Consider the following 1,153,433-nt stretch of genomic DNA (forward strand, 5'->3'; position numbering starts at 1 on the left):
TTAGTACTTTTTACTACTTCACCAAGGATATTCCTAATACAAAACAAGAACAAAGTACCAAACTGGGAGTGTATGGCTTCAGTGCAATGACCAACAGGACAGATTTGTGCCACCCTCTTTTTTTTTGTTTTGGCCTTGCCAGGCACCTTGTGGCATCTTAGTTTTCCCACCAGGAATCAAACCCAGGCCCAGGCAGTAAAAGTGCAGAGGCCTAACCACTGGTTGGCTAGGGAATGTCTCTTGCCTCCCTCTTGATTCTGCCTGAGGAGAGAGATGTCAGCCGAGTTTTGTGAACCCAGAAAAAAATAACAAAGAACGTGTCATTTACAAAGATGATTGTTTTTAACATCGGGACCCCTGAAAAGATCTCAGATTTCCAGAGGTCTGAGGGCCATACTTTGAGAATTGCTGGATTAAAAGAAAGAGACCATGTGAGAAAACAGGTCATATGTGGGATTGATTTTAACACATGATAGCTTTCTTAGAATAAGTACTGCAGACTTCAAGTGCTGTGAGAGGCAGATTAGAAGAGGAGAAAGATCCGTGGGATTTACCAGGTCGGGAGATTTTACGTGGACCTTGAGGGAATGGAACTGACTCCAGTATTCTTGCTTGGAAAGTCCCATGGACAGTAGAGCCTGGCAGGCTACAGTCCATGGGGTCCCAAAGAGTCGGACACGACTGAAGAGACTAAGCCTACACGCATGCATTGAAGGAATGGTACAGAGTTTTAAGAAAGGGTGTTGGATGGGAAAGGCTTAAAACGCACAGAGAAGACTGACTTCTGAGATCTTTGGATACCAAAGGCTGATAAAAGAATAAAGCCAGGCTTTTGTTCCCTGGGGCGCTGTGCGTACTAGGGAGGAGATGGGTACTGTCTGAACTTTTGTCAACATCACCCTGAGCATTTGTAGGCGAAGGACACCCTTGGATTGACAGGTGCAGGGAGGCGGGGAGTTGGGGTCACAGGCTGTGAAGGGACGGGCCTCTACTGAAAATACATTATTTATGTCTCAGAATGTCTACAGATAAAAACCCACCAGAAAAGGATACTCCGAGGAAACTAATTTTGCTAATACCTATCAATCCTTTGAAAAGCCCACAGAAGTAAGTAGGTGGCAAGGAGATGGTGGTGTATCAGAATGTTCACGTAGTTCTAAAAGAACTTTAGGGGAAAATCCTGTGTTGAAACCACTTTTCTAACACATTGTTATCAGCCGCCCCTGGACTTAAGGGGTCCTCAGTCGCCAGCTCAGCGAACCACGAGCGCTCGTGGGCAGCTGGGGCCGCTCGCAGTGGCTTGGAGCAAGATTCCCTCGGCCTTCCGCCACCGCACAAGAGTGGCCCTCGGCCCTCGCCGTACTCGGACTCTACCAACGCCGGCACAGGACGGGGGTGTTTGGTGGTCGCGGAAGAGGAACCCCGAGGGTGTGCCGGGAAAGCAGGACCTCGGAGGACGGTTGTTTCACCGCTCGCGTGGCTCGCCCGCCCTTCTCCCCTGTCCGCTCCCCACTGCGCCGTTCCATCCGGGAGCTGTCCCGTGTTCCCGCGACGGCAGGTGAGCGCCCTGGCCCCCCGGCCCCGGGCCGGCCCCCCCCCCGCTCCTCGGCGGTGGTGGCGGCCGGCGGGGAGGCGCCTGCGCGCAGTAATGGCAGCGCGGTGAGCAGGGACGGAGCTGACAGCCGCCGCCGCCCACCCTCCTCGCCGGGCACCGTCCTGCGCGCCCTCGGACTGTCTCCCTCCCCTGCTCCCTGCCCCGGGTCCCGCCTCTGCAGCAGGTAACCCGCTGAAGGCCCGGAGCCAGCTGCGGGCTCCGGGAAACTTCCTCTCCCGGTTAGTGGGTGGCGGGGCTGGGGCGGGGAGAGGAGTTGGGGGCGCGGAGGGGGAGGGGAGGCATGGGGGGAGGCCGGGGACCGGGTGTCCTGAGGGTGACCCTGGCTCCAGGAGCGCTGGCCCCGGAGCCTGGCCGCCCCCGGACTGTATCCCGGGCCTCCAGCCGGCCTTGGCCGCCCCTCCCTCGGCCCCATTTTGCTCCCAGGGAGGAAAGGTGCGAGTGCGTGTTCTCTTTTATTTACGCGCCCATGCGGTTACACAGCTCTGTGTGTTTGCGGTGTGAGGGGTCGGGGGCGGGGGGCATCAATCTCTTACATCCTTACCACGAGTGTCTTCACTTTTGTTTCCGCAGACAGCGAAGATTGATAGCTCTGGGGAGGAGTGCCCTGCGTGCATGCTAGACCTGTCTCAACCCTTGGGGTCTGGTGAAATAAGATCCTTAGACTCTTAAGAGCACTTAGATACACACCAGGGAGTCTGGACCATTCCCTACCACCCTGCAAAAACGTGCATGTACAGAAAACATTTGTGAGTTGCAGACTGTTTTGTCGTTAAATCCTCTCCTTTCCCCAGGGAGTACTAATACCTAGTTGTAAGGGAGAACCTTGGAAGTTTACATTTTGATTATAAGATTAAAAACTATTAACATTCACTACAGACTTTGGTTTTACAGTGTAAACATCTTTGAACTAGAACAGTCCCAGATCTATACATAGTAAGATAGGGGAAATAATCACTTAGTTCTGACTTATCACCCACTACATAATAGGCATTTAAGAACACTCAAAAGACTGCTCTCTCTTCCTTACTATCTCACGTTTCTTTCCAAGGCAGACAATCAAATAGATTGTTTATATTTTGCCTCTTTTGCCCAAATACGGTGTTGGAAGACCCTTCCAAAAGAGTCAGAGATGAAATAGCAGATGTACACGGTGTTCTCAGTTACTCTTCCCTACCCCAGATACTGTTTATAAGTTGGAAGGACATCTGTACATAGTATGTGAAAAATACCCTTTCTATGTCTGAATGCTCACATGCATCTGAAATACTTTTGCTTCATTCTCCAGCCTCTGGTGATTTTTAAGTGTTTTCTGTGGGAAGGTAGTTTTTTCATGTTTTTTTTTAATCTTCACCAGTGTCACTAAATGGAATGTTGTAGGCCTTCTTCAAAGTCTGTTTTGCCTTGCCTTTGTCAGTTCACTATTTATTAAGCACCTGGTTTGTATGACAAGCATTACCTGAGGCCTTAGGGATACAGCCATAAACAGGACATGTGAAAGTTCTGCTCTCCAGGAGCTTCAGTTCTGGGAGGTAAGGGAAAGCCAGAAAGTAAGAAATAGAAAAAGTTTCAGCCAATCCAAAATGCTATAAAAGAAGTAAAATAGGAAGGCGTGGTAGTGACGAGGAGAGACTGCTTCAGATGCTGTGGTCAGGAAAGACCTGTCTGAGGAGACTTTTGACCTGATATCTGAAAAGTGGGAAGAATATGGCCTCTGCAAGTCTGAGGGAACAGCAAATGGATATGTCCAAAGGTAGTTTCAAGCTTAGGTTCAGCAAACTGAAAGCAACTCACTGAAGTTGGGCTGAGACCCTCGTGAGAAAGAAAAGGTTAGGTGGTAGCCATGGGTCAGGTCATGTGAGGTCTGTTATCCAGAGGAGTGTGTTTGGCTTTTATTCTTGAGGATCATTGAAAAGCTGTTCCCTTTTTGCAAAGCTGGGAGTGATATGGTCTGGTTTACAATCTGACCTGAAGGAGGTTGGATAAGAGGAAAGAAGCAGGCCTACTGGTGAGAAGGCTGCGGCAGGTCTGAGTAGTGACCAAAGGCAAAGAAAAAAGATGCTGAGGTCTATTTTGGAGTTGAAAGCAGTGATCTGGCCTGGTTCGGATGGGAACGCGGTTGGCTGGGATGGGGGTGACTCCTGGGTTTGAGGCTTCACTTGGAACGTGGTGACGCTGTGACGCCGTGAATTGAGACGGGGAAGTGAGGGAAGCAGGTTGTTGTATGGGTGTAGGGTTGGATGGGACATTTGAAGTAGGACCTATTCAGTATTCATGTAGAGGTGAGAAGCAGGCGGTTGGATACCCAAGTCTGGAATTCAGTGGAGAGATTAGGGAGGCATTCATTGATTCAACAAGTATTTTTTAAGCACCAGCTATGGACTAGGCAGTGGGGATACATCATAGTGAAAAAATAGACAAAAATCTCTGCCTTCATAGGATTTAACTTTTAGTCAGAGAAAGATACGGGGAGTCATCTGACTTTATCTGTTGGTTATTATAATTATGTTAATTTTTTAAAGAAGTAAAAACTCCTCTGTTTTGCTTCTTGTTATAATTATCTTTAGATACAAACTATATTCACATGATTCAGAATTTGAAATGTTTGATGGAATATAGAATGAGAGTCTCTATTTCTTGTCCCAACATATTTGAGGCCAAATATTTTGATGGTCTCTCAACACATCTTTCCAAAGATATATTTTGTGCACATGTAGACAAATGTGTGTTAGGTTTCTTCTCCCCACTTGGCAAAAATGGTAGCATACTTGCTTTGATTTGACACCTTGTATTTTTTAGAGTAGTAAATAGTATTTAAAAGGTTATGAAACAGTATGAGACCATCTGAAATAAGAATGTACGAAAGAAGAGGAGACGGTCCTGGGGCACCACAGCATTTTCTGATTTGGTCCCTATCTTCTGTGAGTTTAGGAGCTGCAGATACGGAGTTTAGTTTAAAGAGCTGTTTTGGTGAGGCTCTTTTTTTTTTTTTTTAACAAAAGTTTGCACTGTTTCTTGTGTCTTTCACCTTTCTTATCTGCCTGTTTTCTTTATGTGCTAGAAAAATGTTTGATTATGATCGAAAGCAGCATTTCCGTGAATGTACTGTCAGTTAAATTCAAGTAAGTTGATAAAAAGACCAGCATTGAATCTTAATGTTTTGAGGAAGTTTAGCTAATGTTAAAGGTTGGAAAAACAAGCAGAAATTTGGAATGTTTTCATGAGACAAAAGTTATTGGTACTTGAGATGTGTGACTGAATTCTCTCTCAGTAATCAGTTAATAATCAGACTATCTGTTCAGAGTTGTCTGGCCCTTTGCCTGGGTTTGAATCTTAACAGTCAAGTTTCTGTTGCGTTGCAGATGTTAGCATAATTCTTATGTTACCATCTTTAGGAATACAGACCGTCCCCAATTTACAATGATTTGCCTTAACAATTTTTCAGCTTTATGGTGGTACAAAAGCAATATGAATTCAGTAGAACCCTATTTTGAATTTTGATCTTTTCTTCGTCTAGCAGTATGGAGTATGATAGTCTTGTGATGCTGGGCAGTGGCAGCGAGCCTCAGCTCCCAGAAAGCCAAGCAGTCATGAGAGGGAACAACCAGTACACTGAACAGTCATCCCGCACATGGGCAACTGTTTTGTTTTTCATCAGTGTAGCAGTCACAGAATTACATGAGATAGTCAACATGGTATTACAAAGTAGGCTTTCTGTTAGATGATTTGCCTAACCATGGGCTCATGTAGGCGTCCTGAGCACTTTTAAGGTAGGCTAGGCTAAGGTATGATGTTCGGTATGATGTTCGGTATGAGGTGTATTAAATGTATCTTGACGATATTTGTAACTTTTGATGGATTTGGGGAGATATAACCTGATCTTAAGTTGAAGAAGATCTATATAAGATTCAGACTATGTTACCACTTTGTATTTGGGAAGGCCTATTGAAGATACTGAAACAGTGAAGTTCCTTTAAGTCTTAGAAGTTTTGAGACAATGGCTAGAGTTAAGGTCCTGATATTAGCATCTGCTACAACTTTTGGGGTGCAGTTAATGTTAGCTTCCCCTGTTGATTGACCCAGAGGAGGGGAGATGGAATATTTTCTTTCAGTTGCTTAAGCTTAATTTTTTCTGAAGAATTAAAAAACTCACTCATTGTGTTCCCTACTGAATTTAATACTATTTTTTATATTGGTTGACATTTTGATTTTCACTTAGCTGTCTTTAGTCAGATACTTTATATATAAATTGATCTACCTCTTTGTTTTTTTTTTTTTTTTAACATTGTTCTGGATTTATGAACTGTTTTGTTCAGTTTGATTTTGTTTATGTTATTGTTACCTCCCTTTTTTTTTTTGTCTGAGATAAGTAAGCATTTAGTTTCTAGGTTAGAGAAATATCTTTAAAAAAATTAGTTTTTCTTTTTTTGAAGCATTAGTAGTAATACTATGAAATATGTGTGTTTAGTGTATTAAGCTTACTTAAACTCTGTAAATGTAGATGTTAATGTTATATTTGAAGATCGTAGTTAGCCAGAGCATTTTCACTTAACAGTGTAAATGTTACTGTTGTTATTTAATCATTGAATTATAGCCTGACTGATGAAAAATTCTGACACATATACAGTCAGGTTAGTAGTTTATCATCTTTGTTTCTCTTATCAGCTGTAAGCTTCTTGAAGGCAACATCTTTAATACCTGGTAGAGGTCTGAGTATTGTGAATTCTTAATAAATATCTATTAACTCAATGACTTAAGTCTTGTTCTAATATAGGTTGCTTTTCAAATAATGAAATGTCAGATTTACCATGTGTAAATATTTCTTGAATTTCTCAGTTTTGCTTTACTTCAGTTGATGGAAAGCACAGGATACTTAATTTTTTAATTTTATTTTATTTTTGTTTCTTTTTTGTTGATTTGGCTGCATCATGTAGCAAGTAGGATTTTAGTTCCCCAACCAGGGATCAAATGCGTGGTCCCTGTAGCAAAAGCATTGAGTCTCGACTGCCAGGGAAGTCCCTTAAATTTAAATGTTGAAATAATTCGAGACTCTACAGAGAAGTTGCACAAATGGTACAGAAAGCTCAGGTACATCTTTCTCCAGATTTCCCTAATGCTAACAGCTTACATAACCAGGGCGCAATGATCAAAACAAGGAAAATTAACATTGGTACCATGCTGTTAATTAAACTACAGACCTTTATGTGAATCCCACTAGTTTTTCCTGTAATGTCCTTTACCTTTTCAAGATTCAGTTCAGGATCAGACACAGCATTTAGCATCTGTCTCCCTAGTCTCTTCTAATCTGTGATGATCTTTTCTTATCTTCCATTATCTTCATGCTTGCAATGAATGGTCAGTTTATTTTGTAGAATGACTCAATTTGGGTTTCTCTGATGGTTTCTCATAGTTAGATTGAGGTGGTACATTTTTGGCAGGCATACTAAAGAAGTGATGCTGAGTCTACAGCATATCATATTGCAGGATACAGGATGTCAGTATGTTGTATTAGAGGTGATGTTAGCTCTCATTAAGGTCATGTCTGTTAAATTTCTTTGCTTGTAGAAGTTACTATTTTTTCTCTCTGTAATTGCTGGATATATAGGGGAGATTCTTTGAAACTATGCAGAAATCCTGTTCTCAAATTTTTGTCCTTTCATTTCAGCGTTCTTTGGTAGTTCTTGCTTATAACAATAATTACAGCAGTGTTCACCTGATGGCAATTTTGTATTTTTCTCATTTCCTTCTATACTTATTAATTGGAATTCTTCTGTAAGGGAGAACTGTCCCTTCTCCATCTTTGTATCCATGTTGAGTCAGAGATACTTGTTTTACTCTATGGTTTATAATTTAATTTTATCTTCATTTAATCACTCAGATTGTTCTGCTATGGCTTTCAAGTTTGCTCTTTGTCTTTTTAACATCCTCCAATCTCTTTAAGAAAGCACTTTCTGTTTTCTGACATCTTAACATGTCCAGACTCATTATATTGCCCCTGCTGCAGTCCTGGAACCAGTCACTTCTCCAGTGAGCTCTGGTTCCTTCTCTTGAAGAATGGTTTTTAGAAACCAAGATCTAGATGTTAGGTGTGCTGATTGCCACCGGGTGTCAGTGAACAGAGCTAGAAATATGTGTATGAATACTAATCCATGCATACACAACATCTGTTTATTTCTATATCTTTTCGTCTCTGTGTGTGTTAAAAACCATACTGATAACTCTCATTCCAGTCAAACACTATAGCGTTTACACTTGCTATCCCCTTTTATTTATAATTGCTGTTTTCTGATAAAAATAGAGCATACTTTCCCAATAGTCATAATAATGGTTTGAAGTTACCAAAGTGAGTCCAAGGTTTTTAGATAATGTGACTTAATTTAGCTCTCAGAATAGGATAACAAATATTGCAAGTCATTGGGTTGTTAAAAAGGATAACTGTAGTATAATTTGAGTAATCCTTTTTAATATTTGGATAGATGGTCAGGACTAGAAAGAAAACTCAGTCTTAATGTTTATTTGTGAAAAGGCGGATTGGTCACAGCTTTGTCTAACCTGTGCGCCAAGGTGGGTGGGCTTGCCTACTCATAAGAAACTCAGATTAATTCAAGTTCTCTAACTCATCCTTGAAACATATGTAAGAATTTTTTTAAGGCTAGTTGGAGTCTTAAATTCCTGCCTGGCTTATTAAAATTGGAAAAAAGTGAGCAAGTAAGTGAAAAAAGACATAAAGCTTCATTGAGATAGGAGCCATGGAAAGAAATACTGTCTGTAGACATGTGGGAGAGTCTCATATCATGGAAGAGAAAGGTCTTTAATTCTGGTCAAGTTGACTTTAGTTTGGAAGCAGATTCTTCTATAATTTCTTTGTTGTATTTCAAATATATTCCGTATTTCCTACTGTCCCCCCTTCCTAAGGTTTTCTTCCTGCACTGTACATTTTGCCAGTGGGAGTTACAGACCACTGTGTTTCTGTTAACTTTTTTTCACCAGTGTCTGCCTTTTTGAAAAAAAAAAAAAAAAAAAACTACTAGAAATTCTTTTTATTTTTAATTTAAAATTTTATTTATTTATTTATTTTGCTGCACCAGATCTTGGTTGTGGCATGTGTAATCTCTAGTTGTTGCCTGTGGACTGTTAGTTACAGCATATGGGATCTAGTTCCCTGACCAGGAATCGAGCCTGGACCCCCTGTGTTGGGAGCATGGACTCTTAGCCACTGGACTACCAGGGAGGTCCCCTAGAAATTCTTAAGTAAGCAAGTCACGTGATGGAAATGACATTTGTGGTGTGGAGCAGTGTGTGTCACACTTTATTGCAACAGTAAACATTATACCCTGAGCCTTCAGTTAACAAAGATACCTCTTGGCTATAGCTCGTGGGTCACACATTCAGTGCAGTAACATGACAGTGTTTAGATGCATACTTGGAGCTTATTTTCATATGAAGTCATGATAACTTTGGTCAGTGTATACCAGAGACAGTCTTAGAAATGGAAAATATTGCAGAATTAATAACACTCTTTGCTTAGGTATTAAATGTTTTCCTTATTTTATGTATTTAGGCTATAACCTGCTCGATAAGCCCCCAGTATGTCATTTTTAAAACTTACTAGGGTATATTGACTTAACTGAAATTTATTTAGGCCCCAGTATTGTTTTGATCAATGCAAAGAAATAGAGGAAAACAACAGAATATGAAAGACTAGAGATCTCAAGAAAGTTAGAGATACCAAGGGAACATGTCATACAAAGATGGGCTCGATAAAGGACAGAAATGGTATGGACCTCACAGAAGCAGAAGATATTAAGACAAGGTGGCAAGAATACACAGAAGAACTGTACAAAAAAGATCTTCACGACCCAGATAATCACGATGGTGGGATCACTCACCTAGAGCCAGACATCCTGGAATGTGAAGTCAAGTGGGCCTTAGGAAGCATCACTACGAACAAAGCTAGTGGAGGTGATGGAATTCCAGTTGAGATATTTCAAATCCTGAAGGATGATGCTGTGAAAGTGCTGCACTCAATATGCCAGTAAATTTGGAAAACTCAGCAGTCCTGAGTGAAAACTCAGGACTGGAAAAGGTCAGTTTTCATTCCAATCCCAAAGAAAGGCAATGCCAAAGAATGCTCAAACTACCGCACAATTGCACTCATCTCACATGCTAGTAAAGTAATGCTCAAAATTCTCCAAGCCAGGCTTCAGCAGTACGTGAACCGTGAAGTTCCAGATGGTCAAGCTGGTTTTAGAAAAGGCAGAGGAACCAGAGATCAAATTGCCAACATCCGCTGAATCAACAAAAAAGCAAGAGTTCCAGAAAAACATCTCTTTCTGCTTTCTTGACTATGCCAAAGCCTTTGACTGTGTGGATCACAATAAACTGTGGAAAATTCTGAAAGAGATGGTAATACCAGACCACCTGACCTGCCTCTTGAGAAACCTATATGCAGGTCAGGAAGCAACAGTTAGAACTGGACATAGAACAACAGACTGGTTCCAGATAGGAAAAGGAGTACATCACGGCTGTACATTGTCACCCTGCTTATTTAACTTCTATGCAGAGTACATCATGAGAAATGCTGGGCTGGACGAAGCACAAGCTGGAATCAAGATTGCTGGGAGAAATATCAATAACCTCAGATATGCAGATGATACCACCCTTATGGCAGAAAGTGAAGAAGAACTAAAGAGCCTCTTGATGGAAGTAAAAGAGGAGAGTGAACAAGTTGACTTAAAGCTCAACATTCAGAAAACGAAGATCATGGCATCTGGTCCCATCACTTCATGGGAAATAGATGGGAAAACAGTGGACACAGTGTCAGACTTTATTTTTTTGGGCTCTAAAATCACTGCAGATGGTGATTGCAGCCATGAAATTAAAAGACACTTAGTCCTTGGAAGGAAAGTTATGACCAACCTAGATAGCATATTCAAAAGCAGAGACATTACTTTGCCAACAAAGGTCTGTCTAGTCAAGGCTATGGTTTTTCCAGTGGTCATGTATGGATGTGAAAGTTGTACTGTGAAGAAAGCTGAGCACCGAAGAATTGATGCTTTTGAACTGTGGTGTTGGAGAAGACTCTTGAGAGTCCCTTGGACTGCAAGGAGATCCAACCAGTCCATTCTAAAGGAGATCAATCAGTCCTGGATGTTCATTGGAAGGACTGATGCTAAAGCTGAAACTTCAATACTTCGGCCACCTCATGCAACGAGTTGACTCATTGGAAAAGACTGATGCTGGGAGGGATTGGGGGCAGGAAGAGAAGGGGACAACAGAGGATGAGATGGCTGGATGGCATCACCAACTCGATGAACATGAGTTTGAATAAACTCCCGGAGTTAGTGATGGACATGGAGGCCTGGAGTGCTGCAGTTCATGGGGTTGCAAAGAATGGACACGACTGAGCTACTGAACTGAACTGATTCTTTTGATAATTTTTGGAATGCCAGTGTTTTATTGCTGGGAATGATCAGTACTGAAATAAAAAGTTAAATTTGACGGGTTTTTTGTTTTATTTTTAATTTTTTTTTTACTAAAAAAGACATTAAGTGTTTAGCCATGTACATTGTTGATAATTATACTTTTGGAAGGCAACTGAAATGTTCATCAGTAATTAAGCTGTAGTCATACTGATCAGTATGTTGAACATGGTTATACATTTTACTAAAATAGTTTATGCTTCAAATAAAATATTTAATTATGTACCAGCATCAGTTCTGTTCTTAAAATCAGTGTTTTGAGATGCTGTTACTGCTTTACCTGCTGTAGTGTGATTATCCAAATCACTTCTTTGTGTGAAAAATGTCTGAGTGAAAAACAGTATCACTCCATATTAAAATCCATCTGATGTTGGCAAAATTATATCTTTTGTATTTCTGCTATTGCTGGCAACTTTGTTTTCTTTGAAACATTGTTGGGGTGGGAATTTTGTCAGGCTGTGTTAACACATCATAACACATTGTCAGGCTGTGTTTCAGAACTCTTTGAGCATCTGTACTTCAAAGCTAAGATTCTTGGGAGAAAGGAAAGGTTAGTGCGTTTGTGCATAATCAGTTGCTCAGTCATGTCCAACTCTTCTGTGAGTCCGTGGACCAACGAGGCTTCTCTGTCCATGGGGTTCTTCAGGCAAGATTACTGCAGTGGGTTGCTATCTCCTCCTCCAGGGGATCTCTTTTAGTGTTCCGGGGAGTGAGGTAGGTGTGTGAAGAGAAAAAAGGAAAAGAGATTTTAGAACATTGCTGTCAGAAATCTAGATAACTTATCAATTTGATTTTTGTCTTTAGCTTGGATTACCTAGCTATTCTCTGTAGAGCTAGTAACTGATTAGAAAATGTTTGTTGTCAGAATACTAGTCAAGTATCTGTCCTGAGTCTCTGACAATCAGTGATTTGATGTATGTTTTTATATTTTTTACTTTTGCAGCAACCATACAATATGTAGCTTGATGAGTATGTCTGCTTTCACTTGGCATAATGCTTTTGAGAATCCTCTGCTGTTGTCCGCATATCAGTGATTTGTCCCACTTTAATACTGAATAGTATACTGTTGTGTGAATTCACCGCATTTTGTTTTCCATCCACTAGTTGATGGGACATTTGGGTTTGTGCACTTTAGTAGTTGTTAATAAAGGTGCTCTGAAAATTCGTGTTTAGGTTTTCCTGTAAGTGTATGTCTTCATTTCTCTTGTGTAAATACCCAGAAATGGAGTTGCTGGATCCCATGGAAAGTATATGCTTAACTTTAATAGAAACTGCCTAAGTGGTTATTAGGCAGCTTGTCACTGTTTAGTATATTAGCTGTGGGCTTGCCTTATATGACCTTTATTATCTTGAGGTGCATTCCCTCTATGCCCACTTTGTTGAGAGTTTTTGTCATAAATGAATGTTGAATTTTGACAGATGCTTTTTCTGCATCTGTTGAGATCATCATATGATTTTTCATTGTTCATTTTATTAATGTCATTGATTGATCTGTGGATGTTGAACCTTGTATCCCTGGAATATATCACAGTTGATCATGGTGTATCAATCCTTTTAATGTGTTGTTGAATTTGACTTGCTAAATTTTTTTTTGGCAGATTTTTGCATCTATGTTCATCAGGAATATTGGCCTGTAGCTTTCTTTTCTTTTTGGTGTGTGTATATATTTTTTTTATTTTGATACCCATTTTGTTTATTTATTTATCTTAAAAACTTTGTATTTTGTATTGAGATATAGCTGATAACAAATATAAAAGTTGCAGGTGAACAGCGAAGGGACTCAGCCATACATACATATGTATCTAGATTTTCTTCTCTTGGAGTGTCCTTTGGTAATCATGGTAATACTGGCCTTGTAACATGAGTTTGGAAGTATCCTTCCTTCTTTTTTTTGTCTTGGAAAGAACCCTCCTGGAGCCCTTTGTTCTGTGTCTGTATAGACAGGTTGTTTTTAAAATCTGTCAAGCTTCTGTCCTGAAAAATTCCGGTTCCTCTCTTCTGTGTTAGATCCCTCTGTTTCTGGGATCCCAAGTCTTTCTTGGTTTGTTAATTTCCTCCTGATAGAGAATATCTTCCAATAGATTCCTGAGTAAAATGATTTCATATAGATTATTTGCTACCACTCTGGATAGAGAATTCTAGGTGATTAGTCATTTTTCCCCTGAGCATTTTGAAGCCGTTGCTTTTTATTACCTTCCAGCATCCAGTGTTGCAATTGTAAATATAGATATAATTTATAGTCTGTTGTGACTTTTTTCTTTTCTGGAAAATTATAAACTCCTTTCTTTATCCTCAGTGGTTTAGTATGCCAAAAAGTGGTGCCTTGTTATTTTTAAAATCAAATATTCTGGGTACTCACTATGCCCTTCTAGGTTGGAAAACTAATGTTCATTAGTTCTGTAGTATTTTTTCTTTGATAATTACCTCTCATTCTGATTTTCTAGAATGCATATTAATTGAATGTTAGATCTTTTGGATTAATAATACTTAAAAAAAAAACCTTTCTGATTCTGATTTCTTTTATGTGCTCCCCACTCATCCTCATATTTATGGAACTGTTAATGATGATAATAAAGATTTTTTTAAAACCCTTTTACTTTGATAAATTGCAAACATATACAGAGAATGAATAGTTTAATAATGCCTAATGTACTTGTCACTCATTCTCAACAACTATCAAACAGTTCATAAAGAAGCTGTTTAATTTTGAGGTAGGTCAGATAGCATTTATTACATTCATAAGTATTTTGGGATGTGTCTTTGACAGATAAGAACTCTCATTTTTAAAGCTCTCATAATTGTTATAAAAAATATTTTTAAGGTCATGAAATAGCCCCTCAGTGTTTTCAGATTTCCAGGGTTATCATAAATATGAATTTTAAAAAGGAGCGTAAATCTAGATCCAAATAGGAACAATCATACTATGGTAGATTAAATGTGCCTTTTCAGTCTATTTTAGTTTAATTTCTCCTCCGTAAATGTCTCTCACTCTCATTTTCTCTTCTCTGTCTTATGTATGTGCATAATTTTCTCCGCCCATGGGATTCTCCAGGCAAGAGCACTGGAGTGGGGTGCCATTGCCTTCTCCGTAATTTATTGAAGAAATCTGGTTATCCAGTGGTTTCCTGTAGTCTGGATTTTGCTGACTTGCAGGTTGATGGTTAGTAATGTTTGTATATATATTATGTATCACATAGGAATTCAGAAGGTATTTAATGAACAGTAAGGTTAATGATAAATTGTAATTTTCTTATTAATAAGTATTTGTAGCAATTGTAACTTAAGTTGTGTTAACAGTATCTTTAGAAGAAAACTTTGTTGATGTCAGTGTGAAAAGAACTTACTAATACATTTAAAAAACTTTTAACTCAAAAATACTGATATTAAACTAGGTACTTTAATTTTAGAGGACTCATCACATATCATATCAAACATAATAGAATGAATCCAAGTACAGCCAAGCAGTGAGATGCTATTTGCCTAGTTACTTGGTTGTGTCCGACTCTTTGCGACCCCATAGACTGGCCTGCGAGGCTCCTCAGTCCATGGGATTCTCCAAGCAAAGAATGCTGGAGTGGGTTGCCATTTCCTTCTCCAAGAAATGCTACTAGGATTAAAGAAATCCTTATGTGTTACTATGGAATGCTTTTCCAAATGTACTGTTAAGTGAATATATTAAGTGGTGTGATGCCATTTATATAAAACAGGTAAAGAAAGACCATCTCTATATTCAATTATGTAAAAAGGGGAAATAATGACATATATGCATAAAATACTCCCAGACACATATAATAGATTCCTCTAGTGATGGGACCTGGTGATTCTAGCATAGGAGTGAGAGGGAGACTAAGATTTCAGAGTTTACAATCATGGAAATGTACCTGTTCTCCCCGACATTCCCCTCCATATTAAATTGCTCCAGAATTTTTGGTACGGTTATTTCACCGTAAGTGCTTTAACAGCTTTATTGAGTTATCCTTCGCATACCATTCAGTGTACTCATTTGAACTGTACAGTTCAGTGGTTTTTAGCACATGTGAGGGTTGTGCAAACATGGTGGCAATCAGTTTTAAAACATTTTCATCACCTAATTAGCAGTCGCTTCCCATTTTTCTCCAGGTCCTCTAACCCTGTGCAAACACTAAAATACTTCCTGTGTCTGCTGATGTCTTTTCTAGATATTTCATGTAAATGGAACCCTGTAATAGGCAGTCTTTTATGACCAACTTTATTCACAGAGTATGCTTTGGAGGTTTATCTATGTTGTAGCATCTGTCAGTACTCCATTCCTTTGTACTACAGAGTAATCATTGTATGGACGTAGTACATTTTATTTATCCATTTTTTACTTGATAGACATTTGAGTGACTTCCACTTTTTTGGCTTTTATGAATAAATGCTGCTATGAACATTCGTGTCCACGTTTTTGTGTTACTTTATTTTATTTTGTTTATTTTTGGCTGGGCTGGGTCTCTGTTGCTGTGGGGGCTCTTCTCTAGTTGTGGTGCTTGGGCTTCTCACTGCCATGGCTTCTGTGTGTTGCAGAGCAAGGCTGTAGGGCACTTTAGCTTCGGTAGTTGTGGCAAATGGGGTCAGTAGTTGTGGCTCCTAGGCTTTAGTTGCTCAGCGGCATGTGGGATCTTCCTGGATCAGGGATCGAACTGGAGTCTCTTGCATTGCCAGGTGCATTCTTTACCACTGAGCCACCAGGAAAGCCCCATGTCCAAGTTTTTGTGTGGACATGTTTTCTCTTGCATAGGAGTGAATTACTGAGTCACGTGGTAGCTCTGCGTTTATATAAGTCACTTTTGTAATCATTATTAACAGCCATACGATACTTAGAAATGGTGCTCTCAGTGAGAAAATCTAATCTATGAATCATTTTCAAATGTAATGAAAATTTCATAAATGTTATTGTCATAACATTTCTTTCTTTGCCCTCTGTTTTTTACACCCTTATATAAATTTTCCATGAGTAAATGATCATTTAAACAATTTAAGTAAGATGAAGGAGCATACATTTTATTTAAGGAGCTTAAATAAAGGAGCTTTCTATTGGGTAGGCATAGAAGCTAATCGACTGTTTTAGCATACTTCCTGTTACTGGTTTGTTAGTTTTTAGTGTATTTCCCTAGGCTGATGCTTCTCTCACCTTGGTGTTCACATTTTCCATCCATCTAAGAGTGGATTATCACTGTACATAAACCCATTCTCTCTATTCTCAACAGAGAAATCAATGCCAGTCTGATTCTTGAATAAAGCTAAAAGGTAATAGGTTTTAGCTAAAAGCTAAAACTTGAATAAAGCTAAAAGGTAATCGACGCAACCATTAAAATAATGTATAAGCAGGGTGTGTGGTATGATCCCATTCTTATAGGGGGAGGAATGGAATGTGAAGCAAACAGTGATAGCTTTTTGGTACACAGTTACACAGTAGTCTCCCTACCCTGAGGAAGCACACAGATAATCATGGCTCAGTTCAGTTCAGTTGCTTAGTCGTGTCCGACTCTGTGACTCCATGGACTGCAACATGCCAGGCTTCCTTGTCTATCATCAACTCCTGGAGCTTGCTCAAATTAATGTCCATCGAGTTGGCTGAGGGTAGTTTAATCCTCTGATAGTGGTTAAAGAGAGTTCTTAAGTCATACAGAAGAGGACACCTTACCTAGCTTAAGTGGGCCCAGGAAATTTCTAAAAAGCTAATATTCTGGGCCAAGGCTAAAAGATCAGTAGGAGTTAGGTGAATGGATTGAAAGGAGGAGGCATGGAGAAGAAAAGAATTTTAGGTACAGAAAGCAATCAGAGTAACACTCAGTGTTTGTGAATCAACCTGTTGTGTTCAGTGACCTCTAAGCAAAGAAGTTTCCAGATTATGATGCCAAGGAAAGGAGTCCCATGGGAAGAGCAAGGTGAGGATGGGCTTCAGTCCAAGGTCACATCATGGAAGCTTGATGATCCTGTTGCCAATGAGCTTAAACCAGATGCTTTCCATAGTGGAAAATCTCAAGCTGCTTTAAGTACCAGAGTGACATGGTCAGCTCTGTGGTTTAGGTAGGTTATTTTTGTTGCTGAATGCCAGATCCAAGAGTCTAACTTTCTTGAAAGTCAAGAACTCTGTTGACCACTGTTATCCTCACCTAGTACAATGCCTGGCAGGTATCTAAGTACTCACTAAGAATGTTACTAAGTCTGCTGGAGTAGGACATGGCAACCCACTCCTAGTATTCTTGCCTGGGAAATCCCATGGACAGAGAAACCTGGTGGGCTACAGTTCATGGGGTCGCAAGGAGTCGGCCATCACTGAGCACACAGCACATAGTTGTATATGGCAGTTGAGGGCAGGGGTTCCAGCGCAGGTCTGAATCCTGATGCCATCAATAAATAGCTCTGTGACTTAAAGCAAGTTTGTCAATCAGCATGTAATTAGTTTTCTTATCCAGAAAATGGAGGGAACAGTGGGCCCTACTTCAGATTGTTGGGAGGATTAAGTGACTTTATATAAAGCACTTAGATTTGTGTTTGGCTCGTAGTAAGTATGGGCTTCCCTGATAGCTCAGTTGGTAATCTGCCTGCAGTGCAGGAGACCCTGGTTCGATTCCTGGGTCAGGAAGATCTGCTGGAGAAGGGATAGGCTACCCGCTCCAGTATTCTTGGGCTTCCTTTGTGGCTCAGCTGCTAAAGAATCTGCATGCAGTGTGGGAGACCTGGGTTGGGAAGATCCCCTGGAGAAGGGAAAGGCTACCAACTCCAGTATTCTGGCCTGGAGAATTAATTCCATGGATTATATAATCCATGGGGTCGCAAAGAGTCAGACACAACTGAGCGACTTTCACTTTCATAGTAAGTACTGTATAACAGTTATTAGTACTTCTTTGATAAAAGATGAATGCAAACTGGAACTGTTGGGGGCCTGACCCCAGAGCTTTCATGGGGTTGCACAAGAATGTAAGGATTTAAGAAAATCCCACACAGTTAGATAGGATGTGTGAAAAGCATGAGAAGTTAAGGTTAATTTTGTGATTTAAAACTGGAGCTTTAGGTTCCCCTCTTCCCCCAAATACACACACACACGTACACACACACACAGGGATTACTGCTAGTTAGAGGAAATTTAAGGCCTGGTCTGTTGACAGAAGAGAGTGATTCAGTGTGGCACACCCTCTTTGGGCTTTTGTTTGACCTCTCTGATTCCTTTTCTTCTCTTCCTTGAAGTCTGTTACCTGGACCCCTCCTTAATTCTTTTCTTCGCCACATAAGAAGGGTCCAGAGCCTCCTCCAGTTCGTGGACCATGCAACTGGTCTCTTGTCTCGTTTCCTTTCTCTCTATGCATTCTGCCTTCTCCCTGCTGTCTCTTTACCTCCTTTTTTCCCCACAGTGGGACACAAAGAAGAAAAACGTTTCCTTCTTGTTTGGCCCTGGCTACAGACTAACTTGGTGCTTCACAGTCCCAGTAATAAGGGAAAACTTCGGGGAGGATGTGAAGGCTTGGGCTGGAAAAATGCTCCCTTGTGCAATTAAATGTAGCTTTACAAGGTTTTTCTTTTAATTCTGTTCTGGTGTGTTATGGAGAAGGATTTGGAATCCAGCTAAACTGATGCTTTAAGAAAAGAAACCCTTTAATGGTTTTGTGTTTCCTCATATATGGGCTTGGTCTCCAGTTTAAGGAGTGCAAACCTGGGGCTGAAGCCTTTTTGTCTTGACCGAGTGTCTGTTGTGCATTTCTCATGTTGGAGTTTAACTTTTTGGCTCATTGAGTCCCAGCTTCTTTCTGTCAGCACGTGAAGCTTCTCATCCTTTGGACCACCCTGAATTATAAATAATTTGTGTTAAAAGTTCTCTATTTCTTAGAGTTTGTAGTGAATACAAACATTCTGAAGGATTCCTTGTCAGGACAGGCATGAAAAGATGGCAGCCAACGTTGATTGTTCTCACTGCATGCCAGGCTCTGTTTCACGCCTTCCTGCATCCTGCCGCCTAATGATGTGATTGTTTTAGAGACAAGTGACTGACCCCGTGTAATTCATGCTAATGTTAGGATTGTCTTTAATTAACAGATTTCAACACTAAACTTGCACAATGTCTTTGAAACCAAGAGTAGTGGATTTTGATGAAACCTGGAACAAACTCCTCACGACAATCAAAGCTGTGGTCATGTTGGAGTACGTGGAGAGAGCAACGTGGAACGACCGCTTCTCGTATCCTTTGGTGGCACCTATGCCTGCGCCTGTCAGCAAGCACTCTGGGTTCATAAGCTTGTTGAAAACAGGTTTAAGCTTTCCTAAATGGAAGAACTTTCCAGTATAACTATTTTCAAATGTATTATTGTTAACAGTTCTAAGTTTATTGCCCATATGTGGCAGTCAACAATCTTCCATAACTTTTTGTTCAACAAATACTGTACTGAGATTTAGCATATGTCAGACACTGCTTCAGGCTTTGGGAGTACAGCTGTGAACAAAACAAACCACTTTCCTTTCATTCTGCTGAAGGAGATAGGCGTTCAGTTCAGTTCAGTTCAGTCGCTCAGTTGTGTCCGACTCTTTGCGACCCCATCAATTGCAGCACGCCAGGCCTCCCTGTCCGTCACCAACTCCCGGAGTTCACTCAGATTCACGGAAAGCAAACCTAATGCCAGTGCTTCTGTTAATCATAACAGGTTAAATATCAGGGCAGTGGGTTGGGGAGGAGTGAAGCAGGGCAAGCATCTGAGTATGGCTGGAGTGTGTGTGTGACTCTGCAGATGGTGGTCAGGGAAGGTCTCTTTGAGGATGGTGATAAAACTTGAGCAAAGACTAGGACAGAGGGAGGGAGCAGGTCACCAGAGACCTAGGGGCAGCGTTGCAGGCAGGAGCACATTGCACGTTCAGCGGCTGTGAGGCGGAAACAGTTCTTACCTGGGTTGTCTGCATTTGCGAGTTAGGGGTTGTATATGAAAACATAAATTGGTGGTTTCCCTGTGTTCTAAAACCTGCTGCCTTGCATTCCTACATGAAAGCAATCTTATTTTTTAAATTTATATACATACACATGTATATATACTATACCTAATATAGAGAAGCTCTATACAGTCAGCAGAAACAAGACCGGGAGCTAACTGTGGCTCAGATCATGAACTCCTTATTGCCACATTCAGATTTAAATTGAAAAAAGTAGAGAAAACCACGAGACCATTCCTGTATGACCTAAATCGAATCCCTTACGTTATACAGTGGAAGTGACAAATAGAGTCAAGGGATTGGGTTCAAGGGATTAGTTCTGATAGAGTGCCTGATGAACTATGTATGGAGGTTCGTGACATTGTACAGGAGGCAGTGATCAGACCACCCCCAAGAGAAAAAATGGAAAAAGGCAAAATGGTTGTCTGGGAAGGCCTTACAAATAGCTGTGAAAAGAAGAGAAGCGAAAGACAAAGGAAAAAAGGAAAGATAAACCCATTTGAATGCAGAGTTCCAAAGAATAGCAGAATAGCAAGGAGAGATAAGAAAGCCTTCCTCAGTGATCAGTGCAAAGAAATAGAGGAAAACAACAGAGTGTGAAAGACTAGTGATCTCTTCAAGAAATTTAGAGATACCAAGGGAACATTTTATGCAAAGATGGCCTCAATAAAGGACAGAAATGGTATGGACCTCACAGAAGCAGAAGATATTAAGAAGAGGTGGCAAGAATGCACAGAACTGTACAAAAAAGATCTTCATGACCCAGATAACCACGATGGTGTGATCACTCACCTAGAACCAGACATCCTGGAGTGTGAAGTCAAGTGGACCTTAGGAAGCATCACTATGACCAAAGCCTAGTGGAGGTGATGGAATTCCAGCTGAACTATTTCACATCCTGAAAGATGATGCTGTGAAAGTGCTGCACTCAATATGCCAGCAAATTTGGAAAACTCAGCAGTGGCCACAGGACTGGAAAAGGTCAATTTTCATTCCAATCCCAAAAAAAGGCAATGCCAAAGAATGCTCAAACTACCGCACAATTGCGCTCATCTCACACGCTAGTAAAGTAAAGCTCAAAATTCTCCAAGCCAGGCTTCAGCAATACATGAACCGTGAACTTCCATGTGGTCAAGCTGGTTTTAGAAAAGGCAGAGGAACCAGAGATCAAATTGCCAACATCCGCTGGATCGTGGAAAAAGCAAGAGTTCCAGAAAAACATCTATTTCTGGTTTATTGACTATGCTGAAGTCTTTAACAAACTTTGGAAGTCACAACAAACTTTGGAAAATTCTTAGAAATGGGAATACCAGACCACCTGACCTGCCTCCTGAGAAATCTGTATGCAGGTCAGGAAGCAACAGTTAGAACTGGACATGGAACAACAGACTGGTTCCAAATAGGAAAAGGAGTACGTCAAGGCTGTATATTGTCACCCTGCTTATTTAACTTCTATGCAGAGTACATCATGAGAAACGCTGGGCTGGAAGAAGCACAATCTGGAATCAAGATTGACGGGACAAATATCAGTAACCTCAGATATGCAGATGACACCATGCTTATGGCAGAAAGTGAGAAAGAACTAAAGAGCCTCTTGATGAAAGAGAGTGAAAAAGTTGACTTAAAATTCAACATTCAAAAAACTAAGATCATGACATCTGGTCCTGTCACTTCATGGCAAATAGATGGGGAAACAATGGCAACAGTGACAGACTTTATTTTTGGGGGCTCCAAAGTCACTACCAATGGTAACTGCAGCCATGAAATTAAAATATGCTTGCTCCTTGGAAGAAAAGCTATGACCAACCTAGATAGCATATTAAAAAGCAGAGACATTACTTTGCTAACAAAGGTCCGTCTAGTCAAAGCTGTGGTTTTTCCAGTAGTCATGTATGGATGTGAGAGTTAGACTATGAAGAAAGCTGGGAGCCGAAGAATTGATGCTTTTGAACTGTGGTGTTGGAGAAGACTCTTGAGAGTCCCTTGGACTGCAAGGAGATCAAACCAGTCAATCCTAAGGGAAATCAGTCCTGAATATTCATTGGAAGGACTGATGCTGAAGCTTGAAACTCCAATACTTTGGCCACCTGATGTGAAGAACTGACTCATTTGAAAAGACCCTGATGCTGGGAACAATTGAAGGCGGGAAGAGAAAGGGACAACAGAGGATTAGATGGTTGCATGGCATCACGACGCGACGGACACGAGTTTGAGTAAGTTCCGGGAGTTGGTGATAAACGGGGAGGCCTGGTGTGCTGCAGTCCATGAGGTTGCAAAGAATCAGACACAACTGAGTGACTGAACTGAACTGAATGTAACGTATGTATATGAAAGTGAAAGTCACTCAGTCATGTCCGACTCTTTGCGACCTCTTGGCCTGTACAGTCCATGGAATTCTCCAGGCTAGAATACTGAAGTGGGTAACCTTTCCCTTTTGCAGGGGATCTTCCCAACCCAGGGATTGAACCCAAGTCTCCCCCAGCTGAGCCACAAGGGAAGCCCAAGAATACTGGAGTGGGTAGCCTATCCCTTCTCCAGCAGATCTTTCCAACCCTGGAACTGAACATTGCAGGTGGATTCTTTACCAACTGAGCTATCAGGGAAGCCCTAACAGAGGGATCTGCCCTTTCTGAGGTTCGAACTCAGGACCTTCAGATTGAGACTGACATGCTGCCTTCTGTGCTAAGAGGGCAGACATGTATATTATATGTATATTATAGCGTTAATGATATCATTGTATAGGTAAAAACACAGTGTGACCTCCAGCACCCAGGATATATACTCTGGAGAAAACCCACAGCATTCCAGTACTTTAGCTTCTTAGTATTTGGGAGGTTAAAGCTGTCTCTAGGAACCCTCAGCTGCAGGTAGCTGGGGAGAGGGGTGGGTGGCTGGCTGACCAGCTATGCCCAATGTCTGCCAGGCGCCGTGGCTGGGAGGGCCTGGGGGCAGCCCTGGCAGACTGCTGACCTGCCTTCACCTTCTACCACAGGGACATTCCACATGAAGGAAGGGAGTAGGGTTGAGGCCTGGTCTCTGGGTTGAAGGGCCCTGTAGGAGGCTTTATGGACTGAGTAGACCCTGCAGGAACCAGAGACTCTTTCCGTCTAAAGGGAAGATGAGACGTGAAGGTATTATTACGTGGGTGAAGGTTCCTGTCATCTCCTGCTCGCTGCCCCCTCCAGCAGAGCCCTGCGTCTGAAGGATGGCTGCCTCACCGAACAAGGTGTGTGTTCTCTAGAAAGGCTGGGATTTCATAAGAGTGATTCAACTTGTTGTCAATGCCAAACCCAGTTGTTAATATTAAACCGAATGTTGGTACAGGAACAGTGAAGTTCTTTGAATTCATTACTGAATTGTTGTCAGTAAGAAACATTTGATAGGCTATCTGTATTCTAGTCACTACAGATACAGAAAATGATGGTAACTTTTCTAGAAGGCTTCATAGTTTGCAGAGATCTTTTACATTTTTAGTGTTATTTGGTGCCCCAAACACGCCTGTCAGACTGGTGGGGCCGATATAATAGATGTGGAAACTGGTACTCAGGGGTAAAGGGACCCACACGCTGTGCTGGTAATTGATGATGGAGCACAGACTTTATGCAAGATTTCTAACATCTGATTTCTTGTACTTTCCATTGTATCTAGATGATAATTTATAATGGATTTTGCCTTAAAAGAGCTTATTATTGAACTAGTCTCTCTTAAGTTCTGTGTGTGTGTGTGGAATATCATGAACTGTTTCTGATTGGAATCTTACTAAAAACTTTAAAAAGTGTTAAAAGTTACTTGTGCATGAATGAGGTTGGGCTAGGCAAGTACTTAGGTACTTTTAAGGCTATTTTAACTAAAATAATGAGTAAAAAGAGAAGAAGTTGGTCATAGAAGATGACAAGAGAAAATGAGCATAAGTTAAAGAAAATGGAATAATTAAATGTGTTCTTATTCTACAGAATATATAGTTACTTGTTGATTTGTAAATGGCTTTGAGATAGCTAGTTTCCTTGAAAAGTCCCTTCAGTTATTGATATTTCTAAAATGTTTATTGTTTGATCTGTTTAAGATGATCCAATTACTCTTCACCTGATCTTGAGTTTTCTGCTCCTCCCCTGAAATAAAAAAATGTCTGTGCAAACAGCAAACTTGGAATCTCAGTTTTAAAATTTTATTTTGAAAAATAAAGAACTGTGTTCCTAATTGTTCTACGACCAGTTTTTCTCTTTTTCCTTTTCCTGTTATTTTGCCCAGGAATTGACTTCTGATACTCAGATATTAGGTAGAAATTTTAGTGGTGATAAACCTTTCATATTTTGAAACTGAAAAAAAAAGCCCCCCACCCTCCTCTGAAAATTGTGCAGCACCGTATGTTAGTACTTAATTTTTTACAAAGCATTTTTTGGGGTGTGTGACTTATCTTATGTGGTCCTGCCCTGTCACATGTTGGGTCAGTGTCCTTCATTCTGTATGTATCTATATAATCCTAAACTATAAGAGTGAAATAAAGATTTTTCATTTTTTAACTTGAGTTCTAACTTGAGTTAAATCTCATTTGTTTTAAAGTAATGTTTCCAGTGAATATGAAAACCTTAACAATTTAACTAGAGATATCTATGCTTTATGTGTGGCCTATCCTGAACCCCTTGGAGAAAGACTTTATACAGAAACTAAGATTTTTTTGGAAAATCATGTACGGCATTTGCACAAGGTAAGGACCGCTGTATGTATACATGATGTAAGTGTGTTTATGGCTACATGGTTATTTGACTAGTTCACTGTTTTCCAGTGCAGAACTTGTATCAAGTTAAGGTTATTTGTTTTGTTTCCTAAATAGCATTTTTCTAAAATGTATTTAAGAGCTATGAGTCAAGCAATGTGTGGTTACGTTCTCCAAGGGAAATCAGTTTAGTTGCTCAAGGTCATGCTACTAGTAAGTGAGGAGAGTTTCAAATCAAGATTTGTTCAACTTGAAATCAAGTCCTTACATGTTCTTCGGATGGTGTTTTTAGAACCAGGTGTTTTTGTTTTTACTGTCCCTTCCCCACCTCTTGGTGAATCTCTGTAATCAACCTTTTAGCTGCCTCTTAATATCCTATGTTGGAGAAGGCAATGGCACCCCACTCCAGTACTCCTGCCTGGGAAATCCCATGGACAGAGGAGCCTGGTAGGCTGCAGTCTGTGGGGTTGCGAAGAGTCGGACAAGACTTTCATGCTTTTCACTTTCATGCTTTGGAGAAGGAAATGGCAACCCACTCCAGTGTTCTTGCCTGGAGAATCCCTGGGACGAGGGAGCCTGGTGGGCTACTGTCTGTGGGGTCGCACAGAGTCGGACACGACTGAAGTGACTTAGCAGCAATATCCTATGTAAGGTCTTGAAAATCCTAGGATTAGAAAGGAGGATGATAAATGAGGAAGTACGACAGGAACTCCCCGTGACCAGTTGTTTCGGTCAGTGTGCCATGCACATGAGGGACACATCACAGACTTGATGATCTGCATATACGCAGTGAACAGATTTGCAGTATTTGGCTAATGGCAGCATTTCCGACTTATTTCAGATTAGTGATCTTATCAGGAACTGGATGAGATCATTTATTGTTTGAGCTAGAAACTTTTGATCACCTTTTATTAGCCCTGTGACCCTGGGCAACTCACTTAACCTACCTCACTTAACCTGGATTGAACTTTAAGTTCTTTTATCTATAAAATAGAGATAAAGTAACATAAACTGTGTAGTGTGTCTAACCCTGCACATGAGTAGGATGAGGCCTTTTTCAAAGGGTAGTAACCTATAAGTAGAGCACAATTGATCCTGTGATATTTCCCTTATAACCTTTGACGAAAAGCTAATTTTTCAAAGCCTGGTTTATCTATTTGTTTATTATTATTTCTAAATAGGGCAAGTCCCTAGACTTAGAATTCCTAGGTTTTAAGTCATGAACATTTTTTATTTTTTTGACTTAATGCAGTTGGTCTTCCATATTGGTGGATGTGGAGGCCTGACTGTAGGGGAGTTGAGCCTCTGTGGGTTTTGGTATCCATGGGGCATCCTACAAACAGTCCCTGCTGATACTCAGGAACGACTGTAGTAAGAAATTGTTTCTGGATTTATATTTTACCCCACCAGCCGCAGAAGTTCCTAAGGGGGCCCTATTCCCTAGCATTGTTAATGCTGTGCCATGTCAATCTCTCAGTCCTGTCCGTCTCTGCAATGCCATGGACCATAGCCTGCCAGGCTCCTCTGTCCATGGAATTTCCCAGACAGGAATACTGGAGTTGGTTGCCCTTTCCTACTCTAAGGAGTCTTTCTGACCCCGGGATTGAACCTGTGTCTCCTGCATTGGCAGGTGGATTCTGTTCCACACTGTGCTACCTGCGAAGTGTGGCCTTATTAATAGTGGTTGGTATTTTTAATTTACTTACCACATGGTAGGCAAAAAAAGTACTATTTGTTGGCTGTTCATATCATTGTGAGCTTTAATTGTTTAAATCCCAAGTTTAAAAGCATAGCATTTCATCAGAGTTACTAGAAGAGCATTGAGATCAGGACTTTCCCAAGGTCACATGGACAGTTGATGGAAGGACAGTTGAGGTACAAGAAGCAGTGACTTTGGGAATGTCCGTCATAGTCAGTGAATTTTTGTTGCTATACTGAATTTCAATTAAAATTAACTTTTTAAATACCAGGCCTCGGATTCAGCTTGATTTTCATTTTTCAAAAAATAGTAGGCTTTTATTTTTATTTTATTAAGTAAATATACAATAACTTACTTGGAGAATGTGGAAAATTGTCAATTTTCATAGTCTTATTCAGAGAAGTGAAAAATGTGAGGTGATGACGTACAACTAGCAATCTGATCAAAATTGATGGACATGAGGAAAAAGAGAGATACGTGGCAATAGAATTACATTCGGTTTTAATCTGACCTAGTATTCTAGCCCAAGGAACAGCATCAAACCATTACATTTTATTTTTTTATCTTAGGAAATGAAGCATTTACTCTGTAATGTGGATGTTTCATTTTCATCTCTAAGATTCACATTTTTTTTTCCTAGCTCTTTCATTGTTACTGAAGGTAGTTAAATTATTATTATTATTTTTATTTTAATTTATTTTAATTGGAGGCTAATTACTTTACAATATTGTATTGGTTCTGCCACATATCAACATGAATCCGCCACAGGCGTACACGTGTTCCCCATCCTGAACCCCCCTCCCACCCCCTCCCTGTACCATCCCTCCGGGTCATCGCAGTGCACCAGCCCCAAGGATCCTGTATCGAACCTGGACTGGTGATTCGTTTCTTATTATGATATTATACATGTTTCAATGCCATTCCCCCAAATCATCCCACCCTCTCCCTCTCCCACAGAGTCCAAAGACTGTTCTATACATCTGGGTCTCTCTTGCTGTCTTGCATGCAGGGTTATCGTTACCATCTTTCTAAATTCCATATACATATGCGTTAGTACACTGTATTGGTGTTTTTCTTTCTGGCTTACTTCACTCTGTATAATAGGCTCCAGTTTCGTCCACCTCATTAGAACTGATTCAAATATATTCTATTTAATGGCTGAGTAATACTCCATTGTGTATATGTAACCACAGCTTTCTTATCCATTCATCTGCTGATGGACATCTAGGTTGCTTCCATGTCCTGGCTAGAAGGTAGTTAAATTAGAATGTAATTTCTAAATATATAATGCTCAAATTATGTCTTTTATGTAAGAACATTAGTTTTTGATAAATTTCATCGCTTACAAATGAAAATGATCACTGCTTTGTGTGTAAAAAGCGTTTTTCTTTTTTATCTAGAGAGTTCTGGAGTCTGAAGAGCAAGTGCTTGTTATGTACCATAGGTATTGGGAGGAATATAGCAAGGGTGCAGACTATATGGACTGCTTATACAGGTAAGTGCACTTTCCCTTTCACTCCCCTGATAGACGCCTATATTTGGTAGTTGAAGGAGCTTTTGCTTTTATGACCTACTAAAATACACAGAACTGAAGCGTTTCGTGATGTATGGACTTTTCTCTGCTAAGGGAACAGGTCTGTAGTGCGGGTCATGTGGTTATTTGGGAGCCAGGCCATGTGTGGAAACTTAGTCTGTGAAAACTGAAGCTGGATTTGATGGCCTAGCTCTGTTTCTTCAGTTGTCTGGGACTGGGTAGCACGCATTAAATCTTGACAGATCTAAAGTGAAGCTTCAGCTTGGATGAAACGTCTAGTGGATCCAAGCCAGCACCCTCCAGCGTGTTCCTGATTGACTCCAGGATTCAGTATTTTATGTCTCATGGAGGTACCCAGCTTCATCTCATCCTGCCATTCCTCACACCATTCTGTCCATCTGTCTGGATTGCTTTTCTTCCTTTCCCTGAGTGACTAATCCCCATTCCCTGCCCTGAACTTCTTGCCTCGGTCTCCTGCTTAGATCTCCTGCCTTAACTGCCCCCTCCTGCATGTTCCATGGCCCTCTGGCCGGGTCCTCTCTGACTCATTCACGCCAACGCTGGAAATAGGTACTGGGGTACACAGGCAGAATCCTGTTTATTGAAGGATCATGGATAAATAAAGGAATGATGGCTGGCCCCAGTGGCTTGTGATGGCTGCAGTGAGAACTGTGCCCTCTCTGCTCTGTGGCTTGGGCCACAGGTGAACCGCTGCCTCAGTTTCTTACTGAGGAGAAACTGAGAAGCCGAGCTGACTTGCACATTTACATGATGCTTTGCAGGAAGCCACACCAGGGCCAAGGTATGGTCACCTCTTCGTGTTTGTCCTTCTTTGCTTTATGCGTTTTTTGTTTCCTTTTGTTTTTATATCACCGTTGGACTTTACTAGATGTAGGTTGCTTATGTTAGAAACTGGAGCTTAATTCTAAATAGCCAGTCGCTCTGTTTCTTCTTAGAAGAGCAAAATGTAATAAAACCAAACCAGAAACCAGCAATGGCTAACAAAGGCATGGCTTACTATGGCTTTGGCTTTTATAAAATGGTGTCTGCCATCCATTAAACATCCTGACCATTTGATTTTTTTCCCTACCTCATCCACCAAAGTTACCTAGTCATAAATAGAACTTTGAGAATTCCTTAGCTGAGCTATGAGGGAGACCAGAGGGCGGTTTAAGGACCAGAGTGAGGGTGCATGTGTGCTTTTGCTCCTGCTGAGAAGCTGGGGCCACTGCTGTACAGATGACAAGAGAAAGCGCTTCACCTGTGTGTGGGCCGTGGGACCCCTCATTAGCTGAGATGCTTCAGCAAAGATCCAAGTTACTTTCCTCTTCTTTCTTAGTTTTCTGAGAGAGCATTCTCTTGGTTCTTCTGCATCTCTCTTGACCAAAATCAATTTGGTGCTATTGAAATTAGTACTATTAAAGAACTGTTATTAAGTTTTGTAGTATATATGATGCACACACATATATATATGTGCGTACAGATAAAGCCATATGAGGTGATTTTTTACAGTGGAGGAAAACTATGGGTCAGAGAGGTTAAATGTCTTTGCTCAAGGTCCCTGAGCTGGAAAAATGACAAGGGGAGAATTTAAACCCAGGTCAGCCTGAGTAAGTCCATTCAACCCCTTCATTCTGCCTAGTCTCATTCTAGATAGAGACTGTAGTCATGTAGGTTCTCTTCTCATGCCTTAGCCACACTCCTTATTCTTTCTAGGATGATCTCAGTTACTCCTGGTTTTAACTACAACCTGTATATTGATTACCATCAAAATAAACATTTATTTCAGGTAGCCTCAGTTTCAGAGGAGTAGTCTTACCTGACAGCCTGTACCTCTAAGGTGTTCTGTGGGTACATCATACTGCTGCAGATGTTTACAACTTATTATCTTTTACGCATACACTGCCCCCAGTAATGCTCATCTCAGTTAATGGTAGTGCTGGACACCCAGATGTATGTGCCAGAAGTCGGTTATCCTTCACCTGAGGTCATCTTCTCTGTCTGATGCCTCTTGGTCAAATCCTCCAAATGTCTCTTAAATTTATTATTTCCTTTGCCTTGCTATTATAGTATGGTAGTTCGACTTTTTTTTATCATTTCTCACCTGTATATTAATGATAGTGTAACCAGTTTCCCAGCTTTTGATTTCCAATTTATTCTATTTGGCAAATTCCTTAAGTGCAGATTTGGTCACTTAGTACCTTTCCACTGTCTAGCAAAGGCTTAGAGTCAGTGGCTCACGGGATTCACTTGGAGGGTTTTGTCTGACCTCCATGTGGTTGGCTTCGTGTGATGATCATCATTGCTTAATTTTACCAGTAGACTGAGTCATGCAATCTCATGGAAGTACATTTGGCAGTAATTAGATGAAAAGTGTTTGATACTTGTTGGATAGCAGGTTATCCAGGCTATCTTGTTAGCAATCTCAGTCTATAAGGAAATCTGTGTAAAAAAAGGTAAAGGAAAAAAAAAAAAGTTTTGTTTCAAAAGTATTTTTAAATATTATTTCAAAGTAATTTCTAGCCTCTTCTTTACTCTGGTTGATTTATAAAATGGATGTGCCTTAGCATAGGTGACTTAAGGATTCTGATCTTAAAGGAAAATAATAATGTTTCTGTCCCACTTTTCCTGCTACTCCATACCTGTTTAGGCCCTGCTGGCCCTTGATGGAACTGCTGGGACCCAAGGTTATTTGTTTAGTACTAAGTTGTGTCCGACTCTTTGCTACCTCATGGACTGGAGCAATTAGCTTGAGACCTAACGACTCCTGAAATCTAGGAGGTATTAGCATGAGAACAGTCCTTGTAATGCAATTCTCTTAAGATAGCTGAAATGCCTGATTTCTTAGAGGCTTCAAATTTACCTTTAGGCTCTTAGTTCTTGTTAGTTAATGCTGTTGGGTTACTGCTAGTACTCCAAAAAAGCAAAGGATAATTATTAACCACTTTGAGCCAGGATGAATTATAAAAATGTGTACTACTGTACAAGTTGCACCTGAGCAATGAGATATTACCTGTGCAAAAGAGTAAAGACTAAAGAATTTATTGGAAGCTATTTTACGACCTTATAGTATATATATGTTCATTTAAAAACAAATGTGTGCCTAATAAATTCTATTATAAAGTGTTACAGTGACTTAGAAGTTAAGAATCATGTCTGAATCAAAATGAACAACTACCCTACTTTTTTCAGTTATATATATAAATTATTTTAAAAGTGTCTCTATCAAGCTTAAGCTGTCAAGAGTAGAATATCTGGAATGAGAAGGATCTAGATAATAAAAGTTAGTTTAAAATTTATCCCATGAGGGAAAGAGAATAGTGACTGGTCCTCTGAAATAACACAGCGTATGAAGCTCCCCTGATACAGAGTACTGGCTCTGAAATATACACATAGACCTTGGGAAGTGATCAGTGAATCTAGACTTCCGCAGATCTAGCAGCTTCTCTTCCAAGTCAGCAGTGCTAAGAAGTTTACATTTAATATAGGAATGAGGGGGCTGTTGTAGGCTCCTGGGTAGGAAGTTGGTATCCTGAAAATAGAGTTTTCAGATGAATGAAAGATGCCAGAAATGGGAAACAGAGACCAGTCATGAGAATGTTGCGCTTGATCCAAACGAAGAGTCCACAAATGCATTGGAAGTGAAAAAAGAAAATAATGGGAGGAGGTGATGAATAGTTTAGAACAGGAGAACCAGCTGATGAAAAGGATATAAAATGGAGCATGAGGTAGGTGGTGCTAACGTTCTAGGTGGGATTGCTGGTGGCCATGGCACACTGACCAGAAAAGGAGGGGTTTGGAGCAGAGGCTCTTTCAGAAAGGCACGTGATGGTGCAGGTATGACAGCTAAGTTCCCCTGCTCAGAAATGTTACATTTCTTCCTGTTGTTAGGTCCTGCCGGATGGGTAAGCTCACCGGGCAGAAACTACATTTCTGTTCTCCTTTTTTTCTGTCCTCATTGCTTTGTTGTACCTGGTGTGTAGCACGCAGTTGGTCATTACTTGCTGAATGAGAGAGGGGACCCTCGTGAATTTTCTGAGTCAGCTCTGCAGCTTAGTAGTGGATGGACCTCTGCCGAATTCTTTAAACTCTCTAAGCTGCAGTTTCCTTACACAAAAAATGGGGATCTTAATGGTACCACAAATACCTACCTCCTATTATTCAGCCAGCTGCAATGCTTAGAGCTGTCTGTGACGCATAATAGGCACTCCATAAATATTAGTGACTGTTTTTATTTTCTGGCATTCATGACTTTTATGATCTGGCTCCAGGATGCTTTTCCAGACTTGGGTTCTACTGTTAGCTTTTGCCATCCATGCTTGCTGGAAAGTTACCCGTTTATTCATTTCGTTAATTCCAAGGAGTATTTTTCAAGGACTGCCTGTCTGCCTGCCACTGTTCTGGACACCGTCTGGCAGCCCTCACATTCTAGAGAGTATGTGCAGACAAAGAAAGAACAGGGTTACTTCACATAGTGGCAGGTACTGTGAAGGAAAGGAAACAGTTGTGTACCGGATACTAACTTCACTGGGGGTGGGGAGTGAAGGCTGGTTTGGCTTGGGGGTCAGGTCAGGCCCGAGAGGTGTGTGAGCCACGACCAGAGTGACCTAGGCCAGAGGTGCCTCCCTGCCCCAGAGAGTCTGGTTTCAGGTGAGGCAGGCGTTCTCTCTGGAGCTGAGGCTTCCTCTCTCTCCTGTTCCCTTATCCTCGGCTGGAAGCATGGTTGGAAACCCAGCAGGAAATTACGGGGGTTATAGTGAGAATGGAAGGGAAGGTTCAGTGGTACTTGGAGGGGAATGACTTTGTCAGCAGTGGACAGAAGGGACTAAAATGTTGACTGAAGCTCCACGGTGTAAGCCCTGGAGGCCAGAGCTTGAAGTGAGTGAAGGTGGGAGGGAAGGTGTGTAATCGCTTGTGGCCTTGTGCTGTATTATTTCCCATCGTTTCCTAGAATTGGCAGAGGAGTCCCGCCGTTGAGATTTTTGTTGTCTTTGCTTTCAGTTTCAGTTGTCTGTGAACACTGAGTAGACCTTTGATTTCGATGCAGCAAACATGTGTGTTTAAATACAGAGATTTCGTGGTTGTTGCCTAAATACTTGTATCGTCAGTAGCCGTTTTCACCTTGGCAGAACCTGTCCAACAAATAGTTTTAGGAGGTGAGCATGAAGGGTCTTGTGAAATCTGGGATGGTGGCAAGTGGTACTTGAATAGTGCGCGCCCGTTGCACACATTTCCTTTAGTCTTAGAACTCTGTTCATCTCAGTGATTCTAAGAGTTCATTACAGTTGGTCTTTCTTAATAAAGCTGTTTCCCTCTGGTTGACACAGTGATCTTAAGTCTGTCCATTTTTCCTTCTACCTGTCTATAACAGTCTATTCCATTTTCTTACTTAGTGATTGTGATTTTGTTTTTGGTTCGAAAATGAAGTTAGATATTTAATGGTGATAAAATATAAAGTAGAGAACTTACTTGAATTTGATCTTTTTAAGCATTTTCTGTTTAATTCTTTGCAAAGTGAACTCGGCTTATTTAAGGAGAATCTGAGAATGAGCAAATTAACTTGTAGAGGGTCTGACCTTGGATAGCAGCTGTTGAGCTCTAAGAGTATTAGAAATTTTTGGAGCAAAACCCTTGAGTTTTTTTAAGTGGGACTGTGGTAATAGGATTTTTTTTTTCTACCCTAGAGGTCTTATTTTTTGTCTTTTAGTTCCTTGCAAAGAGAGGTTGGCTGATAATTTTTATCTTTTTTAAAAATTATATTTCTAATTTCTTTGGGGTATATTACTGAACTATTCTGTTGATTATAACTCTGAAGTTTTTATTCTGAAATTCCAAGTTATTTCTTTCCGACTGATTGTGACATAGCATCTTGATACTACATTTGTTTTCCAGGTATCTCAACACACAGTTTATTAAAAAGAATAAACTGACAGAAGCGGACCTTCAGTATGGTTATGGTGGTGTAGATATGAATGAACCACTTATGGAAATAGGAGAGGTAGGAAATCCTTTAAAAGACTGGCAAACATAAGCATGTTTTTATATACTGAAGTAATGTGATTCCCTGTCTTCTTAAGAACACTGAGTTGACTGTCTTAAAATTGTCAAGATTTAAAACATCCTAAATGTTAAATAAATGAAATACTGTTATGATTTACTAAGACTTTCACATAGATGAGAAGAACAGAAAAGATGTGGGAAAAGTATTATTTTAATAGTTAAATTAATGGTGGATGAATGACAGAAGGTTAATGGTTTTGCTTTATGAAGAAGCTCATAAAATGTATTTAGAAAATATTGAGACTCTTATAGTTAAAAAAAAAAATGTGAAGGACATGGACTTAAAAGAGAACCCAGAAGAGATGAAATAGAAATCTGTGGATGCAACAAACTTATTTTAACTAAGGTTTTATAAAAACCATTTATTTCTGTAAGATTTTCAGTTAATGATAAAACCTTAATTCTGTTCCTTATTCAGAATGTCTGACATGTGAGCCAGTGTCATTTTAAATTAAGCCATTTATTTTCCTTATGTATATTCAGTTTTTATTTGAATTTTGAAATAAAGTTATAAATACTTCTTCTGATGGGTATTTACTTTTACAAATGTTTAAAGCAAACACTGAGTAATTCAGCCTTGATGATTTTCAATTTTTCCTGGCAGCTAGCATTGGACATGTGGAGGAAATTGATGGTTGAACCACTTCAGACCATCCTTATCCGAATGTTGCTCCGAGAAATCAAAAAGTGAGTGTTGACATCGATCTTAAGTTGATTCTGATTTGCTGATTGAAATGGTTTGAAATACTGAACACTGGCCTGGCTGTCCACTGCACATAGGCCCCATTTTACTGTAATGACCCTCTTTTTCCTTTTTAATAAAGCTAGTATTTTAAAGTGGTTTTATAATCTTTTGGTTTTGGGGGGGGTGGAACCACAAGATTTTACTATGACATCATATGCTTAGTAAATAAGTAAGTCCCCGAAGGAAATGACTTCTTCTGTAGTCCCGAAACCTCTTGGATCCTGTAGACAGTGCTGCTGAGTTCTTTGAACATGTTCTCAGTTGAAACCCTGATGATGATAACCTGCTCAGGAAAAGCGATTCTTCCAGTTAGTTGGGTTACCTTTACAACCAGTTAACCCATGAGGCAAGTTTATGAGAAAAAGGCTCTAGAATGGTTGATTCTGCTTGTGGCCCAGAGAGGATGGCTTGTCTGAGCTGCTGTGTGAATAGATTGTGGCACAGTGTAAGTTTTCTTGTGGAGTCCAGAGTGGGGCGTCCTTGGCTCAGGTGTGGCCTAGCAGATTCTTACTAGACCCTAGGTGACTGAAATTGCTGTGAAGGGAATTCCCTAGACCAGTGAATTGCCACATGATAATGGCCACTCCCTCTGAAACTGCTTTCAGAAGACCCAAATAGGGAGTTTTTTTATGTGAGGAAAAAAAGGAAAGCATTTTTCTTACTATGGGGCTCCTAATAGGAAATAAGGGATTATGAAAAAAAGTTCACCAAAAAGGATAAGACGCTGTTAATACCAAATAGGAAGTATGTGATAGAAATTAATAACTTGTTTTTAAAAAATGGTCACTCACACTTTAATAATACTGTTGTTTCCAAAGGGAAACTGTTTTCTTCCTTCCTCTTTTCTCTGCTGAACTATGAAAGACTAAAAGGGCACTCGCAACAAGGGTTTTAGGTTTCCTTTGCTAAAAATATCAACTTTATTCTTAAAATTCAGCTATTTTACAGGTACAATGGAAATATTGTTAAAATTTTCTAAATGCACTTTTAATGAGTGTCTCTTTTATAACAATTTAGATCCAACCTAGTAAATTTTTCAGTGTGATTGTTAGCTTATTAAAAGTGAATTTAATAAAAAACTAAGGAAAGCATGACTGTGTAAGAAAAAGAATAACAACCGTAGGATACTAATTCTGGAAAAGACATAGAGACTATGGTCAGAGACATTAGGCCAGCTCATTTTAGTTTTGTTGTTATAGTCAATTTCCTTTACAGTATTATTTGACATGCTTTACTAATATCTCATTTATTTTTTTATGTCTGCTTTATTAAGTAGGTATTACCTTACATTTTCTAGTGAGGGGTACTAAGGCTTAGTAATAATAATAAAATATGGAAACTGTGTACCAGGCAGCAATTGAAGTTTTACATGCTAATCCCATTTAATCCTCGCCACCCTAGGAGACTGGTATGATTTACCATTTATAATGTGTTAATCTTCTTTGACGATTTCAGAAAGTTGAGGGCCATCTCAGCCTTAAGGTCAAGTTATCTGTCAGGCTAATGGAGGATTTTTTCAAAAGCAGACTGTAGATTGCAGAATTTTTTTGTTTGCTTGAGAGAGTCAATGAAACAATTCTTAGTTTAATTTTTGCTTTTTGTGGAAATGTGTACACACGAAATTTAATTGATAATCGAAAAGTAAAGTTGCTCCTTCTATATAAGGAAGAAAGAAACAAGTGATGGAGTCATAGATTGTGCGTCAGCATATTTTCATAGTGTCTGCTTTACTAAGGAAAGATGGAAGTAACTCTGTTCATACAATAACTTGTCTTTTATAGTAAAATAGTAGAATGCCAACTGGGACTTTCAGTGTAGTAACAGCCTAACATTGATCATTTTAATCAATAAAATGCTGTAATTTCATGGATCTAAATGTTACAGTGTAAGAATGTGAAATTGGAGAGAAGAAAGCAGATCAGTTTTTTAATGCAAGTAAAAGGAATTGTTTAGGTACTTAAGGATACTATTGAAAACACAAACTCTTTAATGTTAAATGGATTCAGAATTGCTTTCCTTTTTCCAGTAGCTCTGTAGTTAACTTTCTAGTCAGATAGTCTTTGAGCAAAAATAAAAACTTTAAATAAAATTCTTTGTTCACCTGTGAATTAGGAGCAATTTATAACATAGGCTGCTGTGACTGATTTGTATTTTCTCTGACATGTTCATAGGCTTTTTATTCTATTTCTAAACTGTTAAGATTTCATTGAGGAAAAATACAGATTTCATTGAAGAAAAAATATAATCGTGGATAAAAATAAAATTTAACGTGTGTGTATGAGTCGCTCAGTTGTCCCTGACTCTTTGCAACTCCATGGACTATAGCTGGTCAGACTCCTCTGGCTATGCAATTCTCTAGGCAGGAATTCTGGAGTGGGTTGTCATTCCTTTCTCCAGGGGATCTTCCTGTTGTTTGATTTTCACTTTTTAACTTGAAAAATTTTATAAAAATATACTTACCCTTGTCTATTATTTGGTTATCATATACGAAAGACGAAATAACTGCTTTTTTACCTTTTCTTTACCCATTTGTCAGGATAATGAATTGGTTTGCTGTCATCTTCAGAAAGTGGCCAGTTAGCTTTTTCCACCCAGTATATCGTGATGAAACATAAAGACTTAAATATATTTTATTTGTCTCTATTGTCTCAATTTTATTAAAGTTTGAATAGCATCTCTCTGGTTAGTTGGTGCCCTAGTCTTTTTGCTATGACCATTGTCATCCTTGATAACTTTCTTGCTATCTCGTATGTCAGGATGTTTCAGGCTTATCTTGTACATTTTCTTCCTCAGACCTGGCACTAGCTACTTAGTGAAAAACTTAGTTCCAAATACACAAATGATATGTAAATACATTCTTGAAAAACATTGAATGCTCCAGATCTTTTCCTCTCCATGGAGGTAATCCCTGTTTATCATTTGGTTAACTGTCTTTTCAAACTTTTTCCTATGAATTTTTATATCTATGTACAGAATACGATACAAAATATTTTTGTGTTTTCTTTTTTCAAGTGTATAATTTTTTCACTTTTTTCTAACTTTTAAAAATCATTTATGACATACTGATTTATCTATCTTGATAATTTTTCTGTGTTTGTACATAGAGATCTTACCTTCCTCCTTCTTCCTAAACTCTATATCGAGTACAGTTCTACCTCATTTTATTAAACTCTTCTCCTAGTGATGTATATTAGGTTGTTTCCAGTCTTTCCATTAGTACAACTCTGAGTTCTGTTATGCACATATGCAGCTTTTTAGAGCTACAGAGTATATGCATTTAGAATTTTGCCCTCTATAAAGTAACTGTTCTTCCAAAGGCATAGTATGGGAACCCATTTCTCTACCACTCATCAAGTCTTGATGCTACCAAATCTTTCTAGTCCTTGATTTCCCGGTACCACTGGAGGTGCCCTCGAGTGGATACCACAGAGTCTGGATGCAGGCAGTTTCCTTCCTCCTTGGACTACGCTCACTGCTCCTGCAGGGACGCACTGAGCAGCTAGTCTGCCAGTGAGCTCACTGGTTTTGTGCTAGCCCGCTTTCAGTAATGCCACTCCTTGCCCATCCTCCTTTACATCTTCTACCCCCTTCTTGTAGACGTCCTTTCTCTTCTGCATTTTTGTTTTTCTGTGCTATCTAGTCTTCATTCCATCTTATTTTCAATTTCTACAGGTCCAAGGGCTACTGCCAACAATGGAATATTAAAAAGTATCCTTCCTATCACTTATCAGGTTTGGATTGAGGCAGGAGACTGCATTTAATTTAATCTTCTCATCATAATCACAGGCGGCAAACAAAGGTTTCAACCAAGAGATTAATTTGCCCATTGTCACATAGCAGAATCAGGATTTATGAGAGTTTCAGCCTTTTTTTTTTTTTTGCTGCACTGGGTCTTCGTTGCTGCATGAGGGCTTTCTCCTATTGTGGCGAGCAGGGGCTACTCTCTAGTTGGGGTGTGTGGGCTTCTCATTGCGGTGGCTTCTCTTGTTGCGGAGCACAGGCTCAGTAGTTGTGACTGACGCACAGGCTTAGTTGCCTCCTTGGGCATATGGGATCTTCCCAAAGCAGTAATTATACCCATGTCCCCTGCACTGGCAGTCAGACTCTTAACTGCTGTTACACCAGGGAAGTCCCTCAGCCTCACTTTCAATGACTGTCACAAACCTAGTGTGCCCTCTTAAATGCCTTGGTTTTAAAATCACACTCAGTGCTTTTTTTTTTTTTTTGGTCTCTTAGCTTTCTTCTCTTGCTTCCATTTTGCTCAGTCTGTACTTAAAATGCTGTCTTAGTGATGCTTCACTCATTTACTAGGCACTGTGCTGTATACTTTCTTGGATTATGCTTAATCTTTACCATATCCTCTTGAGAGTGGGTGCATTTCTTATCCCCACTTTACAGAAGGAGAAATCTCTGAGTAGGAAAGGTTAAGCACCTGCACATGGTGGCATATTAATGCAACCAGAGCTTGAACCTAGGCAGTCTGACTCCAAAATCTGGGTCTTAAGAATTACAATAAACAATTCCTATAAGCTGCCAGACGAGTGATTTCATTATGGTTGTTGTAGGCATTTTCCACGTAGTTCTGTCAAGATCAAATAATGAACCACATAATAATTCTTTATATTGTTTTCTCAGGGCTCATCTCTTGGGTTCACTGTTCTTAAATAAATCCAGAGCTTATTCACATAACCAGCTTAGTCATTGCTTTTATATAGTACTACCTTATGAGTATCATTTCAGTTTATTTTCATTATCTGTCAACTTAATAGAAATAAATTATAATGATTTTGTTGTACGTTTTGTGCAGTTATAAAAGTATATGGTGATCTTAAAGACTGAATAATTATGCCTAAGGGTTTCTGAGTTCAGATGTTATTCCTACAGTAGAAGACAACTTAGTCATTAAGCGCTAGGAATATTGATATACTTTCTAGGCAGTACCTTACCAGATTGCTGCTTCTCTGGGCCTTTTGGGGTCAGAAACAAAAAGGGCAGGAGTAGGAGTGGGTGTTTTCTGGGTGCTGAGCAGGGACGGTAGAATTTGGTCATGAAAATAACTTCAGGTAACCTGATTTAGATATTTCTCACTTTGTCCTACACAGAGTTAAAAGGCTAAGAGCTGTGCGCTCCAAATTGATAAATTAAGTCAAATCATTTTTTCACCAGATTTAATTTGGGCTCAAGAGGGAAGGTGAGCAGAAGACATGAGCTCACCTAGTGTCACTTTGTATATATTTATTGTCCTTATTAGTGATAACAAAACGTAGACTTTGTAACCAAGATTTTGTGACTGTCAGAAGAACTGTAGCCATATTAATTCAATCACAAAAAAACTTTTCTCAGAACATCCAGATAATTAAAGGAAGAAGGAAAGAAGCTTAGAGGGAGGTGGAGGCAGGGAAGGACACTGACTTACAAAGGTTATTGCTGCCGTGATTCTCCTAAATGTTAGAAGCGCTTTCTATCCCAGTGTAAAACCCAGATGATTGTACTGGAAATGATGATGGTATACTTTTCTGTTGCTTTTTTTTGTAAAATAATTATTCATTCAAAGAAAGATATTTAAAAGTGAGGTGGAAGATTACCAATAGAAAGGTAAACCTTTGACTGGATAATGGTTTGATTTAGGCATTATTACTGGATTCAGAACCTTCCAGTATAGAGCCAGGCTGTGTGGCTTTAGGCAAACCTTTTTTTTTTTTTTTTTTCTATGTCTATAATTAGAAAAATAAAAAATTCACCTACATTTCTTATTGTGACTAAGACTTACATCCCAGTAGTGCCCTTGACTGACTAGGAGCTTATCAAAAGTCACATAATTGGGTCACATCTCAATAATTGAGATGATTTTAGATCCCTTTGTAGCTGTAAAAGAATATAGAAATATTAAAGCATGTCTCAGTAAATTCTAAGTAGAGAATTACCTTTGTGCTTAGATGAAAGCAACTCAGTGGCTCTAGCAGATGTCTTAGAGAACAATAGCTATTAGTCATTTCAATGAGCAAAATACTGTATAGAGTGTACTTTTGAGGAATGAGTCCCATCAGAATACTGTAGGCATACTTGTGATGGTTTAAAAACTGGATTCTCAGACCAAATCGTCTAGTAACAGAGTTTGTGGTGAGTGAAATTCAAATATTCTTAACCACTGGTATTGCAAATCTTGAATTGATGGGTTTATAGCTACTCTGTTAAAATTGAAGAATTATCTTAGTATCAAAATAGTATCTTTTAATTTTACAATTAAGCTTTTCTGTTGTTTATTGAACTGACATCTGATGGGTACATTAACTGTCATAAATATTAATTCAGCTGCAATATTAAAAATTGCATTTTAAGTATCATGGGTGCATTGACCTTTAAAATACTTCATAAATAAAGTGATTAGACCAACAGAATAAGCAGCTGTATTTTGGCATACTTTGGTATATTTCCATGGATACTTGCATTCTCAAGGATGTTTTTTGTTTTACCTTGTTTTAGTGATCGTGGTGGAGAAGACCCAAACCAGAAAGTAATCCACGGGGTTATTAACTCCTTTGTTCATGTTGAACAGTATAAGAAAAAATTCCCTTTAAAGGTAACAAAGCTTCCTTTGAAACATAAATTATTAGACCTTTAATTTCTAAGGTTGCTTGTTCTGATTTTTAAAATATGATTTAATTGATTTATTTAGTTTTATCAGGAAATCTTTGAGTCTCCCTTTCTGACTGAAACAGGAGAGTATTACAAACAAGAAGCTTCAAATTTATTACAAGAATCAAACTGCTCACAGTATATGGAAAAGGTAGGAAAGCATTATGTTAACTATTGTCATCTATTATATATCAGGTGTGGCTTATTTAATATTAGTTATCTTAGTTAATATTTTTTTTTGGTGGAAAAGGTTCCCTTTTTCTTGATCAGTCATTGTTCTTGCTTGACATTTTCCATGAGAAAAAGTGCTGTTCCAGTTTTCATTGTGGTCAGTGCTTTCTGATAATTCTGATTAATCTAAAATTAATATATTTCATATTCTTGACAAAATAATAAGCTATATTTTATGTTTAGTAGTTAAGAGAATAGGCTAAGTACAATAGCTAGGTATTGGGAGTGTTTTTCTTTCTGTAAAATACCAGGAAAAAAATAGTAAAGTTATAATAATTCTAGATACTTAGTCTTTTGGTCGTTAAGTTTGTGGAGACTGAGAAAAACTTGCATGAGAAATTTTAGTCATTAAACCAGCACATTGATAACCATATTTAAAACGGCTATGTATATTTTCTTAGTCAAAGAATAATCAGATTATAAATTCAGTCATCAGATATGTTAGACATTTTAACTAGTTTTCTTCTGCCACTGTATTGAATCTCAGGCATTTTATTATCAGGTGAGTTTTGTTAGTTTGTTCACCTTTAATAAATGTCTGAAGTGGAAAAGCTGTAGTGAAGCCTCCATAGGACATGGATCAGGAAATACCAGTACTTACTGATATAATACACTGGTGTCTGTTCCACAAATCCAGGTCCAGGAGCTGCTTAATTCTCTTTTGCTTTGTCAGTGATTAGCTCTGGGACCTTGAGTAAGTTATCTAGGACATTTTCCTCCGTTAAGTGCAGGTGACACAAAGTCTGTGGGTCTTAGCTTTTAGCCCTTTTTACATCTTAGACTCTTACTAAAGGTTCTAGATCCAGTCTTGAAAGGTATACACAGAGTATCAGTGATATATAAATTCTCATCATTATATCTGACTCTCAAAAACAGGCTGTTGGCAAACACTGAAAACAACCCAAATGCCTTTCAAGAGTTGAAAAGACAGGCAAAATGTATGTACATAAAATGAACTATTATTCACACTTAAAAAACAATAAAGTTCTGACACATGCTGCAGCATGGATTAACTTTGAAGACATTATGCTGAATTAAAGAAGCCAGACATAAAAGAACAAATATCTTATGGTTTAACTTGTACAAAATGTCTAGGATAGACAAAGAGAGGCAGAAAGTAGATTAAAGGTTTTGGGGAGAAGAGAACAGGGAGTTATAGCTTAATGGTTTCTGAGCTTCTGTTGGGTGTAATGAAAAAGTTTTGGGAATAGACAGTTGGGCAACATTGTAAATGCAATTAATGCTACTAGATTGTATACTTAAAGATGGTTAAAATGACAAATTTTATGTTACACATATTTGATCACAATTTAAAAACGCTAATAATATACCAGAAATCACTGAATTGTATATATAGGACAATTGGAGTCAGTAAATAAGGGAAAAAATGCAGACCAGTTAACTTTTGTTCTTTTTCATAAGGCAGTGCTGAAGTGTAGCTTAAATAAGATTTTGAAATGATTTATGGAATGGAACTTTGAATTGTGAATAGAATTATGTAAATAATTTTATTTGTTAATTTGCCATGTAAGTTACTTACTGATATTTCAGGTGTTTTCTCATAGTAGTTCATGACTGTAAGAATATATTTCTAAAGGTTCTAGGTAGATTAAAAGATGAAGAAATTCGGTGTCGAAAATACTTACATCCAAGTTCATATACTAAAGTGATTCACGAATGTCAACAACGAATGGTAGCAGACCACTTACAGTTCTTACACGCAGAATGTCATAATATCATCCGACAAGAAAAAAAAAATGGTAAGTGATACCAAACATCAATAGGAATAGGAGTGAAATTATATACCCACTTTTTATATCATCTTCCAGCCTCCTTAGGCTTCAAACATATTTAAGCAATATGTTGATACGTTTTTCAATATGCCTTTTTACAGATTATTAATTATCTATTTTAAAGGACTGTTTGGAAAAGTATATTTTCAAACTATTTTCTAAAGTCAAAAGAAAAACTGGGAAAGTGTGTTTGCACATTTTAAAAAATCACAGGGACTAATTTCTTTAATACATTAAGAGTTTCTAGGAGGAGGAAAAACAAAGAACAAGAAAGGGATATGAAAGTAGATTTTAAATATCTGAAGATGCTCAGCCTCAGTCGAAATAGAAATACAAAGTGAAGATACGAGATAACAATAAGCAGTGAAAAAATGGAATTTTTTTAGAAAAAAAAATGAGAATTTTTCAGTAATAGGGAATAAATGTGACAAGATATGTGCCAGACTCACACAAAAAACTGAACATCATTGAAAGGAGCATTGATAGATCCAGGGCAAGCTTTGCAAAACCCAAGATTATTTTTTTTAACTCTGAAAGTTACACTGTTAGCCTAAACGGTCAAGACAGTTTTGAAGAGCACAGTGAGAAACCTTTGCAGGATAGCATGACTTCTAAAAATTACAGTAATTAAGAAAAGGAAGTGGCACAAGGGTAGTCAGAGTGACCAGTGGAATAAAATAAAAAAGCCAGGAAATAACTCATGCATACGAAGATATTTCATTTAAGACCAAGGCGGCCTGCAGAGCAGTGGGTGAAAGGTAGTATTTTGAACACACAGTGCCAGGTCCATTGGATAACCAGTTGGGGAAAAAGTGAAATTTGATCACTACTTCAAACACTGTATACAGAGTCAGTCAATTCACCTTGGGCTTTTGATCTCAGTATAAAGCAGTAACTCTTCCAGAAGATAACATAGAATAACTTCAGGACTTGAGGGTAGAGAAAGATAATTTAAATGAGACACAGAAAGCACTAACCACAGGGAAAGATGATCAAGTTTATTACTTTATCATTAAAAGCTTAAAATCAATACAAAACCATAAGACCATTGGATCATCAAAAGAGCATCACAAGAACAGTCATAGGACAAAGGAGCCAAGAATACACAGCATGGAAAGGATAGTCTCTTTAATAAGTGTTTTTGAAGAAACTGGATAACCGACTTAACCATACACAAAAATTAACTCAAAATGAATTAAACACTTTAACTTAAGACCTGAAGGCATAAAACTAGAAGAAAGCAAAGGTGATAAGCTTCTTGATACTTGTCTTAGTGACGACATTTTGAAACTGACACTAAAGTGAAAGTGAAAGACGCTCAGTTGTGTTCTACTCTTTGTGACCCCATGGACTATGCATGGATTCTCCAGGCCAGAATACTGGAGTGGGTAGCGTTTCCCTTCTCCAGGGGATCTTCCCAGCCCAGGGATCGAACCCAGATCTCCTGCATTGCAGGCAGATTCTTGACCAGCTGAGCCACAAGGGAAGCTAAAGTAAACATGTGGTTCTGCATCAAACTAAAAAGCTTCTGCCCAGCAAAGGTAACCATTCACAAAATGAAAAAGCGACCTACTGAATGGGAAAAAATCACATATCTGATAAAGGGCTCATACAACTCAATAGCAAAAAAAAATTGATTGAAAAATGAGCAGAAGACCTGAATAGGCATTTTTCTAAAGAAGACCTCCAAATGGCCAACAGGTACATGAAAAGGTGCTCACCATCATTAATCATCAAGGAAATACAAGTCCAAACCACAGTGAGGTATAACCTGGCACCTGTTAGCGTGGCCATTATCCAAAAGACTAGAAATAACAGATGTTGACAAGGATATAAGGAGAAGGGAGCTCTCATGTACTGTTGGTGAGAATGAAAATTGGTGGAGCCACTATGAAGAACAGTATGGAGGTTTCTCAGAAATTAAAAAGTGAAACTTTCATGTGATCTAGCAATTCTACCTCTGGATATTTATCCAAAAAGAAAAAAAAGCTAAAAAAGATATAGGCATCCCAGTGTTCACTGCAGCATTATTTACAAGAGCCAAAATAAGAAAACAAGTGTCTGTCAGTGGATGAAAATAAACACACAGACACATAGAGAAATATCATTCAGCCATGTAAACAAAATGAAGTATTGCTATTTTGTAACAACATGGAAGGATCTCCAGGGCATTGTGCTAAGTGAAATGTCAGACAAAGACAAATACTGCGAGATCTCACTTATGTATGGAATCTAAAAAGCAAAACAAGTGAGCTCATTAATACAGGGAACAGATACGGTGGTTGCTGAAGTCAGGGATGTAATAATATGTAGCATGGTGACTAGTTAATAATACTGTGTTACATATTTGAAAGTTGCTAAGAGAATAGATTTTAAAAGTTCTCATCACAGGAAAAAAAGTTATAAATACGTAATGGTGAAAGATGTTAACTCGACTGATTGTAATGATCATTTTGCAGTATATAACAATATTGAAAATCATTTTGTTATAATCTTTAAAAGTAATATATGTCAGTTACACTTGAAAAAAAGCCAGTCATAGGGTTATATATTTGTAATTGTTGAAAAAGGTTTATGTCCAAAATATAAAATAATTAGGACATTTGAACAGGCACTGCGGAATATACATATATATATATATATCCAGATGGCCAGTAAACATATAAAAAGTCTCTCAATCTCGCTAAAACAGAAATACAAATTAAAATCACACTAAGGTATCAGTAATTAATAATATTTTGATATAAAATGAAAAAGACTGAAAATAAGTGTTCGGAAGTGTATAGAGTAATAGGAACTTGTTATACATTGGACATAGAGTATAAATTGATGTAGCCACCTTGAAACTCTTGCCAGTGAGTAGCCACTAACACTGAATAAACATATCTCTTAAGATCCAGCCATTGCTCTCCTAGGTGTTAACGCCCCCACCCAAAATGCATGCATACATGCACAGAAGAGCATGTGCAAGCATGCTCACAACAGCGTGGTTTGTAATAGCCCCAATCTGGAAGCAGTGCAGATGTCCTGAAACCGTAGAATGAATAAAGTGCCACACAGAGATACGATGGAATGTTAAAGAAGAGTGGAGAGGAACACCTGAGAGCTGCGTACAACTCAGACGAACCTTTTATATTGAACCGAAAAAACCAAACATGAAAGAATTGGATGGTCTTGTTCTTCTAGATAGTTTCAAACAGGCAAATTGAATCTGTGGTGTAGTTGAGTAGTGTTGTCATGACCGTGATTACCGTTGTGGAAGAGCAGGAGGAGGAGTGAAGGCAGGGGGGCTTCCGGGAGGAGGTTATGTCCATTTCTCACTGTGGGTGGTGAGAACCTGGCTGGGGAGGGGGGCCACTTGTGGTAATTCATTGAGCTATACACTTAGGGATTGTATACTCTTCCATATGTGTGTTATACTTCAATAAAAAGTTTGAAATAAAAACCACTACCCTGAGATGTCATTTTGCACCTCTCTGTGTGAAGATCAAAGCATTTGTTGACGGAGCTCCCGGCTGCTTGGGGGCTGTGTCTACAAGGTCCTTCTGTGAGACAGCTTTTGCACAGTAGTCCCACTTCTGGGAATTTATACTATGGATACTCTTGCACATATGCAGGATTATTAATCGTAACAGTGTAAATATCAAAAGATTGGAAACAGCCAAATTCCCATGAGTTGTTAAATAATTGTCATATAGCTGTCAGATGGAGTGTTAAGCAGTTGTAAAATATGGGGAAAGGCTTTATGTACTCATAGGAAAAGATCTTCAAGTTAAAATGTTGTGTTCTGCAGTCGCAGATAGTATATGAAGTACGCTACACTGTTTATTGAAACAGGCGGGCAGAGGGAAGAATAGTGCTTGAATGGGTAGGAAACAGCTCTGAGAAGATAAAAACAGCCACAGCGTTGCTTTCCCAGGGGAGGAGTACCAGGGGGATTAGGAGAAAGGTGTCGGGGTGGGGGGGGGGCTTGTCTGCATATGCTTCTGTAATTCTGCATTTTGAATCATGTATTACCTGTTGTATTAAAAATATTTTTTAAACTGTTTGTAAATTTCATAATAAATTTCTTTCTCCCCTCAGACATGGCAAATATGTATGTCTTACTCCGTGCTGTGTCCACTGGTTTACCTCATATGATTCAGGAGCTGCAAAATCATATCCATGATGAGGGCCTTAGAGCAACCAGTAATCTTACTCAGGAAAATGTGAGTGACATAAGAAATGGGAAGATTTTTCTATTAATCAGACTATCATGGAGTTTTTCTTTTGACTTTACTGTTTAAAAGCATGAAAGAAAAGTCCTACCATGCCAGTAAATGAGACATCTTTATTAAAATGTTCAAACCTAGAATTTGTTGGACATGTTGTAGAATTATCAGTGATTAGGAAATCAGTTGAGTAAGACTTCTTACACTACTGTGTTCATTTACCAATTCTTGGTTAATTTCTCCCAGAAAAGTATGTTTGCAACTTCAAAACAGTTGTGTTTCTATGTAACTAGCATCTATGTTAAGTTAATTGTAGTAGTATTGGTATTAATCACTGATCATATGGACAACTTACAATTTGGTTTCCTTTTACATGTCCTGGGTATGATAGCCCAGGAAGCAAATTTGGATTAAAACTATCTTCCCTAAATATATGCTTATTACCCAAAATAGTCAACAGTGACCCCAGTTCCTGTCTTTCTTAAGAGTTCCCTGCCATTTAAATGACAGTTTACAACAAAGCGTCTTTCCTATCAAAGTATGCTCCTGTTGTCAAATTTTGGTGGACCACCTTCCTTGGTTTTACTAGTAATGGATGACAACTAAGGTAGACGTGACATCATATGTCACTTGTCTTCCCTAAGTAGAACTGTTTGCTCCCCTGTGAGGAGTGATCTGTGTATAGACCTTATTTAAAGAAAAGAGATGTCATTCAGTTGTGTCTGACTCTTTGCAACCCCATGGACTATACAGTCCATGGAATTCTCCAGGCCAGCCAGAATACTGAAGGGGGTAGCCTTTCCCTTCTCCAGGAGATCTTCCCAACCCAAGGCTCAAACCCAGGTCTCCAGCATTGGCAGGTGGACTTTTTACCAGCTGAGCCACAAGGGAAGTCCAAGAATACTGGAATGGGTAGCTTATCCCTTCTCCAGCAGATCTTTCTGACCCAGGAATCGAACCTGGGTCTCCTGCACCGCAGAGGGATTCTTTACCAACTGAGCTATCAGGGAAGCCCTATAGACCTTACTGACAGGAGCATTTATGAAGTGCTGTTTTCCTTAGCTGTAGATTGGTCTTTGGCAGATAATTCTTAGATGTCATGTCCTGTCACAGTAATGCATAAACTTTTCTATTTTTGTTAAACTGTTGGTTTATACTGTTTAGATCTAATAGCCTATATTATTTATTAGTTTTCTTAGTTTATGTTAGTTTTACAGATTCAGAGTGTGGAATGACATTGGTCGTAGAGGCATAGAGTTTAGTGTCACGGCCTGGAGATGCAAGTACAAGAGAATGTGTTCATAGGAAACTCAGAAAATTTTAGCTAACTTAGAGGTCTTAGGTCTAACTTCACAGTTATATTCATTAATAGTGAAAACTCACTTTTGCACTACTAGCTATTTCTTCCCTGTGAGATGTGGGGAACTCTACTGCCCAACTCTGGAAGAGTCTCAGTTTTCACAGATAATATCTTTTTAACCTCTCCCCTCAGCCTTTAGTGACTTTGAAGACTGTTTTTGTTTACATAATCCCCTATGAAATTGATAGGCCTGGTAGTTCTGAGATTGTATCTTGTTACCCTTATGATACAGAATTCTAGCACCAGAGAGAACTGTGTTTTCCAACCACAGGCCTCCATTTCTGGTGTTGAGTGACAGCCAATTTCAACGCTGAAGTTTTAGATTTTGACTGTCTTAGCTAAAAACATTTTTTGAGGATGTGTATTGTTTGTAACATTGTTTGCTGGGGGAAAATTTTACTTTTAAGCAGTTTTTACTAAGCCTAATGGTTTTATCCATGAACTTCTTAAAATATGGTTTTGTATTTCTTAATTTTAGATGCCAACACTATTTGTGGAGTCAGTTTTAGAAGTACATGGTAAATTTGTTCAGCTTATCAACACTGTTTTGAATGGTGATCAGCACTTTATGAGTGCGTTGGATAAGGTAAAATTTCAATACATGTATCTTTATCTATATATAATTCTAATTTAATCATTATTCTTTAAATAGTTTCAGAAATAGGGCTACTAATTATGAGATTTCTAATCTGTACATGAAGATTAACCTTCAGTTCAGTACAGTTCAGTCGCTCAGTCGTGTCCGACTCTTTTCGACCCCATGAATCGCAGCACGCCAGGCCTCCTTGTCCATCACCAACTCCCGGAGTTCACTCAAACTCTCATCCATTGAGTCGGTGATGCCATCCAGCCATCTCATCCTCTGTCGTCCCCTTTTCCTCCTGCCCCCAATCCCTCCCAGCATCAGAGTCTTTTCCAGTGAGTCAACTCTTCGCATGAGGTGGCCAAAGTACTGGAGTTTCAGCTTTAGCATCATTCCTTCCAAAGAACACCCAGGGCTGATCTCCTTTAGAATGGACTGGTTGGATCTCCTTGCAGTCCAAGGGACTCTCAAGACTCTTCTCCAACACCACAGTTCAAAAGCATCAATTCTTCGGCACTCAGCTTTCTTCACCTTAACCAACTTCATAGTGAAAGTCAGAAGTATGTAACTTATAATTTTTGAGTAAATAACTGAATTATTAAATTGAATGCTTAGATTATGTGGGAATTGAATTTCCCATGATTTTGCTGTAAAAGGAGACTTGTTAATATACTAGTACATTCTGAAAATTACATGTAAAATTTTAGTATTATTTAGTGCTCTTTTTTCCTTTGAATATAATACTTAGGCTATATTGAATATTACTTGAAAGAAAAATAAATATATTTTACAAACTTGAATTTAAATTTGCTTACATGTTTGTTGTAAGATTTTTTTAAAATATAGTTTTATTTTGTCTGTGATTCAGATATTAGAAATAAGTTATAAAGAGCATCTTTCAGTAGGAACAGGATATATATAATCATTATATAATTGTCACGAGGGATATAAGGATAGGAGTTTACTCTGTATTATATATGAAAAGAATATTAACAAACTACCACCAAAATGCCATGTTTTGTGTCAGGTAGTAATTTTTGGATGTACCGATTATAGCATATATTAAGCCGGCTGTATTTTTACCCAGTTCAGTTCAGTTCAGTCACTCAGTTGTGTCCGACTTTTTGCAACCCCATGAACCACAGCACGCCAGGCCTCCCTTTCCATCACCAACTCCCAGAGTTCACTCAAATTCATGTCCGTTGAGTCAGTGATGCCATCCAACCATCTCATCCTCTGTCGTCACCTTCTCTTCCTGTCCTCAATCTTTCACAGCATCAGGGTCCTTTCCAATGAGTTAGCTCTTTGGATCAGGTGACCAAAGTATTGAACTTTCAGCTTCAACATCAGTCCTTCCAGTGAACACCCAGGACTGATCTCCTTTAGGATGGACTGATAGGATCTCCTTGCAGTCCAAGGGACTCTCAAGAGTCTTCTCCAACACCACAGCTCAGAAGCATCAATTCTTCGGCGCTCAGCTTTCTTCACAGTCCAACTCTCACATCCATACATGACCACTGGAAAAACCATAGCCTTGACTAGACGGACCTTAGTCGGCAAAGTAATGTCTCTGCTTTTGAATATGCTCTCTTGGTTGGTCATAACTTTTCTTCCAAGGAGTAAGTGTCTTTTAATTTCATGGCTGCAGTCACCATCTGCAGTGATTTTGGAGCCCAAAAATATAAAGTCTGACACTGTTTCCAGTGTTTCCCCATCTATTTCCCATGAAGTGATGGGACCGGATGCCATGATCTTCGTTTTCTGAATGTTGAGCTTTAAGCCAACTTGTTCACTCTCCTCTTTCATTTTCATCAAGAGGCTTTTTAGTTCCTCTTCGCTTTCTGCCATAAGGGTGGTGTCATCTGCATATCTGAGGTTATTGATATTTCTCCCAGCAATCTTGATTCCAGCTTGTGTTTCTTCCAGTCCAGCGTTTCTCATGATGTACTCTGCATAGAAGTTAAATAAGCAGGGTGACAATATACAGCCTTGACGTACTCCTGTTCCTATTTGGAACCAGTCTGTTGTCCTATGTCCAGTTCTAACTGTTGCTTCCTGACCTACATATAGGTTTCTCAAGAGGCAGGTCAGATGGTCTGGTATTCCCATCTCTTTCAGAATTTCCACAGTTTATTGTGATCTACACAGTCAAAGGCTTTGGCATAGTCAATAAAGCAGAAACAGATGTTTTTCTGGAGCTCTCTTGCTTTTTTGTTGATCCAGTGGATGTTGGCAATTTGATCTCTGGTTCCTCTGTCTTTTCTAAAACCAGCTTGAACATCTGGAAGTTCATAGTTCACGTATTGCTGAAGTCTGGCTTGGAGAATTTTGAGCATTACTTTACTAGCGAGTGAGATGAGTGCATTTGTGCGGTAGTTTGAGCATTCTTTGGCATTGCCTTTCTTTGGGATTGGAATGAAAACTGACCTTTTCCAGTCCTGTGGCCACTGCTGAGTTTTCCAAATTTGCTGGCATATTGAGTGCAGCACTTTCACAGCATCATCTTTTAGTATTTGAAATAGTTCAACTGGAATTCCCTCACCTCCACTAGCTTTGTTTGTAGTGATGCTTTCTAAGGCCCACTTGACTTCACATTCCAGGATATCTGGCTCTGAGTGATCACACCATCGTGATTATCTTGGTTGTGAAGATCTTTTTTGTACAGTTTTTCTGTGGATTCTTTCTACCTCTTCTTAATATCTTCTGCTTCTGTGAGGTCCATACCATTTCTGACCTTTATTGTGCCCATCTTTGCATGAAATGTTGCCTTGGTATCTCTGATTTTCTTGAATTGATCTCTAGGCTTTCCTATTCTATTGTTTTCCTCTATTTCTTTGCATTGATTGCTGAGGATGTCTTTCTTATCTCCTTGTTATTCTTTCAAACTCTGCATTCAAATGGGTATATCTTTCCTTTTCTCCTTTGCTTTTCACTTCTCTTCTTTTCACAGCTATTTGTAAGGCCTCCTCAGACAGCCATTTTGCTTTTTGGCATTTCTTTTTCTTGGGGATGGTCTTGATCCCTGTCTCCTGCACAGTGTCACGAACCTCCATCCATCGTTTTATCAGGCACTCTATCAGATCTAGTCCTTTAAATCTATTTCTCACTTCTACTGCATAATCATAAGGGATTTGATTTAGGTCATACCTGAATGGTCTATTGGTTTTCCCCAATTTCTTCAATTTTAGCCTGAATTTGGCAATAAGGAGTTCATGATCTGAGCCACAGTCAGCTCCCAGTCTTGTTTTTGCTGACTTTATAGAGCTTCTCCATCTTTGGCTGCAAAGAATATAATCAGTCTGATTTCGGTGTTGACCATCTGGTGATGTCCATGTGTAGAGTCTTCTCTTGTGTTGTTGGAAGAGGGTGTTTGCTATGACCAGTGCATTCTCTTGGCAAAACTGCAGTAGCTTTTGCCCTGCTTCATTCTGTACTCCAAGGCCAAATTTGCCTGTTACTCCAGGTGTTTCTTGACTTCCTACTTTTGCATTCCAGTACCCTATAATGAAAAGGACATCTTTTTGGGTGTTAGTTCTAAAAGGTCTTTTACCCTATTACTGGCGACTAATTCCTGTTCTGTCTTCCATTTAGGCCCTTACATCAGTTGTAAATTACAGAGAACCCAAGTCTGTTTGCAAAGCACCTGAATTGGTAAGTTTGATGGTTGCATAAATGTAATCTTATGAAAAATTGTCATTAGAGAATGCAAGCTGAGATGAATGTCAGATTTGTTTTTGTAGCATTTTTTGGAAAAATTAATGAAACTAATTATTAAAAATAGAAACTGATGAACATTGTATATAATTTGGCATTTGTATAAGGGATGCAGTTGGTCATCTCTGTAGCCTTTTCTTAAAAAGTAATTGAAGGAGAAAATATTCCATCTTACAAAGTTTGGGTTGGAAAGGATGACTGCTTTAAAATAATTTGCATCGCATTTCATAGAGGTTTAATTTTATCTCAACTCTAAAGGAGGAATTTGATGACAAATGAAAACCTTTAAAGGAAACTTGCTTATAAGGTTGTTGTAAGATTTTTAATGAGTATTTTTTAATGTCATAAATGATTTTACTGCTCAAAACTCACCTAGGTGTTGCATCAAAACCTAATTACTTATATCAGTGCTCCATTGGATCATTCAGTGTTGATTAGATTCTACTTGTTTATAGTTTTTTAAAAAAATTTACCCAGTGACATGTATTTTAAGTTTTAGTGCATAATTTCAAAACATAAGCTTGAGGATGGCAAAAACCCATGATCTTACTTTGCGTTGTTACCATGGTGCCTCCTTTGAGAAGGACCCTTTGTAAGAGTTACTGTCAATTTCTATTTGAGCTCGCTAAGTACTGTGACAACTTGCTGAAGAAATCAGCAAAGGGGATGACAGAGAATGAAGTAGAGGACAAGCTCACGAGCTTTATCACTGTCTTCAAATATATCGACGACAAAGATGTTTTTCAAAAGGTAATTTTTGAGTCTGAAAGCTTTATGTGTCAGCTTTGATTAATCTTTGAACTTTAAATCAGAAAGGAAATAATCTTTTAATCTTTCTAAATGTAGTTCTACGCAAGAATGTTGGCGAAGCGTTTAATTCATGGGTTATCTATGTCTATGGATTCTGAAGAAGCCATGATCAATAAATTAAAGGTACTGTAGGACTTCGATGTGATGTCTTAGAAGTTATTCCACTAGCACACAGAGATGGTCATTTTCACAGTATGAGTAATAACAGGAAATAATTCATTAGCAGTTGACTGGTTAAATGTAAAGTGTAGTTTCATGTTAGCACATGCAAAGGCTGTATTAAAAGACAGAATCTCTATATGTTGATATAGAATCATATACAAGATAAGAGTTGTATTACTTAGAAAGGAGCATACCTAAAATATTCCTTTAAGTACAAGTTTTGTGGAGGGCATTTGAATTTCAGTTCACTTTTACGTGATTTTAGCTTACACACTGATGAGATAAGCAGTTGCTGATTCATATGTATCCTGAGTTATTCAATAGTTGATAATTTTCCTGTATAGCAGACATTGAATATACAGTCCTTTTCAAAGATACCAAAAATAACTTTCAATTTTTAAAGATAATGTTAACAAAGCTTTTTATATCCCAAGCTTAGAGATCCAGATTTTTTGACCTGATAATCACAGAGTTTGGAATAATTTCAAAGAAATAGATTTCTTCATTATTCACCTGATAGTATTAAAAATCTGCCTCAGTGTCCTCCTTATAACATTAACTACTGGCTCAAATACTCCCAGTTATCCTTCATGTGTATTCGATAGTATCTGTAAACCTTATAAGGTATCTTACAGTAATGAAGCAGTTTTTAGTGTTGAAATGACATACAGATTTATAGAAAAGTTCTTGTTTTAAATGGAAATTTGTTATTTCATAAATACTTGTTTTCATTCACTTATTTAATCTGTGTTAAAAAAAAAAAGAAAGGAATTTTTGAAATATTTTGAGTAACTGCTTTGCGTGATGAGTAATACAGGCCTTTGGTGTGAGTGTACAGCCCGGATCTTTGACCAGACACATAGCAGTAGCACAACATTCTTAATAATCAGTACGGTTTATTATTTCTGTTTTTAAATCTTTAAAACTTTCTTCTTACAGCAAGCCTGTGGTTACGAATTTACCAGCAAGCTACATCGGATGTATACAGATATGAGTGTCAGTGCAGATCTCAACAATAAGTTCAACAATTTTATCAAAAATCAGGACACAGTAATAGATTTGGGAATTAGTTTTCAAATATATGTTCTACAGGTATGTGTTTTATTGTGGGCATTTACTAATGATTTCTGATACAGAGGACTGATTAATAGATGGATGCCTGATTACCTTTCTTTCAGTCAGAGGGTTATAGCTTCTGAAGTTACATGTTACGTTGATTTGGAATGAACTGTGCCCTGACAGTCATGCTGATGGGTTTTATCAGCATTTGAAGGGAGGAGGAAAAAGTTGTTTTAGTTGCGTGTGGTGGTGGTGTTAGTTGGTAAGTTGTGACCAGCTCTTAAGATCCCATGGACTGTAGTCTGCCGATGTCCAAGGGATTTCCCAGGCAGGAATACTGGAGTGAATTGGCATGTCCTTCTCCCAGGGATATTTCCGACCCAGGGATCAAACCCAAGTCTCCTGCATTGCAGGCAGATTCTTCACTGCTGAATCACCAGGCATTCCCATTGTAGTTGCTTGCATCATTTTATAAACATTCACTTTCAAGTGAGAAGTGTATCTGCTTAACAGTTTTACTCTTCTCCTTTTAGGCTGGTGCATGGCCTCTTACTCAGGCTCCTTCATCTACATTTGCAATTCCCCAGGAATTGGAAAAAAGTGTACAGATGGTAAGTGGACAGAAGATATATTGGAAGACCTAAGGAATTTTAATAATTGTCTTCATGTTATATCACTTTAAATATTTCTTCAAAGTCTTCTGGGCTCATGTGATGTAAAAACCCATTCACAAGTTATGATTATTCTGCCTTGTAGGAAGAATGTAAATGATGATAGTTTCTAAAACACTTAGTGGTGTCAGTTGTTTGTCAGAACGTGTCTCTTACTCTTAGTAAATCGATTATCTGTCGTAAGTAATTCTAAATTACAAAAATTTTGATATTAGAAGAAAGTTTTAGAATCCAGGACTTAAAGCAGTCATCTTCTAATTTTTCTCTTGAATGTGGAGCCATTTTTATAATTCGTTTATTCTTTAAAGTAGTTATTTTTGTTTCTGGGCTATAATTTGGGTAAATATATAGAGAATGGGAAATATTCTAGGAAGAAAAATGGATTGAAGATGGAAAATACAAGTAAACATGGTCTTAAAATGTGACTGAATAGAAACCTTAGAATTCTAACCTAAAGCGTTTGCAGAGACTGTGGAGACTCCATTGTCAGCAGCTGTTGAGCTATAATTCATGTACCATATGGCTTAGTCATATAGTTGTGTAGTCATTCTGTAAGGCTTCTGTAACAAAATACCACAGCCTAGGTGGCTTATAAACAACAGAGATTGATTTCTCATGGTTCTCGAGGCTGGAAGTTTGAGGCCGGGATGACAGCATGGTGGGGCAAAGGCCCTCGAAGGTGACAGACTGTGACCTCACGTGGTGGCAGGAGCTGGGGAGCTCTGTGGGGTTTAATGCCTCAGATGAGGTGATCTAAGCACCTCCCAAAGGCCCCACCTTCTAAAACCATCCCACTGGGCATCAGGATTTCAACATGCAAATTTGGGGAGACACAAACATTCAGGCCACAGCACTACACAGTTCATGTAACATGTACATTTTCAGTGGTTTTCAGTATATTCACAGTACGTTCGTTAGCACCATTAACCTTAGATCAGTTTAATTGTTTGAAGTGAAGTGAAGTGAAGTTGCTCAGTCGTGTCCGACTCTTTGCAACCCCATGGACTGTAGCCCACCAGGCTCCTCTGTCCATGGGATTCTCCAGGCAAGAATACTGGAATGGGTTGCCATTTCCTTCTCCAGGGGATCTTCCCGACCCAGGGATCGAACCCAGGTCTCCCGCATTGCAGGCAGACACTTTAACCTCTGAGCCACCAGGGAGCTTAATTGTTTAATTACCCTGAAAGAAACCCCCTACCCATTAGCAGTCACTCTTCACCTTCACCAGCTCCCTACCCCTCTCCAGCCCTAGGCAGTCTGCTTTTTTTCTCTGTAGATTTACCCATTCTGGACATCTGTTGCAGTGCTCTTTTGTGGTCTTTTGCGTGGTCTTTTGTGACTGCCTTCATTCACTTTGCAGAATGTCACAATTTATCCATGTTTTAGCCTGTGCCAAATAATGTTCCATTGTTTGGAGTCACCACATTTTATTTACTCATCCAACATCAGTTGATGGGCATTTGAGCTGTTTTGATCTTTTGGGTGTATAAGTCATGCTGTCTGTGGGGTTGCACAGAATCGGACACGACTGAAGTGACTTAGCAGCAGTAGCAGCAGTCATGCTGCTCCGAACATTCTTGAATGGATGGACATGTTTCCATTTCTCTTCCAACTGACCCTTTTTGATTCTCTAACTCACCAAACAAGGCTTCTTATTTCTTGATTGGATGGAAGTTTAGGTAGCATTTTTTTTTCCAGCAAAATCTTCATTATCCTTTTCATTAACTTTTTATTTTATGTTGGAGTATAGCCTACTAACTAGAGCTTCCCTGGTAACTCAGCTCTTAAAGAATCCATCTGCAATGCAGGAGACCCTGGTTCAATTCGTAGGTTGGGAAGATCCACTGGAGAAGGGATCGGCTGCTCACTCCAGTATTCTTGGGCTTCCCTTGTGGTTCAGCTGGTAAAGAATCTGCCTGCAATGCAGGAGACCTGCATTCGATTCCAGGAGAAGAGAAAGGCTACCCACTCCAGTATTCTGGCCTGGTGAATCCATGGACTACATAGTCCTTGGGGTCGCAAAGAGTTGGACATGGCCGAGCGACTTTCAGTTTCACTGCCAACTAACAATATTGTGATAATTTCACCTTCATGGCCGATTAACAATCTTTTGATAATTTCAGGTAAACGGTGAAGGTGACTCAGTCATACATATACTTGTATCGAAAAGGCTTTCATTATCTTTTGGTAGTCTTTTATTTGGGCAATAACTTGAGGTTGTGAACCTCAAGGTATGCGTATGTTATTTAAAATGAAAATGGAGAGAGTTGCATGGAAACATATACACTACTGTATGTAAAACAGGTAGCCAGCGGGAATTTGCTCTGTGACTTAGGGAGCTCAGACCAGTGCCCTGGAGGAATGGGACGGGGTGAGAGGTGGGAGGGGGTTCCAGAGGGAGGGGACGTATTTATACTTACAGCTGATTCCTGTTGATGTATGGCAGAAAGCAACACAACGTTGTAAAGCAATTATCCTTCAGTTAAAAATAATAAAAATAAATTGAAAACGATACTTCATTACACTGTTTCCTAGAGAAGTCACAATGTGCCATTTGAATCTTTGAATTACGTATGTTTTTGTTTCTTTCAAAATAAGGATTATAAATCAAATAACATGTAAGCTTTGGAGTCATAAATCCTGGTTTCACATGTTAATTCTGTCGTTTACTGTGCTCTGTGACTCAGGGCAAATAACTTTCTAATTTTCTGTTAACTGATGATGCTAGTACTCAGTGCTGATATGAAGATAGAGTGAGAGGTGTAAAGTAAGTACTCACTAGACGGTGGCTGATAGTAGTAGTAGCAGTAGTTGATGCTAATGCTGATAGTAGTGGTAACAGCAGGCTGCATAATGTAAACAGTCAGGTACATCTTAAGATACCGTGCATAAGGTAGACTTAGAAGGCTGACCCCTCACCTTTAAGTCTTAAAACCTATTTCTTCTTAAGCGCCTACCTTGCCAATGGAAATTAAAGGAGAAGTTGGGGGCAGAAATAGTAATAGTTTCCTTGTAACTTTGTCATTCTTTTCTTTCTCCTTGAAATAATTATTTTCCAGTACTTTTTGGAGTACTGGAATAAACCCCTTAAACTTTATTTATTAACATATGACCACCCCCAGGTTACAAACAAAAAGTGGGTTTCTTTCTGACTGTAAAATCTTGCTTTCAAGAATATTGTTTTCTCCATTTGAACTTTCTCTCAGTACCAGTAGAGGGAGTTTGTCCTTTTTTTTTTTCCCTAGTACAATTTCAGTATCATTTTCTCACTGTAGATTATGTACTAGCTCTTTAAAAAGAACTCTCTACTTTTTGGACTGATGTCCCACATTCAGTCAGAGGGAGGAATTTTTTTAATGTCAAAGCTATGCTACTAGAATGTTTAATTTTCCACAGTAGTATCAACAAAAGGATACAAAGTCAAGACTCTGATGCATTGCTTGTATTAGTGTTTGACTGTATGTGGGAGTTAAATCACGGCTGTCACTTTTGAAGTAACTGTTGACACTGGTCAACTTGTCCCTTCAGCGGGGTATATGTTGTAGGAGACTAGAGATGAAGGTATGGTTTAATGATTTATATTTTCATATTAAAATGTGCACAGTAATGTTTTTTGCTTAGTGCTTTATCAGCTTCCCTGGTAGCTCAGCTGGTAAAGAATTCACCTGCAATGCAGAAGACCCCGGTTCGATTCCTAGGTCAGGAAGATCTGCTGGAGAAGGGATAGGTTACCCACTCCAGTATTCTTGGGCTTCCCTTGGGGCTCAGTTGATAAAGAATCTGCCTTCAATGTGGGAGACCTGGGTTCAATCCCGGGATTGGGAACATCCCCTGGAAAAGGGAGCAGCTACCCACTTCAGTATTCTGGCCTGGAGAAGTCTGTGGATAGAGGGAGGAGCCAGCAGGCTACAGTCCATGGGGTCACAAGGAGTCTGACATGACTGAGCAACTTTCACTTGTATTTATAAAGTTCAAATTGATATCATTCAAAACAGTAATATCTGACTTTATACACAAAGTCAGATTTGCAGGACTGGTTTGGCAGTGAAACTATAGACTGAGCTGTAAGTGAAAAGGGCTGGTCTGATATTTGCATAATCTTTATTAGGAGCTTTAATGTGTTTTTGCATTTTCTCATCTATAAAATGAGTAAATATACTCTGTGGGCTCTAATGTCTTTTTCTAACATGAATTTTCTTTTGCTTTTTTAGTGTAGTGATAGCCAAGTAATTTAGGTTGTCATAGCTGAAAATAATTTGATTCCTTTTTTCTTTTTTACAGTTTGAATTATTTTACAGCCAGCATTTCAGTGGAAGGAAACTTACATGGTTACACTATCTTTGTACAGGTAAAATGCATTTAATTATATCTAGTTTAATGAAATTTACCTGATAATAATTATGTTAAAATTTTGGACAGAGATTTATTAGAGCCTAATTATAGTGTTTTTTTCTTTTTCTTTTCTAATTATAGTTTTTAACCTTTTCTTCTTCATCCACCTTTCTGGTTACCCTTAAAGCAACAATAAACAAGTCCACATGCAGCACTTTTAATAGTGTGCTGCTGATAAAGAATTTCTGAATTTTATAACAGTTTCCTACATTTCTGTAACCACTTTTTGTAGATATTTGGAATTTTATTTAGAGACCCAGACTTAATGAGTCAGATACTCTTAAAAAACCTGTTCTTTCTAGATATGCCAGATATCCTCAGAAAGTTCATTAATTATTACAGCACCACAAGGAGACCTAACCATTTGATTTTGTTTGTGGTACTGTAGTGAACTGCTGTAGAAAATGCTTTTTCCAAAATGTCCCAATTAACTTCCAATACTTCCCAGTTTTAGAAAAGTTTAATCAAATCTAATCATTTCCTTATCTTCTTCCTGGAACAGTGGGGTCGACTTATTGGAAAGTAGGATTAATATTTTGGGTGGTGAGAGCTTGTATGTAATTGCTCTGAGCTGCCTGAAGATGTGAGCCAAAGCAAACACTCAGAATTTTGTCTACTTTTGCTAAAGCTATGCTTTGAAAAGTGCATTGAGTCAACTTTCAGTTTGTATAAGAAGGAAAGGATATCCATGTATGTTAATGTCTCTTAGAAATGATACAGGAAAATCTGATTAGTTGCCATACCTTTGTCAGGAAATTGACTCGAGAAATTTCTGGTGGCTCAGTGATAAAGAATCCACCTGCCAATGCAGGATATGCAGATTGATCCCTGGGTTGGAAAGAGAAACATAAGTACCATTTATTTGAGATATGATGTCTCATTATGTTAGTAATTCATGTTAGTACATAATAATAAGTGTAATGCCGGAGACCCGGGTTCGATCCCTGGGTCGGGAAGATCCCCTTTAGAAGGAAATGGCAACCCACTCTAGTACTCTTGCCTGGAGAATCCCATGGATGGAGGAGCAGCCTGGTGGGCTACAGTCCATGGGGTCACAAAAAGTTGCAGACGACTGAGCAACCTCACTTTAACCTTCACTTTCAATGCATATTTATACAAGTGTATCTTTAATGAACAAGCTGAGCATTTTAATTTTTCAGTTGTTTGTGAAATAAAGAGATGTTTGCTGATATTCTTAGTATGTGGTCACTTAGTAGTTGGCTTTTAGTTTCATACCTGTTGTGAGTTTTAGTAAATTGGTTTTAAAGAACAATACATTGCTGGACCAGTGTTTTAATGTGCTTGAATTACAGTTACTTTTACTTTCCCTAAATATCTATCTTGGGGAGTTTAAACTCTCTTTGTAGTTACCTCAGCAGTAATCAGTCCATCTCTTCAAGTAGTTTTAATGAGGGACTTAACTTTTTGGTGTTTGGAAACCAGGTGTATTAAGATGTTGGTGAGAATATCTCTTTGGGGGTCCTGATCACTCATGGCTGGAGCATCCACTGGTGATCATGGCTTGAATCGGATATCTTACTCCTGTGGCAGATCGATGACACTCTGTCATGCACTCTGCAGTTTAGCGGCTGACATTGTTCTGTAACGAAAACCTTTCTGCTACAGACTAGGTTGCTGATAGGTAAGGAAGGAGAAACGCAGATGAAAGTGTTTTGAGAGTTCTGCCTACTCTCTATTCTGGCACCTGTTAATATCACTTGAATTATGGTTGGCTAATTTTTCAAGTATGTGTGTATCAGAATGTTTTATTCTAGTTTGGAGTCTGCTTAGAGTTTGTCAGCCTATTCTAAAGGTTAAATGACTTCTTTGTCATTCTCCTTTCCTGTTTACCCAGCAGTAATTAAGTGAATCGTCCAGATTTTGGGTTTTCTTCACTGCCCCACATGCTCCTCACCCTTTCCCCAGTCTTTTCAGCTCTGAGAGGAGTAATAAGAGAATGATGCAGGAAAAAGTAAAAAGAGGTCCATGTACCATTGATACTAATAATGTATGGAAAACAGCAAGAAAACTAACAGGTTTTCATTTTTTCTCTAAGTTGCAGAGTGGATTTGATATCAATGAATGACACTTTGAGCCCTTAATTGCATTGTCTCCTGATGCTCTCTGGGTTCTTGTGGCAGAGACTCACTCTGTTTCCAGACCCTTGGCAGTACATTGCAGCATCTTTGACAGCTGGGTGATGGTCCTAGCTTAATCTTCTAGATGCTTGAGGCATTATTTTATACTTTGTTTCTGGGATATGATCGAGCAGTCATTGCACAAATGGTCTAATGCCATTTATGTGGTTTATATTTTTGCCTCTCACCACATTTCCTAAACTTCAATGTTGAGATGAAGCTCTTAAAATGCTCTTTATACTAATTGTTAGTAGGACAATCCTAATGGTAATATTCTTATACTTAAACTCTATGTGAATTGGATATTCCCATTAAGTATTAAAACCTCCTTTTGTGGAAATTCAGAGATTAGAATTTTTTTTTCTCTAGGTGTTCAAATAATTTTGAAAAACATTTCTGAGTGTTAGTTGTTTTTTTTTTTTTAAAGTTGAGGCAAAGTGCAAGTTAGGAAAAGCGTATCTATCTAATGATAGTAAGTTGGAGAATTGACTTATCGCCTTTAAATTCTCTAATTATATAATGAATGAAACATATATATTATTTAATAAAAGAAGCACAAAATCTTGGCCACAGTTGCTAATTGTCACTAACAGAGCCTTTGGGGTAAGTTCATGTAAAATTCAACTTCCTTGAGTTAAAATGTAGAACCCGAAAACCAGATGTCATACTGATTTAGTTTACAAGTCAGTAAAAGAAAATAATGTAGGATGTGTATGTGCGTGTAAGAGAAAGAGAAATGCAATCACTAAACCACAACTTTGTGCTTTAGGAAGAGATTCTTTGACTTGTAGTAACTGTTTCTTATGTTACAAGTACATGTCTGTTTGACAACAGTGTTGGCTACAAGCTCTTCAGTGAGCTCACCTACCACCCCCTGTGGCCCCAGATGGATAGAACTGTGGTTGACCGAACCCTGATGTATTTTTATAGCTCTCAGGGTAGTGTGGGGTCTAGAACATTTTTATTCCATCAACTGTTTCAACAAACTTGTTCAGTTGTGTCTGACTCCTTGTCACCACATGGCCTGTGGTCCATGGAATTCTCCAGGCCAGAATACTGGAGTGGGTAGCCTTTCCCTTCTCCAGGGGATCTTCCCAACCCAGGGATCGAACCCAGGTCTCCCACATTGCAGGCGGATTCTTTACCAGCTGAGCCACAAGGGAAGCCATATGGCAGAAAGCAAAGAAGAACTAAAGAGCCTCTTGTTGAAAGTGAAGAGTGCCGGGAGCCAGCACGAGGAGTCCCGCCTGTGGCAAAGGTCGTGAGGTTAAGGGGACCGACAGGCAAAGGCGAGTCCGGCCTTAAGGGAGCCTCGCTGGATTTTCTCGAGCATCTACCACCGAAACCAGAGTCTGCCTGCCGTACAGCATTATGCTTTCACCAACTCCTGTGACTTTAACAGGCGGCTGTCCCTCCACCACCTTTTTCTGGAAAAAGTTAATTTAGAGCTTTTAGATAATAGGACTCCTGGGCATAATAAGAGTGTTTCAATCTAAAACCCCGTCTGATAGCTTTCTAGCCTGCCTACAGGACTCTTACAGCTGAGCATGTGATTGTTTGACAGTGAGAGGCATAGGAAGCTCAAAACATCTCAGAATGTAGGGGCTTCCGAGGAGTCAAAATCAATAGAGTAGGGCTGATTAAGGGTTTCATTTGTTGAGCCAGTACTTGCTGCCAAATTTTCATATCTTTTATTTGTTGATATAGTTGGTATATAGGAAAAAAAAAAAACAAACAAGTAGCAACATAGATCTTTGAGGTAAGTACCTTCTTTGTTATAACCCACTGCACCATTGTTCTATAGGGATGTAACTTTAGTGCTTTGAGGGTGATGCAGATTAAAGAAAAACACTTCAGGGGAAATGAGATTAACATTCATTTAGAAAGAGAGCCATAAAGTGTTAACAGGCCTCTTGGCTAGAAGATAATGTAAGTCACCTGAGACCTTTTGTACACAAAAAGATAAACAAAGGGTCAGGACTGCTGCCCCCGCATTACTCTGTATGTTCCATTATGTAAAACTTAGGGTATATAAACACCTTTTAAAAATAAAGTTATGGGGTTTTTGCACAAGCTTGGCCTCCCCCACGGAGAAGGCAATGGCACCCTACTCCAGCACACTTGCCTGGAAAATCCCATAGATGGAGGAGCCTGGTGGGCCGCAGTGCATGGGGTCACTAAGAGTCGGACACGACTGAGCGACTTCTTTCACTTTTCACTTTCATGCACTGGAGAAGGAAATGGCAACCCACTCCAGTGTTCTTGCCTGGAGAACCCCAGGGACGGGGGAGCCTTATGGGCTGCCGTCTATGATGTCGCACAGAGTCGGGCATGACTGAAGCAACTTAGCAGCAGCAGCAGGCCTCCCCTGTGTCGACTCTCTGTCTCTCTCTTTCTCCCTCTCCCCTCCTCTCCTTTTCAGGCTGATCCCTTGAAACGTGGAGGCTTTCCGTGTCTACTTATTTACCCAGGCTTATTCAAGAGGCGCCTGTGGCCTAACGTAGATGGTGCAAGTTTCTTGTCTTGATACTTTATTAGCTTTCTGTGTAAACCAAGGAATATCAGCCTCCTTTCTCCACTAATTTTCTTACTACACTCCTTTCTCCACTAATTTTCTTACTACACTATTCTTTCCTAATCTCTCTTTATATTTCTAAATAAATAAGTTTTTCCTCGCCGACTCCGTCCCCGCTTCGAATTCCCCTGGATCCACCAGGACTGGACCCTGACAAAAGAGAAGAGTGAAAAAGTTAGCTTAAAACTCAACATTCAGAAAACTAAGATCATGGCATCTGGTCCCATCACTTCATAGCAAATAGATAGGGAAACACTGGAAACAGTAAGAGACTTTATTTGGGAGGCTCCAAAATCACTGCAGATGGTGACTGCAGCCATGAAATTAAAAGACACTTGCTCCTTGGAAGAAAAGCTATGACCAACCTAGACAGCATATTAAAAAGCAGAGACATTACTTTGCCAACAAAGGTCTGTCTAGTCAAAGCTATGGTTTTTCCAGTAGTCATGGATGGATGTGAGAGTCAGACTATAAAGAAAGCTGAGGGCTGAAGAATTGATGCTTTTGAACTGTGGTGTTGGAGAAGACTCTTGAGAGTCTCTTGGACTGCAAGGAGATCCAGCCAGTCCATCCTAAAGAAAATCTGCCAGTCCTAAATATTCATTGGAAGGACTGATGCTGAAGCTGAAACTCTAGTACTTTGGCCACCTGATGAAAAGAACTGATTCATTGGAAAAGATCCTAATGATGGGAAAGATTGAGGGCAGGAGGAGAAGGGGATGACAGAGGATGAGATGGTTGGATAGCATCACCGACTCAATGGACATGAGTTTGAGTAAGCCCTGGGAGTTGGTGATGGACAGAGTAGGCCTGGCGTGCTGCAGTCCATGGGGTCACAAAGAATCAGACAACAACTGAGCAACTGAACGGAACTGATTTCAACAAAATAATGAATCTGCCTGTTTGCCTCTCCTCACATTTGTGTTTGTTTCTAGAAGATTACTGTGGAGAAAAACTTATGAGACAAAATAACATTGTTATAGTTTAGCAGAAATTATGCTTTAGCCAGAGCTGCTTTAACAGTATCCTCCTGTAGGCACGAACCTTCCCTGGGGTAGACCAGATAGATACACAGGAGGCAGTTGCTGGTAGCCGACTGTCTTCTCTTTTTGTCTGTTTCTCTTCCACCTCCACTTCTTACTGTTTTTTCTTCCCAGGTCTTAGCTTTCCTATTAACTGTTTGATAGCTTAACTGTGATTATATTAGATACCCCAGACTAATAACCCTTCACTCAATTCTCCCTCCTCCCCCATCCCCTCAGCAAACAAATGCTGCATTGCTAGCAGGAATAACTTTTCAATAATTAAGTTCTTGGTTCACTCTTTCAAGAGAAAATATTAGAAATAATTATTTATCAGGTAATTTTGGAATGCTTCTTTGAGTGATCAGCTTATTGTCACAATTTTGTCTTAATTATAGGTGAAGTAAAAATGAACTATTTGGGCAAACCATACGTAGCTATGGTTACAACATACCAAATGGCAGTTCTTCTTGCCTTCAACAACAGTGAAACCGTCAGCTATAAAGAGCTTCAAGACAGCACTCAGATGAATGAAAAAGAACTGACGAAAACAATCAAATCATTACTCGATGTGAAAATGATTAACCATGATTCAGAAAAGGTATGGGGTAATACTTTAAGAAATTTAAGTATTATAAACAGTAAAGCTTCATGGGACCTTTGCAGTTTTAAAAGTAAGGTTATATTCGTTAATGCCCTTTGTACTTTGCAGCGCTCTTTCAGTGTTGCAGAGAAGGCTCCATCAGTTGGTACTCATGTGCCCTTTGTAGATCAGTTTTATTTGAAAATTATTTAAGAGGTAACATCAGAAGGATTCTTTTTTTTTTTTTTTTCAGTCTCAGTTTCTTTATTATGAAACTGTAAACACAAGGAACAAAAGATAGACCAAAGCAAAGTGGACATCAAAACGAGAAACTTTGTACTTCAAAAAATAAGAAAATAAAAGAACCTAGACAATGTGTGAGAACTTTTCATAATCCTGTAGCTAGAAACGGAGTTATATTCAGAATATATAAAATCTTTTATAATTCAGTAAGAAAAATAGTAATAATTCAGTTTAAAATGGACAGAAAATCTGAAAAGACATTTCTTCAAAAAAAGACCACCACTAGTACTCAGGGAAATGCCAATCCAAACCACATGAGATCACTTCACTCTCACTGGGATGGCTACAAAAAGAAAAACAGAAAAGGACTGATAAAAACTTGGTTAAGTTGGAAACTTCATACACTACTCAGGAGTGTAAAACAGTATAGCTGCTTTGGAAAACAGAATGGGAGTACATCAAAATGTTATCATATTGCCTAGAGTTCTCTTCTTGGTTATATACTAAAGAAAATTGAAAACTGCTCAGACAAAACTTGATTATTCATAGGAACATTATTTATAATAGATAAGATGGTAGCAATCCAAATGTCCAATGGCTTGTGAATGGATAAACAAATGGTATATCCATATAACAGAATATTCTTCAGCCAAAAAGTGAAGTTACACTATCCCATGATTGTGTCTTATGTATTATGCATGATATATCTACAACATGGATGAACCTTAAAACGTTATTTTAAGTGAAAAAAGCCAATCATAAAAACCATATATGATATGATTCCATTTATAGAAATGTCCAGAATGGGCAAGTCTATATAGACAGAAAAGTTAATTAGCTGTTGCCTAGATATCTATGGGTATCTTGTTTCTTTTTAGGGTGAGGACAATATTCTAAAATTGACTGTGGTAACAGTTATACAGCTTGTATACACCAAAAAGCCACTGAATTTTATACTGTTAATAGATTGTGTGAACTGTATTTCAAAATATCTTATAATAGTTAATAGCATTTTAAAATATACTCAAAAGTAAATACAGGTTACAGGTATGTATAACATATATACACTTAGAAGGGACAGTAATATGATTATGATTTTTATTAATTCTCATGCAGTAAAGTCAAAGAAACAAAGCCGTTCATTTACATAGAATTCTTATTAACAAAAAGATAAGGCAAAAACTCAAGTATGCAGCAATGTCATCTTAGCTCATTAAAAGCTCAGGATGAGTCTTCAGAACATGTCAGTTCTCCCAGGTTAATCCCTCAAGATAAGAAGTACGTTATATTTCCATGAATACTACCCGCAAGTAATCAGAGCAGAAAATGTGTTGAAATCATAAACTAAGATGTTTATATAACTGATTATATAAGAAGATGCACAAGATGGCAACTACAAAGAGGACAAGGTCAGTAACTTGGTAACGTGAGGGAAAGAAAGTGAAGTTGCTCAATCGTGTCCGACTCTTTGCAACTCCATGGACTGTGTAGCCCACCAGGCTCCTCTGTCCATGGCATTCTCCAGGCAAGAATACTGGAGTGGAGAAGGATTCTTTTTAATTGAGGTTTTAAAACTAGTCTGTCATAAATTTTTCGGGGCTCTTCTGTGTGTTTAGTTAATGTTTAATCACATGGTTCTATGATAGGAAATCACAGCTTATTGATGTCTATTCCCTGCGAATTTACAACGTGTAGCTCCCATCATAGATGCTGTCACTCTCACATTTAATTTAGAGTCCTAAACTCTAGGATTCAGCTCAACCCCATATAGTTTTAGTGTCTGTCACAGGACTAGCAAGCTGATAGTACATTCCTTTTTTCCTTTATAACTTTTCCCCCCTAGTAACATGGTTTTGTTTTCATAGTATCTCATAGATATTTGAATAGTTAAAAAAGCAACAGATGTGGATTCAATCTTCTGTTTCAGATTATTGTGCCTGTAAGAAAAACTTCTTGCAAATGATGCTGTGTTTTTATTTTACTTCATGGCCTACACCAGTTCCTCTTGCTAAAGATGACTTTTGTGGCCTCTGAATGGCATGCATGCTGTAATTCAAATCAAGCTTTTCTTAATTTTGAGAAATGATTAATTTTTCTGACTTTAGAAACTTAGCAGAATATTGAATTCTTAATATTAAAGTTTTAATTAATTATGAGTAAAAGCTTTTAAGCTTAAAGTTTAAGTTTAAATTTTTAAGCTTAATTAAAATGCTTAAAAAGGTAAATATTTTTCTAAATATATATTTTTGCTGCTCAGTAATGTACAAAATAAATATTGATATGTTGTGTGCACATTAAATGTGAAATACAAAGCTGTCATTTCTTTAATAGACTTTCTATGGTTATTACTGAGGAAGTGCCATCTGCCAAGTGCTGCATGGTCCTGCTGGTGGAGAAATTCCAGTGCATGACAAAAGTGGCTTTCTTAAGCTCAATAGAGCTTAAGAGCTAAGGATTGGCTTAACAACTTCCACTTGAGAAAAGACCACTGGCTTCTGGCAGAGTGGATAAAATGTGCATTAAGGGGCAATGTCAGAGTTGCACTAGGTGGTAGGGAAGTGAGCTTGTGTGCCATTGAAACCAGCTGGCTTCTATCGTTAGATTATTTTTAATTGGTATTTTGTTATTGTAATAGCATTCAAAAAAATTTGGTTATTCGGTTTTTCAAAATGTAATGGAAAAATTATGAGCCTTGGTATTTAATAAAAATTCAAATGTTAAAATTCTGCTAAACAGTTGGGCCAGAAAAAGTTTTGCTGAATCTAAGCTGATTAAAATTCTATTAAGTGTAAAATTAGGAAAGAATTGTTTTCTCCTTCATGGTTTGACAAAAGACAGTTATTTTCTCTTAAATAATATTTATAATGTAAGAGATTATGAGAGTTCAGTGTTTTTTGCTTGGTCATTATTTAACTTCATGGCATGTTATTTGTAGCAATTGTTATTTGATGATTTTATTTTTATAAATGTAAATGAATTATTTTTAATTATAGGAAGACATCGATGCAGAATCTTCATTTTCATTAAATATGAACTTTAGCAGTAAAAGAACAAAATTTAAAATTACTACATCAATGCAGAAAGACACACCACAGGTAAGTGCTTTCTGATGTCATTTCTTTTGGAAATATTTAAGCATTGGACTTTACAAGCAGTAACATTGAGACCAGTGCAGAATTTTGCACATCAAAATTATGATACATCTTCTCTGGTTTATTCTTTCCATTGACTGGCCTCACAAACAGTATTTTAGATTTTAAAAAGAGTAATATAATCTTAGGGAAAAGGTGTCATAGTTTAGTCGCATTTGCCCTTTTGTTTTTTCTCCCAGTTTTATTGAGATATAATTGCCATACATCACAGTATAAGTTTAAGCTGTACAGCATAATGACTTGATTTACGTACTGTGAGATGATGATCACAGTTGGTTTAGTGAATATTGATTATCTCATATAGAGACAAAATTAAAGAAGTAGGAAAAAAACTTCCTTGTGATGAGAACTCAGGATTTACTCTTAACCACTTTTGTATATAACACATAGCAGCATTAATTATATTTATCATGTTGTACATTACATCTCTAATACTCATTTTATAATTGGGAGTCTATACCTTCTAACCATATTCTGTCATAGGAACCTGGAATGTCAGGTCCATGAATCAAGGCAAATTGGAAGTGGTCAAACAGGAGATTGCAAGAGTGAATGTCAACATTCTAGGAATCAGCGAACTAAAATGGACTGGAATGGGTGAATTTAACTCAGATGACCATTATATCTACTACTGCAAGCAGGAATTCCTCAGAAGAAACGGAGTAGGCATCATGGTCAACAAAAGAGTCCGAAACGCAGTACTTGGATGCAGTCTCAAAAACAACAGAATGATCTCTGTTCGTTTCCAAGGCAAACCGTTCAGTATCACAGTAATCCAAGTCTATGCCCCAACCAGTAACGCTGAAGAACCTGAAGTTGAATGGTTCTATGAAGACCTACAAGACCTTTTAGAACTAACACCCGAAAAAGATGTCCTTTTCATTATAGGGGATTGGAATGCAAAAGTAGAAGTCAAGAAACACCTGGAGTAACAGGCAAATTTGGCCTTGGAGTACGGAATGAAGCAGGGCGAAGGCTAATAGAGTTTTGCCAAGAAAATGCACTGGTCATAGCAAACACCCTCTTCCAACAACACAAGAGAAGACTCTACACATGGACATCACCAGATGGTCAACACTGAAATCAGATTGATTATATTCTTTGTAGCCAAAGATGGAGAGCTCTATAGAGTCAACAAAAACAAGACCAGGAACTGACTGTGGCTCAGATCATGAACTCCTTATTGCCAAATTCAGACTTAAGTTGAAGAAAGTAGGGAAAATCACTAGACCATTCAGGTATGACCTAAATCAAATCCCTTATGATTATACAGTAGAAGTGAGAAATAGATTTAAGGGACTAGATCTGATAGACAGAGTGCCTGATGAACTATGGATGGAGGTTTGTGACATTGTACAGGAGACAGGGATCAAGACCATCCCCATGGAAAAGAAATGCCAACAAGCAAAATGGCTGTCTGAGGAGGCCTTACAAATAGCTGTGAAAAGAAGAAAAGTGAAAAGCAAAGGAGAAAAGGAAACATACAAGCATCTGAATGCAGAGTTCCAAAGAATAGCAAGAAGAGATAAGAAAGCCTTCTTCGGTAATCAGTGCAAAGAAATAGAGGAAAACAACAGAATGGGAAAGAGTAGAGATCAATTCAAGAAAATTAGAGACACCAAGGGAACATTTCATGAAAAGATGGGCTCGATAAAGGACAGAAATGGTATGGACCTAACAGAAGCAGAAGATATTAAGAGGTGGCAAGAATACACAGAAGAACTATACAAAAAGGATCTTCATGACCAAGATAATCACAATGGTGTGATCACTCACCTACAGCCAGACATCCTGGAATGTGAAGTCAAGTGGGCCTTAGAAAGCATCACTACGAACAAAGCTAGTGGAGGTGATGGAATTCCAGTTGAGCTATTTCAAATCCTGAAAGATGATGCTGTGAAAGTGCTGCACTCAATATGCCAGCAAATTTGGAAAACTCAGCAGTGGCCACAAGACTGGGAAAGGTCAGTTTTCATTCCAATGCCAAAGAATGCTCAAACTACCACACAATTGCACTCATCTCACACACTAGTAAAGTAATGCTCAAAATTCTCCAAGCCAGGCTTCAGCAATATGTGAACCGTGAACTTCCAGATGTTCAAGCTGGTTTTAGAAAAGGCAGAGGAACCAGAGATCAAATTGCCAACATCCGCTGAATCAACAAAAAAGCAAGAGAGTTCCAGAAAAACATCTATTTCTGCTTTATTGACTATGCCAAAGCCTTTGACTGTGTGGATCACAATAAACTGTGGAAAATTCTGAAAGAGATGGGAATACAGACCACCTGACCTGCCTCTTGAGAAACCTATATGCAGGTCAGGAAGCAACAGTTAGAACTGGACATGGAACAACAGACTGGTTCCAAATAGGAAAAGGAGTACATCAAGGCTGTATATTGTCACCCTGCTTATTTAACTTCTATGCGGAGTACATCATGAGAAACGCTGTGCTGGAAGAAGCACAAACTGGAATCAAGATTGCAGGGAGAAATATCAGTAACCTCAGATATGCAGATGACACCACCCTTATGGTAGAAAGCGAAGAGGAACTAAAAAGCCTCTTGATGAAAATGAAAGAGGAGAGTGAACAAGTTGACTTAAAGCTTAACATCCAGAAAACGAAGATCATGGCATCTGGTCCCATCACTTCATGGGAAATAGATGGGGAAACAGTGGAAACAGTGTCAGACTTTATTTTGGGGAGCTCCAAAATCACTGCAGATGGTGATTGCAGCCATGAAATGAAAAGACGCTTGCTCCTTGGAAGAAAAGTTATGACCAACCTAGAGGGCATATTCAAAAACAGAGACATTACTTTGCCAACAAAGGTCCATCTAGTCAAGGCTATGGTTTTCCCAGTGGTCATGTATGGATGTGAGAGTTGGACTGTGAAGAAGGCTGAGTGCCGAAGAATTGATGCTTTTGAACTGTGGTGTTGGAGAAGACTCTTGAGAGTCCCTTGGACTGCAAGGAGATCCAACCAGCCCATTCTGAAGGCAATCAGCCCTGGGATTTCTTTGGAAGGAATGATGCTGAAGCTGAAATTCCAGTACTTTGGCTACCTCATGCGAAGAATTGACCCACTGGAAAAGACTCTGATGCTGGGAGGGATTGGGGGCAGGAGGAGAAGGGGACGACAGAGGATGAGATGGCTGGATGGCATCACTGACTGGATGGATGTGAGTCTGAGTAAACTCTGGGAGTTGGTGATGGACAGGGAGGCCTGGCGTGCTGCGATTCATGGGGTCCCAAAGAGTTGGACATGACTGAATGACTGAACTCAGCTGATATCTTCTAACTGCCTTCATCCAATTTTCCTCCCTCCCCTACCAACCCCTGCCTCTGGTAACACCAAATGTGGTCTCTTTTTCTATGAGTGTGTTTGTTTTTGAAGTATAATTGATGCTATGTTAGTTCATATTACAGGAACATAGTGATTTATTTCTGTACATTTCAAAATGATCATCATGAGAAGCATAGTTACAATATATCACCATATAAAGATACCACACAAATTTCCCCACACTGCACATTTCATACCCAAGACTCATTTATTTTGCTGCTGGAAGTTTATACCTCTTCATCTCCCTCACTGATTTTTCTCTTTCCCCCATCCCCCTTCCAACCACTTGTTGATTCTTTGTATCTATAACTCCGTTTTGCTATGTTTGCTCTTTTTTTTTTTTTTTTTAGATTTTCCATATACATGAAACCATGGAGACATGTCTTTCTCTGACTTATTTCACTCAGCAGAATACTCTCTAGGTCCATCTGTGTTGTCACAAATGGCAAGATTTTATTGATTCTTTTTTTATGAGTAATATACCTTTGTGTGTGTGAGTGTGTGTGTGTGTGTGTGTGTGCACACCACATCTTTTTTATCCATTCTTCTATTGATGGGCACTTAGATTGCTTCCATATCTTTGCTGTTGTAAGTATTGCTGCAATGAACATAGTCATATTTGCTTTCAAGTTTTGTTAAAATGTATGGATTTGTTTTGTATTCTTTTCAAAAATTTCTGCCTTAAAGAATAATGCAGTCTCATGTTTTTCATTCACCAAATAAGGGAAAGTTTTGCAACACATTTCTTTCAAAGAAAAACCGTTGAAAATGCCTTCAGACTTCCCTGTGCAAATGAACTGCATGGAGATCATGTTAAAACTCAAACTGATGAGCTCATAGGTCTGGAGTAGAGTCCGACCTGGGATGAGCCAGTGTGCACCGTGAACATCCGCTGTTGACGTGGTGGTTCTTCTCGGGCAGCCTGTTCATATCACTGAGGATTTCCTTATTGCTTCCCATGTGCCACCCTGACCTTGGGCTTGAGGCAGGTTGTGAATGTATCAGATATGTCAGGCTCCTCTGGGAACTTAACTCCCCCCCAAGGTCAAATGTTAATCAGTTGCTATTCAGTTTGACCCCTAAAATGGTCAAGATCTCATGCCTGTAGGCAATGGTGATAACATGTGCTTCTATCTGTTAGCTGCTGTGAAGTCCCTGTTAATGTGGCACTGCCTGCTTCTGTGCCTTCCTGCCACTGTCTTCCCTTGAGCTCCACGGAGAGAGGCCCAGCCTTCCTGGCTTCTCTGCTTGAGTCAAATGGAGCCCTTCCCAGCTCTTGCCCTTGAAGCCTGATCCAGTATCCACTTGGAGCCAGTTGCTAAAGTCTGCAAGCTTTGTGGTATAAGTCTTTACTCACTCATAGGTCCGTGATCTTGAGACTTATTACTCTGTGTCACTTAAGTTCTACTTTCTTGACTATTTACACTGAGTACAATGTACAGTAGTGTTCATTTTTTAAAAAATAGCCTCCCCACTTTAACTTGAGAAATTATATATAACTCATAGATATTTTGGTAATGGTTATGTTATATTGGGCACATAGTCATATAGTTTGATTCTCAGTATTGATTGGAGATTTATTTAAACTCACAAATAAAAGGAGTTAAAAACAAGTGCAGTGACTGAGGGTCTCCTTTGCTTTTCATGGGCTTCCTAAAACAGGAAATGGAGCAGACGAGAAGTGCTGTAGACGAAGACCGGAAAATGTACCTCCAGGCTGCTATAGTTCGTATCATGAAAGCGAGAAAAGTACTGCGGCATAACGCCCTTATTCAAGAGGTAAAAGGGGAAAGCCCTGAAGACTTCTTGGCAGAGAGTATGAGAATTAGGCATGTTTCTTTGTGAAGATGATACAGAAACCTGTGACTCCTGCATAGCATAAAGAAATGCTTTTTGTTTCTGAAAGAGAACAGCGCTCATAAATCCAGTATTAAATTCACTTTTAGATTTAGAGGTCTGAGCCTTGTGTCCAGTTATTGAAGGAGGTCGCCGGCATCCACCACTCACTCGTGCCTTGAATTCACACGTGTCTCCCGTTTGGTGGAGTACTGTGCTGGTCGCCGTGGGGTGCACACCAGCTCAGGACATGGCTTCTGCCCTTTGGGAGTTCAGTGTCATAAGGAAGAAATGCATTACTGAAGTAATGTGTCAGTAAATATAAAATTACACTAATGTGCAACAGAGAAAAGGGATATGGTTCAATGAGAGTGTACACAGGTCTTGACTCAGGGGGTGTTAGGGAAAGCTTTCTTGAGCAGGTATTCCTTCAGCTAAGAGCCAGAAGTTGTTTAGGGATTAAATGGAAGCTCGAGGGCGTGTATGAATAGTTAATTAGTTTGCGATTTGATTTAGTATGTTATTAGGTTTGGCTGTATCTGTGCCCTTCACCATTTAAATTCCTTCACCTCAACGTTAAGACTATTCCACATAGTTTGCATGAAAAGGTATTTTTGTGCATTGCAGCAGAGTTGAACGAAGTGCTCCTGGCGAGAAGAGCATTTTTACCATCCACCTCTCTCCCACAGGTGATTAGCCAGTCAAGAGCTCGGTTTAACCCTAGTATCAGCATGATTAAGAAGTGTATTGAAGTCCTGATAGACAAACAGTACATCGAACGCAGCCAGGCGTCCGCGGATGAGTACAGCTACGTCGCGTGAGGCGGCGCTCCTCCAGCGTCGGTGTGAGAAGGTCGTTGCCGTCAGCATCCGGTGTGTGCCCGTGGGAGAAGGCAGGCCTGTGCCTCCATAATTTGGTCATTTGGCAGACCCTGTTTCTCTGCTGTTTACAACATCACCAGTGCCACGTCATGAGCGTCAGAGAAGATGCCTAGAGATATTTCAAGCTCATGTCATTATGACATTTCTTAAAACTTTATTAAAAAAAGGATGAGTGAAGTATTGCTGAAATGTGGAAATCTGGCTGGGTACCATGCTTTTTCTCCCCTTCACGTTTGCAGTTGATGTGGTTTTTTTTTTTTTTTTTTTTTTAATGTATCTTAAAGGACATAAGATTAAAAAAAAAACCTAAATATTGTAATATGACAGATAACCTAATAATTGTATCTACATTAAAATGACAAACATGATATTGCTGCTTGTCAAATAAAAAAATAAAGAAATAGAATGCCTTTTTTATGTGGATGGAGTATCACAATACAATGATCAGAAATGTCCGTGAGTCCTTGTGTTCCTGTTTAAATCCTATGTGAAAACGTCTCAGTTATTGTTTCTGAATGCCTTTAGCATAAAGGATGCGTTCAGCATAAGTGATGCTTTCTTTTAATGGATTAGAACTACAGTGGATGTGGGCCTTGTGAGGAGTGAGGCTGTGGTTCTGTCTCGAGTTTCTGGTGGTGTCCTGCTGCAGCACAGAACTGTGAGCGAGGGGATTGCGGTGACCTTGTGTCTGGCTTAGAAAGAGCCGCCATTCCCACCCAGGCTGTGTTACTTCTCTCCACAGTGCATCAGTTCTAATGTCTGACTCCCATCTGTTCCTTCCCTCCCGCCTTCCTCGGGGTCGTAGGTCATCCTGCGGTCCCGGTGTCTGCCTGTGCGTTCCCCTCGTACCCCTGCCTGCCTGTTACTCCCACCTCCTATCAGTTTGACACTAGATTCGCTCCTACGTCACAGATACTCTTAGCAATGCATAACCTAAATACTTTATTTTTCTGTATAGTGCATTACACCAGGTGCCGCTTTTATTGACATGAAAGTTCATTATTTTGTTTATGTGTATCAACAGCAGTATTAGGATACTCTGGTTTATTTCCGTATTTATTATCTACCCTTCCTCCACCACTACACACACTTTTTTTTTTAAAGCATATCCTTCGTGGATCATTTCATTTGCAATACTTCAGTCACAGAAAAGGCCTGTAGAAAAACAAACCGCAGTTACTTTACTACACTTAACAAATAATAATTACTTAATATCATCTCATATATGGCTTGTATTCCAGTTTCGCTTATTGTTGCCAAAGTGGCTTTTTCAGTTGTTTTGTTTGATGGTAGTATTTCTAACTTATGTCTCTTTAAGTGTTTTTAAAAAAAAATCTGAGCTTTTAGTGACTCCTACTGTATTTCTCATTTTCCCTTTTATCCCCTAGAGAGGATATAAGGGCAAATCATACAATATTGTACAATATTGTACATCCACTGGATGTACATCACTGTACATCCACTTTGTTTTCATAACTTGATAAAGTTTTCCAAATTGATTCCTTTTTTCTTAAATACTTATAAGTCTTATCCTGCTATCTAATTGTCAAGAAAATATATTGAAAAATGGAGAAAATACTTGAGCCGAGGTTGACAGAAATGACTGACAGGAGTTTCTGTCCCATCTTTTTTGCGTTTGACCTGAAAGGAGACATATTGAAGGCACAGTTGTCATCCGCGAGGAGGAGCCAGGTGCCCTTAACAAAGGCACCTTCCGGGAGGATGGATTTAGTGCGCCCTCCGTTGAGCAGCAAGGAGCTGGGGAAGAGCTGAGGCTGCGGGGTCGGGTGGGGTCAGGCAGGCGACGTCGTGGCACCAACCAAACCTTGGCACTCGTGCTTGGTGCCCAGAACCATGGGCAGGAAGGGTCCGAACGACAGAAGGGCAAAACGAGGGGCGACAGGAAAGGCTGTCAGTGCTTTGCCTCAGAAAACAAAAAGAATGTGACGAACAGTCTTGAGAAGTTGAAAAATCACGCACGCGGGGGTGGTTAACGTGAGTCAGAGATCTGGCTTACAGCCACGATAGCTCGTGTGCACTTTGTCTTTTCCGTTCGAACCCAGATGTTTTCATTGCTGCCGTAGGTGCAGGTTTATCCTAGAGTTTGGTCCAGTATTGTATGACAGTCGCTCTGATCCGAACAATGGGATAGACATTCTGGAGTTTGTGTTTTACCTTATAAACTTACGGTTTTAATAGGATTTTATAACCTGTAATTGCCACAATGCTATAACATTTCCGTTAATTTTTTTTTTTTTATCTTTATTGAATGCAGACTGTGGCTGCTGCTTCTATATGTTATTTGTTTGCAATCTTCAGGTAATCCTGAAAAATAAGCAGCATTCCTTTCTTTTCATAGATGAGGAAACTATAGAGTGCTTTCCAGGAGTCGTTGCCAGAAACTGCATAACCTGAACTTAAAACCAAGGCAAAACTGTGGACCTAATATAGTGTATCCTGTGAATCAGATAGAAATAACTCCATTTTATATGTGAAGAATGATCATTTCCCCTAACTTTTCATAATAAAAGTTTGTGTCCAGTTAATTTGTGAGTAATAAACACTTCCTTTTTTAGTTTCTTAAGATACTTATTTAAGCTGTAAAATACATGGTTAAGTGAGTTGGCTCAAAACCTCCTCCATCTACAGGTGGACAGAATCCTGAACAAAAGCAGTTTTAACAGTCAGGCAGAGGGACGGGGTTCTCTGAGGCAGGCCATTGTGTATGATTATAACAAAAGCAATGGAAAACAAGTCAAAGAAACTGTTCCAACGTGAAGTCAGATGTCAGATTTGGCTGTACACGGCAGAGAAAGGATATGGGCTTTTAAAACAGTAGTTGTAAGGGCAGCTGTATGTGGGCCGTAGCTAAGTGGGTGGGAATGAATATGGAAAGTCTCACTGGTTGAGGGTTGATGTGTTCCTGGGGCATATCTAAGGCCAAATCAGTAAAATCCTCATGTGAGACAGAAGCCCCATTGGTTGGAGTTCATTAAAGGCGGGCTTCCTTTTGGTTGGCAGGAATGGTTTTCACATTTGGTGACTGTGCTGCCTGGGAAAATGTAAGGTTTACCCCCGTGGCCTCCCTCTAGGGCTCAGGCAAGCTCCGCCCCCCTACTCCTTTGTCGCCAAACAGCCATGCCTTGGGGCCAGGTATTGTGTGGGTACCATGACTCTGACCATCAGCAGCCAAAGTATGATCTGTGCCCAAGTGGGGCATTTAGACTTGTGTTGGTCAGACGTGAACACAGCATTCCAAGTGCTGATGAAGGGGCCTCCTGGGCTCTTGCAGGAGGTCGGGTAGGAGAAGTTAAAGGCAGAAAATGAAGGTGGGAGAGCGCGGGGTAGGCAGCAGCGGCCAGAACACTTGCTGAGCCTGAGGGGCTGGTGTTTACAGTTTACGTGGGCAAGTTGTAGTTGTATCGGAAAGAAATGGGTGATGATGTCTTTTAAAACATAGGTGGTGAGTGCATGAATATTTCCTTTGCTGATGCTGTATAGTGTGCATGTTTATGTTATTTCTTTGGTGTTTATGAACTGTTTCAGAGTATTTGCGATTTCGGTGAAAATGGAGACACTGTGTTTGTGTAGAACGGACTCTGGAGGGAGGGCGGGAGACGTCCACGCAGGACGCAGGAGGCCTAGGTGGTAGTGGGCAGTTAGGAGAGGGCCAGTGGCGCCCTCCAGTGGGGGCAGTGGGTAAAGCGACACCACTTGCCAGTAAGGGCAGAGGTGAGTCAAAGAGGACCCAAGACTCTTGGCTGTCACAGAAAATACTATCCAGCGAGATGGGGCACCTGGACAGAGACAGAGGTGGAGAAGGAGCGGGGTGAGCCTGGCTCCAGATACCTGTGATGTGTGTGTGAGATGACCCAGTGGAGCTGACAGTGGGTCCCAGGGGCCTGATACTCCTGATGTAGATGCTCTGATCCTGAATCTCAGAAGCCAATCATAGAGGCTTCTGAATCCATCCTCATTCCCCTGACTCTTCAGCCCTTGAATGAATGTCCCAGATAACTGTGACTATGAGTAGTGGGTATTTACTACCACATGAGTACAGTACCTAACATCTTACATCAGAAAACTAAGAACCAGCAAGAATGAGAGTATTTGATCATTTGTACATGCCTTGAGAGTCCCTTGGACTGCAAGGAGATCCAACCAGTCCATCCTAAAGGAAATCAACCCTGAATATTTACTGGAAGGACTGATGCTGAAGCTGAGGCTCCAATACTTTGGCCACCTGATGTGAAGAGAGCCGACTCATAGGAAAAGACCCTGATGCTGGGAAAGACTGAAGGCAGGAGGAGAAGGGGACGACAGAGGATGAGATGGTTGGATGGCATCATTGACTCAGTGGACATGAGTTTGAGCAAACTCTGGGAGATAGTGACAAACAGGGAAGCCTGGTGCGCTGCAGTCCATAGGGTTGCAAAGAGTCAGATATGACTGATCGACTGAACACATGTTCTACGGTCTGTCTTCCTAGAACCTCAGAGAGTGGTCCTTGTCACCCTACTTGGAGGCAAGGACATGTTTGTAGAAGTAGAGGAATTGAGCCGTAAGTCACTCCGTTATACGATTATTTCTTCTGTTCACAATCTTTGTTAGCGTTAAGCAGTAACCTTGACGGAGGAACATATCAGTGTTTTTCATTCTCCTGACAACATTAATGGTACCATTTTTCAGCAAAAGAAAGAAACATTTGAGAACTAGCTTGTGGAAAAGAACTCAAGGCAGGCAGGGTTTGTTCAGTTTTTGATTCTTTATTATTTTCTTTTTCTCCAGTGCTTCCTATTTATAGTTCCAGTAATTGAAGAATTGCAGCCTGTGTCAGAGGTTCACAGTCCAGGGGAGGGTGGGTAAAGTGAATGGGTTGCTAATTTTATCCCATGTGGTCAGTTCAGTATTTTCCTTAGAAGAACTTTGGGGTCATAGGAAAACGATGGAAATGTTTTGTGATTTTTGTAACCGCCCTATTGAGGTATCACTTGGTTTGTGGGATTGCCCACCTCAGCACTGCGCTGATAGCCTGACCTCAGAGTGGGTGGGCTTTATTAGTTTATCCTTTGGGGAAGAAAGGACAAGCTTGAAAAGCAAAGATCTACTTTTAGCATAAATAAGCTGGTTTAGCATCAACTGTACCTAATTTTGGCCACCTGATGTGAAGAACTGACTCGTTGGAAGAGATCCTGATGCTGGGAAAGATTGAAGGCAGGAGAAGGGGACGACAGAGGATGAGATGGTTGGATGGCATCACTAACTCAATGGACATGAGTTTGAGCAAGCTCCGGGAGCTGGTGATGGACAGGGAGGCCTGGCATGCTGCGGTTCATGGGATTGCAGAGAGTCAGACACGACTGAGCGACTGAACTGAACTATACCTAATGTGGTCCAAGGAGGTCACGCATGCAGCAGAAGTGCCCTGATAAAGAAAAAGTTGAATACTGAATAGGAAAAAAGAAAGGCTGTTTTAGCTGTTTATATACTGCTGAGGTGACTAAATTCAAATCTATGCTGTGCATGGAGGAAACTCTGGAGACACCTTGTTTAGACTGTACATTTTATAATACCCATCTCTCAATGTTGGCAGCCAAGGAAGATACCAGCCCTCCAGCCCCCTGGTGCAAGGGTAAACCGGACGTGCAGTAGGGTAGGAAGGGCCAGGACAGCGGTGGGGTGGGGGGACGTGCAGTCCCTGATTTCACAGTGCTCCTCCACCTGGCTTGCCCCCCAACCCCCAGCACTGCCCCATGAAGCAGGATGAGAGAAAGGTGTCCACAGGCTAACCCACTGCCTCTGCCCTCTTCCCTGCTGGCATCTGCCCAGGTCCAATCGGAGAGAGCCTGTTTGCATTCCCAAGGGGGTGGCACCTCCACGAGGCCAGCCTTGCTCTGGACAAGTCAGTCAGGCTCACTACTGACCCAGTCACATCCCAGCTGGCTCCGTCCGAAAGCTCTGACACCAATTCCTTGTAGCTGCCAATCCCAGAAGCAGCACTCAAGGACCAGGCCGCTAGCTAATGCATCTCTGTCCCTGTCAGATGGTCACTCCCTCCAGGGGTGACTCTCAAGAGGCAAGAATGGGGCCAACCAGGAAGCTCAGGGAACTCGGCGGAGCACTGAGCTGGGATTTCTGAGCGTACACTGGAGGGATGCAAGGTGTGATGTGAATTCAGAGGACTGGGGTCAGTCCTTCTCTGCCTGAAGGACTTGCTTCATTAACGGCTTTGTTTTGCAGTGGGTGGGTGTGTATGTTCATTTTCATCGGACTCATCTGATGCTGTCTTTGGTTGCATACTGGTTGTTGTTGAATCGCTCAGTCGTGTCCGACTCCTTTGTGACCTGGTGGATTGTAGCCCGCCAGGCTCCTCTGTCCATGGGATTCCCCAGGCAAGAATACTGGAGTGGGTTGCTATTTCCTTCTCCAGGGGATCTTCCCCACTTAGGGACTGAACCTGCATCTCCTGCATTGGCAGGCAGATGCTTTGCCACTGAGCCACCAGCGACACCCACGTATTGTTCCTACTTACTGTGCTGTGTTGGATAGTGTCCCCCCAAACTGCATGTCCACCCAGAACCTCTGAATGCGACCTCGTTTGGAAATAGGGTCTTTGCAGTAGTAATCAAGCTAAGTTGAGGTCATGCCAGGTTAGTGTGAGCCCTGATACAATGATGGGGTCCTTATAGAAAGGTCATGCCAGGTTAGTGTGAGCCCTGATACAATGATGGGGTCCTTATAGAAAGGTCATGCCTGGTTAGTGTGAGCCCTGATACAATGATGTGGGTCGTTACAAGGAAAGGGAAGTTTGGACACAGACACACAGCCATGTGAAGACAGGCAGAGATCGGAGCGATGCAGCCATGAGCATCAGAAACACCAGCAGAGACCTGGGAGGGGCACGACCTTACACATGGGCAGTAAAATTTCCAGAAAGATACAAGAGCCAGGCAGAGGAGAAGCAACAATGATAAATTCCTCTGTGCTAAAGAAGACTTGAGTGCTCAAAGCAAGTACATTTACCAAATCCCAGGCTGGATTAATAAAACAGCCACTTAAGGAATATCCTGATAAAAATTCCTGAATTGTAAGGAAAAAGAAAAATCTCTCATACTCTGGACTGAAAGGGAAAGAATCAGCTTGCACCGGATTTGTCTTCCAAAACATTGGAATAACAGTGGAATAACATTTACAACTGCTTAGAGGAAAGAAGCCAAGATTACTGTGCAACCATTAAGGTAAAAGGCGAATATTCTTTCTGCAAAGATTCAGAGAATGAATCGCACATCTACTTCCATTTGATGAAAACACTTGAGAACTCTAATCAGACTATAAATAAAGCAGAAAAGAAAAAGACCTCAAGGTTGGCGTGATGGGCAAGGAGCTTTGCAGAGTGCGTGCTGTGATGCATGTAAAATGATACCGTGGTCAGGAATGTGTACCGTGCTAACTAAGGATCTCAGAATAGAAACAATTCTACGAGCAAAACCATAATAGTAGCCAGGAAATGAAAGCACTAAATTCCCTGGTGGAGCAGTGGCCCGCGTGTCCCATCTGGGCCTGGGAGCCTGCAGGGTAGCTGTGATGTCCTCAAGGTTTCTTACTGATGAAGGACTGGAGTTTTGTGGTGGAGAGACATCATATTGCTCTGCGTTTCTATTGTGACATATAGTGGTAGAGAAATAGGTGTCCATTGTACCAGGTATAGAGTGGTATCCACTAGTGAAATGGAAAATTATGGTAGAATTTTCATGTCTGGATAAGAAAAATTAGTCTAAGTGATGCCCGAAACTGGAATGGTGATGGACCCACTTCTGGCTGAAGTTGCCAGGTCAGAGCAGCAGAGGACACAGAGACCTGTGGTTTACAGCTCCTCTTCCTTCTCTGTGCCTCCTGGAGAAATCAGGGCCTGAGTCCAACCCATTCCAGGAAAGTATAGGCTCTGGAGGCCCAGCTGCAGGGCTATGTTTTTGTTACCATTTGCAAAAAAGAAAATTAAGAAAATCCATTCTTTCTTTAGGGTTTGCCCTTTTGGTGGTGTGTGTGTGGAGGGGGTGGTGGTGAATATTCTTTTTTAATTTTTTTTTGTAATTTCAAGCATGCAGAAATGTTGGAAGCATAACACAAAGAACTCTGTGATACCCCCTCTCAGATGCGCCAATTGTTTACAATTTGCTCAGTTTGGTTTATTATTTATCTATGGAAACATTCTTCTTCCTGAACTGATTGAGAATAAGGTGCTGATCCCGTACCCGTGTGCCCCTAAATAGCTGAGTTTGTTCTCTTGTATAACCACAGGGTGATCAGAAGCAGGAGACAGCGTTTATACATCCCTAATGGCAACCTCCATTCACGTTTCATATTTTTCTCATCTGGAATGGAAGCCCAGATTAGGCAGTATTGTTTCTCCTCGGTCTGTTTCAATGTGGAAACACTTCTCAGTATTTCTTTGTCCTTTGTGAGCTGATGAAAGGCAGGAGGAAGTTCTACAGAATGTCCCTGAGAAGGAAAAGCACCCTGGCACCTAGGCGCTGGCAGCTGCCACCAGTTGGGCACCAGTGGTGCTCTTGGGAGGCCAGCACCCACAGGAAGGGCTCAGTGTCCTCTTGCTGAGCCCTAGCCATCTCGTAGAACCCCAGGGCCACTCTGACCACGCTGGATCATGGTAAAGACAAAACCACCCTATAATCATGTCTGAAGCCAGACAAAACATGACCATCGCCAAAGCCACAGTGTACCAGATGCCCCTCTGGCTAGTGAGTGATGGCCTCCCTAGTCTGCCCTCCCCTCAGATAGGACGGAAACCTCCAGGTTTCCTCTGTCCATGGGATTCTCCAGGCAAGAATACTGGAGTGGGTTGCCATCCCTCCTCCAGAGGATCTTCCCAGCCCAGGGATCAAACCTGCGTCTCTTACATTTCCTGCATTGGCAGGCAGGTTCTTACCACTAGCGCCACCTGGAAAGCCTGTACTAAATCCCATCCTCCTAGCATGTTAGGTCCTCCTAAGATGCTTGGCTGTGATGAAGAATAAGGCCAGCCCGTCCAAACACAGGGATGCTCCTGGTCATCTTTTTTATGTTTTTTTAAAATTTATTTTTAATTGGAGGATAATTGCTTTATGATGTTGTATTGGTTTCTGCTGTACAACAACGCAAGTCAGTCATGAGTATACATAAATCCCCTCCCTCTTGAACCTCTCTCCCACCCTCCCCGACCCCACCCCTCTACCTTGTCACAGGGCAGCCGGTGCTTCTGGTCATCTGTGATTGATCCTCTCAAATGAGTCCCCCAAATAACTTTGGACAGCGTTTTGAAATAAATAAATTCTCTGTGTGTGGACTTCTAAAAATCTGTTGTGTGATCCCGGGCTGACTTCTTACTGACGTCGCATTCACATCTCATCATGTGCCTCCCGACATGCTGGGACAGGATGACCTGAAAAGGAAGCAATCCGTGGAGCAGGGATTCGCTCTGCATGAGAGAGGGAGGGCGGACAGGCACCCAGAGCGAGCTTGGGCACGTTCCTCAGGTCTCCTTTAAGACTCAGTCCTTGAAGAGCAGGTTGAACTCTTGCTCCCAAAGATAAGATCAGCTTTGCAGAGGAAATGTCAAAAATTGAAGAAATCAGAACAAAGCCGTTGTTAATCATACCTTCACCTCAGGTAGCTGTTTCAAATACCTCCTACGAGCCACGTACCATAGTCAATACTAAGGCTATGAGAAAACAGTGGAGTGGTTCTTGCCCTCAAGCAACTCACAGTCTAACTGTGTTAAGTTGATAATTAAATATGCCCAGGGTATTGTGGAACGTGAAGGTGCATGTTCAAAGATGACTTCCTGGGGAAATGATGCTACAGGGTAGGAACTAAGCCTCCAGATGGCCCATAGGACATAATAAAGACTGTTTTCAGTAAAGAATGAATGATGGGGGACTTCCCTGGTGGTCCAGGGAGTAACACTCCATGCTCCAAGTGCAGGGGGCCCGGGGTTCAATCCCTGGGTGGAGAACTAGATGCCCCATGCCGCAACAAGAGATCTCGCATGCCGAAACTAAGACCTGGCACAGCCAAATAAATAAATAGTATTTAAAAAAGAAAAGAATAGTGACTCCTCTCTACTACTAGGTCTGGGCTGAACTACTTAATACCCCAATTGCTTGACTAAAGCCAGGAAAAAGCCAGCCATTGTGTTTATAAAAAACATAGTCTTCCTAAAAGCCTCAAAGAACCAGACAGGAAAGAGTCACGAGGAACAAGGTCTGGAATGAGATAGGAATCAAGGGAATGAAGTTCCCAGGCAAAAGTAGTCCCGATACTGGACTTCATCCCCAGGCTCCTCCTCTCAGCAGGGCTGCTTACGGTCACCCTCCAGCTAGAGCGCACGCTCCATCAGGGCAGGTACCGGCTGGCTGCACCGCCCACGAGGCTGGGGCTCTGCCGGCCTGGGCCCTCGGAGGCGGGGCTCCATGACCACTGTCTGAGGCTGCACGGTCCCACCTCCGCCTCGACTGGCAACGTCACAGGGTCCTTCCTCCTTTCCGGGGTCCCATCTCTTTGCCTGTGAGTGGCTCTCCTCCAGAGCTCCATGGCCTCTCTGATCTTGGAACTGGGCCCTGGGCCCTGGGCCCTGAGACCCAGAGTTGCTGTGAAGTGGACAGACAGCGGAGCAGCCTCCCTGCCCTTCCTTCCTCCGCCACTCTCTCTGCAGAAGGCAGAAGGTGGGGGGCGGGGGGTGAATTGGCTCAACTATTCTCTGCGCCAGGGTCTGCTTCCCCCATTTCCCTCTGTATTTAAAAAAAAAATTATTGATTGATTTTCGGCCTCGCCAAGCAGCCTGTGGGATCTTGGTTCCCTAATCAGGGATCGAATCCGTGCCCCCGCAGCGGAAGCACCAGGGAAGTCCCCCTCTCCAGTATTTTAACAATAATTTAAATCTAGAGTCAACCCCCTGAGGTGGTTATCATGAGACCGTCATATGGGAGAGTGAGCTGAGGTTTAGAACAGGTGAGCGAGATCTCCGGTCTCCACACACTCACTTGGCTGCCCTCGAGGGAGTACTTGCCAGGACCAGCATCCGCCTCTCTCCCCAGTTTGAAGTTAGCTTCTACTTCCTGAGGCTCAGGTCTTGAGCAGGTGATTGAGCCTCCCTGGAAGTTAGGGAACTGGGTGGGGCCCCACCTCCCTGCCAGCTGCTGTCAACAGGCCCTGGGGAGCCGAAGCTGAGGGCCATGCTGGCTCAGGGCAGGGCTCAGGGCTGCGACTTGGGGTGGGTGGCAGCCTCTGCCCTGTCCCCTCATCAAGTTTGAGAGGACCCGGACCAGTGGGGGCCTCGGAGACAGGCGAGCTGGCTGAGGGCCCTCAGCTACGCTGGGACCTCAGGGAGGATGGGAGTCCAAGGGTTATGAAACCCTCTGTAAGGTTTCATAACCCGCGTCCCCAGTCACAGGATATGCGATGTAGGACCTTCCTAAGGGCGCTGGACACGCCAGAGTCCCCCTCCTCTGACCTGCAGGCCCTTTTCTACGACCTTTTCTGGTTCTACCTCAGGCCATGCCTAGCTCTTGAGTGTTGCCTGATGCCTTGGTTCAGAAGTGGCTGCACTCATCCCAAGGTCTCTCTCTTTCTCCTGCTTCTCCTCTCACGGCCTCTCAGCTGTCATCTCTTTACTGACTGTGCCTGTTGCCTCCTCACTGTCCCTTCCTTTTCATCTCTGAGCTGGTTCAGATCAAAATCCTGCTCGCTCTTCAGAGCCGACTCAGCCTTAATAAGAACTATTCCTGCCGTCAGGGTCTTCTCACAGGTTTGACCCTATTTGACCCTATTTACTGGTGGCTCAGAGGTTAAAGCATCTGCCTGCAATGCGGGAGACCTGGGTTTGATCCCTGGATCAGGAAGATCCCCTGGAGAAGGAAATGGCAACCCACTCCAGTATTCTTGCCTAGAGAATCCCATCGGCGGAGGAGCCTAGTGGGCTACAGTTCACTGGGTCCCAAAGAGTTGGACACTACTGAGCCTCGTCACTTTCACTTTCACTTTCACCCCATGGGAGTTAGACCATAAAGAAAGCTGAGTGCTGAGAAGACTCTTGAGAGTCCCTTGGACTGCAAAGAGATCAAACCAGTCAATCCTAAAAAAATCAATCCTCAGTATACATTGGAAGGACTGATGATGAAGCTGAAGCTCCAATACTTTGGCCACCTGATGCGAAGAGCTGACTCATTGGAAAAGACCCTGATGCTGGGACAGATTGAAGATAGAAGAAGGGGACGACAGAGAATGAGATGATTGGATGGCATCACTGACTCGATAGACATGAGTTTAAGCAAGTTTCGGGAGTTGGTGATGGACAGGGAAGGCTGGCGTGTTGCAGTCCATGGGGTTGCAAAGAGTAGGACACAACTGAACAACTGAACTGACCCCGCTGAGGGCTTCCCGAGTAGTGCTAGTCTGGAGGCGGGCATGGCGACCCACCCCAGTATTCTTGCCTGGAGAATTTCATGGACAGAGGAGCCTGGTGGATTACAGTCCTTAGGGTCACAAAGAGATAGACACAACTGAGGTGCTTTAGCACACACATAACCTACTGAACCCCCATGCCTACCTGATTTTCCTTTGTTTCACAAACCTTCTTGGCTCTGAACTTGGTTTCCCCAGTGAGTGCTCATTTCAACTCAACAAACATTCCTTGACATTCCAGGAGAGTTTTAGCCTCTGCCTTCAAGAAACCTTTAAATTTGTAGTAAAAATTAGACACTTCCACAGGAGATCAAAATATGTGCTGTGGTGAATATTTCAGCTGATGAAGAAGCAAAATGCTACTAGAGCCAAGAGGGAGAGCCTAGTTCCAAATGAGTAGAGGGAAAAGGGTAGGGCAGGTCTGGGAAGCCTTCTTGGAGGACGTGGCACTGAGCTGGGCTTGAATGCTTCAGAAAGTCCAGAAGGGTGGAAGAGGACATTGGACAGAGGGATGGTGTGCTTGGAGAGTCACTAGCTTTCCACTATGGCTCAAGTACAAGTTGAGAGAGAAAGAGGGAGACAGAGAAAGGATATTATCAAAGGAAGGTTGAAGTGATGTCATTGATGGTCTCCAGGTCAAGTTCAGAAGCTTAAACTTTTATAGAAAAAGAGGAACCAGAGAAGAATTTGGAGTCAAGAAATGCCCAAGATTCAATCTGGAAGGCATTCTTTTCCCCAGTCACCACGTCTACATCCTCAACCACTTTAAGAACCGAGCAAGTCTCTCCATCCGTTAGGTCACCGCACCTCCGTTCAGGCGCCACTTTCTCTCGCCTGGATGGACACAGCACTGCCCTAACTAGCTCTCCAGTCTCCGGATGCGCCTCTGGCATGCCCACTCCTAACGTACTCCTCCCCCGGGGGCCACACTGGATCGTTGTCAAAGTGCAGATGTGATCGTGTCCATTTTCTGGCCTTGTGGCTTGCGGAAGCTTCAGGTTATTCTCAGGATAAAGCCAACATTCCTTACATATTACACACCTGTCCTTTCCTGTCTCTTGCCATTCCTGCCACCTTACTAACCAGTTTCTAATTCTGCATTTCCTTTCTCCATGGGGATGCCCCCTCCACTCATCAACTGGCTTGACCCCAGGGGTCTCTGGGTCAAAGTTCGGCTCCGGTGCCATTGCCCTCACAGGGACCTGGCCCTGCCTCCCACCTCCCCAGGCTTCCTGTTGTTTTAACACTTATCACACAGTGTTGAAATGGGCTGTTGATTTATTATTTTCCCCTGCTCTCTGATTTATGATCGGATCTGCATTCCCACAGAGCAGGTGCTTGGGGCTCAAAGAAAAAAAAGTGTTCTCAAATGTGTGAATAAGTGTTCACTTCCTCCCTAGACTGACTGACCTCTCCTGCCCGCACGCTCCATGCCCTCTGGACAAATTATTTGCTCCTGTTTCTTCATCTTTTCTTCTTTTCTTTGCCTCTCTGTCCACAATGATGACTATGGTGCTGTAGGAAGAGAGCACACAAAGTCATTTCCAGATAACATCTCTGTGAAAATTCTGGAGTGAAAAGCCAAATGGTTAACAGAGGTGGCCTCTGGGCAGTGGGGCAGGGGATCATAGTGTATTGGTTCCATTTTTTCTAATTTCTTAAATTGACTATATTTTGTAATGGGAAAATACTCTTTTTTTCTTCTCTTTTTTTTTTGTTGGAAAGACTGAAAAAGCTTAGTTTCAGGCAGAATAGTATGTATCTTAAATGGTTATCTGTCTAGAAAAAGAAAATCAGAAAAAACATATATTTATAAAATCTCTCTTGAAGGACACATATATTGGCAATGTCAATCACTTCCTTGGAGGGGAGCTAGGAGGCCAGGGCCTAAGGAGGCAGGCTTTTCACCAAGTCCCTAAGTACGTTCTGGAGCTTCCCAGATGGCTCAGTGGTAGGGAATCTGCCTGCTAATACAGGAAATGCAGGTTCGATCCCTGGGTTGGAAAGATCCTCTAGAGAAGGAAATGCCTTCAGGGCTTCCCTGATAGCTCAGTTGGTAAAGAATCTGCCTGCAATGCAGGAGACCCCAGTTTGATTACTGGGTCGGAAAGATCCGCTGGGGGAGGGATAGGCTACCCACTCTGGTATTCTTGGGCTTCTCTTGTGGTTCAGCTGGTGAAGAATCTGCCTGCAATGCAAGAGACCTGGGTTCAATCCCTAGGTTGGGAAGATCCCCTGAAGAAGGGAAAGGCTACCCGTTTAGTATCCTGGCCTGGAGAATTCCATGGACTACAGTCCATGGGGTCGCAAAGGGTCAGACATGACTTAGTGACAGAAACAACAATAAGAAAGTATATTTTGGATTTTGAACCATGGGCAAAAGATAAATAAAGTGTGATTGCAAAGAGCCGAGTTTGACTTTTGACCCTCAGATGACCGAGGGAACCTCCCTTTGCCCGTCTGTGAAATGGAGGAAACATATCCAGGGTCACAGGGTGATGGGGCGGCGGGCTCTGGGGCGCCACCCGGAGGCAGGCCGGGGCCTCTGCTCGCCTAGTGCTCTCTCCCTCTCACCCTTGCATGTCCTCCAAATGAAGCTGTCAAGGCCGAACTGTGTCTGCCAACACATCTCCCCTGGAGTTGCCCGCCTTGGCTCCCTGCCTGTTGGAACACAGCTAATAGCGTGGAGCAAAAGCCACCCTTGGAGGCGCTGGGCATCTCGGAGCGGCCAGACAGCTCTTTGTGTTTTCTCAGGCTCTCAGCTTGCCAGCTGGTTCCACACATTAGAAATATTTTGGGTCAGCACTGCAGTTTTCAACCACACAGATTCGTTTTGTTTCATGACTACTTCCTTATAATAGCTCTGGGAAAAACTGCACTGGGCCCCGTCCCAAACCACGTCCCTGGCGTGGCCAGCTACATTCAAGATGGTGTCTTTGGGTAGAATCGTAAAAGAAGCCGAGATTTCCTGCAACTTACTAGGATTTGGTCTGGAAAAAAAGGAGTGTTTGGGTTGAGTTTCTCAAGGGCTGTCATCACCACGACCTTCAAGCTGCTTGAGGCAGGAAGAGGAGCTTAATTTGCCATGTTCCTGCCTGTTTAGATATTCCTGCTTTTCTCTGCAGCCCCGTGGATTTCTTTCTCCTGTATGTGGATATTTATTGAGTGTTGATGAGAAGTACTTTCTTTGTTGACTGGGATAGAGCTGCCAGATTTGGCAGACAAAAACACAGGGCACTGGTTAAATCATCATTTCAGATAAACAACCTATTTTTTTTAGTATGTCCTATGCAATAATTGGGGCACATATACATTAACGATTATTCATCACTTTAGTCTTAGGATGTCCCATGTAATATTTTTATACTTACACTAAAAATTATTCATTGTTGATCTGAAATTCAGATTTAACCGAGTGTCCTGTATTCTCTCTGGCAACCTTGCCTATGAAGGGCGCGGATGAATCCTCCGTAGCCCTCATGAGTGTAAAGGAATTCATCATATTCTTTTCTGAGCATATACATGGGAAAGGTGAGGGGCACGGGCTCGGGGCACTTGAGGTCGGAGGTAAGAGCGGACACCTCCTTCTGGGATGGGATGAAGGGAACTCAGCCCCTGGGCACCTGGTGGGTGCTCCTCGTGAAGAGTGGACCTCAGACCCTCCCCGTGCAGCCCCAGCAGTGATGCTGACACTCAGAGCAATGCCCTCTCTGCACCACACTGAGTCCAGCCTCGCAAGTCCCCCTCCTTCCCTGGCAATTTCCTCGGGTACCAGAAAAGGATCTTCAAGGGATACACTGGAGATTTTTATCATCTGTCCACGTTTTGGCTAAGAAGGTGTTTGCTGTGACTGCTGGTTACACCTCTTTCCGTCTGGTTTCTCGTGGTTTCCAGGATGGTCCTCTCTGCAAGGCCAATCAGAGCTTGATTTTCAGGAATATTTCTTACCTGCTCGATTCTGCTCCCCTGAGAGCCTCTGCTGAAGAGAGTTCCACAGATAGTGTCCCTGTTCATTTTTCTGTTTATAGAGCAGAGCAAGGTCCACATCCTTGTTCTAAGGCAACACCGTAGCTAAAATCCACCCCTTAGTTTACCCCCAGTTTTGATTTTCCTGGTTGAGAACCATCACTTTCTTAATTTTTTTAATGTTGTTCAATTGCTAAGTCATGTCTGAATCTTTGCGACCCTATGGACACCAGGCCTCTCTGTTCATGGGATTCTCCAGGCAAGAATACTGGAGTGGGTTGCCATGCCCTCTTCCAGGGGAACTTCCTGCCCCAGGGATCGAACCTGAATCGCTTATGTCTCCCACATTGCCAGGTGGGGTTCTTTACCACTAGGGCCACCTGGGAAGCCAGTCAACTTTGATCCAGAGCCATTTATTACCTTGATAATTCTTAAGAAGCCATGTAATATTAAAATCAATCAATTAATCCATACAAATAAATATTTGAAGCCTAAGAGAAAATGAAAGAAATGAGGCTCAGCAAAACTGCATTGTGCCACGTCATTGACTTTTTATAATATTTTGCGAATAGCTGTAAATCAATAGATGTGGAGAGTCTGTGGTGTTGCCTTGGCCACCATCATCTTGTTGAAATAGAACTCAGCTCTGGATTTCGTCTCCTGTGTATTACTGCTGACCTTATGGCTTTTTTGGGTGTCTCATAAGTCTGGGTACCTGAGAATGGCAAGCCCCTTCAGAACACAAACCGTGTTCTCATTGCAAATTTTAGCCTTTGTTCTTTGGGGCATCTTGAGCAAAATGCGTAAATATTCTTATCCTGGATCTTGTGAAATATTTGGAAAAAAGAGTAATAGATCTTTTTATTTTGCTTAGAAAAGTTAAACTGGAAAACAGTTAAGACATAAAACTCTCATGAGAAGGGAAACCTACTGCTTAACTCAACAGTATATATTTACATAATTAATATAAAATGGATCTTTAACATATAAATATATCTGGGAATGAAAGAGGGAAAATAGAAGTAGGTAGTTGTGTGAAAACACTGGAGCTGAAGTTAATATGTACCAGAAGCTAAAACGCTTTCTGTGTTCCTGCTCAGAGTGGGGCTTAGGGTGGGGCTGCTGTTTTTCATTATAAACCCATAATCCTTGACTGTCAGGGTTCTTAGTTGAGATAACAATCTACTCTAACTTTTTTCTTAAGAAGACAGGAGTGTAAGGACTAGCTGCAGCTCCGAGAATCTCAGGGAGATGTGAAGAGGCTGGGTTTGTATGGTGGGTCCTGTGCTGGGCTGCAGAGGTGGCCACTGCCTGGATACACACTGCCCTGCTGTCAGCCGCAGCCTCCTCACTACAACCTGGGCCACAAAACGCAGGTCCCCCTTGCCAGGCTTCAGGTCAAAGGTGTGGGAGGTCAAGGGATGGGCAGAACCCACCTCCCACAGTCCAGAGCCATGCTGAGAAGCACCAAGGCTTAAACACTGCTGGGAAGGCAGGTTTTCATGATGTGGAACTGTTCAAATAGATTTTCTCTTTTGAAGCCAAGCGTACATGCTACTTTGATGAAAATAAAAGGAATAAAAAAAGAAGAGGGCTTTGTGAGCTGGAAGTAGAGCCAGCTTCTAGGCTCATCAAGTACTCTTAATAGGATGAGCTGGCATCTTCACGTGGTCCACGGAAAGTTATTTGAAGATGGGTTTTTAGCTCACTTCCTACTGAAGAATGTGTGTAGCCCTCTTGCTGGCTGCATTCAAGAGCAACTGCATTCGAGTCTAGTCCTTGCGTAGGAAAGAAAAGCCTTTGCAAAGCCAATGCCTTCTCTTCGGTCTTATCCCAGGCTCCTGACCCTCCTCCTTCCCCAGGCCCCTCAAGATTGACATTTGAGACCTGATTATCCTAAAGCAGTCATCTTAAACCGCACTGTGTCAGGGCAGATGGCTGATTGAGGCATGACAGGACAGGTGTCTGTGAAGGAGGGAGCAAGTGGATCCACCAAGGTGTATATTTATAGCAGCTGGAGTTAAAAATACAAGCAGCCTGGTCCCAAAGCCTGGGCCTGTTGAGATGGTGTGGGGACCTCACTCTGTGATGAGTGAGGCCTGAGGTGCTGAGGTCTGACTGGGGTGGGGAGGAAGGCCTCTTGCCACAGAAAGCTGGAAGAGATGGGCAACCTGGAGGTCAGTCCACCGGAGGTGACCAGCCACCTACAGCCTGAGGTCTCTGCCCATATCCTTGCCAGTTGGAGTTCAGACTGTGGAACATCAAGGGGAGTGGCAGGACATGTTTATGAAATCTGCAGCACAGGGGAGGGCTTTCCAAAAAGCTTCACGTATCATCATGGTGTTTACCCCTGAGCTTTACTGAGAGATAATGAACATATGATGTCATCTTAGTTTTAGGTGTACAGCATAGAGACTTGATATATAGATACATATATGAGGAATGATCATGGTGATGTTTTGTTAACACCCATCACTACCCACACTCACTGTGTTTTCTTAAGTTTTTTTTTTAATTGTGGGCTTTTTTTTCCTAATTTTATTTTATTTTTTTACTTTACAATACTGTATTGATTTTGCCATACATCAACATGAATCCGCCACGGGTGTACATAAGTTCCCACTCCTGAACCCTCCTTCTACCTCCCTCTCCATACCATCCCTCTGGGTTATCCCACTGTACCAGCCCCAAGCATCCTGTGTCTTGCATCAAACCTAGACTGGCGATTTGTTTCTTATATGATATTATACATGTTTCAATGCCATTCTCCCAAATCATCCTGCCCTCTCCCTCTCCCACAGAGTCAAAAAATCTGTTCTGTACATCTGTGTCTCTTTTGCTGTCTCACATACAGGGTTATCGTTACCATCTTTCTAAATTCCGTATATATGTGTTAGTATACTGTATTGGTGTTTTTCTTTCTGGCTTACTTCACTCTGTATAATCGGCTCCAGTTTCATCCACCTCATTAGAACTGATTCAAATGTACTGTTTTTAATGGCTGAGTAATACTCCATTGTGTATATGTACCACAGCTTTCTTATCCATTCATCTGCTGATGGACATCTAGGTTGCTTCCATGTCCTGGCTATTATAAACAGTGCTGCGATGAACATTGGGGTACACGTGTCTCTTTCAATTCTGGTTTCCTTGGTGTGTATGCCCAGCAGTGGGATTGCTGGGTCATAAGGCAGTTCTATTTCCAGTTTTTTAAGGAATCTCCACACTGTTCTCCATAGTGGCTGTACTAGTTTGCATTCTCACCAACAGTGTAAGAGGGTTCCCTTTTCTCCACACCCTCTCCAGCATTTATTGCTTGTAGACTTTTGGATTGTAGCCATTCTGACTGGTGTGAAATGGTACCTCATTGTGGTCTTGATTTGCATTTCTCTGATAATGAGTGATGTTGAGCATCTTTTCATGTGTTTGTTAGCCATTTATATGTCTTCTTTGGAGAAATGTCTATTTAGTTCTTTGGCTCATTTTTTGATTGGGTCATTTATTTTTCTGGAATTGAGCTGCATGAGTTGCTTGTATATTTTTGAGATTAGTTGTTTGTCAGTTGCTTCATTTGCTATTATTTTCTCCCATTCCGAAGGCTGTCTTTTCACCTTGCTTATAGTTTCCTTTGTTGTGCCGAAGCTTTTAAATTTAATTAGGTCCCATTTGTTTATTTTTGCTTTTATTTCCAATATTCTGGGAGGTGGGTCATAGAGGATCCTGCTGTGATTTATGTCGGAGAGTGTTTTGCCTATGTTCTCCTCTAGGAGTTTTATAGTTTCTGGTCTTACGTTTAAATCTTTAATCCATTTTGAGTTTATTTTTGTGTATGGTGTTAGAAAGTGTTGTAGTTTCATTCTTTTACAAGTGGTTGACCAGTTTTCCCTGCACAATTGTGGACCATTTTTAAAGTCTTTATTGAGTTTTTTACAATACTGCTTCTGTTTTATGTTTTGAGTTTTTGGCTGCAAGGCACATGGGATCTTATCTCCCTGACCAGGGATCGAACCTGCACCCTCTGCATTGGAAGGCAAAATCTTAACTTCTGGTCTGCCATTGAAGTCCCCATTGTTACTCTTTATTCATAATAAGACTTATTGGCAAGTTTGTCACTGATGTACATTGTATCGTATCTATTGAAATGAACTTCCTGAGAGAGAGGGGACATTAGAGAAAACTGCTTTTATGGTGAAGACACTGTTGCAAATCACAAAAACCACTTTCTGAAGGAAGGAAAAAGCTGCCAGGAAGACAGGAGGAGGACCTTTGCCCACCCTAGGGGGACCCGCAGCAGAGCAAGTCCCCATGAGGGATGTGGATGCAGAGCAGACCTTGGGAGCCCCGGTGCAGGCCTGAACTCGCTGACGCATACGATGCCAGCTCCGAGGTACTGCCCACCAGGGTTAGTCATCCAGGGAATGAAGCCAGGGAGCCCCTGATATGCTGCCCTGGGGAGAGGACAGGGCCAAAGAGAGGAAAACACAAGGGAGGAGGAGGCCTGATCAAGGAGCGCCTGGAGGGGACCCGCACGTGAACTCTAAAAAGAGGTGTGTTTTTCAAGAGAGAGAGCTGGGAGACCTGGGAGTGGACAGACGTGAGCCTCGTTCCCTGCATCTCGCACATACCGTGGCTGGGCTGTGGGGTCAGGCTTTGCCCTGGGGAGCTGGGCAACTACAGTTCTGGGCACTTAGAAAAATAATCATTGTACCCGTGGTGCCTCTGAGTGTTCAAAGGAAAGGAGTCAGCAGGGTCCTCCTTGGGAAGCTGCCCAGAGACCCTGATGGAAGCGTATGTATCAAACGCGCTGCATCCTCTCCCTGTTTCTTCCTACTCACCCCTACCCTTCCAGACCCCAAAGCAAAAAACACAGTAGTGACAACAGTGGGCAGCTGACAGAGAGCTGCGGAAAAGAAGCAAACCCGATTTTCAAGTCGGCCTGGGCACCCAACCCTGTTTATACGACTTCCCAAGTGGTTAAAGTCAGTGAGTGAATACCAGCGCCGGGTTTTAGGACACCCCCAGGTGTCTTTATTCCAAGGACGATTGTGAAATTCTAAAACTGAAACGATTTTAAGTCCCTGCACTTTCAAACAAGCTCACACCTTGCAGTCTTCACAAGCGCACACTTTCAGAAGGAAGGAGGTCGTGAAATCCAACAGCAGCCGGATTCTAGCAGGCGGGCCGCGGCAAGCAAAGCACCGCTTGGTGTTTGAGTAACGCTCTGTGGCTTTGAGAGCACTTTCCTGGGTTAGTGACTAAACCTGTGAATTAAGACAAAAGATGACTGTTCTAGCCTCCACGTTGCGCTTGCGGTAGATACGGAGACGGGCCCTTCCTCTGGCATGAAGTGACGTAGCTCATCTGTGGAGTTCCAGTTTCAACAGCTGGTGGAGGTGCTGTTTGACAAGAAGCTGGTGGCCCAGGCCTGGGCAGCAGTGACGTCGTTTGGGCCAGGCAGAAAGGGTGATCGATGCAGGGCTTCAGGTCGTGGCCAGAGAAGGGGAAGAGGAGGCACTTCCAGGCTGGCTGTCCCACTGTGCTGTACTTGGCTGGGAGTTCTGGAGAAGCACCCTGAGCAGCTGGCCAAGTTAGCAATGACCCTGTGAGCAGCAAGGCCCAGACTGAAATCTGGGACCATTTCTTCCGGAGCTCACACCCCTGCCAGCCTGGGGAGCTGCCCCTCAGTTGAATTCCTAGAACTGAGCTGTGTTTGAGAGACAAGGGTCTCCTTATGTGGGCCTGCCTGCATCCTAACAGGCTGATGTTTAATTTAAAGCAGCACCATGGAAATTGAAGAATGGAGAACAAACTTGGTTTTAAAGAAAATCAATATGGGAACTTTCCTGGCAGTCCAGTGGTTGAGATTTCACCTTCCAATCTAGAGGGTTTGGGTTTGATCCCTGGTCAGGGAGTTAAGATCCCACATGCCTCAGGGCTGAGAAACCAAATCATACAACAGAAGAAATGGGTAACAAATTCAATGAAGACTTTAAAAATGGCACACATTCAAAGAAAATATAAGAAGAAAAGAAATATGAGACAAAAACATGTCTCATGGAAACACAGTCCGAAGAGGTTCAGGAGGCCTTCTGCTGAATCAAGAAATCGTGCCCTGCTCAGGGCTGGCCCACCCAGTCACTCCACCCAGAAGGGCTGACATGCTGTCTGCTTGTGGTTTTGATGTATTTGGGGCAGGACGGCTCAGGGTCCCTCATGGGAGAGGGACAACTCATTGAGAAAATGGCAAAAGGCAGAGAAATGGCTCAAAAGTCCAATGAGACCATTCAGAAAGTTAGTGGGGGTGTAATTAGTCAGATTTGGGTATCTGTCTCCAGAAATCTCATCCAACAGGTACACCTGGTGTTTAAAGAATGAACTAATGTTAAGAACATAAAAATGCACGTCATACCAACAGTTGATTTGTGCCGTGAATGACATTCACACACATGATGTACAACTGTACTGAATACAGGTTTTCAATCTATATGTGAGACAGTGTGGCAAATCAATAACTTTGGCAATCGTATTAGCTGCAGATATCCAACGCATAGACCCCCACACTCCTGGAATTTGGCACAGCTTATCTGTATTTTAGGGAGTCATAACTGAAGCTGCAAAAATATGTTCAGGTTCACTTTATCAATCGAGGGACTGATGTATTATTTTATATTTCAGTCTGAAAAAGTAAAATTAAAAAAAAACTTTAGGGTAGAAAAATACATTTCAGAAAAATCTTTACTTCATTTTTAAATGGCCCATATCTGGCTATATGCTATTTAACTTATTTTAGGATTTTTACCATGGATAGTTAGATCTAAGTGAAAAAAGAATTATCCCATTCCCCAGGGTATAATATACATGATAGAAAATGACTGTCCTTGTGTATTCACATCAATACAGACAATTAGGAAAGGGACAGTCTGGGATCTAATTTATTTTCTGCAGTTGCCATAAAAAGCAAATGTCTATTTTCACTTGGGAAATGAGATACATGATAAAAATCAGATTAAAAGATGCAGATAGTTGACACTGTTTATACGTACTTTAAACCCTCAGAGAATGTTCTTAATATTTTATTTCCCATTCATTTACTAGGTTATATGATTAGATTTGGGTGCAAGGAAGTTTCTGGAAATTTACCTCACAGAAAAACCACGTACCACATGTTCTTAGTATACACTTTAAAGAATCAGGCATGGTCTCCAGATTTCAACTTTTCTACTTAAGTCCTGGCAGTTTGCTACACGTCAGTGATATTGGATCATGCTTTACATTCTGTTTTATGATGATTTAGGCAGATTCAGGGTTTAAGTGTCTTTTTAGGAGGATTTCATCCTTTATTACAATATATAGACAATGCTGCATAAATAATTTCTAGCCTAAATGGATGGCAACTGCACATTTTTACTTGCTGAGGCCAAATCTTCAGAATCATTCTTTATTTTTAAAATATTTATTTATTTATGTATTTGGCTGTGCCAAGTCTTCATTTCAGCATGCAGTTATCTAGCTCCCCGACCAGGAATCGAACCCAGGCCCTGCATTTGAAGCGTGGGGTCCTAATCACGGGACAGCCAGGAAACTTCCTGAATTCACCTTCTTTGTGTACTAAGTCCGTTGCTAGATTGATCTACTGTTGGGTTGCCAAATGGATCTTAGTTCTGTTGTCCAGGTTAGCCAAGGCTTGCACAAACAGTACCAAGGAGAGGAGCTGGCTGCCAGAGGCAGAGCCAAGGCTTAGGTTAGAAGCGGAGTTAACATTTATGGCATGTTTATGTAATCTGGACACACGTAACTATAATTTGAAACACACATTGCTACTCTAAAAAAAACTATTTATTTATTATTTTTGGCTGTGCTGGGTCTCCGCTGGTGCTCGAGGTCTTTCTCTAGTTGCGGTGAATGGGGGCTACTCTCTAGCTGTGGTGTGCGAGCTTCTCATTGCAGTGGCTACTCTTGCTGCAGAACACAGGCTCTGTGCATGCAGGCTTCAGTAACTGCGGTGCATGGGCTTGGTTGCCCCAAGGCACGTGAGATCTTAGTTCCTCGACTAGGGATCAAACTTTCTACGTCTACATTGGAAGGAAAATTCTTTTTCTTTTTTTTAAAAAAATATTTGTTTTTAATTGAAGAATAATTGCTTCACAATATTGAGTTGGTTTCAGCCATACATCAACATGAATCAGCCACAGGTATACACTTGTCCCCTCCCTCCTGAACCTCCCTCCCACCTCCCACCCCATCCCACCCCTCTAGGTTGTGACAGAGCCCCGGGTTGAGTTCCCTGAATCATACAGCAAATTCCCACTGGCTATCTATTTTACAGAAGGCAGATTCTTAACCACTGGACCATCTGGGAAGCCCCTGCACTGTTCTTTTGATTTTAAAAGCTAAAAGTAAATATGCCCCAACAGTGGGAAAGACCCATTGCCTCTAGGAAGAGTCAACTGGGGATTAGAGGTCAAGAGGTCAGCGGGCAGGAGAGTTTCTTTGCACAAAATGTCCTTTTATACTGTTAATTTAATATGAGCACACGCTGTCATTAAAAATAAACCAAAAAACCCAAAACAACGGCCGTGCCTGGTAAACAGTGGCCTCTACAGACAGAAGGATATTGCAATGTTCATTGGCTCTGGGAGCCATCCAAGCAGGGTCCAAAGCCAGTGAGAGTTACTTGGTGCACTTACCGTAGATGAGTTTTTTAGTATATAATTTTATTTATTAACTTTGGCTGTGCTGGGTCTTCACTGTGTGTGGAGTTTTCTCTAGTTGTGGCAAGTGGGGCCTGCTCTCTAGTCATGGTGCTCGGGCCTCTCATTTTGGCAGCTTTTCTCGTTGCAGAGCACGGGCTTCAGGGCCCACAGGCATCAGTATCTGTGGCTCCCAGGCTCCAGAGCGCAGGCATCGTGGCACACAGGCTGAGTCCTTCCATGGCAAGTGGAATCTTCCCAGATCAGGGATCGAACCTGTGTCTCCTGCATCAGCAGGCATATTCTTCACCCCTGAGCCACCAGGAAAGCCCTGTAGATGAGACTTAAAGAGCTCACCATTTCCTGGAGACAATGCCTCCTAGCTATTGTCTGGAGAGGGGCAAGGAGGCTCCCCGGATCCCAGTAGGAAGCAGGCAACCTAAAATGTACCTGATGCCAAACAAGCCATGAGTTGTGACATGTTCCAGCTGTAGCTGGCCAAGGGAGAGTGAATCACAGGTGAGAAAATGTGGTCACAAGGAGAAGTCGGGATAAAGGTTGGCCGGGCGACTCCAGGGATGTGTCAGAAGGCGGCCGCCCCAGCAGGCTGACATTGACCTTCAGTTGCAGCAGGACAGCCACGGCCAAAAGGACCTGATAAGGGGATCATTTAAGGATGTCGGGTCTCCTTTGATCTGTCTTTATATCCAGTAAGTAACATTCCTGGCTTCCTTTGCATTTCCATGTGCGTTTTCTTTCTGGGGAGAGACAGGGACGATGACTGGGTAAAACACGTCGGGTCGCAATGCGTCTCTCCGTTGGGAGTGAGTGTGTTAACACTCGGCAGGGCCATGAGCCAGTCCAGAGTGAGTTTGGATTCAGGAGCCAGTGTCACATAGGGAGCCCACACAGACTTGGAATGAGAGGAACCAGCTCCCGTTCTCAGCTTCTCTGCTCATTAATGTGGGATCTTGACCTTGTTAACCTAACCTCTGAGCTTTAGCTTTTCCTGTGCAGGATGGAAATGAGCTAGGGTGAAAACCAAGAAAATACAGGCGAAACCCTTGCGATGATGTCATATGATAGACATTTGAGAGATGGCTCTCTCGCACTGTCCCATATATAAAGGACCATGTTGTTGCTGTTGAGTCATTAGGTTGTGTCTTACTCTTTGCCACCCCATGGACTGGAGCCTGCCAAGTTCCTCTATCCATAGTGTTTTCTAGGCAAGAATACTGGAGTGGGTTGCCATTTCCTTCTCCAGGGGATCTTCCCAACTTAGGGACTGAACCTGCTACTGCTAAGTTGCTTCAGTCGTGTCCGACTCTGTGCGACCCCATAGAGGGCAGCCCACCAGGCTCCCCCGTCCCTGGGATTCTCCAGGCAAGAACACTGGAGTGGGTTGCCATTTCCTTCTCCAATGCATGAAAGTGAAAAGTGAAAGTGAAGTCGCTCAGTCGTGTCCGACTCTTAGCGACCCCATGGACTGCAGCCCACCAGGCTCCTCCGTCCATGGGATTTTCCAGGCGAGAGTGCTGGAGTGGGGTGCCATTGCCGTCTCCAAGGAACTGAACCTACATCTCCTGCATTGGCAGGCAGATTCTTTACCACGGAGCCACCAGGAAGACCACAAATGACCATGCGTATCTGGGTGCCTGCTAAGTCATTTCCATCATGTTCGATTCTCTGCCAGCCTATGGACTGTAGCCTGCCAGGCTCCCCTGTCCATGAAGATTCCCCAGGCACAAATACTGGAATGAGTTGCCATGCCTTCCTCCAGGGGATCTTCCCAACCCAGGGACTGAACCTGTATCTCTTATGTCTCCCGCATTGGCAGGCAGGTTCTTTGCCACAAATGCCATCTGGGAGCCCTACAAATGACCATAGTGAAGATTAAATTAGTGGGGAGCTGTAGATCCCGGCGCTTAAGATTCATGAAGGTCAGCATCATGCAGAAGCAAGCAGTAGAGAAACCAGGTGCAGGATGGGGTGAACCAGATGGAGCCTAAGAGGCAAAATTCAGTTTTGAACAAGCCCAAACATGGCAGTTGAGGGTAGGACTGCGTCTATAGTTCAATCAAGAAGAGAAGGTTTAATCAGCAATCACCTAGTGAGAGGAGAAAAACTGTAGTTTTTCCTCATCATTCCTCCCTCTTCCCAACATGCAAATGTGATGTAGATGACGTTGCCCAGAAAGGGATCCCTCTCTGGCCCACGTGCACCTTCAGTTACTGCGTCCTCTCTCCTCCTGCTCCCTGCTCCCGGAAGGGCCCTCCCTTCCCTCCCACGTCCACAGCAGGGCTCCAGGTGAGGGCAGCCTCTTGCACCATCCTCCTGTGCTTTGACTTGTTGTCTCTCCTGCCTGCTCCGTTAGCCTTTGCTTTGTGAAGGCTGCCAATGACAGAGTCCCCAGTGACCTTCGTGGGGTTCCATCAACCCACACATCTCAGTCTTCCTCTTTCTTGACCGGTTTGTGGCTCTTGCCACATGCCTCATGACATGATTGTTTCCAGCTGGCTTGGGGAACACCACGCTCCCTTGGTTTTCTCCTCTGTCCCTCGCTGCTGCTTTGGAGTCTCAAGTGCACCCCCAAATGCTGCCCATTGGGGTGCCCAGGCATAGTCATTAGTCCTCTTCCTTCCAGGGATCTCATTAGTCTCCCAGCCAGCAGCAGTGTGATGTCTTCCAAGTTCATATCTCGGGCCCAGACCTGCCCCCTTATTTCCAAGTTCATGGGCAAAACCCTAGGTGAACAGGCATCTCAAGCCTCCAACTCTTCTCTTTTTTTGACTTTAGGAACAACAACTTGCTTTTGTCCAGGAAGGATGTTAAAAAAAAGAAAAAAAAAGACCTGACTATTTAAAATCACCTTCATTTCACAAAACAAAGGATGCATTGACATTTTAAAAATAGAAAGGGCAGTGTCTCAGAATCACGCCTCCAGGTTTTTCTCCTTCTCTCAAATCTTGCTGCTTCTCATTTTAGTAAATGACAATTTCATGCTTTCGGTTGCTGTTTTGGACTGAATTGTGTCCCCCAAATCCACATATTGAAGCCCTAAGCCGCCCGTGTGAGTGTACTGGAGAGAAAACCTTATGAGTTAAATGAGGTCATAAAGGTAGCTCTGATCCTGTAGAATCAGTGTCCTTTCAAGAAGAGAAGGAGATACAGAGAGACCTGTCAACAAATTTGTCTTCAGACTACATTCAGACTTTACCCGCCACTGGTCACTGACAGCGCTCAGGCTGCCGGGTGATCGCCATAACCTCAGCGCACCTTTCTATGCTGGATTCGTCACGCCCACACCCCAGTCTGTTCTCTTATCAAAATAGACAAACAGAAACAAAACGAAACAGCCAGAGTAATGCTTCTATTTTATAACTTATGTATTTATGTTTTATTGATGTATAGTTGATTTAGGCTTCCCTGATCTGATGCTGGGAGGGATTGGGGGCAGGAGGAGAAGGGGACGACCGAGGATGAGATGGCTGGATGGCATCACGGACTCGATGGACATGAGTCTGAGTGAACTCCAGGAGATGGTGATGGACAGGGAGGCCTGGTGTGCTGCGATTCATGGGGTCGCAGAGAGTTGGAGACGACTGAGCGACGGAACTGAACTGATGGCTCAGTGGTAAAGAATTTGCCATGGGAAGGGAGGTGGGAGGGGGGGGTCATGTTTGGGAACGCATGTAAGAATTAAAGATTTTTAAATTAAAAAAAAAAAAAAAAGAATTTGCCTGCCAGTTGAGGAGACTGGATTCAATCCCTAGTCTGGGAAGATTCCCTGGAGGAGGAAATTGCAACCCACTACAGTATTCCTTCCTGGAGAACCCCATGGACAGAAGAGCCTGGCGGGCTACAGTTCATGGGGTTGCAAAGAGTTATACATGACTTAGTGACTGGACAACAAATAGTTGATTTACGATGTGTTAGTTTCTGGTGTACAGTGAAGTGAAACTATTTTTCAGATTCTTTCCTATTATAGATGATTAGAAGATATTGAATATAGTTCCCTGTACTGTACGGTTTTGCTCCTTGTTGTTTATGCTTTTTATATAGTGGTGTGTGCCTGCATGCTCAGTCGTGTCCAGCTCTTTACAACCCTGTGGACTGTAGTCTGCCATGCTCCTCTGTTCATGGGATTTTCCAGGGAAAATCCTGGAGTGGGTGGCCATTTCCTCCTACAGGGGATCTTCCTGACCCAGGGATTGAACTGGCATCTCCTGCATTGGCGGGCGGATTCTTTACCACGGAGTCCTAGGAAGCCATGTATAGTGTTGTATATGCATTAATTCCAAACTTTTAATTTATCCCCACCTCCCCTCCCCTTTAGTAACCATGTTTGCTTTCTATGTCTATGAGTCTGTTTCTGTTTTGTAAATAAGTTCATTTGTATCATGTTTTTAGATTCTACATCTGAATGATATTATATGTCTTTGCCTTTCTGATCTACTTCACTTAGAATGGTCATCTCTAGGTCCATCCATATTTCTGCAAATGGTATTATTGCCAGGGCAATGCTTTTATTGCTGAAACAGAGTGTGTCGCTTCTGGGCTTGGGCACCTTGCATAGGCTTCTCTTGTTCAGAGAAAAGCTTTCATCTTTAAGAATGGCCTCCAGGGGGACTTCCCTGGCAGTCAGTGGTTAGAACTTCGTCTTCTAATGTGAGGGGTGTGTGTTCAACCTCTGAGGGGTAGGGAGCTAGGATCCCATGTGCCTCGGAGCCAAAAAAACCATAACATAAACAACAGAAGCAATAGTGTAACAAATCCAAGAAAGACTTTAAAAATGGTTGATATTTTTTTAAAAAAGAATCTATGACTGATTGATGCTGATGTATGGCAGAAACCAACACAATATTGTAAAGCAATTATCATTCAATTAAAAATAAGTTAAAAAGAACACGTTTTGTAAGAAAAAAACAAGCAGAAGAATGGCCTCCAAGCCTTTATATCTATATTCCCCCTCGGCCATGTCCCTTCTGAACTCAGCATCCTTCGATCTAGTCACCCTGCTTTCCAGCTTTCCTCATGCACCTGTGTCCTCCTCTCTTGCAGAAGGCCTTTCCTGACCACCCTGCTGGGGTTGCACCCTTCCTTCCCCCCGCACTCCCCCTCCATTCGCCGGCTCTGATTTCTCCATAGCCCCGTCACCATCTAACACTGCGTACGGTTTGCTTGTTTGTTGCCAGTCCTCTGCCACCAGGTTGTGTCCCGGGAGAGTAGGAGTTGTTTTCTCCGCTGTTCATCACTGTGGCCCCAGACTGAGACAAGGCCTGCTCTAGAGCGGCACCCACTCCAAAAAGATTTGTTGAATAGCTGCACTGATGAATGAATATCTGTTTCTTTACCTTTTTTTTCCAGAAAACTCAATCTTTTGAAATAAAGCAGTCTTTAACATTGGTTTACATAACCACCTTTGAGAAAGATTTTTGCCCTCTAGACAGTAATTAACCACACAGCTCATGAGCTGGGTGAACCCAGGTAGCCAGAGCCACAGGGCCACCTTGCAGTCACATACTCTTCATTGCAGGGAAAGTCCTGTAAAGAAAAAGAAATGCCTTGAAGGCGGTGTTTGTAAACCTGAAAGAAAAATAACATTCTAGCAGTATTCTTTGAAAAGTAAAGGTTGGGAATTTTCAAGGATGCTTTTAGAGGCAAATTACTCGGGGTGCTTGGTTCATTTAGAAGAGACTCATCCTTTCTACCATCCATCTGGCACCAGAAAAGCCATCATTTTTGGGGACATGGGGAGTTTCCATTCTTCCAGGGTTGGGGTGATCCTTGGAGAAACAGTATGTGGACTCCTTGGGACTTACTGGCAGGAAAAAAGGAAAATTATCTGGAACAACAGTGGTTCCAGTGTCCTGCTAGGGTCCACGTGGTCCACTGATAGCCCCTGCGCAAGATGCAAGTCACAGGCAGCCTGACCTGGCCCTTCATCCTCCATCAAGCCCTGTCCGGCCCCAGGAGGGAGCCTGCCACTTGCGATGCAGCCGAGGACTGGTACTGGCAGCCCATGTTCTGATGGCTTTTGCAGAGACTGCTGACATGTTTTTCAGAAAGTCAGAATCTCCTCTTCCAAGGAGAGCCTTCTGCAGAACAGATTTAAAATCATATCAAGTCATAAAAAATATTCTTTCTGACAAAGAGGCAGGAGGAGCCAGGGGCTGCCTGACCTTTGGCAAGGGGTCAGCCTGGCCTGCCTGCAACTACTTAACGGTAATTAATCCTCAAAGACCAGAAAGCCCAGAGCACTCAGTGTGCTAAGCTCACTGCCTCCCACATTCCTGGTAGGGGTTGGTTATGGGGAGGCTGAGGGTCTTGGAGGTAGGCTCCTGCCAGCTTGGATTATGAGGGCTGATTGCCCTCTGAGCGCTTCTCTGGTTGAATGTCTGTGCCGATTCCTTAAAACTTCCTGAAACTGGCAGTGAAGGACCGGTGACATCAATGTGAAATGAGCAGGGTAAGAGAAAAGCCTCATTTTTGTTACTCTTATTCAGTTGCTCAGTCATGTCCAACTCTTTGCGACCCCATGCACTGCAGCACACCAGGCTTCCCTGTCCATCACCAACCCCCGGAGTTTGTTCAAACTCATGTCTATTGAGTCAGTGATGCCATCCAACCATCTCATCCTCTGTTGCCCCTTCTCCTCCTGCCTTCAATCTTATCTCAGCATCTCATTTTCCAATGAGTTAGTTCTTTGCATCAGGTAGCTGAATGTCTGTGCTTATTCCTTAAAACTTCCTGAAACAAGCAGTAAAGAACCGGTGACTTCAACATGAAATGGCAGGGAGTAAGAGAAAAGTATCATGGTTATTTGTATAGCCTCCATCTTCAAGAAACACCAAGTACTTCACATCAGGGATGTCTTGAAATACGGTCCCCAGACTCCGAAGGCCCAGGTTGCCTTTTGTCCCTTGCCGTGGGCTGCTGGCTGGATATAAATGATTTGTTTCTCATCTTTAATAAGCTACTGAACATAGTCACAATGGTACATGCATCTGGTTTAAAAGTTCCAACAGTGCAAAGGCTTCATGAAGGACCAGAAGCTTTGCTCCAGCTGTCTCTCCCCTCCCCCTCTCTCTGCTTTCGTCAGGGGATTTCTTTAAGTCTTTTTTATAATTTCATTCATCTTTGGCTGTCCTGCGTCTGTTGCTGGGTGGACTTTCTCTAGCTGTGGCAAGTGGAGGCTGCTCTCTAGCTGTGGTGCCTCTCACTGTGGCGGCTTCTCTTGTTGTGGAGCACGGGCCTTAGGTCTAGCGGGCTTCAGTAATTGCAGCTCACGGGCTCTACAGCACAGGCTCAGTAGTTGCAGAGCACAGGCTTAGTTGCTCCGTGGAATGTGGAATCTTCCTGGATCAGGGATCGAACCTGTGTCTCTCCTGCATTTGGCAGGCAGATTCTTTACTGCTGAGCCACCAGGGAAGCCCTGAACTAAGTCGTAGAGTAAACTCTTAGTAAATTATGTATTTGGGGAGGGGGAAGCACTTTTCTGATACAGTCATATAATATAGCATCCTTTGCTGGGTTTACCGTCTGGCCATGAAAAGAACTGTTCTTACACCACCAGGGAAGTCCTGTTAGGGGACTTTTAGTTTTACGCAATCTCAGTTCACATCCACATTTGCCATTAGAAACACAGTGAAATCTGGTGTTCCATCTGTAGATTTATTCCAAATGTTCCAAACACTGGTGTTTGCTATGTAAATGTCAAGGATGTTTAAGATCTTTCGGGTCTAACCCTCTGAGGGCTGGGTCCCCTGTGTGTGATCACCAAACAAAACTCTGGCATGGCCCAACCAGTTATCTCCTTATCATCCCCTTGGGGGTGGCAAGAGCCGTGCAGGCAGCAGCAGATCCTGTCATGCAGAGACTTCTCAGCCTGCACGTATCTACACGGCTCCCAACCAGCTTTGCAAGGCACTGCAGACATTGTACAATCACCTGGGAGGTAATTACTGACTAGTCTTGCCGGCTGCCTCACAGTGAAGTCAGAGAGAAGGACTTCACAGCTCAGCCCCCAGGATCTTCTGAGCCTGAGTTTAGAACAGGAGAACTGGTGAAGGTGGAAATACAGTCTTCTGTGCAGCTGTCAGGGCCTTTTGACCTCATCTTGCAAAAGCTGCAAAAATAAAATTAAAGTAAAATGGAAGTGAAAAGATTTCCCAAAGCCTTTGAAAGTCTTTTTTAATCAGATGCAGAAATGCTTCTCAGTAAATGGTGAAGTGCCAATGAAGCAGAATCTGTTCTCAGTGGACCTGGGTGGACCTGGGTTTGGTTCTTGCCTTTGCTCCTTAAGAGCCGTTGGGTTCTGTTAACTTCCTTCCTCTCTGCAAGCCTGTTTCCTAAGGTATAGGGGACCCGCCTTATCCTTCTTGGGGAATGGTGAACCTACACGCCCAGCAAGCAGGCTGTACACTCTAAGGGATTAAGCAGGCAGCAGGGCACCACCCCCGTGCCTGCTTCTAGGAGATGTTCATGTCTTCACTCTGGTCCATCCTGTTTTAGGCAAGATTGGGCCAACACCGGCAGACAGATCTTGTTTTCAGATGTGCTTTTAGAGTTTCTGGTAAGAATTCCAGCTCTCTCTCTACTCTATTAGTAATTTTACCAACTGGAGTTCTTAACTTTCAAGATATTTTTGCCTTTCTCAGGTGGGCTATAAATAACAGCATACTTTAAAATTTCCTGATGGGCAATACTGTAAGCATTTAAAGTTATGTGTCTTCATCTCAGCCAGTGTGAGCCTAAGCAAGTTGGAGAGAGAGAGAGTTGATATATATTCTGATATTTTATGATTGTTTAATAAGATGGAGATCCGCAGAATTTGTGTATGGGTTCCACATGAGGAAGCATAATACCTGCATGGACCTCATTTTAGTGTCGGGATTAATTTCTTGGCCAGGTTTTTAAAAGGTGTTCAAAAATAAGAAAACTTTTCCAAGATCCTTCCAGTTTCTGTTGAGTGTGTATGAACAGAAATGATACCAGAGAAAATACAGGTATCTCAGCTGCTAAAACCTGTGAGTAATGTGAAAGTAATGGTCGTATTTTGGTAGGAGCACAGTGGAAAAAGAGTTCTCAACATAAATATTGAACAAGCATGCGAGGTGTCCTGTGATTCATTAAGGTTACAGTTATCATTATCCTTTTCTCTCTGTGCTGCAAATAAGTTCTCCCATTTAAAAAAAAAACAAACAAACAAGAAAACAATTCATTCTCTGCAGTAATCAATCAAGAACCTTCTGTGTTCTATATTCAATGTATCTTCTGGCCAAGGACTGCCAAAAACTTACTGTATTTCCTTTCTTATCTATGGTGTTGGTGACTAGATTACCTGGCGTGGTCCTGTACTCTCACTCTTCGAAGCCCAACAATTTCTGAGTGAAGCCAGGTCAGATCAAAGAAGCAACAGGAAGATGTTTGGGAAGTATCTCATGACTGCATCCCATGTCCATACTGTGCAGCTGTGCTTGAAGCAGAAGGGATTTAGTATAGGGTATTGACTGGCTGAAAGGAGCAGGGGGAGAACGGAAGAAGCAGAGTTGGGCTGAGTGGCCAGCTCCCACAATCCAGCAGTGGGCACAGAGAGCCGGGGGCCCGGCCACATGTGGAAGCTGCCTGCAGACCTGGGAGACCTCCCCTGCAGCGACTGGCCCCAGATTTATAGGATTTGGCTACTGTGCATGCCAACAGGCTGGGGGCTCTATGCCCTGCCTTTCCCCAATATAATTCCCTTCTAAATTCAAGTCTTGCATGAGTGCCTCCAATTAGCAGCAGCTGAACCTCATGTAGAGCCCTAGCTGCCTAGGAGCTCAAGAAGCACCCTCTCCTATCCTAGGTCCCAGGACAAGAGGCACAGATTAGCCCTGGGATTTCTTTGGAAGGAACAATGCTGAAGCTGAAACTCCAGTACTTTGGCCACCTCATGCAAAGAGTTAACTCATTGGAAAAGACTCTGATGCTGGGAGGGATTGGGGGCAGGAGGAGAAGGGGGCGATGGAGGATGAGATGGCTGGATGGCATCACTGACTCGATGGATGTGAGTCTGAATGAACTCCGGGAGTTGGTGATGAACAAGGAGGCCTGGCGTGCTGTGATTCATGGGGTCACAAAGAGTCGAACACGACTGAGCGACTGAACTGAACTGAACTGAGCACAAACAGTGAGCAGATCCCCAGTCACACCTCACAGGCCTGCCAGTGTTGTTCCTCTGAGGGATAGGGCTGCAGTGGGCCTTAACCCACTGCAGAATAAGAATAAGACTAAGACTTCCCAGGGCCAGTGGCGGGCGACACTGCTACATTCCAGAAGTCCAGCCCGGAAGACTTCCATTGAGAAATGGAAGGTCAGAGCTGGCAAATGGAGTGAGTGATGCTGCTGAGACCTCAGGTCCCGTCCCAAAGAGTGAAGCGCTGGACGGAGGGCTGAGTGTCTGGGGCCCTATGCGGTGAGAATCTAATTCAAGAGAAGGACAGACGATCTGTTTTCGTTCCCACGTTGCCTGTGATTAATTCTTAATGGCTTCTTGGAGCACTAAATTAAAATTTTTCAGGTTCAGTGGAGAAGAAAGCTGCGATGTATTAGGAATATCTGCTGTAGGCACAGTTAGGGGCGACTTGAGTGTAAAGAAGGAAGTGTGGGAAACTCAAGCTTGGGCTTGTGTCCAAGAAGAGAGAGAGTGGGGAGGTTGGAGGGCCTGAGAAGTTAGAGGTGCTTTGCTTGGAAAGAGAGTGAGCAAGAGGGCAACACGAGGTCCCTCCTTGATGGAGGAGGACTGTACATTGAACCTTACATGGAACACCACGAATGCAATACAAAATAACGCTTGACTATTCATCTTGAAGTTAGCAATGAAGGCTTTCTTATTTTGGTTATAGGATAACCAAACAATTTAAGTGCACACAAAAAAGGCCAGTGGTAGTAACTGGCTTATTTAAAAAAATTTTTTTTTAATTGAAGTTGCTTTATAATATTGTGTTAGTTTCTGCTGTGTGGCTAAGTGAATCAGCTATACGTATACATAGATCCTCTCTTTGTCACTGAAGAGCACTGAGTAGAATTTCCTGTGCTATACAGTAGGTTCTCATTAGTTATCTGTTTTATTCATAATAGTGTATATATCAATCCCAATCTTCCAATTCACCCTACCCTCCTTCCCGGTCTTGGTGTCTATATGTTTGTTCTCTATGTCTGTGTCTTTATTTCTGCTTTGAAAATAGGTTCATCTATTTGTGGTAACTGACTTATATAATGGAAACATCCATCCTGAGTTGATTCCTAGTCTCAAGTGACGTCAGCAGATGACAAAGCCATGTGCTCACCATCCTTAAACCCTGAAGGCAGCAGGTGGCTCCACATCGCTCACTCCATACCTTCCTCAACAACCTTAGGCTGTGGTGCAGTGAGGCTGGAATTCTGCACACCCCAGTTGGACTTTTCAGTTCCGTTAAGAAAAGAACAATATGAATGATAGGCTTTTTAGATATCTGTACAAAATGACTGAAACAAAAGTAGCCCAGAAGTGACTGTGCAGAAATTAACTCTAAATCAATGCTGAGGCAATTAGTAACTGAATATTTCCAAACTGTTTTAGAATGCTTGAAAGGTTATTCTCTGAAGTTGCTCAAACAAACTGCCATCAACCTTATTTTTACCTTAGATTTTCTTTTTCTCTCACTTATCTTCGCTTTTTCTGTCGTTCACTCCTACATTATGTGATCACGATTGAAAGGGAAATATACAATATTATTGTCAAAATATCATTTTCATTTCAAAATCGACAATGCCATTTTCAAATGCTTGGGACCAAAAAAATCAAACCATAGAAGTATATAAAGAACATAAAAAGAAAAACATGAAACTTCCTCCCCATACTCGTCCCCAAAGGCGCCTTTTGTTAATAGAGGCATATTTGAAAAAATCTTGTCTACCATGAATAGTTTAATGTTCTTTTCTGTGAATATAGAATTTACATTTTCCTCTCAAAGGAAAATTTCCTTAATCCATTTGTTATAAACCAACAAACCAGTAAGTGAGAGAATATGTTTTTAAAAACCAGATTTACTGTTATCTCCAAAATCACTGCAGATGGTGACTGTGCAGCCATGAAATTAGAAGACACTTGTTCCTTGGAAGAAAATTATGACCAACATAGACAGCATATTTAAAAGCAGAGACGTTACTTTGCCAACAAAGGTCCATCTAGTCAAAGCTACAGTTTTTCCAGTAGTCATGTATGGATGTGAGAGTTGGACTATAAAGAAAGCTGAGCGCCGAAGAATTGATGCTTTTGAACTGTGGTGTTGAAGAAGACTCTTGAGAGTCCCTTGGACTACAAGGAGGTCAAACCAGTCAATCCTAAAGAATATCAGTCCTGAATATTCATTGGAAGGACTGATGCTGAAGCTGAAACCCCAGTACTTTGGCCACCTGATGTGAAGAACCGACTCATTGGAAAAGACCCTGATGCTGGGAAAGATTGAAGGTGGGAGGAGAAGAGGACGACAGAGGATGAGATGGTTGGATGGCATCACCAACTCTATGGACATGAGTTTAAACAAGCTCTGGGAGTTGGTGAAGGACAGGGAAGCCTGGCATGCTGCAGTCCATGGGGTTGCAAAGAGTTGGACATGACTGAGCGACTGAACTGACTGATTATGTATCTACTTATCTATCCATCTATCATCTCTCTATCCACATAGAATACACATATACACTAACATAAATATGTATTAAATATCATACAACCTTTAGAATGATCTTAATTAAACTTTTTGTGGAGTTAGCCTAGTATTACAACTATTATTAGCAGTTATACCCAGAGTTCCTCCATCTCTCCCAGGATCCCCACCACCCATGGCCTGAGTAAGCACACATCAACTCAGGCTTCTGAGGAAGGTTGTCTGCATCTCTTGACATTGTTACTGATATCTGCTCTAATGCCTGCATGCATGCTTGGTCACTCAGTCATGTCTGACTCTTTGCGACCACATGGACTGCAGCCCACCAGTCTCCTCTGTCCATGGGATTTCCCAGGCAAGAATACTGGAGTGGGTTGCCATGCCTTTCTCCAAGGGAATCTTCCCAATCCAGGGAACATCTCTTGCGTCTCCTGAACTGGCAGATGGATTCTTTACCCCTGACCGCCTGGGAAGCCCACATGCTCTAATATCTATCTCTTAACAAAGTGTTTATTACTCAAACGAATATGATTTACATTCAATGGAAAATTACTCTTGACTACATTTTAGGGATGGCTCCAGGGTATGAGTGATGAGAAATGTCAGGCTTCATGTGTCGTCCAGGATGAGCCCTGAAGCTCTGGTGAGGGCGTGAGGAGTGCACTCCGTGTGCGGTCTCTCTCGTGGCCTGGAGTCTTGTCTGCTTGCTATAAAATTCTGAGTGCATTTCCAAAGCCCTGAAAATGAATAACAGCACAAGGCAAAATCTTTTGAAGTGTCCCCGTAGATCACAAATCTAATTAGAGTCCAGGCAGCCTTGTGGAGTATTTCTCTCCCCACTGACAGAGGGCCTCAGCATTAAAGGTGTTTCTCTGGGGTTTCTAAGTGACTTCTGAGCAGGTGCCTTAAAAACACCAATGTGTGGCCAGAGGAAGGTCATAGTAAACACAATCTCTTTGTTAGTGTAAATTCTGGAGACGCAGAGGAGGGAGCAGGAACCAGGAAAGCTTAGGTATGTATGTTCCCACGTGACGAGTGGCCAGAGAAGATAAATAAGGTTGGGGAGAAGATACACAGAAAGACCTCGTGTTGGTGGAGGGTCTTCCCAGAGATCACACTCTAGCTTTGCATTCCCTAAGGTCTCTAAACTCTACACCAAGGGGCTGGCAGACTCCCAAAAGTTGCTGTTCCTGTAATGTGGTTTACTGCTTAAAAGATCCTATTGAGTCTAGTTCTGTTGGAGTAGGACCCAGCCTCACACATCTACTTGTTTAACAGTGTCATCTCTGTCCTAATATTCTTCAGCTTGAAGAAAGTAAATTCTGGGTACTAAACGTAGATAAACTGGAACGGTTCATGTACAATTGTCTTGGCTCAAGTTCAAGGGCACTGGGACTCTTGGCTTAATAAAACCTGTAGGTTATTCTCAGCGTCTATAAGAAGATGTTGGTTTTCCGGTTAGTCTCCTATAAGGAAATTAGAAATGAAACATCTTTATTTTCTCCAGAATTTTTAAGTAAAGTTTAATTACAAGGTGTTCACCATACTTTCAAAGATGGGTCACCATCCCGTCTAGCTGTTGGATTCCTCCAAGTGTAGAAGCAAGTAGTGTCAATGTCATTCACCATTTGTACATTGGCAAGGTATACGCTCTACTGCTGCTGCTAAGTCGCTTCAGTTGTGCCCGACCCTGTGTGACCCCAGAGACGGCAGCCCACCAGGCTCCCCTATCCACGGGATTCTCCAGGCAAGAGTACTGGAGTGGATTGCTATTTCCTGCTCCAAGGTATATGCTCAGTGGGGTTAATAGCAAGGAAATAGACGGAACTGTTCTTTTGGCCAATTTGACGATATTAATCTTGATCTGCTGATCTGAAACCATACATGTGAAAACAAATAGAGTCTTGGCTTTGAAGCATGGTGCCCAAAGGACAGTGACTGATCAGAAAAATTCCAGCACCCTTTCTTCAAATATACTTTTAAAAGGAGTTTTGCAATGAAAATACCCATCTTCCTATGGAGGGTGATGCCCTGGGGCCCACTGAGCTCAGCACTGTCTCCAGTGGCCCTTGTCTGGGCTTTCAAGGGCTGGACAGGCCCCTGAGGGGTGGCTCCTGTGGCTGGTTCTCTCTCATCAGTATGTATGGACACAAGCCTTGTGCCCCAGTGGTGTGTGCTCATGGGCAAGAGCACTGAATTCCTGAGTGGAAGTTTCACTCATTCATGGGACAGTTATCATTCAGTGCCTGCAGTCTGCTGTTGAGGACTGGGCACTCTCTAGGCACCACAGATAGAACAAGAGAGAATGTTCCTGCCTCTTGAAGCTTATATTTTAGTGAGAAGACAAACAATAAATGAGGAAAGTAAGCAGAAAGGTGTGAGTACTAGGAGGGAATGAAGGTTTACTGAAGGGATGGGGAGCATGGGTATCGTCTAGCATGGCAGTAGGGGGTGTTATTTGCTTGAATGTAACCATTTGTCCATCCTGGCTTGTGACGAGCAGGTTAGCCCTTCCAGTCTTGGGTCCGCCACTTGACAGAGTGCTCCCAACTTTGAGTAGGAATCAGTGTCTGCAAGTTGCATGTCATTAACATGAACTGGGGTGCCAGCTGTCACTGGCCATAATTAAAATGGAGTGTTATGGCCTTATAATTTTGTTAATGCAAAACCATCTTGCTGGGAGTGGGAACAAATGAAGGATGAATTTTATTAAATGCAAGTACTTGCTCAGACGATTCCTTAAAACTCCCTCAAATGCTGCACACAGTGTGCCAGGAGATACGGGTGGAAATGCACCTCCTTTGATGTGTGGTACAGAGTGGCAGCTGCGCAGAGCGGGACAAAGCTTCCACGCGTCCATCAGATGTCCAGCACCAGTGCAACATACAAGGGATGCGTGAAGACACAGCTGTGCTCCGAGCGGTGGGCATTTAGCGACATCTAAGGGGACGTCTTTGCCTCTTAAATTCATTAGTCTCTTGATAAGACTGTGCAAGTTCTGACTTCTCAGGAAAAGGCAATGAGAACAAAGTACTTGGGTGTGGGAGGTAGCTCTTTCCTGGGGCAGCTGTGAAGTCCTACCAGGGGGTGAACTACTGATTACACAAAAGGAGAGCAGCTGCAGGGGAGCCTCCGGGGTGGGGGGGTCACTGGCCCAGAAAGCGCCACCAACCTGGCAGGCCGGGAAGGCAGGGATCTAGGGTTGAGCTGCCAGGTGACAGCTGTGGCCACAGCCCCAGTGGACCCCACAGGGCCATCCTCCAGGCCGGAAGCTGGAGAAGTGAGGACAGCGACCCCGATTCAGCTGTTTTGGATAATTCCGAACATTTGGCATCACATCTGGTGTCGGTGATTTGGTTACTGTTTCACATATTTCATTTCACGTCGGGTATTAAGGGATGAAGCCAGCCGTCCACAGAGGCTGGGAGAGTGGAAAAAGAGCCCACTTCTGAGCAAGTCCTCAGGTCATGAGGTTAATCCACTCCTGTGGCTCCTGTAAAAACTGCTAATTGAGGCACGGCTCAAGTCCTGGAGCACAGGCGGCATCCTTGCCCTGGCTATCACCACAGCCTCACGGATGCTCCTTCAGCTCCTGGCCCAGCTGCCTTTCCATGGATGCTGTCTGGTACCCGGACCGACATCTCATTTTTTCAGAAACGGCTGTTGGAACATTAAGTTTTTAGTGTCATTTCCCCATAATTATTGGTTCTGTGAAAAGAGAAGAGAAAATCTATAATGTGACAAACGGGCGGCAGTAATAGACCTGTGATCAGAATGAACAGCTGGGTGAAGAGTCACACATGTGAGGCGCTGTCGTTATTACTGGACCACAGGTTGGAAAGGGCCTGGCCAGGAATGACTGTTCCTCCTGTGAGCAGCGGGTCTCCGTGCAAAGAACACAGAGCATTTGGGGTTGAACCTGGGTTGTGTAGGTTCTGCGTCTTGCAAACCGTGTGGCCGTGGTCCTGTCCTGGGCTCAGTGTCCCCACCTGCAAACAGGGACAGGACAGGTTTCAGATGGTCATTTGGAGTCGAGTGAGGGGAGTGAGTGAAGTGGACGATCTGTCCGCTGTAGTGGGCAGTGCCAACTGTAGGGCAGCCCTTGTGCTGGGGACACTGGGCTTCCGGGAATCCTTGCTCTGGCCCAAGCTCCGCCCCTCCGGCCCTCTCCCGCGGGCCCCCCCACCCCTCTGCGCTCACGCGCACACGGACACACACACACACACACACGCACACACACACACCCCCTGCTCTCCCCAGTCATCTTCCTGCCATCTCCACACCTTCCCGCTGTTATCTTGGTCTCCCGTTTCCTCATCACCTTTCAGATCCAACTCTCCCTGAGGCTTAGCTGTGATTGTCCCCCAGGTAGGGTGTCGCTGATTTCCTCCGAATTTCACACTCAGGAGTGACAATGTGTCTCTAACTGCCTGCCACATCGGTCAGTCTGCCTGAGTAGATTCTTAACCCCAAGGGCAGAAATGTGCCATCTGTTTGGTGGAAGTAGCCAGTGGAGAGATCTAAGGAACCCCTGAGTACCTGCTTTTTTGGTCACAAGATAGAAAATGTGTTGACAGAATATAATAGTTTTGCAGAGGGTCCTGTTAGTCTAACCCAAGTTGGAATTAAAGTGACTGCCTTTGATAAGATGGTGGGACCATCATTCCCTGGACAGAAGTGGAGGGAACCCCAGACTGAAGATGCAGGGACAGGGGACTGAGGGGAGATGGTCCTTCATGGGCTCAACCAGTCCAGCCCACCTGCATCTGGGCATCTCAGAGTTCCCTTGGGGTTGGGGAGGGGAGCTGGCAGAACCCAGAGAGCTCTTGTGTTTCCAGAAACAAAGGACTTATTATGACTTTTCTTCTAATTCTAAAATATCTATTAAGCTTTCAAATGAGCCAAATACTATTTATACTGTATCTAATAGGATGGTTCTTGCTCTCAGAGTCAGTTTTGAAAGCACAGTAATCACAGTTTTTTAGATAGTAAAGAAAAAATTTCTCCCTGATATTGGAATGGCTGAGCCCGCCCATGCTGCTGTTTCTAGCCGGATGGACCCACAGGCGCTGCCCTTGGCCAAGTGGGGAAGTGGACTGTGCTGGTCTTTCCCACCCAGGTCCAGCTCTCAGGAACCTCCCTCCAGGACTGAGTGTCCACTGCTCCCACAAACCCCCGTGGCTATCTGGAACAAGCATTTTCTTCCCTGGGGAGCTCAGCACAGCCATCTTTCTCCCCCTTCGTGGATCACGTTCTAAATAAAGTAGCTTTTCACTACTAGGATGATCCATACAAAATTGAGGGCAGCAGTGGTCAAAAGTCAGCAGTCTCACAGAGTTCACCTAATAGATGTCAGATTGAAAGAAACATAAATTATTTTAACTAATAGCCTAAGGGACCACAGAAGTGATTAGGAATTCAGTTTGAGGAGTCAGAAAGGCCTGAGTTGAAACCCTGATGCTACCCCCTGGCTGTCTAATGTGGGTCACTGTCTCCCTCAAATGGAGGTAATAATACCAAATTCAACCTTAAAATTCATGATCTGGAAGAATGCTCTTACTAACTGATGGGCGTTTACAGATGAGCTTTGATGATAAGTTGGTAACAGAGCAGATCTTAGGTGGGTGTCCTTTGTTTGGAAGGCCTGCTGAATGCCAAGTGCATCCCAAATGCCCAAGGCTGATCAAAGTGATTGATATGTATTAATGTGTGGAACTCTCATAACAACAACCCTCCAAGGTAGATACTGTTATTATTATTCCCATTTTAGAGATGAGGAAATGGAGGCGCAGAGAGGTCAGGAACTTGCTCAAAGACGCACAGCTAGAAAGGGGCGGATATGAGTTTCAAATCCACCCAATCTGCCTCCAGAGTCTGCACTTGTAATCTCTCTGCACCTGGCTTCTCTCTGCGGCCTATAGTCTACTCTGATTTTACTGTTGTTGTTGCTTTAGTCGCTAAACTGCACCTGACTCTTTCACAGCCTCATGGACTTGTAGCCCTGCCAGGCTCCTCTGTGAGATTTCCCAGGCAAGAAGACTGGAGTGGGTTGCCATTTCCTCCTCTAGGTAATCTTCATGACTCAGGGATCGAACCCATGACTCCTGGATTAACAGGCAAATTCTTTACCACTAAGCCACCTGGAAAGCCCAATCTTTTCAGTTAAGAACTGGATTTTCAAAAGACTGTCTTATTAAAAGGTGGGCAAAGGACCTAAACAGACATCTGACAGATACAGACAGATACAGATGGTATCTGTATATCTTCAACACTCAGGAAAAAAAAAAATTCCCTAACGTCAACTCAGAGTTCACCAGACTAACACAGCATTTTGCCAAAGCTGTGCGCGTTGTCTGTAAGGGAGAACCCCATGTTAACACAGCTCCTCTGAACAAGAAGCTGAGAGGTGAGGGAGTTGTTAGACGTTAGAGTTACTGGAATAGTTTCCTGGTAGTTCGGACCCGGGGTTTTCAGGACAAGGCTCTTGAGTGAATGAGATCTTCGACATATTTGTGAGCAAATGGTGCGGGGGCTCATGTTAGGCACCACCTGTGCATGAGTCAGAAGCAGCTTTTTAAAAATTCAAGCTGTTAGTGAAATCACGAAATCCAACACATGCAGAACCATCAACACTATGTCACTCAGAGGCCATTCTCAGACGCATGTCACATGGAACTAATAAATTCAGATGCTGAAATAGTCCTTCTGTCCTTGTTTTCTTTCTTGTGTAACGCTTTCTTTCTTTTTTTTTTTTTATTTTTTTTTATTGTTTTTAATTTTTTCTTGTTGTGTAACGCTTTCGAAACTCAGAACATTGTAGGTCTGTGCTACAGATTGATTTTGACTCACTGTTTCAGGGCCTGAACGGAACTGAGCCAAGCTGAAAGGAACTCGGATTGAAAGAAAAAAGGAGAATACCATTTTTTACGTAGATAGGGGGATTTCCAGGTGGCATCTCTGTTTGCCATCAGTGACAACTTCTACTTGGTCTGCAGAAGGGAAGAAGTAGCTAGAAGGCTTGTAAGCCGAAACCTCTAAGCTCTGTCTGTAAGAATCTGAGAAAAGTAAGTCTGCTGAGTTAAAGCTCTTTCGTGGTCTGTGTAGGAATCCTGGTCTTCGGTGAGAGTAGAGGAAACTCATTTTTTTATCCTGTGGACTTCAATTTTCTTTAAAGGGTACATCTTCTGGATCCTTCTCCCCTTGTGAGGTGGTCACACATTTGTAGAAATAAACTTACCATTGAGGACCCACCCTTGCTTTTTTGCTTAGAGTAGACAAAAGTGTGTCCACTCAGTCATGTCCAACTCTGCAACCCTATGGACAGTAGCCCACCAGTCCATAGGATTTCCAGACAAGCACACTGGAATGGGCTGCTGTTTCCTCCTCCAGGGGATCTTTCCCACCCAGGAATCGAACCCGAGTCTCCTGTGCTACATGCAGAGTCCTTACTGCTGACCCACCAGGGAAGCCTCAGACAAAAGAACACCCCCGCGAAAGTCTGAGGGCTTTTTCTGGTTTTATAATTACTTGGCTGTAAATTTCTTGGGGTTTACCTTTTGCTTCCATTATTATCCACATAATACTGGACAGTTTTCCACTCTGGCGGGTTTAGTGCTTCCGTTAAGGACCAGTGCAATCCTGTTTCCCTGAATAACTAGTTTTAGAATGGAAAAGAATGGGTAGAAATAACTCACCATCTTTTGACTTCTTCAAAAAGTGCATACTGTCAGTGGGATTGGCCTTCTGGCATAGATTTGCACCTCAAAGGGTTCACAGCAGGCAGGGTTTTAGTTCTAGAGAACGAAAGCAAGTTTTCAGTCTGCCATAAAGAAGCAAGTAAACACCATTAAGATGACTTTTCTGAAAATGAGTTGTATATCTCTGTGACTCTACTTCAGAGATGCTCAAAGAAACAGTTACCATTAGAAGTGCTTGATCATCTCCTCAAAAATGGGCTTCCCTGGTGGCTCAAATGGTAAAGAATCCGCCTGCAATGCAGGAGACCTGGGTTCAGTCCCTGGGTTGCAAAGATCTCCTGGAGAAGGAAATGGCCACCCACTCCAGTATTCTTGCCTGGAGAAGCCCATGAAGAGAGGAGCCTGGCAGGCTATAGTCCATGGGGTCACAAAGAGTCGGACAGAACCAAGCGACTAGAACTTTCATTATTTTTCATTACTCAAAATGGTCAACAAATTGATCATTTAAGGGGCCAGGTGATGCTTTCCAGGTGCATTTCTCTATTATGCTAGTGTAATTGAACAGATGGAGGCTACTCTGAAAATACATTAAGACGAAGCTAAGGGATGATCATTTTTAATCAAAATGAGACATGTGTGGCCCTTTCCCTCCTCCTAAGCATCCCACAAGCCTGTCCCTCACGTTTGAGGCCAGGTGCTCAGCCATTGGGGAGGAAAGGTCTAGATTTCAGCCTGTGATTCATCATGACAATGCCTGTCACTGTCCCTCCGAGTCCACTTGGAGGAGTTAACTAATTCTCAACCAAACTGGCTCAGCTGGTGGCTGGAGTGAAACTTGAAAGTTGATCCACCTAGATAGTCATCTCGGTGGTTGCCTTTCCTGAAAGCTCATACTTGTGGTGTCTGTTCACCAGGGTTCATATATGGATATGATGTGGATCCTACTACTTGGGGACATAGACAGAGTCCCTGAGTCCTTTCTGGCTGGGACACCCCTGGCGTGAGGGGCTGGTGGCTGCAGAGCCTGGAGCCCTTGCCCATGCCCTGCTAACTCTGGGGAGCGGCTGCTCCAGACACACCATGCTTCCACACTGTCAATCTCCTCTGAACTTTTGCCTTCCCCAGAACGTCTTCCTCGCATTGCACTGTTTGGTGTTATTTCTGAATTAGGCTGTTGGCAATGAGTCAGCAAATACTGCTTTTGTTTCCTGGTGATGCAGCGGCCCCTCTTTTCCACTCACTCATCTTCACCTCCAGGCATGGTGTGCAGAGTGCAAAGAGCTGGGCAGTTGGCAGATGCTCAGTAAACAGAGAGAGGGATCAATTGATTGAGTGGGTGACTAATTGGTTGATTGATTGGAGCTCCCTGCTTTTTGCTTAGGTCACAGCAGTGCATTCCCCCAGGGACAGAGTGATGGACAATGTGCTTTTGAGGGATGGGCTGCACCCAGCTTAGCCTCAGAGGCCTCTTCCTTCAAGCCACCCAGCTCCAAGACTCACAATTGCATGATTAAATCCAGAGGGGCATCAAAGTGCTCAAAGCCTCAAGCTTTGGTGGAGGTTGGGTAGGGGGCAGGGAAAGAGATTGTATCTGTGGCAGACCCAGGCTTTGCTGTCTTCTCTGGCTCAGGGCTCTCTGCAACCAAATAAAAATAAGTGCTAGAGGTCTGCTGGCTTCTGGCAGAATGAACTAATCAGAAATATAGTCAAAATGCTCCCCTTGGATTTTTCTAACTCCTGCTACAAGGGAGCTAGTGGCTGTGTATATTCAAACAGCAAAGGGAAAGTCTAACTCCCCTAATGTTTATCTTCATCTTTAGGTTTAACCTGGAACACCGAGGATCTGAATTTCGTTATAAGCCAGTGACATTTTTAGCTGGCATCTCTTTGCTTGGAGCTGCCTCCGTATGTGTATGGGTTTTGATTTTTGGAATAACGGTGCCTGGCAAAAATAATTATACAGAGGACTGTTCTTTATTATAAACTCTTCTTAGATAGTAAAAGACAATTTGGTCAGATGAATTGCTAAATTGAGCTTGCCCTAATCAAGCTCAGCTGATTAATTTTAAAGGTTTTTGACAATGGACATTTTAGGAGTGTTTAACCAGGCTAATAAGTGCTCTTAAAATAGCAATCGTATGATAACCACACTGTAAGCTGGATAAGTAAAAATATGCAATGGACACCTCACCCATTAGCCACAAAGGGAAAAATTACAGCTTATACATGTATGCACATAGATCTTCTTTTAGCTGAAATCCTGTAATTTATTGTATATGATTATAGAATAGAAACAAATACGGAAATGGTTTAGGCACTGATGAAATTTTATCAATAAAATATGTTGGAATGGTTTGTGGTAGCAGAGCATAAATAAAGTTTAAAAGAACCCCCCCCCCAGCCCAATATATAAGCAATGCAGACACACACAGTCTATTTTACTCTGTTTTTGAATTAATAAAATTTAGATACACAGGGCACCTTTAATAGCCAAGGCCTTCTTTAACTTTGAAAATATGGTCCTTTTCAGGAGATTTCAAAATTCACTCCACATATACCTGAAAAACACAAATGCTCAATTGGCTGGTTTTCTTTGTGTGATAATAAAATGATCTGTTCTCTAACCTCTCATTTTTATCGTTGGCAGAAATGTGACTGTACTGTAACCCAAAAGACATCTGTTAGCAATTTGCAGTCTCCAAGCGGCCCATGGTTTTATAGGAGCTTCATCTGAAACTCTGATTCATTTGGTAAGAAGTCAGCTAACAGCTAACCTAAGCAGAGTGGGGGCAGCCATCCCTCACTGGGATCTGGGGAGGGGCTGGTTAAGAGTCCAGGCTCTGCCTCACAGCATCTGCCTGATCAGTTCAGTTCAGTGGCTCAGTTGTGTCTGCCTCTTTGCGACCCCATGGACTGCTGCATACCAGGCTTCCCTGTCTTTCCCAACTCTACTTTCTCTCACGTTGCCTCTTCCTGGCAGCTCGGTCCAGTAAAGGAGCCCCTAGTTGTGCACTCCCCGGGGCAAACACTTTAGTTTCTCGTGGCTCTTTCTTCCAATCTGCACCTTCATATTTCTCACTTTCTCTGCTGTTTTTCATTTCATCACATCCGGACATTTTCTGCGGACTTGTAACAGCTGAGCATTCTCTGTCACATAGTCTTCTTCCTCCCTCCTCCATTCAGCTGTTGTATCTTGAGAGAATTGCACGGATGCAAACTAGTACATATAGGATGGATAAGCAACAGGGTCCTGTTGTATTGCACAGGGAGCTATGTTCACTATCCTGTGTCAAACCATAATGGCAAAGAATACAAAAAATAATGTATATACGTGTATAACTGAGTCATTTTGCTGTACAGTCAAAATTAACACAACCTTGTAAGTCAGCTATAGATCAATAAAGTAAATTTTTAAAAAAGAGAAGGCTGTGATAATAGCGTCAGCATTGTTAGGCCCTTTTAATTACTGTGCACTGCTGAGCCACGGAGGGTGCCGTTTCCTTTCTCATACAGCATTTCCCTTTTTCCTGGAATCAGGGTTTTGTTGTTATGGTTTTTTGTTTGTTTGTTTGTTTTGCTTTTTTATAAACTGTTCCCCTCTGTACTGGCCTGGACAAAGCTGTCCTCATAGAAAAGACCTATACTACTTACTGCTGTCTGTATTGAATCCCGCTTCCTGAAGTGCTTTTCTTCTACATTAATGCTCTTGATTTGCAGGGGGAGATGCTTCATTCTCGTGGAAGAATGTATGGTAGGTAAATCTGAGTCTGTGCAAAACTCGTTTTGGAGACTTTTCTCAGGTGCTCTTTGCTCTTTGCCTGTCCATTTGTACTTGAGAGGGATGTCCTTGGGATGTTCTTTGGAAGCTCTCTATGCAGATGGAGCTTGTCAGCTCAGGAACTTGCTCACTGAATGATTGTGTGGCCTCTTTGTTGGCCCCTAAGTCAGCATTTTCAGGGTGTTAGGAGAAGATTCCTACAACTGCTCCCAGCCTTCACTTTCCAAGGGGCCAGAGGGCATCCTGCTGAGATTCTGGAAGCAAATTAGGAATGAAGGGAGTCAACTAGAAGAATTTCACTTAAAAACCGTGTGTTCAGGCCCCAGGCTCATCCTGCTTTCTTTCTATCTACTTCTAGTCTCTTGGAATTTGGGGTGGTAAGGAGGGTGCATGGGTGGGGGTGGGGTGGGGTGAACAGGCTCCTGATTTCTGGGCAGAGTTGGGGGAATGAACTCCACCTCCCACCTCCCTGTCTCCAGTTCTGAGCCTTCCTGAATCCCATGGAAAAAACTGATGTTTTTTTTAGCATCCCCTCTTCAAACTATATGAGCTTCTCAGTAGCTCAGACGGTGAAGAACCTGCTTTCATTATGGGAGACCTGGGTTCTCTCCCTGGCTCAGGAAAATCCCATGGAGAAGGGAATAGCAACCTTCTTCATTATTCTTGCCTGGAAAATCCCATGGACAGAGGCACCTGGAGGGCTACAATCCATGGGGTTGCAAAAAGTCAGCCACGACTGAGCAACTAACACTTCACTGCAAAGTACTGACCCAGTGCTGATCACTATTCCAGTGGTCTGTTCTTTCACTCTGCATGTTAACTGCCTGTAGCTTTCAGAAATGTGTTCAAATCTTTCATCTTCTGATGTCCCCTCTACTAAAATCTTTGTCCTTGTGGCTTTGTATATATTTTATTTTAAAGGGAAAGGAGATGCATGTATGTGGCTAATTGATCGCATTTAACCATGAGCCTTAGACACATCATTTTGCTAAAGTAATTTCACTGGCACCGGTGATGAGGAAGAGAGCAGAGGGTTCCTACACTTCCAGGTGGTGACCTGACCAGTGTCCACACAGCACCCAGTGGAACTGGATGGGTTATTCTCCCAACTGAGGCAGGATAAAATTCTGTTTCTGGGAACTTGCTTTCATTTTTTAGACCTCCCCTAAGTTGGTCAGCCCCATTCATGACTTTGGGCAAAAATGATACATCAGAAAGGCAGAGAAAAATCTTTTGACTCACACTTTCTTAACTTGGGATCCATGAATGGTGGTAGTGGGGGGAGTCTATGGTTAGAATGTGCATGAAGTTGGATGGGAGAAATATCATATTTTTTTTTCATATCTGTATTTGCAATAACTTCTAGTTGAAATTCAATCATGAATGCTGCAAGAAACCACAGAGGTAAGTAATGGAAATATTCGTAATTTCATTACCAACTGAAATCACTGATGTTTTCGTATCACAAAACAGTGGTTGTGGATACGTCTAATTATGATTTGGAAATTATGATCACTGGAAATTATGGTACTCATCAGACCTGTTGGTCTTATTTTTTTAATAGAAGCGTGAGGTAACAACTTAATTTTTTTTTTTTTTTGGTCATGCCACTTGACTTGCAGGATCTCAGTTCCCTGATCAGGGATTGAACCTGGACCACAACAATGAAAATACTGAGCCCTAACCACTAAGTCACTAGGGAACTCCCCTTAAATATTTTAATACATATATTTCCATATATTTGGCTTATTTTGTAGTCCTATGTATCAAGATCATGTTTTTGTGATCACAATATTTTCTTGAACTTTGGGGCTGGTTTATTTAGTCACTGTCAGTGGGGCTCTCCATTCTTTCCTCCCTTGCAGCCTCAGCAAAAACTCTGACTGCTCACCCCGTGTTCACAAGAACATGATGGTAGAGCCAAGCCTCACATCCAGATACGGCCATGTGGGTGGAAGAAAAATGATCATTCCTTCACCTGTGACACTTTTCATAAACAAGAAAGTGTTTCTTAAAATTCCCTCCTCCTTCAGAAGACCTCCCCTTATGACACGTGACCAGAAATGGGCATAGGCACATCCCTAGATAAATCACTGTCCAGGGGACGGAGCCATTAGAACTGGCTTATCCATGAGTCACAGAGAAGCCCAGACACTGTGGCGGCGAAAGTAGGGCTCTCTGGAGAGTTCCCCGGTGATCCAGAGGTTAATACTCTGCGCTTCTACTGCAGGGAGCCTGGGTTTGATCCCTGGTCAGGCAACTGAGATCTTACAAGCCTTGTGATCAAGAAAAGAAAAGAAAAAAAAAGGAGGCAGGGTTCTATCTGCAAAGATGAAATGGGGAGTTGTTCTGGTGGCCAGGAAGCTGTGCGTTACACTGGCTGATATTTCTCCAGTTTGCATAGGGAGCATTTCTGTTCTTGTTAGGATGATGTCAATGGACTTGAATTGCTCCCCTTCCACAGAGAGACTGAACACCTCAGATTTTGTTACTTCCCAAGTCTCCCAAGGCACGTGCTGAGCCTCTGGTTCCATCTCAGGGATGAGAGAGCTGCCTTGGGGCCCCTCTGGCCTGGGCTGTGACGTCAGCCTCCTCCTCTTTGCCACACTTTGTGCGCCCTGACCGGCTTGTGGGCTGGAACCTTCACTCCAATCCAGTGTCCCAAATGGCTCAAATGGTAAAGAATCCGTTTGCAATGCAGGAGATGTGGGTTCGATCCCTAGGTGGGGAAGATCCCTTGGAGGAGGAAATGGAAACCCACTCCAGTATTCTTGCCTGAAAAATCCCATGGACAGTGGAGCCTGGTGGGTTGCAGTCCTTGGGGTCGCAAAGAGTTAGACACCACTGAGCGACTAGCATAGCACATCTGCATCACAGGTTGGGCTCCCCTGCCCACGAGAGGCTGGAGTCCCCCACTCCACCCCACCCCACCAAGATTCCTCATAGATGTGTCTTGTGGTGACCAGGTTTATTCTAAACCACACAGGCCCCCATATTGGTGAAAGACTTGGCATCTTCCAGTGGAATAAAACCATTTTTAGTCTCATTTGTTCTTATGGCTTAAACTCAGGTAAGCATTTATCTCAAGTCTGCTGATATGACGCAGAGGGCAGGGCTTATCCACCTATCTTAAGATGTCTTTGGATTTCTTTGTGAAGGCAGTTGAAGCCATTGAAATACTGGAAATCAAGCAACTCCTGTGGTTTTAAAATGGAATTTCCCTCTTGTCCCACCCTAGGTGTTCTGATGGGATTGTGTCTCCAGCTTATTATGCCCACAGCCCAGATGTTTAAAGCTGATCTTCTACCACAGTCTCTTGTTTTTCTAATTTCTTCTTCTGCCCACAGTGGCAGAGACTGCTGCAGGAAAGCAGGAAAGGCCCTGGGTAGGCTGGTTTTCTCCCTGTGCCCAGCTGATGTGGTCAAGATTCAGCCTCCTGTTCTAAAATCCTTGTAAAGCTGAGGTGCAAGAGGAGGTGATGGTCTGTTTGGAAGACCATAAGGTGGCAAATGTTTATGTCTGTAGACCTGAAATCCATTTTCCCCTGAAAATCTCTTTGTGTCCTTCCCCTCTGTGCTTCTAACACAAGTCACTCTGTGCCTGGGGCTATATACACAGACCACAGCTCCAGGGCAGAGGAAGGGTGGACTGCAGAAACTAAAAAGCAAATCAGCAAATATGCCTTGGTGGTGGGTGCTGGGACAGGCGCAGTTGTCCACAGGCAGGCCTGGCAGAGGGCTGAAACTCTGGGGTGTCTGCGGCCCTTCCCTGAGGCCGGATCCCACCTGGCCAAGCAAGTCCAGCCTGAAACAGAGCAGCTTGAGGGGGCTTCTTCCAAAGGGTGGGGACTGCTGAGTCTGTCTGCCAGTCCCTTTCCAGCCTGCTGGATGCACTCTATCCAGGTGCAGGACAGGGAAGGGGCTCTGAGTCAACCTGCAGACTGGACCATTGATCCAGTTTGTCTTCCTTTACTCTGCAGATTGGCCAGCCTTCCACCTGTAGCTCTCAGAAGTGTGTTCACATCTTTCATCTTCTGGTATCTCCTCTACCAAAATCTTTGCCCTTGTGGCTTTGTATATTTTTTATTTTGAAGGGAAAGGAGATGCATGTATGTGCTAATTGATTGCATTTAACCAGGAGCTGTAGACTTGTCAATGTTTTAAAAGTTAATTTATTTGTTTTAATTAGAGGATAGTTACATAACAATGTTGTGATGGTTTTTTGCCATACCTCAACATGAATCGGCCATAGGTATGCATGTGTCTCCCCGCCACCAGGTACCTACAAGCCTCGGGGTTCTTTTTCTTAACATGCCGCAGTGTTGCTAGAGCTAAAATCACTTACTCAACCAAAGAGTCAAGGAAATCCACCCATGGTTATCATCGAAACCCCGGTACATGTGTGTGCTCAGTTGCTCAGTCGTGTCCGACTCATTGTGACACCCAGGACTATAGCCCGCCAGGCTATTCTGTCCATGTCCATGGGATTCTCCAGGCAAGAATACTGTTGTGGGTTGCCATCTCCTACTCTAGGGGATCTTCCCAACCCAGGGATCGAACGTGTGTCTCCCGTGTCTCCTACACGGGCAGATAGATTCTTTACCACTGAGATGGACCATAAAGATGGGTGAATGCTGAAGAATTGATGCTTTTTGAATTGTGCTGGAGAAGACTCTTGTGAGCCCCTGAACAGCAAGGAAATCAAACCAGGCAATCAGAAAGGAAATCAACCCTGTATATTCACAGGAAGCACTGATGCTGAAGCTCTAATACTTTGGCCACCTGATGCGAAGAGTCGGCTCATTGAAAAAGACCCTGATGCTGGGAAAGACTGAAGCCAAAATCAGAAGGGGGCGACAGAGGATGATATGGTTAGATAGTATCACTGACTCAATAGACATGAATTTGAGCAAACTCTGGGAGATAGTGGAGGACATAGGAGCCTGGCAGGCTGGGGTTGCAAAGAGTAGAACATGACTCAGCAAGTGAACAACATCAACCTGATACTCAATAAAAATGTAATCACTGCCCCTCAATAGAAAGAAGATAAGAATACTCTATGTGTAGAGAAGAGAGTTTGATACATGTATTAATCAGAGCTATCATATTTACTATATGCTAGACAAAAGTTCTATATTATTGATTTCATTTTACCCACTTGACTTATAAACCACAGAGACAAGGGAGGAGGCCAGCATGTTTCTCTTTATTTCTCCTTTCCTCTCATATAATTTCAAGTTTATGGGCACTATTGCTTGGCTATTTGGTGCTTTATAACTGTTTTATCTATTTATATTTATACAGACTAATAGTTATAAATTTATAGCTATTTTATCTTCACTGTGAATCATGCCCTTTAGCTTTATAAGGTGCTTTTATTGGTCTTGCTTAATCACTTTTTTGGCCTGAATTCCAACTTGTCTGAAAAACCAGGACCCCTGCTTCCTTTGGGTGTGTGTGTGTGCTTAGTCTCTAAGCCATGTCTTTGTGACCCCATGGACTGTAACCCACCAGGCTCTTCTGTCCATGGGGATTCTCCAGGTGAGAATACTAGAGGGGGTTGTCTTGCCCTCCCCCAGGGACTGAACCCAGGTTTCCCATGTTGCAGGGGGATTCCTTACCACCTGAGCCACTAGGGAAGACTTTGGGGGCATTTTCCACTAAACTACCTTTACTTACCCTTTTACTTTCAATATTCTGATTTGCTTTAGTTGTGTCCCAGGTATATAGAATTCAGCTCTACTTTATAATCAAATATGAAAATATTCTTTCTCTTTGAGCATTAACCCTGTTTGTATTTGTTTATTGATGAAACTAGGGCATGTTTAGTCTTAGTTCTATTATTTTATATTATGATTTGCTTTTAGAGTTTCTTTATAAGTCAACATAATTCCGTTTTATTTGTTGGTCTGTTTGTTTGCCTTTGTTTTTTAGTGTCATCTTTGTGATATTTAGGAAGTTAATATATTTTCTAGTAGATATCTTTATAATAATAATGTTAACATTCTACTGGGTTGGCCAAAAAGTTCATTTGGGTTTTTCCATCTGATGTGACAGAAAAACTTGAACAAACCAACCCAATATTTGTATAGAAAGTGTCTATTAGTTCCCTAAGCAACTTATCACTGTTACTAATCTCTTCTAGACAGCATATTAAAAAGTGGATACATTACTTTGGCAACAAAGGTCCATCTAGTTAAAGCTATGGTTTTTCCAATAGTCATGTATGGATGTGAGAGTTGGACTATAAAGAAAGCTGAGGGCTGAAGAATTGATGCTTTTGAACTGTGGTGTTGGAGAAGACTCTTGAGAGTTCCTTGGACTGCAAGGAGGTCAAACCAGTCCATCCAAAGGAAATCAGTCCTGAATATTCATTGGAAGGACTGATGCTGAAGCTGAAGCTCCAATACATCGGCCACCTGATGTGAAGAACTGATTCATTGGAAAAGACCCTGATGCTGAGAAAGATTGAAGGCAGGAGGAGAAGGAGACAATAGAGGATGAGATGGTTGGATGGCATCACTGACTCGATGGACATGAGTTTGTGCAAGCTCCAGGAGCTGGTGATGGACAGGGAGTCCTGGCATGCTGCAGTCCATAGTGTCACAAAGAGTTGGACATGACTGAGCGACTGAACTGAACTGGTTATTTCCCTACTACAAGCAATGGCAAAATTAGTATGTTTCCTCTTTCTCATCATTCTACTACCAGCGCATTTTCAAGCAGCTCATAATTTGATATTTGTTACAATCCATCTTTGTTCTTTAAACAAGTTTCTAGTTTTTCACTTGAGTTGTCAGTCAGGGCCTAGGAAAACAGAAACCATGAATAACCAAAGTGACTGGATCAGGAAGAACCCCTGAAGGAGGAAATGGTGGCCCACTTCAGTATTCCTGCCTGGAAAATCCCATGGACAGAGGAGCCTGGTGGGTTACAGTCCACAGGGTCGCAAAGAGTTGGACACAACTGAACGACTGAGTGTGCATGACTATAAACCAAGGAAGTGGGTACACAGGTGGCAGAAATGCTAAGAAGTCCCAGTAAGACTCTGCAGATTAGTAAAAGTGATAAGTTGGTACTTCCCCTCAGGGCTGGGAGGAGGTGGTATTACTGAGTCAGGGACCAGACATACCTTGAGGTGCTGCCCCAGGAGAGATGCAGCTGCTGTTGCCCAAGGCTTCCTGCCCCCACCCTCCAGCCTCCCACAGGCTCCTTCTAGCAATCCAGCCACAGACATCAGGCCCAGGCTGCAGCCACACAACTTGCTGTAGGAGCCAAAGGGCAAGGATTGTACCTGAGAACAAGCAGGCCAAAGAGGGAGGGGCTTTAAATGGTGTCCTTTGTCTACTGGTTGCTGTGGATGAACTGAAACATCCAAATACTCCTCTTTATTCTTGGTTTTTAACAGTTTGACCTGGATGTAACTCATAAGCTTCTTTACGTTTATCCTGCTTGGTGTTTGCCTATCATTTTGCCTCTACAAAGTTCTATACTTCATCCAATTTGGGGAAATTTTGGCCTTTATTTCTTCAAAAATTTTTTTCTGCCTATTCTCTCTTCTTTCCCTTTCGTGTCCCAATGACTCAAGTATTAGACCACTTGATATCATTTAACTGGTCCTTGAATTTCTGTTCAAACTTTTCAGAATTTTCTCTCCTCTGTATTCTTCGTTTTGAATCCTTTTAATTGACCTATCTTGCATTTATTTCACTTATTACTCTGGTATTTCTATTCCAGCATAAGTCTATTCCTGTGAAATTTTTATTTCAGAAATTTTGAAGGGTTTCGGTTCTAGAATTTCCATTTAGGTTTTTTTTTTTTTTAATTGTGTCAGTATCTCTGATGAGATGTCTTGTTTTCCATTTATTTAAAACATATTTCTTTCACTTCACAGACAATAGCTACAATAGTCACTTCAAAGTCTTGCCTGTGGGTTCCATCTTGGATTCATACTGAGATACGGCTTCCTTGCTTCTCTTTCCTCTTGAGAACAAATTCCATTTTCTTGATTTTTCAGAGGACAGGTCAGTTTGGACCGATCCTGGACACTATGAATGTTAAGCTGTAGAGATTCTGGATTCTGCTATTGTTCTTCAATGAGTGTGTTTCATATGTTCACAGGCGAGTTTTATGGGGTAATTCAGTTTTTCGATATGAATACTGGTCTCCGTCTAGATTTTATTTCCTTAGCTGAGCTGACTTAAGCCTGTTTCATATACGCCTGGCTCAGGGTCTGTCAGAGACCAATGGAGGATCCCACCTCTGAGTTTCTCCCTCCTGGGACTCCCCTGTCGCTCTCTTCACCACTCATGATTTCTTGCCTTCATTTCTCTGGCTTCCTGTCTTTATTTATTTATTTTTTGTTTCCCAGGATAGAAAACCTGTGGAGTTTTCCTTGTTTGCCACAGTGCTGCTGCGCGTGCTGCACAGACAAGCCTTAGCCCCTGGCAAAACGCCAGAGTTGGGAACTTACTTGCATGGCCCTCCCCTCGCCTTCCCCAGTAAATGGGTACCCCTCCCCACACCCGCCAGACTCTCAGCTTCTGTTCCATCTCCAGCACTTTTTGTTTCATGTTCAGATTTCCTACAAGGAGGATGGTTGAGGGCTTGTCTGATTGTGTGTTAGTCCATTAAATCTAGAGATAGAGTCTTTTTTTTAACTTTTTTAAGAGAAGAAGAAATTCTAATGAGATTTTGCTACAGAAATAGCGACAGATGGCTGGGAGGACTGGAGAGAGCAGCAGCTGTATTTCCTCCACGCGGGTCGCGGAGGAACTCACGGGAGCCTGGTAATGGCCAGAGGGAGGACCCCTGAAGGCCATGTGGCTTGAGGCGTCTGATATGTGAGAGCGAGAAAGAAGGAATGAGAGAAAGAAAGGAGGGAAAGAAGGCGGGAGGGGAGGAAGGAAGGGAAGCAGAATTCTGATTGCAGGTTTGCTACCAGAATAGACATGATTAGACCTTTAGTACCCAAAAAAGAGACTTCTGGTTATTAACTGAAAGTTAACTGTGAGATCTGTGTGAACTTGTTATCCTAGATAGCGAAAAATAATTCAGCTAGAGTGTATCTGAAAAAAGGGCAGTGGTTTGACAACAATAAAATTTCTCTGTGCTAATTCATTCACTACACTGGCTGTAAGTGGAAGAAAGGATTTAATTTCTACCCTACACACATTATCACTTTCTATTGACACCCTCATCTTATCTGTGGGGTTATATCACAATTTTTATTAAATTTAAATTCATTGTTTATATTTTATGATCATATGTGATATTATTCACGACAGAGTTGCTGGTTCTACTAGGAATACATTTTCTTTCTTGTACTATTTTCCCCTAGTGATAGTAATTGACTTGGATTTTGTTCCTTGGTTCTTCTGAGTTTTTGTTCACTTTATTTCGCATTTACCTATTGCTGATTCACCTCCTAACTTCCACAATAAATCTCTGATATGTTCAGAATCATTAAATAATCTACTTTTTTTATGTTTGTTTTTTCCCCTTGAGGACATGTCTTCTGAAATCCTCCACCTCAGCCTCACTCCCTTTTAGCCGTTCTCCCCACAGTTGTCGTCCTCTGATAGCTCTTCTAGAAATTACTTTCTTTCCCTCCCATCCTAGACTTCTTGTGCCCTGAGTCTCATGTCTTCTCTTTTGGTTTATTCCCTCATTTGATGAAGCATATCCCCTAGGATATTCCTAAGAAAGTACATCAGTTCAGTCGCTCAGTCATGTCTGACTCTTTGCAACTCTATGAACTGGAGCACACCAGGCTTCCCTATCCATCACCAACTTCTGGAGCCTGCTCAAACTTGTGTCCATTGAATCTGTGGTACCATCAAACCATCTCATCCTCTGTCATCCCCTTCTCCTGCCTTCAATCTTTCCCAGCATCAGGGTCTTTTCCAATGAGTCAATTCTTTCCATCTGGTGGCCAAAGTATTGGAGTTTCAGCTTCAGCATCAGTCCTTCCGATGAATATTCAGGACTGATTTCCTTTAGGATTGACTGATTTGATCTCCTTGCAGTCCAAAGGACTCTCAAGAGTCTTCTCCAACACCACAACAGGATCGAAAGCATCAATTCTTCGGTGCTCAGCTTTCTTTATGGCCCAACTCTCACATCCATTCATGACTACTGGAAAAACCATAGCTTTGACTAGACGGACCTTAGTCAGCAAAGTAATGTGCATAGAAGGAAAATTTTTTGGAGACTTCACATATCTAAAGTTGTCATGATTCCCCTTTACAAATGATTGACCATTTGGCTGGGTAACTCCCTATTGAGTCCCTGCTTTTGTTATGGAATGATACAATGAACCAGAACAAATATATTTATAAAGAAAGGGATAGAAAGAAGAAAGTTCTAGCAGACTTCTCTATCCAGTCAAGCAATGGACTTTGCTTTCGTTGAGACTGAGGTTGTGGGTGTGGGTCTGGAGGGACCATGTGGTATTTGTCTGAGAGCACTTCTTAGGAGAATCACCATCCTCTCATTTGTGGGGCTGGTCAATCATGGTGCCCTCCGTCTGACCACAAAGACAGTCATGGGAGCTCAAGCAAGGCCAGTGTGGTTAATATTAATAACACATCTGAGGGGGGAAAACCCCTCTGTGCTGCCTGTCTTCTGTTGCCTGTCCAGAGATGTTCTTGTCCTGTGTTTGTCCGGAGAGGCTTTCTGATCTATCAGCCTCCCACTGGACTAAACCTGTGGGGCACTCCCTGGAAACCAGTGAGAGGGCAAGTAAAGGCCAGATAGCCTGGGTTCACGGTGCTCCCCCAAATGCCGTGGCTTCTGCTAGTAAGCCCTCTCCACACCTCTCCCCACTCCAGCTGCTCCAAACCACTTCTTTCTCCAGCATCCTCAGGCCTGGGAATAATATTATATTAATGATAGGTTCTGTGGTTTATAGCACTAAGGACAGAACTCAGTTCAGTTCAGTTTAGTCGCTCAGTCATGTCCGACTCTTTGTGACCCCATGAATCACAGCACGCCCGGCCTCCCTGTCCATCACCAACTCCTGGAGTTTACCCAAACTCATGTCCATCGAGTCGGTGATGCCATCCAGCCATCTCATCCTCTGTCATCTCCCTCTCCTCCTGCCCCCAATCCCTCCCAGCATCAAGGTCTCTTCCAATGAGTCAACTCTTCACATGAGGTGGCCAAAGTACTGGAGTTTCAGCTTTAGCATCAGTCCTTCCAATAAAGACCCAGATCTGATCTCCTTTAGGATGGACTGGTTGGATCTCCTTGCAGTCCAAGGACTCTCAAGAGTCTTTTCCAACACCACAGTTCAAAGGCATCAATTCTTCAGCGCTCAGCTTTCTCCACAGCCCAACTCTCACATCCATAAATGACCACTGGAAAACCATAGCCTTGACTAGATGGACCTTTGTTGGCAGAGTAATGTCTCTGCTTTTGAATATGCTATCTAGGTTGGTCATAACTTTCCTTCCAAGGAGTGTCTTTTAATTTAATGGCTGCAATCACCATCTGCAGTGATTTGGGAGCCCCCCAAAAATAAAGTCTGGCACTGTTTCCACTGTTTCCCCATCTATTTCCCATGAAGTGACAGGACCAGATGCCATGATCTTAGTTTTCTGAATGTTGAGCTTTAAGCCACATTTTTCACTCTCCTCTTTCATAAACTTGCACACCCACCATGAATAGCCCCTTCATTAGATAACCCTCAAGTCACCTAACTTGGAGTGTGCCGTTTATTTCCTGCTAGGACTTCAGTGGAGCTATTCTTTCCCCTTAAAGGACTTAAGGCTGGATTTGTTAGTCACCACTTGCTGAGTGGGGCTTCCCTTGTAGCTCAGCTGGTAGAGAATCTGCCTGCAATTTAGGAGACCTGGGTTTGATCCCTGGGTTGGGAAGATCCCCTGGAGAAGGGAAAGGCTACCCACTCCAGTATTCTGGCCTGGAGAATTCCATGGACTGTATAGTCCATGAGGTCACAAAGAGTCTCACACGACTGAGCGACTTTCACCTGCCGAGCAAGCAGAAACAGAGCCAAGAGGTAGAGATGAGCCTGATAACATCCTCTGAGCATCTGAACTCAGCTTGGTCTGCAGCTAGCTGTATCCCAGTCTTCCCAGAAGTATCAGCTAACAAACTTTCTTTTTAAAAAAATTAATTTAATTGGTCCAGGATCCATGAAATTTAATGGGAGCCTGCTGGCTGTCCGTGACACACAGGAATGTAGTCCTTAGCTTGACTTGGTGTTGCTTGGCCATGAAAAATCACGTCATCCTTGACTTCATTACCTTTATCTCAGCTAAATGTTTACTTGCCCCTACTGGCCTATTACATAGTCTATTGAAATAAGATCTTCAGAGCCATATCAATTCATATTTTGTGCCCAAGATATTGGCAATGCAGTTCAAGGTTTAAAAAAACATTATTAGAAGAAATATGTATCATATTCCCTCAAGAGACCTAGAACATTACGTAGAAATTGCATATATGCATCCTTATGCTGGTGATTCTGAAGCCTAGGGACAGTGGACTTATTTAAAAAGTAGAAAATGGTTGATATGGCTCATAATACCCTGCCACATTCTTTTCAGCCTTGCAGGAGCAATCTTCTCCTCATTTACTCTTCTGGGGCCTCTTTTGTCAGGCACATCAAATGGTTTCCTGCCTCAGGACCTTTGCACAAGCAGTATTCTTTAACACAAGGCTCTCCCCCCACTACTGGTTCTTCAGGCTGTGTTGAAATACCACATTTTTAGAGAGGCCTCTCTAAGCCCCTTATCCAATGGTATCTCCCTATTATCCTGTCTCTTTTTCACCTATCTTTTACAACCATGGCACTTATCACAATTTGAAATTATTTTCCCTTCCTGTGTGTAACTGGTATGACCTGCTTCACCAGCTCGGGGTGAAAATTAAGTCACAGTGTTTAATCTTCAAGTCAGAACTGGCTCTGGTTCCATTAGCCAGATTTCCAGGAAGCTTACGCCCTTCCTGAGGTTAGGGGAGGTTCTTTTCCCATCAAGTTGTCCAATAACTTCAGGGGTTTACTTGTTTCGAAGGGGCCAGTCCTGGCCCCAAACATCTTGTCAAGAGTATTGTGTATAAAGTAGAGGACTAAGGAGGACCTGCTGTGAAGCACAGGGAACTCTACTCAGTACTTGGTGGTGACCCAAATGGGAAGGAAATCCAAAAAAGAGTGGATCTATATAAGCAGAGCGGATTCAATTTGCTGTACAGCAGAAACTAACACGACATTGTAAAGCAGCTATGCTCTGCTAAAAATTAAAAGAAAAAGAGTCAGTTGTAGCCTCTGAAGAGTTCAGTAGTTGGCTCCCTTGTTTTACTTTTTATAAAGTAGTAGACTTATTTAAAAAATTTTTAAACTATTTATTTATTTAAAAACAAATAACTATTTATTTAGTATAAATTATTTAGTTGTGGCACACAGGTTCCAGCAGTTTCAGCAGTTGTGATATGCAGGCTTAATTGCTTCTCAGACAGCATGTGGAAAGTTAGTTCCCTAATCAGGGATTGAACCCATGTCCCCTGCATTGCAAGGCAGATTCTTAACCCCTGGATCACCAGGGCAGTCCCTGGTTGTAAAAGGGCTGTGCTCCTTGTTGAGAGCTGACCCCATGCACCTTGAGGGGTCAGTGTCCACTGCTGCTGGTCCACCTTCATTGGCTGAGCTCGCACTTTGGGGCACAGCGCATGAGGAGGTGTCTGGTATGACTCCAGGGCTCAACCCCGGCATCCCACCCCTGCCCAGTGGCCATGGGTGTCCTGGTTCTATAACAGGCCCAACAGCCGGCATAGGTGCTTCGAGACATTGGAGAATGGGTTCAGGGAGATCCCTGAGGATTCCAGCCGCCTGCAGTGTAGACAGCTTACACTCCAGTGTCCCTTACGGGATCCAGCTACTTTTCCTCCCTCTTTGCCTCTTTGCGGTCCTGCCTCCCACACACAAGCCACACCCTGGAAACATGTACTGATAATCCTTTCACCTCAGGGTCTGTGGCTGCAGGAGGGGACTTGAGACCCCCTTCTCCAAGATGAGCTCCCATCAGCACCCTTGAGATTTTCTCTGCTAGCTGATGGCTGAAACCATCTCATCCTCCAGCCCTACAATCTTCACCCTCTATCAAGGTCTCCTTCCCCTTCATCCCAGGAAGGCCTGGCCCCTGTCTGAGTTGCCCTCGCCTGCTTGCTTGGAGGAGGAGAAGGAGAGCAGCTGCAGACAGGCACACAGACATGGGCCTTCCATCCCCTCGCTCTAGAGTAAAGGTGTCGCTCACCTCCTGTGACCAAGAAAGACCACTCAAGTGAGCCTTTCCGACACAAAAATGATTTATCCCTGAATAACTGAGAGTTTGTCTAGATAGAGACTGTGAGAAACTTTTAAATGGAAGCTCATTTTAGGTTTCAAAAAAAAGTACTGCATGGCTGTCTCCTGTTTTGCCTCAGAACCTCAGCTTCATCTGAGCCCATTCATGGCACATGGAGGGCAGACAATCAGTTCTTGCTGAATGATTGTATCACCAATTCCTGAAAAAATTCATGCCAATCAGTAAACTAGGGTTTGAGAACCAAAGGATGGGTGCAGAATGATCTAATAACCCTGTTAAATGCTGCTGATCAGGGATTTCCCTGGTGGCCCAGTGGTAATGACTCTGAGCTCCCAATGCAGGGGGCAGGGGTTTGATCCCCCTGCTCAGGGAACTAAGATACCACATATGACACAGCCTAAAGATAAATAAACTAATAAAAATAAAGTAACAACAAAATGCCATCAAAAAATTAATAATAAAGGAGCAGGAAATGCAAGTAGATACATAAGTAAACATTAAAAATATTTTTAAAAAACTGATCGTGGGTAGAAATGTCAGTGTCCATATACATGCAATTTTATTCACCTTTTCTTCCTTTTAATTTCAAGAAGTGCAATTTTCTTTTCATTTGGAAACTTTCAAGAAGGATTTCAGACATTCAAAATATTGTGAAAAAGAATATAACAAACACCAGGGAACCCAACACAGAATTTAAGAAATAAACCCAAACTAAAATATTTGCAGACACTTGGGTACCTCTCCTCACTTCTCCCACCAGAGGTACCATTGTCTTAATTTAAAGAAACTTCCACAGCCCTAGAAGCCACAGACCAACACAGGTGTGATCTTGCCCCTCCTCCTCCGGCCGCAAGTGATTAAACCAGGTGGACGCCCCACACACCTGGGCCAATCAGCTGCTGCGTCTCAAGAGTTCAGACGTGAAGGCCTGAGCTGGTGTGCTGTGATGAGCAACACTGACAGGTCTTGCTAGTTGCAGGACTTGGACTCATTTTGGGTGTGGCCACAAGGAGTCTTGTGAGCGAAGGTAAGTGAATAGCGAACAGTGTGAAGGGATAAAAAGAGCAGGTGTAGAGGGAAAGGAGGGGAAGGCTGAGGGGGAAGGGGAGACACCGGGAGGTAAAGAGAGTAAGTGGGGAGAGGGTGTGTCTAAGCAGAAACGCTGCCAATTATCTTGTCTGCTGCTGCGCTCTGCTGTGTCTGACTCTCCGCAGCCCTGTGGACTGCAGCCTGCCAGGCTCCTCTGCCTATGGAATTTTCCAGGCAAGAATACTGGAGTGGGTTGCCATTTCTTTCTCCAGTGGTCTTCCCTACCCAGGGACTGAACATGAGTTTCCTGCGTCTCCTGCACTGGCAGGCAGATTCTTTAACACTGAGACGCCTGGGAAGCTCTTTCTGCATCTATCTCTGCTTAAAAGACTCAGTTTAATTTCTTTAGGGAATGATATCTGCTGTTAAAACATGCCTAGTTTTTCATTATCCTTATTTTTATTGGTGTCATTTCTTTGTCCAGTTTGCTCTGATTATAAACATATACGTATACATATATATATATCTCGCTTTGGCTCATCTTTACCCCTGTAATCCTCTCCCTATCCCTGCAGCATAATCGTGATATAAGTCTTAGGGATGTTTCCCTCTTACTCACCATTATTTGTTCATTCAATCATTTATTCATGCTACAAATAAAATGTCTGCTATGGTAAGAGTAACACAGTAATACAGACAGATTTAAAAGAGTGAGCTGTGGAAGAAACCAAAGCAGGGAGGAGGATAGAAGATGGAACTGTCTAGGATTTCAGTTTAGCACTGGGGTGGCTGGGCTAGGATTCCTGAGGAGGTGACATTTTGTATAGATTTGAAGGATTCAGGGGACTGTTCTAGTATCATGCAGAGACCCAGTCCAGGAAGCAGAGATGGTAGCTGCAAAGGCCCTGGGGCAGAGAATGAACTGGGGGGCAGCATGAAGGAGAATAAGCAATAACACATGGGGTCACAGTCAGTGCAGGGCCTCAGGGCCATTGTCAAGACTCACTGGCAGACATGGAGGCTTCTGGTGAGAGAAACGGCCCAGTCAGACGTCTGCTATAAAAGGGTTAACCCAGCTGCTCTATTGGCAACTGTCTGAAGCAGAGCTGTTCTTCAGCCAGGAGACACTGGGGCCTGGCGTGTGTTCTTGTGTATTTTCATATCACCTTAGTGTGACGGAGGCAAGCATGCATGCAAGGTAACCGGGCAGGGGGCTATGATGACCGTTCAGGTGAGAAGAGCAGGTGGCTTGGACCAGGGAGGGGACAGCAGAGGAGGTGAGAAAGGGTCAAATTCTGGAAAGAGGTGAAGCATAGCCCTTTGCCAATATTAAAAAATTGTCAGTGATCTACATGGGAAGTGTCATACGACATTGGTAGTTTAAACAATTCCTTTTATGAGAAGGAGGACCCAGGAGGCTGGTGTAGATCCTTGACTCTGATGCTTCATCCCAAATTCCACCCCTCTATTTCAACCAAGTCATTCTCTCCTCCATGCATCCCGTTGGCTCGCCTTCCTAAGTCCACGGACCCATTGCCAGTGAGATGTGTTGTCATTTTTGAGGCCTGCTTCCGAATGGTCCTCCTTCCTGTGTTCCAGCCTCTGGGATTCAGTTTCAGTTTTCAATACAAACTTCGAGAATTTCCAGTATTACTTGGTAATTACTGCATGCTAATTACTGTTGAAATTTTTCTTTCCAGCAAACACCAAATGAACATGCCTTTCTGCTATCGTGATCACATTGCAAATCTAATTTAACAACCTGTGGAATAAACAAACATAGAGATAAATAGTACATTGTCAAGTGATTTTGGCAAGTTAGAAATTGAATCAAGTCCTTGTAGGTGGCAATATTTAGTTTGGATTTGCTCTGTCTTCATGGCACTTTAGTTACTATGATCCTGGGGAACTTTCTAGACAAAAAAAAAATGCTCCCTGTTTTCAAATTCATCGATCCATGTCTTCTTAGTGGCTGTATTTATACATTTATTGTTGTTGTTGTTCAGTCACCCAGTTGTGTCTGACTCTAGGACTCTATGGACTGCAGCACACCAGGCCTCCCTGTCCCTCATCATCTCCTGGAGTTTGCCCAAGTTCATGTTCATTGCACCAGTGATCCCATCCAGCCATCTCATCCTCTGATATCCTCTTCTTCTGCCCTCAATCTTTCCCAGCATCAGGGTCTTTTCCAATGAGTCATCTGTTCGCATCAGATGACCGAAATACTGGAGCTTTAGCTTCAGCGTTCAGCAACATTTACATGTTTAATTGTCTGTAAATAAAGGATATGGTAAGGGAGAGCATTTGGGACAAGACATGCTTCTATAAAAAAGAATCAGCTTGAAGCATTCAACTTAAATGAGGGTTAAGCACACAGATAATTGTGTTAAATGGTAATGAAATGTTTTATTTTGAAATGTCATTTTGTTACTGCAAACTCAAAGTCCTCCTGTGAAGTACCTCATTAAGCAGAAAACAAGACCAGACGTGAATTAATGTTTTCCTCTGAGCACCTACACTTTCTCTATTCTGAGCTCTTCAAAATTCAAGGTGCTTCCTTTTTTCTTTTTTTATTGATGTATAGTGGATTTACAATGTTGTGTTAGTTTAGGCGGACAGCCAAGTGATTCAGTTATTTACATATGCATTCTTTTTCATATGCATATATTCTTTTTCAGATTCTTTTCCTTTATAGGTCATTACCAAATATTAAATATAGTTCCCTGTGCTCTGCCGTAGGTTCCTATTGATTATCTATTATGTTTATATAGTAGTGTATATAAGTTGATTCAAGGTGCTTCTGAAGCATATAACATTTAGATTTTTTTCTTTTTAGATTTTTTTTTTAATGTCCACAAAATCAGCGAATTCTTTGCTTTTTAGAACTTAACCTTTTGAAAGCAAGTGGTTCTGCTAGGTTTTACTTAACTGCATGAGACTTTTCTTGTATCATTTTTGACGCATTTTCGATTGACTTTCATATATGAACCCACTCGTGTTCTCTAGATTTTACCCAGCACCTTTTACTGAAGGTAAACTTTTCATGGTGAAAGACTGCACATAGAATGAGACTCCTGCAAGATACTGTATGTACATGTGGCTTTTGGACTAACAGTTTCTGCTGTTTCATGTATAGTTCCTGACAGGGATTGAACTGACTTCCAGATACAGAGGAGAGAGATGCAAAGATACACATTCATTAACATTTACGGGTACTTTTTTCAGAGGAGTTATTCATTTAGATGATAGTACAAGAGCCACTTTCTCTTTAATGGCTAAACTACACAGTAAAAGCAAGTGTTTAGAGAAAAGACACCCTAATGAACCATTTCCTGTAGTATCTTGTCGCTCACATGCTCACACGTATTAAGCTCTTTCTTCTACCTACAGACTATCCAGGCTATTTTTATGGTTTCTGAACCCATCTGTTCCAACCTGTACTCGCTGCTATTTAGAATACAGATGTTAATTACCTCCTTAACATCTCCCTGCTCCTTGCTAGAAGCCTCGAATGCCCCCAAGCAGCTATGAGGTTCTCAACACCCAAACCTTGCTTCTGGTTTTCCAGAGCAGCCCAACTCAGACTCTTCTCCCCACCAGCCCCGGTTAGAGGGACATGGATATGCCCTCCAGGCAGAAGTACAGACCTGATACTTCATCTCTCTTCACTGAAATCCCGACTAAGGCAGACCTTCTCGCTCTGAGTTGAATAAAATAATCCTAATTCTAAACATCTTAAACATCTTATTAACAGGATGTGTCCAAACACGTCAGAGAGGCTCCTTCTCACCCCAGGTCTGTCCAGCTTGTTTGAAAGCTATGGTTTCTCTCCATGCTGTGTAACCCTGGCTGGGTTTGTTCCCACTGCTGGGCCATCCATAGCTGAAGGCTGGTGCTTCATTATGGTTTGTTTTCATCCTTGGGCCCTACTATCTTTTCCCTCTGATTTTAAATTCCCTAAGGGGCCTAACATTGAGTCTGTGATTCCTATCGGTTTATCAACTGATTTCCCCCCTTTGTTTCTGTGGTAAGCTTCAGAAAGTTGCCACTACAATGAGTGAAATGCAGCTTCCAGTGGGCCTCTGAGAGCACATAGAAACCCCACTTAGAATGAAAACCTCCCTTTCTTTATTTTTTTTTTTTATTTTTGGTTGCATGTTACAGCAGGTGGGACCTTAGTCCCACCAGGGGTTGAACCCATGGCTCCTGTGTGGAAAGGTAGTCTTAACCACTGGACCACTGGGAAGTCCCCCAAACAATACTTTAATATGGGTCATGGAGAATGACTCACTTTTACCCCTTGAAAGTAACGCATTTTAGTAGAAATTAAGTATTTGTCATTTGATGAGTCTTCTAGAACTTTGTGCTAATTATAATGCCTCATTTTATCACCAAAAGCTGTAGAAAGAAGAGCGCCTTACAGCTGCTAAGAACGGATTGTTTTCACGTGAGCTCTTTAAATTTATTACTCTACTCATTCCTTGTAGTTGATAATTGAATGGGAAAGGAAATAAGTCAGAAAACAGAGGAAAAAGAAGAGAGCACAGTGCCAGGCAAGAATAGATTCTCAACAAATATTTGCTGAATGAATGAAAAGGAGCCCTGAAAATTTAAAAACAGTCATGATGTAAGATCTCAGCTCCTGGGATGAAATTCAATTAAAAACATTCAGACCGTTGTGAGCATGAGTATGATTTTTGTCATGAGGAAAGCATGTGTTTCTTTTTTTTTTGAATAAAATTTTAGAGAAAGAAAAGGGGTGAAAAAAAGATGAATGCCAGGAAAATTTGAATGAGGTGAACAGAAAATAAAGGTGAAGAAGAAAAACAGATGAGTTTGGTAAAAGGAAAACAAAAACAAAAATGCGAGCACATTTCTGTTTTTCTTTTCTTTTTTTTTTACAGAGATAAATCTCCCACCTTTATTCTTCAAACTTGAGATCAGACATCTGATCTCAAGATGTGTGATCAAACAGATACTATTTAGTAGTGATAAATATGGACTTCCCTGGTGGCTCAGAGGGTAAAGAATCCACCTGCATTGCAGGAGACCTGGGTTCAGTCCCTGGGTTGGGAAGACCCCCTGGAGGAGGGCATGGCAACCCACTCCAGTATTCTTGCCTGGATATTTTTAATATTACAATGAGCAAATAATTATGGAGGAGTTACTATAGCTGAGTCACTTTATTTTTTTTATGTTTCTTTTTTTTAATTAAACATTTTTTATTGGAGCATATTTGCTTGTGTTGTGTTAGTTTCTGCTGTACCACTGTTTTTCTTTCTTCTTACTCCCTCTCCTTCTTTCTAGTATTTATACTCAGAATTCCAAAGGGAGATTTAAGAATAATTTGGAAATACGTTAAGTAAGACAACACCAGGTGGCAAATAGCAATTTAATTCTCCTTGCCAACAGAGCTAAAGACTTACTGCGCTTTTTATTATTAATAGAAGAGCCAGGTGGGAGGGAGAGGGGAGGGAGGAAGGAAAAAGCCATTTAGTGTGCGGTGATGAAGGCGACGCGGAGTTGATAGGACCCAGATAAGAAATCTCTTAATGCACGCATGAATTCTCCTTTTCATTCTGCTGCCTGCTAGAAAATTGGGTGAACAGGCATTTAAGACTTTTCTTTTCCTGCAGCAAATATTTGCATGGGAGCCGTGCATTGACACTGTGTGCTTTGGATTTCAGGGAGCAGGCTGATGCCTCTTGGGGCATGTAAGTACAGAAGGCAGGGCCACACCCCTGAGAAGGTAGCTGGTTTCAGAGGCAGTTCCAAGAGTCCTATTTGCCCAAACTGAGTCAAGTGTGGTACTTGTCACTTTGAAAAATAGGATGGGGGTCTCCTTTGAAGTCTTCCATGTGATTATGTCCTGTTTGTTTTTTATCTGATAGAACACTGGATTTTCGGGGCCCCTAAACATATACTATTTCAGTTCAGTTCAGTCGCTTAGTTGTGTCTCACTCTTTGCAACCCCAGGAACTGCATCACACCAGGCCTCCCTGTCCATCACCAACTCCTAGAGCCCACCCAGACTCATGTCCATTGAGTTGGTGATGCCATCCAACCATCTCATCCTCCATCATCCCCTTCTCCTCCTGCCCTCAATCTTTCCCAACATCAGGGTCTTTTCAAATGAGTCAGCTCTTCGCATCAGGTGGCCAAAGTATTGGAGTTTCAGCTTCAACATCAGTCCTTCCAATGAACACCCAGGACTGATCTCCTTTAGGATGGACTGGTTGTATCTCCTTGCAGTCCAAGGGACTCTCAAGAGTCTTCTCCAACATCACAGTTCAAAAGCATCAATTCTTCAGCACTAGGCTTTCTTTATAGTCCAACTCACATATCCATACATGACTACTGGAAAAACCATAGCCTTGACTAGACAGACAGACCTTTGTTGGCAAAGTAATGCCTCTGCTTTTTAATATGCTGTCTAGGTTGATCATAACTTTCCTTCCAAGGAGTAAGCGTCTTTTAATTTCATGGCTGAAATCACCATCTGCAGTGATTTTGGAGCCCCCCAAAATAAAGTTGGCCAGTTTCCACTGTTTCCCCATCTATTTGCCATGAAGTGATGGGGCCGGATGCCATGATCTTAGTTTTCTGAATGTACTATACTACTATAAATTATTTAGTAGTGATAAATATGGGCTTCCCTGCTGGCTCAGACGGTAAAGAATCCGCCTGCAATGAGGGAGATTGGGTTCAATCCCTGGGTTGGGAAGATCGCCTGGAGAAGAGCATGGCAACCCACTCCGATATTCTTGCCTGGAAAATCCCCATAGACAGAGGAGCCTGGCGGGGTATAGTCCATGGGGGTCGCAAAGAGTTGGACATGACTAAGCAACTAAGCACAGCACACAGTGATAAATATATACCATTTAACATAAATTAGTAGATCCAGCCACTGTTATTGCTGTTATTTCAGCTTCTGTACCTGGCAGCATCTTTAGCTCCTCTCGCTGCAGAGGTCACCGAAGTTCTGTCTTCATTCTTGCTGGGAGAATTGAAGAAGCCCAAACCCTGTCTACTGACCTGAATCAGAAGGAAGGAAGGTTTTCTTTCTCTTTCTCTCTCTCTTTTTTTTTTTCAATTTTTGAGTCACGTGCTTCTTTTTTGTGAGGTTCAGTAGGTACGAATGGAAGAAGCAGGCAGTGAGCTCTGTTCTCCAAGGGAGCTGAACAGAAAGAAAACCTCTTGCAGATGCATCAAGGTCTATGTCGAGAGCTTTTCGGGTAGCGGGCCCTCGATGCCCTGTCTGACCAGACTCTCATCATGGAACAGGAAGTGGTGCTCCAGGGCAGCTGGACACACCTAGAGAGGCTGGCTGTGCCTTCCCTCTGCCCCATGGACAAACGGGCTGTGTGGATATGGTGGTGGGAGGGCACCCTCGAGTGGGGGACTGCCCGTCTTACCATGGGTTTGTGGGCAGCCGCCTTGTCAGGCTTTAGGATTTGAGTGCAGATCTCATACTAATCGGAGTTTCCTTTTAAAAAAAGCAATGCTGTGAGAGACAACATTAAGATTGTAAATGTAGCTCTCAATAGAGAATTTTTGAGTTCTTTCCCTTTTCTGGGGAGTGGGGGAGGTACAGGATTAAGTTCCAGGGCCCTAACTGGGGATCAGACTGGGGATTTATTCAGTTTACTTGTCTGTAAATGGGGTTGTCATGATGATTGCAAGAGCTGAGTTAATGTATTTTAAAGCATTTAAAATGCTTCTCTCACAGTCAGCCTCAGATGCACTTTAACATTAATCTATTATTATCACTTTTGTTCACTTGCCATGAGGTTTAAACCCTCTTTCACTGCAGGTCTTGCGACATTCTGTGGAGGACAGCCCACAGTCAGAACGCATTTCACATTTCCCTAGAGATTTGTTTTCAAGACCCCATGTTTATTTCCCTAAAACTCTAAAATAGCAGGAACTTTTGCATTTTACTGAGTTAGCCCAGGGGTCTAGATTCACACTGTAGGACAACCTTCTAAGGTTCTGTGTAGCTGGCCCTTCTTGTCAGATGCCCAAGGACCTGCCCGCCACACACAAAGCCAAGCAGAGAATGAAGGTAGCTTTCAGATAGGTCAGGTTAGTGAGATTTATCTGGGAACTTGTTTCAAAGCCCTGGGAACCTGCCTTTTGTAAAGAACTATTTTCTACTTTCCCAGAACACAAAGTCTTGGAACTGCGACTTATCCATAAAGAAAAGAAAAGCAAAAACTCCAGCTTTCAGGTTAGATGGCATCACTGACTCAATGGACATGAATTTGAGCAAACTCCCAGAGACAGTAAAGGACAGGGAAGCCTGCCGTGCTGCAGTCCATGGGGTCGCAAAGAGTCAGACATGCCTTAGAGACTGAACAGCAACACGTATTTGTTGAGAAATTATTATGTTGTTTGCCAGGGGTTGGATATCCAAAGATGAACAAGTTCCTTAACTTTGAGGAGCTTAAAGTTAGTGATGGAAGCATGCTCAGTGGCTCAATCGTGTCCAACTCTTTGAGACCCCTGGGACTGTAGCCCACCAGGCTCCTCTGCCCATGGAATTTTCCAGGTAAGAACACTCAAATGGGTTGCCATTTCCTACTCCAGAGGGTCTTCCTGACTCAGAGATCAAATCTTAGTCTCCTACATTGCAGACAGATTCTTTACCACTCTGCCACCTGGGAAACCCCAGGTATGCATGTAAGAACAAGGTGATATGAGTGGGTGATATTACTTTGAGGAGAAGTAGGAATTTGTCGAGATGAAAATGGGAGAAAAGGCCATTCTAGAGAGATGCTGTATAGCGTGTGCCAAAGGTTAACCGTCACCCAAGACTGCGGATTACTGATCAGACGAGTGAGAAGTCTGGGGTGACCAGGGCACAGTACCCTTCTCTCTCTGCTGAGCAGGTACCCCCATCAGCCACACTACTCAGGGCTCAGCAAAAGATGAGAGCAGCGATCACCCATAACCCTGATGCTCAGATAGGGAGCAGGGTACTAATTCATTTCCAAGAGGGACCACCAAGCTTATGAGGTCCCAGAAACTCGTGAAATGACACACCTGAGTGGAGGTCATGGTATAACCCCTGACAGCTGGAGGGGAGGGTGAGCTTGAGGGGACTGGTTTGCAGAAGCCAGCCCAGGGCAGCACAGGCACTCTGGCAGCTGAGAGGTGCAAGCTCAGGATTCATGAAGGGCCTTTGATGACTTTTCTGAGGTGTTGCATTCTGCCTTTCCCTGCAGGTGAGGGTGAGCTGGTAGACTGTCTGCGCACTTCTGCAGTGTGGAGAACATTCCGGAAGGAAAGGAGCCAAGACAGGAGGTGATGTTTAGTTAGGAGGCTAGAGTGGTGCTTTTGGGGACCCCTAAGGTCTGAAGGAGGATGGTGCTGGTGGTGAGAGGAGGGGTCAGTAGAACCAGGAGCTGTTTCTGGACTAGAAATGGCAGAATGTTGCGATGCTGGATGAAGCAGGGAAGGAGGATCATGCTCAGGTCGGAGTTGTCCTGTGGTCTCAGGGGTCTGGGTGTGGAGCAGTGTGCGCTCGCTCAGCAGAGCTGAGCTGGCCCTTCACTGGGTTTGTGCCATTGGCACTTACAGCAGCCCCTGGAGGGGAGGATCCCCGGGTGAGAGGTGGACCGGGATGTAGAAGGGTGGGGTGGCTGCCCACATTTACACAGAGGCCAAGCCGCATCTGGCACCCACGTCTGCCCATCTCCTCCCTTCGTCACTGTGTATTGTTTGCTGCCTTTCCAGAAGTAGGAGGTGTAACCTCAGTCTGAAAGTCTGAAGTGTTCCAGCATTTTGGAGAACAGAGTGGGCCGATCCCCCATCTGGGGGACAGAAACGGGCCAGGAAAGGAGGGCTGGTACAGGAGCACTGAATCAAGCAGGTAGTAAAAATGAAAGGTCTATTTCCAGGAGGGCTGCTTAGGAGGCCATGCAGCAGGGGTTGGGGGGCAGAACGCACTGGCCACCTTGGAAAGACTGGAGGCCCGAGGCTCGGGGAGGATATATGGGTTCTGCAGCCCTTGTCAGGGTGTTTGGAGATGCAGGATTCATCGGGGATGGCTTCAGGGACCAGGCGGAGGAAAATGAGGTCTCTTTTGTAGCAGCCAAGAGGGTTCAGTTCTCAAACAGACCAATGACACTCCTAGGGCTTCTGTGAACCACTGGGACTTCTGTCCACCGCTGGTTCTTAAATTCTGCCAGTGGACAAGGTCATGGACATATACTTTGTTACCGTGACCCTATTTCCCCCTCGGGCAAGTACAGGCAGCTCAGTCCATGCAATAAATAATAACAATGACAGCAACACCTGTGCAACATTTGCCGGCCCCAGGCGTGGCACTGAGTGTTTACATGCACAGTCTTACTTAACCCCAAAATAATGCACAGAAGTTAGTGTCATTGCTTCCCATCCTACACGTGACGGAATGGGACAAGAGCTATTCCTGTGTCTGTCCCAAGTTAAAAGGTTAGGAACCAAGGATCCTACAAGCTTACTGTGATCATCACCCTCTTCTTACTCAATTAAAAAGCCCAGTCTCAGGACTTCCCTGGCAGTCCAGTGGTTAGGACTCTGAGCTCCCAGTGCAGAGGGTGTGGGTTTGATCCCTGGTCGGGGACCTAAGAGCCCACATGCCTTGGGGCCAAAAAACCCCCTAAAACAATAAAAATAAAACAAAGCAATATTTTAATGAATTCAATACAGACTTTTAAAAATGGTCCACATCAAAAGTCCTAAAATAATAAAAATAAAAACCCCCAAAAGTCCAGTCTGTATGCATCTTACACAAATCCTCAAGCCCAAGTGTTCTCTTTTTCTTCTTCAAGTTTGTTTTCTCAGCTGACTAGATTGTGGGCGAAGTGACATCACCGTCTGATCAGCATCTAAAAACATTTCGGCTAAGTTAAAAAAAATAGAGATCTCGAACGCTCTCCCTTAATTACATTTGACCATTTGAGCAGCTGCGTGGAAACCCCGGGTAGCCGGCCTGTTCTGCACTTTGTTTTGAAAACAAGGTTTTCAGTCTCTCGGCTGCGAGGATTCTGTGTAAAGGGTGTACACTGTGAATCACAGTTTCAAAGGAAGACGACAAACACTGATCTCAGCCAAGTAATTTGTAAAGCTGGATTGCTGACAGAAATTCAGGAAGCAGCAGAAAACAACCCACACAAAGACACAGTCAAGAGGCTGGATGCGACCTGAAGCCATCACGGGAAGAAGCTCCGCGGCGAAGGAAAGACAAGGAGCAGAGACCCCGAGGGGTTGAGAACACATGCTCCGAATGCAGGATGCCGCGCGTTCGGGACCTGCGCTGCCTTCAGCTGTTCCTAACGTGTGTTTAGTTCCCCGAGGGAACAGGGAACGGAATGTTTCTTCAGTTAGATTTGCAGCTTTCATCATCTTCATGAACTCAATCAGTCCAAATCTCTTTAATGATTACTTCATGGGTTTTGTGGTCTTTTTCTCTAATAATAACAATAACAAAATAAAAATAAGTAACCCTTAAACTGAGCTTTCTACCTTCAACAAGTATCAGAGAGACTTTCCTGGTGGTCCAGTGGTTAGGACTCTGAACTTCCAATGCAGGGGACTTGGGTTCAATCCCTGGTCAGGGAACTAAGATCCCACATGCCATGTGACATGGACAAAAAATAAAAAAATGAAAGGTCATTTGGATTCAGCCAAAAAATAAACAAAAACAAGAAAATCACAACAAGTTTCAGAGTCCATTGGGGACTGAATGGATGGATAAACAAACACCTGTTGCACGTCGGCAGGTAGTACTCTCAGGACTTCACTGGTTCATTTAAACTTCATCACTATTCTATTCAGAAGATATTTGTGATTGCTTCTGTTTTACAGATGAGATAACTGAGTTCCAGAGAGGTGACTTAAGATTGTCCAAGGTTACACGGCTACAGGGGCAGAGGCAGAATCGGACTCAGGCAATCCCACCCCAGAGTCCCCTTCTCCAGACTATTGGTCTTCAAGCTTCATTCACTCACTTTTAAACCTCTCCAATTGACTAGACTTCTGAGATAATACAAATGTGAAGTCCGAGTCATATTGAATGTGTAGAAAAGTGCACCACGAAATTGTCAGATCCCAAAGCCCATTGCTCCCCTACAGACTAAACTAGAAGAATCTCTTCCATGAGAAAGCAGTTCATCTCCTACTTTTATTTTTCAAACAAATATCAGGAAACTTGGCTGAATATTTATGTCTCACATTATGAGAGACTTTTCATCAGTTCTCTCTTTTTGTAATTGTAGAAAATTCTTTCTTTGTAAATGTAGACACTTTGGAAAAATACAAACCTTTTTCTTACCAGATAATTTTCATAAGACTAGTTTTGTCAAGTTTCCTTGTTAAAAACATTAGATTTTTATCTTTGATTGATTTTATACTCCTGTGATTGGATCTGAGGATATTTAAGTGGATGTAGACCTCAAAGTTTCTAATCCAGATCTCCATATTTTTAGCTTTTATTGGGAAAACCATGTTCCTTTTCTGCATTTCCCCAATTAATTTAACAGATCATGCCCTCCTCCAAAGACCATTTCCAAATATCTGCTGAGATCTCTTCTCCTTCATATCCTCAGGATCCTCCCAAGGGCCACCTCACCACTTCCCAAAAGCATATATTCACTGACCTAAGATTCATCTCCTGCCCTCACTTTTCAGCTTTTCTTAGGGAGCTTTCTGATCATTGAAAAGAAATACATTCAAAGATGTATTACCTCAATAGAGTTTATATGATAACACCATAATATACAATATTTATATTGAAGTGATACAGTTAAGTTTTAAAAGGAGACCATGGTAATGAGGTGACAAAAATATTGTTCCTTTATTTTCCAAAATTCCTTGGAAAATGAGTCTACATGGTTACACTTGAAGCATGTTGTACTTTGCAATCACTTAATAAAGCCCTGACTACATCGACATCACTCTGAAAAGCTGGTGATGATAAAAGCCAAGGATATGGTTCCATTATATAGGTTAAAGCAAGTTTCATTTACCTGTCTGTGTATATTGCTTGCTTTTAGTTAACTTAAGGTGTTTTTTTCCTTTGTTAGCCTTCAGATAGAGACACCATCTGCCAACATATAGACTCCAAAGAGTCTGGATAGGGAAATAGTCTCATTCTTCCCTTTTTCCTAACCCTTTAATCCAACAAATCTCAGAACTTTCTGATTATAACTACAAAGTATTTTTCGTTTTTGTCCGCCACATGAAGAGTAGAAAGGAAGAAATAAACCTCTTATTATTTATTGATGATATGCTTGTCTACATAGACAATCCAAAAGAATATAAAGAAAAATTATGAAAACCAATAAGCGTTTGGCTAGGCTGTTGAATACAAAATCAACACACTAATGCCAATTGCCTTTTTGTATACCACTGAAAGTAAAAAGTATAATTTTGGAAAAGAAAAAAAAAAACACCCAGCAGCAAAAGTATGAAGGAGCAAGGCAGGAATCTTGCAAAATGAGTACGCTCTTTAGGAAAACATTTTAGAGCTTTGTGGACTGACAGTAAAGAAGGGCAAAGTAAGTGGAAAGATGTATTGTATTCACAGATGGAAAGAGTCAATATCAAGTGTTCTTATAATGGTCATTTTAAATCAAGGTCCCAAAGGTTCTGCCCCATCCCTCCCTAATGGAAACTTGACAAAGTGATTCAAAAGTGAATGAAGAAGAGCAAAGCGTGGAGAATGGTTAAGAGACTCCTGAAAATGTGTCTTGACTAGTTACATAAGACCCATCATATGGCAGCAATGACTGTTGGTATTGGCACAAAGCTAGACAGACAAATGGACTGCTGCTGCTAAGTCGCTTCAGTCGTGTCTGACTCTGTGCGACCCCGTAGACGGCAGCCCACCAGGCTCTGCCATCCCTGGAATTCTCCAGGCAAGAATACTGGAATGGGTTGCCATTTCCTTCTCCAGACAAATGGACAGACTAATGCAAATATGGAAGAAATTTGGAAGCTCTATTTATGACTGGAGAGGCATCAAAGATTTGTGAAAAAAAGAGTGGACAACTCAGCAAATGCTATTGATCCAAACAGTCGGCTATCCATATAGAAAAACATGAAGTTGGATTGCTTCCTCTCACATTAAAAATCCATTCTATGTGAATTTAAAGACAAAATCAAAAGGCAAAACTATGAAAAAATTTAAAAGACAATTAGGAGAATATATAAGCTTGAAGTAGGTACAGATTTTTAAAATAAGATGCAAAAAACAAACTGTGAAAGAAAATAAAGATAAGCTGAACTATGTTAAAAATAAAAATGTTTGCTCATTATAAGACAACTTATGAGAGTTAAAAAGAAAGTAACAACCTGAGGTAGGACATTTGCAATACATACCACTGACAAAGGATCAATATACAAATTAATAAAACAAGTAGGTACAAAAATAAGACAGACCACCCAATAGGGAAACAGAGAGAGGCATGAAAATGTACCTCATAGAAAAGGCAACACGGATGGTCCATAAATACACGAAAAGGCGCACAATCTCATATAGCAATCAAGGTAAGGAAAATTGCTGCTGCTGCTAAGTTGCTTCAGTTGTGTCCGACTCTGTGCGACCCCATGGACTGCAGCCCACCAGGCTCCTCTGTCCCTGGGATTCTCCAGGCAAGAACACTGGAGTGGGTTGCCATTCCCTTCTCTGCAGGAAAATTAAAGGCACCAATTAGATACGATTTCACACTCACCCCCAAGTTAAATAGTCTAACAATCCTACATACTGGAGAAGATGTAGAGACATGGAAATTTCCACTTGGGAAACAAATTTGGCAGTGACTAGTGAAGCCAACATGTGCAGGACTTACAACCAGGAAGCTCAACTCCTGAGAAATATATCCTAGATAGTGCTCACAAAGAATCTGGACCAAACTGGGCAAATTCAGGGTAGCTGTGCCTGTGGAGGGGAAGGCAGGGGAGGGAGAGGGTATCCAGGGTTCTTTTTAGATTGCAGATGCCTTTTCTGCATCCAGGATGTAGTATCTTGTAAGTAGATGGAAAAAGGAGTCTGGGAATCAGAGGAGAGCTGGGGGCTGGATTCCTATGCCCATCCTTCTATCCTCCCATCTGTTTTTCTCTCCATCAGAATCAAGATCATGAATGCTATTTAAGCCCATGGGCTGGATGGGATATCTAGGCAGCCAAGAGAAATGGAGCAGATATTGGGACTGAACCTTGCTGTGCTCCACCATTTAATGATTCTTCAGACTTGAAATATCCAGCCAAGGTCATGGAAAAGGAGTGGCCAGAATGGCAGGAAAAAGATCAAAGTGTGTGATATCCTGGAAGCTCCTGAAAGAAGTGCTTCCAGAGGACAGGACAGTGCCAAGTACAAGGGTCAAGTGAAAAAGACCGTTGGACGCGGAAACAAGGAAGGTGTGTGTGACCTTGAGGGATCTCAGTGGAGTTGTGGAGACGGGAACATGATTCAAGCAGATTCAAGAGAAAATGCGGGGGGTTGGGGGTGCAGGCAGGGCGGCCTCTGCGAGGGTCTTCAGGGGCCCCAAAGGGGCTGCCGGGGTTGGGCATCCCAGCAGATGCGTCTCAGCAGCTGATTTCTTTTGCTCTGTGTTGCAGCCTCGCAAAACTGAGCAAATCAAGGACTTCCTGCTCACAGCCCGCCGCAAGGACACCAAGTCCGTCAAGATCAAGAAAAATAAGGATAATGTGAAGTTTAAAGTTCGATGCAGCAGATGCCTTTACACCTTGGTCATCACAGACAAAGAGGCCGAGAAGCTCAAGCAGTCCCTGCCCCCCGGTTTGGCCGTGAAGGAGCTGAAATGAATCACGTACACTGCTTTGAACTGTATTAAAATTTTTAAAATTCTCCATAAAAAAAAAAAAAAGAAAAAAGAGAAAATAGGAATGAGAGTGTGGGTGGCTGAACCAAGTCAGTCCTTTACAAAGGCGTGCTCTGAAGAGCAGCAGAGAAATGGAAGTCCTTTCTGGGAGATGTGGGGACAAAGGAAGGTGTTGGGGTTTTTGTTTTTTGTTCAAGATATGAGTTTCTGGAACTTGTGTGTATGCTAATAGGAATGATTTAACAACATAGGGAAATTCTGATTAAAAATTTGGGGACCAACGTTCTCAAGGCAAAAGGATTACATAAGGAACATAGAATTCAGATTATTGTCAACATGCGTGTTACTAAAAATGTATTTTGATAAAAATCATTCTCCCTAACTCTATAAAATAGACTATAAAATAAATATTAATAATAACAATAATGACAGTGTGAGGTAAGAACCATGTTTATCAAGTACCTTCTGTAAGTCAGAGACTCTGCTGATTTAGTCACTGTATTACTCTGACAACACACAGATGGAAAAATTTATTAAGATTTTTTTCTTGATGTGGACCATTTCTTAAAAGTCTTTATTGAATTTGTTATGATATTGCTTCTTTTTTTTTTTTTTTTTTTGCTTCTGTTTTATGTTTTGGTTGTGAGGCATGTGGGATCTTAGCTCTCCAATCAGGGGTCAAACCCACACCCCCTACATTGGAAGGTGAAGTCTTAACCACTGGGCCACCAGGAAAGTCCCCGAATTTATTCATTTATTTTTTGAAATGTTTACAAATGAAGAAGTTGAGACTCAGAGCATTTCATGTGCTGGCAGTGAATAAGTGGCAGATAGGTGATGAATAGATGGCCGGTCTAGGATCCAAATCCAGACTCTTAGCTAATGCCCAGGTGCTCTGACTGCCCAGTGATGTTCAGCTCTGGGTCTGGCAAGCCCCACCACCTCCCTCCACCCTGTGCTTCTGCAAACCCCATAGGCCCTGAGCTGTTGCTCCCATAGAGCAAGATGTACCACAATTGGGAACCTGTCTCAGTGTTCTGTTTAGAACATTTTTTCCTATTTGAAATGGTTATGTTATCTCTCCCATGACTGAAATGGTTACCACTGTTAATGCAAGAGCTATTTTCACATACCAGCTATTGCCTGAAAACAAAAAGTCCCATGAGAATAAATATGACCTGTCAGGACAAGTTCTAGCAAGTTGTGTTTAAGGTTATTTGTACTTTCCAAAGGCTCCTTATTTCCAGTTCATAGATAAATGTGCATCTTTGTATGGCAATCTTCTGGAGATCAGGACTTGTGTTTTTCACTGCTTTTATATTTCCTTTATCATTCTCTAAGAGCTTGGTATTCTGATGAGGTGTTCAATAGTGGAGTTGCTGTCTGGTTGATGGCAAGTGTGTGTGGAAATCTCAGACTTACTGAGTTTCCTCCTATCTAGGTCATGAAGAACTCCAGGGAATGAGAACCTTATTGGATTGGATCCTTGATTGAACAAGTTTTTAACATCAACCTGGGGAATGATCAATTGATTGCTAAACTTTGAAAAAAAATTTTTTTGGTGCATGTATGCCATAGAAGAAGCCCTCATCATCTTAGCATAAAAAATTAATACAATGGAATCCACTTCCAATGTGGAACAAAATTTTCATATTAGTTAAAAAAAATTATTGGGGTTAGTAGATTAATAGTGTTGTTATTAGTTTCAGGTGTACAGAAAAAGTAATGTGTTATATCTACTTTTATTTATATTCTTTTCGCACATAAGCCTTATATTAATTAAATTTTTTAGATATTTTTGATTGGGATTTATCTAGAAAAATGAAACTAGACAGCAAAAAAAACTAAATTGTAAAAAAATGTGTATTAAGAAGGTTTAGATTAGGTCACATTATAATATGAACTATGTCCTTTTTAAAAATAATGTTATTTATCTCTCTATTTTTGTCTGTGTTGGGTTTTCATGGCTGCTTGCGCTTTCTCCAGTTTTGGTGAGCCAAGGCTACTCTTCAGTTGCAGTGTCTGGGCTTCTCATTGCAGTGGCTTCTCTTGTTGCTGGGTTTGAGCGTTCAAGAGCTTCAGTAGTTGCGGCTCCCAGGCTCTGCAGCACAGGCTCAATAGTCATGGTGCACGGGCTTAGTTGCTCTGGGGCATGTGGGATCTTCCTGGATCAGGGATAGAACCTGTGTCGCTCCTGCATTGGCAGGCAGATTCTTTACCACTGAGCCACCAGGGAAGCCCTGAACTAAGTCTCAGAATAAACCCTAAGGAAATTATTTAATCTGAGGAGAGAGAGCACTTTTCTGACACAATCGAATAATCCTCTGCTGATTTTACACTGTGACGATGAAAAGAACTGTTTCTACAAAAATGTGCCCTAGATTCATCAGTTTTCCCAAGGGCCTTTCTTAATCCTTTGATATTCAGATCATTCTTTTCTGAAGCTCCATCTTCATTACCCTTGTGGGACCTTCTTCCGTCTTCAACAGTCCAACCCAGGTGGACCTTCCCTGGTCCACAGCGCGGCTTGTGATGAGGATGTTTGTCCATATTGTTTCCATGAAAACCCAGCTATTTTATGAGATTACAGTTTTGCTCTGTGCACATCTAAACCAGATGTTTATAACCTCAGACCATCAGATTCCTAATGTCTTATGACCTTGGTGACCTAGACGGCAATGGAGACGTGGGCATGGAGCAGAAAGGGACATCATCATGGTTGTGCATGAGCTCCATTAGTGGCCCATTTTGGTTGTTGTTTCTCAAAGTTATGTGAGTTTGGAGTTAAGAGAAAAATATTTGCCCGTCCCAACTTGAAGTGGTGGGATGGAGGGAGAGGAGGGAAGAAAGAAAAAGTAAGGCTTCCCAGGTGGCACAAGTGGTAAAGAATTCACTTGCCAATGCAGGAGATATAAGAAATGCAGGTTCAGTCCCTGGGTTGGGAAAATCCCCTGGAGAAGGAAAAAATGCAGCCCACTCCAGTATTCTTGCTTGGGAAATCCCATAGGCAGAGGAGCCTGGCAGGCTACAATCCATGGGGTCACAAAGAGCCACACATGACTGATCACTCACATATACGGAAGAGAATTCGCTTTTAACTGCCTTTCTCACTTCATCCCATTCAGCTCTCTCAGTGTTCCATATTTCTCTGGAATAACATCCTTCCTCCTGTTTCAGCCCCAAGTCTATTAGCCGCAGTTACTAATGTTTCCTACCACCTACTCTTTTCCCCAACCCCAAGCACTGGGGGAGAGAGCCTAGAAGGGCCTAGAAGATAAAAGTGCTTCTCCAAGAGACATTGGGCCCCTTAAACAATGAGGACATGGATTTAGGCCCTGAGAAAAGGTAGGAGGATTGCACCTTTAGTCCCCATCCCATAATTTAAATTCTCAGCACACCCCGGGGACCAAGGCGTAGCTCCCTGCAGCAGCTGCTCTAATTACAGCCCTTCGGGGAATGCCGTGATGCTCCCTCCAACCTCCCTCTCTACCACCCCACCCACTGAATCACTGCTGCCCAGCCCAGGCCCAGAGCCACCACTTCCAATGCTCTCCCAAGGTCTAAACCAATGTTAGATGACCATCCTTTCAAGAAGCACTGTCTTAAACCACTGTCTTATGTCTGTAGGTTATATGCTATCCAGAGTACAATAATCTCTGTTAATGAGATGAATCTACTTGTACTGATGTGAAAAGCTGCCCAAGATATATTAAGTGAACAAAAATGTGCAAAACTGTATCTGTAACAGAACGTTTTGCTAAATGATTGGTATTGACATATATATTAGTTCACGGAACTGGGCATTAAAATGGAAGATTCAATGACATCAACACTGTAGGTAGGATAGATGTCAGATACCATGCAGAGAATGACACAGGTCACCCTGGAGGAATCTTCAAAGTAAATACAGAAAACTAGTTCTGGGACCGTTGAATCCTGGCACCCATTTTGAGAACATAAGCAAGTGGAGATGGAGGGCTTTGGGAGAAAGTGAATTTGAAGAGTTCTGCTACCGAGGCCAGGAACAGGGAAGTGCTGGAGCCCCTTGAGGATGGGCTCCTCCAGACCCTTGCAGAGTTGGGTTTGTGTCCCTCAGAGTTGGGGGACCTCACGGATTGGTGCCTGATTCATGCCCGACAAAGCAGAAGCGGCTTGTGGCAGGGCAAAGAGCAGAGGGCTGTTTCCGCAAAGTGACCATGCTCCCATGGATCTGTGTGTATGGAGATGTAATGCATGGCTGTTTCTTGCAGATCCTGGTAAGAGAGCCAGTCTGCTATCACTTAAAGTCCACTAAAGTCCAAAAGGAGGGGTGGGAAAGGCCAGGGCCTCCCTCAAAGAGTCTGAGCCAGGAGTGGATCCTGAGACCTGAATTGGGCAGGATCCCATCGAAGCAGAGGCATCCTCTAGGCCTGAGGGCCTAGCAGGGGACCCACAAGGTGACCCTGAAACACCCCGGGAAGGAGGTGTTGACTGGAAGCATTTTTTCCGCCCAGTGTAGTAGCCAGCAGCTGAGTGGGGTGGTCCGCATCTCTCATCACTTGTGCTCCCCACCCTCGACTTGGCCAAGCCAGCAAGTGGGAATGAAAGAAAGAAAGTGAAATCGCTCAGTTGTGTCCAACTCTTTGCAACCCCATGGACTGTAACCTACCAGGCTCTTCCGTCTATGGAATTTTCCAGGCAAGAGTTCTGGAGTGGGTTACCATTTCTCCAGGGGATCTTCCTGAACCAGGGATTGACCCCGGGTCTCCCACACTGCAGGCAGACATTTTACCATCTGAGACACCATGAGGAGAAAAAAAAAAAAAAAGAGAGAGAGAGAACCAGATGCACCATTTGCCGGAAAGGAAGTATCTTCTTTGAACGAAAGGCTGAATTGATGAACCAAAGCTTGGACTGGATATCTAGTTTCTGATTTGCTACTGTGTTTTGAGATTGCATGACAGTCTAGTTCCTAAAGACTGAGCAAGAAAATTGAGGAGACTGCCCAGTGATTAGCCAGTGGCAGGGGAAAATTTCCCTGCTGGATCAATTTTAAGGGGCCTTGGAAACAAAAATACAGCAGTGTTATTCTCACACCTCTTCGTTGTGCTTCATGGAAAGACTGGTTTCATAAACAAGGTAAGAGGTCCCAGAAAAGAACCACCAGCTCCGGTTATCTCCAGCGGGGTGGGGACAGGAACTTGCCCCCTTTTCCTCTTATCTGTTTCCACCGTGTTTGAATTATGGAAGCAGAGCATGGGGACTTTTGTAATCAGAAGAGCCGTGATGACAAACATGCCCATCTAAAATACTAGGGCGAAAAGTCATCTCTGTAAGTGAAAAAAAAAAAAAAAATATGGTGAGAAAGAGAGCAAGTTGAAAAACAAAATAGCAATCATTGTAGCTAACATTTGTAGAGGCCATTCCATTTTCCAAAAGATTTTCATCTTAATGATCTCATCTGGTTGTCTCAGCAACCCTGGAGATATGCATTTGAATTATTCACATTGTGCAGGTGTAGAGACAGAAACATTCATAATTGTTGGTCCCTTTGCTTGGCCAACAACACTGCTAGTAATAATAAGGCTCAAATTTAAGTCTCTGCCTGTGAGTCCCATATTCCTCCTATTGCATAACATCAAGGGCTGCCCTGAAAGAACATTTAGTTGTCAGGGAGCATTCGCCCAGCCCACTCCCTGTGGAGGGTACGTGGTCCCCTGGTGCACAGGACACGATAAAGCCATGTTGGCATGGCCTGCATTGACAGTATTTTCCTGAATTATATTCCACTTTCCTCTTTAAAGAGGATCTCTATGTGTTCCCTCCCACCTTCAAACTGATATTCTTGCTGGATGCCTTGCCTGTCAATGACTCCATCATTTTTCTAGCATCACAGTCTCAAACTTCAGTTTTTTTTTATTTCTCCACCTCATTTTATTCCAAAGTTGGTCATTTTAAAATCTTTTAGCTTCTCTTCTAGAAGAACTTAGATCTGTTCATAATCCATTTCCATGGATTGGACATCCCCCCTTGGTTCAGATGTTTAATTTCCTACTTGGCTCACTGCCAATTGTCCATTTTTAAATTTGCCCTTTTCTGGAAGCTTTTGTCTGACTACTGAGGCTTCAGCCTCTGTGTTTCCATTTATACACTCTGTGTTATAACAGTCTGTTTACATCGCTCTCTGGCTGTCTCCATCCCAAGAAGAAGGCTGTCCTTGAGGACATGATTGTGTCTTACCTTTTATCACTATTTAGCACAGTGCTTGGCAAAACACTAATTTCCCAATGAAAGCTGAAAGAGTGAATGAGTAAATTTTTTACAAAGGGACATCTTTGAAGCACATGAACTCTGGGTGTCACAAGCGGGAAGAATAGTGCTGGATGTCAGAGGGAGAGAGACAGCAAGCTGTATCACTGTATGTGGGATATTTCCAGTCCAGGGACTGAACCCATGTCTCCTGCATTGGCAGGCAGCCTCTTAACCGTTGGACTACCAGGGAAGTCCTAAAAGAGAGACCGGTATAAAAGGCCCCTAACACACATTTTCACCCTTTACTTTCAGCCACTCACTTCCAAGAGTTCCACTTCCATAAGGCCTGTCTGCTCATCACTGCTTCGCCCAAAGCCTGGATCATCCTGCTTCTTGCTCAGTGGGACTCCCTTCCTGAAGTTCCTGGGAGCCACCCTCAGGATGCTGGCAGGAATGTCTCCATGCTATCTCTGAGCTGAGCAGAGACCCAGGGCCACAAAGGGCAGCTTGCCTCGGAGAACTTCCCCATCCGGAACAAGCTGGTAGCCTCTGCTGAGATGCTGAGCAGATGACATTCCAAAGCACAGAGAGAGTGAGGTTTTGAAATTGAACTCCTAGCTTAGCAGCATTGTAAGAGGAGGGAGGGTGACTCAGCCGTCTCATGTCAGGGGCAGAGGAGCAGCTGGGCTGGGTGTGTGCTGCTCAGCACACTTGCATTACTGCCTAGAACACCAGCACCCGGGTGCTGGATTGTATCACGGAGCAGCCTTGAGGCCAAGTGGGTCCTTCTGACATGAGCAGTCTGGCTTTGTGGAAGGAAGACTTCCCGTTGTCAGCTGGGTGAGGTTGAGGGGTGGAGGTGGAGAACTTTGGGTGGAGGTGGAGGTGGGGGACTCTGGGTGGGGGTAGAGATGAGGGGCTTTGGGTGTGTCTCAGGTGGGGTAACCCAGGTTGGCCCACTGCCCAGAGGTCCTCGGCGAAGGTCCTGCATGGTTGGTTGTTTTTTTAACGTTGATTAATTTGGCCGCATCGGGTCTTAGTTGTGGCATGTCGGCTTAGTTGCCCCTGGACAGGTGGGATCTTAGTTCCCTAACCAGAGATTGAACCCACATCCCCTGTATTGCAAGGTAGATTCTTAACCACTGGACCACTGGGGAAGTCCTGCCGCATGGTTAATTCCACCACAGTGACTGCAATTAAAGCTTCCCTGTCACCCAGCCTCATTGTTTCAAGATTTGAGAATTTCAGACATTTAATCTTGACAAGGTCAAGAAAAAAATATATTGTTCCAATGATCAACCACAATGCATTTTTTCCCTTCTTTACTGAATGAAGCTGCTCAGCCACATTTGCTAAAAAAAACCAGTCTTTAAAAGCGGATTCATATCCCCTGACCCGAAGTCCTTTAGAGCTGATTATCTAAGCATGGGTGCGAGGCTTCATGTGAACTCATTTCATCCTTTTCCTTTTAATCATCAAAGATTAAGTATCCTCTGGGCGAGGAGAATTTTTCTTCTTAAGAAATGATTACAATCATTTCCTTGATCTGTTCCCCTTCCTACCTCATTTTCTCAAAGTCTTGGAGTAAAAATAAAAAACAACCAATGACTTCAGTACTTCGTGCTTCTAGGAGAGCCACGCCCACTTTGGAGAGACTGCAGAGTGGTCCTCCCAGCTGGGAATCCCAATTCAGACTACGAGCCTCACTTCCTGTGCCTCTGGACTCCTCCAGCTTAGAAGGTCAGCACTCTAGGCTTTGCTGGAGAACTTGACCCAGGACTTTGTTCTCAAAAATTCAGCTGAAAGAACCTCAGGTGGAGACACCTCTCCACACTACTGGCTGCTCCCATCTGCCTTGGGTCAAGTGGCCACTGGCAAGTAGGCAGCTCAGACTGCTTTGCTTGACTCTCCTGCAGATCTGTCTCCAATAGCTCAGTTGGTAAAGAATCTGCCTTCAATGCAGGAGACCCTGGTTTGATTCCTGGGTTGGGAAGATCTGCTGGAGAAGGGATGGGCTGTCCACTCCAGTATTCTTGCGCTTCCCTTGTGGCTCAGCTGGTAAAGAATCTGCCTGCAATGCGGGAGACCTGGTTTCGATCCCTGGGTTGGGAAGATCCCCGGGAGAAGGGAGAGGCTACCCACTCTAGTATTCTGGCCTGGAGAATTCCATAGACTGTGTAGTCCATGGGGTCACAAAGAGTTGGACATGACTGAGTGACTTTCACTTTCTTACAGATCTGTCTTCCAATAGCTGGGTTTTAACATCACCAGTGGTGCTGCCTTAACTCTGCTCCATGTGTTTCTGGGCTGGCCTTTGAGGACTTGATTGACAAGCTCCCTCATTCTTAGGCTTTGGAGCATGGGAAGCAGAGAGGCATTTGATGAAGGAACCATGGCTCTTGAGCGGTGGATCATGATGCTGGATGGATGGATAGAAGGATGCAGGAGATGGCTTTCTGTAAGGAACTTGGGATCTCTTCCTGCACACTGAGGTTGGGTGACATGGGGGCATCTAGAAGTGGTTTTCCAAGCAAGGTAGTGGGGCTGACACAGCTTCCAGGCATTTCTGGGAACTGGCATAGGACAGCAAGAATATGGTAGATAGTCTGGTGACTACCGATGGACTGGTTGAGGGCAACCTGGACTATTTTGAAGGGAGGACTTGGATGCCCCATGGTTGGGTGTGAAAGTCAACACCACCCCATTGGAAATCACAAGCTGGTGAGTCAGGTGCCTTTTGGATTACACCAGCCTCTAGGGTAAAGACATTGTCAGATGCAAGGGAAAAGGAGATGGGCCCACCGCATCCCATGAGATTTTCTTCTGATCGGAACCAGGTCAATCTGTGTACTTTTCATGTCTGATGATGAGGGATCATTAAGGCTCCTCCTGTTTCTTGTTCTTTTCCTTTTCTTTCATTGACTTATTCTCACCTGAACAATTCGTATGAACTCAAGATTCATTAGAAAAACCACTGTTTTTAGACTTCTGTTTAATGTTGCACAATAGGAAGATCTGTGGAATCTAAATGCCATTCTTTTTTTTTTTTTGGCTGAAACTGGGCCTTGGATCTTAGTTTGCTGACCAGAGATTGAACCCATGTTACCTGCAGTGGAAGTGTGGAGTCTTAATCAAAGGACCACCAGGGAAGTCCCTTATGTGCCATTCTAATTTCCCTCAATCTTTGCATTCTATCCTAAACAGCTTTACTATTACAATATTTGTACATATGTTAAGAAACCATCTTTCTCCCATCCCTCTGTATTCATGCACTCATTCATCACACTTAGAAGCTAGTATGCAGATAGCCTTGGGAGAACAATTCTGGGAAAGTGCTGTCAGAGAGGGCACTTGTAAGTTCCTCAACAGTGCATGTGGCTTCCAGCCATTAGCAGTTCCATCCTGTAGAGCTTTGCTGTCCAATATGGTGGCCACCAGCCACATGCAGCCACTGAGCTCTCAGAAGGTTAGACACATGCTGGTTACTCAGTCTTTGACGGAAGAGTGAATGCATGATGAATGAATATGGAGGACTGGTTCAAAGGAAGATGTGCTGTATGTTTAAACTATGCACAGGGTCAGGAAGAATTAGTAGGCAAAAAAAAGTATGAAAAATAGTGGTTAATAGACATTTGGTTCTGTCCAAAACTTTCACAGGACATTTGGTCTACACCAAAAGGTTCTCGATATTTGGTCACTTTTCAGTTCAGTTCAGTTCAGTTGCTCAGTCGTGTCCGACTCTTTGCGACCCCATGAATCGCAGCACGCCAGGCCTCCCTGTCCATCACCAACTCCTGGAGTTCACACTTTTGGCCCTGTCCAAAACACCCATGGGGACATTTGGTCCATGTCAAAAGGTCCTTGATATTTGGTCCTGTCCCAAACCACCTGGCATGGATCAAACATGCCCATGATGTTTTGTGTGCATGCATGCTGTATCGATTCAGTCCCATCTGACTCTTTGCAACCCTATCAACTGTCGCCCACCAGGCTCCTCTGTCCATGGGACTCTCCAAGCAAGGATAATAGGATATACTGGGTTGAATAGAATATATCACTGAAATCCATTTCGTCTGCGGCTACTGGAGGATTTACAGTCAGGAAGACGGTTCGCTTGGTGTTTCTCTTGGACAGTTTTGCTCTAGATGGCTTACTTCCACCCCCTTCACTTCCCTCTCCCCCAGGAAGGGGCACTTCCTCTGGGTACCCTCATCATCTCCATATGTAGCACCTCTCATACCCTGCTGCTAAGCTGCCAAGTCGCTTCAGCCGTGTCTGACTCTGTGCGACCCCATAGAGGGCAGCCCACCAGGCTCCCCCGTCCCTGGGATTCTCCAGGCAAGAACACTGGAACGGGTTGCCATTGCCTTCTCACACCCTAGTGGCTGCCTATTCATGTCTGAAACCATTTCCAGCGTCAGAACCTCTTGAAGGAGGAACTTTCATACCCAGCCCACAGTGCTGTGCTTGTTATAAAATAGACAGACAATAATTAATTGGTGAATACGGATCAATTGCTCCTATTAGATGAAACTTGTGTGAGGCAAGGCATTTACGATTGTTAATGTGGTCTTAAGTATAATACTGCATAGGCATTCAGTATGTGTGGGAAACATTTCAGAGATAATTTCTAAAATACATATGATTTTTAAAATTCCTGGAAATATTTTATTCCTAATTATTAAAACTTTTAAGGGTATGCTGTTAGGTAATTCAATACTGCTCCTACACACATGGGGTGTGTATTTATTTCACAGTGTACATGAATGCTGCTGGATAGAGTTGAATTTATGGTCCATGTGGTCACACCTGCCCATTTACAAAATAGGCACAAAACCCAGCTAGATTCTAATCAATTTTCAGAATTCTCTGATGTTTTCAAAACCAATTGAAATCAATCAATTATAAAATAGAGAGATATTTAAGGTAAGAGTCATAATTTTTTTTAACCAAAATAAGCAGAATTTAAGACAGTAAACACACTAGAAAATATTTGCTTAACGTTTGACCATTAACTGTGATGAGTTTGCTTCTCAGGGGTCTGGGTTTGCTTTTATGCTCATCTCAGGTCGGAAGCAATACAGTCAAACTGAATATTTCGTGGATGTGAGTGCAGTCTGACCCTAATGCATCTTTATGGTTAGACACTAGATAAGTATATTCGTGAAAACAGGTTTATTGTTTGTGAGAAAAGTTTATGAATTTGACTCAAGACACCAAAGCGTCTGGTATCTAAAATTAACACAGCATTAGTTTTTCATCAGTTATTAATATAGAGGGAATCACTGTATCTAGATAAACTAGGTAGATTTAAATAAAGACTTAAGGTTTTATCTGGTTAGTTAAATCACATTGTAATTATTAATCTTATGATCACATTTTTGAAAAGCTGTCTAAACATATTAATGATTTAATGGTGGAAGGCATTGATGTACACAAAATGGTACAGGAGTACTTGGATGCTGTCTCTTTTCTGAATTCAGGCCTCCTTCCCCAGTTCAGCTGTAAACACTTTGCTGGCTTGAATTTGTAATGTCTGAATTATAGTTATTGGAGTAGCTATCTTATTTTAAAATCTATATTTTTCTTACTCAAAAAAAAATTCTGCTTTCCACATGGAAGTTCTCTAACTGTGTGTGGGATCAAATTAAGGGAAGTGAGCAGAGATTTGATTGAAGGTCACGAGTCCTGGTCCACACACTAAACAGCTGTATCGCCGATTCAGCAATTTCTCGGAGCCTTGGACTCCTCTCCCAGGCTCTCCCTCCCCCTCAACACCCTCCTTTGGTATCTGGTCCTGACTTTGTTACCGTTCACCCAACTTCATGATGTGTGCGTGTATGCCCAGTTCCTTAGTCGTGTCCAACTCTTTGTGACTCCATGTACTGTAGCCTGCCAGGCTCTCCTGTCCATGGAATTTTCCAGGTAAGAATACTACAGCCAGTTGCCATTCCCTTCTCCAGGGGATCTTCCAGGCATAGGGATCAAACCTGTCTCCAGCACTGGCAGGTGGATTCTTTACCACTGTGCCACCAGGGAACCCTACATTACAGTAACTGGACTCTACAAAACTATACACTCCCATGTGGCAGCATGCACTAAGTATCTTAACACATTATTTTAATCTTAATAATTTATCTCATAATTTATGGAGACCATCAGCCCCACTTTTCAGCAAATAAAACTGAGGCTGGAGAGAGATTGAGTGGCATTTCTAAGGCACAAGTAAATGGTACAATTACTATTTCTACCTACCTCCCAGCATTGTCTGATGTCCTCTGGCTATTCCTGAACTTGCCTTTCAACCAGAACTATTTTGAGAAAGCCCCACTCTAAACTAGTATACTCCTCTCTTTCCAAAGCATTAAAACAGAGACAACATCTATAATTATCAGTAATTGTTGTTGTGGATCCAAGTATTAATACAGAAGCAAGGAGACCTCTGCAAGATTTGTTGTCGTCGCTGTTACAAACTTAATTATTGGGTAGAAATGTTGAAGGTTGCCTCTAAACAGAAGAGGAGTAAGAGAGCCTTTCCCATGAATGCATGGCAGGAAATGGGTTCTCTTTCTGGGTCATCCTCTAGCTTTCTCTGGCTGGCCTTGGGCTAGTGATTTCAACACTCCTTAGCATCTTGGAATAAGATGGGATGATGACACATGGTGCATACTTATTGCACTGCTTTGCCAGGATAATTGATTGTACTGGTCAAGGGTTGCAGAGGAGTGGAAGTACCTTGTGTATGACAAACCGCACTATACCTGGGGCAGTGGAAAGTGCAGGGATCCAAAAAGCAGATTAACCTGTCTAGTTTCCTTAGTTTAAAAAGGGAAGTGGACGGTCACCAACTGTACCTGCTGAAGTTCTCTTAGAGCCCACGGAGCTGTCGATCACTTTCACAAGCCCTAGAGACGCTGGCAAGAATGAATCCACTATCGTTTGGGGCAGACCCGGGCCAGCGATGACTCTGTAGACACTTGCATTCTCTGAACAGAGAGACGCACAGTTGCCAGGAACACTGAGATTCCTGCCATAACAGAGGAGCCTCAGTTACTTTTCTTGACGTGGTGTCGGTTCCTCTATTAACTGTCGCGGGTCCCCACGCAGGTGACTCCATGCGGCGCTGCTTTCTTCCCCAGGGCTGCGGTGGCCTTCCTAGTGCATTGTTCCTGACTTTGCGTTCAGATTGCTTGGGTTGCCGAATTCTAAGAAATAAAACGATGCGAACTGCTGATGTCGGAGTTGCAAACGACAAAGCGGGTGGGTCACCACGGGGTCAAAGGAACTTCAAGGTAAGTGGTGGCCTGGGGAGAAAGGACTCCCCGCAGAGCAGCCCCCTCGCTCCTGGCCTCTGGGGGCGGGGTGGGGGGAGGTTGGGAGTTGGGGGGGGGGGTCGGGCGGGAGCCACCCCCCGCGCCCCCCGGACCTTTGGGGTAGTGTGGAGTCAGCCGCGATTCCGCCTGGGCCCCTCCAGCGCCAGGAGGGGGATCCACAGCGACAAAGGAAGCGGGGTGCGGGAGGCGGGGGCCGGGGGCTGCGGCGCCCAGGCTTGCGGGGAGGCGGAGGAGGGAGGCCGCCCCGCGCCCCGCGCCAGGTCTCCGCGTGTGCAGTGTGTTGTGCGCCGGCCGCGCCCCTCCCCTCCCCTCCCCTCCCTCCAGTCTGGTCCCTTCCCCTCCCTCCTGGTCCCTCCCCTCCTCTCCCCTCCCCTCGCCTCCTCCCCGTCCCTCCCCTCGCCGCGTCCCCTCCCCCGCGGCCCGGAGCGAGCGCCGCGCCAGCGCCACACGGCCCGGCCGCCGAGCGCGACGACACACACCGAACAGGTGGCCGGAGGCTGCGGCGCCGCGCGGGCACAGGCGGGCGAGCCCGGGGCCAGGCCGGGCTAGGCGCGGCGAGGGCCACAGGCCGGGCATGCGAGCCGATCGGGCCCCCGGCCGCGGCCCCTAGCCTCGCGCCCCGCGCCCCGCGCCGCGCGCCCCGCGTGCAGTCGCCTCGGCCCAGGGCGCTCCGGGCCCTCCGGCCGCGGTCACCGAGGGGCGCGGGCCGGCCCGCGGCGGCGGCGGCGGCGGCGGCATGAAAGTGACCGTGTGCTTCGGGAGGACCCGGGTGGTCGTGCCGTGCGGGGACGGCCACATGAAAGTTTTCAGCCTCATCCAGCAAGCGGTGACCCGCTACCGGAAGGCCATCGCCAAGGTGAGGGGCCGGGGGCGCGGGCGGGCGCGGGCGGGCGGCCGAGGGGGCGGAGGAGGGGCGGAGGCGCGGGAGGAGGGCAGGCGCCGGGATCAATATGGCGCTTCCTGGAAGGGGAGGCGGCGGCGGCGGCGCGGCGAGGGAGCGCGCGGCGGCCGGCCCGGCCTGCGCCCCCCGGCCGGGCTGCGGGCCGCAAACTTCCCCGCGCCCGGCCCCCGCGCCGCGGCCCCCGCTGTGCCTTCGAGGCCTGGCGGCCGGCGCCCCGAGCCTCCGGGGAGCCGAGCCCGAGCCGCGGCGGGGCGTGCGGAGCCTGCTCCCGGCCGCGGGCTGCGGCCCCGGCTCCCCGCCCTGGGCCGCGGGCGGAGGCCGGGCGAGGGAACTTTTCCTGCTGCAGCGGAGTTCGGCCCGCGCGCGGGGAGAGTGGCTCGCTGGTGCCTCTGCGCGCCCCCACCCCCGCTCCTGCGTGCCCTGCCGGGCGGGGGTCCCGGGGCGGGTGGCGGCGCGGCGCCGGGAGCGACCAGCTCCAGCTGGCTCGCGATCGTCGCTGGAGCCCAGCACTTCGGAGACCGAGAGGCCCGGGAGCACAGCTGGCTTCTGGGAGGAGCACGGCCTGGAGATGGGTCACCGGATTCCGAGTGTTCCTGCCGGCACCTCCCCGTGGACCCGTCTGCACCGAGCTCCCTGCGGAGCCCGGGCCGCGCCCCGGCCTCGAGTGGAGTGGATTTCCCTTTTCCCGGTGGAGTGATAACATTGTCTCCACTTCCCTGCATTCCTCTACAATGTGTCAGAAGTGAAAAGGCTTTTTGTTAAATTGTTTTATCGTCTGTGTCTGTTTGACAACAGCCCACGCCTCCCAAGTTTCTCTCGAGCACCTGAGGATATTTCCTTTGCGCCAGAGGAACGTTGGTTGGAAAGCACAGTCACTTTAAGAATTCCCGTTTTGTCCCCGATCTTGGAGTGGTTTGAGCCCTGTGGGTCTGAGGGCCACAGAGGAAAAAAAATTTTTACACTCCTGTTTTGAGGAGAGAGGAAAATTAGCCCATGTTTGGCCTTTTAAAGATAATCTTGGGGAAGTTCAAGAACATGACAGTGATGGAAGATGTTGACTTTACTTGACGGCTCTAAGATGTTCCTTACAGTTTGTTGAACTTTTATTGAAAATCAAATAAAATTAGTGGAAATTGGGCACCTGCTTATCTTGAACCACTGTCAACCTCTGAACATACCTTGAGCATTTTAAAGGGTTGTTTATGGGTGACAGTTTGTGATCTAAATGTTCGGTACCAATAATTAGATTGCACATGTACTCAGGAAAGCAACAAAATAAACCGTGAGAGGAAAGAGAATAATATATACTTTGCAGTGTGCCCAGGTTCCGAGTACAGAGGAGTGATGGATGTTTCTTGGCTTACATGCTTAAAATTGACCTGCTTAACATTAGTCATTTACATGCTTAAACATTAACATGCTTAACATTAGTCATATTTCCTTATGCACACGATGCATGTGGGTGGAACAGCTTGTTTGGGAGATACAAATGTAGTTGTTTGGGTCATTTGTATGCTCCACAGAAATTCTTAAGCATTTACTGTGACTGAGGCATTGTTCTGGGTGCTGGACATCTGTGAGATCCACTGGCTGCTTGTGGAAATTGGACTGTGAGACTCAAGGAGAGAGGCTACACGGTCCTGCAAGTGAGGGTAGCCAGCCTTCGGACTGGCGAGTTACATGCAGTGGGGAGAAGACAGGCCTCTGGGGTTTTGAGTAGATGGAGTTGAGAGGCCTCGGTGAGGGAGCTGGACTTTGTCTTTAGGTATCAGTGGTGGTGGTTTTGCAATGACTGGGGAGCATGAAGAAGGAAGCGTCGGTTTCTGCAGGGCACCTGGGAAGGCACCCAAGAGAAGCAGCATCAGAGCTGAGTTTTGAAGGGTAGGCGTGAGACTGATTATTGTTCCTGGTGGAGATGGAAGGAAGGAAGGATCATGCTCAGAGAGTGACGGTGTTATTGGAGTTGGATATAAATGACTCAGAGATGATTCAGGGGCTCCAAAATTGTTTAAATTCTCTTTAAGTGCAATTCACAGTTCAGCAGGTAAATTTTAAAATGGGCTTTGTGGTCTACAAAGTTCGGTCATCGGATCACAAGACTGTTGACTCTCCAGTGTTGGATGAGCTGGAGTTTCTTCCAGGTCCATTTGTATTTTTTTCCTCTTAAATGATTAGGTAATGGCTAAGATGAAACTTAGTGGTTCTTTCCATTTTGCCCACCTCCTTTAAAATGGTTATGAAGCAAACACTTATTAACACTTGTTTTAACTTTTATCATCTTATCTCTTCCTTACCCCTTACTGTTGAATAGAACAAGATAAATTTTGTATGAAGAACTGGGTAACTGGGTAGCTGTAGAGTGGTGTTTGGTTGCTAGGTGACATGTGCCATCCTGAACTCCCATCTGGTGGGGGAGAATGGGGGAAGATCATGTTTATGGCTTTGTATAAAAACCAGCTAAGCTGGAAAAAGAAAGAAAGAAATTAAAGGAAAAAGGAAAGAGAAAGAATGATCCCAAGCCGCTAAGACTTTCTCTGCGGTGAGCATTTTGTGGTGTGGTGGGGCTAATTTTTGGCATTATATTTAAGCTGTTTTCAGGTTAAACAAATACGTTTTTCTGGGCAGTGGAGTGGTGTGACTGAATACCAGAAATGTCCTCAATAAACAGATATTTGAAGGCTTACAGTTATTCATAGCACTTTTTTTTTTTCTCCAGTTAAAAACTGTTTTTCTGTTTATGATCCCTGATGGGTGAAAATTGGTTGGCTGTTATTCCCCATCCACCCATCCTCATCTGGACCATCTCTGAGGAGGGTGCCCTGGAGACATGGAGGACCCTGTCATATGGACTGTTCTACTCCTACCTGTGGCCTGAGTCATCCATGGTCCCTGATGGACACAGGGTGCAGAGCACCAACTGCCCAGACTGTGTAGTGTGGTCACTTGGCTTCTCAGGGCTTTGCCTGCTCTTTCTTTATTCTCAGTGGATCAGGGCTGGCCTGAGACTTCCCATTTTTTCCTGCTGTGCACCTCAACTCTGGTTAGCAGGAAAAAAAAAAAATCTCCATTTTTTTTTTTTAAAATTGTTTATTTGTTGAAGGGCTACTGTGTGCAAAATGCCATGCTCTATGAAGAAATGTAAGGCTGAATTCATGCTCTCAAGAAGAATGTAATGTGGGCAATAGGGTGAATATATTAAACTATGAATAACAGTAGGCAGTAACATTAATTAGCAACAGGGTGGTGCATACAGAGAGTAGCTGCTTCTGGATTTCAGAGATGGAAGTGGTCATTATAGCCTGGGGGTGGCAATCTCCTGGAATCCCTGGGGTTTGCATATACTAGGCTTAGTCAGTGGGAAGGCTGGCCTGGATTTAGGACAACACTTCCTAACTGGGTAGTGGGGTGACCCCCAAAACCACCTGCCTGGCCTAGGAGTCCTGGTTTGACAGGTGTCCGGTGGGTCCCGGCGTCTGAGTCTGGAGCGTGTTGGCTGCCATGCTGAGGGGTGGAAGGGCGGGCATTGCCGGTGAGCATCAGAGCTAGTTTGGCTCCTGGGCTGCTCTCCCGTCAGATGGCTGCAGGACCAAGCTGAGGAGGGCCAGGAACGCCAGGATGAGACCCCGAGGCTTCGTACAGTCTGATGGTCCAGGGGGACTGAGGTGTTTGGGCAGGACTAGTTCTCTTCTGGGCAGAGGACCAGGATCACCTTCAGTCCACAGAAACGCTGTTTTTTTTCACCATTTAGCCTTGGGTAGGCCAGCCCTACCGAGCCTCATTTCCTCATCTTGAACAGGTTCCTCCCCTGCAGGGTTCCTGTGAGTGCTGAGGGGTGATGAATGGGCAGCTCCTCAGCTCTGCATCTGGATCCCTAATTGGTTTCACTCACCAAATGGTTTCACTCACTTGACTGCCTGCAAGACTTTTCCCGAGTAGTCTGCTAGTCCTGTTTGGGTTTTTCCTCTTTGCTCAGGAAGACAGTGTGTAATTTAATTAAAGAATAGGTAGGAATGTTAATATTTGCCTAAGCAACACCACAGTCAGAAGAGCACATTATGTGTGTGTGTGTATAAAGTAGAGAATGTAAAAATCACGGCTGTTACAGCTTTACTCTGGGTTGACTTCTGGGCCTCCATTTTTTGTGTGTGTGTAGGGGCCACTGCTTCTGTTCCTTGAGCATGGAAACCTTAAGAGTTATTTAATAGCAATTTATCTGTGGCTCAGCTGGTAAAGAATCCACCTCCAATGCGGGAGACCTGGGTTCCATCCCTGGGTTGGAAAGATCCACTGCAGAAGGTAAAGGCTACCCAGTATTCTGGCCTGGAGAAAAGAGTCAGACATGACTGAGAAACTTTCACTTTCAGTTTAATGGTATAAAGAAACCCCACAAACATAAATTTATGGGCGGTAACTTTTGAAAATATACTTTTCTTTTTTTGGGGTGAGGAGGACTGTTGATTACCAAAACCATGTAAGTCATGGTTTGTACGAAGACTCTTGTGTTTGGTGTTTGATTTCTTGCGGACAGATGGATGACCACATGTTGTTACACATTCGCAAGGTTATTGAAACTATTAGGAAAATAGGAAACTTTTAGGAAATTGTTGCAGAGTTTGAATGACCGTATTTTTGAATACTGAAATGAAGTACATTTTATTATTTTGTTAACATTTTCTCATCTTCCTCTTCAAAAGGAAAAAAACAAGAAACATGTCTGAATGGTTGATCTTTCTAAAATGTACCTTTCCATGTACTCTTCTGCTTAAGGACCCCAGTATCAGCTTTCCCCAGAGGCCAGGTCCTGCCGCCTCAGCAGAGCCTGTCCCTTGTAGGATCCCTTCTGCCTCTTCCACCCCAGACCCTCCCACTTCACCCCTACCCATTCGGCCTTGCTTGCACTTTCCTGCCTTTGCTCTGGCATTTTCAGTCCTGCGTAGATCACTTGCTTGCTTCACATCTGCTACTCTCTTGAGCCTCAGCTCAGCTCAGGCTGGCCCCGCACCCAAGGCTTGTGGGGGTCTGCCCCCACCCCGCGCCCACTTCCCACAGCTCCCATACTGACCTGGAGGAATGTGCTTTGTTGTGGGTGCTTCAGGGGGTTTGTTTTGGAACAGAACTATGCCCCTTCTCCTCCTGGTGAGGTGCTTGAAGGTGATGGTCCTGCCTCAGTCTTACTGGTGGTATCTGCCACGTAGTCATCTTACAAGCTGAGTAGGTGCAAAATTGAGGATAAATACATGGCATGTATTCTCACACAAAAAGTGCACTTTTGCTTGGAAGACTGTATGATTTTGAAGACTTTAAAATTTGGTATGTTTGGTGTATTAGGACAAAGAGATTGATTTAGTGTGGTTTCAGGGTACCTGGAAGTTATTCTTTGGTATCATTTGTTTTCAAGGAGTTTGGTCCATTTTTCAGCCAGAGCAGAGGAATCATCCTGGGGTTTGCTTCTGGCCTGTTTCAAGGCTGGTGGCCAGGGCAGTGCAGGAATCTGGCCTCAAGACACACCTGTGCTGGGTCTGGCGCTTCTAATTCTGTCAGTTGGGATCCGTGGGTAAGTGCCAGGAGTAAACAGAAATGTTTAGGATCTGAGATTCATAGGGAGAATCTGGCGATGAGACTTGCTTCTTGGCTTGTGGTGAATGTGGTGAATTGGGCACGGGAGGTAATGTGTGCATACGTGCACAGAATCTTCATCTGTGCTGGAAGGTTTGTTCAAGCCTAGAGTTGGATGCAGGTGGGTGGTGGTTAACACTTGAAAGGTGACCCGAGCCCTCTGCCCTTTTTCAAGGATGGAAAGAAACATCCATCTTGGAAAGTGCTTAGTCTGGGAAAGTGCTTTCCCCAAGTGGAGGTGCTTTTCCATGGGGTAGAGGTGGGCAGCCCACACAGGTGACTTTTCTCCCACTTGGCCACTCACGTAGCAGTCCAAGTGGCCATCAAGGTCAATGGCAGTGGAACAGGGCTCAGAAAATTTATGTATTTTACCAATTTTTGGTATCTTTTCTATTTTACATGGAAAAGAGAAAAATCTTAATAAAAAGAAATGCAAAGTTCTATGATCATAATAGGAAGGTGATTGTTTTTTGCCTTATAGTCATTATTTTATCCAATTGAAAAATTTTTTCCATTTGGAAGGATTATGGAAAAATGCTTTTCCTTCATGGCTCTGTCTTCCTGTATCTGACCTTCCATCTTTATGTGTTCCTGCCATTAAATATTACTTTTGTTTATTCTTTTCTCCTCCATCAACTAATATTGTAACTTAGAAATACAATTTCCAGCTTCTTTCCAAATGACTTGAAATGTGAATTATTTAGTTTTTTCACTCTCAACACTAGCTTATACACACACATGAGAAATTGAAAACACATCATAGAAAAAAATATATACATGAATGTCTATGACATGATTCATAACAGCCAAAAAATAGAATAAGTCAAATGCTCATCAACTGAATAAAATGTGGTATATCTATACATTAGAATATTATTAAGCTGTAAAGATGAACGAAGCTGTGATGCATGGCTTACTAGAGATGCACCTTGCAAACAGTATGCTTCATAAAGGAAGCCAGTCATAAAGGCCCACATACTATGAGTCCATATTTACAAAATGACCAGAATAGACAAATCTGTAGATATAGAAAGTAGACTAGTGGTTGCCAGGGCCTGGGGGTTGAAGAATGGTAGGTGACTGTTCATGGGGATGGGGTTGATCTTTGGGATGATGAAAATGTTCTCAGTTTAGATAGTGATGATGGTGGTATGCCTCTGTAAGTATACTATAAACATCACTGAATTGTACACTTTAAATGGGTGAATTTTGTAATATATTGTTATGTCTCAATAAAGATGCTAAAAAAAAAAAAAAAGTCTGCATAAGCCCCTGTGGGCAGAGCTCCATTTTTAAGGTATTTTATGAGAGTCCCATAAAACATGTTTTCTGTGTGAGAGATGTTCAAATGAAGAAGGGCTATTTTTAGGAGTTTTCCATACAACGTGTGAACCTGCTTTCTCGAGGTTGCCTGCTTTCTCCCGGTGCTGTCTGCTAAGCCCCTGACTGCTGAGAATCCGCGTTCCCTAGTGCCTCCGTAAAGGCTTCGCCAACTATCCATTCACCTATTCTGCCTTGTTCTCCCTCAGCCCAGTCCACCAGCTGCCCTGGCGGTTGATTCAGATGACCTAAGATGTCCATCATGGAAGAACTTTTCCAGTTCTTGGTTTTGAGCTTTGGCAGATCCCACAAGCTTTGTGCGCATCCGTTTTCCCATCTTCATCTCCCCATACTCAGAAGGTCTGGCCTGGGCTTCTGCTTTCTGTCCCCCTGGGCAACAGCCACCCTGAGTCTGCATGGTTGGTGGTTGTACCTGTGGGACCATCAGGCATGAGAGGCTTTTCAGAGGCGCGAACAGAGTAGATCTCAACTCCCCGGACCCTCCCTATGAGAAGGTTTTGCTTCCTTTACTTTGAAATGATGGGCTTGACCCACAGGTCAGACATACGCTGTTTGAAAGTTAGGATGTATTTTGCCTGGACTGTCCCTCAGAATTCCTTACTGTCCCAAGATAAATATCTTTTAAAATGAATTACATGTTCAGAAGTAACTTAATAAGACTGTGTCCTTTGTGAAGTGTAGCTGAAGGCATGATTCTGCATGGTTCTAAATGTATGGCATGCACAAATGTATTCATGAATTTGGTATTTTTATGGTGATATCAGTTTAAGGGGTTTTAGAGATGACTGTTCCCTACTTTTAATGTTCTTTAATATTCAGAAATGATAAGGCAAGTTTTTGGAACTCAGATTTATTTTTTCCTGGTGTGTAGTTTTTCTTATTCTTTACTGCATCCCTGTACAGGGATCTGAAAAGACCTCTTAGAGATATTCTATGATACAAAGCAATATTTCCTTCTCTGTTTATTTTAGAAAACAACTCACTATATATAAAAAAAACCTAAGGTTCCTAAATACTAAAAATATGTGGTATTAACAGATGAAAAACACAGAAAGGCTGTTTCTGTGTAAGTGTTTGAGATGAGAGTGGGCTATTTTGTTCTAGTCCTTTGCAGTATACAATAAAAACTGGGAAATAGTTTTTCATGTTCATGATTTAATTTTTTTCAAATCTAATATTGAATCCAGAATTTACAAATAATCCATTTCCCAGGGAACACAGGAAGGCTTTTAAGATATAACATTTGTAATTCTTTTTTTTTTTTTTTTTTGAGAAAGGCTTCTCTAATTTCTTTATTATATAAAGATGAAAATTTGGGGTAAAACGTTTTAACAGTGTTACTGAGATATAATTCCCATACCAAACAATTAACTCAGTTAAGTATACAAGTCAGTGAATTCTAGCAAATTAGCAGAGTTGTGCATCCATCACTGCAGTCAATTTTAGAACATTATTGTTATCCCAAAAAGATACCCTACACGCAGTTAGCAGTCACTCTCCAGTTCCTCCATCCCCCTCAGCCCTGGGAAACCACTAACCCATTTTCCTGTCTCCATTGATTTGCTATTCTGATCATTATAAGTGGAATCATACAACATTTGTAACTACTTTGTAACTAGTTTCACTTAACACAGTGTTTTCAGGGTTCATCCCTGTCATGTTATATGGTAATACTTTGTTTCTTTTTATTGCTAAATAATAGTATATTATATGGATATGCCACATTTTATTTATCCATTCATTGGCTGATGGACATTTGGGTTGTTTCCATTATTATGAATGATACTCCTAAGAACATTCACATACAAATTTTTGTGTGGATGTATGTCTTCATTTGTCTTGGGTATATACCTATGAGTGGAATTGCTGGGTCATATGGTAGCTCTGTATTTGACATTTTGAGGAATCCAAGGTGTTTTTCATAGTGGCTGTACTACTTTACATTTCCACCAGCAGTGTTGAGAGTTCCAATTTCTTCACATTCTCATCAACACTTATTATTATCTGTCCTTTGATTATATCTTAGTGGATGTAAAGTGAAAGTGAAGTCGCTCAGTTGTGTCCGACTCTTTGCGACCCCGTGGACTGTAGCCCACCAGGCTCCTCCGTCCATGGGATTATCCAGGCAAGAATACTGGAGTGGGTTGCCATTTCCTTCTCCACCATTTGTAATTCTGAAACCTGTTGTGCAAAGTCATATGTGAATAATATTTAGCCAGATTCCTGCCCAACAGGGGTATAGTCTAACCTGAGATTCTCTCATTCCAGCCAGCAGCACCTGTAGAAGAAGGAGGTGAGATGTGCAGGTTATTGGTTCCTGGTGAACCACCATATAGGATATGACTAATCACTAAATCCATGAAAGCTGAATGTAGAATTTGGTATTTTTATTGCTTTTTTAGAGATCTAGGTGGAGAAGGCAATGGCAACCCACTCCAGTACTTTTGCCTGGAAAATCCCATGGACGGAGCTTCACTTTCACTTTTCACTTTCACGCATTGGAGAAGGAAATGGCAACCCACTCCAGTGTTCTTGCCTGGAGAATCCCAGGGACGGGGGAGTCTGGTGGGCTGCCGTCTATGGGGTCGCACAGAGTCGGACATGACCGAAGCGACTTAGCAGCAGCAGCAGCAGAGATCTGGGAAAAAACCGTTCAGGCAAATCAAGGGGCTTGCTACATGAAAGCGCCTCGTTTGGCTTGGTAACTACTTAAACAACTGCATCTGGAAGATGGTGGCATTTCTGCATTTGTACTGCCTGAGGAATATGAAATGAGTCATATTTTAAATTATGAAGGCATATACTATTGGGAATATTTTTTTTCAAGGAAACCTGGAAAGCTAATAAAACCCTGAATTGTTAATAGTGGAGTCAGTTTTATCTTTTGTATTTCATGACCCACTTTTTAAAAACACAGATGTTTGGTAAAACACAATTAGCTGGAGGTGGAAAGTTTGGTGGTGGGTGTTTTTTTTGTTTTTCTCCTTCTAGGAGGCAAGCACGTCAGTATGACACAGTCTGGGCCAGGATTCAGAAGAACAGATTACATCATTTGTATATCAGAAAGCAAGAACGGTAACTTCTGTCAGCCTAGGGTCCATGTCCTTCATGGGACTGTTGTGAACGTTTAAAGAGAGAATGTTATAAAAAGGCATTGCAGGAAGTAAAGCAGAGAGCTTGAGAGCTGTTCTGTTCTTTCGCTCTTGCTAAGAAAGGTCACAAGTGATTAAGGCTCACTTGAATAAATGCTTCTAAATTGTTTCTTCTCATCTTCCTTAGAACTGTTCTAGATGTGGAATATTGAATATTTGGGGGGAAAAAAGAGTTCTCCCTTTAAAAGTCTTGAAAGCATTCTGCTGTTTGAGAAATAAAATCCCAGTGACATTGTTATAGATGTTCCAAAGATGTCCATAGAGGAATATCTTTCCTCATTTTTTGGTTTTGGCCATGGTAGTTTTGGACTTTGATAAGTCTCACCAGCTCTCTGAGCCTCAGTTTTCTCATCTGTAATTTGGAAATGTTTTCTTTAGTCAGCAGTCATGGAGATTAAGGGATTTAATATAGATAATTCCCCTGCCATGTTACAGACTCTTAGTCAATTTTAGATCTTTTCCTTTCCTTCAAGTTTCACACAGAAATTAGACACAGTTTTAATGGCTAATTCATAAAATCAACTTGATTTTTACTTGATTTATAATTCTAGTTGTCATTTTTCAAGATGGTTTGTCAAAGAGTTAGCACTTTCTTCTTAAAAGTACTATAGAAATTCCAGTATTTAGTTTTCCAGTTTTGGTACTTTTACTAACTCAGTTGGAAATAGGGAAAAAGAAATGTTCTAATAATCCAGTAGCTGGTTCTTTTACAGATCAAGAAGTGTGTTTATCCTAACTCTGTAGCTTTTTCTGTTGTTAGCCTCTTCTTCTTTTTGTTAACTTTATTTATTTTTGGCTGTGCTCGGTCTTCGTTGCTGCCTGTGGACTTTCTCTGCTGCCTGTGGACTTTCTCTGCTGCCTGTGGACTTTCTCAAGTTGTGCCGAGCTGGGGCTGCTCCTTGTTGTGGTGCTTGGGCTTCTTATTTTGGTGACTTCTTGTTGCAGAGCTCAGGCTCTAGGGTGAGTGGGTTTTGGTAGCTGCACCCGAGCTTAGTTGCTCTGTGGCGTATGGGATCCACCTGGACCAGGGATTGAACTCCTGTCCCCTGAATTGACATGCAGATTCTTAACCACTGAACCACCAGGGAAGTCCTATTAGCCCTTCTTATTTTTTAAAATAATCGCAGCTGCCATACTGCTAGATGAATGGAGATTATGGAACCTTTCTTTGCTATATTTACAATATTTTAAAAGGCACTGGTTACACATTTTTCCATTAAAGAAATCTTTTGAAAGTTGGAAAAAGTAAAACTAGAAATTGTAAATTCTGATATTTTAAAAATCCTAGAGATCTTTCAGACAGCTGTTTTAAAGACCTTTAGCCTTTATTAACTAGTAGCAGCAGCAGTAGTTCTGAGAGTACCCTGGAGCACAAAGAGATAATCTGAGTTACAAAAAAAATGCAAAGGTTGACAGTTTTGTGACCCCTCTAATCCTTTATTCTATAGGCCTCTATAACTCACATGCCCATAACACTTCTTCACTCTTTTCTGTATCTTTAAGATGGTGATTTGGGGCAGCTAAATCAGCAGTAAATGAACACCGAACATCTTTTGCTTGGGTAGATAGTTGTAAGGGTTGACAGGTTGATACAGCTTTTAATACTTTGAAGTGAAGTGAAGTCACTCAGTCGTGTCCGACTCTTTGCGACTCCGTAGACTGTAGTGTACCAGGCACCTCTGTCCGTGGGATTTTCCAGGCAACAGTACTGGAGTGGATTGCCATTTCCTTCTCCAGGGGTTTAATACTTTAGTTCAGCTAAAGGCACCCAATGCCAATCACCTGAAGACTTCACCCAAGAGTTGACCTATTTATCATTCTGAACCAGGAGTGGTGCCTGGGAGGCTTCCTCAGGGCTCTGGGTGGGGCTGTGCTAAAATGCCAGACTTGCCAACTCATCAAAACTCAACTGAGTTCATGCCCAAGAGGACCACTTCTTACTTACCTTTTCCATTTCACAGTATTGAGAGTTGTCTTCCTCTCTTTGAGGACTTTAAACACCTTGTTAATTCAAGCTTCCTCCCTCTCTGCATGTGTATTTAGGGAAGTTGCTAGGTAGTGCTTAAAACAATAAAGCTTATCTAGCTGTGTAGCATTCATATTTTGACTTTGATTCCTTCCAGTCTTTGTTTATAAACACTGTGTCAGGTGAGTGCATTTGAAATCCAAAGCTTTTGATTCACACAAGGCCTAAAAAGAGATACAGCAACACGGTTGGTTGGAATATATATATATATACTGTTTCCATTGTTTTTGTGCTTTGTAATGAAAGTGATAAATAGTGCTTTCAGAACCTTTCCAGAATACCCCAGCATTTTATAACAAAACTGTAGAGAAATAGCTCTGGGGGAGTTTTTTCTCCCCAGCTTTATTAAGGTGTAATTGACAAATAAAGTTGTAAGATATTTAAAAGTGTGCACTGTTATTTGATACACCTGTACATTGTGCAGACTTCCTCCCATTGAGTTAATTAACACATTCGTGTCATCTTGAGTATTTCTTTATGTTCTCTGAGAACACTTAAATCGTACTCTTTGACTTGGGAGCATTTTAGACAGATCTGTTCTGATGGGTGATTGAGGTGGAGTTTTAGTCTAAAACAGAAGAGTTTTTGGTCCTGGGCTGTTTTTCCACCGATGAGGAGGGAAGCCGCCTCCTTTATAGATTCAGGGGAGTGGTATTTTCAGGTCAGTCTTTTGGTGTCAATAACCTTTTTTAGGTCAGAATGGATGATAGAAAGCTCTTGCACAAGAGGTGCTGTATCAAGGGCGTTATTTATCCGCCTGTCACATTGGGGAGCTGTTGAGAAAGTACCTTTAACAGTGATACCCATCACATCTCAGTCCCAATTTGTTGAGGAGTTTCTGACAGGTAGGAGGGTAACCAGGAAACAGTGGTATGTATCAGGTAAGAGTAGCAGTGTTAACACTTATTATCAACAGGCATGGTTAGCACTCTGGGGGCATTTTGTAACATCAGGCCCTAAGTCTGGGCTCATGCTCATTAAACCCGTGGAGTGGTAGTGAGGCAACTCTGAGTTTATGGGTGAGGAAACTTGGGCTAAAGAAGTTAAGAAGGTGGCAAACAGTTGTACATCTGATGTGGAGAGCCTGTACTGTTCTATAGGAAAGAATGAACAGTGCCCATTGGAGAAGACAAGTTCTTTTCTGATCTAGGTTTCATCTGGTGGCTCATGAGTGAAGGGAAGAAGTGCACATTTGGGATGATGGAGCTGGCTGGGTCAAGGAGGCTAGATGTCAAAGCCCCTTGCTGCTCAGGTGTGGCCTATGGATCAGCAGTGCTGGCTTTGCTTGGAAGATTGTTAGGAATGGAGAATCATGGACCCCATCCCTGAGAGATGCTCTCAAAATCTGCATTTTAGTCAGATCCTCAGATGATTCCAAGCTTCTCTGGTAGCTCAGCTGGTAAAGAATCCAAATGGCTACCCTCTTCAGTATTGTGGCTTGGAAAATTCCATGGACAGGGAGCCTGGCAGGCTACAGTCCATGGGGTCACAAACAGTTGGACACGACTGAGAGACTTTCACTCACTCAGATGATTCCAGGGGCTTCCCTGGTGATTCAGTGATAAAGAACCTGCCTACCAGTGAAGGAGACTTGAGTTTGATCCCTGGGTCAGGAAGATCCCCTGGAGGAGGAAATGGCAACCCACTCTGCTGTTCTTGCCTAGAGAATCCCATGGAAAGAGGAGCCTGGCCGTGTATAATTGATGGGATCACAAAGAGTTGACCACAACTTATTGACTAAAACAACAACAGATGCTTCAGAGCAGTTGCTCTCAACTCTGGCTGCAGGTAGGAACATCTGAAAGGGTTTTAAGAACTGGATGCTCAGGCTCCCCACGAACCAAGGGAATCAGATCTCCGGGTTGGAGTGGATACTGGTATTGCTCTGAAGCTCCTCGGGGTTTCTCTGTGCTTCCAGGGTGGAGAACCACTGGTTTAGAGCAGCCTCCAGGCCCTTAGGGGTTGTTGTGTTATGTGACCTGGGACCTGCCGCCTTGAAGCTGTACATGGAAATTTCCAGAACAAAAGTTGAGAGGATCAGCCAGGGTGCTCACAGGCTGGTCACTTAAGTGACAATGGCTCCACCTGTACATTTTTATTTCTGACTTTTGAAGTCACTCCCCCGCTTAAAAATTTTCTATTTTCTATTGGAGTATAGTTGGTTGACCTGATGTGAAGAACTGACTCATTTGAAGAGACCCTGATGCTGGGAAGGATTGAAAGCTGGGAGGAGACGGGGATGACAGAAGATGAGATGGTTGGATGGCATCACCGATGGCTGGATGGGCATGAGTTTGAGCAAGCTCCAGGAGCTAGTGATGGACAGGGAAGCCTGACGTGCTGCAATACATGGGGTCGCAAAGAATCGGACAAGACTGAGCGACTGAACTGAACTCATAGTTGACTGACAGTTTTGTGTTAGTTTCCAGTGTATAGCAAAAGTGATTCAAGATATAAATGTATAAGAATCTATTCTTTTTCAAAATGAAATCACTCCCTTCTCCTGCCTGTTAATTAATTTTGAGTTTTATTTGTGGATGCAGTTGACAGCATCGGTACTAGGTATTCCTGAGGTTTCAGCCGTTAACTCTTAAGGACATCTAGTCTGAGTTTAATGACAGAAATGGCTTAAAAGGTTCAGAGGAGCAGTAAAATTGATAGCCCATGACATAGAAATAAGGGGGGAAAGGAAAGGTCATATTGAGTCACACATGTGAGATTTGGTGTGAGTCATGGGCTGTCCTCTTGGTGTTTGTGATATGTAGTGACAGGACAGCTAAGACTTATGGTTCTGGGTAAAGCAGGCTTGTGAGCAGTGGACTGAGCACTCCTTTTGCTAGAGCTCCTCTTCAGGCTTGTTTGTGGCTGTGCCTGCCTGTGTAGGAGAAGGCACACCCTCACCAGGCCAAAGGGCATTCCTATCACACACATCCACTCTCAGCTTGCTGGAATGTTCCAGTCAGTCCCCACCCCCACACCAGGGAGCAAGGGCAACAGGTGCCTCTGGCCTGAGGCCTCGGGGACCTGAACGTGGGTCAGAGAATGTGCCTGCCCCCCCTGGGTCCATTTCATTAACTTGGGCATGAAATGAAAAGACGTTTGCTTCTTGGAAGGAAAGCTATGACAAACCTAGACAGTGTATTTAAAAAGCAAAGACATCACTGCCAACAAAGGTGTGTATAGTCAAAGCTATGGTTTTTCCAGTAGTCATGTATGAATGTGAGAGTTGTACCATTAAGAAGGCTGAGCAATGAAGAATTGATGCCTTCAGATTGTGGTGTTGGAAAAGACTCTTGAGAGTCCTTTGGACTGCAGGGAGATCAAACCAGTCGATCCTATAGAAAATCAACCCTGAATATTCATTGGAAGGATGGATGCTGAAGCTGAAACTCCCAACACTTTGGCCACTCGATGCGAAGAGCCATCTCATTAGAAAAGACCCTGATGCTGGGAAAGATTGAAGGCAAAAGGAGAAGAAAGTGACAGAGAATGAGATGGTTAGATATCATCACCAACTCAGTGGACATGAATCTGAGCAAACTCCAGGAGATAGTAAAGGACAGAGGAACATGACATAACTGCAGTCCATGGGGTCGCAAAGAGTTGGACATGACTCAGTGACTGCACAACAGCAAAGACAACAACAAATGGCATTGTAGTCTCTGCTTTTCCTGGCATTGTAGCTCCTTATACTATCCCTACATTTTTATACATTTCCTTTGTTAGTAGGAAAAAGAGGACAGATGACCGGCTGTCATTCTTCACATGGATTTGCCAACCGACCTTCATTTGGAAAGTTTGCACATGGGATGGGGCTTCCTGCCACTCCCCCCCAACCCCCCAACCCCAGTCATAGTGCCAAGAAGACCCAGTACAGGGCTCACCAGCCAGAGATGATAAGGACAGGACATGCTTTCCTCAAGGGAGATTTCAGAGATGCAAAGTGCAATATTTAAAACAGTGTCTTCAAAGGTACTGCAGCCATAAGAACTTACTTACAGACCTGTTAGAAGTTACTTTAGTTAAAGGTGTAACGTGTTTGGGAGCACTGCCCTTGTGAGAATTTTTTTCTTAATTGGCGGTTTCAAATAGCACTTAACCATGAGTTGATTAGTAAAAATGTTTGAAAATTTATGTATGTTTAGGTATTGCTGCTTAACAAACTACCCAGAACTTCATGGCTTAAATCAATAACTAATTATATATCATGATGTAGTGGGTCAGGATTTGGTCAAGGCTCAGCTGGGTGATTCTTCTGCTTCATTTGTAGTTACTTGGGGATATTATATAGTTGGCATGTATAGATGCCATGTAAAGGTCCTAGATGGCTGCATTCATTCACATGTTTGGTGCTGGTGGGGTTGGTAGCAGTTTGAGGTTCACTGGGACTGTTGACCAGGGCACCTAGTTTTTGCATCTCCAGCAGGGAGGGCTCAGGGCTCCTGGAGAGGGTGTCCTATGAGTCAGAAGAGGAAGCTGTCACTCTATAAAGACCTTAATGTGGAAGCCAGCACAAACTCACTAACCTTATATTCTCTGTGCCAAACCAGTCACTAAACAGCAGAGATTCCAGGGCAGGGGATGCTGGCTGCACTTTTCAAAGCCAGGAGAGTCCAGGAACTTGTGACCACCTTTATTCTGCTGTCACTATAGAGGTGTGTGTGTGTGTGTGTGTGTGTGTGTGTGTGTGTGTGTGTGTACTGCGGATAATATCAAAAATTCAGTCTTTTAATTGTTCTGTGTCATGTTGTAAAGTTCTCCTTTTCTTGGTCTGGGCACAGTAATAAAGTGTATATCCTGAACTGTCAAGGCTGACAAATCTAAGAAGTCATTGGAGTTCCTAATTCATGAGGCCAGAAATCTGTCAGCTTTCTCAGGCTGTACAGCAGAAAGAGATAAAAATAATAACACCTTGGGTTTACATGGCATCTCCTCTGAGAGGTTCAAAGTGGCTATGCTGCTCAGGATTCCTTTATTGGAATGTCTCGTGAGGTAAATTAGTCATATATCTTCGAGTTCATGTACCAATGAGGAAATGAAGTAATTCCATCAGTCTGCTAAGCAACAGTGTTCAGAATGCAGCTCTTCTAATGTTCCATGTACTAATTAGAACTGGAATATGAGTTTACCTTTCTTAGAGGGGATTCTGGAAGATGGTGGAGATGGACTTTTGAACATCTGGTAGTGTTTTGAGTTATATGTCTCCTGCCAAAACCAGTGTCAAGTTTAAAGAAGAGTTAGTTATTTTTCTAATGTGGATTTTTTTGGGGGGAGGGGCGGTAAAAGCTTATGGATATTGCATCACTGGGGTGTTTTACTATAATGAGTTAAATTCCCGTGGGTTCAGCAGATAGGCAGACATTAGGCTTGGTGAAGGCAGCCACTCTCTCATGAGTGTGTGCTGTGGATGGAGGGTGGCTTTGGAAGTGGGAGAACCTTGTCCCCTCTGTGGTGTCCATTCCCGAGTCCTCTCATTGTGGGAGCATCCCCTGGTGCTTATGGGTGATTCAATGGAGTTTTCAGGGGGTAGTTTAACCATATGTTAAGCTCACCATGCTATTTAGTGCCTTACTTTTGGGTAATATGCTGCTCCACTGTAATGCTCTAAATGTGGTGCTGGTTACATACATTCTGTTTTACTTAAAATGAAACACTTTACATGTAATTGATAGGTATCAGGCTTTGGGAATAAAGTTCTCCAGTCACTACTTGTTAAGGACATCTCCTGGTTCATGACTCCCTCACCCCACCTCCCCCCACCCCCCCAAGTGTGCAGTAACCCACCCCGCATGTTCCCAGCAGGGAAAGTCCCCAAGGACAGCTTTCATCACAACTCTCTCCAGCTCAGAGAAGTCCATGAGGCTTGGCAGGGCTTCCAGGCAAAAACAACCTGTATCAGCCTGAAAACGGCCCCTGCCTACCTTTCCCCTTGACTTCCACCACCTCTCTTCACCTGCCCATCTTAATAGAATGGACTCTTATATTTCCCCAAAGCTGTGCTGTTTCCTGGTTCCCTAGCCTGGAATCCTCTTGCCCTCATTTCTCTTCTCACTTGGGTTCCCCCATTCTTTCCTCTGTGTTGTTGACAGAGCTGTGCCTTTATGTTCAGATAGATTCAGGGCTTCCCTGTTGCCCCTGGGACAGTATTCCTCCCACCCTCCCAGGGAGGATTCAGGGCTCTGCCCCAGTCTCTGTTTCTCCTTGCCTGGCACCATGTGCCATTGCCTAGACCACTCAGGGTCATCTATGCCACAGACCCAGGTGTGGCCCAAAAGGTACCCTCTGCTCCTCCCCACCCACAAACTAGAGAGATCCAAAAATAGACACATCCGGTTATAGGGATATAAAGCGTCACTAACACAAACATCTTCTTTTTGAAAGGCAGTTACCCCAATAATTTTGACTGTGTTATTACATGTTTTATTACTTGTAAATAATTAGAAGAGGATGAACTTTTAAGGGGCTTCCCAGGTGGCTCAGTGATAAGAATCTGCCTGCCAATGCAGGAGACACAGGAGATGTGGGTTCAATCTCTGGGTCGGGATGATCCCCTGGAAAGGAAATGGCAACCCACTCCAGTATTCTTACCTGGGAACAGAGGAACCTAGTGGGCTACAGTCCATGGGTTGGAAAGAGACATGACTAAGTGACTGAGCATGCATGAACGAATTTTCAAGAGACAGTGTGCTGATACTATCAAGAAGGACCTTTTGAATGTTCCGTTTGCAGCATGGTGCTGGTTCTCCACTGGGAATCCTTGGTGCTGTCCAGATTCCCCTGCTGACAACTGTGGCTTGACATGTTGGATTTACTGTGCTCAGATGTCGCTGTAAAGATTGTGGGTGGATACTCACGTTCCAGGAGGTGGATAACTTTTCCATAAAGTGGCTAAAAGAGGGGGAGGTATGTCCTTAGTGGAAAAACAGTGTCCTTGGAAACTGCACCGCAGCTATGACTAATGCTTGGAATTGATTAAGAAATACTCCGCTGGCAGTGAGGAGCCACTTTTTTTATGTGTCTGTGTCTTTTATCGGGGCTTCCCTGGTAGCTCAGCTGGTAAAGAATCTGCCTGCAGTGCAGGAGACCCCGGTTTGATTCCAGAGAAGATCGTCTGGAGAAGGGCTAGGTTACCCACTCCAGTATTCTTGCCTGGAGAATCTCATGGACAGAGGAGCTTGGCGGGCTACAGTCCATGGGATCGCAAAGAGTGGGACTTGACTGAGCGACTAAGCACAGCACAGCATTAAACTTGAATGAATATTAAGGTTTTTTTTTTTTTTTTTTTTTTTGCGTTTGCTATGCTGAGGAGTGGAGTCTGTGAAGCGTCAAGAGAGGGAGAACAGGTGCTGCTTGATTAATGACTATTTTTGAATTGAGGGAGGAAAGTGAACTGGTAGCCTGAGCCAGGTATTTGAAATGTTCATCTCTTCTTACCTCAGGTAATTGGCAAGACCCTTTGGACTCTGTTCTATTATCACCCATCTCCTTAGCCCCAGGGTTGGGCAGAGCAGGAGGTACATGCAGAGTGAGTGGTGCAAAGGCACCTTCCAGAATGCTGTGGCTGCATCCTGATGGATCGGAGCAGTTAGACAGTGGGTCAGGGACAGGTAGATGATGGATCAGGGCAGTTAGACAATGGATCAGGGGCCGTTAGATGATGGTGTAATAGAGCATGGCTGGGCACAGACCTTAGCACTGGCCATTGCTGTGCTGCCATTAACCTGTACCCCATTACTGCATGAGTGTTAGTGGTCCGGCTCAGCCATTGATTGGCACAGCTGTGGGCCCCTCCCCCAAGCAACCAACTGTCAGTGAGGGACCGTTAGTGGTCTTGCTCAGCCATTGGTTGGTGTTAGGCCCCACCCACAAGCAACCAACTGTCAGTGAGGGCCCATTAGTGAGGCGTTCAGTCAACTTCCTGTAGAGTGGTGGTCATCAGGCCACGAGAGAAGTAAGAGGCAGATCCTGGCCTTCTCCCCCCGGGCCCTCCAGCTCACCTGGCCTCAAACCAACAGGTGAGCTGGGGGCCCAGGGAACAGGCTGGGGGCCATGTCCTGCAGGCTCCAGAGCCCTCACTAAGGCCACCCACTAGCTGTGCCTAGGCCTTGAGGTGGTGATGACCCTCTCCTCCATCCCCACCTCTGCAACCTCATGGGATGGGTCACCATCTGTGGGACCTGCTCTTCCTCCCACCGTTGTGTGGGTGGCCTGAAGAGCCTGAGGACTGGTTGGATCCTGTGCCCTTGCTCCCTCAGTGATGATGGCTGGAGAGGGTCTGGGACCTGGCCCTGAGGGAGCCGCCCGCTGAGATCTGCTCATCTCAGCCAGGACTGGACCTTGGAGGTGACGGTTGTGCCTGGGGACCATGTCCTTACTCGTCAGAACAGAGAATAACATTCAGTTGGTGGAGGTTTACAGGAGCATCGTTCCCTTACTGTGTGTGACCTGATCTCAGGAACACAGGCTCTGCCACCAAGACGTTTGCAACAACTTGCTCGCCCTTCCCTCTCCTTTTCTAGGAAAGGGCTTTGCTGAGAGTTCTTGGGGGAGTTTGGGGTTTTTGAGGGCATGAGCCACTCATCTCCTTGCATGACCCTGAAGTAAACCTTTCTCTGCTCCAAACTGACGATTTGGTGTTGTTTGGCCTTGCTGTGCATTGGGCCCATGGACTGGTGTTTTGGTAACAATGGGTCAGGGACAGTGAAATGATGGGTTGGAGCAGTTAGATGATGGAACGTTGTATAGGAGAGTTCAGTTCAGTCACTTAGTTGTGTCTGACTTTTTGCGACGCCGTGGACTGCAGCACACCAGGCTTCCCTGTCCTTCACCAACTCCGGGAGCTTGCTCAAACTCATGTCTATTGAGTCGGTGATGCCATCCAGCCATCTCATCCTCTGTCGTCCCCTTCTCTTCCTGCCTTCAGTCCTTCTAGGCCTTTAGTTTGGTTTGTTTTTCTACCAGTGGAAAGAAAGTGAAAGTGAAGTCCCTCAGTCGTGTCCGACTCTTTGTGACCCATGGACAGTAGCCTACCAAGCTCCTCTGTCCATGGGATTCTCCAGGCAAGAATACTGGAGTGGGTTGCTATTTCTTCTCCAGTGGATTTTCCCGACCCAGGGATCGAACCCAGGTCTCCCGCATTGCAGGCAGACGCTTTAACCTCTGCACCACCGGGGAAGTGGCGATTGTCTATTTTGTGATGCTGTCAGCCAGTGTGGGTGCATCATGTATGTGTGTCTGTGTGAGAGGCTAGGGTGGAAGGTGGTTACTGCACCGTGTGAGTTCTTTGGTCAGAGACTTGGGATTTATTTCACAGTCAGAGATGGGCTTTTTTTGTCTTCCAGGGAATAAATACCTCTCATGTAATTCCATGGATTAAAGAAATGCAGTCAGTTTTTGTATGGCTCATTAAATCTTTTAAAAATCCATTTATACTTGGGTGCATTGCTGAAATATTTAGAAAAAAATTCACAAAAAGCTTCATCCCCCCCCCCCCCCCCCCCGCCAGTTTGTATTAGCTCAGCTGTAACTTGATTTTCCCTGCGTCATTTGCAAACTTATCATTTACTTACAAGTGCTGTGTTGCATGAATGCCAGTTCCACACAGGGCAGAGCCTCCGAGGCCCCCTCTGCCTCTCTGCTCCTCTGTGCGGGTGCTCGGTGCGCCCGTGAAGTCATTTCAGCATCTTTCTCCCCCTCATTTACGCATCAGCATCATTGTTGTGCCTGCCTCTTTGGGGATCTGACTGATTGGTAAATTAGAGCTGGCAGAGGAAGTGGAAGACAATGCACAACTGTTTTACTTAAACAAACACACTCTACAATTTATTTTATTGGATTTTGTCCTTTGAATGAGAACGCCACAAGTAATCCTATTACAGACTAGAAACTGCTTGCTCACACCAGATTACAAGCCTCAGAGTGTGTTGCTTTGCCTTTGGAAGCACATAAGTCTTTAATAAATGAGGCAATTTCCACATTCATCAATAATTAACCAGGAATATGAGAAGTTTTATCCCAATCCAAAGCTGCAGAGAGTTTGAGACAGTCTGCCTGTGCAGATAAAATCTCTCTGAAGCATCTGTGAACACTCAATTCTTCTTCAGAGATGCTGGTTTGAGAGGTGTGATGAATGCTTTCTCGAAAAATGTTTGCATTAATCATTTACAAGAACATAAATACTTATTATAGGGAGTTTGCAATGTACAAATGTTTTTGTAGAGCAAATTACCTCACCTACAGTCTCACCACCCAGAATAATCTAAAATTTGAGTATTTTCAGTCTGAATTTCTGTATGTTTGTGTGTATATAAATACAGATGCTTTTTAAAAATAAGTTGAAATCATGATGTATGATTGTTCCGACTTTGTTTCCTTGATATGTTTATGTTTTCCCATGTCTTTTTCTTTTTTTGTTTTTGGCCTTGTTGTGTGGCATGCAGGACCTTAGTTCCCTGACTAGGGACTGAACATGGTCCCCTCCCATCCTTCTCATGTCTTTTAAAAATTGTCATAACAAAATTTAAAGGCTATGTAGTGTTTCACTGTGTGAATATATACATATTTGCCTATTGTTGGAAATTTGTTGCTCCCTTTTTCACCATTTAAAAATATTGTAACAATCCTGGTGCATAAAATTTGGTCAGTGGTTTGGATTATTTATTTAAATTAGGTGTGTAATTTTTTTTGCGGTGAGGAAGTCATGAACTTTTCTTAAGGCTCTCAGTTTATGCATTTTGCCAGTTTGCTTTCCAGAAGTTGCACCAGTGTATGCTTGGCTGGCCTGGGAGGTGCTTCCTGACTCCTCTGGGAAGGCCTCGTGGCTTAGGTGGCACACCACACTCACAGCTGTGAGCCCCTGGGCCCAGGAATGAAGTCTGCAGCCTCGTTTTGATCATCTGTTAGCTGGGCTGTAATACATCGCAGCTTCTCTGTGAAGATTAAAGAGAGACACTTGTGTAAAGGGTGTGATCTTGAGCTTGTCCAGTGCAGGCATCTGGTGCTTGGTTGCTGTGGAGATGACTGATCTAATGTGCAGCGTTTAGATTCTTCCCTGATGCTAGAGTAAGGCAGTGACCAGAGATGAATGGTAACTGTATCAACTTGTCTTTCAGGAAGAGGCACAAGTGCTTTTCTGAACTGGGATTCTGTGTAAAACAGTTTGACAACCAAAGTTTAATTTAACAAACCGAAAAAAAATAGCTTTTTTTTCCTGAGAATGCTCTGGGCATGAAATGCAAAGGTGTCCCCATGTCTAGAGCATCTCCCACCTGTCCACATGGACCACCTGCATTTTACGGACCCCGCGGTGCTTCATCAGTGCACCACGGTGCCCCTCTGCCCTGTGCTTTGGGTGTGGAATGACATTTTCCATAGCTTTCCTGCTAGTCTGACTGGGTTATGACTGTACAGTGTCTGTTTTCCACTTTAAGACTTAAAACATTTCCTTTGCCATTATGGTTTTCTAGGATTCCTTCCATCTTGCCTGAGATACAGAAACACTCCATATCTTCACCATTGTTTGTCCAGCTTACATGCTCCCAGACCTCAGTGAATTGTAAAGCACATCTGGTCTCAGCATTTCCATGACAGCTCTAAGCCCACTCACCTCACTGAGGTGTTATGTGATCAACATTCCATCTTTTGTTCAGATTCTGCTGTTGGAATCATACTTGTTTCATTCTTTTAAGTGTGTCCGATTTCCCCATGATACGGAAAGGACATGTCCTTGTTATCTACTGTGTTTGGATCAGTCTGTACTACCTTAGTAGTGTTCATATGAACTCAGTTTTATCTTTGTATTCTTGAGGTGCATAATAGATCTGTGAGGATTTTTGTTAAATTTCCTAGGACTGAGAAAAGTTGGCAAACACCCAGTAGGTTTTCAGTTACTTGACTCTGAACTGGGTGTGGTGCTAGTTTTTAGACTAATTGCTTTGGAGAACTCTTTGCAAGCCTTGCAGCTGTATGTCCCACTTTTGGGTGTTTGATTCTCCTGATATAATGATGCACAGCAGTCACATTTTCACTGAAGCCTGCATGATATCTTTGGACTTCTGAAAGCAAATCTGTATGTACATATTGGAAAAGAAATAGACATAGAATCCTAAAGCCCATTTTTAAGTTTCTAACCAGGCAGTGAGTGTCAGAAATGGGTAGATTTTAGTGAATCTTTTGGGCTTGTTACTTGAATGGGATAAGAATCTGTGTGTGGCTCTCCTGTACCATTAGACACTGGCAGGCGCCTCTGTTCCTTTCTAATCCCCAGATGTAACAGGATGCCTCTGACTCTTGTTACTTCCAACTGCCATTCATAAAACTGCTGGCCAGTCCTCCCAGGTGGTGGTGGTTCTAGTGCCTTTCAGACTGGCAGAGCCCACTTGCCCTTCCCTTGTGAGACTCACATCACTCAGACCGTTGGGGTGTTGTGTGTTGACTTGGGCTTTTCCAGGATACAATGCTCTAGCATCATGTGGCCACTTTCAGTCAGTGATTATGGGTCAAAACGTTGGCCAGAATCAAAAAATGGTTGCCAGAAAGAGTCGGTTGGGTTACCCCAAGCTGCTCCGTGCATGCGTGCTAAGTCGCTTCAGTCGTGTCTGACTCTTTGCAGCCCTAAGGACTGTAGTCCGGTGGGTTCCTCTGTCCATGGGGAGTCTCCAGGCAAGAATACTGGAGTGGGTTGCCATTTCCTCTTCCAGGGGATTTTCCTGACCCAAAGATTGAATCTGCGCCTCCTCCGACTCCTGCATTGCAGGCGAATTCTTTACCACTGAGCCACTGGGGAAGTCTCATCCCAAGCTGCTACTGGAGTATACATTTCAAAGTGCAAAGTTAAGGAAATAAGAAGAAAAATGTTAAAATTACAGATTTAGATATCTGGGTTTCAAAATATGACTGTGTGATACTTGTGCTAGTTTGGGAGATTGAGGTCATTGGAGATTAGAAAAACATTTTCTAACCTTTTTTTTTGGTTGGAGGATAATTGCTTTACAATGTCGTGTTAGTTTCTGTTGTACAAAACCATGAATCAGTTACAAGTGTTCATATATCCGCTAAAACCATTCCTTTTTAAAAGTATGAAGTCATTTTTCTTTTGTGTTTAAGTAAAAATGTCACCTGATGTCCCAGGTAGCTTCACTGTGTGAACTGAATGATTAGTGACATTTTTATGAAGCTCTAGCCATTCTTTTCTAGTATGACGCACTTTAATATTCCCATAAATGAACTTAAATAAACTCCAATATCCACTTAAACCATTTCCAACAGTTTTAGGGCAGTGAAGAAGCTTAGTTGGTGATTGGATTTCTGGCACCAGTTTTTCAAAGAGGACGTTGAGGTGAAGATTGAGAAGAATAAATACTAGGAATTATTACTACTGAAATGCATTTATTAAGAGGGTTTCAACAGTTATGTTCATGTGTGGGAAAGTTCAAGATACATTTCCAGTCCCACAAGGTTAGATAGAGACATAGGAAAAGAAAAGGGAAGACAATCTTAAAAAAAAAAAAAAAAGAAATTGAAAATAACCAGGAGAATGCTCATCTCCACTTACACCTGCTCTTTTGTTATTCAGATCTTCTTAGGACAAAGCAAAACATCCTAAAACACTGGAGTCATTTTCTCCTGTCTACTCGCAGGGAACTAGTGTTTTATTTAATTTTTATTTACTTATTGCCTACTTTAAATATTAGAATGATGGTTATAAAAACGGTAGCTGTTTCAGAAACCACTTATAAGATGCACATTTAATACAGAGTTTGCTTGCAAGTAGTTAAAGGAAGGCGTTAGATGATTTGGAACATATCAGACCAACAGCAATATTTGCTTTAGAGTGATGAAATAGGGTGGTTTTCCCTTTTTCTATTCTAAAATTTTTATAATGTGGTTATATATATTTATGATAAATGAAAACTGTATACTCTCTTGTTTTTATTTTAAATGTGCTAGAGGACTTATTACAGTCTCAAATAGTTTACACCCTGAGGCAATTATTCCTCATTAAAACTGAAATCAAATATCTGAAAATTCAAATAAATGTACCTTACAGAAAATATTTAGAAACCAAAATTTCTAGGTGGGAGTTACATCAGACCCAGATTAATGCTTTTTAACTGTTGTCCCTTGGATGAAAATAAATTCAACTTGACCCAATTAAGGTTTCAGTTTTAGCACACTGATAAAAATGGCATTTAAAAAATGTTTTAAGCTAAAGTTTAAATGTACAAGCTTCTATATTTAAAATAGATAACCAACAAGGACCTACTGTATAGCACAGGGAACTCTGCTCAGTACTCTGTAATAACCTAAAATCTAGTAAAAAAATTTGAAACGTCTGTGTCTAACTGAGGGCTTCCCTGGTGGCTCAGTGGTAAAGAATCCACCTGCAATGCGGGAGTTGGGGGTTCAGTCCCTGTGTTGGGAAGAACCCCTGGAGGAGGGCACAGCTACCTTCTCCAGTATTCTTGCCTGGAGACTCCAGTGGACAGGGGAGCATGGTGGGCTACAGTCCATAGGGTTGCAAAGAGCACAAGTGAAGTGGCTGAGCACGCACACATATGTAAAACAGTCACTTTGCTGGATGCCTGAGACTAACACAACATTGTTGATCATCTATACTCCAGCATAAAAGTTTAAAAACATGCTTACTGTAAGTCCTTCTTGGAATATAGTTGGCAGGTAGGAGGAAACCTTTGTATGCAAGTCATTGGGTAAAAGTGGCAGGACTGATGTGTTGGGGGCATAATTGCTAGTACTGAAGATCTGAGTATCTGGAAGTGGAGTGGCCAGCTCTTAGGTATGTGGATATCATTGTGAGAACTGCAGTTAGTTATAAAGAACAGATATAGAGCTCACCTCAACACTGGAGATTATGGAAGACGGAGCTCCTCAAAGACCTTTCTCTGTGCCCCAGTGTTGGTTGAGTACCTCGGAGGGTACTGGAGATTCCAGACTTCATCGCAGCCTTTCTAAAACTTATCTCCAGCACCCAGTGAAGGAGGCTGGGTGCTGCCTCTCCTCCTCTAGGGCCTCTCAGGATCTTCAGATGGGCAGATTTTCTCAAGCTGCTTGATCCGAGTGGGCTTGGCTTACACCCTGACCTTAAATCAGGCCTCTGCAATTTGTAGGAGACTTCTGCTAGGATGCAGTTGAGTCCTGAAGCAAGTTAGGATGATATTTGAAGGACAATTATGTGGTAAATAGTGGAGTTAAAGTGCATTCCCTTACTCTGCATTTTACAAGTTAAAAATATCTAAAAAGTATGGCAGGCATTTCACAATTTCTCATAGGTGCCAGATTTAGGTATATCACTTTTTAGAGTGCTTAAGCTCTGTGAAGACAGAATTCCATTAATCATAAAGTTCTGTTTTTCTAATAAGTTAAAAAACATCCCTATTGCTGTCTTGCTGGGACCGTGTAGTTCGGTCCTAGGTGTTCAGAGTGGCTCGTGCGCTCCCCTGGGTTTAGGAGCCCTCTTTCCTCCACGGAACCGTGAGCTCCAGGCCAGGGGTGATGTTTTGTGTCTTTTATACACTGAGTATGGACTGTGCTGAGAGAAATCATTAATTTCTGTCCTGCTTTTACTCCCAGAAAGCCTTGTTTATTCAAAGAACTAAAGTTAAATGTCTTATAGGAGAAGGCTTGATGAATTTAGAGAATCAGATCTAACTTTGTTTAAACATTCTGTTGTAGGATCTTGGTTTTAGGGGTCTTCACCTACCAGTTTACTTTTGCATCAAGTACTAGCTGCGAAAGAAAGCCAAAATCTGGTGGGCCTCTTTATTTCCCCTCCCCCCCTTTTTTTCTCTGCCTCACCCCCGCCCAATGTGGAAACCACCAGAAACCAATAAAAAAGAATGGGAAGTGACTGGAGCAGACAGGAAATACCAGTTTCCCCAGCGAAGCACCGCAGCTCATCCTGAGCCCGAGGTCAGGGGGGAGGGAGTAGCACAGCTGCCTCTGCAGGGGGCGTTCTGCCCCGACCCGCAGCGTCTGCAGCTGGGCGGCCTCTCGGTGTCCCCCAGATTCCTAGGTTGATGCTCCTGTGAGCCTCTGCAGATGCAGGCACTCAGGGAGTTGGGGAGGGGGAAGGTGCTCCCGGGCCCGAAGGGGCAGAGCTTCACTTGGATGCTGTGCTGGGACTGGGAAGCCTGGGATGGGAGAGGCATCTGCCCCACCAAGTTCAAGAAAAGTACAGAGTAAACGGAAGTACTTCCCTTCAAATACAGGAAATCCCTAGTCGCTTTTATGTTTCCCCTCACAGCTGTGTGAAATAATATCTTGCAATTTAGCCGTAACATTGAACTTCAGCTCCTTTTACTGTGTGGCATCCTAGGGGTTGATTTTCAGTATTTCCTTATTACAGTGTATTGTATTTCTCACCTGCATGGATGATTGTTCTTTGTTAGTTTAGAAGTACTGTTTTACCCAGAGAAGGAGAACAGAAAAATAACAGCAATTTTGAATTGCCGTTCTCTCCGTTTTTATTTTTAAAAGATACCACTTCTGTAAAATCTGCGGCAGGAGGAAAGAAGGGGTGTTCTATTTCTGGGGATAAACTAGGCAGGGGACCAAAGGCAACTCCGTTTCCACTTAGCAATGGTTTTATTAATGAATCCCAGTAGACTTTTAACAGCAGAGCAGGATTTCCTGCTATTATGATTCTTGATGACCTCCAAGATAACAATTCTTTAGGAAAGTACTCATATGACTTCTTTCTGATTACAGGCTTGTAATAATTAGATGTTTATCTCCAGAAAAAAAAATACCATAAAATTTTATTAGTAGTGCAAGGGAAATGTTTGTGTACCTTATCATGTAAATTGTTATCTTACAGTCTCCATCATTTCAAAAAATGTACTGAGAAGGCTGTTGACCAAGAGTTCTCCCATAGAGCAGTACTTGGACTTATAGACAGTATCCATCATGTCCACCAAGCGCCTAACAAGTTGTACCCACATTCCCATTGTTGAATAGCATCCAACTTTTTGGGAAGAAATGGGAAACCAGGGACTTATTTGGTGATTGGTTTTTGAGGTTAGGTTAGGTCAAGGGCAAAATAAATGTGTCAGCAACTTTAAAATCATTCATATAAACAATGTAGATTCAAAACAAACTCAGTGTTTCCATGGGGATAGCCAATAGGGATCAGGCACCTCCTGTTCAGAGACTGACGGAGAGAAGATGCAGAGTGTGACGGTGAGTGCTGATTACATGTGTCACTTGTGGCATCAGTGTCATCATTCATTCATTTCTGAGCATCTGGATCCTCAGTTACAAGGGGTCAAAGAAGACGGGGATGCAGGAAAACCACGGAGGATTTGCCCCATGTAGGAATTTCTCTGAAATAAGCACACCTTCCTGAAAGTGCCACGTGAGAGAGCCGGGCTGGGTTTTTTCAGGTGTGACTCTCATCCGGATAGTGTTTGCAGTTTTGCATGACGTGATTGAAATGTTACGAGTATCTCCTCTTGCTTTCACTGTCTACATGTCACTTCATAGAAGTGAATTCCATGGGTTTTTATAGCAAATTCAGAAGAGAATGGTTTACACATAGTTGCTTTATGTTATATGGGTGGTGACTGTAACTTTATCCATAGTAATCTTGATTGATTACATATATTGTATATGCTGTAGGACGCTAGGTTATTCTAAGTCAGAGTCTGTCAGTTTTGACAATTAACTATTATTTACAATTAACCATCCCTCGTGAGCAAAAATCCTGGTTTATCTGCCTCATTTTAAGGGAAAGGAGATGGATTTTAAGGGAAAGGAGATGCATTTTTAAACAGAATGCACTAAGAGGGAAAAAACCACACTAGGTTGTTTAAACAACAGGTTCTTCATTGAAAATATGATTTGTCATTTACATCAGTTCAGCATACATGTGACTACCTGTGTAACTGATGGAATAGAGTGTGGGGTGACTGTGGATCCTAAGAGATGGCTTCTAAGTATGGAGGCCTTCTGAGCACTGCAGACATACTTTCTTCACCAAATGTTTGCCCGGGGATCACATCTGTGGTGATACATTCAGCACTGCTCACAGCAGCCAGTTCAGAGGGTTAAAAACTTACTGGAAAAGTTCTGTTGGCCTGATACCTGCTTCATTTGCATCCTTGGCAATTCATGTTGCTTATCATTCAGCAAGAGAGACAAGTCTCTTCACCTCCATCCGTGACACTGAGATCTGGAAGCTAAGAACCCAACGTGAGAATCAGGCAGCACAGAGATATTGCTGTTTGCCAGACAAGGGACTCCACACCCGCTGCCGTCTTACATTTGTCCTTGGCCAAGGGGTATAGAATCGAACAGACTGCGAGTCAGACCTGGAGGTTACCTGGTGCTCCCTCCCTTCCTCTAGCCCTCCCTGCCCACGTATGGGGGACACCAGGAGACCCCGCAAGCTTACATGTACTGTCCAAAGCCAGTTGGCTGTGAGCTCAGTGAATTTTGTTTCAGGTTTGTGTTCAATAGTGAAAACGTACTTTGATCTCCATGTTGGAAGTTGCTAGCTCTTGTTTCTGAGTGTGATTTCGACCAGGTTTGACACTCAAGGACATTTACTATTTGTTCACGGTTTCACTGTTTAATGTAATAATAGTAACTGGGGAAATTTTTAAAGTACCTTGTTGACATTTGACAGCCATAGTAGGAAAAAAACGACACTAGTTTCATGTACCTGGCCTGAGTGGTCCTGGGGTAGGTCACAGCATCCCTGCCCCTGTTGGGTGTTGAGAGTTCATTGGAATCTAAGGGAGATGGGAGAAGCTTTAGAGACATGTGGACATGGGATTTGGAACCATTTCTTAGCTCAGACAAGTTACTCAGCCACTGAGTTGCAGCTTTTTCTTTTTTTGAAGGTCAGGGCACTCCCTCCCTTGGAAGGATGTTGGAGAATAAAGCTCTAACTCAGAGCCTAAGTGGTCTCCATGTCCTTGGTGAGGCAGCACTGCTCATCTTCATTTTCTGATCTTTTTCCTGGTCTCATGACCATTCTTCAGGGATTCAGTCATTAGTTGATCGATTAAGAAGTGAACATCTCTTACTGAGTTCATGGTGTTAGTGATATGAAGATGTCCACTCAGACCCCCAGTCTGGTGGGAAACAGCATCAGCAAGAGTGGGAAATGGGGTAGAGACCCAGGCCCCATGTGTCGTGGGGCCTAGGGAAGGTCACCTTTGTTCTTCCTGGTCTGATGGCAAGTAAGAGCCCATACAGAGAAGATGATGTTGGAGGTGGATTTGGGTGAGTCCTCTAGGGGAAGAGGGACTGACCTTGGAGGGAAGGGGCTTATTGTCCAGCAGAGGAATTTGTACCTGCCTCCAAGCAGGTGAAGGTTCTAAAGTTGGGGAAATAGCACAAAATTACTGAAAATGCTTTGGAAATGTTCTTAGTTTATTATTTTTATTATTTTGGAGTGAGAGAGAGGCTACTGATTTTCTTGTTCCTTTTTTAGCTTGAAATTCTGTTTTAAAAGGCCAGTAAGAAATACAATTGGTTAGTAGTAGCCTACACTCTCCACACTTTAGCCTGCCTCTTTCAAGCTCCAAATATAGCTTAGAATCTTACTTTCCTCCTTTAGTTTCTTAAAAAAAAAAAATGTTCCTGCACTTCAGCTAATTCTGGGGTTTATCTTTCTGACAGAGTTCTTTGTGGTTCATACCACATTTTTGTTTCCTTCTTGGCCATGGGCCTGCCCCTCCAGTTTTTAGATAAACTGTTTTAAAAATGGAACTACTCAGTTAGTCAGATTAATTGCTTTGGATAATGCTGATTCATCTTCCTCAGATTGTCATGCTTTAGTGTCTTGAGTGCTGCAAAAGCAGTGATTCTTTCAGGTGTGTAATTTTTTTTTTCTGGGACTTTTCAAATTTAAGTCTAGAGGTGGTGTCTGCTTAGTCCCTTGTATTGTTATTACTAGTTCCACAACTGCATTCTCACTTTCTTCCAGGGGCCTTGATGGTCTGATTGATGAGTTCCTGTTTGGTCCAAATTATGGGTGAATTTGATTTTCTCCATACTTTCCTAACATTTCTTCAATGAGCTACATTAATTTTGTTAAAGAACAAAGTGTTATTCATTACAAAGAATGAAACTGAGAATGATAGCTTTTCTTACTGCTTCTTCAGAGGCAAGTCGAGAGTTCTTACGACATGCTCTTAGAATTCTAGAGTCATACCTGGAGGTTTCCCTTATGTCTTGATTCTGTGCAAATTTGTGGTTAAAAATAAGAAAGGTTGATATATTACTCAAACTCATGTCCATTGAGTCCGTGATACCATCTAACCATCTCATCCTCTGTCATCCCCTTCTCTTCCTGCCTTCAATCTTTCCCAGCATCAGGGTCTTTTCAAATTAGTCAGTTCTTTGCATCAGGTGGCCAGAGTTTCAGCTTCAGCATCAGTCCTTCCAGTGAATATTCAGGACTGATTTCCTTTAGGATGGACTGGTTGGATCTCCTTGCTGCCCAAGGGACTCTCAAGAGTCTTCTCCAACACCACAGTTCAAAAGCATCAATTCTTTGGCGCTCAGCTTTCTTTATAGTCCAACTCTCATATCCATGACAACTGGAAAAACCATAGCTTTGACTAGATGGACTTTTGTTGGCAAAGTAATGTCTCTGCTTTTAAATATGCTGTCTAGGTTGGTCATAGCTTTTCTTCCAAGGAGCAAGCATCTTTTAGTTTCATGGCTGTAGTCACCATCTGCAGTGATTTTTGGAGCCCCCCAAAATAAAGTCTGTCACTGTTTCCACTGTTTCCCCATCTATTTGCCATGAAGTGATGGGACTAGATGCCATGATCTTAGTTTTCTGAATGTTGAACTTTAAGCCAACTTTTTCATTCTCCTCTTTCACTTTCACCAAGAGGCTCTTTAGTTCTTTTTCACTTTCTGCCATAAGGGTGGTGTCATCTGCATATCTGAGGTTATTGATATTTCTCCCGGCAATCTTGATTTCAGCTTGTGCTTCAGCCACCCCAGCGTTTCTCATGATGTACTCTGCATATAAGTTAAATAAGCAGGGTGACAATATACAGCCTTGATGTACTCCTTTCCCAATTTGGAACCAGTCTGTTGTTCCATGTCCAGTTCTAACTGATGCTTCCTGACCTGCATACAGATTTTTCAGGAGACAGGTAAGGTGGTCTGGTATTTCCATCTCTTGAACAATTTTCCACACAGTCAAAGGCTTTGGAATAGTCAATAAAGCAGAAGTAGATGTTTTTCTGGAACTCTCTTGGTTTTTTAATGATCCAGTGGATGTTGGCAATTTCGTCTCTGGTTCCTCTGCCTTTTCTAAATCCAGCTTGAACATCTGGAAGTTCATGGTTCATATACTATTGAAGCCTGGCTTGGAGAATTTTGAGCATTACTTTGCAAGCGTGTGAGATGAGTGCAATTGTGTGGTAGTTTGAGCATTCTTTGGCATTGCCTTTCTTTGGGATTGGAATGAAAAGTGACCTTTTCCAGTCCTGTGGCCACTGCTGAGTTTTCCAAATTTCCTGGTGTATTTAGTGCAGCACTTTTTGCAGCATCATCTTTCAGGATTTGAAATAACTCAACTGGAATTCCATCACCTCCACTAGCTTTGTTCATAGTGATGATTCCTAGGGCCCATTTGACTTCACATTCAAGGATGTCTGGCTCTAGGTGAGTGATTACACAATCGTGATTATCTGGGTCATGAAGATCTTTTTTGTATATCCACCCATCTATCTATCTATCTATGTTTTCTCTGGACAGTAAGTGGCAAATGCTCTTAGGAGGGCTTTTTGTCTATTTTGTTTCCTTCTTATTTGCACCCAAATTTCTTCATGCTCCCACAAGTACATCCAATATTTCCCCTTATGATACATTTTCTGAGCAAAGGGTTACCTTTAACTGGCAGCCTTGTGTTCCATTGTCTGTCCAGCTTTGATCCTATAAAGCATTTGTTTTTTTTTTTTTTTTTGTTGATCAGTCTTTAACGACACATAAAGGTTAGAGTATTGCCATATTTTGAGCAAGTTCTCTGTCGCATAATGTTGAACAACTGGGTACTATGTTACTTCTTTCTGTGTTGTACCAGTCTCCAGAGGAAAGGGATTTTGGAGTTAAAATTGCTTCTCTTATTCCTCAAAGTATGTTTCCTTTATCTGGTTGGTACTTATCTTCAAAGCATAACTTCTGACAAGCCTGAAATGCTGATGCAGAGTATCTCTTGGATTTTTCCATTTCATATACTTTCATTTTTTTTAAAAAAAACTAAGTAAACATTTGAATTACTGGAATTTGGTGTTTGTAAATGAAAAATTAGTGTGTGATTTGAGTTCAGTATTTTAACGTCTGAATGTCAGTATTATATTTGGCAGGACTGCAAAACAGTGACAGGTATGTACATGCAGTTGATTTTAATTCAGCTAAAACTGTTTTACCATCATAAGATCAGTGTGGTCTTTGAGTTGGTTGTGGTTTTCAATGGCTGCTTTTAAATGACAAATTAGTTCATTTGACATCATCATTATCCATTTACAGTGTCATTGGGTCATGTGTATTTAACTTAGGCTAATTTAACTGTAAATGTTTGCTTAAAATTAATTAATAGTATATATATATTTTCCATGCAGCATTCTCTTGAACAAGTCAGACTTGTATTTACCATGCTTCTTGTATTCAACAAAAGTGCAGTCTCTTCCAACACCACAGGAAAAACTGGCAGCACTGGTACCACAGGCGAACTGGCCTTTGTGAGACAGAACGCAATACTCAAAACACCATGCACGCTGTATTGTGTGGCCTCTTCAAGTAATTTTCGGGGATAATTTTGTCCTAAACCTTAGCCTTGGTCTTAGAAGCTCTGCATCAAAGGTTTGCTGTGAATTCTTTGGCCAGATCTATAGGGGGTAGTGATGTACTTTATTATCAACAGCATTGAAGGATTATACTTTTTTAATATTGAGAACTTAAGCTAGGTATGCTTTACTGTTCAAGCGTGAACCATCCATGACCCTATTTAAATAGCTATATATTTTCACCCTCAATTTGTTCACACAGTGACAGTGCATTTTTGTCATTGAGCTTGTTTTCAGTTGAGAAGTAGTAATGGCTGAGAAATGTGGGCTGTGTTAAGTAAATTGGAGAGCCACTGTTTTAAAGCAAAGAGGTGGGAGTCCCTGGGAGCAGCAATGTGTTGTTTACTTCTGAACATTCATCCAACTGCAGTGGTAGAATTAAGTCCCTATTATTCTTTGTCTAACACGAAAGCTTCTCATTGAAAATGCAAGGTGCTTACGGGGCACTTCGACGCCATCAAACTAAAGAGAAGAATATTAAGAGCCCAGTGGATGGTTGGCCAGAGGACTCAAATGAGCAGTTTAAAAGGAGAGAATCAACTAGTAAAAAACCATGGAAAAACACTGAATAAACCTGCTATTCACAGACTCACAAATTAAGTTATCATCTATCTTATTAAATTGGTAAAACAAAAACTGCATAACACACTCAGTGCTCCAAAGTCACGGTGACCGTGTGTTTGGATCATCGTGTCATTGCTGGTGCTTTTGTGCAACTGTATATTTCCTCTGAAAAGCAATTTGGCAAGATTATGAAGATCTGCAAAAATGTTCCTACTCTTTCATTCAGTTCCTGGAATATTGTCCTCTGAGATACTGTTTATCCCTAGGAAATTAAAATCATGGGTGAGGATATTCAGCCAGCATTATTTAAACTCTGAAATCCTCAGCATGACTTCAAAGGTCTAACATCAGGAAAATCATTATGTAAGCCACAGTTTATTCATTAGAAGAAATAGTATGTAGCCTTTAAGTGAATATAAAGGCTTTATAGTAAAGTGAAAAAAGGTTATACTAGGCTTAGTGAAAAAAGGTACAAAATTAAAGTGTACCCTACAGTTAGAAAAACATTAAACATGCTCAGGTAAAACCCGAATGTTATTTGTTGAAGGGTGGAGAGTTAATAGATTTTTTTGTTTGTTTATAATTAAGAGCTTCATCAAAGTAAAGAGAAAATTAAAGAATTAGATAAGGCTATGGTAGGATGAAAATGAGATGCTGGGATGACTATATTTTGAATCCAAGGGAATGTGTCAGCTTCTTTGGTGTGCCGCCTGGTTCTGCCAGGAGTTCATTTGCTGTCTAAGTGGATTTTGCTTTCTTATCACCTGGGTATGAATGAGAAGTAATTTTGGTAGCTAAATGAACATGTTGAGGCCATATTTTAAAGTTCCAATTCCATCTGCTGAATGTTTTTGCTAAAGGTATTTATTGTGTCTTCCTTTGCTCTAATGAGAATACAAACCAGAGAACCATATAGGAATAGATGTTTTTTTTCTTAAGTGTTTTAGAGTAAATCTTGGACTCATCAAATATTTTGACTCTCTTTTACTCCTCATTTTGGATCATTTCTATTATCCTGTTTACAGAAGTTCTGTCCTACCTTTGAAATGTAATTGATAGATTAATGACATGCTTTTTAGTGAAGTAGTTACTACATTTTTCTTTATACAGATCTTTCAAAGATACTCTATCTTTACCAAGTAATTAAGATCACACGTTTTTGGATGAAGGTTGAAATTTGCACAAATGCTTATTCATATAGTGTAAGTGGGTCTTAGCCAAAGTGGCTCAGTAGTAAAAAAAAATCCACTTGCCAACTGGAGATGTGGATTCAGTCTTTCGGTTGGGAAGATCCCCTGGAGGAGGAAATGGCAACTGATTCCATTATTCTTGCCTGGAAAATCTCATGGACAGAGGAGTCTCGGCGGCTACAGTCCAAGAAGTCGGATATGGCTGAGCATGCATCCACAGTGTATATTGGTGACCTCCCAGTTGTGTTTTTTATTTTAAAGTGGATTTATAGAGAAAATGTTACAGGTCAGGAGGCAAGTCTGAGCAATGAGGAATCCGCAGGGTATTGTGATCTACATATGACAGGGGGCCCAGTGCACAGAATGGGCAGTTGGTGTCCTGGAAGTTGAGGTGGGAGAGACCTACCTGTGTGGCAGGCTGCATGTGTAGCTTGGCCTTTTCTCCATTATTTCTCTGAGAAATGGAATCTTGTGAAGTTTGGGGCAGATGGGATTCCTGATGCTACCTGAGCAAGACTGTGGGCAGGGCCCTGTAAGGTGATCTCAGTTGCAGGGATTAGCCAGAGGACCCGGGGGAAGTATGTTGTTTTAGGCAGCGAGTGATGAACATCTAACTAAGATGTCAGTGGGAATAGAAAGGGCTAATGCAAGAGACATAGATGCTTCTTTGATACAACGTGCGAGGAGGGAGGCAAAGATGCCGCTTGGAATTTGGACTGAGAGACAGGGATAGAGAATTATTCAATCATAACTCAATTCCAGGTCAGCAATCATTTTTGTAACCCTGCATATCAATTTCCTCACTTAGAGACTACAAAATTAACCTGAAGGTTCCCTTAAACTTGGAAGTGCAGTGATTATCCACTTTTATGTAATCACACTTCCTGTTTTCTGAGGACAGTCCTAGGTTGTGATTGAGGATAATTTCTGACCCCTGAGTTTTGGTGTACACATTTTGTTGGTGGGATATTATAGGAAGACTGTTGGGATTTCATCACTGCCACATGTGGGAGTGATCCTGTTTGATGAGTTATACTGTTTTGCTGCTAATATTTTATAACATTTTTTCCCTGTGGGTTTAATTTTTTCTAAAGAAGAAGTTTCAGTTATTACTGGCTGTGCTGGGTCTTTATCGTCTCTATGGGCTTTCTTTAGCTGCACTATGAGGCATTGTCACTGTGGTGGCTTCTCTTGTTTTGGAGTTTACTGTGTTTTCAAAATGCCATACTCCTCTAGAGCAGTGCTTCTTCAGCTCATCTGCACGCTGGCGATCTTGTGAAAGTGCAGATTCTGATTCAGCGGGTCCAAGATGGACCAAGAGTCTCCACTTCAGACAGGATCCCAGGTGGTGCAGGTGATGCTGGACCTTTGATGGTCAGGCACAGCAAGGCTCTGCAGGGTGCTTCTGCTTAAACTGCATGCTTTGAAGATTACTTTTTGATGATGGGAAGGAACTCCACTGCTTCAGGCTTTTAGTGTTATTTGAACATTGCTGTGAAGGTGGATTTCATTTGCAACCTGATTTCCATATTACTGAAATATCAAAAAGAATCCCCCCTATCTCCCTTCTAGAACTTACATTATAGAAACGTTAATATTTAGAAGTTTTACCTATTAAAATAAACTTGAGGTTTGAATAGTGATACTTTCTAACATTGAAGTAACCTAAGATGCTTAATAGTAGCTTCAGTATATGTATAGTAGTTTCCAAATGACTTTCAGCAACCTGCAGTTCAGAGTAGACACAAGAAAAATGAGCAGGGTTTATTTTAATAGTTTCAAGCAAAATGGCTTCCTTTTATTTTGAATCATGACTTCACAGTGGAATAAAATGATGTCCCATGAGATATTTTGAATTAGGTTAGTGAAATTTTCAACATCACTGTATATCTGTCATATTTTGGTAGAAAATGATTTGAAGCAAAAGTGATTTTAGCTGTTTAAGAAGGTAATCATGATACAGAATGAAACTTTTCTTTCTTTGGGAGGTTAGCTCTTGATTTTATTATTTTTTTTAAGAGAACTATCTATAAATAGGCATTTTAAATAAAAGGAAATACAGAGAAATCAATTTTAAAAAACAAGTTGGGGGTTCAGGTGGGAGGTGACATGTATACCTGTGTCTGATTCATGTTGATGTATGGCAGAGGCCAACGCAATACTGTAAAACAATTATCCTCCAGTTAAAAAAAAGAAAAGGAACTGGTTAAGAAAGTATTAAACTTGTCCAATTTCTAGCATCTATTTTTTAATTACCTGGTATTTTGGAAAATTTTAATCTGTTTATCATTTAATTGCTAACATTTAGGTACTTAAGATACTTCATATCTATAGTTTTAAAGAAATTTTATTTTACTTTTTTGGTCATGCTACTTGCGGAATTCCCCAACCAGGAACTGAACGCATTCCCCTTGCAGTGGATGCACAAAGTGCTAGCTGCTGGACCACCAGGGAATTACACACACACCTAAACGTATATATTTCATGTGTTGGTGCTGCTGCTGCTGCTGCTAAGTCCGTGTCTGACTCTGTGCGACCCCATAGACGGCAGCCCACCACGCTCCCCTGTCCCTGGGATTCTCCAGGCAAGAACACTGGAGGAGGTTGCCATTTCCTTCTCCAATGCATGAAAGTGAAAAGTGAAAGGGAAGTCGCTCAGTCGTGTCCGACTCTTCTCGACCCCATGGACTGCAGCCCACCAGGCTTCTCCATCCATGGGATTTTCCAGGCAAGAGTGCTGCAGTGGGGTGCCATGCCTTCTTCATCATGTATTGGTAATCGACCTTAAAAGGGATCACTTTATTAAACTGATACCTACTTTTTATTGTATTAAGAGTTCTTAAGGATGTGTTTATAAAAACTTGAACAACATCCTTGATGTACTGAGTTGTAGATACACTTCTGAATAGGAAATACAATGTTTTGACAGTCTGGTAATAAAGTCACTTGGATGATTTCCCATTCACATTTTTAATATAATTGAATCTCTCAGGGAACAACTTGATTTTTGCCAACTTTAGTGTAATTCCGTTTGTTCAGATTCTAGTATAGTTATATTTGCCCTGGCTATTTTAAAGAGTTACTGGCTCAACTTCTAGGTGTCATCCGCCTATAGTGGCAACTAGAAAACAATATGTATACTCACGTATAATGCAGGGCAGACATTGCTCCTGCCCCAGTTCTGTTAGCTCTGGCTGCTGCCGATGGACCAGCCTGCCTGCCAACTGCTTTAGCTGCTGCTTCCATAGCAAATGTGGGAAATTTTGCTCCAACACAGAGGATTTCAGAGAGATTAGCTGCCTTGAGAGGGTGGGCTTCAAACCTGATAATGTGTACTGTCCAAAATCTGTTTTTTATCTTTGAATCCTGTTTATATCCAACTTTGTTCATTTGGTTTATTCATTCAGTTCACATGGGACTGAGTGTCTATTTTAAGCAGGTATTGTAATCCAGTGGGTATATTTCTGCTGTAGAGTGGACTGGGGCATTACAGAGTTGTTGGAAAAAACAGAACCCTTTGCTAGTTGGGATGAGCATAGGCAGTTCTGCCTTCCAGGTTGAAAAACTTTCTTGGTATTTGGATCCATGACTTCTTCCCACTGTCAAGGGCTGACCTGAGCTTGTTTCTAGGCATGACCTGTCTTTGTTGGCTTATCCTGTGAGCTGTTGGGAAATACTGTCATTTTAATTTGCTCTATTTCTGTGAGGCTCCATTAAACAAGGTCTGAGCTCACCCCATGGAAAAACTCCTTTGTTTCTGCCTAAAAGGACAGGGCGTTCATTTATATCAGATCAGTTCCTTTAAATATACCAGCCTGGGCATGTGTGTGTCTTTGCTTAAACATCTATTGCTTCATAAGATATACCACAGAATTGGAAGAGGCAGAGAAAACTGTTCCTCAGCTGGCATTAAAAGCAGACACCAAAAAAAAAAAAAAAAAAAAAAAGTAACAAGTTGTTGTAAAGCTTACATGGGTGGGACTGGCTGACATTGCTTTTCTTTCGTAGTTCTGTGCTAATTATTTTTGGCTTTAGAAAATTGTTTTGCACTAACAACGTGCGGACTGATGTGCCCTGCTAATTGCACGGCTGTGATCTTGCCAGTGGTGGTAATAGGAGCAGCAAATGTCCGTTGCTTGTGCCCATGTGCCAGGCACGGTGCTTCACACAGGGAGACTCCTTCAGGGTCTCCCATCTGGTGGGTGCGATGATTACTGTTGTTCTCAGAAAATGAACCTGGGGGGGCCGAGGGATGCTGAGTCTAACAGCTGGGATGGGCAGAGCTGCACCCCTGCCTTTGCAGGGTACCCATCCTGGTGAATGGCTTCATTACTGCTGTGCTTTGTCCACATTTGCTTTCAGAGGCCAGAACACTTAAAATCAAAGGAGTATAAACTTAAAAACTGCTATGAATTTTGTGTAGCTTCTTGAAGAAAATCGTGAATGCTTGCATATTTTAAAATGTCAAATTCTATTTTTTAAGCTTTTTTTTTTGATGTGGACCATTAAAAAAATTTTTTTTGAATTTGTTAAAATATTGCTTGTTTTGTCTTTTGTCTTTTTTTTTTTTTTTTTTTTTTTGCCATGAGGCCTCTGGGATCTTAATTCCCCAGCCAGGATCGAACCCATACTCCCTGCAGTGGAAGACTGGAGTCTTAATCACTGGGCCTCCAGGGAAGTTCCTAAAATGACAGATTTTAATACCAGGTCTTCCTCCCTCGCCCCCTCCTCCTCATCAGCCAGAAGAGCATTTGATTGTTGTTTGGTTGTTCATTCCAGAGCAACCTCATAGACTTTTAGGGTTTGAGTTCCCAGAGGAACATCGCAAAACCTCCCCAAATCCGGTGACTTTAGACCTTGAAGGTCATGGAGTCTGAGGATGGCAAATCCATGGCCTCTTGTTGCTGCCCAAGTTTCGAATCTGGTGGTTTTTGAGAACTGGTCGCATGCTCTTTGTCTGGAGTCCCCACGTAACCTCAGTCATCGCAGACGCCACCACCGGGACATTGACACTGGAACTTGACATGCAGTTTATTCGTCCCCTCTAATTTACTCTCAGAGCAGACATTCTGGGTCAGGTTCCTGTGGTCTGCGGGGTGAGTCATCTGTCCACAGTTACATACCTGGTAAGTGGCAGGCGAGTTTGGACTCCTGGCCTCGTGCTTCCCTCTCTAGTAGGCCACCCTGCTGCTCTGCGAGTGAGCTCCAATCCCATGATGCACCTGCTCAAAAATGGCTACCCCACATGAAAAGTTGGGTGAAGGATGCTTTATCAAATCCAGGCAAGCCATTCTGTTTGGGGTTCTTAGCAGAAGTGATGGGATGATCAGAGCTCAAAGCTCTGTCTTCAGGGAGTTTACAGGCAAGCTCAGGGCTAGAGGTATAAGTTGAGTTCAGGAATATTAAGAATACTAGGCAAAAGGAATGCTTTTAAACAGAGGGAGGAAATGCTTTTGCAGCTCACATGCTGGAGAGATGATCATTGGCTGAATAACGAGGAAAGATGTTGGAGGGGAGATAGCACTTAGTAGATCTTAATAGAAGAACAGATAAGTGGGCATGTTGGCTGAGACAGCGCTGGCGAGCCACAGAGGTGGCAGAATGGCTCATATCTGAGGTGCAGGGAATATTTGACTGGATGTAGCTGCACGTGGCAGACAAGATGGAAAAACAGCATCTGTAATAGATGGTCTTGAATGTAGGGCCATCAGCTGAAATCTAATTTAGAAGTTATTGGGAGCCACTGAAGATTTTTGAGCAGGGGAATTAAGTAATTGGGGCTATATTTTAGTAAGACAAAGCTGGCTTTGGTGGAAAGGGCAGATCAGAACAGAGGACCCCTCCCCCTCATTCTGAGTTAATGTCATTTAGAGAAAGAGCCACAAGAGACTCAGCAGCTGAGGGTTTAGGCCTTAGAGGCACTTAGGCCTCGCACCCAATTTCAGACACAAATGGATGTTGTCAGTCTAGAAGGAGGATATGCTGGAGTGAGCTTTTTGAAAGTAAATGGCAGCAATTGTGCTGCTGAAGCGAGTGTTAATTAGAAGGCACGGTGTGGGGAGTTGTCATTCTCGGGAGAGTGGCATGGTTGTGGTGTGTTGTGTGTGATGTGGATGGATGTATAATTGAAGAACACTGGGTATGGTTTTAAACAAAGAAAAAGTGGACAGGTTTTTGTCTAATGTCATTCTTTAAAAGTCTCAGTAATCAGTCTGTTAGGGTTAATGACTGTGCTGATGTATAACCTAGTTTTTTTTTTTTAAGACCTTTGAGTTATTTGTAGTGTTTTGGTTGTTTTTTCATGGTATGTAAAGTGCTAAAAGTATTGTTCTTTTCTTCAAATGAAAGGACCTGAGAAACCTCGAGGCCTTTTCATTTGTATAATCCTTTCCCAGCTGAAGTAGGTTGATGGAGAAGAGGGCGGTTCTATGTTCTGTTGTGATTTTCCTCAGTGAATCTCCATCAGTGTTTGGTTAAGAAGTCCTTTTTGACCAAACCCATCTTCCCTAAATTGCCCCCTCCCACTACCTCCTTAAACACACTGCTCAGCCCTTTTCTCACCCTGCCTCACCCAAGCCTGCTGTTCTCAGGGACCCCTGAGAGTTTCTGGTGTGCTTTCACTGTGTGTAGCCTGTTGTTATACGTGCTCTCCCCCACTTGTGTTCCTGTTAGACCATGGTCTCCATGAGAGCACCGACCCTGTTCATCTTCCACCCCGCTGTGTGCGTGCTTGGTGGATGTCACATAACCTGAGGAACCAATATGCACTTACCGTGAAACTCGAGTGGGCTTTTGGGAGTAAAATGAGAGCTCTTGTAATTGTTGGAATATATGCAGACGCTTCCGGAGAAGGCAATGGCACCCCACTCCAGTACTCTTGCCTGGAAAATCCCACAGATGGAGGAGCCTGGTGGGCTACAGTCTATGGGGTTGCTAAGAGCTGGACATGACTGAAGCGACTTGGAAGCAGCAGCAGCAGCGTGCAAACGCTTCAGTATATGAGGGAGGTAGATCCTGTCGAGCATTCCCTCCCTTACGTTATAGATCAGAAGAGTGAGGCTTATAGGTCACCCAGAGAATATCAGAGGATACCGAAAAGGCACTGGTGGACCTCTTCATTTTCGTGTCTAATGCTTGTGAAAAGCCTTCAGATAGATTATTTTAGGGCACTCGTAGGGTTTGGAGTGCTGTGCAAAGCATTGGAGTGTACACGAAAAAGACTAGTCATGCCTTGATCCTGGAAGGGCTGTCACTGAAACGGTAGTGTAATATACAAATGTAGAACCCATGACATTTATGAGAGCGTGTCTGTGGTCCAGGGATGGTCTAATTGAAGAGTCACTGAAGACACTCTGGACAGTGGGCAAAAGCTGGGCTAGCTCTTGCTCACCAGTTTAAGACTGGCACCTTTTGAATGGGGGTGTAAATGTGACTATGGTAGAAAGGGGGCTCAGAATGACTTCAGGGCTGGCTGCGTTCTTCGGTGATGCTGAATTTTGTGTTCAGAGACTTTCAGTTAAATCCGTTGAAGGCAGCCTTTTAAGTGAGAAAAAACTTGGCTGTAGCGGTGGGTCAGTAGGCAGTGATAGCGTTGGTCAGGGTGGGAGTCCCAGCACTGTGGCTGGGGCTGCAGTGTGCCATGTCCCCGGCAGAGCCAGTCCTGAGGTTCAGCCACGTCCTCACCCCTGTTGGGCAGCTGCAGAGCCTACCTCAGAGCAGAATGTGGGCCATTGTGGCTCTATGGAGAGCCTGGCCTTGTTGACAGTGATGTCAGTTTGAGGTTGAGATGGGATGGGATGATGGACATCATTCGGCTTTGACAGGAGGCTGACATCAAAGGAGTTTATTGAATTTACTGATGGAAGCCTAGGAAGGGGAGGTGACATGCATGCCTCTTCTTTGGTTGATGAGCTGTGAGGGCTGAGCAGAGTTTGACAGTGAACTTGGGTCAGCGCTGAGAACTGGCTATCTACCTGTTTAGACCTAAGGCAGTGACACCTATTAGAGCTCTGTCTCTGCCGGGCTGGAGCCACACCCCACAGGTGGTGGCATGTGTGCAGGGCTGCAGCCAGGGCTGGGAGCCAGCGGCCAAGCTGTTTGAGGATAAAGGTGGACCAGGGCCAAGTCAGGGCTCTTTTCCCTTGCCCCTCTGTGGTGACACTCTGAGCGATACTTTGAGGGCTGTATATGGTAAACTTGGACGTCGGAAGGTCCTTTGAGCACTGAAGCCCAGTGAAGTGATGGAACAGACGACATAAGGAGACAAAACAGCTGTGCATGTCCTTTCAAAAAACAAACTCATGCTTCCTTCAGATAGATTGGAGTCTTATCACCTAACGTTTTGTAGTTTGATTTTTTATTTCTCTCAATACTTAGAAATTTGGAGTTCACACAAACATGATTATTTACTACTTTAAAAACATAATTTATCTTCTATTAATATTATTTTAAACATTCTCAAAGCTTACATGTTTCTTTGTATGGATATACTATTTAGTTTTCTTCCGAGATATTTAAATTGTTTTTATAAATAACCTTGCATTGAGCTTGTTTGTATGTAAATACTTACATAAATGTCCAATATAGTCTTTAGATTCTAAAAGAGGAATTATTCTAAAGAAACAAACTGCATATATTGCCGTGTTCTTTTTAGAAGGGCTGTAATTATATAGCCTCATCAACATACCAACATTTATAAAGGTAATGCTTCATTTCACCTTTCTCTACTAGATTATATCATTTAAATTTTTTTTGCTAAATTTATTCAGAAATCATAATTAAAAAGTCTTGTTGTCCTGGTGGTCCAGTGGTTAAGGCTGGGCTCCCGGTGCAGGGGGCACGGGTTTGTCCCTGGTTGGGAAACTAGATCCCACATGCCGCAACTACAGGATCCACAGGCTCCAGCTAAACATCTGCACGTGGCAACCGAGGCCCAGCCTAGTAAGTATATAAGTAAATATTTTTTCATCTGCTGTCGTCCTAGGTTTCCCGTAACTTTACCGAGGGAAAGTGTCCCCTGCTACACTTGTGTCCAGCGGTGTTGGACTGCAACAGTAGCAGGGGTGGACATGTTGGTCAACAAGAACCCCAGAGAGAGCGGGAGGCCACTTTTCAAGGGGCTTCAGTTTGAGGTGGCAAGAAGTCATTATTGGCGGCCTCGAATTAGTTCAGTTGATTGAGGTTGAATTAAAAAGACATGGAGCCGGTTGACTTTCTTGGGATGCTCAGAGTGCAGGAGCACTTTGCGGGGGCCTGTTCGTCCTTCAGGACCCCTGAGCTGCATTTGTTTCTTGCTTCCCTGCGCCCAGAGGAGCGAGGTGCTGCATTGATCAGCTGCTGGGCTCCTCCTGCCCTTCTGTCTCCTTTCCCCATCTAATTTTTAAGTGCCCGTCTTCCAACTAAAATAATTTACGTCTTTGATTCAGTCTTGTCCCCTTAGGATCCAGGCTCTATTATAACAAGCACTTAGTTTTTTTGGCTTGTGCAGCCTCCCCAGAATCTGGCCTGTAAGCGGTGCTGAAGGAGGCTCCCTGTTGCCCGTGGAGACAAGTGTAGACTGCCACCCCATCTTCAGTTTGCCCCAGTGGCTTTCCCAGAGCATCTTCCTGAATGACACTGCCCTGTGTCCACATGTGCGCGCTGCCTGTGGTGCCCTGATGCCCCGTTCACATGGGGCCTGGCAGAGGACTTGTTGCGTGTTTAGCATTCAGCTCAGTGTTTTGCTGATAATCCCTGACAAAACCTTCCCTCACATCCGAACTGGCTCTAGTCTTCTGTGCATCCAGGAAAGTCATCCTGTGTCTTAAAAGTGACTTCCGTGTGTGGATGTCTTTGTGTCTGTAGAGTGGGGACTTCCTGCTCACCCAAGTTCCTGGCCCTGCAGTGCTTGGGGCTCAGGCAGCTAAAGGTCCACTGGACTTTTCATTCAAAAGTCTTTGTTTCTCAAATTATCTCCCCCACCTCCTCCAATTTCTCAATTTGTTTCTCATTTTACCTCTTTAGTTGTATATTTTTTGGTCCATGAAATAGTTAAAATATTACAGCCGGTGGGGATCTTGGCCAATATCTAGGCTCATTGGAATATGTACCTGTACTGGGGTTTTTCCATTAAGCTTTGCCCCAGGAGTTTCGGATCAGCTTTGGGGCTGGTAGCAAATGTAGATAATTGTTTCCTGATTAGGAGTCAGATTTGACACTTCCTATTGAAATGTTTTGCTGTCTGGGATATGAAGCAGATGGTTGCTTATGACAGAACAGATGTTTGTGTTGAATCAGAGTGTTTTAATCTGCTCTGTACCTTGAGGTGTTTCCCTTGGCAAATGCTCACTTCTGACCTACTTGTTTCAGTTTTGGGTGTTTTTCCCTGCTGAGGGGCTATATAGATCCTTACAAAGAAGTCTGATAAAGTATGAATAGAACATGCTTTAGCATTTAGTATTGGTTATTCCACGTGCTTATCTGAGTGCAAGTCCAATGTCTTGATTGACTGGGTAAGTGGTAATTTGTTGATCAACACACTGTTAACATGAACTATGGATCATAACTCTGAAAACTCATTTCGCTTAAGCATAGTTTGACTCTTCAGATCATCTGCTGAACCCAGGCTGTTGGTGGACTGCCTGGTTTTGAAAGTTAGCTGTGTCGTAAGACCAGTGTAGATTTAGGCATGACCTCGCAACGCTGCGCTTCGGTTTCCTCATCTGTGAAATGGGAGTGAGCAAGGGGGGGTAATAACAGTATTGCTTTTCTGACTGAGTAGGGGTTACATGAGTTTATGAATGGAAAGTGCCAAGAATGCTTACTGGCTCGTAGTCACTGCAGAAATGTTAGCTCTGTCACTAATAGCATCGATGTATCATCATTGCCCTCCTCATCTGAGAAGCTGGAGCTCTCACTGCCCGTGTGCACAGTACAGAGACTGGAACAAGGGCCAGATCTGAATAAGGAGTGTCCAGCTGAGGCCTCTGTGTGGCCTGCCCAGCTTGGCTTTGTTTCCCTTTGTAAGGTGCTGATTGTGCCAGCTGTTCCCTGGGATGTGTAATGTCTGTGGACAGTTTTTGTTTGGAAGTATAAGTTTTCGAGAGTCACAGACATAGAGAACAGACTTGTGGTCAAGATGAACTTGTTTGTGCCGTTACAATTATGAATGTAAACTAGCACATCTAAATAGCACTGTTAAGTGAACTTGAATTCTCTTTTGTGGGTGTTGTTCATATACATGTATGTGTTATCTTGATACATCTCATGGATTCTCAAGCGGTGTGTGTAAAGCTGCCTATGCATGTGGGAGCAGTTTTTCAAGCACCATCCTGGAGCCCTCTTCCTTCCTCGTTCCTTTATCATGACATCCATCATTTCCTCTGTCATAGCACTTTGTTCCTTTGAGATATCCTATTCTTAAATAGAAAGTAATTGACCTTTTTAGGGAGAGAAGAGCATAAAATACTACGAAGATATCACAGAAGGCCGGCATATGTCTTTGCTTAATGTTGATTCTCCAGGGAAATCTACTCATTTAAGTGTCATGGGAGGGATGCTAGTATCACTTATGTGACTTGGTAGAAGAAATGTGCCATCATTTGCCTCTGAAAATCTAGGAATACTATAATTTGGCTATACTTCTAAAATATTTCACTGATCATTTTCTTAGAGTTAAAGAATAAATCCTAATTGCTTAGTTTTAAATTACCTTAGCTAATAAAATATGTGTGTAACCTTTTTTTTAATGTTTGAAAAATAATAAATTCAAATTAGGATTCTTTTTTTTTTTTCACTAAGGCCATTTACTTGAATATATTTGTGCCTTAAATAAAAAGATGGGTTGGAATTTATGCCCAAATAATGTTTTGTCTTCTATGATGGGCTCTATATAAAAAAGTCTATTAATTATCTAATTTATATAATTTATCTATTGTGGAATAAAAATTACTCCAAACTATAATGGCTTAAAACCCCAGGTGCTTACTAACTTGTTTCTGGCGGGCAGGACTTGAAGCGTGGCTGGTCAGGGGGGCTTTGGCTCATCTCTTAGGAGACTGAAGGTGAGAGGGGGACTGGGGAATCTGTTGAGCTCCACTCATGGGGCTGACGGCTGGAGGCCCTGGTTCCTCACTACAATCAATGAGCACCTAACATAGAAGCCACCTGCTTTTTATAACCAATTTGGAAGCGACAGTCTGTTCCTTCTTCTATATTCTGTTCATTAAAAGTAGACCAAGGAGAAGGGACAACACAGGGGCATAAACAAGAGATGAAGATCATGGGGGTGTTTTAGGGTCTGTCTCCCATATTACATTTACTTATATAATGTACAGTTTGCTAGATCTTGGAATTATAGTGAACTTGTTGAAAATTGAATACCTCATGGCAACGTGAAAGATTTTGATGGGTCAAGTTATGTTTCTGAAACTTAATTAAGAATCTCCAAAGAAAATGAAGGACTTTTAAAATTCATAAATGTTCAGAGCTGATCTTGAAAGTAAAGGGGAAACAAAATGGTAGTGGTATATGCAGAGCTTCTCACTATATTAAAACTTTACACCGTAAGACTTGTATTTCATATGTGAACTGACTTGTGGATCACCACTGGCGGTGAGCTTTGATTCAGTCATCTTCTCTAATGTTAGTTTTACCCTGGCATTATTATGTGGGCTGAAATCCGAGCACTTAACATGTTGTTTGCTTCAAAGAGTTTTGCCTTGATTTTGGGTACAGAGTGATGAACTGGCTGCCCTAAATCAGTTCTCTCAATTCTTTTTTAGACTGATACTTTTTCTTTACCCTCTTTTCACTTGCTTTAATTTGGAATATTTGATTGCTAAGTATGTCATCCTTAGATGAAATGTCTGTCGCAGAAAGTTCTAGAAGCTTATTTTCTCTTTCCGCTGGGGTGCTGAATAGACTACAAATCTCCTGGGAGATAATCTGGAGGATTCTAACCAAGGAGGAGATGTTCTCCTTGAGCAGGGCGCCTTGTGAAGCAGGTCTCAAGAGTACGTTGTACCTACTCAGAAGTCCCTTCGGTGCAGGTACAGTATTTATCGGTTACGTTTAGACTTAGTTTCCTCTGAAGATGGTAGTTAGGTCCTAAGTTCAGAGGCTCGACACTGTGGCTGAAATCCTCTGTCAGGTCTCTTTGTGTTCTCTTCTGTGCAGTATGTCTCTGTGGCTTCCTATTTCTGCTCGTAGTACTGAGTGTTGACTAATGGAAGCAGCAGTGTTTCCTCTCTGTTTATTTCAGTCCTCGCTTACCTTCGGTGCGGGTGCTTCCATCGCTTTTCTTCCCTCTCTCCCCTTTCTGCTCTTCTTGCGCACAGTATCTGAAAGCATCCCCGTGAATCCTCTGTTTGCATAACCTATTTTGTCTGACACAGCTTCTGTCATGACTTGGTTTAGCTGTTTCGGTCACACCCTTTATACAATGGGGGATTTCCAGTGCTGTTAAGCTCTCCTTGTCCCTGGGGTCCAAGGTGTGCCTTTCAGAGGGCAGGGCCAGAACTCTCCAGGTCTTATATTTTAGCTGGGAGCTCATCTTAGGGATTGTTTTTTCTGTGAATGAGTAACAGTGAAATTAATCCAAGCTCAGTGCTGAAATGAAAACACATTTGCATATGACACTGTAAGTCGAAGGTCCATAGTACTTAGCTGCCCCAATGAGAAAGTGATTCATCGTCAGGCGTAGTTATGTAGAGAGCACGACGTGATAGAGCAAAAAGGAAACTGCCAGTGAAACAGCGACTCTGAAATTCGCTCGGCTTCTCTAAAGTCCTTCGTTTTGAAACGTCTCTCCTTCACTTGAGTGTCAGATGGGCCTCAGGGTAGTGGGGAGGTTTTGGAATTACCTACCACTTTGCAGCCACAGTGCTTGGAAAAATTACTTAATCTCTCTGGACCTGGGTTTCCTCATCTGTAAAATGGGGAGAATGCCAGTTTCCTTGAGAGCTTGGCTGGAGGTTCTATAAGAATGTGTGAAATAACATCTAGCACAGGGGGTGGTGATTGGTGGGTATTCCACACTCTCTCCGGAGAAGGAAGTGGCAGCCCACTCCAGTATTCTTGCCTGGAGAATCCTGTGGACGGAGGAGGCTGGTGGGCTGCTGTCCATGGGGTTGCACAGAGTCGGTCATGACTGAAGTGACTTAGCATGCATGCATGCATTGGAGAAAGAAATAGCAACCCACTCCAGTATTCTTGCCTGGAGAATCCCAGGGACAGAGGAGCCTGGTGGGCTGCCATCTACGGGGTCGCACAGAGTTGGACATGACTGAAGCAACTTAGCAGCAGCAGCCACACTCTCTCTTTATTCAGTTGATTCCTTCCGTGTCAGTGCTACAGCCTGAGTTGTGTGAGGTTTTGTTAAAGTGGCACCTGTTGATGATGGTGGTAGCATGTCCAGCATGGTCTAGGCAGCTAGTGAATAACAGAGAAACACCGAGCAGGTATAGCGGGTCAGGAGCAGATGTGATTTAGAAGTAAACAGCAAGGTGGGCTCATAACTGAGTTGACAGTAAGGAGTTAGTTTTAGAAGAGTAGGTTTCATGCCCCCAAGCTTCATGTGTAAAAAGGCAGCTTTGCCTTAAAAGAGAGATTTTTAGAACATCTCTGTGAAGCACCAACAGTGAATCCATCCAGGTGTAAGGGCAAAATGAGGCATCACGTGTTGGGTTATTTTATGACAATTGTGAGAAAAAGTGTGTCCCTTACAAGGGCAAGAGGGGGCCAGAAGCTTGGGCATGGTTTTAGCTTGTCCAGGGGAATTTATAGTGGTTTCCGGGATGTGCTCTTTAAGAAAACAGATTGTTTCAGAGTCTCAGTGAGTGGATAAGGAAACAGGAGGTGAGGGACAGGTAGGTCCCTGAGCTCACAACTTCTGTGAATTTCCTTCATCAGATACTGTTGTCTAAGAAGGCAAACTTTATGTATTCATTTATTTTTTAAGTTCATACTAATGTTCAGTTTGAAGTCTCAGAATCCAGGCTGAGAAACTAGCCCTGGAAAGCACATGGGGGCACAGAGGAAGGAGGGCTAAATCATCTTGTTTTTGGTGAATCTTCTACCAAAAGATTCAGCCCAGATCAGTTGTGGATTGTTTAGGTTAGAAACAAAATGCCCACATGCTTTAAATGAAGGCTTTAACTGTACACAGTAGAACTTGCATTTTGTGGGGTGAAGTCACTGGTGTGTATACCTCATTTGGTGGGTTAGGGTTGAAGGGAGGCGGGACGAGAAGAAAGCATTGCTAAATCAATGACAATTAAAACATTTCCTTTTACCCTTTCAGTCTTAGTAAAAACTTTGCTTCCAGTCCTCTGCTAAAATTTGTGCAGGCTCTAACTGGTGTCCTGTTACAACTGTTGTAAGTAGCTAAATACTTACCTGTATCCCAACTGGTATTTTGATAGATAGGCAGCAACAAACTACACAATTGCATTAATTAACCAGACCGGGAGTTCCTTTCTGTGTTACTTTTCATGCCACATGGTAAGGTCTCGGAAATATTTGTGCCTTTGGCATTTTGAATGACTGCATTCAAGACTTTACTTACAGTGGTCTGGCCTCATGTGGTGTGGGGGACGTGGAGGTAAAATCAGCGGTGTGTCAGGCAGAAGTGGCAGCCCCAGGTCATGGTTGGCAGCAGCACACGTGTTCTTCAGGGTTTGCCCGGAGCTTGGCTGCCGGCCTCTCCACGGGTGCCTGGTGCTCTTGGTTTCTCTTTCTGTTTGCCAGTCTCAGTGCCCTTGGGGCGTGGCTAGTGTGTCATCCAGTTCTGCCCCTCAGCATTGTGGGTGGAGAGGAGAGGCTTCCTGGGTGCACACCTGTAGCCGGGTTGGGTTCTGAGGCCCGTCCTGGGTCCAGGACCACAAGGCCGAGGCTGCCGAGCGCATCAGAAGGGCTTCACCTGCTGCCCTCATTCCTTTCTTCCGTTATGACGTCTCTTGATGGGACATTCGGAAAAATTGGCTGTGGTGGAAGACGCGTTTCCACTCTGAGTTGGAGACCATCCCTGTCAGTATTCGTATTAGTAAGTATAGGTTTCCCTGGAATGAAAACATTTGGCTGAGCTATTCTCAGATAGCCCCTGGCCGTGCACTTGGGGAGAACGGCCATCCTGTCCTGCGGGGTGGCCAAATACCAGTCTTTTCAGGTTTAGTGGTGTGACAGGTGACAGCATCCTCCTGCTGGTTAAGGACAGGTGTCATGAGCTGGATCTGCCTCTTGAATTTTCTTTGGGTATTTTGTAAAGAGATTCCACTGAATTGAGAGACAGAAGTAATTTGAGGTCAGTGATTACACTTGACCCCATAAGATACTCTAAAACGGTCTTCACATCCATCAGCTCCAACAACCTCAGTGTAAGTACCTATATATATATATATATTTCCCCCCCACCAATACTTTCTTAGCTTTTGCTCTGGTTTCGGGGCATTTAAATGACTTTGTAAAAACTTATCCCTTAAATAATACAAAAAGCTGCCTTAAGTTGGTGGAGCTGCTAGGTCGGAAATGCTATCTGCACAATAATAGGCTGCTATTAATACATTATTTTCAGGTTGTCTCACTGAGTTTGAATTGGGGACAAGCAGGAGACGGCCTTTCTTGAACATGTCTGTGATTAGCAGATTAGTTGCTGTCTCCTGGCTAAGCTCGTCCCCACTGGTACTTCTAGTTCATGGTCACCTGAGAAATTGGGTTTTTGTTGTTCCACAGAAAAATCTCCCACAAAAATAAATTGTTATTCTCTAAGAAAAGAAAACTAAATTTTAGTTTACTGGGATAAACACTAGATTAACAGATTAGGAGAACTACGTATCTCAGATATGTAACCAATTTGACCTCCCTGTCTTACAAGTGTGCAGTACTTACTACGCAGGGTTGGGTGAACTGTTCCAGATGGGGTCTGGACGGGGGTCCTGTTTGCCATGTGGGGCTTTGCAGGGGCAGGTGGATTGGGGGCAGGTGGAGGGCTCCTGGTGGCTGAGATCGGGTTGGAGCCCTCAGGATGAGGGTGGAGGGGCTGGCTGCCTTTGGCTCCTGCACCCACATTTTCCCTGTGTTTCATGCTGTGAAGACAGGAAAGCAGATGGTCCAAGTGCTGCCCAAACCCCGCACCTACACTCCAGCTTCGGACAGCTGGTGTCGGGGCTCCTGGGTCAGAGAGCAGTGGGCACAAGGCTTGAGCTTCTCTGTGCACCTCAGGGAAGCCCGCAAGGGCACAGGGTGTCAGAGTGGACGTAGAGCAAGGCATTTGCAGGTCTGCCCACAGAGCCAGGATGTAAGAGTGGACGTGAGCCATCCTCTGACTGTTGGGAACATGTCTCAGTATCTTTCTTTCACGAATGACTCTCAGTCACTGTTAGTCATGGGTCCTTTGATAAAATGAACTGTGAGGAGAGAGAGCCCAGTTGGATGAACATATGATGAAAAGACTGCTTTGAGTTTGGGGAAGAGGGAAGGGAAGAGATGAGACCATCTGTCTGGGAAGTTTGAGGGTGTTGGGCCAGGTCTTGAGGATGCTGCCGGAAGCTCAGAAAGAATGTCAGCAAACTTCTGTAGAGTTGAAAGGTGTAATACTCAGTTTTGGATGAGCAGCGGTGAGGGTGGCAGAGAAGTTAGTGCTATATAAAGTCAGCACCCAGTGTTTGCTTTTATGTTGTTTAAGGATGAAACGTTTGACTTGCATGATTTGAAAATAATGTTTTCAATATTTTAACAACAGTATTAACTGTTTTTTTTTTTTTTTAAATTTAATTTTTTGGCCGTGCTGCAAGGCATTTGGGATTCCAGTGTTCTGGGGCTGACAGTGGTGTTGATTGCCAGGATATATCACAGTCTAGGGGTTTTGTGTATGTTATTTGATTAAGTCCTCACACTGATCCTATGATGTGGGTGATATTATCCCCATTTTGACAGGAGATGAAATTGAAGCTTGGTGTGGTTAAGTAATTGTCACCGTCTCTCAGAGCCTGTGGGTGAGACAGGCAGGACTGGAACCTAGGAATGTCTGACTGGAGTTCCTAGCTGGGGTGGAGGAGGTCAGGTCTCGGGCTGTGAGGTAATGTGACCACTTAACTGCAAAGCACACCCTGCAGTGGTGGGGGCTCACCTTGAGTGGGAGAGGGAGCCTGGGATTTCTCCCTGATCTGAGCACTCAAGGTTCTGTTGCCTGTTCCCCTAGATGAGATGCTGTATACTGAAACTGACCTCTATGGGAGCTTCTCGGAGGAATTGTGGACCACATGTGATCACTTAGCACGCGCTATAAACAGCACCTTCAGGAGACTTTTACGCCGCAACTTGGAGATCTTTGTAAAGTGGGAATATCTGCTAACTGCTGAGAGATTTTAAAAAGTAAAACCTAACGATGCATTTCCCAGTATTTCTCATAATGGGAAACAAAAGGGAGAAACTTTGGCACTTGAAGAAAAGTGTATTGGTCACCTGACGGTTATATTGGGACAGAGAAAATACTTGTTTCTGTTGATGATAAATACCTGACAGTTGCAAACTGTTGGACGTTTTGCTGGCGCTATTACAAAACTGTAATCTGCCTTTTTCAAAGCTGCAAAGCATCGGCTCTTTAGTTTTTTAGCCAAAAGTGTCATATGAAATGGCCATGAAACAGGACTACCAGTAGGTTCAAATAGTAGAAATGTTTGAAAGAAGTTAAAAGTTTAAAAGTTGCACGTATGCAATTCCAAAGCTGTTCCTGCTGGAATGAGGCAAATAATTCTATTAGAAGTTCTAGTACATTAGAGAGTATTATTTAGTTAGTTACTGCTCTAGTTTTGATTTTTGAAGAGTTGTAATTGAAGAGGACAAATGAGGAGAGCTTTTTTGCATAGAAAAATTTCAAGGTTAATTACTGTCATGCAGTTAACATACAGTAAGTCCCTACGTGCAAATGAGTTCTGTTTCGAGAGCACGTTTCATAAGCCAACCAAGTTAGCCTAAGTCTCAACTAACACAATAAGGCTATATAGGACTGTATTGTAATAGGTGTATAATACTTTTCTCATAAATAATATATTAAAAAACAAAAATTAAAAAAAATTTTAAACTCACAGTACAGTACCTTGAAAAGTATAGTGGTACCAGCTGAGCCTCTTCTGATCCCTGGTGGGGAGCAATGTGGCCTGTGATTATAATGAACATTTGGAGGGAAGTTTTCTAAACTCTCCTCAAATGGTCCTGTTTTTATTTGAGATTTTGACATTTTATTCATCATGGATGTTGACATTAATTTTGACTTTTCCCCCCAAAATTTTCATTAAAAGTGCTTATCACAACTACTGAGATTCTGCCCCTCACCCCACTTAAGTTTTGTCTCCTAGACAGGTCCCCCTTGTCTCACCCCAGTCCTGGCCCTGCTCCAGTCGCAGGCTTGTAAAGACTATAATTCTTTGTTGTTTGTCATAAAGGGTGGTTATCAAAGCCAGGTAATTTGGAGGTGTAGACAAGAGATTTCACTGATATGCTGGTAAACAGATGCCTGTTTATGCTGACTTAGTGGCCAGGCAATAGCAGTTGCAAAACCCTGAAGTGAAGACAGAGCAGTGAGGTGGGCAGTGGTCAGGGCAGCAGTCTCTCCCATTAGTGGTGAAAGGAAACCTTTCAGTCTTTTAATCCTGGAAGGTAAACAGCCAAATATTGGACTAACTTAAAAATGTTATTACTTTTGAGATGGGAAATATAATGGTCTTGCTACTGAATTCCTCTTCGCAGTGAACATTTTTTTTTTTTAAACTGGAATTTCTTACGGCAAATATTTCAAGATTTACATGGATAATGCAAATCTTCCTCCAGCATGACTGATGTTAAGAGAAGCATAGCCACCTGGTTTGTTGCCTTTAACTGTAAAATCGAGCTGTTGTGCTATTTATGATCATTTCGTAGTGATACCGTGGAGGGTCCATGGAGGAGAAGGAGATGCAGGAGTGGGGCTGTGGTGGCTGTCTGCGCCCTGGGATTGCTGTGCTCCGTCTGTCACCAGGAGGGCCCGGGCCGGCTGTTTGCTGCTGCTTGCATGGGCTCAGTTGTGTCTGGGAACCTCTTCGCCGGGCAGAGGCATGCTTCTCCTTGGAGCAGTCTTGCAGGCGGTCCTGAGTGCCAACGGTATCTATGCCAGGTTCCCAGCACTGCTGTATAAGGCAGGGATGGGCCGCAGTGGGAGGGCCCACCAGGGATGCAGAGCCATGCAGGGGCAGTCATGTAGCTTGCCAGCCCTCAGGTCAGCTCTGTTTTCCTCTTTCCTCCTCTGACCGTGGCACTGACTTTTTTTTTTTTAAACGTGGACCATTTTTAAAGTCTTTACTGAACTGATTACAACACTGCTTTTGTTTTATGCTTTGGTTTTTTTGGCCAGGAGGCATATGGGATCTCAGCTCGCTGACCAGGAACTGAACCCGAACCCCTTACACTGGAAGGCAAAGTTTAACCCTGGACTGCCAGGGAAGTCCCCTGATGGTGGCATTGACTTTGGGCAGCTGATATGCAGGATCAGTCTTCATGTTACCTGCAGCCATCACTTTAGCTTCCAATAGCCACTGCTGGTCAGTGCTGCATGTAAAAATCCATCACAGCTGGTGAGGGTGGTCTGGTGTTCAGAGGACGCAGGTTTTAGGTCGAGGAGAACTTGGCCGCTTGCTTTCGGCTCTGTGTGCCGCATTATTTGGCAGTTTTAAGGGTCTGAAATTTAGAGTTGATTTCAATTCATTTTGAAAGACGAGTGTGAGGGACAGTTCTCAGTATGTCAGGTACTGATCAAGTGGGGTCTTATCAGGATTGATTTATCCTAAATCCAGCTGTTTGTCAGATCTGTCACAGAAGCTGGTCTCAGGCTTCTGTCCTGAGCTGAGGAAGCTCTGCTGGGTCTTTGACTCTGAGCTGTGCAGATGAGAGGACTGAGTTACTGACTAGACCTGTGGCTCTGGCTCCTCAGGAAGCTGCTCTGATGGCTCAATGGGTAAAGAGTCCCCCTGCAGTGCGGGAGGCACAGGAGGGTCTCCTGCGGGAGGCAATGGCGACCCACTCCCGTGTTCTTGCCTGGGAAATCCCATGGACAGAGGAGCCTGGTGGGCTACAGTCCAAAGGGTCACAAAGAGTTGGACCGGACTGACTAAACACACGCACACACACACACATGCACACACACACACGCACACAAGTGCTGAGGCCTGGGTGTGTGGTTTTACACACACACACACACAAACACACACACGCACACACACACGCACACGCAGACAGGGGCAGACAAGCGCCGAGACCTGGGTGTGTGGTTTTACACACACACACACACACACACACACACACGGCCTGGGTGTGTGGTTTTACACACACACACACACACACGAAGACAGGGGCAGACAAGCACCGAGGCCTGGGTGTGCGGTTTTGTTTGGCTTTTTGTGTGCATGTCCTGGAACCCAGACGTTCCGAGAAGTTTCCTGTTTGGGAGGAAGGTGTAGTGGAGAATAATGAGAAGATGATAATACACTCTAACTGAATGCCGTCTAAGTCCAGGGCACTCTCCTAGACCTCGGTAACCCAGATTTGTAGCCCATGGGCTAGGTGCTATCTTCACATCATACTGGAGGGCCTTTGGCAGTGAGTGGAGCCTGAGACGGTCCGAAGTTGAACTCAAGAGTCAGCGGTTTGAGGAACTTCCTTGGCGGTCCAGCGGTTAAGACTCTGTGCTCCCAATCCATGGGAGGCGGGTTGGATCCCTAGTTTGGGAGCTAAGATCTCACGAGTTGGGTGGTATAGCGAAAAAAATAAAAAACCGACAACACCAGCAATTTGAGACCCCTCCAGTGTTGTGTGCCCAGTGGATTATTGATGTATTCTTCATAAATAGACTTGTAGAGTTGTTTCACATTTTAAACATTTAAGATCACTGTTGAAGTAAAAAAAAAGATACATGCCAATTAAAATTTTTTTTTTTTTGGCTCAGAATAAAAATTGGTTTCTGAGCCCTCAGGAGGAGAGGGAAGGAAAGAGATTTTGTTGTTCATAAAATACAGAAGAGGCTGGTAGGGGAGATGATGCGAAGCTTCAGAACAGACTGACATGAATGAGGAGGAGACCCGGGGTGACAGGTGGGGGGAGTGTGAGTGTGAGATGGGGTGGAGCCAAAAGGCATTCTTCTTACAGTCCTGCCAAGAACCCATGGTAAACCTCTGTTTTGTTGTAACTGCAAAGGCGATTGACAGAGAAAGTTGTCTAGAGCCACTGCCACCGATTCAAAAGGCTGGTGACTTTGAGGTCATGAAAGAGGATGAACCCTAATAGCACATGTATTTCTCAGGAGACAGATCCACTGATACACTTTTTCCTCATTTTGCGTTCAGAGCATCTGTGTCTGCTTGAATCAACTACTGTCTCCTCATCTAGGAGAGCTGTTAGGGACATCTCCTGCCACTCAGCTTGGAGCTTTTTCCAGGGAGATATGTCTGCTTCTCAGCTCTTGCTGCACTGGTGGTCATCTGGAGAGGACCCCAGCCCCGCCCCCTCATCGCCCGCTTGCTCTGGTTTCATGTTTCCTTCCCTCCTGCTTTGGGGGTTGGGGGGCTGACTCCCACCAGCTGCTCTCTTTGTGCTTTCTCTCTTGAGCTAAAGTCTCTGACATCCTCCGCGCTCCGCTTTGCCTCCTGTGAGCCCGTGGGAGGTGAACCCTAATGGTTGCTTGTCTGTGCCCCGACTTCTAGCACTGCTTACCGTGGCTTGTGTTGCTCAACTCCAGGTTTTATTTGGTTTTCACTCATTTTTCCATTAATGTCCCCTTTCTGTTCCATTTTAGTTAGTTGTTGACTGTATATTAATAAAACCTCGTGTTTCAGTGCTTAGTTGTTTTATTTAGGGGGATGGTGATACGGAGAGAAACCTTCTCTTGGGTGTCATCTTTCCTCACTGCCTCTGGTCGGTATTTTGTTCAGATACATCATCCATAGCCTTTCACTGAACACCCTCATTTGTGTTTGCTCTGGTTTATGTTTTGTAGTAGTGTGTTCTTTAAACACTTCATATTTACAAGTAAAATTAGCAATATTGTGTATGAAGTGGCAACATACTTCCTTGCATTTTAATGAGGTTTGAATACCCAGTAGTTTTGTGTGCCATGGAGCTGATTAAAAGTGGGATTTTATCAATATTTTGTAACAATTTATAAGGAAGAAGAATCGGAAAGAGAATGTGTGTGTGTGTGTGTGTGTGTGTGTGTGTGTGTGTGTGTGTAATAACTGAATCACAGTGCTATACACCTGAAACTAACACAGCATTGTAAATCAACTATACTTAAAAGGAAAATCTAGGGTTCTGTTTGTATGATGGATGAGTAGTACCAGCTTTTCCAGGACCAGTGGCACTTGTAAAAGTGTGATTGTTATGTCCAGCTAGCTAATAAAGGTATTTTCCTTGAAATTATAGATGCAGGCATCATGTAGGATAGTTCATCTGGGAGAGGGAGGGGAGTTTGTTTCTTAGTAGGTTAAGACTGGCCTTAAAAATAAAAAGAAAATAGTTGAGGATATTGCATGTAGTAAGACCCATAGCCTTTAGGGAAAATGCAGTCTTCACTCGCCCAGTGAGAGCCCACAGCTGGTCTCGCCTCCCTCCTTGCCCTTAGCCCAGGCATGCACTCTGGCCCAGGCTTCTGCCCGTGCACCCGGCACGCTCATGCCCCTGTTCTCTTGAATGTGCAGCAGACTGCCTTGCTGTGGTTTTGTCTCCACAGCAATATAAGTGTGTTGAGGAAGGGGATCTGCCTTTCGTCTCTCCGGCCTCGGGATAAGTGCTGCTCTGGGGTGTTTGTGGCAGACCTCTTTTCCTTTCCTTGTTTGGGCCAAGATTAAGGGCATGACTTCACCTGTCCTTGAAGCTGAATATAGCCAAGTACCTAGAAGGGCTTTCTACTTTTGCCTATTGTGACTGCCGAAATAGGAACTCCTCCTTGCCTGACCGCATAATCACAGAATAAACTTTGGCTTCTGTTAAAAAATGAAAGGCAAATTGTACGAATGAGATACCTTTGACCTCACAACTGTTAGCTCAGCCACCTAAATACACAGGGAGTCCCTGGGACCAGATCCACGCCGCACACTCCCACTTCTCCCTCTGGCTCTGGTCGCTCACATTTCTGAGCCTGGATTTAGATAACTGCGGTTCTCAGTTGAGATTGTGGAGAGTCTCAGCTATAAAGGGGGATGGAGACATGAGACTGGTTGCTTCCCACGTTCTGGAATGTCTAAAGTAACCTGTTTCCAACATTTCGAGATCATTCTTCAGGTGTATTTTCTGTAGTTCTCACTTTTTATTGAACATAGACAATAGTGCAGAATTAATTATCTGTCTGCCAGTGTAGGAGTTTCAGGAGACTTGGGTTCAACCCCTGGGTCAGGAAGATTCCCCTGGAGGAGGAAATGGCAACCCACTCTAGTATTCTTGCCTGGAAAATTCCATGGACAGAGGAGCCTGGTGGGATACAGTCCATGAGATCGCAAAGAGTCAGACACGCTATGCAATTATTTAAGTAATCTGTTTCTGTCTGATTTCTTTTATAACACAGTTTGTTAATGAGAAAAATCAACTCTAAATTCAGTCTAACCAAACATGGACTATCAGTGCATGGGGTACATTGACTGTTTCTTAGTTTTACATTTTCATTAGGTTGCACATCCTGGTGGTGTTTCCTCTAATAGCTCTTTCATTGGCTCTTTTAGATTAGAGAGAGGGGGCTTCCCAGCTGTCTGTTTTTCAAAGAATAGTTAATAGCTGTGATTCAGTTCAGTTCAGTCGCTCAGTTGTGCCCAACTCTTTGCGACCCCATGAACCGCAGCACGCCAGGCCTCCCTGTCCATCACCAACTCCCGGAGTCCACCCAAACCCATGTTCATTGAGTTGGTGATGCCAGCCAACCATCTCATCCTCTGTTGTCCCCTTCTCCTCCTGCCCTCAATCTTTCCCAGCATCAGGTCTTTTCAAATGAGTCAGCTCTTCCCATCAGGTGGTTAGAGTACTGGAGTTTCAGCTTCAACATCAGTCCTTCCAATGAACACCCAGGACTGATCTCCTTTAGGATGGACTGGTTGGATCTCCTTGCAGTCCAAGGGACTCTCAAGGGTCTTCTCCAACACCACAGTTCAAAAGCATCAATTCCACAGCAGCTGTTGCTCCTGTGCCAATAGCTGTGATTAATCTTATAAAAACTATTCTTTTAAACATTTTTCCTTGCAAGATTATCCCTTTTCCTTTTGTTTTTACCCTGTCAATTCTGAGAAACAGAGACCCCTGAACCTGAGGCTTATTTTGTATTATGCCTGTCTCCTTAACTTTAGTTGACTTAATTCTTTGCTCTCCTCTTGTAAATATTTGCAAATTCGTTACATATTTACTTTCCCTGTGGTTTAAGTGTGTTTTTTTTTTTTTTTTAAAGATTTTGGCAAAATGTGTGGCATGCTGAAGAATTATTGAAATAGTATTTGGGAGTTGGAAGTTTTTAGATCTTGCTCTCCAGTTAACATTTAATTTTGAGCCTTGACTTTCTCAGTTGTTATTCTTGATCTACAAATTCTTTGTGTTTGCTTAAATCTTAGTGGTTTTAATTGCAAATCAAATTTGTTTTATATTCTTTTATGGCCTAAAAACTGTTATTTTAGGAAGAACCCTGATTTATAGGACATAAAGGGTTTTTTGCGCTGCTTCTAAAAAATCTTGGTACAATACTTCAGGCAGCAAAGTCAGCAGTTAGTGTAAAGGACTTGTGTAAAAGAACCCCTCGACAAATAAGAGTTGAGTGGAATTTATAGGGGAACTGAAGATCGCATGCTAGAATACATTTTCTTTGCATACAGCCTCAAACTCGGACCTGCTCTATAAGAGAGTTCTTGAAAGAAGATGATCAGTCATCATTTTGCATTCTGACAGTTTTCTGAATCAGAGAAAAATGATAAGCACAGAGAAAATAGTTTAAAGAAATAGCTCAAAGCATATTTTACAGATGTTTATAAATGTATGCATTCACACAGATACAAATACCTTTATGACACAGAAACCTTGCTGATGGCAATTTGTAGCTGTAAAATTCTTAACTTTGGGATACAAAGTTGGGTAACTTACAGTGGTAGAGATATGTAACCAGATCAAATTTCAGACTCCTGTGCCTCCCCCATTGCAATAGATCATTTCCTTTTAATTGGGAGACTGTAAAATAAACACACACATGAAACTCACTGTTGGGTTTATTAAAGAATGGCTTTGAGGACATGAGTTTACTGTGTCTCACACCACATTCATCCTGGGAATCTGCAAGGGAAACTTCTTCCTGGTGACACACACTGTGATGGTTTGCCTCTTACATGTATGCACTCAGTGAGAGAGATTCAGTCCCTCCTAGGCCAGGCTGCTGGATTTCCTCCTAAGCCAGTCTGGAGACTTCATGGAAGTCATTTTGAATACCTTTGTCTTCATTATAGTTTTCCAGATTTGATTTCTCTGCTTTTGATTTTAGATGATTAAAAACATCCTACTGTATTATGCAGCTTTGTAGCTGTATGCTGCTGCTGCTGCTAAGTTGCTTCAGTTGTGTCCGACTCTGTGCAACCCTATAGACAGCAGCCCACCAGGCTCCCTCGTCCCTGGGATTCTCCAGGCAAGAACACTGGAGTGGGTTGCCATTTCCTTCTCCAACGTATGAAAGTGAAATGTGAAAGTGAAGTCACTCAGTCGTGTCTGACTCTTAGCGACCTCACGGACTGCAGCCCATTAGGTTCCTCCACCCATGGGATTTTCCAGGCAAGAGTGCTGGAGTGGGGTGCCATTGCCTTCTCCGTTGTAGCTGAATAGTACAATCTAAAATTCAGGCTCATTGATTTCCACACATAGTTAATTTATCCATTAGAAAACAAAAAAAGATTTGGATTTTGGAGAGGGAGAGAGTCTTAAGAGTTGTGGTTGTGGATGAAATCACTTTATATCTGACTGCTTTTATATGTTGCTGGCTTTACTTTGCTAATATTTTGTTAAGGATTTCTGTGCCTGTGTTCGTGAGGGAGATAACATATATTTTAATGTCTTTGTCTGATTTTGGTATCAGGTTATGCTGACCTTTCAACATGAGTTGAAAAGTTTTCCTTCATATTTACATAGAGAGTTTATGTAAAATTGACATTAATTCTCCCTTAAATATTTATGAGAGAATTCAGCAGTGAAACCATTCGAATTTGGAGTTTTCTTTGCGGGAAAGTTTAAAATTATGAATCGTTTAACAGGGTTATTCAAATTTTCTATATCTTTTGGTATCAGTTTTGGTAATTTGTGTCTTTCAAGGAATTGGTCATTTCTTCCAAGTTGTCAAATTTATCAGCATAAAGCTGCTTTTAATATTCTGTTATTAACTGTTTAATATCTAGGATTTGTAGTGATGTCCCTTTTGCATTTACAGATATAATCCGTGATTTCACTTTTTCTTTGATTAGTATAGCTAGGGGTTTATTACTTTTATTAATTTTCAAAGACCCAACCTTTGGTTTATATTCTGCATTTGTCCACTTTCCATTTTATTGATTTCTCACTTAACTTTAGTATTTCCTTTCTGCTTGCTTTGGTTTAATTTGCTTGTTTGTTTTTCAAGCTTCTTAAGCTAGAAACATAGATAATTGTTTTTAGGCCTTTTTCCTTCCTTTTTAATTGGAGGATAATTGCTTTACAATATTGTGTTGGCCTCTGCCACATATCAACATGAATCAGCCACAGGTGTGTATATATAACCCCTCTCTCCTCAATCCCCCTCCCAGCTCTCACCCTATCCCATCCCTCTGGGTTGTCACAGATCACTGGACTGAGCTCCTGTGTCACACAGCAAATTCCCACTTGCTCTCTATCTTGCCATCTACCTTTTTTTTTTTCTTTTTAAAATAAGCACATAGACCTATAAATTTACCATCAAGCTTTAGCTCTAGTCCACAAATTATGATATGTTGAATTTTTATTATTATTTGGTTCAAAATCTTTTAAATTTCCCTTAGCCTTGGGTTATTTAGAAGTATGTCCCTTAACCTTCAAATATCCAAACATTTGGAGATTTTCCAAATATCTTTATCATTGATTTATAATTTAACTCTGTGACTAGAGAGCATATGCTGTATTGTTTCAGTCCTTTGAGATTTCCTGAGGCTTGTTGGATAATTCAGCCTGCTGTTGAGTCTGGGTGAATGTTCCATGTGCTCTTGAAGCTGTTTTCGCTTCTTATTTTAGCCAGAAAAGGAAAGACAAGTTGGACTGAGAACAAAACAACATCTTTCTCCAGGCTGAGGTGTGGGAGTGATGCAGGCAGCTCTGTTCACAATGACTTTCTTGGTGTATTTTATGTGGGAGGGGATATGGGGTCCCCTCGCTGTATGATTGACCGCAAAACTGTAATAACGAAACAGGAGGCAATTGTAGTCTATAGAAGGAAGATTGCTTAATAGGTTCCTTCCTCAAATTGCAAATTTGCTCATTCTGTGGGCAACTCAAGAAATGATAGGAATAATTCACCTTGCTGAAATTCCATTTTTTAGCAGGAGGGCTTTCATGTAATATTATACATACAACTGTCCCTCAGTATCCATGGGGGCTTAGTTCCTGGAGCTCCTTGGACACCAAGATCTGTGGATGCTCAAGTCCCTTATATAAAATGGTGTGGTATTTGTGTAAAGCACATCCTCCTGTATACTTTAAATCATCTCTAGATTATTTATTAGATTACTAATACAATGCAAATACTATGCAAATATACTGAAAGATGACAAATTCAAGTTTTGCTTGTAGACCTTTCTGGAAAAAATTTTTTCTCAAATATTTAGATAGTTGCGTGAATCCTTGGATGCAAAACCTGGGGGCACAGACAGCTTAATATACCTGTGCTAAGGATGATAATTTCATATAGGTGGATAACTCAGACTGTTTTGTTGTGAAATAACAATTTATCCACTATGCATCTCCTATTAAAATAAATACTAAAATTTGATGCCTTGAGCCTTTTCTGTCTTAACTTAGAATTCTGTAGCTAGAGTGAGGCAGCTAGGATAAGTTCTCTGGGATAGTCAGGACAGAAATGATCATCACCTCCTCTCGTAGAACTTAGATGAACAATGGACTCTGTCAGGTAAATAAAGCTACTTGGCAACATACATTTCGTTTTCTAGGGATACTGACCTAACTGAATTTCACTAATCCCTTAAGAGTGAATGTTTAAAAAAGCATTTTGCTCATACTGAATTTTGATAATTTTAAATTCATGGCAAATCACAACTGCAACCAAAGATTCTACCTCAGTGCTAATGTATTGTTCAGCTCCCGTTAGGGTGAATAAAGGGCAAAGGAGGCACTGGTGTAAAAGTCTGATTTCAACCACTCGTCGATTTATTACCTAGTTGAAAGCTTTGAAATATTAACTATATTTTTTGGAAACCTTGGTGACATTAAATTTTCATTGCCTCTTGGTGTGTTTTCCAGGCCCAGAGTCTCACTCTCAACAGTCTGGCTTTCCCACATCTGTATATGTTTGTCCAGAAGGGCATAATTTCTAAAAGATGAGCCTGAAGATTAGATCTGATACAGGCATGAGAAGTATGTCACATTTCAAAAGCCAAACCTTGGTATTTCTCTGTGCTATGAGATGCTCTGGGACTGATAACACCTATCTTGGGTCAGGATATAGCCCTGAGAAATTGTTTTCTTGAACATTTTAAGAAACACACAAAAATTATTTATGAAATGCTCTTTAGTTCTGACTTAGATGATAAGACCTATCAAAATTCTGTAATACATATTGGAAAGCCCATGGTTTTGCAAAAGTGAGGCAAGGGGGATGTTGGGAGTGTTTTTTCTAAGAAGGATCCTCCCTTCTTTTCCCATCCTTTTAAATTGAATCTCTCCCTGGGGATAGATCACAGATGCGTGCACAAGCGCCAGAGTGAGCACAGTGAGCTGTAGGGCTGCGGTCAGATTCCTTTCTGGCTCCTGTAGAGGGTTGCTCATTGCATAATGAGTGAATTTGTTGTAACTTCCTTAGTGTATTTTTAATTAAGTGAAGTTTTTGTGAACATGTACTGGTCAGATTGGTGGTGATTTAGTTGCTAAGTCTTGTCCAACTCTTGTGACCCAGTGGACAGTAGCCTGCCAGCCTCCTCTGTTGGGTGGAATTCTCCAGGCAAGAATACTGGAGTGGGTTGCCATTTCCTTCTCCAGTGGATCTTCCCAACCCAGGAAAAGAACCCGGGTCTCCTGCATTGCAGGCAGATTCTTTACCAACTGAGCTACTGGTCAGATTGGCTTATAGTAAACTTTCTATATTAAGTCAAGTCACACTATTTGAAGATGTTTAGCGTATATTTCACATGCAGAATATTTCAAATCCTTACAAGAGATTTTTATTCAGAGCATTATCTTTTTAAAAAAGGTAGAGTACTTTCAGCATTTGAAGGGTTTTACATTTGAGGACAATTCGATAATTTTGTCTAATGTGAGGATTCAGAACATTGTGTTACAGATGGTGGCGCTAGTGGTAAAAACCTGCCTGCCGGTGCAGGAGACTGAGATGTAAGAGACACCGGTTTGATCCCTGGGTCGGGAAGATCCCCAGGAGGAGGGCATGGAGATCCACTCTAATATTCTTGCCCGGAGAATCCCATGGACAAAGGAGCCTGGTGGGCTACAGCCCATAGGGTCACATAGAGTTGGACACGACCGAAGTGGTGTAGCACACACACACGACAAACTATTTTAAACATTACTGGGCTTCCTAAAGTGTGGAATCTTTGTTTGCTGCTTCTAGGTAATGAGAAAAAAATAGTTAAGTATCAAAATGGTTGTGTTCTATTGGAAAACAGAAACATTTCACTCCAGCCTGCGATGAAATCAGACTGTTGGGGAGCATTTAGAAACGAGCAGCAATGTGACACAGTCACTGTAAACTGGGTAGTGCCTGTGTGCGTGCTAGGTCGCTCAGTCGTGTCCGACTCTTTGCAGCCCTGTGGACTGTAGCCTGCCAGGCTTCTCTGTCCATGGGATTCTCCAGGCAGGAGTACTGGAGTGGGTTGCCATTTCCTTCTCCAAAACTGGGTAGTAGCTTACTGGAAATGAATCTTTTTAAAGTGGAAAGGCACTTTTACGTGCGTATGTTCCATTCTCTTATATTCATCTTTTAGGAGATGTTTCAGGATTGAAGAGAATTTTGCTGCTTCAGTTTCTGACTGTTGCAGTCAGTCAGTGGAAACATTTAAGATTGGGACTCGCTGGCTACTAACCTAGCTTTTTCTAATCTGTGAAGATGTTCACTGATAACACTCATTATCGGAGTCTAAGTTTTATTTGTTGTGTTCCAATCTACAGGTTTCCCAAAGGCTATTTGTATGTATTTGAAGCACTGTATACCTTTATTAAGCATTTGACAGCCAAAATTCGGGAGCGTTTTCTAAAAACTGTGCTTTATTGATGATGAGAAATTGAGGAAGACAGATTGAGGGCTTTTCCTCTGCGTGATCCTTGCCCATGATCTATCATTCAAAACACACTGCTGCTGCTCCTGCTGCTGTCACATCAGTCGTGTCCGACTCTGGGCAGCCCCATAGCCGGCAGCCCACCAGGCTCCTCTGTCCATGGGATTTTCCAGGCAAGAGTACTGGAGTGGGGTGCCACTGCCCTCTCCAACACAAGACACTACTGAGCCGCAAATTGGTGAAATCTAATCAAATAGATGAAATAAATATGGTCTTTAAACTAGAATGCATGCAGGTGTCTGGTGTTAGAAGGGCCGATGTCAAATGTGCCCAGTACACAGTGGTGATGGAGGGGCATGTGGTGGTGGGGTGGGATTAATACTTCCATCATTTCTAATAGGAAACGCACAGTTGTCAAATACAGTGTTTAACAAGAGGGCCAGAAGAGCTTTATTCTGGCACTGGTAAAGGATCTGGGATGGAGAAAGATGTGATCAGAGGCAGAAAGAAAATAAAAAAGGCTTTGAGCTGCCCATAAGTCACTGATGAAGAGAAGAACTCGGCGATCTCTCTGGTGGCTGTGCTCAGACTTGTTCCAGTGAAATGAATTTTGACCTCTTTCCAAAATACCAGGTGGGAATTCTTTGAGCTTTCAGGCTTCAGCCTGGGAGGACAGGCCTGCTTGGGGTCCCATGGGACTTGCCCTGCCTGCAGGTGGAGCTGGTCTGGACAGCAGGGCATTGATGGCGTCTGCCACGGCCACTTGAGCAGTTGAGAAGACTCCCCCCCACCCCCCCCACATGGCCCTCACAATGCACAGTTTCTCCTGAGACCTGGGGCATCAAAGCAGGAGCAAGCCCACTCCACACGCCTGATTTTCCCCTCCAGGCTGCTGGAACCCCATCCTGCCCCCATCATTTGCTTTCTCGGTTCTTGTAGTCATGTGCGCTTGGGACTCCTGTGCCAGAGTGTTTAAGCTTGACTTCTCCCAACGAGGAACTGGCCCAGCCCACTGTGAGGGGGAATGGGTGGTCCAGTTTTTGTGGCTCACAGGAGGATATATGTTAAGGGTAGTGGGGCCCTTAGATCTTGTGCTGCTCCTCTGTGATTACAGATGGGGAAATGGCCAGAGCTTTTAATTGCCTGAGCACACACAGCTAGTTATTGGCAAAGCAGGGAGTAGAGCCGACTCCAGTCCGAAGAATCTCATGGAAAGCTGCCAGCCATCAGGGCTCAGGGATACCGTGGCCGTAAGAGAGCCCGTTCCAGGGCTGGGGTCACAGAAGATGCTGGACAGATGGAATGTTGGCCAGTCCCCTACATCTAAGAGAAATCAGCTTTTGTTTTAGGAAACCGCCAACTTCTAAGGATAAACGTAGTTATCACTAAGAGCTTTAGGAATGTTATATTACATCTGGCTCAGAGACAGTTGGCTGTTGATGGTTAAATTTAGGCCGAAATCCACGAGGAGCTAATTGATGATCTGTACTGACCCTTAAGCTTGGATCAAATCTCAGTCTAGAGAAATTTATGCTTAGATAGTGCGTCTAGCTGTTGCAGGGCTGAGAATAGGAGAACAGGGGATTTCTTTATAAACCAGAAGTGCACTTACCCAGGACAGCAGAGTCAGTCCACACCAAGGAAATCGTATTCTGGGTTGCACAGAACCTTTTTATTCAGTTATCACCCTTATGGGGTTGGGGGAGAGTTTCCCATGCTCATTTGTAGACCAGATGGTCTGGGTTGGGGTGTTGGGTAGCTAATTAGTAAAGCTCTGTGGGTGTTTCGGATAGTCAGGAATGAGAACTCCTGTGAACAACCTCACTCCTTTTTGAAATAGATTGCCCTAGATATTTGCGCCCCCCCAAAGGGTAGGGTTTGCAATGTACAATACCCATCCACAGTTGAGGAAGGAACCTTGGCTATAATAATAGTAACTAAACTTACTGAGCAGTGACTCAATCCCATGAGCTATTTTAACTGCTTTAAAGGTTTAGACTCCTGTAATTGTTTTAACCACTATGTGTGTTGGGGACTCTCTGTTACTCTCATTTCTCTGCCGAGGAGAGTGCTGTGAGAAGAGGGTCAGGAGTCAGCTCAGTGAGGCCCAGAGCCTGGAGGCTGACTCCTGGCTCTGTTGCTTGTTTGGAAGCAGCTAACCCTCCCTTCATATTGATGATCCACAGAAGCCCCTTAGCTCATGAGGCTGATTTAAAGCGCCGGCATTTCTACTGCTTGTGCACTTGCTCCACAGCATGTCTTAGACCATGGAGGCCAGAACTCTCCGTGATGTGCAAGAGTTCTGGAAACACCTGCTACAGCGTGGGCTTATCCCGGAGTTGTTCTGCTCCATGTGTGTGCGTGTACATTCTTATGGATATATATATATATATTCACCGTAGCATTCCTGTGGCTTTCTGTGCTATGTTTACTGTGATTATAATTTTTATTTTTAAATGTTTCTAAACAAATATTTATTGATTTGGCTGTACCCGGTCTTAGTTGTGGCACACGAGATCTTTTTTTAGTTGCAGCATATGGGATCTAGTTCCCTGGACAGAAATCAAACCTGGGCCCCCTGCATTGGGAAGCTGGAGTCTTAGCCACTGGACCACCAGGGAAGTCCCAGTGATCAAGTTATTTAAATAGTTTATTGAGATTAGGAACAGAGAGGTTTATTACATATAATTTAATTTTTACAAGCAATTTTAGAAAAGTACTAATAAATTTAGAAACATTTTACTAACAAATATAGAAATGTATGAGCTTTTTTAAAAAAAATGTAGGGAACTGAAGGGAAATAAAGAGCTTTTTCTCTACCGTCATGAGACAGTGGATGGTCGTACAAGTCTTTCAATGTGGGCGTGATTTGGAAGGACATTTTAATTCCATGGTGAAAGCCATAGGCCACAGTGCAGCTTCTGGATGCACTGCTCCGGGTTTCCCCCACCCTTAAAAAGTGTTTTATGTAGAAAAATGTTTTAAATAGTATAGGATTTATTTTGTAGCATCTTCAAATTGCCTGTTTATTTTCTCACGAACATGAATTTATTCTAATTTCTTATTAAATTGCTCCCATGCTAAACATGAAGTGTCAGTTAAGAATGCATTTTGCCTTGATTGGCGTGAAGAACTGTTTCCCTCCGCAGAGGAAAGGAACCTCTGCTCACAGAGTGCACTCTGCTGGTGGCTCTGGGTTTTAGTAGTAGTCACAAAGCCAGCATCCTCTAAGTGACAGAAGGAATGTGGGACTTGAGAGTCAAAGGCACTTTAGCACCCACTCCCAGCAGCAGCATCTCTCTGCCCTCGGGCCTAGAGTGTAAGGCAGCCCCTGAGGAGGGACGAAGCAGCCCCTTCCTGGTCCTGCCTCCCCATCCCGGTCCTTCTTTCCTATCTCTGTCCTGCCTCCCCATCCCCGTCCTGCCTCCCCATCCCATTCCTGCCTCCCCATCCCGGTCCTGCCTCCCCATCCCGGTCCTGCCTCCCCATCCCTGTCCTGCCTCCCCATCCCATTCCTGCCTCCCCATCCCGGTCCTGCCTCCCCATCCCCGTCCTGCCTGCCCATCCCATTCCTGCCTCCCCATCCCGGTCCTGCCTCCCCATCCCGGTCCTGCCTCCCCATCCCCGTCCTGCCTGCCCATCCCATTCCTGCCTCCCCATCCCGGTCCTGCCTCCCCATCCCCGTCCTGCCTCCCCATCCCCGTCCTGCCTCCCCATCCCATTCCTGCCTCCCCATCCCCGTCCTGCCTCCCCATCCCATTCCTGCCTCCCCATCCACGTCCTGCCTCCCCATCCCGGTCCTGCATCCCCATCCCGGTCCTGTATCCCCATCCCTGTCCTGCCTCCCCATCCCCGTCCTGCCTCCCCATCCCTGTCCTGCCTCCCATCCCCGTCCTGCCTCCCTGTGGAGTTGCCAAGCCCAGGACAGCGGGCACTTTCAGTGCCTCTGCTGCATCACTGTGGTCAATACTTGAGTGTATTTTAAAACACAACGTACCAGGATAATGCAAAATTTATGAGGTAATTGGGTTTTCCCCCCCACCTCCAAAGCATCAAACTAGCGAAAGTGAGAAGTTTCAAAGTTTTCGTGACATAATAAAGGCAAGATTAATTACTCTGATCTGATTGCTACTTAGTACATTTTGTTTTTCAAGAGATTGCTAGAATTACACAGTGATCTGAGCTGAAAGAAGTTGAAAGACGATCTCTGACAGAGAAGATCTGGGGAGTTAGTAAGGCACTGTGTTTGTTTAAGGGGGAAAAAACTCCAGAAAGTCATAATAGGCATGATGACTTTGCTGCTGCCGCTGTGTGTGCGTTTCAGCTGGCACTGACTACTTTTCCTCTTATGGTTTTATTGAGAACATGTGAATCAAGGGCAGCTTCTGCCCTTCAAGTCAATATATGTATCTGGCAAACAAGACCAGTGAACTAAGAACACCCTGCTCTTGGCTGTGCTTTGTAAAGACGATTCTATTTTGGAAGGGGGTTTTAAACAAGCTCTGCGATATGCCAGATGCAGAAGCAAACAACTTGAAATTAAAAGTTTTTGAGATGGAGGCCTTGAGCACGTGTCCTGACATGCGGAGGAAGTGTGAGTGGCCCTGCCCACACTGGAGATGGAGCAGCCAGGTCTTTCCCTCTGTCCCTGTCAGTCAGGACGCCTCCATGGATGCTTCTTGTGATTGTGGTTGGCAGGGCTCCCTTGCACTGAACCAATTTATTCTTAAAACATGCAGTTGATAAACTATAACTTGTTTTCTCTGTAGGTGACTTTCCGTGGAAGTGCAAGGGTGAAAGGAAGGGTGGTGGTGGGTGAAATCTTACTTATTACTATTTAGAAAATAACAAAGCCAGTGGTTTTCTAGTGTTACAGCTTATATGATTGCAATTTAATATATGCTTCATTAAAGGTATTGGTATAACCCCAGTACACATTTTTTTTTCATCTAACGCAGATTGGAAGTAATATTTAATGCTTTGTTTGTATCTTCCATCAGTTACTGAATCCACCTACTTGTTAGATCTCTCACATTCTTCTTCAGTTTTGTCCCGATGGTGAAAGCGTGGCTTCTCACAGCTCCAGGAGATGATGCTCCGGCAGCCTCTGTGGCTTGAGCAGTGGAACCTCAATGCCTTGCTGTCCTGTTGATCTTGTGGGGATTGAGTTCCCTGATCACTTGCTCATCCCTTGCGCACACTGGACACTCCCAGGGAGGTGGACCCCCCTCCCACCACCTCTCAGCCCCAATCCTGCCCTGCCTCATCCAACTTAGCATGCTCACCCTGTCTTTGGAGAAAAGGGGTCAGTTTTTTTGTGTCCTCCTGCTTGCCATCTTGCTAAACCCAGGTGCCAGTCAAACATCCCTGCAGCATTAGCCTCCATCACTTTCCTTCTTTTCATATGGTTTAATTTACACTGTATTCTTTCCACAGTTGTTTGACTGTTTTCAAAAACAGCATGGATAGAAAGAAACCTAATTTGAAGGTTAGAATTCTGTTATTTTTAGAATGCAGCCTCCTCAGCCCTGGAATTGATTTCATTTGGTTGTCACTGGTCTTTGTGGAGAGTGAACCTGGCTTAGGATTCACATGTAACCTAGTCAAGTTGCTTCAGTGTTGTATTACTTTGCATAAGCTTTGTCAAGGGGGCGTGAATATTTGCTGTAGATTCAGAGTTAATGCATCGCCCTTCTCAAGGTACTTCCATTGTCCTTCTGCTGTGATGGGGCTCAAAACTGCGTCAAGTGCCCTGAAATCAGTCTGAAAAGTTCTTAGTTCATAACATTGTGACTTCTCATTAAATGGCAGTGACAGTCCTTAAAGGCATATTATCTTATTTAAATTATGATGAGTTTTGCTTTCCTAAATCAGTGGGCGCAATTTTAGGACTCTAGTGGCATTTATATGTGTATATATAGGTATTATTTTAGGTGCGTTGAGAAGAATTCTTGACAAGGTACAAAATGGCATCAATTCCAAGGCACTTTTTTTTTTTTTTTCCCAAAAAGTAAGGGGAAAAAAAGAAAAGCGAGTGTCAGTAGTCTACACTTGATTTATATTTACTGTGGGAGCAATGGTTTCCCATATATCTTACACCATAAACTGAAATTTTGGTGCCAGTACCCTGGTGTGCGGTTCTATCCAGAATGGAGACAGGTTTTTGCAGGGATGTCATGTGACTGTGAGATGGGCCCCAGAGACGCTTTGTGTCAAAACAAATACTCACCTGGTCCAAATGGAGTTTGCCCCTTGTTTGTTGATTGGAGATTTTTAGTTAAGAATGGGCTCTGGTGTTCAGATGCTTGGATATGTTGATGTTATGCTGCTTCAGTCTCCTGTGTGCTGGTTCAGGCTCTGCTGTGATGTGAACAGAGCCCTGTCTTGGTGTTGGGAGGTGGTCAGAGGGCTGGGCTGGACACGCCTGAGGCCGCCAGTATGTGGGGCTGGTGACTGAAAGGTGGGGGTGCTTCTCTGGCTCACATAGCACATGTCAGACGGGTTTTCTGTTTTCCTTGTGGAGTTTTGTTGACCTGCTTTTCACTTTAGTCTGTTGATAAACAGGAAGTGCTGTTGCAGGGCTGAGAGGGGGTGTCTGAAGGACTTTTACTGTTAAGCCCATATAGGATTTCATTTTAAAAAGAGGAGAGGTGAGGGGTTGGAGAATGTAACCCAAGATAATCCCACAATCCTTAGTTTTGGGATTTTAACCAGTGTGATTTGCGGTCTTTCAAAATGCTTGTTGGATCTCGAACTGTGGGTCCACACCTGCAGCTTCTGTGGGTGGCAGCTTGCTTAAATAGTTGTTTAGAGCAAACACGAAGCTGGAGATGATGTTTGGGTTGGGGGCTTGAGTGTCCGTGATTCCCGCTCAGGTTTAGAGAGCCTCTTCTGCAGCCTGGCCCCCAGAGTTCCTGTGTGTGCGCCTCAGCTCTCCACATCCCGGTCCTGTGAAGAGAGGAGTCGGGTACAAGACAGGTGCTGAGGGGGTGTGTGTGTGTGCTGTCTGGGCTTTACTCCCCACTGTCCAAACATGCCATGTACATCTTGGCCTCCTCACCTTTGTCTGAAGACGTCCCCCACTTGAGGGGGCGTAATTCCTTTGTGAAGTGTTCTTTGTCTCTATTTGTTTTTGTAATTCCTGTACCACTTGATTGGCATTTAATTTTGATACCTAGGAATTGTTAGTGAACTTTCCACACACCTGTGGTTTCCCTCCCAAAGTTGATTTGAAGTCTTGGCGGGCACGGGCCTCCATAGACCTGGCTGGACCCCTTTATCCTAAAACACAAGCTCAACTTTGAGACTGAGTGTTAAGGTTTTCATTGGCTGGTGGCGTGTCACATGCCAGCCTGTCACCTGCAGCTGTTAAACTGGGTAATGAGAGCGCAGTGTTTTCAGTCATTAGGAGCCGCTGAGTGGATGTTCTTCCCTATCCTCGACTGTTCCTGCTGGCAGGAGTCTTTAGCTTGGATGGGCCTGTGGCCTTGCTCCCTGCTTCCTAATCTGGATGGTGCAGAGCGTGGTCCTGCTGCCATCAGGAGGCTCCCTGTGTTTGGAAAGGTGGATGGATTGACAGCTCAGAACTCTGCTACTGCCAAGACATGTGTCTGTAAACACGTGCTCAGCAGAGGATGGTGTAGGTAGGGGAGGTTAGGTAGTTTTAATTTTGTATGATGAGTTGCTTTCAAGATCAGATTATGGTGGTTGTGAAAATGCTTATCTTCCCTCCACTTTGAAAAGGAGAGCTATTTGGAGTGTGTTCAATTTTTGTGTCTGCTTGAGCAATGTGTGACCCTCAGTGACAACGTACCTCCTTCATTGCTACACACATGGCCTCGAGTGTCTGCAGGTGGGAAATGACTGCATCGTTGGGCCACTGAGTCCATGGGGTCTTTTTTTTCACTGCCTTCTCGTTGTTGCTCTTGGTAGACGGGCTACATGCCTGTGTCATTAAAGCTCTGCCTTTGTGCCCAGTCCACTGTATCTGTGCATCTTCAGTGCTTCACAAACCAGCCTTGCTTCTGTTTTGCTGTCTTCCCACCCTGCCTGATAAGTTTATAGTGACATGTCTTACTGTTGTTTGAGGTAGTCCATTTCATGCTTTAATTACTAGTTGTATAATTAGGTTTTGCCTGAGTTCCCAAACAGCTAATTTGTTTCTTTGCATCCATGCAGGATTTTTATCGGAGACTTTAGGTATGATGCAGAATATGTTGGGTCTGTGCCTGCTATATTTCCTGTTTTAGTGCTTCGATTGCACAGCTTAGCATTTTGTTTTGTTTCTTTGGGAACACTGTGCACTATATTTTCTTAGAAGTAGTACATTGAAGGCACAGTTAACTAAATTTCAAATGCCTCATAACGGAAAACTTTACAAGGACAGCAAACTAACTGTGTATCTAAGGGATTAGGAAACGATATGGCGTTAACCTCTATAATCTGCTCACATATTTCATAAGGTATCTTGAAGCCCTTTCTTTCAAATTCCCCCATTTCAAATCAATTTGAAATTGACCAGATAAAGCCAGATAAGTTTGTGAGTCACACTAGGGATTTTCAAGGAAAAATTTTAAGTGCGAACACACTTGGAAACCTATGAGTTAGCAAAGGAATACAAATTGACCTTTGGTATTGGGTCACCAGTAACACCGATGAGTTTTAGGGTGTGGGGCTGTGTTTAAGTGACTTGGGGCTAGGGACCATTTGCTGCTGTAACCCTGTGTCTGTTCAGTGCCTGCCATCGAGTAGATGCTCCTTGAGTGTGTGAATCAGGTCCTGAGGCTTGATTAGGGTGATACTGTAAACATGCACATCTTCCAGACACTGTTGTGAGTGCCGTGGAGAGACAGGGCAGGAGACAAAATGAGACTGGAGGCTGCTGCTGTGCAGGGTAGATGTTAGCAGGCACTGACATTTGGGTGAGCTTTCCCCGGGGTTTCCAGGAGGGGCCCAGCGAGCTATAGCAAGTCCGAGTGACAAGGAGACCCCGTGCATTCACTGGCCCGGGTCTCGGTGTTCGTGGTGACTGTGTGCTTTGTCTGTCTGTCGCTCTCTTCTCTGCTGAAAATCATCCTAAAAGCTGATGCAGGTTCCTCGCCTGCACATATGTCCAAGGTAATGAGACTTGGAGAGGACTCTGGTCTCTGGCACATCTTTTGAAGATACCATCATAGCTCCCGCCCTGGACCCATGCTGGGAGTGTCCTGGGAGGAGGAGGGTGCTCCACCTCTGGCATCAGCAGTCCCAGGAAACACTGGGACAGGCCTTTCCACCTCCCGAGTGCCTGCAGTTGGAGCCACGTTCTGAGTACCAGCATCTGCTGTCCCCCATCTTGGGGCCACCCCTGTGATGTGGTGGTGCTGTGGCCTTCCTCGCCGGACCCTGCGCAGCGGGGGCTATGCTGAGTTTGAGTGTAGGGGCCACAGAGTGCGGCTGGATGGCTGTGTGCCCAGGCTTCTAAAAAGGAGACCCCAGGTAGGTGCAAATTATCTAACTATCAAAACCCACCGTTTCCTCACAGTCTCCTCTGTTAGTTCACGAGTCATTCTTCTGATTCAGTCCAGTTGGGTACTGCCAGATGTAAGGAATTAATTGTGGATTTTTAAGCAACTTGAGATAACATCTTTAAAGAAAGATGGGAGGTGGTTTTTGGATTAAGTCATAGGATGGGGGTGTCGAGAGCTGCTTTGGGGTCAAATTTGGTTGGTTTGTTTTAGAATTTTGCACTATTAGAGTTTATCATGTTTCAGGGAGGCTTTCTTTCTGTCGGAGAAATTCCTTTTTGTCTGAGTCAGCCTCTCTTGTTGGCTGGTTGGGGAGTAAATAGGAGAGGGGAGGTTTTTCTTTTGTGAAGCTGGGTAAGAACCTTGAGGATCTCTTAGGTTGGTTATTTCTTTATAAACAGTAGAAAAACATTCAGCATCTTAGTTCACTTTAGAAGATCTCAGTTGTTGCCTGATGTGTACAGGTGCTGTGGGCTGCTGGTGCCCCAGGATGGGTCTCTGCCCTGAGGGGTCTGAGGCCTGGTTTTAATGGTTGTATGTGTGTGCTAAGTTGCTTCAGTTGTGTCCGACTCTTTGCAACCTTATGGGCTGTAGCCTGACAGGCTCCTCTGTCCATAGCATTCTCCAGGCAAGAATACTGGAGTGGGTTGCCCTGTCCTCCAGGGGATCTTCCCCACCCAGGGGTCTCTTATGTCTCTTGCATTGGCAGGCAGATTCTTTACCACTAGTGCCACCTGGAAAGCCCTTTAATGGTTATGGGATTTTTGCTTTTTTCCCTGCAGCTTGGAATCCAGCACTTACAGGTGCCGACATGCTTCTTAAATCTATATGTCTTTATAGGTGACACTGGGGGTAAAACATTACTTCCTTAAACTGAAGATAGTCTAGTCTATATACGTGTAGACTTGGGTTACATATTTTTCGTTGTTATTTTTTCCCATTCTAAGTGAAAAAAAAAAAAAAAAGAATGAAAGAAAGAAAAGACAAGACTCTATCCTGATCAGATTTTCCCTTCCTCGTGTGTCCTCCTAACAAATCCATTTGATCCTTGTGCAAGAAGCAGTGCGTCCAAAAGAGCAGAGCAGTCACTGAGAAGTCAGAGTGACATCTGAGCTGAAATGCCCTTTCTCTTCCATGATCTCAGACAGGTTGGGTTTCCTGCTCCCCTGGCCTCACACCTGCACATGGAGCCGGAAGCATTTACCTCGAATGAATGTCCTGAAAACCATTGCTGTGCATGAGTGGCCCCATGCTGGCCCCTCGTGGAGTCGGGAGGGTTAGGGAGGCCCAGGGAGGCCTGGTGCAGGCGCCCACCTTCAGCTCTCTGGTGGTCCCCAGGCCTGGAAGGAGAGGCTTGGAGCTGGGGAGGACACTCCTGTAGGTCCATATTGTTTTTCGGGTCTCAGCCTCATTTACTGTCTCACGCCCTTTCCTGGTGCCTCTGGCCTATCAGGTGACAGTACTGCCCACCGTCTGCCCTGGGCGTCCTGACCCTCCCTGGGACGTAATCGGGGAGAACGTGGCTGGCCTCAGTAAGCTGTTGTCTGGCTCTCCTTTTCCTAAGTTGTAAGCAGGTGTGACCAGCATAAACTCAACTTCTGCCTGGTCCTCCAGGCCAGCGGTGCTGGGGATGCAGCTCTGCGCGTGAGCATGAAGGTGTTTCTGCAGGAAATTGGGTTCCTTTACGTTGGGAGGATAAAGTACCTGGAAGGCTTCTTTCCCCACAGCTCAGGCCATCTGGAGTGTCAGCCAGGATAGTCACACTGAGGTTCTTGAGCAAGCTCTGCCTGAAGTCAGAGGATACAGGATAAAGGGAGCGTTGATCCCAACAGGCGCCCGTGTCCATGGGGTTTCTTTTGGTGGTTAGGGGAGCATAAGCCTCTTCGTGGATTCTAGTTTTCCGAGAAAGTCTTGTTGAAATTTCTTTTTTGTCCAATTGGGTTATTTATTATATGTATTTTATACATTATTTGTGCAACAGCATGGTGTTTTGTTCATTGTTTTGTGCTAAAGAGCAGAAGATGATCCCTGCATTTGGGGAACTTATCTAGAGATAAAAAAGTATCTCCATGCGTGTGCAAGGAAACAGGCTATCATGTGACACCTCTGTGGTCTGGATGAACACCTTGGGGTCGGAGGGCATTTCACGGGGAGGTGGTTGTGATCTCTGTGGGAGAGGGAAGGACAGCCTGGGTCACTGGAATTGTGGGGTGAATGCTCTCAGCTGTGTGGAGGGGAAGGGACCAGTGTCTACTGAGCACCTGCTCTGTCTCGGGCTTGGCTCTGGGTGCCTAGGGTAGGATCCACAGAGAGTCCGGAAAAGCAGGCTTGGAGAGTGTTGAGTGCTTGGCCGAGGACGTTGGGTTTTAGTGGTTAGGATGTAGTGAGTCACTGGAAGTGACTCATCCCAGGGCAGGGACACGATGAAATAGGTGTTTTGTGAAGATGAATGCAGTCTCAGGATGTAGAGAGGATTAAGACAGGAGCCTGGAAGCAGTGAGATGAGTTAGAAGGTGATTCCATTATTGAGAACAAGAAAAGAAGGAAGGGGAAAGGAAGGGATGTATTCACTTGTTACTTAAGGTGATAAAATTATGAAATTATACATATATGTTTCTTATGGAAAATCAGAAGGGTGGCCAATTGAGTTTAGCAGTTCTTTCCCATTGTCTGTGGCTGCAGATTCTACTTCAGACTAAAGATGAGATGCTACCTTTCATGGTGTTCTGTGCACAGCATTTAAATTGCGGTGCAGTATTTCATGGATTATATGTCCTCAATTTCTAATTGTTGGGTGTGTAGCTGCTTTCCTATTTTGTAGTACTGTTTATTAAAACATCTGATTTTCTATATACATCTTGACCATGTAGACAAACATTTTAAATTCCTGGGTCACATACTGATCACTTCCAGGAAATTTTCTGTTAATTAATTCTGTCATGATAAGACAGATTCTTCAATTGTCCCAGCTTTTTGTTTTTTAAATAAAATTTCTCTCCAGACGCAGGGTCCACTTCAGTATCATACATTGCATCTAGATACTAGATACTGTGCATTCAAAAAAAAGAAATCAGTGCAGTTGTGTTATTAAGGTCTCAACTTCTGGACTTGTCTGGTTGTTTCCTTGGGGTGTCATTTGACTTTCCGTCCCCTGTATTTCCTGTGGGGAGGTGAGGTTTATGGCTTGCTTAGGTTAAGTCAGAGGAGGATGGTACTGCCAGTAGGAATGAAGACAAGATGTTGATTTTATGGGCAAGATAAGGGATAAAAGCTTCATAAATTAGAATTAAAATAGGACCTGATGAAAATATTGTTTAGTTATCAGTTATTCCCAAAAGAATATCCTTTTATTCATCGCATTAAAATTTCCTGGCAAGTAATCAAAACAAGCTCCCTGGGGAGCTCAGACAGCTCCCAAAGTCACGTGCAGTGAGAGAGGCTGATGATTGCATGTCGAGAGAGCTTTGAGGTGAAATGGCTCTGAGAAAGAGTTTGTTTCCGACACTGACTGTGAATACATATATAACCATCTATGTGATTGTGAAATATCTATGTATGTATTCATGGTGATGTTTTGTAAGATGTAGTAACAAACATCTGTTTCATTTAAGAAATGTTCCTGGGACTTCCCTGGTGACCCAGTGGTTAGGATGCCGTGCTTCCACTGCAGGGGGTACGGGGACTCAGATCCTGCATGCCACATGGCATGGGAAAGAAAAGAAGTGTTCATGGGGGCATTAGCCCATGAGTTTATGAGCTAAAACATAGTAATAATAGTACCTAGAAGAAATACAAAGCATTTCAGCCTTGAGAAGTTCTGATTCAGTAGAGCTGAGGTTTGGAACTTCCGACTAGTAGTCAAGGGGTGCTGATCTGGGATGGAATCCTACTTAGAGAACCACTGCTTCAACTAGGATGAGGTTCAAACTGTAATACAATACTTAGGTGAGTGGGTTTTCAAACTTGATTTTTTTAAACAATCAAAACTTTTTTTATTAAAATAAATATTTTATGGACCTACTCACTGTGCAAAACATTAAAAAGTGATGCTATTGGGAAGAGATTGGGAGGAGGGGCTGTAGGAAGACAAACAACTGTGATGCTGCTGTTGGAAACCACCCGTATGGGTCTTAGAAAGGGCTAGGAATCATCGGCAGACCTGGGGCCGTCTTGGCTGACAGCATTTATTAGTTGTGACTTCTTGGCAGCAGTTTATGCCCTCTGAGTCTTAAATTTTCTCATCTGAAAATAGGGCTTATAAACCCTCCCATCACGTTAGATAGTGCGCGTGAACGTAATGCAAATCTAACTCAGGGTTACCACATTCTCATTCTTGCCTTGGCTCTGTCCCAGGCCAACCCTGTGATCTCTGTTAGATGATTTCTATGGAGAGAAGCAGGAATTGGGGAGCATCTGTGGCTCAGGTGATATCTTTGCTGTTGTGAAAGTAATGTCACAGGCACAGACGTCGATCATGGGCTGATCTCCCATACTACTGGGCTAATGTGCGACTGTAGAGTGATCATGTGCTGATTCTAATAAAGCAGAATGCCAGACAGTTATTTCCTTGGGGTTGGAATTCACCTTTGGTTTCAGGCTGCCTTCTTCTTTTTTGATCGACATGTTGAATGCAGCCATCCACCCTTCAAGGGAGGCAGCAGGTTTGTGGTTTGCTCTGTTGTGTTGTGGTGGTGAGGTGGTGTCATGAATGTTGGGTGTGGTTTGGGGTGGAAAAGGGGGGCAGCAGAGATTGATCAATTGATCTATAGATTTCAATTGAAAATGTTTTTTAAAATCCCAGAAAATTCCCAAAGCATAACTTGAATTTGCCATCCACACAGATGACTCTTTACACAGTTCTTGCATTGTTTTAGGTAGTATACATCATCTAAAGCACACAGGAGGAGGTGGTAGGTCATATACAAATACTACATCATTTTGTACCAGCGATTGAGCATCTGGATTTTGATGTCCCCATAAGTGTTGGAACCCCATACTGAGGGGGGACTATATCATGTCTATCTTGAACTACCAATGTTCATTTAAAAAAAAAAAAAAAAAGAACTTTACAGCATACTTAAAGTTTCTTGCTTTTGGTTTAAGTAGATTGGAAAGATACTTACCAAGATAATCTAGCATGAGGCATCAATCCTACTGACTTTATATTGCTCTTCTACTGACTTTAAATAGAATATGCTTTCTATTTGTGATGTCATTACCAGTGACTTCATTTGTCTCTGCATTATAACTTTCCTTGGCTCACAGGATGGACAAATGCTAACCTTGAAGCCCTGTGCCACCATGCCCATTATTTTATTTTCCAACAGTTTCTTGTCTTTTGGTTTCTGGACACTATAGTTGTGCAGAGTCAAGTGGTTCTACCAGGATTCTCATGAAAAAGAGCAGCATCTCCTAGAGAGTTTGTCTTTTCCAACTTTGTGCCTGGTCCATGCCACATTCTCCTCCATATTTCTGTGTGAACAGTTATGTTACTTCTTCTTTTTGTCTGTCTTTTGAGTCAGTGTGGAAGATTGAACCCTGTTTCACTGCCCTGTGTGTGCTTTGCCTCCCTCTCTTGCAACCGCTTCTTGGATTTCTGTCTCTTTCTCTCTCTCTCTCACACACACACGCACAAATGTGATGTTTGATGTCACATTATTTTCTTTTAAAACTGCTCAGAGCTGAACCATGTAAGATACCTTTATTGCTTATTCTTGGACAACTTGTATGTTTTCTCTGGAATGAACAATTCACCCCCACCCCCCACGCTCCTTTGGTTGGTCTTCTGTGAACTTGCAGCTAATTCCATCCCTACTTGGCCAGCTGTTAAGTAGTGTCTCATTGTGTTGAGGTGCATGGGGTCCTCTCCCGGCCTCGTCTGACGACAGCTCCCACCATGACCTGCCCTTCCCACCCCTGGTAAGCATCCTGTGGGTCCTCTCACAGGTCTGTCCCGGCTTCACGCGCCACGGTGTCCTCATTCGTGGTTAGGTCTCTGTCGGCACACATCTTCTAGTACCCATCTGAGAAAGAGAGAGGGGAACTTTTTGGCGACACTTCATTTCTGAAAGTGTTGTATTCTACTGGAGCTCATGCTTTACTGATAGTTGGTCGGTGAGGTCCAGAATTCTGTGTTGTAGAACATTTCTCTTAGAAGTTTTGAAGTCAGTGTGCTGTTATCATATAGATTTTGGTGTTGCTCTTAAAAAGGTCCAACCCATTCTGATTTCTGATTCCTTTTCCCTTTGTTGGTGACTTGTATTTTACTTTCTGGAAATTCCTTCCTTTCTTCATTCCGTCCCACCCTCTTCTGGGATCTGATTCTCTTAAAACCTCATCATCAACCTTTCTCAAATGTTCTCACTGAACGTAATCTTCTTCTCTTCAGAACTCACAAAGCATTTTTTTAACTTACTTATTTTTAAGTGGAGGAAAATTGCTTCACAGTATTGTGAAGCCTCTGCCATACATCAACATGAGTCACCCGTAGGTGCACACGTTTCCTTTCCTTCTTTAACCCTCACAAATCATTTTTATGTTTCATTTTCTTATGACCCATGGTCTGTCTGTTGTTAAATATTGGTGTTTTTTTTTTCTTATCTGATACATTTTAATTTTTCACAATAGGTCTTGATTGTTAGTGCTTATACTCAGTTTTTTTTGGATCAATGTGAATTTTCTAGTTACACAAGTCTATTCTCCTTTGAAGATTTGGCAGGGTATAGACCATTACTATACACCGTGATTGAGGCAAGAGTAGGGTACTGTTTCTATTTGCAGATGCTTTTCTTGAAACTCACTTGGGCATAAAATATGTACCACTTGTGTGTCACCACTTGAAAAAGCTCATTATCTTGTTGTATGGTGTGGTGTCTTACGAGTCCCTTGGACTTCAAGGAGATCCAACTAGTCTATCCTAAAGGAAATCAGTCCTGAATATTCATTGGAAGGACTGATGCTGAAGCTGAAACTCCAATACTTTGGCTACCCGATGCAAAGAACTGGCTCATTGGACAAGACCCTGATGCTGGCAGAGATTGAAGGCAGGAAGAAAAGGGGACGGCAGAGGATAAGAAGATTGGGTGGCATCACCAACTTGATGGACATGGGTTTGGGTGGACTCTGGGAGTTGGTGATGGACAGGGAGGCCTGGCGTGCTGCAGTCCATGGGGTTGCAAAGAGTTGGACACGACAGCAACTGAACTGAACTGAACTGAACAGTGTGGTGGTGCTTTGTGGAGTGGTGAGAGATTTCTTGAAGTCTGGGTAGGAATCATTCTTTCATTATGACTTTCCCTCCCCTGTCTCTCTTCCTGTGTCCTGGGATAGAGTGCGCATCAGAATTCTTTGCAGTTTGCATCTTATCAAATCTCTGCTTTCTTTCTACCTGATCACAGAACTATCCCCTCCATCTTTCCCCGGTCGTCTTGGGTGAGAAGCAGTGATTCCGTGTGTGGGTTTGTCTCCTGGTTTCTTCTCTGGGCTCCGATCCATCTTGGGGAGTGTTGCCTGGCGGGGACATTTGCTTCTTGGTAGTCCTCTATCCAGCCACTTGTTGAGAACCTTGTCTCTCATTTCTGGATTTTTGTTCATCATAATGTAACCTTATTGGTACTTTTCAGATCTTTGGTTATTTATATGCACATACTGTAAGTGAAACCTTTTTAAAAAATTGAGTATGTGTCACGTTTGTTTTTTTAATCCAATGACAAGTCTACCGATTGTAGAATTAATGTTTTTGGCATTTTTAAAAGTGGCTTATCACTGCTTTCTGTTCAGTTGTATGTATAAGTTTCTATAGCCAGGACAGCAACAGCAGTGATTTCTGTTATTAATTATTTCAAACTTCTTAGTGAAAACTACCGTGAAGTGGAATCAACGAGTATGTGCCAACTTGTTTAGAAAACAAGTTTTTCTCCTGGTTACTTGACCGTTCCTTGAAAATACTGCCAGTCCTCTGGGTATTTAGAGAGAATTGTGTGGACGAAGGCTGTCAGTTAACACCTCCTGAGAGACAACTCTTCCAAGGAGATGTATTTCTCAGCGGCAAAAAGCATCCTGGTTTTATACTCTTGTGGGAGGACTTTTTTTCAGTGTCCTTTGCTCTGTTGGGATTACTGATGATTCCCACTTTGTGTCTTCTCTCCCAGCTGTTGTTTCCATTCAGCACATGGTTCAGCGTGACATTAATAAGTACCAGCCTGATGAAAGCCTTGACATGGTGTTGTCGTGGCTACTTGGCATAGCTGACCGCTGAATCAGGGCTTCTCTAAAGTCAGGAATCAACAGCTGAATCTCAGAAATGGACACACCCTGGTCAGGCAGTTGAAGGATGATAAGCCAAGTCTGGAGAATATTTCAAGGAGGAGGGAGTGACCAGCAGTGTCAGATTCTGCTGATAGACCAAGGAAGATGGGTCTTGAGAACTCACTAGCAGCATGGAGGCTGTTGGTGACCTTGATGGACAGTTTTGGCACTTGTGGTGGGGAGGAAGCCTGACTGGCAGGGGGCTATAGGAGAAGAAGAATCTGAGATGACAGACCCTTAAAATATTTTGTTGTCAAGGGGATCAAAGTGTGGTAGCTCAAGGACAAAAGTAGGGTCCATAGAAGATTTCATACAATTATTTTAGCATCTGCAAAAATACAGTATTAACAACTTTTGAGGACTCTGAGTTGACAGCTGAGTGCTATTTTCTATGCTGTTATGGTTTTAAAAAATTAATTTTATTGAAGTATAGTTTATTTACACTGTTGTGTTAATTTCTACTCTACGACTGATTCAGTCATATACATATATACATTCTTTTAAAAAAAATACTCTTTTCCATTATGGTTTATCACAGATACATTGTGCTATATAAGGGGACCTTGCTGTTTATCCATCCGATATGTGCTAGTTTGCATCATACTGTTAACGGTTTTTAGGAACTCTAACAGTAAGGCTAGAGATAGACTTTTAACCTTTCTTGGGATGTTCCAGTCAGGAGAAGCTCTTGGGGAAGAGGATGGCTGAGGAGTCTTGAGGGATGGAAATGGTCAGCCTGCGGGTAAGTGGGTCTCCAAACATTGGGCACAGTGGGGAGGGGTGCCTTTATACAGGACACAGTGCAGGCTGGTAGAGAGGAAATGGTGCAAAGGAGGCGGGACTGTGGTAGGTTCCCCTGTATCAGTTTAAGAGATTGGGACATCTTTAGGAGGGAATTTATTTCCAGGGAGTACCTCCAAATGTTATAGAAAGGCAGTAGATTATGATCTCATGTGGAAAGAGTGAGGAGGGTCAAGAGGCTTTAAGAACGTGTTTTATAAGTTACGTTTTAGGGGTCAGTTTGCATCTGTGTTGGAGCAGGAAATGGCAACCCACTCCAGTATTCTTGCCTGGGAAATTCCATGGACAGAGGAGCCTGGCGGGCTCCATGGGGTTGCAAGCAATCGGACGCAACTGAGCATGCACACATTGCTTTTTGTGTGCATAAAAGTGTTTCAGAAATGAAAGCGGATATTTAAGCTGGTTAGGTCATCCTGCTCGGGGGAAGCAGAGGACAGGGTGGATCAGTGATAAATGGCTGGATATGATGGTAAAGGACCACCTTCTCTTTATTCACCCCCTGGGTTATTCATTCTTCCCCATTTCTCTTGCAGAGTGAATGCCACTTGGGAAGGAAGAGTAGAAGTACAGTTTGTTTCAGGACTTTGTTCTTTAACAGCTGAACAAATCTAGAAATGAAAAATTCTGGAGCCTGGCTGGACAAACAGCAGCGGGTTTCCTAAGAACTCTCTAGGTGATGTGATTAATATAACCAGGGAATTAGCCGAGTAAGGCCCATGTATGAAGGGGATGCCAAGAGAGGGGTGTGTGTGTGTGTGTGTGTGTGTGTGTGTGTGTGTGCGCGCGCGCGCACGTGCTCGTGTGTATTCTAGAAGCTTACTGTCTGTGTTCTGGATGAACAGTTGATTTCAGTACTGAATCTCTTTCTCTTTTTAAATGTTTTGGCTGTGTGGCATCTTAGTTCCCCGGCTGAAAGGGCTGAGTCTTAACCTCTGCACCTCCAGGGAATTCCCTGAATTTCCTTTTAAAGAAGTCCAGATAAATGAGGGTACATGCAGAGCAACTGTGGAGTGTTGGCGTAGTGGTTTCTGTGGTCGTATTTAATAACTTTGAGAACTGGAATCTGAACGGTTTTCTGTGCTGGTTAAAAAGTGACAGGGATTGATAATACATGTTCCATTGTAATGACTGCCTAGGGCTTTGGAGTCCCTGGCTTCGCCCTTGGAAGGTCTGAGTCAGTAGATATGGGGTAGGGTCCATAGTCTGTGTTTTATTAATAACTGTCATTAATCCTGTGCTTCCTCCACCCCAGCCTTTCCTCTCAGAAAGAGCTGTACCTGACATCACTGTTTAAGTTGGTAAAATAGAGTGTTAATGTGAATTGAACTTTTTATTAGTAATTCTGTGCTGTGGATGATTCAGGAGCTAATGGCAAAGGTTATAGTTTAGTGTCTTTTCATTTTTGAATATACAAATGAGAATGATTGTGGAAGTTGAAGAACAGCTATGTTTTTTCCTCACGTCATTTTGGAACTTGGCTTGATGTTATATTCTGTGGTATATATGTTGTGTGTGTCTGTGTGTGTGCATGTGTATATGTGTGCATGCGTAAGTGTGCACACAAACCCAGGCAGCAGTGGGTAACACTTACAGTGAAGTCCTTTGTCTTCCTTCTTGCCCAGCCTCACCCCTCAGGGATAAGTACTAAAATGTTGGTGTGTATATCTGGGGACATTTTTCTGTGCACACATATGAGTGACTGTATGTAATTTTGTCTTTATAAAACAGACTCAAGCATGCACGCTGTTCTGAGCTTGCTTTGTTCACTTGTGGTCTTAACATTCTGCATCAGTATATTTTAGACCTGTTTGTAGTGATTACATAGAGCCACCAAGGCAGACAGCCTCCTTTTCTTCAGATAGGCTGCAACAAGAGTTTTTCAGACACACGGTATGTGTTGCTTGCTTATTAGAATGTCTCAGTAGATTGGATTGGGGAGATTATGAAGTATTTCGTATTGGACCATGGGAAACTCAGCATACTTCAGACGAATTACTATTCTGTGTGCCGTGAGTTGTGCTGGTGTCTGCACAATAGTACTATCACAATAGTACATCAGTGTCTGAGCCAAAGGGATGTACATGCGTGAGTGACCCCATCATAAAAAAGCTAAATGGACTCAAACGTAGGGAGCCACCTGAATTTTCAGTCAAGTGCCGTATTGTTGACGAGGTCAGTTCCTTTTCACGGCCGGAGTTTATCCCGGTTTAAATGGCTGTGCTCCCTTTTGGTGGTGCTGACTTGCTGTATGCTCTCATACAGGATCCAAACTACTGGATACAAGTGCATCGACTAGAACACGGGGATGGAGGAATTCTGGATCTCGACGACATCCTCTGTGATGTGGCAGATGACAAAGACAGGGTGAGTTCAAGTCCAGGGAAGCGGCTCTGGTGCATTTTGTGAAGACTGGGGACGGTGTGGGTGGAGGGGAGCACTTTGCTTTCTGTTTCAGACACTATTTTAAAGAGCGTTTGGGCCACTCATACTGGTTTGCTTATTTTATCATAAGTATCATGAATCTTTGCTTTCCTGAACCCCAGGGACTCAATACTAGGTTTTGGGAATTTTAAAATTGCAGTGTTTAAATGGAAACATTTTAAGAAGTTTCCATGCCATTCCCCCCTTATTTTCGCCAAACGTAACATCTTTCTTGACAACTCAGGCCTGTCATTATGATCACCATCTCTGTTTTGATCCCAGTGGCTGGCATTCCCTGGCTGCGTTCCAGGGTCCTCCCAGTGGGCTTGGCTTCCAGGAAGCCACGCTTTCCTCTGCAGCTCCTCTTCGGGTTCTGTCATACTGCAACGCCATCTTCACTGTCAGCGCTGAAGCCATTTCCTGGACCCACCTCCTGTCTGTCCTCACTGATGGAGGGGGCAGAGGAAAGACTCAGGGTGTTAGGAGCATGACAGGATGCTGGCACAGGAATTCAGATTCCGCCCCTCTCAATCTTCCCCCGCCACCTCCCGCTTCATTTTAGGCAGCTGGTTAAACATATGATTTTATTTCAGTATTTACTTAAGTTTTAAATATAATCACATAAAAACCAAACATTTCAAAAAGTGTGAAGTATTAGAAAGTTAATGAGTGCCATTGATCTTTCCATGCAAACAATCTCTTTTTGCTGAGATAAGCAATACCAATTCTGCAGCTGGCAATATGTATAACGTGATACTCTACCAGAGTTTAAAAATAGGCTTGATCAAGAGATTGCACGTGATACAACTGAAGTAGTGCAGATTCTTGATTGGATGAGGTGCTGACTTGAGCAGGCTGTGGTCATGCCCCTCATGTCTGGCAGTGAGATGATGGGGAGGACTGGCCGCCGCATCCTCACCTGTTCATCACGGCTTGTGGTATAGCTCAGGGTGGGCTCTGCAGTGATGTTACCTCATGGGATCAAGGAAGGTAAATCTCCCAGCGATCACTCCTGTTCCTCCCAGGTGATGGATCACGCCAACCACCAGCCCCTTGCCTCCTGGGCTGTGGGCTGCCGCGTCTTCTTTACACCTGCATTCCCGACAGTTAGCATGGTGCCTGGTGCAGAACCAGTTGATGTCTTATGTGTTTTCTTGAAATCTTAAGGAAAAGGAAAATTTCCAGGTACCAGGTATTGTGTAACGTCAAGGATATTTGATTCACTAGCACCTGCCATAGTGGGGTTTGTCCCCTGCAGCTCCCATGGGCTGGGAGCACATTGTGTTGAAAATACAGAACTTTCCTGCCCACATGTGATTTGCTGCTGTTTCTTCAGGTGTCACTTCTAGTCATGAGGCTCCAGGAGCAAGAGGCTCTCAAGTCCTTTTGCTGCAATCCACATGAAGAGGCCCCTCTTGAGACTCAAATTATAGTCACTTTATTGTGCAGCTCAGCTCCAGAGCTTAGACAACTACAGAGATTTGTGAAGGATTTAAACAGGTGTCCTTTCCCAGTCATAATGCTGCAAAGAGATGAGCTAATGTTGTATTGATCTTTTAATATTTTTTCTTCTGCCTTCCTCTTCCTTCTTTTCTGTTTTTGGTTGTTTTTCTTAAGATAATATGGCTTCTTGTGCAGAAAGAGAAAAATACCAGCAAAGACATAGCTACCCGTGACCCCATTGCTGCCTGAAGCTCATTACTGCTGCTCTTTGAGTGGGCTTTGCTTTTCCGGACACTCTTTTCCTTCAGACACACACACACTGTTTCTCTTAAATAGGAGGGAGTGAGCCTGCCTTTTTGGAGTTGCTTATAAATATATTTCCATGTCTACCGATGGTGGCTTTGCTGACAGAACTGCACAGTGTTCTGTTTTAGGGAGTTTTGTGCTGGTTCTTTCTTCCTGGTTTGGATTCTTGGATTTCTGTGGAGGAGGCCCTGTGGTCCAGGGCGTGTCCCTGCCCACAGCGGCAGTGATGAGCATGCCTGTTTCTCTGCCTGTTTCCCTTCAGTTGAAGTATAGTTAATTTACAATTTTGTGTTAGTTTCAGGTATACAGCAGAGTGATTCAGTTATACTTGTGCATATATTCCTTTCCATTATTGCTTATTACAGGATATTGCAAACTGTTTCTTTTCTGCATTGAGCACAGACGTAGGGTTTCCCCCAAGTTGGTGCCTTTTCACTCTGTGTTTTGACTTTATGTCCAAGTAAAGAGAGGGAGTAAGAATTGGCTCTGAGACTGCCTCCGTGCTGTGTCTTGCCCTGGTGTGTTGTCGGGACCATGGTTGCCATAGGAGCAGGATGATATAGCACCTGGCGAGTTCATGAAGCACCCCCATCAGCATTCACACTCCAGACGCAGTTCACATTCTGAGTTGGTATTGAGACGTAGGTGTTCGGCTATTGGGTTATTGAGACTTATTTTACGGCCCAGTGTATGGTCTTTTTGGTGGGTGTTTGGAGAGAGAGGAGAGAGAGGGAGAGATAAGGAGAGAAAGAGAAGGTGGGGGCAGGGGGAGAGAAAGGAAAAAGAGGGAGAGAGAGAATAAGGCAAACTGTGATCTAAAACAGTTGCCTATTAAAATCATAGGGTACTTAATAAACTGTGTTTTAGATTTTATAATCATTGTTTTGTTTCAAAGTATTTAAATGTGTGTGTGTGTGCATGTGTGTTAGTCACTCAGTTGTGTCCGGATCTTTGTGACCCCGTGGACTGTAGCCCACCAGTCTCCTCTATCCATGGGAGTCCCCAGACAAGAACACTGGAGTAGGTAGCTATTGCCTTCTCTGGGGGATCTTCCCAACCCAGGGCTTGAACCCAGGTCTTCTGCATTTCAGGCACATTCTTTACCATCTGAGCCATAAGAGAAGTCCAGATATGTGTATGTGTAAAATTAATTTCAGTTTTTGAAGGAGCATCTTCATGGACCCACTTTAAGTTGTAGCTCAAAACATATAACTAATCCAGAATCTCAGCACCACACGAGTGTTGTTGGGTGATTGTTGTATTATTTTATGTATTATTTTGAGTTCAAAGAAAAGTATATATTTGAAGTGATAAAGTTATACAGAGTGAGGGATTGTGTGTAGTCAGCTGCATGGCTGTTTTCCGTGGTTCTGAAATTTGATTCTGTATAATCACTTTGGCGTGTTTTCAACTTTTCTTTTGGCAGGTTCTCTGACTAAGAATCTTGACACCTATTTTGCTTTTAGGTTAGAAAAGCAATCTTCTAAATAAATAATACATTTCCTCTTAAAAAAAAAAAGTCCTGTTTTTTGGAACTCCTCTGGGCTCCTGCATTTTATACTCTCCACCCCTCAAGTGAGCCAACTCATTGGAAAGACCCTGATGCTGGGAAGGTTTGAGGGCAGGAGGAGAAGAGGGTGACATGATCCCTGAAACAATGTGCATGAGTTTGCACAAACTCCGGGAGATGGTGAAGGAAAGGGAAGCCTGGTGTGCTGTACTCCATGGGATTGCAAAGAGATGGACCCAACTCAGTAACTGAGCAACAACTCCTCCAGTGCCCCAGGTGCTGTTTTTGCTCCCAAACTGTGAAGACAAGACTTCATTGGCTTGTCCACCTGGCAGTCTCTGTAAAAGGGCAAACTCAGAGATACAGATTTTATACCTGGTCATTGAATTTGTAAAATTATGAAAAAATATTTTTAACAGAAGGAAATTAGGATTGAGAGGAAATAATTGAAATGATCACAGGAAAAAATTGAAGCATCTATTAGCTGTAATTTTAGTCACTATCCTTTAGTTATTAATGTTCAATGCATAGCACTGAGAAGCTTTCATTTAGTGCGTATGCGATTCCAATACCAGGGCTTACCCAAATGTATTCAAAATGGTGTGAGTGTGGGTTGTCTTGGGTTCTTGGAGTAGGTTTGATTTCCTAAGACACAGAATATTCTAGAGTTAGGTTGAGCATGAGGATGTGCCCTATGTGTTCATCTCTTCTGGACAGTGATTCTTCCAGGCAGGGTACAGAGTCAGCCTGTACGTGCTGTTACACCGGTCTGTTTACTCTCAGAGTCTGATTCTCAGTCTTCTCATTGACATCCTGCCAAACTGTGAAGAACCACAGTGGCTTTCACGCGTTCTCTAGCACGGTTGACAGCAGCTGTAACTCGAGCCTTCCTGAGTGGTGCGCTGTTCTGTCTGAATTTCTCCCTGATTTGCTGTCCATTATTCATTATTCACTATCTCTGAGCTTCTCTTAGTTCCCTGTCCCTCCTGGCATCCCCTCTGTAAACTCTAGTAAACTGGGTACATAGATGTCCGGGTAAGAATACTGGGCGTTTACTTCTCCCTGCAAGCTGGCACCTTACACTGACTGAAGGGTGGAAATGGACGTTTCAGGCGGAAGTGATCAGCAGTTAGAGCTGGGAAAGGATGCTTTGTTGGGGAGCAGTCAGCAGGAACAGAGTCTTTTTCTCACTCACAGCATTGTCTTCTCTTAAGTCCTTGGTGTTGAAGGTGATTTAAGATGTGGTATCAAGCATTTCCTCTGTCACACTGGGATGTGGTTTTGTTTTGACCAAGGATGATGTCATGTGGTTCTAGCTTTGTGATGACCTTGGGAAATAGCTTTCGTTTATCCATATCTAGCTCTTTGTAGGAAGAGTTGGATGGGATAGCAATTTCAACTCTTTGAAGAGTTTGTATGTTTAGAATGGGGTCCAGGTTGTCGAAGGGTTGGTTGCTGTGGAGCCAGCTGTCTGCTGCTTGTTGGAAAGAAGCCAGGATTCTCTGGGGGACAGTCTGGCTGGCCAGTGTCCTAATGTAGAAGAATATTGAGAAAAAGAAACTCTTAAAATGTATTGGCATTGTGGACAAGCAACCGTCTCCACTTGTTGGTGGAAGCTAGCACAGAGACATTTGTGGCATAGACAAATAAAACTGCGTTGTTGAACCAAAGCCAAGTGCCCCTCCTGCTGTTGAAGAAAGCTTAAGTAGAGACGTTTTCAAACCAGGGTGCTGAATAATAATAGCAATAATATAATAATAATAATGAAAAGACAACACATGTAATAATTTCCTTTGAAGGATAAGACTTTTGATACATATTTTTAAAAATTATTTTTAGGTAATTTGACCTATTTATTGACTGTGCACCTATTGTGTGTCAGGCGTTGTGCGTCGTGCCATGGTATATTGTTGAACACACAAGTAGATATAGTTCCTGCTTTCTTGGGGCTTAGGATCTGTTACAAGAGTCAGACTTACTGAGAGATAATGATTTTGAGGAAAAGGAACAGTCTTGTGAAATGTGGGATTAAAGTCCCCTGACCATGCTCAGCGGGAAACAATACTTAAAAAAAATGTGAGTGAGCTGGAATTTGGACAGCCAGGTGAGAACAAAGAAGTGTTAGATTTATATTTGAGAAATATTCCTAGCTGAATGTGTCAAGAACGAATGGGTGAACTTCCCTGATGGTCCATTGGTTCAAATTCTGTGCTTCCAAAGCAGCAAGTTATAGGTTCCATCCCTGGGCAGGGAGCTAAGATCCTACAAATCGGGTGGTTTGGCAAAAAATTAAAAAAGGAATGAATGGACAGGAGACATAGTGGACCCAGGGGGGCCAGTTGGTGGGCTTTGAGCGGGATGCGAGATGGGTGGAGGTTGGATCTGGTGGTGAAGTGGGAAGTGGGTAGGTAGGCAGATCTAAGGTAGCTTAATAGGTAAGTTTATTGGTGGGATTATTCCCCAAGGTCGGGAGTGTTGGGGGGGACCCAGGTGGGGGATCAGGATTTAGTCCTGACTTTAGCTGGTTGAGGTGCTCTGGAGGATCAGTTTGGCAGGTGAGTATTTGGAACCAAAGCACAGATAAATGTATGGGTCTGATATAAAATTGTTAAAAAATCAGATTAAAACAGCATTGAAAGTATAGTCTAATTTTAATGAAAATAATTATACACCTTTGAAAGCTTTTAAGGGACCAATTGAAATAGTTATCTCTGAGGGTGGAATAGGTGAATAACTGGAGATTTTGTTACTTTATTTTTTTTAATTTCTCCATAGTTCTCCTTCTGCCTAATCCCAATATGAAGAGAGCATTAGTCAGTTCTAAATTTGGGTTATAATAGGAACATCCTTTTTTTTTTTTTTTTTCTTAAAAAAAACTTGTGTGAATTGGCATAGTGATGATTTAAAGAAATAATTAGAAATAATTTGTATAAATAGACTTCATTTAACTAGATGACTTGATTAATTTCCTCCTAAATGGATTTATTTGAGTTAGGTTCTAAATAAGAAAATATTTAAATTAAATGACTGCAGAGCACCAAATGGCTAATTAATTAACTCGAAGGGATTATTTCCCAACATTTAATTATTTTGTGAGTACTGGTTCACCCACTGCTCATTAGTTTGTGGGTGGGTGGGTCGGGGAGCAAAGGGCCAGGTGTATCCGAGGTGGTGGTGGGTGAGGGGAGTTAGCTGAGGGGGACGGAAGCAGTAGGACCTTTGCTGGTGGGGGCTGCCTGTGGAATCATGGCTGGGCAGCTTTTCTGGGGGAGGCTTTGAGGACTTAGCTTGGCTGGGGCCACCCCGTGAGTCAGGGGGAGTGGGGCTCAGTTATCACTGTTACTGGCAGGCTGGGGCTGGGTTCTCTGGGCTGCTGCATGTTGCTTTTCTGTTGCTTCATCAGCAAGGGGTATCTTGGGGGTGGCTGCTCGGGGGTGGCTGAGAGGCTACAGTGCCCCTGTCTGAATCCTGGCCTGACTTCGTATGACCTATGGCAAATCCTGATTCTTTATGACCTGTGGCAAAGTATTTAATCTCTGTAACCTCAGTTTTCCCATCTCTAAATGGTGAATAGTAATTGTATTACCTTGTAAGTTTGTATTAAGTTTAAACCTGAGAATTTGTGTTAAGATTTTAACATTGTGCTCGGCAAAAATAAGACCCCAGGAAACAGTAATCTGATCATCCTTGATCGCTGTTGCTGCCACCATCTTTGAATTAGGGAAACTAGAAGGAAATGGCAACCCACTCCAGTATTCTTGCCTGGAAAATCCCACGGATGGTGGAACCTGGTAGGCTACAGTGCATGGGGTCACAAAGAGTCGGACACGACTGAGCAACTTCACTCTCACTTTCATTCATTCTTAAATACCACCTTCTAATGATTTAAAAACAAACATATAAGCTGGGCTATCTTAGGTATTTGTTTTATAAAAAGAATTTCTATAGATATTCATTTTCATTTACTTATTTTAGTATTTCTATCAATTTGAAGAAAACTTGGCACAAAATAGATGCTCGGGAATAGTTGAGGGGGAAATAGGTTGTTTTCTAACAAACCAAAAGTCTTGACATCAAAAGCAAAGGCAACAAAAAGCAAAAATAAATGAGTAGGAATGAATCAAATTAAAAAGTTTCTGCTCAGCAAAGGAAGCTACCAATATTAGGAAAATGTAGCCTGCAGAATGGGAAAAAATATTTGGAAACCATTTATCTAATAACTCAAATAACTAAAAAAAGAACACCAAAAACAAAACCCAACTGGGTCATGTAATGGACTGAGGAAATGAATAGATATTTTTCCAAAGAAGCATGCAAAATTACCACCGGGTATGCAAATATGTGCCCAACATGACTGATCATCAGGGGAACAACTCAGAACCACAGCATCAGTTCGCACCTGTCAGAGTGGCTGGTATCAGAAAACAGGAGACGGCAGGCTTTGGTGGGGATGTGGGGTAAAGGGGGACCGAGGCCTTGTTCACTGTTGATGGGAATGTAAACTGGTGCAGCTGCAGGGAAAAACTGCATGTACAATTCTCAAAACATCAAAACTAAAATTACCAAAGGATCCAGTAATCCTTCCTCTGGGTGTTTATGTAAATCAAGTGAAAACACTTGTCTTGAAATGATATCTGCCCTCCCATGTTCATTGGACTATATTATTTACCATTGCCAAGGTATAGAAACAACCCAAGTGTCATCCATGGATGAATGGATAAAAGAGTGTTTACACACACACACACACTCACAGGAATATTATTCAGCCATAAGGAAGAAGAAAATCCCATCATTTGTGACAACGTGGGTGGACCTTAGGGAATTTATGCTGAGTGAAATAAGTCAGAGAAAGACAAATATGTATTGCATGATCTCATTTGTATATAGAAACCAAAAAAAGCCAAACCTGAAGAAGCAGAGATTAAAAGAATGGTGGTGACTAGGGGCTGGAAGTTGGGAGAGAAGGGGTGATGTTGGTTAAAGGGCACACAATTAAGATGAATAAGAACAACATAATGATTAGAGTTAGTAATATTGTATTACATGCTTGAAAGTTGCGACGACAGTAGACTTTAAATGTTCTCACCCAAGAAAGATATGGTAATTATGTGCTGTGATGCAAATGTTACTAATACTCCAGTGGTAATTGTTTTGCAGTATAATCAGTGCGTCAAATCAACACTTTGTACACCTTAAACTTATATAATGTCATATGTCATACATCTCAAGCTGGGGAAGGACGGGAAGGAAGGCCTTGTTTATTGTTTTAAAATATTACTTGGCCAACACCGACAGTTCTCCAGAAAAAACAGCATATCTCAAAACAAGGGCTCCTGAATAAATGCTGTGAAAAGGTATTTTATAACAAATTTCATCTTTTAAAGTATTTTGTGTAGGTTTTCCTTTCTCTCATATCTCAAGTGCAATGTATAAAATTCAACTTTTCATGTATATAGTAAACTGTTATCATCACAAAAAGGAAAAAAAAGGAGGAAGGTTGATGACTGTTGGCTTCTTCCTCATTGATATTTTCTGAATAATTTTGGAGAAGTAATTATAAATAATAAACACGATCATCCCATTCATTCATGCAACTATTAATAAAGGATAGAAATCATGTAGAAAGTAGCAGTTTTTTCCCCTTCCTGGATTGTATAGTAAAGAAGGAGGAAAATAGGAAAAGTGTGGATCATTTGACCCTCTTATAATTCCAAAATAAGTCAACTAATGAAACTGAAGCCTCCTGTGCTACATATGATAGCAGGATAGAGATGTAACTTTGCATCAGCCCTGGGAGTCGGGTATGGCAGTGTCCTTGGTTTGAGAAGTGGGAGAACCAAATATACTTTCTAAACCCGCAGATCTCATTCACTGCCTTGGGATCCTGCCTGGCCTCAGATAACAAACATTTTAATTGCTGGTTGGGGATGGAAAAGAGGCTAGTTTAGCTAGTAAAAATATATTGATTTTTAACTACTATATTTAATTTTGTCAGACTACTTGTATGTAATCTTTTTATATGAATATTCAAATGCTAAGAGTTTTGTCGTGTGTAATTGTACACAATGATTAATATCACAATGATTGATTATTATCACAATTATTGATGCCCCATGTTCCTGTGTAAGACTAAAATTACAGCATATGTTTGAACAAAGGTTAAGCAGACCTTACAGATTCACTCATTCTTCACTCGTTTCATCCTTCTGATGTTCATTCAACAAATGCTTTTCAGTCTCTAATATACTGGAGAAACAGATGGAGGTGCTGAGGGCATGTTGTGGCGTGATGTCCTCTTATCTCACAAAGCTCTCCTTGCAGTGAGAAAAAGAGACTCTGAAGGCAGTGAGTCTGGGCTGTAGTGGAGCATAGGATGGAAGGACAGCTCTCAGGACACAGTTGTGCTGATTTCAGTGAATGAGAAGGAGCCGATGTGGGAACAGCCGGAGGCAGAGGGAACAGCAACCTGAAATGGAAAAAAGGATGCAGGATCTGAAGGGGATGAGTGTGGCTGGGATGCAGTGAGCAGCTGGGAGAGGGGAAATTGTGGGGTTGGAGAGGAAGGGTGGGTACTGAGGACTATATTAAGCTACTAAATTCAATAGAAAGCCATTAAACTGTCAAACTGAGAGGTGACACAGAGGTATAATTTTAGCATATGGATTTGGGAAGAATGCATTCTAGGTGTGAGGAATGAGGGCAAAGAAGATATATTGAGAATGATTTTAGAGTCTTAACTGGAGCAAGGTGGGTATACAGAGGTTCCATTTCATATACGTGGAAGCTGTCACAAGTGGAATAAGGATTCAGGGTTGGGGACAGTCAAGTATTCTTCCTGTTGAGACACTGAACTGATTTTGCAATGCCCGTGAGACATCCAAACAGAGATGTCAAGTAGGTCATTGGACATATAATTCTGAAGCTCAAGGGGAAGATCGTAGTTGGAGATATGAATTTGGAAATAACTACTACATAGAATAGATGGTATTTAAAGGTGTGTGACAAATAGTGTTTCCATGTGGCAAAGTTTGCAATCATTCTAACCTGGTCACCTTTATTGGTTCCTCCAAGAGTGTACACCTTCATCTTATTGCTTGCCTTCACTGTGATGGAAAATACTAGTAACATTTTAATTAGAAATTAGTATTAAAATGTGGAAAAGAAACTCCTTAAATTCTTCTGAGTCAAAACATTTGACTTAGAATAACGAGGTTTAGATATTGGGAAAACAGCTGAGTGTAAAAAGCTATAAAGAGACAGCTCAGGGAGATGACGCCGCAGACACAAGACTGGTAGTATTATTTCTAAGGCATGCACAGAAATTTGTGAATGCTGTAACCATTTGGTCTTAGATGGTCCAGACATGATTGCCTCCTAGGAAAGAGCTTATTTAATGCAATAAAAGCACATAGTTAAAATCAGAAACTCACCTGGAATAGCGGGATCCTATAATCTGTATCCTGTATTTCAGAGTTTTGATAGTCCCTCCATTGGAATGCCCAATAGATTGCTTAATTTCTTATAAAATATTAAGCAACACTTCTTTTTAAGGGGATAGTCAAATGCTGACTGTGCTCAGGCATTTTGTTATTAGCAGTAGTGTGTAGTGTCAGCAGAGATTTCTCAGTTCTAGGAACTTGAGACTGAAACCTAGCTGCGCTTACATTTTCTTTTTTTAATAACAGTATCATTTTCTTTAATTTAGCTCAGATGTGTTTTTTGAGCACCCGTTCCATGCCAGGCAGAACTTGAGATATTGAAGGGAAGAGACAGACGCTTACTTTTCACCATCCGTTGTAAAACAGGAAGATGAAAGTGCTTCTAATCCTATGCGCCATTTCTGACTTTCCCTCTTACAGAGCTGCAGTCTTAAGTAAAGATAATTCTACCTTCATCTGACATAGCAGATGATTGCTTTGTTTAGTATTGTCCCCATTAAAGTTCTTGTACTTGTATGATTTATCAGCTATATATTCTGGTATAATCTAATGTTTGGTTATGTGGTTTTTACGGTTATGTAGTTTCTTTAATGATTGGTATATGTGTGCTTTTAAAAACAATAATGTTACACCACTTATTACAAAAATGAACTTTTAGGATTATGAGCTAAATTTAAAAATATTGCCTTGACTGCACTTTCTTTCAGTCCTTGGGTTAGGCTGTGTGTGTCCCAAAGCATTGAGTTTTGTGGCAGAGTCTAGTATTAACCATGCCAGAAGCATTCACTGTGTCATGAATATTTGTAATTGAGTTCTCTGGTTTTTCATCTTTCATTTTTCTGCCCCCTCCTCCCACTAAAGCTTCATTCAGTTGGACTTGAGACAAGCTGAAGGTATGATGCTGCCTTTGGAAAGGACATAAAACACCCTCCTCTCCTTTCTGGGACAGAGGACAGGTATTCCAGAGTCCTGTTCATTTCTCCTGTGACTCTTTTGTCCTATACTTTTCTGGGTAAAAGTGTTTAAGCATCGGATCGCTTCAGTTCTCATTCATTGGAAGAAGAGCATGTTCAAGGAGTTTAGAAAAACAGTGTTTGCTAATAAGAGGGCTCTGGCTTTGAGGTAGGGGTTGGGGCTCCATCCTGTCCTGGAACCAGCTGTCTGTTTTGGCAAGGAATGAGTTAAAGAGACTTCTTTGAGCCTGCTGTGTTTACTCACACCCTGCTGACTCCTAGGTGTGTTGTTACACCCTGTGTCACTCCTGACAACTACTTCTGGCCTGTTTAACTGGTGGAGGGTGTTTTCATATGGTACAGAGGAAGCCCTGTCCTTGGTCTCCCTGCCCTAAGCAAAGCTCTCGTCTTCCTGGGGGCTTATCTATATGGAAAGGGTTCTTTCTTGTGTTTCCCACCTGTTTCTCATCTGTTGCCCTTTCTAGAGGACTGAGCAAAACACAGGTCTTGTATCTGGGTTTGGGGGATCATTTTTTTTTTTTCTGTAGTTAGTTTTGGAACCTGAGTCACTGTGGATTTTGCCTTCTGATGGACTGAGATGGCAGACAGATTGACAAGGAAACCTGCGAAGAGATATTACTCCTTTTCTGGAATCTCTCGGAAAGATTCAGTGAAGGCCCTGAGGTTTTCAAGGTCATTGAACCTTAAAAGAGCCACTTCAGAAATCAGCAAGAGGAAGGTTGGTACAGAAATTTCTGATTCCTTCTAGTTTCATTTGGGGTTGAAAGTAGTTGAAACTTTTGAGAAAAGCTTTGAACATTTGATTTGAAAATTTAATTTGAAAATCCTTTAAAGGTTTCAAAAACATGGCTACTTTCTGCACCATCTGTCAGTTAATGGGTGTTTATTATTTATGTGTATGTTTGTTCATTTATTACATGGGTTTAAATTATTCACTGTTACAACACAAAGTTGTCATGGTATCAGAAGATTCTGATTCCTAATATGAATTCTTCTTCTAAAAGTTTGTTTCAATGAAGACTCTCACAGTACCAAAACATCTCACTGAAAGGATTAGTTGACTTTTGTGCATAAATGAAATATTACACTGAATACAAATTAATGTTTATGTACTTTCATAGGAATATTGTTCCATAGGACTATGTGGAATTAAACTGAAATTTTAAAAAAGTATGTTTTATATTAAAAAAAATAATTGGAGGCTACTGCTTGGGAATATAAAAAAATGAAAGGAAGCGATTCTGGCTGTGTGCTTTCTTGTTTAGTTTTACTATCTATGTGTTGAGCATGTAACTTAACAGCTGTTAAAATAATACATGTGTGCTGTGTGCTGTGCTGTGCTTAGTCGCTCAGTCGTGTCCAACTCTTTGTGACCCCGTGAACTGTAGTCAGCCAAGCTCCTCTGTCCATGGGGATTCTCCAGGCAAGAATACTGGAGTGGGTTGCCAAGCCCTCCTATAGGGGATCTTTCCAATCCAGGGATCGAACCCAGGTCTCTTGCATTGCAGGCGGATTCTTTGCCGTCTGAGCCACTAGGGAAGCCCAAAATAGCACATAGAATTTAAAAATTAAAGATTCCTCTTCTTAATATTAATATTTCTGGAGCTCCCTTTCAGTTACCAAATAGCAGTAATAATTGATAAAAAGTCAACTAACATCTCACATAGAATGTGATTTTCTTTTTACTTCATTTATTTTTGGACAAGGGCCATGGGTTACGTGTGCCCCCCAGTGGTCTTTTGTAGAATGGTCATTTTTGAGCTCCATTAAGAAGCAGTCACAATATCCACACCACTCCTAGGGGAAGAATTGTGCCTTCAACATTACAGACAAGTTCTTCAGAACAGCTTTCTTCATGTAGTTCAGACCCAGCTCAAATATGTGATATTTATTTGGATACTTTCTGAAGGATGTGTGTTTGGGAACATCTCTCAGTGGTTTGTAGGAGTGGACAGTGAAAACTCATGTTAATATATGGAAACTCATGTTAATATGTATCATCATGTCGACCCTTATTTTGGACCTAACTGCTAATATTGAGTAATTTTAATTTCTTCTTTTTCCCCTTCTTTTCCTTTTTACCACGAAGAACTTTGACATGTCAGATACAAATCAAATCCAAGACCTTCCAAATCACTAACCATTTTCTCTGGCAGAAATCACAGCCATAGTAGATGTTTGTTGACTAGGGATTCTCAACAATCCTGATTTTCTTTTTCAGTTATTTATGCACAGCTCAGTGTAATTTGAATTGCGGACACAGATTAAAACCTGTTTTTAAGAAATTAAACCTTCTACGTAGAGTGTACAGAAAAGAAGATGAGAAATTAATGAGGAAATCAAGGGCGCTGATTCAGATGTCAGAATCTTTTCTCTACGTCCTCGAGGAAGTACAGAGTTGAAAACTCTGCTTGGACTTGAGGGTGGGACCTGTGTGTCGGCATTCTGTGCTTGAGAATTTCAATAGGAGCACCCTGTCTTGTCATTAACGATTCCTCGCATTGTTTGCAGAAGTAGGGTGTTCACCTCCAGTTCTCCGCCACAATCCAATTTGTCTAATTAAATTCTGCTGAGCATTTCTAACTTCCTGCCTGAAACACATTCTAATTGCTTGTAGTTCCAGTGGTGATAATAATAGTGATGGTATTCTGCTCTGGTAAACATGTATTGAAGTGATTACATTCCAACCTGTCGGGGAAAATGAGGGATGAAAAAGACTTAGCTTTTTGGAGGATGCACGGGGATGTCGGCTGTATTGGTGATGAGTTCAGATTCCTATGCCGAGTTTCTGGGTCATCTTGTATGTACAGTTGGTGACACTATTGACCAAGAAAGGCACCTACCCTCCCCCCAAGGAAGACACATCGCCTCCTCAGAGCTTTGTTGAAAGCCAGTGTGTGAAATGTCAGCAGCCGTATAATTTCAGATTCCTGCATTGTTTTGCTTTAGGAAAGGTTTCCATAGGTTTCAAAATCAGGGTTTTATATGCTTTTGGTTGCGGGTGGGGGTGCGGTAGTAATGGTTAAGACAAGAGTGTAATACCTTTGAGACTTGTCAAGGGAATTAAGATCTCATATTAAGTGGAAAAAAACTAAGAAAAGCAGAAATGTTCTATATTGGACAGTTTGCTGGGCTCACAAGGCAAAGCAGTTTAAAGTGTGTGTGGTTGAAAAATCTGTCTCAGCAAAAACACAACCAAGGCTTTTGGAGTAAATGGTCAGAGTTTGTACATCCAGGATCTGTGTGTGGCCCGACATGTGGATTTCAGTCATTTGCTATGACACCATCATTGCCGTCATTCATCTGTATGTCTCTGTCTCTATGCTGACTTACTTCTACATCCTGATTACATAGAAAATTAGCATGTAGACTCAGAAGTCAGCAGAATGACACATTCTGCTTAATGATGAATGACGGAAAAACAAGGAAGCCAACTCAGAAAGTTAGATGGTTTTTTAATTCAACAAGAAGGAACTTTAAGAGCCTTAAGTTATATAGACATGTATTTTATCTGCTAAAGAGCCTTCATTTTTAAGTAGAAGGCAAAGACCTTAGAATAAAGTTGCCTTGGTCTTTTAGGGCCTGAAGGTAATTATTTTGGATCCGTTTATTGGTTATCTTCAGGTACAAAGCAAAGGAAATTGTATGGATTTTGTATCCAAACAAAGAAAATTGTATTATCTATAGTGTGTATGTGAAGATAACATGCTAAGTCTTTTTCCATGTTCTGTTAAGAGTGGCTTGTAGAAGGGTCATAGTTGGTGAAAGTGTAGCTCTGGCTGAATGAAGTTGTCTTCTTATACCAACCATTCCTTAACGATAGACAGTGCCACTACTCATCAGTGAGAGATTGCAGTTACGTCCAGAATAATTTGACGTATAGCACTGTTTATTGTAAAACACTAAAACATATGTCCTTGTTCAGTGCTTTTTAGAAAACTACTTTGAAAATATTTAACAAGTTAGGAATATGTAACGGTTCTCTTATTTCATAAAATGTAGCCACTTTTTTTTTTTAAAGAGGGAATGATTTAGAAATAGAATGTATGTGTCTAGATAACTTGGAAGAATTTTTTTTTGTTTGTTACCAGAATAGTTCTCTAGTCATAGCAGAAAAGCTAGTGCTGCGGACGTCACCCAGGTGGGAAGAAGCGTGTTCTTGATGAGTTTTGTAACATAGCTTTGCTGTGTACATAATAAAATGTCATCAAGTTCTATTCTCTTTCACTTTTGTGTTGCCAAAGTTGTATATTCTTGGTTTTCTCACAACCGCAATTAATGAGAAGCTCCTAAACGTAAATGCAATTCATGTTTTCAAGAATAGCTTATGTATTTTTTAATATTAGGTTTAGCTTTACCCTATGTAGTTAGGGGAAATGTGCAGGTGGTACTACACAAAGTATCAGTTTAAAAAATACAAACCTTTAGTATTTAATACCCTCACATTATTCTAGGGCAAATACAGTTTCTTTCCAAAACACACTGTCTCCAGATTGAGAGAGTTCTGATTCGGATTAAAGTAAGTTCTCTTTAGTTATTTTTTAGGGGTTTGTTCCAGCATTAATTGTACTCCTTAGTTATCCTTTGACATTTCTCGCTTAGGTAGTTTGATCTGAAATAGCAGTCACATTAAAGTAGGCTGAGATAATTTTGAATTTAAGAATAGATTAATCCAGAGCTTTTAATACATAAGGGGAAGTGAAATGCATGTAGGTGTTAATGATGAAATGTATCATCCTTGAGGTGAGCAAAGAAAGACTGCTGAACAGTGAACTGCTGAAAGAATCAAATGGGGCCAGGGTCTTTAGCTTCTCCTGTTCTATACCCCTTCCTGTAGTTAGCATCTCACCACATCATGTGTGTTAGCTGCTCAGTCCTGTCTGAGTCTCTGTGACCCCGTGGACTATAGCCCGCCAGGCTCCTCTGTCCGTGGAATTCTCCAGGCAAGAATACTGGAGTGGCTTCCCATTCCCTTCTCCAGAGGATTCTCCTGACTCAGGGATTGAACCCAGATCTTCTGCATCACAGGTAGAGTCTTTACCATCTGAGCCCCCAGGGAAGTCCTCACCACATCATAACACCAGCCCAAGCAGGCCTTGGTGACCAAGAAAAAAGGACCAGCATGAAATGTGGCTCATTTTGGGTAAAAAATTAAGGCCATGTAGTTGGAGGATGTATGTTCTTTCGAAAGGCAGCAGCTCTTACGTAGGGAGTGCCTTCAAACAGGGTGGAAGCAATGCAGCCCATCCATGCGGTGGATGTGATTTATATTTTCTGTACTGTTGGTTATACATGTTCCCAAGGAGAAGTCCTCTCTGTCGGATTAGAATGAACGGTTGTTCCTGCCACATGGGACCTGCGGTTGCCTGGTGAGAGTGACTGGGTGCTCGGCTGGTGGTAAATTCCTTGTTTACCTTTTTGGGCTGTGAACTAAATGTAGTGTAATTTATGTTAATTTGTGCTTTTAAAAGTCTTCAATTTTGTACTTGATCATAAGGGCGGGTAAGAAAGATGAAGAAGTGCGTATGAATAACAGTGTTCCTGGGGAAAGGGAGAGTGGTTAACCTTTTGAATCAGAGTCACAGGTAAATAAACTCAGCTTTTTTTAAAAGTGATATATCGATTGTCAAGCTTTAAAACCACAAAACGAGTTGATTTTGAAATTTGTGACCTGTCCCTTAGGGACTCTGCTCCTGAGTTCTTAAGCCCTTACAGCTTGTGTGGCTCTTTGTAACAGCTGGAATGACTGACATTCCTTTTCAAACAATCAGTTCTCTCTGATTTGGAAACACATATAATCATATTTTGGCAAGCATGTTCCCATTCCAATTTCTTCTAACCCTGATGTTTTAGTGTCTCTTGCAGCCATGTTAACATTGGCTCTTAGTTTTAAAATGTTTTTGAATTTAATTTTCACATGAAGCTTGAAATACATATTACTATGATGCAAAGAGTAAAACAGGTTTTAAATGGTTTTTAGGACTGTGTTCTAACTATGAAGAGCCAAACAAACTTTCAAGGTGTTGTTCGGTTTGTTTTTGTTTTGTTTTTAGTTTTTTTAACTTTATGGAGGAGTACAGTTCAGTTCAGTTGCTCAGTCATATCCGACTCTTTGCAACCCCATGAACTGCAGCATGCCAGGCCTCCATGTCCATCACCAACTCCCGGAGTCCACCCAAACGCATGTCCATTGAGTCGGTGATTCAATCCAACCATGTCATCCTCTGTCATCCCCTTCTCCTCCTGCCCTCAATCTTTCCCAGCATCAGGGTCTTTTCAAATGAGTCAGCTCTTCGCATTAGGTGGGCAAAGTATTGGAGTTTTGGCTTCAACATCAGTCCTTCCAATGAACACCCAGGACTGATCTCCTTTAGGATGGACTGGTTGTATCTCCTTGCAGTCCAAGGGACTCTTAAGAGTCTTCTCCAACACCACAGTTCAAAAGCATCAATTCTTCGGTGCTCAGTTTCTTTATAGTCCAACTCTCACATCCATACATGACTACTGGAAAAACCATAGCCTTGACTAGACAGACCTTTGTTGGCAAAGTAATGTCTTTCCTTTTTAATATGCTGTCTAGGTTGGTCATAGCTTTCCTTCCAAGGAGTAAGCATCTTTTAATTTCATGGCTGTAGTCACCATCTGCAGTGATTTTGGAGCCCAGAAAAATAAAGTCAGCCACTGTTTCCCCATCTATTTGCCATGAACTGATGGGACCAGAGTGCATGATCTTAGTTTTCTGAATGTTGAGCTTTAAGCCGACTTGTTCACTCTCCTCTTTCACTTTCATCAACAGGCTCTTTAGTTCTTCTTTACTTTCTGCCATAAGGGTGGTGTCATCTGCATATCTGAGGCTATTGATATTTCTCCTTGCAATCTTGATTCCAGCTTGTGCTTCCTCCAGCCCAGTGTTTCTCATGATGTACTCTGCATATAAGTTAAATAGTAGGGTGACAATATACAGCCTTGTCGTACTCCTTTCCCAATTTGGAATCAGTCTGTTGTTCCATGTCCAGTTCTAATTGTTGCTTCCTGACCTGCATATAGGTTTCTCAAGAGGCAGGTCTTCCCATCTCTTTCAGAATTTTCCACAGTTGATTGTGATCCACACAGTCAAAGGCTTTGGCATAGTCAAGAAAGCAGAAATAGATGTTTTTCTGGAACTCTCTTGCTTTTTTGATGATCCAGCAGATGTTGGCAATTTGATCTCTGGTTCCTCTGCCTTTTCTAAAACTAGATTGAACATCTGGAAGCTTAAGGTTCATGTATTGCTGAAGCCTGGCTTGGAGAATTTTAAGCATCACTTTACTAGCGTGTGAGATGAGTGCAATTGTGTGGTAGTTTGAGCATTCTTTGGCATTGCCTTTCTTTGGGATTGGAATGAAAACTGACTTTTTCCAGTCCTGTGGCCACTGCTGAGTTTTCCAAATTTGCTGGCATATTGAGTGCAGCACTTTCACAGCATCATCTTTCAGGATTTGAAATAACTCAACTGGAATTCCATCACCTCCATTAGCTTTGTTCATAGTGATGCTTCCTAAGGCCTACTTGACTTCACATTCCAGGATGTCTGGCTCTAGATGAGTGATCACACCATCGTGGTTATTTGGGTCATGAAGATCTTTTTTGTGTAGTTCTTCTATGTATTCTTGCCACCTCTTCTTAATATCTTCTGCTTCCGTTAGGTCCCTATCATTTCTGTCCTTTATTGAGCCCATCTTTGCATAAAATGTTCCATTGGTGTCTCTAATTTTCTTGAAGAGATCTCTAGTCTTTCCCATTCTATTGTTTTCCTATATTTCTTTTCATTGATTGCTGAAGAAGGCTTTCTTATATCTTCTTGCTATTCTTTGGAACTCTGCATTCAAATGGGTGTATCCTTCCTTTTCCCCTTTGTTTTTCACTTCCCTTCTTTTCACAGCTATTTGTAAGGCCTCCTCAGACAGCCATTTTGCTTTTTTGCATTTTTTTTTTTCTTGGGATGGTCTTGATTCCTGTCTTCTGTACAGTGTCACAAACCTCCGTCCATAGTTCATCAGGTACTCTATCAGATCTAGTCCCTTAAATCTATTCCTCACTTCCACTGTATAATCTTGAGGGATTTGATTTAAGTCATACCTGAGTGGTCTAGTGGTTTTCTCCACTTTCTTCAATTTCAGTCTGTATTTGACAATAAGGAATTCATGATCTGAGCCACAGTCAGCTCCCGGTCGTGTTTTTGGTGACTGTATAGAGCTTCTCCATCTTTGGCTGCAAAGAATATAATCAATCTGATTTCGGTGTCAACGGGATTAATGCATTATTTGAGGAAATTGGTTTGAAATTCTAATTCACGCTCTTTTAAAGTTTGATTTGTGGGATATCACTTTATTTTTTCCTTATTGAAATTGGCATTTCTATACAATTTGAATATCTGCTGATACATTTGGATTTTCCTCGATTCAAAACTATTTCTTAAATGCAAAAGCAGTGGTCTGGCTTTATCATTGCAACTTACCCTTTCATTAAAGCCATGACTTTAACAGAAATAAGACTCTTAGCTCCTTTAAATTGAAGACCATCTGAGGAGTCTAGACACCTTAGGTAAAATGTGTGTTTTTGGTTTTTTTTTTCAATAACATGATGCTGATCTTGGGAACACTCAAATCACCAAAATGTGGGAAAACTGGCATTTTTGTCAAAGGATCCTGTTTCTTTTCATTCATTCTAAACTAGCACCTCCTTTTCTTACAATGATAGTTACATTAGTAAATATATTATTTCATAAATAAAACAAATCATTTTTAGTATTTAAAAAAAGCAATTTAATACTTAAGCCAGGCTTGAGGAAAAGCACAAAGTATACCAGGTTACATTTTTTTACTCCCGACACCTCAAGCACCCATTCTGTGCACAAGACTATTCTGGTTGCAGTGAAAGTGATTCTTAACATTATACACCTGATTGCACCTTCTGAAATTGTGTTCTCTCTCTTTGCAGAAAGTAAAAATAAGTAAAATCACTATTGTTTACTACTGTATATGCGTGCTAGGTTGCTTTAGTTGTGTCTGACTCTTTGCGACCCCATGGACTATAGCCTGCCAGGCTCGTCTGTTTATGGGATTCTCCAGGCAAGAATACTGGAGTGGGTTGCCATGCCCTCCTCCAGGGAATCTTCCTGACCTAGGGATTGAACCCGTATTTCCTGCAGCTCCTGCATTGCAGGTGAATTCTTTACCGCTGAGTCATGGGGGATGTCCTTGTTTACTACTTACCTGCCTCAAATCTACTCTGACTCATGATATGTGGTTTCTGTCACATTTAAGGTATTTCAATGAACTCAACTCCAAATAATGATCCCAGTATTATGGGAATTCCCCTCCCCCCTTTTCTGTCTCCCATATTTTCATCTCTGTATCCTCAACCTAGAACAATGCCTGGCACATAGGAAGTGCTCAAATATTTGTTGAATGAATCAGAATAGAGATATTGCCCAAAGTATCTTTGCTTTGAGAAGGCCTGATCATGTGAATACATTTTTTTCTTTTTCTTATCTAATTAAATATTTGCCATTGGCTTCAAATATAACTACAAAGAAGGCTCTGGAGACATTTATATTGTGTGAATTTACAATAAAATCAAGTTTTTATGCCTTGGAAATGGACTTTTTTTTAATTACAACCAAGAAATTGACCCGAGTTGTGGTTTGTCTGGGCCTGTCCTGGTCTTTGTTGTTTTCACTTGTCTTTGTAGGTTAGACTGAGAACAGGTAGTGGTTACTCTTCCACCCACATTCTACCTTAATCACTGCAGGCTACTGGTGAAAACCATGTCCGTCATCAGCTCATCCAGGAAGGTAAAGGACCAAAGAGAGAAATGCCACATGGCTGTGCGGTACCTCCTTCCTCCCTGGGTTTTTGGAAAATCAATCCATCTCACTCCTTTCTGTTATGACCTTAGAACAGTGAAGAAGCAGGCAGTTTTTCCTTCAGGCCTTACAAATAAGGATGGAACTTACGATAGTAAAGCTTATTATAATTACTTTTAACAAAGTCATCATAGTATAATAAACATTTCCTGTGGAATTTAAGAATAAACATTGGCTACGGTGGCTACTATTTACATTTGGCTTAATTTACCAAGAGCAAGTCTGTCTCGGCTGGGCATTCAGCTGTCAGTCACTGGGTGCCTCCATCTGGACTGGGCTCGAAAGGGGAGCACTCTGGCTTTGTCCCACGACACCCACGTGTGAGCACTTTGATGCTTAGAATTCTCTACTGCAAGCATTTCTCACATATGCGAGATACAAAACCATTTAAAATCAGTGTGCATTTTTCAGTGCTAAAGGCTGGCCAATAAAAATATCTCATTGCGCAATGTTCTTTTGACTCCGTGGTGAATAAGGTAACCTCACTGTGGCCCCAGACTGTCGTGCTGCTGCTGTTGGTGCCCCACAGAGAATGCTTGGAGGTGCCGGTGGCCTCAGCACCACTGCTTGCTCTGGGTGTCGATCAGTATGTCTTGAGGAACTGTGGAATGACGCTGGGAATACAATCCACTCTTTCCTTAGACATCAAATTCTAATTTCTGACATTGTGTAAACAGAACGTTTGCTTCTTCCAGCTGATTGGCCCTTGTTGAGTGGTTCATTTTAGTGTTTTGGATTTTATTCTTGAATTTCCAAACCAGTTTCTCAACTTGTTTGTCAATAATTATGTTATAGTTTACCTTAGCGTGTTTCTGAAAGACCTGGAGCAGATATTTTGGTTGTTGGATATGCATATCAAGGTCAGGTATCAAATCAGGTCCAAACAAGGTCTTGTTCAAAACGTCTGTCTTTAGTTTCTAGAACTCCCAGTCCTGTGTGATGTGTACATGTCCTCCTCCCTCGCTTCCTGCCTTTAAGGATGAGGAGGAGGTAATCAAGTCCAGGAACAGAAGAACAAGAAATGAGGAGTCCTCACTGGACAGATGAATGAATAGATGAATACAAACCTCAGTATTGGAAGTTTGGAGTCTTGTTGAGTGATTCCTATAGCACCACCTAGAGTCTGAGAGCAATACCGCATTAGCTCCTGTTGGCCAGCACCAGGCTTTCCCCTGGCTTTGACAGAAAGAGAGGTTGAGATTCTTAGATCCTTTGTATTGTGTTGGGAACCAAAAGCAGCAAGTCAGCAGCATTTTCTTGCTCCTTGATTAGCCACATAATTAGTCAATATATATTGCATGAATACATATGCTATGGTTTCAAAAATAATTTATGCCTCAGTAATATATTTCCTATATTTAAACTGGGGTTTTTGGAGGATTAACTTTTATTTAAAAGTAAATTAGGCAATTCATCAGAATCTCTACTATAGTTTCATTATCCTCTAGCTTATTTGAATTGCTATACCTGTTTCGATAAAGACAATCTAGAAATCTTTATTATTAATAACTTGCACAGATTGTATTAAAACAGAGAACTTTTCCAGGCAAGTTTTCTTTTTACTCAAAAGATACGATTTTCCTGGTAGTTGTGGTTTTACCTATGTTGTATCCCTATTTAATGGGATGCCTTTGTAGAAAGTTGCTTATTCTATCTTTTGGGCTATCTGTGCTTCTATCTAAGACACATATGTAAACACGTACGTACTTTAAAGCATTTCTGAACTGCCTGCAGATTCTGTGTAAGCTGTTACAGAGAGTAGGATAGAGTGTGCTTGAGAACCCAGAAGTCTTTAGAAAGAGGTATTTAGTATTTTGCACAGAAAGACTTGCTTAGGATGAGCCTCTTAATAGCCTTGTCGAGGATGATGGAAGCAGTGGCCACTAATTTGACTAACAATCAGGTTCTGATTGCATTTGCTATTGATACTGACATTGACATCAATATATTAAAAGCACTCACTCTTTTTGGAAAAAAAAGTAGAAAGTGGAGTGTTTTGTGGATGAATAGGATGATACAATGTCTTTAAAACATTTGCCATGCATGGTGCCTCCCAGGCCAGGTGGATCACACATAAGAGCCCACCTCGTGTTAAGTATGCCTGCTTATCACAGCAGTATTTGCCTATAACCAAGTGTCTGGAAGTGGAGAGAGGGGGTGTTTTGAGACTGAGGAAAGCTGATCATACCGTTCTTGGGGTTCTTAAGGCAAGAATGCTGAAGTGATTTACCATTCTGTTCTCCAGTGGACCAAGTTTTGACAAAGGTATGACCAACCTATACAACGTGTTAAAAAGCAGAGACATCACTTTGCTGACAAAGGTCCAAATAGTCCAAGCTATGGTTTTTCCAGTAGTCATGTATGGATGTGAGAGTTGGATCATAAAGAAGGCTGAGCACTAAAGAGCCGACTCACTTGAAAAGACCCTGACGCTGGCAAAGATTGAGGGTGGGAAGAGAAGGGGTCGACAGAGGATGAGACGGTTGGATGGCATCGCTGACTCAATGAACATGAATTTGAGCAAACTCCGGGAGATAGTGAAGGACAGAGAAGCCTGGCGTGCTGCAGTCCATGGGGTCACAAAGAGTCGGACACGACTGAGTGACTGAACAACAAAAGCTGATCTTGGAGAGAGAAAGGGCCACCCTTTCAGCCAGCCTCAGACGTCAGCTTAGCCTGATTTAGAGAAATTGATCACTGGTCCCATGATGTGTGTACCTCCAAGAAAGTGGGGGGCGTGGCTCTCTGCCTGCACATTTTAGGGACTGAGATCAGAGGAGCAACATCCGTCCCTCTTCCTAAGGGTGTGCCCCTTTCTGTGCACCGCTCCCTCGCTGATGGGGAAACTTAATGCATCAGTGACTATGCCAACCCCTCCCTCCCGTGAAGGGCTTACCTGAAGGTCAAGGGCTCTTGTCCTTGTCTCTCTACTGTAGCAAAGTTCACTGACCCTGAGCTCTGTGCAAAGTCATGGTGATAACAGCTCTCTTTCTGTGGTTCTTTCCTCTGTGTCACTGAACTTGGATGAAGGCCTGTGGACCACAACCCAGGCCCAGTTTTGGCTACAGATGAATAAATAGATCCCGTCCTTTGTTTTTTCTTTCCCCATTATTTTATGCAAAAAATGATGCTTAATTGTTGTCACCTACTTTCCTGACTTCCATAGAGAGGGGTTTGTCTCAGTTTCTCTGCCATGACCCTCAAGCCCTCCTTTGACTAGATGTGAGCAGTTTGGGAAAAACCACAGGTCCTTCATCAGGCCACTTCAGGGAAAAAAAAGGTTTGCATATTTGCTGAACAGAGGTCCCAAGTTCCTTTATTCGTTCGTTTTAGGGTGTTTGCAAGTAAGTTTTATTTCCTAAGAAGCTGTTGCTTTATTAGTTACAGAAGAACTAGTTTTATCAGCTTGTTGGGTGAAGGAGATGCATCTTTTCTGTCTCTTGTTTCTCAGGGAGAATAACTGCAGCTTCAATTAAGAAGTACTTTTTGACTTGAGGTGTCCACTGTGACCCGAAGGGCTGTACTATGTGTAAAGATGAAAGCATATTTGTTCGACCAAATCTTCACATTATTTCTGTCAGTCCAGTTAGTTATAATCCTAGCCCTTCTGCCACACGTAAGAAGGGGCTTTTGGTAGATAATTTAATGTGTGGAAGAACGTCTGTTAGTTCCTTGCCCACGGGGTCAGCAGGGTCCGTTCTTATACACCAGCGCAGAATACGAGGGGCAGATTGGGTTATAGCATCTCCCACTGCGACACTGGCTCAGAATATTGAACTAGAGCACCATGCTTCTGTGTCGTGTTTTAAAATAACTTTCCCGTCTGGACAGAACTGAAGCTGGCTGTGTTGCGTGGTTCAGTTCCTAAGTTCTTGCTGCTGGAGGCACTATCCTGGGTGCTGATTGGGGCTCACGGGAGTCTGGTCAGGCTGGTTCAGCCACAGAAAGTCTAATGGGTGCTGCACCCACACGTGGAAACCCGAGGCTGTCTATCCATGTGTTCACTGCTGCGTCCTGGGGTCAGTGAGGGAATGGCAGTCTTCATCCCCACGTGTATCTTCACGGTGCGCTTTTCAGCTGTGACTTTCAGTGGCTCTGCACTCAGGGCCCACCCCACACAGCTCCCCCTCTACAGGGCTGGGGGGAAGCACCCTGTGCACCCCGTGTACGTGGCAGCCTTGTGCACAGTAAATACTGTGCACAGAAAATACTGCGACGTTTAAAATGTCCTTTATGTTCTACAGTTTTAATCTAAGTTTCAAATGATCTGTCTTTTCAGAAAAAGAAACGTGCAGTGCAGGCATTTATGTTGATACTGTATGTGATTCAACCAAACTTCTGTCCTATGAGATGCCTTCATTGAAACAAAAGATTTTATAATTATAAAAATTTCAAACACTAGAAGGAAGTTTAGAAATTAATGTTTATCAGGCTCCCTCCTCTGGGGAAAAAAACCACAGGCCCAGGTGGTGTGTTGCAGGCAGGACTTGCCTCAGGCCAGGATCTCCTGGGTCCTCACTCCTTAAAACCCACCTCCTTTTTAGAGTTTGCTTCCTGCGGGTAGTCCACACCCAGGCTATGTGTGCTTTTGCTTTGCATGAGAGTTTTCTATTAAAGTGGATTTTGTGTGTGAATTCTAACCGATGAAGTCATGCACATTAAATAACAAGTACTTTGAAAATAAAATAATGTCATGTATAGATTCGACACTTCTCCGGTGCCAGGCATAACTATAAGGACTTTTTAACAAACATGACGCACACCATCTGTGAGTGGGTTCTGGTGTCTTCTCCGTCTCTTCTCCGTGGGTGAGGACACCGCGGCACTGATAGACGTTCTTTCACACACTGAGCTGCTTACCAGCCCCGACCAGGGCGCTAAGCGCTGCACTGCACGTCTTGCTTGCCTGCTGCTCCCTGCCGTTGGTGCTGGAGGAAGTCTAGAAGGAAGGGTGGAGAGGAGGCGCCTGGCTTTTCCTGTTTGCTCTTCCTGTCAGCATTGCCCAGCCTGGGCAGTTCAGTGGTAACTGATTCTAGTTTTCGGCTCTTTTTCTGGAAGCCCCAGAAGCATCCCAGGAGGCAGCAGCCAGGTTTCTCTCTCAGATGCCCCAGCACGCGCTCTGCTGTGAGCTTCCTCTGAGCTCCTAGGGGCCAGCCCATCCTGCTGTGTCCTTGTTCCACAAAAGCCCTCCACTAAGTGCCCTACATCCCAGCCCCAGCAGGCAGCACCCTCTGCTCTGGCCTGGGTACCAGCTGCCCAGGACCTCCCTCCAAGGGTCTTGGTTCTGCGAACCCCTGTCTCCCTCCTTCCCTAGTGTTCCCAGCTCCAAGCTTACCTGCTTACCCTTCCTTATACTCTCTGTTGTGACTTCTGTTTTCCTTACTGGACCCTGATTGCTCTTTCGGCATATATTAAATAATATTCAGGATTAAGCATATTAGCTCATAAAATAGTTTTGGTGAACTTATCCTAAGAAATATTATAATTTAAACTAGTATCTAATTATGAATTAGTACTAGTATTTATTTTCAGATATTTGCCAAGGGATATAAAACCCAAACCATCTTTTTTAAAAAATGGAATGATTCCTTTACTGAGCTCCAAAAAAGTTAAAATGAGGCTGGAACAAAGTAGGAAGGAGATAGTTCTCAATTACTAATTAGTGAAAATCTGTGGCTTTGGGGAAAGCTGCTGATCCATTTAGAATAAACAAATATCAGTTGATTTTAATGAACTCCAGTTGGACCTAAAGAAAATTATCTCATCAAATGAATTTCAGATTTCATGATCTTTCATCACAAACCTCTATGTTTGTTCCTTTCTCATCATCCTCAGTTTAAGGAAGCGTGAAGCAGTGCTTGAACGTGTGTGTGCTTGTTCTCGCTTTTCTTATTTGTGCCTTTGCCAAGACTCTAAAAGACCCGGTCACTGTAGCAAAACTTTAGGGTCCAAGTTTGCATCTGAACATAATCCCTTGTGGAGGAGAAAGTAGAGCTGTGACAGCTTGGTTCTTCCCCCTCAGGCATAGTTTGGAATGTTTAATAAAAGGATGTTTCCGCACACCGAGTTTCCATCAAGCTTGCATGCATGCCTTAGCTTGGTGCTTTTGCAATTTTTATGTAGCATCTGTTCCCCAATCCGAGGGCGCTAACAAGACCTTAATACAGATAGCAGTCAAGACAGCAGGGAGCTGCCCCTGTCGGCTTCTGACTTCTCCTGTGTCTTGAGTTATTATTCATAATGTAAACTCTCTCCCGGTTCCCAGCATGTACATAATTAATGGAAGGGACTATCCCAGGAAGTTTAGCAGCCACAAGTAGGTCACCATTACCAGATGTTTAATTATTGTCATTAGAAAGCATTTGGAAATACCTGGTGAGCTTTCTAAAAGCATAACAATAAGCAAATCCCTTTGGATTTTGACGGATTGGTTCTTCTGTGTTGAACAATGATTAAAGTGATTGCAGGCACAATGCTGGAGCCTTCCTCTGAATATCTTCATCAAAAAGAGGTAATAATTATGTTACACTCAATGTGAAATGCACGCCATCTTCCTTTTCATTTGTTTCCTGATTTTCTTCAGCTGTGCCAAGTTTTAATTAATGTGCCTCAATAGTATGAAAACTTGAACATCTATAAGTACATATTTAGCAGCAATATTTAAATCTTTACTGACAATACATTTATCAGATAATATTTTCTAGAATTAAGGTCAGTTGTCTGGACCCTCAAGAAAATATTGGAATGGAATGTGTTCCAGATTGTTTTTTTAATTTTGATGGTTAAAAATAAAATGCAAGATAGGAGAGGTTGAGAGAAATCTGTTAGAATGAATTTACAACCATTCTGTTAATATTATAATTTAAAAAATTTTTGGTGGCGTATGAGGTGGTCCTAGTAATGAAACTTGTCAAAGGAAGGACATTTTGAAGAAAATGCTTGTTTATTTGACTTCCTTCAATCTCAAGTTTGTAGGTCATAAAAAATTTTTATTTTTAACTACTATGTGAAAGGGCTGTTGTCAAGCCATCCGTCTGAAATGTTTGTTTCAGAAACACTCACACTGAAGATTACTCTAAAAAGTCCTTTTCTTTTTTGAATTCATTTCTGAGGAGCATAAGGAATTCCTGTATGTTATTCTTTACTGATTTTTTTCACTGCTCCTCTTGTTACCCTTAGTATTTTTTCACTGCCTCTCGTGGTTTGTCTTAGTGGAATTTAAAGTTTAGTGTTAAGGTAAAGTTTTGGTTTGTAAAGCAAATTTCCTAGTGTCCAGTTACTTTGAAAATGGACCCACTGGCTCCCCCTTGTGGGCAACCTCTGTATTGTCACTCCCAAGGCTCTTGGTAAAAGAGCCATATCCTCCGGAGTTCTCATTTCCTTATTGACCCTTCCCAGCATTCTGCCCTATTTCACACATTTTCTAGTAATATCACGCACATGACACCCGTTACCGCACCCTGTGATCAGGAAAAACGCAGACTAGGGCCATTCCTGTTGTTTTTTACAGAGAAAACACACAGATAAATCTCTGAGAACTAACATGCTGGAAAGATTTATAGACAAACATTGTACAGTGTGCAGATGCTAACCAGGTGAGCCTAGGAGAGACCTTCTCATCCAGTCTTTGTGTTAAGTAGTTCAGGCTCCACTTTTTAGGAGTTTGCAATGGCTTGATCGGAAGCTAAGCTCACTTCTCTTTCGAGTAGTGTCACACAGGAAGCACCGAAGAATCACTTGATTATGTAAGGGGAGTGGTTGTTTTCGTAACAGGGGTTTGAAGGGCAGATATTGTCCCAAGCTGTGCTTCGTGGATCTTGGGCAGAGTTTTGGGCTCCGAAAGCATTTGTCACATGCCCTTCTACTTTCATCATAGGAGAGACTAGCGATTTTTATCACAGATTTTATGGTTCTGTTACTAGACAGTTGGCAGGTGGAAGGGGATGAGCAATCAGGAATGGACTGTGATTTTGGAAAGGAGAGGCCCAGGGTTCACAAGTGTCGTGGGCTCCAGCACTAGGGGAGTACAGCTATGGAAATGCTCTTGTGCGTCTCGGTGGGCTCTGTTTATAGGAAGCAGCTGAAAGGGAAAGTGAAGTCGCTCAGTCGTGTCCGACTCTTCGCGATCCCATGGACTGCAGCCCACCAGGCTCCTCCATCCATGGGATTTGCCAGGCAAGAGTGCTGGAGTGGGGTGCCATTGGAAGCAGCTGAAGAAGAGCCCAAATGGAAGATCTTGAAAGGCAGACGTCAGAGCTGAGTTTAGCAAAAAGTGCCAGGTGCTCATGATGAAAGGGACGGAGAGACAGAAGGAAACAGATTGGATTTGGTGCTCGGCTTGATCGAATTTAGCAGCATAGCCACCATGGCGCTCTGGTTTTGTTTTTCCCCATCACAGATATTTTTCCATAGAAAGGCTGGGAGTGCATCTTGGAGTCTAGAGCACAGTCTGGATTCAGATGGCTCGGGTTCAAGTTCAGCCCAGATATCTGGCTTTGTGACTTTGGACAAGTTACCAAAACTTTCTGCCCATCTGCAAAAAAAGGCAGTGATTATAACAGTTCTATTTGCAAGGGGGTGGTTGTGAGGGTGAAAACAGTATGTGGTCTGTAGCGTTGCCTAACACACGTGGGTGGTGACTTAGTCGCTCAGTCATGTCCGACTCTGTGACCCTGTGGTCTGTAGCCCGCCAGGCTCCTCTGTCCATGGGTTTACCAACAAGAATACCGGAGTGGCTTGCCATTGCTTCCTCCAGGAGTCTTTCTGACTCAGGGGTCCAACCTATATCTCCTGCGTTGCAGTTCGAGTCTTTACTGCTGAGCCACTAGGGAAGCCCCTTTATATATGTTAGCTGTTATTATTTCATTCGTTTTGTATTTGCATAGCCTTCCCCAGAAACCAACAGTGGCATCATCTTTATGATACTTCTGAACTGTTTTTCACAATTTTACTGGCACCAAATGTGTTTATTTTCACCCAGTCCCTATTAGAACCATGTAATTATATTCATATTTTTATAAAGGTTGTCAGTTTACTATTAGAGCAATTAATAAAGACAAGGTGTGAAATATTCTGTGAGCTCATGCCTCTGTGTTAAGCAGATTTAAAGATTCTACCATCCAGTGAGTGTGTGTACAAGGGTATAAACATGTCTCTTCCAGATTTCTTTCTGCCCTGTGATCGCATCTCCAGGTAACAGGTCACAGAGGATGGACTCTTCCTTCACAGCTGGGTGCCCCATGGCCACCCCAGGAGCTGCGCCAGGGTCCTCTGGGCTTGTCCAGGCCATGGGTTTCATCTCTGTGAGCATCTTTGTAGAGGTGTTCCGTGCATCTGAGTCCTTCATCTCACTTCCAGATGCCCCTCCACGGGCACACCGTGCTATTGTTATGTTTGTTGTGGGAGCATTTTCTTTTCAGAGGAGGCAAAGTTTGTCAAAACCGGGGAAAAGATGAGTAGGTATGATTTTTACAGTCCTTAAACACAGCGAGCAGATCTCTGTGGGGACTGACGACGACATGTATTAGGGGGCGTGTGAGGGGCGGGCTGACCACAGGTCACAAGGAAAGACGTCGGCTTCCAGTTTAAGTGTCTGACCCTGAGGTTCTGCTTCTCGGGTGGCTCTGCTCCCAAATATCGTCTCCTTTTTAAAGGTGAGAATAATTTGTTCCCTCCTAAGAAACGTAGTCCTTGTACTGGCCCCAAATATTATTTTTCTGATTATTATTCTTTATGTAAGACCCTCCAGATCTTTCTTTTCCTTAAAAGGGAGGATCTAAGCTACCACATTTTCCCCTCTCAAGCGTGTGATTTGTCTTTTTTAAAATTTATTTATGGGCCCTTACCAGCCTCAGAGCTCTAGGGCTTGTCATTTAAATGAGCACTTTTGGTTTAACATGCTGTAGCTCTTCATTCCCTTTGCCTTAGTGACCAACTTTTTATTTGAAATGCAAATCTCTAAGGAACGAGCCAAAGTCTGACCTACTTATACAGTTTGTTGCTTTCCATATAGGCTCCTTGTTACAGCTGAGGAGTTTGCACATTTGTTGCATATGGTTGCAGCGAGCCTGGATATGAGTGTGCTTCATTCTCTAGAATCTGAGTCTGTATTCCCCCTCCGGACCTTCTGGTGACTCTGCAAGCTCAGAGCTGCCCTGCCAGCTGAGACAGGACCCATCCCACAAACAGCACACACCCCAGTCAGCCCCCAAGATCCTGCCGCACCCCTGCTCCTGTGTATTACTTGGCAGATGTTGGCCGTTTTGGAGTGTCAGCATTTCTGAGCTGTCCTCAGCATCCATGTGGTTGGTTATTTGTAGAACATCTCAAACCAGGTACCTTCCCTGTTGTCTGGGATCTACTGTTCAGATTTGGCAAAAAGTGAAAGGAAATCTCTGTCTCAAATCCCTTAAGGAAACAGGATTAGAAAAAAAAGGGTTATCATCCAAACTGATAATAGACGGAAGTGTGGGCAAGGGGGCTCCAGGCTGCTTGCCTGTTCTCTCAGAGATCATTTCAGGTTGTGAATCATCTTGGTTGAGCTGGTGACTCACTCATAGCCGGATTATCAAAATAGTCTGTAGGTCTTTGCATAAAGATAGGAGGTTTTTTTTTTTTTTAAACTTTCTTTTCTAGAAATTTAGGGAAAATGATGTATTTACTTCTGAACTCTTTAGAAGTAAAATGTAGATTTTTAACAAAAAAAAGGAAAAGAGAAAAAAGCATGAAAGCTTCTGGGGCCATCACCTTGTTCTTGTCTTCAGCCCAGACCATCCGCATACACTGACCTGTCTCTCCATGGCCAACAGTGGACTGTGAATTGGCCCTGTGTCTTGAACTTATGCATAGACTGGGCATGTCTGCACAACCAGAGCCGGCTGGCTGGTGGCTGTGGGAGAACTGGGAGGGAGATGCCGTTGGTGAGGGGCTGTTTGTTCAGCACGAATAAGTGCTGTGTCTTCTCCTTGGGACTTGCTTCTCTCTGGGGGCCAGCTACCAACCACAGGACTGCGTGCTGAGTGTGACATTTGTGAGGAGGGTTGGTAGTGTGTGCTGCGGTCTACAGTGTGAGTAGGAGATAGGGGACCGATTGGCTCATTTTGTTCTGAAAAAAGCCCCGAACTCTTGTTATCTGAAACAAAAGAGACCCTAAAGTAATTCATCTGATGAACACTTCCTAAAGCCTGTCCGTGTCTCTCACAGTAGTAAAATTGCTCAGCCTCCTGGGTGGTGTGCCTTTGTGACTCAGCAGCTGAGTTTCTGGTCTTATTCACTGAAGGCAGCTTGGTTCCAAAGGATGCAGTTAGTGGCTCCATCACTTGGCACCTCTGGCCAGAGGGTGGTCTCAGTGCTGTGCGGTCCCAGAGTCTAGGAGGCCTTCCTGAGGCGGCTGTGCGGACAAGCTCCCGGGGTCCTGGGGCCTGAAGGTGCTGCCACTGGGTCTGGCCACGGAGTGAATGTCAGGCTCGTGGGGACTTCTCTGCAGGGACCCTCTCAGTGAGGGGGAGCCTTCTCTGAATGGGGGTGGGGAGGGGAGAGGGGGCACTGTCGTTCCCTGTGCAGCTGCCTGGGGAGGCTGGTGGGCTCTTCTGTGGGAGGAGTTCCTGAGAGAAGTAGGGTGTCACATGCCCCCATAGGAGCCGTGTGAGGGCGGGAGTCTCCTTTTCAGAGAGGGTGTTCTCTGCTCAGATCAGTGGAAAAGCACATGGGACGCCTTTGGCTATGTTGATTTCTGCCTTTTGGAGTAAAAAAAAAAAAAATCTCCTTTTAGTGTCAGTGATGGCGGGAGCAAGTGAGCTATGCCTGTGGGTCCCTGAGTTTGGCTGGGGTGTGGGCGATGCCCTTCCTCCCTGTCACAGCAGGGCAGGGCACCGCGTGCAGACCCCCAGATTGTGATCGTGGTCCTGGGTCCGGGCTTCTCAGCTCTCGTCCCTGCTCCTGTGTCCTCTGACCCCAGTGCTGGTAGCAGCTGCACTGCTGAATGAGTGGATGGTGAAGATAGTTTCTAGGCTCACCCTGAAGGCGCTCCGTTTTCCTAGGCCTTCTTCGGTATGTAAGCACCTTAAAAGACATGCCCTCCCATCTGCGGGGCTGCTCCACTGCCCAGCCAGCGGCTCCACTGTGCTTGAGCTCAGCATTCGAGACACATTTGGCCTCTGGGCGTGATGGCCACTCACGGGGATGCCACACCGGCGTGGGGCAAAGGAGCTTACCGCGAGTCCCAAAGTGCAGGAATCTTCTGACTCAGCCTCTTTACCTCGGAGGATGCATAGCTCCACCGCCATGCATAAAGCCAAGGACATGGCTTCCCATTCTGGAGGTGTCATTGGACAGTGACTGTAATAAGTTCATCCCAGCCGCTCCCCAAGGGCAGTGCCCTGGAAAGTGTGAGCTGATGCCCCAGCCCCTATAAACGTGTCATGTGCTGGGGGAAGGTGCTTGCAGTTGGCGTGGGGCTCCTTAGATCTCCATGTGTCATGGGGTCTTATCACGGGTTCCTCAGAGCGTGGCCGACATGAAAAGAGGAGCTTTCCCACAGCTCTTGGCATTTGTTTTCAGATGAAATGCATCAATATGAAAAATAAAGCATAAAACAGTCATGAAAGTTTTTGGAGCCCTTTTAAGAATTGCTTTGAAGCTGACTTAACATTGTAGCATTTACTCTGCAGTTCAGCTCTGCTTTATAGGTTTCTAATCTTGGGTTCCATATGTGTTTTAAGATGATATAGCATTATATGCAGTTTCAGTCTGTTTATAAAAACCAAATGCAGTCTTCAAACCCATGTGGGTGCCACATGGCAGTATCGGGCTGAAGAATATGTTTCTATTTATAAACAAATATGCTGGTGAGGATTTTAGGTGTGATTTGCAGATTGCATGTCTACCTAGGAGCAATCTCTACAGAGTATAGTAATAGTAATGATTCCCACCCTCCTCTCTCGCCACACACATACACCTTGAACCCTATTCTTGAAGGTTTTAGTAGAAACAGCGCTTAAATGCTCTCACTTCCAAATGCAGTTTCAAACAATCCAAAACTCAGTTTCCAAATATGTTTATCATTTCTTGATTGAATATTTTCAAAATATTTTCAAAAGCTGACATGTCCTAGAATTTCTCTCACATAGGTCTTAGCTGGTCATATTGATTAGAAGACAAAGAGTGAAGGTATGTTATACTTGCTGGCATTTTAGCTCAAACATCACAAGGAAATTAAGGGTGCCTGTCAGCCTGGTTCCGACACTAAAAGAGGGCTTTTCAGATTTTTTCTGGATTTTTGTGTCTGGTGTAGATCTCCTGGGGGCTTGAAGGGAAGGCTTTAAAGATTCCATTGTCAGCCCCTTCCTACTGGTTATATCTTAGAATACAGAACAGCTATAAGTGGGTGGAATTGTATTGGTAGGGCTGCTGGTTTTGTGAAAGCTTCACCCAGCAGACATTCTGAAGTTGCCTGCTTTATTTAATTTAGCCAGACCATCATTTGTGAGTCTTGTAATGTGTCCTCCAGACGAGGGGCACGGCAGCCGGGGGACAGAGCCCTGCCCTGAGCGCCCGCACGCCAGCTGTGTGCATGGTGACGGAGGGTTGGGGAGGGAGGTGTTGTGGGTGCAGTTCAGGATGAGGTTCCACTCTGTGTAGACAGAACGAAGTTTCACGTGTGAGCAGCTGTCTGGTTACATTTAAAGCAACTTGCCCTCCTCTCTTTCCTCTGAATGTGTGTAGTAGCAGTCAAGGTGGAAGAGTAATTAGTAAAACTCTCTTAAATAAGAGCAGATACTCCCACATTTCCCAAAAAAGCAGTCCTAAGTGGAAGGCATATGGCTGTGATGCTAGAGAGGACCATGAGAGGTGAATGGAAATTTGGAGAGGGAACCAGTAATCTCATAAAAGATCCTGCAGTTACTACATTAGCAGCATGATGGGGATGTGTTCCCATCTAAGTAATGACCAGAATGTGCTTTATGTGAAGAATATTCTGTGAGAGACATAAAGTCCTAGCAGGGCCCCCTCTCAGGTTATTAGTGGATGATGCTCACACTTCGTTTTATTGCCAAATGACTGTTATGCTCTCTGAGGTATGAAGTGATATTAATGACCATTTGCAATGAGAAATAACACTTTATAGCATTGCTATCATTTACACATATTAAAATATGTTGTAATGTGGAAGAACACCCTGGAGGGGAGAGATGAAAACTTAGGAGTTTAATTTGAAATGCAGTTTGGAAATTATTTGGACAGGAGAGAAAGCTTCAGGGCAAAATTTCAATAAAAGTGTGTTATTTTCTAAACTATTCATGAAAGTCTGTTTTTTTCATGTACCTGGACTTAATTATGGCTACTCACTGTCCCCGCCCCCCCCCCAAAAAAAAAAAAGTTTGGTTAATTTTAGTCACTCATATGTACTAATCCAAAAACAAAAAAGAAAAGTTATTAATGTAGTTATTTAGAGAAAACACGATGAATCATTTGACTGTAAGCACTTAGATATTATAATCACGTCCTTAGTATTTTTATCTTGCCTCTTTTGTGAAAACTCACATTTCTGCACTCTTACTGTGTTGGGGGAAATTATGTCCTACTTCCTATCATCTATACTTTTATCAAGCTTCAGTCTTGTCCTAGTGATTCTCCAGAGACCTAATCAGTTAAAGAGATTTTCTTTTCCATTTCAGATTGTAGCCTGAAGTTTTACTCTTCGTAGTCAAATGCTCTATGACTATGTAACAGGGAGAATTAGAACATGTCAAGTACAGTGACACACTTTAATAGTTTGCTCTAAAAATTTGTTAATAGGTAATCTCTGCTTACCTGAATTTCGTCTTTTTCCCCCTCATTTCTTAGGAGGGCTTTTATTTGCGCATTGATCTAATATTTAAAGGAGCCAAGAGGGTCTGGCTGTCCTCACATTGAGGCAGCTGCCCCCTTGCCTCCCCCCTCACTGGGTCCCCTTCCAACCATGAGGCAGGGGCCAAGCTGGACCCGCCCTGGCATCAGGCCTGCTGGGATAATGGGGGGTTGCGCTGGCTCCCTCCCTGAGTGCCTTGCAGAGGCCCAGGAAGCTGCATGGTGCCCCGTCTCTGCTCTCCCCAAGAGGAGGGGAAATGGTAACCCTGAGGGGCTGGGCAGAGTCTCCTTGAACCCCTTGGCTCTATGGACTGAGACCAGGAGCCCCAGGCTGGCTCATTGCCAGACTGCTATTTCTAATTTGAAAAACTTGGTTTCTTTCTTTGTTGAAATTGAAGTATAGTTGGTTAACAATGTTGTGCTAATTTCTGCTGTACAGCAAAGTGACTCGGTTATACACATGCACATCCTGTTTTCATATTCTCTTCCATTACAGTTTATCACAGGAGGCTGAGAGTAGTTCCCTGTGCTGCACGATAGGTAGGACCTTCTATCCATGATAGTTTACATCTGCAGGCCCCTAACTCCAGTCTATCCCTCTCTCCCTGCCATCTCTACCCTTGGCATCTACAAGTCTGTTCTGTATGTTTGTACGTACGAAAAACTTGGTTTCTTAGTGTGCTGGTGGAAACAACATGCCTGCAAAAAATTCTTGACTGCTTTTAGTGACAATGTTGAGTCTGGAACCCCATTATCTTGGTTGGGATTTATCTTTATCATTATATTTATCAGTATCTTTATTGTCACTTTCTTTAAACTGTATGTACTGTCTGCTGCTCTGATCATGACAGACATCCCCTCTTCCCTTGGAAAATTTGGTGAGCATCCCAGCACCATGAAGAAACTTTGTGAAATACACAGGCTTTCTTTTACTTGTATAAAATATGTATTTTTACCCTCAGTTATTCAGTAAATAAATTTCTTAAAATTCATAAATGGCTTAAGACACTGAATGCCACTTTCCTTATCACTGAGAATGCTATGGCACCTGCAGAGACCCTCAGGCCAAATGGATGCCCAGTCCTGTTGGTCAGGGGGGTATTTAGTGTAAAGAGTGCATAGCTGTTGTGTACCCTGTAAACGGCATCCTGGAAATGGGGTGCGTGCTTTATCCTTATTCCGTAGAGGGGTGTCTGGAATGGGCTGCCAGGAAGAATCCCAGGGCCCTAGGTGCACAGCGATGCAGGTAGCATCGCTTGGAACCAGCTGCCCCTGCAGCCACCCTTGGCCGCGCCCGTCGGCACCAGTCACACTTGCATCTCAGTGGTCAGACGGTTGTCAGGGCGCTGAGCTGGGCCCTGGAGACCCAGCTGCTACCTCTGTGAAGCAGTTTTAATATATTAAGCTTGGAAAGCTCCTGCTGAGCTGGATAAAGACTTGGTATCCTTTGGGTCTCGCCTGTTTTATTGGTTTCCGGCTGCAGGGCAGGCATCCCCCACTCTCCCGCCCTCACCCCCCTCCCCCAACCCTGGCCGAGGTTCAGGCCCTGGGATGTGGAACTGGCAGGTTTGACTCTGGAAGCCCTCAAAGGCACAGGGAGATGGTTCTGAATTTGGCATGTTTGTCTCAGAGCTCAATACCCAGCCACTGTGGACAGCTTTGCCAGGTTTTGCAGCCTAAAAATATCATGTAGGCAGTAAAAAAAAAAAAAAAAAAAATCTGACACACGGACACAACATACATATCTCGCCACTATGGGGTCTTTTGTACAGGTTATACTTCTCTTCCATTTCATTTTATTTTTTTTAAAATTCTCTGTTAGATTTACATGAGGAAATATATTATTCTAAAATGTGGAGAAGGAAATTCAGTGTTATTGTACTTGTAAGTATGAAAGCAGAAAGTAACAGAATTAGAAAAGGTCTCTGTGCTCCTTTGACTTGTTTATTTTATACTTCTGTTAGTAAAGGACACTTTAATACATTTAGGCAATGTAGAACTAAAATGTACACAGAATCTCCTGTTCACTCACTGCATAGATGCTCCCTGAGCTATTTATTTTTCTCCACCTTTATTGAGATGCAATTGACATATAACACTGTAAGTTTAAGGTGTGCAAGGTACTTACATGCTGTATAATGATATCACACTAAGACTGGTTAACACACCTATCACTTCACAGAGTTACTGTGTGTGTGTGTGTGTGTGTGTGTGTGTGTGTGTCTGTGAGGTGAGATTGACATTTCCTGTCTGTGTAACCTCCATGTATAGGACAATACACTACATCCCCAGAATTTATTTATTTACCCTAAAGCTGGCAGTTTTGGCCTTTTGGCTAACATCTCCTCTCTTCCTCCTTGCCACCAGTCTCTGGTAACTACCAGTCAGCCCTATGTTTTGATTCGTTCAGTTTTTTAGTTTCCACTTATGAGTGAGATCATACAATATTGGTCTTTCTCTCTCCGACTTATTTTTCACTTAGCACAACGCCCTTCAGTTTCATCCACACTGTCACAAATGGCAGGACTTTCTTCTTTCTCATGGCTGAATAATATTCCATTGCACATACATAGCATATTTTCTTTATCCCTTTATCCATTGACAAGCACGTTGTTTTTCCATCTCAGCTACTGTGAATAAAGATGCAATGAACATAGGGATTCAAATATCTCTTCAAGAGAGTGATTTCATTTCCTCTGGATATATAACCAGTAGTGGGATTGCTGGATCATAACGTAGTTTTCTTTTAATTTTTTTTGTTTAGGAACCTTCATACTATTTTCCATCTAGATAGCTTTAGGGAGTGTAGGCATTTCAATAACATTAATTCTTCCAATGTATGTGTCTCCTTTAATTTTTCACTATTATGTTTCACTTCCTTGGTTAAGTTTATTCCTAAGTATTTTATTGAGATGCAATGGATATTTGTATATTGGTTTGTATGCTGTAATCTTACTGAATTTGTTTACTAGCTCTCACAGTTTTTTGTTTTTGTATTTTTCTTTTGGCAGAATCTTTAGGGTTTTCTGTATAATATAGAAATCTTTATAATATATAAATTTTTAGGGTTTTCTGTATAATATAATATAATAATCTTTCGGGTTTTCATGTATAATATCATGTCATCTGCTGATAGAGACAGTTTTCCTTTTCAACTTGGATGCCTTTAATTTCTTTTTCTTGCTTAATTGCCTTGAACCCTTTCTGCGTATGAGCTGTTAGGGGGCACCAGGCCAACCCCAGGCAAAGGACACCCAGGCCCTGCTGTGTGCAGCGCACAAGGCGCCCCTTGCATAGCAGACGCTCACTGTTGAGGAGCTGAGCTTGTGCCATCAGGGCCCTCACATGTTCCCATGACTCCATCCTGGGGGCTTGTCAGGAAAGTCGCCCCTGAGATGCCTACTTTTAGACCAAATGCTTGGGAAGGAGTCAGCAGGTGACTGAAGGTGGGGGGAGGGAAGCTCGGAGGGGGAGGACGGGTCTTTCCTTCCGGGTGGGAAGCCAGCAGTGTTGGAGGGCTCCCCAGCAGAGTGGGAGGGCTCAGGTGGATGGTTAGGGCAGCAGGGCCACCCTGTCCCTCAGCAGACATCTGAGTGACTGCAGGGGCCAGTGCGATCGGAGGTTCAGGGAAACTCTGATCTTCATGTTTGGGGAGCAGGCACGAGCAGTTGTAGAAATGACATGGAGGGCTTCAGGAGGCTTGAGTCCTGACAACACCCGTAAACAAGGGAGACAGAATGACCAGAGGTGGGTGCTGGTCTGATAGGCTGCCTGAGTCCCTTTTCTCTGATGGGGCCACATGTCAGCAGAAGGCGTATTAGAGTTTCTGGATCAGTAATAAGAGCATAGGAAGCACGGAGCGGGCTCTGGGGAGTGACAAGATGTGTCTTTATAAATGTGGTCTGGCTCCTCTGTGGACCATAAAGCAGTTAGGAGGCTCTTGCAAAATCTAGGAGGTGTGGGGGAGGGCAGCTCTGGCCAAGGAAAGGGGGAAGAGCGGGTGGATCTGAAAGGCTAGTTAGGAGGTGGAGTGAGAGGCCACAGTTTCTGGCCAGTACAGCAGAAACCGGGTCAAAGTCAGGGGTGCTGGCGATCATGAGGGACATTTTGGCATGTGCTGTGTTGTGTTCAAATTGCTCTATTGAGCAGGTGGTCAGGTTTGGGGCCATGAGGAGAAGTCTAGGCTGGGTGGTGAACTTGGGTATGGCTAAGGATCAGGGAGCCGGTCTAGGGAGAGCCTAGGTCAGTGAAAGTGATGAGGTCCCAGGCTGAGCCTTGGGGCCTGCAGCGAGGGTGAGCCCCCCACGTCAGTGGGGACCCTGGGGACAGGGGAGGGTGGGTGGGGAGGGATGCCTGCTGAGTAGGCCTGGGTCCACAGGCTGGGGGAACCATAGTGGGGAGGGGGTTGAGGGAAGCAGCTGGGCTGTGGCTGGGGGTGCAGCGAGGAGCCTGGGAAGGGTTGGTGGCAACAGCACGTTTACAGGCAGCTGGGGGGCGGGTGGGGGAGCAGAGGAGGCGGGGCAGAAGGGCAGGGCTGGTAGGTGGTCCAGGGCGCTGAGGAGGCCGGACGGCTGCGCGCCTGAGACGCAGGAGACCCGGCGCCGCTTGCAGGGACCTGGTGCCCACATGCCACCGAGTCCTCCCAGTCCTGTGGGAATTTGGTGGGGAGATGCCTGCCGCCTGGTAGGGAGACCTCGGTGCACCTTCTGGTCCCTGAAGCGTATCACCAGTGCCTCTTGCGTGGGCACTTTTGCTCTCAGCGCATCGCATCCTACAGTTAATAACACACAACACGGGATTAAGAGTCAGCAGTTAAATGCCGAGTGCTGCCCTATGACACCTCCCTCCCAGCCTCCCCACTTTACAGACCAGGGGACCGACTTAGAGATGAGGAGCTGCATCCCGGCGGGCCCAGCACTTCCGGTGGCCCTCGGAGCCCCTGGACGTGGCCTTGGGGTGAGTTGTGCTCGTGGCCTTCTGCTCAGTTTTCTCCGCGCCCCCCTGTCTCTGGGATGTGTGCTCTGAGGATGGATCACCCTAGGGCCCCGAAACTCTGAGCGAGTTAGATTGTGCGAGTTAGAATCGCACAATCTGCCAGCCAAAGCCACTGTCTGGAAGGAGATTGGATGGGAAGGTAGAGATTTTGGGAAGGGAAGATTTGGGATGGGAAGATTTGGGATGGGAAGGATCGAGATTTTGCGCAGAAGGAGCAGAGATGGGCCCGTCCTCCCCCACAGACGGGCTGCCCCAGGTGCCTGCAGGAAGGCAGCTCCATTTAATTGCTTTGTAGTTTTGGCCTCTGTGGTTTCCTTGCCGGCCTTGGATGTGTTTTAGCCCAAGCAGGAATTCAAGATGGGAGTTGTTTTAATTATATAACACAGTGTGCTCACGGTAAGAAAGTCATCCATCACAGGAGAGCGTGAGGAAGCAGCTCGAAGCCGCATCATTTCCGCCTCCTGCAGCAGAAGCCCTTCTGCTCGCTAGACCATCTCAGGGGAGGACCTCTGCATGGGTGGACCTCTGCCCTGAACAGGGAACCTTGGAAGATGTCGTGGGGAGAGGGGGGGAGCTCTGTCATCTCTCTGTGTGTGTGTGTGTGCGTGCGCGCGCGCCCGCACGAAAGTCTCCTATTAAGTGTGGGTGTGTGCTGGCGAGGTGCATGCATGGATTCTCACAATAGCTCTGCTCTCTGGCTGCCGGTTCCGGGGAGGGGAGGAAGCAGGGCTCTGGCCACTCACCTGTGAGGTGGTCCCTAACGCTGTGCTGTCCCCCATGCAGAAGCATTTTATTTATTTTTACTTTATAGAATTATTTCTATTTTTTGTCCCCACTGCAAGGATTTGTGGGATCTTAATCCCCACCCCCAACCCTCCACCCGTCCCCCCCCATGATCAAACCTGTGTCCCCTGCAGTGTAAGTGTGGTATCTTAAACATTGGACCACTAGGGAAGCCCCTCCTGTGCATTTTAAAAAAGAGTAGTGGTCATAATATATGTTGTGTTTTCCTATGCACACTCTTTCAAGAAGAGGTGTTTGTCATCTTTATGTATCCACCTTCATGTCTCATCAGATCTTGTTTCGTAGATTAGAATGACTTTGAAGCCAGAGAAAATCTTAGATATTATGCCAGTGGCACGAGGACCGTAGGCCTAGTAAGAAATATTCTTTGAAATGAACTCTCACAGGCGTATGTCATATTTTATATATTCTCTTCTAAGAATTGGAAAGGAATTTAATTTTATTTTTCCTGGAGGGAGAACCATAAATCACATAAATACTAACAGAGATGTTTGTGGATGACAGAACTCAATTCATAACTGATTTTCAAATCAAAGCAAACCCACTTAAAAGCTAAGCTTTTCAAGTGCTTTGTAACACCCGGTTGAAGGGACTATTATAAGACTAAATAGTTGTGCTGTTTGGTGACATTTTTATTTCAGAATACCCACAAATGAAAGCCAATACCCTCTTGGTTTTCAGGGTGCGATTTCTGGACCTTCCAGCAGAGGGCACTGCCAGTTTGTCATTGAGTTTTACTGCTGGCAGTTCAGTGAACCTGGCTGTGTATGTGGTGCTTTCCAGAGGAAATGGATCTGAGTGTGATGTGCAAATAGTTGTATTTTATTTTAGGATGTTATCATGAAAATTATTATAGGTGTCATAATAGCGTTTGTAAGGTATCTCAGAAGATGGGACTGTTTCTTATTACCTGAATTTTTGTAGTTAGCTACCCAATGAGGTTTGACATAAAATTGGTTGGATTTCATCACCGACTCAATGGACATGAGTTTGAGCAAACTCCAGGAGATAGTGAAGGACAGGGAAGCCTGGTGTGCTGCAATTCATGGGGTCACAAAGAGTTGGACACTACTTAGCAGCTGAACGACAAAAGGGGTTGTTACTATGGCTTGAATCTCTACTTAGCCCACTCCCTCCCCTGCCCCCTCCCCCAGCTTGATTTGGGTTTTATAAAGGAAATCTTACTAATTTGAATTCAGGGGATGCATACAATTTGGGGGGTATAATTTTTACTATGTAGCAAAAAAAAAATGCATGCAAATTCCTTATTGGTGGCTTTGTGATTTCCTGCTGATTTTTAATTGTTCTTAAATTTCAAGTATTTCTTTACCAGTTCTGGGTCCTGGTGACTGCATCTTCAGTGGAGACTTACATGGCTTTGTTACATCCACTTCCCCGCTCCTTACAGTGTCCACGTTCTCTCTCCTGTACTTTGTCTGCCAGACCCGTACAACCCTTGTATTCTGTGGACTTGACTTGCCAGTGTTTTCTCAGCACGAGAACGGTGGGTGCAGTAGATGTCTGTGTGTATATGTGTGTTTTGTCTATGCACACGCATATGGACGCAGATACCTTTTGGCTTAAGTTCTTTGGTGTGAAAAATTCTAAGTGATGTGTTGGCATGTCCATACATTTCTGAGGTTTGAGTATCTTTCATGCTTGTAAAACTTGATTATTTGATGTCCATCAAATGTCGAATTTTTAGGAGAGACCTCTTTATATTTTCTGGGGTTAGCTTGTGTTTCCGTTTTCTTTTTTTTTTCCCCCTCATTGATCCAGTTCACAGGCTTTCCCTGCCTGTCTGCCCTTCTCCTTTATAGGCGCTGGGCCGGCATGGTCCGCTGGAGGGCAGCACGACTGCGCACTGCCCGGCAAAGTCTAGCGGCTTTCTTTTCAGTTGGCAGGTGCGAGGGGCACTTGTGAGAACAAAGCACATTATTACCGAACACAGAAACCCCCAGCGACAGAGCATTGCCGTGAATTCAAATACACGATCCGGGAAAATTCTCAGGGTCCCCGGGACTGGTCTCTAGGGCGAGCCTGAGACACTGATCACTTGTAATTAAAGCTCACACTTGTGGATGGGGTGAGCGCCGATGTTACCGGGCGGCTCATTGTGGGGCTTTGGAAAGCTGTGGCAAGCCCGCGGAGCCAGCGCCTCTTATCCCTTGAATACTTATGAGGTACAGAAATAAGAGCTAGTTGGGAGGAGGCTTGTTATCTGGATTCGTCCGTTTGTGAAAGGAATGGAAAATACTCGCAAATAAAGGCATATGGATCACTATCCGTCTTGCAGGAAACGACACTCACAGCACCTGACGGAGTCCTTGCTGACAGACTTATTTTACTTGTTGATTCCTGGGAAATGGACCATTTAACTAGTAAATCTCTGCAAAGGGGTATAATTACAGTATCAGACGTGTTTCTGTGTTACTTGTGTAACTCGTGTCTTGGACTATCATCTTGATTTTAATTTCCTTCTTTAGGTCTCGTGTTTTTCTTTTTTCCCCAACGATCTTAGTGCCTAACATAGAGTTTTGAATGTAAGTCATAGCCAACATTTGTTTGATAGGCTTTTATGTGAAAAACTGCACCATCCTCCCGCCGGCTCAGTTTCCCTTTTAAGATACTTTTCCCTCTCTCTGCGCGGATGCGCCTGCATCCCGGACTTCCTGCCTGTCCATCACGGCCGCGTGCCACGCCCACTGGCTCTTTCCTTGCTGGTCCCACAGGCAAATTAACGCGGGGACATGGAGCATCGTGAAGTGGATCCGTTTATCCTACTAACCGGTTGACAACAGGCTGACGGGAACTGTGGGCTATCTTCAGCATCACTGTTGCTTTGACTCTGGGTGAGATGACTTGAGGTTCAGGGTGGCTTTGTTTGTCTTCCACCAGCCCTGCAGAAGCGCTTGTGCAGTCACTGGCTCAGTTGCGGCTCAGCTGTTTGCCCAAGGTTTTCAAAACCTCCCACCCGCCAGTGTGAGATCGTCTGCATGCCAGTGGTGAACTGGTGTCAGGGGCCGGTAGTGCCCCGTAGCCCGACAAGGTGCTTGCCTCGGGCCTGGTGGAGAAGGTGGGCTCCTGAGGCCACATGGATGGCCTGGGTGGCTGAGACGTGGCTGAGAGCGGAGCAGCTAGGCTCGACTTGGGGAGGGCAGCTCTTGAGTTTGGGTGTCCAGGGACCTGCGGCTGACTATTGGTTTCGCTAAAACAAAGCTTGCATATAAATTCGGGCAGAGTAAGAAAGATGAGTACAGAGGTTTGGGGTTTTGCTTTTTTAAAGAACAATGCATAGAGACAGCATCCTCATCCTCATTAGACCAGACCCCATGGTGCTGTGGTGCTGTTCTGGGGGCGTGTGGGCTTGGAGGTTTGGTTTGCTCTTCACCATCACCTCTGTGGCCAGATCCTTCCCCGATTTTGTCCGCTGGTGTGTGTGCTCTGTGCCCACACAGCTTGTGGGACAATGTCACATCGTGTTTGTAAAACCCCAGCACGCTGCCTGGCTCATTCCAGCAGGCGCTCACATGTTCTCTGTCTCCATCATCCTTTGCAACTGAATTAATGGAAAAAATAAGCATCAAAACAACATTACTTCCTATGTGCTAGTTGTCTGATCTCAAGGAATGAATAGTTCTGGAGATTTGACTGATGTGTGACCTGGTACCAGGTTCTGAGCGCTTTCTTATCTCACTGAGTCCTTTTAGCCACCCCCATCAAGTTATCACCCTCCATTCACCCCTGAGGTCATTCGGGACAGTCAGGAAGCCCAGGAAAGCTTTCTTGAAAAGAAGAGGGTGGGAACTCAGATGTCCCCTGTGTGGCCCAGGGCCAGGCCCCCACCCACAGAGGTGGCCTGGAGCTGACCTCGCGAAAGCAGGCTGAACTCAGGCGTCCTGCTCCAGCACTCCAAACCCTGCACCTGTGGGCCTTTCCTGAAATACACTGGCGTGGCCAGTGGCCCACGTGGCCACTGGCGGCTGCCGTGTGGGAGGAACCTGTGTGGAGGCCAGAGGGGGCCCCTGGGTCCTCCTCCCCTTGGAGCCATGAGTTTGGTGAAGATCTAGGGTAGAGAACCTGGTGGGTACCCTTGCTGCCTCTTGCCTGCCTCCACCTCTTTCACATCGGGCTGTCTCCGCTGTGTTTCTTGATCCTTTTGTTCCCAGCACCACAGCTTCAATCTTAACTAGAAATCACCCAACCGACTGAAAAGACTCTGAATTGTGGGAATGGACTTTTCTGGCTTTCACTCCATACGGGAGTATTCGGAAGCACCACCTGTAGGATCTCTGCAAAAAAACAAAGCCATCCCCCTGTTTCACTGGAGGTTGTTACTGTTACTGTTTGTGGTCTGTTACTCCTGGTGCCTGCAAGGGGACTCTGAGCCATGGTGTTCTTTTCTTCTTATTCAACAGAACATCTCTTAAAAACCCTACTCTCAGAATCTCTCTGTTCCTTTAAAGTCTGAGGGTTTTTTTTTCTCTTCCCTCTAAAATTGTAATACTGATGGGGAAAAAAGTGTATAAAATGGAAAATAACAAAAAATGCCCTGAATACCACACCCCTACCCTCCCTTGGAGGGAAAACATAATCATGTTTTTTCTGTTTTGACAGCATTCTTCTAGAAATTTCTGCACATATATGAGCATTTTAAACACACCCCCACACACAAATGGTTTCCTGCTCTACATACTGTTCTGCCAGTATATCTTGGATGTGTTTCCACATCAGCAAATATAGATTGACTTCATCTGTTAGCAGCTCCTTAGTAATTAGGGGATAATTTCTTACAACTCTCCTATCTTTTGGTTCCAAAGCAGGATGCTCTGGATCCATTCCCATGCTCTCTTTGTGCCACTTCCTGTGTTCAGTGCTCGTCCAGCCCTGCTTCCTTTACGGAGAGTTCCATCTACTAATGTCACCCACTCAACTTTTTGTGACTTTCAATTGCTTAGGTGTGTTACCAGTTACGTTTCTAATAAGAAAGGTATGGGTCTCAGAACTTAAGTTGGCCACCAGAGGCGAATGCAGCTGGACAGGGAATTGGGGATCAAGATGGAGCAATGACCTGTTATGCACAATGTTAAAAACTGGAGCCTCCAACTCAGGAGAACTTCTGGAGATGAAAGCTCTGCCCAGTTATTTGACCAGCGACCTGGGTCCCCCTTTAGGTCTCACCCTCTTTGTCCTTTCCTGAGTTGTCTTTGGCCGTGGGGCTCCATTCACCATTTGAATTCAGTGGGAGATAAAAAGGCAGTCAAAGAGTGCATTAGAAAAAAAAATCACAATTAAAAATATAGACTCCTGAGCATCCAAATCCAGGGCTTGCCTTTGCCGCTTCCACCAGCTGTGCCGGGACCATGTCGACCGAGACCGTGAGCGGCCCCACTGAGGACCAGGTGGAGATCCTGGAGTACAACTTCAACAAGGTCAACAAGCACCCCCCCCCCCAAAAAAATATATATATATATATATATATATATATAGACTCCTTTTATTTGAACCAGTGTAAATATTATCAATGTTTCTATGACAGTAGAGCCTACTAGGTTCATTTTCTAGAACTGTATGTGACCGAGAATTTGTATTTGTGTATAATCAGTATAATTAGCTTTCAAGTGCTTAAGATTCTTGCTTTCAAAATATGCACTTTTAGCTAATCCATTTTCTAATTTCCCTTTAAAAGCAACATTTCTGAGTGTTAGCTACCTGGTATAAATGCCGTAGAACTAGTGTGAGTACCTTTATCTACGATCATCTGTGTCAAACTATCCCGACCTTCTTATTGACTTTTGTTTTCTGGATGTTTTGCGTCAGGCTCTTAAAGTCAACATTAACTCCTTTATTCTAAGTCTGTCTGAAGCACTTGGGGGAAAGGCAGCCCTCTTTTGACTATGAAGTGACATGAAGGTTATGGCATCCCGTTGGCATGGATTTTGAGTTGGATTCTGGGTTTGGGCAATGGGGCCAGGAGGAGACCCACAAAGTGGAACAGGTAAAGCCTGCGAAGAGCCAGTCACTGTGGCTGTAGTAGCTGAGGTTTTTCTTTTTTTATAACTGACAGCACTGTGAATTTCTAGGTCTCGCCCAGTGACGTTTGAGGGTAGGTGCCCAGTCATTCGGGGGCTTCCCAGGTGGTAAAGATCCTGCCTGCCAATGCAGGAGATGTAAGAGACACGGATTTGATCCCTGGGTCAGGAAGATCCCCTGCAGGAGGGTGTGGCAACCCACTCCAGTATTCTTGCCTGGAGAATCCCACGGACTGAGGAACCTGGCAGGCTATATGGTTCATAGGGGCGTGAAGAGTCAGACATGACTGAAGTGACTCAGCACATACAAGCACAGCCAGTTATTCCAAGCCCAATCCCAGCCCTGTATGCGTTATGTCAGAGTAGCAGGATTTGTTTGCAGTTCCTGTGATGCTGTGGATGCCAGTTACTGGGGCAGCAGCTGGTGGGAAAGTGGGGTCAGGTCCTCACTGGAACAGAAATAGAAAAGCGAGGCTCTGGGATCCCCTGACATCCCCAACCCTGCTGAGGTGTGCGGGCTGACTGCTTGGCCTGGAGAATATTCTCTCTCCACAGCCACCTGCTTCTCACATTATCCTCACCGGTCCACTTGCCTTCCCATCTTTATCTTCCTGGGCCACATATGACTGTGGTTTCATACCATAATCAGAAGGAAACAGCTGGCCGGTGGATGGAGGGCAGCAGGGGGAGGCCAAGCGGGTGCTTTTGGCAAGTTCACTGCATGGGTGCTTTGCCTGTGTCACTCAGCCAGGATGGGAATGTGGGAAAACAAAGATCTTTGTTCACAGAAGTCACCCTGTGTGATTGCTCCTTCCAGTGGGTCCTGAAAAGAGAGAGGCTGAGTAAGGGGCCGGCCTGGGATCCTGGTAGTGTCTTTGGAGGTTGGAAACCTGGACAGGGGGGGAGGTGGCTTCTCTGTGTGCCCGCCAGATCTGGGTAGGGGCTGTGGCCATGGATTAAATCTCTGTCAAACCAAATGTGGCCTGAGGGACGCAGAGGGAATCTGTTTTCCAGTTTTGGTGACCTGGGGACCAGCTCCAGGCTCCAGGAAGTTGAAATGTTAATCCCAAAGCCCTGGGTTCCTGTGTCTCCTGTCCCACCACTGGCTCCCCGTCCTCTTCTCGACTGATGGTCTGTATGGTCAGGTGACTTCTGCAGGGGCTGCTCATTATGGAGGGGATACAGGCCATGTTCACATAGCACAGTGGGGACAGCTACGTGTATTCCCAGGCATGTTTTATCCCAGGCATTAGATATTTATCTAAATGTCTACATCCTGCATATATTCAGTATCTAAAGATCTATAATGTGGCTTAGTGAATAACTAAACGCTGTGTACTGTTGACCCCAGGAAAATGACAAATTATTTAAAAAATAGTCTTAAAAGACTAATGAGAGCTGAGGGTCTTGAGTATTTTGGTGCTTGTTATTTTAATGAGGTCACTAAACAGAGGTTACGACGACTGGATGAGTGTTTTATCTGAAGCAGTTGAGTGACTGGGTGGTCTCTTTTCCCTGGCTTCCAGATAATGCAATGTGATATTAATTTTGATGGATGAAATATGCTTAGCTGAGGCCCTCTCTGAGAGGCTCTCTGCTAGCAGACTGGAGGTTGCTTTCTTTCTGGGCTGTAGTCAGTAGATGTCCTGAGCAGGAGACCATAGCACTACACGGTCCCCGTGCGCACGTGTGTGTGTGTGTGTGTGTGTGTGTGTGTGTGTGTGTGTGTGTGTGTGTGTGTAAGTTAAGAGAATCCCCCACCCCTGTGCTTTGGGATTACTGCTTTTGTGATGGAGACTGGAAGACTTCCTCTTTTTTTGGCAAGGGCTATAAAGAGAGATCACATTAGTATAACCTTTGCCCCTTAAGGTGTGGATGAGTGCATTGTGGTTAGAATTTAATTTGAACAGGTTTTATCAAACTGCTGAAAGATATTGAAAATGTTTAATATGGAGCTGAGGCAGTAAATTACCCGTGGGCTTGTTAAATCAGCATCCTTGGGGGCGGGCGCTCAGGTCCCTCCCGGGACCCTCGTTGCCCCGACCAGCACGCTGCAGTTACCTTGTAATTCTGCGCTATTGAACAGCTGCTGGAGACCGCGGTGAAGGGGGATTTAACACCTTGTCTGCCCCTCCTGGGGGAGGGTTTATGGACCTATTCTTAGATCATTTGGCTTTTCACCGGGATTTTAAAAATCATATCTGAAGTATGTAGACACATCATATTAGTGTCACCTCTGACACTGAATGGTGTCTTTTGACCCCCTCCCATCTGTAGTGCATTTTGCTTCATCTTTTTTTTTTTTCCCCTCTCCTTTCTATGCTTTTCTTCCCTCTTTTTGTTGACTTCCAATTTTGTTGGAAGATGCTTAGAGCACAGGTATGGCCATGCTTGTTGCGGACACATTGCTAGTCTCCATCATCAAAGTTGGGGTGACAAACTACAGCCCACGTGCCAAACCCGCCCAGTTGTTGGACCCGGCTGCTGTCCCCATGCGCTGCCCGTGGCCGCTTTCACTGTGTGGCGCTGGGCGTTGCTGAGAAGTGGCCTCAGAGCCTCCAACACCTACTATCAGGTCCTTCTCAAGAAAAGGTTGCTGACCCCTGATCTAAATCAGAGTAGATATTTACTGGAGGAGGCAATGGCACCCCATGCCAGTACTCTTGCCTGGAAAGTCCCATGGATGGAGGAGCCTGGTGGGCGGCAGTCCATGGGGTCTCGAAGAGTCAGACACGACTGAGCGACTTCACTGTCACTTTTCACTGTCATGCACTGGAGAAGGAAATGGCAACCTACTCCAGTGTTCTTGCCTGGAGAGTCCCAGGGACGGGGGAGCCTGGTGGGCTGCCGTCCATGGGGTCGCACAGAGTCGGACACGACTGACACGACTTAGTAGAGCAGAGAGAGAGATTTACTAGCCGCTGAGTGAACTGGTGTATGAAGGACTCCCAATCAGGTCCTACTTAGTATACAAACAAACCCGCTGGTCCTAGGTGCTTGGACTCCCGGTGCACCTGTGGTGAAGATCCATCAGAGCATGTGCTTGAGTCCGCACAGGTGTGTATCATCCTGTCACGCCACTGTTGAGTGTGAGCATTATGTAAGCTTCTGTGCGGCACCTCTCAGAGGAAAAGGGAAGACTTGGGGAAGTAAGTTTCTGGGCTGGAAAATGTTCCCAGGTAGCATGGATGGGCATCCCACATGCATTGAGGATTAGTCCCTTAGTGTTGGTGGTGCAGGTCCCTGGAGAGTCAGCCAGGTGAGGTCGGAACCAGGGAGATGCTTGCCATCTATGTGCCTTCAGATGAAAAGACAGGCCATGCCCATAGAGTGAGTTGGTGAACATGAGCTTCAGACATTTCAAAAAACTGTCAGGGCAACTTCTGTGTGTACTTCACGTCCTGCTAAAATCATTGATATTATTTCCCACATGAAACTTGAAAAGCTGTTTTAATCAGAGTGCTTATGGATGCTCTGTTCATTTCGGAGGGATGCTGTAACGGAGGCCCCAGAGCTGGGTGGGTTAAACAGCAGAAATGTGTTGTCTCTCAGTTCCTGAGACGAGATAGCTGGCCGAGGTGTCAGCGTGGCCGCCTTTCCTCTGAAGCCTTGGGAGAAGGAGTGCTGCCTGGCTTGTGGTGCCTCACGTGTTCCTTGGCTTGAGGACACATCATTCCAGTCCTGTGTGTGTTCACGTTGTCTTACCTCGATGTCTGTCCATCTCTGTGTTCAAATTTCCCTGATTTATAAGGATACCAGTTGTGTTTCACTAAGGCCTGCTGTAGTGAATTCATTTCAACTTAATTGCTTCTTTGAAGACCTTATTTCCAAGTAAGGACACCTTCTGAGGTCCTGGGGCTCAGGACTTTCGCAGATCATTTCAAGGGGACACAATTCAATGCATCATAGATGGGTATCTCAGATCAGTATAATTCAAAAGGATGTTTGGCCTCAAAAGTGAAGTCGTACAGAAACACGGCCAAGAAAAGGTAGCCTGTCATTCTCTGAGCTAAGACAGCGTTGGATATGACTGCCTGGGCTTCATAAATGGGCTCATGTGTTGGCTGTGTTGGTCACGACGTCTCTTTCTGGATATGCGCGTTCATATGTTTGGATATGGTTATAAAGAAGGGAACTGTTTTTGAAAGTTTGCCCTGAAATCACAGTGTCCACAAGTGTGTTCGATGTCACGACTGTAACCACGTTCTTCTCATATGTTTTGTCATGTTCTTGGCCAGTTATCAGATATTTGTATCCAAATGTGAGTTTCACCCCTCAAACCAGTCAAAATTTTCTTCTTGATTTTGCATCTAAGCCATAACACATATTCTGTGAGTGCTTCCAGAGACTCTGTACTGCCAGATGCAGAACTGTGAGTTAACCACATAGTCATGTTCAACGACATTGTTCTTTTGGTTGGATTTCCCTCCCCTGTCCTCTCTAGAAAGAAAGAAAGAGATTAGAAAAGACAAGTTTTATTCTTGGAGAGAGAGAGGATGAGAGTCAGAGAGTGAGAAAGACAGAGAGTACCTTTCCCCACGCAGAGAGGAGGAGAGAGCAAGGACGCACACACGGAGGGAGGGTGACTCCAGAAGGATTGCCTGTGGACCTGCCCTCCCAACTCAGCGGGTGGATTGAGAATGAGCATCCAGTGAAGCCTGCTCTTCCCTCCATCCCAGCTCCTTCTGGCCGCCCAGTGCCAGCATCTTGTTGCACTGAATGAATTCCACTGTTTACACAGACACCCCCCGTGCCAACCCTCTCTCCTCACACCGCACGCCTTTAGACACTTTTGTTCAGATGATAAAACACTGTTGTCCTAGAGGTTTTGATTTCAAATGCCTTGTTCATGATTAAAGTTGAAGATTGAAGTTACTTAAAACTGAACATAATTATATAGAAGAAAGTTTGATAGCCTATTAAAAGATGCCTAGAAAATCCCCATTTTGGTTTAGTTGCACTGTTAAATAATGCATATTTAATGTGCATAAATAATCGTGTGTCTGGAGTAGGCAGGTCTGCTATAAATAGATGCCGTCAGACAGGTTGCGATGCTCTTCCTTCACATGTGGGAACAGCCTTGGGGGCTGTTCCGTGGCTCCCTGCCCCACATGCTGCAGACACAGCCCTGTGAAGTGTCAGTTTTCACTTCTGGGCTGCTTAAGCCCAATGTATATTCCCATATGCTTTTGTGTGTCTTTGTAGAGCACTTTGGAGTGGATTTTTGCTATTTCATCACTTTTCTTACTCTGCGTTCAGGAGCCAGAAACACTGACGTTTCACACGTGACCTGCAAACTCTCAAGCTTCTGACACGGTACTTAAGGGCCAGGAGAAAGAAAACAGTCTATTTGTCAGGAAAAAAAGAAATAAGTGACAGAGCTCCCCCCAAAGCTTAATTCCCACTCTTCTCCAGTGATTTTCTCAGGAGGATTCTGAGAAATACTATTAATATGGACTATGCTTGCCCTGGGCACTAAAATCCAAACGCATCCCAGGCAGTATTGTCCTGTCAGGCATTTGATCTTTGCAGAATCTTTCCCCGGAGCTTCTTGTTTTTATAAAAGACACTAAAAGCAGCTGACTGAAGTTTATCCAATTTATTCTCTCAACCCTAATTTATTCAGTGTTTGTATGTAGCCCACTGGGACTAATTGTAATTGTTATCTTGCTTACAGATACAAACTCATCTTTATCTCTTCAGTGGCTCCTCCCTGTCCCCATAGAAAGGAGAAAAAAACCTCTTCTGACAAATATTATCTGTCATCCTTTTGTAAGAATTGAAATGGCTGACATTTTAGGTGAAAATTATAATATAGAATTATTTTCAGAAGCTTCAATAAAGGAAACATAGTTTCCTTTCTCACATATAACTTTCTTATTTGATATCTCTTTTCTATGTTAATTTAATTAATATCTTGAGACTTTGGGTTTTAATTTAAAGCAGCATTGGCCTGCAAATCCAAAGTTGATGTTTCTATGAAATTTATGCAAAATGGGTAAGTCAGAAAAAAATGAAGTTCTTCTGAATAAATGATGATCTTGGATTTCTGTCACTAGAGTATTTTCCAAATTAAGTTCTGTAAATGTATCTTTCTTTCTATATGTTTCTAATAGATTGGTAATGTTGCCCTGCCTAGAGGATTTCTGTTCTTTGTTTTTAGCAAGCAATGTGTTCCGACATGAGTGTGACTTGGGTTAATAAGTAAAAATCTCTAGTTGAAAACAAGTGTGGGAATGGCCACCTGTAGAAGTACCTAGGTCTTCTACTGAATTTTAGGAAAGGTGTGAAAATTGAATAATGATTAAATAAATGATTGGGATTCATGTGTTGCTTGAGAACTCTTTCTCCCTCAGCTGGCACAGAATGTTATATAAACATGAGCACCAGGGTTTTGATACTTATTTCATCCACATATATTTAGGTATGCAAATTATATTTAAATATATAATTTTTTTTTTCAGTTTATGTACTGCAAAGTAGACTTAAAAATACAAAAGTCTGACACTGAAAAAAAAAGAAAGAAATCTGTGCATCATATGACTGTATTTGTCCTTATTGGTATAGTCTGCCATGGAAACTTCTAGAGCGTAGAAACATACTATACATGCTTCTTTAGAGGGCTTATATTTACATGAAAAAATTAATGTGATCATTTTAAGGAGGTGAGAAGGCAGCTGCTGCTGCTGCTGCTAAGTTGCTTCAGTCGTGTCCGACTCTGTGCGACCCCAGAGATGGCAGCCCCCCAGGCTTCCCCGTCCCTGGGATTCTCCAGGCAAGAACATTGGAGTGGGGTTGCCATTTCCTTCTCCAATGCATGAAAAGGAAAAGTGAAAGTGAAGTTGCTCAGTTGTGTCCGACTCTTAGCGACCCCATGGACTTGCAGCCTATCAGGCTCCTCCATCCATGGGATTTTCCAGGCAAGAGTACTGGAGTGGGGTGCCATTGCCTTCTCCGTGAGAAGGCAGAGGTGCTGTTTATTTCAGGTCATGGTGTGAGTCTGGCATCTGGATTCTGTCTTAACAGTTTTCAAGGGTTTTCTTGAGCAGCTAGGAATGTGCAGGTAAGTCCTATTCTGTTGTTTAATGTTGGAACTATGAATTCTTTAATGGGCCCTGCCTGATTCGATATTTTTTTTGTGTGTGTGCAAACCTAGAATAGAGTGGGATTCTCCTTCCATCTCTGTTCAGAGGTTTCTCTTCATTGGATCATGACAAAGGAGGAGGTCATGCCAGCCCACCTGGGGGAAAGGAGACCATCTGTGGGCTTGAGGGCACTTGCAGGCCCGCAGTGAGGTGCCTGGGCATGCACGTGGCCCTGCTATTCTAGTCTAAGATTGAAGTGCTTCTCATCTCCTGTTGCTTTCATAAAGAATGAGAGCTGGTTCATCATGAATGATTTAACTTGGAATACGAAAATTTCCACTTCTCTTTCAAGCTTTGGAATTAGTTTAATTAAAAAGTGCCCTGAAATTGCAGGGTGAGCTTCTGTCTGTTTATTTGTGAGACTTTTAAGCTGCTGTCTTGGAAGCAGAACAGAAATGCCGAAACAGGATTCTGAGGTAGATGAAACACTCAACCCGTTTTGACTTTTCTGCTGTGTTCATCAAACAGCAGCATTGTTTTCTTCCCTTGTCTTTTTAATAAGAAATGATATATATTCCAAATGAAAAGATAAATTTATGTAAGTCTAGATTTTAGCTTGTCTTTGTATGAGGACTCTGTGAAAGGTTTTTATTGTACAGTGATTCAGAAAGAGAGGAGTGCCCTTTGTACCCCCCGACCTCTTGCTCTCCAGTGATAGAGTTTGGAGCAAGTGCGTCTGGAAGCAAGGTGGGAAAAGGTGTGGATGAAATCTGTAGAGCACAGACTTGGTGTGGGTTCAGCTGCTCTGAGCTGTTGATGGCCTGAGTCACCTCTTGGTTGTTAGGGATGCAGGATGCATTGTGTTGCTTTTTTTCTCTTTTTGGTAATAAGTTGGTGGCATTTGAGAAGGAGAAGCCAAAGGGAGGCAAGATGACATCATGCACGAGTGACTGATGACCTGGGGACACCTCTTGTGTGTGGTTGTCTGAACAGTGCCTGTTTTTCCACTTGTTTTCACTTCACAAGAGCAGGGCCCATGGGTCTTGCTGCAGAGCTGGTGGGTGCCTGCATTACATCCCCGGTGCCTGGCATAGGGGTGGGAGCTCATAGTAGGTCCTCAGGAAACATTTGATGAATAAATAAATGAAGTCATAACACCTAGAAGCAGGTTCTGCTATCATGCAGATGCAGACCCAGGCTTGCTCAGCTCAGTGCCAGGGGGAAGTGCACTGTCCTGTGTTAGGAAAATCTTCTGAGTCAGAGCTCCCTGAGATTGCTGTGAGCTGCCTGGGGAGGGCGAGGGGGGGGGACTGCAGGCAGAGTGTGAGTGGTAGAAACAGAACAGAGGGCACTCAAAGAGTTTTAATGGGCAGTTAAGCCAGATGATTCTAAAGTGCTATTTATATTCTGAGACTCCATTAAATATTTGAGCACTCCTGTTTCCATAACAATGTGTGAGTCACCAGGGAGAGATCCCATAGTGTGTGCAACGAGATGCCTACCTAGGCTTGGGTATTCCCAACTGCATCTTGATAGTAAGATAAAAATTTAAAAGTTAAACTTAGTGAATAACAAATTATAAATAGATATGATGAAATTCAAGATAATTTAAACCATTCACTCAATAAAAATTTGAATGCCCATAGGCATTGTAGATACAGTGGTCGTGTTTGCAGTTGGAGAGGACAGCAAATCTTCTGAGAGGGGATGGGGTCTGGCTGACTGTGAAGAAATTACAGAAGAGCATCAGCAGTGGGCAGTGGGAAGTGCAGAAAGCTGGTGCGGGGATGAGGAGGTGCCTCCAACAGTGAGGAAACCTTGCTTAAGAAATGATGCAGGGACACCAGGCGGGAAGCTGGAGTCGCGTCATGGTTGACCTCAGGTGTCACCTAGACACTGAGTTGATCCTGTGATCCACTGTGGAGGGAGAGGTGTGTGTGGTTCAAGTGCATTTAGAAAAGATTTTGCCCCCGCCAGAGAGGAAGGAGGACTAGGTGAAAATGACATGGAGAGCCAGCTGTACAGAGTCCATCAGGGATGTATCATAGCTAAAAAGACCTCTTGTGTTTTGTTGGTGGCTCATCTGTTTGCCAGTTTAGATGTACACTTAGTGCATTTGGGGTCTCTTCTTTTTGGGGTCCGTTTTCCTTTCACATAGGTCCGTTGGCATTCATCACCTTCTCATTTCTGCACTAATTGTGACTGACGGTCACTGTTATGCAAGTGTTCTCACATGCTGGCTTCACTGGTGTAAGATGTCACTTGATGTCACCAGGAGCCGAGAAAAGCTATTTTAAGTGGGGTGGCAAAGGAAATGTATTTCAGGCTTTAAAGGAGCCCCTAAGTTTTCAAACAAAGCTGAGGATTTTTAAGGAGCTTGGGCACTTGTGCGTTCTCGGAACATCTTGTTAAAAGGCTTTGAATTATATTCTGGTCCTTTGTTTCTAGGGCATTTTTGGGGGAACACCATTGGACGTTTATATAAACAAATAGAATCGAGTGTGAAAGCCCTAGTGTTTTAAAGTAAAGGTGAGGAAGCCTGAATTTTAGAGGAAGTGACGGAGGAATTGTGCCTTTCCTCCCTCCTTTTCCTTCCTCCTCCTTCCCCTGCCCATCTAGTGCTATGGCTTAAAAAGGCCATGGTTTGGAGGATCCTGTTATACTATAATTTTGCACCAGATGAATACAGTTGAATATCAGTATTTTTAGAGAAGCCATAGCTGATACTTTCAAACCTTTTCCTTAAAAAATTTTTTTCGAGCTGAAATGCATTTGAGTTTTACTTCTCACAGTTATTTTACCAAAACTGAGAAGTTAAAGAGTTTAAAAATAAAAATGTAAAGCTCTAAGTTTGATCTCTTTAAGCTCTGAGTCCTGGAGACTAGCCCCGTACTCTCTGAGGGTGGCTGTCCCTTTGTGGACCTAAGCGTCCAAGACCAGTCCTGTGAAAAGACTGTTCCCTACCACGTGAACTCTGCTTCAGTTTGTGCGACAGTAAGCTGATTCGGTTCTGTGGGCCAGATTACCCATTGAAGTGCACTTAAAAATAACTTCCTTTTTGAAAAAGTTAGGTAAAAATGTTAATTAGTATTAGCAGTGCTTTAAAAATACATGCTAGGCATTTAGAATATCACTTAAGTGATCTGGGTACCTTTAGATTATTTGTTAATAAATGTTGTCATTATTCATTAGTTTTTTTTATCCTTGAACAGCATACTTTTTTGGTCTCACTCTAATGTTCCTTGAACTTTATATTCCTTTTCTCTCAATCTTCTGTCAGAGAACTTCCTGATGTATTCAAATTTGTCGTCTCCAGAGCTTCAGCTCTTATTAACTCTTCTTCATAGGCAGCTGTGAAATAATTTCCCAGAGGATTCTGTCTCTTCCTGGGAGACCTGTGGTCCTTCTGCCGCCCCACGCAGAGGAGCAGGAGGAGGGGGTCTGTGCACTTGAATGACGGCTGTTGGCTGACTTCAAATGTCACAAACACTTTTCCCCAGAAGAAACAAAACTTTAAAGGAGAAAAAACATTTTTTTTCCCCCCTCTCTTCAAATTTAGCTCTTTGCCTTTGAAAGCTGGATCCAGCCAAGCAAACACATCTATATAAACAAATATGTGTATATGAGTATATTTGTTAACACATTTCAGTGTTTATAAACTTGTCCTATTAGTATGGCCTTGGAGTATATTCTTTTATTTTTTTTCCCTTGGAATATATTCTTAGTGATTGCTTTAATTTTAGTAATTTCTATAAGTTGATTCATGAAAGGGAGGATCTGCTGATCAATAGAGCATTATACATCTGTAGCTTGTGATGTATCATAATGTCAAAAAGCAAATTAAAATAAGAAGTGACTGGTTTTAGAAAAAGATGCAAAATGTGTGTGTGTGTTTTATTTTAGAACTACATGGGACTTATTTAAAGCTTTTTTTTTAATTAAAATTTTTTAAATTAATTTATTTTCGTTTGCAAAATATTTTTGGCACTTTGACCCTAAAGGGTTTCCTCCATAAATTTAGAAACTTGGAAGCTGGTCCCTAGAGAATATTGGGCAGAAAACCATTTTTTAAAGGCTTTTTTTATTCTACAGGAAATGAATGTGTTTGCTCTTTTCCTGTGGTGCCATATTGTCTGAATTTCCATTCTGTACTCATAATGGGCAGAAAGAGTAAGAAGGCCACACATTTGCTAATCCTCTTGATGCTGTGTGGTGCTATGCTGTGGGGTTGAATAATTATGATTAATTGTGAGCTAGACCATGTGCATTTCTGAGAGTGGGTTGTAATTAAATAAAACTTAATGATTTTAACATTGGGCTACCGGTACGTATTTATGATACATAGCTCTATTGTTCATATAAGATATGCTTTGTAATTGCACAGATGTTGCTGAGCTCACATTTCACGCCATAAAAATATTCTGGGACTGCTTTCTAATGAAAATAAGGTTTCATGTATCTCTGTGTTTCACAGGTTAGACCTCAGAATGCTGAAAACTGAGAGGTAGGTGAGTGGAAAAGAAAGCAGGTGTCCAGTAGCACACATGTGATGCACTTTAATTGGGATGTGTGTTGGCTTGATTTGTGTGTTGTTTAGATATTTTTCTAAACGTGCAAAAGTAAGTTTTTGTGAGTGATTTATTTAAGTCATTTTTTTACATATCTTTATATGTTTTTACATAGTTTTATAAGAGTGCAAGAGTAAGTTTTTGTGAATGACTTAAAACACTTGAAACAATTCAGCCATTGTAGAATTGTTCTGAGCTCGCTTTTGAATTCAGAAACAAAGTTATTTTGTGTGATGGACTTTAAGTTTAAATATTTATTAGTACTTGTACTATAAGTAGCTTTGGTAGAATTATGGTCACCTATATGGGTTTAGGTTTTATAGCTGCTTGGAGAATTATGTACATTAACTTGAAAGATAAATTACATTAAATTTTCATTTAAGATTGATTATTATTGTTGGCTTGATTGGCTGGCAGAGTACTTTATCATCTCCCCTTCAGCTCGTTTCCAGCCCAAGGCTGCCCAGTCTTTTTGCAACTAGCTTAGTGTCCTGGGTTGTCATTTTTCCCGTAAAGAGAATAAGGAGACTCACCTTGCTGTGTTCTTGTCGTGAGTAGCAATGGATTCCACTCACTAGGTCCAATACTGTGCATCAGAATTAAGAGGCTTTCTGCATCTGTTCTGTCATTAAACCTTGCTACTGCGCTTTTGGGTAGAAACTGTTGCCCTAGTTTTCCCACGAGGGAAATGAATCATGCAGGCTTCCCACGCTTGCCCAGGGTTGCACACAGCTCCTAAGACGCTGTGCTGGGACAGTGCATGTAGAGCACCCAGCACCATCCTCTCACGTCGTTGTGGTTGTTATAGAGCCACAGTAACCACCTGAGAAAAGTGTGTAGAGAGGTGGAAACTAATTTTTTAAATATGACATTGTCTTGGGCATTTTCTTTTGCCTTTTCAAAAATCATGGTTTTCCTCTCCTAAGGGATAATTTCTCACTGATAGGGCAAAAGTCTGTGTGTTTAAGGATTTGGGGGTATATTTGCAAAAGGATTTTATATGTTTTAAAATTTTATATTTTTAATGCATTTTAAACATAGCCTTAGAACACTTTGGTGTATGCATGCAATTATTTACACATATTTCTTACTTCTGTCTATGTTTATATCTTACCCACTGTGTCTATAGTTGTGGACTATATATATGGAAGACTTCCCGGGTGGTGCAGTGGTAAAGAATCTGCCTGCCAGTGCAGGACATGCAGGAGATGTGGGTTCAGTCCCTGGGCCAGGAAGATCCCCTGGAATAGGAAATGACAACCCACTCCAGTGTTCTTGCCTGGAGCGTTCCACGGACAGAGGAGCCTGGCGGCTACAGTCTATGGGGTTGCAAAAAGTCGGACATAACTGAGTGACTGAACACACATTATATTTGAACTACTTTAGTCTAAATGTCAGACATTAAGTTTATTTCCCACTTTTGTGTACGTGGATTAAGATAAATTTAACAGTTTTCAGCTGCCTCCCCCTGATTTCATTATGCACAACTAGGGCCTCGAGGGTGGAATTCTTGTGTTTCTTCCAAGATCTAAATTTCTCCCTGGACCTCTTATACTTTTACTCTAATTTGTCCTATTAGAAGTTCATAGGAAAGTAATTCTAAAAATGATATTTTTTAATTTGCCAAGTTAATTTTTCTGGCCATATCTGAAATTTGTAAAGGCATTAGGAGGAAATAGCAACCCACTCCAGTATCCGTGCCTAGACAATCTCATGGACAGAGAAGCCTGGTGGGCTGCAGTCCATGGAGTTGCAAAGAGTCGGGCACGACTGAGCAACTAACATATACATACACACACATAGGAGAATCTAAAATAACTCCCTTATGCTTCTTTTCCTTGCCTTCCTCAATATATGAGTACTCCTGTGCCTTTTAATAGTTTGGTTTTTAATCTCTTCTGTCTTCCAGTTTTGTCCAGATAATGCTTGGTTAGATAATGCATCTCTAAGGGTCTTATTGTCTTGAATTTCTAGAAAAAGTTAAAATTTCACATTTTGGTTAGCTTACCTTCTCTCTATTTTTAGGTTGAGGAATACAGTTGTTTTAACAGTAAACTGACTTAGTTGTTAGGCAAGGTTATGTTCCTAAAATGGTACAAAATTGGGATGGAAAAACATTCATATTTGTATGACCTTTTGTTTTACAAGTAACTAGTAAATACAGAATACCTCTGAAAACTATAATTAAATTTCTTAGCCATCACTGATTTTTACTTTTATGTAAGCACTGAACAATGAATGTAAAAATAAAGTGGTCCTTATTCTGCCTAATTGTAGATTCATGGGTTTCTTCCATTTTTAGTGCTGAATTTGGCAGGCATTGTGGCAATAGGCTGATTTATCTCCTAAATTGTTTAGGGACTAGGATGTTTTCTGCAACACTTTACACAGAAAAGAAAACCATCCATTTTTCCCCCCTTTTGTATGAATGTAGTTCCCTTGGTGCTGCTTACTTTTTAAAGTCATGGAAGAGTTGAAAATTTTCAAGTTTGCTGTCAGTGCACACACACAGCCTTGTCAACTGGATCTGCAAATATAAATAATCCTTGTGTTAAATTTTAAATAATCAAAATCTATGGCTATTTTCTAGTTGTTCCATTTGGTACCACATTCTATAAAACCTAGAGTTAATCATATACGACATTCAGCAATTTCATTTTACAGTCAATGATGATCATGACATGCAACAAAACAAAACACCTCCTTCCCATCATTAAAAAAAGCTCCTAACAGCATGCTGTAGGAGCTCCGTAAATGTTCTTTGGAACATGAATCTAGTTTAACCCTGATCCTATTGGTTGCTTCGAATTTTCCTCCTATGACTTCTCTGCACAGACCTGCCTCTTTTCCTGTGATTGACTCCAGTCTACAGGTAACATTTTGGGGTATATTTGCTAATCCTCTGAGCTGTCCTGGTAGGCTGGTTTCTGCTGAGACTGTCTGCATCAAGATGTCTTGCTTTGAAGAGTGTCCTGGTTGCACAGTGCCCACCAGATTTTGATGAGTGTGGCTCTTTTCTGCCATTTTAAACAAGGACACAGCCTAGCATGCTTTACATGTTCACATGTAGGAGACTCTGAGGAGCAGCCAGAGACTAGTGAGCACCAGACCCTCACTTAAGACCGGCTGAGTAACTTGCTGGGATGCCCCTTGCAGAGTTATTCAAAGTGCCCGGTACTTGATTCAAAAAGTTGCCATTCAAGACATCAAGAACAGAGTGTAAACACAGTGTGGGGCTCTGTGCTGAGACCTGGGTGGGTGCACCCCTGAAGCCCGCCCTGCTTTTCCTCTCAAACAAATGAAGAACACATAAATGTTTCTCCCAAAGCTTTCTCAATTCTAATGCTGGAGGCCTGAGCAGAGTTAAGTGTTAGTCGCTCAGTTGTGTCCAACTCTTTGCATCCCCATGGATGCCAGGCTCCTCTGTCCGTGGGATTCTCCAGGCAAGAATACTGGAGCGGGTAGTCATTCCCTCTTCCAGGGCATCTTCCTGACTCAGGGATCGAAACCATACCTCCTGCATTACAGAGAAATTCTTTCCCATCTGAGACATCAGGGAAGCCCTATTCCAGATCTTGGAATTGAGTTTTCCCTGCTGATTCACCCCCAGTCTTCCTCCAGCTACAGAATGAGCTCTGAGAGGTGCCAGGCACACAAGTAGAAATGTCTGAGAGGTGCCAAAAGAGGAATTCACCTTTCCTTCCTTTTCTCAACACACTTGGAACAGAAAAGGGGTCATAAAAACAGACATCACCTCGGATACCTGCCATTCAGAATTTGTATAATTAGTAGAGTTTGTATAAAACACAGAGGATCCCTTTCTTTTAATCTATTCATTTTCCATTCATACTGTTTTCCCTCCCAAGAATCCCAGGAAGTTACTTAATTATTTAACTGTGCTTCTAGCTGTTACACATTAAGAATTCCTATTGTTGGCACAAAACCCATCACTTAAGCCTCGTCTTGGGAATGCACTCATCCTTATTATTTCTGATATGACCATGAAATGTGGTTTTTAGCACATTTGTATGTACCCTGGAGGGTTGTTTGCAAACACAGATCACATATGTTGTGAATTTATCTATAAAATGATGGAATATTTTTATATGGTTTTAATGTACCTGGAGTAATGACTTTGTGGGTGGGACGAGGTGAAGCTCTGATAGTTTTAAAATGTGTAAAATGCAGACAGCTTGGTCTTGCCTTCTGAGGCACTTAGATGGGCCCCCAAAGATGAAGATTTACGCCAAAGCACATTTCTCAAGTTCTCCTCGCGCCACAAAAACAACACATCTATCTGTGGATCTGGGCCACTCCTTCCGTGTTCCAGCTGTGTTAGGGCTGTCTCCTGGATACTGTTAACTGCCCCGCTAGACCCATGAAGAACCAAAGAACCACCAGAAACGAGAATCCTGGAAATGCATGCCGCACAGCGTGTGCATCTGATGGAGGGGATTGGGTCAGGCGTGTTTTCCCACTTCCGGCTCGTCTGTCTCCACCTCTCCTTTCTCTTGGTTGCTCTCTTGGTTGGAGGCACCCAGGCTCCCACATGTGTCCCCCTCTCCCCTGCACCTGTGAGTGTGAACAGATGCCATTTCTCCTATGGAAACCAGCAAGACTAACAAGAAATCACTTGCATTTGCTGGTTGGCTGGGCACAGTTTTATAACTCTCAGAGAGTATGTTTGGGTGTGTGTCCTTTGCTTTGGGGGCCCTTTTGTGAAATAAGGGAATCAACTTCCTTGTTAAAATGTCAGGGTAGCCATTTTTGGTGGGGGTGGAGGGAAATGAGGTTTTTTGAATTTCTTGTTCTGGGACTGAAGTATCTGGGACTGAAGTATCTGGGACCTTATTCCTCCAGAATTTGGATGTAAAGGGGTTGGTGGCATGTCAGATGAATTTCTACGTGTAATTGTCTTTCTCTGAACCTGGAGCGGTGGTTTACACCAGCTTATCATCTTTGCACTTTTTTCTTTTCCCCATGACTGCTATACGTACGTTTTCTAGTATGTTTTTCCTATTTCCATTTCTTCCTTGCTTTCTCTCCCCTGCTCCTTCTACTCCCTGCCTGGTGTGCCAGGTGGATATGATAACCTCCGGTCCTGTTACATGTTTCTGGTTCTGAAGTCTTTGGCAAAGAAATGAGTTGTCTGAGTCTACTCTGCTAATGGACGGCTTAGATAACTGAGATTCCTTCTATGTTTTGAACTCTGATTGACTTAGGAGCCCCATCCTGGACTGCATGTCCACTTTTCAGTATGTTGCCTTTCCCTTGCCTTCCTTTTCTGCATGATTTTGGAGGGAACTAGGCAGAAGGGACAGTCTTCGCAGATTAAACCCAGGCAAGTTAGTGTTGTTGTTGGGCAGAATATTAACCCCTGGGGTTCTTGGAATATGTCAGGTTTTTTCTGCCAAGGGCAGGATGCCATCGAGGACAAAGATGAACTCTTCAGGGAAACAAGGATGCAACTTTATTAGCACTGGAACTGCAAAGCACCAGGCAGGGGGTCCCTTCTAATTTAAAAACTTGTAGCCCACCCAGGCGCCATTGCTTCACTCTAGGACACCTTGACAAGCTGCCAGCAAAGAGTAATTTTCAAAGCACAACAAAATTTTTCGTATACACTCTCTCAGGCCCTACATGCAGTGCTTAATTTTGATAGCCATTTGCTGGTCTAGTATTCAATGGCTCTTTCTTCTTTCCATTCATCTCTTTCTACCGATCACTTGAAACGAAACATTTTGAATTTTAAAACTACAGCATTACTATTTGTCAGCTATTTTAAACTATCACAATTTTAAGTCCTAGTGATGTTGGATACATATTTTACACTGTTCTGAACCTCAGTTTCTCTTTCTGTTCATTGTGGGCATTATATGGACAGTAGAAAAGGCCTTTAAACATTGAAGTATGTATATATCTTAGTTTCCTGACCAGGGATCGAACTCTAGTTCTGGGAGGGAAAGGGCTGAGTCCTAACCACTGAGCCATCAGGGAATTCCCGAAAAGTGTGTTTTCTAAACAAATTGTTGTCCCAGTAAAACAAGCAAGAAATATATATGTATATAACATATTACATTATAGAATATATAATAATATTATATAAGCAAAACCAACAAATCAGTGACAAATTATAAATATCCGTCCAGCTTCTCTTAGCAGCCTCTGCAGCCCCTGTTTCTGCCGGCACCACAGTGAAGTTGAGAACTCCGCAGTCTTCTCAGCTCTCATTCCAGTGTGACCTTGCAAGCCTATCATAAGCTACTAACTCATGCCTTGTTCCACTTTAGCCCTCCAGGACCATTTCCTTGACCATTCTGTTAGGAACCTAGAGACTTTGGGACTTTCTGGTGTTTCTTTGATTAAGCAGATTCTTGAAATGTCTTTGGCACTGGGAGTGCAAAATCTACCCTCTATCCATTTAAACTCTACAGCTGGGAGCGATTTCTTATTTATGTGCCTAAAGCTAGTCAAATCCCTTCTCTCTTTTGCAGTCTCTCTCTAGATTTATTTAAGATAGAGATAATACATTGAAACACTGCTGGGGCACACCTCTGCTGCTCTTTGAGATTGCTCTATTAAGGGACGCCCTCCACCCCTCCCACCACTTTCTCATCTTCTCCACTCTAGAACTGGGTTAGGCACCTTTGGTGTGTGTTCACATTTCCTACAGGGCTTTGAAAAATGTGTGTGTATGTAATAGAAGGAAAGTCTGATGCAGTTATGTTTAAACAAGCACATATTCCAAAAAGAGGTTAAAATTAGAGTTGGATGAATATTGCTTGCAAACTTGAATGTTCCCAAGGTTATCTGCACAGACATGCCAAATCTCACTGGATCCATCTGACTGTATAGGGTTTAACTGGAATTAGGGCTCAGGAACAAAAGCAATGACTGGAACACTCACTTTTTTTTTTTTTTTCTTTTTCATGAAAAAAAAATTTAAAGATAAAATTAAGTTTTTATCCTCATTTATTTGATATTTGAGCAAGAAGAAGAAGAAGAAAACTGCAGTAATTCTAATGAAAAAACCAAGGCAGAATATTTTTTGACCTAAATAATGTGCTCTATTTGAGGTAACAAAGTGAAAAATAAAATTTTACTTTGTGTCTTGAATGTTTCAATGGAAAAACTTATTATACTATACTATAATAAATTTTACTTTTTATTTTAAAAAGTGACTTAGTTATGGTGACACAGTCTCCTTCCTTGAAATATTTTAGATGGGTAATTCTGACTACCACCACCACCATAATTGGTATTTGAAATGCCATTGGGTATGCATGAGGATAAAGGAGAAAATGTCATGAAATCAACTTGAAATTTAACCAACTTGGAGACATCATACCTTGTAGGGTGCTTTATGGAGTATAGCCATGTTTTGTAAAACTTTTTAGTAGATTTCAGAAGTTGTATTTGGAAGTGAAAAAATCTTTTATTTCTAAATTTCTGAAGGGTTTCTTTTAGACTCTGAATAGTCTGTGAATACTTAGGCCAATATTTTGCAGCAGAAATTTCTATTGTATAGTATTTCATATGTTCAGTTGATTAATCTTTGCTATGCTGAGAGAAAAATCTCTTTCCTTCTCCCGCATTTAACAAGAATGACTTTAAAAAATTTAGTCAAGGCTGATTTGACTTTAAAACTAGAATGAGGAGTGGAGAATTTCACCAGTGATGGTCTGAGTCATTTTTAGGGGATATTTTGATTTTGAAGCCTTAAGTAGTTCTCATATATTCCTGGACCACAGGACTACAACCTCAAGTGTAGAGTTTTGGATAAGAACTGAATAATAATGATGGTGATGACAGCGTCCTTTACTATTATCCTTTACTCTGTGTCTGCTATTTGCTTGGCTCTGTCCTAGGTGTTTTAAATGTTGCTGTTTATTCAACAGGCAAATAACTCCATGGTGCTGATCTGAAGAAACTAAACTTTCAAGAGTTGCTGGGCATTCTTGAGTTCCAGAGTTGCTGGGCAAGATGCCCTACATTCAAAAGGCCAGTGTTAAAAGCCCAAATCTGACCTATTTTAGGGCCATGTCCTTTCACTGTCCCCATCTGCCTCCAGAGGGGCTTCATGGCCCTCTCTCTCTAACTGTTGGCATCACTTACTGCTTGTTCTCGGGTTTTTCTGTTTTCTAGCAAAGTTGTGTGAGAGGAGAGTTGAAGAGCTTTTTACCCAGGCTTCAGTGATGTATTTGTGTAAATGAGCCTCAGAATCCACCCAAGTACACTTCCTTATGACAGAACTACCTGTATACTATTCTATTGAAGCTTTCCAGTACAAGTTGGAAATAGGAGTTGAAATGTAATAGCCATTAAGTGTAAATTGTGGGTCATTTCAAAGACATTGTTTTTACAAATTGATGACAACATGCTAGGTCTTTCACGTAGCAGTCTTGGACTGAACAGTCTTTACCAGCCGCACACGTTCCCAGTGCTTGGCATGGTTCTCAGGGCGTGCGACTGACTGTTGAAGTAATAAACCTTCTCTTTGCTGTCTGAGAGCTGAAAGGGAGGCTGTAGTCTGTTTGGGAAAAGGCATATAAGTCATAATTGTAGGTTGTAATAAATGTAAATCCATGAGAAATGGTTCAGCTTCAGACAGCTAAGTAGCAGAAGCTTATAAAACCATGCCCCAGTCCTCCTTTCTGGGGCCCAGATCACAAAAGAATATTTCTTTTTTTTTTAAGCCATGAAATTTTGAAGGCTTCTTATAATCTCCAATCTATTGGCTTCCTGCAAGAAAACAAATATAGAGTCTTAAATGACAGAAATGATTCCTAAATAAGTAAAACTTTTTCAAAATTTTTACTAAATTTGAATAATAATAATGCTCCTTACAGATGATAGCTCAGGCCAGCACTTCCTCAGTGGCTCTGAGCTAACATTCTAAATTCGAGATGGCATTCTCTCTGTTCTTCTGTTGGGATAATCACTGTTGAAACATTAATCATCTCACGGTTCTATTCAAGTCCATTGATGGAAATGCTGAAATGTAATTTAGCTCGAGGAATTGAATTAATGTTTTCTAATAGCCCTGAGGTATTCAGTGATTTATAGGTTTCCATGCTGGAAGGTGTGTGTGTTTGTGTGCAGCAGTTAATCTAAATAGATGGTTAAAAATGATACACATACTATACTATAAAAATATGTATTAACTCTATGGTGAATGTTCGTACGGTTTGTTTGTGCCTGTTAGTGTAACACTGATTATGTTATACACCCAATACAAAGTAGTGCTCCATTAAGAACTGTTTGTTGAGTTTTTATAAGACCTTTAACTATGGATATTCATATGCAGATGTGGACATGAATATCTGTCTATATATATTTGTCAATATCTATGTTTAATGGTTTATTTTCAAGAAAGTTCAGGATTTATTCTTATTTGATTATACTATGAACTGCTGTTATGTAAACACTAGTTTTCCATAATCCATCATTTCCCTCATTTATAGCTTTTATTTTCCTCTCACCCCTCATACTCTCTAATCTATAACATTTTTGCCTAAAACCACGTTAATAACATACTTGTGTCTTTCTCACTACTTGCTTCTTTCAAAGATGCAGTTTCATTTTGTTCACTTTGGCACGTATAGGATCTGAGCAGTTTCTGGCCCAGTGTAGGTATTCACCGTTGAATGAAGGTATTCAGTGTTGGATGAATGCGGAATATGAAGAAACCAGGGCAATGTGCAGGGTCCCAGGGAAGGTTCATTCTATGATTCTGCCCCTTTTGCATCACTTTGGACCAGTTGTTTCCTCTGTTTAGTTCTTTATTTGAAAAATATGCATTATTATACCCATGTCACTGGATTAAGGGTTAATAAGATTATGTAAGTGAAATTCCTTACGTGTTGCCTAGAATGTAGTAGGCTTTCATAGTTGGCTCTGTTTGAATGTTCTGTCCTTGGTGTCCCTATGTGTGAGTGTCCTCATCTTATAAGGAAACAGTCATACTGCATTAGGACCCACCCATATGACCTATTTTAGTTACCTCTTTAAAGACTCTTCAAATACAGTCACATTCTGAGGTACTAGAAGTTAGGATTTTGACATATGATTTTGGGCAGGGTGGGGTAGGGAATATGGGTAGTCTTCTAACAGTGCAACACTTTTAAAATGTGATTTGAAGCTCTTGTTAAATGAATTGGGCTTTTCTTGGGGCAAAGGGAAGGATAGACCAGCTCTGCTTAACCAAACTTCTTATATTGATTTCTACAAAACAGAATACTTGATTAATCACATTAAGCTCAGAGGAACTGACCCATTGTCATGTATCCTCCATAGCACAGGAATTTGAAGGAACTTTTAATTACTTCTGACAGGGCAGTATGCCTCAGACTTTAACGCGCACATTACTATTGCAGGGATCTTTTTCACATGCAGGTGTCAATTCACCAGGTCTTCCTCAGAGGAAGACCTGCTGCTGGGACCACACCTTGAGAGGCAGGCAGGACTGGCTCCATAGGTGACAGGTTGCAATGCAGAATCAGAGTGTGGTCCCTCGTTTTCAAAAATGATTAATAAATTTGAGACTGTACCAGCAGAGAGTTAAACTAAGTGCATGGAACCCTATGCTGTGACACCATTAAAATGCCCATGAGCCAACCCTGAGCTGCTTTCGAAGCGCTAGTGGAAATGATCTCAGGCCACTTACTCACACTGATCTGTGAAATGATTACCCTTATTGACCCACATAAAATCTTTGTACTGCTAACCACTCATGGTTTTACATAATGTTTGCACAAAACTCTGAAGATGTGGGAAAGCATGAGCACGTGGGAAGCATAAATAGAGTTGCCCTGACACTCTGCATATCCCTGTGTATAAAACAGAACTTTGTCCCCGCTAGCACAGTGACTGTGATACACAGCTCATCCTTCATTTGGAAAGGTTCAAAGGCATCTAGGCCATGGCATGTGAATTCCTCGGCAAAAATGATGATTCTTCTTTTTTGTCCTTGAGATAGCACTAAGCCTTCTTTTTATAGCTGAGTTTAACTCTAGGAGCAAAATCCATTGCTGCTTTTTTTTTTTTTTTGAGATGAAGATCATTATAATAATATAAAAATTTAAAAACTTGGGTTACTCATATACATGGATTTGTCAATTTTCTGTGGAGGGAACACAACCACCCATGTACTGAGTTGTACATCTTAGAGTTATCTCCCCATTTTCCTGCTTCCTTCTCCCCTCCTCTCCTCTTCATTGAGAGAACTGTATAGGTAGATAATTCCAGAAGCCGAGGAAATGGTTTTCATTTAGGATTAGCCCAAGGAGAAACCCGAAGTTTGATGAGAATGGTCTGAGGTCTCGTCCTACTCTTTCATCCTACTAGATTTTTGGTACTTTTCCAAGTCCTTGGTACTAGGTTCCTGTAATCAAGTAATTATTGCAAAGACAACGGTCAGGTTTGTATGGAATGATTACTTCTTTTACAGTTGTGTTTTTTAATACTTCTTTCCTATATCTTTATCTCCAGGTATCTTATTTCTGTATGAATCTTTCTAAATTAATTTTTTTGGTCATGCTGTGTAGCATGTGGGATCTTCCTTGTGATCAAGTACTCCCTGCAGTGGAAGCATGGAGTCTTAACCACTGGACCACCAGGGAAGTCCCTGAATTATGCAGTTTAAGGGAAAATAGTTTCTTAAAAAAATTCTGGTAAACATCTTGTGGAGGATTGTGATTGCCTTGGTCTGGAATGGTAACCTGAACTTTTTGAAAAAGTGCTATTTCCATTTGTTGTTATTCAGTCACCAGGTCATGTCTTACTCTTTGTGACCCCATGGGCTGCAGCACCTAGGCTCCCCTGTCCTCCACTATCTCCTGGAGTTTGCTCAAATTCATGTCTATTGAGTCAGCGACTCTAACCATCTCCTCCTCCGCCATCCTCTTCTCCTTTTGCCTTCAATCTTTCCCAGCATCAGGGTCTTTTCCAGTGAGTCGACTGTTTGCATCAGGTAGCCGAAGTATTGGAGTTTCAGCTTTAGCATCAGTCCTTTCAATGAATATTCAGGGTTGATTTCCTTTGGAATTGACTGGTTTGATCTCCTTTCTGTCCAAGGACTCTCAGGAGTCTTCTGTAGCACCATAGTTCGAAAGCATCAATTCTTCAGCGCTCAGCCTCCTTTATGGTCCAACTCTCACATCTGTACATGACTACTGGAAAAACTATAGTTTTGACTATATGACTTTTGTTGGCAAAATGATGTCTCTGCTTTTTAATATGCTGTCTGTGTTTGTCCAACGGCTCAAAATTCAAAAGGTATGATTGCCACTACCATCCTCAAGCCATTCAGTTCCTTCCTTGAAGGTTCCCCACAGTTGTGTGTCCTCTAAAGTTAGTTTAGGCATGCATGAGCAAATGCGCCCATGCTTCCCTCTAGGAAACTATTTTCATGGTTTTGCACATTTAAAAAATTATCTAAACTATAATACAGGATTTTGTGAAAGGTAATAACGTTCAGGACTATAAGCAATGGAGGTGGAAGATTTGAGGGGTGAGAAGTGTGTGTGCTCAGCAGCCAGAGATCCCACCTGCTGCCACAGTTGCCTTTTCTTACTGCTCTTAGGGTTGGTGCTGTTCCTAGGCTTTCAGAGTTTTGCCCAAAAAAGGGGATATTAGAAAAAGTGGTGGGCTTTTGTATTAGAAATAATAAAGAATTGCCAGGGGAAATATAGTAGATTGTTTTTAAAAAGAAAAATTATCATCCAGTTAGTTTAATTTCAGTTCCTAATAGACTGATGAAATAACATTAACAAGAATGTGTAAACATCTATAAAATAATGGAAACAGAACCAAAGACTTTAAAGCAGTAATCATCACACAAAAACCTGATTGCTTTCCTTGATAGCTTTATACAATTACTTGATTAAAAAAAGGCTATATATGTTAAATATCATGATTTTAAGAAAACGGTGTTTTTTGAAATCTTATGTACCAAATTAACTGAATTGGATAAGAAATGGTAAATGTATAATGAATTATCCAAAGAGATAATGATTATTGAAAACATATCAAATTAAAGAGACCCGCAGGGTAACGTGTATATATTTTTTAATGATCTGGAAGGATTAGCTAAGCAGTGTATTAATGGCATCTACAGATAATGGTGAATGGGAGGGTGCCTCTTTTTTTTTTTGTATTAGTGAGAATGAAGCATAGGAGTCAAAATGCACTTTCAGTATAACAGCAAAAGGTGAAACAGACTTAATTTCAAAAAACTATTGCATTTGAGAGAAATCATCAAATCAATGGGTCAAGGGAAGGAAAAACATAGTGACCAGATGACCATTTCAGGAGATGGCAGTATAATAGCAGTTCATTATTATGTGAATTTGATAAGATCTTGATGTACAATTAACCTAAAGATTTTTAGTCCATATGATGAACAAATATCAAGTGCTAATCTAGGTATAATATTATACATATTTGTCAGTTTCATTACCATACCATTGCCATCATTAGATGGCATCTTGACTGCAAAAGCAAGAGGTTGTACTGCAATAAAGGAAAATATTCTAAAAAGAAGTGTCTTTCAACTGAGAAAATAAAGTGGACATACATTGTAGAGACCCGTGAAGACTTGTTGAGGCAGATGACCTTTGTTTTATCGTGAATTGTTGGCCTGAGTTGGGTACCATGTTGCTGTCTTCCTGAAGGAACTGCACACGATCACTTGAGAAAGTCTGGTGGAACCAAGGAGCTAGCCTCTGAATGCCCTTCATCGTAGACGCTGTCCCTTGTTTCATACAGTTGGGCTTTAGCTTAGAGAAGTTGCAGCGTCTTATGAAGTGTGTGATAGACAGTCCCTGGGTGTTTAGGCATATAGTTGTCTCCTGCTTACTAGACTAGAGTCTTTGTGCTGGATTTCCTGAGGTAACATCAGTAGTCCTTCTTCATGTTAGCAAGCAGTAGGGGTTTTATGTCTGCATGGACAAGGAGCAGGATAAGATTTCAGTCTCTAAGGCAGTCATGATGGGTTGCCCTTTTGACTTATAGCGTCTCACAGCAACAAATCCATGTCTGCTTTGGACCAGGAAGAAACAGTAGTTTGAAATCTAATAGCTTGAAGAGTCAGGAGGACATGCCAGTCAGTTTTGTGTCATCAAATTTGTGGATCAAGCATAGATTTTCTAACCTGAGTGATCCTAAGAATTTATCATAGTGCATGACTCGTGTATACCAAAGGCTATAATAATTAAATACCCCAGAATAGTAGCATTACTGATGTACGTTAAACTGGTAGAGATGCTAGAATTAAGATTAGTCCCTAATTTGCATTGATTTTTTTTTTAAAGAAGACATCAATTTTATGGAAACTTTTGAAGAATTAAAGTGATAGAAAACTATAAAGCACACCCTCCTTCTGGTAGAAAATGTTCTCTTTCCCCTTCTCCTGATGAGTTTAGCATAGAATCAATGCTAATACTGTTTGTATTGTACTTCAGTGTTTACCAAGTGGATTCACATATATTCTCATATTTCATCTGTGTAACGACCTCTGGAAGACAGGATTTTCTAATTATGTTTTTTTACTGTCTATTTCTTAACTCTGTCTAAAAGCAGATTGATTGAACTCCATTTCCTCAATTTCGAAGGCTGGTTGGATTAACTGTATGATGGGATATTCAAGGAGGCAGAGGAAAGGAAGAGCTAGAGATTCTAGATGATAGAAACCACCCCTGAAATGATTTCGACAGCAATCTCACTTCTTTTTCCAAAGGCTGAAAACAAAGACAAGGAAAGCAGGGCGCACGTGTGGTTTTGAACTTGGCAGTGGAGCAGGGCCTTCCTGCTGTGCCTTGGGGAGGAATTTGCTTTGGCTGTCTGTTCTGCAAAGTCAACTTTGTTTTTTCTCCTCAGTGTCTTGTTTTACCGGCATATGCTTATACTGGATTTATATTTCATCTCATTAAAACAAAAATTGAGACTTCTGTATCATTCTTTTCATAATTATGACTTTGTTGGTGGCTCAGACGGTAAGGCGTCTGTCTACAATGCAGGAGACCCGGGTTCGATCCCTGGGTCAGGAAGATCCCCTGGAGAAGGAAATGGCAATCAACTCCAGTACTATTGCCTGGAAAATCCCATGGACAGAGGAGCCTGGTAGGCTACAGTCCATGGGGTCGCAAAGAGTCAGACACGACTGAGCGACTTCACTTTTATTTTCTGACTTTTTAAGTTAGGATTAAGCATTGCAGTATACAACCGCTGATTCCCCAAATAACAGCAGGGTCTTAAATATGCTAAAAGTTTATTTCCCTCTTAGATAAAGAAGTCAAGCAGTCTGCATCCCAGAACTGATTTGTGTGATAGTTCCAGAGGCAGAGAACCAGATGCCTGACTCACTTCAGTGTTATCTTCAGACTCTCAACCTCGTGGTCCAGAGAGGTTGCTTGAGTGTCAACCATCAGGTCCACATTCTAGGCATCAGGGGAGAAGAAGGGCACCTGATTTCCCTTTTAGGATGGTTTTTTTGTATACCAGATAGCTTTCCTGTTTTTATTCCTGCTCTAGTTAGAGGGCCGACGAGGAACACCTTGCTGCCAGGTAAGCTCAGCTCAAGACCAGAGTTCCTTACTGAGGGGGAGAGGAGAGTGAGTGCTGGTGCAAGGACCTCTCATCTTGCACATGGGATGTAGGGCACCATCGATGAGCAGGGAGGGTGCCTCTACAGTCTGTCCATTGTCTGGCTGCACCGATTGGCTTATTATGATAGGGTCCTGTGACTTACTGCTCTTCATGTAGAGGTGCACATATATTAGAATAATCACCTGATTCATTTAAACTTGTGCCTGTAAAAGGAGAGAGTATTTGTTCTCAGAAGTCACTGAGTAAGGTTAGATTTCTGTACTGTTTCTAATTTTTACATTATTTCCTAAGGCTTCAGGGGGAAATGCGAGCAGCTTGATGCTAGAATAGTTTTCTATGTGATTTCCTCTCCTTTTTCTTTAAAGGAACAATAAAGTGCATAGAGAACAATGGGCAAAATGCCAGCCACTGTGTCTTTAAGGTCTGAGATTTGGCTGTGGAGCATAGAAGAAAATTCCAGAAACACTCTTAAGAAAGTTATTATTTTCTCTTAAATGTGATTTGTAACAGCAGAGGACAATATGTTTTATAGCACAACTTTTAAGACAACTGAATTGGCAATAAATTCACGTAATGAAACTTCCAGCAAGTCTTTATATTTCTACTGGGGAATTCCTTGGTGCTTGGTGTAAATTTTTTAATAGTTAATATCAGCTTTCTATTCTTTCGTTTCTTTTTTCGTAGAGTTAGTGGGAAAAAAGCTTGCTGTGTTACAAAGAATGCCTTTTAGTGAAACTGTGAATCAACTCACGTGTGTTTCTGTGTCAAACATATTAAGTAGTAGTTTTTAGGCACTTGAAGGATTGCCCATAATGTCATAATTGTGAGATTCTCTTTTTTATCCATAACCAAGTGAAATCCTTACTTCCCACCACTGCTCATCCAGGCTCCCAGCCTTCTGGTTTTTCTTACAATCTATTTTCATCAGGTTCAGCTCTAAACCAGCAGAGCAAGTCCTAGCTTCTCAGAGACCTGGATCTTAGTTCCAGATTTGTTGTTGAAGGACAAGGTATAAGTTAAAGCAAACTGATGTGTATTTTGAGGCCTCAGTATTCCCACATTTAAAACAATAACTTGAGTTACAGTATTATTCTCTTCCACTTATGAAAATCTGAAACTCAGTGCAATGGTTTCTTTAAAAATTAGCAAAAAAATTTTTCTAGAACATGTTTTTCCAATAATCCCAAACATTAATTTATTTTAAACATGCTACATTTAAGTTATTAAATTTTTAGCTTTGTAAAAGGAATTGAAGTAAAAAAAAGTTTGAGTATTTGTGATTATGAGCTCAAATAGCTAAGCTTAATTTTTATGATACCTGTATTTTGTGGGGAAAAAAAGTTGCAACGAAAATGTTACTTTCAAACCCTAATCATATTCTACATTTTCTGTTAGAAATTTAATGATAAATGTGTTGAATTAACTGAAGTCAGATAAGGAGGAACCATCTCAAAAGCCAAGTAGTCTGTCAGCCTCCTTGATGACATTCAATTTTATTTGTATTCAAACAGCAAGTCTCCTTGGATTAGCAGCTGCCATTGTTCTGAAGCTTGGTCCCTGTCCTGAGTCCAGTGTGTCTGTTGTCTTTGTAAATCTTTATGTGCTTTATGTGTGTGATTACGATTTCAAACTTAAAGTATTTAAATATGGGAGAGTTCAGGTTTTAGAATAGATTTTAAGGAGAACAGCCAGGATCAGTGAAAACTATGGGGGTATAGATACAGCCTTTAGAAAAGAAATTTCATTCTGCAGTATTTAGCAAATGGGTTAAAGTGCTTTTTGAGATTCTATCTGGAATGTTTAATTGGGAGATTTAAAATTATTTTTAGTGAAAATGGTAGGTATTATTTACTTAGTATCTACTGTCTGGCAATGAACTAGCCTCTTCGCATTTATTTTTTTCATTTAATATCTCCAGAGGGTTCACACCTATTTCACAGGTGGGGAAACTGAAGTCATCCAGAATGAGGGACAGGAAGGCAGAGTTGAGGGGGGCTCACCCTTACCTGAGAGTACTGAGACACCAGTATTTATTGAGAAGGACGTTGTTGGTGGCTCAGATGGTAAACCATCTGCCTGCAATGCGGGAGACCTGGGTTTGATCCCTGGGTTGGGAAGATCTCCTGGAGAAGGAAACGGCAACCCACTCCAGTACTCTTGCCTGGAAAATCCCACGGACGGAGGAGCCTGGCATCCATGGGGTTGCAAAGAGTCGGATACGACTGAGCGACTTCACTTTCACTTTCTTTTCAAAGTGGTTTATTTAATATTTTGCTTTCCTGATTAAGCAGATCTCTTGAAATTTTATATAACTTGTATATCTTCCTCTTCCCCTACCTTAGAACTTGTAAGTAATAGGAATTCGGCCTGAACGGATTCAGAAAAAAAAAGAAATTAAAAAAAAATTTTTTGCCCACATAAAATCTGATTAATACGTTTCCTTGTGCTGTACTGTGCTAAGTCTCTTTAGTCATGTACGACTCTTTGCGACCCTGTAGCCCATCAAGCTCCCCTGTCCATGGGATTCTCCAGGCAAGAAGACTGGAGTGGGTTGCCTTGCCCTCCTTCAGGGAATCTTCCCTATCCAGGGATTGAACCCTTGTCTCTTATGTCTCCTGCACTGGGAGGCGGGTTCTCTGTTACTAGTGCCACTTGGAAAGCCCAGTAAATGTACTTGTGTGCATCCTAATACTCTTAGAAATGTAAAACATGTACGTTACCTCAGGGACTTAGTGCCTTTGGAGAGTTGCAAATGTCAGTGTGAATTAAAGGCACAGGCTGTGTAGACAGAAACCCTGGATTTGAATCCTAGCTCCACCAAGTATTGACGTATGACCACTTAAGAGCTTCAGTTTCCACGTAAGTTAAACTTACTTCAGGGCTGTCAGGTTAAAGTGAAATGATATGTTTGAATCATAACCATAGTGCTTGGCAATATTGAGTTGCTCTTGCTCTTTTGGGGTATGTTTATTATTTATTGGCATGGGAATGCCTTCTCATTTGAGTCAAGAAAAATAACGTGTTAAGAATTTTAAAAATAAGAAAGGAAGACTTATTAATTAATATTGGGTGTATTTTTTATGTTAGTTATTTTAGAGACTCTATAGAAGTCCTCTAAATAGTTTCCCCCCCCACCCAGTGAGCCTCAAATATGATTCAGTTAAAAATTAGTTTCCTTTAAAATTTTCAAACATTTTCAAAAAATTTTCTATGATATTTTTATTCAGTAGTAGTTGAAGTTTTGAGGAAGTGTTACAGTTTTTCATTTATTCTAGTATCAACTGATACATTAAATGAATGATTCATATCCCTGAACAGTATAAAACTGTTTCATATATATGTGTACACACACACACACACACACACACACATATATAGTTTTAAACACATGTATTTAAATAAAATAAAATGTTTTGGGGGTTCTTTTTATTGGAAAAAGTTATTTCTCCTTCACATTTTACAGGCAGGGAAGATGAGTCATAAAATGGTACTTACGAGAGCAGTGAGAGTGATGGACTTGCAGCGAAGGAAAGGGCGTGAGGAGGCAGGCATCCTTGATTCTCATTCAAATTGGATTCATTTCTGCTGTGCTATGTGGTGTTTCCAGCATGGCCAGCTTTTGGAAATGTTTTAAATTTTGCTTCTGTGTTGTCATATAGTTCAGTTCTTGTGACTGAAACGGTCTCTTGGGCAAAGATACTAATATAAGAATGTTACCAGTCTAAATTTTCCTAAGAGGATTAAACAAATTCCACAGTAAATAAACGGACGTGTTTAGAAGGTTTTTCCCCCCAAATTAATTTCCAGAAAACACACAGGAATCATTTGCTAAGCTAAACATCAGGTACATGAACGATTCCTGCTTATGTGGATGGACAGTCGTAGGGAACCTCATCGTTAGGCTTGGGTTCAATAGTAGGAGCTGCACAGTTCACAACTAGAAGCTGCTCCTATGTGCCTCTCCTCAAAGTCAGTGAGGCAGCTCCCCTCTTTGCCTGATCATTAGTATGCATCAGCCCACAGCTCAGACTCTTTTCCCTTGTTTTTGTCAGGGAAGATGATGGAGCAAGGTTGCCTAGAAACAGTTAGCCACACTCTCCACGGGAATTATCAATCTGTCCTGTGCGTTCACCTCTGCATGCAGGGGAGAAAATTGAGTTTTGCTGCTGACAACGTTAATTGATTGCAAGTTGTTTTAGATGTTGTGTGATGTTGAAAACCGGAGTCCCTTTCCTTTTTATGTGTTGGATATGGAGAAACTATACGGTGACTCGTTGCACTGAAACTAAAACGATCGTAGAGGCGTCTAAATTTGGATTTGTACGTGTTAGTATTCAGATCTTGACACTGGTCAGCTTACAGAATCCTCTTTGGTTTTGGAGACTGTTTCTGTAGTGATTTCTTTGGTTTCCAATAAATTCACACAGCCGTCTCCTTCAACAGAGTTCTGATTAGCGCAGTCAGGGAGTGACACGTGAAATTGGGGTAGGGGAGAGGGCTGAGGTGAAAACCAGCCACCGGCTGATCACCTTTAATTTTTATGGTCCCAAAATTTTTTTTCTTTTCTCCACTCCGTCTGGTAAGATTGTCATCTTCAAAAATGTCTTGCCCTAAAAGGTAAAGGCATGAAAACAATGTGTTTCTGTGGTTGATTTTTTTGGACTTGAATTCCTCTTTAAAGGTTTTTCTGATTTGGCTATTACGAGCTCTTAAAAGCTGAAAGAGGAACAGAGCAGATGAGAGAAAGTTAGATAAACAAGCTGCCACCTCTCTGAGGTTAGAATGGGTTGACCTGGGGTAGGAAGAGGGGCTAGAGGCAAGCCAAGGGGACAAATTTGTTTTGGGTCTGTAGCCCTCTCCTGTGCAGTGCCTTAGCCAGCTTGTGTGCTGAAAGCATAGTGCCTTTGGTCATGAATGTGTTCTACCGAGGACTCCCATTGAAATGAATGCACTGAACTTTGGGGAGGCCCTAATATCTTTAACACACACACACACATGATTATAAAGATGTTTAACACACACTGTGTGGCCTCTGGGATCTCAGTTCTCTGACCAGGGATTGAACCCACGCCAAGGCAGCGAAAGCCTGGAATCCTAACCACTAGGCTACCAGGGACCTTCCAAGCACATTTAAAGATTGATTCTTCTTTCTTCAGGACAACACATAAGAATCACCTGTGGAGCCTGAAAAATCAGTGCTTATTCCTTGTCTTGCTCTTGACAGATTCTGATTTAGTAGAAAAGCAAATTGTCTAAGTTCTTATAGGATTTATTATATTAGTCTATAATGTTAACATATATGATGGATTATATTATATGATAATTAGTGACTTATCGTAATAAGATTGCAAATACAAAGGAAGTTACTTATAATGAAAATATTAAAGTCTTATCTACCCAGAAAACAAATGGCCTCACAGTATCAAAAGACCTCTTGACGAGCTCCCTGTTAAGGTTACACTTCTTGATAGTGTTTCATGAAAAGGGGAGGCATGAAGCAGTTCAATCCAGAAACTGCATTGAAGCTGACACTTTGATTTCCTTCTAAACCACAGCTATAATGGATCCTTGAAATTTCCAGTGTACATTACAGAGACTATTTTATCCAAAAATTGTAATACTAGTGTATACTATTACGAGCCCCACAAAATATGTTACATAAGGCAGAAAACATTAGATACCTCCTTTAGTATAGAAATAAATCATCGTTAAAATTTCCTACTACCAAAATGAAATTTATATCACATTGCATCATTAGATTTGACAGCTTCACTATCATTTACTTTTACTGTGACATCTAGTATTTTATTAAATTTTTTCAGAAAAAAACCATTTTGTCAGATCTTGTATTAGAGATGATGAGCAGAGCAAGAAAGCTGTGAACATGAGGTTGGATATTCTAAGATTAACTCGGTCATAGCTCAGCTTTACGACCTCATGCTGAAGAGGAAGTCTTGTGATTGCATTATTTATTTATTTTTATGCATTTATTGTTATTATTTTTTTTTGCCAAATGGCATGAGGGATCTTAGTTCCCTGCCCACAGAATGGAACCCCATACCCCCTGCAATGGAAGCATGATTCTTAACCACTGGACCACCAGGGAAGTCCCTGTTTATGTTTTATAGTAAGATGTACAGTGCTTGGTGCTACCTCACAGGGTTATAAAGACCAAATGAACTATATGCATAAAAGGCTTGAAGCAATGCTTAGCCCATATTAAGTGTGTATATTAATGTTAGCTGTTGACATTATCACAGCATCATCATAATTGCACTGTTATCATGATTAATCTGTTAATATTAATCCATATTATCCCTTTAACTTCTCCAGAGGAGAAAATTTAGTCTTCTAAGTGTGTCTTTGCCCAGCTTATAATCAATCAAACACTTTTTAAAACTTTCCTATTCATAGGACTATAAGTGCCTGATGTATTTACTTCTGCTCCTGTGCTGCTTCTTGGCAGAGGGTGATTTTTCTTGGGTTGATGAATCCTCAAGACACTTGATTTAGTTCTGTGGGTTCTCAGTGTGATCTGACAACATCGAAATGTTAATTTCTGAAATGGGAATGTCGACAGGTATACCCCGTGAAGGGCTCCCCCAGCGGCTCAGTGGTGAAGAACCTGCCTACAATGCAGGAGATGTGGGTTCAGTACTTGGGTCGGGAAGATCCGCTGGAGAAGGAAGTGGCAACCCTCTGCAGTATTCTTGCCCAGAGAATCCCATGGAGAAAGGAACTTGGCAAGCTACATTCCATGGGCTCTCAAAAGAGTTGGACATGACTTAGTGACTAAATGACATACTCCACAGAAACAAAATCTCTGTGGAGTTTCCACTAACTTCTTAGAGCAGAAATATTCCTGAGGCGTATAACTTTGATCAAAACAGGTGAGGTGTAAGCCAGCGACTCCTCGGTCCCAGGTTATGGACAAGCTTTGTAGCTCCATTTGCTCCCTGAGGCGTGAGGATAAAAAATTAAAAACCCACTTCAGTATAACTTTTCATAGAATCCCAGGATTTAAATTTTTACTATGTGAAGAGGAGTGCTGATTCTAACTCACATTCATCTAGCTTTAAGAATAAATGACTGGAACTTCATAACCTATTGTAGTTTTGAGTGGAGACAAAAACAGTCCATCACTTCTTAATTTTTCCTGAATAGTCCTTTGTAGCCCACCTTTACCACTGAGAAGGAAAACATTGCTCAGCTCTGTTGTAAACTAACATCAGTTCACTTCAGTTCAGTCGCTCAGTCATGTCTGACTCTTTGCGACCCCGTGAATTGCAGCACGCCAGGCCTCCCTGTCCATCACTAACTCCCGGAGTACACCCAAACTCATGTCCATCGACTCAGTGATGCCATCCAGCCATCTCATCCTCTTTTGTCCCCTTCTCCTCCTGCCTGCAATCCCTCCCAGCATCAGGGTCTTTTCCAACGAGTCGACTCTTCGCATGAGGTGGCCAAAGTATTGAAGTTTCAGCTTCAGCATCAGTCTTTCCAATGAACATCCAGGACTGATCTCCTTTAGGATGGACTGGTTGGATCTCCTTGCTTTCCAAGGGACTCTCAAGAGTCTTCTCCAACACCACAGTTCAAAAGCATCACTTCTTCAGCACTCAGCTTTCTTTATAGTCCAACTCTCACATCCATACATTCAGTTCAGCTCAGTTGCTCAGTCGTGTCTGACTCTGCGACCCCATGAATCGTAGCACGCCAGGCCTCCCTGTCCATCACCAACTCTTGGAGTTCACTCAGACTCACGTCCATCAAGTCCGTGATTCCATCCAGCCATCTCATCCTGGGTCGTCCCCTTCTCCTCCTGCCCCGAATCCCTCCCAGCATCAGAGTCTTTTCCAATGAGTCAACTCTTCACATGAAGTGGCCAAAGTACTGGAGCTTCAGCTTTAGCATCATTCCTTCCAAAGAAATCCCAGGGTTGATCTCCTTTAGAATGGACTGGTTGGATCTCCTTGCAGTCCAAGGGACTCTCAAGAGTCTTCTCCAACACCACAGTTCAAATGCATCAATTCTTCGGCACTTAGCCTTCTTCCCAGTCCAACTCTCACATCCATACATGACCAGGAAAAACCATAGCCTTGACTAGACAGACCTTAGTCGACAAAGTAATGTCTCTGCTTTTGAATATACTATCTAGATTGGTCATAACTTTTCTTCCAAGGAGTAAGCGTCTTTTAATTTCATGGCTGCAGTCACCATCTGCAGTGATTTTGGAGCCCCCAAAAATAAAGTCTGACACTCTTTCCACTGTTTCCCCATCTATTTCCCATGAAGTGATGGGACCAGATGCCATGATCTTTGTTTTCTGAATGTTGAGCTTTAAGCCAGCTTTTTCACTCTCCTCTTTCACTTTCATCAAGAGGCTTTTTAGTTCCTCTTCACTTTCTGCCATACGGGTGGTGTCATCTGCATATCTGAGGTTACTGATATTTCTTCCGGCAGTCTTGATTCCAGCTTGTGTTTCTTCCAGCCCAGCGTTTCTCATGATGTACTCTGCATATAAGTTAAATAAGCAGGGTGACAATATACAGCCTTGACGTACTTCTTTTCCTATTTGGAACCAGTCTGTTGTTCAGTCCAGTTCCATGTTGCTTCCTGACCTGCATATAGGTTTCTCAAGAGGCAGGTCAGGTGGTCTGGAATTCCCTTCTCTTGAAGAATTTCCCACAGTTTATTGTGATCCTCACAGTCAAAGGCTTTGGCATAGTCAATAAAGCAGAAAGTAAAAATATGTATTGGTGGCATTAGAATCACTTATTCCTGCATTTATTTTAGCAAAATTTCCATACGAAATATTTAGTAGTGGTATGGAAAATATTTACACGTAGTCTATTTTTAGGCTAGTTGTTTCTAGTTATCTAAATAATAAGGAAAGGCTTGCTTAACCAATTGTCAGCTAATCCTCACTCATTTGCATGGGGAAGAACTTAGTTTCATCATTTTTTCTGATACAATTTTTTTCATGTTCTGGTAACATTTCGTGATGGTGACTTGTATTGACTTTAAAAAAAATTACTGTCACTTATAACACAGGATAACATAGCATTGCATATTTATTTTGAATCATTTTCTACCTCATAATTTAAAAATCAAAACCTTGTCTATCTAAGTTTTCTTGTGGTAGTAAGATCAGCCCACCCCCTGCCCTCATTCTTCTGTAGGATTATTTTTCTACTTCTCTATAGTTTCCAAATGCTGATGTTCAAATGTTAGTGCAGTAAAACTTTTCTCATTTTGTACTTGGCTAATGTTGTGTTACTGTCTTTTCTTGTTCTGAAGGTCTCTGGCTGTTTATCTGGCATTTTAAAAGTTTTCATACATTTTCAGATGGTATGAAAAGTAGTATGATGAGTTTAGCTTTTAATATTAATACCTGTTAATGATTAGACATTCTAAGGAATGATTTTTTGTTTTTGGAAGGCTTTATTAACATTTTTATCTGGAGATAATAATACAGACTGTAATTGTAATTGCTTGTGTCAGTTGAAGTATTTCATACTCAATACTATTAGAAATAAAAGTTAGGAAGGGCATTGGGCAATTGACATTTGAGTGCATCCTTCCTTCAGCTCAGGAAATTGAAGTTCAGAGAAGCTAATTGCCTGAAGTCAAACAGCAAGCAAGTTCTGGAACAGAACTTCAGAGTTTGACTCCAGTGCCTCTGTTCTTTAACTTGCAAATTGCTGCATCTGAGAGGAACAGAGTGGGTCAACCCCGCTCTGCCACCTCTTAGCTGTGTCAGTGTATTATTAATTGTCATGTTGTTATTCTTATCCTTAGACCTCAGAGTTGTATCATTTGTGAAAATAATCTCCAAGGTTTTTTAAAAATAAAATATTCCCCCATTTGTTATTTCTTAAAAATTTTAAAGATATGATTTGTGTTTCCTGGTGTAATTGGCAGAGAGATACATTTTCTTTTTTATTGTGTATTTTATTGTATATTATATTGTACATTTTATTTCAAATTGAGCAAGGTTTTAATTCATAACAAAAGTATTTAAAATCATAATGAATTCAAGCTTCTTCATAGGGTGTCTCTTTTGCCAATAATGGCACGATTCCTACAGCACTGGCTGATTGTCAAAGTGTGATCATTGTAGTGGAGGCCATTCACATCTGTAATTCTAACTTCAGTTAGTATTTCCAGTTAGGTGAATTTTGATTCCACTCTTCTGTCCAATGATAGTCTCAGCCCAGATAAAATGCAGTTTTTTGGGAAGGCAGTTCCTGAAACTCCTCCTCTATTCAGTAGGAAGTGTAGCTAGCAGGGTGGAAGGTTGGTCCTGATGGTGACTGATGGACTCTGGAAGGGAGGGTGAGGTACAATGTCTATTTGATGGCCCCACAGGAAGAGAAATGCATAGTGAATGGAAGATAGTTGGTTTCCTTGTCTTTTAGCCCACCTATCAGTTCTTTGTCAGGCAGAACCTACTATACTTGGGAGTCAACTACTCGTCCTTACTAGCTAGCTCCTCCAACAATGACACACATCTTACGATCTGAGGACAGATGGCTGGAGCATAAATCTGTAAATGTCAAGTTAAGTCTATTGTGCAAGGCTTCTTGCTAAAATATTGATAGCTTAGTGTCCAGCTGCAACTGCTGGTTCTGCTCTTCCTGTATTTATCTTATTGTTTAAATGAATAATGCTCTTACTACTTTAAAAGCCACTGGAAATTTTAAAATTAGATTAAATTGTCAAAGCACATAACTGATGTTTGCTTCTCTCTGTATTTGTGTTAATGAATGATTCGAGGTAGTACTCTAAGGATGAGTTAATCCTCTGAATGATTGAAATTCTATCTAGGCCGGTTGTTTAATGTGAAGTCAAATCAGTGTAAAAAGAAAATGTTATCAAAGGACTCAGACTTCTTAAGGTTTAAAACTGTTTTGGAAATGTCTTGGGGATTTAAATTTTTATAATAGATGCTACACCCAAGCAAACACTCATATGTATGCCCCCACACATATTTAGTTACTATTTTAATTTCAAATGGTCCTAGTTCTTATCACTATTTTTGACATGAGTGCTTGTCTATATTGACATTGTTTTTTAATTTTTTTTTTTAGTAGGTTCAGAGTTTGTTTTCAGAACATATATTAAATCAGTTCATGGTATAAGAGGACTATGCTCCAAAGATTGATATTGACAGTCTGTTGAATATCTTTTTTCTCTGTCACACGTTAAGTAGCAACCCTGTTTTCAGGGAAGGTTGGCGCGACAAGGTCTCATTAACCTCTTGTTTTCTTTGCGTGGGGCACTGTGCTAGCAGCTATGAATTGCATTTCCTGTTATTAGTTTCCTGTGTAGCAATCTTTCTTAACTAGTCTATAGTGCTCTTTATTTCCAAGACTTTATAGAGGAAGTAACTATAAATAGAGAAGTTAAATTTTACCCTAAAATACATTTAAAAAAAAAATCCGGAAAGTATCTGAACAGTTACAGAATTTTATTTTTAAAAAAGTTTACCCCTTAATATAGTACATTCAGAAAACATTTAAAGACATGTTGTTGTCTTAAAGCAATATTGGCTTTATAGCCATCTGATCAGCATCATGTGTGTTGTTTGGCCTGATGCGGGGTGGATATGCCAATTGCAAAAACTTCTGAATTAATTTGTTTAATTAGTATCCAGATAGAATACCATAAATGAGCTACCATGGGACTTGTACATGACATTTTCCATTGTAAAAGCAAAAGCAGTATATGAAGAAGAAAACACACAACTCATGTTCAAAGCCTGCTTTTCTTCTTTGCTTTGACGTTACACAGGTAGATTTTGCACTGTGATCCATTTTGCACCACTTTACCACTTTTGGCCAGACTTTCTCACTGCATTTCCTGAATAATGTACTTAGCATACATTTCACTCCTCCTGCCCCTGACTCTCCACCTTGTTTCCCCCAGGATGTTTTTGCACTTGCCTGTCAAAGGGTCAAGTCATGACCTGACTTGGTTTTTAAGGATTTTTAATCTGTATTTGGAATTAGTCACTATCTGTGCTTTTCTGTAAGTTTACGCCTCTTTGCATATGCTTGTAATGACTGTTAGAGAAATGTGCCTTAAGGGGTGCTTTGTGTTGTTTTCACATCATTTTCAAGAATGCACAGCTCTATCTGTCAATCTCTGAAAAAAAAAAAATAGTTCAAAACTTTCTGCAAAGTAGGAATTTTCATACTGTGCAATAGTGTTGACAGGGCTGGCCATTGTTCCCGCACCCACGCTGCAGGGGGTTGTTGACTGAACTTTGAAATCCCCCCCACACACTATGAAGAGCCCGCTTCCTGCTTTTGCCTTGGGGCGACCCTAGGATCAGTGGAATGTGTTCAGTTGGACTTTAAAGGGTCAGTTCATTGGATTTTGTTTAATCTTTGACTGGTATTTTCCTTTTGATAGAGTGGAACAATAGTTGAATCCTGACTTTTATTTTATTTTATTTTATTTATTTATTTATTTTTTTTGTCATCTAGAAAATGGGCCAAATTAGGAAAAGCCAATAATCACGATAATTTGAATTCTACATTTTTTGAAGGTTGTCTTCCTTGCACCAACTCTGGTGCTCTAATTAGTGCTGTGCACTTACGCACACTCTTAAAGGAGAGCACCACTGTCCTTTCCCATTTGAAAAGTGAAGGTCATCATCCATAACAACCCAAGGCAGAGGTTCCCAGGTATGCTATGCATCAAAATCACTTTCTGAAAAGTCAGGAATTGGGAATAAATAATTTGCAGCACAGAGTTGCTGCAAATAACTCTGTTTTCTTGAGTTTTTTTGAAACAAGAAAAATGGTATTAAATCTTTCAAAGTTATATCTTCTATCTGGCCATATGGTTTTCAATAGTGACCAGATGAAGAACTGTCTTTATATAATTAAACTAGCTCTCCTAATTGAGTATAATTGGACAATAAGTTATCTTGGGTTCCTGCCCAGCAATCAATATCACTGATGGTCTGAATTTGTTTTAATGCTATTCCTTCCACAGACAGTATTGGTTAACAATAAAGAGTGGACTTGAGAGCCAGTTTCCTGAACTTAATCTTGATTCATCAAGTTAATACTTCTATGCATCTGGATAAGTTACTTGGCTTTTTTGGGCCTCAGTTGACCTGTCTCTAAAGTGGGGATAAGAGAGATACTTACCGCATAACTTTGTAGTAAGAAATACATGAATTACAGTGAACATTTGAGAAGTGTTAGTTGTTTTTATTCTATCAGTAAATGAAAAATTATCATATTAATGACATAACTATAGACAGATTATTTCATTAATCATGAAATTCAATAATGTTCAATAAGAGGGACTCAGTTCTTTCTTTTCTGTCATCCTCAGCATCTAGGCTGGTTCTTCCCAAAATCACAAAAGAACTGTAGTGGTTCCATCTTGCACATTCCAGCAATGAGTCGGAAGCCCATCTCCAAAGCCCTAGGAAAGCTTCACCTGCTGACCAGTGGGCTAGAATCGAATCCCTTATTCTTCTCTGAGCAGACCTTGAAAATGAAAGGAAACTATAAGAAGTCATAGAGCCAATCAGAGACTAATAGATACTGAAAAATTGGGGTTCAGTTGGTGACCCAAGAGTTTGGAAAGGATATTGAGTAACATTGTTGTAGCATTTATTTTTATATTTTAATGATATGTAAATGTGTACTTGCATGCTAAGTTGCTTCAGTTGTGTCCGACTCTGCAACCCTGTGGACTGTAGGCTGCCGGACTCCTCTGTCCATGGGACTCTTCAGCCAAGAATACAGAAGTGGATTGCTATGCCCTCCTCTGGGGAATCATTCCCAACCAAGGGATCGGACCTGCGTCTCCTGTGGATCCTGCAGTGGCAGTGGGCTCTTTACCACTAATGCCACCTGGGAAGCCCAGAGAGCATTTGTCCCACTGAACCAGTCAGGAGACGAACCTGGAACCTTTTGATCCACAGTCAGATGTGTTATAAAGACATAGATAAATAGTATTTATTTATATGTGAACAATCCCCATGAGGTAGAAACTATTAACTCCATTTCATGGATAGACAGGGTTAAGCAGTCCAAGATGGTGGGACCAGGATCTGCTGAAAGAAATGTGGTTCTCTGAAGTTGAAGCTCTTTCTATTATAAAATGCAGTTTCTTATTCCTTTTGGACATCAGAATATTAACTGATGCTCTTAATTTTACTTTATGGTAAGCTGATTTACCTTAGTTCTTTTTGAAGACAGGTATGAATTTCATGTATAAACAGATTCTATCTCCAAGACACTAGTGTTCCATATTCTCATATTAGCAAAAATTTTCCTAATGAATAAACTGTTTTAGTAAATGGAAATGGAATAGAACTTGTAAAATGCTTCATAATAATCTTACAGAGAATATGTAAGTACATCTGTTTAGTGCTGTGACTCCAGCAACTCATTCAAAAGCACATATTTTAACTTCTAATTTTCAAGATGTTAAAACAAAATCCCCTCAAAGAGTCAGTTTTGTCTATCCTCAACATATTAGGTTTATAACCTGGGTAACTGAAAGAATGGCAATACAAAATGTGGCTGCATTTAGAAAGTTGAATGATTGCAGGGTCATGGTTCAGTGCAGTTCAGTCGCGCAGTCATGTTCAACTCTTTGCTACCCCATGGACTGCAGCACACCAGGCCTCCCTGTCCATCACTGACTCCAGGAGTGTACTCAAACTCATGTCCACTGAGTCAGTGATGCCATTCAACCGTCTCATCCTCTGTCGTGCCCTTCTCCTCCCGCCTTCAATCTTTCCCAGCATCAGGGTCTTTTCAAGTGAGTCAGCTCTTTGCATCAGGTGGCCAAAGTATTGGAGTTTCAGCTTCAACATCAGTCCTTCCAATGAACACCTAGGACTGATTTCCTTTAGGATGGACTGGTTGGATCTCCTTGCAGTCCAAGGGACTCTCAAGAGTCTTCTCCAACACCACAGTTCAAAAGCATCAATTTTTCAGTGCTCAGCTTTCTTTATAGTCCAACTCTCACATCCATATATGACTACTGGAAAAACCATAACCTTGACTAGATGGACCTTTGTTGACAAAGTAATGTCTCTGCTTTTGAATATGCTGTCTAGGTTGATCATAACTTTCCTTCCAAGGACTAAGCGTCTTTTAATTTCATGGCTGCAGTCATTCTACAGTGATTTTGGAGCCCCCCCAAATAAAGTCAGCCACTGTTTCCACTGTTTCCCCATCTATTTCCCATGAAGTGATGGGATCAAATGCAATGATCTTCATTTTCTGAATGTTGATCTTTAAGCTAACTTTTTCACTCTCCTCTTTCACTTTCATCAAGAGGCTCTTTAGTTCTTCACTTTCTGCCATAAGGGTGGTGTCATCTGCATATCTGAGTTTATTGATATTTCTCCAGGCAATCTTGTATTACTTTATTTAAGTTAAACAAGTCTCATTACTTTTGGTGAGTTAAAAAGACCATATTTTTCTTTATGCCTCTCATTTTCTTTTTTCTTTTTTTTTACTTTATTTTACTTTTACAATACTGTATTGGTTTTGCCATACATTGACATGAATCCACCACGGGTGTACATGAGTTCCCAAACATGAACCCCCCTCCCTCTTCCCACCCCATATCATCTCTCTGGATCATCCCTGTACACCAGCCCCAAGCATCTGTATCCTGCCAGAAGATGATGATTCATTTGGTTGAAACTATGTTCTGATTGGTTTAAAAAATGGTTTTAATAGTTATATAAATGACAGGCTTAAAAAAAACTTTAAATGGTGATCCCTCCTGTGAAATTTCCTATAAAATACTTCGGAGATGGAAAACTGAAATGGACGAATAGAGTAAGCAAGAGATCTGTATGCCTGTCCTTGGAGGAGGGTGTGCTGGCTTCCACTGATGTGTGCCTCCAGTTACTTGGAGGAAGACATTTCAACATGGCTTCTACCCTGTACTTGGTTTTACTGAATATGATTTTGGACAAGGATAAATGGAAATTGGAAGTGACAAATTAGATACTGGTTTGAAATTAGAGGAAAAAGGCAAAGCAGTTGGTCAACTTTTAGCAAGATAAGATTCCCATCATTTCATCTTTGCTATTGCCATGATGAACACTGGAGGTTGGAATAATTTAATTCCTGAATACAAAATGTTTGGTAGTGGTAGAGGGGATTTCTTGTGTCAATCCTCCTCTTACCTCACTGCCGCCAAGATTGGAGACAGGGTGTAATCTGCATCAGTAATTGGAGTAATCAAGAGTATTTCTGTTCCCTGTCCCCTTCTCAGGATCAGAAACTCATCTGTTGCTGTTCTTAATATTGACTAGCTGTGTCACCTGTTTTTACCAATTTAATTTGTTTAAACAATACTATTTGTTTAATTAACTAATTTTAAATCTTTTTGTTTGTTTTTGCTCTAAAACCTTACCCTACACAGTGGTTTGAGAAAGCCCTCATCTGAGTACATTCCCAGAAGGAAAAGATAGAGACAAATTTGACCTTAGATTCTGTCATTTTTGCATAAAAATGCTGAGTTAGTTCCAAATGCCTCAGATCAAAAGGAGAGCTGACACTTTATTCCCTTGCTATCCTTTGGAACTCATGAAAACGTGATCAAAATTTAATACTATTGTTTTAAAAAGGCATAAAAGAGCTTCCTGGACCTGCGTGCCTTCTGCTGTTTCCAGTCACTCCCCCAGTCCCAAACTAGATGACAGGGTACTGGCCCCATTCTTGAACGGCTTTGTCTCCCTGGAGTTTTAAGCATAAAGTTCTTGTATCTGTTGGCATTAACTTTCAAACATAGGAAAATTTTTTAATACTATAACCATGTATCAAAAAAAAATCCTTTATCTATGACCAGATATCTAGTGTATTCTGGAAGTTTTGGGTATACCCTTTAGAGAATTGCTTATTAATTTTTTTGCACCATACAAAGCACGTGGCTGTGTTGAGACTGACAGTGTAATGTGCACACATACAGTGACAAACATTTATATTTGACAGAATAAATTTAAATTTTCATCGACTTTGTTACTTTAAAGCATTTTCTACTTGAAATATATCTTTAGTTAATTCTACTTTGATACTCTGCCTGCTGCTGCTGCTGCTGCTAAGTCGCTTCAGTTGTGTCTGATTCTGTGCGACCCCATAGACGACAGCCCACCAGGCTCCCCCATCCCTGGGACTCTCCAGGCAAGAACACTGGAGTGGGTTGCCATTTCCTTCTCCAATGCATGAAGTGAAAAGTGAAAGTGAAGTCGCTCAGTTGTGTCTGACTCTTCGCGACCCCATGGACTGCAACCTACCAGGCTCCTCCGTCCATGGGACTTTCCAGGCAAGAGTAGTGGAGTGGGGTGCCATCGCCTTCTCCGTGATACACTGCCTAGTAAAGTAAATTTACTGTAGTTAATGATGTTACAGACTAAGTATACCCTGGTATACCTTGGAAACAGTTGCTTTGTACCCATAAATAGTAAAATATTGTCCTCACTGATTCATGGATTAAAAAGATAAATTTAAAAAATGCATTACTTGGAGGAAACCAAAAAATGAATGTATTTCCATTTAGCAGATTGTTTAGTTTTCTGTGACATTGTCTGTACTAGGCTTGTGTCCTTTTTTCATTATCAAGCCCTACACGTGTAACAACCCCTTAGACTCTTTAAGCATTAGAGATTAAGAATTAGAATTAACATATATAAAAGTATTTGCTTTTGATATTTGGTATCATTAACTTTTTCTGCATGGCCTAGTTTTGAAGAATAATTGTTCTGTGTTTAAGAAGTAGTGATATTACATGCCAATGTGCCAGTACAGAACTTACTAGAAAAAAGATTCAGGGTATGGTAAAGTCAGCCTTCAAAAGGTTAGGAAAAGTATCCCCAAAATGCTTCTCTGGACTCTGATTCCTTCTTCAGGAATCATGGTTAGTCACGGTTCCTCATATATAATTTTTATAAATTAAGCACTTTTTTTTTTGGCCTGGAAAGCCAAACATTTACCACTATTTTGAGTTACTCAGTAGAATATACTGGTGTTTCTGATGCACATAATTAGAGCATATGACCTATGTCAGCTTCTAATTCAAGCTTAAAAGTTTTTTAACTTTGCGAACAATATTTTGTTAAAAAACAAAACTCTCTTCACAGACTCATTTTAAATGCCCATTTCTATACAACGTGAACGGAGAAGGCGATGGCACCCCACTCCAGTACTCTTGCCTGGAAAATCCCATGGATGGAGGAGCCTGGTAGGCTGCAGTCCATGGGGTAGCAAAGAATCAGATATGACTGAGCGACTTCACTTTCACGCATTAGAGAAGGAAATGGCAACCCACTGCAGTGTTCTTGCCTGGAGAGTCCCAGGGATGGGAGAGCCTGGTGGGCTGCCGTCTATGGGATTGCACAGAGTCGGACACAACTAAAGCAACTTAGCAGCAGCAGCAGCAGCATACAACGTGAAAGATCTTCATTCAGCTTTCAGGATCATCTTAAAATAAATACATCCATTTCTTCTTAAATGCAACCAATCTTCTTCACTTTGACAAGTGGTAGAAGCCTTTCAAGTATGTTTCTGTTGTTATAATCATTTCTGTTCTCATTAAGTAGGGTCAGATTATATTGCTGTCCTGGGAGTCATCCTTTTTACCAGTTATTGTGTGTCTTTCTTTTCGATGAGTAACTATTAAACAATGAAATAATGATTTACGAAGGAAACTGTGGCATTGACAAGTGGGCATTCACTTAAGGAACCTTGACTTGCTGAGATGTTAAAGAGGCAGTAATATTGGTTTTTTCTTTCATGGGTTTGTATCTATTCTGACTGGTAACTATTGTGACTCAGGTAGAATTTACAACTCAGTGTTTTAGTTTTCTTTTAGAAAGTGTTATAAAAGCTCTAGTTGCTGGCAGTTTACAATAAAATTGGGCTTAAAAACCATTTCTGTCTAATTCTCTAGACTTTATCAGTGAGTGAATGTTAGTCGCTCAGTTGTGTCTGACTCTTTGTGACCCCATGGACTGTTGCCTGCCAGGCTCCTCTATCCATGGAATTCTCCAGGCAAGAATACTGGAGTGGGTTGCCATTTCCTTCTCCATTAGATTTTATGACCCTTGCCTAAAAATGCACAGGTACTTACAAATAGTAGAGAAAGACACCTCAGCCATGGGTTATAGAAAATCATAACAAATTTGCACCACTTAGCCTACAAGCCTTTTTATCTTAGATCCATGAAAAATGCTACTTTGCCAATAAAATCAATTCAGGCAGTTCGATCTCTTGTAAGATGTGCACAATGAGCTGGAGTAGAAGGCAGGGTGTGGGGCCAGGATTAACAGGGTGTGTGGACCAAGGACAGAAGAATGACATGAGGGAGTGTTTTGGGATAGAGGCTCCAGAAAACTTAAGACTTTGGAAAAAAAAAAGTCTTAATTCTAGATGAGTTGTATATCTCAGGGAGAAGAAATAGCAAATGTGTGGGTTTGGAAGTGAGCATCTAATTGATCTCTGCTAAGTCACTTCAGTTGTATCCGACTCTGTGCGACCCCAGAGACGGCAGCCCACCAGGCTCCCCCGTCCCTGGGATTCTCCAGGCAAGAACACTGGAGTGGGTTGCCATTTCCTGCTCCAATGCATGAAAGTGAAAAGTGAAAGTGAAGTTGCTCAGTCGTGTCCGACTTAGCGACCCCATGGACTGCAGCCTATCAGGCTCCTCCGTACATGGGATTTTCCAGGCAAGAGTACTGGAGTGGGGTGCCATTGCCTTCTCCGAATTGATCTCTGGTTCCCTGTAACTGGAATAAAAGCTCAGTGTGCACACTTAGGGCGAGGGGACATCATGGAAGCTGAGGCACAGACACTGTGTTTGCAGTAGACATCTTCACACTCTTGCACATTAGAGAGTCAAGGGGACCATCAGAAAGGAAATAACTTGTTCTCAGATTACTAAGGACTTAACATGTTGAGAAAAGGAATTAGTAGCAATGGTAAGAATTTTATCGGTCCTAAAGATGAAGGCAATGATGATAGTTTACAACGTGCTTCTTTTCTATAATTCCATACTCATAGCTGGTAAAACAAAGCAGTATTTCTGTTAAGAACTACAGCTTTGTAATGGCATTCACTCCAAGTGTTTTTGGAGTACTCCAGTCACAAATGCACCTCTGATGTGGGTGTGCTAGATCATTTGGGCTGTAACAGTGAAGGGAAAAATGACTCATTCAATACTTCTGAGCAAAGACATGTGCAGCCACATGCACGAGTAAGTAGGGGCTGAGAAATATTTGGCATCTTCTACAGAGAAGTATGTTTTGGAAGATCTTTACCCATAGCTATTTATATGGACAAGTGGTCTAGTGGTTAAGACTCTGTGTCCTCACTGTAGGTGATACAAGTTTGATCCATGGTTGGGGAACTATAATCTAGCATGCTGTGTGCCACAGTCAAAAAAATTGGGGCTGCCCAGGTGACTAAGTGGTAAAGCATTTGCCTGCAATGCAGGAGATCTGGGTTCAGTCCCTGGACTGGGAAGATCCCCTGGAGAAGGAAATCGCAACCCACTCCTGTATTCTTGCCTGGGAAATCCCATGGACAGCGGAACCTGGCGGGCTACAGTCCATGGGGTTGCAGAGTCGGACATGACTGAGCTACTAAACACCAGCAACAACAACACCCACACCACAGTTGTCTGTATCTTTGATTGAGAAACAATCCTGGCATCATCATGCTTTCTGTATTTTCTAGTTATTCTGATTGGTAATTATTTTCTGTGTATGTACTATATTCTACAAGATGGTTTGGGTGCCAAGGATACAAAATTGAATAAAGCAATTTTGAATAATTTGAACTTTATTGAATAAAGTTGAATTTATTTTTTTTTGAACAAATATTCAATAAAGTTCCTACTTTTCAAGTAGTTTAGGAATCCTCATCTATTTTCATGCCCAAACCACTCGGAATAAAAACACCTTATAGCGGTAACAATGACCTCCTTTGGTATGGATGTTGTTTGGATACTCCTCTGTCCTGTGTGAACCTCTGGGTCCTTTAAGCATTGCTGTGGCTACAGGCTGTGACAAAAAGTTAAACCGACTGTTATACCTGTTTCTGTCACCCGTCCCTGCTGGTGGGTTGGGGTCAGATATGTGTATGTGTTCAGAAAGATTTTGAATGAAATATGAACTATCAGTGAATCAGAAATGTCCTTGTATAGGTATTTTGGGTGGAACTTAGAAAAGTGAAGGACAGTGGGCTGGGTGGGGAGGGGAACGAGTGTGCTGGGGAGGGATAGTTATCACCCTTGAGATTCATGATCGAAACAGACCTGGACATAAAAAACCCAATCGTAATAATGTTGTCCATCTAAAAGGTCTTAAGCCGCGGGGCTGAAGAGTGGTAGCATGTTGCATATATTAAATCTTTGTTGCACATAGGATGTTAGGGCCTATTCAGTTGAGTTTCTTGATATTCCACATAACAATAGCCAAATCAGACTAGCATAAGAAAAATGGAATTGGGACAGTACCAGAGGGGTTCTTCATGACCTCAATAGTGCCAGAAGTTAATGGGAGCAGAGACTGTGAAGTCCTTAGGAAAACCAAAAGTTCTCTTTTTATGCTGTGATTTCTTGCTTGCTTCTGGAATTCTTTATTTTTCCTCCCCAAGAGCAGCTTTTTTCACTCCTGTTTCCATGTTATTATTTGTCTGTCTCAACATCCACACGTGTGGCTTATATTAGTCTCAGCCCCTTTCAGTCTGTCAGTCCCATATGTAAGTTTCCTTGTAAGTTTTCAGTTGACCTAATTTAGGTCGAAGGCCCACCTCTGATGTCATCCGTGTCGCTGGAAGGGAAGGGTGTGGGTGCAGTGATGTTAGCAGTGTCTGTGGAGATGAAGTAGGCCCACACACCACTTTGGATGTGGTGGGCTGGTGGGTGTGCAGTTGAGTGGAGGTGTTTCTCAGAAAATGAGAGATGGCGCTGAACTTGGGCAAAGCGGTCCTATGATTATAAAAAAAAACACCCTGAAACATCCTGAGGACATTAGAAAATAATAAGGATAGTAAAATAATAATGGAAGGTATGTATTCAGTTGTGAAAGTTTCATGATCCACCTCTTTGGAAAAAAACTTTGTGATAGTTGAAGCAAAACTTGAAGTATTCATTCTTCTTTGATCTTATAACTTTGTTTTGTTCCTTAGTTATTTTGATTTAAATTTTTTCTAGATAATTTTGCCATACATGCAATAGACAAGATTTTGTTTTCTAATGGAATTTTAAAAATGGAAGTATAACTTCCCAACATTCTCTTAAAGTAGAATAGTGGCAGCATTGTTCTGTTTGAATGGATTGGGACCACAGTCCCTGTCTTGAAAGCTGACATTACAGTTACTATTTTTAAAAGACAAAACTATCTATCCATTTTCAATCAATTAATTGATCTTCAAATATTTTATTCACTACCATCAAAATATCTTACTGTTAGTAGTCTAGATTTTTCCCCTTGAATGAAAGATTTTGTGATTCATTTTTATTTTTCTCATTGTGAAAGTGTTAGTGTGGTTTAACAAAACTTTATCCGTTCCTACTATTTTTTTTGTCCCAGTCTTAAAGCTCAACACTTAAAAAATGGGCCCCATTCTGTGGTATCCTGATTCCTAATGGAAGGCTATTGAGTTGTCATTAGCCTTAATTGTAAGTTGGTTAACTTGGCATATTAAGTTTCTTTCGATTTATATTACATTTCTTTTTTTAACTATGGGAATTACTCTTCTTAGAAAATAAACGCTTTAAATGATGAAGAATTTATCTTCTTTTTAGATTGCATAAGAAGGAAGCTTGACAGTAAGCCATGTGTCAGGCACTCTAACTTTCTCTGTTATTTAAAAAAGGCAAGCATTAAAAGTTAGTACAAAGAAAGAACCTAAGCTACCTTTCTTCAAAATTTTTCACCTTCTTAGTTCACTGAAAGCATTTGTCAAGACTTCATCACTAACATGGAGTATAAGTTAATGATGCACTAAGTTTAAAACCTCGTATATTCGATTAGAGGACCTGTTAGCTTTGAAAGCAGTAAATAATAATTGGCATTTACTGAATTTTAAAGAGGATCTTGCATTGTAGTTTTGGTTTAGAGCATATATAGCATTTTGGGTTATGCCATGAAACTTGATGTTCTGAGAATATAGTTACCTTTTAACATTTAACCTAAAGTCTCTTCCTGATTTTAATGTGGAATATTTCCTCTCTTTAATTGCTAGCATGTTTTTCAAATATTTACACATGATTTTAAAGGTGCTAATTGGCACTAGAATAGCTGATGGATAGTAAACATTAACTTAAGCACATCCATAATAAGTTTTTGTATCTTGCCCTGGAATTGCTGGCATTAGTGCATTAAATGCATCCTGGTCTAGCAGGAAAATGCATAAAATGGCAGTGTGCAGTTTCAGCTTTTACCTTTCCAAGGCCTTGGATGCCAGCTACAGGGTCTGCCTCGGCAGAATTTGATGGATTCTTTTGTAGAATTGTAAATGTCATGGTGAAGCTCTGTTTTTTCTTTTTTCTTTTTAACAGAACATTGCCTGTTTATGTGTTACAGCTTATTTGGCCCAATGGACTTTATAAAAACAAAAACAAAAACCCACCTTTCTTCTAAAACCCAAACATGTGATTAATGCCGTCTTTTGTTTCTCACTCTTGCTTTTTGTTTCATGCTTGTTATTCTTCACACATTTTCTCCCAGTGTCATTTGTATGATTCATCAAAACATGCATCCTTCAGATGGGTCATGTTCCACTGAGCCAGGCATCTTGTCCGCCTCATCAGTTCATCCCACTTTACCTCTCTGTAGTTTTCCTGAGAATTTGCAGTTTATCCAGTACATCATTTTTGCAATTATTTTGTTATTGTTCAGAGATGTACAAAGGCCTTTTCTCCTCTGAATGTAGAACCTGACTTGGAACCTCCAGCTCCAGGCTGTTTTCTTGTGTATCTCCTGGGACCTGCCCTGGGGACTCAGGTTCCGGGGACCAGAGAGGAGGCCTGGGGTTCCTCTAACCGTGCCTGCACTGGTTTTGACCTGGGAGCCCTGTCTGGTTACCAGTGTGATCACAGTGAGTCATTTCCCAGCTCTGAACCTGGCTGCTGATCAATTCCTAGAGCCAAGTTCAACAACAGCAACAAAACTCATCCCATCACGTATTGCATGGATGCAAGTGTGCATGCTCAGTCATGTCTGACTCTTTGTGACCCCAGCATGGGCTGTAGCCTGTCATGATCCTCTGTGCATGGAATTTTCCAGGCAAGAATACTGGAGTGAGTTTGTTTGCCCTTTCCTTCTCGAGGGGATCTTCCTGACCCAGGGATAGAACTTGGTCTCTTGAGGCTTCTGCATTGGCAGGCGGGTTCCTCACCACTGAGCCAACAGGAAGCCCATCATGTTTTGGTCTTACTATTGTGGATCAATACAGACAGGAGATTCTCACCTTTGTAAAGTGAAGGTGTGGGGCTATATTGTATTTTCAACTTTAGATAAAAGGTGCATCATAAAATCTAAGGCCTTCAGAGGAGGAAATTATTGAACGTTGCCTTTGTTGTGTATTATTTAAATAAAACTTTGTGGTCAAGTGCTCCAAATCAAAGGGAACCATCCGAGTTCTGTTGAGATAAACCCATAGCGTATCCCAGCAGGGCTTGTAATCCAGAGTTTCTTATGGGAGAATCAGCATTATTTGTGAGCAGTTTCCAAGATACTGGATTTTAAAAGATATCACAGTTAATATATATATGGAGAGACATAGTGGCTTGAAGTTTCCATTGTTGAAAGATACCAGCTAAAAACTTTGAAAAGTGTGACTAGTGTGAGGTGAGAGCTATCTGATTGTTGCAGTTTGGTTTTCCAGCTCCTGCTCATCTTCTTTATAGATGTTAGGGTAGTTTGGTTGGTCTGATTCAGCAGAAAGAAGATCCAGTGGTGGATATTCTTGAATCATTTTGCTCCTGGTCAATTGAAAGCTGACCACTACAGATGACCTAACTTCTGAGAGTGATGAACAGGCAAGAGGATTTGGGATATGACAGAGACTAAACAAGAACTTGTAGGGGGCAATCCTGTTCAAAGTGTTTACAAAGTAAAGTCAAGCAAGGGAGGCTCTACTACTTTTCTTTAGTTCTTCACGTTGGTCTTCAAATAAAAGAGAAAAACAGCACTTCTTGTTCGGAAGGCTGACGTGTTGAGGAAGACTGTTGATAAACCACTATGCTTAAGGTCAGATTTTAATGCTGTTTGGGGAGGGAGCGTCATCCTCTTTTAAACAGTGGAGAAACTTCTGTGGGAAATGATATTTAAAAATGAAAGGAAGAGAGAAAGATATCGTTTTGAATGACAGAAAACTGGGTTTCCAGGGTAAATCAATGTTATTCCTTTGAAATAGAATTTTAAAGAACAGGCTGGCTAACTGATAAAATCCAAAACATCAAATGGGGAGTTGGTGAGCTTGATCACTAGAGACTAAGGCCCCTATTGTATAACTTGTTTGTCACCATCTTATTAGCTTTTAGAGCCCAGAAAAGCACAACCACATACATATATGAAGTCATGGGAGATTGTTTATGTTTAATGTCAGCTAATTTTTCAGTAGTTACTAGAAGTGATGGTCAAAGTTTGCTGGTTAATTAGCCATTCTAAACATAGTCATTGCCTGAAATACGTTTTTCTGTTACACAGCATATTTTTTCTCTCATCATTAAGCAGTATTTTAATTTGAGTTGCTACTTGAGCAGTAGATGTCAGGTTATTTGAGGAGAAGAAGAAAACTCTCAATAGTAATCCATCCGATTGCAAACTTAGCATTGCCTTGCCAATCTTTTTTGAAAAAATTTTATTGGCGTAGAGTTGACTTACATGTTGTAAGTTCCTGCTATACAGCACGGTGACTTAGTTACACATGTACATATATCCTCTCTTTTTTAGATTTTTTTTTTCCCATTTAGGCCATTACAGAGCATTGAGTAGAGTTCCCTGTGCTAGACAGGAAGTCATCTGTTTTATATATGGTAGCGTGTATCTGTCAATCCAAATCTCCCTGCTACTTCCCCCCCTGGTATTCTTCCTCAGTCTTGATGAGCATTTCTGCGTGTTATTCAGAGCTAAACGTGCAATTTCCTAACAGAGCTTAGAAGCTTTATGTCTCAGTATCATAAATCTCTAGGTGAATTCTTGGCAGTGATGCATATGTTCTATGTGTACTGTGATTATCTCCAGCCATAATTATTTAATACACACGGTATATGTAACATTTATCTTCCCAAGGGGAAAAATGATCTGTAATTCTGGCAGATTATTTATATTATTTATCCTTCAAATGTTTGGTAAAAAATTCTATGTATCTGTCTTTGAAACACCCCTACTGTTCTATTTTTAAACAGTTGTATGAAAATAAAGAAACTAAGCAGAGTAATCTTGTTTTTACCTATTTCCTCTTGTCAATTACTATAAATGGCGAACATTCATTGAATTGACTGGCTGGTGGGAACTGGCTGACAGTGGTAGTGTCCCCCTAACTTTTTGATGGATAGTTCAATAATATCATCCCTTGCATAAATTTGCATGAAGATTTGAAAGTTTCATTTGCCACTGGATACTAGGAAAATTTCTGCAATCTTATCAAATATTGAATAAGTAAATTTTATAAAAATAACTCTTGTAGTAAGTTAAGCAATTTAAAAATATTTCTTGCTTTGTGTGTTTGAAAACTAGACAGCAGGCTAATAATTTTTTGCCTTTTCAGATAATTTCATTTGTGTTCTGGCAATAATCAGTTCAGTTCAGTTCAGTCACTCAGTTGTGTCCGACTCTTTGCGACCCCATGAATTGCAGCACACCAGGCCTCCCTGTCCATCACCAACTCCTGGAGTTCACTCAAACTCACATCCATCGAGTCGGTGATGCCATCCAGCCATCTCATCCTCTGTTGTCCCCTTCTCCTCCTGCCCCCAATCCCTCCCAGCGTCAGAGTCTTTTCCAATGTCAACTCTTTGCATGAGGTGGCCAAAGTACTGGAGTTTCAGCTTTAGCATCAGTCCTTCCAATGAACATCCAGGACTGATCTCCTTTAGAATGGACTGGTTGGATTTCCTTGCAGTCCAGAGGACTCTCAAGAGTCTTCTCCAACACCACAGTTCAAAAGCATCAATTCTTTGGTGCTCAGCTTTCTTCACAGTCCAACTCTCACATCCATACATGACTACTGGAAAAACCATAGCCTTGACTAGATGGACCTTAAATTCTAATGCGGCCTTAAATTCTAATGTGCTCATTCATTGTATTGAACCAGGAGAATACATTAAATGTCTAAAACAGTATAAAAGGAGAGAAATGCTACTTAGTTAATACAATGAAAACAAAAGCTATATATTTATTTTCAGTGGAACCCTGAGTCTTGTTAATAAAATGCTGCTGCTGCTGCTGCTGCTGCTAAGTCGCGTCAGTCATGTCTAACTCTGTGAGACTCCATAGACGAGTATTGCTAATTGCTGTAATCTGCAAAGTTCTATTTTTCTTCTTTGTACAAAAATGTATTCATCTAGTATATTCAGTGTTTTAGTGAATAATATAAAGTATTAACTTCAGAATTTTAAACAATTTTTTATTATTATGTTGACATCATTCTATCTGTTGAATATTTACTAGGTTCTAGAACTATAGAACATGTAATTTACATATGGTATTTTTTCTAATTTTATTTTATCGTAAATATACATTGTACATTAAAACATGCTTGTAGTGTAAGATTGGCTTTGCTTGTTGCTCAGATGGTAAAGAATCCACCTGCAATGCAGGAGTATAAGATGCTGAAAAACAAAGGAATAAAAGCTGGAAAATAAATCTCCTGTAATTCTACAATATCAGATGTTGACCACAATATGTTAGTGTTTGCGGGACTTCCCTAGCAGCCTAGTGGTTAAGACTGCACCTCCACTTCCGGGGGCTCGGGTTCCATCCCTCTTTGGGAATGAAGATCCCTCATGCAGCAGGGGGGCAGCCAAAAAATAATAAAAATTATTTTAAAAGCTGTTAATACTTTGGAGTATATCATTTGCTCTCCTTTCAATGTCTGTGGATATATATTTTAATAGCTATATTGGTTTAAAATAGTATGGATGTTCAGCGATTTATTTAAAACATCTCCTACTATGTATAGTTAAGGGTGTGGTTATGAATTTGTGATAGAATTCTTCTCAGTGTCTTCCCTCTCAACATCCATGTGTCCAGATTCTCACGGAAATCTCTTCCGCATATCTGTCTCTGTTGACAAGTGCTTTCCAGCAATGTGATATTTGGTTCCTCACATCTCTCATTTCCTAGATCTTTAGGGGCCTCAGGCTACTTTGAAAGCTCTACTCCCAGAGGGTCTGTTACTTCTGTCTCTCTCAACTCGCCCCTTAAATTGAAGCAGTTGGGATTTTGGTTAGAGGTGAGCGAGTTGTGGAAACCCGGCCTTGATTTAGGAATGGGTGATCACGTTGTAAAGATGGCAAGATGGGCTGCACGTAAGTTACTCTTTAGTCAAGCAATTAAATAAAAATTTGAACGAATGGAAGAGGATTCCAGTGGCTATCTGAAATCCACACCCTGCCTATTTTTGAGGAGGAAGTAGTGTCATGGGTGTGGGACTTTCTACGTGTTATAGAAACTGAAATTACATCCTCAGGAAAGCTATCCATTTGCACAAAGCGGGTGGATGAGCCTGGTTCTGTGAAAGCAGGAAGGGAGGGACACTCCCCATGTGTGGTGGGCAATAGTGGTTAGCAGTAGACTTTGGTTTCATACTGCTTCTTAGAGCCTCAGCTTAGTGTTTAATGTGACTGAGCCAGAGCTGCTCCAGAGTCATGAGAACACAAGTTCCTACATCATGAAACTATCATAAGGGTGAAATGGGCTAAGGTGTGGATGTTGCTTAGCACAGGAAGTCATCTTAGCACTTACTTGCAGGTTAGGATAGCGCTTCTCCGCTTCTCCAACTTGACTTTGGATTAGAGTTGCTGGAGGGTTCAGAAAAACAGACTTCCAGCCCCCAAGTTTCTTACTCAGTAGATCTGGGTTGAGGCCTAAGCGTTTATGTTTCTAATGAGTTCCCACATGGTGCTAATGCTCCTGGCCGGAGATAACATTTAAATCACTTCCAACTTATCTTCTAGTCCCATTTTTTGTAAGTGGTCAGATCTGAATTGTTTTGGATTATTGTAGAAATTTAAAGCTAGAGTTACATAGTTACTTTGAATTTTAGAATTTAAATAAAGTCTAGAAGTTTGAGGATTTTGATAGCCTTTAAGTATATACATAATATATGAGTATGTAATATTCTATCAGTATATAATGTGCTCACTCAGTTGTGTCCGACTCTTTGTGACCCCATGGATTGTAGCCTGCCAGGCTCCTCTGTTCATGGAATTCTCTAGCAAGAATACTGTAATGGTTGGCTGTTCCTTCTTCAGGGGCTCTTCCCAACCTAGGGATCAAACCCAGGTCTCCCGCATTGCAGGTGGATTCTTTACTGTCTGAGCCACCCATATTGGCTTAATTTTTAAAGAAAATGGTTTAATAAGTCATTTTCCTTTGATATGGACTCTGTATATATTTCTGGTGGATCTAGAACATTTGAACATGAGATATTTTCCAGAATTTTAAAATAGGTGCAGAATTTAAAATAATGTTAGACTGTGAGCCTTGATTTTTTTTTTTTTTTTTCCTTTGCTTCCTTGTGAAAGATCTGCAGGGACTAGGCTCCTCTCGTGGCATTTTTTCTTCCAGCTGTTTAAAGCAACTGGAATCATCTAGAGTATTGTCATGAGTTGCCAGTGATTGGCCATCATCGTGAGAACAAAGCTTCACTTGTAATTTTCTTGATGAGTGCAAGACAAGGGCAGGCATGAATGTATCGTGTTGACACACTTAATTTAGTACTCCTTCCACAAAGCTATTACATTGACTATTAATTGGCCTTCTGATAAAATTTCTGCTTAATGCAAATGATGAAAAAAATGCACCCTTGGATACTAGCTGTTGCTTCTGAAAAATTCGCATGCCCTGAGATCTCATTAGTGACAGAAAACGTATCTTCTTTTGAATGTGATTAGGTTTCTTCTAAATATAATGATTAAAATGTATTAGACCGGACTGTGGTTAAAAAAGACTTAACTTGCAACTGTATAGTTTGTGGTTCTGTTGCCTTGTCTCTTTCTTAGCAGTTTGAAAAGCAAAGAGGAGCTTGTCTGTGTTCAGTCCTTCATCAGGCTGTGCTTTTCCAAGGTAGAGCCTGTGTCTGCAGGTGTGAAGTTTAGCAGTTTCAAACCAGAAAACCTCCAGCTCACACTGTGTTTTGAAAAGCGTGACTTGAAGCTGGTTTCTGCTTGTGTTTTCCTGGCTTGTTTTTTTTTTTTTTTCCCCTGCTTTATTTCTCTCTTTCTGGTCCTCTCTTTCTCACTTCCTACCTTTTGTTTTAGGATTTTTTAGTCAACTCTAGTGACTTACTCTGGTGATTTTGATGATGGAAGGACTGTCAGGTCAAAAAATCTGAAACTGTTGGCTTCTTCACAATGTCTAGAGACTTTTTGCTTTCTGAGTAAGGATTTACAGATTATGAAGCTGCCCTGCCTTGCTCTTTTTGTTAGTTTGCCACAAAACCCTTTCTTCTCTTTTAGTTTCACACCTCTCTGAAGTGAGCTTCATAATTTTATTATTAGGAAAAAAATTGGAACTAAGTTTTAACTGTGTCCATTGAGAAGCTGTTGTTGCATTCATTTCTTAAGTATTAACAGACTCTGCTTACAGTGGTGCACATATGTGCCCTATAGGAATGACCCTCAGATGGTGTGAGATACAGCTCAGTTAGTGGCCTTGAAACTTGTGACTGTCTCCAGGGTTGGCAGTGGTGACATTTGCGACTAGATTGTTCTTGGCTGTGTGGCCTGTCCTGTATGTTGCAGGAGGTTTTGTGGTTTTCCCGGACCTGTACCACCTAGATGTCGATAGCACCCTTCTGAAGTTATGACAACCAAAGTCTCTCCAGACGCTGCCAATGTCCCCTCAACAAGTCCCCTACAGTAAAAGGTGCTCTTGGCTTGGCATCCCTGTGAAGGAAAACGTAAACTTGTAAACAACGCATAAGATGTGCATTGATATTTTCTATTCTTTCCTATTCCATTAGTCCCATACCATTTTATTTAAAAATTCTTGTAAGCATATTTTTCCAGTAGGTCCTGATGGCACTTGGTTTGCACTTAAAACTGTATGTGGGATAATGATTTACTAAGGGTTTTCTTAAAGTGAGGCACCAGGCTGAAGAACACGCTTTTCCGGGGCTGCCAGTGGCTGCTCCGGGCAGAGATGGTTCTGAAAAGCTGCACCAGGAGAGGCAGCAGAACTACCCAGGGCCCCTCCAAACTGCGATCCGACGCACACCACCTAAGAGGGATGGTTCTGCTCTAGAACTGTGGCTGCCATTGTTTAGGAGACAAAGTTTATGCTGTCAGCAGGAGAAGGTGTGTTGTTTTGGGCTTCAGGGATTTTGCACACGGTTCACAGTGGAAGATGCCTGTGAGGCCAGAATTCATCTGTTGTTCAGTTGCTCACTCATGTCTGACCCTTTAAGACCCCATGGACTGCAGCACGCCAGGCTTCCCTGTCCTTCACTGCCTCCCCGAGTTTGCTCAAACTCATATCCATTGAGTCAATAATTCCATCCAACCGTCTCATCCTCTGTCACCTCCTTCTCCTCCTGCCCTCCGTCTTTCCCAGCATCAGGGTCTTTTCCAGTGAGTCAGCTCTTCATCTGTAGAGCATCCATAGAACAAGAGAATATTGTTATTCCTTTAGGGACATAGATTAGATCTTGGGGTAGAAGGCTTTTTGAGTCTCACACCACAACATTTAGTTTCATTTCTCTAAAGGAAGCGTTTATGTTACGTCTCTGTGCTTTGGAAGTTCTTCCCTTCTCTTTGCATTTGTTTTTCTTATGCAAATACTGTGTGTGAAATAGCAGTTATGCACAGTAATGTAGGAGATGATGGTCCTCCTAGGCCACAAATGAGAAACCTTCCAACTGCCTTAAAAATACTGTGTTAAGATTGAAAAAGAAGCATTAACTCTATATCCTGAAAAATCAGCTCCTGCATTTTCAACATTCTTTTGACTGTGTCTTTATGGAATGTTTCAATTATCTAATTTTTTGGGGTATTTTTTTTTCCTTTATAGTTTTACCTGTATCTCAGATTAAAACTAATAGAGCTTGTGAAAAGTTGCTATGATGAATATATATTTAGGCTTTTTTCTCTAATTTAGGAATGGATTTTCAGTCTAAAACCTCATTTTAAAATCAGTTATTCGGAACTGTTAACTTTTTTCACAGAAACAATATTGAAAGTAATATTTAGGTTTTAGACTCAAACAGAAAACTTACTTAAACCAGAAAGGAAAGAAAATTTCATATGCTCATTTTTTCCCTCATGAATTCTCCAATAAGAAGTTTAGCAGATGGTTTGTTTGTTTCGTACTTTTACTTACCTTGTTGTTGTTTAGTCAATCAGCCACGTCTGACTCTTTGTAACTCCATGGTCTGTAGCCCGCCAGGCTCCTCTGTCCCTGGGATTTCCCAGGCAAGAATCCTGGAGTGGGTTGCCATTTCCTTCTCCAGGGGATCTTCCCGACCCGGGACCGAACCCACATCTCCTGCTTGGGCAGGAGGAGTCTTTGCCTCTGAGCCACCAGGGAAACCCCATTTCTTACTTTACAGGATTTGAAATATAGGGTGTATTGAACCACACGGGGCTTTGGAGGGTTTATTCATTCCTGTAGTAAATATTTACTGTGTCCCAACTATTTGCAAGGCATTGGTTGAGACCCTAGCATCAAATAAAATGATGCTAGCCGCTTCCCCAGTGCCTGCTGGCAGTTGGGAGCTGACCTCTAATTTCATGCCCTGGGAATGAGGTAGGAGGCCAGGAAGGAGGCTGCCTTGAGGCCTTTTCCTTCAGTGGCTAATGGAACCCTGGAAAAGGGGCGCTGGGGTTCCTGAAGCCTCTGCTCCATCCACCTGGCTCCCAAGTTTCCCTTCTAGCTGTCTGGTATGCATGGGAGCCATTCCTGAGCTCTGCCATCCTGACTCGTCCTCGTTCTTCTTTGTCTTCACAGTGTCAAGAGAGCCTAAAGCGCTGATGTGCTTGTTGATGTCTAACATCTAATGTATTTGTAGTGTTTATTGGTTTCTGCGGTGTGAATGCTTTACTGCAGGCAATTTCAAGAACCAGTGTGATGTCAGTGAGTGTGAGCTTGGAAACACACCGTGCATACCAGTTTGTAGTGTTTCTGCCCTTTGGATGAGGTAGATGTGGTTCCCAGGTGGCTCAGTGGTAAAGCACCCACCTACCAGTGTAGGAGCCAGAGGAGACACGTGTTCGATTCCTGGGTCAGGAAGGTCCCCTGGAGGAGAGCATGGCAACCTGCTCTAGCATTCTTGCCTGGAGACTCCCCTGGACAGAGGAGCCTCATGGGCTACAAAGAGTTAGACTCAACTGAGCACAGATGCATGGATGAGGTAGATATATGTATCCTCAGATGACACATAGCAGTGAAATGCAGTCAGGTAATTAGAAAGGGGTATCTTCCACGAAACTGGCCCCTGGTGCCAAAAAGTCTGGGGACCAGTGATCTGCACAGCCTGCTACTGCTGCTGTTCTCTCAGCGTTTGCAGTATCCAGCTGAGCACTGATGGTGCAGAGGCCACAGCATCTGGGGTCCAGCCCCCGAGCTCATCCTCCAGGAAGTGGATTAGAGTGGACAGCTCCCTCTGAAGATCTGATTCCCAGGGGCAGTTCATTCCAATTGCTTGGAGTTGTGTCTTAACGAAGCTTCTTTCCTTTCAACTCCCAAGACAGCTTCAGTGACATTCTCATCAATCAGGCCCGTTTCCTTGCATACTTGTTTACAAGGAGCGTATGTTCGAGGGACATTATCTGTGGTGGCATCCATGAAGGCGACTGCATTAGGGAAGAGCAGCCAGTCTTCTGGAGTGCCCGTGCATGGTGGCATTCCGATTTCCTGACTCTCTTGTGGTTTTTAAGATTCTGCTGGGAATGTTTGAGAATGGGAACTTTCAACCAGTAATTTCAGAGGTTTTCCATTAGTATTTTTTTATTTATTATTTATTTATTGGTTGCACTGCATGGCAGGCATGTGGGGTCTTAGTTACCCAACCAGGGATTGAACCTGCACCCCTTGCCTTAGAAGCAGAGTCTTACTCATTGGACTGCCAGTGAATTCCCTTCATTAATATTATTTTCTGTGGGCAAACTAATAATTGAGCTGAACTTATGTTTTAATCACTTTATGTGGAAGTTTAATTCAACCTTTATTGGTAAAAATATTATATATTAAGATTTCACAATCTTGGGTCTATTTTATTCATTTGTTACACTTAGCAGTGCCACAATTTGTGAAGTGACTTTTCTCCCTTTTATTTTGCCACTTACCTAAGTGAGTTTCACTGTCTGACAGGATTGAATCAGGCAAGTTTTAAGGTGGCAGCAATTTATAAATAATGTGCTTCTTCCAAAGAAAAAGCAGCAGCCTATTAATGGTTTGTTTACATGAAATTTGTGTTTATTTCTGGCAATTTTGATGCTAATTGTCTCATCAGATTTGTGTTTTACAATAAACACTGATGTGGCCAGTTGAGGAGTTTGTGTTTTCCTATCCTTTAGGCTATTTTGCAAGCATAGGGACTGTGTTTACATATCCGAGCCGCGGCCTTTTCTGCTTTTCTCTCACACCTGTGTAGGCAGACCCTGTGCTCTGTGGAGTCTCTTGTATGTGAGGCGATTTTATTGTCTGAGCAGTCTCCAGCTTCTGGGTCATTAAGACATTTCCAGCATTTTCCGTGGCTTCAGAGATAAAACTGTTGATGAGGTGCGTGGGCGCCACAGCATCCACTGGTTGGTCTGCTGCTGGGTCCCAAACACCAAAGTCTCCTCGGCTTGCAGATGGTCTTCTGTTGTTACTTGGTTTTACGATGTCTCTCTCACCTTTCCTTTCAGTCCTTGGGTCATTCAGACTGCTGTGTTAAATTCCTTACATCCGATGTATTGAGTATGTTCACTTCCGCAGAGGAGGGCAGGGTGATGTGCTGGGACGATGTGCCCTTCCAGATGGGGTGAAGAGTCACCACAAAGGGTCCACCCAGGACTGTCGAATCCAGGGTTCAGGACCCTGCGTGATGGTTGGTTTTCTGGGGTGGGTGCCTTCTTCTAAAAAAAGTGTGAGATCCTTCTGTAAAGGAACCTATGGGAGATAATGGTTCTGAGCTATGTCTCCTTGTAATGCCTTGGTATAGGATTAGTATCTTTAGAAAACCAAATGGTTGAGGCTATAAAGAGCTTAGTTCTGGTTCTGATTGTCTCCTTGACATCTTTATGTCATTGGAGGCATATTGGTTTTGGGAGGGACCGCAGCCCATTTCTCCTTTTGTAGATGGTGGCGGTGATTGTTAATATAGCCTTAGCTTTTCCCTAGATTTTCTTATGTTTGGTAAATTTGTGTCACTTTTTGATTTGAAAGCATAATAGCACTCAGTGATTTAAATATCTTTAATAGACATGCTTATGTTTGAGGGGAGATAAACAACTAGAATACTTAAAATGTTATTACACTATACTGAAACCCTACACGTTGGTTCTGGTTTGTGGAAACACAGGTCGTAACTGGAGGCTGAGGTGACTGGTGTTCTAGATCCCAAAGTGGATCAGCGCTAAGCACTTGGGATGGATTGTGTTTGGAATATTTCCTCATACTTCTGACCACAGGATACTCTACACTTTTATGCTCACATTTAAAGGAAAAACACTAACAATACTAACTTAATTCCTTTACAAAAACTGGTTTGGGTAATTGTCCTATAGATTCAGTACCAATACCAACAAAAATGTAAGCATTTTGAGTTCAGTGTACTCAGATTTGACTTTTTACAGCCTAAGTATATTTTCAAGATCATTGCAAATCAGATGCTAGTTTTTTAAAACTGTTTTGCTTTAACATTGTTCTTCGTGAGTATCTGTTACTGCCCTTAGCAAGGCCCCACTGCTTGTTGGCCATGATGGAGGGTGTGTCCTGAGCAGTATCCTGCAGGGTTTGAAGCCAAACCATTGGTCTTAAATGCGCACGGGCAGTTCTGCTACATATAAGCAGTACTGGATCAAAGCCAGTTAATGCAACCCTATAGGTTTCCCTTTCACTGTTTGTTTGTTTTTTTAATGTGGACCATTTTTAAAGTCTTTATTGAATTTCTTACAATATGGCTTCTGTTTTATGTTTTGGTCTTTTGGCTGCGAGACGTGTAGGATTTTAATTCCCTGACCAGGGATCGAACCTGCACCCCTTATGTTGGAAAGCGAAGTCTTAACCACTGGACTGCCGGGGATATCCCTGCCAGTATTGAGTGGATGCGCTTTGTATTTCAAGGCTAAGAAAGGTCGGTTCAGTTCAGTTCAGTTCAGTCGCTCAGTTGTGTCCGACTCTTTGCGACCCCATGAATTACAGCACGCCAGGCCTCCCTGTCCATCACCAACTGCCGGAGTTCACTCAAACTCACGTCCATCGAGTCGGTGATGCCATCCAGCCATCTCATCCTCTGTCATCCCCTTCTCCTCCTGCCCCCAATCCCTCCCAGCATCAGAGTCTTTTCCAATGAGTCAACTCTTCACATGAGGTGGCCAAAGTACTGGAGTTTCAGCTTTAGCATCATTTCTTCCAAAGAATACCCAGGGTTGATCTCCTTTAGAATGGACTGGTTGAATCTCCTTGCAGTCCAAGGGACTCTCAGGAGTCTTCTCCAACACCACAGTTCAAAAGCATCAATTCTTCGGTGCTATGCTTTCTTTATAGTTGAACTCTCTCATCCATACATGACCACTGGAAAAACCATAGCCTTGACTAGACGAAACTTTGTTGGCAAGGTAATGTCTGTGCTTTTCAGTATGCTATCTAGGTTGATCATAACTTTTCTTCCAAGGAGTAAGCGTCTTTTAATTTCATGGCTGCAATCACCATAAGCTCCTGTCATTTAGTATAACTTGGTTGTTATTGCTATTACTGTAATCACATTTTTTAAATAGTTAGGAATTTTGTTTATGATTCTCTTGCTGCTGCTGCTGCTAAGTCACTTCAGTCGTGTCTGACTCTGTGCGACCCCATAGACGGCAGCCCACCAGGCTCCCCTGTCCCTGGGATTCTCCAGGCAAGAACACTGGAGTGGGTTGCCGATTCTCTTACTTTTATTCTAATCCATGTAAAGTAAAACCTTATTTCTAAGTTTTAACATTGAATATTTATAGAGTAAAATGAGAAGATGAAGCAGAAAAAGTAGCAGGGGTGTGCTTCAAGGAAATAAGAATTTGAGGATATTGAGAAGAGATGTACACTCTGATATGTGGTTATCAGAGTGATGTGATGGAACTTACGAAATATGAATGGGTATTTTATTGAATGTTAGAAAATGAGTTTTAAATTCTATCTTCATTGTCTTAGAGGGGAGATCTAGGAACCTGCTGAAATTACATCCAGAATGCAGTGTGTCTGTGCAGTTTTGTTCTGTGGAGAAGGTTGATTCATTCATGGCTTGACACATAGTAGGTGTGTGGTGTGAGTAAAAGAATAAAGCTAGCTTATGATCTTTTATGATCTAGTGTAGTGTTGTATAATCAGCAATGCATTGTGGTCCTTCTTATAGGAAAGGGAGAAATCACAGCTGGAGGGTTAGGGAACATCCAAGACCCCTTGTTTTGCATCAGTCTACTGTCTCCTGGGATTCTAGACTCAGTCTAGTTGAAACGTACTTCTGGCTTCTGAGAATGAGACCTGGATGTTAGGGTGTTGAGAAGCAGGAGGACGATAACGTGGGCAATTGGTCTAATTCCTTGAACTGAGGTACATGCTGCATTGCTCACTTCTCTCCTCTTGCAGGCTGTTTTTTGGGTGTGTGAGCAGAGGGGTGAGGTCAGGGCATGGGGCCCAGAGGACTTGCAGTGACTCAGCTGCGGGTATTGGCTTGCCTACACTTCTCGAAGGGGTTGCAAAATCATTATGCAACATGATCTTAATTCATCATGTATTTATTGCAGCATCTTTCAGACAGGAGCAGGGTGGGACACAGAGGTTAAAGAAATAGGCCGTTTCACAAACACTCCAAGAGCTGTTTACAGAATCCTCATTTGTTGAGACAAGCACATTATGAAGATGAATTACCTACTTAGTGTTATTTGAACAAATATCTGAATGTCTATATTTTGTATATCAGTGGAGTAACAATTTAGCTTTTTCCTCTTCTTTTATTATTCATCCCCTATCAGTAAAATTATTTTAGCACAAGTGTTACAGTAACTTTAGGTCCCACTTGTTGAAAATATGTATCGATGTCACCTTCCTTGAGAAAGTGCTAATGTGCTTCCTCATGGTATTTCAGTACTACTTATTGTGACTCCATGATACTCTCCTCTTCCTGGTTTCTGTGAAACCATGTTTCCTTGAGTTTACTTCTATTCACTAGTCAATTCTTAAATTTCTTCCAAAGTGAAATTGGAGGAAGAGAAGAGAAGCCTGCCATCTCAGCTTTGTGCTGGTTTGGTTTGGAGTTCCCTACATGTTCCGCATCCAGATTGGGACCTTAGCTAAACTCCTGGTTTCACCCACCCCCCACTGATGACATCGCCAGTTCCATATCTTTAACCTTGAACTCCCCTTCCCATCCTGGAACCCCATCTCCAGGTGTCTCCTGGGAACTGAATCCAGTGGGTACCTCAATTGAAGGCATCATCTTTTGTCTCAAACTTCTTTGTCCTTGTCCTTGCCCCCTGACCAGCCACCCAAGGCACACAAACCTGGAGATCTCAGGTTCGATCCTCTCCTCCGCAGTAGCACCCATCTACCAAGTACTAAAGCCTTTTAACTAAGTCTCAATTCTGATTTTCATAATTATTTAATTGTCTTTTTACTCCACTGCTCTCCCATGAGTCTAACCTCTCCTGGCTTCCTCATTATTGGGCTAACGTGTTCTGTGTGTTTACCCTTCCCGTCCTTTCTCCAAACTCCTCCAAACCTTTGCAGAATAAATGCAGATCACACTGCTGTGCATTCAGGGTTGCCTTGTGGCAGCCCTCATCTTCCTCCCTTGATAGCCTCAATCTCCTGATGCTCTCTCTCTCAAATCATCAGGGTAGCTGACATTTATTGAGTACTTGTAACCTGCAGGAACTTCCGAGCACTTGGTCAGAATTAAATACACACGAGACAGTCCTGTGCAGTGCAGAGACAAGAGAGAGGAGGAGCTGTCCAGGCCCTCTAGCTGGGGGTCATCTCTGTGAGCCTCACCCATCCCAGGAAACCCATCCGAAACAGGCAGTCTCGCCCTACCGAAATGAGGAGAGGACACTGCACATGAATGGGTGACCTTGGCTCGACCCCTAGTCCAGGTCCACTGTGGGGAAGTTTTCTGTGAGACGTAAATGGAAGCAGAGAGTTTGGCTATCTTTAGAATTCGTTCCCTAAAAGTTAAGCTTTCCAAACTCTTTGTGCTTGTCTAAATCCATTAGGTGGCACTGGATTTCAAAAGATTTCTGTGCAGTTTTAGTATTAAAGTGATTTGTGGATTGGGGGGTATGTTTAACTTCTAAGGTATTTCTTTTCATCTGTCAAATACAGGGGAGAAAGGACTGACACACAATTAGTATTTATTCTGTGTTCATTTTTTTTTAAAGAAAAAAAAACAGTAGTAAGCAAGTTATATTAATGAAGAGTTGTTATAAAGAATTTTATTATTTAGTTACTTTTTGAATAAACCTGCCAGCTGATTAAAATGAACCTAATTTAATCAGCATTGTGTTGCATACTGAAGATAATTTGGGATAATGTCAAGGACACGTTCTCTCTTCTTTGTGGAAGGTGGTGAGATAATGAGCGTAGCAGAAAGGAGTCAGAACATGTTTGAAGTTTTTCATTTCTGCCTCTGGCTGGATGTTTAAAAATCACACTTTGTCTTTTTGCATGCAAATTAATCTGAAAGGCATTGTGTAATGTAACATTAGAGTTATATTTTACAAAACAAATTTGTTGAACTCTGATCTTTTGCTAATATTGGCTTGTGGTTGTCAGAATGAAGACTGACTCTGTTACGAATCAGCATAAACCTAACTTTGATTCAGAGTTTGGAAGGAGCAGAAGTGATGGGTTTGATGCGTTTTTGGTGGGAAAGAAATCACCCGGAAGCAGCGACTCCCAGTTCTTCCACTGTCAACTTTTCTGAGTCACCTTTTTTCTCCTGTGCCCCCTGCTGCTCCTCAAAGTCAGTGCTGTAGAATCTTCTGAATTTCTGTCTGTTAAAGTAGTTAAACTCTCTTTTTTTCCTACGATGCCTTTTAGTTGGAAGCTATCAGTGGGAGTCTGGTTCAAATTGTGAAGTCAGCAGTTAAGGGATTACTAACCCTGAGTAAGTCCCCTATACAAATGGCAAGTTGCCTTGGAAACAGGCTGGTTCCTTTAGTTGGAAGTGTGATCTTGTCTGTAAATGCCGGGGATGATGGTTTTCACCTTTATTGCACCACCTCTAGGACTAGCGTACTGAGAGGCTTTCTGCTTGACTCCTTCTCAGTGCTGATGCCTTGATGGAGCAAGAGCCAAGTTTTCATTTCTCATGCTTTTAATTTTAAACATAATCTGCAAAATTTAGAACTAAGGAAGCGATCCTTTAAATTTCTATTTTAGGATAGGAAATTTTCCTTTGCTGATTGCCAAAAAAAATGAAAGCACTATGGCTCCCTGGATTTGACTGGCAAGGAATTTTAGTGATGAGTCATATATTCAACAGTGGGATCAGGGATGGGTGATTAGGGAGAGGATGTGAATGCATTGTTCTGTTAGGTGGTGATTTTGATGAACCGGGTGGGTTTCTCCTGGGAGCCTGGAATCACCTGATCTGCAGTCCGTCGAGCACAGAGTCAGGGCGTAGGTTGGTGGGAGGCTGTGCTTGTGACTTGATGTTTCTCTCATGCTAGGTGTAGGGGTGGGTAGGGCATATGGAGACAAGGCTTTCAGGCCAGTGGAAGAGGCACTGGCTGAATTTAACCTGGCTAAGGAGGTAAAAAGACTAAAGGGCCTTCCTGATGGAGGCCTCAACTTGGCTTCTGCAGGCTCTCCAAGTGGAGGCAGAAGTTCTGAAGTGCAGGATGGTAGGATGAGCTCTTACCTCTCACGACCCAGTGGTCCTGCCTGGGTAATTGTGATGCTGTGTTTCTGGGCTGAGCAATCGCATTGCAGCTGCCATCCCTTAGGGTCTGTGTGTTGGGGTTTGGGGAGAGTTGAGTCTGGCGCCCCAGAAATGACACATCTTTGTGGGACAAAGAAGGGAGGGTCACTCAGGCATACTTACTCCTCAAAGCTCAGGTGGCGTGGTTGGGGCTGTGAGTTTTGGTAGTGAACCTTTAAATCACAGTTCAGAGTAAGGTATTGACGGAAAGCGTCTCTCTGTGTGTCTTTTCTATGTATGCATATGATTTTGGATTACCATTGTGTCTGTCTGTTTCCTGGGTGATGCTGGGCTTTTGGTTAATAACATATATATTTTTAAATTTAGATCCCTAATCCCCAGACCACGGCATTCGTGAAGGAGTCACTATTGGTGGAATGTCTAATTTGTGATTTGTTGATGCAGCTATTCCTGAGTCAATATGTAACACTTATTGATTGTCAAGCTAAATTGTGTACAGAATAAAACAACTTGTGGTTGAATCCTGTTTCCTTACCTTGCTGATTTTTGGAGAGATGTATGTGAGAAGGTTGGAAGAGTGGCAAGGTGGCAGGGGGTACCCATGGATGAGGACCTGCTGCCTCTCAAATCTTAAGCTCTGGAGCTGGAGGTAAAGACAGATTGAGGTCAAGGCTCCTGGTACTGGGCAGGGAAAGGACTCCCACTCTTTGCTGTTCCTAGCTTAGCCAGGAGGAAAAATAGCTAAGCCTTCAGTGTGCTTATGGCATTTAGAGTTCTTTTCTAAGATTTGGGATCTTTTGTTTTGGTCATTCGTTTTTTGTTGTTGGTGTCTTTTTTTTTTTTGCATCGGACAAGATACACTTAATTCTTGAAATGCTGATGAAGCAGAGAATTAATCTTGCATACGTAACATTTAAAGTTTTTCTGTGGCAAACTTGAGATTCTCTGTCTGCCATGAGTTAGCTGTTATCAGCATTACTACTATTATAAAACACCATTGGTGCAAATATATTCTTTTACTAATGTTTTGCTTACTCGACCAGTAAAAACAGTAGCTTTATTTAAATGAGTTTTTAATGAACCATGAGAGCAAGTAAGGCTCAGAGAATGGCTAAGGATTTAGTGTTGCCCCTGTCTTTAAAATGAATTCAGTCATTAGAAAGCCTATGAATTGATTTAATGGGTGGTTTTTTTTTTTTGTCATGTCTACATAATAATTTGTTATTACATCATTACATTTGATTCTGAGGTTCATATGATTCTTTCCCAATTTTACCATCATCTCTTCAAGGGAAACCTGCCTGTGTTGTAAAGTCACAACAAATGCCACCTTCTCCAGTTTGGAGTCAACCTATATATGTTTGATTAGCTAGTTTCAGGATTACTTTGTTCTGTCTTACTGTGCAGTTTTGCTTTTTTTTTTTACACTTCAGCAATAGTGAAATTGAGTTGTAACCTCATGGATGGGTACAAATAGAACAGTGGCTCTTGGGGAGGGGCTTGGGAGGGGGAGAGGTTTGCATTGTCTGACAAGTGGGTCAGCCAGCTCCTGGCTACAGCCTTTGCATATGCTCATTGTGGTTTGCAGTGGACATACTCAAGGCTATTAGTTCAGCATAACTCAGATTGGGAATCTAATTAGTCTGAAGGCTCAGTGGGTGACAGTGTGTCACCCTGAGGGACAGCAGAATCAAATCCCAGTTCTAAACTGGAAGCTGGGGAGTGTCATAGGTGAATATATATTTCACTGTGACTTCCGATGAAGCATAATATATTTATTAGGCATCTGTGACCAAGAAATGGTACCTTCTTAAGGGATGCTGTTAGCTCTTGTGGGACAGTGACTTCGATCATAGGCAAGTGGGAGCTTCTGATCGTGTTGGTCTCCTTACTCCCCTATGTGGTGTATTGTTTGAAATGGCACTGTTAAATATTTTTCTCGTTAGGTTCCACTTTTGTGAGTAGATAACATAATCTGCTAGTGTCTCTTCGCTTTCTTTTTGTTTTTGGCTGTGCTACATGGCTTACAGGGTTTTAGCTGTTGGATCAGGGAGTGAACCTGGGCCCATGCAGTGAGAGCACTGAGTCCTAACCACTGGGTCACCAGGGATTTCCCTAGTTTTTCTTTTCTTTTATTTGTGTGCCACAGGTTATCAAGTGTGCTTTATGGGAAACAACTGTACGTGGAATATTTTTTTTTTAAGGAATGGATAAAGCAAAATCCAGGAACCTAAATACTTGACCTACTTTACCTTGTTTTTAAAAGTGCCGCCTTGAGTCAAAAGACAAAAAAAAAAAAAAAAGTAAAGGTCTTGATTCAATGTAATCTTAACTATAGAAACTCAGATTGACCTAGGAGAAGGAAAAGTCATTTTTGCGATAGTGGTAGTTTAGTATGTTGCAGAACAGCCTCACTTCTGTCTTGAAATGCATGTATGTCCAACTGCTTGGTTTTTCTTGTTATTTTTGGGGAATGCTGCACCGTGCTACAGCTTTGTAATGCATTTTCTCTGTGTGGCGTTTATTCTTTATAGGCACATCTGCCTATGAAACCTCCCTGCCATTGCTCAGAGAGGTGTTATGTTACATGATGTCATCATTACATTGGGGTTCAAAAGCATCATCACCATAGTCTCCTGTTAGGAAGAGTATTGAAAAGTGTGGCAAGCAAAGTTCCCCACCAGAAGCACAGTCACTGTGTTTTGGTGATTGGTGATTTTGTTTTGATACTGTAGACCAAGTGATTCAGTGAAGTCTGGCTTGCTCATATTTCTTAGGTGAAGAAAGGGTCTTGAAGGCATCTTCAAGTTCCTTGTCATTTTTAGTATTTTTCCATATGCGTTGGACCTTCTCCAGGGCCAGAAATATGATGCCTTTCTAGAGAGTTATAGGTCTTTACTTCAAAGTCAAACAATTCAGTACATTAATGTTGAACATGCTAAAGACATTCATGAGACCCATAATAATCAACTCTTTCTGGATATATGCAGACTGTACATGAAGAAATCAACAGAGACAGGTGGGTTACTTAAAGGCTAGGGCAGTAAAACAGCTTTGGAGGATGTATGGAGCCCAGGCCCAGAGTCTTGGTGACTTCACTTAGACAGCTACTTAAGTCCCCTGCCATTTCCTGTATGAAGATAGACTCCACAAGATCTTTTGATTCTTAAAAAAAAAAAAAAAAAAAAATTCTTCTGGGACTTCCCTGGGGCTCCAGTGATTAAGACTCTGTGCTTCCAATGCAGGGGGCATGGGTTTGATCCCTGGGTGGGGGAACTAGGATCCCACATGCCATCCCCAACTCCCAAATAAATAAAAGGTTTTTCTGATTCAAACTGAGTGACAATATCTTTAGCACCGTTACCCTCAAGTATGTTCAGAAACTTTCACATAGTAGTATCAAAATAATGTGAACTTGGTAAGGTGGGATATTATCTGTGGTTTATCCTCAATGAACAGAATTCAATTCCAAGACTTGCAGGTGCTCATAGCCTGGAGATTCCCCACAGGCCCTGCGATGCTCCAGGGCAGCGAGGTGGGAAGTTAGATTTGAACTTCCAATTTCAGATTCATTGTATACTTCCAGCTAAACTCTAGTCATATGAATCTTTCTGAGTCTCAGTTTTCTTTTCCCTGAAACAAAATGTAAAAAGCTGCTCCGTGTTCCTGTGAGGGGTTGAGGCAGGTTGCAGGGCATCTGCAGAAGAACTTCACTCTGTGCTTATTACGATGCTGAATTTTTCCAGCAAGCCTTCTCCTTTTGTTTTCCTGTTGTTTTTCCCTCTTATTATTGATGTCAAAGAACTTTGCCTCAGCCTCCAGTTACTCTTGGAACTGATCCTCAAAATCCCAGAAGTCTGTGTTCATCAACCACCACGATATCGCTTTAATTTTAGGTAACAGTGAGGGTGCGCTTGTGTTCTGGAAGCTGATGTGCCTTCTCCCTTATGTGTCCGAAGTCCAGGAGGAGAGGCCAGGGCTTTGAGTAGTTTCCTATTGCTGCCACAGCCAATCCCCACAGACTAGTGGTTTGAAACACCACACATTTATTAGTATCTGTCATCATTTTTGAATAGCATTTATTTGGCTGCGCTGAGTCTCCGTTGTGGCATGTGGAATCTTCACTGTGGCACTCAGACTCTAGCTGTGGCATGTTTGCTCAGCGGTTGTGGCACACAGGCTCTCCAGCTGCATTGCACATTTTTACACTTATAATTCTGTAGGGTAGGGGTCTGACATAGGTAAAATCCATTCTTTCCTGGAGAGGAGAATTCATCCCCTAGCCTTCCGGAGACCCCCACCTTCCTTAAAACCAGCAGCGTGCTCTGTGTCTAACTATTGTCCCATTTCTTCTCTGACCACAGCCAGGAAAGAGTCTCCATTTATCCAGACTTGTGTGATTAGATAGGGCCCACTGGACAGTCTCCCTGTTTGAAGGTCCTTTATCTGAATCACATCTTCAGGTCCCTTTCACCGTGGAAGAGCGGTACCCACAGGTTCTGAGGACTTGAGTGGGCAGTCATGAGCATTATTCTGCCAACCTCACCGCCATCGTCTTTTGAGATGAGGAGATGTAAGGCTTAGGGATGGCAGAGAGGCCAGTGGATTGGGCCAACACCTATCCAAGAAGTAAGGTTAGAGCTGGTTTTGAGTGTAGTTCTCTTTGATTGTGGGTTCTATGTCCTTAGCCACTTTGCTCCATGCAGTTTTTATTCATAGACGAGGCCACCCTCGATCCTCAAGTGATTTGGTATGCATTTGCATGCGATGTTTATGAAATGGGTTTCCTGCTGTAAGGGTCTGGTGTCTCAGGCCCCTGAAATGACGTGTTCCAAGGGAGGTGGAAATGTATGGCCAGGTTCGGAGTTTTATTTATCGGTGGGTCGTCTTAGGTCGCAAAGGGTCGGACATGACTGAACAACTGCACTTTCACTTTAATCGTGGCTGTTATCCTAAATTCCCTCTTTTCTTGTGGACACTTTTTGGGTGAATGGACCACAAGAGTGATGGAATAATAACTGTCGAAATTAAAAATGAACTTTCAAAAACAGTCTACTTCATGGGCAGCAGTGAAGATTCCATCTGTTAAAATATGGGTTTGAGTCACGTTTCACAAATTGAAGAGCAAGACGTTTCCTTTATTTTTTGAAGGGCACGATAGAGTTTTTTAATATGTGATGTTTCTGTGAAGGTCTTGTTTTCTTTTGCTGTGCTACTGGGTATTCTTGTAGAGTAGATTTTCTAAAATTATATATCCTTCCCAATTTAACACAAAATTACTTTATATCTGCACCTGGCACTTAAATTTCGATTTAAAAGAGAGCTGTAGAATTGTATGTTTTTGGCATATTGCAAATCACCAACTGTGATTCTGCCATTGAAATTCAAACAGCATTTGTTCATGACACAGTCCAGATTTCATAATACTTGTGTTTTCTAAAAATGCTGGAGATAATTATTGAAACTAATATGCGTGTGTAAGTTCTTCCATCATGTGTGGCATTTAAAGACTTGTTCTTTGTAATTTTCAATCTCCATTTTCGTTTGCAGAAAGGACTTTATTCTTAGGAGAACACACCATTGTGAAAAGTTAATAACAAAACTTGAATTTCATTTGCTGCCAATTAAGCGCCAAAATGTCAAAACTTAATATCTTCAAAATGCATATGAAGCCACACACCTTGTAAGAAGTCTGATGAAATTAAAATCAAGTACAGAAATTCAAAATCCTGATGAAGAGCTTGAAATGAATATTCTTAGCTTAGCAGGATTACCAAGGAACCTTGACTTTTAGTTTTATTTCCCACACGGAAATTTTTAAATTGGATGTTACGAGAGGGGTGAGCAATCTAGTGCGGAATCATCAAAGTATGGCCCGTGGGTTGTTTGGTTCATTATCTGCTTTGTAAATAAAGTTTTATTTAAACACAGTAACTGTCATTTATTTATGTATTGTGGATGGTTATTTTCATGATAGAATGCAAAGTAGAATCGTGTGACAGAGACTATATGACTTACACAGCTCCAAAAATATTTAGTCTCTGTACATTTAGAAAAATGTTTGCTCACCCTGATCTGTAGAATGTCTGTTTTTAATCAGAGGAGATGCTTGTGAGATAAACAGGTTGATAATGTATACATATATATACTGTTTGTGAAAACTAGTGTATACATACAAATACCTTTCCATTTTTTACAATTGCTAAGGATTTCTTTTCCCACTAATGTTGCTAATTATAAGGTTGAGTGGCCCAACTCCTCATCCGACTTTAATTTCTTCTTACCACTTAGCCTTCCTTCAGATTGTTTAATCAGCTAATTATATAAGATGCCACAGCAGGATTCTGAGCTTCCTGTTTGTCTACATATCTCTATGACCTTATGGTGGTTTTCTTTTTTGTCTTATGAATTGATGGTTGTAAATAGAATTAATTAAAACTATAATTATAAATACTTTTCATCATCTGTGAATTCTTCTCTCAGTCTGTTAGCTAAAAGGAGTTGAAAAGACTTGGGTTGGAAGCTGAAGGCTTGGTTCTTTTGGGGTGTGGTCCTGTCTCTTCTTTCCTTGGAAGGCTAAGCTGAGTTTTCTAGGCATGAGATTGGAGGGTGAATGGCCAAGGTGTTCTGTGCCATAGAACTTTTGTCCTCTTTGAGATTTTAAATAAGTGCTACCACTGTTTAGTTGTAAGAAGAAATAGAGTGAGTTTAAATAGAGATAATTTATACAGTACTTGGTAATACTATATTATGAAATTTTTCAATTTTCAGAAAAGTTACAAAAATAATACAGAGTGTTTTCATGTACTCTTCACCTATCCCTAATGTTAACATCTGACATAACCATAGTATCTTTATCAAAGTTAGGAAACGAACAGTGCTGTACATACCACTGTTAGTACCTACCACGAACTAATCTATAGCTCTCATCTGGGTTTTGCCTCTTTTCCACTAATGCCTGTTTTCTAGTCCAGGATCCAGGCAAAGATCGCATACTGCATGCAGTTTTAATTTCTCCCCAGTCTCCTCCAAGGTGCACAATTTGGTCAGCCCTTTACTTTCCTGGTCTTGATATTTTTAAAGAGTAGGAGTTATTTTATGGAATGTTCCTTAGTTTGGATTTGTCTGATGTTTCCTCATGATTAGACCAAAGTTATGTGTTTTGGGCAGGAGTACCATGGAAGTAACGTCATATGCTTCTTGGTGTATTTTTCAGAGAGTACATGCTGTCAGTATGTCTTATTACTTAGCGAAATGCTGTCTGCCAAGTTTCTGCCCTGCAAGATATTATTTTCTCTTTTTAATTAAAAAGCATCTTATGGGGAGATACTATGAGATATGCCCACCTCTGATCATATTCTTGCAATTAATGTTAGCATCCACTGGTAGATCTTGCCTGCAACAGTTCTGACTGTGGAAATTGCCTAGTGATGATTTCTCTTAATTTTTTCCATGTTTGCTAATTTGGATGCTCCAGTAAGGAAGCGCTGTCCATTCTCCATCATTTATTTCTTCGATTATTTGATTATATCATTATGGACTCAAGGACGTTTAGTTTTCTCTTGGGTTATAATCTAATGCTGTCATTATCTGTTTACAAGTGTCCCAGATGGCTTTGGTGATTCAGAGCTCCTTCAGGTTGGACCCTGATTCCCTTAGATGTTCTCTTTAGCATCATACGGTGTTTCAGGCTCATCATATATTTTTCTTACCCTGCCCCTGGAGTTAATGGTTTTTCTTCGGACTTCTAGTTCATTTACTGGAAAATCGTATTAGAAACCAAGATCTGGTCATTCGTAGCCATTGAGTCAGTAACTTGTAACTTGACATTGAAGCAATGTCATTGCGTCAAGGATCTCTCAGTGGACAGAACTAGGACATACCTGTGTGGTCTGCACACCACACATGGACTCACATCCACCTGTGCCTGCCTCCCTACCTGCTTATGAAAACCTTGAGTTCATATCGATGCCTCCGATTCGAATCGAATACTACAGTTAATTTCCTTTTTTTGTCACTTCTGTTTCTGAACTGTGTAAGAACTTTGGCTCTCATTATCCAAAATATTTTTTCCATTCATTCTTGAGGTGTGTGTGGAGGAGGAGGAGGAGGAGGAGGAGGAGGAGGAGGAGGAGGAGGAATGGTAATAGCAGTCATAATAGTAGGAGTAGCATGAATCTCTAAACCACGTGCTGTGGGAAACAAGCTTACTAACTGAATACAATATTTCTGTTCCTGCCCTTTTTCCGTTAGATGTACTTTAAACAGTGAAAATAATTTTCCAGAGTTGCTTAGTTCTTTTCTTCCCCACCCTTTTCTGTGTGGCTGTGTTTTTCATTTGTAACAGGTTTGTTTGTGTTCCATTTTAGATTATCCGGCCTCCAGACCCCCACCTTGCCTCTTGGTTGATTTCAATTATTTATTTGTTTTAAATAGTTTAATTATTATGATGGCTCTAAGAGTCAGAGTTACAGAAAAATATGTTCAGGAAAGTGTCACCACCCCATTGTCTTCATTACCTGCTCCCGTTCTCTTTCTTTCAGCCTCGTTCCCTCTAACTCCCTGTAGGCTACCAGCCTCGTTAGTTTCTTCTATCCTTCCTGTGTTTCTTATGCACTGTGAGCAGATGCTTTATGACAGTTCATATCCCCTTCTTCCCACATGAAGGGCCCCTTATCACCCTATGCTGTGTATACTACACGTCGTATATATGTATATGCATTTATATATAGGTATATGCACTTTCTTATCCACTTGATATACTATCTACAAAAAGATTTAAATCCACTCGATCCCCTTTAGCCTTCTGTGATACAAAACCATTGTATTATTTTCCACCTGCATAATTTTGGATATGAAATGTACAACTTAGAAATGTAAAAGTATCGAAACCCAGTGTGAGCCTATTTCTCTGAAGTTCCTCTTCCTAAAATGTAACATTCCTGGGTGCGTAAATCTCACTATCCACACCAAAGACGGTGTAAGTTTGGGGTTGCCCTTTTACACGCCTTTGTGTGTAACTGCAGATTCACCTGTCATTTCTAGCTGGTAGCCGTGTTTGATGAGCAAGACCCACACCACGGAGGCGATGGCACCAGTGCCAGCTCCACGGGCACCCAGAGCCCAGAGATACTCGGCAGTGAGCTCGGCACCAGCGTCTCCGCCTTCCAGCCTTACCAAGCAACAAGTGAGATCGAGGTCACCCCCTCAGTCCTTCGTGCGAGTAAGTGCGTATTTCATCTTCATTACAGGGATGCCAACCTCTGTTATTCAGGCATGCTCCTGTGAATGGAATTCATTATCTGTTTAAAACTGATTAAGTTTAGAATCTGCAAATGTCTTTCGCAAGAGAGATAAGTAAGATTCTTTACATTTTTGGATTGAGCTTAGATTACTTTGGACTGGTAAAATTTAATAGCTCACTAAAGATCAATAAGGATAATATAAGGTTATATTGCTTGAAGTTTTCTTCCTATGTATTTTGTCTGAATGCTAGAACAAATGGAAGTAATCAAAAGCCTTCCATTGAAACAAAGCAGAGCATGTTTGATTGACAGTCAACTTGGTTATAATCGTTTCTTGATCTTTATCTGGAGGGGGGTCAGTGTTATCTTCAGGGATCTGGAAGAGCTGCTACGAGATACCATCTCAAAGAAAGAAAATATGGGACTTAGTGAGTTTATAGTAGAAATCCTAGGATGCAGAGTGCCCAAGTTCCAGGAAGCTAGCTTGAAGAATTCTACACCACTCCGGCCATTCCCTCACTTCTTTTACTCACACATGTGAAGAATGTCTGCTAAATATAATATTTAGTGTTCGTAATTGTATAATCTTATCATTGAGCAGTTGGTAAGAGAAAGAAGGCCTATTTCAAGAAATTTATATTAGAAATCACTTATCTTTTAGGCACATCTAATTTAGAAACATTTAAGTTTTCAAGTAGAAAATTTAATCTTGTGTGATATTACTGATAGTTTTCAGTGGATCTTCACGTAGAGATATAGAATGATATATAAAAGTGATACATAGAATATAGTTAGATAATTTTGAAAATATGCAGTTTTTTCTTGCAAAATATATCTTTGTCCCCACTCTCTGTATAGGTAGCAGTCTACAACATCTTGGTAATTTGCTTCTAGATGTTTATAAACTATTTCTGCTTCCACTGTCCCTTGAAGATATATAGGTATATATATATAAATATATAACTATATAATATCTCCATATTTCTATCTATCTATGGAGAATAAGGAAAGAACATCAATTTAATAGTTAACACATCTGATGATCCAAAATGTGATATGATGTGTACCATGTATGGTATATGAAGTAATATGTAGGGTGTGCACAGGTCATTTTCTTTTATTATATACTGATCATAAATCCATGCTTCAATGATTATCTGCTTGGAGCAGATGTGTGTAAAAAATGGATTGCCTGGTTTCAGTTTAAAGAAAATTTTAATGAAATAATATTGTAACTATTCATCGGTGCCTGATGTTTGGAAAGCAGTGTCTTTATGTGAGTAATTACACCAATATATATATAATGAAGTACAGAGTTTTTTTGTTGTATTATTGTTGTAGTTTTTTTATTCAAGTGTTTTATATAGCAAGATGCACCTTAAGTTTAGATATATGCTGGAAGAAAGTCCAGTCCTATCTTTAAGTTAGGAAGAATTTGAATGGCTTGTTGCCCATCCGTTTGTATCTTTTGAGTTCACTGATTCAACAAAATTTCTATACCACCACCCCCCACATTTGGCTGGCTCTGTGTGTTAAAATTTATATGCTGTTTTCACCCCCAAACATCTCTTTTACCTTGTTTTTATTGAGAAAAGGAAGCTATATTTGAAGTGTATATGTTGTCTTGTAGCCGCCAGTGGGAAAATACACAAATATTAAGAACAAGAAGCTCTGACTTTTATTTACTAAGGTTATTTAGATTTTATGTCCTTGGCAGGCGTTGGGTAAAATGCATGTTAAACATGTACTAAATACAAGGTTTGATGATGTTACTCAATACATATGAGTCATTTTCTATAGTATTAATACTATTCATTCAGAAATAAAACAAGGGTCAGTCAGTGCTGGCCAGGCTTTGTGCTAGCCGATCAGAGTCTAGGGTTGAGTTAGTAAGTCTTTGCTATCAAGGAGTTTATGTTCAGTGATCTTCCTCATTTTCAGGTATGAAAGGAAAGAAACCAACAATATGTAGAGATCTGTTCCATCATGTAATAATCAACTGCAGTTAGAGGCATAGTTAACATAAGATTTCAGATAAATAAGCTTCAATACTTATCTTGAAGAAATAAAGTGATGATTTTTCTATAGTTAATTCACTCATCTCTTTTATTCTATAAGGAACTGATGGAAGCTAAGAAAACTCCACAAGTATCATTGTCTTGTGATGTGAGAAAAAAAATGAAAATGTTTTCTTTTTCTCCCAAAGTTTACTTTTCCTCTTCTGATTAAAAAATATCAAGACATTTGGGCCTCCAGAAGTGCTGTGAACCCTGAGCATTGGATCTCTGCCACAGTGGAGAAATCCAGAGGTTTTCAGGCCAACAGAGCCATTTTAAGGAGTGGCAAATGAGGAAGGTGATGATTTGACAGCAGACACTTCAAGCTGTTGTTCTGGGATCTCTTGGCATCTCTTCTGCATTCTTCAGTCATAGATAGGTATACTTTGATTTAATGATAACCAGATGCCGATAACCTGTTCTTTTTTTTTTTTTTTTAACAGACTTTTGATAAGTTTGAGAGTCTATTGTACTTTACACTTTTAACGTGAGCTTACTCTGCAGACACTCCTTTCTAGAACACGGTTTAGAGTATTCATGGTTCAGAAAAAGTAAGGCAAAACCACATCAACCGCGATCAGTGGCCTTGCTCGGCCTCGGTTCCTTCATCTCAGGGTACCTGGCCTAGGACCGTGAAGAGTAAATGAGATGCTTGAACTCTTGATAGTTTCTGACACATGATGAACACTAGAGTAATGGGAAATTGTAGAGAGGGGATGGTGATAATGATGTCTCTTGAGTGCAGACCCAGTTCTGGATGTTCTAAAGGTTTGAGGAGTTACAGAGCCCAAGTATAGAGGATGTGTCTTCCTGGATAGAACATATTGCCTTTCTTGGTGGGGTGGGGTGGGGTGGAGTACTCGCATGTGGAGTGAAATTGGACCTGTGTTCTCCTAACCTCACAGTTCTGTGATAGATACTTAGCTTCCTCTGTTTTTAATGTTCACAAATCCAGATTTAGAGAGACTTACTGTGCTCAGGGGCACAATTTTTGGAGCAGATCATTGAGACCAAGTCTTATTTTTCTCACTCTATGATGTTTTTTTCTTTAAAAAAAAAAAAAAAATTCTAAAGGCTGTTTATAGGGCCAGACATTCTGAGGGTAGTCTAGCTCTAGAGTGCTGGCAGCATTCCTTTTCATCCCAGAATGCTGATTTAGTATTTCCTTTGGAAGAGCCAGACTAAAGATTCAAGATACCTTGGCAGTGGCATTTGCCCCAGTGATGGAAAAAGTCCTAGAAATAAAATTGCTCTAGAAGTTCTGAGAAACAAAGTATCTGATTAGATTGACTTTTAACATTTTAACTTTTTTGAGCTATTTTAATTTTATAGTGAATTTTTACCATTTCTGGCAAAATGGTGCTCTGTAACTAGTTGGTAAGATTTTATGAGCTCCCTGGCTTTTAGAACTTACAGAGACATCAACAATTGCTATACAAGCTTGTGTTATGAAGTTAGCCCCCCGGCCTCTTTCTTGAGCTCTAAATGTTTTTTCTTATTCCAGAATATACAGATTGGTTTTCTCTTGCTAGGAGATCTAAGATCTTTGGTTTAGAGATCTAGCCTCTTATCTGGTATTAGAATACTATTTTCCAGATTTAATTTAAATATGTATTGAAAATAGAAATAATATTCCTATTGTATTTCCTTTTAACTTGTGAAGTGGAGCATGGCATACAAATGGCATTCTCAGTATTTCAAATAATTACCTTCTTACTGTGCAAGTTCTATTCAGCCTATAAAACTCATCCAGTTTTGTTGTAGATGCAATCTGATTATTACATGTTGACAAGGTCATATATCTATTAATTGGATTGGAGATGGGATACAAAATTGCTGTAATTATTGTAATTTTCTAGCTAATTGCAGGGTTGGTGGTGAATATTTTACTTCTGCAAAATGGAAAACAGTATTCCATCAGAAGTTGTTCTATGGGGTTTCAGACATTTTGTTTCATATCTTTGGTGCTTTTTGCCCACAAAGTACCTCTTTTGTATCTATTTTTTGTGTATCAGTCCGCCTTTGGATGTCAGAGTGCTCATTGGCAGGCATCAGTGGAAGCAGCAAAGGCAGAGAGCCTGGAGCACTCACTGCCTCTTTGTTCTGGTTGCCACGGTACCTCTATTGTTTATTTATAAATTCGAGCACTCTCCTTTCAGACTTAAAATCAAGGTTGAATGGGTCATATCCAATTGGAAGAGGGCTCCTCCGCTCTGCTCTGTTGTCACCTGTGCACTCAGAAATACTCCCCAAAATGAACAGTCCTCACTCCATTCACATTGTTTATGTTCTTTTTTGGCATGAATAATTAAATGAATTGTTGGTCAGCCCATTTCGCACTGTAATATATGGCTTATTTTGCATATCATCTCTTTTTTGTGTGTTTTTTGCTTCATTTAAACTAACCAGCTTTTAAGAGCTGGAAGCTGAATTGACATTTTAAAAATAATGGTGTGTACACAAGGTGAGTGTGTTTGGAGAGTTCCTGGTGGGTGGGGGCCGGGTTACTGAAGGGGGTGTTGGAAGCTCACTACCTAGGATGGTGCAAGCAGGCTGATGTTTATTCCCTGCTGGAGTATAAACTGGAGGCGCAGGTGAAAATTGCCAGGCCTAATGAGCAATTTGGCAGATAAGACGGGCTGTCAGGCGACAGCAGTTCAGCAGCAGGCGTAGTCTGCAGACCAAGATGCTTGTTCCAGAGACAGCATTTCAATACCATAAAGAAAGCTTTTTCGGTTGGTATCTGGTGTGGCAAATATGTTTATTTCATCCGTCGATTTTCCAGTGAAGTAACCAGACATCAACATATGGCGATTTTGGTTGCAAAATTATTGTTAAACTTGCCTTTTCATATGGTTCATCCATTTAAAAAAGAAAAAAAGGCCAATGTATGTTTCCCCCACACCAGCACACAAGAAATGTTAGGTTTTAAAATGGTGATAAAGTGTAAGCCATCCTTGCTTCCTTGGGCTGAAGCATTTTGTCTGTGGTCTTTAAGTTGGAACTTAACAGTCAACCAAGAAACAGTGTAGTCTTTTCAGCAAACTGTGTCATTTATATCTGCTTCTTTAACCCAAGAATCCTTTCCTTCCATGCAGCACATGAAAGTCTAGGCATATGGATGGCTTCTCCCTACAGAGGCTCTCAGTGTATTGTAAAAGGGATGCTGGGACAGGTTTCCGTATCCTTGGAGTGCAGCGGCAGTCCCTTGGGAAACCACCAGGTCCCTCTCCCCTACTTTACCATCAGGCATCTGAGGCTCAGCAGAGTGAACTAACACAGGCTGTACTGACAGTGGAGTTATTGCTGAAAATGCATGGATACTTACTGTACACCAAGGTCCCTTTGTGACATTTCAAGATACGAGACTTGGAGTCAGAGCACTGTTGTGCTTCCTGTCTGACACCAGTATTTCCCAATATCTTTCAGCAGAATAAACACTTGTTTACTACATTGTTTAATTGCATTTCTGTGAAGTACTTAATTAAAAAAAAAAAACCTTCCACGCATCACATGTGTACAATATTTTACCCTTAATGATGACTGTTGACCATGGGGAGGAGGAGTATATTTTAGAACCTCTCTGCCTTGGGTGGTCATCTGGACTTTGGACTGTAGTCAGCAGGTGATCCTTGGTCAGTGAAAAGGTTTCCTGCAGGGGTCACAGCACCACCTGTATGTGGTCTCCAAACTCTAACCTTAGAGAGCTGGACACCGGTGCATGGAGCTCTCTGTGTCTGTCGCACCTGCTGAAATCTAGGGAAGAGCAGTTTTACAGATTTCCCACCTCTCCCTACCCCCGAGCCCAAGATTTCCCCATGGTCCAATCACCTCTGTATTCTTCACTTCTTTTCGTCCTTGGCTAGTATATTTTATTTGACCCTAAAGTCTTGCCTTGTACTCTTGTCTTTGTATGGGAATATACCTTATGTGCCCAATGTTTATCTGTTTATCGTGTACAGAAACAGTTACTGACACTTGAAAATTGGTAAAAGTGATATAGCTATGAATACGTTAAGAAAGTACAATTTAAATAGAAGCAAGAAAGCCCATTTTCACATCGCAATAAGAAGTGCATTACAGAGAGAAAATAATTGTATGAAAATGTTTGAGCAGACACGATTGGATTGTAAACAAGCTTTCTTTTTCATTTTCATCCTCCATTCTAACCAGGTATCTAGATTCTTTTTTCTATTAGCGGATGTCACAGGGAGACCCATATGTGGATTATTTTGTCAGCATGGAAGCCTGGCAGATAACATCTTTTCTTCTCTTCTTGTTGCACTTGATATAGATCTCTTGTAGTAGCTCTTCTTGAAATGGTGTTTGCTTATTTATTCTTTCATTGCTTTTAATGTCAGAAACGGCCTTGTGTTCCTCATCCTGTTTGCTGCTGTCTGCAGCTAGAGACCGACTTCATCTCTCAGAATCCTTGTGTGAGTCCCAAATGGGGAGGGACCCAGAGGCAGGGTGATTTTTAAAGGCACCCCTGAGGTCGTTACCCCCTTCTGCCTTTTTCCTGGAATGGAAAGCTAGTGATCTCTGTGGTGGCCACGTTTTGAAGAAAAACTAACATGTCTAAATCACTGTATGAATTCATTAAATTATTTTGCATTTACAAATTTCATTTATATTGATGTTTGAGTTAATTGAATTATTATTTAACACTTCATGGCCTACATTTCAGCAAATTATCTTTCTCCTTAACAAAGAGCCTGGGCACTGTAGTATGTGGGCATAGTGGCATGAGTGCTTGTGGCCCCAGACACACATGAGAGAGGACAGTGAGATCATATCTATCCAGCACTTTCTGTGGCTTAGAGCTGATGCTTCTGTTACGTAGTTCCCTCCTGTTGGCATTTGACAGGACTTAAATGAGTCCAGAATTTTCATAACAGCAAAAAGGGGACTGTGCATCCATTTACCAAACCCTCCTGTTTCCCTCTCTTGGTCTCAAAAATGATCCAGACCATGGACCTGGCTTCTTTTCAGATACTGTCACCCTGCTTGTTCCTCAGTGGAATGCCTTTCCATTTGTGTTCTCTCTAAAATTTGTAGAAAGCTTTCTATCTCTACATTTTTCTACATCACCCTATGTTTTCTGTCTGTTCTGAAGATTAAGCAATCTCGATATGTTCTTTTTCAGCTCTTTCTTACAGGGTCAAGGGTAAATACAGCAATGACAGCTTGTTGCCTGGGCTGCAGTTCTGTCTCGACAGTATTATATAAGTTTTCTTGTCTTTATAGTGGTACCGTAGTAATAAGTGTATGGTTAGGATTGGCCAAAATGTTCGTTGGGTTTTTCCATACAATCTTTTAGAAAAACTCGAATGAACTTTTTGGGCCCATCCAATACGTACACACACATATATAGCTGATACTTAGTGAGGTTATATGAGGAAGGAGAATAGGAGTCGCATGTACCTTCAGGAAAATAATCATTTTTGTAGAGATAATTCATGTGTTCAAAGATGGAAGATTGCAGCTGGATCCATCTAGGGCTAATCGTAATATGGAAAGAGCAGGAGCCAAAGGGCATTTCAGACTCCTGCTAGATTAGTTAACCCATCATCACATTTAATTAAAATGTCAATTTGTGCCATAGCTGATCTACTGGTTAATTTGTTATTTAGATCAGCTTGAGAAGTATTTATTTCAAATACAGAATTTGTGTTAATGCATTGGAAAAGAATATTCTCTTGCTTGGCAGAGATGTTACAGCCTAAAGATTTATGATTTAGAACAACAAAAACCAGCTGGTGATCAGTTTGCATAAGTAGTATAGGGTTATCTGCTAATGCTGGATAATAACTGTTCGTTTTATAACCAGAGTCAGGAAGTTGGGAGTGGGAGGCAGAAGCAAGGTCAATGATGAGTCACTGGGACGTCCCTGGTGGTCCAGCGGTTAGGAGTCCATGCTTCCACTGCTGAAGGCACAGGTTCAATCCCTGGTTAAGGAACTAAAATCTGCATAGCTTCTAGGATGATTACATAAATTAATGGAACTTGTGAGTACTAGATGTAATTTTCATTCTTGAACCTCCATATCACCTCACGTCCAGTTCACATTCTTGAGCTCTCCTAGGAGTTTCTAATAATTCTGCTTTGAACAGAGGTGTTGAAGTGACTGAAGACCACTTCTAATAACCCTTCATGGGCTCATTCATCTAAAGACCTTTTATTTTATGTTACCGCATCTTCTTCGTTTGCTTGTAAAGAAGCGGATTGTTAGGCATTTACTAAATTTTTTTTAGAAGAGAGAAACACTTTCTAAAACCCAGTGCTCCTTCCTGTTTCTGGGTTTCCTGATATGCTGCTTTATTTTGTAACTGCTTATGTTCCTCTCTGGCAGTTCAGTTGCTGCATAATGAAATGTGATAAAAGATTCTTTATAACTTTGAACATAAAATTTCAACTGATCCAAGTTCAAATGTGTATTTGATCTCTTAATTTTATTTACAAGGGCTAACATTCCTTTAATAGGATTTTTTTTTTACACTGAAGAAATGTTTGATAACATTTGCAACTGAACACAATTTTATATATGTTTCAATATTCCTACATTCTCAAAGACTGTAAACTTATATGAAAACTTTGCAAACAGTCATGTGTGGGGCTTCCCTGGGAGCTCAGTTGGTAAAGAATCTGCCTGCAATGCATGAGACTTGGGTTTGATTCCTGAGTGGGGAAGATCCCCTGGAGAAGGGAATGGCAGCTCACTTCAGTATTCTTGCCTGGAGAATTCCTTGGACAGGGGAGCCTGGCAGGCTACAGCCCAGGGGTTGCAAAGAGTCAGACACGACTGAGTGACTAACACTTTCAGTTTTCTTCATTTATATCCCCAATTGGATATGCTTGACGCAATCCTCTATTAGTGTAGAAAATTGAGACCCTTAATTAGAAAAAATATCTACTGAAAACGCATCTAAAATGACCACTCTCTGTTTGGTGGTTACATCATCCATCTTTGTTCTCTTCCTTTATTATCAAGACGTACTGAATCACTGCATTCCTGTTACATCTTACTATAAGACTCAATTGTTTCAGAGGAGAAGTCTGGTTTAGCTATAGGTGGTTGTGGTCACCTTACCAGTTTTAAAGACAGAGTATATACTTAGGGGCAAAAACATTTTGAGCTACAAATAGAGTAACTGCTAGTGGCACAGTTTTATTCTCTGGAGCTTGGCTATTGTAGACCTTGATTCCCATTTACTTATTTACAGCAAATGATGCTTCACCCTCATGGGTAACACAAATGTTGGTGTGTGGGATCTACCTTCATATGCAAGGGTCAGTGCTGTCAAGACAGTGGTGTACTACGCATGTCTGGAGAAGGTGTGTGTGTATGTGTGTGATTTGCAGTGATTCTTGTCTTTGTTTTTGTATTTTCACAAGTACTGCCCTTTTGGGCTGACAGAAAACTGAATTTTAATATGGGCTTTTAAACTTCAAATGTCCATAGCAATATTAAAGAATATTACATAACGTGAAGATATTTCTCATAAAACTAATGGGACAGTTTTTTTTTTTTATCTTCTGTATGATGAATATGTTACATTTCTAAATAAATGAAATGTCTGTCTAGATTTTTTTCTTCATTTACTCTCATAAACTCTGCCCTTGGAATAAGTACACATCAGACTTTTGAGGAAGTTATTAATCAGATGAAGCTAATAAACAGTGAAGACTATCTACTTGCGACTGGTTTTTATAATTTGCTTTCAATTTCTATGGGTTCTAAGCTTTAATGCTTTTATGCTACTCATATTTGAAAATTTTGATTTTTTTCCCTGTCTGCTCGTCTGCTAACTATATTGGTAACTGTTACATTTTTGAGCATTTTCTCATAATAAACTTTAAGACATCAAAGTAATGTAAGAATATTTTTCACTTCTCTACCATTACTTACTGTCTGGCACTCCATTGCTGCTTGAAAAGGTCTACTAGGTGTGTGATGGGAAAATGCAACTGCTTTATATCTGGACATTGATTTTGGTCAAATGAGCTTCATCTTTCTGAAAAATGGGAGAAATTAGGCTACAGTAGCCCATGTTCCTTACCTTTTCAAAATCAAGGCACAGCTGAGTGAATGGGGTTCCGGGGCCACACCTGGACCCAGTGATCATGTTGTTAAACTTCTTGCTGCTTCTTAGCCCTGTACTTTGTGAGAAGCAGCATTTTAAGAGGCTTGACTTAGCAAATCTTTTCGGGGAAACCGAGCCTCTTCTGAACAAATGCATAATGTCTGCACAGTCTGTTTGGAGGAGATACATTCAGTTGTAGTACACAAAATATTAAAGAAACTGTCATGATGAATATGCAACTTTGCATAGATTTTTAGAAAATTTAATCCTAATTGAGAAAAAAAGACTATTACTCAATATCATTACATTGCTTATTTTCACTTGTCTTTATAATTTTCAGTATTGCAAGGTCACTTGTCTTCTGTTCAGTTTTTCATCACAGAAAATTTCAAGCACATACATGATTAAAGAGAATAGTGTAAGGAAATGCCGTGCCCCACTCTCAGTTCTAACAGTTATCAGTTGGTGGCCAGTCTTGTTTCATCTGTACTCCCCCAAATAGCATTATTTCAAAGTAAGTTCTAGATCTTATATAATTTCTTGTGAAAATATTTCAGCACTGTGTTTATTTCTAAAAAGTAAAACTTTAAATATATAACCTTATATAATACTTTCTTAATGCTATGTAATGTGATATTAGTATTAAAATTACTCTATTTTGTAAATGTAGTTTTTCTCTTTGGCTTGTTTAAATCAGCATCTTGGGAAAATCCACACAATACATCTGATTGATGTTTCTTTTGGTCTGTGAGTTCCTCTTTCTGTGTGTGTGTCTGCATGTATCTATACATGGGTATGAGTGTATGTACACACACACACACGCACGCACACACACTGCAGTTTATTCCTTGGACAGTTTTTCCTGTGGTTTTCCTCTGCCAAATCCATCATTAGAAAAGACCCTGGTGCTGGGAAAGATTGAAGGCGGGAGAAGGGGACGACAGAGGGTGAGATGGTTGGATGCCATCACGGACTCAATGCACGAGTTTAACCAAGCTCTGGAAGATGGTGATGGACAGGGAAGCCTGCTGTGCTGCAGTCTATGGGGTTGCAAAGAGTCAGACCCAGCTGAGTGACTGAACAACAGTGAATGGCAACATCCCTGGGGCATCTGCTGTATCCTCGTGGACCCTGTGCTTCTTGTAACCTGGTAGTTACTAGGTGTCTTGATTTGTTTCTGGTTTGATTCTCTGACAACAGTGTCTCTGGGTGCTATTGTGTGGTTCACTCAGGAGACACATACAGCCTGGTTGTTGGTCCTCATTTTGTGATATTAACAGCATTGGTAATTTTTGCTTAGATCCATTACTATTATTTTTTAATGTTTGCAGCGTGTTGATATTCCAGTTCTTTCACTTATTGGCCACATTATTTCTATAAAATCTTTTTGTCAACTGGTTTGTTACTCTGAGATACCCTCTGTCCAAGAAGAACAGACCAAATACCTAATTCTGTCTCTGTATTAGTTTCCACAATAACATGTTTGTTTCTTTGGTTGGCATTCTCCTGGTTTCATTTTTTCCTGTTTCCCTCTTTAAAAAAGTCACAAGAGCTCATAAACTCTAGTATAGTTCTTGTTTGTGTCTGCTCTGTTATTGTCCAGATCATCCATATTTGTAGTGATGTGACCTCTCTAAACTGGGTCCTGAGAGCCCTTCATGACCCCATCCTCACTTTCTGCCATGAAATGTGTTCCATGCTCATCTTAGATATTTTCTGCCCCACATCTGCAGTCAGTCACTTCCTGAAGCAGCCTTGTCCTTTTAATAGGGAAAGGTATTCAGAGACTGCTGTGTGGGTACATTGGTTTTATTTTGCTAAGCCTAAAAGTGACTTAAAATTAAGAGCATCCTGGTCTAATTTCAGTTTTCAAAGTGGTGCCTCAAAGTATCTGATGAGTTGATTATTTGAGAGTTGTTCATGGCAATTCCAGGTTTCCTTTATTTGGGTGGTGAAGTTTTATGGTAACTGTAAGACTGGGATTGTGAGTTTCCTGGTGGTCCAGTGGTTAGGACTGCATGCTTTCACTGCCAGGACCCAGGTTCAGTCCCTGATTGGGGAACTGAGATCCTGCAAGCTGTGAGGTGCAACTGGGGAAAGGGAAAAAAAAAAGGGCTCTGCCGTGTTTCCCTGGGCACTGTGCCCGCGAGTATGGTGAGGTCGTCCTTGGCAGGCGTCAGAAGCACTGGTGGGCATTCTGCTTGGCTGTTGGTAAATGCCAGAACACAGAGCTGCCGGCACGCTGGCATTTGCAGGGAGTCCCTCAAGAGGGATCCAGGGTGTTTGTATCATGATCAGCGGCCAGTGTTTTCATTTTTGTTGTTGTTATTGTTCAAGTTGTAAAGAAGAAACGGCCTCTCAGTTAGTGAATTTGACACTATCTGTGCCCCTGGGGAAAGTAAGTGGCCAGAGGATGGCTCCAGATCCCTGTGCCATCTCTGGTGGGCACTCTAGGGGAATATGGCCTTGGCCAGGGATGCTGGAGTTTGGAGAGGCCTGTTGTAACTGTCACCGAGGGTGGTGCTGTCCCCAGCTCTCACAGCCTCCACCAGGTTCTATGACTTCACGACCTGCCTTTGAGCTTCCAAGGATGGTGCTGCTGGTGGTCTCTGCAGTGGGGTCATGACTGGGAATGTAGGGAAACAGAATATTAGAACTTATCGTTGGTTTATTTTTTACTTTATTGTATTCAAGAATTTACCATTTCTTGTATGTGGTTAATAGTGCCTCTATTAGTTGAGCATGCATTTTAATAATAAACAAAGACCTGCATGCTCAAGATTTTGCTGTTAGTGCTCTATTGTCAGGAAAGCAGAGCTCCTGGGCCTCTCTATGGCTGTTCTCTCCTTGTCCTCTGTGGGGTAGCCCTGCAGTCCATTCTGCAATAGCAGGAGTGATTGTTGTAACCCCCACGTCTCATGCATTCACTCCATTGCCTCAAAACCTTCCATGGCTTCCCGATATTGTAAAATACAGTTATCATCAGTAACATCTGCTGCTGCTGCTAAGTTGCTTCAGTCGTGTCCAACTCTGTGCGACCCCATAGACGGCAGCCCACCAGGCTCCCCCATCCCTGGGATTCTCCAGGCAAGAACACTGGAATGGGTTGCCATTTCCTTCTCCAATGCATGAAAGTGAAAAGTGAAAGTGAGGTCGCTCAGTCGTGCCCAACTCTTAGCAACCCCATGGACTGCAGCCTACCAGGCTCCTTCATCCATGGGATTTTCCAGGCAAGAGTACTGGAGTGGGTTGCCATTGCCTTCTCCAATGCATGAAAGTGAAAAGTGGAAGTGAAGTCGCTCAGTCGAGTCTGACTCCTAGCTACTCCATGGACTGCAGCCTACCAAGCTCCTCCATCCATGGGATTTTCCAGGCAAGAGTACTGGAGTGGGTTGCCATTGCCTTCTCCCATTAGTAACATCACTTCATGGCAAACAGATGGGGAAACAGTGGAAACAGTGGCTGACTTTGTTTTTCTGGGCTCCAAAATCACTGCAGATGGTGACTGCAGCCATGAAATTAAAAGATGCTTACTCCTTGGAAGGAAAGTTATGACCAACCTAGACAGCATATTAAAAAGCAGAGACATTACTTTGTCAGCAAAAGTCCATCTAGTCATGGCTATGGTTTTTCCAGTGGTCATGCATGGATGTGAGGGTTGGACTATAAAGAAAGCTAAGTGCCGAACAATTGATGCTTTTGAACCGTGGTGTTGGAGAAGACTCTTGAGAGTCCCTTGGATTGCAAGGAGATCCAACCAGTCTGTCCTAAAAGAGATCAGTCCTGGATGTTCATTGGAAAGATTGATGTTGAAGCTGAAACCCCAGTACTTTGGCCACTTGATGCGAAGAGCTGACTCATTGGAAAAGACCCTGATGCTGGGAAAGATTGAAGGTAGGAGGAGAAGGGGACAACAGAGGATGAGATGGTTGGATGGCATCACTGACTCGATGGACATGGGTTTGGGTGGAGTCTGGGAGTTGGTGATGGACAGGGAGGCCTGGTGTGCTGCGGTTCGTGGGGTGGCAGTGAGTCGGACACAACTAAACTGAACTGAACTGAACTGAGCATCAGTAAGTTTTGGTAGAGTTTGCAAGAACTGTCTTGTGTCTATCTTTTTTACCCTGTAACAGGTTCCCTTGCTTGAGTTTCATGGATGGGTCTCAGGCCTTCAGGGCCCCAAGCTCCCTGCTTCCCCACAAGTGTGGTGAAGCTGTTTCTCTGTCCTCACTGCTCACCTGCCTCACCTCGGCTTATCTCTCAGGACTCTGCTCGAAGTCACAGTTTCTCCCATGGCCTTTCCTGATCGCACAGACTCGCAGTGCAGTCCTGTGGTGTCTTGTGCTTTTCTTGATTCTAGGAGAAGAGGATTGTCTGGTTCTGCAGATCTACTGGTGTGCTGGTAACCTTTTCACAGCTGTGTCTCTGAAAACCGAAGAAGACCTGGCTTGTGGCATTTGCCCATTTCCATGGTGTAAACATTCTCACTGGCCAGTTTTATGTTCCCAGGGCCATGTCTGTGAGCACAGCATTGGTGAGAGATGCACTACTATACGGTGTTTCCATCATACAGATGCATCAGTGTACCACATGCGTTCATGATAAAAACTTGTTGTAAAGGACTTGGAAAGTGATGTGTTTTGAAGTGAAAAGTGGAAGTCACTCAGTCGTATCCAACTCTTTGCAACCCCATGGACTATACAGTCCATGGATTTCTCCAGGCCAGAATACTAGAGTGGGTAGCCTTTCCCTTCCCCAGGGATCCAACCCAGGTCTCCCACATTGCAGATGGAATCTTTACCAGCTGAGCCACCAGGAAAGCCCCAAAATATTGGAGTCTTTTAATATAATCAATTTAATTATGCATGCACGTGTGGGTGCTAAGTTGCTTTAGTTGTGTCTGACTCTTTGTGACCCTCTGGATCAACACCAATTACTGCAAAGGTTTAAAAGAAGAAGGATGCTGTCAATTGGAGTATCTTTCTACTGGAAAACAAATACAGGGTACTGCAAATTGTTCTCAGTTGGGAAATACAGATAGGCGATTGGAAGTTTGGTGTCTTCAACTTTATGCAGGATTCTAAAACCTAGTCTCTTATGGGCATTTTTTTTTTTTTTTGGTCTCTAAATATTAGGATTATGAAAGAAAATGCAAGCTTTGGACAAGCCAAAAACAAATTCATAAAAATTTTGACATGATCATGATGCAGAATAGATGCTAACCTCAGGTAAGTCGGAGCATCAGGACTAGGTGAGGGTTCCTCTGTGATCGTATATGCACGCATACTTAGTCACTCAGTTGTGTCCAGCTCTTTGCAATGCTATGGACTGTAGCCCACCAGGCTCCTCTGTCCATGGGATTCTCCAGGCAAGAATACTGGAGTGGGTTGCCGTGTCCTTCTCCAGGGGATCATTCCCAACTGAGGGATCAAACCCATGTCTCTTAGGTCTCCTGCATTGGCAGGTGGGTTCTTTACCAGTAGCCCTACCTGGGAAGCCCCTATTTAATTATAAGTTTATATCATTAGAGTTTGAATAATAGTTCTGTTCAGTGACCAACTCTCAAACATTTCTTAAATGTTTATTTTTTTCTCATAAGATGATTTGAACCAACTCTAGACATCCCCTGTGGAAGCACAGACAAGTCACACATTTTGATTTTGATTAAAAACAGTGGGATAAGGCAAGTATGATAGGTATTTACTGCAGATAGTTCCAATTGTGAGGGGCCTGGAGCAATTTTGGGACAAGTCTGTGGAGGAGGAAGAGAGAGTGTTTCAGGTAGATCGATATATAGATTAGCAACATTTGGACACTGCACTGGTTCCGGGGAAAGAAGGGAAAGAGAATGTTCAGATTTTTGGCCATGTTTGTACTAAAAATGTGCATAATCTCCTTCTCCCATGAATGTTTATTTTTCTGTCATCCTTGGCATTTATTTTCATACCGTATTTTTGAACCCTGTGTGATGATTATCCATTCTTGGATATGCATGACATAGCTGATAATGCACTCCTAGTGGTACATGTCAGCCTGCTCCAGTTAATCCTGGTGAGAAGCAAACGTAGGGTTCTTTTTCCTGCTTGCTCTTTTCCAGCGACTTAGTTATCCTAAAAACATAGTTGATTTTTATTTTTGATATTTTAATTCAGTAGGGTTTTGACATGGAGTCAGCTCTCTAATAGCCAGTTTATTCTGAATGAATCATGATTAATTCTGAAAGATACTGAATACTATTTTTTTTTTTCGATAGGAATTTCTCTTTTTAGAAATGCAAGCATAAAAAGTTTGTGGCTTGTCAAGTCACTGATTAATCCCTTGTAAAGATCTTACACTTAGGTCATGATAATTTTTTCCCCATAATTTGCTTTAGAGCATATGAGAGTTTTTCGAATTTGAGGATTCAAAGATTTGCTGTTACCTTTTTTTTTTTCCCCACAAAGGAAGACCTGTATTCAGTCCCAGGTCTCTTGTGAAATGTGTGATGCTTCATTGGAATATTGTTGCTTGGAATAAATAAATGCCAATTAACTGATTTCTTCAACATATACTTTTTAAGCGTATTAAGTTCTAGATATGTTAGAATAAATTGGTTGTATATATCCTGTTAATTTTGATACTTTAAAGCTTATCTCCCTTTGTATAATTATAATGTTGATACTGTACAGACTCAGTAATGTTAGGTATGTTCTGTGATTATCTAGCACATGTGGATTTATGTTGAATTTCTAAAAATAACACTAAAAACAATAATTAGAAAATAAAAATAGAGAATTGTGAAAAAGGAAAATGTAAGTTGAAAACCAAGACAAAGAAAATTTTATTTGTATATAATCTATATATCTATACCACCTATCACATAGTAGTTAAATCTACAAACCTTTGGGCTTGCTTCCTGGCAGCTCACATGAAAGGGAAAGAAATCTTTTAACATTTCCTTCCTAATCAAGTTCAGGCTTTGTCAGACTCCTCGCAGACATACATATAATTTCAGTCTGTCTACTCATGAGATTCTTTTAGGATTTACTCTTCTCATTTTTCTTTTAATGGCCAAATCGCTTAAATTTTCTTTCAGCTGATCTTATATGTATCATGTATTAAAGAGCTTATTTCTACGGATGCTTAATGATGTTCAGTGTTCTGAAGAGTAGACAGTTGAAGAATCTAGATAGTAAGATAAAAAGCAAAAAGTAAGGCAATTATAAGTGAACTGAAATTAATTTATAAGGGTATACTTACCAACATGCTGTGCTGTGCTGTGTCTAGTCACTTAGTTGTGTCCGACTCTTTGTGACACCATGAGCTGTAGCCCGCTAGGCTCCTCTGTTCATGGGGATTCTCCAGGGAAGAATACTGGAGTGGGTTGCCATGCCCTCCCCCAGGGGACTTTCCCCACCCAGGAATCGAACCGAGTTCTCCTGCATTGCAGGAGGATTCTTTACCGTCTGAGTCACCAGGGAAGCCCAAGAATACTGGAATGGGTAGCCTATCTCTTCTCCCAGGGATCTTCCCAACCCAGGAATTGAACCAGGATCTCCTGCGTTGCAGGGAGGTCCTTTACCCGCTTAGCTACCAGGGAAGCCCCCACTTACCAACGTATGTGCTGATATTTCACAGAATGTGTGTTGTCTTAACTTTTGAATTATTAACTTTTTCTGTTGTAACTTATATTTCTTTCATTGTAATAACTTTTATATGAGAACAAGTGTTTATATGTAAAAAAAGAGGGAGGCATGTCAGTGCACCCAGATACCCACGTTGATTTCAGGGAAGCACCTGATTCTGAAATTAAAGGGATCTAATAAAATTCAAGGGTAGGTGACTGGCTTTGGAGAATGAATTATAATATATTAATCTGACTTTGTTGGGTAGACAAGAGAGAAAAAGAAAAACTGTGAACATATTCTTGTTTGGAAGCATCATTTTGCTATTCATTCCCTTAATTCATCAATCGTTGAAAGGTGAATTATCAGAAAAACATTTCAGTGACATTTGCCTGCAGCTACTAAATTGGTAGTTTTGCCTGAATTAGTTGATCGATTCAATGCAAGTTCCTAAATTGACTAAACATTTGGCTGAAAAGACTCTTGGTAAAAATATAGACTATTTCAGAAGCTTGTAGTGACACATTGTGTGAAAATATAGATTATGAGCATCCAACACATTTTAGTTAATCCAAGTAAATGTTCCTGACCTAAATATAAGAGCAAATGCCATCACAAAAGCTGATGTAAGACGTAGACATTTAAATAGCTGTGTAGTAGAACATTTCCAATATTATTTTCTAAAGGTTAGCTGTCAAAGTTTACATCCTGTGAAGAAAAAGTTTTAAAATGGCTTAGAATCTAGCCTTTGTTTGTTCTCAGTGTTTTTAGAAAAAACAGCCCTTCTATACTGTATTTCTAAAAATCAAAAGCTGTTAGAGCCAGAAAGGGTTTTGCGATGGAATCCAAGCCCTTCTTGTTACAGATGAAGAAACAGAAGCCAGGTGAGAATATGGACAGCCTAGTGCTTTTTAATCTGTTTTGTGAAGTGTGTGGTTTGCTGTTTGAATTAAGACCTAAGCAGGTATGATGAGCATGTCTTTGTAAAGAAGATGCTCAGACGCACCCTGTATCCTGTGCTACCTCGTCTTTCTGGGTGACTCTCTTCTTTAGTCCGTTGAATTAATGTACGGTCCCATTTGTCGAGAAAACTAAGGAGGCATATTAAAAATCTGTACTAATGTAGATAAATTTTGTAAAATCAACCAAGATTGATCACCGGCCCTACTTAATTCAGAGCAAAGGAAGGGAACCTAATTTTTCTATTTTTCCACACCTCGTTTGCTGTAATGAAAATGGCTCTCTGCTTTGAATCGTTTTCAGTGAAATGATTTTCAATATTGTTGTCTTTGTGGCATTTTGACAATTAAAATGTATTTCTCAAGCTCACTGGAAATGCTGCAATGCTTTTCTCCTTTTCATTTTTTTCATTGGTCGTATCTCTGCTTGTTGCCTAGGAAACTACTCTTGGGTTGAATTCTGTTTGCTTGCTTGTCAGGCTGTCAGAGTTATGGGTAAAGTTCGTGACTTTATAGTTGGAAAAATGCTTCCTAAATATTAGAAATGTTTTATCTATATTAAAGTGCTTTATCGCCTCAATTAAAAAGCAGACAAGTAATTGTTTGGTTTTCTTAAAATAGTAAATAGAGGATTCCTCCTCACCTCACATTACTATTGGAATTTTCTATGTTGTATACAGATTTGCAGTAGGATTTGAATTGTCACATATATCAATATATATAAAATATATCAATTTAATTAAAAATTCCAAATATTTAATAAAAAATTCTTCTGTAAATATTTGTTTCTTTGGGGAGTCATGTATTATGAGTCTCCAAATATGCAAATATAAACATGGAAATATTACATAAAAAAGTCCAACGAGATTTTAGAAAATGCAAGTTCACCCTCTATCTAACATGTTGAAAGATTTTCTCTTTATAACATTTTCAAATTAAAAAGATGCAGGAGGACCGTTTCACATCTTATCCTTTCTTAGTGATTAGTACTTAATAAAACAGAGAGTATAAAATTACTGATCACTTAATTACATTTTTGTTTAGCTAAACTCAGTATCTGACAGAATTGTTTAATATATAAAACCTTGTGATGGCATGTTTTCCACACTATGGCTAGTGGCTACCTGCCTGGCAGCACAGATGGGGGTCTTCCTAGTCCAAGACACCATTTGGGGCCTTATTAGAAATGCAGTCGCTCAGCCCTGCCCAGAACCTACTGAATCAGCACCTGTATTTTTAACAAGATCTCCCAGGTTAGATGTGCAGTGCTCTCTAGTAGAGAGCAGTGATTCCCCGTCTTGGCTGCAAACAGAATTTCCTGGAGAGCTTGTAAAAGTAATGACTGGACTTTGTCCTAGACCCTAGACCCAAGTTTCAGGATTTCTTTGTGGGGGCCCGGGAACCCACATTTTACAGGATACTCCCAGATCATTTTTAATGACTAGCGATTATTTGCACCCATGGGTGTAACTCAAAGAGTTACAAACAAGAGCACGGTGGGGATGGGAAGACCTTAGTACTGACCTGCATTTCTGACCTTTTATTAAGGTCAGGTATAGCAAGGCTGCAGATGAGAGAATTAGCCCTTGTTGAGTACTTAGTATATTTCAGGCATTATTGTCCTAAACAGACTACATAGTTGACTGAAAAGAGTCTTTCGGCAAATACATAGCCTACATCACAAGGCTGTGGTGACATACTGTGTGAATATATAGATTAAACCTATTAATCCCGCTCAGTGTTCCCTACATAGATATGAAGCATGAAGCATTTAGTTTTACACACACACACACACACACACTCTCTCTCTCTCCATAATGTCACCCCACTTCAGTGTGTGCCACTGCCCGTTTCTTCCCTCATATCCCCTAAGAATGAAATAAATTGTGATGAAGTTAAAAGTCTCATTTGTCTGCCAGTCTTAGCTGAAGGGAAATGTCTCAGTCTGAAGTTCTTTCATGACCTTTCTTTTTACCCGTGGAAAGGATTGCAAAGGTCCCAGCATGAGGGGAGCCACTAGTTTAGTGACAGTGGTGTTCCTGCATCCCTGAGCAAACCCACAAGCATTTACTGCTCTTCCTCCAGGTTGGCGGGGAAGTCAGAGCCCTGATCTTTCAGCTCTTGGTGTTGCAGGACTCCATGCTTCCTGGAAAGGGATGTGCTCTCCATGGCTTGACTGGCTTGGATTTGTCTCCACCAGTTAGTGGTAGGTTAGCTTCACCAGTTTCCCTACTTAGTAAGTGGGAGTAATAATGTAACCTGTATTTAGCCTTGTTCTGAGGAGATTATCAATTAATGCAGTAAGATTCTTAGCACACACATGACCCCACAGTAAATGTTCAATGAGTGTTAGTGATTACAGACTTAATTGGCTCATTACAAATGATCAGGATGTATTTACTTTTACATGATTCTTTCCTTGAGAAAAAGGAGGAATGGATTAGATTAGCTCTGAAAGATCTGTGCACTTTGAAGGTAACACAAACAGACACGAGGCCATATGTTTCAGAAGCATCCAGTCTTATTGCCGCCTTGCAGCAACCAGGGCCAAATGGCTTTATGAATAGCCAGGATGTATAAGGCTCGTGGCAAGGAATTAATTTGAAACTGGAACACTCAAGACAGGAAAGTGGATAATGAGCTGTTTGAATGCTTTCTTAGTGCTGCCTTCAGACTCCCCCAGATAAACTAGCATTTCTCCACCTTCCCCAGCCCCTGATTCCTTCCTCAGCTTCACTTTGCAGCGCTGATCACCTTGTGACATTATCTGTTCTTATTTGTTTATCCATTGTCCTTCTCATCACTAGTAAGGGAAACGGGCAAGGAATCTCTCTGGTGATTTGTATCACCAGAGTATATAGTCCTTGAGGGATCACTTACTGGCAGCAACTAGAAGTGTGCCTAGCACACAACACAGTAGGTGCTTATCAGATATTTGTATTGAATGAATGACTTTTGATACTTTCTTGTATAGCTTTTAGTACCATGAACATTCAAGTTCAAGATGAAGAATCTATATATGAGCCTAATGATGTGTAGCGACTCTGATGGAAGTTTTACCACCTGGGTGCTAAGAAGCGCTTTGCTTCTTAGCTGGCCCTTCCAGCTAAGAAATTCCCTCGTGGTCCAGTGGTTAAGATTTTGCCTTGCAATGTAGGGGGTATGGGTTTGATCCCTTTTTGGGCAGCTAAGATCCCATGTGCCTTGTGGCCAAGAAACAAAAACATAAAACAGAAGCAAAATTATAACAAATTCAATAAAGATTTTAAAAATAGTCCACATTAAAAAAAAAAAACTTAAAAAAGGAGTTCCTTGCCATTGTGAAGTAGCTGATGACGGTTACTGTGCTCATGAAATAATTATAAAGGCTGCTTATATAGAGGACCTTCCTTATGTAACAGAAAGCTGTACTTTCCTTAAATAATAGAAAGGATTACATTCTTAAAGAATAGAAAGTTGGCTCATGAAATAGGTGAAAAGCTGGTCCCTGGTTAGGAGAAAAATATTATACTTTTGTAGAGTATTATGAAATAAAGGTTAAAATAATAAAGGAATGGGAGAATAATGCTAATCAAAAGTTAACTTGACAGTTACTGAGTTACTTGAATCCTTAATAAAATAATAGAAGACAAATGTCAAAGGAGAAAGGGCAGTGTGCATTTAGAGAGTATCTCTGAAACCATCAATAGGTAACATCAATTTTGAAAGACAAATAACTTGTCAGGTGAAGCTGATAATTTCAAAATTTAATTTACATGGTGGTTGAACTAAATTGGTACAGTGGAAGTCATGTAAGGGATCTGATAGATATACATATAAAATTATATATGAAGAACTTAGATTTACTCGGGCTCAAATATTCTCAGAGGAGAGCAAACACTGAGGGAAGAACAATAGTACAAAGTTAATAATAAATAGTTGGTAGAATGTTGCTGAGATTCTTGATGAGAGAGTTTATCACTAATATATCAGTTCCTAATTATTTGAGCTTCTCCTAGCAGAAACCACCCCCACCCCCACCCCCCTTTTTTTCTGGTTTTCTCTGGCCATCTAAGTTCTGTAATTGTTTTTTTCTTTGCTAAAAAGGTTGCCCTTATAATGCTTGAGACAGCCAGTGTGAAGGCATGGAGATGGGTAGTCACATTCATTCATACCACATTTTAGCAAACATTTGCTGGGCTGGGATCTAAGGGTGGAACCTCTGAGATTAACAAGGGAGAGGGGTTAAGAGAGCACTGGTTCTAGTCAGTGAAATTAACACAAGGCGGATTCACTATGCTTTCAGAACCTAGGGACTCCTTAGAGAAGGAGGTGCCCTCCAGGCTCCTAGAGTGGCCAAGACAATGGGCAAGAACGGATGGAGGGGTCTGTGGCCTCTGGTCACTTCAGAGCACTCCAACTGGATCTCGGCATTGGGTGGAGAGGTGCCAGGGCTTAATCTGATGCCTTGTGACCCCACCGGATCAACCTCTCTGAGTTGTGTCGTCTGACATGTACTTTAGTAAAGGTGTTGTGAGTGATATGCAGAGGATGCATTCATGCATTCAGAGGTCTGGGCTGGAGGCAAGGAACACACGAGCTGATGAGAGCCCATCAAAATGTGTAGCACAGCTAAAGAAAGTTTTAACATGTTGCGTAGTGGTGAAGAATCCGCCTTGCCAATGCAGGTGATACAAGAGATGAGGGTTCAATCTCTAGGTTGGGAAGATCCCCTGGAGAAGAAAATGGCAACCCACTCTGGTATTCTTGCCTGGAAAATCCCATCAACCCAGAAGCCTGGGTATAGCCAATGGGAATGCAAGGAGTTGGACCTGACCGAGCGACGGAGCACACACACAGCCCTGCGGAGTCTTCAAGTGCACTGGCGGGAGCAGCAGCCTGGATGTCATGGTTACACTAGAAATGCAGAATTCCATCTTCCGTGACCCAAGATCTGTGGCATCATCTTAACAAGATCCCGCGGTGTGTTGTATGCACATTAAAGTTGGAGAGTTTCTGACTTAAACGACCCTGGCTGGCTCATCCAGGGCTCCCCCTTGGTGTTCACTTTCTCCATCACTTCTTTAACGCTACAGTTTAGCCGCACAAATTTCTTGCAGGAATCAGGGATTTTCTCTTCTAGGGGCCACTCTGGGTCCTGGGATCAGGCAGTGAGGACAGACAGAGCTGGACTTGACCCTTGAGCTCTCCCCGCCAGCTGGGCGACTGTCCCTGGAAATAGAGGGCGTGTGCAGGGCCCAACACTCATCTGTGAGGGGAAGCATTACCACTCAAGATAACACAAAATCCTCCCGGCCACAGCATACACCTTTTCCTGTCCTGTCCTGCGTTGTGTTCATTTTCTCAGGAGAGTAGCTCAGCAGTCGCTCCTGCCTGCTCCTGGCTCCCCGTGCGTGCTCTCAACTCCTCTCTCTCGGGTACTTTATTCCCCCCACGTCTCCCCTGCTGCTTTCCCTCAATCCTGCTGTATATTTGTCCTTCCTTTAAACCTCCCTTTAATTGCCTCTTTCTGAATCTGCTGCTGGATCAGACGGGTGTGAGGAGTTGGTGCCCTTTGAGGAGCAGCCGTGGGGGGCCCCTGGGCAGTGAGGACCGGGGTGGGTGGACGCCAGAGGCCGCGCAGGAGGGGAGACATGGAGGCATCTGAGCTGGGAGCACATTGTGGGGAGCCATCGGTGTAGACAGTCAGCAAGGCATGTGGCTGTGTGCAGAGGTGAGGAGACTGTTCTAGAAGACGGGGTTAGAAAGATGTCTTCAGTCCTGGTAGCTACAGGCCTAGACCTCAAGACATCTTAACCTGGGGCTTTCTGTTTTTTTGGAAGGGGCTTTTATTTAATATTTAAAATTGAGAGAACTGAGAATCACATGCAGCTGTAAGAAATAATATCTAGAGATCCCTTGTCTATTTCCCTCACTGGTAAGATTTTGAAACACTGAAGTTTTAGATCCTAACAACATTGAGACAACCCATTGATCTTATTCACTTCTCTCCATTTACTTGTACTCATATGAATATTTGGGAGGTTCCTGATGAGGGTGGATGTATTATTTTTTTCCAGAATGGGAATCCTAATGATTCCAATTTCGTATGCCTCAGAGAAATTATTGGGTTTTTCTTTGTAAATATTCACATGATATTAGAACACTGAATATTTATTTCCCTCTTGAGTCTCTCCCCCTTCCTCATATGTATCTAAGATTCAGTGGGACCTTTGAACTCATTCTCTTATCTATAGAAATGGGTTTTAAACTCAGTCTTCCCAAGAAATCTCCTGTTATTTCTAGTGAAGCGTAAGCATACTGTGGTGGCTTTGACACATCTTAATTCTTCTTGGATAGCACTGTGGTCATATCCAAATGACACGGGATGGGGAGTCCATTGACAAGCACTCCAGGGACAGCTAGGCTCAGAGGGGTAGTGTAACCTTTGACCCAGCTCTACACTCTCTTTCTGGACTCAGTGCACTCATCTGTAAATGTGATCTTTCAATTTATTTCTCAGACACCTTCCAACTATAGTATTCTTTATTTATAGCTTGTAAATTGTGTGTGTGTGTGTGTGTGTGTGTGTGATAACAGGGTAATAAAATTCATTTTATGTCTTTCTCTCTGAGTCATCTGCTGTTTTTTCAAGCTTATTTCCTATCTTGCCTTTCCTCAGATTTCTTCCAAGGATTTTATCTCAGTAAGTGAAATACAGATAAATACTTTTATAAAAAGGGACACTCTAATAATGAAAAGTGGCAATTCTGAGGTCATGTTTTTCTCCCCATGGCTGGTGTTAATAACTTCTCTCCTCACTGTGATATGTGTCTTTAAGAAATGTAAAACTGCCAAAGATGGTGGAGATGGTTTTCATTTTGCATGAAGCATAATTTTGCTGCTTGCATCATAAGTTCTAATATGTGTGTCAACTGCGTATTATTTTTAGGTTTGATTAAATACCTTGATGGCTGGTGTCTGTCTTCTTGGAAAAGGTTTCTTTGTTGCCTTGGGTGGTTAAGTGATTTAAAAATCACTGGAAGAATAAAAGAAGAGAAACATTGGGAAAGCTGATTAGGAGTAGGGGTATGATGTATAACTGTTAAAAATGTATATATCTGACCTTTAAGTATTTGCTCTAATTCATTATTAGATGTTCCATTTTTTCACTTATTTAAAAGGCCCCTTATCTAGAGAGGCAAATCAATATTTACAGTGCGTTAGTGCCACAGAGAATTTGAAGGTTTATCCCCTCTTCAAAGGAAGGCACACATCAAACAGCCTCTACCACCACCCGGGACCTGGTGACATCGTCCCCATCTCTGGGTGCTTCATCCAGGAGCTTAATTATTGAAGCCCCTCATCTTTGAATTTTCTTGTTAATATTTCAGAGGCCATACTTTGAAAATCTATATATTAAATAAATCAGAAGATTACTAGGAGAGAAAGTTTTATTATTGTGTTTTGAAAAGTATTGATTTTCCTAAAATGGATGGTAAGGAATCATAATAATAATGACCAAATTACCTTAAATGAGAAGCTCCCATTATTTCTAATTGCTTGCAAGAATGCAAATTGCATTGGATTATTAGTAATGCTGAAAAATTGTGAGCCCTAGAAACATGAAGCAAATTATAGGCAAAAAGGCTGTTTTTGTATTTTATTTCTCTGAGGCCAAGACAAAATTGAGTCCTTTTATCCAATATTTTGCTTTATCAGGACAGTGAGAGGTGGGGAGCTTGTCAAATGAATCAAGCAGTTGTGTTTCATGCTTCATTTTGTTGAAAAGGCCAGACATCTGGAGTCGTCTCTCTCCTTAGAATCGTGTTCAGGTCATCCAAAGACCTCAAGGCAGTTGTGGCTACTTCTGCATTCTAACACACAACTCTTGGGCAGTTTTCATTCTTCTCTGAGGCAACTGGTAATGATGCTACTTTGAGATGCTTGTATACTTTTTTCTAGTGCCTCTTCATAAATGGTTGTAAGTTCTGTTTAGGATGAGGTTTGGTGGATGATCATCAGTATAGGAATATTGATCTTATATGGAATCATACAGTTTTTAGTTTTAATGCTAAATCTCTGGTTTTATAGATGGGGACACTGAGGTCCAGTGAGGTGGACTGACATGTTGGGATTATACATCTAGGCAGGTGGTGGTTCTTGTTTTTGCCTTTTTTTTTTTTGGCAGACTAATCAATTTTATTTGTGCCTTATAGTTGATATAACTTACTTGATAAACTGTTGTTGGTCAGTCGATAAGTAGTGTCTGACTCTTGCAACCTCAGGGACTGCATCAAGCCAGGCTTCCCTGTCCTTCATCTAGTAGTCCCTAGACTACTAGGAGGGAAAAGGTACAAACCAGCACATACAGTATGAGCCTGTTTTTGTAAAATAAAGCAGAAACACCCTAGGAATACAAAAACTAAAGGCGAAGGCTGAAGTGAATGTTAACCAAAATCATAGAAATTATAGCTTTTTATAATTCTTCATCCAAGTACTTGGTCAGTTCAGTTCAGTTCAGCTGCTCATTCGTGTCTGACTCTTTGTGACCCTGTGGACTATAGCATGCCAGGCTCCCCTGTCCATCACCAACTGCTGGAGCTTACTCAAACTTATGTCCATAGAGTCGGTGATGCCATCCAACCATCTCATCCTCTGTCATCCCCTTCTCCTCCTGCCTTCAATCTCCCAGCATTAGGGTCTTTTCCAATGAGTCAGTTCTTTGCATGAGGTAGCCAAAGTATTGGAGTTTCAGCTTCAGCATCAGTCCTTTCAATTAATATTCAGGACTGATCTCCTTTAGGATGGACTGGTTGGATCTCCTTGCAGTCCAAGGGACTCTCAAGAGTCTTCAACACCATAGTTCAAAAGCATCAATTCTTCAGTGCTCAGCTTTCTTTATAGTCTAACTCTCATAACCATACATGACTACTAGAAAAACCATAGCTTTGACTAGATGGACCTTTGTTGGCAAAGTAATATCTCTGCTTTTAAATAAGCTGTCTAGATTGGTCATAACTTTTCTTCCAAGGAGCAAGTGTCTTTTAATTTCATGGCTGCAGTCACCATCCGCAGTGATTTTGGAACCCCCCAAAATAAAGTCTGACACTGTTTCCATTGCTTCCCCATCTATTTGCTATGTAGTGATGGGACCAGATGCCATAATCTTAGTTTTCTGAATGTTGAGTTTTAAGCCAACTTTTTCACTCTCCTCTTTCACTTTCATCAAGAGGCTCTTTAGTTCTTCTTCGCTTTCTGCCATAAGGGTGCTATCATCTGCTTATCTGAGGTTATTGATATTTCTCCCGGCAACCTTGATTCTGGCTTGTGCTTCCTCCAGCCCAGCATTTCTCATGATGTACTCTGTGTATAAGTTAAATAAGCAGGGTGACAATATACAGCCTTTATGTTCTCCTTTCCTGATTTAGAACCAGTCTGTTGTTCCATGTCCAGTTTTAACTCTTACTTGCTGACCTGCATACCTATTTCTTAGGAGGTCTGGTATTCCCTTCTCTTGAAGAATTTTCCACAGTTTGTTTTGATCCACACAGTAAAAGGCTTTGGCGTAGTCAATAAAGCAGGTAGATGTTTTTCTGGAACTCTCTTGCTTTTTCAGTGATCCAACGGATGTTGGCAATTTGATCTCTGGTTCCTGTGCCTTTTCTAAATCCAGTTTGAACATCTGGAAGTTCATGTTCAAGTACATGGTCAATACTATAATATTCCAAGTCATAGCTTCTCCTAATCTGTATTCAATTTTTTATCTAATGGTGTCATTTAATGAACATCTACTTATTTTAATGGAGATTTGGGTCCTTTGCATCACTAAGAACATCTCAGGGAGACTGTTAGGCAAAACTCTATTCACAGTGATCCAGAAACATATTTTTTGTTGTTCACTGAGTTGTTATTGAACCAAAGGTGTCCAGACACTAATGGGTAAGATGAGGCCCCTTGGAACAAAATATGATGGTAGCCCCAAATGTATTCCTCACTTAGCACAGTTGCAGTTTAGAGATAAAAGCCATTTTATCTGCTATTCTTGATGAGGCAGCAAAATGATAACTTTTAAAAAGCCCTGACCGTGGAACATGCAATTTGATTTTTGTGTAACGACATAGGAGGTAGGCATAAAGTGCTTGTACATATTGAAAGTAGTGACAGTGTTACTCTCTCAGTGGTGTCCAACTTTTTGTTACCTCATGGACTGTAGCTCTCCAGAAACAGCTCATCTATCCAAATGATTTCCCAAGCAAGAATACTGGAGTGGGTTGCCCTTTCCTTCTCCAAAGGATCCTCCTGGCCCAGGGATCCAACCCTGGTCTAGTGCATTGCAGGCGAACTCGCTCCCCTGAGCCACCGGGGAAACCACATATTCAGAAAAACTTGTATATGATGATTTGAGTTGTAAGCTAAGATAACCATTTTTAATGGAGCAGTGCTTTTATTTGAAAGAAGAATGGAAAAGCTGTGTTTTTCAGACTTCAGTTCTCTGGCAGGGTTTCTAGAAAATGGATGAACTGAGCCTGTCATTACATGGAAAACAACTTATAGTGTTCATTGCCAAAGATAACATTCGAGCTTTAAATTCTAGTAGAATTAGATTTTGGAAAACTTATATCTCATTGTGAGCACGATAATGTCCCAATACTTAATGATTTTTTTCTGATGGAATTGGTAGTGATATTCACATATGTGATTTTCTGCTGTAAAGAAATATATCAACATTTGGAGAGTTGGTTTAACCTAATTACTAATATATTCCAAGTAATTGTTGCAAAATTTTTCATGGGTAGAAGATCCATTCGAAGAGTAAGATGTAACAAGAGAACAAGAAGTTTGCATTCTATATTGCAGCTAACCTTCAAGTCAAGTTTTGGTGTAGTATCAAAGATATATAGTTATCTGAGGAGATTAATTTTTATTTTATTTATTTGCCTGCACTGAGTCTTAGTTCTCTAGGCCAGAATACTGGAGTGGGTAGCCTTTCCCTTCTCCAGGGGATCTGCCCAACCCCAGTGATTGAACTCAGGTCTCCCACATTGCAGGCAGATTCTTTACCAGCTGAGCCACTTAGTTATGGGACATGGGCCTTTAGTTGCTGTGTGTGTTATCTATCTAGTTCCCTGACCAGGGATCAAACCTGGGCCCCTTGTATTGGGAGTGTGGCATCTTAGCCACTGGACCACCAGGGAAGTCCATCTGAGAAGATTATTAAAATTCTATTTCCGGTTGCAGCTGTTTGTGGAGTTCTTTTTTCCTCTGTATACTCGCTCATATTGCAGCAGGTTAATGAAGAAGCAGAAATGAGAATCCAGATGTCTGCTGCTAAGCAACATGTGAAAGAGTGCTCCTCTCCAGCTTCATATGCTTTGTTTTGTAAAATCATCTTCATAAAATTCTGTTGTTTATGTTAACATGTAATAGGTTTATTATTGTTAACTTAAAAATGAATGAGTAAATATTTAAAAACTTTCTTTTCATTTTCACTTCTAGCGTGGTATATGTGCCTAGCTATAACCCACATAAACAAAAGCTTTTTGGGTTCTTCAGTAACTTTTAGAGTGAGAAAGGGTCCTGAGGTCAAAGTTGAGGTATAAATATCTCTGTGCCCTAGGGCATGCTTCGTCATCTTATGCATCATACTTCCTTTATTGAACTAGTAGAGATTTTTTATTTTTTTCCTTCATTTTTTTTTTAACTCCTTCTAACATTTTTGAAATTGGGATTCCTCTTGTTTCAGTTTATATGTATAGCTAATGTAATAGTTCTTCAACTCTCCCAAATCTAATGATGCTATTAAAAATCTGTGTTTGATTTCTCAGTGTGTGTAATTTTACTTTGAAAACACTGCAGAATTCTTCCCCTTTACAAAATTGAGACTGACATTTATATCTTCAGATAGCTAGAAGTGGAGTTTATTTTTCAGTGAATGGTCGAATGATAGAATCAATTTCATGATTTGGGTGGTGATGGAGTGCTGACCAAGGAGCCTCAAGTCCTGGCCAGATGCATGTCCCCATGCTCTTCTGTCACCTCTCAGGCTCCACTTACTGGTCTGTGAAGTGAGCCACATGTTTCTCCACTGGGCCTGCATGCGTGCTAAGTCACTTGAGTTGTGTCCAACTCTGCAACCCTATGGACTGAAGCCCACCAGGATCCTCTGTCTCTGGGATTCTCCAGGCAGAATGCTGACTGGAGTGGGTTGCCATTCCCTCCTCCAGGGGATCTTCCTGTCCCAGGGATCGAACCTGCAGCTCCTGCATTGCAGGTGAATTCTTTACCACTAAGCCACCAGGGAAGCCCCCTTCTCCACCAGGATTAATGCTTAAAATAAAGATTCAGATTCTTTCAAGTCATTGACTTCTTAATGTTATTTAATATGTGCATGCGTGAATATAAACTGGATGAAAATGACATAATTTTCACACAGCCATAAAACGAAGAAATTATAAACCAATAAAAATGTAAATTGTCACTCTCAGTGTGAGACACTGTCTAAATCGCAGCCGGCATGAGCTGGACATGCGATCTGTTCTGGTGTCTTCCCGTTTGCTGCCCGTGTGCTCTTTGATGACTCTGTTGTTACAGTTCATCAGCTGTGAGACAGCCTGACTTCCAGATCATCATGCTGTCACTTGGTATTCCTTTGCTGAGAACATAGTGTTTACTTTTCAAAAAGAGTTTGATCTCCTGCGGCATCCTTCACCGTGTGGTTTGTGTCTGTGCCCCGGCATCTCGCCAGAAGGGGCAACTGAAAGGCCTGCAGTCCCCCTGTAACCCCACCTCTCCTTGAATCCACTTTCTTCCCCTGCATCTTGAATTTTGAGGGTTACAGATGCAGAGAGGTACAAAGTGCTAATTATTTGTGTCTGTTTCAGACTAACAGATTAACACAGCGATCATGACTTTTCGGAAGACGATGATCCCAATTATTTATCTAATCTGAATCGGGTCTGCAGTGTATTTCTCTTGGGGAGAATTTCAGAAACAAGTTGAGTAGGCTGTTTTATTGTGTCCAATCAAATTCATTGAAATTTATAGTCCCTGAATTTATTTGGGGGTGAAATGTACTTTCATGTACTTTAAAATTTTATCATTGTCTGCTTTTAGTCATTATTTCTGGACCATTTTTTAAGTAGACACAGTTCTTTAACAACCAAGCAATCAGCAACCCTGTAACTGGAGGCGACAGAACCCATATCTAAGGAGCAGTATTGTAATTTCCCAGAAGTATTTTATTCTCCCTCCTCCCCATTCTGTTGCTTTTCTGCTTATTGAATCTGAGAACAATTTTGTTAATTGGGAGAGAACTTTTTTATGGTAAGAGCGTAGTATTATTAACACACCTGGATCCTTAAAGGTATATTTTTGTGAACTTGTTTTTGAGAGTGACTGTATAGTTCTTTGTTTTGTTTTGTTTCTTTCTTTCTTCTTTTTTCTTTTTTGCTATAAATTGTAAGCAATAAGGACTGTCACACGTTTTTTACATACACTTAAAAATTGAAAATTATTCTTTCCTGTAATTTTCCTGTATGTGTTTCTCTTAGCAAATTAAGATAAATACCAATAGTATTAAATGTTCAGCTTATTTTTTTTCTCTGGTTATGTTACTCAGACTCTTTATTGGTTATCAAATCCTCATGATGTGGAAGCAAATGTTAAATGCAACATTTTAGTATGATTCATATGCTTTTCTGATCATTCATATGTTTTCTCTGATCGTTTCTAATTTGCTTTAACGTATTTGAGACTATTGAATTGACAGTGGTTTAAATGTAGCCGTTAACATGTATAAATCATCTTTCCTTAGTTCCACATCCTCAACGATCTCCATAGCCACACATTTACCAGATGCATCAATATTCCAGAATTGTTTCTCATAGAATAAATGATGAGTTTACTCCTTCTCCACTAAAGCTGTTTTATTCGCGGCTTTTAACAAATATTTACCCTGCATCCCAGGTTTTGTAAACAAGTTGCTCTAAGCATGAATTTAATCTAAAGTCTTGTCGTAGGTTGATCACGCTCTCCGCTCGGTTGACGTGTGGGGCTTTCGGTTCTGACTCTCAGTGTCACAGAGGCATGTGCCTCTGCCCTTCTACCTGGTTTCGTAGTGTTTCTCTTCCGTTGTCACAGTGATCACATCTGCTAGCACGTGCCCAGTGCTACCATACGAAGGCTAACCTGAGTTTGTTATTGGTTTTTGTTAGAGTAATTGCAAACAGAATACAGCTGATAAAACACCACCTTTTATGTAATTGTGTACATGAGTATGTGGCAGGTACTACCTGAGTTTACGGCCAGGTGGCGCAGGGGTCAAGAACCCGCCTGCCAATGCAGGAGATGCAAGAGACAAGAGTTCGCTCCTTGGGTTGGAGAGATCCCCTGGAGAAGGCATGGCAACCCACTCCAGTATTCTTGCCTGGAAAATTCCATGGACAGAGGAGCCTGGTGGGCTATAGTCCATGGGATTGCAAAGAGTCGCACATGACTTACTGAGCATTCACGCTTACGTATTGGTGTTCTACTTTTAAGATTTCATTATCTAAAGGATAAGAAATATGTTTGTGCTTTGTACTTTTTGATAATACTTTGTTGAACAAAAGAAATATTTTATTCAACATATTTCTTTACTAGAAAAGCCAAACCAATGTCGGGATGATATAACAGCAACGGTTATTTTTGTCACTCTCTGTTGAGTGCACACCATGTATCAGGAACTGCTTTAAGCAGTCTATCTCATTTAGTCCTTGCAGTACCCTTAGGTGAGGAGTGATGTTTTATTGCTATTTGTGTAGGAAGGGACCAGGGAGAGGACAGTGAAGCCACTTGCCTAGAGCCACACAGGTAACAGGTGTGAAATGCAAATACACCTGACCGTCTTACCTTAGAGCAGGTCATCCTGTAGATAGGTATTCTTTTATCCTGTAGACATCCTGTTTCTTTCGCAGTGAAGTCTTTTAAAGAAACGAATGGAATTTCTACCTAGGATGCTGACCCACTGTCACCTTAAAGTGTTACTCTACGCTTTAATCTTTGGGATTTAACTACCTTTATTCTCACACACAGTTTTCAGGTGTTAGGTTATCTTTTAAAAACACAATGCTTTTTTGTGTTACAGATATGCCTCTTCATGTCCGACGAAGCAGTGACCCAGCGTTAATTGGCCTTTCCACGTCTGTCAGTGATAATAACTTCTCTGAAGAGCCTTCAAGGAAAAACCCCACACGCTGGTCGACAACCGCTGGCTTCCTCAAGCAAAACACTGCTGGCAGTCCTGCAGCCTGTGACAGGAAGGTGAGTGCCTCTCATTCGTGTCTCCTTCACACCAGTGAGGGTTGGCACCCAAGAGCCAGAACTTTGTTTCCACAGCATCCCCACCGTGTCCTCTGTGACCTTCATGCCAAAGTTCCAAGCACTTCCTATTTTGTATTGCCTTTGAATTTTCTGATAAAAATCTGTATTATTTTTCCATTTTTTTGAATTGATAACATGTTCATATGATTAAACACGAAAACGTACAACATGAAATATATGTACTTAAGGTCCCTCTCCAAACTTGTCTCCTGGTTACCCTTGTCTCTGTCCTCTTCAGCAACCCTCTTAGGAGCTTTTTCCGTGTGCTTAAAGGGGTATTTTATCAATGTGTAAGCGTGCATTGGCCCTGGAGGTATACTAAAGAAATCACAGCGTATGGACTGGTAAGGATGGGAGTGGACGCTGTCCGTGGTCATTTGCTGTCACAATTCAATTGATAATTTTATCTTCATACAAAATGAAAGCCCACTGTCTAGTCTTAGTAATATTCTCTTCTTTGACCTGATTTAATTTTGTCCATCACCTAATTTATTTAGTCTAAATAAACATGTTATTTTAGTCTATTTAGCCTACTTTTTTCTACTTTGTATTAATGGTCTTTGTCATGTAATCCTTATCATCCTGTTCTGTTAGACCTCTAACCTTTTACCCGATGAGCTTTAAGCTGTGCTTGTCATTTTCACTGCTGAGTTTATGAAATAGATTCTCAGAGAACATCTGTTGAATAAATTAATGACCATTTTTCAGTGCAGACTGTACCTGAGCACTGTATGTGTTGAGAAGTATGGAAACATATTCAGTTCAGTTCAGTTCAGTTCGATTGCTCAGTCGTGTCTGACTCTTTGCGACCCCATGAATTATAGCACACCCGGCCTCCCTGTCCATTACCAACTCCTGGAGTTCACTCAAACTCACGTCCACCCAGTTGGTGATGCTATCCAGCCATCTCATCCTCTGTCGTCCCCTTCTCCTCCTGCTCCCAATCCCTCCCACCATCAGGGTCTTTTCCAATGAGTCATCTCTTGGCGTGATGTGGCCAGAATACTGGAGTTTCAGCTTTAGCATCATTCCTTCCAAAGAACACCCAGGGCTGATCTCCTTCAGAATGGGCTGGTTGGATCTCCTTGCAGTCCAAGGGACTCTCAAGAGTCTTCTCCAATACCACAGTTCAAAAGCATCAATTCTTTGGTGCTCAGCTTTCTTCACAGTCCAACTCTCGAGTCCATACGTGACCACTGGAAAAACCATAGCCTTGACTAGATGGACCTTTATTGGCAAAGTAATGTCTCTGCTTTTGAATATGCTATCTAGGTTGGTCATAACTTTTCTTCCAAGGAGTAAGCGTCTTTTAATTTCATGGCTGCAGTCACCATCTGCAATGATTTTGGAGCCTAAAAAGATAATGTCTGACACTATTTCCACTGTTTCCCCATCTATTTCCCGTAAAGTGATGGGACTGGATGCCATGATCTTCGTTTTCTGAATGTTGAGCTTTAAGCCAATTTTTTCACTCTCCACTTGCACTTTCACCAAGAGGCTTTTTAGTTCCTCTTCACTTTCTGCCATAAGGGTGGTGTCATCTGCATATCTGAGGTTACTGATATTTCTCCCTGCAATCTTGAATCCAGCTTGTGCTTCTTCCATCCGAGTTTCTCGAGATGTACTCTGCATATAAGTTAAATAAGCAGGGTGACAATGTACAGCCTTGACATACTCCTTTTTCTATTTGGAAGCAGTCTGGTGTTCATTTCCAGTTCTAACTGTTGCTTCCTGACCTGCATACAGGTTTCTCAAGAGGCAGGTCAGGTGGTCTGGTATTCCCATTTCTTTCAGAATTTTCCACAGTTTATTGTGATCCACACAGTCAAAGGCTTTGGCATAGTCAATAAAGCAGAAATAGATGTTTTTCTGGAACTCTCTTGATATTAATCACATATTAATAGTAAAATAAATGTAGCTTAATATTTGCTTCATTTACCCTTTGGGTCTATGTTAAAATACCCTTTTAATATCTTTTAACTCAGTTTCACATTTCAACAAACTCCTTTTTGTACTAGTTTGTGTAAAGAAAGAAGAAGAAATATATAAGTTTAAACTGAGAAGACGCTATTAAGAAAAAGCAATGTACTGTAGTCTTTGCTTATTTTGGATGAGAGGTTTAACTGTTAGGCTCATTCTTCTGACCTATTTTATTAGATATGTGATGAGTATCTTATTGAGATTAGCCTGAAAATTTAGAATTTTTTGTCACACAATAAACTATTCAAAGAATCTGGTTTCTGAATAGGCCTCACGACCTTTCATTTATGTTTGGAATAGACCTGATTTACTTGGATATTCACAAATATATGGCTTCCCTGGTGACTCAGATGGTAAAGCGTCTGCCTGCAATGTGGGACACCTGGGTTCGATCCCTGGGTTGGGCAGATCCTCTGGAGAAGGAAATGGCAACCCACTCCAGTATTCTTGCCTGGAGAATCCCATGGATGGAGGAGCCTGGTAGGCTACAGTCCATGGGGTCACAAAGAATCGGACACAACTGAGCCACTTCACTTAACAAATATATAAGAAGTCAAGTTGGTAGTTTAAAAAAATTTATCCTTAGAAAGGTTTTTGCTTAGTTGTAGGATAGTGGGTCAGAACTCATTGAAGAAATGAAGGTTTTGTTTCTAAGTCATTCAACATCTTGTCTGTATGTGTCAGCTTCACTTGTAGTGAAGATAACCACAGGAGCTATTTTAAACACAAAAGGACTTAATATTGAGAATTTGTGTTTCAGAAAATCACTGGAAGGGCCGGCAGGGCAGGCCATAGTCTGGGCTCCCAGCGCTTTCTGGACAGTGTCTGGCTGGTCTCAGGAGTGGGTACAAGACCTAATGTCCCTGTGCCTGCATCTGCTTGGTAGACCTAGCACCATCTCCTCACGTGCTCACCTTGCCTCCTATCACCTGTGTACCTGACCTGAACCAGGAATACGCCTGAAAACACCACCGTCTCCACTGCTTGCCACTAACAGTAGCCCAAGAAAAATCTCTGTTTCACAATTATCATGAACATCACAGGCCCTTGAATCCAAATGAGCAGAATGAGGTTTGTTCCAGATACTTGTCTCCAGGGGCATTTTTTTTCCTGGGAAATGAACTTTAGTGTTCTAGCCTCCAGAGCCCACAGAGGTTACCCGGAGCAGATGGGGATCCTTCTGGGCAGTTCTTTTTAAAATAACATGTATCTGTCATTGTAAAAATGTGGGCAACTAGTAGCATAGAACAAAACTATAATAGCCAATTTCGAAATTCATTGTAACACAGATGTTAATGATCACACACACAAAGTTAGAGTCATTCTCTGTCTACATAGTTGCATCCTGATGATTTCTACATTTTTTTTCCATTTCCTGGGGATTTCCCCTGGTGTGGACTTTGTTAGAAAATATTTTTGATGAATGCGAGATGTTCCAATGTAGAGTATACTTCATCATTCTCTAATTGTTGGACATTTATTCTATTTTATCACATTATAAATATCAGTGCTATGAGATAAACTTGAATATAATTTTGTTGGTTTTAAAAATGATTACTTTACCCAACAAACTTTTTTCCTATTGGGAGTGGTATTTAATGTAGCCAGATAGCCACACTATTCCTTAGCAAAGTCCTTGATTCACACACATATCTCTAGATGACATCGTATTCACGTATGGCACACGTTAAAGGTAGTGTGCAGGTAATTTGTCTTTTGAATTATCTTTGGCTTTACTTTTCAATACCTATTTACTAAGTTTCCTAGTCTAGATTTTAAGCTGTTTGTAGTTTAGTCTGAGGAGTGTTTTTTTTTTTTTTAGCATGTATATGTCTGATAAATGCTGTCGTGTTTTCTGTAAATGACTTGTGATGTTTACAGTATTAAGGAAGAATGCTTGAAGGAAAGCATACTTGTTTATTGGTATTAAATTTTATTTGTGTTGCATCCATGAGCACTCACTCATGCTGGGCAATTTCAAGATGTTATAAATTCTTATCAGTGTGTAGAGATTTAGGTTTTCTGTATAAAAACATGGAAATAAATTAGTTAAGGGTTCATGGTCCTGTGATTCATTGATCTCTGTACTTGTATAAATCATCTCTGTTCTTGTATAATTCATCTGCATATGTAAGTAGTTTTCTATTTTTCCCAGTTAAATAAACAGAAAGATTTTGGAGTACCCAATCAGCTAAAGCCTCTTCTTTCTGAACAGGACAGCCACAGTGAATTCTCCCTGGTGGTTCAAAACCACAGCGGAGAGGTGGAGTCTAACCAGGTTAAAGAGTGGTGCTGCGCTGCCAAGTTTAGAGAGCACAGTGCACAGACTTGGATGCTGCTAAGCCAGACGAGAACTCGGAAACCAAGAGTGATGCAGACTTCTGAATTCCTTCAATTGTGTCAGTTTTACCTGGCAGTGAGGCATAGAGGGGAGGAGAATCTTGGCGGTTTTTTTTTTCAGAGTTCTCTGGAACATTGGCTCATTCCTGTTTCTCAACATTTTGTGGCTGACTGCCCTTTCCACCTCTTTGAGACCAGTTTGCTCACACTGTATGTGGAAAGTATCTCGCTAGAAGATGTATTGTCCTTTGAGATTTTGTGTGTGCAAATTAATATTTCATCTTGGGAAGAGTCAAGATATTTCAGTCAGTGTGAATATTTGAGTTGTCTTGCCACCCGTTCAGCCATCCTTGTTAGGTCCATATCCCTGTGAATGAAGTGGCCATCTAGGATGTGGACATCGTTTCACTCAATGCAGTGTAATGAGGTGCTTATCACAACCAGCATCCCACGGGATTTCAGGGACAAGGTCTCTGTTCTGTTCATTGCACAGTGGTTATAAGCTGTAGTTTCTTTCTCATGAATAATAAGAGGTATTGCTTTTTTAAGGTAGAAGTAGATGTTTTTCTGGAACTCTCTTGCTTTTTTGATGATCCAGTGGATGTTGGCAATTTGATCTCTGGTTCCTCTGCCTTTTCTAAAACCAGCTTGAACATCTGGAAGTTCTCAGTTCATGTTGTTGAAGCCTGGCTTGGAGAATTTTGAGCATTACTTTGCCATCATGTGAGATGAGTGCAATTGTGTGGTAGTTTGAACATTCTTTGGCATTGCCTTTCTTTGGGATTGGAATGAAAACTGACCTTTTCCATTCCTGTGGCCACTGTTGAATTTTCCACATTTGCTGACATATTGAGTGCAGCACCTTCACAGCATCATCTTTTAGGATTTGAAATAGCTCATCTGGAATTCCATCACCTCCACTAGCTTTGTTCATAGTGACGCTTCCTAAGGCCCACTTGACTTTGCCTTCTAGGATGTCTGGCTCTAGGTGAGTGATCACACCATTGTGGTTATCTGGATCATGAAGATCTTTTTTGTATAGTCCTTCTGTGTATTCTGCCACCTCTTCTTAATATCTTCTGCTTCTGTTAGGTCTATGCCATTCTGTCCTTAATTGTGCTCATCTTTGCATGAAATGTTCCCTTGGTTTATCTATTCAATAAGTATAGTTTAATTTCCTGCCTTTTTTTTTTTGTTAATTTGTATTATATTGAGAGCATTTTTCTGTGTCTTGTAAATATTGATAGCTTGCACAATGTTCTGTTATGTAACGATTTTTCGGACTTGTTTATTAACTTTGGTGTTTCTTGTTGTTGTTATTTAACATACTTATATGTTTTCCTTTTTTTTTGCTTTTATAATCTTTAGAAGTACCCTTCAGAGGATATCCTAATATACCAATCAGATGTTGACATCTCTGATTATTTACTTAGAATAGATTCCTTAAGTACAATTATTTGACCAAGGAAACAAACATTTTTAAGGCTATTGATAGTTATTTCCCATAAATTCATAAATGATAAAGTGAAAAGTACTTATGTTATATAAAGAGGTTTGTGATAAGTCCTAGAGGGGTGGGCTGGGAAGTGAGAGGTAGAATGAAGAGCACCCAGAAGCAGCTGGTACTACTTCTGAATTCCAGTACTTACTCTCCTATCGAATAGCTTAATGGTTCCATTTGACTGTGCATCAGAATTACCTATGGACTTTTAAAAGATAAAACACATTGATATCAATAGATTTATTTATCTGTTTCAGGACATTTGTGTGTGTTTATTTAAAGCTCTTCTGTTGATTCCAGGAGAGTCTTTTTTTAAAGAACTTGGATCCAGTTCAAAAGGGATGTCTTTGCCTTTCAAGAGAAAGCAAATAATAGTATAATTCTGTTTTTGAGATGTTTTCTTTTTAGGCTAGGTTTTCTGTCTTAGAATAGAATCTGGAACATTTAGCATATTTGATTTTGTGACATTTCACTTCATTTCACACTCAGCTCATAATTATCATTTTTAAATGAAATCTATTATTGAGTCTTTTTCAAAAGTATAACAACACCCCATTGAGATATTAGATCCTATCTTATCAATACAAAGCTAGAACAGGAAATATTTTTCTAGCTAGAAGCTTTGATAAAAGCAGTGTTTTTGTTTATTTTTAATTTGTGCATCCATCCTGCCCCCTAATCTTAGTTGAAAGTGCATTTGAACACCTAAGGTCATTTTCTGGGACATCAAATTCCTAGCATTAGAGTCACCAATGCTAATCAGACACAAGAAACCTCCAGAAAACTTCGGCTACCTGTTTTATTGAGAGTGGGAGTAAGAAAACTTTTACAGTTGATATGCAGAGAATAAAATAGCAGTAATCTTTGAATCCTATTTCAGGTGATTATAAAGTAGCTGCTTGCCGGCTCAGTCATTTGTTCATTCATTGTAAAATGATATTCTATATTTAGCTCTTTTTCGCTTCCTCCTCCTCTTTTCAAACCTTTGGCTGCTTAGTCTGCTTCTGCTCATTTTTCTTTCTAATGTAGAAGACCAGTCATATTGGTAAATTTGAAAACACTAGTCCATTTTAGTAGGAGGCTATTAAAAAAAAGTTGTGCATGCCACCTAGTTACAATAACCATCTAAAACCTCAAAGGATGGGCTAAAAAGAGTTTTAAAACCATGTTTTCTCTGTGTATAGCTGTCCTTAATTTTCTGCGAGATTGTTGTTAAGTGGCTAAGTTGGGTCAGGCTCTTTGTGACTCCCTGAACTGCAGCACACCAGGCTTCCCTGTCCTTCACTATCTCCTGGAGTTTGCTCAAACTCATGTCCATTGAGTCAGTGATGCCATCTAACCATCTCATCCTCTGTCGTCTCCTTCTCCTCTCGCCCTCAATCTTTTCCATCTTCAGGGTCTTTTCCAATGAGTCTGCTCTTTGCATCAGGTGGCCACAATATTGGAGCTTCAGCATCAGTCCTTCTAATGAATATTCAGGGTTGATTTCCTTTAGGATTCACTGGCTCTATCTCCTGGGTATCCAAGGGACTCTTAAGAGACTTATTCAGCACCGCAGTTCAAAAGCATCAGTTCTTCATTGCTCAGCCTTCTTTATGATATAGCTCTCACATCCATACATGACTAGTGGAAAAACCATAGCTTTGACTATATGGACCTTTGTTGGCAAAGTGATGTTTCTCCTTTTTAATACACTGTCTCAGTTTGTCATAGCTTTTCTTCCAAGGAGCAAGCGTGTTTTAATTTTGTGGCTACAGTCACTGTCTGCAGTGATTTTGGAGCCCAAGAAAATCAAATATGTCACTGTTTTCACTTTTCCCCTATCTGATTAGCTTTGAGGGAAATCCAGCTGAGACCCAGGTCTATGACTAACCTGGTACAACATTTGTACTTTCTGCAAAATGCCACTAAAACTATAAATATCACCTTTCTATTTTGCATATTAAAAGATCTTAGTTTGAATGCACTGCATTTTTGTGCTGTCAGTACTTATGAATCTACTCATTTCTGCAATAGGCTCACCTCAAGTGCCAAGCTCTACTAGTCTGAGTTTTTAATAACCTAGATTCATCTTCTACTTCTGTGCCACATTTAGGAATGTGATCTTCCTTCACATGCTTTAAATATTATAATTTGTGTTCATAGTTATGAAATCCTAAGGTGCTATGGAGAAAATGGTTAAGTCTCGATGTGATATTTTTAGAGCTCACAAACCATTCCAGGAATATAAATCCAAAGCAATGTCAGGATTCCTGTTTAGCACCCTCAAAGTTACACATCCTACAGATAGATGGAAATGAAGATACTAAACCCATTCTCTTAATTTGAGGGAGGAGACCAGGAACTCATTAACTTACAATGAAGAAAACTTCCGGTATTCTTTAGACGTGTAAAAGTATTTTGGCCTCATTTCGTCTTTCTCAGTGGTTTCTATTTTTAGTATTTAATACTTTAGCTCCTAAACCTACCAGTTCGGGTCATGAAGTCATGGCCTGTCACTAAAGAGAAGAGCCTTGGTGGGCTGCTGGGCCTGGGTTCCCTGGTGTGTGCCCTCCGGCTCTATTTTATTAATAACTCGCACGTGTTCTAGGGGCCATCATGTGGGCTGGTGTTTTTGTGTAGTGTTAAGTCAAGTTGATCTGAGTACTTGCAGGGTGTATTATGTGTTGTATCTCATCTGTTCACTCTCTGAAGTCTAAGTATTGTTGCAATTCATTGATCAAGAGGTAGAGTCTGAAAGAGTTTAAGTAACTCACCTTAGAGTTAAACCAACTGCTAAACAATAAAGTTATTAACCTTGACTATCCAGTTTCGTATTCTGTGCTTTTGATTTTACTACCCGGTTTCCTACATGCTTATAGATTTTGCATATTGCCCAATGTTCATTTAGTTGTATATTTTATTTTTTATTTATTTATTTTTTTTACTAACTAAGACAACCAACAATTTTACTTTTATTTGCATTTATTTTTTGCGGCATTTATTCCCGGGCCATAAGTTTTTGTTTCTTCAGTTTCTTCTGGGATATCTTTTTCTTCTGTGCAACCTCCTCTTCTGGTTTAGGAACAATCTGTTCTTTTTCAGTAAGGATCATCTCAATGTGGCAGGGAGAGCTCATGTAGGGGTTGATCCGACCGTGAGCTCTGTAAGTCCCGCGTCGCATCTTGGGGGCTTTGTTCACTTGGATGTGCTCAATGACCAGAGAATCTACATCTAAGGCCTTAAGTTCAGCATTACTCTCTGCATTTTTGAGCATGTGTAGTAAAAATTCAGCACTCTTTTTGGGCCATCGACCCTGAGTCCAGCCCCATGGCCTGTGCACACCTGCCAACTCCACCGTTGTAGCGGCGGAACGGCACACACTGCTTCTTTAACGTGACGTCCTTCAGACACTTGGTGGCTTTTCGGATATGCATACCCTTTATGGCCTGGGCGGTTTCACGAGTGTTCTTAAAGTGTACACAAAGATTTGAACCTCTTGATTTGCATGATTTTGTGGGGTTTTCTGGGTCAAGTGAATAGCGCACCATTTTTAGGAGTCACCTCAGCCCGCTTACCGGAAAAAAGCTAGTTGTATATTTTAAACTGCAAAATAGTTCGTAACAACCTCATTTCTGTTACCTCTAAAACTTTCTGTTAGGCAATTACAATAGAAATGTAGGAATAATCAGCATTTGTTATTAAAAAACTGGCATAATTTTTAAAATCTTACCAAGTCTATATTATATCTTAGCATCTTAGTCTTGAGTAAAAATACACTAGCTTCATTAGTGTCACTAATCCTTTTGGTGAGTACCACTGAGCTGTGCAGTTAAATATAGTTAAAATAGTGTGTTTTATATTATGTGACTTTTATCACAGTGGTGGTGGCGGTTTAGTTGCTAAGTCATGTCTGACTCTTGCGACCCCATGGACTGTAGCCTGCCAGGCTCCTCTGTCCATGGGATTCTCCAGGTAAGAATACCAGAGTGGGTTGCCATTTCCTTCTCCAGGGATCTTCTTGACCCAGGAATCAAATCCATGTCTCCTGAATTGCAGGCAGATTCTTTACCGACAGCTATGAGGGAAGCCCTTTTAATTAATAAACTTTATTACTTATTGCTGATTAGTTCTTATATTCCTTTTAATTGCTTAACAGAAAGTTTTAGAGGAGATAAAAATGATGTTCTATATTTTTCAAAAATATATCTGTGGAGATGCTTTACCCAAGGAAACAATTTCACAATTAAAGGGAAATCTTTACCAGAACTAAATTGTGTTAATAGATGGTCCCTGAGAACTTTTCACAAAAATGACTCAGTTGTTCTGCTAATCCACTCAGTCCATTGAATTTATGATTATAAACAGAAAAATCTAAGAAGGAGCTGTAAATATTTACATTGTCACATCAGTTGTATATGGTGCCTATTTTAGTAAGTTCTTTGGATAAAGATTGCTTTAAAATTAAGGTAAAATATTTTCAGGTTTTAGCACTCTCTTTTACTATAATATATGTTTTAAAATCAAGGTAAAATATTTAGATAGGTAAACCTAAGAGATTCACATTGCACATTTAGGCGGTATGTAACACAGCGGATATTTTGGATTCAGGTGGCCACTCTAAGTGTCTTTCTCTCCCTCACCTCTTTGCATCTGTTCCCTTCCTCCCTTGCAGTTTGCTCCTGATGCAAAATGCGATTGTTACTTGCAATTTTAGTTTGAGATATGAACATTTGGAGTTATGTGTTTTTGAAAGAAAATGAAATGTAGATGGGTATTTTGTACCTTCAAAATAAGAAACAAGTAGCACTTTCTAAAATGTTTGACGATTGTTTCAGATTCAAATTTGTTTTGCAGAGTCAAACAAGTACCACTTGTCATCTTCATTGTATTAATTTTTTGGAAAATGAGCTAGGCTCTGCAATGTGATCTGACTCACAGCATTTGCATCCTGTTTTTTTCTTATACGCTTGCTCTTGATGGAGGGAAGATGGTCAGAAGTGGTCACCCCGACCTTACTGACAGTGGGTGCATATGGCTGTAGGCCAGCTGGGTGGCCATGCTGATTGTTATGAAACAAAGTGAAAGAAACAAAAGGGGAGCCGCTACAACTGCGGCTTCCCTGTTAGCTCTTTTCCTTTGTTGCTCAGAATCCAGATGGAGACAGCATCTTTGAAACTTGGGAAAATATGACATTTTCCTCTGTCTCTGCCTTCTCCTCACTCCCTGATGCATATTTTCATAGGATAAAGGAGCTAATCCTAGCTGTATCAGACAAGAGATCATTGTATTTATAACAGTTGTAAAGCAAGCATTTTATTGCTCGTGATTATTCCCAAGACTATGTAGTATTTATCAATGAACCAACCATCTCTAAGATAAATATATTTTGTGATTCAGGAACTTGGGTGGTACGTTCCCATGGGAGAGGGTCATTGTGTAAGAATGGCTGGATATCAGAATTATGTCATTACTCAGGTAAACCACAATTCCTGCTTAGATTGAGAGCGAGAGCTTGGAAATGTTGTCTTGTAGAAACTGGGCACTGAAGTGGGGAGGTGGAACCTTGGGAGCTGGTTAAGCATCTTAATCTCCGTACAGTATTTGTCATAACTTCCCTGAATCCCTGTCTCTTCTTTTAGATAGTAAGAGGTTCAGTTGGATGTTCTCTGCCTTTTTCCTTCCAGCTTTTAAAATTGTTTCTGAAGTTTTTCATGGCATTCAAACTGTCGAGGTGGGTTAGGAACAGCTGGGGACATTGGTTCGAAGAAGGAGCCTGACTGAGACTGTTTCACTGATCTTTTGCTTTTCTTGGATTTCCTGGTCTGCTCCACAAGCAGATCTGGCCGCTTCCGAGAACCCTGTGTTCCGATGGTCACCTCTGGAAGCATTATGGCGTTCATAAGTAGATGTGCCTCCGTGAGAGATTTGAACACCCCCTTTAAGGTCAGATCCTTTATGTTCAAGGCCTGATGCACATCTGTGTTCCAGGGGTTATTTTTCTTACCTGATATGAAGACTATTACCAAGCCCAGTTGTAACTTATGAGATAAAACTATAGCATCAAGCTTCTGGTTTTGCAAATATACCACCCTGAAAGATTTGCTGTGTGACAGGAAACTTATTTGCAAAATTACTTTTAATTCTCAGATGTGTTCTTCCATATTGGAGAGTTCCAATGTGATTTTTTTTGGGGGGGGTGCATATTTAACATTCCCCAGTGTCCCACTGATCTAAATATAATTTTACAACCTATAAACTATTGCACATATATCATAAAGGCTAGAAAAGATATGAGTTATAGTTAAGAGTTTAAGGCCAGAATGAGTTTTGAGAACTGTTTATAGTACTTTTAACATTTCAAGGAAAAAAAAGAAAAACTGATGAAATTTGATGTGCCTGCTAGGAGATATTACTTTATACCTTAATTTAAAAATTGGCTTGAATCAAGTAATATCTTCAATTTTTTTTTTTTTTTAACTAACTCCTGTTCAATACTTAAACTCAGTTCATCAGGAAAATTAACATAGTTAACAGTAAAATAGTTGTGAAATTTGAGCTGAAGACATGCTAATACAGTTTTGGCATTCAAAATCTTTGGATTTTGACTCTTTAAGTTTAAAATTTTAAACAAGTTACTGTGTAAAGTGTATTTAGTGTCTCTTGTTGCAAATTCTACCACATTTTAGTAGACTATATCATTTATAAATAGATATATAGTCTACTACTAGACAAAATTTTGTTTTGACATAAATAGCATGAATTTTGAATTTCCTTTTTGTCTTGTCATAGTTCTGCTCAGAAGTAGGAACAGATTTTAAACACATATCCTTTTCTTTGTCTCCTCTACCCCTGTTATTAATAATGATTAAGACTGTGAAAGATGGCAATTATAAAAATGGAAAGGAAGATGTATACATATATGTACCAGTATTTATGCTCATTTAGAGATGGGAATTACTGCTAATATGGAAATGATTGCTTGACCTACCAGAGTTTCAAATAATGCTTTTCTGTTCATTCCACTTGAAAATAGATGTGTGCCTAATATATGTGTGTGCTAAGTCGCTTCAGTCATGTCCAGTTCTTTGCAACTCTATGGACTGTATACCAGGCTCCTCTGTCCATGGGATTCTCCAGGCAAGAATACTGGAATTGTTTGCCATTCCCTTCTCCAGGGGATCTTCCTAAACCAGGGTTTGAACTTGTATCTCCTGTGTCTCCTGCATTGGCAGATTCTTTACCGTTGAGCCACCTGGGAAGCCCTCAAACAGTGCCTTAATAGGCATGCAGTTGGTTTAAACTGATAGGGGCCGCCAAACTTTCTGACTTCATGTGCAAGTCGGCTGTTGAACCTATGTGTGTGTGTGTGTGTGAATCACTTTATTTATCCTCACCTGTCTCTCCTCCTGACCAACCCCCTCCACTCTTATTTATATCTGTGAAGTGGAATGAAGGTCAGAATAGGGCATTGACAGCAGTCCTGTTTACAGACCCTTTTATGGTTATCTTTAAACTTTAGCTTTGGCATTGCTTCCAAGGGCATGCTTTGGTGTAGCCACCAAGAGGCACAAAAGATACACTCTGACCCCGAAGGGGACTGGGTCTGCCACACTGACTAGACAATATGACTATTGAAGATTCTAGCAAGCTTGCTGCAGTTAAAAAAGTGGTCTAAGCTATAACTACTCATTTCACTTCGGACTCATAATCTCAGGTTAGACATCCTGAAAAGAGTTTCCTTTGTTTTCCATCTGTTTTTTTGGGGGGAAACGATAAAGTAGAAGATTGAATTCTCTTGGACCACAATTGCAGAGTTGAAAAATATTGTAAATTTAAAATCTTAAAACCACACAGGAATATTCAAAACCATAGGATTCATAGAGGGTGTAAAAATAAAATCTGTATGCGTTGAGTGTTTAGTGTTTCAAAACGTGGCGCAATTCCTAATGACTTTGTAAAAGACGTTTGGAATTTTTGTTTTGAGATAAAGTGGAAATAGAATTGAGTTTCCTGTGCTAACTTAGAAATATCCATTACTTCTGTAATGCTCATGAAATTTTCCTTTATTTCTGCAGTAGGGATGTAGGTCTGCCAGGAAATCTGACCATCAGCTAAATAGCTGTTTCTGAGAGATAAAGCCTTGAAGCTGCAGCTTATTATGCCAGGAATAAGCCTCTGTCCCAAGGCATTGGGTGGGTTCTGTATGATTTCTTTTTATTGAATTGTAATTGGCTCAGGAAGAGGGGAGAGGGAACAGCTACTTAGCTTACTCCATACCCAGGGTACTGCTACCAGGGAGCAGCAAATTAATATGCATTTCTCAGCCTGGGTGACTTTTTGACACCTGATGATGTGGCAGTACATTTAGATGATAAGGAAAATCCCTGATCACAGCAGGAACATCTGGGTTTTTCTGGCAAGAGGGCAAGTTTCCTACCTTGTGCAGAAGCTTAAGTGGCTGTTTGGTCCAGTTTCTTCTAATTTAAAAGAAGAGTAATTCCTTATGGTGTTTTTCTTATATAATCTTTTAGATATAAAGTTGTGGCTTTAATAATTTTTTGCTGTCTGCAAATTTAGTACTTATTAGGGCTTTCTATTGGTCTGTTGGTCTATTTCTACTAATATATTGGTCCTACTGCTAGATTTTTACAAGTCTCAAGAAAAAGATTTCATGTTTTGCTTTAAGTTTACCAATATACAGAATTGAGACATTAATTTGATCATAGAATAAAATAGATGTAAAGGCCCATTCTCCAATTTATTATAAATTCAGTGTGAAACTATCAATGATTAACATTTTGGTTGGTTTATTTTTTTCTTTAGGTTATGGTATATAAGTTTTGCAAATACATTCAAAAAATATTTTTGTCTTTTATGTAGTTAGCTATAGTTTGGTCCATGGAAAATGTGGTCTTGCAAAGACATAGTTGCTGCTGCTGCTGCTAAGTCGCTTCAGTCGTGTCCGACTCTGTGCGACCCCATAGACGGCAGCCCACCAGGCTCCCCAATCCCTGGGATTCTTCAGGCAAGAACACTGGAGTGGGTTGCCATGTCCTTTCCCAATGCATGAAAGTGAAAAGTGAAAGTGAAGTTGCTCAGTCGTGTCCGACTCTTAGTGACCCCATGGACTGCAGCCTACCAGGCTCCTCCATCCATGGGATTTTCCAGGCAAGAGTACTGGAGTGGGGTGCCATTGCCTTCTCCAAAGACGTAGTTAAGAGCACCATAATTTAAAAATCACCGGAAAAAATATTTTCAAGTTGAAAATAGAACACACTATATACATTTCATTTAAAAATGGTGACTGTCCACACATATATTGTAGAAAATACAAGTAGAAACACATAGTGTGCTATTAGGTTTAAGTATGTGCTTACATCATTGAATACGAATCACAGCTTAATAGAACTATAAAGTGTTTGTACTTGATCCAGACTTCAGGCAGGATTTTGAGGAATAACGTTGCTGAAATGCCAGTAGCATGAGATGGTGCAGTCGACAAAATAACAGGTAATGTAGGGTAACAATTGGTAACATGTTTTAGAAATTCTTCACTTACCTGCTGATGACTACGGTGACTGACTGTAACTGGACTTTTCGTAAACACATTAATATATGAGTTTATTACTGACTTTACCATATTAACATTGAATTAGGAAAATTTTTTTTATGAGAGATATATTTTTCTTACCATTTAAAGGCTCAAAGTTGATTCTACTGATAGACCTTTTGATTTTTTTTAAGCCCTTATCTGCCTTAATATGATTACTTTGTGGTAGCCTGCTGCATGAATTACATGTCATAATTGACATAAATGGAGAAATGCCACACTACTTTTTAGATGCAATTGGAAATAATCATATTTTCTGCAGACGTTGTGTGCTGTAGTACTGTAGGTGTGACATAAAATTGAAATAGGCATCTAACAGTAGTATGCTGCAGTTCATGGGGTCGCAAAGTGTCGAACACGACTTAGCGGCTAATACTACTTATACTAAAAGACAGCAATACGTCTTTTAGTATAAATTTAAAAGTACAGTCTTTGTATTTCAGTGAAAGTGCATTTGCACTAAATTTTGTCATGATACCTTTATTAAAGCATTCCATTATCAATTTGATTTTTATTTAAAAAAATTTTCAGTTTTATTTCTTGAGTTGTTTCTGATGTTTCTCAAGATTATTTTATTAATTTCTTATTATGATTATTTGCCGAGCTGTGGCATGTGGGATCCTAGTTCCCCTACCAGAGATAGAACCTGCACCCCCTGCAGCAGAAGCATGGAGCCCTAACCCTTGGGATTCCAGGGAAGTCCCTCAATTTGATTTTTAAAACAACTGATAGAAATATTCCTTAAAAATTATGGGATTCTGAAACCCTGTGAAAATAGGAAACATAATAAGTATTCCAGAAAAAGCCTTCCACGTAGGTGTAGGCCACTGAGCTAAGTGCTAGAGTTTAAAGGTGACTGGTGATCTTCTGCCCAGGTGTCACTGTGATCATGAAAATAGCCATTTTAAAGATTAACTAAATTATAAGTTAGAATTATAATTAGCAGTAAAATTGGAATATAGTGATAATAAAATGCATGACACTACTTGTTCTGGTGAGAATCAGGGAATGCCTCTTCGAGAAAGCAGCTTGGACACTGGGTGTTGAGGAGTGGTGAGTGTCTTTACAGAAGAAGCGTTACTGGGAGTCTAGACTCGGGAAGATCCTGATGGAGATGGGAGGCCTGTGGCACTGAGGTCCCCAGCTCGGCCTCGTGTTTGTTGCAGGTATGGCGTGACCTAGAGGGCGTTATAGAAGAATCCTCTGTGGCAGGTTGTTGGAGAGGATGAGGATTGAGTGAGCCTCCAATTTGAGGGCTGCTGTAATCATTCAGGTGAGAGGCACATTGATTCTGTACGAGGGTGATGGCCAAAATCTAAGATCTTGGCCATGAACTCTGGATTCACAAGACCTAGCAACTGTGGGGATTAGGCAGGATGGAAAGAGGTGAAACAGGTGATGCTGTTTTTCAGAAGGGTGCTAGAATTGATACAGGAGTTGGGTTTCATTTTGGTCTACTGATTTTGAGGTATCTTGGGACATCCTGTTGGAAATTTAGATCATGAATTCAGAAAAAATATTTAGTGTTGGTGAGCTGTGTGTAGATATTTTCATGGGTTAGGTTTTGAAGGGCTTCCCAGGTGGCGCCAATGGTAAAGAACATGCCTGCCAGTGCAGGAGACTTAAGGACCATTCCTGGGTGGAGAAGATCCCCTGGAGGAGGGCATGGTAACCCACTCCAGTAATCTTGCCTGGAGAATCCCATGGACAGAGGAGCCTGGCGGGCTGAGGTCCATGGGTTTGCAAAGAATCAGATATGACTGAAGTGACTTGGCATGTGTGCAGATTTTGAAACTGTACACTTTTGGGCTTGTTCAGGGAGACGGTGGTGAGTGGTCCATAGTAAGAGCCCACAGGGGCCATTTAAAAGATGAGGAATCTCCATCATTATGGAGATTCAAAAGGAATCAAAAGCACCAGCAGCTTCTTGGATTCTAGACATCAGCAAGAGTGTTTTGTAGCATCTTGTCTCATCATTTTAAGGATAGATTTTCCCTTTTGCAAGTGGTATTTCATCATGTTGCATAAACCCTGTTCATTGTCAACTTTTCACCTAACGGTTTTAGCACCCATTAATTATCTTTGCCTGAATGAATGATTTCATTAGGAGTTGAAAATGGTGATTTTTCTAATTCTATTAATTATTCTATTATTATGTGCATTACTCTTCATGTTTTCTGAAAGGACAAGCTTTCCTCCTCAACTATTGGTTACTTTGAAATACCATTTCTACAGAAAAAGCAGGCCGTATTTTTTTAATGCTCTCTGTTTGATTGTTCATTTTCAAAGTAGAGAGTTGGTATAATAATACTTTCTAGTGGTGGGAAATGAATAGCAAAACCAGGTCCCTAGTCAATGGTAGGAGCACAAGATCCTTGATGTAAAACTTGTGCTTCTGTTTCTCCACCCTTCCATCTTTCCTCTCTTCATGGATCTTTTAGTTTCTGTCATTAATAAATTTGTCTGCCTTTTATGACTTATTTGAATGCCTGGTCAGTAAGTTTAGGGGCTACCATGTGAAGCATAGATTTGCTTTGTTGTGAAGTTATTATGCTCAAGGAAGGGCTCTTAATATTTTGGGATGCAGTGAACTTTAGTTGCTTCATTTGCTTGATTCCTTTCTTTAGACTTCGTCTGTGTCCTCTACTCTACTTTACCCTTTCCGTGTTCTTATAAGCAGAGTCAGTACTTCATCGTGGACGTGGAGCAGCCGCCTAATCTCACCAGCATTTTCCTTGTACTTGTGGTTGTGCCTCATCACAACTTTGACCCACAGTAACCAGCAGGATACAGAGTTTTTCTAGTAAAAAGTAGTTGCTGCTAATTCTACTATTGTGTTTCTAATGTTTACTTTCTGTAGTTTGGTTATAAAAAGTTACAAAGTTTCACGCTACAGTTGATACTGGTAAATATGTATAGATTAAATTTTTTTTCAGAAGTCACAATATTGGCATAGGTCCAGGATGACCAGTTCATTTTTAAGTTTTATCCTCTGATGGAACAGAAAACAGTATCCTGGTCTATTCTAAGGTCTGTGCAGTCAATCCTATTATGTTACATTTTTTGTTTCTGTGTGTGTTTGCTGCTAATGTGGTTTAAATAATGAAGAATAAGAATCAATCATGTGTATGAAGATTTTTACAGCCAGACTACCCTCAACAAAGTTTTTAAGGAAAATATTTGGGTATGTAATATGGGCACTGTTGTTAAGTTAGCTGAAGTGAGGCTAACATTTTAAATTTGTTCTTTTAGAAGATACTTAGATTTAGCTATTGAACTGAAATGCTCAATTTTCCTACCTTATCCTAGCCTTCTCATTTCTTTTCAGAACACTGAGATTAAGCCAAAGCTCTAAAGCCAAAGCAAGTTGTTATAAATTATTATTTGAAAGAAACACCTTGGCTGCTCTGGGGTATATTAAATAACTATTTATCAATCAAAGACATCTCATCTCAAGCATGTTGGGGTGAACAATTATGTGTATATTATGTACCATGTGTCGGGATAGGCTAATTTTTTTCTTTTCCCATTATTTGAATTAATGTTTACAACTAGCTTGTGAAGGAGGTAACTGAAGAGCCCAGAGTCTTCAATCTCTTGCCCAAAGTCGTGAAACTATGAGGATCTAAATAAAGTGCAAATTCATTCATCTTCTCTGTTATAAATGTTTTTGGAAAATTATAGAAAACATGTCACAACATTATTCTAAGATTGGAAAGAAGAAGAAAAGAGCAATGCCATGACTGAGTGATGTAAAAGTCTACCATGGAAGTATTTTCCTGCAGAGGTTGGTCCAGAGGAGGGCAGCGTGTGCAGTTCTGTCCGCTGTGCTCCTACCCATGGGGCCACAGCCATCAGACTCCCTTTCCCAGGCAGGTGACTGCATTTCTGAGGTCTAAACTGGAGGAAATGACCTCAGTCAGCTCTTTGGTATCGAGTAGGGGAAAACATTTCAAATATGTAGAATCATTTTTCCTCTGCTACTTTAGAAAAACCAGGTGCATCATTAATTTGCAAAGTCTGGTTTTTTACAAGACACCTTTTTGTTTCTTTTTGAATAGAAAGATGAAAACTACAGAAGCCTCCCACGGGACACTAGTAACTGGTCTAACCAATTTCAGAGAGACAATGCTCGCTCATCTCTGAGTGCCAGTCACCCAATGGTGGACAAGTGGCTGGAGAAGCAAGAACAGGTAACATAAACGCATCCTTCTGCTCGTGTCGGTGGTATAACTTCCTGGCCTACCCCCTAGGCATTTCCCTCCATCACAGTGATGCTTGGAGATAAGTGGTTCTGCCCAACTGTAGTTAAATACCAGGCTCTGTATCTGAGTGTGTCTAACATAAATGTAGACTGTTTTGGTGGTGGTCCCTGAGCAAAGATTTCTCCTAAGCAGTTGCTGTAGATTCTCAAGAATTACCACCATAGAGCTTTTTGGGTTGTGAGGCACAGATATTTGGTATGAATAATGCAGTTTATAAGTAGACTTTCAAGGCCACCCGTGGGGGACTTCTCTGGCAGTCCAGGGGTTAAGACGTCACCTTCCAATGCAGGGGGTGCAGATAGATCCCACATGCCTCACAGCCAGAAAAACCAAAACATAAAAAACAGAAGCAATATTGTAACAAATTTAATGAAAACTTTAAAAATGGTCTATATAAAACAGAGGGGCTTAAAACAATTACCTATGAGTTCCGCTCTCTATTGAGAGGCAATAAAGTCAAAAGATCTGAAGGTTTGAAATAAAAATTTCTGTTTCCCTTGATTTCACTTTATGGGAGAAGTAGACATTCTAGTATTGTTTCAGCAATTGTCAGGTTTGGGGGCTTCTCCTTTCACAAAAGACCAGGACCTGTTGGAGGCATCTCTGTTTTTGCAGTTGCTTAGTTCACTCTGCAGAGTAGCCGCCTCCAATTCATAAAATCAAAAATTGGTCACCACTCAGCATACATAATGGCTTCCTATCTTAGGAAGGGGACTGTTTGCCATTTGTATGAAAACTAAGAGGTTTTCTGCTAAGTTTTGATGTATAAAAAAATTCTTGCAGTGTCATTTAAAAAAAAGTGTTAATTGCTTATTGTTAGTTACAGCGTTTTCTCTGTAGTTTTAATAGTATTGATATTAAAAATCTGTGTGTTTGGTTCCCGCATCACTTATTTAAAAAGTTCGTATGGATCACAAACTAGGTGAGTACTCAGTGACAGGATGCTTGGTTGTGTATTTGTTTCAGTAATTTCTAAAATTATTGATAATGTGGTTGCCTAGATACTGGAATAAGCTGTTTTTCAATTTAGATTGATGATATCAGTGGAAGGAAACCCTATTCTACTGAATTCATCTCAGTCTATTTTTTCAGTATAATCTAAAATAGTTCTATGTATGTGGGGTATTTGAACAATGAAAAACGACAGTTTGCCTTTGATGCCTGCAATGATATGATTTTTATCTGATAGTAAGGAGCATAAAACTTTGTGTAATGGAAAATTTTTTAAATAATTAAAAAGCCATTGAAGTTCTAGTAGGAAGAACAAGTGATAAAAACAAATGAAAAACCAGTGGAAATGAAATAGTAATACCGATTAGGTTAAAGTCCATGAGATTATCACTTTGAAGTAAAGTTTTTTTATTGATTACTTTTTATTTGAAAAAAGTAGTACAATAAATTATAAAGACAGCACAGAGTTCTGATGCACACTTCACATGGCTTAGTGATAGCAGCTAACATAAATAACCACATTATCAAAAAAGTTGAAACAACACTATTAACTATTATTTGGTTTCTGCCAGTTTTTACTTGTATTCTTTTGATGTATGTGTGTTAGTTGCTGTCATATCCGACTCTTTGTGGTCCCATGGACTATAGCCCACCAGTCTCCTCTGTTGCCATTTCCTTCTCCAGGGGTTTTGATGTATAGATTTATTAAAAAAATTTTTATTGGAGTGTAGTTGCTTCACAGTGTTAGTTTCTGCTGGACGGCAAAGCGAATCAGCTATACGTATACATACATCCTCTCTTTTGTGGATTTCCTTCCCATTTAGGTCACCACACTGTGTTGAGAGAGAGTCAGCTCTCACTGAAGCAACTTTTTAAAATGAAGATGGTTTAGCTGGGCTGGGGATCAGACTGGCAGCTGCCTGCCGTTCACCTTGTACGGGGTTTGGGCTCTTGGTCATCATGTCTACCCCCAGATTATTCATATAATAGATGAGTTTATCATTAAACCTGCCTCATCAGCGATGTAATACCTGCTGAGGGTTTACAGTCATGCCTGGTACCCAGAAAAACTCACTGTGTCAGAGTATTTGCTGGAAAAACATTGGGTATGAATACAGAATATCTGGATTGTGTGATAAGGAAGCACTCCTTGTTCCTGTAACAAGAAGTCTGGGGGAAGGGCAGAGGGGGCTTCGCTTTTGGCCCCGGTGGCCTCCCTCAAGGCCTGGGGTCCCCAGCTGTTCTGGGAGTCTCCCGAGGTCTCCACTAGTCTCTTCCTGCATGATTCAGACCATCACATCCTTGCAGAGGAAGGGGGCCATGCCCTTCTGTTCACTGTGGCTCACTTGAAAGCAGATAAGCTTTCCCTGCCAGCTTGCCTCTTTCCTTACCCACCAGATGCCCTCTGTGTTTTGTTGTTCAGAATTGCATGACTTGCCGGCCCGTTTCTAAATCAGAGGCAGTAAAGTACCTGTATTGGTTTAGTCTAATCAAACTTGACCTCCTGGAACTAGGGGTGGAAATAAGGGTTTACCTTTCCTGAAACACAGTTGCTCGTCACTAAACACAACCACACACACACACACACACACACACACACACAATCAGGGCTCTGTTCCAGCAAAAGTTGCTGATTCTGATTGTTTTTTTTTTTTTCTTTTTTTTGCAAGATTCAGAGAAAAAAAATTGGCAGCCAGGAGTTTCTAAAATATTATACATTTAATTATTTCTAAAAATATAACTTTGTCTTAATGTTGCAGTTGTAGGCCTGTAAAGAAAGTAAAATAGTTTTTCTTTGTAATTTTGGAATTTCTGTTTAAGCAAAAGGAATTCATTGAGAAGCCACACAAACACATCCCTCCACCCCAAATAAGCCTTGCTTTGCTTCTTTTGAAGTTATCTTAAGTATTTGTTCTATGATAAAAAAGTTTTTTTAAAAAAGTACTTTTTCAGTCTATGTAGCCCACTGTAGATGACATTCAGTTCAATTCAGTTCAGTGTCTCAGTCATGTCCGACTCTTTGCGACCCCATGAATTGCAGCACGCCAGGCCTCCCTGTCCATCACCAACTCCCAGAGTTCACTCAGACTCACATCCATCGAGCCCGTGATGCCATCCAGCCATCTCATCCTCTGCCGTCCCCTTCTCCTCCTGCCCCCAATCCCTCCCAGCATCAGGGTCTTTTCTAATGAGTCAACTCTTCGCATGAGGTAGCCAAAGTACTGGAGTTTCAGCTTTAGCATCATTCCTTCCAAGGAAATCCCAGGGCTCATCTCCTTTAGAATGGACTGGTTGGGTCTCCTTGCAGTCCAAGGGACCCTCAAGAGTCTTCTCCAACACCACAGTTTAAAAGCATCAATTCTTCGGTGCTCAGCCTTCTTCACAGTCCAACTCTCACATCCATACATGACCACAGGAAAAACCATAGCCTTGACTAAATGGACCTTTGTTGGCAAAGTAATGTCTCTGGTTTTCAACATACTATCTAGGTTGGTCATAAAACTTTTCTTCCAAGGAGTAAGCGTCTTTTAATTTCATGGCTGCAGTCACCATCTGCAGTGATTTTGGAGCCCCCCAAAATAAAGTCTGACACTGTTTCCACTCTTTCCCCATCTATTTCCCATGGAGTGATGGGACCAGATGCCATGATCTTCATTTTCTGAATATTGAGCTTTAAGCCAACTTTTTCACTCTCCTCTTTCACTTTCATCAAGAGGCTTTTAGTTCCTCTTCACTTTCTGCCATAGGGGTGGTGTCATGTTCATATCTGAGGTTATTGATATTTCTCCCAGCAATCTTGATTCAGCTTGTGCTTCCTCCAGCCCAGCGTTTCTCATGATGTACTCTGCATATAAGTTAAATAAGCAGGGTGACAATATACAGTTTTGACGCACTCCTTTTCCTATTTGGAACCAGTCCGTTGTTCCATGTCCAGTTCTAACTGTTGCTTCCTGACCTGCATATAGGTTTCTCAAGAGGCAGGTCAGGTTGTCTGGTATTCCCACCTCTTTCAGAATTTTCCACAATTTATTGTGATCCACACAGTCAAAGGCTTTGGCATAGTCAATAAAGCAGACATAGATGTTTTTCTGGAACTCTCTTGCTTTTTTGATGATCCAGCGGATGTTGGCAATTTGGTTTCTGGTTCCTCTGCCTTTTCTAAAACCAGCTTGAACATCTGGAAGTTCACGGTTCACATATTGCTGAAGCCTGGCTTGGAGAATTTTGAGCATTACTTTACTAGTGTGTGAGATGAGTGCAATTGTGCAGTAGTTGACATTACCTAATTGCTAATTGATTCCTGAGCCCACAACATCTTTTTCCTTAGCTTAGAAATGATGATTCATTCATTAAATTTAGTGGTTTACCATCAGCTAGATAATTAACCAACCTGAAAACTACTTAACTAGACAGGAAGAGCAAAAACAAAATTCATATTAAAACTTTGGCTTAAAGTAAGCACAGTTGTTTGGATAGAAGAGGACAAATAAGTTATGCTGGATACACTGGAAATCTAGTCCAGCCATTCTCATTTAATTGTAGATTTATTCATTTAGCTGTTCCCATGAGTCATCTGACTTTAATGGCCTGATGCCTTGTCTGTGGTTTTTTTTTTTTTTTTTTTCTGCCTTAATTTTTACCATTAAAAATAAAGTAAAGGAGTGGCATCAGGTAGATAAAAGAATGTTTCATATGGTTTAAAGGAAAGTCAGCCCTTGCCTTTAGGATTTGAGGTCACAAGGGTGGAACTGGTATCTCCTCTTAGTTCTGCCATCTGTCCTAAAGAGGTCGGGAGAGTTCCAGATTCTATATGCCAGCACTTGTTTTGTTTTTGCTCTGTTTCCTACTGGAGTGCTTGCCTCTCATTAGCTCTGTTTTTTTAAGGCAATTATGCCCACATCAGCAGTGCCAATGGGACTAAACAGCAGGGATGAAAAGGACAAAGGAGGGTGTGAGTGCTGAGCTAGCAGGCACATCTGGAAGCTGAGGTGCTTTCCCTTTTGTGGATGGACCCTACATAGGAGGGCCACTGAATCTTCCTTCCCTCAGTGTTGCTAAGTTACACCTCTGTGACCAGAGGTATGTGGTATAATGACCTCTGACCCAGGAAGCACTTGGAATCAAACTTCACATGATTATGGAATCATGACTGACCTCACTGCTCAGAATAACCTGTAGCTGCATCCTACATCAAGATCATCTCAGAAGGTAGTACTGAGCATCCTTCAAAGGCAACCTTTTCTTACCTCAGTCATTTGACTTCCTTCTTCTGAGAGCATTCAGGGGAAGCACAGAGGATTTGAAGACTAAATCAGTATGTTGTGTTGCCTTTAAAAAGTTCTCCTGGGACTTCCCTGGTTGGCCAATAGCTAGGACTCTGAGCTTTCCCTGCAAGGGGGCATTAGTTGGAACCCTGGTGTGGGCACTAAGATCCCACCCACATGCCATGCCAACAAGTTTTATAAAAATAATAAAATTAGGTCTTAAATAAAATAAAATGTAAAAAAAATATTCTCCTGCTTTAAAAATTTTGATTCTAAGATCTAAGTAACAAAAAACGCAACAAAGTCCTTAGTTTTGATGTGTGGCTATGTTTTAAGAAATCTGAATTTCTTTTTATGATTACCACTTCCCTGACTCTTCATGGACTATAATATTGGCAGATAATAGATCATAAGCTGCCTTTGTTCTTATATCCCCATGGTTTATTGCAGCTAATAAATTCCGCAAAAGAGGAGGCAGGATCTTTACAATATGTGATTGGGAGAATTTGGGACTAGACCTGCAGAGGGACCTTAAGGGAAATTTAAGCTAATTGGGAGCCTGCCATTTTCACTACCTTGTCTGGGTGAACAGGCCTGAAGCCAATTAGCAGAAAGAGTGGTGAGGTGGAAGGCACATTCCAGCCACCACTTACGCTGTGTTACAGGGGACGACTGCCCTGACCTTTAGAGGAAAGTCCATGCTTTAAGGTTTTTCCCATCAAGCAAAAACTTCATCTAATTGGCAGGTTATACTGAGGGAGGCAGACTCAGGGAAAGCCTTAAACGTGTGGTGATGGCGAGATTCAGGCTTGACATTGAATGTGCTGCCGCCGCCCCGCTGGAGCCTATGAGGCTGTGAGGTTTAGAAGCGCTGACCTGCCTTTTTCTTTCTTATTTTGTGTACTTCTGTCGCTGTCTCCAGACCTGATGCTCTTGCTGCAGACTTTTTCATGTCGACAGGACATTTCTGACTTATGATCACATCTTCCTTCTAAAATGAAGGTGGTTAATCCAGGGAGGGATAGGTTTGTTTTTATGTCAGCCTGTGTTTGTTGAGTTGTAGAGATTATAATGAGAAAATAATTGACTGTTAAATAGAAAACATATGTAATAAAATAATGCCAGAGAATGAATGTTTATCATTGGTCTTATTCGCAAAAAAAAAAAAAAAAAAAAGTCCCAACATTGTCTGCTTATCCTGATGCTTTTTAAAGGTTTTGAAAATATTTACACATTATGACTACTACTCACGTGCTACACAGTGAGTATATTCACAAATCATAGAAAAGGTAAGTTAGTATGAAAGCGTTTCACTTTTACTTTTCGTTATAATTTGTTTAAGGCCAAATTTTTGAAGATCTGGGGCAGAAGTAAATTTTAAAAATTAGAGCCTGGGGACTTTGCTGGTGGTCCAGTGTCTTAAGACTCCACATTCCCAATGCAGGAGGCCTGGCTTCCATTCCCGATCAGGGAACTAGATCTTCCACACTGCATCTGAGAGTTCTAATGCTACAACTAACACCCAGTGCAGCCAAATAAATAAATGAATAAATAAGTAAAAATAAGCATTAAAACATAAAAGTTACAGTCTGTTTTGGATGTGAATGAGCAGTGTGCGAAGAAACATTTTTAGGATGGATACGTGTGTAGGTATGGCTGGGTCCCTTCACTGTTCACTGTTCAACTGCCATGACGTTGTTAATCGGCTACAAATACAAAATAAAATAAAAAGCTTTATTTAGAAAAAAAAAAGAAACTTTTAAGTGTATCCAGATTTTTATATAGGGATAATTTAAAAAATGAGTAAGTCAGTCAGTAATTCCTCACAGTCCTAGGTCTTGCCTGTTTCGCCCTGGTGTGATGCGTAACAGAGGCCAAGGGTCACGCCATGGGCCCTGTCTGCACACCTCTCTTTGCGGCTGATTTTCCTTTCATCCACCTGCACAGGGTCAGATCCTCATTCTTTCCCAAGTGCTTAAAAGCCTTTTCTAAACGGGGAAGAAGAAAATTCTCCTTTCAATGACACTTAGAACCATCCAGATGACATAAATAAGTTGTTTTCCAGAATGTGAACTGGGCATACTTTCTTAATGACAAAATTAGGAGGTGGCTTCCTCAGAAACCTGATTACAACAGCTGCAAGCCCATCACTGAAATGACTGTAAGGTCATCCAGTTAGAACCAGGAGTTACGATGGAAATTCTGACCGGGGAACTGGTCGGGCTTTGTGGTCTCGGCCGACATTAACGGAACAGGAGGTTAGGGTCTGGTGCTGGCAGATAGGAATTAGAATGTGTTTTGTTTGTTATTTCTTTAGCACACAGACACTGAGGAACCAAAAGACTGGATTGTCTGGTTAAAAATAATCGAAGGTCCTTGCCTCCCAGTTCTCAAATTCTACAGTTTTCTATTAAAAGGTAGGGGATCTATTAATATTATTTCCTAGTTGGCAAAGTTTGGCAGAACTTGTGCAGAAGCAAGTATAGTTGTGTTCCCCTCTAGCAGCAGCAAATGTAGAAACAAGAAACATTGATCGTTTTAAAATTAAATTGAGCTTTCATTATAAAATGCCAGAGAGTTTCCTCATAGCAGAAACCTGTCATGTTCACAGTAACACCAAAAATAAAACCCAAACAAACTCTGAAGTGAGGTGTCATGTCTCTTGGATATGCCAAGAGCAGATTGTCTTGGACTTTGATAATGGGGTGCCTACCATAATATGACATGTCTTTACATTAGTTAAGGTTTAAAACATGATTAAAGTGACTTCTGTGTACATGACATATTATTTCTCATAAACCCTACACGGTTTCTACTTGTATTATCAAAGAACTGTGGACTCATTGCATCAAATACAAAATCAGGACTGGAAGGCAAGGGGCTGGTGGACATTTTTCCAAGAAGGGCACACGAGTTTCCTGGAGAGCCTTGCCAAAACGCATGCAGGGCCACTTTCGTGAGAGTGATAAGCTGAATTTTACCCTTATCTAAACTCATAATTCACTGGCGTGGCCTTGACTGGGTTGTGTAAACTCTGCAAACTTCATTTTCACTACAGACAAAATGGGGAAAATAATGCCCACTGTAGGCGTATGTGCAGGTGAAGTGAGGGGACACACACCCAAACTCAGATCCAGCTTTTGGTGCATTGCAGGCACTTGCTCGGTGCTGCTTTCCTGTCTTAATTTTGGGGGAGAATGGGCTTAATGGTTACAGCTCACTTAACTCTCTCTAGTTTTGAGTCACTGAAATGTTATTTTCTCCTAGCATATTAGGTGTACCACTTGGTGTGCTGGGCTGGTTTGTTTTCATCCCTGGTGTATTCTAATGCCCTCATCATCCTTCCAGAATTGGATTCTTGCTTCCATGGCATCTTATCAGAATTAGAATACAAGTTAATCATTTTAAATCATCTCTGGTTCTTCTCTGAAGAACCTGGTCTGACATAAGAATGACATTAGTGTTAATCGGTGTGTCTGTGTCCATGTTTTATATTCGCTTCTGTTCTTGACAAACACGTGTGGTTTTGATATGATTAGACCTAAGGATACCGTTTGAGATTGCTAAGTGTCTTACGAGGCCTTCTGCTTGGCCACTTCCTGAGCATCTGGGTCCCTTTGTAAGTGGAGGACGCTCCGGAGGCATAGTTCTCCTCGTTGGTTTTTGGAGTGTTGGGTTGGGGTAGTGCGGTTTAATGGGAACTAGTCAATTCTCCTGTTCCTTTATGACTGGCCCTTTTTATTGCTTCTTTGGCCTATGGAGCTAAAAGCCTGGGAGCAGCAGGGAAGTGCGTCTGAAATTCTACTGAGTGAAAAATCTTTGGTAGTGTGTGGATTAACCTTCACGGGGTGTCTGTTAGTAGCTGATGATTTCCTTGCCTGTGAATATAGCTGCTATAACTTGATGTTTAGAGCTTGTGCTGTGGATAAAGGCACATTTTCTTTTTTAGCTACGACCCTCAGGTGCCTTTTCATATATTCATTGCAGGCAGTCTTCAAGATTTTTGTTGTGAGCTGCACGATTAAATATGACTATGAAAAGAATACAAGTTTTCTCCTCTCTCTTCTACATTCACTGAGCAGTGAACTGCTCTCTTTTAAAGAAATTTGGTGAAGAAGTTGCATTAAAATCTTTAGCTTACAGTATGTGGTCTTCCCTGCCCGTGTCCTGCAGCCTGCCCATAGCAAGTGAATCCCACATAAGCCGTTTTAAATTGGGGGGTTTTGTGATCTAGGTAGGTGTAGTTTTTCAAAGTCAGTCTCATACAGGCTTTTTCCAGCTACGTTCAACAGGATTCTGGAATGGTCCTGAAAAAAATGGCTATTTTTAAACACTAAAGCATTTTGCTCAATGGTTATATGTTCTTTTCTCCCACTGAGGCCTGAGTATATGTGCCCTGTAGTATTTTCATTGGGTCTGTGTATCCATGAGCTATTTTTTCCTTCAGTTTTTCCCTCCTTTCTTTCTCTTTCTGCTCTTATGGCTGAAGGAGGTTTTTGATCAGCTTTCTTCATTATCTGAAAAGATTTTAAAGAAGAAAATACTGAAAATAAACATGTAGTTTCCATGATATAAAGGACTTCCCTGTAGCTCAAATGATAAAGAATCTGCCTGCAATGCAGATCCCTGGGTTGGGAAGATCCTCTGGAGAAGGGAGTGGCAAGTCACTCCAGTATTCTTGCCTGGAGAATCCCATGGACAGAGGAGCCTGTCAGGCTAGTCTGTGGGGTTGCAAATTGTCAGACATGACTGAGAGACTAACACACACATTTCCATAATATAACCTCAATAGCGTTGCAAGGCAGAGGGGTTTGGAGTGGGCTTTTGGGTTTCACTTCATGTTTTTATAGAAATACATACTCCTTTGCAATAAGAACATATTACTTGTAGTATTTTTATTTTTAGCAAATCAAGCTTCATAAGATTGAAAGATGGAGTGATGTTTTCTCTCTTTCTCTTTATTAAGCAAATACTGTAATCACCAGATTGTAAGATAAAATGGCAATGTGGATGTTTATCAGGATCAAGTTAAAACTTTTGAGAAGCAGAGTGCTTCTTCCTGCCTGCTGTATTCCTTCACGTCTCTGAAGTCTTTCTTGTGTTCTCTGGTTCCTCCTGTTCCCAGCACCGTGTTTACACACCTACCTTGGCGCGAGCTGCCGCCCTCCTCATACCTGGAGGAAATTCCCCTAAGGTCAGCAGCCCTCGCCGCTGCTTTGTCTGCTGTGCCTTCTCAGTCACAGGACTTTGTGTTTATTTCTTCTCTCTGCAGCCCTGAGTGTGTGCACGCGTGTGTCTCTGCACTCAGTCTAGTCAGCAGCTATAGGCTACCCGCTGCCGCATTCCTGGGCTTCCCTGGTGGCCCAGACAGGAAAGAATCTGCCTGCAATGCAGGAGACCTGGGTTTGATTCCTGGGTTGGGAAGATCCCCTGGAGGAGAGCCTGGCAACCCACTCCAATGCTCTTGCTTGGAGAATCCCACAAACAGAGGAGCCTGGTGGGCTACAGTCCATGGGGTCACAAACAGCCGGCCACGACTGAGCGACTAAACCCAGCACACAGGCTTCATTAACACTGGCCCTGTCCCACAAGCTCTTGTCTCCTGGCTGCCCTGCCAATTCACAGACTCAGTTCCTTCCTTCCCTTTTTTTTTAAATTGTGGTAAAAATCACATACTATAAAACATACTATTTTAACCATATTTGATTGTGCAGTTCAGGGCACTAAGTCCATTCACACTGTTGTGCAGCTCTCCCCATCATCCATCTCCTGAAGTTTTCACTTTCTGAAACTGAAGCTCTGTCCTCTTTAAGCAGTAAGTCCCCCTCCCCACAGCCCCATCCCCACCACCTGGCCCCTGGCATCTCCCGATGTACTTTCTGACCATGATTTGACTATTCTAGGTACCTTGTATAAGTGGAATCAAACAGTATTCATCTGCCCCTTCTGTATGTTGGAATGCATTTTTAAGGTTAGCTTAACATACATCCTAGAGGCTTCCCTCGTGGCTCAGAGATTAGAGCGTCTGCTTGCAATGTGGGAGACCCAGGTTCGATCCCTGGATCGGGAAGATACCCTAGAGAAGGAAATGGCAACCCACTCCAGCATTCTTGCCTGGGGAATCCCATGGACAGAGGTGCCTAGTAGGCTACAGTCCGCGGGGTCGCAAAGAATCGGACACGACTGAGCAACTTCACTTTCGCTAACATACATCCTTTCACTTTCATGCATTGGAAGGAAATGGCAACCCACTCCAGTGTTCTTGCCTGGAGAATCCCAGGGACGGGGAAGCCTGGTGGGCTGCCATCTATGGGGTCGCACAGAGTCGGACACCACTGAAGCGACTTAGCAGCAGCAGCAGCAGCATACATCCTACAAACAGATTGCACGTTCTGCCCCCTGCACGCCCCCCTCCTGCCCCTGCTCCGGCCGTGTTATACAGAAGGCTCTCACCAGCTGCCTGTCTCATACGTAATAGTGTACATGCATCAATCCCAGTCTCCCAGCCCATCCCACACCACCCACTTGGTGTCCACAGGTTAGTTCTTTCTGTCCTTTATCTTTCCTGTATCTGCCCCCCTCCCCCCGCCCCTCCCTAATCCTCATGCTTGAAGGAGGGGCACATTCCTGCAGCCTCAGGCTATTGTCTCTTCTTTCATCAGCCTTTTCTTTATTACACTTACAAATTTGAATTTATCTTTGTTTATATCTGTTTCCATGCACCAAAATGGCACAGACATCATCCTGGTTACTGTTTGTTTGTAGCTCTGACTCATCCCCCGTGTGTTTTTGAGTGAATAAGTGTTTTGAGAAATCTGAAGGAGAAAGTCCATAATGATTTTACTTTTCCTGATACCCTGTATTGCAGGTTGATTCTTTGTTGAGTGGACTAGATTGGCTGTTTTTATGCCATAAGATATGATCCTGTGATTTTTATTAGTTACCAGCTAAAAACTGCAGATTATAGGTAAAGCAAAGAAAACCTGTTAAATATTAAGACATGTACATAAGTCAACCTTATGCATGTGGTCATACTTCTGAGTCATCAGTGTTTGGCTACATCCTTGCTTGTTTTGCAAGGGGTGCAAGTTTTACACCAAAAACCAGGTCTGATGGAGAGCTTGGTCTTCATCATTTTCAGACTTATTTAATAACTTCTTACCTTTCCCTGAGAGTGTCTTGTAACTGAACATGGTGTTAAAAGGTGAGCTCGAGCAGTCTGTTACCAGCAGTGTCTCTGCATCCTTATAATTTTCGCTGTATCACAGGTCACAGTTGCCCTGGGAAAGACACCTGAGGCTTTTCAGGCTTTTAAAGCTTTCTAGAGAACATCATGATCACAGAAGGTGCAAGCTGCTGGGACTTACTTAAGGGAGGCATTAGTGGGACATTAAAAAAAAGCCCCCTAAAATGTTGCTCACGTTCCAACATAGTCACTGATTCTATTAGCTGTAAAGTTTTTAATTACTTGAATATTTAAAATATTTAATTATCAGAAAATGTGAAATTACTCTGTGGTTGTAGCTAAAGCGACAGATTAATTTTCCATTTAATTGGAAAACAATATTTGAACAAGTTGTTTGATTATATTTAATATTTTATAAGCAAGTGAGTTGAATGTAATATATTCTCTCCTGAATATATCATATATTTTGTTTGTTTCAGAGCTGCTTTCTTGCAGTTTAAAAATTGTTTTTCAGAGAGTTCTGAGGTTTGTATTGTCATTAGAATGAATATGAATTATAATTATTACTCTTGGATGCCAGGCTAGCAAAAATTTCATTTTCTTTTAGGGACAAATTTGCTTATTCTGGGAACACTGGAGTTTGATATTTACATGTTCAGTGTATAACATGTGGATATTATAAATTCTGAGCCTACCATTAGCATTTTAGATCTAGTATATAGATTTTTTATATTATTTTCTTCATCCAATTCTGAGTAACATTTCTCTTCTTATACATGGATATTTCATATGAAATTGAATTTTAGAAATTATTTTCAAAAAGAGATGTGATGTCCTTTATTTCTTATGGAAAATACTCTGGGCTCATTGGACATCTAGTGAGATGAGTGAGAAGAATTATGGGGTCTTCTCTGTTATCCTGAAAGTTAGTATACTCATTGGACTATATGGGGATTAATTTGATAATATGTACTTCTTCTTTTTTTAAATAAAAATGTTAGGATATGTTATTTAAGTTTGGCAAAGGTGATATATTCATAGTCTACAAATGAAACATTACACATGGTTATTACAAAATACTGCCTTCCAGTGTCCAGCTCTCCTCTCTTTATGCAATCACTGTTACTGGGTTCTTATGGTTCCTTTAACATAGTACCATTCTTTTCTAAGCTAACATGAAAATATATTCTTTTTTCACATTTTTACATAAATACTATCCATCATCTTCTGAGCTTTGACTTCTCTGCTGAGAATGACTGGGCAGTCTTTATATTGAAACATAAATAGTGTCTGTTTATGAAACAGTTTAATAATTTTCCTTTGTACAGATGGGACATTGTCTGCTGATAAGCACTCTGCTGTTCACTGGGCTTTGCACCCCAATGAATAACCTGTGTCCTTAAGCTACTTGGCATTGACTGTCTCGTGGATAGATACCTAAAATTGAAATTGTACATTTGTGGGTTTGTCCGAGAGTATATATACATATGTAACTTTGATAGATGTTTCCAGACTGACCTCAGTAGATATTGGACCAGCTTATACTCCCATCAGCAATACCCAGGAGATCCCCTGCACTCTGTCATTTTACCTTACAACATGAGGTTCTGTGAAATCTGTTCAGCTGACGAGATGTGCCTTTAAAATTCCTCCCTTTCCATGCTCTCTAGAACAGAAGTGTCGACTCAGCTGGCAGCACGTGAGCTGAGAGTGGGCTTCCTTTCCTCTTCAGGAGAGCATGTCACTCAATCCTTGTCTTCCTGGAAGGAAAAGGAAGCCTTAGGGGTAGGGGTGGAGGTTCTTGTTATTCCTTCACAGACAAAAGACACAGTAGTATTAGTTTTTTCTGTTTTTAATTCTTTCCATGCTATTCTATTTGTTTTTTGGCCATGCCGCGTGGCATGTGGGATCTTAGTTCCCTGAGCAGGGATCGAACCAACACCACCTGCACTGGAAACGTGGGGTCGTAACTACTGGGCTGCCAGGACAGTCAGTGTTTCTGTTGTGGGTGGGTCTTCCTGCTGTTCTTTTACCGACATCCCAGTGCTTTTCCCCTTGCTCCAGCATTGCCAGCTGCCTGGACCTTCTTTGATCTCCAGATTCATGTGGCTCTTCCATCACTGGCTTTTTGAACATGCTGGTTGACTCTCCCTTCCTCTCTTCCTAACTCCTCTCCTCTGGTCAGAACTAGGAGAGCTCCATCTCTGGAGAGGTCCTGACACCTGCCTCCTGTGACCCATTATCCTATCGCCTTGCTTCTGGCCAAACCAAAAGAAGGTGTACCCAGCAACTGCTGATTCCCTTTCTTCCCAACATAGCAATTATGTTTAGCATAGCATAGCATCAGGCTTCATTTTAAATGTGTCTTTTTCTTTTAATGAGAGCATGCCAGTATTTGTTGCTCTGGGTTCTGTTTTTGAGGGAGGCATGCATTAACCTCTGGTGGCATGAAATCTCTTTCACAACCTTTGCCTCTAAACACAACTTTACTTTCATTGAATGCACTTGTAGTTGTAAAGGGCTACCTATTTGTAATTTTTGTATCTAAACAGTTCTTCTCATGAAACATTTTTGTAGCAAACATTCCAATAAAAAAATATACTATTCCTTAGATAGTATATCTTTCCTTACATTGAATGTTTAAGTTTTCAAGAATCTCTTCTAGATTAAGTTGGGGAAAATTTGAAGGGAGGGCAAGGAAAGTTAGATTATATCAGCAGAAATCTAGGCTTTTGGACTTACTCCTATTTTAAGTCCCTGGAGGAACTAATTTTCCCGAGAACTTTGTATTTTAATCATAAACAGACCTGATTCAGTAATACTTTCATAAACCTTTGGCTGAGAGTTTGGCATTAATGTCCTGAACTCATAGAAAGAGAAACATATTTCTGTGGATTGGCCAAGAAAAATAGGTCTCAATTCAAATAAAAATAATGTTTGTTATTTTAAAAAGATTTTTCCACTGAGTTATGTGTTAAACTTTTGCTAATTTGGTTGTCTAATATTGGACATGACTTAGCCAGCAATTTGATATACTTTCTGTGGCTCAGTATAATGACTATTTGAGTTTTTACAATTTTGCTCTTGAGTAGGAGTTAAGTTGAATTAGGGTATACATAATTATTTAATTAACTTTTATTATTTATTTTGTAGATTTTTATAAAAAGAAAAATCCCACATCTTATTTCCTTGAATATGTTGGAAACCGTAAAATATGCAGAGGGTTTTATTGATGGTGACCATGTCTTCTTTCAGGTGTGTGTGCATTTTTCCTTCTGTAAGTGGCTGGACTAGCACTGTGGACCTACTGCATCCCAAGGAAGTCTTTCTCTTGGCTTCTCTGCCATTCTCTCTGTAAACTCACTCACTGTTTTATTTGCAGAAATCCCTTTCTTTTGCTCTGCCTGAGTGTGTGCAGGTCATTTTTCTAAATGGAATTTTATGTGCTCTTCTTTGGCATGACCTTTTAGTTTCTCTTCCCATCCCTCCAGCCTTATGTTACCCACAAATACTAGCGAACTACTTCTTTCTAGATGTCTTTCAGCCATTTTTACACTTTCTTCCAAGCAGAGGGGAAATGGTCCCTAGTCTGAGGGGCAGTGTGAGGTAAAGCCCCTAGTTCTGGACCTGACCTGCCGTCCACATCCAGTTGTGTGATCCATCACAGCCTCTGGATGCTAGGATGACCTCACCCCCTGCAAAATGGTCTGTAGTTAATTTCCGAATGTTTCCTAGAGCTAGAAAATTCTGATTGTTGGTGACTTTCTTCTTTTTTGTCATTTTGCCATGAGTCTCCCAGGTTTCAAACTAATTTTGCTTTCTCTCTTCCTTCTACTGCTTCTTGCTTTATCTATTGCCAGGTGCTACATATTATACCTTTAGTCTGGCATGTATCTGTGCCTTTCTGCTTTCTTTGTACCTGTTCGCACTTCAGCCTCACTCCCTTCGACTGGACTCATGTAACATTTGTCTCCCTCCACTATCTGTCCCTTCCCTAATCAATGCTGCATCTTCCTGTTTGCTTCATCTTTCAAAGCACCATTTGTATTGCATCACCTCCAAGTGTAAAGGCATTAAACATCTCTCCTGGTTAGAACAGGGAAGAGGTCCAGATGGGGTCCTCGTTCATGCTTCTTACCTGGGATCCTAAATAAGATGCTTAATCTCTAGCTTCCCGGAGGGGCGGGCATATCCTGGATGGAAATTGTCGCTTAAGGAAAACCAGTATTCCACAAGCCTCTCTGGAGAACAAGGAGTCTGGTAAATTTTGAGGAACTCCAGATCGTCGATTTCAGTTAACGATCTTTCCACAAGGCACCGGTCAGTGTTTGTCTCATGCATCCAGTGTACTCAGTGTGCCAGCAAATCTGGAAAACTCAGCAGCGGCCACAGGACTGGGAAAGGCCAGCTTTCATTCCAATCCCAAAGAAAGGCAGTGCCAAAGAATGCTCAAACTACCGCATAATTGCGCTCATCTCACACACTAGTAAAGTAATGCTCAAAATTCTCCAAGCCAGGCTTTGCAATACATGAACCATGAACTTCCAGATGTTCAAGCTGGTTTTCGAAAAGGCAGAGGAACCAGAAACCAAATTGCCAACATCCGCTGGATCATCGGAAAAGCAAGAGAGTTCCAGAAGAACATCTATTTCTGCTTTATTGACTATGCCAAAGCCTTTGACTGTGTGGATCACAATAAACTGGAAAATTGTGAAAGAGATGGGAATACCAGAGTACCTGACCTGCCTCTTGAGAAACCTATATGCAGGCCAGGAAGCAACAGTTAGAACTGGACATGAAACAACAGACTGGTTCCAAATAGAGAAAGGAGTACGTCAAGGCTGTATATTGTCACCCTGCTTATTTAACTTCTATGCAGAGTACATCATGAGAAACACTGGACTGGAAGAAGCACAAACTGGAATCGAGATTGCCGGGAGAAATATCAATAACCTCAGATTTGCAGATGACACCACCCTTATGGCAGAAAGTGAAGAGGAACTAAAGAGCCTCTTGAGAAAGTGAAAGAGGAGAGTGAAAAAATTGGCTTAAAGCTCAACATTCAGAAAACGAAGATCATGGCATCTGGTCCCATCGCTTCATGGGAAATAGATGGGGAAAGAGTGGAAACAGTGTCAGACTTTATTTTGGGGGGCTCCAAAATCACTGCAGATGGTGATTGCAGCCATGAAATTAAAAGACACTTACTCCTTGGAAGGAAAGTTATGACCAACCTAGACAGCATATTAAAAAGCAGAGACATTTCTTTGCCAACAAAGTTCTGTCTAGTCAAGGCAATGGTTTTTCCAGTGGTCATGTATGGATGTGAGAATTGGACTGTGAAGAAAGCTGAGTGCCAAAGAATTGATGCTTTTGAACTGTGGTGTTGGAGAAGACTCTTGAGAGTCCCTTGGACTGCAAGGAGATCCAACCAGTCCATTCTAAAGGAGATCAGTTCTGGGTGTTCTTTGGAAGGACTGATGCTAAAGCTGAAACTCCAACACTTTGGCCCCCTGATGGGGAAGAGTTGACTCATTGGAAAAGACTCTGATGCTGGGAGGGATTGGGGGCAGGAGGAGAAGGGGATAACAGAGGATGAGATGGCTGGATGGCATCACCGATGTGATGGACAGGAGTCTGAGTGAACTCCGGGAGTTGGTGATGGACAGGGAGGCCTGGTGTGCTGCAATTCATGGGGTCGCAAAGAGTTGGACACGACTGAGTGGCTGAACTGAACTGAACTGATCAGGTGATTTTCGAGTCAAAGATGTTCTGGTGCAAGGAGGTGAGGTCCTGTGCTTATAGCCACAGGCTCAGACTTGACTTCCGCTTTGAGGGACTTCCTAGTCTGACCACTATGAGCTGCTTTTTCCTTCTCTGGGCAATTAGGGAAATTATTAATACCCCCTCCTTTTTTTTTTTACTAACGCAGTTTTTCAGAAGCTCTAATGACCTCCTCATAGTGATTAACAGCTTATGCTTCTAAACCCTGAAAAACTATGGTCACTTTGACTGGACTCTTTGACTCTTAAAAATTGTCTTATTTGTAAAATAGTGGATGGTATTCACTTTGGGTCTTAAAAGATGACAGTGGTACCCCTGGTAAAGCCAGGTTACAGAAACATGAACATAGAGGAAGTTTTGTTGGCAAACATCTGATATGCTGGGTTTTAGTGACATGTTTAGATAAGAAGGATATTAGAAGTTCAGTTGGGTCCAGATTTGCACAGGTATTCAAAGATGTATTATGCAAAGGCAACACTGGTGGTGGAGAAAGGGGGTCAAATCTGTCACATTGGTTCAAACAACACATATCTTTAACCATTAAAGTCCACTGCAAATGGATTTGAGATGAGAAAGCTCTATTAAGAAGATAAGAAATAAAGTCTTAAATCCATGCTGTTGCAGCAGAGATAAAAAAGAATAAATTTGACAGGTACCAGGAGGAGAATCTGTTGGTCTTGGTATAATGTGATTATTCAAGGTGTGATTTTCTCTGGTTGAGATATTAAAAATTGCTGACAATAATTTCAGTAGAACAAAGGGCCAGGCACCAGATTTCTAGGGGTTAAGGAATAGTGGATCTCCCCAGGTGGTGCCAGTGGTGAAGAGCCCGCCTGCCAGTGCAGGAGACATAAGAGATACAAGTTTGATCCCTGAGTCGGGAAGATCCCATGGAAGAGGGCATGGTAACCCACTCCAGTATTCTTGCTTGGAGAATCCCCATGAACAGAGGAGCCTGGTGGGCGACAGTCTGGAGGGTTGCAAACAGTCAGACACAACTGAAGTGACTTAGCATGCCTGCACGAGGATTAGTAGAGGGTATAAAATGTGAAAAATTAAGAGAAAAAGAGGAAGGCATTTTGTTTTTTTCAATGATGGGGGGAATGGTTGCCTAGTTGCCTGTTGGTATGAAGAAGTCATTGCTCATTGGGATAGAGCTGTTCACTCAAAATTTAAAAAGAACCTTGATCACCTTGCCTTAATAAGCCAGCTTTCATCAGGCTTCATATTTGATTAGTTCCTCCTGGAGTCTTCCAAAGGCCCTCTGGTTTCTCCTAACCAGAATGGTTTTGTGTTACTGGAATTTATCTTGTTGTCTGTTTCTCCCAACAGATTGCTATGGAAATATTAAATAACACTGGGCTTGATTCTTATCTCAAGGGATTCTGACTATTAAAATTTCTGTTCATGCTAAGGAACTTTTTGTTTGGGAGAAAATATGATATGGCTGGTGATTTTGTTTTTTCTTTTTTACCCTCCACATGCTTTGCTCTATGTAATGAGATGATGGAAACTGTTTATCATCAAACTTTAGAGCTTCTTTCTTCTATTGGTTTTCTACTATTAGGTAAGAGGCTAACATGTACAAATTAAAATATTGATTTTTTTTTTTTACTGTAGTTTAGCAAAAAAAATTAGCAAAAATTTTTTAGTAACCAAGTGGTAATAAGGCAGTGGCTCTAGAGGCAAACTTGTGTACTATGCTGCTGCTGCTGCTGCTGCTAAGTCGCGTCAGTCATGTCTGACTCTGCGACCCCATAGACAGCAGCCCACCAGGCTCCTCTGTCCCTGAGATTCTCCAGGCAAGAACACTGGAGTGGGTTGCCATTTCCTTCTCCAATGCATGAAGTGCAAAGTGAAAGTGAAGTCGCTCAGTCGTGTCCGACTCTTAGCGACCCCATGGACTGCAGCCTACCAGGCTCCTCCGTCCATGGGATTGAGTACTGTTTACAGAGAAATGTTTGCTGTTGGATAAGTATGTTAATTGTTACAGTAGTAAAAAGTGCTAGAAAGAACCTACTGTTATCCATTTATATCAATTATTTTATATTTGTATCGAGGGATACTATTAGTGCAGCCATTAAAAGAGTTGAGGTAAAAGTATTGAAAGATTTCCAGGATGTGTCATTAAATGAAAAGAACAAGTTTCACAGGGTGTCTATTATATGTTTCACTTCACATAAAAATTATACCTGAGTATATGGGCATCTCATGCATATGTAAGTATAGAGAGGAAATTGGAGGGATATTTTCCAAATTGCAGGTATGATTCTAAATTGCAATTGTGAATCATTCTAAAGAGGAAACTTGGACTAGGAGCGTAGTGATGACATGGGACTTCCATGTTTTATTCTGTATACTTTAGCACCAGTTAATCCTTTATGAGATGATTTGATGATGGGGAAATGCTCCCTATGACATTAAAAGTAGTTACTAAGGAGACATGCTCCCAACACTGAGGTGGGTTGGTTTCCCCTGCTTCTGATAATGTTTCTTTGTATTACTTCTATTCTGTTCTTCTCTCAACATCCAACATCTTCTTTAACATTTACTTTATGATCTGTTTTAAGTTAATATTTAAAAATTATCCTATTGTTTTTAATATTCAAGTTTATGAATGCATAGTATCTTTCATTAAAAAGTTTAATGCAAGATTGAAGTTGCTTGCAATGGCACCTCACTCCAGCACTCTCGCCTGGAAAATCCTGGTGGGCCACAGTCCATGGGGTCGCTAAGAGTCGGACACGACTGAGAGACTTCACTTTCACTTTTCACTTTCATGCATTGGAGAAGGAAATGGCAACCCACTCCAGTGTTCTTGCCTGGAGAATCCCAGGGATGGGGAAGCCTGGTGGGCTGCCGTCTATGGGGTCACACACAGTCGGACACGACTGAAGCGACTTAGCAGTAGTAGCAGCAGCAGCCCTGTGAAAGGTGGCACATGACCAGATATATGTCCTCGTGTTTTGTGCCCTGATGTGAAGGTGGTCACTCAGTCAGCACTTAGTTCAGTTCAGTGCAGTTCAGTTGCTCAGCCATGTCCGACTCTTTGCAACCCCATATACTGCAGCACGCCAGGTCTCCCTGTCCATCACCAACTCACGGAGTTTACTCACACTTGTGTCCATTGAGTTGGTGATGCCGTCCAAGCATCTCATTCTCTGTCATCCCCTTCTTCTCCCGCCTTCAATCTTTCCCAGCATCAGGGTCTTTTCCAATGAGTCAGTTCTTCACATCAGGTGGCCAAAGTATTGGCGTTTCAGCTTCAGCATCAGTCCTTCCAATGAATGTTCAGGACTGATCTCCTTTAGGATGGACTGGTTGGATCACCTTGCAGTCTAAGGGACTCTGAAGAGTCTCCAACACCACAGTTCAAAAGCATCAATTCTTCAGCATTCAGCTTTCTTTATAGTCTGACTCTCACATCCATACATGACTACTGGAAAAACTATAGCTTTGACTAGATGGACTTTTATTGGCAAAGTAATGTCTCTGTTTTTTAATAAGCTGTCTAGGTTGGTCATAATTTTTATTCCAAGGAACAAATGTCTTAATTTCATGGCTGCAGTCACTATCTGCAGTGATTTTGGAGCCCCCCAAAATAAAGTCTGACACTGTTTCTATTGTTTCCCCATCTATTTGCCATGAAGTGATGGGACCAGATGCCATGATCTTCGTTTTTCTGAATGTTGAGCTTTAAGCCAACTTTTTCACTCTCCTCTGTCACTTTCATCAAGAGACTCTTTTAGGTCTTCTTCACTTTCTGCCATAAGGGTGGTGTCATCTGCATATCTGAGGTTATTGATATTTCTCCCGGCAATCTTGATTCCAGCTTGTGCTTCATCCAGCCCAACTTGTTTGCATAGAAGTTGAATAAGCAGTGTGACAATATACAGCCTTGATGTACTCCTTTTCCTATTTGGAACCAGTCTGTTGTTCCATGTCCTGTTCTAACTGTTGCTTCCTGACCTGCATACAGATTTCTCAAGAGGCGGGTCAGGTGGTCTGGTATTCCCATCTCTTGAAGAATTTTCCACAGTTTATTGTGATCCACACAGTCAAAGGCTTTTGCATAGTCAATAAAGCAAAAGTACATATTTTTCTGGAACTCTCTTGCTTTTTCTTTTTTCGATGATCCAGCGGATGTTGGCAATTTGGTTTCTGGTTCCTCTGCCTTTTCTAAAACCAGCTTGAATATCTGAAAGTTCATGGTTCATGTACTGTTGAAGCCTGGCTTGGAGAATTTTGAGCATTACTTTGTTAGCATGTGAGATGAATGCAGTTGTATGGTAGTTTGAGCATTCTTTGGCATTGCCTTAGGGATTGTAGTGAAAACATCTTTTCCAGTCCTGTGGCCACTGCTGAGTTTCCTAAATTTGCTGGCATACTGAGTGCAGCACTTTCACAGCATCATCTTTCAGGATTTGAAATAGCTCTACTGGAATTCCATCACCTCCACTAGCTTTGTTTGTAGTAATGCTTCCCTAGGCCCACCTGACTTCACATTCCAGGATGTCTGGCTCTAGGTGAGTGATCACACCATTGTGATTATCTGGGTTGTGAAGATCTTTTTTTGTATAGTTCTTTTTTGTACAGTAAACACTAGTAAATTAAATATTTCTAATCAGGTTAATTTTCTGAAGAATTGTAATCATGGATATTTAAATTGACCATGAATTTATTTGCTCTCATTTATGAAACACTAGATTAAGTCTGATGGAATAACAGTCACCTCCTATTTCCATCAGAAATGTGGACAGTGTCCAAAATAAAGAATGGATAATCACCAACCATGATTACTTTAGTGTCTTGAAGAGTTTCATTATAAACTGGTCAAAATTTGCATTTTAAATCTCAAAAATTATCACCCACCATCTAGCATGTAGAATTATGGTTTTTTGGGAATTAGTACATTCAAATCTTTGGAAGTATACAATTATAAAATGAATTTATTTTATAGGCTTAAGAACAACCTTTATAAATATGCTTTTAATAAGCAGAAATTGGATTTATTCTTTAAAATTTTATTTTAGACTCACCTAACTGCTTTCCAACCACATTCTCTGAAACCAAACCTTATCCTTCTAGTTTGGTCATTGGTCATTTCCCTCTAAGAAACGTTTATATAATCACATTATAATCTGTTAAAACAAGGGTAATTTTAGTTGTACTGTATGGGAAAGCACCTGTGAAATCTTTGACTAAATGTCTAATCTTTTGTAATGGAAGCTTGACTTCTCTTTCTTCCTCTTTTTTTTTTTTTTTTTTTTTTTGAGGGAGATAGTTTAAAATATCAGCAAAGGCAAACAGAAGTACATGCATTTGGTAATTGAAAACCATCATGATGTATACTCTTGCCATTTTCTTAGAAAAATTTCTCCAAATTAAAACTAAACCTAGCCAATTGCACTCCATTTTCTATTTTCAAAAACAATTTATTGTCCTCAAGTCACCTTCCAGTTTTGAAAATAAAACATATATGAGATAGACAACAAATGTTTGCAATTAGTGAATTTAGGTGAAGAGTCTGTTGGGTGTATTTATTCAATTTTCTGTAGGTTGGACATCGCCCCCACTCCCGGCCCTCCCAAATCTGGGGGAAAATCAAGTTGCATGTAAACCAAATTTTTTGCATTTTCTTTAAAACAGCAGTTAACTGATTCCTATCTGAGTGTGGTCACTGCGGCTCAGGAAGTAAAGAGTATTCCAGACTCAGCTTGAGACCTTCATCTGCAGCCGCCTCTGTTTATAAGTTCCCCGTCCTCACTGTCCGCAACAACGGATGAGCATGTGGATGTTGGTAGACTGGGTCAGGCCTTGTTTTCATTTTCATGGTGCACTTAGTTTGTTACTTTTTTTTTTTTTTTAGGACTTTATTGGATTTGTTACAATATGCTGTCTTCTTTCTTTCTTTTTTTTTGAGACTGTTTTGTGTTTTTGGCTGCAAGGCATGTGGGATCTTAGCTCCTCAACAAGGGATCAGACCCACACTCCCTGCACTGGAAGGCGAAGTCTTAACCACTGGACCAGGGAAGTTCATAGGTTGTCACTTTAGCAATCCAGGGTGGCCCAGGACTGGCCTCACAAGTAGGATCCTGGAGTCAGGAGCTGAGTTGGATGGTGTGACTTTGTAAAGATGCCCCTGAGGTTCTCTGACCTGGCTCACCAGTAGCTGACTGCTGAATAACAAGTAGGGGTGATTATGGGTGTTCCTTCCTTCCCTGCCTGTAGGGTCCTTTTGCATTTCACTTTGTGGTGCTGGGAACATGTGTCTGGGCCCTGCTCTGTAGGAGCTTGCCCTTGAGTCTGGTAGATTACCATGTGGACTGATGGCTGTATAACAAAGGATGGGTCACTTAGTTACTCTGAGCTGCAATTCTCTGTAGAACAGAAACAGCGTATGTATAGGGTCTGGCACATTTGTGGAGATGTTTAATATTACCACAACTCTTAATAAAGTGTTTTCTCTCTTCCTACCCATCTTTATCCAGTGAAGAAAGTACTCTCTATATAAAGTTCTTTTCAGTGTTTCTCTAAAATATCTGTAAGATAAAATATTTATAAGATAAAATAAATGTTTTGTTCAAAATGTGTGCACTTAAGAGGTATAATTATTAAACACTGAAAGCTGATGCTGGGAGGGACTGGGGGCAGGAGGAGAAGGGGACGACAGAGGACAGGATGGCTGGATGGCATTACCGCCTCGATGCACATGAGTTTGGGTGAACTCCCAGAGTTGGTGATGGACAGGGAGGCCTGGCATGCTGCGATTCACGGGGTCACAAAGAGCTGGACACGACTGAGCGACTAAACTGAACTGAAATCAATGTCATGCTCAAGGCCATGACCTTTTAGTTGCTTTGCTGAAGGAAAGAATTGGGGTGAATTATAACTTGTGTTTTGCACCCCAAGTTGGACCCTCCAAGGTGATACCTTTCTCTGGGCTCACTTAGGTGCCTCAGAGGTACCAGATGTACTTCGGTGTCTAATCTCTTTCTAACTGGATTTTTAGGAAATTAAGTTACCGTTTCAGATAAGAATTGCCCTTTGCTGTCAGCGTGGTGGTGGTAGTTGTTAGAAATTCACTGGCTTATTGTCCACATGGTTCCCGACTTAGGAATGTTGAGTTCGCATTCATCAGAAACTTATTTCGAATTTTGAATCTGGGTCTAGTCATGTACTGCCGCATTCTCTCTCATGATGCTGGGTGGTGGCAGTGATTCACAGCTCCCAGTCAGTGTGTGATCAGGAGGGTGAGCAGTCAGTACACCAACAAACATCTGTTCTTCCCTTTCAATACAGTGTTCAATAAATTACGTGAGATAGCCAACACTTTATTATAAAATAGGCTTTGTGTTGGATAATTCTGCCTAACTGTCAGCTAATGTGTTTGGGCACATGTAAATCAGGCTTGGCCGATGTTGAAGCTGAAACTCCAATACTTTGGCCACCTGATGCGCAGAGCTGACTCATTTGAAAAGACCCTGATGCTGGGAAAGATTGAGGGCAGGAGGAGAAGGGGATGACAGAGGATGAGATGGTTGGATGGCATCGTTGACTCAACAGACATGGGTTTGGGTGGACTCCGGGAGTTGGTGATGGACAGGGAGGCCTGGTGTGCAAAGAGCTGGACATGACTGAGCAACTGAACTGAACTGAACTGAAGCTGTGATAGTTAGTAGGTTAGGAGTATTAGATGGATTTTGGACTTGACAATATTTTTGACTTCCTGTGGGTTTGTCGTAGGAGATCTATAATTCATCCGTTAGTTGGTTCAAGTGATAAACATCTGATAGATGAATAGCCCTGTTAGGATATAAAACTAAGCAGTAATCTGGCCAAGTATGATTAACTGTCAAACATGATGCTGGTATTTTTATATTGTTAATATCTGCTATTAATCTGCTAAGAGCTCTTTTTTTCCACTCATCCCAGCGCCACCTGGGTAATCATAGATGGCTCCTACTCGAAGGTCATGTGTCTTCCACACTGTTCAGTGACGTGATACTGGTGGTTTGCAGTCTGCCATGGGGGGAGTACTTGTATTGGCAAACATTACAGATAAGATCTTTTTCCTGTTTAACAATTTTTTTTTTTTTTTTTTGAGAGCCAGCTCTAGGACACTCCTAGTCATGGCACATCTTCATGGCATTTTCTAATTTTTTGGTTATCCCTCCAGGTCTCTGCTTTGAGAGCTCATCATTGTATTGAATTATTCTCTAACCTGGATGATCAGGCTTCTGTTTAGCCCAGATGAGTTTCTGTGCTTCATTGCCTGCCTGCACCTTCTCTGCTGGAGCCCCGCAAAGAGCTGTGCTTAGGATGGTTCAGGTCCATCTCCTTGTGATTTCTCAGTGACCTTGCTATGCGTCTCCTCAGGACTCTGACCTGAGGAGAGTGAAAGTCACTCAGTCACATCTGACTCTTTGCAACCCCATGGCCTATAGAGTCCATGGAATTCTTCAGGCCAGAGTACTGGAATGGCTAGCCTTTCCCTCCTCCAGGGGATCTTTGCAACCCAGGTCTCCTGTATTGAGGATGGATTCTTCACCAGCTGAGCCACAAGGGAAGCCCAAGAATACTTGAGTGGCTAGCCTATCCCTTCTCTGGCGGATCTTCCCGACCCCGGAATTGAACTGGGGTCTCCTGCTTTGCCAGTGGATTCTTTACCAACTGAGCTGTCAGGGAAGCCCATGTGGATGTGATATGAAACTAACCCTTTCAAACTTGCAGTCCTGTCAGAAAAGCCAGGCAGGGTGCAAGAATTCTTTGGGGTATCATGAATTAAGTGCCTTGAGAAGACACCTGCTCCTTAGACGTGTGCAGGACAGTATATGTGTTGCTATTTTTAACATACATTTGTACCTTGATGGTACCTCTTTAGACTGTTAGCAGTGAGTTCTGTGATTGTAGGTCTCTGACTTCCTCAAGCATGTTTGACTCAACTATATAACTTTCATAGCTCCACTAGTAATAGTGTCATTCTAAAGATTCTTTTAAGAAGTTGGAATTTTATTAATATCTGATTGCTATCCTCAAGAATATGTGCAGGCACAAAAACCACCTGCAGTTGTATTTTGACCAAGAATCCTCACGTGGAGATGATTTTCAAAATGATGAAGACTAGACAAAGGCCATTGTGCCCTGAGGAGGCTGGGATTCACATTTAATGCCCAAGGGAGAGAGGAAAGGCACTTCAGGAAGAAGAAATCTGGCCACTAGGGCTCACAAAGAGGCAAGAATCAGGATGAAAGGGCTCTGAGACTTACTTTAGACACTGCGGAATGACAGATTCAGGGTTTTGAATAGGAAATAGTATTTGGTATTCTGGATTTAAAGCTAATCTGAGCTGACTTTACAGGGAAAGTGTGGAAGGTTTCTGAAGGTTTCCCTTGTATTATCTCCATCTGAAGATACTGCCAGTTGTTCGCAAGGGTGAAATAAGTCCTTGCTCTGGGTTGTGATGCTGAAGATAGCTGCTGAGCTTTTTAAAAATACACGGATTGTCTAATACCTTAAATTTTATTTCAGTTTCTTACCAGTTACGAAGTCTGTTTTCTACTGAATCACAGTTCCGTTCAGTTCAGTCGCTCAGTCGTGTCCGACTGTTTGCGACTCCATGAATCACAGCACGCCAGGCCTCCCTGTCCATCACCAACTCCGGGAGTTCACTGAAACTCATGTGCATCAAGTCGGTGATGCCATCCAGCCATCTCATCCTCTGTCATCCCCTTCTCCTCCTGCCCCCAATCCCTCCCAGCATCAGGGTCTTTTCCAATGAGTCAACTCTTCGCATCAGGTGGCCAAAGTATTGGAGTTTCAGCCTCAGCATCCATCCTTCCAAAGAACACCCAGGACTGATCTCCTTTAGGATGGACTGGTTGGATCTCCTTGCAGTCCAAGTGACTCGCAAGAGTCTTCTCCAGCACCACAGTTCAAAAGCATCAGTTCTTCGGTGCTCAGCTTTCTTCACAGTCCAACTCTCACATCCATACATGACCAAGTAGCAGACAACTTGATCTTTTATGTCAACATCCAGGAGTAAATATTTCAAGAGTCAAACAGTTTCTATTCCCATGAATGACCTAAAATCTTAAATATTTCAAGACTTTTATTTTTGTAACTCAAAGTAACCAGGTATCTGTTACGTTTTCTGTTAATATTTTAATTTGTGCTATCGCTGCTACAATCATTTTATACTGAAAATTGTATAAAATGAGCCTCTTGCTCTGAAGACCTCTCTTTCTGGTAAATATTGATAAGACAGTCTTTAATACAAAATTAGCTCAAGTTTTTTAGGCCATGTGCAAATCACAAATTCTGGTTTTAATTATATCTCAAGGGAACAACCTGAGGAAACCAAAAGAACTGACATAATTGGATCAAATTGTGTAATCAAAAGCAAATGATGTGGTTATTAATCCTAATGAAATGATTTCCCAGCATTTAATTCATTTCTCTGATTCCAGAAATTTTAGTAATAAGTACATTGAAAAGGATATTCTGAGCAGGTACTCTTCCTAAATAGTCCTTTTCTCCAGACTGTTTTTGGTTGAAATATTTCTGAAGGTTAAACCTTAGAACAGAGAGTCTATTCTATATATGAAGTCACATGCTATACATGAAGTTTTAGTCCTATTTTATTTATGTAGAAGGCAGTATTCCAAGCATTTTATGTTAACTTATCCTCATAGATTATCAGTATATAGTATTATATTATTCTTCTCAGTTTATAAAATGAGTCCACTAAGTCAGAGAAGTGAGATCATTTGTCAAAACCATTTTGCATGGAGATTCCATTTTTAACCACAAGGCTAATGTACTCAGCTGGTAGCTCAGCTGGTAAAGAATCCGCCTGCAATACAGGAGACCCCATTTTGATTCCTGGGTTGAGAAGATCCCCTGGAGAAGGGAAGGCTACCCACCCCAGTATTCTGGCCTAGAGAATTCCATGGACTGTAGAGTCCATGGGGTTGCAAAAAGTCGGACACGACTGAGTGACTTTTACTTTCACTAAGGTTCCAAAACAACTGTAACATGTTTATTAGTTTAAATTAACGTTTTTGTTTAACATCTTAATTTTTGTTTGGTATTTGTATCACATTCCAAGCATTAGGGCAATGCAACAGTGCACAGCTAATTAGCTTTATTAATGTTAACCTCTGCATTTATTATAAACTTTTGAATCATGATCTAAAATTGAACATTCAGACTAGTCATCATTGCCATGTACCTTGTTTTAAACATATCATAGGTTTTGTTTTGTTTGAGAATACAATCTCTTGATCCCCAGGAAAGCTACCAACTAGCTTTTGCATCACTGACTTTAACTAGGAAATTGAGGAATTTTTTTGTTTTGGAAAGCTACTTTCTCTAAGCCATTTCATGTAAGTTAATGGCTATGTTTCATATGTGAATTAAAAGACTTCATTGGAAAGTAGTAAAACAGTACAAACTCTAATAGAGGTTTACATGAGTGGATTTTGTTATGGGACCCATGTGTTGTTCTTCACTTGTTTCTTAACAATTTAAAATAATGAGGTGTGGAACTTTGAGGACTACAAAAAGTTTTTCATAAGCCCTTCAGAGTTAATAATGGTGACATATGTATTTATCATCAAGGGGAAAGGGTTGCATGAACATATGTTAGTCCCCGTTGGAAGCAATGTGAGGCTTTTATGGACCGTAAAGCTCAGCGATGAACTTGCCTTGTAGGGACTCTTCTTTACTCTTTACTCTTTTTTTTTAAATTTTTTTAAAATTGAAATTTCTTCTAATTTATTTGAGGTGTCATCTTACCAATCTTCCTTTTTTAAACTTTTCTACCATTCAGATACTACACCAAAATGATTAAGAAAACAACTCTCTGCTGGAACTGATTCAGTATGATATACATTCAGTGTCAACGCGCAGTTCCATCTTATTACTTACATATAATGTTCTAATTTTCTTGCTAGATCCTTAATTCTTTGTAGAGTCACATTTCAAAGGAGTTATAAAGTAGTGATATCAGAGAATAAAAAGCAATTTATGAAAGTTTTATAACATTAAAAAAATAAAAATACCTTTTATTTCTAAAAGATTTTATGCTCATTGTAAAAATACTCAACGTTATAAAGACACAGTAAAAATCCCTGCCATCCAGATGTAATAGCTGGTAAGATTTCCTGATGTTCATTGTTTCTATGAAGGTGTGTGCGGTTGGCTCAGTCGTGCCTGACTGTTTGTGAGCCCATGGACTATCTAAGCCTACCAGGCTCATCTGTCCATGGAATTCTCCAGGCAAGAATACTGGAGTGGGTTCCTTTTCCTTCTCCAGGGGATCTTCCTGACCCAGGGATTGAACCTCGATCTGTATCAGCAGGCAGGTTCTTTAGTGCTGTACCACCTAGGACAGTGTTATTTACACGTTTCTCCTAAAACGATGAGATGGTTGGACAGCAACATTGACTCAATGGACATGAGTCTGAACAAACTCCAGGAGATAGTGAACAGGGAAGCCTGGCATGCTGCAGTTCACGGGGTCAGAGGGAGTCAGACATAACTTAGCTACTGACATAACAGCCTAGAATGAAAATTCATTGACAAAAGTATTTTAACGGTAATTCTCACTCTATATGAAAGTACAGTTATTGTATGTTCAGAGTTGAATATTTGTTACAACATGATTATCATATTTTCTCACAGACCCTGGCCCTGATTTACTAGTTGGCGAGGATCTCATCCAGTGCTGAATTGTGCTTGGTTCCTCTTCTCTGGGTTATAAAGAGTGAAACCAAAGAACCGCAGGCCATAAGACCATTCTCAAAATCACAGGGCTGCTGCTGCAGAGAAATCTGCAATTTTTTGTAGGCCTAATTTCTCCATAATAAGAATTCCTGCCTTGTTGTGAGGATTAAATGAAAGATTGTATAGGCAGTTTGTTGTGTGTTATAGATGTTTCATAAAATTAGTTCTCTCTCTCTTTCCTAAAATCTTTGCTTTAATAGGCGGGGTGCTTTGCATGTAGTGATAGCCATGAATCTATTCCAGCAAGCTCATGACATGGAGAATGTTGTATTTCTTTAATTTGAATTAATGTACTGGGTGGATCCATTACATGTCTAGTTATAATTTCAAGTAGAGCATTCAGTAAACTTTATTAAAGAATACTTTGCATGTCAGCAACACAGCTCTGTTATCCAAGTTATGTTGGATAACAGAGCTCAAAGATTTGTGAACTTATCACATGGTTACATTGCTTAGTTATAATTGAAAAAAGACTAGCAGAAACTTAATTCACAAAAAAGATCCCATCTGTTTTGTTTACTGAAATATATTTAAGAGTTGTATTGTTGATTAAATTGAGGTTGTATTGAGGACTAGAGAAGTGTGTTCTTTAGTAATTGGCATATCAGAAGTCCTCAGTATAGACCAGCAATTATCACTTTTTGTTAATTAAAATTTAAAATTCATAAGTGCCTTGCCTTTCAAAGAAGTGATTTGTCCTTATGTGTAGCAAGAAATATTTGTTTAGACTTTTTCTTTCTTACTGATTTAAGTAAAAGTTTATTTAAACTAAAGAGTCTTTTAATGAATGGAAAGATTGATGATGAATGGGAAAGCCCTGATGCTGGAAAGATTGATGGCAGGAGGAGAAGGGATGGTTGGATGGCATCATCAACTCAATGGACATGAGTTTGAGCAAACTCCAGGAGTTACTGAAGGGCAGGAAAGCCTGGTGTGCTACAGTCCATGGGGTCACAAAGAGTCTAACACGACTGAGCAACCAAATAACAACAAGTTTCTACATTAACAAATTGATGATTAATTTTGAAATCATTTTTAAGCCAAGGAGAAATTGATTTTTTGAGAGAAAATAGTTATAAATTGTTTTATAAATATAAATCTAGATATTTATTTACTCATGTATTACACTTATTTCACCCTGAAGATAAAGCATTTTAAAATGTCACCTCCGTAAGGATTAAATGTTAGTTAGAACAGCATGGAACAACAGACTGGTTGCAAATAGGAAAAGGAGTACGTCAAGGCTGTATACTGTCACCCTGCTTATTCAACTTATATGCAGAGTACATCATGAGAAACGCCAGGCTGGAGGAAGCACAGGCTGGAATCAAGATTGCCAGGAGAAATATCAATAACCTCAGATATGCAGATGACACCACCCTTAGGGCAGAAAGTGAAGAGGAACTAAAGAGCCTCTTGATGAAAGTGAAAGTGGAGAGTGATAAAGTTGGCTTAAAGCTCAACATTTAGAAAACTAAGGTCATGGCATCTGGTCCCATCACTTTATGGGAAATAGATGGGGAAACAGTGTCAGACTTTCTTTTTTGGGGCTCCAAAATCACTGCAGATGGTGATTGCAGCTATGAAATTAAAATATGCTTACTTCTTGGAAGGAAAGTTATGACCAACCTAGATAGCATATTGAAAAGCAGAGAGAGACATTATGTTGCTAACAAAGGTCCATCTAGTCAAGACTATGGTTTTTCCAGTGGTCATGTATGGATGTGAGAGTTGGACTGTGAAGAAAGCTGAGCACCAAAGAATTGATGCCTTTGAACTGTGGTGTTGGAGAAGACTCTTGAGAGTCCTTTGGACTGCAAGGAGATCCAACCAATCCATCCATTCTAGAGGAGGTCAGTCCTGGGTATTCTTTGGAAGGACTGATGCTAAAGCTGAAACTCCAATACTTTGGCTAACTCATGTGAAGAGTTGACTCATTGGAAAAGACCCTGATGCTGGGAGGGATTGGGGGCAGGAGGAGAAGGGGATGACAGAGGATGAGATGGCTGGATGACATCACCAACTCGATGGACAAGAGTTTGGGTGAACTCCGGGAGTTGGTGATGGACAGGGAGGCCTGGTGTGCTGCAATTCATGGAGTCACAAAGAGTCGGACATGACTGAGTGATTGAACTGAACTGAACTGAGAACAGCAAAATTGGTCATATCACAAAATCAGTATGTTTCTACAATCCGTAAATTATTTTTTTCGGAAATGTTCAAAAGAATCCAATGGATATTAGTCTGATAGGGAAGCCACACTTGAACCAGATTGATTACGCTGGTTAAAATCATGTCACCTAATGGGCACACTTAGCCTTTGGTGTGTGGTAGGGAATCTGAGCAGTGAGAGCTACTTCCTGCAAAAGAAATGACTTCCATATTGTTGAAGTGGTGATAGTGGTCAAGTCTTGGGATAAACATGTTAGGAGTCAGGCAAGTGGGATGCTGGAGTTAGTTATTGAACCCAGTGATACTTAGTAAGGCTTCCTTTGTGTGTCTTGGAGCACAGGAATTGTGGAGGAAGATTCCTGCATATGACTGGATATCAGACTAAGTATGCCTGATAGGATTCCTCCACCCCCAGTAACTCTAATAATCTATAAGAAGCAAGCTTAGATTTTGAAACTTAATTTCAGGATTCCACTGTGCATGTAACAGGTGCAAAGATACATACTATTTGTTGTTCTCTGTGGTTAGATAGCTTCATAAATCAGCACCATCTGTTCTTCTTCTAAAAGACTCTTCTCTTGCCTTGGGTTGTGTGGAGTCATGTTGTGTATGTTTCAAGACAGGAAATGTTTCATTTCTGTGGGAAATGGAAATTTCATGGACTATGTTCAGGACTGTGTTTGCCATTCCATTTGATCAGTATTAACTTGAGATGAGAGTGTTAGGCATCCTTTTGAGGGTGGGCAACTCACATATAATATTCAGCATCACAGGTACTGAATTATTCTTCATTTAATCCAAAGTTATTTGACATTGAACTCTGGAGTTCTATGGAGCAAGTTTATATTAAGATGAACTGCACTGCCTTTAGAGGTATAAGAGCTATTATTTTCCCTCTATAATATAAGAAGACAGTTTTATTTTTAAAAGTCTTGCTTAGTATCTAGTACTGTCTTTTCTAATTCTTTTTTTTTAAAGTGCTTTTACTCTAGTAGAGTACAATGATCTTTAAATAAAATTATATTACACATTTCCTGATTTTCTTTCTTTAGAAATTTGCTTATAGGTTTATCATTTCAGCAGTGAAATCTCCGCCCCCCCACCCCGCCCACTCAAATGTTTTCAATTGTTTTCCACATATGATGGAAAATTATTTTTCCCTGGGGATTAGGCTAATTAATCAAATAGTGGCAACCTTAACACAAAAGCCTTCTGGAATCCAATTTGTGATACTCTGGGGACTTGAAAACAGATTCCCCTCAGAATTTATTTTCCACCAAATGTGATCTGCCAAAGTGGTTTAATTCATACTGTCAACATTCAAGTAAATACTTTCTCTGGAAGCTATGGCTCACTAAGAGTTAATGTATCTCTCATTAAGTTTGGAAAATTTTGGAATTCCAAAACTCCAAAAAGGTGAAAAAGATCATTTAGTTGAGCATTTGTGTAGCAGTGTAATTGAACTGGTTACATTATTTTACATGAAAAATAATAACATTTGAGGAAGAATATTATAAATTTGTTTAGCAAGATATCATCAGAACTTTCTTTTCCTTTCTGCTTCCTAAACATAAAAATCAGATTGGTATGCCAGAAATTTAAGTAAGCAAGTATAACTTAAGTTTTTAAAAAACATTTAGACAGTATGTAAATTATTTCTTGAAATTGTAGGCTTTTCTTTAAAGTAATAGCTATTCAAAATATTTGTATCCTCAGAACTCAAGAGTATGAATGCAGAGATGCAGGTGATTGCTTTCTGGGTAAATTTTTATTGTGTTCCATAAAACAGACAATTTTCCTTGTTTTGTAAACAAACCGATTACAAAGCTTATCCTCTTGTATGAATGATGGAAGCAGGATTCAGATTTTAAGTGTTCTAACTACCAATTCTGTCCTATTTTGCAATAGTATCCACTTTTGTTAATGATGTCATTAACAAAAATCTGTGAATATAGAGAAAATATTTAGTGCCCAAGAAGGAAAAAATACAACTAGATAATTTTTAAAATTAAAAAGATAATTACAGATTTAGCCTAATTTCATTTTTTTCTCTCTCCTTTTACTACTTGACTCTTCCATCTTAAAAACATTGCTTAGATCAGTATTATATCACAGATAAAGGGTTAACAAAAATTATTTCCCCCTCTGCCCAAGAGTATAAACTTTGGTGAGGTTTTTGGTTTTGTTTTGTTCTCTTTTCCTGGAAACCTGATAAAGGTTTCCGTGAACAATCTTTGTATGGTAATTAAATTATTCTGATTGGTAAATTGTATCTGGACTGGAAAAACTGTAAATATCTGACAAGCAGCTGTCCCTTTGGTGATGCCATGAGGCATACTGGCTTCTCTGAGGCAGGGGTCCCCTGAGCCAGGGTAGCACTCTGCATCCAGCCTCTATCAGTGTCTTCCTGTGCAACTGAACTGTCGTCCGGGGGACCCACAGGAGAAGGTCGTGGGCATCTTCCAGGAAGGCACCTGCCAGGGACACGACCACGATACTGCCTTCCTGGCCCGTTGGGTTTCCTATCTTTTATTATTTGAAGTAAACCTGGTGCCAGATTTAAATTAAAATTAAATACAGCATACTCAAAGGCATTTAATGAAAAAACTAGCACTCTCTGTGTTCCCCCAGCCCCTCTCCCTAGAGGCAGCAACTCCCAATCTATGCACATGTTGGTTGGTTCTGGTATTTACTTCCATGTTTCTGAATAAAATATTTATGTTGTTTTGTGGTTACAAGCTATTGACATCTTTTGCTTTGTCATTATGGAAGATGGGGTTTTCCCTTTAATGCCACTTTTACCTTCCCGATACCCCTCCTCTAAGTCTTGTTACATGAAAATTCCAAGTGGAATCAATACCCAGTGTCACATTATATAGCGATGTGAGAACTGCTCACGGTTTAGCCGAGTGGCTTCTCTGATTACGTTTCCTTTCCTACACATTTTCCTTCGCTATTCTTGGAGCTAATTGCTTTAGCATTTTGACAATTTGGTTTGTTTTCTCTGTCTATATCTTTAATCTGTGTCCCACCCCGTCATTCTCTATCAGGTCTCTGAAAATATCTCCCAAATATTAAAAAATATCAGAGTAATTATTATTATGATTTTTCTCATGGAGACGGACTTCCCAGACCCCTGTGTCCTGCTGCTCTAATCTTCTCTGGACTGTCCCCATATTCTGGACTTACCTTGGGTTCTGTCCATTGTCTCATTGAGTTCTCTGGGTTTTACTGGAAGGCATCCAAAAATAAATTGATAGGAAAGGGACCAGGGGAAGTAAAGACTTTGCTTGTCTGATTTTTTTTTTAATACTTGCTTTTTTTTTATATTTGATTTTTTATACTTTTCTTTTATACTTGATATTTTTTTTTCATACTTGATTTTTGTTTTTGTTTGGTTGGCCATATTGTTCTATGTTGAAAAATATGTTTTTCCCTTGATACAGATGGTTTAACTATTTCATGTAGTAGAATTTAATGTTTTACTGTTCAAAAGACATTCTTATCATAGAGCGTGTGTTAATCACGTTCCCAGTTTTAGTTTGCTAGCAATCATACAAACGCTGTGTGTGTGTACTCAATCGCTTCAGTTGCGTCCGACTCTTTGCAACCCCATGGACTGTAGCCCGCCAGGCTCCTCTGTCCATAGAATTCTCTAGGCAAGAATACTGGAGTGGGTTGCCATGCCCTTGCCCAGGGGCCTACAGATGCTACCGCTCGGCAACGCTCAGATTAAATTCTGTTATTGGGAGATAATTTTCCATGGTTCTTTTGCATTTCTGTACATCTTGAGAATGAAGGCCTTTGTGCTGCACTCTTCTTTCAACGATGTGTGTAGAGCAAACAGCCTTGGAAGACAGACATGGTGTCTCCCTCCAAAACAGTGAGCAGGCGTGCAAACTGTTTGTGTAAAGGGTTCCAGTTCCCTGGGCTCAGTTTCTCCTGTGTAGACCACTGTCCCCGGGCCCTCTTCATATTGCCTTTGAGAATTTTAGCTTAGGAATCAGTACACAAATGGAAGATACTCTGGCTGATGCCATTGCTGTAATGAACTGTCCTTTGTCTCTGAACCAAGGTGTCCTCTGTGATACCCATGAAGCTATGTGGCAGGCTAACTTAGAGCTTTCAAGCAGGATGGAATCACAGCCCCGTCACAGGTCTTCACATCTGTCTCCTCTCTGAAAATTTCCTCAACTAGCAACCCGTGGTGTTTTCTTTTTCCTGCCATTTATTGGATTGTAGAAGATTCATTGGAAGGACTTGTTGAAGCTGAAGCTCTAATACTTTGGCCACCTGATGTGACGAGCCAAGTCATTAGGAAAGACCCTGATGCTGGGAAAGATTGAAGGCAACAGGAGAATGTGGCAGCAGAGGATGAGATGGTTAGAGAGCATCACTGACTCAGTGGACAAAAATTTGAGCACACTCCAGGAGACAGTAGAGGGCAGAGGACCCTGGCGTGCTAATGGTCCATGAAGTGACAAAGAGTCGAACACGACTTAGTGAATGAACAACCACAGCAACACAGCATTTAGTTGTTTATAATTTTTGATATGTTTTCTCATTCTGAAACCCTTTTATGATGAAAGTACTTTGTATACAGCAAAGTGCAAGAAATTATGGGTTTTATGCAACTTTCTAAAATGTATATGATATATTCTGTATTTAATTGAGTGGGTAATATGTTTAATATTAAATTTTACTGCAAGGCATAAAGTATGAAAGGGTGAATATATACTCTTAAAATATCTTATAGTTGTGTAACATTACCCTAAAACAATTACTGAGGTATGTTTTATATGTCACGTATTCACTGTGTCTCATTTCAATAACAGCTGACATTTATTGTCCATTACCACGTGTCAGGTACTGTGTTATGATTTGTGACGTGGGTTTATCTTACTTATTCCTCTCAGTAATCCTAAGAAGAATTAGATGGTTTTATTGTTCCTAGTTTACAGAAGAAGGGACAGAAATACAGAAAGGGTATATAACTTGTTTAAGGAGGTAAAGTTGGCAGATGGCACACTCACTTTTCACATCCAGGTCTGTTTAATTTTTGAAACTGAGCTCTTGACCACTATTCTCTGCTGTAAAATAGACGGGATAGGACAAAAAGTACATTGACTCACCTGAAAAGTTTTCTTCACACTGCGTAGTTTAAACTAATACTCTAGGCCTTCCATCTTGATTTGGCATAGTTCATAACCGAGCTTCATTTACTATGGTGACAATGGAATTCAGTGTAGAACTCCTGCTAAAAGTGACTGTGCTCAGTTGCAGCTCTTAAAAGTACAGAACAACAAAATAAAGCAGTATAGGAGTTGGTGTGTACACATTCAGAAACTGTAGTTCCCACAGCAACTGCAGCCCAGCCTCAGGGTAGTGAATTTTACGAAATAACTGAACACCATATGCAGCAACATGAAATAATGTTCTCCATGCTCTTGGGGCCCTGGTAATGGTCACTGTGGGAACAGTGAATGTGGCAATTATTAGTTGCTGTTTCATCACTCTAGTTTGGGGCATTTCCTTTATGTGGCTATTTCCCAGTGCCGCATAGGTGTTTCTGCCAGTTGTATATCATGGTGATGTTTCAGCAGTGCTTAAATTATTAATGAATCCTGAATCTAAATGTCCATAACCCATAAACTATTTGTATGTTTTCCATCTGATTTATATACTACTGTGTTTCTCTCCTTTCTATCCCAACTCCCAATGGAAAAGCTTAATTTTGGGAGTTTGTTGTTTACATTGTGAGTGTGACTCTTAGGCAGGTTCAAGATGCTGGTTCACGTTTGAAATGTATTATGTAATGGTGCTAAAGCTGAAACTCCAATACTTTGGCCACCTCATTGGAAGAGTTAACTCATTGGAAAAGACTCTGATGCTGGGAGGGATTGGGGGCAGGAGGAGAAGGGGACGACAGAGGATGAGGTGGCTGGATGGCATCACCGACTCGATGGACATGAGTTTGAGTGAACTCCGGCAGTTCATGATGGACAGGGAGGCCTGGCGTGCTGTGATTCATGGGGTCACAAAGAGTCGGATGCGCCTGAGCGACTGAACTGAACTGAACTGAATGGTGCTTAAAGGAGATGAATGACTAAGAAGGACATAGCAGAGCCCCTCAAAGCACAGGATCATGACTCTTCAAGTAGCTTGGCCTCACGCAGTGCTCCACCATTGAGGATGCATGGAGTCTATCTAAACTCATAGAAGAGCTCGGCACATCCAGCTTCTTATTTTGCTGGACTCAGAGGCAATTGGGCATTAGCAACTACCTTGCCTTCATATTGCCTTAGTGACTTGAAATATCATCTGATGCTCTGTCTTGAACTTAGAGCCATTGCTTATCATTTTGTTGATTGATGTCTCTGTTAATGGCTTATACATTTATACTATGAGTTAGAAATATACAATTTTTCTGTAATGGTAGACCCTCATTAGGTGGTTTAATAAGTTCATATATAAGCTCACTGTTGTCAAGTTTATATAGTAGAAAAAGATAAACCTAACAAATTATGGGTATGTAAATTATACACATAAACCTCCAAGATGTAAATTAAATAAATTTTATTGAGTTGTATTTGGAAGCATATTACCCCAGAGACTCCTGAGGGTGATTTTGTTTTCATTAGCAAATACTTGCATACCACCTGCTGGGTGTAAGACACTGTGGAGCCAAAGTAAAGCCCACGTGAGCCACTGTATTTGGAGATTCTGAGTCTTTTCTAAGTATTCTAATTTAGATAATAAAACCGTTGATGTCATCAGACATGTTTATCCTTATTTAGATGATCCTGCAAAGCCAACGTCACTGTTAGTGAACTGCGTAGTGAAAAGATGGTGGACAAGATGACAAAGAGAGGTATATTCTTGGGTGACATTTCATTTACTTTTATGAACCGTCACATTTATTCCACATGTACTTTTTGAAGCACTGGCATATTTATTCAATTTCTACAACATGTTGGAATATCATTTTTTTTTTTTTTTTTTACTAACACTCTGCCTTTCTGAAAGGGAGAGTGCAATGCTGGGAGTTGGTTAGCTTACTCTTTGTCCCTTTTCGTGCACCTGGTCCTTTGTAACAGAAGTAAACATGGCTAAGATCTTACTGCCTTTACCTCTGAATGATCGGTCAGTAGGCTTAGGATAACCTTATGTGACATCTCGCAGGAGGAAGTGTTTAAGTCCAGGACTGCACTAACTTCATGTTCATTTTGACAGCCTATGTTAATAGGAACTAGGGAACTGACAATTGAACTGAAAACTTTGCTAATCTTTAAGATTTACAATGGTCTCAACTGTTTGGATTATTAAAATGTTAAACATCTGTCCCCAGTATAATGTACATCTATTCGCATATTATAACATTGTAGTAATATGTTCAGAGCAGTAGTATGCATGCAAGAATGAATGCTTAGTTGCTCAGTCATGTCCAACTCTTTGCGACCCTTTGCCAGGCTTCTCTGTCCATGGAATTTTTCAGGCAAGAATACTGGAATGGATTGCCATTTCCTCCTCCAGAGGATCTTCCTGACCTAGAGACTGAATCTGTGTCTCCTGCATTGCAAGCAGATTCCTTACCCGCTGAGCCATCAAGGACACCCAGTATATAATATCAATAACCTCAGATTTGCAGATGGAGAAGGCAGTGGCACCCCACTCCAGTACTCTTGCCTGGAAAATCCCATGGATGGAGGAGCCTAGTAGGCTGCAGTCCATGGGGTCACTAAGAGTTGGACATGACTGAGTGACTTCCTTTTCACTTTTCATTTTCATGCATTGGAGAAGGAAATGGCAACCCACTCCAGTGTTCTTGCCTGGAGAATCCCAGGGATGGGGGAGCCTGGTGGGCTGCCATCTATGGGGTTGCACAGAGTCGGACACAACTGAAGCGACTTGGCAGCAGCAGCAGCAGCAACAGATTTGCAGATGACACAACGTGAATGGCAGAAAGTGAAGAGGAACTAAAGAGCCTCTTGATGAAGGTGAAAGAGGAGAGTAGAAAAGCTGGCTTAAAATTCAACATTCAAAAAACAGAGATCATGGGATCTGGTCCCATCACTTCATGACATATAGATGAGGAAAAAATGGAAACAGTGACAGTTTATTTTCTTGGGCTCCAAAATCACTGGGGACAGTGACTTCAGCCATAAAATTAAAAGACACTTGCTCCTTGGGAAAAAAAGCTACGACAAACATAGACTGTATTAAGCAGAGACATCCCTTTGCTGACAAAGGTCCATATAGTCAAAGGTACGGTTTTTCCAGTAGTCACGTACAGGTGTGAGAGAAGTCGGTTGTGAGATTTAGAACTTTCCCATTAGTATGAGAACTTCTTTGGTATAGCTGTTCTCCAGTTTGTGACTCGCCCGCCTGGCGGCTCTATTGTGTAGCTAATGGTCACCTCCTTCAAGATGACTTAATACCATACGCTGGGACCCCAGGACTGCTGTTGCTAGAGCCTCTGTCTCTGTGGCAGGCCACTGCTGACTCATGCCTCTGCAGGAGACCCTCAAACACTCAAAGGCAGGTCTGCCGCAGTCTCCTGTGGGAGTCACTGCTCCTTCCCTTGGTCTTGGTGCACACAGGTTCTGTTTGTGTCCTCCAACCGTCTCTGGCAGGTATGAGGTTTGAGTTTAAATGTGATTGGGTCCCTCTTACCATCTTGTTGCAGCTTCTCCTTTGCCCTTGATTGTGGGGCATCTCTTTTCAGTGGGTTCCACCATTCTTCTGTATGGTTGTTGGTTGCTAGTTACAATGGTTGTTGGTGGTTGTTCAGTGGCTAGTTACAATTTTGGTATTCTCACATGAGAAGATGAGTGCATGTCTGTCTCCGCTACCTTGGGTCTGATTTTTACGCATTAAATATATCAAAAGGTGGAGTAAAAACAATAAGAAGTTAACATAGGTATAAGTCCTAATGTTTTCTTTCCTTATTGCAGAGGCATCTTGTTTACCCCCTGGGATATACTAACTCGGGAGACTTACTGCTTTCAAATACAACTTTTCACATGTTCAAACCCATGCTATCACTAAAGGCCATCCTCACTAGACGAGCGATGTAGTTAACGTGATCATAATGCCTGTTAGACTCCAGTTTTATCCAGTTGCTTCTCATGCGCTTTCTAAGGAGAAACCTGACCCAGGGTGTGCTTCTCTCTGTTTAGGATGAGGATGTCGCAGAGGAGGACAGCAGTCGCGTGGAACCCGTGGGCCATGCCGACACTGGTGTGGAGAACATCCCCAACTTCTCTCTGGAGTAAGTTACTGACAGTTTCAGCTAAGCTGTAGCTTCACTGACGGCAGCAAGTATTCCGAAAGCGTATGGCATGCGGAATGTCTGTGCTTATTTAAAACACGCTTTGCACTGGTTTGTTTTCCAAAGAGCATCTTTCATCTACTGAGTTAATGGTATAATGTAAGAGCTATAGCATGGAAATTCACAGGTTCCTGCTGGGTTCCATGCCTTGGCAAATACTATTAAATGGTAGTTTGAAGCAGTGTTTGATTGAAAACGTTTGTCATGCTCACGGCACTGTCACTGCTTTCAGTTTGCTTTTGTATGTCAGTGTTTTGTTTGTTTTTCAACTTTGCCAAGTTGACAAAGATATTGTAGACATACTTGAAAAACTAGCTGGATCAGGTAAGCATTAGTCATTTTAGTATATGTTTTACTGGCTTGAAGAAATAGAATCTATCAAGATATTTGATGGGGACCTTATAAGAGGTTAGGGACCTTGAACATGATTTTAAGTATCAAAGGTCAAAGAAAAGCTTCCATATATTGTCACAGCTTTGCAATTATCTTAAATAACGTCAGGTTTGAATGGAAGATGTTTTTAAGACTTTGAGTTACCTTAGAGCAGCCATTTCTAAATTTTTTCTTTGACTTTGGGTAAAAGTTGGGGGTGGTGATATTAATAATTACACTCTGAATTTTGTCTTTTCTTGGTTTTCCAAGAAAGGGTTATAAGAATTTTCTCAGTGAAATTAAACAGACTCCCAAATCAGATTATACTTGGATATTCAGCACCCAGTGCTCTCTAAGTAATTACATTTAAGAAATATTTGTCCCGTTGTAATTCTTTTGAGAAAGACTATGAAATAAATAAATGCATTAAAAATACCATACTATCCTTAGTTGACAAACAGACATTAAATAGATGTTCAAATGCTATTAATGATATCTGAAATAGCATCTTAGGACATTCTATGAAAACATTAAAAAATTAAATATCCATGTAAATAGTATTACTTTAGTAAATATTTTGCAATATGACAAAATTTTAATTTAGCTAATTAGGATATTAACTAATGTCCTAAGTAGTGTATATGATTTAATCTATATACATATTTTCAATTTTGATTTGTTTGATATTCCAATCTTTTTCTTGAGTCTTTGTATTACATAACCAGGGCACTTATAGTACATAGGATTACCTCAGGTTTTTATTTAAGGCATACAGTTGAAGTATTGGCATTTTCCAGTGCATAAGAACTGTCCTGGGATCCTGATCAAGTCCACTGGTAGTTACTTATGTTTGTCCAGGTTTCCTTAAACTAGATACCTAATATCTAGTTGAAATAGTATTTCCAAATATTGATCATTGGATCAGTACTGTTTAGATTTCTGTGCCGTGCTCATACCCACAGAAATACCAACAAAGAAAGTGAAATCTCATTGAAATGGTTTAGAAAATTTACATTCTCCAGGTTACACCAATTTGCAGTAAATTTGGGCTTATGATATTCATATTAAAGTACTGTAGTTATGTAGTAGACGTCTGCAAATGAAGTCATGTAACTTCATATAAATAGTGTGAAGACTTTTAGAGTTCAGTTACAAACACTCTTAAGGCAATTGTTGGATTTTTCATGGGTGCCCACTGGGGTTGTGTCACCGGCGTGAGCAGTGAGCTTACAGCAGGTAGGGTGTTAGGAGTAAGGGTGGTGGCATCCTATCTGGACGGCTACCTGCAGGGGCAGAGCTGTGCCCTTACTGGACTATTGGAAGGATCAATGAGATGACCTGCTCAGAAGCGCTTTGTAAATTATAAAGTGCTGTGCAATGGAAACATCTTTAGCCCGTTAGTCTTCGTAATCCTTGATTAGATATTAGAATGGGAAACTTTCAGTGCAAGTCTAGAGATCTGATTACAAAATGTGGACTTGGAGTATACAGAAGAGCAATGTCCTGGGTGATTTTTAATGTAGTTATTTCTGATGATTGCTCCCTTCCCATGCCATCAGACTAGCGTGCCGGTATGTAGTGTTGAATGTGCTTTCATCACCATGCTTCTCTTCCAGAATGTGAATGTATATGCGTGTGTGCCCCTTGGAATTTTTGTTTTGTCTCTTTTGTTGTTCACCGTGTGTCTGTGCCGTTGCAGTTTTGTGTTTGGTTTGGTTTGGTTTTGGTTTGTGACAGTACATGTTCATGCTCCCTCATTCATCATTGTCTCACAGTGATATGGTAAAGCTCGTACAAGTCCCCAACGATGGAGGGCCTCTGGGAATCCATGTAGTGCCTTTCAGTGCTCGAGGCGGCAGGTAACGTATCTTGCAGGTTTTTAATTGAATCCTAATGTACAGTGTTTTATCTTCATTTATGCTCAGATGTAGAGTAGTGTTGAGTTAGCGTATGCTTAATAGAAGCCTCTTCATTTGCGGGCCACCGTGCCTTCCTTCACACGTATGCATCATAATCACAAAAGCACTTAGGCTGATGAAGAAATCGGGCATTTAAATTATTCTAATAATTTTATTGTTCATCACATCCATGCAAACATTTTACTACGCTGCAAACTGATGATAGCCTTTATTGCCAGAACTCCAGCTGAATGTGCAAAGGTAAGGAAGTTCTTCAAGCATTTTCCTGGAAAACATGTATCCAGTATAAGTTACCTGGATAACATAGAAAATGATTCATTGAAAATTTTATATGTCTGTTTAGTTCTTTAATTTTAAATGATTTTTGTAATTGTGTTCTAAAATTTTTAAGTTAGAGAAGCTATAGATTTATTTCCTCCCATGTGATCTGTGTCTCCTCTTCAATCTGCCCACCCAAATGGCACAGTTTTGCACTGTTAGTATGACTTCATTACTTCATAGAACATGTATCCTTAAAAATGTCAAATGTTAAATGAGTTTCTTTTACCCTGCTGCTTGTTTTCAATGAAAGAATTATTGTTTGTTTTATACATATTCAAATACTAAGAACTGATTTTGCAGCTAATCACATCAACTAATCAAATGTTTGATGAGCCTTTCATCATCCATGAAATACTGCCTCCTCCTGGGGCTTGGGGAGAGGCATTAACCTTTGAGGTTTAATCTCATCCTCTCTTATTTACCTATTTAGTTATTACCAGCTGAAACATATTTATGATCTATTTGGCTTTTTAGTTTGAACTTCTTCCTTTTATTGTTATCCCTTTATCTATTTATTTTTAAACTTCCTTTATGCTGGGAAAAGAAAACAGGGAGCTGGAAAGTCGCCTTAGGCCAGCGAGTGAGAACATAGAACATTCTTTCAACTCTTGCCAAAGAATTATAAGGATCTAGTATGTTGTAAGAGACATTGGAATGTCAATTACAGGCATGTGACTGAATTATCTGTTTAATTTTTTAAAATAAGTGTTTGAACAGCTGTACCACCTTCCTAGTGTATGTTCCTGACCGTGCTGTGTCCAGACTTCATGTTTCTGGTAATGCACATGCTTTATGGAAGGTCTGGAAGCTGATGCATTGATTTACCTAGAACTCTGCTGGAGTAGGAGGCTTGAAAATGAGCGTTATCTAACAAGATGTGAAATTCTCCTGGAATTGAGAGCGGGGTGTTAAATTCACAGACTTATGACCACTTTTACTTTTTTCCCTTCTTTTCTTCTTCTTTTTTTAAAACTCTAGAGAAACATTGAACTTTCATCAAAGAACTTTCATTTAAATGAGCTCAGTTGTTTTCAAAATGGCCCTTGCCTTTATCTCCTTTAAAAATTATAATCTTAAATGATCTGAGAAGTTAAATCCCTTTTCCATTTATTTGATGAGTACAAAAATAAGCTAAGAGGGTAAAGTGCATGAATGATAGCTTCCCAATACTAGTGTGCCTTTAACTGCTTGTGGAATATAACTCATCACAACTGAGACTTAATTGTGTATAGACCAGCTTTGAACCAATATTTCAAACATGCTATTTTCTGTCATTTATTACACATATTCTATGGCATTGTGTGAAAGGATATTGGGATAAAATAGGTAAAAAGCCTAAAGCAAAAAAACTGTAAGATAGAAAAATTAATCTACTGCAGATTAATTCAGTGGAAGGTATTTTTACTGGTTACCATGGCATTTCATTTTGATATACAGAACTCATTCAACTAGACAAGGATCCCTTTGCAGAACTAGGTGTCATTTTTAATCCCTGTTGATTTGGCAATGTAATGAAGAAAATCCTGTACAGCATTCTTGTACAAGGGACAAAGAGATTAAGACAATGAGATTCTTTATAAACCCTTTCTAGGCATCAGCAATTTTGAAAACGGAGCAGAATTTTTTCCCCCTAACACCTGTAATGTGTCTTTGAGCTTCCTCATTGTCTTGACATTCCTGGTTCTCTGGAGTGAGGCGGAAAATGCAGAGAGCAACAGGAGGGCTCCTCCAGAATCCTAGCCTCCGATCTTCAGGAGCCAGACACACCCATCTCCCTTGTTCTCCGAAATGCTGACAAGTACATTCTTCCCAGTCTGTCAGAAACCTTCCCAAGCATTACTGAGTGACGGTTCCTGTGTTAGGTGTTGGGAAACAAGGATGAATGGGACATGGTCTCTCTCCAGGGATGTGCAGTCAAGATGGAGTGATAGCCAGGAACTCACACTATTATAATTATGTGATAAATGCCGACATTGTGAGTTGATGGGGAGTGGTTGTCTGAATTAGGTAACTGAAGCTGGCTTGTTGTAGAAGATGATTTTAATTGAGATGACACTTTGTGAAGGAAGCTACATCAGCTCCATGGTGACTGTGAGGGCAAATTAAGCAATGCAGAATAGTGTAAAGGAGGAAATTAAGTGGAACTCGTGAAGAAATTGCATATGTTATCCAGTGGAAATAAAAGAATACATATTTGTGGGATATAAGTTGAAATTTCTGAGAATAAGTTTCTTTGTGCAAAATTCCAGTCATACTTGGCCCCCTCTCAGTTTTGGAAATGTAATTAATTGAATAACGCTTACTGAATACTTATTTTTCTAAAAGTGACATATACATGTCAGTATTGCTTTCTGATTTCCGTTTCAAAGTCAGAAAGTTTTAAGGAACAGTACAGAATTGGAATCACACATCCTACAGAGAAGAAACTCGATGCGAAACATCTCAAATATCAAACATAATTCAGGGAAATAGGAAAAAAATGTGAAGTCAATGTTAGAGAAATGTTTAAAGCTACTTATGTATTCAGTATTATTTTGGCCTGTCGTTAATGAAGTTTTTTGAATAAAGATTCTGCTGGATCAATTTTAAAGAGGCCATTTTCTAGAGTGGGTTGAATGTTCTTTAGTGACAACGGGCTTGTGGCTCCCCTACCCCAGCCATTGCTTTGGGTATTAAAAATGGAGACAAGCGGCTGCACAGGAGACACTGTGTTGATATCCCTTGATGCTCTGTTTTTCTCTAGTTATCATCCTGTATTTTATTCAAAAATATAAAATTAGCTGATCCCCACCCAGAATTCTTTATTCACAGTTTCGCTACCTTGAAATCAATTTTCACTTCACACATATAATTTCATTTCCTCTTGATTTTAAATGTCAAACATAACCTCCTTATTTAAATCACAAGTGCTACTACTTTCAGGAAGGCTCTGCCAAGTAATTGTCATTTCCTTTGGCAGAAAAACCATGTTTCATGTTGAAATTTTTTATATTTCTAGGACCTAGCCCAACAGTATTGCTCAGCGAAGCTTACTTTGACTATCCCTACTAACTCTGCATTGCTATCGAAATAAAATACATATAAAAATAAATATCTAAGGTACATTAGAAATAAAACAATAAGGATGTATCCTGGCTTGATGTTAATGAGGTTTCCCAAGCCTTTCCAATTACTTAGGAATATGATTGTGTTGTAATATTAAATATTTAGAAAGCAAGATAAAATGTATATTCTGAAATAGGGGCTGGGCTTATGAAATAATAAGATTTTGTAGTTTTAAGGGACTTAAAGTCTAACTGAGAAATATGTACTATATAAAGAGATCTATACTATGTGTCCAAAGAACCTGATGCGCGTGTGTGGTAGGATTTAGAGGAAGTGGAGGTTTGAAGCAACGGAACTTGATCTGTTCTTTAAAGGAAATATACGACTTAATGCTAGTGATGTCTGAAAAGATCTTCTTTCCTGGAAGAGGATATACGAAAGGAAGATGTTCCATACAAATGTGTGTGATTTGCTGAGAAATAATGATTCGAAACAGAGTGTATTGGAAATGGCTCTTAGAAAGCACTTTATGAATGGCCTGTGAGACTTCATTCTGTAAATAGTAGAGAAATTGTTGAAGGGTTTCGAGAAATACCATTGCATTATTTTTTAGACTAGCTATTATTCTTCTATTTGGTCCCAGTCTAACTTATAGAAGACATTCTTATTCTTTTCCCGTATGGAAACACATATGGCTAAAGCATATTATTCTTTTTTAAATTAAATTTTATTCTTTATTTTATTTTTTAAAGCATATTATTCTTAATAAAGTGCAGCCTGCTTCTCTGTCTCTTTTGTGTAATGGACATAATTGAATAATTTTTGTCTCAAAAAAGTGTTTATTAAGGTTTAACTATTCTGTATAAAAGTTACTAGACATATTTGGAAGGTCTTAAGAAAAATACTCATCTACCTAATAATTCAGTGAAATTCTATGAACTTGACTCCTCTAATACTTACATGAGTTATAAATAGTGTTAGTTTTAACTCTTAGGTCACTGAACCTTTATTATATTACTTTTTGTAGCATAAGACATCAAAATCAGAAAGCTCATCTTCTTTCCAGAATTCCCAGTTGCCTGTGCTGTCTCCCCTCTTTGTGGCAGACAGTGATGGCCTTAACTACATGCTGAGTCTTCATGTTATTGGCCAAGGGCTTGTTAGGAATAGTCCAGGCTAAGAGATGCATTTTGATGCACCTTTTTTGAGGCCACAGATACTTGGGACAGTTCCTGGCTCTGTCTTTTGAGTAAGTGTGGCCTGAGCAGGTTTCCTTCACTTAGCCTCAGTCTTCATATTTGAAGGCTGGGACACTCCTGTGACTTTGTATGGTTTAAATAAGAAAATACAGAAACTTACAAAACGCGTGTAAAATTCCTTTAGTGAGGTATTTGGCAGTGGCAGCTAATATAATAAGAATGGTGTTGACATTTCACCTTCCACTTATCTACCTGTAATGTGCTTTAAGATTACCTCCAAATGCTGGGTGTTCTGGTTGTCTCAGTTCAGTTCAGTTCAGTCACTCAATCGTGTCTGACTCTTTGCAACCCCATGAACTGCAGCACGCTAGGCCTCCCTGTCCGTCACCAACTCCTGGAGTTCACCCAAACTCATGTGCATCGAGTCGTATTGCCATCCAACCATCTCTCTGTCATCCCCTTCTTGTCTTGCCCCCAATCGCTCCCAGCATCAGGGTCTTTTCCAATGAGTCAGCTCTTCGCATCAGATGGTCAAAGTATTGGAGTTGTAGCTTCAGCATCAGTCCTTCCAGTGAACACCCAGGACTGATCTCCTTTAGGATGGACTGGTTGGATCTCCTTGCAGTCCAAGGGACTCTCAAGAGTCTTCTCCAACACCACAGTTCAAAAGCATCAATTCTTTGGGTCTGGTTGTCTAGGCAAGTGCTAATGAGACTGTATAATAGTGGAATATGATTTCAAAATGATCTCTTCTATCATGAATATGGGATGAAAATTTACTCTTACATCCTAAGTTTGAGAATTTCAGTACACACTTATTTAGGTAGTTAGGTGTATTTGTTAATGAAGAATTACAGCCGATTTGAATTTCATGGAGACAGCTCAGGTGTTAAGAATAACTTTATTTGAGGCTTGTATGTTTCAGTTCACTTTAGAGTTTTTAAGTTGAATATTCACTTTTAAAAGAATAAATATCCTCTTGCACTTTGAGTACTCTATTTCCATTCATCTCCCCAAAAATACAATTTATTTACTGAATCTGTATCCTTTTGTCTGGAAGACTTCAGTTGTTCATTCTCAGCTGCAGATTCATTTTGTTCAGATCAAGGGGACATATTAAATGCATTTGTTTTAGAGAGAAAAGTTGTATTTTACATTTAGATAAAACTTGCTTTTTAAAATGTAGTAGTATGATGCCTATTATTTCTGCCCTTATTTTAAGGAATTCTCTATTTTCACTTTACCATGTTTTGGTCCACTTTATCTCATCCACTAAAGGCTATATTAACTTGGAGTTCTTACTGTGGTTCTGAGGGATTGAATGTAGGTCATTGCCAGCCCATTGTCCCGGGCTCAGTGAGGGGAGAGGGTCCTGCTGCTGGGAGCTCATTCTGCTCATGCCTTCTCTGCTTTTGCTGTAGTTGTGGTGTTTACACTGTGTCAGCTTTTATTAAGATGAATTATGATCATTTCCATACAGCTGGGTGGCAGTTGTGGGAGTTTACGTTATCAAAGCAAAACTCACACTTACTCAGCCAATTTAGATGTCAATAAAACATTTGTTACTTATTTTCAGTTTTATCATTGGCTGTAATTTATACTTAGGATTGAAAATGTTAACATGTGTGACTGAGTTTGTTTTAATTAAGTGTATAATTAGGCTAATGAACCTTGTAAAAATGTAGTGGTGCAATCCTTAATATAATCTAAGCAGTTAAATTTCTAATTATGCATCCAAAATCATGTACAGAGATGCTGCCTTTCCATGGCTGGCTCTCTGGGGCTGTGTTCTCCTTCTTTGCCCCCTTTGGGGGTAAGAAACATTGTACAGAAGCCATGGTGAAAGACTTCAAAGAAATATGTGTGTATTTACATATTTTTTAATGTAGGAAATTCATTCAGAAGTGGGATTTGTACATAGCAGACATAGTGTGTTTTCCCCTAAATTTTTGAAAAGATAGAGGGACCAGGGAAGGGCGGTAGTTTTGGGGATGTTTTCAGTTTACCAGAAGAAATCCACTTGCCCAGAAAGCATCTTGCCAAGTCGGGTTCACATTAAATTCATGCAGGAGGTGGAGAGGTGCTGCCCTGTGTAGCCGGGAGCCCTGATGTTGTGGCTTCCCAGCGCTGACCTCCCTGCTGTGTTACTCATGACCTGCTGGTCCTCCTGCACCTGCCAGCACAGTCAGGCTGGTGCTTTGCCCCTGGTCCTTTCCCCAAGCGACCTCCCCTCCCCACTGCCCGGCTCCTCTTCTCCCTCTCCTGACTCTTCTGTCTTTCGCAAAGCGGTTTCTTCTGATGAAAAGTGGTTGCCCCTAACAAGGAATTCTGGTACTGACTGCCAAGAAGGAAAACCACTCTCTACTCTGGCACAGAGTCATGCCAAAACGCTCTGACCTTCACGACCTTTAATTATTCTCTCTAATAAGAGTGTTAAGGGAAACACAACAGCATCGGCACTCACTTCTTTATTCCTTTAGAGGGAATTCTAGTTGCTGGTTGAATTTGCAAACCAGACTCCTAAAATTTGTTTCTAATTATGAATACTATCTGGGCTGCCTTTTCGTGGGCAGGAGGGGGTGGAGACGTCTCTGCTAGCAGACACAACTTTCCAGGAAGATGAAAATCTCTGTTATTACTTCCCATTGATTTCCCTTCAGAGGGTCCTCTTCATTCTGTTTGGCTTTCATGTTATCAGTTCAGTTTTCCTGCGAAGTTTTTTTGATCATTCCTTCCCATTCCTTTTGTAATCATTTTCACCTAGTGAACCAAATGGCATAATTTTGCGGATTGTACCATTTTCCTTTTCAGTTAATCCATTCTTTTGAAGAGAATGATTCTAATAGTGTGGTCAAGTACTTAGAAATCAGCAGGCTACTAACGTCTCCTTAATTCAGTCTGTTCTGTTGCTTCCCTGATCACTTGCTGTGTCACTCAGGGTGAAATTTTTCCCTTTCTGCTCCTCTACCCCCAACCCTCAACCACCCCATCAGCTCTCTAGTCTCTAGTGCTGTGAAAGAGGATTCTGAGGTTTCTGCGACTACTTTAATAGTGTTGGATTCTAAAACCTCATTTAATAAACTTTGGCAGTATTTCATGTAAATATGATAGCATACTTGTTTTTGATTTGTAGCATTTTTACTGTATGTGAGGATTACTGATGCAATTGGTTGTATAAGAGGGCTTATATAGAAAGACAAGCGATTCCATGAATGAAGCATGTCAGGCCTTTTTACTGTATGTTATTATCCTGGAATGATTCCCATGGGGCAGGGGTGGGGGGGAAGCAGATTTAAGAAAAGAAAAATGATTATCTAGATGAATATAAATCCATGGACCTATTCATCTAAAGAATATTAATGCCACTTGTAGAATTAAATTACAGATTTCCAAGTTAGATTATTTAAACTGTTATAGATACTGAAAGGTTTTATTGGAAATAAATTCATAAATTTAAACAAATGACTGATACTAGCTACCTGCTAAGTAATTTCCATTAAACTTGGTCTGACTTTCTCCATTTCCCTAAAAATATTCTATTTCAGAAAACACAAAGTATTTCAGAATATATAAAAACATAATAATTTTTAGACACTTGAGATCACAGCAATGTTGTAACTGTATTGAGAAATTGCTCATGATCTCACTGATTAAAAACTAATTAACTGGAGTGACTCTTGGTAGGCCATGCTTTTACTCAGGGGCTGAACACACGAACTTGAAAGAACTGTTGTTGGTCCTTTGAGGCAGCTTTTAGCAACAGAAGTGGTACCAAGTCGTGGTTCTGTTAGGATTGCGTGTGGGTGGCTGAGTCATCTTTTCTCTCTGCTGTGCTCTCAGGTGGGTGCTTGGATGGCAAAGTGGCCTCGTGTCTGCTCCTGGCTCCACTATTACCAATAACTGTGATTCGGTTTGATTTCTCTTGTTATTTTGTCCCACTCAACAGAGACATGGGTATATCTTGATGACGTGATGCCTCTGGATAGAACACTTTGTTCACTTGCCCATGCGTGTGTGTGTGCTCAGTCACTCTTTCAGAGCTGACTCTGTGGCCTCATGGACTGTATCCTGCCAGTCTCCTCTGTCTGTGGGATTTCCCAGACAAGAATATTGGAGTGGGTTGCCATTAACTCAGGGACCAAACTTGTGTCTCCTGCATTGGCAGGTAGATTCTTGACCACTGAGCCACCTGGGAAGCCCATAGACACTGACAAATCATAGGGAAGCTTAGGAAGGTACACTGTGGGCTTGAGTGCATTTTAGGAGTCACTTTACATTTACTGTGCACTTTGGTTAGCCCAGTAAGATATCACTTCCTGCCAAGCAGGGACTCTGACAGCTCTAGTCTCATGCAGCTGGGTCAGTATATTCTTACCTTTGAGCTTAGAGGATTTTTATATTGATTTAGTTCCAATATATGATGGCAAGTAACTAACAATGACCCACGCCATATTTTTCACTAGTCACCAAGTTTCTTAGACTCTTACACTAGTGGATGTTAATCCCCTATTATTAACATGACCAAAAGGCAATTTAAACGTCATCTCCTCTTAATTCTTGCGGTAGGTATACTTAACCATAGTAAGACACTGTGCCTCTTCAGTATATTTAATAATAAAAATTAGAATGACATCAATAGTGACTCAGTAAATATTCATCAAAGAAACAGGGTTAAACTGTAGAATAACACCCAAAAAACAAAAGGGCCTTCACCTCAGTGAATTTCAGCTCAGTCCTGTATTTGGTATAAATGATACCATCATGAAAAAGAGGATCTGATTCTGCATTTTGTTTCATTTATTCTATTTTGCAAAAACTTGTTAGGAGACTTGTTTGCCTCAGATAAACCTAAGCACCTATTCATTCAGTTTTCGGTTGTCAAGACCTTACTACAAGCTCAGGCCCATGTTCCCCACTTTCTAGGAGCTGACAGGGCAACAGTAGAGATAAGATGTGTGTATAAGTGACAGTGACAGGACAATGAGATCAACAGCAACAATTACCTCAAAGGTTTAAAAGAAGGATGCAATCTATTGGAGCATCTACACACAGTATCTACATATAGTAGGTTGTACAGTACATACTGCAGATTGTATTCCGTTGGAAAATACAGATAGGTGATTGGAAATTTGGTGTCTTCAACTTTATGCAGGATTCTAAATGCTAGTCTCCATATGGGTATTTTTTGTGTCTCTAAATACTAGGATTATGAAAGAAAATCTAAGCTGGGGACAAACCGAGAGTAAATTCATAAAAATTTTAACATGATCATGATACAGAATAGATGCTAACCGTCAAGTAAATCAGAGCATCAGAACTAGGTGAGGATTCCTGTTACTTATGAAGCTGTGATCATATGTAGTGTTTGCTATTTCTATGGGGTATATGGAATGTCCATCCTGTCAGTCAAGGAGTTGGTGCTCCAGACCGAGTATGTTTGCAGTAGTGTCCCCCATCCCCATCTTGGTCTCTAAAAGTTCACTCAGGCTTTTCTTTCTACTTCAAGTTTGACTTAACTCTGAGAGCTGAATGGTGACTGCCAAGATTGGAACTTGTCCCTGGCTTCCTATTTTCTTCCGAAGGGAATAATGGCAACAAATTACGTACTTCTGGGAGACCTAACAAGTTTTGAAATTCAGAACATGAGGCAATATCAAATTCAGATGCCAGGAATGGAAACTCTTCTATTTTTGAAATCTTCCCAATTCTCCTTCTCAAATGTGCAATGCACCAGGGTGAGCTTCTCCTCCTTACCTTTCCTTTCATGGAAAGATGGGTTTGCCATCAGCACTGTACCAGCTGGCTTGAAACAGGAAACTGCCAGACTGCTCACAAATCCATGCTCATTCACTCTCCCCACTGCCTCAGCCACCGAGCCGTTAGGCCGGCTCTGTTGGGAGCATTTGTAAGCATAGAGAGAAGTGTACACTTTACTTCAGAAGCATGACTCTGACACGCCAGAAACAATTGCTCATATTTATTGAAAAGATCCCTTTCTATGCACCATTTATGCCATTATGATTTTTGTATTGGTGTTATTTTAAAATGTCTGAATAGTGATTTAATGCACCCCTTTATTAGGCAGTCTTTGTAAATATAATACCAACATTAAAGCAGTAGGGTATTGTGCATAGTGGCAATATTACATGTGTAACAATTTGCATTCTTAATGTTCCAGAACCCTGGGGTTATTAGTAAAACGATTGGAGAAAGGTGGTAAAGCTGAACAAGAAAACCTTTTTCATGAGAATGATTGCATTGTCAGGATTAATGATGGCGACCTTCGAAATAGAAGATTTGAACAGTAAGTGTGGGCTGCCTCATTGCTGCTCTTTTCTGTGTCAGGCATGACAGAGTGCAGGCGATGGGAGTGCCTTGGACCACGTGTCTGTGGTCTTTGCCTTCCTGCTGGAAAGGGGAATTTTCTGCCATTCTCTAGCTTCTAAAAATTTCATCAAACTCCAGGTAATCACTACCATTAGACTATAGTCTAACAGCACTTCTTCAGATATTATGGGCCCAGTTTAGGCTTTACAATTTGGCAACTTCCTCACCTTCTAGAAAATTCACCAGGTTGCAAGTTTTTATTACACTTTTAGCTCACACTACCAACTTTTTCACACATAACATGACAAGCAGGCAGATTTTCCTTATCTTGATTCAAGCCCTTATTCAATTAAAAAGCTACAAATTCTCCATTTCCTATCAAGTAAGGCAAGAATGAGCAGGAATCATGAGGACCCAGTTTAAGACCTGACTAGGGATTCAGATGAAACAGAGGAGCTTCTTGTCCTGGTCTTGGAGTTGCACTGCAACCAACTGCTCTGCATGTAGAGACTTGGCTTAATTTTTCTGATAAATAAATAGTCACTTTATATAGTTTTCTAAGTGTATTTTTAAGTATGTTTCTTTAAAAACGCGATTGGTCTCCTTGCAAGGAAGTACTTAATAATGATTTTTAAAAGTCCTATTGGATAATGTTGTAGAGAGGCTATATTTAATTTCTCTTAATATTGAAATGATAATACCTCTTATGCTTAAAGCTACAGTGTAACCGAATGATTGCCAGTGCAGGACCCAGCATTTCAACAGTAGTTGTAGACAGTTTTGTCATTTTTGAGAATGAAAATTTATATTGGGGTTGTTTTTAGTTTCGACAAAGTCTGTCCATCCTCATTGCTTAATGCATATACTTAATTAAGTTCATAATACCTTCGAGTCCATCAGTCTCTTTTTGCTAACTTTCCATTCTTCCTCAAACCCAGAGCACAACATATGTTTCGCCAAGCCATGCGGACATCCATCATTTGGTTCCATGTGGTTCCCGCAGCCAATAAAGAGCAGTACGAACAACTGTCCCAAAGTGAGAGGAACAATTACTACTCGAGCCGCTTCAGCCCCGACAGCCAGCATGTGGATCACAGGGGCGTGGCCAGCACAGGGCCACAGGCTCTGCCCAGGGCGTCCCGGCTGAATCCCCCACCCGAGCACGCGGACCCTCACCCCCGACTCCTACCTCAGAGCGCACAGCCCTCGGGAAAGCCGCCTGCCGCTCCGGCCCTGGCAGCACACCCTGTGTTCAGTCCCAGCAGTGGTTACAACACCAAAAAAATCGGCAAGAAGCTTAACATCCAGCTCAAGAAAGGTACAACTGATCTTCCCACTAAGTCAGCTTTCTGTCAACTAACCCCAAGCACCTGAAGTCTTATCTCATTATTACAACTGACATAACTTTTAAAGAAAAAGTATTTCAAATTGTGTTGTTTTATGCTTTTCAGATTCCCTTTGCTGTATAAACATTTACATCTACAAGTTCAGAGGATAAGGCTTTAAACCTGATGTTTCTAGGAAAGAGGTAGTGGTTATGACTGCAGTACAATTGTTGACAGTGAAGGAAATGGGATTTAGGATGTTACCATCAAGCCCAAAGCAACAGGGAGGCTGTGACTGCTTTGAGTGCCCCATTTGATGTCCAGGAGAACTAGAGGCCCTTCTTCCACTTTGGGTCTGTCTTGCGGCGATGAGAAGGGACTGATTCCTTTGGAGCTATGGGCGATTCCTGGTGGAATGCTGGAGGCCCCTGGCCCCTTGTCTTCTGTTCTTCTGGAATATCCTGTGGCTTCCCTTTCTTAATGTGCCAGGGAGAGTTGGAGTGGCCCTGGCTAATACTTCACCCATGCCGTATATCAGTGCGTTTTGTAAGGATCTCCACCTGCAGATGAGGAAATCCTGCATGCTGGGTGACGTGTGTGTCTGCTCTGGCCTTCTCCATGACTCAGAGCAAGCAAACTGCTAGGCTCTTTTCTGACTCCCTGTCACTGTCCCCTCCAGACACTGCCATTAATCATCCCTTCTAGCTGAGCATTTTTATGTGTTTTTAAATCATGTCCCTCAAAATGGTGTCACTATAAAGAATGTTTCTCCTTTTATGAGGTCAACCATCTCCCACGGTTAGTTGGAAAGGAACCCAAGAGAGGTTGAGTGATTGCTGCAAGTCATGTGGCCATTGGTGGCAGAGTCTTACTAGAACCTTTTCCCTATCCGGACACTGAGACCATGCTTCTTTCCATCTGGTGTAGGGTTTCTAATGCTGTAAACTCTGAGATTCCTATTTCCTTCCTAAATCATACTCTTTAATTGGACTTTATGAGAACCACAAAAGCCTTTTTTCTGGTGACTGGCTTTTTTAACCTCCAAATACTTGGTTGACCTGATCAGGAATTGACAGTCTCACTCCACTTTTGAAGCCCCTTGCAAATACAGAATCATATCAGCTTAAACCTTTTTCCTCCTGTTAATATAGGAATATCAGGTAAATGACACTAATATAGGAATATCAGGTAAATGACAGGACTTGGTTTTTAAGCAAAAGCATATCAAGGAACACGAATAGAGTTGCATACAACATAAAATTCTGCTTGGGGTCTCTCAACTGAGGAAGAATATTTTCCATCGTCAGAGAGATGTTAGTTCATCAGCATCTCTGCCTTTTTACTCTGATATAGGCATATTCATTGTTTAATTATAGTTTCCCATACAATTATTATATTACCACCTTGTGATCTAGTATGAACTTTTTAAATGAAGTGAAATTTTATTTGCCATTAAAAGAATCACTCTTTTGAATACAGAAATGAATATTTTGATAATATTTAAAAGTAAATGATCACATGTATTACAGAAGCTAATTACATATGTTACAGAAGATAATTTAGAAAGATTATGCTCGATCAACATAAAATAGAAATAATGGTTTTCTTTTAAACATTTTTCTGACCTTGAGTTATATAATTGATATGGAGCCTCATAGAATCTGGCTTGATTTTAATTTATTAAATATGAAAATGTATGGCAAAAGGCAGAAACTGCCTGTGCATTCTGCCAGTACTTACAAATATTTTATTAAAAAAAAAAAAGCTATGTTCACTCTAAACAACAGTGACAAAGAATGCTCATTGTCTTAGATTAGTACTACATACAGATGCTTCAATGATTTAAGTTGAACAAGCTTTCATTCTAGTTAACAGATACTATTTTTTCTGATTATTATTGTTGCATTTAACATTTTTAAGGAAGTGCATCTAAAACATAGTGTCTGTCAGTGTTAAACTTCAAATTCAGTTCAGAGTTAACTGATATAATTTGAATGACAGAAGCTCTTTATAAACTGAGGTCAATCCTAAGGAAAGGCTTCATTATAATGATTCTTTGGCATAATTCTGGAACTATGTCATACAACATGTCAAAAGAGAATAGACCCTGTGTACTTCCTTCCATAATTATGATTTCTTAATATTTATTGTCATTTTGGCATTCTCAAGTACCCTGCTCTTTTGTAGAAATTAGCTTTTTAATAAAGTCAGAGGAGAAGGTCAGTAATCTATTTCAGTCAGTGCAAAATGTTTTGTTGGCTTTGCTAAATGAAAATTGATATCTATTTATCTTTGTTTGAAAGGTCATTGTCTGAACTTTTGGCTTACAGATTTAGGAGTTATTGCTGATATTTTAATAGTATTGCGGTTCATATAACAATCAGTCTTTGTAGTTCATAGAAATTAATATTACCGAAGGAGAATCATTTAGAATTTTCTTAATAAATGTTATTGCAAGTCATTAGAGTTTCATGAAAGCACAGAGACATATGGAAAGTCCCAGCAGAATAATTAGGAAAATTTCATGTAGACAATATGCCATTCAACTCTTCACAAAAGACTTAAGAAATTAACAGCCCAGGCACATTAAAGTGATTTCAGACTTGAAGTAAATGAATGTTTTGTTTGAATTTGAGAATATTTACAGTAGGTTTTGTTATAAGTACCATGTTTTTTTCTCATTTCTACTTTGTTTCTTCTTTAACCCACATTTTTATTCTTACTTATTTCCCCATGGATGTTTGTTTACCTAGAGATTCAAACCCTTACTTCCCATTTTTTACTGAGTGCTACATCCAATTAATGAATTCTTCTATAAAGATTTTTCACCCCTTTACACATCTCTTTATTCTTCCTTTATGAAGAAGTATTTGTCCTCATGTCAGTTTAACTGGAATTGAACCCGATACCTTAAAAAGTAACTCTTTAAGAAACTCTGGTAGAAATTAATCATCATTGGAAGAGATAAAAATTCTGTGAATCATTAGAAATTTGTCATTATCTCTACACTTTATCCTGAGTTATTCTGACTCGCTGCATTGTTGGTTTCTTTGATATTAAACTTATTGCATTGAACTTTTCACTGTGTTGAACTTACAAGGGTGCCTTTTGAGAAAGCTGCCAAAGAGCCTGGAATTGAAATTATACAAACCAGCACAGTGATGGGTAATTGTGTCATTGGTTTCAGTACCTTTAAGCATTAGATAGTGATCCTCAGACCTGGTAGCTATGATGTCAGATGGGCAATTTGCTTTTGTTGTTTTAAAGAAATATACATGGTAAGATTTAGGTGAATTAGCAAAGAATGAGGCAAAGATAATATGGTTTATCCTGTCAGTTTGGGGAGGTCCTGTTATCCATATCTAGAAACATTTCACTGTTTCTTTTCCATCTCCCTGGACTTGTTCTCTTCCTTTTCTTTACTGCCTGCCCTTCAAATCTGAATACCATTATTGCACAATAACACTTGATATTTGAGATGCTATGAATTTTAACAGAAGGGTTTGTTTTCTGTGTGTATGTGTGTAGAGAAATTGTTTATTTTCATAATCAAGGATTTAAAAACATTCAGCAGGCATATTTGTATATTATTTTCACCTGTCTGACTATGTTCCCATTTCTTCTTAGACTAATGAATCTTCATATATGTACCACTTAAACCTGCTACAATTTAGTCTATTTTGAAAATCTATTAAAATTTTTAAAGTATTAAAAGGAATGGATACCTGAGTGAAAATTACAAAATGTCAAGATGAAGTAGAGAATAATAGCAAATCCTTTATGTGTATTTACCTGTGAAATCTCGCCTTTTTTTTTTTTTTGCCTGTTATACATTCAGGTACAGAAGGTTTGGGATTCAGCATCACTTCCAGGGATGTAACAATAGGTGGCTCAGCACCAATTTATGTGAAAAACATCCTCCCAAGGGGTGCTGCCATCCAAGATGGCCGACTGAAGGCTGGTGATAGACTCATAGAGGTGAGTGGCTTCTCTGCATCCCAAGTTCCATAATTCTTGAAAAGCTCTCTTTTTAACAGTCAAGGTTTTCCTAACATTGTCATAAAATTTGAAATTAAATTATATATTTTAGAAGTACTATGCATCTTAAAACAACGTCTTTCCGCTTCAGTTTTACATTTCTCCTTGTTATTTGATGAGAAATGTCTTTCATTTAGTTCACTCATAAATTTTTAGTTACTTGGACATTTGGTTTATGAGATAACATAACATTTGTCATTATGTAAGTACAGTGTCTGTTAGGTTATATTTCTGGATGACTTTAAATTTATGTCTGGCAGTATAGAAATGTTATCTCCTCTGGAATCAGAGCAGAGACAAATGAAGTAAATGAAAACAGTGTGTCTTGATGAGAAGAACAAGGAAATTTGGAAATGTCAGCGTGGAGAATGAATTGAGACATAAAAATCAAATGTCAGGGGGAAAAAAAAGATAGTTTTTCAAAGTTTCCTTTCTGTACCTCAACGGTTTCGGTTCATTGGTCTTTGAGGCTCTCTTTGACATACGTAGGATGGCTAATTTCTGTTTGCCTGAGTTTTGTGCATGTAGAAATTAAGGTGAAGATGATTGAGAAAGAGGGCCCCTTATTAGTGGTTTTTCTTAGTGTTTTCCTTAGAAAACAGTCTGTATTTTTAGTGGTAAGTGCTGTGTTTTGTAATTATTAACTAGCATTCAAGAACTAACGTTAAATATATGGAAGGGGTAAACAGCAAGGTCCTACTGTACAACACAGAGAACTCTATTCAATATCTTATGATAAACTATAATGGAAAAGAGTATTTATTTTATTATTTTAAAAAAATTTTCATTGGAATTTAGTTGCTTTACACTGTTACGTTAATGTCTACTGTATATCAAAGTGAAACAACTGTACGTATCCATATATGCCCTCTTTGGAAAAGAGTATTTTCTTTTTTTGGCTGTGCTGTGCACAGGTAGGATCTTAGTTCCCCAACCAGGGATTGAACCTGTGCCTTCTGCATGGGGAGCATGGCGTTGAAAAAGGTTATTTAAAAAAATAAGGTATATATCTGTATAACTAACTCACTTTGCTGTACATCAGAAATTAATACAACATTGTAATTTAACTATACTTTAAAAATATGCTAATGTTAAGGTAAATGTTTATGATGTTTTCCTTTTTCCTTAACTTGTAGTCTCATATGTCGCTTGAATCTCTCCAGCTCTAGCTCTCCTCCTAAAAATTTTTTGAAAGGTAATGAAACCAAGGAATAGCTTCCAGATTTTTTCCCACATATGCATTTTAGGCCTAGATTCCTTCAATCTCCCTTTTTCCTCTTTGTCTGTTAGTGTGACACCATGTTTTAAAGGGATACAGATAGAAGCCCAATAAAAAGAAAGGTTTGAGTACAAATAGGTATTGTTTGCTGAAAGAACCTCCTGTCCTCAGGCTATGAGTAAGGGTGCATATTAGTCCCCATTTGTAGTTGTAGCTTGTTTCATTTAGAAAGTGTCTCATCTGGGACATGAGCCAGTTATTTTTTGCCCCTAAAAAAAAAAAAAAAAACAGTCTGTTTCCCTGTCCCCCTTTTCCCCCTCTCTCCCTGCACCTCCCCACCACCCCGCCCCCACCCCACCCCACTGCCGCCTTCTTCTTTGCAGAAGGTAATCACTTTATTTTTGTGTCTCCCTTTCATCGTGTAATCACTTTACTTGTGACACATTAGAGAGGCTTTTGCTCTACCTTTTGAGGAATGGAAGGGCCTGCGAGCTGTACCTCTTCAGAATTAGGCTTTCTTTTCTCTAGCTGTCAAGCATATTTTAACGTAACTTTATAGTATCTGTAGTTATATCTACAGAATACCAACAGTTCCATGGGCAAAAAGTTTTCTGAGTATCTGGATATTTTTAAGCCTGTACATTTAAAACAAGTATCATGTGATTAATTTTTAAAAATGATCTAGAAAATTTTTGCTTTCTTTAAACCTGTTACTATGGAAAGGTTCCAAAACATATTTTAACTACAGAAAAGTTTTGATGTTACTATTTAAGTGATACACTTAATTGCCTTAACTCAATGTTATTTCTGTCTAAAAAGAGTAGTATTGGATACTTTTTAAAAGAAATTTCCATTCTCATTTCTGTTAGCTATGTCCTGTTGCTGGTAATGTTATTATAATTTCTACAATGATGAGACTCCCCAGGATGTAGTTGTTTAAAATCTATCTCTGTCTTTATTGTTTTCCTGGTAGAATTCTCTTAAAACATTGAAAAATCTTGAGATGAAATACTGCTTGCCCTCTTTTTATTTTGTAGAGATTCTTCTGTGTTTGCTATTTAGTGATAAAAAGTTATTGCCATAATTTTCAATAACATTTCAATGAAAGCTAAGATGCTTTTACCAAAATATTTTTAGTGTGTTTTACTACCCCTGTAAGGGTGGCACTTTTAAATTTTGATATAAGAAAATCTGTGATGAATAAGGGCATCATGGAATCTGAGTTCAACAATAGGAAGTTTTGTGTCAATGTGGCATTGTAGCGATATTTGTATCTCTGGTTACTTGTTAATGTGCTAGTGGCTATGCTTTTGATTTATTGATGAGATCTGAAAGATTGACTGTTTCCTGCCTTGCTTCAAGATAGCTGGTATGCCTTTCATTGTTAGCCCGAGCAGCCTGGTGGTTACCAGATCAGGGCAGAATATGTCATGTAATGAGCCTTGTTCCATGGCAGACATGGTCAGTCTAGAATGTGTCTCGTCTCCTGTTAATCTGTTTGCGTGGTATCATTGCTGAAAACTTTTTGTTTGTTTTAGGTTAATGGAGTCGATCTAGCAGGCAAATCCCAGGAGGAAGTTGTTTCCTTGTTGAGAAGCACCAAGATGGAAGGGACTGTGAGCCTTCTGGTCTTTCGCCAAGAAGATGCCTTCCACCCAAGGGAACTGGTGTGTAACTTCAGAGCAGATGAATGGTTTCCGACACACATGAGTCAGGGATCTGGGCTAGCTACCTGCTAGCCAATGTTTATTAAAGCATTTTCCAAGCCATTTCTACATTTTATGTATCTTTCAGTCTTAACGTAATATAAGCATTCTTTACTCACATTTCCTCCCTTTTGGAAATAAATATCCACAATGTTGCATGCAGAAATATTTGAAAATCAAATTGCAGGAATATTTTCTGGGACAGCAAATGTTTATTACTGAACACTTTTAGATGAACTGATTGAATACAGAGATGTCGATTATTCCATAACTGTCACTTCAAAGGCTGTTGTTGAAAGCTTGCCATATTCTCCACTACATATGACAAATTTTCATATTTCAAGTTTTCATGGTACATGTAGCTAAGCCAAATAAAGATGCTTGCTTACTGTTGTATGAAAAAGAGGGCCTTAATTAAATAGTCTTACTGAAAGTAAAAAGACCTGAGATGCAAGAAGCCCTGGGGGCATTAATTCCTAATATAGACATTATTTGGAATGACATAAAAGAAAAGGGGTTTGTTTGCAAACTATTTATTTCACTTTTTATACATATGTCAATGTATCTAAATATTAGATACTGGTATTTGTGCAGTATCGGTGTGAGTGAAATATGTATATTAAATTGACATGGTTCTTGGTAATATAAGTAATCACCTTAATTTTTTTTATTTTGATGTTGTAGGAAAATCAATTTACTTCAAAAACAAGTGATATTTGGTATATTTCAAAAGATATTCTAGTTGGGTCATTTTAGGGCATTTAATCTGTCTTTCAGATAGCTTTTAGCTTTATCTAAACAATAATTAATCCATATATACTAGAGTGGGTAGGTTTTAGGGATGCAGTTTCAAAATTCTTCTGATTACCCTAATTCTCTTAGGCTAATCCTTCAAATATAGATGTGTCATGGTTAGTAAAAATTCCCCTTTATTATAAAACAAATACCTTTTAGTCATGGAAATATCTCATCCCTTGGTGACACACACATTGACAATTTACTGTGATTTCATGGAAATTTCAGATTGTGATAGGGCTGAAAACTGAACACTTGTGTTTTAAATAGATTTTAAGAAATGACAAAAACTTCTTTATTTCTGTTTAAAAATGTTTAATGCATTATTTCTCAATTTAAATTCAGTTTTCCATTTCCCCCCACTGTTATCCAATTTTGTGCTTAAAATGCCACCTGATCCTAAATCTGGAGTTGTCTCTATTAAATTGTAAATGAGCACTTAAAAAAAAAAAGACTGAACTTTCTATGCAATGAAGCTTTAGTCCTTCCTCAGTGTGTCTGAGCCTGGGTGATAGTTGGCATTATTAGGTTGCCAAAGCTTAACTGCTGCTCTTACAGCCTTTCCTGAGTTCCTGCCAGCATAGACCAGCTTAAGGTTAGTCAGGTTCTCCTGGCCCAAGTTTGATCTGCCAGGCTTCTGTTTTCCCCTTCTGCTGCCTTCTTTTTTTTTTTTTTTCTTGGTTATTTAATTTATTGCTTGTGAGCTTTTCATTAAGGAGTGAGCCAGTAGGCCGTCAGTTTATTATTCACATTGCAGCTGCTATACAAGATTTAAAAAAAGAAAATTCTGAAAACTTAAAGGTGGGGGGTGGTGTTTAAAATGATACAGAACACTTTTCCTTTCTTTGGGGTGTTTGTATTTAAATTCTATGTCTAAAGCAAAATTTATCAATAGGTACCTTTTTAGTAAGTCAACCATATAACTATATTAATTAAATTGACTCTATAGTATATGAAAACCATATCACATTTATAACCTGTGTAATATTATAAAGTATAATGCTTGCGGTTCAGACTGTGGTTCAGACTGTTACTATCTGGCCTAGCTATCAAATTACAATATACTTTATAATTTAGACTTAGTTAGGAAAATTAGAAAACAAAATTAGAAACAGTGCCAGGAATAGAGAAGCAGTTTTGTGGGATTTGTTTTCCTCCCAGTAATAAATTCATGATGTACTCCAAATGAGCAACTAAAAATTTACATCTAGAGAAAAAATTTTAAAGAACCACCCTCCACAGCACACACACACACACACACAAGATAACATAACCATATCAATGAAACTTTGCAAGACAGAGTAATATATCAACCATAATTTGATCACCTTCTATATATTTTGTTGATTTTAAGAAAAAACAATTTTTCCTTGAAAGTAAAGCTTTGTCTCCCTGTGTGTTGAAGATGGCTTTGGTCAGTCTGTATTTATGTTTTTCTTCAATTCTTCTAGAATGCAGAGCCAAGCCAGATGCAGATTCCAAAAGAAACGGTAAGAGCTTTGTCTTTTGCAGGATGCAGAGATGTTGGAAAGATAAATTGAACTAACTTCTTACTAATTAATTATGAAGTTACTTGTCCTCTCTTTTCCTGGCTCATAATAGATCCTACATAGATTTATTAAATCATAAACTGATCTTGCTCTAAGTGACTTATTGCTACTACCCCAAATGAAGACTATTTCATGATTATTTTTGATCAGACAGGGCTAAAAAATGGATGTTAAAGGCTCTCCTATTCACCTGCGTAATAAGAGGGACTAAAATTGGTGAGCTTCGTAATTTCATATACACACACCCACACACACATGCACATATAAGACACACACATACACACACATATATGTATATGACACATACATACATACATACATATATATATATGTAAAGTATTTTATGAGTTGTGAAGTGCTATATTATAACTGGCTACAAAAATGAAAAAAAGAAAACTCAAGTAAAAAAAATAGGACTATAAGGCATAAAAATGTGTCATAAATAGGAAAAGTAAAATATGTCAGCAGTTAGACTAAACATATTGTCATAATAACATATTTAATAATTTTTTAATTTATTATCAGTTATTATGACATTTTATATGGGACTAAAAATTCTCCTAACAGAAGTAAGTTTTCACAGCTTTGATTAAAATGCAAAAATAGGTGTTTAGAAGACAAATCTTAATATAGGCTGAAAATAAAATAATAGGCAGGCAGTACTAACATAATGAAAGAGAAAGAATTGCCATATTAGTTTCTAAGCTTATCTTTTTGTATATGTGAATGCACTACATGGGGAAAAAAAGAGAGGGTATTTTATATTGACACATGATATCATCCAGTAGAAAATCTAACAGACAGGATAGTTTATCCATTAAACATCACAGCACAAAAACATGTCATTGTCAAACCCTTGTGAAGAAAATGAAAATTTGCAAAACCATATCTACAGTGGGTATGTATTTTTCCAAATTTGGCATGCTAGACAAATAATATGTCTAACATGAATATTTGAATCTGGATGACATAATTAGCACTATTAAAATATAGTATAATTTAATTTTCATTGACACATAGCCAGACAGCTTTGAACCTAATAAAAAAGCAAAATATCATTTTCAAATATTCCATTGTTACAAAAAATGGATGAATAATCAGACTTTTGACAAAGGTCAGGAAACAAGCTGGAGAATATTACACGTTTATAAGTATAGGTTATAGGAAATTCATAGCCTCCATTTTTTATCCATTAAATCAATAGGTCTGTGATAGTTAATCAAAATCACAGTAGTGTGTGTGTGTGTGTGTGTGTGTGTGTGGTTGTGGGTGGGGTAGGTTGAGGCAAAATCAGACAGATTAATTCTAAAGAATCAAGTAGGGCTTAAGAATGTCTTTTTTATTTCCTATTTTAACAAACAACAATGCTAGCAAAATGCATTATAAAGCTAAGCATTGAAATAGCATGATGTTGTTGTAGGAACAGACAAGTAGATAATTTAAACACATTGATGATGGAAGCGGTCCCAGTGTTTACATGTGTGCACATGTTTGTTAAAGGAGGCATTTCAAAATAGTGGTAAAGAGTGGTTTATTTAGTATTTAGAACAATTGGCCATTGACTTTAAAAAGTTAGATTCCTTTGTAAAAAAAAAAATTTAGATTCCTTTTTATTCACCATAAAAAATAAATCTCAATTGATTATTGAATTAAATCTAAAAACATACCAAAAAGTATTAAGGAAATATGTGAAAAATTTCTGTTAAATTTGGCTAGTGAATGGTTGTCCTGGCATGACAAAGTCAAAATGTCCTAAGAGAGCAGACTGATGGGTCTGATTAATATGTATTAAAAAACTTGTATAGCAATAACTGCACCATGAAAGAGTTGCAAGATAGATACTAAAAGCAGGAAGTATTTTGCAGTGTGTTCCTTGGGTGAAGAACCACTGTTTGGTGTTTGGAACCTTAATATCATAGAACTTTTTGGAAAAGTGAATGGCGTCACAAATAAGCTGTATCTGTTAATGCCTAAGATGATCTGAGATGGAGAACGATACCATAAGATCAGCGTGTTCTTTTGAAACATGTAATCAGTCCTGGTGAGGAAACTGAGGATTAGCTCTGAAGTTTTCGATCACCACTGGGAAGAAGTGGCCTTGGCTTTAAAGGTGGTATTCCATTGAGAATGCCCAGGTGCCTTCTATTCTGTGCCTCACCCCAAACCTTTTGTGGTCATGATAGATGCCAGAGCCAATACCCATTCAGGCCCCTGAACGAAAGAGATGGTATGTGCGTATGTGAATCGGACTTGAGATGGAAATGGAAATGGTTTCTGATAAGGGTTTTTCCAAGCTAGGTAAAGAAAGGTAAAGGGTTGGTTTTTTTTTTTTTTTGGTCTAAATGTTTTGTTTTCGGTTTATTGTTCTTTCTTTGGTCGTCTCACACCTGGGTCTCTCTTTCTACTTTTGATAGGCAAAACCATTTGGGGCTGTTAGAGATTTTATGTTAAAATTACAGTTTAAAAATTGGCTTTCAGGGTCTCTCTCTACCTTTTGGTGGCAAGTCTTAAATTCATTCACGTAGTGAAGTTCTCTGACATTATATTCGTTAAACTTTCAGGTGTTTGTGAGCACCTTGAGAATGGAATGCCCTAAAGCCCAATTAGTTGATTATAATGACTCCCAGAACCGATTAAGTCTTAGAAATTGTAAAAAAGGTCATTTAGGTAGATGAGCCAAGCTGTACCAATGGCTGATAGACCTTTTAAATGTCTGAGACTTGGGATTCTTGTACATCTTCTAAATTTTGTCTTAATTAGCCAGAATGGGTAGCTAGAAACCCTACTGAGTTTTAGGTTATCCATTCAAAGTTGGATGAAAAGCTGAATTATTTAGCGTAGGCTCAAGGTCACTTGGAGAAGGCAATGGCATCCCACTCTAGTACTCTTGCCTGGAAAATCCCATGGATGGAGGAGCCTGGTGGGCTGCAGTCCATGGGGTCGTGGAGGGTCAGACATGACTGAGCGACTTCACTTTCACGCTTTGGAGAAGGAAATGGCAACCCACTCCAGTGTTCTTGCCTGGAGAATCCCAGGGACGGGGGAGCCTGGTGGGCTGCTGTCTATGGGGTCACACAGAGTTGGACACAACTGAAGTGACTTAGCAGCAGTAGCAGCAGCAGCAAGGTCACTTATTCCATGACTTGAACAAACTCCTTGCCTTTGGGAAGTTTCTTCACTTGACAGTTTAGTTTTGTGCTCATCCAGGTTGGACAAGATAATACACGTATGTATTAGCCAGGGTTCTCCAGAGAAACAGTACCAATGGGATGTATAGATAGTTATAGAGAGACTCATTATAAGATATGGGTTTGTGTGATTATGAAGGCTGGGAAGTCAAAGTCTGCATTGTGGGCCAGCAGAGACCTAGGAGAGTCCACAGCGTAGATGAAGTTCAGAGACAGTCTGCTTGAGCATCCCCCTTGCTCAGGCAGGCCTATCTTTCTGTTCTTCTTTAACTGATTAGATGATATGGAAGGTAATCTGTTTTATTCAGATTCACAAATTTAAATGTTAATCTTATCCCAAAACACCTTCCAAATAGACACAAAATTAAGCATCACAAGAAGTAGTGAATTTACCTGCAGGCTCTTAGGCCTTAACTTACCAAAGTACCAATTTCTTCCTTGGGCTTTAAAGGACAGTGCAAAACTGCTTTAGGAAGGCCCCCAAGAACTCTTCTTAAGATCATGTAAGAATATCATTGTATGTAAAACAAATTCAGAGCTACTGGATATAAGTAGGGCTTTAGAAAATAACAGTTTTTAGAGATGATACTAGAGCATATGGATAAGATATGAAACATGCTTAAAGGTCAAAAATTTAACATGCATGGAATCTCCACTTAGGATCCCTTGCAGAGCCAGGGGCATCTCCCTGTAGAAGCTGCAAGGATACACTGAGGAAATTTGAGGATAAGCTAACTGATAGGTTTTAATCTTGATCTGGAAAATTAATGAGCTTATCAGTAAGTCTGGCCATAGGCTTATTAATTAATGGTTGTGGTGGATCAAGTAGAGCCTACCATGTTGACCCCACTGTAAAGTAAGAAAATGATCCCATTTATAATAGGATCAAAAAAAAAATACTTAGGAAGAAATTTAACCGAGGAGATGAAAGACCTGCACACTGACAGAGATAAGCTGGCGGACTGGAGGATCAGGAGAGTGAGGGAAAGGAGATACTGGACAAAGGGTACAGACTTCTGCTGTTCATAGGATGAGTGAATTCTGGAGGTCTAATGTAGAGCATGGTGATCATAGCTGATAATACTCTGTTGTATGTTCTCACCACAAAACTGTAGTTTTGTGAGGTGATGGAGGTGTGTTAGCTAAACTATGCTGTTGATTGTTTTGCAATATATAAATGTATCAAATGAACACTTTGTACATCCTAAGTTTACAATGTTACATGTCAAATATATCTCAAGAAAGCTGGGGAAAAAATAGCCCAAAGTAAGACAAAGCACATAGCGAGCCTAATGGGGGTGGAATTATGGGTTAGTACTTCTTCATTCAAAGCCTTGTATAAATTCTTTGGGAGAAACTGATCATCAAACATGGCCTCTCCTGGCTAACACTGATGGAAGAATACAAAATTCTCTAATTTGAGTTTTTGTTGAAGATTTCTACAATCACACATTAATCATATGTTAACCTAATCATATGTTAATCATATGTTAAATTAATCATAATAGTTTGGCTTTGACCATCAAATGTTGCTATTATCACAAATAATTTTATAAAATATGTGCTATTTCTAGTGCTTTAAGTACTCAAGCTTTAAGTCATGATTCAGTAAAATACTTTTCAATTCAAATGATTCAAACTTACTTTAAAACAATCTTATTCCAAGATTGGGATAGAATGATATTTTCCTGATCTTACAAAAATAGTAATGATTTTGTATAATGAATCTGTATCTATTTTTAGGGGAGTCATTTGAAATTCCCTACTTTCACTAAAGTAAGTTAAAGGTTTCCTAATGTTTGGTGTATTTTCCCTTGGGAAATATATCTTAGCTATTTTTTATTGTCTTTCGTTAATGGTATAGTGATAAAAATTATCTTTGAAAGTTATTCTTTTTTTTTTTTTTTGCTATTGAACTCAGATCATTTTAAAGGTTATTTTGGTAGTAAAAATATGTTTGTTTTAAAAATGACTGTTTTAGATATAGCAATACTATTCTGGATTAATTACTATGTGTAATTTTTATTCTAAAACATCATTCTTTCAGAAAAGTTTCGAGAATAGCCTGAGGAGCACCAGTATATTTGTCTTTTTGTTAATATTTAACCACATTTGATATGTAATTTTCTTCCATTCTTCCCTCCCCCTCCCTCTAATATCTGCATCTTTCCTTTCCATTGTGTAATTTGTTTCAGAATTGAGATAAACTGTAGACGTAATTCCCCTTCATCTGTAAACCTTTCAGTGTGTGCATCCTAAAGAATGACATTTTGCATGTGACCAGGTTATAGTCATCAAGCCATGAAGTCAGCAGTGACTTAGCAGAGTCGTATCACCTGATGTCTCAGTTAGTGTCCTTCACGGTGTGCAGACGTGAACAAACGAATGGATACATATGCCTCAGATTCTGGTCCCGTTTCCACTGTACAATCACGCCTGGCATCTCGTTGTCATGTCTCTTTAGTCTTTCTTAATCAAGAGTGTTTCTTCAGTTTATCTTTGGTTTTCATTTTTGAAGAGCAAATTACTTTGAGAATGTCCCTCAATTTGGGTTTGTGGGGTTTCTTGGAGAAATGATTTTTCTGACTTCACATTACAGATTAACAACAGTACAAAACCTTTTTTTTTCCTTCCTCAGTATTTGTAGCATCAAGCAAAACATTAAAAAAATTTTTAAATGTTATTTATTTTAGGTCTACTGTTTGAATCAGAAAAGAGCACATAAAACCAGATGTGGCATTTTAACTTTGCTAATAAGAGGAATTAACCTTAAAGTATCAGCCCAAATATCATTCATAAACATTCATCTTGCATATGGGGTAAAATAAAATCTATAGCTTAAACTGTAGAGTTATTCCTTTGTGCAAAAAATATAAACACAGAACCATCTCTTACTTTAAAAAATCCTGCTCTTGATTAAAACTGTAAATGGTTATTATTATTTGTCTGCTATACTTGCATATTATTTAAACTCTAGATGTTGAATTAGTGTATTCTGTCTTTAACTTGTATGAAAACTCAAGTTAGGCATGAGAATATGATGCTGTACTTATTTTGTAAGATTCATCATAAAATTTTTGGCCCTGCCTGTCTTCCGCATCCTAGCGCTGATCGCTGCCCAATGATCATGTTTTGGCCACATAATATAATCAACTTCTACTTCCTTGCTAGCAAGTTTGCAAATTAACTGCAGGCTCAGAGTGGCCTGTGGGCCAGCTCTGTCCCCTCGGCTATTGGGACTGTTGTTTGGGGCAGAAAGGAAAACTAGGCTTTAGTGCAGATCTCTTGTGGCTATTTTTCTGTCTCGCTGCACATATGTGTGCATCTATTCTGCCATCCTGAGGATTAGTGGGAAAATAAATAGCCTTCATACTGCCTATACATTAAGTTTTCTGTTTCTAATATGCTTAGCAAAAATGCTCTCTTTTCCTGGGCATTAGAAGGCAAAAATGCCTATGGAGTAATGGCTGAGGGAAAACATGCCAGATTGTACTGATAGAAAAAAATCACGTGTGCATATGAGGGACATGATGTGTATTTGAGTGACATTCATGTCCAAATGGCTTAAGGAGCAAATTAAAGGGAAACAAAATATTTATTGTGTTTCTTTACGAAAAATCTTGACTCAAGAAACAGTTGATACAGTACAGAATCTGGATGGAGTAACAGTTGAAGATGATAGAAAATTAGCTTCTCCTTATATCAGAATGAAGAGATCCCATTACTAGTAAGATTTTTGGAAAAATTCTGTATAAAGTAGACTTTGAAATAGTTTTTGAAGAGCAAATTTTTAAAAAACATTTTGCTTCTGGAGAATTAAGTTCTAAAAACTGATGTTAATTTCAGTCTTATGTCAAGAGCGAAATGGATTAATAATACAGTATCAAATGAAAAGTACAATCTCTCACTTAAATGTTTTTAATGACAATAATGACTTAAGACTCGATAAGAAAGCTGGGAAAGAGTATTAAACTCCCATCCTGCAGTTTTCATAAGGAATGAAACTTATCCATGGAGAATACAGTCTCCTTTAAAACAGGTTCGGAGCAGGGCAACATGTCAGGAAATGATTTGAACTTGATTAAAATTTCTGTTCACGTATTCAGTCAGCTCCTTATCTTGATTTTTCGAGTAGAAGAAAAATGAAAATTTTAAGTCTTAGTAGAACATTATGGAAATGTCAATATATTAAGTAAACATTAAAAAATCAAACTGAAGCTACAAATCAGTAAGTGACAATTAAGAAGCTTCCAGATTTGAGGCAAATAAATGCAGTGAATGATCAGACTTAAAAGTGCCCTTGTAAGGGACTGTCTTTGGTTTCTGTGTCTTTTCAAATGCAATTTTCCCAGGAATGTAAGTACTGGTTCTGATTCACAAAGTGAATTTTATCTTTCAGTTTCCTCTGAATTTAAATTAGAAGGGCTCTATTGTGTTCTGGTATGATTTTGTATTTCAAACATCAGAAACATTTTATATTGAGGTAGCTATGTTCATTCATGCAAGGTTTTTATTTATGTTCTCCAATTGTTTTGAACCATATGGATGAAAATAAAATTTATAGAGCAAAACAAATATATAAAGATACTTTTGCATAGTAAATATGATGTCAGTATTTTAATAGAGTATAATGTTTATTTTTCCCCAATCCATTGATTTTTATTTGAGCTGTAATTATTCTCCGGGAATATTTTAAATGTAAGAAGGCTTTTATAATGCACAGGTATAGGATTTATTTTGATTTTGGTACTTTGTATAGTTAACATACTATCCCTCTATATCTTCTCAAGTTCTTTTAAAAATATTCTTTATTATATAATTTTCATATTTTTAACATATTAGGGTTTTTTTTTTAAACATACCTTGTCCTGATAACTTTGAGGCTGTCTTTCCAGATGGCACACAGAGTGTTAGCATTGACTATTAGTAAGTTAGAAACAACAAAAAAATCACATTATTGTGGATTTGGATAATGTACCTCTTGTATTATGATAATCTAAAAAAAGACTCTTACTGATTAACTCTGTACTTCAAAAATTATTTCATCTGATTGAGATATCTCAGATTGCATGTTAACTTTCCAAATGTCTTTTAACAATTATATTATTATGTTAATTTTGATAATTATTAGAAAATTTTAAAAAATTTGTTGAGATGCAAAGAAAAAAACTGAAGTCTACCCACAGTTCCATTGCTCTGCAGTAGGCTTACACATATGTAACTGAATAGTTCTTAAAAGTGCAATCCTCAAAGCATGCCTTATAGTCCAACCTCATTAAGTACCATTAGATGTTTAACCATTCTTCAAGCGTATTTTGATAATCTCAGTGTGAATGACTAGGTGGATGCAGGAGAAATATTCCAAAAGTACGAAAAGAGAAGGAGGAAAACTTGTAAGCTTAGATGAGGCATTTAGTTGTGATTCAGAGAACTTGTGCCCTATGTCTAGATGGCCAGCGTACAGTTGGGAACACTACCAAGGATTACAGAAGGCAGAGGACGTTCTCTCCCAGTGTCCAAATACTTATATGTCATCACACTGCCTTTAATCAGGTTATACCTAAAGCATTCACTTGCTCCTTGCTTTTGGGGAGGAGCTGGGCAAAGTTTGTGCATCTGCAATGTGTTGGGTTCTGCAGCAGTCTTCTTATGCACTTGATGTCTACTATTACAAAATCAAGGTCGGCATATACAACTCTTTAATTAAATAATATTGCTTGAATACTATCCACCAGCTGCAGTATGTATCATACAGTACTGTGGAAAAAAAAATCTCTCTAAAGTTGTTTATCTCTACTTTGTCTCACAAATGTTGAAGGTTAAAACTCTCTAGCAACTCTCTGAAAATGAACCCCTTTTTCTGCTGACTGTATTATCAGGATTTGTTGTTGTTTGAGAATAAAATGATACACCCTTAATGAACATTAATCTATTAATAACACTGAAAATTCCTAGTGAAAAACAAAGAGACAAATGAGTTATGTTTATTTATTTTGATTGCCTGCTGTTTCTGTTTTTCTCCTGTGGTTTAGAATATATAAACAGATGAAAACCCCCCACGAAAAAGAAAAACAGACCAAAACTCTAAGGGTCTACATGTCTTTAGTCCTTCTGCTTCATTTTTTCTCCTGTATTTCTCAGAATCTGGTTTAGGTTTGTTTCGATATTGAAACAAGTGTCACATAAAAATATTAGCAGCTGGCTCCAGGAATCATCTGGAGGGGGTGCAGTGTGTGCTGTTATGCATCCTGTTGTGGAACTTCCGTGGAAATACTGTGCCTGTTACAATTAAAGAACTGCTCATTAGCAGTCCTTCAAAAGAACAGAAACATTGGAATATAACTGTGCAATTTTGTTTCCTGTTAGAAAGCAGAAGATGAGGATACTGTTCTCACGCCTGACGGCACCCGGGAATTTCTGACGTTTGAAGTTCCGCTGAATGACTCAGGATCTGCTGGTCTTGGCGTCAGTGTCAAAGGTAACCGGTCGAAAGAGAACCACGCAGATTTGGGAATCTTCGTCAAGTCCATTATCAATGGAGGAGCAGCATCGAAAGTAAGCCAATGTCAGTCTTATCAAGCTTGTGCGCACTCACAAAAGTGTTTAATTTATAGCCCTATTCCTTGGAAACATTTAAGTGGTTGGGGTGAAATCATTCCTCTTCCCTATATATGTTCATTTCTGTGGCCTGTGAAGTAAACCGATAAAAAACAGATTAACAGAAGAAAAAGTTTACAAATTTTACTGATGGTAAAATTTCCAATTTTATGTGTATGGGACTCCCCAGGAAGAAGTGAAAACCTAAGGAAGCGTTAGATTTAGAAGCTTGTATACCATTTTAGCTTCCATTTAATACCATTTGGGCTTCCTAGTGGCTCAGAGGTTAAAGCATCTGCCCGCAATGCGGGAGACCTGGGTTCGATCCCTGGGTTGGGGAGATCCCCTGGAGAAGGAAATCACAACCCTCTCCAGTATTCTTGCCTGGAGAATCCCATGGGTGGAGGAGCGTGGTGGGCTACAGTCCACGGGGTCGCAAAGAGTCGGACACGACTGAGCGACTTCACTCACTCACTCTCATACCATTTTAGCAAATGGTGGTAAGTTTTAGAGTAGGGATTAGAAAGACGGATTGGGCTTCCAGCTGCAGTCAGCTGTGGGATGGTAAACCTCTGAAGGGAACCCCTGGAAGAAAAGTCTCCTTTTATAGGTTTGTTTCTGAGGACTCATCTCAGTAAGTCTCTGTCTCTGTGTGAGGGTCGCCCTCCACTTCCAGGTGAGAGAGAAGAGACCTGGCATCTTCACAGCAAGGACCTTCTCCCCTGGGTTCAGCCAGAGGCAGCGAGGACAGAGCCCTTTCTCTGTGTCTGACATTTCTCACTTGCCTTCCACTGAGAATAATCCTTATGCCAAAGTGGTGTGTGTTGGGGTGGCGTATTCTGATCCCCTGTAACACTTAAATGTTTTCTGGGTTTTTGCCTAATAACCTAAACAGGATCAAACAACAGGTGAAATCTCAGTGATGTGCCATTTGGGGATGAAAGTCTTATCTTCAGCTCCTCATTTTTGATCTCCGAGTTCACAGCCCAGGTTCATGCTAGTGAAATGAAGATTATCTTTGCAGAGACTTAGCTCAGGTTCTGGCACAGACCTGCCTGACGGGAAAGGTTAATCCCTCCCTCTTCTCTCCCTTCGCTTCTCGTGGGTCACTTCTGTTTCCCAGAGGAGAGAAAATGTCCTGGCTGTCTGTTCGGGGGGGTTGCTGCTCTTCTCTGCAATTGTCTAATAGCCTGGAGCTTTTGCATGTCTTGGGTTGTAAATAACCTCTCTGGGTGTCTGTGGAAGCAGGAAAGTAATCACTTTGTGTCCTTTGAATTAGTATGCTATTTTGGTAAACAGATTATGATAATGACTTGATTTACAAATGTATAAATGATTGAAGTAGACACAGGCTGCAAGGGCTGCTTACACATTATTATGCTAGTGTTCAATTGGGCATAATCCATTAGTGTTAAAGCGCACCCCCCCCCCACTTTTTTTTTTTTTTTTGCCTTTTTGCTTTGTTTTCATTTTATTTTTTTAACGAAGGGGAAAGCAGCTTCTTTTATCACAGACTATTTAATGGCACTTATTTTTACCTGCTCCCTTCCCAGGATGGGAGGCTTCGGGTGAATGATCAACTGATAGCAGTGAATGGAGAATCCCTGTTGGGCAAGACAAACCAGGATGCCATGGAAACCCTCCGGAGGTCCATGTCCACTGAAGGGAACAAGCGAGGAATGATCCAGCTCATTGTGGCGAGGAGAATAAGCAAATGCACTGAGGTAAAGGATGAGAAAGACAAAAGGCATCTGAAATGGCCACAGGACCAAGTTCTGTCCTAACACTGGACGAAGAATTACAGGTCCCTGGGCTTTGCCTCAAAAGAGTCTCAATTATCTCTGGTGGCTAGAGTTTATTTCATTGTCGTTAGATTGTGATTTATTTTCTTCATTCTGTGATCAAAATATTCCTGAGCATGCTGTAATATTTCTATTGCCACCTCAACAGTTACTGCCGGGATCTGGAAGGCGCCTTTGTTTAGTAGGATTCACACCTTGAAAACAGAGCCGCACACTCCTGCTCAGAGTGCAGTTTCTCTGCTGTTCAGCAGTGTTGAACCAGGAGGGAGAAACGTCAAAGCAACGATTGCTTGTTCCCTTGCTTATCTAGACTGGGTGCCTCTTGCAAAGTCCCTCAAGGGGGAGAGTCTGTTTCTCTTGTGACGTGGTCAGAAGTGGGAGCCTCCCTTCCCACGCCTGGCCTGCTTCGTCCTTTACTTATAGGGCTGGGCATTTTCCTCTGGAGAACCTGCTTTTCAGTGATATCTGCTACATGAAACCATGGTGGGTTCTGCACCTGTGCTGTGTCTAACCAGGTGTGAGTGGGAAGGTTTTCTTTCCCGAAGGACGTGAGCTTTTGTTTTCCCAGATAGCAAAAACATACCAAGTAGAAACATACTACTTATGTTTCAGTAGCAGAGCATTTGAAAATTTAAAGGGAATTAAATATAGGTTTGTTAATAAATATTAGAACCTGAAAAAAAACCAAATGATTTTTTAAAGACATTTTATGAAGTATGTGCCATCTATAGGAAAGAGGTGGGACCTGCTTGCTGAAAGTATTGTTTGTTGTTTTTCTCTTTACTGATGTTCAACTCCCCATACTTTTAAATCAGCTAAGAGAAAATGTTTAGCAAATCGCACAAACTGGAAAGTATACCTAAGCTGCTTAGGTGTTTTTCTTAATTTTAAAATCTGTATTTAATATATAAAGAAAGCTTTTCAGGTCATGATGATGGCTCATCCAGTCAGTTAACACAACTGGATTTTGCAACATACCTTTGAGCTCAGGGGGTAGTTAGTGGAGAGGTGACCAATTTTTGAAAAATTATCGACCATAGACTTACTTTTACATTTTTATTTTCCAAATGAAGAATGACTTAATGTTAATTAACAAGTTAATTTCCACGACAGCAAGAGAAGAGTGTCACCTTAACTAGAAACCTCATAGTGGAAAACTATGAAAGTAAAACATTAGCTTTTTTATGATGAATATAAATGCTGCTGCTAAGTCGCTTCAGTTGTGTCCAACTCTGTGCAAACCCATAGACGGCAGAGCGCTCTGCCGTTCCTGGGATTCTCCAGGCAAGAGCGCTGGAGTGGGTTGCCATTGAGTGAAGTCGCTCAGTCGTGTCCGACTCTTAGCGACCCCATGGACCGCAGCCTACCAGGCTCCTCCGTCCATGGGATTTTCCAGGCAAGAGTACTGGAGTGGGTTGCCATTGCCTTCTCCGATATAAATGCGAGGCTACTGGATTGATTTTCTTGAATGGTAATTTTTATTGGTTTCCAAATCATTCCCTGATGTTTTAAAGGTAAGTCCTGTAAAGAGCTATCTCCACAGTTAGTTCACAAGATACATTGTTCTTTATTAGGTCTTTTTCAAAAATGGAAGAATTTGATTTTCCCTAAGACTGTATCCATTAGACAGATGCTCACTGAGAAAATGTGTTAGGTCCTGGGGGTATAGCGGTGAATAAAAACCCTGGGGGACTTCCCTGGTGGTCCAGTGACTGAGACTCCAGTCTCCCAGCACAGGGGGTCTGGGTTCAATTCCTGGTCAGGGAACTAGATCCTACGTGCCGCAACTAAGACCCAGTGCAAATAACAAACAAACAGAACTGATGGGGGTTCCATCCCTGGATGTTCTCCTGGTCAATATATCATATTGTTATCATCTTCTCAAAATTTTCCTTCAGAGAAAAGCATTGAAATATTCCATGGGCACTTTGACTGTAAGAAACAGACCCAAGGTCAGCATCCTGAATCTAGACATGCTTTCGTCTGGTTCAGGTGATTCCCTCTTGTTCCCCAAACAAACCTGTACTAGCCTGAAAATATTTTGATAAAGGCACTGATTTGATCCCCTGTCTCCCTGTAAGATGCATGGAATTGAAATCCCACCGCAATATCTTTGTGTCTCATTCACTTCTGCATATGAATTTATGTGAATGAAAATGATTTAAGTAAGGGAACAGTGGCAGTATGCAGTAATAGACTTTAATATTCAATATTCTTTATGGTATCACTTTCATACATTGCTGGTTATTACTATTTCTTAGGATAGAGTAAGCTTATAAAGCAATTAGATAAAAAAAAATCTTATCACGAGTGCTGTGTTCTCTTTGTAATACCAGTGAAAAGCCTTTTGTACTGACAGGATTTAACTAAAGAATTATATGAAGACAGAAGAGCTCATTTCAGCTTCCCATAAGTCTTAAGACACGATTTTGCTGCTGTTGTACTTATATTATATATTACCTTTGGAGAAACATCTCCCTGAATTACTGAGAGGGTTTGTGTAAATTATGTTACCGTAAATATTGATGTAACCAGAGCGTGTCTTGTCATGCATGAACCTCAACCCAGAATAATGTGCTAAGTTCCCTCCTTCTGGGTCTATCCATCAGCTGTGTAGTCCGGCCTTGGACAGTATCACAGAACTTTATTTCACTGACTCATCTTTAAATCAAGGGTTTGCATACTTAATTTCAAGCTAGAGAAGATGAAAATTTGCAAAAAGCTCATCTTTTGTGCTTTGGCACATCTTTCCTTGCCCTCTCTTATATGTGGGAAGTGCTGTGTGCTATCTCAATATGTTTTCTTTACAAATTAGCAACTCTGCGGAATTCCCTGGGAGTCCTGTGATTAAGATTTGGGGCTTCCAAAGCAGGCGGTGCAGGTTTGATCCCTGGTCAGGGAACTAAGATCTCACGTTCTATGTGGTATGGCCAAAGATTAAAAAAAAAAAAAAAATCGGCAACTCGTTGCCCTAGGTACATCTTCCCCTGCACTTCTCTGTTCTTTGTTTCTGTACAGCACATTTGAGATATTTTCTAGATGTTCCTCAGTCTCTTCCTCTTGACTTCTCAGGAGTCTGTGAATGCTGCCTCGTTCTTGAATCCTTTCCTGTCAATTCTCTCCGTTTTTCTCCTACTTCAGTCTGGCTCTTCTGTCTCCTCTAAGGTTGCTCTCTTCTGCCTATTCCTTTATTGGTTAGTAGTCTTCAGGGCGTTTCCTAGGCTGTGTCTTCTGCACACGCTCCGTGGGAGACCTTTGTTCCCTGGTGTTCGGGTACTGTGTTCGTTGTGATGAATCCTGTGATCGCGTTACCATCTCAGGGCCCTATTCTAGTTCCAGACCCCCTCTTCAGTGGAGACGTCTACTGGTGCGTCTCTGAGGCACCTCTGCTTTTTCCTCCTTGAGTTCCTCCTCGAGCTCTTCACCTACCTTTGTCCTTCCCCGAAGAAACAGCTCTACTGTTTCTTCAATTGAAGCTGGGGATCTGGGGTGACCCTGACCTCTCAGATGCCTTTCTTGTCTCTGTCACCTCCTCCTCTGGAATCTCTCCTCCCTGACTCTCCTCCATCCCCTGCAGTTGCCCAGTCACCTAGCAGGCCTCTGTGCTGCCGCTCCCTGAAGGATCTCCTCCTCAACCCGTTTTGTTTACACTGCAGTAAAGCCTGTCTTCCCACAAAGCAAGCTGATCCTGTTCTATGTATCAAAAACTGTAAAATACTTTGGGATGAATTGAACAATGCAGATAGTCTCTGTACTCATAATTCTATAAAACATTGCTGAAGAATTAAGTTAGATCGAAATTAGTGGAGTGATACATGATTAGCAGATTCAGTATCATTGAAGTATCAGTTCTCTCAACTTGGCCTATAGATTTAATAAGCTCTTGTTAATCATCCCAGCAGGCATTTTTACAGCAATGAATAAGCTGATATCAATTGGGATTATTAATTTTTCATACTGTTACTAATATTATTATTATTATCAACATTATTTAATTTATATGGAAATCTAGAACTGGGAAAACTAGGATGAAAATATCATTGGTTGCTTTTGAGCAAGTTGGGATTGAGTGGGAAATAATAGGGAGGAATTTACTAAGGTAATGGGAATGCCTTTTATCCAAAGAGAGGTGTATGTTACATGGATTTATCAATTTGTCAAAACTTACTGAACTGACCAAGGACTACTTTAAAATGAATTCTCTCTTGCAGTTTAATCCTCTTAGAATTAGAAAGCTATATTAGAATAGAAAGGAGCCTAAGGTATCATTTATGATTCTCTTTATGTGTGAAGAAATAAACACAGGGAGGTCAAATGATGTGCTTAATGCCAGCAAGTAATTTAAGAAACCGAGAAGCAAGGTGTCCATCCCTCTTGGGCGCACGAGAGGGTCTGATGGCGTGTGCGTTGTTTGGGCAGGTGATGCTCTGGCTGTGTTGGGAAGTGTGGACAGTAACCCTGAGTCAGGTAGGCCGTCTGTTCTGCGTCTGCCACGTCCAGGCTTGCTTTACACTCTGGTCCTTGCTCTCGACCACATGGAGACGTGACGGTCGTTAGCAATGGTTCTTCATAAAAGCAGAACCCGGAACTGTGCCCTGAAACTCTGGTCACTCTTTTCCAAAGTTAAACCCCATCTTTTTATCCATCGTTTTGTGTTAACTTGTCCTTTGGATATTAGTATTGAGTTGTCCAAGAAGTTCGTTTGGATTTTCCCTTTAAGAGGCATGGAGAACCCGAACGAACTTTTTGACCAAACCAGTATTTTCTACAGTGTGTGATTTTTTTATCTCAGTCAACTTTCTTTTACTTCCAGTGTTGTGCAGTGTCCTCAGCTTTAAGGGCCTGCTTCCGCATGGCCTATAAGTATGATCTCTCGAAACCATTTTAAGGAAACTCTGAGTCATTCACTCAGAAATGAATTTATTCATCCAATTATTCACCCAGTGCCTGCTCTGTGCCAGGAATTGGGGATAAAACAGAATAAGCTTATAAAGACTGAAATATCAGATAATGAGATTGTGCCAATTACTAACTCGGACCCAGATTTAGGCTTGCTGAAGGGGATTAGGGCAGTTTCTGTGCCAGCTTTTCACTGTTTATAGTTGAGATGGTGGGATACATTCTCTTTATGGGAAAGACATGATTTGACCTGCTAATGCACACTTACAACAACATGAGATTTTACAAAAAGCCCTATAGATACTGTATTCATTTTTAAAAAGGAACCAATCTTTCACCTTTTCCCAGGAAGAGTAGGCCAAGTGTATAATATAAAGCATATTCATTGGACAGTATCCAGCTTTTTGTTATTAAATAGCACTTATTATTTCCTGATTATAAAAGCCACATATGATCATTTGAATATGTTTTTAAGAGAATGCTGTATTTCCATTGTTTTTAGGTATGGAGTAATTCCCAATGTTTATGCCTTCGTAAATGAAGTTCTGATATTATTGATTGGCATGAATCTTTGTTATTCACTTAGCTTCTTACTTTGTGAGGATAGCAACTGGAAAATGAAATAAATGGACTGGTCAAAGAGTATAGGCTATTTCTTGGCCCGTGACATGCACTTGCACATTCCTTTGGGAAAAGACTGTATCGCTTCATGCTGACCTCCAGTATAGGTTATCTTGTTGCAGCCTAGAGCTGAATTCTCTTTAATGGGTGAAAAGGCATTCCTATTTTCCTAGCACTGGAGTTGATGGGGTCCCAAACTTCTGCTCCTACTTGGGACTGAATTGTGTTGCATGGAAGAACATTTTTTTTGCAGCTGAAAAGACAAAGTGAAAATTGCAGTCCTTTTATTTTGGTGTCCTCTTGGAATTAAGCTTAATTTGATAAGAGTTTCATATAAGGAAAATATATGGTCTGCCTGGGAGCAAACCATATTGCAGGAAGGCCACCCACTCTTCTAGGAGCATCTTCCTTGGAGCGGCCACTCCCACACTCCAATGTGATACACTCTTCTTTCTTAAACTCTTTGCTTGCAACAACAAAAAGAATCATCAAAAGATTTAAAACAAAACTCTGTACGCCAATCCTTTTTTTTTTTTTTTAAGAAATTAAAAGGCATTGTATCTTCTGTTAAATATTTATAGGAGGCCATTGATGTCTTCATTTAAATCTGTCTTTTGAGATGCAAATTAGACACAGTTAGGGAGGTGGGGAGGTGCAGATGCTTTCCCAGGAAAGTGCTCAAGTATGACTTTCCTAATGAATAGGCATCTTATTGTTTTTCTCTGGAAAGCCTGCGTGTACTATTCTTTAAATGGAATTTTTACTTGACTTTATAAAATTCTAAAATAGCCTCTCGGGATATTTAGGGGTTTCTCATAAAGGTGCTTTATAAAGAGTTTATTATCTAAAAAATTTGCAGTTATGTAGTTCAATTAAATGTATTTGTTAAGCAAACTCACGGATGTGTTGTCTGTCTTATGATAAAATAAATTATTGTGTAGGATGCAGGTTTTGCACGTTGAGACGTATAGCAAGTCTCTTTAATATTGTGCTCATTAAAAATACTCATGCATGTCTATTTTTAAAGATATCAGGTATTTGTTGTGTTTATTTTTGTTTTTACTTCCCCAGAGTCCCTTGGAATTACGGCATCATGTCCTTTCAGAAAATATTTTTTTATTTTTTTTATATCCAAGACCTTGAGTATTTAATTTTCTTTTCAGTAAAGCTGTCAGTTGTAATCTGCAATTAAAAAAAAGAAACTAATAAAACAAATCCTCATTTCACAAATTAAACCTTATTGAGTCTAATTCACCAGCACTGCACGTTTATTATTCTCCTGCAGTTTGACGTGCCTCCAGTTGTAATTGTGTTGACCCTTCAATGCATTAAATCTCCCCAGTGCTTATCAAACTGGGCGAGATAAGTCTACAATTCAGAACTTCATTAAATATCTCATTTATATTAAACAGATGATAGCTTCTAACAGAAATAAGAATTTGTTCCAATGGAGAAGCCACAGTTGTGGTTTCCTCCGTGTTGGATCATGCACTGTTCCCTTTGCTGTGCTGGCGCCCCTGCCTCCATGCCGCCCCCACTACCTAAGTCCTCCCTGCCTCTGGCTATAGGTAGGCCTTTGCCAAAGCATCAGGTGATGTTAACGTTGGAGCCCCCATTGGGAGGATTTGTATTTATATGTTCTGTTCCCTATTGTTTCATGGCCTTACTAGCATAGATTTCTCTCTCCTATTATTTTTATGAAGTTCATAACTTAAAAGGCACAACTGTTACGCCACTCACTATTTTAATTCTTGGTGATGGGAGTCAACCTATATTGTCTACTTATCTAGCAGATTGTATGTTTGTAAATAGGCATCTTTGTCTGCTTCATTAGAATACTTAATCTTTACTTCTGTATTGTCAATATCCTAAATAGCTTTTTGTTGTCGTCGTTGTTTTTTAAGTCTTTATTGAATTTGTGACAGTATTACTTCTGTTTTATGTTTTGGCTTTTTTTGGCCACGAGGTATGTGGGATCTTAGTTCCCTGACCAGGAATTGAACCCACACCTCCTGCATTGGAAGGCAAAATCTTAACCACTGGGCCACCAGGGAGGTCCCTATCCTATGGTTTATTTTCTCTCTTACTTAGGATTACAATGAGAGAATAGAATTTGTTTCTAATTTCAGCAGAAAAAACGGAGGCTCAGTGTGTTGTTGAAGACACCTGAGCTAACAAGTGGCCTTTAGGTCTTAGATTGTAGGTGGTCATACTCCCCTGCACACACACCATGGTGTGCTAATGGTTAGTTGTATTTACACACTCTAAATGTAAAAAGCAGAGTTAAATTTCAGCTTCCATTCTGATAATGATAAAGCATGTGTTGCACAGGGCAGCATGTCATAAAAAAGTTCTGAATTAAACCATAACTTAAATTGACTTCAACAGATACTTAACCGTCAAACTGAAAAAATAAGCAACACGATAAGTTTGGAAAAAAGCCTTTAATATACATATTTTTCCTCCAGTGCTTGAAATCTGACAGAACTTCATGGGAGGCACAGTGTAAAGTGGCACAGAAAGTTGGTCATTAGGCAGAGCTGTCATCACAAATTATTTTGGTACAGGGTGAAAAGTTCTAGTTCATTTGGTACTCAGTTGGATGCAGGCCTTGGGCAAGTTGTTATAATTCCCCCATGCTGCTCCTGGGCCTCCACTTCTGACTTTGCCTTTCTCCATCTTTTTCTGCAGCTGAAGTCACCTGGGAGCCCCTCTGGACCCGAGCTGCCCATTGAAACAGTGTTGGATGATAGAGAACGAAGGATTTCCCACTCCCTCTACAGCGGGCTCGAGGGTCTTGATGAATCACCCACAAGAAATGCTGCACTCAGTAGGATAATGGGTGAGTCAGGTACAACCCTGTTGGTCCCATCTTATGTTTATGCTTTTACTGGTTCACGGAGAGGTTATTAATGTAATATTAATGTAAAGGAGTCCCATGTTTTCAAGAGGAAAAGGAGCATGTTTGTTATAATTATTCAGGAAGTGTTAATGCTGAGAGAGGCAATCAATACATTGATTTTGTTAAGTGAGGTTTGGATCCTATAACACGTGGAAAAGGAGAAAAAAGAAGGGGATCACACAGAAGTGCTTTCCAGTGATCAAGATATTCTTAGTGTGTCTGAGATGTTAAATGAAACTGTGTTGTTGTTTTTTTTAATCAAAATTTAGAGGTTTATGGCATGATTTCAAAGTCATATTTTTATAATAGCACTGTTTACAGGGAAAGGAAAAATATGTAAATATGTGTATATGAAATATTCACATTTTGTGGTTGTTATGGACTAAAGTGTTACCCTGTTTTAATTGCATCTCAACTTTTTCAAAGGCTTCATTTGAAAATCCTGAAACCAGAGTTTTGCGTCCTTTGTTTGCATTCAGCACCATTCTGTCTGTGTGGCCCCCAGTGGGTAATGACGTTATTAGCACTTGCTCTGCAGCCGTTCAGCTCTCTGCTAACAGATCTGGTTAATAAAGACTTGCTCTGCCACCAGAGTGGTTGGATTTACTGAGTTGCTCATCTTGGGATTAGCTTGTGAGAGTTGTCAAATTTAAAATGTAAGATGCTGTTTTGATTAAAATAGCACATGACCTAAAATGCTTTGATTGGTGGTGTGTTTTGCAAGCCTCTAATCTGAAGTACAAGCCTAAATTTAACTCCATTCTCAGCACATTTAATGGAGATTGAATACAGTCCATGTCTCCATTAGGAAGCTTCACTGGGACAGGAATTTGTTTCCTTCATCAGTGTATGTTTATGGAAAGCCTGCTGTTGGCAAGACACTGTATTTACTTTTGCTGTAGATGCAAAGAGGAGTGAGAAACAGTCTGCCTTCAAAGAACTTTCTACCAGGCATGATCAGAAAAATATGTGAACATGACTAGTAGAATTTTCTGTTGTTCTTCCTCTAATCCTTCTAGCTTTCTTATTTGGTTATAGTGCTAAATTCCCCATTTCTAGTTTTATTACACGTAGAATAAAGACATGCCAGCTCTCTGGTTTAATTTTGTCACCATTTTTGTTTGATCGTCTTGGTGGAGTGTGAGCAGGGGAAGAATGCTGAAGGTGCTGCACACCTGTCAGACGACAGGCATTGCACATGGTGTGTTAGATTAACCTTCATTTGTTAATAGTCACTCTCCTCACTGCTGTGAGGTTTCCCCTACTTTTCCAGTTTTGGTGTGTCACTTGATCTTCATTAAGCGCTTTTTTTACTGTTGAAAATTCAGACCTCTTAAGAGAGAAAGAGAGTATATGTGTCCCTGGATCTGTATGCATACAAAGTGATTCGCTGTAATTTCCCCTCTATTATAGGAACATAGGACTTGCCATACTGAATCAGACCATTGGTCCACCAGTTCCTGTAACCTGCATCCTGCCTCCAATCCCTGATGCTTCAGAGGAAGGCGAAAAACTAAACCTAAAACACAAACCAAAAGCCCCCAGTTCACCTAGTGACCTTTGGAAATGCTGTATATATGGGCTGAGGATTCCTTCTTTTTCTTCCGTCTCGTGCCCTGCCTTTGTTAGTAATGACCTCATTAGCCCTAAGTTTGCTTTAGAGTTGGCATTGTTTTCCTTTCCCTCTGCTGGAGATGTAATGGACTTTAAAATTCCAGATGCTTCTGCTGGGGTAGTAGCCTCCCTTTCAGCTCTGTGCTTTGTAATGTACTGTGGGCTCTGTTTTGGGCTGGGGGTGACAGACTGCTATTATGGTAGGCCAAACTGATATTGTATGATTTGGATATTTTAAGACTTTTTTTTACAAGTTAGTTGTACTAGAAACTAGGAGTCTCATATATTTTACTCTGAGAAATGTATGTGCTGAATTTGAGTTTTTATCTTGAGTTTTAAAAATTTGAGAATCCTTTAGTCTTTGTCAGTCCCTGTTTCAGCATCATTGACCCTAAGAAACAAGCAGTATTCATAATGCCACTTCCCACTTAAGAGTTAGAAATCTTGCAAAAGATAGTGTTTTACCAAAAGATACCAAAGCAAGGTACCAAATATAAGAAATTAAAGCACTGAATTTCAGTTAAGCTAAACCCGGTAGCACCATCATTTACTAATGGGCGCAGTATTTGGGTGCATGAGAATTTCTCAGACAGATCTTGTTTGGTTAGTGGTTGTCTTCTATCCGTTTTACCCCTGTTTGGACACCCGTGGAGGTGGTGGTATCTGCTTCATGATCTGCTATGATTCAGACAGAACTTTGTATTGAAATTCCAGATGACTACATTAAGAAATGATTAATTTCATGTGGACAGGGTATACTTTCACATAGAATATTCCTCCTGTGGAACTCTAGGTCCGAAAGGAGCTTTGAAGCTGACTCATTTCTATGGGAGCATAACTCAGGAGAGAAGCTTCCAAACAATAGACCAAAAAAGGGAGAGATTCTAGAGCTGGGGACATGTCAGATGTCACCAGCCACACTTTCCCACTTAACAAATAAAAGAGCTAAGCCCCAAGATCCCATGATGATTTTAGTTTTATTTTGTTCTTGGCTATTTCCTCTTTCTAAAAATAGCCCTCTCTGAGGATTAGTGGGATCACACAGTAAGTATTAGTGACATTTAACCTTTATTAACATCCATTTTTAAGTATCCACATTTTCAAGCAACTGGCATTACACAGTCTGCAGAATCTTCCGTCCTGGCCAACACTATGATTTAAATCAGATAAGTTGTTTCAGAGGAAACCACCTTACAAACCATGTGCCCCCGCCTACTTAACATCTGTGCAGGGGAATTTTGGACTAAAGAAATTAAGTGACAGGTCTGAAGCCCCAGAATTCCGTGTTCCTGAACCAAAATTATGATGTATATTTTTCTGAGTCATGAATCCCATGTTATTGGAACCTGATTCATCTCCTTAGCTTTTGGTGAGTTCAGCCAGACTTGCAAACAAAGGCAGGAGTTCTCCAGGTATCTTCGATATTGGCTGACTCTCCACTATCATGGATTTTCAAGGAGTGATCTTGGACACTCATCAAAGAGAAATCTGTATGGAGTCTACGTAGGATTTCTTCCTTTTAAAAGCCTTAAAAGTATTTTACAAATCCTGGACTGTCTTAACTACTACTGCTACTACTAACAATAGCAGTAATAGGTGCAGCTAATTCACCAGCATGTGCGCTTCGTAGGACACCATCACATTTGGGAGCATGGAGCCTTAACATGTTTTCCAACATTTTTTATCTGAAGAATTTTTCTGTTTAAAGCACAACTGAAATCTGTTGACTCCATTTTCAAATGTAATTCAGTAGTTTTTATATTCATATACTTGTGGTGAGTTCAAAAAAATTTTTGTTCAGAGTAGTTTGAACTTGTTAGAAATTAAACATAGAGAAATGGAACATTAATGTTGTTTTTTATTGTGAGTCAAATCACTGGCAAAGTTTTCATTGGTTTCTAGTGTCATGCATGGTGCTGCCTCCTATGTAAATACACCAATGAATAAATGTTTGGTAAAGTCATTCTGTATCGCATTGTTTTACTCTGCTACAGTTTAAATCTTAGCTTGTTTTTTTAACTAGTTGTGGAAAGAGGAAAGTTCATTCACTGAAAACCAGATCATAGGCTTCTGAAGTCAGCCATCAAAGGGTTCACATTCAGGATGTGCCACGTACCTGCAGACTAGGTGGAGTTTGGTAGAATATGTAGTTTGGCAACTTATTTATTACCCCCAATATATTCCTGAAGTTGGATCCCAAAACAGTATTCCTGACAAGTTTGTTATTGCTGCAAAGTGGAAAATTGATGGAAAAATATGTATTTTCAAGACTTTTGAAATATTAGCCTCCAGAATTGTGGGTGAGAGAAAAAAAGCTGAGTCCTTGTTTTGCTGTTAATAGGGACAGTTTGTCCTTTTTATTTCGGTATAAAATTTTGGATCACTGAAGGATCAATATTTCTACTCAAAACAGCATGAAAAAGTACTGTCACATGCAGAACCATTCTGTATTTCATATTGCTTGCTAGACTGCCTCTCAATATATTGCATACAAGTTCTCATTTTTATGTTTAGAAATTAGTTTGCTATCATGACACCATAATAGTTTCTTCCAATAAATTTTGCCTGGGTGAGGACATGACATTTAATGCTGTGACATGTCAGTGGTGTGCTATTAGGGATAACTTGTGTTTTTTCATTGTCTACATGTTTTTTTGTGGGGGAAGTATGTCTTGAGTAGGAAATATTTCTTTGGGTAATAGTGCTGCAATGTCCAACCTTATTTATGAATAATATTTTATTGAACAGGTTTCTGTCTTTCTGTACTAATATCCTAAAACTGGAGTGGGCATAAATGAGTCATTTGAATTCAGGAAAAGGAAACAGTAAAGTATTAAATTCGACTCCCATTTTTTATTATGATCATTCATAAAAAGTTGCTCGTTTTTACAGTTTGTCAAAATGGATGTATTTCAAATCAGAATTGAGTATTTTTCTTGATAATTTGCTGAGGAGAGATTTCAGTGAACATATAGTATTTCTGTAATAGAGTAGTTGGTGCTAAGTAATGAATTCATTGGAAATTTCTAGCAATTGTGCTTTGGGTTGTCCTGAAAAACTCTCTATCAACTTTGTTTTTCTCCTTTGTTTAAATGTCTAGAACAATAGTATATACTTAAAATCCTTCAAGTCTATATGTATGCCATCCTCTAATTTCCAAAATGGTGTTAAAACAAAAATGATTATGTACACACTCTTATGAATGTTTAAAAATGAGATCTTAAGACAGATATTAAAGTGTCATGAACTGTCGTCACATTGCTGTTGTGCTGTTTTTAAAAGTAGTTTATCATAGAGGACGAGGACACCCTTTTAAAACAGTGATAGGATTTGGAAAGGGCAGCAGTCCTGCTTATTTGCATAGGAAGCAGGAGAGCTGATTTCACAGACGTGGATGTTGGACTTGCAATGAGTGTGTTTCCATCCTCCTGTGAGGTGAGAGGCAGTGTGTCCATTTTCCTTGCTCTGTTGGAAGAGCCAGACCAGCGTGACCACATCACACTGTGATGAATGTATCTCTGAGGACAGCCTTTCTCAAGATATTCATGTGAACTGAAGCCTCACCCATGAGTTCTTGCTCAGAGGAAATACGGCACAAGGTTTGGGGAGGAAGCCAGAAGAGCTGTAGGTATCTTGGGGCAGGAAGATGGCAGCATTTGGACCCCAGCTTTATCTAGAATGATTCAGGCCCTTGAATTATAATTTTATCCTAAGAAAGATAAACACTTCTCATGCTGATCCATGAACTTGAGCAGATCTCCCTGAAAGAAACTGATCAATGTGGACAGTTCTGGGTCTTTTCTTACCAAGAACACCATATCCTAATTGAATAAATCAGAATTCACAAGCTCCTGTGTCTTGGCACGAAAGACCTCACGGCAGTGAGATCCTAGCCTTTTCTCTTTAAGATCACTCCTGCTGTCTCTGAAGTGTCACCTGAATGCACTGTGAGGTTTTCTCCATCGTGCACTTAAAGACGCTATTGCTGATGTCTGTAATGAATGTCATCATTTCTTCTAGCAGGATAAATCACAGTCATCATTCAAAACCCCTCTCAGATGTTGACTTTTGCTATGATTTCCAGCATCCTCTGCCTTCAGCCACCAGCACTAGTGAATGCCAGGGTACTTGCGGGACATCACTCACAGCACCAGTCACTTACCACTGTATCTGGTCTGTCTCCTTCTTCAGGCTGTGAGCCATTGAGAGACAGAGACTGTCTTTCTTACAGATCTGCTAGGTGGTAGGTGCCCAGTGAGTGAATGAGTGAATGACTGATGTAAGTCTGCAGGGCTTCCCTTCAAATTTCCTGGTAAAAATTTTCAAACAACTTTAACGACTTAGAATCCACATGGCATTTTCATGTTAGAAGACATTCTAGAGATCAGGTCTCGCCTTAGGAAGCATAAAAGCAGAGACATGGAATACCACACCCAGAGCTCCATAGCATCAAAAGAAGGAAGAGACCAGAGGTCTCCAACGGACATCCATTTATGGAAAATAAGTTTTCTTAATTCTGTTTTGTTCTACCAGGTTGAGACATTTTGGAAATTCAGACTTTTTCTGATGTAGCAAAGTATTAACATTAATGCATCTCACCCTTAGATGGATGTCTAGAATGTCTCTTTTGTGTTTCCACTGGACAGGTAAATACCAGCTGTCCCCTACGGTGAACATGCCCCAGGATGACACTGTCATTATTGAGGATGACAGGTTGCCAGTGCTTCCACCACATCTGTCTGACCAGTCATCTTCCAGCTCCCATGACGATGTAGGATTTGTGACGACAGACACGGGCACGTGGGCCAAGGTTGGCATCAGCGACTCTGCAGACTGGTAAGAACACTCCAGGGCTGGAAAACATTGGGTAATTGCAGTCACACTTGATTTTATGTTTAAATATTCTGTCATTGAGCTCAGTGAGATGGGTGTCTTTTATAGCTAAGTTCTGTTTTCATGATTTTAATACTCAAAATTATCACTCTGAACAAAAGATTTCCCTCAACCTCATAAACCTGCCCAATTGTGTTAGCCTTTCCAGGTCTATGGTTAGGAATTGAACCAAACCAACAAGAAAACTCTCACTAACTCTGAAACCCTACGCATTTATTAAGTTTCACTTTTAATTATTTTGTACTAAGTCGCTTCGGTCGTGTCCGACTCTGTGCAACCCCATGAACCATAGGCCTCCAGGGTCCTCCATCCATGGGATTCTCCAGGCAAGAATACAGGAGTGGGTTGCCATGCCCTCCTCCAGGGGATCTTCTCAATGCAGGGACTGAACCTGTGTCTCTGTCTCCTGCATTGGCAGTCTACTTCTATACCACTAGCCCCTCCTGGGAAGCCGTTTAATTATTTTAGATCTGTGTTAATTTGATGAATTGTTTTTCTATTCAATAAATAAATTCTAAGCAAATCCCTAATGGTGACTGAGAATTTGTAACAGATAGATAACTTTGGCCAAATGAATAGTTGTTATGTTTTGGGAGTAGAGAAGAGGCTTTTACAGGTTTTCTTTTTAGAGTGTTGTGACTGTTCTAGTCTTTGTACTTCTTTCATCATTATTATTATTTTGGCCTCATGGTGCTGCATGTGGGATCTTAGTTCCTCGGCCAAGGATCAAACCTGCGCCTCCTGTATCCACTGGACCACCAGGGAAATCCCTGTACGTGTCTAACGTCATGATTTCTGGGGCAGTCAAATCCTATTTTTTCTCCTCTCTTAAAATAGAAGAAAGTATTTGATATTATTGAGTCAGTGGGCGGCACAGAAATGAGGATGTGCCTAGTAATTATATACATCAATTACATGCCTAGTAATTATATACATCAATAAGCAAAAGGACCATCCCTCCTAGGGATGACCATGGAAGGCTTTAGTGACAATTACCACAAACCATGTGAGGCATTACACCCGAGTTTTCTTACTGCCCTTTCTCTGGGGTCTTTTATGAATCTATCAGCAAAATGATCGTTCATTGTTGTGGCTTCGAGCTACACTCGAGTCCACGTGTAATAGCTTATCTTGGAATGAGTTTTTTGGTTCAGCATAGAGAAAGAACTGCCGTATAAAGGAGAAACCCCACCACTTGAAATCCTCAGATGCTGTCACATTCGCTGCTGCATTGTGTGTCTTTTTCTGAATGTGAATGTGATGACAAAGTAAGGACTAGATATTTGCAATATTTGTTACCGGTACGAAAGCCTTTAAGCTGACACCGTGATGGGGAATTATGAAGGCAGCCGTAGGAATAGATCTGTTTGGGGCCTTAAGAAGCTCTGTATTGGTGAAAATGAGATGAATAACGAACAGGGCTGGAGTGTGGCATTAATATCCCTAAGGGGATTCATAGAATGGTGAGGACTTGTATGATTTTGCTGTGGGGAATGTGCAGGAGTTGGAAAAGAATATGAATGAAGGGTTATCCAAACAAGAATGGCAGCTGTTCTGAATCACGGCAGAAAATGTAAGCTTTTCCAGCCTGACAATATCTCCCTAATCCTTGATGAAAATGTTATGAAAACAAAAGGGCAATAAGGCAGGATTAATAACTGGAATTTTAATAACTTTGGAGGGGGGGACCAGGATATGGTTACATTCTTTAAAGAATCAGCTGTCAGTCCTGCAGACTAGGTTGCTAAGTATGCTAGTGTATTGTTTCTTGAGTCTGAAATTAGTTTACTAGGTATATTGATAGGGCAGAATTAATTATGTTATGGTTTAAGAATTTTTAGTTATTTTAAGATGCTAATTAACTCACAAACTCATTTGACATATTCAATTGTGTATGTTTACAGTTCACTGTACAATTGTGGAAGGTTAAATATGTCAAATGGCTAAACTTTACATTTCTTCACTGACAGAATATACTTTTATTCGATCCATGAATTGATTTAGGAAACATAACAGACAATGTTTATAAGGTGAAAAAGGTAAAAACAGCATATTCTAATCTTAGTGACAATGTAATTTCAGAGGACAGAAAATTAGTTTAAAAAATACAGCAATATGTGGTTTTCAGTAACAACAATTTGCACACCTTTGAAAAACCATTAGCCAATAATTTCTATTAAAAGTATATTGCAGATTTGCTCTGTCTGCAAATTTGATGCCTACTTGGAGTTCAGGTTTAGTGTAGTGCTCTAAATGTAAATTAATGTCATGTTTTTCCATCGCCTCCTATACAACCAAATTCTTTTTTGATGGACTGTATTTGTACTCTTTAGTTTAAATATTTCTGAGGAACATATACAGACACACACAGAGACACATTCATACACACAGGTGTGGATGAACTTTACTGAATGGCATGTCTCCCATTTTCAATAAATGTTTTTGTTTCTCTTTCCTCTTCACGCCAGCTCTTTGAGTCCAGACGTTGATCCAGTTCTTGCTTTTCAACGAGAAGGATTTGGACGTCAGAGTATGTCAGAAAAACGCACAAAGCAATTTTCAGATGCCAGTCAATTGGATTTCGTTAAAACTCGAAAATCAAAAAGCATGGATTTAGGTAGTGAGTACAATCTCCATGAATCTTTATCTAAATAAGGTTTTAGATGCTTTCAGATGAAAACTGATGGTCCCAAACACATGTCTGTTTACTGTGAGCAATAAAGAAAATAAATGTGAAATGAGGCAATTTGGCAAAAATTAGTTTTTCTCGAAGTTTGAGATAACTACATTTCTCCTAAGTGGCATGTTTACATCATGTGCAATATGTTAATATATATGTTTTCTGATGAGAAAAGAAACAAACACATGTGCGTATCATGCTCTGTTCATGTATCTCTGTTTGAAAAAATGAAATGTTTTAACACTGTAGCTGTTTAAAACCAATTTCATTGGTCTTATGATTTGGTTGGTTGTGGGGATTCTTGAACTAGAAGAAAAAGTTTTGGAGAGAAACCATTATCTCAATCCATGTCTAGAGTTTGGTTACTTCATGATATTTTCCTTCCATCACTGCCCTTTAAGGTTTATTTAATGAAAACTCTTCTGTGTTGATAATTAAGGCCTTTAAATTGGAATCATAATTTGAGAGCATATTTATTGTAAAAAGTATTTGGAAGCAAATGAGAGAAGGAAAATAATCCTAGTTGTTCAATCACATACCAATCAGGTAGTGTCTCGTTTTCAATCCAAATCCACCGAAAACCAAAACAAACAAACAAATTAATTAATTAATTATATCCATGCACTGATTGAATGATTAGAAAACCCTTTCTTAATCAACTGTAACGTATTTACGCTGTTGTCTGGTGGCTGTTTTTACTTTGAGACTAAAAGTATTAATTTATCCCATGCATAAATGAAAATTGGGCGATGACTGGCCTGGCTGATGATGATATGCTAACATATCAGTAACACACGTGTCATGAACTGAGATGACTGGCATTGCATGGAGACACGGCTTTTCCCCCTTTTTTGATTATGTTTGCTTGATGTTTCGTATTATTTGCATGAAATATTTAAGAATTCTCACCTAACTGGAAAGATCTGGGAATGGTTGAAGCATGTTGGGCTGTGGGACTAACTGGGCTAACCATTATACATTTACCTTTTAACAGTAGCTGACGAGACTAAACTCAGTACAGTGGATGACCAGAAAGCAGGTAAGAATGGACACTTAGCCTGTTGCCATAGAAACTGTGGTCCAAGGAGTTTATCGTAATTATAGAGCTGCCAGTCATACGGCTGTAAACATAAATATTCCAGGCTGCCATGGATGTTTTCATTGTAGGAAATCAAATTGTACAAGGAAAGGAAAATTTTCTTCACGCAGAAATGTATCAATGTAGTATATACTAAGTGGAAATATAATTTAGTACTTCAGAAATGCTAACACAGCCCAGATTCTGTTAATTATATTTGTGTAGGAATGTTTTGTCACGGTTAAGAAAAAAATCAAAATCCTGAAAGCATGATCTCTTAGGGTTGATTCTTTAAGTTTCGAAGTCATCTAACTGATGCTTAGCTTAACGTCCAAAAAAATGATTGTCAAAAGGTGATTTTGGTTAGGAAGATAACAGCACATATATAACTATTTTCACTGAAGGACAGTGTCCAATATAGCTCTCATTAGTCACTCAGAAAACCTAAGTTCTTTTTCTAACGCAGGCTTTAGTTCCTTGTTACATAGCATTGAATTAGGCTATATATTGCGTCTGTATCTTAACTTTGTGAACGTGCTTGAAAAGCTTTTTGTTTTTGTTTTTAACTATTTAGGACTTGCTGCTAAAATGCTACCTAGATCCTTCTGTAGAAATAATGGATTATGTTGACCTGGGTTTTACATCATAGATTTTACTTTACATGTTATCTTATGACAGTAATCAGAGGAAAATCTTTATGTGTAATTAAAGTCATGTGCTTTGTACAGCTGAGCATTTTGATTTATTATTATAGGTTTGGAATAGAGTTTTAATTATTGTAGATCCAGTATGATGTCGTTATACCACTTAGCACTAATTAGCTTCAATTCACCTTTTTAACCTGCAATAGTAATTAGTTTTAGGCTTCTTGAAAAGTGTGTTTCCCATATACATATGTAAAGATAACTGTGGACATGCCTGGAGTTTTCACATTCTGTAAAGATAGATTGTGAAAACTGTATCCAATAAATCACTGGATTAACTGTAGTGCAAGGCAATTAACAATAGCCTCAGCCCTTATTAAGTAGTTATTTCTTTTATCAAACATAAAATTCATTGGAATTCTGGAGCAAGGCTAAAGAAAAACATTATTTGATAGTTTACATATGTAAATTAGTAATTAATTTTTGGGAGTTAATAGTATTCAGTGCTTTTCAAGAAGTAACCCTTGTCCAATTTAATGTTTATAAAAACCAAATTGAGCTGCTCAGGTTAAAGAACATGATTTTATATACTATGCCAATAAAGTGAAAAAAATAGTTAATTTAACCAAATCACTGTTACTAACAGGAAAAGAACAATTTATTGTGATTAAGAAATAATAATAATATCCAGATGTCAACTGAAAACATTAATACCTTTTATGGTGAGTAGGCAGATTTTATCATCTAATTGAATCATCTGCTTTTGTAGTGTTTAAAATGTTAGTTAGATCCTAGATAAAAAGAGCATTTTAAAAATATTATGTGCAATCTGTTTTACTGAATTAAACTGGAAAAACTTAGGACCAAAATTATGACATAGAGGTAGAAGTATTTGCTGGTCTATTGATTTTAAATCTACAATGAATAAAATATCTCCACTGGATTCTTCCCATCCTCCAGTATTAGACAGTAAAGAGATTTTTTATTATTTTCCTTTTTTCACTTCACTTGAATTGCTAAGATTATCATGATTTTACAGTTTAGTCCAAAGGTTTTTAGTAGAGTCACAGTGGCATTTTAGTGTAGATTGTCTGTCTAGCCATAAGCCTTTCATAATGAAAATTGAATTCCATTTCCCTTTGCCCTTGCAAAAGACATCCTCTTCTTTTTTTCTGGCAAGAGAGGTATTAGTAGATAAGAGTAGAAAAAGAGACCTAAAGAAAATAGTATGATTATGATTTCCCCTTTTATTCTTGGATTTGGGAATCCTGTATGATAGTTCTAGAGTAAATTTATTTGCTACAGGAAAAGAGAGAATGGGAATAAGAGAACTGAGTTTCTAACAATTTAACCTTTGAATATAAAAATAAATGAAGCATCCTAATGACTTAATAGATTTACATTAAGAGCTTCAAAATATTGTTTAAAAATTAAAGACATTGATTTTGTGTGTGTGTAAATAAAACTAATCTTTTGCCTATACCTTGTATAGGGAAAGACATTTTCAACTTTTATGATAAGTTTATGATGTTATAAATCTCGGTGACCATCATGTAGCAGTCTTACTAATATATTAACGGACTATTTTGTTAAAGTGTCTTTGATGAATATATCACCTTATATGAATGAAATCTTTGTTTTAGATCAGGAGTCAGCAAGCTTTCTATAAAGAACCAGGGAGTAAATACTGTAGATCTTTCAAACCAGGCAGCCTTTGGAACAATTGCTTAATTCTGATGTAAAGTGAAGGCAGCCATGGAGAAAATGGAAACAAATGGACCCATGGCTGTGTTCTAGTAAAAATTTCCAGATTTGACCCATAGTTTGCTGATCCCTGTTGTAGATACACAAATAATAGATGTTATGAAAACTTTCAACTATGTATAAATAGAGAGACTGTAGTTTATTAATCTCTCTTATGCCCAATACTCACCGTATTTAATTATCAACATTTTGCCAGAATGTTATACTGTGGTATTCAGAATTAGACAAAAGAGTAGTTAGGTAAGCTTCCAATGATTCCTACAATATAATCTATTGCTTATTTTGTTACAGTTTCACTATTTATTTCTTCCTAGATTTGCTTTGTGTTTATATTTCTTCAGAAATACATATATACAGATATATACATATCGATACTTACATGTATGTAATATGTATATGTACACTTATTTGAATAATCATGCCATTTCTGAAATTAACTGTTAAAGTTTTTGGGGTGCTGATATTAAATCAAATCTCAGCTAACTTTTTATATATAAATTATGTTTTAATGCTAATCTTTACTGGGAGCATATATACATACGTATCTTTATTGGAGAAATATACATAGATATATGTATGTATATATATAAACACACACATAATTACACACACGTACATACGTATGTCCTTTATGCATCCAAGAAAACACCAAATGTTTGCCATATAAATGTTTATAGGACCTAATGTAGCTAGTAAGTTATGAAAATTAATAGGTGTGATTTATTCAGGAAAAGATCTTCCCAATGCTAATTCTTGAAAATGTGAAAGTAAATGTCCCTGCCCAGAAATCATCTTTTTCCATTCTCTTTGATTCTTTAATCTCTTACTTTTTCTTTAGCTCTTTGGAACAAAATCATTTTCCTTCCTGTGACATGATTTTTATGGATATTTAAAACATGAACTTGTCAAACATTATAGTGCTATCAAGAGAAAAAGTAAGATTGATTATCCTGGCAAGAAATATTCCTTGTGCATTTTTCTCATGAAATAATCAAATATAGACAAACCTGCATGGAGAAAGTTAAATAAATCATCTTTTTCTCTCAAGCACTCTAATTTATGGAATATTTTTTCTTCATTAGAATCATCTGTCTGCCTTTCTGCCTATGTTACGTTTTGAACAGACTTGTTCTAACTTAAAACTGCTACCCCATTGTGAAGATTATGTGAAAGTTGTCATGTAAATGAATTTTAAAAAGATAATTCTTGTTTTGACTCTCCCAATTTAATTTTTATTCTGTTTTATACTCTGAGCCATGGAACGACCATCTCAGAACTATTTGGTTTCTGTATGAGAACATATCAAGGTTGCTCCTTAATTAGTGATCCACATATGGGCTGATGGACCCATGTAGAGATAAGATATCCAGTCTCGCCTCTCCTACCCCTTGCTCTTTTTTTTTCCTTTGTACCTGTCTTTCTAAGAGTGTAAGTGAAGAACTAGTTCTGTAACCTGGATTGCCCAGCTGGTGGTTGCAGGTATTTCCGTCATCTTGAGGCTAAACTCATCTATTTGAGTGCCAGCTCAGGCAATCATTGATGAAGTTGTTTTACCTGGTTAAAGAAATCCATTTCGATTGCCTTCTAAAGCTTGGTTACAATCTTAGTGTTGCTAGATCCTCAAGTCACCAAGCCACAGTTTTAGTGCTCTGAATTCTCCTCTACTGAAAATGTCTTGGTAACTGTGATGTCGTCTTCCTTCTGCTCATTACCTGTTTCTCTCTGCTGACCTGGCGGCGTAAGTCCTCACATGCAGTTCTGGCATCTTTCCCTCTTTACTGCTCTCTCGCGACGGTCCTTATGTAGTTTATTTCTATTCACATCTGGTATTGCTCTTCCCAGAGAACCACCATTTTCCAGAAATAGGTTTCTACCTGGTGCTAGGGTGCCCTGTGGGCGACATGTGGTGTCCTGTGCTTTTCTCACTTGCCGAGTTGTCTGAACCTTTGCCATATGAGGACAACTTGATGAAACTTACTGAGATAAAAGTTTCACTTCCATTGTAAATAATTGTAAACTGCTAAAAAAAATGTTTTAAGCTAAGTCACAAAGTGTACTCTTGGTTGCTTCCCTTAGCCATTTTATCATCCTGCTTTGCAGAATGATTTTCTGGGTTATTCTGGTTTTTTTAGATTATTAACATAACTTGAAGCAAATAATTTGACAAAGATTTTATCTGTTGAGCTAAAAATGAAAACTAATAGCTTAAAATGTCTCCTAATGAGAATAGAGAAAATAGACCAAATTTAATACACATTTGGGAAAAGTTAAAATTAGTTACTCTCACTTTACTTTTTATATCTTGCTACCCACGTTCCAGAAGTAGACACTGAACAAATAATTTGTCCCTGATATTTTCTACAATTCACAGATATTCAGCCATGTAATTTTCACCACTCATTCTAACATTTTGTTTTTGCCGACTTCCAAGGTTCCCCCAGCAGAGATGTGGGGCCTTCCCTGGGTCTGAAGAAGTCGAGCTCTTTAGAGAGTCTGCAGACAGCGGTTGCCGAGGTGACTCTGAATGGGGACATTCCTTTCCATCGCCCTAGGCCACGGATAATCCGAGGAAGGGGATGCAATGAGAGCTTCAGAGCTGCCATTGACAAGTCCTATGATAAACCTGCAGTGGATGATGATGACGAAGGCATGGAGACGTGTAAGTGTGCGACATCTGAAGGAATAGCCATGGCGAGGATCTCTATAGTGAAGCATTGTCATAATACGAAGATGTTATTTACCGTTTTACTCTTATTTTCTCACAAATGCACAGTTGGTTTTTCTAAAGGCAACGTATCATGTGATATTGCAAGAGACTAAATGCAGAGCAGATAGAAGAATCTTTTCAACTAGATATTAAAGAGATTTTCCATTCTTCTCAATAATTGTTTTTGGAAAATACAGGTTTCTTTCTTTCTTTCTTTTTTTTTAAAATGTGATTTCTGCTAATATAAAATCTATAATTTTTTATAAAATAATTTTTATTTTTAAACTTTCTCAGTTTAAAACTGAGAAAGTTTTAGTTCAGTAAATATTGATAGATACAATCCACAGAAAAATTTTGAGTCCTTAATAAATTTTAGGAGTATAAAGTTATCCTGAGACCAAAATATTTAAAAACCACTGCTGTACAGTATATCTGTAATATATCTCAAATGAATATGTGTAATCATCTGTGATTTTGATAACATACTTTTGTTTTGTTTTTATGAACTACTCTTTCCTTGAACTAGGCTAGCAAAATATATTTATGTATATGTATTTCCAAATTGCCAAACATTTTAAGCCAAGATTATTGACAGTTAAAGGTTACTGAGAATGAGCAATGTGTTTTCCACAGTATTGATATATTGAGAAAAAAGTAATGTTTATAAATATATAAAATGTATGCTTCAGGGACTTGTTGAAGTTAAACACTTATAAATGAGTATAAAAATACCCATTCAGTTTAAACATAAGAAGGAAACTCAGCATTGTATTTATTTAGAAGAGAATGGACTTGAGTTCTAATAGAAAACACTGTTGATTAGCTTATATTGTTCGTAACTGCTGATTCATATTCTAGTTTTTTAACTTAAAGTAACTCTACCCAGCTAACCATCGTAAGAAACACTGTTGGGAAAAGAAAGAAGAAAGAAAGAAAGGGTAAAGAAAAGCAGGAGACACCCCTACCCAACAGTAAAGCAGAGATCATTTAGGTGGATTGTAAACGATGACAGTTTAACTTTTGGGGGACCATTTCCATCACACATGCCTAAGGAAGATTGTGGTGGGAAAGGAGAGTTTCAAATGGAAATCACATTCTGAGGAGATATAAAGCAAAATTATATAATCTTTGCCTGTCACATATAATGTGTTTGGGAAGATGAATATTTCTGCTACAACGTAACATGCAAAGCAAAACTTAGTAGAGGAGCGCTGCATTCCCCCGCAGCCCCCACCTAATTCTTGGTTTAAATCTGGACAGCTTTTTACTCCATCCAGCCAGTGATTTCAAATATATGCAGCCCATTCTTGCCAGATGAAGAACATATTTCCTATTTTTGCTGCCAAGCTTGGTCTCCAAGCTCCTGAGTCATATAAGCTTCCAACCCTCTCGGGTTTTTCCTGGCGTCTCAGGGGCTCCTTGCCAGTCTCACCCAGTGTTACTTGTGTTGCCTTTCTAGGGTGGGGACCCTCTATCACTTAGAGATCTTGCCTTTGTCCTGGGTGCACATTTAATAAGGGAGCCAGTGCTCTGGCACCTCAGTATTTTTTTTTGTTGTTGTTTTTTTTTTAACAAATACAGTTTTTGTTCCTGAGCTTTTTTCTTGTCCTAGTTCACATGTTATTTAAATTCCTTCATAGAATGCAATTTTCTCACATATACCACATATTTAAAATGCAGCAGGGGATGGAATAGCGATCAGTACCAGGCATGTTCTTAATTCTGTAGCCTCTAGAGCTTCCCACCATGTGAACGTCTAAATTTGTCCCTGACATAAACTTAGCTTCCGGTTTTAACTGGAAATAACCGATTTAAGTATTTCATATTAAAACTTTTGTACTCAACTATCATCAAGACAAAACCAGGTAAGTAGATGAACTACAGTGTGTGACCCGGAGGGGAAGTTCTAGGTAAGAACTGGGAGACACACCCTGACATGTGCACCTGCAGCCACAAAGTGCTGGGTTTCCACAGAGTCCTGACTTGATGGTGTTTTCTCCCAGACCAGTCTGGTGAACTCTGGATATGGCCAGAGAAAGGCCACTGTTGTATATTTCAAATGTCTGCAGTGCGGCTTGTCAAAACTATATGACTGAAGTGATCTGAGCACTGGCCTGGAGTCCCTCCACATTCTTCTCCCCCACTTGGAATTTGGGTCAAGTTGCTTAAGATTCTTCTTTAATTCCTTCCTTTGTGAAACTGAAGCTTTGGATGCCGAGGCCATTAATGCTCGGATTGTCTCAGTGTCTAGTGAGGAGGCTCGGCTCGGTGGTTTGCGGGAGTTGGGAAATTCGTGGGAGGCTGAGCGAGTGGTCTCTATCAAGGCCACCAGATCCCCCTGCACCCGCTGTCACTGCGACAGTCTTGGGGATTTATTTATTCCCATGAGGCTTGTGGGTCTTAGTTCCCCAGCAAGAATTGCACCCGGGCCCTTGGCAGTGAAAACACCAAGTCCTCATCACTGGACCACCAGGGACCTCCTGGTTGTGGGGTTTTTAAATCACTCTTCATACTTTGTGATTCTTTGTCAATTGTAAGTTTAAAAAAGGGAAGTTCACAGTTTGCCAGAGAAAGCTGGAAAAGCTCTGGTTCCGTTTCTGAGTTGCTTTCCAGTTTTAACTTTCCACGACTCTGTGTCCTCCTTCACTTACCCACTGACCTCAGTCCTGCCTTCCTGCTTCGCTCACCGTCCATAAAATCCACGAGGAAAGATGCTACCACGTCTTATTCCTCCATAACCAGGCTCAGAGCTCGGCCAAGTGTCAGAGTCAGTGACTGTTTGTTGCATCAGTGAATGGGCTCCTGCTTGACTAGCGCCACTGCGTGTGTGAGAGACACACACCCAGACGCAGCGCGCGTCAGCAGCAGTGCATGGGGTGGCACTGACGTTTCACTCCTCCCGCTTGTGTCCGACTCTGGACCTGGGCGTCCGAGACCTCCGCGCCTCAGCAAACCCTTTGGTCTTCTCTAAGAAAATATCTGTCAAGGCTGGTGTTACTGCTGGTGGTTATGGGACTGTTGCCTTTCCTTATGGCTAGGTGCAGGTGTGAGAAAGGAGTCTGGCTCCCTCCTCTAGTTGCATAAACCCCACCCTTTGCAGAGCGGATTCTGGAGGCGCGTTCTGCGGGCTCTCTGTCTGCATTCGTGTCTGTGCTCATGCCCTCGCTGTACAGCCCCACCCTGCATCCTTACTGTGTGGGCGCTGTCCCTGGCTGCATGTCTGAGCGCTGCTGGCCTTGTGCTTTGTGGGACCCTGTGGCTGAGGTCCCTTCTTGTATGGAGGTGGGCCTCGGGGGCCAGTTATGGCCGCCACGTCACTGCTGTGCAGCGCGCTGATGGAGGACCCTGTCCGAGCCGACGGTCTCTGTTAGACGGCCGTCCTGTGGGGATGCCGATTGTGCACCCTGGAAGCACGGGTTGAGGGGGCGGGGGCGGGCATAACCTGTCCCGCTCAGCCTATGTCGGTCCCATGCAGCCCTTTCCCTCTCTACAGGCGGAAGTCACACACGTGGAGGGCGAGGTTGGTGGTTCTTGCCAGCCGGGTCAAGCTCCTCCCCGGTGACGCTCTTTCAGGCTTGGAGCAGGCTTGCCTCTTCTCAGCAGTGCTGCAATTGCGGCATGCACATGACAATGGGGGCCAAGAGACCCGGGCGGGATCCATGTGGTATCTGGTATCTGTCATCTTCTGTAACACTTATGTGCTTCCTGTGGAGATGGCAGAAGTCGGCGTTTTTGTCTCTCATTTAATCCATCTGGCCTCTCCACGTTGTCTGTGTCTGTCTGGATCAAGATGGAGCTTTGTATTCTGGGACCCATTATCTCTGAGGCCCTACCTGTGTTTGACAGGTCAGGGCATCTACAATCTGCTCCCTCTTCTATGCAAATCATACTTGCCGCCTGGCTCTCAGCGAGCGGCTCCTACAGCCCCCGTCATAAATCAGCTTCTGTTGAAACCAAGAACATGGATGCTACATAACACTGACTTGTTTCACTTTTGAAAATATAGAATACAATCCCCACCCCCATTTTACCATCTATTAAAAGTCGTCAAGTCGTCAGCCTTGCTATCAATTCAGGAACAGCTTTTTGTTGAGGTCGAGGAGGTGATACACAGCAAAACCGAAGACTGTGCTATTCATTGTACTTTTGATTTTAAGATCTATCCAGTTTACAATCTTAGATGTGAGAACAGTATTCCTTGAAAACATAGAGACAGATTGCGTTTAAGGAGCTTGCCTGCTTTCTTATAGTACTCTTAACAGGAGATAAAAGGGGAAAAAAAAGCATCACTCTAAAGTATGCATAACTTAGGTTAGCAGTATGAGATCTGAAGAAACTGAATTTATGTTAGGAAGTTAGCTAATCTGAGAGCTTCAAGATTAATTTTCATTTATTTTGTTAGCTTCAAAATAGCAGATTACATGAGTATCTCAGATTTTTCTACTCTTAGCATGCTCTACATTCCTAGCCATCTTTTGTCACTACTTATTTGAGCAAAAATTATGTAAATTAGGTAGTTATCTTAAGAATCTCCACCAGATTACCATAAATCTATAGTGGAAGAATTCAATGTATGGTTTTCAGAGTCAAAGTACTTTGTAAAGGATTTACCATTTGGTTAATCTATCTTTTTGGATAATTGGATGTTGATCTATTAAAAATATTTATTCTGAAGTGCCAGGAATAAGGATAACCTGTCTAATCCTCTTATGACAATTTGTATATTTGAGTATTACTTGCAGTTTAAGAAAAGGAGCTTTGGAGAATTTTAGGACATTTCTGAATGCGATAGAAGTATAACCATGTGACACAGCCAAAGCTGTCAATTCCTTATATTTCTTTTTTTAGGTGAAAAGTAAGTTAAGCTAAAAGTATGACGAAAAGTCACATCTGAAGTGTCTGAATTATAGCTTCCTCATTTGAAGCATTTTCTGATAAGAAAAAAGTATGTAAATATTTGACTAAGATAGTACTTAGGAATTAAATCAGAATGCATGCCTTGTGATTTGCAGTCCTGCGAATTTTCTACAATATTAAACAAACTTCCTAATGGGAAAATCCGTTACATTAAAACTGCAAGAAAGTATTTATGAGTCTTGGGATCTAAAACCTGATATTTAGGCTGTAAGTTCCAGAGAGGCTAAGGGTACTTCAACCCACTGGGCAAACCAACTCTTGGGAAGCAGTATGGTTAATGGTTAAGGGCCACTGTGATGCCCAGGTTACCATGCAGCAGAGCATGGGGCACCACTCAGCCCGCATGGGAGAGGGGAGGGAGGGGAAGCTTCTCACAAGAGGTATGAGTTGAGATGAGTAATCCTGCTTGAGTGGTCTTCATCAGGGTGTGTCGGGAGCTTAGGGAAGGGGGACCATCTCTGGACCACCATTATCCTATCGAGGTAGAGCGTGGTGAGGAGTGAGATGTAAGACATACGCAGAGAACAGCTTGCAGACAGCCTTGTTTAAATAATTTTTGTTCATACTAAGGACCTTAAAGAGCATTTGAAGAATTTCAAGTGAAAGAATATGAGTGTTGGGGCTGTAGAATCGAGGGTGGGTTATTGGGGGTGGGCTGGTAAATAGCAGTGTTGGTGGCAAGATTGGTTCTAGGACAGTAATGCAGTAATCCAGGTGAGTAATGATGCTTGGCAAAGCTAGAAGAAAGGGAAGAACTGCATTTACGTGCTTAGCATCTCACACATATAGACGGATGATAGTGATGAGGTTTTTCTCACTAGTACCTCCAGGCACAGAAATTTAGAATTATCATCTCACTGCATAATCCCTCCATTACCAAATTGTCTTAATTTTTCTGCATGAAATCTCATAATTTCACTTCTTCTACCCAATCTAGCCCCAATTCTCATTATTTAATATCTGAAGTTGCTATTAGGATCTCATAACTGGTCTGACTGTCTCTCCATTTGCTGAGTAAGCTCTGGAGTCACACTGTCCTCCTGGTCCTTCAAGCTCCCATGTGCGTTCTCATCCAGACCATGTGCCATCCCTGAGGTTTGTCTTCTCCCTGCCCTGACTGTCCCCTACGCTCTCCTATACGTGGGACTGTTGTCTTCCTTCTTCAAGACACTTTCCCTGACCTAGCTAGTTTCCCCTTAACTTTCTAGCGCACTGAGTATGGACGTTCCCCGACTTAACAGTGGTTCAGTTTAGGATTTTTTGACTTTACAGGGGTTTGAAAGTGACGTGCTTTTAGTAGAAATTGTACATCTAGCTTTGAACTTGGGTCTTTTCCTGGCTAGTGATAATGCAGATCTTCTCTGGAGATGATGGGCGGTGGCAGCAGTCTCAGCTCCCAGTCAGCTATGTGATCACAAAGGAAACAGCCCAAAGCCATTCTGGTTTTCACTTTCAGTACTATAGTTGCTAAATTACATGAGGCATTTGACACTTTGTTATAACTTAGGCCCTGTGTTAGATGACTGAGCTTTGTTATAACTTAGGCCCTGTGTTAGATGACTGAGCCCAATTGTGGGCTAATGTCAGTGTTCTGAGCACTTTTAAGTAGATGAGCTTAAGCTGTCATGTTTGGTAGGTTAGGTATATTCTGTACATTTTTGACTTTGGTATTTTCCATTTATGTTGGAGTTTATTGTGCCATAACCCCACTAGAAGTTAAGGGAAATCTGTATACAGATGTGTATGAGCCTTCTTAGTGTTTTTATAACATCAAGAAATTTTTGTGAATCTCTCAATAAGGGTTGCATGGCATGGGAGTTAAGAACAGTGACTTTTAGGGGACATTCATTTTGACTTCTCATTAAATAGCAATGTTCACCCTTCACTGTTCCATCACATTTGCACATTCTTATGGTGTTCTTTATTTTTGCTCTTGTTTTTCCCACTTAAAAGAGTCAGAACAGTGACCTGGACTCTCTTTCCTTGACACCAAAAATTTTTTGTATATGTTAAAATATACATTGGACCAGTTGAATCCATGATAAAAATAAAATTCTTAGTGGCAATTCCAACAGTGGGGTTTATAAGTGCTACTATTTTCATTATGTAGTCAGTCCATTGGGTCTGTTGAAAGGAAAGCCTTCAGCTTCTTCATACGTTGTTCTCTGTGGACAGGAAACAGTGCCCATTATAGATCATTGTTTGAATATGAAATTTAACTATACACTGAAAGCAAATTTTCAAAGGTTCAGAAACTGGGGGGTCCAACTGCCCTTGCATTTGTTCTGCTACATTCTCTAGGACAGGGAGAGACAGAGGAGGTGACATTCTACCAAGATCTTCAGCAGCATTCTGTTTGAAGGGAGGCATTAAAGGAAACTTCAGAACATAAAGTAGAAATGAAGAATGGTTTTTGGTAATAAGTCTTAATCTCTTTGGAAGTGTGATTTTATTGTTTTTGTTCTCTCTACTCTCCTTACCCCAATGTAATTTCATTTTTTTAATGAAATAAATCTAATTTTAGAATACTGGGTTTTAGGAATCAACTATTTGAATATTCCTCCAGTCACAGAAGCCCCTTCTCTAAGACCGCTGATAAATGTCAACCACTTCCTTCATGCCTTTTTCTCCTTTCAGTCATACTCTCTGTTCTTCATAATATCAGTTATTATTCTCACCCCACATTTTAGTGTAAAAGCTGTTTAATTCTTCATGTTTCTTGCCAGCTTTGTGTGTGTGTGTGTGTTTCAAGTATTCTGAAAAAGCTAAGTTTTTCCATTGCCAAGAGCTCATCATTCTAATGTTAAAAGTCAGGGTCCAGAAAAGCAGATCCTATTATTCGACACCATCTGTGTCACTAGCTGTTCATTTCCTACATCTTTTATTCCTTTTCCAAAGTCAATATTCCACTAAAATAAGAAACAAAAATACAATATATTTATTAATAATAAAAATTTCTTAAATACTGTACTGGACTTTGCAGTACCTGGGAGTTCAGTCCTCATTTATTTTTATTACACTGTATTTTAACTAACATTAGTCAGTAGAAATTGGTAGTGGTCAGTGGATTTGCTAAATCTAGTGAAATTTTCCAGTTATTAATGCCTCATTTTAACTCATTCATTTTAAATTTTAAGCAGGTAGATTCTGAAGACTGCGTACTCTTGTGTCCAATTACTACCTTTAATCCTTTGTCTTGCAAAGTAAATTTTAAATTACTCAAGAGTATGTGTTTCTTTATTCGATATTGCTATTACTAGAGTAGCTCTTTCTAAATAGGGAGCAGTAAAGGATGTTTTTCATATGATGGGCTATTTATTCAATCTATTCAACAAATATTTAATAACACTCTTTTGAGCTATGCCCTCAAAGGAGAGTACTTGTTCACTGATCAGTAAGAAGTAATGTTATCACTTTAATTTTGTATTTGTCTGTTTTTTATTTCTCTGAATATTTGTACCAACTCATTTCACACTAGTAACAAGTCTGAGCAAATCACTTAATTTTAGTAAAATTGTCAAAGCTGCCTAGAGTGATGTTAACTGCTAAATCTTCTACTTGTGATAAATAGTAGAGTTGATATTCCACAGCTGCTCTGAAGTTTGATTTATGTAATGTACCTATTAAGATGCTTTCAGCTGCATTTAGTAGAAAAATCACTTCAGAGCAGTTCAAACCTTGAGGGAATACACTGTCCTACCTGGTTCTATAGTTGGGCAGCTTCGGGGGTTACTGATTCCACAGCATAATGGTATTATCAAAGCACTGCAGTCTTTCTGATCCTTCTGCCACGCCATCCACAAGTCAGCTTATCCAGAAGGTAACTGCAGGGCTCAAGATCCGAGTGCTTTCTTGATCCCGTCCAAGTGAAGGGAGAGAGTCATCTGCCCAAGCACAGGATATATCCTTTCAGGGTGTCGGGGCCACTTCCGTACTAATAAGAGTGGACTGGGGCAGGGACCCATAAGCCAGTGTAAGCCTAGTAATGGATTCATCCCTCGAAGCTGGATCGCATTCCTGAGCACAATCAGAGTTCCATTAGAAAGGAGAAAGGGAGAAATAGAGATCATTACAGTCCCCCAAATTATATTGCTTCTCAATGGAAAAAAGTGGTGAATGACTGTGTGGCTCAGAGTCAGCTCTTGACAGTGAATTGTGTGTGATGACCAGACTGAACGAAGTGTTTGTTTATGGCAGGAGTTACAGAACTTTGAGGTTCAGTGGACACCTAAGGTCATTTTCCCAATGACTGCTACTGTCTAAGGGCTTAATCTTTTCCACACTTCATGGCCCAGTGCTAATAGGGTAACTTGCAGAACCGCGTAGCTGAATTTGTCACAGGGAGTAGAAGTTTAATTGCGCTGTATTTGCATCTGTTGAAAATATGGTAATTAGGTATGTCTTAATCGCAGAATGTGCTGCCTGGAAGAGAAATAAGCAGCTTCATGTTATACCTTCTTTAAAAAGAGAAACTTCAGAATATCTGTCTTTACAGATAATCACATGGGAAAGCAACTGATAGTATAGTGCACAGAGTGGGTTGAAACAGGCAGGAATGTTAGTCAAAAATAGAAATTTCTATATGTTTGGAAGGAGGTAATCGTCTTTCTTTAGGCAGACTATCTGCAAAAAGAAAGCAAACAACATGTAAAGAGTAAAATTAAAGAGAAAAAAATGTAAATTTATATAGCATTTGAAATAGTAAATTACCTAAATGTAGGTTTATGATTAGTTCTTTCATTGTAATTTACTGTATGAATACAATAGATCAAGTCATTTGTGCATTATATATCACCAGTGCTTTTCTTCCTTGAAAATTGTTTATCTGAGTATCTTTTGTGTTTTCTCAAGGGAATAAAGTATTTTATTGACCTTATTATAAAGCTGGTATTAATTATACAAAGATTGGTTTTAAAACTGAAAATAATTTGATTAGTCTATTAATGACCTTGAATATATACATTAAAAAAAATTAAGCATATGTAACCAATTTATATAAGCTTTTAAAAACCAAAGTAATTCTGCCTAGAAATGGGGTAAAGTGAGATTCTTATTTTTCTCTATCAAATAATTTTAGTGTTTGAAGCATATATAATGTAATACTCTAAAAGAACATCTTATGTTTATACATAGGAAGCCACATATTGCTAAATATTTTTAATTAGTTGGCATTTGAAAGGATTAGTTACATCCGTACACCCCCAGAAGAATTTCTGTGATAGTGTATTATCTAAATCGGAATGTTCAGAACAAGCATAAAGAATTCTCAAATGCACAAGTATGATTGTAAGACAGTCCACTTGCTTTGAGCAGGAAACTGAGTTAGGAGTTTTGATTTTACAAAATGAGGTTACAAAACCTGGTGTTAATAAATGATTTAATACTAATTTTCTCTGCTTCACCCACTTTTGAAGATAAGTTGTATTACATACACCAGGAAATTATTGGGAGTATGAAAGGAATTGGCAACAAATGTGACTTCGGCATATAGTTAGTTATGGAGGCGCTGCCTTTTTCCTGTGTCAGAGCCAAGAGCAGACAGATGCCTCGTGTGCTTCTGCCAAAACTGTCGGGCAGAAAACTAGCAGAATCGCTCCTGATCTTCCATTCATGATTTATGATAATGGTCGCTGTGGAAGACAAAGTCATTCATGTTTATTGAGCTCATTTTTTTGTTTATAGTTTCAGACATTGTGGAGGGTCATACAGTCCATTAGACGGTCTGTATGGCATTAGCAGTAATAGTATAAAACCCTACCAGAAAGTGATGAGATAACCAGGAGCAAGGGCCTCCCTGTGGCTGCTGGCACTGGGATGCGGCTGGTGTTGTCCGGCTTAATGGAGGAACATAGGCATCGTCCTGAAGTCAGAGGATGGTGATATGTGGAGACTGGGTAAAAGTGTGTCTGGTTGGGATAAAGTCATGAGTCAAGTTCACCACTAACCTTCCTGTTAAACAGTAGTTCACAGGCAGCTTCTATCCGACCAGTGGTCCTCATTTTAGAAGCTTAGTGAAGTCGCTCAGTCGTGTCTGACTCTTTGCGACCCCATGTAGCCCACCAGGCTCCTCCATCCGTGGAATTTTCTAGGCAAGAGTACTGGAGTGGGTTGCCATTGCCATCTCCAGGGGATCTTCCCGACCCAGGGATTGAACCCGGGTCTTCTACATTGTGGGCAGACGCTTTACCGTCTGAGCCACCTGGGAATCCCTGTGATTGTATCATATGAGAAGTACAATAATAAAAGTTTGTGAAAAGCACTTTGGACGGGTAGGTAAAATGAGTTTTGCCTACAGGACTTGTAGAATATTGACTAGCATCCCTTTATCTAACTTGAGTATATATATAGGTTTTGTAGCTCCTGAATGCTTTTGAGAACTGTCTTATCATGATTTGGTCCATTGCCTCCAAATCGAGGCCACACTCATTTCCCCCAAAGTGTGGAAGCAGTGGTTCGTAACCAGATAGAGCACAGCCACATTCAGGGATGTTTTCAGACAAGAGGCTGCAACCCTGCTTAAGCGATATTTTACATTCTGCCGGGGAGCACCCATTGGAAAAGGCTACACAGTGAGACCTCCCTGGGCCAGGACCACTATTCTTTCCCTGCTCTGTGTGTACAACAATCACAGCCTTAACTCAGCATTTATTTGTAAGGCTATGGATTTTCTCTAGCAATGTCCATCTGAAAGTTGAAACTGGCTTTCTCTAATAAACCCTCTCAATTCCTATTTCCATATGAATTGACAGTGACTAAAATGGTCATCTTTTGAAAATGCGTGCTTGTCCCTTGAAGAAGGAGAGTGGCTCCCAGTTAGTTACCCCAGTGCAGAGGGAAGCCAGCCTTTCTGCTCATCTCTTTGGTTGGAAGCCTGTCCTTGAGTCCCTGTGCACATCCGTTCAAACTACGGGAGTGATTTCATCAGTAGCAGCTACTAGTCACAGCGCTGGACGACCACACAAGACTGGAACTGGGTTTCTTGAGATATGGTGCTGGCTGCTGGAATGATCTTCTGGGCAGAGAGTGGAGTGACTGGATGATAGATGACCTGAATCCATGCTGTATGAAGCATGGAATTGAGCAATCACAGAGTTGATCAAAGAAACATGTGAAGGTCTGGCTGAGGTACAACTGTGCCAGAATATAGTACAGAGAGTCCCACACTGGCGGTATGCTGGCCCCAAACCTCTTGTTTCCTTAGCAAGAAATGGAAGATGTTGGTCTAAGTGACTTCCGAAGTACTTTTTGGATTTAGACACAGTGGTATTTTTACTCTTTGGCCGTAGCCTGGGATGGGATGGAAAATAGGTTGCCTCATGTTTTTAATCAAATGTGAAAACGAATTCTACACTTTCTTTGGTTATTAGCTTAATAATTAGCATTAAAAATTTTTAAAAACTTGGTTAAGGTGGTACCATCATTTGTTAGTATCTTCTAAGATCTGTGAGAGTTTAATAGGACACTAAGATACTAAGATGTACTTTTTTTTAATTTGATTTTTATTTCACAATAGAACATAGTTTATTTGCAATGTTGTGTTAGTTTCCAGTGTACAGCAAAGTAATTCAATGATGTATCAATGATGTATATACATACATCCATACTTTTTCAGATTTTTTTCCCAGATAGTTTATTATAGGATATTGGATAGAGTTCCCTTTGCTATATAGTGGGTCCTTGTTAGTTATATATTTTATGTATAATAGCGTGTATATTTTACAAACTTCTAATTTATCTCCCCCCCCCCCCCTTCCCCTTTTGTAATCCTGAGTTTGTTTTCCAAGGCTGTGGTTGCTTCTGTCTTGTAAATAAGATGATACTGAGACTGGTCTTATTATACTCGTAATTTTGTGTATTGCTAACTCAAGTTCTGGTGGAGGGGCAAGACTGAATTTCTCTTGAAGTCATATTAACTTGATCTAGAGGTTGGTTCTTTGTGAGAGTCTTATATGGTGCTGTGTTAAAAGAAGCTCAAAAGCGCTGATTCCTACTTTTTTTTTGTTGATGCAGGGGGCCAGAAATGACCTCAGATTTCAAGAGGTACCCTGGAGCTCCAATAATTCTTACTATATTTGGAAAAACCTTAGGCAACTAATCTGGAAAAGGATTTATGAGGATGGCTGTGTACGTGTGCATCTATTGCATCCTAAAATAGAAATTCCTCAAGTTCTTTCGGAGGTGGAGACTTGTCATTCTTTCAGATGCAAAAAGTTGGGGGTATACCATTGGACCATATGCTGACTAAGTGTTGCTTCAAAGGATGGAATATTGTTATCGCTAAAGTGTAGCTTTTATCTGCAGAGTTCAAAGGACTGTGAGGCTGTGGATTTATGCCTTCATGGCTCCATCCACCTCTGTTCACCTGCCATTGTGTCAACCAAAATGCAACATTATTTCAGATTAGAACATATAGTAACATTGGCTTGTAATGCTGGCCTCACAATAACAATGTAATGACAATATAAGGAAAAAGTTAGAGAGGCTGTGAATACCCAATCTTCTCTATATTGTCACAAACTGACATATTTGGGAGGCTGAGGAAAGAAGTCCTGTGTTGACATTGGTGTGCTTACTAGTGAGTGGTGCAATTGAACAAATTCATGAGGGGCTGAGGTGGAGCTTCATCCCCCTTACAACAAGAGGAAAGGAAGCTGTTGGTGAGAGGCTGCTTATTTTCATTTTGCAAATATGATACTGAGGATCTTTGGGGTCAGCTTTGTGATGAGGGCTTGCTTATCCCCACAGCAGTACAGGCTCTGTATCAACATGAGGGAATCCACTGGTCTGGGACTCAGATTACTATCACTATACTGATACTATACTATTACTAATAATATACTGTTGCTATTACTAATGCTATACTAGTACCATTGCTATTACTGTTACTGTGACTATTACTCTCTTACCGTTGGCCCATCATCTTCACGCAGGAGTACACACATGTATGGTAGTCATCCACATCTCATGTTCCATTTTAATTCTACACAGGGTAAACAACGTTTGCAAGCCTCATTGGAAATATGGGAAAGAAACCCTCACATGACTTCAACCTCCTTTCTTTTATCCCTTTGGTTCCCCATGTTCCTTATCTTTTTTTGTGTGTTTGTTTCCTTTTAAGTGGAAGAAGACACGGAAGAAAGTTCGAGATCAGGAAGGGAATCTGTATCCACAGCCAGTGACCAGCCTTCCCACTCTCTGGAGAGACAGATGAATGGAAACCAAGACAGAGGCGAGAAGCCCGATCGGAGGAAAGAGAAAATAGGCAAAGAAAAGAAGAAAGACAGAGACAAGGAGAAGGAGAAGATGAAAGCCAAGAAGGGGAAGCTGAGGGGCTTGGGAGACATGTTCAGGTAGGTGCTACTGGGCAGGAATGGCCCGTCCCCACTGTGAGTGCCAGGCTAGCGCCAGATGTGAGGACTTTGAGGTCAGCTGAGAGTCCTCTCTAACTCCCAGGTTTCACCGCTGTGTTTTTACTTTCTTAAGGATTTCGCTGGAGCTATTTCAGACCCTTTTAAAGTGCCTGAAAGATGCTATCTTGCCAACCATGTAAATAACTGTTGAGAGGAAGGAGGGACAGAGACAAAGGGCCCTCATAGCCCCTGTTTATTCTTTTGTGTGTGTGAACAATGGTTCATTGTTGACACTGAACATGGAGCTCAAGTTAGTGGTAGTACATAAAGGCTCATTAATAACAAGTCTAAAAAAAAATGTTACAAATAGAGCTTCAATTAAGCTGTGTTGATTAATTTAATACTTATTGCTTCAGTCGGTAAAGATTTCATTAAATGCAGTCTCTGGCTGTTTCCTGACAGTTGTTTTTGTGCCCCTAAATTATACTCTAGGATTACTTAGCATATCATTTTTTTTACAAATCATGGCTACACAATAAAAGTGACAAGTTGTTCAGAAGTTGCTCTGAAACTCTCCCATAAATGTTCATTGGAGGTGATTTATAATATTCAGGTATTTAATGTCAAATATAAAGATTGCTTGATTGTTCCATAAATTAAAACCCTAAACATATCAAGATGATGGTTTAAAATTGAAAACAGATGGTATCACCACTTAACTCTTCAAAAAGTCGTTATCCTGCATTATGAATCCCTTCCTTTTAGCTTTTTTTAATTGCAAAATGTGAACAAGAGTTTTTATTTTCATAGAATTTCCTGATTTATGGTCCGGAGGTTGACCTCAATAACTCAGGGAATTATAGATAAGTCAAGACCATGAAGTTGAGGACTCAAGCCCAACCTGCAGGCTACACACACACCAGATGTGTCCTGTGGATGGACTCAGCCAGAGCTAAGTCAAGTGCGTGGAGGAAGTAAACTATAGGCATAGATAGCACAGAGCTTGGCCCATGAGCAGTATCAGCTTTAAATTAAATACAATCACATTTCTATATTCAGTGCTTCAAAACATTAGAATTAGCATCCTTTTATACGGGAGTTTATATCTTATTGATATACCATTCCTCCTGAATGCATTTTAAGTCAGATCATCTTTCATCATTATATTTTCACGTCCCAGGTATACTGACGGATGGAATTGCTCTAACTTCCACTTTATTTCTGTTTTGGTGTTAGGCAGAAGGCTTCTCAGCTCATAATCAGGCATCTATATAACACACAGAAATTAGGCTGTTGCCCATCAATTAACATTGAGGGAATTTGCACCCCTGTCTTCTTTGAATCAGAAACTATGAAATAAGAGGAAACCTCCCCTAAAATGTACACATCTGGCCTGGAGACCAGTCCTGCTTCTACAACCCCCTTCTGAGTGAAGTCTTCCTGAAGGCTTGTAGGTTTCCTTCATCAGCCAACCATTATTTGATGGAGTCAGTTCTCTGCTCTCCTCATGGAATATGAAATAAGCAAAATTCTAGTTTGTTTATAAATTATTTTAGAAATCTATACATTATTTTAACTGGACATTATTTTCTTCCTGTTACTTGCAACTCCAGAATAAGAGAGGCTTTATGGTAGAGTTTTCTTTTTGGGGCCAGAGGAATGGTGAGTGTAGGGGCACTTGGCAAATTTATTTTCTTTCGAAGGGACCCTGAATGCAACCCTACACAATCTTTTCTGAGCTAAAAGTTCCATAAAACACGTGGGCTTCCTTGGTGGCTCAGTGGTAAAGAATCTGCCTGCCAATGCAGGAGACGGGTTCAATTCCTGGGTCAGGAAGATCCCCTGGAGGAGGAAATGGTAACCCACTCCAGTATTCTTGCCTGGGAAATCCCACTCACAGAGGAGCCTGGTGGGCTACAGTCCACAGGGTTACAAAGAGTTGCACACAACTTAGCGACTGGGAACACATACACGAGATCAAATGCTATAGGTTATACCTCTAACCCGTAGTGGAAGCCAGCTCTGTGACGATGACGACTGATTGTAACTTCAAAGGCCTGAGTGTTCTTGAGAATCACATTTTTTGTTTAAATGCAGGGGCTGAAGTTTTTTTCCTAAAAACTAAGTTCATAGCTTAAGAATGGCTACTGAGAAACACATAGACATTCACACTTTTCTGGGGCAGATATGCTGGAGTAAGCTCATGCTGACTTGTGAGAGTTGTTCAATTTTTGGAAATTTTGCCACTGACTGTTAAACTCAGCCATTATTAAAAATTAGATAACTTCTATGACAAAGATAATGACTACTCAAAACTCATCACTTCCTAATCCTTTTATTATATCCTGTGATCTCTGCTTTTGAGGTGATTTATGCCCACCGTATCGGCAGAGCGCTGATGCTACATGCAGGTAGCTTCAAACTAGCTGTGTCGGGAGTACTTTTACCCCAGGAAGTGTATGAATTCCACAAAACAGTTTTTTTTTTCCTCCCAGGAGAGCCACACACCACCACATGGACAATGCAGATATATCCTAACAGGTTGCAGTATCTTGTCTCGTTCCCTAGAATGTGGCCCTCTTCCCTCTGGTTTCCTTTAGGGAAATGATTGAAGCTTGCCGAATACTCCTCCTTGAAAATGAGTTGAGGACCCTTTATTAGAATAAAATAAACTTTTTCTTTGGTTGTCTATTGGCACTCCTTCATACCATTATGATATGTCCTTAGTATTTGAGAAGACTCTGAAAACACTGTTAGATTTTTCAAAACATTTTTTATACTGCCTCCGTACCTACTGAATCTAATTATTTGAGACTAAATAGACTTTTGGGTTGATTCTTTTTTATGTGTCCTTTTTTTTTTTTTTTCTTGGTAACAACAGAGGGGAAGATAGTAAGATTTAAAATGAATCTCTTCCTTCTTTTTTGTTCTATTGAGGAAAACAGGATGAGATTCTCTCAGTGCTGTTGCTTTAAAATACCTTAATCAAGAAGTGTATGTGCATTTAATTTCTTAGAACACTTTGTAAGGAGATGTGGGATGTGTGTGTGGTGGGGGATGTTACCATTTGTTTCTGTTTTTGGTTAACAGGAAGCAAAGAGTAAGGGTAAGGAGTATTAGATGTTACACGTCTGGCTTTTTAGGCAGGTGAACTTTTTCTTTTTAGTCTCTTGAGGCAATGATATGCTTTCCTTCAAATTAGGCTTGCAGGCTCTGCTCCCCACCGTCCCTCTCCCCTGCTCCCAAAACACACACACACACACTCTCTTCCTTTCCCTATAAGTTGTCTGTGGGTTTTGGTTACATTCGATGAGGGCCAAATAGATATACCATATTTTAAAAAAAAAAATATTATTGGAGTATGATTCCTTTACAGTGCTGTGTTTCTGCTGTTCACCTGAATCAGTTCTCTGTATACATATATCCCCTCCCTCTCGAACCTCCCTGCCATTCTACCCCTCTCAGTCATCACGGAGCACGGAGCTGAGCTCCCTGTGTGATACCGCAGCTTCCCACTAGCTATCTGTTTTACACGTGGTAATATATATATATATATATATATATATATATTTTAAAACTGTACTGCAGGAATCCATGGCACCTTGAATAGGTATTTTTATTCGTTGGTCTATACAGATGACATGGTTTTCTACTTTGAGTATTGAATAGTAGTCATAAAAATGGTTTAATTATTGATAAACAGCTCTAGGAAAGAATATTGGGAGTCATATTTATATGTCTGCTTATAAATTATAGAGTATATGAAATGCAAAAGCTGCCTTAATGCAAGTGTTAAATCACAAATTTAAATCTATAAGGAATCAAGTGACAAATGTAAAGTGTTCCTTGTTTGTATGAATTTCTCCTTGTATGACATCTTTTCTTACCCCAAAGGCACTCCCACAGCCTTAATTAAAATGGCTTTGGATCTGAGAAACCCACGTTTCTCTATGAAACAGATAAACGTGACTTTGTTGATGTGATCATTCTTTGTGAAAGTGCAGGGCAGAAGGAGGGTCTGATTTAGAGCCTTCGTTCTTTTTTGAATATCATGGAATTGTCTGCCCTCTGATATCACAGATACCGTTGGGTATTCTGGTTCTCGAATGCTTGGCTATTCAAATATAATACCATAAAATGTTTCCTAGAATTCTGCAACTGTCTGAAATTGCCACCAAAGAGGGAACTAAGTCTATCCTTTAGAAGGAGAGAGATCTGTTGTTTAATGTTTTAAATGTGTCTGCTTTTCAAAGAAAGCAACAGCATCATTAAGCAATGTGTTTTTGGTGAGTTTCCATCTCCAGAATGAAATAATAAAAAAGAAAATAAGCTCCCTTATTTGGGACAGTATATTCAGATAATAAGATGTATTTCCCTCCTTTTCACCCTGGAATAAGTGTAATTTGATGCTACTTTGCCTGAAAAATTAGAATCATTCTCAATGTCATAGGATTGTCTGCCGTCTGAAATTGAAGCTTCCTACACGTGACCCCACTCACGCCTTATAAGGATGCTTCGTTTACTGTTGTGACACATGATGGCTGAGGGTCCATCGCCCCCTGGACCGTGAAAGCAAAAGCCGTGGTGCTTTGTCACCATTAAAACTGAATCCTCCAATTACATTGACAATGATTCCCTGGGTCCCTCCAGCATGGTTTTATCCTGTTCTGTAGGATAATTTCGTTTGAAACCGTGTTTGGTTGAAATCAGATATATGGCTGTCATTCCCTTTTCAGTATATAATTGTCTTCAGAACATGTTGAACACGATCAGATCTTAAAACTCGATGTTGTAGTCTGGATCAAACGTTGTAGGCTTATGAGAGAATAGCAAACACGCGTTGTGGTTGTCTGCCTTACCTGTGCTCACTAACCGTGTGTCTGTACCGTGTTTCTCGTTTAGCCTGGCCAAACTGAAGCCTGAGAAGAGATGAGCAACAAGCCAGAGTCCAAATGTCTTGAGAAGCACATATTGCACAGTTTTGTTTTTTTTTTTTAAAAAACAATAAATTTACTTTTAATGAATTCTTAGTGGCTGTTGACAAATTTTGTTTACGACATCAGCAGTTTTGATGGTTTCATAATGTTTGTATTAATTGCTTTGGAACTTTTTATTATTTTTTTTTTTATATTTATTGTTTATTTATTTGGCTGAACCGGGTCTTAGCTGAGACATGTGGGATCTAGTTCCCCAATCAGAGTTTGAACCCGGGTGCCTGGCATGGGGAGCTCAGAATCTTAGCCACTGCACTACCAGGGAAGTCCCCTGGAACTTTTTGTTCTTGATGTCAAGCTCGGGGGTTTACTGCTTGGCAGAGAAGTGTTTTTATCCCCTCTTTTCTCGGCCCCTTTTCATAGTGGAAAACCATCGTCCTCGCTGCTGGTGTACTCAGAGCTCCCCAACTATACCCATCGATTGTGAGATGGGTGCTTTGGGAGGAGGTGATACACTGGTCTGGTTTCATTGAGTGATGTGATGGCTGGGGACACAGGCAGGCAGGAACAGTCTGTGGGTGATGAGGTGTGCAGGTTGGGATAGTCACCCATCCATTGATGGACAAACGGGCCAGTTTGAAAGGCAATTTTTGGCAAAGGTTCATCCCTTGATGGATTATACAGTTTAGACCAAAAAACAAAAAAATTGGGGGTGGGGGAGCTTCTGAACAAATAAATATCTTTGGTCAGGGATGGCTGAACCAGGACGTTCTTCCAGTGTGGAAAAGTAGAGTGATATTGGCAAATAGTGACACCGAGGTTTGCAGGGGCCCCAAGGATGAGGGCACATGTTCCTTTATAAAAACTTTTCCGGACAGAGCTGCCGGCCCAGGTGTTGTCTCACAGGTGTGAAAGCTCTTGCAAGTGCATCTCAGACTATCCTTCCTTTACAGCAGCAATCCCCAACCTTTTTGCGCCAAGAACCGGTTTCATGGAAGACAATTTTTCCACGGAGTACGGGTGGGGTGGGGATGGTTTCGGGATGATTCAAGCGCATTACAATTATTGTGCACTTTATTTCTATCATTATTACATGAGCTCCATATCAGATCATCAGGCATTAGATCCCAGAGGCTGGGGATCCCTGCTTTAGGGCAGAGCCTTCTTCCATAGCCCCTTGGATTTTCAGAAAGACTGCTGAGTTAGCTCTGTTTCCGAGATGTGTAGAACTGCATCTCACTCAAAGGGAAGTGGGATGATGAAGAGGAAAGCCGTGTCCTAAGTGGTCTTCTTCTGTGAGGAGAAGTCACCTCTGTCTGACCTGGTAGCAGTTTGCAGCCCTCCCCTCATCCCCTCGCCCCCTCCTGAGCTGAGGAATCCCTCTTTGCTGCAGGATGGAGGCACATGCAACAATGTCCATTTGCTCTTGTCAGAAATACCTGGACTTGTGGATTTTTGCCTCAGGCCCAGTTGCCCTGTGGATTAAGGTTAGCGGTTTCTCATTGGTAAAATTGAATGATATCCCTTGCAGCCTGCTGGTGATTTTGGGGACACAGTTAAAATAAATGTGGAGAAAATTAGGCCCACCTAATGAAACACAGGAGCAGTACTTTGTCATGGGGAAAGAAAGAGCTGGAAGAGAGCGAATTTGCATACTTTTGTTTGGTTTTCTGTTTGTCATCTGGGCAGAGAACAGGTCCTTTATGTAAGTACACCTGTTGGGAGGTTTCCTTGGAGTAAGTTCTGAATTCCTTAATCCCATACTTAATATATACTTCTTCTGATTTGAATGGAAACAGAGGTTCCCATTTTTAACAGAGGAAAGTAAGTGACAGACTGACCTGTTAGCAAAGATGAGTTCTTGGGCAGCTGATAGCATCCTTCTCGTCCTCGTTAGAAGCTGAAGCACAGAGCCTCTGACATCTCCAGCACGGAAACTGACTGCAGAGGGAGCCGAGGGGTGCCGAGCGTGACGGCTGGGCCTTGCTGAGACCTTTCTGACGTTCTTTAACGCTGCTTTTCCAGAGAACAGCGGCCTGAATACAGAATGCAAGTGTCAAGGATGACACCTGCTTTATAGTCTCTGTAAAGCAAACCTTTCGTAAAAGAAATTTTTGACAGTTCTGAGATGCTAAGTCAATTTCAATACCAGACTGTGTAGAAAATAGAATCTTTTTTTCTGCGATTGATGTGAAAATTGAAAGCCAGTGACTATTCACTCCTTACTGACATGGGGTAAATAAATACCACACACTATCGGAAAAATGCGCTAGAAGACAAACTTGGCTAATGACATTTACCATCGCAAAGACCGGAAATATTCTTTCTGAATGTTTTTATTTGTTACCATCAGAGAGACTCTATGACTCTCTTACATTAAATGTACTGGATCAAGTACATGTTATTCCTAAATGGATTTTTGTCAAGCCACAGTGTATTATACGAAAGAAACTGTTTGATCCTTTACAACGGTCTTTTAAAGGAGTCACTGGGGAAGTGACCTCTTACATAATTGAATGTTGGAATTTTTTTTTCTGACCTGTGTTTAATAATACTCTATTTAGAATCTAAAGAGTAAAATTTGGTTAGGTTTCCTATCATACTGAGATAACCTATGATTTCCTGTTAAACTTTCTACTTACTTTTTTCTAGGACCCCATGCTTTAAGCTTGCTTATGTCGGGACGTTGCTCCAGCAATGCTTCCTTCTCTCCTTCACCCTGGTTCTGGCCCTTCCCTCCTGGAGCATCCACTCTGTCTTCTCCTCCACCTTAGAGAAAATCTGTCTTACCCCACCTCCCCTTCCAGCTAGTGCCTCCTTTTCTTTTTTACCCAGTACAGCAAACCGTGGGATCAGTTTCTGTCTGCTGCCTGCATTTTCCTGTTTTCTCTTAAACCCCCCTTGAGTGAGGCCCTTGCACCCCGTGGCTCCATAAGGCCTGTTCTCATCTGGCCGCCAGCGGCCTCTCCTGCCGCACCTTCCTGCTGCATTTGCACCCGCTCCTCGGTCTGCGGGAGCATTCGGCACGTCAGTTCTTGCTCTTCTCTGAGATCACGCTCCTGGGGCCTCCTTCCTCCCTGCTCACCCCATCGCCTTCGCCTTTGCCAGTTCTGGTCCTGCCCCATCCTCCAGATATCGCGGTTCCCAAAGCTCAGGCCTCGGTCTCCTTCTGTGTCTCTTTTCTGTAACACAGAATGTTTGCGTTCTTAGGAAACAGAGCCTTAGAACTTAAAGACAGACTGCAGGCAGACGGTTCCCAGCTTCACATCCCTCGCTCGCATAGCTTCTTTTGACCTCTTCTTCATGCAATCGCTTGGATGCCGAGCAGACATCTGAAACCTAATGTGTGTTCCCCACGCAGCTCAGGTGTTTCTCCGGACTGTTCCTGCCCATTTTCCTTTCTTGTGTAATGGCAGCTCGGTTCTTTCAGTTGCTTAGGTCTGAAAGTTTGGAGTACTCCGATTCCTTTTCCCCTTACACTCCACATTTAATCTGTAATGTACGAAAGCAAAGGTCTATTTGATCTGTTTTCAGCACATCTCTGTAATCCTCGTACTTTGCGGCATCCTCGTCCCTTCCTGGATCTGGGAATAGTCTCCCAGCTACACTCCCTGCTCCTGCCCTTGCTTCTCTGCTGCAGTCTGAACCTTGCAGCTAGCAGTCATGGCATATACCTCCTCTCAAACCCCAGCAGCCTCCCAAGTCTCTCAGAGTAAAAGCTGAACGTACCAGATGCTGGCTTGCCCGGATGCCCCAGCTCTGCTGTGCAGAACTGTCGGTAGCACCTGCAACAATTCCTGCTCAAGGCAGCCTCAACCAGTGACCCAAGAAAGCCCAAGGACCCAAGAATAGCCTTAGGGTTAGAAGGCTGAGGTGTTAAGTCTGTGCCCTTAGCCGTGAATGTGCACGGCAGGACCTGGGAGCCTAGCAGAAATGCAGCACCCCAGGCCCCACTCTGACCTCCTGACGTCAGAATCTGCGCTCATCTGCCCAGGGGAGCCCAGGGTAGAGAGGCCTTCCCTCCTCCAGCTCCCAGAGTTTGTCTGTGCATCAAGCTCCCTGCCTCCAGGCTTGGGAACCATCCTGCCCAGCTGTCTTTCCTTCCTTCTATCCCATCGCCACTTCCTGACCCGAATTCTTCAGCTTCCGTTAGACCACAGCCCCAAACCCTGACTCAGGATCTGCTTCTGGCAAAACCCAGACTAAGATAATGTGTTTGCTGTGTGAACAGATAAATAAGTCCATGAAATTGCTAGAATAAGTGGTGACAGGGCCCGTGAGGAATTTCTGCCTGGAGTGGTTTTGCAGGTGATGAGCAGTGGCTGTGCCAGGGCAGGGCTGTGCTTGTTCCTGCATTTGGGAGCTGAAGTCACTTCCCAAGTCGGCCTGTGACTCAGAAGATGGTCCCCAGGGAGCAAGCCTTTTCATGCTCAAGGAGCTACATCAGGTTCTTTTGTTTGCTCTGGAAGTGACCATTTTCTTTGCTCTGAGTAGCCATAAATGATTTAAGAATTTTCTGTTAACATCAAACTTGCAAAACACCAAAGATGGTAGGATTTCCAAGTTAGGTTCCTCTCGCTGGGTAGACCTGAAGTTTCAGGCTGGGGATTGTCTGGTTGAGGGGGTCATAGATTCAAACAAGGAGTAATTGTTAAGATTGCCTAAGCCTCAAATGTCAGGCTCCAGGAGATGGCGTAAGATCTTGTTCTAAAAAGACGTCGTCAGAACCTTGACTTTACTCTTCACAAGCTGTTCAACCAGCTCTCTGGGTTTTACCCAGAGAGAATGACCTGGTAGCTAGCTTTCCCCCTTCTGGGGCCCACTCCCACCAGGTCAGCTTACAGACAGCCCACGCCTAGTGGCACTCTGGAGCTTTCCCCTTTTCCCTCCCAGCCCCAGGTCTGGCATGGTCCTGACCACTGCGGTATGGCTTGGCCAGGATGGGGAGTGATGCTCACCTCCTCCGTCTCTCCTGCCACAGCATCTGCAATGTGCTTACCTTCCACCTGTATGGAAAACATCATCTCTCTTTCTCACGATCTATTGCTTTCTGTAACCATTCTGGTCCCTAAAAAAAGGAAACTCAACAACTTTACATTCTCTGTCCACACAGAGGAACAGGGACCTTGCACTGAACTGATACAAACTAACTGGAAAACATCCCCACTTTCTGTACTAAGCTCTCTCCATTTCTCCTCTTCCAGTTAATTTAGAGGGATGTCCATCCTCGACCACTTTTTGGCCCATGTTTCTGATCTAGGGGGTGATGGGCTGGTCATTACGACTCTCTCTAAATTAATTCTTAAGGACTCAAGAATGTAACCGTTAATTAAAAATTAACATCTACATCCCCTTGTTCACAATGGACCCTCAAACTTGTCTATTCCGTGTCTGGAACGCTAGTGATGATGATTTTTTTTTTAAATTAATTTTTATTGGAGCATAGCTGCTTTACGTTTGTGCCAGCTTCACATATACATTATCAGTGTTGTGTTCGTTTCACATATACACTATTGATACTATGTATTAAATAGATGACTAATGGGAACCCACTGTACAACACAGGGAACTACTCAGTGCTCTGTGGTGACCTGAATGGCGATGATGATGATGAAAAGGCCATCTTTCCTCCTACGCCCCCGTCTCAGGATGGCCCGCAGTCCTGGGAAGGCTCTGACTTCTGTTCTGTTCTCACACCTCACTCCCCTTCTCTTTCTTTCTACACACCTTCCTGCTGGCTCCATCACTGCCCTTTTATTTGTTTATTATTTTTATTAAAATAATTTCAAGGCTGTTCTTCCTTTCCTGAGAATAAGCTCTCAGCCTCTTCTTCCTCTCCTAATCCTCCCCCTCTCTAATCCCTGCCACCCATATCAGCACCTGCCTGGAGCTTAGAATTGCCCAGCCCTGGGTCCCCACTCTGGGAGACTGGTCCCGCATCCAGCTCCCTGGGAGCCTCACCCCTGGCCTTGGCAGATTCCCACTGCTGCTTGCGGGGAACTCATTGACCTAATTCCTGCGTTTATAACTGATTTTAGTCCTTAGGAAACCATCTCACCTGTACTTTTGAATTCTGAGAGTTTCAGGTTTCTTTTCTTTCCTTTTGAATTTTGTTTGCTTTTAGAAGACAAGAACATTTTTAACAGAGAAAATGAGAGCATCTACTTACTGTATCTCAGGATAGGCTGATCCTGGAACCATTTTAAGAAAGTAACAGCACTGTCGACAGGCAGTGTCGCAGGCGGGTGGTTTTCCTTTGGAGTGTGTCTAGGAGCCTAGCTGCAGTCGCCTGGCGGAATCAGAGCGCTGACAACCATCTGTGTTGGGCACTCTCTACTGCAGACCTGAGTTGTCCTCAGCACACAGGGGAAAGGTGATTCCCCTCAAATAAATCTGGCTTGATGTGTCTCCATGTTCAGGTAAGTATAAATGAGCAGGAAACCTCCTGATGGGCCATCATATTGACGAGTAGTTCTACTAAAGATTAACTTTCAGGGCTCCTTTGCAAACTGGCAGCTGAGGGCTGTGGATCTGAAGCCAAAACAGTCCCGTGAAGGGTAGTGTGCTCCCCAGATGGTGCTTTGGGCAGGAAAGGCAGTTACCTGGTGTGAGGTGGCCAGGGGCCCCTGCTCCTGATTGCTTTTTTTCTCTTGGTTTCTTTTTTTTTTTTTTTTAACTAAAAAATTTTTTTTAATTGAAGTATAGTTGTTTTACAGTGTTGTGCCAAACTGCCATACAGTAAAATGACTCAGTTAAACACATACAGACATTTTAAAAAAATACTGTTTTCCACTGATTACTTCTGAAGGGAACTGCCTCCTTCTCCTCTGGTATCTAGTCCCGTCTCTGCGTCCCTCTGTCGGCTGTCGCATCATATGACTCAGGCGCATGTGCAGCCACGCACCGCCCGCAAACGTCACCTGGGCAGTGAAATGAATTCTGAGAATTTTCACTGCTCACCTGGAAAGATTTGTTTCTGAGCATGAGGGGGTGGATTTTTTTCAAGTCTGTTTATGGAGTGTGTATGATTTTCAGTAACTGAGGGATAAAAGCTTTAATCTGCACATTCCACAAATACTGGAGGCTTACTCCAGGGGAGGCTCCACATCAGGTGTGGAGGATGAAGCGGTGGGAGTAAGGTGAGCAGGAGGCAGGGAGCCAGTGGGAGAGGGATTGTGGAGGTGGGCGATCAGAGCTGCAGGCAGAGTCGGCCTCCTTCCGGAAGATGACCTCAAAACCAAGGACCTAGAGAGGTTGTGAGCTCTGTATCTGATGAGGCTCCTGGGGGAGAGGAGCCTTTTGCATCAAAGGGGTTCAAACTCTTTGATATGACCTGCGGCAAGAAACACCTTCCACCTGTAACATGTGTGCGCATGCTCAGTCGCTTCAGTCATGTCTGACTCTTTGCGACCCTGTGGACGGTAGCCCACCAGGCTCCTCGGTCCAAGGGATTCTCCAGGCAAGAATTCTGAAGTGGGTTGCCATTTCCTCCTCCAGGGGATCTTTCTGATCCAGGGATCAACCCGAGTCTTCTGCATTGCAGGCAGATTCTTTACCGTCTGAGCCACAGGGGAAGCCTTATATACTCCAGTAACTCCAGTAAACATTTAAGCAGTGTGATCCTTGCCCTTCCTCCTCACAATGGGCTCTGATATTGAGAGACAGCAGGGTACAGAGGTCGAGGGTCTGGACTTTGAAGATAGATGGCTCAGGTCCAAATTCCAGCTGTACCCTCAGCAGCCTTGTGTTTGGGGCAAGTTCATGAACACCCTTGAGCTTTACTTTTCTCAGCTGTAAAGCATGGATCATAACAGTGCCTGCGTCACAGAGGTGCCTGGAAGCTCAAGTGAGTTAATGTGTACTAAGCACTTTAGAACCCCTCCTGGCACAAAGAATGCACTTGATAAATGCTAGCTGTTGTAGTCATTATTATTACTCTATAATTCGTTAAAAAAAATGCTAGGTGAGTCCCACCAAATCAATTTTATGTCTTTAATGGATTACAACACACAATTTGAAAGATGCTGTTTAGATGGTAGAAGTCCTCTAGGTTTGCAAAAGTGTAGAAGGAGGAGCCTGGAGGCATTTGGGAGGCAGGGTGGCCTGTCATCAAGGTCTCGTGATACAGTTAGGACATTATCCTGAGGACACTATGAAGCTGTTCAAAAGAATGGCTTGACCATCTCACAAGTGGAAAATATTTTAATATACATTTCTCTATTGAGTGCGATTGGACACTTTCACGTATTACTCCTTTTCTGTGAACTACTAATTCATATCTTTTGCTCTTTATTCTACTGTTTATTTTTGTCATTTAACTTTGCTTAAGGACCTGATCATTGCCATTCCCCCCCCCGCCCCAATTCCCATTGCCTGGCACAGCTTCTGGCACAGAAAATGCTCAGGAAATACTTATGACATAAACCTTGCTCAGTGCCTCATCTTCACTGCAGAGTCAGCACAGAGGATCACGTGTCCTCTCTTCTTTTTGTAAAATTAATATTTACCTTATTTACTTTCATACTTTCTTCTTTTAATATGGCTAAACTAGATTTCAGTTGGTTAATGTGGTTTTTTTTTTCTAATTTTCTATAGATCAAATTTTACATGTGTCTCTTTAAGAAAAAGGAGAATGGCTTGAAAAAATGTACAGTTTTAAAGAAAACTGTAATTTTTAACTTGGAAAACTCTGCTAAGCTACTGTTGTAAAAATCATCACCAGAGATGGTGGTGGTCGAGGGGACAGAGATGCAATATGTATTTCTCAGGCGGAATCTAGGGGACTTGAATCCTTGGTTAGATATAAAAAATGAGAGAGAAAGAACAGTCAGCAACAATTCTGTGCTTCGGCCCAATCAGCTGGGTGGATAGTCAGGTGCCGACAGGAAAACTCCAGAGGATCAATCTGGGGAGACATGACATGTTGAAACTGGTGTTTACTTGTCTGCAGGTAAAAGTAGAGGTGCTGGGGCCACATGGGGAGGCCTGGTGATGTAGAGGTTTGGGAGCCGAGGATGGAAAAGAGTTTGGGGCAGAGTCAACTGAGCGGCTGCCCAGGAAGTTTGTCCTGGTCAGAAGGGCAGAGGCCGAGCTCCGAGGACCCTTCAGATGCCCGAGGGCTCAGTGTGGGGACTCAGTTGGCAGAAGGAGATGCTGGGGACCCAGGAGAGGCCAGTGCAGAGAGAGGAGGAAAACAGAAGTGTGGTCGTCAAAGCCAGGGCAGGGCTGCGTTTCTCTTTTTAAATTATTTTTATTTCTTTTTTAATTACAGTGTATGTGCTGTGTGGTATTCTATAAGTTATAGGATGTCAATATAGTGATTCACAATTTTTAAACATTCTGCTCCATTTATAGTTATTACAAACCATTGGCTATATTCCCTGTGTTGTATAACAGATCCTTGTAGCCTGTCTTAGACCCAATAGTCTGTACCTCTTCATCCCCCACCCCTAAACCCTAAATTGCTTCTCCCATCCCCCCCCCCCCCCCCCAGTAACCACTAGTTCTCTTTACCTGTGAGTCTGTTTCTTTAAAAAAGTGAAATTTTGCCATTTGCAACAGTGTGGATGGACTTGGAGGGCGTTATTGTGCCAAGTGAAATAAATCACAGAAAGACAAATACTGTGTGATGTCACTTACACGTGGAATCAAAAGTGTGCAACGGGCTAGGAGTGTGTTTCTTACTCACTAGAAGGACTTGCGCAACGGTGCTTCCACTGCGGGGCTACAGGTGCTCGTGGCCTTGGCTGCATGGGAGCTGCTGGCGACAGATGTCCCTGGGCGCGTGTTGAGTGGTTGCCGTTGTTTTGTCGTTCAGTGTCTCTGTGTGATGCCAGCACAATCTCCTGACACTAAAGCTTGTTCCAAGGATATCGTGTATTAACTCCCATTTCAAGGAGCAAAGTTCTTCTCCCCCCTGGCCCCACTCTCTACACAAGTACAGAAACCTGTGCCAGATGTCTGTGTTTTTGAGCAATAGAATTGATGTTTTAAGTGGCATGTTAATCCCAACTGCAGATTTTTACAAAGGTTTCAATCCCTGGGTTGGAAAGATCCGCTGGAGAAGGGAAAGGCTACCCACCTCAGTATTCTGGCCTGGAGAATTCCATGGACTATATAGCCCATGGAGTTGCAAAGAGTCGGGCATGACTGAGAGACTTTCACTTTTCATAGAAATTAGGATACGAGGAATTAACTTTTTTTTAAAGTAAGTTATCACCAAAATGTAATTGGAGGAAGGAGGAGTAGAGTGATGGAATGATTTTGCTGACTGTGGGATCTCTTTTTCCTTCAGAGGTGGGAGAACTTATCATCTCCGTCTCTGCCCTGTCCCCTCCTGTTGGCAGTAGTGGGGCTGCCGTGCACAGGAACAGAGAGGGTGGACCCTGAGCACTCAGATGCTAAGTGACAATAGGGCCGCCTCCAGCTTTCCCTCACGCTTGCAAAACAAGGCCTGGGGTTGGAAAAAATTGCTTGCTTCATCAAAACACCAGCTCTAAAATTACCTTGTATGAGAGGTGTTTTTTTTTTTTTTTTAATATTGTGATACTTAACCATTACAACATACATATCAGGAATCCTCATTCTACAGTGCATACATTTTCAGACTGTGTTTTCCCAGGACTGATTTCCCCAATATTTATGAGTTCTGCCTTTCCTGTGGCTTCAAAGAAAATTTAATAAACTGTGATTTGCAGATATCTTTGCTTTTCAAGGCCACACAGCTCATGTTTCATGTTCCATTCAAGAGGGTATGAAGTTTTGGGTATGTTCAAGCTAATAATGGTTTATATAGACCATTGAATTGGTATATAGAACAGTGCCTGTGATTTTATTTAGTTTGTAGACCTTTCCTGAAGGGTTTCTGGCTGTTTTCTGTCTGTGCGCATCATTTGCTAAGAACCTTTATGTTATTTTTTACATGCATGTTTTAATATCACAAATCAATCTATGTATTCTGTACTTGATAGCCATTGTTGCATTCAAAAATACTGCAACTAGATTTCTTTCTTGAAATATATTTCCCAGGAAAGTGTAGAATTATGTGTGTATTTCCTGCTGTGACACAATTTTGCCTTCTTTTATAATTTCAGTAATAAGATATTATAAACTAATTTTTAAGGGGCAGGAAATGTAACTAGTTAGCTACTATTTGGTCATAGTTAGAAACCACTGTGATGCTTTAAAAGGTTTTTTCAAAGCTTTTAGATCTGTCTTCTCAACTTTAATGAACAGATAGAAAAATATATAACATTTTTCCTATGGAACTTTTTTTTTCTGAAAGGTCCCATATTTAAATATAGTTTTATCCATATGGGTCTTATTATCTTCACTGTCAAAGTTTTATGCTTTTTCTCTTAGAGTCGACCCCTGCTTGTCTATTTAGTCTGGCAAAACTCCTTTGAACATTATTATTGTTGTGAGGTAAGAGTTGTAGAATTTTCATATTATTTCCTAGTATTCTGGGTCTGTAATGGAAAAGGATATTTTCTTCTAGAAGTATCCTCCACTGTCCTGAATACACACAGCTGAGAGGTAGCCATCTGATTAGAGAGAAACTCTATTAACAGCCAAATAAAAAGAAGTGTGTGAAGGCGTTTTTGCACCCCAACTGGAGAAATGCCCACACAGCCTCAGGAACAATGAAGGGAAATGAAATCATTCTGACTCAGGGAATGTTTTCTTCTTGTTTATCTGCTGAGAAGTCTTTGTCAGTTGGAATGGTGGTGTTGGCCTGAATCGAAGAGGCTCTGATTGGTGGGGTTTGGGTTCTCAGTTAGTTCTGCTCATTCTCTTTTGGAAGGCTGTTGTCTCCATCCTGCTATTCTTGGCCACTGTGGACTGACTGCGGGGAGAGGCGTCTAGAGAAAACTGGTTGCTGGGAACCGTAGGACCCAACCAGCTGAAGTATTGACATGAAGATGGGATCTTTTACAAAGATCCTCTGTTGGGGAAGCCAAATCCCGGAAAGGAAACTGTCTTTCTTTCCTCCTCACCTCCATGATTTTTTCTGGGAGAAATTGTTCTGGCTGTAGCATAGACCCAGGTAACTATGGTTGTAACAAGACACTGCTTATTTTTCTCTAAAAGGAGTCTGAAGATTGACCAAGACGTGTCTGGTGGTCCCAGAGTGTCAGCACTGTCAGTACCTCCTTTTCTGTTCAGCCATCCTTAATGTATATTTCTTTATTTCTTAAATTGTAGCAAAGTACGTTATAACATTTACCCTCTTAACCATTAAAAATTTTTTTGTTGAAGTATATAGTTAATGTACAATGTTGCATTAGTTTCAGTGTACAGCAAAGGGATTCAGTTATAATCTACCTCCCAATATACCTCCCCTCTCCGCATCCCCTGTGATAACCATAAGCTTGCTTCCTGTGTCTGTGAGTCTATTTCTGATCAGTTCGTTTGTACATTTGTATCGTGTATTTTAGATTGCGGATATAAGTGTATCAGACGGTATTTGTCACCATCTGACTTAATGTGCTCATCCCTAGGTTCATCATCCGTTTTGCTACAGTTGACAGTGTTTCACTCTTTTTTACGGACGAATAATATTCCATGGTGCATGCACACACACACACACACACACCCTCCCACTTATTTATTCACTTATCTGCCCGTGGACATTTAGGTTGCCTACATATCTTGGCTCCATCTTAACCATCTTCATTTTGTTGGGCAACCATCACCACCATCCATCTCCAGAAGTCTTTTGATCTTGTAAAATGCAAACTGTGTCCTTTTTAAACAGTAATTTCCCATTCTCCATCCCTTATCCCTAGCAACCACCGTTCTACCTTTCTGTCTTTCTGAACTTCGCTACTCGAGATATTTCATGTAAGTAGAATCATACAGTGTTATCTTTTGGTGACTGGCTGATTTCACCAAGCATAATGTTGTAACACATGTCAGAATGTCCCTCCTTTTTAAGGTTGAATAATATTCCACTGTGTGTATAGACCCCATTTTCCTCATCCATAGACACTTTGCTTGCATCTACCTTTTGGCTGTTGTGAATAGTACTGCTGTGAACACGAATCTCCCGACATGTATTTCTGTCCTCACTGTCACTTCGTGGTGACAACTCTGGGTGTCATATGAGAATTCTAAGCAGGAAGAAGCAAGAAGGGGAAGAGGCAGCTGCTAGTGGAGGCAGCCCCCTTTTTAAGGATCTTTCTGGAAGTGCCATCAATTTTTGTAAGCCAGAAATAAAGACTAACAATGATAATAAAATAGTTAATATGTACTGAGTGCTTTTTTGTGCCAACACACAGTTAATGTATAATTCACTTCATTCTCAAAATGAAGCTGTGAGGGTGGTTGCTTTTTAGCCAAGAGATTCAGCAACTTGGCCAAGTGTAGGGAGTCACATAGCTAGTGACAGGCAAAGCTGGGATTCTGACCCAGGAATCTGGCTCCAGTGTCATGCTCTTAACTAATATCTTCTCTTCTTTTTGCAAGAGGCTGGGGAAAATAGTTTTATCTCAACTAGGGGTATTTCCTTTTCCTACCAAATTGGAGCTACCCTTCCAAGGAGAAGTGTATATGTGAGTTGACCTCAATGAAGTGAGGTTTACTAATGTACCATGATTATACTAGTTTAGACCAGACAGATCGAACGTCAACCTAGGAAAAGCAACATGATGATATCCTGTAACAGCAGCTGTAAAAGGGGCAACTTGGGGATTTAAACCAATGTGAGTGGTGTTGGCTTCAATTCCAGAAGCATTGGTTGGACACACACACGTGTTCTGATGGAGCCGCACTTTTCCTGTGTGTCTGCCAGAGAGTCCTGGAGCCTCAGACCACACAGCAGGCGGTGCAGACAGATGTGACGGCTCTTAGGAGGTGGGAGTGAGCTGGGATGAGAGAAGTTCCAGGCCAGCGCACAAATCTACAAGTTTTATATTGGAATGCTTATTGAACTCTTTAGCCAAATACGGGGAAAATGGGGTGGTTGACCAATTGTTGGATTTCACGTTGCCCTTCCCAGGAGGAGCATGTTGCGTGGGGTTGAGTCCCTAAACACGCCTCTTCCTCCTAAGCGCCTGCCTTTAGTCCCTGAACCCATCCCTAGGTTGTGGATCCTAGTTACCAGCTGGGTTTTTACCACACTGAGTCATAAGCCGTACTCAGCACTGGTCTTCCTGATAGAATGAAGCCGCAGCACAGAAGGATGAAGAATCTTTTCTAGCCATTTGCCATTCTTTGGTGTCACATGACCATCTTCTATGTGTGCAGATTCACCAGGACCCAGTAAGAAAGCTGATTTTAACCAAATATGTGACCTTGATGCTTTGTTCTTTAAGAGGATGATGTGAGTCAGTAGACGGCGAGTATGGGCACCAAGGCCTGGGGAGCTGCACCCTCTGAGGGCACCTGCTTATTTTTCTTGGCCTAAGAATTAGGTGTGGCCTCCAGCTCCTGGTGGGGGTTCCCTCATTGTTCAGTCGGTAAAGAATCTGCCTGCAATGCAGGAGACTTGGGTTCGATTCCAGGATCAGAAAGATGCCCTGGAGAAGGAAATGGCCACCCACTCCAGTATTTGTTCCTGGGAGATCCCACGGACAGAGGAGCCTGGCGGGCTACAGTCCACGATGTTGCAAGAGTCGGACACCACTTAGCGACTAAACCACCACCGCCAGCTCCTGGTAATTTGCCTGCAGAGCCCTATTGGGCCTTAAAAGAACATGTCAGCTCCTTAATGTTAAATTTGAATATGCAAATCCACTGAAAGAGAAAAAGTTTTGCTCTGTGTCCTAATTTATTCTGCAGAGAGCATTCTCAGAAATGTGAATCAACAGAAACTGTTTCCTATCATCGACAGAAAAAAGTGCTGACTGACACCTTCACTTTATGGATAATGAGCTCTTTGGGGAAGTTTTCATCTTTCAGAGTTTCCGGGAGCTATCCAAAAGTCTGTTTCCTTCCTCTCCCTGCCCCCCACCCAAACTCCAATGACCACAGTATCTCTCTGTCTTTGCCTTTCTCACTTACTCAGTAAACATCAGGATATATTGGAGGGTGCTTAAGCTGGCCGTTTCGTTAGGTATCTCTTATCAAGTGTCAAAGCATTGAATTTGATTCGCAATACATATTTAATTAATGGTGAGTATTTCTGACTCAAAAAAGATACCCTGAAGCTGTATGTGTGTGTTTGCATTCCCTTCTAAGCATGTATAACCTGGATACCAGGGTGAGTATCAGATAGGCAGAGGGTAACAGAAATTATTTGGATTATCTATCTTTGTTACTAAATACTCCAGATTCTTTGTCCTAACAGGAAAAAAAAAAATGTGCAGTAAAGTATCGTTCTTTCTCACCTTTTCTTCTCTCAAGTGTCCTGTTACATAGATGTGTTTTTTGACTTAGGTCTCATTAGCATTTGAGGAATTGCCTTTGGGGCAGTACCACTTACTAAATTGTTCTGATGCTTTAGGAAAAGGAAAACCATGGTAACCAGATGTAGGGTATGATTATTTGCCTCTAACCTGGCAAAAGTGTTGGGTTTAACAAAAGAAGCTTAATAGAAATGTTCAAATTGACCCTTCTCATCACTTGGACTGCTTAGTGCTCAATCAGTCTCTCATTATTATCAGAGTTATTCGAGCAAAGGCAGCAGTGATAGTGTTTTTCATAATCACTCCTTGAGCCAAATGTAATTTGCAATTTGTAGTATTGTATTATGAAACAATAATGCATTAAAATGAACCGTGCAAGAATTAAGAGCACAGTGGTAAAGAAAGGATTCAGAGAAGTAGTTGGGTGGAAGACTCTCAAAAATCATGTGAAGTGGACATGGCTGATTTCAGTGCCAAATTAAGCATTTAGAAAAATCAGAATTGTGTCTTGTTTTTACCTTAAGTGTACGTAGGTGTGTGTGTATGTATTATATATATAATTCATTATAAAGTCGATGTAGTAGCTAGGAGGGGAAACAAATTACTTTGCAGTTGCATTTTTGGCGTTTTGGGTTAATGTGGTTTGATTGCCTGTGTGGGTATGTTTTGAAAAAAAAAATGAAGTCTATCAAACCTTATAAAAATCCTGGTGTGGAGCAGTCATTACTGATTGACCTCTTTTTACAAAGAGAAAATTTCCTACAGAAAATGCATTGTATGGTCCATGAACTAGCTGATGTCAGGGAAGCTTTAACATCATAATTAAGATATACTTTCACCCATCTCCTGTCATTTGACTTGAATGCCTCCATGTATAGATTATGAATATTATTTCAGGTTATTTATGTAGTCATCTTGTGTTTTGAAAGATTACTGTGCTTGCTTTTTCCCCCGCTTAAGACATTATATCTGGATCCCACACTTTCTGGTGTGTGTGTGTGTGTGTGTGGGTTTGGTTTGGGTTTTAAAGTCTTTGGAGTTTCTGGCGATTCTGGCAAAGTCAAACTGATGATGTGCGAGGTTCAGCTTCTTAACTGCTTTGCTGTCTCCTTGTCTCTGTCCTTCCAGGACTCCTGCAGTCTCGGGTTACTAGGCGTATCTGGGCGTCCTTGACTTGATGACACAAGCTCCACTGGGGAAACACGCACTTGTAAGGACACTTAGTGGGAGTCCTAAGAAGGGCACGTTGCCCATTAAGGGACCATCTCACATCTGAAGGCTGTTCTAGCTTGGTTGAGTAAAAGCTATGTTTTCTTTAAGGAAAAAAAAAAAAAAAAAAGTCACCTATTTTTTTTCCTGGATGCCAAGCAACACAAATTTCGTTTATTAAATCTAATCAGACTAGCGCTGATGAAAACCGTACACAATCAAATAATGATCCTCAAGTTTGTGAATTTCCTTTCAAAGAGAACCCCCGCTACACTGCACTGGCTTAAAACAGCATCCTATTTGACAAAAGCACTATCAAGTTGTCATGTATACTTTCCAGGGCTGCTTCTCATCATGGTTGATTACCAAGATGTTTTTTGCCTAAATGGGAGCTTTTTCTGCTTTTCCTAATCAGATCTCTCTTCCCTGATTCATCTAGCATCACCACAAACCACTGCTGAGCAAATCAGTACATGATCATGGTAGCAATTTCTTTAAATGTCACTAAAATATGAAAGATCCTGTATCGGAAAGATACATGGGAAAGTCAGAAAGGATTTTTTTTTTTTTTTCCCTCATTGATAAAATGGAGGCTGAGGCAAAAAGAAAAAAGAGCCAGAAACCATGAACCCATTATTATACAGAGAAGTACCCCCAGTGACTTCTTGCTGTTTTACCCTCTGATTGGGTGATTTGACCCACTTCTGCTGCGGCCTGGCAGGATTTGCACGTGTCATGCAGACCGCTTTGACTTCTAGAGTGTCATTACAATACTGAGTCATTGAGAGTGTCAGTAGAGTGTCAATAGAAATACTGGCAATGTTCTAGAGATGGGGATGTGGCTGTTTGTGTGATCCTTTCCAATGGTTAGGATCAGACACCCCCCCCCCTTTTTTTTAAACGTTTTATTTTGTGTTGGAGTATAGCTCATTTACAATGCTGTGATAGTTTCAGGTGGACAGCAAAGGGTTCAGACTTACATAGAGGTGTATCCATTCTCCCTCAAACTCAAGCAGCAGTTCTTGACCTTGAGTCTGGACTCCTGGCCTCCATAGAAAAGTTCATTTGGGAACAGTGTCTCCCGGACCTCCTTGCTGCTGGCAAAGCAAGATTTATCTCAGTAATTTCAACCAAGATGTTTGAACCAACTACTTTCAGTGTAAAGGCATAGAGTAGCTAGCTGTCTTTGGTTCCTCAAGCTTTGGAGGTGGCTGAGTGTGGTTATAAAGAGAGCCTGAGGCTGGAATCCTGGCTTTGCTGCTCAGTGGCTAGACTGCAGGTGCGCTCAGTTGTGTCCAACTCTCCGCAATGGACTGTAGTCTGCGAGGCTCCTCTGTCCATGGGATTTCCCAGGCAAGAACACTGCAGTGGCTTGCCATTTCTTCTGGGGATCTTCCTGACCCAGGGATCGAACCCAATCTTCTGCATCTCTTGCGCTGGCACGTGGAGTCTTTACCACTGAGCTACCAGGGCATGGCTCTTAATTGCTAGATGACCTGTTAAATCTCTCAATCCCTCTTTGCTTCCTGAGGTTTTCCCTAAACAGGAAGGTGAGAATACCTATCTAATATGCTGGTTGTGGGGATCAATAAGATCAAGTACATAAAGAAGAATTCAATAAATTCTAGTGAAGTGTGATTAAATGAGCAAAAAAGCCTTCAACAGGTGCTCAATTATACGTCTCACATAGGATTTACAGAGTGAACTTCACTGGTTGGGGATTTCATTTTTCTAGAGGGCCCAAGTTCAGAGCCCCCAGGGTCTCTTAAACTCAGTGAGGCAACCTGAACTCTGCTCCTTCCTTGCACGGTGACTTTGGACAGCTCTGAGTGCAGACCTCTTGGGTGTCAGTTTCCTTGACTGTTAGATGAAGACATCAGACAAGGTGGACTCATCTCCGGGCCTCTGTCTTCAGGTAGATATGCACATCAAGCTTCAGCGCACTGGGACAGGAATGCGCTAGAACAGTCTGCAGAGACACATGGCTAGATGTTTATTTTCTTCAGCTAAAGTTTAGAGCAGTTGATTTTTAGGACTTTAAGGCAAGTTGAATTGAGGGAAGTCACTGCTCATACCAAGAATGTGGGGAAAGATTGTACCAGAATCAATCGAAAAAAGACCTTCTAGAGAAACTTGGATCTAAAACCATTTATGAAAAGTATGACTCAAAGGGGGCTTCCCTGGTGTCTCAGACAGTAAAGAATCCACCTACAATGCAGGAGACCCAGGTTCTATCCCTGGGTTGGGAAGATCCCCCTGAAGAAGAGAATGGCTACACCCGCTCCATGTTCTTGCTTGCAGAATTCCATGGACAGAGGAGCCTGGCAGGCTACAGTCCAAGGAGTCGCAAAGAGTTGGACATAACTGAGTGACTAACACTTTCACTTTTTTCACATGACTCAAAGGACTACAGACGAATGAGGTTAAAAGCCGGTGAGGTGATTTTGCTTGTGTGAACATGTGCCCTGCCCAGGGCATGCAGGCTTCTCATGGTGATGCAGGAATGCAGGACAGAGTCTTCAGTTTTGCTCTACAGGTTCTTGAACTTGGCCCACTGGGTAGCTGGCATCTCCCAGGGATCCTTAGGGCCCTGGCACATTGTTATAGCAAGCAGTGTTCAAAGGCGGTGTAGCGCAATGGCTGTACCACCCAGGTGTCTGCCAGAAACTGGAAATTTCCAGGAAGAGATGCCGAGTTCCTGGAGAAAGGAAGTGATTAAAGCGCATAATGGTGCAAGTATGCAGAAATGAAGGGCAGGGGATGGAGTCCCACACCAGTGCAGGAGTTGCTATTGGCTGGGGACAGGGTCGCATGGGGTGTGGGCACACAAGGCTTCTGGTAGCTGATACTGAATGTCTGCCATTTTCACTTCTCTCCTCAGCCAAGTAGCGTCATTTAACCTATGCATTTCTTAGGGTAAATAGGAAGACAAATCTTTATAGCAAAGTACTCCTTAGACATGAAGACCTCGGTAATTAGCAGTGAGAAATACCAGATTTCTAGGTGACATTTCAGTGAGTTTTTTGCAAGAAAATCTTATTTTAAAAATTATTCCTCAAAACTTACAAGTTAATTGGCTCTAGTTAGTCTGTGTGTTGATTTTTAAATATTGCAGCAGATTTAAGACTTTCTTTTTCCTCTTGTGTTTTCAAGTATGACATTAGGAAAAAACCTTTCATTACAAAACTAGTTTTATTTTCTTTATAGCAGCCTGTTGTGTGTTAGCGTTCAGTCTAGTCCCTCCTAAAGATCTCTGATTTTGAGGTGGATGAAACTAGAGCCTATTGTACTAAGTGAAGTAATTCAGGAAGAGAAAGACAAATATTGTATATTAATGCATGCATATGGAATCTAGAGAGATGGTACTGATGAACCTATTTGCAGGGGAGCAATGGAGATACAGACATAGAAAACAGATTTGGGGACACGGGGAAAGGAGGAGGACGACGAATTGAGAGAATAGTACGGAAGCATGTACATTACCTTACGTAAAATAGAGAGCAAATGGGAATTGGCTGTGTGAGGGAACTCAACCCAGTGCTCTGACAGCTTAGAGGGGTGGGATGGCGAGGGAGATGGGAGGGGTTTAGAAGGGACGTATGGAAACTTGTGGCTAATTCATGTTGATGTATGGCAGAAACCAACACAATATTGCAGAGCAATTATCATCCACTTAAAAAAAAATCTCTGATTTTAGTCGCAGTATAAAATATAGGAAGAGTTCCGTATTATTCATACCACAGAGAGAATGAGGTTAATTTCCTAAAAACCAAAACATTGGTTGAAAAGCACAAACCTCTTGCAGTAGTTAATTTCCCACGAAAGCTCTTTCTGTAAAAAAACAACAGAATTTGGTTGCGAGCCGTTATGACTGCTGGTTTGTGGTTTTACTTTTTTTCCCCTCCTCCATTCATCAACAAGTGCACATCTTGCCCGTCACTCTTTGCAGTAATAATATATATGGCTGATCTGGCAAACAGCCGTGATCTCATTTGTAGTGCGTCATGGTGGAACCCATTTAGCAGATTACGTGGAGATTACTTTAGCTGAATGAAAGCATTGCTGTATTCTTTGTAAAGAAAGCCATATGTTTAAGCAATCAATTTCACTCTGATAAGATGGGCTCATCCACTGTATCTTTCTGTGAGGGAGTCTTCAATGGCTTGTTGGCACTTTTTACGTTGTACCTTTTGTCTCTATAGGGCAGTACCGATAGAGAAATTTTTCCCCATCAATTTTTTCCTCAAGCTCTCTATTTGTCTTTGTCCCTGTTAAAAAACAAATAAAGGTCATTCTACTCTATTAATATATCATAAGATTTAACCAACAAATTCTTCCAGAAGTGGTGGTGATTTCTCTTTGAACATGTGTATGGGGTAGTCAGAAGGCAGTTCATGAGACTGATTCTTTCCTGGGAATGGGTTTGCTTCCTGGACATACTATTAACATAATATTTTTTCAGTTATTCTGTTCCTTGGAAAATCACCTAGTTGAAATTCATTGGTGGCTTTTCAAAGATAGTAAAATAAATGTAATTGATGTCCTCTAAGTTTCTAAGCATCTTGCTATTAAGTGATTGTCTTCATAGGCTGATTACTGATTTCAACTCTGAAACTGACTGTGTGAGTTTAAGTGTGACTGGAATTTCTCGATGACCTACCCGTCCCTCTTTCAGGAAGAATTAAGCAACTGTAAATTAAGATGAACACTAGAATAGATTGGCAATTAGAGTGATGAGGATATAGCTACCTATTTTTTTTCTTTCTTTTTATACTGTAGAATGGTTGGTGTATTTTTTTTTTTCATTTACAGTCTTTATTTCCTTCTGTCAAAAAATTACAGCCGAGGGATCTGTTTTTACCCCAATTATCAAGTAATGTGCTATGCTTTTATAGTATGCCTTAAAGAAATCACATAATTTATTAACTAAAGCAGGCATGAAGGGAAATGTCCAAAAGCTAACCTATACACATTTTATCTATGGTTCATTCACTTTTTTCCTATATTAATTTGAATCTGTAATTTTAAAAAGGAAGGTATAGCAATTTGATAATAAATTTACAAATAATAAAATATTATATTCTGATGATTGGCAGCAGCCTGAAAGGTTAAAAAAAAAAAGTCTGTTGCTAAGTTGTGTCTGATTATTTGTGACCACATGGACTGTAGCCCACCAGTATTCTCTGTCCATGGGATTTTCCAGGCAAGAATACTTGAGTGGGCAGCCATTTCCTTCTCCAGGGGATCTTCCCAACCCAGGGCAGGCGATTCTTTACCACTGAGCCACCTGAGAAGCCCCAGCAGGCAGCCTAGGAAACAAATATTTTGCCAACAAATACAATTAAAAGAAAAATGCAGTTCTTAAATGAGTTGGGATTCACAGTTTTTTTTTTTTTTCTTTTTAATTGTGTTTTTTAGATTAAAAAAAAAAAAAACAACAACTAAAAGTTTGTAGACTGAGTTAGAAAACTGAAACTTTCTTACCAAAATAGGACAAAGACCATTTGAAAAAAAATATCTTAACCATAACTAATTAAACTCAGTGTTAGATTGGGGCTGAAAATAGCTAAACTGCTTTAAAACATGAAGTCAACCACCTCAGTCTTCTCCTGGATTGTTAACTCAAAGGGCAGTCTTGTAAGATTAAGCTGTATCACCTACTCCAGTATTCTTTGACTTCCCTTGTGGCTCAGCTGGTAAAGAATTTGCCTGCACTGTGGGAGACGAGGGATCGATCCCTGGGTTGGGAAGATCCCCTAGAGAAGGGAAAAGCTACCCACTCCAGTGTTCTGGCCTGGAGAACTCCATGGACTGTATGGGGTTGCAAAGAGCTGGACACAACTGGGCAACTTTCACTTTCACTTTGGTTCAGATAGATGATATTGCTGGTGCCATGGTAGTGTTTCTCAAATATGATACAGGATTGAATGTATATAACCCAGAATGAGAACCAGTACCACAAAAGAAAAAGGTCAATATGGTGACAATGTAATGTTTGAAGGGTATTTATGAACTCAGAAACTATATGGTTAAATGATTTACCTTAAGAATCCCTGTTATAAGTAAATGTGATGCACTAAGATGTGAACTTGACATTTTTCTTGAAGTAGAATTTAATGCCTTTTATATTTCCAGATGCCTCAGTGTTGCAGAATTTTCACAATGGGATTCACATGGGCTTTAAATAACATCTACATGCTAATGACACACAAATTAATTTGTCCAGCCCTGAACTCTTCCCTGAACCCCTTGTAGATGCTCAATAAATTTCTGTCAAATGAATGAACATTATGTTTTAGATGATGGCTCCTCCTGGGATGTGTCAGCTATTTTGGTTTGCTTTTTTGTTAATTCATTCTATAAAGATAGTCATTATGAAATTGAAAGACTCTTGCTCCTTGGAAGAAAAGCTATGACAAACCTAGCAGCATATTAAAAAGCAGAGACATCACTTTGCTGACAAAGATCCGCACAGTCAAAGCTATGTTTTTTTCCAGTAGTCATGTATGGATGTGAGTTGGACTAAAAGGAAGGTTGAGCACCGCAGAATTAATGCTTTCAAATTGTGGTGCTGGAGAAGACTCTTGAGAGTCCCTTGGACACCAAGGAGATCAAACCAGTCAGTCCTAAAGGAAATCAAGCCTGAATATTCATTGGAAGGACTGATGCTGAAGCTGAAGCTTGAATATTTTGGCCGCCTGATGCAAAGAACTGACTCCTTGGAAAAGACCCTGGTGCTGGGAAAGATTGAGGGCAGGAGGAGAAGGGGACAGCAGAGGCTGAGATGGTTGAATGGCTTTACCAATTCAATGGCCATGCATTTGAGCAAACTCTGGGAGTTAGTGACTGACAGGGAAGCCCGGCATGGTGCAGTCCAAAAGTTGGACACAACTTAACGACTAAACAACCACCGCAAAGGTGCTCATTATGTTTACCTCCTATGCATTATTGATATATTGACAAAAACAAAGGAAAGAGAAAGTTTTTTATTTTTAAAGCTTTGTATTTATTAGTTTTAAAAGCATGCTACATATTTTCTCCCTTGTAAGAAGTTGTTAGTTTCTGGGCTTAGGTTTCTAGGGAGGTGTTTTTTGTTTTTTGTTTTTTTTGTGTGTGTGTGTGCTTTTTGCAATGGAAATGATCTTCTAATTTCTAAATAACATTAAAATTAAGGGATATGTTTGCTTTGTGAAAGTTAATTTCGCAGGCAGTTTTCAATGCCATTTAATGATACAGCTAATTTTAAAGGAATAGCGGTGGTGATGCTTTAACTATTTTCTATTTTAACCTTTTCAAAATGCTTTCCCTTACTCATTTATAACATAGTGTTACTTTAGTGAACACAGGTGGTATTCCTGTGTACTCAATCACATATTTGCAATCACATTTATATGTATATATAAAAAGATGTATGCTCCCAACCATTCTAGTAATTGAGATTTCTGTCTCTTTTTTTGTTTGTTTTTAAAGATTTTCTTTTTTAAGTGAACCAGTTTTTTAAAAGCCTTTATTGAATTTGTTACAATATTGCTTCTGTATTGTGCTTTGGTGTTTTGACCGTAAGGCATGTGGGGTCTTAGCTCCCTGACCAGGGATTGAAACCATGCTCTCTGCATCGGAAGTCAAAGTCCAACCACAGGACTGCCAGCAAAGTCACTTTTTTTCTCTCTCTTTATATCAGCTTTGATCCTACCCTTTTACTCTTCTCTTTTTCAGTATGATTATCACCATAAGCCAAATTCCTACTTTGTGCTCAATTGAGAATTCTCAATATACTTTATATACTTGTGAATGTGTAGTTGAGTAACTGTCTATAAAAGAGTTGTTTTTTGAAACATCTGGTGACCAGATCACTCCAGACGAATGTTATTTCTGGGGATGGAGCTCATGCCTTCCAGGCAACATGGTCTGGTCTGGAGAAAAGCAGAAAAAAGGAACAGAGGAGGAAAAAGAATGGATACCAAGTCTGGGGTTTCTGAGGCATTTCGGATACAGAAGGGAATAATCTCAGTGTTTTCTTGGGAAGCCTAGAATCCAGTGCCCGTCTGTGGAAATGTGTGTGGACTGATTCTGAGTCACGTGTTTGTTCCTCATGTGTGTTTTTGATCGGATACAGATTTCCAAGTCAGAGATGCCACATTCGGCAGTAGCATTCCATCAGGCTTAGGAACAGTATTTGTTGAAGCTGCCTTAAAGCTTTCAGTTTAATAAGCCCAAAGTATGGCCAGAGTGTAAGTTATCCTTTTTTGCTTTGAGCCTTGCAAATATGACCTTGTTTGTCAGCGTTTAAAGTATGACACATACTGCCAATAAACCCGAGTGTGAAAATAAAGAATAGTTGTTTGTGAAGATATCATTAAAACGATGTTTGTGGATTTTCATTCTATAGTCCTAAGAGAAACCCACTCTGATGCAGATTTTTATCCTCCGATAGTCAGTTCTATACATTTGTGGATTGTCTGTTTAATAAGGATGAACCGTAAGGATTTTGTTATTTTTCTGTTGGCTAAAGAAAAACAGCTATGGAGGCCATTTCCAAAGATGGTTTTTCTCTGGAAAGTTGCAATTAAAGCGGATCAAAGTAATCTGTCTGAAAATATTAATACTGGGCAGGAGGAATTGGGGCCTCATTTTGAGGATGCTCACACTTCGTTGAGTGCATAGGTCTTATCCCAGGAGAATGACAATGCGTTTTGTATACATTGACAAGTTAGAATTTTTTGTTATCAACAGGTTTGGCAAACATCGAAAAGATGACAAGATTGAGAAAACGGGTAAAATAAAAATACAGGACTCCCTTACGTCAGAAGAGGAGAGAGTACGGATGAAGCAGGAGCAGGAAAGGTAGATTCCAGTTATTTGGGTGGACCTCATTCAAGGGAGGCGCTTCTGTTCCTTTCTACTCTTTCTTTTTTTAATAGAAAGAAATTTATTTATGAAATTTGTATTTTATGCATTTATTTCTATTTTATCTTTCTGTGTCAGTCCAAAGACTGATGGTTGGGTGAATACAACATAAAAACAATTAAAAGGAAAAAACCTTATTTTACTTTGTGGCATTGAAATGAATTTTATTGGTTTTGGTTAAGATCTTTGCGCAGAAGATGGTAGGCCATATGAGCATGGGTATTAAGAGAAAATAAATCAGCATTAATGATCACTGAAAATGGCAAAAATATGTAATATTCTGTCTCATTCACCTATGCGTATATAGTATATTATAGTAATTTTAAAGAAATGTTCATATGGAAATAAAACTGAGTTTTTATATATCATTTAAAATATTTTGATTTTTAATAAGAATTGAAGAGGCTATTGATTTTTTACTATATTATTTTCCTATGAAGTCAGACATCTTTTTCTTCCTCCTGTTTTGCTATCATATTTTGTATGACATTTTTTCCTTAAATGTTTCTCCATCTCTTCCTGAAAGATTGTTATCGACTGTTGAATCATTTCATGGTGGGGACCCACAGACCAATGAAATGGATGAAAAGTTACTTTGATCAAGGTTATAAAGCTAAATATCATCCATAGCTAGGGTTGTAACCCAGCATCTCTAAAGCTAAGTCGGCTATTCTTACTATAATTCTAGAGTTGTGGCACCTTTGATCTTATTCTTAACAAAGACAGAAAGAAAAGACAGGCTTTTCTGTCAGAAGCGATTCATGTTTGGGTATTTTTCATTCATCTTTCTTATACCCCTGAGGGTTATGCTTTTGTGTTTTTCTGGAAAGGTGTGATTCTCTATTTGTAGCTTTGCAGTTTATAAAATATTTAAGTGGGGGAAAATATGTACTTTTTATCTATTTTACAAAATTGAGTCTATTCTTCCAGTTCTCCAATTAAAAAAAAAAAGTCATGGCACCTTTCTTGCTTTTCTGACTCTCTAATCCTCACCAATTTAGACATCCCCAAACTTAATAAACTCACTATTTTTAGAACAGGACACATAGTCTTCTCAGTGTTTGAGTATGGCATTTAAGTGTTCAGTAGTATTAACATCTACCTTAAAGACTTTCTTATCCCCTTAAGGAAGAGTATATACCAGGTAAATGTATGAACACAGATTTATCCACAGGCAAATATGTGATTTAGTTAGAGAATAATTTAATGGGTAGGAAGAAACATTATACTTCTCCCTATCTTGATGCCAGCTTAGGGGAAGAATGTCATTAATCCTGCACCATTTTTCATATTCTAAATATTCCCTTTTTTGCAGTTTAAGATGAACTGCTCTGTTTCAATGTTTCCAAAATCCTTTATAATGTATAGTCAAATTTTTACATCCAAACAATGGTTTTACATAATGGCTTCACTTGTATTATTAATTTGCCTAAGGCACAGTTCACCTCTCCACTTTGCTTTTAATCTGCATCTCTGTACCTCTAATGATGCAATACTTCTGGGAACTAGGTTGGTCCTAATGAATTTACAACGTACAAGAGGCCTAGAATAAAGAATCTTTTAGGGTCAGGGAACAAGTGAATGGTCCATTTAAAAAAATCAATTAGCCTCATAATTTAAGAAAACTGTTTGACTGCGTGTTTCAATAACAGTTTTTACAAGTATGTTTTATTTAAACTCATGGATCCTGTAACTGAGCAGGGAAATGTATGAGACTCATTGAATTGCATAAGTGGTACTTGTTTAGTGTTGTTATTTTGATAAAGCAATTCTGCTTTTGTAAAACCTCTTTCCTATTCTGTCTGTTGGCATTGGCATTGCTCCTTTTAAGAATGAAAACTGCAGCTTCTTTGGGAAGAACCTGACTGGAGGTAATAGAGAAAACGAAATAAGCCACAGCTTATTTCATGACAGCTTTCCTTCACTGCTGATGGGCAGTGAAACATCTCCTGTAATATTATTTACTACTGTAGCTATTTGAGTTCCAAAAATAATTTTGCCTGATTCTATCTAAAAATAGAAAACCTGATATTCCTTAGTTATTAGTTATGTCAGGTCCACATACCAAAATATTTTTTCTGTATCAATCCATGAAGCCCGAATATGATTTGATAGAATATTGAAAAATTAAAAGAACAAGAGATATAATTGAAAATGATTTTTCCTACCATGTTAGTATCTATTTAGATAGTGAAAATAAGTTAGATTCTTCAGAGCAGGGGTCTGAGATGGAATTTGCCTTCATTCTTGCTCACTTCTCTGCCTTTCTTTCCACTCGCTGCTGTCACTGGGAGCTGGGGTCTTGGATACATGCTGTCTACTTGGAGAAAAGAGGAGAAGGATCCTGGTGTGAGTCTTGTCTTTGGGCTTCACCAGCTCTCCCCTGTCAGAACCAAAGCCTCTTTGCCTGAGGTCTTCTCTTCAGAAGTAAAACAGCAAGGGTGAAGTTTGCTGATCCTGAGATGTGCTATTTTGATTTCCAGTTTTGAGTGCTGAGCCTGGTACCCTACCTGTTCAGTGATGCTGTTGACCACATTTGGTAACCCCTATTAGCTCATTTGGGCTTCCCTGGTAGCTCAGCTGGTAAAGAATCTGCCTGCAATGCAGGAGACCCCAGTTCAATTCCTGGGTTGGGAAGATCCCCTGGAGGAGGGCATGGCAACTCACTTCAGTATTCTAGTCTGGAGAATCCACATGGACAGAGGTGTCTGGCAGGCTGCAGTCCATGGGGTTGCAAAAGGTCAGACACGACTGAGTGACTAAGTACATTTAGGGACTTCCCCCAGTAACTGCAATGCAGGAGATGCAAGAGACGCAGGTTCAATCCCTGGATCAGGAAGATTCCCTGGAGAAGGGCATGGCCACCCACTCCAGTATTCTGGCCTGGAGAACCCCATGGACAGAGGAGCCTGGTGGGCTACAGTCCATGTGGTCACAGAGTCGGACATGACTGAGCAACTGAGCATGCACGCACGCACATTAGCTCATTCCACCTCACAAAAGGATGGGACTCTGATTCCCACATAACACAGGTTCAATTACATGATCTCGGTAACCCTGGGCCCACTGAGCTTCAAGTATAAAGCACATCAATGGATTTTTCTGTTAACTCAGTGGCAGAAGTAGTCTTTGGCTTTCTACTGTATTCTTGCTCTGTTGATAGCTTCATTTATATTTTAATGGTATATAAATATTGTGGTTTGGGGTTTCCCAAACAGCATTCATCAGCAGAAAAAGGGCTCCACATGCAAATATATTTGAGAAACACTTGGTTAAAAGCAGCTTATGCATATTTCTCTACTCCATTATTTCTCAACAGCCTAATTCTGTTCATGTACATTGTGAGTCACTAAAATGTGTGTGGGCATGCTCATGCTAAGTTGCTTCAGTCATGTCCGAGTCTGTTTGACACTGTGGACTGTAGCCCGCCAGGCTCCTCTGGAGAATCCATGGGATTCTCCAGGCAATACTGGAGTGAGTTGCCATGCCCTCCTCCAGGGAGTCTTCCTGACCCAGGAGTTGCAATCCATGTCTCACACCTCTTGAGCATCAGCAGGCAGGTTCTTTACCACTAGCGCCACCTGGGAAGCCCACAGCCTAGAGAATCATCACTTCCTAACTTATTCACTCATAGATATACATCCTTCTTCACTATTTTTTCCCACAAAGTACTAGTATCTCTCAGAATTAAGAGTCATTTGGGAAATACTGATGACAAGTAAAGACCATTGGCTCCTAGTTTAGCCATGTCCAGCTCATTTATCTAACTGGCTATAGAAATCAGAATTGAATTTTTTTTTTTTTTATGATGACCACAATAAGTTTAGTGAACATTCATCATCTCATATAGATACAACATTCAAGAAATAAAAATTTCTGGCCTTGTTGCCTCCAGTTTCCAATCACTGGCATTTCTCTTTTCAGTTTTACCAACTGTTTCCAATATCAGCTTTGAGTAAGTTCTTGAAATTTTGATAGGAACTTTTTTGTGGTCTTTGTTAGTTGATAAGATCCTTTTCAGAGACGGCATATGTTTATTTGTTAGTCTTTGCAGGATTATCATTTTAAAAATATGTATCAGAATATAGCAGTAAGGTTTCTTTAAAGGGCACGAATAAGAATTAGTGAAGTTACCAAAGGAATGAACTATATAGCAACAATAGGAGCATTCCCTGTGCATCTAAAAGAATTAACAATTTTCACTTCTTTTTGGCTTGAAACTTAGGATTCAGATTCCCTGAATTCCGACATCAGAACCCAGATATTCTGGATCATTTTTGCATGCAGGTCACATATTGTCATTCAAATACAACTCAACTTTTAAAGCTTATCCTTTTAATGGAACAATATATTTTTCTATAATTTAGAAGTGTTCTTCATTTTTTCTCTGGCCCCTTAAATCCTTCAGAAAAGTCAGTTCTAATCAATGAGGTTAGCTCATCAGACATATTTTAAGAACTTATTGTGCAGGTGAACAGATTTTTAAAGAATCTATTAACTTCATGGAAGTCCAGAATAGACCAATACTTGGGCAAATTGAAACAGATTTTATTGACAGTCTGTAACTGGAGTAGGAAAGTCCGTTTTATTTTTGATTAGAGCTTTCTTAGATTTGGCATTATAGCATCTCTTTGAGTTGGAAATAATTGTAGTTGATTTGACATTTGTGAAAGCCGGAACGTAATGTCAGTGAATGAGCAAGTATCTGTGAGAGAGAGTAGTGAGTGTGTGTGTGTGTGTGTGTGTGTGTGTGTGTTGGTTAGTCAAATATCATTCTAGTGGTTTATTAGCGTAAAAGAGAAATTTTTCTTGTTCACAATATATTAAATAAATAAAATGATGGTATAAAATTTTTATTCTTATTATAATTCTTCCTCCGTCAAGAATTTCTTACCTTTGTTAAGATGGAGAAAAGATTTAAACCTCACAACATTAAAAAATCAACATAAGACATTATAATCAATTGTGAAAGTTGATGACCACAGAGCTTTGGGGAGGAGAGAGGTTGGTGGGGCTGGAGTTAATAAGGAACACTGTACAGAGATGATAACTGGAGTCTAGATCTAGTTCTCAAGAACTCAGCATTTAGCAAAGTGAGTAATTCTATCCCCACGCCTAGACAAAGGGCTGCTGATGGGTATACATTCTTGTAACTGCGTAGATTCTGGAAAAATTGTGGTTGTGTTAGTGGATACTATTGTCTCTGTGAATGCTTTTCTTTGATCTTTTTTTCAACTTTTAATTATTTTATATTATAAATCTGCTGTTTCCTCATTGTAGCCTTGAGGGATGAAGTTTTGACTCCACCATCCCTAACCTACTATAACCACTGTGGTTTTTAACAGCTGCCTTCTTCCCTTGAATTGGAAATGCATCTTTAAAACAATTGTTCCTATTCAAAAATTTTTTCTAAGAATCCATTCAGAACATGGAAGGCTTTTCCAGTCAACTTTTGCCCCAGTACTATAAACATATTAAAATCCTACTTAAAATGATAACTTCATATTTAGTGGGATATCTTCCTTCTTTGGGGAATTCAGCATAGATACTCCATTGGCAGCATACATCTAGGTAGATGGCAGTTGTTTGATTTGCCCAGCAGGGTAAGGTGAAAATTGAAGATTTTTGGTGTCTGCCATTTGCTCAGCTGTTTTGAGGGGCAAGTCAGCATTCAGTCAGTTGACCACAAACCTCTCTTTGGTCAAACTGTTTTTTCCAGTTGCCTTGTTGCTTACATTTCATTCTGCCATGAAAGTAGGATTTTATTTGATGAATTTCTCTAATACCGGTTTTTAGAGAGGAAATGTTGTTGGGAAAAGATCCAGGAACTTTGTTCCCAGAATCAGGCTTCCATATGGTAGTACAATAAGTTGGGGGACAAAATGTTACCCAAAAGAGTTGATTTCAAGCTCTTGAACATTGTTTTGAAGATAGTTTACACTTATCTAATATGTAGCAATCTGAAATGTATTTTAATTTGTATGTTAAAGTAATATTAGTACATCCTGTCTTTTGTAGATGTTAAAAGTGGTGTGTGGGGTTTTTTTTTTTAATTAAAAACATTAAAGGTCAATTTCTGCTTCTTGGAGTTGTAAAAAACGTATTATTGAGAACATTCCATGTATTGAGCCTTCATAATGTTGGAGGTAGAAGTATTTTGAATACAGTAGAGTAATTTAAGGAACCATTGATTTTTCTGTCTTGAGAAGTTGGTTCCTTAATAGTAGTGCTTATTAAGCTTTGTGTCTTTTCTGGATATGTAAGGACTATACTTCATCGTCATAAAAAAGTTATTTTCATTTTACTCTACAGCAATTAGTGTTAAAAGCCATTTATTGTAAAAGCAAAAATTCTAATGAATAGAAATGTTACAAGAACAGAAGTCTTGTGTGTTTTATCTTCATCATGCATCATCCATTTTAATTAGAGAAAAGGGTGGTGAACACTGTGACAAGAGTCTGGGATGAAAATCATTAATTGATGTCAAGCCGAAGAGAGACTGTTAGCATGAATTTCGTGACAGCAGGAAATAAATTAACCTTATTACTTTATTTAGTCTATTACATTATTTTGTGTATTATTTTCTATGCAGGTTCAAGGCAATTTCATTATCATAATGGAAAATACTTTTTTTTTTTTCCTAACAAAAAAGAAAGGTGTGAATATTTATGTTTGAATATACCAAATTGAAATGATAAATTCTTTATTAACATTTTTAAAGGTCTTAATAAAAAGTTTTAGTAGCTGTTTTCACATTTTTTTCTTAACATTCCAAGAATTGGGAAATAGTGCCTGAATGTGTTGCCCATCCGTGTCAGAACAGCTGTCTGCCATCATTTAAACCTCAGAATGGTTCTCTTGTTTATGGCTCAAAATGACTTTCTGGGCTGCTTACATCAATAGACATTTATTTCTTTGGCTAAGTTTTGTGCTAATCAGTTACTTTTGTCATTGCTGAGATTTGGCCTGAGATAAATTAGATGGATACTGCTAAACAACAACCTGACTGTTCAGAAAAACGGATGACTTTTACATCTTAGGGATAATTTGTGACCCCAGGGTCACCGTAAAACAGCAGAGGGGGTGTCCTTTTATAGCATTGACCATCTGGAGCTGTTAAGGGCTACACTGCCAGACACCCTCTTTTTGAAAAGTTTCCTTAAACTATGTGATTTTCCTTAAAACCATTTTTTTTCCTGAACCCCAAGTTTTTTTTTTTTTCTGAAATGAGAAAAATAAACATGAAAATATATGACATGAATATATAACTTCTGGTTGTGTTGTGGTCTCTTTTCTCACTTACAATAAATACGACATTCAAATGTAAAAGTATAAAATAAAATCATTGTGTGAGTTTTATTGGCTAAATTGTCACTAAAGTGCACCAAAACCACAGTGCATTCCTCGTTCTAAAGCTCTGCTTTTAGTGCTATTGATGCAGCAAGCTTTGTTAGCATCTATTTCTAGGATGAACATTAAAATACACATTTGTTCAGGGTAATTAACCAGATTTGTCAATTCTTTGAGTTCTATCCCACTGTCGGTGGCCACAGGTAAACTGTAGTTTTACATTTAAATTTGTGATCCATTTTTAGTTAATTTTTGTATCAGGGATGAGGTTTAAATTCAAAGTGGGTTTTGCTCTGTTTGGTTTTGTTTTCATTTTTGCCTATGGATGTCTAATTGCTCCAGCACTATTTGTTGAAAAGACTTATTTCATTGAATTGTTTTCGTATAATTATGAGAAATCAATTGGCCATACTTGTAAGCTCTTTCTGAGTTTTCTATCCTGTTCAACTGATCTAAGTGTCTCTCCCTCCATAAAAACCACACCATCAAGTGTGATTCCTCCCACTTTTTTTGTTCTTATCCCAAATGTTTAGCTATTCTATCCTTTGCCTTTTCATATAAATTTAAAAATAATCTTGTTTGTATCTACTAAAGTCATGCTGGAGTTTTATAGGAATTACATTAAGCTGTTTATCAACTTGGGGAGAACTGACTTTACTATGTTGAGTCTTTCATTCATGAAAATTATATGTCTCTCCAGTTTTTAGATCTTCCTTGATTTCTTTCATCATCATTGTATAATTTTCAGCATATAAGTCCTGTATATGTTTTGTTAGGTTTACACCTATGTATTTTATTCATGTCTATAAACAAACCTTTTTAATCAGTGTATTTCATTCTTTTAGTGGATGTAAATGACATTTTAGTTTAATTTTGGCGTCTGTGTTCACTGCCAACCTATAGAAATACAATGGATTTTTACTTATTAATATTGTATTACTATTCTGTTACCTTACTGAACTTTCTTTTGAGTTATAGGAGGTTTTTTGTAGATTCCTTGCAATTTTCTACAAAGACCTCCATGCTGTCTACAAATAAGAATGGTTTTATTTCTTCCTTTCCAATCTGTATGCCAGTTATTTCCTTTCCTAAGCTGATTTCATTGTCTAGAATTTCACTGTGTTGAGTTACGGTGGTGGGAGCAGATATCCTTACCTTTTTCCTGATCTTAAGGGAAAGCATTCAGTCTTTCTCCATTATGTTATCAATGGGTTCTTTATAGATGCTTTTTATCAAGTTTAGGAAGTCAAGTTTTGCTCTATATAGTTTTTTTTGAGGAATTCTCTCATGATGACTACTGACTTTTGTCAGATGCATTTTCTGCATCAGTTGATATAATCTTGTAACTTTTCTTCTTTATCTATTAATATGATGTATTACATTGTTTGATTTTAAAAATATTGAACCAGCCTTGCATTCAGGCAATAAACATCACTTTGTCATGGTGTATAATTCCTTTTACATATTACCAAATTCTATTTGCTAATATTTTGGTAAGGAATTTTGTTTCTATATTCATGAGAAATACTGACCTGTAGTTTTCTCTTTTATTAATGGACTATGTTCATCTGATTTTGTATCTTTTCTGTATTCTTTTTTTTTTCTGTTTTCTTTTAAATACATTTATGTATCATTTATTCTAGCAGTAGTCTACTTTGAATATAAAAAAGTAAATAACTTTGCAATAAAATATTAAACACAGCCCAAAGTATTGCTTTTATAAATAAGATTTCACTTTTAAGTAAACATTTACATTTATAAGTATGTAATAGAAATATTTTTTCCCATTAAAAATTATCAAAATTCTATCAAGGGTTGTTGAATTATCTTCAGCTAACTAAGACCAACTTAGCACAATATCAATAGGTTGACTTCAGAATTTGGTTGAATGCATGCCTTCCTGTCCTTAGTCTCAGGATTTTGCGAGCTCTGTATACATCACAAAAAATAAAAGTCAGTATCATTAAACAGATCTTTTGCCACTAATAAACAATAATAGTGTGGATTCATACTTAAGCTTCAGAGTATGTTGAATGTGTATGGTATCGCTATAATGAGAAGATCGTACATGTATATACATACATAAATGTATGCAAATACAGTGTATGTGTGTAGAACTTTTTAAAAAATGACTTTTTGCCTCAAAAGATTTCATGAATAAAATGCAAGTGGATGCCTAAAACTATTCCTAGTGGATTTTTAGAGTTAGTTAATAAGTGATAATTAAAAATAAGATGTAAATTATCAGCATGTCTTATTGACATGAGCAAAGCTATCTGAAATGATAATTTTTGAGAATCCATGATATTACCCTGATAATCTAAAATTAATATAACATTGTTTATCCTATCCAGCTTCTTAGAATTGCATGAAAGAATATGTATTTTGCAATGTATTTTGATGAATGTTCTATATCCAGTTCTTAGGAAAGGCATAGTTTTTCTTGCTCTAACTTATTTTAATTTTACAGGATTCAAGCCAAAACTCGAGAATTTAGGGAGCGACAGGCTCGGGAACGTGACTATGCTGAAATTCAAGATTTTCATCGGACATTTGGCTGTGATGATGAGCTGATGTACGGGGGAATTTCTTCCTATGAAGGTTCCATGGCTCTCAGCACCAGACCCCAGAGCCCAAGAGAAGGGCATATGATGGATGCTTTGTATGCCCAAGTGAAGAAGCCGCGGAATTCCAAACCTTTACCTGCAGACAGGTAGGCTCCAGGAGCAATCAGAGCATTGCTTCCAAATCAGCTATTATATAGTTTGTGACAAGGGAGTAGATTGTTCATGAGTTCTAAAGCAAGAACTGCCTTTTATTAACGGCCTTTAAAAAGCTGTTGTGTCTAAGAGCATCCAGTTTACACAAATCAAAGCCTAATGGAAGGAACAGTAGAGATTTTGATAGCTTGTCTCATGATCCTAGCGTATTTCATCTTGTTCTTAAAATGGTTCAGATGGGAGAACTAACCTGTAGTTTAAAATTCAGATAAAAAAAGTTGAAACTGGTTCTTCAATTTAAGACTTTTTTGTTGTTGTTGTGCAGTGAGCCTCTAGTTATGATAGTTAAATAGATGAGCAATGACATGATTTGTTTTAATTATGGTTTATTTGGGCCTTTTTTTTTTTTTTTTGGTGACATGATTTTCATGTCATGAAAGAATTACTGAATGAGATGTACAGTATAGCCAGTCTTCAAACTGCTTGTTAACAAACCACAGGTCTGATTGTGTACATTAGTATAGCACAAAGGAGTGTGATGCTGACGCTATATTAATGGTTATAAATTTATTTCAAATTTTATCTGAAACAATTTAGAAACATCTTTTTCCATCCCTCATTTATATATTCAGGCACCATATAAAATTTAGTTCATGAAGAAAATAGTACTCATTTCTTTTTATTTGAAACACATCCATGCTGTTGTCATAAACAATACACTCATTCCATCCCATCTTATAATGGTGTCATAATCATTGCTCTATGGTGGAGCTATGCTTTGAACATTAAAAATAGTAGGTTTCCCTTCAAACTAGTGGTTCTTTAGCATGCATCAGATACCTGGAGGGCTTCTTAAAACACAGATGGATTAACCCTTTTCCAAAATCAAAATTCTGGAGACATCACAGAAATTTAAATTTTGTGTTTTGTAATTATTTTTTTCAGAGATAAGCTGTCCATTGAACAATGATATTGCTAATCCAAAAAGCTGGGAATTATGGTACCTGTGAAGTGTTTTCTTCATCAACCTGTAACTGAATATGAATTTGGCTTGGAAATAATGGCTTTACCTCCACTGCCTTTTTCTGTCAGAATGAAAGCTGTAAAAAAGTGTTGCTCAGACTAGAGACTCTTCAAAAAACGATCTCTTGATACTGCCATATAGAATTAAATTGTTTTGATTATAATGTTATTTAAATATGTATAAAAATAAAATAGGGCTGAACTCCTTCTGTTTATAGCCATTATATAACTATAAAACCAAACATCTTTACAAATTAAATACAAGCAAAACAGCAAAACCATTACATGCAAATGAACAACATTACTTTAATGTGGCCAATAATGTTTTTTTTTAAATCTGAAGTCTCGCACAAATCATGAACATGAACATGGTGGGGGATGTTCCATGGCAGATTTGTTTCAGTTTGTTTGCCTCACAAGCCAAGGGCTGGCTCAGTTCAGCCATCACTCTTCTCAGTTAGATTCTGCGGTTCTTTTGCATGTCTGTAGCCAGGGGTCTTTGACCTGTGCACCCTATCCATGTATCCTAAGGCATGAAATTCAACCAGCTTCTCTATGATTAACTTAAGACATCAATGAAAGTAGCGTTTCTTGACGCCTCTGTTTGTATAAACATAAATTCAGACAGGGAAATAACATACAAGTGACCTAGAATACGGTTCTATTAACTTTCTAAAAAGTTAAATAATGGAAACATAAAACTTGAAACTCCTCAGAGAGAGCTTATACCCAGTAAAGAATCTCCCATCAACTAACTAAATTTCACCCAAGTTTGCTGTTGGTGTCAGATGAACTTTGCTATTCAAATTTTTGGATTCCATGGGAGCATCTCCAGTCCATTGACAGTGTGAAGTGTAGCCTGAATCTGTTCTGGGATGTTTATTGTTCAGTAAGAAAGCCATATTCTGAATTTCACTGCTTATCATTTTGATTGATCTGATGGAAATGTGGATTTGGTAGCCCCACATGGAAATAACCAGGGATCATTTATTAAGTGCTGTGAATTTGATGTCAGAATGGGACACTTTGTCCATTTCCACATATTATTTATAAAATACTTTTTTCTAGAATAGCTTCATACTCTGTCCGGCAATATGTCCATGCCTCTTTAATTGACTTGACGTGTGTACTGTTATCTGACTGTACCCTTTGGTCATAGTGTCATTGTTATTACTATTTATTAATGCTCTTGATAACATTCTGTGTTTTCATATTGGGTGGATGCCAGAGAAGCCAGACGTAGTCTTCTGTTTTCTATGAATGCCAAAGCTCAAACTTACAAAAGTGTTGATGTATTTAACTTTTATCCTGCTTGTAACCAGATTCTATTGTCAGTGATTCCTAATCCTATGTCTCTTTGGTAGAGTGTATATCCTATTTGATTGCTGTGCCTTCAGAGTGTGATGCAGCTGATCAAAATCAAATCAGAACTCTAATATCAGTTTGTTTAATAAGGTCTGTTTACAGTGAAGCTGTGAAATAATATATAATTTCCATATTGGGTACAGCTTTATCTGGGCATTCATAAATGCCCATTATTCACCTATGACCAAATCATCATTTTATTCAAAATGTCAGCCTGCAGGTGTGTTATCATAAACTTTATTCAATGTTTCTTGACACTCAGCAAAAAGTTTCTTTTTGTAAGTTATACAGTTTCAATCCAGAAGTTTTGTGTGCTTCGAATTCTTAAAAAAAAAAAAATTGATGGAATGGCAGTCAGTATGTTTTTTATTATTTGAGGGCACCAACAATTCGTACTTTTGTAGTAAGATCCCAGAATCTGTAGTTAAAAACTCCAGAGAAGGATAGTTCTAATGGACATGTGCTGACTGTCACCATGCAGTCATTTGCCACCAAGAGGGCACTGTCCTCAAATATAATTGAAATAAAATAGTTACTGTGCTGCTATAAATCTAAATAGCAGGAAAATAGTAGGCTAGACTCCCCCAGCTTGCTGAGGACACCTTAATGGAAACATAAATACCATAATCACAAGCTTTTTGCATGCATTTTACGACTAAAGAGAAAATGCCGATTTTAAAAGAAAAGACCTCTGTGAACTTGTTTTCTCCCCCATTAAAAACTGGAATCCAGTTGTGTCAAAAGGAAGTCTGCCAAACACAGAGCAAACTAATTTTCTTAGCTATGGGCCATTATTAAACATGTGCTCTTTTTAAAAGGTTGGGTCATATGACAAAGTTGTATTTGCTATTCAAAAAGTCAAAGACCATTTTATTTACTTACATTTACTTAGTATATTTTTTAAAAATCTCTGCTTTTCTTGAGATGTGAGAAAGATATTTCAAATGGAGTCCGTCTCATTGTAATGTGTGTTTTGCAAGTTGATGCCCTTGCTGATGAATGAGCTCTACGCTGACCCCATCTCAGTGTCCCTCCTACCCATCTCTGACCTTGGCCAGCTCCATCCACCGCCTCCATCTGCCTGGACCACCTCTCTCTCCCTACTCACAGAGGATCCACTTTCCTTCTTCTTGGCCAGCCCCGTGAACACTATTCCAGATCCCAGTCCTACCCCTGCAAGGAGCCTGCTCCTCAGTCCCCCTTTTTGTCCCTTAGCCTGTGTGCCTCTGCTGCCACTTCCTCATAGCTGGTGAGCTTGTTGATGTCTTGATCATGTTGCTTAAAAAAAAAAAAAATCCTTTTTACCCTCTGGCTATTCTCTGCCCTATTTTCCCTCTTCACTTCTAATCCAAACTTCTTGAAAGATTAATCTAGGATTGATAGAGACTGCTGTTTCTTCTGTCCTGCATCTTGTTCTCTCCATGTGGTAGGCGGAATAATGGCCCCTGCAAAGATGCCCCGCCCTAGTCCCTGCTGCGGCTGCTGCTGCTAAGTCACTTCAGTCGTGTCCGACTCTGTGGTCCCTTGAACCTGTAAATAGGCTCCTTCATGCAGCCAAAAGGACGCTGCAGATCTGATTACATTATCTTAAAGTGGGGATGTTTCCCTGGATTCTCCAGCTGGGCCCAGTGGATCGTAAGTGAAGGCGAGAGAATCAAGGTCAGAGAGAGACTTGAAGATGCAGACTGCTGCCATAAAGGCAGGAAGGAGCCATGAGCCCAGGAGGTCAGTGGGTTCTAGAAGCTGCTAAAAGCCAGGAAGCAGGTTCTCCTTGAAAGCCTCCAGAGGAACCAGCTCTGTTAACCCGCTGGCTTAAAGTCCAGCAAAATTCATTTCAGACTTCTGACCTCCAGCACTCAAATGTGATAAACTGGAGTTATCTTAAGGCAGTAGGTTTGTGGGCATTGGGTTACAGTAGCCATGGCGTGTTAGTTTCCCAGTCCTGGACTCCTGATTCAGTGAATGCTTCTGTTTTTTCCCTCTGGGTCACTCTGGCCTCCCTGAAGCTCTGTTCTTTTAGTTTTTATGTCCAGTACTGCTATCTCTTGCTTCCTTTCTGACTCTTCCTTCACTGTCTCTTCAGAGATTCTCTTCTGTTTGTCTCCTAATTTGGGATTGCCTGAGGAAATAGCTCTGACCACTGATAATTCCTATGTGTTCCTTTGGGTTATAGCTTTAACTGCTCTGAAGCACTGGTGATACTCATTCTGCACTAACTCAGTCCTCCATAAACCCTAGATTCTTGGGGCTAACTACCAGCACGTGCTTTCTGTGTCTCCCAGGCACCTAAACCCCATCCAAAACCAGGTTCATTGTTTCTCAGTCCAGACCTCCTCTACTATCATCAGCCTAATCTCAGAGAATGCTGTCACGACCCTCACATTGACTCTAGACGATGTTTTCTTCTGCAGCCAGCCTCCCTCACCAGACATCAGTCAGTGACAGAGGCCTAAGGATTTTACATTCCGAATAATTCCAAACTCCTTCTCTCCTGTTCTTACACACGGATGCTAGCAGTCGTCTCTTAGCTCTTCTCCCAGCCTCCAGTCTTGTTCTCTTCAAATTTCTACAATACCTGGAGTTTTCTATCCAAAATTAAAATCTGACATTTCATTCTCTTGCTTAAATTTGTTCTCCAGCTGCTCATCGTCTCCAAGATGCAGGCCAAGCCCTCAGCATGATGCCTATGGGCCCCGGAATCTCTCGTTTTAGCCTCATCCTTAATTATGTCATATTGGCTCACACCATACTTTTCCTAATAGAGGATCAACCTCAAAGTATAAATCCAACTTCTTCTAATTCATGGATGCATTAAGTGGCTCTTTGGTGTTATATGCTCTGCAAATGTTACATTTTGGTGAGTAAAAACAAGCCATCACCATTCATTAAGCTATTCTAATATAGTTAGAGATGCAGCAATTAAATTAAAGGCTGAGGTGACATAAACAACCCAACAAATGAAATCTTGAAAGTAATGAAGCCATAAATAAGGTCATGGCTAATTTTAAAGACTTCTTGTTTAATTCTTTTTGTTGATTAACATTGCCTGAAACCATAATTTGTTTGGAGAACTAATGTGTAATGGGGGTTGTTTATTTATATATTTATTTTAGCCTTAGAGGAAGTTTAAATATTCTGCAGAAATATGAGGATAAATGGAAACTATTTTAGACCTTGGTATTATTTGGCAAGCAGTCCTCCAGCAGAGTGTGTTCATTTTGTTTGAATGTCTTTCCTTTGGCAAGGCACTGAACTTTGGGGTCTTTGATGATGAGCTGGCCACACTTTTGGAAATTCCCTTTAGCCGCTTGGTATTTCGTTTGATTTTAGCCTTCCCACAGAAACTCTAAAATCCTGCTTTACATGCAACTCATCATGGTAACTCATCTTTTTATTTTGACCCAACCACCTGGTTCTTCTGTCCTTTAGACAGTCCAAACCTGTGGATTCAAGTACCAATCTTATTGGTATTTAGTGGTCTTAGGTTGGTGGTTCTTTCCTTCTTGCTTCTGCACCAAGATGGAATATCAATCTAATATAAATTCATGAGGATTTATGTGGAGCCCTATTGTGAGATGAATTTTCAACTTCTTGGGAGACTTATCAAGATCTGAATTCAAAATCCATTTTTAAATTAACTTCTCAGATGTTCTAGAGCTTTTCCTTGGACACTTCCAGCCCTCACTGTGGATAACTGTTTGATTATTCTCTGTTTGATGCTTTTTCCTTTCTACTTCCTTTAGTGCCCCATTGGTTGATTTTGTGTAACTTCAGTAGTTGATTAGTAATGATGTTTGTTTTCTTTTCCAATCCTTAGTCCTTAGATTCTTCCACTAAAATAGATGTGGAGATAGGAGTGTGAAAATTTCAAACCTGTATTGTCACAGAACAGAAAATGATTAGATAATTCATATATTCTGTGGCTCTGTAGTAATTACTTAATATATACTTCAAATTGCATAAAAGGGACTCAATAAATCTTTGTAGAATGGATGAATGAATATTATTATATACATTTCTGTAAAACTCAAAAAATATTTTAAAAACAATGTTCTTACTTTATACCTTTCATAATTAGTTCTAGCGAATAAACTACACAGGGTTATATTGCTGAATCCTTAGGAATACAGAGTTTTCAAAATATTTGTCTTTGACGTTAAGTACCTTGGGGCCAGATAAGCATCTCCAGGGTGGTTCCTTTCGGTACGATGGCGGAGTGGGTGGGTAGCTCTTTCAGCTTAGCTTTTTTCTGATGACACTTAGAATTCTTAAAGAAGGTGGGGAGCAGAGATGGGCAGGATGCAGAAGAAACTGGGGCTTACTGGAGAACATGGGGTATCCATGGAACAAGTTAACAGACAGCATGATTCCCGGGAGTTCCGTGGAACTGCCAGCTGTTGTGGACTCGGACAAGGACAGTGAATTCTGGCACCCCGTTTCTTGAGGCATGAGGGTTTTCTCTAAATTTCACAGTCTCCATGTGGCCTATGAAGGAAAGGAAGACCTAGGAATGACTTTGATTCTATAAAATTCTAATTCTGATGCAAGAGAGTTCTGATTTCAGTTTTGGTTTTACACACTGTGTGGGCGTAGCTTAAAAAAAAAATCACCTGCTTTGTGACAGAAACTAAAGCTGAGGATAAATACTTAATTCAAATTATTCTCTTTTCCTTCTCTTTCTTTTTTTCCTTTCACGTGGATATTCAAGCTTTGCGAGGCGGTCAAGGGCTTAAACTCTTTGAACAAGCCCTGGATTCTGGTATGGATTCCTCTTCTACCCTCTGTCCCTCCGTGTCCCCAACACTTATTTGGCAGCTACAATGTACAAGGAGGTGGGAGGGGTCTGGATACAGAAATGAACAAGAGATCCCCTTCCCGTTTCCTCTCACTTGGTGCCGTGTGACAGACCATGACCTGTGTTATACGCAGAGTGATACGAATTCAGTAGGGAGGGGAAGGCAGGTTGGGTGACACCAGACTGGTTGCCATTCCAAGTGGATTCTGGGGTCTTGCTGGAGTCTCAGGCCTGTGGAGGAATTTTGCAGTTTGTGGCCTAAAAAAAACCCCAAATTATGCAGTTTTCTGCCTAATTAAAGAAAAAAAAAGTTGTTTTTTCATGAGCATGATATTGGAGACTTCTCTGTTTTTTAAAAGCATCTTTTGTGTGTGAAACTTTTAGGTTCCTCAACTTAATTTTGTTGCTACAGTTGATGCTGTGGCTTTTTACATTCTATACGGATGCTCAAATGTGCCTGGCTGAGGACATTTGATTGATTTCTGTAATTAACAAGCAACTTAACCTGCAGAAATTTGGTACAGGACTTAAGCTTGAATAGTCACAGATTCATTTCTAAACCAGGGGACTAGGGGTGACAAGGGTTATGACCTTTGATACACAAAACGAAGACGGTGAGGGCCTGGGGCTGTGGTCAGACCCTCTCCCAGCCTGTGACGTGACGTGTGGACAAGCTCACCTTTGGAGACACTGTTTGGCTTCCCTCTGGAGGTGTGGTTGGAATTTTTTCAAGAGCATTTTCAATAGCTCTGTGATATATTTAAATAAAAATGACCACTTAATTGCATAATATTGGTATTATAAATGCCTTGTATTCATTATATAATTAATTAAAATAAGGTTCAGTGTTAATATGTAGTAGAGTATTATGGATGTTTTATTTATGGTACACAGGAAATGTCCCTGGTGATTTTTTTTTTTTTTGCTCCTAGTTTAGAAATGATAAATCAAATATGAAAAGGAACTAGATGTTTTTCTTTAATGGTGTGTCTTTTTCTGGCACACACATCCATGTAACTGGCATCAGCTACATAAATGCACCTCAGAAAATCAAGTCTGACTGCACCCAAGGATAGCTAAATGCCCATCAAGGAGTCAATGAATGCATTTGAGTTGTTTTAATTAGCTAGGTGTGATTTAAAGGTTGCCAAAATCAAAAAGGCTTATTCATTTTTCATCAATAATCACTTACCTTAATATTTCATTAGAACCTGCTGATTTGCAGACCTCCTTCTGGGCTTTGATTCATTATGACTGCAGACATAATTTAACTTTCCCTCTTTTTCCCATTCTGTATTGTACTCTTTCATCTGTGAGACACTGTTAAGATGTTTCCAACATTCATGGGGCTGCTAATTGATCCAACTTTTTTTTTTTTCTTCTTTAAACTGTACTTAAAGCTGAGGGTTCTGGGCTACGGAAAGCTCTCTGTGTGTATATATGTATGTGTGTGTGTGCAAAGTCAGTTTTCTTTCATCACTTGAATATCTGGTAATAATGTGCAACTTTTCTGTTTCCTATGTTCTGAGAGTAAGGGCTGATTTCTCATATGCAGAAGTCAGGAAGTAGATAGTTTGGGTGCAGCCTTAGACTGTGCCGTTAATCTGAAAACATCTTGTGTGTGGCACACACGGCAGATGAGACTGTACTCTATGCATATACCTTGTTTTCAAAGCAGTCCTCTGGTTGCTTTAGATGCAGACCCGCACTTCATCTCTGCACACCTTTGTATCCTCAGGTACTGGCGTCATCCCTGGCTTCTGTGATGCCCCCTTGGGGGTGCTGCATGGACGCAGGGAGGCCGAGAGATGATCCTCACATTAATATGGCACATGTGTGGAAGACAGCCATTCCTCTTCTTAAACTGTCCATTGACTATGTACCTGATCTTAGCCGCAGACAGTCTATGCGAGAGGTGGGCATCTGACTGGAACTTCTTGAAACCCCAGATTTCAGTCACCTATCCTTAAATGTGTAGAAAGTCCTCATTTTTTAGAAGTCATTCCTCTAAAACATGGAAACAGGTTAGATCCCTAACACAGACTGAGATTCTGACAAAAAAGACACATTAATAGATAAATATTTTTACTTTTCCAGATTAACTATAAATACTCTATATCTGTCTCCTATATCCATGTTTAACAATTTGTATAAATTACATATTATTAACATTCACCAACTGTAGCAGTTTTGAGGCTAAGTAAAAATTACTTCATGTAAAGAAATAAAAACTTGTGTGCTTCAAAATTCGGTAAATATACGTTGAATTATAAATATTTTCATTGGACAGGAAGCTTTCTTTTAAATATTTCCTAGAAAAAGTAGTGCTGACTTTCCTTATGTCCAAGATTTCTGTTACAGAAATATGTCTGGAAAAATTGAATGAACCACCAGCAGATATATAGATATCTGCTTATGGAGAATTTAAAGAACACTTCTGCATTTGGAGATATTAGCCACCACTAAAAATTAAAAGTTGTTGTTTGCCCAGAGCTACTCTTTACATCTTCAGAATGTTTGTTGGAAACCCTGTCCATTAAATAGATTTCTTAGAGTTAACATGACTTGCTCTGGGAGAGTATGTAGAGTTCCGCAATTTTACACTTGGCATATGAGGCTCTTCACGATTCTGGGAGCAGGTGTGGAGGTGGAGTGGACAAGGTCTCTTTGCTAGACTTCTCCTGTATCTCCGTGATCTTCTCAGCCTGCCTGTCCTGCTTAACAGTCTTTGTTCCTTCTGCCCTTGAATAACAGGCCTGAGGAAGCACAGCAGTTTACATTGTCCCCTGAGGTGGTTTTAGATTTAGGTCTTGGCTCTGCCATTTACTTGAATGGCTGGCAAGTTATTTAACCTCTGTGAGCCTCCTTAAACTCATCTGTATTTAAAATTTTTTGTCCCATTGTTGGAGCATATGTCAGCTGTGTCCTGATTTTTATATTTAGAAAATACATTCTTTATAAACGCCCATTATGATCTGTGTTAGCGACTGTTGGGGGTAAAAGAGAAATACAGGTCCAGCCTCTGATAGTAACGCTCTTCTAGTCTTTTGGGAGAACAACAGACGGATTTAAATAACACAACCGGTTTTATGGACCATGCTGTTTATTCTAATAGCTAGACCAGAATGGTTTGATTGACTTTTTAAAAATCTGGTATGTTTTTTACCATATGGCCAAAGCCATATCTAGGGTGCCAAGCTAATAAGCCTTCTTTTCTCTGCCAGTGAACCATGAAAGTTGTTAGCAAAATGTTTTATTGTGAATTGATCCATTTTCCAAGCTCTTGGTGATATAAACACCATCTTAAAAGATAAAGTGTAGATTACCAAACATTAGTCACTGAAAATTTGTTGCACCAAAGGACCATAGACCACCTGTCTATGGGATGACCCAGAGCGGAAGGTACATAATATGGTTAGGGTGCCTGAAAAATGTGATAAAACTATCCTAAATCAGTTGGCTGCGGGTACACAGTACAGGTTATGTTCTTTTGAATGATGTTGTAACATGAGAAGAATGTAAAAACGTGTTTAGTAATACTTTGCAATAACATATTTTTTTGAGATAGGGTTTAAAATAGAATGACTTTGTGCTTCCCTCATTTATGACAACTTTTTCTACAAAGGGCTCAATGTGCAAATTCTTCTGAATAATAACCACTAATTCCTGTGTATAGCAAGGTAATGATGTAGTGGGATTAGTTTGTCCTCTAACCAATCAGTTCTTAAAAGAGTTCATGGCATTTCTAGCATCCTCGTACCATGAGACTATTTGTATCTCTCACTTTCTCTCCTCCTCCTGTTCGTGTCTTCCTTTACATTCTTCAGCATATATGCTGCTGCTGCTAAGTCACTTCAGTTGTGTCCGACTCTGTGTGACCCCATAGATGGCAGCCCACCAGGCTCCGCCGTCCCTGGGATTCTCCAGGCAAGAACACTGGAGTGGGTTGCCATTTCCTTCTCCAATGCATGAAAGTGAAAAGTGAAAGTGAGGTCGCTCAATCATGCCCGACTCTTAGCGACCCCATGGACTGCAGCGCAGCAGGCTGCTCCTTCCATGGAATTTTCCATGCAAGAACACTGGAGTGGGTTGCCATTTCCTTCTCATATATATCATGTTTAAATTAGCTTCTGAAAAGTCCTTTTGCCTCTTCCATCCTCACAGCCCTTTCAGGATGTCTCTATGAACTGATTTTTCTCCTGGTTCTGGGTCGTATTTTCCTCCTTTTTCTTTTTCTGAATTTATTTAGTTTTGGCTGTGCTAGGTCTTTGTTGCTATGCGGGTTTTCTCTAGTCTCGGCGAGCAGGGGCTGCCCTCTCATTGCCGTGTACGGCCTTGCCACTGTGGCGGCCTCTCCTGTGGGGCGGGCTTGAGGCCGCCAGGGCCTCAGTAGTTGCGGCTCCCGGGCTCTAGAGCACAGGCTGAGTAACTGTGGCACGTGGGAGCTTGCTTGCTCTGCATCATGTGGGATCTTCCCAGATCAGGGATCAAACCCATGTCCTCTGCTTTGGCAGGTGGATTCTTTACCACTGAACCACTAGGTAAGCCCCCCTCCTTCTTCTTCTATCTAATAATTTTTTCATCAGCTGTCAGATATTTTGAAATTTAGGATGTGGAGGATTATATGTTGTTCTGTCCAGGCAGAATTACCTCCCTAAAGTTTAGTTTGGGTGGCATCAGTTCTGCCCAAAAAAAACCTGACTGCAGAATCAAGTCCAGACTTCTTAGGGTAGCAGTCTCCTCCCAGAGAACCATCAAGGTCTTAACCCTCTGTATCGTCCTCTTCAAAACTCTAATCACTCCAGGATGTTTACCATCCTAGAATACATCAAGTATTTTTCTACCTCACTTCCCACTGCATGTACTTTTATTTGTTTATTTTTGATCAGTCTGGAATTGATGCATTCAGCTCTCTTTATCTCTGTTGTTAAAATCCCAGTTCTCCAAATGCCATCTTTCTGCAGTATAGTACAACTAGTTGGAATGAGTCTGTCCTTTTCCTTGGATTCAAAACAGTTTGTATGTCTACAAACGACTTCCTTAAGTGCTTGGACAGCGCAGTTGGAAACTATCTGTCTCCCTGCTACTTTTTGCATGATTTTTTTTTTAACTCCACATTTTTCTATATGTTGTCTTTAGCAATGGTGGGGAATCGTTGTTAAGTCATTCCCGAGAACTGTGGTTAGGACCTGACTGCTGCTAGAAAGTTATCTCAGACATAGGGTCCTGATCACTCATGTACACAGGCTACTTTTCCTGTTAGGAAATGAGGACTTATCTATAAGTAGTTAAAGATAAGGATCATGCTTTATTTAGCCTCATACCTTCGAAATGCTTTTGTTTATGTTTGTATGTAGGATGAATGAATGAAAAAAAAAATTGGCTTCAAGTAGTTTAGTGATTTGATTTAGGGATGGGGGAGCCCGGTGGGCTGCCGTCTATGGGGTCGCACAGAGTCGGACACGACTGAAGCGACTTAGCAGCAGCAGCAGCAGCATTTACCTAACATGTGACTTCAACATGTAAGGATAATTCAATTCATAAATGTTAAGTACCTGTAACTTTCCAGTAACCTATCAATGACATAACAGATATTAACAGAATAGATTGCTTTACAAATCCATTATTATACTATTTTTGTTTTTGGCTAGGACTTTTCCACCCAAAATAATTGTAATTCAGTGTTAATAAAGTTGCATATATATTTTTTCTTTGTACATTTCTTAAGCCAGCCAGAATGGTAATTCTTCTACTGATAATGCCAGGTTCCAGACTGAGAAACAAAGAGCTTAGGTTATTTTGGGACCCTTAGGTATCTCTATCCTGTCTGTTTTCTTCCTGTACAGCTAGCTACTCAAACACTACTGGGCACTATTTAACTAGGCGCAACATTTTGCTGATTTCCTCTAAGTGTTTCCTGAGTAAGAACCATTTAATCCCTTAATCAGCTTCTTTTGAGATGTCTGTTTACACTAAACACAGTCCTATTCCAATTAGTTTCAAATTCTAAGCAAAAGTTCTGGTAATTAAACATTGTCTGAAGGAACATCCCATTCCTGTACTGCAGCATTGAAATTGAGGTACAGTTCTATTCAGTCGCTCAGTCGTGTCCGACTCTTTGTGACCCCATGAATCGCAGCACGCCAGGCCTCCCTGTCCATCACCAACTCCCGGAGTTCACTCAAACTCACGTCCATCGAGTCAGGGATGCCATCCAGCCATCTCATCCTCTGTTGTCCCCTTCTCTTCCTGCCCCCAATCCCTCCCAGTATCAGGGTCTTTTCCACTGAGTCAACTCTTCTCATGAGGTGGCCAAAGTACTGGAGTTTCAGCTTTAGCATCAGTCCTTCCAAAGAACACCCAGGACTGGTTGGATCTCCTTGCAAAAGCATCAATTCTTCAGCGCTCAGCTTTCTTCACGGAGAAGGTGATGGCACCCCACTCCAGTACCCTTGCCTGGAAAATCCCATGGATGGAGGAGCCTGGTAGGCTGCAGTCCATGGGGTCGTGAAGAGTCGGACACGACTGAGTGACTTCCCTTTCACTTTTCACTTTCATTCATTGGAGAAGGAAATGGTAACCCACTCCAGTATTCTTCCCTGGAGAATCCCAGGGATGGCGGAGCCTGGTGGGCTGCCGTCTATGGGGTTGCACAGAGTCGGACACGACTGAAGTGATTTAACAGCAGCAGCAGCAGCTTTCTTCACAGTCCAACTCTCACATCCATACATGACCACCGAAAAAACCATAGCCTTGACTAGACGGACCTTTGTTGGCAACATAATGTCTCTGATTTTCAATATGCTATCTAGGTTGGTCATAACTTTCCTTCCAAGGTGTAAGCGTCTTTTAATTTCATGGCTGCAATCACCATCTGCAGTGATTTTGGAGCCCCCAAAAATAAAGTCTGACACTGTTTCCACTGTTTCCATTGTTTCCCCATCTATTTGTCATGAAGTGATGGGACTAGATGCCATGATCTTCGTTTTCTGAATGTTGAGCTTTAAGCCAACTTTTTTACTCTCCTCTTTCACTTTCATCAAGAGGGTTTTTAGTTCCTCTTCACTTTCTGCCATAAGGGTGGTATCATCTGCATATCTGAGGTTATTGATATTTCTCCTGGAAATCTTGATTCCAGCTTGTGCTTCTTCCAGCCCAGCGTTTCTCATGATGTACTCTGCATATAGTAGAAACGACATTAAGCTTGTTAGCACATTCATTAATTTTATTGATCAACTACATTGAAGGACTATATACTGATATAAAGGATTTTTTTTCTCTCAAACTTCAACATTATGTGACTTTGTGAACACTTCTCTCCTCTTTTGTAAGATTAAGTAACTATATACAAGTAAATAATAATTTTAAATACATAAATAATAATTACTCTCTTGTAGGTTTGTGTGGGATAAATGAGATAATACAAGTAAATTATTTGATATAGTAACTGCTGGCAGTATTATAAATACATATGTTTAATGGTGGTAGAGGTCAAATTTCATGTCAAACTCTGTTATGAGATGCAAACTATTATATATAGGATGGATAAATAATAAGGTCCTGCTGTAGAACACAGGGAACTATATTCAATATCCTGTGATAAACCATAATAGAAAAGAATATGAAAAAGGGTATGTATTTATATAGCTAAGTCACTTTACCATACAGTAGAGATGAACACAATATTGTAAATCAACTATACTTTCATAAAATTTTTAAAAACTATATTATGATTAAAATGTCTTCTAAGTAGATCTTGAAAATTCAGTGAGAAGCAGAGTCACTTGAATAAGCATTCTATTTTAACATATTATAAGATTTCGGGCAACTTCTTGGACTTATTTTTAAATGGAATTTAATCTGTATAAACTGCTAGCCTAACTATGGGATAAAGTGAGATAATCCTTGAATGTGACATAGTTGGCGGTTCACTTAAAATATGTCACATATGTCCATTGTGTCCTACTCTTTGTGATCCTCTGTCTGTGGAGTTCTCCAGGCAAGAATACTGGAAGTGGGTAACCATTCTCTTCCCCAGGGGATCTTCCTGACTCAGAGATCAAACCCAGGTCTCCTGAATTGCAGGCAGATTCTTTACTGTCTGAGCTACCAGGGAAGGCATTCTGTATTTCTCTAGTGTGTCCTGCAATGGTGTTAAAAAGTCAGCATCAGGTGAGATGAGAGTTTTTCAAACCAGGATGGTCGGTAGGTGAACAACTGTAATATTAATTGGCAATAGAATTTATTTTATAATGTGTGTGATTTGTTGCGATGGTAAAATAGATTATTTTTAGATTCCCATGTAAAATTGTTTTCTCACTAGATAATTATAATTGGCTCTGTGTATAACACAAATTTTAAATATTTTATGTTATTAGTAACACCAGCATAACAAGGTAGAAATGCAAATACATTTTCCTGTTTCTTAAACTGTGGCTGCAAACAGAGAATTGGTTCTGTAAATTATTTTTAATGTGCACACTTTTTAACAAGGTTCTTAAAGTGGTAATCATGTTTCAGTTTCCAGCGTCGAGGGGTACTAATGGTTTGACAGCCATACTGTTGCTTTCATGGGTAATGAAATATTGGTTTTCATTAAATTTTATGTTAAAAGCCCTTATTTGGAGTCATAGATTTCTACCATTTCAGAGCATGAAGGAACATGATTTAAAAGCCTCCTGTTTTACAAAAGTGGGGACAGAGGGATAGGGGTGTGGAAGAAGGTGACTGTTTCTTATCCCCATCTTTCCAGGTAAGGAAGTCTTGGTACCATGGCAGGAATACCTGATGGGGATCAGGAAACCTGCAGGCTGAGGTGGGGTGGGGGTGCTGTCCTTAAGTAGCTGCGCTGCCTTGGGTGAAATCCTGATCACAAGCGGCCTGTGTATAGATTTATAGAACAGGGATAATCACTCCTGGTTTGCCACTTACAGAAGAAATATATATTCATCAAATAAAGTATATTTGTGAAAGCATACTTACAAACACAAATTTCTACCTGTATTATATCATACTGCTATAATTTTGCCTGCCTCTTAACCTCTTCCATGACCTATAGAATTATGTTGAGTGGGTGAGTTAATTCAAAGACGGATGTGAAAGCAACTTTGAGAAGCTGAGTACATCTAACCATACCAGCAGTTCATTGGAATATTCCTAGACTTAGATATAAATACATTTTTATAATAAGCTGGATGGCATCACTGACTCGATGGATGTGAGTCTGAGTGAACTCCGGGAGTTGGTGATGCTCAGGGAGGCCTGGCGTGCTGCGATTTGTGGGGTTGCAAAGAGTTGGACACGACTGAGCGACTGAACTGAACTGAACTGAAGAGTCTAATTGGACTTCACGTGAGATTTTTTTTTAAGAGAACTCAAAATGCACCATCTTGAGCATCATAACCAAATTTCCGTCAAAGTTAAATGCAGCAGACACAGATGTGCGTCTGTGAGTGAACAGTGCGTGTGTGATGTGCATGTCTATCCTCCCTTTTGGTGAGAACCTGGTAAGATGCTCTGGCCTGCAACATCCAAGTCCATTTCCACTAAATCCCACCTTGTCATCCTTGCTGCTCCCACTGGCCAGGGAGGTCATGGTGCCTTTGACTGTGTCCAGGGTCCTTTACAGTCTGTTACAGGTTCCCACCTAGTATCTGGGTGTCCCTTCACTGCATGTGGGCCAAGACACATGAAGCATCCTGTATCACGTGTTCCCCTGACCCCTGCTCCGTCCATCCTTTAGTCACCTCGGGGTGCTTCCTCCTCTTCAGTTTGGTTCTTTCATTCCTTTCTCCCTGCCCAGGGCCCCTGCCCGCAGGCCCTCTCTGGCCGTCCCTCTTCTGTAATTCCTTGCATACATGTGTTCCTCTCTCCCAGATGCCCCCTTTATCCACGTGTCTGATTACTCCTGATTCTGCAGGAGCAGAGACCCCACCTGTTGCACCCACCTGTGTGTCTGTAAGTTCCCACACGGTGGCTAGCAAGCAGCAGGTGCCGTCTGCTATTTGTTTAATGGCTGCACGCATGTAGAAAATTCTGAAAGAGATGGGAATACCAGACCACCTGACCTGCCTCTTGGGAAACCTATACGCAGGTCAGGAAGCAACAGTTAGAACTGGACATGGAACAACAGACTGATTCCAAATAGGAAAAGGAGTATGTCTAGGCCGTATATTGTCGCCCTGCTTATTTAACTTATATGCAGAGTACATCATGAGAAATGCTAGGCTGGAAGAAGCACAAGCTGGAATCAAGATTGCCGGGAGAAATATCAGTATTTTCTGGCGATGCAGCGTGTGGGATCTTAGTTCCCTGACCAGGTATTGAACCTCTGCCTGCAGCATTGGGAGTATGGAGTCTTAACCACTGGGCCAGCAGGGAAGTCCCTTAAGCCCTCTCTGTCTTTATGATGCTTCCTGATTCTGGTTTTCAACGCATCTCCATTCACCAAATCTTAAAATCCTACATTATCTCTAGGCAGCTGCTATATGTAATAGGCTATTTATCAAAGATTTTGCTTTTAACCCTTCATGCATGCCTTCTAAAAATTCCTCTTCAATAATATGTCATGGAGAGCTTCTAGAAGCTGTTAACATGGAATAATACACAGTAAGGGTTTAATTCCTTTCACGAAACCTAAAAGTTATCATACTATTAAAAGTAGAACTTTTTTGTCTAAAACTTGGAAAATGCAGAAAAATTAAAGATCTCACCCCAAGCCAATAATAACCTCTTAAGTATATTCTTTGAACACATAGACTGATATCTGCATATGTGTACCAATACAAAATTAAAAATAGAGTTATATACATACCTCTTTAGGAATCTGCCTTTTAATTAATATGTCACAAACATCTTTCCATGCCAGGAAATAGTCTCTTAGAAAACATTTTATAAAATTGCAGCAATATTTCATTTCATGGATTTATCTTGCTCAAATTGATGAGCTGCCCAAGCTTCAGTCTTCTCATGTGTAAAAAGGAACAATAATATTGCCTTAAACAGTCTCAGGGAATTAAACGAGATAACACACAGGAAGTACTGAGAATAATGCCTGTCACAGAAAGTACTCAATTGATTATTCAGTTCAGTTCAGTTCAGTTGCTCAGTCGTGTCCAACTCTTTGTGACCCCATGGACTGCAGCATGCCAGGCTTCCTGTCCATCACCAATTCCCAGAGCCTGCTCAAACTCATGTCAATTGATTATTAGTTTCAGTTTATATTTATCCATTTCCTACTGTCTTTCAACAACTTAACATGTCTTATGGTCTGTCGTCTACAATTTCTTGTAAATATAAATACGTTCTTGCATTTCATCCATCAAACGTTTTTAAACTCTATAGATATACATTTTCTTCATTTTTAAATAGTATTATCAAAAGGTGGTAGGGTATTTCTACTGAAGGCAAATCCTGAATTTAAAACAACTTGGGATTTGCCCTACAGATTTCCTTCTGAAAGAAATCCCGCTTCCCTCAGGTGGTTTCATCCTTGGCCTTTGGGCCTCTGTGGCCTCTTTCACTGGACCCTGTGGTACAGGCCAGTGATCCCCTAGGCTGTTCCAGAAAGACACGCTGGAGCACCCCTGCGTTGGGTCTGGAAGCTCCCCACCTGGTCTTTATTTCTTCTCTCTCAGGGCGCACTGGGCTGCTAGCCTCAGAATGGTATTAGGTCAAAGAAATTGTCTATCCGAGTTGAGGAACTCATCAGTAATCTTTCAGAGTGCACGTGACCTTAAATAATTGTTTGATTTAATTTAGATGTTCTTTTCTCTCATTAGATGAAGCATGAAAGTAAAAAATTTATTAATGTTGGACTATTTTTACAATTTTGGATTTAAAAAAAATACTCATTTCTAATTCTAAGGAAGATCTAGTCCCCTTTTAAAATATGTCAAAAAAGATTTCTACTCTGAAGTTTTGTATATTAAAAATTCTGTATTCATGGTCGTATAATGCAGTCTGTAGAGTTGGAAAGAAAATCCTGTTTAGGCTTTATTTAGGTTAACGTGGTATATCTGTTATTTTTTTCCTCCATTTCATGAATTAATCTTTCTTACAGGGGGTAGAGTAGTGAATATCTCTTGCCCGGACTCCTGGTATCCCAAATAGAGAAAATTTAGAGTGTTTGCCACAGCATCATCTTTCAAAAGCCTGTTTTTTCTGATTTTGAAAGTTAGTTTGGGTTTTTCATGGAAACCGAGATGAACTTTTTGGCCAACCCATTATTTTTCTTAGGTTTTCTCTAGAAATTACACATCTTCTCCCCCAACCCCCCGCAAACCCCATATTTCTCTTTCTTAGTCTAAACCAAATGTTGGCTGCCAGCTCCTTTGTTCTGGGCCCATATGTGTGGGAGATATTTGAGACTGAGAGAGTTTGTCACCCTCCTGACATCTGTATTGTGGAAGTGGGACCCGCCACTGAGAAATGCTAACACAAAGCCTCCGCCATTCCTTTACCGGTGCATTCGAGAGATCCTGACCACATTTCAAAACCGGGAGAGCCTTGTTGAGCCTGAATCTGTTAGACTCTGAAATGCACCCTGGGTTTTGAGGAAGAAGTGAGCCCATTTATAGCTTTAATTACTCATTTGGGATACTACAGGCTGTTGCCAAAGCCAGTTATCATCAGCTTTGATTAGAAATCAGGAAAGGCAGCTGCTGAAATGCGGAGTGAAAAGAATTGTATTGGATTAGAAAGGCGTTCTTTTGAATCTGAAAGAGAAGGCATACATCTTTAGGAAACATCTGAATATGCATTTATTTTAATAATTGAATAGCTAGAGGTATAGTACAGTACATTGTAGCTTGGAGTGGTTTTCATTATTAAATTAAGTGCCTTTGTTCAGTTCATCTAGATTTCCTATTGGCTGCCCTAGTCTTTTTCCTTTTAGCTCCAATTTAATGCAGTGTTACATCCCAATTTGTGGGTTGAAATGTGTCAATATTCATAAAGTAAATTCATGAACCATCTTCCCAATCATTTGGGCTTGATGAAACACCATTTACCAGTGTGAAGCCAAGCCAGGAGGGGCATGTAAAAAAGTGCATTCAAATACTAAGCTTAAAAAGACAGTGTTCTTTATTCTCAACTCTGTGTGCGTGAAATACTACTTTGAGTTCTATTATTTTCATAATGCAATTTCAGATCAGAACATATATCAGAATGTCATATTCAAATGCTCATAAGTAAATCAAAACTTTTGAGTTAAATTCACATGTATGTGTCCATAGCTTGTAAAATCAAAAGAAGTGTCAGGAAGATAGACTTTCCACCTTTTGAGAGCTGTCTGAGGCTTTATCCTCCTTTCTTTAGTTGAACTTTGTTCAATACCAGCATTTCTCCTCTTTCTATAAAAGATGATTACAGTTGCTTAAGGAAATAGATAAACAATATATATAGAAGTGTGCCTATCCCTTAAATAAATGTGTAATCACTAAGAATAGTTGTATTTATATTCATATTTGCAGGAGAGTAAACATTTATGCAAATACACTAAGAGAAATTATCAAACACTTCTTTTCCCTGTGCTCTGGCTTCAAAGTAAAGCTGAGAATTTTCACCCAATTATTTAACTCTAGGCAGTGTAATGCTTAAACAAAACAAAGATAACATTCTGTACCTACACAATGGATCAAAACAGCTTCCTTCATCCTCACTTTGGACCATCTGTTGAAAAGAAACTAAAAACCCTCAGGAAGCAAGCCTCTAATCTGTGGTTAAGAGTTTAAAGACACAGGCTCTTTCTGACAACCCAGCGCTCTGTACAGAGCGCTGTAATAGGTCTCATATTAGCTGTAAAAGGCTGCCTGGTTTGACCTCAGCATCTGTCACTTACAGCTTCTCTGCTCTTAGTAGGAATTCTACACTTCTCTTTGTGGAACATCTCAGTCTATGTTATTTTAACATCCACTGTTATAAAGATTGGCAATAATATTTTTCCAGGAGTTCAGTTATTCTTAAAGTTTCCAAATGCGTAATTTTTAGCCATCCCTCCCCCACTTGCCGATAACATATTTGCATAATGAAAGTCACTCAGACTGACTGGAGAACAGGCTTGATTGGTGCCAAGAGCATTGTGAAAACTGTGATCCCACATTATTCTTTCTTGAATCCCAATAAAACTTTTGAAAGTTTTACCTTGGCTCAGAAATTTGAGCATCTGTTCACATTTTCTGAACTTGAGCATCACAGTGGTTTTAAGGCCCTTCCCTCCCATGAAGCTAGGGTTGCAAGACAGTCAAGTTGCAAGATAATTTGTACGTACTATAAATGGGAAAACAACAATGGAAAGGCTTCTGCTTTACTAGGGTGGAAGAATATTTTTCATAAATTAAAGCTTTTAATGGCTATTATATACTCATTATAGGAAAATGCTATTATTTTTATTCTTTCATTTGATACAATTAAATAAATTACCTCTGTTTATTAGAATTGTGGGAAAACTTGAGCAAGTGTGTTATTAGAAATGTACTGGCACTCCCCTGGCTGTCCAGTGGTTGAGACTTCGCCTTCCGATGCTGGGGGTGTGGGTTCCATCCCTGGTTGGGGAGCTCAGACCCCACATGGCTCTTGGCCAACAAACCAAAACATAAAACGGAAGCAGTGCTCTAACAACAAGTTCAATAAAGACTTTAAAAATGGTCCACATTAAAAAAAAATAATAATAATAACAACTATACCTATCAGGCAAGCCTGTAAACAGAGGTGGCTGAGGATGGGGAATAAGAGCACATTTCAGCATCTGAGAGCTGGCATATACTGTCTGGTACTTCATATGGTTTTCTCTGTTTGACATTGTGTCACTGGACAACAGGCTGTGCAGACTGTGGACTCTCTCCCTGTTCTCCAGCCTCCTAAACTGTAGATGACTCTTGTCATAGCTGATCACAGACCTCAACATTGGCCTTGTACTTTAGTTAGATTGGGTCAGGTGTAATGGTCAAGGTCTTTTGTGACTCCGATTCTGTGTGTGTGCGCGTGCTCAGTCACATCCAACTCTTTGTGGTCCTATGGACTGTAGCCCGCCAGACTCCTTTGTCCATGGGATTTTCCAGGCAAGAATACTGGAGTGGGTTGCCATTTCCTACTTTAAGAACTCTGTTTCTAGCATTTAGGATTTCACCAACTCTGGAACAGATGACACCATCCTACTGGAACCTGGTGGTTGTATAGGATTTTCTTGATAACTTCTGTCTCCATTAATATAAAGACATTTAAAAATGTATGAATGTTTTTATACGGTTAGATTCTTTTAGAAGGGAAAGGTTTCAGCTGGAAAATGCATTGACATGGATGAAGTGAAGTGAAGTTGCTAAGTCGTGTCCGACTCTTTGCTACCCTGTGGCCTGTAGCCCACCAGGCTCCTCTGTCCATGGGATTTTCCAGGCAAGAATACTGGAGTGGGTTGCCATTTCCTTCTCCAGAGGATCTTCCCAACCCAGGGATTGAACCCAGGTTTCCCGCATTGCAGGCAGATGCTTTAACCTCTGAGCCGCCAGGGAAGGCCAGGAGATCGTCAGACATTTTCCCAGGGGTCGAACCCAGGTCTCCCACATCGTAGACAGATGCTTTACCGTCTGAGCCACCAGGGAAGTCCATTTTGACATGGATATCGTCAGACATTTTCTCAGTACAAATAAAAATCATTTAATACTATGTCAGATATAAAAGATGCCAATGCCGAAGCAATGATGGTGACCTACACTCTTGTAAACCTGCACTGTATTTAGACCAACGAGACCACCAGTGAATACCCTTAGTCAGAACTTGGTGAGATCTGGTTTCATGCAGCCACATGCACACACGGACAGGTTTGTTTGCTTATGTCAGTCATTGGACAGCAGTAGCTAAATGGCAGTGGTAGTTAATGTGCCACTTTATAAACACATAAATGAATCAGAAAAAAGTAAATTATTTGCAAAGAGTGACCATCTGTAAATAATGTCATGTCCATTGCAAAAATACCTGTGAATAGGAAAAAACAGGACAAAGGCCACTAATTGAATGAGACTAGACAAAAAAGTCCAACTGGGAGACTGGAAGAGGGCCTAGAACCTCCCAGCCCTTGACATCATCTTCAGCCTTGGGACTGAATTTGTAAATCTCTTCTCTGCCTCTTCCCTGTTTCAGTATTATATTTTCAGGATAACTTTTTGTGACATTCCAACCTTTGGAATTAAAAGGATGTTTATACTTCTATAACAAAATAATCTTACTTTGAAAAAAAAATGGATGCAGAAAGCACAGCAAAACTTAATAAATTCACATTGAGTAGGAGAAAGACCTAACCAAATTAGTGGCCTGAATTATAGAATCTTAAAAAAATTTAATAGTAATTTAATTACTTTCAGATTCATGGAGTTCCTTGGAGAAATTGCTTTGGTAAGTAGCTAAGAAAAATTTACAGATAGCACATCAGTGGATAAATAAAGCAATATTTCTAAAGAATACACCGTGGACTAGGATTTTTAAGTGGTTTTGCTTCCTCAAGTATATGCATGTTATGAATTTGCCTTGCAAAAAAAATGATTCTCTATGAGACATAGGAGAGATATTCCTGATTTTTAAATTATTTGTGGTATTTGGAAGGCCTTCATTTACTCATTCGTTCTTGCATTCACTCACTGAGCAAACGCACGTGGGGGTCATTGTGCTGGGGACCCAGGGGCGAGTTCAATGTAGCCCCCGCTTTCTCCATCCTGTGGGTTGGAGTTAAGGAAGTACATTTTAATGAATAAACAGGTAGTTACCAATTATGCTAAGGGTGTAATCACAGTGCAGAGATACTTTAGGAAGAAGGAGATTTCTTTGACATGATGCCGTTTGGGCTGAATCCTGAAGGATAGAGAGGTCAGATGTGGAGAACAGAGCAATCTGGGCAGAGGGAGCTGCGTGAGCTGGTGAGAAGCAGGGAAATGGCCAGTGTGTTCCAGAAACTCGAAGGAAGCCAAGGTGATCTGGGATGAAATTGGAAAGGTGTGTGGAAATTGAATCTATCCAGGCAAGGCTTAGGAGATGAGCTTTGTTCAGTGTCACGAGGGAGTTATTATAGAGTTTCTAAATATTTTAACTTACTTATGTATTTATTGGTCATGCCACACAATCTGTGGGATCTTAGTTCCCAGACCAGGGATTGAACTGAGACCCTCAACAGTGAGAGTGCCAAGTCCTAACCGCTGGAACTCCAAGGAATTGCCTAGTGTTTTTACCTTGTGAGCACAATCTGGTTTATCATTTTTAAATACACCAATGGCTGCTCTGTGCAAAGTAGCTTATAAGGTGGGTATATCAGGTATCGTCAGGAAAACAGAACCCATACTGGACTTCTCTAACAGTAAGGGGGCCTGATGACACAGGGGGTACAGAGGAAAAAGACGACACAGAAGTTTCTAGAGATAACAAGTGCAGGAATAACCCTCATAGCACAGAGTAGAGAATAAGGTGGCTTTGGAGCAGAGGAAGATAAATACCCAGCAGTGGATGCCGGAGAGCTGCCTGGTCCTGAAGGCAAAGCAGTGGGGTTTGGACCAGTTTTTGGGATCGGAATGGAGTTGATTTGAGAGAGATTTTGGAGCTGGAACCAGTAGGACCTGTTTTGATGGTGTCGTTTCACTAAAAAGGAAGTTAAGAGCAACTCCCAAGCTCAGACTGATGGATGGAGGTTGGGAAACCAGGAGGGGCAGGTGTGCCGAGTGTGTAAGGATTGATTTTGAACACGTCAAGTTGTTCAGTCACTCAGTCATGTCCAACTCCTTGTGACCCATAGACCGCAGCACGCCAGGCTTCCTTGTCCTTCAGCATCTCCCGGAGCTTGCTCAAACTCATGTCCATTGAGTCAGTGATGCCATCCAATCATCTCATCCTCTGCCATCGCCTTCTCCTCCTGCCTTCAGTCTTTCCCAACATCAGGGTCTTTTCCAATGAGTCGGCTCTTCGCATCAGGTGGCCAAAGTATTGGAGCTTCAGCATCAGTCATTTCAATGAATATTCAGGGTTGATTTCCTTGTCAAGTTGGGATGTCAAGTAAACTGTTGGGTTCTGAGTGAGGTGGTCAGAATATGACAAATATGGGAATAATTGATTTTCAGATAATATTTAAAAGCTAGAAATGCACTATGGCATCCAGAGCAGCAGTCTCCAACCATTTGGGAACCAGGGACCAGTTTTTTGGAGGACAATTTTTCCATGGGAGGGGATGTGGAGAATGGTTTCAGGATGATTCAAGCACATTACATTTATTGTGCACTTTATTTCTATTATGATGATGATGATGATGTCAGCTTCTCCTCAGATAATCAGGCATTAAATCCCAGAAGTTGCGGATCCCCGATCTAGGGAAAGATGGAGAGAGGGAAGGGCGAGTTCCGAGCCCTGGGGTTCTCGTGTTGTGAGAGGTGAGCACAGGAGTGGGAGAGAGCGAAGAATGAGGATGGCAAGAACAGTGGGAGGGAAATCAAGGCAGGGTGTTTCCATAGAAACCGAAAGCAGAGGGAGGCAGCAGTCCCCTGTTTGTAATGGTGCTGAGTGTGTGGAATGAGGTGCGGACAAAAGGATGGCCGTGGACGTAGCCGCATAAAGATGGCTGACGACATGCTTGATAGGGTGAGCGATGCAAGACGTCATGGAAGGCTAGGACACTCACTCCATGCTGAAACAAAGTGTCCTGAGGGTACGGGGAGGCCATAATTTCTCCAGCTCAGGGGCCCACGTAGAGCTAGGCACGTATACACAGAGGTTATTCCTGGTTGGCACTGATAGATGGGAGTCCTGATAGTCTCCTTGCATTTACTCTCTACCTGCCGTGAGATGAAGACACCACCTAGGCTTCTAGGTTGCTTTCCCCACTGTATAATGTGACTGAGTCTCCAGTGTATACATTTCACAGATCTGTTACTTGATGCTTTTTATGACCAACTTCATTCAGTTATACTGCTCAATAAATGAGGAAAACTCCATTCACAGGTGAAAAATCCTTGTTTGGAAAAATCAGAAAAGATGTTGTTGGGACTTAAGAGCTAATAAAAGACTTGCCTATCCCAAGGGCCAAAGTGAAGCTGCATTTTAGCAGGTTTTCTAAACTTGTAGGTCTGTTCTGGGATGCCAGAGAGCAGTGTCACCGTAACCTTTTCAAGCTTTGCTGCCTGCTGGTCACAGCCAAGTGAAGCCAGCTTCACTGAATGATCAGGGGGATAAAACTGTCATTGATGGGGTCTTTGGAAATTGACATTTTGTCAGCTTTCTCAGGTCCTAAATAATCCCATCTGGACCAAAAGCATAATTTAGATGTTCCTCTGGGTTTCCCAGGTGGCTCAGTTGTAAAGAATCTGCCTGCCAATGCAGGAGGTGAAAGAGATGTGGGTTCGATCCCTGGGTTGGGAAGATCCCCTAGAGGAGGAAGTGACAACCCACTCCTGTATTCTTGCCTGGGAAATCCCACAGATAAAGGAGCCTCACGGGCTAGTCCATGGGGTCACAAAAAGTTAGACATGACTGAGTATACACAATAATGCACTTGTGTACATATAAGATGTTTTCTCCAGTAACACCTGCCTCTTCTCTTGGACCTGGATTGGGAAGGGGATTGTTCGCTAAATGATCAATTAATATGGATATCTTTAAAATGCCTGACATGACCTTGAGAGTTTAGACTCTTATCTCATCTTAGAGAAGTTATCTTTCAGTTTGCTTTGCTGCCATAACTAAGGGGATAAAAGCAGAAATCCTACTTCTTGGTCAAAGTGCTACTTCTATAGGGGGACAAAACATGCATTGTTTTACTTCACTTATCAGCAGGCCACACTGCTGTTCACTCAGGTGGTGTTTAGTATGAGTGTTCTCTTGGGCCAAATGTCAAATAGATCCCTAATGAGTTCAGTGACATCACTGAGCCTGCGTGTGTTCCCTGCCAATAGTCGGTATTGTTGGAGCAGATCACATTAGCTGGCGTTCAAGCACAGATGCCAAGGTCAGGGCATTAACCGGCAAAAAAAGATGAAGATTTAAAGCAAAAGTCTGTCCATGTCGGAGAACGGCAGGTGGCTGTTTGTGGAGAGTGCTAGAGACTGTCCGGAGGCCACCCTTGCCTCAGACAAGTTTACCATGTGTCTCCGCCTTGTGAAAACCGTGTTTAAGCAGTGATGGACGTGAAAGATGATCACTGTTAAGCCGCAGCTGCCACTTTGAATGTTGACTTTCAGACCATGCCACAGACAGCCCTGACATTCGAAAACTGATCAAAATTTTATGACCTTCAGAGGTAACTCATTTATTTCCAGCTAGTGTGACTTCTGGAAATAATGAAGTTCAGTCACCAAACAGTTCATGAGTAAGTTCGGTATTTGTCTTTTAAGATTTTGGCACTAAGGCTTGTGGCAGATAAAGCAGCGAAAAATCTCATGTTACATACACTTTTTCCGGTTAAGGGTGGAGATGATAATTTCATGTGTACATGCGGATGTGGGGATGTCTAAATCTAACTTGACAAACTGGCAGGTTTCCTTGGCTAGGAGGAGCCTCTCCTTTGCATGCAGGTGGAGGAACCTAAGAAAGGAAACCAGTGTTAGAGGAGACTTATGTCTTTTAAAGTTATTACTTGTACATTTTCTCCTCTGCTTTCTTAACCTGTTGTCATTTTAGGGAGACTAGGAAAAGGAGTTCTTGTTTTGCAGGCGGCTGGCTTGAACAGTTAAAGTTCAGAAAAGGGCACGACAGCCTGATACCGAGTGGATTAAAAGAAACATAACTTCCAGCGTACAGCAAAGTGAATCCTTTAAACATAGTCATACATACATTCTTTTTCAGATTCTTTCCTCAGAGAGGTTATTACAGAATCTCCGTCTTCCCTAAGCAAACATAAATATTGGCTATATCCAAGTGCCTTTTTACTATTACTTTTTGACACATATAAACAAAATGCTTAGCTTTTACTGGTGTGACTCTAGAAAGAAGTCTGTCTCCATAGAGCCGGCTGGGTAGAGCTAGGGTGAGAATGGAATGGAGATGGAGTGCCTCTGGTACCAGCTGGTGCTGTGGCCTGAACTGGGCTAAGCCAGGCGTATTTGTCTCCATCCAGGGAATCGGCAGGTTGAGGTTCTCCTGGTTTCTGTGGCAGGGTGGATTATGTTCTGTTGTGTGTGTTTCTTTGTTGGTTGCAGTCTTTGATTAGTAGTTGTTCCATGTACCAAACAGAGCCCAAGTGCGAAGTTGTTTTCTGTGCTCAGGGTCTTCTGAAGCTGGGCGAAGAAAGGTAATCCATATTTGACATGAATGTATTTCACTTTTCTCTCTCACCTCATAGCTGACCAAATGCGTAATTAAGAAACAAAGCTATGGTATTTTCAAATCACCCAAATGCAAAGAGGAATTAATATGAGAGCCACATGCTAAGTATTGGTGGATAAAGAGTTTGCACTTAAGACTTTCCTTATGTGACCCGGAGTATTCAGGTGGGCAAATCGAATGAATCATTTAGAATGAAAGCAGCGTTTTCTTGAGTGCATCTGCCTTCATCCATTCATTCCTTTGGCCGTTTGCTCTTGGATTGCCCAACAACAAAAATAGTAAAGATGGATTAGGCATGTTTAAAGCATCAGAAACAGGATAGAACAGGGTTTGTGATCTTGAGCTTTCAATCCGGTTACACACGCATACATTCCTCCCACTACAGAAGAATAACAAAACGACATGTGAATAATAACAAAATAATACCATTAAAGAGACTTATGTAAGCTTAATAGTCATGGGATGTGTGTAGAAAGAAAGGTGCTAAGCCACCTTTGGAGGAGCAGACATGAATGCCCCAGGGGAGAAGGGGGACAGCCCACTTAGGAAGAGTCCTGGACGGATGCTAAGAAGCTGGGCTTGGGAGGGGCTGCCCAGGGGCTGTGACATGGAGCTGACCGAGGGGCTGAGGCTTAGACCAAAAGGAGCAGGGCGCCAGTTGCTGGGGGTTTTGAGGCTGAGGAAGATGATAAAGAGACACTGCTGGTAACTCTGGGACTTGGGTAATTGGGATATAAAAGGAAGAAAGCACAATCACAGGCAAAGTAAGGTGACTGCAGAAATGAAAGCAGAGGAGAGAGACTTCAGAATAGTCCCTGAGTTACCCTCCAGTCACAAAAGTACATGTTTTCCACAAAGGAGAAGGTGAAAGAGTTCCCACATGATGGGGGCTATTTATCAACATTATGTTGGGGGCATGATGTTCATTCTTTTATGTTTCTATTCATTTGTTTAAACATTTTTATCACGCTCCAGGCTAATCAACGGTCATGCTGCCCCCAAATCTTGGCTTCCCTATTTTTCACCCTAACCAATAATTTTATACTTTCTTGAGGTATAACTTACAAACCAGAAAATTTACCTGTTTTGAGTGTACAATTCATTTATTTAAAATAAATTTATAGAATTGTACAACCGTCATTATAATCCAGTTTTAGAATATTTTCCCTCATCCCCAAAAGTCCTCCGTGCCTGTTGGCAAGTAATCTCTCCGCTCATCCCCAACCCGAGGCAACCACTTACCTGCTTTCTGTCTTTATAGATTTGCCTTTTCTGGACATATCACATTTCATCTAAGTGGAATAACACATTATATTTTTTTACATTTGGTGTCTCTAGCTTTGCTTATTGTTTTCATGTTCATCTATGTGGATCTGTATGGTCTGTGTGATTCTTTACCATCTGAGCCACCAGGGAAGCCCCCTCTATCTGGTAGCATATATTGATAGTTCCTTCTTTTCATTGCCTCATAATATTCTACTATGTGCATATTCTACATTTTATTTGTTCGTTCACCAGTAGATGGGTTTTTTTTTTTCCAGTGTGAGTGTATTATGAATCATGCTGCTATGAACTTTTGCATACAGACTTTTCTGTGAACACATATTTTATTTCTCTTTAATCCCATCCAGGAGAGGGATTAAGGGGTGGGGTTGCTGGGTTATATCATTGTTTTATGTTTAATTTTTTAAAAAACCTACCACACTGTTTTCTCAAAGTGGCTGTACTATTTTACATTCCTACCAGCCATGTATGAGAGTTTCAATTATTTACATCCCTGTCAACCCTTGTTATTATTTGGTTTTTTGATTATGGCCATCCTCACAGGTGTGAAATAGTATTATGATTTTAATTTGCATTTTCCTAATGACTAATGACGTGGGACATTGTTTCATCTGTTTATTAACCATTTGTATGACTTTTTTTCTGGTAAACTATTCATATCTTTTGCCTATGTTTTAATAAGGCTTGCTGTCTCATTATTGGGTTGTAAGAATCCTTTGTATGTTTTGGATATAAGTACTTGAACAGATAAATGATTTACCAATATTTCTCACAGTTTGTAGCTTGTCAGTTTTCTTAATGATGTCTTTTGAAGTCTTTAATTTTGATTAACCCAATTTATCACTTTTTTCCTTTTCTTGATCATACTTCTGGGGTCACAGCTAAGAACTCTTTTGCTAACCCAAGACCTGAAAGAGCTTCTCTTACGTTTTCTTCTGGAATTTTACAAATTAACTCCCACATTCAAGTCTGTGGTCCAGATGACTTTTGTGTGTAGTGTGACATTAAGAACTAAAGTAATTTTATTTACATGTGGATATCCTAATGAACAATTAACTGAAGATAGATAAGAATCTGCCTGGCAAACCCATTCATTCATTCGTTTATTCATCCTTCAGAACACAGTTGGATAATTAAGTTCTTTCTGATGTATTCAATGTCCTCTCTTCTCCAGTTGGATAGGAACTTGCTTCTTCTCTGTGTCTTTGTACGCTTGCTGCTGTTAAATGTGAACTCCATGTGCCTCAGTGCTGGAAACCTAGTAAGACCTAAAGTATTTGGGGTTGAATTTGATTAAATATCAACCTCCGTGAGACTTGAACATCTCTTTCCCTTTCTTTTAAAATTTGAAATGTGCTCGCATTTGAACCACCAGCAACAATGAAAATAGTCCAGGGAACCAGCTTGTTCAGGAAAAGGAATAAATCATTCTAGCTGACAGGACTCAGGTTTCTGCGGAGCTGCTTTGTAGCTTTGTGAGACAGACATATAAAAAAGGACGGTGATTTGATGGGACTTGAATAGGGTGATGGATAACTGCTACAGACCTAATGAAAGAGTGTATCTGAGAAAGCCTGGGAACCCTAGGACGACAGCAGTCGTGTGACCAGCTCCACCTCTGTTATTATTCACTCGTGGCCCTCCTGTGCTGAGTTCCACTGAGGCCTCCTCATCCCTGCTGATCCAGAGATGCACATTTTTCCACCTCCCTGTCCTGTACGCTTCCCACTGTGGCCCCTGACACATCGTTTTTCTACTCCACGAGGTGAGACAACAAGTGCCTTAGGGATTTATTTTAAATTTGCTGCAGTAAAGGTTTGTTGATATTTCTTTGTGATCAGGTGAGACAGAATCTAGCTCATTTTCTCTCCAGATACTTACTGAGGATTTAGCATGTATTAAGCTCTATGCCCTATGGCAGAGACACATGCATACACACGCACGCACATGCGCTTGAGACCTGGCCCTTCCCCCGTGGGGGGTTTTCAATATGTTTGAACGTTGATGAAAAAAGAAGAAGTAAGGTTGCAATTCCCCTATGTGCCCCTGCAAAATCTGGCAAGATTTTCCCAAATCCGACTGAGAAATAATCTTTCCATATTGTCAGTGTAGGCAGGATTCGGTGAGCAGTGTATTCTGGATATTGATCTTCTTAACTATGTCTTAGGAAAAGCTTTTAAGTCAATCTCTTAAGGTTTGTTATTTTGAGACGGGAAGGTAAGGGCAGCTATGATCCTAGAATTCTCCCTCCAGAGGCTGACCTGCTCTGGTAGCTGAACATATCAAACAGTAGGGATCAAATACATTCTCACGGTTTAAGAATGAGCTTTGTAAGATCCACCTTTATGTCCTCACCTTTGCTTAAGTTTGAAACATGCCATGTGGAATAATGATCAGGCTGGGGTCTGGAGCCACGGAGATCTGGGTTGGAATCCTGAAGCTGTGTGTCCTTGAGGCTGTGACCCAAGGAAGGTCTCTATTTCTTGTTCTGAAGCAATGAGAGGCTGTAAAGACTGACTGAGGGGTACAAGAAGGCGTGTGGACCTAAGCCTTGCACGTAATAAGCTCTTATTAAATGACCGTCATTATTAATATTTTTGACTATTTCTGTGCTGACTCGAGTTTGATTGTTATACCCATATGATCTCAACATAGCATTCTGTGCTTCTCGTAGTGTCCCTTGCTCTGACTCTCTCTTTTAATGCTCTAGATTTCTTGTGAAAGAAATCACGTATTACAGATATGGTCCAGTGCCCCTGCCATTCTGCTCACCTCCCCTCATAAACACACGAGCAATGTTCTGAAATTGACATCTGTGCTCTAGCCCATTCTTTAAAACTCATCCCCATCTATTAATATTGACTCCATAGTATCTAATGTGTAATCCACATCCAGGTTCCGCCCATTGGTATAGTTGTTTTGATCCAGAATCAGTTCAGTTCCGTGTAGTACATTTGCTTGGACTCTTTCTCAGATTCTTCCCATCTAGAACGTTCTTCCCCACGCATCCCCTTTTCATGTCTGTTTTGACGGTGCCATTTATGCAGTCCAGCTGGTGGTCTTGTATAACGGTCCCAGGTTTCCCTGAGCCCGTGCTTTCCTCGTGGCCCAGGAGCCCTGGGTGCCGATGGGAAGTGCGGCCGCAAACTCAGCTCCATCTCCCTGCTCTCTCTGTGACGTCACATGTACCACCCCATCTCTCAGAGCCTGCTTCGCATCTCAAATGTGGGATTTGGATCTGTTGTGCTGGGATTTGGCATCCAGAAGGAGCCGGACAGCTGGAGCGTTAGAGCAAGAGAGTGGGGCAACAATTCCAAAGGGCTGCGAGGGCAAGAAAGCACCCTTTAAAGGTGGAAGTTAGAGAAGGCGTTGCTGGTGGCTTCTGTTCCCAGAGCCAAACTTCTGGGCCAGTCCTGCTCTCTAGCAGGCCCTTTCTTACCCCAGGGATGCTTGCAGACACAGCGTAGCCTGCAGGTAAGAAGCGCATCCTCTCCCTTCACCACCACCAGGTGGATCCCTCCTTCTCTCCGTGAGTTATTATCTGGTTGTGCCAGAAAGCTGCTGCTCTTCTGCTGCTTCTGTTACTGCATTTATTGCCAGAGCAGTAGGGGCTGTGAAGGGTTCCTGAATCTTTAAGGTGTCTCTCCACTTGCAGTCCGGTGCTGGCAGACCCTCATGGGAGGGGCTCTGCAGTTTGTTTTCTGCGGGCAGGCAGCTCCCCATCCTTGGGGCAAGCCTCAGTTTTTTTCAGGTCACGCTGGGGACAAAGACTTGTGCTCAGACACCTGGCTAGAGGTCAGGGCCAGCTGTGTGCATGGTAAGGCCTAATGCAAAATGGGGCCCAAGGGGAAAAAAAATGCTGCAAAACGCATGAAAATTCAAAGCTCCTTTCTTCTATTTTCTCTTTTCTGACTTGTCACGATGTTTTTAATTTGTTATTGGATGTTGTTCCAAATAAAGAAACACTGACATTTTAGCTTCTTAGCATGACTTTTACCATCCATTTTTATCTTGTGCAATGCCAGTCTTTTTATTGTGGTCAAAACCACATAACAAAAAATTTACCATTTAACCATTTTTAAGTGTTCAGCTCAGCAGTGCTGAGTACATTCACATTGTAGTGATCAATGCCAGTTTTAAATGCAAATAGAAGAGCATTTAGCTCATGCACAGAATCACTGAAGTTATATAATTTGTTTTTCATAAAGCATGCATGTGCGTGGAGTGCATTGTCAATAGAGCAATGAAATACTGCACGAAACTAACTCAGCTGTTTGTATGTTCCTTTTTTTTTTCTCAAGATTTTTATAAAATATGGGCCGTTTTAAAAGTCTTTATGGAATTTGTTACAATATTGCTTCTGTTTCATATTTTGGTTTTTGGCTGCCAGGCATGTGAGATGTTAGCTCCCTGCCCAGGGATGGAACCCACACCCCCTCAATAGGAAGACAACGTCTTAAACCCTGGATGAATGTGTATTGTACCCACACTCCCTGCCTTTGACTTACTGAGGGAGTAAGGAAGAATTAAACGGAGAAGGAACTATGGTCGCCCTATCTTTTCCTTCCCTTCCCTCTGTGCCTCTTTTATATTGTGTTTCATCAGCTCAGGAATTAACAGAAGAAAGGATACAGGGCTTCCCAGGTGGTGCTAGTGGTAAAGAATCTGACAATGTAGGAGACATAAGGGGCATGGGTTCGATTCCTGGGTCGGGAAGATCCCCTGGAGGAAGGCAAGGCGATCCACTCCTGGACAGAATCCCACGGACAGAGAAGTCTGGTGGGCTACAGTCCTTAGGGTCTCAAAGCAGCTGAACACAACTGAAGCAGCTTAGCATACACGCAAGAAAGGATGCAGTAGGGCTCCCTGAACATTCCTATTTCTTAGGACGCTGTTACCTCCTTTCTGCATTTGAAATAAGTTCTAGTTTGAATGGCAAGCGTGGTTTCTCCAGACCATCAACTCCTGTGCTCTGGGAGCATCCAGAACAGGACAGGGAAATGGGGTGAGAAGGACCCTCACCGGACCTGGTATTGCTAGGATCTCCTGTCCTCACACACACGCACACACTCTCCATTGTCCCAGGAGACTTCACTTCCACAACACAAGTTCAAAGATAAATCATCAAGGGACTTCCCTGGAGGACCAGTGGTTAAGACTTTGCCTTCAATGCAGGGGGTGAGGGTTCAATCCCTAGTTGGGAAACTAAGATCCCACATGCCTTGGGGCCAAAAAAAAAAAAAAAAAAAGATAAGCCAGAAGCAAAATTGTAACAAATTCAATAAAGACTTATTTATTTATTTTTTTTGTTCTGGGTCTCTGTTTCTATAGCTTTTTTTTTTTTTAAATTTTAATATCTTTAATTCAACAACAACAACAAAGATAAATGACCAGGATAGTTGAAGCAGAGCCCTCTCGCAGCACAGGCCCTGCGTGTCCACCAGGTCACACACCCATGGAGCTGACCCCGTCCCTGGTCGATACCGTACACATCGTTGCAGGAGGGCAAGATTCTGGGAATCACACTACTCTTGGAATTTTCTTAATTAAATCAGACCATGCAGAGTCTTGAAATCAGCCTCCTGAAGTCTTACCCTGCCCCCACTTTATCCCCTTCCTCACTCCAATAGCTCTTTCCCTGGAATTCCAGATGTCATGTGGCAGCTCTAAGAGATGGGCCTGGATGTGCTTTATTAATCAGAATACATTTGAATAATTCAAACTATCTGTGAATCCCAGAACCACAGTTTTCTAAGATGTGTACAGCATAGGTTTTCCAATGAATATTTTATTAAATGTATGCTGAGAAGTACATACTCGCAACTGTGACCTAAGAAGAAAATATCATCAGCCCATTTTACAAACGAGGAAATTGAGGCCCCAGGCAGGTAACATGGCTTTGACATTCCTCATTTACAGTACAGATCCCCATATTCTGATTTCAGAGCTTTGTCAATAACCCCCTAATGTGAGTCCTGAAAGAAAGCTTCCTTCTTAGCCCTGGCTAAGGCACCAGTCCCTTTTAAGCAGTGTTTGAGCATAAAAACATACGTGTAAAATGCACTCTAGGTGTGAGGCACTAGGTGGGATCCACGTGGGGAAAATCACTCGTTAGTTTGAAGGTTGCAAATGGTTGCAAGTGGGACTTTTGAGTCCCACTCAAAAGTGGGACTGCCTCTTTCACTTCCTCCTGAAGATGAAAGTGTACAGTTTTCGCAACATATTTTTTTCAATGGCTATATGAAAAGCTTCATTAAAAAAAAAAAATTTGCAGCGTGCCACTCCCCATCATCTCTGTAGTTCCCCTGTGGTTGAACATTTTAATCAGCTGTTTTTGTTCTTTAAAGATTTTTCATTTGATTTACAACTTGTAGGAGTGGAGTTGCAGTGAGTAATCAGGAAGAATGCCACACAGAGGACAAAAAGAAGGTGAAACACAGCGTTAATAATTTAGTTTCAATAACCTTAAAAGGTTTACTGTTCACTTTTAACCTTGTATCCCAAAAAGCAAGCTACTGCAGTGAATCAGAGAAATGTTTCTTTTAATTTGCAAGTCATTTATTTAAGTCTGCTTACAGGGACTGATGTATTTTTTAAACAAAAAGGTGGAGAAGTGACCACAGCTGCTTGTTTCAATGCTGACTGTTTGAGGATGCTTTACCTTTGATAGGAAAGATCTGAGGGTTTAAAGCCCGCAGTGATTTGCTTTCAAAATGCATGGATTATTAGAGTGTCAAATTATTCATTTAATAACATTTTAGTTAGTACCAGGCAAATCACAAGAGACTAACAGGGGTAGAGAGGCAGGAAGGGAGCAGAAGTGATGGCTGCTGAGGGCAGATTGAAGTTTACAGGTGATATTTAGAATCTACTGTCAAGACTTTGGTTGGGCTGGGGCCAGGATTGGCAAGGAAGTTGAAAACACTTGCCAACTAGAATTTTAACATCTCAGGAGGACTGCTAAATTAACAGAGAGATTTTTCACCCAGATCTCATTACCAGGCCTATTAAAACAATCCCCGTTGCACACTGTACTATGCGTTACCTAGAAAATCATCAGGTGCATAAAGGTGTACCTTGTTTCATAATTAGGGGGAGATGCATAGTCCAGCTACCATGAAAGAGCTAATGGTATGTTTCTTTGGGGCTTTTCCTGGTCTTTAATTAAAAATACTTTCCATAATAAAGGGGACCAGTTCTTCCTAGGATTCTTCTTTTATCTCTGGTTTTTCAGTTCTTTGCTTCCCAGTTTCTTAAGAAGCATCGTGTTTGTATGATTCACCTTGAAGAAAAAGAGAGGTTGAGATTATTTAGAAATCCAGAAGAAAGGTTACTAGACTTTCATTTTGATTTTAGTGTGTTAAATGGACAGACCCAACTGAGAGGGGGAATTAACAATTCCCAATTATTAATTGATTAAAATCCAGTTCCTACCATGGATTTTGGTTTTTAATGCGGACGTGTGAAGCAGTCTTTTCCTTCTTCTCTAGGCCTGTGAATGCTGTATCTGCAGCTCCCCCTCTGCCCTTTGGCCCTCAGTTTGCATTGCTGAAGCTCTCCACGTTCTCCATCATTACTTTTTCCTGGGCTCTTAGTCCTGGGCACCAGCCTTGACATGGTCTCTTCCAGTTGGACTCTCAGCCCTTTCACCTGGATCTTTCTTGAAAGCTTCAGCTCTATGTGAGCTTCCCTTCCAGCCGCCGCTTGGCAGGGCTTCCCCGCTGTCTTGCCGTAGAAAGTATTGGGCTGGTTTAAGTGATGCAGAGGGGCCGTTACTCAATTTTTAAACATAGACCTGATCTTAAAATAGTCTCACACTCTGCCATCCTCAGATACCACTGATCACAGAATGAATCCGTTTTTTTGCCGTTCTCCTTTCTTTTTCTTCTGCATCTGTGATCCTCCTTGCCCCTATCGTCCCATCCTCATGACCCCTCTTCTCCATCCTCCAGGCACTTGTTCCTCATCCTCCATGCCCTCTCCACCCACAAGATGATATCTCATCACCTGTTTTACTTCCGTTGAAGGTCATTTAAGGGTAATTGTGATAATGAACTGTCATCTCCAGAGGCTTACAAAAAAGTATGGAGACTTGTACAAATGGAACCTTTTTACACATGTGAGTAGTGGTCTGTGCCCTTCCTGTTTTGACAGTTGAAGGAGAGCTTGCACCAGCTCCTCGGGTGGTATCAGGTCCTTAGCACTCGCCGCCGTCTCCCAAGTGATGATGTGGAGAGTGTGGAAAGCGCTCAGTGATAGGAGGGCAGTCAGGTGGCCTAGCCCATCCTGAGAGGGTGAGGTCTCAGGCGGGGCTAGAATTCATGATTTCAGGCTCTCAGCCTCCTTGCCAAGAATGTTCCCTTTTCCCAACGTGCCAACTCTTTATCTTGCACAGTCTTCTGAGGAAGAAGAGTGATGCTTTGACGGGTAATCACTGGAGGTTTCATAACTAAAGAAGTCATTTGTTAGAGAAGAAACAAATCTGTATTTGCAATGAAGAGTTTTATCAGAAGAATGCCATTGGCTGGGATGTGGGGATGGAGTTTAAACATGATGAGAGCTCAGAACATGTGAACCAGAGCAATTTCCTCTAAAATGTGACTGGCTGTGGTATTAATTCCTATGTCCGTGGTCAAGGAAATCACCATTATAGTTTTCACAGGAGAGGGAAGTCAGACATGCCTTGTTTACATTATTGCCATTTATAAAACATTTAAAACAGCCATTCTGCTGAATAAACATTCAAGAGCCTCAAGGATAAGCATATCACCTAAACTTCTTAAGACTAAACTTTCTAAACCATTTCCTGCCAGAGGGACCCAACAGCAAAATTGCAAACTCTGTGCCCTGAGATGAGATAGGCTGAATTAGATTAAGCTGCTTACTGTTGACAAGTCTATTGATCTGGGTTCAGCGCAGTTTCCTGTCCCTGCCAGCAGTCAGATTGCTGTATACAATAACACAGTGGCCTGGTTTATGTGAAATTGGGGACTTCAAGCATCAATTACTCCAGGAAGGCAGTGGCACTGGGAGATAAGAGTAAGCTGCTTGCAGTGTTTAAGACTGCTAAAATCCAAGCCGCATATTTGCTGTCTAAAACGTTGCTTATAAATTTGACAGTGTTCCATTTATAACATTTCCAAAGAGATGATCCAGTGTTATTCTCTGCAGGTAGTAGTACAAAGAGCATTATGAATGGTCATTGTTAAAGCAGTGTAACCCACTTACTCAATTTCATGCATATTTCTTATATATGTGCATAAAGAGTTTGAATTGGGTGGCAGGGCAAGGACATGGTGGCACCATCTTGGACTACGGCTATGCCCACGTGAGAGAATGCAGGTAGTGCCAAAAATAAGTGTCAGAACTTTGATGTGCATTCCCTCCTCCCCCCTTTAGGGGGCCAATTGAGTAGATTGAATCAACTACCTGCTTTGTATTTCTACTATCTACTCATGTATTTTCAGAGAGCACTTATTTTCCTAAACACTATATCTTTAAGGCCAAAAGCATGGCGAATACAGAAAAGCACAGTGAAAAACACAAATGTCACCTCTAGTGATAATTATTTTGTGGCTGTGGATAGAGTATTTCAGGTTTTATTTTTGGATACATCTCTCTCCCACTTCCCCCTGACTCCTGCTCATGTATACACACACGTGCAGACATTTCTTTTCTTCACTAAACACTCATTTAATTGTGCATATAATTTGTTTTCATTTTCTTTCTTTTTTTCTTTCTGGATAAAGGAAATGTGGCTTTTCTTGCTTCAAACATAATGGGAAGGAGAGTTGTCAAACGTATGTTTATATACTTCTGTAGAAAGTGACAGAAAGGCATTTTTATAATCCATGAGGTTGGGACTCTTCAAAAATTCTCTATGGGTCAGCTCTTTGAGTCTGTTTACACGAGTTGTTAAGTTTCATACTGAAAATGCACCTCCTTGTTCCTGTAAGAGATGCTCACAGAGCAAATTCCATGCTTTCTGGTAAGATATATGTGCTGTGATTTGGATAAAAGGATAAAGTTTTTGTAAGTGACATTTCAGTTTGCTTATTGTGACATTTTCTGTATTTTTCAATATACATTTATCTCAGAAATAGCTCCCTTACTTTATTACAGGTAGAAACAGTTTCATATAAAACTTAGGAAATACCTTAAATATGGTGCTGATGAAAACCAGACCTGGAAATCTAACAAGTCTGGACACATTTTACTAACTTAATTGCATTTTCTGTTTTGATCTCCTCAGTCTGGCACTGTCCGCAAGAAGGCTTTGCAACATTCACGCTATTCTTTTCCATTTTATGCCCTCTAAGAATGATGCAAATGAATGTACTTCAAGTGTGTTTAGCATTTATTGGCATAGTTTTAGGTTTTATCTTTTAATGAGTTTTTAATTGGTTTTATTGCAGGATTTATGCAAGGTGCCTGGAATGCCGATAGGCAAGGGGGACCCAATAAGTCAATGGGCTATAAATGCTAATATGATGTCCCTCAGCAAAGCTCATGTGTTAACTTCCTGACAGGGCTGGTCGCTAAGGGAACCCACGCCTGATGACTTTAGGTTTTTCAAAAAGGAGCATAGACTCTTTGACTTGCTGAAAGTTCATCTTGTAGTTTTCCCTTCTTGCAAAGTCCTGACTTTGTCAAGTTTTTAATTATCTTCAGAATGTCATTTTCTGATATTAGATTTCTCCTGAGGAAGAGTTATTCAAGGCCCCTTCATATATTCTATTTGCAGGCATTCATTATATGAAACACAATGAAGAGAACCACAGTTTCTTTTTGTTTTTTTTTTTTTAATTTAATTTATTTATTTTAATTGGAGGCTAATTACTTTACAATATTGTAGTGGTTTTTGCCGTGAGAACCACAATTTCTTCCTGTTTGTGTAATGGTGGTGGCAGTGAGAGGGAGGGCTGATGGGAGACCCATGGGCTGGTCTCGTGTGTGTACAGACCAGGCACCCCTACCCCACCCCACTTTGCTTGACACCACAGAGTCCTTTGTGGTCAGTTTAACTTGTCACTGACAATGGGAAGGGAGAATTGCTGAATTCTTTCATTCAAATTGCATGTGTGGCCATATTAATAACGCCAGTGGCTTCACTGTAGCTTCTGAAATCACAAACACCCACCCTGCTCCCAATTTGCAGACCCTGAAGAGCTATAAATGAAAGCACTCGACTTAATCAAAAGACTCCAGGTATAGAAACCATCATGAGAAGTTACTGCATAAGAAATCTCAAAAAGTTGAAAAATGTGGCACAGGAAAAGTCAGCGGTTAGTCATCATTGAATGAAAGGTTCTAGGACGCGGAGCAGCAGTGACTGCTTCCCCTTCTGTCCTCTGAGCTGCTGGGTTGTACTTTGCCCTCCTCTGTGTTGTTTACATCCAATCTCCGCCTCTGGACGTGAGTTTCGGAGAGCCTCTCCTGATGTCCCCCGACAACCAGATGGGCAGCAGGTCTGCGCTTAGCATCCTCAGTAAACACTTACTTGGTCATTGACTTGAATCAAGTTAGGCCAATTGGTTTTCCCAGTCTGAATGGAGCACAAGAAATGGGGGTGAAATTATGGTTGGCTTCATCTGATAAAAGACCTGGCGAGGGGGGGTTTGTTTTCTAAAGGCCTGAGGTTGTGTGAAGAACAAGGAGAAGCCAGGAAAATTTTAGGTTGATTTAAGATGATTTTAGGAGCAGGATAGAAGAGGAACAATGGAGATGAAAGGGCTTTCAAGAAGAATGTCCCAGTGGGTCTGATGAGCCTGAGGGCTGGAACAAGTGTTGATGGAGGTATATCTCTTTCCTGGACTCTTGCAAGTGCTTCCTATCTGATTTATTCATGAGTTTCTGGTCTCTCCAAATCCATCCTCAATATAGGGATTGCTGATTCATGAATAGCCTTTCTCACTGCTCCTCCCTGCCCGCCCCTGGACCCCCCTGCCATGCCCTGCATTAGCTAAAGGGTCGTATCCAGGCATCTCAGCATCTTACAGTGAACTGAGGCCCATCCACGGTCCTCTTCTCTCAAGGTCGTACCTTGCACCCCCTGTGACTCTTCCACCCACCTTCCCATCGTTCCCTTCTCCACGAGGGCTGAAGACATACAAGATATGTCTTGGTCTTGTTTCCCTTATATATGTATACGTGTGTGTGTGTATATATATATATATATATATATATATATATATATATATATTTTCTTCCAGATTTACTGAGATGTGAATAACAAACAGCATTGTATGAGTTTAAGATGTACAGCATAATGATGTGACTTACATACATCATGAGATGATTATTACAATAAGTTCAGTGAACATCCCTCATCTCATATGGATATACAATAAAAGAAATAGGAAAAACAATTTCCTTGGGATGAGAACGCTTACGATTTCCTCTCTGAACAACTTTCATACGTAACGTGCAGCAGCGTTTAATTGTGTTTATCTAATGTTGCATCCCTGAGGCTCCCCAGTGGCTCACTGGTAAATAACCTACCTGCCAATGCAGGAGACGTGGGTTTGATCCCTGGGTTGGGAAGATCCCCTGGAGAAGGAAATGGCAACACACTCCAATATTCATGGCTGGAAAATCCCATGGAAAGAGGAGCCTGGCAGGCTATAATCCACAGGGTCACAAAACAGTCCAATACGACTGAGCAGCTAAGCACACACACACATTGCATCCCTAATGCTTATTTATAACTAGGAGTTTTTACCTTTTGACTGACTCATCCAGTCTCCCCACCCTCAACCCCTGCCTCTGGTAACCATAAATATTATCTGTTTTTCTATGGGTTTGTTTATTTTGGAAGTATAATTGACCTGCAACACTGTTAGTTCCTATTTCACAACACGGTGATTCAAAATTTCTATACATTTCAAAATGATCACCACAGTGAGTCTAGTTACCATCTGTCACCATACAAAGATACTACATAGTTATTGACTGTATTCCCCACACCATACATTCTATACCTGTGACTTCTTTATTTTGCAACGGGGAGTTTTTACCTCTTAATCTCCCTCACCTATTTATTGTCTCCCTTGTATTCAACATTTTATGGTTTCACCTTGGGAGTTATTTCCCTGCCTAATTGAGGTCCTTTTCTGAATAACTTTCTAGATCTCACTGCCTAGAAGAATATTCTGAGTTTTAATGATGGAAACAAAAATCTTGGAAAACAGAAGGCAGAGGACAAAATAATGAAGCTAATTTGGGCTAGAAGAGATTGCTGTTAGGTGTCAGGCTACAACAATGTGGAAGATGCAGGGTCTCATAGGAAAGCAGCCACGAGGTCCAGAGGAATGGTCCTAGATAGCAGGGCTTCACATTCTGACCTGGGTTCATTAAAGAAGTTTTAAAAGTATATATTGGCCAAACTGTGGGAATCTAGGGAAATAAAAACGTGGGGGGAGAATAATAATTATAAGCATTGGATTCCCCAACATGGCTCATCTAATAGTGTCCTCAATTCAGCTGGGACAAGGGTAATTTGAGCACACTGCAATAAGGAGACATGAAAATGGGAGGGGTGGGCAGAAATCTACACTGAAGCCCTCCCCCCGAAAAAAAGAGGTCTAGGGCAACTGTCCCCAACCTTTGGCACCAAGAACTGGTTTCATGGAAGACAATTTTTCCACAGACTAAGTGTGGGGGATGGTTTTGGGAAGATTCAAGTGCGTTTTATTTCACTTTATTATTTCATCAGCTCCACCTCAGATCATCAGGCATGAGATCCCAGAGGGTGGGGACCCCTGGTCTAGGGCACTAACAGATTCTAAAGAAATAACATCTTACATGGAACACCAAAAAGTCACTTTTTGCAGTGATGGAAAGGAGGAAACACAGTCTCCCAGATTCCTGACAGCAGGGGTGGGGAAGGGGCGTTAGGGTAAGTGGTGGGGGGATGCTATTTGATCAGGCGGACTCGTGGGAAAGGAACCCACATCTCTACTCAGTTTTCCAATGGGAACTTTGTTTCCTGCTCTTTATCCTTCTTTCTCCCTCCACCTCCTTTTGCTTTGTCTTTTTCTTCACTCCCCTGTCCCCAGCAGATTCTAAGCATTTCTAAGTGTGTAGTCATTTCCCAATATCAGGGCTCTAATCTTAAAGAGGAAGCATATACTTGAGGAGGTGACTTGGCAGAGAGGAAAGGGTCTGCCCAGACTTTGGGGTCAGATGGGCCAAAACTGGGCATAAATCCTTACTCAGTGACTTCCTGTCTTGAGGACTCGAGACATGTTTCTGAATCTATGGGTTGGGGGGTGATTACACTGGCGTTACAGAAGGGTAGGCATTAAGGGTCAAGGGCAGAGAAGGAATATTTACTAGTGCTTATAATGTGCTAGGCAGAGGCCAAAGGGCTATACATATGTTCTCTGTCTCTTTTTATTAATTGATGTAGAGTTGATTTACAATGCTGTGTTAATTTCTGCTGTAGAGCAAAATGATTCATTAATGTGTATGATTCACATGCATTACTTTTTAAAATATTCTTTTCAATTATGGCTTATCATAGAATATTAAATAGAGTTCCCTGTGCTACACCGTAGGACCTTGCTGTTTATCCATTCCATATACAATAATTTACATCTGGTAACCCCAACCTTCCACTCCATCCCTTCCCCAACTCCCTCCCCCTTGGCAACCACAGGTTTTCTTTGTCCATGAATTTGTTTCTGTTCCAAAGAGAGTTCCTTTGTATCCCATTTTAGATTCCACATACAAGTGATATTATATGGTGTTTGTCTTCCCCGTCCTCTTTCTTATATCACTGAGTATGATAATCTCTGCTTGTATTTGTGTTGCTACAGATGGCATTGTTTCATCCTTTTCCTGGCTGATTAATATTCTCTTTTCTGTGTGTGTGCTTACACACGACATCTTGTTTATTCATTCACCTGTTGATGGACATTTAGGTTGTGTCCATGTCTTGGCTATTGTGAATAGTGCTGGAATGAACACAGGCATGCGTGTGCATGCGTTCTCAATCCTCCTGACAGCCCCATGGAGCAGGCATTCAGCGAGACGACACGTGTGACCGCCGTGACACAGAAAGCAGGAAGCAGGACCTTCTCCTGGTGTTGGGGGGAGGGGTCTGGCACGACCCCTCACTCCCTTCCTGTGTTGCAAGTCTAAGTCAAGAGGAAGTTGTCAGTTTGTGAATGGCCATTGTGCACTGAATTCTAGTTTTCTTGGGAATCAGGGGGTGGGGGTCCTCCCAGACCATCGCAGGCCTTGGGAAAGGAGGCCAGGCCGTGGCTGCTGTGGCGCAGAGGTGGGTCACTCCTGCCTCACAGTCATGACGTCATCTCAGGCCGCAAGTTTGTGATAATTAATATTTATTCCTTCAGTCACAGGACAAGGATAGACTATTGCCATGTTGTACCACTGGCTAGATCTTTCCTCGCTGTGGATGGAGGAGCCATAACAAGTTGAGCTGTTTCCGATGCTGCTGATCCCTGGGCTCCCTTTCTGGAAGGTGGCACCTACCTGAAATACTTTCCGTCTCCTCTGGTCTCATCAAACGCCTCCTCCTACGTTCACAAGCAAGACATGTGGGGGCAATCCATCCATGAAAGAGCAGTGTAGGTTTATATTAAGTCACTGAGGAATTAAACAACCCTCCTAACAGAGAAAAGAAGGAAAAACCAAATAAATATACTTAATGTTGTTCCAGTTTCTCTCCTTTCCATCACCTCCAAACACACACACACACACACACACACACGTGCACGCGCACACAACACATACGCACTCATACACACAACCCATCTGTACATTTACCTTGGTAACAGAAGTGATGTGTGAGATATTTTCTTATGTTACATGTTGGGAAGTCCTTAGTTCTGGTCTTGTATTGACAACATCGTAGACAAAGTATCAGGCAAAGGTTCACAATTTGGTGTGAATCCTATAAAATCTTTCTATCCTTGCAATATGTGCATAATTTTAAAAAGCAACCTATTAAAACTTCAGTGAATCTCTGCCACTAGGGAGGATTTTTGGTAACTGAGGATGAAGGTTACATGTGCATGGTAATCAAACCCGGTACCTATTTTGGATTTCTGTCCACGAATATCTCACCTAATATAGTTTTATCATTACCACAACTTTGTGATAAAAATAAGGATGTTAATGATAACTAATAATAGCTAACATTTATTAAGTGCTTTCTCGTGCAAGAATTTGCATGCATTTTCTCATTTTGTTTTCAGCACCATCTCTGTGAGATGGGCACTTTTTAAAGCCATTTAACAGTGCACAGAGACTTAGCAGGGTTACCCAGCCAAGCTCCAGCCACCACTAAAGAGCTGAGGCAGCATTTGAACCTGAGTCTCTCTGACTCAGGTTTCTTTGCTCTTGGTTAAGAAAACTGAGTTAAGAACTCTTTTTCCTGTTTATAAAAGATTCTAGATATTTACTCCCATGGTGTTTTTTTCCCCAATACATTAATGTTCAACATTAATATCAGTTATCTCACAAAGAACAGAATCAGCCAAGCTTTGCTTCTCAAAACACTTCTCTCTCAGGTCCCGACTCTACTCTTGGCACCAACAACATCTCCATGTAAATTCCACCCCTCCTTCACCTCTAGACTGCTTAATAGCATTGTATTAAAAGAAGCTAAGTAAGATTGAATCCTTTGGGCTCCTGATAACCAAATAATCCTCCAACTAAATATTCTGCTAGACTTTTGATGAGACGATGTTTCCTGCAAAATGAAGTCTTTTTCTCATTAAAACAACCAGTGCATTCATATATTCTTCCTCTCTTGACCCAAGAGATAGAATTTAAAGGAATCAGGGATTCTTAGGTTACCGAAGTAGAAAGAAAATCTGAAGCCATTTCCCTCCCCTCCCTCTAGTTAATTTTAAATGACAGGATGAGTTTGCTTTGTTTTACCTCTTTTTCTGGGGGTGGGGAGTGTCAGAATATCATATGTGAACATATAGTTTGCATTAAAATGGTTGCCCTCAAATATTACTTTTCTCCTTTAGTAAAAATATTCAAATATATCAGACAGGTTTATTTCTGGAATACAACTGGTAAAGGACTGATTGCTGAGTACACAGCTCCTGCTCACTCCCAAACTGTCCTGAAGGGGTACCTGGGAACCATCACGTCCTGCCGTCTTTGCTGGATCTTTTCTGCTTTGTCTGTTACCTGTTGTTGTTTTTGTTCAGTCGCTAAGTCATGTCTGACTCTTTGTAATTCCGTGGGCTGCAGCACGCCAGGCTCCTCTGTCTTCCACTATTTCCCAGAGTTTACTCAAATTCGTGTCCATTGAGTCAGTGATGGTATCTAACCATCTCATCCTCTGTGGCTCCCTTCTCCTTTTGCCTTCAGTCTTTCCCAGCATCAGGGTCTTTTCCAGTGAGTGGGCTCTTTGCAGCAGGTGGCCAAAGTACCAGAGCTTCAGCTTCAGCATCAGTCCTTCCAATGAATATTCAGGGTTGATTTCCTTTAGGATTGACTGGTTTGATCTCCTTGATGTCCAAGGGGCTCTAAGAGTCTTCTTCAGCACCACAGTTTGAAAGCATCAGTTCTTCGGCACTCAGCCTTCTTTATGGACTGACTCATATCCGTACTTGACTACTGGAAAACCATAGGTTTGACTCTACAGACCTTTGTCAGCAAAGTGATGTCTCTACTTTTTAATATGCTGTCTAGGTTTGTCATAGCTTTCCTTTCAAGGGGTAACTTGGTATAAAATGAGACACAAGAAATCAGCCATAGGTGAAGCTATGCCATGAGGTGTGATATATTAGTAAAAAGCCTTGTTAAAGATGTATTGAAAGGCCTGGCATCCCCTGGTGGTGTTGGCAAGGATTCTGAAAATGGAAGACAAAAGGAATATTGTTAGTAATGTTAGAAGAGAACTCGGAAATATTACTCTTCTCATCTTGAACAATTGAGTAAATAGTCATGTAAAACCTCTGTAATTCGGTGCAGCATCCCACATTCAGGCCACCTGCAGGCAATCTTCACTTACACGTCATCCTTATTGTCAGTTACTTTTTGCTAAAATACTTCTTCTTTAATGAACACTATTACTTGCATTTTAGAGAATGGCTCATTAGTCCTGATTTGACTTGTGTCCGTGACAAAGATCGAATTTTTTAAAAATGACAGATACAGAGACGGAAAAAAAAAGTAAATCTTACATTCATGGCTATGTGTTTCTAAAAAAAAAAAAATGCAATTCTGCTGATTTACAGCTAAAAGCAGCTCATTAATTAGCAAAGGTACTTACAATTGTTTTACACCATAGAGAATATTCAAGCTTTGAAAAATTGGAGCAGTACACTCTTTGCATGAGAATCCCAGGCATAATTTGTCCAGAGAGAGCTCATTACTTTTTTCTTTTTTAAAAAGATCACTGCCTCTTTTGACATCAAATATCTATTTTCTGGAAAAAAAGGAGTTTTTTAAAAAAAAAAATCAGATATTTGAACTTTTCTGCTAAATCCTCAGTGTCCACTCTGAAGGGAATTGATATCATCTTAAAAACTAAGATCATACTGGTTATTTTTATTTAAAGTTGGAATTGAGAAATCTGAAATGAAATCCTTTTGATAAATATCAATTGGAAATTCCCATAAGGTTTACTGTGTATCTCTAAAGAGTGTGCTTTGGGGAATTTGTAAAAAAAAGGGGAAGAATCATCTTTTCTTGGTAAAAGAAAAGGTGGAACATGCATTTAAACCTTTGGTGCCTCTAGCCTTATTTATGTAACCAGCTTTGTCCTGAGAGTGAAACTCAATCCATGGTGTCCCAGCCTGCCTTGACCTCTAACACTCTCTCCCTCTGAGGATGGGGGTGGGGGGTTGCTCTCCACCCACTCAGTAAATGCCCTTACCAGGAATTCCATGGCTGGGGTTTCACTTTTTCTATGTCCTGACTTGTTTACATTAAATTCGCTTGCAGAAAATGGGCTCCACTGCCCAGCAGTTAGTGTGAGGATTGCTTATTGAAAACACTCACCGCCCTGCTTATTTTTATTTATTACTTTTTTCTTTTTGCCCAAGAGTTGCAAAACAAACAACCATCTTAATGAGAAATAATCAGAAGACCGAATCTTAATGAAGTATAAATCCCTCTATAAGATAAAGGGGGAGGATATAGGAGCAAATTGCTAATGTGAGCTTCATCAGTCTTGTTCCTCCAGTTAAACTGTAAGCAGAGAGAACTTACCTGCCGGACTCTCCCAGCAAGCACACCTGTGAGCACTCAGACACCACAGCAGATGGTGGCTTCAAACTGGGTGCAGGGCGAGGGAGGGCTAGATGCCTCTTGGTTGATGAATCTGCGTAGCCTCCTGCATTGCTCCTCCTGACTTATACAGAGATATCACAAGTTTTCTCTGATCTCGGGGAAACTTCCTCCAGTAAGGTCCCTGATCTCAGGGGAACTTCCTACAGTATCATACAAATGGGACAGGCCTGGACCTCAGCAGGGTCCCGGTAGCAGAGGGAGAAGGCATAACCAGGGCATTAGGGGCTCACTCAGGGAAAGTGTCACCTGTCTTCTGCTTTCCGACTCCGCTGGATCTGCTGATCTGTCAGGATCTTGCCAACTGCAGGCGCTAACTAGTTTCACGCCCCATGTACTAAGGGTTTCTCTTGTGGCTCAGCTGGTAAAGAATCCGCCTGCAGTGCAGGAGACCTGGGTTCGATCCCTGGGTTGGCAAGATCCCCTGGAGAAGGGAATAGCTACCCACCTCAGTATAATGGCCTGGAGAATTCCACGGACCAGTCCATGGGGTCGCAAGAGGCGGACATGGCTGAGCGACTTTCACTTCACTTCCACATACTAAAGGTCTGCGAGTTACAGCCAGGGGGCGCTAGAGCGCTTGACCAGCCAGCCTGCAATTCCCTCGCTGTCTCTGGGCCGTCAGGTAGGCACACCTCGGTCCTTCTCAGGCACAGCCACCTCTCACACTTGCTTCTCGACCAGCCCCCTACTTCTGTCTGAGACTGAGTGTCCAGTGAGATGCTGTGTGGGGTTGAAGGTCAAGCTGTGCATCCGTGCACGCGTCTCTCCATCATCTTGCCCTCCCTCTCACTCCACCCTCCACCAGGACTGCCCTTCCTCCCACGCTCAGCATCAGTCCTCAGCCACCGTCCCCTGGGGTTTGATGACAGCAGCTCACCCAGCCCAAGGGGTGGGAAACTCTATCCAGAGCAAGTGCCCCAGGGTGCTGCCTCCTTCCAGTCCAGGTAGCCACAGAAGAAAACAGGCAGAGAGTCCTTGCAATCTGCAGCTTTTTCTGGACCCCAGATGAGGTTTAAAAAGTGGGGAGCCCTGAAGAACAGTATCAGGAGGTGAGTCCTTGCTTTTCTCCAGGACCCAGTCCCTGCTCCCTTCATGGCTTTACCCTGACTTTGCCTTCTGTGTCTGGTTACCCTCTTTCCCTGCCTGTTCCCTTGCTTCCTTAGGACTTGGCATCCTTCTCCAAAATCCAGGCCCTTGCATGTGACACCTCACCAGAGGCCTATATGATGAATGTTCGTGGACTTCCTTCTGAAAACTGATCTAGGGAATAGAGCTGGAAGAGTTTTTGTTCTTAACAACAACGACAACAAAGTTAAAAAAAAAAAAAAACTACAGAAAGATTTGAATGCACTATTAACTGTTTTCTAATACTTTGAAAAGTTTTTCCTCATTTACACCCAGCCTATGAAGCATTTCAAGAGAATTTAGGCCAGCATAGGAATATTTTAAACTTGAGTTCAGATGTCAATATAACAGACTAAATATAGTCAGATTAGGCAAGTTCAACACAAAGGTTTCTCAGCTCCTGCTGATATTCACCTGAAAGTTCTAATGGCTTCAGCCTCAGATGATCTTAATTGAGAAATACAAAGATCAAAGTCTTTTTCCATTGTTAAATATGTAACACCCTAATTGATTTCACTGGAGCCCTGAGGCTGCTGTTGATGAAATGTGCTTATGATGCAAAGGTTTATAGTATGTTGTTTTCCAATTTTTTTTAAAGATGATTGTCCCCAGACTCAAATTATGCCTTACATTTGCCTTAATAAAGCTGGTACAATCATTATGCTTAATTATGGTTGACTGTCTAAAACTGCCTTTCCCTTGAGTCACTGAAAGTTTTATTGGAGTTCTTTAATATGATTGTAAAAATTAACAAACTTGTACCTAGATATAAGAGAAGCAGATCCAAAATTTGCCAAACAAGCAATTGTTCTTTGTATAAAGTTACATATTTCTGACTATATGCCAGAAATATAGGTGGCATGAGTTGGAATATTTTATGCTGGCTAAATCCACATCAAGAAAGATAATTTGAAAACTAATCCATGTCACTTTTCATTGAAAAGGTAACATATTATCATCATTGAAATCAATGCCATCGATAAATGTTGATATACTAAGTTTTACTTTCCATATTCCTTCTACTTTCTACTTAAGAACTAGGCTTAGTCCATACATTCACTATTCAGAAACCTTGAATCAAGGTATAGAACTCTAACTGAATATTCTAGTTACAATCTAGCTGCCACTGATTTTTAATCATAACATGAGAGGTATCTTTGACTCATTCAGAACATTCTTCAAAATAGATTTGACATCTCCCCAAATTCTGTTGCCTATGAACAAAACATTTTCACATCATCCCTGTTTCATAACTTGAGTATATTTTTCTGCTGTAGCAAAACTAGTCTTGGATAGATCAGCAGAACTCAGACTTGTGGATTCCAGGTGGTGATGACTCTGATGTTATTTGGGAGGATAACTTCAGAAGCTTTGCTAGGCTAGGAGTTAGGGGGAGTTGTACCAGCTTCAGAACCGCCATTCATTCGATCTGAGTGGAGGATCTCTCTGGAGGAGCTGTTGGCGATTAGTCCCTTTTGTCTTCGTGCTTCAGGTGCTTGGCTCAGACACTGAAGGGTTTTACTCTTCTTGGTAGAGTCCAAAGTGGACAGAGCTCCTTTTTACACTGTAACCACCCCCCAAATGACCTTCAAAAGTAAACTGTCCTGATGTCTTGGCACAGGAGAAATGAAGACGTGTCCCATGGGTGTGCAGATGGTGGAAGGGCCAGGGCAGTGGGAAAGGCGATGTGAGCAATCCCTGGCTTGGTTGTCTTCAAGTGCAGACCTGGGTGGATTCCAGCTCTGGCTCCTCAGACATTCTGTTACAGCCAGGTCGGGATCGCCACTATCACTGAGAGGACCCTTTTATTTTTTTCTGAATCGAAGCCACTTGTCTTTCGTGTATGTATCACAGTAAGAGAAATCGATCCACATATTGTGGCTTAAATGTTGCCAGGAAAGTAATGTATTAAACACATATTTAGACCTATTTTTCTTCTTTTCTTCTATCATTAAATTGGAGATAAATTCATAAAAGGAATGATTATAGAAAAGGAATATAATTGTCAATACAATTATATTGACACATATAAGGAATGCCACCATATGCAAAAACATCCTTTGAAATAAAAGGAAGAGAAAATTTATCTTACTGAGTTTTCAGATAAGCTGGGAAGGAGTTTTGGTTTTCTGCCGGGGCCCTGGCTCTCTGTCCACTGTGTGAAGTCTCTTAGTTGCTCTGTACCTCTGTATTATTCTTCATTTATACAATGTGATGTTTCGACAGAGATGATGCTTTCTCACATCTCATCTGTACAGTGGTAAAGGGATGTGTATTGAATATGCTTGAAAAGTCTTTAAACTACTTTGGAAGCCTTCTAGTCCTTCTTACCAACAGCAGCGAGGCTCCAGGGTGGGGATCCCTGTCCTTCAGCTTCACCTCTCTAGTGAGTACCTGGCACACTCAGCGTGAGTGAGCATTTGGGGAATGTCGGCTCAACAGACCTTACTTTTCCTCTTTAAATTTTTAGGGTGATGGACTCTGGAGCCTAACTGTAGAGTACTTACACAGGTCTCTTAATGGGTTAAAGTTCAGTTTCAAAATGAATTCACTTTACTTTGAAAATGGATCCATTTTATTTTAAATATATTTTTGGTGTATAAAAATACATTTTATTTGAAAAATTATTTTAATGAATATTATTTTAACATTAATTTAAAATATATTTTATCCTTAGTTTTTTTTTCCTTTTTAAATTTTATTTTTATTTAACCTCTTGATGTGTAAAAAATTAATTTTCTGAGAGTAAGTTGACATTTTTGGTGTACAACTCTATGGATTTTAATGCAAAGAACCACAAAAAGTCAATTTTACTCTATGTTGATTTAAAATTTAAAAAACAAAGCCTCCCCTTGTGAAAGAGTCATTGTCAGCACTCTGAAGAGATGAACCAGCGGTTGGAATTTCTCTCTCCAAAATATGTCAGCCTTCTTAATATCTGTGGCTTTTCGTTTCTTTCTAAATTTTAAGTTTATATTTCTCTTTGGTTTTCTAATCATTTATTTAAAGTTTTACTTATGCTGAGATAAAGATCTTCCTTTGTTATATAAAATATTGTTTTTAAACAATGAGAGACTACCTGTTTTCTTCCCAGAAGTTTCTCACAGTGGAAATTCAATGTGATTTATCAGCATTTCCTGCTCAGTGGCTCCTAACAATAGCTTTAGTAAGTCGCGTTCACTGAGTATACTGTGTGCATTGTGACTTGGCTTCATCCTCAGAGCTCCTTGCAAGTAGGTGAGTGCATCCTTCACTGACAGGTGGGAGATGCAAAGCGTAATCATCTCTGGGGACAGAGACCGGACTGGAACCCAGTTCTCCCTCTGTCTCCAAGCCCACACCTTTGCTGTTCCAGGCTGCCTCCTCCTGAGCAGATACAGGGATTAGATGACTTGGCCCGTGCATGTGTCTGTTGCACACACAGGCACTTACACATCTATTGGAGGGAGAAAAGCAGAGGTTTGCCAAGAAGCTGCCAAAGAGTTTGTTTGACATCTGTCCTGTTCATGAAATAGTGAAGACTGATGCCAAGTCGGCCACACTGGGCCAGGTGCCTGGGTGGGCCTCACAGCCGCTGAAAATCACTTGCTGTGGTAGCCCTGCTGGCGATCTGGGGCCGTGGTTCCATAAGGCCGCAGGCGCCCCGGGGCGGACAGAGGCAGTAGCCTAATAGCTAATGCTTTGTCTCTGCCTTCCTGTTGTCACTGCTCAGGGTCTATTGATGCTCAGTCCCCTAGCAAGCCTGTTCTTTATCACATATCTAGCTGAGTGGTTGCACCAACCCCAGTGAGCTATTGATGCCTTATTGGAATTCGGTAGGTAGCAAGTCGTATGATGGATGGATGGAAGTTAGCTAACAGTTTCCTTTTTCTAAGACAGGCTGAGACTCCTCAACTAGAGATGAGCAGATAGCAGATAGGCCCCATGTACTGACACAAATTCCTTTCCTGATGTGTTTCTTTTCTAAAGTGAGGTTTTTAACTCCCTCCATTTGGGGCAAATTTCCACAGAGCTGCAGCTATTTTTTTCTAATTTATCTTATCGAAGTATAGTTGATTTATAATGATGTGTAAACTTCTACTCTACAGCGTAGTAATTCAGTTATACATACATATATATATATATATATATATATTTTCTTTTTCATACTCTTTTCCATTATGGTTTATCACAGAATATTGAATATAGTTCCCTGTACTGTACAGTAGGAACGTATCCACTCTGTATATAGTAGTTTGCATCTGCTAATCTCAAACTCCCAGTCCATCCCTCCCCAACCTTCCTCCCCCTAGCAACTACAAGTCTGTTCTTTATGTCTGTGAGTCTGTTTCTCTCTCGTAGATGAGTCCTTTTGGTCATACTTTAGATTCCACATATAAGAAATATCATATGGTATTTGTCTTTCTCTTTCTTACCTCATTTAGTGTGATAATCTCTGAGTCCATCCATATTCAGCAGACATGTTCTTTTAACCTCCCCTCCCAACCAGCGAAAATATCACACATCTCTCAGTAAGTTAACTGTCCACAGGAAATCTATGGTTTCCTTTTCCTGTTGTTAAGAGGTTTGAAAGTCAATACTCTTGGGAGCTCACTCTGCCTGACCCTAACGTTGATAGGTGACGTGAGACCAGTGACTCAGCCTGTCTAAGCTGTACTCCATGAAAGAAGAATCATGGTTCTCCTGTCTCCTGGGGTTGACTTGGAGATTAAGTGAGACAATGCATAAACTGCTTAACATAGCCAGAGGTCAGTAGCAGAGGTCACTGTTTTTGCTATTTGTGACAAAGATCCACATGATCATAGTCTTATAGTTCTTTTATAAAATTGCACTTTTTTGAGCAGGTCTTTACTTCCAAATCCCATCTCATGGCTATCTTGATGATTTCCTTGCCTCAGTGAAATGCAGGATATATGCATGGTGTTCAGGAATCACTAGCCCATTTTTCATGGGTGTAATATTCAGCTTTCTGTTTGGCTACAGTGTTGCTACTCATATTTGAAGGTTGGTCTTTGTGGTTAAAGAACCTAGGAGAATGCCAGGGGAAAAGAACTGGGCTGTAACTAAGAACTCACACCTTCCTTTTGACCATCTACTGAGTCTCCTGTTCTGTAATTGGGAGACTCTGCTCAAAATAGAAAGGTTGCATCCTCTGGTCTCAACAGTAGGAGGGGGCTGCTATTGAGAACCTCTTAGGAAGGTGAATTTTTTGTACTCTGAGTGCTTTATTCTCATGTCCTCATTCGAGCTTCTTCAACATAACAGGCACCTTTGCTAACAGGTAACTGGAGTTGGGGGCGTCCTCGGTGGCTGGAGATAAAGATTAGATCCCTGGGTCAAGAAGATCCCCTGGAGGAGGAAATGACGACCCACTCCAATATTCTTGCCTGGAAATTCCATGGAGACATTAGCCTAGCGGGCCACGGTCTATGGGGTTGCAAAGAGCTGGACACGACTGAGCACACGTGTGCACATCAATGGCTGTCAGCCGAGCAGGCTCCTTGGTCATCAGCTTGAAGCTGTGACTCTGGCCCGGTTAACTCTGGGCTCTGTGTTAACCAGCCAGCGGGGATGGATGTCAGCTTGCAGCACTCATGGTTATCTCGTGGTCCTCCCATCCCTGCTTCTGGGAAGGTCCTCCCTCAGGGCTGCATGAGGTATGTCTACAGCTCCATGGAGCCAGCCTCCATGTCTGTGCTTTCTCCAGGCTGGGGCCAGTACTGTCTTTAAACAGCCCCCACCTGGGGAGCAGGGCATCACTCATGTTAGTCTGAACCCATGGCCTCAAGTATTGCCCCAGTACATTCGAGGTCTGGGGTTCAACCTAGCAATTTGTCTTTTCCTTTGTGTTTGCGTATTTTGTGACACCTTTTGAAGAAATTAACTGCTTGTGACAATTTTGTCAGCTGTAAAGGGATATTGGGGAGCGTCTGGGTCTCAGTGGATCACAAAACAAAAAGACAGTCGGTGAAAACTTCCCACCAAATAGAATAATTTTTAAGAATAAAAAATATTATTCTTTATACAAATTTTAAAATGCAGAAAAGCATAAAGAAAAAAATTAAGGTGATCCCATATCCTATCAACACCCTTCTAGGATTATCCTTCTAGAAGTCTCTTTACGTGTGTGCACATGCCAACCTGTGATTTCAAATGTGCATTCTTCTAGATTCTAAATTAGTTTTGGTTAAAATCGATGCCCAGGTGGAATGTACTGAAATATGATAGATCTTCATTGTGTCACTAATTGAATGTTGACTGTGGGCATTCCTTGGAGAAAGTGTGGGTTGGGTTCTGGACCACTGCAATACAGCAGATATTTCAGTAAATTGACACACCCGAATTTTTTGGTTCCCCAGTGTCTGTGAAAGTTATGTTTACCCTATATTGTAGTCTATTAAGTGTGCAGTAGCACTGTGTCTAAAAAATGTACATACCTTGATTAAAAATATTAATACTGTTGCTAAAAATTGCTAACCATGATTGGAACCTTCAGCCATGCTAGCAGTAACATCAGAGACCCCTGATCACAGATCATCAAACAAGTAAAATTATAATGTAAAAGTTTTAGGGAGTATGAAAATTACCAAAATGTGACACAAAGACATAAAGTGAGCAAATGCCGTTGGAAAATGGGTGCCAGTACACTTGCTCCACGAAGGGTTGCCACACACCTTCAGTTTGTAAAAAAAGGAAAAAAAACGCAGTTATTTGTAAGCGCAATAAAATGAGGTCTGTCTGTAGAAGGAAAAAAGACCAAAACATTAAACTCATGATTGTTGAGATAACAAATGATTTCTTTTCTTCTTTTTTTTCTTTTTTATATAGATGTATTATCTGAATTTATTATGGTTCTTTGGTAATCAAAACCTAATTTTAAATGTAAGTTGGCTCGAGATTTTGCTTGTACTTGGCTTATAGCTTTTCCCCCCCACAATTTTAATTGCTGCTCCATCTTCTAAAATCTTGTTGGCTATCGTTGGTGTTAAAAATTATATTGTGAACTTCAGGGTCTAAGAATTTCTCATTCTTTTCATAAAATAATAACAGATTTACATTTGTTCTGTAGTAGGAACTAAGGTTTATACAGTAAACAATAGTGGAGAATTCAAGCTAATAACTAGTTAATTTATGTATAAGAAAAACAATCTTTTGTGTGTTAACCTGGAGTCCTGAATTTGCTAGTTCTGTATGCACCTGGTCTAAGGAGGAGAGTCGAACTGAGTGATTTTTTTTTTTTTTTTTGGTCCCGAAGGAATTAAACTAAAACTAACTATATTTACATTGTTGAAGGAATTCACGCCAGGAACTTGGCAGTTGGTGGTGGGGTGTTTTTTATGTTTGTTTTTTTGTTTTAAATTTGTTAGAGGTGGGCAGGTGGTCTGCATTTTTTCTTAGAGGAAAACAATATATCGTCCTAAGAGTTGTCTGAACAGAGCGCCGATGGGACACAAAACAGGAGGTTGAAGGTTTCATTCCAGTTCTGGTCCAATCAATTCCTCAGACTGAATAATTAAAACATGAAGACCATCTGTGTGTACTCAGAAGCCAGCTGAATCCTGAAAGCAAGTGTTTTCCTAAGAATACATTCGTGGTGTTTGGTCACTGTGAGGAGTTGTTCAAGACGGTGTGCTAGATGTCTGTGCATCTGTGTGTGTGCATACACTTCTCATCTCTTGAGTGCAGGTGGGAAAGGACAAGGTGGGAAAGAGTGATGACTACCTGTGTCCAGGCACAACCAGCCATTTCCTGGGAGGGACACACAAAGCTTGTGCTGCAAAGTTACATCAGGAACAAAAGAAGGAGCTGAGGGGGCCCCTCATGGGATGCCCCACAAATACTGCTTTTAGTTCTGGTCTTCCTCTTAAAGCCTTTAGTAATCGGAACAGAAAGTGTACAAAGTATTTGTAACTTAAAAGGTAACACAGGTCAAAAATAAGTAACACAAAATGCCACACTATGAAAATCTATGAGACACAATGAGTTCCAGGCCTCCCTTGTTTCTCTTTTAGAAATCATTTGTTTATGGTGGTTCTGGCTGCACAGGGCCTCTGTTGCTTCCAGCGGTCTTCCTCGCTGCGGTGGCAGGTCCGCTCTTCCTTGCGGTGTGTGGGCTTCTCCGTGTACCGGTTTCTCTTGCTGTGGCTTCGCGGCACGAGAGCGTGGGCTCAGTAGTTCTGCTGCACCGGCTTTGTTGTTCCTCGGCACGTGGGATCTTTCCAGACCAGCGATCAAACCCCTGTCCTCTGCATTGGCAAGTGAATTTTTAACCACTGGACCACCAGGGAATTCCGTTCCCCCTGTTTATTTCACACATTGTTCCACTTATAATGGGAGGTAGGATCATCCATGTAGTGTATCAAAAATAATCACAAACACAGGAACCAGTCCACGATACAAAGACACTTAGAGACCTTAAGAGTAACAGTGATTAAAAAAAAAAGTGACTATGGCGTTAGGATGCTGTTTCATGAGATTTGATCGCATATGGGTGGCTGTGATCGCATCCATGCCCTCTGTCTACAAGCTGCGTGTCACTCAGCTCAGTCATCCTGTGTAACCAACACCAAACTCTGCCTGGGTCACTTGTTTCTAGAAAGTATAGAAAAGAGGCTCCCAGGCCAGCTGCAAGGCTGATGATGAGAGCAAATCAAATGACATGAGTGAATAATTGGGCTAAGAAGGGTGAGGTGAGTTTAACGGCAATCAATTCCATTAAAGCTAATATTTCTTGAAAGCATGGTCCGTGTACCAGGTACCATGTGAGTGCTTTACATGGATTCAGGTATCATTTGTCCATTTTGCTTTCACAACAGCTCTGTGTGTGACTGCTATGATCCACGGTGACTGGATCGGGAAACTAAGATTTAGAGAGATGGCTATGAGCTTGCCCAAGTTTTCATAGCCAGAGAGTGGCAAGCTTTTCTGTTTGTGAGGGTGTGAGGATGTGTTTGTGTATACACATAGAGCTTGTCCTGTTCTGTTTGCTGACATCACACACCTCTTCCTAAGATTCTGTTTGGGATATTTGTGCCCATATATATGACTCTAAATACATTTCTAAGCGTTGCTTCTTCTGGCACCTTCTGTCCCTTCTCTTTCGCATGTAACATATGATGCCTTATATTGTTAGTTGTATAAATAGAGCTTGTCTTCCAAACTGGAACTGGTTTCTTGAGGACGGTAAATGTGTCTCCTGCCCTAGTACATAAACATTCCATAAATGTTTGTTTATGATATGTAAACTTATGATCTGTCTCTCTTGAAGAAATTTCCTCTGACAGGCACCTAGTGTGTACCATCAGTTAATAGTAGTACTTTGAACTGTGTGTGTGTGTGTGTGTGTGTTCATAGCAGGCTTTCTGCGAATGTGCATATTATACATTATATTTACAGAATGCCTGTTCTAAGTGCCAGACATTGCTAGAACAGCTCAGAAAAGAGCAGACACCTTGTCTGGCGTGGTGAAGAAAGTCCACTGTCAGCAGTCTAAGTCTGAAAATGACATAAAAAATAAATTTTATTTTAAGGTTGGGATTAGATTAAGATGAAAATTGAAGAAAGAAGCCATAAACATTATGTTAATTGTGTTCAATTCTTTTGCAGCTTATTTGATTTGATTATCAATATGCTTTTCCTTAAGATATCATTTGGCATTATTTATTTGTAAAATAAGACAACTTGGATTCTCCCATTTACTGAGCATGGAGAAATCACTTTTGGAGCATCTTGAAGTATTTGAAGACAATTCAGGAAGTTGCAAAATCAGTACTAGGAATTATTCTGCTAGTCCAAAAGTAGCAAATCTGTTTTATAAACAAGCATATGCTGACATTTTAACTTAATAGATTAAGTTCATCAGATTTTGCTTTCTCTAATGTATGTAATGACACCTGCTGTGCAATTTAAGTTTACAAAGTTTACTTAAAGCCCTAAGATGAAAATGGTATTTCTTTTTTCGTGGTACCCTTCAGGGGCTAGGGTGAGACCTTAGATCTTTCATTCACAATCTGTCTCCCATCACCCACTTAACGTCCCGTTCTCCTTGAGAATGAAGGGAGAAAAGCATTAAAAAAAAAAAAAAAGAACAACAGCAACATGGCTTTGGCATGTTGCAGGATATTCATAGTGATTTCTTGAATTATTTTAGGAAACTCAGTTCTCGCTCATTTCCAGAGACCACAGCTGATGTATAAATTCCCTAATTTGTTTACTTTAGAGAGATCATCTCAAGTGCAGCATCTGTTTTTGCTTTCTCTGTGAGACCTTGGTTTTACATTAGGGGGACTGAGGCAGTGGAATCACATGACCCTCGGAGCCCACACAGGAAGCTGCTGGAGCCTCCTCCAGCCCCTGGGGGCCCCAGCCTCCCCGACTGCTCTGTGAAGGCAGCTTCCACCCTGCCTTTTCCACTGTCTTTCAAGGATAAGCTCCATCTGCCAGTACTCTCATTCTGCTTAGGTACGTCTTCTTTAGGACAGGCAGCTTTCTTTCCCAAAGCTCAGGCCAGTAACCCAGAATTACTCCCAATATGGAGAGGGGAGCACCTTCTGGAAGTGCAGTGGTTATTTATGAAGCTTGGGTGGGAGCACTCCCTGCCACGTTCCAGTGAAATTAGAGAGATAAAATTTTAATGTGGAAGGCACTTATATTTTCAGTGTGTGCTACCATTTTGCTCCCTCTGCAGCCTTGCAGAAATGGCTGCCTCAGGAAATCTCCTCCCAGCGCCCCATCAGACCCCATGCTCAAGGTCACAGGGAGAGGGGCACCCCATATTTATAATGTCAGTGGAAATGCAAGGCATTGAAACCCAGGGAAGTATCAACAGCTTCCATCTCTGCAAAATAACCAACTTGAATTTTCTTGTGTATAGAGTGGCCAGAACCATTCCCCCAGCTTCTCGTAAGGATGTCGGAGTTATTGTGAAGATAAATTTAAGCTCAGGAAGAGAGAGGGATGTGGAGAAAAATCCAATTAACTGGAGTGAAAGTCATATAGAATAAATACCCTGAGCTAGTAGAAACAGTTTTTAAATTGGATGAATCTTTAAAGGAGAATTGATAAACTATGTCCTTATTGTCTGAGAGGATGCACTTGGCAAATAATATTTTTGAGGAGACATTATCTGCTTGAGAATGTTTCACGTTCTTATTAAGGCGATTAGAAGTTTGGAGACTTTTTCATCGTTCTGATTAATTTGCAGGGGAAAATCTTCCTACTGCAGTAGACATTAAATGGATCTCTTTGTGTGTACAAATATTAAAAGTAGTCTTGAAAGTACTATAGACAAGCAAGAAAGAAATGCACTGTTTGTTTCCTCATAGAGTTGACATTTTTATTTAGGGGAAAAAAATCCACGAATTTACAATCTCTCCCTTTCTAGGTTTTTCAACATTTCTTGCAAATTGTATGTAAATGAATGCAAATAGGCAATCCTCACTCGCAAGCTGCTTAGAAGTGTAAAATGCATAAAATTAAGATGCTGAGAGAAACGTGCATCTAATTAAGGTAGCATGTAAAGAAATGTTTAAATTCAAATTAGATAACTTCAGTGGGAAGAATTACTTGTTTAATTCAAAGGATGTTTTGTATAATTCAGGGAAGACTTCTTAGCAGTCTAACCATTTCCTTCAAAAATCAGTTTTAGGAGATGTCACTGGCTCAGCCAAACTTTTAAACTGAGTTTAACCTAAGAGTGAGAATGCCATCAAAATGCATTCTGCTTTTAATGCCTTTCCCCTTAACAGACAGGAGAGTGAGGGTGGAGGTTTAGATATCACTGTTTCTACCCATTTCACATCAAGCTCCTATGACACTTTTGTGCACTGAGCTCATGGAAAGCCTTGAAACACAGACCACAGCTAGCCAGCTACCCCCAGATCTTAAGAAGGTTTTTTTTTAAGCAAGACAGGAAGGATGGTAGCCTAAGCCATTCATTCACAGGCATCTTCCAGCCTTGCCAGGGCCAGAAGAAAAGGAGAAAAAATTGATCTCCATTTGGAAGCTTTTAAATAAGTGGAAGACTTGTTTGCAACACATGAAACAAGCAAATAATTGAAAAATGTAAGATTTGTGTTGAGAAGATATGAGCTGTCTTCTAAGATTGATACTGCTTCCTCCTCAGACACATCCACCCGAGAAGTAGGCAGGAAAGTGGCTGATGCTTGATTTTGAAGCATTCTGCAAAGTTCCACTTCCTGTGGCGAAGTTCTGCCTTCCTGCTGGATTGTGTATTCAGACCAAGTCCTCTGATTGAAATGGAGCCCATGTGTTAGCCCAGAGAATCTATTTCCTGGCTTCAGAGATAGAAATAGTTCCTTGTTATGGAACAGTTTTGATCACATGTCATGTACGAGTCTCTTGGACTTGGGTTCCCTCCTCTGGAATACCTCTGTGTCTGCCATGAGGAATTAAAGGGTGATGGTGATACTGTCGTTGTCCATTTGGGGCGTTGACTGTTCCCTCGTTTCAGCAGTCACAGAAATGCTTCTGACTCAATGCCAGCCTCCTTGAGCCTTCCTCCCTCTTCTTCCCCAGACCCATCCTCACCCACACCCACCCCCAGGACTAAAGCTCCTACTATACTGAGCCTTTGGGATTGTGAGTTGGAGAACATCTGGTTGGTGATGTCCACTTTTGATCCAACAAGTCAATTTAGGTTTGATCAGAAGGGTCTTGGTTGTTGATGTTCCCTCCTTGGACCAGGGGATGTTTGTGATGTGGAGCTTAGAGTGTGCCTTCCTGTCTGTTTACCTTCCTCTTTCTTTTACTCTGATTCCTTAGTACTCTCAGTGACTGCCTCTCCATCAGTTAGTTGGTTTTAGTGATTGCTACAGTCACAGCCTAGAATCCATCTAGCTGCCCACCTGGAATCCCTTTCCTGCAGGTCCCACATTCAACACAATCAACCTATCCCAATTCAACTTGGTAACTTTGTTCCAAACTGGCCTCTTCGCTACCTGTCTCTCTGGCTAATGATGCTCCATTTGCTCTCCCCTCCCTCCAAATTGTCCATGACACTACCTGGGCTGCTTTATTTCTTACCTAAATTTACTGCTATAGCATCCTAACTGCTCTCTCCCACTCTCATCCTATGCCCCTTTGTTCTTTTCACGCTGCTGACCAAACAGATTTATCTTAAAACACAAATCATCTCTCACATCCCCAATGAAAGACTTTCTGGTACCCATTCTCACCTTTTGGGCATGGAATTCAACCTGTCCTCTCTCTATTGTTCCCCACATTCTGTGCTCCAGCTCGTTGTTGCCAATTGGGACTTGTAAAATGCCATGTCATTCATATTTTTAAGCCTTTGCGTATGCTGTTTTCTCTGCCTGAAATGCTCCTTCCCAGCAGCATCTTCCATAGTCTGCCTGGAAACCTGCTACCCCTCTTCGTGGTCCTTCTGTCACCCGCCTGGGCTGGGCATGTTGTGCTTTCTTTTCTTTTCTTTTTTTAAAAATTTTTAAGTAAAAATATTTTTATTGAAGTACAGTTGATTTACAATGTTGTGTTAGTTTCAGATATACAGCAAAGAGAATCAGTTATATGTATGTATATGTAAATGTGTAGTATGTAGTATCTTTTTTTTTTTTCCAAGTTCTTTTCTATTACAGGTTATTACAAGATATTGAGTTTAGTTCCCTATGCTATACAGAAGGTCCTTGTTGATTATCTATTTTATATGTAGTAGTGTGTGGGAGAAGGCGATGGCACCCCACTCCAGTACTCTTGCCTGGAAAATCCCATGGATGGAGGAGCCCAGTGGGCTGCAGTTCATGGGGTCACTGGGAGTCAGACATGACTGAGTGACTTCACTTTCACTTTTCACTTTCATGCATTGGAGAAGGAAATGGCAACCCACTCCAGTATTCTTGCCTGGAGAATCCCAGGGACGGGGGAGCCTGGCGGGCTGCCATCTATGGGGTCACACAGAGTCGGACACGACTGAAGTGACTTAGCAGTAGCAGCAGTAGCAGTGTGTATATTTTAATGCTAGCTTCCTAATTTGTCCCACTTTCCCCTTTGGTAACGATAAGTTTGCCTTCTATGTTTGTGAGTCTGTTTCTATTTTGCAAATAAGTTCATTTGTATCTTTTTTTTTTTTTTTTTTAGATTTCATGTATAAGTGGTGTCATATGATGTTTGTCTGATTTAGTTCAGATAATATGATAATCTCTAGGTCCATCGATGTTGCTGTGAGTGGCCTGTTTCTTTCTTTTTTGTGTTCTCTTCTGCTGTATGCCGGGCCTCTGGTCACACGCTCATTGCATAGTGCTACTGAGGCCTTCAAAGAACCTTTTGTTTATTGTGTGGTAAACAGATATTGATATTTGCCATATTTGAAATTTAAACTGAGACATTTATTTATCCATTCCTTTAAAATCAACAATAATTCATTATGCAGTATTACAAAGTACATTTGTATTTAAGATAACTATTCTTCAAAATAAAATGTACTAAGAAGATGGACATTGTTTTATACTTTTTCAAAGCTCTTCATGTTTTTAGAATGTCTGGCTTATTAAGAGAAGACAACTAGATTCTTATAACTGCCTCTACATTCAACCTGGTTCAGTGGGTGGTTTTGTTTAAAGTTTATGAAGGCAGTTCATCTGATTGCGGGTAGTTTTCTACACCAAAGCTGCTGCTGCTAAGTCGCTTCAGTCGTGTCCGACTCTGTGTGACCCCATAGACGGCAGCCCACCAGGCTCCCCCGTCCCTGGGATTCTCCAGGCAAGAACATTGGAGTGGGGTGCCATTTCCTTCTCCAATGCATGAAAGTGAAGTTGCTGTCGTGTCCGACCCTCAGCAACCCCATGGACTGCAGCCCTCCAGGCTCCTCCATCCATGGGATTTTCTAGGCAAGAATACTGGCTGGAGTGGGGTGCTATTGCCTTCTCTGACACCAAGGCTGACATGAGGCAATTTCTTTCATTCAATTCTAATGTGAAACCTGAAACCACAGGGATGAACTTTTCTCTGTTACCTTGAAACTATTGATCTCTCCTGCTCTCAAAACCTGTTTTTTATTTATTTATTTTTTTTTTTTGAGCCCTGAATGATTTACTTACACCAAGCATTGGTCACTTGGAAAATATGGGTCCACTAAGTTCTAAAGATCTTCCAAATGGTGATAATTTTATTATACAGTAAGAGAAAACAGAACAGAAAGCTGAAAGTGTTAGGGAGTTCTCAAACTCATGGTGAATTTTCCAAAGTTTGAATTGTTACTAAAAAGCCCAGATTTTATCATTGGCACAAATATTGTCAGTTAATTTTCCTCAAAGGGACAAATACACACTTTGTTTATTTTCAAGAAAGTTCCTTTCAAATAGTTAAGTCTGAATAGCAGATTTTTGTTACTTGTTCTTTTTAATTAAAAATGGTGTTTTGTGGGGGAGAGGCGCAAGGCTAGTTCAGCTTGCAACTGAATCCCACAAGTGCTTTTTCTTGAGACAAACATCATACTACAGTCTGTATGTAACACAGTGGCTTTATGCATGCGTGCTTTCTCGAGAAAGAAAATTAAAAAGAGTTATACTTGGAGTCAGATTTGCTAACATTAATATTTACCACTTCATCAAGTTTGTGCCTGAGTGAAAATGGCACTCATTTTCCTTCAAGTGCTTGGAGCTGAAGAGCACAACCACCATATTGTTTGGTGCCGAATACCGATTATTGGTTTGTGCCAAATCGCTAGCGGTTTCACCAGCTCCCTGGTGCACTTTTTTGTACCATCACTGCAAATGTTAATCCAGTACAGAATGCAAACAATGTCTTAGTATTATTATAAAACAGTTCTGGACCCTTGGAAAGGGTCTTGGAGACCCAGGAGTGCACAGACTATACTTTGAGTACCATTGGACCAGAGGGTCAGGATGAGGTCCTTGGCAGGGGTGCAGAGTTAGTCAGTGCTGTGCCAGGAAGGACAGGACCGGAGGAGCCACATGGTCAGGTTTGTACTTTAGAGGGACTGTGGTGGCTGCAGGTGGAACATCTTCTGGGGACTTGGGAAATTGGCACTGGGCATCACTGCCAAAATTAGCCATGTTTTTTTGAGTGGCCAAGTGGATGTATAAGCTTGAGTATGGTCTCCATTTTTCAAAACTTTGGAGTGGTGTCTACTCAAGTCATATTCAGTTGCACAAATAAATTAGATTGGAGGTACTTCTGGGTGTTCTCGTATCTACTACGTGGGTGTTACTTGGTGGATGAATCCTAGGCGTATAACATATATCCATGTATGTAAGCTTGGATGTTTGGGCACCGTTGACTGGTTGGCCTCCCAGCCTGTTACTTTGTGTTTTATCACCAGCAGTACATTCCTTGGATGATACACATTTATCCTATATCGTATGTGGAAAATATTTGTTTACCATGGAGACCTCCCACTCAGGGGAAGTGTGGGAGACTCGTTCCTCAGTTAAAAGGTCCAGGTCAATGTATGTGCAGAAGTGATCATGTCATCTTCCCAGGCCAGCAGTGCTTGTCTAGGATTGCATTCTGAAGCCCAGCCTCTCTGTGGACCTCTTTTAAAAATACTAAGCAGAAGACAATGCATCTTCAAACTCGGCTGATTCCATTGTGATTGATCTGAGACAATTTTTAAGATAATTGATGATATTGCCTTAGTTGAGTCTGTTAGTGCAAATAATTATTAATCAATATGCTCTCAGCTCTTACTTCAGAAGATAATTTGAACACATGATTTATTCTGAACATTTCAGTTGAGCTACCTTTACAAGACGAAAATCAATGGGCAAGTGGTCCTGAGCACTTTAATTATCTGCTCTCCATCCTCCTTTCCCAGCCATACCCACCTGGTGGTTTGCTGTCCTACCCTGGCAAGGGTGACAGGAAGGTTTTCATTGCCACGAGAGAAAGAGAATATATAGCTCGTCTTTGATTGACTAGGTTGATTCAAGTGATTTAGTTAAATGCCTTAGAAACAAAGCCTGGTGGCTTCACTTCCGAGAGCACAGTTAACACTGCCCTAGAAAAAGAAGAACGTATTGCTAATTTCCTTCCAGTTGGAAAGCAGTTTACTATGCTGGGTATATTAATAAATGTCACGTTAGTTTATCCTGAAAACATGGGGAGACTGGGGTCACAGAAGGAGATTCAGGTGGAAAGCATTTGGGGCTGGGTTTGTATTACCCCCCACATGACTGCTGTCACTGAAGATGCTTTGTGACTTCCTTATGCTAAGACTTTCCAATCTGGAATTGCTTGCTTTGCCTTTCCAGGCAATGTCCTGATGAATGGTGTGGTTTGCTACTTTTCTCCGTGAGGCGAGATGCAGAAGACAATGATCTGCACCAGGGTCAAGCTCGCCTCCATCCCCGGGAAGAGCTTCCAAGCACCTGTTGGGGTTGTTCTCGTGGAGGGTCCAGGGGTGTATGGGTCTTGGCCAGGAGCTTTCAGACGTGATTCTAACAGATGGGAATTTTCAACCACAATTCCCTCATTATCCTTGTATTAATAGAAGCGTTGACATGTTCTGTTACAGTTCTTGCTCGGTACCGTGGCTCTTGCTGCTGCTATGGTGTTTCTAAATGACCAGCTGTGAAGGTGTCCAGCAGCCTTCAGGGCCAGTCCTTGAAGTCTCCACTCCCGCCCCCCATGACCTCCCGGGACTAAGACTCCACACACCAATAAACTGAAATCCAGCCTATTGGTAGCAGCTGGCGCAGGGTCCTATCTCCAGAAGGAAATGTTCTTACACATGGAACAGAGTCCATGCTGTCAACTGAACAGTGGAAGGGAGCAAAGGTGGGTTCTGCAAGGACTTGGGATTTTTCAGGAGCTAATTCGCTAGACAGTTTTGGAATGTCTGGCTTGGAGTTAGTATTACATGGAATACTAAGAGAAACAAAGTCCTGCTTCTGGCTGCAGGAAGTCACAGTCCTGTTGGGAAGGGTTGGAGAGAGAGGGGAGACATCAAATGTGAAGGCTACAGGAGAAAGGAGCTGACCCCAGAAGGGCAAGGCTGGCGGGGAGGCAGATGGCTGAACCCTCAATATCCGGCGGAGAGGCGGGGGGTCACATGGGCCTTTGAAGTGGATGTTGCTTATGTGTTTCCCCTTCCCCACTCCCTGCCCAGCGGTCCCACTCAGTGTTCCCTGGGGATAGTAACTCACTCTAGGCTGATCAGAGGGAAACTGAGGCATAAAATCTGGGGCCAGCCACAGTCTCTGGGATGGCTTCTTCCAGAAAGCCTCTCAGACTTACCAGTGGAGGCCAGGGGACCACACTGAGCTGTGACTGAGGGTCAGACCTCATGTTCCAACTTAAACAAGCAGATCCATGTGGGAAGGTCGTTCTGACGGACGTGCTGGTGAGGAGCCGGTGTCTGGGAAAGCTGTAACCGATCTCCTTGAACATCCCTGGCCCGCTCCACCTGCATTTCTTCTCTCCTGTGATCTCTTCCTCCATATCATCAGTTGAGTTAGAGTGCGAGAGGCTGACCCCTCTCCACTGCTCCCTGGAGAACAAGCTCCTGGGTCCAAGTCTGGGACATGCACCTTGACCAGCTCTGTGTTATTAGGCCTGTCACCCACTCCTTGGAGGCAGAGCTTCCCTATCTGTTGAGTGGGTGTAGTACTTGTGGGTTTGTTGTGAGAGTTAAATGAGCTCATCGTAAAGCACTTTCAAAACTGGGAATGTCTACCATGGAATAGATGATATGTACACACGTGTGTATGTAATATGATAGGTAAGGAGATATTTTACCCTTTCAATCTTAACTGTTCCTCCTCACCTCCTCTGGAGCCTGTCAACGTTCCCATTAACTGTTCTGGTTCTGAGATGAAGCCCTGAGTGGGAGTTGTGGCCACTGCTTGCCCTTGTCACGTCCTTCCATGGCTGAGTTCCATAGGAGAGTTCAATAAATATCCTGCGAAGGAAGCATTCCTTACAGTGATCCTTTTCTTTCCCTTTGCTCCTGTTTCTGTTTTTAACATACAAAAAGACTCATGTAAATCCTTTTCCCCTTCCTCTAGCATGTTTGGAGACCTCTACGGCAGCGTGCCCTAAAGTTGTGTTAGAATGACATGATAGAAAAGAGTGTTTTTCAGTACTAAGGAATGGAATTCTCAGAGACCAATAAAAGTTGCCAAAGGTATTTGAGGATCAAGACCCAGGGTAATGCTTACATAACCTCCCAACTGTTTTCCTAGGTCTAAAGTGAAAATAACAGAGATAAGGCAGAGAGTACATGTGTAAACACGATATATGAACGGCTCCTCCAATCTACATAGCAAAATAAACCAGGGGTCTAGGCCCTAAAAGCGATGCCATGGTGGTGGTGGCCTGCTCCCCTTATTCCAGAGGAGGGGCTGTGGCAGGTACAAGCAGCGTGTGTTTAAACAGGACCGAGAGACACTGCAAAACATTCAAGGGCAGAAAGTGGCAATAAATACTTCCCGCGGTTGGAGTGGCTGGAGACCTTGAGGTGAGCAGAATGTAATCACTCAAAGTGGAATTTGGCCAGGGCCTCCTGAGTCTACCAGGGGACACTGCGAACTTTCCAGAAAACCAAGACCTCCGTCTTATCTCCTCCCAGTGAAGAGAAGGGGAGAGCTGAAATTCCTTTCTGGAAGTGAGATTTGCTCTCCATGATGAGTTCTGATCTTTTTCGCAGGCTTCGAGCCTGAGAACCAAAATAGGAACCTGAGTTCCAAAATAGGTCCCCTAGGAAAAAAAAAAAAATTAAAAATCCACAAAGGCCTGCTCAGGGTGATGTGCAGAAGTTGGTGATCTAGGTTGTAAATCCACAACCCACTTCACAGAGGAAGACTTAGACAGGGAGACTTGGTTGTCTTCTAAGGCATGAATGAGTGCTCTGGGCAATCTGCCCCTGTGGAAAACAGAATAATGCTAGTAATTTGCATTTATATAATACCCCTCGGCTTGTGGATCTACAAGCACTTTGCAAACATTAATTAATTCTCTAAACCCCCTATGAGCCAGAGGGTGCCTTCAGTAACCAATCACAAAGGAGGGCCAGAGATTCACGCCAGGGTGAATATCCAAGTCAGTCCAGCTCTGCTGGTTTGGGAGCCAGGGAGGTTGTGTGGAATTTTTAGGAGAAAGAACCACAGACGTAGAATGTGGATCAGCCTGAGTGGGGAATAAACCTGGATTTTATGACTGCGTTGAGGAAGGCCTGTCCACTAACAATTCAATTTCTGTCCTGCGACTCCAGGCATTTGTCAGGAAGTGTGCCGGGTGGTTGTTTCACCTCTTGCTGTTCCTTCTTCATGATCCAAACTCTGCTTGTACTTGGTTTAAAACCTAAGAGTAGGGATCTGGGCTTAGCTCACCTTGGCTCAGTATAGGAGGATGGGCAGCAGCTGGACCATACAGGAAGTCAGTATTTCCCTAGATGTTTTATTTATTTATTTATTGCCACACTGCGTGGCTTGTGGGATCTTCATTTCCTGACCAGGGATTGAACCTGGGCCCTGTATCACCTGGATGGGTGGGTAATTTTGAAGTGCTTGAGAGCTGGTTATAGCAGTTGTTTGCTATGATAGATTCACCCATTGTGTTAGATTTTTTAAAAATACAAGTAATTACACAACAACCCTTCATAGACTGGGGCACAAGCCAACTTCAATCTGGCTTTTCCGAAGCTATAAGTATAAACGGAATATGACTTGCTGAGATTTATCCTGTGTTCATGCACATGTAAGTCTGTACTATGGCAAAACCAGATTATTGGAGGGGGGAGTTAAATAATTTTTATGTTACTTTCAGGTTAACTAGTATATAAGGAGAGATCGGCTTGTGGGGATGTGTATATTTTTTTAAGTACTTTTGAGCTCTAGAACAACAACAAAAAAATGAGGCGCTGCTCTTGCTTCCAAAGTCCTTGCTGAGCCGGCTGCCAGGACAGTGACACAGGCGTGGACTTCGGGAAGAGGGGAGCTCTGTTTGATGCGTGTAAAAGATCAAACACGCCGGGACTGGGACTCCTCCCAGCAAGACACACGCTTTCTTTCAGGCTGTTGCCAGCTGGTTTTGCTGTGCGGTGGTGGTAAGCTTTGCAGATTGAAAACATCTGGCTCTTCACCAGCCGTGTGTACTCAGAAGGAGAGCTGCACTGGCCAAAGTAAATTCACCGAATTCTTATCTGACACATTTAGTTGACCCTGATATGATAAGTTGGGGCAATTTCTGAGGATGAATCCTGTTTCCAGCTGTGCGACTTTTCTATCCTTCCCTTGCCTTTGGAAGAATCTGGATTTTAACATTTTCAAATGCAACACCAGCAGCCATGTCTGAAAGTACCCATATTATTTGCATAGAGGTCAAACACAATGTTTCCTGTAGGGACCTCCTGAATTATGAAGCTGCAGAGCAATCCCATGTAAGCAGATGTCAGCATGTTCCAGAAAGGTGGCTTGTTACCTATGGCTGTTAAGACTTCTGGTGTGAACTGATTTGCGAGGGAAAAAAACAAACAAACAAACTTGTAAACTGGAGAGGTTTGTATGTATCTACTAGACACTGATAAACAACTACAAATTATGGTGACGGTATTTACCTTCTGAAAGCATGCTTTCTGGTTTGGTGGATCTTTTCTTCTTCAGCACTTTACAGAAGTGGTCTGGAGATGTTGAAACTGAAGCTTCCTGTAACTCTGTCTCCGAATTTTAGCCTGTGAATGTTTTAACTTGCAAAATGGACATTGTACAGATTCGTATTTTTGAACAGCAATCCACAAACCAAACGTTGCTTAATTGGATCATGGCTTCCCACCGTGTTATGGCTTCAGAGCTGACTGATCCATGTTTATAATTGGTCTGCTCTTGTCATTGGTTTTGGTGCACTAGCTTGAAGTGTCTCGAGAAGTTAATGACTTGTTAAAAGAAAATCCCCAAGAGAACCTTCTTAAAAGAGACTGGTCAAGCCAGGAGTATTTATATCATGTCAATAGTAGTTTAGCACACCTATTGTGTGCCAGGCATGTATCTTCATGATAATCACATCAAGATGGTAGTAATTATCCTCATTTTACATTGAGGCTCAGAGAGGTGAAGCAGCTGGCCCCAGGTCACCCAGCTAGTAAGTTCCTGTGTTAGTTGCCTCCCTGGTGACCAAAACGATGTTGCAGCTTAGGTAATCATCTTGGATTACTTGACCTAGCCCCTTCTCCAATTTGAAAGAGCTCAGAGGATGAAAAGGAACATACCACTCTTGAGTATGCAGGGTGAGTACTGCGCACTGAGCTGAGCACTCGTACCCCTGCTGATGAGGCTTTTCTTGTTCAAAAGTACATTTTTTTTTGTTGCCCCAGGGCCTTTTCACTTGCTGTTTCTTCTGTCTGCAATCCCATTTCCCCAGATCACCATGCACTATAGATGTGGTTTTCTCCTTCTTGGAGAGTCCATCAAACCTCACTGCCTCAACAAAACCACAACTCAGACCTCTCTAGAGATTGCTGTCCTGGTGGATGCTAAGAACTGGCCTCTCCTATTTCTCTGCCTGCCTAGGTTACTGGCATTCTGTCCTAGTAAGGAGTTTTAGCCACAGGCTGGCCTACGTATACCTGCCCCCTGCATTCATGCTCATTCTTCTTTTTCACATGTTCCCAAAGGAAGCAGCTGAGAAACTGGCTTTATTAAAAATATAGCATGGTTCTCTTTGATGAATATTGTGATTATTTTTGTTGATTTTTTTTTTTAACCCTGAACTTCATTTTCCCCGTTCATAAACCTGAATATGTGCTTTGTGTAGGTTGCTGGATGAGAATCAGATAGTAACTGGAAGGTAATTTCATTTAGGACAGATGTAGTCAGACATGTGGTATTCGGCATGAGTTATGTGAAGAAAGTCAAGTCACGTTATGAACAAATGAGTTCTGAATTTCTTTCGAGTCTGGGGACATTTATTTATCTTGGATTGTTCCAGAGATTTTCTGCACTATTTTTCTGTAATCACCTTGATTAATCTTTAAGTGGTATGTTTACATTTCGAGTTGATTTATGTGAAGCTTTGCTTTTCCTCCACGGAAACACCCAGGTTTCTCGTGTTACCAGATGATAGAAACCACCTCTCGGTTCCATGCCTGCCACACTCACAGGCTGCCTCCAGCTGAAGGATGCCGCGTATCCTCGAGGACTGTTCCAAGCAGCCGCCGTCACACAGTTCAAATGTTCCACCAGAGGGCTACCCTTCCAGTCCCCATGCTGTTTATAGATGCCTCCACTCAGGGCCTCTGTGACCTGCAGTAAATTTAAAAATACTCTGTCTAACTTGGTGTGTATGTGGGGATGCTTTAAATGAATCACCTGTGTGTTGTGTCTGTGTTAGAAGGGCAGGGAAAAATAATGGTATCTTTTTTACCCCCTCCCTAGTGTATTCCTGGCTTTCCTCTCCCTCAGTTCCCATGGGAGGGGGGCCTAGGGGCGGCGGCAGTGTTCTTGCCTGGCTGGCTGGGTGACCTGGCAGAGGCCACCAGTCACTGACAGCTCCAGGACCCTGGTAGCCAGTCCTCATTCCAGTGCTTCTTTCATATCTAACCAAGTCATGTATCTTCTTTGAACCTCAACTGCATCATTAGTGAAACTTATAATCATCTAAAAGTTATGAAAGCACTGTGACAGCTAACCACCAGGTAGACTCGGTTCCGCTCAGTTGTTCAGTCGTGTCCCACTCTTTGCGACCAGGCCATGCAGACCATGGGAAATGAAAATGGTCATATATATCCGTGATCACCAAATTGTTTTTTCCATTCCCTCTATCCCAAAGCATTCTTCTTTGGAATTGTGTTCATCCCTCTATAAACGCCAACCCCTATGCATCAAGCATTTAATAACAAGTTTAGACGGAGGCAGCTCTGTCCGTTTCTACATGGTGATTGCAGATAATTCCATAGAAGCCACTCAGTAAGGAAGATCCATGAGGACTACCTTCTTATCCCTGGTTTTCCTTAGGAGAAGTTCTTACACTAAAGGTCAGTGTTTGTGAAGCATTCTCACTCGTGGGCTTCTTTTTTTCACAGAAACATGAAAACTCATTGTCTTGTCTTAAAAAGAAAAAAATTATGTTTGCACCCACATCTCTGTGGGGCTTCCCAGATGGCGCTGGTGGTAAAGAAGCTGCCTGCCAATGCAGGAGACATGAGACGTGGGTTCAATCCCTGGGTTGGGAAGATCCCCTGGAGGAGGCAACGGGCAACCCACTCCAGTATCCTTGCCTGGAGAATCCCATGGACAGAGGAGCCTGGTGGGCTACAGTCTATAGGGTCGCAAAGAGTCGGACAAGACTGAATCGACTTAGCACACATGCACGGTGTCTCTGTGGTCTGGTGGAAAGTGGGCTGCGGGTTAACCCATCCCCAGGATGCCTTGACTTTCATAATCTTCCCTTTGGCTGCTGAAATCTTAAGTTTTTTCATTTTCTGTCCTTGGATATATGAATAAAAGAAACCAACTTTCCTGCAGGTAATTATGTTAGAGGAAAGTTGATTGGTTGTTTTGTTAGAAAAATCTCAATCTATTCACAATACATCTTTTTATCTTCCTTGTCTCTATAAATGTACAATTTACCGAGATCTGCAACCCAAAATCTATTGTTCTAATGAAATCACTTTGATCAAATGTAAAAATTTTGTATATGTTAGTTTTTATAGCAAAGACAATAGAAGATACTTCTGCAGAAATATTTTTCTGTATCCTTAAGGTCAGGGTTCGCCAACCTCTGAGATCTGATGTCTGCTGATGTGAAGTGGAGCTGATATAATAATAATAGAAAGAAATAAAGTGCACAATAAATGTGATGTGCTTGAATCATCCCGAAACCTCTGGTCCATGGAAACATTGTCTTCCACGACACTGGTCCCTGGTGCCGAGAAGGTTGGGGACCACTGCTTTAGGTTGTGTTATTGCAGTACATTCTCAGGCCCAGTGGTAGTAATTTGCATAAACAGCTTTATGAGGTTGGAAACACTTGAAGAAATCAGAGTGGCCAAGGGCTGTGCGTCCCCATCAGGGCAGAGCTGCTGCAGCAGATGAAGAGGCGAGGGCCGAGGAAGCAAGGACTCCCTCTCCCTGGCGTCGCTCTGTTAACTGTGAGGGCAGACGTCGCAGCATCTTGAAAGCGGCTGTGATGTTCCCCAGCCTGGCGCAGGCTTCCTGCCCTTTCAAGGGAACTCCTTGATCAGGCATTCGACTAAACTGCGGCGGCTGCTGAGCAGTTCTTGTGTTCTAATTGCCCAGTGGGTTGAGGTTTAGGGACAATAAGTGGATATCAAGGAAGGGTCAGGCTTGAAAGCTGGCAGCTCAGTGAGCAGACCAAATTGGAGAGAAGAAAGGATGACTTTTTTTAAACTTTATTTTGTCTAAGATAGAGGTTTTCTTGCTTAAACATTTTGAAATCTGCTTGATGAGTACTTGTCAAATTGATTTGGGAGGTCTTTGTCTTATCTTTTATCTTCTTCCATCAACTCAGGAATGCAAATCTCAGCTCTAAAAGAGGTATAGACCAAGATGGGTCCTCAAGAAGAGTAGCAGTCCAGGAGCTGTGTAGAGGGTGGGGAGGGCAGTGGGGAGAGCACTGGTCACAGCAGTGCCCAGCACTCGGTTATTTCCTGCTCCCCTTTTTAGCATTTGCTGTGCCTGAGTGCAGTGTTCAATATTTGGTTTATTTTTAGAAGACTGCGTGTCCTTTCACTACTTTCTTGCCTTCCCGTATGCGTATATATAATGTCTGTATATATGTTGTGTCTTTTTATACATATGAATACACATAATGTCTCTGCGTATATGTATATCCATACTAGCACTAGCCTTAGATTCAAAGATCAGGACATTTATATTAAAAAAAACAAATAATGGCACAGATTCCTCCAACTGCACTCTTCTTAGGAAGGATTTTTTAATATTATTTTATTTTTTAAATCTAATTTTTTCATCCATGCTGCATGGCGTGCAGGATCTTAGTTCCCTGACTAGGGATCAAACCCGTGCCCACTGCAGTGGAAATGCAGGTTTTAACCACTGGATCCCCAGGGAAGACCCTAGGAAGGATTTTTAAAGGAAAAAACCTATATTATGCATAACTGCAGATCACTTCCCACTGACAATCTTGTACCAATGGAAGCACTGAGACTTCAGGTGCTTTTGTTATTTAAGGTTTTATCCTTGGCTCTCTTTCATCCCTATGGCGGGGCTTACCCCTTGCAAACTTTTTTTTTTTTTTTAATTGTAGTCATTTTCGGATCTGATTGCACCAGCCTTGGCAACACCTAAGTCCCTTAACCCAAGAAATCCAGGCCTCTTCCAAGGTGTGTGATGGTGTAGAGAGTGATCGGCAAGCCTAAGGTGGAGGTGGGGATGGGGACCAAGGCGGCTGGTACAGGTGGCAGGACCTGCCCCAGAGACAAAACGCAACACCACTGGGGCCATTATTTTGGTTGGAAATACGTAAGAAAACCTTTCCTCAAAGTGGAAACAATAAACAAATTATCTACTTCCACCATCAGCTAATTGAGGCTGTCTCTCAATAAACAAGTGGATTTTCTGCTAACAAGCAGTTTTACGAATTTAATCGCCAGCGCTCTGTTGCTTTCCCCCATTTAATTGATGCTTGCTGAAATTTTTCTTAATAACGTTACACATTAGTGAGACTCGCTGTCCCTATTTTTGCGTCCTCATGGCTTAAAAGTCTGTGACTGTCATTTAATTGCCAGACACATTTTTTAAATTGGAATTAAAATTAAATTGATTCAATTCTTTTTTTTATTTTCTTGAATCTAATAAATCAAGTGCCAGCAGTCCACATGCAGACAAGTGCCAGTCATTGTAGGAGCATGGTGACACCCTCCAGTTTTATAACAACCTCTTATTTTAAAAATCATGTCAAAGAGATAACTTTTAATCCAAAAATCTGAAATAAAATTTTAGAGGGATGTGTTTGTTGGTTATTTGAATAAGAGATTGACCTCTTTCTCTACTGATGGGTTGTTTTCAGTCATCCTTGTATGAAGGATGCTCAGTAACTGAAGTCAGTATTTGAAAATTATCTTGATACAGCTAGAGGAAAACAGTGGTGGAAGTATGAAAAATGTAGCGTGAGAACTTGAACACCTGTTTTCTCTTTAGCAATATAAGGGGATTGGAATGAGCTGACACACAGGGATTTAACACTTAAATTGTTAATATTATTTTACTTTAAAACTCTCAATCATCCCATAAATTTGATTGTTTTAAATTCCCTTTCTTTTATCTCCTATATTCGTCACTCTATATTACCTTCTAATACAAGGCAAAGTAGTAGCTTTATTAGGCTTTTTAAAATCCAGAATGTTCATTTATTATAAATTGTCTGATACTTGAACGTCTAAATAAAATATCCCATTGCTTGCCCGAGGAATATTTTTCCCCAAGTGGAAATATATTTTGTTTTATGTGACTGTGATGATGAAATTGCTTGGTACACTTTTTGAATCAAAAATTCATGGAGACAATTTAAATGTGCGAGTTTATGGTCGAGTCTCCGGGGCCCCTGCACTGGCATATGGAAGCATATTTAAGTTTATTTTTAATTTCCTCTACGGCTGGCATGGTTTCTTTGGGTTCAGACACATGCACATTTGCTCACATGTGTTTGCACATACACACACACACACACACACACACACAGGCAGAAAGCATAAACAGGGCTTTTCCAACTTATCAAGGCAATTTTCTGAATGAGTTGCAAAACTGAAATTAATATCTTTCTGTAGTCATCAAGGACAAAAGCCCATCGTCGGCCAGCCCTGCCTGATGCTTAACTCGCCGTGAAGTTAATGTGGATGTTGTATGTTTAAGGAAGCAGAAGGCAGTTCTTTTTGACCATGTGCAGTTAAATCCCATGATGGTACATGTTCTGACTTAATTAGTTCTCATCATATCATGTGATGTGGCCAGATTGATATAATTAATAATATGATGCTGTAATAACTTTGCCATCATAGGTACTAGGACCTCCAAGTGTCAAATGAAGCATTTGTATTATTTTTAAAGTACAATGAATTTTAAATTAATCTTGAAGCGAATTTGTATTGTAAAGAAAAGAAAAATACTTGAAATTAATGTTGTTCCTCCCTGTAATAACTAAAAAAGATAGCTCTCCCTTATCATTTGTTCTTTTCTTTTCAATGAAGCTATATAGAAACTCAGTACATAGAACTAATCAAAACAGCCTTATTTTATTAGTATGAACTTATTTTTAAGGGTAAATGCATTACATTTATATACTTTAATACAAGTCCTTGAGAATTTTGAGTCATCTCTGTAGCATCTTAGAATTCTGAGGCATTATTTGGAAAGCGTCCACTCTCTGGCTGGCATCCAGACTTTGATTTGATGGTTCTCTTAACTTTCACCACAACCTAAATTCCTACCTGATTTGCCCTTGTTGCACCAGTCAGACAGGTGAGCCTCAGGGTTTCAGGACTGCATCCCTTCAATCTGGAACGCTTTACCTTTATCTTTCTTTCTTCATTTTCCCTGACTTTCAAGACATAGCTCAGGACCCTCTTTCTTTCTTGTAGCTCTTACCATTTCATGATATGAGCATCCTTGGCTCTGTAACACAGCTTAACTGCTTACATGTGTGTCTCTTGTCTTCCCACCTAGACTGCAACCCTCTGCAGTTAAAAGATAAGAAGAAAAATCAGCATTGTTCAAAAACTCAGTCTAGCATCATGCTCTGCATATTGCTGCTGTTCAACTAACACTTGAAGGGTGAATTTGACATCGTATCTTGTAGAAGTCCATTTTGAACAGTCCTACTCAAATAGATAGCACTGTTATTTCTGTTTGGCCCTGTGTACGTTGGGGTACATTTTCCTGGAGAGCATCATTAGGTTTCATGACCCATGCTTGGGTCAACCAGCCAACCAGCACATAGGACATCGCATCCATGACCAAGTGGCCAACCATGTAACATGCTGCAAGGTGGAAATGGTTCCTATCCCTGCTTGAGGGTGGGCAGCAGACTGTGCGGCTCCCTTGGTGATAGGGGTTGTGGCTTTAGGGTCTCAGCTGCAGAAAAACTCAGAGTAGGGATGGCAACCCACAGCTAGGATTCTGGGGCCACACTGGCTGGTTGCCCTTCTTCAATTCCTGGGAGGACCTTCTGTGTTAGTGCAGCCCAGGTGCTCTTCTGTGGAAAAGGAAGGACAGTGACCAGTGGTTCTTTCAGTGGCAGGTTTGCGAGTGGGTTTTTTCCGAAGTTGGGATTACTTTGCTCTTGGAGATGCAGGCAGAGGTCATGGTTTGGAAGTTGAGGGGCTTGCTCATCTCTTTGCTCATGTTGCCATTGTGGTGGGATGCTAGGGATGCTGCTTCTCTGCTTTCCTTTACCCAGCAGGAGAAAAGTAGCATTCTTCATCTTAACAAGGTTCCTCTAAAGCTGCGTGTATGAAAAATGGGCCCATTCAACCCCAGAGGGAAGAAAGAAGGCACACATTTTTCAATAGCCTTGTGGGTAAAGAGTGAATGTTTTCTCAGAGCATGCGTGTTTCCTTATCCAGCTCCAACATCAGCCCCTGCCCTCATCCCCTCCCTCCAGGTGACAAATAGAACCTGCTTTATTGCGTGCTGAGCAGCATGAATTCTGACGTTGTAGAAGCGGCTATGGCTGTTGGACAGCCATGAAAAATCACCATCTGCGGTTTACCAGGACGCTGTATGGTTATACAGGCCCTGCGGGTGGTTTCATAGTCAACTGAGAAAGCACACTGAGGGTTCTGGGGAATTCAGGAAGGAAGAAGGCAGTCCCCACCCTCGCAGAGGTTAAAAATCTAGTTGTGAAAATAAGACATCTGTATGTGCAAAACCCATGCGTGCAAGACTAGCGGATGCCTTACTAATCAGTCATGTGGTAAACACAAAGTGCTTGAATCCAGAACGGGCTGTCTCTCTGATGTCCGGAATGATTTGGAAGGTTTTGTGAGAGAATTCCCCATTGGATTAGGATGTAAGTGGTAGCAGAGCTGCTAATGATGAATATTTACTGTTTCTTATTTGTTTCCTCATTGTTCATGTGTCGTAATGAATACATTACTCATTACTGCTAATCAGTGAATATTGTCATGTAAATTTCAGAGCAATTATCTATACCTTTTTAGCAGGATATTTTAATTTTCATTTATGTAATTTTGCTTGGATTTTTTTTTTTTTGTCATCAAACAAATAGGAATCTCAGGCAGCCCAGAGATCTGTTAACATGGTATCAAATGACGTACATGACGATCAGCATGGGGACTTGCTGCCCTGGTGGGGTCCACGGACCATCGGCATCAGCATTACCTGGGAGCTTGCTGTCAGTATAGAATTTCAGGCCCCACCTGAGACCTGCCAAATCAGAGTGAATTTTCACGATTCCCAGACAATACACGTGCACTTTTCTTGGTTTCATTCTCATCTGATTCTGTGAGAGGTCTTTACAAAATTTTGAAGATGGGTGCTTCTCTATATATCAATATATATGATCACTATATATGTAGCTTTCCCTGAGCATGACACATTATTGAAGAGAAAGAAGTTGTGGAGTTTTATGGATGACTGATTTCTGGCCGTAGTTAAAAGTCAAAGTGAATACCTAAACCATTTTCCCAGTACTTGAAGTTTTTCAAAACTCAAACCATTCTTTGGAAAACACTGTTTTCCCTTTCATATCTGAGTCCATATGAATTCAATTTTTGTGGGAAATTTAAGCCATATGTTTCTGATTCATTTACACTTAACCCTTGAGAAGGTTGTGTTACAACAGCAATTGCCTGTCCAAAAAAATCTCAGTCTTTGAGTAAATCCTTCGTAAGGGCAAAGAGATGGGGAGAAGGAAATGGGGGGAAATCATTGGAAAGACCTCAGAGAAGTTGGGGTTCGGGTTCCTGCTTCTGAACCTGGAGGCAGATTTGTGCAGCCTCCCCATGTGGACAGTTTCTGGTTTACACACCTTTGATGGGGGTGGGGTTGGAGAATGGTACAGGTGTCCGTGCTGAAAAGAAACAGGACGTGTGTAGGCCAGGCAGCCTAGCCCAAACCCATATTTCTACTAATCATACATTGACATTCCTCTCCCTTTCTTGTACAAATTGAATTTATATCCCTTTGTGAGATTTCTATGATTTGACCCCTGGCAGAGACCTTATCCATATTTCCTATTAGCGACCTCTTAGCCATGCTGACGAAGTGGACAAAGGCTGTGAAGAGGCCCCAGTGGGTGATGGACCTACAAACACAACTTTGGTTATCTTTACTCTGAGTTTTATACTTTGAGCTGATATATAACCGGAAAAACTTTTAAAAAAATGCATTGAAGCTTCTTTTTGCCCCTTGGTAAAGCTTGAGTTCTAGCTTGCCAAATCATATATTCCATGTGACACCCTTTTCCCCCCCTGATTGATGGATATTATGCATAAACACATGTGTCCACACATGAGAATATATGTCATGAATGAAGAGCGAATGTTTACGGGGGGAGAAATCAGTGATCAGTAAATCATGTTTTCTGTTTAGACATCTACCCTTACATTTAGTGAGTTTTGTTTAGATAAGAGGACTTGGCTTGATTACAGTTCTTAGTGGCCATTGATAAACAAAAGGGCATTCGAATTCCTTGTCTAACACATTCTTCTTAGGAGCCAGCAAATACATATTCAGATGACAGATGCTGTAATCAAGGCTGAAGGTCTTACTTAAGTATTGTAAAAAGCACCCTCATCTCTGGAAGGCAGAGAGAATGCCAGTTGAGATTGTAATGGTGATTTTGCCAGATTTCCCCGTGCCATAGGCTTTCTCACCATCCTCTTTTGTGATGGCACGTAATGCCTTCCAACACGCCTTGCACTTTAGCTGGGAAGAACCCTTTTCTGCCCTGCAGTCAACTGCCTGACTTTCTCCCAGGATCACTCTGTGCCTGCCTGTGTCCCTGTACCCTCTGTCTAGGTTCAGTGTCTGCTATCTGTGCCTCCCCCACATTCTGAGCTTCCCTCTGTCCTAACATGGGTCACTCTGGTGCATAATTAACTGTTTACATGCCTGTCTTTCCCAGGGTGGTGGTGACTCTCTGTTGCTCTGTGTCTACCACCTATACACAGTAAGCATCTGAGTTGTTGGATGGATAAACCGGTGAGTTCAGTAGTATCTTAAACCAAAAGCTAAACATCTTCTGAGGATGCCAGATTTAAAATCTGAGGGGGTGGACTGAGTTTGTGAAGGATTCTGCAAACGAATCTCATGCTGTGGGTTCATATCATACAGAAGCTGAATCTTGATTCCCTGCATCTGATCCGGGCTCCCCTGTGCTGGTTACCTTGCAGACGCTCTCTCTGGGTCAGGGGTTGCTATGTGAAGGACCATGGGGGTTCACTCTGACCATCAAGCGTGGAGGAGGAATCCAAGCAGATGGAGACAAGGAGCCTTTGATAATCCTTGGAGGTTAATGGTTGTGGTTGCGACTCAGTACACTCCATGCCTCACTGCCCCATTCTGTTGTTGTTGTTGAGTCACTCAGGCATGTCCGACTCTTTGTGACCCCATGGACTATAGCCCATCAGGCTTCTCTGTCCGTGGGATTTCCTAGGCAAGAACACTGGAGTGGGTTGCCATTTCCTTCTCCAGGGGATCTTACCGACCCAGGGATCGAACCTGCATCTCCTGCATTGGCAGGCAGATTCTTTCCCACTGAGGCACCTGGGAAGCCCACTCCATTCTTTAGGTTGTTGAAAATATATCCCAATTTTAAAGACTCACACAGATGACATTTTCACAGTTTCCTTCTCTAACCTCTTCCATTATTTGTTTAATAAAGTCTCACTGTTGGAAATGTATTCTTTTGCTGTAATCTAAATCCCTCAATGCCCATTTCCCGCCATTCGGTCTCCAGGAGAGAGGGGGAGACAGCTGGCCACCTCCAAGGGGTCTTCCTTGGCCACCCCTTGGATCACGTTATCATCTCCTTAGGGTTTCCAAAAGTTTCTCATTATATTTATAAAAACAGACTTGAACTTTCAGCTTCAAGTTTATCACCAGAATATCCAGCTTGCTTTGTCATCTCCAGCTCCCCTACGTGTCTTCCTCCCAGACTGTTTTCCTGTCTCCTTTTGTCACCATCATGGGACACCAGACTTACTCCTGTGCTCTGTTCTGCATCTGACCTGCCCCTACAATTGTAAGCTTCTAGAAAGATTGCACTCCTCTTTATATTTCCTGCAATGGGTAGTAAGTCAAAGTTGGGTTTTCAGCAGCTGTTTCTTTCTTTGATGTGCATAGCATCAGTCTGTCTGAAATTAATTAGGAAGTGTAGCTGGTGGACTTAATTCCTACTCACAGGGAAAAGTCTGTGTAGGGAAGAGGCATTTTAGAAAAAGAAGTTGAGCGCCAGAATGTAACGTGGAAAGCACAATGTGAAACAGGGAAGAGTCTGTGGTGTGCATTTCAGAACTCTTTGTCAACAAGGCAGCAGCCGTTTCTAGGTAGCATTAAAGCATATTCCATGAAGGTATTTCTATGATGCAATCCAATATAGAAAGTGGATTTGTTGGTATTATGGATAATTAGGATAACAGTAACACCAATAATTACTCTGGGAGGATTTTGTATGGCATAATTAATGCCCTTAAAGTAGTAGAAAGCCTTGGATGAAAGAAAATGCAGAAGTGGGAGTTTTGGTGTTGAAAAGACAAAAGCAAACCATGTTTAAAATATGTTACCGATGTCATATTTTATGGGCTCAGATTGGCAAAACATCAGGACACAGCTGTTGATTATAGATGCTCTCTTTTGTAGCTACCTCGGAGCCAGTAGACCCTGTACAGGGAGATCCTGTCAGGAAAATCAAAGCAAACCACATCACCCTCTAGATGACTTACCAAACCCTATGCCTGTCCAGGAGGTTTCCCTCGATGTCTCAGGAAAGTTCTTTGCTAAATGGAACCACATAGCAATGTGTGGGCTTTGAATATTTAACATCCAAACCAGACTTTGGCAAGACATGTTGGCATAGCCGAAAAACATGCTCTCGGTTCTCTGGGTTAAAGAAAAAAAAATTAAAAATTAGAAACTCATTTTAAAATGAGTATTCACTCATACACCTTTTTATGCTAACATAGTTTTGCAGGAAAAAACTCACCATTTCAGATAAAAATGTACATCAAAAGAATTATCTACTAAGCTTTCCTACCAAATACAAAACTATTACTAAATAACTACTTCTGAATCGTAGCATATAGCCCATCATGTAGTAAATTATTAACATTTCTGTCAGAGGAGGCAGTTTTCATAAAATATTTAAGCTAAGGGTCTCAGAACTCTATTTCAGCAACTGATACTAAAGCTATAAAGTGAGGATCGCTCACATGTTACAGTTCTGTCAAATATTCAGCCTTTTGATTAAGAGAAAAGAAGAGCTGAACCTGAAACCATTACTAGTGACATGACCTTTGCTCCAAAAGATCCATGTTTCAACATGATACCCTTGCACCCCTGGGATCAGTGAAGGCCAGAGGGCAGCCCTTTCTGTTGATGGTGGTACAAGATTTTAGGACAGGGTCAGTGGGTGTTTCAATTAGCACCAAGAGTCTATTATTGTTACCAAGGACACACATGCATAGCTATGATAATAATTACATTAGAAAACAAATGAGAAATTCATGTCTTATAAAACTATCTTCCATTACTAGAGTAGAGACACGTTCAAGCATAAACATGTTATTCTGTTTGAAATTGGTAGAATAAGTTTAGACTATATCACAGATAAATTACCCTTAAGGAAGACATTTTTCTATTTTCCTCAATTCTGCTCCTTTATGTGCTTTCTACTTTTTTTCATTTCAGAAGATGTTCTTTTTTCCATTTACCTGAATATTGCTTTTTTCCCATTTTCTCCTACTAACCAAAGGAGTAATTTCTTGACTTGAAAGTTTGTTGTTGTTGTTTTTTTTTAATTTTTTCTTTTTCTTTAGAGATTGAAGAACTTTTGTCACTTATGGAGCACCCTTTCTTGAAACACACTCAGTACTGTTCGTAGAGTAGAATGTGTAATGAAAAGGCTTTCCTGGGAGCCTAGCTGTGCTTGGCAAGGCACGCCTTCAGGCGCTGCAGCCCATCACACCAACATGCAAATGCTGGCGGAAGCCGACAATGATGGTGGACCTTCTTAGCGACCCTCAGGTGCTCAGTATAATTTGGGCTAAGGATACTCAATCATAGTTTGTCTTTGGGGAAGTAAGATCTGGATGAATAATTCTTAGTCAACAATATTTAATATGCTGCTGTGGATAAGTGGGAGATTTCAGTAGCCAAACTCAGCTACTCCCCTGCCTGAGGTTACTGCCTCAGACAGACGCACAGACTCAGCATGCCAGCAGCCGAGGGGAAGGCAGCGGAGAGCTTGAGCTGACGCCACAGCGGGTGTAAATCTTTCGTGGTGCGCCAGGTTTATATCATTACTGCCCAGACAAATTGGCCATGCGTTATTTGTTCTCACAAATCACTCTCTTAGTTGGCACCATCGTTTTATGTTTTGACTTTTCTCAAATAGTGGCCCCAACACAATGCATTGCTTCAGATGGAGTATTCGGAATGTGGATACTGAGTAACAGCAGCTGTCCATCCTTAACTAGAAATGGAGGAAAACATAGGTCGTCACAAAGAGGGGCAAGGCTTTAGCTTGTTTCTAAACTTCCAGTTACGAGAAAAATAAGTACTGGGGAGGTAATGTACAATATGATCTATAGAAAAGTTCTTCAGGGAGTAAATCCTAAGAATTCTCATCATAAGGAGAAATCTTTTGTGGTTCTTTCTTTTCATAATGTCTATAAGAGGAGATGGATGTTTGCCAAATCTACTGTGGTAATCATTTCTTTATAAATCAAACCATCATGCTGTGTACCTTAAACTTATACAGTGACGTATGTCAATCGTTTCTCAATAAATCTGGGGAAAAAATTAAAAGACGTGTTTCAGAATTATAGGTTGGGTGTTGCGTGTGTGTGTTGTGGGGGGTGTTTACCCAGCGTTTTGTGACTGTCCTCTCTTCTAGGGGGTGAAAGGGCCTCGGACAGCCATACAGAGTCTTTGAGATTTTTCTGAGCTCTTTTTAAAGCAAGTGAAATTTCTGGTGTTTCCATTTGTCAAGATCAAAATAGAATTTTCTGTGAGACTCAGGAGAAGAATTGATATCCACCAGTACTTCTTGAGAAAGAGTATCATCCATACTTTGGAACACACCATGCTTTATTACTGAATTTAATTTTAGTAATAAAATTATTTCTAAATTATAGAACAGAACTATTTTCCATAGTTTATTATTTTATCAACGTTAAAGTAGAATCCCTTATTCCTTCTTTATATCTTTGAGTCCAGCTCATCAAGTTTGAGGGAAGAATTAGGGAGAAAGAAGTGGCTGATTTTAAAGACAAAATGGTGGTCATGTTAACCAATATAAGGATGAGAGAAAGAGGGGAAGCTCTAGGTAGAAAAACCTCATTTTTGTTTGGTTGTCCTTCTGTATCCATGGGAGGTTGGTTCCAGGACCCTCCACTTACAGATACCAAAATCCACTGCTGTAAAATGGCATAATGTTTGCATAGAACCTGCGCACAACCTACATGTACTTTAGATCATCTCTAGATGACTGGGTTCTATCCCTGCGTTGGGAAGATCCCCTAGAGAAGGGCATGGCAACCCTCTCCAATATTCTTGCCTGGAGAATCCCATGGACAGAGGAGCCTGGTGGGTTACAGTGCATGGGGTCCCAAAGAGCCAGACATGATTGAGCGACTAAGCAGGGCACAGCACAGATGACTTATAATACCTAAGACAACACTAACACTGTGTAAATAGTTGCCTGCGCATGATAAATTCAAGTTTTGTGTTTTGGACCTTTCTAGAATTTTTTTTTTCCAATTTTTTTCTTTTATCCTCAGTGTGTTCAGTTCAGAGATGGAGAACTCACAGATGCAGAGGGCCAACTGTGTATACCAGGTTAGAGATGCCATCAGCATATGCAGGGGAGATACCCAGCAGGCAGGCAGGCCATTAGAGTAATGGATGTGGGTTTTAGGAGAGAAGTCAGAGCTGCAGGAAGGGAATGTGTCCGTCTAGGGCTGCAGCAAAGATGAGAGATGTGTTATAATCTGGGGTGCTCCTTAACGAATACGAGGGATTCGTGTTTTTGCCAAGTGAAGAGAGGCAGCAGTCTCACTTTGCGCTGGAAATGAGCCCCTAAAGAGGTGTGAGGTGCAGTGGGTGGAGTTGATGCCCACCTGCTGGGTGCTGAGAAGACAGCATGAAGTGGGCATGGGGGATATAGTGGTTCTCAGGCAGCAGTGGACATGGAAGGTAGAGATGGAACTGACCATTTATAACTCAGCTGAAGAGGAAGAAAGGTCAAGGAAATGTTATGAAGCTGAATTAAATCAGCCAGCGATGAAGGAGGCACTGATGATGTAGGAGAAAAATAACTCAGGGCTGTCCTAGTTGCTCATCCAGCATGAGCAGGGGTAGAGAGGGCGGTGTGCTGGCAGGTGGGCGGAGGAGAGTGTGAAATAGAGACCCAAAAGCTCAAGTTAACCTTAGGAAAAATAACGTGGACCATTTTTCCTTTGGAGCCATGATGAAGTTTGTCTCTGAGACAGAGCCTCAGAACATGCTAGATACTTAGTACAGTTTCTGGAAACACAGACTCTGGCTTCTTACATTTCTTATTTTCCTGATTTTTAATAGAAGAAAGTTCTGGTGTGCTGGAGATGTGATGGAAGGCCAGAGTGAAATTTGATGTCTGCTTATCGAAAGGGCCGCAGAGGACTTGGCAGGCTTCACAGACGGGACTGAAGGGCTGGAGGGGAGGCTTCATGTCAAAGCTAGAGAACTGAGGTTTAACTGAGCGTATGAAAGAGGAAACTGGATGGAGACCTAGTTGTTATTCTCAGAAACACAAAGGGTTTTATGAGGCTGAGTCTGACCAGTATTTTCCTACTCTTTTGAAAGCTAAAATAAGGGTGAAATGAGTTTAAAGATTTTCTTTTTGTCTGTGTCCTAAAATTTAAGGAAATGGTAGGGTTAGATTCTGTCAGGCTGAAGAGAAAAGCCCCCTCTTTTGTAATGAAAAAGGACTTATCTTGTTTTAAATAACTGATACTCAGTTGACTGAAGTCAAGTGTCAAGGCCAGGTGATGTCTTACAAACTTTCCATTTAATGACTTGATAACGTTTATGGATGTTTTCAGTTGGGTTGTTTCAGAAATACTACCATGTGTCTTCAAAAAGCAACCAAAAAGGGCTATGAAATTGAAGTACTATGTGTGTGTGTGTATGTGTGTGTCTCTATTCAATGAGGAGAGAAACTAGAAGTATTACTCTGTAAATTTTGAAAAAGAACAATTTCTTTTTTTAAAAAAAACCTTTTTATTATTCTATATTGGAGTATAGCTGATTAACAATGCTGTGATAGTTTCTGGTAGGCAGTAAAGAAACTCAGTTATACATATACATGTGTCCATCCTCCCCTAAACTCCCCTCCCTCCAGGTGGGAAAAGAACAATTTTTTTATATGTAAGTCAGCTTTTGATTGTTTGCCCATAGTAAAGCTACAAGACGTGTTCAGCAGTGACTGTAAAATGTCTGTAAAACTTGTTGCTGAAATTTACTTAAATGTTTCTCAAAGTTAAAAAAAAAAAAAAAAGACTGGTCTGTTCTCCCTGCTTCAGACTGGGATTCTTTGTCTTGCATTGTCCTGTATCTTGGTGAGAAGAATTCAACAGCTGCTATTCTTCATTGAAAGCTTTGGCATGTTCCTTTTTAGAACATTCTGATATATTACAGAATATATTTATGATAAGTGTTCAGTTCAGTTCAGTCGCTCAGTCGTGTCCAACTCTTTGCGACCCCCATGAATCGCAGCATGCCAGGCCTCCCTGTCCATCACCAACTCCCAGAGTTCACTCAGACTCACGTCCATCGAGTCAGTGATGCCATCCAGCCATCTCATCCTCTGTTGTCCCCTTCTCCTCCTGCCCCCAATCCCTCCTAGCATCAGAGTCTTTTCCAATGTCCATGACTTTTCCAGTAATCATGTACGTCTGTGAGAGTTCGTCCATGAAGAAGGTTGAGTGCTGAAGAATTGATGCTTTTGAATTGTGGTGCTCTAGAAGATTGTTGAGTCCCTTGGACAGCCAGGAGATCAAACCGGTTGATCCTAGAGGAAAGCAACCCTGAGTGTTCATTGGAAGGACTGATGCTGAAGCTCCAGTACTTTGGCAACTTGATGCAAAGAGCCAACTCGTTGGAAAAGACCCTGATGCTAGGAAAGGCAAAAGGAAAAGGGGGTGGCAGAGGATGACATGGTTAGGTAACCTCACTGGCTCTATGAACGTGAATTTGAGCAAATTCCAGGAGATAGTGGAGGACAGAGGAGTCTGGCATGCTGCAGTCCATGGGGTTGCAAAGAGTTGGACATGACTTAGCGATGGCAGGACAACAGTCTTAAGGTACTGAATGACCTGAAGTTATCTCTTTTGGGCTAATTCTTGGAAATTACAAGCATTGTGGCAGTTCACACAGAAGCTGTTTGCACTCGCCAATGGCAGCAGTAAACCGTGATCGTGCTTCAGCGTGTTCCCCAATCTGAACGGCTCAGTGGAAAAACTGCCCATCTGAGATAAAGAGAAACCTTTCCACTCATCTCTCACAAGTTAGTCAAAAAGAGAAGAAATGGTTTTTATGGCCGTCTCATCATTTTCTTCATTGTTTGGTAGCCCGTTGTTGGAAATACAAAGGCTTTTGCAAGCTTCTCTGCTTTAGGGAAGGTCTGTCTCAGTGATTTTTGTTCACTGCTTTCCACAAGTCGGCTAAGGTGCGTGCTATTTCATGTAACCATTTTTGGGTCTGTGTTTACTCTTTATATATTAAGACTATAATAACTAGGGAAAGTAACAACATGGAGTAATACCCCAGTTGGGTTCCTTTGCTCCTTGTTACCGCTTTCTGTACGGTATGTATTGCTTGGGGAACCCTATGGTATGAATAGCAAGAATCCTTACTTCTGAGTGTTGGCATTACTCACTGGACCCCCTCTCATCTGGGTCCTCCTGCAGGACATTCCTGATTTGACCTCTGCTGTCCCAGTGGCCACCCCCCGCCCCCACACAGCTGTTCTTGAGCAGATCTCCTCTTTCTGAAGTCTTCTAACACAGGATCAGACCAAGTGTCCCACAAGACCCTTAGTATCTCTTGGGAGATACTATTTGTCTATGGTACTTTGTCTCCTGCAAGGGCAGAGCTGAGTGAGTAAAACAAACTGGCAAAAAATATTAGCTATATGGGCCTTTATAGAAAAACTTTGCTAGGAATTCTCAATCCCACTGTAAACGATTTGTCCCCTGTGTCTTCCCACTTCTGTCTTTCACTTTCCTCTCTCACCAGTTGAGTATCATGTGTCTCAGCCTTATCTTTGACTAACGTTCCTTTTTAAAAAAAAAAATCCAACCACATCATTATGCCTACATTATCTTTTCCTAGTCTTTTCAAATTCTGCTTCTAAGATCCAACATACGTGCTGCCTTACCTAAGAGGTCTTCTTTGATTCCACCAGCAAGGATTACTCCACTTTCAGCCTATGCTGCACCTTATGGTATGTCCTCACCCAGCCCATAGAGTGTCCAGGAGCTCAGGTGTCTCCCCCAGACTTAACTTCTAAGATAAGGGCTCAGCCCTTCCCAGGTGTGGCTGCTCTGAGTCCCAGCCTGAGTGCTGGGCTTACATCCCCATCATCCGTAGTCTAGTGGGTGACAGTCACTTGTTTCTAAAGTCAAAAGTAGCAGATTTGATCACCTGACAATCACAGAAGTATTTAAATTAGTTTATAGTGATATGAAAAGCTACCCTTCAGGGGCATCAGTAAGAACCTGGGCTTGTTTCTGCTCTGGTGGAGTCTTAGCTGGGTTTTAGCTATATGTGCCCTTATCCCCTTACAACTCAACCTGTCAGTTTGAGGAAGCATTTCCAGCTCTGAAATTACAGGGTTTCAGATTCCCACAAGGGGGTGACCTCTATCCCAGCAGCTCACCCCAGGGCTAAGGGGACGCGTCTGAATTCTCACAGTCCTGTCAGAAGTGTGTGGCTGGGCTTTAGATGCCCATCTGCAGGCACTTTCATCACTGTGGGTCCTTCTAGCCTATCAGGTCAACATTTACTGGAGTATTTGAAATAATCATTTCAACCCATTTCATCAAGTCAGAGTTCGGGTGGATTCGGTCCAGGTGTGCCTTGTTTTTCTCCTTCCTGGCACGTAACACAATTCTAGTTAAAAATTTTTATGGGCACAGTTACTTTAAAAGGACAGGACACTTACCTGTTCTAGGCATCACTTTTGCCCAGCATGTAGCACAGCAGACTCTGCCAAGAGGCCTGGAATGACGTGAATAGGTCCACTGGACCTTTCCTGCTCTTGAGACTGTGTCTTATTCATCTTTTATTCTCTATGGGTATAACACTGTGCCTTTCACTCACCATACACCATAGAAATGTGGGAAAGAATCCATTCATTAGCCTCTCGGCATTGAATTTCAGGTGAGTACCACCCCCCAATTCATACTGCCTTTATTTTCTTTCATGATGCTTCTCTCTAGTTTGCATGGGCCTAGGACGTCACGTGGGGTGATAAGGCTTCTCTGTGTGCTCGCTTAGCTGGGCCTGCATCCTAGAAACAGGTCCCAAAGGCACAGCGTTTCTTTACCCATGAGCATTGCAGTCCTTCTGTCCAGCTGACGACTCACTGCACACTGAAAGGCCAGAGCTTCCATACCTGCAATCTGGGGAATACACACCATTGTTCCCTTGCTTTCTTCCTCACTGGAAAACAAGGGTGTGGAACACTGAAGTACAATGACGGAAGATGATGCCTTTGAAAGGCAATCTCTGCATCTCACTCCCCGTGAGAACACAGCCGGCAAGATGGAGTGTGACTAGCACAGCAGTTACTCCCCTTGTTAGATCTAATTTCAGAATGCCTCCTTGGCCCACTATTTTAGCACATTTTTCCAATGTGCCCAACAGCAGTGTTGACACTGCAAGTCTCTTGAAGGCTGTTGTGTAGATGCTTACTGATGGCACCAGACTACAGACTCTTTTTTGAATGTAAGCACGTAGAGGACACTAAATCCAGTCCATTTTGATTTTGTTTGTTTGTTTTAAATATTTATTTATTTATCTAGCTGTGCTGGGCCTTAGTTGCAGCATGTGGGATCTAGGGGTCAACCAGGGATCAAACTGACCAGGGACCCAAGCGGCCTGCATTGGGAGCTTGGAGTCGTAGCCACTGGACCACCAGGGAGGTCCCCCAGTCCATTTTGTTTGTTGAAGTCCTATTAGTTCTGCATAGCTATTTCGTGCATGGGTTTCATATGTATAGTGAATCCTTGAATTAACTAAAACTTACTGCTTTTCGAAGCTAAAACAGTTCCCTGTATTATCTGCAGTACTGAATGGGAATTCTCCTTCAGTAAATGTGGTGACTCCCTAACTTGCCCCAGCAGTTATTCAAATGATAATTGAGCCTTCCTTAATGATTCTAGGTTATTTATTTGCCTTAATTATTGGGTTCCTAAGATACAAAGAACTGATGGCGCCTATATTAAATCATTTCAGATTGTTGAAATATTTTAGTCTGCTTTTATAAGACTTCTTCCAGAGTCATCTACTGTTTCTCACTTCTACTATTGTGCCTTTGATGCTCTTCAGTTACTGTCTTATTTTCAATACGAGTTCCTGGATGAATACATTAAGATGCCTATTCAGTTCAGTTCAGTTCAGTTCAGTTGCTCAGTCATGTCCGACTCTTTGCGACCCCATGAATTGCAGCACGCCAGGCCTCCCTGTCCATCTCCAACTCCCAGAGTTCACTCAGAGTTGTGTCCATCGAGTCAGTGATGCCATCCAGCCATCTCATCCTCTTCGTCCCCTTCTCCTTCTGCCCCCAATCCCTCCCAGCATCAAAGTCTTCTCCAATGGGTCAACTCTTCGCATGAGGTGGCCAAAGTACTGGAGTTTCAGCTTTAGCATCATTCCTTCCAAAGAAATCCCAGGGTTGATCTCCTTCAGAATGGACTGGTTGGATCTTCTTGTGTAAAAAAAAACCCCACTCCTCATATAAAGGGAGTTTTGCACAATGATTAAAAGTGTGCGTCCTACCTTTTAATCCCTGTTCTGCTATCAGATAGATAGCTGTTGGTCTTGGACAAGTTGCATAATTTTTCCACTTCTTTCCTTGGTGTCTCATCCGTTGAATGTGCATAATTGTTCTCACTTCCTAGAACTTTGGAAATTAGAAGCCTAGGACAGGCCTCCTATGTGGAAAGAGTTGCATGGTTGTGTTAGCTGCTTTTGCTGTGGATACACTCATGTATGACAGGGCACTGAGCCTGGTGGGCTACAGTCCATGGGGTCGCAAAGTGTCAGACACAGCTGAGCATTGAGCACACACATAGCACAGAGAACTGATTTTGGCTAGCTGTACTCTAGCTTTGGGCATTGGCTGATAGGGTATGTAAACTGGGACATTTTTATTCAGATTACCCTATATCCTTTGAATCATATCAGAACTTCTCTCGAGATGAAATGAGAGATAGAAAACTCTTAGATTTTAAGCCATGGGTCACTTCCCATTGTCAGTTGATAAAATCATTTTAGTAGGTTAGCATCAAGGGTTTTTAAAGAGAAAGAGCAGGAATAGAGTGGAAAACATTTTGTTTTGTTTCATAATTTCTATTTCAGTTATAGATTTATATATACACATTATACCAGTTGCTATGTAAAATGTGCTTTTTATTGTGGGTTGTGGTCAACGTCTGAATAGCCCTGAGTTAGAATTGTAGCTAATGCAAAAGATAGGATTCTTTTTCTCATTTTCCAATGCCCATGTCTGTAATAGTGTTAGACTTGCTTTGTCAAAGTTTATGTCATCTTTTTCTGGATATCACAACCATGAGAAATGAGTGCCTCATTCTGGGGGTGTGTGGTTGGAGTAGGGGATCCTGTCCAAGAAGCACATGATGGTCTGACATCTCAAAACACATAAGTCACGAGTTTGGAAATCTTGGAAATATAGGATGGAAAGAGTTTTGTTGTGAAATTTGCAGATTTGAGTAGAGAGAATGCTTTCTGTTTGTTTTCATGGGGGAAACACTGTGTAATGTACTCACGATATTCTATATTGGGAGGTGCAGGCATGAAATATAACTACTTATCAAAGAAAATGGGAGAGAAGGGAGCATATCCCCGGAAAGCGTAGATCACAGGTTCTCATTCATTCAGCAAATTCAGGGAGCATGCATTTCCCTGGCACAGGGATCAGGGCTATGGGAACAAACATGGAAATGGCAAGGTCCCTCCACTCAGAAAGCATGCTGCCTGTTTCCAGGGAGAGCCAAAACACTAAGACAGCTGGGCGTGGGGGCTGGAGGCGTGCAAGGGTGTTATCATCATCCCTGGGCTTTCCCTGGTCCAAGTAGGCTCTCTTGCCCCATGTCGCCTTCATCAGCCTGAGTTTGAGAATATCCGCCCTTTACTAGAGTGTGAAGTTCACTGGGTTCCATGCACAGCCATTCCGAGGATTTATAAGTAGCTATAAAATGAGATTTTAAAATTCAGCTTGAATTTTATTTTTCATATCATAATCACACTTGTGATTCAGCAGAGGGTTTTTTCATGTTGCATTCATACTCAAGGGCTAGGTTTCCCCCCCCTCCTTTTTTCCACTGAAAGAATGCTAACAAGAATAAATTGAGTGGATGAGCCTTCATTGTCGCCGTTTTTCTTCACCAAGGTATTTATAGTAAGAAGATTAAATGCGCCGAAGCTGTTCTTCCCATTCATGTAAACCAAAGAGACGAGGAGTTTCATGAGTGCCTGGGCGGTGGTTTGGCCTAATGAGCATCCCCCGGCAGCCCGGAGACTTGGAGCAGCTGAGCTCAACCCCTGCAGCTCCGGGGGGGCTGCTCCCTCCAGAAGTGGAATTGAGCAGCTATGCTCAATTCCTGGCTTCGAGGAAGCAAGACCTCCTCATGCAGAACCTTGGCTGCAACTTACCTGTCCCTCCTGAGTTCTCTTGAGGGAGCACTTTCCTTATGCCAGGCTGACCAGCTAGGACCAACTGAGAAATCAGGGCATGCATTTTGACCCTGAGCACTCTGTTCATGGACAGAGTATTTGAAATTGTGGCTTTCCAACAATATCTAGGACTTGTAGCTGCTCTATAAACATAGGAAGTTGAACTGTGCAGTGTAATACTGACCCCCTGCCTGCGGACCATGTGGCTTGTGGCTCCTTCCCCTCTTCTTGCTCAAGGACTATCATCAGAGGGAGGCAGCTTCCTGGGTCACAGGGTCACAGGGGTGACTTTTGGACTGTGCTGAGCAGCTGAGTGTCACCCTGCTTGGGCAAAGCATCAAGTTGTACATGGGTGGTGTTGCTTCTACTTCCTACCCCTGAGCAAGATGGTCCATGTGGATGGTCTCCACACAGATGCCCCATTCTCAGAAGACCTGTCTGTCCACCAGTGGCCACACTTCTCCACTGAGCTTCCTTTCAACGGCACCACTGCTGCTGCCATGGGAACCGAAAATATTAATATAAATACATGTTTGTATACATACCATGTACACACATGTGTACTCACACACATATCTTTAAAGTGCTTGTGGTTTCTGAGGATGGAGAAAGGGGAAAACTGTGTAAATCAAAAATATCCAAAGAGTCATCTTCTTCCCGGGCTGATCTTCAGAGTTTCCTGGGCTTCAGTTCTTGAGTCCCTCTGGGGTCCTGCAGAGCTGACACTTCGCCTTTTGGTTTTTCTTCCATGAAGGCTCAGCTTTTTACCTTCTCAGATGTGCTAAGTCCCATCCCTTAGCCTTCCAGCTTCTAAAATCTTATCTTTCATTTATTTACTTCAGTCTCCTCCATTGTCGGGCTTCCCTGGTGGTGCAGACAGTAAAGAATTTGCCTGCAATGTGGGAGAAGATCCTCTAGAGAAGGGAATGGCTACCCACTCCAGTACTCTGGCCCGGAGAATTCCATGGACAGAGGAGCCTGGTGGGCTATACTCCATGGGATCACAAAGAGTTGGACATGGCTGAGCGACTTCTACTTTCACTTTCCTCTATTGTCAGTCTTTTTATCCTTTTGGTGTTAAGACTTTGTATTTCTCTGTTGTTATTCTGGAGGAGTTTTGGAAGAGAGCCGAGCTGCCTGTCCTGTTTGGTTGGTGTCTCAGCAGCCTCTCCATAGGAACTTTCAGCATCCAGTCAGGCACTCCTGAGCCACTTGCTTTTCAATCCTGTATCACCTGTGATCCATCTCTCTGCTGTTCCTTACTCCAAGCCCTTCCCAAATCCAGGGAGCCCATGAAAATGCACCTGGCTGGGTCTGCCTTCCCTGAAGAGTTGATTGCCTTCTCTTCTTATCATCATAAAAAAAGTATACATTTATTTTCTGACTTAAGACCTCATTTTCTGCTATGTTACTTGACTGTTGAGTATGCTGTGCTGTGCTTAGTCACTCAGTCATACACAGCTCTTCGAAGTCCCATGGAATGTAGCCCGGCAGGCTCCTCTGCGGGGGTCCAGCCCCAGTGGATCCAGGGAATTCAAAGGGGGGACGGAGTTGGCGTCCTAGGAAAGAACTTATTTAATTACAGATATTAAAGAGATTAGAAAAGGATAGTATAGTAGGAAATATTAGTGGAGAAAAGGGGCTGAATAACTTGGTTTACGTGGAAAACCAATAAAACTCCAAGACAAGGAGCTTGCCCCATCTACGTAGGCCACCGGCACCCGCTTGAATAGGGGAGGGTGCCCCGCCTTGGGCTCTCTCTCGCGTGGGTCTTAGAAGCCAGGGCAAGTAAGTAGACATGGCGAGCCTCCACACTCCAGATGGGAATTCAGCCAGAAAAGAAGAGAACAAGAAAAGACCACATGGGGGAAACCAGTCTTTCCAGGAACTGGTCCATTTTCTTTATTTTCAGGTTTGCTTATATACTTTTTGTTACACATAGAGATAGAATACAGAGTCACGTGGGGTCAGCAGACCTGACCCTTGTCAAAATCAGATGCTTCATATAAATGTATACAAAGGTCTTAGGGGTTTTACATCATCTTCTGGCCATGAGGCCTGCTGACATTTTATGGCCCTTGCTGATAACGATCAGTCAACCAGAAAACTTATTTTTTCCAGGGGTGATTTTTTCTTAAACCAGGCACCACCCTCCGAAGGTACCAGATAAAGTTGCATTCCTATAGGGTGAGGGTGCAGGGGGTTGTAATCAAGAAAGGAATTTACTTAGCCTAAGGTGTAACATGATTAATATCAAGGGTTAATACTCATTTCTCCTATATGCTAGTTGTATTCATTAATGTGTATAAGGGCAGGGGATATGGAGACTTAGCAGCAAATATTGGCCCAACAAATGAAAACCGTTCACTACTAATACTATACTAATAATTTTCTAACTTCTCAAAAGAGTCTTTATTTAAGAAGTTTAAAGCATCTCGTGCCTCTCACAGTTGGGAGGCTGTGGACAATCACATGTGGCCGGATGAGCCTGTCAGGCAAGCCTCAGAACTTTCAGAGGAGTTTGTAAGTTGAAACACTCTTGTCATGCCCAGGAATTTTAATTAACTGGAGCTGTAAGTTGACTCCTTCTCCAAGAGAGGTGGTGGGGGACAGCCCCCTGTAAAGTCAGAGGTGTAGGTGAGAGCATGAAGTAGTAAAGTAGGCAGACTCCGGTTTTGGGGGTAGATGCTCAGGAACAGAGGGTCTCCTGAGGCTCAATCCTGCCTTTGGGTATGCCGAGCCTCCTTCCTCATGACCTTTGCCACGGGCGGAGTTCCTCACACTGGCTCCCAGCACTCCTCTGCCTGTGGAAATTTCCAGGCAAGAATACTGGAGCAAGGTGTCATTTTCTACTCCAGGGGATCTTCCTGATGCATGGATTGAACCTGTGTCTCCTGCACTGGCAGGCGGATTCTTTACCACCATTTTTCACACTTCGGTCTTCTCCGCAATTGGCAGGATACCTGGCATCTAATAGATGATTGGTAAATTACAATGGTGATTACTGCCATGGATTACAAATTACAGAAATATGTTATAGCAGTTTTATGTCTCAGCTAATCTTCCCATAGGAACTGGGGAAAATGTTCACCAAAAGCAATGAGGCAGCTACGACCCTGTAGGCATGGTGTTTGGGGGAGGGACGGGGGTGCAAAGAAATAAAACACATGTTCCTGGCACTTCTCTCTCTTGTATTAAAAGGGAGGCCCCTCCTACACTGTTGGTGGGAATGTAAATTGGTACAGCCACCGTACCAACTGGAGTAGTATGAAGGTTCCTTAAAAAGCTAAAAACAGAGCTACCATATGATCCTGTAGTCCCACTCCTCTCTGGACATACATCCAGAGAAAAGCATGATCTGACAGGATACATGCGCCCCAATGTTCATTGCAGCACAGTTTACAACAGCCAAGACGTAGAAACCACCTATGTCCATTGACAGAGGAACAAATGAAGGTGCGGGACATATACACACAGTGGAATGTTTCTCAGCCATAAAAAGAATGAAACAATGCCACTTACTGCAACGTGCACGAACCTAGAGATTGTCATACTGAGTGAAGTCAGTCAGTCCGAGACAGAGAAATACTGTATGATAGTGCTTATATGTGGAATCTTAAAAAAAATTATACAAATGAACTTATTTACAAAACAGAAACAGACGCACAGACAAGGAATGAACTTACAGTTACCAAGGGGTAAGGGTGAGGAAAGGGGATGGTTAGGGAGTGTGGGATCAACATGTACATGCTGCTATGTTTAAAATACATAACCGACAAGATCCTACTGTGTATTATGCTGCTCAGTATTACATAACAACCTAAATGGGAAACGAATTTGAAAAAGAATAGCTGCATGTGTATGTATAACTGAATCACTCTGCTGTACATCTGAAATGATCATAACGTCATTCATAAACTATACTCCAATATAAAATAAGAAAATTTTTTTTAAAAAAGAGGGGTTGTGTGTGAAAGACGGGGACACTGTAGGGAGAGGCACACTCTTGGGGAAATGTGCCTTAGTTTTCCTACCCAGTGAGCGTGGCCCAGGCATTCAGCGATTGGAAATCTTTGCGGCTGCTCTTCTGTCTGCGGTCATTCCTTATTGATGGGGAAAATCAGGTGATGCCTGTCTGGGACTGTCTGTGTCGTCCTTTGCTCAGAATCCAGGCGGGCTCAGTTCCAGGCATTCTGAAGTCAGTCCATTGCCAGGAAAGCTGTGGGTGCTGAGAGGATTCACCCGCAGCTGTAAAATTTGCAGTATTTCTTTTCATTCACACTCACGGAAGAGAGAGCTTCACTTGTATTTGCCCAACACATATTATTGTCATTTTACGTTTCCTTGGAGAGTTTTGCGCTGAAGCCTCACATTCTGTGTCCTGTCCCGCCACCATCCCCACCTCCATACACTCTGTCATGTCAGTGGTAAGTCTGTTTGTCAGAAAACTCTAATTGCTTTATGTGTGAGAACATTAAACTACGATAAATTTATGTACGCAGCTGCTCCATTACTGCAGAACAAGTTTTATCTCCTAATAAATTGATGTTTCTTTTTAGTGTCAACTAAAACCAAAATTTACACCCGAGGAAGTGAACCTTAACATTAAATAATTACTTCAATGCCACTCGTGGTAAGAAAGGGCCCGCACTACCCAGCTCTAAAAAGGCTGGAGCCAGGGAAATGGTTTTTTCCTCTGTTAATTGTTTCTTGAAAGCATAATTGCACAATGGCTTTAATTGAAATAGGAATGGAAGCTCTGCCCTTTTAAAGCAGATACTGTAAATAGTGTCATCATTTGGTATGAGTTATACCATCAGGGAAAAGACTAAAAGGCTTATTTATGTTGAAGGGTTAGGGGGAAGGAAAGAGATTTGCTTTGGTGGTTTGTCTGCAGTTGCATTTAAGATAATGGGATAGATGCTTAAAATTCACTGGACTTTGATTAATATTTAATTCATCTTTTCTACCAGACTTTGAATTCAACCAACTACTAATAAAAGACAGAGCTTGGACAAAGGGCTCCTATAAATTTGACTGATTTTAGAGGATCCACATTAAAGTGGTCGGAGGCTAGTGTTCTTCTTATTTTTGTGTTTGTCATACCTCAAATATAGTGCTCTTTTAGGAATAATATACATTAAAGACTTTACTTGGTTGATCCCATGTGGAATAAATAAGGAGTAGTTTTATGTTTATTTATTTTTTTTTAATTCAACTCTTTACGGTGGGTTTTCTTAAATTGAAATATAGTTGATTTACAATATATTAGTTTCATGTGTACAGCAAACCGATTCAATTATATTTTTATATATATATATGTATATATATATTCTTTTTCAGATTCCTTTTCCTTATGGGAAAAGAATATTATTATTTTATTATTATAGAATATTGAGTAGAGTTCCCTGATATGCAGTAGGTCCTTGTTATTTAATTTATATATAGCAGTGTGTATTTGCTAATCCCAACCTCTTTAGGATGGATTTCTGTAGAGCGAAGAAACTGTTAAGACAGGGTTTACAAAGGTTGGGCTGTTCTTTCTATTTTTCTTTATTTAATCCCCACAGTGAACCTGCAAGGAAATTCCCACTTCACAGAAGAGGTTTAGACAGTTTGTCATCTGATTCAGTTTACACAACTGACCAGAGATGGAGGAACCCTGATAGAACCCTGCTCTCTGCTTTCAAACCCTAGGCTACGCTCACCTCTAAAAAGCCCCCTTTTCCCTGGATCTGACAGATTGTTTCCAGATCACACTGAGGGCTGCTTCTGCCACAGTCGATGGTGGGTGGTGTGTGGAGGTCTCAATGCCTAAAGGGTGAGAGCCCTGCAAATACATATGCTTGCTTTAAATTCATATTATGATCTGAAAGTTTATTATATATACATGTGTGTGTGAGAGAGAGAGAGAGAAATCCCGTTTGAGTCTGGCACAGATGAGAAAGCTTTTTCTCCAATTTCTATTCATCAGGGAGACAACAGCAACAACAGAATGTTACGACATGGGCCAACCTGGCATAGCCCTGGGCTAAGAATCTGTATATTTGCATCGTCTTGAATCCACTGTCTCCTGGTTTGTTAATAACCTTGGCAGGCCATTTTATCTCTGGGCCTCAATTTCTTCTTTGATAAAGAGCAGGATCTCAAAGCTACCTTATGGTTTGAGTGTTCTTCAGTTCTTTTAAAGCAGTCCTGTGATGGGAAACTAGAGTCTTCAGTATAAAATTTGTTTGAGCATTGGCTGTTCATTCCACACTGTGTAAGAAACACTTATGGTTTCCTTTTCTTTGCCTTAACCTTCCCAGCCAGTGTCTGAGCTAGAAGACAGGAAAGCCAGACAGTCCAAGGACAGCCTGGATGTTGTTCTGTGGCAGTTCTACCAATTATCTGGGAAATGATCGAATATTCCTTTTTTTAAAGCTGGGTTTGTTTTTTAAATGGCATTTGAATCAAATGTTAAATGCCATGATGAGATCAGCACACACCCAAACACTTAATTGAACAATCTGTGTTGTCCTGGCTCTAGCATTTTGGAAGAGTTCTGAAGTTGATGACTTTATTTTATTTGAAAGTCTCTGTTAGCTACAGGGAAATTTTTTCAAAGTAACTGAAAGATCCTGTGAAAAATCACATAAAAAGCATGTTGGGTCTACAGGGTAAAATCAAAGGATTTAACTAGATATTTTTCTTCATCTTCCAAAACAAAATCTAATCTTGATCCTCTGTAAAGCCATTTTAGGTAAAAAACAAAAACAAAAACTATTACGATATTTAGTTGGCACATTCATTTGGTGCCAAATTTCTAAAAATTTCTTAGTACTATAGATAGATAGCTATAGCTATAGCTATATATATATTCTCCAGAATCTTGTGTTTTCTTGTATAAGTAATACATGGATCACAGTTAAACTCATTTTATAGTATTTGCAGTCTACTTTTACTGTTAAGCTAACTATAAAGATTTAGAATTATTATATCTTTGCGTATATGAGCCATTGTTACTGTATTGTGGCCTTGTCTGGCGCCAACTCCTTGGTCAGAAACATAACCTCCAATTATAGGATTGCTCCTATGGGAAAATGTGATTCACTTTACGATGTGGTTTTTAGGAACACACTGTGGCAAAAAGTTGAGAATGCCTGCCTTTTTTAAAATGTAAGCTTTTCAACCCTTTCTACCATCAGTTACAACATGGCAAGATGTGATATGACTAGGGTTGGAGGTTATTCATGGATTGAATTTGACTAAAGTCTCAGAGCACGCCCCCCCGCAAGTGGATACAAAAGGGGTAACAAATGCATATGTCAAACTTAAGCTTTAGTTGGAAAGTTTGGTTTTCTCAGGTGGCTCAGTGGTAAAGAATCCACCTGCCAATGCAGGAGACTCAAGAGATGTGGGTTTAATCCCTGGGTAAGGAAGATCCCCTGGAAGAGGAAATGGCAACCCACTCCAGTATTCTTGCCTGAAAAATTACATGGACAGAGGCGCTAGGGGGCTATAGTCCATATACACCCATGTTTTGAATGAGAGTTTTACTTAAAATGTTATCAAATAAAAGATTTTCTGTAATGCTAAACAGCTTGATCTTCCAAACACAGATTATGGTCATCGTTACTGATAAATCCTGGCTTTTCTCTTAAAAATTCAAAACCTCGTTGTCCTTTTGTGCTCCTTTTGTTCATTAACTAGGCTTACATTATTAGTAAAAAAAAAAAAAAAAAACTTTAAAATGATATTTTAATTGCTTCTAAAATCCTGAGATCTTAGTTGCAAGATTAAAAGGACAAAAAATAAAGCTTATTAAGTTTGGGGGAGTCTTTTTTTTTTTTGGAAGTGCTTAAATTAATTGAAGTTGTCCAATCAACTTTTTTTTTTTTAAGTCTCCTTCATAATAATATCCATTAGGACTTAGAAGTTACACAAACTGAGTAACTCATCTGTAAATAAATACTGAGAATATAGTGAATGGTAGCCTTCATCAGGAGAGGGCACATACTAGACTCTTTCTTGTACTCTCTTCTTGAGAAGCGTTAACCAAACTCTTGGTGGAGCATACTTGATAACAGATATTCACCTAACATCAAGGAAATGAGAAGGTTAGAGACTTGGACCTAGGATACTCAAGACAACAGTATATCAGAGCTGTCATGTTTAATTCATTCAAACAAAATTTTAAGTTACTCTAAAATTTCTTTCAATTAGTGACACCTTAGCTCTCATGAAAGGAGCTAGATTGACAACCCCTGAGGACACTCTACTTTGTCACCAGCACAGCAGCAGATGCCACCTGCCAGCAGTCCAGGTATCACAAGCCCGAGGCCCAGCCTGAAGGGAGAAGAGAGGCTAGTGCTTGCACCCATGGGGATTCCCTGCAATGAGCCTTTAGCAGCAGAGCCTGCCAGGTGACTTAAGGTGCTGCTCAAACTGGGCATGTTTTCATATCATGAGATCCCCCCTTCATAAGCACAATCCAGCCTTCCTTTTTGCTTCTCTATTGCTGCAAAAAGTAAACCTGCTCCTTTCCTAACAATATTTGTTGGATTTATCGTATATATTCATCCTTCTTCTCTTTCAACATGTTCTTTCTGTATCTGATCCACTGTCACGGCTTAAATATGCATGGCATGTGTTGATGGCAGCTGATATTCCCTTCAAAATCACTTCTTTCCTGAGCTACAAGACCAGATGTATAACCTACTCCGTGCCTCTCTCAGAAGTCATTGTTTTCAGTGTTTATCAAGTGCCTGGGTTATATGCTTTCTTAGACATCATCTCACATTATTTGCATACACTTATTATTAGCCAAATTTTATTTTTATTAGAAGAGTCAGAATGAATAACTACTCAAACTAGGGAAAGAAAGTCTAGGCTTTATAGTCCACACTCAATAGAGTAGTCATTGTGGACCTCTATGCACTGTCGTTAGTGAAACAAAATTTATTCTTGTAGGAGAATTGACCACGAGATTTCTAAAAATTATTGGAAGCAGTTCTTCGAAATAGTTATTAAGATGAAGTTTAAAAGAACTTGCAAAAGTAAAAGGTATATTAGAAAGTTGAACGAGTAATTTTAATTGGACATTAAATATATCTCAGAGTTTATTGGTAGCTAAGGCAAAAAGGACAGCATGAAAACCATCCTCTATGACAAAAGGAAATGTATGAGTTTATTTGGAGAAATGTTCTCATTAGCACTAAGTTCCAGGAGTCATTGTTAACATACCTACTTGTAAATGAGAAATTGCATAGCAAAATGACTGTTTTCAATGGAAGGGTTGTATGAGATTTATTAATGTTTTTATTATGATCAATTGTGCAATAAATGGAAAGATATGAGGTCATATATAGGAATACCTTCTCCAGTGTTATATATTAGGAGTAATTTCTCACATATATATTTTCTAAAATTTAAAATTGTATGACGAATTGGCTTATGTTTGTATAGGGTTTATAAATATAGGCAGGTGGATTCTTTACCACTGAGCCACCTGGGAAACCCATCCATATGTAAACATATTCTTTTTCATTGTGGTTTCTTATAGGAAATTGAATACATTTCCCTGTGCTGTACAGTAGGGCCTCGTTGTTTATCTATATTATAAATACTAGTTTGTATCTAGTAATTCCAAACTCTTAATTTATCCCTCCCCTACTTCATTTCCCCTTTGGTAACCATAAATTTGTTTTGTTTATCTCTGAGTCTGTTTCTGTCTTCTAAATAAGTTCATTTGTGTCATATTTTAGATTCCACGTATAAGGGATATCATAGAATATTTGTCTTTCTCTATCTGACTTGCTTTGCTTAGTATGATAATCTCGAGGTCCATTCATGTTGCTACGAATGGCGATTTACTGATGTCTTAAATTCAGCAAAATATAGTTATAATTGTATACTCCATGCATACTTCTTATATTTTAGTACAGTTTGCAACACACAAAAAAAACCAGACTATATTGATTAAAAGAAAAGAAAAAACCAACAGCTAGATTCTGGCAACAGAAGAGTAGTGGATCACTTCTCCAAGTTTTTGACATGTTATTGGAAGGATAGAAAATCAACTCCTTAACTGAATCCATGTTTGTAATAAACCCTAGTGATCTGATGGAAACAATTTTGCAAAATTTGCAGTAAGTTTCGTATATATTTGTATTTATCAAAAACACCTTCAAATTTATTAAATGTTCTGCAATTTACCTATCTATTCCATGGACTCCATACATCTTCACAAAGTTCTGTAGATAATGTCGTGCCAAGACCATGGAGATGACATTTTGATGTCAAAACAAAATAATGTAACAGAACCCTATAGGAAAATGTTGCAGTGACAAAGTGAAATGTCAGTAGAGGTCTATTGTAGCATAATGTCAAAACAGAATGTCAGCCAAAATCCATGGAGACACTATTGTGATATCAAAATGAAACAATATCAGTGCCAGTCTGTAGAGACATTACAAGATGAGAAAAGACAAAACAGTATCGTTGAGATCTGTGACTCCTGAGACTCAATGAAGCTTCATGTCAGGTTAAGTGCTTTGTAACAAACATCGGTGACATTTTGGTGTATATTTTCTAAATCCTTCTTTTGCCACTCAAGAAAATATCCCAAACTAGTTCTTTAGTATAAATGATTGTGTTAGAAAATCGCTAATGTTTACATCTAAATCTATGTCAAAGTCTATATCTACGTTCCTTCTGGCCTTCTGTTCTACTATACACATAATTAGTTCTGTTTGGTCTTGGCTTAGCTTCTCTGCACACCAGTACTTGGACATCAGTTGAACATAAAAATATGGGACAGGCGGTGTTACAATCTGCTTGTAAGGGACCATACTGGGCTTTAGCAGCTGCTTTGTCCCCTTTCTTTCTCCTCTGTCCTCAGGTGTAGCTGGCACTACCACTGTCTTGAGGAGCCTTCAAGCATCAAGGCTGGTTTTGAAATGTACAGTTGCATTCTCATGACCTTTGCCCCTCCCACTCATGGTTCAGTAGCACCGTGGCTGGGTAGTTGCTCGGTTTTCCAGCTCTTCAATATTAATTGAAAGATTTAAAAAATTCTGTGTTTATGGCAAATCTTTATTAAAATCTGTAATCATGTTACATTAGGGTTGGTTTTTTTTTCCCTAAAGAAAGTTATTTAAATGAGTAGAGTGTCCGGTTAAAGTCTGTGAATACCAGATTAGACATAGAGAAGTGAAAATGTCACCATATAAATCACCTTATAAAGGTCAACATTTTAGGAATCAGTGAACTAAAATGGACTGGAATGGGTGAATTTAACTCAGATGACCATTATATCTACTACTGTGGGCAGGAATCCCTTAGAAGAAATGGAGTGGCCATCATAGTCAACAAGAGTCCAAAATGCAGTACTTGGATGCAGTCTGAAAAACGACAGAATGATCTCCGTTTGTTTCCAAGGCAAACCATTCAGTATCACAGTAATCCAAGTCTGTGCCCCAACTGGTAATGCTGAAGAGGCTGAACAGTTCTATGAAAACCTACAAGACCTTCTAGAACTAACACCCCAAATAGATGTCCTTTTCATTATAAGGGAATGGAATGCAAAAGTAGGAACTCAAGAAACACTGGGAGTAACAGCAAATTTGGCCTTGGAGTACAGAATGAAGCAGGGCAAAGGCTAATAGAGTTTTGCCAAGAGAACTTACTAGTCATAGCAAACACCCTCTTCCAAAAACACAAGAGAAGATTATACACATGGACATCACCAGATGGTCAACACTGAAATCAGATTGATTATATTATTTGCAGCCAAAGATGGAGAAGCTCTATACAGTCAGCAAAAACAAGACCAGGAGCTGACTGCGGCTCAGATCATGAACTCCTTATTGTCAAATTCAGACTTAAATTGAAGAAAGTAGGGAAAACTACTAGGCCATTCAGGTATGACCTAAATCAAATCCTTTACAATTATACAGTGGAAGTGAGAAATAGATTTAAGAAACTAGATCTGATAGATAGAGTGCCTGATGATCTATGGACAAAGGTTCATGACATTGTACAGGAGACAGGGATCAAGACCATCCCCAAGGAAAAAAATGTGCAAAAAGGCAAAATGGCTGTCTGAGGAGGCCTTACAAATAGCTGAGAAAAGAAGAGAAGTGAAAAGCAAAGGAGAAAAGGAAAGATATACCCATTTGAATGCAGAGTTCCAAAGAATGGCAAAGAGAGATAAGAAAGCCTTCCTCAGTGATCAGTGCAAAGAAATAGAGGAAAACAATAGAATGGGAAAGACTAGAGATCTCTTCAAGAAAATTAGATATACAAAGGGAACATTTCATGCAAAGATGGGCTCAATAAAGGACAGAAATGGTATGGACCTAACAGAAGCAGAAGATATTAAGAAGAGGTGGCAAGACTATACAGAAGAACTGTATAAAAAAGATCTTCATGACCCAGATAATCACGATGGTGTGATCACTCACCTAGAGCCAGACATCCTGGAATGTGAAGTCAAGTGGGCCTTAGGAAGTATCACTATGAGCAAAGCTAGTGGAGGTGGTGGAATTCCAGTTGAGCTATTTCAAATCCTAAAAGATGATGCTGTGAAAGTGCTGCACTCAATATGTCAGCAAATTTGGAAAACTCAGCAGTGGCCACAGAACTGGAAAAGGTCAGTTTTCATTCCAATCCCAAAGAAAGGCAATGCCAAAGAATGCTCAAACTACCACACAATTGTACTCATCTCACACGCTCGTAAAGTAATGCTCAAAATTCTCCAAGCCAAGCTTCAGCAATACGTGAACCATGAACTTCCAGATGTTCAAGCTGGTTTTAGAAAAGGCACAGGAACCAGAGATCAAATTGCCAACATCCGCTGGATCATTGAAAAAGCAAGAGAGTTCCAGAAAAACACCGATTTCTCCTTTATTGACTATGCCAAAGCCTTTGACTGTGTGGATCACAATAAACTGTGGAAAATTCTGAAAGAGATGGGACTACCAGACTACCTGACCTGCCTCTTGAGAAACCTCTATGCGGTCAGGAAGCAACAGTTAGAATTGGACATGGAACAACAGACTGGTTCCAAAATGGGAAAGGAGTACGTCAAGGCTGTATTTTGTCACCCTGCTTATTTAACTTATATGCAGAGTACATCATGAGAAATGCTGGGCTGGATGCAGTACAAGCTGGAATCAAGATTGCTGGGAGAAATATCAGTAACCTCAGATATGCAGATGACACCACCCTTATGGCAGAAAGTGAAGAAGAGCTAAAAAGCCTCTTGATGAAAGTGAAAGCGGAGAGTGAAAAAGTTGACTTAAAGCTCAACATTCAGAAAACGAAGATCATGCCATCTGATCCCATCACTTCATGGGAAATAGATGGGGAAACACTGGAAACAGTGGCAGACTTTATTCTTCTGGGCTCCAAAATTACTGCAAATGGTGACTGCAGCCATGAAATTAAAAGACACTTACTCTTTGGAAGGAAAGTTATGACCAACCTAGAGAGCATATTAAAAAGCAGAGACATTACTTTGCCAACAAAGGTCCATCTAATAAAGGCTATGGTTTTTCCTGTGGTCATGTATGGATGTGAGAGTTGGACCATAAAGAAAGCTGAGCACCGAAGAATTGATGCTTTTGAACTGTGGTGTTGGAGAAGACTCTTGAGAGTCCCTTGGACTGCAAGAATATCCAACCAGTCCATCCTAAAGGAAATAAGTCCTGAATATTCATTGGAAAGACTGATGTTGAAGCTGAAACTCCAATACTTTGGCCACCTGATGGGAAGAGCTGATTCATTTGAAAAAACCCTGATACTGGGAAAGATTGAAGGCTAGAGGACAAGGGGATGACAGAGGATGAGATAGTTGGATGGCATCACCAACTCAATAGACGTGAGTTTGAGTGAACTCCAGGAGTTGGTGATGAACAGGGAGGCCTGGCGTGCTGCAGTCCATGGGATCGCAAAGAGTTGGACATGACTGAGCAACTGAATTGAACTGAACTGAACTGATATAGGTCAAAATGTTCTTTTCCACATTTTAAATGATTTGTCTGGAATTCAATATTATTGATTTTTTTTTGTAATTTGAAAAATCCCTGAAATTGAGAAAGAAAAAGTCAAATGAAAGAAAAGAAGCTCTTCTATGAATGCTATGGCAACAAAAAAAAAAATATTCTTTTCTCATTCAGCTACAGTATAATTCTAAAATGTATAAATATTTAAGCAAATGATACAATGGAGTTTCCATTAGCTAGAAGTCAATTAAGCAGATCCACAATTAGCCAATGAGCATGCAAATTGCCCTTTTTAGGAGAAAGAAATAGGTGCATAAGAAGTGCCATTATGGAGAATTTGTTTAAAAAAGAAGAAAAAAGTTAGAAAGGTGAAAGAGCTTTGGGGGTAATACCTATAGTCAATAGAGTATGATTCAGCTCAATTTCTTCCCTTTTCTCTACTCAGAGTAGTCAGTAATCAGAACTAAAGGCCATGAGACTCTTAAAACGTTTTAAAAAGTTAAATGATACTCATTTTTCCTTCTTTCAAAGATGATAGAGACTTTAGTGCTTTCTGTAAGGATTTTTGAACATAAGGATTGAAACATACAAAAAAAGATTTTGATAAACTTTTAATCAGAGTATGGACTGGTTCTTCTAAGACAATGATTATTTGGGATCTCATGATAGGTTTTTTGTGGGGTTTCCCTGGTTGATAAAGAGCCCACCTACCAATGCAGGGTTCAATCCTAGGGTTGGGAAGATCCCCTGGAGAAGGAAATGGCAACCCACTCCACTATTCTTGCCCCGGAAATCTCATGGACAGAGGAGCCTGGTGGGCTACAGTCCATGGGATCGCAAAAGAGACACTACTTAGTGACTGAACGACAACATTCCCCATTTTATTTGCTTATGTTAATTCATCTGCAGTAGCCATAAGACTATGCTCTTCCCTGGACAATGATATCAGCTTCGCGGTGACGTCTGTGGAGTCTAGAGCTGTATTCTAAAAGTATGCTCTGTAGCTGGGGCACGATTGCACAATGGGAAACTCATGACACATTCTTTGTCATGAGTACCAGTAGAATGCTTTTAAGAGATCCAAATGGGAGCTGGTTACTCTTGGGCAGGACAGTTAAGAGTGGATCCCAGAAAATACTGAAGTAGAGGATTAAAGATGACAAATCATAACCACCAGTGGGAGTAAACCTGTATAATAAACATAAAGCCCAACTGTGAATTTCATCACATGTCAAAGACAGGAAAACCGTTTTGAATGTTAATGTCAGAACATGTGTTTAGGGGAGAAAGTTTGAGGATTTGGGTAAATCATTAAAGTAGGATGTACTTATATTTGGAGCCTTGCAGATTACAAGGGCAATGCTTTAAAAATGGAGTCTCCAAGTTTATATATATATATGTGTATATACATGTGTTATACATATGTATAACACAAATAAAAATATAAGCATAAAACATAAAAGCATCATTAATGATGTCCACCATTAATTGCAAATCAAATAGTCACACACTTTGTGCTTTCTCATAATAATTCAGCTAAGCATGGAATGAGAAGTTCAATTGATTGACATTTTTATCTCATTTATTTCCAGATAAATAATTTGTAAATTAGGTCATGGTCAAACCATGAATAGAAGAAGAGTAAATTGTTAACTAATAATTATGAATTTAACTCAGAGCACAAATAGAAGTAAAAAAAAAATTACCAGTCCAAAAAAATTCTAATGCTCTTTAAAATGTTTGAAAATAACAGATGAAGACTCTCTATCTGGGCCCATCCAGTGTTCTGTTTTTTAGAAAATGAATAAATTTATGTTTCTACTTTTATTTTAGGTATCAAAACCTTCTAGAGTTAGGCACTCATGAAGCCTATAGGCATTATATCTTGTTACATTATTTTCCACTTTAAGTCATTTCAGAAAAGCCATATAGAATTTAACCATTATTTAGAATTATGAGCATTAAGCACTGAATTGCATTAGAATTTTTATCTTAAAAAAATCTTAGTTTTATATAGTATTTTGCATTTATGCTGTCATTAAAGACAGCATGAATGCAAAAACAAAGACAATGTTAGTCTTAAATTCTGTGTAATCATTTCATGATTAAAGAATTAAAATAATGGTTCTATAATTAGTTTCTATGCTTGTATGATAAAACCTCTGTAATGTGAAAAAGAACATGATAATTGTTTTATTTTGTCATCAAAACCCATCAGGTTTTGTAATTTAATTTCCATTGCTGTTTTTATTTCAAATTTCCATAATATATTCCTGATTTTCACTCTACTTTTAGTTCTTCAGGGTTTTTGCCTGTAATATTAAAAATCCATTCACTCTTTATTCAGACACTCAAATGTATATTTTAGTTTGAAGCATAGACTTTAACTGTAGGTCACAACTCACTAACCTTTGTATTCTCAGTGGTTTTATTGAATGAATAGTATAATCCATAAACTTTCCTCAACTCTGTAACCCATTAGAATAACCTTACATGTCCTTGCCGTTTAATAGACAGTTCAAGAAAATCGCACGATTTATGAAAAGTGAATGCACTTTGGGCATTAACCCCAAATTATAACTGGTTCTTGCATTATGCAAAGAAAAATGACATATGTGGTTTCTTATAGGCAGTAACATTTTATTTTCAAGAGTGCGTTTAAATTCAAAGGTATACCTGGAAAACATTTTCTCTCCCATCATTTATTCATGTAAAGCCGCACGGAGCTGCCTGCTAGGAAGACTCCTGCCTGCAGGACTCTGCTTCTGTCTACAGCTCAGCACTCTTCTCTCACAGGGGCTTATGTGGGTTCAGCATGAATTTCTCCACCATCCTGGGGGTTTAGATTCTAACATTCACCCTCACAATATTCAAGGACCGTTTAGCAAGATTTATTAGAATAGGATCTCTTTGATAATTTTACATTGATGATTTTTTAAAGCTTGTTAAACAATATTACTTTTGATATGGAGTTTTACCATTTTGCCTCACTGGAGGTGTGACTGAAAGACTGAGCAACCCTTTTGGGTAGCAACCAACTTGGATTATTTCTGTGAAATTTACTAGTCAGGAGGAGCCACCTCAAGGCTCACAATGGAACGTCTTTTTTTCGTGTATTTATTGTTGGGTCCTGAAATTATGTATGTTTATGCGTGTGTGTATTCTTTGCAACTGGAGGAATTCCCCTTGAAAAAAGTAAAGCTAAATTTTTCTCACTCCTGCCTGAACCCAGTGACAGGCTAATAAGGAAGAATGATGATAGTAATAAAAGGGGGCGAGGGGTACATTCCTGAGATTCTGCTGCTGATAAAATGATAGCCCTTTTACCGAATGACCACAGAGGGACTTGGGCTCGAGCCTTAGTCCCAGGTCTTTCTGATGGAGAGAGGTGACCCTCCCTCTGACGCATCACATCAGAAGCAGATGCAGTATTAACAGCTTTGGTGACCACCTTTTCAACCTAGAGAACAGAGCTGTATGTTTTTAATTTGTTATGATTTATTACACTGAAATTGGTGTGAAATGGACAACAAATCATAGCTGTCAGAATCTGAAAATGAATTTTATCAGCTGAGGAAAGTAAGTGCCTTTGGGATTTGCATAAGTTTCTCATAATTCTTTTCATATTACAGATGATGAGTAAAACTGTGAAAAGAAACCTAGAATGACACGATATTTCCCAGGTAGCTAATTTCACATGTACACATAGACATATATAAATATAGCCATTTAGTCTCACTGTAGACTTTCCCTGTAATTCAAGGTGATTTGTACCTACCCATAGAAATAGTTGTCTAAAATCCTTAGAGTAAACGTTAAGACTGTTTGTTACATCTCATAAATATCTGGGATTATCTACAGAAAAATGCGAACATTATAACAAGGTATTCACCAACTTTGTTTTTTCACTGTACAAACTTGGAAGAGAGAATTTATGCCAGTATGAAAATACGAAGACTGAAGAGAGATCTATCCTCAAATTTCAGATGTTATAAATACCTTTCAGCATCACACAAAAAAACTGCCCTTGTTAGAAACTAACTTTGCATGCATAATTAATTTGAGCACCACATTCCTACTTCACAACCAGAAGAGAAATTGAATTCAGGTGTTTGGTGAACATATGGAGAATTTACTGTGAATTTATGACCTGTGGTTTGAGTGTAAAACCCCAAGATACTTGCTGATAAAACTTAATGAAGCTTGTGCAGAGGAGCTATTTTTATTTGTAGTTTGGTAATTGATACATTTCTTGGTTTAACCCTCCCACCCTTTCCCCCATTCCTCATAAATCTTCCAGTCTGAGAGGTAAAGCCACAGCAGAAAGCCAGTTCTCAGCGAGGTTGCGCTAAGGCGCGTAGCTAAGCTGAAGTTCAGAGTTGGCTTTGTCATGGCATTTTAGCCTGTTCCTTCCTTCCCTTTTAATTTAGCAATTTATGCTTCTTCGCCTACACAGGGGACAGGAGACAGGGCCTTGGGAGGAAGTGTCTCCAGGTTCCTCTAAGACAGGGTCCCCAGCCTCTGGGATCTAATGCCTGATGATCTGAGTTGCAGCTGATGTGATAATAATAGAAATAAACATGTACATTACCATACGTAAAATAGATAGCTAATGGGAAGTTTCTATATAACACTGGGAGCTCAAGCCGGTGCTTTGTGACAACCTAGAGGGGTAGGATGGAATGGGAGGGAGTTCAAGAGGGAGAGGATGTATGATTACTTATGGTTGATTCATGTTGTTGTATGGCAGAAGCCAACACAATATTGTAAAGCAATTATCCTCCAACTGAAAATAAATTTTAAAAAGAAAGAAAGGAAGTACACAATAAATGTAACGTGCTTAAATCATCCCAAAACCATACCCTATCCGGGTCTCTGGAAAAATTGTCTTCATAAAACTGATCCTTGGTGCTGAAAAGGTTGGGGTGGGGACCACTGCTCTGAGAGAAGCAGAAGTTTTCAGAGGGGTGACACCACTTTGCCTTAAAGAAGTAAAGATGGGATGCAACCCAGCTCATTGTTAAAATACAGGCAACACATTCATTGCCATTTAGAGGGATTTTTTCCCCCTAGAATAAACATAGCTTCAGGGGCAGGAACCTGCCACGCATACCCTACCATCTCTGCTGCTCTGTCTGCCCCTAGGATTTCACAAAGGATGCCAGGAAAGAGAACGCAGGACACGTGCTCCATTTTACCATACGGGGTGTAACGGGTTTAATGAGAAACCTGTGTTTGCTCACTAATTTACAGCAATTAAGAACTCAGATCTGACATCTGTAGATTATAACTACTTGTCTGGCGATTACAAGATCAGGAATATTTGATGGAATTGCTAATCAGTATGGAAAAATATCTGAGTGAGAATAGTGCTGTAATTTACCTGCAGCCTCTGAACAGCATTGGTTCCTGGTCCCTGAGCCAGCATCCCTTGTTAGTTCAGTAACATCCCCACCCTCCAACACTTTAGTCATCCCTGTTCAAGAACTTGTTTATATCCACTTTATCATGCTGACAATCTGTCTGTTTGGAAAGGATTACAACTCTGTACATCCACGCGTGACATCACAGTCAGACATTGCTTAATGATCTGAGACGCTTGTGGTCATCACTGGCTGCCTGTTTCCATAGCTATGTGACAGGTCTGCCCTGCATATGTTTTTCCCAGTGTCACCATTGGTCTGCTCCAGTCCTGGTGTCTGACTTAAGTGACATCCTAGAAATAGTTGAATTTTAGACTTGCCGTTGGTATGAATAAAGGGACTGAAAGATTTTCCTTTCTTAGGATGTAGGAAGAATTAATGGAACAAGGGAGGGAAAGAGGCTTTAATTTTTCTCCAATGAAAATGTTTCCAAAAATAACAAGTAATCTCGCAGGATGGGTTGTTCCCATAAGGTTCTGGATCTTTAGTCTTTCCATCTGTGTAAATACTGAGGAAATCAATAAAAAGATACACTTCCCTTAAATAAGTCGACTAAAACCCAGGAACCTCACATGAAGGCTGAGTTGTTACCTGAAGACATCGCCAAGTCTTGGAGAAGACAGACGTCAGCAGAACAGGATCTGAGTGTAAATGAATGGAATCCTGGAAGCTTTAATTTACTTTCTCCTTTCTAAATGTGCTGTGATACAGACCATAATGAGGGTTCAGCATCTTAACTGCGGAATCCTAGGATCTGGAGAGGATAGGTCTTTGAAGTCCTGGCAGGTGGAGGAGAAAGAGTACCTTCAGCAGAAAAGTTGGCAGTGTTCCCCTCTGGTGTGCCCATGGAATGCCTGCAGGGAGGTGATAGATATGCACCAGGAAAATGCTTTCAGTGTGAAGCTGTATTGTTTCCACCATCTCAGATATAATTTGGAAATTGGCTTTTGCATTTTTTTAATTGAGAAAAAGAATAATATCTTCTTGCATCCCTAGTAATTGGATGCCAAGTACAGGTGTGAAATTCACTAACATTTAGAATAGAATTTTGTACTTAGGCCAAAAAAGTAAATTGGTAGAGCTGAGAAGTATATAACAAAAATGAAAAGGCTGAAGGTATGAGCTGATATGGTTAACTAAAATTTTTACTATGTACCTATTCTTTTGTAAATTGGGGATTTGAAGGAAATCTGCTACATAGTGCATACATGCTCGGTTGCTCAGTCGTGTCCCATCTCTTTGTGACCCTGTGGACTGGAGCCTGCCAGGCTCCTCTGGATTTCCCAGGCATGAATATTGGAGTGGGTTGCCATTCCCTTCTCCAGGCGTCTTCCCAACTCAGAGATCACACCCACATCTCCTGCATTGGCAGGTGGATTCTTTGCTACTGCACCACCTGTTACGTACCGAGTCCTTGGCAAATTAAGTAAAACCCATTTTAACCAGGAATATCTCCTTGTGGGTTGTGTGTGACCCACATCCTAGCTGGTTACCAGTCTCTGCCAGAAAGAGAAAACTAGAATGAGTCCTTGAGTTTAGTTTTACCAAACAACCTGGTTGAGGGGTCTGTTCTCACTACACTCTGGGAAAACCCCCACAATGCTGCTTTGACCTTATGAGGGCTGATTACAGAGAGCACAGAGTCAGAGTGGGGTGTTTTGGTGAAGTGATGGGGCGTTTGACAAGAGGAGTCATCCTAAGCCATTGGATAGACTTCCATGGGGCGTTTTTGGCTGTAACTGGTGTCGAGAGGAAAGCATGCTCTGTTGGTTGCATGCATTAAGATCTGGCAGTTACCATCTTTCACTGACATCTTGTACAATTGTATTTACTTTGGGCAATTTTTCTCAAAGACCAAAACTTTGGAGTGACTAACTGTATAAATGGTAGTGGTGAAACTCATTCATAAGTAAGTTTCCTCTCTCTTCCTCTTTTATCCAACAGGCTTTGCAACAGGCAATATTTATTAGGTTGCAAGTGTCGGCAAGGCATAGTTCTGTGTGCCCTTCTAGGCCACTTGATATTTAGTTAGTGTTACAACCCCTTCGCATTGTCAAAGGATGGTGTGGTGGTGATGGTGGTAGGGGATACGTGTGTGTGTGGAAGAGAGGAAGGTTTAGGGAATTTGTGTGTTATCTTTTGTGGTCACCAGGGGGAGACCCACCATGCAATCGCATTGCAAATCCCTGTTTGCATCGCATCCACTAACATCCTACTGGCCAGATCAAGCCACACGGCTACGGCCATCATCAATGGGTATCTGTTTTCTTGCTGAAGAGCAAGTTAACACAGACTCAGCAGCTTCAAACAGCACATGCTTATTGTATCAGTTTTCATGGGTCTGGAGTGTGACAACAGCTTAGCAGAATCCCCTGCTCAGGGTCTCATCCTGCTGTAGCCAAGATGTCAGCCAGCCTGTGTTCTCACCTAGAGGCTCCTCTTCTAGGGAAGCACCACTTCCTGCTTTTGGAGTTGTTGGCAGCATTCAGTTCTTAGAAGCTGTAGGATTCATGGTGGCTTTCTTCTTCAGTGGCAGAAAAGAGAGAGATGGACTAGCAAGATGGACCCTGCATTCTTACATAACCACATACATATAATCATATCTATTTCGTGACCTTTGCCACGCTTCTATGGATAGCAGCAAGTCACGGGCCCTGCACACACCCACTTGTTTGAGTGTGACTTACTCACAAAGGTGTGAAGCCCAGAGACAGGGACTGTGGGACACCTGAAAAGTCTATCCATTATAAATATTTGCTAACAATTTACCCGCTATGGGGATGTGACATACAAAATATATACATGCCAGAGGACAAGGCATGTAGGAGTTGAAAGGAAAAAATGAACAGGGGCTGCAGTATAAGGAAAGGCTTCAAGGAGGTGGAATTTGAATTCTTCGACTTCCTATTAGAAATGGAAAGATGGAAAGAGAAGGAGAGGTTATCTCAGAAAGATTTGAGCAAATTTATCTCCTTTCTTCCTTGGGAGCCTCTCTTCTCTTAGAAACTAGAATCTTCTCCCCTTCCTGAGCCCCTGGATCCATCCCCTCCCTCTGTCTAGCTCCTCTCTTTCCTTTCACAATCTCCTTCCTTCCATAGGAAGGGAAGTGTGTCCCAAGAAGGTACCTCTTTGTCCAGAACCACGAGTGATTTTTCTCCCTTGCCCTCTATTCCAGCTTTCTGGATTTCCCCTGCATAATTAAACATGCAAATGATAAAGTATTTTTAGTCCATAAAGAATTCATCAGTTATGTCACAAACGTGTCTATCTCAGCAAATGCTGATCTGAAAAGATAGGTCAGAACTCAAGCTTGCAGGCCAGTGTGCCATGGGTTAGACAACTCAGGAGCAGAGGCAAGGGTCCATGGACAATGCTAAGTGGTCTTTTTTTTTTTTTAAATATTTGTTTCTTGGGCCTCTTGCTAGGGATCCAGTAGCCTTATCTCAGTGCAGTGAAAGTAAATAGACTAGAAAGGCAACATACAAGATAAGCAGCATCTGCAGAATATAAAGTAGAGATTACAAGCTAGCAGGCAACAAACATATTTTTTGTCTCACCTAGGACTGAAAAAATAAAACAAGCCAATATTTAAAATTAGGAGGTGGGAAGACTGTAATTCTGACTTCTCTCTCAAAAAAACTTAGAAGGCAGCATCAGACCTGTACTCTTTCAGGACAATAATCTACTGGAATCCAGTAAGGGCCTCCCTTTGTAGACCAAGCATATTTCCCCCAATTGTCACAGCACCGTGGGTTTCCTTCAGTCTTTAGTTAATTGCCCTGCAGGCATTGGAATTTGTCCTGACTATGAAGCCTGGCTTTTCATTCTGTTCTTGGGCTTCTCGAGGCAACAGTACTGGAGTGGGTAGCCATTTCCCCCTCTAGCATATTAAAAAGCAAAGACATCGCTTTGCTGACAAAGGTCCATATAGTCAAAGCTATGATTTTTCTAGTAGTCATATACGGATGTGAGAGTTGGACCAAAAGGCTGAATGTTGAAGAACTGATGCTTTTGAACTGTGGTGCTGGAGTAGACTCTTGAGAGTCCCTTGGACGGTGAGGAGATCAAACCAGTCAATCCTAAAGGAAATCAACCCTGAATATTCATTGAAAGGACTGACGCTGAAGCTGAAGCTCCAAAAACTTTGGTCATCTGACATGAACAGCCAGCTCATTGGAAAAGACCCTGATGCTGGGAAAGATTGAAGGCAAAAGGAGAAAAGAGTGGTAGAGGATGACATGGTTGGATAACATCATCGACTCAACAGACTTGAGTTTAAGCAAACTCCGGGAGACAGTGAAGGACGGAGAAGCCTGGCATGCTGCTGTCCATGGGGTCGCAGAGTTGGACACGACTTAATAACTGAACAATACCAAGTGAAGCCTGCAGGCATAGTTTTCCAAGCACTTGCAGCGCTTTCTAATACATGCAGATTCCTGGGCCTGCAGTGGATGGATTGATTGGCTCAGAATATCTCAAGGGGAGTCTTAATCAGCATTTTTAAACAAGCATTCTGGAGGATGAGATTCATATACAAGACGTGTGTAGTGGTGAGAGCCACGGTTATGAAGTTTTTTCCTCATTCAGGGCACCTAAGAAGACGGCTGGAGTATACACGTCTGTGCAGCATGGGTGGAGGATGGGCTCTGATGCTTACCTACAAATAGGATTGTGGCTGCATTTGGATTGGTGTTTTCAGCTACTTTCATTTGTGAAGCACATTATAGGAATCCAGTCTGAAGGTTTTAAGGCTTAGCACTCTGTGTGATCTACCTCTGATAGGAAAGGGTGCATCCCGATGGTAATTGAATGGAAAAGATCTGAGTTCTGTCTAAGTCAAGGTTAGGTTGTACATGGGGTTTAGGGATCTCTATAGTGTCTGATCCAATGTACGCTTTCTTGATTCTGTTAGAATCTTATTTAGTTTAAAATACACACACCCATTCCCTCACACACACACACACACACGTACATGTGTGTGTGCATGTGTATAAACACCAAGATGCTAAATGCTAGTGTTGAGTGTAAACTGTGTGGATTTTTTTGCACAAAAAGCATCTCTGATTCCTCTCCTTATGAGGGGGAATCAATTATAATTGATTGACTGACTGACATAAAGAGTTTTATTGTTTTACTCACCCATCTGATCAACTTAGGTGATATCTTTATTATATTCCTCACCAAAAAGTAATAATAATGAGCAACTTTAAGTTGGCAATGAACCCAAATGTAAGTTGATTGGGGTCTTCAGGAACTCATCACTAATGCTAATAAGCATTTTAAATTTCCTTTGGCCTTCTTGGCAGAAGAGGTAACCAAAAACTTTAGAAATCCGGATGTGAGTTATTGATGCTTAGGACCTGCCGCAAGAGGCAGAGCTGAGCAGTTGCAGTGTTACATCTCTGGAAGCCAGGGTCTCACCTGCAGGCTGCCGGCTGCTATCGCCCAAGGCTGCTTAATGGGCTCCCAGTCTTTGGGAACTTCCATCCATCAGGAAACCGCTGCCGCCTTCAACCCCCAGGTGCTTTGCTAGTCTCGGGCAGGTCAGTCCGCTTCTTCTAGAGCATAAGAAGAAAGGAAGCGAGGAAAAGAGAGTGAAACAGTGGTCTCGCCAGCAGCTCAGCTTTGGAAATAAGGTCGGAAATGACTTCCAGGATTTGTCTTATCCTGTGAGAAACATGAAGGTCACTAGAATTGAACATTAAGGACCCTGGGTCTACTTCCCTTGTTGGGAGACTGGATGTTCAAGTAATCACAAATAGTCAGAAGAGGTCTGTTTTCACCGATGGCTTGGACTTCATGGACCTAATAATTATGAGGTTAAAACTGTGCTACATGAAAATAAATAATAGGAAAATATTTCTACTTGGACTTGTGAAATACTTCATCAGGCAAGCCTCCTAAATCCCTCTACTAAAAACTGTGAAGTAGGACTTCTCTGATGGTACAGTGGATGGGAGTCCATCGCCAATGAAGGGGCCATGGGTTCGATCCCTAATCCAGGAAGATTCCACATCCTGCAGGCAACTTAAGCCCATGTGTCAGGACTTCTGAGCTCGCACTTTACGGACTGTGAACCGCAACTACTGAGGCCCTGTGCTGCAGTTCCTGAAGCCCATGTGCCAGGAGCCTGTGCTCCACAAGAGAAGCCACCACGATGAGCAGCCTGCACACCCACAGCAAAGAGGAGCCCCACTAACCGCAACCAGAGAAAGCCCGTGCACAGCACTGAAGACCCAGCACAGTCAAAACGGAAGAACGAAAGAACATTAAAGGAACACTTAGGGGATTCTCTGATAGTCCAGTGGTTAGGACTCCCCCTGTACACGGCAGGGGACCTGTGTTTGATCTCTGTTTGGGGAACTGAGATTCTACAAACTGAGATACCTGGTCAAAAAAAAAAAGCTGTAAAGTTAGCCAGGAACAAAAGAGAGTCACAGCTGGAAAGAGAGAGTGAGATGAATGAATATTTACTCTCTAGTTCTTTGTCTGAGGAATGTACACACATGCCTATACCTTCACAGTTTTGCCATGGAGAGTGAGGAGTTCTGTGGATTGGGCATTACAGGAAAATGTGTGGGCTGGGACAAGATAAGATGCTGTATATGTGACTTAAAAGCCAGCAGGAATAATAGCCTGCCAGGCTCAGGAGTGTGGAGGGGAAGTCTGAAGCAGTGGAAGGATGCCTCATGTGTCAAGTTGCACATCTTACAGACGCATTAACTTTCCATGTCCTCCAGCTGGGGAAACAAAGGGAAGAAACAAAGGGAAGATGAGTTCTCATTGCTGGGAAAATCATCAAATTGAATGAGTCAACCGGCTATTTAAAAAACTCTCATGAAATTAACAGAAACGTGAAGGTGATAGGAGCCCACCCAGGAGATGAAGTGATGAGAGACAATCCTGTCTTCTTAGAAGGTGTTCATGTTATGGTCCTCGATGTGATCATTTCAAGCTGAGGTTTTTAAACCTATAGAATCCCTCAAAATTTGTGAAATACAAAGACCTATGTTTGAGAATTTATATTCTCTTCTCTGACACATTCTGTTTCTAGGCCACCCCTCACAAATGCCATTACCCCAGAAGCTGTGTGGCCAAGAGAAGTCAGATCCGCTCTAAGTAACCAGGACAATGTGTGTTCCATGAAGGACCCATCCTTCTGTTGGCTGACAGCTTCCCATTCTGCCAGCAGCTTGGAGGGTATATGTGATAAATACAAGACTTGGTTCTTGTCCTCAAGAAGTCTACAGTTTCATTGGAAAACTGTATACCAAATGTGCTTGAGTAGCTGTCCGGATTGGATGTGATTTTGCGCTACGGAATGGAATCGACCAAAAGCACCATGAGATTTAAGATTGATTTGTGTATACTCAGTCGCTCAGTCATGTCCAATTTTTTGGGACCCTGAACTCCAATACTTTGGCCACCTGATGCAAAGAGCTGACTCATTGGAAAAGACCCTGATGCTGGGAAAGATTGAGGGCAGGAGGAGAAGGGGACGACAGAGGATGAGATGGTTGGATGGCACCACCAACTCAATGAACATGGGTTTGGGTGGACTCTGGGAGATGGAGATGGATAAGGAAGTCTGGAGTGCTGTGGTTCATGGGGTCGCAAAGAGTTGGACACGACTGAGCGACTGAAGTGAATGGACTGTAGGGTCCTCGACAGGCTCCTCTGTCGAAGGGATTCTCCAGGCAAGAATGCTGGACTGGGCTGTCATGCTCCACTCCAGGGGATCTTCCTGACCTAGGGATCAAACCTGGTTCTGTGTTGCAGGCAGATTCTTTACTGTCTGAGAGCAGCTAGAAAATTCTGAATTCTAGTCTCACATTTTCCTACTGGCCAGGGAAAGACTGGAAACAAGTTACTTATCTTCTCTGAATGGCAGTTGATATGTGTGTGTGTGTGTGTGTGTGAAATACTACCTTCTGACCCTATCATAAGCTTTCTGTGAGGATAAAACAGAATTCAAAGTTATCAAAATGAAGGCAACAATATTATTAACTTATTGATTCAATTCAACTACCGCCTGAAGTTGTTTTTAAACTGTTTTTTATTTATGCTGTGAGTGTGAGCTTTTGTGTTTAGACCTCTGATAACTCATAAATAAGAACATCATATAATGGTGTTATGTAAATAATACTGCATGTTTGTGAGGCTGCAATGTATGGGGTTATCTCACTTGATTGTTACAGCTGTGATATTTAGAACAGAAGGGATTCATATGTGCACTTTATGTATACAAAGAAGCCACAGCCCAGAGGCACTGTGTCTTATTCCAAGAAGGTAGAGGAGCTTGGTATTTATGATTTTTCATGCAATGTCCTTTCTAAACTATGGTTGTTACCAACACCTTACCAGATTACAGCGAGGAAATGAGGCTTTTAAAGAGCTGTGTAAAAAAGGAATGTCTAAAAATACTGCTCACTGTCTTGAATATCTGCCTGAAATCACCTCCATAAGTCTTAATCATAAGAACAAAATGAACACATATTTGAAATGCCTAGATATGGTCTTAAAATTTCACTTCCTCCCAAACAGCACCATTTCACAGCAAGCTGCCATTTTTACCCCCTAGTAACTGCCATCCACAGATTGTATTTCTGAAGAGTGTTCATTGTTGCCCATTTTGTCTTTCAGCAACAGATCAACTCCTAGCAACCATGATCGGATACAGCGTCTCCGGCAAGAATTTCAGCAAGCAAAACAGGATGAAGACGTGGAGGATCGGCGACGTACCTATAGCTTTGAACAACCCTGGGTGAGTGTCTGGTGCCTCCACACAGTTGTAGGAAGTCCTACAACTTCTCTGCAGTAAAAGCCATTAATAGCTGTGACCTTGGACCTTTACAAAACGAGACGAGATGGAGCCAAATTCCTTTGACCTTTAGCATATTGACCTTTTCCCTCATTTCCTTCTGGGTTTCATCATTGCTAATTTCATTTTTATATCTTGTTGCACCATCTGTCCATTACATAATAGGTTTCATTTGCCTGACGACAAGACAGAGCAGGAATATTCTGACTCGCAACTATGCCTTTTTTAAAGTTTACTAAATATTTTCTATATACATTTTTCTGAGAATCAGAGCCTAAATAAATTAGTTCTGGGTATCTATGGTGTATCTACTCTGTACAAAGTACAGTATTTAGAGATTCTTGATTCTCCCCCATCCCCTCTGTGTATTTGTTGAACCCTGCCATGTATCTTCCTGTAGCGCAATTCCATTTCTTCCTCCCAAAGCCTCCAGAGTGGTCTTTCTACAGCAAAGCTTTGAATGGGCTTCTCAATGTCCCCAAGATAAGTCCAGATTCCACAGTGTGGCAGGCTAATTAATCCTCCCCAATCCAGCCCCAGATTTAAGCTCTGATCTTGTGTTTTGTCTTAGAGATGATAGCCCATGTGCGGATGTGAGGTGTTGAAGCAGATTTGGGGGTTCAAGATGATGGGAATTGTGAAGACTCTGAAAACTTGAGGGAGAGAGTTAATTAGAAATGAGTAAATAGGCTGCTGGAGGCAGGAGAATCTAGCTGAAGTAATGTATTAGTTAAGTCTAGTCCACATGGTGGTGGGATCATAGCCAACAACACTTTAAGGGCTGGGAATAGAAAAATAATTATTTTTAATTTATTTTATTGAAGTAGAGTCAATTTACAGTGTTGTGTTCATTTCTGCTGTACAGCAAATGATTCAGTTATATTTATACATTCTTTTCACATTCTTTTCCATTATGGTTTATCACAGGATTTTGAATAGAGTTCAATATAGTAGGACCTTGTTATTTAGCAAAATAATTTTTTAGATTAATCCCATGATGAGAAATGGCAAGACAGACATGGCAGAAAGTGAAGGAAGGCAAGCCTGGGGAGGATGCTGGTGGAGCACTGCCCCGGCTGGAAAGGTGGTCAGTGCAGCTCAGGGAGGTGTTGCCACGAGAGCCTGAGAGGATGCTGGAGTGGGGGCGGGGTATCAGCAGTCTAGGATTCTGAAGCCTAGGAGGCTGTGGTCAAAAGAGTGTGTTTTTGGAGTCTTGGAACATCTGGATGGTGTTGGGATCAAAGGTGTCCCATCCATGCATGTAAATTCCTAAAGCAGAGGAGTGATTAGGGTCCCAAAAGTAAATGAGTTCAGTTCACTGTGTCAGGAATATGATTACACTCAATATTTGGGAGAATGAGAAGGGAGAATGAGAAAAGGCTGACACAGAACTGAGTGTGGTCATATTGTAGGGAAGGAGAGACAAACATGGGAAGATGGTAGGAGCTTTCCATGCTAGTTGGAAAGTCTGAACATGGATGGTATCAGAACAGAATGCTGGCCCACTAGCCAGGTCAGAAAATAATTTTAATTTTTTTTCTCCAGGCATCAGTTTTCTTATTTGTAAACCAAGGGGATTACAGTAGCTGATTGAGTGTCAGTTACTAAACCTTTTGTTAGAATAAACATTTAAAAGGAAACTGGGTGTGTAAAGCAGCTATCAGTGAGCTCCTCGGTTGCATACAGAGGTCTCCGTGGACCCAGGTGACTGCAGCCACGGTTCAGAGCTTATCCAAGTGTGGTCCATGGACCACCTGTGAGAAGCCCTGCTCCAGAGTTTAGAGCATTGCTGAGGTCCTCTTTGGACCTAAAATCCAACATGGTTAGTACATTCCACACAAAGCCAGAAACCCATAGACATTATTATCTGGAATTTGGTGATCAAGTTGGAGTTTGTAGAACTTTCATTTTGTGAATGAAAGAAGGGAAAATTGGAGAAGTCATCCCAGTTTGAAGGACCTCCCCTTGGCTCAGGTGAGAAAGATAGGGGCCTTAGAAGAGACAATATGAGAACTGCATCCTGGAAGAAATCAACGGTAGCCGACTTTGAGAGTTTATAAAACATGTAAATACCTATGAAAATCTAATTGTCCTCTGCAACAATATCACTATTAATAATATGTAGTTTATTTTCCTAGATGGTAAGTAAAATGAGTCATTCCCATGTAGCAACAGGATGGAATTATGTTCATTTACTTCTATTGTTTGGCTTAATGACTCAACCTAGTCCTGTTAGGCTTCTTAAAGCCAACCTCTTTGTGTTGTGGGATAAACATCCTTAACTATGTATATTTTCACAAAGGTGCTGAAAGGAAGAATGAGGCCAGTGCAACCTGAAGGGATAGGCATATGAAAATGGTTCTCATACCCCCAGCTCTATAGAGCTCCAGCCCAGCAGGGGCAGCGTTGTGCCATTTTACTTTACCTGGGTGTGTGAATTTCCAAGCAGCATGTTTTATTCTAAAATTAATTATTTAACTCATCAAATTTCTTGAGTGTTCATTATGTTCTGTTTATTATTGTGTTTAGCTCGGGAAAACAAAGAAAGAAAGCCCTTAGAATCCTAGAATCAAGCTGATACAAAAGAAGGGATGCTGCATGCAGTCTTGATAGGGAAAAGAAGGGACATTTGAAGACAAAGGAACCACACCCAAGTTGGTTGTCGGTGTGCACAAAAAGCTTGAAAGAACACATCTTTTAAGTTGAAAGATATTTCAAATATATAACTTTGAGAAACAGAGGAACCCATCTTTGGGACCTAAGATTAATTGGAATTATTTCTGGATAGTAACATCATGTCTCTACAGGTTTGTTGGAAGCGAAATGAGCATTTCCTACTCCTTAGGTCTAGAAGTTTTGTACTGAGAGATGTGGCAACAATTTGGTATCCATTTGATATCTTTCTAAGTTTTCTTTTAATGTAGGACATGAACATTTTGGCATATATTTCTATGTTATCTATTGAATATGAGCAATCATGTTGGAAATTTGAGACTATCTTATATATTAGGAAACTCAACTACTGAAGTTCATAGGCCAAATTAGTGTGTATCAAAAATGCCATAGCAACTTCAGATGGACCACTTGGCTTGTAAGATCTTTTCCTATTGAGCTGGGAATTATTTGGATGACAGGCTGATTACCTTGGGAATGGAATAATTTCCTAAATTGTGGGTCACAAGTTGACTTTATTTATATATTTTTTTCATTTTCAAACAGTTGGGATCTTGCTGGGTACTCCCCATTCTACAGATCATGTAAATGGCTTCAAGTGACAGTAATTCTATGTAGTGTGTTAATTTTCATATCAATTCTCATTGTTGCCTTAGGAAGAGCTGCTCAGTTGTTCAGAATGTAGCATGGTCTATGGTTTTTATTATCTGTTTTACAAAAAGAATTTTGAGTATCTTGGACTGTTTATTCTCTTCTCATATATATTCTGACCTTGAAAGATCACTGTATTTGGAAAAGATGAGACCATGAGCTCACCTACTGGAACTGTTTGAAATCATTTTAGTGTTAAGGAACCACAAGCACATCTTCAAGCTGTGGGTACAACTTAGACCATATTAGCTGAAATTGTCCTGCTTGTTGGAAATGCCCACACGTGCAGTGCAGTCAGATATATCATACAGAAAAATACCCAAGCCAATGACTTCACGCACAGAGAGAGATGCTACAGAAAATTCCTCCAAGTGGTCCTTTTTAACTCTCCCATTTTTCAAAATGTTCTCTTGACTCTAGCAACACAGAATGCACCTGTTCCCGGGCTTTTGTTCAAAATAACATTTGGGCCGGAGGGAGCTGATTTTTGGCACAAAGGGTCTTTAGATGAGCAGAGGCCTAGAAAATTTCCTTAGCTCCATAATTGAAGTGAGTTATCTCCCAAGTTGAGTAAAAGAAGAAGAAGCAGGAAAAGCAACTTCTTCCCCATGAAGTGCCAGGTGCAGCATAAATAAAGCAGCAAGTTGCTTTAAATCTTTCTTAAGATAATGGAACAATAGCTGAGGTTAGGGTTATTATCACAGAGCTCAGATATGGACAGGACTTAGTGTGTTGCTTTTAAAAGAATTAAATTGCAGGCTGCAGACCTAAGTACAGTATGCTGTTAAAACTTTGCAGATACCTGACTGTTGCCCACAGCAGACTCACTGACTGAGACGGTTGATGGATGGGATAATGGAGCCTTTAATAGCTCTATTGCTAAATCCTTTCCATCCTGGGTGGGTAGGGACTGAAAGTAGTTTAGTCCTTCAGATAGAAAATTGATCCTCCACAATGTGAAAATCCTCTTCTCCCCCAAGCTTTCTTCTAGCTGTCTGTCCTCAGACAAAACAAAATCTGCTCCTTTCTCCATTTTCCCACTTTGGACTTTTGTTTTTAAAGAAACTTCTGTTTTCCGCGTTTATTTACTTACTTGGCCGGGCCAGGTAGTTGCAGCACTTGGGATCTTCTATCTTCGTTGCAGCATGCAGGGTCTTTAGTGAAGGCATGTGGAGTCTGGTTCCCTGACCAGAGACTGAATCCAGGACCCGTGTATTGGGTGCACAGAGTCTTAGGCACTGGACCGTCAGGGCACCCCTACCTTGGACTTTTATTGGCTCCTTTTACCACTTTAGCATCTCACCTGCTTTAATTAGAGGGCTGGTCAGACTGCACAGCCATCCTACACCCCTAGACTGCCTTCCCTGGACCAGGGGAGTTTGAGGAAATGATGGTTCTCTTTTTGTCTTCCTCTTTCTTAAGACTTATAGGCATCTGCTGTGATCCCCTCCTAGCAGGCCTCCACGTGTGGACTCAGGAAATGCCTTCTTAGTTGACAGCCTTACTGTGTGGAGTTTGACTCCAGTTCACATTGGGTGCCCATCACCTCCCTTGGAAATCCACCTGGAGGGAGCCATTCTTGCAGCGAAGGGGTGCCCTGGAGTCGTGGAGGGGTGTCCTTGTGCTGCTGCAGAGCAGCCCTCTTTCTTGGAGTCCCATGACCTGAGGGCTATTATACCCAAGGAGCCCTCTGGTGGTGAAGTGCGCGAGGCTGCCTGCCTCCCATCAGTGACGCTGGAAGGCTGCTCCTTTATTTTCAACCTATCTGCTGATTCCAACGGGAAACCAGATCCTAGCCGTGGTTGGGAAAGATGAGAAGAAGACAAATAGTGTGTTAAGACCAAAACACATATTTATAAAATCTTGATGAGGGAAATTGGTATGCACTGCCATTTTTCAACCATTACTCACATCATTAGTAGCAATTAAGCTTTTCAACATTCAGAACCCACAGAGTTCAATCGATAGCTGTGTCAGTACAGTGTGTGATGGGTAGAGGGGAGGAGGGCTGGGAGGACAGGATCCAGAGGCAAAAGTTAACTTTGTTTGGATTAGAAGTTGGCAGTTAAGTCCGCAATAGAAAATCATTTACCAGTGTTAGCAATGGCCACTTTTAAACAGAGTCAAAAACTTACACCCTTAACATGATTCAGTGACCTTTTGTTATCGGAAGATGGAATTCATACTAGGATCACAGTATATTTGAATCGCTAAAATGAGAACTTTAAATCTCAAGGGATATCATTGTTCTTTGTGTTATTATTGCCATCTTCATTGCCATCATCTTCATCACAGGTTTTCATCCAGAGCACACAGACTTTGCATTTTATTTTTGCTCTCTCTACATGCCCTGGACATATGTGAAAATTTGAAAAAAAATTTTTTAATTGGAGTATAATTGCTTTACAATGTTCTGTTAGTTTCTGCTGTATAATAACATGAATCAGCTATATGTATATACATATCCCCTCCCACCTCCCCACATCTATCCCTTCTAGGTCATTACAGAGCTGAAAATTTTGTTATTCGTAATTTAAGTAGAAGAAAACCCACCCCAAATAATCACTTATAAGACTATTACAAATATGTGTGAATACATACAAAAGAACACACACATATTCTTACAGGCTTTTTCTTATCTATAAGAAGAAAAATTAGTGTATTTAAAATTATTAAATACTTTATGTAAATGTTAATAGAACTAATGAATTTTATTCATGAGGCACATTTTTACATGAAGCTCTAAAAGTCTTGTAATATCACCTAGTTCTAATCAGTTCTGAAACTTGTAGGGTGTGTATTTATTTTTGTTCTTTATTTAGTATATTAACAGTTTGGGCTTTGTATTTTTATTTTTATGTATTATCTTTTTTAATTTGGAAAAATAAGGATGATTTTACTTAATGGAGAGAAATGCCAAAGCATTTCTTAATTTACTGAAATAGTACACAGAAGAGATTTTCACATTTTGTTCTACACTAGTAAGTAATAGGAGAAGGCTTGCCTGGAAAATCCCATGGACAGAAGAGCCTGGAAGGCTGCAGTCCATGGGGTCGCTAAGAGTCGGACACGACTGAGTGACTTCACTTTCACTTTTAACTTTCCTCCATTGGAGAAGGAAATGGCAACCCACTCCAGTGTTCTTGCCTGGAGAATCCCAGGCAGGGGGCAGCCTGGTGAGCTGCTGTCTATGGGGTCGCATAGAGTCGGACACGACTGAAGTGACTTAGCAGCAGCAGCAGCAGCAGCAGTAAGTAATACCAAAATTATGCAACTTTCAAGGTTTTATGTAATTTTTAAATATAATATAAATAGTAAAATCTCTTCATAATCATGATAAACACAAGTACTTTGCAGCTCATTTACCAAAACAACCTGCATAGTCTTGACTGGTGGTTTTTAAACATAAGCCATGAAGAGAGTCACGTAGCCGTGGTTTTCCAGCATATTGTGTAAGAGATAATCATGTATTTACTTCTGTCTTACAACCTCTATCATTATTATGGCCGTGGCAACCTTGGCTATTTTTTTTCCTTAAAAGGTCATTGCTTGTCACCCGTTTCATCGCAAACAAGGCCAGGGTTATTTATAATTTGCTGTCTTAAAACAGAGCTGCTGTCTTGTTATCTGGTGAATCTCTAGAATCATTACAATGATGCTTTGCCTGTGTGTTTCCCCATATAGATACTGCTTTGTCACTGTAGTTGCCGTTTTATCTGAAAACATTCCCTTCTCTGAGGGGTAACACATGATCTCTTTCTTCATTTCTGTCTTTATTTTTGTGATTTTGGACTCTAGATATTTCTATTTCTGCTGTTTCTGTTTCTGTTCTATTCTCTTTCTGCCATTGGGATGGAAACCACAAAACCCCAGTGTCTTAAAGTCAGGGTTCCTGGTGGTAATACTGTTTCCACAATTCACATTTTTATGAGATCTTCATTGAAATCATGAATCCGATTATTTTTGATGCAGCCTAAGTAGAGAATGGGCCAGGACAAACTTCTTTCACTGTTGCTCTGGGTCCATCATGCGCACAGTCTCCCTGGATATCTGTGGCCCAGTCAACTTTCATCCTAAAGATAAGGGTGATTCTTTCTAATAACCTATTCTTTCACACACTCTGAAAAGAGAGAGTAAAATATTAATAGCAAGGCTAGGGTGTGTATTTCATCAGAGTGAAGCAAACAATGAAATCTGTCAGTTTGCTGATTCCAGACTCCTTCCCTCATTCTAAGTTTTCAGATCCCACTCGATGATAATTTCATTACTGGGATTCATCCAGATGCACTGAGCTATGCCACTGATAAGGTTGGAGGTGAACAGTCCCAGAAAACACACAGTGGAGGAAACAAAAGCCCTTCAATTTTTTTTCTTCCCTCCATCAGTATCATATTTTCAGGACTCTGGGAGAAGCAACTTAAAAATACACCTGAAATTTCTACAAGACCTTGCATTTTCTTTTCACAGCTCCACAAGCAGCGTGTCATAGAACAGCATGAGCTTGAAAAGCTGGTTAGTAAATCTTGCAGCAGAATGCCAGGTCTTTCAAGACTGTTTGACACATGTGTGTAGCTTAGACTGAGTGTAAATGAAATGAAAATGGGGTTCTTTTTGAAGGCATATTTTCTTGCTTCGCTTTTCCTGTCCACTGGCCCTTCCCCGGGCTCCCCACCAACAACAGATCACCACAGCACTGTTCTGGGCCAGCCTCATCCAGGGTCACGGAAGAAACTGTTTGTCTCCTTAATGTTGTTGGCGAACAATTGCTTCATGCTTTGTTTGCATAAGCAGAACTCATTCGGCAACATGTTTTCTTTGCTGAAGGCACCACGGATGTTATTTGAACCGTGTTGTGGAGTGTGTCTCCGAATACACATTTGTTCCAATGTGTGTGGTTATAAACATCCACTAGTAGAGACTGGGGTATCGTAAAGTCTAATCTCTTCACATATTATTTTTGTATCGGGATATTTTTAATATGCTTGCTGACGATGCCCATATGCTTTGAAATTTTGTCCTGCATATTGCTTCATTATTGCTTACCAACAAATGGGATATGCTGGCTAGGCAGAAGGGGACAATAGAGGTTACTGCCTTTCTCTTTGCACAAAAGCCACCAGAGGAACCACTCTTTAAGGAACAAGCCTACATGTTATCTTTCCAGACTCCAAATGAGTGCTGAGACTCTTATTTTAGAAAGTGATTATCGAGTCTAAGTCTGCTATTGGCTTTCAGCTCTAAAAAAAAAAATCAATAACTTGTTTATCACAGACATTCTTCGTTTGGAATAAATCTATTGCACAATGTTGCATAACACAAAGAGGACAGAGGTTGACGAGTGCCAAAAAGGGTTACTTAAGAGTGCGTGCCATTGATGGCTATGATCAACCTTTGTTGGGTGTTTGTAAAGTTAGAGGCATCGTTGCCTGTTTTGAGTGGAGCTGCTTTCAAAATGTACCATCATAAAGGCAAGCTCAAAGCCAATGGCAGAAGCTAAAGCAGGCACAATGGCCCAGCACCATACACTCCCCCAGTATCTGGTTTCGTTCAGTGGCAGCTATCAGCAGCCGACCTGCTGCATGAAGTGTTTAGCCAGAAGGATTGACTGTTTCTCTGTAGCATATAATTAACCTGGGTAAAAATGCCGTTTCTTAATAACTGAGGCAAAGTGTATTATTTCACAACCAGTTCCAGGAGCTATTAGCTTGCAGATTTATTCTTTGGATAAGCTATTCTGTTTGCATGTGGCTGCCACGGTAGACCTGAATATGGTGAACTGTGCCTGATGCTGCTACTGCTGCTAAGTCACTTCAGTCGTGTCCAACTCTAACTCCTTAGTTGTCTAAGAAACTGCTGCTGCTGCTAGGTCGCTTCAGTTGTGTCCGACTCTGTGTGACCCCATAGACAGCAGCCCACCAGGCTCCCCCATCCCTGGGATTCTCCAGGCAAGGACACTGGACTGGGTTGCCATTTCCTTCTCCAATGCATAAAAGTGAAAGTGAAGTCACTAAGTCATGTCCGACTCTTCACGACCCCATGGACTGCGGCCCACCAGGCTCCTGTGTCCATGGGATTTTCCAGGCAAGAGTAATGAAATGGGGTGCCATTGCCTTCTCCGGGTGAACTGTGCCTCAGGTCAGTTCAGTTCAGTTGGTCAGTTGTGTCCGACTCTTTGCGACCCTATGAATTGCAGCACACCAGGCCTCCCTGTCCATCACCAACTCCCGGAGTTCACTCAGACTCACATCCATCAAGTCAGTGATGCCATCCAGCCATCTCATCCTCTGTCGTCCCCTTCTCCTCCTGCTCCCAATCCCTCCGAGCATCAGAGTCTTTTCCAATGAGTCAACTCTTCACATGAGGTGGCCAAAGTATTGGAGTTTCAGCTTCAGCATCATCACCTCCAAAGAAATCCTAGGGCTGATCTCCTTCAGAATGGACTGGTTGGATTTCCTTGCAGTCCAAGGGACTGTCAAGAGTCTTCTTCAACACCACAGTTCAAAAGCATCAACTCTTCGGTACTCAGCTTTCTTCACAGTCCAACTCTCACATCCGTACATGACCACTGGAAAAACCACAGCCTTGACTAGACGGACCTTTGTTGGCAAAGTAATGTCTCTGCTTTCAATATGCTATCTAGGTTGGGCATAACTTTTCTTACAAGGAGTAAGTGTCTTTTAATTTCATGGCTGCAGTCACCATCTGCAGTGATTTTGGAGCCCCCCAAAATAAAGTCTGACACTGTTTCCACTGTTTCCCCATCTATTTCCCTTGAAGTGATGGGACCAGATGCCATGATCTTCATTTTCTGAATGTTGAGGTTTAAGCCAACTTTTTCACTCTCCACTTTCACTTTCATCAAGAGGCTTTTTAGTTCCTCTTCACTTTCTGCCATAAGGGTGGTATCATTTCATGCAAAGATGGGCTCGATAAAGGACAGAAATGGTATGGACCTAACAGAAGCAGAAAATATTAAGAAGAGGTGGCAAGAATACACAGAAGAACTGTACAAAAAGATCTTCGCGACCAAGATAATGTGTGATGGTGTGATCACTCACCCAGAGCCAGACATCCTGGAATGTGAAGTCAAGTGGGCCTTAGAAAGCATCACTACGAACAAAGCTAGTGGAAGTGATGGAATTCCAGTTGAACTGTGCCTAGTTTCAGCTACTGTCAGTTCAAAATTTAACTGTCATTCTTTAACAAAAGGAAAATCAGCTCCATTGCGTCCTACTGCTATACTAAGATGCATGACTACTGAAAGCTTCACCAGCATGGCCGACCTTCCAGTGTGCAGCCTGGGACTTTCCTACTGTTGTGAATTACTGAAGCAAATTTTTATGTTTTGGGCACTTTTAAAATTGGGCTAAAGTTGCTTTACAATGTTATTAGTTTCTGCGGTACAAGGAAATGAATCAGCCATGTATATACATACATCCCCTCCCTCTTGGCTCCCTTCCCCACCTCATCCTACCCCTCCAGGTCATCACAGAGCATCGAGCTGCACTCTCTGTACTGTGCAGAAGCTTCCCACAAACTATCCTAGTGTTCTGAGAAGGGTTGTTCCCCTATATTTGCTTCCTATACAAGGGATGAAATTAAAAGACGCTTACTCCTTGGAAGAAAAGTTATGCCCAACCTAGATAGCATATTGAAAAGCAGAGACATTACTTTGCCAACAAAGGTCCATCTAGTCAAGGCTATGGTTTTTCCAGTGGTCATGTATGGATGTGAGAGTTGGACTGTGAAGAAATCTGAGTGCCGAAGAATTGATGCTTTTGAACTGTGGTGTTGGAGAAGACTCTTGAGAATCCCTTGGACTGCAAGGAGATCCAACCAGTCCATTCTAAAGGAGATCAGCCCTGGGTATTCTTTGGAAGGACTGATGCTGAAGCTGAAACTCCAATACTTTGGCTACCTCATGTGAAGAGTTGACTCATTGGAAAAGACTCTGATGCTCGGAGGGATTGGGGGCAGGAGGAGAAGGGGACGACAGAGGATGAGATGGCTGGATGGCATCACCCACTTGATGGACTTGAGTTTGAGTGAACCCCGGGAGTTGGTGATGGACAGGGAGGCCTGGGGTGCTGTGATTCATGGAGTCGCAAAGAGTCGGACGCGACTGAGCGACTGAACTGAACTGAATTGACACAAGGGATGTAAACTAGTGTCTGATGTCTATATTTACCAAGCCTCACTAGGCAGACTAGAAAGGTGGATCTCTCAATTTTAAACCATTCTAAGGCCGTAATTAAAATTTAGGATGATGGGGTATATGGGGCTCACAAGACCAAAAAGGTGCCTCTTGAGAAAGCTGCACTCAATTTTTAAAAAACTCACGGAGTCACATATTGTTTCCGTGTCAGCCTCTGAGAACTGAAAGAGTCACCAAGTCCTGTGCTATTCGGAGTTCCTTTCCCGTGACCTGTGTTGCGTTCTCTCCTGCAGCCCAACTCCAGGCCATCAGCGCAGAGCGGGCGACACTCGGTGTCGGTGGAGGTGCAGATGCAACGGCAGCGGCAGGAGGAGCGCGAGAGCTTCCAGCAGGCCCAGCGCCAGTACAGCTCGCTTCCCCGGTACGCGCCACCCCCACCCCACCCCTGCCCTGTCCCTGTCCCTTGGGAAATCCCTCCTTCCCAGTGCACTGGCTTTTCCACCTCCGAGGAACCGCTCATAGATTGTGGGAACTGTGGCTTACTTGGCCAGACCACTGCCTGGCAGGGGGACCAGGCAGGAAGGTGTTTCAGGAGATGCCAGCATCCCCAGCTGACAGCTCCCTCCTAGAAAGTGAAGTGACCTGCTCCCCGCAAGGACGGGGCTTAGGGGTCCAACCTGGGATCTGGTGTTTGTTCTGTGACCTCCTGTGGGGCCGGAGACAGATTCCTCCACCAGGAAATGGAAACAGAACTTTTACTTTGCACGGCTCGGTGGTAGCTAGCATAAATGGACCTTGTAAATCTAGAGTTCTCCAAAAGGACAGGTGTAACTAGTGTAAAAGCTCAAGGGGCTGTGGTCTTCTTGGCCAAACGCTTGGCTTCCTGTATTTTAGTTGTGTTTGAGATTATTTTTTAAGGGATGGAGGAGAGCTCTCATAAAGTATGTGAGAAGAAGTGAGAAGAGAAATGTCCAGGACTCGAGAAGGGGAGGGACGGGGGTGGGAGGGCCTGGCGGGAAGATAGGGGGAGACCCGGGGCTTCATCCTCAGGAAGAGGATAAGATAGAAGCAAGTACATCCACTGGGTTTCTCCTGCTCACCTTCCAAAGCTACTCGGTCCTCCAAACCGATCCTTTCATCCTGGCGTACCCCTCTCCATGCCCACTGGTGACCCTCTTCTGCACCCCACCCCGTGCCTCTCTCCCACCTCTCCTCTGAAGAGGACGCCATAGACCTGAGGCTTGCTGCTGTGGGACCACTGCTGTCAGTCAGTGATTCCCCAAAGAAACAGAACTTGCCCTTTGGTCAACTGCAGCTTCCTTCTGGTTAGCCATTCTATTCTGTGTGGATAGGAGAAAAGTAGAAACCTTGAAAAGAAAGAGTGCCGTGAGTTTAGGCGTGCGGACTGGTCGACCTCTACACCGTCTTCACTCCTTTTAGAGAGTACAGGTGTGTGTGTGTGTGGGGGGTGTAATTTGCAAGTAACTTTTACAGTAAGTCCCCTACATACAAATCTTCAAGTTGTGAGCCTTCAAAGATGCAAATATGCGTTCCATCAACGATAGGCTTGAGTGAAACTGCAGCTTGCCCTCCGTCTCCTGTTGCTGATGACCCTTCAGCTCTACCATCTCCCAGCTCCTCTTCCTCCTCCCGTCAGTAACTTCTTGCCTGTTCACTCCATGCCAGTCCCTGTATACCAGCTGTTGTACTAAACTACTGTAGTTTTCAAGGTACTGTACTGTAAGGTTTAAAATGATTTCTTTATTTTGTGTGTTTGTTTTTTATATATTATTTATGTGAAAAGTATTATAAACCTATTCCAGTACAGCACTACAAGGCCAATTGTGTTAGTTGGGTACCTAGGCTAACTTTGTCAGACTTACGAACAAATTGGACTCCTGAACACGCTCTCAGAACGGAACCCGTTTGTATGTAGGGGACTTACTGTAGTCTGCCCTCCATATCCGTGGTTCCATCCATGGCTTCTCTGTATCCTCAGATTCAACCAACCACAGACGTGTTGTCCTGAGGTATTCATTATTGGAAAATATCCACGTATAAGTGGACTCATGCAGTCGAACAAACACAGTTCACGGGTCAACCGTAACTCCACAGTGTGCACCTCTGATTGAGGAAATCAGAAACTCGGGGTCTTGCACACAGCTTGGTTCCTTGCAGAGCCACCTCACTCAGCTAGAGGCTGGAGGGAAGTTGAGGGGGCCGTGACCCACATGAACTAGAAGCAAATCCCAGTTTCTGACATATGATATTTTTCAGACACTTGACCTCTGCTCTTTGGATATGGACAATTGACAGAGTTTGGTCTAAACAAGTCGCCGTGGCATTCGATACCAAAAAGATTTCACACACACACACACACACAGAGTTCAGTTGCAAAGTGGAACATAAGAGAAAACAAATGGTCAGGACTTGGAATCAGGCACGCTAGATGAGGTGGTTTGAATTAGAGGGCTGTATACTCACCAGAGGGGTTTGTGAAGTCTTGCCGTGATTACGGAGACCTCTAGGCTGAATTCAGGTTCCACTGTGAAATGTCAGTGAGAAACACTAGCCAGGGGGTAACACGAGATCAGTGGGGAAAGGAGACCCGATCAGCCCAACACTCAATCCTTAACTGGAGGCGGATTTTTTTTTAAAATTCCTAAATTAGTTTTCTTTTTTCTGTTTTACTCTCTTTTTAAAAAAACCCTTTTTAAAATTTCTAGCTTTATTCCTTAGTATCCAAAGTGTTAAAGTGTTGGTCGCTCAGTTGCATCCGACTCTATGCAACCCCATGTACTGTAGCCCACCAGGCTCCTCTGTCCATGAAATTCTCCAGGTTAAGAATACTGGAGTGAGTTGCCATTTCCTTCTCCAGCGGATCTTCCTAACCCAAGGATTGAACCCAGGTCTCCTGCATTGCAGGCAGGTTCTTTATAGTCTGAGCTACCACAGAAGTTGTAGTATCCAAAAGGCAGCTCTAAATCTGAGCAGTAGAAGTAGGTTGGGTCATAGTCACTGATAAAAAAGTGTATTCAAGACCCTTGGGGGATGTTTTTCTCTCTTCCCTTTTCCCACCGTCTGTTTCCTCTCCAGCTTTCCTCCTGCCGTTGGTGGTTTCTTGCTCATCCTCCTCGTTTCCTGGCTGTGTCTCCGTGCCCTGATTCAGTCTCCCCACCATGCCCATGTATTATGTGTCTCCACTGCTTGTCACCTTGTCAGCCCAGCTCTGTCTTCATCCCCCTGTGCCCTCCTCAATGTGATGCCTGACAGCTTTCCTCAGGTGTGGGGGCTTTTCTGGGTGTCCTCTATGTGAGGGTGGTCTTCAGACATAATCACCAAGAGGCGATTATTGCCAAACCAGGGCGTGGGCTTTGGGTGGCCTCAGGCATCTCCAGCGAGCTCATTCCAGGACCCAACAAACCTGTGTGTTGGTCGTAAAGATTCACTGGAAGAAATGATGCTTTGTTGCCCCCGTGGTTATTGGTGGCCTTTGAGTGACCCTGGGACGGTGGAAGGGTTGCTTCTGGTTCTCACTCTGGGACATGTTTGTGAGTTGCTTCTCTGAGTGAAGATTCTCCAGTTTGTCTTTGGTGCCTTTTTTGCTCCTTGATCTGTACCAACCCTTCTGTCCCGAAAGACAAAATGCTAATCTTTTTGTTTATTTTCTTCTTTGGTCAGAAAAATGCTCCCCCAAAACTCAGAGCCTAATCATTGGAGGCAAAGTCACTGATTGGTCACCCATGAGCTGTATATGCTGTACTTTTGTGAGCATTTTACAGATGTGATTTCTTTTATTGCTCCCCATAATCCTATGAGGTTAGAGATTCTGTCTGTTGCATTGAGGAAGCCACCTGAGCCCAGAATAGAGAGCTTTCCCAGGCTCACAGCTGCATGTGCAGACCCAGGGCTGGATCCATGTCCTTGGGACACCCAGCCGGTTTCCCACTGTTCCCCATGCCTGCGTGCCTCATCTTCCAGTAAGTGGAGGAAACTTACTGTCTGCTGCTTTCTCGTGTTTCTCTACAACCTGCTCATTTCTTGTCCTGTTCTTTAATCAAGAGCTTGCTGATACACTAGCTTCCTTTCCAAGGTAGTGTGTGTATGTATGTACGTGTCCACGTGTACACATCTGTGTGTATGAACTTTCCCCACATGTCTTACTTCAAACCTCAGGGAGGTGTTCTTCCTTCTCTCTGAACTGTTTAATCTGAAGAAAATTTTATCTACAAGAAATTCTTTTTCCCACTTTGTCATAATCTCCATCCCAAACAAACTGTTAATGAATTTTCAATGTGTCCTAGTACAAAAAGACTCTCTTCCTGGAATGATTCAACTTCTAGTCCATGACCACGTGGAGCAAAGCCTCAGGCTTCATGCAGGGGACCAGGATGGGCAGGACTAGTGGATCCCAGTGGACCAAGGTTGAAGAAGCTTATCTCCAGTTATCCTTAAATTGATAGCTAACCCATGAAAGAATCCCATGTTGTTGCTATAACATCAGTAACAAGTTTGTTGTTTTAATTAAAGTTTCATGATTAATATCAAATCCCTTGGTTTCATGCTGGCACTTTCCATCATTCACAGCTCTGAGCAGATTAATTTATGACTCTTTAAGTGGAGATAATCAGTGCTTTAGGCAAATAAACTATTCCGTCAAATGTAAGGATTCTTGCCTGAGCTGATTGTACCCAGGGCCTGATTCCCATTACAAGGATGAATATACTTTAGACTGTTTAATTCATCATTAAACAGTCATTGCCAGAGATGATTCTGAACAGTAGTTCATCTTCCTTATTGAGAATACCCTTGGCTACATTTTAGGTCATATGGAAAATGGGCGGATTTCATCCCAGCCATATTGATGGCACGCCTGAATGTTCAGAAATGCAGATGGCTTCATTCCTATGGGAGACCCAGTGCTGCATAGACCTTACTTTCCCCTACCGAGTCTTTCTGAACACTCCATCATGTTGTGTGTGTTGATGTGAAAGGCTGAACAATGCATACTGTCACTGAATCACTTTTTTATTGATAAATGAAGCAATATATTTTGTTTTATGACTCAATTCTCACTCCCTCTCTTCCATTTTCAAGGCGAAAAAATTAGGGCATGTCTGTCTTTCTGGCACAAAATCATAGCCAATCTTTATCATAGCCAATCTTATTGTAAATTCATAAAAGCATCTAGAGACTTGATAGTAAATTAAAGATGTTTCCAAACAATAATGTTTCCTGAAAATGATGTGCAACTTTATTGCAGAAAGGATAAGAAGTTGAAATTTCTATAGGACTCTGATTTATTTCCCCATCTCAGGATGACAGAATATGAGTAAGTTACCCTGGCCTTGGATGAGGATACTGTGGGCAGAAAATGGTGCTTACTCCTCACACACCCAGGTTCTGCAATCTTGATGAGCGTGTGTTCCAGAGGTAGTCAGTTGCTGACATATATAACTCGAAAGCCACGGCTTTAAGGGACTGCCTGTTGCATTTTTAATCATAGAGGAGTCTAGACTTAAATCTTTCATCACTGAAGTCATATTGTAATCCATTCCATGTACTTCATATTAGCTAGCATCTCTGGCATGAGGGTGGCAGCTGTGTAAAATATTTGTTTGGCTTGTTTAGAATTGAATTGTAATGTTGTAAAGCGAGCAATTATTGCTGGTACAGAAGCTGCCAAATCTCTAATACCCCTATAGAGCATCCTGCCAATGAGTCTAAATTGCAGGATATATTGTTACCCTAAGCGGAACAGATCACACCCGCCCAGACGCAGGAGGAAGACCCTGTTTCTGAGTAGCTGTGGAGTCTGTTTGCTGTCTCTCCTGGGCAGCCATTGTTCATCCAGGCTTGTCTCAGACTTGAGCTTGCCAGAGTCAGTCACCTTTTCATCCTTCAGCTCCTATCACAATGTCTGAGAATCAGCTGAAGCCCAATACTTACCAGTAACATATGAGTGAGTTCCACTCTGAGCGTGCGTTTGAAAGTCCCATTTGTTCATAAGTCCAGCAAAGTTAGCCCAGGTACCTGACTAACACAATCGGCTATACAGTACTGTACTGGAATAGGTTTATAATACTTTTCACACAAATAATACATAAACAACAAACACAGAAAATAAAGAGAACATTTTTACTCTTAGAGTACATTACCTTGAAAACTAAATTAGTCCAGTACAACAGCTGGCATACAGGGGAATGAACAGGCAAGAAGAGTTACTGACTGGAGCAGGAAGAGGAGGTGGGAGATGGTAGAGCTGAAGGGTCATCAGCAACAGGAGATGGAGGGCAAGCTGGAGTTTCACTCATGCCTGACACTGATGGCACAGGTTCTGGTTCCTTGCTCGATTCAGTTCTATCTACCCTCTTGACAAAACGACCCGGTGATGTCTGCGTACATCCTGGGCCTGGAGTAAAGATGCTGTACTACCATACTCTACAGTACTGCACAGCGAAGTGCACAGAAGCACAGGCGCTTACAGAGGATGCACGCACATGGCAGTGTGCGCCAGACACGGGGACCAACACGCGACTGGACACACGAACGTGCGCTTGCATGTCTGAAAGCTCGTGACTTAAGGTTCATATATAGAGGACTTACTGTGATGTTTGTTGAGATATAGAAATGCTATTCTGGCTTCCCCACCACCACCCCCTCACTCTTCCCCTTCATCTCCCTCCCTCCCCTTTTCCCAACACTCACACTCACCTTGGGCTTTGCTTCCTAGGCAAAGCAGGAAGAACGCCAGCTCTGTCTCCCAGGATTCTTGGGAGCAGAACTACCCTCCCGGGGAAGGCTTCCAGAGTGCCAAGGAGAACCCCAGGTACTCGAGCTACCAAGGTTCCCGGAACGGCTATCTGGGCGGGCACGGCTTCAACGCCAGGGTCATGCTGGAGACCCAGGAGCTGCTCCGCCAGGAGCAGAGGCGGAAGGAGCAGCAGATGAAGAAGCAACCTCCGGCCCCCGAGGGGCTCAACAACTATGATTCATATAAGAAAGTCCAGGACCCCAGTCACATCTCCGCCAAGGGGCCCTTCCGGCAGGACGTGCCCCCCTCACCTTCTCAGGTTGCCAGGCTGAACAGACTCCAGACTCCCGAGAAAGGGAGGCCCTTCTATTCCTGAGCAGGAGGAGAGCGGACACTTCGTGTCATGCAATAAAGGACACTTTCCTACGAAGACTTGTATTCGGGAGTTTTTTTTAACACCCTGGTGGTACTGCGGAGTATTTCTGTTGCTGGTATCAGTGCCTTTAAGCAGTGTGGGCAGTTTGATGGAAGGCCTTAATGTCTTTGCCACTGTGTTTCACATGTCTATTTCATGGAAGAATTTCCCGCCATGTGACAATCACCTGTTCAAGGCATCCTACGCTCCTCCTCTCTTGGGTGCTGGGAACCTGGCCCAGCCTGGGAGACCCCGTGGCTTTGTGTTACCGCCCTGTGCAGCTTGTGGCAACAGATCATCCTGAAGTCACAGGTGATGTTGATCCCTCTTTGTTTTCCCCCTTGAGTTTCTCAGACCAAGTGACATCTCCATCTCTGGTGGATGAAACTGGATGACATACACCAGAAACTGGGGCTCTGTGGTACTTCCCAGCACAGTCATTTTTAACCCTTTGTGACCAGTATGGTTTCCCTTTTCTTTCTCAGCTCCTTGTAACGGGAATTTTCTTCATCTAAGAGAAGCTAAGCCATATTCCAACACTGTCTGGTTATCAGGGGGGTCCTTTTGTAACTGCCTTATAACTCAGTGTTATCAGTGATGTGATCATTCTGTCTGCATTTATAAATACCCTTGTTTAGTCCTATTCCCTCACACATGAGTTGAGTCATCACAGCTCTGCGTGGAGAACATAGGAGACGGGCTTCAGCCCCAGTGGGGCAGGGGGCTGCTCGCCCACCAGCCTGGTGCATGTCATGACATGGAGGGGGCGATAGCTTGAGAAAGAATTCTCCCAGGATGCGCGTCTGGCCCAGTACCTTCCAGTTGTCCTTTTAATTAGTTTTTATTTGATGAGTTGGCAAGAAGGGCATAGTGTGGGACAAAGATCAGGCAGACACTCATTTTGGGATTCCAAAATCTCACCTGCTGTCTCCGGCTTTTAAAGTCAATTGGAATTGATGTTTGTCTATTCATCCACCTGCTATCCCCCTGCCTGGTGATGCCATCAGGCTTCTACAGAATTCTGCCATGAAACGGAAAAGGTAAATAAGAGGACAGACATTCCACATCCCACAGAACGTTCTGGTGTCCCCAAACAGTGATAACGAAAGATTGCCCTTGTGTCGCTACGTTAACGTACGTGTGGGTCGTGAGGACCTGGTTTGCTCCCGTGTTTCCATCTTATCTGTTGGTTTGAGCATCCTGTTATAAACCATGGCTGGATTGCTAAAGTGCCTGCGAATCCCGACGTGAAAAGAAGCTTGAGATGAAAGCTCAGCGTATTGTGTGTTAACAAAAAGAAAAAAAAAAAAAGACATGTACTGATATGCCATTTTTTTTTTTTTACTGGCACATTGTATTTTTTGTGTCCATTTGTTTTTGGAAAATATGTGAGGGGTCCGTCCCCATTCTTGCGTCTCTTTTGCATCTCTGTGTAATAAGAGTTCTGTTTGTTCATGGAGCGTGGCGATGTTGAAATGATATGACCGGTGCAAGCGTGGTGACCTCTGACGACAGCAGCTCTTCCTCACAGCCTCCCCTGTGCTGTGAGGAACAGCTTTCCTGTACATATGAGACTTCTAATAAAAGGCATATTTCTTCCTGTTCTCTGTGTCTCTTTAGTATTCTTGTGAAAACTCACCTAGCTGGGTTTTTCAAAAGTCTATTAGCAGATGTGATTTTTTTCCCCCTATATTTAGAGAAAGTTGAAAATTTCCTCGTCTCTATCTGTGCAAACATGGAAATGGATGATTGATTGTTTATTTGAACACCTGAGGAGAGAGAGGACTGGGAAGAGAGAAGGACCTAATTAATGAGTTCACTGGAAGGCCCGGGCTGCCCAGAGTAGCTGGGAAATTCTGAATGGAAGGAGCTGATGATACACTAGAATAAATAAAAGAATAATTGGATAGAGAGCAATGTGTTAGTAAGAGTTCCACCATTGCCCTTTGCTCTATGGACCATTTAGACAGGCCAAATGTTCTGACTGAGTCCGCCATGTGTACCAGGAGCTCAGACAGCAGTCCAAATTCAAGCCCACTTTCAACTGGTTCAGTGCTTATTTCCCAAATTATACAATGAGACTTCTTCTCTTTCTTCCAGAAGGACGCTAGTTAATATTTGTATGGTGCTTTGAAGGCTCAAAGGGTGCTAGATCCCCGGGTGGGTCCCTGTCCAAAAGGCAGGCTTTGCAAAGACCTGTTCAAAATACCCTCCCATGGAGGGCCAAGCATCAGCTGGTTGTCATAGCTACCCTCATCTTGACACTAAATCCAAATTCTCTCACCTCAGGATTAGTGACGAGAGGGGTATAGCAAGCCAAGGTGATAGATAACACGTCTTTGGTTCTCATATGCCTACAAGGTGTGGGAAAGGAGAAGAGAGAAAGATGGACAGATTTGTTAATTTTCTCACTGACCAGGAGGCCCGCTGCAAATGCCAAAACTCGCAGGTTATTTATCTCAACTGACAGTGAGAAGCCTTGCAGGAGAGGCAGCAGTGAATGTTACAGGGGCCCAAATCACAGATTTGTAGATCAGAACTGACAATCGGAGCTGCACGGAGAAGAGGAGGAGGAATGGATGTGGTCAGCACAGAAATGAGAATATGCCTATGATGCCACCTTGTCTAAAAATGGACTGGCCTCTACTCCAGGGCATCCCACAAGCACTTGCTGGGACCAGTAGAAGAACATGTTCTCACGGAGAAGTCCTGAGTCTTGAATGGGGGTGAGTGTCAACCTCAAGGCACCCACAAAGCTGAGGATCAGGTGCAGCCACTCAACAGTTCTTCAAAAAGGATGGTCTCACTGTTACCACCTATCTTAGCCAATTGAGACTATAGAAAGTCTAAATATGTATGTGTAATTATCCATTATAAAAGCAACATTATGTATCGTATGGATAGTCTGTATAACCTAGTCATCATACCCACCTCCTCTTCCTGGGGTCAGGTAGACCAACAACAGCTCAGGGGTGCGTGCACCCCACCACCGTCAGGCTGCCTCACTAGAAGGAAAGAGAGATAAACCCAGGCTTCTCAGGTTTTCTGTCAAGGAAGTCAGATCTATCAATTCTTTTTTATTTTTAATCTATCAATTCTGTGTCAGTAAGCCAAATGAATTTTGTTTGTTGAGTGAGAGCCTTTGGTTCTACTGCAAACCCTTTCTGAAAATGAGCAGAAAATAAGCAAAGCTTGCTGACCACCACTTGTCTGAACCATGAGTCACCAGCATAAGTCTGAACAAGAGGCCAGAGGGAAGAAGAGGCCAGGCCCCAAAGGCTATCTCCATGTGACTTATCCCAAAGGGCTCGCATCTCCTGGGCTGCTTCCCTCCTCCCAGAGCTTTCATTAGGAAGTAGAGTATTCACGTATACATATGAGAGGTACATGCAGCAAGTGAAATGCATACGGAATTCTATATTTAGCTGCTTATTTTCATGTGTCGCTTATTTCATCCTTGAAACCCGTCTTAATCAACTGTACTTTAATATAAAATAAAAAGTTAAAAGAAAAGGAATAAAACTACCATTAGTTAGTTAAGTCACTCAGTCGTTTCCGACTCTTTGGGACCCCATGGTCTGTAGCCCACCAGGCTCCTCCGTCCATGGGATTCTCCAGGCAAGAATACTGGAGTGGGTTGCCATTTCCTTCTCCAAAGTGAAAGTTGTGTCTGATTCTCTGCAACCCAGGAATTTGCCAGGTCAGAATACTGGAGTGGGTAGCCTTTCCCTTCTCCAGGGGACCTTCCCAACCCAGGGATCGAACCCAGGTCTCTTGCATTGCAGGCGGATTTTTTACCAGCTGAGCCACAAAGGAAGCCCCAGAAATCCCATTTTTAGCTATTTAGGTTAGGTCAGGTTAGGTTAGGTTAGGTTTAGTCGCTCAGTCATGTCCGACTCTTGCGACCCCATGGCCTATAGGCTCCTCTGTCCATGGGATTGTCCAAGACAAGAATACTGGAGTGGTTTGCCATTTCCATCTCCAGAGGATCTTCCCAACCCAGGGATTGAACCTGGGTCTCCTGCATTGCAGGCAGTGTGTGTGTGCTAAGTCACTTCAGTCGTGTCCAACTCTTTGGACCCCATGGACTGTAGCCCACCAGGCTCCTCTGTCCATGGGATTTTCCAGGCAAGAATACTGGAGTGGGTTACCATGCCCTTCTCCAGGGTGTCTTCCCGACCCAGGGATGGAACCTGCATCTCCTGTAGCTCCTGCATTGCAGGCAGATTCTTTACCATCTGAGCCACCATCGAATAGCCACTAGCCACTAGCTACTTAGCCAACAGAACTGAAATAAGCTGCTATTTGAAAGAAGGAAACAAAAATAACCTCAGTAAGTTAAAGTCCCTAACAAATGAAGACAGCAGTTCCTCTGGTATAATAACAAGAATGCCAGAGTTTTGTTTTAACACAATGATAGCTGACTCACAACACAGTGTATATTTTGGTTTACTAAATTTTAAAGCATAAAGGGGTAGCTATAAAAGCAATGGAACACTAATTTAAAAACATACTAAAGTTGTTGAATCAGGATAACAAAAAGTCTTGACTCCAGTTAATACCAACATAAGCTTAAGCAGACAGCAATTGGCTTCTGGCTTGCTTTGCTGGTCCTAGTGGAGGAAGTGACTGAGGTTCCATCACGTTTGTCCCATCATAAATGTCCTCCTATGACACCATGGGCTATAAATTTAAATGTCTATTTAACAGTTCTATCTCTCTCTCTCTCTTTTTTTTTTTTTAACAAAGATTACTTCGACAATGACATGTCAGGTAAAGAGATAATCTTCTTTTCTTCAGAGACAGGATATCACCTTAATAAGGCAGCTAATAAGAATGTTCACAGGTCAGAAAGTGAGAGTGATGGAGACACGTTAATGGAAAACCACCTTCATCTCTGACTAATGATTAGATCACAAAGCTGGCTGAATTAAATCGACTTTTATTTTTTTTAATGGGTGGAGGATGAGGGTTGTAATTCTGAGCATAAGCTTTTTTTTTTTTTTTTTTAAACAAGAAACTGATATTTTACTTTAGATTTCATGGAGAAAAGGTGGGGTTATCATTGCACTCCCCACGGAAGGAACTTATTTTCCTGTTAGAAGGTTGTTGTTCCCTCCAAAAATTCATCATCTCCCCAGTCAACATATATGTTCCTCTGTCTCTTCTTTCTTTTCCCTCAGCTTTCATATTCAGCAAAGGAAAAATCAATGGGTGTCCTTTGTCCATAAATTTAGTTTTAGAGGAAACCCTATAGTGGAGAATTTCATTTTTATAAAAGATTTCACTATGAGCCGGATAAGATCAAATGTTTTTGCTAAAGAGGATAATCATGTTCCTTCATGAGTTTTCTTTTCCTTTCTGAGTTTAAATCCCACCGATCAATTTTTATTTCCTCATTTTTAATTTTTTAAAGCGAGTTACCTGTGCATCAGCTTGTCACTCCCCAGGTGTGTCTATTTCAGTCTGGACTTGGGAGAAAAGTGCAAGAAATAAGGAGGAAGGTTTCCCACAGTGAGTTTGAACAGTTACTCATCTTTCATACTTAGCACTTATTTCCTCACCAGATCAATTAAATGTGTGAAAAACACGCTTTTTTGAATTGCTCAGCTAACTGCCGAGTCGCCTTGCACCGTTGTTGGCTTAGGAGAGCCACGTGGAGTTTGTTCCCATCCCTACTGTGTTTCCTGTGGAGCTGCGTCTCCTCCCGGGGTGCCGTCAGTTCTGGAAGGTGGTGCCCAAGAGGAATCCTCCCCTCTCTGAAGGCGAGTCGTACTTGCTAGGAGACTCCTCCTGAAGCTCAAATTTGGCTCCATGTGGGATTTTATGATGCAAATATTTTAAGTACAACTTTGAAGATTTTGCCATTAAAAACAGTCTCATGTGGCTCAGGGCCCAGCCGACTGCAAACTAGAAAGGGGGACGTGCCATAAATTGCTGGCAAGTGACAGGAAGGAAACGGCCCCACATGTCTAAATCAGTCGTGACCTTGGGGAACGAGCTGGCTTCAGGGTTCACTCCGTTCCTATCTCCTGCTGTCAGCGGCAGCAAGCTTACCATGGTTGTTTACCTTGGGATGAAATGGGAGCAAACATCAGCCTGACAGCCCCAGAGAGGGCTGGAATGAGGACTCACCCCGGAAGCCAGGTATTTTGGAATAGTGTAAACCTTTGACCTTGGCTTGCAGGGCCTCCACGTAAGTTTGTTCTGCACGTGCCCTTGACTTGCACCTCCATTTCCTAGCCTCCTTTAATGTTTTCTGTGTGACTGGCGGAGCCTAAAGAGCTCACCCTCTGGTCCAAGCAACCAAAGTGTTAACACAAAAAAAAAAGTGGCCGTCCCAGTGCAGAGAGGCCCCTGGCTCCCACATTCCTCGGTGGACTTAAGTGTGCAGGGCTTTTCAGTTTGTACAGCGTTCGCTTCTTTTGCATCCCCAAACCCTGTGAAGCACGTTAGAGCAACGACAGTCCAATTTTATGCATGAGGAAACCGGGCGAGTTTGTGACTTGCTGGCTGGAGAACTGCCCGATTGGAAGGTGGGACCCATTGTCCTGAACCTGTGGGGTTATGAGGGTTTTAGCCAAAGGGAGGTTTTTGTTTTGAATCAATTTAAAATTCCTTACTTGACTGTAATTCATCAACTGGCAAATCTAACACAATAGTATGCAGTAGTAGAGAATTAACAACACTCTCAAAATAAATTTTATTAATCATCATAGTATTTGCATACACTTGAAAATTACATATGTACAAATGTGATACACATAGTGTGAGATAAATATAATGGTTCTATAACAGTTTACTTTAGCCCCCAAATCCCTTTTGAAATAGACAACCAGCCAAGCCTTCATGTGGACCTGCAGACCCCACTGGGTCCCTTGTTGGAAACCACTGTTCCATGCTTTGGATCCATCACTTCACTATTTAAACCTCTTAGACCTGAAAGTATGCATTTCTCAGCCAGGTTTTAATGCTCAGAAAAGAAAGAGTCCTTTGAGATTTAAGACAGTGAAAAAAAAAAAAATGAGTAGGGTCTGCACCATGGGGAAGGCAGTGTGCATTCGAAGAGAGTGGCCTCAATAGAAAGCCAATCCTAGCAGGCAAGTTTCTGAAGCAGATGCAAAGGAGACCCCCAAATGCTAATACAAAATAGAAAAGATCGCTGGGAGATTGTGCAAAAACACAATAACAATTTGCATTAAATCATCAGCTGTTTTCAGCACAGATGGGTAAAGCCTGTAACAAAATGTTGTAAGACATTTGCGGCGGGTTTCAAGCTGGACAGGCATTAAAAACATTCTTAAGCGTTTCACGTTGGAGGAAAAATGTAAATCATTTTTAGCGAGGCGTTCTTCTTTACCTATCATTTTTCTTTGTGTTTTATTGTATTTTTGGTAAAGAGACGACATACTAATAGCCAAGGGGAAACGATCCATTTACAGAGTTGGATAGATAAAATTTATCTCCAAAGAGGTGGAATATTAATTATGCATAGAAAGGAACTTTTAGCTCTGAAGACATTCCCAGCTTCTTTCACTCAAGATCCTAATCAAACACAGTCACAGAGTCTGGAGAGACATAAGCGGTTACTGGGTGTCTTTCCAGGCAATGAGCAGGGTTGGGTGGCTCAGAAGGATGGGATCCCTCTTCCAGGAGGCTCTCTGGGGTTTGTCTGGTGCTTCACCACACAGCTGTGCTCATCCTCTGCTCCTTTAAATGGACTGTGGGGTTGTGAGGCGGAAGCCAGCAGCTGATGCTACAGGGCCCACTCCATTCCCCTGATCTGTGCCCCTGAAGGAGAGACGCAGACAGCCACAGACTCAGCGTCTGGAAGGACTGGCTGGCCCAAGGAAACGAGTTTCCAATAACTAATCCAGCTGTATGAGGCACTTCCCCAGGCTCCGCTCTCCTTCCCGTAAGCCAGGAAATGCTCTCTCTGTTCGTTAAGGGATGGCTCACCAGGGACTTCTAATTTCTGATTGGCTACTTCATACACTCTGTGAGTATCTTCTGCTGCTCATCGTAAGTCCTTTTAGGGGTCCCTCTGGATTAATTGAAAGTCACGGATATCCTGTATGTGTGATCTATTCAAAGTAATTGTAAGCCCATGAAGAGGCCAATATTGATTTTTAAAGAAGGTGCCACTGTCTAGGGCCTGAAACGCACAATGTGTAATGTGGAGTCAGTTTAGGAAAAATCACTTATTCCTTCCTTCACTCACTCACTCATTCGTTTGTAGCTCCTACTGTGCACTGAGTGTTGGGTTAGATGCTAGAAACACTCCAGTGAGTAGCACAGGTCTTATTCTAAGGAGGAATCTGATAATAGTCAGAGGGTGATGCTGGCATGAGGGAAATGAAGGAAGATTAGGAAGAGAAGCAAAGGAAGCCAGGGGTCTGCTCTTTCAGGGGAGCAGATGGGCATCGCAACTGAGCAGAGGTGCAATAATATCTCAAAAGCCCAACAATGAAAGTCGCTCAGTCGTGTCTGACTCTTTGCGACCCCATGGACTATACAGTCCATGGAATTCTCCAGGCCAGAATACTGGAGTGGGTAACCTTTCCCTTCTCCAGGGGATCTTCCCAACCCAGGGATCAAACCCAGGTCTCCTGCATTGCAAGCGGATTCTCTACCAGCTGAGCCACAAGTGAAGCCCAGGAATACTGGAGTGGGTAGTCTATCTGTTCCCCAGCGGACCTTCCAGATGCAGGAATCGAACCAGGGTCTCCTGCATTACAGGCAGATTCTTTACCAACTGAGCTATCAGGGAAGCCCTCAAAAGTTCAATAAATGAGCTTTAAATGTAGCTTGTATGTGTAGGAGGTTAACTTTTACTCAGGAAGTCACTCCATGCAGATCATGAAAGCTTTAACGTGAAAATCGCTGATATATTTTACTACACCACTTAGTATGAAGAGTAATAACCAAAATCAGAAATATTGTTGATATTATAATAATATCAGTGTAATTATCAATAATACCAGTGTAATAATATAAATATGCCACCGTTTAATCAGTTCCTTTAATTTCCCTAAGGTTCTTACTGTTCCATAATATGTTACAAGAAGCCTGCAAGAAGGAGAGGTCTCGAACTGGGTGACTTTTGACAAAACTTTGAGTTTTCTTATGGACTGAGAATAGTGGAGTCTTATGGCCATTGTACCTGAAACAGCTCCCCTCACAGGTCCTCAAGTTATTGCTAATTTAAAGTCCTTGAAATGTTCCAATTTCTCTTGGCTCAACTTCCTAACTAGCAACCATCCCATGTTCTCTGGGTAAGTAACATTGAGCAAAATTATTTTGCTGCTACTGCCGCCGCTAAGTCGCTTCAGTCGTGTCCAATTCTGTGCGACCCCAGAGACGGCAGCCCACCAGGCTCCCCCATCCCTGGGATTCTCCAGGCAAGAACACTGGAGTGGGTTGCCATTTCCTTCTCCAATGCATGAAAGTGAAAAGTGAAAGTGAAGTCGCTCAGTCATGTCTGACTCTTAGCGACCCCATGGACTGCAGCCCACCAAGCTCCTCCATCCATGGGATTTTCCAGGCAAGAGTACTGGAGTGGGTTGTCATTGCCTTCTCCAAAATTATTTTGACTTCTCTTCAAATCTGCTTGCTCTGTGAGAATTCATTGGTATTAACCAGTGACTTCAGCTAAAAAGGGCTTCCCTGGTGGCTCAGAGGTTAAAGCGTCTGCCTCCAATGCGGGAGACCTGGGTTCGATCCCTAGGTCGGGAAGATCCCCTGGAGAAGGAAATGGTAACCCACTCCAGTATTCTTGCCTGGAGAATCCCATGGATGGAGAAGCCTGGTAGGCTACATACAGTCCACGGGGTCGCAAAGAGTCGGACACGACTGAGCGACTTCACTATTCACTATTCAGCTAAGAAAATTAAGAGAGACTCTTTTCCATTGAGCACATGTGAGAGAGGTTTGTTGTTGTTCAGTCACTAAGCCATGTTCAATTCTTTGAGACCCAAAGAACTGCAGCACACCAGGCTTCCCAGTCCTTCACCGTCTCCCAGAGTTTGCTCAAACCCATGTCCATTGAGTTGGTGATGCTATCTGACCACCTCATCCTCTGTTGTCCCCTTCTCCTCCTGCCCTCAATCTATCCCAGCATCAGGGTCTTTTCCAATGAGTTGGTTCAGGGGTTTGGAAGAGTTTAATTTTTTCCTTAAAAAAAAAAAAAAAAGCTGGGTGCAATAAAGTGGAGCCTGAGAAGTTTTCTAAACCCCCAGTTTGGTTCAGCAGCAAAAGCCTTACATACCATTTGCCTGTTTTCTTAATCATCAATTCAGTACCTGGAACAAGTTTACATCTCTTACTATGATGAACTCTTGGCCTGGTCTTTTCTGACTGGCCTTTATCAACAGATTTTAAAGTTTAGTAAGAAAAAAGCACTGTTTAAAAGCTTTGCTTTTACAAATGCTAAAAGTAAGAGCTGTCACTTTCCCACAGGTTGATCTTCAGGATGGAGAGTCCAGTTCTAGTGGGGGAAGAGCATTGGCCATTCTTTACAGGGTGAGGCCCTCCCTAGGACCTCCCTCCTCTCATTTATGACCCAAATCACAGCTTTTCCAGAATGAGTTCAAACAATGACAATTTTTTTTTTTTTTTTGCTAGAACTCAAACTGAGGGCAAGCCAGAGACACAGAGAAGTCAGATAATATGCTGGAAAGTTGAGGTACAAGTTTTCCAGCTCATCCTTGGGGGGATGAAGGAGCTGGGATGAGGAGCAGGTGCTTGGCACATAGGCAGGCCTTCAAATCCTGAGATGACGAGATGCAGAGGGGTCTAGAGCCGTCTGATTACTATTTAATAATGTTGGCCATTAGGAGACTGTCAAAGATTCATGCTCTGCTCAGGAGTGCCAACTTTCCTTTTGAAACTTGGAGAGACTGGCAAAAATGCTGGCTTTGGCAGATGGGCTCTTGGCATGAGTGGGAGTATTGATCACCCTCGCAGGGCAGGAAATGCTACTCTCTCTCTCTGATTAAAAGTTTCTTACCAAGCCAAGCACAAGCCTAAGGTGGTCAGCATGGTTAATAGCCTACATTAAAGAAACCTCTACATTAAGGAGTGTCTGCTGCCAGAGTGGACATCCCAATTGTTGCCACCATGTAACTTTAATGGATCTGACATTCTTCCTTTTCCCTTTCAGATGCTGCGTCTTTCTGACTCAATCATCGTGCATCTTCTCTTTACCCATATTCTTTTAAAAATTTTAATTTAATTTGTATATTTTCTTTTTGGCTGCTCTGGGTCCTTGTTGCTGTTATACAGGCTTTCTCTAGTTGCAGCAGGAGGGGGTTGTTCTCTAGCTGCCATACATGGTCTCCTTGTTTAGGTGGCTTCTCTTGTTGCAGAGCACAGATCTTGGGCCTGCAGGCTTCAGCAGTCATGCTTCCCAGGCTCTAGAGCACAAGCTGCACAGACTTAGTTGCTCCATGGTCTGTGGGATTTTCCTGGATCAGGGATTGAACCCGTGTCTCCTGCATTGACAGATGCATTATTTACCACTGAGCCACCAGGCAAGCTCTATCCATTTTCTTTATAAACCATTCTTTGCGAACATCTATGGCTTTTCCTATGAAAATAGGACCATCAGTTGGATGAAAAAAAAAACCCCACGAATACTAAGATTTTTAGGGACATGAATGTTCAATCCCGTTTTGGTGAATCTGAAGGTAAGATATCGCAACACCATGCGAAGTATCCATCTGCAGGCTGCAGGCCTCGGGTCCATTCAAATCCAAATGAGACTTCGGTTCATTGTTTTAGAAACAGCTAAAGCCCTTGGAGACCCCAGACGTGCACCTGAATCCTGGATTTCAGGTAAGCTCCGAGGCCCCGATGCATGCATGCGTGCTAAGTCGCTTCAGTCTTATCCAACTCTATGCGACTCTATGGACTGTAGCTCGCCAGGCTCTTCTGTCCATGGGTTTCTCCAGACAAGAATACTGGAGAGGGTTGCCATACCCTCCTCCAGGGGATCTTCCCGACCCAGGGACAGAACCTGAGTCTCCTGCACTGTAGGCAGATTCTTTACCAACTGAGCCACCAGGAAAGTCCCTGAGAGCCGATACTGATGCTTAAATCACCAAATGATATTTTCACCCCATAACCTCAGGGGCTTGTTTAGTCCCAGTGCCATATTTCAGGCTTATTTCTGGCTTTGGTTCACATCTCCCCTATGCAAGTCCTTCTTTCTGGGCTCATCCGTTTGACCAAGCTGCTCAGCCGCATCTCTTCAAACATGCTCCAGCCTTGGATCACATTTGCTGTCCCCAGATGGCACCCAGGACACTGCATCCATCACCTCTGATAGGTTAACTTGGCGAAATTAATTGACCATAAAATTAACCGACCATAAAATTAACCTGGCTTCTCCTGGCTTCTTTTGTATAGTAGGCATTCAATAAATGTTTGTTGAGTGAATGCTTTGCCTGAAACTTTATTTAAAGGACTTTAAGGTTTGGTGGTAGCATCCTTCTGATTTCCTTCTTTGCACTTATGGCAAGTGTGTAGTGTTTCTGTAAACAGTGAGAGAGAGAGACAGAAAGAGGCAGAGCACAGTACGAGAAAAGAGATGGCGGGACTTTCCTGGTGGTCCAGTGGTTAAGACATCGCCTCTCAATGCAGGGGGTGCAGGTTTGATTGCTGATTGGGGAACTGAGATCCCACAGGCTTCACAGCCTACAGACCAGACCATAAAGAACAGAAGCAACATTATAACAAAGTCAATAAAGACTTTAAAAATGCTCCACATAAAAAATACTTTATTAAAAAAAAGGAAAGCGATGTAAATACAGTTGAAGTAGAAAAACTTAAAGAAAGCAAATACCCCTAGACTCTTGAGTGACTGTTAGGGAGTTATTCCTACGGAGGGGCTCACTGGTCCCTCAGTGGTAAAGAGTCCTCCTGCCCGTGCCGGAGACTCAGGTTGGATCCCTGGATTGGGAAGATTCCACATGCAGTGGGGCAACTGGAATATTGGAATATTGACCCCCGTTTGCATCCCTGAAATGTTGCTATTCCTCTGGGATTTATACTGGGCCCTTTCCTCTTCTCTTCTTTGTCCCCTTCTTGTTCACCCCTTCCACTGCCGTAAACACACAGAGGACACCCAGCCACCGTTTCCCTGGGACCCCCATCTTATCCATGGTCTTCACTCTGCTTTGCTCCTGTCTGCAGCCCCAAGGAGCCACTCCCTCTGATGGTGGTGCCCTCTATGGACTCAGTAGTGCCTGTGCCTGAGGCCCTGGTCTCTGAGGACCTTCCACCCGTCACTGGAGCTCATTGTTCGCCCCATTGCCTCCTGTTCTGCATAGTATTGTCCCCAGCCTTGCTTGTGACACAATTTTGTGCAATATTATATGGGAGGGGCTTAAGTCAACTGGCCTGAGTTTGGATCCTAGCTTTGCCACTTACTGGATAATCTTCCATTTTAACCTCTGGAAGCCTCAGTGTTCCCATCTGTGAAATGGGGACAGTACCCCACTTCAGTACCTACCTCACAGAGCTGTTAAGAGGATTCATCAATAATGCAACTGCTTAGTCCCATGATTAAAACCTAAGTGCCCCCTGCTCCCTCCAAATGCTGTTTTTCTTTACAGATTTCTTTGTAAGGGTGTCTCCTTCAGTTTTTCCTGGCAGTCCCCTTCTATCCACGCAGCTCAGAAAGGAGTTTTCAGGGACGTTCAGAAAACTGGACCTTAGACAGTCACTGAGCTCTTCATCCTCCACCCACTGATCCCTCTCCTAATCCCTTCTCCCCTCCAGCAGATGCGTTTTATAGAAATTGACTGTTGGAAACTTCAGGCTCCGGTTCATCACATGCTCAGAGCTTGTGCATCCAGGCTGGAACCCTCAACAATCTGCCCAGTGTTAAGTATTCAACAGTAACCCCAGGAGCAAAGGCCACCCCACTCCTGTCCCCAAAAGAGCCAGCTCACTTGCCCAGCCTGCAAGTGACAGACCCTTGCTTCCTGAGGGCTGGGGGGATCATCAGGATATTTAACTCCTTTTGGGGGTCTGTTATGCTTCAGAGGGAATTTCCTAACATGTTGATAGGGTAGTCATTTAAATAACTCCATAATTTGTTTCGAAGCTTATTATTCTGCTTAAGTTCCTTAAATGATTATGATGATCTGGTTTCTTAGGAGGTAGTTGTGTTTTAGAGTGATTTTCTACTGCAGGGAACACTTGGATACTGTCTTGGGAAGGGACACACTAAAAAAACCCATTAAGTCTATTTATTCTTTTTCCTAATTCTCCTGCTCGGTCTCAGGTAAGAGAATATTTGTCCATTACTCAGCTTGCACAGCTGTTACAATAATTCTCAAACGGTTCCCTCTTGCTTTTGTCTTTGTTTTGTTTCTCTTGCAGTAAGAATGGCCCCTCTGAGGAAGCCTGTAGAAGGAATATTCAACAGTGAGTGAGGAGCGTCCAGTACAGGCGGACATACCAGGGCGAGGAGCGCAGGGGCTAGTCCCTGGTGGTCAGGACCAGGCTGTCCCATGGCCAGAGGGTGACTTGCTAGATTATTCAATGCCATCTGCACTGGGAGCATATGGTTGGGGCTATATCCTGAGGCTAGACCAACCTTCCTTAATCAACATTATTAAGTCACTCTGCAGCTTAAGGGACCCATGGAGCCTCATGGTCTGTGACAATACGTCCAACTTTCTTAGCTTGACTTCAAGGCTTTCTGTGGCCCAGATGCGCCTTTCTGACCCTTTCTCCTCTAGGTTGCATCTCTAACTTTCCCTCCTGTCAAACTGCATCCCACCTTCCTGTCTGATTTGGGTCCATGACATTCCCTGGACTGAAAGGTCTCCCTCAGCCCTGCCCTTGCCACCAAGCATTCTGCCCGCCTGGATCCTGCTCACCTTTCAACATCCAACTCGACTCCTGTCTCCTTCCTTTAAAACTCTGCCCAGCTGCCCCGTGATTCCCCTGCACATACAGCTCTTAGACTGCAGACACCGCCCATGGAGCACTCCTGCTTGGCTTCTCGCTGTTGGTTATGCTTCTTTGTGCTCACGTCTTACTGGTCTCCCTGGTCTGTCAGCTTCCCTGGGGGCAAAGCCCATATTCTGTGTTTCTGTGTTTTCTCAGTGGGCCTTCTCTCCTGGAAGCATCCCTGCCACGTTTTGGATTCATTGATTAACTTAAAGCAAGTCCAGACTCTTTGGGAAACTGTCAGCTCGTCAATCCTGTAATTCCCTGCCTGACAGCGGTGCAGAAAGGCAGTATGATGGAATCCATTTCACTCTGATTGAGGGAGGAGAACTAGTTCAAATCAGTCCAACGGGTGCTGTGGGCTGCACCCTGTGCCAGATATTTTTTCTTTTTGGCTGTGCCACGTGGCATGCAAAATCGTCTGCAACCAGGGATAAAACCTGTGCCCACTGCAGTGGGAGGGGGGATCTTAGCCACTGGCCCATGAGGGAAGCCCCAGATATTTTTTAAAAAAGAATATACATTGGCTGAGTATATATATGTGTGTGTGTGTGTGTGTGTGTGTATAAAATAAAGGATGAAATGTCATTTGCAGCAACATGGATCGACCTACAGATTATCATGCTAAGTGAAGTGAGCCAGACAGAGAAAGACCACTGTCACATAATGTCATTTATATGTGGAATCTAAAAAAAAAAAATGATACAAAGGGACTTATTTACAGAATAGAAATCAACTTGCAGACACAGAAAACAAACTTATGGTTATTAAAGGGGAATGGAGGGGAAGGAATAAATTAAGAGTTTGGGATTAACATATAGAAACTACAATATGTGAACTGGATAACCAGCAAGAACCTACTGTATAGCACAGGAAACTCCACTCAATTTCTTGTAATAACATAAAAGAATCTGAAAAAGAATATACAAGATGATATATTGGGCACAACAGCTCGCTGTTTAGGAGACATCATTTCCAATAGCAAATAGGAAATGCTTGCCCCAAAGTAATAGGTCATATCCATTCAAGTTTTAAATTGATCAAATTCCCAAGTAGTAAGAGGTGTGGGTTCCAAGCTGTGGGGGAGCAGAGAAGGGACCTCAGAGGGCTCCAGAGAAGAGTCAGAAGTTTCAGGGGAGAAGACAGGATGGGGGATGCTTTTGGTCAAGAGGGACAACAAATAGCTCAAAACACGGAGTGAGGAAAAGAAAGTGACTGAGTGCTCCTTACGCATCAGGCCTTATGTAGACGCCAACTCATTCATTCCCCGAGTCCCTGCAAGGCTCTCCTTATATTCCGATCACAGAGGAAGAAGCACTGCAAGAGGCTGAGTAGCTTGCCCAACACACAGGCAGGACTGGCTGCTCAATGACCAGCACAGCGCCGACAGCCACTCTGTCGCTGAGGGCGGGGCGGAGTCGAGGAAGGAAGCGCCCTCCCTGGAGCAGCAACCCTTGGTTCAGACCCGCTCTCTCTTCTCAGATGCAGTTCAGAAGGGAGGAATTGTTCAACTTAGGGAAGAGACCGGTTCTCAGTCGCCTGTACAATGGCTCCCCAGGACCCCTACCTCCTGCTATTCTCCGCCTGCATGAAGCGTGCCCCCCAACCCCAAGCACATGCAGGCTGCCCCAGGTGACATGTTTCTAGTGCGTCAATTACAGCAACAGTGGTGGGCTTTTCCGGGACCAGGTTATAACACACGGTAACCTCAGTCCTGCTGGCACTTTCCCTCTCTGACTTTCCCTCTCTGACTTTCCTCGTATGTTCCCTGTAAGACAAGTTGCGGTCCGGAGGGGCCCATGTGGCCAGGAGCCGAGGGCCCCCTCAGTCCAGCATGTGAGGAAGGGATGCTGCCAGCATCTGCTCACCCTCAACCTGCCTCTCGGGAGCTCAGTGACCAGCTCCTAAGTACGGTTCTCTCTGTCTTGGTCTCTCCCACTTACCAGGACAACGTGCCCTGTCCTGGCTTCCAAGTTACCTGGGTTTAGAGCAAGACCTAGGTATCAGATTTCCTTTTTCTTCTGGCCTAGAACAACAGGTGCCTCACCCTGGTTCCTAGAACACAGCCCGGTCCATTTCCTGGAACAAAGAACCGGACACCAGATTTCACCTCCTTCCCTGGGACGCCCTTCCCCTCTCAATGAGTTCCCATCTCCAGCCTTCCAGGGACCATGAGCTAATGTTCTTAGGATGCAGCCCCTATCACGTGTATTAGCATGCAGGAGGCACAGTAATTACCTAGCCTTGCAGCTGATTTAAGCTTCCAGGTTACACACAAAATGCTGGGAGTTGGAGGAAGGGACTCCAATATCGTTATCTAGAATACCCATTGTGGTGGACTCTTGTGATAAAGGTATAAAGAAAATCACTTTTTCTGCCCTGGACTTTGGCCAGGAGAAATGTGGAGAAATTCTTTTGTGAATAACCATTCACAAATTTCAACAATTGTTCGTTCTTGAGTCTAAAGTCTCTTTGCATGAATGATTTTCTCATCTTTATGCAGAATTTTCCCACATTTTTGTTGACTAAAATATTACTAATCTAATTTCCTATTAAAAAACTCATTTCCAGCATCGCAGAGCTGAAAGGTGCTACCAACCATTTAGTCTTCAATTTACATACAACAAATCCTGTAATCTGATGGGGGCTTTTACACAAGGGTGGCTGCAAGCAATTACATGGGCAAAGAAATATTTCAGTCCGGAGCTGTGTGCTGTGTTAATTTCATCTGTTGAACTCCCATTGCGATTTCGCCTTTTGTTAAATTACCTATTGATGTGGATTTAGAGAGGAAACTCCACTGAACACAGCAATTCAAAATTATAATGCTGTTTGTGCTCTAATATTTTTCTTTTAACTATAATTTGGGAAATTGGGGTTTATTAGAAAAAAAGAAGACTGGACTAATTTATTCCATTTTTCTCCACTCAATGCCATGACAAAATAGAACATTTCCAGGTAAAGTTTGATTTGGAAAGGCCTAAAAAAATTCTTGACATCACAACGGGACTCTGGGTTGGACTGAATCTCATGATGCCTGACATGGAGGGAGCATGGGGTCTGAGCTGCTGGCCTGGGGGGCACTGTGGCTATTGGGAAAGTTTCAAGAGGAGAGTTCAGAAGCTTATTCCAGGTCGTGAGGAATTCTAACCTCAAATGCTGCAGGATCAGGTGTGATGAGGCCATTTTGTGTGTAACTTGGAAGCTTACATCAGCTGCAAGGGTAGGTTATTACTGTGCCTCCTGCATGCTAATACATGGGATGTGGGCTGCATCCATCCATCCATCCAATCACCCATTCATCCATCCACCCATCCATCCCTCCATTTATCCATCCATCCACCTGTCCATCCATCAATCTACCTGTCCATCCATCCATCCATCTATCCATTCATCCACCTGTCCTTCCATCCATGTAGCCTTCCATCCATCTTTTGTTGACTATTAAGCATATATTATCTTCATTCTTTGGTATCTAGTGTTTTAGAAGATGCAAAGTAAATATTTAAAATTCTTTCATTTAGTCATTCATTCAACATTCACTGAACATAACATTCCTGGTGCCACAGTAGGTGCCAAAGATGCAAAAATGAAAGCTGGAGCCCAACTCTCAGTACCACACAAGACGATCAGTCCTTGCAAAATACCCTAGAGAGTGTTATCATAGAGGGATGGAAGGGGGGCATAGTGTGGGCCTAAACAGAGTGTGTGTGTGGGTGGGTGGGGAATGGGGAGGGGTGGTGGCCAAGAAACCTTCCCAGAGAAGGTGCTCAATGCTCAAAAGATAAGGAAGAGGCAGAAGACTAAAAGACATGGGTGTTTTTAAAACAGCTTTAATGAGGCCTAATTATCATACAATAAACTACACACGTTGAAAGGATGTAATTGATAAATTCTGTTCTGTGTTTCGGAGAAGGCAATGGCACCCCACTCCAGTACTCTTGCCTGGAAAATCCCATGGATGGAGGAGCCTGGTGGGCTGCAGTCCATGGGGTCACTAAGAGTCGGACACGACTGAGCAACTTCACTTTGACTTTTCACTTCCATGCATTGGAGAAGGAAATGGCAACCCACTCCAGTATTCTTGCCTGGAGAATCCGAGGGACGGGGGAGCCTGATGGGCTGTCATCTATGGGGTCACACAGGGTCGGACACAACTGAAGCAACTTAGCAGTAGCATTCTGTGTTTACACGTGCAAAATCACCATCACAGTCAAGATAAGGAATATACTCATTAGCTCCAAATTTTCTCATGCCCTTCTGTAACCTCTTCCTGCTGTCCACTTCATCCATAGGAAACCACTGATGCTGTCAATACAGATTAGTACGAATTTCCTAGACTTTTACATAAGTGAAATTATGTAGTAATTTGGCAATGTTTGTACCATTTTATACCCCAACCAACAGTGCGGGGGAGTGTAGTTCTTTTGCATCCTCATAAAAGACATATATGGGCTTCCCTGGTGGCTCAGTGGTAAAGAATCTGCCTGCCCATGCCAGAGATGCAAGAGATGCGGGATCCCTGGGTCAGGAAGATCCCCTGGAGAAGGAAATGGGAACCCACTCCAGTATCATGCCTGGTGAATTTCATGGATGGAGGGGCCTGGTGGGCTACAGTCCAGGGCGTTGCAAAGAGTCAGACATGACCGAGCACGCAAAAAGTGCACGCAAAAAGTGTGTTGTCTGTCACTGAGTGCAAAGGGCCTTGAGGCTTCCAGGCCTGAGTGCTGGGGCTGTCAGTCACAGACGGCCCTGCCCATCCTCGTCTGCTGGCCCATCAGGGCACTACCTGACTTTCCTCTCAGCTCAGTCTGGAATAAGAGCAGCCTTGGTGGCTGTGCTGGACGCCTGGCTGAGGGTCCTGGTGGAGATGCAGTCACACAGCGTGAAGTCCAGGCTGGCGCTTTTGTTAAACAGCCCTTCCCAGCAAAGCTGGTGAGCTCCAGACACTGGTCCATTGTGGTTTTTTCCTCATGAGAGGTTTCAATGCTATCTACCTCTCAGGACCCAAATCCTTCCCAAATGGATGCAAGAAGGATTAGGGAAAACAGCTCCATGACTTCCCAAAGCATCATTCCTGGGGCGGGCGCTGCTCAGCCACCCACCTTGCTTTGTCCTGAAGCTGCTGCATAATCTCGCTCCAGGCCCTGCGGGGTAGACAGGCACATAAAGGACTCCTGCTAGGTCCCTTGACCAGCCTTTACTTCAGAAACCCTTTTAAGCTAATTTTTCCTGACACTTCCAATAGGCCTTTGAAAATGCACTGACTGAGAGAGCAAACATGTGCTCCATAACACGCTCCCGAGTAGGGGGCGTTATTACATCTAATCTCCACCTTCTGCCTTGGACCTGAACCTTCCGGGCAGCAAACAGCTAAGAAGATTAAGAAGCAAACGCTGGAAGGCCGGATGTGTATGTGTCCAGAAAATGAGGCAGTCTGATCTGCCAAGTGCGTGGGCATGAGTTTTCCGAGCCTAGAGCCTGGAGCAGTATTCTTCCTCTTTCACAACTGCCTGAGGCAGTGCGCATCACTCTTTGGCCTCCTCTCCACAGTCCCCTGGCTTCCTTCTTCCTGGGAACTTGGACTCAATGTGTGTTTCTATGTTTGTACCCCAGGGTCTCCAGGGATTAGGTTTACGGAATTATGCTAACAGAGGAAATCAGAAAATTGAAAGTCGATGTTTGCAATCACATGTTCCCTTGGTGACGTAGCCTTTGGAAATTGTATGTAGGTCCTGCAGCTGAGATGCAGGAGATTTTGGTAAAAGTGACTCCAACCATCCCCTGCCTGGAAGCGAGCCTGCTGTGATCCTGGCTCAAGAGCAGACGGTCAGGGGTGGCACAGGGAAGCCAAGTGACCAAATAGGCTGCTATTGCCTGCAGCAGCTGTGTTTCTAAATTTTGTGGATTTGGGGGGGGGGTCAAATTCCACCAAATCTGCCTATTCAAGGGATCCTCACCCTCCTTGATAACGTACCGGTATTTTTTCATGTCTAGGTGCAGCGAGGAGGAGAAGGCATCGGTGAAAATCATGGTGACAACCATTAGCTGTGCTGAAAACGTTAGCACTGGAGAAGACCTTGGTGGCCCTCATCAAAACTTCTCATCAGCTGAAGCCCTGGGAGAGGCTCAGTGATTCTCTCAAGCTGGTTGATTGTCAAATGACGTATATAAGACGTGGGCACAACGCACTCCAAGGTAAGAGCAAATCCACCATCATAAAAAATCATGACACACTGAGGGCTTCCCAACAGAATACACAGCCCTAACGCGAAGCCCTGAAGATTCAACAGCGTCTTCATAAAAGTCTGATGCTCTGAGCTGACTTGGAAAGGGAGCCGCTGTGTTGTCCACCACGTCTGTACCTTTCAGTGTCTGCTTCTTCAGCCCTCGGCTTGCCATGACCCCGACTCCACCTCCCAGCTCCTTTTATCTCATCCGTAAACACGCGGCGCTCCCGCTGTTCTGGAAATGTTTTCTTTGCACCTTTTCGGGTACTGTTCTTGCCGTTGGCTTGATTTGGTTTCACAGTTCAGATTTCTGATGCGTATGTCCCATATTTTTTGAGGAGGATCTCACTGACCAACAGAAACACTGGCTTACCTATGGATCATTTGTCTGTCAGTGATCCAATATATCCAATATGACCTGATTGTGAAGAGGGGCTGTATTGTCTTCAGTGAGGTTGTTGAAGGTGCTGTGGGGGCTTCCCAGGTGGGACTGGTGGTAAAGAACCCACCAGCCAATGCAGGATATGTAAGAGACATGGGTTAGATCTCGGGGTCAGGAAGATCTCCTGGAGGAGAGCAGAACAACCCACTCCAGTATTCTTGCCTGGAAAACTGCATGAACAAAGGATCCTGGTGGGCTATGTAGGGTCCATAGTGTCACAAAGAGTCGGACTTGACTGAAGCGACTTAGCACACATATGCAAGGTGCGGTGGATGGGCCAGGATTTGGAACAGTAATTCCAGCCCCATCCTGTGTGGGGATGGCAGGACAGTACAGCCAATGTCTTCTCCAGATTTACAAAATGCCCAATGTGTTTGCGAAGAAGTGATCTAGTCACTTCTGGGCAGGGGGACCAATCAGAGCCTGGATATATCCATTGCTGGCTGGTAAACTCTAATGTTTTAATCTGTTGGCTAGCTTCTTTTTGGTTCCTAAACATTGCTCAAATTTTCACTCGATTCTTCCTTTTTTCTTAAGAAACAGTCTTTGCGCTCTTTGGCCACGCCCAGAACCCTCGTCTGCTCTGTCTCTCCTCCCAGACAGACACTCCCGAGTTCATGTCAGGAGAAGGATGGCTCCCAGCTCCCCAGGGGAGAGATTCAAGCCGTGGGAAGAACCAAGCTCCAAGGACATCGTGTTACACCCTCTGAAATGGTGTCAGGAGGCTCGGGAGGGAGGTGGCTCCAGGAACAAAGTACAAGGAGGCCTGGGACTGTGTGGGAACAATCTGGGCCTCACAGCTGCTCTGTGACAGCCCGTGTCCTCAGGTCCTTCCGGGCGGGGCCTCCTGAGCCACCCGCAGCACCGCTGCCACCCTTTTCCAGCACTTGGGCTGCTGTTCCACCTGGCCTCCAGACCCCGCAGGGTGCAGCCACACCATGGATGGGGAGGAGAGCCCCATTTGGGGTAGTCACCTTGGACACCTCTTTGCATCCAGGGCGGTGGACCCTGTGTTTGGGGAGAAGACCCGATTCAGAATTTGGAATTGGGGTTTTGTGCTAACTGGATGCTTTTCTTCTGGCTTCAAAATAATCTTGTTTTGGTTGCTAAGAAACGCTCTTAATTAAACATGGGGCTGAATCGTTCAGTACAATGAGGTGCCGTGCAGAAGTCGGGAGAACAGCGCAGTGCTCAGGGGACGCCGGGCCATTTCTTGGGACAGGCACATCATACGGCACAAGTGTCTTCCCAGGTTTTCCTCACCGGGTGCCACGGGGCTCATTAGTGATTCCAAACACAGGAGTCCCTGCCTAGTTCTGAGGCATGGTCCTTCATTGAGCAATCTGTGCCTAGAACCCAACTCAGCTTGGTTTTATAGGCTGACGATATCTTGCAGGCTTGAAGAAGGAAATGATAACCCATTCCAGTATTCTGGCCTGGGAAATCCCATGGATGGAGGAGCCTGGAGGGCTGCAGTCTGTGGGACTGCAAAGAGTTGGACGTGATTTAGTGACCAAACAACAAACAACATCTTGCAGGCTGTTGGTCTGAGTGGACCACTCTTCTAACGACCAGATCATTCTAATGGTGTACTCATTTGATGCAGGACAATGAAATACGCTTACCTGCATCGGACTGGCTGGCTCTTGTGGACCTGATCTCACAATCCTTGCTTCACGGAGGTCTCACTTTCTTCTGTAGTGAAGAACAGGAACCTGAGAGAAGATCCCTTTGGCAAAAGGTCTTTAGCGTCACTGAAAAAAGCAAAGATTAAAGTTTAATATTCCTAATAGTAATTGCTTTCTGTTTTGTTTTTCACAGCTGAGAGACCGTGTTTAGCTGAATCTCTAGGGGGAGGTGAAAGAAGCAGGCGAATAACCCTACCTCTGAAAGCCCTGATAAAATTAATGTGTTCTTTGACTTTAGAGCCAGAGGACGGTCATACACTGTTTTCTGGGCACTTTCCTAGCACATGGATGCCGTAGGCCACAAGCTGGGTTCATGTCTTTTGCTAAGAATTCAGATACGAGTACTGGTGGGGTGGAGGGTGCTGATGAGTAAGAGGACTTGAGGAGATGCTCTGCTTCTCACCGTGATGGGCTGAGAGTTGTTTTAGTGTTTAAAATGTGGCCTAAATAACATCAAAGTAGTTCAAAAATTGGTTTTTAAACATCTCTTAGTGGAGAGAATTAGAGTTGTGTTTTTGTTTTAAGAAGTCATCCCCCTCCCCGTTCCCCTACTAGCAGGTGGTATTCCATCTGTGACAGCCAGGGTTCTTTAAGTGAAAGCAACAGCAATGCTGCTGACCTTCATTTGAAAAGGAGTTTATTAAAATGATATTGAGTGGCAAATACAGCTTAAAAAACCATTTGAGCAGCCAGGGATCCAGAAGAGGGTACCTAAAGGACACTGAAATCAGAACAGTGGCTTCTACCATTGCCTGTATTTTTATTACTTTGAGATTCAAATGTCAGGAGAAAGTAATTTGTTCAATTGCTCTGTGGGATAGTTCCAGATTTCCAGTGTAGGAGGGACTCCAACTCTTGGCGAGGAAGTGGAAGTTATCCTGGGTCTTAGAAGAGAGAGAGGAAAAGGAGTCAGGAGGAAAGAGCGGTGTGAACAAATCCACAGGGGCAGGAACCAGCAAAGTGAACAAGGGAGCCAGAGATGGGTGCCTGTTGTAACGCAGGTGTGCAAGGGAGGCGCCAGGGAGGGACAGACTGGTGTGTAAGGGGCAGCGAGAGCCCTGGCATTGTGGTGCAGGGGAAACAGAGGGAAGGAGGGAGGATTCTAAATAGGGAAATGACCTGAGGGCAGCAACGTTATTAGAAGTCAGGGAGTAGGTCTTAAAAAACCCAGTTCCTATGTCTGAGCTTGGGGAAAGAGATGGTAGAGTGGTACCTGGTGAGGCATCCACTGGGTCATGATGGTGCCACTGTGGGCCCTGGTACAGAGACCTTATAAAGGGTGGCATTTAGGGTTGGATGTTAGTGAGGAGAAGGAATTTGACCATCGCCATGAAATTGGCCCCCCTGACAAAGGCTGAGGCTCCCATCACTGAGAGTATTGGAGCCAACCTGGACATCCAGCCCCTCGTCCTGGGGATGATCTTGGGAGGAAGGCTGAATTTGACTTCAAAGTTCAGTTTAACTTCTGTGAGTCTATGAGTCAATGAAATAAGAAGCCATCCAGATTGTTAAAAAACATAAGACAACACTCATTTCAGTTCAGTTCAGTTCAGTCGCTCAGCCGTGTCCGACTCTTTGCAACCCCATGAATCGCAGCACACCAGCCCTCCCTGTCCATCACCAGCCCCCGGAGTTCACTCAGACTCACATCCATTGAGTCAGTGATGCCATCCAGCCATCTCATCCTCTGTTGTCCCCTTCTCCTCCTGCCCTCAATCCCTCCCAGCATCAGAGTCTTTTCTAATGAGTCAACTCTTCGCATGAGGTGGCCAAAGTACTGGAGTTTCAGCTTTAGCATCATTTCTTCCAAAGAAATCCCAGGGTTGATCTCCTTCAGAATGGACTGGTTGGATCTCCTTGAAGTCCAAGGGACTCTCAAGAGTCTTCTCCAACACTGCAGTTCAAAAGCATCAATTCTTCGGCGCTCAGCCTTCTTCACAGTCCAACTCTCACATCCATACATGACCACTGGAAAAACCATAGCCTTGACTAGACGGACATTAGTCGGCAAAGTAATGTCTCTGCTTTTGAATATGCTATCTAGGTTGGTCATAACTTTCCTTCCAAGGAGTAAGCGTCTTTTAATTTCATGGCTGCAGTCACCATCTGCAGTGATTTTGGAGCCCCCCAAAGTAAAGCCTGACACTGTTTCCACTGTTTCCCCATCTATTTCCCATGAAGTGATGGGGCTGGATGCCATGATCTTCGTTTTCTGAATGTCTGCACGTATTTGCGTGTAATGAAGATACGCATGTGACAAACAATATGCATTTTAGAAGAATATTTATTTTGTAAGATTACGTACACATTAAACACAATTGAATCACATTTAGTGGGGAGCAGAAGTGGTGATGAGGGCAAGAGGAGAAGGGGACGACAGAGGACGAGATGGTTGGATGGCATCACCGACTCAATGGACATGAGTCTGAGCAAACTCCGGGAGATAGTGAAGGACAGGGAAGCCTGGTGTGCTGCAGTCCATAGGGTCACAAAGAGTTGGACACAATTTAACGACTGAACAAGAAGTGGTATGTGAAGACAAAGGGAATTAATTAATTAATTATTTGAGACTGGGAAAGATAAAGATGAGATCTGAATATATATTTTGAGTGTTCATATAAAAGACATAAAATAGTGGAATGCCAGTTTCTGATTTAGTTGGTAGAATAAACTCCTCAGTAGTCAGCAATCGGAATCTTATTGTTAAGCTCTCATTATTTTGAAGAATACTAGACTTGGGTTGTAAATGTTTCTTTTATGCTGTGACATTATTATTTATTAAACCAATCAAAAGAGAAACACTTCTGATATTGCCGGGCCCCAACCGGCGCTCTACTTGAGAACTCCGTAACTTAAATCACCCAGCCACAATTTGTTTTAGCTTGTTATTTGCGATAATATGAGAGAGAAAATATAGTTGATTTAAAAATTTGTTTTAGTAGGTTTTTCTGGGGCAATTTTCTCAAGTGGTTTTTCACAATTACCTATATCATCAGGGAGAGGCGATAATCCTTAAAAGACTGTGCAGTATACGATGTATGTGGTTTTGTAAAGAGGAGGAAAAGTCTCTCTCTCTGTCTGCAGTGAGATTCACTCTTTCCTGCCACGTATCCAAAGCTGGGTTGCAAAACTGCTTTAATGAGCCATCACAGAGAACTCGGCTTCACTTAATTTAAAAAGAAATGTGAAATTGCTCCCATGTAAAACTTGACATTCAGATTCCTTACCAGTGTGTCCTCAACAAGATCAGTCACTTTCTTGGCTCCGTCTTCTTTCTTGTATCTCAGACAACCCATATGGGATCACTTTCCTTCTGCCTAAAGTGCATGCTTCAAAGCTGTGCTACTGAAAGTGTGGTCCCCAGAAAGACTGCCAGTCTTCAGACTGTCAGTTACCCCCACAGAGTACAGAAAAGTGAGAATCTAAAACTCGTGTAGTGATTTAGCCTTGCTGCGTATCCGAGGGAGGACCAATGCGCTCGACTTCCTGAGCAAGGAATAAACCAAAGGTCTTCAAAAAAGATCCGCTCAGATGGGGAGGAAGGCAGTCAGTCAGTTTATACTAATGAACAAAGTTCCCAAAGTAAGACCCTAAATGGTAAAGCTACATCACCAGTGGAATTCTCCATTTTCCAGTAGCATAAGGTTTGAGCATCCCTGGATGGGTGTGTGGAAAAGCATTGAAAGTAGTATCTTGCTGGGCATCAGGTGGTTTGTTACTGAGGAACATCTCTCATGAAAGGCTGGACTGGGATATATATGGGTTATCAGGGATCCCAGGCTGTGGACCCGGTTCTTTTTCCATGGCCTGTTATGAACCAGGCTGCACAGCAGGAGGTAAGTGGTGGGCGAGCGAGTGAAGCTTCATCTACCCCTCCCCAATGCTCTCTATCACTGGCATTACCACCTGAACCATCCCCTCCCTCGACTCTGTAGAAAAATTGTCTTCCACAAAATGGGTACCTGGTGCCAAAAATATTAAGGATCGCTGGGTTAAGTGGTCCAAGAACCAGTGAACATTCCTCCTCCAGGCTCTGCTCTCTAGCACCACATGCCTCCTCCAACTTGTTGGGAGTCACTTCTGCATAAGGTGGCACCAAGTTCTCACACTTGGTCATCACCTAGAACCTTACCCCTCAAAGTTGTGATCCAGGGACCAGCAGCATCAGCATTTTATGGGGGCTTCTGAGAAATGTGGGTTTTCAGGTCTTACCCCAGACCTCCTGAATCAAAACTATCAAAATCCCCTGGTAGTTTCACATACCTATTAATAATTGAGAAATGCCCTCCTAGAAAACAGATACATTGTTTTAACTGAAAATGTCCTTCCTTAACCAAGTGTGGGGAACTGACCCTGTGGCCTGGCCAGGAAAGGAAATGGGGCCTCTTGGTAAACTTTCTGAGATAGAAGGACCTCTCAACCGAACCCGAGGTTCTGATCATCAGTATTTATATGGACTCATTCTCATGCTCCAACCTGTGAGTTTGGAGTTGCCTGAGGTTTTTGCTTTGATATAATGAGATAAATATACGCTGTTGGATTATCTTACCCTCTCTTCTCTAGACTGTTCCAGAAATAATCATCTGTAAGCCTTAGGGGAGTTGAGATGAAAACTTTTGGTACATGAAATTTTTGGTCCAAATGGGATTTTTTTTTGCTGGTGTTACTAATTAAGATTCTTGTCAAAACTAGGCCAGCTCCATGCCACCAGTTGGCAGTATGTTTAGAATCCCTCTGTAAACACGCAGCGGCTTGTACAAATAGGGAGGCTTTTCTTTCCCATCATAAGGAGGGCCTGAAATAAATCCCAGACAACTCGAGGAGTTTGTCTTTGCCATAAAAATAGTGGAATTCATTGAAAGCTATCTCACAGCACCCAGACAGGATACGGGCTGGCTAGTTAATTGTCCCTGGGAACGCGCTGGCGGTGGATTTCACTCTGATCAGACTAAAAGAGGGAGGTCCCTCTTTTAGCTTTGCTTTCTGGAGTATTGAAAGCTTTGCAGTTAGATGATGCTAGTATCCAGGTAGAGTACGAAGTCCCTGATTTTCATTAATGACTCTGTAGAACTCTTCTGTAGTTGCTCTTCATAAAAAAAAATTTACTCAGCAGATAGCTGGTATCACTGTGCTCATCTTTGAGATAGAAATCTCGATATTGTCTGGGATTTCCCTGGTGGCTCTGTGGCTAAGACTCCACACTCCCAATGTAGGGGGCCTGGATTTGATCCCTCCTCAAAGAACTAGATCCCACATGCTGCAACTAAGACCTTACAAAGCCAAAGAAGTAAATATTTTTTAAAAAAAGAAAAAAGAAATCACGATTGTCAACTCCTGACTTCTGTATGGTTAGTTGAAAGAAAGGAAGAGTTCCATATTCTTTTCTTCATAGACTGGATGGGGAGGACCATGGGTGGCCAACACAGCCGTCAAGCTAAGTAGCTGGATGAAGCTGGGGCTGGAAGAGCCAGAAAGTCACCAGCCACTCCAGCCCAGGGCTTTGAATATTGTATGAGCAAATAAGCAGGTGTGGAGTGAATGACTGAGCAATTGATTCTCCACAGGGACAGAGATTTTATTTGTTGTGCTCATCTCTGTATTCTCAGAGGCAAAAACAGTGCCTGATAAGCAGCAGACTCTCGATAAATCTTTGTTGAATGCGTGAATGGATTCAACCATTTGCCTCTGGAAGGTAATTCTTGCAACTGAGTCCATTTTGTATCACTTAATCATTTGCGTTTCTGCCCATTTCTCACTGCCTTTAGGGTCCCCATACTTATTTCCCCTGCTTCCTTGTTAGGGGTCCTCCAATACCTGAGCTGATCCCAAAAGTATGGCTGGGGCTAATGCAAACTGCCTGTTTATCAACGTGGGACATGAAGATAGGACCTGAAATGCAGTATCCGGTTTACAGATTTCTTAAAGACAACATCTGTAGGCATTTCCCTTTGGAAGTTCTCAAGAGGTGATGTGAGGTTTGAGTAGATCTTAATGTTAGATTTAAGTACATCTGACAAAATTGCCATTTTCCTAGCTAGTGGGCCCTGCTCAGGCATTATATAAAGAGCTGATGTGTCTAGGCTTTAGAACAGCTTAGATAGAGAAGCATGTAAGGGCCAGGCCTTCAGATTCTGTCCCATAACGTTTTCTCTGAAGCTGAGGCAGTGAGGGTGTTGACTTCGAGAGTCAGAGAGGCGGTAGCACCATCCAGCATGGGCAGTGGGGATAAGCCTGCCTCCTCCAGGGGCAGGAGGCTGGCGGGCGGGGAGGACTCAGGCTCCCACCAGGTGCTGCGCTGTGATTCCATCAGAGGGGGGGGGAGAGCTGCACCCTCAGTCTCCTCCCCAGGTTAGATGTCACGATGTGTCTTGACAGCAAAGTGACTTTGCTCAATTCCAAGGTGCTCTGACAGGAGAAAGTGTTGTTTTTCCAAAGTCCCTTCATGTTTTTCTTCTAGGTCTTTCCTACCAAGGATGTGGGGCTCGTCCAACCGAGTGAAGGGTACCTTGGAGGCTGGGCTATCTGGCCTCCGCCCAGGGTCAGAAAGAGAAAGTACTAATGACATTTCAAGCTATGTGACCTTGAGCAAGAACTTGAGTCTTTCTGAGCCTCAGGTAGACAGGTTATTACCACTTGTGTGTGCTACTCACTCAGTTGTGTCTGACTCTTTGTGACCCCATGGTCTATAGCCCCCCCGGGCTCCTCTGTCCATGGGGATTCTCCAGGCAAGAATACTAAGTTGCCATTCCCTTCTCCAGGGGATCTTCCTGATCCAGGGATAAACCCAGATCTCCTGCACTGAAGGCAGATTCTTTACCATTTGAGCCACCAGAGAAGCCACTTACCACTTAGGGGGTAATTATATTTCCCTTGATAAATGCCTTGCTGGCATACAGTAATGATACTCGCTGCCATTTATTGAGTACCTGCTATTATTCTGACCTAAACTTTGAGAATTAATCATATAGATTACGGAAGGAGTTATCAGTCTTGTGTGATAATCTGGGTAACATATTATCATATTATTAGAGGAGAGAGAGCAAATGCTTCTTTGCACTAACTCACTTTTCTTTTGAACCTTCACTTGTGTTATATTAATAGGTGCACATAACCACAGGCCAATTCTGTGGTTTAGTAACAGTGTCTCCTTTTTAAAGCTCACTCTGCTTGGATTAGCAGCTAAATTTGGATACTTCTCTCTATGTGTGTGTGTGTGTTTTGAAAATTTTTGAAACATTTCTGTTATGCTTGTTGGCTTAGAATCACTATTCAGAAAGCTACATTGCTGTATTAATTTATGCAAAATCCATGCAGAATTTACCTATCTTATAAGATTTTTTAAAACATTTTTTGAAAGAATCTCAGTTTTCAAGTTACAAATACAGCAATTCATTTTAACAGAACTGTTTGAGATCAAGTGGCAACCTAATAGTTCACGTTTCTGTACTTCAGTGTATATTTCTTGTAAACAAGAAAGTTTTTCTGTCTAAGCACAGGGCAACCATCAAAATTAGGATATTGAAAAGGGTACATTTTTATAATCTAATCCTCTGACTTTATTCCAGTTTTACCCATTGTCCCAATCCTGTATAGCAAAGGGATCCAGTCCAATAACATGCCCTGAATTTAGTAATCATGCCGTTTTAGTCTCTGTCTGGAAATTTTCTCAGTTTCTGCTTGATGATCAGGATATCGACATTTTAAAAGATTACAGCCTAGTAGCAATGTAGAGCATCACTCACTCTAGGTTGGTCTGTGAGTCCAGCCCCCAGTGAAGCCAACTCTGCATAGCTACCCCCTCACCCAGCTAGGGTTCCTATCCTTAGTCGCTGACCCTTCTGAGCAAATATCTTCCTTATCCTCTGTGGCATCTTCAGCCCACTCTGGGCCACTGTGGCCCCCTCCGTCCAGCCCTTGCTCTGCCTCACCTAACAGCTCTAGGACTGTGCAGTCCAGAAAATGGCCTGAATAGAAAGAACCACACCAGGGTTTTTGGGTTTGGCATATAAGTCTTTCCTTAGTTTGAAAGACCGTCCTAGTTAGATCAATCGCCCTGAAACCTGAGCTGGTGTGAGACCCCTCCCTGGGCCGGGACAGAAGCCCCTGTCCCGCAGCTAAGGTAGGATGTTCTCGCCTAGTACTTGCAGGTATCCCCGCTCCGTGTTCTCTGGTAAGATCGCGGGGAGCAAGGTTTCCGTCCCCAGCCTCACAAGTTCGCCAGCTGCGTTTCTACTCCTCTTGTTACTGTTCTCAGTTCTTGGCTAATCTTCCCAAATCCAGCAAATAAACACAACGGTCACGACCACTGATGCCTTCCACTGATGCAGCGGGAAAAGTTTACAAGATTATGGTCTTAGGTGAGGAAAAAAAAAAAACATACAGAGCAAAACAGAAGTCCTTTGCAGTCCAAGTGTTCCCCCAAAGACTAGGAATTCACTCAACCTCACTTTCGTCTCTGGTGCTTTTGGGGTCTTACTGCACCCATCCCGCTGGGAGGGGACTTCTAGCACCTATTACCATTCACATCTTCATCCCTTGGGGGCGATTTCACCCAGGCTAGCCCCACGTCTCACACGACTAGAGCGAGGGCGGCTTACTAGGGCCGCCACTGTCCCAGGTCACACCTTCCTGTTTCATGGCAGCGCCACTCACCCATTTCAGAACAGGCTTCCACTTAAAAGGACGGCCTTGGCTACTGGTGTTCGGAAGTGTGAAATCAAAGTAGGTGTTTTGGGAAAAGCTTCCTGACATAATAGGAACTTTTGACTGCCGTTTTCACATAATTCCTTTCAAAAGCATTCCTGATGTATGGCTAAGTGTTGATGTAGGCAATGCCACTTGAAGTGGGAGGGATGGTATTTGAAAAAAAATCCTCTTAGCTGTTGACATTAGCTTCCTGGAATTATTTTTCTTCTTTTAAACAAATCTTAATGGAACAAATGACATGACAAAATACTCTGAAAGCATCTGCAACACGAGCTCCACCTACACATGCCTCCAGATGATCATCTCGACAAGTCTGAATGCCTGATTTCAGTGGGTGTCTCCAGGGCTGACTCACGGCTCCATGCTCCCAGCTCCCAGGGTCTCCAAGCTCATCCCCTCCATACCAGCCTCTCTTTCTTTGATGTAATCAGGCCACGCAGAGCAAGTGCCCTCTCAACTGTTCTGAACCCCTGCACCTTCTTTCAAATGAGTTTGGCTTTTGAATGATGCCTGGAGGGAAGAATTTCCTAGCACTAGATTTACATTATTTTCCTGCTGTGCTTTAGATATCATTTTTAAAATTCCATTCACACGATCAGAGGAAATATTTTCGAGAAAATGAAGGGGTTGAAAATCCATCTCCTCTGCGCACCTGTAATTCCCACTCTGCCCCACTGTCAACGAATCAAAGAATCAGGCCAGCGGACGCTGGCTAGGACAACCTTCTCTAGAGGTGTCAAAGATGATTTTTAAAAAACACAGTAGGAAGGGAATGCGGCTCCTTCAAATTGCCTCATTTTTCTACGTGGGCAGGAAAGTTGCTTCTTGGAGCGAAGTGGAATGTTGAGAGTGGTGGGTATGTGGTCTTGGGAGAGAGACTGCTCTGAAAGCCATTGCTCATCAGAGAGAGAAATCTGGGGGACAAGAAGGCATGGTGAGATGAAGCAGGTGGCGGTAGCTCAGAGTTCATGTGGAAAAGAGGAGCAGATGTACCCAAATCCTTCCTTAAGCTGGGGGAACAAGACATTGAGAACACTGGGACTCAACACTCCCTTAGAGAAGCTAGGACCTTCAAGTCATAATTTTCACAAAGCTAACCTGATAGGATCTATAGATAGCCAAGTGTTTAAATTAAATCCAACTCAGTCAAATGTATCTAGAGAATCCCTCAAAGAGATGCTGAGAGAAGTGATTGATAAGGTCTGATGGAGATTCTTAACAGAGCTGATCTTCAGACTGGTGTGGAGAGCAGACCCTGACAGCTGTGAAGTTGGCCAGCTCATGATCAAGTGTTTGTTCTGTGTGTGAACCAGCTCTCCATGGATGGACAGGGTCAGTCAGTGGGCACAGGTGCCCGAGTGAGCTGGTCCAGCAGGAAGGACTTGCCCTGGACATGCCCACATTGCCAGTCTTATAGACTGGAAAGTCCAGGGATATTTTCTTGTCCCTATGGTCTGAATATTTGATGCACCACCTGGAGACTTATCTATGATGGAAAGATCATGTAATGGGAAGACTGGAAAATCAGCTTCATATGTTTTTTTCTATTGCTCAAGAATAAACACAGGAACCCACCAAACAGCTGATGGTTATCTACCATCACTAATTTGGGTTCAGAAATATCTCTTCCACGGGCCAGCTCTCAAAACTCTACCTTTCTGTCATTAGACAATACTTTCAGTGTTAAGATATCGAAGGCACTACCTAGGTCGTGGAACCAAATCTTGATACTTCACTGACCCTGTAAAGTCAGTCAAAAGTGAAAGTGTCAGTCGCTCAGTCATGTGCAACACTTTGGGACCCCATGGACTGTATGTAGCCTGTGTCCTTGGGATTTCCCGGGCAAGAATGCTGGAGTGGGTGGCCAGTCCCTTCTCCAGATCCAGGGATGGAACCTGGGTCTCTTGCATTGCAGGAAGACTCCTTACTGTCTGATCCACAAGGGAAGCCCAAAGCCAGTCAAGGCGGGCCCCAGAACAACAGCACAAGCAATGGTTTTTGGTCTGGGGGAAGGAAGGAAAGGCATATAACTGGGTCTACAGGAAACCAGCTTCCCAGACAGATGTTACAAAATATCGTCATCTCTGGAACAGTTGGCTTCCTGCTGGCCTGCCGTGGGCTGGGCAGCTCCCTAGGTCACCCTGTGGCAGAAACTGAAGAAAACTTTGTGGAGTTGACCTGCACCCCCTCCCCCGCCTCCTCCCCCACCCATCTCCCTGAGTGTTTCTTGGCTTGGGGTACACCCTGTGCATTAGTGGTGGGTAGATTTTGCCATGAGAGTGCTTTAGAAATATACATGAACTCAAGGCATCGCATCCTGAGCAGGAAATGAGAACTGAGGTGAGGGATGAAAGCTCTTTTGGAAGGAGAGAGCATTCCCGCAGCTGTCTTAGACCTGCCAAGCCCCGTGTTGTTCTCGGAGCGGATGACAGGACTGATCACGTGTGACTCTGCTCAGAGCCGACGCCCCCACAGGAAAATCTGCCGTGGCTCTAAGTGTTGGAGTTTGGTAACATTTTGCCCTTGGGGTTTGTGTGAAGCGGAAAATCATGCAAAATCTTTTTTAGCCTTGGCTTCTGTGACTCTGTGGAATCTAGGCAGCAGTGCTGAGAATCCAGGGAAAGAAAGAAGAGCTGAGGCAGCGAAGCCTGGGGTGAGGGCGAGGGGAGGGCGGGATGAGGCACAATAGAATTTATTGGGGACTCTGCTCAGCTGTTCACTTTTGTCTCTGAGATCTGAAGTAAGGAACTTTCTCAATGCACTGATGACTTGGATCTGAGAGAGAGAGAGTTATTGGTGGTGTTTCGAAAACAGCTTTGAACGAGAAGGGAGGGGGTATGGATGTATCATTGTCTGAGCGTTTTCAACCTTGTCTTGTTAATAACGCTTTGGCGTTTTCCCACCCCGTTAGGAACAGTGGACTAATAGGACAACATTTCATTTGAATTGTCCTCTCTATTTTTTGTAATCATAGGATGGGAAAATCTCAAAGGCGGAGAACTGCAGCTCTGGGATGGTCTGCATGCTTGAGGCTGGGGCAGCGATGCCCAGTGGGTACCCCAACTCCATCTGTGACGCTGCTGTATGGATGAGACATACACTGAATTTGTGGCAGATGGCCAGACTGCTCTCAGGGTTCAGAGGGAATATATGGATATTTACATATACACAAACATGCCTGGAGCAGCTGCCTGTCCCTGTGTCTCTAGTGAAATCAGAGACAGGGTCCCCAGGTCAGCAGCCCTGGGCCATTGCCACTGCCTCCCCGCAGTTCCTTCTGACAGCACGTTCAAGGTACAAGTCCCGCAAGGACCGTCCCCTGAGGGTCCGGGGAGCTGTCCTTCACTCTGTGATCACACAATCTGGTGCAGTTGGAGAGACAGATAGGAGATAAGGCGAGTTAGTGAGCAAGTAGAGTTATTGATCTCGGTGAATTTGAGACTCCAAAGAATGTAACCAGTTGCTCTGTCCAGCACCTTGATTAAAACTAAGATCAGTCAAAATGACCCGATGTCCCTTCCATTCTGCTGCTTTCTTCCACACTAGTGTAGTTTGATGTTAAATGATCTGATTAAAAAATAATAGGTGACAGGAAACCATGGAGAAAAGGGACTTTTATCTAGGATTGAATATAAATGAGACAAATTGACAAGGCTTGTACTCATGAATTTAATATAATCTACATGTAACCTGCTACAGGAAAGATTTTTAAGATGTTTAACAAGTGCTTGCTCACCAATGTCCTCATCAAAAATCATTCTGTGGTCTGGGTGGCTCCCCTCTCTGGGATGAACCTGCATGTTACGCCATAGTCTCAGCTAGGAATTCACCGCATGGAAGAGACGGCATGGATGCTGGTGTGCATGTCAATATCGGCGTACACTGAAATCCATGTTGAACAGTAAACAAAACAGTGTGGAAATGGCGGGAGTTTTCTGGCCAGCTGGTACTAATGTGATAAACACTCTTCTCTTTCTCCAAGTTGCCCAGCACAGCTGCTTCTATGCTGAGAATGAGGTAGTTATTACCTGGAGGAGGGGTCCTGTGCTATTTGGTGGGTGTTTATCTGTTGGGGAGGGGTGGGGGGAGGAGGGGGCTCCCCAGCTTGGATTATAGATTATGCTCAATGGTTGATCCCCTAGTGATTGTTGTTGTTGTTGCTTTAGTCACTAAGTTGTGTCTGATTCTTTGCGACCCCATGACTACTGTAGCCCACCAGGCTCCTCTGTCCATGGGATTTCCCAGGCAACAATACTGGAGTGGGTTGCCATTTCCTTCTCCAGGGCATCTTCCTGACTTAGGGATTGAACCCACCTCTCCGGCATTGGGAGGTGAATTCTTTATCACTGAGCCACCAGGGAAGCCCCACAACCCATACTGATTAGGCTCCAATATTATGGTCCCTTCAGTTCCTGTTCACGTCCCCAGGTACGTGTTCCAGAACACGGCACTGCACTAGCCTCGTGGATCTGGAGGGGCCTGGACTAGTCCATCCTATGACCTTCACCCTTTGCTGAGCTCAGGCCATCAGCGCAGACGCCCTTCCCTCATGGACTTTCTACTCGGGCTCCTTGGCTTCTCTTCTGCCACAGTCCACAGCCAGAGTCCCTAGCCATATTGGCTGGCCTGACCGCTTTTCAGAATCCAGGAGCGATTCTGGCCATTGGCCACGCCCTCTCTACAGAGCCCTCCACGGAGGGTTCAGGGGGGATGCACTCCTCCAGCCTTGAGGGTCTTTCTGGGTCTCCCTTGTGCTTGTGGCACTTGCTGGCTCTGCAATTCTTTAAGAAAAGCAACCCAAGTGCCTCCTCTCGCGAGAGTGAAGATTAGCTCCAAAGGCACTAGTCGGCTCCTCTTCCTCGGGCGGAAGCAGTGCTGGGCCTTTGTTTAAACACTCTGCCCTTCTCCGTACCTTGTACTGACCCTAAAGGAGCAGGCAGAGCCTCCCGGCTGAGGAACAGCGTTTGCTTTTGGAGTGAATGGATGTAAGTGTGTCTGCTGAGCGCCACCCACGGCGGGCTTCCGGCCCTTATGTGAGCAGGTCCCAGCTGTTCCCGCCCCTCTGCCATCTGTCACAGCCCTGCCCCTCTCCAGGGCCCGTGTAAATCACGACCCTCTTTGGGGAACCTCGCTGAAGCCTTCCATCTGCCTCTGAACTGGCCGTGGTGCCTCGCTCCGCATCCCGCCCCCCTCCTTACCTCTCCACTTGCTCGACACCATGAGTATCTTTCTGTTCTCATCCAGACCCCCTGGAATAGAAATTCCTTGAGGGAGGAAGGACCCTGGTTTGGCTCAACCACGTGTATCTCTCCAGTGTGTGGTATAAGCCACTATTTGACCTAGTGGTTCTCAGACTTAAAGCTTTTTGTTATTTTCCTCTCTTTGGGGTAATGAGAAAAGTTCTTTCTCCTCCTCTGCCTAATCTGAGACACAACTCAGCTATCAAATTCTTAATTTCAGCTAATTTATTTTCTTTTTAAAATTGAAGTATAGTTGTTTTACAGTATTATACTAGTTTCAGGTGTAAACCTAGTTCAATATTTTTATACACAATACTATAAAGTAGTATTATAAAATAATGGCTATATTTCCCTGTGCCGTACAGGGTATGCTTACTTATTTTACTCACGCTGGTTTGTGTCTCTTAATCCCCTACCCCTGTCTTGCCCTCTGCCCTTCCCTCTCCCCACTGGTAACCACTAGTGTGTGTTTTCTATCTGTGAGTTTGTTTCTGTTTTGTTATAATTGTTCGTTTGTTTTATTTTTTTCTATTCCACATATAAGGGTTAAAATATAGTAATTGTCTTTCTTTATCTGACTTCTTTCAGTAAGTATAATCGTAATACCCTGTAAGTCCATCCATGTTTTTTCAAATGGCAGAATTCATTCTTTTTTGTGCCTGAGTAATATTCCATTGCATGTGTGTGTTCAGTTCAGTTCAGTCGCTCAGTCGTGTCCGACTCTTTGCAACCCCATGAATCGCAGCACGCCAGGCCTCCCTGTCCATCACCAACTCCCGGAGTTCACTCAGACTCATGTCTATCGAGTCCGTGATGCCATCCAGCCATCTCATCCTCTGTCGTCCCCTTCTCCTCCTGCCCCCAATCCCTCCCATCATCAGTGTTTTCCAATGAGTCAACTCTTCACATGAGGTGGCCAAAGTACTGGAGTTTCAGCTTCACCATCATTACTTCCAAAGAAATCCCAAGGCTGATCTCCTTCAGAATGGACTGGTTGGATCTCCTTGCAGTCCAAGGGACTCTCAAGAGTCTTCTCCAACACCACAGTTCAAAAGCATCAATTCTTCAGCGCTCAGCCTTCTTCACAGTCCAACTCTCACATCCATACATGACCACTGGAAAAACCATAGCCTTGACTAGACGGACCTTTGTTGGCAACATAATGTCTCTGCTTTTCAATATGCTATAGGTTGGTCATAACTTTCCTTCCAAGGAGTAAGCGTCTTTTAATTTCATGGCTGCAGTCACCATCTGCAGTGATTTGGGAGCCCCAAAAAAGAAAGTCTGCCACTGTTTCCACTGTTTCCCCATCTATTTCCCATGAAGTGATGGGACCAGATGCCATCATCTTCATTTTCTGAATGTTGAGCTTTAAGCCAATTTTTTCACTCTCCTCTTTCACTTTCTCAAGAGGATTTTTAGTTCCTCTTCACTTTCTGCCATAAGGGTGGTGTCATCTGCATATCTGAGGTTATTGATATTTCTCCTGGCAATCTTGATTCCAGCCTGTGCTTCTTCCAGCCCAGCGTTTCTCATGATGTACTCTGCATATAAGTTAAATAAGCAGGGTGACAATATACAGCCTTGATGTACTCCTTTTCCTATTTGGAACCAGTCTGTTGTTCCATGTCCAGTTCTAACTGTTGCTTCCTGACCTGCATATAGGTTTCTCAAGAGTGTGTGTGTATATATATATATATATATATATATATAAAATATGCAATATATACACATACTGCGTTTTTCTTACTTGTTCATCTGTTGGTGGATATTTAGTTTGCTTCCATATCTTGGCTATTGTAAATAATGCTGCTTTGAACATATATTTTAAGATCAGTGTTTTTGTTTTACTTAGATATTTATCAAGGAGTGGAATTGCCAGATCAGAGTGCTGAAGGATTGGTGGTTTCAAAGCATGGTGCTGAAGAAGGCTCTTGAGAGTCCCTTGGACAGCAAGGAGATCAAACCAGTCAATCGAAAAGGAAATCAACCCTGAATATTCATTGGAAGGACTGATGTTGAAGCTGAAACTCCAGTACTCTGGCCACCTGATGTGAAGAGCCAGCTCGTTGGAAAAGACCCTGATGCTGAAAAAGATTGAGGGCAGGAGGAGAAGGGGATGACGGAGGATGAAATGGTTGGATGGCATCACTGACTCAATGGACATGAGTTTGAACAGACTCAGGGAGATAGTGAAGGACAGGGAAGCCTGGCGTGCCTGTGGAGTCTGTGGAGTCACAAAGAGTTGGACACGACTTAGCAACTGAATGACAACAACAACAATGATAGTTCTCTTTAATTTTTTTGAAGAACTTCCATACTGTTTTCTATAGTGGCTGTACCCATTTGCATTCCCACTAACAGTGCAAGGGGTCCCTTTTCTCTGCATCCTCCCTGAAGTTTGTTATTTGTAGATGTTTTGATGATAGTCTTTTTGACAGGTGTGAGATAATATCTCCTTGTAGTTTGATTTGCATTTCTCTGATGATTAGTGATGTTGAACATCTTTTCAAGTGCCTGTTAGCCATCTGTATATTTTCTTTGGAAAAACACCTATTCCGGTCTTCTGCCCATTTTTCAATTGGGTTTTTTGAAATTAAGTTGTATGAGCATTTATATATTTTGTATATTAACCCCTTATTTGTCATTTCATTTGCAAATATTTCTTGTTCAATAGATTTTCCTTTCATTTTGTTGATGGTTCCAGACTTTCTGTTCCTTAAGAAACTCTTAGAAGGACTTCCCTGGTGTTCCAGTGGCTAAGACTACACTCTTCCAACCCCGGGGGCCTGAGTGAAACCCCTGGTCAGGGAACTAGATCCCACAAGCTGCAACTAACAGTTTGCATGCCAGAACTAAAGATCCAGCAGGTTGCAACAGAAACAAAAAGCAAAAGAACAAAAGTCATGTCCATTGAGTCAGTGATGCCATCCAACCATCTCATCCTCTGTCCTTCTCCTCCTGCCCTCAGTCTTTCCCAGCATCAGGGTCTTTATCAAATCAGTCAGCCCTTTGCATCAGGTGGCCAGAGTACTGGAGTTTCAGCTTCAGTATGTGGCAATGAAAATTCCATGGGCTGAAACTGAGTACAGCCAAAAAAATGAATTAAACTGTATTAAAAAGCAGAGATATTACTTTGCCAACAAAGACCCATCTAGTCAAAGCGATGGTTTTTCCAGTTCATGTATGGATGTGAGAGTTGGACTATAAAGAAAGGTGAGTGCCAAAGAATTGGTGCTTTTGAACTGTAGTGTTGGAGAAGACTCTTGAGAATCCCTTGGACTGTGAGGAGATCAAACCAGTCAATCCTAAAGGAAATCAGTCCTAAATATTTATTGAAAGGACTGATGCTGAAGCTGAAACTCCATTACTTTGGCCACCTGATGCGAAGAACTGACTCCTTAGAAAAGACTCTGATTCTGGGAAAGAGCAAAGGCAGGAGGAGAAGGGGATGACAGAGAACGAGATGGTTGGATGGCATCACCAGCTCAATGGACATGAGTTTGAGCAAGTTCTGAGAGTTGGTAATGGACAGGGAAGCCTGGTATGCTGCAATCCATGGGGTCACAAAGAATCGGACACAACTGAACAACCAAAAATAAAAACATGAAGAGATAAAATTTTTTTAAAAAGCTCATATAACATTAAAAGCACAGATCCTTAGCCTCTCCCACCAAAGATCCTGACTTCATAGGAGTAGGACCTAGAAAGCTGTAGCTTCAAAGGACATTCCTGTGGACTCTGATACTTGAAGAAATAATGACTTAATAAGTTAGGCCTGTTAGAGATATACTTCAAAAATTCCTTCGTGGTCAAGCATATACATTTTTTAATTCCAAGTGAGTAATTCCCTAATGATGGGCATCTACGCAAAAAATTGCTCTCTCACACACATACACACACAGGGACTCACTCACTGGTGCAAAGATAATGTTGTGAAGTGATGAAGGGCTTTCCTACCTGTCACCACACCATGTGAATAGTGATTCCACTTGCATATAATTTTGGAAACAGCAATGTCAGATGAAAACCAAGCACCCTAAAAATAATCAGAACTATTTAATTTCAGTTAATCTAAAGCAGAATATAAAGAACCCAAGTCAAGAGCATCTTCCCCAGACCATGCTGTCCTGACCATCAGAAAAATGTCTGGATTGGATGACCAGACAGAAGAAAGAGTTTTCAAAACTATCTGCATTAGGTCCAGAAAAAATAAAGAATCTTCAGGGCAAGAATCTTCAGTAGACTGCATCAGTGGCTCCCACTTACTCTTGGAAGAGCTTCCTGTAGGCTTAACAGAGATCCAGGATCTATCTAACATGACCTATCTAAGGATCTTGGGTGTGGGTGCATCTTGACCCCCAGCCTTGGGGTCACTGGGACATTCCTGGGTGGACCACATTGAAGGTGATCTCGCTCAAACTTTTGGGGCCATGTCTTTCTATAAGAACAGAAAGAAAACCTTCTGGCACTTTTCCAAAGGGTGAAATATGGCATGAGAACAGTATTACAGTGCCAAGAGACTTTACCAAGAGTTGGGACCTCAGAGGTGGGGTCTCCAGAGCTGGTTGGAGTCCAGGGCAGACTTCATGGAACCAGGTAAGAGACATTTTTCAGAACTGAGCAATTTTTGGAAAGAGACTCAAAAGCTTAAGGAGCCTAAGGAGACTATTTGAGAGATATGAATATACTTAGACTGGATTAGGATTTACAGATGAGGGATGGAATGAATTATCTCTGAATTCCTTTTTCATACAAAAAGTGATTTGCTGAGATATTTCGTTTGCACAATCACTCAGAGTAGTATGTCGTTGGGGAGGAACCAGCCAGCTGGTTGAATGATTGTAATAAGCATTCAAGTTTTATCTTTGTGGAAATATAACTGTATTAATTAGCATCAGATGGATTTACTAGTATTTGCTGGTCTATGAATACCTGTGTTCTGGTGACTTGAATAGGTTTAAATGCCTATAGGAAAGTATTTGATCAATTTCAAGAATTTTGCATTTTATGTATTTTATGTATACAATACATATATTAATAAAACCCCATAAACTTAAAAGAATCTATTTGCTGTAGGATATTTTTGAGATATGAATCAGCTGTCCCCCAATCTCTCTTTCCTTTTTGTGGGAAAAATATCAGAATTTTTTTAATTGAAGTATAGTTGATGTACAGTATTATATAAGTTACAGGTGTACAATATAGTGATTCACAATTTTTTTTAAGTTTACACTCCACTAATAGCTATTATAAAATATTGGCAATATTTCCTTTTCTATTTTTTTCCTGTTTCCCATTCAAGATCTGGACTGATCTGTAACTCTTGACTCTTAAAGGGGAAATGAGAGTAGAAAACAGAAAAAAAGAAAGGTCTTCCTGGATCATTTTTCCTTTTAATGGAAAAGGCAAGGACTCAACCTCGATGAAATTAAGGAGAAGAAAACTTCATGAGTAAAAACAAGGCTCCCACTTGATCCTCCTCCCTCGGCCCCTGCACCAGGATGGAAGTCCAGGCCCAGGAGTGGGGGCAGATGGAGCCAGAGGATGGAGACCATGCAAAGAGATCAGAGAGACAGGAGGGAACCGGGGTGCAGGTCGCCCTCCCTCCCCGGGGGGAGGCTGGCCAGCATCCCGCCCAGCTGCTCAGCTGGTGAGGACTGTCTGGGTGCTCACCAACACCTTCCGGTCTGATTAACTGTGGGCAGGGAGCTCCCCTGAAAATATCCTTGAAAATGTTCAAGAGAAAGCTATGGAGGGGACCTCCCTGGTGGTCCAGTGTTTAAGACCTCACCTTCTGATGCAGGGGGTGCAGGTTCCATCTCTGGTTGGGGAGTTAGGATCCCACGTACCTCGAGGCCAAAAAACCGAGACATCAAACAGAAGCCATACCGTAACAGATTCCATAAAGACTTAGAATATGGTCCACATAAAAATGTTTAAAATAAAAAAAGATGTGGGACTCTGAACACCCAGCCGTACAGTGGAAAGAAAAAGGACACGCCTCTCTCGGTATGCAGGTGGACTCAAGGAACCACCTGGAGCCAGGACAATGTGATACATACACCTTTACGTAGCACACCAGTGGCACTTTAATTTTCCTTGTCAGGGTGCCATTTTTGTATCAATACATTGGTAATGGAGGTGAGGGAGGCTCTTCTGGTTCCTTAACAGGTGAAAGTAATCCATTTTATAAAATGCAGATGTCATCGGGTGCTTTCCTGGAGAAGATTGTATGGGGGCCTGCAGGATGTCTCTCAAGCACAGAGGGCAATGCATTTACAGTCAGACCCCCTGCGTCCCTCCAGCCCTCTGGCTCGCCACATCTCTATACACCCTCCACTGAAGGCGCATTGGATCAACCAGGTTCCCCAAGAAACCGTGTGTCTTCACTCTTCCCTGCCTTTGCTGGTGACTTTCCTTTTCCAGGAACCCTGGTCCATCCTTACTCTCAGCCCCACCCAAGGCAACACTCAATATCAATATTTAGGAAACTCTTAGCCCTTCTTCAGAGCCCAGTGAAACCTTGCTTTGTAAATCAACCTCTCCTCGCCTCCATCCACCAGTCCCACCTCAAGGAAGACTCATGCTACTGAGTGTTAGTCTCAACACATCTTTGTGAATTGTGAACACTTCCTTCTCCCCATACAGTTGTGCTGCCTGAAAGCAGACCCTGCGTCCCTCTCGTTCTGGTCTGGAATGTAGCACAGAGGTTTGCATAGACCAGTCACTTCATGTTTGCTGAGTTTAACAGAAATGATAGGGAAATAATTCTCTGTTGATTACCCACTGATGTGGAGGTCTTCCCAGTGGTAAAGAACCCACCTGCCAGTGCAGGAGACATAAGAGACCAGGGTTCCATCCCTGGATTGGAAAGATCCCCTGGAGGAGGAAATGGCAACCCACTCCAGCTTCCTTGCCTGGAGAATCCCATGGACAGAGGAGCCTGGCAGGCTACGGTCCATAGGGTCGAAAAGAGTCGGGCACAACTGAAGCAACTAAGCGTGCATGCACACACACATGCAGGGATGTGGACACACGTTACATACCAGATACTGTGTTCTTCCCCATGGTTCAAGAGTCCTCTAGTTAACGATTCCAGGATGAATCCTATAAGGATCAGTCTTTTTAGTGATGTTTGAGAATCTATCACAGTTTGTGTTTGGAGGCCAAATATTTCAACACCACCATTTATAGTGTCTTCTATGTGCTATTCAGGATTACCCCCTTTCTCTACTTCCACTGAGACAAGGGAAGGCTGGAGTAGAGAAGGGAATGGGGAAAAGTTCAGTTCCTTTCAGTACCTCATGCTGCCATTCCCACCCGGCTCCCAGTGCCCCACATATTCCAAGGTGAGAGGAGGTTTGGGATGCTCTCCAGGGAAAGAGGGGAGACACCACGGCGCAGAAATCTGTGACTGCTGGCAAAGCTGTGCCCAGAGCGAGGTGGTGCCTTTGTACTCCCAAAAGGAAGGTCACCTGAGGCTGGAGGGGAGATTGATGCTGTGCAGAGTGGGACGTGGGCAGAGAGAGAGACGTGAGCTCTTGGCACGCGGTCCCGGCAAGTGACAGGCCTTCCAGGTCTTTAGTTTAAAACCCGGATGAGTCATCTTTGGCGGGAGAAAAGCTTGGCGGCGGGGAGAATTTTGGCAAACTCCTACACTCCTTTGCCACAGATGGAAGTCATATTTCCATACGTAGAGGACAGTCAGGACGGGGAACAAGGCTAAAGCGCCCAGTCCCGACGTCCACGTGTCCACCTTCAAACGTGCCGTTCCAGGACATAGTTGGCCCCCAGCTCCACACCGTGTGGGAAGTCACTCCCCCTGGATACCGTCCTCATCCTTAAAGAGCCTATGTAACCGATGCAGCGGAAAAGGCTGACGTATGCCAGCCATTAATCAGCCACAACAGTGAATCAAGTCAAGCGCCAAAATAAAAGCTCTCCCTCTGGCTTGCAGGATACAGGTATCCCCCACTTTTTGAAAGTTCCCTTTCCACCACTTTGCTTTGATGAAAAACTTACATGAGCCTGTTTTCACCAGTCAAAAGAAATCTAAAGAAGATTTTCACTTTTATGGTAAAAAAGGTCATTTCTTCTTCACTGTATGCTATCTCCACTTATGAAAGGCTTTGCAAGGAGCTCCCTTTGCGGACAGTAGGGGAAACCTGCACCCTGAACTGCAGGGCTGGCCCGAAGATGTGCAGAGCCCCGGGGAGTCCTTGATTCCTTAGTGACAGCTAATGTCCTACCTGCCCTGCAGCCATGCCTGCCCTCTAGGGCCACATGGCTGGACACGATCCTGGAGCAATGCCCAGTGGATGGAAGCCATGAGAGAGGGAAGTGGGGAGACGGTGTCCATGGCCAGGTCTGCAGCTTAGCAGCCACATGCCTCATGGGGGCGGAACCTCTCTGGGGACACTGCTTGTGCTTATACCACTGATGTGACAGGATGGACTGCAAAGGGGAAATGGTTGTGAAATATTTTGGTGATGTTTCTCACTCTGCCATGATGCACTCAGACTCCAAGTGCAATCACCTGTGTCTCTTGCAGGTCTGCAGGTGGATGGGTTCCTGCAGTCATAAGCCAGGCAGAGCGTCCTTGGCCTGTGTGTTCCTGGTTATGTAACCCCCACACCCCCGCCCCGACTGATTCTTCAGGATTCATTCTCACCTTTCTTCCATCTGTCTTGATCTTCACATTCTTTTCACCAAATTGCCTCCTTCTCCTTTGTTACTCTAGCTTTCCTAACACCATTTTCCTTCCTACTGCTTTCTAAATTTTTCCAGGACCTGATACTTACACTTGAGAACAGAACATGAGAAGAAAAGAGATGTATTTTTAGTCTATGTAGATGGGTCCCCTAAGCAAGGTTGAGATGATCAGTGGAGCAAAGCCGAGCCGCGTGGACATTGTTCTTGGTTCTAAACCCTAGGGTCGTGCTCAGGGGTGACAGAGGGAACCTTAGTTCATGGAACAGGTATTTGTAAGCCGAATAGGGAAGATTTCTCTTTCTGACCTCTTTTACTCTTCTTTCTATCAGAGGCCAGTGCAGTTCCCAGGGCAGGAGCAGCTGCTCCCAGCTACCGTGCCAGCAACTGGGAATTCATTCCCAGTAGGAAGCTCTGGGTGGCATTCACAGCCTTGTTACCTCCCTCGTCCCCTGATGACTAACCCCCACAGGGGGACAGTCCCACTGTGGGAGTCAGAGCACAGATTGCGTTGACTGACTCACGTCTACACGACGGCCACCAGAGTGTTAGAGCTGGGTAAATCCCAGGAACTCAGAACCAAGTTGGAAAAGGAAATGGCAACCCACTCCAGTATTCTTGCCTGGGGAATCCCAGGGACAGAGGAGCCCAGTGGGCTGCCATCTATGGGGTCGCACAGAGTCGGACAGGACTGAAGTGACTTAGCAGCAGCAGAACCGAGTATGAACTTCCTTCATGGTAGTTCTCTCCCTGTAAGTCCTAGGAGATGAAGGCATGATGCGTCAGTTGGCTCCTTTCTGACAGAGACATGGAAGGACAGAGGATGGATCCCACAGGGAAGGCCACCGTGCTTATCGACACAGCAACTGAACAGGTTTTTGCTTTGAGTAGATTACTGGTATTTAGCGAACAGTGGATGTTGGCACCAGATTTAATTCCTGAGCTCATTTACTCACTGATTCTGTAAATACCTCCTGAGGGTCTACCACCAAGGAGGTGTCATTCTTTGTATGGAACTTGAGCACACTCAGCAGCGAGTCAGCAACACTGACAGGTAAATAGGGACAGAAGTCAGGCCTGGATGGAAGGGAGAATGTCTGAGCCGTGGAGGCTGATGCTAATGGCCCCAGAGCGATGGCCAAGTGGGTAGGAAGCGCAGGTTTAATGGCACCGATCAGCTACACTACTCCTTATTATGTACCATCCAACTCTTATAACTAGACCATGACGTCAATATTATCCTCTTTATTTTGGAGATTAAGCCGCTGAAGCTTAGGAAGGATAACTTGCCCAAGACTTTGATGGAAGTTTTGCATCCAGGTGTCCTGAATCCAGAGCTTCAAGCGGCAATCCTCACAACACTCCTGAGAGTGGTTAGGTAGGTGTCAGTGATATATGACATCCATCTATCTATTTATGGATTGATCGATCGACCAAGTGATGGGCTCTGCATGGCCATAGAAGGAAGGCAGGAAAATGGCATTAATAGAGTCTCTTCCCCTCATGGCAGGACCCAGCCAGCCCCAGAGAGGAAGGGAATTTGCAAGAAGGTGACAGGGTGCTAGGATACGGGCTTGAAGACCAGTGGTCACTGGTGGCTCCCCGTTTCCCCGCAGAGCACAGGGAGCCATCCTCTCTTAGTTAAAGGTCAGAAATTCCCAGGACAGCTCAGGTCTCATTCAGTGAGCACCCCCATCCACATCCCCATTAGAAGAAGCGCTTGATGTCTGGGAGGAAGAGCATCTCCCAGGAGAAACAGAGGAGGAGGAAGGGGGCAACCACCTTGGAGGTGCCTTCATGGACCCGGGGTGGCCCCTGAGGACTGGGATGGAGTTTTCTGATTCGCCATCCAGGGCACTTCCCAAGTTTCCCCTTTGCTTCGGTTGTCTGGCTCTGTTGATTGGTATTTCCGTGTCAGGAACACAGCTGATATTGGCTGGGCTTGAACTGTCACATAGGATACACATGTGTCAGGCCATAATCCGTCTCAGTCTTGCGAACCAGTTAACGCTGCAAAGTCAGAACCATTAACACGGCGACTTACTTTTCTAACATAATTGTCCTCCGGCAGCCTGAGATTTACTGATTGATATTCGACCTAATAAAGCTGACCTGGATAAGCTTCCTGGACTCCAAGGACATGCTTCTCCCTGTGAAGAGTAAAACAAAAAAAATTTCTGTTGTTAAAGTCAGTTTAATGTCTTTACAGGAATACACTTTATAACCTCCTTGCTGGGTCTGACGCATCTGAGCACCTTCTGTAGAAACACAGCCCACAGCCTGAGGACCCGCTCCATCCATCCACTGGGTACAGTCACGGCCAAGAGCTGTCCGCCCTGCCTCTGTCTTCCCCAGCCAATCCCTCTCTCTGGAATGGAAAGATTCAGTGGGTTGATTCAAGCGTCCAGGAGGCTAACAAGGAAAGCAAACAATAAAACGGCAGACAGAAGAAAGGAAGCTAGCAAACAATAAAAAATGGCAGGAAGGTTCCCAGCCCATCTGTAAGCCATTAGAAGGCTGCTTACCATTTTCCAGGATATTTTTTTCCAGGGTTGTTTGCAGCTTCTGTGCTTCTTAGGAAGCGCCCTTTTGGGAACAAGGACAGTGGGACTGAGTGAAGGAACCCCTCAGAGGCACGACAGTCCTAGGAAGTTTCTTTGAAGGGGCTTGCTGGTGTTGTTAGTAACATGACAGATAAGAACAACCCACTGTTAAATGTCTACGTGCCCTTAAACTGACTTCCACAAACTTTCTAAAGACACAGTGTGTTTAAAATTAAAAACAGAGCTTGCTGATGAACGAGTGAAATATACATATTTTTTTCCATGATGCTCTCATATTCTTGTCCTGTTGATAGGCCCAAAGTGCTAAATACACATTTTAGTGAATGGTATGGGAAAAATGTCTTTTAAAATGGTTTCTCATGTGGAGGGTACTTATATTTTGACTTGTAGATCCCATAATTCCTGGTCTGGAAGAAGGGAATTTAATAGGCTAGCTGGGAATAGTTCTGAGAATTTTATCCGAGTCCCTTAACTATTATCGAATTCAACTGGAATAATTAAGAAATATGGAATGAAAGAAATTGGATCTAGGAAGTTAAAATAATGTTTTCTAATTTTTTTAAATGGACATATATGATTTCTGTTCTGAAAAAAGTTAAATTTAGGGAAAAGATTAACAAGAAAATTGCTCTTAAGAGGGATGTGAAGAAAGGATTTTATATTCCTGTTTAAAATGTATGTTTCCATTTAAGTATATTTTAAGATATGTCTTCTGGGAGAAAAAGGGATGTGTATGGTAACTTCAAAAATCAAAAGATTTGGGATTACTTTTGAATCCTGCCAAATGTGATATAGGGAGTGTGTGTGTGTGTATCTATGTGCGTCTGTATGTCTATGTGTGTCTGAGTATCTCTGTCTTTCACTTTCTCAGTGTGCGTGTGTGTCTGAGTGCTTGTGTCCCTGTATACATGGTTGTGTAGCTGCGTCTATGTATGTTTGAATGTTTGTGTGTCTATGTATCTGCATGTGTCTGTTTCTGTGTGTGTGTGTGTGTGTGTGTGTGTGTGTGTGTGTATGTATGTTTCTTCCTAGTAAATTCCAGGCTGAACTGCTTGCTGGGGGAAGAACACGTCCATGGGCTGAAGGAGGAGGGCTGCAGGCTCTGGGCTCTGACATCCTTTCCAGACTGCGGCACATTCTTCTACGGCAGTGCGTGTTTCTCCTCGCCCTGGGCGAGTCCCTCAGCCACTGGGGACCACCGGCTCCTTGCCTGTGAAATGGGAAACCCCAGGATGGTTGGAGTGATAACACAGGGAAAGGCATACACATGTTAGGTCGTAAAGAGTTTTCAGTGAGCGCTGCTGTTACTCGGATCACGACTCTTCCCGTGAGTCAGGACCTCATCTGGGTGGAGGTCTCTGCTGACCCTCATCTGGGTGGCAGTTCTCAGCCAGGAGGCTTCCTCCTCCCCCACCAGGATCCAGCCAGCAGCCACTTCCCTGGGCATGTGGAGATTCCGGAGGGATGGCGCCGCGTTTGATTTTCATCTTCACTCCTTCCATCCAACTCCGTGTGAGTGGGAACAGCTTCTCCTCCCGCCACCTGTCAGGGAACCGCCTTTGCCAGAGAAGAGGGTCTGCTTCCCGGCCCCGGCGCGCTGCCCGGCAGCTGCTGCTCATTCTCCTCACCTGTGGGGCTTGAGGCCAGACTCTCTGAGGACCCGCAGGGCCAGGCCAGCAGAGACAGCGGAAGAACATCTGGTCGCGGGGGCGTCCGCTGTCTGAGCATCAGGCTCTGTCTTCCCCGTGGGCTGGTGCTCGGGTCCCAGGGCCTCTCGGGGGCTGCTCCCAGCATGTGGACCCTTGGTCTGTTTCTCTAGCACCATCCCTGCCCTGTGCTGCCATCGAGGATGCTCTTTGCTTGGACTCTGGGTTTCTTGCCTTGCCCTGACTTTCTGAGCTGCGCTCTTGAACACTGTTGGCTCATGGGGTCTCAGAGCATATCATTGTCTAGTTCCCCTTTCTCCTTTCTGTGCTCTTTCCCCAGCCCTTTCCCCTGTCAGAGACATCAGGGTTAAGCGAATCAGTGAGAGATGACAAGGATCATGTGAAGAGAGAGCTTTGCAACCGTGCAGACCCGAGTTTGAATTCTAGCTTAGCCGCTTTCTTGTCCTGGGCACTGGGGGAGATCCTCAACCTCCCTGAGCCCTATTGCTTTCACAGGTAAAGTCACAACAACCACAGCATTATCACCAGGGTCACAGGTATCCTTTGCATGTGGTGAGCACTGCAACCATGCCTCTCCATCAGGGGGCTGGCTCAATCATTGGTGAAATGTCATTTTTTGTTTTTTCAGTCGGAAAGTTGTGTCTGACTCTTTGTGACCCCATGGACTGCAGAAATGCCACGATTCCCTGTGTCCCATTCAGTGAAAGATTCTGTGTCCTGTGTCTACAAAGCCAGCCTGAGGCTATGACCCAGGAGTCTGGGTTGCGTGGTGTGGTGACATCTGTGTGGTGACCACAGGCAAGTGTGGACAGGCCTCGTGGGTGTTTGCCACGAGCCACGGAGCCCAGCAGAAGCAGACGGACAGTGAGGCCAAGGCTCAGGAAGGGGTTGGCCATGCTTGGCCTCTCCTTTTCTCCTGAGTTCTTTCTTTAAAGCTGTATCTTGTTTCCTATAACTTCCTTATGGGTTGTAAATAGGCCAATGGATCTCGAGTGAACACTTTATTCATTTAGATTGCTTCTATAAGAGAGGTTGAGTGAATATGGATGTTTATAAAAATCTCCATTACTTTAGGAGGCATTCAGAAAGAAGACCCAAAACTTCAACTTTCTTCCTTTTTCTTTTTATTGGGCTATAATTGCCTTACAATATTGTGTTAGTTTCTGTTGTACAAGTGAAGCAGCTATATGCAGACATATATCCCCTCCCTCCTGAGCTTCCCTCCCTCTCCCCTAATCCCACCCCTCTGTCATCACAGAACACCCAGCTGGGTTCCCTGTGCTGTATAGCAGCTTCCTACTCGTTATCTACTAATACCTTACAAATCATAGTGTGTATATATCAATGCTACTCTCTCAATTCGTCTCAGCCCCTCCTTCTTCCTTTGTGTCCACAAGTCCATTCCCGGTATCTGTGTCACTATTCCTACCCCACAAACAGGTTCGTCAGCACTATTTTTCTAGATCAGAATTTCCAGCTTCTGGAACTAATAGTCTCCCATCATCTGCTAGCTGGTTCCACAAATCATAACAGAGTTTCATTAGAGTTGCAGGGTCCCAGGTTCGTGCTGAGCTATTCCAACTCCCTCATTCACAGCAGACCTCACATCCTTCCTTATGCAATATATGGATAGTCTGCAGCCCCTTGTCTCTGCCTCTGTGTGCCCAGAAAGTGGGTTTAGATTATCTCCTCTAGCTGATTAGAAGGAACCCCATTCAGTCAAGCATTTAATATTGAGTTATCACCCAAGCCTGACTCTGAGAAATAGATATCGATCCTACCCCTGAACGTGGCCCAAGAAGAAACAGTAGTATTTTCCATTCAGAGAAGAGCGGGCAGTGTTCTCCAGTCCCTTGTGCTGTGGGGGCATAGAAGTGGCCTCGTCATTAAGCTCCAGGCTGTACCCCTGGCGAGCCTACCACCCAGTCCTAAGTAATGAAAGATGACATCTCAGAACATACTTTTCATTATAATCTGTTTCAAAATTAACACAGATAAAGGTCTCCAAAAGCTATCAAGGCAACTTATGACAGAGATGAATGTAAGCAATACCCTGTTAAGTATATCCATTAATCACTATTTTTGGAATTTTTTAACAAGCAAATTTTTTTCTTTTATTTTTTAGTTTTAGTTTGCCTTCCGACAGAGCTATTCAGTCAACTATTTGAGTGAGACTTGATGCTTTTAACGCTTTCTTCCCCATGGAATTGGCCTAGAGTGTACAAGGAATTCAACCCACGTGTATTTCTATTATTATTACATCAGCTCCACCTCAGATCATCAGGCGTTAGATCCTGGAGATGGGGACCTCCTTTTTAGACTGATCTAACACCTGATGATCTGAGGTGGAGCTGATATAATCACAATAGAAACACATGTAATGCACTTGAATCATCCTGAAACCATCCCTCCTCAACCCTGATCTATGGACAGATTATCGTCCATGAAATGGGACCCTGGGGCCAAAAAGGCTGGGGACTGCTGTTCTAGAAAACTGTGTTGGTATGAGTTTTGGTGTCCCACCAGAATCATGAAAAGGCATTCACTTGGCAGCCAGCTGTGTGCCGTGGTGTCTAGCACATGGCCACATAGGAAGCAGAGGAATATTTGCTCTCTGGGAATGTGCGCTTGGTTTTACCACTTTTGAAAACCCAGCAGAAGGTGAGGCTTGTACCCCACTGGGGAGTAGACTGCAGTAAGGTTAGTGTTGCCAGATCATGAAGTGCTGGAATACTCGGTTTCTATTTCGCTCCACTTGTGTTCTTGTCAAGCGATGTAGATGAGCTATATTTTGGCTCAGATCATGAGGAAGTAAAATGTGTGTAACAATGTGTGTGTGTGCGCGCGCACATGCATGCTTGTACAGGGACCTGCAGGAGCATATAAACATATACTAGCTGTGATGTGCTGACTGATTCTGGGCTCTGGAAAGGTAGAAGGTAATAGTGATTCCTCTATACAACTTCTGGAGATCTTAGTCAACGCATGGCAGGACAAGGAATCTGGAAAGCAAGTCCAAGTCTGAGAGGTTCCCTCGTTGCAATGGGCTCGAATTGTCCTCGAGCTGTCACGTTGTGTCCTCTCTTGGCAGCATACTCTCTCACTGCCCCTTTATACTTCGGGCTAGGATTGAGCTGGGTGCAGCTCCTGACCTCATGGGAAGCCTCCCTGAAGCTCCTAGCTGGCCCAGAGCTCTGCCTCCACAGTCAGAACCGCTCAGCATCCTCTGGGCGTTGGTGCCTGACAGTGATTGTTAGGGCTGTCTACTGCCCAGCCTCACGGTTGTGTCCTTTTAAAAAAAATGTTCAATCGGAGGATAATTGCTTTACAACGTCGTGCTGTTTCTGCCGTACAACAACATGCTTTAGCTACAGGTATACACACGTTCCCTTCCTCTTGAGTCCCACCCCTCAGGCTGTCACAGAGCCCCGGGCTGAGCTCCCTGTTAGACAGCAACTTCCCATTAGCTGTCTATTTTCCATATGGTAGTGTGTATGTTTCAGGGCCACTCTCTCAATTGTTCCTTCCCCCTGCTGTGTCCACAAATCTGTTCTTTATGTCTGTGTCTCTACTCCTGCCCTGCAAATAGGTTCATCAGTACCATTTTTCTAGACTGTATATATGTATACATTAATATACAATATTTGGTTTCTCTTTCTGACTTACTTCACTGACTAATGGCCATGTCTTAAACTCAGAAAACTCTGTGCTCTGGACCATCTCCTCACTTCATCCCAACAGTCACAGAAAGGCTGTAATACAGTGTTGCCTTTTTGACCACCGCGCTGCAATGAGACATCCTTTCTCTCCTGCCCTGCTTGTGCTCCTGTTTGTACTACAGTTAATCTTGTTTTTATGGAGTGTCTTTTGCTATGAAAACTTCCTGAGTGGCATGTCCCATTATTTAGGGTCTTGATTTCTTGGAGTATCACTCCAGGCTGAGTGATAGTCCATCTTTCAGGCCCCCTGAGCCTCCCAAGTCCCTAGTTTCATCATTTACACCCCATCATGTAAATACCTTGGCTATGAGGAAGGACTAAGCAATACAAGGACAGTGATGGACTGCCAGGGGCAACTCAAATGACTTAGCATATCCCTGATGGACACATATGCAAAAATCCTCAGCAAAATATTAGCAAACTGAATTCAGTAATACGTTACAAGGATTATACACCATGATCAAGTGGGATTTATTTAAGGGACGCAAGGGTGTTGCACAACACCCACAAATCAAGGTGATGTACCACATTAACAATGGGAAGGATAAAATCGTACATTTATCTCAAGAGATGCCACTCGACAAAATTCAACATTCTTTCATGATAAAAATGCTCAACAAACAGTATGGAAATAACATACCTCAATGCAATAATGGCCATATATAACAAGTTCCACAGCTAACATCATATTAAAAAATTTTTTTCTTCTAGGATCAGGACAAGACATGGATGCCCACTCTCATCATTTTTCTTCAGCATAGTCCTGGAAGTTGTAGCCAGAACCATCAGGCAAGAAAAAGAAAGGAAAAAAAACATCTAAATTGGAAAGGAAAGGAAAAATTAAAATGTCTGTATTTGCAGATGACATTATATTATATAGAGAACCCCCCAAATATTCCATCAAAAACTGTCAGAACTAATGAACAAAGTCTGTCAAGTCTCAGGATGCAAGATAACATACAAGATAGGATTTTTTGTTATTGAGTTGATAAGCTGTGTCTGATTCTTTACGACTCCATGGACTGGGGTCCATGGGATTTCCCAGGCAAGAACACTGGAGTGGGTTTCCATTTCCTTCTCCAGGGGATCTTCCTGACCCAGGGATCAAACCTGTATCTCCTGCATAGACATACAGAAAATGTGTGTCTCCAGCGCATTGTGTTGTATGGATGGATGATGTTATCTAAGGCATCGGTGTCCTCTGTTAAAATGCAAATATGCTATCTGAAAGAAAGCCTGCCAGAGAGGGCATCAGCAAAGTTGGACTTCCATCCTTCCTAGCTAAGTGACCTTTCTATGGAGGCACAGAGTACTAATCACGGAAGGCGTCTTGAAGACATGAAGTGATTCTCCCCCCCACCAGTCTGTGAAAAATCCTCCTAAAGCCTCCTCCATGTTTCCAGTGACGTGGGTGGGTCACAAAGTGAGCAACATCATGCGCTGACATCTCCTCTTTCTAAGTCCAGGGCAGTTTTCTGGTGTGGTGCATGTAATCGCCACCTCGTCCCTCTTCCTGCTGAGTCACGCTTTGTTCTTATGCGGGACTGCCCATCCCCAGTGAGTTTATTCCTGTTAAATGGAAGCCACTGGGGCATTCAGGGGCTCATCAGAGGCCACAGGCGCCCTAGGAAGCCTAGAGCGGGGAGCGCCTGTGTTCGCATTAACTGTGGGTGAGCCATGTCATATTTTCATTTCTTTTCAGTTAAAATCAACCAGAGCTTTTAAATCTTTTCCTATTGAATAGTTAAGTCACTCCTCCCCACCTTCCTGTAGGGGAGTGGATTTTTGACCCTGAGGGCAGGATTTAAAATGTATCTCAGATACCTTTATCGTCCTTAATGTGGAACAAGTGGTAGACTTTGTTTGGAATCAGTTTTCTCACCAAAGTAATAATAATGTTGTCTGTTCTGTCCACTCACCTCCCTGCTGTGTGAATAAAGAGGTGATGTACGTGAAGGATGCGGGGTGCCTGCCTCAGGGCCAGCTCCGAGCCATTGGTGGCGGCTTCGTGAAGGGCTGTATGGAGGTGATTTCTGAGGATCTAGCTGGAAAGAGACCTGTGGTTGATTTGTGATGTCAGCCATGGTGTCTATGTGTGTTCCTGTGTGTGCGCGTGTTTCATTGTTCTTGACACAGACTTGTCATACTATACCCATGCAGGAAATGTTATCATTATTAATTCATTAACATTGACCACATATGAATCATTTAACTTGCATTAGAAGGCAGGTGTGTTTTGATGAGAAACGAGTGTAGCTTGTTACTCAGAGAAATTTTAGCACTGGAGGGGAGATGTTGTGGAGGGCACGAGGCAAAGGAACACCATGGTCCAATTCATGTACCCCTCAAATTTGATTTGAAAGACAGTCCTGGGCTAGTAACATTGGTCAATGTAGGTTCTATGGATTGCCCTTGCAAGGACTTGAGAGCAGAGGTTGCAAATTCTAATGCCCACAGGGGAGGCATTGGTTACATCAGTGAGGCAGTGGACCAGGGAGGGCTGGGGAGTGGGGTGAAGTGAGGTGTACACGCTCCATCCAAAGGGGGCAGGCTGGCTCCCACTTTAGTCGTATTCTCTCGGAAATGAATATGGGCTCGCTGTTGCCAGAACACTCTACTTTTAGAGAAGCTGAAAATCTGGCATTTTACGTAAAATATTCCATTGAAAAATGTTGACTCAATTAAAAAAATAACTGTGGATTCAACAAAACACATCTGTGGGCCAGATTCAGCTTCTAACTGCCAATTTGGGACCTCTGTTCTAGATGCCACTAGAAAAGAAAAAAATTAACTCTTATTAACAAATGCTTACACATGTGCAATGGAATCTCATTAATTCAGGCCAACAGACAATTACTACCCACCCAAAACTCCTGGGTTAACAGACATGGATTTGGCCTAGAGGAATCTTGGATTGCAGCAGAGGGTGATAATTCCAAGACACAAATGATTATAATTAAGAAAAAAAAAAAACCAAACAGTGAGTGTCACAACAGAAGTACAATAGAAATGCTATGAGGAATTTTTGAGGGACTTGGAAGGGACATGTTGGTGGAGAGGAGTTGATGGTGAGAAATGTGGGTGTCTCATTTGCTTAGGATTTAGAGAGCAGGCAGAGGAACAGTAAACTAGAAAGGTGGGCTATGGAGTGTCAAGTTATGGAGGGCTCTGAAGGCCTATAGGAGAGGCTTGTACTTAATTCAACAGACAGCTGGGAGACATGAAAACTTCTAAGCAGCAGCATCTTGAGTGGAGCTGGACCGTCCACCAAAATGTACAGCCTGCTGAAGAGACAGAATGTTAAGATGGCCAATGAAAGATCTATTGGCAAAGAGGAAGAGTGGCCTAAACCAGAATGGTGGGTGTTTAATGGGAGGCAGGGAAGGAGTGAGCAAAACTTTAGGCATGAGGTAGATGGGATCTCTCCGCAAACTGGATGCCAGCACCAAGAGTCAAGCGAGAAATAGGGAAATGAAGGAACAGAGGAGTTGGGAGGTGGAGGGTAGAGTGTCAATGCAGAGTTCAGGTGGATTGTCTTGAGTTTAAGGTGTTTTTGGTTGATGAAGTTATGGAAGTGAAGTCCACAGGTCTCAGTGTAGTTGTGGTGGGGGTCACAGGAATTTCTGTCAGCACTGGAGAGGGAGGGATGGGAAGGAAGAGATAGAGACAGAGGGAGCAAAAGGCTTGGATGAACAGCTGTAGGAGATATGTTTTGGCCATGGAAGTGATGAAGGTGGAGAATAGGGGTTGGGGAGGGTAGGCAAGAGCAAGGAGGGAGCAGGAAAGTCTTGGGGCTGGACCTTGGGGAGTGCCTGTGCCCAGTGGTCTTGGGCAGGAGGAAAAGGATCCAGGAAATGAACCATCTGGGATGGAACAGAAGCCAAAATCCAGATGCCAATGAAAACTTGTGGGAGAGACAGGGGGTGGCTGTTGCTAGTCCTTCTGAATGGTCTGTTAGGTGAGTTTACAACTGGACTTTTAATCATCCCTTTACTAAACTGTTCTCGACAAGGCCCCTAGTGACCTCTTTGCCCTTGAACTCAATGATTTGACCTTCATCTCTTGGTAGCACTCAGCACTGTCTCCTTTTCCTTCTCGAACTAGCCTCTTCCTTGTGTTTATGAGAACATACTCGCTTAGTTTTCCTCCTACCTCTCCAGGTCTTCCCACTCAGCTTTTTTCACTTCTTGTCCCTGTTTGCTTCTCCTCTTAATTCCCTCTTTCTGCCACTAATGACTTCCGTCACCATTTGTATGTTAATGATTCCTAGATTCCATCTCCAAGTCAGATCAAGCCTTTATCTGATCTGCAGACTCACACCGTCAGTTGCCAACCAGTCACTTCCAATGGGGTGTTTCACTAGTACCTCAAACTCAGTCCCACAGAAACTCCACTTAGTGTCTCCTTGTGGTCCCCACTCCCCATCCTGTATTCTCTGTTGCAAGTACCCAAGGCAGAACCCATGGTCTCATCCTTGACTTCTCCATCTGCTCATCCCAAATTCAACCAATCAGTGACTCCTCTAGACGTTACCTCAACATCTGAAAAGACCAACCACGTCTCTCTGTCTCCATAGCAACTGCCCTAGCCAAGGTCACTCCACCTTCTCCTAACTGCTCTCCTTGGGCATGTCTTGACCGTCTTTCATTAATCACTACACTACAGTTCATATCATTGTATCATTTTATTCCTCTGTCTTGCATGTGCGTGTGCTCAGTAGCTTCAGGTGGGTCTGACTCTTTGCGATCTAATGGACGGTAGCCCACGAGGCTCCTCTCTCCATGGGCTTCTCCAGGCAAAGATACTGCAGTGGGCTGCTGTGTCCTCCGACACAGGGATGGAACCCGTATCCCCTGTGTCCCCTCTTTTGCAGGTGGATTCTTTACCATTGAGGGAAGTCCTTATTCCTGTATCTTAGGCCACTTCAGTGGGCGTTGCCATCACCCAGAAGATAAATCCAAACTTCTTAATATGGCTCACAAAACCTGGCTGATCTTACCACTGCTCATGCTTGTTTTTCTGGTTTCCCCTTTCCTCCCTCTCTCCCTCCCTCCCTTCCTTCCACCTCTACACCCTTGAATTCCAGTCCAGCTTAAAATTGCTCCCCTAACAACATGTTCTTTCTCACCTCCTCTCTTTCATGTGACCAGTTCCTCCTGACTAGAGAATTTGTTGTTGTTGTTTTTCAGTTGCTAAGTCATGTCCAGCTCTTTGTGACTCCAGGCCTCCTCCCTGTCCCTCACCATCTCCTGGAGTTTGCCCAAGTTCATGCCCATAGACTTAATGATGCTATCCAACCATCTCATCCTCTGCTGTCCTCTTCCCCTCTTGCGTTCAATCTTTCCCAGCATCAGGGTCTTTTCCATTGAGTCAGCTCTTCACATCAGATGACCAAAGTATTGGAGCATCAGTCCTTCCAAAGAGTATTCCTGACTACAGAGTATCCCTTGACAGAACTATCACATCTCGCCAGATGTGATAGGAGTTTCCTTTCTGCTAAGCCCTCAGATTTCAGCTGGGATCTCCTCCTTTGGGAAGATGCTCTTCCTTTGGGAACCACTCCTGAAGCCAGGAGAGTCTGCAGCTCTTCTCTATCATGTGACTGCTGAGTAATGGCTGCTTGTATAATTCTGCCTACCTCTCCTGAATTGTAACCTAGTTTATATGTTTTTCTTGACTCTAGTGGGGAGTATATTGCCTGAAATATAATAGCCCCTTAGTAAATATTTATTGGATTGGCTGTGAATGAGCAGTTATTAATAGATGTGGCAGAGAAAGGATAGACGGTGACTTGAATAGCGAATTCAATAAGATGATTTGGATGTTTTCCACTTTGCAAGATTTTCAAAAGGTTGTGGGTCTTGGGGAAATAGATCAGTGACTGAAGCCTGAGTTTGCCACTAATTAGCTGGAGTGAAATCCATTTCAGTGATCCAGGCACAGAATCACAGATTATATATATATTTTTAATATAATTTGATTTAGAGCACCAAATGAAACTGTTATCAAAATGAATAAGGATGTATAATTAAATAAGCAATTTGAATCAAATAGATATACTTGAAGTGCAGGGGGGGAAAGAGAGAGAGAGAGAAAAAAAGGAAGTTTTAGCTCATTTTCCCTGAGTCTTATATGTCAGAGTCTATTAGTTTTTCAACAAACATCTTTTTTTTTCTTATACTGTTATACCGTGCAAAGATAAAGCTTAGTATAACATTTGATTGCAAATTAATGAATAAGAACCACAGACTATTAAAGCTCAGAAGGAATTTAAAGATCATCTAAGTTAAATGCCTGACTGGGTTGTTGAATAATGAAGTTTTGGCTCTCCAACACAATATTTTACCTACACATGTTTAATTAATAGATTTATTGATTATTTACTATACAAGCTATTGTGCTAAATGAAGTTGGGGAGAGTTACAAAAATATATGACCTTATCACATTATCTCATTTCCAATGGCTCCTGTGTCAATTAGCTCACCTTCTTCTCTGACAGCATGATAAGTTTACATAAACAGACAGCTAACCCCACCAGTTAGGGCAAGCACCTAGTGAATGTTCAAGATAAGGGCTTGTGGAGAGGAAAAGAGATATAGGAACTTTGGGCTGGGCTGGTCAGGAAAAGGCCTGAAAATACGAGACATCATTGTAGAGGATGTCAATCCCTGTATTGATCCTTCTAATTTTTTAAAATTAATTTTTATTGGGGTATAGCTGCTTTAGAGTATTGTGTTAGTTTCTGCTACACAGCAAAGTGAATTAGCTGTGCATATACATGTATCCCCTCTCTTCTGGATTTCCTTCCCATTTAGGTCATCGCTGAGCACAGTCGATTCTTTTTTTCCTTGTCTGTTTTCGCTGAACATCAAGGAGACAATCCCATGTTCCCAGGAGGGACTGGAGTCACGCTGAGGGAGAATTCAGATGTGACATTGTGAGTCCAGGGGAAGGGCTTGACGAACGATATGGTTCAATGTGAACAGTGAAATTCCCCAGGCTGAATCCTTTGTGGAAAGCTTCACTCTGTCAAGGTGTGTGAGCAGCAATCATTAGGATGCTGAGACAGTAAATCATTCTTCTGTTTATAATAGAACTGGGAGAGCTTAATTACATTTCTCATTTTCCTTATTACCTAGGTTTTTGCTTTTTTTTTTTTAAGTTGATTATTTGGATCATCTGACATGTCAGCATCATCTCTTTGGCTGTTGACCTTTTCTCTTCTACTTTCTCCTCTTCAACGAGAGCTAGAAATATGTTCTCAAGGAAAATGGTTTGCAGCATATTCATCAAATCATAGATTCCATTTAGAAGTGTATGTGTCTGTCACAGACATAGAAAACAAACTTAGGGAGAAAATAACCAGAAAAGAGAGGGAGAGAGAGGAGGGATAAATTAGGCATATTAATAAGGCAGGAGGAGAAGGGGACGACAGAGAATGAGATGGTTGGATGGGATCACCGACTCAATGGACATGAGTCCGAGTAAGCTCTGGGAGTTGGTGATGGACAGGGAAACGTGGTGTGGTGCGGTCCATAGGGTCACAGAGAGTTGGGCATGACTTAGCAACTGAACTGAAACTGATGGGATTAACAGATACAAATCAGTATATACAAACAACAAGGACCTATGTGACTTATAATGGAAAACAGTCTGCAAAAGATACATAACTAAGTCACTTTGCTGAGCACCTGAAACTAACACACTATTCTAAATCAACTATATTTCCACAATAACATAAAAATGATAGAGGTGTCCATGTCTATACTTTTCTGTCAGTGTGGATCTCTGAGACTTTGTCCTAAAGGTCTGTGGAGAGACACGGATGGACCTAGACACTGTCATCCAGAGTGAAGCAAATCAGAAAGAGAAAAACAAACACTGCATATTAACACATCTATGTGGAATCTAGAAAACTGGTATAGGAGATCTTATCTGCAATACAGAAATAGCTGCTCAGACATAGAGAACAAGCATATGGATGCTGAGGGGGAACAGGGATGGGAAGATCAAATTCCTCTTTCTCCTTACAGATTGATGCTATGTATAAAATAGAAATCTAATAAGAGCCTATGTATAGCACAGTGCTCTGTGGTGACCTAAATGAAAAGGAAATCCAAAAAAAGAGGGGATATATGTAAACATATAGATGATTCATTTTTCTGTATGGCGGAAACTAACACACCATTGTAAAGCAACTGTGCTCTAATATAAATTAATAATAAAAAAAACCCAAAGGTCTGTGGAATTTGGAAGCCCAGCCTGAGAGTGGTAACGTTAAATTAAGAGATGTAATCGTGTTGGTTGCAAGCGTCATTGCAGAAGCTATGGAAAACATCAGGGAGTTTATTTGTAGGGCTGAAGAGGGGGTAATCCTTCAGAGAAACTGAGATTTGAAATACTGGCTTTCTCAAAGACATAATTAACACATCTCTCATGCTCAGCTGTCAAATCTCAATCCTGGGTCCTTACAGCCTCTGTTTGTTTTCTAACCTTGCCATTGGTGAGTTGTCCCTCACATTTTTAAGAATGGCCTTCTTCCTGTAAGTGTTTATTGGGGAAATGCTTAGCATCAGGATCCAGTCTAACTTTCTTAATGATTGGTCAGCCAATCATTAAAAAAGATGGTCCCTTTCTATCTTCTCACTTTTCAAATGGAGTTGAGGCTTATGTTTGGCACACACAACAGCCTGGCTGGAAGGCAGGATCTAAACATATTTACAGAACAGGGCTGAATTCTGAACTGGTGGTGATGCTTACCTGTCAGCTCTTTGATGCTGAAGCTGTTGAAACAATTTGTTTTCTAGGAGCTGAGTCACCAAATTCCTATTTAGAGGTGGTAGTTTATCTTTAATTCATAATGGTGCAAAACTTAAAACTGGGAAAAATCTAAGTTAGTTGAGAATGTGGTGTTTATTCACAAGTACCCACTGACATGTTGAATAGCAATTTTACTTCACACTGAGAACACAGATCAAAAAAGAAAGAGCCATGTGTCTTAAGACTGTTTTACCCTGCAAAGCAGCAGTGCGGTTCAATGATGGAGCAGGGAGGCTGTGTTAGGTTTTGGGGTTGGGGAGGGGTCCCCTGAGGTGAGAGTTTTGTTGACTGTTAAGAATAGCCATGAGAGAGTCTTTCTTTGGGGCTCCTTGTATCTTTTAAGATCATTCATTTTGTCCTCCCCTTTGGGGTTATTTATGATTGTCCTATTAGATTTTATTTGGAAGACACCACTCTCTATTCTTAAAACCGTCATACCATACTTCCGGCCCTGATTTCCCTTTTTTCTTTCCTCTGATCTCCTTGACAACATTTGATGAAATCGGATCATTGCCTTGTCCAGAATTCTTGGCTGACACAATGCTATCATAACCTCATCTTCCTTTTGAAGGGTCACACATATTGGGCAAAATTAGCTAGAGAGTTTGCCCTTTGGATCGCTTTTCCAAAAGTACTGATGGGGTTTGGTGAAGTCTTGGTACTGGGTCCCCATGTGACCTGAGATGTTTGCTTGTGAAGCCTCCCTGACTGTGTTTATCATTTCTCCCTCTCCAAAGACAATGAGCCCATATGGGGTTTGACCCTGCCACCCTGACACCATTAGCATTGTTTTTGAAACAACTCAGCTAACCCAGTCACAGCTTTTGTGACTTTGTTAGGCCAGCTCAACTGCCCCAGAGAGGAAATCATTTCCACTCAATTGCTTGTGAATTGCAACTTCTCTGTCCAGTAAAAGGACCCCGGTGTCTATGAGGGTCACTGACCTGCCTCCTAGGTCATCCGTAAATGACAACTTTCAGGCTTGGCTTTGCACCTGGTGTTCAGGAGCTGTACTGGTAAGAGTCAGGAAGTTTTCTGAAAGGTATCACTTCATCTACTTTTTGATCGAACAATATATTCATTATTAGGATCAAATTCCTCTTTTCTTACAGATTGAGTTTATGCCTTTTTATTTGATTCATCTGAGAATGCTTCTGGGTCTTCATATCAAGATCAAGTATGTGTGTGTCTTGTTATATTTGGTGGAATTTAATTCCTTGGTGTAATCATCTTTCTTAACCAGACCATTCATACAAGCTCGTTAAGAAAATCATATTTTACAGTTCTCTTGGGAAGGAGTAAAGCATTTTGAATGCTTGTTTTGAGACAGCAAGCTGTGTGTTTACCCATCCTATCCCCTGGAAAGTTTTCTACACAAGACACTAACGATCCATTTCAGAAGGGAAACCAAGGAGATGGGGGAGAACCAAGGCAGACAACAGGGACGTGGGAGGGGACTTGGTCCTTTCAGAATTTCCTGTGTGATATACAAACTGCTAAGGAGCGGGATGCTAAAGCTGAAGCTCCAGTACTTTGGCCACCTCATGCGAAGAGTTGACTCATTGGAAAAGACTTTGATGCTGGGAGGGATTGGGGGCAGGAGGAGAAGGGGACGACAGAGGATGAGATGGCTGGATGGCATCACTGACTCGATGGACATGAGTCTGAGTAAACTCCGGGAGCTGGTGATGGACAGGGAGGCCTGGCGTGCTGCGATTCATGGGGTCGCAAAGAGTCAGACACGACTGAGTGACTGAACTGAACTGAACTGAACTGAAGGAGCGGGAACAGTCTCTGGTTCAGTGTCACGGTGGGCCGGCCTGATCCTTAAGAGGACTGCGCACGTAGTTCAGCTCATTTAAAATGCTCTGCTCTGGCACCCATAAAATATGGCTTGAGGAGAGGACAGTTTTAATGCAGAGTCTTGCTTGCCTCTCAAGGACACTAAGTGGCTTCTACTTGGCTGCAGTTAGAAGCCACTTCTGCAGGAAACCCTGAGCCACTCCGAACTTGGGTTTCTTAGTCCCCTGCCTCTTCGGAAGGGCCCCTGGGCTCAGTGATGCATCACTACTGCCGCATTATAGATGATCCTGGCACTTCAGTGGAGCCCAGCTGATTTTTCCAGCTGGCCACTTTCTCTTGATCTCTCCCACCAATCAGAATGGCAGCAATATTCCGTTTATCATACACTGTTCTGTGCTATCCCTTAGAAATACTCACGCACTCGCCCCGTGAATATTGATAAGATACATTTGGAATGAGATAAAAACGTGGTAAAGGAAGCTTTCCCATGTGATAAGGAACTTTAGAATTTGTGGTAAAATGTGATAAAAAGTCCAACGCTGTTCTTGGGCAGAGCTGTCTGGGGTGTGCCCTGAGCTCGGGGTGTGGGGAACCCCCAGGGGGAGGCTTACACTTTGAATCTGCTCTTTCAAATGTCTGGGGGGCTTTCATTTGTGTTTCTAAGGGAAAAGCTCGTTGAAGGTCATGTTTGAATTAAAAGCTATGTTTATTATCTGTTTTTCTGTGTTATCTATATGACAATTGCCTATCAAGTTCGGAAGCTCAGGATCTCCTGAAGGCAGCTGTTTTCTGATTCCACTTTTATTCTACCCTCTGGTATGGTATTTGTCTGCGCGTGCTTGCATCTGCTGGGGCTGATAAGGTAGAAGTGGCTACCTGACTGACATTATTATAGTTCTCTCCTCCTTCCTCTCCTAGCTGGTTGGAAATGATGCTCACCTCTGGACGCTGGTCACCTGCTCAGAGATAACACGGCCGCTGACTGCAGGACCTCCCCCATCACCTTCCAGTACTGCTGGCTCCGCCTATACTGGCCAGTGGGACACCCTAGTCACTGTCTGGGCAAGAAAGGGAAAGGTCAGCATAGGACTAAAATGGATGGGGTGAGTGCTGGTTTAATAACCAAAAGCCAAGAGCTCACTGCTTGTTCAGATTTCAGAGCAGGCATTTCATCTCTCTCGTTGGAGAACATTGCCTTGTGGACCTTAGTGCTGCTGTGGTCGCTCCCGGGGTCGAGGGCAGCATCCTCAAACAGACCTTGTTACAGACATATTTTCTCAGTCTACCTCACCGTTTTAATTTAGGAGAGAATCGTATTAATAAATAACAGCCAATCTTTATTTTAAGCCTGCCACTTGCCAAGCATTTGAGCTCGCTTGACTCTTGAAAACCACCAATGGAGGCAATTCTGGTAAATCCACCATTTTACAGATGTATAGACACTTGCTTAAAAAGATTAAGTACCTGCCCTATGCAACCTTGACCTGCCCAAGGTTGCATAGATGTGAGAGGAGAGAGGAGCTGAAGGCATGTAATCCTTGCACTTTTCTCAGTAGAGTATCAGGCTTGGCACCCACTGCACCTAAAAGATACAATGTCACTTCCAAGTGCAGCCTTCCACAGGCATTGGACAAATGATACCTAGGTTTCCCCTACTGCCCCCACTACATTTATGTAACACTGTAAATTTAAGTTGTACAAGTTGATTTGATATACTTTTATATTACAAAATGGTTACCACCCTAACTTAGCTAACACCCACATCACATCTCATGATGTCATTTCTTTTTGTGGTGGGAACATTTAAGATCTACTGTATTAGCCTCTTTCAAGTGAATAATACAGGTTTATCAACTATAACCGCCATACTCTACATTACAGTCCCAGAACTTACTCATTTTCTAACTGGAACTTTGCATCTTTGCCTACTGTCTTCTTATTCCCCTCCCTCCTCTCCCTAGCCCCTGGTTAACTACCATTCTACTCTGTTTCTATAAATTGGGCTTTTTCAGATTCCATATATCATATAGCATTTCTTTTTTCCTGCCAACTTCTTTTACTTAACACAGTGCCCGTAAGGCCCATCTATGTTATCTCAAATGACAGTATTTCCCTCTTTCTAATGACTGAATAATATTCCATTGTATAAAAATACCACATTTTAAAATCTGTCTATCTGGCTGTTTCCATATTTTGGTTATTGTGAACAATGCTGCAGTGAACATGGGAATACAGTATCTTGTCGACATCCTGTTTTCATTTCCTTTTACCCAAAAGTGAGATGGCTGGGTCATATGGTTCACTTCAGTTCAGTTGCTCAGTTATGTCCAACTCTTTGCGACCCCATGAATTGCAGCACACCAGGCCTCCCTGTCCATCACCAACTCCCAGAGTTCACCCAACTCATGTCCATCGAGTCAGTGATGCCATCCAGCCATCTCATCCTCTGTCATCCCCTTCTCCTCCTGCCCCCAATCCCTCCCACCATCAGAGTCTTTTCCAATGAGTCAGCCCTTTGTACGAGGTGGCCAGAGTACTGGAGTTTCAGCTTTAGCATCAGTCCTTCCAAAGAACACCCAGGGTTGATCTCCTTTGGAATGGACTGATTGGATCACCTTGCAGTCCAAGGGACTCTCAAGAGTCTTCTCCAACACCACAGTTCAAAAGCATCAATTCTTCGGCGCTCAGCTTTCTTCACAGTCCAACTCTCACATCCATACATGACCACTGGAAAAACCATAGCCTTGACTAGACGGACCTTTGTTGGCAAAGTAATGTCTCTGCTTTTTAACATGCTGTCTAGGTTGGGCGTAACTTTTTTTCCAAAGAGTAAGTGTCTTTTCATTTCATGGCTGCAGTCACCATCTGCAGTGATTTTGGAGCCCCCCAAAATAAAGTCTGATGCTGTTTCCACTGTTTCCCCATCTATTTCCCATGAAGTGATGGGACCAGATGCCATGATCTTAGTTTTCTGAATGTTGAGGTTTAAGTCAACTTTTTCACTCTCCTCTTTCACTTTCATCAAGAGGCTTTTTAGTTCCTCTTCACTTTCTGCTATAAGGGTGGTGTCCTCTGCATATCTGAGGTTACTGATATTCTCCTGGCAATCTTGATTCCAGCTTGTGTTTCTTCCAGCCCAGCATTTCTCATGATGTACTCTGCATAGGAGTTAAATAAGCAGGGTGACAATATATAGCCTTGATGTACTCTTTTTGCTATTTGGAACCAGTCTGTTGTTCCATGTCCAGTTCTAACTGTTGCTTCCTGACCTGCATATAGGTTTCTCAAGAGGCAGGTCAGGTGGTCTGTATTCCCATCTCTTTCAGAATTTTCCACAGTTTCTTGTGATCCACACAGTCAAAGGCTTTGGCATAGTCAATAAGGCAGAAATAGATGGTTTTCTGGAACTCTCTTGTTTTTTCCATGATCCAGCGGATGTTGGCAATTTGATCTCTGGTTCCTCTGCTGTTTCTAAAACCAGCTTGAACATCAGGAAGTTCACGGTTCACGTATTGCTGAAGCCTGTGGTCATATGGTAGTTCTATTTTTAATTTTTTGAGGCATATCCAAGCTCTTCTGTAGTGGCTACACCATTTTACATTCTCACCAATACTGCACAATGGTTCCCTTTTCTCCACATCCTCATCAACACTTATTATCTCATATCTTTTTGACAACAGACATTCTAACAGCTGTGAGCTGTTATCTCACTGTGGTCTTGATTTGCATTTCTCTGATGATTAATGATATTGAGCATCTTTTCATGTACCTGTTGGCCATTTGTGTGTCTTCTTTAGAAAAATATTTGCTGCCCGTATCTTAGTTGGATTGTTTGTTTGTTATTGAGTTGTAAGTTCTTTACATGGTTTTGATATTAACCTCTTATCAGATATGTGATTTGTAAGTATGTTTTTGCCATTCCACAGGTTGCCTTTTCATTAGTTGGCTGTTTCTTTTTCTGTGCAGAAGACTTACAGGGTTTTGAGAAAGTAGGGAAAATTCACAGTGAGTTCAAGTCCTGACGTGTCTCTACTCTGCTTATGTTTAGCTCCCTTTTGAGCTCAGGGATATCAACTACTCATTTCAGTGTGTGATGGACTAAAAAAAAATATTTCTAAAACACACTTCTAATGATCACTGGCTAGAATTGGTAAGAAATATGGAATAGTTGCTGAGCACTAGCCATGCCAGGTCACACTGAAGTGAAAGTCGCTCAGTCATGTCCGACTCTTTATGACCCCATGGACTATATAGTTCATGGACTTCTCCAGGCCAGAATCCTGGGGTGGGTAGCCGTTCCCTTCTCCAGGGGATCTTCCCAACCCAGGGATCGAACTCAGGTCTCCTGCATTGCAGGCGGATTCTTTACCAGCTGAGCCACAGGAAGTCCCCCCACCCCCCATGTAATATAATTTCCATCTTATAGATGAAAGAATTTAAGCCTAAAGAAATTAAGTGACTTAACCAAAGCTGGACGTGAGAAATCCGACTCATGCCGGACACAGTGTCTGGCACAGGGCCTCTGAGCAGTGTCTCTGTCCCTGTGGGGGTAGGGGGGCCAGGGGAACAAAACCAGATGGAGGATGTGCTTTGTGATGGCAGCTGGGTGGATGTAATAGGTGATGGAGTGCTCCAAAACAGCATTGCTTTTTGTCCTGAGAGCTGTTTCTTTTAACATATTTTTCTTTCCCTTGACTATACCTGGAAGAATGGATAAAATTTATATAATCTTGATGAGAATTTTGAGATTAAAAAAAATGATAAAACAGATGCCGGTTTTTTCTTTTCTTAATTAAGCTGGGATTAAGATATTTCCAGAATTTCTAATTGGTGGAGAAAAGTATAGCCACAGTTTGTTCTAATAATAACAGTATGGCTTTGCATGGCTGAGAAAATGCCACCAAAGACTGAAGTATTAGAGCTGCCACTTGGTACAACCAGCAAATGCTGTAGTTTCCAGATCTTGTGTCCATTTTCTGATGAGTTGGCATGGGGTTACAGTACCTACAGGAGGTTTCCAGAAGCCTCAGAGCTGGAGAGGAGGGATTTTTAGTTCCCGCCTTTCCATTCTGTCTTTGCCTTCCACTCAGAAACACCAAAGAGAAAAAATGAGGTAAGGCAAGAAAGGAGTGTATTCCTTCCAAAATACACACACATTACCATCTTGGCCCTGTATACCAAGACTATCTCACTCTACAATCCAGTGGAACTATGGAGTATAGAAAACCCGTGGAGAGACAAATATCTTCAAAGAAAATTCATTTTTCAGAAGAATGCTAAAAGGTGAAGAGTGAGGCAGAAAAAAAAAATTCCTTAAATCTTTGTTTTCCTTTTGACGTCTATTTCTTTTTGCTAAAGATGAAAGAGAATCCTGTCTTCTTTCGCCGTTCTTCCTTTGCATTGCAGTTGTTGCTCATTTGCCTTACATTTTTAGATATAAGGTATTTTGGAAATGCAAGGTGTTTGCTGTTAATGTTTATCATTACTTGCATTTGTAATTTTCAAACATATTCATATTTGAATATCTTGTTTATGTATTTTCTTCCATTAGCTCATTTCTGCTTTCATGGCAATTTTATTTCATAATTTAAATTTTCTCTAATCTTTACTACTGAATGGGTTACTTTAATGAAAAATGGAAATAATTACTGCTTCTACTCAAGAAAATATCTTTATTTCACTCAGAGCTGTCACTTTTGCTTGTGAGATAAGATGATTTTAAATGGAATGAAATTCTGTAAAGCTGACTGCACTAAGAAATACTGACAAGCAGTGACGAAAGGAAACTTCTGCTTCTGATTGAAATCAAAACATTGGACATATATTTTACTAGCCTTGTAAATAATTTAAAAAGAATAACAACACAAAATTTCCCATAAAATTCTCATTCTCTCTTCTCCACCCTGGAATTTATGGCATCAAATAAACAAATAACATTTACGATACTGAAATAGGTAACAGTGAGAATATGTATAGAATGGATCTTGTACTCCCAGTAATACGAAGAATGAAAAGTATCATTCCAGAGATCTGAAGGATCTGGATCCAGAAGTAACCTATGTTAACAGGTGTTGCTGTGATGATTCTGAAACAGTCACTTTCCTAGAATTTGATTTATCTATTTATCACTCAGGCTTTCTAGGTGGCTCAGCGGTAAAGAATCTGCCTGCCAATGAAGGTGATGTGGGTTCAACCTCTGGGTCAGGAAGATCCCCTGGAGAAGGAAATGGCAACCCACTCCAGGACTCTTGCCTGGAACATCCCATGGGCAGAGAAGCCTGGCTGGCTACAGTCCATGGGGTCTCAAAAGAGTCAGACGTGACTTAGCAACTAAACAACAATATTTGTTGCTCACATTCTTTACAGCAAGCTTCCAGGCTAGTAGAGCAAGGGAAGAACCTGTAAAATATAATGTACAGTTTCCAGTTGCACAGAAACATCATTTAAAATGTTCAATGACACCACCCTTATGGCAGAAAGTGAAGAGGAACTAAAAAGCCTCTTGATGAAAGTGAAAGAGGAGAGTGAAAATGTTGGCTGAAAGCTCAACATTCAGAAAACGAAGATCATGGCATCTGGCCCCATCACTTCATGGGAAATAGATGGGGAAACAGTGGAAACAGTGTCAGACTTTATTTTTGGGGGCTCCAAAATCACTGCAGATGGTGACTGCAGCCATGAAATTAAAAGACACTTACTCCTTGGAAGAAAAGTTATGCCCAACCTAGATAGCATATTGAAAAGCAGAGACATTACTTTGCCGACAAAGGTCCATCTAGCCAAGGATATGGTCTTTCCAATGTTCACGTATGGATGTGAGAGTTGGACTGTGAAGAAAGCTGAGTGCTGAAAAATTGATGCTTTTGAACTGTGGTGTTCTTTGGAAGGACTGATGCTAAAGCCGAAACTCCAATACTTTGGCCACCTCATGTGAAGAGCTGACTCATTGGAAAAGACTCTGATGGCATCACGGACTCGATGGATGTGAGTCTGAGTGAACTCCGGGAGTTGGTGACGGACAGGGAGGCCTGGCATGCTGCAATTCATGGGGTCGCAAAGAGTTGGACACGACTGAGAGACTGAACTGACTGAATGTATTTCCTTAGTTGCACTGCAAATCATTCAGTTCAGTTCAGTTCAGTTCAGTTCAGTCGCTCAGTCGTGTCCGACTCTTTGCGACCCCAAGAACTGCAGCACTCCAGACCTCCCTGTCCATCACCAACTCCCGGAGTTCACTCAGACTCACATCCATCGAGTCCGTGATGCCATCCAGCCATCTCATCCTCTGTCGTCCCCTTCTCCTCCTGCCCCCAATCTCTCCCAGCATCAGAGTCTTTTCCAATGAGTCAGCTCTTCGAATGAGGTGGCCAAAGTACTGGAGTTTCGGCTTTAGCATCAGTCCTTCCAAAGAACACCCAGGGTTGATCTCCTTTAGAATGGACTGGTTGGATCTCCTTGTAGTCCAACGGACTCTCAAGAGTCTTCTCCAACACCACAGTTCAAAACCATCAATTCTTTGGTGCAGGAAATACATTAGAGTGTGCTAATTGTCAGGTGTGTCCATTCAAACACATTTTTGGAGGGCTGTGACTCTGCTCAAATTATTGTAAGGCAAGATGGGATGGAAATTACACCCATGTGATTAAATGCTAAGCTCAAAACCTTTAAAAGATCCAGTTGATGAGTATAGTAATGATGTTTATTTTAAAGGGAAAAATAAAGATTTGTTGATTTCAGCATTGGGTGGGGAGATAGACCAATGAGTTCCTAGATCTTTTGGACATTTAATGGTTAAGTTTGGAATGTTTTATACCTTTAATTATAATGATAATTAAAGAAGATAACCTTTACTTGCACAAACGTGTTTCCTTTGGACTTCTCTCCTTCACATATCCTGTGTTTTCTCCCACATTAGTTCTCACTGTCCCAGCCATTTCTGTTCATGATGGGGGAGGATAGTAGCCCATTTAGGGGACAGTACATTTAGCTTCAGTCCTGGGTGCTTTGCTAGTCTTTGCCTCCATCCGTCTGTGTCACTTGTCTCCTTGGTCTGTCCTACAAGTCAGTGAACTTTGAGTGTGGGAGAGATTTTCGTTCCCAGGAAAAAATTTTGTTTTCTAGAAGCATTATACAGACAATTTCTTTTTCAATTTCCACTAAGATGAGATGACCTGGAGAATTTTTTAAATTAATTAATTAATTTGGCCACACTGGGTTCTTAGTTACGGCACATGGGATCTAGTTCCCTGACCAGGGATTGAATCCAGGCCCTCTGCCTTGGGAGCATGAAGTTTTAGCCACTGGACCAGCAGGGAAGTACTGACCTAGAGCATTTTTAAGAGTGCAGTTGCGGTTGCTGTTATTTGTAAACCTATAGACACCTCCCTTTATTTAATAATAAACACATTCAGAAGACTCGATTTTCCGTTGGAGAATACAATGAGAAAAAGAGAAAGAAAACCTCTTGTTTGATATATACCCTTAAGTGAGAGTATTATAAATCTCACCTGCACTTTAGTATAACCATTCAAGCTTTTACAAGTGATTATTTAAAGTTATTCTTTCCCTGGAGAAAGCAGCTGATAGAAAGATTAAATAACCGGTAAAAATCATAGGAAAGAAAATGTAATAACCAGTTATTATAGTGAAAATTATTATTGATTGTAAAACTTCCATTAGGGAGTTTATTAATTTATTCCTTTGATAAACATTTATAAAACACTATTTATAGTGGGGCACTGGGTAGCAAATACAAAGAATCATGTAGTGTGACTCAGGCCTTGGAGTTTGCAGAAATGATGGTCTATTAGGCACAATGTGATCAAATGATATCAGAAAGGTAGACACGGGGAATTCCCTGGTGGTCCAGTGGTTAGGACTCCATGCTTTCACTCCTGAGGGTCCAGGTTCAATTCCTGGTCTGGGTATTAAGATCCCACAAGTTTTGCAGCACAGCCGAAAATGAGACCATAGAGAGAGAGAGAGAAAGGTAGGCACAAACCCTAACTGGAGTTTAGAGGAGAGATGAATTACTGTCAGTGGAGATGAATTGAGTTTACATTAAAGAAGCAAAATTTGAACTGGGTCATTTTTACTGACATAAATATCAGTTATACTGATAATAATAGTTTCAGGTTACGGCCTAACGATTCGATATTTGCATATTGCAAAATCACCACCACACTAAGTCTGGTTAATATCTAACATCATATGTGGTTACAATTACTTTTTTTCTGGACAAGTAATCTGGTGGATAGTTATTGCTTTTCTTCCCAGCACCCATTTCCCTTCCTCCCTGTGGCATCTCGGGGAAATCCAGCCTTTTCTATGCTGCAGGGGAAAAGATTGAGTGCAACTCAGATTCAAGCATCGAATCCCACATCAAAGTGGGATTTAAATCTAGTGCTCCATGATTAGGGACTACAGAAACAAGGCCAGCTGCGAAGGGTTAGTTTTACAGGATGAGTATGGAGGTGAGCTCAGCAGGTTGCGTATGGTTGGAGGAGTGTGTACAGTTAATGAACACCCACCCAAAGGTCCAAATGGAAGAGACAGGGGTCTTGTTTTGGACCACCAAATTCTAAATAGATACCCTAAGTCAGTGGGAATGAGGGTGGACCATGGGAGAGACACTGGGGCAGACCAGGGAGGACAGACCTCTGAAAATTTTTTTCCAAAGTTCCCTCCATCAACAGTTATTGAGTATCTACTTACTATGTCGTAGCGATAACAGTAACAGGACAGCTACTATCAGGCTTCCCCGATGGCTCACCGGGTAAGAATCTTCGTGCAGTGCAGGAGACGCAGGAGACACAGGCTCGATCCCTGGGTCAGGAAGATCCCCTGGAGCAGGAAATGACAACCCACTCCAGTAATCTTGCCTGGAAAACGCCCTGGACGGGGGAGCCTGGTCGGCGACAGTCCAAAGGGTCACAAAGAGCTGGACACAACTAAGCACGTAGTCACCATCTGTGATGTTACCTCCCATAGACTTGTTACAAATGGTTCACATTATTTAACCCTCCTTGCAGTCCTTGGGGGAAGGACTATTATGATTCCCTTTGATAGATAAGGCAGGAAAGCTTAGATGAGCTAAGCCACGTGCTTAAGGCCCCATAGCTGGGATGAACCCGGGTCCATGTGACTCCACGTCGTGCTCTGAGTCATCTGATGATGTTGCTCTGCATGAATTAAACAGCCAGGGAACAAAGATGCATATGACAATTTCTCTTTTATAGAAAGCGGTTGAGGATGGTCTCTCCACATTAACGACTCATTTCAGAACATTTAGGGATATTTTGAGCACTATCGGCCTTGATGTGCTTAGCCCTTTGAAAGCTGTATTCCTTAAGTAATGGCATTCTAAAATATCCTTTTGTCTCTGGTGTTTGAAAATCCAATTCGTTCTCTAGACTGACTATAAACGCACATAGCAGCATTGATTTCCTCATTTCATCACCTCCAGAGAACAATTCATAAAACACGGAAGTTCTAACCAGCCAATCAATAGTCACTACTTAAATCAGAGACTCAAAGAGTAGTTTATTATTATTTAAAAGTGTTCCTCTGAAGATGATGTTAAATGAAAATAAAGGGGCCAATCTGGGCTCTGATCTGTATTCAGCTTCAGGAAATAGTCTGGAGGAAAGGATCCCGTTAACTGTATTTAGAGCTTTTCCTGTTTCTGGTTCCTGCCTGAGGAAAAGTGGGGAAAATCCAATTTCTCAAAAGCCACTTAAGTGATATTAAGCAATTTGTGGAAAGGAGCAGGGCAATGGGCAAGGCTTTCCCCCCACTATGATGTACAAGTCAAATGCTATCTGTCTCATTTTGGCCTATATTTGACTACAGAAGAAATACAGATCTGCATGAAATGTTCACTGCGTCTACCAAGACAACCAGACTCATTAATTATTGGAAATGCTATTATCCTACCCATTCTGTAATCCTATTTCTGGAGTTAGTTATGTAATTTCACCCGACATAGAAAAGGAAACTTTGACCTGAATTACATTTAAAATGAGCTTTTCACTAAATCAGGAAGAAAGGTTTTTTTTTTCCTTAATGAATCATAAATTGGAAGTCTGTAAGAGGTGCGAATGTGAACTTGGGAAAGGATTCCATTCATTATTCCAAGTAGTTCAAAGATTTAAAGCCATACTTTGTCATTCCACTTTGGGGTTTTTTATTGGGCTGTTACTCATTTTTGTCTAATATTGTGTTCTAAAATTCAAGAGGCTTTATTGCTGGTGGGGATTTTTGAAATCAAGCTCTCCATCTGGGTGAGAATTTTAGATCCTAGCCCAGGAAGAGGAGAAGCAATGGCACCCCACTCCAGTACTCTTGCCTGGAAAATCCCATGGACGGAGAAGCCTGGTAGGCTGCAGTCCATGGGGTTGCTAAGAGTCGGACACGACTGAGTGACTTCACTTTCATATTTCACCTTCATGCATTGGAAAAGGAAATGGCAACCCACTCCAGTGTTCTTGCCTGGAGAATCCCAGGGGCAGGGGAGCCTGGTGGGCTGCCGTCTATGGGGTCGCACAGAGTTGGACAGGACTGAAGCGACTTAGCAGCAGCAGTAGCAGCCCAGGAAGAGGTGGTTTGTTCAAGATCTCACAGCAGCAAGTCCATGATTTGAACTTGTAACTTTGGTTCTTAGTCCAAAATTCATTTCATTCTACTTACTTCTTTCTCTGGGAGTGACTAAAAATGAAGAGTTGATTTGGCTATCAGGTCAACGGAAATTCTGTTGTTCTTTCTCATGCATAAGATATCTGTGGATAAGGAGACCACTGATGTTGTCTGTATTCTACAATTTCTCCTCTTCCTCAGTTCAGGGAAATTTCCTTCAGATAAACAAAGAAAATGTGTTGAGTGTCTTGCCTTCTGTATTTTGAAAAAGCATGGAGAATAGGAATGCTACATGTATAATCAGATTGTGCAACATTTTGCAAAGTGCTATTCTGTAATGTCAAATTGAAATACCTCATCTAATACATACTTATGAGTAATAGCAAGATTTATGCTTAAAATGGAACCATTTGCTGTTGGTTTTTTCTTTCTCTCTTTCTTTCTTTTTTTTTAAATAAGAGTAAAGCTTGACATAGACAGAGAAGCATGGAAGACCATGAAGGGCACTCCTTGGAGCAATCTGAACCAAATAGTTCTTCTCTGGCTGACCATAAGGACCTGAAATCTCAAATTAAGTGTTACCTTTTTCTAGAATGTTAACAATTCCTTGTTAGTACACAAATATCCCTGGAAGAGGTAATTTGAATGTTTTGCTGCATTTGCTATAAACACCTTGGTAAGTATAGGTCTAGCTTTCCCCACTAGGGGAAATTTCTACCAAAGGGGACAGCACCAGCGATAAGTTTTGCCTATTTAATAATTTTGCCTAGAGCTGAACCTGAGTCTAACTATGAATAATAAGTGAAAATAGCTTAAATTCCATTAGCAATATGATTCTAGCCAATAGATTCTACACTAGGAGGGGATGCTATTATAAATCATTATTATTTTATGTTCAGAAAATGAATACACCGGTGTTTCCAGCAAGGGAAAAATGCAAGCCAGCCTTCACCTTTCCTCCTGAGGAAAGTGATGAACTAGTATGCATTTAGAAAATGCATACTCTTCTTGAATCTAACCAACTCTATCCCTCCTAAAACGTCCATATGTGAATTAGGCACTTTGCAGAATTTTTTTTAAACTCAGCGTTTACTGATCTTAAAAAGAATTGCTAGTGTAAAAATATACCTTACCTTTGAAAGAAACCTGTTATAAGAAAAGGTGTGAACAAAATGCATTATGTTTGTCTGACATATTGCAAGTAGCTTACTTCATTCAAAGGTATGCTTTTTCTCCTTTTTCTAAAGTTCAAGTGCAGTGTAGTTTAACAGATGACCAATAGCCTTCAGGGGCCAATTTTTTATGACTTGTCTCTCAACATTCCTTTGCTAAAAGGACTCAGCATTACCTAACCAGATAATGGAAAAAAGAAAGGTTTGTTTTCAGCCATTTGTAATACGGGAATTTTGTGGATCAAAGACCATAGCTTTTCTTCTTACTTTTTTGGTGTCTAGTAGGTGGTAGGTCCTTAATATTTTTGAAACAATTAATTTGATAATTGAATTCTTAAAAATCCAATACGGGATAAATTCCCAAGGTTTTTTTTTTTTTTTTTTAAAGGTACATCTATTAAAATCAGGAAGGAAAAATTTAGTATCATTTTGCTCCTCAATGTAGGTTACAAAACAACACATCAATCTTCACTGCGTATAGAAAACCTTTGAGAGAGCTGTGAGATGGCATGAATAAGGTTCTTCTCTGAACCATTTGCCAAAATATGAAAAACTTGAAAACCACAGAACAATTGTCTCTAGGCTAGTGTACCATGTCAGGGGAGGAAAGTGGCAGCCTACTCTGTCCTTTATTCGGTAAATCAACTCTACCTGGAAAAATCAGGACAGACATCATAACACAAAGGAACATTTTGTGAAGTCCTTTTTATGCCCTAAATATTTAGATAGCATATCTCTTGTTTTTTCTTCCAAATGATGCTCACAGTTTGTCTTTGTTGCGTACATGTCTTTGTCAGGCAGACCCTTCCCAAGTTTTGGGTAAGAGCTGATTAATATATGGTGGTGTATATCAGTGATTCAACATAGAAACTCAAGTAAATATTGTATGCAATGATTTTATTTTATTTTTTTTAATTTAATAGGATGGAAGTGGGGAGTAGATTCTTCAGATGGACCTTTCGGGAGACATTTTTAGCAAAGACGTAAGTACACAGATTGCCTTAGAGCAGCGAGAATGAAATGAGGCCACCTTGTCTCATTTCATGTGTTGAAGGCAAGATGTTAGCAAGGGGATGCTGAGAATGTTTGTAAATCAACAGGCCAGAAAGTCAAACTGGGAGGCTCCAACCGGGAGAGCTATTGATTCTAGATGCAAATAGCTGATAAAGCCGACCAATTTTATATGTGTCATTTGCACCCAAGAGCCAGCTTCTGTTCTCTCTGTGAGTCATCATTATAATCTATCAGATATCAGAGCATTTCGCACTTAAGGGACCCAAAAACAGGAGTGGAGAAGGATAACATACTCTTTCTCTGCTTTTACTTTTTGTTTTATATGGGAGTCGAGTTGATTAACAATGCGGTGTTAGTTCCAGGTGTAGAGCAAAGTGATTCAGTCACACACTTAGCTATTCTTTTCCAAATCCTTTCCCCATTTAGGTTGTTAAATAATGTTGAGCAGAGTTCCCTGCGCTAAATACTTGGGTATAGCACAGTTTTTCCTGTGCTATACGATGTGTCCTTGCTGGTTACCCATTTTAAATATTTATTAACATTTCTCTATCATGTGGGAATGATTGAAGATGGGAGGAGAAGGGGATGACAGAGGATGAGATGGTTGGATGGCATCACCAACTCAATGGGCATGAGTTTGAGTAAGCTCCCGGAGTTGGTGATGGACAGGGAAACCTGGTGTACTATAGTCCATGGGGTTGCAAACAGTCAGAGATGGCTGAGCGACTGAACTGAACCGCACTGAAATGAAGCCAAGAAGAGACAGTATCCTCCTTAAAAGAGATAACATTCTAAATGGAACACAGCTCCTGGTCTGGAATGGGAAGGCACAAGACTCTTATCAGAGAGAGTTACTCATCTCCTGTGAGCTGAGATGGTTGGAAATTCTCTGCCGCCTTAAGCCAGTTTGTAGGAAATGGGCGTGGTTGGTTTTCCAAAAAGCTCAGCCAAAAGACTGGAGGAGTAAAACCCTGGTAGCCTGAGGGCAGTTCTGAAAACAAAGGCCTCCTATTGACCCAGTTGAAATGGGTGATGTGGCTCTCCTTCCCTCTGCAGGCTCTCTGTCTGTTGGAGGCTGCGACGGACTGTCGGACTGTCGCCTCTGGGTTGGTCATCTGTCACTCTCCAGGATAACTCTATTTCAGAGGGAGGGAGGGAGGCAGCAGGGCCGCCGGCCCCCTGTAGCCTGATGTCTGGGTCTGACAAGACCCCTGCCTCTCAGCCAGGCATTGACCTGAAGTCCTGGGCTTACAGCCATGACCCAGAGCCAGGATGATCTGCATCTTGTTCTGTTCTATTTTGTATTGAAGTTATGCTCTGCTAAGTAGACAGAGACCATGTGAGAAGCAGAGAAAGAAGAGAACCAGTCACCGTGCAGTTCGAGTGGCATTTAATGTTGAAAAGTATCAGTTCAGTCACTCAGTCGTGTCTGACTCTTTGCGACCCCGTGGACTGCAGCACATCAGGCCTCCCTGTCCATCACCAGCTCCTGGAGTTTGCTCAAACTCATGTCCATTGAGTCGGTGATACTATCCAGCTATCTCATCCTCTGTCATCCCCTTATCCTCCTGCCTTCAATCCTTCCCAGCATCCCGGTCCTCTCCAATGAGTCAGTTCTTTGCATCAGGTGGCCGAAGTATTGGAACTTCAGCTTGAACATCAGTCCTTCTAATGATTATTCAGGACCGATTTCCTATAGGATTGACTGATTTGACCTCCTTGCAGTCCAAGGCAAAGGACAAAAATCTGTGTACATTTTCTAGTCCAGTAGTTCCCGATTTTGTTTGTTTCTAATATTGTTGGCTTCACCTTGCTTTTCAAGTCCCTGTTTTTTTTCTGCAGGTGCCTTGTGAAACCCATAGTTGCGTGTGCGTGCTCACACGCATGTGGGTGCGTGCGTGCTAGACTGCTTTAGTCATGTCTGACTCTCTGTGGCTCCCTGGACTGTAGCCCACCAGGCTTCTCCATCGTGGGATCCTCCAGGCAAGAGTACTCGGTGGGTGGCCACACCCTCCTCCAGGGATCTTCTCAACCCAGGGATCAAACCCACGTCTCTTACGTCTCCTGCACTGGCAGGTGGGTTCTTACCACTAGCGCCACTTGGGAAGCCTGCTCACATACATACCTAAACTAAAATTAATTTTGTCCAGAATAATTAGAGATAATTACAAAATTAGAGTAGAGCCGATGATGTTTTAGTTCATGCATCTCCAAGAAGTTTCCTTGTTGTTTTTGATTGATTGAAGGAATATTTTCTGCCACAAAGTAAATATCAAAGATAGGGTTTTCTTCTCAATGGGGATTTTAAGGCCAAATTAACTTTGACTGGTTTCCTTTAGTTCAAGTACTTTCATTCTATAGCAAATGAAATTTTAATCTATGGGATCTCCCTGGTGTCCATGAGTTTTGTTGACAATGAGCTGTTTGGAAAGAGGGGGCAGTGGGTCACTTGAGATTCTGACAACCATTGTAAGCAGACTTGATCGCTTGCTGGGACACAGGACACAAAAATTTGGGTTAAGAAATAAAAATGTCTACATCAGCTTTTACATAAAAATACCATTTTCCAGTGAAGCAAAGGAAAGGAGATAGTTTTTCAGAGTGGAATCAAATTAAAGGGGTTGGAGGAGAGAGTCTCTTTGGCTTTAAAAGATAAAATGACATTTGTTTTATTGTAGAAACACAAATTTCGTTCCTTCACAATAGGCTCTATCTACCCTTTATAAAAATGCTTTAAACTGCAACATTATTGCAAAGCAAGCCATCACTGGTGTGGTAAAGATGGCCCAGATAATAAATTGCAGACTAGCAGAGGGCTCAACACTACTTAGTACAATTTAAGATGGGTTGATTTCATCGCTTTTAATCCAATATCAGGAACCAGAAATAAGCATAAAAAATAAATAAAATTTCCAGGAAAAAGAAAACTGCCAATTAAACTCCAGGAGATGAAAATGGTCATCATGAAAAACCATCTTCATTCAGGCACCTATTGCATTTCCCATGAATTATCACTCCAGACTACTCTGAACCATGTTTTAATCACTGGTTCTGACCCTCAATCTTCCTCATTTGCTTAAACTGCCTTCTGGAACTAGTTAAGCTATTACATGTTTACTTGTTCTGACCTCCAGTAGATCCTAGATACCAGCTCCAAAAACTGCTTGCCTTCTATATTTCATATATGTCTTTCCCAGATGTTCTCATATGCACTCAGCTAGCCATTGCAGTTAACTAAAGTGTCTTTGGGACATTCTTGTGAGTTCAAGAGATGGAATGCTGTGTCTGTCTGTGCCCTTTAGCTGTGTCTAACAACCTCCATGGTTCGTGAGTGGAGATGCATTGCTGAGGGAGCAAGGGTTAAGGGGTGGCGAGAAAGTTCTAGAACCATCAGCAACAGTATTGGGATTCCTGGATGTAGGAGGAGGGGTGAAGGAGGTTGAGTGTCAAGAGAGAATGGGTGGGCTGGTACCAATTTAACTAGGCATTTTCTGTCTTAGCAACACTCACTCAAGATAGATGTGGGCTAGTATGAAAGCCATGGAAATAGAGATAGGTCAGGTGCTCTCTTGGGCTTCCCCGGTAGTCAGACGGTAAAGAATCCGCCTTCCATGTGGGAGACCTGGGTTCGATCCCTGGGTTGGGAAGATCTACTGGAGGAGGGCATGGCAACCTACTTCAGTATTCTTGTCTGGAGAATCCCCATGAACTACAGTCCTTGGGGTCGCAAAGAGTCAGACACGACTGAGCGACTAAGCACAGCACAGGTGCTCCCTTAGGATTAGCACAAGCTGTTGTCATGACGTGTCTTTCTTTTTGTTCCATTCTTATGATACCAACTTGCATGTCTAGCCCAAATCCCCATTCTGGTTGGTTCTCTACCTTGGATGCTGTTGGAGAGGGCTATTCATGTCCCAAAGCTACACTCTGGTGCTGTGGGAGGTCTCCACCCAGCAGTCTCGGAGGGCAGGGACTGCTGGTGGAGCGTAGCTGTGACTGGCTCCATGAACATCTCAACACTATCCAATTCAGCTTGGATGTGCCACCTTTTACACCAGACAAAGAATGGAGAGAACACAGGTGCTATGGTACTTTTGTCAAAGGAGCAAATGGAAATCTTGGCAATGAAAGAGGTGAGGGATCCTCTAGAGGCTCATTTTGGAAGAAGTCAAGAAGACTGGATGGAGTAGTTGAATCACATTCTAGATTAAAGAAAGCGTAGTTGCTCAGTCATGTTCGACTTGTTGCGACCCTGCGGACTGTAGCCCGCCAGGCCCCTTTGTCCATGGAACTCACCGGGTTAAGAATACTGGAGTGGATTGCCATTTCCTTCTCCAAGATTAGAGAAAGGGAAGTTTAGACCACACTGGGGAAAGGTATTTGAGGTGTGTGTTGCTGCTGCTGCTAGAGGTGAAAATTAAAGAGAGGCACTTAGAGCAGCAAGAGGATTGGAGACAAGGAGCAGAGGAAGATGAGCAGTTTTTCCTCCTCCTCTTTGGAGAAGCCCGTCTACACTCAATTCTCTGCCAGGAGTTCCTACAAAGGCAAGTGGTTTGCAGCCTTATAACAATCTTCCACAGAAATATTGGAGAGAAGGTATTTTCCCTTCTAAGCATCTCGAGGGTGTGGGCTGCGTTCTACAAGGAGATTGGGAAAGGGTAAGGAGTAATATTCCTGAGTGGACCATTTTGACCGTTTTCCTTTGTGTTGCCATTGAGTCATTCCCATGACCTTTAATAGGTGGGGCTCTTCTGTGGGTTGGAGACTTGATTCATACCAACTGCCCTGACTTGCTCTCAAATGAGGAAAAAAAAAAACATCTGAATGAAGAAACATAAGAGCTTTTACAACCCATCAGGTAACTAGAGCCATCACTGCACACAGGGTCATTTTATTAATATAAAACACTATGATCTTAATATAAAAATGCAAGTTGAACTGAAAAAAATGGATGTCCAAATAACTATATGCCTTTTTGCCTCTTAAGAATATTCCGGGAATGATATTTTTGTGGAGAAACATAGAAACATCATCATTAAAAATTCAGTCTGTACATGAAAACTGAATTCTGAGGACAAAATAAGATGTTTGATGGTATGTGATTTACAGGGAGGCCTTTTGGCTTCCTCAGACACACGTGAGCTCTACTGAACACTCGCTACAGCCATACCTGCAAGCGAATTCTTAGTAGATGTTCCCTGGTAGGAAAGTGAAAGTGAAAGTGAAGTTGCTCAGTCATGTCCGACTCTTTGTGACCCCATGGACTGTAGCCTATCAGGCTCCTCAGTCCATGGAATTTTCCAGGCAAGAGTACTGGAGTGGGTTGCCATTTCCTTCTCCATGGGATCTTCCTGACCCAGGGATTGAACCAGGGTCTCCCGCATTGTGGGCAGACTCTTTACCGTCTGAGCCACAAGGGAAGCTCACAGGGAAGTTCCCTCATAGGAGCTCTTGCTAAATGTGCAACTACCTGGATTGGCTCTCTTTACATTAAAGTGGAGAAGAGGGATAAATTAGAAGTTAAGGATAAACATATACACAATACTATATACAAAATAGATAACCAACAAGGACCTACTCTAAAGCACAGGGAACTGTTTCAATATCTTGTAATAACTTATAAAGAAACAGAATGTAAAAAAGAACATATATACATATAACTGCATTACTTTGCTGTACATCTGAGACTAACACAACATTGTAAATCAACTATATTTCAATAAAAATTAAAAAAATAAAATGCAGAACTGTAATGTAGGTAAAATTGCTCCCTCCAAGCCAAATGATAAATTGCTTAATATGGTTACACGTGTAATCATTTTCTGGGCATCTTAAAAGGAAAGATATACCATCTGGATGGAACTGCACATGTGTGGGATATAATGTGGGCTGGAACTGGCATCCTTGAATCAATGTGTTCGTATCATTTAATTTTTCTATTTTACATTTTAAAAATTCAGTACAACTGTTAGGAGACCTATTTTTGTCTTCTCTGAAGCCAATTACATTTTAAGCTGGACCAGTTCAATAAAAATGAATTTGAGAAATATAATCAACACAGAAAGAGGAAGCTGAATGTGCATTCAGTCCCCAAAATTACACATTTCTTTGCTCTGTGGAGAGAGGCTATTGGGTGGAATATTCTTGGCATTTGTTCATTTAAAGATGAGGATAACTCACTTCCTGCTACCTCCACAAGTGGGATGCAATGAAAATTTCATCAGAGGCTGTGTAATTCTGTAAACACGTTCTTGGGAGTTATAGAAATTCTTACCCCTCCTCACATCAGCGATGAGTCTCCTCACTTGTCTTGGATGAATGAAGTCTTTTTCTAATTAAGCCGATAGTTCCATTTTAGAGGAGGACCAGAAGACAATAAATTGAAATTTTTTTTGGTTTGGTTTTTGTCTTGGACAGTGCTAGAATTAGCCCTGGCTAATTCTAATGATTGACTTGTATCTTCATTAAAGCCCAGTTTGATTGATTCTGCTTGTGCCTTTCTGCAGGGAGCACGGAACAGCTTTGTACACTGACAACATGTTGGATTTGCTGATGGCTTCTGATTCTCTGATATGTTCTGATGTCCACAACCCCCGACACAGAAGTCCAGGTTGCTGTGGATGTGTCTCTCAGCTCCCACACTGACAGAGCAACCCATATTACTTTTCCTTATTCCCTTTGCTGTAATATATTAATATATTCAAATGCAATTACAAAACAAGATCTTATGGAGTAAATATAATGATGTCAGTTTCCATCATCTTAATAGTTTACATAAGAGAGAAAAATCACTTCCAGAATCCCAGCAAGTCTGTGCTGGTTTCCCCCCCCCTTCTTTGCCTTTAGCTTCGAAGGCTTGGAAAGTCCTAAAAATTAAATTGGTTTCTTCTAATGCCTACAGATGGCAATGCCTTGTGCCGGGTCCGGCTATCATTTTCTTCCTTTCAAGTGTAGAGGGGAAATTAGGTATCATCAGCTCACCTGCAGCACCAAACTTCCAGTAGGAAAGAGAACGTTCAGGAGAATAAGAAAGGCTGTGAAATGTCCTACATCTGTACAAAAGAAGATAGCCTTTTCTTTTTTGGAAAACAAAACAGGAGTTTTCATTGTCACTCATCACTGGGATTCTTCCAAACACACTTTCAATTCTAGGAAAAAACAACAACAGATTTGTATCTCTGTTAAGGAGATCATCATTTGAAAGCTTTCTTGTTTGCACAAGGAAGGAAGGATGTTTATAGGGTCACCAGGGTACATTATCTCCCCAAATTTTACAATAAATATACAAAGGGTCCAGCCATTCTCCAGCCCAAGATAGAATCAACCTGTCTCCGGAGGGTCCGTCCATTTCTCTCAGACTGTGTCATGTCCAGCCAGCTCTCCAACCTACCCGAAGTTTACCTCTTTCTACCAAAGGGTAAGGTTCTTACCTTGTCTTCTTAGTGTTTTTTTAAATGGTTATTAAATAAATGCATGAAACTTTTACAGATAGATAAAGCATGTCACCCACATCATTGTAAAATGTGTCTGCTGTCCTGTGTCGTTGAGCAGGCATTCAGAGAAGTCCTCCATACTGGATTTGACTTCTCATTGTCAAGTTCTAGTAAATTCATGGCTTCAAATATGGTCCAAGGTTGTGCATTTTTCACTAGATAATGCAAACGAGGTGAACAGAGAAATGATCACGCTTTGGCTGGCAGAGGGGAGAGCTGCTCACTTAGCAAGCACCTCCGCCAGCAGATTGCTGAGCATTCTCCGAGTTTATTTTGCAGTGTGCGTAGGCCCACTTTGCTGGAGCAAGGCAACGGAGATGCGCTCTGCCAGAAATCTGGAGTAAAGCTTATGTTGGTGCCATAGAGGGAAACTTTCTTGTAGGGCATCATGTAAATCTGTCTTGGCTATTTTTCAAGCGTGCATTTATGCCTGGGTCAATAACAGGAAGAAAATCTGTTATTAATTACTGTAATTTGAAAGGAAGTTACGACTGACCTCCAGCAGTCTGGCTTGGCAGCGTAAAGACTTTTACCACTCAGACTTTTGGAACTTGCCTGAGCACAGACATTATCTGCTGACCACAGCGGAAGGTTTCTGTAGAGATATGCCCAGCTCTGGGTAGGCACACTGTTCTAGGAAAGGTAGCGAGAGGAGACTTTTACTTTTTGTCAGTGGAGTCCAATTTTAGCGTGTTTAAGAAATGTTCCTTCTATAAAGAGTCAGTTTTATGATATCAGTTCAGTTCAGCTCAGTTGTGTCCAAATCTTTGTGACCCCATGAATCCCAGCACACCAGGCCTCCCTGTCCATCACCAACTCCCAGAGTTCACTCAAACTCGCGTCCATTGAGTCCGTGATGCCATCCAGCCATCTCATCCTCTGTCATCATTCAGCTTTAGCATCATTCCTTCCAAAAGAAATCCCAGGGCTGATCTTCAGAATGGACTGGTTGGATCTCCTTGCAGTCCAAGGGACTCTCAAGAGTCTTCTCCAACACCGCAGCTCAAAAGCATCAATTCTTTGGTACTCAGACTTCTTCACAGTCCAACTCTCACATCCATACGTGACCACTGGAAAAACCATTGCCTTGACTAGACAGACCTTAGTCGGCAAAGTAATGTCTCTGGTTTTGAATATGCTATCTAGGTTGGTCATAACTTTTCTTCCAAGGAGCAAGCGTCTTTTACTTTCATGCTGCAGTCACCATCTGCAGTGATTTTGAAGCCCCAAAAAATAAAGTCTGACACTGTTTCCACTGTTTCCCCATCTATTTCCCATGAAGTGATGGGGCCAGATGCCATGATCTTCGTTTTCTGAACGTTGAGCTTTAAGCCAACTTTTTCACTCTCCACTTTCACTTTCATCAAGAGGGTTTTTAGTTCATCTTCACTTTCTGCCGTAAGGGTGGTGTCATCTGCATGTCTGAGGTTATTGATATTTCTCCTGATATAGTAACACAATAAACTGTGGAAAATTCTGAAAGAGATGGGAACACCAGACCACCTGACCTGCCTCTTGAGAAATCTGTATGCAGGTCAGGAAGCAACAGTTAGAACTGGACATGGAACAACAGACTGGTTCCAAATAGGAAAAGGAGTACGTCAAGGCTGTATATTGTCACTCTGTTTATTTAACTCCTATGCAGAGTACATCATGAGAGATGCTGGGCTGGAAGAAGCACAAGCTGGAATCAAGATTGCCAGGAGAAATATTAATAACCTTAGATATGCAGATGACACCACCCTTATGGCAGAAAGTGAAGAGGAACTAAAAAGCCTCTTGATGAAAGTGAAAGAGAAGAGTGAAAAAGTTGGCTTAAACCTCAACATTCAGAAAACGAAGATCATGGCATCCAGTCCCATCACTTCATGGGAAATAGATGAGGAAACAGTGGAAACAGTGTCAGACTTTATTTTTTTGGGCTCCAAAATCACTGCAGATGGTGACTGCAGCCATGAAATTAAAAGACACTTGCTCTGTGGAATAAAAGTTATGACCAACCTAGATAGCATATTCAAAAGCAGAGACATTACTTTGCCAACAAAGGTCCGTCTAGTCAAGGCTATAGTTTTCCAGTGGTCATGTATGGATGTGAGAGTTGGACTGTGAAGAAATCTGAGTGCTGAAAAATTGATGCTTTTGAACTGTGGTGTTGGAGAAGACTCTTGAGAATCCCGTGGACTACAAGGAGATCCAACCACTCCTTTCTGAAGGAGATCAGCCCTGGGATTTCTTTGGAGGGAGTGATGCTAAAGCTGAAACTCCAGTACTTTGGCCACTGCATGGGAAGAGTTGACTCATTGGAAAGGACTCTGATGCTGGGAGGGATTGGGGGCAGGAGGAGAAGGGGACGACAGAGGACGAGATGGCTGGATGGCATCACTGACTCGATAGATGTGAGTCTGAGTGAACTCCGGGAGTTGGTGATGGACACAGAGGCCTGGTGTGCTGCGATTCATGGGGTCGCAAAGAGTCGGACACGACTGAGCGACTGAACTGAACTGAACTGACTGAACAATTCACCTGAGTGTAAACTTGGATTTTCAAATAACAGTTTTACCTGACATGACATGCTTCTGTACTTGAAGATAAATCACCATTTGGTTACAGACACTAGAATTAAGTAATTTGTGGAAATGAATTACCATATTGACCTTGGGAGGATGGCAGTCCAGGATGGGCCCATTGCCAAGTTTCTGTTTCATGTATGTGATTCGGAATGTACCTCTTCTTCTGATTTATGATCAATCTGCTTTGATAAAACAGATTGTCTGAGTTATATTTAATTGAATGCTCATTTCTTCAACTTTTTCTTTAAAAATGGGTACCATCAAAAAAATCCAAGGGTCTCCTGAAAGGTGGGGTCGAAAGACATTCATCCTTGAGTGAGGTCATAGACTCAGAGATAGAAAAATCAAACAATTAATGAAGCACAGAGTGGAAGGTTGGATTAGATGGTCCCTAGCTTCCCGTCCTGCCCACTTACTTGTTCTGGAAGAAATGGAAAGCCCACCACACTTAGGGCTCATCCGGTAAATTCACAGGAGCCCAGTGTTCAGTGATGACTCCTGCAAAAGCCATCTTCCCGTCAGTGTGGGCGGGGAGATGACCACACAGATGCCCCAATCTCTTTGTAAAGGTAGCCCGCTTAAGCGGCCCAACAGGTAGGCATGAGCAGAAACGTGCCTAAGATAACATGATGTTCTCCTTGTCATCCTGCCCTGCCCTGAACGGTCTCAGCAATTTATTCAAGCCTCCCTTCCAGCATGACTCAGAGCCTACCCTTCGACCCTTCTCTCCACTGGTCTTTGCACCTTCCTAGGCAGGAGGCAAGTCTCAGATATCCCCTTATTCCTCACAGAGTCTAGGGCAGTTTACCCAGAATAGGTACTCCGGAAATGCCTGAGAGGTTTTGGTTTTGCTAGCATTGCCTTAGGTTTTCTTCACCTTTCTTGCTTTACATTAATTGACAGGTCTTTATTTTTGGCTGCGCTGAGCTTTACATTAATTGACAGGTCTTTATTTTTGGCTGCGCTGAGCCCTCCTTGCTGCTCACTGTCTTTCTCCAGTTGCGGCTTCTCTCGTCGCAGAGCACGGGCTCTAGACACAGGCATCATAGTTGTGGCACACGGGGTTCATTACTCTGTGGTGTATGGAAACTTCCCAGACCAGGGATCAAACCTGTGTCCCCTGCATTGGCAGGCGGATTCTCAACCACTGGACTGCCAGGGAAGTCCCGCTTCCTTAAAAAATCATTTGAAATATGTTGCATGGTCATCATCATTGAGATTATGAAAAGACAGCATGTCAAGAACACCAGCAGATTTAATATTGTTCATATAAACCTATTCTCTGTTTCAACTGCACAGTAGGTCACAAGGGCAGATGTTTCTAGTCTCCAGAACAATGCATAGTCTGGCACGTGGTACCTACTCAAGGCATATTAGTTGAATAAGCAAAAGAATTTGGATTGCTCTTTGCCAGGCATGGTGCGAGGTGCAGGAGAGCCACATGAAATGGGTCTTTCCCTAAAGGAATTCAGACTTTACTGGATGATGACAAGGGCATAAACATCTGAGGCTTGTTTAGTGAGAGCTTTAGCTTGTGTTTGTAGAGAGCTACGAATAAAGGTTGCTTTCAATTACTTGGTTTCATTTGATCTCACAACCACATGCGGTTGTCAGCATAGTAAGTTATTTTTCCTGTTTGTCAGAATTTTAGCTCTTCTCCCTCTCCTTAAATACAGATGTTTTCCTGTTATTTCCATGTTTCTTTACCATAAAAAATACAAGAAAAAAAGGCAAGATCTATATCTATCTGTGTGTATGCACACACACACACAAAACACACAAACATGTATATTCTATATTTTACTTCGAAACCTTTTTCCTGATGTCATCTTTGTTTTTCACATAAACATGGATGAATACCCACAGAGTTCCAGGCTTCATCAGAGGTTTTGGTGAATATAAAATTAAATATGGAGATTTCTGCTCATACACTTGCAGTCAAGAAAGGGAGTCAAAATTAAATCAACAATGACAATGGAGACCTGTAGGGAAGAAAACAACACTTTTTATAAAACCGGAATGAAAGTGAAGTGAGCTTGGGTGAAAATTGGAGGGAAGCCAGATTGAAGGTCAAGAAGAGAGAGAATTTCAAGTATTGAGAGCATCAAGATCAACTCCCATCTCACACCATAGATAAAAATCAGCTCAAAATGAATCAAAGCCATGAACCTTAGGATAGTGGAATTCCAGATACTGAAGAGCCATACACCAGGTTCATGGATGTATATTATATCAGATAACCATGCCATCAGGAGGGTTGAATAGAACTAGGGTGGAGAGCAACATTGTGAAGTAGGCGCCAAAATGCTCCACGGATGTGTGGGAGAAACTGAAAAATCAGCAGCTAACAGTGACGAAGATGGACAGAATGGCCTTGTTGCTTATGCCATCTGTGTAGTTCATTTTCCTAATACTACAAATGTTTTCCTTGTTGCAATCTACTTTATGCACAGTTATACTTTTGTAACTGAGGATTATATCTATGGTTATAATGTATTTATGAATCTCTTGCTGTATTTCAGTTGTTTTTAACTTTTCAATATTAAACCTATTAGTAACTATAGTTTAGTCTCTTTAATTCTGTATATATATTTGCAACCAAAACTGAAGACAACTTTCAGTTCAAACAATGGTTTTGCCTTTTAATTGAACAACTGTGATCAAATTTCATAATGTCACTTTGTTGACTGGTTAGACTAACTTTATTCCCACCATTCAAGAAGTTGGCCCTGCCCTGGTTCTCATTTCAGGTTCCCAGCCCACTAAGAGAATGTAGAAGGTAGATAGGTAGGGCATGCTCAGCACTTTAGATGAACAGTTAGGTATTTTTCTGATTTCCAGACTGAGAATAAAGTATTCTGAGTTTCTTCTGACCAGGGAGTTTGTCAGATCTGATCTGGGAGGTAATCTAAACTGTCAATTCAGGCACAAATATGTCTGAGTGTGTGATAGCTGTTTGAAGGTATTTGGAGTGGTTTATGACTATATCTTGATGAGAAATAGAAAGTAAACTTCTGGATTAATTGTTGGAAAATCAGGAATGGTTCTGAATCCCTAAGAGAGGCGTATAAGTCCAGAAATCCCAGTAAATCAATGGAAACCTAGGCTTCAAGGGGGGAAGCAGAAAATGGTGAAAAATGGAAAAATTTGTGTCAGCAGGTAGACCGCTAAGATTACCAGGAAGAAAGTCTCCACTGGAAGCTGGAGGAGTAGCTCTTTTTGTGGTTTCATATTGGGAGGGAAAAGGGGAATGGGGAGAGGATCAGGAGGAGGTTAGCATGTGCTGAGAATAAAAACTGGATACAATTAGAACGGCAAAGGACTAAACCTTCACTGAGAGCCAGCTCTATGCCAGGCATATTAATAAATTACTCTATTTTATCCTCACAATGATTATATAATAGAGGTATTCTCATCAACTAGAATTAGGTTTGGCTGCTGATAAGAGAAAATTCTAAACAAGGCAGGCTTAATCAAACAATGCTTCTTGGCACAGTTATAAGAAAGTGAATGAGTCAGTCCAGGGCAAATGTGACAGCTCCATGGTATCCCAAGAAACTTGGACACTAGCTTTTCTTTTCTAATATTCTTAAAGAATGGCTTCATTAAGATCACAAGATGACTGCCAGAGCTCCAGCCATCCCATCTGAGTTCCAAGCATCAGGAAGGAGGGAATGTGAAAGAGTTTCTTTCTCAAGTAGTCCTGCTCTTAAGAAGTCTTCCCCAAATGTAAACTGGGCCAGCCACTATGGAAAACAATATGGAGGTTTTTTGAAAAATAAAAGTAGAACTACCATGATCCAACAATCCCACTTCTGGATATGTATCTGAAGGAAATAAATCATTATCTCAAACAGCTATCTAGGGGTGGGGAGTGGGCAAAATGGGTAAAGGGAGTCAAAATGTACAAACTTCCAGTTATGAAATAAACAAGTCTTGGAAATATAATTTCTAGCATGCAACTTAGTTAATAATACTGTATTGCATACTTTAAAGTTGCTGGGAGAGTAAGTCTTATAAGTTCTTATTTCAAGAAAAGAATGCTATATATTGTGACAGTTGTTAACTAGGCTCATTGTGCTGATCATTTCATAGTGTGTACAAATATTGAATCATTATGCTGTATACCTGAAACTGACATAATATTGTATGTCAATTATGCCTTAATAAAAAAAGAAAAAAGTAAGAAAGAGATAGCTGTTCTCCCAAGTTCATTGCAGCATTACAACATCCAAGACATGAAAACAGCTCAAGTGTACATCCACAGATGAATGGATGAAGAAAATGACATTTATATTATATTTTCATATTGCACATTATATACATGTTACGAATGCCATATACACACACACACAGAAATATTGCTTCATCGTTAAAAAGAAGGAAATCTTGCTGTTTGCAACAACATGAATGGACCTCAAAGGTCTTATGCAAAGTGAAATAAGTCAGACAGAGGATGATGAATACTGTAGGGTCTCACTTATATGTGGAATCTGAAGAAGAAAAACTCATAGAAATAGGGAACAGATTGATGGTTTCCAGGGGTGAGGGGGAAATGGATATTGGTCAAAAGTACAAATTTGAGTTGCAGGATGAATGAACCCTAGAAAAATGTGTATGGCATGGTGATTACAGTTAATAAGATTATATCTTATACTTGAAAATTTCTAAGAGGGTAGATCTTAAATGTTCTCACCACACATACAAAACAAGATAAATACACGAGGTGATGGGTGTATTAACTAACCTTAATGAGGTGATCATTTTGCAATACATATGAGTATCACATCATCAGGTTGTACACCTTAAACTTGCATAATGCTGTATGACAGTTATGTCTGTGTAATATATATATGGGCCACCCTGGTGGCTCAGATGGTAAAGAATCCGCCTGCAATGTGGGAGACCTGGGTTTGATCCCTGGATTGGGAAGATCCTCTGGGTATGGCAACCCACTCCAGTATTCTTCCCTGGAGAGTCCCCATGGACAGGGGAGCCTGGCAGGCTATAGTCCATGGGGTCACAAAGAGTCAGACACAACTGAGCGACTAAGCACAGCACAGCTAAACACACAATGGAATCTAAACACACAATGGAATATTACTCAGATGTAAAAAGGAACAAAACTGACTCATTTGTGTAAAGTGTATGACCGTAGAGTTTGTCATACAGAGTGAAGTAAGTCTGAGAGAGAAAAACAAATATAGTATATTAACACATGCCCCAAACAGTAATGCTGAGGAAGCTGAAGTTGAACAGTTCTACGAAGACTTACAAGATCTTCTAGAATTAACACCCCCAAAAGATGTCTTTTTCATTATAGGGGACTGGAATGCAAAAGTAGGAAGTCAAGAAACACCAGGAGTAACAGGCAAATTTGGCCTTGGATTATGGAATGAAGGGGGCAGAGGCTAATAGAGTTTTGCCAAGAGAACGCACTGGTCATAGCAAACACCCTCTTCTAACAACGCAAGAGAAGACTCTACACATGGACATCACCAGATGGTCAACACTAAAGTTAGACTGATTATATTCTCTGCAGCCAAAGATGGAGAAGCTCTATATAGTCAGCAAAAACAAGACCAGGAGCTGACTGTGGCTCAGATCATGAACTCCTTATTGTCAAATTCAGACTTAAATTGAAGAAAGTAGGGAAAACCACTAGACCATTCAGGTATGACCTAAATCAAATCCCTTACAATTATACAGTGGAAGTAAGAAATAGATGTAAGGGACTAGATTTGATAGACAGAGTGCCTGATGAGCTAGGAACGGAGGTTTGTGACATTGTACAGGAGACAGGGATCAAGACCATCCCCCCCAAAAAAGAAATGCAAAAAAAGCAAAATGGCTGTCTGAGGAGGCCTTACAAATAGCTGTGAAAAGAAGAGAAGTGAAAAGCAAAGGAGAAAAGGAAAGATATACCCATCTGAATGCAGAGTTCCAAAGAACAGCAAGGAGAGATAAGAAAGCCATTCTCAGTGATCAATGCAAAGAAATAGAGGAAAACAATAGAATGGGAAAGACTAGAGATTTCTTCAAGAAAATTAGAGATACCAAGGGAAAATTTCAAGCAAAGATGGGCTCAATAAAGGACAGAAATGGTATGGACCTAACAGAAGCAGAAGATATTAAGAAGAGGTAGCAAGAATACACAGAAGAACTGTACAAAAAAGATCTTCACAACCCAGATAATCATGATGGTGTGATCACTCACCTTCAGCCAGGCATCCAGGAATATGAAGTCAGGTGGGCCTTAGGAACCATCACTATGAACAAAGCTAGTGGAGGTGATGGAATTCCAGTGAAGCTATTTCAAATCCTAAAAGATGATGCTGTGAAAGTGCTGCACTCAATATGCCAGAAAATTTGGAAAACTCAGCAGTGGCCACATGACAGGAAAAGGTCAGTTTTCATTCCAATCCCAAAGAAAGGCAATGCCAAAGAATGTTCAAACTACCGCACAACTGCACTCATCTCACATGTTAGTAAAGTAATGCTCAAAATTCTCCAAGCCAGGCTTCAACAATACATGAACTGTGAACTTCCAGATGTTCAAGCTGGTTTTAGAAAAGACAGAGGAACCAGAGATCAAATTGCCAACATCTGCTCGATCGTCGAAAAAGCAAGAGAGTTCCAGAAACACATCTATTTCTGCTTTATTGACTATGCCAAAGCCTTTGTGTGGATCACAATAAACTGTGGAAAATTCTGAGAGAGATGGGAATACCAGACCACTTGACCTGCCTCTTGAGAAACCTATATGTAAGTCAGGAAGCAACAGTTAGAACGGGACATAGAACAACAGACTGGTTCCAAATAGCAAAAAGAGTACATCAAGGCTGTATATTGTCACCCTGCTTATTTAACTCCTATGCAGAGTACATCATGAGAAACGCTGGGCTGGAAGAAGCACAAGCTGGAATCAAGATTGCCGGGAGAAATATTAATAACCTCAGATATGCAGATGACACCACCCTTATGGCAGAAAGTGAAGAGGAACTAAAGAGCCTCTTGATGAAAGTGAAAGAGAAGAGTGAAAAAGTTGGCTTAAAGCTCAACATTCAGAAAACTAAGATCGTGGCATCTGATCCCACCACTTCATGGCAAATAATTGGGGAAACAGTGGAAACAGTGTCAGAATTTATATTTTGGGGCTCCAAAATTACTGCAGATGGTGACTGCAGCCATGAAATTAAAAGACGTTTGCTCCTTGGAAGGAAGGTTTTGACCAACCTAGACAGCATATTCAAAAGCAGAGACATTACTTTGCCAACAAAGTTCTGTCTAGTCAAGGCTATGGTTTTTCGAGTGGTCATGTATGGATATGAGAGTTGGACTATCAAGAAAGCTGAGTGCTGAAGAATTGATGCTTTAGAACATGGGTGTTGGAGAAGACTCTTGAGAGTCCCTTGGACTGCAAGGAGATCCAACCAGTCCATCCTAAAGGAGATCAGTCCTGAGTGTTCATTGGAAGGACTGATATTGAAGCTGAAACTTCAATACTTTGGCCACCTGATGTGAAGAACTGACTCATTGGAAAAGACCCTGATGCTGGGAAAGATTGAAGGCAGGAGGATAAGGGAATCACAGGGTGAGATAGTGGGATGCATCACTGACTCAATGAGTTTGAGTAAACTCCGGGAGTTGGTGATGGACAGGGAGGCCTGGCGTGCTGTGATTCATGGGGTTGCAAAGAGTCGGACGCGACTGAGCAACTGAACTGAACTGAACTGAACTGAACACATGTATATGGAGTCTAAAAAAATGGTACTGATGAACCTATTTGCAAGGCAGGAATATAGACACAGATGCAGAGAAGGACTTGTGGACACAGAGTGGGACGGAGGAGGTGGGACAGTTGAGAGAGTGGCACTGACATCTATGAATCGTCATGTGTAAAATAGATGGCTGGTGGGAAGCTGCTGTATGGCATAGGAGCTCAGCTCTGAGCCTTGCGATGACCTGGGGGGTTGGGACGCTGGTGTTATGGGAGGTGGGAGGGAAGCTCAAAAAGGAGGGGAGATATATATATATATGTGTGTGTGTGTGTGTGTGTGTGTGTGTGTGTATATATGATTCACATTGTTTATAGCAGAAACTAACACAACACTGTAAAGCAATTATATTCCAACCTTAAAAAAAAAAGCAGCCCTGGGATTTCTTTGGAAGGAATGATGCTAAAGCTGAAACTCTAGTACTTTGGCCACCTCATGCGAAGAGTTGACTCACTGGGAAAGACTCTGATGCTGGCAGGGGTTGGGGGCAGGAGGAGAAGGGGACGACAGAGGATGAGATGGCTGGATGGCATCACTGACTCGATGGACGTGAGTCTGAGTGAACTCTAGGAGCTGGTGATGGACAGGGAGGCCTGGTGTGCTGCGATTTGTGGGGTCACAAAGAGTCGGACACGACTGAGCGACTGAACTGAACTGAACTGAAAAAAAGCTAGGAAAAAAGTCTTTCTAGGAGTTCCACAATTTCCCCCTACATCTTAGGATTAAGTTTTAATATTTAAGGTCACCTCTAGCCACATTTAACTGCCCAGGGAACCTGACTTTGTCATAACTTCACTTGGTACAATGTTTCCTCAAATGAGAAACAGGGTTCTGCTAGTAAGAAGGAGAGGAGAAAAAGCTTGCAGTTTTAGACGCTTCTCTCTTATCTTCACTGTGTCTTTGGAGAAAGTAGGGCTCAGGGCATTACCCAAGGTCACACAGCTGACAAGTGGAGGTGTCAGGATTAGAACACAGGTCTGTCTGGCTCCACAGCTTCCTTTTGTTAAGTGGACCCAAGGCTCAACAGAATAGTCTGCTCATAGAGTGGAAGATGAACCAAAAATGTCAGGGTTGTGCGTTGAGGCCGAGAGATGGTTCCTGCATCCTCACCCCACTAAATGGATGAAGTTAGACTCTGGCCTGCGTATCACTTTTCATCTTCAATATACTCTTGCTTTTCAGTCCTTGAGCCATTCCACTTCTACGAACTTCACATATGGAAATAATTAAAATGGGTGCAAAGATTTATGTGCTAGGATGTTCACTGAAACTTTATTTATAATAGTGGGAAATTAAAAACAACCAAAATACCCAACAAAGGAAATTGGTTAAATTACAGAATGCTGAAGCATCCATATGTTAGAACACATTGCAACCATTAGAAATCATGTTCTTCAAGAATATTTAAGGACATGCATGATAGAGCTCATAAGTTATGTTAAAAAGATTAAAAATAGTAATCGCTCTGATCCCAGTTTTGTAATACATGTGAGTAGAGGCATAGGAAGAAACCTGGAAGAATAAGCATGTTAACAGTGGTTCTTTTGTAAATGACGGGAGTATTCATTATTTTACTTTTTATTTATGCTTTTCTGAATTTTCCAAATTTCTACCATGAATATGTATTACTTTTGTAATCAGGAAAAGCTCACACGTGTCATTTGGAAATATGCTTCCTCCTTTGAAAAACAGTTTTGTTATTCTCAAGTTGACTGGCTAAGATGTTTAGCATCGTCAAAGTGCTAGCATGAAGAAGGTTGCAGCAGATTGACTCCAATAAATATTTATTGAGCGCTGGTGGTATGGGAGCTGCTGTTCTGGGAACTGTGGGAGTGACAGCACACAGGGTACAAACTACAAAGATGAGCATGCCAAGCTCCCTGCCCTCCGGAGAAGTCTCTCTCTGAGGACCCTTCTTGCGAGGTGATGGTCATAGTGTAGGGCCTCAGGCCATTGTGGGGTGACAACTGAGGCAGAAAGACATGACCTGAGAGTGTGTTTTAAGAATGCAGTAAACATGTCATGTCATTATTTTTAATTAATTATTTTTTAAATTTTTTGGCCACACCGCACAGCATGTGGGATCTTAGTTCCCTGCCCAGGGATCAGACCTGTGCCTTCTGCATTGGAAGTGCAGACTCTTAAACTATTGGACCACCTCATCTAGTTATTATATGCCTAGTTCCCCTTTCTCTATGCCAGGCGTAGTCCATGCAGAATGAAGTCAGCTTGGGCTACTCATCAGCGCAGCTTACTCACCTGGTCTCCCCACAGGGACCCAAGACCCTAGAAGGAGAGAGTCACCTGGTCAACCCTCCTAAGGAAGAGTCCATCTCACTCCAGACAACAGTAATGCAGCAACAATAATCAGCAAACAAGTGAACCCAGGAATGGGATGAGGTTTCTGTGTGGTTTCCATGTAGTTAATAAAGCATCACTATGCAACGAATGACCTGGTCTGTGCTTGAATCCTGGTCCCACTGTTTATCAGGATCTGGGGGGAAAAAATCCAATTTCTTCCTAGTTTCAGCTGGTGAGAATGCTGAGCCTCATTTGGGGATGAGAAAGCTTTTAGAATTAGGTGGCATTTCTCTTGCTTTGAACCCATCAGATTTGTTTCTCAGTGGGCCTCTCTGAACTCTGCCTTTGGCCCTAGTATGGGAACTTCTTGTATCAGGGTCCCCCGAACCAGCTGGAAGAGAACCTCAGCCCCTGCTTGTGCTCCAGGTTCACCAAGAGGACAGAAATTTACCCAACATGCGCTAGGGGGCTTTGTGTCTCCCCTGCACTCGCCAATCCTGTGTCACAGTGATGTCTGCGAACGGCCTTTTCTCTGTCTGCGTGGCCCTGCAGGTCTCTCCTTCTGAGTGTATTCTAGGTTTTTGCCCGTAGCTGTGGTGTTTTTGTGTTGTGCTTTGGGTAACAGGAGGAATTGGAAATCTCATTCTTTTGGTTGGATAATTAAGTCCCTGACTAGGTCAGAGCGGAAAGGGTTTTCTACTCGTGCGGAGAGATGGTCACTGTGTAGACCTTTGTCCTCCATCCTGCCTGGTTGTGTAGCTAGGAACTGAGGCTGCTGGTGGCATGGATGGTTAACCTTATCACCTCCAGTGTCCAGGGAGTGAAACATTGACCTGCACTTCCTTTTTAGTTTTTTTTTTTAAAGGTGATCTGGTTTCAGGAAACATCACACCTGGACCAGCCCATCTGTCTTTCAAAGTTATTCTTGAAAACAATCTAGCCAATGCACCACCCTATTCAATACCTTTTCCCTCTAAATATAGAACTCTTTTAGAATCCTTTCCTTCCATTCTTTCTTCCACGAAACTAGACCATATGTTTTCTTGGCTCAGAGGAGTTCTCCCCAAATTCTCTTTTACAACAAATGAGTGGCTTCTAACTTTCCTTGAAGTGCAGGCAAGGTCCAGGTGTTTATAGGAGGCCAAGGGGCAGGGAGGCAAGGCAGTGACAGTGTAGGTGCAAATGCTGAGTGTGCTCTTGAGAGTGCTCAGGGGATGTGCTGACCAGTGCACCTGTGCAGCTGCGATGCTCTGGAATCTGCCCTCATGAGCCGCAGGGGGGTACCGTGCTTACAGAATGCCCATCTGCATCAAGTGCTGGCAAGACACAGGGCATTCAACTGGATGTTGTGCTTATCCTGAGACACTTCTTCCATCCATTATGTGGGGAAAATACCCTACAGTGCTGTCGTGATAGTCCACGTAGAAGCACTTAGGAGACCCTGCAGTAAAGAAACAGATTCGGATGCTTTGCTCAAGTCAAGGCAAAAGAAAAGTTGTTTTTTTTTTTTTTTTAAGTAAAACTCTGCTTTTCAATAGTCCTAAATATAGCAAATTGCATATTCAATTAAATAAATGTCTATTTCATGATTAAAATATGCTATTTTCTTAGGCTGAGGCTTCCCTGGTGGCTCAGTGGGTAAAGAATCCACCTGCAATGTAGGAGATGCCAGTCCACAGGTTCGATCCCTGGGTCGGGAAGATCCCCTGGAGAAGGAAATGACAACCCACTCCAGTATTCTTGTCTGGGAAATTCCATGGACAAGGAAGCCTGGTAGGCTACAGTTGGACACGACTTGGTGACTTAAACCATCACCACTATTGTTTTCTTAGGCAAAAGGGAAACCTTGCTGCAAGCTGACCTCAGGAGTCCAAACCACAGGGCAGACACATCTGGGGCTTCGGTGTCAGTTACCCTCAATCTCTGTCCTTCTGCCATCTGTTAGGAGTTTGGGGATCTTGGATAAGCGAAAGAAACTTCACATCTCTGTTTCTTCCTCAGTAAAAGGTGTTTTCATTATCTCATCTTTTCTCCCCCAGGGGCCTGGGCTGTGCTATAAACAGACAGTGTCTCCATTGAGAACGCAGCCGGGAACATTCACACCACGGGCTACACCTCAGGTGGGCCAACAGTCCTGAAAAAGAACTGCGTCCTGATTGTGGCTGGTAGTTGGGTGAGTCCTTCTTGAAACACGTAATATGTAGTCTCGGTGGCTCACGGATCAAAATAAACAGGTCTCTCTATTTGATCATAATCAATTCGCGTTGTCCTCTCTCCTTGGGTAAAAGATAAAGAGCATTCAATTTTCATGCAATGTGCTCTAAAGCAGGGAGTGGGGAGGAAATGGGAGAGAGGGGGCCCTCAGGAGGGAATGTTCCCAGTGAATTCGGGTGGAAAAAGCAGCACATGGCAGCCTCGAGTCCCATGTGGCTGCAATCAGAGCACGGTGGCTGTTAGCACTTTGTTTTTTTAAGCTGAGTTGCCTTTCTGTTTGTGTGGGTAGTTTGGCATGATGCTGTTCCACAGCATTTGTTTGAGACATTTCAAACATAGCAATTTAATGAGTGGCAATAAAAATATCTTTATTCAAGCGGCATCTTTGGTTCTGTGTATAGTATAGCTACACATTCATATTTTGGGGCTTTCTGGGTGTGAAACAATCTGAGTTCTGAGTGTAACTGTGGGTACATGCGCTGTGGGGGAGCTGCTGGGCAAAGAGAACAGCCAGTGCTATAACATTGCTACAGATGGTTAATGCGTTTGTGTAGAAAGGTTGCATCTTTGAGGCACCGCGGTGCCAGTCCAGACAGCTCACCTGTTAGGTTCCCTCATCAGGCAGCAATGGAGGTGACTTTTTTCTTCTAACACATCCATTCAACTTGTGTTACAGTTTGTACTATGAATGGATTGCTTTGATATGAGATTTAAAAAAAAAAAAAAGAAAGCAATGTTAAGTGAAGGGCGATAGAGTGTTTTTGTTTAATTCTAAAATAAAACATTGGGACTTACATGGTGGTCCAATGGCTAAGACTTTGCCTTCCAGAGCAGAGGATGTGAGTTCAATCCCTGGTTGGGGACCTAAGACCCACAGGCATTGTGGTCACAAAACCAAAACATTTAACAGAAGCAATATTGCAACAAACTCAGTAAAGATGAAAAATGGTCCATATAATAATTTTTTTTGTTTAAGTTGGTTGAATTTGGGGAAGCTGTCATGTGGACAAGGATCGCCCTGGAATTGTGCCATCACTAAAAAGGCTAATATTTATTATTCCCACTTATGCAGTCTTCACGCCTTCATGACAGGTATCAAGTAGTTAGACGATGCTAGAACCACAGATCACTGAACAAAACGGACGGAGGGTAAATGCCTCAGTTCTTCATTTTTAATTGAGTCTAGTGGTTTGGTGTCAACCAGGGATGCATCAGGAAATCCACAGGGGATTTTTCTTGAGTAGTCCTCCTGTATCCACAGTGGGAGGACACAGATGATTTTCCTGATAGCCTGACTTCACAGAACTTGAAGGATTGAGAATTGTGCCTTCTCAGTCTTGGACTGGCCCCAGGGGACGTGGGTGCAGGACTTGTCCCAGGCCTGGAGGTGAAGTGGTTCCCTGGCCGTGGCTGGGGATCAACAAAGTCCCCATCTCAGGAGTTTGGGACTGAAAGCTAGTTACTTCGAGTAGCCCTTGCCTACAGCTGAGGTGATATAGAGAAAAACAGTGGTGAAATAGCCAGGCAGCATTTTCCAAACTTGTGTTTCATGAAGCCTAAGCGATGCTGAAGAGGAGAGAAAAGGAAAGGGGTATGTGCATGAAATTTGGGAAATACTCTATGCCAGGTTCTTTTCTTGATGTTCAAAATGAATGCTAACCAAAAAAAAAAGAAGGTTAACATTTAAGTTTTCCGAGAATCAAATGCAATCAAGAAATCAGTTTTACTTTGCTCAAGATGGTGTTTTCCAAGCTTATTTGACCCAGAAATCTCTTATTTGTATAACCATGTATCAAAATCCTATGGAATGTTCTTTAGAAAGTACTGTACTTTGTATCCCCCATAACGTTAGGAGCAAGACAAGAATATGTGATATCATCTCTAGAACTTTTGGCAATGTAGTAAGTTGGAGAAGGGGTTTGGCAGAGAAGTATAGCCATTGAACGGAGAAATTAAGTAGTCGTTATCTACAGAAACCCCAAGACAATCAACTGGAAAAAAAAAATTAGATGTAATGTGCTGATGTGCTCAGTCGTGGCCAACTCTTTGTGGCCCCGTGGACCGTAGCCTGCCAGGTTCCTTCTTCAGGCAAGAGTACTGGAGTGGGTTGCCATTTCCTTCTCCAATTAGATGTAATTGTGAATACTATTGCAAAGTAATGAGTCACAAAATCATTACCAAAGCTGGAAGCTTTCTCCTATATCAGACAAAGTGGTAATCAGGTGAAAAATACATTTGGAAAAAGGATTCTAATTCATAACAAGAAAACACAACTCCTTAAAGTGGGCCTTGCAAGAAGTACATGTGATTTATATGAAGAAGAGAAGGAAATATTGCCAAAGAGGGATAAAAATGGATGTGAATAAATGGAAGGGCAAACTATGTTCCTGATTAGAGGATAAATATGGCACAAAACCATCCACTGTCCACAAAGCTATTCATAGATTGAACTTAATCTTAATTAAATCACAGTGGGCTTTGGATTCTGAATTGATCTGAGAAAATCTCATAGATTATCAAACCCCCTAAATATTTTCCATTTCTCCACATCATGTCATCTCTCCTACCATCCAGGCAGCTATCATTTCTTGGATTGCCTTCTAAGTAGTCTCCCTTTTCAATCATTGCCCCTGGCAACCTCCTTTCTTTATTTTTTCTTAAACAGTAATAATAAGGAATGTCTTTGATCTTATAACTCCACTGCTTCAAATCCTTCCATAGCTTCTTGCTGTGCTGTACTTAGTCACTAGTCATGTTGGACTCTTTGCAACCCCATGGACTATAACCCACCAGGCTCCTCTGTCCATGGGGATTCTCCAGGCAAGAATACTGGAGTAGGTTCCCATGCCCTCCTCCAGGGGATCTTCCCAACTCCAGGGATCAAACGTGGGTCTCCCACATTGCTGTAGGATTCTTTACCATCTGAGCCACGAGGGAAGCCCGAGAATACTGGAGTGGGTAGTCTATCCCTTCTCCAGGGGATCTCCCTGACCCAGGAATCAAACTGGGGTCTTCTGCATTCATAGCTTCTTATTGCTGTTCAAACACAAGCTCTGTTCCACTGTGGTCCACAGAGTCCTGCATCACACAGCCCCCTCTGACCTCACTCACTGCATCTTGGCTTTCTGGTCTGACACAGGGATGCTCTGGGCATGTAACTTTAGTCTACAAATTGCTAGTATATTTGCACCCCAAGGTCTTTACTATTTCTTCTGTTTGACTCTTTCTCTTCCCCTGGTTATGTCTTCCTTGTCCTCTAAGAACCAGTTCAACATCATGTATTTCAAGGCAGACTTCAGACCATCCCCTCTTGTTTCCCTGTAGCCCCATACTTCTTCACGTGCATGAAAATTCCAAAGAATAGTTTGTATAATTAACTGCTTAAAGGTTGCATATCCTGCAAGAACATAAGTCTCGTGTCTGCAGACCCCCTTGTGTGTTATTCACCTGTGCATTCTTTTGCCAGTCACAATTCCTGGCATGAGCCGTTTTGTGGAACACTGAATGGAAACCAGGAAGAAAAATATTAAAAGAGTAGCAGAGGACCTGTAGTAATGGATAACAGTAAAGCCATAGTGTTTAAAACAAGTATTGCTTATATTGAAATACAAGAAAGATCATTGAAATAGGAAACAATCAACTCTAGGTATCTCTGGGAGATTGGTTCTAGGACCCCCAGTGGATACCAAAGTCCACGGGATTACTGCATAAACTAAAACCTATTTAACATATGGTGCTAGAACAATTCACTAACTCTTTGGATTACAGATACAGAACTCTACCTCCTGAATAACAGCATAAATCCCAAATAGGAGAGAAAATAGCAATTCCTAAACGTGTTCAAAGGAACATTAACTTGTAGGCTGTTAATAGAATTAACATGAAAACTAGTTCTGTGGATACATAAGTTTGGGAAGTGCCAAATTAAACTAAATTAAGCTGGTTTCTTTACAGCAAAAAAAACTCTAAAAATGAAGTTAATGTGCATTGTGAATTCAGGAGCTGCATTAGAAGGCAGCATTTGGCATAATTATGTAGAACTATTTTTATTTTCAAAGTATAATACCAGTTTGGGAAATTTGGATTTAAAAATCTAAAAAAAAAAAAAAACTAAACTAAAGGGCAGTTCCAAGAAACATTTTTATAAATTTGGTGTTTGGAAGGACTTTCTAGACATAGTATTGAAGGTAGATCTCCAAAAGGAAAATTGTATTATAGAAGATTTTTGGTTCTAAGCAGCAGGAAACCTCTCTTATGAATTAAGCATAGTCAATATTATGCTAATATTGGTTCCAAATACTCACATTTGCCCACTGGGTAAAAGTTATACCTTTCTGCCTCTGTAACATCTGGCTTGGTCACATGACCTGATCTGATCAAAGAAGAGTAAGCAGAAACAATGGTATGCCACTTCTGGGCAGGAGATTTCAGAGAAGTTTAACTTACTCTTTCCTTTGCCCCTATTGCCATGGACATATGTATTCATATGAAAATTCTGCCAATGTGGGTCCTGATTGGTTTTGAATAGCAGAACTTTCTCGACAGCACAGAACTTGAGTGAGAGATGAACTTGGGCGAGGTTTGTCAGGTTCTTTGTTCAGTTACCACAGCATTGCTCTTACTCAGGCTAATTCATTAAGGAAAGGACAGTTGTTGGATTAATATCCGGAGCTCACAGAGTGGATGCCTGGAAATAGGCAGGCTTGGGAAATGTTATCCTAAGGGGCTTCCCAGGTGGCCCAGTGGTAAAGAATCTGCCTGCCAATGCAGGCGATGTAGGTTCAATCCCTGGGTTGGGAAGATCCCCTGTAGAAGAAAATGGCAGCCCACACCAGTATTCTTGCCTGGGAAATCCCATGGACAGAGGAGTCTGATGGGCTATAGTCCACGGGGTCGCAAAAGTGTCAGACATGACTTAGTGACTGAGCACCTAAGAGCTTTGGAGACTAGGAAGTTAAAATCCTAAGATGAGTCTGTAGCAGGAAACAGGGCACTTCAACTGGAGTTGGAGGAACTCAAATCTTTTTCAGTATCTTTTGTTCCCCAGCTCAAACTTTAAATTTCAAAGACGGCATGCACTAAAGGACTAATTTTTATCATGTATCCACGCTCTGGCTAAGAGAGGTGAAGCTTCTAATTACAGTCCCCCTAGAGCAGGAGTCCTCAACCTCCAGGATCTGATGCCTGACAGTCTGAGATGGAGCTAATGTAATAATAATAGAAATAAAGTGCACAATAAAAGTAATGCTCTTGAATCATCCTGAAACAATTCCCCCCACCCTGGCCCGTGAAAATATTGTCTTCAATGAAACCAGTCTCTGGGGCCAAAAAGTTTGGGGACCACTGCTCTAGAGGATATCGAAAGGGAGTGCAGTTAAGGAGGATATCCTTGGTGGTTCAGAAGGTAGATATCTGCCTGCAATGCAGGAGACCCAAGTTCAATCCCTGGGTTGAGAAGATGCCCTGGAGAAGGGAATGGCTATCCAGTTCAATATTCTTGCCTGGAGAATTCCATGGACAGAGGAGCCCGGAGGGCTACAGTCCATGAGGTTGCAAATAATCAGATGTGACTGGGCAACTAACACTTTCGCTTTGACTGAGGAGGACATGGATACTGGGAAGCCAACATACAAACATTTAGTACCAAAAAACCAGTAGATTTCCCCACTAAAAAGTTCAGTATATCGAAAACACCTTTTAATACAATTAAAGAAAAAATGAACAAAAAATATCTGTAACATGTGAGAACAAAAGGCTAATATCTTAAATATATAAATGCACAAATGAAAAGTAAAAGAAGATGACATCAGTAGAAGATTATCCCAGTGCAAAAGACATAAGCAGAAATTTCCAAAAAATGAACGGTAAACAGCCAGGAAATTTATAAAAAATTTCAAGTCACCAGCGTTCAACAAAATGAAAAATTTTAAAAATGAGATATTTTTCATGTCAGAATTTTCAAAGTGGACACTACCCTTTCATTTTAAAGAATGGAGAAATTACTCCAAACTAATATCCCATTACAGAGAAAACAGTATTTTTCTCTTACTTTGTGGTGAGTGTAAATTACTCAGTCTCTCTAAAGGGTCATTTGGCAGTATATATTTAGTCTCAATAATACATACAACTTTTAACTAAGTAATTCCACTTTGATGAATTTACCCTAAGGAAATAGCCTCAGATTTTGGAAATTCATTAATAGAAATATTTATTTTAGTTTCTTTTATAATAATGAAACATTAGGAAAAAACATCAATGACCAATGACAGAAAATTTGTTAAATAAATTATGGTATAGTGCATTTGTAAACTGAAACAGCCAGTAAAAATGGTCTTCTAGAACATTACTAACAACATGGAAGATCATTTATGTTATATTGATATTATTAATTATGACAAAGAAACCCATGTTATAAACAGGTATCATAAAATGCCAACTAGCTAGAAAAATATTTACTGGGAAGATACAGCAAAACATTAGTGAATTTCGGACATGGTTTTGGAATGATAATATAAAATTACTTCTTTGTGCTTTTCTTTTTCCTTGTGTATTTCCATATTTCCTAATTGTTCTATAATGAATTGTAACATTTTCTAACAAAGCCTAATTAATAAATGTTAACAATATGTATTACTTTAATCACACTTTAGGAAGCTATTGATTAACAGAGTAATTTGCACTTTATAGTTTATTAATACAAGTAATAAGCACCAGAATTTTGCTTTGACATGTTCAGTTCAGTCACTCAGTCACGGACTGACCCCATGGACTGGAGCACCTCAGGTTCTCTGTCCATCACAATCTCCCGGAGCTTGCTCAAACTCATGTCCATTGAGTCAGTGATGCCATCAAATCATCTCACCCTCTGTCATCCCCTTCTCCTCCTGCCTTCAATCTTTCCCAACATCAAGGGCTTTTCCAATGAGTCTGTTCTTCGCATCAGGTGGCCAAAATATTGGAGCTTCAGCTTCAGCATGAGTCCTTCCAATGAATATTCAGGACTAACTTCCTTTAGGATGGACTGGTTGGATCTTCTTGCAGTTCAAGGGACTCTCAAGAGTCTTCTCCAACATCACAGTTCAAAAGCATCAATTCTTTAGTGTGCTCAGCTTTCTTTATGGTCCAACTCTCATATCCATACATGACTAGTGGAAAAACCACAGCTTTGATTAGATGACCTTTCTCAGAAAAGTAATGTCTCTGCTTTTTAATATGCTGTCTAGGTTTGCCATAGCTTTTCTTCCAAGGAGCAAACATCTTTAATTTCATGGCTTGCAGTCACCACCTGCAGTGGTTTTGGAGCCCAAGAAAAAAAAAGTCTGTCACTGTTTCCATTGTTTCCCCATCTATTTGCCATGAAGTGATGGGAACGGATGCCATGATCTTTTTAAGGAAGCTTTTTCACACTCTTCTTTCACATTTATCAAGAGGCTCTTTAGTACCTTTTCACTTTCTGCCATAAGGGTGGTGTCATGTGCATATCTGAAGTTATCGACATTTTCCCCTGAACTCTTGATTTCAGCTTGTGCTTCATCCAACCCACCATTTTGTATGATGTATACTGCATGTAAGTTAAATAAGCAAGGTGACAATAGACAGCCTTGACATACTCTTTTCCCAATTTGGAACCAGTCCATTGTTCCATGTCCAGTTCTAACTGTTGCTTCTTGACCTGCATACAGATTTCTCAAGAGACAGGTAAGGTGGTCTGGTATTCCCATCTCTTGAAGAATTTTCCACAGTTTGCTATGATCCATACAGTCAAAGGCTTTGGCATAGTCAATAAAGCAGAAATAGACGTGTTTCTGGAATTCTCTTGCTTTTTCTATGATCCAAAGATAGATACTGGCAATTTGATCTCTGGTTCCTCTGCCATTTTAAAATCCAGCTTGAACATCTGGAAGTTCTTGGTTCATGTACTATTGTAGCCTGGCTTGGAGAATTTTGAGCATTGCTTTACTATGTGAGATGAGTGCAATTGTGCAGTAGTTTGAACATTCTTTTGCATTGACTTTCTTTGGGATTGGAATGAAAACTGACCTTTTCCAGTCCTGTGGCCACTGCTAAGTTTTCCAAATTTGCTGGCATATTGAGTGCAGCACTTTCACAGTATCATCTTTTAGGATTTGAAATAGCTCCACTGGAATTCCATCACCTCCACTAGCTTTGTTTGTAGTGATGCTTCCTAAGGCCCACTTGACTTCACATTCTAGGATATCTGGCTGTAGGTGAGTGATCACACCATCATGATTTTCTGGGTTTTGTATAGTTCTTCTGTGTATTCTTGCCACCTCTTCTTCATATCTTCTGCTTCTGTTTGGCCCATACCGTTTCTGTTCTTTACTGAATCATCTTTGCCTTAAATGTTCCCTTGGTATCTCTAATTTTCTTGACGGGATCACTAGTCTTTCCCATTCTATTGTTTTCCTCTGTTTCTTTGCACTGATCAACTTAGGAAGGCTTTCTTATCTTCCTTGCTATTCTTTGGAACTCTGCAGTCAGATGGAACTATTTCCTTTTCTCCTTTGCCTTTTGCTTCTCTTTTCTCAGCTATCTTAAGGCCTCCTCAGACAACCATTTTGCCTTTTTGCATTTCTTTCTCCTGCAGTTGGTTTTGCTCACCACCTCCTGTACAATGTTATGAACCTCCATTCATAGTTCTTCAGACATTCTGTCTATCAGATCTAATCCCTTGAACCTATTTGTCATTTCCACCATATAATTTTAACAGATTTGATTTAGGTCATACCTGAATGGGCTACTTTCTTCAATTTAAGTCTGAATTTTGCTTTGACATGTATTCTCCAGTAATTAGAAACTGTGGTCTATAGAAATATTTGTCATCCCTGGAAGATTTCTCTGTGAAAATTAAATTTAACAGGTATATGTCAAGTGTACTTGATACCATGACATAGGATGGTATAAGACATTCCCTTGAGAAACACACAGCAGGTAGATACGGTCTACCACGCAGAAGAGGATCAGCCTCAGACAGGAAAGAAGAAGCATACAAGTTTCACTTGATAGCATACCAATGGAGACCTTTAGAATGCCAACTCCCAACGTGGAGCAGCTAGCTTCTCTGTATGAGGTTTAAATGAAAGATCTTTAATTCTAGCAATTCTATTTTCAGGTACTCTCTCAGGAAACTTTTCCTCCAATTTTTAAAAGAAAGATACTGTTTTTTAAAAATGATTGGACATTCATTTTGGTAAGTTGCCTTCTTCTTTGAAGAATACATATAAGCTTGCCATTTATTTCTGGTAGTCCAGAATAATGTTTCCGTGGACTCATAGCTAAATTTATTTTCTACCTTTGTTTTTATGGCTAGATGACGATGGATGTTTCATCAGAGATCTCCTGATTTTGCTTGTTTTTAGGTCACCACTGCAGTCATCATCAGTAATGCAGAAATGCAAGAAAATGTGGCCCATAGTCTCCAATTAGTTATAATATTATGTTTATTGACGTGTGCACACACACGTATTGCACATCCATGAAATAAAGTGCACAACGTTCCAGCTGATAAAGTGTTAAAGAAATGACATATCTGATAAGGACTATGAGCATTCTGAGCAGATGGAGAGTAATCAAAAAGAACTTTAAAGACTATTGCTTCATAATATAGAACGATAATTCAGATATGAAATATTATTACAGATTGCTGTTATACTGAGATAATAAGCTATGTAGTAAATCTAAATTTAAATGTCTATTCTCAAAAAAAGCACTGTTCCATGGTTGGTTCCAGAAGTGAGCTATATTGTCGGGTGGTAGTTTGCTTCAGGCAATAGATGCATTCCTGAAAAGCCAGGTGAAACTGTTATTCGCTGAATTAAAATTATTTCCATAACACCTGCAATCTGGAATAATAACTCTAGGGCTGTTCTAGTAATCACATGTGAATTTAAGAAAGGAGCCAATCTATTTTCATCATTAGAACAGAATGAATATAAAGAACCACAGGATTAAACCTGCTCACTTCTCCTTCACTGCTGAGGACTGCGAAGGAACCATCCTTGATCTTTAGCTAAAGCCAGCTGCTCCCTTGGGACACTAGATCTTATCCCGTCTCAAACTAGGACATTGTTCTAACGGTTTTTTCTCTCCTACACCAGCATTCTCCATTTCCAGTGGATTATTCCCATCAGCACATGGATATGCAATTATTTCTCATTTTAGAAAAAATGCAACAAACAGAAAATCTTTCTAGAGAGCACTTCCCCTGTTGCTACTGCTCTGTTTATCTTTTTATAAAAACTGAAAGTTTCTTACATACGTTCTCCGTAGTTTCCCTCTAGTCATTCTCTCTTGCACCCTCTCCATCATACTTTTGCCTCACCAGCTTTCCAAACCTCCATCTTCAAGGTCATAGGTGACCTTCATGGTGCTAATCCCAGTGGTCATTATTTTACCTGACCTACAAGCACACTCATACATTTATACATATATATTTATATATTATATATGCATTTATACTATATATATATATGTAAACACCATATCTTCTTTATCCATTCATCTGTCAATGGGCATTTAGATTGCTTCCATGTCTTGGCTACTTTAAATAGAGCTGCTATGAACATGGGGGGTGCATGTGTTTTTTTAAATTAATTTTCATAGTTTCATACATGCCCAGGAGTGGGCTTGCTAGATCATATGGTAGTTCTATTTTTAGATTTTTAAGGGACCTCTATACTGTTCTCCATAGTGGCTGCACCAATTCATACTCCCACCAACAGAGTAGGATGGTTCCTTTTCTTCCACATGCTCTTCAGTATTTTTATTTGTAGACTTTCTGATGATGACCATTGTGACCAGTGTGAGGCAATACCCCATTGTAGTTTTGACTTGCATTTCTCTAATAATTATCAGTGCTGTGCATACTTTTTTAAACGTGTCTGTCGCTTGACTATATTCATCAAAAATCAGAGATGTTAGGTTGCTTGTTCCCAACATTAAGCAATTCATTCATTTATATTGGGATCCCAAAGGCAAATAAGACATAATCCCTGCCTCAAAAAGTTTATAGTCTATTGGGAAAGATAAACAAATACAGAGAAACACAGTCTTAATTCTCTCACACTATCATTTATATCAGATCTTTACCTCATAAAAGATTTCTATAGTAAAATAGCAGTTCATATTTCTGTGAATGACTTGACTTGCTATTTTTGTCATTTGAATTGTTCTGTGAAGAATTCTTTTGTAAAGTGTAATCATCGTCTAGCTCAATCATAGACTTGCAACTGGATGAACCCCCAGATATGAACGTTTACGTTATTGTTGTCCTTCAGTCGCTAAGTCCTGTTACAGGGCTGAAGAATTTGTTGCCTATAAATAATGTCTTAGGAGTAATAATGATACACATTATTTCTTGTATTGTATTATGTACCAGATGCTGTGCTAAATGCTTCATATGCTTTATTGCATGTAATGTTTACAAGAGCCTCATGAGTTGTTTACTATTGTTGTGTCCCTTTTATAGATGCAGAAAACTGAGGCCCAGGCAGTACTTTGCTGAAGGTCACACAGATATATGTGGTAGAGTTTCAGTTTAAACCAAGGTTTGTCTAATTGATCAGTTCCACACTCTTGTCAGATGAACGTGCTTAAGTGACCAATGGGCATCTGAAATCCTTTTTCTGATTCCCAGTCCAGTGCTTTCTCTACATAAAATTACTATCTTTGCTTCCAAAGTGTTTTCTATGATGGTTTTATCTTTCGAGGGGAGAGGAATTGACATGCACAGATACACTGAATGTTAAGCAAACAGCTAGGCTAGAAGCTCTACGACTATTGCGTCTCATCCATTTTCCAAAGATGTAGGAAGAGAAGAGAAAGTTGAGATTGAGTCACATCTTTGTAGCAATGTCAGTGGCCTCTTTTGTTTATGTGCCATTAACCCAACATTCTGCAGATGAGCCAAAGATCTCCAACAGTCAAACAGTCTAAGGGCAACGAAGGAATTCTATCACATCGATGTATGTTGCCCACAACTCTTTACACACAAGCACACACCTGTGATCGTAGAATAGTTTGCTAGAATCAGAGAAAATGATCATTTAAGTTTTTCCTTCCCTTGCATTACTCAAAAAAATTGTTTACTTTGCTTAACGACAGAACAATCTGTGTATTTTTGCCATCGTTGTAAGTAGCTGTAAAAAGCATTGTGATAAACATCAATAGAAGCACAGTATGGTAATGTAAAATTAATGAGTGAGATGGCAATCTCCTTTTTAGGCAAACCGTACTTTATAGCACAGCACACCCTCTCAACCAGCCTGTTCTCAAGAACCCAAGAATATGGATATTGTGATGAAGTTATTATCTGAAGATGTGGAAGGCGCCAAGGAAGAGGGTTGCAAGTGATGGGTACTATACTTCCTCACAGTGGCTGCTTACAAGGTGTGAAGAGACTATGCCCGATATGTCTGCATTTACTTTTTAAAAAATAAATAAATTTATTTATTTTGATTGGAGGCTAATTACAATATTGTAGTGATTTTTGCCATACATTGACATGAATCAGCCATGGGTGTACATGTGTTCCCCATCCTGAACTCCCCTCCCACCTGCATTTACTCTTTTTGAGTTTTTGATTCTCTCTAGCTGGCCAACAACATGATTGAAACTTAACTGACTTGTATTTAGTATAATAAGTAATGAAATAAAGTAAGTAAACAAATAAGTAAGTGCCACTCCAAGTCTTCCTGCTTTCCAAAATGGTGTAAGTTCGATGAGTACCCGCAAAATTCCGAGAGATCTAGCCTTGCTTATTACAGTAATTAACCAATTTCATCATCAAGGCTGAGATGCAGATTCCCTGCCTTGTGTTCAGATGCAAATCTCTTAATAAATACTGAACTGGAGTTTGAAAGAGAAGGTCTTTAGTGTGCTTTCTGACTCACTGTTGGGAGGAGTTGAACTGCAGAAAATCAAAAAGATCAAGAGGACTGTTTAGAAAGTGTTAGATGAACACTATGAATTGTGTCTCCTCAAAATGATTCAAGAGGTCCGAACTGACTGAGGCATACAGAGGAGTGAGATGTGATATTTCATTCAGATATGATATAGTTTCAAACAAAGAAAACACAGGCTCTGTAGGACTTGTTTTAATTATCATCTAGTTTTCTTCTCTAAATTATGATTTCTTTTAATATGCCTGTGGGTTCACAGAGAGAGATGTTGAAAATTGTGAATGTAGTCAGCTAACTTTAAAGTGTTTTTTGTTTAAAAATTCTTTATGTGCCAATTGTAGGAAATAGAAAAAATATTTACGTAAATACAATAGAACATTATATATTTTGTTACTGCCCAGAGAAAAGCTTGTAAGTTTGGTATGCAGTCAGCCCCCTGTGTCTGCAGGTTCCACATCCATGGATTCAACCAACTGTAAATTGAAAAGTATTCAGGAAAAAGAGTCCAAAAAGTTCCAAAATGCTATTAAACTTGAATTTGCCACATAGCAGCAGCTATTTGCATACCATTTACATTGTATTAAAAATATCTCTCTCTCTATTTCCCTAGCAGATTTGGGGGCCGCTTCTTTTGTGTCTTCCCATCACATGGAGCATGCCTCTGTTAAGCTCCTGTGCCGTGCTGTGCTCAGTCGCTTCAGTCGTGTCCGGCTCTTTATGATCCCATGGACTGAAGCCCTCCAGGCTCCTCTATCCATGGGATGCTCCAGGCAGGAATACTGGATGGGTTACCATGACCTCCTCCAGGGCATCTTCCCAACCCAGGGATCAAACCCACACCTCTTAGATCTCCTGCATTGGCAGATGGGTTCTTTACCACTAGTGCCACCTGGGAAGGCCCTGTAAAGCTCTCTGCCGCTAAGTCGCTTCAGTCGTGTCCGACTCTGTGTGACCCCATAGACGGCAGCCCACCAGGCTCCCCCGTCCCTGGGGTTCTCCAGGCAAGAACACTGGATTGGGTCGCCACTTCCTTCTCCAATGCATGAAAGTGAAAAGTGAAAGTGAAGTTGCTCAGTCATGTCTGACCCTCAGCGACCCCATGGACTGCAGCCCTCCAGGCTCCTCCGTCCATGGGATTTTCCAGGCAAGAGTACTGGAGTGGGGTGCCATTGCCTAGCACCTGACAACTGTCAACTGCTTGGAGGAATAACTAGTGTCAAAGCTATAGACACTAGAAGTGTGCAGACTTTGCTGAACACTGCTGGAGGGGTATTACCCACATGGTTGTTTTAAAAACTCAAATCATGATATTGGTTGCCACATCCCTTTGGGTTTTAAACATATAGAAACATTGGTAATTTGAACATAGCAACTCTGATGCCAGACAGATGGTTCTTCACCCATACAGCACAAGCAGCATCTCAAAATCTCCTTTCAAATGGGTATTATCACAATGGATAGACTTCCATGCTTTTGAGACAGGAAACTAGTCATTTCTGAGCTAGCAATGACCTCCCTTTATCGGTATGCTAGAGCAAAAAGAGGAAATATTTTGAAAGTGCTGTAAATCTTATATGAGCATTTATTAGAATTGACTGTGGAGGTCTTGTCTCATTTATAGTTTATGAATTTTTGTATCTATTGTTTTACCTGGACTTAAGTTGGTATTTTAAACTTAGCGGTCATAGACTAATTTTGTTCTAGGAAAGTTGGCCAATTGCATCTAGCTATGATGGAATAGGATTACCCACATGTAGCTACCCCTAGTGATGCTTGATAATTGTGGATTAATTTATCTGAGAAAAACCCTTCTTTCACCCATGCTAAGTACTGTACTTAGAAAAACAAAAACTTGTGCATGCATCATTGATAGTAACTAATTAATTATAGCCTCATTCACCTCTCAACTCTATTTTTTTGTGCGTGTAGACATCTTTTGAAGCCAAACTACTTGCCTCCCACAAAAAATATTGAGAGCAAAATTTTTAACTGTTTAAAGAATAGTCTATTATTAGCAAAGGTGTTGCCAAGGATGGCTTATTCATTCATTCATTTAGTTGGCTGATGAAAACTTTTCAAATGCCTACTGCATGTGAGACACTATATTTAATTTTGTGATATTTACACAGAAGTATTAGACATCCAGGAGGTGAACTATGTGGAAAAGCTGGGCTATGTGAAAAAATTAAACACAAATATGGTAATTATAATACTCTGGACATGAGACACCATCACCTACTTGATATATAATCTTAGAGAATAAGTATGTGAAAAGGAAGAGACTACATATTTCTGACTGAAACTGGGGGAGAAGCTTAGGCAATAAAGATATAATTGGTTGGGTCTTTAAGAATGCATAGAATTTTAATAGCTGGAAGTATCAGGAGGTCTTCAACCATAGACAGGATGGTGGAGAGTTAGAATGAGTGAAATATCCTGGTCATCAGGGACTATGATGAGATGGGGAAGTGTAGCTGAAGACATTTGGGAGGGATTTAACCATGAGGCTCAAGATTGGACTCTGTTCAATGGGGGTAAAGGGAAATCATTCACTGAGCACCTCTGAGTAGGAAATTAAGACAAACAAACTGATATTCTGTGACGATTCATTTGGTACCAGGGTATGAAAAAGGTAAGGATTTCAGGAGACTGGAAGGTGGTTGCAGGTCTTAAAATGAGATTAACAGTCTGGTGAGATGGTGAGTGAAAATGAACCTAAGGGGGACTATGAGACTCCCAAGTACAATAGATGTTCTTTTTCTAATGAGAACGGAAATTGAGTCTGGTTAAATATGCAAGAGGGCTTCCCTAGTGGTTCAGTGATAAAGAATCCACCTGCCAGTGCAGGAGATGCAGGTTCAATCCCTGGGTTGGGAAGGTCCCTGGAAAAGGGAATGGCAACCCACTCCGGTATTCTTGCCCGGAGAACCCCATGGGAGTCTGGCGAGCTACAGTCCAGGAGTTCCCAAAGTGGTCACTTAGTGGCTGAACAACAATAACAGTAATATGTAAGAAGTTTAGGGTGTAAGTGAGAGATAGAGATGGGGGGCTTTTGGGGAGAGTGGAAGTGAATTTGTGGAATCAGAGCTGGGAGGAAGGCTCCATAGACCCAGGGACAGTGTGGGGCCCAGCACCGTCTCTGAATACAAAGGAGCTGCGTGGGAACCAAGGAGAGGCTGCAGGCCTTGAGTTGTGTGTTTTCCCAGTGTGTTGTATTGGAACACAGAGTATAGCTTCTTATTTTGTCAAAGATGGACTTTTGACTATTGAACTCAGGGAATCCTGAGATATCACAGTGCATCCAGTAAGAATAATATGGTGCGTTTGAGTGTTTTATGTTATGTTTTTATGTGGACACTTCCCCATATACTTAATATTGTTTTAGTGGACTCCATGGTGAAGTGGGGTGAGTTATGAACGCACTTTTGGGAGAGATGGTTCAAGTCTGTCATAAGTGGTCAGTGTGGGGCCATTGATGATTTCATTTTAATTCATACTGGCCATTTCTCCATATCATAGAATCACTAACCATGAAATCTGACAGAAATGGCAATTTTGTTCACTGCAGGGCGAGCGCTCCCAGGGTACAGGATATTACAGATCAGATGTAAAGTGTTTTATTGCTGTTCCCTAGGAAAGTTTGCTGGTACTTAAGGCTATTTTCTGCAATCTGTAATTGATCTGTAAACCTGATAACCATGGCTAAATCATTTATTTTGTTTTATACGGATAAAGATGCTGTTGAACCACAGACTGAATTTGACTAGGAGGTATAATTTAAGGGGTTCAGAAAAGGAAAAAGTTTACCTAAATGACCTCACTATACAGCCTTGAGATTCACACATTATTTACATTTTTGTGGGGTTAAGTTAAGGTATTGGCTTATGAATATGTTGTTCTGATTAGCTATCTTGGCAGAGAACTCCCACCTCGGGGCTGGGTTGAAAGGATATAGATTGGGGACATTTGATGAAAAGAAAGTTTGGGAAAGATCTAGGGTTTGGAATGTTGTGTGGAAGGTGTGCTGTAAGCATCAGGGTGACTATGGGGACCAGAGGACAGTGAGCGCACGGGGCTCCTGGACAGAGGGTGAGCCCCAAAGAGAGGAGGGTGCAGGCGGGGTTATTAGGGAAGCGCCAAGTGTGTTATTTCAACCGACATACTCATCTACTCTTTAGGTTTCCTCTTTCACTCAACTGAATAGGCTTGTCTCCAGTATTAAAAATGCATTTCGATATATTAATACATTAGATACCAATACTGATTCCACTTATGGGGGGTACCTAGAATAGTCAAGTCTAGTCAAGGCTATGGTTTTTCCACTGGTCATGTATGGATGCGAGAGTTGGATTGTGAAGAAAGCTGAGCACTGAAGAACTGATGCTTTTGAACTGTGGTGTTGGAGAAGACTCTTGAGAGTCCTTTGGACTGCAAGGAGATCCAACCAGTCCATTCTGAAGGAGATCAGCCCTGGGATTTCTTTGGAAGGAATGATGCTAAAGCTGAAACTCCAGTACTTTGGCCACCTCATGGGAAGAGTTGACTCATTGGAAAAGACTCTGTAGCTGGGAGGGATTGGGGGCAGGAGGAGAAGGGGATGACAGAGGATGAGATGGCTGGATGGCATCACCGCCTCAATGGTCGTGAGTTTGCTCGAACTCCGGGAGATGGTGATGGACAGGGAGGCCTGGTGTGCTGCGATTCATGGGGTCACTAGGAGTCGGACATGACTGAGCGACTGAACTGAACTGAACTGACTAGAATAGTCAAATTCATAGAGTCAGAAAATATACTGGTAGATGGCGGGAGGTTGGGGGATGGGAGGGGGAGTGGGGAGAGGGGGAGAAAGGGGAGAGGGAGAGCTCATGTTTAATGGGAAGAGAATTTCAGTTTAGGAAGGTGAAAAATTCAGGAAATGATAAAAGTTGCAGAACAATGTGAATGTGCTTAGTGCCACTGAGCTGCACAGTTAAATATGGTAACAGTGGTATGTTTTATATTATGCTCTTTTTACCACATGAAAAAAAAAATTGAACAGAAAAGTAGGGTCACTAAGAATAGGCTTTTCTGAACCTACAGAACACAACAGTGGGGGTAAGTCCTGGGAGAAGCCAGATTGGGATTAAAAATCCAGCCTCCAACAGTTAAGTTGTAAAAGCTGAGAAGCGTGCTCCATTCTATGAGTTTCTTTCATAGGTTAAACTGACATACCTTCCTCAGAACATCGTTACTGGTGTTCACTGCAAAAGCAGGTATTAAATACAACTGTCCGGTGTCATGCGTGACACTGATGGATGCTCTTGTCTTCTGGACCCAAACTACTTTCCTACTGACCTAGCAGGATGTGAGGTGAAGGGAGAACAGCGGCCTCATTCTTCTGTCTCCCGTTCCCTGAGACCTCTCCTGGGCACTTGCTCTAGCCCTGTTTGAGAGGGCTTCCTCTCCGAGAGGCGAGCTGGACTTCTGGTGTGTGGGACCAGAGCTGAGAGAGAGGCTGGACTTGATTTCATAGTCCACTATTGCCACCTGGAAATCCTTAATCATTTTTGCAGTAGAGGTTGATGTTTCATTTGGGTTTGGATCTCATCCTTCACCAGGACATTGCTGCTGCTAAGTCACTTCAGTCGTGTCCGACTCTGTGCGACCCCATAGACGGCAGCCCTCCAGGGTCCTCTGTCCACAGGATTCTCCAGGCAGGAATATTGGAGTGGGCTGCCATTTCCTTCTCCAATGTTCAGTTCAGTTCAGTTCAGTGGCTCAGTCGTGTCTGACTCTTTGTGACCCCATGAATCGCAGCACGCCAGGCCTCCCTGTCCATCACCAACTCCCGGAGTTCACTCAGACTCACGTCCATTGAGTCGGTAATGCCATCCAGCCATCTCATCCTCTGTTGTCCCCTTCTCCTCCTGCCCCCAATCCCTCCCAGCATCAGGGTCTTTCCCAATGAGTCAACTCTTCGCATGAGGTGACCATGAGTTTCAGCTTCAGCATCAATCCTTCCAATGAACACCCAGGACTGATCTCCAATGTTAGCCCTGGTAAAGGATGCTTTCTCGGTGCTTGGCCTGGTCCCGCAGGCACGCATGCGCACTGTTACTCCCCGTTCTAAGGCAATGAGCCCCTTCGAGGCGATGACTGGATCAGCTGCCGGATGTGGGGAAATGACGGAGGAGGATGAGAAAGACTCTCCGGAGCTCCTTTTTCTGGCTTGAAAGAATTAAGAAAAAAAAAAAAGGAATGAAAGAGGCATAATTTCTACTAAGGTTTACTTGGTCATTGAAAGCATTGTGGGATGTCAGGGTGAATATTTAAGTCTATTTTCTCTCTCTCTCTTTTTTAACGTTACATATTTGGAGCCTTAAAATATACGTATTCACTTATACTAAAACACAAACCAAATAATACAGCTGCCAAAGGATTTCGATATTTTGGGACACGTTTGTTTCTCTTACATTTTGTTGATGTCTAAACACAGGCCTTCGAAGTGAAAATTCCCTCATCTAGTTTAATTTATTCACATCTTTACATTGACTCCCTGAGCGGTTTTGAGACTGGTTGTGCTGAAGCTTTGTTTCCAACCTCTGAAAGCAAAGACCAAAACCTCTCGGAGTATTTTCACTGAACAGAGGAGACATGGGTGGTTTTCATAAATCTGTCTATTCGTTGTGCTGAACCTGGGCCCAGCCTCCCCAGAAACTGCTCCCTGGCTGAATGAATGAAGGCTAGGAATCACTGTGCTTTGTAGCCCCTTACACTATCCCAGGATTTGGGAGTCAAGTGGAAGCCCACTTGAAGAGAACTGCCAAGAAGGACCAGAGTCAAAATGAGGACTCATGAACCACTTAACACAGCTAATGTGGTTCACAGTGGCACTGACGGCAAATGTGCTATAAGCTATAAGGAGATGCTTTGTCAGAGTGTCTCTTTACTTTCTGTCTGGAGCGTATTGCAAAGGCCTTGAATAGTCAGAAAAAGGCATCAAGATAATGATGAGCCCGGGAGCCTTCTCAGTTCAGCCATTGTTCCAGGTGCTCAGAGACATTGCTTTCCATCAAAGACCCAGAGAGGCTGGAATGGAAGAAGCAAGAAAAATGGGGCTTTTCCCTGGTTCACCACCTATAAAATCAAGCTTCATGTGGGAGAAAGGAAAAAAGGAGCAGAAGAAAGATTCTGATTTTCCTCTGGATTTCTGACCAGGCTGAGGATGGGAATCTCACCAACCTCTACCAAAGTTCAGAAATGTTTCAGCATGGTGTCATAAGCCAAGGAAGAAGCTTGGATGAGCTTCTAAAAGTTGAATTCAATGAATGAGTGGACATGAAAGGATTTTGCAAAGTATAAATTGCCATCTAATTGCCTGGTGTTATTATTATTAATTAAAATCTATTCAACTTCTATTTGAGGCTGATGTCCTTTTCTGAGAAATATGCAAATTGTTCTTAGATGTAGTACTTAATTGGAGGATAAGAGCAGTTTTTATCAGGGAAGGAAAACAAACTGGGGCCTAGTGAGAATGAGGGAATCAAGATGACTTTGAAATTCAGAAAAAAAAAAAAAAGTGGTGATAGTTTAAGTCAATTCTCTGGAACTAAAATACCAAACATTCATTCCTAATTTTAAAAAGGTAGTGGTAGGGGAGGAGTTTTGCATTGGAATGCTGACAAACCAACAGGAGGCTATCAACTGGTTTGGGAAATGGAGAGAAAAGTTATTGCCATGTTGCTAGGCAACAGATTCCCAAGCTGAGTTCTCTTCCTTTCTTAAAGGACGGGTGCAATGTTTTAGTTCTGTAAATACTAGCCATTTATTTACTTCTTCATTGTGAATTAGAGGGGCTAGTCTCAGAACAAGACTGGCTAAGCCAGAAAGAGTACAAATGCAGGCAATTAGAATACGATTAGGAAGGCAACATTGTGTATGGAATAAATAAACCATTTGCTCTGTGGAGTGAAAGAGTGGCTACCTAATGCTATTCTGACCAAAAAAAAACCCAAAGTTTTACATGACTAAGATGGTTCCTAATTAGAGCTTCAAGTCTAAGAGAATTATAGTTGCCCAATAAAAATTTATTGCAAAAGATAAAATGACTCACGGGAGACAAATGGCTGAGTGGCTGACAGCAAAGAAAGTGAGAAATTGTCATTTGGAAAAGGATCCCGGATGTGTGTTCAAGGGTCAAGTCCCCCCTGGGGAGGGGGAGAGCTGTCCCTTGTAGGTCATTGCTTCACAAACATGCCAGATTGGTTGCCTCTAGCTCTCAGGTGTGGACTCTGACCCCGCAATGGAGGGGCTCCGAGGGGACAGATAAGGCACAGCCTGATGAGTTTGCTGACTAGGAGATGGAATCCATGGTCTTGGAGATGAAAGCCTTTCCAGGTCTCCCTCGCAACAGAACCACTCCATCAACTTTCCTAATATGGACTCGGACTTCAGGCTAGAGGGCGGGAAAGAAAACACTCTTGGAGCTTGAGAAAAAGGGGAGGATTTGATGAATGTACAGATAGGGAGGAAACCCGTTCTCAGGGAAAAGAATCTTTGATCAATGGTATGGAGAAGCATCTTTTAAAGCCCCCTGAGATTCCAGCCACTTTAGAAGGAACAAAAAGAAGCTGATTCAGAGCCCAGCTGTTGTTACGAAAACCCAAATCAAAACAAGAAAAGGAAAAGAGAGACTGGGCAAAATATCATCGCAAATGGATTACCTGAAATAGCCACAAACGATATTTCTCATCAGAATTCACCTCAAAACCAGAGGGGGAATGTTTGGGCCACTGTGTTGGAATAAATATAGGTCTTCTGGGAGTGCATAGGGGGATTTTGTTATTGGTCTTTTCTCTGTGTAGGTGGATATCCTCTAAAATAGCAAGTTAACCTATCAAAGACGCCTGAGCGCCCAAGAATTGATCCTTTCAAACTGTGGTGTTGGAGAACACTCTAGAGAGTCCCTTGGACAGCAAGGAGATCAAAGCAATCAATTCTAAAGGAAATCAACCCTGAATGTTCATTAGAAGGACTGATGCTGAAGATAAAGCTCCAAAACTTGGCCACCTGACACGAAGAGCTGACTCATTGGAAAAGACTCTGATGCTGGGAAAGACTGAAGGCAGGAGAAGAAGGGGACAACAGGGGAAGAGATAGTTGGATGGCATCACCGACTCAATGGACACGAGTTTGAGCAAAGTCTGGGAGATGATGAAGGGCAGGGAAGCCTGGTGTGCTGCAGTCCATGCGGTCACAAAGAGTCGAACACCACTTAGCTACTGAACAACAATAACTTACCAAGTCATAGGAAGGAGCCTGGCCTCCCTCAGTTGCCTGCTGTGTGCAGGACCCCTCACATGGATTATCTGATTTAAACAATGATTTTCCTCAGAGCATTCATACTGTATGAAATTGCTGACAGAAAATATGGATCCTCTGCGCTTGTATTAATAGCTGATGGGCAGATGCCTTAAAGGGAGTTGAGTAATCATTTCATCTCCTGTGCTCGATGTATGAGTTTGTCCAAATGGATCCTTTTGAACTCCAACGCCAATTTTTGATATCAGTTTTTTCGAGGAACTTGTTTTATCCCTTAATTATTTTCTTTCTGTTTAACAGCAAAGCATGAATTTAAAGGTTTTGGATGTTTGACTCTTTGGTTCCAATCATATCTATGAAGTATTACACATACATGCAGATGAAACAACAGCAGCAAAAAGCTGTTTGTGGTTTGTCTTACAGGCTTCCCGGGTGGATTAGTGGTAAGGAACCTGCCTGTCAACGCAGGAGACATAATAGCTGCAGTTTCAATCCCTGGGTGGGTAATATCCCCTGGAGCAGGGCATGGCAATCCACTCCCATGTTCGTGCCTGGAGAATCCCATGGACAGAAGGGCCTAGTGGGCTACAGTCCACGGGATCGCAAAGAGTTGGACACAACTGAGCGACTAACACTTACTTTTACCCGAGGAGATATAAAAGCATAGATCCAGGAACATATATACCTTCTCTCTGTGGACCTAGGTGGGTCATCTGTGCTTGGCTGCTAGAATGTTCCTGATGGCTACTTTTCTCTTACTCCTTGATCTTTACTAAAGCCCATTGGTCTAGCACAGCTACCCTCAAAACGTTCAACGAGTTTCAGAGTTCTCCAGCAAAACTGCATGATAATTGCAAAGTTTTCTCTCTTATGCCTTTTTACAGACCTGTCCTGTGAAATAAATCTAAGTCTTAAGCAGGCCTTCGCCAGGACTGGAAAACTGATAAAGAACTAGAGAAGGAGATGCTGAATGGGCAGCAACTGCAAGGACCTCAGACTCCAGCCGAGGTGTACCACATCCTCAAACAGAAGGGGCTGCTCAACACCAGGGGGGGGGGGCCTGTGACCAGGACTCTGCTATCGAGAATTCTCCGTTGCCACTTGTGTTGCGAGGTGTTCAATCTGCGGGGTGTCTTAGGCTGAGCCCCATCACCTGGGGAGCTGTAGCTGCAAAGATGCTTCGATCCTAGCTGTTGGTCAAAGCAAGCTGTAAGGAGTGAGCGCAGAGGGGCAGGAGCCGCGGCCGCCTGATGAGTGCCCCATGAGCCTGCCTCGGGGACAGGCGCCTCAGCTGCTTCAGGAGAGCCCTGTGGCTCACAGACCTGCTTCAGCCGGATGTAGAGTCTGGGTTCCCATGGGGCAGGGTGTGCTGCAACAGGGCTGTGTCCTGCTGGTCTTGAGGTGTGATCCTGGGCCCCTGCTGGTCAGCATTTCCCCAAGGACCCTCTGGTGGCCCTCCACTCTGCTTCTTGGGGCCTGGCCTGTCAGTGCGCTGCTGAGAGGGCATAAATCAGGGATGCTCTCCAGTCTTTATCTCCAGTGAGCATCTCCACTGAGGGAAGGACTGATGCTTCATAACCAAATGCATCGATCGGGGTCTGAGCAAGTCTGGACCTAACGCTATGCTGAAATGGAGTTTGCCATTATGTGTGGAGCTAAATAGCTCATTTTCTGCCATGAGACAGAAGGAAATCACTCAGGGAAGCCTTCGAAGATGGACGATCCCAATAGCTGCAAAGCTATGGAGAAAAAAAAATTAAGTTTTTCAGAATTGATTGCAATATTTCGAAAGATATTCTTTACCTCTTCACAAAAATCAAACTTTCCATTTGGACTTGTCAGAGTCAGCTTTTAGTGAGACCTATTTTTTTTTTTTTTTTTAGTTCTTTTGATTAATGGCAAGGAGCCGTTTTTCTTTTTCTTCACTGTAATAAAAATCAAGCTGTCGGAGGGTGCCCTTCAAAATAGAAATCAGGAGATGATTTGAACAGAATATTAATACTGCTCTTTTAAACCCCAGTGTTCGTATCCTGGTTTAATAAACTAAATTTGCAGCCGATTTCTTCTCTAGAAGGCAGGCGACATTTTGTGGAAATATGAGCGTTTCCGACAGAACTTGATCACAATCTTTCATACATTCTTTCCTATTTACAGATAGCAGTGAGAAGAAAGGCTGGGTCTCATTCTTTTGTGCTTGAATAGGCCAGACAGAATGTGTGATTAGATGAATTTGGGCATCTCAATCATTTTATTGTAGCTATTGTTATCGTTCAGAATTCATGGGGCATAATTTTTAATTCAAGAATACAGAGTGGATTTTCTCTTGGGAAAAAAAAAATGATTTCTCAGTTTCCAGCGATAAGGCTCTTTGGAATCAGGCTTGGAGCTAACTGACAACACAATGGAGTGTACTTTACGATGCATTGCTTTAATTTCACCCCATCATGGCCCGTCTTAAAACTTCTGCCAATGACGATGTCTTCCAGAAACTCTGAGGCCCCCTAGGAATCTTCAGCAGGCATTGGATTTATTTTAGTGGTTCTTTTTATCTGAGCATCCTGAGTTTTTTCTGCCACCAAATTTGCATCAGCCTCATTCACTGAAACAATATTTCAAGATTAATGAATTAATCTTCTCCTACACCATCCTGCCAAGATTTTTAGACACCTTTTTTCTCAACTGGGTTTCCCTGGTGACTTACAGGGTAAAGTGTCTGCCTGCAATGTGGGAGACCCGGGTTCAATCCCTGAGTAGGGAAGATCCCCTGGAGAAGGAAATGGCAACCCACTCCAGTACTCTTGCCTGGAAAATCCCATGGACAGAGGAGCCTGGAAGGCTGCAGTCCATGGGGTCGCAAAGAGTCGGACACGACTGAGCGACTTCACTTTCACTTTTTTCTCAATTGCTCCTTTTCCCCATGACATTTTAAGCTTCAGATGTACTGTATACCTGTCAATGTGCTGTGGCCCTCCAGATGACCATTGCTGTTTAGGTGCTAAATTATGTCTGACTGTTTTGCGACCCCATGGACTGTATAGCCTGCCAGTTTCTTCTGTCTATGGGATTTCCCAGGCAAGAATTCTGGAATGGGTTGCTCTTTCCCCTTCCAGGGGATCTTCCTTACACTGGGGTTGAATTTGGGTCTCCCACATTGCAAGTGGATTCTTTACCCCTGAGCCACCAGGGGAGCCCCCAGATGACCATAAACTATTGTATAATGCTGAAATTCTTTTGCCTCTGAAGAATGGATGTAATCACCTTGGGACAGTATTCCCACTCTCTACATACCCTGAAATATACACACAACACTTCTATCAAGTCACTCTTACATTTTGTTTCCTTAAGGCATTGTATGTGCCAAAAACCTATTGAAATGATCGCTAATGATTGAAAAGTACTTATTATTTATCTGGCTATGCTGAGTTTCAGTTTGCTGCTTGTGGGATCTTTGGTTGTAGCTCAAGAACTCTTAGTTGTGACATGTGGACTCTAGTTCCTTAACCAGAGATCGAACCCCCTTTCCCCTGCTTTGGGAGTACAGAGCCTTAGCAACTGGATCACCAGGGAAGTCCTTTGGAAAGTACTTATTACACTTAATGTGTACTTGTAGTAAAAGATGATACTCATTGAGTGTACACATCCTCTGGGTTAATGTTGACACTGCTGCTGCTGGGCCATAAGGGGCAGTGAGGACTCAGCTGGACTCAAGCTGGACATCCGAAAACTGGTCTTGGTCTATAGGTGTGTCATCAGAATTCAGCCCAGTCCATTAAGGAAGCAAAAGTGCCTTCAGCCACACCTGGTCAGGATACTACGTATTATATTGCGGGGTTTTCACCGTAGTGTGGCTTCAAGGTAACAAAGTTTATCTCCCTCCAAGCCTCTTAATCTCTTCAATCGGACCCTGACACCTTCAACCAGGATCAGCTTCGCTTTCTCCACTTTGGTTCTATAATGTCGTGTTTTTATTTCCAAGAGGGTAAAATAGCAGACTAGGAGAGGAAAAGAAAGAGGAACAACAGGAGGAGACATTGGGAAAGGCATTAGAAAGTGTCTGATTGGACAGGGAAGGACTGTGAAAGTGGGGATTATTCCGAAAGCTTACAGGCACTCACAGAGTCTTCCCAGCAAATGTTTGCTTATCAGCATCCTCCTTCTACAATGGGTGGTATCAATTAGAATGAACGTACTTACCGAGAGGTTAAGTGACTTGCCCAAGGTTACCCAGCTAGTAACCTGCAGAGCCCAGATTTGAATGCAGACAAATGAGTCTTGGGGCTGATCTCATCTTCGTGTATGCCGAGAACCTTCCCCGTTTCCCCGGTGGCTCCCTCTCTCTAGGCTCATTTTCTCCAAATTCTCCAGTAATTGGTGTTATAACCTGGAATTATGTGTTTCCAATTATCCTTAGCAGAGCTCTTTGGGTGATGCTATTCAACTTTTACCGTTTCAAAGAGTTGTCCAAGGAGCTCATTTAAAACGCAGATGACCATTCTCCATGCCTGCAAGAAGATGATCCAGAGGTTCTAAGTGAAGCCCGAAAAACTGTCATTCTAATAAGCACTCCCAGTGACGGTCTGTAAGGTGACCCCTATACCCTCTTTCCCTGGGCTCATGGTTCCACTTCACTCAAATCAACTCCTTGTCATGTCGGATGCGAAGGAAGCTCATCTGCCGTTTCTACAGTTTTCTTTGTATATTAGTAGTTTGATGGAACTGCAGCAAAGCCAATTCAGTGGATGTAATCTAGTCAAGGACCAAAATCAGAGAGCCAGGCACTCTGTTCCCCAGTGATCAAGGATGTATTTGAAAGCAGCTAGACCTTAGGGTAAGTCAGTAAATTATGGCCTGTGGGTCAAATGTGTGTGTGTGGTTGGTTTTTTTTTTTTGTATTTAGAAGTGATTTTAAAAAGATATTATGGCATGAAAATGATATAAAATTCCAATTTCCATATCCATAATTAAAACCTTATCAGAGCACATGATTCTTATTTAGTCATGTATTTTCTATGCCTGTGTTTGTACTACAACAGCAGTTACATAGTTGGAACAGAATATGCCGCTTACAAAGTCTGAAATATTTACTAGCTGGGCCTTTACAGAGAAAGCTTGCCCCTGTTTTAGATTATGCAGAAAGGGATGGACCAACCGAATCTCCTTCCATCTTGTTTTTCTTACCGAGAAAAACAAGGAGTGAAGTTAAGTCCCTGATGAGTAGGTAGCGGGTGTGTGTGTGTGTGCTCTTTTCCTCCTATTAAGGTAGGATAGACTTTTTAGAAGTTTTTTTATTATTTTTCTTGGCTGCGCCATGCAGCATGTGGGATCTTCATTCCCCATCTGGGGACCGAGTCTGCACCCCCTGCAGTGGCAGCGTGCAGTCTTAACCACTGGACCACCAGGGAAGCCCCAAGACAGATATTTTTAAACAGTAGGTTGAGCTGGGGGTAGAGACACTGCCCCTCCTCTAAACTTGAAAAACGGACCACAGGTGTGTGACATGTTAGTGATATAAAACCACCACCGTGAGCACATACCTGCAGGGGAAGAGAAACAAGCTGTTGAATCAGCAGGGTCCTCTGTTACTGAGTTTCCTTGACTATTTGCTATTTGTTCACCCACGTTGTCATCTTCCAGCGTATTGTAACGGCCTTGTGGGGAACAAGCATCAAGGATTTAAGAAAGATAAATGTGAGGAAACCCACTTGACAATCATAACTCCATCCTTTTCCTGGCAGTTGTCTCTGCCTGACGTTGTTGGACACTACTTGTGGAATATTTTGGTCTGGCTTCTGGAGCCCTGTTATTTTAAGGAAACAGTTTGAGAATGAATAGTCTAAAACACAAGTGAACTCTTAAGTCCTTTATTGCAAGACTGGTGCCTGAAATTTTCCAGGGGAGAGAATCTCAAAGTGACTCCATCATCAACCAACAACTATATAATTGTACCACGATAATGATGTTTATACAGTCTGGGTGCCTGGATATGTATGTTCCTACAAGTGCATAATGTGAACATCTCTGTGACAAGTTTGTTTGGGGTTCATTAGTGTAAGCATATGCCAGTCCCCTGAGCATGAGCCCGTTGAGGTGACAAAATTCCTAGGATGCACTTTTTTTTCTATTGTAAATTAGAAAAGTTGGCTAGGGTTCGTGCTCCCTAATCATGTTCTGAAGGTGAGGAGAAGGCTGTCCTGGCTCCAGTTGTCAATCTGTGTCTAGAAATTTCACCAATAATTTGTAGCCTGGGAGCGCTTGACTTGGGGACCCCTGGAGCTAATTGGATTCACTGATTTTCTGTAAAATCCCCGCCTGTCATCAGCTCAGCAGTAGGTATGATACTGAAGCTCTAATGAACCCAGGGATAGCTTTGAGTGGGTCTGATTTCTTTGGAGTGAATTATTGGGTCCTAAATTTGGATTTTTAGGGAGGAAACTTCTTGTATTGTCTCTTATAACCTTTCATTAGGATCCAAGCTATTTAAGGTGGTGATCAGGTTTCATCCTGGAAGACGCGCCATTCTTGCAGAAAGGTTGATAGAATCAAAGAACTTGTCAGTCAGGTGGAGCTTGGTTAGAACCTGCAAGGAAAATGAATCTGGAATTCTTGTTAACTGGGAACTGACCTGCTCCACAACAGCAACAGAAAAACCCATCCCAGGGAGTGGGGAGCCAGCGACCTGGGCTCTGGGTTGCTGCCTGAGTTGTTTTGGTTCGGTAGCTAGTTTCTTTGGTGCTTCCATGTCAGAGCAGAATTCACTTGCAAATCTGTTTTATCTCGCTCTGGGAGTTCCCTGTCTCTAAAAACAGAGACTGTCCTGTCACGGGGTACCGTCCTCTGGGAGGAACAGGAATACATTTGGATGGGCTCCAGCACGCCTGGCTGTTCTTTGATATCACAGATGAGGCCATGGGTCTCCTTTTCTCAGCAGGGCACTCACAGGAGCTGTTTGTGGCGAAGGGGACTGTCTGCAGATAGTCACCGCTTCCATTTGGGCTGAAGTGCTGTGGTCTTTGTCAGAATCTTCTCCTGATGTTATTTTTATCTAGGTCAGAAAAACATGTGTTTACAACCTTATGTTTAGTTAGATGGATGTCATGTAAAATGCCTCCCTTCCCCAAACATACCCCATCAGCCACCTGAAAATCCCACAAGGACCTAAATGTTCTTAGGAAACGTGGGTGTTTATTGTCAAGAAGCAGTTTGCTTTTATGGTGATGGAAAACTTGAGTACCCGCAGAGAAAACACACTTGTATATTGCTATACCCTTGGCCCAGACTAGCAATTTAATACCCTACCCCATCAACCAAGGTCCAATTGATTACGCTGATTTTATTCTTGTTCGAGGAGCCCTCGGGCCCTTGCTGTGGCTCCCACCCAGGGACCAGCATAGATGTGCGAGGAAAGACTTATTAAGTGAGTCACGTAGCCCTATCACCTGGTCCCTCTGGTGTGTCTCTCTGATGCCTGGACTTGCTTGGATTTGAGTGATGCCAGGAAAGGGTCGTCAGTGTCTTCCCTTGGGATTGGATAATATATTCTCTTTTGGATTCAATTTTTTTCCCCACTTCTTGAGTTTTCTCAATCATTCCTGGGAAGCTGACTCTCTTTAGGGCTTCCTCCCTCCTCCTCCTCCTCTGGGTATTTTCTGATATTTACCGACCGAGGGGGCTGAGGCTTGTCTCAGATCTCCAACTCATAGTCATCCATTTGCTCCTCTCTGTTCGCTGTGGATTCCTTTGTGACGCAAGCTTTCCTCCCCCCTTCACTGTGTCATTGCTGCGTGTCTGCACATTCCCTTCATTTTTTCTCAGCCCCTTCGCTCCATGTACTGTGGATGAGTTGGTGTGAGAGAAAGGGAGCGTGTGAAGAGAGACACGTGGGGACCAGGAGCAGCCCTTGCTCGGAACTTCGGGAGCCAATGGTTGGGCTCGGGGCTGACTTGGAGTCAGAGACGCCAATGTGGAGAAAAGACTGGAGATGCTGGCGTTCCGAGATCTGCGATGGAAACTGTGAAACTGAAAAACAGGCTCTTGCAATTCCACCACCTGCCATTTTCTTTGGATTACATCGCTGGCCTGCATTTTCAGCTTGAACTAGTTTTCTTCCAGACCACTGTCTCTTACCTTCACTCTCTGTTCTCTCTGTGACTGTTCTTTTCCATAGCCAGAGATGATGATGTGAGGGGTTGGGGGGGATCTTTGAAATCATCCCATGCAGCCCCTTCTCAATCTGACATGAAGACTCAGGCCCCAGAGTGGTGATGGCATCTTCAAGGTCATGTGGAAGCTGACGGAGGAGCCAGGACCAGCAGCCCAGCTCCCGAATCCCATGCTAAATCTGTCTTCTCTAATGGGTCCCTGGTTCAATCTGTGGAGTTCAGAAAACGGGACTTCTGCTGAAGCCACTGCCTCCAAGCATGCTCAGAAAGTAACAGTGTACATCTATTTGTCAGAGAGAGGTGGCAAAGAAAAGAGCCCACAGCCCTGAGAGACGAAATATCAGAGCAACCTTCAGTGAGCCTTCCTCTTCTGCAGGAACACTGAAATGAACATAGCACGTGACGCCAAATAAAGTGATTCGACTTGAATGCTACCATTATTAACATCTTCTGGGTTTTCTCCCCTTCAAAAAATAAGGTGTTTTCTCTCTTTTTAAACAACAAAGAGTCGAACTTTAAGACAAGTGTTTTAGGCATTATTTAATCATCCAAAGTCTCTTTACCTATAATTCTTGAACCAGGTGATACATAATTGGATAATTATAATTTGGAATCTGGAATACAGTCTTTTAAGTAGATCCTATGGTAGGCAGCCACATGTATGACTGATAATAAAGCGACATGCCCTGGCTGTAAATTCCTTTGCCTCTGATACTGTTTATGATTTGCCCTTGAGCTGTCCTGTGGTCTGTTACCCAGTCATTGCTTTTTTCTCGTTGACGTGTGCATGTGAAAATGGGGCTGTTGAGAATGTGCTATAACCTACATGGAAACTCCTCTCAACCATAAATGAGCTTTTCTAGGGCGTTAATTATATAATTTCCTGATTCTTAACCTTAGAATATTATTCACAAATGGCAACATCTCAAAATAAAAGTGAGAAGAGGTACTTATCTTCTATTTTGGTCTGGAATACTTGAAGCTAAGAACCTAATTTATTTCTCATGTTATAAGATGTAAAAAAAAAAAAAAGGAAATATCATCTAAAAATTTCTCCAAAGATCTTTGTGACTTCACACGCTAGCTTTGTTCACGATAATAGGCAGATTTCAGGTTGAATGTTGTCTCTAAGGTATCAGAGAACCATAAAGCTGATTGAATGAAGCATCCAGACAAGAAGTCATCTTGGGGTTTGGAGGGTGGTGGTGAAGAAATGACAGGCAAGCATGGAGATTTTACCCAAGATGAGGACGTGCTTTCTAGAGGCTTGGAAGGACCGGATGTCAGTAGATACACGTCACTTTTGCCTTTCATGTGCCTCAATGCCTGAATTGTGTACTTGTGAACATTTCGTATTCACACCCCTCCTTTCAGAGCATCTTTGGTGAGAATCATGTCCTTGTCTCTGATCATAGCCTCTGTAAGTACTTCAGATGTGTGGATAGGGTCGGTTATCCCCCTCCAGGGCACACACCTTGTACATCCTCCTCCATACAGTGGTACAGTTTTATGAAACAGAGATGTATAGCATGATGAATCTGGGAATTGGGTTTGGGAACTAAGAGCCTTGCCAGGTGGTTGGTCTTTTAAAACTTTGTCTCCCTCAGGCTCTCTGTTCTTTGGGTGTGTTCCTATTTTGGGTCTTTCTATTTTACCAGGTATTTCTGGTTTTCAGAAATTTCTCATTTCTGTGCTTCTGGTTTTCAGGTATCCATACTGGGAGGAGAGCAGCTCAACCCTTGCAAGGCTGCCCTAGAGTAGGCATTCAGACTCCCAACCCTCACAAGGTACATCTTACACCGTCTCCCTGTTGTCCCTGAGCAACCCTGATAACACCCCCACTTTACCCCTCTTCATTGGAAGCACCAAGCCACCACTTTCCTGCCTTGACCAACCCCATTTACTAAGAGTTAATCTGAATCCCATCCTAGGTGACTCCATGGACAGTCATTTGAGGAATGCCTCCTGACTCGCAGTGGTAGAACCACCCCGCCTGGGACTGCCCTCATGAGCACCCCAGAGACTCAGGCCAGACCCCACTCCTGGGCTACAGTCCATGAGGTCACAAAGCATCAGACACAACTTGGCAACTGAACAGCAGCCACAGGCTGGTCATGGCACTGGCCCAGGCACGTCCTTATTGGAAAGCTAGACTCAATAGATTCCTTGAAATTAACCTCCAACTATTTTCTTTTTTTTCCTTCCAGTTTTACTTATTAATTTACAATTTTTAATTTGGTTTTTGTTTTATGCTATGGTTGATTTACAATGTTGTGTTAGTTTCATGCGTACGGTAGTAATTCAGTTATACACGTACATATATCCACTCTTTGTTAGCTTCTTTTCCCATGTACATTGCTTCATAAATTTCCCTGTGCTGTACAGCATTGTCCTTGTTGAGTATTTTTTATATAGGAGTGCATAAATGCTAATTTCAAAATCCTAATTTATCCCTCCCCCCATCTTTCCCCTTTGGTAACCATCAGTTTGTTTCTGAAGTCTATGGGTCTGTTTTGTAAATAAGTTAATTTGCATCATTTGTTTAGATTCCATGTGTAAGTGGTGTATGACACTTGTCTTTGTCTGACTTACTTCATTCAGTATGATAGAGCCTCCAAGGATTTTCATTCTTTGAGGAAGATGACAGACCCTCCCCTTCCCCAAGGTGTTAGGATTATATCAAGGATACGGCTGTACTTTGTACCAACGCACACAGTCTGCTCATCCTTCTGAACTTCCTTACAGAAACGTTCCATCAAAGAAGAATGTACCAGCCGAGTTGTGCTCAAAGGATGCTTCCAGGTACGGTCACATGTGCTCTTGGGGACTGAGGCAGGACGGGCAGAGACACATAGCATTTCACTCTTGGGACAAATGATGGTGAATGTTTCCAAGTGTGTTTCTGGGGATAATTCTTCACTGCTTTGTGTTACCCATAGTGTGTGTGCCATGTCCAACTCTTTGCAGCCTCAGGAATTGTAGCCCTCCAGGCTTCTCTATGGAACGTTCCAGGCAAAAGTACTGGAGCGGGTTGCTATTTCCTACTCCAGGGGATATTCCTGACCCAGGGATTGAGCCGATGTCTCTTGCATCTCCTGCGTTGGCAGGCAGATTCTCTACCACTGTGCCACCTGGGAAACCCACCTGTAGAGTAAACTGCAAACTCCTTTCCAGGAGGCATATATCTCTTTATGACCGTATTACTCCTAAAACCTTGTTCTTTAACATTCTTCTCCCCCCAGCACTCCACTTTATGTAACAGATGTATAGAAAAACGACGTTAGTCATCAACATTTATTCATGCAACAAGCATCCACTGATGGCACGTGGTAAAGCAGGTCTGTGTTAGAACTGGGGCAAGGACTTCCCTGGCAGTCCAGTGGTTAAGATCCTGGGCTTCACTGCAGGAGGCACAGGTTCCATCCCTGGTTGTGGAACTAAGATCCATGCGTGCTGTACAGTGTGGCCAAAAAAAAAAAAAAACTGGAGAAAATCAGTGGACAAATGGGTCCTGCCGGTCAGTTGTCTCCAGAGCAGGCTCATCCCTTCTGGGATGCTCTGCTACTTGCTCACCCTTCTCTGATAGACAGCATTTACAACTTAGTGATTTCTCTTACAACCAACCCACTTGTTCCCAGAGATCATCTCTGACCCCGAGCTTTAAGTTTCCACAACCCTCTTGTTCCCAGAGATCGTCTCTGACCCCGAGTTTTAAGTTTCCTTCCTTTGTGCTGTTCCACCATGGAAGGTGTATTTCTGCCATAGCAAGGATCACCCTCATTTTAGCCGATTGTTTATTTCTGTGACCTGCTTTCTCCAGCCCTTCCTTCAGTTCAACACTCATGTTCAGTGTCTTGCAGTTTTAAAGCAAGATCTATGTCTTGTTCACATTTTTTATCCTAAGGGCCTTGTATAGCATCTGACACACACTAAACATTCAATAAATAAGTTATAGAATCGGTGAATGACTAATTAACTGAGGCTACTCTGATTTTGTGTTACCCCGTGTGCAGAATCATAGATTGATAAAACGGGAGGCATGAGGGAATGTATAAGACCATTTCTAACCCTCCATGTTATAGATGACACATGTTTTAGTTGAATCACAGGAAGCAATGCAAAGACCAAATACGTAGTATTTGGGGCTGCAGAAAATCTGTGAACAGAAATAATAATAACCAAAGTGGGAGGAGATACTTCCATGCAGCCGGTAGCCTAAGTTCTAGTCAGCACAACAGATAGGACCTTTGTGTCACGATAGATTATGTTGAAGTCTGTTCTGTTTTGAGTTCAAGCTTCAGAGTCAAGGGCCGTCAAACACTTACTCAGCTGTGAGCTTGATGATGAATCATGAGTTACTCATCTGCCATCTTGCAGCCCCATGTGTGCAGAGACGTTCAGCGAACGACTTCAAGGTAGAGGGAGAGAAACCATTTAAATTTAGGGTAGAACGCCTGAGACAGATTCCAGTGGAGAGGAGGGGGGTGGAAATGGTTTCTATTAGGTGAATGGAGGTGAGACTTGAGTCTGGTGTCTGGAGGAGCTATGAGGCAGGAAGGAAGGGGAGGAGATGGCTTCTCTAGAGGAAATTAATTTTTTTTAAATCCTCTGATGTATCCTCTTTTCATTATCTCTTGCTTTTTCTTTTCTTTTCTCCTTGTGTTTCTCCCATAGAAATTGCTGTCTGTCTCTGGCAACAGTTCAGTTCTTTAAAATGCAGCCACCTGTGTGTGCTGGGGAGCATATGCTTTTCATCTTCTGCTGGGTTGCCTTTAGAGTTGGTTAAGTTCTACCAGCGTGGAATATGCCCAAGAAAACGTCCACCAACTTGTGGAATATAATTAAACCTTGATAAAGACAATTCTTATATTTTTAGATTGAAGTATAGTTGATGTATATTATGATATAAATTATAGGTGTATGAAAGAGTGATTCAGAATTTTTAAAGGTTGTACTCCATTTATAGCTATTATAAAATATTGGTTGTGTTTCTTGTGTTGTACAATATATCCTTGTAGCTTATTTTAAACCTAATAGTCTGTACCTCTTAATCCCCTACCTCTATAAAATTGCCCCTCCCTTGTCCCATTGGTAACCACTAGTTTGTTCTCTGTCTCTGTGAGTCTGCTGCTTTTTTGTTATATTCACTAGTTCCTTGTATTTTTTAAGATTCCACATGTAAGCGATGTCATGCAGTCTTTTTCTTTGACTTATTTCATTTAGCGTAATGCCCTCCACGTCCATCCAGGTAAATGGCAAATTTTGCTCTTTATGGCTGAGTAGTATTCCATTGTATATATACACTGTATCTTCTTTATCCATCCATCTACTGATGGATACTTAGGTGGCTTCTATATCTTGTCAACTTTGAACACTGCAGTGCATGTATCTTTTTGAATTAGTGCTGTTGATTTTTTTAAAGATACAAACACAGGAGAGAAATTGCTGGGTCATATGATAGTTCTATTTTTAGTCTTTTGAGAAACCTCTGGACCATTTTCTACAGTGGCTGCACCAATTCACATTCCTACCAACAGTGTATGAGGGTTCCCTTTTCTCCACATCCTTATCAACATTTGTTATTTGTGTTCTTTTTTGATGACAGCAGTTCTGACAGGTGTGGGGTGATAACTCATTGCTGTTTTGATTTGCATTTCCCTGAGGATTAGTGATGTTGAGCATCTCTCATGAGTGATGAGGGCAATTCTTAAGCTAAAAAGTGACTTTTCTCACTGACAGTTCATGATCAGGCCAATTGGATTTTTGAAGCATGTCCTCCACCTGGTGACACGATCCTCTAACTGGTGGCTACTGTCCTTACTTGGCCTTTTAGTCCATCAGCTTATAATTGTTAAAACTGGCCAAAAAGAGAAAACAAAACACCTTTTTTTAAAATGCCTAATTAAAACTAAAACTCCCTTAGTGGATTAAGGTCTTGAACCATGCCCATTAAAAGAAACTTCTTTTCAATATGAAAGTAAGGAGTTAACAAAGCTTCTAATATTTATAAACGCAAAATAATGACTTTAAGTTTAGAGTTTATATCTTCAAGCAAAATTTGCCAAGAAGTACTCACCACTCCAGCATTCGTGGACTTTCCCGGTGGCTCAGTTGGTAAAGAATTTGCCTGCAATGCAGGAGACCCTGGATCGATTCCTGGGTCTGGAAGGATAGGCTCTTCACTCCAGTAATCTTGAGCTTCCCTTGCGGCTCAGCTGGTAAAGCATCTGCCTGCAATGCGGGAGACCTGGGTCTGATCCCTGGGTTGGGAAGATCCCTTGGAGAAGGGAAAGGCTACCCACTCCAGTATTCTGGCCTGGAGAATTCCATGGACTGTATAGTCCATGGTCTCAAAGAGTCAGACTCGACTGAGCAACTTTCACATTCACTCACCATCACCTGGATGTTCTTTCTCTGGGCCATCGGGCATTCAGGAGCTGACTACTCCCTTATCCTATTTTATCGTGTGCGTTTGTTTATGGCCTCTATTCTTCTACAACCTTGGAGGTCAAGTCACGCAAATGAAGGTCATTTCGATAGTTACCGTTCATTATCTAGAAATTTGATAAATATTTTTTATCCTAGTATTTTTATTCCAGTAAAATGTTTTATCCCAGTAAACATGCTCTTTCGTGTGTGTACAATTTCAAATGTTTTCTTTTCTCACTTTCCAGATTTCCTTGTTGGTCAGGCAAACCTATATATTAGTAAAAGCCTCCTAATGAATGTTATGCAACTTCTGGGTCTGAGCTTCTGAGAGGAAGAGGAGGGATGGTGAGGAACTAAGTATCTTCGGTTCAGAAAGGCTATCATTTTTTTTTTTTTTTCCCGTCAGCGTGTGAAGCTAATGTGCCCAGCAAGGAAAACACCGGAACTCCTTTGTTTCTATATTTCCGACCATGTTAATCATCATCTGTTTTATCAGAAACTTCTCATTTCCTTGAAATATGCAATTTTAACAGGATTTGGTACATTCTTAAGTATCTCTACTCCATCTCTTAGCAAGTATTTTTTCATGAAGCCATGTCAAAATTCATAGTGGAGTTTGATATAATTTTAAATATTTGATGGATTTTTAATTTTTAATATTTGAATAGCTTATATATGACATAGTAAAATACTCAAAGCCTATAAAGGTTATATATGAAAAGTAAACCTTTCCACATTCCCTGCCTGCGGTTCCCTGTTTTCCAGAAACAAGCAAGATTACTCATTTCTTATGTATCTTCCAAACATATACTTATATATGTAGAGTATTTATACTTGCCCCTCCTTCTTTGGACAAATAGGAGTATGTTACACACTGTTCTGAGTTTTGTTTTCCTCACTTATCTATATATCTCAGAAAATGTTCCAAATTGGTATTTATTGAAGTACCATCTCATTATTTTTGATGTTGTTGTTTAGTTACTAAGTTGTGTCCAGCTATTTTGTAACCCCATGGACTGCAACCCACCAGATTCCTCTGTCCCTGAGATTTCCCAGGCAAGAATACTGGAGCGGGTTGCCATCTCGTTCTCCAGGGGATCTTCCCAGCCAAGAGGTTGAACCCGTGTCTCCTTCATTAACAGGCTGATCCTTAACCACTGAACCACCTTGCTCCACTTTATTCTTGCGTATGGAAATACCATAATTTATTTAACCAGTTCCGTACCGATGAACACTTAAGTTGTTTCCAATAGTTTGCTATTATCCTTCACTCTGCAATAACCACCCTTGTTCATATGTCTTTGTGCACAACTGTGAAACTACCTGTAGGGTGGAGTATTAGACCCACACTGCTCAGTTGAAGGGACTAGAAGCACATTTCAGTTTCCATAGGTGTTGTCAAATTGTTCTCCAAAGACGTTCCCCCAATTTAGACTCCCAATAATGTGGCTTGAGAATATGGGTTTCTTTTTAAAATGTGCACCATCTATAACCTGCTCAATATTTGCCTCCAAGTCTTGCAATCAGCAACTAAATGAATCTACCAGACACTACATGTAATTAAGAGCCTATTACAGTTACTACTGAAATTAGCCAGTGTGATGCTCCATCTCACCTTCTGCAGCTGATTAAATGCATGCTTAACATCCATGCCTCAACTTGCAATCCCGCCAGCATTTGTGGCTGCACCCAGAGCATTTGACAGCGATGCTCACTGACAGGAGGGAGAGTGTTCTGTGTGTTTTAGACAAATAAAGATCAATGTCTTCAGCCAGATGCTGTTTTGTTAGACAAGTATTTAAACTCTGATCTTATATCTCAAAATTCAGCACAGTATTAACCATGATGGGAAGTTCAGCAGGTGTTTGCTCTCCTTGCCGAAAACTGTCTGCACGTTTGATGTTGGCTCATAATCAGATCGTTCAGAGTCAGCCTGAAACAATTGTGCTTTTCACATGTCAATAAAAATAGAAATGGTTTCCACCTCCAATTTTAGAATTAGGGCTGTTAGTTTTGTTGTTATTATTGCTGGAATAAATATTTTATAGTGACAATTTCTTGTAAGTAATTACTTTTGCATTTTTGGAAATTCTTAGTTGACAGCAGGAGGTTTCTTTTTTCCTCTGTGATGTGTTACAACCACACCCATTACCTTGTCTGAATCCTGAGGTGAATCCTCATACCTTGCTTTGTCAATTTGGCTCAATATTCTGACAGCTCTGGACATCAGCTTGCCATCTACATTTGGGATCAGAGTTTTCTTAATAGGATGTAAGCTTATAACAGCCTGATGGTACAAATCATGACTTTTCACTCTTGTAAAAGTAAAGCAACTGGCAAGGAATTCATTATGAAGGACCTACTCCGTCAATACGAAGCTTTAACTTTGCTAATTCTAAAATCAGAAGTCGAAGCCAACTTTACTTTTTACTGATGTGCTCAAAGTGGTCAGTATTGGTCAGTGAAATGTCTGTTTCTACGTGTTAAATAAATGCTTCTCACAAAGGAGAGTAGCAATGACCCATAAAATACTACAAAAAGGCGTGATTGCAATTCTTTTTTTTTTTTTTTTGACTGTGTCATGCAGAATGCAGGGTCTAAGTTTCCCAGCCAGGGATTGAACCCACATCGCACACAGTGGAAGTGCAAGGTTTTAATCACTGGAACCCCAGGGAAGCCCCACGGTCACACTTCCCATCTTCTATTTCTGTTCTTTATAATCTACTTTCTTTCTGACTGTTTCATACCCTAGCCTTACTTTTTAATGAGTTTTCACCCCTCACTCCATAAACATCCCGCTTATCCAAGTCAGCCTGGACATATTCCAAACCAAACTTATGTCCCTCCAAACCAGCTTCTCCTCTAGAGTTCCCTGTGTCAGCAAGCAGTGTCACATGCATCCATGCCATGCTGACATCTTCTCCTCCCTCCTCTGCCCATCAGTCACCAAATACTGTTGAGTCCTCCTAATATCTCTCAAATCCATCCACTTCTCTCCCCGTTTAGGCTTACTTGGACACAGCCTCCTAAATGAAATCCCACATTGACTCGTTAATTCTAAGTCACTTTTTAGAAGGGCATAAGGGTAACATTTGCATTGTAAGCCAAGACAAATTAAAATGGACCAGATTTACCCTTTCACTCGAAAAGCTAAAAGACTAGGAAAAATAGGTGAAACAAAAGTCCTCAGGACATTGGACATCAGGCCACCAGGCAATAAAAGGCAGAGATATGAGACAAGGAAAGAAGCCAGGCTGAGTTCCATGAATGACCCAGGGTATGACTTGGAGAATGTTTTCAGGTCATGATGCCAGCTAGAGAAGCTGAACCTCCCCTCAATTGAATGACAGTCCTGCCAGCCACACAAGAAGCTCAGAGGCACCAGCAGGCGGACTGACTGAGAGCCCTGTGATGCTGAATGACCAGAAGAACTCTCTCTCCTCCCCATGAGGCACTGCCAAGGGGGATCCTGCTGCAAAACAGCAACAGGCCAGGGAAGTGCTCTAATCCCCGCCAGGCCTGAGCTTGGCATCCTCCACCCAGTGTGGTTGGGTGGCACAAATAAAGGGAACCCACCACAATAAGAACCTGGTCCAGGTTGGCTCGTAGCCCTCTTGGACAGAGAAACCCTTCCCTCACCTAAAGGCACTCGATACTTTGAGAAAACTACATCCCATCACCCCAAGAAGTACCATCAGGGACCAGTGGGAGCCCCAGTGGCACCAAAGAAAACAAGCAGACAAAATAATATCACATGGCTCTGAAAACGAAGTTGCACTGGAACCACGGTCTCAAAATTAGGCCAGGACCTGTGGGCTAAACCCAAACGTGGTGACTGCCTAGTATCATGAAAGAGCCTTTAATAAATAGGACCTAGAGTCTGCTAAGGAAAAAAAAAAGTTCAGGAAATAATTTTATTTATTTATTTATTTATTTATTTTTTACTTGTTTAGTCATTTTATTTTATTTGTGTTTTTTTTAATTAAAAAAATTTTATTTTATTTTACAATACTGTTTTGGTTTTGCCATACATTGACATGAATCCACTATGGGTGTATACAAGCTCCCAATCCTGAATCCCCCTCCTACCTCCCACCAAAAGCCATCTGTATACCAAAAACCAGAATTTTAAAGCAGTTATCAGGAGTTCCCTGGTGGTAGAGTGGATAAGAATCTGCCTGCCTATGCAAGGGACATGGGTTCAGTCCCTAGTTTGGGAAGATTCTACTTGCTGTGGAGCAACTAAGCCAGTATGCCACAACTACTGAGTTGCAACTACTGAAGCCTGTGCACCCAGAGGCCTGTGCTCCTCCGCAACAAGAGAAGTCCCTAAAATGAGAAGCATGTGTACCCAATGAAGAGCAGCCCCTTCTTGCAATTAGAGAAAGCCTGCATGCAGCAGTGAAGACCCATCACAACCAAAAGTAAATTAAAAAAAACAAACAGTGATGATAAAAATGCCTCACCAAGGTATTACAAATTCTCTTGAAACAAATGAAAGAAAAAAATAGAAAATCTCAGCAAAGAAATTAAAGTGGTTTAAGAAAGATCCAAATGGAAATTATACAACTAAATAAAGAAATGAGAGAAACAAAATCGAGGTTGAGTATAGCAGAGAATAGCAGAGAATAGAATCAGTAAAATTGAGGACAGATGGATAGAATTTATCTAATCTGAACAATAGAAGGAAATAGAAAAAATAAAAAGGATGACAGGGACATGAGGGACAATATCAGGAGATCTAACATTTGTATCAGTGGAGTCTCAGAAGAAGAGAAAGAAAGTGGGACTGAAAGAGTATTCAAGTAAATACTGGCTGCAACATTTGGCAAAAGACCACACTTTAAAAGCAAGGATTTCTTTCAATCTCTTTCTCTAACAGATGAGGGATAGGTGGTCCTTCTGGCTTTTTAGAGCATTGCAATGACTATGGAGGACTTAGCACCAATGCACCTGAGTTTTATTCACAGCATTTCCTCAAACTTTTATCACAGAGGTCTCTGAGCTGGCCCTTCATGCTGCCCTTCCTGTGACATGGTTTCCAATATTCCTTCAATTCTGTGACTGTATTGGAAAATTCCTTTCAGCTAATCTCCCCCCCCCCCCTTTTTTTTTGCTTTAGTTATCCAGAGTCAGCTTCTGTTGTATGTGATAGAAAGAACCTGCATTAATACACTACGTATAGGCTGTGCATTGGACTTGGAGTGCAAAGAAACATAGCGTATATGCTTTGCAAGAAAATAAGTGCTTCTCCTCCTGGGATGTACCAGTTGAAATATTTTCTTAAAAGTTAACACAGCCCCCTGGCGACTCTGAAATATTCTGCTACAACATGACCTTTCCCCTCATCTTTGAGGCTCCTGTCCATCATTCTAATTGACTTCTCCATTTGAATATCTAATAAACGCGTCAAAGTTTCATATGTCCAAAGCAAAACCTAATCTTCCGCAGCAAATGACACTAGCTTTCATATAGCTGCTCAGATAAAAGCCTGGGAATCACCCCTGATTTCTCTTTTTTTCTTCCCCAAATCTGACCTATTAGTAGGTTCTGTCCATTATGTCTTAAAAATATAGCTAGAATCCAGCCACTTGACATCTGAACTGCTTCATTCTACTCTACACCACCACTTTCTCTCCCTTGGAAAAATGCAACAGCCTCCTAATTGCACTTTCTGCTTCTCCTCTAGGTTTGCCATCCAGTAACCAGAGTCATTCTTTTAAAATGTAAACAAGATTATGTGTCTGTCATGCTCAAAACCTGTCATTAGCTTCTCATGACACCGAGAATAAAAGGCAAACACCCTAACATGATCTTTAAGATCTTATGTGATCTGAGTCCTGGCTGAACCTCTTATTTCAGCTTCCTCCCATCTTCTCCTGGCACACCCTGCTCCAGTCATCCTGGTCCCCTTTCTCTCCCCAGCTAGAGATTATATCTCTAGAGAGTAACAGAGATTTTTGTTGGCTTTACTCACTATTGTATTTTCAGTGTCCGGACTAATGCCTGTCATCAAGTAGATGAAAATGAATAGCTCTGAAATAAATAAGCAATTTAAAAAATTTGCTGTGCTTAGTCACTCAGTTGTGTCCACCTCTTCATGACACCATGTGATGTAGCCCACCAGACTCCTCTGTCCATGGTATTTTCCAAGCAAGAACACTGGAGTGGGTTGCCATGCCCTCCTCCAGGGGATCTTCCCAACCCAGGGACTGAACCCAGGTCTCCCATATTGCAGGTGGATTCTTTACTGTCTGAGCCACCAGGGATACTGTATCTTAAAGTCACTTTCCAAGTGGCACAGGGATAAAGAATCCACCTGCCAATGCAAGAGACACAGGTTGGATCCCGGGTCAGGAAGACCCCCTGGAAAAGGAACTGGCAACCCACTCCAGTTTTCTTGCCTGGAAAATACCATAGACAGAGGAGGCTGGAAGCCTACATACAGTCCATGGAGTTGTATAGAGCTGGACTCAGCTGAGGGACTGAGTGCACACACATAACAACAATGTATCCAAAGAAAAGCAGAGAAAGAAGAAAAAAGAGGGAGAAATAGACAGGACAAATACGAATAAATAGTGAAAAGATAGATAGAATTCAACCATTTAACAAGAAATACATGGGGCAAAAAAAATAAACACGATGGTGGATATAACCCTAACATATCTATAATTACATTAAATCACAATGGCCTCAGTTCAGTTCAGTTGCTCAGTTGTGTCCGACTCTTTGCGACCCCATGAATCGCAGCACGCCAGGCCTCCCTGTCCATCACCAACTCCTGGAGTTCACTCAGACTCACGTCCATCAAGTCTAACACTTCAATTAAAAGGCAGAAACTGTCAGCCACTGATGGGAACAAAATATTTGCAAATCACATGTCAGCTAAGGAACTTAGAATTCAAAACATAGAAAGAAGTTTTAAGACTCAGTAATAAGGCCTGGCAAGGCCAGGCATGCTACAGTCCATGGGGTTGCAAAGAGCTGGACACAACTGAGCAACTGAATAACAACAAATAAGATAAACAGCCAAAACCAAAATGAGCAAATTATTTGAAAAGATATTTCATCAAAGAAGACATATGGGTGGCAAATAAACTCATGGAAATATACTGAACATGCTGTGCTATGCTTAGTTGCTCAGTCATGCCTGACTGCAACCCCATGGACTGTGGCCCACCAGGCTCCTCTGTCCATGGGGATTCTTTGGGCAAGAAAAGTGGAGTGGGTTGCCATTCCTTCCTCCAGGGGACCTTCCCAACCCAGGGATCGAACCCAGATCTCCCTCACTGCAGGTGGATTCTTTACCAACTGAGCCACCAGGGAAGCCCATGCTGAACATAGGAAAATGCAAATTAAAGCCTCAATTATATCTTGATGCACACTGATTAGAATGTGTAAAATTAGAAACACTGATGATACCAAAGTTGGCAAGGATGTGGAGAAACTGGAATTCTCATATTCTGCAGGTGGGAATGTATACGCACATAATCCCTGTGGAAACAGTGTGCCCACTGCTTGAGGAGTTAGATACACTTTCTATATGATCCAGGCACTCTGTTCTTAGAAATAAAGATATATGTCCAAAGATTTATACACAAATGTTCTTATCAGCTTTATGTATAATAATCTGAAACTGGAAACAACCGTGATGTCCATTAACAGGTTAATGGATAAACAAATTCTTTTTTACAATCGAATACTGTTAAACAATAAAGAGGGATAGATTATCAATATTTGCAAGAATAGGAATGAACCTCAGAATAATTATGCTGAGTGAAAGAAGTCAAACCAAAAAGTAATTCCTACTGTGTATTTTTAAATGTAAAAATTTTATATAAAATTAAAAAAAAAACCCTTATCTGTAGTGAATAAAGCATATCTGTGGTTGCCTGGGGATTGGAAGGGGGTTGAGGGGAAGGGAGGGATAGGGGAACAGGAAAGGGGATCACAGAGGAACATAGGGAATTTGTCTGAGTGATGGAGATGGTCATTATCCTGATTGTGGTGATGGTGCGTATATGCATGACTCAAAACTTATCAAATTGTGTACTTCACTTATGTACAGCTTATTATGTGCCATTTATAGCTCAATATATATTTTTCAAAAAGGAAATAGAAGCTGACCTATTTGAATGTCTCATGCTGCCATTTGACCTATGAAAACCCAGCTTTTTAAAAAAGGCTGTATCTCTTTGACTACAATGCAATTGTGAATTTCTGAAGATTATGGATCAAATTTATAATCTTATACAATATACAATCAGGAGACTTTCAGGTTTCAGCATTGATATTTTTTAGGTGAAGAAGCTAGGCTGGATGGGGTAAATTGATGTGCCCTGACTCACATAACAATGCAGTGTGTCTAAGCTAGCTCACAGAAGTGAAAGTTTTGGTTTCCTGCCACCTAGAGAGCTAAGTCCCTGTGACATTTTAACAAATGGCTAGCATGTCATGCTCATGTCGTCTCAAACCTGACTTCCTGAAGGTGAAACCTACTGGCTGAAACATTCAAGCAATCTTTTGAATCATTGTTGAATGTAGCACAAAATATCCACGAGTTTCATCTAACCATAAATCCCAATCAAAATATTTTGGTATATTCTATAGACCATATCAGTGGCTTTAAATTGAATGCATTTAATATATTTAGTATTTGCTTCTGTGCAAATTCGAAAAAGGTATACTTCCTCAGGGTAATTTTCTTTCTGCTCTCAGAAGATTGTCACAATATGCTCTTCTCTGTTTAGGATCAAAGGAGTTTAATCTCATTTGCTGGAGAATTGTTGTAATAAATACATAGATGTATGACTTTTTTCAATCTGAGTGGCCCTCTACAGAGTTTGGCAGCAATGGAGGCCCTGGATGTATTTTTATCAGAAAAAGGGAATGCAAGGACTTTCCTGGTGGTCCAGTGCTTAAGACTGTATGCTCCCCATGCAGGAGGCACAAGTTCAATCCTTGGTTGGGAAACTAAGATTGCACAAGCCCATGTGGCATGGTGCAAAAAAGAATATGAATAAAATAAAAATAAGGTAAAAATTTTAAAAAGAGAATGTACAGCTAATTTATTAGAAGTATAACTGCTATAATTTCAACCAATACATTTAAGTATTATTAACTCTGACATTTTAATCTTCCTCAACTAGTAAGCAAAAGTGTATTCTCATACCAGTATTTGTAAGTAACTTTTAAACTAATATTGTTTCCCTTGAAGTTTTCAGTATGTTTGGGAATTAGGCAAGATCTTTCTCCATTTTTAGGAAGAAGTGCTTCAAACCCTGTCATTTATGAGCTGGATATATGTAAATAAACAAGATCAATTATATTTTAGAAACCATTATTTTTGCAATAATAGTTCTAGTTTAAGATGACTAAGGATGAAGTAATCATGGCTCAGTAATGTGTTTTAGTTAAGACTGAACTCAAGAGAATTTGATTTGCTTCCCAGCTCTACAGTTTGGCCAAGAAAAGTAATTACAGTGATTAATAATAATATTTGATTTTCTGGTCCCCAAGCCCACTCCTCGGAGCTGATATTATCTGGAGGCAGAGAAACAAATTGCAGGAAGGAAATGAGAAGAATGTTCTACCATTTGAATTTATAAGCATTACATGGTCCCGAAGCTGCCTTTGCAAACCCTGCCTGTGTCACCCAGAAATTTTTACAGATTTTCAGCACCTTGATTTCCTGGTCACCCCAGAACTGAGGGCAGAGCAGAGGTGATGATTTTACTCTTTAGGGACAAATTCTAAGGACTACCTGTCACTCAAGTTGTATCTCCTCATGTTGGTTAAGTACTGTTAAGGAATATGTAAATGGTGATGGAGAGTTCAGATTTAAATGAGTCAGGACCTCTGCTTGGACACCCTCAAATGAAACAAAACAAAAATAATACATCTTTTTGTCCTTAAAAGGATCTCAGGCTCTCGTATTCTCATCTATGGCAGGATTTTGAAGGCAAATACAAGGGAGTTCTAAAACACTCAAGATTTAATATAAACAAGCAAATGGAGAAAGAGAGGGAGAAACCTGCCCAGGGCAGGCTGAGTTTCAAGATTCCAGTAGCCTTCAGCTCTGCCACTACCAGCAAGAGTTGCTATGGGAACCATTGCAAAAGATTAAATATATCAAGAGTATACATGATTGTGAGAAATGGGTGGGAAAAGAAATTATATTAATGTTGAAATGATGGTTCTTCTATTTGTGGGGTTTTCACTTTTTTTTCCCCTAAATCACAAAAACTCCTTCCCAAACACAGAACTCATTAACAAGTCTTTGCTGTATGATAAAGACAGAGAAAATAAAATGTTCACATTTCACGTAAGAATTAAAGGATTATGTGTATATATATATATATATATATATATATATATGTATTTTTTTTTGTAGTGCTTGCTTGTTTTCTGACCCAAGCATCACTTTTGGAGTGGCCTTTGCCATCTCCCCTTAACTGGCAAAATAACTTCATAGGGTTGTTGGCACAGTCTCCTGGAGCAACTCATCATGAAGTTCCTCACCTCCCCTCTCATCCTTCCATGGATAACATGCACCATCTTTATCTTGTAGTAGAAAAAAAACAAAAACGACAACTCTATTTCTCATGATAATGCTCCTTAGAAAAAAATCTTCCAGGAGAGTCAAAGCTAGAAGGTGAGTCTTTTAAGAAAATGTCTTGAATAATGTAAATACTCTGATTTGATTCATGAAGTTCAGAATTTTTCAAAAGAAGCCTTCTTCTCCTCCATCTTATTTATTATCATTATTATTAGGACATCTTTTCAATCTATGAGAAGTCAGTTATTGAATCTCATCTCGAAAGTGGGGAAAGTTGGATCAATTTCAGCAACGACTCCTGGGGTCCTCATCACCCAGAGGCAGAGCTGAAGCTTGGCATTGCCAGGCCACGGCTTTGCCTGTAACCACATGGTCTCTTTGCCCTTTTGAAGAATTTACTTTAGGAAATGAGATTAAAGTGAGCAAAGTCCTTTGTTCCCTCATTTTAGATCAACTTGTTCAGATGAGGTGGGTTTCTAAAAAATGACAGAAAGTGTTTCTCTCTTTTGTAATTATTATGGGTCACATTTCCAAGTAAATCCCTGTAAGGCAAATATTGCACTTTTTTGTTTATTCTGCCTTTTCCTACCCTTTATTATTGCCATCTATACAAAAACTATACAAAAGCCATACAAGAACTATACAAAAAAGATCTTCATGACCCAGATAATCACAATGGTGTGATCACTCTCTTACAGCCAGATATCCTAGAATGTAAAGTCAAGTGGGCCTTAGGAAGCATCACTATGAACAAAGCTAGTGGAGGTGATGGAACTCCAGCTGACCTATTTCAAATCCTGAAAGATGATGCTGTGAAAGTGCTGCACTCAATATGCCAGCAAATTTGGAAAACTCAGCAGTGGCCACATGACAGGAAAAGGTCAGTTTTCATTCCAATCCCAAAGAAAGTCAATGCCAAAGAATGCTCAAACTACCACACAATTGCACTCATCTCACATGCTAGTAAAGTAATGCTCAAAATTCTCCAAGCCAGGCTTCAGCAATACATGAACCGTGAACTTCCAGATGTTCAAGCTGGTTTCAGAAAAGGCAGAGGAACCAGAGATCAAATTGCTAACCCAATGGATCATGGAAAAAGCAAGAGAGTTCCAGAAAAACATCTATTTCTGCTTTATTGACTATGCCAAAGCCTTTGTGGACATTCGTGTGGGAAATTCTGAGAGAGATGGGAATACCAGACCACCTGACCTGCCTCCTAAGAAATCTGTACACAGGTCAGGAAGCAACAGTTAGAATGGGACATGGAACAACAGACTGATTCCAAATTGGGAAAGGAGTACGTCAAGGCTGTATATTGTCACCTTGCTTATTTAACTTATATGCAGAGTACATCATGAGAAACGCTGGGCTGAATGAAGCACAAGCTGGAATCAAGATTGCTGGGAGAAATATCAATAACTTCAGATATGCAGATGACACCACCCTTACAGCAGAAAGTGAAGAGGTACTAAAGAGCCTCTTGATGAAAGTGAAAGAGGAGAGTGAAAGAGTTGGCTTAAAGCTCAACATTCAGAAAATGAAGATCATGGCATCTGGTCCCATCACATCATGGCAGATAGATGGGGAAACAATGGAAACAGTGACAGACTTTATTTTGGGGGGCTCGATTTAATCACTGCAGATGGTGACTGCAGCCATGAAATTAAGACTCTTGCTCCTTGGAAGAAAAGTTATGACCAACCTAGACAGCATATTAAAAAGCAGACACATTACTTTGCCAACAAAGGTCCATCTAGTTAAAGTTATGGTTTTTCCAGTAGTCGTGTATGGATGTGAAAATTTGACTATAAAGAAAGCTGAGCGCCAAAGAATTGATGCTTTTGAAAGATGGTGTTGGGGAAGACTCTTGAGAGTCCCTTGGGCTGCAAGGAGATCCAAACAGTCCATCCTGAAGGAAATCAGTCCTGAATATTCATTGGAAAGACTGATGCTGAAGCTGAAACTCCAATACTTTGGCCACCTGATGCGAAGAACTGACTCATTGAAAAAGACCCTGATGCTGGGAAAGATTGAAGGCAGGTGAAGGGGATGACAGAGGATGAGATGGTTGGATGGCATCACCAGCTCGATGGGCATGAGTTTGAGTGAACTCCTGGAGTTGGTGATGGATAGGGAGGCCTGGCGTGCTGCAGCCCATGGGGTCGCAAGGAATCGCACATGACTAGCGGGTGAACAGAACTCACTGATTACTGCCGTCACAGCTGGCTGAAGAGTTGTGTGTACAGTGAGATGATGATCTCTGCAGATTTATTCTCTGCAAACATTCTGTTCTAGAGAAATAGTCTAACACAGGACATTTATTCTTTTAAACGGCAATATCGACCACATATAAGTGCATTTCCATTGAAGTGTTTAAAATTGAGAAGTAGGCTACGGGGATTTCCCTAGTAGTCCAGTGGTTAAGAATCCACCTTCCAATACAGGGTTCTTGGGTTTGATCCCTGGTCAGGGAACTAAGATTCCACACATGCCTCAGGGCAAACTAAGCCCCTGGGGCCACAACTACAGAGCCCATGCACAACATCTCGAGAGAAGCCTGTGTACTTCAGCTAAGACCCGATGCAGACAAAAATCAATAAACAAACATAAAGAGAAGCAGACTGTGTTAAGTGTCCATACTTTGTAAAATATGGCTTCACATTGTTTCAAAAATAATAATTTTTTCACTCGGAAAAAAATAAACAGAAGGAAGAAGAGGGGTCTTAGCCAGGAGGGAGCAGTGGAATCCACACATTCCTCGAGCCACCCTTCAGGTTGAGTTTCTAAAAGAAGTTTGACTCCTCTTTCTTTTGCCTGCTGCTGCTCTTTGTCTGTATTGGAAATGTGCTCAGGATGGGAGGGACATCAAAGGTTGGGGATAAAAGATTGAACGTTATCCCCCTGTGGGCTTCCCTAGCTCTCAGTGGTAAAGGGTCTGCCTGCAATGCAGGAGAGCCCAGTGTGATCCCTGAGTTGGGAAGATCCTCTGGAGGAGGGCATGGCAGCCCATTCCAGTATTTTTGCCTGAGATTCTCATGGTCATAGGAGCCTCATGGGCTACAGTCCGTGAGGTTGCACAGAATCAGACGCAACTGAATGACTAAGAAGAGCAGCAGCAGCATGGTCTCCTTGCTGGGAGAGAAGCGGTTGCATCTTGGGAGAATTTGTATGAAAATCATGCATAAAAGTATTTTGTTGGAAAAAAAAAGGATCACCAAGTTTTCTTCTATTAACAATAAATAACACTACACAACGACAATATCATCAAGGTGGATACAAAGGCTGCCACTAGCCGTCACTTTTTCTCAGAAAGACGTGAGAAGATCATCTTCCATTCCTGTGAATGAAGGCTGTACACTCATAGAGACTGTATGGCTCACAAGCTAAGGGCGCTATAGACAAATGCCTCCAAGCCACCTACAAATTTTGGGAGATGGCTGGAAACAAGATCAGATAACTGACATGGCCTTTATCTCATGATGAAGGGTCTTTTGAAGGCAGTGGCCAATGACAGCAGCACCCTCCAAATCAAGCATCACCAAACAAAACCAGTTCTTCTCTGCCACCTTTTCCTGAGCGCTTTTGGTCTTTCCAGCATGAGAAACAAGCCCGTACTTATTTTAAGATTATGAGAGTTGGTAATTAAATTAACCCTCCCACCACCCTCTGCTGGAGGGCTCTGTGGAGTGTACACACCTTGTTCCTTTTTCAGATTTGCTCTGAATGATCTCACTGTGGAAGGAAACCAAACACAAAGTCATATTTTAATGCAGTTAAGACTCGAGGTTTACATTCAGCGTGCTACTGTTTCATTTGTGGGTATTTTCTTCCTCAAGAGCTGTCAATTGCACTTGGTTTGATTCTTCTCAAATGCAGCTTGGCAATAATGCTGACCACATCAATTTCATATTCGCTTTTGTCTGACTCGAGGATATCAGACACTGTTTCATCTTAATGAGGTTCTATTCCTATTACCAGGCAATTTTCCTTTGCTGAATCACAGTGTCCTGTAGTGTCACAAACCCTGTAACAGCAGGCAGGTGAAGAGCAACCTCCACACTTGTTTCCTAACTAACTGAGCTATTGCTCAGCAGCCAGGTGCCTGGTTTCAAGGTCTTGAGTAAATTCCTGTCCTGTGGGTTTCCCTGTGCCAGGCCTGGACTTGCCCCTCACAGATGCTCTGATTCACGGTGTGAAACAAAGTCTCCTTAAGAGGGTACGACACGTGGCTCGCTTGAAGGGATCCTTGAAGGGAACACATATGAAAGCTTTTCTCTTTGGTTTTTAAGAAATGCCAAAGCAGGCCCAAATTACTATTTTCTCCCAAAAGGATTGTGTTGCTGCTACTGCTGCTGCTAAGTCGCTTCAGTCGTGTCTGACTCTGTGAGACCTGATAGATGGCAGCCCACCAGGCTCCCCCATCCTTGGGATTAGGCAAGAATACTGGAGTCGGTTGCCATTTTAAAGTAAAAAGAGTGAGAGAATTCTGACTTTTCTGCCTAACACAGCCAAGAGAAACTTCTGAGACGAACATTCATGCATTCACTTATTCATTCAATATTAACTGGATACCAAACTTGGAAAAGACATTGTTCTATTTGATCTGTGGGATACACAGCTAACAGACTTTGAGTGCTCGATGGGTATGGGGTTTCATTTATGTTGGTATCAGAGAGGTATTTCCCCTGGAGGAAACAGTGTGAGCATTGGCAAAGAGATGGAAGGGCAGAACCTGTATGGGATAAAAATGCTTGGAAAGACAGGATGAGATGCAAAGATGATATAGCTAATTTTGTAAGTAAAAGAAAATAAGACTTTCAAAGTCAGAAGTATACTTTAGAAATCTAAAACTTATTAATAATTCCATCTGAACTATTCTAACTCTTCCCAAAGTGTTGAGACTGAAGGATCTTTGAGTTCAGTAATTCCAGGGGAGGTGCAGTGACCCAGCTTAGGGCAGGAGCAGAGAGAAAGCAGAGAAGGTTGAGATCAAGGGTTGAGATTTCAGGAAGACCATGAAGATGACTGCATTTTTAAATCTCCACAAGTGAAATGCAGGAGGTGGATTATTAGTCAGTGCTTTACATTGTTCAAAGGCTTGTTTTCAAGATAACTGAAAGGACAATTGCCTTAAAGATGTGCAATCCATCCATTTTTTCCTAAATAGACCACATTGTCCTGGATTAAGCCAGACCAGGGTACAGTGGATTCTCTGGAATGTTCTGGAATTCTCTGGACCACATCATGGCATTCTCTGATTGAGCTCTCCTCTGCGGTTGAACCACTGGCATGCATTCAGGGATGTATAGAATCCAAGTCTTTTAAAAATCATTATTCTATCAAGTAGGAAAGCTGTTGAGAATACAGAGAATTCTTTCAAAACTGACCCAGGTTAAACTCTTCACTCGGGTCTTGGAACCAAAACCAATTATACTTCTCTTGAGCAATTGCTTTTTTTCCTAATAGTTTCAAAAAGAATATTTCCTTCTTTGGGCTGGCTGCTAGAAATTGTAGATCCCAATATACAGCAGACTTTTAGTGAAGTGTACTTACAACGATTGTTGTTTTTTTTTCCCCTCATTTTTTTGGCTTGCTTTTAAAGGTATTGTATGTGCTTACGTAAGTCACAGCAAATCATTTTAAGAGTAAGAATTGACATAAATAATAACTAAAATATGTGTTACAGAAAATGTTTAATCTTTCAAATATATTCTAGGCTAAGATTTGAACTTTCTCCTCTTTTTCCCCAAGGGTTGAAGCTATGAGTCATAGCATCATTCATTTACTGGAATCTACAGTAGAAAAACAATATCAGAGAAAACTTCTAGACTTGTGGACGGCCGGACATGTTCCCAATTCATATTGTCTTTTGGCGCTGTCTTATGTGACCAGTTCCCAAATAGTTATTTAAAGAAAGTTTTCAAACATAAATATGAATTAGGAAAGAAAGGATTTGGCAACTTTGGGACTCAGGAGTTCCAAACAAAAATGAGGCTAGGACATGAAGTCCTTAAATTTTCTGATGTAGAATTTCTGGTATCAAGAGCTATGAAACAAGATGAATTTGAAAAAAGATGCTTCTCGTTTTTCATGCACAAAGAGACATAGACTATAGCCAGGAGAATCGTTCCACCTTACATATACTTAGACCAATTTTCTTTCAGGCCAATTTGATCAAAATTTTGCTGACACCATTTCTCCAGGAAAAATATAGGCATTAATCCCAGAGTCAGATACATCTGTAAATAGTTGAAAATCAAACAGTTGTGCCACTTACACTGCCAAAGTGACACCCCATTTAAATTTTTCATAAATGTTTTCCAGATTGGCAAATCCTCTTTGATGTTTTGAATTTAATGAACAAGTGCTGAAGTGGTTTTACAGTGGAAGTGAGGCTTTTGAACCAATAGCTAAAGTGACTGTCTCATTCTGATCACCTGGGGACACAATTTCTGGATGGCCAAATGGAATATATCTGTCTCAGAGTCACTGACTTTTTCATTTAAAAGTATGGTGTGTATTACCGTAATTTCCTGTGGAGAGCGACTCAACACCAAACAGCCAATGCGTTGAGCCATATTAGCTTTTTCCAGAGCTAATGTGATTCTGGGTTTTCTGAACAGGTGTTTAGATATCTCCAAGGACTTCAAATAGGCCTGGATACAAGCCATTGCTTCTGAAGAAGGACAGAAAAAAAATCCTGGCCTAAAATATAGGGATTTCCTGAGTTATCTTGAAATGGAGAGCACAAAGAAGCGGAACCACAGAATAGTGAGACTTCCCATTAGTTTAGAGAAGGGCTGGAAAAGCTGTGTACATATTTGAACCAAACTTTTCCCTGAGGCAGAGAAATGACACTTAGTGATGAGCCCTGTCTCTGGTTCCTGAGAGTGTGGGCCCCACTGGACACTCTGTGCTTCTCAGGGATGAGCTAGAATAGACTGGTGCACTGCCCATTAAAGGCACATGGACACCTTGCTTCCTGTCGTAGTCCTGCATAGTAACCAAGCTCCCTTGCAGAAATATATCTATCAACAGCGCCAGCAGTCTTGGCACCACCTGGGAGTTTCTCAGACATGCAGATGTACTGGCCCCATCCCAGACCTGCCAAACCAGAACCTCTGGGACTGGAGGCTCTACCTGCCCTTCCCTCTCCCTCCTGGCATGATGACAGGTGATTCTGTGGATGCTGAACCCTGATTAGAGGTACCTTCTGCTCCTTGGGCTCTTTAAGCCTTGGTGTTGGCCTTGCTCTCAGCCACCCTCAACAGGGGACCTTCATTCACAGACCATGGCATGCTCGATGACTGCTTCCTCCCAGGTGGTATATCCTGCAGCCCCACTGGCCCACCAGCAGACAGTGCAGCGTATCCTCCATTGTTTCTTCCTACCCTGAGGCCACTTTACGCCTGCTTTCTCCCTGTTGTGCGGAGCGAACCCTTGTCTATTCCTGGAAGCAGAGAAGAAAATCCCCCTGCAAGAAAAGAAATTTTTCCTTTTTATATCTTTCTCTCCAATCAGTTCAGTTCAGTCACACAGTTGTGTCCGACTCTTTGTGATCCCATGAATTGCAGCACGCCAGGCCTCCCTGTCCATCATTAACTCCCAGAGTCTACTCAAACTCATGTCCATCAAATCAGTGATGCCATCCAGCCATCTCATCCTCTGTCATCCCCTTTTCCTCCTGCCCCCAATCCCTCCCAGCATCAGAGTCTTTTCCAATGAGTCAACTCTTCACATGAGGTGGCCAAAGTATTGGAGTTTCAGCTTTAGCATCAGTCCTTCCAATGAATACCCAGGACTGATCTCCTTTAGGATGGACTGGTTGGACCTCCTCGCAGTCCAAGGGACTCTCAAGAGTCTTCTCCAACACCACAGTTCAAAAGCATCAATTCTTCAGTGCTCAGCTTTCTTCACAATCCAACTTTCACATCCATACATGACCACTGAAAGAACCATAGCCTTGACTAGATGGACCTTTGTTGGCAAAGTAATGTCTCTGCTTTTGAATATGCTATCTAGGTTCGTCATAACTCTCCTTCCAAGGAGTAAGCATCTTAATTTCATGGCTACAGTTACCATTTGCAGTGATTTTGGAGGCCCCCAAAATAAAGTCTGACACTATTTCCACTGTTTCCCATCTATTTCCCATGAAGTGATGGGACCAGATGCCATGATCTTCGTTTTCTGAAAGTTGAGCTTTCAGCCAACTTTTTCACTCTCCTCTTTCACTTTCATCAAGAGGCTTTTTAGTTCCTCTTCACTTTCTGCCATAAGTGTGGTGTCATCTGCATATCTGAAGTTACTGATATTTCTCCCAGCAATCTTGATTCCAGCTTGTGTTTCTTCCAGCCCAGCGTTTCTCATGATGTACTCTGCACAGAAGCTAAATAAGCAGGGTGACAATATACAGTACCTTGACGTACTCCTTTTCCTATTTGGAACCAGTCTGTTGTTCCATGTCCAGTTCTAACTGTTGCTTCCTGACCTGCATATAGGTTTCTCAAGAGGCAGGTGAGGTGGTCTGGTATTCCCATCTCTTTAAGAATTTCCCACAGTTTATTGTGATCCACAGAGTCAAAGGCTTTGGCATAGTCAATAAAACAGAAATAGATGTTTTTCTGGAACTCTCTTGCTTTTTCCATGATCCAGCAGATGTTGGCAATTTGATCTCTGGTTCCTCTGCCGTTTCTAAAACCAGCTTGAACATCTGGAAGTTCATGGTTCACGTATTGCTGAAGCCTGGCTTGGAGAATTTTGAGCATTACTTTACTAGTGTGTGAGATGAGTGCAATTGTGCAGTAGTTTGAGCATTCTTTGGCATTGCTTTTCTTTGGGATTGGCATGAAAATGGACCTTTTCCAGTCCTGTGGCCGCTGCTGAGTTTTCCAAATTTGCTGGCATGTTGAGTGCAGCACTTTCACAGCATCATCTTTCAGGATTTGAAATAGGTCAGCTGGAGTTCCATCACCTCCACTAGCTTTGTTCATAGTGGTGGTTTCTAAGGCCCACTTGACTTCACATTCCAGGATGTCTGGCTCTAGATGAGTGATCACACCATCGTGATTATCTGGGTTGTGAAGATCTTTTTGTACAGTTCTTCTGTGTATTCTTGCCACCTCTTCTTAATATCTTCTGCTTCTGTTAGGTCCATACCATTTCTGTCCCTTATCAAGCCCATCTTTCCATGAATTGTTCCCTTGGTATCTCTAATTTTCTTGAAGAGATCTCTAGTCTTTCCTATTCTGTTGTTTTCCTCTATTTCTTTGCATTGATCACTGAGAATGGCTTTCTTATCTCTCCTTGCTATTCTTTTGGAACTCTGCATTCAGATGCTTATATCTTTCCTTTTCTCCTTTGCTTTTCACTTCTCTTCTTTTTACAGCTATTTGTAAGGCCTCCTTAGACAGCCATTTTGCTTTTTTGCATTTCTTTTTCTTGGGGATGGTCTTGATCTCTGTCTCCTGTACAATGCCACAAACTTCCGTCTGTAGTTCATCAGGCACTCTGTCTATCAGATCTAGTCCCGTAAATCTATTTCTCTCTTCCACTGGATTCCAAGAGATTTCATTTAGGTCATACCTGAATGATCTAGTGGTTTTCCCTACTTTCTTCAATTTAAGTCTGAATTTGGTAATAAAGAGTTCATAATCTGAGTCACAGTCAGCTCCCGGTCTTGTTTTTGTTGACTGTATAGAGCTTCTCCATCTTTGGCTGCAAAGAACATAATCAGTCTGATTTCAGTGTTGACCATCTGGTGATGTCCATGTGTAGAGTCTTCTCTTGTTTTGTCGGAAGAGGGCCTTTGGTATGACCAGTGTGTTCTCTTGGCAGAACTCTATTAGCCTTCACCCTGCTTCATTCCATACTCCAAGGCCAAATTTGCCTGTTACTCCAGGTGTTTCTTGACTTCTTAGTTTGGCATTCCAGTTCCCTATAGTGAAAAGGACATCTTTTTTGGGTGTTAGTTCTAAAAGATCTTGTAGGTCTTCATAGAACCGTTCAACTTTAGCTTCTTCAGCCTTACTGGTTGGATCATAGGCTTGGATTACCATGATGTTGAATGGTTTGCCTTGGAAATGAACAGAGATCATTCTGCCATTTTTGAGATTGCATCCAAATACTGCATTAAGTGGCTTTTTCTTGCTTATCGTGATCTAGGTCATGAAGCTTGAATAACTCACATTCCCAGAGTTGGAGGAGGAGGAGGAGCCTTATCCAGTTTGAAAACACCATAAGACAATCAAATATTCTTCCGCACTCAGCATGACTGTGCTAGTGACTTATTTGACAGAGATCAAGAGCAGCATTCCTCTGGTACCCATGGCTCTCCCCAAGCCAGGGCTGATATAATTCTGTTTGTGGTCAGATTGGCCGTGGGCTTCTGGTGGTTTTAGCGTATGGATATGGGTATCTGGGGCTTCCCAGATGGCACTAGTGGTAAAGAACCCGCCTACCAATGCAGGAGATGTAGGGACACGGATTTGATCTCTGGGTCATGGAAGATTCCCTGGAGGAGGGCATGGCAATTCACTCCAGTATTCTTGTCTGGATAATCCCATGGACAGAGAAGCCTGGCGGACTGCAATCCATAAGGTCGCAAAGAGTTAGACGCAACTTAGCACGCATTGGGTATGGAGAGTATGCATGTCAGCTAACAAGATGGAGGAAGAAATAGACAAGCCAGTGACATCACTGTCAGTAAAATCCCTTTAAGTTCATGAAGGCTAGTGGTTGAGTCTTCAAAGGCAGACTTTGGGGTTTGGGGTAGGATGTGGTTGGCTGCACATTAGGAAGTGAAGGCTGTTTCCTGGTTCTTTTATTAGGACCTCAAGTTTGTCATGGTTACATAGAATGCTTCCAAACTTTTTTTTTTTTCAAGGATCTTGAAGAATTCACCTTCCCAAAAGAAAGTTTGGACTGAGGTCAGAGAGCTAACTGCATTGCCCTTTTTGAATATACAAATTAAAGAATGCATTTCCCCAGAGCTGGCTTTAATTACTAATCATATGGAAGACTCGGGCTCCTAGCTTGGGAATCAGGATATTACGTCGTCTCTCTATCAGACTGTTTTGAGCCTTAACAGACTGATTCAATTAATTGCTCCTTCCCACATATCGCTGTCTTTTGTGAGCCATCATTCTATCTCTTTTGAACTTCTCTTCCTGCTTACCGCTCAACCTTCACAATCACACACAGATACTCTTTTCTGCCTCCTTCCCCTTTATCTTGAACTCTTTTGGTTTAAACATCTTTCCAAACCCTTGAAGAAACACTTGAATTGCATAAGGATGTCACCTGTGTGCTGTGTTTCCTAGGGGAAAAAAAAGTGTCAGTTCATTGCAAGCCCCAGCACTTTCTCTGACCACAATTAGCTCATCCACCAAATACAATGAAAACTGTGGTCTTGGTGGCGTCACAGAGCAGCTTAGAAGCCAGTTTTACTTCCCTTTCCTTGTAAGCTTTGAAACAGGCTCAGCCCTGTTTATCTATTTCAGTGCAGTCTTCTCATCCAGCCTGAAGACAAAAAAGTAGCTTGGGTAACTCCCAACCAATTGGCTTTGTCCTGACACCTCTCCGTGAAAGCCTGAGATCTTAAGGCTGGCATTTCTGCTTCAACCACTGACCTCAGACCCTTTCCTGAGAGACGGGAGGGAGGTGGGAGCTGGAGGCTGGTGTTTCTGAGACAGCTGGTGAGGGAGACGGGATGCAGCATGGTGAGAGAGAAAAGAGTGAGGGCCAAGACAAAGGCAGCAATTCACACTTTTGACCTCTCCCTTCCCTGGGCTGAGAAGAGGCAGTAGTGGGAAGGATACACACAGCCCACGGGGGCCCTCGAGCAAAGGTCCCTGGGCCCAGCCATCTCCAACAGTGACAGCGAATGGGGAGCGTCACAGTTTCCCCGTTGATATATTTTTCAAGGGCAAGTGCATGCCCGCATGCATGCTCAGTCACTTCAGCCGTGTCCGACTCTTTGCTACCCCATGGACTGTAGCTTGTCAAGCTCCTTTGTTCATGGGATTCTCCAGGCAAGAATCCTAGAGTAGATTGCCATGCCCTCCTTCAGGGGATCTTCCTGACCCAGGGATCGAACCCTCATCTCTTAAGCCTCGTGCATTGGCAGCCGTGTTCTCTAGCACAAGTGCCGCCTGGGAAGCCCCAAGGGCAGGAGTTGGAATCCCTCACAAGACTAGCTCTCCATGAGCGTCAGTAGACTCAGTGCAGGGGTGTCGGAGCTGGGCTTCTCCATCTTTGCTAATTCTCTCATAACTGGAACAGATCATTCCTCTGCTCCCCTCCGTCCTCAGGGAAACCACCCGATGGGGCCAGGAAGGCAGAATCGTGGGGACCTCTTCCTCTCCGCCTTCGAGGGTTCGTGCCTGTGGGGGAAGGATGGTGGCTGAGCACGATTTTAGATTCCTTAGCTGCCAACTTGGTTGAGAACCACACAAAAGGATGTGAAAGTTGAAAGATGCCTGGACTTTGTACAAATTATTTATGAATTCCAATAGCTGGAATACATTTTACTTTATCTTTGGCAGCTGGGTTGAGAAAATGTGAGACAGACATTCCTGGACTTCACTAACAGAATTGGAATGTCCATCTATTTATTTATTTACATATTGATGGAAGTTAAATTTTGCATATGGTGGCTTCCCTAATACAACTCCCATCTCCCAGCAAAAGCCCTCCTTTCTACCTCTATCCCCCACCATCACTCCTGTAGCAAAGTTATTTTCTTTCGAAATGAAAGGCTATGATTCTTCCAATTAATTCTTCTTAGTCCTGCAGCCAGGGGAACTTTAGTGCAAGTTATTTCAGATGAGATATTAACCGTGAAGGTTTAGAGAGGACTAACCGTTGATTCAAAGAGGACTCAGATCTAAGAATTGACATCTTAATAATACTCTATTGGTGGAGTATGGCAAGGGCCTCCCCGATGTCTCAGTGGTAAAAAAATCTGCCTGCAATGCAGGAGATGCTGGAGATGTGTGTTCGAGCCCTGGGTTGAGAAGATCCCCTGGAGGAGAAAATGGCAACCCACTCCAGTATTCTTGCCTGGGCAATCCCAAGGACAGAGAAGCCTGATGGGCTACAGTCCATGGGGTCGCAAAGAGTCGAACATGAGTCAGTGACTGATCACACACAGAGTACAGAAAATTTTATTGACCAAGTTCAAAAATCACTAGCATGAAGACCATCACATTTTCTATCTACACTGGTGTTACAAAATAGCTCTAAAACCATCCTCAACTCTCAAGTGAGGATGCTTTGGAAATACAAATTGTTAATATTATTACATGTTCCCATTTCTTCTCTGCCCCTGACAATTTTTTGGACAAGTACACTCAGATTTTCTGCTAACAACCAACCTCTCAAGAAATGAGAAAACAATCGTTTAAAGCAATAGCTATTGTCTATAACTTCACTGCTATAACATGTTGCTAGTTTCAGGAGGGAGTAAACAAACAAACCAAATTATTTACAAAAGTTGATGACCTGAAACATTGTTCTCAATGAGAGATTCCAAAGCTTGGACATCCCATGTAATAAGCCACTTCTGGCAAGCAGGATGCTCGGATTCTCAAATTCAGAAATACCTACTATTTGGAAAGAATGCCATAGGTCTATTTGACTACGTGATTTACTGAACAGAGCAGTACTCTTGGTACTTTAAAAAATATCCTTGGATTTTGCGAGTGGTTGTTATCATTCATTAGTGCAAGTTATGCTCTGTGATATAATTACATCATGTTATGCCTCTTTTATTAAGTAATTTCTAGATGGCAGGAATGGTTTCAATTTAACTAAGTTTTTTCAGAGCACTTGCTTCCTTGGGTCTCTTGTACTTTCCAGCCTTTATTTGTATCTGAATTTTATTGATTCCATTTTTGCTGTAAGTGGGGGGGAGCTAATGAATATATATTCATATTTTTCTCCCTTTCTCATTCATTTTAGAAACTGATACTTAGGAGGTGAGTAGCACCTTGCCAGTTGCCCTGGGATCTTACCTTATGCAGACCCCATCCCTTCCTCCCACACCACACATCCATCCTCATTTCTGGCTCTTAGCTCATTTCTCTCCTGCAGGCCTGTGTCTTCAAGGCCGGACTTGGACATCTGGTTGTCCCCTCACTGAAACATCTAGGATAAGTTCCTTGGGTCCCTCTTTGGTGACACAGCCTTCCTGGTCACGTGGGCTATGAACCTCAGAGTAGCAGCAGTTCCTTCCTCACTCCTCAGGTCCAGCTCATATCCAAGTCTTTGATGCATCCTCTGTCCCCTGCTTTCAGCCCCACTCTCACCAGTGACTCAGACCTTCACCTCCCTTGAAGATGGTGCCCCAGCCTCCCAGGTACTGGGCTTTGCTCTTCTGCCTCCAACCCACTTGTGTGGTCAGGTTCATCTTCCTTAAGAATACTACTCTGATTATGACAATCTTTTGCTCAGAAGCCATCAGGGGCCCCCCTCTGTCTGCAGAAGAGTCTACATACTTCCACCCGGAAATCAGACCAGCCAACTAGAGACCTTCAGCTGCCTTCCTGGCTTCTTGCCTCCCCTCTCCCCTGCTTCCCTCTTGCCTTTGCTGCTACTGTTTCTTCTTCTTGTAAGAAGACAAGGGACCGCACAAGTCAGGTGCCTCTGCATGATGAGTCCTTATTCTGCCTCTTCTTCAAAATCTTGCTCAAGGCTTGCCTCTTTGTACAGCTCTTCTCAACTTTTCTGTAATCCAGCATATGGAATAAGCTGAATCTATTTAAAACATTATTATTTGCTGGAGATCTAGTAACATGATATTGTTTTCAAACCAACATGCCCTAGCTTTGTCTAAAATACAAACTTCACTTCTCATTTCCCTCCCATCTCTCTCAACAGGCTGATTTTGACCAGGACAGGTGTCATCCTTTAGTTTCCTCCGCTGGGTCACAGAGGTGATGTTTGCTTTGTCATGATTACCCACAACATCATGGCCACGTGCTTTCACTGTCATTATGAAGCGGGGATGAGGCGACCATTGCCTGGCACACTGCCGGGAGCCTCATGTGCAGAGCAGACCTTGGGGCTAGGCAGGGAAGGAGGGGGTTGGAGTGAGCCAGAGAAGGCAGAATCAGGAGGAAGTTGTGTCTGTGAGACTTTAAGTAGAAATTAAAAGGGAGAGCCAGACAGGAACCGCACAAGTCAGGTGCCGCTGGATAGATGTCTTCTGGGCCGATGAGCTTTGTGGTTATGTTGACTGAAACAAGTCCCCCTCTTAATGGGATGACTCAAATCTTCCCTTCTAGTTCCATCCAGGGGCTTAGAGACCACATCTAGAAAAAGGAGACTCTCAGCTCTTTAACGAGGAGTATAATTGCTGTGTGTATGTTTCCGCCTATCAGTTAATCACGAGCGATGAGGTAAAATACATTTTGAAGGGACTGACTCAGGTGCTCTGAAAGGTGCTCTGGTCATCAGGAACAGTGATTGTCTTCTGCAAGTGAGCTGCGTGAGGAAACATGCAGAGTGTCTTGGTCACCCAGTGATTTACACAGATCAAGAAAAATACCCAAGAATTATGGATTTAATCCTAGCAACAATAAGTAAAGATAAAATGATGAATGTCTTCTTTTGTTTTTTGTTTTTGAATAGTAACCTGAACTGAGTAAATTAGCCAAAGTCACAGTTGCTGTGCTTGTGAAAGGGCCACCAGGATTTCCTTAAGGATTGTTTATTTCTATACAACTATTCTTTCAATTTCTCTCAGCCCTTCTTAAATGAAATACTTTAGTAACTTCTACAGATGTTAAGACTGTGTTTTTCAGCTGTCTTCCAAGTGGCAGTGTTATAGGAAGAGGGGTCCCCTACAGGGTCCCAAGAGCAGGCCCTTGTCTAACACTCAGAAAAGAATTGTCCGAGGAGACATGTGCTGACCAAGCAAGAGATTTTATTGGGAAAGGTCACCCGGGTGGAGAGCAGTAGGGTAAGGGAACCCAGGAGAACAGCTCTGCGCGTGGCTCGCAGTCTCGGGTTTTACGGTGATGGGATTAGTTTCCGGGTGGTCTTTGGCAAATCATTCTAATTCAGAGTCTTTCCTGGTGGTGCATGCATGGCTCAGCCAAGATGGATGCTAGTGAGTGGGATTCTGGGAAGTGGACAGACATGAGGTATCTCCTTTAGACCTTTCCTGAAATCTTCTGGTTGGTGGTGGCTTATTAGTTCCGTATTCCTTATCAGGATCTCCTGTCATAAAACACCTCCTGCAAATGGTTACTATGGTGCCTGGCCAGGGTGGGCGGTTTCAATCAGTGTGCTTCCCCTAACAGCAGCATTCTCTTCCTGGGCTTCTTAGCATCCCAGGGGCAACTCATTTGCTATAAAAATTTCTCAATACATTTAGATACTGGCTCTAAAAAAAGCTTATTTTATTTTATTTTATTATTTTTTAAAAATGCTTATTTTAAAATGGTAGCTTTCTGGTGAGGAAGCTAAGTGGTCCACTTTTATATGCATGTAATTGGGCTAAGTTCTCTTAAAAAAAAATGGAGTAAGCTTTGGGGCCCTTCAAACCTCATCAAGTGCATTTGATCTCAGATATTATCTAGCCTTAGCTAGCATAGGAAAATGCCAAAGGCTCGAGTGCTGAGACTCCAAAAGCATTTTCCCTCATCAGGAAGTTGATGAGGCTTGTTATTTGCTGTTCAAAAAAAAAAAAAAGCTTCAGGTGCTTACTGACCTGGATCAAACTTGAAAACAGTCAAAAGAGAAAAGGAATGTTTTCATAATTGAAAGCCTCAAGGAAACTGCAAAGTAGAGATGGTCCACAAAGCATAGATGGTCACTTCTTGGTGCAGGTTGGGGAGCTGAGGTTTTTTTTTTTTGCCGAGAGTCTGCAGCCGGAGAAGGCGCATTTCCCATCACCTCTTGAGACCGATGACATCCGACACCACGTTTACAGAAGCTCAGCCATGTTTTCACACCTGGTTAAGTGTCCATATTTCCTGGCATCCCAACAAGAAGTGAATTTTATACAGATCTTTTCACTCAAGTGTTTGAACTCTCAGGAGAACCATGCGGCAGCCTCGTTCTAGAGTTGCTCAGCCCAAATGTTGGATTTATTCAGTACCCACAAAGGGTCCCGGTGCCTGCCAAGAAAAACAGGCCAGCAGCTGCATCCTTGCTTTCACAGGGCAGGCTTTAAAATATTAATCTTAAAGTCCCTGCTTTGGGGAAGATAAAGAAACTTTAGCCATATTGGTATTTTTAACGGCCAGTTAGTGAAATACTTCCCCCCCCCTCAAATTATCACTTTTATCTTCCATTTTGTTCCACTGGCTATGGTTCTCTCAATTGATTAAAAAGCACCCAAACTTTCTTTTACATAGATTACCTCAATTTTCCTACAGAAATTACAAAGATCCCTTATTTACCAGGAAAAATGTCAACAAAAGAATTATTTGAAAGTCACTTTTGGGATAACTTACACTGTTATTTTTATTACTTTATTCACAATTGGATATTGATGGTGAAAACTGATTACCTCACTGTTGTGACTGGGCAAAATTTTTAAATTTGGGCTTTATTATAAAAAGACAGGGAGTGTATCCTGAAGGGTCTGAGGCTGGTATAAAGTCCCTCTTTGCAGCCTTACTAATGTCCGTCTGCAAGGAGCATGGTCTGGGGAGGCAACAGAGGGTGGGGGATCATTTAAAGAACATGCGTGACTTAATCTTCCTATAAAGTATTCGAGGAATCAAAACGTATTTATTTTATTCTGAAGGGCGAAGTTTCTTATCTCTTCTGTGAATTCAGTATTTTTCAACCCAAGAAAAGGTCAGAGATGACATGTGAAATTTTAGCAGCCAAGATAAACAATCTTCTATTCTAAACCAAAATATTTTGTGGGACTGGCAAACCTCCTGAACTCACTGGGAGGTTTACTGAGGTGGGGTGCGAGTGGAGAGTTAACTCAACCAGGGGTTTCTAGCTTGAGGTATTGCCAGCATTTCTGTGTATTAAACAGTTAACAATTCAGGAGCTTTCAGCCAGACAACAGTATTGTTATTAAACCATACTCACATGCTTGCAAAATTCACTGTGTATCTTTTTCTAGGTTGCTCTTGCACTGTGGTCTCATGCAGAAAGTTGCCAAACAATTACCCTTCGCCCATGTCCCCTGCAGGTGCTGTTACTTTTGCTGTTGTGCCTTTGATATTTCTTGGCATTTTTTTTCCCCTCTGCCCTTTCACTCCAGAGTTGAAAGCTCTCACAAAAACCAAGACATTTCAGTACATGAAGGTCTTCTTTGGGGCACTCCCATCTCTCTTGTATATAAATAAATAAGTAAGCTGGAGAATCCCAAGGGCATGAGAAATATTCAAAAGAGCAGAGATCTCATTTGCAGCCGCAGTTCCAATTCTTTGCAGGAAGACGATGCGGTACTCAGGCAGAATGACGGAAAGACCCAGGAATGGAAATGGACACTTTCTTCAGAAATTTGAGTCTCTGTATTCAAAGGTCAATGGGGAAGGGTTGCCAATAATTCATATTCCAGGCAAAGAAAGGATTTTGGCTTGTCTCAGTGAACAACTCCAGGTTAAGAAGAGGGAAAGATACCCCAATATTTCTCCATCTGTGTCATCCAGGTGAAGTCTTCGCAGCCCTTGGAGCAGCCTCCCTCCTGTGTTTTCTCTGTGAGCTCAGGTCAGAGAATATGCCCCTCTGACTTGGATATGCACAGTCTCCCTTCACCACTTGTGTGTGGAATCGTGGGATGTGTTCTGAGAAGCCATTGTTTGTTCTTATTTCCTTGATTATTTTCCGCTCCACACGAAGCCTTTTCTCTGAGAAGCTCAGGGCCACGTGCCGCAATTAAAGGACTTAATTTGAAGCTCAATTATGCCTTGCTGGGTCAGTGATCTGTGAGCCAAATTATCAAGATCCTGCTGATGACCTGACAAGGAGAAAGCCAACCAGGGTGATTGGAACCAGGAAGAGGTGAAGGAAATGTGGAAATGCGAAGATGGGTTTGCGAGAGAAAGACTTGCCAGGAGCCAGAGGGTTCACAGCGAGGTCGTGGTATAGTCAGGGGCTGACTAGAAAGTGACTGGAGGAAAGGAGCCCAGAAAGTTTGGGGAAAGCCAATGAAAAGGTGCCATCAAGTTGAGAGGGAGAATAGAGAGCTATTCAGAGTCAGGCAAAAAGCATGCGAAATATTCCAGGTTCTGAGTTCTCACCAATAACACTTCTTTTTTAAACTACTTCTTATCCACAGTGGCCAGAGGACATGAGCAATGGTTATTAATAGAACTATTAATGGATAGCCTTATTATCATTGATAATAATGACAATAGTAAAATTGTCCTTATTCAACATCAAGGTGGACTGAATATGTATAGTTCAATAAAAACAATATGCAATGGGAAAACTAGAAAAAGCTTTTAGATAATAGTAAAAAAAATTTAATAGAGAGGGGAAAAATTAAAAATTGTTCAAAAAGTAGAAGAATGAAGATGACTTTTATCCTCGTCAAAAGAGAAAAAGAAGAAAAGTACAGTAAGTAATATGTAAGTATTTTACTTACAATCCAGTAAGTAAAATATCTAATTAATAGGAATTCCAGAAAGATAGAGAAAAAAGAAGGGAGAAAATTATCAAAGATATAATCCAAAAAAAAATTGCAAAACTGACGGACCTGGGTTTCTACACTGATTCGAAAACACTAAAAACAGAAAAATACAAAGAAAAGCACCAAAGACTCATTAATATGAAATTCCAGAGCAATAGAATCACCGCAGATGGTCACTGCAGCCATGAAATTAAAAGATGCTTACTCCTTGGAAGAAAAGTTATGACCAACCTAGATAGCATATTCAAAAGCAGGGACATTACTTTGCCGACTAAGGTCTGTCTAGTCAAGGCTGTGGTTTTTCCAGTGGTCATGTACGGATGTGAGAGTTGGACTGTGAAGAAGGCTGAGCACCGAAGAATTGATGCTTCTGAACTGTGGTGTTGGAGAAGACTCTTGAGGGTCCCTTGGACTGCAAAGAGATCCAACCAGTCCATTCTGAAGGAGATCAGCCCTGGGATTTCTTTGGAGGGAATGATGCTGAAGCTGAAGCTCCAGTACTTTGGCCACCTCATGGGAAGAGTTGACTCGTTGGAAAAGACTCTGATGCTGGGAGGGATTGGGGGCAGGAGGAGAAGGGGACGACAGAGGATGAGATGGCTGGATGGCATCACGGACTCGATGGACATGAGTCTGAGTGAACTCCGGGAGATGGGGATGGACAGGGAGGCCTGGCGTGCTGCGATTCATGGGGTCACAAAGAGTCAGACACGACTGGGCGACTGAACTGAACTGAGAAATAAAGAAAAAACCTGAGAAGCTTCTACATATTAAAACACACACACACACACACACACACACACACACACACACACATACACAAAGGATTGAGTTTTAGAATTGTACCAGATCTCGTTAACAACAGTGGAAGCTGGAGAAACAGTATTATAATGCCCTTAAAATTGTAAATCAGTTGTTTTCCAACCTGAAATTCTTGAGCAAACCAAATTAGCAAATGAAAGTGAAAATTTTTCAAAGGCTTATTAAAATCTCAAAACGATGGAAGCCACTAGAACATTGCTCTAGGGAGACAAAGGAGTAAAGAGAAAGATAGGAAGGAGCCCAGGAAACTGGATTTGGTACGAAAGGAAGGAAAAAATTAATGTTCCTGGGTTGACGGTGAAGAGAAGGCACAGAACTGCAGCCATTCTTTGGAAACAGAACAGATTAGAGCAAGAGACAGAAGGCTCCAGAAACACGAATCAAAAAAAGGGTCAGGATTTATGACGCTTGTGGGCATATTAGCAGGCCTCATCTCTATCAAAGAATGATTGAGTGACCGGGCATACAAAACAAACCAAATCAGCCAACCAAGCTGAGGCAATTGTGAGTGAACTGAAAAAAAGTTTATATGAAGAAGGAAACGTTGTCACAGTTCACTCTGTGATTCAGCTGGAAACAATAATTGCACAGAGTAGCAAATTTGTTATATAATGTTATGGGAGGATAATGGGTAACAGAGAACTCTGTGCGTGTGTGTGTGTGTGTGTGTGTGTGTGTGTGTGTGTATTTATTGGTATAAGAGAGTTAAATCCTCCCCTATTTTAAAAGAGAATTGATATATCTGGTCTGAATTTAATTACAACAGTTTGCAACATGAAAGCAAACACTGAAAGAATCAGCGAAAAAGCTGAAGCTCTTGCCACTGGGCAGTAGGACTTTGGTGGAAAGAGGTGTGGGGAAGGGAATGACTCTAGTTATCCATGATAAACTTTGTAGTACATTTCACTCTGTAAATTATGCACGAATATTGATTTCATAAAAACAGACCATCTAACACTCTGCTATGCATTAGTCGTTCTTTTTCATTAACTTTATGTGAGTCACTATGGTCTCTCCTTCCAGGCTGTATTTATGCAATGGTTAGGTAGCTTGAAATTGTATTCTTTAGCATATCAATGTGTCATAAAAGCATGATTCTATTGAGCATAGTAAAAATGTTTAATGGCAAGCCTGAAGAATTTCAGAAAGGAGGGAAACAATGGGAATATGGCTCCCCCTTCTCCTTCCCCGTTTCTTTTCTCTCTCTTTTTAAATTGGAGGATAACTGCTTTACAGTATTGTGCTGATTTCTGTGTATAACAACGTGAATTAGCTGCAAGTATATGTATATCCCTTTCCTCTTGAACCTCCCTCTCACCCCACCCCCCCATCCCACCCCTCTAGATCATCGCAGAGCACCGAGCTGAGCTCCCTATGTTATGCAGCAGCTTCCCACTAGCTGTTTTACACATGGCACCCCACTCCAGTACTCTTGCCTGCAAAATCCCATGGACGGAGGAGCCTGGTAGGCTGCAGTCCATGGGGTCACTAAGAGTCAGACACGACTGAGCAACTTGACTTTCACTTTTCACTCTCATGGATTGGAGAAGGAAATGGCAACCCACTCCAGTGTTCTTGCCTGGAGAATCCCAGGGGTGGTGGAGCCAGGTGGGCTGCTGTCTAAGGGGTTGCACAGAGTTGGACACGACTGAAGCGACTTAGCAGCAGAGTATATATGTCAGTGCTGTATGGTTTTAAAGGAAACAAAAATAAAGCAAGTCAAACGGATGCCTCACTGAGGACTCTGACACCACTGGGCCAGGAGCGGGCTGGAGCTGGGGCCCTGAACCAGGTCCCAGGACCCGAAATGAAGTGTTTGCCCACGTCACACCATCACTCATCTGGGTCACTGCCAAGCAGAGAGCTAGAAATAAGCACTTCTCTGATTTTGTCATTCAGACTGTTGAGTGAATCTCAGAAAATAATGTGACTTCTTTGAAGTCAGGACCATGAAATTGCCATAGAAATCATTCTATGCCTCAGTGGATGATTTTGAATAATTATGAATAACATAAGTGAAAAGCAGAGTGCTAATGCTGAGCATGTCTTAAGTGCAGAGTCAGAATGAATACCTGATTTATTTATATCAGCAGATACATCTAGAGGGGGGCTGTGCAGGGTCAGAATTAATACCTGGTTTACTTGCTTATATCACAGATCTTTTTTGGGGGGGATGGTCATTGGTGAGGCTAAATTTTTAAATTTCAGTCACATGTACTTAATCTGGTTTTTGAGCCAAAAAGGAAGACAATTGCCTTGCTATTGCACAATGTTTGCTGTCAGGACAGCATGAAGGGGCTGTTCATAGAAATCTGCCCTGCCTAGATTTCATAAGAAAACTTAGCAAGATCCCACAGCTCCAAAGTGTTGGAGGCCAGGTAGTTGCCACACGCCTGCCTCTGTGTCCACCCTCCTAGCACCCAGGGTTATCTCTGTCGAACCAGCCCTGATTTCGATATTGAATTTTTCAGGCTTACCCCCTAAGTAATTACCCATATCAACTTTTTAACCCCTGGGCTTTGAGCAGGTCTAGACTTGCCCCTCACAACCCATGTCTTCCATTCTGCCTTCTCAGCAGGATGAGAATTTACACAGCAAGGATCATGTTGTAGAAATCAGATTATAAAACTTTATATACTGTCGGTGACTTGGACTCTATAAAAATCAGTTTTCATGCCCCTCTTGGGTTTGGCATCAGACTAAGAAAAGCTGAACTCCGGGTCCTGAAGAATCCTCTGTGCCATCTTGACCACAAACTCCTGTCCGCTGGAAGCTTAGAAGGAGTAGCCACAAGCAGTCTGATTGTGATACCTACCAACATTTGCTTTAAGCAAGTCCCTGACTGCTTTCATAATTCACTTTTAAAAGCTACATAGTCCGTGTTAAGTCGATGAAACTAAATGCTGTCAGCTGCTGGCTTTCAAGTCGTTTCTCTGATGGTGACCTAATATTTCTGTGTTCTCACCTCCTTCTCCTGGAGGCATGAGTTTGCAGAATTTAGCTATTAGTTCCACCCAAGACTGTAGTCTAAGGCAGACAAAGACAAATGATGGATGCAGGAGACAGATGTTTCTGAAACTACGGTCAAAGTTTTACTAGACTATGTCAAACACCCACTAAAAGGGTTATTATTCTGTTTTGCTTAAACATTCAGCATTTGGGTTCAGGTAGAGTGTGAGATGGCCTTCCTTGGTGGCTCAACAGTAAAGAATTCGCCTATAATGCTGGAGCCGTAGGAGATATGGGTTCAATCCCTGGGCTGGGAGCATGCCCCGGAGGGAATGGCAACCCACTCCAGTATTCTTGCCTGAAGAATCCCATGGACGGAGGATCCTGGTGGCCTACAGCCCATACAGTCGCAAAGAGTCGGTCATGACTGAAGTGACTTAGCAGGCATGCAACGCATGGGATATGGGACACAGACAAGTTACCTGCCCACGGGAAACAGCATATTCTGGCTTCCCTCTCTCTCTTGTGTCTTTCTGTTTCTGCTTATCACTTCATTTCTCTTTTCTTCTCCTGGGAAGAGAGAATAGCTCAAAACTGGGATGCTTCCATTGTGAAAGATTTTCTCTCTTTTTTTTTTCAAGAGTTCACTTATGAGCTCATCTTTTAGATTTGTATTTTAAATTGCTCTTCTTTTAATCTGGATCTTGGCTTCATTCAACAAATGAATTAAACCGTAGCATTTGAATAGTAACTCAATTCACATTTAGTGTTTTTTTTTTTTTTCCCCAAAACAAGTATTTAATGCAAAGACACTTCTCCCTAATCCATAAAATCATGTGTTGGTTAAAGCTTCCTTTCACCCAAACTAATTTCTAGATCTTCATAATGGCTTTTATTAGTTTCAACCTCTGAGTATTCTTTCCAATGTACTAACAGAGCTATAAGAGAAAAATTTTCTTAGTAGGGGAGATGGAGATTTCTGAGTTTTCTTTTGAATAAGGGTTCAAATTGTTTGTTCAGGTCAGACAGCGTAGAAGACAAAGTTTTGGGTCAGTCATTCTTTGATAAATCCTCTTAATCTCGGCCCCTTGCTTTCCCCACAGCAATGTATGAAGGAGTAGTAAAGTTGAGAACATCAAAACCCAGCTGTGGGCAGTTGTGGGGAGAAGGTAGCGGCCTGTTAGAAAATGTCTGCAGTTACATTTGGAGAAGGCAATGGCACCCCACTCCAGTACTCTTGCCTGGAAAATCCCATGGACGGAGGAGCCTGGTAGGCTGCAGTCCATGGGGTCGCTAAGAGTCAGACACGACTGAGCTCCTTCACTTTCACTTTTCACTTTCATGCATTGGAGAAGGAAATGGCAACCCACTCCAGTGTTCCTGCCTGGAGAATCCCAGGGACGGGGGAGCCTGGTGGGCTACTGTCTATGGGGTCGCACAGAGTCGGACACGATTGAAGGGACTTAGCAGCAGCAGCTACGTTAAACCGAGATTCTCCACAAGGGTTGATGCTTTCAACAACAGCGCTGTTTACAGACCTTCTGGATGAAGGAGGGTTGCTTTCATTTTTTAAAAAACCTTTTTATTCTGTATTGGAGTATTGCATATTAGCAAACAATGTTGTGACAGTTTCAGGTGAATAGCAAAGGGACTAGCCATACATATGCAAGTATCCATTTCTCCCCCAAAGTCCCCCTCTCATCCAGGCTGTCACCTAACATTGAGCAGAGTTCCCTCTGATGTACAGTAGGTCCTTGTTGATTATCCATTTAAAATATAGCAGTGTGTGATGGCTTTAAATCCTCTCCAATACAGTTTGTTTTCTATGTGGCTACTGCCAAAGATAAAAAACCTCTGTTATCTAGGGGTTCTTTTCCTCTCACTTATCTCTCACTTCCTCTACATAGGGAAAGCTCATTTATTAGTACATGTATATTTACTTAAACAGAAGAGAAACGTGTGGTTTTCAAAGATCCACCTTCCTGACCTGTTACCACGAGATGTTTTCATTAAATCTTCCCACCAGTGTCTGTCCCCGTCTTCCAGTTTCGCTGGTTGAGCTGCATCAATACTCCTGAAGACAAAGCTCAGCCTTTCCTCTGTGATAGATCCGCTCCTCGCTGCTGCATGCACTCAGATGCTTAGGACATCAAGAATCTCTAATGAAGCCAGAGAGGAGAGTCACACTCCGAGGCCGTGGTCACGTGACCGGGACGACAGGATGCGTGTCATCCTATGGCGGGGGAGCACCAGCGTCAGAGAGAGACTGAAACCAACCATTTGGTTTTAGATGCTAAAATGAGCATCTAAAAGTAGCCTTAGGTGGATCAAGAAGGCACGCCAGGCAGCCTGGACAGTTTGGTGCAAAGGATGGAGGGCTGTGTCTTTTCTCCCTGGGTGAAGCTGTGTGCATTTCTGTTAGTTCAGGTGAGAAAGGGGAGCTGGACCAGACCATCCTAAACAACGTGGATGTTTCCACCTCATCTGTTTTCCCTGATGGTGAATTGTGTAGAGCGTAGACAGACGGGGAAGGGTGGAGGGATAAACTGTGCACTAAACCCCGAGTGGTGGGGAGTGTGGATCTGGAACGGCTCCTGACGCCTCTTAGCTCTATCCCCACAGCCCCCAGCACTTCCACTGCTCCCGTTAGGTTGTCACCGTCCATTCATCCAGCTGTATTGTTCTGGGGTGAAGTCCAGCCATCGTGACAGTACACACAAAGCCCTTTCTGATCTGTCCGCTTCAGTTCTCCAGTTTGATCTCACAGCTAAGCTTGAGCTGCTCCCAAGAGCCAGGCATTCCCATCCAGTTCTCAGCTCTCCCTCCAATGAGCTTGTCTCACCTGCAGCCTCCTAGACATCCTTTATCGTTTTCTTCCTCCCAGAACCCAGGGTTGGACCACTGCTTCCACTTCTCCAGGAGAAATTTGAACAGACCATCCTCTCCTTGAGATTCTGATTCCAAAAATCCAGAGAGAGACATCCAGGCTTGAGCAGTCTCAAAGGCTCCCCTGGAAATTCTGGAAGTTTGGGAGCCAAGTGTGGACACACTTCTCTGGGAATCTTCCTTTCCACGCTGAACTACAGTGTCTTTGATTGTGTGTCTCTGTTAAACATCCACTTCATGAGGGCAGGGACTCAGGCTTAGACGTGTTCAAAAATAACCACTGAACTGAATCAAAACTGAGGTGGGTTTCTTTATTCCTCTCTGCTCTTGCTAAAACGAAAACAAACTATTTTTTGGCTAGTTGTTGTTGTTTTTTTAGAAAAGCATGACTTAAAAAAGAAGACGGTAGGTACATTACAAATCTGCAACAACAACAAAGGTCTTACAAAGGCTGGTGATACTGGCCCTTGGTTGGTGTTTAAATGTGAATGATGCCAGGCTCACACTTACTTAAACTTTTTTCTTTTTTTTTTTTAAGATTGACTCCAGTGAAATCCCTTTTCTCATTTTTTCAGTCTTTCATAACATGATGTGGAATATGTCATGTATTCTCAGGAAGAAAACTTACATACTTTGTTTCTATCCTCCTCCAATGTATCCCTTTTCTCTCTCTCTCTCTCCCGCACATGCACCTACGCAATTCTCCATAGATTCTGCCAGGATTGAAACACACAAGTTGAATCATGTGGGATTCTCAAATTTGCAGAATTCTATCATCTTCTCCTGTTCTCCCACTGCGCAGTTTTCAGCCCACCCTCACGTCTACAAGTCTCCTAAAACTGTTAGTCCCTCAATCAGGTCTGTTGCAACCCCATGAATAGTAGTCCACCAGACTGCACTGTCCGTGGGATTCTCCAGGCAAGAATACTGGAGTGGGTTGCCACACCTCCTCCAGGGGAACTTCCCAAATCAGGGATCAAAACCTGGTCTCCTGCATTGCAGGCGTATTATTTACAGTCTGAGCCACCAAGGAAGTCCACAACTCTCCTGAGGTAAATTTACTTCATGGATGCTGAGAAGAGCAATGCCTGATCCTGACTCTTGATTCTCTCCAGGTCTAGAAGACCTGATTTTGTGCTATTAACTGTTATTTTTGTTGATGCGGATGCTGTTATCTGATTTAAACATCGAAGGGATTATTTTATTTTGTTTGTGCCCTGGAGACTTTAGGGGAAAAAAAGGGAAAGAAAAAAGCCAGCACCATTTTGAAAAGGAAAGCATCCAATAATTTAATATGCTTTCCCACAGAGCTGAGGAACAGATGTTCCATCTCCTCCTGGAGTGGGAGGGTGTGGACTCAGAGAGGCTTGGACCCAGAGCATGTTTCATAATCTTAAAAAGTCAAGGGGTTTGAGGAAGGTCCCTAAACATGGGAGGTCTGGTTGGGGTAAATTTTTACTTGTGCAGAAACACAAAAGGGAATTTACCACAGCTTTTGGCAATCACGTATTTTTTGAATGTTTTCGCTGAACTCTCAAGATGAGAAAGATTTTTATCACCACAAATTAATAGGGTTTTTGAAATTGAGAGAGAAAAAAAAAGAGAACCTTTTAGACTTGGCTAAGACAGTTTTACTGAATAAATTGTTATAGTCATTTCCTTAACAGCCTACCCAGCAGAAGGAAAGTCAGGCCATGTAAGAAGTGAAGCCAACTTTGGAGGAAAAATGGTTAACAAAATAGATGGAAAGGAAGGAAAATTCTTTTTATTCTATTTTCTGTGAAATGATTCTGAAGGACAGAATCACCTGAGGAACCTTTCAAACACTCTCTTGCCTTATCACCCCTCCCCCACCCACTCTCTCAGCCCCTCCACAAGGACATTTATTTCTTAATTTTAAATTTACTTTTCCCAGGTTTCTCCATTTATTTGGGATATGGAGTATATAATTATCATCATTACAAGTAATGATAAGTTGAATAGCTAAACCAGGGTGTATAGTTCAAACTATTTTGTTGGAACAAACTCCATGAAACGGAATCATTTGGTTAAAGAAAGTTTCATAGTTATATTGCCAAATTGGAGTCCAAAATAGTATGCATCGATTTATATTGCATGTATTCTTTTTTCAACAATCCTTGAAATTTTTGAGAAGGAAGAGAGTATTTCCCCGTAGTCTAATTATTTTATTTTATTTGACTACTAAATGAAAGTAAACATTTTTTAGTCAATTGTATGAAAGGACATGTTATTTAGAAAGACTCCTGGGTTGATTCTAATATGGTGTCTCTGCTCTACCCTCTCCCTCAATTTTAGAACCAGTGCTACAAAAAGAAATTCTTGAAGGGTGTCTGACTGTGACTCCAGGGACTGTAGCCTGCCAGGCTCCTCTGTCCATGGGGTTCTCCAGGCAAGAATACTAGAGTGGGTTGCTCTGTCCTCCTCCAGGGGATCTTCCTGACCCAGAAATTGAACCCAGGTCTCCTGCATTGCAGGCAGATTCTTTACCATCAGAGCCACCAGGGAAGCCCCAAATTCTTGAAGAAAGAATAGCTACTTAAGACTGTTTTAGATGGAGGATGACGTGATTTTTCATCACCTGCCCTATGGCCACCCTCTGAAATGGCTCCATGGCCCTGATCCCTCCTGTTTGGATAAATCGGCCTCTGAAGATGAAACCACCATTCGCGATTTTCTGAGACACCTGCTTCAAAGTGGAGTCTCGGCTGCTCTTTTTCTGTTCTGTGGCCATGATTAAATTCCTTCTGTATCATTTATAAGGTTATTCTTTTCTGATCTCTCTTTCACTGAACTAGAAATATCTGCATATCTGAAATCTTCTGGAGTGAAATAAATCTCCAAAGTTATACAGTTTTTAGAGTTTGAAGGAGCATGAAAGAGTGTCTCCCACAATTTTGCAGAAATTCATTTTATAGTATTCTAGGTGGTTGCTGCCTGTATATTGCAAAAATTAGGCACCTGTGACTTCATGTGGAAATGTGTTTTATTTTGGGAGAGTGCAGTGTTGAGCCAAAAGAAATGTACTTCTCTTAAGCTTTTCCTGTTGTATGAATCATGCATGGAAAGAGATGGCACATCCTTCTTCAGTAACCTCTGAGCCCAAATCAAGCTGTCAGTAGGCTTAGGAGTAGAATACGCTCCCATTTGGTAATCACAGACGTCATGCCCTCTGCTGAATTTGATTTCTTAGCAGATCCACAATGCTCCTGGTAACTGAGCCGTCCTCTTGGTGAGGAGAGCTCCTTGGAGTCTCCTGGGAAGAGAGCTTGTAAGGGGACCCCAGTTCTCCCCTGACTGCCATCCTGGCAGCAAGAGAGTCTGGGATACTCAAAAGTGGCATCATTGAAAGCCCTCAACATTTAGTATTTATCAAGTGTCTGCTCTGTGCCCGGCATGAAGCTCACTGCCAAGGATGCAGCAATGAAATCAGATGTGGTCCCTCCCTGAAGGAATGCAGTCAGATAAGGGTGCTAGGCTCCCATCAGCGTGAACAGCACACACAAGCAGGGTGCCAGGGTTACTGGGGCAGCATAGAGAAGGGGCACCCAAGCCAAAGAGAGGCCTCACTTTCCAGAAACAGAAATGTCTTCAAAGCAACATGGCATAATTGAATCCACTTTACAGATCGTCTCAGCAGGGAGGATTTTGACGTGAGATAAAAAGCTCAGTTATGTAGATTGGAAGGAAAGACCAGTTATCCAGGGTGCAGTCAGGAGTCTCCTGCTGTCTTTGTTTTGGAAGTGAGCAAAAGATGTCCATCAGTCTTTTGAACTTCCAGGTTTAATCTAACGCTCTGCTTTTGCTGTGCCAAGGGAGCTGTGATCATTTGCAGGTAGCACGATGCAGAATGGAATCTCCATTATCATGTAAATCCCATATTTGAATATTCCAGCATCACTGTGCTTTTTTCCACCTAAGTTTCTTTCCTTTCAGATCTCTGGGAGTGAGTAGGTTCTGATATTATCAATTGATTTTTTAAAAATGCAGGCTAATGAATCTAGAGTTTGCTGAGAGCCGCATGCGGAGAGTCCGTGATTATTTGTGAGCTGATGGAAGGTGAGAATCTTAGAGCAGCAACTAATCTTAGAGGCTGCTGACAGGGCAACCCCAGCAGAGGGGCTCCTGGAGGAGACCGAGACAGCAACACACGTGCTCAGAGACAGACCGCTTCCCCGAGTTGGTTTGTGTTTCAAATTGCCCTATTATGGGTTGAGAGATGGCCGAGCCAAGGAAGACTGGGTACTGGAGAATGAATAACTGCTGTTCTCGACAGAAATAATTCCTGGAAGTGGGGGCAGATGAATAGTTAGGTGGAGAAATGGATGACTCAGTGTGTATTTCCCAAAATGGATTGGCGGCCCTATGTCTTTATTAATGTCTAATGGGCTAGTTGTCTTTGTTAGAATTTTATGAGAGAGTGAGTTCAGGTAGGAAAGGGATAAAGACCAAGAGCTCGTTTCAACAACTAAAGGCTCAGATTCTTAAAGTGAACCTTTCTTCTTTGAAGAGGTGCACAGCCTAAATCTGATGTCAAGAGCTTTGGGGAGGTTTTATGAAGCACTTGGCTGATATAGAAACCAGCAGGCGTCTGTGCTGGCCTTGGCAGGATGGACTTCCATCGGGGTTCAAAGAGAGCGCACAGAGAAAGTGTTGGTCTCTGAGACTCTGCTCTAAGACAGGCCGTGTAAACACAAGAATTTCTCAGAAGTCCGGGAAATTTTCGAGGTTAAACTGGGGTGACAAGCAACTTCTAACTCTCAGCAGAGTGAAAAAACAGGGTATATGTTCTGTCTGTGCACTTGTCCATTTTCTGCCTTGTTCCATCTCTGGGATCTAGTCTGATAGAACATCAGCTAAAAAATTGCCAGTTAACTCAACAGAGAGGAAAAAGAATGCGAGTCACACACAGGCTTTTAAAGCTTGCCCTGGCAGGGAGTGTGCCACTCCTGTTCCTTTTCTTGCCAGAGCTGATCACAGGCCCATGCTTGTCTAGGAGGACAAGGAATTGCAGTCCTACTATGTGCTCCGAAGGAACTCCAGGAAGATGTTCTGGACAGCTCTGATGATGTTCACAGCTATAAACACTGCACACTGCATGTGAGCCAACCCCAGAGAGCCGGTTGGGGGGTGCAAAACTCCAGAAAGCCCTTCCTAACTTCCAGTGAGTATCTGTGTGCATGTGTGTGTACGCATGCAAAAGTGAAGAACTAAGACTGACTATAAACAGCCTTATAGAAATACAAATGATACCCGCCCTAGCCCCAGCCCCCGTAAATCTCTTGCGCATCCACGTGTTTAACTACAGTAGAACTGCTTCACTGATGCTCTGAGAACCCCTGTCTACAGAAGCCAGGGCACGGAAGCCACCTAAACATCCACCGACAGAGGACTAGATAAAGAAGATACGGCACAAACATGTACAATGGACTATTACTCGGTTATAAAAATAATGAAATTAGGTCACTTGTAGAGACCTGGACTGTGAAGAAGGCTGAGCGCCAAACAATTGATGCTTTTGAACTGTGGTGTTGGAGAAGACTCTTGAGAGTCCCTTGAACTGCAAGGAGATCCAACCAGTCAATTCTAAAGGATATCAGCCCCAGGATTTCTTTGGAAGGAATGATGCTAAAGCTGAAACTCCAGTACTTTGGCCACCTCATGCGAAGAGTTGACTCATTGGAAAAGACTGTGATGCTGGAAGGGATTGGGGACAGGAGGAGAAGGGGACGACCGAGGATGAGATGGCTGGATGGCAACACTGAATCGACGGACGTGAGTTTCAGTGAACTCCGGGAGTTGGTGATGGACAGGGAGGCCTGGTGTGCTGTGATTCATGGGGTCGCAAAGAGTTGGACACGGCTGAGCGACTGAACTGAACTGAACTGAGAGAGACATGGGTGGACCTAGAGACTGTATACAGGGTGAAGTAAGTAAGAAAGAGAAAATATTGTATACAAACACATATGTGTGGAATCTAGAAAAATGGTATAGATTATTTTATTTGCAAAGCAGAGATAGAGACACAGATGTAAAGAACAAACGTATGGACACCAAGGGGGAAAGGGAGGAGGTGGGAGGAAATGGAAGATTGTGATCAATATATATACACTATTGATACTATGTATAAAATAGATAACTAATGAGAACCTACTGTATAGCTCAGGGAACTCCACTCAGTGCTCCGTGGTGACCTAAATGGGGAGGGAATCCAAAAAAGAGAGAATATATGTTTATGGGTAGCTAATTCACTTTGCTGTACAGTAGAAACCAATACAGCATTGTAAAGCAATTATATTCCAATAAAAATTATTAATAATAATAAAGAACCCCTGTCTGCTGAGCTAGAAACAAGCTGGGACAGCTGAGTGCGGTTGAACAGCTTCTCTCTGGAGAGGAGAGAGGAATAGAACTGTCTCAAACAGGAAGCCAAAAGCTGGCCGTCTGCTCAGGACACCAGCAGGAAGCCTGGTGGTTTGGAGAAGAAAAGAAAGGCTTTGCTGGTAGGGAAGCAGTTCCCACCCTCTGGGTTTCTAATCTCGTGTAACGATTTTATCTGTCACAGAAGAAATTGGGGGTCATGCACATCTTTTCTTCCCTTTTCACCCGGAGGATAATCCTTAGAAAGAGGGTGATCTTTTTTGATCATCTTCTCAGCTCTAACCTATCTTTTGCATGATTAGGGCTTTATGGATGTGGCAAACTCTTCTGGAATCCAGGTCAACATGGGAGCTTCTGCCTCCCAGCTTGCAAATCCTCGGGTTCATGTTAATTACAGCTTCCCACCACCCTGTCCTCTTTCTTTTGTTACTCACATGGGTTTTTGGGAATTATGCTGTTTGCAAATCAGGCTAAATCCAAATGCCACACTCACATCTGAATATCCAGGCCCAGGCCCATTCTGAATTGCTGTGTGCAATGAGGAGGTAATCAGTGGACAAAGATGGCAGGTCTCCTGGGATGGGAGAGCCACACAATTCAGCTTCCTGCAAAATAATTTCAAGAGCTATATAAACTTCCCTTTGTGAAATGAAATTTCTGGAAGCCAAATGTCTGAGATGTACGAACTGTAAGTTTGCCAGGGTTTGTAGCCGTTTCCTCAAATTTAAGATTTCACTTCCGGGATGTCAACATAAGCAGCTTATTTTGTGTAAAATCTGAGATTCATTACATGGGTGTATGAACAGGGGGAAAAGAAAGAAAGCGCCTAAAAATATAAAAGTATTTTTTGACATATGAGCCTTACAGAATCTTTTTAATCTGCCGCTCAGATGGTGTTATGTCCAGAGAGCAAAGCTCTACTGTGCTTTATTTTACCCACACAACTCCTCTGTTATAAATTGAATAATTTGTGAAGTCTTCTTATATCAAATTTTAATGATTATTCATTAAACATGTTTGAATGAGATTAATGTCAATTTCAAATATACATGAATCAACCTCACCTGATTCCCCCACTAATTAGAAAAATGTTTCAGAGTTCCTGGCTCTAACTTAAGTTGTCCAGACTGATGAAACCTTCAAGACAATTTTATATGTTCACAAATTTATCAGCAAATTCGGAATTTTTTCTTGATAGTGGACATGCTGAACTAGGTAGAAGGCACTGCTGTAAGGAGGTCTTTAGGGCTGTGCTGGTGAGGTTAGGTGGTGGTTGTTGGGGAGTATGCTGGGGTCCTAGGAAGAGGTCTCGGGCTTGGTGAGCCTGTGACTCTGGACCATGAACTTCAAACATGCTTCTTGGCTCCACGGTCTGTCCCTTAGATGGTACAGCATAGTGGGCTGAAGGTGGGTATTTCCCCTCCTGGTGGTCAGTGTGGTCTGATGAAACCCCAGCAGGTGAGGCTGAGCTTAACTAGTCTCTCCTGAGGGCAGCCCTGGTTAACGGAACGGAGTGTCTGGGATATTTCACAATGGTTGCTTTTCCCTCCCAGACTGAAGCACTCAGAGTTTGCTCTGCTCTTCCCTATGAGAACCAGGTAGATCTCCTGGAGGCAAAAACTCACCCAAGGCTAGGAACGTCCTCCTTCATCCCCTCCACCATGACTGGGCCTCCCTGGAGTTTTTAACTCTCAGACTTGTCCACACTGAGGCTCCAGGAATTCAGTTCAAGTTCAGTCCATGACAGCTGAGGTTTCCCTGCTGCGGCACTGGTTCCCAGGAGGGTTGTGGCTTGTGGGTTTCTGCTCCAGTAAGTCATGATTTTCTGTATTCGCCTCTCAGTGTCTTCAATTTGGGAAGCAGCAGTTTGTCCTGTGATCTCACCTCTGCTGCTGCTAAGTTGCTTCAGTCGTGTCTGACCCTGTGTGACCCCATAAATGGCAGCCCCCCAGGCTCCCCCGTCCCTGGGATTCTCCAGGCAAGAACACTGGAGCGGGTTGCCATTTCCTTCTCCAGTGCATGAAAGTGAAAAGTGAAAGTGAAGTCACCCAGTCGTGTCTGACTTTTAGCGACCCCATGGACTGCAGCCTACCAGGCTCCTCTGTCTGTGGGAGTTTCCAGGCAAGAGTACTGGAGTGGGGTGCCATTGCCTTCTCCGGACCTCACCTCTAGGCTGGCTCAAATGACCACCGTTGATTTTCAGTTTGTTAAGGTTTTGCTTGCTGTTAGGACGGGGCGATGACTTCTAAGCTCTTTATCTGCTAGACTGGAAACCACAAGTTTGTCTGCAAATTTGAAATCATGTTTACATGCCTGTCTTGCATGGTACGTATGTGCGTGCTCTGTCAATTCAGTCTTGTCCAACCCTTTGGGACCTCATGGACTGTAGCCTGCCAGTCTCCTCTGTTCATGGGATTTCTCAGGCAAGAATACCGGAGTAGGTTGCCATGCCCTCCTCCATGGGCTCTTCCTGACTTAGAGACTGAACCTGCATCTCCTGTGTCTCTTGCATTCCAGGCAGATTCTTTATCGCTGAGCCACCAGGGAAGGTAGACCCATGTTAAAACCCACATCTATAAACAATCACAGCTCTGGATGACTTTTCCCCCATGAGATCCATAGGACTTAGCACTCTGCCCAGCGTCAAACAGTTGTCGAGTCAACATTTGTTGACAGACCAGCTGGCAGATCAGCAAGGATGACTTCCCAACAAGAGATTCTGGCCAGAGGAGCAGGTGATGTTGGGAATAGCCATCCAGCAACTGGTGAGTCTGGAGAAGGAAATGGCAACACACTCCAGTATTCTTGCCTGGAAAATCCTATGGACAGAAGAGCCTGGTGGACTACAGTCCATGGGGTCACAAGAGTCGGACACCACTTAGTGACTGAACCAACGAAACCAACTGGTGACTCTAGGAGGGAAGGAAAAGCAGAGAATGGGAAAAGGAGAGAGAACAATGGACAAAAGGAAAAGAGGAAAAGGAGAAGCAAGATCGAAAAGAATCTAATATTACAGCAAGGTTCCCATCTCCACAGCCACAGGTGGCCTGGGGGCACCACTGTGCCCCCACCCTCTAGCCTCACCGAGGATTTAGCACTCAGGCCCCCAGGCTCTGAACCCCCAACTGGCACATCATTGTCCTCCACATCCTACTATTCTGTTCTCATTTATTCACTTCCCACAACTAAGATTTTGACATCAGCATTGCTAACAGTGTGGTCGTGGAGTCTTATCAGCTTAACTGAGTTACCTTTGAGAGTGTAAGGGGCACTCTTAATAATTACTTAATTATTACATCAGGGCAATTGAGACTTCCTGGAAATCCTGGGAGGTAATGTGACCCTACTAACAGCCCATTCTTCTTGTTGTTGTTCAGTTGCTAAGTCATGTCCTACTCTTTGTGACCTCATGGACTGCAGCACGCCAGGTTCTTCTGTGCTCCACTATCTCCCAGAGTTTGCTCAGGCTCATGTCCATTCAGTCAGTGATTCCATCCAACTATCCCATCCTCTGCTGCCCCTTTTTCCTCCTGCCCACAATCTTTCCCAGCATCAGGGTCTTTTCCAATGAGTCAGCTCTTCACATCAGGTGGCCAAAGTATTGGAGCCTCAGGTTCAGCATCAGTCCTTCCAATGAATAGTCAGGGTTGATTTCCTTTAGGATTGACTGGTTTGATCTCCTTGCAGTCCAGGAGTCTTCTCCAGCATCACAATTTGAAAGCATCAACTCTTCAGCACTCAGCCTTCTTTATGGTCCATCTCTCCTATTCATACATGACTACTAGAAAAACCATAGCTTTGAATATATGGACCTTTGTTGGCAAAGTGATGTCTCTACTTTTTAATATGCTATCTAGGTTTGTCATAGCTTTCCTTCCCATTCTGCCTACAGGTAATTTCCCTTTTTTGGCTTGGAATATAGGTATACCTATCGGTATTCTATTAGGACTGATAAATGTGTGCATCATATAAAATGAAAAATTTGGATGGTTAAATCTTTGATTTTTTCCTTCTAGTACTTGAGAAGCCATATAAATACTCCACAAACATCTTTCTTAACATTCCAGAGTTTGAAACACCCTGTCCCTTCTTTGTTTGCTTTCTTTTTCCCTCCCACTTTGTACTAGAGTTATACCTGCACTCATCTCTCTTTGCCTCTAGATATTATTGCTATTTGAGGGCAAAATCCACATTTCTTTAAAAAAAAAATCTTTAAAGCTATTGGAAGTACTAATGAAGATTGGATTTTGATAAACATAAAAAGTAAAAAGACATATCTAGGGAAATCATGATTTGGGAATAAGAAATCTTATTTACATTGAACTTAAGGGGTGGAGGGGAGGCATTTTGAAATGCCTTCTTTTCTGATGAACCTTTGAAAGTCAATTTTTGTTAAATGAGTTTACATCTAAATTTTCGTTCTGTTGACAGTTAACACCAGGATCTTTTATCTATGCTTAATGTCACTAGCTACATCCTGCCATTGATCTAGGGGAAAAACTCCCTATTGCAATCAATGGGGAGTTCTATGTAAAAATCAATGGCAGGATATGGCTTGCAAGAATGGTGGTTACTACAAGCTTTCGCCTGGGAGGCCTCCATTAATGGTGCTGCAGGGTAGCCCTTTTGACCATGTTCAAAAACACCAGTGAAAAACCCTGCTATTCTTTAGAAGGGGGAGAAAATGGAGGGAAGGAAGTGGCACCTATTTGTTCTGGATGACCTACGTGTTCCCACAGTTTAACAGCAGCTTTGTATTGTCTTTTCAAGATTCTCAAAGAAAAATCCATAGAGAAAGACAAATGCTTGAAAAAAGTCTGTGTTCCTTGGATGGGAAGCAGGCAGTGTCACCAAATGTAACAGCGCACATCAGTCCATATGAGTGGAACCAACTGCCCTGCCCCCTGGTTTGTAGCAGCCCCTGGCTCACCTCTTACCCTCAGCTTCAAAGGCTGGGCTGGCTGGTCGAAGACGCGAGAAAGAAGGCATCTATTTGATTTATTTATCTGGCTGTGCCAGGACTGAGTTGCGGCACTCGAGGATCCCCAAACTTCCCTGTGCCATGCGACTCTCAGTCACAGCATGTGGGATCCATCTCCCTTACTAGGGATCGAACACGGGTCCCCAGCGCTGGGAGTGAGGCGTCCTAGCCACTGGACCACCAGGGAAGTGCGTGCCTTAGCCATTTAAACTGGCCTTCTCATAACGAAACCATGAAACTGTGTCAGTTTCTCTCCACCATCTACAGTTTGTCTCCCTCCCCCAATTCGTATCTTTGAGTTGAGTAGTATTTCAATAGTCAGGGAGCGGTTGGCTGAAACGGGGGCAAATATTGGCTATTTATACTTTTTACATGAGAACAGGCATTAAGAACCCAAAACTTACACAGCCATGGACAGAAGGAAGGACCAAATCTCCCATTTTTTCTCCTGATTCTACCATACTCATCCATTCTGCAACAATTTGAATATTTGCAATGTCCTGGCCATCATAGTAGCCACTGAGATTACAGAGAAGCAAGGTCACCATTAACCCCAAGGAGCCCGTCACCCACATAGAAGCAAGAAAACCAGGTCAGATTATCCCTTGTGAAATGAGGACAGGAAGAAGCACCTGAGGCAGCCTTTGGAGGAAAGGTCCCAGGGGAGAGCTCCTGGAGGAGCAGGCGCAATTTTCCGTCAAACAAGACTTAGTCGGATACAGAAATGCCATGTTAAACAGCCATTGAAGAGATAGAAGTAGCTAGACAGAGTGACAATGGGGACATGGCAATGAAGGAAAAGAAGGGGTCTAGGGTAATTCAGATGCAAACTTTAAGAAAACCTCAAGGATGTGAACAAGCATGGCAGGTCCAAGGAAGGATAAGTAGTTTCTGGAACTTAGCATTTGGTGAGAAAGAAGTCTGGATCACATGATGAAAAAGGCTTGAATGAAAGTGGTCCGCCTTGAAATACTTGAATCCTGGGAAGTAAGCAGGAGGGAAATGATGAAAGGCCTTGAATGCCCATGGAAAAGCAACAGGAGTCATGTGACCCGACTTCCATTGCTCAGCTTACTATTGCTTTGGAGATGAAGGGACATTTTTGAGAGGTAATTCAGGAGAAATCTTTTGAAAGAGACCAATGTAGCCAAACACTGTAATTGATTCAATGGGAGGCTGTGTAAATGAGAATCTTGACGCGCTGGTTTCTGGCTGGGGCAACTGAAAGAGGTGTTGTTAAGGCAACCAGCACCCTGTGGAGGCAGGAGAGGGTGCCAGCCCAAAGCTCCATGCAGGCACCCAGGAAGAGAGTATGCACTGTGATAAATACATTTCCAGGATGTGAGACGTTCAGGGATTTATGTCTGGTGGCTAGACTCCTCTGTCATTGACAGGGCGGAGCCAAGAGCTAAGGGTGAGGGGGCAGACGGGAATGCAGATGCTCTAAGTGTGGGGGCCCCGCTCCCCTTGGTTTTCCTAAGAACATGCAGGATGGAAAGAGGAGGAGAAGGATGCTTGGACCGACTCAGCTTGACCAGGTAGAGGACTGGAGAGGGTCCACACTGACTTTTTCAGGAAGGCACCCCCTCACAGCGGCCCCAAGGCACCTGTCCAAACCTCATTGGATTGCAATGGATGTTTTTCTCAGCTTTTCTCCACTGAATGGTGTTTTCCCTGAAGGTGGGCACAGTCATCTTTCATCTCTCTTTCCTCCTGCCCTGAATTAGATCCTTAAGGTTTTGCTGAATGATTGACTAGATTAATACGGAGGAATTTAGAGAGACAACAGTAAGATTAGGAGGTGGTTTAGCACTGAGCTGTTCTTTGTGGTTATTAAAAAGGCTGGGTTTTCGGTGATGACTGTAAGCTTCCAAAGTGTCATGGAGGTTAAGTTCAAGTACCTGTGAGGCTTATATCTGTTGTCATCTGCTCAGCAATTTCTAAGGGCTGGAGCGGCACAGGGTGGAGAGGCAGGCTGGGAACACGACCTCACTATCTTGATGCAAGCAAGTTACATTTACTGAACACATCACATAAAAATAGACACTCACTATATCAAAGCACAGGACTATGCTGCATGTTTTAACCTCCATGAGGAGAATTACTGTGTAAGGTTCTGTCCTTGTTCTCAATTAACTGACAGTCTCTCTGGACAGCAAACTGAGACCTACGCCGTGAGTGAAGAAGAAGTTTATATTTCTGTCACCAAGAGTCAGCCTGGCGGTCATCAGATTATCCTCCTTTGTCGCTGACTGTATTGACCTTCAGGTGTGGCCATACCCCAGGGTCTATATGCCAGGGCCTTGAACTGTAAGCGCATAATTTTATTTTTGTGGACCATTTTTAAAGTCTTTATTGAATTTGTTACAATATTGCTTCTGTTTAATGTTTTGCTTTTTCGGCCATGAGGCATGTGAGATCTTTGCTCCCCAGCCAGGGATCAAACCCACACCTCCTGCCTTGGAAGGCAAAGTCTTAGCCACTGGACCACCAGAAAAGTCCCCAAACCCATAACTTTAGTGTTTTGATTTTACTCACAGACTAATAAAGAAAATGACAGAGATCTGACCATGAGCTTCAATTCACTGATACTCTTGGTACTGGGGATGAGAAGTCATGTGAAATAAGAGTAAGAATTAAACATGAGATAAGAATGTGGGGATGGGCTTCCTTGAGGCATGTCGATGAAGAATCCTCCTGCCAATGCAGGGGACGTGAATTCAGTTCCTGGGTTGAGAAGATCCTGTGGAGAAGGAAATGGCAACCCACTCCAGTATTCTTGCCTGGGAAATCCCATGGACAGAGGAGCCTGGCAGGCTACAGTCCATGGGGTTGCAAAAGAGTTGGACACAGCTTAGTGACTAAACAATAACAATATCAACAAGAGTCTGGGGACAGGGTAGACAGTGTGGAGGTTCTAGGCAGGGCCTCTGGGACCCAGCAGATAGGACTCTGTTGTCCTACTTGCGGTCTGAGGTCTCTGGGCTCCTGTTCCTTCCACTGTAAGGCAAGCACACTAACCTTCTCATGGACTTATGGTGAAGCCCAAAGAGGTCATGTTGTGTCTGGCGTGGAGAGAGATGTGCGCTCTGAAGACAGCTACAAATACCTGAGCCTGGATGGAGCCTGATGGAATCTTGGTGAGGCAGCCATGGGCGCAGTTTCACACTCGGGGGAATGTTTCTATCTACTTGCCTGAGAAAATGCATCCTTTGCTGAGTGCTGCTGGACTACTACAGGCTGGAATTGAATGTTTGCACCATTTATAAACTAACCCCTTTCTTTATTTTTAATTTCTTATTAGTAAAATATAATGATGACCATGAAGATCTAGTGATGTGAAGTACCCAACCCAAACTAGGGGCAGGCTTTCGTTCAGCACCAGTATATTTTGTGTATTTAAAGCAAAATGTAACTCTCAGCTGGAGATGGTGGCTGCCACTCTTGTGGTCACTATTATTTGATGAGTTCCTTTTTTGGCTGTATTATGTGATTGATGCAAAGAAATGAATCCTTCACCCTGGTGTGATATAATGTGTGTTCTTTCTTTCTTTTTTTTTTTGGCTGCACTACACAGCTTATAAGCTCTCAGGTCCCCTAACAGGGATTGAATCTGGGCCCCGGCCCTGAAGGCCCTGAGTCTCAACCACTGGGCCACCAGGGAATTCCCTAGTATGTCCTTTCTTTTTTCATTTAAGGACCCACTGAATTTTCACTCTGGTCACATGTGACCAGAGTGGTGTGGGAATAACATTAGCTTTAGGAAGCTTGCTTTTTAAATTGTGTGTCAGTGTCAAATATGAAGAAAAATACAAGTGGGTTTGCAGATTAATTTTATAATAATGATGAGCGTTCTCATGTGGTTAAAATGATTGTGTACATGCTGGCATTTTAAGATACATTTGTGGATTTGATTTTATGCCTAATACATTGTTTATTAATTTCATTTACTACCGAAATTAGTGGTGTTATGTTTATGTAAGCCCAGAACTCCTCTTCAAACACTGTTTTTGTAAGGCATGTGTTGGAGGGTTTTTAGAGCAAATTATAACCTAAAGCTGTCTTTGTGATGTTGCCATCTCGAACCCTCGGGGGTGGTATGTAGGGCATACATAAGTACATAAATACATGCTGTCAAACATCCAAATAAAAATATGAAATATTCAACTTAAAAATGAGTATTTTATCTACACAGCCAGATTTTTTGGCTGTCTTTGAATATGGGTGGGAGTGGAGAGGCAAAGAGACAAAGCCTGAGTTGGCTCGATCTCTCTCTCTTTTATCTGGATTTGGAAAATTGTCCAGAGCTGTGTCCTGCAAGCAAGTAGCACCCTTGACTATGGAAATAACTGCACCCTGATGTGTTTTTCTGCCTGGTTATTTTCCTCTGCTCCAGGGCTCCCAGGAAATCGTCTCTCCTGGAAATTGACTCTTTTGCCTCCAAAGAGCAGGAGAACTTCCTGGAGGCACAGACATTCTCACCTGTCTCTTGCGACTGGTTTGGTGGAAAGCTAAGCCTCTGGTGACCTTTCTCTGACAGTGGATACAGGCCAACGTCACTTGCATTTCACACTAAAACTTTTAAATACACACAAATAGATTTGGGATCTCTGATTTCTTTAAGAAAAGGAAGAGTTTGGGTAACAGTTAGGAAATCAAAAGATGGCCTAAATTTAAATTTAAGCAACTTGCTTTTTGCGCGCATTATTTTTTCATATACTTTTTCCTAAGAGATAATGACTAGTAAGTAACCCTAACCGATGATGATAAAACTGAGGCTCAGAGAGGTTAGATAATTTGTTCAAGATCACAGAGCTGGAATATGGTAGAGCCAAGGGTCCATCTGATTGCAAGTCTGCTTTTATTGCTATTTTCTGATAGAATCTCAACACATTTCCACATATGACCTCTAGTCAGACTAGAGGTTCATCTACGGGTGGTAGTTTGTGGAGTGTTCCTTTCATAACCCATGCTCCATGTTGCTCTGAAAAATGAAACCATTGTCCCCTTACTCCCCCTCCCATAAAGGTCCCAATATGTTCCCCGAAGGAGAACATCCCACCTGCCTGAAACTCACCTGACTATCAGCCCAGGGAAGATCTTGTCAACCTTTGCTTTCTTCACATTATGTTGCCAAGAATTGTTTCTCCCTAACATAAACGGGTATTTTATAGCTTTTTGCAATGACTCATAATTCCCCATCCCACAAAGAATTCTGATCACCCTCTCGAGAACTCAGAGACCTCATCCTTATCTACTCATAATTCATAACTCTTGGGACACATTGGCTTAAAACTGATATATGAAGTGTATCATTGAAGCTATGAGAAAAAGTTAATATAACATAAAAGTCTCTCTCCTTCACATGAGCACGGCATACAGAAGATGTTGACTGAGCCAGCCAGCCAAAATTTCACAGGGACAAACGGAATGGAGATCAGTGAGTTGGCATCTAACAGCCCTGCTAGGAAAGCGAAATGTGCGTTCCTTTTATGGTGAGTCTATGGCTAAATGGAAGCATCTATACCATGTCACTTGAAGGACAACAGGATCTCCATACAGCTCCAGGGAACACCACTCAATTTGCTGTGCAGTGCGGAACATATACAACTGTACACAGCAACCCTGCTTACACCAATATTAACTCCAGCTTAGCTCTCTGAGAGGACCTGAGCTTCTATTTTTCAAGATGAAGATATTGTGCCTTATCATAGAAAATATATTTTTTGGTTTGGCTTCAGCCCCCGATTCCTGGGACAGAGGTTTTAAAACTCTTTTAATTTCCTAAGTGATAAGAGCACCAGGATCACCTTTTGTCCTAATGTTTGGTCCTTGACACCAGTTCCTAACACTGAGCTCCTAAATCCCTGGGGATTTCCTGGGTGATAGGAGTGTTTTTTGTTCCACTGAGGCTATTCTAGGTAGACTCCTGACTCAGGGGGCAGTCACCAAAAAGATCAAATCATGATGAGAGGCTTGGAATTTTTAGCCCTACCCACGTCCTCCAGAGAGGAGAGAAGCTGGAGAGGGAGAGCATAGTGATCTGTCTGTGATGGAACCTCCACAATATCCCAAAGGTGTGGAGTTCTGGGAGTATCTAGGTTGATGAACACATCCACGGACCAGGGGGCGACACAGCCCAGGTCCATGGGCCTGAAGAGCCTGCCCTCAGGGCCCTTGCAGAACCGCACCATGAATCTGCACATCTGGCTCTTCTTCGGCATCCTTTTCTCTATCCTTTTGGTGGTTGTTTAGTCGCTCAGTCGTGTCCGACTCTGTGACCCCATGGGTCGTAGCCCACCAGCCTCCCCTGTCCATGGGATTTCCCAGGCAAGAATACTGGAGTGGGTTGCCATTTCCTTCTCCAGGGGCTCTTCCCGCCCCAGGGATCGAACTCACATCTCTTGCGTCGGCAGGAGGATTCTTTACTGAGCCATCAGGGAAGCCCGCTCTATCCTTTAATAAACTGTGAATATAAGTTCTGTTTCCCTGAGTTCTGTGACCTACTCTGGCAATTTAATAGAACCCGAGGAGGACATTGTGGGAACCTCTGAATTGTAGCCAAGTCAGATGGAAGTTGCAGGTAATCTGGGGACCTGCTCTTTGTGACTTGCATCCCAAGTGGGGCTGAGCCCTTAACCTGTGAGATGTGTTGCTACCTCCAGGTAAATAGTATCAGAATTGAGTTAAATTGTAAAGAATCCACCTGCCAATGCAGGAGACACAAGAGATGCGGGTTTGATCCCTGGGTCGGGAAGATCTCCTGAAGGAGGAAATGGCAATCCACTCCAGTATTCTTGCCTGGAGAACCCCACAGACAGAGGAGCCTGGCAGGCTGCCGTCCATGAGGTGCAATGAGTCGGACACAAATAAGCCTGGAGCACATATTGAATCAAATTCTAGGACACGCTGCTGGTGTCACAGAGTTGCCCGGTGTGGGGGAAACACCCACACATGGTATCTGGAGTAGTTCTTTCCATGGACTGCATAGTCCATTGAATTCTCCAGACCAGAATACTGGAGAGAGTAGCCTTTCTCTTCTCCAGGGGACCTTCCCAACTCAGGGATCGAACCCAGGTCTCCTGCATTGCAGGTGGATTCTTTACCAGCTGAGCCACAAGGGAAGCCCAAGAATACTGGAGTGGGTATCTTATCCCTTCTCCAGCAGATCTTCCCGTCCCAGGAATCAAACTGGGGTCGCCTGCTTTGCAGGTGGACTCTTTACCAGCTGAGCCACCAGGGAAGCCGTGGCTACAGCGGTTTATTAAACAGTTAGCCGTAGCTCACCAGGTCACTTCGCTGGCTCCTGAGACGCCAGTACAGCAGCAGATGACAGAGGCAGCCCACGCGTATTTAGGGGCTCCTGCCCTGTCCTCTCCCAAGGGACTCAAGGGACTTTAGCCAAAGGTAAAAAGCAAGCCTTAGGAAGAGATGGGCATCTTGGTTTCCTGGAAACTAGTCACAAGGCAGTATAATCTTCTTCAATTCCACGACAATAATTTGCAGAACATTTTTCTGTTTTTTTTAGATTAAGTTAAAATGATAGTACAAATTCAGTTCTTTCCTGTAATAATAAGACTGTTATTTCAAAGTGCAGCCAACACTTCATTGATTGCTATTTCCATTAAAGAAACAGTACAACTAAAATAATTATTATTTTTCTGTCAAAATGAAGATTGGTTACCTATAAGAAAAGAGACTGATCTTTCAACTCTGAAGCCTATTACAAGGGGTTGGTACAAGACACATGTAAAGAACTTGGTCACTGATAGTCTTAAACTGAGCAGAAAGGTAGATAACAAAATTGATCAGAAGACTTTAATTCGTAAGAAAAATACAAAAAATTATTTTGAGGTGTTGGAATGGTGTGATTGCAGTATCATTTGGAAGAGGCAAGCCAGCTCCACCAGGCATGCTAAAATTATTTTACCAAAATGATTTTAAAAAATCTTCCATGTATTTTAAATGGCCTAAGTTTTATTAACTTCATTCACAGATATAATAAAGGCAATACAAACAATGTTAAGAGATGTTATGTGGCAAGAAATGATATAATACAGATAAGGAAAATGAAATTATGGTCTTGTAAGATTCGATCCCCGGTACCTCAGAGAATTGGCACTCGGACTGGTTATCAGGCCTAAGAAAGGATGAAATTGCTTTTAAGGGGTTGTACTGCATGGAAACCAAAATGACATCAAGCTTCCATAATTCAATTCCAGGCAAGGCTGAGTGGGATGGCTTTGTTTCCAATAGGGCGCAAGAGAGTTCTGGTCAGTGTCTTAATTGCTGTTTTAGAGTAATGAAGAGAACTAAAACATTTCTCCTCCTATTTGTCCAAAAAAAGCAAAGTCGAATGTAAGTATTTGACAACTGACATGAGGATGCTTTGTTTGGGAAAAACATCAGAACGTAGGCTATTAAGAGCTGGAATAATACCAAAGGGCTTCAAAGAAAGAGAAAGCACAAGAAATTAATAGGCAGAATTGAACTGAGACCAGATAGTGCCAAGGTGTGCCAGACACAATGGTCCTTTTCTTCCCCTGGGGCATTTGAGATTCTAATGAGGAGAACAAGCCCATCCGGCTTACAGCACAGCACGGTCTGGAACATGACTCCAGGGAGAATGCGCAATGGCAGGGAGTCTTCCGCAAAGAAGTTGCGTGGGCAGTGCCTTCCCTGCTGCTGAGAGTCCCAAGATCCACGGGAAGGTCTGCTTCTGAGCAGAAAAACCTCAGCTCCTGTTTGCAGCCTCTAATGCTCCCTCTCCCAACGACTCCAATAGACTGAAGGGAAGACAGTAAGTCTTGAAGCATGTTTCCCAAAGCCTCAGGCATTGTCTCCCCCATTAAAGACATCTGGAGTGGTTCGATTTTTAGACTGAATTTGAGTACACTGTTAAAATGTCTAGCAGATACAGCTCCATTGTGACCTTGGGAACACAGGATCTTCTGAGCCTAGGCTCTAACCCTCTATCTGGGATTAAAGGGGTTGTGGGGTGAGGGAGGCGTGGAGTGAGGAGACTTCTGATCAGCAGCTGTTTCTTGAGCTCAGGCCATGCATTCGGTTCCATGGCACAGACAACATAGAAGTATGATACTTATTTTCAAGAAGTTTGTCACCGGGTAGAATTAGCCTTGCTTTATTGTTCCGGGAAGCATGCTGCCGGCCAAATGGTTGGAATGTTCATGTCAGAAATTTAACCACAAGATCCACCACCCCTTCAATGGAAAGTATAAATGGATGGTTGATGTCCTAACATTCTTTGAATCCTTAGTCTGAAAACCCTCACCTCACTCTTCGTTTATCTGGACTGCTGTACTGTAATCCTAACTTGATTTGAATCAGGGCTCAGCTTTTGTAAAACTTACCTTTGAAACTAAACTTCAAATCCTCAGTAGGATTCAATCTTCTCTTTTTCTTCCCAAGATGCTTCCAGAACTGTTTGGAGGTGGTACTGTCCATCAAGGCAATAAGTACCAAACTCATCTTTGTCTCATAAGATGTGTTGGCAACTGGATAGACTCAACAAATAAATGGCAGCTAGGCGGTAGGACCAGAATTTCACCCCTGTGAACACTGGTGTGTCTTATTTGAACACTCATTGCCTTAACAGCTACACACAGTGCTTCTTCTGAGTGGGGTTGGGACTCCGATTTCTCTGGGATGGATTTGAACAGAAAGGAAACTTTGGGACCAAAAAGCAAATGGAAACCCCCAAGAGTCAAACCAACACCTGAAAGTTATTCCACCCAGGCAATTTTCTGTTGCATTAGACACAAGTCTGTGTGATTATATAACAGAAAATTGACTCTACAAAATAACTGTAATTGTACCATCTGACAAGTAAACGACATGAGAGAATAGCGAATTCCTTTTAAATGAATACCTTGTCAAGGGATAGAGGGAACAACTATGTCCATATAGGCCCCACTTCTGTGCTTTTTTTTTTTTTGCTGACAAATACCCTTTGTCAATATTCTCTGACCAGCTATTCATTTTACAAGGCGTTGCTGTTCTCTTTGTTTGTGTCCTGTTTGCCGTCTGGTACAATTACAGAGTAAATTAAGTTGGGTACCATAATATGCATTATGCTCGTCACTCTAGTGGAAGCTGTAGTTAGGTTTGTAAGAAATTTCTATTGTAACCCCAAGTTTTAGTCCATTGAAACTTTCCAAAACATTATCCTTTGGGGTTAAATTCTTCCTTGCTTCTTTTTTTAGGCCAATTTTTTTTTTTTTCTTTTCTTTTTGAAACATAAGAGAAAGATTGCCTGCAGCTGCTTCTGAGTTATTGGTGAATTAAATCAAAATGGTTATTTCCATTGTAAAATACTTTGTTTTATAATCTCTGCAAAACTCAACAAAGAAAGTTACCTGAACAGAAATCCTCATAACACTCTAAGAGTTATGTAAAAGGCACATTTATTACTATTTGTTGGCCAGTCTGATTTCCAGGTTAAAAAAAACAAAACAAAACAATCCTACCTCAGTAAGATAATAAAGCAAATGACTAATTCAGTAAATTCAAACACTTGGCTTATGTTAAAAAGGCAGCTTTCTTCTCTTACTGACAAATATTAACTAAGTGCTTACTTTGTACTAAATGCATTTAATTTCTCCAACAACCCCTATGGGCCAGATACTGTTTTGCAGCTGAATATACAGAAGCATAGAGTGATATAAATTAGAAAAACAAGATAAAATGAACATTTAGTAGATTAATGGAAATTAATTAATGTTATTCATTCAATGAGCACTTATTGGGCACCTGCTCTGTGCCATTGGCACTGCAAAGGTGAGGAAGACAGACATGGTTTCTGCCCTCATAGACCTTGTCCCATGTAGTGATTTTAATTCTTGGGCTCGTTAAGAGAATTCCATAAAGCAACCGACATTTAAAAAAAATATTTGATCTGTAGGGGGCGAAATATCTATAAACTGAAAAACATAGTGTATCTCGTTCTATGCTTGGTTCTATGGAAGATACAGTTTTACTAGGGCAACTCAGGGAATGGACACCTTATATGATACAGTGAAAGGACAACTAACATTGTGATGGGAGCAGTAGTTATAATCTGCACCAAAATTCACATTCGAAATATCTTGAAACAGTCATTTTGGAGAGACATGACCGTGATAAGGCTGAGACTGACCTTGGAATCAATGATGTTAACTTTAGAGCTAGGCGTGATTGCAGACATAGTCTAGTTTTCTCATTTTCAAACTACTTCTAGATGTTCACATAGACCCTTCCCAAGGTCGCACATGATGGGGAAGAGTGTAGACAGAGGAAAGGAAAGCGTGTAGACAGAGGAAAGGAAAGCAGGGGCAAGATGGAGAAGGTTCTGTACTCTGTTTCAATAAGAACAATTCTATGATCTTTTTATATATGCCATTTATAATACTGTTGAAATAAAGGACACTACTGAAAAAAAAAAAGAGGATGCCATTTAAAAATCACTTATCTGATCTAAATACCTCCCAGACAAACCCTTCTAACTACTCTATCGTTTCCTTCTGTTTTAGGTTGACGACAAAAATGAGAATAATTAGATTAGTGAACGGTCAAGACAAGAATTTCAGATGTGATCATAATTAATGCAAATTGTCCTCCTACAGATCTTACTTAAGAATTCATTTCAATATTGAAGAAGCCAAGAGGATCATACAGATCAAGAGCCGAAGGTTTATTCACATCATTCACAAGGAATTTCAAATTAGAGATGGATCTGTAAGATAAAACTTCATTTAGGGAAGGCCTGGGAAGAAATAAACTCCCTACTACAAAGGAGGGTCTCCCACACATGCGAATCACTGGACCCAGGATAATCATCTGTCTTGTTCAAAAACATCAAAGGAAACCAACCAGATCACCTTTCTCCATTTTCCAGAGAAAATCATCCACCCATTCTGGTTCAGAAGCCCCTCTGCTGCCAGATAAAAAGATGTTATCAAACCTGCGTATAAAATAACAAAGACCAAGGGACAATTTATCAAGATTAGGAATGTTCTTTAATCATCCAAACCCAGATGCTTAGAAGAATCCACACTCTTCAAGAGACATCAGCCCTTCTGGCAACAGAGGAAGTAGTACTTTCTGCAGCACTCTTTGCAGCTCTGGAAATGAGCACTAACTCTTTATCAACTTCATCCATGCTTGCTTACTGTTACCTAGTCCAAGCCCATAGTGCTCGCCACACAACAGACTGATAAATTGAGAGATGAGGAGTTTGGGCAAGGAATAGTGACTTTATTTGAAAAGCCAGCAGACAGAGAAAATGGTGGACTAGCGCCACAAATTGCTATTTTATCTGAGCTAGAATTCAGGCTTCTTTTCTAGTCAAAGGGGAGGGGCTGTGGCTGGTTCTTGCAAACTTCTCCATGCTACAATCCTTTGTTCTTGCACCTGTCCAGATAGATCTGTTCACATGTTTCTGTGAACCTCCAAGACGGCAATAGTTATTCTCTGTTCTGCCATTTTTAAACTTACATATGAATGGAAAAGTGTTGTACCTTTAAAGGCCAGAACCTCAAGGATGGGCTTTCCTGGTTGTGGGCAACATTCTTTTAGGAAAGGTGCAGAGCCAGCATGGCTAAGCTCAGGCAACAGAGCACAGAGTTAGAGAGAAAGGAATACATCCAATATGGAGTCAGGTTTGTTCTTCTCTGTTGCACTATGCCTAGCAGAGACCTATTGAGCTAGTTCTGGGTAACATGCTCTATGTCTGATCTGTACCAACCAAGGCAATCAGGAGTAAGAGATAAGAACCCTTGGGAAGTCTATGTCTTCCTCACTGTCCCATGTTCATGATGCTGAACACATAGAAAATAAATATTTATTAATGAATCAGTAAACACATAGGAGTATTACAGACCCAGGAAGTTTGAGACACAAGATGAAGGCTGTGGTGGGGAAGGACAGAACAGATAGGGGACCAGAGGCTCATGCAGTGCACTGAACGCAAGAAACTGGAAGATGAGATAAAGTTCATCTCCCTTGGGCAGTCACACTACACAGTGTGGGACAGGGGTGGGAGGAGCCTTAACAGGCTTCCCTGGTCTTAGCCAATCCAGGCCAGAGGATTCAGAGGCTGTCTTGATGCAGCACTTCCCTGCATTACCAAACTGTCCCCAGTATGAAATAAATCCCCTGTTTGGGGCCACTCAATTAACCTAAACTCTCACTCTAATCTGGTGATGATTTATAGAGTTTTTATCTGGGATACTATTTAAGTCATGCAGTGAAGAGTCATGGGTTAAGAGACTGTACTTGGATTTGGGAAAGCAATATATATGAAAAAAAAGGCTGAGTAACACTTAGAAGAAATATGGTCTTGAAGTTAGCCAGGTGGACAGGTGATGGGAATAGAGGTGGAAGAGAAGGACGCCTTTATAAAACAATCTCTCCCCTATTTTTGGTCACATATTCTGAAAGTTCATACCTAAGCAGTGTGGTAAAGTGGTGTGAGCACTGGATTAGGCATTCAGTTTACCTGATTCAAATCCTGGATTTGCCACTGATGAGAGGTTGCCATTGGACAAATTCCTCACCTCTCCAAGGCTTCATTTGGAACATCTGAGAATGATTGCTCTTCAGTAGGGTTACTGTGAAGTTTAAGCAACAGCGTGTGTGAAGCCCCTGACCCACAGTAGAAACTCCAGGCTTTCTGATACTGTTGTTAATTCATTGCCTTGAATTATGATGACAATTTGGTCCATAAAGGCCAAAGTTAAAGAGAGATCAGTGCTTGAACCTTGGTTGGCACCTTGGCCAAGATTAGTCTTTAGTAACTAGGAAGAAGATGCGCCATGGAACCAGGGGTGGGAATGGGGAGCTAAGAAAGACATTGCTCTTTGCTGTTTATGGGTTTCCTCTATTATTTTCCTCCACTTTGCAGGAGCCAGCCCCTTCTCTAGGCAATTTGCATCCTTCAAGGCAGCAAGGAATTGCACAGATTACATGGGAAGCCACTGCCTCTGGCTCTCAAGCTGCCCTTCCTTCTGCTCGGTGTGTTCCTGTGAAAATACGGCCACCAGGGTCTGCGCACACCTCAGGGGCTGCAGTTCCATTCATGGGAATCTCTGAAACATGACTGGATCCCCTAGACCTGAATGAACTTCACTTCCATTTCAGCATTTACAAAACGTAATAGAAATTCTTAACAACCTCCTAGTTTTTCTAGGGGAATTAGAGTGTACAAAAGCTCTGCTAATAACACGGGGTAAATAAAAATAGAACGGTCATATGTTTCCATTGTGCTAATCACAGGAAAAGCTTGTTTTGCTCCCTATTCCCCTAATATCAATATCTTATCAAGACTTCCTCTTCTGTAAGTTTGGGATACGAACTCTGTAAACCTCCTCAGGAGTCATGCCAGCTCTTTAAGACTGTAAACATGTTCTGAGAGCACGTTTCCCGACAGTGTTACTCTGCAGAAATGCCACTAGATAGGACTCCTGAAATGCTGGTCAGAAAGCTCCTAGAGTTTTCATGTGAGGTGGCTGCCATCTCAAATGCGAACTCAGGAATCTTCTATGACTAATTAAATACAAGATGAGTCAAGTACTACAAACAGTGATCTTGCTTACATGTTCTACATCAGAAAAAAAAAAATTCCGTAATGAAATAAATATTACTTTTCTTGCATGGACTCTGTCCAAAGAATTTTGACTCTGTTTGGAGAAATGTTTGAAGTACAATCTGATCATTATGCTTAAGGAGAAGCTGAAATTTTATCTCAGGACCCTAAATGTAGTTTATAGCCTTATCTTACTTAAAAATAATGTAAAATAGGATAATCTTAGAGTACAAATTTTCTGAATAGCTATTAGAGGATGGAACTGGAGGGAATACATCTAAGTAATATCTAAGATAAACTATATCTTTTCTGAGTTTTTGAATTTATAAAAGTAAATGACATTTATAAAATTCCATAGGAATGATATACCAAAAATAGATAGCTTATCCTTCAATTAAACTATGGAAATGTTAGAAATGAAGATTAATAAGGCAGATCTCTGGACACTTTTCAGCTGCTGGTTCGATATTTCCATGTGTACTTTTATCACGCATTGTGTGCCGTGCGAGACTATGAATAAATTTATGAATATCTTCATTTTAATAGCTTTTATATCTGTTTATATTTTCACCTGAGAATTGTTTTACCAAGAATGATTGTGATTAATTGAGACTGGAAGTTAACAATGACTATGCGGTTGTCTACATTCTGTTCCATCATTTTATTGTATAAATGTTCATTATTTCATTAGAGGCTTATGAAGAGTAATGATGTATCATTTTATAGTGTGGCTTTTTAAAATTTATATTTGTTTGATTTCAGAAATGGTCTTTTCCACAAGGCTATTCTTTGAGCAGGTGTTCATTTAAGTGGGCTTCATTGTTTTTTGGGTGTTTTTTTTTGCATAAAATTAAACTGCCAAAGCAATAGACTCTAAAAATGTTTGGCCTCAACATCCTATTTTTAATTATACCTTTTAAATAGGTTTAGATGCAGTTAGCTCACATTTGACCAAAACAAATGTTTAAAGAATAAACATTAACTCAAACTCTGAAAGTCCCCATACCAGTTTCTACTGGAAATTAAAATCCTCCCAAAGCCCAAGTAAGATGCTTGTTTGCTTAGTCGCTCAGTCGTGCCTGCCTCTTTGCGACCCCATGGACTGTAGCCAACCAGGCTCCTCTGTCCGTGGAATGTTTCAGGCAAGAATATTGGAGTGGGTTGCCATTTCCTCCTCCAGGGGATTTTCCTGACCCAGGGATTGAACCCGCATTCATTGCATCTCCTGCATTGGCAGTTGGATTATTTACCCAATGGGCCATTGGGGAAGAGCCCTTGTGTGTGAACAAAGAAATAACATTTCCTACTATTTACGGAGAGAAAGCGATTTCTTTTAAAAGTAATGTTTATTGTCTTCTTATCTGGAGAGCTTACTGATTTGATGTTTTCCTAAATTTATTTTAAAAGGACTTTGAAAAGGATTCTTTGTTTGGTCTTTGAATCAAAATTTTATATCCACAAAGTCTAACTGCAGTGTATCTTCAACCATATCACAATGATATCTTTATAACATTGACAGTAAAATAAGAAGTTCAGAATGTTTGATTAATCCTTGAGGACTCTCATAATCCATTTTCTGTATGTGCTTCTTGAGCCTGCAAATCCTTTAATCCACTCATCAGACTTGCCTATAGATGTGAAAGTTGGGTCTCAGTGAGGTCTGATTATTCTAGAAGGTAATTGGGTATTTGCCTCTTGACCTGAGAAATACACTTGCTTTTTGTGGTGGGTGACCTGTAGCTCCTTCGTCTCAGGCTAGAATGCCTTCCAGGAATTTGATTGACCTGTTTTTGAGAAGTGACCCAACTTATGAGTTGATCTCTGTCTCATACTGGTAAGAGAATCAGAAGGTTTATTGCAATGGTGTTTGTCACAGTGCAAGCATTTCCTTGAACTTCTATGATGAACATGAAGAGCAAGCAGGCAGGCGGTACTCCCTTAGAGCCCAATGCTGGACTTTGCCAGAATACCTGAAGGAGTGTTCTACTATCACTAGACAGAGCGAGGAGGGGATTAGCACCAGACCCTTGCTAAATCACAATGTCACCAAAGTTGCAAAAGTAAGTACGTCTCATCCCTGCTGAGAAAGAAATGATCACGATGCACTTGGTATGTATTTAGTCTAGAAATCTGTGGTTCACAAGAAAAAAAGAATATGGAAGGAGCTATTCTTAGCTTTTAGGAAGGAAGTTCCTAGACTATCTCAGTGGTTGCCCCATATTTTGATTCTCAATTTTTTTTAAGCAGGTGTCTGACCACTTCTTGCCAGGCAGCCTGGCATTTTGTCTTTTTCCTCCCTTTTTATTGGGAAACACATTTTCACATCTGCAAGTCATTTGTAACCAAGCGATCAGCATCAGGTTTTCATGTATCTTCTGCCGTTCTTTAACCCATGACAAATACATTGATTTACCGTGACAAACTTCCAAAAAAGTTTCTCCCTTTGGCAATGATTTACAATAAGTTCAACTAACAAAATGCATTCTTGCGGCTCTCAGCTTGAGAGGGGAAAGAAATAGTTCTTCTCCATCTTTCTGTCCCATGGAATACGGTTCAAGTAGGGTTCTAAAAAGTTATGTTAACAGGAATAAATACTAAACAATTTGCCAAATTAGAAAGATCCCTTTTCAATGGTCTTCAGTTAATGGTTTATTATGTTCTTACTTATATCTTTCACTACTCTGTTAAAAAAAAAACACAAAAAATTGTGGGTTTTATTTTTCATTCTAATAACTTAAAATTTTCTCTTAAGTGTATGTCTGACCAACTTTGTGGTTTGGGACTGAGAATAAGCTAATCAAATCAGGTAAAATGGTAGAAACCAGATGCTTTTCCAAACAACCCTTTGGGAAGAGTAAGCCTGGAGGTTGAAGCTTTTGCCACACAGTTGGGCAATTTTCTTTGAAGCAATGCTCTTCACACAACCTGTATCCAAGTGCATCATGGTTTTCAATGTAGTTCTAGAGTTAAAGATCCCAGAAGATGAGAAAAAACATGGAAAATATGCACTTCTATATATATGCAGTCAAGTTCAGTCGCTTAGTCATTTTCAACTCTTCGACCTCATGGACTGCAGCACTCTAGGCCTCCCTGTCCATCACCAACTCCTGGAGTTTACTCAAACCCATGTCCATTGAGTCGGTGATGCCATCCAACCATCTCAACCTCTGTCGTCCCCTTCTCCTCCTGCCTTCAATCTTGCCCAGCATTAAGGTCTTTTCCAATGAGTCGGTTCTTCACATCAGGTAGCCAAAGTATTGGAGTTTCAGCATCAGCATCAGTCCTTACAATGAATATTCAGGATTGATTTTCTTTAGGACGGACTGGTTGGATCTCCTTGCTGTCCGAGGGACTCTCAAGAGTCTTCTCCAATACCACAGTTCAAAAGCATCAATTCTTTGGTGCTCAGCTTTCTTTATAGTCAAACTCTCACATCCATACATGACTATTGGAAAAACCATCACTTTGACTAGATGGACGTTTGTTGCAAAGTAATGTCTCTGCTTGTTAAGATGCTGTCTAGGTTGGTCATAACTTTTCTTCCAAGGAGCAAGTGTCTTTTAATTTTATGGCTGAAATCACCATCTGCAGTGATTTTGGAGCCCCCCCAAAATAAAGTTTGTCACTATTTTCACTGTTTCCCCATCTATTTGCTATGAAGTGATGGGACCAGATGCCATGATCTTAGTTTTCTGAATGGTGAGTTTTAAGCCAATTTTTTCCACTCTCGTCTTTCACTTTCGTCAAGAGGCTTTTTAGTTCTTCTTCACTTTCTGCCACAAGGGTGGTGTCATCTGCATATCTGAGGTTATTGATATTTCTCCCGGCAATCTTGATTTCAGCTTGTGCTTCATCTAGCCCAGCATTTCTCATGATGGTCTCCGCATATAAGTTATATAAGCAGGGTGACAATATACAGCCTTGATGTATTCCTTTCCTGATTTGGAACCAATCTGTTGTTCCATGTCCAATTCTAACTGTTGCTTTCTGACTTGCATACAGATTTCTCAAGAGGAAGGTCAGGTGGTCTGGTATTCCCATCTCTTGAAGAATTTTCCACAGCTTGTGGCGATCCACACAATCAAAAGTTTTGGCATTTTAGGAATCAGCGAATTAAAATGTACTGGAATGGGTGAATTTAACTCAGATGACCATTATATCTACTTCTGTGGGCAAGAATCCCTTAGAAGAAATGGAGTAGCCATCACAGTCAACAAGAGTCCAAAAAGCAGTACTTGGATGCAATCTCAAAAATGACAGAATGATCTCTGTTCATTTCCAAAGCAAACCATTCGATATCACAGTAGTCCAAGTCTATGCCCTGACCAGTAATGCTGAAGAAGCTGAAGCTGAACAGTTCTATGAAGACTTACAAGACCTTCTAGAACTAATGCCCCCAAAAGATGTCATTTTCACTATAGGGGACTGGAATGCAAAAATAGGAAGTCAAGAAATACCTGGAGTAACAGGGAAATTTGGCCTTGGAGTACAGAATGAAGCAGGGCAAAGGCTAATAGAGTTTTGCCAAGAGAATACACTGATCATAGCAAACACTCTCTTCCAACAACATAAGAGAAGACTCTACACATGGACATCACCAGATGGTCAATAACAAAATCAGATTGATTATATTCTTTGCAGTCAAAGATGGAGACGCTCTATACTATACATACAGAATAGATAACTAATAAAGACCCACTCATAGCACAGGCAACCTTATTCAGTACTCTGTATTCACCTATATGGAAAAGAATCTGAAAAAGAATGGATATATCTATGTGAAAGTGTTAGTTTCTCAGTCATGTCCAACACTTTGCAACCCCATGGACTGTAGCTGTGGCCCACAAGGTTCCTCTGTCCATGGAATTTTTCAGGCAAGAATAATGGAGTGGGTAGCCATTCCCTTCTCCAGGGGTTTTCCAGACCCATGGGTTAAACTCAGGTCTCCTGCATTTCAGGCAGATTCTTTACTATCTGAGCCACCGTATGTATGACTGATTTGCTCTCTGTACATCTGAAACTTACTCAACACTGGAAATCAACTATACTCCAGTAAAAAAAAAAAAAAATGGAAAATAGGTAACAGAGAAGGAAAGCACTGACAAGTAAATAATTATAGCTGAAGCTGAGCAAGAAAGGCAACAAAAGAACTGTGAATTTCGTTGCAGGGGAGTGAACTAAGAAAGTTCAAGTATCAGAGGTGATACATCTTTTTATACAGGGTTTTGAAAAGGCCAAGCATTAGTTGGTGAGAAAAACATAAAGGGAGACACTTAAATCAGAGATGAAGTTTGGTCAAAATAAATCAACGGTTAATGTCCAGAATAATGAGAAGGATTCATCAAACTTTGAATGTGAGGATGGAGGGGACCTCGTGTAGGGTGGGATGGTGAGACATCTAAGCTGTCACATGGGAACCAGGTGGTCCAATTCTGGAGGCAACAGGAAACTGGGGATCTACATGGGGGTTTAGATGGGAATGTAAAACAGAGGCCCCAGTTCTTAGTCATATTATATATCTAAGTTGCACCTCTGATATGCCCCCAAAGACTTTGCTTTTTGCTGAACAATTTCATCCATTGCTCTCAGGACCTCTAAAGTGGATTAATGATCTTAACTTCCTTCATCTCCCTTTTCCATTTGGCTTTAGACAGAGGAAAATTAAGCTAAGGCAGTAAAAGGCAGGGGTTCCAAGTGCAGATCATGAGTACCTTTTGAAGCTGCCCATGATAAAGAACATATTTAGGCCTACAACTAGCCAGTTTCATCTCTTGAATGTTTGAATACATTATAAGTGAATTTTCCCTGTGATTAATATCTCACCTCAATTTTCGTGGTCATCCCAACTACAAATAAACTACAAATAAACAGAGTCTCACTGCTGATAGCAATTTTAGAGGTTTTTATTGGAGGATTGTAAATATACTATTTTTCAAATGCCCTGAACTAAACTGGAATTTTGCAAATATTTACATCGAGAAATTGTCATTTTTAACTACTCTAAGAATATGATGACTAAAAGCATAATCTTATGCATGAAAAGCCCCAAACTCATGAATTAAATTATAAAAATGTTTTCTCCCCTCTCTCTCACTATATCAGTAGATATCTCTATATACATATGTATATATATATATGTAAACCAAATTTTTTCTCCAGTTGATTGGACCACACCAGTAGTATAAAAAGTTCCAGCCAAGAAATAGTCATAGCATTTTTGTTAATAATTCCAAATGTTCTTGCCCAAGGGAGGGAAGGATGCTTTCCAGCCATAAATCTTTCTACTGTACAGTGAAGCTGAAATTGTTCCTTTTGTCATGATAGTACCAAATGCAAGGAGTCTGATTTCATCCATCTTGACAAAATAAAGGTGCTGCATGTACTTCTTTTATGTTTTTTGAAGTAATCTATTTCAGTGGGTCAGTGTTATCTACAGGGGTGTGAAAAAAAGTCATGCAGTGGTGCCATGATTTCTAATGGTTTCACATACTGTTGAAAAATGTGTGGACCACCCCCTACCCCCAAGCTCTTAGAATGAACAAGGGCTCTTTGGATATGACCCCGACATTTATGGCTTCTCTGTGGTCTCCAAAAGAGAGGAAGTGTGAGGATTAGAGAGGATTTGTAAACTATATATTACAGGAATCCACTTGGAATCTCCTATCTAAACTTGAGAGAACTAATGCAACATTTTTCTATGGGTCAGATTTTTGTACATTAAACCTAATACATCAAGAATTATTCTGACCGTCTCTGATATCTCAGTTCATTTCCAGTGTCTCTGTTTAGGTACAAAGAAAGATAGCAGGTGGTGTTCACATGTAGTGTGTGAAAATTTCTGCAACCAAAACAGTCAAGACTTACCTTCTGCCCATTCCATCAAACGATCGTTAATCAAATTTCCCTCTTATCTGTGCCAGAATTTGCTGATCTTTGCTTATGATTCTGGCCAAACTGAAACCTGGATTGTCGTGTTGCCCAGACTCATCAGAGGTCAAAGCTAAATTCCAGTTCTTGCCACTGGTTGTTGATTGAATAAGTAGGCATGAATTCACCCCAGCCAAGATACTAGGAGATGAAGAAGGGAGGAGAGCATAGGAGGAAAAGTAGAAGTGGAAATGATTATGAAACTTCCTTTCAGTGTGAAGTCATCCACACCTTGCCACTTTTGGAAAGTACAGGTTTATTTTGTAAACCGCTCTCAGTGTGTGTTTATGTGATGTTTCCTTGTGAATAGATTCAAGTTATGAATTTTTGGTAGTAATACTACAAAAAATGAAGCCATATCCTTCTTAGTGCATCACATGGGGAGAGGTGTATCCTTGGTCCCATGCTTGGTGATGTTAACTTGGGTTACTTGGTCATGGAGATGGCTACCAGATCTCTACTTGCTGTTTCCTAGGGGGTCTTAATTACCGAATATAAAATTTAAAGATATAACCAAGGAAATTGACACCAAACACGATTGAAACTTTACATGAAAAAAACAAAATTGTTGCATGATGGTTCCATTTCTCTTTAATTCTTTAGGGCAAATACTGATCTAAGGTTATAATAAAAACATTCTGATCTTCCATGGTTACTTTATAATGACTTTTCAAACATTTACTTAAACAAAACGTACAGTTGGTATTGCCATTTTATTTGAGAAAAATGATGAGTTGGAAGGAATTGTTCCAAGGAGTTTGCTGTTTAAGTTTATTCAACTGTGGTTTCCTTTGGCCAGATTGTACTCATGCATGCTTAGGTAATAATGTGTGTCCCACCAGCTGAGGGAGTTTCCCAGTGGAGGAACAAAGGGGGCCCTTGCATACAAGATTTTTTTTCTTTTAGCTTAGTATATGAGTATTTTAAATCATCCCAGGATTTCTAGGGATGGAAAGCACTCAAGAGGTCTGAAGCTTGTTGCCATATTTTAGGTAAGGATTATACTCAAATCATCTGAAGAAGATCCCAGCTTATCCTTAAAATAAAAAGTGTAGAGCAATCTAGAATTACTCACCGTCCCTTCGCTGCTCAGCTCTTGTTGCTGACCAAATAAACAAGAACTGGATTCCTTCCTCAAATTTCTCTCTGGCCAAGGACAGCCACAGGCAGGGATACAGAGTCAGACTTGGCCTTGGCAACTTACTGATGGGGGAGAGATTCTCTGAAACACATCTTTTCTGTAGGGAGGCATTTGCTGAGACCATCCAGGGGATTCTAGAGCTCAGGCAATATAGAGCAGTATTTGATTTTATAATCTGAGTTCTGCCTCTCCTCATGGGCGTATTGGTCCTTGCCGGTTGATCTGGATATTCTTGGTGCTCAAGTAAAAACCTGAATGTCCTTGACATGCTATTTGTGAATTCTGATTGCTGCTAAGTCGCTTCAGTCGCGTCCGACTCTGTGCAACCCCATAGATGGCAGCCCACCAGGCTGCCCCATCCCTGGGATTCTCCAGGCAAGAATACTAGAGTGGGTTGCCATTTCCTTCTCCAATACTAATTGGTGGTCTGAAATAGATTTCTCTATTTCTTGGGGGAAGGAAAAGAGAAAGTATTGAATATCTGCTCTGTACCAGGAACAGTCATCTCATTTAATTCTTAACCCAAGCCTGTAAAGTAGATTTCTTAAATTCCTCCATTGATCCATTAATTGAAGTGTTTAGTGAGTACTTACTATGTGCTGGGCATTGTGAACAGTGCTGGAACTCAGTGTTCCATGCCTTCTAGGACCTTCTAATACTGTGTATTTCATTTATATGACATGAATCAATTTTTAATTTAACTTGGTGATTAAAATATTTCTGTAATAATTAACATACAGGAAGATAATAAAAATATGTAGCAAGTAGGGTGGAATAAGAAGAGCAAATGACCTGTTTTCTCCACGTTTTTATATGACAAAGGAAGGGAATGTGAACAAAAGAACAAAAACCCACTTCCCTGATTTATTTTTAAAATTTTACTCATTTTCTGAAACGAAATATATTTCACATATATAGCAACTTCTCTGATTTTTTAACTGCTCACAGTAGGCCTGGCAGTCACCTCTGTTACCTGATAATCCTTGGCTTCTGAGATTTTCCCTTAATCATACTCCAATGAACTTTATTTCAAGAGCAGCCTATCTGTTTCACAGGACTGATCTCCTTCCAGACTTCAGATGGGAAATGTCAGCCCTCCTGTCAACATCCCTAAGGTTTAAATTCCTGGGATACCAGAGATACTCAGAGAGAACAGTCCAGAGTTGGCTATGGGCACACACCACTCTCCCCAATGCCACTGGTAAGAGCTGAGGAGAGGTCTTCTCAAATGTTTTTTTAATAGAAAAATAGGCCAATAAAGAGATTCTACAAACCTGGAACCACTGATCAGGGGAGATTCTTTGGAACACATCATTTCTATATAGGGAGGCATTTGCTGAGACCATCCAAGGGTAGGGGGGTGGTTCTAGAGCTGAGGCAATGGAGGGCAGTATCTGGTTTTATAATCTGAGTTCCACCTCTCCTCATGGGCATATTGGGCCTTGTCTACTGACCTGGATATTCTCGGTGGACCAGTCGAGTAGTGATCTGAACGTCCTTGACCTGCTATTTGTGAAACTGAATGGCGGTTTCCTTGCTGAAAAGTTTAGTGGGCATGTATGAAAAAGAAAGAAGTAAGGTTGATAATTCATTTGATAATTTTTTATTGATAACTTATCAATATTGTAAAATACTTATAGAAACAGTCATTGCACTGTTTTTCAATCCAAAAGCTTAAGGAAGACCTCTTTGTGGTCACACACGGGAGGGATTGACTGGGCATTCTGGGCCTCTTCATCAAAAGGACATCAAATTTACTCTTAGGACACAGTTACCTGAGTGGGGGTGTTTTGAGATGGACTAAGCTCCAAAGAACCATTTCCACAGAAGCACATCCTTCAGCCTGGCCTATGGGGCCGCTAGCATACCAGCCTGACTTTCATATCAAAGGATCCTCCCCATCATTAGGTTTGAACGTGTGAACTTGCCCTGTGATTTCACATGCCTGAGCACCCCACAGCTGACTCAGAAGAAATTCTCGAGGTTGTTTGCTGTGTCTGAAGAATTATCCCCACTCTGGCCAGCAAGCAGATGCTTTGATCTGATGACAGGACTTACTGTAATTGGTAGAGCGCTAAAATTAAGCCTGGCAGCCACCTACAGGGGCAGCAGGATATGTCTTGTGGACCAAGAAGCTGCCCAGAGACACACTGACAGGCAGGAAGCAGGTGAAGCAGAATTTGAGCAAAGATGCCATCTCAGAATAGACGTGAAAAATGGGCCAGATGAGCTTGTGAAGGATTCGGGGGCAGGAGGATGGTGGCAATCTGAGGGTGTGGTATTATGAGAAGGCTCAGAGGGGAGGGAACTGTTTTCCCAGGAGACCGGGATCTGAAGAGACTGCTGAAGAGATTGTGTGTTTGTCACAGCGAGAATAATCAGGACGTTGGCATTTGGACTCCGGTGACGGGGATGAAAATGAGATTCTGTGAAAGATGCATCAGAGTCAACAGGCAGGGGCTTGGCTGTGGCAGGAGGGATGAAACCCAGTGGAGACAATTTGCTGCAGAAAGTGAGATGGCTGTAACTGTCTCGATCCGAGTGGACACCCGTGGTGGGAGCGTGGGGTGCTCAGCAGAAAGCAGGGTGAGCTCTGAGCACCTGGCCAGGCTCCTGGAGGGAACAGCGGGGCATGGTGTGAAGATCACTGCCCAGAGGGAGACAGTGACACCGGGGTGTGTATGGCCATTGATCCCCACACCAGGCTCAGTTTTTGTTGTATACCTTAACATGGCTCAGCGTGACCTCCTTATTCTATTCAGCTATTATGTGTGACCCAGACGAACCACGGGTGAGGAGGCTTGTACTCAGCACCATATTTCAGCACAGCTCTATTAACTAAAAATAGAGCATGAGCTGTGGTTTACCCGAGGCCAGCCCGTGTGTGAGTCCTGGATTCCTATTTATCAACAGGCTGTGCCCTGGTGCATCACAAACAATTCAGATCCAATTCTGATGGCGCGTGAGCCAAAACAATGCCCATCTCACATGGGACCATTGGTAAGTGTAGTACCCATCATTCTTCCAGCCCCCAGGCAAGGACACAGAAGAACTCCGAAAGCATCATGTCACTGCCCACAGGAGGCTCTCACAAGGTGGGGAGGGGAATTAGTTTGGTTCCCTCCGCTCTCTGCAGGGGTGAAGACACAGGCTCAGTGCATCACCCAGGATCAAGCAAGAGTGACGGCTTGCCTCCCTCCTACCTATCGCAAAACTGGGCTTTCTCCACCCTGATTTTATTTTCTGTATGAATAATGTGCATGGACACCTGTACACTGAGACTGCCTGCTCAACCCAGGAGCTTCTAACAGGCACTAAATGGGAATAGAGCCTCTTGCAAGGGGGCAGGAACATCACTTCTTAGCAGAAAATAAATCCTTAATGGGAAATGCAGCCTGAGGCCACTGGGGTCTGGGGAAGAAAGGGTCCCTGGGAGCTGCTAGGATTAGTACACACGGACACCTTTCTTCAAAAATGTTTAAAAGATCACACAGAGCTCTCAGAGCTGGCAGCCATGAGGAGAGCCTGGGGTTCTGATTTTATGAGCTACCTTCAAGATCATTTGAGAGTCAATTAAAAAAAAACCCTGCCAAAGGACAGGGCACGTTCGTGGAGTAAGGAGAGAAAAGTGGAAAGCCTATCACCAGACAGACATGTGAAGGTGGAATGTGTGAGAAAGGATGGCCGAGTGCCAGTGCTTAAAAGAACAAATGATGCCTCTTAGGCCGCAGAAGCCTAGGGCAGAGCTGACGGGTTATGGAAAGGCCAAGCTGCTAGTAACGGCTGTGGTCAAAATTGGGTTCAGTTACGGAGTAACACAGTAATTAAATGCTGTGGTCGTTTTTGAGCATAAAGTTTACCTACATTTAAAGACCAGATCATTATCCCCAAACCTCCTTAGAAAAAAAGTGCTGCCTGATGAGAAAGGAAGATCGCATTTCCATCATTCTAAATTTGTTTTCAAATATTGTTTAGGCTTCTCTCTTTAAATAGCTTCCTTTCAGCCTTCCTAGCTTCTGCCCTGCCTACAATTCTACACAAACAACAGATGCCGAGACCTGTCTAAACGGACTACATGTTTGGCTTATCTCAGAAGGCCTGTCAATGACACTCAGGGGCAAAGCTACTTGTTTGAGGTGACAGTAGCTCATTTTTTCTAGGAAAATAGATCCATAGGTTAAAAAATTAAAAAAAAAAAAAGAAAGAAAACAACATCATCTAATATAGCTGGTATTTCCAGTCCTCATTTTCTCCCCGGGGAGAAAATCTCTTGTTGATTATTGCAAAAATATGCCAGAGATAACAGAAATCCTGCATGTATTTAGCTTCCAGAGAGAAACCTTGAAGCTGTTCCTAAGCTTTTGTGTGTTTTTGGTCCCTTTTGTTGCTGTTGTTGTTTTAGTCTGTTTATGACAAACAGGGATTCTATCACCTCAAAATGCCAAGAGTGGAAGAAAAGTGAAAACTTGGAGTTTTCCAAGAAAGTGAAAACTTCCAGTTTTCCACACTTTGACTTGGCATATGATACAGCACAGATGTCGGTCATTCGCATGAACTTCTGATTTTACACCTCGGTCCCTGCCCCCACTGGGTTAGATGCTCTTCTGCAGAAAGGCAGGGCTATAAGACCTCCAGGATGACTTGGTCCAAGTGTATCACTCACATCTCAAGAAGGTAAGGACGCAGCTGCCTGGGTTTATATCTCGATGACCCTGGACAACTTAGTATTCCTGTACCTGGATGTCTCCATCCATAAAACAGGGGTAATATGAGTACCCACCTCCTGTGGTTGTTGTTGGGAGAGTTCATGGGTTAACAAGTACACTAATGTAGAGGTTGGAGATGGCTGCTATCACTGCCATCATTTTAAGTAAATTAGTGTCTCACTTACCTTTCCCATTTATGGCCTCTCTTCCTGTAGCTTTCTGGAGCTCTGAGCACCTTTTTGGGCTATGGTTCTTTTTATTTTCCTTGGGAGTGTGTGTTGTACAGAATGTAAGTGCTGCTGTGGAAATAAAAGAGAACTTCAGAGCCTAAAAACAGCTGCTCGTTTAATATGTAGCATAAACTGTTTCAACAAATAATCACAGTTTCCCCCATCCAGGCCAATCTTTGCTCTTCACTGTCGTGAATGAGGACTTCCCAGATAAACCCCAGCTAAGTCAGAACGTGGATATTTCCGTAAACACACTTGGCCCCACTCATATGTAAAGATGGCTTCTGAGTGCTGCAAGAGCGTCTATGTAAACTTTCTAAAGCAAGTGGACCACAGCCACTGTGAGAGCATCTGTGTCCTCCCACCTCAGGCCTCATGCAGGGGTTGTGGGAACTACAGTTCATTCTTTCTTGGCCACGAAACAGCTTTATGTAGAGTGGATTATAACGGCCCAGGTCCTGAAGGTCAACACAGTCAAGGCAGAGTGCTGGAGACCGGAGCATCCTTGGAGGCAGTTCTGGGAGTGCCTGGAAAGTAGAGGGCTTGCTCTGGCCTCTCCAGGCCCTGGACCAGCTTCTTCGGCTCTCCTTCTGTGCTTCTTGGTACCCCACCCGATGGCCACCCAGCAAGTGCCCAGGCTCTGCATCTGCTCTGATCTCATTTTCCGTCTAAACAGATTTCCTTTCTTGCCCGCCTTCTTTGGACTCTGCGCTTGGCTAAGAATAACCTGATAAACTCAGCCTAGTTGCCATGAACTGCCTAAGCACGTGTGTGTGTGTGTGTGTGTGTGTGTGTGTGTGTGTGTGTGTGTGTCTTTTTCTCTGTGTCCGTATGCATGTGGGTGTGTTCATGTATGCGTGTGTGTGTATATGCATAGAAGCACAAGCGCAGGCTTGCAAAGATGTTAGTGGCTGAGCTTGTTGAACTCCCAGATTCAGTTTAAAGTTTAGCAAACATTGGTGATGCACTATCGCCAAAAACAGAGTCCTGGGAAGGAGCACGGAGTCCGGACCAGTACGGAAAGTTGTCTAAGAAAGTCATTTCCTCTCTCTCTCAGGTGCTGCTATGATAGCCTGAATATTATGTTGGCTTTGAAAATAATATTAGAGATAAAACGATACAGAGGCCAAATTCAATGGTCCTGATGCTTCATGACTAGCAATTTAAAATTTTTAATGTTTATTGTTGGAAGAGGACTTTAAGATGTCAGGGAGACACATAGTGGCAGAGTTTTGAAAGCTTTCCCTCTTGCTTTGTATGTTAACATTACTGAAGAAGGTTCCAGTGGCCACAGTGACTGAGCTGTCTTGCCCCTCAGACTCCCGGGGCGTCTTGCTAGGGGGGTAGCTTGAAAAGATGCGAGGTCTTCTGCCAGCTTCTCCATCCCTGGTTGAGAGCCGACCCACACCTAAACTGGAGGGTGCTGAGTCCTAGTTCTGCAACTCACCAGCCAAGGGACTGTAGACAGGTTACTGAACTTTTCTTAGTTTCCTAAATTTATAAGACAGGGACTGCTGCTGCTAAGTCGCTTCAGTAGTGTCCGACTCTGTGCAACCCTGTAAACGGCAGCCCACCAGGCTCCCCGTCCCTGGGATTCTCCAGGCAAGAACACTGGAGTGGGTTGCCATTTCCTTCTCCAATGCATGAAAGTGAAAAGTGAAAGTGAAGTCGCTCCGTCGTGTCCAACTCTTCGCGATCCCAAGGATTGCAGTCTACCAGGCTCCTCCGTCCATGGGATTTTCCAGGCAAGAGTACTGGAGTGGGGTGCCATTGCCTTCTCAAGACAGGGACAATACTACCTGATTCATAGTGTCATTGAGATGAGTTGACATAACACAGGTAAATTGCCGGATACATTGCAGGCTTACCTACAATGTTAATTTCACTTTCCAAATGGTCAATTTCCTCTTGGAAGAAATGAGGCTTTGATTTAATCCAGATTTACTTCAGATCAGCACTGACAGAATATTATCAGTGATGGCTGATTGACAAAGTTAATCCTCAACAAACTCCATTTATCATCCCTGCTTTTCCTGGAAAGGCAGTGCGGGCAGGATTCACAGTATCAGGGTAGATGTGAGCTTTCAGGCCATCAGGTTGCAACAAATTATGTCCAACACAAGTATGGTAATTTTGTGACAACTGTTACTCTGCAGGAAGTTGAGATGAGATGACCAAATATATAATTTTCGTGTTTCAACTTTTCTGTACCACCTTATTATCTTTAAATAGAAAATAATGTACAAACAAAATGGTTAGGTACTCTTGTTTTGTTTCCTCTCTTTATCTGTGAGGTCTCTTCAAAATCTTTTAGTCTTCAAGCTGTCTACAAAGTGCTGCTTTCAAATATTAAGGGCCAAAGTTTCAATTGGCCTTCTTTCTCTTGCCTCCTGTTATATACAGGTGCTGATTCTAAATGCAAAAGTTCCAATTTACTAGTATAATTACCCAATTTATATGCATAAAGGTGGGTGCCACTCACAAAAATTAATGCAGTCCCAAATACCACAGGTAAGGCCAATTCAAATGTGATTCTCACTTAACGTATTTAGACTGGGCGGGGAGCTCCACTGGCTAGGTTATTTTAGTCTCGCCACATCTCCTACTGGGCTTCCCCTGTGGTTCAGAGGTAAAAAAATCTGCCTGCCAATGCAGGAGACTCAGGTTCAATCCCTGGATCAAGAAGATCCTTTGGAGGAGGAAATGGCAACCCCACTCCAGTACTCTTGCCTAGAGAATCCCATGGACAGAGGAGCCTGCTGTACTACAGTCCATAGGGTTGCAGAGAGTCAGACATGACTGAGCAGCTTAGCACATCTCCTAATTTTGCATTGGTGCCATAATGGGGTTCCGTCTGAGTGCCCAGGGAGGAATCCAGATTGGATCTTGGTGGGGAGCTTCAGTGGGTTCTTTAGGAAGGTGATATAACGGAACTGGAATTTTTGCAAGATGAATCCGTTCACCTGTGCAGGGTGATTGGCGGATCTTGAGATCTGGAGACATAGGAGAAGACCATCACCAGTGAGGCCAGGTGGGCTGGGAACCACCACCTGGGGTGTGGGAAACATATCTGATGGGTGGAGGGTGGATAAAGAAGGTTGGCGATGGCTTAATATTCTTACCGACTGAGATGACTCAGAGCCTCAAGTTGCTCAAGAAAATAATAAATGTCTTTGACTGGAAGGGGAGGTGATTTGGGAATTCCTGCTATGAAATAGATAGCAAGCTTGGTACGGACATGGTCTTTGATGGCAGAGATCTCATCTTCATTCCCATGATCTCTGTAGTATTTATACAGTGTTATGACCTGACCGCATAGATGCTCAGTTAAAAACTCTGATGGAAAATTGACTGAGTGACCTCTGAACATTTGAATAATACAGTCACAGGACAAAGCAGGTCCAGGATGGCTCTTCTACTCAAGTTTATACAACTGACAATTTCCACTGGATAAGATGTCCAGTTAATAGAAGACATGCTAACACAGCTTGTTCCAGAAATCTGGTAGATTTTCACCTCTCTGGCTTCCTCAATCTGCCATCTGTATGTGTTGCAGTCTTTCCCTCATCATGCTGTTAGGCAAACAGCAAAAGTAGAACTCAGGGTCCCTAAACCTGGTTTGGTACAACTGTGTTAGGAGGCAGGGGGGAACCCGTGTCATCTGGGCGCCACATGGATTGAAAGTTGCAGAGTCACACTCATGAAGCCCCATTAAAGCAGAAGCGTTGTGTCCCCTGAACGCTGCTCAGCATCTGGACTGTACATGTTGGTGCCCAGTGATGACAGGAACCCCGGCACCTCACCAGATGACAAGCAAGTGGACGCCTTAAGCCCCAAAGTTATGCAACACTCGTATCGGCGCTGAGTTCACATCTATTAAAAGCTGCCTGAAACTAGAGTAAGCTCTATCTTTGGACCTGGGAAGCTCTTTCAAACTTTTAAAACAACTTGCCATTTAGGAAGGCAAGAGTCCAAAGACTGGGGCTTGAAATGACCGTGAAGGTTGGGTTTGCTTTTTCAGTTGCCTGCAAAGAGGAAATGTTTTATTTCTTCCCTCTCCTTTCTCTCGTCTCCCTCTTTCTTTCTTTCTTTTTTTTCCTTTTGGTTCACCACCATGTGGGCCTATTGCCGCTCATTTATTCAACAATCTGTATAATTTTAACATTGAATGATTAATGATTTCCCTGCCAAATTTAAGGAGACAATTGCACTCAAACCCCTCTGATATCAATGGCATATTTAGAAGTCTAATTTAACAGTAACATACTTGGCGTTTTGATTCCTTTTGATTTGCCTTATCTTTTTTCATCAACTTAGGAGATTTTTCAGCTACAGTCTTTTTAGATCCTTTTTGACTCTCAGGGTATGTGAGGGCCCTGGGCTCCTTCATTCTTTTTTCTTTTTTTAAGATTTTATAAAATTGAAATATAGCTGATTTACAATGTTATGTTAGTTTCAGGTGTACAGAAAAGTGATTTAGTTATATATATATGTGTGTGTGTATGTATAAAATTCTTCATTTATACATACACACATAAATTTATTCTTTTTCAGAATCTTTTCCCTTATAGGTTATTATAAACTATTGCGTATAGTTCCCTGTGCTATACAGTAGGTCTTGTTGCTTATCTATTTTATATATAGCAGTGTGTATCTGTTAACTCCCCAGTGCCTTCCAGGTGGTGCTAGTGGTCAAGCACCTGCCTTCCAATTCAGGAGATGCAGGTTCAGTCCCTGGGTCAGGAAGAGCCCCTGGAGCAGCACATGGCAACTCGCTCCAGTATTCTTGCCTGGAGAATCCCCAAGGACATAGGAGCCTGGAGGGCTGCAGTCCAGCGGGTCGCAAGGAGTCGGACATGACTGAAGTGACTTAGCCTGCACGCACACGTTTACCCCCAAATCCTAGCTTGTCCCTCTGACCCCCTTTCCACTTTGGTAGCTACAAGTTTCTTGTCTCTGTTTGTGAGTCCATTTCTGTTTTGTAAGTTCATCTGCGTAATTTTTTTTATTTCCCATGTAAGTGACATCATATGATATCTGTCTTTCTCTGTCTGCCTTGCTTCAGTTAGTGAGATAATCTCCAAGTCCATCCATGTTGCTGCAAAGGCATTATTTCATTCTTTTTCACAGCTGAGTCCCTGGGCTCCTTCAGAAGGGAACGTGGTAAGGAGAAGGTCAGAATATGCCCTTTCTGCTCTGGCAAGACAAAGATGTTCGCATGACTGGCGTTGCTGAAAGCAGGCTCCTCAACTGGCCTGTTTATCTTCACGGGTCACGTTTGAGGAATTCTTTCTATCCTAGTCGCCTGATAGGGAAAGTGAATTCCAAACCCGAGGCCAATACTTTGAAAGGTTATGGGAAAAATAAATACTTTAGTGTCTGCAAATAATCCCTTCTTGCTACAAGAAAAATATATCTATTAATCAAAAAAATTGTTGGGCAAATATTTCTTCAAAGAAAGGCAATAAAAATGACAAGGTGCTTTACACGAAGGCCTCCAGCCCATGGTAAATGTCCTGAGTTGCTACAAATGCTATGTTAACCCAGGAGTAAAGTACTTGTCGGACATGAGACCATCAGTCGTGGCTCTGGGACTCAGGGCTTGAGTGGAGGGGTTTCCAGAGAATCAAGCCAAACCAGAGGCGAGTTTTCTCTGCATTTGCCTGATGCCTAACTCCTTTACTTCTGGAAGGTCCGAATGAGAGTGGAATGGAATAAAACCGTTGGAGGATCCTGGTTGCACCTGGTAGGTAAATAAAACTCAGGGTTGTCAGTACCTCTGGCATCTTTTTAGGTTCCAACAACCAGTAAGCTTGTTTAAAGATCTATAAGTGAGAAAATATGAGATGTTAAACATCTTCTCTCTCTCTCTCTCTTTTTTTGTATTTGGACCGTTTTTAGTCTTTATTGAATTTCTTACAATACTGCTTCTGTTTCATGTTTTGATTTTTTGGCCCCGAGGCATGTGGGATCTTAATTCCCCAACCAGGGCTTGAACCTGCATGCCTTGCACTGGAAGAAAACTGTAAACCTAAGAATTTCAAATACATATTTATTTCCTAATATAATATGTTTGGGCTTTCCTCATAGCTCAGTTGGTAAAGAATCTGCCTGCAATGCAGGAGACCTGGGTTCGATTCCTGGGTCGGGAAGATCCCCTGAAGAAGGAAATGACAACCCACTCCAGTATTCTTGCCTGGAAAATCCCATGGACAGGGGAGCCTGGCAGGCTACAGTCCATGGGGTCGCAAGAGTCAGACACGACTTAGCGACTAAACCACCAAACCATAATATGTTTATGGTAAAAATGGGAAATACAGAAAAAAATAAAGAGCCTCTCAATAGAACTATTCATAATCCTACCACCTTTAAATACTTTGGGAGTCTGGCAGGGAAATACACACCTATACACACAAAGGAACAATACATACATACGTACATACATACATACATACATACTCACTACAGGGAACAATATTGGCCGTGGGATCAGTGGAGACATCTCTTCCCAGATTTTATCCCTAGAATGAATCTGAATGCCATGAGGAGTATCTATTATGTTAAGGCCCTTTCCCTGCCACAGTGTGGGCTCAGTCACATGCTGGGCTCTGAAAATGGATGTGGAGGATACTCTGGCCATCCCTCCTTGCAAAGAATGCACATCCAGAATCCATCAGCTTCCAGTTCAAACCACAGAGAGACTGACTTGCTGAGGCAAAGCCGTGCTGCCTGTACAGTGTAGATGGTCCCGTGAGTGATCCAAGGTTGAACATGATTATCAAACACCCGCACATTCTTTATACAGATGTGTCAACTGCTTCCCTCCCAAACGCATCCTTTCCCTTGTTCATGTGTGGCCAATAAACCCGGATTCTGCACTGGCTGCCATTTCAGAGCTGCTGTTTGAGGGCAGCCTGGGGAACCCACGGTGGCTGGGACTCTATTCTCAGGGACTCCCTGAAGCCCTGAGAATGATGCAATAATTGAAAACAGGGAGGCTATGTGTCTTTGTGACCCAGAGGAAAGCAGATGTTTGCACAAAGTGACCGATGACCCTGGGTCACTGCCCTCCTTTAAACTTTAAGCTAACCTAAGGTAAGATAACCATGTTTTTAACTTTGAAAATCCAAGGAAAACCGACTCCTCTTTGTTGTAAGGATACATTACAGGCACCAACTTTATAAGTGAGCATATTACTTAAATCGGTACTTAGGTACTGACTCAATTAAATTCACAGGTGGTAAAATCTGAATGTGCTGTAGACAGAGCAATTTATCTATAGATGCTCACGTTTTGCCGAAAATAGAATACAGTGTCTTCTACAGATGCTCTTCCCACGTTAGTTCTTATTTTTTCTAAAGATTAATTGCTTCATGTAGTAGACATTCGTTATCCTTCTCCCTCATACAGAGAGGAAGGACGTTTGAGGGGGGAGCAGTTCACGTAGCTCTCCAGAGGCGGCTGGTGAGCTGAAGGGGAGAGGCAGCTGTCTGCACAAAGTTGACATCTCCCGCCAGCATCTCAATGGCCACCATTGTTCTCTCTGCCCATGAGGAGCTCATTGTGGATGGATGAGCCTTCCTCCAGGGTCCATAATGAACTCTGGGCAGGTGGAGGTAACAATCAGCCTTGGATGGAACCCATTGCTGCCAAGCTCATGGAGGCTTGAGTCTGCCAACTGGTATGATACCCATGATAAATTAAAACTGTTCATTAGGATGGTCCACCCCTCGCCAAAGGAAACTGGCCCCAAATCAGCAGCTCCTGGCACAGATGACTCTGAAAGGCTGACCTGGGATCCAAACTTGGATTGCAAAAATTCTCATCATCTTTGACCTAGTCGGTCTTCTATTAGGCCTTATTCTAAGAAAATGATTTATTTATCCAGCTATCTACACACAAATACATATGCAATTGTCCATTGAAGTAACCCTTTATAATAACTAAAACTTAGAAACTCTAAGTGGAATACAATGAAGTAATATTAATTTGGGGTACACACACACACACACACACACAAACCTTTTAAAAAATATACCATTCCAGGTAATCTTCCTGTAGAACATCACACAGAATCCTTTTACTCATCGTCATTGAATCAAGGAGTTACTGTGGACCTTGAGGGATCTTCTCTCTGACTTTCTGTCTTTCAGTAAGTGAATGACAAAGTCACCCAGGACAGACCAGCTTACACTTTCTTTTTAAAGGACCCAGTAATGACACCAAGTGTTGGCAAGTGTGGGAAGAAATGTGTTCTCTATACATTGCTGCCTGTAAGTTGATGCTTTCACCATTGTCTGCAAAAAAAATTAAGAATAGCTTAAATATCTATAATAAGGAAATTAACTCGTTAGATCCATATCGTGGAATACTTTGCAAAAGGTGGCTCAGTATACACTGACATGGAAAGATAAGCAAAATGAATATTTTTGAAATGAAAAATATGGAATAACATGTGTAGTAAGATAGTATCTATCATGTGTGAATAGAATACTCCCTACAAGAATATGTACTGGGTATGTGCATGTGTGTGTGTGTAAGAAAAAGATCTGGAAAAGGACAGAGAAGATTACCTATTGCATAACACATATTTTGAAACAGAAATCAGGTCTGGGGAAGAGCATGGTCTGGGGGAAGCTCAGCTTTATTGGCAATGTTTATAATTTTTATAAGTGAAAGTGAAGTCGGTCAGTCGTGTCTGACTCTTTGCAACCCCATGGACGGTAGCCTACCAGGCTCCTCGATCCATGGGATTTTCCAGGCAAGAATACTGGAGTGGGCTGCCATTTCCTTCTCCATATAATTTGTATAACTAGTGTTTATTACTTATGTATTTTATTCATGTATTTATTACTTTACTCTTGATATTACACTATGCTTCATTGTAGGATTTACATATTATATATTTATTTATTAAGTATCATTTATTTTTAATATTTCTTTACAATTGATTGATGATTGCTTTACAATATTGGTTTGATTTCTGTCATACGTTAAAATGAATTAACCACAGATGGACACAAATCCCCTTCTTCTTAAATCTCTTTCCCACTTCCCGCCCATTCTTACCCCTTATTTTTAAAAAAGTAGAAGAAAATCTCCTTAGAGCAGGATAGTTGGTGGTCATGCGCGCATGCATGCTGAGTCGCTTGAGTCGTATATGACTCTTTGCTGCCCTATGGACTAACCAGTGTAGCCTGCTCGGCTTCTCTCTCTGTGGGGACTCTTTAGGCAAGATTACTGGAGTGGGTTGCCATACTCTTTTCCAGGGGATCTTCCTGACCCAGGGATTGACACTGCATCTCTAAAGTTTCCTGCATTGGCAGGTGGATTCTTTACCACTAGCATCACCTGGGAAGCCCCTGTGTTGTCTTGCTGCTACTGCTACAGCTAAATCGCTTCATTCGTGTCCGACTCTGTGCGAACCCAGAGACGGCAGCCCACCAGGCTCCCCCGTCCCTGGGATTCTCCAGGCAAGAACCCTGGAGTGGGTTGCCATTTCCTTCTCCAATGCATGAAAGTGAAAAGAGAAAGTGAAGTCACTCAGCTGTGTCCGACTCTTAGCGACCCCATGGACTGCAGCCTACCAGGCTCCTCCATCCATGGGATTTGCCAGGCAAGAGTACTGGAGTGGGGTGCCATCGCCAAATGTGGTATGCCATTTAAGCATCTCATATCTTGGAGCACAGACCTTCCTTCTGGTAAGTTGAGATCTTCCCCTTTTCGATTGAGCTGATGCTTATTTTTCTGGGTTTCCCTTCCTGTTGGGCATTTCCCTTCCTGCTGGGCATTTTGAAAATTCAGAGAATGCAGTCAGTGCTTTCTGCCTGTTGCCAGGCCTCCAACTGGCCTGCCTTCAACCAAGCCAGCTTCCCCTTCCCCCTGGAGGGGGACAGTCCTCAGTTCCACTCTCAGGGCTGCTGGACAGCCGCTCTTCTCACTGACTGTGCTTGCTTGAACACGAGCATAGACAACTGTGCAGTCTTAGCCTCGGGACTCCTGGACCAGGTCTGTCCACGTCTTGTCAACGGCACACAGGAAATGTCCCTGTTGGTTGAGAGGAAAACTTTAAGATTTATTTTTCTTTTTGAAGGTGATTGACCCTAGGAAAGAGTGCTTGTTTGGAACATGAGCTGTCAGACTATGCTGTGGACGATTAGTTCTCTGCGGCTCATCACATATCAATACATATGTGCAAATTCAGAGATTCAACAACTCAAGCCAAACATAGTTATCTACACACAGTGGGGGAAAATGTTCACAGAAGATTATGTGAACTGTTGATTCAAGTTCTTCTTAACACATGAAAACAGCTGTCTTACTTTCCTCACAAGTCAGCAGCCTGTAGAATTCTATTACCTGAGTCAAATTTAACACAATTTTCTTTTTTAAAGTGATGAGCTTTATGAAGAGAGACAAATAGAAAATACCATCTTTGGTTTGTGGTAAGAAGTCAAGGGCAGCAGATCGAATCTATGGGAAATGGTACAACTATTCACAGAGAAGGTGGGGTGCCCCAGTATTTAATTTCATTCCTTGGACCTATTAGATTTCTCATATCAAATAATGATGTTGGTCTCACCCCATCCTTGCCAACTGAACCCCAGCATGATATTAAAGTGAAAGCCAGCACTGACGAGTTCTAGAAGCTTTCCCTTCTTCAGTAGTTTCTGAATATTTTTTAAAATGTCTTTCATAGGTGGTTTCCATCCACACAGATTGATGAAAAGCATATGCTGAACAGAACACAGCATCAGAGAATGCAGATCTTGTGAATAAAGCATGAATCACTTGGTCCTCTTGCCTCTGAAATTCTGGATGGACTTCTAGCCCATTGGCTCATCTACCAGCCTCTTGAGTCCCCACAGGAGCTCTACCCCCTGAGTGGGTGGCTGGGTGTAGTGAGAGCAGGGCCACCTGCAGCCTGGGATCTGCCTTCATTCCATCTGTTTCAGGTCCCAACAGAGGGATTCCTAAATGGAACTGAAGCCTTCTCTCTCATGCCTGGTGGCTCTGCTGATAAAGAAATCTGCCTGCAATGCAGGAGACTTGGGTTCAATCCCTGAGTTGGGAAGATCCCCTGGAGAAGGAAACAGCTATCCGCTCCAGTATTTTGGACTGGAGAATTCCATATACTGTAAAGTCCATGGGGTCACAAAGAGTTGGACACGACTGAGCGACTTTCGCTTTCACTCGCATGCCTTCCTCCATCCCAAGGGAGTCTTGAGAAGACACATGCCCACCTCTTCCCAAGTCGGGGTCATCTGAACACTGAAGGACTCCTTCTGCCTGTGAGTTTTTCAGGGTTGTAGAGTTACTTACAAGTAAATTCCTCCCCCTATCAGTTGGAAATATCCTGCTGTCTATGTCTTTCAAGATACTGCAGCCAATTGTAGGTTTGATGTGGCAGGAACGGTCTGTTAGGTCCAAGCCCTGGACCTTGGCTGTGTGTGGGATGTCCTGTTCACAGAGCAGGCAAACAGAAGGGGTTTGTGGCTTCTCCTCCCCTCTTCAAGCTGGGCCACTGCTCCTGCCACACCTCCACTGTCTGAGCTGCCGCAACGGCCTCTGTCTAGATCTCCAGGATTCTCCTCTCTTGTTATGTCTCCCATGTTTTCCCTCCACTCCCTTGTGCTGCCTACTCAATAATATTAAAACTATATGTAAATATCCAGTTCATTTTATCCCCCACCCTTGCCACATCCACATTTCTGCTCTCTATGTCTGCGTCTCTATTCCTGCCCTGCAAATAGGTTCACCTGCTCATTTTCCTAGTTCTGCCTATATATGTCAATATATGATATTTATTTTTCTCTTTCTGACATTTCATTCTGTATGACAGTCTCTAGGTCCATCCATGTCTCTACAAATGAGCCGATTCCATTCTTTTTAATACCTGAGTAATACATATAGCTGATTCACTTCACTGTACAGCAGAAATCAACACAATATTGTAAAGCAACTATACTCTACTGAAAAAGCATTATACTCAATTTTAGTGTACAGAGGCCCTTGAGTATGACATGACTTGCCATTTATTGTGGGCTGAACTGTGTGCCACAGTGAGATTCAAATCCTATTTTTGATACCTGTGAATGTGACTCTTTTTGGAAACAGGGTCTTTGCAGATAAAATTAGTTCAAATGAAGCCACCGACAAAGGTCCGTCCAGTCAAAGTTATGTTTTTTCTAGTAGTCATGTATGGATGTGAGAGGTGGACCATAAAGAAAGCTGAGTGCTGAAGAACTCATGCTTTTGAACTGTGATGTTGGAGAAGGCTCTTGAGAGTCTCTTGGACTGCAAGGAGATCCAACATGTCCATTCTCAAGGAAATCAGTCCTGAATATTCATTGGAAGGATTGATGCTGAAGCTGAAGCGCCAATAATTTGGCCACCTGATGCGAAGATCTGACTCACTGGAAAAGGCCCTGATGCTGGGAAAGACTGAAGGCAGGAGGAGAAGGGGATGACAGAGGATGAGATGGTTAGATGGCATCACTGATTCGATGGATGTGAGTTTGGTTAAGCTCTGGGAGTTGGTGATGGACAGAGAAGCCTGGCGTGCTGCAGTCCATGAGGTTACAAAGAGTCAGACATGACTGAGTGACTGAACTGAACTGAGGTCATCCTGGATAGTAGGGTAGGTCACTAAGTGAACATGACTCGTATGAAGATGGAAAAAAAGACAGGGACATTTATGCAGACAGATGAAAGCCATGTGACTACAGAAACGTGAAACAACCACAAGGCAAGGGGAGCTGGCAGAGCTAAGAGAGGAGCATGGAACAGACTTTTCCTCAGAGCCTCCAGAAGAGCCAGTGCTGCCAGCACCTTGATTTGGACTTCTGATTCCCAGAACCACGAAACAATACATTCCTGTTGTTTTACATCACCCAGTTTGTAGCAGTTTCTACAAGCAGCCCTAGGAAACTAATGCATCACCTCACCTCCCTCCCTATCAATGAATGCAGGGGAATTAGCGGGTGCGTGTCATAAGACAGGGAGCCCCAGAGGAAAGACATCCTCATAGGAAGCCCATCCCTGGTCAGGTTACCTAGGAGTGGACTCATTGACACCCCAGCTGGAGGAAACCCTCACAATAGATAAACTGCTCATGGCTCTACCGTGGGCAGCAGATCAAGCCCATGGTCAAACATGGCTTTAATCTTGAAGGTCAGACTAGCTGCAAGGGAACTATAGGAGATGTGAATACATTGCCTTCAGTTTCTTTCTTTTGCTCTCTTTATCCATAGATACTTTCTCTGACTTCAGTTCAAGGACATGCTGTGAAGTTTAAGTCTTTTCCCCCCATCACCTTTGTAATGCAAGTGGCACTGAGGATGTAACAGAGAAGAACAAATCTGAGAGAAGAATAGACTTCCATACTGAATGTATTCCTTTAGCTCTAACGCTGTGCTCTGTTGTCTGGGCTTAGCCATGCTGGCTCTGTACCTTTTATAAAAGAATGTTGCCTATACCCTGAAATACATAGTAGAGCCCATTCTCAAGGCTCTGCCCTTTAAAGGTATAACATTCTCCCATTCGCATAGACACAAAAAGTTGCAGAACAGAGAATAGCAATTGTCTTGTTACAGAAACATTGTGACCAGACCTACTTGGACAGCTGTAAGAACAAAGGATTCCAGCATCAAGAAGTTTACAGTAATCAGCCACAAGCCCTCCCTTTTAGTATAAAAGGAGTCTGAATTCTAACTCTGGTAAGATTGTTCTCTGGGACACTAGTCCACCATCTTCTCTGTCTGCTGACTTTCCAAATAGCAGTACTGTTCCTTTCTTCGACACCCTATCTCTTGATTAATCAGCCTGCCATGAGATAAGCAGTATGAGCTTGAACTTGGTAGCAAGGAGGCATCTATAGACTTACATAGATGGAAAGAGCTGAAATACAATTGAATGAATGAATAAGTGAAGAGAAGCCTTTCAAACCCTAAATTACCATGCTGAAGCTTCTCAACCAGGTTTCTTTTGCAGGGTGAAAGAGCAGGAGAGAAGATACTCGGGTGGGTGGTGCTTCCCTAGAGAGCAGACATGCCCTCTGGGATCTGAGAGGAACAGCATTGCTCCCTCACTCAGCAAGAACAGCTGGTCCATCTTCCCCTGCTTGGTTAGGCAGAAATCATGAAGGGTTTGTCTTTATTAAATTACGGATATTTTTCACATTTGCGTTTTTTTTTTTTTAACTCAAGGCTATATCCATGGGATTTGTGAGACTAATTGGAAACAAAATTTCTGATATTTAATCCAGTCAGCCTTTCCCCACATGCTTGCTTCTTCAGAGGGACTAGAGCTTTCTCCAGCTTGTGGACAGTGCAAACTGCAACTTCACTTTAAAATCAGAACTAAATATGGGGTTCCAATTGGCTCTGTCAGCACCAGACACAACTGAGTACACTACCTTTGCACCCACCTCTTTAAAACTGTCCCTTAGCTATTTCTGAACATTTCGGAAACAGCTGCCAGCATGTGTACACACGGGCACACATGCCACATACACGGACACACACAGAGGTGTGCACAAGCCCCCATGCTGGTTTTCTATAAGGAAATCATTTACTCCCCTTCATGGAATGAGGCTTAATCCACAAGTGAACAAGCTGAACCCCGTTTCAGCACCAGGCAGCAGGCAAGGCTGCACAACTGAGCAGCCCAAGTATTTACTGTTGTATTTGTTGTTGATTTAGAAAACAAACAAATGTGTATTGACGTAAAGCGATCTAAAAATTCAATTCAGGCATACTGACTTTTTCACACTTAGGCATCAGAGAGTAGCTGAGAAATGAGAGACTCAACCAATGATGGATGTGTGCCAGCCCCTGGTTGTAAAGCGCATTTGAAGGCTTCTCGTCTTAAGCGTCTATCACAGTATTTAGCACAAAATGAGCGCTCTGGTTGGTGCTTTGATGTCTTAAGGGGAGTGAATGAGCACAAATGCTTGTGGTTTTTTTTTTTTTCCCTTCTTCAACCCCTTCACTCTATCAGAATATACACAGAGGGATCTCTACAAGAAATCCATCCTCTCTACCTCTGTGCTTCACCAGACCCCCTCAGAGACAAGTGAACTACTACCTCCACTGACCCTAAAGTATAGCCCATAATTCAGGGTAAACTGGAAATGGTGAGAAATCTGAGAAGCCACTGTTTGGTGCAGATTTCCCAAATACAGATGATGCTCCTTATTAAAAAAAAAAAATTTTTTTAATGTGTACCATTTACAAAGTCTTTATTGAATCTGTTACAATAGTGCTTCTGTTTTAGGTTTTGGTTTACTGGCTGTTGAGGCATGTGGGATTTTAGTTTCCCAACCAGGAATCCACCCCATAGCCCCTGACTTGGAAGGCAAAATCTTAACCACTGGACTGCTAGGGAAGTCTTGATGCTCCTTTTCCGATAGACGAATTACCCGGGGAATTCCCAACCTTTGGGTAACTACCACAGTTTGTCGCTGGGGTTCTGCAGGCCTTGTCTTCTAAAAGCATATGTTTTAGACCCATGAGCTAGGGTGTCAGGAAAATTAAAATTATTGTTATCTCTTGAGATAGTTTATAAAAGGGTGCGAGTTTCTGTTGCATTCACTGCAATCATCCCGTCCAGGGTCCACATCCAGGGAGCCGAGCGCTGTCATCTTTTAGTGCAGGAAGACCTTCGTTTTTGTCCTCTTGTTGCTCAGCCATGTGCGACTGTTTGTGATCCCACGGACTCTAGCCCACCAGGCTCCTCCGTCCATGGGATTCTCCAGGCAAGAATGCTGGAGTGGTTTGCCATTTCCTTCTCCAGGGGATCTTCCTGACCCAGGAGTCGAACCCACATCTCCTGCATGGCAGGCGGACTCTTTACCACTGAGCCACCAAGAGCTGACGTTCTGTAAAATGGGGTATCATTTGACATAAGTGTTTCTTTACACGTATAAGAGCAAGCATGGTTCCCCAAATTATAAGCAATTCTTATTTTGTGCACTGAGTACACGGAGTAATTACAGGTTCTGAAGAGACAGGGATTGTGGATTGAAGCTGTCTCAGGCTGGGCTTTCTTTTTGTGGAAGTGTTTTAATTATGTCTTTGATGGCTTCGAATTCACAAGAAACTGAAAAGGCAATACACTGATACTCTTCTGGGGGTGTATTGGCTGACTGTATTTGTTCTGTTAAGTGATACAAGGAAATGGTGAAAAGGCTAAAATTCTTGAAGGAGATGCTTATCTCCCTCTGAAACTGGCAGATTTCTAACCTCAGGATGAACCCTGGTGGGTAGCATTTTAGGTTGTTTATGGAGAGGGGCACAGTACCCTTTTTCAGTTTTCAGGGTCTAAAAGATGGATTTCTCACTTTGGTCTTCTCACAAATATCGATTGCAGTCATCTTGCGTAGCTTCAGTAAGTCTAAGCTATAAAATATAACAAGTAGGTTTGTACTGTTGGCATTTTCATAATGAAAAATAGTTGAAAAGCATTATCTTTTACCCAGACTTGAACTTTTAGAAAGAAGCTTAGGAGAAGTTTTTAAAAAGTTTAGAAGGATATCATATTCTTTTAAAGGTTATAAACATGTTCCCTATTTTTGAGCCATATGGATTGCATGATTAAACGAACTGAGAAAACATATAACATTGCCTACAAAATTATTTTTATTGTATTTGATGCATTAAAAAAGAAAGGATATTTTTAAAGGGAGGCTGGTGATGACTTCCTTCTGGAGTCTCCTGTTAGTGTGCTTATCAAATGCCAACCAACCAAGGCAATCTATGAATCAGTCATGTTGGTGGGAAAAAGTGAATCAAACCAATTACTTGGCCTTATATAGCTAAAAGGGTTGGTTAAATGCCTAATTTTTTTTTGCTGGCCAATAGGTTAGTATGATGTCTTATTATCATCTAAATTAGTTTTGCTGGCAGAGTAGAGAAAAGATTGAAAAGACTATCTGATTAGCTCCTTTGCTTTTTTGATGTTTAGTATTAGTATATTTTACTTGCTCTTCTCTTTGTTGTAAACAATGTGATTCTCCCAAACTTCGGAGGGATGGGCTACCTCCCGACACTCTCCCATAGTCTCCTCCATGACAAGAGAACAGAAGAAAAAGTGAAATTATTCCTCTTTACAGATTCATGGAATCTCTTTTTTACTTGCAGTAGAATCATCTAACACCTGCTAGACTTTCTCGCTGGAGATTTGGTATTAGTTTATATAAAAGTGAAATTCAATGGTGTACAGAAATACTGTTCTCTTCAATTCTTAGCACTGTGACATGGGGCCCAGTTTGGTGACAGTGTCCTGAGGGTGCTGATATCACTCTAGGTGTCTAGTTGCGTGACGACGGGGAATCCTCCTGGGGAAGGTCTTGGCCTGAGTATGTATTGAGGTACGTGGAAGAACATGATTAAGGGCCCTATAACAACTGTCTCTGTAATATCTTTCATCCAAACCCCCAAGGACTCAGACAGCAGCCCTAGGAAGAGGAAGTAATGACAAAGACCTCAATGTCACAGACAAGCGCTGTTTCCCTGAGAGCCCTGTATCACATGTGAGGAGCCACGGCATCCTGGCTGGCATGAGAGCACAGCGCCAGTGTGGACGGAGGGAATGTTCTCCCTTCCAGCTTGTTGCTGGGACGTGACACAGCTCCAGCAAGGGCCTTTGCCCCAGTAGCCACACAGGTATTTCTGGGTTGGTGCATTTCCATAAGCATTGTAGGCTCTGGTGCCGCCTCGGAAGTACCGTGGTGGCCCTGGACACTTAAGGTGCTGGTGGAAGGATCAGGCTGCTGGCATCACTATGACAAGTTGAGTGTCAGTAGCGACTGGAGGCATCTCAGCAAGAAGCCAGATCAAAGAGCCATGGAGGGTGCCACTGAGTACCTGAGAGGCCTCAGGCACAAAGGACTAACCTCCAGGGTCCCCTGGGATGGAGCATGAGGATTAGAGGGGCAGGCCATTCTGCCCATGTGTGGCCAGAGGGGAACGAGACAGAAAAGTACCCTCTTGTCACGATGCAAAGGACCTTCGTGCTGTTCTTAGGCTGGAGTGGTCTCACCAAACACCAGCCATGATTCAACAGCTCAGACTAAGTTGCTCGGAAAGACTATGGATTTCTCATATCCCAACCTCTGGGCGAGAACTTCTTGAAAATCGGAAGAGAAATGCTTTTAGTGCAGAGTTGCTGTCAAAACTGTGTTATCTTGTCAACCAGGGTGTCAATTAAACTGGGCTTGAAGAAGCATGTTTGAAGCTCCTCATCAAGCATGGCTCTCGGAGTTTCAGGCGGCAATCCCGCACATAGAGTGCACGCAGCGTTTCTGTCATAATGTGAGAATGGGAATCATATGCTCTGCCTTCCTGAGGGGGAGAAAAATATTCTCTAATGTTTTCCAGAAATGACACTGTTTCTCATTATCTGGTGCGTTTTGTGTCTGTTGTTCAGCTCAGAACGTTGGATTCGCATCCCAGTGGTTGCTTCTAGGGGCTGCGCTGGGGTACAAGCGTTTTCCTCGTCTACGAGTTAGTCAAGTATATATCCATTTCTCTTGAGAAAACAAGACTGAATTCCTCTTCCCTGTCTCTCCCCCTTACCCTTCGCCACCTCATTTATGCTACGACAAGTGTGTTAGCTCTGACTTAAAAACATATCCCCAGAAATACAAAATCGACATCGAAATAATGGACACGGCTAAGGCATCACAAGAATCTTCTTTGCCATAATTTACTGTTTAGACACAGTTCTTGAAGGGATTTTCACAAAATATAATTCTGTATGTTTCAAGGCAGAAGGGGGCCATATGGTCTATACAAACCCATCCACCTGTCTGTCTGATGTTTATACCGTGGAACTTTTGTCATCCTTGTCCAGCTCTTCTTCGAATACACTCACAGAGCATGTTGCATTATTGCCTTAGGTGGATAGCTCTGCACAAATAATTATTCTCTGTGTAAAGAAGGTGTGTACCTTTTTTTATTCTTCCTAAAAGCTGAAGGGGAAAAGGCTGACCACGCCAAACCAGAATCGTATACTAGCAGGTGGGCATTTAATTGGGAAATGAAAGCAACCTAACACTAGTTTGCAGGCGTGTTCAGATTTCGTGAGTAATTGCCATGGAGAAGGTAACTTGGGGGCGGGCTCAGTGGAGCTAAACAACAGACACGTCTAAATATGGCTGTGGTATTTGTGACATACACTCTTCGCCCAGAGGTGTGAGCAAAAGAGAAGGGTTGTTCCCGGAGGTAAACTTTGAATCAGAAGATAAAGGATATCTTTCAAAGGGGAGTAGAAGCAAAGGGGGCTGCAGGTCATTGCTGGAGACAGACGTCCTCTCTGAGGGGGTGGGTGCTGTATCGCAGTGCTGGATTGACGGAGGTGCTGTTGCCTGAGGCTGAATCTCTCCCACCAAAGCCACGAGAAAGCCTGTAATCTTGAGGGGAGAGTCTGCATTTTACCATCAAATAGCATATGCAAGACCTATGAACATGGCTTGCACCTAACACGTGCTCAACAAACAGGTTTGGTGGAAATATGGAAGTTGTGGAGGCGTGCCTGATAGCTCAGTTGGTAAAGAATCCACCTGCAATGCAGAAGATCCTGGTTCAGTTCCTGAGTCGGGAAGATCCCCTGGAGAAGGGAAAGCCTACCCACTCCAGTATTCAGTCCTGGAAAATTCCATGGACTCTAGTCCACGGGGTCACAAAGAGTCGGACACGACTGAGTGACTTTTACTTTCACTTTCATGGAAGTCGTGGGCTTGCAAGTTCGTCTTGTCCAGATGGAAACTTTTGAGGGACCTGGTGTTCTGACCCAGCACCGGATGCCTTGATGAATGGTAAACAATGTATTCACTTTTGAATGTTTCCCCTACATCTCTATCCTCTTTACTATCGACCTTTCACCCTAGTTTGTGTTCCTTTTAAACTGAAGTATAGTTGATTTACAGTATCATGTTAGTTTCAAGGTGTACACCAAAGCGATTCAGTCATATATATATATATTTATTCATATACATTCAGCCATATATATTTATATAAGAATATATATATTCTTTTTCAGAATCTTTTCCCTTATAGGTTATTATTAAATTTGAGTATAATTCTTTGCGCTATATAGTTCAGTTCAGTTCAGTCGCTCAGTCGTGTCTGACCCCATGAATCCAGCACGCCAGGCCTCCCTGTCCATCACCAACTGCCGGGGTTCACTCAGACTCACGTCCATCGAGTCGGTGATGCCATCCAGCCATCTCATCTTCTGTCGTCCCCTTCTCCTCCTGCCCCCAATCCCTCCCAGCATCAGGGTCTTTTCCAATGAGTCAACTCTTCACATGAGGTGGCCAAATTATTGGAGCTTCAGCTTTAGCATCAGTCTCTCCAATGAACACCCAGGACTGGTCTCCTTTAGAATGGACTGGTTGGATCTCCTTGCAGTCCAAGAGACTCTCAAGAGTCTTTTCCAACACCACAGTTCAAAAGCATCAATTCTTCGGCACTCAGCTTTCTTCACAGTGATATTTATTTTATATTTCGTAGTGTGTATGTTAATCCCAATTTATACCCCACTCCACCTTTCTCCTTTGCTAATCATGAGTTTGCTTTCTATGTCTGTGTGTTTATTTCTGATTTATAAATAAGCTCATTTGTATCTTTTTTCCAGATTCCACATATAAGCAATATCATATGATATTTGTCTTTCTCAGTCTTACTAACTTGCTTAGTATGATAATCTCTAGGTCCATCCAAGTTGCTGCAAATGGTATTATTCCATTCTTTTTTGATGGCCGGGTAATACTCCACTGTATATGTTTAACCACATCTTCTCTATCTATTCATCTGTCAGTGAACACTTAGGTTGCTTCCACGTCTTGGCTATTGTAAACAGTGCTGCTGTGAACATTGGGATGCATGCATCTTTTTGAATTAGCTTTTTGTCTGGATATATGCCTAGAGTGGGATTACTGGATCGTATGGCAGTCCATGGGCTCACAAAGAGTCGGACACTACTGAACAACTGAACCACAACACACGGTAACTCTATGCAGAACAATGTGGAGGCTCCTTCCACACCAATTTGAATCCTGGATATTTGCATGCTCTCACCCAAAATGGAACTTCATCTTTGACTTGTTCTTGAGGTAACCATGAACCAGAAAGAGCTTTACTGAATTCTTGGCCAAAAGCTGCCTCCTGTATAAGACAGCTTAAAAAATAAGCTAGAAGATCTGGGATGATAGCGCTGGGGTGGGACTCCTTTAGAAGGAATATCTGCTTGAACGCAGTTTGGACCAGAAGCCCACAGCTTAGGGGCTCACATGGTCAGATGGCCCAGAGGCCTGTCTTACATCCACAGACACGTCCCTGCGGATGGAGAGGTGGAGTTTGTAACTCACTGAGCCCTAAACACAAGTGCTGTGTTTGGCTGGTGTTACAACCTCGAATTCTGTCACATAGGGTCAGAGGCTCCTGACTAAGTCACAGCCGAGAGAGGGGCATAGCAGCCTCAAGGAGAGTTTCTCTTTCATGAGTCAGGAAGGTGGTCACTAAGACCAACAGAATGTGTGTAGACCGAGGAAATTCACTTTAATGGGAGTATTTAAGTCATATGGGGAAGCATTTGGAAGAATCACAATTTACTCCTGGCTCCCCAAGTCCCTAAGGAAAAGAAATTCAGGAAAGGTTTCTTTACCATTTGTGAATTGTGAAATAAACGCATCTCCAGGGGGGTGCGTGGGTGTGTGTACATATTAATATTCCAGGGATGTGGGCAATATTGACACTGATGATTTTCTAAGGTATTTGCGATTCCTCCCCGACGGATTCATCTGAAATCGGTGCGCTGCAGATCTTTAAGGCTGCCAGATTCCTTTGGAAAGGAACTGTTTCTTCCCATTACCTTTCAAATCAGCTCTCTTGGGTTTAGCCAAGTGCTGTATTCCAGCGTGGAAAGGAGAGGAAGAGGAAGTCTGCCTCTCGGAGAGGAGGAGCGGGGAGGCCAGGAGAGTAACTGCAGCCACATTAGAGAGGAACTGCGCCTGGTGACTTCGCTGGGGCCCTTGTATCCCCACCATTTACCAACAATTTGCTAAATGCCTTCATTAAACTGCATCTTCTGCTGCTGCCATTGTTCCACGGAACTGAAACAAGCCAGCATAGCATTGTCATCTGTGTCAATAATGGTCACAAAATGGCTTTTCCTCCTTCTGCAGCAGACTGCCTGTGAAACATAAAAGAGTGTAGTGATGCACCCGAGCAAATTACCCTCCCGAGCTCATTTAAATGACGTTTTCCCCTCATCTATGCAATACTCAGATGAATATTTACAACATCCAGGAATAGGTACCACAGGAAGAAAAAAAAAAAAAAAACGACGACACACTACCAACCCACCCCAACCCGCAAGTGCAATCATTCTCAAAATGCTCCCCAAACAAATTGTTCTGGCTGCTGTTGCCCGGCAACAATCCCACGGCGGTGTTCAGCCCAAGCGCATGTAAAGCGGGCGTCCTCTCTGCTCAGAGCGTGTACAGTCAGGATGGCAGCAGAGATGGAAAGTGAGATGTGAGGGGGGTCAAAGTCAGGGTCAGAAGTGCAGATGGCCGTGACCCCAAAATCAATCTGAAGCACTATTTGCGGCATTTTCCCCACTGTGTTCCAGTGCTTGATGTCCATCTTGCAATGAACCAGCTAATCAGACTTCGGGAACCATGGGACCTTGGGGTTTTCGGAGTGTCAGGTCAATTTCTACCCATCAGTGTATTGCCCCTCAATGAGGCAGACCATTATCTTGACTTTGGAGAATCTCAAAGCTGTAAAGATCTGAGTGGAGAGAGGAGAACCTGGCAGAGCTCATCCAGGGCTTTGACTGGAACCAGAGCAACCCGCTCATGGAGGGCAGCCCCTTTAGACAAAGTCTGCCCTGTGTGCAGGGCATTTTTCCTAAGGCATTCTTCCAAAGGTACAAGAATGTGCTTTTATTCTTCTTTCTAACAGATGCGCATGTACAGAAGGAAAAGGGAGGGATGGTGTAAAATAAGCTATCACCATATGGCACTAATCATTAGTCTTAGGAGAGTTATGGGTGTATGTAGGGGTGGGCTATAGTGGACTCAGGCCAAATCAGGCTTTTACCTAAAGACTGGGGTGATTTCAAATATCGTTAGACCTTTCGTTTTATCTCTAGATATTTCTTAGGTGGTATGATAGAGCTAAGCAATAGATGACTTTATAATTGAGATTTCCCCTTTCTTATCATTATTAATTTGTGATAAAATTAAGGCATTTTATTCAGTATAAATCATTTAGGGAAGCAATTAATTCATAATTGTTTAATCTAAGACTGATCTGAGCAAAATATTGATAGTTCATCTGAAAACTACCACATAAATATTTCCCTAATACCTCTTTGGTTAGGAAGACTCTCCGGCTCAAAGTTCTTTAGTGAATCCTCATTCCTTAGAATAACATTTAAAACCCCTGCTTTAGTATCTTTTCAGCATCACCTGGACTTATCTTGCTAAACCTGATCTCCTACATTTTTCCTTTGGCGATACTGGGTTCCATTAACCCAAGGTGCAGGCTGACAGAGCAGAGACAGCATAGCAAGAAGTCCAGGATCTAAGTTCTGGTCTTGGCTCCCTCCTAACTGGCTGTATGATTAACAAGTGCTTTAATTTTCCTTGGTCTTTGTTTCCTTATAACAGCTGCTGCTGCTGCTGCTGCTGCTAAGTCACTTCAGTCGTGTCCGACTCTGTGCGACCCCAGAGACAGTAGCCCACCAGGCTCCCACGTCCCTGGGATTCTCCAGGCAAGAACCCTGGAGTGGGTTGCCATTGCCTTCTCCAATGCATGAAAGTGGAAAGTGAAAGTGAAGTTGCTCAGTCGTGTCTGACTCTTCGAGACCCCATGGACTGCTGCCCACCAGGCTCTTCCTTCCATGGGATTTTCCAGGCAATAGTTCTGGAGTGGGGTGCCATCGCCTTCTCCGCCTTATAAGAGCCCTGCAGGCATAAGGCCACGGGGTCTGAAGACCCCACACACTCGACCTTACTCCCCCAGAACACTTGCTGCTGCTGTCTACACTCTCATTGTAATCGGTCCTTCTTTTGCCTTTCACGATACCGCTCCCTCCTTGTTTTTCTTTCTTCTGTTCTTTGTGTTTCTCATGAAACGCTTCCCCTGTTCCACTCTGGAAAATTGCAGGTACCTGTCTTTAGCAAGCCCCTCCTTCAGTTTCCTGAATGGGCTCAACTCTGACCACGACTTCCTTTAATGCCCCACCCTGACCTCTGCTGCCTCCATCTCCAGCCCAGAAGGCCCCTGAGTTCCAGTTCCATGTTTGCAACTCTATCAGACTCTGCATAGTGGGGACACTGCACCCCTCCCAACATTTCCATTCCCAAGGAACTTATCCTCCTCAAGTCAGTTTCTCCTTGACTTTGCACATAATGCTCAAATTGAAAGACTTTCTTCTTTCCTTCCCTAAGTCTTTTTCAATCATCCTCACTTCAAAAATCAAGTCCATTTTCAGAAAGAACTTATTATACCTTATTTCTTTTATGACGTGCCTCATATTCTTATCTCTTACTCTGCAAGTAAGTTATTAGAAGGACTTACTTTTAAATTTTTATTCTATATTGGAGTCTAGTTGATTAACAATGTTGTGTTGCTTTCAGATGTACAGCAATGTGTTTCAGTTATATATATCCATGCACTTATTTTGTGTTGTCTGCGATTATTTGCCAAATGAGTATGATAAGCCTGTATATTGTCACCCTGCTTATTTAACTTAAATGCAGAGTACATCATGCAAAATGTCGGGCTGGATAAGTCACATGCTGGAGTCTCAGATACGCTGATGATACCACTCTTACGGCAGAAAGTGAAGAGGAACTAAAGAGTCTCTTGATGAGGGTGAAAGAGGAGAGTGAAAAAGCTGGCATAAAACTCAACATTAAAAAAGCTAAGATCAGGGCATCAGGTCCCATCACTTCATGGTGAATAGAAGGGGAAAAAGTAGAAGCAGTGACAGATTTTCTTTTCTTGGGCTCCAAAATCACTGCAGGTGGTGACTGCAGCCATTAAATTAGATGATGCTGGCTTCTTGGAAGGAGAGCTATGACAAACAGAGACAGCATATTAAAAAGCAAAGACATCACTTTGCCAACAAAGGTCAATATAGACAAAGCTATGGTTTTTCCAGTAGTCATGTATGGATGTGAGAGTTGGACCATAAAAAAGGCTGAGGGCTGAAAAACTGATGCTTTCAAATTGTTATGCTGGAGAAGACTCTTGAGAGTCCCTTGGACAGCAAGGAAACCAAACCAGTCAATCCTAAAGGAAATCAACCCTGAATATTCATTGGAAGGACTCATGCTATAGCTGAAGCTCCTATACTTTGGCCACCTGACGTGAAGAGCTGATTCACTGAAAAAGACCTTAATGCTGGGAAAGACAGAAGGCAAAAGGGGAAGAGGGCAGCAGAGGATGAGATGTTTAGATAGCATTACCAACTCAATCAACATGAGTTTGAACAAACTCCAGGAGATAGTGAAGGACAGGGAAGTCTGGTGTGATGCAGACCATCGGGTTGCAAAGAGTCAGACAAGACTTAACAACTGAAAAACAACAAATTTGCCAAACACTGGTCTTCAGAAAGCATTTCTCTCTGTATTGATTATTGCTAATAATCTTCTTATTAATGCCAAATTTGTCTCTTTGTTTTTTCTAATGCAACTTTTATCCAACTGGAGAGAAGAGAGAACTCTTAACCCTCATTCCTTTATGTTTGTGATAAGAAATGGGGTTGACATAATTTTTTTTCTTTTACTGCAAGTCTTCCTCCCTTATGTGTTTTTTCATATTTAAAGAAATAAAGCAAGATGTCAGACTGACATTATAGCAAATGTTGTCATGACAAGCACTGATAGTGAAGAAATTCTAGTTTTGTTTGTGCTTCCACAACATGTCCATTTTAATTAATCTTGCAAGAGAAACCCATTTTGTTCTCAAAGCAACAATATGAAAAGACAGGCTCCAAATGCCTTGGAATGGTTTTGGAAAGTTTGTGGGGGAGATTTGTTATTGAGATGAACTGGTTACTTAAGAGCTGTTATAATTCAAGATTCTGCTTCAGATGTCTAATATTTTCTGCAGAGGCTCAAGCAAAGATTATTGCTGCATTTCTGTGGTCGGTGGAAAAGCCCAGTGTGAAACCCAAAACTAGGAATAAATGAATCTTTTTAAAAAAACAAGGTTTGGGTTGGGATAAATATCCTACAGTAGGCAGGAAATGTCATAGAACTTCCCTAACCTGCTCTCAGAAGACTTTCAGAACTTCCTGCCATGTTGCGAATACCAAGAGGATGGATTTTCTGGGGATATTTCTGTGCTTCACTTAGGACTCTGACAAAAAGAAAAAGTGCAAATGAAAAATTGTTCATCAGTTTCCTTTGGGCCAGGACAGAGTCTGGACTGAAGTTTAGGGTATGCTGTTTATTTAGCGCTTAAAGTTATAAACTAAATCATAGTGTTCAATGAAAATTATAATTATAGGGACCTACTGAAATGAAAATAGTTGCTTATCATTTTAAGAATTAACCACTTCTCTAAATGCTTTTAGCATGGTGAGAAATTATTTTTTAAGGAAAGCTTTTACTTACTGGGTCAGTGAGCCCTGAAGCAAATTACTAATACTATTAGATTTTGATAGCCAATGTCAAGTTTTCTGGAGGCATAATTTATTCTCATATGGTAAAATTTGGGAAGTCATGGGCTTTTTAAAAGATTTTCATTGGACTATAGTTGCTTTACAATGTTATGTTAGTTTCTGCTGTACAGCAAATTGAATCAGCTATATGTATACATATATCCCTCTGTTTTGGATTTCCCTCCCATTTAGGTCACCAGAGAGCACTGAGTAGAGTTCTCTGTGCAATACACAGTCGGTTCTCATTAGTTATCTGTTATGTATATATAGTGTTAGATATATGTCAATCCCAATCTCCCCATTCATCCCATGCTCCTTATCCCGTTGGTGTTCATACATTTGTTCTCTACATCTGTGTTTCTATCTCTGCTTTGCAAGTAAATTCACTTGTACCATTTTCTAAATTCCACGTATAAGCAATTTTATTTGATACTAATATTTGTTTTTCTCTTTCTGACTTATTTCACTCTGTGTGACAGTCTCTAGGTCTATCCACATCTCTGTTGATGGCATGATTTCATGCCTTTTTGTGACTGAGTAATAGTTCATCGTACCACAGCTTCATCCATTCCTCTGTTGATGAACATTTAGGTTGCTTCTATGCCCTGGTTACTATAAATAGAGCTCCAATGAGCACTGGGGTGCATGTGTCTTTTTGAATTATGTTTTCTCTGGATATATAGCCAGGAGTGGTGTTGCTGGGTCATATGGTAGCTCCATTCTTAGTTTTTAAAGTAACCTCCATACTGCCCTCTACACTGTTCTCCAAAGTAAACTGTACTGATTTACTATATCAGCCTCAGCTTTTAATTGAAGAAGATCCAATTGGTCAAATACATTCAGTCATCACTCTCAAAATTACCTTTTAGTCTCTGACACCTCTTGCTAAGAAAATTTACTGGAAGGGTTCAAAGGACATATTGGAAGACATTGAATAGAAGATGTGATGGAAACAGATTTAGCCAAAAAAACACACTGCATTCTGATTTCTTGGGATTTTGATATGCATGAACTTGGTTCAGGAAAACTGGACTTTGGAACTAAATTTTTTAAGCAAAATATATCTAACTTTGCTTTCACTATGTTAAATAAGTAAAATTGATAAAAGCCTCTCACGCTTCTCTGGGCTGACAGGGCTAGGGAACTGAATCCGAAAGCTGCAGCAGTGGATGAGGATCTGAGGAAACCAGACCCATGGTGGGCTGCGAAGTCACAATTGCTGTTCCTGCGTGGACCACGTGCTCATGCTGACACTTAGATGGGCTGGACCCACCCAGCCCCAAGGGCCAGCAAAGAGCTTGGTCTGCATCTTCCAAAATAAAAAACTCAAATCAAGTAATCTTTCCCAATTGTGTTAGTGTATGGCTCCAGGAGATCGCTCCTGCCAACGGGATGTTGCATTTGATCATGACTGCCTCAACCAGTCTTTGGGCAGGTCTAGCCACCATAGCGTGGAAGGCCTTGGCCAAACCCCAGGTAATCCCATGTTGCAGGTGGGGTTTAGCTGTCCTGTGACAGCCACCAGGGTCACTCATCCCTCAAAATGCATGAGATTTGAAGTTCTATTTAAGATGTTCCTTGTTAAATGTCCTTTCATATAGCCATATCAGTGCTATGATATGCCAAGCCACTGCACAAAGTTACTGTGACATGAACCTGTACAATGGAATGTTGCTTCATAAAGTCCCAGATCAAAGGAACAACAACAAAAAAAGAAACCCTTAAATTTTACCTAGGTATCTGGCCAGCCTCCTCCATCACAATTATCTTCTCTTGACTGTTGGGATGGAGCCCATGGTTCCCCTGGCAACAGAGCTCTCCTCCTCACTCCCAGTCTCCCAATTGACTCCAGGCTGTTTTCCATGTCATTTAGTCCACTCCTTCACTTTGAATCGCTTTGTTTCACTCTAATGTACTACAAAAAAAAAGAAAAAAATGTTTCTTTCTATATCCAGCTTTGCATATTTGCTTTCTTTCCAGTTTCAGCTCACTTAGTTCTGGCTATGCTGATTCTTAGAGTCATCTAGCTGCACTTCTGAAGTGCTAAAATTGCGTTTGGTTGCACTTAGTAGAAACCACCTCTGAGGAAATCAAGAGAAGGAATTCATTGAAAGGATATAATAGAATTCCAGGAAAAAATGAACAAATAAAACTTCAGAAGGGAAGAAAGAAGGGCAGCTCTAGTGACTTCAGGGACCAAACAGCACAAACTTCCTCTCTTGAGTATCAATGCCAACAGTATTCAGCTGCAAGGAGACACTTGGGAAATTCTGACTTCCCACAGAGAAGAATCTGATAGAGCCAGTTTAGCTTTGGTTGCCCAATGGTCCAGTCCTGCATGAAGGGCTTAGAGCCAAGAGGATGGGTGTTTTGCAGAGACATATCTGCTTTCTCTGGAGAAAGATCTGGACATCAGAAAGAAGAATCCTTGTGAACTAAGAAGAGGTCCCAAGCATAATAAATTCTCTGTAGAGTGAGATCTCAGTCACGCTTGTTTGGTATCACAGTGTAGTATCACTGTGTATGTGAGTGCTCACTCTTGTCCGACTCTTTGTGACCCTGTGGACTGTAGCCTGCCAGGCTCTTCTATCCATGGGATTTTCCAGGCAAAAATACTGGAGTGGGTTGCCATTTCCTTCTCCAAGAAATCTTCCTGACCCAGGGATTGAACCTGCATCTCCTGCATTGGCAGGCAGATTCTTTACCCCTGAGCCACTTGGGAAGCCCCTTCTGTGTAGTATACACTTGAAAAAAAATATGTTATTTTCCCTGAGCCAGACTGTTAAGCCCTTGGCTGGGGAAATGGGCTGTGTCCTTGCTCTAGTCCCAATTAAATGGCAAGCTTCCAGTGAAGGTTTGACTGGCCAAGTCAGCTAACATGATGCCAGTTCTTGAAGGGTAGGTTTCACATGGCTGATGTTCCTTTCTAAACCCGACACTTAATAAACAGCCACCACAGCAAGATACCTTCAGAGGCGGGGGTGGGGGAGCGGGGAAGCCGGGGAGTGGAGGGAGGGGAAGGGAGGAGGAATGGGGACTTAGTGTTTAAAGGACACAGAGTTTCCTTTTAGGAAACTGAAGAATTCAGGAGATGGAAGATGGTGAGAGTTTCACAACAATGTGAATGTACTTAGTTACACTGAAATATACAGCTTAAAATGGTTCCAAGAGTATATTTTATATTATGTGACTTTCCCCACAAATTTTTAAAAAATAAATAAAAAATAAAGATAAATTAGACATGGTCTCTGTTGTTAAAACAGATAATCTAATAGATTTTCTGTATGATTAATTTTTAGGAGGGAATTGAATCAACAAATTCTTTCTTTTTTTAGCATTTATTTATTTATTTATTTTAATTTAAATTTAATTTTTTTACTTTACAATACTGTATTGGTTTTGCCATACATTGACATGAATCCACCACAGGTGTACATGAGTTCCCAATCCTGAACCCCCCTCCCATGACCCTCCCTATATCATCTCTCTGGGTCATCCCAGTGCACCAGCCCCAAGCATCCTGTATCCTGTATCGAACCTAGACTGGCGATTTGTTTCTTATATGATATTATACATGTTTCAATGCCATTCTCCCAAATCATCCCACCCTCTCCCTCTTCCTCAGAGTCCAAAAGTCTGTTCTTTACATCTGTGTCTCTTTTGCTGTCTCGCATATAGGGTTATCATTACCATCTTTCTAAATTCCATATATATACGTTAGTATACTGTATTGGTGTTTTTCTTTCTGGCTTACTTCACTCTGTGTAATAGGCTCCAGTTTCACCCACCTCATTAGAACTGATTCAAATGTATTCTTTGTAATGGCTGAGTAATACTCCATTGTGTATATGTACCACAGCTTTCCTATCCATTCATCTGCTGATGGACATCTAGGTTGTTTCCATGTCCTGGCTATTATAAACAGTGCTGTGATGAACATTGGGGTACATGTGTCTCTTTCAATTCTGGTTTCCTCGGTGTGTATGCCCAGCAGTGGGATTGCTGGGTCATAAGGTAGTTCTATTTGCAATTTTTTAAGGAATCTCCACACTGTTCTCCATAGTGGCTGTACTAGTTTGCATTCCCACCAACAGTGTAAGAGGGTTCCCTTTTCTCCACACCCTCTCCAGCATTTATTGCTTGTAGACTTTTGGATCACAGCCATTCTGACTGGTGTGAAATGGTACCTCAATGTGGTCTTGATTTGCATTTCTCTGATAATGAGTGATGTTGAGCATCTTTTCATGTGTTTGTTAGCCATCTGTATGTTTTCTTTGGAGAAATGTCTATTTAGTTCTTTGGCCCATTTTTTGATTGGGTGGTTTATTTTCCTGGAATTGAGCTGCATAAGTTGCTTGTATATTTTTGAGATTAGTTGTTTGTCAGTTGCTTCATTTGCTATTATTTTCTCCCATTCCAAAGGCTGTCTTTTCACCTTGCTTATAGTTTCCTTTGTTGTGCAGAAGCTTTCAATTTTAATTAGATCCCATTTGTTTATTTTTGCTTTTATTTCCAGTATTCTGGGAGGTGGATCATAGAAGATCCTGCTGGCAACCCACTCCAGTATACCTGCCTGGGAAAATCCCAAGGGGCGGAGGAGCCTGGTGGGCTACAGCCTATAGGGTCACAAAGAGTCAGACACAACTGAGCACATACAGGCACATACCCAGAAGCTGGGCAGTTTCTACCTGGGTCATCACGCGGGTTCCACTTTAGGCAGATGTTCAGGGGATTGCCATCAAGGGCAGGATTCGAATGGACTGTGTTTTCCAGTTTCCACCCTTAACATAGTATTTTTGTTATCATTCACCAAACCTGCTATTTGGAGCCTATATCTATATCTATAGATATGTATATCTCTAGCTAGCTAGCTATCTATGGGCTTCCCTAACGGCTCAGATGGTAAAGGATCTGCCTGCAATTCAGGAGACCCAGGTTCAATTTCTGGGTTAGGAAGATCCCCTGGAGAAGGGAATGGCAACCCACTCCAGTATTCTTGCCTGGAGAATCTCGTGGACTGAGAAGTCTGGCGGGCTACAGTCCGCAGAATCACAAAGAGTCAGACACGATGGGATTCTCCAGGCAAGGATACTGGAGCTTGTTGCCAGGCCTTCCTCCTGGGATCTTCCCTACCCAGGGATCAAATCCATGTCTCTTTCATCTAATCTGCATTGGCAGGTGGGTTCTTTACCACTAGTTCCACCTGGGAAGCCTATAGATAAAATAATCAAAAAGGGGTTTTCTCCCCCCTCTAACTATCTAAGATAATGGTTGGAAGACTATGTGTATTTCTCCACTTTGTTATTTGTATTTTCACACTGTACTTATTGGGCTATTTTAGAGTTGTTATGCTGCTTCTGTATTATGTATGTAAGTGCACTTCTATGACTTAGAGATCTTACTGAGTTTGCATGAAAACTGTTAAAGCAGAAAGAGACTCCAGAGTAAGCCAGACTTGGGTGGAAAGCCTGGTTTCATAGCTTAATAGCTCTCTAAACTTGGGTCAAGCTACTTTCGGATCCTTGGTTGTTTCATCTACACAGTGGGATAATACCTATTCACATGCTTGTGGGAAATAAATGAGATAATTTGTGTGAAAGTGAAAGTTGCTCAGTCATGTCCAACTCTGTGTGACCCCATGGACTATAGAGTCCATGGAATTTTCCAGGCCAGAATACTGGAGTGGGTGGCTGTTCCCTTCTCCAGGGGATCTTCCCAACCCAGGGATTGAACCCAGGTCTCCAGCACTGCAGGCAGATTCTTTACCACTTGAACCACAGGGAAGCCCAATTTGTGTGGAGGGGCCTGACAAATAGAGGAAAATCAGTGTGCATTCTCTCTCCTCCCACAAAGTGAAACCATGAGCTTTCTTCCCGGGGCCTGCCTCCTATCACAGAGGCTGCCTTCTGTGATTCCTAGCCTGCAATGACCAGCTGCCCAAGGTGGGGTGGCCAGGTGGGCTTCTGTTACTCCCAGGACAGCCCAGCTTGATTTCTGAGGGTGTATTGCCACAGGCAGCCAAACTCTGACTATCCCAAACAAAAGGCTAACCCTGCAGAACAATCTCCCTGTCACTGCTGGCACAGTTTTGCATGTTCTGTAGAGGCTTACTGTTACTAAACTCAGGTCCGGCTTCTTGCTGCTCAAAAATCAACACAAAGAGATGCAAGTGTTTGTAGCAAGGAAAGTTGCTCTTGATTAGAAAGCTGGCAATATCAGGAGGAGGTGGAATCATGTCCTCCAAAACCAGCTCCGAACATTCTGCTCAGTCATGACAGTTGTTAAAGAGAAACAGGGATGTACGCCTAGTTAGTTACTCATTGAGATAGGGGGTCAGCATCGTCAGCATCCCTCCACTGCGTGCAAGCTTGTCAGCTTCTTGTGATCTATCTTCAGATGTTATCTTGTTCACACAGTTTGTTCATGAGATGACTGAAGAGGAAGCTAGGGAAGAGATCTGGTCCCCTGTTAAACACTTATTCTTCATTTCTACTTCTTTGATCTATGGATATAGCCAACAGGTTAGGCAAGGTATTGTGTGATCAAAGATTAGAAAAATGTGCTAGGGCCAGAGCTTGGGGGTGCCTTATTTAAAAGTTAGTTACAATGTACCTTTGCTAAATTGACAAGAAAAGAGGTTTCTGGCTAAGGGCAGTTTCCTGCAAAAAATAAAAAGGCAATAGTTTTCACTAGTGTGTATTTTGTTTCAATATGGAGATAAAGATGCTAATATAAAAAACTGGCACAGGCTTCCCAGGTGGAGATAGTGGTGAAGAACCCACCTGTCAATGCAGGAGATGTAAGAGATGAGGGTTCGATCCCTGGGTTGGGAAGATCCCCTGGAGGAGGGCATGGCAACCCACTCCAGTACTCTTGCATGGAGAATCCCCATGGAAAGAGGAGCCTGGTGGGCTACAGTCAATGGGTTCACAGAGTCAACATGACTAAAACAACTTAGCACGCAATCAGTTGATGGCTCACCTAGTAGTTTTTGCTTCTTGAAACAAGTGGAGGAATGAACATATTGGCCTTGGGATGCCATTCAGCTCAAAGCTGGTGGTGATCACAAATGGCTTTAATAAATGAAAGAGCTATTTTGGCAGCACCCATTGAGGCAAATAAAGATTAAGGTCCTTGCCAACATCACAGAGTATATTAGATCCTCCACTTTAGTTGCATCTTATGAATGGAAAGGATGCAGGAAATGGAATTTTAATTTGTACATCTAAGTTATGTTATTGAAGGAGAAGGTCTTTGTGACCTTATGGATTTGAGGAAAGAAAAAAAAACTTTATAGGGCACAGCCGAAACTAGCATAAAAGTTATGTCTCATGGCTGACATTGCTGCTGTTTGATGCTTGCTGCTAAACTGTAGAAAAGCAGGACATGAATCCCTGATTGATTTTTCTGGACATGCATTTGCAACAAACAAGGCTGAGTCTGGCTGGAACCATGTGATGTTCAGAAACAGTAGAAACACAGTTTGTGTCCCGTCCCCCCATCGAGTTCTAGGGCTGGTGGTGGCTTTAATTGTTTTTATATCTCTTGCTTGATAATCAGACACAAGCTACATATTTCTGTGGACAGACTAATATATTCTATGTCAAGACCTGCAACAGGAATGAAGAAAGCCCTGGAAAGGCATTGGCATTCATTTTCAGAACAGCAGGGAGAAGGCATGAAGAGCAAGGCTGGGATGCAGGCTGGGGCAACTCCTTCACTCTGGCCCTGTTATCATTTCCACAGCCCTTTGTTTCCTGCCACACCCCCAAGTGCGTTCTTTGATGACAGAGACTCATCTCCATTTGACTCTGGGTGTTCATGACTTATTCTGTGAATGGCCTCAGCTCATCAGTCCCCCTGAACTACAGCTGTGGTGCAGTCACATCTCTGCCTTTGCTCACATAATTCTCAGACCATCTTGGCTACCCGAAGATAAGCAGCTTGATTTGAGTTATCAGGCAATCTAATCTTCTCTGCTTGCATCCCTAATTTCCCAAAATGAGTTCATTCCTCATAGTATATAAATAGATATTTGATATATATCTGACATGTGCCTGAAAAATCCGATACACACAGCCACATGAGAAGCCACATGGTACAATGGGAAAAAAAAAAAGAAAAAAAAAAAGCATTAAGCAAAAGAGAAAGCCAAAAGACAAAGGACGTGGCTTCTAACTAATTATGTGATCTTGAATAAATAAATAATGTATTCTCGTCGAACTTCTCCTTTCTCATCGTTGGAATTCACTAACAAGATATTATAAAAATCAAATGAGATAATCTGTAAAAGCGTTTGGAAACTATTAAGATTTGTATAAATGGGAGGCAATATTTTACTACATACTTTAACCCCAGCACATTGATAGTCATTAGGAAAAATCAAGAAATGAAAAGAGGTGGATGAACCTAGAGCCTCTTACACAGAGTGAAGTAAATCAGAAAGAGAAAAATGAATATCATACATTAATGGATATATATGGAATCTAGAAACTGGTAAAGATGAACCTAGTTGCAGGAAGGGACAGAGACGCAGGTACAGAGAATGGACTAATCCCTCCCACAGTGGGGGAAGGAAAGAGTAGGATGAATGGAGAAAGCAGCATCAACATATATACACTACCATGTGTGAAATAGATAGTTGGGAAAAGTTATTACATAAAACAGGGGGCCCAGCTTGATGCTCTGTGATGACCTAGAGGGCTGGGTTGGGAGGACGGGAGGGAGGTGATATACAGATAATTACAGCTGATTTGCGTTGCTGTGAGGCAGAGGCCAACGCAACATTGTAAAGCAATTTTCCTCCAATTAAAAAATAAATTTAAAAGGTCAGCTAATAAATAAATGAAAAGCACACGACCTGCCTTTGTGGAATTTACAACCTACTCAGGAAGATCACACATAGACACGTGTACAATAATTAGTCTCATAAGTCACTATAAACTGATGCATATATATATGATGTAGACAGATGGCATACCACATGACAAGAGTTTAAACAATTGAAATCTATGCGTGTAAAGTCAGTGCACAAGCATCATGCTATTACTAATAATGAGCACAGCCATCATCTTTACCACTTCCTCATCATGCAGATTACTGTACGGATGGTCTGTGTCCTTCTTTGCATCCTAGTTTAGGTTTGAGATGAGTTTACATTTATATATACTATTTATTTAGTGCCTTTCTATGTCTCATTTACCAATATATCCCAACACCTAGGGCAATATCTCAATAAATGCCATTGAATGAATGGATGAATCAGTTAATCGATGCAGGAGAAAAGAAGCCACTTGCCATTTGGATCCACACATGGTATTTTCTAATTCCGGATAAAGAATAAAAACAGTGGAAAAAAGACTGACCTGTGCACACACACTCAATACACTAGCTTAATCTTATGGAAACACATCGGAATTGAAGAGAGCAAGCGTGAGGTTGGTGGACAGACTGGAAAAGTCACCCAGACAGCTCTGTCCATCTCTCCCATCCACGGAGAACTGCGATCTAACGTTTTTAGGGTTCTATCTCTCTAACATGGGGTTCCAACAAAATGGGAACCTTTCTTGGACAGTCTACTGCCTTTTTTCTAATCCTTTCAGCTGTTAAGAACCTCATGCCATTAAAACATTTCCTTAATGTTAGTGTGTGAATTCAAGTCTGATTGGATAATCAATTCTTGGATAATATTCTGAGCATAGTTGGAGGTGCATGAAGCAAGCTCTTAACCCATTGATGTTTACCTATTGCGGGTAATGATCTGTTCAGATGGAGCTGTTTTCCATGAAGATAAACTACTCTAATCAGTTTCAGTGTAATAGTTAACCCCTCAGGCCAGAGCATATGGTTGTCATTGTGCAGCTGTGCTGATAGAATAGCTGGGCCCTTCCGAATGTTTGTTCCATTTTTATATAATTGCTGACCACCCATTATCTGTAGAGGATAATCATTTTTCTTCTTTCCTTCTCAGTTTCTAAGGAACAAAAGCTTCCCTCCCTTTCTTATTGTAAACAGTTTGAGAAAAAGCAAAAGGTGAAGTAAATAAGAATGCCTCATTGTCCCATGCCTAGCCCAGTGCTGAGCTCCCTATCCTGGACTGTTTTCAAGTATTTCTGCAAAAAACAAAAGGCATTTTCCTAAACCAAGATGTTTCACATGGAAGCCAAACAAATCCTAGCCTTCATGGATAAGGCACTGTAAAATGGCTCACATCTCCAAATGAGAAGAGACACGGTTGGAAATTACAATGATCTTCTTATTTTAAATGGAAATACCAGCAGATGTCACAAGAAACGTATAGAACTAGGTATAGACGAATAGAGAACACTTTGGGGGTGTGAAGTAGAGAAGAGGCGCATCCACCTTGGACTGTGGAGGAGGGGGACAGTGGACCAGGAGTTCAGCAAGGAGTTTGCTGGGTCTGAACAGTATTAACCATCTTGGAAATTTAAGCATTTCTTGTCAGTCACTTTTAGGACTCTATCCATGATTATATTTATTTCACAATAGGTTGATCCCAGACATCTTTTCAAATGTGCTCACCATTGAATTTGCATGTTGTCATAGGTTCCCTCTTTGAGTTTCGGAGAGAAACAGAAGAGACAGCCAGCAAAATTGGGACAGGGAGACGGTGTCCATCAGCAGTTCCCCCTGCAGAGGTCTCCTAACCCTGTGCCAGCTTGTTAATTTCTTGCTCTTGCCTGTCTGTCAAAAGAATGGAGACGGTATTTGACAGCCCACACATTTTTTTTTAGCTAAATTTTTATACATTTCCCTGTATAAGAAATTTCCAAAAATATGACCAGTGTTATTCTGGCAGAGGTGTTTTTCTCCCCGAGAATGGGAGTAACAGAGTAGATGTTCTCTCACTCATGTGGTACACTAAATCGTGCTCTCATGGGATACCAAGAAGACAATCACAAGCTGTCTTTCCTTAAGTGATATTTATCCTTCCCAAACAGAGGTCTTCCCCAGTGGCTCAGACGGTAAAACATCCGCCTGCAATGTGGGAGACCTGAGTTTGATCCCTGGGTTGGGTAGATCTCCTGGAGAAGGGAATGGCAACTCACTCCAGTATTCTGGCCTGGAGAATTCCATGGACAGAGGAGCTTGGCGGGCTGTAGTCCATAGGGTCGCAAAGAGTCAGACACAACTGAGCAACTGCCACACACACAGACCCACATACACACATCTTTCCCAAATAGTTCACTGGTGGGGGCTGCAAGGGTTTCTAAACTCTCAAGTTTTGTTTTTAAGGATGAGAGAGCCCTGAAACCCTGACTGACATTCAAGTTGGAGGTACTGTGAATCTGTAGAAAAATAGGATTTTACACACTGACACCACCAATAAGAGTTCTGAAAGGCATGCTTGTCATGAAAGAGTTCCATTTGGAACAGCCCAGACTGTGGACTAAAACGGTCTCCATGTGGCAGAGGATGTTTGTGAATGAAGTGCCTTTCAATGAGGAGAAATCGATTTTAACAGCTCATTTATTGATGAAACCAAGCCTAGTCTCAGCAGTTAGAGAGCTTTCTTGGAACAAGGACTCGAGGATTCATCTGTCTCACCTGAACGGATCAAAGAAAAAGCTTCTCATAAAAGATGTTTATGGTCCCTCTGCTCCTGGAGTTTGGATGAGCTAGTATTTGATAATGAGTTACTAGGGAATTGGGGCGACTAGAATGCCTACTAACATTTCCCATTCCTGTTGGACTCTGTGGAGTTAAGATTATTCAAATACACTTAAAGATGAACCCTCCAATGGCCGAATCGTGGATTCATTTAATGTCTTAATTCCACTAAGCTTCCTTAGCACTGCCCTTTGCTTTGGGCTATGCTGGCTCATTTCCTGTTCCAACACGGTGCCTGTCATTTCTCCACCTCTAAGTCTGATCTTACACACAGCCAGGTGGAGTCAGAATCCTTTCTTTCTGCAGCTGTCCACTGCAGGTCAGGTCATGATGTTCCTGTAAGACACATGCAAACCAGAAGATCTAAGGTAGATCTCTTGAAAATACAGGCGCAATCACTTTAGTGACATTATATTGACTGCTAACATCGAGGTGCTCCTGAAAAAACTGTACTTGGACTTCATATCACTAAGTGGGAGCCTCTTTGGGTCTGAGAGATAATATATACAATGTCTGCATGCCCCACTCTAATCCATTTATTAATACAAGGTGAATTACAAGACTGGGGGGAAGCTCCAGAAAAATGTTTTCTGGTCAGTGCAAGCTGAGGATGAGCCATTTATTCAGTCCTCCTGGCCTAGCAGAATTCTGGTGCTTTCAGTTCAGTTCAGTCGGTCAGTCGTGTCCGACTCTTTGCGACCCTATGAATCGCAGCATGCCAGGCCTCCCTGTCCATCACTAACTCCCGGAGTTCACTCAGACTCACGTCCATCGAGTTGGTGATGCCATCCAGCCATCTCATCCTCTGTCGTCCCCTTCTCCTCCTGCCCCCAATCCCTCCCAGCATCAGAGTCTTTTCCAATGAGTCAACTCTTCGCATGAGGTGGCCAAAGTATTGGAGTTTCTGCTTTAGCATCAGTCCTTCCAGAGAATGTCTAGGACTGATCTCCTTCAGAATGGACTGGTTGGATCTTCTTGCAGTCCAAGGGACTCTCAAGAGTCTTCTCCAACACCACAGTTCAAAAGCACCAATTCTTTGGTGCTCAGCTTTCTTCACAGTCCAACTCTCACATCCATACATGACCACTGGAAAAACCATAGCCTTGACTAGACGGACCTTTGTTGGCAAAGTAATGTCTCTGCTTTTGAATATGCTATATCTAGGTTGGTCATAACTTTCCTTCCAAGGAGTAAGTGTCTTTTAATTTCGTGGCTGCAGTCACCATCTGCAGTGATTTGGGAGCCCCCAAAAATAGTCTGACACTGTTTCCACTGTTTCCCATCTATTTCCCATGAAGTGATGGGACCAGATGCCATGATCTTCGTTTTCTGAATGTTGAGCTTTAAGCCAACTTTTTCACTCTCTTCTTTCACTTTCATCAAGAAGGTTTTTAGTTCCTCTTCACTTTCTGCCATAAGGGTGGTGTCATCTGTATATCTGAGGTTATTAATATTTCTCCCAGCAATCTTGATTCCAGCTTGTGCTTCTTCCAGCCCAGCATTTCTCATGATGTACTCTGCATAGAAGTTAAATAAGCAGGGTGACAATATACAGCCTTGACATACTCCTTTTCCTATTTGGAACCAGTCTGTTGTTCCATGTCCAGTTCTAACTGTTGCTTCCTGACCTGCATACAGGTTTCTCAAGAGGCAGGTCAGGTGGTCTGGTATTCCCATCCCTTTCTGAATTTTCCACAGTTTATTGTGATCCACAAAGTCAAAGACTTTCGCATAGTTAATAAAGCAGAAGTGGATGTTTTTCTGGAACTCTCTTTCTTTTTCCATGATCCGGCGGGTGTTGGCAATTTGATCTCTGGTTCCTCTGCCTTTTCTAAAACCAGCTTGAACATCTGGAAGTTCACGGTTCACGTATTGCTGGTGCTTTAAGATTCTTAAAAAATAAAATGCCCACATGAAACACAAAGCATTTAATGGGATATCACCAGAACTGGGGAGGAAAACATATTTTGAAGAACATATTCTTCTTTTGAAAGAAAGCTTTTCTATACCTGGCTTTAGTATCACAAACTCCAAGCCACCATGTGACTCACATTGCCCACGATGGAGGAAGAATTATCCGAGAATTATCTGATTCCTGTTGGCAGAAAATCAGACATCCCCAGCAGGCCTTCATCACATGGAAGCAATGTCTGTGAGGCAGAAATCAGCAGGTTGTGAGGGTACAAGTCAGTTATATAAGCACATGGCTCACATTCCCAGGGTAACTGCCCTCCTCATCTGCCACACCCTCCTGAATCTGCCCTGCAACCTCCTAGGAGGTCCCATGAAAAGATGGCTACAGAGGCATCATTTTTAAGCCTGGTTTCCAGATGGCTCTGCTAAGTGCAAGTGTGCCGGTCCCACTGGGAAGGGACTGCTGTGTTATTACAGCTGCATTTATCACAGGTGGTCCTGAGGGGAGGGGAGAAAGGAAGTTTTTCCAGAGCAAATAACTGAATAGGAATATCTCAAAGCCACACTGTCAGAAAGGAGAGAGAGCCTGAGATCAGAATCTGTACCAGCTTATGCTCTGAGGATAGTTAATGATGTGGCTCTATAGTTGGATACATGGAGGAAAGATACTGAAAGACTCGCCAGACGATGAGGGAGGGAGAGCGTCATGTGGATGGACCTATTGGAATGGGTCCAGACTGAGATATTCTTGATGCACACAAATGCTCCCCAAAAGGATTCCATGACAGAAATATGTCTTGGCTGTTAGATTTTCAGGATGAATTATCTCTATGGATGGGGGCTTCCCACGTGGCTCAAAGGTAGGGAATCTGCCTGCCAAGGCAGGAGATGTGGGTTCAATCTCTGGGTCGGGAAGATCCCCTGGAGAAGAAAATGGCAACCAACTCCAGTATTTTTGTCCAGCAAGTCCCATAAGCAGAGGAGCCTGACGGGCTACAGCCCCTGGGTTCACGAAGAGTCAGACTCCACTGAGCGACTAAAGAACAACAATCCTTGTAGATAGCAGCCAACCTCATTGTCCAGCTATTTTAGACTCCTCCGTGGGTGTATGAGCAAAGTGGCCCTGGAGACAGAGGTGAGGCTAGGCATAGCTTCAGCAGCTTGGGCGTTTCGTCAGTACAGTTTATCTGATACTGCCCTCCCTAAGAGATTTATCAGCATCAGTAACCCTGATACAGTATATTCCTAGGGTGAGGGTGTGGGTGCTAAGTCACTTCAGTTGTGTCTGACTCTGTGCGACCCCATGGACTGCAGCCTACCAGGCTCCTCTGTCCATAGGATTTTCCAGGCAAGAGTACTGGAGTGGGGTGCCATTGCCTTCTCCAGAGGGTATGGGTAGACAGCAGTAAATCAGTGGCAGCCTTTCCATCCTAGCAAGGAAACTATCATTAAGGTCTAATGCACAGTGTTGCTTCTGATCCAGGAATTCACCTATATACAAAATTAAAGCCTGGTGTTCCTTATAGTCTCTCATATGTACCCTTATTGCTGCAGGCACCTGGGTTTGTAGGATGAAATGTCATCTCCTTGGAGAGATTTCACTGACTACCCAAGTAACTGACTACCCAATAAGATACCCAAGTATCTTCTTCCTCTGTTTTATCTTCATCCCCCTATGTATTTCTATCCAGTTTTAAACATCAGTTTCCCACTAGAAATTAAACTAGATGCAATTGAACTAGCTCATTTGTTCATTGCCATATCTGTAGCACCTAGAACAGTCCTAGGAGCAAAGCCAATGTTTAATAAATATTTGTTTAATGAGTATATGAATAAATTATTTGTTAGAATGTATAGTTAAGACCCAAGACATATTTGATTAACCATTAAGAACTTAAGGCCCAAATTACTTAATAAACAGGTAATGATACAATTTCCATTTTAATTGGCTGATTTGGTCCCTGGTCAGGGATCTTATAATTACAGAAATTTTAATGCTGGGGAAGAAATTCAAGGATAAATCAAATCTACATTCATTCTCTGAGTCCATTATTTGCAAGCCATAATGCTAGGGAACATACTATGGATGTAACATGACCCTATGCTCAAGGAGTTTAAAATTGGGAAACACAGAAAATAATAAATAACAGACAGAAATAGGACACTTGAGGAACTCGTGTGTTTGTATATGTGTGTGTGTTTGAGTGTGTGTGTGTACACATACATGCATGCACATGAAGAGGAAGTAGCCATTTATTCATCTGTCCTAGGGAAACCAGAAAGGTTTTGCGGCAGCAGTAACCTAAGAGCTGGGCTTCCCCAGTGGGCCAGCGGTAAAGAATCCGCCTGCCAATGCTGGAGACGCAGGTTCAATCCCTGGTTCAGGAAGATCCCTTGGACAAGGAAATGGCAACCCACTCCAGTATTCTTGCCTAGGAAATCCATGGACAGAGGAGTCTGGTAGGCTATAATCCATGGGGTTGCAAAAGAGTCAGATACAATTTAGCGACTAAAAAACAAGAGCAACCTATGAGCTAGGACTTGAAAAATCAGCAGGAGTTCAACAGGTTAATCTGGAGGAAAAGGTCCAGGCGTGGAGAACAAGGGATCCAGAAATCACAGAGGGCTTGCTTAATGGAGGTTTGGGTGGATCCTTCCAAGATGCTGGATGTCATATTCGGGTGGTGGCCTTTACTGCGTAGCAGTGTGGAGAGATCAGCAAAGGTTTGTGAGAAAAAGTCTAACACCTTCTGATCTGTGATTTTGGCCACACGTTGAAGGATAGATTAGCTAGGGAAGAGACTGGAGGCAAGGACACCGATCAGGAGCTTCATCTGATGGTCCAGGGGTGATAAGAAGCTAGTGGGCTTGAAACAGGCCCACAGCAGAGGGGATTAAGTGAATGGGGTGGATGCAGAGATATTAAGAGAGGATTTGTAACAGGATTTGACCAGATGTTTTATTTTGATGGATTGAGAGGAAATATAGCCTAAAATAAATTCTGTAGTTCCTGTCTGGGTGATTTGGAGAATGGAGGTGATGTCAAGTGATGGGAAGACAGAATAAATCAGGGAGATTTTGGAAGAGAAATTTGGCTCTGTCCAGTCTGAAGATCAATTGCATCTCTATCTTCATATGCCAAACTTGCATTTGAAGATCAATGGCGTATCTATCTTCATATGCCAAGTTGGCATTTGAAAATTTAGGACAAAAGCTCAGGATGAAAGTCCAGTACAGTGATGTAGTTTTGAAGTGATATTTAAATATTGCAAAGAAGTTAAAGAGAGAAGACTGTCAACATTTAACAACAAACAGGAAATGCCAAGGTAGATAAAGAAAATGAATGTTTTCCCCAAACAGCATGACAAAGTAGAAATATGTATCACTGAGGCTCCCAGTCCTGTTTTCCACCCTTTCCCCAATATTCTTCATCCTTTTTTTTCCTTTTTAAAAATCAATTTTCTTTCTTATTTCAAATTTATTTTTATTTTACTTTATGGGCTGTGCTGGGTCTTCATTACCGTGTACAAGCATCTCTGATTGTCGTGTGGGGGCTTCTCTCTAGTTGTGTTGTGTAGGTTCTGGAGGGTAAGGGCTTAGTAGTGTGGCACGCAGGCTCTCTAGTTGTGGTGTGTGGACCTCTTTAGTTGTGGCACTCGGGCTTAGTTGCCCCGAGGTATACAGAGTCTTAGTTCCCCGATCAGGGATTGAGCCCAGGTCCCCTGCACTGAAAGGCGGATTCTTTATCACTGGACCACCAGGGATGTCTCCCTCTTTTTTCCTTTCCCTTTTAATTATAGCTGTCCCATCTTTCCTATGGGGAGAAAAGAAACTCACCATGACAACTTGAAATTACAACTTTGATTAATGTAGTTTTCTACTCAAAAACCATTCATGACTCACGGTTTCTCCTACACCAATGTCCTGACTCTGTAGCGTTTGGCGTTTCTCCCATTGTGGCCACCCTCTTACCTTACACCCAGGACAGTCAGATACACCTAAGCTCCTTGTCAGTTTTTCTACCTCGGGATCTCTGCTCCAGCAGTTCCCTGAAACCAGCATTTCCATCATTTCCTTCTCCACGTACATGTCAAGGCTTTGAAACCCGCCCAGTTTTTTCCTACTCAGAATTCTCTCACTTTATCGACTCTTACAGAAGTCCCCCTTCACTTTGGTCATAGCCTTTGCCTCAGTGTTCTTTGCTGATTCCATGCCTTAGTCCCTCAGTAGCCTGCAGCTGTAGAAGATTGCAACTTATTCCCTTTGTGCTTTATACTGGCTTTCTTGATACTCTGAGCACAGCAGTGATTAGACGGATGTTTTGAAATGAGAGAGGAGAGAAAAATAATTGCAGCAAAGCCCATTCCTGCTCTGTGTGTTCCCTTTCTTAGCCTGACTGATTTGATGCGATGATAGGAGACATCATTGAACTCTCATAAACAGGTGTAAAGGTCTCTGGTATTCTCTGGGCTGATTACTTTCACAGAGAGAAAGAAAGAAAGAAACCCACAAAACGTATGAGGTCTGGGACTGGAGGGGACTTCATTATTTTTAATGTCTCAGTAAAACATCTTTTTTCTCTCTCTCTACATTTACCAGACTAATCCCAATAATGTCTTTTAAACAATTAATTCTAGTTTCAAAAGCATTCTACTCTGCAGTTTGTCCAGAATTAAGTGACCATTAGAAGGCATTAGCTTAGAAATGAGTGCCCTAATTACTTCTGAAAGTTAGCCATAAAAGACAGGAAAAAAAGTCCAGATTTCAGAGACATCAGCATCCTTGCAGCACGGCTGCTTCCTGTGGACCTCTCTGTCTTCCCACCACGAAAAGTGTTGGGTAGAGGAAAACACTGGAGCATTTTGGCACCTGCCGATTTAAGTCTGTATTAGCAAACATTTATCTTTCCCTGATTCTGGAAAATAAAATGTATGGAAAGATATTAAGATGGGGACCGTTTTTCTCTAGATGAACTTTCGGGAATGCCAGGAAGCGTGATGGTGTCGATGTGTACAGATGATGCATGTCCAATTGTGCAGCCACAGAGTTTGTTACCACTTAAGAGCAATGCATATATATAGAATCTAGAAAAATGGTACCAATGAACCTATTTGCAGGGCAGGAATAGAGGCACTGACATAGAGCATGGAATTGTGGGCACAATGGGGGGAGAAGCGGGGGAGCGAATTGAGAGAGTAGCTTTGACTTATATACCCTTCTGTGTATAAAATTAGATAGCGAGTGGGAAGCTGCTGCTTAACGCAGGGAGCTCAGCTCAGTGCTCTGTGATGGCCAAGACAGGTGGGGTGGGAGGGCGGGAGGGGAGTTCTAGAGGGAGGGGATATATGTATACACATGGCTGATTCACAATGTCTAACTCAACGTTGCAAAGCAATTACATTATAATTTTAAACAGCTTAAAAAGAGAATGCCACAGGCACAGTAGTTCCCTGTGCTAAGTGCGCTTGTTTCAGCAGCAACATCAATTCACTGTATGGGTTTAGACTTCACAGCTGTTTGCAGAGGCCTGGTGGATACTCTGTCCTACATCTAGGTGTAGGAGAGGTGCTAAGTTTCCAGCACAGTCTCTTTTAAAAGTGGGGGTGATTTTCACCATGCAGCCCGGTCAAGAATCCACCTGCCAATGCGGGAGACTCGAGTTCCATCCCTGGGTCAGGAAGGTCCCCTGGAGAAGGAAACGGGAACCCACTCCAGTGTTCTTGCCTGGAAAATCCCATGGACAGAGGAGCCTGGGTGACTACAATCCATGGCATTGCAAAGAGCTGGACATGACTGAGTGACTAAACACACACACACACACACACACTCAGGGGAGCTGTGCCAGCTGTACTTGTGTGGCTCAGGAGACAGAGTTCTCCGGGTGGGTAAGTCCATGCATCGTATGTGTGATCAGTCAGCTCACGTTGGACGGGAGTGTTGGCAGTGCTCACAGCCTTGACATCCACTTTACAGGTGATTACTTTCAGCTTGCATGTCTGCCCATGGAAAGCAGGTGTTCTCAAAGAGGGTTCTTGTGCTGTGGGAGCGGAAGCTTCTTGTACTCACTGCTGCTCCCTTTCCCTCTGCTGGAGTGTAAGATCTTCACTGCTGTAACCCTTGCGCGCTGAGTTGCTAAGTTGCGTCTGACTCATTGTGACCCCGTGGCCCACCAGGCTCCTCTGTCCATTGGATTTCCCAGGCAAGAATACTGAAGTGGGTTGCCATTTCTTTCTCCAGGGGATCTCTTCAACCCAGGGATCAAAGCTGCGTCTCCTGCATTGGAAGACAGATTCTTTACCACTGAGCCACCAGGGAAGCCCATAGTAACCCTTAGGGGACCAGGATAGGGCTTCCCAGGTGGCTCAGTGGATAAAAAATCCTCCAGAAATGAAGGAGACCCAGATTCAATCCGTGGATCAGGGAGATCCACTGGAGAAGGGCATGACTACCCACTCCAGTATTCTTGCCTGGAGAATCCCATGGACAGAGGAGCCTTGTGGTTCATAGGTTTGCAAAGAGTCGGACCTGAAACGACGGAGCAGAGTACAGCACAGCACATGAGATTATGAATGCTTTAGGAAGGCAGAGTAGTTCTTGAGCTCATTTAGATTTCTTTGCAGAGGTTATGAGGTTTAGAAACAGAAAGAATCAAATGGGTGATTTTTTTCCCTTAGCTTTGGCTCCAAAATAGAGCAGCCTCCAGTCAGGCTCATCTGCCTTTTCCACGACTCCTCACTGATTAGAGGCCCTTGGAAAGAACCCTTGAATGAATTCACAGGCCAGTCTGCTCCGGATTTCTCCTTTCCGCTCCCCGAGTGGAAAGAAGGAAGTTGAAATGGGGACGCAGTCTAGGTAAGTGGGGCCCCCTGGGGCTCTGGCAGTGCATGTTCCTTGCTGAGAGATGCTAGACACCTTCCTTACCTATAAAACCCATCTCACACTCTCAGTGGGAAGATGACGCGAGCTAACATGGCTGGAGTATTTGACACAGTGCTGAGTGTGTAAGTCAACAAATGTTGGCTGGCATCATAACGCCATCATCATAACGCCAGCAACAGCAATGGGAATTTTGTGGTCCAGCTACCCAGAGCTTCACCAAGGACAGATGTCCATCCAAAGAAAGGAGTACAGAGGGGCAGCATCGCTGTCTCCATATCGCTGTTTCATCAGGAATCTGGACTTTTATCAAATGAAAGCATATTAGCTTCAGAGCCTCACTGTAGTCAGACGCTAGGGACTGTACCTGCTGGCCTAATGAAGGCTTTGATGTGGCTTGTCCAGGTTGTATAGGTACCTACCTTTAATCATGGGAAACCAATGACAGATAGCAACTCACAAGGCTTCCTTTCATCTCAGAGTATTCTTCCAGCATGATTTCAGAAGTAAATATCTAGGCATATTATTTTTGCCTTTATCCCAAATTAGAATCAGGTGAGAGGATGCTATTTTGTGGCCTTTGCCATAAGAAGATGAGCTGCCCCGGGTTGGTGGGTGGGTGGGTGGGGGGGTGGAATATGTGTTCTTCTTCAAAATTTATGTATTTCTCTGAACCCGTGTTTTATGAAAGAACTCAGGGCTAGGAATTCTGAAAGTTGTGGAAACTACATGTAGGCTTTGCATCCTGGAAACTGGTTCCCACTCATTCCAGAAAAGTCGTCAAAGGCAAGCAGGCTATGAATTCATCATGCGTTCATCATTTAGCCACACCAGGGGGTTTTCTATTCCTTGCCTTATCTGTCATTGAAAAAAAATTTCACAAGACCTACATTATTCCATTTATTTCATGGTTATAAATAATCAAGTACAATTCGCAACTCTGTGGTTTGTAATGCATTCAGATGGGCTGAGGACGTGATGGAAAAGAACAGGCTTGGTTTGTGCAGGAGGTTTGCTGAGGTCTGACTTCCCTGGGGAGTTCCCTCTCTTTGCAGAGAAGGGCTCAGTTATGTTGTAGGGACCTCTCCGGAAGCCAGGGCAAGGAAGGCCTCTGCTCCCAAAGCATGTCTCAGTGAACACCCCTGGGTGATACTCTGCAGAGCTGCAGGCTGGGAGAAGAAGGATCGTGATTTCCAACATGGAAATCTTTTGAGTCATCTTGGCTGGAGATTTCTTTGGATCTCCAAATCCTTCCATGCAAAAAAGAAAAAGAGGGTGAGAATTCGAAACTGAAGATTGTTGCTGTGAATTGCTAGTGACAACAATATGGTCACGGTCTGTTTTTCACAGTTCGGTTCACACTTATTTCAGGGCTGGGGGGAGGGGGGAAATGTGTTCTTGAAATAAATCGGAACTCATTCAGAGATTGTGAGCAGGAGATCTTAATGGAGATTTTTTTTCTTTCTTTCGAAATCATGAGCTTTATTCAGAGTCCAGTCTCCCTGCCTGCCTGCTGAAGATCCTCCAGCGAACTAGAGCTGGATGCCTCTAGTTCTTATTCTCTCTGGCTTTTCCAAGATCAACTTCCAAACATCGTCCCACCTGCCCTGTTGGCTGGAGCGCCCAATTCTGATTAAGTTGTCGCACACTCCGGCTGTCTCCTCTGGTGACAGAGCCATGTCTAGGGAGATTTCTGAGCCTGTGGCAGTGTGTTCCTGAGGCCCCATCCCTGGCACTGAGCTGCTCTGCTCCTGGCATCCTGCCCCTCCTGTGAGCCCATGGGCTTTTTCAGATGGTGTTCACATGAGCCATCCAAGAAAACTTCCACCCTCGTTAAAGCATCAGTAAAGTTTAAGGTCCCCATACCTGACCTCTATCGGGGTGTAGATACAGCTGCTAAATCTTTCCTCTGATAGGTACTGGCTACCCTCTCTGGTCAGACAAACAAGGTCAAAATTAGAGCTGGTCTTCTGAGTCTGCTAACCTTGCTCCAGGGAAGAAGAGAGCCTTGGCCCCTGTATCCTTTATTCGGCCACAATCCTTGAACTGGTTGGTCTCCTTAATCCCTATGCTTTGATTAGACACAAGAGTGTCCTGTCCCAAGAGACGTGGGGCCAGTAGAGTCCACCTTAAGCCTCTCTGCATCAATGTCTGAAGGAGTGATCTCCACCTATACTGGGAAGATAAGGCTCAGTCATCTTCAGGAATTCCTCCTCTCTGCTTTTCCTTGTCCCTTGAAGTCTGGGTCTTGAAATCCAGCACCGTGATCATCTAACCCAAATGCCCCAGGCCTCACCAGCTTGTGGAGACAAAGAAGTCATGGAAATGTGGTATTTAAGTATTCTTGCCCTCCTCCTTGTGAAGCCGATCTCTCTTCCACCTCCCTCACCTGACGCTCCCTCTGCACCTGTTCATCCAGCCCTGCCGGCAGGAGCCTGACTGAAGAGGTGTGAGGTCCTAGGCTGCCACTTTTCAGATCTACCTCATACCAGGAATGATGGGCTCTAAGCTCCCTTCAGCTTCGGTCACTAACTTCCCTGCAGAGGACTCCAAGCCCTGAGCCACCGCCCCCTCTTCCCCAGCCTCGTGAAGTGTGCCTTGGGGCTGAATTAACCGCCCTCTTCTCAGGTTCTTATTTAGTCACTAAGTCATGACGAACCCTATGTGACCCCATGGACGGTAGCCTGCCAGGCCCCTCTGTCCTTGGGATTCTCCAGGCAAGAATCCTGGAGTGGGTTGCCATTTCCTATCCCATGTTCTCAGGTGGTTCTAGTCAAATTAATAAAACAGCAATGACATTAACAAAAACATCTCTCCTTCCATTTAGAACACAGCACCCTCCTGCAGGTTGACTTACATTCATGGATACTGACTGGTCAGCAGTCCTCCTGTTCTGGAAGCAGTCAAAATAGAAGCCCCATGGGCTTGGCTAGGACTCTCTGTAGCAGACAACGCCCACAGCACAGGGCAGAGATCACCTGACTCCTTAAAAAGACTCGATCAGCCGGTCCTCTCTCCGGGCGTCTTATGAACTGAACTGAAAAGCGTTAGTGTTAGTGGCTCAGTCACGTCCAGCTCTTTGCGATGCCATGAACTGTAGCCCGCCAGGCTCCTCTGCCCATGGAATTCTCCAGGCAAAAATCCTGGAGTGGGTTACCATTCCTTTCTCTCGGGGATCTCCCCTACCCAGGGATTGAACCCAGGTCTCCTGCATTGCAGGCAGATTCTTTACTGTCTGAGCCACTAGGGAAGACTTGGGCTCCCCTAAATTCCAGGTTTGAAGAACTAACCCATAACATGACTGTCCTCAGAGATGGGCCCATTGAGGGGATAATTAAGGCTCTGTGAGGTCGTAAGGGTGGGGCCGTGATCAAATGGAGTGGGGTCCTCATGAGGAGAGGAAGAGATGCCGGAGATCGCTCTCCTGTTTGCACACAAGCTGTGTGGGTGGAGAGGGCAGCTGTCCTCAAGCCAGGAGGAGAGGCTTCATCAGATCCCAACCCTGCTGACACCTTGACCTTGAACTCCAAGTGTCCAGAGCCACAAGAAAGTAGGTCTGTGCTGTGTAAGCCTCCGTGCTATGGTGTCTTGAGAGGGACCCTCAAGCCTTGCCACTCAGGTGGTGACGGACAGGTGGGGGGCGGGGACAGGCTGGGCCCCCTGGCAAGGGTGAGCACCTCCTCATGACAGGCTTGTGGCTCCGGGACTGGAGGAACCATAAGCCCGTGCTGTTGTCCTCTGACTCGTCCCTCTCAGACGGCTTCCATGCATGACGTTTCGTTTGGGTCTCATAATACCTTTATGATCCTTTGCAGGCGTCGGAGTGTTTTATTGCTGTTTTACAGCTGGTGAAACTGAGGTATTAAACAGGCTGTGCAATTTATGTAATGTGTCTGAAATTGCTCTCAGAGCTGGTGCTCCAGGCTTGCCGCAGCCTGATTCAGTATTCTCACAATGCAGGGCGTCTCCAAGTGGGTGAGGCCGAGGGACCTCTGCTAGGCTGGGGACAATTTCAGTTCTTTTGTCTTGTAGTTTTCATCATCTCTAGGATGGCCAACGGCCCCGGTTCCCAGTAGTGGAGTAGCTGGGGAGTAGCTGTGAGGGAACCCAGTGGGGGCCTTTTTATGAGACACACAACAAGCTGGGAACTACAGAAAATCATGATGCTGAAAGACAACCTTGGGGCCACCAAGGGGAGGCCGGTCTGGGAAGCACGAGCAAGCTAAGCATCGGGCATGAGCTGGGGACGTCTTGCATAAGTGTATGTTAAATATACTTAATATATTTAGTATACACTTGATGAAACTAAAACCCACCCACTGAGAGATAGATGCCTCATGTTCTTCATTTCTTGAGGCTGGTAGCTCTACAGCTAAGGCCCCCTCTTCTTCTGAGTTGGCCACTAGCATCCTTACCCCTCAACTAGAAGGCAAGCTTCTTGACAGCTAGAATCTCCTGGGGCTTGTGTGCTAATGGGTCTCCTATACTAAGAATAAAGGAGCAACTATTTTTAATTGACTGGGCTTTCCAAGTGACTCAGTGGTGAAGAATCCACCTGCCAGTTCAGGAAACGTGAGTTCAATCCCTGGGTGAGGAAGATCCCCTGGACAAGGAAAGGCAACCCACTACAGTATTCTTGCCTGGAGAATCCCATGGACAGAGGAGCATTGTAGACTACAGCCCTTGGGGTCACAAAAAGGTCAGGCAGATCTTGGCAACCAAACAACATTGTTAATTGATTATCTATCAGCCACTACACTTTCTTCCTTGCCAACACAATCCTTAATTTTCACTGCTTCAGAAAAGCCAGTCCTCAGCCTGGCCCAGAGGGTGCACTTTAATCATTTTAAGTCAGTCTTAGGTCTTCCTATTCTTGTTGCTAGCGGCTGGTTTAGAAATGGACCTGTTCTATGCTTTTGTGACTGTTATCCTTAAAAAGGGCAGTGTGGTGCCTGGATCTGTGGCAACCACCTTGGCATCATGAGGGGCCCAGCTCGAGAACACAAGCTAGGATCCGCTGGTGGCAGAGTGGGAAGGAGAGAGACTCTGGGACTTGAACAACATTGAGAAGCTACTACCAATTAACCAAACTTGGAGCCAGCCCACCTTCAGACTTCTTATGTGAGATAAGGCGTATCTGTGGTTGCTTAAGCCACTCCTGACTAGGTCTTGATCTTCCATAACTGGAAACATCCAGACCCAAGAAGCGTGCCATAAAGGTCTGTTCACTTGCTGACAAATGAAACCTGCTTTAATTCACGTCATATTGGTGAACTAAAGCTCCAAATGTTGACCAGTACAGGCAGAAAATTCTAGTATAAAAAATATTATTTAAGCAATCAGGAAAGCATTTTTTTTCTGTTGTTTCAGGTCTTGGCTTTGGTGGTGAGGTTGATGGATGAGGAGATTCTAAACCTTGGGAAAATCATATTAAGAGAAAATTTCAAAAACCTTTTTATTTTCACTTTTTAGTTGAATTATAGATTTAAATTGGCCAGTGCGCAAAACACTGCACTTACTAAGGTGACCCTGGAAGGTGAGTTTACTCTGGCCGGTCTTGAGGCAGGATGTGGACTCGAGTGCCATTTTGTGATGTGGGGCTGCTCCCCTGCTTGCCTCCAGGGTTGCCACCCATGAAACTCTGTGGCAGGTACCATCCATGTGGACACATTCCATCAGGTACCTTTGGGACCACTTGCAGGCCAGAGAATCAGCCCATTTTTATTCCCTTTCCATACCACCAGAGATTCCTTTCCTGCCTGCATAATCTGTGGGAGCTTGGAGGATCACAGCACTGCTCCGAGAAGGAAAGCGGGACCAGATAGAAGGCAGAGCCTTTGCTTCAGTCTGTTCCGCTCAACAGAAGGACTTTGGCGACTGGTCAGTTGGATGTTCTTCTTCCTCACCTGGAACATGCAGGGACCTCATGTCTACTGGACTATCTTTTTGTTGTTGTTGTGTAGTTGTTAAGTCATGTCTGACTCTTTTGTGACCCAATGGACTGTAGTCCGCCAGGCTCCTCTTTCCATGGGATTTCCCAGGCAAGAATACTGGAATGGGTTGCCATTTCCTTCTCCAAGGGGATCTCCCACACCCAGGAATCAAACTCTTGTCTCCTACACTGGCATGGACAGAGGAGCCTGGCAAGCTATAGTCCATGGGTTCACAAAAGAGTTGGACAAAACCTAGTGACTAAATTGAAACACCCTAACTCTCTAGTTTTGCCGATTCCAGGTCATACCCTACACTGGTCCCCAGAGCTGGTGGTGCCACTTCTCTGCTTACAGTCCTTTAGCGGCACCGCATCCTCTGCAGACTACTGTGGGCTCCTTGGTCTGTCGTGTGAGGAGAGGCTCTGGACTCTGCCCTCCTCTCCAGCCTCTTCTCTCCCTTTCATCTGCCACAGACAAAAATCTACCTGCATCCAACTCCTGGTAGCTTCTAAAGCCCACACGTTCCTGGCACCTCCTTAGCACCCTTCCCCATGCTTTCATCTCTGGATGCCTCTTCACCTTGCCTCTCTGCACCTTGCACCTCCCTTTTTAAGACATGTCTCTGGTGTCCTCTGGGGAACCTTCCCAGATCCCCTGGTGCAGAGTTAGAGTCATCTTTTCCTCTGTACTTCCTCCTCCTCATCACTGTTCACACCCAACACCCAGTCACTGGCTGGTTTCTTCATCTGCCCCTCCCACTACATTCTGAGCATCCTGTGCTCAGGACTTGGTCCTGCGCATCTTTGTATCACTGTGTCCAGCACAGAACTTGTCACTTTCTGGTTCAAACTGAAGTAAATCAAACTGAAAAAAAAAAAAATGAGTAGGAAGAAACACCTGCAGCCATTTCTGAGGCCAACAGGTTTGTTGTAGGCGTCTTCTTTTTGTCAGGATCCTGGGAACTCAGAAAATGCACCAAACATTAACTCCTTCGCTGGTTACTGCCTAGGAGTAGATATCGAACAGAGAGAAAATTGGGGGGGTTGAGGAAGCAGGTACAGAGAAACACCGTGGATGGACCCTAAAATAACCCCCTGCCCTGTCACCCTCTCATTCTTTGTCCTCACTCAAGTTTTAACATAGTTCCTCTAATTTACAGTTACTCATGGGGTCTCAGACGGGTTAATTCTTTTCATTTCACCCTCAGAAATTAGTGGCAGATCTATGGGGCAATGAAATTGGACAAGCTCCTGAAAATTCTGAATCCTCGACTCATTGGAAGACCAGAATATTTGTTATTCTTTACATAGGGTTTCCTCCATCCCCAACTTGGAAATTACCATCTGCTTCCGTGAGCTCTCCCCAGCTTCCTCTGTGAACAAAAGGGCCAAGTTTTGACTCAATAATTTCAGCAATATCTACCTCCCTTGTTGATGAGTAAATCTTTTCCTGCTTTCTTCAGGGAATTCTGTGTCTCCTTCGGTCACCTATTATTCAATACACGTTCCTGGCCTTTTAGGAACTTTCTCAGGACTGTTGTTCGGATTTATCTTGGACAGAAAGATGGACCTAGAGTCTGGAAAGGCGGTCTCTGAGAGATGCTCTGGATCAGATCCTTCCCTGGTATTTTTCCCAGTGGATCAACAGAATCCTTCTCAATCCTCCATTACTACTGTAAGCATAAAACTGGTCATTCCTTTGTGGGAATGGGAGACAGCGAGTAACAGACATTTGAATGAGGTGTATTTGTTCTCATTCCTTTCCTCATGGCAAGCGATTCTGTTCACTTCTGCAGTTTTTGTAAGCTGGAAGAACAGAGGTACCTGATAGTAATTTTATTTTCCTAATCTATACATTTTGAAAAAAGTCTACATTTCCTTTTGCTGGGTTACTATGGCTAAACGTATAATTAGAAAGACAATACGATGATATTTTATATAGAAACATTTGTATTAGTGCCTAATAAAAGAAAGTACAGATAATAGAGGATGTGAAAGATAATTATGCTTTTGTTTTAACTTCATGAAAGAAAGTAGCCGTGATAGTTGCTCAGTCATGTCCAACTCTTTGCAACCCCATGGACTGTAGCCCACCAGGTTCCTCTGTCCATGGAATTCTCCAGGCAAGAATACTGGAGTGGGTTGCCATTCCTTTCTCCAGGGGATCTTCCTGACCAGGGGATCAAACCTAGGTTTGCAGGCAAATTCTTTACAGTCTGAACCACCAGGAGCTGCATGGGATGTAGTTTATTTCTGAAAGGACAAGGCACATATACAGCTGCCTGGCATGGATACAATTAGAAAGCTCTGTGGAATGTCCAGGATCTCTGAGCCCTTCAGCATCTTTAGGAAAGCTACACCCACACGCTTTAGTTTCTTTAATGTTTTACAAGAGACTTTTTACTAGTTTCCTTTGGTGAATACTAATTTCCAAATAGTAGGGGGAAAAATAAAAGTAAGAAACGAGGATGACGAACGGTTGTCATGTGCTTTAGCTCCCAGGCATGAAATTGGGGCTCAAGCCAGCAGGGTGAGTTTTCTTTGGGTCCAGGCCAGCAAAATGAAACCCCAAGAACCCAGGCTTTGGATATGTCATTATCTAACAAGCCAGAGGAAATGGATGACATGATGCTGACTGAAAGAGATGATGAATTCTGGTCTGTAATTTATGTGAACATCCACTCACAGTTAAAAATACTGATTAGTATCAGTACCAAATTGTCCAATCTCAGTATCAAATGAGAACAGAGACGGAAAGCACACAGACCCTGCGAGGTAATAAGGAGTTTGGTCTAGGTATCCCGGCAATGATCATTAATTTCGCTATGTTTTGATTTAGTGTTTGTGTTAATGTATTCTAGTACGTCTGAGAATATGAAAGTAACACCTGGTGTGCTCTGTACAAATGCTTCTCTGCTTTAGGAGGAAAGCCAGAGGGGACACGCAGCTGAACCCGAAGCATCGTTATAAATAGGCTCCAGGGAATCGGCTCCTCAGATTTCCGAGAATAAAACAAAGTCAGAGAAAATATACAAATATGGGAGCCTTCCTTGTATGCAAGATACACCTTTAAGGAAATACTATGCTCAGAAGTTTGTTTTGGGGCAGTTTGTAAGCCAAGCTATGTTTTCACAGCATAGCTTTGCATGCAAATGCCCACCCACACCCACACACACACCCACTCTTCACAAGCAGAGGCAATGAGGCCAATTTAAAAAACGCTCATGTCCACAGGTTTAATTTTGCTGATATGTCAACACTGTCAAAAGGTGGTTATTCCTTCTAGACTATCTCTGCCAGCGTTGGGCACACTGTTGACTTCATCTTCCTTGAGGTATTTACTCCGGTTCTCAGTGCCTCTGAGATCAGCGTTCCTTTCTCTTGTGTAATTGAGAGCTGGCGACTCACACGTTCAGCTTATTATATAAAGAGTCTCCAAGAAGAACTGACAAGGCAAGAAGCAGTTCTTGCCCGGGAAGACCCAGAAGCACAGCATCTTTGCAGAGAGAAAAGCTACTATTATTACTTGAAATGTATGATATTTCCTAGATCTGCACAAATCTAATAAAGGAAGATAAATTGACTTTTTGGATTTTCTTGTACTAAAATAGCAAAAATCCATTTCATCCTTTTATTCCATTTTTACTTAAAACCTAACAGCTGAGTTTCATTCAAGTCTAGCTTGCTCCTGCCACCCCTGTTCAAATTCATCACGAAGGAGAGGATAAACTAATCACACTGTCCCATCTTCATGGCTATGTTCATCTTACACCCTTACTGGCAATTCGGCTGAACACTAAGGTGTAATATGAGTAAGAGCCAAGCCACCATTTTTCTCCCGACGTCTAGAGGAGCGAATGGTTCCCATTTGCCACAATCCCAGGGCTAGGAGGTCCCACTAGCAATCTCTGCCTTCACCTGGAAGGGAAAGGTGAGAATAGGCAATCCATGAATTCAATACACCCTGAAAAGATATTTTTGGCTCAACAAGAGTGCTGAGTATTCAGCTGGAGTTCTCAGGTGCAGTAGGGAAAATGCAGTGGTCTGTTGAGCTCCCATTCTGGCTGATTGATACACTGCTAAATGCTCTTTGGAGCTCTGCCAGGAGAAATATAAACAGCAAAAGAACTTACTCTATAAGTATCTGCCTTTTTGCCAAATCGTATGAGGAAAATGTGTTTAAGGAAAAAAAAAAAGAGAGAAGGATGTATTTTTATTACATGTATGCTCATCAGACCCCAGCTCTGTAAAACCCATTAAAAACAACATGAAGTATTTAAAATCGTCAGTGATCACCTTCACTGGTTACTAATTTACAAGATTAAGAACATTTGGATCAGAAGATGAAAGTATATAATAAACACAGATTTCTGAAAGAATCCTTGCTGATCTATTTAGAGAGGGGGCTCAACATCTCAAGGAAAAATGTCAGCACGTCAGTGAGGAGAGGGCATTGATACTGGACGATGACACCGAGAAGTGGAGAGGTTTGTTTACCAGTCACTTGCAGAGCCCTGAAAACTATCAGTATTTTTTTTTAAATTTACGTATTTTTGATTGGAGGATAACTTATTTGCATATTGTGTTGGCTTCTGCCATACATCAACATGAATCAGCCATCGGTATACATATGTCCCCCCTCTCTTGGACCTTCCTAGAGGGGACCATTCCACCCCTCTAGGTTGTCACAGAGCACCAGGTTTGAGTTCCCTAAGTCATACAGCAAATTCTCACTGGCTATCTATTTTACATATGGTAATATATATGTTTCAATGTTAGTCTCTCAGTTCACCCCACCCTCTCCTTCCTCCACTGTGTCCCCAAGTCTCTTCTCTATGTCTGCATGCATTACTGCAGGGGCACAAGTTTTCAAGCTAAATATGCGTGACAGGGCTTTCCCAGTGTTAGGGGAAAGGTTCCCTTTATTCCAGGCCTGTTTGGTTTTGTAACTCAGCCCCTGGAACCCAGGAAAGTTCCCACACCAATACAGGATGCAGTCACCACCAACACCCATACCCACACCCGATGCTTAGTCTGAGCCCCACTCCATTCTGCATGTTTACAGATGCAAACACATTTAACCTTCCCAACAATCTCAGCTAGACCCTCTCCTTATCCCCAGTGGCTAGAGGAGGAAGCCGAAGCTAGGAAAGGTCTAATAGTTCTTGGAAGATGTTCTCACAGCCAGTCCATGGTGGAGACAAGACACAAACCCAGTTGGCTGGCTTTCAAAACCAGCATCTGAGAGAGGGGAGCAAGCACCTAGGGCTGTTTTAACATATCAGTCTTGTCCCTTGAGGAGCTCAACTTGACAGTTTCTCCCGTCATTTGTCCTCTCCCCAAATCAATAATTTTGGAGGGAAAAAAAGCTCAAACCCACCAGACCTTTTAAATCTATGTTTTAAGTGAGATAATATGGCGGCTGCATAGCAAATATACGTAAACAAGGAAAGTGGAAAAATAGCAGATGGCAGGTTGTGGTCAGCACTGAGGACTGGATGCCTGATTATAGCCATGTTTACGTGTGTGAGGCTCACCAGGGTCTTGGCATCAGCAGATGTTTAAATGCTTCATTTGCGGGTGGGACTAGAGGGTAGATAAAGGCAAGGGAGTCGTGAAGGCAGGAATGAAACCAACAACAGCTGCACTTTCATCCATTCTTATGTCCCAGAGTCCCTTCCGGGTGAGGTCTCTTCCTCAGTGAGTGCGACATGGCTCCCTGTGATATGTGATGGCAGGGATGTCTGTTTGATGAAACTTCCTTAGGCATCTATGTTTCTTGCTCTGAAGGGTCCTCAGATTTTTAAGGGGTACAGACCATGTGAACTCTTTCTAATGCTGCAAAACCACTGCACCCAGGTGGGCCTGCCCTGACCCAAGAGGAGAAGATCAAGGAATCTTCCACAAGGCTGAGCTGAACAGCACAGGCTGGGGCACATCCCCAGCGTATGTTGCACTCCTGCCTTTCAGATACCACCCAGACATTTGCAAACCAATATGAAAGAAATCGTTAGACTGTCCTTTTGTGCCTTAGTTTCTTTTAGTTTGGCTTTCTAAGTAGGTCCATTTTCAAATACAAGTTGTCAGACAAAGAAAAACTGCTTTGCAAAGCGAGGCCCTCTGTCTCTGTGGCAGCGAGGCATCCCAACAGCCCCTCTGAGGTCCTGGTAAAGCCTCCTGGTTTCTGTGCTCCAGTGACTCAGGTGTTTTATCCAGATGCCGCTCTGTCCCCATGACAACCACTTTCACTCCTGCCTTGGGTCCTGCAGCTTTGCACCTGGACTTGCCTTGAACAGCCACTGCAAAGCCCTTCTGGGCGGTCCAGTGGGCTTTCAGGCACAGCTTCCTCCTGGATGCTGTCTCTGGCTCAACCCTGACATCTAGCCACTGACACCCCCAGGCCTTGGGACCCCAGTCCAGCAGCTGCTGCTCTGAGAGGGAAGTTGAAAAAAATGCACAGGGGCCTGTAGACCCTTCAACTGGGTCCCCTCCTGGCTTTTCTTCTTAAGAGTCACTTTTTCTGTTGCAGAATGTAGAGTCAGTCTTTTTGTCCATGCGGTACTGTGTCTTCCAGGTCACCAGAGACAAGACACAGCTCAGAAGGAAATCTCACTCCTTGATTCTTGGGGTTTGGGCCTCCAGAGTTTGGGCTTAGCTAAAGTCCTGGGTTTCGAAGTACAATATTTCTTCATAGATGCCATCTGGCTTTTTAAACTTGATTTTGTCCAAACAAGAAAATTACATCAAAATGGAAAATGTTTGCTTTTGGCATTCTCAAGTGACAAAATGAAACTTCCAATTCTTAAAAATTGCCCCAAATAAAATCTGAATAAAAAGTCAAAGTGCTCATGACAAGCCTTTGGTGAACCCAATCCTCCCTATTTTACCTATATTTCAATATTCTGGCATTGCCTGAAGTTCCTTTTTACCTTCAGACAGCATGTTTAAGAAATGACTCTTCTTAATTTTTTTGTAAGTTAACTCACATCAAGAAAATGTGATTTGATGGGTAATTTTTCTATCCAATATCCAACTTGCTCCTCATGGCTTGGAAAAGCCTGTCACGATTCCCAAGTGTGAATGCTAAACCAGCCATAAAGAGAGGCACATGCCTAGGGCTACAGCAAGCTAAACTAATGACAGCCGAGACCAGGCTGAAAAGGAAATATACACACAAGTTAGCACATCGGCACATACACACCATGTGGGCATACACATACCTTCACACACATTTGTGCTAACAGAATAGATATATCTGAAAAAAATAATTTTATTCCCATGCTTTATTTTTTTCTTTTTGATGGGTTTTAGTGGAACTCTAAATTGAAAGCAAATTGGTACAGCTTCTGTATTAAGCAAATGAAATGCCTTAAATGTTTAAAAACCTCTGATGGAAGACTGGCTTCTTAAATTTTCAGGAGTAGCTGTCTTCTCCTAGAAGTTACTGGACTGGAAATAAAGGAAACTGGGTCTCTGACCAGGGTCTGTGAAACATCTAGGCTCAATGGCTTGGTAGGACTGGGCTTGTTTCTTTATATGGGAAATGAAAGGTGGAGGCGTTAACAAAATTTCTAGCTCTAAAAATTTTGTGTATATGTGTGCTAAGTCACTTCAGGTGTGTCCGACTCTGCGACCCTATGGACTGAAGCCCACTGAGCTCCTCTGTCCATGGGATTCTCCAAGCAAGAATACTGGAGTGGGTTGCCTCGCCCTCCTCCAGGGGATCTTCCTGACCTAGGGATTGAACCTAAGTCTCTTTTCCTGCATTGGCAGGCGGGCTCTTTACCACTAAAAACTGAGTCTGTAATTAATAAAAATACACTGAATGTGAATTTTCCTACTGCTGCTCTTCATGGCTGTGACTGGTCCTTTTGGATGTTGGAGGGGCTGTGTGCACTGGTGAGACATTCGTTTCCTGTGTCCTGGCAGCTGTGGCTCGGGGCATGAGGCTGTGGGTGGCGATTTTGGCTGGTGGATGATGCCATCAGGGTCTGAGCCCGGGAATCCAGCGTCCCTGCCTCCCACGCCATTGAAGTATTTCTGCCGTGAGGTCATTTGCTCACTACTTAACATGTTAACATTCCATACATCTACGTGGAAAATTGCAAGCACTAAGACCCGAAACAAAGTGCATCATTCAGGACAGCAACAAGGAACAGATGGCTCGCTGGAATTAGGACATTTCAAAGGTTGGTTCACAAAGAGGCCCTTTATGAAAATGTGGGGAAGCACAAAGGAATATGGTAGTAACCTGGGGTTAATAGCAGCAGAGAAGTCACCACGGCTAGGACTGGGGAGACAACGGGAGGGAGGGGGCCAGTGGTGTCTGGAATTCTTAAGTCACTAATAGAGGAGACCTTCCGGAGAGGGGCAGGGACGTTTGCTGGAGCAATGCAAATAGGCCACGACAATATCTCAGAAAGGGGCCAAGGGTAGTAAATAACCCGAGCTCCTCCCTGCCCTCCCTGCCTTCCGCCAAGCCTGGAGTCAGGGAGTCCATTGATGGAATCCATATCCACCAGCCTTCTGGGGCAGGAAGCAGGGTGGAGAAGACAGAGTGTAGATCTGGAAGATCAAAGAGAAGGCATTGGCACACAAAGAAAACAAATCAACACACCCTAGGGACAAAATGGCTTCAGACACTTTCAGGATGAAACTATAACCCTTAATCACTAGCTGCATTGAAACAATCACATATTTGTTTTAGCCTTTTTGTTATAGGCACTTGGGAGGCAGTCCCTGAGAAGCAGAAGGAAAAAGATGTGAGCATCAAACGATGATATCGACATCTAAAGGTAAAAAGGGACCAGATGACTTCCTGGTCAGCAGGGCCAGGAAACAACCACTGAGCCTGTGTGCATCTAGGAAGCAACGTGCTGGTCACCAACTCGTGTGAGTGAGTCTAAGGGGCAAGATTTTGGCAATGCTTATTTCAGCACTGGGAGAGAGTGCTCAGGCTGGAGGAAGGAACCAGTCTGACCCGGAGTGGACCCTCAGCCTGTTGCAGAGAGGGACGTACCTGGGGTCACCTCCACCCAGGAAATGCCTTTTCTGGAGTGCACTATGGCGTGGCCGTGGTCAGTATCCCACTCTGCCCTGCTGCCGTGGGATGTGTCTGCCTCTCATGCTGCCCATCAGATTTCCAGTCTGCAAAGCAGACTTGGATGTGGACGTGGATACTCCGGAGGCTCTGGGGGAGTCCAGCTGCCATCACCCTTGAACCTTTGAGAACGTCCACCAGCTTCCTGTCTAATGTCACTTCCACAAGCGCCCTCTTCTGCGCTCTTCATGACAGCCCTCTTAGCATAAGTGTATCGTTCTTTTTCAATGAAGACAAACAGAAGGTCCTAGAAGGGAAGCTTCCCTAGAAGGGAAGCATAGAGGAAGTTTCGATAACCAGTGGGCTGCAGAGCAAAAATTTCATGTCACTAATTGTGACTGCTTAAATGCGTTAAGAAATGAGTCGCAAAAGAGAGTCGGACACAAATTAGCGAGTAAACAATAGCAAATGTACTAGACCTTCTTCCAAGTGTTTTACGAACATTAACTCACCTATTTCTTAACTCTGTGAATGAGGCTGCTATCATCCCCATTTAGCATGTAAAGAGAAGATAGCCAGAGTATTAAGTAGCTGGCCCAAGGTCACCCAGATACTCAGGTGAATTTTCAACTCCAGGCAGTCTGAGTCCAAAGACCAGCTCTTTGTGCATGGAGCTCAAGGGACCAGACACAGGGAAGGGAGAGGGTGGGAAAGGCAACGCAATTCAGGTCAAGACAACTGTTAAGGGTGTAAGGAAAGTGAAAATGTTAGTCGCTCAGTCATGTCTATGCCCATGGACCTTGGGCTGAAGAGGCTGGGGTGAATGCACAGGCTGTCCTATACCATCTCTTGCCTCCACGCAGCGGCCCCTACTTGTGAAGGTCTGGATTGCTCCCAGGGGCCCACGAGGCCCTGGCCTACTCTCTCTTCCCTCTTCCATTTCTCAGTGCTCTGCAATCTGAATTCTCCAGGCAAGCATATTGGAGTGGGTTCCCATGCCCTCTTCCAAGGGATCTTCCTGACCCAGGGAACAAACCCAGGTCTCCTGCATTGCAGGCAGATTCTTTACCATCTGAACCACCAAGGGTTTAAAGAGCTCAGATGTTAATTACAGATCTTAACTAATCATTTACTTTCTAACTCTCACAATTAAGTGTTGCTTCCTTGCTTTTCAGATTATCTGAGGATCTAAGTCCCGCCCTTGTTACCCATTGGAATGAACAACAAGGAGGTTCAAAAGTTTAAGTTACTAAAAACAAAAACCCCTGCTTTGCTTTGTTTGGTTTGGGGATCCCGAAATGTCCATGCCCAGTATTTATGGAACCAGGAAGTGCTAATGTCACAGGAATGTGACAGGCAGAGTCATTTGATACCAAAGAAATCAGGAAGTGCTGGAAACTTGAAAAAAGGTGGCTGTTGCAACATTTCAACTTGACTTTTCCCCCCCAGTCCAAATCAAGTGTTGGTGTGTTAGAGGTTTTTGTCAGTGATGAAGCTAGTGGTTCATTTAATTTTTACCCAGGCTGTGGCTCAGCCGAATGGCAGTCTTCTAGCTCATGTTGAGGTCATGGACTATATTTCACTGCCCTTCTTTCTGAAGCAACTCCACAAAAGGGCCCTGTTTATTTTATTTTTTTCATTTCAGAACAAAGAACTAATTTTTACTTGAGTGAGGCTGAAAGATATTGCAGAATTTTGCTGGTTTTCAGTCAGTCATGTCCCACTCTTTGCGACCCCAGGGACTGCAGCACGTCAGGCTTCTCTGTCTTTTACTGTCTCCCGGAGTTTGCTCAAACTCATGCCCATTGAGTCAATAATGCCATCCAACCATCTCATCCTCTGCTGCCCTCTTCTCTTCTTTCCCTCAATTTTTCCAGACATCAGGGTCTTTTTCAATGAGTCAGCTCTTCACATCAGGTGGCCAAATTATTGGAGCTTCAGTTTCAGCATCAGCCTTTGCAATGAATATTCAGGGTTGATTAGGATTGACAGGTTTGATCTCCTTGCAGTCTAAGCGACTCAAGAGTCTTCTCCAGTACCACAATCCGAAGACACCAATTCTTCGGCACGCAGCCTTCTTTAAGGTCCAACTCTTACGCAGAGTAGAATATGCCTTAAATGGCATTATTGTGTAGTACCACTGACCACATATGATAATTTAAAGTGATTAAAATTATACACAGCAAGAATTCATTTCATCAGTTGCACAAGCCACCTTTGGAATGCTCAGTGACTCGCTGGCTGTTGACTGGTGCCTGCTGAATTGGACAGGGCCGTGCAGAACAACATTCTTCTTGTCACAGAAGCCACTGCTGGAGAGCCACTCAGAACCTGATCTCGATTGGGAAAAAGAGGCCAAGCATGAAAAGGGGGCTGTGAGGAGTCTTCCCTGAAAGGGGCCGTCTTTACTGGACTTATGACTGGAATGGCAACGCATCTATAAATCTCAGGGGGCTAGCTGGCTCAGGTGAACTTCAGAAGCTGTGCTTTGGAAAGCAGCCCATGTCCATCCCATCCTGTTTCTGCTTCTCTCCTCTTGCTCTCGGCAAAGTGACTGATGTTAGAGCCTTTATCAACCGCACAACAGGAGCCAAGGAAAAGGCTGTGGGGAACAGCTGATCCAACATTTAGAGGAGATGCTGATGGTGATAGGACTTCCCAGGTGGCTCAGTGGTAAAGAATCCGCCTGTCAAGCAGGAGACCTGGTTCTGCAGGGGAAGATGCCCTGGAGAAGGGAATGGCAACCCACCCCAGTATTCTTCCCTGGAGAATTTCATGGACAGAGGAGTCTAGCGGGCTACAGTCCATGGTATCACAAAGAGTCAGACACGACTTAGCAACAAAATGACAACAACAACAAGCTGATGGTGGTGGTGATGTTAGTAAAAGAGATGCCTAAAGGGAAATGACACTTGGGGGAAGGACATGGGGGGCCCTCAGTCCATGGTTTTCACCAAAGGATCACGATCGGATGCACCAAGCCTCACCTGTGGGCACTGTAACCTGGAGGTGTCAGACTGGAAGAGTTCTAACCCACCTCACATTGCACACATTGTGCTAAAGATGGTACTCTGCATGAATGTGGGGATGATGGACCTTCGATGATACAGCTCTGGACCCAGTAAGCACTTAAGGATAAAGAAACCTTTTCTCCTTTCATACTCCCAGATGTCGAGCGATGCTTCCCTGTGTATTGTAGGCACTTATTAGTGCCAGATGGGTGACTGTGAACATTAGTCTTATTCAGGATATCAATGAAGTCTATTTCGCACAGGGAATGAGAGGTCTTGTCATAGGGCAGTGTGATGCAAGGCTTCCCCCAGACACCCAGCCTGCTCTCTGTCTGCCTCCCGTGCCCTGAGTGACTGGAAGAGTCTGAGTGGCCATACAACATACAGGACAGGGCTTGGGAATAGAACCCAGGATGCAGCACCTGGGTTGAACTTGGCCACGATGCACCCTGGGGCTCCCAATATGTGTCTTCCATCATCAGACTGGCTCAAGTTCTAGGTATAGTTGAACCTTACAGTTGAAAACAGCAGAACTTGAAACTGCTTTAGGAATGACCCAGGAGACCAAGACCCTCACCTCTATCTGCTGCATGAACTTGGGTGCCAAAAGTGTCATTGTACGTCAGTTTTTTTATCTTTAGAATAAGTTGCTGGAGCCGTGTGATTTTAAGGGCCTTTCCAAATATAAAACCATGTGAAAGAACACTTTCTTTGGAAAGCAATCCTTGTTGTTACTCATTGCCCTGTTCTTTTCAAGGTGCTTGACAGATAGATTTTGTGATTATTTTTCCTGTCTTTTTCTCCAACTTCCTACGTGAGAAGTTAGAAGTCCAGACTTTTTCCGGGTCATTTTCTTTCTCCATTTTGAAGAAGAATCTGAATTGTTCCATCCTTGCTTTGGTCAAAAGGAAAAAAAAAATCTTTAAAAGGATAGCTAATGATGCTGAAATTACTCTGGGCATGTTCTTAAGTGTTTGTAGTTCAAGCTGTCAGAGACTGCAATGGATTCTGTTTCTCTTATTTTGCTACATTTTTCTTTCTTCTATCCCCAGGTTTCTCTGTGTCTAGACTAAAATAGAATAGCTTGACTTTGGGGAAATTTGCCAGCAATTTTCCTCATGCTTTCATCCAGAGGTTCTTAATGCATGGTCCTCTGACCAGCAGCATCTGCATTATGCGGGCACTTGGAAGAAATGCAGAGGATCAGGCAATCTGACCACAGAATAATCAGTCCACATTTTAGTCTTTCTTGGCTGCACCAGGTAGCAGTCATGTGGAATCATAGTTCCCAGTGGTGGCAGTTTAATTGCTAAATTGTGTCAAACTCTTTGCAACCCCATGGACTATATCCCACCAGACTCCTCTGTCCATGGGATTCTCCAGGTAAGAATACCAAAGTGGGTTCCCATTTTCTTCTCCAGGGATCTTCTTGACCCAAGGATCAAACCCATGCCCCTGCATTAAAAGCTCAGAGTCTTAACACCGGACCACCAGGCAAGTCCAGTCCAAGTTTTAAACAGCCTTAAGGTGATTCTGATGTGTGCTAAATCTGAGAATTTAAGAACTCTTGCTAATAAAAGACAATATTTTCTCTTACCCTTCTCATTCTTAATGTATTTCTCTACTTTCTTATATAATACATTGTTTTTCTAAATCTTTCGAAAATAGAATTCTATTTTCTACATGGACTTTTCTTATTTTGGCTGTAAAGGACCTATTAATTTCTCTTCTTTATTGAATGGCTTAGCATCCTCTTTATTGGGCTTTGGCAAAGAATAAGTTTATCATCTGGCATGAATTAAATGAAATGCAACCAAATTGGTGGTTAATGAATTTTTTTAAATAAAACTCTAGAGTCTTGTTACTCCAGGCTGACTGATTCTGCAAAATCTGTCTCCACCCCAGCTCCACTGCATCATATTCTGTATTCTACTAAGATCTCCAGGTCATTTGTCTATAAATTAAAGTTTGTGATACACGACTCTAAAAGACTATGTTAGACCTTCAATGGGATGATTATTTCAGAAGTTGGAATAAAGTCACTTGAAAATTTTAGCCAAACAGTCAGATTTTATCTCCAAGGTAATTCAATTGGTCCTCCATATCTGTGGGTTCTGAATCTGGATATTCAAGCCACCACAGATAGAAAATACTGATGGAATATATTCTGAAAATATTCGGAAAAATTAATTCCAGAAAGTTCCAAAAAGCAAAACTTGAATCTGCCACATGCTGGCAACTATGTACACAGCACTTACATTTCGTTAGGTATTCTGAGTCATCTAGAGATGGTTTAAAGTATATTATATTATCTCCATTGGTTATATGGAAATACTATGCCATTTTATAGGCTTCCTAGGTGGCGCCAGTGGTAAATACCTCACCTGCCAATGCAGGAGATGTAAGAGGTGTAGTTCAACCCCTGGGTCGAGAAGATCCCCTGGAAGAGGACACGGGAACCCACTCTAGTGTTCTTGCCTGGAGAATCGTGTGGCCAGAGCAGCCTGGAAGGCTAGGGACTCCATAGGGTCTCAAGAGTCAGACGTGACTGAAGTGACAGCATGCATGTACATATACACACACAGCCACTTTATATGAGACTTGAGCATCCCTGGATTTTGGTATCCATGAATCTCCCATGAATCCCGAAGGATAGTTGACAACATGAGCTTTATCATGACGAAAGAGAAAAGGTATAGTTAATCTGCAATAAATGGATTACACACATAATAATCAACAAAAAAAGGTCTTCATTCTTCTGTGTAAGATTGCGCTAGCCTAAGGGTGAAATCACAGAGAAAAACATGCATGTATATGCAAGGGAAGGCTAATTAGAAAAAATATGTTGGTATTATGATATACCAGACAACACAGCCAAGGAAATGACAAAGATAAAGTCTCTGTAAGGAGATTACAGAGTAGCTTTAGAGGCAGATATGGCTCCATGGAAGTGCAGCGTAGTGATAACATTAGTCCTGCCATGTATTTGGTCTGGTGGTGGTGGTTTAGCCACTAAGTCGCATCAGACTTTTTGCTGAGCAGATCCTAAATGTCCGGCATACTGCTCACTGCCAAGCACTTGACCAGTGTTATCTCACACAGCTCCCATAGCAAGCACTGAGATAGTATGTTTACCATCCCTCTTTTATAAGGGAGAAACTTGAAGATGGAAGGTTAAAATTAAATATAGCCTTTCATTCCAGGTACCTTTAATTGTTCCGCTGTTTTAATGAGGGTAACATTGGTGGCGTAGTGGGTAAAATCTCAACTCTCAATGGTTTATGAAAAATTCCTTCTTACTTACGTTCAGAAAGGTGTTCCTGATTAATGGCAGACTTTTCTCAAACACAGCTTCAGTAACTCAGCTTCCTTTATCTTTTTAGCTCTGCCACATTTCACATTTGGCTTCCAGGACCTGCCTGCATCTGCATCGCACCAGCAGAAGAAGAAAGTGAGTGGGTTGGGTAAATGGGATTTTTAAAAAATGGGTTGGACTAGAATGGAGTGAATTGCTTCCACTCACGTTCCACTGGCTTGAACTTCAAGGGAAGCTGGGAAGCGTGTTCAGTCCCAGAAAGAAGCCACCTGCCCAAGTTCATATGAGGAGCTTATCCTTGCCAACTTCCATGTACCCATTGGTAAAGGAGAATAATTATATGAGCGTCCTCTGGTAGTTGCTACAATAAAATTGCATAACCACTGTTATTACTGCAATGCAGGGGCTCATAAAACTTTGCTTTTCCTAGCTGATAACTCTCTGGTCCAGAAGATACAGTCTACTTAAGACTCGTCCTGATCTTACTGAGGATGAAGATAGAATAGAGATGTTGGAGTGAAGTGAAAGTCTCACCCAGGAGTCCAGAGGAGCAAGGAAATTAAATATGCAGCAGTTAGGCATAAATATGGGATTTTCGGAAAGCAGATTTCAAAGACTTCAAAGGAAATATGTTATAGCCTCCTGGTTATAGACCATAAATGCGAATGTGGTTCATTAAAGAGGGAGATGGATCTAAGGGAAAAGCAAACTCTGACAGCACAATCATTCACGATTACACTGAGGAAGAAAAAGGGAGGCAGAGGCCAGAGGAAACTTTACTGCTGTTCACAGTGCTCTCTTATAAAAGGATATGTCCAAGATATGGCATACACTTCATGAAATTATCAAGGAGCGTCACGTGTCAGGAAAAGCTGGAACCTGAGGCAACAGAAACAACTTCTCCTTTTGCTGAGAGGAGAGGCAGAAAGGAACCAGATCCTGGCCAGAACAACAGTGTGAAGTTCACAGCTATCAGAGGGAAGACAGCCTCCCAGCCCTGCTTTGCTTTCTCGCTCTTCTTCAAGAACTGGAAAGGATGACATCTAGGTGGGCAAGGAGGTCATCTAACCTTTAAAATGAGTCCAGACCTCCAGGCTTCAGTGAAGTTTACCCTCTATGCTTCTGAGAATTTATAGATTGAGAGTCAGGATCCTAGAGATCGGCAAACATTCTGATTTTCAAAAAGCTGAGAAAAGGAGATGATGGCAACCCCAGTTTGTAAGCTTACTAGAGACCCACAGGAACCCCTGAAATAGATGATTTGCTTGAGGGTTTGCGTGTACTTTGAAAATAAGTGGAGTCTGGGAAATAGTGGACTTCCCTGGTGGCAGAGTGGTAAAGAATCCGCCTGCAATACAAGAGGCATGGGCTTGAGAAGATCCCCTGGAGAAGGAAATGGCAACCCACTCCAGTATTTTTGCCTAGGAAATCTCCTGGACAGAGGAGCCTGGTGGATTACAGTCCAGGGGGTCACAAAGAATCCGACAAGACAGAGAGACTAAACAACAGCTGGGAAACTGCATGGTTTCACCACATCAAACCCATCTCCCTCCCACTTGGAGAAGGAAATGTGAAATAGTCTTAATTTTAACATAAATCGGTTTCAGCGTAGAATTTAACAATGTCAGTATGGCACTTAGCACAGAATAGGTGCTCAATTAATCTTGGTAAATTAACACAGGAGCAAGATCCTCAGGAAGAGAAAGAAACAGTAATTTGGATTCTGAGGTTAGGTGGACTTGTGAAGTTTGAACAATGGATCTCTATTTACATGGAGGAAGGTCTTTATCAGAGTTTCTGTCTGAGCTCTGTATGGCCTTGGAATGGGCATGAAATGAAGACACAGAATATAAAGATGTCAAATCCAGGAAAGATGTGCCAGTTTAAGGAAGTGGTAGCTCCATGGTTCCCTGGACAGGTTAATTCAGCTGCAGTATTCAATCAAAGTCTGGAAACCACATGACAAGGAACAAACTAGAAAGTTTCCAAGTCGGCAACAGTGAAGATGAGAAGATGGCAGTCGGGCCATAGAAGAGATGATAAGAGGCGTGAGGGTTGTTTAGTCTGGATGGAGACGATTGGAGGTTGGGCGTGGGCATATGCTCCTTCCTCTATGTTCTAAAGATGGAGGAGGGCAGGACCGTAATGGCCATGTCAGCCATCATGGGGATTCCAGTCTTATTTCAACACAGAGAGAGCTTGTAAAAGGATGAGGAGGGACTTCCCTGGTGATCCACTGGTTAAGACTTCGCCTTCCAATGCAGAAGGTGCAGGTTCAATCCCTGGTTGGGGAGTTCAGATCCCACATGCCTCGTGGCTGAAAAACCAAAACATAAACAACAAAAGCAATATTTTAACAGATTCGATGAAAGACTTTAAAGATGGAAAGAATGAGTAATCGCCCCAAGGTAGCCATCTCCCTCTACTCGGAACAGCCATCTTTCAATGATGTTTAGTAGATGACGCTGTTGTTTAGTCACTCGGTCGTGTCCAGCTCTTTGTGACCACGTGGGCCGCAGCACATCAGGCTTCCCTGTCCTTCACTATTTCCTGGAGCTTGGTCAAACTCGTCCATTGAGTAGGTGAGGCCATCCAACCATCTCATCCTCCATCGTCCCCTTCTCCTTCAGCCTTCAATCTTTCCCAGCATCAGGGTCTTTTCCAGTGAGTCAGCTCTTCGCATCCGGTGGCCAAAGTATTGGAGCTTCAGCCTCAGCATCAGTCCTTCCAATGAATATTCAGGGTTGATTTCCTTTAGGATTGACCCTAAAACTTCTCAGACCCAAAGCCAAGATGGCTGTAGGCCCCTCTCTGCTCTTTGTCCTCCTTCCTGATGGAGAGCTGAGGTGCTCCGTGTGCAGCAACAGGAGGCACTAGGAAGCCAGGACTGCACGCTTGAAGCTCTGCCTGCCTTGGCTGCCAGGCTGGGAGGAGCAGCACGCACGTGCCGCTTCTGTCTCGGGGAGAGACATCCCTGACAGCTGGCCAATGGAGCGCCCTGATGTCAACTGTCAAAGCACCCAGTAGTCTATGCTTGCGAGCAGGGGGAGGGAATGAGATTTCATTGCAGCAATAAGAGAGCAGACAATATGTTCGACACTAAACCAACCTTAAGTGAGTCCCTTGAATTTATTTGATACTGAGAGTTCTCCTGGGCAAGCTGATATAATTATCGTTAAGGTGATACTTACAACGAATGGCACATCATTAGCATAGTGATGAATATTGCAATCTTTGTGTTTGGTTTGAACACCCAGGGGATATCCTACTCTTCTGTTTATTTCTCTTTAACCACACACACACACACAAATAACCTTCCTCATTTATCACTATCTCGTATTGGTAAAGTGGTTTTTTTAGGGGACCAAAATCAGAAAATTTTGGAACTGGGGAGCTCTGAATGAGTGTTTCTAGATCAAAATGTCAATATTGATTTCATAGATTTCTCACACAGAGGCCCAACACTGAGCCTGAAGCTGATGCAAATAAGGTAGTGATGTGAGATTCTTACTGGTACCGTGGGTCAGAGTCTATTTCAGCATACCATTAAAAGGCAACATGAAGCATTTCAGGACCATGGCACCGCACTCTCCGTGTAATTAAGAGACAGTTGGGAGTCTGGGATGGACATGTACGCACTGCTCTATTTAAAATGGATAACCAATAAGGTCCTACTGTTCAGCACAGGGAACTCTGCTCAATGTCATGTGGCAGCCTGGATGGGAGGGCAGTTTGGGCAGAATGGATACGTATGTATGTATAGCTAGTTCTTTCTCTGTTCACCTGAAACTATCACGAATGTTAATTGGCTATACTCCACTATAAAATAAAAAAAGTTTCTTAAAAAAAAGCATTTTGACTTTCCTTCTTTACAGGTGTTTCTTTTATACTTTTAATTCTGTTATTCACCTCAAGCCATTTACCATAACAAGAGACCCTAGAGGGTAAGGATGAAGTTTTAGCCATTCTTCTGTCCCCTACATGGCCTGGCACAGTACCTAGCTCATAGGCACTTAATTATTTGTTGAATATATGGACAAATAAGTGGATAAATGACATTTTATTCAAACAAATTGAACCATAAGCGATCTCCAAAAGAATTAGAGAAACTCGGTGGCTAAATGTTAAAGACTTTTTTTTTTCAATCCCCTCTGGACCATCTCTACCAAACACTTTTCTTTTGAGATACTCACTGCCCCTGTCAGCACTTAGTTCCAGCTTTGGTTGGAATGGATGACTGTGTGTTAAACTCTTCTTTCTATTGATTCCATGTGGTTCCCTGGGGTTTCTCCAGTGGTAAAGAATCCACCTGCTATGCAGGAGCCACAGGAGATGCGGGTTTGATCCTTGGGTTGGGAAGACCCCCTGGAGGAGGGTGAGGCAACCCACTCCAATGTTCTTGCCTGGAGAATCCCCATGGACAGAGGAGCCTGGTGGGCTACAGTCCGTAGGGTCACAAAGAGTCGGACACGACTGAAGCGACTTAGCATGCATGCACGTCTGTGGCTCCCTTGAGTTTCACTCAGAGTGTTCACGGCCCCATCCTTGGATCTGTGCTTGAAGATTCTCATCCACTGTAACTTTACTTCCTTACATATAATTGAAAGCAGTTTTTGTGAAACCCATATGTTTCCATTTTCCGAGTAAATATCTCAGGTTCTCCATCCATTCCCCATAAGAGATCTTTCACAAATACCCTCTAGGCAAGGGATCCCCAACCTTCAAGATGTTTTACCTAATGCCTGATCTAGTGCCTGACGATCTGAGGTGCAGCTGATGTAATAATCACAGAAATAAACTGCACTAATACATTGTAATCATCCCCAAACAATCCCCTGCCCTGATTCATGAAAAAATTGTCTTCCACAAAACTGGTCCCCTGTGCTCAAAAGGTTGGGGACCACTGGTCTAGACCATGTGGGATGCTTCAGTTGGTCTTGAAGAGAAATGGCCAGAAGGAACTCCCAGATACCAGAGAGCAGAGGGGGGCCTCCGATATGCCATCTCATTTTTATTCTTGCTACTTCCTTTCTCTTAGGCAACCTCGGACCACGTTCTTTCTCAAGGCAACCCCCATGGGCTCTTGGTTTATGCGAAACTCACTCTCAACATCTAAGCCTTTTATCCTGTTCCTGGTTAGTTAAGTCACATCTTCTTCATACCATATTGTTCAGGGTTATTCATTTCTTAACACAGATGGAACATTTTGCATGTATCTCTGTTATATTTCATCTTGTGAGATTCGGTTTATTGTATCATTCTGACAAGCACTTATTGAGCTGGTTCCATAATCCCACCTGTTTCGTATCCCTCTAAACCTTGCATGAGCTGCTGAGCAAATAAAGCCACCTTCCATGTCTTCATCTAAGTCTACCACAAAGGACACGACAGTGGCTTTTGAGTCTCTTTTCCCCTTTAAAAGCATTTGGCTGGAATATATGAAGGCATCTTTATTTTTATTCTGTACTTACCTTCCTAGCCAGCTGTTATTTTGTATGTCCCAGTTATTTGTAGATGTAGTGACCTGAAACAATCATCGCTTTATTGATGCTTGCAGATGATGTCTCAGGAATTTGGACAGGGCACAGCAGGGTGGCTTGTCTCTGCTCTGTGATGTTTGGAGTCTCAGCTGGGAAGATGTGAATGGCCGCCGGTGACTCAAAGAGCTGGGAGCCAGAATTATCTGGAGGCTTCTTCACTCACACGCCAGGCACATGGGCTAAGCTGGGGCTGTCCCCTGAGCACTGACATGTGGCCTCTCCACATGGCTCAGGCTTCTCACAGCATGGGACTGGGTCCAAGAAGAAGCATCTGGAGAGAGCGTTCCGAGAGAACCAGAGGAGAAGCTGCCTAGTCTTCACTGACCTAGTCTCACATGTCACAAAGCATCTTTCATTGTGTTGGTTGAAGCAGTTACCAGCCTGTCCAGATGTAAGGAAAGAGGCCCCTGCACCCCATCTATCAGTGGAATAATGTCAAAGAAGTTGAAGTCATATTTTAAAAAACCACATCTAACTGGCATCTGATTAACAGCTTGCCAAATCTATCAAGTCTTATAAAATGAGAATAGATTTTTGTTAAGGCTTTCTTCAGAGAGAGAAAGGATGAACCCATAAAAAGGCTACACATTTGTAATGCTTGACTCATATGGAGCTTCTGTTTGTTTTCACGTGTCAGCTTTGGAGACATGTCTAAAGATCAGTAGAATACTTGAAAGCGTTGCATTTGCTGGTGGTTCAGAAGGTAAAAAAATCTGCCTGCAATGCCAGACACCTAGGTTCTATCCCTGGGTCGGGAAGATCCCCTGGAAAAGGATATGGCAACCCACTCCAGTAAGCTTGCCTGGAAAAATCCCAGAGGAACCTGGTGGGTTACAGTCCATGGGGGCCCAAGAGTCGGGCATTTAGCTGACTTAGCTACTAATCCACAACTACCACCGCCAGATCTCACATTTTTAATCATACCGTGAAAGTACCATTCAGGAACCTCCTCAAGGGAGTCTGTGCACATCAGCGACAGCTGGACAGTTTTAGAAGACAACTTCCAAGAGGCCACAGGATCTGCCTGCTGGGACAGTGAACAGGCAGCCTCATCTTCTACTGACCTCTTCTTGGAGACTGAACGAGGATCATGATGAATTGTGAGTTGGCCAGCTCGACCAGCCAGACCTCAGAAATGTGCCTGCTTGAATGCCTGGATGTAAAAATCATTGTTATTTTCCCCCTACAGTTTGTTATATATCGATCCTCAGTGCCACCTAGTCGCTTCTAGACAAATATTCCCCTTGGAGCATATGTTTGAGGGGGAAGGCGTATGTTCCTGAAAAGTTCTGTAATGAAAAAGTCATTTAAGATTGCAAGTGCTCCCTTTAAGAGATTCAAGCTTTAGCAGATCATTTTAATTAAAGTTCTCTAGACAGGAGGCAGAAAAACAAGATTGACTGAAATGAATATAACCTGTATGGAGCAGTGAAAAAAAAAAAAAAAGCCCATGTGGAAAGGTAGAGTTCTACTACGTATTTTCAGAAGGAAATCAATATGGAGTCCACAAACAAGGCATGGGTGTCCAAAGATAAAGTTAAAAATATCACATCAGGTGGCTGGAGGCATAGGTTTGTTTGAAGAAATACATCTTTATTGCCTTAGAAATTCACTTTAAACAAGAGATTCGTTTTTTATTTCCCCACTGAAGGACATGCTGATTATTGTCCTGCAGTTTTTCAATTAATAAGTTCACAGTTAACAGTTTTTAAGTACACTGAATCATGTAAATTTCCGTATCTCAGCAGCTAATTTATTTGTTTATTGTGGTATAGCAGGCACTGCATGAATCTGGTTTTGAAATCAATTCCAAGTAAAGTGGATGATTTTTGCAGTACAGATGATATGAAATGAAGAGCCTCAAACCTCACAGCCCAAGCCACTGCATCCCGGAGTGGGATTCAAGCTGCCATCGTGAACTGAACAGGGAAAGAATCCTGTGTTCATAACCCCACTGATAGAGCGGGAGTGTTGAGACCTATTTCTATGTGACTACCTGTGATTCACTTCTATCTTTTATTTATGATTACACAATTTTTGCTTTGAGAGCTCTTAATGTATTCACAGACACACAAACACAAGGATCATTAAGTTACAAGCTGGGTTTATTTACCATTTACAGCGAGCTCAGATAAAATGGCTCTACTGAGCAGCATTTGAAATTTAAGATTATATTAATATGCCAGCATTTCCAGGTCTCCTGTACCCTGTCCCAGGCCCAGGCATGTACAAGGGATCCTCTTCTGACTTTAGGAAGCTGATTTTTCATAGAATGCTTTAGGATTAATGAAGGATCCTTTTTAAAGACCAGATGCTGCGAAAGTTTCTCAGAGAAGAAATAGGAAATGACTTAGCAGGGAAGTGGTGGAAATAAAGAGAGGGCAGGGTTAGAAAGAGGGAAAGTAAATGGAGAGAAAAGACTCTGATACTGGGAAAGACTGAAGGCAAAGGGAGAAAAGGGCAGCAGAGGATGAGATGGTTAGATATCATCACCAACTCAATAGATGTGAATTTGAGCAAACTCCAGGAGATGGTGGAGACAGAGGAGCTTGGCGTGCTGCAGTTCATGGGGTTGCAAAGAATCAGACAGGACTGAACAACAGCAATGAAATGAAGAGAAGACACAAAAAGGAATTTTAGAAAGTTCTGACACTCTTCTTAAAAAAAAAGAAAAATCTCATAATGATGATCTGTTCCTTTGCAAGGAGTCAACGTATGAGCACTTCAATCAGTAGAATGCACAGACCTTGAAGAAAAAGTGACACAAAAGCACTGAAAGATAAAATTGAGTAAAACGTCCTCAGTTAATTTGAAAAATTCCAATACACCCTTGAAATTGCTGGCAACGGAAAGAAACCTCACAGCCATGCAAACTGGAATTTTCTTTTCCTGTGAGTTCATGAAGCTGGTGGAATTGCATCTCTGAATGTATATGCTGGTGTTTATACTGGCCTGGAATGTGTTGATCTTGGAGACTATTCTTACATAACTTATTAATGTTAACATTTTCTCCCAATGCAATGTGAGCTACTATAAGCGTTTGAGTCCTAAAGCAGCTTGATTCCTTTGTATTCAGTGTTCCATGAACATAATGAGGAGAGCCCGTTTCTGTCCTTCCCCAGAGCTGTCATTTAAAGCAGCCCCACCTTACACATGTTTGCCCCATCTGTCTCCCTTCAAGTCTGCCTTTGTTTCACAACAGAAAAAAAAAGGGGGGGTGCAAAATGGAGATGAAAAACACAGAAACCACCATAGATTGAAAAATATTTGAATCATGCCCTTAAAAGTGGTTTAATTTGGGATTCTTGGAAAAGTAAAATTCAGATGCAATTAAGCTAAGCATGAGTGGATCTGGTTTCAAGACAGGGACTAGTTATTTCCAGAAAGCTGGACACGCTCCGAGTTGCTCCCAACCCTTGGGTATGTGATGTAGTAGGGTGAATGCCTCCTAGTAAATCAGGCCTGGGGAGTTGCCATTCTTCCTGCAGGCCATAGGGTGCCAGGACACAACGTCAGCCATCACTGTTTGCATATTAGGGCACCCCATTCTGATTTTGAAGCAGAGATGATAAAATCTGCAGTGGAACTAAGTATTTCTTCAATTAAAGTATACCTGAACCAACATGAAGCCAGTCACAGCTCTCTTCAGTTGTCTTCATCCCACGTCCCTGCTATCTTTGTAGAAAAAAGACTGAACAGGATGATTTGGCTCAGTGGACCTATGCTGGCAAGGAATTTGGAGATAAAAGAAATGTCTATCAGATTCTTTTGGACTCTGGTGTTCTAGAAGTGGAAATTCACTGGGGCTGTGTGTATTGGCTTTTCTTGATCCACTCGGCCCAGGTGCGCTGCTAACGTGAATCGTGACACAGCAGCCTCCTTGTGCTGACCAGCGAGGGGGGCCCCTTAACTCATGCTGCTGCTGATTTGCTCTGTGAGTTCCATCTTGAGAATTCCTGCAACGGTGTCCACTGTGGAAGAGGGGGCTTCTTACGCCACCTGCCAACTAGATCCTCCACACAGGTTACCAACTCACATTATATCAGCCAAGACCCAGCCGCCTATAGGCAAGGTGTTGGTGGATCAAAGTCCATCTGGATGATGTCAAATTCAAATCTAGGACGGCCCACTCCATGTGTGTTAAGAGACTCTCCAATCATCTGTTCTAAGCAAGCATTTGTGATGTGAAATTTCAAATTCTTTTGTCTTATATGACTTAAAGGATGACTTAACCGTCTGGAGGAGATTCTGTTTTAAAAACGTTTGCTTGTTTATCTTACTTGGCTGGGTCGGGTCCTAGGTGTGCATGGGCTCTAGAGCACACGGCTTCAGCAGTTGCAGCAGGTAGACTTAGGTGCTCCACAGCCTGGGGCAGGCAGAGTCTTAACCACTGAACCATCAGGGCAGTCCCTAGAGGAGATTCTGAATCGAGATTTGGTGTATTTTCATGGGTATACTTTTTTAAAAAATAGTAATTTTCTTCACAATTTTTTTTTTAATATATATGGGGGGTTTTTTGCTCATTTTATTTTATTTTTATTTTATTTTATTTTTATAATTTTAAAATCTTTAATTCTTACATGCATTGTTTTTAACTGTATTTATTTATTTCGGGTTGTCCCAGGCCCTCACTGTTGCTTGGGCCTTTCCCCAGTTGTGGCAAGCGGCAGCTACTCTCCAGTTGTGGCTCATGGGCTTTTCATTGCAGCGGTGTTTCTTGTTCTGGAACGTAGGCTCTGGGAATGCAGGCCTCAGTAGTCATGGCCACGGGCTTAGTTGCTCTGTGGCATATGGGATCTTCTCGGACCAAGGGTAGTAGTCATGTCCTCTGCACTGGCAGGCTGATTCTGATGCAGTATGTCACCAGGGAAGTCCCGGGGCGTACTTTTCAATGCCATCATTTGCTGTTTGGTGAGTGGCTGGATTGTTAGTGACCTTGTTAAGGTAGAGATGGATGGCATTGAATAAACACTTCCCAATAACTCAATTTACCCACATCAAATTGCCAACATCTGTTGTATCATAGAAAAAGCTAGAGAATTTCAGGCAAACATTCACTTCTACATCATGACTATGCTAAAGCCTTTGACTGTGTGGATCACAACAAACTGTGGAAAATTCCTCAAGAGATGGGAATACCAGACCATCTTATCTGTCTCCTGAGAAACCTATATGCAGATCAAGAAGCAACAGTTAGAATTGGACATGGAACAATGGACTGGTTCCAAATTGGGAAAGGAGTACATCAAGGCTGTGTATTGTCACCCTGCTTATTTAACTTCTATGAAGAGTACGTCATGAGAAATGCTGGACTGGATGAAACACAAGCTGGAATCAAGATTGTCAGGAGAAATATCAATAACCTCAGATATGCAGATGACGCCACCCTTATGGCAGAAAGCAAAGAGAGACTAAAGAGCCTCTTGATGAAAGTGAAAGAGAAGAGTGAAAAAGCTGATTTAAATCTCAACATTCAAAAAATGAAGATTATGGAATCTGGTGCGATCACTTCATGGAAAATAGATGGGGAAGCAATGGAAACAGTGACTGACTTTATTTTCTTGGGCTCCAAAATCACTGTGGACGGCGACTGCAGTCATAAAATTAAAAGATGCTTTCTCCTTAGAAGGAAAGAAATGACAAATCCAGACAGCATATTAAAACACAGAGACATTACTTTGCCTACAAATGTCCTTATAGTTAAAGATATGGTTTTCTAGTAGTCATGTGTGGATGGATGTGAGAGCTGGACAATAAAAAAGGCTGAGACCTGAAGAAATGATGTCTTCAAACCGTGGTGTTGGAGAAGACTCTTGAGAGTTCTTTGGACTGTTCCTTTTACAGAAATGAGATCAAACCAGTCAATCCTAAAATTAATCAACCCTGAATATTCATTGGAAGGGTTATTGCTAAAACTGAAGCTCCAATTCTTTGTCCACCTGCTGCTGCTGCTGCTAAGTCGCTTCAGTCGTGTCTGACTTTGTGCGACCCCACAGACGGCAGCCCATCAGGCTCCCCGGTTCCTGGGATTCTCCAGGCAAGAACACTGGAGTGGGTTGCCATTTCCTCCTCCAATGTATGAAAATGAAAAGTGAAAGTGAAGTCGCTCAGTCGTGTCCAACTCCTAGCCACCTCATGGACTGCAGTGCACCTGGCTCCTCCGTCCATGGGATTTTTCAGGCAAGAGTACTGGAGTGGGGTGCCATTGCCTTCTCCTTGTCCACCTGATGTGAGAGCCAACTCATTGGAAAAGACCTGATGCTGGGAAAGAGTGAAGGCAGGAGGAGAAGGGAACAACAGAGGATGAGATAGTTTAATGGCATCGCTGACTTAATGGACATGAGTTTCAACAAACTCTGGGAGGTGGTGAAGCACTGTGAAGCCTGGAGTGCTGCAGTCAGTGGGGTTGCAAAGAGTCGGATACGATTGAGCAACTGAACAACAGATAACTCAGTATTGATGTGCAGGTAGGGTAGAAAAGGGTGCTCATATGAGGATACAAGAAAGTGAAGTCTCTCAGTTGTGACTGACTCTTTGTGACCCCATGGACTATAGCCTACCAGGCTCCTCCACCCATGGGATTTTCCAGGCAAGAACACTGGAGTGGGTTGCCATTTCCTTCTCCAGGAGATCTTCCTAACCCAGGGATTGAACCTGGGTCTCCCACATTTTAGGCAGACACTTTACCATCTAAGCCACCAGGGAAGTCCTTTGGCAGGTCGGTATAAACCCCTGACGGGGTTTCTGCCATAAGCCATATAAGGTCACCGCAGAACTGCAGAGCAGGGCTCCTCATTTGTTTTGCACAGGGCATGTCATTCATTCACAAATGCTTCCTATGACTCCAGAATAAAGACGTGGTTTCTGCTACATTACTGGGTGAGATTAATGGGAATAAATGAATTTAGTATTTGTACATGGACAAAAGAACCTCTCAGAGTCTTGTGGACTTAAGGGATCAGGATTAGGTGTCCATTGGTAGTCAGGGGAATGAAGACTGAGGCAAACACTCCAAGAGATATAGAATCCAAGATATAACTGGTAGGTTGGTTCAAGAAGCCTAGAAAAAGTGGGAATCAGATAGGCTTATTCTTAGATAACAGGCACTGCCAAGTTCATGACTCAGTCCAGCCTGCATGGTCTTGAAAAAGCTCTTTCTTCTGAGAGTCTGGGATTACAAAATAGGTAACAAAATAGGGATTAAAAATTACTTAACAAAAAAAGTTTACAAAATTGCTGTGAGGATTAAATTTGATGACTGTGAAGTGCATCACACAGTGCTTGACACAAAATAAGGGTGAAGTATTGCTATTGTTAGATGATTATTAATAAGATAAAGTGAAAGTTAGTCACTCAGTCGTGTCTGACTCTTTGTGACCCTACGGACTGTAGCCCACTAGGCTTCTCTGTCCATTCTCCAGGCAGGAATACCAGAATGGGTTGCCATTTCTTTCTTCAGAGATTCTTCCCAACCCAGGGATCGAATCCAGGTCTCCTGTATTGCAGGCAGACTCTTTACCAACAGAGCCACCAGGAAAATCAGATAAGATAAAGCCGTTCTATTAATATAGTCTAAAGACTGCAGCCATGAAATTAAGACACCTGCTCCATGGAAGGAAACCTATGGCAAACCTAGATAGTGTATTGAAAAGCAGAGACACCACTTTGTCAACAAAGGTTTGTATTGTCAAAGCTATGATTTTTCCAGTAGTCATGTAGAGATGTGATCGTTGGACCATAAAGAAGGCTGAGTGCTGAAGAATTGATGCTTTTGAACTGTGGTGCTGGAGAAGACTCTTGAGAGTCCCTTGTTCTGAAAGTAAATCAACCAGTCAGTTCTAAAGGAAATCAACCCCTGAAAATTCATTGGAAGGATTGATGCTGACGCTCCAATATTTTGGCCATCTGATGCGAAGAGCCGACCTACTGGAAAAGACCCCGAGGCTAGAAAAGATTGAGGGCAGGAGGAGAAGAGGGCAACAGAGGATGAGATGGTTATGTAGTATCACCACCTCAATGGACATGAGTTTGAGCAAACTCCAGGAGATAGTAAAGGACAGAGAAGCCTGGCGTGTTGCAGTCCATGGGGTTGCAAAGAGTCAGAAACAACTTAGTGACTAAACAACTACAACAAATATATTATATATGCTATAATTGTATATTATGTATGTTATATGTAATATAAATGTTAATTATATTAATATACATGATAGGTTGAATTGAAGTGAAAGTTGTTCAGTCGTGTCTGACTCTTTGCAATCCCATGGACCCATGGAATTCTCCAGGCTAGAATACTGGAGTGGGTAGCCTTTCCCTTCTCCAGGGGATCTTCCCAACCCAGGGATCGAACCCAGGTCTCCCACATTGCAGGTAAATTCTTTACCAGCTGAGCCACAAGGGAAGCCTAAGAATATTAGAGTGGGTAGCCCATCCCTTCTCCAGCAGATCTTCCCAACCTAGGAATCAAACCAGGCTCTGCTGCATTGCAGGCTGATTCTTTACCAACTGAGCTAATATTATCTAATATATAATACATATTATAATTTATAGATATAATTATTTTATTATTAAAATCATTTTTTACAAGGAGAGAGAATAATAGTTTGGGGGGTTCTGGGAGCATTTCTGACTAAGAAATTTGTTTTTTTTAACAAATGATGGTCACCAGGAAGACTTCTTAGTTACCCTCTGGCTGGATGCTCCTACTCAGCCCTTGCTGTTCACCACTATGGTGAGATTTTGCTCTGAGTCTTGAGTGTCTCAGAGAGAAGAAGGAGCCAAATGAGGCTTTTGGACACATCTGAGAGCCTCAGGGAACCTGACTCATACCGTCTATGGCAAGATGCCTGGTCCGTGGACATTTCCAGGTCGTTTGGAGGCTCCATGTGGGAAAGGAGTCAGTTCTCCTTCCCACAGTATTTAAAACTCTTTCTGTCTCCCAGCTGTGCCTAAAGTGATAGGCCCTGGGATACCCACCAAATACATCAGCTGGCTGCATCCTCCTCTCCTAGGATTTCTTTTCTCCACAGGTGGGGAAGGGAAAAGCCTAAAGATGGCCCTATAGAAATACTCAGTATCTAAACCGAGTAAGGAAACATCCTCCCCAGAATAAAGACCATCTTCCTGAAAGCCAGTGGTGCTTCTCCCGTGCTGAGAACAAAGGCATCCCAGTATATATCCCTTACTCCATCAGGTAACCAAAGCTTGTTCATAGCCCACGGTATGATGTTATAGAAGAATCTAGGGTGCTGAGAATGGGGTTGGCATTGTGGCTGGATGGTAGAGGGGATGTGTTACAGGGGATGCAAATAGTAAATAGTCATAATCTCTGCCCTCAATAAAATTTCAATCTAGGTATCCTCTGTAGCTGCAGTGCTCCCTGAAAACCCTAAAGCTTTGTTTTGTTCTAACTGATCCTGCAATGTTAGGTGCTAAATTGGCATCTTCTGTTGAACTTACTTGAACTTTAGAGTCCCCATGTTCAAGTTTAAAGGCATCTCATGTTGTAATCAGTTACCTCCCTAAGATGGGATCCCCTGTCTGTTCATCATGAAGGAAAAACCAGAAACATCTTTAATTCCTTTTCCTCTCTCCACCTAAGTTCAAGCATCTGCCAAGTCTGTAGGTGTCTAGGTTCAATATCTCTTTGTCTGTTTCCAGTTCCCTTATCCTACTTATTACTTTTAATCAAACTGCTCTCTCCATCTTCCTCTTTGATTTGATCCAATTCTACCTACCTCCAAGTGCTAGATTAATCTTTATAAGGAACTGACTAAATATGCTCAAAAAGGAAAAGTCACTCTGCTAAAAGTGAACAATTTACTGGTATGAAAAACCCACTTTTATAAAGTTGGCTTTGTTTGTTGTGGTGAGTAAGTAAGTTGTGTCTGTCTCTTTGTGACTCCATGCACTGCAGCACACCATGGTTCCCTGTCCTTCATTATCTCCTAGAGTTTGCTCAAATTCATGTTCATTAAGTCAATGATGCTATCTAACCATTTTATCCTCTGCCGCCCCCTTCTCCTTTTGTTTTCAACCCAATCAATTCATCAGTGTTTTGCCACCACTGGATGGATGCGTATAGCTGAGTTTCTGAACCCTTAATGTTTGACATATATGGTAACCCCACTGAGGTGCATGGCCTCAGTCTGCGGCACCAGTCCCTGATATTGTCAATTTTAGAGAAATAAATATTTTGATCACAGCACTAAACATGTAAACATTTAGCAAAGATTGTGGTCTGGGGACCCAAATAGAATTAATTCCAAACTCCATTTACGCTGTTTACAAACTTCAGGCTTTGGGAAAACCATTTTGCCTTGATGAGCTTGAGCAATTGTTTCTGTTTTTCTGTTTTAATTTATAAAATAGGAATAGTCATGCCTACTTAACGAGTTGTATGCATATACATATGCATATACATAGACAGATAGATATGCTGGTGTACCTAGTATATAGTGGCTACTTTAATAACAATTATCCTTACAAATATTGCAGTTACCTTTGGGATCACTTTGTTATTTGTATCTTAACCCTGAAATTATAATATTCACTGGGCTTCTCCCCAAATATTATTCTTCCCATGTCAGTTTCCTTTTCTCCCTCTGATCCAAAAACAAGTAGAATTGCTGCAAAAATCTCTTTCAAAGTAGAGGAGAAGAGGCTGTCCGTTGCTGACCTTGGAGTCATCTTTGGCATTTTCTTTTCACTAGAGCAAATAAAGGGAAATACTGAGACACTTTCTTGCAGAACTTGTTTGGACTTGCTCCTCTGTCACCTCTTTCTTCCTACTAATAATCACCCTTTTCCTCTCTAGAGAAATAGTTCTCGCTAAGTGCTTGAAAATGCATTAGGAAAAAAAAAATCCAGCTCCTTTCTCTTGAGCAAAGGACATCAGCCAAAGTGAAAACCCAGATCAGTACCAAAGCAAGGGGAGAGCATCCTTTTTCCTGAGGGTACCTCCCCTCTGAAGTCATCTTGCCTTCTGGTGAGAGCTCCTCTGATGAGCTCCGATAGCCTGGAAGAAGAGGAGATGCAGGAGAGATGCAGAAGCTTCTAGGCTAGTAGTGAGTGGAGACCTTGAGCTCAAGGCTCTAGTCCCTGATCTCTCTAGGCTGGAGGAGCCCCGGGCCTGGGAGCCGTGCCCAAGCAGTGAAAGATGTGCGTTCAGTCAGCAAGGACCTTCACCAGAGTCCTCATCCTCTTCTGGGCAATCAGGACATGTCCTTGACTTGGCTTCCTTTCAGTTCACTGATGTCAGCGCCGCCTTGTCTTCTGTCCAAACCCCATCCTGCCATCCCACTGAGTCACTATAATTTAAGAGGATGTGGGGGTGGAGACAGAGTTGGGCCAAGGAAGCAGGAGGCCAATGTTCTGTTTTATGCTCCACCGCCGGCCTTCCGTGGGACCTTGGACCCAATACTTAGCCCCAAACCATTCTTGTCTCTTTATCGGCTGCAACAGAGGTCATAGCAAGTAACTCACCCAGCCAGGAGGGTCTCTCTGAAAAGCAGGTGAGCTCATGCAAGAGAAGGTATAGCGTGATGTGCAAGGAAGAGGCGTTTTTATGATGTGCTTTTACTGAAACTGTTTCCTTTGCTCTCAGATGGGACTAATAATATGAGCACTCTTCAGGGGGGTGTGCTTCAACTAATAAACACATGATTCACCCGTTAATGAATAGAATAGGAAGTGTGTGTAGCAGTCAGAACCCAGCAAGCACAGTTGCTAGTAGCCACTGTTTAGAAAACAACAACTGGAATCTAGACACTGCAGACCTCTTTAATAAATACCGCCTTAATTTTCTGAACAATTGAAAATCTTAGGCAGAGGAAGAAGTCTGTGGACCAAAGTTCGAAGGGGAGGATGGTCAGGCAGCTGAGTTTCTGAAGATACATCTTTATATAGCATCTTGTTCCCACAGCCAAGTTATAGACACCCAGAGCTCATGCGAAGAATTGTGAGAGCTGGTACAAGAAGCAAGAGTGGAACCCTAGCTTCACCATGCGCAGGCCACCTCAAAAGGAAGGGAGAGGATTGAAAAACTGAAAATCAAAATAAAAGAATACCATTATTAGTATCCAAAACATGTAATACTTAGAGACAAATTTAACAAAATATATTTAATACCTGTAGACTAAAAAGCATATGACAAACCTGAAAGAAAGGAAGCAAACTGTAAACAAAGGCAGAAATATATTATTTTCATGAATTGGCAGATTTAATATCATTAAAATGACAGTTCTCCCTATGTTGGTCGATAGAATCAGTGCTATCATAGTACAAATCCCAGTAAGCAAGTGGGTTCTGTTGATATTATAAAAGCAAAGGGCTTAAAAAAAAAAAACAACACAAAGCAGTTTTGAGAAAAAGAGAAGAGAACTAGAATATAGCTGAAAAACCTACGTTACAAGATTTCAAGCATTACTATAAAGCTGCAGCAATCAGGAACCTTGAACACCGGCATAAAAAGAATATGTATGTCAATGGAAAATAGAGAATCCAGAAATACTCTTACTGTTATATGGCTCACTGAGTTTGAAAGAGGTGCCAAGGTAATTCAATGTGGAAATGAGTTTCTGTTTAAAAAACGTATGTATGTGTGTTGCTGTTTAGTCACTAAATCATGTCCAACTCTTTTGCAACCCCATGGACTGTATCCCACCAGGCTCCTCTGTCCATGGGATTTCCCAGGCAAGAACACTGGAGTGGGAAGCCATTCCCTTCTCCAGGAGATTTCCCTGACCCAGTGATTGAACCTGCGTCTCCTGTATTGTAGATTCTTTACCAACGAACCACCAGGGAAGCCTTTTTGTATGTATGTATTTGTGCATTTATGTAAGTAGGTATCTATTTATTTATCAACTTTACTGAGGTAATATTCACAAATACAATTGTGTATATTTAAAGCATACCTTGGTTGACATAAGTGTACTGCGTGAAATGTTGCCACAATCAAATTAATAAATGTATCTATCACCTCATGTTGTTACTATTTCTGTGATATATTCGGAGGGTTTTAGGAATTCAGAGAACTGGAAAAGCATCCTCAGTTGGGTAGTCAGATAAATTTTTATGAAGGAGATGAAATTTAAGTCAGCTTGGAGCAAACTTCATCCCCGTTAAACATTCTTTCTGGGACCGTTAGCCTATCCCTCGGGTCATTTCAGGCTCTTTCCTCCAGAACCCACAGGAAAAATGGGGTTATTTCCTAACAAAGCTGGTGGTGTGAGGGTACACCTGAGAGAGTTGAGTGGAGAAATATGCAAAATGGGCATCTCTCCGGGTCGCAGCTGCAAGATTTTGCAGGGATCTAGAGAACGGAGCTTTGCGCTTTGCAGTTTGTTTCTGTCATCTTGCATTCTTCTTGCTTGCTCTGCAGCTCGGTGTGCCACAGGAATATCAAGATCCGGGAAGTCACAAAAACAAACTCCCAGGAGGCAAGCTTTCTTGCTAGATCTGGTAGAAAGAAAAGGAGTCATGGGTACCAGGAAAGATGGCAAAATCTCTAAGGAGACATCATTCGTAGAGAATACGCTAGAAACACAGCATGCTCTGTCATCTACCCATCGGTTTCATTAGGCTTTCGTCTATAGCAGTCAAGGGGAAAGAACTCTAAATTGAAACTGGGAAAATATATTTTGCCCATTAATATCTACTTTGCGAGTGTATCAAAGCTTTCCAAAGCTAATATTTCTCTTTCTACTGATCATTATCAAATCTGTTATTGGTTGCTCTAACTTAAAAGAGGTATTGATAGCAAAATGGGTGTATCTTCCATTAATATATGATAAGCATAAACACACCTCATCTTCACTCAGTTGTGGACCATTTAGAGTAGCTGAAAATAATTACTGTTGTTCTTGGGAAGGCTTGCCTTCGACAATAAGATAATTCCAAATTTCCACAAAATATAGAAGATCACATCTCCCAAATGACCTACTCTAGTATTCTTATGAAGTCTCAAAATCTCATTAGTAAATTAAAGAGATGTTTATAGGACCTGAAATTAGTTCTAAATACACTACATGGAAGAAAATAACATATTAGTCTTCTCTTAAATTCATCAGAACAGCTAATTTGTCTGATGGAGAGACGGGGCCTGAGAGAAAAGATGAGGGATGCTGACTCCAACCCTGTGTGTTTACACCAACAATACCCACCAATGGGCCAGATTACCGGGAGCCGGAACACTGAGCTCATGTACCATAATCCAATTTGAGAAAATTGCTTAAGGCCCTTAGTCCATGGTGATGGGGATGGCAGTGGTGATTATTGTTCTTTTGCTTCTCTTCTTCCCCCACCCCCTTCCTCCTCTCCCTTGCTTCCTTCTCCTCCTCTCCCTCCTGCTCTTCCTCCTCTTCTCTTTCTCTTCCTCCTTCTTTTTGTTCCTCTTTGTTATTTCCTATTCTTATGTATTTTTTACTCTTTGGCTCTGGTGCTAATACCATGTTTATCTCTTGAGATTAACTTCATTATTCGTTTCCCTGAGTTTTTTCCTTTTAACTTTGTAAAGGACAAGATTAGATTCCTTTTGCACTCTCCCTACCTTGGATTTTTGGGACATGAATTTTAAGCTATTATAGCTCTGGTTCTAAGCACCAAAGCTTGGGCTCAGTTACTTTCCTGGCTCCTTTCTAGACTAGAGGGTAAGGAGCTGAAGACACAAAAGAGAAAGATTCCGAAGTTTCAGAAGGCACTGGAGACATCAGGTAGAAACCTCCCTGTGGAAGCAAGAACATCAGGCCCAAGAGGAGACAGCTGTGATCTGGGATGCCATGTGGATTAGGGTTCTGTTTGGGAATCTGAGCTTTATCACTCAGAAAAGAAAGAGCTGAGTTTTGTCTTTCATATTTCCCCAGTGGTGAAATAAGTAGCTTTTAGAAATGAAAACACAAGCAGAAGGACATATAACAAAAGAAACTATAAAAACAATACCATGCAAAGAGTAAGGTATTTCTTAGATGTAGGAGATAAGCATGATTAACCCTACTCTCTATTTCCTCATCTGTGAATTGTGTGTCATAATAACCATGCAAGCTACTTCATGGGGCAACAGAGATAATCTCATGAAAGAAAGGATATAAATGTGTTTCACAATATATTTGAAGAAGGCTTTAATTTTTTAGTTGGAGAAAAACACTGACTGCAGACTTCCTTTTCTCACATCAAATCCATCATAACCATGGAAATGAATGTATATGCATTGTCTTACTTGGAAAAAAGAGAGAACAGGAACTATGAGAAATCTGAAAAGAATGTAAATGAAAATCTGCAGAGGGACCGTCAGCCAAGGAACAGGGCTGGAGACCAGAACCGGCCTAGGAGGAAGCCGTAACATACAGATGGGAGAAGCACTAAACGAGCTTCCTGCCTGGGGGTGGTGGGAGCTGGAGGCAAGAGAACAAGCAGGAGGGTGATTCATTGTGCTACCTCAGAGGGAGGGGCCAGGTTTACCCCTTTATTCAGGGTTTACCCCTGAATTTTGCTCTCCCCACCCTACAAGCAACAGTAGTAGACGCATCTGACTCATCAAAGGAGAGTGACTGTCAGATCTTATGAAAGAGAGAACTGGCAGGATCTGGGCTGGCTTGCAGCTCCCAGAAAGTACGGAGTTGCACCATATGGAGGATTAGATGCTGAGATATCCTGTGCTACAGCTGTCCCCCACATCGTGACCCCAAATTACCCTGGCAGGTCAAGTCAAGCAGCAATACAATAAAGGCAGCCAGTGGACTAACCTAGAATCTCAACTTCAGAAACAGGTGCCTGGGGATCCTCTAATATTTGATGAAATTCAACAGAATGAAAGAGAAGCAATGGCATCAACAAATGGAAGAACTTAGGCAAAGACTACAGACACAATGGAATCATTAGAAGAGGGCTTGAAAAACATACTAGCATCAGGTTTCCCACCAACTAGATTAAAGCAAATGCTGGGCAATTTCTTGTATGGAGAAGAAATAATTATACATCTGTGTGGCCAACACTGTTGGTTTTCTATATAGTATCTATTTTATTCTCATCTCTTGCTGACTAATAAAATTCTAGCATTACTTAGAACAGCAACGTATGCACTTAAAAATACTCACTTCCCCAAACTCCCTTAGGATGAGGATTGGCCATGTGACACAGAAATAGAAGCAGAAAGTTATTTGGGAGGTGGTTCCTGGAAATAAGTTATTTTCCCAATAAAAAGGACAAAATTGCCTTGTACATGTTTTCCTTATCCTTTTCCTTTTTTTCGGCCTGGAACATAGACTTAATGATTATTGATATGTGAACCATTTATGAGAGTGAGAACTAAAACCGCACGGTGAGGGGTGCAGATTTGTAAAGCAGAAACTTTTGATGACTTCTCTGAGCAATTGCAATAGCATAAGACTTCCAATCTCCAACTTCTTACTGAATTAAAAAGATCTCTATTTTGACAAATCTCCCAAACCAGCCTCATTGATCACATGGCTATTTGTGCAGCCAGATGCAATTCCTAATTTATAGAAGCTAGTCTTCTCTACCTAGCTAAACTATCATTCAAAGACAGACTACAATAAAAAAAATTTTTTTTCAGGGAAATAATGAGAAGCAATGGAAAAAGCAGTTGCATTACTTGCGTAATGTTAAAACCGTTATAACAATACAAAATGATATTAAATTCAAGGTGATTCATAGTTTTACTTGTCAAACTTGATCACTAAACCTTTAAATGATTTTTCAACTATATATACCATGAAAGTGAAATTTTATAGTTAAAAATCCTGTGGTCTCATACAGTCTTATATGGGTTCAAAATATTTAATACATTCTATCTTCCCAGGAAATAAGTTAAGGAGAGATACTGATGGAAAAAGAGAGAGAATGGAGGAGAAAAAGAGGGAGGGAGAGAGAAAAAGAGAAGAAAACTCTGTATTTGCTAAACCCTGAGCTACTCCCCCAGCTCTGTATACTTGCTCATCAAAGACTCTAGAGATATTTGAAAGGCTATAATAAAATTTAACATTCATTCATCCTTGATAGCAAACTCAGAAAAACAAAGTGTGGCCTATCAGTCAGATCACTGCTTGGAGATGATAACAAAGATGTGATGAGGAGAAGGGGCAAGAGAGGAGGAGGCAGAGGACAAAGTATGACGGGAGCGGCTGAAACACACTTACGCATGCCAGGCTCTGTGCTTTACAAGCATCGTCGTCTTTACCTGTCCAGAGCCTCTCTGTGCTTTGCAGTTGAGGGTTTGGATCATTCACGTGTCAGAAAAAAGACAGGTGAATTCAACAGTTCAGCAACAGATTTAAGCAAGGATGGGTAACTCTACAACAATTTCTTTGTTGGGAAAAGTTGCAAGACACGGAGGCTCCCAGTTGCTGGGGTCGTGTATTGGAGCCTTTTTACTCCTCTGCTTCCCACTTGCTTTTATGCTGGATGATAAATGGGTCTCTTTAAAACTTTGCCTCATGGAGGTCATTAACATCTAGATTCTGCTGATTTTGGCTGACTGGGGAAGAAGAACATGGGCAAACAAGAACAACAGAACAAAGATGAGTAAAGTTGAGTTCTAACGTCTAGCTAGAGGAATATTTCTCTCTGGACTTATGCCCCCCCCCCCAAATGCCTACCAAATTAACTTGCTATATATTTATATATCCTTCTATATAAAACCCAGATGGAAAAAAGGGCGTGAAATACAGCAGAGGAAAAGGTAGAGAGCAGAGTAAAAGTGCAAGAAAACATTTGTTCATTCTCCTTTGCTATTTCTATAGCATGATACCCCCTTGCTGTTCCTCCTGGAAGATTAATTAAAACTTTATCAGAGCTTCGCTTCCCTTTCTTCCCCTACACTGTCATCGTCCGCCTTCGGCGAGGTGTGGAGACATACCTATGCTATGTTCTCTAACTCAACTTTGCCTAGGTTGCCAGTCATCAACAATGTTGGCAATTTCACACCTGCATGTTAAGGAACTCCTTAATTGATGGGCAAGTGGTCCTGTGCATTACTCAGAAGAGTCTTGCAACAAGGTTATAGACTCTACTTTTCCTAGTATAAAATTTAAGTTGGATTTAGTGATCTCATAGTCAGAGTAATTTTCCTAAGATTTTCAAGACTACTCCATATTAACCTAACTCTTTCTCTGTTCAGCTATTCATGTTGGTCTTATCTCCTGGTTGCCTGCATTCTTACATCCTTCCCCAGGATACTAGGATCTTACATCCTTCCCCTAGGATACTCTTTTCTTGCTGTCTGGCATTAAGCTTGACTTTCCATTAAGCTGCCTGTCCAGTCCAGATGGCTTGAGTTTTGAGCCCTGATTGACTATTTGGATTTGAGATGCTCCTCTCTGTCCACAGAGAGCTCTCCCAGATTTTCATTCTTTTTTTTAACTCCTATAAAACTCCTATAACATGGTGGGGGTAGCTCAGATGGTAAAGAATCTGCCCACAACGTGGGAGACTGGGTTCAATCCCTGGGTCAGGAAGATCCCCTGGAGAAGGAAGTGGCAACACACTCCGATATTCTTGCCTGGAGAATCCCATGGACAGAGAAGCTAGCTGGGCTACAGTCCACTGGGTCGCAAGGAGTCGGACACGACTGAGCAACTAACACTAACACATAGGAGAAACATTGGATTTTGAGGACATCTAGGTTTGAAACATGCTTCTGTATGAGTGGTTTTTAAAAAATGTATTAGGATATAGTTGTTTACACCTTTGTGTTAATTTTTGCTGTACAGTGAACTGAATCTGCTGTATGTATACATATATCCCCTCCCTCTTAGACCTCTCTTCCACCCCTCATTCCATCCCTCTAGGTCATCACAGAGCACCAACTTGAGATTCCAGTGGTATACAGCAGTTTCCCACTAGCTGTCTATTTTACGCATGGTTGTATATATATGGAAATCTCAACCTCCCAATCAATCCCCTGCACCCACTGTCCCCCACGTCCGTTTCCTATGTCTGCATCTCTATTCTTGCCCAGCAAACAAGTACCATTTTTCTGGATTCCACACTTATGTGTTAATATGAGTTTGAAAACTCATTTCACTAATCTGGACAAAGCACTTTTCTGATAAATGATGGATTTGGCCTGGCTGGGTGGTGTGGAAGATGCCTCAAGCTACAGCATCCTTGGATACTTGTGATTGGTCTTTCTTTAACATGACTTAGTCAAATAGCTTTCATATAAAGGGATTATACAATTAACGTTGTTTCAGAAATGATGCATTCTCAACCCTACTTTGGTTGGAGAAGTGAAAGCGAAAGTGTTAATCTCTCAGTCGTGTCCGACTTTTTGAGAACCCATGGCCTGTAGCTTGCCAGGCCCCTCTGTCCGTGGGATTCTCCAGGCAAGAATACTGGCGTGTGTAGCCTTTCCCTTCTCTAGGACATCTTCCCTCCCCAGGGATCAAACCTGTGCCTCCCACATTGCAGGCAGATTCTTTACCATCTGAGCCACGAGGGAAACCCTTAGTTGGAGCAGGGTATGTGTAAATAGGTCTATAAACATAGAGGTAATTCAGAAGTCTTCCTTAAAGAAGCACGACACAATTTTTAAAATATTTGGCATATTGTTAAAGCTAAGGAAAAATAAAGGGAGATTTCGCCTTCTCTTCTCTGCACTGAACAACTTAGTCCAGAAGAGACCTACAAACTGGCCTCCGACATCGGCATTATTTTTAACCCCAATACCCACTGCACCTTGAATTCTGTTCCATCTTTTTGTTCTCTGGTCAACCCACAACAGATGTTTTGTTGCTGTTTGTATGTTAAAAGCAGAGAGAAAGAATGGAACCTTTGTCAGGCTCAGTGGTGACAACAGAGTGTGCAATTGATGGGTTGCCTGAGAGCCACTTAGGCAAGTTCCAGGGTCCCCTCTGATGGATGGATAAGCTGTGTAAGCAGCATCCCACAGCGGGTGCTCGGACCCAGGCCCCTCTGGGGTCACAGGCAGTCATTCTGCCCAAGAGAACTTTGCCCTGGCAGAGAAATTCCTGCCAGCCTGCCTCAGCGAGAAGTCTCGCTTATCACGGAGCTTAATGGGTCTGCTAACTAGTGTTGACACCGTGTTATTTTTCAGGAGGTGGTGTTCTTTTCTGGACAGCATATTTGCAGCAGTGGACATTGCAGCCTTGGCAGGAGCACCGATGCAGTGGAAGTCCCATCAGGTTCTTCCAGCCTAATGATGGTGGAGGCTGGAGGCTGGGAGGCCTGAGGAGAGGGTGGCCATCCCTCTCCCTCCACCGCCCACGTTGCCCTTTCCATTACATCTTCGAGCTTTGTTTCAGACAAGTTGCCTGTGGCAGTGGGCTGGAAGATGACTCTGAAGGGGCTCCAGCCCACACGGGGACATGTGTGACAAATTATCCTGACAGGACTGCCACTCCAATATTAGCAGCTCGTTAGAAGAGATGGGCGAAATTCATCTCGGCTTTGATCAATTTTCTGCTAGCATTTCAGGGCTTTCAAAGAATCCCATCTCGCCTACCCCTTCCACCCCCACCACTAATTTCTCCTAATTTTTTGTCACTGGGGCCTCACTTGGCAGGACTTCCCTAAGGTTCCGAGAATCTGGCAACAAACCGAGTAGGTCTTGCAAGAGTTTATGCCCCTTGTCAGGAAGGAGAAAGGGAATGTGAGCCATTTGTACTTGAAGCAATAAAGAAACAAAGAGCCTGGATGATATAATCTCCAAGGTTCTATCCAACTCTCACATTCCATGAGTCTATGGAAAGAATCCTAAGGGAGGGTGGGGGAGGGGAAGACCTGTGCTCAGGTATTTCCACTATCTGGGGAATCTGGGAGCTGGGAAAAACCACAGAGAATGGCCAGCCTAGACACAGGATGGGGAAATGCATGTGAGACGAGGTCTGGTCCTCCTGATTTCAGTCCAGCACCCCTCCCACTTGACTGTGCCTTCACAAGAGAAAAAAGCTTCACAAGTGAATTTATCAATTAGGTCTCTCCAGAGGAACCGATAGGAAGTGTGTGTGTGGTATGTGTATGAGAGAGACTGAGATTTACTTTAAGGAATTTGCTCATGTGACAGTGGGGGTTAACAAGCTAACAGGCTGAATAGATAGGAGTTGACTCTGCCAGACTGAGGTAGAATTTTTTTCCCCCAGGAAACCTCCATATTTGCTCTTAGAGACTTCACCTAATTGGGTGAGGCCCACCCACACTGTTGAGGGTAATCTCCCCTACTTATTCAACTAATTGTAGATGTTAATCACGTCGACAAAGTATCTTCACAGCAGCATTTAGACTACTATTTGGTTAAATACCTGAGTAACCTAGTTGGCACATAAAATTAACCACCACAGCAAAGAAATGAGCCATCACATGGGTATAAAACCTGGTATAATAATATCTTGTGTGATAATAACAAACACTGTATACGGGACTTACCATGTGCCAGAAAAAATTCTTAGTTCTTAAATGATTGATCTTCATCGTTTGTAGATTCTGTATATGTAAATTCATCTACACTAAAAACTATTTATAATCTCCAAATAAATTAATGTGGTCACTTCATGGTCCTTTGTAGACACAGATGAGAGATTGTTGTCACCACACATGCATATTTCCATCTGAGGCTAAGCAGAGCAACATTCTGCCTGCTTGTTTCAGCTCTGACTGTAAACAGCCGTCCTTTCTGCTGTCTATTTGGTGCCGTGGCTTTGCATCTTTGTGTGTCTTGGTGGTGACTTTGCTGTTTCAAGTGGCTCCCTGACCTGTGCTGAAGCGCTGTCCAGTATCCTAAGCGCAAGAAGGCTGAGCGGTGCTTTACAAAGAAAATGTGGGTGTCAGATAAGCTTCCTTCAGTCATGAGCTACACAGTGCTATTGGCTGTTAATGTGAGTTCAGTGCTAATGAATCAACAATATATAGTAAACAAGGTGGATTTAAAGAAACACATATAACTGGGCATTTATCCAGAAAAAAGGGAAACTCTAACTTGAAAATTTACATGCACCCCAGTGTTCACAGCAACACTATTTACAACAGCCAAGACATGGAAGCAACCTGAATGTCCATTGACAGATGAATGGAAAAAGATGTAGCGCGCACACACACACACACACACACACACACACGGAAAAAGATGTAGCACACACACACACACACACACACAAGCGGACTCTCAGCCATAGAAAAGAATGAAATAATGCCAAATGCAGCAACATGGATAGACCTAGAGATTTTCACACTAAGTGAACTAAGCCACATAGAGAAAGACAAATATCATATGATGTTGCTCTGGATGTGCAAATCTAAAGGAAGTGATACAAATGAAATTATTTACAAACATAAATAGACTAATAGCCATAGAAACAAAGTCATGGTTACCAAAGGGAAAGGGGTGGTAGACAAATAGGGAGCCCGGGATTCACAGATACACGCTACCATATATAAAATAGATTAACAACAAGGGTCTGCTTTATAATTCAGGGAATTATATATGTAGTATCTTCTAATAACCTTCGATGGAAAAGAATCTGAAAAAGAATGTATATAACCGAAGCACCTTGCTGTACTCCTGAAACGAACACAGCATTGTAAATCAACTATACTTCAGTTAAAAAGTCTCATAAACACGCACATACACACACAAAGTAAGGTTATATATTGGTCAGTTGACAAAAATGCTGGGAGCAGAGACTCAGGGAAGCTCAGCCCATGTCTCTTCTAGAGTCCTGGTTCAGTATTCACTAATTCAGAGTTCTTGACAGCTTTATAGAACATAAATACTGCACACAACTGCAGATAATATGATTCAACTGTATGTTCATGTGTTTAATCCCAGGAGGACCCTGTTATTTCCATTTCAAAGGTGAGAACTCTGAGGCACAGAGAAGGTAAACAGGGGTTAGAGCTCTGATTCAGTCCGTAGGGTTCAGGGTCCCGTGCTCCTGTTTTCCTGTCGTGTATCCCTGTCAGGACTCTGCTAATATTACAGTTCCATCTATGCATCTCATCTTTGCTGACCCCTTTACATGTTATATCTTATCCCAGTTTTTACCTGAAGTTTAATGTTCTGTGGGCCTTCATTTAAGTTTTTCTTTTGGTATTATAATGCTGTTAAAAATGGCAGTAATCAGAATAATGGAAGAAAGATCAAACTGAAAGAAATATGGAAAGTTGTTATTGCCTCTCTCGAATGTTCTGAACATTGGGGGCCTCAAGGACAAGCTAGTATGGAGAACAACGATGAAGGGAGACAGACCCTGACTGAGTTGGGGCTGTTCAGTTAGGTGCAAGAGAAGACAGATTAAAATTGGTTTGCATAGATTCCCACGAGGCATTTTTAATTGTGTGTCACTTAAAATGTAACGTGTGATCTCTCCCTCTTCTTAATAGTTGTCTTTCTGGAAAATGTAAACCAGGCAAAACACAGCAAGGCGGGCTGCTTTCTGAAGATTTCTGTTTACCTGTGTGGGGAGGCACCGTGCAGCGTGCCCACCTTTGAGGATTTTATTGTGTTTGAGGAAATAGGCCAAAAGCAATACTTTTAATGCAGTAGTGGAGGTCTCAAGCAGGGCAATCTGTGAACAAAGATAGAGGGAGCGGGAACGTCCGACTTGTTTCAGAAAAAGCAAGTCATCCATTGCAATTAGAGTACGAAGGTGTGACGGGAGAGGCCACCACTCTGCAGGGTTCCAAAGGTGTCATCTCACCACCTCCCAGGTGAATAGAGCCTTCTATTGTCCAGTGCACAACCTGAAAATTTGGACAGGGAGGGACTGGGTAAGCTTGGAAAGGGGGGGGGGTCCCTTCTCTCCTTTTCTCTTGTTATGTAGGGAAAGATTTGAAGGGAGAAACGACATCAGATTTTCCCATTAACATTTTTCTTTTAATTTTTATTTATGTTTGGATGTCCTGGGTCTTCACTGCTGCATGAGGGCTGTATCTACTTGCAGAGAGCAGGGGCTAACCTAGCTGCAGTGCTTGGCTTCTCACCGCAGTGGCTTCTCTGTGTTGTAGAGCATGGGCTCTAGAGCGAGTGCTCAGAAATCACATGCGCTTAGCTGTCCTGTGGTATGCAGAATCTTCCCAGACCAGCTATCGAACCCATGTCTCCCGCATTGATAGGCGGACTCTTAACGACTGAACTACCAGGGAAATCCAATGTTCCCATTTTCAAAAGGACAAAAAGCTTTGAATTTTCCTGGATCAGCAAAACCATCAACTAGAGTTAAGGTGTTTGTGACTAATTCCCGGAGTACCTGCTTGAAATATTACTATCAGTGGTAAAGTAAAAATGCCGAGTTATAGACTCTCCACGGATGATCAGCGCTGTGACCTAAGTTGTCAAGAACTCAGTCAGAAAAATAGCCTTTCCGAGTGTTGAAGCCTTTTCAGAATGAAATGCATTAGCCCCCAGAATATGCGTAGGCTCTGAGAAAGCTGGATGAACTTTTACAGAAATTCCAGTCTCCTTTATAGATCAGGCCAAATATCTTTGCAAATTCGGTCTTAGGCAACAGCAGAATAAGAGGTGGAGCGCGGGGCCTTGGCTTTAATATGGTGAGATTTCCCCTCCACCAACCTGCCACTAAAATAAACAACAATAATAAACTTTCATGGTCTTTTAGCTGGGATGGAGGGGCCAGGCCAAGCTTTTCCTCAACAATGTTTCTCTTCCATTTTCCGTTGCCTCAATCTCAGGTTTGTACTGGAACTGAGTCCAAACGGATAAAATACCATGAGGAGCTTTGTTGGGATCACTACAAGCTGGCTAGAGACAGGAAATAGTAGAAACCATGAGAGAGCCTGTTCTGATGAGAGTTCCAGCAGAGCTTGGTTCCATTCAAGCAAGCTCCAAAACAAAGGAAAAATCCCTTAATGGTCCGCCAAAATTTTCAAGGTGCTCCTCCAACACAAACAGAAATTTACATCTTTAGAGTCCCCGAGTCTGGAGCCAGTCCACTGCCCAGTGCCCTGGCAGCCCCGCCCCCTGGATCAGAAGAGGAAAGTCAGGGGTGTGCACCTTTGGTGAGGCTGTGGCTTGTCCCAAGCCTCGTAGGTAACTCTGACAGAAAGGGTTTTCCTGAGGCTGGGACATAGGAAACTATTGAGTTTCATTTTTCTTGTGCCAGCACTAATTGACTTGATGCTGTCGTTCTCTCACCCTGTAAAAGAAAATCGCTATAAGTTCACGGCTTCATCTCTGCTCATAGGAGACGTAATAAAAGCACCAGCTCCCCCAAAAGAGAGGTGAGCGCTGTTAATCACTCTGTCAGTGTGGAAAGATTCCTTTCTGCTGCACAGTTGTTCCCTGACCTAAGACGAATTGGAAGAAGAGGTCCAATGCTCGTCTATGCTCCAGAGGCCATCTTGTTTTGCAGATGGTGGAATAAATAAAATATTTCCTGAAGAGTGAACACGTGCGGGAAGGAGCAGGGTGTGAGGGTATGCTGCAGGAAACTGGGCTAGCCAGATGTGAGCGCTGACCCCCGCTTGCTGGAATCTGATTGACACTGGGGTTGGATTTCTCCAGCTGTTTGGAAGAGCTACATGGGAAGTCAACTCTTTCCCAAGACTGAAGGGGGCCACCTGCACAATATCCCTTTCGTTGCCATTGGGATTTCCATTGTGTGTATTTCTGGGATCTCAAATCCCTATTTTTCAATGTACAGAAATGTTAGAAAAGGGATTACAGATTTATCAGCAACCAGATCTCTGTACAAGAGCTCTGTGTTATTTCCACCATGCTATGTGCTCAGAGTGTCAGCTGAACCCTACATGTCCACGTTTAATATTTAGCTGCAGGATGATTTGAACTATGGATGGTACATAATCGAAGCCAACAAACTAACAGAAAATGCACACGTGTATTGCGTGTGTTTATGAAAGTAGATGTGTGCTGTGAACAAGTTCCTGCAAATGGAAACCATCTATAAAGCTGCCCACTGGAGCCAATGGAATGCTCACTAATTAGAATCATTTCTGGAAACTATTGTTGCAGGAAAGGGATCGTTCCAGGAAGCCTTGTAGATTTTATTTATTTATGTATTTATTTATGTAGATTTTTTCTATAACTGCAGCCTTGGCTAAAATTAGCATCACAAAGCAAAGACAGCAAAACTGCCTGTTTTAAATGTGCCTTAAAACTGAGCATCCGTCATAATAAAACATCAGATACCCCAAGTTTCAAAAATCAGCAACCCTGGTAATAGCCACAGAAATTTGGACCTCATATGTGGATTAGTTTGCTGAAATTTACCTTTGTATGAGCTACAAAATAAAGTGTCTGAGAGTAAACTGCAAATGCAAATTAAATGGCAGGCCAAGGTTTAAAGAGAACAACCAGTTTCAAACAGAACCTTCAGCATCTCAGAAGCAGCTGTTTACATATAAGCAATTAATGCCTGAATTACAAATCATTCTTATCAGCTCATTAAAACAAGCTCCCCAAGGACCTCTGCTAAACTATTAAAAAAATTGAGATCTATAAATTGTATACATTTGAAAAAATGAACACATTCCACAAGTTCACCCTCTGCTAATTCAGATTGTCCTTTTTGACAGTCTGAGGGAGAAAGGTTTCCGCTTGCTCTTGGAGTGAGAACAGCTCTTAGTGATAATGCTGACATTGATCTCTGATGTCTGGGGGATGTAGAAAGGACCTCCTCGGAGTGTAAGAGCATGTCACACTTACATGTGACAGAAGAGCCATTTACATGATGTAATTTAAGGGGCCCCTCTTGCCCCCCGAATAGGTCCCCACTTGAGTCTCTGGCATTTAACATTTCTATGATTGAATTCATTTGGATGAAGGCGAATAGCTTTTTCAAGGTGCCCCTGTTTAAATGAACATGCCTTCCTAGTGGAGGGCAATCCATGAGCCTGGAGGGTTCACGAACATCAAGGCAGCCAGGGTTCAGGGCCGGGGGCTCAGACAGAGAACATGGTGATGGAGGGAAGGTCTGCACCTCGGGGCCTTCATTCTCAGGTGGAAATCTCAAGAGCGTAATGGTGTCAGGTGGACGGGGAAGATGAAGAAAAGAAGTATGCAGAACAAAATTGTGATTATGCTGAGTGCCAGTCTTGGCTCCAACATGCTGGTTTAGCTTCATTGTCTCTGGGAAGTGATTTCTAAACTCCCAGGGTTTTGCTCTCTCAAGGCTGAAGCCCCAGGCCAATGCCTTCTGTAAGGCTTGTTCTGGTTCCTAGCAAGTCCTTTAAAATCCTGAGCGCTTGCCTGAAACATCTGTATGTTCTCTGGAGAGGAGCTTTATCACCCCTGATCAAGTATGGTTCTCACTTCTGCATAAATCTCCCCACTTCTGTGAGAAAGCTTTCCAAAATTAAAATTCAAGTCCAGGCAAAGTAGTTCTGGGATATCGTGAAATACAGTCAGCAACCCTAACATTTCACATGCTGAGAAGTCAAATACATAAAAAATCCATGCATTTATATGACCTACTGAACATTTACACATTGTCCAAAGATTTTCTTTTAAATGTTATTTTAGCCTGAGGAGATGTATCTACTAAAAACCATATGAAAATACATCCAAGTGGATGTTTTAAAGCATAGTTGCCTATCGACCAATCTTTTCTTTTTCCACTTAAAAGAAAAAATAGAACTTCTTTTAAAGGAAATACCATTTTTCCTTGGAGAAGGTAAGTGAGAATCTTGTCTTTTCTTCCATCACAGGTGTTATTGTTCGGTTCTGGAAGAGGTCTCTGTCCTACCAGGCAGCTCTGTGTCAGGCCAATGACAAGTAACTCACTGCCTTCTTTCCTAACTAGACCATTTCTATGAATGGCCAGTCCCTACAAATAGTTCACTACTTAAATGATGACAACTTTTGTTTCCATTTACTTTTCCATAAACAGAGCTGTTAAACTTTATTCTTAGAAGGTTTCCACTAGCCGCTTGAAGATCTGTGATTATTTTGAGGGTCATATCTGAAATGTGGGTAGGGGAAGGTAACCTTTATTCGAGAACTCTGGTGTATCAATGTGGATTTTTTAATGCATAAAATCCTATGCTCCCCATGCATCCCGCAGAGAAATGGTAAAATGAATTTGGGGACTGCTAATCAGGTCCTTTGGAGAAGGCAATGGCACCCCACTCCAGCACTCTTGCCTGGAAAATCCCATGGATGGAGGAGCCTGGTGGGCTATAGTCCATGGGGTCGCTAAGAGTTGGACATGACTGAGCGACTTCACTTTCACTTTTCACTTTCATGCATTGGAGAAGGAAATGGCCACCCACTCCAGTGTTCTTGCCTGGGGAATCCCAGGGACGGGGGAGCCTGGTGGGCTGCTGTCTATGGGGTCGCAGAGTCGGACACGACTGAAGCGACTTAGCAGCAATCGTGTCCTTGGGGCTTCCCTAGTGGGCCAGCGGTGAAGAATCCACCTGCCAATGCAGGAGAGGTGGGTTCGATCCCTGGGTCAGGAAGACCCCCTGGAGAAGAAAATGGCAACCCACTCTAGTATTCTTGCCTGGGAAATCCCATGGACAGAGGAGTCTGGCAGGCTACAGCTCATGGAGTCACAAAAGAGTAAGACATGACTTAGCAAGTAAACAACAATAATCAAGTCCTAAGGACATGCAATTAAGACACTTAGGAGTCTTCAGAAAGAGAAAGACAAATACCATCCGATATCACTTATATGTGGTGGAAAGACTGAGGGCAGGAGGAGAAAGGGCGACAGAGGATGAGATGGTTGGATGGCATCACTGACTCAATGGACATGAGTTTGAGCAAGCTCCAGGAGATGGTGAAGGACAGGAAGGCCTGGCGTGCTACAGTCCGTGGAGTCGTAAAGAGTTGGACATGACTTAGTGACTGAACAACAGCAACAATATCACTTATATGTAGAATCTAAAATATGGCACAAATGAACCTACCTATCAAAGAGAAAGGGGTGTCCCTCATAACTCAGTTGGTATGAGTTCAGAATCTGCCTGCAATGCAGGAGACCTGGGTTCGATTCCTGGGTTGGGAAGATCCTCTGGAGAAGAAAATGGCAACCCACTCCAGAATTCTTGCTTGGAAAATCCCATGGACAGAGGAGCCTGGCAGGCTACAATCCATGGAATTACATGAGTCAGACATGACTTAGTGACTAAACCACCACCACCACCATGAAACAGAAGCAGACTCAAAGACACAGAGAACAGACTGGTGGCTGCCAAGGGAGAGGGAAGGAGTGGGAAGTTGGCGTCAGCATATCTTAACTTTTACATAAACAGATACACAATAATGTCCTACTGTATACTATATTCAATATCCCCCACAGTGGAAAAGAATATTTTTAAAAATGTGCGTGTGTATATACGTATGGGTTTCCAGGTGGCTCAGTGGTAAAGAATCTGCCTGCCCGTGCAGAAGACACAGTTTCAGTCAATCCTACTGTCAAGAAGGTCCCCTGGAGTGGGAAATGGCAACCCACTCCAGTATTCTTGCCTGGGAAATCCCAGGGATAGAGGAGCCTGGTGGGTCACAGTCCATGGCATTGCAAAGAGTCAGGCATGACTGAGCGCATATGTGTGTGTGTGTGTGTGTGTGTGTGTGTGTGTGTGTGTGTGTGTAACTGAATCACTTTACTATACAGCAGTAATTAGCACAACATTATAAATCAACTATGCTATTAAATAAAAACTCTGAAGACTCTGGAACAAAGAGAGAAGTACAGAAGGTCCAACTGGACTATGTCCTCAGAAAGCTGAACAAATGTTCTGCACAGAGAGATTGGAGTGTCCCCTGTTCAGGACATCAGCAGGAGACGAGAGGGGAAACTTTCAGGGCTGGTCCAGTATGATGCCAGCCATGGCAGAGATATCTGCCAGGTGAACAGGGGTACAGTGACGACCACCTGGAAGGACAAAGCAGCCTGAGCCTCTTGGGACCCTTGGTAGAGAGATGTGGAATTCAGTGACGAAGCAGTGTGGGACCCCAGCATGAAATACCACTGGGATTTTCACCTAGGCCCTGGATGATTCCCCGGCAGACAGAGTCTGGGAAACCAGGAGTTAGGTGTTGGACCACATCATCTGAATTCAAACATAAATAGAACACGTTTGACTTCAGCGTGTTACCTTACGGCAGATCTTGCCACCTGTTCCTCTTGATCCCCTACAAACCCAGAGAGGCAGTGGGAGACAAAATTCCACCATCCATAAGTGGAACTCTGCTTTTCACTGTCTGCTTGAAACTTTAAAGTGGGCTTTATAGTTTATCACTTAACCCACCCGCCACTCTCAGGAGCAAGAAACTGCTAATCTGATTTGATTCCTCCTGGATAGGTGCTGACATCAGAAGGTCAAGTGAGATCAACTCACTGGTGTAAAACATGCCTTTACAACCCTGTGGAGCTTGATCTCTCCAACGGCTTCTGCCTTTCACCTCATGAGCCAAAGCAGTGTGGACCCTGAGGTTCAGTCTGAAATGTGGATGACCGCCCCAGCCCAGCAGCATCCCCTCCCCACACACATCGTCTGTTGCCCTGACCCTCCCTCTGAACAGTACCTGACTCTTAAACTCTGAGAAGATCTTAAAGAAGCCTAGTCATTAGAGCAATTGCTCCACTGACATTAGGAATGAAATTTCAATGTTAAGATCAAAAACTTCATTTTTCCAAAGTCACTGAAATTTTCAACCTGCCCCAACACCCACCAAAAAGAGAAAATAAATGGTGAAAGCAGAACCAAAAAAAAAAAAACAACAAATGTGCTCATTTTACCCAGAGATTCATTGAAGAGCTGTTAAAGCCAGTGACATATGGATTTTGAAATGAGCATCGTTTTTAGCCAAAATCTTCTTCAAATGTTTCTTAGCAGAATGTTTTTCCTTGTCCTCCTCCATCTTTTTCCTAGAAGTTCCTGGTCTTTAAGTGATGTCACTTAGCTCTCAAGAAGTTTGTATGCTAGAAATTATCCTATGTTTAGTTGGAAGGATGTCTTCATTTGATTCTGGGAAAAGTCCAAAGATAATCATGAAGAAAATATCTTGGTTTAAAGACACTTCTGCAAGATTTCTCAGAAATTTCACAAGTTAGTGATTAAGGCAGCCTGATCACAAATTGGCAAATTAGTCATGGTGCCTTGAAGCATATATGGTATAAGAAACAGCAGGGGCATGAGTTCACAGCAGCCAACACTTTAGAAAAGGCAATGAACACTCTATGGGTGTCAGCACCTAACCAGGAACTAGACTGGCCCTGTGTGATGCTGTACAGAAATGTTTAAAGACATTGTCTTCAGCCAACGTGGCTCAACCTTTGTTGTCAGCCTACCACACGTAAATAGCAGAAAAAAAAAAAAAAGTAAGACCCGGGTGCTGGCTCCCATCCTGTGCGGTGCTGAGGACATGCTAACCTGAGAAAAACCATTGGGCCAGGGCATAAAATGGTGTGTTTATCTGTCAGTGTGGTCATGGTTTTATTGAGGAAATAGATTATCCAGAGAAATGTGTACGGTTTATAGTTCTGTCAGACAGAAGGGTTGTTTCTAGGTCACATAACTTCTTTATTATCAGAAGATGCTCAGCCCCAACAGTCTCCCCAAGAAGATGGCCTGGCTCCCGAAGCCCAGGATCAACTCCATCACTCATCCATCGGCCGTTGACCAAGGCCAGCGATGTGCCAGGACATATTAAAGTCTGATTATACAAGCAGAAAACCAAACAAAGCCTTTCCTCATGGTCTGGCCGAGGATACGGACACAGAGAGGGAGAATTCTTCATTTGAACCATATGAAACATCCATTTTAATGTCCAAAATGATGGCTCTTGACCGTTTCACATGGTGTAAACTTTCAGATGCAATTTGTTGCTCAGTGATAGAAACATGCGAGGCTGTTGTTTGGTTGTTGTTTGCATTTAGCATAAGAAAGGGTGTGCAGCTGAGGGAGCATGGATTGGAAAAGGGGAGGAGGTGACTGGGTGCACTTGCTGGGGAGCCCTGGTCACAAAAGAGGAAGGTATGGACTGTGCACGTGAGAAGAACTTTCTGGAACAGACTGTCTTTAGGAAGTTATCTTGATGAGCCAATTGTTTGTTTAATCAGGGAAGTTGTCCCAAAAGAGCATATTGGAACTGAAGGGCTAGGACCTAGGGAGCTGACATAGAAGCCAACAAGTATCAGAATGACCCTTGATTTCTTTGCTCTTACTGACCCGGAGAGTCCCACACCCTCTATCTGCCCGCCTCCCACCACAGTCCCTGGAGTGGGCTTCCTGACCAGTAATCCCTGTAAAAGATGATGCCCTGGTATTAGACCTTGAGCATCCTACTGATTCACAGTCATCTCATATGTAGAGACCTCCTGCTTCCCAAGGATGGTGTCATCCAGCCAAGGATTTCTGACTCTTGCCTTGGGAAACAGTCCTCAAGCTCAATGTCTGGATTCTAAGCCCAGCTCTGCCGATTCAAAGTTGGTGACTCCAGGCCCATGAGCACTGACATTGGCTGGATTTATGATTGTTCTCACCCTTGCAAAATTTCTTGGTTTTCATTTCCTGAATTTCAAAACATCCGCTCCTGCTCCATCGGGCTCCTGCCATGTATGAAGTGGGCCGCCTTCTCTGGTACTGCTTTTGATTCTGAGCGAACAGCCTCAGATCCTGAAAACCCGGTGTTTTGAAGTTCTAACACAAGAGCATGGAGGACTGGAGCGTACTGAGCATATTGAATTAGACTCCAATAAACCTCTGTAGCAACTCGAGGTTCTCCAAAAGTTCACTGACAGTGTGTTACCACATCCCTGTTTGGGAGACTCTGGATGGTACAGACTGCCAATGGTTTCACTTTACACTCTGCGGCTTACCACACAGACAGCGTTATGGGGAGAGGAACAAGCTTGCAGCCTAATAATTCATTAGAACTGGAAAGCGTGTGGCTCATGAAGATAAAAGTTTGTACACAGACACATGTTTCTGGATTTGCATCGCTGCTGAATGATGAGGCCAGAAATGCGACAGTTCAGAGGAATCACATCCCTCCGGGTAGCTATGGCTGCTCTCTGTGTTCCAGAGAGGCTAGACTTACTGAGCTTAAGTCCTCTTAAGGTTACATCTGATTCCATAATACTGTGATTTGCAAAAGCCGGTTTTTTTCCTCCCCCGAAACATGAAATAGGACCTTTCGTTACCTAACAACACTAAGGTCATAAGACAAATGGGTGCTATTACTGCAAGTTCTCTGAAGCGTGGGCAGCATTTCTGGGGACGTTTTAACTCATGTACTCCCTCCAGCTTTTCATCATTCCAGGAAAGGCCTGTGACCCATTGACAAGAGCAGCAGAGTCTGCTTGTAGAAAGTGGCCCAGAGCTGGATGTTGACGAGCTTTGGCACACAGTTGGCCACGACATCTGGGGCCACTCTACTTGTATTTTTTTCCTGCAGTCAAGGAATAATCCATTTCTGGATGGGCAGACACATTCTGATACCTCATCTGTACCTTTTTTTAGTAAACCCTACTAGGAACTTGTTTTCTGTGACGACAAGATGCGTTGCAAATTACTCTAAAGATGATATTGATTTTCCTGCAAATAATAAGTCCAGCCGCAGGAGAACCATAAAACTTCAAGTTGTTGCCTCAGTGAGTATTACCGTGTAATGTCAGTAGCTTTGGTTTTTATTTAATTTTGTGATTAAAGTTTTTATTGATTTCCCTGCAGGGTAGAATATATCAATACCTTTGGTTTCAAAGGAGCATTCAGGAACAAGAAAACATAAAAGGACTCAACTACAGAAAACTGGGGCTTTATTTTAAAATTTAAGAAACTGCCACTGGAAATCTCCAAGGTATGTCTTTGGAACTAATTTTGGAAGTGGCCGCTCAGCCTTGTGCCAGGAGCTAATCCCTCGGGTTCACGGGCCTATGAAGTTTAGTTGAGAAATGCTTAGCTGGTAGTTATAACAGCTAATACTCTTTTGCAGAAGCTGATAGTCCAGCAAGTGAATCACAGCCCCACTTTACCATAAGTCAGGCACCTCCTTCCTCTTCACCAGAAAGGAGTGGCCTGATGGGGCCCATGTACGGAGGCCCTGTGGGCGGCTATGTATGTATAAGAGAGCTGGTCCTTTGCAGAAGTGCTGCGTCCTTGAGAAACAAGAGACTGTATCTCCAACTCAGGATGGGCCCCACCATCACTCTGCGGGATCTACAAAACTATACAGCAAGTGCATGATTTCCTTTAGTCCTAGAAAGGCCCACAACCCTCTGAGCCATCCCGTTTCCTGCATGATCTTCTCCTCCGCTTCAGATTGGGGGCCAGACAGGGTGCCTTCTATTTTGTGGGATGGGCATGGTAGACATTCTCTTGAGACCAAACTACTTCCTGTTACACAGATCAACAGGTTATGTATCCTTGTCCTCATCGTCAAGTTCATTTGTGTCCCCATGGGGACAGGCCTGTGAACCTGAGGGATTAGCTCCTGGCACAAGGCTGAGCGGGCACATCCAAAATTAGTTCCAAAGACATACCTTGGAGATTTCCAGTGGCAGTTTCTTAAATTTTAAAATAAAGCCCCAGTTTTCTGTAGTTGAGTCCTTTTATGTTTTCTTGTTCCTGAATGCTCCTTTGAAACCAAAGGACACTCTTTGCGACCCTGTGGAGTCTAACCCACCAGGTTCCTCTGTCCATGGGACTCTCCAGGCAAGAAAACCGGAATGGGTTGTCATGCCCTCCTTCTGGGGATCTTCCTGACCCAGGGTTCGAACCTGCATCTCTTGCATCTCCTGCATTGTCAGGCAGATTCTTTACCGCTGAACCATCATGGAATTCCCTTTATGTATCCTTAACACTCACAACTAAGATGTATATTTCACCAATGACATTTTATCTTATCCTCCCTGCAGCTCCAATGTTCTGAGTTTTGTCCCACCGAGTAGCAGACTAGGACCTGGAGGGATGTAAAAGGCGTGTTTCATGACCTACAGTTGGCAGAGTGGCAGAGCTAAAAATTACACATAGCTCTCTTGGCTACTGACCCATTCTATCACTGGAAGATGACTTACTTCTTGCCTGTTGACACTGGTGGTTTGGTTTGACAGGTTTTTTTTTTTTCTGTCTGAGTTGACTGGTCATTCTGGTGTAGAAGAACCAGGGGGCCTGGTCTGCCCTGCACACTGGTCCACATGCAACCTCTTTATTTCCAGCAACTGGGGGTGCCATACCTTGGAGTAGGGCCTTTTGGCAGAGACTCGGGGCATCCTTTGGAACTGGAGAAATGAACCCAGGCACAAAGGCATCAGCCTGGTAGATTTTGCAAGCTCACCAAACAGTCATCTGTCTGCAGCCAGAAAGACAGAACAGTCTTCCCCCTCTCTTCTTCCTCCTTAAAAGCACGTTCCCCTTTGTTTGAAATTCCAACCAATTTCTAAAAGAATAAGGCAGGATGATCTCTGTAGCAGACAACCCTGAGAGTATAATTGACTGCACTGCAGCCTGGAGAACGCCAGGAAATGGGGTGAGATGGCTATTCATCAATAAAAACAGTATTAGAAAGAAGGCCCTGTCCTCTGGCTAGTTCCTCCCCTATCCCACTTCATCCTGCTTCAAGAAAAGCAAAGAGAAGGGAAAGCCTCGGTGGAAGTTAAAGAGGAAGGAAGTTCACTTTTGATTCTCACTGCTAGAAATCCAATCCCTATTCAGATTCTCATGGGATCTATTGCTTTGAACATTCATGTTCCCAGGGTAAGGTCCACAGTGAGCGGAGGAGCCCTGAGTAGCTTCAGGGCTTTGCCTCCAAGAATACGCCCCTCTCAGGGCTGAGGTCAGAGCCACACTCAAGAAGAGGCACAGCCTAGTGGTCTAGAGTGAAAGGAAAGAGGCCCAAAACACAGCAACTTGAGAAACGGGGTGACTGAGAATATTTGTCTACTCTGTGGCGTTGAAGTTCCCATAGGAAGGACCCCTTTGGATTAAGATGTTGTTGATACTACAGGAAAATGTTAAATGGTTGAGATATCACCTGAGGTTACCATTGTCCATCGACTCTGAATGCCTGTTTAATGAACTGATCACATCAAGTCTTCATTTTCCCCAGAAAGTCCCCAAGGAATTGACACAAGGTAGGTAAAAGAGAAATGGTTTAGAACCTCTGCTTGTAATTAGGGGTCCTCTGCTGACTGAAATCGGGGGCAGGGGGAGAGGACGTGCCAAAGGGAGCCAGGAAAGGGGTCCAAGGTCCAAGGCATATAGTCACAGTTCAGCTCCAGCAAATCCTCTGTTGGGTAGATTTGGATTTCGCTAACTGGGTTAAACTGGTCTTGTTACTTGTAGCTGTTGCAAAACCCTTGGGCTTTTCTCAAAATACCCTAAGAACAAGCCAAAGAAAGGGCAGAGGGTGGTGTTGCTGGGACAACTGCCAAGACAAAGACACTTTCAGATTTCTGGAGACAAGAGGCCATGTGAAAGAAATTTTCCCTTTATACACACACACTCACACACATGCACTCACATACACTGAAATGCCCGCGGAGGGTGGTGTGGTTGGCAGAAATTTGATTCATTCGCTGAGCAGCATCAACTTTAAAACAGTTTCAAATGTAGCAAGAGAAAACAGGGATGGGACACAATCTTAGAATGAGCACAGGAATTAGAGGCAGAGCCATTTGGAAAACTGAATCCAGACCATCTGGAGCTGAAGACAGGAAGTCAATGGAGCTGCAAGCATCTGGGATGCTGAGTGTCCTTCTAGGGGAGAGGGTGCAGGGCTGGAAGGGGACCCGTCCACAGGTCTGGGGGCAGGGCCAGTGGCCTTCTAACCAGGTGGCAGCACTCAGGGCTGGGAGGTCAGCAGAACAGCCTGTAGGCTCTCCAAGGACAACAGAAGACACTAGCCCTGGGGTTGCTGGTTCCTCCATCTGCTTCTGACCCACAGATTGGATGCCAAGGCTCCCTGGACAGGAAATGAGTGAGACTCCATGGAGGATAGTTAAGGGATTTGAAAGGAAGCCCTGGCAACAATAGGAAGACGGGAGGGTGGGAGTAGAGGAAAGGTTTGTTTGCTGAATGTTGATCTACTAAAGGTCACTGAGAAATATTTGCAAAGTCCTTTGCATACAAGGAACTTCAGAGGACAAGGGGGAGCTGGAAATGCTCAGAGCTGAAAGGACCCCTAGATACCGGCCTCCCCAGTACACTCCTGACCCTCCCTTCTCCTAGTCAGCCTCTCCCCAGTACTAGACGATGCTTAGCATCGTTTTGTAATTCAGACACAGTCTATGATTTCTTAGCTCAGGCTGGGCAGCAAGAAATTGAGTCCCAGTTTTCCCCAAAGCCTCTAAATGATGCCCTGGACTAGTTACCTCTGTGTCCTCATCTGCAAATTCGACACAGCTTGTTTACAGAACATTTAAATCACTTAGCACCTTACTCGACAGGTAATAACTGCCCTCAATCAATGTAGCCATTCTGTTTCATTACCAGTATTACTATGTATTCCAATCATTTCCATTTTCCTTTGTTATACTGCAGTGAATGTCTTCATATGTAACCTGTCTGGATCTCTGATTATTTCTCTAGTGTAAATTTCTAAACGCAGTAAATGAAGCCAAAGGATAGAAACTTTTTAGAAGTGTTTGATAACCTGTGTCAGATGACTTCCCATCCTGATTGTACCCACATCTCTCCCCGCTGTCCTGGAACAGGAATGGAGGTAGAACAACCTTGATGATCCCATGTCATGCCATTTAAGTCCATTCCATCAGCACTTATTTACTGTGTGTTGGGTATGCTTCTGGGCTCTTGAGATAATAGCCAGGAACAACAACAGAATTTCCTGTCTTCAAGGCACTCAGTTCCCGTGGGAAGATGGGCAAAAATAAATATATTCACAGTATATTGTTGGTGAAACCATTAGTCCTATGAAGAAAGTAAAGCAGGGTTAGAGCTTGCTGGCTGATGCTGTTTAAAAATTTTATTTATTTTTTGGCTGCACCACAAGGCATGCAGGATCTTAGTTCCCTGACCAGGGATTGAACCTGTGTTCCCATCAGTGGAAGTGTGGGTTCTTAACCACTGGACTGTCAGGAAAGTCCCAGGCAGACATTATTTTAGACTGGATCTATCTATCTAGTTTAGATAGGAAATGACACCTGAGCCTGGAACAGGGTGAAAAGAAGCCTTGTGAAGATGCAGGGAAACAACATCCAGGCAGCAGGGGGCCAGGTACAAGGGCCCTGAGGTTGTCCTTGCCCCCCATCAATTTGAGGGCTGGGCAGGTGGCTGGTATGAGCAGGACAGTGAGAGGAGCTGGGGGAAGTGTGTGCTTGGAGCTGCAGAGGGTGGGCAGCAGGTGATAGACTGCTGTTCCTAGTGGGAAGGGAGCCTGGAAATCTCTAAGCAGGGGAGAGATCCCAGGCTGGTGAGGCTCACTCAGCCTATCCTGCTAGATGGATCTTAGATGAGACTAAAGGGCCTCCAGTTAAAGCATCACCTGTACGTGCGTGCTAAGTCTCTTTAGTTGTGCCTGACTTTTTACAAACCTATGGACTGTAGTCTGCCAGGCTCCTCTGTCTATGGGATTCTCCAGGCAAGAATACTAGAGTGGGTTGCCATGCCTTCCTCCAGGGGATCTTCCATCACCTAGGGATCAAACCCACGTCTCTTACATCTCCTGCATTGACAGGTGGGTTCTTTACCACTGGCACCACCTGGGAAACCCAACCTACTTGGTGCTAATTTGATAGATGAGAAAATATTTCTTCCTTTAATCTGCATAACTTGTGAGGCTGCCTTTTCTATATTCTTTTTGAGCATCTACATTTAGCTTTCTTGAACTTCACCCTCCTGCAGGACCACTCCTGCCAGGCCATCCGGGATGTATCAGCTCCTGCCTTTAAGAGGGACTTCAGGACAGCACCCAGAAATCTCCATCCAGTTTCGAGTGTGTGTAAGCCTCCGTGTTGGAGGCATTTGGAAGAGCCTTGTGGTTCTGTTTCTGGCTCTTCTCACTGTTTTCTAACAGCCTACATTTTAAAATATGTCCTTTATTAAGCTGTGATTGCGCAGAGGGGGGGATGGGATGAGTTTGGATATATTAAGCCGAAAATTCGGGCTGGATAAATATTACATTGGGATTTACTCTTTTATTAGGTTTTTAATCATTCTGTGAATGCTTTTTCAAGAACTGCTGGCATCTCAGCAGAATCATTCAGTATCATACTCTTTAACTGCTAAAAACTACTAGATAAACGAAATCTTTAAAATAACTAAACGAGAGCGTGCATTTGTTATGCGACACCGCACAACCGTTCCATCGGCACACCTTCCTAATGGCTTCTTTATGCAAACGTTATCGTCTTTGTGTTATTTTCTACTTCTGCTGTTTCCAGTACATTTATTTCAATGAGGGTGGCTGAAAAGCCTCTGAAGGAATTGGAGAGGCTGGCCTTTTTCCTCTTGCTTCAGAAAGTGTATTTACTTGACTAACTTGCTTAAATGACCAGCTGAAACCATGAAGGGGCCCCTCCATGGTTAAAGTATGCACTTCATCCATTGGCAGAAAGTGCCAAGTGTATGCAACCCATTTAGGAGCTTCAGATTCTTACAGAACTATTTCATTAAAGGCATTGAACTGGGGTTTAGATTAAATCTGATCTTGGGAAGAGTTTACCTTCAGATCCATGTACGGATTTAGTAAGGTGGTCAGGGGTAAGGATGCTCAGTGGGTGCACCTCCAGAGTGAAGGCTGAAGAATTTTCCCCCTCTGGATTCTGTCTTCTGTTTCCTCTGTGATGATGAGTTTAAGGAAGACTGAGTAGAGATGTCCCTTTGGGATTCCTCACATCCAGCCCCTTTTCATTTTGTTTAGGGTTCACCAGGTGCTGCTTCATGAAATCTTATACATCATGGACCTTCAGCCTTGGTGCATCTTGCTTCAGCATCTTTACTGAGTCTGACACTGGGAAAGGCATCGAGCATGGTCCTTGTGCCGCTTTAATGTGTTCTTTCCGCACCATGTGCATGAAGACATGGCCACTAGGACTGTGTGGTGAGACAAGAGAGCCACCGGACCTGATGGTGCTGACACTGAGCCTTTGGAAGGAACCCAAGCCCCTGGAAAGTCAACCCATTATCACGATGCACAGAAGTTGATTGCCTTAGTGTAGAATCTCTAATGAGGTTTTTTTTCATGTCTAACACCATTTACCCGAACAGCAAATTCCCACTAATAGCATCTCTCACTTCTGGGAGGCAGGATGACAAAGAGGTTAGAAGCCAGGGCCCTGCCAGCCTGGAGATGAAGATGCAGAGGACTGTTCAGATGCGCAAACTCTAATCAACTAAGTGTTGTCCTGTAAGCAACATTTCCACAGAGATCTAAAGAGATTAGAGAGATAGAATATCCTATTTACACATACTCTATAATAATGCGTAACAGACATACTTTTAATTCATGTTATGAATATTAGCTGAAATTCCTTCTATATCATAAATATGCTAAATCATAAATAAAATATGAATACATCTGAATGCTAAGGAATATTACATATCCTTATATATTGACATATATATTTCCATAACATACAGAATTATTCACACTTAACTGCTTGCCCTTTTTTTGTCATGGTTGTCTTTACCCACCAGGTTGTTTAGACAAAGCATCTACCTCTGTCAAAGAATGAAAATCATCTAATCTTTCCTGCAAAAGGTGAGATTTCTCACATTCCAAAATTCTTATATAATGCAAACTGTCTGCATTAATCCCATGGTTAATAGAGGTGTACTAAGGACTGATGCTGAAGCTCCAATACTTTGGCCATCTGATGCAAAGAGCCAATTCATTGGAAAAGACCCTGATGCTGGGAAAGATTGAGGGCAAGAGGCAAAGGGGGCAACAGAGGATGAGATGGTTAGATGGCATCACTGACTCAATAGACATGAGTCTGAGCAAACTCTGGGAGATAGTGAAGGAAAAGGAAACCTGGAATGCTGCAGTCCATGGGGTTGCAAAAAAGTCAGACACAACTTAGTGACTGAACAACAACTCTTACACAAGCAGTAAGTTGACCTTGGATATGGAATGGTAAACACATTTTACTCCTGAATTCAGTAACAAGGTTTTCTTACTGAGCCTCATGGACTTTGATTTCTAGTGAGACCCTTATGCTTGGAATAATGGTTTTGAGTAAGTATGGAAGGAGTTTATAGGAATGCCACTTGCTGATAATGAATGTTGTAACTTTTTTTTTAAGTTTCAGAGACACACAGACAACATCAGTCTAAACCAGGGCTTGGCACACTGTGTACCCACTACTTGTTTCTATAAATAAAGTTTTATTGGAACACAGCCACACCCTTCAGTTACATAAATAATGCCCTCAAAGACTAAAAATATTTACTAACAGATCCTTTAGGAAAAACATTTGCTGACACCTGGGCTAAACTGCACTGGGTAAAATAAGATCAAGGTCAACCACAAAAATAAAAAATAAATAAATCACTTTTATTTTGGGACTTGGAAAGGAAATGGAGTTTAAAAACTATAGTCTCCACCGCATTCAGAATTCTGCCCACTGTTGTGGGACAGCTGTTCCCCTTTTAAAATTCGTATTCAACATTCCTGCCTGAGCCAGCCCACATTCATCATTTCACTTCCCTTGGAACCCCTTGAAGTCATCTGTGCAGACTGTAGAGGGTACATAGCCTGCTGGACCCCAGTGTGGGTGGGACGGGTCACCAGGAACCAAGAACATGGAACCCTGTGGGTTCTCTGCTGGAGGCAGAATCATGAAGTCTTTCCTATTTCTATTTCCCAAATCTCAATTACCTCCCAGCAGGGCACCTCTTGTGTTTCCTGAAAACTGCTGCCTTCACTTGCAGCCTAAAGAACTGTTCCATTTTGAAAAACTGGAAGAACTGAAGTTTAAAGTGTTCTTTAGCCGGTGGAGTTTGAACTTCAGCACACCATGCTCTCCCATGGGAACCATCTCTAGATTAAAATCAACCTTGATTGACAGTGAGGAAAGCCTGGCACTGGGACAAGAGGTGGACTTGAAACACTGGGGCAAATGCTCCATTATGGGTTGGCTGTGTGAGTCTGAATTGGTCACTGCTGAACCTCTGTTTGCTCATCTCTCCCTGTTTCTTAACCTGGAATAGTCATGCCTAATTTATCTACCTCACTCAAATCATTGCCAGGATAAAACGAGATGGTAATCATAATTTTTTGTGCAATAAGTGGAATTACACAAAAGTCCAGGGACCAAATATATTTGATCTGAGGAACCATATAGAAAAGCCTTGTTTGATATTAATTTGGGATGATTCAAGATGCTAGATATGCTGGGACCTCCAGGGACCACCTACGTGGGGCAGGAATAAATATGCGTAAGCAGTGCCAGGGGCTGGAAAGTCATCCCCGATGCAGGCTGGACCCTCCAGAGAAGTCAGTCGCATGCTCCATGAACACAGTTCATTTTCAGTGGGTCAGTGTCTGGATGGGAGAAGAACCATCCCCTCCCAGAGGAGCCTAGTGTTGACAGCTGAGAACTCTCCCTTCAGAGCCAGGGCAAGGCTCAGTATCAAACCAAAGTGAAGTGAACAGTTCTGATGGAGGTTCCTTATTCCAGGCAATGGAAGAGGAGAGACCAACATGGCAGAAAGCAGGGGAAACAGGGAAACTAGTTAGTGAGTCATCCTGGTGCCCAGGACTGCACCATAGCAAAACCAGTTTCAAATCCCATCCCCTGGAGATCGGAGGCAACCGACAGGTTCCTGCCTTGACGTCTTGCCTGAGAGGCCTGAGCTGAAATCTCCTCACCCAAATGCGATTCCAGCACTGGCTAACCCTCGTATGGAATATTTCAACATTTTTAGTCTTTTTTTTTTTTTTGGTCAGAAAACATCGAATAAAGATAAATCTCCTGGGAGAGAACACATTAAACTATTAATAGCCATTCTTGCTTTTTACTGATTTTACTTCATTGGGTTCATTCTTGCCGTGGCTATACCCGTGAGGATAGGAAAGAAAGAATGTTGTTGTTTAGCCTCTTCAGCCGTGTCTGACTCTTTTGCGACCCCATGGACTATAGCCTGCCAGACTCCTCTAACCATGGGATTTCCCAGGTGAGAATACCGGAGTGGGTTACCATTTCTTTCTCCAGGAGTTGTCGCCTACCCGAGGGAGACTAAACCCACATCTCCTGCATTGCAGGCAGATTTTTTTCCACTGAGCCAGTGGGGAAGCCAAAATAAAGGATAGGGGGCTTACAAAACACTGAGGACAAACCATCTGTTTACATCTCATGGCTTGTCTTAGGGAAAGGCCGCCGGGAACAGGTGTGTCTCACACAAGCCACCAGTAGACAGGAAATGGCTGCCTACCAGTGACCATAATACACAAAAGAGGATACTTCCCAGAGGGGCAGCTAATTGAAAAAGCTCTACCTGGAGGTGACATCTTTTTCTAAACCTCCCAAACGCGTCCTACAAGCTTGATAATAGCCATGAAGCAAGATGGTCGTGGGCTCTATTGAATGGCTCAGGCCAGCTGCTTTGACTGCAAGGTCAGGAAACTTGGAGGAATTCTGGTTCTTCCAGGGTCCCTCTGCAGACAGTCAGGATTAGGAGAGGAGATTCTTTATCTTTCACTGCCTGGATTTCTTGAGGAAAGGATACTAAGGCTGTCAGAGGTGAGATCAGTCAGAATCGGCCAGCCACTTTCAAAAATCATCTTGCTTTCTCTGAAAGTCTCCAAGTGATAATAAGCATCTCTCAGGATTGAGACTTCGAGAATGAATTTGCAGCTCCCCAGTGATGGGTAAAACACCATCAGAAAGTGTGACCGTGCCCTGCAGGTCCAACTCTGTCAGAGGGAAATGGATCACACTCACACAGAAGAAAAAAATCGCAGAGCAGACACCCTGGCATGTATTGCACTCATAACCCAGGAACACCCTCCACCAAATTTTGGTTATCTGCAAACAGTGCACAGGGCTAATTTTCTGCTGAAAGGCAGCATGCCTGTACTAAACTGGCTATATTAACTCAATTGGAAAAAATGATTTTGCAATTTGCATGGGGCTTAAGAGTGTAATTAATACAATTCATAAAATGCCAATGGCACTTTGCAGACATTAGCCCCACAGGGGATTGTGCAGTAGTTTGCTTTGGAGAGAATCCTTAGGTCTGCAATTCCAAGGATCAACACAGCCCTGCCTATTTTGCTGGGCCACTCTGATCTTTCTCCCCGTTCAACTAGATTTGTCCCTCCTGGGTCATCCTGCTCTCCCGAAGTAGATGCTTTTGTTTGGATGGAAATTAAAAAATGATTTAAGATTGGTGTTCAGGGGTAGAGGCAGGAAGAAGTGATAACTCTGTGACTGCATTTATCTTCCAGTTTCCTCGTTGTGTGTCCAGGTCTTAAGAGTTAAGTTGAGAGGAAGAGGTAGGTTTTCCTTGCCCACAGAGCACCTGGCTTTTAAACAGTGTAGTTCCAACCAGGGACTACCTGGAATTTGGGGAGAAGGCTGAGTGGTAAAGAATAGGTCTGCCAGTGCAGGAGACAAGGGACACACAGGTTTGATTCCTGAGTCAGGAAGATCTCTTGGAGAAACAAATGGCAATCCACTCCCGTATTCTTGCCTGGGAAATCCCATGGACAGAGGAGCCTGGCGGGCTGTAGTTCATGGGATCGCAGAGTCGGACTTGACTGCATGACTAACCAGCAGTGAAGGAGCAGCTGGGCGAGGACTTTGGGATCTGAGAATGAAAGGAGGCGGATGTGATGGCTGCTGGTAGGGGAGGACAGGGGAGGTTTGTGCGGGGATCTTTTCCTTGAGAAGTCTCACTTTGATGAGAAGAAAATGTAAATCTGTTTCTAGCCTTTTAAAAAAAAAATACATTGTGTGAAACTCTGGAACTGAGAGCATGATGTAACCTCCAACGTGAGGAGAGGGTGGGCAAAGATGGCGTTGCCAGGCAGAGGGCCATGAGAAAGGGAACACGGACTTTAAGGGCAACAAGGGGGCACTGAAGGATTGTAAGCAGACGGCGCCCTGATCGAGTACAAGTTACCTGAAGACCTCTCCGGAAGCCTGAATTCGAGTGGTCGAAAGAGAAAAGTACGACTGGGCAAGGCGATTAGGCAGGAGAGCTGGCAGGATTGGCATGGGGAAGATTTAGAGCAGGAAAGGAGTGGAGGTTGATGTCCAGCCTCCTGGACTGAGAGCTGGATTGGCGATGATGACCATTGCTGAGATAAAGACTGAAGAAGGAGAGTAAGGTTCCCAGTGGGAGGGAGATTTGGGAGTCACACTCTCGGCCTAGGGAGGGCTAATGGCAGGGTTGGGCAGTGGAGACAACGTCTTTCAGGACCTTCACAGTCCCTCTCTTTGGACCCTGCCACAGTTCCAGCAATTTCTGTATCATTTCTTCTGAGGGATTACAACCACAACATACACGTTAAAATAGAAACACTCCTTTGGAAGGAGACCTGCTTTGCCATGACCAACCTTAAATGAGTTAGTTTGAACTAGGTTATCAGCTTGGCCCTCTGGCATTAAAACCCTTGGCATTGGAAGGAAAGCGGGTGATATCCAGAGGTCATGGGTCTTGCTGGTGAAGGCAGGTGAGAACACATCAGGAGGCTAAGGGGGTATTAGAAAGGCATGGCTGGAAGAACCTGACAAGCATGAGCTTGAAGGAAAACATCCCCTAAACAGTGAATGCTCTATTTCTCTCCTGCTCAGCCTATGGAAGAGGACAGGGCCCTGAGCTGGGCGTTATCGGTGCAGAGACTTAAAAAATAGCCACTCTCACAGTTTAAAGTGTCCTCTGGCAAAGTTGCCCTAACTTGTGATAAGAGGGAAAACAAGAAACAACCCGTGGAGAGTGGGCTTTCCCTACGAAGAGCATGAGAATACGTCACCCCCAAATCTACCACTTTGATGTAAGGGTGGTTTTGACCTGAAGAAGTAGCAAGCACTCTGCTCTTTGACCTCTGCCTAAAAGTGGGACATAAATTTCTCTTTGAGAAAGTCTCCTTCCCTCCAATCCCGCACCCCACCCTAGGAGGAGGAAAAACTACCACTATCACAAGAGGCATAAAGTCAGCACATAGATGCTGCTGCTGCTGCTGCTGCTGCTGCTGCTGCTGCTGCTGCTGCTGCTGCTGCTGCTAAGTCGCTTCAGTCGTGTCCGACTCTGTGCAACCCCATAGACAGCAGTCCACCAGGCTCCGCCGTCCCTGGGATTCTCCAGGCAAGAACACGGGAGTGGGTTGCCATTTCCTTCTCCAATGCATGTAAGTGAAAAGTTAAAGTCTACACCAAAGAACCGTATTAACAATATCCTTATTTTCCGTTAGTTTCCCATATATTTACCTTCCTGCAATTTACTGCTCCTAGAATCCAATTCCCTTTTCCTTCCCCCTGTCACTTCTCCACGAATCTATTGCCCTTTGTGAAAATGACATATAAGCCCCTAGGTCTAACTCCTTCTTTCGAGCTTCACTTCTTTTTTATGATGGCTTCCATGCATGTGACATTAAAATATTAACATCAAATAAGATTTTTATGCCTTTTCTCCTGTGACCCTGTCTTTTGTAAGTTTAATTTGTGGGCCCTAGGCACTAAATGTAAGAGGATGAAGGAAAAGTTTTTTCCCTCCCCTACACTTATAAGAGCTACACACATTATTGGGCTAAAGAACATTGTGGTAAAGAACCCTTCTGTCAGTGAAGGAGGCATAAGAGATGCGGTTCAATCCCTGGGTCAGGAAGATTCCCTGGAGGAGGGCATGGCAACCCACTCCAGTATTGCCTGGAGAACCCCATGGACAGAGGAAGCTGGTGGACGGTCCATCGGGTCACAAAGACTCGGACATGACTGAATGACTGACCGCACATGCAAAGCGCATTTCAACAGGAGAAATACCCTATTTTCTTCATGTTTCCATGTACTGACTTTTTTAAAAGTCTTCTCTTTTTTATTTCAAATTTAATAATTTGCTTTGAGTTGAAAGAAAAATAAAAGTAACTCTTAAGACTCCAACACTTTATTAGTACTGTGATTTATCACAGGATTATAAAGTGTCTGGAACCTGAAGAAAACTGAAACTTAAACCTGAGTTTATTTTTGTGGCTGAGTAGGTAATAATTAGCCACACCACTAAATCATGAATGATCACTCATCTTCTTTTCTCTAACATTTTTCTGGCATCTTCTGGAACTTTTCTAGAACAAATCCATTTGCTCGAGTGCTCCTGGTTCTTCTGGCTCTATGACTCACATGCTCACAAGTTCACCTCTGATTTTAGCCACCTGGATGGACAGGCAGTAAGGCTTTCTTTCACTTCCTGCCAGTAACCTTCACTTCAAGCATAAGCTTCCTTCTTCCTTTGTGTCCCCTGCGCTCCTCCAACAGCTGCTGGGACTCTCTGCTGGGACACACCCACAGCCTGGGGTTCACATCCCTGGCCATCATCCTCAACCAGAGGTGAGTGGGCAGCGACAGATGCATGCTGCTGCCTCCAGGCCTTTGGCACTTGCCTGATAGCTCAGTTAGCAAAGAATCACCTGCAGTGCAGGAGACCCCGGTTCGATCCCTGGGTTGGGAAGATCTGCCGGAGAAGGGATAGGCTACCCACCCCAGTATTTTGGCCTGGAGAATTCTAGGACTATACAGTCTATGGGGTCGCAGAGAGTTGGACAACGCTGACCAACCTAGACAGCATATTAAAAAGCAGAGACATTACTTTGTCAACAAAGCTCAAGTCTTTGTCATAGTTAAGGCTATGGTTTTTCCAGTGGTCAAGAACAGATGTGAGAATTGGACTATACAGAAAGCTAAGTGCCGAAGAATGGATGCTTTTGAACTGTGGTGTTGGAGAAGACTCTTGAGAGTCCCTTAGACTGCAATGAGATCCAAACAGTCCATCCTAAAGGAGATCAGTCCTGGGTGTTCATTAGAAGGACTGATGTTGAAGCTGAAACTCTAATACTTTGGCCACCTAATGCAAAGAGCTGACTCATTGGAAAAGACTCTGATGCTGGGAAAGACTGAGGACAGGAGAAGGGGATGACAGAGGATGAGTTGATTGGATGGCATCACCAACTCAATGGACATGAGTTTGAGTAAACTCCAGGAGCTGGTGATGGATGGGGAGGCCTGGCATGCTATGGCTCATGGAGTCACAAGGAGTCAGATATGACTAAGTGACCCACTGAATTGAACTGAACTGAGCAACTTTCTCTTTGCTTCACTGGCCCTTTGAGTGGATGATTCTGGGAGATCAGGTCTCAAGGATTCAACGCCACTGCAGAGGTGGATGAAACACGTTGCCCACCATATCAGTAAACAAAAGTGGCTGTGGTCATCAAGCCATCGGATGAGGCAGCCATCCCTGATTGTGCACCCTGAGGGGATTCAGGATGGAAAAAAAGCAGGATGCTGAACCTAGATAGCTAAGATGTCTATCAAAGAAGTGATTTCAATGAGCCCAGACGCTTACATCTTCCTACATGTAGAAAAGTGCTAAAGTATTGAGATTTCTGTGTGTTTTTTTTTAATTGACAGTAATCTTTTGATTGGGGGCTTCCCTGGGGGCTCAGATGGTAAAGAATTTGTCTGCAATGTAGGAGGCCCAGGTTCCATCCCTAGTTTGGGAAGAGCCCCTGGAAAAGGAAATGGCAACCCATTCCAGTATTCTTGCCTGGAAATTCCATGGACAGAGGACCCTGGCAGGCTACAGTCCATGGTGTTTACCGGTTTTGTTGCAAAAACTACTATATATCCTGACTCCTCCCTTACCTCTTCAGAGCAGTCCCTCAGAGCAGTCTTGAGTTCTCAGAAAATCCACTAAATAAAACCTATGTCTCAACTTGTAGCATGTGCTTTTTTTTTTCCCCACTCCCTACTTCTGTAGCTTTCGTCCTGCTCCTTGATAACCTCCCAAATAAACTGTCTGGACAAAGTCCTTGTCTTAGGCTCTGCTCTCAAGAGAATCAAGCTGAAGCATGCTGTGAAAAGTGTGCAAGACTCATTCATATTCAGCAGACCTAGGGTCCAGCTGCTCCATCACTATCATGAGAAAGTCACTTAATCCCCTGGAGTTCTTGTTTCACGTCTGTAAAATGAAAGCTTCAGACTAATCGCTTTGGTTCTCATCCTTTCACAAATTCGGTTATTCACTCATTTTTCATCCACACAGTCACGTCTTCTTTCATCCACTCATTTTTATTCTTCCTTCATCTATCCATCTACGGTTTCTGTCATTCACTCACTTTTATTAATCCATCCATCCATTTTTAATTCATTTCCTCCTATTCTTCTTATATCTTTCTTTATTTAGTCATTCATCCATTGATTTTAAAGCATCACTCTTTTATTCCTCTCTTCGTTTTCATCCATCCATTAATTTTTTAATCCATTTATTCACCTAGCGCATCACACATTGATTCTTTAGGCTGTAACTTTTTGTCTTAAAGTTTGTTTTACTCTCCTACCCTTCTATCTTTCCTTCCTTCTTTATCTCTTTCTTCTTCTTTCTCCTTTCTTTCTTCAACTACTGGTTACTGAGAATCTACTAGAGAACCAGTCAGTAATCTATCATTATTTACAATAACTCCTGATGGAATTGCTTCTGTGATATATTACAAGAGGTATGTGAGGGTATATACAGGGTGCTTCCCACACACTATAAATGGGTAAAATAAATGTTCTGTATTCAAGTAGCATCATGTCTTTCTAATAGAGATCCACTCTGTTTAATCATTTTTGGTTATTTATGAAGGTCATAAGAGGTCTCATGTTAGCCAATGAGGAAATGAAATTATTTCTGGTTGTTCCTAAGCCATATAAAAATAATTCAACAGCTTTATGGGAAACTATACTCATATCATCGAAATGTTTATAAATTCAAAAACCAGATGAGTACCCAACAGAAAATGCAAAGTAGAATGTAACTGGACTCATGCTTTCTCCCAGGAGAAAGACTCATTATCAAAAGTACCTATTTACTAAGCTTCATGCAAAAAGTATGAATCCCTAAATATTTTTGTGGGCATATATTTACAGTTAAAAACATGTTGATATATATAATCCAGTGCTGAAAACAGATTTCTTCAGAACTGAGCATTTTACTCAACAGGCTTATATCATAAAGGTTATTCAAGTTATTGAATTGGTGAATTAGCAGCTGAAGGTTTGGACTACCCACGCACCAGCACACTTTCTCCACACACCTACAGACACAAGCCACAAACTTTAAAGAGTCAGGTACAATGTTTGTGTGAATGTGTGATTTTCTAAGCTTTTAAAATTAAATTGCAAAAATCTAATTTATTGTCAGCAATTAGAGAAAGCCTAAATAAGTAGACACAGAGGAGTCACGTATTAAAAGATTAATATTACAGATGTAAATTCTTCCCCAAATTGTTCTATAGTGTAACATAACTCTAGTTGAAACAGCAATAGGTTTTTTTCTCTCTTCTTTGTGGAATTTATGTAGAAAAGCAAAGGCAAACAGGTATAATCGAGGCATTCTTGAAGAAGATGATGATGAAGGAGAAGGAGAAAGAGGACTTGCTCTATCAAGGCTCCTTGGAAACTCAAGCACAAGGCACCACGGTATTGGTGCAAAGATAAGAATCTAGATGAGTGGAATAGAATAGAAACTCCACAGATAGCCCCTTATACACAGACAGACTTGCTGTATAGCAAGAGGTGATCCTACACAGTCATGGACAAAGGGTTCAGTTCAGTTCAGTTCAGTCACTCAGTCGGGTCCAACTTTTTGAGACCCCATAGATTGCAGCACGCCAGGCCTCCCTGTCCATCACCAACATCCAAAGTTTATTCAAACTCCATTGAGTCAATGATGCCATCCAACCATCTCATCCTCTGTCATCCCCTTCTCCTCCTGCCTTCAATCTTTCCCAGCATCAGAGTCTTTCCCAATGAGTCAGTTCTTTGCATCAGGTGGCCAAAGTATTGGAGTTTCAGCTTCAGCATCACTCCTTCTAATGAATATTCAGGACTGATTTCTTTTAGGATGGACTGGTTTGATCTCCTTGCAGTCCAAGGGACTCTCAAGAGTCTTCTCCAACACCACAGTTCAAAAGCATCAATTCTTCGGTGCTCAGCTTTCTTTATAGTCCAACTCTCATATCCATACACGACTACTGGAAAAACCATAACTTTAACTAGATGGACCTTTGTTGGCAAAGTAATGTCTCTGCTTTTTAATATGCTGTCTAGGTTGGTCATAACTTTTCTTCCAAGGAGCAAGTGTCTTTTAATTTCATGGCTGCAGTCACCATCTGCAGTGATTTTGGAGCCTTAAAAAATAAAGTCTGACACTGTTTCCATGGCTTCCCCATCTATTTGCTATGAAGTGATGGGACCAGATGTCATGATCTTAGTTTTCTGAATGTTGAGTTTTAAGCCAACTTTTTCACTCTCCTCTTTCACTTTCAAGAGGCTCTTTAGCTCTTCTTCACTTCCAGCCATAAAGGTGGTATCATCAGCATATCTGAGGCTATTGATATTTTTCCTGGAAATCTTGATTCCAGCTTGTGCTTCATCCAGCCCAGAATTTCTCATGATGTACTCTGCATATAAGTTAAATAAGCAGGGTGACAATATACAGCCTTGACATACTCCTTTCCTAATATGGAACCAGTCCAGTTTAAACTGTTGCTTCTTGACCTGCATACAGATTTCTCAGGAGGCAGGTCAGGTGATCTGGTATTCCCATCTCTTTAAGAATTTTCCATAGTTTGTTGTGATCCATATCAAAGACTTTGGCATACTCAGTAAGGCAGAAGTAGATGCTTTTCTGGAACTCTTGCTCTTTCGATAATCCAACAGATGTTGCCAATTTGATCTCTGGAGAAAGGGTAGTCTTCTTAATTACAAAAACTCTGAAACAAACTAATATCTCTATTGGAAAAAAAAATCAGTCCCAAGTAGAGTCTCAACCAAAGTATAAAAGCCAGAACAGTAGAATTTTTAGAAGCTATCATAGGAGGTTATATGGAAGTATATTTTTATGACCTTAAGGTATGAAATTACTTTTTGAACAACATAGAAAAGCACTAATTCGATAGAAAAGGATTAATAAATTACTCAATGAAGGGCACATTTAAGAGTGTGAAAAGCACAAAAAATAGGAAAAAATTGTAACTATTTTGATTGCAAATCCTTCTGAAAACCATAACAGTTTTTCTTGTGTGTGTGTGTGTGTGTTTTTTTTTAAGTAAATGTTCTGGATAAAATATTTCAGCTCTCTATGAAAGCAGGATTCCTTGGTAATTCATATACTTCTAAGATTTCCCTAAGTATTTTCTGGAAGTGCTTTCCTCCTTGGAAGATTCTAGAAGCTTCAAGTCATACCTCAATCTATATTTTCTTCTTTTCTTCGATTTATCTCTTTCATCTTTTCTTACAGAGGAGAATGGCAGAGGACTTTCAAGTCTTTCGGCAGCTGTATTCCTCCTTAGAGAGCCACTGACAGGCACACTGTCTTTGGAGTTCAACAAAGAATCTGCCATATTTCTTTCTTTCTTTCTTTCTTTTTTTTTTTTTTTTTTTGCTTTCTCGTCTCATCAAGGTTGCAAGGTCTGAAGTGGATTAGTCAGAAGAGGGGAAATTTACTGACTGTTCCTTTGATGATGTAATTTTTATGAAAGCTAATACACCTGATAGCTCATCAGATGCCCAGAGCCCTGTGTTCACAAATGGGTGATTGGGTGATATAGCCTTCACTGTAATTTTGTTTTTATAAAACCAGACTGCACAGCCGCCATCTTTTGTTTCTGCACATCTGCACATGATAAATTATTTCTATTCCCTTTAATCCATTTTTTATTATTCTTCAAAAATATCTCATGCTTTTTGTCCCTGGCGTTGTTGGAAATAAATCCCTGCCAAGACTCAGCTCCGTTGTCGGGAGGCCAGTATCTCACAGCATGGCTGTTTCCTCAAGTTAATGAATTAGTAAATTAGCAAGTGGTGAGTTGAAATTAGATAATTGCCTTAACTTAAAAATCTCCACATCCACGAAGCCCATTAACTGAAAAAAAAATATTTATTGTCACTGATATCTTCACACACTGGGTGTTTCTGGGCTTTTCTGCTGACCTCTTAAAGGGAAACAGGAGAGGGGCTGGGATGTCTGATTCTCTGCTTATACCAGCTCTGAATGTATCAGCAGCAGCCCCCTTTAGGGGTTTCAGATAACCTTCCACCTGCAGCTAACAGATTCTTATTTCATCTCCACACTGGTGGTTATTATAGCAAAGATTGGGCTAGTTTCCTGCCTTCCAATAGCCAGGTTTTTACTCAATTACCCGGAGCAATGAAATGGATGTTTGTTTGTCATTTTTGCCCATGATGGAGAGAAAATTCTCAAACTGCATGACAAATAATAATATTAATGCTGACACAAAACTTCTCTAGTCACTCTCCAAGCCTTAATGAATTAAACCTCACAAACATCTTGTCACCTTGGAAGTTCAGTTCAGTTCAGTTTCGTCGCTCAATCATATCTGACTCAGTGACTCCATTGACTGTAGGGTTCCCTATCCAAAATTCTCAAACTACATGACAGATAAATAATAATACTGATGCTGATACAGAACTTCTCTAGTCACTCTCCAACCCTTAATGAATTAAACCTCACAAACATCTTGTCACCTTGGCAGTACAGTTCAGTTCAGTCACGTCTGACTCTTTGCAACTCCATTGACCAGGCTTCCCTGTCCATCACCAACTCCTGGAGCTTGCTCAAACTCATGTCCATCGAGTCGGTAATGCCATCCAACCATCTCATCCTCTGTCATCCCCTTCTCCTCCCACCTTCACTCTTTCCCAGGGTCTTTTCTAATGAGTCAGTTCTTTGCATCAGGTGGCCAAAGTATTGGAACTTCAGCATCAGTCTTTTCAATGAATATTCAGGACTGACTTCCTTTAGGATTGACTGGTTGGATCTCCTTGCAGTCCAAGGGACTCTCAAGAGTCTTCTCCAACACCACAGTTCAAAACACCAGTTTTTCAGCACTCAGCTTTCTTTATGGTCCAACTCCCACATCCATACATGACTACTAGAAAAACCATAGCTTTGACTAGATGGACCTTTGTTGGCAAAGTAATGTCTCTGCTTTTGAATATGCTGTCTAGGTTGGTCATAGCTTTTCTTCCAAGGAGCAAGTGTCTTTTAATTCCATGGCTGCAGTCACCATCTGCAGTGATTTTGGAGCCCAAGAAAATAAAGTCTGTCACTGTTTCCATTGTTTCCCCATCTATTTGCCATGAAGTGATGGGACTAGATGCCATGTTCCTAGTTTTCTGAATGCTGAGTTTTAAGCCAGCTTTTTCACTTTCCTCTTTCACTTTCATCAGCAGGCTCTTTGGACATGCACTTGTAATTATTGGAAAGTTGAGGAAGAATCATTTGGATGAGAGAGAAACAATGGAGTGCATTTTCAAAATGGTCAGAGGATGGAAAAGTTTCAACTTTGTGATCTACGAGATTGATGGTGACTATCTGGGAAAACTGGATGCTTCTCTGAGGATGCCATTCTCTCCAAAATAGATCTGTCCTTCTGCCTAGAACAGCATTCTCTTGAAGCGATGAGGCATTAATAGTTGTCCTCAAACTTCAATAAACCTCCTGAAAACATTCTATGCATCCAGATTCTGGAGCTCTGCCTTTAGAGAGACTATTTGGGAAGTTGAGGCTTGAGCCTGGGATGTTGCATTTTCTTGAAACAAACACCCTGATAAGTCTACTACAAGTGACCCTGAAACTAAGGCTGCCTGGTGACACAGAAGATACCTATCCGATAAAAGACAAAGGGGCCTCTGTCTCCATTTAAGGACTGGAGATCCGAGAGAGTGTATGTCCCACAAAATCTGGTGACATGAGTCTGAAAGACCCCTTCTGCCCTTTGCTTGGCAGACTCATGTATGAAGCAAAGTAAAAAACAAAATGGCCAATCAAATCTGAGTTGCATTGCGCAGCCCTCTTGTGAATGTTTATTTGTGGTATAGACCCAGATTAGATGGTCCAAGGCCATTTGGGTATGAAAACACACAAGGTGATGCTCAGTGCATCACTGAATGTGTGTGTGTATCTTTGTGCATGCATGTATTTGTATGTGTGCAGTGTGTGTGTGTGTACATTGTGTTTGTGTATGTGTGTACATGTCTCTTTATGTGTGTGCGTGTGTGCCTGCATGTATGTGTGTATGCTGTATGTGTATGTATCTATGTGTGTGTACCTATGTGTATCTGTGTGTGTACATTATGTATGCATTTACAAGTCTCTGTATGTACATGTGCATCTTGTGTATGTATATATGTGTGTGTGTGCATGTGTGTGTACATGTGTCCGTGTGTTTGTGTGTATTGGGGATGGGACTTCAAATGCTCTGTGTGTAACACATAACAAAACTTTACTGACTCCTGTTTGATCCAAGATTTTCTTTCTATACATTAGCATTGAATTATATAACCAATTTGTTTTGTCAGTTTCAATGGTATTATTAATCCTAAACGGAGAAGGCAATGGCACCCCACTCCAGTACTCTTGCCTGGAAAATCCCATGGAAGGAGCAGCCTGGTGGGCTGCAGTCCATGGGGTCACTAAGGGTCAGACACGACTGAGTGACTTCCCTTTCACTTTTCACTTTCATGCATTGGAGAAGGAAATGGCAACCCACTCCAGTGTTCTTGCCTGGAGAATCCCAGGGATGGGGAGCCTGGTGGGCTGCCGTCTATGGGGTCGCACAGAGTCAGACACAACTGAAGTGACTTAGCAGCATTAATCTTAAAAGGATACCAGTGAAGATAAAAATAGACAAGTGAATATGTGTATATACACAGTATACTCTCTCACAGAGATCGTGAGGTTTATATTGCTCTGTTTATTCTTCTGTGGGCATTTATTGATATTCTTTATTTCAACATTCAAGAAGTATTTTCTATATGGCTTGTTGCAGGGTAGTCATACCCTAATTTTAAAAAAATCCATGTTGATTTGGTAAGTTACAATAAGCTCTCTTCTGCAGAATAAAATTGTTATAGTCAGCTATTGTGAAATTATAGGCTTTTTATTTTTAGCAATTTCTTGACATGTTCCCGTGTATTCAGTCAATAAACTGTAGAATCACTTTAACTAGCATCCTCAGCTATACCTCTCAGATCCTCTGTATTTCTTTCTCAGTCTGTATTAGTTTTTAAAAAATCCTCAAGAAAGGTAGGCTTGAATTATGTCTTAGGTAAAGGATTCTCCAGCTGTCATAGCAGAGAGAAACTTCTGGAGCAGGAAGCACCTCCAGGGCTACTGCCCAGGGGGTCTTCCCCTTCCACATTTCTCTGTTCCTCCTCCACCCTCTCTGGACCTGTGCATCAGGCCTTGACCGAGCAGGTGTAAACCGTTTCCCAAGCATGTCAGGGAAGTGTGGCTTCACCAATCTATGCCATGGTTCCCGCCACTCCCTCCATCTATGATAGCTTTCTTGTTTCCCATCCCACATGGCTGCTTGTCATTCAGATTCAGGGCAAGGGTCCTGATGGATGCAGGAAAGAGTGAGTCAAAAGTGAGGTGTGGATGAGGAAACCAAAGCTATGCTTGTCTTCTACAGTCCAAAAGGAGCAGCACCGTGAAGTTCGGTCATCTCATGTTATTTCCGTGAAGAGTGGCTATGTGCTAAGTTACCAAGCTCTACCTTCAGCTACATGGTGAACTGGGTTAACTGAATTTTACAGCAGACCCATTTTAAAGGTGGGTAATTGAGGTGGGAAGACAGGTGGTGGTGGTTTAGTCACTAAGTCGTGTCCTGCTCTTGCGACCCCGTGGACTGTAGCCCGCCAGGTTTCTCTGTCCATAGCATTTTCCGGCAGGAATACTAGAACAGGTGGCAAGAATACTGGGAATATATCCAATTCCCAGCTACCTTTGCCACACACCACAAAATGTTTATAAGTGATACACAGTGCTTCCTTGAGTTTTTTCTAGACTATGGGTTTCTACAGTTCTGGATTTTGCACACTGTAAATAGTTAATGCGTATTTGTTGGAGAACAAATGAGTGGATGGATGCATGCTTGCGTGAATGGATGAAGGCCCTGATGTTGTCATGCATCTCTCAGGAGGAACTTGATTCTATTTCCCAAACATGGACACTTTCGTCATAGTAACAACATTGGAATTAAATTAAGATCGCTCCATTATTTGCATCTTTCCTAGGGTCGACTGAGTGCATCAAGCTCAGGTTTTTTAATAGATGGGTTGTTTATAGCGGGGCTTCTTCCATTGGCTCACCCCAGATGCACCTTCATGTTTACAGTCTGCATTCTCCTGGGGAAAAGGTAGTGGTGGGAACTAGTTTTTCTTTTTTTTTTCTTTTTACTTTGAATGTTCTTAGGCAGAAAGCAGACACGTGAGTTTAAGGGCACATTATTTATTCCTGCTTCTCAGGGGAAGGAGGACAGCAGTGTGTTTGTGAATGTAATATAACATGGATTAAGGTATGAGAAGCTTTCTATCATAGATAGTCTTGTTACAGATGTTGCCAGCACCTGTTGAGGATGAGCTGTCTTCGAGAAACATCTCGCCAGCTCTCTTGTTTAGAGTTTCTCTTTGCATTGCTATTCTAAACTCTGTCTCCCAAGAGGTTCTCCTTTAGAGCTAAGCTTTGCTCTGTGATGAAACTTGGCAAACAAAACCCTAACTTGGGAACACTCTCTTCCCTCTGTGTCTGCATTTCCCCCACTCCCTGTTTATTAACTTCTTCCCAGAACTACCCAACAGCATTTAATTGGGTACACTTCTTGCAAAACCGAAAAGAAAAGAAAAAAGAAAAAGGCAATGAAATCTTGATCCCCTCCTTCATTTTAGACTTCTAATTAAAGAAATGTTTTGATTACTCTCCCCACCCACCAACCCCTCAAAAGAAAAGGAGAGTTTAAAATAAGGGGTGACATCCAAATATTCTGAAATAAATTCTCCTTGGTGAGCTCAGAGTTGAAAGATAGTTAAATCCTGTCCTACTATCATGCAAAAGTCTTTTATAAGTCTTTTAATTTTTCAGATTGAGTTGTTGAACAGCTTCTTAAAATTCTCAGGTCCTGCAATCACTGGATCCCTCCCTCCATGGTCTTTTTTTTTTTTTTTTTTTTTAATGTTTGAGTATGGTTGATTGGATGTTCATTGGAAGGACTGATGCTAAAGCTGAAACTCCAGTACTTTGGCCACCTCATGCGAAGAGTTGACTCATTGGAAAAGACTCTGATGCTGGGAGGGATTGGGGGCAGGAGGAGAAGGGGACAACAGAGGATGAGATGGCTGGATGGCATCACCGACTCGATGGACATGAGTATGAGTGAACTCTGGGAGTTGGTGATGGACAGGGAGGCCTGGAGTGCTGCGATTCATGGGGTCGCAAAGAGTTGGACACGACTGAGCAACTGAACTGAACTGATAGTTGATTTACAACATCTTCTGCACAGCAAAGAGAATGCTATATATAGATATAGCTCCAGTCTTTTTTAGATTATTTTCCTGTATAGGCCATTACAGAGTATTGCGTAGATTCCCTGTGCTATCCAGTTGGTCCTTCTTAGTTATATTTTATATATTTGTTGTTGTGCAGTCACTAAGTCACGTCTGACCCTTTGCAATCCCATGGACTGCAGCACACCAGGCTCCTCTGTGCTCCACTATCTCCCAGAGTTTGCTCTAGTTCATGTCCACTGAGTTGGTGATGTTATCTAATCATCTCATTCTCTGCCACCCTCTTCTTCTTTTGCCTTCAGTCTTTCCCAGCATCAGGGTCTTTTCCAAAGAGTCAGCTCTTTGTATCAACTGGCCAAAGTATTGGAGCTTCAGATTTAGCATCAGTCTTTCTAATAAATATTCAGGACTGATTTTATATAGAAGGTGATGGCACCCGACTCCAGTACTCTTGCCTGGAAAATCCCATGGATGGAGGAGCCTGGTAGGCTGCAGTCCATGGGGTCGCGAAGAGTCGGACACAACTGAGCAACTTCACATTCACTTTTCACTTTCATGCATTGGAGAAGGAAATGGCAACCCACTCCAGTGTTCTTGCCTGGAGAATCCCAGGGACGGGGGAGCCTAGCTGGCTGCCATCTATGGGGTCACACAGAGTCGGACACAACTGAAGCAACTTAGCAGCAGCAGCAGCAGCAGTGTGTATATGTTAATACCAGTCTCTCCATTTATCCATCCCTTCCCTTCCTCCCCTACTAACCATAAGTCTGTGTTTCACATCTGTGACTCTATTTCTGTTTTGTAAATAAGGTCATTTGTGCCATGTTTTTAGATTCTGCATATAAGCAGTATCATATGAGAGAAGAGCAAACAGAACCCAATGTTATTAGAAGGAGGCAGGAATCAGTGTGGCCTTAAGCTGGTCTTAAGCTGTCTCTCGTTCTCCTCCTCAGCCTCTCACTCTTCTGATCAGTCCCCTTCGGACCACAGAGTGTGATACTTAAGGAAATAGGTTCTCTTGGGAAATTCCCCAAGCTTTCATGCCTCAGCCTTCTCATCAATGGATGATGGGTACAGCGCTTTCCTGCCTCCAAGTGTTGTTATCAAGATGCAATGGGTCAAAACAGGCAAAACCTCAGCACAGTGCTTGGGGGCACAGTCAGAACTTCAGTGCTCTTGTGCCCTTATGACTGAGAACTCTCTTCTCTCTCTTTTGACCTGCTCCCTGATTCTTGGTGTTCCCCAGAGTCCTATCTGTACCCACTGTATTTTACTTTATTTTATATTTGCCAGACCATGCAATTTGCAGGATCTTAGTTCCCCAATCAGGGGAGCCCTTGGCAGTGAAAGTGGGGAGTCCTAGAGTCCTAACCATTGGACCGCCAGGGAAGTCCCCTCTGTTCAATATTTTTAAATATCACTGGGGATGACGTAAACTATTATAAGGAGTGTTAACATGTGCCCTCCCTATATAGATGGTGCTATACTTGATGTCATCATATTCACAGACCCCCACAAAGGCTCTGAATTGGGGAACTCAGCTCCTCTAGTCCCGATTGCCTTCTCTGTAACATGGGATTGATAGTAGAACCTAGCTGAGAAAGGCTTTTTGTATAAATTCAATGACCTAATACAAAAAAGCCCGTATCATATGGGTACTAGAATTATTCCCAAGTGGTATAAGAAGCAATGAAGCACAGGAAGGTGAAGCCTCTTCCCATGGTTACAGAATGGGAAAACAAGGGCTTTCAGGTCCAGCCAGGCTGAGTCCACATTCACATCAGCAGCAAGGAATAACTTGGGTAGCATCTAGTTTGCAGAGGCAGGAAAATAATCAAGAAGTGGTAAATAGATGAGCTTTTGAAATCGGCCCCGTGATGTCCTCAAATGCTAATAAAAACATTATCATGGCCCTAACTGCAGGCTGCAGCCAGACATGTTCGCTTGGTCCACGCAGGCGGGAAATCAAACTGGGCAGCCCTTGACAGACAGCAAGACCATTCCATCATTTTCTAACCCAGCGAAATGTGAAGAAGCAGCAAATAGACTAGATATTCTTCAGGCATCCCTCTCCCCTCTGGGCATCGGGTTCACACAGACTTCAAAGGAAGCAACTGCTGAACTGGAGTGTAGGGAAACCAGACCCAGAAGAATTGGGCTAGAAGAGCATAAATAATGACAAGGCGCAGAGTCTGGGGAAATAGGCTTGAATAATCTGCAGTGCATTTCAGCAATATACATGATTAAGTTTTCCTTGTAAAGTGAGATTTTCTTTTATCTCACAAGTGTCTCCTTAAACAATGTTTTTAATTAGAACCCTTGTTTTCCTCTTACTTCTTTATTAGGGAAGTTCTACACTTAGCCTGACATTCGAATGTTCTCAGAAATAAACAGTTTCCATAAAAGCAAAATTTCTTCATAAAATCATTACTATTATGTTGTATGGGAGATAGAATAGCCCCTCTGGGAATCGGATGCTGTCAAGAGTCTATTTCGGTAACATGTGACGCCCTCCAGTCAGTTCACCCTGTCTCCAGTAGCTGCTACGTCGCAGGAAACCAGAGGAGACCATCCAATCCTGCCAATGATTAAAATCAAAGGCATCTTCTTGCATGAATAGATAAATTATCTTTTTTAAAAAATGGAGCCCTTTTTGCACATTAGAATGTCCTGGTGCTTGTTGGTTGAAGCTGATGGTCAAAATCGGCCATCACGGTGGAGGGAGAGACATCACTCCCAAAACAAAAAAACTCACATTCTTTTTTTCTAAAAATGATTTCATGTATTTATTTATTTTGGCTGTGTTGGGTCTTTGTTGGTTCATGGGCTTTTCCCTCTCTTTGTGGAGAGCGGGAGCTACCCTCTGGTTGGAGGTGCGTGGTGTCTCATTGCGGTGGCTTCTCTTGTTGCAGAGCACGTGCTCTAGAGCGTGTGGGTTTCAGTAGTTGCAGCGCGCAGGCTCAGTAGCTGTGGCACACCGGCTTAGTTGCCCCGAGGCATGTGGGATCTTCCTGGACCAGGGATTGAACCCATGTCTCCTGCATTGGCAGGAGGATTCTCTACCACTGAGCCACCAGGGAATCCCCCTCTCACTCTTTAAATGGGATTCCAACTTTTCTTTTCTTTTTTTTTTTTTGCTTTCATTTGAGGATTTGGAAGAATGAGGAGAGAATCTATCAAGATGAGATAGACGCCTTTTCTATCTCACAGAATTTTAGATATCAGTGGTGTCATGTAGAATCTCTTCTTTCCCAGGAGTCCCCCCAAACCCCCTGACTCTCTGTAAAGGCCATGCTAGGCCTCCAGGTTGACCCACTTGCCACCCCCTCAATGACTCATGTGTAATATAACATCCGAGTGTGAATGTAAGCATTTTCATATGAAAAGGATTGATTTTTGCCACTGACATGGGATTCTAATGATTGGAAACAATATATTGATTTTTTTTTTTAATTAAAGCTATCTTCCCACTCATAATGGAAGGTCTTGCCCTTTGTGAAATTTATATCCATAGTCCTTGGGTGATGTCTGCAATTACAAGTCCCAGTGGCTAGCACCACATTTAGGGAGGAGGGAGGATAACAGAAGGGAAATTATTCTCACTCCCTGCTTGGTAACGGGCTTTTAGTGTTGGTCAAAGGTGGCTGATGGAAGGCTGGATGGATGTTGAAGTGTCTTGGCCCCAAGGCACAGCCTCAGACAGACAAATTCCCCAGGGCTTCAGGGCTGCGCCTAATTTATGGGCTTAGAATTCTCTTAATCCTTGTCCTGCTCCTGAAGGCATCTGGAAGTGGCCAATAAAGACACTCCACTTTGAGGAAATGGTTTAAATTTAGTCCCATTTGGTCAAATTGTCCTTTCTCATCAGAGATACCACTCAAACGCTGTCACTGGGATCCCGTCTGCAGGTGGCAAAGACCAGCATCTAGTTCTGACCAGCCTGCTTCAAGACAGGCCGTGAAATGAGGAGTTGGTGTAGACAGACCTGGGACCCACGTCACCCCCCACTGCTCTCAGCCCCCACCTCCCTCCCTCTCACCTCATTCATGCATCCAGGTCTCAACTGCTCAAGACGTCCCAGGACATTGGAGCAGATTTGAGTTAAGTCCTTTGTTTCACACCTGAAGACACAAGATGGTTAAATCACCTGTGCTCGTTGCTGGCAGAGCCCGGCCAGTGGGAGTTCTTTTGTGCTCAGTCCAGCACCCTCTTTCTGATACTGCCTCTCTCCAAGCCCCAAATACCACAGGTTTCTCCCCAGGTCTCTTGGTGACTTACACAGTGGTCCATAGTGGTTCTTTCATGGGGCTCCTTATGTTGACCACTGTTCCTTCCCATCCCTGGCTCAGCTCTCTTCTTCTCCCTCCCCACCCCCCACCTGCAAGTTCAGACCTATGCATCCTCCCGCTTACGCCCCGCCCCTCTCTCAGCATCCTGGCTAGTAGTTTTCCCCTCCCCAACAGATCCCCTCACTTATTCCTCTTTCCTTTCACATTTGTCTACACTTAGCTGTACGTAACGTGCGTGGAAGGGCCTATAAGACCCGGTGCTAACCCTGGCTGCCGCATTATAACTTGAATACCCTTTGCAAATGACATTTTTCACCAGCAACAGGGAGATCATATACACTTATTTCTTGGGCTGTTGGGAAGATCAGCTCAAATCATGTTTACGAAAATATATGGAAACTAAGAAATACCCGAAGCATAGCCTGGCCAGCTAATGTGAGAAGCCAAGGCAAGATAATAGGTGTGAGGGAATCAGGTTTTATCCCTCCTGACTGACGAGTTTGCCCTGGAAGCATCGTCTGAAGGAAAGTGCCTGCTCAGTGGGTGACTCTAACTGAGGTATGGCAGGCATTGGTGCAGGACTTGAGGAGATGTTCCATGCAATGATTCTAAACTCTAGAAAGTTTCATTTTATTCTACCTTTTATTCTACCATACTTAAGGTAGGTGTTGCCATAAGAGAAACAAAAAGGGAGAAAGACATTAGCTTGAAGATTCACATTCCAGAGGAGGTGAGAATTTTCATAAAGTAAAAATGTGATCACTGCAAAGGGCAGAGGTGGAGCCGTAATCGATCATGGGACCCACGAGGTGTGGGACCAGGTACCCTTTTCATCTCCAGGCTTAGCAATTACAGGTAACTGAAAATTCTGTTGCTCTTAAGTATTGCCTCAATGACAGATCCCTCACTAGCCAAGAACATGGCCAGCGTATAAAGAGGCTCTTACAGTCTCAGAAAATACTTCTGAGAGTTAAATCACTTGTAAGGTACTTATTCTCTGGTGCAGCTGGGTTTGCTATTTTATTTCCTTACTTGGTTAGATTATGAGAGATAGGTTGATAGAGCAAAGAGTCTTGGTTCAAAAACCAAGATAGGGGCAGGGGATTAAAAGGTGTAAAATACTATGTATGAAATAAATAAGCTATAAGGATATACTTACAACACAGGGAATATAGCTATATTTTTATAGTAACTATGTTATTGTTGTTGCTTAGTCACTAAGTCATGCCTAACTCTTTTGAGACCTCATGAACTGTAGCCCACCAGTCTCCCCTGTCCTTGAAATTTCTAAGGCAAGAATTCTGGAGTGGGTTGCAATTTTGTTCTCCAGGAAATCTTCCCAACTCAGGTATCAAACCCATGTCTTCTGTATTGTAGGTGGATTCTTTACCACTGAGCCACCAGGGAAGCCCATAGTAACTATAAATAAAGCTTAATTTTAAAATATTGTGACTCACTGTGTATTACATCAATCACATATAATATCATACATCAACAATACTTCAATAATTTTTTTTTTTTTATAAGGATGATTCCTGTTGCTGATGCCTTCTCCTGCAAGGCAAGCTCCAAGCCTCTGTGGAAGAAAGTGGTTAGTTGCTCAGTCATTAGTCACTCTTTGCAACCCCATGGACCCATAAGGTCCCTCTGTCCATGAAATTCTCCAAGCAAGAATATTGGAGTGGGTTGCCATGCTCTTCTCCAGGGGATCTTCCTGACCCAAGGATCGAACCTGGGACCACCTGCATTGCAGGCAGCTTCTTTACCATCTGAACCACCAGGGAAGCCCTCTACAGAGAAGAATAACAATTAGCCAGATTAAAAGCAGCCTTCTCTGGCTCTTCAGTATCTCTAGCCAACTCTGGAGGCTTCCTGAAAATGAGCTTTTCTGTCCCTCATTCAGTGGGCATCAGACAGATAATGGAGTAATTGAGGGCTTTCAAAGCTTTGGTTTATTTGTGGAAATGGCCAGCATGCCCCCAAGGATCCCTGAAGAGGTAGCAAATCGAAGTGTCTCCCAGCACACAGGCTCAATGAGTCCTGGGGTCCACTGTTGACACCCATCCATATATCATCACTCCAAGCCCACTGTACAAATCTGCCAAACCCCACTCTAGTTCCTCTTTGAAAAATGCCCACGCTGAAGAGTTTCTTCCTCTTTACTATTCCTGTGTCTCTGTGTGTCTTGCTGACTGAAACATGTATTTTTTTGCTGACAAAAATGTGTTTGCCTAATTTTTACTTATTCAATAAATTCTTTTTCTACTAACAAAGCATAAGAAACATAGAATCACAGACAGCACCTCTTTTAAGGCCAAGTTTCTATGCATATTACTTAACCCAATAGGATTTGCCTACTTTGGAAAATTTTTCCTCAGATCGATATTGACACAGGCAGGGACACGGGACCCTTTGTTGCAATGCTTGCACCTGGACAAACGTCTCCTTGGGCAACAAAATACAAAGAAACTATAAGGTGCTAAGAATAACTGCAGGGGAAAAATTATTCTCCTCCCTCCATCTTCCCTGATCACATAGAAGATTCACCAATGCCACTGTAAGTGAGTCCCCTAACAAAGAGACCAGGAATTCTGCTAATTACAATTTTGTTCCATGAGACTCTACTTCAGAATACAGTGAACTTGGATTAGTTTTGTTTTCTTTTTTTTTTTTAATGGACATTATTGCCTAAGATGATGCTGAGGAAACTATTTATCTATTTATTATAAAATATTGGCTATATTTCCTTAGCTGTAAAATATATATTTGTAGCTTATTTTATACATGGTAGTTTTGTTTTTACTTTTTTATTGTAAATTTATTTATTTTTAAATTGAAGGATAATGGGCTTCCCAAGTGGCACTAGTGATAAAGAAACTGCCATGTAGTAGGTGCTGGGGATGTGGGTTTGACCCCCAGGTCGGGAAGATCCCCTGGAGGAGGAAATGGCAACCCACTCCAGGATTCTTGCCTGGACAATTCCATGGACAGAGGAGCCTGGGTTGGCTTTTAAAGGAGAATCTTCAGATTGTTCTGAGTTTAAAACTGATAGGCAAATCAAGTGGAAACTTGAAATTCCCTTGAACTACTGCCAAATGTGACACAAGCTAGAGAGTGGTGATGGCTTTGTGGGAAGCTGAGACGAATGTCTCTTACAAGTGTTAGAAAGACAACACGCTTTATCACTCTCTTTCAACACACAATGACTCCACTGTTTCCCCATTTATTTACCACGAAGTGATGAGACTGGATGCCATGATCTTAGCTTTTTGAATGTTGAATTTTAAGCCAACTTTGTCACTTGCCTCTTTCACTTTCATCAAAAGGCTCTTTAGTTCGTCTTCACTTTCTGCCATAAGGGTGGTGTCATCTGCATATCTGAGGTTATTGATATTTCTCCCGGCAATCTTGATTCCAGCTTGTGCTTCATCCAGTGTGGCATTTTGTATGATATACTCTGCATATAAGTTAAATAAGCAAGGTGACAATACACAGCCTTGATGCACTCCTTTACCAATTTGAAACCAGTCTTTTGTTCCATGTCTGATTCTAACTATTGCCTCTTGGCCTGCATACAGGTTTCTCAGGAGGCAGGTAAGGTGATCTGGTATTCCCATCTCTTTAGGAATTTCACACAGTTTGTTGTGATCCACAGTCAAAGGCTTTAGTGTAGTCAATGAATCAGATGATTTTCTGGAATTCTCTTGCTTTTTCTATGATCCAATGGTTGTTGGCAATTTGATCTCTGGTTCCTCTGCCTTTTTAAAATCCAACTTGAACATGAATTAAAAGACACTTGCTCCTTGGAAGAAAAGCTATGACAAACCTAGACAGCATATTAAAAATCAGAGATATTACTTTACCGACAAAGGTCCATATAGTCAGAACTATGGTTTTTCCAGTAGTCAGGTATGGTCGAGGGTCCCTTGAATTGCAAGGAAATCCAACCAGTCAATCCTAAAGGAAATCAGTCCTGAATATTCATTGGAGAGATTGATGCTGAAGCTGAACCTCCAATACTTTGCCTACCTGATGCAAAGAACTGACTCATTGAAAAAGACCCTGATGCTGGGAAGGATTGAAAGCAGGAGGAGAAGGGGACAACATCACCTTGGATGGCATCATCAACTCGATGGACATGAGTTTGAGCATGTCTGGGAGTTGGCAATGGACAGGGAATTCTGAAGTGCTGCTGTCTGTGGGGCTGTATGACTAAGAGACTGAACTGAACTGAGATGATTTCTTACAAGTGTTAGAAAGACAACCCACATTACCACTCTCCCACTCTCTTTCAACACACAACAGCTCCTTAGGTAGTCCCTGAGTCCCATGATCTAGCCATGGTTTTCTACACACTCATGTCTTGGTGCAATCATGATAGACAAAAGTGGGAAAACTGGACATGTTGCAGAATGGAGAGTAACATTTTTGCTTGGTCATCATTCTGAAGATTGTACATAATGAGAAATTTGGATTTGGATCCTACATCCACATGAAAAAAAAGTGTTCATGCAAAGAAGGAATTTTAAATAATTTTTCTAAGCATGAAAACAGAAGCTGAGAACCCCAGGAGCTCGGTGGTGGGAGAAACTTAGTAACTGTGGGAGGGAAGACCGACTGATCCTGCACCTTCTGATCCTGGTGACCTCTGCAGAAAGAGAGTCACTTCTGGAGAGCAGCAGAGGCCATCTGTTAGTGTCTACTGTGTTCCTGCTAAAGGCTGGCGGGGCCAAAGTGAGCTTCTGATGTTTAATTCAAGCCCCACGCACCGCAATTCTCTGCTTATCTGAAAATGGTATCTGGTGGTGATTTAAAAGAGCTGCACAGGTCAGTGACTTTGCACACAGGAGTGACAGATACCCTATGTTACAGGAGAGTGACTTGGAGTAAAGCTGGAACTGGAAGGAAAGTCCCTTTGATTAGGTTCTCAAATTACTGAGGTCATCTCTTAGTTAAATTCTGACCCTCTTCCTCATAGAAACCTGAGTTTATGAATGGAAATAATGCTCCCAGGACTCAGGCTATGATAAACTGTGGTTGCAGTGGAAAAAAAAAAAATCTTGCTTCGGTGTGAATGGACTAGAAGAAATGAACAAAAAGAAGTTGTTTCTGGAGGAAGGCAGCTCTGTTCTAGGGGTAGAGTTTCCTGAGCCTTTCCGAACAAGTGGTAACACATCACGTCATTTCTGCCAGGGCTTTTTCCTCAGGCAGAACCTAGTTTAGGGGGAAGATTTCAGAGAATAAAGCATCGACATCTCAAAGACCTAGATTCTAAACCTTGTATTAGATACTAGGATCTCAGTTTCCTAATCTGAAAAGGGAAAAATTGGACTAGATCATTCCAGTGCAAATGGCCATATGTTTCTCTCAGTGATGTGAATGAAGTTGGCATGATTTGGAACTTGTAAGATCTTTCACCACACCTTCAAACGCACGCTAGATAGCAAAGAACCATTTGCTTAGAAGTAGCGAAGGAGGTTAGCTGCCGTGCCATTCTTTTGGCAAAGAGACAAGCCATGAAAGGGAATGGTATTTATGAAAATGTACAAAAAATGGGATCTGAGGTTTTGCTTCTGCATTCAGTATGTTTGTAGTATAGCCATTCTAAAATTAGGTTTCTCCCCAAAAGTGGTTTCTTACAGAAGGCATCTTCTTTGAATGGAGGATCGCATTGAATAACAATGACGTGGTGAGATTTTGGCAGTGGTTTCTCTCCAGCTTCTGGTGGGCTAATCTTCAAGTGAGAATCTCCCCCATCTGCTGTGCTGAGTAGAAAGAATACAGACAAGAAATTAAGAAAAACCTCCCAAGTCAAGCAAAACCATTCTGGGTGCACCAGAATGGTGCTTTCTAAGTCACTAGAGAAAATGTGGACAGGTTCTCAGAAAGAGGAAGAATGACAGGCATCCTTGCAAGCATATGCTGTCTCAACAGGTATTTCTTCTGCAAAAAGATTCCAAGAATATTAAAAAGCAATGGACTCAGAAATTCTATTTTCTCGTTCTTCATTTCAGTGTAATCAGCTCAGGCAGATTGGTAAAAATGATACACGTTTGGAGGACTGCAGAGTGAATGCCCTCAGTACAGCCCAGTCAGTCTACTATGCTCGCGGCTTAGATGTAGACGCATTCTTGCCCAGCAGAGCTGGAATCTAAGCTGACAAGTCAGAACACTGGAGATAAGTAAGAAAACCATTCTCAAGGTCCTTCTTGGAAGCTTCCATGTAAGCTGGGATTAACAAACTAAATGGAAAATTAATTAACAACATGATTCCTCTCTCTAGCCTTTGAGCTGGTTCTACAGCCACATGCCAGGCTCATCTCTATTAATTTTGCAATTCTTTTCTGCACTTGGAAATTTTGTTTTGCAGATTTTTGACCATTTATATGAATGCCAGGGCTTCTCTGGTAGGCTCTGATAGAAAAGAGTAGGAGTAATGTAATGTAGGAGACCCAGGTTCAATCCTACGTTGCAGTGAAGAGTAAGCCACGTGCCTCTCATCAACCATCAGGCTAGCCTAGGCACCTTAACCTGGAAGAGGCAGGGCCCCAAGGGTAGCTACAGGGCAAGCCCAATGTGCAAGGACTTTTCCAGTGGTTGTGTGTCAGCTGCATTGCTGTTCCATCAGCACAAGCAAACCACACAGTCCAGCCCAACCCATTGTCAGAAGGGGCTACCCAGAGATGTAGAGCCTGTCGATTTCTACTTACTGGACTCAGATAAACTCAGAAGGAAGAAACCTGGCAGCAGCAAGAAGGACCATTACTGGAAAAATCAACCCAAGCTACATATGATATATACATGGTTTTAAACAAAGAAGCAAAAATGTAGGAGACCCAGGTTTGATTCCTGGGTTGGAAAGATTCCCCTGGAAAAAGGAATGGCTACCCATTTCAGTATTCTTATCTGGAGAATCCCATAGACAGAGAAGCCTGGCAGGCTACAGTCCATGGGGTCACAAAGAGTCAGACATGACTGAGCAACTAAGCGCACACACACATATGAATGCCTAGTATTTACTTCTAGTCAAGACTATAAATGTCTTGGGGAAAATTGCTGTCTTCCCTTCCTCTCCTTTGAGCACAGAGATGGTGCTCTCATGCGCACTCAATACACACTTAATGACTACTCATCAGCACAGGTCTGCCTTATCCTATTATCTTTCTCTAGCTCAATGACTCCAAGATGTCAGTCACCTGACCGGGGCCACTCTAATTGAGGTTTCCATTGATCTTCAGTGAAATGAGAAAAATGAAGGCAACATAGATAGCTTTTCACAAAACCAAATTTATTCTGTTTAGAGGACTAGCGTATTCTAAAATGGTGCCTTGTTCCTACTCTGGTATTGAAATGTCCTTTCCTTTATCAAAATAGTTGGGATGGTCAATGGTAACTACCTGTGTGTTATTTAATATTCTTTTTCCACAAAATAAGAGTCTCGACAATCCTATGCTTTACTCCCATGTCAAATAACTAAATTTTATTTGTCTGCGAAACTCAAAAGCCTGGGAAGTCTTGCTTTAGAGAGCAGGACCCCTGATTTTTGCTTCTTTGTTTAAAACCATGTATATATCATATGTAGCTTGGGTTGATTTTTCCAGTAATGGTCCCTCTTGCTGCTGGCCAGATTCCTTCTTTCTGAGTTTATCCGAGTAAGTAGAAATGGACAGGATCGACGTCTCTGGGTGGCCCCTTCTGACAATGGGTTTGGCTGGGCTGTGTGGTTTGCTTGTACTGGTGGAACAGGAATGCAGCTGACACACGCAACCACTGGAAAAGTCCTTGCACATTGGGCTTGCCCTGTAGCTACCCTTGGGGCCCTGCCTCTTCCAGGTTAAGGTGCCTAGGCTAGCCTGATGGTTGATGAGAGGCATGTGGCCTCGTGTCCGCCATTGTCCATATGCAGCCAACTACCAGCTGTGTGAATGAGGCTAGTGGAATGAGCCAGCACAGACACGTGACAGAGCCCAGCAGAGACCACCAGGACCAGGCAGGAACGGCTCAGCAGAACACTGAGCTAATTAAGGGGTGACTTGCTGTTTAAGCCGCTGTGTTTGGGGGCAGTTTATTACATGGCAGTAGATAATTGACACCAAGATGCAGTTTCAAGTCTTTAAAACATTGTGAGCGATAGCTGAGATTATCTTGGATGCATAGGATATGACAACATCTTTTGGCTAAAAGTGAATTTGGACTCTCAGACCTGTGTTCTTCAGGAGGTACACATCTCTTCTTTTCTTTCTCTCTCTCTCTCTCAGTAAGCTCTTCTCCAGAACAGAAGCCTAGGGCTATGCCTGGATTTTAGGATCAACATCTTCTGAACAAATCCAATGCTTGTGATCCAGTCCAGCCTAGCAGTAGGAATGACCCAGAGTGTGATTTGGAGTGTTGCGGGGTTGCAGGGATAGGGGCTGCCTCTCTCTACACATCTCCTTGATGAATGCTTGAAAGCTCAACCTCAGCAATTGGTTCTCTGGGCTGAAGTTGTACTCCCCATGAGGCCTTTTTAAGAATAAACATTTCTGGCTTGGTTAGCATACTGTCATCTCCTTCCTTGGAATGCGCTTATCAGATAACTTGGTCACCAAGGGGTCAAAGTCGGAGTGAAAGTAAACAGCAAAAAGGAGGAGCAATGCTGAAAGAGGGGACAAGACCCCAGGGACCAACAGGATGATGACTCAGCTAATCTTACTGGGGAAACTCCCAGCCAAGAGCGGAATGGCTCCACTGAGGAGAGGAGCGCTGGAATCTGCCTGGCTTTGGACTGTTGCCCTGGGGGCGGGGTGGTTGGATACAAGGACAGATCTGTCACCTCCTAGTATATTCCCTCAAAAGGCCCCCTCTGCTTCTTTGTACCTTGAAGCAGCTTTTTTTTCCTTCAGTACCCTCATGGGGTGCACATCAACCCTACTCTTGTCTACACTTTCCATCATCACACCCTGGATGTCTCTCTCTACTTTCCTTAGACTCTGAATGTCAAATGATTTTGCCAACACACAGAACTCCAGTGACAAAAGGGGACAGGCCTGTTGGATGCATGGCTGGCTGCTGCCAGATTTCTTCTTTCTGAGCATTATCCGAGTTTAATGAGTTGAAACTCACCAGTATAATTAGCACGAGGCTTAAGATACTACTTTCTGTATGTAATTGAATTTAATTTACAGCTTGAACAATTGCATTTACATGTTCAACCAAATGTTTTTGTCTTTGCTGGGAAAAGTCTCCATCCATATTTATCTAAGAAAGCTTAGCAAGGCCAAGGAGGCTTTGTAAAGAGCTAGGGGTAATAGGGCTTCTCTTTGCATGAACTGCAAAGTGCGTTTGTAAAATGCGATCCTTGGAAATTACCTAAAAGACTTTAGGCTTTCTGATGTGAGACACTTACTAGCTTTCTAAATGTATAGCCTTAAGCCTTAAAAGAATGCTGCTCTGTTGTTTAATACAGCAACCTGAAGCCTCCTGGGGTGAAAAGTACTTAGCATAATTAAACTGCTGACTATTCTTGGAGAGGGAAGGTGGGTTTTGTTTTAAGATTACAAGTAGCATTTCCAAGCACTTCGAGTGGAGGCCATCTTGATAGTCTAGGGTCTCTTACATTCTCCCATCCTTGAATTGCCAGCATAGCAAATGAAAAGTGCTTGTAAGAGATAGTGTAATTCCATACACATGTTCCCCAGGGTACCCCAGACATAGATGAAAGTATCTCTTCCCTCCCTCCTCCCATCCCTTCTTTTTAAGCGAAAGCAGAGCGTGAACAAGACAGCGTTTGCAAAACTGAGTTCTTCTTTCCCAGGGACTTCCAGTGAAGACTGAAGACCTATGATCTCATCCTCAAGCTTCCCAGGCAAACATGGAGGACCTACAAGGCTTGGCCCAGCATAACTCTTTGTCATTGGACTTCAGCCAAGACTTCTGTACTGTTGAACTTTCTTTTTTTGTCACTTGTTTCTCACAGTCATGTACAGAGAGACCCTCTTTCCAGAAAAAATAATCTGTAGATTTCAGTATTCCTTTATAATGTTACTTAAATAGTAAAACACCTTGCTTTGAAAAAAATCTACAAACAAAATAGAAGCAAACCTATAAAGTCAGTGACATCCCAATGGTCGGCTTTAATTCAAAGGGATGACTGATCTTGTTCTGCAGAAACCACACCAGCTATGTCTCGGTAGGAAGCACAGCTGCCATGTTCTGCTCATGTATCCAAAGCTACAAAAGGAGCACGTGATGACATGGTCCTTGCCTCACTTTACTGCACTGGAATCAAAGTGAATTATTAATTTGTTAGCACTTTGAGCCATTGGCCTTTCATGAAGTGAGTGTCTCTAACATCTGCCTCGGTTCTTCCTATGCTGGCCCATGACAGTTAATATCATGATGCTCCAGCAGAGAATGAGATTGGGAGAGGGAGACCCTGTTGGTTGCCCAGGCCAGGGACAACTCTCCAGGAAGGGAGCCATGTCTGAGTGAACAAGCTGAGAGCTTTGGGGTCTAGGGGCTCCTCGGTATCTTCAGAAGGGTGAGGGGTTTGGAGGGAGTGATGGCAGACTTGCTCCCTCTTTGTCAGGGCAGCAGTCACAGCCCACAACTGAAAACAGCCCATTGTGTTGGTGGAGCCCCATCTATTCCCTGTGACAGCAGAAGGCAGATGGCACTATCAGAGTAGCTTCTCTGCTGCAGATGACACCTGGTTTACCCTTGAAGACATTAGTGCCCATGGTCCCCATAAAAGAATGATGCCCACTGACCCATGGTAACTCCGTGATCCCCAGTCTTGGAAGATGTCATTCTCATCCTTCCGGAAGCCCAGTACCACTTCTCACACGCACTGGTCCTCTTCTCTACAGCTTGGGTCCTCCCTCTGCCTCATCTATGCCCACACTCAACGCTCAACACTTACCTACTCCTTGGGGCTGAGTCTCTCAGTCACATACTTCAGAATCCCCATCAACACCTCTAATCCACTCAGCAATTTTTATTATTTCATTTGTGCTGCTGGTTCAGCAACCAGGCCTTGAAGCTCTCAGGCTCCCTCAGCATCAATGGTCATTTATCAATCCCTCACTTTAGCCATATGCTCAGGTTTCTGCTGTTTGCTTTGCCATCGCTCAGAACTCTTTTGCCTCTGAAAGTTTAGCTTTCCATATCTTACTCTCTAGTTGTAAACTTTTACCTTAACTCTCACCCTGATCCTTGACTGATTGCTTTAATTCATTCATTCTAATGCTTTATCTTATCTTTCTATCCTTCCAGTCTAGACTACGTGGACCATTGCTTTAAGCACTTGGTTGCCAAAATCCTCAGTGTCTTTGATCTATTATTCTTCAGAGACACATGCTCCATAAAATTCCAACTCCAAGTTAGCTTAACTGTTTGACTTCTATGTTTCCTTGTATCAAAAACCTCTCAGACTGGGTAATGCTGATTTATAACTTCGATTAGACTCAAAGATGCCCAGTAATCTTTATCTATCTTATTCCCCACAGTGCTTATTTCAAACCTAATCTCTTCTCAGATCTTCTACCTCTGCATGTCTTCTCATACTTTTAGAAGGGAGCTATGGTCCTATTTCACTCAGAAAATAGAATAATTTTCTAGAAACCCCTACCATTTTCTGCTACCCTACCTAAAACTGAGCTGCTCAGGCATCCCACTCTTTCCTTTTTGTTTCCTGATTTAATAGAAGAGAAGAATTTACCCAGTTCCTCCTCAGTCGCACCATGCAAATCCTACCCTACGGCTGATTTCTCCACGTCTGCCCTGGATCAGCTCTCTCGCTGCCTCTCAAGAGATGTTGATATTTGTCTGTTACCCCCTTGTCTTTTACAGTCTCAATACCTTTCTTTCTATTGGCCTCCTTCCATTAGCATTCAAGCACATTCAAGTTAATACTATATTTAAATTTTAAAAATCTTCCACTCAATCTCATGTCCCTTTTTAGCTTTCACCCTATCTTTCTCCTCTTCTTTACAACTAGATCGATTGGAAGAACTGCGTACTCACCGTGTCTTCACTTGATCAATCACCTCCCATTTACTCCTTAACCCATGTACTTCTGGCTTCTACACCCATCCTTGTACCAAAACACTCCTTGCACCTTCTCTTTGTCCCTAGACCTAAGGCAGTCTTCATTCTTTAACTTAATGGTCGATCTGTGGCCTGAAACCACTCTCACCTGTTCAACACTCAACCTTAGCTTCTGTGGCTCTGCTCTCCCCTGGTTTCCTTCCTGTTTCTCTGGCTGGCACTTCTCAGTCTAATCTAATTTCTATTTCTTTAACTTTGGAGGTTCTTGGGATTCTCTCTTGGGCCCTCTTCTCTTCTTACTTTAATATATTGTACAAGGCAGTCTCAACAACAACCATGGTTTCAAGTTGCTGAAGAACTTTGGAAGTAGCAAAGATGGACTTGAATCCTAGCCAGGGGATGCCATTCAGAGGTGAGTAATTTCAGCTCTGAGAACATTCTCAAACTGGGCCCAGACAGAGGGTTATACTTCGAGAGACCCACTCAAAGGCACTCTTCTAAAGGAAAGAGAAACTAGGGAGGCTTTTGGTGATTACGGAAGGCTGAAATTATATATTAGAGACTTAGGGGGTCTAAAATTGAGGTCTGTTTGTCTCATAGGACATTTATTTAGTTATGGGATGGCATGAGTGAGGTGACTTACAGCTTCTTAGACATTTCTGCAATTGATCACAGGCTCTATGTCCCCTACTGTTGAATCTGGGCAAGCTAAGTGACTGCTTTGACAAGCAAAATGCTGCAGAAGTGATGCTGTAACAAATCCTAAGTCCAGGTTTTAAGAGATTTGCAGTTTCCATTTCCTGCCTGTTAGAACCTAGACTCCATGCTGTGAGAATATCCAAACAGCTCCATGGAGAGGTCCATGTGGAAAGGAATCTCAGCCAATAACTCCAGCTAAGCTCCCAGCTGACAAATATTACCAAATAGCCAGACATGTGTTAAGTTATCATGGAACCAGATTTCACGATCAAAAGATATGATTGTTGCTCTTTTAAGCAACTACCTTTGGGACTGGTTTGCAAAGCAGCAGTAGATAGCTGGAATGAGATAGATGGTATGAAAACAGTGCCAGGTGCTTCTCAAAGACACAGTGAAATTTTCCATAGTCTTAGGAGGTTTATGGAAGTAAGTTCTACTAGAGAGAGATGGCCTGCTTCAAACACCCTGATTGTCCCCATCTCAAGATATGTACTGATGTACAAGATTTCAGAGCCGTTGGGAAGAGTTGGAGAAGAGTTGAAGGGTGTTGGAGAGGAAAATAAGAGATATAATAACTAAGTTTAATACTTTTGAAGTACAAAATTTAATTCCCTGCAGTCTTCCAGGACTGAATAGACAGATATCCGTCAGGTTCTTAATCAGAAATCTCAGAAGGGCCATTCCCCTCTTCATCCTCAAAAAAAAAAAAAAAAAGAGGGGGGGTGGATAAAAAATGAAGTTAGTCACACTAAGACTACTAACTGCTCCTGTGTGAGCTCAATCTATAAGTGGATCACAGTGGTTAACCCATTACCTTAGCTACCTGATGGGAAAACAGAGTAAATACTTACTGGTGAAATATGTCTCCTGGAGTTTTTATGACTTTTTAAATGGATACTGTCCAGAATATTACCAAAACTTACTAGACTAGTGATTAGCAAAAATATGTGACCTATTGTTGTTCAGCCACTCAATTGTGTCCTACTCTTTGAGACCCCATAGATTGCATCACACCAGGCTTCCCTGTCCTTCACTATCTTTCTGAGTTTGTTCAAATTCATGTTTATTGAGTTGGTGATGCCATCCAACCATCTCATCCTGTCATTCTCTTCTCTTCCTGCCTTCAATCTTTCCCAACATCAGGGTCTTTTCCAATAAGATGGCTCTCTACATCAGGTGGCCAACGTATTCAAGCTTCAGCATCAGTCCTTCCAATGAGTAGTCAGGACTGATTTCCCTTAGGATTGACTGGCTTTATCTCTTCAAAGTCCAAGGGACTCTCAAGAGTCTTCTCCAACACCACAGTTCAAAAGCATCAGTTCTTTGACACTCAGCCTTTTTTATTGTCCAGCTCTCACATCCTTACATGACTACTGGAAAAACCATAGCTTTGACTATATGGACCTTTGTAGGTATGTCACCTATACTCCGGAGAAAATAAGAGGCAGTAGGAGACCCATAGACATGAACATGATCTCAGGTGGGTTCAGCCTACAATGGCTTAAAGTGGGGCTTAGGTTCCCAGCCAGAAATTGGACTGGGTCATAGTGGTGAAAGCACCAGATCCTAGACACTAGACAAGTGGTCAGTGGAAAGTAGCACAAAGATGGAAAGTAGCATAGCAAGTAAAGTATTTATTAGGAGGAAAAAGAGTACAGTATGTGTAGATACACACACAGGCAGACTCAGAGGGAGAGTTCCTGAGTTGCTGAGTCATGCCCTCAAGGTAGTTTGAATTACTTTTATGGGGCATTTCTTCTGGGTTTCCTTTGGGCAATCATTTTGATTTGTCTGGTTCACAGTCCATATTTGGTATATTTCAGGATCCTCCCATGTGTGCACATGCATCTCTTAGCCAAGATGGATTCTATTGCAAAGGCCTATGGGTAGAACATCCCTTGACATGATGCCCCTTTGGCTTCCAAAGAGCCTTTTCTGCACATGTGTGGTCAAGGAGGTCTCCTGACTTCAGGAACAAGAAATATGTGATCTGTGCAGGATCCAGCCTTCTCCCTTAATTATCCTGCTATTCTTGTCTTGGAGTTTTTGTCAATAGAGAATGAATCTCCAATTATTTTACCCTAGGGGGCCCATCTACCTCCTGACTCAAACATAGAGATAAAGGCTTTAAAGTCACTATTAATATGTTAAAGAAAATATAGCAAAAGATGTACAAAAAAGGATAATAAGGAAGAATATCAACAGCGGATTGTAATCCAGAGAAAAGAATCAAATGGATGGTTTAGAAATGGAAAATACAGTATTCAAAATTAAGCTCTCTTTGGATGTTAAAACTAAGACAATAAAACACAGATTAATGAACTCAAAGATGGATCAATAAGAAACAAAGCGAAGCACACATTTCAGGGGAGTGTGAGAGAATGGAGGAAACAGATAAAGCACAAGAGAAATGTGGGGTTCAATAAAAGGTCTAACATATGTGCGAATGGAATTCCAGGAGGAGATAGAGAAGAGGTTCAAAGAAATATTTAAAGTGATAATTGCTGAGGTTTTCAAACTGATTGAAGACACAAACCGATAGATTCACAAAACTCAGTGAGCCTTAAGTAGAATAAATTCAGAGAAACTACCTCTATATCACAGTCAAACTTCTATAAACCAAAAACAAAGGAAAAAATCTTTAGCCTGAGGAAAAAGCACATTACATTTAAATGAGGGACAATAAAATTGATGGCTGACATTTCAACAGGAATCATGAAAGCCAGAAGACAATAGAATGACACCTGTAAAATGCGAAAGTAAAAGAAAAAAAAGCTAAAATTCTATGAGAAAATGGCAGCAAAATGGAGATCAAAACTGAAGGCAAAAACAAAGGCATTTTCAGACAAGCAAAAGTTGAGAACAATTTTCTCTAGGAGTTCTCTTAAAAATATTGAAGGAATTTCTTCAAGCTGAAGGAAAATGATTTCAGAAGGAAGCACAAAACTGGAGGAAGAATGAAGAATGACAATAGTGTCTGTGGATTAACAACACATGGACGTAAATTGTACTACATAAATTATAGGGCTGGGCTTGTACTTCCGAGGGTGGGCCACCCAGAATCTTTCCTTCATCCCAACCTAAAGGAGAAAATCATGCCAATTCCTTCCTGCTTGACTGTCAAGGTGCCTCTGGGCTATTTTTTGTTTTGTGCCCTGGGACTTGATTCACACACACAGGGATGATCCCCTTCGGGATTTCGTCACCAATTTAGCCATTGTCATCCATGAATGCCTCCATTTAAGTGAGTTTAGCAAATTAGTTTTGGTCTCCTAATGGGCTGGAACTCAGAGATGGTCAGCTTTTGTAGAAAAACAGTAAGAATATAAAGGGGTGATGTAAGATGGTGTTTCTCAGACTAAGGGAGAGATTTGTAGTACAGGCATCCAGTGGTTTTCCAGTGATTTTGTGTAAGACAATGTTGAGCCACTGACTGGAAGCTGGTCTCTTTCATTCTCTTTCAATCTTTTTAATTAAAGATAACTTCTCATTTTAGTTCTGGAAAGTTCTTAACAACTTTGTCACCTGTATGATCCTTCCACTGAAGCCAGGAAAGTTGTCTTAGACTCTGGGCTTAGTGTTATCAAAGTATTATCAATACTCCATTTTTCATACTTATTATTGTTGTCACCACAGATTAGTGGCCAGTGATACTAGTTTTTCACTTATTCACTTAACTGAAGTAGAATATCCACTTTATGCCAAGCATGCCATTCTGAGAAACTTGAATTTTCTCCTGGAGAAACCACCATGAGATTTTAAACAGAGGGATCATGTGACCAGATATCCTCTTTAAAAATGACTGTTTTTCTATGAACTTTGCATTTAAAAAGTAAAAACAAAGAAATCTATCAAAGTGTTCTAAAATTGGTGAGAACCAAAAAAACAAAGCTTTTTTTCTTTTCATACTCTTCTGCTACCCTCTAACTTTTTGCTCTTAAAGAGTGTGTCAAAAAAGATCGTCCAGACAATGAAAAGTCATAGTTGCTTGCCTGCATCAAACAGATTGCCCCAAGGTGGTAGACCCCAGGCTCAAGCAGATATAGTCTCCTTTTGGTTGCTCCTTCCACGATACTACAGGACCACTACACAAAAACTAACTCTTGTCCACCTGGGCTTCTGAGCTTTGTGGCTTCTTTCCACAGTGCTCCGTGACTGGGATCTCACCCTCTTTGGGGACATCACCTATTGGCCTCCCTTAACGACTGCACTTTATCCTTCCACTCCTCATCCACATTAAAGAATAACTTTCATTTCACATTTTCACGTCAGATGAGTCTTGACAGTGATTTTTCCAGTAGGGTTCAGTAATAATGTCAAAACCTGGCTGTAATGCTCCTGCTTTGGTTAGACAGTGCTTTTCTCTCAGCCTCTTTAGACCTCATTGCAGACCTGGCATTGTAGGGTAGATGCACTTTGCTAAATTTTTCCCCATTTGTTTCCCCTCCTCTGAGAAGCAGATTATCACTAAACTAAATGCTGCGAGCAAAACTTAATTCATTCTGCCAATTCATATCTGTAAAACAAGCAGTGATGTGGAGAGCTGTTTGAAATGAAATAAGAGCTAAGGCTTACACAGTTAAAAAAAAAAAAAAACAGAAGAAGGCTGACATTCCTCTCTCAGTATGAAGAGCTGAAGATGGGTTTAATTATCTCACCTGACTGGTGTTATTTCATTTATTTTTGTTCCCTATTGTTTTCTTTTTTTTAATAGCTAATCTGATAGCATAACGTCTGATGTTATCTGGATTTCTTCCTTTAGGAAAACTGAAGAGCCCCAGGTTAAAACGTAAAAATCACAGTTCTAAATGTTTCTGAATGTTTGGTGACAAGAGCAGAGGCTTTAGTCACTGTGCTCAGTCATGTACAAATGTCAACAATAACCCGAGACTCAGGACGAAACAGCTTATACTTTTTTTGAGTAAAGCAAATGGGTTCCTAATGTGATCTGGATGTGAAAAGAAAATGTGGTTATTGAAGTCACTGGTGCAACATCACAGAATGTAATATCAGATCCATCCTCCAGTCTGGCCCAGCCACCTACACACAAGAGTGGGGTGTTGGGTCTACAGCAGTTTCATTTGCTGACTAAAATACACATGTGCACTGACACAGAGCAATAATTTCTGCTTCCTGGCCTTTATTCGAAGATGATGGCTGGCATTAGTTTAATATTTGCTGTCCTCTCCTCTCCTCTGTTTGACCTGGCTGGGAGCAGTGGAAGGAATTTTCCATGGTTCTTTCTCTTAATTGCCAAAACCTTAAAATTCTCCTCTGATAAAAACCCAGACAGCAGCCTTGAGCATGCACTATGTTAAGCGAAAACTTGGAGGAGAAAGGATTGAATAATATAATGCAAAGGGGAACCAATCCAGGGAACTAGAATTTATTATTCCAAGGCCTAGGAGCAGAGGAATAAAGTGATACAGGAAAATGGAGGCACTTTGCATGTGCCTGGGGGCTGTCTGGCAGGCACGGGGAGTGGGGAAAGAGACAAGGCCAGCATGAAGCAGGGCAGACCTCCAGGGAGAGGAGACCCCGAGTGTGTGGCCCTGCTGTCCTGCTCTTGGTCACTTTTGCTGGGTAGGAGACTCTTGGCTGCTGCTTTTGTTTAAGATCTATAAGTTCACATGTGCTCAGTCATGTCCGACTCTTTGCAAACTCTATGGACTGTAACCCGCCAGGCTCCTCTGTCCATGAAATTTTCCAGGCAAGAATACTGGAGTGGGTTGCCATTTCCTTCTCCAGGGGATCTTCCTGACCCACCGATCAAACCCATGTCTCCTGTGTCTCCTGCACTGCAGGTGGATTCTTTACTGCTTGTGCCACCAGGGAAGATCTATAAGCCAGAGAAAATTAATGAGCATAAAATGAAGCTTGTATCAGCCTCTGATAGAACCGGGGAGGCAGTGATGGGTATCTCACCCTGCTCTTGGCTCCAGAGATCCAAGAACAGCTGCAAAACAGGATGTGGTCTTGAGGGGTAAACCACTTGTCTCATGGCTGAGTCACATGTCAAAAGACTGGCCAATGACAATGAGTGACTAGGAGTCGCAAACAGGACACCCCCATCCCAACTGTCCTAGGGCTCTCTGCATCATCAGAGAACACTCGGGGGGAGGCAGAGAGTCTCTCATCCCTTTGGAGACACCAGAGGAAAATCAAAGAAAAGATTTCTAATCTGATCCTTACCACTGAACGCTCTGCTGATGAGGATGATCGAGGGACAAACACATTAGTCTCCACGTAAAATGTCTTTTAGGAAAATTAAGATTGAATTAACTGAGCCCGATGATCATGACAGGCTGTAATCAGTGAAACCAAACTTCACAGATAATAGAACTCTGCTTGTCCTTGTCCGGCTCAGGCGAGCCCTGTGTGGACGTGATGTGGAAGGAAAGAGAAATGTTTTAGCCTGCAGAAATGTTCCATCTAGTTCTGTGCAGCCTCAAGGACACCTGGATTTTGTTCCTTGGATGTTGTTCACATTGGTGGGCCTACTAGTCAGGATGAGCTGGTTGGTGGAATGTGGCAGCAGTTTTTGGCTTCCAGCTCTAGTCAGGACCCTGGGATCTGGCCACTGTGTAGATCAGGTCTCTGAGTGGTTCTGTTAGCAAGGTGAACACAGGTAAGCACCATATACCAATAAAATGCAGATGAGGGTAGAGGCCATGATCAGATTACTCTCCAGAGTCAATTTATAGCAAATTCAATGCTACTAAATCCCAATGCTGAATATCTAAAGAACCCTATGGGATCTGTCCAAAAGAAAGAATGGATGGTTTAGTAAGCTGTTAGAGGCAGGAAAGGAATTCATGAGAATTAACTATACAGTTTTAGAAGTCTCAAATTTGGCTTCTTAAAGACATAGCATTATTTCTCTCTAAATATTTTGTAAATTACAAAAGTTTTTAGCTGAAGCAAAAGAAGTGTTTCCTATTTTCCAGTAGGATTTCCTTGCTTTTGATTTTTTTTATAATCTTAAAAATATTTATGTATTAGTCTGTGTCGCTTTTGTGGCACACAGGATCTTCATTGCAGTATGGCACACAGACTAGCTAGTTGTGCCTCGCGGCCTCAGTAGCTGTGGAGGGAAAGCTTAATTGCTTCATAGCATGTGGAATCTTAGCTTCCCAACCAGGGATCAAACCTGCGTCCCCTGCATTGCAAAGCAGGCTTCTTAAACACTCAGGGAAATCCCTGCTTTTGATTTCTAAATGGTGGCATCTAGCATAAAAGTCAGAGCGTCCACAGTACAAGGGGCAGCAGAGCAAGCTTACCACTCTGTGGCAAGCAGATGCGTGCCCACCTCCAGCCCCGGGTGAGTCACCTTGACAGAATGAACCTTAATAAACGTTTTGGATAATAGCAGGTCCCACCTCCGAGGATGCCTTTCAGGCAAGAGGCCCCCACCATGGTCCACATTGGCCTTCAGCCCACCTTTGACAGCTCTAATCGTTAGGAAGCTTTTCTTTTGGTTAAGCCCTCATCAACTTTCCTATGCCTCCCATGTCTTCACAAAGGAGACATGAATTTTAAAATGTCTCTGCCCCGGAGCAAAAAAGCACTCAGATATAAATACTGCATTTACCAAAGTCAGATAAAAGGTGGATGTGTATTCTTGAGTGGCAGTAAACCAGTGTGTCCCATATATGCAGACTCGTATGAACACGGCTGGAGTCAACTTCAGCATTCTATTAAGCAGAACCACATGAAATTGCTAATTTTGTAGGTAGCAAATGATGAGCAATTGGCATCTTTGTACAGTTCAGCCTTATAATGTGATGGCTAAGAATGTGGACTCCTGAGGGCTTCAGTGTAAATTTTTGACATTATTTCCAAATAAAGGTAAACAAGCAGTAATACAGATACACTGACAAGGTTTACGAACTACTATTAATTCATAGTAAGTTATTAATTCCTAGCATTGTTTTTATTATAATATTTAGGGGCTTGTTTTAGCATATCTTCATTTTTAATAAACTTGAACCTCATAAAAACATACAATTGACTTGAATTTCTTAATTTCTGAGAAGCTTTACAGAAGGTTAATAGCTAAAAGGCATTAACCCCTGTGTATTTCTCATGTGAAAATACAAAAAGAGAATATTGCTCAAAGGGTTAAGTTAACACAGTCCTTTCTTGTTAGAACTCTTGACTTCTACGCAGAGTAGGATATTTGGGACGGGAGTTGGTGACACCATAGAATACCTTATATCTCTGCTCATGCCAAGAAATGCAATCTTGAGCTCATTGCCAATGTTTGTTAAATGTTTTGTTGAGAGAAATAACATTTCAGAAAAAATAATTGACGATTACAGAGTGCAGATTACCCTCAGATGCTCTGAAATCTCACCATGAATTAAGACGACTCAGTAAAGAACTGCTTATTTAAAATATTTTAAGGACCATCTCCCCAGTTGCTTCACTGAGTTGCCTGTAAAATGGGGCCAATGTGAGAAAGAGTACAGTGAAATTCGCTGCTGATTATATTATAATAATATTGTTCTGATTTCAAATGGTGTCTGCTTTATAATAGGGGAATTCCTATCTGGACTTAAATCCAAGAACAGTGACTTTTGTAAATAATTAGATTTCCATTTTCAGGATGGCAGTGAGAAATCTTAGAACCAAATCCATGGTTCTTTAATGAATAAGGATCATTTTTCTTAATCTTATTCCAGCTGTACTTTATGTCCCTGCACTTTATATTTGTTTTCTCTTAATTTTTGAAATCAACCTTATTGAGCTATGATTTATGTGCAGTGATTTTCGCCAATGTTAAGGGTAAAAGTCAATGAATTTTGACACACATGCAGAGTTCTGTAACCACCTTTATCCTGATGGTATAAAGAACAACCCCATCACCCAAATAATGTTCCCTAGTGCTCATTTTCCATCAATCTCCATTTACCATCTCCAGGTTTTAGAAGCCACTGATCTTTTGAAACTATATAAGCCACTATAGTTCTGCCTTTTCTAGAATTTCATATAAATAGAATCATACAGCTTTTTATATCTGGCCTTTTCCACTTAGCATGGTCCTTTTGAGATTTATCTATGTTGTTGTGTGTACCAGCAGAGCATTTCTTTCTATTGCTAAATAGTAATTTCATTATGTGAATATATGGATATTCTAAGATACAGATTGATTCCAATTTGGGGCTAAAGCTGCAACGAACTTTAATTTACAAGTATTTGTGTGGACGTATATTTTTCATTATCTTGGGTAAATATTAATACAAAAACATGGAGTCATTGGATCATATGTTAAGTGCCTGTTTAACTGTATAACAAACTGCCTAAGTGGTGTCCAAATTGGTTGTACCATTTTCATTTTACAAGCAATATATGAGCATTCCAGTGTTTGCATATCCTTAGCAACACATGGCATTGTCAGTCTTTTTCGTCTTATATATTCTAGTGCATATGTAGTGGTATATTATTGTGGCTTTAATTTGCATTTTTCCAATAGTTTTTTATATTAGACATATCTTTATGTTATTTGTCATATATATATATAGATATAAATAAATAAATATATATATATCTTCTTTTATGAAGCATCTGGTCAAAAGTTTTGACTCTCTTATCTTTTTAAAGTTGAGCTGTTTCTCTTATTACTGGGTTGTAAGAGCTCTTTATAGTCTTTGCTTATATATTCTGGATACAAATCTTCCTTAACTTATCATGAGGGTATCTCCCAATAAACCCACTGTAATTTGAAAATATTGTAAATCGAACCATTGTAAGTTGGTGGCCATCTGTATATTTTTGAAAACACTTTCTCCCAGTCTGTTTCTTGCTTTTTATTTTTTTAATAATGTATTTGCAAAAGCTTTTAATTATGATAAATTCTAATTTATAAATTTTTTCTTTTACAGTTCTTGATTTTCATCTCCTAAGAAATGTTTGCCTAAATAAGAATTATAAATATTATCTTAGTATATTTTCTTCTAGAGGTTTTGGGTTTTGATTTTACATTTACATCTATGAGCTGTTTCAAGTTAATTTTGATATGCAGTGTGAGGTAAGAGTCCAAGTTCATTTTTTTGCATGTCAATATTCAATTTTTCCAGCATCATTTATTGAAAGAATATCATTTCTTCATTATCTTTGTACCTTAAAAAAAACCAATAGACCATATATGCATGCATTTATTTCTAGATTCTATGCTGTTTCGTTGATTTAGATGTATGTGTGGTTGTGCAGCTTTATAGTTAGCCTTGAAATTAGATGATGTGTGTTTTCAAATTTTGTTATTTTTTTAATCCAAATTATTTTAGGTATTCCTTTACATTTCCATGTACCTTTGAGAACTAGCTCATCACCTTGCGGGGAAAAAAATACTGATGGGATTTTGATTGAAATTATATGGGATCCATGTGGCAGATATGAAAATGTGTCTTATAGACCTCCTGTTGTATTTATTTACAAAATAGAGATACACTCACACATATAGAAAACAAACTTATGGCTATCAAAAGGGAAAGTGGTGGGGGAGAAGGATAAATTAGGCCTTTGGAATTAGCAGATATACATGACTATGTATAAAATAGATAACCAACTAGGACCTACTATATAGGAGAGGGAACTATATTAGTATCTTGTAATAACCCTGTAATGGAAAAGAACCTGAAAAAGTTACATATATATAAATTGAATCACTTTGCTGTACACGTAAAACTAAGGCAATATTGTAAATCAACTATAGTTCAATAAATATATTTAAATAATTTTAAAAGGAGTTGATAAGAAATGTTGGTTGTGTGGCAATAGAGATAGATGACAGGATTCAAGTTTAAATAAATACCTAAAAGGTCAACAGCGTATTAAGATAAAGGCTAAATTTCTTTGTAGGAACCTCAGGCCAGCCTTTTTACGTTTTAATCACCAGTAGTTCTCCCTGATTACCCTGAGTCAGTGAATCCTTTGATAAAATTGCAAACAGTGTTTCAGGGTTCCATAGTCACAAAGAAAGCAGGGCAACTATCTAGTGGCTACGTGCCCAGAAAGGGTGTTCCTTTTGGCAGAATGAACCAGAGCAATTTCCAAAGTAGTATTTATTCTTTTCGAAGTTACGCACACAACCAATGTCTGGGTGAACTGACTTCTCCCACCCATGTGCTAATGTGTAGGTAGGCTTATAATTTGGAGCCCTCACTCAGGAAATCCTGAAATGAAGTTTCTTTCAGAAGTGTAGACTCATTACCACAGCATTTTCTCAATATATCCATTTAACACACCAATTACTAATTCTAAATTCCGCAGGTGATTTTCAGGTGAAATGTTGCTTGGCTAATTCTGGTGGGTGTTATTTAGAATTTGGTTTTGCAGTGAAAATAGTTTTGATTTTTTAAAAAGGAAACTCCTAGAAAGGTCCAACAAACTGAATATTTCCTGGATCTACTGCTGTGACCAGCAAAATGTACAAGTCCAGGAGGTTTACATTCAAAGATAGCATTCATCCATGTACACCTTTCACATCTGTACAAAGCAAGTCATTGGCGCAAGATAGTTTATGGAAAAACTATTGCTTTTAACCATGTATGTACAATTCCCAGGAAACATGCATGAGATATACTAGATAATGTACAGGACATACCATAAAGTATGTGTGTATTTATCTCACCAGTTAATTTTTTCCCCAAGATGTTAATTTTCTGCCATGAATGCCTACCCTTTGGCATCAAATGTTAATTTTAACTTAAAACTAATGATTTAAAACTTTCAACAAAAGCAGATACCTCTCACAGACAGCCATGTATACAGTGGATTTTTCAGGCTTTTTGTTGTTGTTGTTGTTAGATGCATGCAGAAAACATCCATTTTGAACAGAATTTCTAAGCTCAGAAAAGGAGAACAAAGATAAAGATAAGAATCTGCTTCCTCACCCATCAGTTGTCTGTGACTACAGTTTGGAAATGGGATAAACATAATGAAAGGGAAGGCAGGAGGCAGGCAAGGATATTGGCTGAAGGAAGGCCATTTTTTGTAAATTTACTTGTAAAAGAGTATCAGCTTTCCTAGGCTGGCCAATGGGATGCTTATTCATCAATGGTTATAACATGAAGTTGCCTAAAAGCAAAAATATTTACCACCCTTAAGGTACAAAATGCAGCTATTCACTCTGCATGTGTTGATGTCATAGAGGAACATGGTCTCTCCAATTGTTACCAAATAGAAGTTCATGTACCTGACCTACATTGAGTCCATACAACACCGAAATATCAATGTTGCGAGCAGAGATTTATTGCAGGGCCGTGAAAAAGAATGGGTGGTGCATATCCCTCAAAACCTTGAACTCTTTGAAGGCTTTCAGCAAAACATTTTTCAAGGCAAGGTGAGGGAGAGGGTGTGGTTGGTTGGTGCAGACTTCTTGGTATTGGAATCCTTCATTCATGCAGCTGTCCATGGAGGTCATGTCATGATGTTCCTGTAAACCTCCAACAGGACAAGTGTTATTCTCTGTTCTTCAACATTTTATCTTTGTAGGAAGGGGAAAGTGTTATATCTTTAAAAGTCAGAGCCTTGAGAGTGGGCTATCCTGTCTATTTGAGGTGATAGGCAATAGCAATCGAAGGAAAAGCAATAGAATATAAAGGTAAAGAGACAGATACAATACGGAGTCAGATTTGTTCTCGCCTATGGCGAAATCTCATGGAAAAATCAGCTTCACAATGTGTTAGAGAAAAGAGGTAGTAGATAGGAATGGTCAAGTTACAGTCAATCAAGGTCCTATCACAGATGTGTGGAATTATCCAGCTGGCCACTTATACTGTTTCTCCACCATGATTATTCCATTTGGAAGTTATGAAAGAGGAATTCATGATTCAACTTTGGGGTAAGGTAAGCCTGCATGAATTTTAAGGTCTCTTCCTAATCCTAGGGTTCTAGGAAGCCATAAAAATGCTGCATGTGGCTAAATTTTTGCTGTCACATCCCTTTATACCACCCTTACCTTTTCATGAGGGGAAAAAATGTTTTATCAAAGACTTCAGTTCAATTCAGTCACTCAGTCATGTCCAACTCTTTGTGACCCCATGAATCACAGCACGCCAGGCCTCCCTGTCCATCACCAACTCCCAGAGTTCACACAAACTCATGTCCATTGAGTCGGTGATGCCATCCAGCCATCTCATCCTCTGTTGTCCCCTTCTCCTCCTGTCCCCAGTCCCTCCCAACATCAGGGTGTTTTCCACTGAGTCAACTCTTCGCATGAGGTGGCCAAAGTATTGGAGTTTCAGCTTCAGCATCAGTCCTTCCAATGAGCACCAAGGACTAATCTCCTTTAGGATGGACTGGTTGGTTCTCCTTGCAGTCCAAGGGACTCTCAAGAGTTTTCTCCAACACCACAGTTCAAAAGCATCAATTCTTCAGTGCTCAGCTTTCTTCACAGTGCAACTCTCACATCCATCCATGACCACTGGAAAACCATAGCCTTGACTAGATGGACCTTTGTTGGCAAAGTAATATCTCTGTTTTTCAATATACTATCTAGGTTGGTCATAACTTTCCTTCCAAGGAGTAAGTGTCTTTTAATTTCATGGCTGCAGTCACCATCTGCAGTGATTTTGGAGCCCAAAAAAATAAAGTCTGACACTGTTTCCACATCTATTTCCCATGAAGTGGTGGGACCAGATGCCATGATCTTCGTTTTCTGAATGTTGAGCTTTAAGCCAACTTTTTCACTCTCTTCTTTCACTTTCATCAAGAGGCTTTTAGTTCCTCTTCACTTTCTGCCATATGGGTGGTGTCATCTGCATATCTGTTATTGATATTTCTCCCGGCAATCTTGATTCCAGCTTGTGCTTCCTCCAGCCCAGCATTTCTCATGATGTACTCTACATATAAGTTAAAAAAGCAGGGTGACAATATACAGCCTTGACGTACTCCTTTTCCTATTTGGAACAAGTCTGTCGTTCCATGTCCAGTTCTAACTATTGCTTCCTGACCTGCATATAGGTTTCTCAAGAGGCAGGTCAGGTGGTCTGGTAGTCCCATCTCTTTCAGAATTTTCCACAGTTTACTGTGACCCACACAGTCAAAGGCTTTGGCATAGTCAATAAAGCAGAAACAGATGTTTTTCTGGAACTCTCTTGCTTCTTCGATGATCCAGTGGGTGTTGGCAATTTGATCTCTGGTTCCTCTGCGTTTTCTAAAACCAGCTTGAACATCTGGAAGTTGACAGTTCACTTATTGCTGAAGCCTGCTTGAAGAATTTTGAGCATTACTTTAGCAGCGTGTGAGATGAGTGCAATTGTGCGGTAGAGCATTCTTTGGCATTGCCTTTCTTTAGGATTAGAATGACAACTGACCTTATCCAGTCCTGTGGCCACTGCTGAGTTTTCCAAATTTGCTGGCACATTTAGTGCGTCACTTTTCACAGCATTATCTTTCAGGATTTGAAATATCTCAACTGGAATTCCATCACCTCCATTAGCTTTGTTCATAGTGATGCTTTCTATGGCCCACTTGACTTCACATTCCAGGATGTCTGGCTCTAGGTGAGTGATCACACCATCATGATTATCTGGGTCGTGAACATCTTTTTTGTACAGTCCTTCTGTGTATTCTTGCCACCTCTTCTTAATATCTTCTGCTTCAGTTCAGTTCAGTCACTCGGTCGTGTCCGACTCTTTGCGACCCCATGAATCGCAGCACACCAGGTCTTCCTGTCCATCACCATCTCCTAGAGTTCACTCAGACTCACGTCCATCGAGTCAGTGATGCCATCCAGCCATCTCATCCTCTGTCGTCCCCTTCTCCTCCTGCCCCCACTCCCTCCCAGCATCACAGTCTTTGCCAATGAGTCAACACTTCGCATGAGGTGGCCAAAGTACTGGAGTCTCAGCTTCAGCATCATTCCTTCCAACGAAATCCCAGGGCTGATCTCCTTCAGATTGGACTGGTTGGATCTCCTCGCAGTCCAAGGGACTCTCAAGAGTCTTCTCCAACACCACAGTTCAAAAGCATCAATTCTTTGGCGCTCAGCCTTCTTCACAGTCCAACTCTCACATCTGCTCTCACATAGCTCCATACCATTTCTGTCCTTTATCGAGCCCATCCTTGCATGAAATGTTCCCTTGGTATCTCTAGTTTTCTTGAAGAGATCTCTAGTCTTTCCCATTCTGTTGTTTTCCTTTATTTCTTTGCATTGATCACTGAGGAAGGCTTTCTTGTCTCTCTTTGCTATACTTTGGAACTCTGCATTCAGATGCTTATAACTTTCCTTTTCTCCTCTGCTTTTCGTTTCTCTTCTTTTCACAGCTATTTGTAAGGTCGGTAGCCTTTTTTTTTTTTTTTTTGCATTTCTTTTCCGTGGGGATGGTTCTGACCCCTGTTTCCTGTACAATGTCACAAACCTCCATCCATAGTTCATCAGGCACTCTATGAGATCTAGCCCCTTAAATCTATTTCTCACTTCCAGTGTATAGTCATAAGGGATTTGATTTAGGTCATATCTGAATGGTCTAATGGTTTCCCCACCTTCTTCAATTTAAGTCTGAATTTGGTGATAAGGAGTTCATGATCTTATCAGCTCCACAGTCAGCTCCTGGTCTTGTTTTTGCTGACTGTATAGAACTTCTCCATTTTTGGCTGCAAAGAATATAATCAATCTGATTTTGGTGTCGACCATCTGGTGATGGCCATGTGTAGAGTCTTCTTTGGTGTTGTTGGAAGAGAGTGTTTGTTATGACCAGTGCATTCTCTGCCCTCTCCTTTCACTGCTCATCTTATCTCCTTCTTCCATCCCTGTTTCCATAATCCTCCTCCAATTTGTTCTGATTTTAATCAAACACACACACACACACATTCATCCCACCACACTTTGTTATCTATTTTCTTTCCTTTCAAATTTTGCCCATTTCCCCACCTTTCCTGCATTTTTTTTTCTTTCCTGCATTTTATCTCTCCTCCTTCTGCTCCTCATTTTTCAGCCTCAGGTCTTAGAGCCAGGCTCTGAGGACTCATTAAGTATGGAAAGGACAACTTTTGTTGTTCTCCAAATTGGAAAACATTTCTAGTGCTCCCTTTGGGGTAGAGAGGAAACTGAAAAGTCAACAACATTAGTAAATTCTTAGTTCCCAGGAATTAAATTGAAAACTAATTCTTGATACTTAAGACCTTAGAGACTAGGCCTTAGGACACAGCATCAGTGGACACAGAATTTCAACAGATTTATTTATTAGTAAGTTTTATTCACAGATGTCATTCTGGATAGTATAACATTGCTGGAAGCAAGCTTGTTAGTTTTTTAAAGTAAAACTTACATTGAGTGTATTTTGGTGTTTCTGAAGTAGAATGTTTCCCTTTTCTGAGTACCCAACATTTTGCCTTTTTAACAACACTCTGATTTTTTTTTTTTCCAGAGACTTTCCTCTTTACCATGGGGCACAACCTTGGTGGCACAGATTAGGAGCACGCCTTCCAGTCAGAAAGACATCTGTATCCCTGGAGACTCCTTCTCCCAACTCCTTCTTTGCCCATCACAGCAGAGCTGAGGACCAGGCACAAATCCTGGGCTCAGCTAACTGCAAACTTATTCTGGTGATTCAGTGTGGTGACGATGCAAAGCTGAAGATTAACTTGTTTCAGTTCATCCATTCCAGTGGAACTGACTGACATTCAAGTAGTTCCTGTCCTGTTTCCATCTCTGCCTTGTAAGATCTGCTGCTGCTAAGTCACTTCTGTTATGTCCAACTCTTTGTGACTCTATGGACTGTAGCCCCCCAGACTCCTCTGTCAATGGGATTTTCCAGGCAAGAATACTAGAGAGGGTAGCCATGTCCTACTCCAGGGGATCTTCCCGACCTAGGGATCAAACCCATGTCTCCTGAATTGTTAGTTGGATTCTTTACCACTAAAGCCAACTGGAAAGCCCCAGTGTTGGATCTGGTAAGGATTAAATCATGTTAAGTAGCTATAGTAACTAGCATATCACTTTCTCTTAGTAATTGTCCAATAAATGTTGGACATCACACTGTGATTATGAAGAAGATATATTCTGTGCTGGTTAATGAAGTTTTCTTTTGAAAATACAATAAAACACATGGTATAGCTCAATGTTTATCTTCATAATATCTGTGTTTGGGTGTCTGATTTATGCTTCAGGATCTTCATTCAGACCAAAGCCTTGTCTCTCTGAAAACCAAGTGGATGCATTGTAGCAAAACTTAGCATAACTAGAAACAGCTGTTGAGAAACTGACTGTGCACACAGGCTGCTTAGTCTCCTTATAGATTATAGTACCTAGCACCTGTTAACAATTTGATAGCTATGTTTAATTATTTAATATTCTTGTTCTGAATATCCTGTTAGGTCTTAGGGGTTAACCTCTTTGACTTAAATCTTTTGTGTTCTTTGAATGGAGCATTTCAGGGGGCAGGGTGATCACACAATCTGTTTATACGTAGGCTTCTATATAAATGTATTTTGTCCAAATTCTCTCAGAACAATCATCTAGACCGTTACCTTTCTTTTTCCTAAAGTATTCATTGTAGGGTGCAGGGAAATTTGGTGAAGAAGATCAAGGGTCCTAGATAGAGGATGAAGAGAATAAATGGGGCCAGGACAAGAAGAAAGCCCCTGAATTTTTTTTTTTTTTTGAGTGAAACATCTTATTGTTTCATGAATGCTATTGTAGATTTATTTATTTTATTCATTTTTGTCTGTGCTGGGTCCGTGTTGCTGTGCATGGCTGTCTCTAGTTAAGGCGAGGGGGAGCTGCTCTATGTTAGTGCAAGGCTTCTCACTAAGGTGGCTTCTCTGTCCCAGAGTATAGGTTCTTGAGTGTGTGGACATCAGTAGTTGTGGTACCCAGGCTTAGTTATTCCACAGCATGTGGAATACTACCAGACCAAGAATCAAACCACGCCCCCTGCATTTACAGGCAGATTCTTAACCAATCGACCAGCATGGCAGTCCTGCCCCTGATTCTTACAGTTTATGGGAGTCTGTGACAGCCCATGACCTGGTTCCTAGATCCGGACCCACTCAAGAACCCCACCTCAGGCCAGGGCTGTTCACACAAGGTATCGCATCCTCTGGACCTGCTGGTCCACCAGGATGCTGGCCTCTGTCATCTGGAGGAGAGGTGAGGATAGCCTCCAGACAGGCCAGAGAAAGGGTTGGAGCTGCAGCAGGCCATTAGGGGGACCTTGGGGAAAGCTGGTAGCCCAGGGACTCCTCAAAGCTCCTGCCGTACAGAAACTGCTTATGAACTAAAGGCTTGCTCTAAAAACTTAGAAAATAAAACGCTCAAAGAGAAGGGAACAAAATGAAATCCTTTGCTGAAGCTATGACTCTGCCACTTACTCTTTGGTAGAAACATGATTATAAAATCACAAGCTGCACCTCATATCTCTAAACACTTCATTTCTGAGAACTAATATCAAATATTTGGGGACTGCAATCTTGGCTTCAGTCCAAACTGAAGGAAATGCCAGGTTTCTTTTTGCAATGAGGCTGTCCAGCTTTAGCAATATGGTGACGTAGTCAGAGCACCTTTGGGCAGCCAGACGATGTGTGTTAGTTGCTCAGTCGTGTCCGACTCTTTGGGACCCCATGGACTGCAGCCCTCCAGGCTCCTCTATCCATGGGATTTTCCAGGCAAGAATGCTGGAGTGGGGTGCCATTTCCTTCTCCAGGGGATCTTCCCAACCCAGAGGTAAAACCTGGGTCTCTTGCATTGCAGGCAGATTCTTTACCATCTGAGCCACCAGGGAGGCCAAGAGGCTTGATCATTTCACCAGAGGCTCCTGCTACCTTCTTTGGGGCTGTAGTACTCCCAGACATGACCCCTTGTACGCTCTCTACAGTTAATTCTATATGGATTTGGACATATTTCTCTCCCTATTAGAAGCAAAAAGTTTATACAGATTCTTTATGTTTTTATACACTTAGATCTTAAATTTTTATTAAAGAGTTTGTTTTAACCCAGCTTTAAGCATTTTGCACAAAGATTCATGTCATACTTTTCATTCACACTTCATGAAATCTCCTACCATTGTTTCTTTATTAATTAACCTACAGTATTTTTACTTGGGTCATAGACAGTATTGCTAAGCTACTATTGTATGCATCTCAAATTTCCCTTAAGCCTTATCTTGATTTTGACGAAATTGAATGGATTTGTTGTCTTACTTGAGAACAGAATCAGGATTATCCTGCAGGTGGTTTTTTAAATCATTTTTGTTTTGTTTTGGTCATTTCTAGTTTTCATGCAGCATTTGTTTCTTTTTGCTTTGGCCGTAAGTTTCTTCTTTCATTTTTCATTAGTATATCACCTCATGGTCTGAAATGCCTTCTGTTGCTTTCTTAAATGTTAAACAAGATGATATGCCTGTTGAAGAAGCCTAATGTGTCTGTATTCTCTTCTTTTTTTCTTATCAAATTGACAAATATATTTTCTTTTTGTCTTTTTTTTTTTTTTAAAGAACATAGTTGGGAGCTTCCCTTAGGAAACTGATGAAGACTCTAAAATACCTAAAACAAAGTTTCCCAAAAGAGTAACTGCTAACATGTAGAAATCAATGTTCCACATACCAGGTTTATTACAATCAGATGGCACATTGGCTATGCAGGAATATTCCCCATCCCTTCCCTAACCCCCTCTACCCGCTCATTAGGCTTGAATGCTGACCTCAGGTATCTAAAGTCCAAGCCTCAAGAGGATAAAGTGGTCCTAGTGGACTTTCATTCCCTCTTGGAACCTTCCTCCTAATCTCCTCTGTAGCTTTACGTCCAGCTGATCTCCTATGGATCTTTATGTGCAATATGTTTAGGTTGCCTGGTCACAATGAGTTCAGCTCTGATTCTTGACTCCTGAGTCAGGTCCAGGAAATCCCTTTTCTTAGTTAGAAGTTGTCTGCATGGATCTTCAAGCCATCCGTATATCACAGGTTTCCTCCATAACCTGTACTCTCGGTTGACCTAATGCTTACCGACCTGGTTAAGTAGTCTAAATCAGAAGCCCTCATGGAGGGCTTGTTTAAAATCACAGATTTCTGGACCCCATCCCCAGAGTTTTGGATTCAGTAGATCTTAGCAAGCGGCCAAGAGTTTGCATTACTATTAAGTTCCCAAAAGATGCTCAAGCTGCTGGTCAGAGATTACTCTGTGCAATCTGTTGGTCCACAGTCTTGCCATTTAAAATGTAGCTCTTGGATCATCTGCCTAGGGACAATCTGGGAGTTCTTTAGATATGCAGTATCTGGGATCCCATCCTGGATGTACGGAATCTGAATCTTAATAAGGTTTCCAAGTGCTTCCTGCAAGTCAAAAGCACCTCCAGTTGGGTGCTTATTAACTTGAAGTATGTACACCCTGTAGTGTGCCAGGCACACACAAATGAAGATTTAAAACTTTATTTTTATATTAAAATCAACACTAGTATATGAAGGGATAGAAAGCACAATTTACAGAACTTTTTAAAGTGAAAATAAGAAACTATAAGTAAATTTCTGGTTTATAGAAGATAATTTCAGGTGTTAGCCCCCAAGGATCTTTGGCAGGTACAATATTTACCATCTTCTCTTATGAATAATTACTTCAGAATTTTCAAGAAGCTGTACTGTTTCACCAGTTTCTGAGAGCATGGGAGCCTGATTCTATTCATCAAGATGTGGCTTTTTCCCCCTTAATAATGTGGTTTTAATAGTGGTTGTGTCTTCCCTAGGGCACAACACATGCATTTTTCTTGTCATAACCAGCAGAAGACTTCTCATTTAGTTAGAAGTTTGATAATCTTACCCTGTTCCCTATTTCTAGCCTGAGTTTCCAGTTATAGCATCTTCTGTGTAGAGAGAAAAATTGTAGTTTAGTAGAAACTATAATATACACTTGTGGATATTAGATTCTAGTTGTTAGCTTTTTTTTTTTTTTCCTGAGGTTTTGTTTTCCATCTGTAAACTGAACAATAAACTGAATTGTTCTCAACTCCTCCAATATTTGGCAGCAACTCTCCGAACTAAAGTTTCCAGTTTTTCTCTCACCCTTCTGACTCAGAATCATTGAGAACTAAAGTGTTGTGTTTTTTTTTTTTTTTTTTTGTCAAAGCCACATAAGGTAATGTTGCACAACTTGATATCAGTTTTGAAGAGATCACTACAGTGGCCCACATATGGACAGCCTTCATGCCTCTTGCTGTATGACCACTGGGAAAGACCATACAAGACCTTTGGTCTGCAAACCAGGAAAATCTGTCAGACTGACACTGCTGGTCTTAAGCCATCTGAAGATACTTCCAGACGGACATAGAGGTAATCATCTGGACTGACTGCCGTCAAAACTCAGAAACTGGGATTACGGTTTGCTCTGACCATTAACCATTGCTTTTCTTCTGTTTTCACAGAAATGTCTCTTATTAAAAACCTAATGGACACACCTCCCTGGTGGTCCAGAGGCTAAGACTCTGTGCTCTCACTGCAGGAGCCCAGGTTCAATCCCTGGTCAGAAAACTAGATCCCACATGCCAAAATAAGTGTTCTCGTACCACAGCTAAAAGTCTAGGGTGCTGCAGCTAAGACCTAGTATGGCCAAGTAAATAAATTCATTAATATTTTTAAACCTAGTGGAAATACTCACATCATGTAGGACTAACTTTGGGATCCCACCTACCACACCTCCTAAATGAGACACAGTTGTTTAACTAAACTGACTGACTTCCAAGTCTAGGAGACTAGTTCAGTAGAGCAATCTATGGACTCAGATTCAAAGGCAGAGCTGAAGAGGCACAAAATAAGCCATCTGAAAAGTACAATTGCAAGAAGGCCACTGTGTCCCTATTAAAGCAGGAAATGTTTCACATGCAGAGGTCTGCTCCCTATACTATGAGGATAAAAGGCATCCTTATCACCAGAAATAGGGAATTCAGTGCCAAGAAGGCTGCATAAACAAACCTTGTTACCTTCTTCACAAATTTGCTACCTGAAGATCAACACTTCCGCTGTCAGTTCTTCGCAAATGTATTGTTTCCTTGTCCAAAAGATATTAAAGTTTCCTGCTTGGGCTGCATTGGGGAATCATATTTCATAGGTGCTCTAAATGGCACCCCACTCAGTACTCTTGCCCGGAAAATCCCATGGATGGAGGAGCCTGGTAGGCTGCAGTCCATGGGATCGCGAAGAGTCAGACACAACTGAGCAACTTCACTTTCACTTTTCACTTTCATGCACTGGAGAAGGAAATGGCAACCCACTCCAGAGAATTCCAGGGACCAGAGAGCCTGGTGGGCTGCAGTGTACACAATTAAATTTGTTTTTCTCTGGTTAATCTGTCTTGTGTCAATTTAATTATGAGAGCAGCAGAAGAACCTAGAAGGGAAAGGTTTTCCTCCCCAACATCTGTAAGTTCTGATGAGACAGTTTCCTCCCTCTTCCCCTTCTTCATTCCCCTCCCACCAGAGAACTGACTTTTTTCAAAATCCTCTTTTACTCAGAGTTACAATGTGGAGTATTTTAATGCACGCAGTCATAAAAGCAAACAACGCTAGGAGAAAGGCTGCCCTCCATTCTCACAGTAACTCTAACGTGTCTCCTTAGAGAATTCTGTTGATTCTGCTTTGTTGAACATCTAAAGAGACTGAAGCTAGGAGAGAGACCTTAGAGATGAAGCTGGAAGAGAGTGGCTTATCAGTTCCTTAGGAGACAATAAAGGATGTGGAGAGAAAATTGTGGGGTTTTATATTTAGAGAAGGAGGTAAATGCATAGGAAATGCGAAAAGTTGTATTTGAACTTTGGTGGTGAAATCATACCCAATAAAATCCCTTGTCAACCACCACCATTACTTTTGAAATTCTGGTTCTACAGACGGAGGAGAGAAAAAAGACTCCATTGCTATGTTGGTCTTCTGGCACATGGATAAGATAACAGCCTTATGATTACTTCTCTTACAGATTAAGAATGCTACCGAGGACTGTATAAGAGCGTCGTTCCAAATGTAGTCATGAAGTCATGAAGTAGGGTCACAATAAAATAATCACAAGGAACTCTGGCTGAGAACACTGTACTTGTTCATTTTATTTGGTCTTGATACAAAACAGCTCAAGTGGTAAAAGCTCTGCTCAGTCGCCAAGGAATAGTAGCTGGAATTTTTTTTTTTTAATTTATTCAACAGTGCTGTGTCTTAGTTGAAACATTCAGGATCTAGTTCCCTGACCAGGGATTGAACCCTGCATTGGGATCCTGGAGTCTTAACCACTAGACTTCTAGGGAAGACCTGTAGCTGGAAATTTGAGAAGGAAATGCTTTGTAAAGAACAAAGTTTCTCAGGATGCTCTGTATGATACCGTCTTGGGGCTAATTTAGTAATCCAGGCTCCAAGGGAGGCACTTACAAGCCAGTCTAAGCAGCACTATACAGAAAGGGCTAGAATGCTAACTTTCCATCTTTGTCATCATACTTACCAGCCTTATGCTGGGCTTCCCCAGTGGCTGAGCAGTAAAGAATCCACCTGCCAATGCAAGACGTAAGAGATGTGGGTTCATCCCTGGGTCGGTAAGATCCTCTGGAAGTGGAAATGGCAACCCACTCCAGTATTCTGTCCTGGGAAATCCCATGAACAGAGGAGCCCGATGGGCTATCATCCATGGGGTTGCAAAGAGCTGGACACGACTAAGAACATGTATATACTACCTCATGCCCCTTAAAAACTTCCAGCACTTTTATTCTGATGTATATGAATTAAATTGAAATTTTACCATAGCCTACAAGGTAGTTTATATTTTAAAAATTGTTGGGGAAACAGATGGTGCTAATTTATAAGGAACAGAGTGGAAATATATACCAATGGAATTTGCTCTAGAAATTGCCCTGAAGAGGGTGATGGTTTTCTAAGTTTCTGAATTTTTCTCCATGAGAGCAACATTGGCTGGATTCCAAAACTCAAGACATGCTTACCCCACGTGATGCTTGTTTTACAGCAAATAGGTTTGATACAGTCTTTCCCTTTGCATCTTGCTAAGCAGATTTGAAACTGTTTTACTGGCACCCCTCTTCAAAGGAGGGTGTGATTCTGCAGAAAGAATCATCCCCGGGCCAATAATAGAGGCATAAAATCTGACATCCTTGGGATTTTCACATGACTGTCAGAAGGCAAAATATAGAAGATGATGTAAGTTCAGTGGTTATGAATTTTTAGTCAAATTTCAATGCCCACGTTAATACATCAACAGTGATAACTTCATTATATTCTGCACTTATTATTTTGTAACAAAGAAGCAGAGAAATGCTCCTAGAGGGGGAGCGATTCCTTTTGAATAATGAGTTACAGCTCAAAGGAAGCAACAGTGTTTCTTCTCTACTCACAAGTGCTCTTGAGGGGACCAAGTCTTTGCAGGAGGTGAAGCTGGGTGACCCTGGGCTCAGAAGTCACCTGGGGCCTGGAGGCTCAGAGGTCCTCTCATGGAGGGGGGTTTATAAAGTGTCATCAGAGAGATTTGGATACCATCTATTTATTAAAATAGGCGGCGTCAGGGTCCCCATGTTTCTTGTGGAAAGCCAAGAGGTCACACCCAGGGGGTCCTCCAGAGGAAATGAGAGCAATATAAAACTCGCTGCCCTCTGGCCCCCTGCATGGGTGGTTTGTGCTGTCTCTCCTCTCAGGAAGTCTTGGATCAAAAGTGCTAAGTACAGACAAAAGGGCAGCCCAGCTTCCTGGCAGCTCTCAGGTCTTTGTCTTTCTTTACTTGAATAAAAAGATGGGGACTTTTTGGAGAGTACACTTTGGTGAAGGACAGACTCATTTTCAAACGTCCAGAAAAGAATCTGTAAGTCTTATGAAGAGTCAGATTTTTATCATATATCTAAAAAGGTAACCAAATAATATTATATTAAATCTAGACTGACTATATCCTAGAGACATAACAACAATAGTATTTGCCTGAGAAAATAGATGAAAAAAATATATGTGTCATGTGAACCCAGGCCACAGTCAGTCTTTCTGATCTAGTTAAAAACCTTTCAGCCTAGCCCCATGGGTTTGGCTTTTCCATGCTTTCCGGAGGGTATTTCCACCAGGATGCTGGAGTTCTGGGAAGCCTGCCACTGAGCCCAATGTGCTCTGCAATACGGAGCTGCATATGTGGTGCCTGAACCAGTATGACCATTTTCTCCTTGCTGCTGCCACTCTAATACACTTCACACCACTCAGCAACCTTGGGACGTTATTGTTGTTTAGTCACTCAGTCATGTCCAGCTCTTAGCAACCCCATGCACTGTAGCCCACCAGGCTGCTCTGTCCACGGGATTTCCAGGCAAGAATACTGGAGTGGGCTGCCATTTCCTTCTCCAGGGGATCTTCCTGACCCAGGGATCGAACCTGGGTCTCTTGCATTGGCAGGTGGGTTCTTTACCACTGAGCCACCTGGGAAGCCCCAGCATCCTTGGGATAGATCTTGGTTAAAAGTCATTTCCCAGTCCCCAAAGGCAACTGTAACTCACGGGACTGTTATGAGACGGTGCATGACCATCATGTACTGGACAGAGGCCTTAGATTTCATTTGTGAATACTTTTTCATTAAAAACGAGTCATAAAAATGTGAGAAAGATATTGAAAAATGTCATCCTAACACAATGGCTACAATTTCCTTATTCTGCATATTTTACATAGTGACAATCATAGTGTCATTTTTAATTCTGATTTTAAAAATAACTTTATTGGCGTGTAGTTGATTTACAATGTTGTGTCGGCTTCAGGTACACAGCAAAGTGAGTCAGTTACACATATACATATATCCACTCTTTTTTTACATTGTTTTCCCTTATAGGCCACTAAAGAGTATTGAGTAGAGTTCCCTGTGCTATACAGCAGGGTCTTAATTTTTTAAAAATAATGTTTCATCACGTTTTTCACATTATTCATATATTCTTCTTGAGCTCTTTCTCTTGGTGACTACACATTAATTCATTGTACACTGTACCCATATGATCCTATGGTTGGACATTCAGAGTGTGTCCTTTCCCCTTCATGTTAATGTTTTAGAGAATACTCTTCATAGAGCTTTTGCTTCTACTAAATTATTTTCTTAAGATAAAGTCTCAGGAAAGAAATTACTAAGTCAAACTTTACGACAAACTTCTTTGTTGCTCTAGTCTGTGTCAAATTACTCTCCCCAAAAAGTTTATACCAATTTACAACTCCAACTTTTATCCTTATCCATCAGAGGGCGAACAGAATGAAAACCACAATCACAGAAAACTAATCAAACTGATCACATGGACCACAGCCTTGCCTAACTCAATGAAACTATGAGCCACTCCATGTAGGGCCACCCAAGACAGACGGGTCATGGTGGAGAGTTCAGACAAAATGTGGTTCACTGGAGAAGGGAATGGCAAACCACTTCAGTATTCTTGCCTTGAGAACCCCATGAACAGTATGAAAAAGCAAAAGGATATGACACTGAAAGATGAACTTGCCAGGTGCCCAATATGTTACTGGAGAAGAGTGGAGAAAAAGCTCCAGAAAGAATGAAGAGAGAGAGCCAAAGTAAAAACAATGCCCGGTTGTGGATGTGACTGGTGATGGAAGTAAAGTCCAATGCTGTAAAGAAAAATACTGCATAGGAACCTGGAATGTTAGGCTCATGAATCAAGGTAAATTGGAAGTGGTCAAACAGGAGATGGCAAGAGTGAACATAGACATTTTAGGAATCACTGAACTAAAATGGACTGGAATGGGCGAATTTAGTTCAGATGACCATTATATCTACTACTGTGGGCAGGAATCCCCCTTAGAAGAAATGGAGTAGCCATCATGGCTACTCCAACAAAAGAGTCCGAAATGCAGTATTCGGACTGCATTTCAGATGCAATCTCAAAAATAACAGAATGATCTCTATTCGTTTCCAAGGCAAACCATTCAATATCATGGTAATCCAAGTCTATGCCCCAACCAGTAATGCTGAAGAAGCTGGAGTTGAAAGGTTCTATGAAGACCTTCTAGAACTAACACCCCAAAATTATGTTCTTTTCATCATCGGGGACTGGAATGCAAAAGTAGGAAGTCAAGAGATTCCTGGAGTAACAGGCAAATTTGGCTTTGGAGTACAAAATGAAGCAAGGCAAAGGGTAACTGAGTTTTGCCAAGAGAATGCACTGGTCATAGCAAACCCCCTCTTCCAACAACACAAGAGAAGACTCTACACATGGAAATCACCAGATGGTCAATACTGAAATCAGATTGATTATATTTTATGCAGCCAAAGATGGAGAATCTCTATACGGTCAGCAAAACCAAGACCAGGAGCTGACTGTGGCTCAGACCATGAACTCCTTAAAAACTGCAAAATTCAAACTTAAATTGAAGAAAGTAGGGAAACCACTAGACCATTCAGGTATGATTTAAATCAAATCCCTTATGATTATACAGTGGAAGTTGCAAGTATATTCAAGGGATTAGATATGATTTAGTGCCTGGAAAACTATGGATGGAGATTCGTGACATTGTACAGGAGGCAGTGATCAAGACCATCACCAAGAAAAATAAACGCAAAAAGGCAAAATGGTTGTCGGAGGAGGTCTTACAAATAACTGAGAAGAGAAGCTAAAGGCAAAGGAGAAAATGAAAGATAAATTCATCTGAATGCAGAGTTACAAAGAATAGCAAGGAGAGATAAGAAAGCCTTCTTCAGTGATCAATGCAAAGAAATAATAGAATCAGAAAGACTAGAGATATGGCACCCCACTCCAGTACTCTTGCCTGGAACATCCCATGGACAGAGGAGCCTGGTAGGCTGCAGTCCATGGGGTTGCTAAGAGTCAGACACAACTGAACCACATCACTTTCACTTTTCACTTTCATGCATTGGAGAAGGAAATGGCAACCCACTCCAGTGTCCTTGCCTGGAGAATCCCAGGGATGGGGGAGCCTGGTGGGCTGCTGTCTATGGGGTTGCACATAGTCAGACATGACTGAAGTGACTTAGCAGCAGCAGCAGAGATCTCTTCAAGAAAATTAGAGCTACCAAGGGAACATTTTATGCAAAGGTAGGCACAATAAAGAATAGAAATGATGCAGCCCTAATAGAAGCAGAAGATATTAGAAGAGGTGGCAAGAATACACAGAACTGTACAAAAAAGATCTTCATGACCCAGATAATCACGATGATGTGATCACTCACCTAGAAACAGACATCCTAGAATATGAAGTCAAGTGGGCCTTAGGAAGCATCACTACAAAGCTAGTGGAGGTGATGGAATTCCAGTGGAGCTGTTTCAAATCCTGAAAGATGATGCTATGAAAGTGCTGCACTAATAAGCCAGCAAATCTGAAGAACTCAGCAGTGGCCACAGGACTGGAAAAGGTCAGTTTTCATTCCAATCCCAAAGAAAGGCAATGCAAAAGAATACTCAAACCACCGCACAATTGCACTCATCTCACACATGAAGAAAGTAATACTCAAAATTCTCCAAGCCAGGCTTCAGCAGTATGTGAACGGTGAACTTCCAGATGTTCAAGCTGGATTTAGAAAAGGCAGAGGAACCAGAGATCAAATGGCCAACATCCATTGGATCACTGAAAAAGCAAGAGAGTTTCAGAAAAACATCTGCTTTATTGACTACAACAAAGGCTTTGACTGTGTGGATCATAACAAGCTGTGTTAAATTCTTAAAGAGATGGGAATATCAGACCAACTTACCTGCCTCCTGAGAAATCTGTATGCAGGTCAAGAAGCAACAGTTAGAACCTGACACAGAACAAACTGGTTCCAAATAGGAAAAGGAGTGCATCAAGGCTGTATGTCATCACCCTGTTTATTTAACTTACATGTAAAATGTATCATGCAAGATGCTGGTCTGGGTGAAGCACAAGCTGGAATCAAGATTTCTGGGAGAAATATCAATAACCTTGGATTTGCAGATGACACCACCCTTATGGAAGAAAGGGAAGAAGAACTAAAGAGCCTCTTTATGAAAGTGAAAGAGGAAAAATTGGCTTAAAACTCAACATTCAAAAAATGAAGATCCTGGCATCCAGTCCCATCACTTCATGGCAAATAGATGGGGAAACAGTGGAAACAGTGACAGACTTTATTTGGGGGGCTCCAAAATCACTGCAGATGGTGACTACAGCAATGAAATGAAAAGACAATTGCTCCTCAGAAAGAAAACTGTGACGAACCTAAATAGCATATTAAAAAGCAGAGACACTACTTTACTGACAAATGTACATCTAGTCAAAGCTGTGGTTTTTCCAGTAGTCAGGTATAGATGTGAGAGTTGGACTGTAAGAAAGCTGAGCACCAAAGAATTGATGCTTTTGAACTGTGGTGTTGGAGAAGACTCTTGAGAGTCCCTTGGACTGCAAGGAGATCCAACCAGTCCATTCTGAAGGAGATCAGTCCTGAATATTGATTGAAAGGACTGATGCTGAAGCTGAAACTCCAATATTTGGCCACTGATGCAAAGAACTGACTCACTGGAAAAGACCCTGACACTGGGAAAGATTGAAGGCAGGAGGAGAAGAGGATGACAGAGGATGAGATGTTTGGATGGCATCACCAACTCGAGGGACATGAGCTTGAGCAGTCTCTGGGAGTTGTCGATGGACAGGGAAGCCTGGCATGCTGCAGTTCATGGGGTTGCTAACAGTCAGACACGACTGAGCAACTGAAGCGAACTGAACAATGCCAACAGTAAACAAACGGCAGTAAACGTATAAGCTCATTCTTTTCATAAAATTTGGATAGAAGTTTTTTTTTTTCTTTTTTTTTGCTAATTCAGAAGCAAATGATTCCCCAAACTTGCTTTGGTATGCACTTCTTTGGTTATACTTGTGAACAATATAAATTATTTCCCTGCATTTCTTACTTGCATTTCCTCTTGTACCAATTATCAGAGTGACATATTTGCAATTTCTCCTATGTGCTGCATCCATCAATTTTATAATGGGGGCTAGAAAACCTGCACAGCGATGAAGTCTTCATAATCTACCTGTTTCTTCCATTACCTTGAGGGATGGCTTCGTAATGATGCTTTTGACTCACAGACATTACTAAACAAATATTCAGGCCAACACTTTATTGAGCTAGAGTCCAGATTTCATCCTAGGGTGGAAAAAAGTGGTCAGTAATAATAGCCTCAAAGCAGTGATTCTAAGGAATCACCAGTGGTTTCTAAGGAATGAAGGTTTTTTAAAATTCCTTATTCTAAGGAATAAAAACAGTTTTATCAGGGAGGCAGGGCTATGGAAATGTTGAGCTATTAAGGTGCATATCTAAGGAGGAGACACTATCTTACCCAGCATGGGAGAGGATCTTATTTAAAGATTTCTTTATTCTGATGGTCTCTCTAGACAGCCTGTGTTTCTTTCCCTTGGACAAAAAAGAAAAACAAACAACTGTCATCTCTCCCAAGCTCAGTCATATCCTGAGTGCCCAGAACAATTCTCAGCATGTAGCATGTGTTTAATAATTATATGTTAAGTAAAGAAATGAAATCATGTGACCACAGCCTAGGCTGCCTGAAAAACAACGACGGTATTACTTTCCTAAGATGCCTGGCTTCAAAGTGCCATCGTATATATGTTTAGTTCTATTGCTTCTCTTTAACAAAACAAATAAAAAACGAAAAACCCAAAAACAAATAGGACAAGGAAAAATCCTTCTGGAACCATCTTTGCTGAACTCAAGCTGCTATTAAATACACATGGTTGACATCTCCTGAGTCTGTGCAGAGAAGGACCACTGGAGTGAACCGCCCATGTTGGGAGAAGAGGCTCCCTAGGATATGTCATCCTCTGAGTTGAGTCCTCCCCAGGGAATGGGGAAGGGCCTGTTTCACTGGCAGCTGTTGAGTAAGCCAACCACGTTCTCTGTTTGACTCTCAAGAGAGGCACGTGCCCTCTGAACCTTAGAGAGAGCTTCTGGATTGACAGTGAAGCCAGGGCTCAGGAGAATGCTTCAGAAGAAACTTCTACCAGATAAAATAGGAGCAATCGACCTAGATGGTTGCCAAGGGGGCAAATGCCAACACCAGGAGGCCTGGGGCGGGCTAGCTAATCACTGATGGCAGAAGGGGTACTGTTCCCTGAGTAGAGCTAGGAAAAGGGAGGCCGGTCCTGGGAATCTGAGAGGGAGGGGCCGCCCCCTGGAGGCTGCACTTCACTTCCTGTGAGCATACCTCCCTTATATAATTTCCCCCGCGAACCCGCACAATAGGCAAGATGCGTGCTCAAGAGGCTTTCCTTTGCCTAAATAGCATTTTCTGCACACATGATTGGCAGAGCCCTTTCCTCTCAGCCCGAGTCTATGATTGGCCTTGATTACTCGACAACGGGAGGTCAGGGATGGGTTACTCGGCTCCCCACCGCCTCCTCTCCCATCCAGGGATAATCATCAAGATTCTCAAATTCTAAATTCGCTAAGGGCTGATTCGCCACACTTGCCACTTATCCAACCAATTTAGCAGCAAGGCACTCTTGGGGCCTAATTTCTGGTTTGCATCGTGTTCATCCGCATCTTAGAATAAATGGAGACCGATCTGATGGGAATGCGGAGGTTTAGTTGTTGTGAGGCTGGTTAAATCTCGGGTGCAGGATGGATGCGGTGGTGGCAGAGAGAGATGCTGGAGTTCGGTGGTGTCCATGACTCTTCTCCACCTTCATCCCCCTGGAGTGAGTGCCCGCCAGACCTCAGAGGTAAACAAGGAACCAACTGGGTGGCAATGTGATGGCTCGCAGCGGACCCAGAGCTGCAGGAGGCTGTGGCGGCTGCTCCTCCTTTGCAGATAAGGGTGGAAGCTGGGACCCCCAGAGCTGAGTGTCCTTTACAGACTCAGCGGGTCCCAGTGCTCCGTCGCTGTTCTCACACCAGAAGCCACGTGGTCTGAGTTCTTCTGGGGCCTCTCTGTTAGGAGCCCTGACATTGGGTCCATCAGGATTTCACAGACTTACCTTCTTCAGTCCCTTGTTGCCCATCTTACACCCTCTCTCCTTTCTCGGGTCCTCTACCTTGAACACGGTGCTATGTCATCCACCAACTACACAAACTATTCATCAATGTTTCCTAAAAGCCTCTTAGCCAACAGGAGAATCACTACTTTTACTCCCTGGCAAAATCTTTCTTCAGTATTTACCTGCCTCAACTCAAAGTGCCCTAGTGGGCATTGATCTATCTGACTGACCCTGACCAGATGGTGCATTCCCCTGCCTCAATTCTTTCCTGAATCTGCTTTTAACACTGAAACCTACCTCCTCTGTATCCTATCCCATTCACCTACCTGTTCCCAGTCAGCCGGCTGTCTGGTTCAATGCAATGCAGTAAGAAAGCTGAGACGTTAAACAACAGGATAGACCTGCTTTAACTGGTGACGTGAGACTTAATCCAAAGTAGGGACCGCAATACCAGGAATCAGACTCTCAGGATGACAGTGGGTGGATGGGTCCAAATACACCAGGTCAGTCTTTTCAGAGCTCCTCAGCTCCCACTTGCTTCCTCAGTGCCGCCTACTCAGACCAGCCTTAGGGTAGCTTAGTCATCCCTCACGCGCACTTTTGTTCAAACCTATACGTAGGGCAGCTCTTCAGAGTGGTCATGTTTTCCAGTCAGAAGTTAAGATATATGAGCTAAGAAAATGGGCTTCTTAGCTGTAAATTTATTGGCAGAACAAAGAGAAATCTACCAAAACACATTGTTAGAACAAAAAGAATTCTTATTAAAAAGCAAAAAATGATAGGCAATTGGACATTTCTCAGGGTATCTCAGGTACATGTCTGAATGGTTGCCAGGTCAGGTCATAGTGCTACAGAGCTATAAAAATGAGAGCCTCAGGTCTGGAGACCTTTGCTGTCATCACAGTGGCACCAGTAGTGCAGTGAGATGCAGACCGAGTCTTTCAATACCTGCAGAGATCCTCACCTCATGCTCCAAGGAAGAGAAGAATCGTAGGCTAAGAGTACACAGCTGGTCTGCGGCATCTGACAGACCTCTGTGTTCATCCTGGCTCTGCATGTTTCCAGCAGGGTGACCCTAAGGAGGTAACCTTCCCCATTTCAGAGTTGCAGTTTCCTCATCAGAAATACAGAGATAATGACAGTACTCAGCTCACTGAAGTACACATATTCTGTTCCAGTGCATGGTAGCTATAATTATAAAACTAATACTGTATTGTGATTCAATTCATTGAATCGAATGCTCCTTTCTAGTCAATCTATGTACAAGAGAGAAGTGAAATTAAGGGGGAAGTTTACAAGTTATGACCATGCTCTTATTTTTCCCTCCATTTTTCTCAAGTAATTGAGAAGCAGACTAATACAACTTCCGTATCTGGATGACTCAGCCGGTCTCCTTCCCACCCGTAGCCAAAAACATTTCCAGGGAAGAAGTAGGCTGTACTCTGTAAGTGTAATCCCTTCATTTCGTTTCCCTGATGAGCTCTGTCAGGATCCAGAGTCTCCTTCTCTAATAATGACCTTCCCAAGTGAAAATCAAAGCCTCATTCATCTAGAGATGGCCGAATGTAAAATTGTGCTTGTAAAATAACACCAGCTAAATCATCATCCTTCAACTTCGTGGCAAATAGGAAGCTTTAAACCTCAGAACACTTAAGAATTTGGGTTTTAAGAAGCCATAACTCAGAAGTAATACATGAATCTTTTGCAAAGAAACTTCCTGCCATGCTCTTTTGCTGTGGTTTTCTTCCCAGCCACCTAAACCTCATGAAAGTAAAACTAATGATCAATCACCCAGAGTGGTACTTGTCTAAAATAACTGGAGTGCGATAGAAGATGAGTGCTGAGAATGCACAGCAGCAGACACTGCCTATTAAGCCAGGAAGATTCCTCACTAATATTTGGCCCAGATTGATAGGCGCTCATCCCCAGAACCCCTGCACTGCTTCCTGACAGTGTGGTGTCCACTTACGCTCTTCAACAGCCACATCAGCTTGAGTAGACCAGTTGTCCGTGCAAGCTGGAGGATTTAGCTAGCAAAGATGGTGAGCCTTTTTTGTGCTCATGAGCCCAAAGAAATCAGGGTAGTGAGCCTTAGACAGTTAGTTCATCTTTTTTACTAATCATTTTAATCTTTTTCTTTAAGCATTTTAGAAAAAAAATTTATATGTACCCTCCCAACTCCCTTTTGTAATCATCTTTCCAGCTTGTTGGTTTAAGGATGATGCTTTTGTAGTCTAAAAATAGGAACAAGTGGGGATAACCTTGAGGGTGAGAGATTTATTTGAGCCACTTTGATGCTGGCAAATATGGTCATCCAATGGGTGCCGATGAGTCACGCATGACGTGCAATCCAGGAATGTGCTGAGTTCACCTTCCTCTCCTTTCTAGGCTGCTTTGATGAATTCATTAGACTTACTGACTCATTTGAAAATTATTTTTCATCCAGATGCTAGATGCCTGAGGTAGAAAGATAGGAGATTACAGTCCTTGCCTTCAAATAACTCATAGTCTCCTGGGAGAGGGAAAAGGGAACATAAAAGCTTACACTCTCTCAGTAGGGTGACCCCTAAGGAAGCCAGGGGAGCCCCAGGAAGAGCAACCAGCTTGGAGAAGGACACAGGTGCCTCAAAGAAGTGACATCCAAGACCAAAGAGAAAAATATTCCAGAGTGGAGGGGCTGGTATTTATGGAGCAGAAATCCAGAGTGGAAATTTAATAATTTCAAGCGATCATTTGCAAAATCCATTTACTTCCAGAAGTCTAATCTCTGAAGTTTAGGCAGGGATGGAAGAGATGTTTGTGCCAATGGAATGATGGTGCTGGTCCTCCTGGGAAAAAGAGACTGAATCCCTGTTGGCTTTCTGGGCTGATGTGGAGGTGGGTTTCTCTACTGTGTCATTGATGTTGAACACACCTGGCAAGTAGGTTCTTTCTGTAGGAGGCAGTGAGCAGGACAGGGGACAAGAGTGAGGCCAAACTAGAGTTGAGAAGGGGAAGATGATACTAGACCATTCACGGGCTCTCTAGAGTCATAATCCAGAAAGGGCTTCCCTGGAAGACTGTGGCCATGAGCAGGGGAGACCTAGTCCTAGCCCTTCCTCCACCAACCCCCACCCTGCTTCTCGGCTCACCCAGCTGCTTGGGAAGCCAAAATACTGAGGCTGAGACTTACTCAGGTTGCTGAAGGGGGCTCCAACCCTCCTCCAGGAAGAGCCAAGCACATGGACACAATTTGTCATCATTTGTTAAGTTACACCATCAATAAGCACAATGCCCAGCTTTTTGTAGCGTGATGCTCTTAACCCCTAGTTATGTGTAGAATCTCATATTACCCACCTCACTGGGTCGTTGTGAGGATTAAGTGAAACTGCTTTCTCTATAAACTGTACAGCACCATATAAACACAGATTATTCCTGTTATTTTATTATCATCAATCTACACAGAAAATCTCAAGAGGCTGGGAGGCAGGCATTATTAACTCACATTTTTGAGCTGACAGAACACAGAGGAAAGGGAAGAATATGCAGTTCACAGACTCAGAAAAGCTGTGGCTGCTTACTGTTCCGGAAGAAAGGAAATAAAACGGTAGATTTTACAAACTCTTTTCTCATACAACAATTTCAAGTTTAAATAATATGGTTTGATTTCATTTTACTTCTTCTAAGTCTCTAAAAGTTCCTCTGGGAGAATAGTCAGAAAGAGGTGTTTCTCCTTTCAATCTTCACTTTACAAACAGCAAATTTGGTATGGCTACCCATGAGAACAAAGAAGAGCTGAATCAAATGGCTGGGTTTTTATTTTTCCAGTGGAGATCATCTTCAAAAAAAAAAAAAGGGGGATGTGTGTTTAGGATAGGCAGGTGGGCAGGAGTGGCAACTTCTGAGAACAAAATGTTCACTCACTTTTCCCCGGAGGGCAGGGCAGTGCCTGAGCACCCGAGCATCTTTGTTCCTGCCTACACTCAAGTGGCTCTGCTCACACCGCCATCGATCCCCTCTGCGAAGTGTCTTTGTCATTTGCAGCTCTAAGTGCTGCAGCGGCTGCAGGCTGATGGAGTGGGGCTGGTGTGTTTGGGCGGCCAGAAGTGAGATGAGGGCTAGAATTCCCTGCTGGAGAGGGCCTTATCTTGATGAAAGGAGCCAGCGGCCAGACACCGAGAAGGGGCTTTGCACTTTGCATTAGCTACAGAGCCTGGTGGCATTAGAGCTTGGGGCCTGCCCACTCTCCAGAGTGGCTGGGCCTGCTTAGGTTGGGGTCCAGGGGAGAGGGCTAAAGAATGTCTGGATCTCCATCAGGCACACCTGAGCCAGGAGAGGGGATGCCACACTGGAAATAAGGCAAAGGCAGGAACTACCGCAAGCTTCAGGCAAGACCTCCCTGGGGAAGTGGGACATGACCTTCTTGAGGATGACCTAAGTCTGGGGCTGTCCTAGCTCCTGCTTTTGTCCTCGTGTGATTATAAATAGCACTCCTTCTCACTCTCCCAAATGTCCCTCTCATCTTAGGTGTGTGCCTACGCTGTAACCCAGATGCCCAAGGACACAGTGCAGGCTGACATTTACCCAGTACTTGTCACGTGCCAGGCATAATTCTAAATACTCTTAAAAAAAAACAAGCCACCTTTTGCTATTGGAGTATAATTGTTTTACAATGTTTTGTTGGTTTCTACTGTACCACAGAGTGAATCAGCTGTGTGTATACATGTGTCCCCTCCCTCACTAGCCTCCCTCCCATCTTTCCCCCACCCATCCCTCTAGGTCATCACAGAGCACCAACTATACAAGCTCCCTGTGTTATACAGCAGCTTCTCACTAGCTCTCTGTTTTACACACACGTGTGTGTGTATGTGTGTGTGTTAGTCACTCAGTTGTGTCTGAGTCTTTGTGACCCCGTGGACTGTAGCCCGCCAGGCTCCTCTGTCCATGGGATTCTCCAGGCAAGAATACTGGAGTGGGTTGCCAGTTCCTTCTCCAGGGGATCTTCCCAACCCAGGGATCACAGCCGGGCCTCCCGCCTGGCAGGGAGATTCTTTACCGTCTGAGTCCACATGTCAGTGCCATGCTCCCAGTTTGCCCCACCCTCCCCTTCCTCCCCATGCCCAGATGTCTTTTCTCTACGTCTGCTCAGGGCTCTGATTGTACTTTAATCTTCCCATGAGTCCTACCACCCAGGTGTCCTTCTCCCCAGGACACGGCTGAAGACATGGGCTTAGAGTGACTCTAGAGCCACCCAGAGGAGTGGCACTGTCAGAACCCAACCCAGCTCCACCCCGAGGGACTGCCTGGGCCTGGGGCCTGTTTCAGCTCTTCACAGGGCTCTTAAGTGCAAGACAGAATCCGAGTACACTGTCCTTCTCCGGTTGTTGGCTGACTTCCAGAAACAAGTTTCCCAGGGTTTCAGGCATAGGATGAACCTTAAGGTCTGTCTTCCTGCTTAGTTTGAAAAAGGAATACAATAAGCAGAAATCACTTGCCTTCAAGTGGGATGCTGGGCTGGATAACAAAGTGTAAATTTCTCCAACTCTGAATGGGAAAGGTATCAAGTAACACCTGTACTTGTAAACTCTTCTTTCTCACAGTGCCACAGAAGTGTGCCTTTGCAGAGTAGGGACCGAATGTGTGTAACAAACAGTGAGTTTTTAACAGGACCAGAGAATTTTAAAATAATACCAACAACACGTTGGGGTGCCCATTTCTTGCCAGTTCTAAGCAACTATCATGTAAATGGGTCTTTAATCACATCCTGGAAGAAGATATCAAGACTTGAAATGGCAATATTTTTGATTAAGTGTTAGCCATTGAATCTGACCTCAGTGAGGATATTTGTTGCCAGTAGAGGTTGGTGTGTGGAGAGCTTTCACTTGCATCAGAAACCCTTCACTTAGTGGCTTCCGTCTTTCAGCCCTTTGTCCTCTGTGAGGTGTTGGCTCTTTCAACCCGGGTTTGTAAACATGAGTTCGCATCTGCCCAGAGGAGTCTCTGCCGCTTTGGAGGTGTGCATCCCCTTCCCGGAATTTAGATGTGAGCAACAACAGACTGGTTCCAAATAGGAAAAGGAGTACGTCAAGGCTGTATATTGTCACCCTGCTTATTTAACTTATATGCAGAGTACATCATGAGAAACGCTGGGCTGGAGGAAGCACAAGCTGGAATCAAGATTTCCAGGAGAAATATCAATACCCTCAGATATGCAGATGAAGCCAACCTTATGGCAGAAAATGAAGAAGAACTAAAGAGCCTCTTGATGAAAGTGAAAGAGAAGAATGAAAAAGTTGGCTTAAAGCCTAACATTCAGAAAGCTAAGATCATGGCATCCGGTCCCATCATTTCATGGCAAATAGATGGGGAAACAGTGGAAACAGTGGCAGACTTTATTTTTCTGGGCTTCAAAATCACTGCAGATGGTGATTGCAGCCATGAAATTAAAAGACACTTACTCCTTGGAAGGAAAGTTATGACCAACCTAGACAGCATATTAAAAAGCAGAGACATTACTTTGCCAACAAAGGTCCATCTAGTCAAGGCTATGTTTTTTTCCAGTAGTCATGTATGGATGCGAGAGTTGGACTGTAAAGAAAGCTGAGCACCGAAGAATTGATGCTTTTGAACTGTGGTGTTGGAGAAGACTCTTGAGAGTCCCTTGGACTGCAAGGAGACCAACCAGTCCATCCTAAAGGAGATCAGTCCTGAGTGTTCATTGGAAGGACTGATGTTGAAGCTGAAACTCCAATACTTTGGCCACCTCATGCGAAGAGCTGACTCATCTGAAAAGACCCTGATGCTGGGAAAGATTGAGGGCAGGAGGAGAAGGGAACGACAGAGGATGAGATGGTTTGATGGCATCACTGACTCGATGGACATGGGTTTGGGTAGACTCCAGGAGTTGGTGATGGACAGAGAGGCCTGTGTGAACCAGGCCCTGGTTCATGGGGTCGCAAAGAGCTGGACATGACTGAGCAACTGAACTGAACTGAACTGAAACTCAGAGAGGAGAGTGGCTGAAGCAAAAAAACAAACCCAGAGTAGCCTTGAAATCAACTTGCCTCTTTCACCATTTGAAACCATCCTGAAAGGTTTCAAAGCCCAAGGGCAGGGAGATGGTTCATCATTTTCAAGGTCTCCATGTGGAGAGACTGACCTTCCCCAGAGCTTACAGCAGATCCAGGGTGGAGGTCGTGAGTGGTTTCCAAAGAAAACTACTGTGGCCTCCAAAATGCTGGCAAGAAGCCACTGAGTTTCGAGGGTCTGGGTCTTCCCATCTGGTGCATGAGGCAGGGGAGGGACTGAGGCAGAAGAGACTGGAATAGGAGCTCAGTGAGGACAAAACTCCACACTTCTTTGGATTTTTGATGACTACTATTTAAGGAAAGAGGAATGTTCATCTATCACAATACAATAATTGATGTTTTCTACCAAGAAATTGTGTAAGGATCCATTTTGAGCAGAATTAAAACACAATTTTGATGGCTATTACGGTTTAGTCACTCAGTCACATCCAACTCTCTGTGACCCCATAGATTGTAGCACACCAGGCTCCTCTGTCCATGGGATTCTCTATGCAAGAATACTGGAAGGGATTGCCATGGAAATGGTCAATAATTCTGTATATATAAAAAAAAAAAAGATAGCTTCCTTTACTTGGTATCAAGATGGTGGGTTAACTTATCTGTTAATGCTAAAAATCTCTCTGGATTCTTTTAAAGTCTATGTCAAGGGCCTGATCCTTCAAGTATTTATTCCAAACTCCTCAAAGCTTAGGAGATTTTCTTTGGTGGTGGTGGTGGATTAGTCACTTAGTTGTGTCCGACTCTTTGCGACCCCATGGATTGCAGCCTGCCAGTCTCCTCTGTCCGTGGGATTCTCCAGGCAAGAATACTGGAAGGGGTTGCCATTTCCTTCTCCAGGGGATCTTCCAGACCCAGGGATAGAAACTAGGTCTCCTAGCATTGCAGATGGATTCTTTAGAAACTGAGCCGCCAGGGAAACCCTGGGAGCTTTTCTTTAAGACTTTATTATTTCACCCGCCATCAGAACTATAGTTGGTGTATATGTGTGTGTGTGTTGGCTGTGTCTGGTTTTAGCTGCCTCACTCAGAATCTTCACTGTGTTCCATGGGCTCAATAGGTATGGAGCATGGGCTTAGCTGCCCCACAGCATGTGGGGTCTTAGTTCCCCGACCAAGGATTGAACCCAAGTTCCCTGCAATGGAAGGCAGATTCTTAACCCCTGGACCCCCAGGAAAATCCCAATATGGATAGTATTTAAAGTCTTCTAAGATGTCTATGTACATTTCCCTTTATATTTCTCATTTTGAATGTTTCTTTTCCCCTTCAAGTCTCTGAAATCAGGACATACACTGGTGGTCCTCACAGGAATCTCCTGCGTTTCTGACTCAAGCAAGATCTTTTGGATGCTCTGATTTTGGGATAATTTGATTCCATAAAACAAGGAGACAAAAGAAAGCATATTCATCCCCTCTCCTCCAGCTTATCAAGCAGGTCCTTGCACTGTGATGTTTTATCCAATCTCTGCTTCTTTATTTCAAGATTACAAAATTTAAGGGACCATCTTAAACAACAACAAAAACCTCTACCTACATTAGCAATTATCATTAACTCCCTTTTACAATCATTCCATTTTCCCTCCTGCTGTTCTAGGAAAATCTGAATTAAAAAGCCTGGTGCTGCTCAAGGGCAATTAATAGCACCGAGATGACAAAAGATCTTGGAACAGCTGACAAAGTGGCCCTAGGAGGGAACTGGGCCCTAGCTCAAAGTCACGGTGGGGAGCGTGTACCCCGTGCAGCCTGAGCTTTTATGCGTGAAGAATGAAAGGATTTTCATCACTCAGGATAATGCAATTAAAAAGTACACCACCAGAACCCACCCCATGCCAACTTGTTCAAAATTGGGCCTCGGACCCAGGGGCCTGGAATGAAATTGAAAGCTTAAACATCTCCATTGGCAGGGAGGGAGGGGCGGGCCTTGGTCTGCTTCCTTGTGCAGACAGGTGCCTGTTAGAACAGGAGGGACATATGTTCATCGCCCGTGGTAAGAGATGATTGCAGGACCAAGGACAGGTGGACAGAGGGAGACCTGACTAATGTCAGAGAAGAAGCTAATTAAAGTGTGATCACAGGTCTCTTTCTCCCCTTTCTGCGCAGTGTTTCTGACTTACGATGTATGAACACAATTTAACGTCCTTGGTGAGAGGGAAGCCACCATCTCTAATTGCCCGAAAATGACATCGTGTTTGTTGTCCTGGATGTGGAGTTGCCCAGGTGGAAATTGTTTTTCTGATTAGTGTGCTTGCACAGACTCTGCGAGGTCCAGCGTGCAGTTGGGAATTTTTTTTTCTAATCTCACAGAGATGAGCACAATTTAGGCTGCTGATTATTGACACACCAGAGCAATCCGTCTTGGCAATCACTCTGACCCTGGATTGGCAAGAGCCCTGATGAGATGGAAAGGCATCTCCCTACCCAGAGACCCTGAGATGAGCCCAGGCCGGGTTAGGGAGGCCCGCTTTCTGTCGTCCAGCTGTAAGGGCCCCAGCAGCAATCTTGAAGCTGTTTAATCCTGCCTGGTGCTCACTCCACAATATTCCCACTTCTCACTCTGATTCCTAGTGTGGTTCCTATCCCCAAGGTCACTCCTAACAGCACACACTTTCCAGGAGGGAGTCACGCTGCTGTTGGCTGTGAAGGACTCACGTTCGCTTGTTCCCCTGAGACGTCCATGCAAAGGGGCAAGTTCACAGTGCTCTTCTGTCCAATCAGAAAACTTCCCTATGAAGTCAGAGCTGGGAAAGAGTGAAAGGACATGAAGGAACTGGGGGAAATAAATCCACAGAGGCAAAAAAGAAGGCAGACCGAGAGGTTTTGGCTACCTAAGAACAACAGTTGGAGGTGGCCTTCCTGGGTGGCGCAGTGGGTTAAGAATCGCTTGCAATGAAAGGTATGCAAGAGACACAGGTTTGATCCCTGGGTCAGGAAGATTCCCCCAAAGAAGGAAAGGACAACCCAGTTTTCTTGCCTAGGAAATCCCAGGGACAGAGGAACCTGGCAGGCTACAGTCTATGGGGTAGCAAAAAGTCAGACACGAATGAGTAACTGAGCAGCATGCTCTTTTTTAACGTTCATACTAAATCTTATAGGCAAGGTCTTTTATGGTGCCCATGTTACAGATGAGAAAGCTGAGGCTTAAAGAAGTCAAAAACACATAGAAAGTGGCAGGGCCAGAATTCAAACTCATTAGTCTGGCTTCAGACTTGGCCCAAACTCCTGAACAAGCTGAGTGTCCAACTGACACAGAGAAAATCCAAGATTCTGAAGGATAGACACATTTCCAGTTAACAAAACTAGATGAAACCTAGCAACATCTACAATTTGTTATGAATGAGTTGTCTAGCCAAAACAGATAATGGGCAACTCCTAACCAATCTTCTCCTCCATGATGATCCTCTATGGAACAGCTCCTGTGGGGCCTCTGGGCTGACAAGGGTTCACATTTGGAGTTTCTTGGGAAAGACACAGAATTACAGCCTAGAGCACAGGATGGTACTTGTTTCCAGGATGCACAATTCAAAGGGTGCTTGGGAAAGTGGAGGGGTCAAGGAAGGGATGCCATGGGAGGCTGGAGAAAATGGTTTTTAAAAGAAGCAGTTCCTTTGGGAAGAATTGGCATATCCATCGTGTGAATGAACGGTAGTCAGGTATAGAAAGCGGGGCTAATCTAAAAGCTAAAACCTCAGTCTGCTCGGAATGAATAGTCTTCTGGTCTGCACTCTATTGGCAACTAATGATACAGCATTCTCTTATGTCTCTCTTACTGCTGTCTTGTGTTATTGGCTTCAACCTTTATTGTTTACTTCCTCATGTATTATTGACCTGTCTCCCTGCCTTGTTGATAAGCTCCTGGAGAGGGGAAAATGAAGTTTTAAAATTATTTTTAACCCCTGTTGTACCTAACAGAACATCTAGTACGTATCGATCAGCTGATAAAAGAAGATGCTCGTACTCATTTTTATCTCCTAGTGTGACATAACAAGAGGAATTTAATCTAAGACATACTGGAGGGGCTCAGAGGAGAACAGTAGGAAGAGCTTTTTCATCGCAACTCCAGATGCTTCATTCATGCATCTATCCATCCATTCATCTGGTAATCCATTTATTCCACATTCCTAAAATTATACCAACAAGCGGGGTACAAAGAGGAACCAGCATGTGGGCGTGTCCTTCAGGACCTCACAGCACCATAGGCAGGAAGAGAGGCCCATGGCTGCTAATATTTAGGGACGTGGGACTACCTGAGGGTCTCAGGTTGCTGGTAAACATATCCTCATACCCTTGTCTATTAACTCAGTCATTCGCCCAATAAATAGTTATTGAATCTTTACTGGAAACTGGGATATACATGTAAATAAGGTAGAGAAACACATTATACTCATGAACCTCATAGTCTAGTGAATGAGACAGACATTTACAAACTAATGCCAATGACTGTTTAATTGTAAATGCAATGGAAAAGAAGCATGAGTTTATGTGGAAGTATACAATGGGGCTAACCTCAATTTGGCCAAAAATAGTGGTGGTCCAAAAAGTTTCACTGAAGCTGAAACTTAAAGGCTGAGAGGGGTTCACTGAAGAAGGCATGAAATGGCGAAACATCCCAGTTGGGTGGCTGGGAGGTGATAAAGAAGTTGGCACAAAAGAGGAAATGAAATAACATTCGTCAGTAGAGCATGGGTATGAGGGTGTTGGTGGTGCCAGCTGAAGCTAACGAGTGAAGTATGGCTAGGTCACGCAGGAGGCTTGAACTGTTTTTATTTCAGTTCCACCATCTAGCATGCTCTCACTCTTTCACTGGCGGGCATCTCCCACTCTCCATGACATCAGTTGTATCCACAGCTATAATCTCCTGTTACGAAGAGTGAAGCAGAGAGGCCCTTCACCTCCCATCTCCTGGCATCCAAGGCATAGTCACAGGACCTGTGTGTGTTCGCTCACACACCCTGGATCACTCTGGTCTCTGGCTCTGGGGAAGAGCTGCAAAGTCAGAGGAAGACTGTGGTATTTATTCATGGTGCTGGAACCTCTGGCATCCAGCGGTGGCAGCGGAGCTATCCAGGGGCTGGTCCTTCCATCTGGCCTCTAGAGTCCCCTCCATTCTTCTAGTTTCCCAAGCCAAACAGGGATTCTGTGAGCCTGCTACTGTCTTCACAAACCCCACTGTCTGTCTAAGTCCATCAGAACTCATTTCAGTCACCTATAACCTAGAACCTTGATCAGTGAACAGTGATCAAGAGTGGTTTCTAACTTAAGGACAACAGAAGCCTTAAAAGACTCCATTAGAGGTATAACAAGAATGAAGTTGGTTATAAACATCTCTGAAAGTCCTTTAGTTTTCAAACTTCTTCCACATGACTTACTTGGTTTCTACAGAAACCAGAGATAGTTACTATCATCTCTCCATCTGGCACCAAAATAAGAATGTCATTGGAAGAATCCAAAGTGAAACAGTTGATGAATTAATTACAGAACAAAGGTCAGAGATCAGGGCTTCTGACTTTTTGTATATTACATCTTCTGTTTCATGGCTTCCATGTCAGAAGCAGTAGTGAATCATTTAAGCTTGGTACCTAAACTCACCTATAGAAACTCTTGTACACTCCGTGCTCATCCCCACCTCTATTTATATTAGATACTAAATCCACATGAGAAAGTAGGTAGCAGTCCAAGAACAGAGCTTGTCTGGAAATAATTCTAAAGCACAAAAGGACAGTTAAGAATTTACAGGCTCACAATTTTGTGTAGCTACCCAGTCACGCACTCTCACTAAAGAAAAGTTGGAAGCTTGGAATCACAGGAGGCCAAACAACAGCAAAAAGAGGTGTATTAGTAAAAGGATCAAGCAGGGTATCAGGGAGGCTGCTGGGAATCAGCAAAGATCGAGAGTCCAATCATAAGCTTTGACTTGGGACATGGAGACAATACCTATCTTGTAGGACTATTGCAAGGATTAAACAAAGGAGCTTGTGCAATATTCTTAGCATAAACCTCAACATAAAGAAAATACTCTATTAGATCTTCATTACCTTCCTTTGCTTTCAGAGACATTAGAGAACTAGTAGGAATTTGTCCCCCAAAACAGCGGTCCCCAACTCTGTGGCTCTAGGGACCGATTTTGTGGAAGACAATTTTTCTGTGGACCAGGGGGAGGGGGGATGGTTTTAGGACAATTCAAGTGTATTACATTTGTCATGCACTTTATTTCTAATCTAATGCTGGTGCTGATCTGATGGGAGATACCAGTCCAAGGCCCAAAGGTTAGCCCTAGATTGAGACAATGAGTCACAGAGGCTCATTAGCACAGAGAGCCATGGTCAAATACAAGTTTATTGGGGTGGAGGTGAGGGAGCTATGGAAAGAGACTGGAAGGGCACCCAGAGGGACAGCAAGCAGTCTCTCCCCTCCTTCTCCAGGCCAACCGGAGAAGGTTGTTTGGCTTTGCTTTCCATTAAGTTCTGTGAAATTTAGATGACCTATTCAACCTTCAGGGATGTTAGAAGAAAGAAACCAGTGTGTCACTTGAAATAAAATACACAGACATTAATTCAACTTTCTTATTTCTTTTTCTAAAAACCAATTGATAAAGTTCTTTTCTTTTTTGGGGGGAAGAAACAAAAGAATCTTTTGATAAATAAAGAGTATTTTCTTTTCTATGAAAACCAAATATTTTTCTACAAGCAAATTTTATTTTCCCAAATATTTGACAAGAGCAAGCTGTAAAATTCTGAAGGAGTTTAGTCAGCTGTGCAGATTGACTTTTGAAGTGTAAAATAAACCTTTACTTAACAGATGTCAGGACTGTGACTTTGAGAGATAATGACAGTTTTTATAGTAGGTTGGTGACAGAATTTCTAAGGAAAATGAATAAAGTTTTGGTGCCAAGTCTGAGAAAAAATGACAACATGATTATTAACAATTGACTGAATTGAGGAAAGCAAAAATAAGTGTTCTAATTTGTTTGATTAGACAGCATAAATTGTTCCATAAATACCAGTAAAATGCATTTAACAAAAGGATAGGCTGTACCTTCAGGTAAAAATGAGAGTAACTCAAAGGCCCTACCTCCCTCCAAAATCTCCATGAATGAAGTTGATGGAAAATCATTTCAAAGGCTTCAGACAAGAGATCAAACAGCCACCAAAGATGTTTTAATAGCTATATTCAGATTCTACCTCTGAAGCAGCAAATAGGAAGCCCACAAAGCTGACAAACACTTTTCAGGTCAGCAACCACTGAAATATTTAGTAGAACAGAAATCTTAGGCAAAATCAAATACCTCTGGGCCTCATTCCACCACTCCGCCATCTTCCCTTCATTCGAAGCTGTTTGCCACTGAGCAACTTCTGGATGCAACTTAAGTCCTATTGTTGTTTAGTTGATAAGTCATGTCCAACTCTTTGTGATCCCATGGACTGTAGCCTTCCAGGTTCCTTTGTCCATGGGATTCTCCAGGCACGAATACTGGAATGGGTTGCCATTTCCTTCTCTAGGGGATCTTACTGGATCAGGGATCAAACCCGAGTCTCCTACATTGCAGGCAGATTCTTTACCTCTGAGCCACTGGGGAAGGCCCAGCTCAAGTCCTACTGCTCTGCAAAGCCCTCTTGGACTCCTCTGTTCTACAGGTGGCTCTCTTCCTGGATCAAGAGGCCTCTGATATAATCTTCACTGCACTATTGAGCACTGGCCCACAAGAGTCCAGTCCAGCTGCAATCCCCAAACCTTGAATTCCAGTCTAGATAACTCTCGCTGCACTTGGCAGTGTTTCCCAGGAGATAGCATACAGGGACCCCAGCTTCACATAGGGATCCAGTTCTTTTCTGAAAAAGTGAGCTTGGGGAATAAAATAGGTAACTCTAAAAAATTTTACCTGAAGATTTGAAGCACAAATCTGGCCTGAACATCCAGTTCCTCCCTTCACACTTAGTGATTTTTTGAAACAGTTGGGTTAAAATCAACTATCTTGCTGTCTGGTTTCTATTTATTCCATTTGTTCTTTGTTTATCCTCCTTCTTTTTCTGACTTGTCTAGGTTTAATTAAGCAATTATAATTCAATTTCATCTCCTCTATTGAATTAACTTCTTTAAGATAATTGCTAGTGGTTGTCTTAAGATTTACAATATAATTTTTCTATAATTCGTGTTCGATTTCAAATAAATTTTATTGCTTCTTGTTGGGGAAGCACCTTGTTATGGTGTATTTCCAATTCCTCATTCCAATTCTTTGCAGTATTGTCATAAACTTTACTTCTGCATATTCTGTAAACATTTAAGACATTTTCACTATTTCTGCTTTAAACAGGTTATTTTTTAAAGCAATTAATGAGAAAAAAAAATATGTTTTACTACTGTTCATCCCATTTCTACTGCTCTTCATTTCTTTGTGTAGATCTAAGTCTCTGATCTGAAGAAGCTCTGCTACCACTGCATTCAATCCCTCAGTTTTTGTTTGTTTGAAAAAGTCTTTTTGTTTTTTTTTTTTTTGAGTTTATTCTGAAGGCTATTTTCTCTGGATATAGAATTCTGGGTTGAAAGTCTCCTTCAGTACTAAACTGGCCAGACCACTGTCTTCTTACTTGCATGTCTTTTGAAAAGAAGCATGCTGTACTCAGTGCTTGGTCTCTGTTGAAAACTCCTTAAAAGGTATCATCTTGGCATTCAGAAGATTGACGTATAAAAGTCTGCTATATTTAAAATGGATAACCAACAAGGACCTACTCCATAGCGCAGGGAACTCTTGCTCAGTGTTATGTGGCAGGCTGGAAGAGAGCAGAGTCTGGGAAAGAATGGATACACGTACATATATGGCTGAGTCCCCTCACTGTGCACCTGAAACTGCCACAGCATTGTTCATTGGCTATGTTGTTGTTTTCAACATGCTCGACTCTTTGTGATCCCATGGACTGCAGCTTTCCAGGCCTCTCTGTCCCTTATCATCTCCTGGAGTTTGCCCAAGTTCATGTTCATTGCATCGGTGATGCCATCCGGCTATCTCATCTTTTGATGCCCTCTTTAGTTCTTTTTCACTTTCTGCCATTTCATTGGCTATACTCCAATATAAAATAAAACATAAAAATAAAAGTCATATAAGCTACAGTGAAACTTTCCTTCTTCATACAACATTTGACCTCGCTGGATTTTCTAATTCCAAATTCAGTGTTGTTGTTGTTTTCTCTTTAGAGACCAACTTGTCTTTACCCTTGTGCTTTTTTCAAGAACTATAAAATTCTTTTTGCTTTAAAATTCTATGATTATTGACTGATGGAATACAAAAGTTAGGGCTTTTTTTTTTTTCAAACAGACATGGACTTTATTATTTTCTGTCCATTTTGGGGATGTTTTCATTAGCAAAGTAAGCTGTACCAATTTTGAGGCAATTGCTGTGCACACATGGAGATAAGGGAAAGGATGAATAATTTCTTTTAACTGCTTTACCCCCCTGTGTGAACAAGAGGCTGAGATGAGTGAATGCACAGGGCACACAGAGTAGTATTTCCAGCTGCCTCCCCACATATGATGCATGAAAAGGAAACCAGACTCACATTGGCATTTGGGAATTAATTCATGGCTACAGAGGAATGCAAGGTAGAGGAAACCCCAGCCCCCTACCCCTGCAGTTAATAAATTTGTGTTCAGATGAGAGAGAAGGCCAAGCTCTAAGGCCAGACCCACAAAAGCTGTTTCGGATTGTTACCAGGCTAATTTCTTCTCAGTTTCACGATCATGAAGCATTTTCTAACAACTCTATCTCATTATTCTCTTCTAAGGGAACTCACTATGTGAAGGGGGCATGGACTGCCTTGCAGATACAAGGGCAGTCAATGTCTTCCATGATTCCATCTCCACTCTCTGCAGTGCTAGGGCCTGAGACCATTTAAGCTGAAGCAGATACTAGGTATGATGATGATAATTTTTTAAAAGTTCTTTTCCATGGTAGCTCAGACAGTAAAGAATCCGCCTGCAATGCAGGACACCTGGGTTTGATCCCTGAGTCAGGAAGATCCCCTGGAGAAGGGAATGGTAACCAACTCCAATATTGTTGCCTGGAAAATTCCATGGACAGAGGAGCCTGGAGGGCTTAAGTCCATGGGTCGCAAAGAGTCGGACAGGACTGAGAGGCTAATGCTTTCACCTTCACAAAGATTCTATACCATGATCCTTTCAGTGGCTTTGGGTTTGTCACTGATGCAACATTCCTCTAAAATGAAATACACAATTGGAGGTCAGGCATGTGGGTTGATACTGATTTTATTCTCTTAACTGACAGTATTGTCAATAACTAATGACCTAATTTGCATTGCAGAGGATCAGAATGGAGGGAATGGAGAAATAGCCTTTTTCAGTTCTGCATTTCATGAAAAGTATAATACTGTTAGTGAAATATATGACCCTTTTAAACTCTTGTTCTAACATACACAAACCCATTGCAAATGTTCCAATTCAATCAGACCAGTTATTAGATGTCATGAAAATAATGAAAGGAAAAAGATGAGCTGGTTTAAATCACAAATAATGGAAAAAAAAATATTAGCTGGCTTAAAATTCTTTTTCTTAACTAGTTTGTGTAATTAGAAGCAGACATGGTCTCTCCCTCTACCAGCTTTTTCAAAAGTCAGAATGTTCTGCATCTTTTATAGCTTCCCATTTTTTACATTCTGAGGAGCAGAAAAATCTATGCAATTTCAACTTTTCATTGGTCAAATAAAGACAGAAAAGTCATTTAGTAAAATATACACATTAATTAAAATATGAAGTTACGGATTAACTCTGAAACGATAATTGTGAGTTAACTGCTCCTTTGTCAGAGACTTTTCTTTAAAAAACCATCTTTATTGTGGAAATATACCGTTAGATCATTGGAAGAATGTATTTGGCATGTCAAATAGATAGGTATTGCTTCAACTTCCTAGGAATTTTCTTTTACTTGGAGAAATATGGAAATGAGAATGTAAATTGTGGGCTTATATGAGAGACAGGAGGACCAAAAGAAAAATAAAAGAGATTAAAAATAAAAACAGGGCTAATAAGTATTCAGTACTCAAGTATAAAAAAAACTCCCAGTTAATTACAGGGAAAAAAATTACTCAGTTTTTTACACCAGAATTATATTACGCTCATGCAATATTTTATGATTAACAGCAACAACATAAAAGCCTTCCGGGATGTTATGTTTGTCAAGTGGGAGGTTAAATCCTACTCAGAAATAAACATGAAATAAACAAGAAGCCCCATGTAATCCAGTCCCAGGGCTCTGGCCTTCGAAAGAAAGGGTAAATTAGCGATGTTTTCTGTAGCTTCTAGCCTTGCAAATGGTTAAAAATATTTCTGAAGGAAAAACGCCCAGCAGACGCAACAGGGTCAGCAGCCTGCAGCACTGTCTCGGCTCCGCCCCCTCCCCCAACCATCATGGCCGGCCCGTTTCCCCCGCTCTTTCGCCTCCACAAATGAGCACCATGTTCTCCAACTCTCAGTACATCTGTTGTACAAGCTTCAGATCAGAGCGTGGAAGCAGGGGCTAGTGCCACCCACTCTGGGGCACTTGCTGCTCCACCAACTGTCAGCGATCGTGAGGTATGTTTTCTCCTCTCCCCGTCTCCCAGTTCATGCATTTCTGGAAGTAAGCTGACAGGTAAAGATAATGAAATTCACCCCCAAATGAAATTCGCTAAAATTCACCTCCCACAGTGCATGAAGCTCTTTGCCATTCTTTAGAAATGAACAGAGAACCTAAAGAAAAATATCAAAATAGGAAAAGTGTATCGTAGCACTGCTGCTGCTGCTGCTAAGTCACGTCAGTCGCGTCTGACTCTGTGCGACCCCAGAGACGGCAGCCCACCAGGCTCCCCCGTCCCTGGGATTCTCCAGGCAAGAACACTGGAGTGGGTTGCCATTTCCTTCTCCAATGCATGAACGTGAAAAGTGAAAGTGAAGTCGCTCAGTCTCGTCCGACTCTTAGCGACCCCTGAACTGCAGCCTACCAGGCTCTTCCGTCCATGGGATTTGCCAGGCAAGAGTACTGGAGCGGGTCGCCAGTGCCTTCTCCGATCACAGCACTAGAAAACCTGAAAATGGAACCCGTGGCCACCTTACCAGTTCAGACAACATCAGACATTCATTCACTCGTTCAACAGGCTGGTCTGTGCAGAGCTGATGTTTAAATAGATAGGTCTCAATAGAAGTAATGAATATTAAAGTACAGTTGAACAGGCAGCAATGAATGACAAGTTTCATTATATTACCATATTGTACTTCAGAGCTGAAATCACATCTTGTTTTTGCAGATTTGATCTTTTCCTTGCTCTCAATGATGAGTATTTCAGCATGAATAAGAAATAATGTCATACATCACTATCTGATGACATAGGGGCCAAAGGTGAAATAGGAATAGGAAAGAAAGGTCACGTTTCTTAGACCATATCGCCGAAGTGGGATGAAGCACAGCACTGGGTAGGCTGAGATGATGGGAGATTGTTGGCAGAAGGAAAGACACAGCCTTGGAGAAGGTAGACTTGCCCCTATCTGTTTGGGAGGTCATTAAAGTGGCCCATCTCAGGGAGAGATGAAGGCCCTAGGAGGTCCCTGGAGAAGCACTAGAGACTTCCCAGCTCGTGCCTGGAGTGGATAGTGACCACGCATGGTTCAGGACCTCCTTGATTATTTTCATCCGTTTTGATGATCTTCACTAGAGTTGAGTTTGGACTGACCCGCATGCGGAGCAGCAGAAATGGAAGAGAACTTGGGCCTTCTTGATATGCAGTCTGTTTATTGTAAGTATGACACGTGGGGAAATGGGATAACTTGCCCGTGGTCACAGAGCAGGTGAGGAATAGCTGATATTTAGACTGCAGATTTTTCACAGACTAGTCTTTTTTTTTTCCAAAAGGCTCCTTCACAAGGGTCTTTGACTAAGTGACTCAATACCCCCCTGCCAATTTGGGATTAAGTTTGGCAAAAATGTAAGCACTTAGTTGTGTCATTTAAGAAATAATTGTCTTGGAGTTCCAATATATGCAGACCACCCTTTTGCTTATTCCTTAGCTTAGGTCACATCTGGAAGTGTGCTGGAGCTGTT

The 1,153,433-nt window shown here is 42.0% G+C and overlaps 3 protein-coding genes, 3 long non-coding RNA genes and 1 pseudogene across 42 annotated transcripts; 5 read left to right on the forward strand and 2 right to left on the reverse strand.

Annotated features, from left to right (window-relative positions):
* The first annotated feature begins 1,391 nt into the window (after positions 1 to 1,391).
* CUL2 (cullin 2) lies at positions 1,392 to 76,632 on the forward strand. 10 transcript variants are annotated; one of them, XM_060396853.1, is made up of 23 exons: positions 1,392 to 1,558; positions 2,186 to 2,361; positions 14,147 to 14,254; positions 19,150 to 19,290; positions 24,634 to 24,736; positions 27,845 to 27,939; positions 33,871 to 33,976; positions 34,643 to 34,725; positions 41,267 to 41,363; positions 41,460 to 41,570; positions 43,248 to 43,410; positions 47,527 to 47,651; positions 49,493 to 49,600; positions 53,189 to 53,248; positions 53,933 to 54,061; positions 54,158 to 54,244; positions 55,223 to 55,375; positions 55,876 to 55,953; positions 60,295 to 60,361; positions 66,539 to 66,741; positions 69,960 to 70,061; positions 75,123 to 75,239; positions 75,986 to 76,632. In XM_060396853.1, exons 4-23 carry the CDS (start codon positions 19,172 to 19,174, stop codon positions 76,115 to 76,117), a joined length of 2,238 nt encoding a protein of 745 aa, XP_060252836.1. In that variant the 5' UTR covers positions 1,392 to 1,558; positions 2,186 to 2,361; positions 14,147 to 14,254; positions 19,150 to 19,171; the 3' UTR covers positions 76,118 to 76,632. The 10 variants fall into 10 exon arrangements, with proteins under 10 accessions (XP_060252836.1, XP_042086398.1, XP_042086400.1 ...); XM_060396854.1 differs by lacking the exon at positions 1,392 to 1,558 and adding an exon at positions 1,645 to 1,778 and having other exon boundaries at positions 19,150 to 23,257; positions 24,592 to 24,736; XM_042230462.1 differs by lacking the exon at positions 1,392 to 1,558 and adding an exon at positions 1,645 to 1,778.
* A 64,055-nt stretch (positions 76,633 to 140,687) lies between these two features.
* LOC105616661 (uncharacterized) lies at positions 140,688 to 153,006 on the forward strand. The gene is made up of 4 exons (XR_006055824.1): positions 140,688 to 140,806; positions 150,036 to 150,114; positions 150,547 to 150,682; positions 151,626 to 153,006. It is a non-coding gene; the product is annotated as an uncharacterized LOC105616661 (long non-coding RNA).
* Positions 153,007 to 156,285: 3,279 nt separating this feature from the next.
* On the forward strand, positions 156,286 to 156,664 carry LOC105611265 (large ribosomal subunit protein eL38-like). The gene has a single exon (XM_042230386.2). It carries the CDS (start codon positions 156,286 to 156,288, stop codon positions 156,619 to 156,621), a length of 336 nt encoding a protein of 111 aa, XP_042086320.1. The 3' UTR covers positions 156,622 to 156,664.
* Positions 156,665 to 157,072: 408 nt separating this feature from the next.
* LOC132657550 (uncharacterized) lies at positions 157,073 to 170,225 on the reverse strand. Its single transcript, XR_009595904.1, has 2 exons — positions 169,724 to 170,225; positions 157,073 to 161,947 (listed from the first exon to the last, which is right to left on the reverse strand). It is a non-coding gene; the product is annotated as an uncharacterized LOC132657550 (long non-coding RNA).
* Positions 170,226 to 170,620: 395 nt separating this feature from the next.
* On the forward strand, positions 170,621 to 740,286 carry PARD3 (par-3 family cell polarity regulator). Of its 28 annotated transcripts, none has more exons than XM_027976558.2 (25): positions 170,621 to 171,059; positions 260,174 to 260,275; positions 386,188 to 386,365; positions 420,198 to 420,373; positions 439,908 to 440,039; positions 482,438 to 482,529; positions 484,737 to 484,820; positions 495,624 to 495,749; positions 496,711 to 497,090; positions 500,936 to 501,075; positions 503,893 to 504,021; positions 506,307 to 506,345; positions 515,960 to 516,148; positions 517,744 to 517,914; positions 526,204 to 526,354; positions 532,675 to 532,864; positions 535,390 to 535,541; positions 536,596 to 536,640; positions 541,519 to 541,746; positions 555,830 to 556,061; positions 586,285 to 586,395; positions 596,279 to 596,521; positions 719,857 to 719,977; positions 731,807 to 731,934; positions 738,247 to 740,286. In XM_027976558.2, the coding sequence occupies exons 1-25, from the start codon at positions 170,940 to 170,942 to the stop codon at positions 738,641 to 738,643; spliced, it is 4,056 nt and encodes a 1,351-aa protein (XP_027832359.2). In that variant the 5' UTR covers positions 170,621 to 170,939; the 3' UTR covers positions 738,644 to 740,286. The 28 variants fall into 28 exon arrangements, with proteins under 28 accessions (XP_027832359.2, XP_027832361.2, XP_027832366.2 ...); XM_027976560.2 differs by having other exon boundaries at positions 535,390 to 535,538; XM_042230467.2 differs by lacking the exon at positions 170,621 to 171,059 and adding an exon at positions 245,577 to 248,774.
* On the reverse strand, positions 429,190 to 429,822 carry LOC101122968 (large ribosomal subunit protein uL22-like; annotated as a pseudogene).
* Positions 740,287 to 759,399: 19,113 nt separating the features above from the next.
* LOC105611263 (uncharacterized) lies at positions 759,400 to 762,111 on the forward strand. Its single transcript, XR_009595903.1, has 2 exons — positions 759,400 to 759,475; positions 759,644 to 762,111. It is a non-coding gene; the product is annotated as an uncharacterized LOC105611263 (long non-coding RNA).
* The last annotated feature ends 391,322 nt before the right edge of the window (positions 762,112 to 1,153,433 follow it).

Source organism: Ovis aries, chromosome 13 (assembly GCF_016772045.2).
Source record: "Ovis aries strain OAR_USU_Benz2616 breed Rambouillet chromosome 13, ARS-UI_Ramb_v3.0, whole genome shotgun sequence".
Classification (NCBI taxonomy): domain Eukaryota; kingdom Metazoa; phylum Chordata; class Mammalia; order Artiodactyla; family Bovidae; genus Ovis; species Ovis aries.

Bases quoted from the DNA above. Each gene is read 5' to 3' on its own strand.
- CUL2 (XM_060396853.1), top strand. From the start codon at position 19,172: ATGTCTTTGAAACCAAGAGTAGTGGATTTTGATGAAACCTGGAACAAA. The intron at 33,977-34,642 runs GTAGGAAATCCT...TTTTCCTGGCAG, and splicing joins CACTTATGGAAATAGGAGAG to CTAGCATTGGACATGTGGAG. The intron at 41,571-43,247 runs GTAGGAAAGCAT...ATATTTCTAAAG, and splicing joins GCTCACAGTATATGGAAAAG to GTTCTAGGTAGATTAAAAGA.
- LOC105611265 (XM_042230386.2), top strand. From the start codon at position 156,286: ATGCGGGGGGTTGGGGGTGCAGGCAGGGCGGCCTCTGCGAGGGTCTTC.
- PARD3 (XM_042230467.2), top strand. From the start codon at position 248,649: ATGTGGTGGTGCTGTGGCCTTCCTCGCCGGACCCTGCGCAGCGGGGGC. The intron at 248,775-260,173 runs GTAGGTGCAAAT...GCTCTCATACAG, and splicing joins TTCTAAAAAGGAGACCCCAG to GATCCAAACTACTGGATACA. The intron at 731,935-738,246 runs GTACGCGCCACC...TTTGCTTCCTAG, and splicing joins CAGTACAGCTCGCTTCCCCG to GCAAAGCAGGAAGAACGCCA.